The 1153433-nt window shown below is 30.1% G+C and overlaps 1 protein-coding gene across 6 annotated transcripts; it reads right to left on the bottom strand.

Moving 5' to 3' along the window:
- Positions 1-270893: 270893 nt before the first annotated feature.
- On the bottom strand, positions 270894-874152 carry LOC129967812 (teneurin-m-like). Of its 6 annotated transcripts, XM_056081934.1 has the most exons (30): positions 873853-874152; positions 750083-750149; positions 656221-656320; positions 498550-498767; positions 328668-328949; positions 316000-316206; positions 308721-308811; positions 307026-307228; positions 304506-305528; positions 302720-303000; positions 301297-301408; positions 300976-301080; positions 299031-299225; positions 298080-298289; positions 296051-296236; positions 293899-294045; positions 291944-292151; positions 291482-291508; positions 291168-291287; positions 290350-290626; positions 288367-288634; positions 287461-287601; positions 284275-284524; positions 282782-283017; positions 282074-282231; positions 280509-281553; positions 279411-279676; positions 277822-278130; positions 274283-275882; positions 270894-273361 (listed from the first exon to the last, which is right to left on the bottom strand). In XM_056081934.1, exons 4-30 carry the CDS (start codon positions 498734-498736, stop codon positions 272493-272495), a joined length of 9003 nt encoding a protein of 3000 aa, XP_055937909.1. In that variant the 5' UTR covers positions 498737-498767; positions 656221-656320; positions 750083-750149; positions 873853-874152; the 3' UTR covers positions 270894-272492. The 6 variants fall into 6 exon arrangements, with proteins under 6 accessions (XP_055937909.1, XP_055937892.1, XP_055938023.1 ...); XM_056081917.1 differs by lacking the exons at positions 656221-656320; positions 750083-750149; positions 873853-874152 and adding an exon at positions 566521-566638; XM_056082048.1 differs by lacking the exons at positions 656221-656320; positions 750083-750149; positions 873853-874152 and adding an exon at positions 566521-566634 and having other exon boundaries at positions 305433-305528.
- Positions 874153-1153433: the final 279281 nt, after the last annotated feature.

The raw sequence follows: 1153433 nt of genomic DNA, 5'->3' as shown, positions 1-1153433 counted from the left end.
TTATAAGAGAACTCTTTTTAATGGCGTAATTTTAATATAAGTTGTCATAATGACCATAATAACTTGTTATATTTGTTGTTGTAGTTACTTATGGCACTTTTCAAGCCCGCTGACAGATCTAAAACTTGTTATATTTAAACAACTTATGACTAAGCATTTAGTGATTACTTCTCGCGCAAGAGAGTAAATAAATAACATATGAATAATAATACAATATCACATAATAAATAATTGTAAGAAGTGGATAAGTGGGTATTGTATTATTATTCATATGTTATTTATTTTCTCGCTAGTGCGAGAAGTAAGCACTAAGTGTTTAATTTAGTGAAAAATCGTCAAATTTTTAAAGAATTAGAACATCAAACATTTTGAAATTTGGCGGAGATTGGATGCTCAATTTGGTAATTACTCTTCATCGAAATTTGAACCATGCAAATAGCACAAGGCACTTAAAAATGACAGTCAGTAACTTGAAACTTTGTAACCATTTTATTCGGTTTACCTGTTCGAAAAACTCCCAATATTGTTTTTTGAGATTCACAAGGTACTGTAAACATCGAGTTTCTACACTCGGGTGATGGACAATTAATGCAGTGAATTACTCTGAATTTTATGCAGAGCCTGCATGGAGGAAGCAATAAATAGACAATGAAGAATTCCTTATAGCTGGTTTTAAACAAGACACGATACAAATATTAATGCTAAACCTTCGAATCCTATCCCAGTCATAGCACCTTTAGATTAATATCTGGAAATTATTAATCAAATTAATTAGAACCCTCAAAGAAAGGCAAAGAGAAGAAAAATTTTCATAGAAAGGAGATGTTGAAGCGTTATTGTGCAATGCCTTCGAACATAACCGAAATTCTTTTTTACATTAAAAAAAGAAGAAAAAAAAAAGAAAGAAAAAAGAAGAAAATTCTAATATGTTGGAAAACAGCAACAACTTGTAGATGTTGACTTGAAGAGACAACAACTTGAAGAGACTTACAGAGAAAAATAGCATTGGCTTCTTTCAGACAAATATATGTCAGGATATTTTTTAAAATCTGATTGATATTTGATGAACCTTTGTACGTTCGTCTCGGTTTCATGGCTTTTTTTCTTTGATATTCCGAAGCTATATTATTTCACTTATAACTTTATTTCACTTTCCAGACAGGTTATGCAATGTCTTATATATTTGTTTTATTTTTGAATTCCAAGCTCAATTAATTGATTTCGAAATGTATTACATTCCATTAATTGATATTTCGTCTGAATACTTCGCAACAAAAATAAAACTAATTCCTGTTTTTTTTTTCCCCCCTTTACAAGACCGATATCTCAAATTAATGTCTGATTAAAAAACTTTTTCCCTCTGTAAAAACTGAGATATCTTGACTAAAATAAAAGTATGTGGAAAATTATTATTAGAATGACATATCAAATGCAGACATCGAATAATCACACATAACTGTGAGATTTCTAGTAAATTCCATAAAATAAAAATCAAGGACTTGCTTTTCTAGATTTTTTTCAAAAAGAATTAAAAACTCTAAAGAAGCATCCTTTCAAAATGTATTAATATAGAGCATGTTTTTACGAACAGTTTAGAAGGATGGAAATGAAATGTATAAATCTACTTGCAGAAAAATCAGACGATTATCATGGGTTATTTAGAAAGAAAATGTTGACGATATTAGCGAAATTTTTTTTTATTTTAAAAAGCTTCGCTGTTGTAATATTACCATTAAATGTAGACAAATTAATAAAAACACAGTTTTTACCAAGAGAGAGAGAGATTATTTTTGTAATTTTTTTTAGTAAAAAGCATTTTGTGCGAAATATTTATATGTATAATTATGATTATATGTCTCTATCTCACATAAAGAAATAGTAACAAATAAATGTAAGCGTAACGATAAAAATAAGACTACATCTGTACATTAGCAGTATAAAATGTATTCTATGCCTGTTGTTTTATGTAACAGATACATACAAATTCTTTAGTGTACTGTAATAGAGTTTTGCGGAGAGCTGTGGTAGGATGTTGACTTTGAGATAGGCGTCTGACATCTGCTGAATAAAAACGGTTTTATGACTTGTGTTTTATGTATCAGATACGCATTTTTTATTATATATGTATTTATTTTTTTATTATGTATGTATTTATTTTTTATTATGTATGTATTTATTTTTTTATTATGTATGCATATGTATTTTTTTAACTACAGTGTAACAAAGTTTTGCTAGTTTAGATACGGCGGCAAAATGTCGACTTTTGAGATCCACCCACGGATTTGACTTTGCCATATAAAAGTGTTTATTGTTATTCAATGTATTAAAGGCGATCAATTTTTTTTAATCGTATAGTAACAAAATTCTGCAGAGTATTGTTTTAAAGTACACCATAATAAAGTTTTGCTGGTTTCGGTGATATGGTGGCAAAATATTGACTTCCAAGATTAACTGCGGGTTTGACTTTTGTTAAATAAAAGTATTCTATGCCTATTGTTCATGTATTAAATATATTGAAATTTTTTCATCAAACTGTAACAGAATTCTGCAGGGTATGTTTTTAAAGAACACTATAACAAAGTTTTGCTGGTTTCGGTGATATGGCGGCAGTATGCCAAATTCTAGATCGACTGCAGGTTTAATCTTAGTGTCTCTCAATAAAAGTGTTCCTTGCTTATTATTTATATAAGTATATTGAAATTTTTTAACCGCACTGTGGCAGAATTCGGAAGAGTACGGGTAGCAGGATGTCGGCTCTGGGATTCATTATGTATATGACTGTGGATTCCATAAAAGATCAACAGTACATGGCTAACGTTCTATAGAATATATGCTGAATAATATATTTTGTCCCCAGTGCGTTGTGTAAATTTGGCAGAGTGTGGTTAGCTGGATGTCAGATCATTATGGGTTTGACACTAGATTCCACAACGATCAACAATACATGTGCTGACGCCTTTTAGAATATATGTGGAATAATATATTTTGTCCCCAGTGCGTTGTGTAAATTTGGAAAAAGGAGCACTGATTCATTTGGTTTTCTAGTCATTAAAATACTTTCCAATATTTGACGGTTCTTCCAAAATGGTTTAACTTCAAAATGGAACCAAAATTTAATCATTTCTAATTTTGTATCCATCACGCATATTGATATTTTACTCCAAATTGGTGGTTACATTAAATATTCTGCATTAAAATTTGAATTTCGACTCATTTTAGTGGTTACATTGAATATCCTACACTAGAATCTAAGACTTGATTCATATTGGTGATATCCAGCAGCATAATTTCATTCTAGTGGTGATTATCCTGCACTACCATTTTAGGCTCGATTCATATACGTGATTATGCAGAATATTCTGAACTAGAATCTAAGCTTTGATTTACATCGAAGATTACATTGAATATCTTGCAGTAGAATCGCCTAGTAGTGGTTACAATGATATTAATGAAGATTATCCTACACTAGAATTTTAGACTTGACTCATATTTGTGATTGTGCAGGTTATTCTGAACTAGAATCTAAGACTTGATTCATATCCTAGAAACCACTGAATATCCAGCAGCATAATCTCATACTGGTGGTGATTATCCTACACTTAGATTCCATTCATTTTCAAGATTATGTAGAATATCCTGAACTAGAATCTAAGACGTGATTACACTGAATATCGTGCAGTATAATCGCATGCCAGTGGTTACATTCATATTAGTGGTGATTATCCTACACTAGAATTTTAGATTCGATTCATTTTAGTGATTATGTAGAATATCCTGAACTAGAATCTAAGATTTCATTCATATCGGTGATTGCATTGAATATCCTACAGTATAATCGCCTACTATTGATTGCACTCATATTGGGTGGTGATTATCCTACACTAGAATTTTAGATTCGATTCATTTTCGTGATTATGAAGAATATCCTGAAGCAGAATCTTAGACTTAATCACACTGAATATCGTGCAGTATAATCGCATATCAGTGGTTACACTCATACAAGTGGTGATTATCCCACACTAGAATTTTAGAACTAGAATCTAAGACATAATTACACTAAATATTCTATAGTATAATAGCCTACTAGTGATTGCATTCATATTAGTGGTGATTATCGTACACTAGAATTTTAGATTCGACTCATATTTGTGATTATGCAGTATACCCTGAACTAGAATCTAAGAATTCATTCATATCGGTGATTACATTGAATATCCTGCAAAAGAATCGCCTACTAGTGATTGCACTCATATCGGTGGTGATTATCATACACTAGAATTTTAAGCTCGACTATTTGTGATTAAACAGAATATCCTGCACCAGAATCTAAGACATAATTTGATGACTGCCCTGAATATCCAATTACTCTTTTATTTAATATCCCACCTCATCTCAAAAGTCATCCATCCCTTTCTTAAAGGTGGTGGCGGGGGTCTCCCTTTTGTTATCCTCCCCTCTTTTGTCGCCTCATTTCATAAGCGAGGAAAACGTCGATCGACCCTAATAATCGAAGTAATTTGTGCTCCGACCCTTTTCGAGAAGACGCGTTCCAAGGTCCCGGAATCGATCCGGTTGTCTCAGCCAACAGGTAAAAGCGTCTCCCCCCACTGCGAAAAATCCTTCATAAATCTTGGCGGGCCCGTCGTGCTGTCGGGCGTGCAACAAAGCGACGCTAATCGCCTTCATAATCGTATTCCGGCCGCAGAAATACGATTGAGAGATTATTAAGTCGCCGCGTAAGCCGACTTAATTGGGTGGGTGTCACATCTCTGCTTCTGACAGCCGATCCCTTTGTGTTCGGAGCGCTCTTTTGTTGTGACTCGAGCTTTGTTTAAGAATTCTCTCGCGTTCAGAATGTCCGAAACATATTGGTGCACTTTAAGGGAAAACTCTTTTACCGATGGTTATTGTTAGGCATAGCAGTGACATATGAACTTTCTGTCAGACAAGAGTGTAATGTTTAAAACAGTATGATGTCTTGATTCTTTAAAGTCTCTTTTAAGCGGCAGCTAATTAATTTAATCAGCAATATTAAGATAATGAATCCTTTTACTTTGACGTGTACGGAGTATACAAAAAGAAAAAACTACAAACGTCAAAAAATTCAACTAAATTTTAGAATTCTTCATGAAGAAGATATCCGAGATCTTTTACTTAAAATGGGATTTTTTTTTTTATGTTTTGATTAATTTCACTTTTATTTTCGGGCATTTGTTTTAGAATAAAGATACGAAAGTTTTTTTCCCCACCGAATCATATATCTGTATATATCACGCATACGGCAAATAAAAACTGCGGTGAGCACATTTTTTACAAGAAAAATATTGACCAATTAGTTTGCGTACATAATTTCCAATTTTGACGACCATCTAATTAATAATTTCAATCCGGTAAATTGCACGTATTTTTTTTTTTTATCTTTTTAACAATGGTCTGGACAAAAACGAACAAAATATCAGAAATCTAGCTCATGAAGAAGTAAGCTAAAAATCGATTACAAAATTCTATTTTTAGATCCATACAGATATGAAACCGAATTAACTTAAATAAAATTACTTAAAAATTGATTAATAACATTCTACAGTTTACCAGTTTTCCCTTAAAAAGATTAATTAGCTACAAAGGAATACCCCAAATCTACAATTATTTTAGGGTTTTCAGGAAATCTCGGCTGTAGTTTGTTTTATGTATATTTTCAATATATCCCTCATACCGAAGTTTAAATTATAACGGAAAAGCATGAATTGTTTATCTGTATTAATAATAAAGGATAATGTATATGTGGCGTCGCTCTATAGAACAGAACGATTGATCTAGAGTTACAAAATTTGGCATAAGTATACTTTGGTAGATGCGAATATGCATCTAAAAACAATTTTTTTTGAATTTTTAATTAGAATTTTAATTAATTAAAAATAAGACATATTTTAGTTTTTAGCAAATATTGTAACATAAAGTTTTTGCACTATTTTAAAATTAAAAAATGTCTTTTCAATAAAGCTAATTAGGTTATCAAGCAATACATATATATATATTTCGATTTTCAGAATTTTTTAAAAAAATATCTGGTAGCATAATTTTTAGCAATAAATTTAATTGTCGCACTGAATTCAAACATTTTTCATTGTTTCATCAAATATCTAATTGAGTGATTTTATTCCATTGTTGCAAACTAGAAAAGGAAGACTGAGTAGTATCTGAGTAATTTTTAGCAATAAATTTAATTGTCGCACTGAATTCAAACATTTTTCATTGTTTCATCAAATATCTAATTGGGTGATATTATTTCATTGTTGCCAACTAGAAAAGGAAGACTGAGTAGTATCTGAGTAATTTTTAGCAATAAATTTAATTGTCGCACTGAATTCAAACATTTTTCATTGTTTCATCAAATATCTAATTGAGTGATTTTATTTCATTGTTGCAAACTAGAAAAGGAAGACTGAGTAGTATCTGAGTAATTTTTAGCAATAAATTTAATTGTCGCACTGAATTCAAATATTTTTCATTGTTTCATCAAATATCTAATTGAGTGATTTTATTTCATTGTTGCAAACTAGAAAAGGAAGACTGAGTAGTATCTGAGTAATTTTTAGCAATAAATTTAATTGTCGCACTGAATTCAAACATTTTTCATTGTTTCATCAAATATCTAATTGAGTGATTTTATTTCATTGTTGCAAACTAGAAAAGGAAGACTGTGTAGTATCTGAGTAATTTTTAGCAATAAATTTAATTGTCGCAATGAATTCAAACATTTTTCATTGTTTCATCAAATATCTAATTGAGTGATTTTATTCCATTGTTGCAAACTAGAAAAGGAAGACTGAGTAGTATCTGAGTAATTTTTAGCAATAAATTTAATTGTCGCACTGAATTCAAACATTTTTCATTGTTTCATCAAATATCTAATTGAGTGATTTTATTTCATTGTTGCAAACTAGAAAAGGAAGACTGTGTAGTATCTGAGTAATTTTTAGCAATAAATTTAATTGTCGCACTGAATTCAAACATTTTTCATTGTTTCATCAAATATCTAATTGAGTGATTTTATTCCATTGTTGCAAACTAGAAAAGGAAGACTGAGTAGTATCTGAGTAATTTTTAGCAATAAATTTAATTGTCGCACTGAATTCAAACATTTTTCATTGTTTCATCAAATATCTAATTGAGTGATTTTATTTCATTGTTGCAAACTAGAAAAGGAAGACTGAGTAGTATCTGAGTAATTTTTAGCAATAAATTTAATTGTCGCACTGAATTCAAACATTTTTCATTGTTTCATCAAATATCTAATTGAGTGATTTTATTTCATTGTTGCAAACTAGAAAAGGAAGACTGAGTAGTATCTGAGTAATTTTTAGCAATAAATTTAATTGTCGCACTGAATTCAAACATTTTTCATTGTTTCATCAAATATCTAATTGAGTGATTTTATTTCATTGTTGCCAACTAGAAAAGGAAGACTGAGTAGTATCTGAGTAATTTTTAGCAATAAATTTAATTGTCGCACTGAATTCAAACATTTTTCATTGTTTCATCAAATATCTAATTGAGTGATTTTATTTCATTGTTGCAAACTAGAAAAGGAAGACTGAGTAGTATCTGAGTAGTTTTTAGCAATAAATTTAATTGTCGCACTGAATTCAAACATTTTTCATTGTTTCATCAAATATCTAATTGAGTGATTTTATTTCATTGTTGCAAACTAGAAAAGGAAGACTGAGTAGTATCTGAGTAGTTTTTAGCAATAAATTTAATTGTCGCACTGAATTCAAACATTTTTCATTGTTTCATCAAATATCTAATTGAGTGATTTTATTTCATTGTTGCAAACTAGAAAAGGAAGACTGAGTAGTATCTGAGTAATTATTAAGATTAACCGCACATTATTTTTTTGATAACACTATGATATTATGGAAACTGATTTTGTTAGGATGGTTCATAAATGAAATGCAATGAACAGAAAACAGATTATTTAAATAACATTCTGTCAATTCTGCCAGCGACAATTTAAAGCTTAAAAACAGTTTGTTTATGGAATCAAAAATTTCATTTTACATATGATCGACTTAACGGAAATAAAATACAATCAATATTCCCGACAAACCAGTTGGTCGCAGTAAGTCTTTAGTCTAAATTTAAAGAAAAAGTAAGACTTAAATATGGGAATTTCCTTAGTTAGCTATGTAAATTAAAAATTTAGAATTCTGGGGAAAAAAAAGTTAAAAAAATTCTTCTTTTAAATGAAATTCAAAAACTAATTTGATATAAACATCATAAACTTCCGAAAACATAAGAATTTATTCTCAACAATTTTTAAATAATTTGCAAAACATTAATTCGTAATTTAAATATCATCTCAACATTTTTGCGGAAATGGAACATATGACAGGTTTCTCTCGCAATTCGAAGAGCGAAAACCGCTTGAATATATCGTGAATTACATTTAAAATCCAACATTCTGTTTACTCCAAGGGAAGGTATGTTTCTCAAAACTGAATGAATGAATATTCATTTTAGCGTGGAGCAAACAGCATAGTAAACAGATGCCGCGCCACTTTCGTTTCGAGGAAACGATTGTATGAATGGAATGTGGTGGGTTTTCTTTCATTTTTCCCAAATTTTGCTCGAAATTTTCAGGGAGAAAATCTTCGGTTCCTCAAGAACTGTTTATTTTCCCTCGAAACAAAGCAGGCATTCACACGCGTTATTCGAGCAGAGAGCCAGATAAGTATTCTTATTGCGTTTGCACAGCAAAGTTTGTTTATGGTTGCAGTGAGTTTTCGTAGTTTTAAGTGGATTTGGTTTTGAAATGTTTGGTGTTTTGATTTCGGTTTCTTTCAATGCAAATTGTTTAGCAAGGATTCAGTAAATATTTGACGAATTTAGTTGTGCTGTTTTAAAATTTTTGATCTGATTATTTTTCTTTTCATTTTTTCATACATATGAAGGATAGAGAAAGTATTGCAATAGTCAAAAAAAAAAAAAAAAAAATCGAACTCTTGATTTTCACTAAATTGTATCGTTCAAAATCTTTTTGAGTTCGTGAAACACATTTTTGACACTTGGAAACATTTTTAGATAAAACAGGTGAAATTTGGTATATGAAACTAATATACGTATGGTACACGACTAAATTTGTATATTTCTATCAAATTTTGAACGAAATCCTTTTAAAGGAAGTCTATCTATCTAGCTGTTCGAGAACTAACGAACTCGATAACTACAAAACGTATAGAACTAGACAGATAAAATTTGGTACACAGGTTCAGAATCTAAAAAATAGATAATAAACTTTTAAGCAAATCCAGTTGTTCGTCTGTCTTTCTGTACTTTCGCATGCATGTAAAAGCAATGAACTAAATCGATGATATTCGATATATTTATTATTTTGTTATTTAAACTGAAGCTTCAAGTAAAATTTGGCAAAAAGACGCTGAAATACTTATTCTCGCAATGGATTCAGTAAAAATATAAGTCATTCTCGCAATGGATTCAGTAAAAATACACGTCATTCTAGCAATGGGTTCAGTAAAATATACACGTCATTCTGGCAATGGGTTCAGTAAAATATACACGTCATTCTGGCAATGGGTTCAGTAAAATATACATGTCATTCTCGCAATGGATTCAGTAAAATGTACACGTCATTCTAGCAACGGGTTCAGTAAAAATACACGTCATTCTAGCAATGGGTTCAGTAAAATATAGACGTCATTCTAGCAATGGGTTCAGTAAAAATACACGTCATTCTCGCAATGGATTCAGTACAAATACAAGTCATTCTCGCAATGGATTCAGTAAAAATACACGTCATTCTCGCAATAGATTCAGTAAAAATACACGTTTCTCGCAATGGATTCAGTAAAAATACACGCCATTCTAGCAATGGATACAGTAAAAATACACGTCATTCTCGCAATGGATTCAGTAAAAATATATGTCCTTCTTGCAATGGATTCAGTAAAATACAAGTTATTCTAGCAATGGATTCAGTAAAAATACACGTCATTCTCGCAATGGATTCACTAAAAATACACGTCATTCTCGTAATGAATTCAGTAAAAATACACGCCATTCTCGCAATGGATTCAGTAAAAATAGACGTCATTCTCGTAATGGATTCAGTAAAAATAGACGTCATTCTCGTAATGGATTCAGTAAAAATACACGTCAAACTGCGAAAGTGTCGTTCACCAATGCCATAGAAGGTGTTCACGGCTTTACACAAAGTTCACAATTTTATGTGGACAGGGTGAGATAAAAAATATTATTTTAGAGTATACTAGAAAGTTTCGGAGAGACCAAGTTAGAAAGAGGGTACAAGCGATGACTATAAAACCCGAAGTCCCCGGTAAATAAAATTTGGCATACAAGTTTAACATCTAAAATACTGTTACAAACCTGTAATTTTGCTTCCTAGCACAAATAGTGTCATCATAAAAAACACCGTTTTACAGTCATCTGTATTGGATGCTGTCGGATGCCGAGCCAGTGATCCCAGAGCTTGGCGACAAACTTAGCGACCATTTGGCTCAAATTTGGCAACAAAATGGATAACGCTCGGAAACTTCGAGAATTTTGTCGATCCGTCCATTAGGAACCGAAATACGCTTGATTGGTCTAGATTCTAGGCCCGCCTCCCGGGAACTATAAAAGGCCGGCACTCTCAAGCTGTGGTGTGTCATCGTCGTGAATTGTAGTCGGAGTCGCCGACAAGCAACGAGTCTTCGACAGCACAGCGAAACAACATCGAAGTGCCAGCGTCGCGTGGAGCGAGTGCTGAGCCGAGCTGTGAGCATCGAGTCCTGTTGTCTACTGTGGAAGCAGCATCGTATCTTTTGTGTAGTAGCCAGTTGTGAGAAGTAGTGAGTCGGCAGCTAAAAAGAGAAGGGACAGTGAGAAGTTCAGCCGTCGGAGAGACCGTAGATCCCCTCTCCTACTGGATTCTGTCTGGCCGCTTCGTGTGCTGTGATCGATTACTACTTGTGGGCTACTGTCTGCTGTAGTGTGCTACTGTGTGCTGTCCTGTGTTCGCCTCGGCTGTAAATATTTGTCGTCTGTGTATTCGTTGTCTTTGTGTTCTCGTGTTCTTCGTGTATATAAACGTCGATGTGTTCTTCTGAGGCCTGCTGATTGTGTTCTCCCATTATACACTACACTATACAAGCGAACACGGCGGAGGTAAAATCCGTAACAATACGTATTTTTTATCAAATTTTGAACCAAATCCATCAAATGGTTGACCAACTGTCAGTTTCGCATGATTGTAAACGAAATTACATAAACATAATGACTTAAATTAATGAAACTTAGTAGGTGATTTTGTGACAACAAATGCATATCCATGACAAATTTTAGTTCCAATCATTTGGAAAAAAAGGCATCCCAAATACATATTCGCACGATAAATTCATAAAATAGCTAGATTCACACCAAAGATCTATTCTGCGTTGCTAGTGTTTTCGCCAATGCCATGCCAAGCATTCGCGACTTCATTCGAGATTCACAAATTTATTTCCAGCGATAATGGAATAGAAGAGATTGAGAATAATGGGAATCTATATATAAGATCCGCGTAGACTACAAAGATTTAATTGGCTGGAGTGGTCTCTCCGAAACTGTCTCGCTTATTCACCAATGTAGGCTTTATCCCTCTTCTTTTGCATTAAAGTGTGGATCTTGAGTAAGGCCGCGTACACTTTGTTGTTGTAGTTTCTGATGGTACTTGTCATAGACAAGCCATCTGACAAAGTTAGTGAATATAAGTCTAAATTTTTGCGTCTCTTGTTTTTCAGCGGCCTCAACTAGGGCCAAGAGTACGACTTAGCTACTCACGCGTTACAACCCTTTACGAGGTGGACTTCATTCATGCAACCACAGATCGTAATTTAGACCTGAATCAGAGAACGATCACCTCTGATCCAATATAACCAGTGGTATTGCTCTTGACATGGAGGACTATGTGACCATATTTATATGTGCGCCAGTCACACGGAGAGTCTTGGGTTGTGAGCCGCGGTTCGAACTCACAAACCAAGGGATGCCAGTCCAACGCCCTACCAACCAGGCTAGATATGTATTTTAAGTATATTTTGCATGATATTGTTAAAATACAGATATTTAGCTCTTTCCATTTAACACTTTTAGTTTTATACTTATCGAGATTGCTTGTACTCGAAAAGCCAGATAGACAGACTTTCTATACATATAGTTCGTTCAAAATTTGATAGAAAGCTACAAATTTGGTCGTAGTTCTGTATACCAAATCTTAGCTGTCAAGCTAAAGGCATTTCTAAGTTATTGTGTTCACAAACAGGCAGGTATAATGTCCCCCCCCAAATCCCCCCCCCCAAAAAAAAAACTTTTGAACATACCAAAGAAAATTACACACAAAATTTGATATATTTCAATCACTGCACTTTTGAGTTATGGCCTTTACGTTTTTCAGAAAGTACAGACCGATTGACGGCCAACCCTTTGTTGGATTTGGTTCAAAATTTGGCAACATTGTCTGCATTATAGATATTAAATATGCTTATCGTATATTATCTATCTTGTTTTTTCTCTTTTATAATGATCGCTTTAACGTATATTCAAACTGCCGGACAGACAGACTTCCTTTGAACGGAGTTTACTCAAAATTTAATAGAAATCACAAATTTGATGTGAAATACCATATACCAAATTTCACCCGTCTAGCTGCAAGTGTTTTTGAGTTATATACGTCATAGATAGATAAATGAACGGATATTTTCCAAAAATGTATTTTTCGAACTCATGGAGATTTGAAACGTGGAGATTATAGAAGTGTGATTATTGAATTAAAAAAATAAAAGTCACTTCATTACAACTTAATATCATACTAAACATACTCTGCGTTTGACGAGTATACTCGCCATCGCTAAATTTTGTGACCCCATTTAGACACGCATTTGACTGAAAATGTCGAAATAGTTAACTGGTTAAAATCTCGAGTTCGATTTTTTTTCTACAATTATAATATTTTTCCCATTCTTCGTATATGAAAAAGTAAAAAACGCATATAAAATGATATATCTACAAAGATTATAATCAGCTCACGTTGACTCATAAATGATTTCAAAACTCCCACAAGTCTGTTGATCAAAATTACGAATGATCAAAACGCGTCTCGCAAATAAAGCAGATCGACTCAATGAGTTCTCTTCCCTTGAAAGCAGTGAGATAAAAGCTCAATGTCCCTCACAACAGGTGGGAAAGTATTTTAAAATGCGACGAATTAAATGGAGAGACGAAAACAGACAGCGTAGAGAATTAAAGAGATGCCGGGATGTAATTGCTCTGTAGTTAACAGCCTGGAAAATTCGCCGAGAACGGGCTGACTGAATTTGTGAGAGAAAGACAATCGCCTCTGACGTTAAGACGAAAGAATTATCAAGCAATGGGAATATTTTTGAATAATGCAGAAAAATGGATGGAGAATTCTATTTAATCCATAGCGTACAATTTTTAAAAAACAATATTTGTATAGATCAGGCAATGACTTGGTACAAAGAAATAAAGATATGTCGGAATATAATTGCTCAGCAGTTAACAGTGAGGAAAATTTTTCAAAAACGTCCTCGCTGCATTTGTTGGAAAAGACGATCACTGTCAAGGCAAGGGGAAATATCCATTAAATATTGGGGATTCTGTTGAATAACCTAGAAAAAATTATGATGGTTTTTATTTAATCCTATAGTTATAGCTTTTTAAATGAAATTTCTGTTATTTTGTATAAGTCAGTGAATGGAAGTAAATAAAAAAATATAATTGTGAACTTCATCTAATAAAAATGATAAATAATAAATTATTAATCAAGCACTTATTTGTTTGGCAAAAGTTTTTTCATTAAAAATTTTCTTCTTCAAGTAAAATTTTTATAAGCATACCAATTTCTGCATTATATATTTCCTTATACATTACTTAATACCTTATGCTATTTTATATACTTTATATATTTCCAATGATATCCTATATTAAGTAGCACAAAAGGAAACAAATTGGTTTTATTCCCACGCCTCATCTCATTCATAGTCTCGAAAGCACCATCGCAATGTTTAAATGAATATCGAAATTCTATCAGTTCTAGTGACCAACCATTCGCTTGTAGTGACCAATTTCGATGGTTTGATTGCAAAGTCTAAGGTCAAAAAAAAAAAAAGTTTTTTTTTTATATATTGTTATTTCCAACAAACTAATTTTGACAGCACTGAGAATCAGCTGAAATTTTCGAGGAAATGAGCAAAATGAACCTAAGGCAGCCCCCAAATTTCAAAGTTGACAATATATTTCGCTTCTAAAAATGCGAAAATATCATTTTTCGAAAATGCAATAAGCTAAAAATCGAAATGATATATAAAATAAGTTAAGAAATATTTTTTTTTAGGAAAAAACGTGGCTTGAGTTTTTCAGGCCAGTTCTGATATTATTTCACATTTTTAATATTTTTTTTCAAAAAAGCATAAAAAATATCGCATATTAATTGAAAAATACACAATAATATGCAAAATGTCACCACATGTGAATAGATATTTTATTTAATGCATTTTTACCTCGGGATTGAAAGAAAATCTATTTTTATTGTTATTAATTGGTCATTTTAATTATTTAATTAGTAGCCCATCTTATTTCGATAACATTTTCTTTTTGTAAGACAAAATATGTTTTGAGAAAAACCAAAATTTTAAAATGTTATACAAAATCCTTCATAAATGATGCATTTTAAACTTATGACTTTCTGATTAGTAATAATATTTCCCAGTCATAATTGAAATAATTGAAATTTTTCTTAACATTAAATATGTAAATATTTCAATAACTTCATTGGATATTACATTATTCAATGCATGCTTCATTACAATATTTATTGACATTGAATTAATAGCATAATGTCAATGTCAATAAATATTGACACTAATTTCAAGCAAAAAAGAACAAAAATATATTTCCAAACAGCATGGTTAAGCCCTTATATACACGTTTCTATTAAGGTTACAAAAAACATGTTCCATACTTCGACGTAAATTTTATTTCGAACTACGAAACTTTTTTATTCGCAAATCCAAATGCACACACACATATGCAATAATAAAATTAGCAAACGAAGCATAAATTGGTATATGGGCAGATCATTAATATAATTTAAAAATAATAAAATATTTTAAATTAATGTACTAGTTGGAATATTTGAACAAGTTATAGATTTCAGTGCAAGAAGTTCCAATTCTTTAAGATTTTATGACTTTCTTCGCTAGCCGTGAACTATCTTCCTTTTAATATAAGAATGGGACAACCCGAAGCTATAATAAATAAGACCTTATAGAGAAGGAGGGCCGCGGTGGCCTGGTGGTAAGGTCTCAGCTCTTGAGCCGTAGGGTTTCAGGCTCGAGACCCAATTCCACCAAAGAACCGTCGTGTAAGGGAGTCTGTTGCACGTTAAATCCGTCAAGGCCAAACGTCCTCCTGCTGGTGTGGAGAGGGGGTGCCAGCTCAGGTGTCGTCCTCGTCATCTGACCGCGGTTCAAAATGACGAGGTTCGTCCCAAAATAGCCCTAGTGTTACTTAAAACGGGGCGTTAGTATAACTAACTATAGAGAAGAACCTGTAAGATGCTAACAAGAATTCTTCTTGGAATTAAAATAAGAGCTGTCGTTTTATTGCATCAAAGTCTTTATTTGAAAAAGGTTTTGAGAATCTAAAAAAAATTCGGGCAGATTTTCTAAGAGATGAAGACTTATGACTTCACGAAGTAGAGAATGTCTTAATTAAAGGTATCCAAAAGAATAATTTATGTTGACAGAACTTTACATGATTATAAACTATAATTATATCGATTATATAATTATATTACAGCTATCGATTGAGGAATATTTCATATTCTTTATCTGAAATTTTAATCAAATCTGAATTTGAAAGATATTGACAACCGCTTTAGATGGCCTCCTAGATTTCCTGATCTACTACTTTCCTAGCTAGTGACTTCATTCATCCCTTAACTGTTTTGCATTTTTTAAGTATCTAATTATATGTCGTTATTTATCTTTCGCAGAAGTGGCGTCTTCATGATTCAATTAAGAGTACATAGAGCATTCGAAGCGTTGGTGGATTGTGTGTGACTTTGTTTCAGGAAGATTTAAAATTAGTTTATAAGCTTGAGAAGAGATAATTCGATGTCCATATGACATATGGGAAAGATCATTACAAGAAAAGGAAGTATGGTTTATATATACTGAGTGATCGGTAGCATCCTTTTAAGCCCTGTAAATTCGAAATGGCGTTCGGTATAACCAGGGAAGTAATACATATCTATAATAAAGTGATCATGTTGAATTTATATTTTACAGCGCCCCTTCCAGGTAAATAAAGAAGTTGGAAAAATAACTAAAAAAAAAATGGAAATTGGCCAAAAATTCAAATCTGAAAAATGTATGCTATACCCATAATAAAAACACTGGTAAAAATTTCAGTAAATTATCTGTAAAATTGAAGGAGATATTTGCGATTAAAATTATGAACTTTCCATGACATTAAATAAGTTCGTCCTAAATTGAAAAATGTATTCTTCGTTATTGTCATATAGTTTTTCCTAGTTAAGCAACGGCGAAGTGAAATTTAAGAAACGAAGAAAGTAAAAAAATAATAAAAATATATGGAAAAAAAAAAAAAACGTTCTCGAGAGAGACGATTATTTAAGAATATTTTTTCCATTTTAGGACTAACCCCTTTTTAAATCACAGAAAGTTCATAATTTTAAGCGTAAATAAATATTTTAATTTTATAGAAACCTCCAAAGAACTTTTTCCCATGTGTTTATTATGATATAGTGTACATTTTTCTGATTGGACTTTTTGCCTATCTCCTTTATTTTTGAAGTTATTTTTAGTAACTTCCTTATTTTGCTTTTAGAAGCGGTGCAATCTGTCTCAATAAATTTAGCATAGTCCCTTTACAATAGGAACACATTACTTTCTTGGCTATACGAGAGATCATTTTGAATTTAAAAGGCTTGCCGATTTGAGGGGAGTGTCACGGAATGCTTGTACTCAAGATTCTCAACCTACGGATATAACAGGTGAATAGAGTAATGACATGGCAGTAAGATTACTTAGTAAAAAATACGACCTCAAGACCGAACTCGGATGTTGTGAATGCTCCACTAGCGCCAGTTCGGATACTCCTATAAGGCTTAGACATAATTTATCGATCAGCCAGCATATATAAAAAGCAATTGCACTTTGAATGATTTGAAATTGAAAGATTCTACAGAAAATTTAATAACATCATTAATACTTGAGACAAAAACAATTGCAGTTTTATATCTGCAGAGTAAATTATCAGTTCATATTAAATTTTGTTAATCAATAAAGAAAACTTGAAGAATTGCTATCTCTAAGGCAAACGAAAAAACTGTGTGGTTCTTTCAATGTAACCAATTATTTCTGTTAGAGTACAGCCTGTAAGCCCCAAATTACCGCAGAATTCGGGATAAAGGCTTGAAAACTCGTTAAACATTATTTATACATAAAACGTTGATTAGCAGTGTTTGGCCTTTTTTACGACATTGCGTCACTTGTGTAGACAACGTGCAATCTCTCATACTTAATTACTTCACTTTTGTGTTTATTTAATATAAAGAAAGCGAAATAATGAGACCCAACGTCCATATATTCATAATGGAAAAGCAAACAAAACCAGCAATTATTCACAGGCCAAAAATAATCACCAAAGCAATTCCATTTTGGAGAACCTAAAAAAGCAAGCAGTACGACACAGTAAAATCAAATTATTTACATGAAATAATCAGTGAGGAGTTATTAATAGAACATAACCTGCGTGCACACGGGACTGCAATAAAAGGTCAAAGTATGCCACGCCATAAAACACCCGACGATAACTTACAAAGAAATACTTCATAAAACGGTGCTGTCGCCTGAATAATTCAACAAGTGGAGGACATAATCTCAATTAAACAATTAATGCCCAGACCATCAGCAATCCCCTAATGGTGTGACCGGGAGATACCAGTGAAATATGGTCCTGCTGTCCGCAGCATGCTTAAAGACAGCTTTCTGCATATTATTCAGATAAACGAGAGGTTGCAATATCTCTAAAAGGCCATTGCGGTGACATGTTTGCACAATGCGGGGAGGAGTCGCATAAAAGGACAATTAGCCACTGGCCATTGGTCATGCACAGCAGCTCTTGATTTCTCATTTGGCTGGAGATACATAGATTTTTGGCTGCTGTAGATGGAATATTCTTTCGTCGGTCGGAATATTAAGAGGATAAAGACTGATTAACGAATAATTTCGAGGGTATTATTTTGTCCGAAGTGATAATAATGTCAAGATATTAGAGATTGCAGCTTGGAAATGTGGGAGGTCGTAGAAGTGGGAATAGATTAAAATAAATGAAATATAATTTGTTAGAATACTGTTTCAGTTTGAAATGGCACCAATGCAAGTAAGTTTGAGACAAAGCAGAATTATATTAATGTCTCTGTTTTTGAAGCCACATAAGATCTATTTTGAGATAGGATTAATAATCTTGATCCATGTTGGTGTTCTGACCAGATGTCTGACTAAATGTCTTGTTCTGACCAACCTTCTGATCATACTAAAGGGAAGGCATCAGAAGAGAAAGACAATTAGCCGCCAAAAACATTGGCGAAGTACAAAGGTACAATTGAAGATTGAATTTCTGTTATGGGTTAAATATAAATCGCCCGAGCATTGCTAAACGAGTAATTCCAATAGTTTCAATTTATATGAATAATAATTCCAGACTTTTAGAAAAGGAGATTGCAGTTTGTAAAGGGAAATGTGGGAGGTTTCAGAAGTGGGAACGGCAATGCAAGAAAGTAGGAGATGTAGTTAATAGACAAAGCAGAATTATACTAATGTCCCAGTTTTTGAAGCTATATGTGGGTTGTTTTAGAGTATAGACTAATAACCTTGATACATTGTTGAATGTCCTCTGACTGGAATTCTGCACCACTCTAAAGGGAAGGCGTCCGAAGAAAAAGACAATTAGCTGCGAACAACAACGGCGAGGTGCAATGGCACAATTGAAGACTGAAATTCTTTCATGGGTTAAATATAAATCGCCTGAGCATTGCTAAACGTGTAATTTCAATAGTTTCAATTTATATGAATAATAATTCCAGACTTTTAGAAAAGGAGATTGCAGTTTGTAAAGGGAAATGTGGGAGGTTGCAGTAGTGGGAACGGGGATGCAATAAAGTAGGAGATGTAGTTAATAGACAAAGCAGAATTATACTAATGTCCCAGTTTTTGAAGCTATATGTGGGTTGTTTTAGAGTATAGACTAATAACCTTGATACATGGTTGAATGTCCTCTGACTGGACTTCTGCATCACTCTAAAGGGAAGGCGTCCGAAGAAAAAGACAATTAGCTGCGAACAACAACGACGAGGTACAATGGCACAACTGAAGACTGAAATTCTTTCATGGGTTAAATATAAATCGCCAGAGCGCTGCTAAACGAGTGCTTTCAATAATTCCAGTTTCTGTTAAGTAATAACAGTACCAGACTTTTAGAAAAGGAGATAGCAATTTGAGGAAGAAATTATTATAGTAAAAATTTATTGAGATATATTAGATGTGATTTCATAGATTAATGTCAAGATTCGATGTTGCACGATGGCGAGTATCTTTTAATTGTGGCCAAAGATAAAGATCATATATGATTTAATCCTAGAGTGCATGACTTTTTATTTTTCACAAAAAAAAATATGTGTGTGTTTTAATACCTGCATATAATTTTAAAAAATTATTAATTTTTTTTTGTTTATTTTTTTGATGAAATTTTAACAAAACAATTAAAATGAGCCTATTAGCTACAATATGAGTTAAACATCCCATTGACACCAATCATATTATAAAAATTTTGCAATGAAAATAAAAGTTCCTTTTTACCAATATTTTTTTACAATGCAAAAAATATTTTGATAGCATTTTAAATGGCAGAGTAATTCATACAACAGTCATCTTGAAATGTTTCTAATTTTCCACTTTAAATCTAATTCTAATATTGCTTCTTAATACTCTTGTCACAAATCAGCCTTTTCAGCAAATGTTTATCAAAACGCATTAAAAAAAAAGGACTTCAAAAGGCTCATTGCTGCCCTTTGGACAGTCACGTGAAACTTATAAATGGAAATAAAAACATACAGCCAAATAGTGACGCGATAGGGTTGACCTTCCACTTTAGAAGCTTCAGTCCTTCAGTATACCATCTAAAACACCACACCAGATTTACGCAGTGTGAATGAAAAACGATCAAACATTGACGAAATTTAGTCTTTGACTGTGATTTGCTAATCATAAAAAAATATTTGTATTCAGGTATTGACGGACAATTTATTTTATAGCACAAATGGGAGATTTACTGCCTATGGCTGGATATGCTTGTACAGTAGCGTTTATTTCTAATTTGACTGTTGATACATGGATTCTGGTTTATTATAGATTGAATTTCTTTCGTGGTTAGGAATAGTAAGATTAATGCTATAAATTTCTCCTAAGAGACGCAGAGATCGCAATAAAATGAAGAAAATGCAATAAGTTGTAATAGTCGGTGTATAATAGTGCAGAGATTAGATTTGATTTGTTTCATTAATAATTCAACTTGAAATTGCACCACAACCAATAATTTTAAGTTGTTGTTAGAAGAGGAGAAAAACATTCCACAAACTTGCATAACAACACCTTAAAAATTTTTAATACATGCTAACTGATTCAGCATGTATCTTGCAATTGCGGTTGGCGTTTGGTTTCGATTCGATTAGCCCTTTAAAGGGCCATTTTTTTCTAGTCATATTATGTTTAAATATTTTGAGGCTTGAAATTAGAATAAGAAAAGGGATTCATTTAGCTTATTAGATAAATTTAATTTGATTAATTAACTAATTTGGTTAATTAACAATTAAGTAACAAATCAAGATACATTATTTTGTGCGAGATAAAGAACTGCAGCGTCTAAGTTTCTGTTTTTATAAAACAAATTATCAGAACTTATGTCAACCTACAAAATTTCATACAAAGATTGATAAATTTGGTGGGAAGCATACTTCCCACGGCCCTAGAAAGGGTTAAGAAACCAAGATGTCAATGTTGGACGAATGCGGCAGAAAAAATAAAATAAAATCTGAATTTATATTCTTTTTCAAAAAAAATTTTAAATTAGAAAAATAATACAAATTCGATATTTTTTTTCTTGGGGCATCCGAGACAGGAATGTGGAGACTCGTGAAAATGTCGAGTTCAATTTTTTTGGATGATTACAATATTTTCTTATATATAAGGAAACCTTAAACTGGCTACTCAGACCTGACTCAAAGACACACGGAAAAGATCTGAATGATCAAACCACTCCAACAGCAACAATGGCAAAACTGCGGTTGTCCTAAGGGACATCACCGGCCAAGGTGCAACCTTTTCCTAGGGAAGAACGTCCCATCATTGACCCCCACCTTTTTATGTACCCACCAGGGTGGCGAGAACCGATCACCATACCGGATGCTTCTCATCCTCAATTATGAGGTGTCACCTCCCCAGGGGACCGTATATGGGAAAGTAAAAATAACATTTGTTAATTACGATAGGAGGCTTATATAATTTGTGCATGCACCTTATTTATGGGAAAATAAAAATATAGCATTTAATATTTATGATGGAAGATTATATCATTTCGTCATCGTATGACTCATATGCGAAGAACTAAAATGTAACATTTGATAATTATGATTTTTGATTAATGTACTTTCTAAAAACTGTATTAAAACTAGTCATGCTTCGTAGGAAAGAACATCAATGTGAATATAAAAATAAATGCAAGAAAAGAAGCAATATTCTTAAAGTTGAACCCATTTCTGATAATATCATTAAAGAAATTTCACGATGGCTGTTTCATGTATTTTGCATAGATACTTAAGTACAGATGCCACTTTTTACTTTAAGAGACATATGTCTAAGATACCTCAAAATAACAAAAAACTCATTAACCTTTCCTGGCATTATAAATACTAATCTGTTCGTTAAAATGTTGCCCAACACAGCTTACACACGGAATTCATTAGAACAAGAGAGATTAGGGTAGAACACAATGGAAATATCCGAATCTGTTGTTTTATCGGGAAGCTTTTAAAAGAGCTGCAATTCATCAGATAAGGATAAACCGCTTAGGTTCTTGTAAGGCTTTTAGCCAAATCAACATCCCGTGATCGAAACAAGCTTTTAGGCAAATTAATGCGGATCAAATTGAACTCACTAATGGAGATTAACTGCCGGGACAATCTAATGTATGCTAAAAGCAGGTTTCACGAAGAACAAAAATTTTTACTTGTGAGCATAATAAAAGGAACTTCTGTAATTTGCGTTCCTGTTGCTTATTTCGTGAATTAATTGTTGTCTAATAGAAGTAATAATCGTTTTCATACCTCTCTGATGTAAATATTCATATGGATAATTTTTTTTAATAATCTAAGCCGATTGGAGTAATATCCCCGATTTCTCGCATACTTCACAATAAAAGTGTTACACCCTTCCCTCTCACTTAAAAAAAATGTAGACGAGCAAAACCGTGAACACTACCAATACTCAGATTTTAATTTTCAGAGTCCCGCATACAGGCGTTTTGTCCTTCGCAGGAATGTGAAGAAAACTGAATATGCATTGCGGAAGCCCCTTTTTTTCGACCGATTAAAAACAGATTTGTCAAAGAATTAGAATTTTCGCAACAAGATCAGATACCAAATTTCATTTAGTTAAATCGTTGGGTTTTTGAGTTATCACATTTACTTTCACGCAGAAGTACAAACCGACAGATGGTCAACCTCTTGACGGGTTTGGTTCCAAATCTGATACAAAATTGCATTTAAGAGACTATGTACCAAATTTTTGAATATTTAAATTTGAATTTTTGAAAAAGAAAGCTGTTATACCCCACCCCCTCACATAAAAAAATGTAACGGACAAAGCCGTGAGGTCCGTAGGTGCTCAGATTTTTATTTTCAGAGTCCCACCTATGGGCGTTTTGTGCTTCGTAGTATTGTGAAGAAAACCAATTATGCATTGCGGAACCTCTTTTTTTCGACCAATTATAAAACAGATTTATCAAAGTATTATATTTGCACAAAATGTATTGAAACAACATCTATGAAAGCAAAATATACCAGTTAAAAGGTAAATGTTATTTTAAAAATTGGAAAAAATGGCTTTAAAGTGGTATGGTGGCTAAAAAGTGGTATGTATAAAAAGTTTTAAGGTTTAGAGGTGTGTTAAATGATTTAAAATTTTGCATACAGCTTAAGAAATATATTATCTATTTCCTGAACTAAAAAATAAACTTTATTTCGATCCGTTTTTTAAATATCGGGGTACGAATCATAAATAGCACGAAAGTTTCAATTCGTGACACATAGTGAAGCATTAAAGCAACTAAAAATTATTTTTAAATTGGTACATTATTTATTCTCTAGTTCATTTATAGTTTAATCTCTATAGTTTCTCTAGTTTAATTTATGAGGTTTTTCGTAAGAAAATTCAATCGAAGATTAGAATTCGAAAAAAAAAATAGTATCTTTGCACGCTTTAATAGCATTAAAGCGTACTTAAATGCAAATATAAAAATTAGTGTAACTTCTAAAAAAGTAGAAACAAGATTCTAATGGTTTTATGAAGAAATATGTTTAAATATTAAAAATATAAGTTAAAAGAATTTTTAATTTCACAAAAAAAATCTACTTTTTAACGTAGTCACCTACCTCAGAGGCTTACATGTTTAATGTAGCATGAGTAAACTGTTAACATGAGTATATTATTGCACAGATATAGCCACAGCAGGTACAAAATTCTTTAAAAAATTGCAGCAGAAGAAAACAAAGGATAAATTCGCATCTTCATCAATTTTGCCACAAAATGGCACCACGTAAGATATTGATTGAATGACATTTGAAATGAATTTTCTTAAGATACTTTTATAGGAAAAATTGTTCCAAAATGAAACAGAAGCACCTTTCCTTAGTTTTCTAAGAAAGAGTGAATATGCATATTGTAGCATTATATGCAGATTTTTGAATTGTGACATTATAGTTTGAAATAGCTATGATGGCATAATTTGATAAATAAAATTAAATGAAAAAATGTTTAAGCATATGAAAAGAAAAAACATCCACAATCAACCCTATTTAAAAAAATCCTAACAATTAACAAATAATATCTTTACATTTTAAATATAAAAACATCAGCAAACCCATATTTTAATATTATTGCATTTCAATAAAATTAAAATATCAAAATATTTTGTTTTTTTAATTAAATATCAGAATAATCTATTAATTTTTTAATTTTAAAAATTGATTCTCATTCACTTGTAGAAAAAAAGAGAGAGTTAATACTTTGATTAATTATAGAAAATAAGAATAAAAAAAAGAATTATTTTTATTAATAAATAGAATGATAAATTTGGGTCTCAGAATTATATCCCAGTTTTGTGGCCCACACGTTAAAAATCCTCTCTAATTCCTGCAAAAATTCTTCTATAATTTTTAATATTCAATTATATTTAAAATTATTTACTAAAATATTGAGCATTTTAAAATTTTCCACCATTTTAATCAGTTCCACTGAATAATTTTAAGTGGCGTGTTCAAGCAAATAAAAAAGAGTTGACATATGATAAAAAGTTAATACGATTATGACAAACAATGTGTATTATTTTGCTTTAATATCTCCGGGAACAAACTGTTCTGGATAAAAGGAAGTCAGCGTACATTACCTATTATACTGAAGTCTCCGCAGGTTGCAAATACGGTATTCCTTTTAATACATTCAAGCTGTCTGTGGGCCGTGTCATGTGAGTTTGTGCAGAGCAATGGGGAAATAAAAGGCAACAATGCAGGCAGACTAAATAGCTCGGCATCAGCAGACAGCGGTAGTACAGAAGAAAAAGCAAACGCGCCTTTAATTGTTCGCCGCACCACAACGTGTCTGCAGCTCGTTAATCGGTACATGTAAAGCGAGCGATCTGGATGTGAAGAGAACAAATAATTGCTCATAAGTAGACAAAGATCGCCAAGTAATGGCTCGAAAATTTGTGAAGCATTTTATTTGCATCAATATTTTATTTTTTGTACACAGCTTATGTAGAATTTAGAAACAATCGTTTTCGTAATGTTTGATTATTTCGAGATTATTTATTTTTGTATTCTGTGCTGTAGAATATTAATAGTAAAATGAGGATATGTAATTTAATTAAATAGTCTACTTTTATGATCATTCTCACCTTTGCTTATTGCTTGATTTCGTAATTCGATAGCTTAAAATTTAGTTTATAGATATATAGGCCTTAGAATATATAATTATAAATATATATGTCATAAAATATTCAATGTAAAATAGGGATATGCTATTTAATTAAATCATTCTCAGCTTGAAAATTGAGTTTATATATATATATATATATATATATATATATATATATATATATATATATATATATATATATATATATATATATATATATATATCATAGAATAATAAATATAAAATATCGATATGTAATTTAATTGAATAGTATACTTTTAACATCATTCTCATTTTTATTTGTTGTTTGATGTCGTTATTCGAAAATTGGAAATTGAATTTATAAATATATCTGTCTTAGAATATATAATTCAAGACAAAAATAAATGATTTAAATATTTAAATATTTTTCACAACATTTTTATTATTTTCTATTGCTTGATTTTGGAGATTCCAAATTGATGGCGGAATTAATTTCACAAAATTATAACGCAATTTTATATATATAAAGCAAAATATTAAATTTAACGCAAGATATACATATTTAAAAATGTCGATATAGTTCATTTTTTTTTAAAAAAAAATGGTACTAATATTTCTAGATTTATCACTTATTAAGTATCTTTTTTTTTTACTGTCGGGTTACTCAGATTTCAAAATTAGAGATTAAATTTATAGATATGGCCAAGAAAATTAAATACAAGATACTTATATGAAAAACTATTTAAACAATCTTTTTTTATTTTTATTATTTTTTTTACAGAAAGAAATTATATTTTTTTCCTTTTATTAAAAAAGGATAATCCTTTTAAGCAAATTTAATTTTATGAATATTTATTTCTGTTTTATTTCACGAATACTAAAATAAATTAATATATATTCGAATGCTAAATTCAAAACAGTGATATAAACAATTCTTATATAGCTGTATTTTTTTAAGGAAAAAATTCTTTCATTTTCTAGATCTCTTGCTGATTAAGGCTCTCTTTTTTTCTTACTTTCTAGTTTCTCAGGTCCTCAAATCATTTATAGAATGTGTCCAAGAATATTAAATACAACGTCAGAAAGAGATATAGCTATAATGAAATTGTTTCAATAGTCTTTAAGGTATTTATAGACGTTACGCTGAAATTTCTTTAGCTCAAACTCAGAATTTAATGGATTTTTCTGAATGTCTATTCTTTTGTGCTTTCAAAACTGTTTTTATTTTATGTCTACGAAATTAAAGACAATTTCATAGAATTTAACAGCTAGAAGTAGAACTATAAGCAACACTATAACTCATCACTTTTTCTAATTTTTATTTAGGTTATTTAAAAAGTATTGTCTGCTATAATTTTCTTCCTTTTACCATATACTAGATAATATTTGGAATATTTTCAATAAGAATTGTTTTTAGCATCTTTGCGAATTTAGATAATTTCAATCACTTAAGTAATTTGTTTTTCCACTGGCGATATAATTTCTGACAATAAGCGCATGGGAAACATTTGAATCATACTAATAATAAATATTAAAAGATAAAAAACTTTCAAATTAGTAACACGATTTTTAAATTAAAAAAAACTGAAGAAATATTGAAATCTGCTAATACCAACTGCATGGTAGATTACAGCATATGCTCATTAGAGTGGAAAAAAAGACAAAGAAAAAAAATTTTCAAAATTGAAAATTGAGAAATTAATTACATTCAAGAAAAAGAAGAAATAGCATGCAAATTTATAACGTTTTGAAGAAAAATATGCTTACTCATTTCATTGAAAATTAAAAACCAAAATTTTAAACTTATTTTTTTTTCAATATGTAATTTTTCAGAAAAAACTTCATTTTTCAAACACGATTACTAAAATACTATTAAAAATATTTATTTGAAATTCTGCACATATTTGCAAGAAATACTATCAAGCAAATAAATCAAAATATAAGTGAAATATAAGTAAAGTTATGCACTTTTTAAGCTTTGAGGAAAGGATCTAAATTCCGAAAAAATCCCTAATTTTACACTAAAACAACAATAATTTGCTTAATTTTGGAATTTCTAAACTTTTGCTCCAGTGTTTCCTCAATATATCAAAGATTATATATACTATATACAAAAGTATATACTATAACGGTCATGTTTTTGTTTGATAAAAGGGTAAGTTTTGGACACAAAAAATTCTATGTGTTCTCATAATATTAAAAAAAATAAATAAATTATAAAATATTTTTGAATGATATATTATGTTTTAACATATGTGTCATTAGAAAATAGATAAATGTTATTTGAAATTTCATTATTTAAAAAAAAAGACATCCGAATGTAGTCAGATACTTTAACAAAATTATAACTTTTTTCCAATTCTTACCATTAAATAATTTTCCTTTTCATATTATTTGATTTTTCAGATAAAAAATTTACTGCTGAATGAAAGGTTTGACACACTCCAAGATACTCTAGTCCGTTCGAAAATGAGTACAAAGTTACTTACTTACTTAAAGTTACAAACTTACAAATTTAATTTATATTGAAATATAATTTAAGAAAAAGAAACTTTACCAAATTGAAAGGATGCCGATATGTTTGTTAACCATGCGTAGTGAGACAATTTCGATGATTTCTAGAGCTGATCTCCAATTAACTGTATCAATTTTTTCGTCTTACAATGTTATTTTGATTAATTTTTACTCATTTTCAAGCTCTCAGCGAAGAAATATAATAAATGAAAATGAAAAAATAGGATTTTTAAATAATTTCAAGAGATTCTGTCACGTAAAGGACAAGCTCCTTGAGTCTTTGGATACTAAGTGCAAAGCAAATATATATAATCTACCAATTAGATGACTTTCTTAAACTTTTATTTAATCTGATTTGTTTCATATTTGTAAAAATGGAACTTTGTGAGGGATTATTCATTTACTTATGGATAAAGTAGAATTCAACACATTTTTTACAGTGTTATTTTTCCTACTTTATTGCAATTTTTTAAAAAGAATTTAACTATCATTTAAACGATTCATTTTCTTTAAATTTTGAATTTCATTTTACTTCAATTTATTTAAAATATTGAATTATAAGATATATTAATTTCCAAGTAGTAGAAAACAATAAAAACTAAGTTTCTAAATGCATGCTTTTATTAGTATACTAAAAAATTGAAAATATCTATTTTATCAGAATTATAGATTTGAAAACTAAATTGTAAAAGCACCGGAAAAGAAATAGGCCATAATGAATATCAAAAGAAAGAAAATCACTAAATATTTATTAAAATCATAAATATGATATGAATAGAATCATAATTATTATAAAGAAAATAGACCAAAATGAACATTGTAAGCGAAAATCCTTAAATATTCATTAATATCGTAAATATGTTATAAATGAAATCAAAATTATGATAAAAATAGACAAAAATGAATATTGTAAGCAAAAATCCTTAAATATTCAATAAAATCAAAAATATATTATGAATGAAAGCAAAATTACTATAAAGAAAATAGATAGAATAAATATCATAAGCAAAAAAAAAAAAAAAAAAAAATCTTTCAATGTTCATTAAAATTATGAATATGATATGAATGAAATCAACATTATTATAAAGATAATAGACTAAAGTGAATATCGCAAGCAAAAAAAAAAATCATTCAACAATTATTAAAATGTTATGTAAAATGTTATAAAAAAATAGACCAAAATGAATATTGTAAGCAAAAATCCTTAAATATTCAATAAAATCAAAAATATATTATGAATGAAAGCAAAATTACTATAAAGAAAATAGATAGAATGAATATCATAAGCAAAAAAAAAAAAAAAAAAAATCTTTCAATGTTCATTAAAATTATGAATATGATATGAATGAAATCAACATTATTATAAAGATAATAGACTAAAGTGAATATCGCAAGCAAAAAAAAAATCATTCAACAATTATTAAAATGTTATGTAAAATGTTATAAAAAAATAGACCAAAATGAATATTGTAAGCAAAAATCCTTAAATATTCAATAAAATCAAAAATATATTATGAATGAAAGCAAAATTACTATAAAGAAAATAGATAGAATGAATATCATAAGCAAAAAAAAAAAAAAATCTTTCAATGTTCATTAAAATTATGAATATGATATGAATGAAATCAACATTATTATAAAGATAATAGACTAAAGTGAATATCGCAAGCAAAAAAAAAAATCATTCAACAATTATTAAAATGTTATGTAAAATGTTATAAAAAAATAGACCAAAATGAATATTGTAAGCAAAAATCCTTAAATATTCAATAAAATCAAAAATATATTATGAATGAAAGCAAAATTACTATAAAGAAAATAGATAGAATGAATATCATAAGCAAAAAAAAAAAAAAAAAAAATCTTTCAATGTTCATTAAAATTATGAATATGATATGAATGAAATCAACATTATTATAAAGATAATAGACTAAAGTGAATATCGCAAGCAAAAAAAAAATCATTCAACAATTATTAAAATGTTATGTAAAATGTTATAAAAAAATAGACCAAAATGAATATTGTAAGCAAAAATCCTTAAATATTCATTAAAATCAAAAATATATTATGAATGAAAGCAAAATTACTATAAAGAAAATAGATAAAATGAATATCATAAGCAAAAAAAAAAAAAAAAAAAAATCTTTCAATGTTCATTAAAATTATGAATATGATATGAATGAAATCAACATTATTATAAAGATAATAGACTAAAGTGAATATCGCAAGCAAAAAAAAAAATCATTCAACAATTATTAAAATGTTATGTAAAATGTTATAAAAAAATAGACCAAAATGAATATTGTAAGCAAAAATCCTTAAATATTCATTAAAATCAAAAATATATTATGAATGAAAGCAAAATTACTATAAAGAAAATAGATAGAATGAATATCATAAGCAAAAAAAAAAAAAAAAAAAAAAATCTTTCAATGTTCATTAAAATTATGAATATGATATGAATGAAATCAACATTATTATAAAGATAATAGACTAAAGTGAATATCGCAAGCAAAAAAAAAATCATTCAACAATTATTAAAATGTTATGTAAAATGTTATAAAAAAATAGACCAAAATGAATATTGTAAGCAAAAATCCTTAAATATTCATTAAAATCAAAAATATATTATGAATGAAAGCAAAATTACTATAAAGAAAATAGATAGAATGAATATCATAAGCAAAAAAAAAAAAAAAAAAAAAAAAAATCTTTCAATGTTCATTAAAATTATGAATATGATATGAATGAAATCAACATTATTATAAAGATAATAGACTAAAGTGAATATCGCAAGCAAAAAAAAAATCATTCAACAATTATTAAAATGTTATGTAAAATGTTATAAAAAAATAGACCAAAATGAATATTGTAAGCAAAAATCCTTAAATATTCATTAAAATCAAAAATATATTATGAATGAAAGCAAAATTACTATAAAGAAAATAGATAAAATGAATATCATAAGCAAAAAAAAAAAAAAAAAAAATCTTTCAATGTTCATTAAAATTATGAATATGATATGAATGAAATCAACATTATTATAAAGATAATAGACTAAAGTGAATATCGCAAGCAAAAAAAAAAAAAAATCATTCAACAATTATTAAAATGTTACCTAAAATGTTATAGAAAAATAGACCAAAATGAATATTGTAAGCAAAAATCCTTAAATATTCAATAAAATCAAAAATATATTATGAATGAAAGCAAAATTACTATAAAGAAAATAGATAGAATGAATATCATAAGCAAAAAAAAAAAAAAAAAAATCTTTCAATGTTCATTAAAATTATGAATATGATATGAATGAAATCAACATTATTATAAAGATAATAGACTAAAGTGAATATCGCAAGCAAAAAAAAAATCATTCAACAATTATTAAAATGTTATGTAAAATGTTATAAAAAAATAGACCAAAATGAATATTGTAAGCAAAAATCCTTAAATATTCATTAAAATCAAAAATATATTATGAATGAAAGCAAAATTACTATAAAGAAAATAGATAGAATGAATATCATAAGCAAAAAAAAAAAAAAAAAAATCTTTCAATGTTCATTAAAATTATGAATATGATATGAATGAAATCAACATTATTATAAAGATAATAGACTAAAGTGAATATCGCAAGCAAAAAAAAAATCATTCAACAATTATTAAAATGTTATGTAAAATGTTATAAAAAAATAGACCAAAATGAATATTGTAAGCAAAAATCCTTAAATATTCATTAAAATCAAAAATATATTATGAATGAAAGCAAAATTACTATAAAGAAAATAGATAGAATGAATATCATAAGCAAAAAAAAAAAAAAAAAATCTTTCAATGTTCATTAAAATTATGAATATGATATGAATGAAATCAACATTATTATAAAGATAATAGACTAAAGTGAATATCGCAAGCAAAAAAAAAATCATTCAACAATTATTAAAATGTTATGTAAAATGTTATAAAAAAATAGACCAAAATGAATATTGTAAGCAAAAATCCTTAAATATTCATTAAAATCAAAAATATATTATGAATGAAAGCAAAATTACTATAAAGAAAATAGATAAAATGAATATCATAAGCAAAAAAAAAAAAAAAAAAAAATCTTTCAATGTTCATTAAAATTATGAATATGATATGAATGAAATCAACATTATTATAAAGATAATAGACTAAAGTGAATATCGCAAGCAAAAAAAAAATCATTCAACAATTATTAAAATGTTATGTAAAATGTTATAAAAAAATAGACCAAAATGAATATTGTAAGCAAAAATCCTTAAATATTCAATAAAATCAAAAATATATTATGAATGAAAGCAAAATTACTATAAAGAAAATAGATAGAATGAATATCATAAGCAAAAAAAAAAAAAAATCTTTCAATGTTCATTAAAATTATGAATATGATATGAATGAAATCAACATTATTATAAAGATAATAGACTAAAGTGAATATCGCAAGCAAAAAAAAAAAATCATTCAACAATTATTAAAATGTTATGTAAAATGTTATAAAAAAATAGACCAAAATGAATATTGTAAGCAAAAATCCTTAAATATTCATTAAAATCAAAAATATATTATGAATGAAAGCAAAATTACTATAAAGAAAATAGATAGAATTAATATCATAAGCAAAAAAAAAAAAAATCTTTCAATGTTCATTAAAATTATGAATATGATATGAATGAAATCAACATTATTATAAAGAAAATAGACTAAAGTGAATATCGCAAGCAAAAAAAAAAAAAAATCATTCAACAATTATTAAAATGTTACCTAAAATGTTATAGAAAAATAGACCAAAATGAATATTGTAAGCAAAAATCCTTAAATATTCATTAAAATCAAAAATATATTATGAATGAAAGCAAAATTACTATAAAGAAAATAGATAGAATGAATATCATAAGCAAAAAAAATCTTTCAATGTTCATTAAAATTATAAATATGATATGAAGGAAATCAACATTATTATAAAGAAAATAGACTAAAGTGAATATCGCAAGCAAAAAAAAAAAATCATTCAACAATTATTAAAATGTTACGTAAAATGTTATAAAAAAATAGACCAAAATGAATATTGTAAGCAAAAATCCTTAAATATTCTTTAAAATAATAAATATGTTACAAATGGAATCAAAATTATTATAAAGAAAAGGGACCAAAATGAATATTGCAAGCAAAAATCTTTAAACATTCATTAAAATCGAAAATATGAACGGAATTTAATTCCAATTTAATTAGATTATTTCTTTATTCGATAAATATTTTTTTTTAATATTTTCTTAAATATTTTTCGAATAATTAAATTGCAATAAAATTGTAATGAAACCCTTTTCCAATATATTTCCATTTCAGAACTTTGTTAGATTGATCATTGTTTATTCTTAACTTATTATTTAAAATTAGTTTTCAGAAGTTAACTAAGTTGATAAAAACTAAAATAAAAATATCGTTTCCTAAACATTTCAGCAAATTTCAATTTCTTGCATGAGTATATTCCAACTTGATTCTGTTCCAAGGTAGATGCTCAAGGCATACATTAATCTTCTGCTAGAGTGGATTTGGTTACAACAAATAAATTAGCCACACGATAAGTAAAAGATAGCCAAAGATTAGTGTCCAGACGTCGTCTGTCGCGTCGAATGACCCTAATACAGGGGACTGCTCAACAATCTTGACTAATTCCAACAATGTGTTCTGTTAATGAGGCTTCATTTAGCTGAAAGTCTTCCTTACATAAGATAAAAACAAATGATCAATTAAGCCTCCCATCAATCAATTCATTTCATTTTTAACGTTTTAATGCATATTCCTTCCATGGAATATTACAATTTTTACTACCTCAAATATGAACTACGCAAAAAAAAAAAAAAAAAAAAAAAAAAGTATTCATCAAAAAATTTAAGCTCAAGATTTTGATAATGCTCCACGTTTTAGATCTCAAAGATCGAAAAACGTATTTTTAGAAAATGTTCGTTTGTTCATAAACACTTTGAGTTAAGCGGTTAAAATCTGGTACGCTATCTTTTCTATCAAATTTTGAGTAAAATCTGCTCAGAGGAAGTCCGTCTGACCGGCTGTTCGAATACAAATTAACATGATAATTAAAAACGAAGAGAGTTAGATAAATAAAATTCGGTACACAGATTTAACATCTATAGTGTAGAAAGTTGTCAAATTTTGAGACAAATCCATCTACGGGTTGACTCTCTGTACTTTCTGAAACGTGAAAACGCGATCATTCGAAAACGCACGTCGTCAAATTTATCAAATTTGGTAAAGAATTTTGTGACTACAAGTGCAATTTTGTGTCAAATTTTTGTTTCAATCGGTTGAGAAAAACGCGTCTAAAACGAAAACTCGCTTTTTGAATGCTTTTAATGCATGTCCGGGATGGATGGCCAAATGTCTCGCCAAGGATAACACGATTGATTCAGTAAAAATGTTAAATCCATGCCAAAAGTTAATCTTTCGTAACTATTGTACGCCAATGCCATGTAAGACGTTCTTTGGCATTACTAGTAGAGAATATGCGAGAAAGTTTAGAGGAGACCCCTCCCGTAATTGCATTTATGTCTGCGTGAGAATGCGTTGAAAGAGATGGATGAAATTTGATTTATTCTAATTAGCAGATTTTCATCAAAATTTGGACAAACTCTATTCACAAGAAGCCTGTCTATTTGTCTCTTTGGATGCTTTCAATCGATCAAATCTGTCCATATGTCCAAGTGCAAGGGAAAAGGATAACTACAAAACGCAATGGGCTACATAGATAAAATTTGGTACAAGATTTTAGCATCTAAGGTGTAAATTTACATCAAAGATTGAGTCAAATCCATCAAAAAGATGATTGTCTGTCAGTTTCCACTTCACATGTATATTAATATGACACATATAATAACCTTATATAATTCAAAATGCAATTATTTGGATAATGAAATTGGGTCCACAATTTTAGAATTTTAAGTGTAGACATTTATCGAATTTTGAACCAAATCCATCAGCGCTGGTCGTTAGTTAGTCTTTATTTTGACATGCATGCAAATATAACTTAGAATCTCAATAACATGGATAAATTAACTTTTGTATGCGATCGTGCTGTTAAAAAAAGTACTTCTGCGTCAAGTTTTAGTTAAATTGAGTTTAAAAAAAAGCCTCCCAAAAGGCGATTTTCTTCACTATTCTGCTCAGCACAGACTGCTTATGTGCGGGTCTCTGAAAATAAAACTTGGAATATTCGTAGGATTCACGATTGGTAGGAATATGGAGTATGCCAGAAAGTTTTTTGTATTCTACTTTTCTTTCTAGTATACGAAATAAAACATGATTGGTAAATATAATCAACTTAAAAAACTGTTTTTAGAAATATGTCTCTCAGTATGTCTGTCTATCAATAATTCAAAAACAAAAAGAGCAAAAACAAAATGAATTTTGATATGAAGTCTTTATATCCATATTGAAGATTAGTTATTGTGTTTTTGAATTACCGCGTTCAAGTGCAAATATAAACTACGGAAAAAGAGGAAACTATCAAATAGTCCACCGCCCTTTCCATAACCTTGGAATTCTCCCCGTTTTAAGAACTGCAAACAGAATACATTTACTACATATAGTCACTAGTACCATTTGCTAGATATCGAGTCATGTCGGAAGCTTATAATTTCAAACGAGCAATTCTTGAATATATATATATAAATTTATTTCGCATATCTCGGAAACGGCTCAAATTGGGATCAAATTTCAAATTTGGATAATGTTTTACTTTTCAAGTTTATCTATACAGGTGCCTTTCCTAAAAAAGAGCAATTTTACAAAAGAAAAAAAAAAGACATTTTTTTTATAACTAATGACTGACATGTGGCTACACATGACCAGCATAAGCATATCAAAAATGAAGTAGTGGTTCGGGATCCCCTGCATTTTTCTCATGTTCGATCCCGCTTTCGCTTATAACTTTCACTTATCAGATTTCACTTATAACTTTAAACGAATCATAGGATATGATTTTTTAAAATTTTTTTTTTACAATTTTGCAAAAAAAAAAAAAAAAAAAAAAAAAATGTTGAGAGAATTTTAGTTTCCCAGATACTTAATTTAATGCAATCTGCGGTCCTAATGATAAATATTTTTACCAAATTCCATCCATATAGCTCTTTTTATTTTTGAGTTATCGCATTCACATGTAAGCTGATTGACAGACTATCTTCAGAGATTTCGTCCAAGATTTGATAGATATCAAGAAATTTGTGTTAAGATTTTATACTAAATCACTCTTGCGTTTGGTATACTCTGTAGGTTTTTGTGTTTTTTGTTTTACTGACTGATATTATTCGTCCTCTCCCCCCCCCCAAAAAAAAAGTTTTCTAACACTTGGGAATTCTTAAAAATTCGAATTTGTTAACTATTACAATATTTTCTCTTTGAATACTTCATGTATGAGAAAGAAAACAAAAGAGACAGATTAAGTGCAGATTAAAATAGAACGTACTTGTTTAGGGAACGAAGCTTTTCAAAATTAATATGCATATGTTTGTAACATAATTTCGCAGATGACTGAATGGACAGAAGACCAATTTGGAATTAACTTCAATTAAATTTTTCCACCGGAGGGCATGGTTTGTACATTGGGATGACCGATGAAAAGAAATCGGGAAAAAAATCCTTTCACACAGGGAAGCAAGATAAAAGTTTGTGAAATTCTTCAATTTGTGCTTTTATTTTACAGAATTCTTTGACGCGTGTGGATTCAGGAAAGGGAATCTTAGGTATCTTTGGAAATTCTGCAATGGGCGTAAGCTATTTTATATCCATTCACCCGGAGTGTGAACTCAGAAAATTTTTTTGAATCCAAAGTCTAAACTCAGAAATTTCTTTGAACGAGTGTTAGCAATAATTAAAGAAAAAAAATTGCGATTTAGATCAGGAAATAAAAGAAAATTTTAGAATTAAGTAACATGACCTAATTCACAATACAAAAATAGAAAATGAATTAAAAATTTAAGTCAGATTTAGAGATATCACTGCATGTATATAAAGTATTCAGCTAAAAATTAAAATCAAACAACGCTAGTTCAAAGAGCACCTTAAAAGAAAAGTGACCCGGGTGTCTTATCCCAGAAAGCAAGGCCTGTCCCAAGGCGGTACTCTGTGGCGAGTCTAATGAGAAGCGTCGCCAAGAAAGTGGCGAATGCTTCGTGAGAGGGAATGGGATTACTCCCGCCGATTACCCAGTCCTAATGAATCCTTGGAGGGGAGTCACCCCCAGCAATAACTCCCTTCGATTACCCCGGTATTGTGGGTCCGGTATGATCAGAGTAATTAGTTGGACACGGTACATCCAGCCGGACACATCCTTTGCTCCGGATGCGGTATCCATGGCAACCGCCCGTAATCTTTTTATCGGAATGCTTAGGTATTGCCACCTTCTGCATTAAATCATTTACCGAAGAGCTGTTGGGAGGATCGTATATTTCTTAATGTTGAGCAACGGAGGAAGCGGAAGTTCATGGAAGAAGTGGAGTACGATCGCTTGGATTGAAGGATTGTGGACTTGATCCACTTTCAGTTTTGAGTTGGGATAAATACAATTTACATTTCAGTGTTTGTAAATTAATTCATTTTGAAAGTTTCGCAGTCCTCATGCAGACAAAGAAAATGAAGTGAAATAACTGTGATGGCAATGAAAAAGTATTTGATCCACTTAAGGTTTAAATATAATTTACAATTAAATGTTTATCAATTAAATCATTTTGGAAATTGTGCGGTCTGTATGCAGAAATAGAAAATGAAGTGAAAGAACTGTGATATACTGTGTGTGAACTGAGACCGGATCAAAAAGTATTTGATCCGCTCCAAATTTTGAATTGGGATAAATACAATTTGCATTTAAATATTTGTCAATTAATTAATTTTGGAAATGGTGCAGTCCGAATGATGAAATGAAGGGTCTGTGCTTGCAATGAAATATTATTTATCATAAAAGCGTAAAACTGTCATCTATTATTGTGTTAATTTTAATACGATAGTATCTATAAGCAGCCATGTTATCTGAAAATTATATCGTACGACATGCATAAGGAAAAAAAAATAATCAACATTTAAACTCGTACAGGGACAATTTTCCAACATACAGCTACCTAATGCGCGATTATTAAGAATGAAATTTCAAAATTATATTTTTAAATACAATTTTTGCTGTTATTTTTTTAAAAAATCTTTTTCCAGTTTTGTTAGATCTTATTTCTTTCGAATAGTATGGAGCACATGATCATACGCAAACGAATTTTATACTGCTTTAAAATTCTAAACATTTATTTTGCAATTATTCAAATAATTTTTTTACTAATGTTATGCTAAAATTATTTATCAGCATATAATATAATTGACTAGCGCCGTCTGTAACATTGAGCAGAGCTTAAAAATATCCTTTCTGATGTGAAATACCAACTTCTGTTTTGGCATCTAACAAATGAGACAGGTTTTTTTTTTAAAAAAACCTCCTTTGTATGATGGTGGAAATTTCCATCATAACTTTTAGTGAACAAACAATTGTACTCAAAACGGGTGTACTGTAAACTGGTTATTGCTGGCAACTTTTTTTCATGAGTATTGAGTTATAAGGAACGTAGCTGTAAAAAAAAAAAAAAATCAATTGCTACTATAATTATAGCGGGTTTGAACTTATCATTCCGCTGTTTGCTGTGATTTGAAGAAAAGTGCGATTTCTTTAATATCTTTTATAACTATTCTGAGATTTTTTTGCTAATAAAAGAGATAATGAGTGGAGAAATTTAGAAGAGAAGAACATTGAAGATTTTGTACTGAACTTAACATGTAAATTTGCATGATGATGGACATTTCCATCATAATGTTTTTTAATTATTTTATATTATATATTTATAAGGATTTTTAAAAACATTTTTCCTTTAATCTAGAGCATGAATTATATCACTCTAATTTATTTCACAATAAAAAAAACATCATGCAAAGATGGGTTAATGTGTAAGAATAAAGTTAAGCATGAACAAAATTTAGTATGACCATCCATGATTTCTTGTCCATCAAGCAAATCAAGACAAGGTGGCAAATAATAAAGGAAAGAAAAAAAATACTAATTTATTAGGTATAGGTAAAAATATATTTTACGCCAATAAATCACAAATTAATCTAATTTATGCTGATAGCTATTATTGAATTACGGTTCCAAAAATTTTATAAACGTTTCGCAGTACAGGTCGGCTCAATTCAAATTTCTGTACAACAATTAAGATTTTTCTGTCAACCAAATCAATGCACATTACGAGAAGCACCTAGAATTTCCTTTGTACAAAGCGTATATTTAATTGTAATTTTGATGCACAATGAAAAAAATAAAAAACAGTTTTACACAAGTACATCAAAAACTGAACCATTCAAAGTTGGAGAGTTTGAATCACATAGAAGACTAACTTTGCTTCATCCATTTCATGCCAGCTCAGTTGAAATTTCCGCAAATCACCATTATGATCAAGCAAATCAAGACGAGGTGGTTATTATACAAAAAAAAGGGGGAAAATATTAATTTAATTTAATTTTAAACAAATCCAAATAAAACTAAAAATCCAATAAGGCATAGGTAAAAAAGTATCTTGCGCCAATAAATTACAAATTCATCTAATATATACTGATAGCTATTACTGAATTATTGTTCCAAAAAAGTTTATCTCCGGTTCGCAATACAGGTAGGTTCATTTCAAATTTCTGTACCACCAATTAAGATTTTTCTTTGAACCAAATTAATGCACGCTATAGGAAGCCCCCAGACTTTTATTTTATACGAAGTGCAAATTTAATTGTGATTTTGGTGCTGAATGGGGGGAAAAAATCACTTTTTCATCAGTACATCAAAATTTGAACCATTCAGAGTTGACGAGTTAGAATCGCATGAAAGATTATGTTTGCTTCATCGTAGTAAGTCAGTTCAGTTCAAATTTCTGCGACACCCCAGTATGATTTCTTGTCCATCAAGCAAATCAACATGAGGTGGTGAAAGCTGCAAGAAAAGGGGAGGGGTGGAAAAACAGACTATTTCTACGCCATCGATTTCTGGGTGTCGTTCCACAACCGACACATCTCTCGGGACAGAGAATAAAAAAAAAGAAGTGAAAAAGAAAATCGGCAAATAAAGGCGATTGACCGTATCCAGGCAGAAGAAACTGACCTTAGGATGTAATTGTGAGAAAGGAAATACACCTCCTCCCATCAACTTGCAGCAGGGTCGTGCGCCAAGGGCCTCCAGCACACGCAAACTTGTAAAACCTCCCGATCAATGAATTGAAAAAGAAATTTCTCACACACACATACACAAAAAAAAGAAATCTTACCTGAAAGAATAAATTGCCAGATTTCTTCGTGTGCGTGTCGCACCTCTTATCAAAGCAAACGTGATGGCGCTAACTATTATTATAAAGTTATTCCTTAGGGGATTCGAATGTAGTTGGCTTTTGTTAAAAGGATATACCTATTAGGGTCGACTGTTTAACGAGGTTATTAGATATTCTTTTAACGAATAGGCTGCGAGTGGTTTCCGGCCTTGGAATAATAACGAGTTTAGTTATTTTGGCCTTTTGAATTATGCATTCAGTTTTTCGCTCTGAGAGCCATTCGAGTCGTCGTCTGACATATGTCACGTTCATTGCACTGGTTTGGATTCGATTAGCTGACGGGTATTAAACTCTGTTATAAATGATTATAAAGTGGCCTGTGTTGTTCGAAAGGAATAAATTACTATAGAAATCATTTTAGGGAGATAATAAATTTTCTTACTGTGCTAGTTTCTATTGTTGTGATTTATAAATATAATGCTTGACAGTTGCTTAGGAACAACGAAAACATCGTATAGTTGTGTTCTAGTTTATATGAAGTATTAAAAGACTATAAAAAATTTAAGTGCATTTTAATACAAACCAAACCAAAAAATATCAGATAAAGTAATAAATTTCGGGATTAGTTAGTAAGTCAGGCAAAGCTTTATATTAAAAATGAGTCAGACAGTATAAGCTGTTTTATCTCTGAACGAAAGGTAGACTATTTATTGGATAGTAAATAATATTGTCGCTATAATTATTTTCTCGTATAAGTAGTATAAACTAAATATAGTAATCGTCAAAAAATTCGAACTTGAGATTTTGACAAATCTACACGTTTTAGACCTATCTGAGTTCAAAAAACACATTTTTAAACATGCTCGACCAATATAACTCTAAAACACTTTGACGCACTTTCTATCAAAGTTTTAGAAAAATCCGCTCAGTGGAAATCTGCCTGTCTGGCTATTCGAATATAATTTACCAAAAACGATGAGAGCTATATAGATAAAATTCAATGCTCAGAATGAACACCTTTAGTCAAATGTTTATCAAATTTTTAGCCAAATCCATCAAGGGATTGGACGTCTGTCGGTCTGTACAAATATGTAAAAGCGATAAATCAAAGACGCGATAACTTAAAGAAATCAAATTTGGCACAGTTTTGTGACTTCAAATGTAATTTCTTATAGTCAAATTTTTGTTCCAATCGTTTGGCGAAAAACGCATCAAAAATATGAATTTGATTTTCGGATACTATTAACCGTATGCCAGGCATGAATCGCCAAACAACTCGCAAAGGATGACACATTAGATTCAGTAAAAATTCTAAATTCATGCCAAAGGTTAATCTTTCGTAATTATTTGAGTTGAATTATTTCGTAATTGATGAATAATCGCCAAATAACTCGCAAAGGATGACACACTAGATTCAGTAAAAATACTGAATTCATGCCAAAGGTTAATCTTTCGTAATTATTTGAGTATTTCGTATTAATTTGAAACCCAAAATGCCACAAAATCGCCAAAAACTGTTCATATTAGCCGCAGGAGCGTTTACAAGGTAAATTGAAGGTGAAAAGTGGAAGGAAATAATAGAGGATTAAATGCTGTAAATACCAAAAGGAAAATGATGAAAAAAATTTTCACACAAATAGCAGGAATTTTTACACCAGAGACCTCTTTATATACATGTTTGAACTCTTTAGAAGGTTATTAAGTACATTTCTCGCATACCGCATTATAAAGTATTTTTCATTTGATATATTAACATAAAAAATGGCTTTGAGTTTTTTTTTTTTTTGCATTTTACATTGTTTACGACATTTTAGTCCTTAATATACTAAAGGCAACAATTTCAGATCCATTTATTGCTCAAATAGGACAATATCGGATGAATTTTGAGCTTTTACCTTCAATGTTTATATTACCATGTCGGAGTAACCTGAATGACCATTGTCCTGACAGTTCGCAGACAAGAACTGAGCCCTAATGGCTATGTCTGGCCATTGTACAACCCCTTTCATAGAAAACACATCATGTAATGGAAGTTGGAGTGACTCGACCCTTACGCATTAACGTAACCTATCCGGAAAGTGAGAACCACCATCATAAAGAAAGATTCTAATCTTCATATTTGAAGTCTACCTCCAGAAAGGATTAACGTCCAATAATTAAAAATAACAAAAAAAAAAACCTATCTAAGCATTTGAAGCCATTCCTAAATCCAAATAAAGAGACGGTAATTAAGGTTAAATTTAATGGTCATCCACAACGACGTCGCAAACCCTCCCATAGGAAATATATCAAGTCATGGAAGTGGATATAACTCGATCCCTAAACATTAATACAACCATTGGGGAAGAGATATCTACCAATGTACCAGAAGCATGTCATCCTCATATCTGAGGCTGTTCATAGTGAGAATAACATTCATATAAAAAGGGCCGCGGTGGCCTGGTGGTAAGGTCTTGGCTCGTGAGCCGTTAGGTTTCAGGTTCGCGGCCCGATTCCACCGAAGAACCGTCGTGTAAGGGGGTCTGGTGCACGCTAAATCCGTCAGGCCAAACGTCCTCCCGCTAGTGTGGTGTGGAGAGGGGGGTGCCAGCTCAGGTGTCGTCCTCGTCATCTGACCGCGGTTCAAAATTACGAGGTCCGTCCCTAAATAGCCCTAGTGTTGCTTTACAACGGAACGTTAATACAACTAAACTATTCATATTAAATAATTAACATGCTTATCAATGTTCATACGTATCAATGTAAATTAAACCTTATCATGCATTATCTAAATAACTGAAAACAATGCAAGCCTGATCTGAGGGAAAGATAATAGAGTAAAAAGCGATAAAAACTTCAAAAATCACAATTTTCCTTTGAAAACTTAAGACTTACAATTAGTGAGAGGACCTATCGAAACCAAACGGTTCTGCTAATTATAAACATAAACGTAACGATCAGAAGTTTGAAGCTTTTTCTTTTTTTTAACCCTAGAATGCATGATTTTTATAATTATTATTTTTTTTACAAAAATGTATGTGTTTTAAACAGCTGCATATAATTTAGGAAAATTATTTTAAAAGATTTTAAATTATTTTTTCATAAAATTAAAAAAAAAATGAACCGAAAGGGTGCATTATGAATTAAACAATATCCCAGTGACATAAATTACCGTATAGCAGTTCTCCTATAGAAATAAAAATCCCCTTTTAACATATATATAAATTTTTACAATGCAAGAAAAAATTATTTTGATAGTATTTTTAAGAATATGGTAGAGTATATGTGTGTATATAAGTTTGAGTAAAGAGGTAAATGTAATTAGAGTATATATAGCACATGGTGGATCATATATAAGTTTTAGTATAAGGTAGAATTATTCATGTAACAGCCATCTTAGAATATTTCCAAGTTTCAAGTTAAAATCTAATTCTAGTACTTCTATTGTCATAAATCAATCTTTTTATACAAATGTTCCTAAAAAAAGAATTAAAAAAAAGGATGTCTAAACATTCATTGCTACCCTTTAGAGCAGTCATGTGAAGTTTATAAATGGAAATAAAATTGTGTAGCCAAAGGGTTACACGGTGCACTGTCAAGTTAAGTTTCTAAACCTTCAGTCACTACAATGTAACAAGAGATTTTTTTCATACCCAACTCCCTTTTCACTAACTACACAAAGGCACTTTCTCGCAATTATGTTATTTTTATACTGGTACCTTAAGAAGACCACTTTCTTCATATATGAGACGAACGGAATTCCTCAAGGTCTATATATCAATCTGGGTCCCCACTTCTGGCCGCAGATAAAGCTCCTCCTGACCACTCGGTCCAGTCTGGATGAGGAGGGTGGAAAAGTGAACAAAAACAGTTGTCCCCTCCCTTTTCCCATACTATCAGTATCCAGAAAGCAATTACTCTACGGTGGCATGGTATTTTACCAAACTGTATAGAAAAGACGTCGATTGTCGATATCAGAGATATGTCACTTGCTAACAGCAAATCCTGGTGCACGTGTTTATTAACATTTAACATTATTAAAGGGAATCTTCTTATTTGGATCACTGGAATAGATAAAACAAGTGCTTTACAAGCGGCTTGAATATTTGCTTGAAGAAATTATTAAGGCTTTCTATTTAATTATTAATTATTTGAATTAAAGCCAGATGTATGAATGTATCTTGAATGCATGAGCGTTTTCAAGTTTTTGTATATAATGATGCGTTTCTTAATTTGTTTCCTGTCCCTTAATACTTTATGCATGTGATCCCAAATAAAAACGCAAATATCACTCACCTCCCAGTATTAAGCAGAAGTAACTCAAAAGAAAAGAGATGACGTTAAATGTAGGTCCAATATCGAATTTTCTGTTGAAAATTTCATAACTCATATGCTGTAAAAACAATTACAAACTTCCAAATTTGATTTCATATAATTAAAAAAAATTCCTTCATTCCTTATTCATAAAATTTCTCTCTCTCTCTCTCTCAAAAAAAAAACCTGTGGTAGTGGTCCCTCCAAAACGTTCTAGCATACTCTCTAATAAAATTGTCATGCCAGAGAACACCTTAAATGGCTTTGGCGCACAATAGAAACGAAATATTAACTTTTGGCGTGGATTTAGCATTTTTAGTGAATCTATCGTGTCGTCCTTGGCGAGTTATTTGGAGATTGATTCCTGGCATGCATTAATATTATCCAAAAATCGAATTTGTGTTTTAAACATGCTTTTTCTCATCTCATCGGAACAAGAATGGTACAAAACTGTACTTATAATTACAAATTCCCATAGCAAATGTGAAATATTTAAGTAATTGCGTTTTCGAATGATTGAATTTACATTTTTCTGAAAGTACAGACTGACGGACAGTCAACTCGCAATTGGATTTGGCTCAAAATTTCACAGGCTCAAAATCTACACTATATACATTATGTCTGTTTACCGAATTTTATCTTTCTAGGTCTATTCGTTTTTTTTTTTTTGTTATCGTTTTAATTGATATTGGAACAGCTAGACCTACGGACTTCCTCAGAACGTAGTTTATTCAAAATTTGACAGAAATCTGCAAATTTGTTGTAAAGGTCGTATACCAAATTTCAACTACTACTTTTTCTACTCAAATCCTTTAAGCGTTATCTTTATCACAGACAGAGACGGACATATCGACATTTTCCTAAAATGGATTTTCCGAACTGGGGATGGTGTAAAACATAGAGATCCGTCAAAATATTGAGTCCGAATTTTTTTGACGAGTATTATATGACGAGTGACTGTACAATGTAGACAAGAAAGTAAAAAAAACAACAACAAAAAATCCACATCTCACCAAGATGATAGATTTAATTTCCACTCAATTTGTAAGTCTTCTGCTACGCAACAATCATTCGTTTTCATACCCATTTGCTTGGAACAGATTCTAACAAACTAAATTCTAAAAGATCTTAAATTGATTAGAGCTTTCATTCTCCTTCTAAGTAGCAGACGAAGGAGACAAACCAGATAAAACAAAGAAAAAGATGATAACCCATATTCGGAAATATCTCCACTGATGTAACTCGTGGGTTCTTTTTTCCCATAGCAATCCGCATAAGTCATTAACAAAGTGCCTGTTCTTTGGTGCCATAAATCTACGGTTATAAGCCTCCCAGACGACATCTATGGCCTTTAAGCATTTTCAGCGTACAGCGGGATAGAATTATAGATCTCTCAGATAACTCCACTGTTACGTATGGGAAGAAAGAAGATTCTGGACTCGTAGTGGTATTTTAATTTGGTTTTTCCCCAAAGCAGATAAGTGGGAGATAAAACATTTAAAACTAATTTTCTGTTAAATCTTTTCTGAAGTGACCTTAAATGCTAAAATAATATTTAATTTGTCTGGAAATTTAATTATAAAAAGTTAAATCAAATCAAAAATATTCCTTATTTACAAACAGATTTATATGTTAGATTGGATAATAACTCGTAAGAGCTTTCGTAAAACTTATAATAATTTTTTTAAATATTTAAAAATTTCTCTGGCCATGAATTTTTGTGTAGGAATTTTTTTTTGAAGTATGAAAATTAATTGCTGGTACAATACATTGAAGCATTGCTCTTTTTCCATAATTTTGAAAAATAATTTTGGCAATCTTAACATTTCGATTAAATACAATAGGAATAAAGTGTTGAAAATATTCCGTTTTATGCATTTGATATTCCATTTTTAATTATCTGAAAGTATACAAAATGCAATAAATGGAAAAAAAAAATTACAAGACACTGACATGAGGAATAATTTATTTCATTTCTGGGTGAATTAAAAAAAAGACTCTTGTATCTTATATTAGTCAACCCAATAGTTTAGCAACAACGTAGAAAATAAACAACAGTCGAAAATTATTTTATTTAAGGAAACTAGTAAAGAAGATTATAAATGCTCATTATATTTTGTTTTATAATTTCCAGTGCCAAAAATAATCTTTTTTTAAAATAAATTTCATAATAAACGATGGTTATTTTTTTCTGATTTGTCCATTTGTTTATGATATTTTGGATTCTTTAATTAAATTTCAATCTTCAATTTATTATAATTTATTTCCTTATTTCCTCTTTCATATTTTTTTAATGTTTTGCCCTTTTTATTGCATTTTTTTTTTACTTTTTTGCATACGTAGTATACGGAAAATATTTCGTCATATAGTAATTACGCATTTACTATAAGTAACGAACAACGTATTACTATAATTTTGACCATAGTAACTAATAGTCAAAATTACGTATTATAGTAATCGAGATTTTGACGAATCTTCACGAATTAGACGTCCTTGAGTTCGAAAAACTCATTTTTGGCAAATGTCCCTCTGTCTGTCTGTCTCTGACAAGGATAACTCAAAAATGTTTTAGGCTAGCCAGTTTAAATTTTGTATATGGTCTTACCTCAAAATTTGTAGATTTTCAAATTTTTAGCAAAACTTGTTCAGAGGAAGTCTGTCTATTCGAATAAAAGTTCATACGATGACTACAAAATAAAGAAAGCTAGATAGATAAAATTCGGTACACTGATTTAACATCTATAGTATAGAACCTATCAAATTTTGAATCAAATCCAACTACGGATTCAAAGTCTATCGGTCTGTACTTTCATATACACGTAAACGCTATAATTCGAGAACGCAACGACTTAAATATACCATATCTGGTGTGAGGATTTGTAACTACAAGTGCAGTATTGTGTCATATCTTAGTTTCAATCGATTGAGAAAAACGTGTCTGAAGCTGAAATTCGATTTTCGGATACTTCTGACACATGACACATGTCACTGTCTGTCTGTACTTTCATATACATGTAAACGTTAAAATTCAAGAACGCAATGATTTAAAATATATCAAATCTTGTGTGAGGATTTGTAACTGCAAGTGCAGTATTGTGTCATATCTTAGTTTCAATGGATTGAGAAAACATTTTTAAAGCCAAAATTCGATTTTCAAATACTACTGACACATGACACATGTCACTGTCTGTCTGTACTATCATATACATGTAAACACTATAATTGAAGAACGCAATGATTTAAAATATATCAAATTTGGTATAAGGATTTGTTACGATAAGTGCAGTATTGTATCATATCTTAGCTCCAATCGATTGATAAAAACATGCCTAAAGCCCAAATTCGATTTTCGGATATTACTGACACATGACACATGTCACTGTCTGTCGGTCTGCACATGTAAACGCTATAATTCAAGAACGCAATGAATCAAATATATGAAATCTGGTATGAGGATTTGTAACTACAAGTGCAGTATTGTGTCATATCTTAGTTTCAATCGATTGAGAAAAACGTGTCTAAAGCCCAAATTTCGGATACTACTGACACATGTCAAGAATTAATCGCCAAATAACTCGCCAAGGACAGATTCAGTAATAATATTAAATTCACGCTAAAAGTTAATATTTCGTAACTATTGAACACCACTGCCATGCAAAGTTAACAAGTTTATTACAGAGTATGAGAAAAAGTTTTGTGAAGACTCCTTTTGCTTTACATTTTAGGTGTGATGGAAATGGAAATCATTGCATTTTTTTTTTTATCTAGCTCCACAATTAGTCACATCTTAAATTAATACTTTAGCAATCGAATTAATCGATTTGATCATTTGATGCAAACTAAAAGCTATGGACTCAGCAATGATACAGTTATAAAAATTCCAATCAAACTATACATTTTTTACAGTTTACATTATATTGATAAATATTGATTATATAAAGATAGTAAAAACATGCAGCGTTTGACTAGAAGAATTGCTAATATAATATGAAGATGATATAATGAAATCTCAAAAGTAGAGTTAGTTAAGCTGCTTGATTCGAAAAACTTCTAAAAGATGTTAAATAATAGCGAAGCATGACTGATTTATTGAATCGCCTACTTGCAATTGAATGCTGAAAGTTTTAAAGAAATGATTGACAATAACTTTCTCGATTGTACTCATTCATTTAGAGAATTTAATAAGAAATAGATCTAAATGAAAATTATTGCTTAGTGGTTTTATAAAATGAACGTGGTAGTATATATTCATTTAGAATATTTTTGTCAAGAATCACAAAGCAAACGTTAACCCTTTCTAGGGCCGTGGGAAGTATGCTTCCCACAAAATTTATCAATATTTGTATGAAATTATGTAGGTTGGCATAAGTTCTGACAAATTTTTTTTAGAAAGACAGAAACTTAGATGCTTTTGTTCTTTGTCTCACACAAAATGAGGTGTCTTGGTTTGTTACTTAATTATTAATTAACCAAATTAAATAATTAATCAAATTAAATTTATCTAATAAGCTAAATGAATCCCTTTTCTTATTCTACTTTCAAGCCTAAAAATATTTTAACATAATATGACTAGAAAAAAAATGTCCCTTTAAAGGGTTAATTCTATCAAAAAGACAAATATTATCTTTTAATACAAATATAAATAACAGTCTGTAATATAAGTATACTGTAATATCTTATATTACAAACTAGTCGCCTTTGACTATCAGATGATTCTGGGCCAAAATTGAAAATGTTCCATAAAATCTCTTATGCAAAGCGTGTTTATAGATTCCATCCACTATAATAAAGTACTTTATAAAATTGAGATAAGCGCAAAGTTAAATTATTTTAATAAGCCTTACATATATTATGATTGCTGAATAGATGAGCTTTCCTAATGGAAATAAGTCCTATGACAACATCGTACCTTTAAAAAACCAATTGTGCAGATAATTTATTTTCTAATTGCAAGCTGTCTTTTGCGATATTGTAACTTCATTTACTTTATTTATCATGCAAATGGAGTTGAAAATAATCAGAATTTTCGTTCCTTAGCTTTCGACAATGGGAGAAAATTTCATGATTCAATATTTGATAAAATAATCAAAATGATTCGAATGTCATTGTAACAATGAAATCTATTGTTGAAAATTATACAAAAAATATTTTTAAAAATTGTCAAAATTCAGAAAAAAAGTGCGCTGCAATTAAATTAGTATCATAACATAGACATTTGTTGGAATTACAAGATGAAAAAAAAATCATTTTTGTGTAGTAATATTTTCGGAAATTACAACATGAGAACTTCAAATTATGGCTTAATACTCAATCAATCAAAATTAAAATAAATCATATCATTCTGAATAGCAAAATTCTACGTTTCAAAGCATATTTATATCAAATTTTAGAATTCTAGATCAATTGATTTAATTTTTAGCACCCCCCCCCAAACCCAGACATTTATATCATTAATAGCTAATTATAATTCTGGAAGTTCGTGAAATTTCTATAATATTTACAATATACCTTTATATTCCCAGTAATCGCATATATTAGATAAATATTACATTGCCTATGTATTTAGTCCGAAGATAATTCAATGTACGATAGAAAGATTGAAAAATATTTTTAAAGTAGGAAGTCTGTTTACTGACATATATGCCAAATTTTAGACAACAGTTACGTCACTGTAGACAATATGCAGGCAATATGGCTTCAAGAGAGTCGATCTATTTAGTATTATATTATCTATATTTAGTTCGAAGAAGTCGAATGTACGATGGAAAGATTGAAAAAATGTTTTTAAAGCTGGAAGTCCATTAACTGACATATATGCCAAGTTTTACACAACAGTTAAATCACTGTAGACAATATTCAGACAATATGGCTTTAAGAGAGTCGATCTATTATAATATATTTGTATTTTATTGTCTACTAGCCGCCTTTGGCGACCAGCCGGTTCACCAGTATTACCGCTCGTTACAATTTTCAATTAAATATTTTAAGTAACTTGTCTATTAATAGCTTCTCAAACAAAACATTTTTAATCTTCAAATTTTAATAGTCATACCAAACTTATACTGTTGTTTAGATCGTTTCGTTCAATTTACTATATATATTTTAATAATTTGTTGTCATTTCCGGTAAAACTTCAACTTTAATTTAAAGTGGAAATGCTGAGATTGCAATTAATATATGCTGAGATTGCAATTAATATAAAGATATTTTTTAATGAAACCAAGCGTTTTATTTTATTTATCATTTTTATTGTTATTTATTTATTATTATTATTATTGAATATGAGTACTGCAAACAGAATCGCTCGGTATTTAAGTCTTATGTGAACTACAAAATATTTTTCATAATTTATGTAATATCTCCAAGAATAATTCAACAAAAATTTCTCAGATTCAGCATAAAATTCAGTTTTTAGGTTTGTTTTCAAAAGGATTGAAGTGAAATCAATAATAATATTTTGTTCCGGACTATAAATATATTTCAAAAATTATGAAGACTAAATTTAATGCAGTAAGGTATCATATTCTGAGAAATATTCTGGACACACCAAATTTTAAATAAATGAATGAATGTTTCTATTTTCCACGATCAACTAAGACTTATTTATGAAGTTTTGAATGTTAAAAATTTAGAGAACTCAACATTTTCATAATCTTAGGCCAATTAATCTTGAGAAACCTGTGCTCTGATTGGCTTATTTTCTTTGAAACGATCGATGGAAAATCTAAAATTATCCTTTTTTTTTATTGAATAGAGATATTGAAATTTTCATAAATCAGTCAGTTTAAGTGATTGATTTAGTTGATTGGAAATTAACTCTTTTTATTTAAAATATTAGTCTTTCAAGAACACTTTGTTAATCGTGATTTCCACAGCAGAAGCTTTATGTAAAATCAAAAATTCGTTATTTATTAGAGCATTTATTGAATCAAGTAATATAAAATATAATCATTTTCCATTTAGACCTTTTTAGCAGATATGTGTCTATTACTAAAGGTTTACAAATTAGCTATGTGGCCCTGATTTGAATGGATATCCTGTTCATATTAAACAAAACTTGCCTTAAAATAAAACTGATTTATTGGATTAATAATATAGATAGGGTAAAAGATCATAAAATAACTTTTCTTCAATTTATTTTTTAGAAAAAATAATATTTCATATTTGTTTCAGTTTCTACAAACACGTGCTGAAAATTCTATTTTTGCAGATTTCATTTCCAAAAAGATTTAATTTATTTTTAATTGGAGCTTTAATCAATGTGATGGCAACACTTTGAAAAAAGCTAATTTTTCCCCCATGAATGCGAAACGTGCTCATGCAGCTTAAATTTTATTTTTATTTTGTACGAAAAAAATTGTTGAGAAATATAGTTAAAATATTTATTTAAAAATTAATTAATAATAGAAATTTAATTTTAAGGTAAAAACATTGGTATCATTTAAAAGATAAATTTTTGATCTTTAACTTGATGTAAAAATCTTTTTTGTGCGGTAATATTTTCAGAAGTTATATCAGAAACACGCCAAAATTTCGCTTATTTTTTAAATAAATAAAATTCTAATTAAAATTCAAAAAAATAACCCCGAGGTGCACATTCCCGGCCTCCAAGGTATACACGTGCCAAATTCCGTAGTTGTTGGTTGAACGATCTGGCCTGTAGAGCGCCAACACACACACACACACACACACACATACATTGAGCTTTATTATAAGTATAGATATTTGGTCCGAAAAAGCCAAACGTACTATAGAAAGATTCAAAAAATATTTTTAAATTAGAAAATTCGTTAACTGACATATATGGTAGGTTTTAGATTACTGTCAATAACTTAATATTCAGGCAATATGGCTTTAAAAGAGTTGATCTATGTCTCGTATAAATTAAACTTTTTATTCATTTCGCGTCTTATAACGAGAAAAGAAATCAAGTCCTCACAACAAACTTAAAAATAAACTGCAGCTGCACAAAATATACAACTATGTTTATCATTGATTGTTTCTGTATGACTTTTAGCTAGGATGAGGTTAATTTTTGACATGCGACTGTGATTTACCATGATTAATTCGATTTATATCTTAAAATTCGGCAAAAAAAATCTCCAAATTCTGAGTAAACATTGCAAGAACAATTGTATATAATGAATTCTATAATTTTTTTACTTCAAAATCAAATGTGACATCTCGATTTTACTACACGACGAAATCTTCTCTTAGAGATATATTTTCCGTATTTATTATCACAATCCTTCGCAGATGACTTATTCGCTATCCATGTAACTTTTCTTCTAAATTTCGGAAATCTTCCTCATACAAACATATTCATCAGGCAGTTCATTTAATTGTATCGCTGGATTTCCACCTCACCACTACGTAATCGTCCGGAAATGGATCACACTTTTGGATCACGGCTTGGTCACATGAACTATTCGACCCGTCTCGAGAAAAGACCGACTCCGACCCCCCACCACCAGACACAAAAGCAAGGAAAAGGTGAACGAACAGCTGATCACCAATCGTCTGAGAACTGATTGCTGGTCTTAATGTCAGATGCAACTGAACAACCCTGTTATTATTATTTCACTGCAAGACGACTATTATTGCCAAAAGGCTTGATTTAAAGGATGGCGGGACGGGCACAGCAGCCGGAAGTGCTCGTTGGTTAATCTCAGATTTCTAGATAACTAAAAAAATGTATTTTCCAGAAAACGAATGGATGTCTCATATTCTTATCCATTACTTTTAAATACATTAAAGTGTATGAAAGAATAGAATAAAATTTATTTTTATACATCAATATTCTGTATAATACTAAAATCCTATAAATAAAAGAAGGAGAAAAAAAATAACTAACCTTTCTGTAACTTAAAACTGGCTTTATCTAAATTATGAAATGAGTTAGGATTTCAATATAACTCTAAAAACTTTGTTACAAGTTGAATTGAATTATACAAATTGAATTAAAAATTATTATAATGAGAGAAAAAGTTGTAAGGAATTAAACTGATATTATTAAAAAGACACATTTTTAAGTTTTAAGATACTATGAAAATATTATGTCATTCTTGTAATATAATATTTTCGAAAGATATATCAAAAATATATTGGACGCTTGCTTAATTTTTTAATTGACTTGCATTTTAATTAACATTCAAATTTTGAAAAGTGGACGGTAACTTCTCTCCTGATTTGAAAAGTTCAAATTTCATTAAAGTCGATAAAAGCTGTGGAATTGAATATATATGTAGTGAGAGAGAGAGAATAGAGTATTTTCGTTGTTTCTTATAGCACTTGCCATGGACAAGCCCGCTGTTACGAAGACAGCGATTTAAAGCCGGTGGGGGAGCGTCTCTTGTTTTTATAGTAGCGCCATCTAGAGCCAAGAGAACGACTTAGCTACACACACACATCACAACCCTTTTTAGGGAACGGATTTCATTCACTCATCCACAGATCGCAATTTAGACCTGACTTAGAGAACGATCACCCCTGATCCAGTACTCCCTGTGGTATTACTCTCGTCATGGAGGACTTTGTGACCACGACAGATTTATACTCGCGCCAGCCATCAAGCACGGGGAGAATCTTCGGCCGGCGGGGTACGAACTCGCGAGCTGAGGAACGCGAATTCAATGCTCTACCAACCAGGCTATCTTGGCCCTTATTGTTTCTTTAAATTTAGATTATAAATATAATGTTATATTTATATAATAAATACTTCGGTATTTTTTTCGTTCATTAATTTATATCATTCATGTAATTTTATATATAATATCATTGTGCAGCCCCAATTTTTTGATTTTCATTTTTTTTACAAAGAATTTTGTGTGGCACTTCTATTTACGGTCATAGCACCTGGAAATATTGTTTACCACTCATATATATATTTTTATAAACTCAACATCAATAAATACCTTAAGGCCAGATTTTGTGCCTGCAAACTCTCTTTTTATTGCAAATTTTGTTTGTTTTAACGATAATCCTTTGAAGTTTGTCAGTAGAATTCTGGATCACCCTGTATTTGCCTCGTACTTTCAAGTAACGATACTCGAATTTCACTCTCATATTACATTCACAGGATGCGAATTGACTATCATTCCTTTGAAATGAGTGGTGGAGTTCGGGATCTCCTGTATTTGCCTTGTAATTTCAAGTAACGATACACGATTTTCACTCTCATATTTTTAAAAGATGCGAACTGATGATAATCCTTTGACGTTTGTCAATGGAGTGCTGGACCACCCTGTAGTTTTTCCTTGTACTTTCAAATAACAATACACGACTTCCATTTTCATTTTACATTTAGAAGATGAAAATTACAAAATATTTTATCAACATTTCTATTATAGAATTAGATTATCGATGGAAAAAATATCTGCAACAAAAGTTTCCAAAACAATGATGAAGTTTTGCTGCAAGTCTTCGATTGGAAACACGCGATTAGCGAAAAATCAAAACGAGAAAGAAGGAACTGAACTGGCGATTTCTGGGGTGAGCGACAGAGAAACTTTGCAGCAACAAGAAGTCAATACCAGAGGAATCGAATCGGAAAGCGAAGTGGGCAAAGACTGCTAAAAGTTATTACTATTGACATTTCAATCCATCACTTTCCAGAATCGAAAATAAAATGATCTTTTCATCAACTTTTTAAATGATAGCTCAATCCAATACAAACTCTAGGGAAAACTCGAAAGCATTCCTGCTCTCGCTTCCGAAAGCACAGAAAACTAATCGATGAAACTGAAGAGAGGAAAAAAAATTTTTTTTTCTTCAAGTCTATTAGTTATCAGTTTTTAAAAAAGTTTGATTTCTACGTACCAATAGTTCTTTTTGTTTTCGAGAAAAAACAGAAAGAACTGGTTAAGATTTTTTTGTTTTTCTTTTCAAGCTGTATCACTTTTAAGACACTTTTTTTTGACACTTTATCAGAATTTTTTTTTTGTCTCATTCTAAAGTGACAATATGATTTCTTTTACGGTTTACAGAGATTATTTGAAGTCTTTAATTTGTCTCTATACTGAAATTGAACCTTAACTGACATATCGATTTTTATTTCTTACCTTCAGAACTAGCATTTCCAAATTTTAGTTAAAATAAATAAATAAAATAAATTCTCGGCTTTCGGCCTATTCAAGAAATAATTTTTCGTAAGAAAATGAGGTATAATTTATTTAATTTCTGTGTTGCAAAGCGTGTCTGCTACAATCAAGAATTCAGTTATAAGAGGCATAGGCCAATTATTACATTAGGCCTTTCTTCATAATCTTAATTTTTCATTTTACCATAATCATTTAAAATAGAGAAATAAGATTTAAAAAAAATTAAACTTATACATGATGTTGATATCATGCCCGCGTTATCACGGAAAGTGGGCTCAGCAGCTTCTGAGAGTAAAGACCCCTGAGCACCCGAGGGCAGAAGTCTGACTTCTAGCTCATATGAAGAGGAAACACACACATTCGCTTGCACAACCTCTTTTTACAGGGGGACACATTCACGCACCTCACAGATAGGACACAGAGTTGAAGAACAGCCATGCCCGAACCGGGATTCAAACCCGGGACGCCCAGATCACGGGGAAGATGCGCTACCCCTATGCCAGGACGCCGGTAAATGCTGTTGATGTCTTATTAATTAAAAACAAATGTATGCAGTTATACTGAACCATGTATATTATTCTTTTTCTGCACTTGATACATGAATACATGAATTTCTGCACCCTTAAATACATGAATTTTTTGAAAATGTTTTTTGACTTTCCTTTCTTGGATAAATGACAGAAATGTTTTAAATATTATATTTTATTTTAAATATAACTCATGACTAAAAAAAAATTTGTCAATGAATAATTCTGGCTTATCTTTATGTCAATTGAGAAAAAAAAATTATGAATGGCGATAAGTATAGACTAAAAAATAACTTACTGATTAAGTACTTACTTTTGATTTAACATAGCAGGCTAAAATATGATATTATTACCCGTGCTAACCAAATTAAAAGGACTTACAATGGCAAGATAAAAACCCCTACTTATTTTTTTTTCTATTTACATTTCTCGCACATGTTGTAATATATTTAGTAGCATTTTCGAAATGTAACTTACTTAGCAACAAGCATTAGAGCTTTGTTCTTATACTCATATTGGCAATGATGTGAAGTTTAAAGGAGCACACCGCATTTAAGGATTAACAATATGATTAACATTACGGTCGGTACAATTTGTTTTTCATTCTACGATTTTTTTTTTTTTTTTTTGCAATAAATTTTTAAAACGTACAGAACAGTGTGTGTTATATACTTAAACTCCTATATAAAGAGATCAGAAAATATGAGTAAGAGAGTTTTCTACTTTATAAAACATATTTTTAAAAGTATGATTGAAAACAGAAAGAGAGAGTTTATAGAATTCCAAAGCATAAGATTTATTCTGCCATCCCTCTGTCACATAGACCAAAAAACTGGAAATCTACTTTAGTTGAAACTATTAAGTGAAAACTTTTTTTTTTTTAAATCTCAGTTATTATATATATTTTGTCTCTGTCTCAACATTTTGGAATTTTATTATAATTATCCTACAGTCTAAGGCCAAGGTGATCTATAGCAAGGCCTTAGCTATGTCGTATAGAGCCTAATTCTGTCAGCTATGTGACGAGGGTTTTCTTTTTTTTTAACTGGCACTGAGGGTCAATTGTTGTCCAGCTGGAGTGGTGCGTAGATTTGAAGAAGGAACTGTCGGCTCATGTGTCATCCTCGTCATATGATCATGGTTCATAATTTTCGATATGAATAAAGCTATCCTGTTGCTTCAAACCTAAGCATTAATATCGCTAAAAGGCGGCGTCCTGGCATAGGGATAGCGCGTCTATCTCGTGGTCTGGACGTCCCGGGTTCGAATCCCAGTTCGGGCCTGATTGTTGTTCTTTTTCTGTTCTATCTGTGAGGTGTGTGTATGTGCTCCCCCCCCCATAAAAAGAGGTGGTAAAAGAGGTTCTCGAATGTGGCGCATGAAGTAGCTAAGACGTACTCTTAGCCCTAGTTGGCGCTACTGAAAAAACAAGCGACGTTCACTCGGCTTAAATCGCTGATAGATAACTGTCAGTGGGCTTGTAAAGAGACATAAGTAAGAACACAATATCGCTAAATTAAATAACTGAATATATATGTGAGCGAAATTGCTATTTGCTCTTCGTTTTATTGACAATCTTCATGGCACACTTTTAAATGATACTATATCAAATATGAATATATTCACACAGAAAGTATTGTATAATCCTATAGATTCGTATATTCCATTCCAAACTCTTATAATTCTTATATATATATATATATATATTTCTTTAAAAATAAATTTTCTTGATGACAAAAGTTTGAAAAAAAAATGTATTGAGAATTTTAAATATAGAAATAGAATTCTCTTGCTGCATGCCGTGGAATGGGGAATAATTTAATACAGAAGAAAAGGACAAATAACAGAAATACCCGGATAAGCCGGAACTTTAAAAATATTTTAGCTCTTTCACTCTATATTATATTGCATTATATTATCTATTATATTGCAGCACAAACATTTATTCCTCTTAGTGACTTCTCAATGTTGCTTAAAACTTTAGAAATGTTTGCTATACACTGTAATTTATAATAAAAAAAATTTATTACTGAAAAAAGGAAATCCAAAAATATAAATATAAGTTTTATAAAATCAGTATATCACGATGACTGCTATATGACACACGTCAGTGATCATATAGCACACTCGCACTTACTTTTCCAATTAGATCACTTCTCCTGTACTATAACTACGAGATTTTATAAGATAGAAAATATTTATGCGCAACAAGAAAAAATAATAGAGGTGATTCATTGTAATGAGCTTGTTAATTAACTTGTTAATAGAGTATTATGCACACTACATGTTATACGTGGATATAATTTTAAATTGGACAAACAAATTTGGTTAATATTTTTCAATTTAAATACAAAAATTTAATTGCAATTAAATTGATAATTAACATTACAATTTCAATTTAAAAATTATAATGTTAATCCCTACAAAACTGATTTTAACTTATTGCACTGTTTATTGATAAATGACTGTACTAATGAAAAAAGGTAGGCATAATATGGGAGATTCAGAACTGACAATTTTTAGTTTTTTTTTTAAAAAAGATCAAAGCTTTGCCAAAGGGAATATCTTTATTATTAATTTTATTATTAAAAACTTTTTTAACTTCGCCAGATAGTCACGAGAGTATGCCTTAACAATTATAATTTTTATAATTATAAAATTGTAACATATTGAAAGAATTTATAAGTTTTCAAGAACTAGAATTTTAGTCATACTCAAAATATTAGGCATCATCTATACAGTTATCGATACATATACAATCGATAAATCAAGGAAATAAAATTTAAAAAAAACCCAAAAATTTTAGAAATTTTCTAGCAGAAGCACTTCACTAAACATAAATAAAATAACCAATAAAATAAAATTTAATTAAAACTGGAGAAAAATTTAAATGAAAGTTATCATGTGAGAGTATTATTATTTTTAAGTCATTATTTGTCGTAACTAATTTGTCATTAACTAGTTTAAACCGGTTTGAAACAATTACGAGACTTCTTTATCGGTCTCCATTCTTCTCTCTCTCTCTCTCTCTCACACACACAATATATATATATATATATAACGATAATTTTTTTAAACTTTCATTTTCAATTTTTCTAGCTGGCAAACAAAGTTTTGGAGCTTAACCAATTTTGAAATGAAATAACAGCTATGATATCATAGTTCTACGTCAACCTTTTAAAAATGCATCTGTTGTCAAAGAAGCATACGTAATAATAATGCAATACTGGTAAAAGCAGGTAAAAAAATATATACGATTAAAAGATGATGATGAAAATTGTCATTTATGCTTCATTGCCTACGTGATTTCTAGCTTCAACCCCCCCCCCCCCCTAACCAAAACAACATCCTGTTCTCACATGATAAAAAGTTTAAAAATCTCATTTGATAAATTTCGTTTATTCTTAACTAGTTTCTTTCAATCATATAATTCTTTTCGATACTTAGAAGGAAAAAAAAAACACTCAACAAATTTAACAATACAAACCACAATTCGATAACAAAATGATTCAACACACATTATCAAAGCAACAACAACAAAAAAGACATCCACTGAACTCCAGAAATGACCTCAATAGTTTTTGATGTAAAACGTTTTTATGATTCCCCCTAAAAATAAAATAAAAATGAAATTATCCCGATATCAAAGAGTCCACCCTGATTGATAATCCATTTCCGAAACAACCCCGAAACGATCTCAATATCTCCGAGGCCTGCATTACAACAGAATGGCAACTAAACGTCTTAACGAGGATATAAAATACATTCAGCACAACGCAACAAAAGCGAAAGCACAGATATATCTTTCTATATATATATATATACATCAAGTGGACATTTTGAAAACTGTAGTGGCCGGCGGGAGGGTGTGCCAGAAAGATGATTTTGGACGGACTGTCAAAGGAAAAAGATTTGTGATCTTATCGTTGGCAACCACATACCACTTTCCTCTGCCATCCATTACGTAATAAGAGACAGGAATTCTAAGAAAATGCTGCGCCCTTTTGTTCCATGGAACTGTACAGGCTGAAAAGAACCTAGCAATACCCCTCGCAAAGGGTCACTAAATATGAGAAGGAGGGGGGGGGGGATCTGGAGCATTACGGGAAGGGTATCTTTTGTACCATAATGTGGAGAAAGTATTCCTTCATTGTCGTGGAGCGCCGAGAGTAAGGTTACGAAAGTATGATGGGGCTTAGTGGTTTCGCATTTAATTACCTTGACCACCCCAAAGAAGGTTTTTTCTGCCATTCTTTTGGGGAGGATTCGAGTATCAGAATCATTTCTTGGAATAGTTTTTGCGGAAGCATGAAGTCAAATTCACTTATTAGGAGTGATTATACCAACGAGTCGTATTGTTATGTTGCATAACAGCATTAGTCTTTGTGAAACGAAGAAATGAAATACAGTAATTAGGGATGATTATAATAATGGGTCTTATTGTCATATGATGCACAACAGCGTTAAATGTGTACCTTTAATGTTGGTTTCCCAGCGTTCTATATTTGTAATCATAGAATCTTGGAATCTCAGCATTATGCATTTACTTAATGTCTCATGCTTCATGTTTGCGAGAAAGAAATTTTGAAATCGAATTTTCTGGAATTCCTTATGATTACTGGTTCTTGGAAGTAGCAAAATGTTTTAATAAAATTAGAACTATGAATTATCTATTAATATATTAATTTAACTAAGTATTAAAATCAAGTAAATAGGAAAATCAAAAAACACAAATAAAAATTAAACCAAAAATATATATAAAAAAGAATCCGGCCTGAAGACTTTTTCAAGGGTCAGCCTCATGCAGGGATTCAAAGAAAGGGATTTTTTCTGTGAAGGAAATGCAGACATTAGTCTAATAATGATTCCTCGTGACCCGAAAATCCCCTGAAAAGCGCATGGCCCGTCGCACGCTCTACCAAGGGGCACTGTGGATGGCTTTGTGTCAGGAGCATTCACGGAGAAAAAAATTACTGACACAATCTAATTTTTTACGAGGGATCATTATTAGACTAATGTCTGCATTTCCTTCACAGAAAAAATCCCTTTCTTTGAATCCCTGCATGAGGGTGACCCTTGAAAAAGTCTTCAGGCCGGATTCTTTTTTATATATATTTTTGGTTTAATTTTTATTTGGTTTTTTTGATTTTCCTATTTACTTGATTTTAATACTTTTGTATCAATTCATCTGTGTTTTAGAAGTAGCTGCAGTTGCGCTCTCTAAATACTATGAAGTTTTTTTTCCTTTTCCTTTTTTGGTTTTAGTTTGAATAGGTAATAATTTTTAGTTGCGATTTCGAAACTGTTTAGTTTCGGTTTCAAACTATTTCTTACTTGAGATTGGTTACTTAATTTAACTAACATTTTTCCCCAAAATTGGCATAATCTAAAAATTAAATTTTGTGAAATATTTATTTTTAGTTTACATTGGTTACATAACATATAATATTTTAAATTTTGAATAAAGATTTATATTAAAGGCTAAAAAGTAAAAATAAAAAAGATCCGAATTATTAAAGCAATGAAAAGTAAAGAATAATACTTTTTTAATCAAAAAATCTAACAACATATAAAAAAAATTATGGCACAATACAATACTAGAAAAGAAATTCCTGGTTAGTCATTGGAAGTTAAAATACATTATAAATGTGGTAAAAATTCCAATTTACTTAAAGTATTTCTATAAAAAAAACCTCATACATTTATACTGTTTTTCTCGCATTCATATATTTGATAAAAATTGATTTAAATATTCAATTACAAATTTATTTACAAATCAAATGAAACATGTTATCTAAAAAAATAAGAATCTTAAAAAAGTACTTTTACTAACATGAACTAGAATATTTACTATTCTACAAGGATGTTAAATACAACATTTCTAACTCGGTATCTCAGTAAATATGTCTCTAGTGATGTAGTCGCAGATAATATTATAAATTCTACCTTGAATATATTAATATTTCCATATTATTATAATTATATTATATACTATAGTTCCATATTATGAAATTTAAAATTAAAATACTATAACTATCTAGCGAAAATAACTCTTTAAATAGTAACAGCCGCATTTGGTAAGCAGGTATTTTATTAATATTATTGCATATACGACAGATTTCAATAAGATATTTTATGATTTGATGCCCTCAGTACTTGTACGTGCAGTGTGGTGCACTAAATTGGTGGGAAAAATTCAAATTACTATCAACATTTAATTGAGGAGGGGGGGGGGTAACTTTCGATTACATGTCTAGGACTCATGATGTAATTATACAAAGGGTGTTCAAATGAAAAGGTATGAAACGACATTGGGTATAAATGAAGGCTTTATTCAAAGTATACACCATAGGCCTGAGCACAACGATCCCATTGATTAACGAACCGAAGGATTCATTGTTCCCAGAATTCCTGTAGCCGTGAAGAGACCCAGTCCTTCACAGCGTTCTTGAGTTCGCCATCCGAGTTGAAGCGCTTCCCTTTCATATGTTTTTTCAGGGGACCAAACACATGAAAATCGTAGGGAGACATGTCCGGGCTATAAGGTGGATGGTCGAGCTGCTCCCACTTGAACTTGGCCAGTTCCACGTGTGTGATGCTGGAGACGTGTGGACACGCGTTATCATGGGGCAGTATTATACCCTCCGTGATTAGCCCTGGTCTTTAGTTCTTGATGAAGCTGCGTAGTATTCGGAGTGTCTTACCTATCTCACTGTACACCTCGGAGTTAATGGTACTGAAAAACACCTGAAAGGGAAGCGCTTCAATTCGGATGAAAAACTCAAGGACGCTGTGAAGGACTGGGTCTCGTCACGGCCACAGGAATTATGGGAATAAGGAATCCTTCATCTCGTTAATCAATGGGATCGTTGTACTCAGGCCTATGGTATATACTTTGAATAAAGTGTTCACTTATACCCACAGTCTCGTTTCGTACCTTTTCATTTGAACACCCCTTGTATAAATATAAAAATTTCAGAAATTTGTACTATGGAAAGAATTTGGGAAATTCTGTCAAACTTTTGTCAACTACTAGTGAATGTATAAGAAAATATGTTTTGAAATTTCTATTCAAAATGGAGAATTTAAAAGTCAAGAGACTATTTATGACGAAATTTAGAGTCATGAGGAGTATTAGTATAAAATAAAATTGGCGAATTAGTTTCAGCGATTGCTGCTGGAGAATTGATTCTTTAGTTTTGTAAAATATATTAAATATATAAATATATTATAAATCATATAAAATATAAAACAATCTAAAGATAATTTAATAAATATAATAACTTATTAATTTTTTATTTTTTTAGGCTGTTCGTTTGCGATAAAATTAGTTATCTCTATTATACCAGAATGATATTTCTAGCATTAGCAATATGCAAAAATAAAAACTAAAATTTTAATGAGATTATATAAAAGATGTTGATGCGAGTCATATTTTAAAATTGAGATGTGACCATTTATTCCGAAGTGAAAATCTCAATTTAAAGATTATAGATATTTTATTTCAAATTAAAAAATAAATCACTTAACTTTCTTCCTTGTTAAGCACCATTTAACAGTAGAAAATACAGAAAGCAATCAATTTATTGTAAATAAATACCTCTATTTGGTGTTACCGAACGAAATCGGCTTTCCATCAATGGCTTTCCTTTATATATCTTTTTTTCACCCGATAGCTTTCTAGTCACTTTTTCAGCACTCGAATCTCTTTTATTTTCCTTTTCGAGTTATTTACTGTCATTTCTTTTTTTCAAACCGCAATTGAGAGTTTTATTCCTAAGGTTAACATTTTTTCCTCATTTTTTTTATTACTTTAGCTTTCTCACTTGTTCTTAAAGTTGAAGGTAAGTATCAAAAATAAGGCGAGAGGGGGTGAAAAGGTAAGTACACTGAAAAACTCTTTAAAATTTATATTTATATTTACGGCCGGCTTCCTGCCATAAGGGCAGTGCGTCTTCTCTGTGATCTGGGCTTCTCGTGTTCGAGTCCCGGTTCGGGTATGGTTGTTTTTCTTCTGTATTCTATGTGTGAATGTGCCTCCTTGTAAAAAGGGGTTGTGCAATCGAATCTGACGAATGAAGTAGCTAAGTCATACTCTTAGCCCTAATTGGCACTACTGAAAAAACAAGAGACGCTCACTCGGCTTAAATCGCTGACAGATAACTGTTGGCGGGCTTGTAAAGTGCCTTAAGTCACAACATGTATTTAAACGCAATGACTTAAATAAAATTTGGTATGACATATCGTGACTACAGCTGTAATTCTATGCCGAATTTAAATTTCAAAAAGTTGGAAAAAAGCTGTATAAAACGCATACACTCAAAAAATTTCAGATACTTGTGTATTAATTGCATACCGGGTATTAACAAGATTTGGATGGAATAACATAGGCATGATCTAAGATGATCACTTGCGAGTTCTTGAGTCGACAACAAGAAAGAGGTTCTATAGTAGAACAAAGAATATTGCTTTTCTTAATGACCGACAAATCTCAAAGGATTATCAAAATGTACTTTAAAGGACATCTACTTTCAAATGAATCTTAGAAGGAGAAACCTGGAACTTACAACCGGATCATGTTTCAATTCGTACCTCCTACTCAACAAGAGTTTGGTTTTCGCAGAATCAAGTTACTGTTTTAAATTGGCCAAACATCAACTCTCCTGAATCCAAATATAAACACTTGGGGAATATTAGCAGGAGAAATATTCTCATAGTCATCAGATTTCAACTATTCCGGAATTAAAACAGCAAGCAAAGCAGCGTTGGTTAATTATTACAGTCATATATTTTCCAAACACTTGTTCGAAGCATGTCTGAGAAGATTTTCAAAATAATTCGGAGGAATATATCCAACATTTGAATTTAAATACAAAATGCTGGGAAACCAAATATTTTTGGGATAGTCTTTTTTTTTTTTTTTTTTTTTTTTTTGCAAAAACTTAGTAAAATTTATTCTATATTTCTTTGTTTTGATATTTTCATGTTCTGGTTCCATACGCTTTTTACTATTTTGGAGATTATTGCGTCATTTTCGAGGGCCCGCGTTGGCCTGGGTGTAGGATCTGAGCTTCGGAACCGGAGGGCTTTCAAGTTCGACAGCCGATTCCACCCGCCGTGAAAGCGGGTCTGGTACACATTAAATCCGTCGGGGTCAAACGTCCTCCCGCTAGCGTGGTGTTGAAGTTTGGAGAGGTGGCAGCCAAATCAGGAGTCGTCCTCGTCATCTGACCGTGGTTCAAAATTACGAGGTCCGTCCCCAAATGGCCCAAGTGTTGCTCTAAAACAGGACGTTAAAATGACTAAACTGCGAAATTTTCGAAATGTTATTTTAAAAAAATATCGCCTCTTCATATAATTTTGAGACGTACTGCATAATAATTAATAGTTGAGCTGCGAAATAAATATTTAGTCATTTTCTTTTTTTGTGTGTAAATGTTATGATTTTTTTTTTATTATTATTGTGTTCATTTTAAACCCAATTTTTCCAAATTCAAATTTTCGAATAAATCGAATTTCTATTGTGACCTCGTCATCTCCAAATTCGCAAATGTATACTCCTTTTCTTTAAATTTTAAGAACCTCAACTGCCCCATATCCACTCACATACGATTCACACGAAATAACCAAAAAGGAATAAAGGGAAGAAAATCTGCTCCCAGCAACTCCCCAGCATCTCTGTTCTCTTCCATATTACTTCCCTCAACCACATTAGAAGCAAGCCTCAGCTCATAAAATCCAAGCAAGGCGAGCGACGACATTAATTCTCCGTGGATCCACAAGGGCACGCACTAACCTGGATCCAAACCCCTAATACTCACCTTTAAGTGCCGTCTTGAGGAATCGAACGTTCCACCAACCCCCCTCTAACTGCCACTGGAAGCAAAGAGGAGTGGAATTTTTACGCGCCGGCTGTTTTCCCAAGCTGTGTGATGTTCTATGTGCAGACGATTCTTGCGAGGGTCTCCCTGCGTAATTAGACCCCCTTCTGTAATGAGCTCCTATCGACCTTTGTTTCGCCTAGAAGATTTAATTGTTTTCGCGAGATCCTTCCGCCAGTTTGGGGTTCAGTAGTGGAAAAGTGGCGGTTCTGCGCCACTGGGGGCTTGTTGGGGATGGGGTTTATCGTGTTTTTAGGGGAGTTGTTTGTTTCGAAATTTTAATCAGAGGTTTTATACGAAACTGTTTTTGTCTTTTGAGCACTTCTCCTTTGGATTTTAACTTTATACACTGCAATTCAAAGGACCTTTGATATTTAATATAAAATAAAAATAATAATGACAAAAATAAAGAATAATAAACACAGTTCACTTTTATGCAATATTCGATAAAATGACTTCCAAGCGGAAAACATTTAATTGATAGAATAATTTCTGTTTTTTAACACACTGCACACCACTATATAAAAAAATAGAGAGCCGAAGGGGAATCTCCGAATTCTCTATTAATCGTTATTAACCCCCCCCCCCCGCATGAAACTCTTGACCTTGATCAAAGCCACGGATGAAACGAGATCTCAATTTTACTCTCATTTATGAGAATTGAGGGCTTCGTAGTAAAATGAAGAACACCAAATGTGTATTTTATTATCATGGGAGAACATGATGTCGTCTTGAATTGGGCGTTAAAGCCTCAAAATATGTATGCAAGAAATGAAGTGTATGGGTCGTTAGAGGTTATAGTCTGAAGAAGTACAACGGAGAAAATGGGAATCAACGCGAAACAGAGAGGTTAGGTATTGAAAGTTATACCCTTTTTTTTAAAAAAAAAATTCATTTTCAATTTTTCCAGCTGGCAAAAAAAGTTTTGAAGCTCGAGCAAATTTTGAAATGAAAAAAAATAACATCTTTTTTTTTTAATTGACAGTTGCGCAATACAATAGTCAGTCACATGCTCATTCCAAACCAGTTTAAACCAAAATAAAAAAAAAAGGGCAAAGAGAAAATGTTTTAGAGCTTGAAAGATTTTGACATGAAAAAAAAAAAAACTATCATTTTTCTAAATATCGACGCAAGCGTAATCTCATAGTCACGTGATTGCTTAAACCAGTTTAAACTGGTTAAAATTATCATGTGAGAACATTCTCACATTATAAATTGGTATTTGGTATAAACGATTTCAATTTCATATTTTATTTGCCTTTATCCCAGCCGATTGAAACCAAACATGGCACCATCACCATAGCCAGAAGTGTCATTTCAATAAAAACGTATCACATGTGAAATTTCATTCATTTCAACCGTTTCCTTTTTTGTTTTTTAAATGATCATCTTTACAAACATGCGAGAGCAGAGATGGGGTTGGTTGAAATTTTTTTTAAATGTATACTTTAGATCATAGAACTGGATACCAAGTTTCATCTATGAAGCTTTTTACGTTTGTAATCATCGTGTTCATTTGTTTTCTGAGAACTTAATTGATTAACTTCCTTTGAATGAACTTCGTTCAAAATATGATATAATAAATATAATATATATTCCTATATTGATCAGAATCTACAAAGATGAGTGTTAATATTACATTATCATGAGAGATAGATGGTCATTCTTGAAAAAAAAATATTTTTGAAATTTCGCATTCACACATATATAGTAAACATAATTCTGGACAGATATTTTTCGGAGATCACAAAGAAGATATGAAATAGGGTTTGATGATTTTTAAAAACCGGTTTTCTAAAGTAAATTTGTCACATTTAAAAACCGGTTTTTAAATTAAGAAAAACGGTTTTCCGGACAGCCTGGATATTCCTCTTCTTCTTCTTCAAAAAATATTTTGAATTTTATCTGTTGGGACTGATTCGTCTAGCAGCTGAAGGTTTAGGGCGATGAGATGCCAATTTATTAACAAGTGAAAGTATATTTGAATTTCTGTTAAATGAACTATATAATTTAAAAAATGAAATAAGTTTGAAATTATTATATGCTTTAGAAGAACGAATTCAGGAAAGAAGACACGTAGAATCAGCAACTCTTTTGCTGTATTTGCAAAATCCATAAAAATTTTCTAGTTCAGCGAAGAAATCCAGTGAACTTTCTTTAACTTCAAAAACCGAAATTATTAAGTTATCTGGAAAGATATTATCTAGAATATTTCCAAATTCTTATGTGAAAACTGATTCTGATGAAGAAAAAATCGAAGAAACTACTCATCAGAGTAATTCCTTTTTTAAAAGAAGCCATGGAAAAATCAATTCATAAGTTTCTTGAAGACCCTGAAGAAAAACTTACAAATCCAGACACTGAAAATTGAGTTTTCATTATTTGAGGCAAAAAATAAAATAACAAAAAACTTAGATTTATTATTTGATGCCATGAAAACGATAAAACCAAGTTCAGTAGCTAGTGAATGAGTATTTTCAATTTCAGGCAATATTGTGTCCAAAATAAGAACAAAATTTAACCACCGTTCGGTGGATATTTTATGTTTTTAAGAATCTTATTTTCTCAAGACGAATTAAAATGAGTGAAAATAATATAAATATTATTTGAAATTTTTGTTTGAGTTTTCATTATTTTATGTAAGTAATATGTATATGTAATTCAATTTTTTTTTTTTTTTTTACATTTTGATTTTGTTTTTTGTTGTTTTATATAAATAAATAAAATATTTTTTCCTATTCCATTTTTTTGACAAAAATTTGAAAACCGGAAAAACCCGGATTTTTTGGAAATATTGAATTTGAAAATCGGTTTTTCAAAAAGTCGGTTTTTGTATAAACACTAATCTGAAACGTGGAGATCTGTAAAAATCTGGGGTTCAAATCTTTTTACGATTACAATACTTCCTCTTGGTATACCTCGGTTACTAAAAAGTGATAAAAGTCGGTAGGATATGAACGTATTTCTGTTACCCATATTTTGCAGGGTGATTGAAAATTCGATGTCCTACGTGTAGGCTGATAAAACACAAAATTAAAACACAATAACGCAGGGACAGGTGAGCTAAAAGCGCTGTTCTTGAATTCTTTAAGTGTAATTTAATGTAGGTCGTTTAAAAGCTCCTATTATGTATGGAGAATATACAACAATTTTCAATTCAAAAGCTAAAATTGGGAAGCTTAATCTCAGGTATGAAGCAGCGCCAGCAGATGAAGCTTGTGAAGGTGTTTTTTACTTTTTCGCACACCAAATTTACAAAGCAAAAGTACTGTATAGAAAAAAAATACTGTATAGAAAGTAAAATACTGTACTAAAGTACTGTATAGAAAGTAAAATACTGTACTAAAGTACTGCATAGAAAGTAAAATACTGTACTAAAGTACTGTACAGAAAGCAAAATATTGTACTAAAGTACTGTATAGAAAGTAAAATACTGTACTAAAGTACTGCATAGAAAGTAAAATACTGTACTAAAGTACTGCATAGAAAGTAAAATACTGTACTAAAGTACTGTACAGAAAGCAAAATACTGTACTAAAGTACTGTATAGAAAATATGCAACAATTTCCAATTCAAAAGCTAAAATTGGGAAGCTTAATCTCAGGTATGAAGCAGCACTAGGGATTGCAATACCGGACCAAAATTTCGATACCGGTATTCGGTATTTTTTAAATCTTAATACCGGGATACCGGTTTTAATACCGGTATTAGAAATTTTGGAAAAAGAAAGAAAACACTGGTGTTTCTTTTTTTTTTATTTGCCAGTTTTGTTAGAGAGTGTAAATATCACAAAAAATAATTTGTAACTTATAAATTATAACAGTATATAATCACAAAAAAGTAAATAAACATCTTATTTATTAAAATCACAAAAAAAGTTTAAATATCACTATTCAGTTTGTGGTACTATTACAAATTTTTGAAATGTAGTCTAAAATAAACATAATGCATCCATTGTACTGTCATTAAGCCTGAAAAGTAATTTTGTGTAAAAATTACCAGCTGTCAAAAACGCTCTTTCGGCATCTACGCTAGTTGATGGTACTGTTAGCAATGCGCGATATACTTTTTCCAAGTATTTACCTCTAAATCCCTCAACTACAAATAAATCGATTTCTAGTCGGATGGTTTTGGATATAGCTGATTTCTGTATTGTATTTTGGTTCGTTGAAAATTTTTTATTTATCGCTAATTCTAATTTTTGTTCAAGAGACAATTCCTTTTCACTATCGACAGTAGTGACATCATAATCTTCGATAATTGAACCGAATACTGAATGTGGATAGGTTTGCGGCTCCAAAAATTTAAGAAACTTTACTCTAACTTAATCAGATTTGAATTGGTTATTTTCTTTTCTTCTTTTTATTTTCATTTTTAAAATCCTTAGAATTATGTAAATACCATAAGGCATTTTCTATTTCGGTATGCCTTTCTTTTATGCAATTTTTCAATGTAATATATAATTCTTCAGATACTAATGTGTGCTCTTCTTTCAGTGACTGCAACATGAAATTTATTGTTGCATTAGCTGTTAATAAATTAGAATCTCTCCGACATAATGCCTCAATAGTCAGTTTTATTGGAAGTAGAGCTGATATAGTTCTGGATATTAAGTCGAATTCACTATCTGAAAAATTAATTTACAGGTTTAAGTCGATTATTGCTTTTTGGATTGGATTTCTCAGTTTCAAAAATCGTTCCATCATTAGGAGTAAACTGTTCCAACGTGTTTTAGAATCTAATATTAACATATATTCTGTTTTATTTTCAGTTAGTATATATTTTAGTAATATATCCTTTTTATAGGAGAACGTTTAAATATTTTAACAATTTTTCGAACTTATAGGAAGCAATTTTTGATAGATTAATATTTCATCCTCATTAGCAATATCTTCTTCAACAATTACATTGGCATTATCTTCATTGTCAATATCATTCTCACTCTTACTCTTTTCAAAGTTGGAATCCGAAGTTTCTATATCCACAGTATTTGGATTCTTCTGTTCTTTATATTTTTGGTATAATACATCTATTATTCCTAATTGAATTCCATGTGCATAGCACAACTGCTGATTTGCACCAATCAAATCTCCAACATTTTTTATAATTGTTGCTCTATCAGTCGTTATGGATACAATATTTTCTTTCAGGGAGAATCCATGTTTCGCTCATTTAGATTTAAGCAATTAATTAAGCTATTCATTAGCTAATTAATTTCGCCCGTTAGGGAGACATAAAAACAAAAAACATATACTATATTGCTATGTTCGCGATACCTGAACATATAGTGGAGACAATTTTAAAAATTTCTAGTAAATACCGAAAAACCGGTATTTAAACTTGTGAATACCGGTATTACAAAATTGTACAAATGGCTCAAAATACTGGTATTCGGTATTCCGGTATACCGGTATTGCTATCCCTAAGCAGCACCAGCACACGAAGCGATGCTTATTTGTAAAACTGCAAAAAGTTACTAAATCTGAAGGTGTTTTCTACTTTTTCGCACACCAAATTTACAAAGCGAAAGTACTGTATAGAAAAAAAAAATCATGATCTTGACGAATTTTCAAATTTTAGACTTGTCGAATCAAAACACCCAGTTTTGTGTCAAATTCTAGTTTCCGTCAGTTGTGAAAACCGACTCAAAAACAAAAATTCGGTTGTCGGCTATTCTTACCATGCCAATGATTAATCGCCAAATAACTCGCCAAGGATAACACGATATATTCAATAAAGATGCTAAATTCAGGTCAAAGGTTAATATTTCGTAACTATTGTACTCCAATACTATGCAAAGTACTCTCTGGAATAGCACTTTTCTTAGAATGTATGCGAGAAAGTTATGGGAAGACTACTCCATTGGTTTAACAGCCAATCGTAGGATTAAAAAAATAAACCTCATATTAACACAAGATGCCCATTCTAATCGTAGTCCCAATGACTTACTATCCACCATTAGAGATGTTTACCATAATCCAATTCGTGTGGGAATAAAAAGTTTTATTTAAAAAAAATGTTAAAGTATTTTAATTAACAGCCGTTATTTCAATTTATTAACTAATTTATAAGATGAATATCTTATCCTCATCTCCTGTAATAATAAGTATCAGATCACCGCACCATAGAATCCCATAAAAAAAAGGGGGCGCAAAACCACTCGAATAAATATACCGGTTCTTTTGAGGTGCGCGCCGACTTTGAGAAAAAATAAAAAGGGCGTTGGGGGGAGGGCATGTCCGAGTGACTGCCAGGATCCATCGCTTAAACAACCGGCCTCTCTGACTCTTCGTAATCCCTCGGTAAAGCGGCCGGTTAACAAAGTAACGGCCGCCTTAATCCCTTCCAGATAACACCCACATCGCCCCGGAATCTCAATGTACCCTTCTATCTCCAGACCCAGCTCCGTTCAGGTGCATAGTGGTGTGGTGGCGCCACTGGTTCACTCTCGGTAAACATCAGGAGTGAAAGCAAAGACGAAGCGAGATTATAGTCAATAAGCTGAAAGAGGCTGAAATTTCAATTAATTTTTACAGAGGTTTAAAGGTGAACATGTTAAAGGTTTCCAAGTATGTTATGCGGTTTTAAAATCAAAGTATTTTACAGGTTCGTATATGGTTCCTGCCATATTTTATTTCACGGTATACCCTTTAACTGTTTTGATCTTTTCTTTTAGCGATATACTTTATTTAACACTTTAAATATTTTGATCTTTTCTACTATTTAATTAGATGATATCATTAATCTAGGGATTGTGTTATTTTATTGATTCAATAAAAAACTTACAGAGATCTTGAGGTGTTGTGCATAATTTTTGCATCGAGTTATAACGTCTTTAAATGATTTATTTTCAACTTCTAATTTTGAGAAATGTGAATTCTATGCTCATATGACGTGCGGGTAAAAATATTGTTTATAATACAAGATGGTTTCAAAAGCTTTTCCTTGATCACATAAAATTTATTATAAAAACACTGCTATAATATATATTGGCATATGAATTTTTATGACTAATTTTATATGACTTATATATTATAATTTTATATGACAATTTTTTTTTGTCGTGCGACTATTTTTAAGCCAAGTTTTTTGCACAGTAGCTTCTGAGCGTAAAGACCCCTGAGCACCCGAGGGCAAAAGTCTGACTTCTAGCTCATATGAAGAAAAACACGCACACACTCGCTTGCACAACCCCTTTTCACAGGGGGACTCATTCACGCACCTCACAGATAGAACACAGGGTAGAGAACAACCCTAAAGGACGGGTGGCGGGAAAGACGCAATACACCTAGGTCAGGACGCCGGCCCAAAGACTAATATAAAGATTTTAATACAACCGCTTACGACAGTAACTTGCAATATGAAAATCCTAGATAGTTCGAAGAATACCAAGGCAATTCAGATTCTCGTTGAGAATTTTTCAGCACTTCAATCGTTACCAACACATAATATGTGTACTCCTAATTTTGAATGTATCACTAAATGGTGTTGGAAACACTCAGTACTTTATGTAAAACAAAAATTATCACGGAATAATAACGGCCTACTTGAATTCATGGAATCAAAGAATGCATTGAAAATTTTCTTTAATTAACGCAATTTCGATTAACATTTTGAATATAAAATCACTATTTCTGCGTTAGTTGTACTATTGGTGGACAAAAAATTATACTGTTGTTCGATTCTAAAAAAAAAGTATTCTATGGTTGGAGAATAAGACCATTCCATAGTAAAAGGTTTACTTTATTATATTCAATGGTTCTTTCGTAATAATATTTGTAACTAGGAAAAAAAATATATATGGATACCCTGTATATCACTGATATGTATATTTAGAAAGGTCTACTTATATTGATAAGATAATGCTTTGTGTTTTGAAAGGATTAATTGGATGTTTTGGCAATGTTTAATGTCACATGACCTAGATAATAAGCACGAAAACTGAAAATAAATTTTTTTTCAAGTGAATTATTATTCACAGATAAAAGAATATTATCAATATAAAAATTAATTTACAACGCACTCTACAGAATAGGATGGTTCATTAGGCAGCGGCACAACTATTTAGCCGTTACCACAACTGAAGACTTATTTATATGAGGGCATTTTATATACCTCGTGGTATGTTCTGGAGTACTTTACAAGGGGAGCCATTTATATATATGAAATAGGCATAAAAATCCATACATCAAAATAGATAATTAAAGCAGAGAATAAAGTCAAATTATTCGAACTTGAGTTCTTGCAAAAAATGGAACATTGCATCGAATACCTGGGAAATAAGCTTTATTGGCAGCATGTAAGCTAAAACTCTTGTGTGATGTTATTTATAAATATGATTACTATTTAAAATAACCAGTTAATCCAGCTTAGCTAAATCTGGCTCTTAAACCAATTTTTTAAGTCAAAATTACATAAATTTTGCCAAGAAAGGATTCACACTAAGATTACAAAAAATGGTCAAAGAACCTTATTGGAAAAATATTTTTTTCAGAAAAGTGAAAAAATGGGCATCATATCCAATCATTGGTGGCTGAGCTTTAATGACAGCATGCAAACAGGAACTCGTGTATTATATTATTCGTACAATGGAAAGTGCGCACAATATTTCTATCAATAAACACTTTCAGAATCATTTTTTAATCATCTATCAACTCTGAAATTGTTTCAGGATAAGCTTATTTTTTCATATTGTTACGAATCTGTGATGCGGCTTCCCAGCATAGTTGGTTCCATAGGAGGTTCCAGAGCTTGGCGACAAACTTGGCGACCCTTTAGTGACTTGGCGACGAATTTGGAGACTTTGGCGGCAAAATAGATTATACCCGAAACATCGAGAATTTTCCCGATCCGTCCAGTAGGAACCGAGATACGTCTCGAACGTTCCTGATTGGTTGAGAGGCTTCTAGCCCCGCCTCCTGAGACCTATAAAAGGAGCAGCCTGCAGCTGTCGGGTCGTCGTGAACCAGATCGGAGTCGTAGTCGGAAGCGACAGAGAAGAGTGGTCGGAATCGACTTTATAGAACTGGCCTTCCAGAGATAAGCGGAGCAGCGACGGAGTGAAGCTAGTGCTGAACTAAGCTGTGCGCTACTGTCTGCAATAGAGTCTGGTTGTATGCTGCACGTCTCGGCTGAATATACTCGTCTTCTATGTTGTCGTCTTTGTGCTGTCCTGTGTGTCTTCGTGTAAATAAAGTCATTGTTTTATTTTCTACTGCCGCCTGCTGATTGAGCGATCTCCAAACCATATAACTCCCACTATCCAAACGAACCCCAGGAAAATTCATAACAATATTTTAGAAATCATGTTTATATCTATCGTGATACCGGATGAAGATAAAGTAACAAAATCCATGATTGGAATTACATGTCATGTTTACTGATAGTTTCTACATACTACCAATTATATAAGTCAAACGGAACATTTTGATTCTTATGACAATGCTTCGCTTTAATACAAACAAAAATATTCATTTGCATTACAAACATGACTTATTTCCTCAATCTTTCATTAAATTTTATTTTAATAATAAGATTTAATAACTGCAGATTTTATTAAGAATGCATACTCTGAAAAAATAACTTCACTATTATTTTTAGAATATTTTTTGAATGGATGCGCAGTATTTAATGCTTCCAGAAAAAGATTTATTTTTAAAAAATGTGATAGGAGAGGTAGATGAGATACTATTTGTTAGCATTTAATTTAAGGTTGGCATACTGTTATAGATTGAGTTATGCGAAACTTTTTACATGTATTTATAAAATATTTCGTTTATTTGGAACAATCTAATTTGCCAGTTAATTTACTTTTTAGATAATGCAAGGATTTTAAAATTTTTAATTACATTTTTAATGAATTAAAAGTTAATCAAATTAACGTTTTCTTTTTCAATAATTTCCTAACATAATTTTAACGTTTCCCTCAATAAATATGTAGTATACATCACTGTAAGAAAATAATTTTTACACCACTTTAAATTAAAGTCTTTTTAATAAAACCAATTTTATGTTCATGTCATCTTTTCTTTTAATAATGTAGCAAAATTAATTATAAATACAATTTTAAACGAGGCAACAATGCTTTTTATGAAGAGGAAATTCAAACTATATTTATTAATAATGGTGTTTGGAGACTCACCATTTGTCCGAGGACATTGGTTTTATTTCATTCCTGTTAACCCTTTCTAGAGCCGTGGGAAGTATGCTTCCCACCAAATTTATCAATACTTATATGAAATTAAGTAAGCTGGCGCAAGTTCTGACAAATTTTTTTAGAAAGACAGAAACTAAGATGCTTCAGTTCTTTATCTCACACAAAATGATGTGTCTTGATTTGTTACTTAATTATTAATTAACCAAATTAATGAATTAATCAAATTAAATTTATCTAATAAGCAAAATGAATCTCTTTTCTTATTCTAATTTCAAGCCTAAAATATTTTAACATAATATGACTTGAAAAAAATGGCCCTTTAAAGGGTTAAACTGATCAGATACATTTTCATATCTATGATTCTGCCAAATTGTCAGGAATTAAAGTTGTGTTATTTTAATTGTCCTGCATATGTTCTATTTATTAAATACATGAACTTTTTAATGGAGCGTGGTCCTATGACGTCACAGAACTAGTCATCATACAAAATAAATGTCCGTTTACCCATCTTCTAACTTTAGCGCTATCGTAATTTCATTTTTTTTTCGTCTTTAAAACTGAAAGGATAATTAACAGAATTCTTCTTCTTTAGCTTTCAGCAATGGCCATTCGATATTTGATGAAACAATGAAAATGGTTTAAATTTCAGTGCAATAATGCAATATATTAGTGAAAATTAAACAAAAAAAAATCTTTAAAAAATTATCAAACTTAAAAAAAAATTAGCATGACTGAAAAATTAGAGTAATTAAAAATTTCAAGATGATGTAAAATTTCAAGATAATTGGAATTTCAAGATGATGTAAAAGTCATTTTTGTGTTATAACATTTTCGGAAGTTATTTCAGGAAAAATTCAAAAATTCGCTCTATTTTTAATTAATTACAATTCTAATTAAAATGTAAAAAGATCGCCCCGTAATGTAAATTTTCACCTTCCAAACGCATGTTCCAAATTTGAAACTCTAGGTAAAATGGTCTGGCCTGTAGAGCGCCTGTTTTTTTCCAATGTTAATACCATGATTACAAAAAATGATTTCTTTGGGCATTAATTTGAAGACAGAAAATTCACTTTCACCTTTTTCAACATGATAAAGCTTTTAGGCTGACATTTTTTCTGTAGATTGCGTGTTGTAAAAATCGTTAAACAACTGATGTAGCCAGGTCCTACTTGGACAAGACAGATGAATCAAGTCTAGAACTTTTTCATAATACAATGTCTAGGATTAAACCTTAGAGTTTTTTTTCTTTCAACTTATAAGTTGCTTTGGTCATTTTCAGATTTATTTTTACTGAAACTCCCTTTTTCAAGATCTGATGTCTTCTAGAGAAAACAAGCTGTTTGATCCCTTTTATGTTACTAAGAATCGTATATCATCCGAATTCTGCAGACGAAATGTCCACTCATATTCATGAACCACATATGAAGCACAGTACTTTATTACCAAGTTCACTGGACATTTTGCAGAAGGGATAAAGGATGTAACGTCTTAATAAAGCATAAGGCAAGTTAAGTTTTACAATCAAACGAGGCATCAATGAAGATGATGGGGGAAATTTGTGAATTTTCAGGAGGTATTTGTAATCGTATTGTTGCATTTTCGTTCGAGGTTGATTGCTTGTTTTTGGTTTTGTTTGATATGCCGCTTTTTCTTTTTATTTCCAGCTTCTGGTAGCTCTTTTGTGCGGAGAATTTCATTTATTGAATTTTTTTCTACTGTATTTTGAATATAAATTATTTTAAATACCTATTTTCTATATATCAATTATTTTAAATTCTTTGGTCTATAGTTTTTTTTTGTCTATAGTTTATAGTTTGTACCTTTCAACTGTTGAGCATTGTGGTAGCAATCTTGTGTTGTTTATGCATGTTTTCTTTTTTTTTAAATATGTTTTTAATATCTTTTTTTCATTTTAAGTAAACTTTTTTACATCTGATTCCAGAGAAGGCTTATTCATTATTTATCTTGGTTATTTTATCTTTGCCAAAAAAAGTATAACGTATTCCTTAATTACCATTATATTCTGGTGATGTTTGGAAGGCTTTGTTGATTGGATAATGGTTCTTTCTACGGCAAACGCCAAGGCCTTGGGGGTCGTAACGGTGTAGATCAAGTTTGATTATCAAAAGTCTGAAAATCAGCTTCATATTCATTTTGTATATGACTACCATACTTGGTTTGGTGGCATTTGGTATAATGGTTCTCTAACTTTGTTTCGCGTTCTATCATTTTTGAGACAACATGCAAATGTCGTATGAACTAAAACCATACTTTATGTTTATTCTTATCATTATATTCATACATATGACTAGTTTGTTGAATTGTTTTGTGATCAACTATTATAGAAATTTTAAATTCGCCCGATTTAATCGATATTTTAATGAAATAAATCGACTTTTTTTACTTTCTTGTACACGAAGTATAGAGAAAGTATTATAATCGTCAGAAAATTCGAATTCAAGATTTTGACGAATCTCCAAATCGTAGAACTTCATTAGAAAAACACAGTTTTGGAAAATGTCTGTCTGTCTATCTCTGACAAAGATAACTCAAAAATGCAAGGAAAAACAAAATGAAGAGATCTAGATAGATAAAATCTGGTGCAGAGATTAATATTTATGGTATAGACTTAATCCAGCAAGGGGCCAGTCCAGCCAAAAGGTTAATTTTCTGTCTGTCTTTATTTTCAGAAACACATGAACGCAATAACTTAAAAATGCAATGATTTAAATACATGAAATTTGGTATGTGATTTTGTGACTATAAATGTAGTTCTGTGTCAAGTTTTTGTTTCAGTTGGTTGGGAAAAACGTACCTAAATGAGAGATTTGATTTTCAGATACCATTAATTACATGATAGGGATGAATCGCCAAAAAACTCGCCAAGGATCACAAGAAAAATTCGGTAAAAATGCTAAATGTGTAGCACCTCTTTTTCCCCTTGAGCTGAGAGCGCCCCCTTGTGGCGTTTTACAGAGAAAAGTAGTTGAACGGGAGACCTGCATCCTGAGGTCGACCTTTTTTCCTATGCGCAACCCTTGTGCTAACACCGAATGGTTTCGGCTGGAAACGGTGGAATCCCTCCACTATACTGTTTTCTTTAACCTAATTGTCTATGTGTGTTTGTAAATTTTGTAGTGTAGCTGTGTTTGTTTAGATTAAAAATATTATATTTAAAACCGGGCAGTTCATTAGAAAATCACAACACACTCACTATAAATGTTAATATTTCCTAACCATTGTAAGTCAATGCCATGGAAGGCGTTCTCTAAGATAGTAGCTATATTAGAGTATGCGAGAAAGTTTTGGGAAGACTAATCCCACTGGTTTGTTTTTAGTTTCGCTGAAACTATTTATCAATAAAAATTATAATTATTATTATATGTTTGCACCAATTATTTATCCTGTATTGATACACGAGAAATGAGACTATAATTTTAGAAATATGCGACGAACATCTTTCTTATAGTGATTTATTTACCTTTATGACTTTCTTGACTTAAGAACAAATACAGCTGAATAATGTTTAGTTTCTGCATAATATTTATAGGAATGTAATGCCGGCAACTCAAAGAACTCAAATTACAATTAGCTCAAAAAACCACAGGCCAGATGTAAAGGAGTAACTGATCATCGTTTCGATGACGTTAACGATATCTGTTAATCTCAGAAGCTGAAGTTTTAGTAAAAACCACGCGAGCAATCCATATATTGTCACCGAATATTTCCCCCTTCCATGTTTTATATAGTTTTGAAATTAATGTTGCATGTGTAGCTCTTAATTGTTAACCTTATTAAATAATTACCTTAATTGTTAACCCCTATTAAATAATTGTTACACTAGACGGTTTAGTTAGTGAACGACAACCTCCCTTCCTCCAAAGTTTCCCTAATTTTCATTGTGAAAACCATATAGATTATTTCCTTGGAAAAAATCCATTACATTTCTTTCTAACAATTATTTTGCTTTCAGACATGAGACTTTCCAGGAAATTATAATTTATTTCTTTAATAGCATAAATAATAAAGGAAAATTTTCAGAATCTTTGAAGGCTAAATGATTAACTTGTTTATCACTTCAAAAATGTTAATTCATCTAAGCAGTTTGTTTTATGATGATTGCTATCAATAGCCATAGAAAATAATTCTTATCCTTTTAGAAGTTTCTAATGTATGTACGTTAAAATAAAATGAGAGCTACATAAACAAATAATCCTTGAAAATAATTTCACACTATTTTTTTGTGTCTTTTTTTTTAAAAAAAATCTTGCATCTGTATAAGAAAAAAATCAGAGCAGAAATCTCATCTGATTGACTCCCTATAACACTTTAAAAAAATAGAAGAGAAAGGGGGTAAAATATTTAAATAAATGATGAGATGTATTTACCATAAAAAATTTTCAGAGTGTTGAATTTTCATTGGTCATCTGATTTAATGATAATGTAATGTTAGCGTTTCATCTGATATAATGTTTATTAAACTATGAGATTTCAAAAGCTAATAGTGGTATTTCTACTGATTTGAAACACATGTCATGAAATAACATTAATACCATTTGACTGAAAAGTAAACTATATAATTACAGCCGATATAACATAGAAACTAGATTGATCAAACATTGTAATTACAACTAATACAACATTTAGAATGAAAGGGGAAACCAAGAAATTTAGCCAATATAGCAATGGAGCAATGGTATTGGCTTGGAATGTAAGTCAAATAATTATAGTAAATACAGCAATGGGATTTGCCAAAAAGTTTTCTAATATTTAGATTGATGAAACATATTGTTACGAAATTTTCCCGGGGTTCGTTTGGATAGGGGGAGTTGTATGGTGAGAAGAACGCACAATCACCAGGCGGCAGTAGAAAATAAAACAACGACGTTTATTTACACGAAGACACACAGGACAGCACAAAGACGACAACTATATACAGCACAGAAGACGATTATCTTCAGCCGAGACGTGCAGCATTCAACAGCATACACAGCAGCATACAACAATATACACAGCAGCATACAACAATATACACAGCAGCATACAACAGTATACACAGCAGCTCTACTCCGTCGCTGCCCCGCTAGTCCCTGGAAGACGAGTTCTTCACCGTCGCTTCCGACTACTCTTCGACTCCACTGGTCCACGACCCAATTCACGACACTGGTTCACCACTACGACGACTCCACTGGTCCACAGCTACTCACTCTGGAAGACTCGTTCTTCCCCGTCGATCCCGACGACTCTTGACTACTACTCAATTCACCACTCGACTCACCACTGGTTCACAACTCAATTCACCACGACGACTCTGGTTCACTCTACTCTGCTCTGTCGCTTCCGACTTCTTCTCAATTCACCGCTCGTTCACCACTCGACTCACCACTACTCGGCAGCTGCGGGTGCTTCCTTTTATAGGTCTCAGGAGGCGGGGCTAGAAGCCTCTCAACCAATCAGGAACGTTCGAGGCGTATCTCCGTTCCTACTGGACGGCTCGGGAAAATTCTCGATGTTTCGGGTATAATCTATTTTGGCGCCAAAGTCGCCAAGTCGCCAAGCTCCGGAACCTCCTATGGAACCGACTATACTGGGAAGCCGCCTCACAGATTCGTAACAATATATTTTGTAATTACAATCAATACAACGTTGGTACTAGATTGAAAGAGAAACCATATAATTATAGCCGATATAGCTTTGGTATTAGCTTGGAATGTAAACCAAATAATTACAACCAATACAACATTTGGGTTAGCTTGAAAGTTTTTTTAATTTTTATACTGATGATAATATATTGATATTGATTTGATATTGATTGATATAATTTATAATTACAACCAATACAATGTGGCATTATACTGAAAGGGAAACCATGTATTTATAGCTGATATAGCACTGATACTGAATTGGAATATAAACCAAATAATTACAACTAATACAACATTGGGACTAATTGGAAATATTTTTAATTTTTAATGTAATTACCAATGTTTACAAGTATGTGGAAAATATCTGTAATATTTAAAATATCAGCCACAGTAATATTTAAATATGGCACAGCATGAATTTTGTTAATGGTTCAGGTGGAATAATTTATCACTTAAAGAATTTTTGGAAATTCGTTGAAATCAAATCCTAATCACATGTGCTTACCTTTGGTTAGCGGAACTCCCACAAATATAAATCATATAATCAGACCCGCTACGATTTCGTACCAGTTTGAAACTTTTATAATGTTTCGATTTAAGACCAAGATTAAACATAACATATTTCCAGCGATTTGAAAGTTTTAGAATACCTGAAAGAGCACGAATTTTCTTAATGGTTTAGTTGAAACGGACTACTATTATTTTAAGAATTCCAGGAAACTCTCCATTCGTCTGGGTCTCAAATTACAATCAAAAGGCCTTGATTCTGTAAGAAAGACAAAAGGCACTTTACTAACCATCTATTCTAGTAATTTTCTAAATGATAGACCGCTCTATCCGCGCCATGAACAGATCTGGTTCTGCTTTTAATATTTTATGATTTCCACATCAATGAAAACAAGTTGCATAAAACGTTGGTATTTGTATAAAATGACTATAAACCACTCTTGTACCGTTGTAATTTCATTTTAAATCACCGGTTGTCCTTATTATGTTTTCATGTTTATGTTCTTAGGTTCTTAAGTCTTTAGGTAATTGTTGATTAAAACGTGTATATACTTTAGAGACGTAATGTCTATAAATGATTTTATTAAATACTTATATGGAAGTTTAAGTCATTATAATAGTATAAGTAAAAGAAATTTCATTTGTTAAAAAAACAAGAATACTTTTTATATCTATGTGGTTTTTAGCTCTGGATTTATTTTTAGCAATGAGTGAAAAATGGGGTCGCCAGTTCCTAGGTAGAAAATAATCTTTTACAAAAATATGTTATGCGATACAGTATTTTGTTAGAAATGAATAGGGATTTTTTTTGTTTGTATTGTTGGAATTCTTACATTTCATTTGCTTTAAGAGAGACTAAAATTCTTCAAATCTTCCAAGAAATGATTCCGGAAGAAAAGAAAATTTTCAAGCCTTTTTTAAAGACGAGGAAATACAGGAAAGTCCATTGAGATTGACGAAATGATGAATGAAGGTAAAAAGAAATAAGGATGTTTTTAAGTCTATTCTATGAATTTTGGGATCTTAACAATCTTGTCTTATCTTTCATCTTTCATACTGTTCATCATCATCAAAGATGCAATTAGCAAAACAATGCATAACTGAATAATTTCACTAAATTTTCTTAAATAAATTTCTATATACATTTCATTGGTTATAATCTTAAAGATCTTTTTTATTTTTCTATTTATGCTAGAATTGGTTTTACAGAAAATTATAATTTGCATACATGAGATCGGATAACAAGCTTTGAAATTAAAATGGTTTGGTCTAATTCAAGAATGGATCTTAGTAGTGCAAGAGCCATTTCTTGACCATGCTGCGTCTAACTTAAGATTCTAACTTGTAATCTTGTAAAATACAAATGTGCCAATGATTAGAATTAATTACAAAGTAAGAAAAGTTCGATTAGAACCTAAAAAACATGATGAAATTATTGAATAAATTCCAATGGATATTAAAAAAAGGTAAAAGTTGCTCATGCTGTGTTTTCTGTGTTTTGCTAACCAATGTCCAGAGATTAACTGAGGTAGACTGAAAGTGATGTAACGTACATTCTATAAGAAAGTAGAAAACAGATAGGAAGAAGTTACAATATGTGCATGTAGGAGATTGTTCCCCAATTAGCACACACCGATGGAATTACTCTGGTTTACACACTAACACATGTTTGCTTACACATCTCAAGCGGGGTTCTCTTAACAAAATCTTACCATATAATGGGCGATTTTTTTCTTAATTCGAGTGCAAAATTATGTCTGCATAAAATAGCTATTGCTACTGAATTAATTCGATAATATGTAAAAAATGGCCTTTATCGTTTTCTGTGTTTTAACAACAATATTCACAAAACGAGTTTAGTTGTTTCTCGCTTAAGGTGAGTAAAAAGTTCTACTTCCAAAGAAGACGGAAGGCTTAAAGAAGGAAGTAGTGGTTCATATTTTCTTTGGTCTAGCCTTTAGTCAGTGCCATAATCAAAGAACTAAAAAAGAAAAAAAAAGAGTAAAAGAGAGAGAGAGTGACTGAGAGAGAGAGACTTTTTCTGTTGGACAAAGTAATTCAAAACATCTCGATCTGACTCAAGACAGATGACTTAATTTCTATAATATGGAATAAGGGTTTAATTTTTAGAGCACTTTCAAGGGATACTGACCCACATTAGGTAACTGCATGAAAATCCGTCATCAGCCAAGTCGGCCGCAGCAAACAGCCGAATTCTAAAACGCCTTTCTATCAACAGTTTTTCTTTCTCGTACATGAAGTACAAAAAGAGAAAGCATCGTAATCGTCAAAAAAATGGAATTTGAGTTTTTGACGAATTTTAGTGTTTCAGAATCTGAAACACACATTTTTGAAATACCTGTTAGTCTGTGATATGACAGCTCAAAAGCGCATTAATATAAAGCGATGAAATTTGGTTTGTAGTCTTAATATGAAATTTGTAGTTGTGTATCAAAATTTGGAAGAAAAATCTGTCGAAGGTGAATCTGTTTCTCTATCCGTATATGCAAAAACGGTAACTTAAAAACGAAAAGAGCTATACGAATAACATTTGGCGCATACTTTTCATCAGAAGTACAGATGTATATTACATTTTGGATCGAATCTGTTAAAGGGAGGGGGGTTATTATTTGGTATACATATTCGTGTGAATATGAACATAACTAAAAAACTCAATCACTTAGATAAATAAAATTTGATATGCAATCTTGTGGCTGAAACTGTAGATTTGGTGACAAATGTTGTATCTACGAAAGGAGGACGTTAAAAATGCATACTCAGTATTCTTTTATAGTATTACAAAGTACCAATGATTGCGTCACAACATTCGGAAACCCGAAAAGCAGACACTGAAAGAGCGCGAATCGCCATGACTTTTGAAGGTTTTCCATGTATCTCCAAGCACCAACCCACATTTCACTATATATTCAAAGGGTGTAAGAGAAAATACAAGGAGAACAAAAAAGACGGTGCTAGATATCTAAATATATGAGAAAGGCAGGAACATATCACTTCCACTGGTTGAATAATCCTGTTTAAAAACATAGCATAGAAATAGAACTCATAACCATAACGTAGTTCATTACCACATCCTACCCGAAGGTACCCTGAGAACTTCGTGACAGCGTTGAGTCGAGTGCTATGATTTCCTAATACCCATATCCGGGTATGTTACAATCCTGTTGTAAAAGGTACTTTCCATCATCGAAGTGGAGGCGACTCATCCCAGCATTATTATGACCACTAAGAAAGTGAAAACCGATCATCATTCCAGAACCTTCTCATCTCCGTATTTGAGGGGGAAACAGAATCTATAACCCTCATTCTCTGATTCAAGTCGATCTACCATTTCTTAAATAGGCGACTGATAGAAACAAAATGCAGTAAAATAGGCTCTCGCAATTACATTATAACCCTTCTGAATATTGCTTTTGTCATTTTAGTATAGAAAAAGAAATAATTTTTATAGATGTCTAAATATACGAGAAAGTCAGGAGCAGATCACTTCCACTTGTTTAAAAATGCTGCTCAAAAATATAATCAAGGAACAGAACTCATAATTACATCGTAGTTTATTATCTTATCCCACCCGAAGGCAGCCGGAGAAAAGTGAATGCCCATCATCATGACAACATTGAGGCGGGTACTAAGATTTCCTAATGTCAATATCTGGCCATTCAACAACTCTTACTGTAAAGAGTACTTCCCGTCATCGAAGTGGAGGCGACTCATCCCACCTATTGCTATGGCCACTAGAAAAGCGAGAACCAATCATCATTCTAGATAGAGATGCATAATCCACGATTTTTTGAATAACAAATAATACTGCTATTGTTATTTTTAGATATGCGTTCCAAATATCTGTTATTTCAATCATATTATTAATTAAAAATTATTACTTAATATTAAATATAAAATTTATTAATTGTAATTAATACTTAATTTACTAATTTAATTAACGTGTGAATGAATTAATTTACCTGTTTCAGCTTACTTCTTAAATTTTATTTCTTTTCCCAAAACTATTTATTTAATTTATTTATTAGAGTGAACCATTTTCTGGAAAAGATGAGTTAAAAATATATGTCATTTCTTTAACATGTTTACTTTAGTCCTATATTCTACCAATAGATGGCGCCAGTAGTAAACAGAGTACATGTAATCAAAGTCAATCATGTCACGAGCAATAAAAAATGATCTGTATGGAATAGTGCATCATCAAATACGAATATCGGTGACTTCGCACTTTCCAGTGAAGCCTCGCCCTTTCCGGTGAAATCACCGCTGCTATAAATTTCAGTGATATGCAATTCAATGATACGATACGATAATTCCAATAACCGGTCCGTTCACTTTTCAATCCAATCACAGATTTCTTTCGAGAGCTTCCATTGGACAGATCGTATCGTCACCGCTCCGGCAAATTTCAGTGATATCGTATCGATTGTTACTTTCTATCGTGATCCAAAACTTGTAATCGAAATATCATCAGTAAGATCGTATGAAGGATTTGAATCACACCCCTCTTTGAAAAGTATTGATCACTTGTATTTGTAACTTTTTGATATTGGTTACGTAATAAAAGCTCTGAAAATATTCGTCATCCCTAATTCTAGAACTTTCTCATCTTCATATTTGGGGGGGGGGGAGGATAGAACTCATAACCTTCATTCTCCTAATCATGTTCATCAACTATTTCTTAAACGATGAGGCAAATGATAGAAACAAAATGCAATAAAGCCGGCTCTCTCAATGACATAGTACCATTTTGAATATCGCTTTTGTAATTTTAGTATAGAAAAACAAATAATTTTTACAACAAATTCTGTCTACTCAATTCATTCACCCAAAATACAAGAACTGAATCACTTAAATGTATCGAGAAAACAATCTTCATCCAACTCTACTTGATTAATTTTTGTTTTGACCCGATTCCCATTCATATATTTAAGTTCAAACCTCGATGAATCATAATCTTCTCAATTGGGGAAGGGGAGAATTTTGCGTGAGCTGTAAGGGTGCACGCAGAATGAAATTCTACCAGGGTTTTACGAGAAGAAATGAAAAATAAGCCGTTACGGTTTGTAAAAGAGTACCGGGTCTGATGGATGGTGGTATCAACAGAGTTGCATGTTGCCTTGCATGCGATTCTTTCGTAATTGCAGGACAAACGATTATGATTTTACAAATATTGGAAATATAATTATTACTCTGTCTGCTCTTTCTATTTCAATCAATAAAGTATATTTGTTTTGGATATTTTAATCTCATCTTCAGATATTTCGCTATGTTATGAAACAAAACTTTTTGAATAAATCTGAAAAAGAAGAAAATCATAATTTTTCTTGTTTTATCTGGAAATCTGTACCTTTCATAACTATTCTGGAGGACATTCAATTCAGGCATGATATTGGAAACTATTGAATAAAACCGTCTTGCAAACTATACTTGAAATATTTATGGTAAACTTTTAATTTAATGTGAAAAATTATGACGTGGGGTATTTTCTGTAATTTGGTGCGAAATACCGAGAATATGATGATGAAAAATGCAAAAAAGCAGAAAAAAATATAATTATGTAAACAAGATGAAAAATTTATGCTACAAAAATTTACAATATAATAACATAATACAGTTTAATTGCTCGTAAAATGAATTTTATAAAGCAATCATAAAATGAATGACAAATATACAACTATTCAATAGTGGTCTAGAGATTAAAGCGTAGCAAAACATTATGTACCAAGAATAAAGTTAAATTCTATCCTCTGGTTTTGATCTTAACCGATATTAATATTGGATTTAGCATTTTAATGATGGATTGCTCGCAGTTAACAGGGGTTTAAATTGAAGGCTTTCCTGCAAGTGAAACACAATTGTGGGCTCGTTTCTTCTGAAAGACCCTTTTATATATATATATTGCAATTATATTTATCTAAAATATTACATAAATAATTCAAACAAAATTTTCTTTTTCTAAACGCAATTAATTTATTTCTACAGAAAAAGGAATGGGTTTTTTTCACAGGATGTAATTTTTACACTATTTCTGATTTTAGATGTGCCTGAAAAAAAATCATTTTTACTTTCTCGTATAAGAAATATACAAAGAGTAATCTTCAAAAAATTCGAATCGGAGATTTTGACGAATCTCCACATTTCAGTCTTGGATCGATATACATATATGGAATATAGATCTTTAACGAGAATATAGCACATAAAATGAATTTAATATGAGAACTTTCATGATTAATTTCCAGGCATGCGGTTAATACACAAGTATCCAAAAATCGAATGTGTATTTTGGACCACTTTTTTCAGACCGATTGAAACCAAAATTTGACACAAAGCTATGCCTGTAGTCACAAAATTCCATACCAAATTTCACTTGTTTAGGTCATCGCACTTTCGAGTGAGCAAAATTCCCAACTTGTGTATACAAGCATTTAGGACCGAGAGACAGTAAATTCTTTGATAAATTTCATCCACACAGATTCATATAAAAATCTACATTTTAGACAATAAATTTATGTATCATATTTTATTTTTATAGTTTTTACTTGTATTTATCCCGTTTATTTGTATTTTATCAGTAGACAGGCAGACTTCCTCAAATTGAACTTAGTTCCAACATTTGATAGAATCGACAAATTTTGTATTAAGTCTATATATCAAATTTCATCCGTTTCGCTTAAAGTATTTTTAAAGTATCGTATGTACAGACAGACATAATTCTAAATTTGTCTTCGGATTAAGGAAGATCTAGAGCACAGTAAATCGGCCAAAATCTCGATATTGATTTTTTTTATGATTAAAATACTTTCTCTTTGTATTTGTATCACGCATATGAGAAAGTAAAAATCGTTCAAAATATTCTAAAAAGGGGGCAATTGGGGGTAAAACCTCCCAAATTAGGTATTTATCTTTTGCAGGTGCTCATTAAGAAAGGGTCTTTCAAAATTTAAAAAAGATCTTTAATTAAAAATTAATTGATGTGTTCCTTCAATGACTTTGAAGCAAATTGATGAAAAAAATTACTTTTACTGACTTTTTCAGTGATGTGAATTATTTCCATTTTATTTTTCTCTGAATTAAATCAATTTATATTTATGAACGTAAATATGAAATTAAATCTATTTTTTGGAAGCTCATAATCTTTGCTATATAATTAAAAAAAATTATAAAAATAAAATAAAGATAGACAAATCAAGTCTGTAATATTTTTATTTTACGATGTTTTGGAGCAAAATTCTTATTTAGCATATATATATACAGGGTGTCTCAAAACCGCGGCATTTATTCCTTAAATATTGATTACAGACATATGCTGTAAATTACAAAGTTGCATACAAAAAGGTGCAAAATGTTATGAAGTCGATTAAAATTTTTAGGGGATTAAACTTTAAAAAGTACAAAATTTAAATTTTAAAACGAACCCCGTACAAAACAATTCCCGATGAGTAAAATGTGACCCATCCTCTAATAAGGTGATATACAAAATTTCAGAATTTAATCATGAATATTTTCAAAGATATGTTGAAACAAAGGTGGTGAAGGGTCAATCACAAATTAAAATGCAAATTTTTACAGCTTCAGTGCAGATGACGCGACGCAGGAATGCATCATAAGGAAATAAAATATGTTTTATATTTTTAGTTTTAAATACTAATTTTAAAATCTATGCTTCCTGAAAAAATACTTTAAAATTTTATATCATGAATTACATAATATAACTTAAAAATAGCACAGTCAATGTACTTGTAAAAAAAAACTTAATCTTTCCTTTAAGTTATTATTTCTACACATTTTTAATACTTTTGAACCAATAAATACCAAAATTATTATTTATTTATTCAATCATTACTTTCTTTGTTAATTTGTGGGCGACCCCTAAAACATGAACATCCGGCATGATTTTTTCTCTTTACGAACTCATATCATAGGCATCGAAAACTGATTTAAGTCAGCATTTATGTAGTTTCATATCTTTGAGACTTTTTTGTGACAAATTGCTGAAATTTTATACATAACCTTATTAGAGGATGGGGCACATTTTACTCACTGAAATTTTTTTTTGTACGAAATCCGTATAAAAATTTAAATTTTGTATTTTTTGAAGTTTAATCCTCTGAAAATATTAATCGATTTCATAACATTTTACACCCTTTTTGCGCAACTTTGTAATTTACAGTATATGTCTATGATCAATATTTAAGGAATAAAAACCGCGGTCAAGGGTTTTGAACACCTTGAGACACCTAGAAATATATATATATATAGTTACAACAGTCGTGGTAAAAAGTTGTACAGGAATAAAGTTAGTATAATAAAAATGGGAGTTTTAAAGCGACGCCAGAGTTAATTTAGTTCGATAAAATGCCTCAAAGGTATCAAAGAAAAGTTAAAATTTAAATAAATTTTAATTAAAAATATGAATAAAACTTTGAGAAACTCTCACTTAGCGACCACATGTTAGTCATGCATAACTCTGCGATAAATTATTTAATATAAATAAAACGATCTGCTCTGTAACACGTTTTAAATTAATTTTGCAACATATTTGATGCTAAGTGTATAATGGAATTTACAAATAGTATAAAGCTTGTAAATACTATCATATTTAAATTTACGGTCAACATTTTCAAGTAAGCGCATGTCTACTCCATATCTGCATCAAATAAGTAGATTTGAAATATATTTAGTTGATAAAAACCGAATGAAAAAAATTGAAAATTATCTTTTTAAAATTTTAATTATGAAATGAGCCTGGTAATCCTAGTACGATCTCTTAATTTAAAGTCAAAGCATATGTTACAACGTTGTTCTTTGACTTACTCCCCTTTTCCATGTAACGAAGAGTTCAGTGCCTTACTTAGATTTCAACCAAGAAGCCGAACAGGAAATTCCTTTTTCTCTCGATTTTATTTTTACTTTTATATTTTTTATATATAAAAACTTCTCTTTTTGAAAAAGGGATTTCATCTAAACTCTTTTGAGTAACTGTTTCGGGTTTTTAGGCATCGGTCGCGGTTGTTCTTATGCTGGGAATTTACAGAACTTTTGAACTTTTACTTGCTTTGCTGGTCAGCTAATCCTTAAATATGGATATTCGTTTTTTTTTTAATCAAATGTTTTGAAATATTGCAGAACTATTTTGAAGGACGATAAAGTTGATGTTGAATTATTTTGATGACTAAATGCAATCAAGTGAAAGAAGAATAATTCTTGTCATCAAATTAAAAAAAAAATGTCCTTAAATTATAAACTTCTAATTCAAAATATCATAGCATAATTATTATGTTTTGATTCATTTCTTTTATTTGAATTGATTGCATCAGTGCTTGCATTCCTTGGGTAACGATCACAGAATGTAAAGAAACATAGAATGCAAAGGAATTGTATTATATATATATATATATATATATATATATATATATATATATATATATATATATATATATATATATATATATATATACAAGCCGCCTTTGGCGACCAGCCGGTTCGCCAATCTTAATGTTCGTTAAAATTTTAATAATTAAATATTTTATGCAATTTCTACTTTAATAGCTTCTTCAGCAAAATATTTTAAAACTTCAAATTTTGATTATCATATAATTCACTCATAATATTATAAAGGCCTTCAGTCATAACGTAATATGTATCTCTCTCATTTTCTGTTAGCACCCGTAGAATTTATGCTTTAAATTAAAGTGGAAAGAATTTATCTTCAATTAATATAATAATATTTTTTACTGAAACAAAGCATTTTTTTATAATCTGATTACTGAAAATAGAGTCACTCAGCGTTTAAACTTTATGGGCACTAAAGAATATCTTTTTAAATTTATGTAACATCTCAAGAGTTGGTCAACAAAATTTTCTTAGATTCATTATGAGCAGATCGATTAATTAACAATGTTTAAATTTAAATGCATCAAACACTAAGAAAATAAAACGAATCGTTTAAAATAAACGGTTGAAAACAGGTTTTAAAAAAACTACTTAAAAAACGATGTACTTAAAACTATAAGCATATACAAAAAATATATAACTAACATAAATACAATTTACTTACAAAAGCATGCAACTAACCTAAAAATAATTTAAATCATCCATTGATAACGTTGTCATGGCAACAATCAGAACAGAATGCGCATGTGTGAATTTTCTTCGCCGGTTACGTAACGCAAATACGTGATTTTTTCTACGCCAGTTGGGGTAACGCTATGCGGATTAGAAATTTTTAATTTCCTTTATTCTGTTTTATTTTAATTCAAAAGTACTTCAGAATGAATCTGAAAGATCGATTCATTAACAATGTTTAATTTTAAATGCATCAAACATTAGGAAAATAAACAGAACCGATTGAAATAATCCGCCGAAAAATTTTAACCCTAGCCTCATTACTGTTGGGAGAAAAAAAAAACTGAAGCCTTTCTCGTTTGGCGCTGGGGATAATGGAAGAATTTTTTGGCGGAAAAGTTGGCGGTGGGGAAAATGGAAGATTTTTTTTGCGGGAAAGTTAGTTTTTAATTAATAATTAAAATTCTAATTAAAAATTCGAAAAAAGAAACCCCAGGTGCACATTCCCAACCTCCAAGTTATACATGTACCAAATTTGGTAGCTGTATGTCAAACGGTCTGGCCTGTAGAGCGCCAACACACACATACACACACATTGAGCTTTATTATAAGTATAGATATATATTTCAAAAGAAAGCATTTGTATATTTTTGTACCCTCTGCAGAACTCACGATTAATACAAAGTTACCGAATTCGGCATACATCTCGAAGCTATTTTTTTGAAATTGTATAAAAATTTAGTGAAATTTTGGCAGTTTTTACCAGTATATTATTTAATAATATATTGGTAAAAAAAGTATTTTATGGTGTAATAATAGTTATTACACCATAAAATACTTTTTGAGCCTCTCACAAATTAAGCAATCATTTATTATTATTAATTATTTATTAAATTAATAAGAATTTTTTCCAAAATTTTGCTGTTTTTAATATATATATATATATATATATATATATATATATATATATATATATATGAATGCTAAATGAATGCATTCTATATCTATCATCTATTTGTTTCAGCGTTGAACATATTAACATTGCAGTAAAGTAGTATTTCACATTTGACACACCTTGGAACACACCCTATTTTATAAATATGTAAACTGTTACTAAGCGCGGATTATAAGAATGCGATTTTACACATAGTGTTTCTTAAATGGACCCAGTTCCATTTGTTTAAAGATAGAATTTATTCATACTTTGTACGTTACAGAATATGAATGAAATATAATCATTCATAACATTGTACCGGGATTGAATTCTTTGCTGAGATCAGTCACAGCCAAAAATTATCAATTACCTTAAAGGATTTTCATCTGCTGAAAAAGTAGCCACAACATTTGTACAAATAGCAAAAGCAACTATTGGTGAAGGAGCTTTCATATATAGAAGAAGGAGAAGTCAAACAATTAAGCTAGAATGGTAATCGAACTAAGAGGAAAGCAGACAATGGTGAAGGAGTTTTCAGATATGGAACAAGGGGAACCAAACAATTAAGCCAGAATAATAATCGAATAATGAGGAGATCAGCTAGTACCTAGGTATTTTCAGATATGGAAGAAGGAGAAATCAAAAAATTTAAGTTAGAATGGTAGGTAATCGAAGAATGAGAAGAGCAGCTAGGGAGAAGGATTTTTGACGTTTGAAAGAAGGAGAAGTGAATGAATTCAGCTGGAATGGCGATAGAACATTGAAGCATGACGAAATACAACAAACCTATAGCATCAACTGACAAAGAAATTAGAAATAATGATGAAGAAAACTAATCACCTTTAACATACAAGGAGTCATACAAGTTGTTTAAACAGGCACATGAGATTTGTCAATGGATATTGATCTAAATGAAAAGAGAAGAAGATACTTTATGAGAAATACTGAGCATTTCTGCTCTATTTACTGTAAAATTTTTAGAAAGTTGACTACTTTGGAAAGTTGGGTTTTGGCAAAAATACCAAATATTCCATGCATTCAATATTCTTAATTTTTTAGACATTTTCTTTATAAAAGAACTTTTTTACGTTTAGTTTTCGAAAGTTATGTTCATTTTTATATTAAATAATATACGTATTGTTTAATTTCTTATTTAATGGCATTTTACATCTTTAAATACTATTTTCACAAATTCTAAATTTCGTAAATTCATCTTACTTCACAAATTAATATTTAATTCATATTTTATCTGTTACTATATTTATATCTGTTCTGCTATCTGTTCCTATATATATATATATATATATATAATTCTGCATTTGTAATTCAAATTGCGAAAAAGAATTGAAAAATTAAAATAAATCTTAGTTCCTAATTTCATCTTAATTTAGCTCATATTAACCTCGTTCTAAAATGTTATTTTCTTTCCTGATCCAATTCCCATTTTTCATTTAATTAATTCTACACGCACTCTAGAAAACTTGTGGGTTAGTGCTGGTTTCAATTACCTAACCTACACATTTGCCTGCCTAATTTAAAATATGCTAGAGCTAAGAAAACAAGATTTAAGTTAAAGAAAATTTAATTACAACATATTTACAAGACTTTGTACAATTGCAAGATTGGTGAAAAAAACACGCTTAAAAAGATTAAGTCAGAATCGTTCCGGTTGCGGCAGTGTTTTTTTTCCCTTGCTTCGCTGGTTTAAAAATAGACTGAAGGAGTCGTTTATTTGCATACTTGCCGAGATCAAAAATAACCACCAAGCGGCACTGTCAATTTGATTTGAACCTGGTGGCAAATGTCAGTTTGTAGTTGCACTTTGTAGTACCGCTACAAACTGATACAGCATTTTCAGCATTTCACACGCTCCGACTTCAGCATTTCCACTTGCTCCGAGTGAAGAGACAAAAATCCCTAATTCTTACAACATTCTTTTAAAGATGCATAAAGGTTCCCTTTCGAAAGTTGCCGTATGTCGAAGAAATCCCTATCAAAATCGCATAGTAAAATCACTAAAATGAAAAACTGTTTCTTTTGTACTCGTATCGTGATATCGACTGTCGTATCTCTTACCTCTTTTTCTTTGTAAAATTATGCCTCCCGGGCTGAAATAAATCGAAATTAAAATTTCAAAAGTTTCTTTTTTTCTGCCATGCATCTGTTAAATTATGTTTATACATACAGTGGGTAAAAAAAGTTTCCGTACGCAGCTGTGACTGTTAATAAAAGTTTAATTTTTGGCACAAAATATTTTCTTACGAAAATGAAAATTTTAAAATTGGTTTAACACAATTTCATTTATTATTTATGAATATTATAAAGGAAAAAATATGAAGAAAATTAAATACTTAAATTGAAAGAATAAAAAAAATGCCACTAATAAGGAACAAAAAAGTTTCCGTACGATATTTACATATTACATGAAAACCCTTTTTTATGCTGACCAACTTGCATTTAATGATCGGTAGGCCTTCCTTTGGCCTTTTTCTCTTCTCTCAAATGTTGTGACATAACCCTAATCAGTTTTTTTGTTGTTTCTGGAGAAATACTACTCCAAATGTCTTGAATGACCCTTTTGAGTTCAGCCTTGTTCTTTATGTTATATATTTTTAGTTCACGACAGATTTCTTCCAATAAATGTCCTATAAGGATTAAATCGGGAGACTGGGGAGGGCTATGAAGCTGTTTTTTAACATGATAGAGACATTACTCTTGACAAATCTTGGAGGTGTGCCTAGGATCGTTGTCCTGTTGAAAAGTAAAGTCCACATAAAGGGACAGTTTTTCTGTATTGGTTAAAACATTTTGTTTTAGAATGTCAAGATGCATGTACCTATCCATATTTCCATCTATAAAACATAAATTTACGACACCAGTAGTACTTATATACCCTCATACCATGCTCCAACCATCACCGTGCTTTACAGTTCCACATAAGTTCTTAAGTAATATATGCTGTTTTGATTCCCTCCAGATCATAACTCTACCATCTGACCCACGGATATTAAATTTCGATTCATCACTAAAAAGGACCGATTCTCAAAAAGATAGAGGCTTGCTTATATGCTTCTTTGTAAACTCGAGACTCTTTTTCTGTAGCAGAGACTTATAACAGGCTTCTTACGGGCGTCACATCCATTATAACCTTTTTTTAAAATGATATTTCTCACAATTTAAGATGCGAATTTAATGTTGTAATTAACCATTAAATCAGTTGCAAGTTGAAATGCACTAATCCGAGGAATTATCTTGCACCTTATACATGATATTTCTTTTATGCAAGCTATTTAACTTCGGAGTTCTCCCGGATCGATCTCTATCCTCTAATTTTTACACAACACTGTATCTTTCAATAATATACTGCACTGTAGACTTTGGTTTGTAAGTCATTTCACTGACTCATAATTCACTCATAATTGTTGCCACATTGGTTTTTCTTCAATACAAAATTAAGACATCATCATTCAGACACATGAAATGAAAATACTGGCAAAAGCGTATCAGCTTATAAGCTAATATTTTGTTTTCGAATATTAACATGTTACTAGTATATTATTTATATGCATTTCAATTATGGAGTTTTATATGTATCGTAATTAAATAAAGAAATAAATAAAATAGGCAGCGAAAAACAAAACAAAAAACTCTTTCCTTTCAGATGACTCAAAAATCGTTACGTATGTCACGTGTTCATCGTACAATGTAGCCACATAAATTTGCAACGAGTCATTTGTATCGTATCGTCACAGCGTCGTAAATAGAGTTAGCTTTTTAAACTACAACCCAGGTGGAATAATTGCCTTAACACGATAAGTAATTTTTCCTCCTTCGCGGCTCATTGCTTTCTGATCAATAAACTCTCACCCCCCCCCCAGAACGAGGAGCTCCCCCCTCTCCCCCATCAAGTGCCTTCGAACAAACGAAACCGAAAAGAAAAACGGATTTATTCTTTCTTCCATAAACCCCGAAGAGAAAGAACATTTTACCTTTTCAGCTGCTAAAACGATTTTGGTTTTATCAAACCAAACATTTATTTTCTTCTTGATTTTTCTTTTTATTTTATCGTCTGATCGTTTTATTTTATTTGGAATGGAAGAAACTTAATTGTTGGCTCGTTTTTTTCTTTTATTCTCCTTGAAAAGGTGGAAATTCTCTCAGCTAATTTGCTTTAATATGGTTTAAAGGGAAATTCCGTTAGTTTTTAAGTGCGTGAAATTTAAAAAAAAAAGAAAAGAAATAGCCATTCATATAAGTTATAGAAGCCTTAAGTAAATGTTTAAATTCAACATTTTGGCGCGTATTTTTTCATCGTCTGTTGATTTTTGTTTTAAGGGGGAAATATATAGAAGTTTAATCGTTACTTGTCAATTTTCTCTTTTAAGTTCTCACATGAAATAAACAAAACAAAAATTATCTTTATTCTCAAAAACAATACTATTCATGGAAATTAAAAAAAATATACTTTGATGTTTTATGAAATTATTTTGAGCTTTGCTGAAGAATAAAGAAATAAAATCTACAAATTTCTATAATTTGTGAAGAATTTATTTTAATTTTATACTTCTCCAGACTGAAAACATAGAATAATAAAAATAATAGAAAATATAGAAATATAATAGAAATAAATTTCAATATAAAATAAATAGTTTAAAATCTAGTAATCTTTTTTGAGTTCGATAATAAAGATTAAAATTTACAAATTTCCATAATTAGTCAAAAATGTATTTTAATTTTATACTTTTTCGGTCCAAAAATAAGATATATAACAGAAAAAAATTTCAATACAAAATAAATAATTTAAAATATAGTAATCTTGTTTGAACCAGGCAATAAAAATTAAATAATATAGGATAGGTAACGAATATTTGGATTCGATTAAATTATAAATTTTGAATAATCTTGAATGTTTTCTTTGTTCTGAATAAGCATCTGGTGCAAACTGAACGATGACTGTCGCCATATTAAAACAGAAGATCAGAGATCAGAGTCCGTCATTGAGAACGATTTGACTCTATTCACAAGAGGTAAGTTCAATCATTGGAACGAAGGTAACTCTATCCTAAACTATTATGAAAAACGAGAATTGATTTAGCATGCAACCTCTCATTTACATACTTGTGATACTGTATTCTTCCAAATAACATAAAAATTTTGAATAAGAATAAAATTTTGAATCCGTTTCATTTAAAATAAATTTACAATTAGTCGATTTTGATTAATGAAGTGTTGTACTGCAAATAAAGAGTAAATATCGAGGAAATAATCTGCAGTCCTCAAAACAACAAGATAAAAGTTTTTTTCTCAAAAAGTTCTAGAAAAAGCTCATATTCCTCCTCAAACGAATCCTCATTTTCTATTTCAAATTCTGTTTTTGAATCTAGTTAATACATTTACTCTATTTAACTAATATAATCTGGTCATGAAAATAATTAGTAGAATCTGTTATAGTAAACCATGTCTATCCTTCATTCCAAGCAAAATCATAGTTCAAGTGGATTGGGCGCTCTAAAAGGTTTTTTATTGTTGGAAGACAAAATATTAAATAGCCCTAGTGGGATATGGTAAAATCTCGATTAGAGATCTCCAGGTTCGAAACCTGATTCCACTATGGATGCCTGCCATGCACATCTTAAAGCGAATGTCAAGGATCAACCCTTTTCTCACTGGTGTGGTCAGAAATTTGGAGAAGAGGTGCCATCCTCATCATCTGAATGCAGTTCAAAACTATGAAGTACGTCCCAAAATAGCTCTACTGTTGCTTCTAAATTGTTCGTTAATAGAAGCTAAAGGTTAGATAAGCTAAATGGAGATAGTGAAATTCTATAACAGTTTAGATATGACTTCAGGGGACAGTGAACTTTGAACTAAGCAAAAATGGACGGAAACATTAAATTTTACTTTGATCGTTTCATCACCAAGATATATGTTTATATTCAATTGAAAGTGTTACAAAATATATTGCTTAATAAAATGAACATTTGAAAGTCCCAGAAGGAAAAAAAGTACATCTTAATGACTTTTCACAAAATAATATTATAATTTGATTTAAATATCTTTTAAATGTTCCAGGAGTCTTAATTTTTGAAGAAATTAAATAGAATTAATTACAAAGATTTCGGTTAAACATTAAAAAAAAAAGTATGCATTATATATTTCAATTTTTTTTTTTTTTTTTTTTTTTTTACGTAGTTAAAAGTTCAATTTTAGTACAGAAAAACATAAAATTCCTAAAAAAAATTCAGTAAGTGTACAGTAAAAATATTTTTTTTAAAAATTAATTTAATTGGGATGACAAAATCATGCACAATTTTGTTCCAAAAACTTTATATTGGACAAGGAAAAAAAAAAGCAGAAAAAAATAAAAAATTAAGTCGCCTGGAACATTTTGAAATTTTTAAATATTATATACACTTATAATTAGTGTGTTGTGATTTTCTAATGAACTGTCCGGTTTTAAATATAATATTTTTAGTCTACACAAACACAGCTACACTACAAGATTTACAAACACACCTAGACAGTTAGGTTAAAGAAAGCAGTATGGTGGAGGGATTCCACCGTTCCAACCGAACGCATTCGGCGTTAGCGCAAGGGTTGCGCATAAGAAAAAGTCGACTTCAGGAAGCAGGTCGCCCGTTCAACTGCTTGTCTGTAAGGGGCCACAAGGGGCTTCTGTAAAACGCCACAAGGGGCGCTCTCTGCTCAAGGGCAAAAAAAGGTGCTACACCTTTTAATTTTTAAAAAAATAATATATTTCGTTTTACAAAGTTTTCTTGAGAAATTTGACGTATTTATTATTTATATTTTAATGCTTATGCATAAAAATATTTCAAAGCCTTAAGTGAATAATTTGTAAAAAGTCTATTAGAGTCCAAAGTCCACTTAAATCGAGTCTCATATCGAGTCTAAAATTTAAAATCAAATTATTCAAAATTATTTTTTTAAAAAAAGACATAACTATTCAAGGTAAAATAATTTACAGCATTCACAAAGGTACAATGCAAACAGCATCAATATTAATCGAGTATGATTATCAATAATTGAACAATACTTTTACCAATATCTATTTAAAAACTTATAGCTAGGAGAAATTTTACAATTCTGTAATACATTAAACATACAGCACTCCGCTCATTTAGAGTCCAATAGATCTAAGCAATTTCAAACAAATACACATCACCCGCATAAAATAAAGCAAAGAAATGTTTTTTGAATTATTTTTTTATATTCTTTCCCGTTTTGTATTTCGCCGCCAGACGAAACAAAAGGGGTTGTTGAAAAGTGGCATCGACAAAAGAGTGATTGAAGTAGCAGTTGTCTGCACAGCCCTCTAACCAGATGCATCGTTTTCGCTGCTCAATTACTTCATTAGCGTTTTGTGGAAGCGGAAGTTGCAATTATCTTCGATTTTGCGTTGATTTAATCATGGCTGACGAGTAGTCCATTCGTGCAAGTAAAACGCGTTATAGCGTTTAAATTGTAGAAATTACACTAAATTACGGAGAGAATTATTACCCTTGTTAGACATTTATTGTTGTCAGTGCGTTAGAGCAAAATAAAATATATATATATCTATTTCTTCTTACAATTGTTACGGAAGAAAAAAAATTAAAGGAAAATGGCATAATTAACTATAGGCAGCTCTTTAAAAGTATATTACAACTGTGACGGGTCTAACTCAGGAGATTAGGTTTAAACGTTTTCAATTAGCGATGGATTTTCGAACATAACTTCTACTCATGCGTCTGTTCATGACATGCGATTGTTTGACGCGCAATTATTTAACCACTTAATTGCGGACTATATTTTAAAGTTCCTCTTTTTAAAGACGAGCGATGGCGTATATGCACATCAAAACAACAGAAATAAGTAAATTTTGTAAAAAATCATAATAAAGCGAATAAGATTTTATGTTTATATGATAAAGAATTACACATCGACCATGCCAAAATGAAGATTTGGATTGACGTGTATACATGTACCGTGCCAAAATAAAGATTTGGATTGTAATGTATGTATACACGTACCATACTAAAATGAAGATTTGGATTGACATGTACACATGCGTCGTGCCAAAATAAAGATTTGGATTGACGTATATATAAGTCGAATGTACACTTAAGTGGTTAAATCGTCACTGTAATATCAAAATGTCGTATGTGAAACTTTGCAAAAAATTTTATTGATGCAAAACACTTTTATATGTTAGTTTCATATGCTCTTAAATTGCTGTATGTGATATATTGCAGTTTCTAAGATAACTTCATGTATTTTGGTATAGCGGTTTCCGACATACGACATTTTGATATTACCGCAACAACATTTATAAATTTAAAAAGCAAAACTTCTAAAGGATTTCATTCTACGTAATTCCCTGATTTATTTTGCAATACTTTTAAAGCTTTTGAAGAATATTCAGCAAATTGTTAACAACCAAGAGCTGTAACCAACAACTTTTATTCTTCAGACATTTTATGGCCATTAGAACTTAAAAAGCCTCAGGATATGCAAATACGAGCTCGGAGCCATATTTTTCTGTAAACATAAGGTGTAGCGGTTTCATTACTCTGCTATCTTCTCTTTTGATACAACAGATGGCGTTCCTTATTCACATCCAGGTACATTTCCCATGATCCTATGGGGCTCATTATTAAATCGTATTCTAAATGAGTGTATAGTGTATTTACATGTTTGCCTTGTCTTGTCAAATGTGGAACTTAGAAAATAATTAAACAAATGTTCTTGAAACTAGTCTATTATTTTCATTTACCTCATAATGAAGTTATAAAGAATCTCGTCCCTCTACAAAGGAATATTTTTCCGAACTGAAGGTTGAAAACAATTTGATTCCGCTATTCTGAGCCAAGAGGTCAAAAAAGCTTTTAATAAGTGCTTAAAGGTTTGAGAAGTTGAACCTATAGCACTAATTTTCATTGGAATGCAAAGTAAAATAAATGCTTTCATATTTCTATTAGTAATAAGTATCAGAATTATGTATCAAAATTATTATTAGTATCATATATATCTAATTTCATAAGGAATTCATTGATCACTGTTACTATGCACTTGAACCCCTTGATATACCCCCTTGAACCCCCCCCCCCCGAATTTATTTTTCTAATTAGATGATACATTCATTTTGGGCATTTATTGTTATTTTGATTTTTATTATAATATAAGGAACTTTTGATATGTCGAAGCGCTTCTTAGTGATTTTTACATTTTTTAAATACTTAAATTCTGCCTCTTAATTTCAGACTTAAAACTAAAAATTTAGTAATTCGATGCGCGTGTCAGACACGTCAATGTGTGGGAAGAGGTTAAAGCAATCGCTGCTTGGTTCAATGCGTATGAATATTTTATTTTGCTTTTTCTTAAAAATTTTCGTTTCATGTGGCATTGCGAAATTAGAAGTATTATATTTCAATAATAACTTCATCCAATGAAATTAAAATTCGCCTAAGCATTTTTTTTTCAGCTTATCAAAATATTTAAAGAAAATCAATGCTAATTCACGAAATATGGCAAATGATAGTACTTTTTTGGTAAATAAAATGTTTTTTATAAGAATACTGAAAACTTTAACGACTTAATAAATAACAACGATTCTGAAAAATTTAACGATTTAATAGATACGAAAAATTCTGAAAAAATTAACGATTTAGTAGATAACAATAATTCTGAATGATTTAACGATTTAATAAATAAGAATAATTCTGAATGATTTAACGATTTAATAAATAAGAATAATTCTGAATGATTTAACGATTTAATAAATAAGAATAATTCTGAATGATTTAACGATTTAATAAATAAGAATAATTCTGAAAATTTTAATAATTTAGTAGATAAGAATAATTCTGAAAGATTTAACGATTTAATAAATAAGAATAATTCTGAAAGATTTAACGATTTAATAAATAAGAATAATTCTGAATGATTTAACGATTTAATAAATAAGAATAATTCTGAAAGATTTAACGATTTAATAAATAAGAATAATTTTGAAAGATTTAACGGTTTAAATTTGCATGAATCACTTTAAATTTTGATTTATACAATAAATGCAAGTAAAAATGTACATATATTTATAAAACTTCTGATAATTGATCGCATCCTTTTTGATAAATGAAATTTTTTGATGAAGATAAAAATACAGATAATATACAGTTTTTGACAGATAAAATTAATTCTGAAAAATTTAACGGTTCAGATTTGCAATGAAAGGAGCTATGAGTTGCTTTAAATTAATTTATACAATAAATACAAGTAAAAATTTCTATACATTTATAAAGCTCCTGACAAATGATCGTATTCGGTTTGAAAGATGAAATTTTTTTACGGATAAGAATATAGATAAGATAGTTTTTAACAGATAATAATAATTCTGAAAAATTTAACGATTTAGATTTCCAACAAAAGAAGACACGAGCTTTAAACTTTAATTTATGCATTAACCATAATTAGAAATTTGTATACATTATAAACTTCTGGCAAATGATCACATCCTTTTTGATAAAGGAAATTTTTTGATGGATTGGATGCAGTTTTTAAAAGATAAGAATAATTCTGAAAAATCGCTCCAGATTTGCAGAATTTGAAAAATTTGTCCAGTCCAGATTTGCAACGAAAGAAGTTATGAGTCGTTTAAAAAAATTAGCATAAGTAAAAATTAGCATATATTGATTACACTTCTGGCAAATAATCGCATTCTTTTTGATAAATAAAATTTTTTAAGGAATAAAAATAATTCTAAAAAAATTTTTGGTCCAGACTTGCAATGAAGGATTCTATAACGCACTTGAAACTTTATTCTGCAGAACAAATACATATACAAATTTAAATTTTCATATATTTATAAAACTTCTGGCAAATAATCGCATCCTTTTTGAAAAACGAAATTTTTTGTTGGATAAGGATAGTTCTAAAAAAATTAGTGGTTCAGATTTGAAATGAAAGAAACTATGAATCACTTAAAACTTTAATTAATAAGAACAAATACAAGTAAAAATTTATCTTTTCAAAAATTTTGTAATGACTTTTAAAAAATACTCTCGGCTATTTATTTAACCTCCGTTTCTTAGTTAAAAATTACTCTTAATAACTAATATATCATTTCACCATCACAGAATATATTACAGGCAATCGAAATGTGTCATGACACATTCCAGATGGACGTGTCATGCATCTTACTCTTCACTGTATCACAGAACGCGATGGAATAAAACAACAGGCGAGAAATAATCGCTTAGAAGTCCTGCAATAGATAACTTTTCCTCCCGTGCTTCAAAGGGCATTAAATGGAGGTTAGTCCACCAGAGGGGGACGCAGGTCACGTCCGGACAAAGTGTGATCTCGGTTTTAAACTCGCGTTAGAAAAACCAATTCGGATGACCCTCGGAGAAAGTAGATCCGGTGGACTTAAGTGTTTTCACAATATCGTCACGACTGCCGCCGGTTTTTCATTTTATTGCGCGCTGGAGGAGACAGAGGAAATAATCCGACGCTATAGGATTTGAATGAGGAATGGCTACACACAATGAAAAGGATACATTCATTTGGTTTGAATGGAATAGGATTGGTTCGATTGTATCATATTGTTATTTATTTAGAAAATTGTGTTTGTAAGTAATCAAATTTCATTTAATTATCGATTTAAATCATTATTAGATTTATTACAAATCAATCTAAATATAATTTTATTGTGCGTTGAGGGAACAAAGGAAATAATCTGGTACTATAGGATTTGAATGAGGAATGGTTTCACGCAATGAAAAGGATACTTTCATTTGGTTTGAATGGAATAGGATTGGTTCAATTGTATCATATTGATATTTATACAAAAGATCATGGTTCGTAAGTAATTTAATTTTATTTAATTATCTGTTTAAATTCTTATTCAATCTAAATATTATTTTATCATGCGGTGGTGGCGATAGAGTAAATAGTCCAACACTGTAAGATTTGAATGAGGAATGCCTTCGAACAACAAAAAGGATTCATTCATTTGATTTGAATGGAATAGGATCGGTTTTAAGTTGTATGACAGTGATATTTATATAGAAGGCATGGTTCGTTTGTATTTAAATTTTATTTAATCATCTGTTTAAAATTATTTTTGATTTATTACATATTAATCTAAATATTATTTTTTGTGCATTGGAGATGACAGAAGAAACAATCCGACGCTGTAGGATTTGAATGAGGAATGGCTTCACACAATGAAAAGGAGGCATTCATTTTGTTTGAATGGAAAAGGAAAGGTTAAGATTATCATATTGATGTTTATATAGAAGATTGTGATTCGTAAGTAATTAAATTTTATTTAAATATCTATTTAAATTATCATTTATTACACATCAATCTAAATATAATTTTGTTGTGAATTGGAGGTGACAGGAATTAATCCGACACTGTAGGATTTAAATGAGGAATGGTTTCACGCAATGAAAAGGATACATTTTTTTTTTTGGTTTGAATGGAATATAATTGTTTAAATTGTACCATTTTGATATTTATATAGCAGATTGTGATTCATAAGTCATTAAAATTTATTTTATAATGGATCTAAATTTCTTTTAGCTTTAAATTATATTAATTACATATCAATAAATGTCTTATTTTGCCGTGCGTTGTTGTGACATAGGAAATCATCCGATTTTATAAAATTTCAATAAGGAATGGTTTTTAACACAATGAAAACGGTACATTAAATTAGCTTGAATGAAATAAGATTGATAAAGTCATTGCATTAAATTAAATTTCTATGGAACTCTATTATTCATATGCAATTAAAATTCATCTAAAAATAAATTAATTTTATTTAAATAAGATTCATTAAATGTTTATTAAATGTATTCTAAATTTTGGTTTATTGTGTGCTAAAGGTGACAGAGCAAATAATCCGATAATTTCCGATTTGAATGAGAAATAGTTTCACGAATGAAAAGATATACTAATTAAGTTTTAATGAAATTGGATTGACTAAATTGAAAAAGTTGTTGCTTGGTTTGGTTTGGTTTGGTTATATTAACGTCCCGTAAAAAAGTTGTTGCATCTTACTAATAGTTATATGGAAGATTGTGGTTACTAATTAATTAAATCCTTGCTTAACTATTTACTCGAATTTTATTAAGATTTAAATTATTATTAATTGAATAAAATATTCAAATTATTACTAGTTTCAGTAACTATTTAGCGTATTATCTAGCATTTACATAAATTTATAATTATTTGCCATAACTTTTTAAAAATATGTTTTATTTCTATATCACTTAAGTAATTTTTACAATTGTAAAACATTTTTAAAAGCATACATATAAACTATTTACAAAATTCCATAAATTTGAAAAAATCTACTAAAATAAAAATTAAATTTTATTAGGTGAGATCATGAATAATTAACCTAAAATGTGCCAAAAACAATGCAATATATTTTAAGTGAATTCTGCATGTAATTCTAAATTATTTCCCTGCTAATGTTTAATAAGCTTGTACAGAATTGTTATCACCAAACATAGAGTATATATTAAGCATACATTGCATATATTAAGTTAAGAAGTGTTCAGTAAAAGTCGCTGGTATGGTGCGGAAGCTTAGAGAGGGGGTACCGGTTCAGGTGTTGTCCTCGTCATCTGACCGCAAAATTATGAGATCTGTCCCAAAATAGCTTTAGTGTTGCTTTAAAATGCAACGTTAATATAACTAAACTCAATTAAACTATGATCGGTAAAAGTTGTGGAATGTATCAACCCACAGTTAAAATGGATTCCTGAAATATTATTCTTAAATAAATAACCTTAATGTATATTGAATTTTTAAATTAATGTAAAACTAAAATATAATCAGTTTCAGAAATGAAATTTATCAAAAATTTATACAGCTAGGAATATGTAACGCGATATAAAAAAAAACTGCTGTATGCATTTAAAATTATCTTCAAATAAATATTTTCTTTGAATACATCGAAATCTTCTAATAAAATAAAGCTGGTCAAGACCATTATGTATTTATTTTTCAAACTACAAGGAACCCATTAAGAAATTAGTTACAGAAAAAAAAGCATGAAAGTCCATGGAAAAATCTACATAATTACTGATTACAATCTTCAAAACTTAGTTTGCTTTGAATGAACCACTTGCCAGAATAGTCAGAGTAGTAATAACACGAAATCATCAACAACTGAGAAAAAAAAAGGAGGTGGCGAGGGGATTTGTTCGTTTTTCCGATGCATAGGCTTGCGTGTAGCCCAAGAAACAACAACAAACATCCAACTGCCCAACCAACTGTTGTTACGTCTACTGTCACAATCAATACCTCGCGTTTGCCACGCCACTAGAAAGAATGAATAGAGGAAATTGAGAGGTAGTGGCGCAGGGTTGCAGTCACGGAGAACACCCCGCGTTTCATTCATCTGCCTTTTTATTCTGATCAGCAATAAAGTGCTTAGATACAGTTCTCTGCAGAATATTTCATCTCTAGACACAAGTGCTCTTATTATTAAGTTATACGTATCATTTTTTTTTCTAGAAAACTTGATATGCTAACTGTAGAATTTTTCTATATATATGTTATAAAATAAAGAAGAAAAGAAAGAAAGAAAGAAAAAGATCCTTAGAAAGTGTTGCTGAGGAATAAGAAACATCATGTTCGTAACTATTATAAAATTGATAAAGTGAGGAAAGTCATTCAGTGGCTGCTTTCCGCACAGGCGGTGGAGGCGGTCGCCTCGAGCTTCGACATCTATAGGCGCCTGAAAATCTGTTTGGATATATATCATAGTGCTGAGCCAACGGCAAATTTAATTGTTCAAGTCTCCCCTCCGATCTGCTTAGCAGAATTTTCTTTTTTTACTTTAAAGAAAATGTATTACTTAACTGATAAAAGTGTTAAGGAAAATCCTCGCGGAATCTAAATGCTGCGCCAGCAAATTCTTTTCAAAACTTTATAAGTTCAGAATACTTTTTCACAGCCTCACTTTCCTATTTTTTGCCTTCCTATTCGTACACTAAATCATGTTCACCAGGGTATGGACAAATAACTTTGATATAAAAATTGAACTATTTCCTTGAAATTATAAAGGATAAAAATCGGTAAAGAACTCAATGAGTGCTGCTTTAAATTATATATATACAATACTAAATTCATTAGTCCAGAAACAATAAAATAATATAGTATAAAAATTATGTCAATAAAAGGCAAAATCTCTGTACAAATAAAAAATAAGCTATAAATGTATTAGAAACTGCTCTGTCAGCGGGCTTGTAAAGTGCCATAAGTCACAACACGCAACAAAAGAAATTGCTTTTCAATTACATAATGATATCACAAAATAAGCATGAATATGAAGTTAAAAACTCAAATAAGTTTATCATACTATTTTCTTGTCATCAATAGAGTTTACCCGGGGGGTAGGGAGGGGTCAAAATATTTTAGCTCCTGCGGCCTTCTATTACCAGAATCCGCCACTGGTACTATTCGTTTCAACATCTCAATACTACCACATTTCGACGATTCTACTTCACTAAAGGGTGAGATACGAAAGGATGACTTCGTTTCCGAAATTCATCGACCTTCATTTCATGTCCATTCAGATCATTTTCGTTCAATTTTTCTTTACATGTATGTGACTGTCGTATCGTTTCTTGTCTTACTATTTTATTTTAACTCAAAATTGCGTATTTATTGCTTAAATGGTTAATTCAAGTGGCAAAAAGGGCTTTCAAAAGTAGCACGAAAAGTTGAAAAGAATTATATAACATGTAAAATTATACAACACATGTATTCCATCGGCACGTGGCCGGAAATCCTATGTTATAATGACTAGTGATCATTTGTTTCGTCCCTTCTTTCTTACTTCTGCTTTTGTGCCGCACTGCGTCTTCTTGTAAATAATCATGCTTGCCTCCCGAGGGAGAATAAAACGAAATTAAAAAATACTAAATCTCATCTATGTCTTCGAACCTGCATTCTGCTTTAACAAAAATAATGTTATATATATATATAATATGTAAAACGCGTATAAACGAACAGAAATCTTTCATTTTATTCATTATAATTTAATGTTTACACCCCCTACAACAAATAAAAATTGTTCTAAAGCATTTTATTGGGAATCGGTACTTTTTCCGGCAATATTATAAGTTATCCGCGATTTTTACGTATCCCAAATTCGTGGATAATCTGTTCTCACCCTATTGTTAAATGTTCCTGACGCATGCGCAAAAGCGAAAAGAGTTTTCAAATCCGTGAATGAACAATATGATTGAACATTTTTATCAGTTCCTGAGGGGTGGAAAACATCAAGATTACGATTATAATCAACGACAACTCTAGTTTAAAAAATTAAGAAAAATGCAGTTCATTATTAAATATTTAAAACGGTATTTATTCGCGAATGAAAGTCATCAATTATTCAAATTATAATCAACAATTCAAGCTGATGAAATAGGAAAACTAGGCATCATTAAATATTTAAATGATTAATTGAGGAATATAAACCATAGTAATTAAAATTAAAATCAACAATAACGATAAATAAAAATGTGAGGAAACCTATGCAGTGCACAGTACACACCATTATAATTATAACGAATGACAATTGAAGCTAATAAAGTGATGAAAGCCATGGAGTGCATTATTAAATATTTAAATCTATTTGTGCAGGAATAAAAAGTATCATTACAATAATTATAATCAAAAACAATCTACGCTGACAAAGTGAAGAATCATAAAAGAGATTAGATCATTTATTGAGGAATGGAAAGCATCACAATTTAAATTATAATCAAAAACAATCTACGCTGACAAAGTGAAGAATCATAAAAGAGATTAGATCATTTATTGAGGAATGGAAAGCATCACAATTTAAATTATAATCAAAAACAATCTACGCTGACAAAGTGAAGAATCATAAAAGAGATTAGATCATTTATTGAGGAATGGAAAGCATCACAATTTAAATTATAATCAAAAACAATCTACGCTGACAAAGTGAAGAATCATAAAAGAGATTAGATCATTTATTGAGGAATGGAAAGCATCACAATTTAAATTATAATCAAAAACAATCTACGCTGACAAAGTGAAGAATCATAAAAGAGATTAGATCATTTATTGAGGAATGGAAAGCATCACAATTTAAATTATAATCAAAAACAATCTACGCTGACAAAGTGAAGAATCATAAAAGAGATTAGATCATTTATTGAGGAATGGAAAGCATCACAATTTAAATTATAATCAAAAACAATCTACGCTGACAAAGTGAAGAATCATAAAAGAGATTAGATCATTTATTGAGGAATGGAAAGCATCACAATTTAAATTATAATCAAAAACAATCTACGCTGACAAAGTGAAGAATCATAAAAGAGATTAGATCATTTATTGAGGAATGGAAAGCATCACAATTTAAATTATAATCAAAAACAATCTACGCTGACAAAGTGAAGAATCATAAAAGAGATTAGATCATTTATTGAGGAATGGAAAGCATCACAATTTAAATTATAATCAAAAACAATCTACGCTGACAAAGTGAAGAATCATAAAAGAGATTAGATCATTTATTGAGGAATGGAAAGCATCACAATTTAAATTATAATCAAAAACAATCTACGCTGACAAAGTGAAGAATCATAAAAGAGATTAGATCATTTATTGAGGAATGGAAAGCATCACAATTTAAATTATAATCAAAAACAATCTACGCTGACAAAGTGAAGAATCATAAAAGAGATTAGATCATTTATTGAGGAATGGAAAGCATCACAATTTAAATTATAATCAAAAACAATCTACGCTGACAAAGTGAAGAATCATAAAAGAGATTAGATCATTTATTGAGGAATGGAAAGCATCACAATTTAAATTATAATCAAAACCAATCTACGCTGACAAAGTGAAGAATCATAAAAGAGATTAGATCATTTATTGAGGAATGGAAAGCATCACAATTTAAATTATAATCAAAAACAATCTACGCTGACAAAGTGAAGAATCATAAAAGAGATTAGATCATTTATTGAGGAATGGAAAGCATCACAATTTAAATTATAATCAAAAACAATCTACGCTGACAAAGTGAAGAATCATAAAAGAGATTAGATCATTTATTGAGGAATGGAAAGCATCACAATTTAAATTATAATCAAAAACAATCTACGCTGACAAAGTGAAGAATCATAAAAGAGATTAGATCATTTATTGAGGAATGGAAAGCATCACAATTTAAATTATAATCAAAAACAATCTACGCTGACAAAGTGAAGAATCATAAAAGAGATTAGATCATTTATTGAGGAATGGAAAGCATCACAATTTAAATTATAATCAAAAACAATCTACGCTGACAAAGTGAAGAATCATAAAAGAGATTAGATCATTTATTGAGGAATGGAAAGCATCACAATTTAAATTATAATCAAAAACAATCTACGCTGACAAAGTGAAGAATCATAAAAGAGATTAGATCATTTATTGAGGAATGGAAAGCATCACAATTTAAATTATAATCAAAAACAATCTACGCTGACAAAGTGAAGAATCATAAAAGAGATTAGATCATTTATTGAGGAATGGAAAGCATCACAATTTAAATTATAATCAACGACAATTGAAATTAACATTATGAGGAAACCTATGCAGTGTTCACCATTAAATATTTTAAATAATTTGTTGGGAAATGAAAATCCTCATAGTGATAATTAATATTAATTCAAGATGTCAAAATGAGGAAGGTCCCAGAATGCATCGTTAAAACAATTATATTTATGAATGCAAGCAATGAGAACTCAAACTTATAACATAGAAAATACCATGATAATATATGATTATTCCTAGTTAGATAATCCTGAAGAAGAAAGAGATTCTAATATCTTTCAAAGTGTGTGTTGTGTTGTGACTTATGGTACTTTACAAGACCTCTGACAGTTATCTATCAGCGATTTAAGCCGAGTGAGCGTCTCTTGTTTTTTCAGTAGCGCCAACTAGGACCAAGCGTACGGCTTAGCTACTTCATGCGCCACATTCGCTTACACAACCCTTTTTTCGGGGGAGGGGGGGGCAAATTCACATACCTCACGGATAGAATATAGAAGATGAACAACCATGCCCGAACTGGGACTCGAACCTGGGATGTCCAGAACACGAGGAAGAAGCGCTACACCTATGCCAGAATGCCGGCTATGTTTCAAAGGCATTGGTGTATGATAAAATTTAGCTAAGTAGTATTTTTTTTTTAAATTTTGATTCGTCGTTAATTATAATTTTTCTAATTGTTAGTAGAAACATAGTGATTAGTAATTAATGTTATTTTATTTTCCTGTTATGTTAATCTATCGTCTGTAATTCAGATTTATTCAGGTGAAGTTGAAGTCAAAACTAAAACAAAACTAAAAATTGTTTATATATTTGATTGTTTTCGTAGAATAAAAAAAAAATTCATGATATAAGAACTAAATGATTGTAAAAGGATAATAAGTAAAGCAATTGTTTGTGTTCAATATATTTAGTCAAAAAAAAGTTCATTTAAAAAATTAAAAATTTATTTGATATAAACTTTTGTTGTTGCTTTTTTCATATTTTATTTTCAATTTACTATATTTCAGATGCCATATACTGTTTGTTTGTTATAATGGGTTACATGCATATCGAAATTATTATTTTAATTCTTTTTTTAAAATGCATTTATCATAATTTCCTTTACTTTAAATTATTAAAATTACTTATTATACAGTTATTAATCAATTTTATATATTAAAACTGTTAAATATGAAAATCTTTACAGAGTTTTTAGCTTTAAAACTGCAACTTTCATTTTATGTACTGATTTTTAAAATCAGTTTTTCTGGATTCAAAACTTTAGATAAATTGTCTTTTCAGTACCCTTCTGTTTCTTATTAATCAAATTCTACTCTATTTCTATTAAACGTGTTTTAAACACCAATAATTGATATTCTATGTTATAAAACTCTTTTTTTAAAATGAAAATTGTTGAATTTCAAAGAGATCTTTATTTAGCCATAAGTCAAACAAAAACACTTATTACGCCATTCGTTCAAATGTAATGCGTTTTAAATAATAACCCTTTCTTTATCATTGAAATTGAGAAAACTCGCAGATAATTCGAATTATTTTGTGTCAAATTACCTAAAATTAGATATTTTGAGCACTCTAAATTAGTAAAATCCTTTTGAAAATAAAATAAATAAATTCTAATGGGAAGCTGGAAAGTGGTATGATAATAAATAGATAGATAGTCCCTCATACAAAATCCCTTTCCATGCATTTATATTGGATGCACATTTTTTAAATCGAATAAAAACCTTTTTTTTTTTTTTGATCAATTGAACAAAAGTTATCTGAAGACATTTGTTATGATATTCAGAAATATAAACATGCCATCAGGTCAATTCTGAATCTGTCCAAATGACTGGGATCCATGCTGCAATAACATTATAAGACTTCATAAGTAAATACACTCAACTAAATGATCTAAAAAACAAACCAAAAAAGGGAATTCTTTATTTTCAACAACTGCTATGGCGACGAAAATGTTTGGTCCATTCACCAAATAAAACATAAACCCGCAATTATGCCCTTTCCACCGCTGCCTCATATGCAAGCGAAGACATCGCCAAAGTAAGTGCCAAATCAGGGGTGGGACAGACCGACTAGGCGGATCAATGAAAGCAAAAGCAAAAGGTCGGCAGGCAGGCAGCAGCAGAGTTGGACACTCTAGAAAGAACCGAACGGAAGAGAAGGAAAAAAAAAAAAAAAAACCGAGAAGAAATCTTCGCAGAACCCAAATCTTGGCACTGCCATCCATCAGTAAGGGTGGGCAAAGGGGGTCTATCTCAGTCCATGCCCGAGCAGAAGACGATCCGAGTGTTGTTTTTCTGGCTTTTTATGGCGTGCGGCACTGGGCCCTTTTTTTCCTTTTCCTCCTATGAGGATCGACCGAAGAAATGCGAGAGTTTTTTTCTGAGGACATAATGTTACGTAATAGAGGATATATGTTGTTTCCTGTTCTACAGATAGGTATTTGAGTTCGCTCCTATAAGGAACGATGTTGGGGTCAGTGGTGTAAACATGAGAGAGCTCTGGAAATGTAGATGATTAATTAGGCTTATATGTTTCGTTTCCAGGACGGCATAGCAACACTAAACGTATAGACGTATATTTTACAATAATTTATAATATTACACAATATTTTACAATAAAACCTCTCACTCTCTCACATTTTCTTTCTCTCTCTGTCTCTCTCTCTCTATCTATCTATATATAATATAAAAAAAAATTAAGCAGCTCCGTGGCCTAAGACAGAAGACACTTTGAAATTTTAAAATTTCCGATTTATTCTATCTCGAAAGGCATAATTAAATGTACAAGAAAGAAGCGGCTTTGAAATTGATATCCGTTCCCAAGCGACACAAGAGCAGAAGAGACCGAAATATTTTCCCCAGTTATTTTATACTTTGAGATTCTGATAGGGATTCTTTGAGACGTGTAGACTTAGAAAAGGGAAATATAGATATTTTTTTAAATAATTTGCTTTAGATCAACATATTTTTATTCCTTCTTTCGCAAAACTGCTGATTAAAACAGTTTTACAGAGCTCGTGTAGTATTAATTAAATAAAAAGGTGGAATTGGATCAGGAATTTCTTTGAGACGTGTAGACTTAGGAAAGGGAAATATAGATATTTTTTTAAATAATTTGCTTTAGATCAACATATTTTTATTCCTTCTTTCGCAAAACTGCTGATTAAAACAGTTTTACAGAGCTCGTGTAGTATTAATTAAATAAAAAGGTGGAATTGGATCAGGAATTTCTTTGAGACGTGTAGACTTACGAAAGGGAAATATAGATATTTTTTTAAAGAATTTGCTTTAGATCAACATATTTTTATTCCTTCTTTCGCAAAACTGCTGATTAAAACAGTTTTACAGAGCTCGTGTAGTACTAATTAAATAAAAAGGTGGAATTGGATCAGGAATTTCTTTGAGACGTGTAGACTTAGGAAAGGGAAATATAGATATTTTTTAAAAGAATTTGCTTTAGATCGACATATTTTTATTCCTTCTCTCCCAAAACTGCTGATTAAAACAGTTTTAGAGAGCTCGTGTAGTATTAATTAAATAAAAAGGTGGAATTGGATTAGGAAATAAGAAAATATTTTAGATTTAAGTTAATATAGGTTAAATTAAGATTAAAATTAGGAAATTCACTAGGATTTAAATTAGATTTTAAAATATCATTACATATATATAACCGTCCACTGCCGTCTGTAAAGTTGGGTGGAGTCAAACATATGCGCGCCTCTTTGGTCTTCGTTGTTTCAATCCGATTTTAGAGATTAATTTTGATTTAAATATTCGCTAACTGTATGGACAGACAAGATATCATTGTGAGAAAACACATCTTCTACTGTGATTATATATTTACATCTAAAGGAAACTGCAAATAATAATTGTTAATTAATTTCTTAAGTACTCCGTGAATGCTCATGCTACTTTCTACTACAACTTTCGTTACTTAATTTCTGACAATCAGGTCTGAGATACTCCTGACACGATAGTAAATCATGTAGATGGGCACATCTTCTAATTTAACCCTTTAAAGGACCATTTTTTTTCTAGTCAAATTATGTTAAAATATTTTAAGGCTTAAAATTAGAATAAGAAAAGGAATTCATTTAGCTTATTAGATAAATTTAATTTGATTAATTAATTAATTTGGTTAATTAATAATTAAGTAACAAATCAAGACACATCATTTTGTGTGAGATAAAGAACTGAGGCATCTAAGTTTCTGTCTTTCTAAAAAAATTTGCCAGAACTTGTGATTGATAACTTTGATTACTTCCCACGGCCTTAGAAAGGGTTAATAGGTTTTCGTGTGATTTTAGATACTTAAAATGGGATGTCAAGTGCGGAAAACTGAGCCTTTTCGATACTATATGTTTCTTAAATTTAATTGGGGCTTTAAGACTGTCGAAACTACTCATGAAATTTTCAGTGTTTGTAGAAATGGGTTTAGTTTAGCTATATTAATCTTTCGTTTAATATTAAGGCTTTTTGAAGCATATCTTATAATTTTGAACCACGTTGACGAAGAGGACAACATCCGAGTTAGAATCCGAGTCTTAACTTCTACACCACAGCAGCGAGAAAATGTGTGGTTCTGATAGATTTAATTTACACAGGCTTGTTTACATAATGATTCATTCCTCTGTGAAATCGGTTTTGGACTCGGAACTCTTCGATTTCGAAATAGTGAACTTACCATTAGGCTGTCGAAGCCCCTGCAGAGATCAGAAAATGTAAGTACAACACGGAATTGATTTTGAAAATTAAATGAAGAACTATTAATTTAACTTCCCTTTCTAAAAATCGGACGAATAAAAAAAAATGATCTGGAATAAAAATATCAAGAATTATTTCTCAATCCAATTCAACTTTTTAGAAAGTTTTTAGAATTTCATGGAATCAATTAGTATTATTTACAATACGAGACAAAATGGGATGTCTTGTATTGTAAATAAAAGACATCACATTTTTTTAGAATGAAATTATAATTCTTTGCTATAAGGAAGCTCAGAGTTCGATCACAATTTCTTCAAATGGGGATCGAAATTAGTTAAATGGCAGCACTAAAACGGAATCAAAATTTAATTAAAATTAATTGATTGACTTCTGAAAATATTATTGATCGGAAATCATGACTGTACACAATGGCAGAATTCTAGAATAACAGGATATTACAGAATTCCACTTTACTAGCATGAAACAAGTCAAGTTACATAAATCCTGTAAAAAGGACATGATGCCACATTTGAACTTAATACTGTTTACTGTTATATAATATACGCATAAACGTTTGTTATGTGATATAACAATGAATAAATAGAATCCGAGTTTTATAGAATCATTATTATGTCCTTTAAAAGGAACATTCAATATAAAAAAGTACACTATTTTGACCAGGACATCTCATATATAATATGCGCATAAACGTTTGTTATGTGATCATAACAATGAATAAATAGAATCCGAGTTTTATAGAATCATTATTATGTCCTTTAAAAGGAACATTCAATATAAAAAAGTACACTATTTTGACCAGGACATCTCATATATAATATGCGCATAAACGTTTGTTATGTGATCATAACAATGAATAAATAGAATCCGAGTTTTATAGAATCATTATTATGTCCTTTAAAAGGAACATTCAATATAAAAAAGTACACTATTTTGACCAGGACATCTCATATATAATATGCGCATAAACGTTTGTTATGTGATATAACAATGAATAAATAGAATCCGAGTTTTATAGAATCATTATTATGTCCTTTAAAAGGAACATTCAATATAAAAAAAGTACACTATTTTGACCAGGACATCTCATATATAATATGCGCATAAACGTTTGTTATGTGATCATAGCAATGAATAAATAGAATCCGAGTTTTATAGAATCATTATTATGTCCTTTAAAAGGAACATTCAATATAAAAAAGTACACTATTTTGACCAGGACATCTCATATATAATATGCGCATAAACGTTTGTTATGTGATCATAGCAATGAATAAATAGAATCCGAGTTTTATAGAATCATTATTATGTCCTTTAAAAGGAACATTCAATATAAAAAAGTACACTATTTTGACCAGGACATCTCATATATAATATGCGCATAAACGTTTGTTATGTGATCATAACAATGAATAAATAGAATCCGAGTTTTATAGAATCATTATTATGTCCTTTAAAAGGAACATTCAATATAAAAAAAGTACACTATTTTGACCAGGACATCTCATATATAATATGCGCATAAACGTTTGTTATGTGATCATAGCAATGAATAAATAGAATCCGAGTTTTATAGAATCATTATTATGTCCTTTAAAAGGAACATTCAATATAAAAAAAGTACACTATTTTGACCAGGACATCTCATATATAATATGCGCATAAACGTTTGTTATGTGATCATAACAATGAATAAATAGAATCCGAGTTTTATAGAATCATTAATATGTCCTTTAAAAGGAACATTCAATATAAAAAAGTACACTATTTTGACCAGGACATCTCATATATAATATGCGCATAAACGTTTGTTATGTGATCATAACAATGAATAAATAGAATCCGAGTTTTATAGAATCATTATTATGTCCTTTAAAAGGAACATTCAATATAAAAAAAGTACACTATTTTGACCAGGACATCTCATATATAATATGCGCATAAACGTTTGTTATGTGATCATAGCAATGAATAAATAGAATCCGAGTTTTATAGAATCATTATTATGTCCTTTAAAAGGAACATTCAATATAAAAAAGTACACTATTTTGACCAGGACATCTCATATATAATATGCGCATAAACGTTTGTTATGTGATCATAGCAATGAATAAATAGAATCCGAGTTTTATAGAATCATTATTATGTCCTTTAAAAGGAACATTCAATATAAAAAAGTACACTATTTTGACCAGGACATCTCATATATAATATGCGCATAAACGTTTGTTATGTGATCATAGCAATGAATAAATAGAATCCGAGTTTTATAGAATCATTATTATGTCCTTTAAAAGGAACATTCAATATAAAAAAGTACACTATTTTGACCAGGACATCTCATATATAATATGCGCATAAACGTTTGTTATGTGATCATAGCAATGAATAAATAGAATCCGAGTTTTATAGAATCATTATTATGTCCTTTAAAAGGAACATTCAATATAAAAAAGTACACTATTTTGACCAGGACATCTCATATATAATATGCGCATAAACGTTTGTTATGTGATCATAACAATGAATAAATAGAATCCGAGTTTTATAGAATCATTATTATGTCCTTTAAAAGGAACATTCAATATAAAAAAAGTACACTATTTTGACCAGGACATCTCATATATAATATGCGCATAAACGTTTGTTATGTGATCATAGCAATGAATAAATAGAATCCGAGTTTTATAGAATCATTATTATGTCCTTTAAAAGGAACATTCAATATAAAAAAAGTACACTATTTTGACCAGGACATCTCATATATAATATGCGCATAAACGTTTGTTATGTGATCATAACAATGAATAAATAGAATCCGAGTTTTATAGAATCATTATTATGTCCTTTAAAAGGAACATTCAATATAAAAAAGTACACTATTTTGACCAGGACATCTCATATATAATATGCGCATAAACGTTTTTTATGTGATCATAACAATGAATAAATAGAATCCGAGTTTTATAGAATCATTATTATGTCCTTTAAAAGGAACATTCAATATAAAAAAGTACACTATTTTGACCAGGACATCTCATATATAATATGCGCATAAACGTTTGTTATGTGATCATAACAATGAATAAATAGAATCCGAGTTTTATAGAATCATTATTATGTCCTTTAAAAGGAACATTCAATATAAAAAAGTACACTATTTTGACCAGAATATCTCATACGTCTCATCGCGGTTCAAAATTACGAGGTCCGTCCCAAAATAGCCCTAGTGTTGCCCTAGTGGGACGTTAATATAACTAAACTAAACTAAACTAAACTCATACGTCTCATTCTTTATGTTATTTGAAAATCACCCAAAGTTAATATTAATTAAATTTTCATTTTAAACAAAGGGTGCCATCTGATAGTGAATTTGAGAAAAAAAATTGGTTTCAAGACTCCAAAATCTTTATAAAAATGAGTTTTTAAAAAGGCATTTTAATAATGAAAAAAGAGGTAAATTAAAATAAAACAATTGTACTTCTTTTAAAACAAATAAAAATACGTTTTTATTATATTTATATTAATGAAATAATATAAAATTTACTTCTTACAAAAAAAAAAATAGAAGTGTGTTTTTACAATATTTATACTAATGAAATAATATTAGCAATCACTATATTGATTTATTTTGATTTGCTGATTTCTATAAAGGTAATTCACACACTAATGCTCTTAAAATTCGTGCAAATACAAAAAAGCTTATCTAATGGAATCCATCAGCAGCGTGACGCCCATCTACCATCTGTGAAACTTGGTGAAGCACAAATCTTTCTTGGCCCAGACAGACAGTTCGACCCACGCACGACCAGCTGGGGACGACGTCAGTTTAATCCATCAGCAACCCTTTAATTCCATTAGCCCCAAACTGGCCGGGGCCGGCCCGAGGGCACGTGCCACAGGTTCGGCCCTGATTAAGAAGACCGCGCTAATTAGCTTAGCAACGCACCGGGGCCCGGTCGATGCAGCTATTTTCTTTCGCTCCTTTTTCTTACTCTCTTGCCAGGAATAAAAGAGATTCCATCGCCGGCCAACTGACCATTGGTCGGCTCTATTACAGAGAGGCTCACCGAAACGTGATCCCTGCAGTAACATAAACAGAGTGGGTTGCCCAGATATTTTTCTGGTATATACTGAAGGAATTCTGTACGTTAATTATTATTGGTGAGAAAATGGGGTGCAAATGTATTAGTTTGTATAATAAGAATCGACATAGTCTCCAATACAGTTATAATTTACAAAATTTTTACTTTTTCGTATATGAAAAATAAAAAAAATACTGTGGACGTCAAAAAATTCAAACGCGAGAGTTTGACGAAACCCCACGTTTTAAGCCTCCCTAAGTTCGAAAAATACATTTTTGAAACATGTCTGTCTATCCGTCTGTAACAAAGATAATCAAAAACGCTATAAGCAAGACGGAAGAAATTTGGTATATGACTTTATACGAAATTTGTTTAATTTCTTTTTATTAAATTTCGAGTGAAATTCATTCAGAGAAAGTCCCACTAATTGATAAGTAATAGAGTATGTAAGTTGATAACTGGGGGAAAAATAGAGATAGATAGATAAAATTTGGTATATAGATTTAATTTCTATAATGTCTTCTGTTTTTATATGGTTTATTTCTATAGTGCTAGCTAATCTGCACATTAACTGGGGTGATCGGTTAAAGTGCGGAAAATCGTTCATTTCTCAAATTACCAACATAATCAACGAATTACCTTGATAATCTGCACATTACGTAATAGGCACTCGTTAAAGTGGAAATAAGATCGTTGCTAGAACATCAGCAACATTTTTGTATGCTTAAACTAAACGTTGTTTATTTATTTTTTGATACCTAAAAAATCAAGTTAATACAATCGAACAATCAACACATTAGTTAATAGAATCAATCATTAATCAATTGAAAAACTTCAATACAAAGAATCAAACGGTTTAACATATTATTACAAATCAAGGAAATGAATTTGCGAAAGATACGATAAAATTATGCTTACTTATTAGTGCATTCTAAAGACTGGTGACATTTTGAATTACATAGCAATTAGTTTTTGCGACAAGCACACCTATTTGCGATACATTTAGATTTGCAGTCACATTTTTTGAAACTCTAAGGTATGGTAAACTATCAAAGTATTGTTTTATTGGTGTTTGACGTAAAGATATTTCTAGAGCAGGGACATCTTCTTTCGTTAAAAATCTCTCTTTGCAAACACTGAATTCAGGGGAAAGAGTAGGAAAAGGAAATGAAAGAAATAAACTTTAGAACTTTAAGGATATGGAAATCGCTAATGTGCTCATTACCTAGTTAAAATGCGGGAAAATCTTGATTCCGCACTATAACGCAGCAAATCAGTTAATCGAAACATTAATGGCTTTCGATCTTTAACGGTAACATATACATCGAAATTGCTGATCTCGATCAAATGATGGATGAAATCCATCAAAGGGAAGTTTGTCTTCACCGTTTGTGTGCAAGGGAACATAATAGAAGGAACATTTAACAAGCATGGTGAGTAGAATTTTTCATATATTAGAATTGCAGTTTCGAAAGAAATTCAGGACTTTTTATTTGTCTGTCGTTGTTGTGAAGTGCCATCTGTCTATGGCACTTCACAAGCCCACTGACAATTATATGTCAGCGAGTGGGCGTCTCTTGTTTTTACAGTAGCGCCAACTAGAGCCAAGAATACGACTTAGCTATTCATGCGTAACAATCCCATTTTATGGGGCGGCCTTCATTCAAGCATTTCATTCACTCAACCACAGATCGTAATTTAGATCTGAATCAGAGAAGCATCACCTCTGAACCAGTACCTCCAGTGGTATTACTCTAGACATGCAGGACTTTGTAACCACGACAGATTTATACGTGCGCCAGCCACCACATACACGCGAGAGTCTTCGGCCGGTGGGGATCGAACTCTCAGCCTAAGGGATACGAGTCCAACTTGCCCTACCAATCAAGTATGCCCAACCAACCAAGCTATCCCGGTCTCCTGTCTGTCGTGATGATCATTTAAACTCAAAAAGCTCATTTAAACGAGTGGAACAAAACGCAAAACATATTACATTTTGGAAGTTCACTAGAAAGTCAAAATGGAACCTATGATTCATTTACTTTCAAATGAAAAATTAAACGCTGAAAATTCGTTTAACGTAATAAAATTGAATTCATTCGGAAATCCATGAAATATAATGTGCTGTATCTGCAGAAAACAACGTTTCAAACTGATTTCTACATAACATAACGCCATCCTGTGCCCGGTGCCTATAACACTAAGTTATCTAACCAGCTAGATGAACACGGAAGGAAGGAAGGAAAAAAAAAAGAAAGAAAGAAAATGTTTGTTAAAAGAGTGAAAGAGACGACAAACCATCTAGGGATCTCCAAAGAGAATCCTATCGATATCAAATCCTACACGACTGTATTTAATTTTTGATGAAGTAATAACTAAATGGATGGGACAAGAATACTTAAACATATGGTGACTTTGAGTTGAACTTACAGGAAAATGAGATTACTAACTGAAAAAGAAAAAGAAAAAAAATCACAAATTACATTGTGAACATTTGTATGGCATGTATAAGCATATAAACAAACATTGTAGAGTCAGAAATCTGCAGCATCTGACTCTACAATGTTTGTTTATATGCTTATACAACTGATTTCTACAGATGTATTGTTACATATAAGATACAACTGAAGCATTATAAAGGATTTCTATTCCAATTCTTTATAAATCTTAAGAGAAATGCATGTACAACATTCTTCAAAATAAATAAATAAATAAAATAAGCATGGAGTTCTTTAACAATTTTTATTTGACATGATTTGACGAAATAATCTAATTTTTATCTGTTATCAAGATTTCTCTTTAAAAGCCATGACAAGCGCAGAGCAGAGAACCGAATAAGAAGGCTGAAAACAGAAGGAAAAAAATGCGGGAAAATATTTTGAAATATACTTAATATACGTTGTAAAAAGAAATTTCTCGACACAATGTTTAGATTCTTTGGGACAATTAAAGACCGATCAATTACAGTAATGAAAATGAAGCCGATGTCCGATTGATTAGAAAATTATTTTTAGTACGAAAATTAATCAAAAAATCATTACAAGTATTAAATATTTCCGATTATAAAACTAATTTAAAATATGTGAATCATTTTTTACGCTGATGAATAAATAAATATACTTCTGAACAAAAATAGGTGAAATCTAGATTCTTATGTGCTGTCCCGGTCCTGTTAGTCCTATTTATGAAAATATACTTAATATATTAATATTTTAACCCCTTCAAGGCCAGCGCGTTGATAATGAAACGCTCTCACGGGACCGAACGCACCGAAGTGGAACGCAGTTAAGCCTAATTTTAGAAAGGAAAAAAAACCATACAAAATCCTTATTTTAATGTAATGTCTTCAATGTTACACGTAACATATGTAAAATACCATTACAAAATATGTATTAATATAAAGACTATAACATTAATAGAAATAAATGAAATAAGCAAAATAAGACACTTAACATTTAACTATACCCACGAAGACAAATATTATTCATATGAAAACTAAGTTATAAATATAAAAATTATATAATATTTCACTCTCAACCCCAGCAACAGTAATCTGAACGCATTTTCCCACATTCGCCTAACTCAAAAAACCAAAGCAATCAACAAGAACGCCTGAGTCCCTTTAAATCACACGTGCACTTTCCGAGACCCGCTTGTTTATACCGATAAATCTATCAAATCTAGAAATGTGAAACAGAAACCGATGCCTCCCTCCCATAAGAAGGTCAAATGCCATACAATTAGACTGTTAAGTATTTCACTCTTTTCGCAATGGATAGACAAAATATAACTGATCAAAAACATACAAAATAATATGTAGCGAACCCGAAACTGCTGATAACATATCTATTCCTACATAAACCAATAAGCATTCCATCCTTTTTCTATTCAGTCAAAATATAAACAAAACCCCAGAGCGAAATTAATCATGGTCCTTTAAATGCCCAATCCTCTCGAAAGAGCCGAACACGTGCAATTGCTTAGATGTTTACACATCCCGGATCAAATGAAAAAAAAAGCCCAGAACTGAAAGCGTATATTGAAGGTCAACACTGTGAGATATGCTTCGAAATTATAACGGACTTCAACTGCCATCTAGTGCTGTTTAAAAATTTAAATAAAACGTTTTAAGTTTAGTTTAGTTAGAGTAAGCTTTAGCTTAAGCTTTCATTTAGATTAAGCATCCCGCTTTAAAGAAACACGAGGACAATTTTGGGACGGACCTCATAATTTTGAGCCGCAGTCAGACGATGAGGACGACAACTGAGCTAGCACCCACCTCTCCAAACTCTCACAAAACACTAACCTTGAGGGCCTTTGGTCCCGACGGATTTAATTTTCACTAGACCCGCTTCCACGATGGTTCTTCAGTAGAATCGGGTCTCGAACCAGAAACCATCCTGTTCTGAAGCCGAGACCTTACCACCAGACCACCATGGCCCCGTCAAAAGTTCCAAATAGCAATCACACCGGCGGGTCGTGATCCTACAGAGACGGAAAGGCTTGTCTCATATATGATGCCGTGGCCCGTGAAGGGAGAATCGCGTGATCACGTATATGTGACCATGAGCCTGAACGGGTTAAAAGAGAAATATCAATTATGAAAGACAAAATACTAGTGTGCATTAATAATTTAATATTTAGTTAAGATAAAAAGGTTGCATGTAAGTAGTTTCCTATAAATTACATTATTGTTACACTAATTGTTAATAATTATCTGTGCCCTTATCTAGTAAATTAAAGAGATGAATAAAATTGAGAATGCTTGGATTAATGATTTCGGTGTTTATATGAACTAATTCATGTTGGAATACCTCGATTCTTCTGATTTAGAAGTTCCCGTAAGGACAGGCAAGAATACATTTTCTCTTACACTTCGATATATTTGAATTTGGGGCCTAGAAATCCAAAAACAATGCCTTAGAAAATCTAGATGAAATACGAGAAGTGTAGTATCTTCATAGAGCAACGATATATGAAGATACTACCGTTGCTCTATGAAAGATACTACACTATACTATTAGTCTCACTGACATCAAAGACAGTACCGAATTTTCACAATCTTAAATCAACACACATATATTCTTTCAAAACGCACACTCATAAACGAGAAGTTCACAAGCTTCATACCGCACTACATTCGCACCAGATGCAACTTGAAATGCATCTGGCAGCATCTTTTGATAACAACATCCATCATTTTCTATTAGGAATGCCAAACACTGTTTGGTATCACAGTTGCGCAACACGTGGAGAGCAAGCACACCGAGGAAGAGTTAACTCGGCCATAAAAAAGGCATAACGGGAGTGGGTGAAAAAATGGTGACAAGAATGATGGGGAACAGAAGACGAGAGAAATGTGCACAAAAAAACTTCTTCAACAGCGAAAGGGGGAGTAGATATTAGATAGGTGGCACGATGCTCGAATACATACTTGGCGACAGATTTATTGCTGTTTTGGCGAGTTTGGGGGAGGATAGTTGATGTGTTTTATATCACTATTGGCGAGATGAAAGTTGTGTCAAATGGTTTATGAATATTTCGTGATCAACCATTTGCAAGGGTCTGATATTTGTATTCGAAATTGAATCGGGCATGTTTTCAATCTGTTAGCACTTGAAAAGCTTCGTTTAATCTTTTATAGTTTCTATTGAAAGGTAATTGAGGTTATAAAAGTTTTAATCCTTTCATTCATTAACGTTTGCTGATCTAACGTCTACTAGGTTAAGAAATAAATGGATGAATTGGATACATAAATTATTATACTCTTAATCATGTAATTCTATATCTTAATCAAAATTATTAAAAAATCAGCATGCCTATGCGAATTGCTTTTTTGCTGTTTGAAAGTTTACTGGGTCACAACTCTATATTTATTAATCTTCCTTCAAAATAAACACCCTTTGTAACAATTATTATATCGTTCATATACACATACATACATGTATAAGGTGATGAACACATATTCAAATAAATCTGCTAATTTGGTCTTCTTTCAAAATAATCACCCTCTGTAACTATGCATTTTTATATCGTTCATATAAAATTGTAATAGTAATTTGTGTCAACTTCTCCACTGTCTTCGTCACTGCACTTTTTCAGAACTTGAGAATCGTTGCCTCTTAAACAAATTCTTCATCTTAGGAACAATTCACAAGCGACAGTATCAGGGAAGACGCTGATTCTGAAAGTACCAGAATGTGATATTTTAATAGGTAAATTGTCACCAAGGAGCCGGTACCATTCCTAAAGGAATACCCAAGGCTTAGGCCCTTTCCATGACGGGAAATTTTGAATGTCTGTAATATGAACTACGTGAATCCGCTACGCATGTTCTGCTCTAACTAGTTGCTTGTTCTGGTGAAAAGAGTAAAATCCATTTAAAACTGGAAAAATATTCCGAAAGTTATAATATAGAGAATCTTGGAATTCATAATATAGTGAACAGAAGCCGGCATGGAATACGAACATCTTTCTTTAACCGAATGGCTTTACTCTTGGAAACACATACACAATTTTGATCACAAGATCAAACCAAATTTCATTCTTGTCATATACACAGTCATAAAAAGACATATTGTTATGCATATACATTACAAAAGTGTTCTGTGTATATACAAAAGACATTATATATGCATATATACAGACAAAAAGACATATTGTCTGTCAGTTGATGGTTTTAGTACAAAATATGGCACTGATCTACAATTTTACTGTAAAGATAATAATTAAATTCGTTAATCTAATATGAAAGTTTTCTTTTAATTGCGGCGTTCACAGACATACTAATAGAGACAATTAACCCACTGATATATTTTAACCAAAGTTTTTTATGCTTGAACCATTGGCTAATCGGGTGATATTACCATATACAACAGTTTAGTTCAGCGCATATTTCAATTATGGAGTCCGAATGCTGGATAGACAAACTTCTCGTAGATAGATTTTTAATTCCAATATTCTCTACAGATCTAGAGTTTTGGTTAGAGACCATAAGCCAAATTTCATTCAAAATCTTATTCTTTTTCGCCAAAAAACTTATTTTCAAATGCTATTTCTGTTTTGTCAGTCTGTTATTATATTTGTCTCTTCACAGACAAATAAACATAACTGCAATAAAGAACGTATAAAACGTTAATATTTATCAAAATCTCAAAGTTTTTTTTTTTTTTTTTGCATACTTTGGAAATGAGAAAATAAAAGGAAGGGGAGGGGGATATGTACATTTATCATACGCGAAAGTGTCAGTTGTCGCGTCAGATGCGACAAACCACTTGTGAACTAATTTTGGAATTCATTTTTAATCTTTGAGGAAACAAGCCATCACTCTACAGCACAGCATAAGACCGTATGCTCATATATTAGATGTTTTGCTATGTAATATTTTTCGCATGAGTGTGATATCACACAAACTGTATCTATTAAGTTAATTTTTTAATGTTTGTTTTCATGTCTATTAAGATTATTTACTAGTTTAAACTTTTGAAAAAAAATTGTGAGGGAAGGAGGACAAGAAACAAATATCTTTCTTAATCTATATCTATAAAATGACGTCTCTGGCTCGAACATCGCATAATAGAACATTATATATTTTTAATTACATAAATGAATCAGAATAGTAACTAGTTATCAGTCAAATATCAAAGTAACGAGTAATAACTTCAAGTAACTGCGATATTTTTAATTATATATAAATGAGTCAAAGTAGCAATTAATTATCAGTCAAATATTAAAGTAATATCCAGCAATATTTGTAGTTGTTACAAGTAGCTTTGATATTTTAAATTAACTAAATAAATCTAAATAAAAACTAATAATCATTCAAATATCAAACTTGTTACAACTTTAGATATCATTTGTAGTTGTTATAAGCAACTTTTATATTTCTTATTACATAAATGAGTCGAACACAGTCATTAATCATCAGTCAAAATCAAAGGAATGAGTTGAAATAGCAACAAATTGTCAATCAAATATCAAAGTAACTTGTTGCAACTTCAGGTTAATATTATTATTTTATCAAGCACAATTGGGTAGAATCTAATATATTCCATGACCTTTCATTTAGTTATTAGAATAGTAGCAAACACCAGATGGCTGCCTCAATAAATGTGAGAGCCAAATACATGCCGTTTGGTAAAACAATAATAAGGGGGCAGTCATGAATAATAATAGATAAATAAAAACAAAAAAAAAACATTTTCACAGAATCAATAAAATATAAATTATTAATCTAAAATAAATTATTTGACATATTAAGAATGTAAAAAATAAATTTATATATAAAATTTATAAATAGAGAGGATGCAAAATGCGCATCGAGTAAGGCCACAAAATCTCTAATCCACCACTGATCCCATAGACTATAACGTTTTATATGCCTTCTCATATCAAAAAGAGTAGTTTTATTTTTTTATTCTGCAAAAATTAGTTAGAAAGATTATTAATTTTAATAATAAAGTCTATAATGCTATTTCTTTTTTTTTCATTTATTTATGAATTTCTCACCATAATCTTTTGTTTATTAATAATTCAGCTTCTATTTCAAAAGTCCTTTCAAAATTGGAAAAAGGTTTGTTTGTCTTTATATACTTTGCTATTGCGAACGATAAATCTTTTTCTTTTCTTTTCTTTTTTATCTTTTCTCAATTGCAGGATATTTTTTTCCCATCCAAATCCATTATCTTTAAAAAAAATCCCCAATACAAACAATGATAATTATCCCCTATAAAACCACACACAAAAAAAAATTTCTATATCTTCTACAACAAATAATACAAAGAATCTAAACGAAGTTCTAAGATCACCAGACGATTTTCCGAGCCTTAGAAAACCACCAAACGACTTTTTAATGGAATGATTCTCGCCCGAGAGAGGGAAAACAGGGAAGTAGAAGCGAGAAGCTATGAAGTCCAACACTGCAAAACCGAAACCAAAAACTGAAGCAACAGTTATGTTTGTAAACTTTCCGACCGGCAACCCTTCGCGTTGGGATTGCGTCATCCACGTTTGCAAGGGGGAGTAGAGGGGCGATGCTGGGGACACCCTAGGTCAATGACTGCCCCGAGAAATAGAAGAAAAAGAAAAGGTCACAAGCTTCTTGGGAACGCCTCCCCCCCTTCCATATTATGAAAGAAATATATCAAGGGGGGGGGGAGATTTACTGTAAGGTAAGAATTAAATTCAGAGGGGTACTTAGTCAGCGTGCACCCCCAACAAGATAAGAGGTTTGATTTTTTTTTCCCCTTCTCATCGCCTTTTTTTTCACCTCCTCTTAACATCTGGATAAAGAAACGATGACGAAATAAAAAAAAAAAGTGTTGAGCAGACAGCCGTTATTATTTATCTGATGATTCATAGAACAAAATACTAAGATGTTTCTTCGTTCTGGACATCTGCGGCCATTCGCAGAAATATGGGATTAGATATCTTTGAGTATATATATATATATATATATATATATATATATATATATATATATATATATATATATATATATATAGATATATATATATATCTATCTACTTGATTCTAATACTTTTGTATAAATTCATCTGTGTTTTAGAAGTAGCTGCAATTGCGCTCTCTAAATACTATGAAGTTCCTTTTTGGTTTTAGTTTAAATAGATAATAAATTTTAGTTGCGATTTCGAAACTGTTTTGTTTCGTTTTCATTTTAGTTTCGTTTTCAAACTTTTTCTTACTTTAGATTGGTTACTCGTTCTTGCATTTGGTTGGAATTTAGCTGCAGGTGCGCTGTTCCACGAACTGCAAAATTTTTAAATAAAATATTTTTAATAGTTTTTTTTGGTGGTGGTGGGGGGTTCAATAGGTTTTTTGGTGTATTGCCTAAAAAATTTAAGAATTTTCAGATCATTTTTCCTGATTTTACTTTTTCGAGAATTCCTTGTTTTTGGCGTTTAGGAGATATATTTTCATTTTAATAAATAAATTAAACTATGCAAAAAGTTAATAACGAATTTATCATAGCGCATGGCCCGTCGCGCGCTCTACCAAGGGGCACTGTGGATAGCTTTGTGTCAGGAGCATTCACGGAGAAAAAATTACTGACACAATTGTTTTGTTTAAAAAATCTTAAAAATACAAAAAAATATAAAATTTGTGGAAACGGAAAGTGTAGGACATGTCCTTTGGCAGATAAGGAACAGATCAAAAATGAAAACTCAAAATTACAAACATTCTGTAAAAACAAAAATTTGATTTATCTCCTTAATTGTTCAGAATGTAATTTAAAATATATTGGCCAAACTAGCACCGAGCTTAATTTAAGAATTAACAATCACAGATCCGATATAAAAAACTTCATAAAAAATAGGACCACTGACTTCGAACTGGAGCATTTTCAAAACCATAACTTTAACAATATTAATATCTACATTCTAGAAGACAATATTAACGAATTAAACAAAAGATTAGATCTGGAAAACATTTATATTTGCAACCTGAAAACTTTATTTCCTTATGGTCTCAATAGTAAATTAAATGGGGAAGGTTATGCAGATTTAAACAATAATTGCATTTATAACAAATTTAACATTTTTAAAAATTTTCTAAATAAAGATAACTTTTCTAAAAGATTTAAAAGAGGTAAAGGGAAAGGAGGCAATTTTCAAATTATATTTGAGGAATTTCAAAATTACTGTAATCTGGAACACAATAGTGAAAACATTCACAGAATTAGGAAATACATTTTTGGTCTTAGAAATAATAAAATGAAATGGTTTTTAAATAATAAATTCGGGGAATTAGAGTTTAAAAATTCGTACACTAAATGTATTATTCTAGATCTTATTAAATGTAAACTTAACATTGGAAAAAACGATTTACTTTTTAATAATAAAAATAATGTTTACAAAGAATACTGTGTGATTAAATTCTTGGATATTTACTTCGAATATCTAAAATTACCCAAAATTATACATAATAATAATATATTTTTTCCTCTTGCAGATAAAACTAATGTATCAATAGCGTTTAGTTACACTTCAACTTTAAAGAAAAAAATTTGTAATTATAATTACTATAGCAAAAATTTAGATAAAATAAATAAAACAGATTGTTACTGTAACAAGGAAAAATATAAAGATTTTATAGATATTGATAAAGGTCATATTATTACAGGTAATTTAAAAATTATTGAATCCAACTCTTTAAGAGATTTGATGGGAAGAGGAACAAAATTTAGATTAAGAGAAAAAATAAACCATAACAAAATTTTGATTTCTATTGGTAATGATTTGGATGTTTTTATTGCCAAATTAGCTAGAAAATACCACTGGCCTGCGGAAGGTTTCGGGGAATGGAAAGTGAGAATTTTAAAGGAAATTAAAATAAAATTGAATACTGATTTTGACAGATCTAAAGAACGTGGGATTTATTTTAGTAAAACATTAAAAAATGAAATAAAAAATTTAAAAGAAAAATTTGTTATTACAGTAATAGATAAATCAGCAAATAATTTCTGTTTAATTTGTAAATATTATTATAAAGAACTTTTAATTAATGAATATAACTCTAATGCAACTTATATGTTAAAGAACACCGGAAAAAAGGAATTAGATAAAAGAATGCTAGCTTTTGCAAAAAAAACCAAAACTAAGACTTGCTCTCTTAACTATCCTTATTTATTCCCAACAGTTAAATTTCATAAAAATCCATTAAAATTCAGATTCGTAACCTGTAGCACTGGTAGTTATAATTACTATACGGGTAAACATTTCTTTAAATACTTAAAAATTATCCTGGACAAAATAAAAAATGAAGACAACTTTATTATTTCTAGTAACAAAGAAGTATTGGATTTTCTTAAAGATAACAACATTAATAAACTTAATACTTTTGATTTCGAAAATTTATACACTAATCTACCTCATGAAAAATTAATAAAGGTCTGCACTTTTATATATGACGAATATTTAAATGAAAATATCATTCCTAAAAATAACTGGCTTGAGTTATGTAATTTTAATATTACTGAAAATTACGTGTTTAATGGTATTAATTTTTATAAACAAGTCAAGGGCATTCCAATGGGGACAGCTTTCTCAAGTGCTTTAGCTAATATTTTCCTGCATTACTATGAGAAAAAAATAATTAAATATAATTTAATAAACGGGTGGAGATATATTGATGACCTACTTTTGATTAACTTCGACAATACTAATATTATTACTAATTGCTATCCAAAAGATTTAATTCTAAAAGATACAAATATAAATCAACTTGAGGCTACCTTTCTGGATTTAAAAATCGAAATTGCTAATGATAAAACAATAGTTGGTATATACGATAAAAGGGATGATTTCAACTTTAAAATAACAAAACTATGTAACTACCATTCCAATCTAAACTCTAAAATTTTCAAAAATCTAATTTTCTCACAAGTTAACAGGATCAAAAGGGTTTGCAATAATAAAAATTCTTATATTGAAGCATCAAATATCCTCCTTAAAAATTTAATTAAAAATGATTTTCCTAGAAATTACTGTAATGTCAATTTTTTAATTAAACAAGGTATGGTTTGGGATTAATCTTTTGGCTTAAATAAAAATAGAAATTTACTTGCATATTGGATCACTCAATAGATGGCGCTGGGTGCCTACCTCTGTTTACATAATTTAACCGTTAACTTTCAAAAACAGGAAATCACAATCGATTGTTTAAAGTTTCATTCACTGTTGGAAGGTATGTTCTGGCCTTTTTGTTTTTAATTTTAATTTTAATTTTAATGCTGTTTTTGTTTTTATTGTTATTGTTTTCATTGTATTTTTACTTTGTGGTTTTTTTCTAATTTGTTATTTTGTATTTCCTTTCTGTTAAAATGGTATATCTCTTGAGCATAATTTCGGGGGATTTTCGGGTCACGAGGAATCATTATTAGACTTAATGTCTGTATGTCCTCACAGAAAAAATCCCTTTATTTGAATCCCTGCCTGAGGGTGACCCTTGAAAAAGTCTTCAGGCCGGATTCTTTTTTAATATTTTTTAATAATTTTTTTGGTTTAATTTTTATTTGATTTTGTTTTTCCTATTAACTTGATTCTAATACTTTTGTATAAATTCATCTGTGTTTTAGAAGTAGCTGCAATTGCGCTCTCTAAATACTATGAAGTTCCTTTTTGGTTTTAGTTTAAATAGATAATAAATTTTAGTTGCGATTTCGAAACTGTTTTGTTTCGTTTTCATTTTAGTTTCGTTTTCAAACTTTTTCTTACTTTAGATTGGTTACTCGTTCTTGCATTTGGTTGGAATTTAGCTGCAGGTGCGCTGTTCCACGAACTGCAAAATTTTTAAATAAAATATTTTTAATAGTTTTTTTTGGTGGTGGTGGGGGGTTCAATAGGTTTTTTGGTGTATTGCCTAAAAAATTTAAGAATTTTCAGATCATTTTTCCTGATTTTACTTTTTCGAGAATTCCTTGTTTTTGGCGTTTAGGAGATATATTTTCATTTTAATAAATAAATTAAACTATGCAAAAAGTTAATAACGAATTTATCATAGCGCATGGCCCGTCGCGCGCTCTACCAAGGGGCACTGTGGATAGCTTTGTGTCAGGAGCATTCACGGAGAAAAAATTACTGACACAATTGTTTTGTTTAAAAAATCTTAAAAATACAAAAAAATATAAAATTTGTGGAAACGGAAAGTGTAGGACATGTCCTTTGGCAGATAAGGAACAGATCAAAAATGAAAACTCAAAATTACAAACATTCTGTAAAAACAAAAATTTGATTTATCTCCTTAATTGTTCAGAATGTAATTTAAAATATATTGGCCAAACTAGCACCGAGCTTAATTTAAGAATTAACAATCACAGATCCGATATAAAAAACTTCATAAAAAATAGGACCACTGACTTCGAACTGGAGCATTTTCAAAACCATAACTTTAACAATATTAATATCTACATTCTAGAAGACAATATTAACGAATTAAACAAAAGATTAGATCTGGAAAACATTTATATTTGCAACCTGAAAACTTTATTTCCTTATGGTCTCAATAGTAAATTAAATGGGGAAGGTTATGCAGATTTAAACAATAATTGCATTTATAACAAATTTAACATTTTTAAAAATTTTCTAAATAAAGATAACTTTTCTAAAAGATTTAAAAGAGGTAAAGGGAAAGGAGGCAATTTTCAAATTATATTTGAGGAATTTCAAAATTACTGTAATCTGGAACACAATAGTGAAAACATTCACAGAATTAGGAAATACATTTTTGGTCTTAGAAATAATAAAATGAAATGGTTTTTAAATAATAAATTCGGGGAATTAGAGTTTAAAAATTCGTACACTAAATGTATTATTCTAGATCTTATTAAATGTAAACTTAACATTGGAAAAAACGATTTACTTTTTAATAATAAAAATAATGTTTACAAAGAATACTGTGTGATTAAATTCTTGGATATTTACTTCGAATATCTAAAATTACCCAAAATTATACATAATAATAATATATTTTTTCCTCTTGCAGATAAAACTAATGTATCAATAGCGTTTAGTTACACTTCAACTTTAAAGAAAAAAATTTGTAATTATAATTACTATAGCAAAAATTTAGATAAAATAAATAAAACAGATTGTTACTGTAACAAGGAAAAATATAAAGATTTTATAGATATTGATAAAGGTCATATTATTACAGGTAATTTAAAAATTATTGAATCCAACTCTTTAAGAGATTTGATGGGAAGAGGAACAAAATTTAGATTAAGAGAAAAAATAAACCATAACAAAATTTTGATTTCTATTGGTAATGATTTGGATGTTTTTATTGCCAAATTAGCTAGAAAATACCACTGGCCTGCGGAAGGTTTCGGGGAATGGAAAGTGAGAATTTTAAAGGAAATTAAAATAAAATTGAATACTGATTTTGACAGATCTAAAGAACGTGGGATTTATTTTAGTAAAACATTAAAAAATGAAATAAAAAATTTAAAAGAAAAATTTGTTATTACAGTAATAGATAAATCAGCAAATAATTTCTGTTTAATTTGTAAATATTATTATAAAGAACTTTTAATTAATGAATATAACTCTAATGCAACTTATATGTTAAAGAACACCGGAAAAAAGGAATTAGATAAAAGAATGCTAGCTTTTGCAAAAAAAACCAAAACTAAGACTTGCTCTCTTAACTATCCTTATTTATTCCCAACAGTTAAATTTCATAAAAATCCATTAAAATTCAGATTCGTAACCTGTAGCACTGGTAGTTATAATTACTATACGGGTAAACATTTCTTTAAATACTTAAAAATTATCCTGGACAAAATAAAAAATGAAGACAACTTTATTATTTCTAGTAACAAAGAAGTATTGGATTTTCTTAAAGATAACAACATTAATAAACTTAATACTTTTGATTTCGAAAATTTATACACTAATCTACCTCATGAAAAATTAATAAAGGTCTGCACTTTTATATATGACGAATATTTAAATGAAAATATCATTCCTAAAAATAACTGGCTTGAGTTATGTAATTTTAATATTACTGAAAATTACGTGTTTAATGGTATTAATTTTTATAAACAAGTCAAGGGCATTCCAATGGGGACAGCTTTCTCAAGTGCTTTAGCTAATATTTTCCTGCATTACTATGAGAAAAAAATAATTAAATATAATTTAATAAACGGGTGGAGATATATTGATGACCTACTTTTGATTAACTTCGACAATACTAATATTATTACTAATTGCTATCCAAAAGATTTAATTCTAAAAGATACAAATATAAATCAACTTGAGGCTACCTTTCTGGATTTAAAAATCGAAATTGCTAATGATAAAACAATAGTTGGTATATACGATAAAAGGGATGATTTCAACTTTAAAATAACAAAACTATGTAACTACCATTCCAATCTAAACTCTAAAATTTTCAAAAATCTAATTTTCTCACAAGTTAACAGGATCAAAAGGGTTTGCAATAATAAAAATTCTTATATTGAAGCATCAAATATCCTCCTTAAAAATTTAATTAAAAATGATTTTCCTAGAAATTACTGTAATGTCAATTTTTTAATTAAACAAGGTATGGTTTGGGATTAATCTTTTGGCTTAAATAAAAATAGAAATTTACTTGCATATTGGATCACTCAATAGATGGCGCTGGGTGCCTACCTCTGTTTACATAATTTAACCGTTAACTTTCAAAAACAGGAAATCACAATCGATTGTTTAAAGTTTCATTCACTGTTGGAAGGTATGTTCTGGCCTTTTTGTTTTTAATTTTAATTTTAATTTTAATGCTGTTTTTGTTTTTATTGTTATTGTTTTCATTGTATTTTTACTTTGTGGTTTTTTTCTAATTTGTTATTTTGTATTTCCTTTCTGTTAAAATGGTATATCTCTTGAGCATAATTTCGGGGGATTTTCGGGTCACGAGGAATCATTATTAGACTTAATGTCTGTATGTCCTCACAGAAAAAATCCCTTTATTTGAATCCCTGCCTGAGGGTGACCCTTGAAAAAGTCTTCAGGCCGGATTCTTTTTTAATATTTTTTAATAATTTTTTTGGTTTAATTTTTATTTGATTTTGTTTTTCCTATTAACTTGATTCTAATACTTTTGTATATATATATATATATATATATATATATATATATATATATATATATATATATATATATATATATATATATATATATATATTTGAGCATACGATACGATATGTGTCAAACAATACTTATATATGGCATACGACATTTTTCCTTTTAAGAGGCAGTAAGTAAAGATTCGAATAAATGATTTTATAACCTGATAATAAAATTTACAAATAAATCATCTAATGGATAATTCCATGTAGAAGTTCGATGCATTCGATCAAATGCTAAATGAAAGAGCCAACAAAAATGATTCCAGTATCGAAAACAAATATATAAGTTAAAATTAAAAAATCTAATTTTATTGAATATTTCAATTAGTCGATAACTTCAAAATCCCAGAGAAAAATGTCAGCATACATTGTTTTCAAATGAATTGCTTGAAAATCGAACGAATTTTAAATAATTGTAGTGTTGTTTTTCAGTAAATGAATAGACGAACAGGCAGGCAGTTCAAAAAAACTAATACTCAATAATCAATATTGAACTCATTTTAAAACTGCATTTGGAAAAATACTTATCATGAGCACATTTTAAAAATATGTATGAAAAAAATCCCTGTCAAAAACACATTTTTAAAACACATTTGAAAAAAATATCCCTATCATGAACACATATTAAAACTACATTTGAAAAAAAAATCACTATCATGAGCACATTTTAAAACTACATTTAAGAAAATCCATATGATTAACAGATTTTAAAACTTCATTTGAAAACAAGGTGTACGTACACACAAAAAGATTTTTTTTTTTTAATTTTAACTTTAAAAATCCAGTTTTTTCACAGCAAGTCATATATGTTTAAACTCATTTCAATGAGAAAAAACAATATTTGCTAATTATTAATTAATTAAATAATATTTAATGAGCTAATAAGCATATTTTTTTAAAACATGATATCTTAAATTCTAATTTGTACAGACACATAATTCTAGTTGGAAATGATGCCTAACATGAGTCTTCATATTGTCTGCCTCAATCAAGTTATAAAAATATACAGTTTTTTTACCAATTTTTTCATCAACGATGAATAGAAAAAACGAGATTTTTTTTGCAATTTTAACTTTTAAATAGCCATTAAAAATTTATTTTTAAAAATATAACTTTGATTGAGGCACAAAACATCCACTGTTTCATACAGATTATTTTGTTATATAAATAATTATATTTGGTTGATTTCTTGTTATGATTGTTTGAATGAAGCAACATAGTGGGAAAATATCATTCTTCATAAAATAATTTTAAAAAAACAACCGAAACTAAGAGTTTTTAGTGAAAGTACCTTCAGAAAAATAATTATAACTCGAGAAATATTCCGAATATTGACAACATCTTGGTATCGTTTGAAAGGTGAAGGATCAGAGAACAGTTTGAAGCAATAAAAAAATATTTGATATTTTGAACGATTTTCAAAGTTTCAAGCGTGTACGTAAAGACATGTAAAGTTTAAAAGATGGATTCCATTTTTCTCTTACATCATAGAAAAGAACAATAATATTACGTAGGCTTCTTAATATTACATATTACAGCAGATGATTCCAACAAATTTATCCAAAGAATTATAATTTTTTACCAGTTGACAATGACTTCAAATTTTTCCAGTAAAATCCCCAAAAGAATTTTTTCGATCGACTACCGAACATACAAACTCTTTTATAATCTTTCACTAATAGCAGCGTGGGTGTACTTCCTACGACTTAGTTCCATCCTTAAATTTTTGATGGATTTTGTGTTTCACTTCGTGATATATCGAAAAGAATCAAGTATACATCTAAGATTTCTTCACGTTGCTTTTATTGAATAGAAAAATGAAAAATATTTATTAATATTGTTCTGCTACTTTCATAACAAGGTTATACACATGATTTCATTCACACAGGCCATTGCATTTTTGACTTATTGCTTTCCCATAAGCAAAAACACGAACTTAAATCGACCGTCCATCCATTGACAGATATGGTTCAAAATATGATATACAGGGTGTTTATTTAGTCCCGGACCCATTTTGATGTTTAATAACTCATAAATAATAAAGATAGATTAAAATTAATAACATAAATGGTTAAATAGACTCAAAAAGTTTCATGAACCTTGTCAATGAACTTCTACGTGTGCCCCCTTCGTCGCACGGAGAATATCAAGTCGATAGTCAATTTCACGCCAGGTAGCGGCAATCATGTCGGCATCCACAAAGCCTATTGCGGTTGCAATTCTGGCTTTTAGATCATCAATGTTCGACACTCTCCTCCTGAAAACGTTGTCTACAAACCCCCAAAGGAAAAAGTCCAGCGGCGTTATGTCAGGTGATCTGGGTGGCCAAGGAATTGGACCTCCTCACCCAATCCATCTTCCTGGAAAATGGTCTCTTGTGGTGTATGCATTCTCCTTAATATCCGCTCGAATAAAACATCACATACAAAAGTACTACATAGAACAGACACATCAAAAGTAAACATAACATTGCAATAGTTGCCAAAAACAAATGAGAGAAAAATGCAATTAATAAGCAGACGATATTTAGAAAAGTACAGATATTTAGACTGGAAAATGAAATTATCTGAAATTAACCACACATGCAGACGATATTTACAAAAGTAAAAATATTCAAACCTGAAAAGGAAAATATATGAGTTATTCCATCAATAAATGCCATATGTTTGTCTATATCTTCATTATTTTATGAGTTATTAAACATCAAAATGGGTCCGGGACTTTATAAACACCCTGTATATTTATAACTCAAATGATAGAAAATTACGTTAAATTTTATTAGTTCACTGCGTCTTTGTATTAGTGTGATTACACGCGCACTGACTGATATATTTTTCCATTAAAAACTGTTCAAAATTTATTATGCATCAACAATTTTGATAAAAATAGAACAAATCATTTGCACCAAAACAGATTTCAAAACAGAACCATTGTGTACATAGACAGACAAATTTGATTCTAGTTGGTTGATTGATTTTTTTTTTTTTTTTTATGATACAAGAACTAATATTGGCCAAGCATATTTAGGAAAGTCTAAAATGTGGAAATACAAAAAAAAATTATTATTTATCTAAGCAAATGTAATTATCAATTTCACTGACAATTATGATAGTTTTTCTTTTTTAATCCTTGTGCAGGAAAGCCAAATTTAAATTAATTATAAAACGAATAGTGATATTTTTCTATAAAAATAATGGTCATATATATTGTTGAATCCTCTTTGATTTAAGCTGATAACTGAAATTTAAAGAAGGACTCCCTTCATCTTTCGTATGTCCAACTATTTTATTTCCATCGAGAATTGACTAAGGTATTGTCCATTTTAGCATGATAAAGGTTATAAGTTCAGTAAAATAAAATAAATAATTATAAGTTCAGATGCAGTAAATCGGATGACGTGACATTTCCGAGGCAAAAAATCGTTCAAAATGCTTTACGGGTCAAACGGTGGACTCAAATCTATCGAATGTGACACTTAGATTCTTCTTGGGTTATAAATGCTCTCTAATAAAGGGTTTTAATTTTTTTAACTAAATGAAAATGTATCGAAATGTTAATGTTTTTACGTTCTTCCACTATAACTCTGAAGAAGATAATTGTACAAAAACTTTTTTCACATCAATTGAAAATTTAAAAAATTAGATTTTCAGTAATGCTAATTGTATGTATATGCAGTTTTTCTTTAATTTTAACATATTTTTCAAAATTAATTTTAAACATAATTTTTTAACACAATGCTTTTCAATACATATATATATATATATATCCAAGTGCCACAAAATATCAACATTTTAAAAAATAATTATGAATATTTTAATAGCTATCATGTTTCTAAGTAAAATAAATTATAAATTTTTCGGTTTAATAATAATCAATGTTTTAACCCTTTAACAGGAAAATGGTAAAAAGTTAAAGTAGAAACATTTTGCAGCGTACCTATTAATTAAACAGGATATGTATAGTATACTCATCCTTTCTTTAAAACGTTTTAAGTAATTCAATAATTCTAAGAAATGTCTTTCATTTTTTGTACAGAAATCTGTGCACGAACGTTTTCTAACAGTACCCATGTAAAATATTTTGCATTCTAGATCTCCCATAAGAGTTAATGAAAATAACCATTATTTCTGAGCGACCTTGCTAAAGAAAGGGCCAACATATTTCAAAATATTCAGGCATTTTTGGAGCATTATTTCACTTTGTATAATTTCTTTAAACTGAATGAAATAAAAATAGAAAAAAGAATGCAACAGATGATGGAATAAAGCCAAACGAGGATAAAACAAGCGTATTCCTAAACCATTATAACGCTGTAATGTTTCCAACTAGAGATTCATATCTCTTTCTTTTTTTTTAACTGCACACTAAAACAAAGAATAGCTAGATTATTGTTATATTCTTACAATAAAATTGCTAACAACGCAATATTCAATCATTGCTGAGATTTTATTACTAGAAAAAAAGGGAGACATGGTTCATTTCATTTCCAAGAGGCATGCATGTTTATTGGTCGAAATCGATTGGCTGTCTCGACGAAAGGTTTCAATACAAAGGCGTGAGAAATACATTGCGTGCAGACTGGGCGTTCAGCAAAATTCGAGAGTGGATCTTATTTCGATCGCTGATTCAAGGAAAAGGGTAATTTAAAAATAATCTTCAATGTTTTAATTTATGAAAAAAACTATTCAAAGTTTTCATAATTCCCTAATTTGTTATGAAACGTTCAAAATGAACTCATTTAGACATATAAGACAATCAGGAACCAAAAATCGCACCCCCACCCCCTCCAATTTTTATAAGGAGACTTTGGACTCAATTACGCACTTTTGCGAATCATTCACATTTGAGCTTATGAAATTTTGATGCATTTTTATTAAAATATAAAAAAGTCAAGTATCTTTTAAAAAATTAGAACACTTTAAAATGAAATATATTATTATTTAAAAATAAAAAGATATAATTATTGCAAATTTTAAAGCATTTCAGGAGACTTAATTTTTAATTTTTCTATTGTTTTTTCCTTATTACCTTATAAACATTTATTTGGGAAAAAAAACTGTTTCTGTTTTTATAATTCCATTTACATGTTAAAGTTTTAGAAATATTTTTATGTGCATTAAATTTTCATAAGATATTGAAATTTTTCTGAACTAAAATTGACTTTTAACTATCTTAGAAACCTAAAATGCATGTCCTGTTTTCTTTTAATATTTAACCAAACCATCATTATTATCAATACTATTTAATTTCCTCAAAAATTAAGACATCTGGAGCATTTCAAAAATATTTGATTTTAATTAAAATATCATTTTGAGAAAAGTCATTAAAATATTTTTTTTTCTCTAGGCCCATCAAATATTCCTTTTATTGAATAATACGTTTCATAATGCTGTTATAGTTGAATATAAACATATATTTTAGTAATGAAACAATAAAAACAAAATTTTATATTTTCGTCCATTTTTGCTTATTTTCAAGTACACTGTCTCTTTGATGTAATTCACTTAAAAAATTATTATTAATTTAATAGCCTCTACATACAAAAACAAAACATCTGTCCTATGATATGAAAATCAAAGATTTATACAGGGCGTTCTGTTTAGAAATCATCAAACGTTACAACAGAGAGTTATTAGTAAATTAAATGAAACAAATATTGCAATAGAACATAGTGTCGCAATGAACGCTGAAATGATAAAAATTGCCAAAAATGCTCCGAAGTCACGCCGGAACGACAAAGAGGATATATGTTTTTAGCTCGGACTCATTATGTTTAAAATAAAATCCATTCATTTCAGTATATATATAATCGTTCATCGTCATCAGTAACGCTGTAAGGAGTTAAAAATACTTCCGCCTTTTTGGTGTGCGTCATTATCATAAGCGAATTATGAACTTCTACTGTGGCGTTCAGCTGCTGAGACATTTTTCAATGTTTAAATTGACTAATTAATCGGTGCGTGAATAAATCTAAATATGAATAATTAACAAGGGTTATTGAGCTAAAATCTGGAATTTTTATTGTTTTATCTTTATGCTGATTCATTATATTCTGCTTTCACTGACAGAACGGAAGATTATTGCCAATATTTTCTTTCAGCAAATTTTTAAAATTTTCAATCCAGATTTCCTGTTCATTACTATTTGTTTCATTCCTGTTTTAACAATTAGCTTTGATTTGAGAACCCACTGCAAGGGAAATAAAACTCTTAATGTTATTATATATTTGCATTCAAATTCTACAGAAAATAATAATTTTTTTTATATCTTAAATATTCTGACAATGTGCATAATATTTTCTACTGCAGCTTTCGTTAATTAAACTGCAACAAACAGTTTCGAGATATTGTTAACTAAATAACAATTCGTCTAGACGGGCAGATCATCTAGATTATCTATAATAATCTACTTGAGATAGGAACATGCATTTTTGATTTAGAAAATATGCCTCAAAAGAAATCTAAATATTAGGTTTAGTTATTATCTTTTGCTGTTATAATAAACAAAAGCTTTATAAGCGGAAGAACATTTCTGAAATCTCTTTTGAATTTAAGAAATCCTACAAGAACATTTATTTCACCTTAAACAATTGGATCTTATTTTTCTTCCCATGATTTTCCAGACAGTTCTTTGTAACTGAAAAAAAAAATAGAGATAGCAAGCGAATTTATTTTAGCAAGACAGAAATTTAAGAATTACCGATGGCATCTTGGCTTCGTCACAGACACAGTTAATCTATATTTTTTCTTATTGCATAAGAGACCATTACCAACGAATGGAATTCAAACTTAAACAATGTCTCACAAATTCAATAACATATGCTTCGAAAACTCTCGAAGTGTCAGGTGTCGTGACATCAAGCCGTCAGGTGCTGATGTCGCAACACGAGCACATGATGCACCCGATCAGGAAGACGGCAACTCTTTGCTACATGTTCTCAAGCACTTCCTCGTAGCAGGAAATGATCGAAAAATCCGTGCACTGAACTTCTTTTCATCAGGGGTGGGGGAACTTTGAGAGACAGGTAGATGGAACAAAAAAATCTACCTTCAGTCTTTTTTTCCCACTGCACAGAAGTAGAGTTTAAAGAAACAGAAGGTGTACAAAAAATTTCTTGAAAGGTTTGATGGCACGAGAAAAAAAATTCGTACCTTACCCCCCTAGTGAAAGGCCAATCTGCAAACTTTTCCCACCTTTTTGGAAGCTCCTCTCTCTCCAGTTTGTTCAATTCTTCGCTTCCCTTTCATTTTCCGTGAACCTTTTTTTTTTCCCCTATGAGTGCCTAGTTTTTTTTTTCTCATATTGATCTTCAATATTTCTGGTTTATTTCACCGGTGGTTGATTCTGTCGTTCTTCTTCAAGAAGAGCGCTCTGAGTCTTTCGTTACCGTAATATATAACTGTAATGATTGCTTTCCGGAAAAAAGTGCTAGCAACAATAACTCGTCTACTAAAAGCATTAGAGATATGTTGCGAAGTGTAGGATTGTGAAATGTCAGAAAAAAATCGTACTTGAGTTTCGACGTTTTATCAGCTAAGATTTTAGAAGCATTAATCATTTGGTGAGAACTGATTAATACCAGACATTTTTTCAGAGTAGAGTGAAATATACAAATGCCAATTTAAAAAAAAAAAAGAAAAGTCATTTTAAATTCAGCTTTTTTTTTTTTTTACATAGTGAAATATTTCGAAAATCAGTGGGAGAAGTGGTCTTCTCAAAAGTTTTTCGCATAATCTCTAATAAAAATATCAAAGAACGCCTTACATGGCACTGGCGTACAATAATTACGAAATATTAACTTGCAGTTAAATTTAATTTGCAGTTAGAAAATCCCATATCAAATTTTATATATTTAACTCCTTACGTTTTGGAGTTAACGCGTTTATATGGTTTTGAAAGAACAAACCGAAAGATGGTGAACCCTACATTGGATTTGGTTCAAAATTTGATGGGTGTCTAATTTTTGAAGGTGAAATGTGTGCACCGAATTCTTATCTACCTAGCTTACTTAGTTTTGTTAAATTACATTGCAGACAAATTTCTTCTGAATGGATTTCACTCAAAATTTCATACAAATATACATATTGGTGTAAAGATCGCATACCAAATTTCATCCTTCAAGCTGAAAGCATTTTTGCGTTATCAGTGTCACAGATAGATAGGCAGCCAGACGGACATTTTCCAAAAATGTGGTTTTCGAATTCAGAGATGTAAAAATTCGTCAAAATCTCGAATTCGAATTTTTTTTTTACAAATACTTTCTCTACACTACGAATCCGAGAAAGTAAAAATTGTGGTCAACAATGTTTAGAATAGTTGTATTTCAAATTTTTAAGTAAATGCAAATTTTATTGAAGTACAGTTATTAAATTCATCAATTTTCTTACAAAATTTTGTAATGCTTTAAATAACTTTAAAAATAAAAGACTGCGCTCAAATAAATAATATAAGAATTTTAGACTTAGGTTTTAAAAAATCTGCTCATGCTCGTAATATTTATGCATTCAAATTGATACATTGGAAATTAGCTAATATCAGAAAATCATGCCAGTATTATAAATAAATTGGCATTAATGAGTTAATATTTTGTCTTTGTGCCTACTTTTCTCCTACTCCAAAAATTGGCACCAGGGGTGCTAATTATCCAGTTGCCTTCCTTTCAACTATGCCTCTACCCCTGTACGTCCGGCGCAGTAGAGACAGAACTGGCTCTTGCGCCATTAAAATCCTTAAATCAAATCCGAACCTCTACCTCTGTAAGTCTGGAGTGGTATTGTCAAAACTGACTCCTGTGCCATTAAAATCCACAAATTAAATCAAATCAGTCAAATCAAATCCAAGCTTATGCCTCTGTACGTCTGGAGCAGTATAGTCATAACTGACTCTTACGCCATTAAAATTCACAAATGCAATCCAATCAAATCCAAGCCTCTACCCCTGTAAGTCTGGAGCCGTATTGTCAAAACTGACTACTGCGCCATTAAAATTCACAAATCCAATCCAATCAAATCAAATTCAAACCTATGCATCTGTACGTCTGGAGCAGTATAGTCAGAATTGATTCTTGCGCAATTAAAATTCACAGATCCAATCCCAATAAAATCTAAGCCTCTGCCCCTGGGCGTTTGGAGCAGTATAGTCACAACTGACTTTTACGCCATTAAAACCCACAAATCAAATCCGATCAAATCAAATCAAATATAAGCCTCTCCCATGATTGAATAATTAAAAATATTTAATAATTTATATCAATCTCGTTACGTTTTAATAAGCAATTCTTACTGCTTAGTCGCAAATTGCTTACTAAAATGGAGATATATTTCTCAAAGCTTATTTTTTTATTAAAAAAATTTAATCACCTAATCCATCTATAAAAACAATACCTTCTCTTTTACCATCGGGAAAATGCAGTGTCGATTTCATGCTAATTGCACAAATAAATAACTAACACCAGAATGGAACAACGGCTCTAAAGTTTGGGAAAGAAAGACTTCAAAAAAAAAAGCACCACCCTCAAAAGAACATAAACAAAAGAATTCAATAAACTTCATACTCCATTGGGAAGCCAAGTTAAGGGAAGACTACAACACTAACCCGAATACAATTTAAGCTAAATAAAAAAAAGAAAAGAAAAGAAAAATTACACTTTGTTAAAAAAAAAAAAGTTCGAAAATTCGCAAAGAAAGGTCTCGTTGCTGGGAACTCGATTTCAAGAACCCTTGATGAAATAAAGTCTTCGAGATTAACGATCCAGTAACATGGTCATTCCATACCGCTGCGGAAAAGGACCAGGACTCGTTCCCTGGGCGGCCATTAAAAGGCCAAAGGCGGGCCAGTCCCGACCCAGGTCCCAAGGGAGTACACTTCATTCCCTCTTCTTGCTCTCCAGAGCAGGTTATCTTAGCTCGTTTATGGCCCTGTACCACCGGCAGACGGTTTTATCCAGCAACGGGGAGCGGGACTCCGGCCTTGATGAAAGAGCTTCATGCGCACACTTGAGCGGGGTTAATTTGTACTGTGGTAATGGAAGTACCAGGACTGTAACCTTGAATCTTTTTGGCGAAGTCGTTCGAAGATTCTTTGAATTTTAATTCAAAATATAAACCAAGGTGCAAAAAAAAAAAAAAAAAAAAAAAAAAAAAAACAGCATATAAACCAAAAATAGTTACAATGAAAAAAAAAAATCTAAGCAAACTTTATTGAGTCAATTTGTACTTATATGATGGAAAACTGGGAATGGGAAAATGTAGAATTCTTTTGGCAAATTTGTACGAATTATTTCAGGATTTTTAGTTTAGGATATCCATCAGGTATAAAGAAAAATAAAATAGTCATATTTGTACATTAATCAAAAACTGATCAAATGACAAAAATATCGACATTTTACTGAATATAGTTGAGTAGAATTAATTTGACCTTAGATAATGTAATACTGCCCTGTTAATTATGAAACTTTCGGCTAAATTCTGTCGAATACGTTCTGAATGAAAAATAGTCAAATCTGAAGTGCATGAATCAGGAGTCATTACAGCTTAAAAAATTAAAATCAAGAGACCTATAATCTGAAGCTTCATAGCATATTAATATTTTAATTCGTTTATTTTTATTTTATTTTTTTAATTGTTCTTAATTATATAGTAAATATAATGTGCATACTAGAAAACATTTAATACCGTTGCAACATGCATAAGAATAAATCAAGCAATCAAAACAATGGAAGTATTGAAATAAAATATACTTAAAAATATTTTTCAAAATTTAACGAAATGAGAAAAAAAAAAAAAAAAAAAAAACTGCACAGAAATAAAATTAAAGTCCTTGAGAGACGAAATGGTTTAAATTTCAAATTGGTACAAAAACAGTTGTTTTGAGTTTCAATGTTACCGAGAATAAAGTTTTGATTGATTTTTTTTAATTAAATCCAAATAGAAACCCCTTTTTTAATGAGTATTTACTAATAAAAAAGTAATTATGAACTAATTTGATAACTTTAGGTGCAACAAGCTGCCTTCTAGAGAGTTTCGTACGATTTTTTTCATCATACATGTCTAAATTTGCAGAGAGTATATAAATATTATCAAGATAAAAAATTTTAAAAATATGACATGTCTGAACAGTGGTGACTCTCTAAACTATCGAACAAAAACGAATCCTTGTATTTCATTTAAAGAAATTTAGTGAAATGATTATCCCTTAAAGAATCATCTTTTTTTTTCCAGTACTGAGGTCTTCCAACATAAAAGATAAGCAAATTCACATGTAAAAGAAGGCAATTCATTTAAGAATATTACTATGAACTTAACTTTTCATATTACCTATATATATACTTAACTTTACCTTTATATATACTTAACTTTTCATATTACCTATTTCATATTACCTATATAATATTTTTGCATTATTTATTTACTTAGTATTATCAGTAACAATACAAAATCAACTTTTCTTTTGTTTTAATACTAACTGTGATTTTAGATATTATTTCTCATTGGAGCTATTAAAATTTCGAATGTATTCATCTCCAATAAAAAAAAATTACTATAAAAGTAAAATAATAATAGTTCCACGTCTATCCAGTGCAAATGGTTAATATTTTTTACATTATTTATTTATTTATTTATTATAAACAGTAGCAATTCAAAATCAACTTTTCTTTTCTTTTGACACTATGATTTTAGTTATTATTTCTCATTGAAGCTATTAAAATTTCGAATGTTTCCATCTTTCAATAAGAAAAAAAAAAGAAGAAGAAGAAGAAGAAGTAGCACGCCTATCCAGCACAAGTGATTAATATTTTTTTAATTATTTATTTATTAAGTATTTATTATCAGTAGCAATTCAAAATCAACATTCCTTTTGTTTTGATACTAACTGTGATTTTAGTTATTATTTCTCATTGGAGCTATTAAATTTCGAATGTTTTCATCTTTCAATAAAAAAAAATAATTATAAAATTAGAAGGGGGGAAAAAGAGATTTTTCTTTCTATAATTTGGAATATATTTCTTAAAAATTTATTTCTACGACACCATAAAAGAAAAAGAACATGACATAAATCAATCAACGGAACATTCCTTTTATAAAAGAACTTACTATTATTTTTACATAGACATACTACATCAGATGAAATATTTTAACCACGAATAGCTATTTCTGTTTATTTTTAACAACCCCCAATCTACACATCTCGCCAGGGCTTTAAATTATCTCCAACAGCGCCTCTCATAAAAGCGGGTCACTGCAATCATTAACCAGGCTCCCTTCACCCCTTTTAAGGTTCTATGTTTAATCCTTCAACGACCCCAACACATGTTCCTTCCCCAAGTAATCGTCGTTATAATAAACTCTAATGCAGACGATTTCCACAATAAAATGCAGTTAATATTTCATCTCTCGCCAAAGCAAAAAGAAAACTCGGAATGGGATGGGGGTGGGGGAGGGATGGCCGTGGAAGAATACCTTAATCTCGTTTCGGGATAGATCTGTTGCTCGGGGGCGACGAAAAAGGTTGGTGGTGGTGGCAACGCGGGAAGAAAACGGTGTTACAAATTACTCAACTCGACGATGGTGTTGAAGGAAAAAGAGGGTAAATGTGGTTCAGGACGGGATTTTTTCTCTCTCTCCAGTCTTGTAGAGCTTTCCTGATTTCTTCTAGCCATGGAAGTGCAGAGAACGGTAGCGGAAACATATATTTTTTTCAAAATTTTTTTTTATTTAGAATAATTAATTGCGTGCGTGTGAATGTGTTTTCAGAAATAGTTATTCCCATTGCGCTATATGCTCATTTGCTCTTTTCCTGCTTTCTTTTAAAGCGACACTGTAAATAATTAAAATGAATTGAATTATAGCTATTCACAGATTGGAATGATTTTGGATACAACGATATACAAAACAGATAGATTAAAATTTTTATAAGAGAAAAGTAAAATAAACTGTTGATTATTTCCAGAATATTCTCAAGTTAGAATACCATAGTACAAACAGCACTCTTTATAATCAGATTATTCCTAGCCATAATTGGCTATTCCGATCCTCCAATAAGGGACATAGATTTATCTGATTGACCGGTCCGCCTCGAAGGCAACACTGGCGGGAACTATGTTGAGTCCAAGGTGACATCACCGGTCACGGTACAACCCTTCCTGTGAGAAGCACCCCCCCCCTCCCCGTCATCGGTAGAAGAGAGCTGACCCACCACCACTTCTATCCAGTACGTTAAGTAGCGAGAACCAACCACCATATTGAAAGCTTCTCATCTTCATCTCTGAGTTATCTCCGCAGAGGGAACAGATTAGTCCTAAAATGAAAATGCTAAATCATGGTGACTCTTTTAAGATCTGATCTTTATAAGGGGAAATAATATCTTATTTTCTTATCTATCTAAAAACTTTAACCCTTTATTTAGCGACCGTACTTTAAAGTACCGTTTAAATCCGGCTAATATCTTCAGAATTTGACTTTTTTTTCTAACAGAATTTGAAAGAACACGGAGGACGTATTTCTAATAGAAAGCTAAGCTAAAAATATAAAAAATATTTTATTATTATTTAATTAATTAAATTATTATTTCAATTAATTAAAAAATTGTTTTTTCTTTCTGGGTTTATTCTGTACCAAAATTTATAACTAATGGTTCAAAAATAAATTTGAAAAATTGATCGCAAAATAATTCGGTAAATAAAAGGTTAAATCGGCTGAAAACTAAAAATTGTCTTCGTATTATCTGTCATTTCTAAATCAGCAGACAAGTTTTAAAATCTATGAGTCAAATCAGCCCTCAAATGAGCCAAACTGAACATTATCACTTTGATTTTCAACATTCCAAGGATCCTCAGCAGAATTTGATGAACTAATAAAGATTCAAAGAGAAAATGTTACGTTTGACAATTCATTCAAACCATTTTTTTTTCATGTTGCAGACAAAAAAATCACGAAATACCTATTACCAGATCTCCATATTACTACATAATTATTTAATAAAGATTGTTACTGTTTGGATGCAAAAAGTAACTAATACTTTTAAAATTAAGTATTTTTTTGATTCAATTAAAGGTTTACGCCTCGATTCGTTATTTCAAAAGAGTTATTGGGAGCGGATTTAGTGTTTATTTTGAATCACAGTAACACAGAGAGGAAGACATCTAGGCAAGCATCTCATAATCAGTTTTCAAAATTACCAAAGTTCGGATTTAGTAATGACGATCATATTTAATAATAACGATTCAATAAAGATAGATTAAGATTTAAACCCATCGATTTAAGATTAGGATATAATAATACTGATATTCCATGCAATCGGTTTTGTTGTGTTGTGTTGTTTGTTTGTTTCTTATGGCACTTGCCACTGACAAGCCCGCTGTTACGAAGACAGCGATTTAAGCCTGAGGGGGAACGTCTCTTATTTTTTATAGCAGCGCCAACTAGGGCCAAGAGTACGACTTTGCCACTCACGCATCATTCATTCGCTTGCACAACCCCTTTTTACAGGAGGGCACATTCACACATCTCACAGATAGAACAACAGAAGAACAACCATGCCCAAACCGGGACTCGAACCCGGGACGCCCAGATCACGGGGTAGACGCGCTACCCCTATGCCAGGATGCCGGCGGTTTTGTTGTGTGTTTTGTTATACTGTGGAAGATCCTAGAAATCTGATCTCAGACACATTATGGTGCGAGGCTGAAGACGAAGCAGTTTAAGAAACAGTTAACTTTAATCATTACTTCAAAAAACTGGTGTTATTTTTCAATAAAATATTAAACAGACTTCTTGTAGATAAAACTTTTATTACATAAATATATAAAGAGAAGACAAATAATAGAAGAGAAGATAGCATTTTCAATACGAGATCTATTATTCGAATGCAGTTATGTATATAACCGCATACTCATTGGAGGAATGTAGCAGATATTCTTCCGCCAGAAATATAGTTCGCTTATTTCATCTCAACAAATAAATGTGGTCAGTTTTATACAAAATGGTGCAGTAAGTATTTAAACTTATTGTTCCTGACATCTTGATACTTGTTGATTCTTTAAAAGATACATTTTTTACAGAATTTTAACAATTGCTCAATAATCTAAATGGAAAATTTTTGTAATAGATAAAAAGATTATCCGAATTGAAAAATTGAAAGTTTCATTAAAATCGAGTACGTCGTTAGCTGATTCATTTCGTAAAGATTAGAAGATTATGGGACATAACAAGCTTAAATATATAAATATTTACAACTGGGATCATAGATAATATAGAAAGTACTGAATAAATAGAAAGGACTTTAGAAATCAACGAAAATAATTGAACAATAATGTAAATAAATGATGTTTCAAATAAAACAAAAACAAGAAAATTTAAACTAACATTAAACAAAATTTGATGGGCCAACTGATATTTGGAATTAAATACACTATTTTGAAATCTAACAGTTGCAGGTTTGAAATTGGTTTCTCGTTAATAGACTTTCTACATTAATAGATGCTTGTTAAATATACGGTTAAATAATCTTCAATCATTTTGATATTGTATGAAATTCTGGAAAGCCGGAGCTGTTACTGTGATTATATGAACGCAGTTGAATTACCAAACGAATTCATGGATTTTTCATCTAGAGAGAATAGATGTTAAGATATGATAATTTTTAAAGAATAAAAACTGGATTGCGTTTATTACGTGTCTTAAGACAGTCTCTAAGATGGGGTTTTTATTTTTTCGTATATGAGACATATCCAGAGAAACATTATAATCGTCAATAAATTTGATCACAAGATTTCAATAAATTGATACATTTTTAATCTCCCCAAATCTGAAAAGAATATTTTTTATTTTTTTAACTATGCTATCTTATCTATTACCATTATAACTCAAAACTCCGATTAACTAAACACATTAAATACAATATGCAGCCAAAATTATAGATTTTTTTTGTCAAATTTTCAACGAAAACATCGAAGTTGATTACTTATTAGTCCGTTTATTAGTGCATGAAGTATAAATACGATAATGCAAAAACATAAAAAGCCAGTAGTGACATTTAATGTAAGATATTAATATAAATATTGTAATTTTGAATCAAATGAGTTAAATTTGTTAGTTTATCCATGTATAACGATACATGGTATATATGGTATCCATGTATACGATAGTTAAAAACAGAACAAACTTCTAGTTAAATAACGTTTTGTATGTATGTCCAAATTGAAGATATATACCAAATTTGGCCCAATCTGAAAAGGCTTAAACTGCAAATTGTATTCTACTGACTAAACAGTGAATCTTAACTTCTTCTAACTAATTCTGCTAGTATGTCAAATGGGCTTAGAATTATTTTTTTTCAAACTTAGAAGTTGAAATTAATTAATTCAAAAACGCTATAATTCTATACAAAAATTACACATAATCCCCCCCCCCCAAAAAACCCTTTTAGTAACAAGTATTTTATGGATTTTTAATTAATTTAATGAAATAGCACATACTCGAAGCGGAAAATCGCTTATAATTAGATAATAAAAACCAAAAAACGGTAAGGGGTCAGTCAGCAAAGAACATGCTGTATTTTGTAAGTACACAAGAAAGTCAACAGAATAACATTTTCAGAAAGTCAACAGATTAACATATGCTCTGCTACATATCACGTACAAAATTTATTTATGGATTTAATCTGAAATCGAAAAATATTTAAAATCGCCGTTTTTAAGCAACAAGAAGTTATTTGCATATTTTAGCTGAATATCTTTACTTTCATTTCACATAATTTTAATAATATGATAAACAGAAGCGTAAGTCTTTACATTCGGTTACTGCAATCATATTTATAATAAACAAAACAATATTAAATTCGTCAAAATGTTTCAAATCTTTATTAATCATTATTTTCACTTACAAAATAAAAGAAATGAATAAAAGTTTATTAAACAGACAGCAACAAAAAGACTTTTATGGAATAAATGTCTTCTGTTAACAAAATAATAATAAACTATTCTTTTTATAACCAAAATTGCATTCATTAAGATCAGTTAAATGCTTGTTACTAATCTTTTATATTAAGGAAATTAAAGGGCTGCTAATTTCCCAGCAGGAAACGAATCAGCAAATTTTTATTCCAATTCCGCAGCGGCAAAATGCATCTTAAAAATCGCTCATCACTCCAACAGCAAATGGACATTTTTGAAACAAAGGAAACATGTTCCATCATTTAAGATTACGACGAGTATAAAAATGAATCAAAATATTTGAATAATTTATCCGCTTAGAATAATGCAGATATGCGATGGAGTTTCTGAAAGTTGAAATGGACGCTTTTGTATCTGGTGGAGGCATCTTAAAATTCTCAGTGTCTTAATTATTCTGAAAAGCAGAGTTTCTACAAGTTTTATTTATTCATAAATTCTGTCTGCTTTGTTTGGAATTTTTTTTCTTCTAAATCTGCGTTCATCAAATTTTGTAGGAAGAATATAAACATATTTTAACTCAAGAGTTGGAAGACAGAATCAATTTTAAAAGAATTTGCGTTTTTATAAAATACGTCATATGATATAAAGAGTTCTTTAAACTGGAATATAATTTTGTTAACTGTATGTTTAGAATATCTTCTGAATATTACTAAAGATGAAGTCGTTATAAATATTGCATAGTCAGACTAAAACTGTTTAGTGATTCATTTAATTCATTTTGTGTTGAGTTTTAAATCTATAAGTGAATGAAATGAAAATTTCTGTTTTAAAACATAAAAATACAGAGATTAAATAGATTAAGCCTTAAGTTTTGAATTTGTTTAAAAATCGTTTGCTTGTTAAATGTTTGTTTAATGTTTAAATGTTTAAATTAAATGTTTTTGTTACTTGTTAAACTTGTTCTTAACATGCTTTAAGAAATGCTTTAAAATAAATAACCATTGCAGAAAATATTAAATTGTTTAAACGTAATACTATTCTCTATAGACCAGACACAACTGCTAATATACGAAATTTTAAAAAAAAATCAGGCATTTAAACATCAGAACAGTTCTAACATAAGCTTGACATTTATTTCAAAATTTAATTTAAAACTTAAATCTCAATAGCAATAAAACATTGAATTATTTGAGCAGTATATTATTATAAAATTTATAAAGAATGAAAAAATAACTATTGATATAAGTATGCTAAAAAACATCCAATCTTTTGACTATGTGCGTCATCTATTTTAAAACTTTATAAGAGTGTTGTAATGAATAAAATGATTTTCAACGGCAAATAAACACCATATTATTTGAATAGAATGTTTTCACTAAGTAATTTCTAAATACTAAACTTGTAAACTATTGACATACGTGATGTTGAAAAGATGGATCAGCCATTTGAATAGTTTAGAATATAAATTTGGTATTTATTTACTAACTTGTTTATAAGATATACAAATGGGATTAAACGTTAGTAGCAAGAAAATATGGGATTATTTAAACAGATTATTATTACATCGTTATTTCCAAAGACTGGAAAGAAATGTTATGTACAGAATCTTAAAAAGAAGATTCAGATTCTGGAACAGATACAGATAATTTAGACGTTTGAAGAAATTAAACGTGAGTTTTACATTTATTAAAAAATTTTCGTGTGAATTTTATAAATAGATAGATTAAATTTCAATAAGAGTATAATATGGTATGATTGAAAGGAATAGTTTTATATAGTTATTCTTAAAGATTGGACATGTCATTGTTTATATGCAGTATGTTACAATAAAATTCGGATGCTTGAACAGATTAACTTAAATCCGGTTTTTATTTAAAAACTTTGTAAGAAATAAAAATTAAAGTGTGTGATTGAATGATTTAAGAATGACGGACGCCCGCTAGCTCAAAAAAATTATATTTAAGATCTAATGAGCTACAATCACAAACAATTAGCTACAACACAATTAACACATAAAATAATTTAGACAAATCCTAATGACGCTACATTTCCGACGGCTGGAGTTTGATTACTTGTTTCTCTATATAGCCGCTAGAGAGATATCCTTCTACTAGTTACAAATGTTAATTGGAATTACCAACAAAATATGATATAGATTTGAACAAAATGTTTTCATAAAATTATTTTTATAGACAGGGCATATCTGTTAAAAAGATTCAAATACATGAATAGTTTAGACGTAAAACTCTTAAGAACAAAGCAGATATTAATGGCACATGATATCTATTCTCTAATTTATATTTTTCAGTCATATCATGCCTGAGTCGATTAGATTGGACACAGGTGGATTCCAGTTAATTCAAAGTGATAATAAAAAATATTGAGTTTAAAATAATTCAAACAAAGATTTAAATGAGTTTTGTGAAATAATTTATTGTGGATTTATGAAACCTTCATGCATGATGTTGCAACATTATGGAATTTTGAAACCTTCATGCACGATGTTGCAACATTAAAGTCTTTTGCATCCTTCATTCATGATGTTGCAACAGTATGAACATTTGAAACCTTCATACGTGATGTTGCAACATTATAGTCTTTTGCATCCTTCATTCATGATGTTGCAACAGTATGAACATTTGAAACGTTCATACGTGATGTTGTAACATTATAGTCTTTTGCATCCTTCATTCATGATGTTGCAACAGTATGAACATTTGAAACCTTCATACGTGATGTTTCAACATTATGGACTTTTGAAACTTTCATGTATGATGTTGCAACATTAAGCTGCAAAAGAAAAGCAAATAAAAGGCGACGTGCGTGATTAATAGCAATCAGATAGTTAAAAGCGGCAATTAAAAATCACGAATGCATTTTCTCGACAGGATAAAATAAAGTTTCTAATTTATCTTTTCCTGATATCATTCATATAGTTTGTATCACCACAGCATTTCCTTTAAAAAAAAGATGACAAAACGCAGACTTGCGTGACATCTTAATTTGCCAGTGTTAGAAAGCAAGAAATCAATTAAAGTAAAGAAAAGATTTAACGGCCCAGATTTCTTTAATTCCTAGTATATCTCAAGCGCTAAATCATAAACAACCATTAATTTAATTTCCAATTGACATCTGACCAAGTATTATAAATCAGGTTGTTGCCCGACGCCTGCAGTCATATTTCTCTTTATTCAAATAAATCAGTCCAATGAACTAATCGACATTTTACGCAATCCTATTTTGTCAATCGCGGCAACCGTGTAATCATAAACACGCCGAAACGGTCCAAAATAAGTGCCTTCTAATCGATCCAGGGCTGCTTTTAACGCCCCGGCATCATTCTCACAATTGAGTTCATCTCCATTGAAATAATTCACTTGAATATCTCATGGCTAATTGGTTCCATCGCCTGCAGACAGGCCAAAGAGAATGGCCAGACAGCAAATATTAATGCTTTTCAACGAACAGATGAGGCGTACATTATATTGAAGGGAGTTCTTTTGTGAAATATATGGGCTATTTCTTTCAGATGGAGAGTTAGATTGAATTTTATAGCAAAAGGACATACAAATATATTTATATAAAAATAATTATAATTCAAATAGTTTAAGGAAAATTGAATATTTTTGTGCTAATAAATAATCTTGTAAAATAATAAAAATTAATTCATTTTTTTTCCAAATAGATGCACTTTTATTAGTACATTATGAAGTAGGAAATAATTTTTTTAAATTGAAAATCTGGAAATCATTAATATATATGATGTCTAATAGAAAGCGGAATCGAATTTTAATCACATAGAATAGAACAGAATAGAATAACAATGAGATTTGAATCGCTTTTATAATATGCTTTCATTTTCAGTGAATGTTTAAAGATTTGCTTTATAATATTCATTTTGTTAAGTACTAGCCGCTTTTGGCGACCAGCCGGTTCGCCGTTTAAGGATTTGCTTTATAATATTCGTTTTATTTAGTATTATTATCTTTACTGCATTTTGTTAAAAATAAAATAATTTATTCCATAACACTCGATTTTACAGTTTTTATTTCAACTGCCACATTTTAGTTTAAAAAAAAATTTTTTTTCAGTACATTAATAAAAGCATATTCATTTTTTTTAAAAAAAGTATCGTTATTCTGTATGATATATTTCATAATTTATTAATAAAAATATTATAGAATGTCACAATTTTTTTAAAAAAATTAATTACCAGATGGCGCTTGTCACATAGAATCAAAATTTAATTGAAATTAATGCATTACTTGATGATTAAGTCCAAAAATATTAAAATATTATAACTCACCGGATATGCATAATTATAAAAGATTTCATTAGCATATTCGATATTTGAATAATTAACTACAATATTTCACTTTTACATAAACGGAGCTAAATTAAATATAAGCGTATAAAATGGTAATATATTCATAAAGATATCAACTACAAAAGGCAAATATTTCTTTCATAATAAGAATGTAATGGAATCAATTCATATAAAGTCATAGCCATATGACAAACGTGACTTCACATTTCATCTTAAATCTAACTGTGTGTCGTCTTGAGTTTGAAATTACATTCTTCTTCGTGGTGCAAGTTGAGCAATTAGATTGAAGAAGAATTTAATAGGCGTGTCGTACCTGATGCTTAGCAGGGGAAAATGAGTTCACGCCATTACGCATTTGAAAGCTTATTCATTCAATTGTTCCTACTGAGGTTATGGAGATGAGGATTCATTATATATAATGGTTGGTCTATGCTTATTGAGTGAATACATTAAGCTGTAGGACCAAGTTACCTCTACTTCCATGACTGGACGTAATGCCAACGGTGGGGTTCTATGGTAGCTGGTGATGTTTATTATGATTCAGCCTTAGTTAGATAAATGAAAATTGTATTGTTCAGTGTCAAATTTTGGTTTTCTATCAGTAGGAAAAAAACATTTAAAATGGAAACTCGGCTTTCTATACTACGCTACGAATAACGAAATGCTCATCAACAGAAATTTAAAAATAAAAATCTGAACACCTGTGGAGTTCAGTGTCTTATCATGGATCATGCGCCACAGACCCATACTGGAGGTATTACCCACTTTTGAAATTTTTATGTCACCGCAATGAAGAATTTATTTATGATTTTTTTTCTTTTCATTTTCAGAGATTATTTGAAAATAGAGAATCTAATCATCTTTGATCTTTCCTAAAAGTGAAGGATTACAACTTACATATGAAAATAGAAGAAATACCCCCCCCCCTGCAACATTTTAAAAAAATCCGCATTTTTAATTAGTTTTATGTTTCTAAGAAAAATTCATTAAAAAAATATTGGAAGCACGCGAATGCTATAAATATTATCTAAATAATTTTAATATTTGGGATTTTGAGTCCAAGAAAAGGAAGTGTTTTTTCTTACAATATGGCTAGGTTTATGTCTGGATTTGTTAAAAGAAAATTACCCTACAACGTATTTAATCCGAAATTTACTTCAATTACACTTCATATGTATAGACCACATATTATAAATCGTCCATCTAACTTATTGCAATTTTGAGATTATTCGATCACTCACACATACAGATCAGTCGATAAACACTTTCAACGATGAATTTATAGTTTTGTAGATTGGAACAACATGCTAAATTGCATCCATCTATTCTTTTGTGTCTTTGAATGGTCGTAGTTTCTCTGCAATAAGGGATATGTTAACCGCAATTTTTAAAACAATGTTCAAGTTTTTGAGAAAAGATAATTGAAAAAAAAAAGATGTTTTTGTTGTAATTCAAGTGTTAACAGTTTTGAGAATTAGCTTAAGGAACTTCAATTTTTCCATCAAGCGCAGAATTTAATTGTATATCTCAATTGTATTGAAAACGAACATTCATTGCATGGTAAAATCAATACACAATATTTATAATAAAAATAGCAAATCAATAAATCTTCATACATTAATTATTTCCAGCTTCGTACTTTTTAATAATTATCTTAAAAAATAAAATTGGTGAAAGGTCTGAATAGAGACCTTTCACTAATTTACTTTGAATAAAGTAACTTTGGATTGGCAAAAAAAGAAAAAAAAATCGGATTGAATGGAATTTAAAGATTACTCATCGGCCATTTCTATTCTTTCAGAGATTTGGAATGATACCCAGTTTCGTTGTATTAGGCACATGTTGATACTGATACTAGTTTATATCTAGTATTTTTATACTTCCTGATAATCATGACTGATTCTTTTCCTTTCGGATTTAAACTAGACACTCGGTGGTATCAGTTCCCGCATTGTGCTGAGATTAGAGTTGATTTTATATCTGTTTTTGTGGTATCTAGTGTACATTGATACTGATATTCAAATGTAGCTATCACTTTTACCTGATAACCTTATATTTCATATATACGCGAACAGGCGAACTGGTTCTTTGTATTAGATAGATATTAATATACTAAACTCAATAGATAATATACACTTAAAAAGTCAATCGACAGTAAACCATTAAGTATTAATAGATGTTAATTCCTAAGATTCTTACTTTTATCAAAATTGCTCATGATATATAACTTCGGTTGCTAGCACTTCAAACCACGGATTTTTTTTAAAAATATTCAAAACAAAAAAAAAAATATTTTTGACATTGGAAGTTCACATATAACAACCAAAATTTCCTCATCCAAAAAAATATATATATAAATATAAATTTGAAAACATTTTTATTCATGAGATATCTTTTATAAATTTTACTTTAAACTTTTTTTTTCTATTCTCAATTTTATTCTAAATTTCTATTTTAAAATTTTTTAAAAAAATCTCATATTCTAAAGAAATTTGATTCAAAGTACTGATGAAACTGATGCAAAATATCAGGAATTCATATCCATAAAGAATTTCTATAATGAAAATTTCTATTTATTTGATAGAGAATGCAGTGAATTAATTTTAATTTTGAGCTTTGAATCTTACAGCACTATTGAAAAGAAAGTATCTTCATAAAATTAAAAAAACAGATAACATTTTTATTTTTTATTTTTAAGTATTTCGTCAGACGTTTATTAAGAAAATATTTCTGCTTTTAATTATTACTATGCATCTAATACTTTTGAGTACCTGATGCAAAGTATCAGGTTTTGGTACCTGATGCAAGGTATCAGGTTGATACATTAATACATCATAGGTAATTTTAAAGTTGAAACCAGAAATGCGTGAAACTGAATATTTTATTTCTTTAAGCTTAAATTGTTTTGTTTTGGCTGCGGAACGAAAATAAATAAATAAATACCGCCAAATCTTCCCCAAACCTTACAACAATTTTGATTCGGGAAATTCACCATCTGCTGATCTTGTGACAAAACATTGGACAATAATATCACCTATTATCGTTTGGGATTTTCCAGCTTAGTTGGAAGCGCATTGTCTGTATTTTTGCTGTAACTACATCATATTCGAAACTTTTTTGTCTTAAAACAGGAGCGAAATATTATGTTTTAATGGATAAATTACAGATTTTTATAATTTCATATTTGCCTACATGCTTTAATTTAAGAATCAAAACTGCAGTCGATTATGTAATCAGGAAGTGGATTTCTTTTATTACCATTTTGTAGATTTTGGATTCTGTATTGGAAACTATTCTTAAGCGTATATAATTTGGTATATAAAATCGAAACAACTCCAGCACATGATTACACACCGAATTATTTACAACGTAAAAATCAATTTGGGGGAAACATTTTTATTGCAAAATACTTTACTTTTCTATTATGTTGTGGGAAATCTGATTTATATTGAAATGTGTTTCTATTGCTTAACTGCGTCCGATTACCTTAAGAGTAATAAATTATTTGTAATAATTATTTATATAATATTTGTTGCTAAAGAAGGAGGGAAAATATGTGTTTCCTCATTGTCTTAAACGGACACATTATTCAAAAATTGATCAAAATTTCGATTTTTATTTTATTAACTTATTTCATTCTCTTTATCTTTCTACTCATAGAGGCAAAAATTCAAAATTTTAGCTTTAATATTTCAGAAGTTATTTAGATTTGTTATTTACAATAAGAAGTGAAATATATGCGCAAATAAAAATTTCAAACAGGTTTTTTTTCTTTTTTCCTTTTTTTACTGTAGGTTTTTCATTATGATAATATTTTTTAAATGCTGCGGTTCCGACTTAATATAGATATTTTAATTTATTTGTTGTTGTTTATCATTATATATATGCTAAAAGATACAAAATAAGGTTGCGTTACATCTTCGTCTTTTTTCACAACACATAATTGAAAAATGTTATGATAATTTTAATATAACACATATTTTTCAAATCCATGAATAGTTTTGTATAATATATTTTAGCTAATCTACAAATGTAATTTGAATTAAAACTATTTAAATGAATGAAAGAATTTTATGAATTTAAAAATGGAACTGATTCAAATATTTCTTACAATCCAATTTCTTTCATTTATACGTTGCATGTATGTGAAGCATAATTCTGAAGCAGAAGTATTGATTCCAATATGTTCAATAATTTTCATAATTCATAATTACTAAGCGAACACGAAATAAAGGCATAAAAAATATTTTATGAAAATGGGAAAAAGTTATCGTAATAGTTTCATACTTTGTTTTGTTGGATTCTTTTGGGGAAGTGTTTGTGTGTTTAACATTAAGCAGTTTAACATTTTTTAATTTTTCAATTATTCTACAATTTATTCATAAAAATTAGGAAAACATCGAATAAAAATTCCATTATATCTTTTGAAATATAATACACATTTTTTTCCCCAGAAAATTCTAAAATAAACAATTCATGTTTGTTTTTTTTAAATTACAAAACATTCTTTGAAGTTAAAGAATTACTTTTTTCACCTTTTATTTTTATAAATAGTTAAATTCATTTTCTTTAATCAAACATTCATTAATACGTATATATATATTTCCAAAAAAAAATTGAAAATTTCCAACTCACCCTCAAAGAGATGAATCAGAAAACACCTCTGTTTAGTCCAGTATTGTTGATTGTAAAAATCCATATTCCAAAAGCGCCGGCGGGCACCATGCAATGACGCAACACGTAAAGCTCAATTTTGTCACAATTTCTCTGCATCAAACCACGTGTTCCGACAGCTCTTAAATCTATTCCATTTAATTTCTATATTTGCAAAGATGAGTTCCAAATAATGCACGCATTTATTCTTTTTTTTTCAAACCATTCACTGAAAAACAGCAACATTCTTTGTCTTATTTACATTCGTTCCAAAACATTGAGAGAGAACGAATTCACCGGAATCTAACGGAGAAAATCGTCTGCAGATCCTTTCCGCAGACGATTCGAACGACGACCGGAGAAGTGTGTGTCTATGCGTAACGGGAGGGTGGCAAGAGGGGTGAGGGACTCCAGTTGATGCGAGAGACCTCTGCCGATCGTTTGGAATTTTCGTCTTGTCGTCGTCTGCTTCAAAAATAAGCCATTGACCACGTGGAGTTTACTTTATTTATTTTTATTATTTCTTTTTTAAAAAAAAAAGAACATGAGAGAAGGAGGATGAAGAGGGGGAGGAGTGGAGTAGAAAACAATCGGCCGTTCGAAAGGCGGCAACTACTAGGAGCAGCGATTTGATGGAATAACTGTGAGGGATCTACAGAAAATTGGATGGGAAGATGTAGATCGTTCTGTTTGTTTTCAAAAGTGATTGTTGTAAGTGGGAGAGTGTATTTTTTTGTTTGGTGAAGCTGATTTGAGGAATTGCTTTGAATATGCATTTCTAGAGGATTTATTCTTATTCAAAATAGTTGTAAGATAAATGTGTGTTTATTTCAAAAGAAAATTGAAATATTCTCGAAGAAATATATTGTGGCGAATATTTTTTAAAGATGGAAAGAACTTTGTGTCTAAAGGGACTTTTTTTTTATTCACAAGAAGAAGGTTCTGCCATAAATTATTTACGAGTTCACTGAATAAAATTTAAGTACAAGTGTCTGAAATATTGTTAGTACATTACTAAAAATAGCCATGTATAAAGAAAAGGAAAAACGAGTGATTACTTTTAAGATGAATGTTTTGAAAATTTTTTACATAATTCTTTTTTTAAATTTTTGCATAAAATAAATTGAAAAAAAAACACTTATAAAATCAAAGTATATTAAAAGGCAAAAGTCTTTTTTAAAAAATGTATAAAATATATTATTTTATCCATTTTTATTTATTTATCCATTATTATTCAAAAAGGACATGAACATTCTTTCCAGTTTACAATTTTATAAACTGATCAGTTTTGAAATTTATCTTGAAGTTATCAAAACTTTACAGATAAGAAAGATATTACTTATTCAGGAACTAAGAAATAAACTGTTTTTTTCGTCTGTAAATATTAACAGCCAATTGATAAATAACATAAAATGTTCAATTTTTTTAGCATAATAAAAGATTAAAATATTATTAAAATTAATTAATTTCTTTAAATTAATGTAATTGTAATGTACAAAGTAATTGTAAATTTTGTTGTTTATTACTTTAAATTATTGTAATTTTATTTGTTCGATTTGCAAATGAACAAATCGCCTTTTTTTCTCTAATTTGAACAAAAAATATGTTTTAGAGAATTTTTGCAAAATTTGAGAAAATAGAATTTTAAGAAGTAAAATGGTATTAAAATGTGAGTTATGCAAATATATATATATATATATAAATATAACTTCCCAAAAAAATGAACTTAAAAGCAAATTTCGAGCAATTTTATAAAGATAACTGTTTAGAAATTTAGAATGTTAAATGAAAAATATTTCAGATTTCATTACTGAAATAGATTTCTTTAACGTAGTAAACTACCTTAATATACCTTTAAATTGACATCTTTACAAGGGAATAATCATATTTGTCAGAGACCAATATATATTGCACATATATCGATATAAACAAACTTTTATGCTTGAAAATTAAAGAAGAGCATTTAAAAATAACAAGAACACATTAACTTTCTTTCACTTTTTTTACCCTGACTTGATCACTTTTAATAGTATGCCAACGATGTATATATATTATAGAATAGCAATGATAGGAGTTCTTCTTTTGAAAACTTTGATTTATTCTATTATAAAAGAATAAAATGTAATTTTTCTTGTTTGAAAATGAAAATAATAATTCTGATTTCCAAATTGTTGCAATTGAATTATAGCCGTTTCTTTAAATCATTGCGAATTAAATTATTTTTCCTTTAAAATCTTGTCATTATTATAAAAGTATGTGAAGTATAAATAGCCATTTCAGATTTAAGAATAAAAATATTATAAATGTTAGAACTCTTTTTCATTTTGTATTTTGTTTTAAGGACTTATCATTCGACTATTTAACGAACTCGGTCCTCTCTTTTTTCCTTTTTCTCAGTGTGCTTCGACAATTATCACTTTTGAACCTTAAACTGTTCATAATTTTAAAATTAGACACAAATTTCGATCATATAGGCTTTGGATTCGTTAATTAAACTAGCTATAATCCTTGCACAACGAACTACTTATAAAGTAGTATTAAGCAATATTGTATCAGGTAGACAAAATTGACTAAAATGTATTAGGATCTTTTAGACTAGGAAGTATTAGGATCTTTTAGACTAGGAAGTATTAGGATCTTTAGACTAGGAAGTATTAGGATCTTTTAGTCTAGGAAGTATTAGGATCTTCTAGACTAGGAAGTGTTAGAATCTTTTAGACTAGGAAGTATTAGGATCTTTTAAACTAGGAAGTATTAGGATCTTTTAGACTAGGAAGTATTAGGATCTTTCAGACTAGGAAATATTAGGATCTTTTAGACTAAATTGTATCAGGATCTCATTATCAATTTTTGGACACAATTGATACATATTGATAAAATATCTTCTTTTTTTAAATAAATGTCTGATAAAAAAAACTTAAAACTTAAAAAAAATTAAATTAAATTATAAATGTTTTAAAAAGTCTTTACTTTTTAATAATACTTTAAAAAATAAAGTATAAAATTAAAATTAGCAAACAAAGTTGTAGACAACGAACAATTAGGGTAGAGGCAATAGTCATTAAAGCCAATATCTATGAACAAATAATATTTTAGTGCGTATTGACAAAACGGGAAGGTTGCTGGATGCAACAAATATAAAATTATCAGGTAAAATTTAGCATCAGTATCAATCTGCTAATGATACTACAAAATCGAACATCAACATTAATTTCTGCGCAAGTACGAGAACCGAAACCTAGTTAGTACCCGGTTTCCTTCTGAATGGAAAAGAAAAGGTAACTAACTGATTGTATCAGGTGTGATTGGGTGTTATCTTTACCTGATATAGCAAAACCAGGTATTAACCCAATTGGATTCCACAATAGTAAAGCCTTTTTTAAGAAAATGCAGCATTAGAGACTCAAGATACAGCTTTAATCACATTATTATTAGAAAATATCTATTTATAATGATGTTCAATAATAAGAAAAAAACTTTTGTCAGTCAGGAACATCCAACGTGATAATGTTTTAGGTTTTATTTGTTTATTTTTATTTTATTTTAAAAATTTACTCTTTACTGATAGTAAAGCTAATTAGCACACAAAAATTTGTATAAAATATCGTCACCCAGCGCATAAGTAATAACGCACTTTCTGAAACAAAGAAAAATATTTTTTTTGTAAAATGCGATTAATATATTTTTAAAAATTATATAAATAAAAATATATTAAAATTAGAGGAAATATTACACATAAATACAACTGATATCAATAAACAACTCATTTTTTAAAATTAAAGCGAGGTGAGAATGGATTTTATGCCTTAACAAAATGACTTTGGCGATAAATTAGTTCGCCGTGATTATTGTTTGTGTTTCATTTATATTAAATTTCTTATGCATAATTTTATGTTCATGATTCTATTAAAAAGTATTTTAAGCATCAAATTCTGGCAGACATTAAAATTGCGTTATTTTATTAGTCTGCGTCTTTGGTGACCAGCTGATTAGCCGGTGATATTGACTATATTTAATTTCATTTAAATGTTTTATTAACTTCATGTTTGCGATTTCGCTAAATTAGTGGACTAATTAGTTTCGCTAAATCAAAGCAATGTTATTTCCATTGTCTTACGTATGTTCTATTTATTGTGTACATAAACCTTTCTAATGATATAAAAAGATAATAAAGGTATCAAAAGGTAAAAGCGCATTTCGTCTATTTTCTAGCTTTTGCAGTATTGTAATTTCATTGTTTTACTCGTAAACTACACAGATATGAAGCAGAATCCGTGTTTTTTAGCTTTCAATAATAGACGAAAATCATGTGATTTAATATTTGGTGAATCAATGAAAATATTTTGAATTTCAGAGCAATAATTGTTGAAAATTAGACAAAAAATATTTTGAAAAAACTTTGCCAAAATTCAAATTGGCATGACTTATTAATTGGTATCATTAAAAAACCAATTTAAAAAAAATTGAAGCCCTATAAGATTTACTTTTATGCAATAATATTTTCGGATATTATGGTAGGAAAATTCGAAATTTAGCATACTTTTTGCTTAATTAAAATCGTAATTAAATTTTTCATTTAAAAAAGGTCAGAATTTCTACCCTTTACGGTAAATACGAATCAAATTTTCGTAGCTGTAGATTTAATTATCCGTCATGTATAGCCTTAACATGCACAAATAAACTTTTTACTTTATTATTGGTTGAGATATATTCTGATATTTGCAAGGAAAAATTAAAATTCCGCTTAATTTTCAATAAAAATTCTAATTAAAATGTTGAAAACCCTTTTTCAGAAAATATCCAAAAAAGTGTGCTGAATTGTATAGAATTAGATCCAACTGTTATGAAATACATTTCTTCGCAGAACTTTTAATTATGAATGTCGGAATTTGCCGATATAATGTCAGCCTATTAACATTATGACGTTAAAAATGACCTTAATGACATTCAGAACATATTCACGTTTCTACTTTGAAAAATCTTTTTTTAAGCTGATTACAGTTTATCACGGAGCAATACCATTTATGTTACTGCTACAGAACGTAAATACGGTAATATCCAGCTTTATTAGGAGGATCCATAAAAGGATGAAAACTGTTTCATTTCTCACACTACCTAGTTTACATACTGATTATCTAATTAATATGCGCTAATTAATATCACGTGCTATGCATTCTTTCTAAAAATATGTGACTGAACAAAAGCCTTTTCTAAAAGTAGGTGCATTTCTATAACGGTTAATAAATGAACTACTTCGTCACAATTAGAGTGGATATAAGCTGTTACGAATTGCTTCCCTGCGAATTAGGTCTCCTGGAAAAGAAGATTGTTTTACAGATTCAGTTATGGCTATCGAATGGATGCCGCCGAATCTAAGGTCTGCTGTCTTGGTGACAATAACGCAAGATCTCGAATATTCAAGAATCTTGACGACAGCTCTATTCGCATTAGAGAACTAGCGAATTAGAACATTATTTTCTAAGACATATCTTAGATAATAATGTTATCTTAGATACTATTCCAATAATGTTATCTTATCTTAGATATCTATTCCAATAATGTTATCTTATCCTAGATATCTATTGGAGAACATTATATGTCTTGCCACGAGTGCTATAAAGCTCCAATAGGCTGAGTCAGTAATGAGTAGTTGTGTTGAGTTTGCTGAGTAGTCGAGTAAAATCTCTCTTTAAAGTTTAGAATTCCAGTGAGTCTTCTTTGTATGCTTTGTGCTGTTGTTATTATTTATTATTTGTGGGTTTATTTCTATAAGTGTTGCTTTGTGTATGCTTCTTCTTTATTTTATTACCTATGTTTCATATTTTCTTACAGAGTTAGGCACCGTTATTCATTACTGAATCTGCTGGACTTTTCTTCATACACACAACAGATTCATTTTTTCTGTGTCAGTTTGTATTTTGACAATGGTTGAAATATAATATTGTATAAGATATATTTACACTCTTTTAAAATTAATAGAGACCGACACACATACTGAGGATTCTTTAAAATTTGAATAAAGAAAGTTTTAAAGATTTGTTTGATAATTTTTAGAATATTTCTGTGTGTTCTTGACTTCCCATACCCAACAAAACGATCAGACAGAGATTTCAAATCGGACTTTATGGAGCATTATAGAATTGGCAATTTTCATGATAAGTATGATTAGCTTTATCATTTTGTCCGTCTTTTGTACTGAAAATTGGTATTTATTGTTGTACAGAAAGACCTTTTACTAAGTTACTGAATTCTATTCCATAAAAAACAAGCACTTGATCTTTTTTTGCTATTAAATCCTTGTCAAAGATAGAATGACAGTAACATTTTGTTCTTTCACTCCATTTCATGCGTTCACTTCATTTGAGAAAATTATACTCTTTCTCTATTGAATAGAAAAATCCTGGAAATGTATATCTTACTAAGTTTTTACTTTTTCATATGAAATATATAAGAAAAAAATTGCTATAATCATCAAAATTCAATTTCGAAATTTCGATAATTTTCTACGTTTTAATCTCTCCTAATCCTATAAGCCTATTTTTGGAATTAGGACTGTCAATGTGTCGGTTTTTCTATCTGCAAATACAATAACTGAAAAATGTTCTGACCTAAACGGATGAAATTTGGTGTGTGGTTATTCAGTTGCATTCCAAATTTAAACGAAATAGATGAAATATTGAATCTAGGACATATCAAATATGAGGCACATTTCTTCAAAAATCTATAAATCTGTACAAATTTACACAAAATCTATTCAAAGGAAATTTCTCTGTCTGTCTGTTTAAAAGAGCATGATAATTACAAAACAAGATAAATTTTAATAGATAGATAAAATCTGGTACATAGTTTTAGAATCAAAGTGTAAATAAATAATATTACAAAAATTGATAAATTTGTATCAAGCATCGAACTAAATCCTTAAAGAGCTGACTATATGTTGGTTTGTATACTCGAATATATAGAAATTCAGCCAGGCAAAAACACAACAATTTAGATACATATAATATGGCATATAACAGGGATGGCGAACCAGTGGCATGCGTGCTATTGATGGCACACGACACAATATTTTGGGCACGCTGCCGATCAAAACTGTTAGCATTTTAGTTCAAAATAATAAAATTCACTATAAAGTATTACGAACAAACGCGAGCGTTCCCATTCCATTAAAAAAACACATATAATTAAAAATTCGTTTGTTGAGAAAGAAATTGATTTGAAAAGAATTGTTTCAGTAACCGATGGTGCTTAAAATATGGAGGGGGAAAAAATTTTCATAAGTTTTTTTCAAACAGACGTAGGATTTTCGATTCTTGAATTCCACTGCATTATTCACCAACAAGCCTTGTGTTCTAAGAGTGGTTTAACATTCCTTGATAATATAAAAGCGTTAGTCACAAAAACAGTCAACCTCATATCGTCGCAGGCTTTAAATAAGCGAAAATAATAATAATGGAATAGGTCTGAAGTAAGGGAAAAAGATTTAATTGAAGCTTTGTGCATCAAGTCAACTCTGTGTATAATGGTTTACTAATGTATTATAATGTTCGCTGGTTGAGCCGCGGGAACTTACTTCCAAGATTTGTTGACTACTTGGAACAAATCAGACTGTTTCTGCAAAATGAGGGGGAAAATGAACAGTACTCACAGTTTTTGTATGTTATGTGGCTCTCAAAATTGATTTTTTTGCAGTCGTATGCCAACATTTCAATGAATTGAAGTAAAGCTTCAAGGCACAAATAAAACAATTATCGTCATGATGAATCTCATTCGCGCTTTTGACCCTGGACTGCATGTTTTCATGAACGATATTATTACAAGAAACTACAAGTACTTCGTAAATTTGAAAGAAAAAATATATATATCAAAGATTTAGATGTACATGAGAAACTAGACGAGAAAAAAAAGTCATTGAAGAATTTATTTCCGAAATTGATTCTTCAATCAAGGAATTTTCAGCGAGATTTTCTCAGTTCAAAGAGTTATGGGAAACTTTCAAGTTTATTATGTGCCCTGATGTGACTTCATTTGATAAATTAGTTCTAATTCGAATTAGTTGGAAATTAAAAAATTTGAAATGCAACTGATTGATTTCCAGTCTAGTTCAATGTAGATTCAAAAAATTATTGAAACAAGGACAATTTCAATAAATTTCAACTGTTTTGAAGAAGCTGGCTCATGCTGTTTTAACCAAATTTACATCTACCTATGCCTGCGAATGATTAGTGTCAGAGGTGAGTAACATTAAAGACTCCCTTAGAAACCGTTTGGCAGATGTCTACAATTCAGCATGCAATCCGCTAAAAGTAACATCTTACAATCCTAATATAAGTTATTTGTCTTCTAATCTGCGACCACAGAAATCACACTAATGTTACTTTTATTTGAATTATTCGTGTAACTAAAACTTTTATATTCTATACAGTGCAAAATGTATTTTTTCGTTGTAAATAAAGAGTTTTCAGTTGTTAGTATTTAGTTTTATTATTATCCCAATAATCACGAGTCAAAATTATTTGACAACACGCTATACCTCATTAAACATTTCTTTAGAAAAAAAATGGCACGTTGATCCATAAAGGTTCGACACCCCTGGCATATAACCTTATATTTAAAATTAGAGCTCTGTAGAAAATGTAGTTTTCGGTCGATATAAAAGACGTCCAAAATTCATACTCTGTTTCAATTTTCTTTTCTACATTATGAAACATAAACCGTGAATGTGTAGGAACAGGCCATTCTAAGCATGAGTCGGTAAAAAAGAGGGAGGCAGGATATTACGAGTGTGTTGATACTTTTCCCCCTTGCCCCAATCTCCGTGTTCTTGAGCTATAAGAATCTCAACACCCATGGTATTGATAGCCTTCCTTCCCAAGATCTGGAATTCGCATACGGTTGGAAGAGGATAACACCTTTATTACGAAAAAAGACTTGAATGCACGATGCTTGCTCCGTTCTTATTCAGTGCTTTTTATAAATTTAAAGAAGATTTACGGAGATCATGCATTTATTTATTGATTAATTTGGTGTAATAATCAGCAGACTGTAAGCAGAACCACTAAAGATAGGCAAATGACGGAAATGATGAGATTCAAAGAGGAGCCAAAAACGATATTCTACTCCCTCCCCCCTAACCAAGTTTTAGCCAGTGAAAGAATGAGACAAAGAAAAGTAAATTTTATATTACACTGAATGTGCTGAATATGCAGCATTGTTTAGTATATAATTTCGATCTTTAGCTGAATGAATAACGTAATTTGAAGCTTATATAAACAAAGTGTACTTTAACGGGGATGCAAATAATTTTTTTAGGACACTTTATTTTTTGTCCGAAATTGATTAGAAAATTAAAAACAAATATCTTACAATTTTTAAACTTCGCAAAGATGTTAAATCGTAAAAAAATGGAAATACATATAGGCAAATATGTATAGTTAGTCAATTAAAATATGTCTCTGCAAATTATCGTTTATCAGTAAGAGTTCGTTTTTATTTCCTCTAATACGAAGTACACGAATATAATGTATTGTAACCTTTAAAAAATTATAACTGGAGATTTTGACATATCTCTAGGTTTTAGATCTTTCTGAGTCCAAAAAAACTCATTTTAAGAATTATGTCTGTTTGTTAATACAATAACTTAAAAGGTTTATGAGCTAGATGGATGAAATTCGGTATCGGTCTTTACCCCTACAAATATGTAGATTTATAGCAAATTTTCGCACGTGTGAGGATAAATAGACAGAAACACTTACGTTCAAAGGGTTTCGCTCGAGTTGGGAAAGAAATCGACACATTCGATTGTATACGAAATTTAGAGGAAGTATAGCAATCGTCGAAAAATTCGAATTCGAGATTTTGACGAATCTTCACATTTAAAACCTTTCTAAATTCAAAAAAACGTAATTTTGGCATTATATCTATCTCAACTCAAAAACTCAAAACTATAACTCAACTAACTCAAAGTCTCAATTAAAGCTGAACTAAGCAATAACTCAAAAACGCTTTGACCTAGACAGATGAAACTTGGTATACGATCTTTACACCAAATTTGAAGATTTATATCAAATTTTCAATGAAATACATTCTGTGGAAGTTTGTCTGTCTGGCTGTTCGAGTGCAAGAGAACTCGTTAACCGAAAAGCGTGAAAAGACAGTTAAATAAAGAAAAAATATTTAACATCAAGAATGTAGATTATTATCACATTTTGAACCATATCTGTCGAAGAATTGACCGTCTGTCGGTCTGCTCTTTCGTATGAATGGAAATAATTCATAGATAGAATGTCTTAAATCACTGAAATTCGGTATTCGGTATTCGGTATTATATACTAACTACAAATCACATATCAGAATTGTAATTCTGTCTCATATTTTGGGTTTTAATCGGTTTGGAAAAAGAGGACCACAGTATGGAATCGGTGTTCCGGTGCTTGTGTAGTAACCGCATCAAATCAACGATCAAATAATTGACAGATATATTCAAATTTCTTTCAAAACTTGAGAGAAATTTATAAAGTTGGTTGTAAGTTCATATACTACAGTAATGTCGTCTAGCTCAATGAATTTTTGAGTTTTCATAATCATAAGCATAATCATCAGACAGATATAATGCTTAAAATTTGTTTTTCGAATTTAGTGAGATCTGAAAAGGATTTGTCGAAATTTCAAATACGAATTTTTTGATGATTACAGTAGTTCCTTTATATTTCATATACGACCAGCTTTATAAATCTTTGTTTGAATTGGGCAAAATCCGCTGTATTACGTCTGTCTCTCTGTACGCGTGTGAATATAACTAAAAAAATGAAATGAATTATCTGTTGACATTTAATACCCAGGTTTATAATTTAAAATGGAGATCCCAATTAAATTTTGAATAAATTTTTTCAAAGAGTTGGTGGTGAGTCGATTTGAGCCTAGTCATACATCTGATCTCGATATCTCTAAAACGCAATGCCAGATAAATGAAATTTGGTATGTTATCTTGTTGCTATAATTGTAGCTATGTGTCAACTTTTGTTTTCGATTTGTCGTAAAAAAGGTGTCCGATATACATGTCCGGTTTTCTTAACTATGCAACGAAGCACAAAATTCTCATATGCTTACATTGAAGGTTTCCTATCACATCCAGTCCAAACTGATTAGGAGCGAATTATGTACTAGAAACAGGAGTATAATGTTTGTAGTTAGTATATCTCTGCTGGGTATTTGTACTGGCCATTGTTCCAAAGGTAAAAATGATAATAACACTTTTCAAGGTTTCAAAGCTAAATCACAAAAAGCCACCGTATCGTCGATAATTATTTTCAACGTACAAATGTTTTAAAGTTTTCCACTCACATCGATTCCAAATTGATTAGGAACGACTTATGTTTTAAGAACAGAGGTATTATGTGCATACTAGTACGTGTATGAGGGTGTTTGTGCTGGTCATTGTTCCAATGCTTAAAGGTGATAATAACTTTTTTCTTTATTTTATCTTTATTTTATTTATCTTTATTTATTTTTATTTATTTATTTGTTTTTATTTAATTTTATTTATCCCTATTATAATTTTATTTATCTTTATTAAAATTTCGTAAATTTTACAAAATTTACATTTTATTTATCTAAATGCTTGATTTTATTAATAAAATTCTAATTCTGGGCAAAATTTTTGGTTTCGATCGACCCGAAGTTTTATTATAATAAGGTCCCGTTTTAAAGCAACAGCAGGTATATTTTTAGATGGACTTCGTAATTTTGAATCGTGGTAAAATGGCGAGGACGACATCTGAATTGGCAATTTCCTTTCCACATTTCCTCCTCACAACACCAGGAAGACGTTTTGGTTACGGTGGATTTGACATTCACCAGACCACTTACACTACGGTTCTTCGGGGGAATCGAGTCTCGAATCTGAGTTCCTCCAGTCCAGAAACAGAGAACTTACCACCAGGCCACCGTGGCACCTCAATCGATCTGAAAAAATCGTCCAAAATGCATACTCTTTTTTCACTATACTACGAAACAAAAAACGTTCATGTGTAGGACACTGAAAATAAAAATCTGCGTCCATGGCCTCACTCAAAGTTCACAATTTTATACGTTAGCAGGAGGCCTTTTAATAGAGAATATGCATGAATATTTCAAAAAGATTACTCCTGTTGATTGAATAAGCGTCCTTCTTCTCTAAATTTATAGAAAGAAGTTCCGTTTCTTAAATAAAACATTTGCTTAGTATTTGGCCTTGAGATTGTTGTATTGTCTATTCAAATGCTATTCCAACTTAAAAGTAAAGAGAATTCAGAGGATAAATTGATTTGACTCAAATATCCTTTTATTTATTGCATAACAGAGAGAGATAATTTTGATGTAGAGTTATGAGTTAAAATACCATTGGACGACACTCTGACCATTGAAAAGGATGTTATTTTATGGTGGCTTTTAAGCAATAAGTATTTATCAGATTCAGACAATTTCCGTGCTATCAGTGGCGTTCCAGTCCATAGAGTTCCTTCTTGGACAGATTGCATTTTTGGAATGATGCCACTTAGTTCTAAGTATTTGGATATCGATTGGCGAAATAAATTTTGAAATATAGAGAAGAGAAATAAAATCATGAAATCTCTAGCTTTTTATATTTTTCAGTTTCATTTTCTAATGAGTAAAAATTAAGTTCTAATCAAGAGATTAAATCAAAAGTTTAACTTAGAAATATTTTTAATAGATATGATTTCAATTTTTGCTCCATCTCTGATAGAATTTTAATGTAGTTTTAAGAATACTAATACAATTCTATGTTTTCTTGAATTTTGGGAATTTATTTAGTAATTTAGAAATTATTCTGAATTCTGTTTATCAAGAATTTTGTAAGAATATTTTTGAAAAAAAATTAAAATTTCTTTCGTAGACCTCAAAATTTGTTTTTCTGTGACCGTATGTAAATTTAGTGTGATGTTTTGAATTTTTTAACGTATTTATGAACTAGAGTTTGAACAAAAAAGAATGCAATGAAAGAATAATATTCTTTCATTATTTTTAATTTCTCGTATTATTTATTAATTTCACGTATTTATTATTATCTATTAATTTCTCATATTATTTATTAATTTCTCGTATTTATTATTATTTATTAATTTCTCGCATTATTCTTTAATTTTAAGTATAGTTATCGACAAAAAAATCCGAACTCGAGATTTGGACGAATCTCCATGTTTTAGATCTCTCTGAATTCGAAAAATAGAAAATTTTCGTCTGTCTGTCTGCGACAAAGATAACTCAAACATGTTTTAATCTAAAGAATTTAAATTTGATATACAGTCTTAATACCAAATTTGTAGATTTCTGTCAAATTTTGAGCAAATTCTGCACAGAGAAAGTGTGTCCATCCGGCTGTTCGAATATATGTTAACACGATACTACGGAGCGAAAACATCTAGATAGATACAATTTGATACACAAATTAACACCTATAGTCTAGACACCTATCAAATTGTGAGCCAAATCCAACAACAGGTTGACTATATGTCGGTCTGTACTTTTAGAAACATGTAAAAGCGATAACTCAAAGGCGCAATGATTTAAATATATCAAATATTGTATGTGATTCTCTGATTGCAATTGTAATTCTGTGTCAAATTTTTGTTCCAGTCGGTCGAAAAAAACGCATCTAAAACACGGGTTCTATTTTCAGATACTAGTTTAACTGCATGATAGGTATTATTTACCAAATAACTAGCCAAGGATGACACTGTAGATTCAGTAAAAAAGCTAAATTCGTGCCAGAGATTAGTATTTCTTAACTATTGTGTGCTAACGCTATGCAAAGCAGGAGATGCAAAAGTGCTTCAAAATATCGTTATTCGTCAAACTTTTGAACTTGGAGTTATCAAATTTATCACATTGTTATTTTTTTGACAATAAATAGTCATTAATGAAGGAATTTTTAAAGTTTAACAAAAAATTAATTGAAATGTCAAAGTTTTTTAGCAATGACATTGGGTCGCATTATTGTACAATAACCATTGTTGCATTAAATTAAAATTATGTAAATTAATTATTTATATTTTTTTCCATGTTCTTTCTCTAATTACAATAAATTTTTCAAAATGCATTTAATTATATTTTGCAACATAATTTTCAATAATTTAATTACTGCATATATACACATACGCCTTAAAATGATATGAAATGCCCATTTTGCACATTATCATTGCTATAATTAATAATACATTTTTGGAAATATTATAAAGATAGACAAATCAAGCCTAAAACATTATCATGAGAGCCAGTTTCGTATGGAAGAATCGACATTGCTTAGTATTTTTTTTATGTCATCTATCTTTTATATTCATTATGATAAAGCTCTTAAATTTACCTTCAAGAATATTTTAGAGAACTTTACCACAATAAAAAAAATGCAAAATTGTCGCAAAAAATGGATTCTAAGAATATTTTAGAGAATTTTATCATCATAAAAAATACAAAATTGTTTTTTATTTATAAAATGGATTCGACGATATTTTAGATTAATTAACGTCCCATTTGAAAATTCCGGATGAACTATTTTGGGATAGACTTTTTATTTTTAAAGTATGGTGAAATGTTACTCCCTTTTCATACACACTACCTTGTCATAAGTAGAAAGATCACTCCTTTTTATTCTCTCTCGTATATGTAATATAAAAAAAGAAAATCTTGTAATTGTGAAAAAATTTGAATTTGTGACTGTGACGGATCTCCAAGTCTCAGATCTTCTTGACTCTGAAAAAACAAACAAAAAACATTTATATCTGTACGTGAAACACGATAGCTCAAAATTGAGTTTTGAGATAAAATTAGATGAGAGATAGTTTTGGGATAAAATTTTTGAGATAAAGATAGATAAAATTTTATATCTGATTTCACACTTCATTAGTAGATTTCTATCAAATTTTGATCGAATTTCATTCAAATGAAGTCTGTCTGTCCAGCTATTTGAGCAGAAATGAAAACGATAACTTAAAAACGCAAAGAGCAAAATAAATGAAATTTGGCACATAAGCTTAGCATCTAAAATGTAAATTCTTTTCAAATGTTGAATCAACATATATTTATCAATTCTTATCAAATTTTGGATAGGGTAATATGTCCGTCGGTCTGTACTTACGCATGCATATAAACGCAATAACTCAAAAATACAGTGACTAAATTATAATGACTAATAAATAAAATTACTAATGACTAATAAATTTTCTTATGTGGTCTTTTTACAATAATTATAGTTCTTTTCTTTTTTTGTCAAATTTTCCTTTCAATCGATTGAGTCCAAAATACATATTCTCTACTCATGTGTTTGTGTATCATGGACTTGTTCGAATTTTATACGGATGGATGTTTAGTTTTGTTATATCAAATACAGTTGTAAAACTACATTAAGGCTATTTTGGGACGGACCTCGTAATTTTGAATCGCGGTCAGATGACAAGGATGACACATGAGCCGATACCCCTCTTTCCACACTCCACCAGACGGGGAGGGGCGTTGGGCCCTGACGGATTTAACGTGCAACAGACCCCTTTACACGACTATTCTTTGGCGGAATCGGGTCTCGAACCTGAAACCCTATGGCTCACGAGCCCAGACCTTACCACCAGACCACCACAGCCCCTTATGAGACAGGAATAACATCTTTAGTCATTATGCAAGATAGTTTGAAAAAATTGTTTCCACTGATATTTTGAGCGGATGGGTGTGGGGGGGGGGGACAAACAAACAGCATGGAAGACAAAAAGTTTCTTCTACAAAACTGGTCTCAAACCTATGCTCCTCTGGTCTCTAGATTGAAATCCCACCAGTAGTCAATAAGATCGCCATGACTTTCTTGTGATATGAATTTGACCTATATGCTTATTAAAAGCTTCAATTGCAAAACATCATTTCCTAATGTTATTAGAAGTAAAACCCCTCTTTTAACTCTAAATTGAGCTTCTCGTACACATCCTCATTTTGCTACGATATGAACATTTTTTGAAGTTCATGTTATTGTTGTTATAATAAAGAGCGAATTTTTAAAAGCAGACAAATAAAGCCTAAAACTTTATCATGCTACGAAGTTTTAGACGAGAGGTTTGAATCGTCTTTAATTTTTTAAATTTGGTTTCAACCCGTTTTTACATTATTTTTCTGCTCTTATGGAATCAAAATTTTGTTGAATATTAATTTATTAATTTGTAATTAAATCCAGAAATTGCAAAAATAATGTATATTCGTAGAGAAAGTGGACATTTTAAAACTATTCTGCGTTAGAAAATGTATACAAAAACCGCTTATAAATTTCCATCTACATAAACATATCAGTACTTGTGCTAAAGACATATCAATTAAAAAGTACTCGTACTACAAACATATCAGTTAAAAAGTACTTGTACTACAAACATATCAGTTAAAAAGTACTTGTACTACAAACATATCAGTTAAAAAGTACTTGTACTACAAACATATCAGTTAAAAAATCAGTATTTGAGCTTTCTTATTTCAAAATCCTAACCTTTAGTTATAAAAGAAAAAGAAAAGAGAAGAAAAGAAACTTAAGGTCCGGACTATCCATTCTGAATACCACCCATTCTTCTCAATGGCCAGAGCGCGGGGACTGTCCTTTCCACAACCCCTAAAAAAACCAGAACCATCCCTCTTTCCCTCTGGTCAGTTCTCCAGTACACAATTAGGGCATCTTTAACCACAGCCTTTGCATCTGCATGCGTTGCGTGGCCGAAGTCTAGGGAAAGGCGACCAGCTGCGGAGAAGTTGTTGATCGATCAGAACAGACTCTGGCCAAGAGATAATGGTCCTTTGGGGGCTTGCACTGGCCTCCCAGCCTCACGCACACATAAAACCGAGACTTCTACTTCTACTCCCTTCTGTCCCTTTCTTGTTCTTCTGCCGACCACCCCCGCGACGTCCCCCCCCACCAGTCCCGATCATTCCTTGTTTTGTTGTTGCTGCCTCAGATGTTGTTTGTTGCGCAAGTCGTGGGCATCTATCTAACCGGAGAAATAACACCGCCGGATGTTATTTGGTCGGGCTCTTAGGACTCGAACGGATTCCTCTTTCCTCTTAATTCACTTAAAAAGGCAGTGTTTTCTCCTTTTACTCATTTTCTCATCCCAAGCCTCGTCTGTATTTCCTGGGAAATATTTGTCTGGGACTAGAATTTTTTCTTTCCTTTCTGAGACTAGATTTTTTTTTTTTTGGGGGGGGGATGCATGATTGAGGGTAATGGGAATCCCATTGCAAGAAGAGAATGTCCATTTGTCCTTTTGGGAAATATTGGTTGAAAGATCCTGGAATAGTTATGAAAGTATTCATTAGTTTGTAATTGGACCATTAGAATGCAATTACAAGCATGAAATATCGTATCTGTTTGTTGAATGGGAGATTTATTTCTGTCTTATACAGATACTGATACAGATTCAGCAAATAGAAAGCATCCATTAAATTGATATGATTTCCTCGAATATGGTGATTCTCTATGGTGCTGCTAATGCTGAAATTAATTTCTCAAATTTCTTGATTAGTTCAGAATGTAGATAATTTTCGAATCAGGTGCAGTTTTATTACTGTAATTACTTGGGAAAACTCCTCAAGTTCTCTTCAAATTTTAGAAATCCGTTGGGTTTTATTCTTTAATTTAAACATTATATTGTTTTAATTGCAAGTTTCATGTTATTAGCTAAAACGGAATTTTAATATTTGATTTTATTATTCAGTCTGGCTCAGCATGGTAAAAAAAAATTTCTCTTTCGCATAAAAAACTCCTCAAAACCAAAATAAACCAGAATTTAGATAAAGCTAGTTAACAAATATGTCGTTATAAAATATTTTAATTTGTAGATGAATATCTATTTAAAGAATATCTCATTTCTCAATTTAAAAAGTACTTTATAAAAATATCGTAAATAAATATTTGAAAATTATAATATAAGAACTAGAAAGAAAAAAACCTTAAAAAGGTTTAGAATTTAGATCAAGTAATTTATGAATCGTTAAATGTATAAGGATTTTACATCTATAATCAAATCTACATTTAACGAAAGCCTCAAAATTCCTTTTAACAATTTCGTTATGAAATATTTTTTAAATACAAATTTATAAATTAAGTCATAAAAATGAAAAAAAAATCATAAAAACTGAAGCATACTTATCGACATCGACATTAAACGCATATTCTAAATTACAAATATATTCTACAATCCTGTTTTAAACAAGTTTATTATGAAAAGTTACAGGTTATTTATTATAGGTGTGAATTTAGCATTTCTACTGAATCTATCGTGTAATCTTTGGTGAATTATCTGGCGACTAATACCTGGCATGCGGTTAATAGTATATGAAAATCGAATTTTTGTTTTAGACGTTTTTATACACTCGATTGATACAGAAATTCTACACAAAACTACAAAATGTAATATATTTAAGTCATCGTAATGACTTTACTGTTTATCTTAACATATTTCTGAAAATACAGACAAACAGACGATTAATCCATTGTTGAATTTTGATCAAAATTTGATCAATTCTACACAAAACTACAAAATGTAATATATTTAAGTCATCGCAATGACTTTACTGTTTATCTTAACATATTTCTGAAAATACAGACAAACAGACGATTAATCCATTGTTGAATTTTGATCAAAATTTGATAGATGTTTACACAATAGATGTTAAATCTGTCTAACTCTCTTCATTAATTGTTATCGCATTAATTTATATTCGAAACAGTCGGATAGACAGACTTTCCGTGAATGGATTTTTCTGAAAATTTAATTGATATCTTCAAGAATTCTTCTTCTTCGGTGAAAGATCACATACGAAATTTCATCAGCCTAACTCAAAACTTTTTAAAGTTATCTTTGTCACGGGCAGACGGAAATTTTCAAAAAATAGGTTTTTCGAATTTAGAGAAGTCTGAAACGTGGAGAATTGTCAAAATCTCGAGTTCGAATTTTTCGACGATTACAATAACATCTCTATACTACGTATACGAGGAAGTAAAAAAATCAGGAAAAATTAGCTATACATGCTAAAAAAATTATCTTTCATATTATAAAGAGCAACATGCAAATGTCGTATAGTAATAAGATTCTGTAGAATTTTTCGTTTAATAGAAGATTTCGTCAAATGCATGTTAATTGAACTGAGACTCTTACGCATTTGCTAGATAAATAGAGATTTAAAAGAATAAAAAAATACTTTTTATATGCAAATTAATACCAAATATTTTATTTTTCATGTATGCATTTCGTCAATGACTGTTTTAAAGCTGCTCCATAAATAATAACATTGATTAATGTTAATAATAATAATGCTCCATAAAAAAATAATGTTAATGTCACTTATTTTTTTCATTACTTTTAAGAAATATTTACTTTGGAAAATTTATAATGAATGCAGGTAAATTAAATTCATTTTACTTACATTTCAAACCTCAAGTTATATTTCCAGTGATATATTATCAGAGAAACCATTGTATTTTTTCCCGTTGCGGACGGGTTGTTTGATAAATAGTATTTTTAATATACCTGAAAAAAGAAAGGTAGTATCCAGAAATGAATGCAATAAATAGAAGCAATAACAACATGTACTGGATAGATACTAAGAAGAATTGATAAAATAAAGAATCAAGAAATGTGATATCGGTTTAAATAGACATTATCACACCATTTCAAATATTTTCTAAAAGATAAAATAATTTTTGTGATTGTTTTTGTTTCATTATGTTTCGTGAACGTGGGGAAGGTTCCAGAATCATTTGCATATAGAATGAATAGACGATGAAACAATAAGCTATCGATTGTGAAATGAAAATACAGAGGAAAGTCATGCAAGGGGTTTAGAAGCAAATTTAAAGGCATTAAGTGCGTGCAAGTACCCCTCCTCTTCCTCTTCCACCAAAGAACGACATAGCTAATTATCGTTAAAATCCAATTAATGGGCAAAGAAATATTTACGATAATTAAAAAAATTTGATAGATTAAGTTATTAATTAATCTAAATATAATTTAGTTATGAATTTTTGATAATAATGAAGTATATATATTCATTACTAAATATCATAAATTTCTAAAATTAAAATTTTCTAGTAAAATACACACAAACGCTCGCGCGCACACACACACACACACACACACACACACACACACACACACACACACACACACACACACACACACACACATATATATATATATGTGTGTGTGTGTGTGTGTGTATTTTACAAGAAAATTTACACACACACACATATATATATATATATATGTGTGTGTGTGTGTTAGAGAGCAAAAACATATCATTTTGAGATGTTCAAAAATCAAAATTTTACCCCCTGTTTTGATAAGATGTACTTCATCAAAATTAGCCGATGTTAATACCATCAAAATAATCACTGAAAACGGTAAGCATTAATAAGGTTAATTTTATTCATATAAATCAACTTTGATGGACACATCTTATTACAAAAAAAGGTACCATATTATTTTTAATATATTATTTAAAATAATGTTTCAGCAACAATAATAGAGAATTTTGTATAGTTAACTGTACTTCAAAGAAGCTAAATTAATTGATGACGAAAATTGGACATGATACTGCAGTTCGGAAATTTCGTTCTTTTAACTAAAATATATACATTTCCATTTCTCTCATTACAACCGGATTATGTTATTAATAATACTTCAACGACATTTTCGATTTATTATCGATTTTCGATTACATAAAGTTTTATTACTCTGAAAGAAATAACGAAAGTCAATATTAGCGAAAAGAAGAACAAAGTCAGACCTCACAGAAAAAAATCCCTTGTTTGAATCCCTGCCTGAGGGTGACCCTGAAAAAGTCTTCAGGCCGAATTCTTAATTTCTTTCTTTTTGATTCTATATTTATTCTTTTCGCTTATATTGACTTGCTATTTTTACTGATTTGGTTAAGTTCATTTGTAGTTTTAAGTTCATTGGTAGTAGCAGCATTAGCGCTATCTAAATACAATTGCATCGTTTTAAGTTTTATTCAGAAATAATCTTTAATTTTTAAAATTTGTTTTTAGAAATAAATTGAAATTGAAATTCCATCTACCCGATGATACCGTATATATTGTTTACAAATGCGCCAAATTCTTTTTAATAAGCCTTTTTCCTTCTTTCCTTTTTACAACTCTTGACAAAGAGAATTCCGTCGCACTAATTTTAAAACTGATAATTGAATTCATGCAATATTAAGCCTATTAAAAATGGCGTCTTTATTAGTTCCATACGGTTTTGTTTATTTTGATACCGTTAATATTGTTTGCAAATGCAATAAATTCTGCTTAGTAAGCCTTTTTCGTTTCTAGATGTCTTGCTGTTTCCTTTCTAAAAGTCTTGACAAACAGAATTCCACCGCAATTATTTTTTTAAAAAATGACAATCAAATTCATGGAAAATTAAGCATAGAAAAAAAATGGCTTCTTGATTCGACACGTATAGTTTGGTTTATTTACAGGACAGGACGGAAAGACAAAAATTTGAGGAAAATATGTTCAAAAAGACCGCTCGTACCATCACAATCCTGATCGTTTTCCCTCAATTTCAAGGGTACGGAAGCGACTCTTTTTTTGCCTGCAAAGTTAGTCCAATCCAGCTTTTGTATTTGTATTAACACGACAAGTAGCATGTCTAGGCGCAGTAACTCACAAATTGTTGCACGAACACCCTGGACGACAGAAGAAAGACTCTTTTGTTGGAGGTTATGGGTTTCCGTGAGATTTAAGCACGAATAATTCAGCCAGGAGGACGGGCGAGGGGGATTATAAAATGGCTACTCGCTAGGCTTTGTTCGTTAACACGGAGACAGGGTTATTAACTCGTGTATTCTATCGGCTGGGTATGTGTTCTTCCTCTTCGGAACGAGCATATTATGACGGAGAGGTTCTCGGTGCCCATTGTAAGAAAAGTTTTCGGCCTGATGCAGTGATGGATTTGAAGCTAGGCAGATTAGGCAGCTGCCTAGGATTGCTTGGTCATGAAGGATCGAAGTGGATCAATTTAAAAATTGTTATTAGCCTAGTTGCCGAATAAATATATTTGTAATAAATAGAAACTGAGAATTCTAAAAATAAGAATGCTGTGAGTTTATAATATGTAAGAATAGTATCGGGACTTCGTCAATTATAATGAATCAGATGGAGGTATGTTTCATTCCGTTAATTTACTACAGTATTTAATGTCCAGAAAGAATATGATTATACTGCGTACAAAAGTGCATACTATATAAATAATACTGCGTACAAACGTTGCCAGTTAGTCAAAAAAAGAAGCTCCATGTAGCTTCAACTTCATTGAAAAATTTTATGTAAAATATTCACAATTATTTCTTAACAAATTAAAAATATTTAGTAATAGACAAAAAAAATTCAGATTACTAATCCGAAACATCCCAGCTTGATATGAACCTGAAAATAATAATATTTTAGAACTGATTCGTTTGTCTATATATAATTGTCTGTCTAAGTCACTGATAACAACAGTTAATGATTCACATTTAAATAGTTTTTAAAATGTTTCTGTATGGTAATATGCTCTTCGAAAAATGAGAATATTGAAGAAAAACGCTACAAATTCGATCCATTTTTAATAAATAATCTAATCGAAATTTAAAAAAAACCCTTTTTTATTCAGTACTTACAAACGAAAAAGTAATTAGGGGCGAATGTAGCCCTATATTGAACGATTTTAGCATCATTCGTATGATGCATCATGCAATTTACAGATAACATTCAGTTTATTAACAATATATTATTAATTTTTACTTTCTTGTATACGTAGTTTAGTGAAAATAAAGTAATTGTCAAAAAATATCGAAATCGAGATTTCGACGAATCTCCACGTTTTAGACTTCTCTGAGTTCAAAAAATATATTTTTGGAAAATGTCCGTCCATCTGTGTGGCTGTGACGAAAATAAGTCAAAAGCATTTTGAGCTAGACTGTTGAAATTTGGTATTCGGTATTTACACCAAATTTCCAGATTTCTATCAAAATTGTAGTAAAAGCTATTCAGTAGAAGTCCGGCTGTTCGAATATAAGTTAGCACGATAATTACAAAAGGAAGAGTTCTAGTTAGATGAAATTTGGAACACAGACTTAACATCTATAGTATAAACACCTATCAAATTTTGCGCTAAATATAATTAAGGGTTGACTGTCTGTCGGTCTGTACTTTCAGAAAAAAGTAAACGCGATCATTCAGAAACGCAATGACTTAAATATATCAAATTTGGTATGGGATTTTGTGAATACAATTGCAGTTTTGTATTATATTTTTGTTTTAACTGTTGAACAAAACGTGTCTAAAACACAAATTCGGTTTTTTAATACTATTATTCCATGCCGTGGATTAATCGCCAAATAACTCGCCAAGCGCCAATACGATCGATTCAAATGCTAAATTCATGCTAAAATTAATATTTCTTAACTATTGTATGTCAATACCATGTAAGGTGTTCTCTGGCATAAAAAGTTTATTAGCGAGTATGCGAGAAAGTTTTTGAGAGACCCCCCCTGCTTATTTATTTATGTTTCTTGTATTCTTCTTTTTTCCTTCTTGAAATTTTTATAATTATCTGTCTTATTGTCTCTTCTTTTATTCAATTTCTACTATTAAATCTCTCTCTCTCTCTCTCTCTCTCTCTCTATATATATATATATATATATATATATATCGTGTTCAAATTTTCAGTCGTTAATAGAATAATTTTTATTCATCCACTCAAGTTCAAATACATTTTTTTAAACTTGTAGTGAAGGACACTTGATGTTAAAACAGTTTTTTTTTTTTCAAATATTAATTCATTAATTAAATTTGCCCAGTAATTTCTATTTGGTCGCCAAATCCGTCACAAGGTTGCCAAATGGTCGCCAAGCTCTATTTTGCTACTTAATATTGTAATTCTGTCATATGTATATACATATTTATATCAATTGTAATTATTTAATAAAAAGTAACTAAAATAAAAAAAAAAATTGTTGACCTAAGTAGGAATTGACTTAATTTTTTTATATATATATTACTTGTTTTTGCTTATTTTTCTGGATTTCGTCCGATACTCTCTGGATCTTTCATTATTCAGCCTCACAGAATAACTTCAGAAAATCTGGCCACTTTACTATTATTTTAATAAGATAAGCATGATTTTATATAAGCATGATTAATAAGATAAGCACGATTAATAAGATAAGCATGATATGGGAATAAGATAAGCATGATTTTTAATGTATTTATTTTTTCCTATTTGCAATAAAACGCATTTAAATTTAAAGGTAATATTTATAATTATCAAAGGACATTGATAATCGTACATTAAAACAAATTTCGTAGATTCTCCAAATAGGACAAATTAGAAGGATGAAATGGTCTTTATTCCAAAATTGTAAATCATCTGCATCAAATTAAGATGTACGTACACACAAATCCAGTTTTTTCACAGTAGGTCATTAATATATGTTTAAACGCATTTCAGTGCAAAAAAACCATATTACACTCATTATTAATTAATTAAATAATATTTAATGAGTTAATTAGCATATTTTTTTTGAAACATGATATCTTAAATTCTAATTTGTACAGATACACAATTCTAGTTGGAAATGATGCCTAATATGAGTCTTCATGTTGTCTGCCTCAATCATGTATAGTTTTTTTTTTAACAATTTTCATCAGTGGTGAATAGAGAAAACGAGATTTTTTTCTGTCATTTTAACATTTAAATAGCTATTAAAAATTTATTTTTATACATATAATTTTGATTGAGGCACAAAACATCCACTGTTTCATACAGATTATTTTGATATATAAATAATTGTATTTGGTCAAGTTCTTGTTGAGTTGTGATTGTTTGAATGAAGGAACATAGTGGAAAAGTATCAATCTTCATAAAATGAGTTTAAAAAAAACCGTTATTAGAGTTTTTAATGAAAGCACCTCAAGAAAAATGATTATAACTCGAGAAATATTTCGAATATTGACAACATCTTAATATCGTTTGAAAGCTAAAGGATCAGAGAACATTTTTAAGCAACAAAAAAATATTCTATATTTTGAACGATTTTCGAAGTTTCAAGTGTGTACGTACACCTTAATTATAAGAATTCTGTAAATAGACAGTGTTTATTTTAGTGCATGTGTCATGTATAATACATTATTCGACTTCGGAAGGAATTAATCTGGAGAAATTATACATCTGGGACTGGTTAAAAACATAAAGCGCATGGCTGTGAAAGATATCAATATGTCTCCAATTCATATCTTCAGACATTAAAATACGTGATACTATCATTGAGCAATTTAAGAAGAAAAAAAATTAAATAAGACTCAAACGTTTATTTCGAAACATTACAATATGGTAATGTTTTAAGATAAATCAATCTATCTTTATATTATTCTAAAAAAACTGACATTTAATTATATAGCAACTATGACGATCATTAAAAAAATGTATATAGTATAGTTATTGCACAAACGTAGGTACTAAAATAATAATATAATTGTAAAATATAATTAAAAATATTTTTTTTAATTTAACAAATTTAAGCAAGTATGGCACAGAAATAGAACTAGTATTTCTAAATAAAATATAACTTTCAAAATTTTTAACTGATGTAATAATAATTCTTGTACTATAATAGGCTCAGAAGTTATAGCAGACTTTTAGTTCATATCTGTCCAAAAGTAATGATACCGAATGGACTATTTTCTAAACCGTTTTCAATGATTTTTTGCACTATTTATATCTCAATTTAACAATAATATGCTAGTCTATAAGCATTCATATGCTAAAAAAATATTGTATGTTTATGTTGCATAAAGTTTAATACATTTCCATCAACCGAATTCCTATTTCAATTAGCAAAAGCATTCGAATCAAGTCTTAACATCAAAAAGACAAAACAACAACAACATCTGTGTCACTTTCCTTAAGTTGGAGTTTTCCTGTTTTTAAAATATATTCTTTGTTAAAAGTGAAATGCCAGATTGTTTACAGAAATTTCTGGCCTTCATGACATTTTATTCAATTTAAATATTTATCAAATATTAACGTACGTGGCCTCTGAAATCATTCTTATTATTTACTGCTGAATGGCAACTGTGAAATGTAAATAAATCACTATGCAAACGTTTCAGACTGGTGGGTTTGGCTGGTTTAAAAACTGCATTTAATTTAATGCTTAGCAAATTAATGGAGTCTCGAGATATTATTTAAAATGCTCTGGGAAGGGCTGGAATTCCATTTAATCTGGGAAAACAGGATGTGACAAAATAGGTTTGATTAAATAAGAAATAATCGCTGAGATTTAATTATTCTATATTAATCTGTAACTAGTTAAAGTGGTTTCCCTACAACTTTCTCGCATATTCTTTAATAAACTTGTCATACCAGAGAACCCTATGGCACTGGCGCACAATAGTTGAGAAATATTAACTTTTGGCGTAAATTCAGCATTTTTGCTGTTGTGTGGCATTTTACAAGCCCGCTGACAGTTATCTGTCAGCAATTTAAGCCGAGTGAGCGTCTCTTGTTTTTTCAGTAGCGTCAACTAGAGCCAAGAGTACGAATTAGCTACTCATGCGTCACAATTCTTTTTTACGGGACGAACTTCATTCATGCATTTCATTCACAGATCGTAATTTAGATCTGAATAAGAGAACGATCGCCTCTGAATCAGTACCCCCAGTGGTATTACTCTCGACATGGAGGACTTTGTGACCACGACAAGTTTATACGTGCGCCAGTCACCACACACACGAAGTGTGTTCGGCCGGCGGGGTTTGAACTGATAATCTAAGGGATGCGAGTGCAATGCCTTACCAACTAGGCCATCCCGGCTTCATGGTATTTTTACTGAATCTGTCGTCTCATACTTGGCGAGATATTTGTCGATTAATCCCTGGGATGCGTTAATAGTATCCAAAAATCAAATTTGGGTTTTAGACGCATTTTTTTTTTCACTTTCTCAATCGATTCAAAGAAAAATTTGATTCAAAACTGAACTTGTAGTTGTAAAATCTTATACCAAATTTGATATATTTAAGTCATTGCATTTTTTTTTTTAATTATTGAGTTTGCATGTTCCTGATAATACAGACCGACGGATGGTCAACTCCTTGTTGGATTTGTCTCAAAATATGATAGGTGTCTACATTATAGATGTTAAATCTGTTTACCAAATTCTATCTATCTAGATGTCTTCGTTTTGTAATTATCTTATTAACTTATATTCGAATAACCGAACGGATGGATTTCCTCTGAACAGATTTTACTCGAAATTTGATAGAAATAGGCAAATTTGGTGTCAAGACTGTATACCAACTGTCTAGCCCAAAACGTTTTTCAGTTATCATTGTCACAGACAGACAGATGGATATTTTCTAAAAATGTGTTTTTCGAGGGAGGTCTAAATCGTTGGAATTCACCAAAATCTCGAATTCGAATGTTTTGACAATTATTATATTTTCTCTATACTATGTAAAGTAAAAAAAGTCAATAATCTATCTCTTGATGGCCAAAAACATCTAGTTTTATTTAACTTAAAAAGTTTCATACTTATATATACTCTTTGAAAGACTTATTTATCCTTTTTTGATAATGATGCATAAGAAATATTTCGTTTACAACTGTCTTCATTGTTCTTGTTTTCTTTACAAATTATTAGCAAACTTTACAAATTGTCCGAACAAAAGTTCAAGACATCGCCGAAATCTAGAAAGAAACGGATGCAACAAGTAAAATACGTTTGCAACTCCATTTACTATATTCCTTTCCTTTTATACCCTAATTCCTATTCCACTCGAGATGTTTATTGATTAGTAAAATTTACGTCCCGTGCCATCCGTTTAAAAAATAAAAAGACTGCTACTGGAAAATAAGCCAAATACTATACCCTCCCCTCTCCAGTTCCCCTTTTTCCATAAAAGTGCATCGAAAGGCAAGGATGCGAAGCTATGCCAGGAATTCAATCGCTTAAGTGATTCGTCAGATGCAACGGTAAAAGTAGAGCACAGACCGGTCAGCTTTTTACGACGACGCTTCTATTTAAATGTAAAATGTAAACTACCCGTAAAGTTTACGGGCTTTCAATTTTCAATTCGATTGTAAGAAAATATCAGGGGCTGTATAGTAGATGAATATTCTCGAATTTAGGATTGTATTTCTCAATCATTTGCCTAAGTTATTGACTCTCTCTATATAAATGGATATTGCTTGTATATCTATCATTTAAATCTACAAATTTTGTTCGATTTTGATGAAATATGGCATAGCGTTTGTGAAGGCAATAGGATGGTCATGGTCAACATACCGTCGAACAATAATTGATTAAAATATAATTTTAAAGTAAGCAAATTTTTAGTTTTTCAGATGTATCCTTCTCCCAAATATTATGTCACAAAAAGGGTTTTAAGACTAGTTTATTGATGACTAGTTTTCACTTTCTGTTTTATTTATAGTATATAAGTATTTCTAATTTGCACGTTATATTTTGTAGTGGACTGATCTCGTCAAATTCATATTTTTTTAAGTTTCACCAAATATCACAATATAATTTAAACAAGTGCATTCTTCTTTAAAAGTCAATAAATAAACTGAGCTGAATTTCTTTAAAAAATGGACTGGTCTCCACTGGCGGCTGAAATAATAGTAATAAAGAGTCTGAAATAAACACTTTTTATTTGATATTATTTTTAAATTAATCTTTCAACTTGAAGCTGTGAATTGCGTCATTTTGAATTTTTATCTCCATTGGCTATCTACTAAAATATCCATCCTAACAATTCTAAACTGCTTGCTCTAGAGAATCTGACACCTCAGAATCGCAATTAAGTGTTTTTAAACCGATTATGTAGCGAAAATACCTAACTAATTAAAACTTTGATAGCACAAAAAGAGCCATACGTTTCTTGATTAATGCTTTATAATCTATAAATAAGCATCTTTTCGAAAACGGTCTTGCAAGTAGATTTCCTCTATCATATAAATGATTGATTTTAACGTTTACATTATAAAAGGGAATCTTTTCCGACTCTATATATCTATTTAAAAATGAAATAAATATGTTATGTAGACCTATTCAAATTGAAATAAATATAATAAATCATATATAATCGCTTGGTACTTTTTAATATCAGTGTATTTATAATAACAAAGAAAAACAAGAACCAGTCCCTCCTCACACCTGCATTAATCGTAAGACACATTTTGAAATCTTTTAGTTAACATGAAAGCTTATTATCTTTACGTATCATCAAAGAGTCTCATTCAAGAGGATTTTCTATTTCTCTTCAAAACACAACTTCCCTGCATATTTTTTAGACACACACGCACACACACAAAAGCACTGTTTTTTCTTAACCCTAACTACTACACTGAATTTGATAATTTCTTTAACCAATTAAAGGGCCATTTTTTTCTAGTCATATTATGTTAAAATATTTTTAGGCTTGAAATTAGAATAAGAAAAGGGATTCATTTTGTTTATTAGATAAATTTAATTTGATTAATTAATTAATTTGGTGAATTAATAATTAAGTAACAAATCAAGACACGTCATTTTGTCTGAGATAAAGAACTGAAGCATCTAAGTTTCTGTCTTTCTACAAAAAAAATTGTCAGAACTTATGCCAACCTACATAATTTCATACAAAGATTGATAAATTTGGTGGGAAGCATACTTCCCACGGCCCTAGAAAGGGGTTAAAATGCGTATGAAAACTTATGAACTCTTACATAAGTCATCAATGATCGTTTGTTACTCAAAATACATTACATTTTCGAGAGAAATCTGATTTCCACTTCACCATGCAGTCCTTATAGGGAGAAAACTTGCCAGAATCCCACAATTTTTACTTTTTCGTATACGAAATGTAGAGAAAGTATTGTAATCATCAAACAATTAGAACTCGAGATTTTGACGAATCACCACGCCTCACGCTTCCCTGAATTCGAAAAAGACATTTTTGAAAAATGTCTGCCTGTCTGTGACAAAGATAATCCAAAAACACTCTAAGCTAAACGGATGAATTTGATATATGTTCTTTACATCAATTTTTTTTTAGATTTATGTCAAATTTTGAGCAAAATCCGTTCAGAGGAAGTCTTAAGTACTTATATTCTGGCCTTTCGAATATAATTGAACATGATAACAACAAAACGAAAAGTGCTAGATTCGATAAAATCCAGTATAAAGATGTAACATCTATATTGCAGGCGTTTATTAAATTCAAATTATTAAATACAAATCCAACAAGTGGTGACTGTCTATCGGTCGGTACTTTCAGAAACATGCAAACACGATAATTCAAAAATGCAGTAACTTAAATATGCCAAATTAGGAATGCGATTTTTCGATTACAAATGCAGTTTTGTTTCAGATCTTTGTTTTAATCAATTGAGAAAAACGTGTACAAAAAGTGTATGTATTCTGAAGCTCAAACTAAAATTTCCAGATACTATTAAAGCCTCCCAGACATTAATCGCCAAAGATCGCACGATAGATTCAGTAAAAATGCTAAATTCAAGGTCGTTAGTTAATATTCCGTAACTATTGTACTCCATTGTCATGCAAAGCGTTCTCTTGCATGACAAGTTTATTAGAAAGTATGTGGAAAAATTTTAGGGAAAATACTCCCGCTGGTTGAACTCGGCTAGTTTATCTGTGTGAAAATAAATCTAAGCATACATAAAATTAATTATTTGATCATAAATTTCCCATTTTATTTATATTTTTTACACTAGATTGTAGTAAATGTTAATAAGCTGAAATCTGCAGCTTTTATTGTTTTACATTTAAGCTGATTCATAATATTCTCACTTCAATTGGAGGTGTTTGCTGACATTTTCTTTTAACATTATTTTTTTATTTGATATTGCATTTTTTTTTTGTTTTTGTTTATGGATCACTAATTGTTTCAAATCAATTGTAATGATCAGTTTTGATTTTAGCATTCGCGAACATCATGGACAGAGACATTCCCACTGAAAGGAAGCAAAATTTTTAATATTAATTTATTTTTAGCTCTAAAGTGTACAACGAATAATTTTTTTAAAAAATTTCTTAAGCATTCTGCCATGTGTATGAGATTTTCTACTATAAGTTTCGTCATTTAATCTGCGACAACCATATCGAGCTGTTCTTAATAGGATAACAACCCGTCTAGACGGGTCCATCCTCTAGTTATTAATGATAAGAATTTTATTTGTTCAATTTTGATCGATATGTCTATTGTATTGCTTCTTAACTATTTGGAAAATGTCCTATTTAGATATAATTCCTCGCATGCATTTTTCCAGAATTTTCTTTGAAATGGTTTGATTTCTCTTTGAGGCTGAAGGTTTTTCTCCCCTTGATTAGCCAATGATTGTCCAAAAACATTGCTCTGGATTTTCAAGTCGAATTAAAATTAGTGTTTGTTTCATTTGAAACATGCCTCATTCATTATAGAAATAGTTATATTATAATAGTTATAGTTTTCATTATATAAATATGCCTTTTTTTTTCTTCCGTTTCTTTTTGGTAATTCTTGTTTAAAATTTAAAAACAAAAATGAGAAAGGTATTTAAAATTTTTAAAATTTGCTTGCATGTTTCGCTCGCTGTCCGTTTTGGGTAGTTACCCGATGCCTTTCGATAGAATAATCTTGCGAATATTTATTTTAGTAGTACTGCGATTCAAATTATTAAACTTCAGTAATGACTACTGGTAAAGTCGTCTGGATGTGCGTGTATATCAATGGAAGGATTACATCTAGAAAGTCGTTGGAAGGTTGTCACCTAGTTAAGAGTGGGTTGAATGTTTGATTAAATTCGGATTATTCTCAAAAATCCAGTAAATGACTCATTTGGCTTACAGGATGTACTGCTTTAAACCGAGATTGTAACGTAATTTGATATCCCTTTAATATTAGAAATCCAATAAAATCGGATTTCAAAACAAATTAATTCAGTTGAACATAAATTTACTATAGGAAAGTCTGTAATGAATAAAAACCTTTAGCTATTTGAAATTCAATGGTGCTGTGGTAACCTGTTTGGTTTGGTTATATTAACGTCCCGTTTGAAGCACTAGGGCTATTTTGGGACGGACCTCGTCATTTTGAACCGCGGTCAGATGACGAGGACGACACCTGAGCTGGCCCATCTCCACACCACACCAGCGGAAGGACGTTTGGTCATGACGGATTTAACGCGCAACAGACCCCCTTACACGACGGTTCTTCGGTGGAATCGGGTCTCGAACCTAAAACCCTCCGGTTCCAAAGCCGAGACCTTACCACCAGGGCACCGCGGCCCCATGGTAACCAGTTAGTAAGGTCTCGGCTTCAGAACCGGAGGGCTTCAGGTTTGAGATCCGATTCTGAGGAAGGACCGTTGTGTAGCGGGACTGGTGCACATTAAATCCGCCGGAGTCAAACGTCTTCCCGCTGTTTTGGTGTGGAAGCTTTGTGATGGGTTGCCAGCTTAGATGTCATCCTTGTCATCTGACCATGGCTCAAAATTACGAGGTCCGTTCCCAAATAGCCTATTGTTACTTTAAAGAGGAACGTTAATATAACTAATCTAAATTTGAAATTGAATATCATTGTGGTTGAGATTGTTGTTATTGATTACGATGTTAAGTAAATCTTGAGGTACAATAATAAGCAGACATTTTTTAATAGACAATAAGTCCTATCTTTTCTGTCAATATTTTCAGTTATGTGAAAAAGATTGGATGTGGTTCTAAAAGTTCAATGCATCATCAAATTGTCGAAATTATTGGAAATTGTTTTAAAGAATGTGAATTTGAGGTGAAAGCCTTTTGTATTCCACTGAAATAAACTAAACAACGCATTGGGCATTTAAAGAGTGCTTGAAGAAGAAAAAAGTTAAAGGATTTATTTTGTGAAGATCTACGGATTCGAACCTCACCAATAAAACCTTGAACTCGAATCTCAGTGATTATCCACTAGCATTCCAACTGTAACTTTTTCATTCCCATATCTTAGCTGCAACCGTAATTTGTATCAGTATATATATAAAAGCAGATATTGGCAATAACTTTCAATATCCAATCAAGTTTTAAGATTCGTCCTCATTTATGTTACTCAAATTGGAGACTGGCTGTTAGAACTAACGGAAAAAAAAATTCAAATTTTACAAAATAAAATGTTTTGTATCATTACCAATGCTCCCTGATTTATCCAGAATAATATTTTACACAGAGATCTTAAAACTCCAAAACTCGATGATTTCATCAAAGAACTTTCGAGAAAATTTCTTTATTAACTCAAAAGTCATGCAAATCCCACAATCAAGGAACAAATAAATTATGCCCACTGCAATGAAAAATATGCCTTTCCTTACTCTACTACTAAATGGACTTTGCCACTTAAACCTCCATAACTTCTTCCGAAACTTAAATTGCATCTAAAGAACTGTTTACATTTACACCTTAAGCGCATATAAGCAATCCTTTTCTACTCAACTGATGCACCAATGGATCATTTCTACTGTTTTTCCCTCTGTTACTAACTACCTCAAACTAAATAGAAGAGCTTAGACACTAAGTCTCTTCATGCATCTAATTCAAGACCTTCAATATCAATCCCTCATGTCGACATGAAATAAAGGCCTTTGTTTAAGTTTTAAATTGGTTCGTTTTATCCATCATCTCATCCATAACAATTACAATCAGTTAATCAATTAATTTATCAAAGAAATAGTGTAAGATAAAGACAAAAAAAGCCAAATTTCTGAGCCAATTGCAAGATCAGTAGAAAAATTCACTTGTTCTAAAGATAAAAGCAGTGCTTTGCTGTGGCTAAAAGAACCATTGATCATTTGAACATCTTTTTAGTTTGGATTCTGATGTTTTTCTTCAATGGCCGATGTCTGAGGAACCATTATATACTTCGTCGAAATAAAATGGAAATTATCATAGACTATTTTGGTTAAGCGTTATTGAAGCAAAACTTAAAAGAAAATAATTCCCTGTGTCAATAGAGCCGTAAACATTTGTTATTGTTCAACTTGTGTAATTGATGGCCCTTCTTAATAATAAAGCAAACTTATTTAGCTTTGGTAATTTAAGTTGAGAATATAGGGAAAAGGTTGAAATGTTCAAAGAGTTTTCAGTGATAAGTAATATTTGTATTTGTACAGAAGAGATTTTTCATTCTGCTTTCTGCAAGAACAATCAGTGTAGGAGGCCATATGTTGAACCTTACATAAATTGCATTTAAAATGGATAGTAGAGCAAATATTATTAAAGAAAAGTCAAAACATTTGCCACAGTATTGGAAAGACTCTGGATAATGCACTGTTGTTGGGCATATTTGACATTTCTGACATTCCCGGTTTTTTTTATGGCGCAAGAGTCAGATTTGGCCATACTGCGCCAATATTATGGCAGGAGTTACTTGTCAATAACAGGGCAATTTCTCAATCGTTAAGTAAAATTTGACTTGCTTTCCGTCTATAATAATTACCAAATTTTCAGTCGAATCATTTTATTATTTGTTTAAGATTTTAAGTTAGTTAAAAAATTATATTGTTCTTTCAGCAACAATTTTTACATTGCCTTATTTTGTGTAAAAAAAATTAAGTCCCACTTAACTAATAGTCACATAATTTAAGTTGTTTTCGAATAAGTTTTTGCTAGTGAACCATATACCTCATAAAAAAATAATTTGCTCTCTATCCGCATCAGAGCAGTTGATTCTTTTAGCGGTATCAATGTTTGTATGATACCAAAGCGAATCTATATTCATTTCAGAGTGAGAGCTAACTTCATTAAGTAGGAAAAGGTTTATTGATATTAGATAGCAGTGAAACCAAATATTCATTGAACTGAAACATAAAATGATAACCAAAATGTAAGGAAAAACTCCTTACTTCCAAATTCTTCAAGAAACTAAAATAACTCGTTCGTTTATTTTGAGAAGAATTTGAAAGAAATTGTAATTGAATTTACGAAACTTACGAAACTTACAAATTTCCCAAAGAGAAGAAGCAAAAATTATTACTAATGACTTTGTAAATATATATATATATTAGTCTAGTTACGCATTTCCTCGTTGCTATTTTAAGAGTCGTCTGTCTGAAGTCTCAGACATTTTTAACAGATTTGTAAACTACCAAAGTTTGATAGCAACTTTGAAATCAAAAGAGTGAAATTTTTAAATGACATATAAAAATACATTATAAGCACTGGAAGTAATGAATTTTAATCAGTCCTAGCTTTCAATTGAGATTATTGCGGAACAAATATTTTTTCATTTTCTTCAAGAGAAAATTTTTGATTGAAAAGATGGAGACAATTTTAAAATTAGGAAATTTTAAAAATTCAAAAGTCAATAAAAATGTAAGCAAATATTTGGCCTTTTTTCGAGATACTTTCAAAAATTATTATTCTTACTATTTTATTAGAAGATTTTTACACAATATTACAGCTCCAAAAAATTACCTTTTATTTGACATAAATTTCATTTCTGCGCAGTCTCATTCTTTTATTTTTATATTTTTTTTCAAAAATAATTTTATATACAAGTTACCAGAACATAGCAAAATTCAGAAAGAATCCAAAAAAAAGTTCAAAGGCAGACTATTAACAATTTATATTAAAAGCGATTATTGATTGTCTTATTTTCATGTTTTTATTGATGATGGATTAAATATTTAATTAAATGTCTCAAAATGTTCATAAAAGCTTTTTTTAATACTTCTTCATTTATGAGCAGAATTTGAAGTGCTTCTATAACAAATAATAACTTACGAAAAAAAATCATATTAATCCGTATTCGCTGTTAATATCGGCAATTTTTAAAACTTTACTTATTTAATTAATATTTGTATTTAAATTATGGAACAAAAACTTTTCAGATAATAGAAGTATTTTGTGCATTCTAATATTCATACAAAAATGGTTTCTTTTACATTAAAAATATTAAATATAAAATTAATTTAATCCCGAGTAATGCCGTGTGCATCAGATAGGATGCTCATAAAATAATGTTTTAAATTTTATTTTAATATATAATTTTTTTTGTTCTTTCTTTAAATTATTCGTGATTTAGCATCATAATTATTATGAAATTTTGTAATAGTTTTTGTAGAAGTTTTTACAAATATACGGCCAAATGGCGCTTTTCATATTCAATCAAAATTAAGTAAATAATAGTGGATTAAGTTTTAAGAATAATAAAATACTATATTGTTACGGAAAAATCCAAATTTGTCTGTGGGCTCGGTGGAAAGTGTAATAGACTCATTAATGTATAACAAATCTTTACTCTACACTGCACTTAGAAAGAACTCACTAGAGAGCACTAAGAGAGACTTCACTCAAAAATCTAGAAAAAAAAACCTCTCCTAAATGTCCAAATAGAGGCTTCACTCAGCTATTTACAACTTTTGTCTGCCGGACTCTGCTCTCACAGTACCTTTGATTGGGCACTGAATGTTCGGAAAAAACACTGGAATTCCATTTCTAATAGGGCTATCATCATGATTCTCGAATATTCTGGGTCCCTCATTTTTGTCCAAATTCGTCGATAAGTAGCAGAACTCTTGCCAAATTTGACGCCAGGATCAAGGATTGTTGATCCATTATTATGTTTGCAAAATTATTTTTCTTACCAGAGGATTTACTCTGCTGCGAAGCAATATTATAAATCCGTAACAATATTATCATTAGTATAACACGCAGTTATACTAATTAGTAAAACACTAGCGCACCTGGAAGTTAATGAAAAACCGATTCCAATATCTTATCTTTAATAGCACAAAAGAAGTCGCTGTAAATAAAAGCTTGAAAAAAAATATCCCTCCATTTTATTTTTTGTTAACATTATCCGACATCAATTCAAAATATTGTATTTATTTTAAATGAAAACTAAAAATGTTTACTAGAGTATTATGAACAACTAAGAAAAACTGTTTGTTGAAGATCTGTGCGCTGATTGCGCCCTGTTTTAAAATTTCTTCCACAAGTGAATCCGTTCGGTTCATTGATTCACTTGCGGGAGAATCCCCCGCAGTAAGATGGAAGAGCCCGAAAGAGCCCCCAGGGACGACGTAAGAAATGAAAGACGGGGGGTGCGAGGGGCTTTCAAGAACTGAATTCTCTCCTCGACACATTTAAAAGCCCGCTGAAACAATTTCCACACTCCCTGATGAAAAAAGGTGTTATCTTTTCCCAGAGATTTGCCCACTTGTGGAGCCGCTCTGATTGGCTGACGGCACAGGGAAAAGTACCAACATCTTTCATCTTGACCGAAAGGGAGGCTTTAAAGTGTTTCCGAAATCGGAACTTTACAATGTTCTATGAGATTATATTACCAATGTGTAATTTGTTTGCCATTTTTTTTTAAAAATTGAATATAATTAGTTAGGAATAATCGCTACTAATAATAAAAATCTATGTATGTGTGGCCGCCTATTTGGCATAGAGCCATTAAATTTGCTCATATGCACACCTAGGAGTGAATTTTTTTTAAAGATTTTAATTAAAAATTAAACGAAAATTTGATCTTTTTTAAAAAAAAATAACTGTCGAAATATTACGTCTCAAAAATAATTTTTACATCATCTTAAAATTAAAAATATTATCTTTTTAAAGATACCAATTTTTAGCAGTATAATTTTTTTTATTTTTAATTCATTTTTTTAAAGGTTTTAGGTGTATTTTAGAATTATGAACTCAAAAATGCTTTTATTGTTGCTACTATTATTTCATTTTGCCTTTTTTTCTCTCTTATTGATGATTAAGATATATTAAGATTTCTGCTTATTTTTTTATGCTGAGTAAGTTTCAATGTAAATCACATTTTTTTTTAAAAAAATAATAATATTTTGTTGTATTTATAATTAAATTTTAACTTCAGAATCATACAATAATGAAAGATTTTAAAAGTGCGCTTTTTGAACATTTCTATTCTTTTCTAGGATATATTAAGATTTAGAAAGGGAAATGCATAACACAATGACCAGAACAGCATTAGGTTTCAAAAATAATTCAATCAATTATATGTGATCAAAATTTTAAGTTTAAAAATATTTTGTTATTAAGATCAAGTTATGCAACATATTTGATTGGAATTATTAGCAATTATTAATCCCGGCAAAACAACTTGTTGCCAAAGGTGGCTAGTTATGCAATAATTCAATTTTTTTTTAAAGTTTGACATCACAATATATCAATAAAACTACTTAATATTTATAATATAATAATATTATATAATAATATTAATATTTATTTAGAATTGTAATAAAATTACAATTATTTAATGAGTTTTATTGGTTTCCTTTTATTATAAACTTCTCTCAATTAAACATCTAACCACCGAGAAAAATGTATCGCAATCATAAAAAAATTTAGATCTCAAGATTTTGATGATTTTTCATGTTTCAGATCTCACTTAAACAGAAAGAGTAATTTCCGTAATTATGCCTCGATGCCCGTATGTTTGCTTGTAACCTTATTCGACTGTCTTTGAACATGCTAACACAAAATTGCTTTAAGCTATATTGTAGAAATCTAGTTGGTACCCTTTATACAAAGACTGCGGATTATTATCATATTTTTAGTAAAATCATTTTACAGGAACTTTATCTTTTCTGTCGGTTCGATTGCAATTTACACATTTATGACAAAAAATAAATATCTAGATAGATAACATTTAATTCAGAATTTTAATATAAACTGTAAGCCCGGTTTATATATGATACCAAATCCGTCAAAGATTCGATCATATATTTGTTTGTACAATAGCAGTTATGTAAACGCATTAAGTCAAATGCACAGTGATTTAGATAAATGAAATTTAGCATATGATCTTGTTATTAAAATTTCACTCTGTGTTAAATTTTGATTGAATTGATCGGCAAAAAGACATTTAAAATGGATATCCGATTTTATTTCCCTACACAACGATACTTTAAACTTGCATCTATAGAACTCTCTACAAATAAAAATCTGATCACTCTTTACATTTTTAATTTTTATACCCAATTTACACAATCTTTATGCTCAGAGGCATAATGCATTTGTTAGAAAATAAAAGAGAAAATTTCGCAGAGAAATTTCCGCTGGTTTAGTTCAGCAGTTTTGAGTGTGTTTTTTTCCTATAAAATAAGCGTTTTTTTTTTTTTTTTTTTTTTTACCGAATTTCTACAATTGATTCGTAATAGTTATATCGTTGTTTCTGGTATTATAGAACTAAATATTTCTGATTTTATTTTTCTCTACAATTTAAATCTGAAAAGCATGAAATTACTTTTTAACAAATCATTCAGAAATACTTAAAGATAAAAATAATTATTAATAGAACAAAGAGTTTCATGTTGTATGTGTATTTCTTAAGTGGAATTCGTAATTCCTAAAATCGAAAAGATATTGTTAACTCAAAAAGCTGTAAGTAAACAAAACAGAAGAATCGTTCGATTAAAGAATAAAGATAAAAAAAGGTGACACAAAGTTAAAAGTTTTATTTACTTTTTCCCGCGTTTTTCGTGGAAGTATTAGTGTTGAATCAGTTTTGAGAAAATGCGCCATTTATTTCTGATACTATGACGTCAGAAATTGTTTTTTCTCGAAATCTATACTGTAAACTCTTTTCAAGTATTTTCTAAAGTCTAAATATGTTGTGAAATAAGACACAGAAAAAATAATACATGGCACTTTATTTCTACCTTCAAGATAAAACCAGCTTAAGTATATCAAACTTGTTCATTGTATATCTTCAATGCTCAGGATTAGGGGAGGTTCCGAGAAAAACTATCTTTTCTTCTTCAATTTACTTTATCTTTTTCTTTTAAGAAGAAAATGTTTTATAATAGTTAATAAATTTCATACGAGAATCTAAGAAGTTTTACTATTCAGACGTCATAAAGTATGATGAAACCATTTTAGATGTTTTTATGTTATCAGTTAGTTTTTATGTTAGAGCGATAACTCGAAAACACTGAAAGGTAGTCAGATGAAATTTGGCATGCGGTCTTAGTTATAAAAATTGGTCAAAATTATAGTTTTCTTTCGAATTTGGGAAGAAATCTGCCTCTCTGTTCATAAGTCCATTAATACAGTCTGTCTGTCTGTCCATTAAATACAATAACACAATAAAAATGCAATAATGTACGAAATTTAGAGAAAAGTAGTGATTCCCAAATTATGCGCCATGGCGTCCCATAGCAATTTCTTTTGACTTTCTGATGAAATGTGTCCATATGTCTATTAGTCAATATATTTTGTCTGTTTATTAGTCAATCTATTTTGTCTGTTTCTTAGTTAATATATAATTTGTATATTGTTCAATAAGAATACAACGATACACAAAATTTGATGTGTAGCAATGATCCTGAAATCGTGCTCGATTTCTTTCTAATTTTTCATAAAATTTGTCAATCTGTCTATAATTTCAAATACTTCTAAACAAATAAATCAATAAAAATGCCACAATATACAAAATCTGTTGCATAGCAGTGACTATCAAACAATGCGCTAATGTATAATGATTCCCAGATTGTGCAAAATTTTCCATGTAACAATGGTTCTGAAATTGTGCGACGATTTCCTTCAGATTTTTCATAAAATTTGTCAATCTGTCTATAATTTCAAATACTTCTAAACAAATAAATCAATAAAAATGCAAAAATATACAAAATCTGTTGCATAGCAGTGACTATCAAACAATGCGCTAATGTATAATGATTCCCAGATTGTGCAAAATTTTCCATGTAACAATGGTTCTGAAATTGTGCGACGATTTCTTTCAGATTTTGCATAAAATTTGTCAATCTGTCTATAATTTCAAATACTTCTAAACAAATAAATCAATAAAAATGCAAAAATATACAAAATCTGTTGCATAGCAGTGACTATCAAACAATGCGCTAATGTATAATGATTCCCAGATTGCGCAAAGTTTTCCATGTAACAATGGTTCTGAAATTGTGCGACGATTTCTTTCAGATTTTGCATAAAATTTGTCAATCTGTCTATAATTTCAAATGCTTCTAAACAAATAAATCAATAAAAATGCAAAAATATCCAAAATCTGTTGCATAGCAGTGACTATCAAACAATGCGCTAATGTATAATGATTCCGAGATTGTGCAAAATTTTCCATGTAACAATGGTTCTGAAATTGTGCGACGATTTCTTTCAGATTTTGCATAAAATTTGTCAATCTGTCTATAATTTCAAATACTTCTAAACAAATAAATCAATCAAAATGCAAAAATATCCAAAATCTGTTGCATAGCAGTGACTATCAAACAATGCGCTAATGTATAATGATTCCCAGATTGCGCAAAGTTTTCCATGTAACAATGGTTCTGAAATTGTGCGACGATTTCTTTCACATTTTTCATAAAATTTGTCAATCTGTCTATAATTTCAAATACTTCTAAACAAATAAATCAATAAAAATGTAAAAATATACAAAATCTGTTGCATAGCAGTGACTATCAAACAATGCGCTAATGTATAATGATTCCCAGATTGTGCAAAATTTTCCATGTAACAATGGTTCTGAAATTGTGCGACGATTTCTTTCAGATTTTGCATAACATTTGTCAATCTGTCTATAATTTCAAATACTTCTAAACAAATAAATCAATAAAAATGCAAAAATATACAAAATCTGTTGCATAGCAGTGACTATCAAACAATGCGCTAATGTATAATGATTCCCAGATTGCGCAAAGTTTTCCATGTAACAATGGTTCTGAAATTGTGCGACGATTTCTTTCAGATTTTGCATAAAATTTGTCAATCTGTCTATAATTTCAAATACTTCTAAACAAATAAATCAATAAAAATGCAAAAATATGCAAAATCTGTTGCATAGCAGTGACTATCAAACAATGCGCTAATGTATAATGATTCCCAGATTGCGCAAAGGTTTCCATGTAACAATGGTTCTGAAATTGTGCGACGATTTCTTTCAGATTTTGCATAAAATTTGTCAATCTGTCTATAATTTCAAATACTTCTAAACAAATAAATCAATAAAAATGTAAAAATATACAAAATCTGTTGCATAGCAGTGACTATCAAACAATGTGCTAATGTATAATGATTCCCAGATTGTGCAAAATTTTCCATGTAACAATGGTTCTGAAATTGTGCGACGATTTCTTTCAGCTTTTGCATAAAATTTGTCAATCTGTCTATAATTTCAAATACTTCTAAACAAATAAATCAATAAAAATGCAAAAATATGCAAAATCTGTTGCATAGCAGTGACTATCAAACAATGCGCTAATGTATAATGATTCCCAGATTGTGCAAAATTTTCCATGTAACAATGGTTTTGAAATTGTGCGACGATTTCTTTCAGATTTTGCATAAAATTTGTCAACCTGTCTGTAATTTCAAATACTTCTGAACAAAATAAATCAATAAAAATGAAACAATATACAAAATTTGGTTTATAGCAGTGATTTTCAAGTTCAGTATATGCTAGTGGATAGTGATTCCCAAATTATGCAAAATTTAGTGTATATAGCATTGGTTCTGAAATTGGGCGGAGATTCCTTTCGAATTTTGCATGAAATTTGTCATTTTCTCTATTGGTACTATTGATTGATTTTCTGAATAAAATCAATCAATAAAAACGCAACACTACACAAAATTTGATTTATAGCAATGACTCCCAAATTATGTGTCACGGGGCCTCACCTCGATTTCTTTCTAATTTTGCACGAAATACTTAATCTGTCTATCAGTTCAAGCGCTTCTGAATGCAATAAATAAACAAAAATGCAACAGTATACAAAATATGGCGCAAATCAATGATTCTCAAATTATGTACAATTTGTGTATAGCAATGGTTTAGAAACTGCGCGGCGATTTCTTTCAAATTTTGCACAAAATTTGTTAATTAATACAAGTGCCTCTGAACAGAATAAATAAATAAAAATGCTACAATATACAATTTAGATGTAAAGCAGTGATTCCAAAATTATGAGTCGCAGAAACACACGGTGATTTCTTTCTGATTTTGCATGAAATTTGTCAATCTTTCAATTAGTTCATGTGCCTCTGAACAAGATAAATCAATAAAAATGCAGAAATATACAGAATTTGATGTATTTGATGTATAGCAGTAATTCTGAAATTGCATGCCTTAGAACCCTGGGTCGTCGTGACTCTTATGTTTGCCACTAGAAATTATACATGAAATTATGCTTCTTCTAATTTATGAAAAGCTAAATTTGCGACCTATCATAAAATGAAAGTACCTTAAGAAAATCGTTGCGTAGATTAAAATATATGTGGCTAGTTTAATTTTACAATGTCAGAAAATGTATAGATTTTTCATAAATCTGATTATGAGATTTCATCAGTTATGCTGATTAATATATTCAATAAACATTTGTTCTGCAAATTCTTATGTGACCTTAATCGTATTTATGAATTAATTAAAATTTTGCCAAACTTATTCAAAATATAGTTACGAATTTGTGATGCTGCTTTCCAGCATAGTTGGTTCCATCATCAGAAAAACTGTTTTACAGTCATCTGTATTGGATTGAGTCCGGGTGTCGTGTCGGAGGTCCCAGAGCTTAGCGACAAACTTGGCGACGAATTTGGAGCCTTTGGCGCCAAAATACATTATACCCGAAACATCGAGAATTTTCCCGAGCCGTCCAGTATGAACCGAGATACGCCTCGAAAGTTCCTGATTGGTTGACAGGCTTCTAGCCCCGCCTCCTGAGACCTCTAAAAGGAGGCAGTCTGCAGCTGCCGGCAATAATCAGAATCGACGGTGAAGAACGAGTCTTTCAGAGATTAGCAGAGCAGCGACGGAGTCAAGCTAGTGCTGAACTAAGCTGTGCGCTACTGTCTGCAGTAGAGTCTTGTTGTGTGCACGTCTCGGCTGAAGATAATTGTCTTCTCTGTGCTGTATATAGTTGTCGTCTTTGTGCTGTCCTGTGTGTCTTCGTGTAAATAAACGTCGTTGTTTTTTTTCTACTGCCGCCTAGTGATTGAGCGTTCTCCACACCATATAACTTCCACTATCCAAACGAACCGGAAATTTCGTAACAATATTATGGACTATTTTGACAAAACTGCTGCTTAGAGTTTTATACAATTGCCGTGGAAATATGCTTCATTTCAGTAGACAAATAATAACAGTAAAGACTAGGCGAAAATAAAGAAAACACAGATTTGTGAATATCAAAAACACAAACAAAGAGCATATCTCTAATTAAATATAAGAAACAGCGCTCAGCTCCTACATCACTCTGCAGCAGCTCTCTAAGCAGAAAATCAATCTTCATACGAGCGCTTTCGCTTTTTATGATTTTCTGACTGGGTATAGAATTTTCCAGAAGCATTCCGTATCTCGGGTGCTAACAGAGATGCAGAAAAAACTTTTGCCTTTTCCAGTGCCTTCATTTTTGTCGCCAAAGTTGCTGAATTCGTCACCAAGCAGCTAAGGTTGGGGATAATTTACCTGGCATTCGTTATGAATCGCTGTATATTGCTCTTTCCAACCCCGATATTTACTTGGCAGGAAAGCTGTAGTACAGATTCGTAATAATATGGATTCATCAAGTATGTCGTAAATCAAAAACAGCTCGAGGAATTACGAGCTTTCTATCTCTAATGATTCTATTTCTTGGGCCAATCGATGTTTTAAAACACATGGTTGAGCTTACTTTCGTGGGTGATGAATGAACGATCTTATCTCCAAAATTACAGACATGCATCAAATTTTCAACCACAATCGTCAGTGAATTGGTTATCAGTCGAACTATCTATTCATGTGAAGGCAATTACGATACTTAAAGACAATAACGAACAAGAAAAAAGAAATTTGGTAAGTGATTTTAAAAATTATAGGTCTCTATATGGGTTTCAGCATAATCGATAGTAAAATACTCAAAGTAATTCCTTATAAAATTGGTACTTTGTTAAAAAAAATATGCAAACATACATTTAAAATAACAAGTAATAGCAGTATGTAAACCATTGGGAGCGATTTTTACAAACTTTTTTTTAGCTTGCTCTATAATAAAAGTTTTGTCCTTTTGCTGACCTTGAGCAAAAGGATCAAATGAGCGCTTTGCATTTTGTTCTTTAGAAAAGAAAACCGACTATGCATTTTGGTCAATTTTTTTCCAATTGATCGAAACCAAAATTTGACATAGGACTGCAATTTTAGAAATAAGATTAATTACTGGACTTCATTTATCTAGGTCATTGCAAATTTGATTTATCGCGTTTATATGTATGCGAAATTATAGAAATCCTGTGGTGCACCAAAAATTCGCTTTTTTGCCTGTTCTTTCAAGAAAGTAAAAACAATTCAATATATAAATATTTTCAAAAATATAGGGTGTTCATTAATTATTGTCGGGGTTTCCGTACCTCATAACTTTCGAATAAAAAATATTACGCAAAAACCGATTACATATTCGTAAATTACAACTCAAAGAATTTTATTAATGATATTAAAATGTAAAGCTTGCACAATTTGCACTTTGTAGGCATTCAGTTGAAGGCGGTTATGGAGAACGTTCCATATCGTCGTATGTGCTCGGTCTTCCCGCTCCCTTTCGGTGTAGAACGCTACCAGTTTCCTGAAATTGTGTTAACCAGCGTCTGATAGAATTATCCGAAGGAGGGTCTTTCTTGTACGTGGTCCTGAAGCGACGTTGAGTAGTTATGACTGATTTAGTTTCGAAAAACCACAATACACACATTGCTTTTTCTTGCACGGTCGCCATTTTTATTTATGACGTCATAATTACCCAGACTGCAAATGCGCTAAGATCGCATTGTTGCCACGTAAAATTCTTTGAGTTGTAATTTACGAATACGTAATCGGTTTTTGTGTAATATTTTTTATTTGAAAGTTATGAGGTACGGAAACCCCGACAATAATTAATGAACACCCTATATATTAATACCATCTGTTAATCTTGCTTCGACACCCATTATTTTTTATCAATGTTTTCTTTTTTTCTTATCTGACATGGATTTCACTCTATTCTTCACTTGTTCTCGAGATTACCAAAAATCCTTGATTATTTGTCTTGAGTATGATATCACTGTTAAAGCTCACTCCGTCTTACTCCGCAGTCGGTACATAAAATCGATATGAACCGCAAGTTGCATTGGATTATTTTTCTGTCCTCTTCTTGGTTCTTTTATGCTTGGCTGAGTCCTTTGGCTCGCTTCATCAAGTGAGGGAGATATCCCGTCGGAAAAGGATTCTGTGCTTCTTCTATTAACCTCGTTGGAGCCTACTCTTAACACGCTCTTGCTTTTCTTTTTTGGCCTGGGTTCTTTTGTTGTGGCCTTCTTTTGGTAATTAACTTTGTAATTACCCAAAAATGCAATCGACGCTGGAACTTAGACTAATTTAACTTAATGCTAAATATTTCGTTTATGGTTTGATATCGTCTTAACAATGTGGCAGACTATCTTTTATAATCATAAATTATTACTATAGAATTTGTTTTTTATGGGTTTATTTTTTTGGCTATGTGCCGGTATTTTGGCCATGTTTCTCCAATGATTTAGTGGTTTAAGGCACAGACTGGTTAAAGAATATGAATCGGAGCATTAAGGTTACAGGTTCTATCCTCTGGCTGCCTTCATAACCAGCATTATTCTGCATTCATCAGCAATATTATCAAAAATGTCGATAGATATGTCCATGTAATGATATTTTAAAATCTTATTTAAACCTTAATTCATCTCCAAAGTTTAATTTTAATACAGCTCATACTAACTTCATTCTAAAATATTCTCTTGATTCCTGATCCAATTCCACTTATTTAATTAATGCTACACGTGCTCTAAAAATGCTTAAATCTGCACTTTCATATGCTCCTAGTAAAGGGATAAAAATCTGTATATCTAAACAAATTCTTTTAAAAGATACCTATAATTCCTTTACCTAAATCTACATGTGTAAAGAAATCCCTATTAGAATCTCATGTTATGTAATGACTGGAGAAAATTATTTCGTTCTCTTTTCGCTCTTGTGTCCCTCTTTCGCACTGTGGATCGATGTGCCTTGTTTCATCCTGCTTGTACATAAATCATGCCTCTCGGGATGGAATAAAGCTAAGTTTTAAAATTACAAAAGTGTCTTATCTCTTCGGCCACGAAACTCCTTCAAAAATATGTGTTTACATTATACCCATATACATTATTATAGAGCAGAGAATTATTTATTGTTGTACGGGTAATTTCCAGGGTTTTCCATAGACAATAGCGCAAATTTAGACCAATTTCCCCTGGATGTCATCCAAAAAGGCAATCTATTCCAAACAATAAAGTTAAGTCTGTTTTCTACTGCAGGTGTTCCAAGGACATTTTTATCAAACAGAAGTCACGATTCACTTTTGCTTTAAATTTTGACATATTGATATGGTCAATAAGTTAAAACATACGATAGACAAAGATGACTTAAGATCATTACAAATCATGGCTGAATTTGTAATCATTTACAGTTTTTTTGAAAAGTAAATTTTTTAAATAAGTAAAAATACACAGATTTTTTGCGATTTGGATAGGATAAATTAATAAAGAATGTATGTTTATTTGTTTAAATAAATTCTGAAAACCTCTTACTTCATTGAAATTAAATAATACATTTATATTGAATAAATACTTATAATTGTATTTAAAAAAAAACCTTTTATTTTAAAATTCAAAACATTGATGGCAGTTGGATTTCACCGTGAAAAATGAAGTACCTGAAAAATTTAATAAAGCCGAATTAAATGACTTAATTCGTGATTTAGGTTTAACTAAAGAAAATGCAAAATTATTAGGCTCTCGGTTAAAAGAGAAAAATTTATTAACGACACATACGCCGTTTAGTTGGTACAGGAATCGAGAAAAGCAATTTTTACCATTTTTCAAATCTGATAACTTCTTGGTTTATTGTGCTGACATACCTGGTTTGTTACATGAATTAGAAGATAATATTCCTTATAATCCGAATGATTGGCAGCTACTTATAGATTCCTCAAAGAGGAGTCTAAAAGCAGTTTTATTGCATAACGAATCTAAACTTGCATCAGTTCCAGTTGCACATTCCGTTTTCATGAAAGAAACATATGAAAGTATGGAGATGCTTCTCACTAAAATAAAATACACTGAACACAAGTGGGCAATATGTGGTGACTTAAAGGTTATAAGTCTGCTTCTCGGGCAACAAAGTGGATTTACTAAATTTCAGTGCTTTATTTGTGAATAGGATAGCAGGGACAGAGAAAATCATTGGATAAAAATGATATGGCCGAAGAGACAAGAACAGATTCCTGGTAAGAAGAATATTTTAAATGAATATTTAATAGATCCACAAAATAATTGATTGCCCCCACTTCACATAAAATTGGGACTCATAAAGCAGTTTGTGAAAGCTTTGGATAAAGGTGGAAAATGTTTTGAGTATCTTATATCGAAGTTCCCAAAATTGTCTATCGCTAAAATTAAAGAAGGTGTATTTGATGGAACACAAATAAAGAAATTAGTTAAAGATTCCAATTTTGAACAATGTATGACAAATAGAGAGAAGCAGGCTTGGGTTGCATTTAAAGATGTCGTAGAAGGTTTTTTGGGAAATGAGAGAAAAGAAAATTACGAAGAACTTGTAGCTGAGTTATTACGTACTTATTATCTTTTGGGCTGCAATACGAGCATTAAAATTCACTTCCTTCACTCACATTTGGAATACTTCCCAGACAATTTAGGAAAAATGAGTGAAGAGCAAGGTGAAAGATTCCACCAGGATACAAAGGAGATGGAACGCAGATATCAAGGACGGTGGGATGTTAACATGATGGCCGATTACTGTTGGTCTTTAAAAAGAGACAGTGATGTGGACCATAAACGAAAAACCCGAAAAAGAAGCTTCTTGACTTCAAGAAAAACACAAAAGTTATCATAATATTGTAAATGAACAGCATTATTGTATTTAGTTAATAGTAATTACAGTTGCAACTGTATGCATTATACTGCATTTTGTTAATTTTTTCATCGTCATTTGTAAAAAATCCTTACGTGTTACATAAAATTTAATTTGCATTTTGGAATGACATCATCATTGCTAATATAAATCAATTAAAATTTTACAAACAAAAAAAAATTCTTTTTTTTTTTTTTTTTGCAGGCTGGTGTAATATATGTTCAAAATTTATTATTTTTATTTTTATTTATTTATTTTTTGCTTTTGCTTTACAAAATATTAGGTCCCCAAATGACTTCCTACACCCAATTCCTTTAAAGAGAAGGCCGGCTCTGACCATAAGGCCTTTAATCTAATTTGTCATAACCGGCTATAAATATATGGCGTCGAATTATGTTATGAATTTGTAAATTTTTGTCACTATAATTTTTCAAATTCAAGTCATAAAATTCCTCCATCAGATTTATGATTGTCAACTCTACTGATTTTCTGTATGTGTGAGTTCTACAACAATTCTTTATCAAATACATATTTTAAATTCTTTTTTATTTTTTTAGAATAAAAAATATATAATTCTTACGCATATCTAAAAATCATTGCAGTTGTTGCTACCATAATTACACGTTCTGCATGTTCTGAATTGGATGATTATAATGAAATTTTGGGGCATTAAAACGCAAAATCAAAGATTAGGTGTGTAGTTATGTTAAACTAAATAAAAATTTCATTATTTGTTTTATACTTGAGTAGCCTCTTAGCCGATGCAGTTCCAAAGAACTGCACCGTTGCCCAGGGAACACCACGTGGAGGTGGGCTACTTTTGTTCCCCGCCCACCCACCCTCCATCGCTGCATCCGAAGACAGTTCTGATCTGAAAACTGCATCGGGCAGCTGACGACAGTATTGATGTTAAACTGCGTCCTTCTGCGACCGGTATCTCACTGGAATATCCAAGGCTAAGCAGAACTGGTAGATCGCAAAGGATTCTACAATTGGCACTCCGACAGGAGCCATCCGTGCAGGCAAACCCAGAGCAGAACACAGCTTGTAGACCATATAGGATTCTACAACAGTGATATCAGGCTTCTGGATTGCAGATGGAGCCAGTTTCGCTGGAAGTTCTAAAGCCTGGCAAATCCTAAATACCGTGTAAGAGCGAACCACTGGGACGGATTCTACTCTAAGCGCAGGTGGATCAGATGGTGTATCAACATCTTGATCCAAATCGGGATCGAAAAACAGATCTCCGATTGAGGGTAAGTGGGGGAACATGTAATATTTCAACAGTTCCAAGATCGTCCATAGGACGATCCATCCAATGATGGTCGTAGCCTCATTGAAATGTACACAAAACGCACCAAGCATAGCTCAGCAAAAAAAGTCACACAACGATCAGTTGCAGAAACAGAAATGATTCTTAACAGAGCAGCAGAAGGTGGATTCATTGTTTCATCTATTATATTGTTTGCATTTTGTGCATTTGTTTATATTAAACAGTAATATTTCTGCTTACAACAATAATAAGAGTGATTGTTGTAATCTTCTGCATCCAATAACAACTGAAATATAACCAATCATTATTACTAAGTTAACAATGGAATAAATCGAATAATCAAGCATAGAATGCTAGAGGGGGGCAAAGGGGGGAGTTAATATTGAATTAAATTATGTGGGTTTTAATTTATATATTTTTTCGAATATTAACTAGATTTTTCATGAGGGATTTAAAAAAAAACTGTCAATCGAGATTGAAATTGATAAAATTTGCAAAAAAAATGTTTTGAGCAAAATTTAGAACAAATTTCCTTTTTACTTAATATGTTAAGAAATAAGTTTCTGCCCTGTGCTGTATATGAGATAAATTGCCATCTCATATTAGTGTATTTATTAGTTAAACAAAGGAAGTGGAAGATAAAAGAAAAGTGAAAGAAAAATAGAAGAAAAAATATGCTGAAAGATAAAATTCACGCGAAACGAACGCAGAAAAAAACATCAATTCAAGAAGCACCAATTTTCAAAATCCCTTACATGAGCGTTTAGTGTTTCGCAGAATAATGAAGAAACCCGAATATGCATTTTGGACGCTCATTTGTCAACCAAATGAAAGTCAAAATTTCATATCTAACTATTTTAATGATATCTGAATAAATTATCAGATAAAGTAGCTGTTACTACGTTTACATGCTTGTGAACGAGCAGATCTACAGACGGTCAAGCCAAATTTGAAATACTTTAGATGTTAAATCACCGGCATCTTGGCATAGGGGTAGCGCGTCTTCCCCGTGATTTGGGCGTACCCCGCTGAAGCCCTGGCTCGGGCGTGGTTGTTCCTCCCCTTGTGTTCTATCTGTGAGGTGTGTGAAAGAGCCCCCCCTGCAAAAAGGGGTTGTGCAAGCGAGTGTGTGAGTGTCATCTTCATATGAGCTGGAAGTCAGACTTCTGCCCTCGGGTGTTCAGGGGTCTTTACCGTCAGAAGCTATTGGACCCCTCTTTCCGTTGTAACGCGGGCACGACATCATGAGATGTTAAATCTGTGCATCGAATATTTCTAATCTAGCTTTCTTCGTTTTGTTGTTATCGTGTTAAATTACTTTCGGACCACCGAAATGACAAATTTCCTAAATGCACTTTGTTCAAAATTTGATAGAAATTTAAAAATCTGAAGTAGAGACCATATACAAAATTTCATCCATCAAGCTCGAAATGCTTTTGAATAATTATGTTCACTCATAGGCTTGATTTTATTAAAAAAATAAGTTTCCCTGATTCTGGGAGATCTAAAACGTGCCGATTCGTCAAAATACGAAGTTCAAATTTTTTTAAAAAACTATTATAAGTGCAAACTATAAAACTATACTTAAACTTTTATGTGTAAACTATAAATTATGTTTTTTAACTATTATAAGTCCTGGCTTGGCACACCGTCAACCCATTCTTATTTGAATGACTGTTGACGAGTTTTCAGAAAGTTGGCACGATTTTGTCATGTTTTATAAGTAACTGGGCATTCATCTTAAGTCTTACCGAACCTTTAATTACTGTGTCTTACTATAAAAAGTATCCTGAAACTGAATTGAAGCTTCAAGTGGCACAAATAATGCTCAAAATCTAGAAAATTAAATGCAATCATTCATTTTATCAAAATTTAATAATATGGACTGAATTAAATATAATTAGTATTTTGTAGCTTTTTTTCATTTTCTGTTAAATTCATCCTTAATCAGAAATCTGTTTTATACATGAAAAAACTTAATATTTTGAAAAATGATGATATAAATAATTTATATACCATCTTCATACATTTATCCTTCAAGCTTTATACATGATTTCAGTCTTAAACCCTTAGAAACCACAAAGACGCATTGAAATTTATTCTAAGTGAGAGATCAAGAGCTTTTGAAGTTGTTTGCGTAGCTGTCATCAGGCTTTGTCACAAGATACAAAATATGAATTAGAGAAATGTTCCAAAAACTTTGTAAACTTTTATAAGACAGCTGTAGATGAAAACCTAATCCAAGAAATTTGTTACGGGATTTGATTTTGAATGAAAGAGATGTAAATAACGCACAAGACATATTGCAATACATACTAAGTAATAATTATAATGAGTTATATCTAAATGCATTAACTGCGCTAAAACTTTTCTTTACGTTGCCAGTTACTACAGCAAGTGCTGAGCGCTCTTTCAGCAAATTCAAATTAATAAAAAATTATCTTCGGTCAAGCCTGTGTTCAGAACTCTTAAATGCCCTTGCTATATCAAGCATTGAAAAATAAATTGCAAAAAGTTGTAATTTTTCTGAAGAAATTGATGCATTAGCAAAAAAAAAAAACATTAAATAAAGATGCATTAATAATATATGTTCAGATTTGTATTTTTATTTTCTTTATTATTTTTATTATTATTTGCTTTACAAAATATTATGGCCCCAAATGACGAAATGAAGAGAAGGCCGGCTCTGGATAGCTTCCGGTGCAGGGTGTAGAAGTTTCTTGAAGAATCAGGCATAACATGCCTCTTAATTGTACTATCACCAAAATTCTTGAAGATTCTAGTATCATCCATTTTTTCGCCAAGTCGTCTAATTCGTCACCCTCTGGGGTCATTGATTCGGCATCCGATTAACATCCAATAGAGCCGATCGTAAAACGGTCTTTCCTACGATAGAAGTAACAGTGCTGGGAAGCAAAGTTACAGATTTGTAACTCTATTAACATGATGATGTATAAGCCAGCATACTATCTCTGGATTGCAATATAATAAAGAAAAAAATCATTCAAAACGGTTTAAAAAAGCAGACGACAGGTCTAGTACCATCGAATTTGTACGTAGCTACTGTTGGGTAATAGATATTTACTAAGAAATGGTTTTTTCGAAATATTAACAAAAACATTTGATTAGAAATTTATTACAATTTTAAAAATTTCTCTTAATTATTTGATAGTATTAATATTCAACATTCGAAGCAAAACAACATTTTTAGTTGTTTTAATTACTAGATTGATATTTACGGGCATTGGAACAACAAATAAAAATAAAAGAAATGTGTATGAGGGACTTATTTGAGGGACTTTGAAAATAAAAATCTGAGCACTCGTGGATTTCATGACATTTTGCAAATCCCCATTTTTACTAAAAGCACTCACTTTTATAAGTGAATATGCTAAACGTTGCGGAAAGACTTCTCTCGTTGGCTTAATTTATATTTCACAAAAAGTCAAACAAATATTGTTGCCGAAATTTGTCCCCCTCCCTTTACCCACCACCATCAATTGCAAGAAGATTTAAAACTGAAAACTTGGCGAGCTACTGTCAAGTGACAGACAGCTTCAAAGCTGGCCATTTCAATCCGATCACTCCTATCCTTCACACTTTAAAACTAGTAGAATAAACACTTTCACCGAGTAATTTCTTTTATTTGGTTCGTGTTGCCGACGTATTTTGACAATCGCACTCAACTTTCGCATCAACTCCCCTGTTTAAAAAAAAGCCCTTTTTAAATATACATTTCTTTTCCTGCTATCGAGGTGACAGGTCCATACTGTATATCATTGCGCTCGCTATCCGCACGCTTTAACCAAACTTCATCCTCTCAAAGTCAGAACTAAGCGAAACATTTTTTTTTTGTCTTGTCTTCTGAATTCTAGAAAGCATATTTATAAAATGGCACACAGCTGCCTTTTTTTCTCTCCTCCCCCTCACATAGTTAACAACAGAGAACTTGCTTTTTATAATAAAAAAAAAGATAATCTCTTCGAGAAAAGAATATAAATAACTTGTGGGTGTTAAGGAGTTCTGTGAAAAAATGAGACCGTAATTCAAACAAACGAGAAAAAGAGTCCGCTGATGCTTTGCAGACTTGAGGTAAGGTTCTTTTTGTGCATAGTGTAATTCTCAAACTCGCCTGCTGTTTGATTTAATGAACGACTCCTGTTGAAAATACCGTTGACAAATGAGTAAAGCTTTATCTTTTCGAACTTATATAAAACAGTTGCCATGAATTAGAAATTCACTTAGATCGAAAAGATCTATTGTCATGTATTAACTTTTAAATGCCCTAAGTTTCAAATTTGATACCGAACTTTTAAATCGGATTGTACACTTGCAATTGGTTTGTTTTTAATATTTGGCTGTAAGTATATTACCAGTGTATAATGTTTAAAAAATAAATGCCATCTCCCAAATTTTTAAAAAAATATGGCATTTTGTTTTCCCGCCATATGAACGAGTGACATATTTTTAGAAAAGGTTTATCGGAAAAAATCTTTGACGTATTTCATTTTATCGAAAAATAAAAGTACTTTTAAAATAGGTGAGTATCTTATTTTTACTATAATATAATTATTTTTAGGAAGGGGCTGTTTAGCTTAAAGAATTGATACTTGCTTTTTTTTTTCGAAATAAATATATGAAATATGTATTGTGATTTTTTAAAAGTATGTTTCTATCTTTATCTGGCTACTCCAAAATTGATATTTTCTTTTAATGTAATTTGGAAAAGTAGAGTTCTAGGGATTAAATATCCTATTGGACAAAGAATGATATTTTTTGTACATTTAATAAACACACTGACTTTTAAAGATGAGCTGTTTGGACACTTTGGAATAACTAATCGCAGATCATTGTTAATTTACTATAATTTAATTCTAAAATATTTTTCTTAAAATTTTGTTTACCTGGAATTTTTTTAGATCTGCTTTTAATATATCATTTTATATAAAATTTATGCCGGCGTCCTGACATGGAGTAGCACGTCTTCCCCGTGACTTGGGCGTCCTGGGTTCGAATCCCGATTCGGGCATGATTGTTCTTCATCTGTTCTATGTGTGAATGTGCCCCCCTGTATGAAGGGGTTGTGCAAGCGAATGTCATGCGCGAGTAGCTAAGACGTACTCTTGGACCTAGTTGGCGCTACTGAAACAAGAGACGCCTCCTTGGCTTAAAATCGCTGACTTCGTCAGTCAGTTTGTCCATGGCAAGTGCCATTATAAATAACAACAACATGAAATTTATACCATACAATTTCGAACTAAAAAATGCCCATTTAAATTATTTAATACTAGCCGCCTTTGGCGACCAGCCGGTTCGCCAATCTTAATGTTCGTTAAAATTTTAATAATTAAATATTTTATGCAATTTCTACTTTAATAGCTTCTTCATCAAAATATTTTAAAATTTCAAATTTTGATTATCATATAATTCATTCATAATATTATAAAGGCCTTCAGTCATAACGTAATATGTATCTCTCATTTTCTGTTAGCACCCGTAGAATTTATGCTTTAAATTAAAGTGGAAAGAATTAATCTTCAATTAATATAATAATATTTTTTACTGAAACAAAGCATTTTTTTATAATCTGATTACTGAAAATAGAGTCACTCAGCGTTTAAACTTTACGGGCACTAAAGAATATCTTTTTTAATTTATGTAATATCTCAAGAGTTGGTCAACAAAATTTTCTTAGATTCATTATGAGCAGATCGATTCATTAACAATGTTTAAATTTAAATGCATCAAACACTATGAAAATAAAACGAATCGTCTAAAATAAACGGTTGAAAACAGGTTTTAAAAAAACTACTTAAAAAACAATGTACTTAAAACTATAAGCATATACAAAAAATATATAACTAACATAAATACAATTTACTTACAAAAGCATGCAACTAACCCCAAAATAATTTAAATCATCCATTGATAACGTTGTCATGGCAACAATCAGAACAGAATGCGCATGCGTGAATTTTCTTCGCCGGTTACGTAACGCAAATACGTGATTTTTTCTACGCCAGTTGGGGTAACGCTATGCGGATTAGAAATTTTTAATTTCCTTTATTCTGTTTTATTTTAATTCAAAAGTACTTCAGAATGAATCTGAAAGATCGATTCATTAACAATGTTTAATTTTAAATGCATCAAACATTAAGAAAATAAACAGAACCGATTGAAATAATCCGCCGAAAAATTTTAACCTTAGCCTCATTACTGTTGGGAGAAAAAAATAACTGAAGCCTTTCTCGTTTGGCGGTGGGGAAAATGGAAGATGTTTTTGGCGGACAAGTTGGCGGTGGGGAAAATGGAAGATTTTTTTGACGGGAAAGTTAGTTTTTAATTAATAATTAAAATTCTAAATAAAATTTCAAAAAAAGGGACCCCAGGTGCACATTCCCGACCTCTAAGGTATACATGTACCAAATGTGATAGCTGTATGTCAAATGACCTTGCCTGTAGAGCGCCAACACACACACACACACACACACACATTGAGCTTTATTATAAGTATAGATAATGTATACTTCCAAGTATTCTTCCTAATGTGGCTAAAGGACAGGCCGGATAACAAAAAAGCAGGATAGGCCATAATCCTATGGACTCATTTCTTTACTCATCAATACCAGAAGACGAAGTTTCTATACCAAAACTCCCGATTTTAACACATATTTTTTCACTTCTTATTGAGTATTAAGCCCTCCATTTATCTCAAACCACATAGAATGTGAATTTACGAATACTGTACGTGCTGTGAATCAGGAACAGCGGCAACCACTGAGGTACGTTATACACTGACGAAACAATGAAAGACGAGCAGAACGCTGCTCTATTCCTGTCACGATTTGTATTTTGCGCAAGACATGTAAGAGGATCGTAGAAGTCATAATTTAATAACGATAAAAGAAAACTAGGCCGGATAGTACAGAAACCGGATAATCTCGAACTGGATATTCGGGAGTGTACTATAGTTATTATATTTATATTTAGGGACAATGGTGCCATACGCATCATAAACTGGATGCTGATATTACAGTATATGTTGCATAAACTCCGAAGCGAAAGTCAATCAAGTACTATTGAATATGCTCACAGAAAGGCCAAAATGATGCTTATTTTTATGATAACTTCTCAAACTAGTCTTCAATATGGCTCTCTAAGCAATATACAGACTAAAGAAAGCTGAATTTATACTAGGTATTCCAAAATAGCAAGGAAAAAAACTGACATGGGGTATATCAAAAATGAGTCCCGAATCTGCAGTGCATTAGAAATGAAAACTCATTACGTAAGAGAGATAGCCATTTATTAATAATATTAGATGCATGTGAAATGAATAAAAGTTGATAGTTGTCATTCGAAATGGATGCAGATTTCCGCCTAAGCAGACAAGGCAACTAACTACCTAGGTTAGCTGGACTAACGGGAGCCGCAATCAGGTCTATCAAAACGATGTTACAGCCTACTTAGCAAATAAATAAATATATTAAAAATTCTACGAATTTTCTAATGTTTCTATTATGTTTTATCTAATCCTACGAAAGATAAAATAAGATGTTATAACATCAAGTATGTACAAATGTGATGTGATGTCATAAAACGTAATGAATAAATAAAAAACAAAACTTTTTTAATAAAAAATAGCCTAAAATAAATTATTAACCTGTTGTTAAGTTAAAAATTTATATAAAATGATACTAAATTAATTAGTTTATTAAAAGAGTGTCGTCTAAAGCAGACACTGCCTAAAGTCGCAAATTGATTAAATCCGCTATTGATTCGAAGATGCTCTTTAGATGCAAGACAAGTTTGACATCTCACCGAGCACCATGCTCTAGCATGCGGAGGCAAAATCCCGTTCTCTGAATTTAAAGATAAGAAAAAATGAGATTTCCCATTATCACAATGAAGCCTTTTTAACAATTCTTATTATGGATAATTAAAACTATATAATTCCAATTTGGCAAAATTTTAACAATTATTTTAAAAGCTATGCCAATTTTTATGCATCATCTAAATAGGAAATGACCATCGTTTTGAATGGTGAACTTCTTACGAGAATTCATTCTAAAATATTCTTGTTAAAGGGAATGAGACGTTAGCAATATCTTAAATTTTTATTTAAATACTTACGTGTAAATGAAATTCTAACTTGTTGTAGATTATTTATTTTCGATCAACAGAATACAATTTCAAGCATTTTAATACTGTTTATTAATAATACTGTTTTAACGTTTGGCAACATACGACCTTTTTTCAATTTATGTTTACTTTTGATGCCTCGAAATATTCCGAAGGGAATTTTAACCGCATTTGTATTGTAAACTATTGATTAAACGACTAGAAGACTTTTGCGATAGTCTTGGCTATATTGCTTCACGTTTTGTAAAGTTATTAACAAGAGGAAAATTGATGGATTTTACGACTCTGAAGTGCTGATTTAAACTTAAGTTGTGTTTTTGTGAACTTCAAGTTTCTATCTATTGCCGGGGTGAGTTGAGTTTAAAAAGTCTAATTTTAAAAGCTTGTGATGTTATTAAACTGTTTTTTAAATGTATGATCGTGATATTTTGATTTTTAGATTGTATTTGTAATGGATGTTGATAATTAAATGGATTTTTTTAAATGCATCTGATTATGATCAAAAAGGCGGTAACCCACCAAAGTTGTACTCAAAAAAACAATTCCAAAACTGATGAAAAGATTATCAAAGAGAATTTTTATGTGGAATTGAACAGATAGTCAAAAATTAATATATATTTTAACGATTTCAGAAATAAAAAAAAAATCGACAAATGGAGAACCTTTTACTTTATTATGCAACAATTCATATAATCTGCATTATCAATTTATCATAAGGCAGATGATATTATCCTTAAAAAGCTATGGAGAAATAAATCCTCAAAAGCTTCAAGCTTTAAAAATCCATGAAGAAATGAAAATCTCAACCCCTTAATCATGTTTACATTCTTTGAGCTGGTTGGCCTATCTACGATCTCATATAATGCATATGTATGTATGAGTGTGTATGTTTGCCTTATTAACTTTAAACAAGATTACTCGAGTAGTTTTCATTGGATTTGAATGGACAAGAAATATATAGGAAAGTTGAATCACTCAGTCAAAAAAGTCACTCAGAAAGTCATTCAGGCGAATTCGTAGTATGTCACTCATCTCAAAATAAGAGAACATGATGGAAATTTAAGTTTTCCCTTTTCTTTAACCCTATAACTATTGAAGAAGGCAAGATCATTCTGATAAAGCAAATACTTGCATCATTATATTTAAAGATATTCAGTATTAAAATCTCCCTTTTTAGCTGCTTCGCGATAGCTGCCATCTTTTAACCAGGGGAAGAGATCTCCCAAAATTTTTTCGCACACTCTTTAATCCACTTATCATGCTAGAGAATGCATTGCATAACGGTGGTGTACAATAGTTACGAAATATTAACCTTTGGCGTGAATTTAGCATTTTTATAGAATATATCAGGTTTCCTTGGCGAGTTATTTGGCGATTAATTCCTGGTATACAGTTAATAATATTCAAAACTAGAATTTGTGTTTTAGACACGTTTTTCTTAATTGATTAACACCATAACTTGGCGCAAAACTGCACTTATAGCCAAAAAATATCATGCCAAATTTGGTATATTTAAATTTTTGCGTTTTTGAATTATCGCGTTTACTTGTTTCTGAAGGTACAGACCGACAGACAGTCAACCAGTGTTTGGATATGGCACAAAATTTGATAAGTGTATACAATATAAATGTTAAATCTATTGTAGTGAATAGCTTATAAGCCAGTTAACAACTACGATACACGAGTATATGCTTTTGTATCCTGGTTATGTTACTGGACTGCAAACCACAAGGTTCCAGGTTCTATCCTCGCTCATAAAAATCCCCCAAATTGGTGACCCGGACGTGATTTGAACAGGTAATCTTCTGATATGGAGTTAGATCATGACAAATAACATTATGGATTAATCAATCCTCTTCAGTGGTGACCCGGAAGTGATTTGAACACGCAATCCCCAAACTATCTACTTAATATAATTTATCTAACTCGCTTCTCTTTGCAGTTACCGTCTTAACTTATATTCGAACAGGCGGCTTTTCTCTGAAAGATTGTACTGAAAATTGATAAAAATGTACAAATTTGGTGTAAAGACCGTATACCAAATTTCGACCACCTAGTTCAAATCATTTTTGAGATATGTTTATCACAGACAGATGGTCGTTTTCTAAAACTGGTTTTTGAACTCATGAGAGTCTAAAACGTGGAGATTGGTCACTTAAGATTATGAAATGTTTTCGCTTATTTATTAAAATATAAATAATTCAATTTTTTTAAAAAACGTTTTGAAACGTATTATATTATTTCTTAAAAATTAGAAGGTATGTATATATATATTTAAAATTTCAAAATATTCCAGGCGACTTAATTTTTAATTTATTTCTATTATTTTCCCCTTATTACTCAATATTAATTTACTTGAAAATAAAAACAGTTTATAATTTTGTAATTCCAATTAAAACCTAATTTTTTATTTTTTTATTTTTTTACACACTTAGTGAATTTTCATAAGAATTTTATATTTTCGGATCTAAAATTCACTTTTAACTACCTAAAAAAACCTCTAAATATAAAATGCAAACCCTATTTTCTTGTAGTATTTATCTGACATCTCAATTATCAATTCTGTTTAAATTCCACAAAAGTTAGAGACCTGGAACATTTTAAAAATATTTAAATTTGATAACAATAACATTTTGAGAAAAATCATTAACCCTTTGCAGTCGGATGGTGCCTTTCAATCACCATTCAACACGGTGCATCATTTTGATGTTTTATTTATTTATTTTTCAATATATATATATATATAATATGCGTGTGTAATGATATTTTAATTCTAATTTCAATTTAATTAATTTCCAAGATTTTATCTTAATTTTGCCCAAAGTAACTTCATTCTAAAAATATTCTCTTACTTCGTGATCCAATTCCACTTTCGGTTTAATTAATTCCTCTTTAAAACTAATGCGCCATCAGTACTACGTATCCAATGAAAGTGATATTTCCGTTGTCCTTGCCAAAGGTCATCATATGTATTCCATCGGCGCGTGACCGGAAATCCTATGTTATATAAGACTCGTGATCATTTGTTTCGCTCTTCTTTCTTACTTCTGCTTTTGTGCCGCGCTGCGTCTGCTTGTAAATAAATTGCTTTCACGAAATGGATATTAAAATTAATTTAAAAATATAGCATGTCTCTTCAACGTCTTCGAACCAGCATTCTGATTGAAAAAAAATTATGTTATATATATATATATATATATATATATATATATATATATATATATTTGGAGCAATAAACAAGCCCTTGTATTAAGTGAATAATTTTGCATCCAATTACTTTTCCACTTACAAAGGGTTAAAATGTACTTTATTTTTCTCCAAGGCCTTCAAATATTTATTTTATTGAACTATGCATTTTATGGTAGTATGTTAGTTAAATATAAACATATATTTTGGTGCTGAAGCGATAAAAATAAAATTTCATATTTCCATCCATTTTTTCTTATTTCAAACTCCACTGTGCTCTTAAGCCCTGAAATGGCGCCCGAACTCCTCTCGGCATCGAATTATAACATCTAGATTTGTTATCAAAAGTTATCGCCCATAGACGTCATAATACAACCGAAAATAACGGATAATCCTTCGCCGTCTGAAATACTTTTTGTGGATCAATATGACAACGCATTTCGGAAACAGAAGCCGATCTAATTAGACAGTAGAAAAACTTCACTGTTAAAAGGTTTATTCGCCAAGGATAGGTGCTCCGAGTAAGTCTCAACCTCAACAATTGATTCCATAAATTCCATCGATTTGTCATGTATACAAAGAGCATGTCTGCACGAAACCTAAAAGGAACTTTCGGTATTTTTGAATTTTAAAATATCTTGAACTTAGAATTTTGTTTTTAAGTCTATTTTGGGGTGAAGTTTGCACTGATTTTTGTAATTGTGTCTACATACGTTTTACTGCTATTTTGTATCTATAGATGTTCATATAAAATATCATATAAAATATGATAGAATTTTTTGTTTACGAAAAACTTCATAAATTAAAACCTAATGCATAATTTTTGTTCAAATTTGGTAAAATAATTTCTCAATAAGTTCTGCAGTTACTGAACTAGAGAATAAGTAATCTATTCATTTAGAAATATTTTATAGTTGTTTTAGGGCTTCAAATAGTGAAAAAAGAATAAATGGTAGTTATTTATTAGTCTAACGCCAATATTTAAAAAATGTATAGAAATACAACTTATTTTTTAGTTCAAGAACTATGCAAATATTCCTTAAGTTATCTGCAAAATGTTTAGCATATTATTTTATAAACCTCTAAACTAGAAGATTTTCGTTTATACCCCTTTTTAGCCAAAAAAGTCTTTTTTTCAAAAATTTTTTTTTAATTTTTAACACTAACTGGTATATTTTGGTTTCATAGATGTTTTTTCAGTCCTTTTAATCCAAATATTCAAAAATATAATAATTTTCGAACGTTTTTCGAAAACATTCATTCCAAACGCACATACCGTTTCTTTAGAAATTCAAAATTGATTCTAAATATACATTATCACATTGACGATTTGATGTAATTATGAAAAAGACTGTTGACATCATCTGTAAACTATTAAGAATCTAATGAATATAAAACTCTAAAGATTAATTTGAGTTTGTTATTCGCAAGGAAAGTTAGTAATATTGATAATTGTTTATTAATTTGATATATTTAATTTGAAAATGAAAAATTTTAATTAAAGTTATCTCTTTAATAAATTCTAGTTACCCATTTAGCACAACCTGTTGCACAATAATGTGCTATATTATATGATATTAATCAATGTTCCACAATATTATACAATATTGTAAATATTGATCAATTTCATAGAATATTGTACAATATTGCGAATATTGATCAATTTCATATAATATTGTACAATATTGTGAATATTGATCAATTTCGTAAATATTGTACAATATTGTATGATATTACTAGGTAAAGAGACATTTAGAAAAAAAAATTAATTTATGACAAATTATTTGTAAATAAACTTGCAATTAAATATTTCTTTTGATTGTACCAAATAAAGAATAAATTGTTTGTAAGATAAAACATGAATCAATATTCACGCTCTTTCGTTCATCTGCTGACTACAATCAAGATCTGAGTTGCTGAATAATATTGCCGCAATTGACTCTCCATGGCCGAATGGTCATAGCACTGATCTCTTAATCAAGAGATCGCAAGTTCGAATCCCGCTAGAGACAATGCAATTCACAGTCTGTGTAAATATTTAATTCCTTTATTTTATATTCTCCTTTATTTCATGTTCTAGAAGATTCTGGACATTTCTTTAGTTTACCAGACAAGTGTTCTGGACTTTTCTTACTGTCTCCAGAAAAGTATTCTGGAACTTTCACTGTTAGTATAAAAGCAGAAGATCTGTCAGTCACTCTCTTCTGAGTTCAGAGTTGAGTTAATAAATTGGTTTAGCTCTACTTCTTGTGTGTGTCATTGAGTTCCATACTAAAGAACCTACGTGGCAATATCATTAACAAATGTATTTTGACAGCCAAGAAAAAGTATCTGCTTTTTCCATTTCAGAATAGACCATTAAAGTATTATGTTTAATTTTCTGAGCAAGGTTGTTTAGTTTGTTTAAATGAATGCAATTATAAGTTTACAATAATTATAATTTTAAACATTATGCATATTTTAAAATCGCATTATGTCCCTTTTTGTCCATGAATCAAAATTAGTTTGAATATTTTGAGAATTTCTTAATCACAAACAAAATCGTTTATCAGTATTTTTTTAAAATTTCAGCTATGACACTGCTCAGTATCCACATGAAAGAAAAGCTCTACATTTATTTTTCCTTAACAAATTTGTCAGCCATAATGTGGTTCCTCGTTCTTAGCTTGTAGTTTGCAAGAATAAAACGCCGCTTTACAAAAATGAAATATTTATTAGTAAAACATTATAATAACTTCGCAAGCGACTGGCGTGCTGACATTCGAATAGCTGTTGTTACAAGTTAGTAAGAACTAATTAATAGTTGACGTCACATTATTTATACCGTGAAGATCAGATCAGATCAGATCAGATCAGGTCAGTTTCAGTTCAGTTCATTTCACAGAAGTACTAATCTATAGAGTAGCGACACCACACATAACTCATACTGGTGTTCACATTTTCTATCTAATGTTTTTAATGATAAATTTATAGCAATATCTTTTTTCAAAGGTATCGAAATATAATTTGATTATAATGTAATACAAAGTTTTGTGCATATATATAATTTTTTAGACCGAAAATTTGAAAAAAAAATCGGCAGTTAACGGGTTAAATTATAGCTTTGCACTTAAACATAAAGTAATTTTTTTGCGTAATCAAGAAATAAGAAAATCATACGACTCAGACACTAGGAAAACAGCAAGTCTCCTAACATATAATTTTTTCTATATTCATGCTCATTCTGTGAATAACAAGAATTGATTTCGATGAATACAATACAGAATAACCACTTCAATTATTCATTCATGATGGCTAAAATTTTCCCATTCACTTTTTCTTTTCCCATACATATTTATCGGTTATAACAACAATAGGTTACTTACTCAGTAATTTTTTTATTGAAAAGATTTTAATGATAATTTATAATAATATCCTTCTCGAAAAGTACCAAAATATAATTATATTGAATATAATTATACTGTTAAATAACTTTTTGTATATATATATATATATATATATATATATATATATATACACAATAAGAAGAATAAAGAAATATACAATAAGAAGAATAAGTATTAAAAAAATAAGAAAAATCATAAGTCTCAGACGGAAACGTTAGAAAATGGCAGGTCTCCGCTGGCTAGCATATAATTTTTTCTATATTCATGCTCATTCTGTGAATAATAAGAATTGATTTCGATGAATCGATGAATGCATTACAGAATAACCACTATCATTATTCATTCATGATGGTCAAAAATTTCCCATTCACTTTTTCTTTTCCCATACATATTTACCATACATAAAAATGCAATTTAGAAAGTATGTATTATAGAAAGGATTTTAATGACAATTTATAATAATATCCTTTTTCAAAAGTACCAAAATATAATTGTACCGTTACATAATTTTTTTGCATATATATATAATATAATTTGTCCGACCAAAAATTTTTTAGAAATGTCAGTTAACGGTTTAAATTATAGCTTTCCACTTAAACATAAAGCATTATTTTTACGTAACAGAGAAATAAGAAAAATCATGGGACTTAGAAACGTAAGAAAATGGCAGAAAATGTCTCCGTTTGTAGCATATAACTTTTTTTTCCATATTCGTGCTTACGCTGAGAATAACAAGAATTGATTTCGATGAATACATTACAGAATAACCACTACCATTATTCATTCATGATGGCCAAAATTTTCCCATTCACTTTTTCTTTTCCCATACATATTTCCAGTGGCGAACATTAACAGAAATGGATATATCTATCATCAAGCACATTAGGTGACATTCAGGGGGGGAGAGCGACAGGTTTCCCCTCCCTGCAGCTTAGGTGGTAGCTAACAAGGATGTCAGCTCTAACGGTGTTCCAGAATAAGGAAATGTCAAAAGGAAAGCTACCCCTGGCTCAGCTGCGACGGAATATCGCTGACACTTTCTTGATGGATCACCGCTTTGTCAAAACACTCCCTTGCTTCGGATAGTACACCGGCCCTGCCCTCCAACAGGAGAGAAAAAAATATATAGCGAGCGAAGAAAAAGTGCAAAAGAGGAGAAAAAAGTATATATCTCTCGATGTTCTTTTCTTTTTTCTCTGCTCCCCCCCCCCCTTTGAATCACCCCTTGTACATGTATCGTCACCGTATCACGATCAGAAAGAAAAAGTTGTGTCTAAAAACGGAGAGAACAAGTTTCAGGTGTGGGTCGGAGTTGCCCTTTTAGGGCGATAACCGTTGTCGGATTTCGAGGTGGTGGTGTGGGAGTGAATGAAGTTAAAAATTTTGGGCTTTGAAAGCAGCAAATACTATTTATTTATTTGTGGCTTAGCAGATAGCAGTTGTATTTATAAAACAATTCATATTTTATATCCATTCGATGAAATTATAAAATGTTATATCAAAGCGTGTACAAATGTTCATTGCTGGTAACTTATTTAATTTTTAGACATTACCCATTTGAAATAGTGGAAAAATACTTAACCGTGAGCTGAAAAAAAACTCATTGATACAAATTCTTTAAATTTGCCTGATATAAGGAAAACGTGTAAGATAAAATGTAATGCAATAATAGCTTCATTACAGGAGAGTATAAACAAATTTAATATAAAGTTTTTAAAAATATGAATAAAATACTCAAACGCTAGAAAGCAGAAAATATTTTTATTTTAATTATTTTCTAGTGTTTATGTCTATAATTTGTAATTCATATTATATATTTAATTTATAACTATCATAGTTATTACGGGATCTTGAAAATTGTTTTTTTCACACTTTCTTCCAGATGGAGCCACTTTTAGGGAATCAAAATTTAATTACATTTATAGGTTCTCATTTTTATTAAATGTTTATTTTAAATTCTTATTTCTATTCAATAATAATTAAAATATCCTTCACATTCTAATTTAGAAAATAAATGAAAATTCGATTATAAAATTCAATTTAAAAAAATCAATTTAAATGAAAAGTATAATAAAAATCTGTATGATAAAGCACCAGACGAAATAAAAACTGACAAGCAAAAAATTTAATCACAATCAAGATTCTATAAACATACGTTGTGTCTATTTCTCTATATTCACAATGCATTTCTTTTTTGTGTGTACCGGAATAAAGAGGAGAGCAAAGTGCTTATCCATGAAACCTTAAAAGTTTAATAACTTTAGTCCTTTCATTTTGTTTTTAATTGTGATTAGATAGTGAAAAAATCATTGCCTTATCCGCCATTTACTTTTGTTTTACCAACTGATCCTGAATTAAAAAGTGAAGAAATATCAGTATTCACTACATAATTGCATGTTGTATTAGATGAATTTCAAATCAAGAATTATCGTCTGAAATTCATCTAATACAACGTACAATTAAGTAGTGAATATTAAATTTGTATCACTTTTTAATCTTGATTCATTCAGATTTTTTAGTGAATTGTGAAATAAAAATGGATGGAAATGTTCATTACAAATGGTTAGAAACGGTTCATTACAAACACTGGAATGGAATTATATCATTTCATTTCAAGAAAGACGGTACATCAAATTTATACTAAATATGATTTTAAAAGATCTTCGCTAAATTTATTTCATAATTCACTGAAAAAAACCTGTAATTCAAGAATGAATGAAGTTTGATCCTTAATTAAAAAATGGTTAAAATTAAAAAAAATTATTATTCGCTACATAATTGCATGTTGTATTAGATGAATTTCAAGTAGTTTCAAAATGCACAACAATGCCATATGTTTCAAATCAATAATTATCGCGAAGCAGTTGGAAATGTTGATAATAAACGGTTAAAAATTCAAAGACAGAAATGAAATTATATCATTTCATTTCAAGAAAAGTGGAACATCAAACACATTCTAAATATAAATTATAAAAGGTCTTTGTTAAATGTATTTCATAATTCACTGGAAAATCTGTAATTCAAGAGTGAATCAAGAGTGACCTTCAATGAAAAAGTGTTGAAATGTTATTATTCACTACATAATTGCACCTAGTATTAGATGAATTTCAAATAGTTTCAGAAACACATCAATGCCATATTTTATCATTTTTTAATATATTTTATTAATAATGTTTTATCATTTTTAATTAAGAATCAAACTTGGTTCATTCTTGAACTATAGATTTTCCAGGGAATTATGAAATAAAAATGGATGGAACTTATACTAAATATGAAATTTAAAAGCTTTCCATTAAATTTATTTCATAATTCACTAGAAAATCTATACTTCAAGAATGAACCAAAAAGACAATTTGAATTGGGGAATACAGGGAAGAAATATCAATTTTATTAATCTCAACAATATAGTTATTCTTATTCATATCTCTCTGCTTTCCAGATTCTTACAGATATTCTAAAAATAGTTCGATCCGTTACGCCTTTTGATGATGTTGAAGTCGCGTAATTACATTTGAGTAGATTTTTCCCCCAACTTATAGCTTTGCACTTCACTTTCAAACTTTGGAAATGCCTGGAGATAAATGTACTTTGGTCAAATTAGTTTCACTCAGAAATGCTGACTTGATGATTAAATTTCATTTCAAACTTATTTGTTTTCGAAAGTTGTGAGTGAAATGGAACACGCAATCCCTTTCATGAAAAAGTTAATTCAGTGTCCTCTTGATCCATTTTTTTTTATAAAATAGTTTTTAAATTTATTAATTCTATGCTTATCTGTTTTACTAAATGTTTTTTTTCCTTCAATGTGTTTTATTTCGTGCTTGGAAAGATGGAATATTGTAATAATTAATTTTTCATCATTTTCTGACGAATAAGAGGCCAGAAATTGTATTATTTGAATTTTTGTATCAATGCAAAAATTCAGAATTCTATAATGCAGTTATTCTAATATTTTCAAAAATGTTTAGTTAATTTATTGATATATAATATATTTAAAACAAGCCGCTTTTGACGACCAGCTGGCTTGCCGAGAAAATAGGTAGTTTTTATTTTCACTTAAATTTCTTATGCATAACTTAACGTTATGATTCCTACAAGAAATTAACCGGGTAATTTCAATTACGTCATATCTATTCTATTCATTGTGTGTTCTAGTAGAATCAACCCATGACATCATAGTGCTATTGAAAACATATCTTTCAGAGTAACCTCCCTTTCCATTATTTCGTTCTTTTTTATTTATTCCTCTCTTACTGGTTCGCCTGGAACATTGTTTATATTTGACTTCAAATAAAGAGTTTAGATATAATTTTATATCCAATATTCCTACAAAATGTCTGACATTAAAGCCGTGTAATTTTATTTGCCTCAATTGCCATCTGGTCTGGCAGGGCTATCGATTTTTACTTAATTACAGTTAAAAATTTAGATATATATATAATAAATTTAGATTATTAGATTATATATTAGAAAAAATTAGTATCAATGAGTCCACAGAATTATAAATCGCTTAGATATATTTTCATGTCTATAAAACCTCCAAATTCCCAGGCATTAAAATAGTTCATTTGTATTATACAATGTCTTTTCATTTAGTATATGAACCTTTCTAGTGGAAACCAGTCCTGTGACGTCATAGTTCTACGAAACATATAAATATCCGGTTATTCTACCTAAATTTATAATTAAATTTAATCATAGCGTATCTAAATTTATAAAATAAATATCCGGTTAATCTATTCGCCTCAGGCTACCAGGCTATCGCCGGGTATATTGGTAATATTTAATATCAAACAAATCGCTTTTTATAACATAAAGTTCGTGATTTCACCAAACTGTTTGATTTTCAAACCGTGATATTTAAATTATCTTAGTTAATTTCTATTTGTAAAGTGTATGAACGTTTCTAATGGGAACAGCCCTATAACATCTTAGTGTATAAATACCCGGTTAATCTGTTCTAAATTTCGTAATATTGTAACTTCAATTTTTTTATTAGTCTTGTAAACTATGGCAATATTAAACAAAATTCTTCTTCCTGAGTTTTTAACAAGGAAAAAAAATCCTGTGCTTAAATACTTGATGAAACAATAAAAACAGTTTCAAAATCCAGCGCAACAATCTATTGTTGGAAAACAAATAAAAAATATTTTAAAAAATTGCCAAAATTCGGCAAACATTCGCACGACTATTAAATTAGCATCATTAAAAAGACAATTTTTACAATTTTCAAACGGGGTAAAATTTATTTTTGTGGAATAATAGTATTAGAAGTTATCGTGAGAAAACGTCGACATTCTACTTAATTTTTTATTAATTAACATTCTAATTAAAATTTCAAAACACTCGGCCAAAGGCACACATTCCCACCCTTCAAGATATACATGTGCCCATTTTGGAAGCTGTAGGTCATATGTTCTGGTCTGTAGAGCTTCAACACAAACAAACATTCATCTTTATTATTAGTATCGATGAAAACTCATGGCTCTTAAGTACATCATCAACAGCCACCTGTACCATTACCTTCACCACCGTTCGCCTCTTGCGAGAGAAATCGAAGAAGCACCATACATTCTTTACGATGTATAATCAACTAGAACAGCATGCAACAGCCATTACACCAATATGCGAAAAAGTTTGTTTTATATGAATTTTATGACCCTTAAATACGTCATCAAGTCATGTCTATCCTTTAGATATTGCTAAAGAGATATTGCAAAAAATTTTAGAGAGTACTCAGTTCTCAGCCACAGGGCTTGTTTCTTCAATTAGCAATTTTGCCACTTTGATGTGTAGTTAGCCAGTATATTCTATCATTATTATGCAGTATAATTTAAAATCCTACTTTTGTTTGCTTTTACTTATAATATTTTAATTATACTTTTATTATATTTTTGTTGTTACAAAAAGTTGCTCTTCAAAGCTACTGATTGTGATCAATTTGCTCTTATTAATATTAACCAAATTCGGCGATTATTGATTAGTTATGCTTACTAAGTGGCAGAATTAAATGACGAAGAAAATGGGCGAAATCGGTGGAATTTGAAGTTGGGGGGGGGTATTTTTCAAAATGTCTCAAAAATGATGGGAAGTGGGCAGATAATCCTTAATGATGTAACTAAGGATCATACGTTTGATATAAAATAGAAATTGGTGAACTCGATATTTCAAATATTTTATTTAGTGGTGATTGTGACTGGAGAATTTTGTCAAGTTTTTCCTTTTAGAGAATGTACAATGAACATTGTTTTTGAATTTATTTTGAAAAGGGATGGCGGCTCAGAATAGATGGCGCTGTTGATGTATCTAGCTGTCATTGACTTCCATATGAAATAAAAATTGGAAAAATTCGTATAGTGGTTTTGGCTGAGGGACTGGTTCTTTGATTTTTACCAATTATTTTAAATACACACATGGTGGGCAAAGGCTTCTTGTTTTTGCGTATAGCCGACCACCTCGCCACCACTGAACGTAGCAGTATCGACAGGATTTGTTGTGGCTGACTGAGTGGGCAAAATCTGATCGCCGGAGGCGGCTAGATTTTTTAAAAATTTCATATGAAAGAGTGCTATCTGATAAACTTGAAAAAATTTAATTAAAACGTTCCATAATATAATAATAATGAAATTCCAAATATGTAGAAGCCTTAAAATTAAAAGATAATTATTAAAAAAATAAGAAATTAGGAAAAAATGAATGTTTTGATTAATTTATTTAAAAGTTGAAAGGAATTTTATTAATCAAAATCAAAACTAAATTATAAAAGCATGAAGCAAAAGCAATATAAGGTAATTAAACTATAATGAATATCTTAAGGAAAAAATTCCCAGACGTTTATTAAAAGTTAAAAATTTTTAATCGGTGTGATTAAAATTAATGTTTACTTAAAGAATTTCTATCAGCACGTCTTGTTTTTATGACTTCTTTTCAAGTTTCTTAACAGAAGTCTATTTCCTTTCTTTCTTTTTTTTTTTTTTTTTTTTGTTCTGCTATAATAAAAAAAGGGTTTTCAAAAAGTTTTTTTATTTTTATTACTTTTAATTATTAGTGCCCGTAGCTTCTGTACTAAAAGAAGTATACTTACTTAAAAGGCTTTTAATTAATTTAAACTTCCGTTTCTTCCATTTATAGTTCAGTGTAAAATATTAGTAATTACAATGTCATTCTCAAATGGTACAAATGCTATAGAAGTAGAATTTTTCTTCTGTGTTCTTCAGATTCTGTACAAGTAGAATTTTTCTTCTCTATATGGTCTGGTACAGATTTTTTTCTGTGTAATGATGCTGTACAAGAAGAATTTTTTTTATCATCTGTGTGTGGCCTGGTATTGAGATTGCAAAAGTAAAACTTACATTCTTTGTATAGCCTGGTACAGATGCTGAAATAAATAGAATTTAAATTCTGCGTACAGGCTGGTAAAAATGTTGTACAAATAGGCTTTTTTCTTTGTGTAATACCTGGTACAAATGCTATATAAATAAAAAAAAATTTCTTTATGTACAGATTGGCACAAATAGTGTACAAGTAAAATTTTTCCTCTATGTTAGACTTTGTAAAAGTGGAGAATAAATAAAATTTTTCATCTGCATATATTTTAAGATTGTCACGTAGATGCTTTAGTGTGGAACGCGATGACACACTCAAGAAGTAGAGCTAAACCAATTTATTAACTCAACTCTGAACAGAGAACACAGGGACTGACAGATCTTCTGCTTTTATATTTGCAGGGAAAGTTCCAGAATACTTTTCTGGAGACAGTAAGAAAAGTCCAGAACACTTGCCTGGTAAACTAAAGAAATGTCCAGAATCTTCTGGAACATGAAATAAAGGAAAACATAAAATCAAGGAATTAAATATTTACACAAACTGTGAATCGCATTGTCTCTAGCGGGATTCGAACTTACGATCTCTTGATTATGAGATCAGTGCTACTGTACAATCTTGGTACTGTACTGTACTGTACTGTACAATCTTGGGGATAAGAGAATGGACAATAGGTGCGCATCCAATTAACAATTTTGTCTACTCTCGAATCAAATAGTTATGATTATGTTTGTGAACAGTTTCAGGATTTAAAAAAATAATGCAAAGGATTATTCCTTTATTTCTAAGAAGTCATGGAAATTATGCCCAGAAAGGTTATCCATGGTTAGAGATTAAGAAGCAAGCTTTTAAATTCAAAAAATTTCAATGTATGATATATCATTAGAAAGAATGAAGTAAGCTTATATTGATACGCATAAAAAAAAAGGAATATCATCATAATTTCAACCTAGTTTCACGAAAACTGCACTAAACATTTTGTAGTTTAGCGTAGTACTGCAGTTTTATAAATTATTTTTACAAATTTTGGAATCAACAAATATAGATCAAAAAAAGTTAAATAAAAGCATATATAACAGCAATTCAAAAGACAACGTATATAGCCTTCATTTTATTTCCTCATATTCAGTGCTACGTGGGTGTCGTCCTCGTTATCTGACCGCGGTTCAAAATTACGCGGTCCGTCCTTAAATATCCCTAGTGTTGCTTTACAACGGGACGTTAATATAACTAAACTAAACTAAACTCATTACTACATGTAGAATTCTGATAATTAAAATCGAACTTAATTTATTGAAGACATTGGCCTTGTAATAGCAAATTTTACATCTTTATAAGGCCCGAAAAGATGTTGAATTCAAGGCAAAATGTAAACATATTATATTCCTAGGCAGAACTATATTGTATGGCCCATTTTTAAATAAATCAGTCAATTTTGTTTCATATTTCAACATATTTTTTGTTGATGACTTTTAGATTTATTTTTTACACTTAAATTTATTTTAATGTACGATGTTATTTAAGGCAGATGCTCAATGTATATAAAGATTTCAATAACATAGACAATATGATGAAACAGACCAACTATACTTAACACTGATAATGATACTTCATAATTCTTGGAATTTATAGTTTTACAAACTTATTTATTTAAATAGTCAGCTAATAATTTTAATCGAACGCACTCTCTTAGACCCTAGATAGACCCTAGGAAGTCTAAAATTGGCTACCCCTCTAACGCTTTAGAATCAATATACCTTACCTCTATAATGCAGTAATTGAAATATTTCATGTGCAGTCTGTATTTAAAAGGATGAAATTCTGTATTTCACGTATCCTTAATGTAAAGGCTACATCTTCTGGGTACACGAAATTAAAGAGACAAGGAAATGGGTGATTTGTCTGTTGTTCGAGAATAAGAACTAGTGCTTTGTCTTTGGATTGTGGGAATTTCAATGCTCGGTAAATTATCCGAATGTACCGAGTAAGGTAATATCCTCGCGCATAAAAAACCGGGCTGCCATTATCACTTCTTCCGCACCTCCAGTTTGACGAAAGCTGCAGTACTTAAAATGCTCGGTCCAGACTCTGCTTAATTTGGCGCTTTCTTGCCACCTCGAGACCCTTTTCTGCGGGCAAAAATCTCTTCTCTACACGCAGGAAATAATGTCGGCTGCTGCCTTTTGGATCCGTGGGGCCTGGGCTGCTTTTACAGCCCTCTTACTGCAGCCATCTCGAGTAATCAGCGGTTTCATTGGCTTCGGAAACTCGCGCAATTTCGGCGGACTCGTGCTCTTTTCCCTTTTTTTCTTTCTTTCTCTTTCTCCTCTGATGGCGAAAGAAGAAGATAGAAAAGCGATAGGCGGAGAATTAGAAAGCGAGATGGTTATCTTAAGTCCAGCAACAAATGGCCGATGCTTTTCCCCGATCACAGATCTCGCTGCTTGCCTTGGCCTCGGCCTTCTCCGAGCGACAGTGGTGTTCGACTGGGAAGCACACTGTAATTTCCGGTGGGTTTCTTTATTATGTTATTGCGGAGAAAAAACAACAACAGGGAATGTTGGGGATCATCATTCTAAATGAATTAATGGCGATGTTTGATGAGATGTGGATTCACGAGGGAGATGTTTGAGGTGGTCTAACATAATGAATAACCATAATGAAGAATTTGCTAATAGGAAATTATATCAAAAATAAAGTTATTCGCATGTACAAATGAATTACTTCAAAAATTCTCTAAAAATGGAATTGTAATGGAATATCCAAACATAGCGAATTATCAGATTGAAGAAAATTATGAGAATGGAATTATATTGTGAACAACAAATTATTATATTTTGAAAGAAATAAAATTGCATTTGAAAAAAAATAATTGTATTTGATTAAAAAAAATGTATTGGATAAAAAAAATAATAGAATTGTATTTTAATAATGATAAAACTGCATTTAATATGTATCTATTTTTTAACAACAGAGTTTTTTCGTTATATATATCTATATTTTGATAATAATAGAATTATATTTGATAAGATGAACATTTATTTTGATATACCGAACATTTACGGTTGAACAATGGCATCGAATTTAAACATGTGTTAGTGGCCTAGCGAAGGTAAATAGGGCATGAACATGACATATTTTAGTTCCCTCGGCATCACCATTGGTGTAAATTAATGTAAAATGGCACCCTCTGTGTAGTATAATTTTTTCGTCACTTTATTATGTCTAACTTTAAAAACTGGCGTAATCGTACAAAATGTTTTGTCCCTGTAGCATCACTCCCTAAAATAGGCGCCTGGGCATGCATTCCCCCTCCTGCCTTTTCTTATACCACTATCGCGTTTTTTTAAATAACTATCTATCAATCCATTTCATAAATAATATATACTAATCTATTTTACCGATTCTATATTATCTGTTTCAGAAACTCCTTTGGTAAAAACGAATTTCCAAATGCAATAACTTCCATATTGTCGCATTATTTATATACCATACTTTTAATACACTATACTTTTAATACAGTTCTACTAATCTTACGATTATAACATTTATAAATGTATTAGTCATTAATTATCTGTATTTAAACAATTATTTATTAGAAGAGTTCCCCATTTCGAACCACAAGTCCGCTTAGCATATTTTGATACTAACCGATCATCAACTTTTAATACATGAAAGCACTTATATAATTTTAAAATGCATAGTTATAGGAAGGATTTTCTTACGGAAGAATAAATATTGTTAAAAAAATATCAAAAAATCATATTTATTTCTTATTTCCTCTAAAACGCTTTTATAAATATGCATTTTTACCACCTCTTCCAACCAGTGGCTTTTTGCCAGTGCTTTTGTCGATGCACTGCTTCGGAACTTGAGAATTGTTGTCCCGTAAAATAAACTTCTCAGACGATGCAACAGTCGCATGATTTTAAATCAGAAGTGAAAATACAGGAATGTGATATTTTTATATGCAATTTGACACCAAGAGGGACCTGTGAATCTCTGCCTTATCGTGGAAGGAATACTCACTTAGCCCTCCTTTTTCACAGTGGGATGTTTTAAATATTTTCAATTACAATTGTCTACAAGTTTTAAGAATTAGATACAGTGTGCTTACAATTTCTCACTTATTCTGTAGTAAGAAATAATTTATTTAGATTTGTAAAACATTTCAATGGTTATGGCATTTTTTTTAATATTTCATTACTTACTTACATCATATATTAATGTATTACACATACAAACTTTTACTTTATTATAATATATATCAATACTTTACAATTACTGAAGAGGAAATTAGCAGAGTGTAGTTTGCTGAAATGAGAAACATCTTGAAGTAATCATGATTCGTTTTCAAAATATAGACGTAAGATAATTATTCATATAATGACACAGACATGAAGAGAACTGCGAGATCATAAAGCATATCTTAAATGATTCTCAGTGACAGTGGAATCATGGGATATATATGACGTCTTGCTGTGATATATCGCAAATTAGCATCGTTGTACATGTCATCATCAAATTGCTCATGATTGGTAGAATATTAAATGAAGAGATGGAAGGTAAATAAATAGCGTATTATTTCCAATAAGTACTTCAGATTAATTTAAAATATACACATCATTCGGGAGAAGTCTCTAAAGGGATATCCAACGAAAAACCTCTCATATTGATATATAAGAACATAAACAAAAGTACGGGAAGTACAGTAAATTAGATATCTCGACGCATCTGAATGAGTCTAGATCAGTAACTGACCTACTGTGACCTTCGGCTAGATGCGACCCTCTAAACATGTGCGTCTGGCCTACCACTTGTCTATGTGAAACATTCGATTCGGGAGTTTCGTATAGATTACCCTTTGCCTTTGATATCTTCTTTAGAGCTTCGACTTCGTCACCGGAAACTTCCAACTTCGAGACCCACTGAAAAATAGCCGTTTAAGTGTTTCTAGTGATCGTTAATTCCATTGGTGAGAGAAGGGAATACTATCGCCGATTTGATGTCGAATTTCCAAGAAAGGGTACCAGTCCGTAGCATCCTCCACATCTGACCAAGGTTCAAAATTACGAAATCCACTACAATATAACCTTAGTGTTGTTTTTAAACAGGACATTAATACGACTAAAACTAAAGTAAGCTACCAGAAAGTTTCAAATTTTGACACCCGATCCACCAGCCTTATTTCAGCTTTATTTTTCATTGATATTTTTTTAATTGGAATATTCATTGGTTTATTTTGATATTTTTAGTTATATTTAGTATATTGGTATATTTCTTTTTATCTAAAATTCACGTGATATTAATTAGTTTGAGAAAATATAATTGTAATCCATTATTTGTCATAGATGATAACGACAATTTCATTTTTCCAGTAAACTTAAGTTCAACCCGATAGATCTTACCATTGAAGACACAGATATAAGAAATATATACCCAGGATAAGAGGAAACAGTAATCTATGTATTATATAAAACTCCAAGGTAATCATTCCAACCTCTCTTATTAGTCATTTTCAAATAGCAGCGGTCAAATGTGAACAAATCGACAACTTCATTGAACGTAATGTACTTAATTCAACAGTTCACTAATTAATGGAATCGAAAAATATATTCTGGTCATGTCGTCCAAAACTACTCTGTCAGAAGAAAGAAAGTGTAAAAAGATTCAAAAAACAGGTGTCAAATGGAAAGTTTAATCGAGTATGGAAATGAGCTTGGTCGCTCTCAAAAGGGTTAATCATTGACTATTACAAATGTAAATGGATGACCATATCTTCCAAAACTACAAATTTCGCAAAAGTGGATTTTGGATTAGCTTAACATTCAAAAATTTGCCTTTTTAATGATACCAATTTCATTCATATACAGTTTTTCTTTATAATGTTGTTTTTTAATTTAATAAACCATCTGTTACAATGTTTTGAATTTATGATGAGATTCATTCATCCATCTAATTATTAAATTGCGTGCTTTTGCCAATGTTGACATTGAAATTTAAAAAAAAAATGATTTCTTTGGACAATAAATTTGGAATACGATTTTAGTTTCTTAATTTTTTTTTCGTAGAATAAACTCACTTTTAATTTATAGCCACCGATTGATTAAATATAATTCTGTTTTTCAGGCGCATTAAAAAGCAGATGATTTTTTTAAAAAAAAATGCATTCCATTTTAATCTTTAACAGCTAAAAAAAATAATCTATGCGAACAAGTTTGTCACCAAAGGCTTTTAGTACCTAGACTGACAGCTTCTGACACATAAAGCGATCGTTGACTCAACCCCTAACTTCATATGTAGATTACTTTAACAGCTTGTCACAGTGAGCTCTCTTTTTTTATTATAAAATGCCATAAAAATATTTTTTAAAAAATGGATGATATTGAAAAGCAAGAATTCATTTCAATTACGAATATTTTTTTCCACAACAAAGGTAATGTGGGGTTTCTTTTGGATTTTTTTTCTTTAACATACTGATCCGTTTTATAAAATACTGTTCAAAATGCATTTTACACGATGTATATCATTGTTAAAACCTTTAAAAGGATTATTCCGCCTTTTTTCCATTATATAAAAACATTTGGAAAAAAATTCCCCGATTCCACACAATAAGTGTGAAACCCATACAAGAAGCCATACATTAAAGTTTAGAGGACATCATTTTAGTTAGTAAAAGATCTTTTTTTTTAACGAAGCCAAGAAACTGAACTACATTTTTTAGGAATTTTTTTTCAGTGTTGAAATTAAAGGAACATTATTTTTTTTTTCACCTGCAACTCTGTTACCACATTTCCCCCCATAAAACCTTCTTTTCAACTGCTTCGAAAAATTTGATAAAAATACTTTCTGCACCGTTATAATCTTCGACTCTTTTATCCGTGAGATTTAAACTTGTCACGTTATTCATCTCGTATCAGCTGACATGCACGGTTTTGACAACTTAGAGAGTTTACATGATTCCCCAGTCACGTGACAAGTGCGCAGATCATTTCGACTTACCCGCATACTATTTTTTGCCGTGTTATGGTTTAAAAAAATGCAAGTATTATTATAAGTAGCAAATACAATTGTGAGTACTGTTATAACAAGGCAAATACAATTGTGAGTACTATTATAAGTGGCAAATACAATTGTGAGTACTGTTACTAAGTGGCAATACAACTATGAGTACTGTTACAAGCAGCAAATACAACTGTGAGTACTATTATAAGAAGCAAATACAACGGTGAATACTATTATAAGCAAAAAATACAACTGTGAGTACTATAAGCAGCAAATACAACCGTGAGTAATATCATAAGCAGTAAATACAGTTGTGAGTAATATTGTAAGCAGTAAATACAACCGTGAATAATATTGTAAGCAGTAAATACAACCGAGAGTAATGTTATAAATAGTAAATACAACCGAGAGTACTATTATAAGCAGCAAATATAATTTTAAATAATATAACCAACAAATACAACAGTGAATACTATTATAAGTGGTAAATACAATTGAGTATCATTATTAGCAGCAAATACAACTGTAAGAGTGATTATAAGCAATAAATAAACTACTATTAAAGTAGTAAGTAGTATTACTACTATGTAACTACTATTAAAAGTAGTAAATATTGAAATTTAGCTGTTGCGATGCAAGTGATATGACATGATTTGATTTCAATAATTACCTTGCAAATTAAGTAAAAAAAGCAGCTGAAACAAATGAAATAGTCAGATGAAATTTCTTATTATTATGCTTTAAAATAAATTATGGTAAAGTACCTGAAAAGTATACCAATGAATAAAATCATTGAGCAATCTATCAGAGCAGTTATCAAAGTATTAGCTTCGTATCCTCGAGGTCAGTACTCTGTCCCCGGTGCGCTTTTTTTTTTCAAAATTATTTAAATTAAAATAAATATTACAAATATTTGAATAATAAAGAGGATTTAATCTCTAAACCATAAAATAATTATAAGTATGACTTTAATGGGGATAAATAATTTCAATTATTATTGTCGTCTTAAAACCGATAGAAGTTTTTCATTTTAAGAATGACAAATTATTTGTTCTAATCTACAAACTGCGTTTCTTTTGGAAATTAAATAGAACAATTGATAATTAATTAAATTCATAGTCAACCGTTTCTAACTAAACTAAATAGTAAGAGGCAGGTTTTAAGCTATTGAATACACAGGCTCATATTTCATTGATTGTTGAAATTCGATCGATGGCTTGGAAAATAAAGCTTTTTTCACAATCTTTTATTTCAGTACTTAAATGGGATATACATACGAATAGCAAAAAATAATACTAAGAAGAGAGCAGTACGAACAAGAATCTAAAAGACGAATATTTATTAGAACACACTAGTAGAAACTCATAAGAACAAATAAATAAAATAAAGGGAACGGTTTCTTTGAATCTTTCTCGCCTACACTCGAATAAAGGTCCTATCCTCCTTCGGCCAAATAAAATTATATGGACCTGCCACGGATTCTTTGCATGGCATTGGAACGAAATTTAGATTTTTGACATTACGAAATTTAGATTTTCTGGATACAAATCAAAGATCTAAATTTCGACAGTTACGAAATTTAGATCTTTGATTTGTATCCAGCCTTCTTAATGAATCGTGAGAATATATATTTTAATTGCTTTTCTGCTGGTTTATTAACACCAAAATTTGACATAAAACTACAGTTGTAATCACAAGATAGTATGTTAAATTTCATAGATTTATATCATTACTTTTATGAGTTATTGCATTTCAATGAATGCGTATGTACAGGCCGGCAGATGGTCCCCCATGAGATGAATTTCATTCAAAATTTAATAAGACTTCATATTGTAAATACTAAATTTGAGCACCAAATCTTATCTACCTAGTGTTATGCGTTTTGTAGTTATCGATCTAACTTGTAATCAGACAACTAGACTTACCGTGAATGGATTTCGTTAAAAATTTGATAGAAATATACGAATTTGTGTTCTTTTCCGTTAGTCGAGGGCAAGCGAAAATTCGCCAAATAATGTAGAATTCCGCCAAATTTACGCCAAATTCGCGTTTGGTTCACAATTGACGACATTTGCGCCCGACTAATGGAAAATTACTCAAATTTGATTTTCATTTGATATATCAAGTTTTAGCTGTCTAGCTCAATGCGCTTATGAGTTATCATTTTCACATATTGACAAACATAATGTCACAAATGTGTTTTCTAGACTCAGGAGGTATAAAATGTGGAGATTCGTCAAAATCTCGATGTTTTTTTGTCTTTTTTAACAATTGCAATACTTAATCTATATTTCTTACACAAGAAAATAAAAAGAAACTGAAGTGAAACTGTAACGTATTAACGTATTAATTAAAACTATTCGTGAATTGTTAATTTTAATTAAATTAATGCTGGCGTCCTGGCATAGGGGTAGCGCGTCTTCCTCGTGATCTGGGCGTCCTGGATTCGAGTCCCGGTTCAGCCATGGTAGTTCTTAATTTGTGTTCTATCTGTGAGGTGTTTGAATGTGCCCCCTCGTAAAACAGGGTTGTGCAAGCGAATGTGTGTGTTTCATCTTCATATGAGCTAAAAGTCAGACTTCTGCCCTTGGGTCACAGGGGTCTTTACCCTCAGAAGCTACTGCAACCCCTTTCCGTGGTAACGCGGACACGACATCATCATCATCATCATCAATTAAATTAATTTTGAGAAATAAAACAACACATTCATATGCTTAATTATTTTACTGTTCAAAATTTGAATTGTAATTTAAGTATTAGGAAAATAAACAATTATTTTTGCATAAAAAAAATAACATAATGTAACATAACTATGTACCTATCATAAATAGTTAATCCCTAATTATATGCTCGTTATAATATTAATACCTATTTGCAATTCATTAATTTAATTTAAATAATTTTGACAAAAATTTTAAAAACGCATCTAGGACCAAACTCTGGTCTCGAAAATACGAAGCCAACACTTTGAAAGTTGCTGTTCGTCTGTTTCACATTGGCAACAGTTAACTAATATACAAGACATGTCTAAGATTTGTGGATTTACTTGGAATTGGCTGGATATTGTACTTTAATACTTTTTATGAATTCACACCCTAAATGCATATTTCCATTATACTAAATCTGATCGCAAACTCTATTTCCAAATTTGTACCTTATTAAAATTGATTTCTTATACTTTTTTGTAAAAGTTAATTCACCAGATTCGCGTATAAAATACCTATAAAATCTGCAGATAATCTCTTTACCATAATTGTGGCTGCCAATTACTGCTGGTATGGCCGAGAAATCTGGTGTATTCGAGAGAGTTCGTCATACCTCCTAACACCATTGAGAAGAATATATTGAAATGTTCGATCGCGCCATTGAGCATTTCCTATGATTAAAAGATGTTCGAAATTATGAGGTACTTCCCAATATAGCCCAAGTGTTGCTTACAAATGCAACGTTAATATGTGACAGCCTTCTTCATCATTTTCTAATAACTCTAAAAACGAAAGATTGATGCCTGAAAAGCGATAAACCGCAAATTTTTTGCTCGTGCATTTTGAAGCTTCAAAACCTCTAAACCAAAAGAACATCATGTTGTCACATAATTAATGCAACTGTCATGTGCAAGTCCTTCCACTGGTGTGATCTGGAAGTTTGGAGAGGGGTGCCAGCTCAGGTTTTGGGGTTCCAAATAATACGAGGTCGGTCCCCAAATATCCCTAGCGTTGCTTTAAAAAACGGGACGTTAATATAACTAAACTGTCACATTGAATGAGTCTACATTTACTTATATGAATAATCTTTAGTGAAATCTGATTTTGGATTCATTGGAATTGATTCTCCCGTCAAGTTTTTATAGATGTATGTTTTTATAGATTGTTGAAACTGAAAGATCCAAAATTAATCTATTTCACTAGAGTAATGTCAAATATAAAGCATCCATCTTTCTACTCTTTAATTATATTAGGATATAAAATCAGTGGAAATAGAATGCAAATAATGCCACATGGGTTGTGATTAAAAATGGCTAATTTTGAGAAAAGTATTCAATTTTCTGAGGAAGAGGATTTTTATGAGGATTCATTGGCTGGGGAGGGGGGACTACTCCACCGGGAGTAGTCTCTCCAAAACTTTCTCGCGTATTTTCTAATAAACTTGTTCTCCCAAGAACGCCTTGTATGACATTGACATACAATGATTAAGAAATATTAACTTTTGGCGTGAATTTAGCGCTCTCAGTCTATCGTGCCATCTTGGCGAATTATTTGGCGTTTAATCCCTGGTATGCGGTTAATAGTATTCGAAAACAAAATTTGTGTTCCAGATAAGTTTTTCTTAACCGATTGGAACAAAAATTTGTCACAGAACTGCACATATCATCATAAATTCTAATACCAAATTTGATATATTTAAATTACGGCATTTTTAAATTATCACGTTTCTTTATTTCTGATAGTACAGACCGACAGACAGTCAATCCTTTGTTGGATTTGGCTCAAAATTCGACAAGTATCTACATTATGGATGTTAAATATGTATATCTTATCTATTTACCGAATCTTATCTATTTATCTCAATTCATTTTGTAGCTATAGTGTTAATTTATATTCGGAGTAGGACAAACGAACTTCCTCTAAATAGATTTTTTTTTTCAAAATTTCATATAAATTTGCAAATTTGATGTAAAGCTCATGTTCCAAATTTCATCCGTCTAGCTCAAATCATTTTTGAATTATCTTGGAGCAGAGGAAGAAAACATGGAGATCTTCAAAATCTCGAGTTCGAATTTTTTGACGACTTCTTTACCTTCTCTATACTACATATACGAGAAAAAAGAAATTTGTTCAAACTGCAAGGAAAATTTGCACGATAATTCGGTTGATATCGTTGAAAAGATAATTTTCGAATTTTAAAATGATGTAAAAATTTTCTTCTGTAATATTTTAGGAAGCTATCATGGAAAAATTTTGCTTAAATTTTAATTAATTGTAGTTCTAATTAAAAGTTCATAATTTTTAATTTTATTCATTATTTTTGCATTCCTTTCTTCCATAGTATATTTGTTCTAGGTTTAGAATTCTAGGTCAAACAAATGTAGAGCACTAACATACACACATAGAGAAACACTCTTTCATCTTTATTATTAGAAGCGATGAACAATTTTTTCCCCCAGTGGATGGACATGGGCAATGGAAAGATCCAACCAGCTCACAAATTTATTTAATCATTCAGCTTGTCACTTGACTTATCTCATTGTGTAGCTGACAACGTGGCATCGGCGGTAGCTTCTGTTAACTGTAACCAAGCAAGAAAAGCATCCTTCCGAGCAAACAGCATTCTCCGGGTAATGTTTGGAGGGAGGGGAAAGGAAGGGGACGGAATTAACTGTAACCGGACGAGGGGAATTCCGTCAGATAACCGCATTAGGATTCGAGCAGTCGCAATAAAAGAGGGGAAATCATTGACTGCATGGATTAGGGAAGTCTGTGTTCTAATCCTACAGGTAAAGACTACCTGTGAAGTAGATACAAAGCTCATTTGGGGTTGGATCTATGATTTTGTTAAAGTCTATTTGGAACTGCCCCGATCCCGTTTAGTTAGTGAATATTGATATAGTCCTTACAATAATATACTAACAGCGATGTATTCCAAAGTAAAGATTCATTTCTTGAAGCGGAATTTTTCTGGATGTCGGGAACAGTGATTCCGTTTAATACAGTAAAACATGGTTTCTATTACTTTTGAATTACATTTGCAGTGATCTTACGTTGAAGGTAAAAATATTATTGGATAGAAATGGACAACGTCTAAATTTTTGATTGGACATTGAAGATAATAATCTTATAAGATATAATAATAACAATAGTAATCTAAGATGCTACAATAGTGGCATCTTAATTCTACAGTGCATTGTGTAGCCATTTGACTATGCGTTTTTATTTCCATTTATAAACTTCACATGACTGTTCCAAAAGCAATAATGAGTGTTTGGAAATTATTTTTTTTAATGATTTTTGATAAATATTTGTAGAAAAGACAGATATTTTGGCTTTTATTTCCATATATAAACTTCACAACTGTTCCACAGTTCCACTGACTGTTCCAAAGGGCAAATTATATGCAATTATTCCAAATTATATGCAACTATTCAAAACACACACACATTTTTCTTTGAAAAAATAAAAATTTGGGGATTTCCGTGATTTTTAATATGTGCAGGTTTGAGAAATTTGTTTTCTAATTATTTTTGCATTTGTTTGAAAGGAAAGTAATAAAAAGATTGCATTAATTCTATAAGCAATAAAAGAAAGCATTAATTCTATAAGTAATAAAAAACCGTTAATAAAAAGATAGAAATAGTTTCAATTATAATCACTAGTAAAAAGAACAGTATAATCAATTTTGTTTTTTATTAGTGATAATAATAATTAGATATTTTATTAGTACTTATCAATTAAATGCTTTTCTTTTAAAAAAATGCGAAAATGATAACACTTTCATCGATACACAAAGTAAACCTTACACACGTTACATTAACTAATTAAAGGAATTTATACTTTTACTGTATCATCGAAAATTCAATAAGGCGCTTATTAGTTTATTTTAATAAAGGATAATTTACAAAAATGGTTTGGGTAAATTTGTGAGATCAAAGTATTATCATTTTCCTATTGACATTAAGATAAAGCATTTAATTCATAATTACACTTTTTTAATATTATTGATTTAAAATCTTTCTTATCGCCTTATTTCATTAAAGTATACTGAGTTTATGACTCATCGAATTTGTATACTATTGAGTGATAGACAGATATAAACTTAATTGCAATGTTTTCTAAAGATCTGGGTGTTTTTTTTTTTCCTTTGAATTCTATAGATCTCTTATGTCGAAATTTCTTCAAATTTTTTTATGGTTATCATATTCCATGTAGTTTAAAAAATAAAAAATGAAAGGAATAAATGACGTATTTAAAGAAAGAAAATTATGTTTTGAACCTTATAATATCCGGAAAATACATATCATGATATCATTGTAAGCTTAATTCATTTTTATTTATTTAAGTTTTTAAAATATTTTCACAACTATGTCAACGACAATAAGCATAACTAACTAATGAGTAATATGGCAACAATAATTTACAAAAAAAGTTATTTAATATCGCTACAAAGCGAGTGGGTATAACTAAAATAATAAAATATTATTGTAAATTGCACTTAAGAATATTTTTGAAATTTTTTTTTTTTAAAAAAAAGATATAAAATAAAATCGGTAACACCAAAAAATTATTATTTTTAAAATTTTAAATGAGAAAATAAAATTTTCTGCAATAAAATGCTTCATAAGGATTAAAAATAAATATTAGTAATTAAAATAATTTTTAAATGAAATTAATCTAATTAAAATTTTGAGAATCGATATCTTCTTAAATGCCTTCTACCCAAGGAGTAACTACGTGGCACATTTGATAGATCTAGATCCAATGATTACCTTGTAAACTGCTTTGAACGGTTTTTACATCCCATATCACGTATAAGGCTGATTTATATTCAGCCTCTTGAATTTTAAATGTTAAGAAAGAGTTCTTAATTAGAAAAATAAAAATCTATTATTGTGTTAAAGCATTTGCGTAGGTTACAACAGTGGCGAACATCGACACTTAACACTTAACACCTCTCCATGCCCCTGCGACTATAATCTTAACGATTATTTAAACAGTTGGGTGGACATGGAGAGTGAGAGTTGCAGATGGCTAAGCTAATGATGTGGAGGTAATGGTGATTGGGCTGATGATGTGGAGCTGATGTTGGCTGAGTTGTAGTTGGTTGGGTTAAAGATTTTTAGGCTGCAGTGGGTTGCATTGGAGTAGGCGAGCTGAATTCGGTTAGACTGGTGAGGAGCTGACTTTGCTGGGTTAGAGCAGGAATGGTTGGTTTTAGGTTGGGTTGGAGCAGGGATGTCATGGGCTATGCAGGACTGAATGGAGTTGTCTGAGCTTGAGGATGCGCTGCGTTGGTGGTTGGAGTTTCCGGGCCTGGGTGGAAGTCTTGGCGAACATCGACAACCAAACATCTGTTGCCAACATTCGTTTTCACAAGTTAATATAAGCTAAACGATTACAATTCTTTCATCGATACACAAAGTGAACCTTACACACGTAACATTTAGTAAAATTTTTTGCATACACATTTACATTTAGTATACCATCAAATCAAACAAAAAATAACGCTATCAACGTAAATCAAACGCTACCAACGTAAACGTAAATTAAATAAAAAAATAACGCTATCAACGTAAACGTAAATCAAATAAAAAATAACGCTATCAACGTAAACGTAAATCAAATAAAAAATAACGCTATCAACGTAAACGTAAATTAAATAAAAAAAAAATAACGCTATCAACGTAAACGTCAATCAAATAAAAAAAAATAATGGTATCAACGTAAATCAAACGCTATCAACGTAAACGTAAATCAAATAAAAAATAACGCTTCTTTTAAATATATGATTTATTCCCCTTTATTTTAATTGAGAGTTCAAATTCACTTGAACTAAAATATTCAATTTAACTAAATTAATTTTCATTGAATTACTTTAAATATAATTTTCAATCATATATTTAAAATAACTTGATGAAAATTAAGTGAGTATTCATTGGTATTTGAGTGGTAAGTGAGTATTCACTATTTACCCTTTTAAATACTTCTAGAAGCTTTGTTGCATGCACTTCAGTACTCAGTATTTATAAAATAGGGTCTTTCATTTATGATTATTGTGTATTCAATGTAAAAATTAATTCTAAGCTTCTTTAATAAGCCAATTTAATTTAAATATTTTAATTCTACTCTTGTGTAACAATATGATCTTCCTAATTTTGAATACTTTTTAAATGATTTAAAATAATAAAAGAAATTAATATTTCTAAGAAAAATTATTCCTTATTTCTGCAAACTTTTACAGCAGATTTTGTCTAAATTTAGTTCCTTAAAGACAAATTCATATATCCAGCAAGGCATTTCTATAGTAACTATACGAGAAGGGTGAATGACCTTGAAAGCAGATCACCTGTTACTCGAAACAGCGATCACAATCCGATACCGCTTTGCGAATACAGTTTTTATTCATCTTTTATGTATCAGGTTCGAAATTGTTGTACTGCTTTCAAACCAGGTGGTTCTCACACAATGAAAGAAGCAAATTCATTGTTTAAATTATAAACAAAATGCTTCATTCTTTCTCACAAAAGAATGGAGAATTTTATATTCACCTCGCTTGTATATTAGCTGCGCTAAAATTTAAAAGGAAAATACGTAAATGAAATGAACGTTTTCGTAATATATTTGTATATTTTAACATTTATAAAAATAGAAAATATTTTAAACATGAATGTATATTTATATGGGTTTATTTGTACGTTTTTAATGTTTGTGCAAAGATTTTATTTGTTAGTAAAAAATTACATATTTCGGGGAACTTAAAGAAATTTGTAGAATTTAACGAATTTTTGAATATGTAGTTTTCATGGCAAGAGAACAATAACTGTCGATTTTTCAATCTCTAAAAGCCAATTAAATACAACGTTGTTTTTGTTTTTTTGGTATTTTTCGGTTTTAATTTTAGAAAATGTCTCATAGAAATAATTTTTACGCCACCAAAAACTGTAAAAAAAAAAAAAAAAAAAAATGCCATTTTTATTTTTATGCAGGTTGTTTTCTCTGTTAAATTCCTTCTTTCCTTTAAAAATTTTTATGAAATTTAATTCGAAACACAATATTTAACAATATTTTTGTTATAATGAAATTCAAATTAATTTCATTTATTTTTTATCAAACCATTCTATTACGTGCTAAGATGAAAGAAAACGCTTTCTTTGGATATTATAATAACTTCGAAGTAGAATTACACTTTTTTTATTTGTACGCGTAGTAATTCGTTGTAGACTGAATCCATCAAATTCATATTTTTCACTCTTATTAAATATCAGATTGAAATTTTAAAATAAATGCATTCCGTTTAATTTCCAGGAAAATGAAATCCTAGCAAATAAGCTGTTCACCAAACCATTTATAAAATTATATTTTAACCTTTCTTTTTTAGGACGCCATTTTTGTTGAGTTCAGTCTTTTCAATGTATTATAGATTAAATCTATGCTACATGCTAGAGTTACAGATGTTTATTTCAGTTTATTTTAATAGAGAATTTTTACTGTCAACCAAATATGAATATTTAGAAAATACTTAGTGAAATTATTATCAGGTTTTCTTTGTAGAATATTAATTCTTTTTAACATGATAATATTTATAGACAAGCATAGTATCTACATCTTATGTAGGTAAAGAAAAAATCGTTCAAAACTCTCCATTGAGAATACTATAACTAAAGCTACCAAATGTAATATATAGTTTCTTATTTTGTGCACGTCATCATACGATGTACATGATGATGAAATGTTCAAAAGGTTCGTATATGACAGATTGTTAAACCTAGAGCTACCAAATGCAATATATAGTTTCTTATTTTGTGCACGTCATCATACGATGTACATGATGATAAAATGTTCAAAAGGTTCGTATATGACAGATTGTTAACCTAGAGCAACCAAATAGTTTACATATATAGTTTCTTATTTTATGCACGTCATCATGCGCCGTACATGATGAAAAAAAATCGTCCAAAAGCCTCTACATGGCAGATTGTTGAATTTAAAGCTACCAAATGAGATTCATAGTATCTTATTTTGTGCACACCATCATACGACGTACATAATGAAAAAAAAATCGTTAAAAATGTTCTATTGTGCTCTGTTGAACTTAGAATATCAAATGCAATACACCCATTTGATAATATGCGCCTTATCATGCGATGCAAGTGAAAAAATGGTTCAAATCAAGAAGACTGTTGGACCTAGAACTATCAGATACGACATTTAGTTACTTATTTTGTATTGGGTACTCAATGAGATGCAGTTTTAAAAATGTTAACTAATTCGAAATTAAGGATAATTAAAAATTTAACCTTTTTTTCATTAACTTCGAAGCATATTATATCACAAAATTATTTTCAAGTCACACTAAAATTGAAAAAGAAAATCTTTTCACTTATATGAATTTAATCTCCTAAAAATTCTTTTCACTAATAAATATTTACAGCAATATATTCTAGTGGTTTAGTTACTGGATTTATACACATCCATAATGCAGCGGTACTAAATAATTGCCTGGAACATTGGCTTTCTTAACTACTAATATGGAATGTGCCTAGAAATGATGTATTGTTAGTTGATAAGACAGAAATTTACAAATTTTACGGAATCAATCTATTACAAATTATTGCACATGTATATTAGAGATTTTATATGTTAAGAATAAAAACGGATGTAAAAATATTACTTCTGAAATAATGTCTAAAGAAATAACTTTCTTATTTTAATTTTTAAAATTGGAAAACGCATCTGATAGGTGATTTTGCTAAAATAATTATTTGTTTTAATTTTCATCATAGCAATAAAAACATTATTAGAAATTCTGCATTGAATTAAATTTTAAAAAATATTAAAATTAGAGAAAACGTTATTTGATTGATATCATTAGAACTAATACTTTGAGCTTTGAGACAGAGTTGAAATCATTTTTAACTTTAGTATTTTGAGAAGAAATAGCTAAAAAACACCAAAAACCGCTTATTTTATTAATTGTCATATCTTAATTAACTTCTAAATTTTAAGACATAAATTTGGTATTGAACTCTTTATTGTTTCGAAAAGCACATGCGGCGCCAAATTTCAACAAGAGAACGAAAAAAAAAGTAATTTATTAAGTGCAAATTTGCATTTAAAAAAATGCTAGCCTTCATCTTCATCTGCATATATAGATAGATATATTTTTCATTGTTTGATAATAATTAATTGAAGGTTTATAGTGACAAATGAAACGCTTTATTTTTTTAATTATATTTATTTTCATCTGGCAATTAATAAATCATGAAAAGTAAAGTTATTTATCAATTAATAAATAATCTTTTCTTTTCAAATCGGCAATTTTTTTTAACCAGACATCATGAATGAAATCGTAGAACCGAGAGTAACCAACTCTCGTTCCGACCTCAAGTTATGAATGAAATTCGGGGGGGGGGAAGTAACGGTATTTTTTAGACCGTTTTTTCCCACGACACTGTAGGGACCGTTTATTTAGGGGGTGAGGGAAATATTCTATAGATTTTTTTCCCCTTCAACCTGTGGGGAAGACTTTCTTCCGCATTACAGGAGGTGAGAGTTGAGGTGAAAGGCGTCTTCTCCTATAAAGAACTTTTTTCTTTCTTATTTTTTGCGAAGGGGATGGCACATGTTTGAAGGCCAATGCCATCTCTACCTTGGCCTTTTTGAGAAGAGTTTTCTCTTTCTTGTCAGAAGAACAGGTATCGACTTGTTTCGATTAGAAGGGAAGTATTAGTTTAACAGGTGTTATAGGAAGTATAATTCTTGAACTGAAATGTAACTTCCAAGATAAAATCCAAGCGATATGTTATTTAGACTTTTCATAACATTTTGCTTAATTTTAATAATTGACGATTGCAGATGATCCAAAATTAAAACCAGCGGGAGCATTCCCCTCGGAACTTTCTCACATATTATCCGCTAAAGGTCATATCACCTTTAGTTCGCATAAAATTACACACCTTGGTGAAAACCATTAATAACTTGCATGACAATGGTGAACGATAGGGACGAAATATAAATATTTGGCGTTTTTATTGAATCTATCTATTTTATGTATTTGATAGCCTATTCGGTTGCCGATTGTTATTAAAATGTGATTCGAATCGGCAATCATATACCTAATTTATGAGTTGTTGTGTTTAGATGTTCTGTTTGGAGGGAAGTATTAGTTCAACAAGTGTGATGGGAAGTATAATTTTCATGAACTGAAATAGTAGCTTTAGGAAAGTCCAAACGATATGTTAATTAGACTTTTCATAGCATTTTGTCTTAATTTTATTGATTGTCATCTGTATATGATCCTAAATTAACCCGTGGGCCCTAGGGCCGTGGGAAGTATGCTTCCCACCAAATTTATCAATCTTTGTACGAAATTAGTTGGCATTAGCTTGTATATAGGTTAGCATAAGTTCTGACAAATTTTTTTAGTAAGTCAGAATTTTAGATGCTTCAGTTCTTTATCTCAGACAAAATGATGTGTCTTTATTTGTTACTTAATTATTAATTAACCAAATTAATGAATTAATCAAATTAAATGTATCTAATAAGCTAAATGAATCCCTTTTCTTATTCTAATTTCAAGCCTAAAAATATTTTAACATAATATGACTAGAAAAAAATGGTCCTTTAAAGGGTTAAAACCGGGGTGAGAATTCTCCTCGAAATATTTTCGCATATTCTCCACTGAAGATCTTAATCCCCTTAATTCGCATAAAATTGTACAACTTGGTTAAGCCTACGAATAACTTCCATGGCTTTGGTGAATTATACTGACGAAATATAACATTTTTATTGAATCTATCGCGAATTTATGTATTGTGAGATGCTTTTCGCTTGCCGTTTGTTATCAAAATGTGATAAGGAACTGTAGGTGTAGTCACAAGATCAAATACCAAATTTCATCAATTTAAATAAATGTGTACCTGAGGAGTTGCGTTTCCATGCATGCGAAAGTACAGACCGATAGACAGTCAACCGTTTGACGGATATGGTTCAAAATTTGCGAAATATCTATATTTTATATGCTGCATCTATACCGATTCGGCTGATTTTATTATCCATTTTGAAAACATAACTAACCATTTGGTATACTTCATATTTAATATATATTTCAAGTATAATTCCAAATAATACCTGCTCTTCTACTTTCTCGTACACGTCGTGTAGAGAAAGTATAGTAATCATTAAAATATTATAACTCGTGAGTTTGATGCATCTCCGGGTTTTAGGCCCCCCTGAGCTCGAAAAACACATTTTTAGAAAATGTCGGTCTGTTTGTACAAAGACAACTCAGAAACACTTTGATCTAGATGTTGAAATTTTGTACATGTTCTTTACATCAAATTTGCTGGTTTTTATCAAATTTTGAGTAAAATCTGTACAGAGGAAATCCGTCGGTCCGAATATAAGTTAACACGATCATTACAAAACGAAATGAGCTGGATAGATAAGATTGGGTGCACATATTTAACATTTATACTGTACACTCAGAAACATACTGTACTTTCAGAAACATTTAAACGCCATAATTCAAAAATGCCAAGGCTTAAATATATCAAATTTGGTATGAGAGTTTGTGACTACATGTGCAATTTTGGGTCAAATGTTTGTTTCAATCGGTTGAGAAAAACATGTTTAAAACAGAAATTCTGTTTTTGGATACGATTACCGCAGGCTAGGGATTAATAGCTTAATCGCCAAATAACTTGCCAAGGATAATACGATACATTCAGTAAAAATGCTATTCACACCAAAAGTTAACATTTCGTAAATATTGTACGTCATTGTCATTTAAGGCGACTCTGATGTAACAAATTTATTAGAAAGTATGTGAGAAATTTTGGTGAGATCAGTTCCGTTGGTTTCTTATACTAAAATGCAGTTCACCAATTTAGTAGTATCAATACGACTACATTAATACCATAATGGAAGCCGCTTAATGTGACGCGGTTCATATTATATTTCTTTTTACATTATGAAAATCTTCTGGTTCCGAGCCAAAGTATCAAATGTGACAAAAATATTAGTTTAGTGTGATGATTATTACATCGTTTAATAGTATCTGATTTGAAGAAAATAATTGATTTTTCTTTCATCTTCAATTAGTGTTACGGATTGACATTTGTGAAATTTCTAACATGGTTTCTCTATGTTTTGGGGTTCATATTCTTTTATCTGCACTCGAGTAGTCAGGATTGGTTTAAAAAAAAAAATAGCTATGCTACCAAAAGTGAGTTGAAATCTGGACAACCATAAATCACTCATGCTACCTGCGATTGAAATGGATAAAATGGAATTGATTTGATTATTAAAGGCAAAATTAAAATTCTAAGCAGGTACGTAAATTAACCAAAATGAGTCGCTGTAGCGCAGTTGAACATTTCACTCCATCTTATTTGTAAAATTTTGAAAAATCGTTAGATTTTTGTGATCAAGACCAAGTAATAAATATTGTTGATTCTGTGGTGAAAGCTTATAAACCAGTTAATAACTACGCTACCCGAACAATTGCTTTTGTATTGTGGTCATTTTACTCGGCTGCGAACCACAAGGTCCCAGGTTCTAACCTCGCACATTCCAATTCGCTACATTGGTGACCTCGGACGATGAACCTTCGTACAGCTGTTGGGGCGCCATCTACCCGCAACAAAGTTGTCAGACTCACTTGACGCAGCAACCCAAAGTCGGCAGACTCACTTGACGCAGCAACGAGAACGAATGCGTTACTGAAAATCCTCCAACAACTGGTAAAATGAATCAAGCTCTTAATATTTTGAAACATGGCATTCAGCATCGTTCAACTTTATTTTATAACCAGTTAACTGCGGAATTTATTTTTTGAGGCCCCCTCAAGTCCCCTTTTTTAAAGCCAAGCGATGACACATATACATGTTGAACGCAATACAAATAGTTGCATGGTAAATTTTGCAAAAAATCATAATAAAGCGAATAAGATTTCATTTTTATTAGATAAAGCCAGCAGGATTTGTCTCCCCAAAACTTTCTCGCATACTCTCTGATAAACTTTTCATGCCAGAGAATGCCTTATTCGCCCACAATGGTTAAGAAATGTAAACTTTTGGTATGAATTTAGCATTTTAACCGAACCTATCATGTCATCCTTGGCGAGTTATTTGGCGTTTAATCCCTTAATAGTTTCCGAAAATCGAATTTGTGTTTTAGATACGTTTCTTCTCAAATATTTGTAACAAAAATTCAACACAAACTGCACTTGAAGTCAAAAAAATCCCATACCAAATTTGATATATTTAAGTCACTGCGTTTTTGAATTATCACGTCTGCATATTTCTGAAAGTACAGACCGACAGACAGTCAACCCGTAGTTGGATATGGCTCACAATGCGATAGGCGTCTACACTATAGATGTTAAGTACTGAATCATATCTATGTATACTAGATCTCTTCTTTATATAATTATCCTGTTTATTTATATTCGAATAGCCGGACATACAGACTTCTTCTGAACAGATTTTAATCAAAATTTGATTGAAACCTGCAAATTTAGTGTTAAGACAGCAAACCAAATTCCATTCGTTAGTTCGAAGCGTTTTTGAATTATTTTCGTCACAGACGGACATTTTCTAAAAATATATATTTCGAACTCTGAGAGGTCTAAAATGTGTAGATACATTAAAATCTTCTAATTCGAATGTTTTGATGTTTTATTTACTATATTTTCTCTTAATTGTGTACACTAGAACTGCAAATCGCCCACAACAGGAAGATTTGGATTGATGTGTATACACGTTGAATGCACTTAACTGTTTAAATGGAAAAGTACAATATATAACTGAGCTATTAATAAATAATTGCCTACAAGAAACAATTAAAGAATTTTTTAGTTGTTATTTATTGAAATAAATTATAAATAAGCCTGAGATAGCTTTAATTATAGATAAGCCTGCTTCTATCCATTTTCCTTGATGTGATAAAAATATTTTTGAATTTACCCGATTTAATGTTACCAAAATCCTTAAATCCCTAAGCGATCACATTAAGTGGCCGCTATTGTATTAATATGTAAACGAATTGCTGGTTGCCGGACTAGCCCAAAATTAATTCCCACGTTACTTTAAGAAACCTTTCCCACCTCAAACCCATTCACCGTAAGACATTCCTTTACAAATTTCAAAATTAAAACCAGCCACCGAGTCGTTTAAAGCGTACGAACAAAACGTGATGAATGCCTGCTAGCGAACTGCGAAAGTAACACATCTTTTCTAATCTCCACTGATTTAATGTTTCCAGCCACCTAACGTAATGAACTCTCTAATCTGGCGTTAGGGAAAGAAAGCAGAAAGAAAGTTGAAAAAGGTCCTAATAGCTTCTCGCGTCTAATGATACGAAAGAAAACTTCCAGGGCCACCCTGGAAGGACAGATATTTTCTAAACTTTTCCCCCTTTTTATCGGCGTAGATTTTGAATGAAGATCGAAATGAAATCTTTGAAATTGAGTAGTTTGAGGGTCGTGAGGTGAGCGCTTACCCTATCCATCCAGTGGAACTGCCTTCAGATGCTGTGCTAAGCGGTTGGCCTGTTAACGCCTTTCTGCCGCGATTACACAGATTTGGGAGGGAGCGAGTAGTCATTGCAGTGACTTAAAGGGGTATTTGTTGCGATTTTTATGTCACACAAAGGGTTATGTATTGTACTCTGGGTCATGTGATAGATTAACGAAGGATGTTCGCTTCCTAAATTAGTTAACCTATTATCGATTTGACATGCAATTTTATTGACAACTAGAAAATATGCCCTTTTTGGCAGATTGTTATTAGACTGTGACAATATCTTGGATATGATTTTCTATTACAACTTTAATTAGTAAATCTGTGACAATCTCACGCACACTATCTGAGCGTTTTTTTTTAATTCTTATTTATAAATACACTTTAGATGTAAACGTACAGTAATATTAAAAGTTTTGTTTCGTTCTCTATTCATGATATTAACGAATACTCAAATCAAAATTAATTATTAAAATTGATTTGAAACAAATATTGTATCCTCAAATAGAAAAAAAAAATGCAATTCCAAATACAAAATAAAAATAATGATGAAAATAAATATTAACGATAACCTATAAAATGAAGTAAGAATATTACGAATCAGCATAAATATAAAATACTAAAAATTGCAGAACTCAGCTTATTAACTTTTGTTATAATTTGGCATAACAAATATGAAATTTACGATCCCCTAACTAATTTTTATCCATACGTAGCTTTATTCGTATATCGATAAATCAGTCAGTTTAAACATGAGAAGAAAAAATGTATATTAGTTTCTAGATATAAACTGGCCTTTGGGATGACTTCGCATCTGATAGTGATACCAACCAAAAGGACGGAAATGTTTTTAATTCGCCCGGTGTTACAGACGGCGTTGGACGATTGTATGTACTGATTAGTTTAATTTGTTCTAAAATCATATGTGTATGTGTGTGCGTATAATATAATATAATATAATATAATATAACATATTTTTAACCTTAAATTAGTTGCAGTTATTTAAATCCCTTAGATAAATTTAAACAGTAAGTCAGACATACAAAAATTACTCATTTGTAATGTAGAATAAAGGGTGGCATATGCAAAGGGTCGTAGCCCTGGGCAAATGTTTTAGAAAGCTTGCTGATTGTAAATAAAGCAGAAAAAAATGAATATACTGGCTAATGGACCCAATAAAAAAATTTAATTATGTGTGAATGAATAGATAGTTCATATTAATGTTTTAATTATTCCTTGTTGTTTTCCTTGAATCTACATATAACGAATCATATAATCGCTTCGATTAATCATCAAATGCTAATGATGCTGAAGAAAAAGTATTGAATGGAAATAAAATGTATGAAAATTTATAATCTTTAGTGAAGAATCAAATGCTTACTGAAAAAAAAAAAAAAACCGGTGTGAACGTTTCTCAAAAACTGTGTGGCGTCGCTCTAAAAACGAAGTTATCCTTCCACCGCAAATCAAATTGTGAGTAAATCCTTGAATAACATGACTACTCAGTATTTTATTTTCACACTGGATAGTTGTATGCTATGTAGTACAGTAAAGAAATCCAATACTTGCGTATTAATTTCATGGCTTTGGCGGATAATAGTTACAAAATATCAATCTTTGGCAAAAATCAAACATTTTTACTGAATCTGGCATATGATCTTTGACTGTTTTTTGGCGATTAATTACGGTTAATACTATCACTGTCTTTCAGGACACAAGCGTTGGAAGATCGTGTATGAATTTCGGATACTCCCCCCCCCCTGATTGAAACTAAAATTTGACATATAACAACTCCAATAATAGAAAAAAAAAATCACCATATTTTATATATTTAAGTCATTGCGTTTTTAATGCTCCCATTTACAAGTTTGTGATAGTACAAACTGACAGACGATTAAACTGTTGTCGGATTTAGTTCCAAATTTGATAATGAATTATATATTAGTTCCTAAATTTGAGTACCAAATTTTATTTATCTAGCTCTTTATATATGGTATAATTAAAGGGTTCAGTTGTACTCGGACAGACAGATTTCCTCGAAATTCACTCAAAATTTGTCAGAAATCTACAAATGAGATGTTAAGATCAAATAACAAATGTAAGCCTTGTAGCTCAAAGCATTTTTGAATTATTGTATTTATAGAAACTTGGACATAATTTCAAAAATATGTCTTTTGGAGACGTGGAGAAGTCCCGAGATTGAATTTTTTGATAATTGCAATACTTTTTCAAGGCTTTTTACAAGAAAGTAAAAATCAGTCAAGAATTTTTTCAAATATATCATACGCAATTTTCAATTAACAATCATCCATTGAAACGAGAAAAATAGATAATTTAAATTTTCTCTCGAATGTGACTGAAATAATCAAGCTGCACAGATTCAACGGAAGTTATTGATAGAGATGCATAATCCACGATTTTTTGAATAACAAATAATATTGCTATTGTTATTTTTAAATATGCGTTCCAAATATCTGTTATTTCAATCATATTATTAATTAAAAATTATTACTTAATATTAAATATAAAATTTATTAATTGTAATTAATACTTAATTTACTAATTTAAGTAACGTGTGATTGAATTAATTTATATGTTTCAGCTTACTTCTTAAATTTTATTTTTTTTCTCAAAACTATTAATTTAATTTATTTATTAGAGTGAACCATTTTCTGGAAAAGATGAGTTAAAAATAAATGTCATTTCTTTAAAATGTTTACTTTAGTCCTCTATTCTACCGATAGATGGCGCCAGCAGTAAACAGAGTACATGTAATCAAAGTCAATCATGTCACGAGCAATTAAAAATAATCTGTATGGAATAGTGCATCATCAAATGCGAATATCGGTCACTCCCGTAAAGTGGAGCGGTGACTTCGCACTTTCCAGTGAAGCCTCGCACTTTCCGGTGAAATCACCGCTCCGATAAATTTCAGTGATATGCAATTCAATGATACGATACGATAATTCCAAAAACCGGTCCGTTCACTTTTCAATCCAATCACAGATTTCTTTCGAGAGCTTCCATTGGACAGATCGTATCGTCACCGCTCCGGCAAATTTCAGTGATATCGTATCGATTGTTAGTTTCTATCGTGATCCAAAACCTGTAATCGAAATATCATCAGTAAGATCGTATGAAGGATTTGAATCACACCCCTCTTTGAAAAGTATTGATCACTTGTATTTGTGACTTTTTGATATTGGTTACGTAATAACCGCTCTGAAAATATTCGTCATCCCTAGTTATTGATGCAATGAAAATGTTAATCCTGTATTTAAATACAGGATTGAATATTTCGCAATACGTTATTGATGTCCTAGAAACCTGCCTTCGAAGGCGCTGTGATGGGAAATGTATACCTACTGAATGATTTTACTGTTAGAAAATAAAATTGACATTGATACTTTCTTCGACAGATTCTTAAAAACCTACCTTGAAATATACCTAGATAAATAATAATATTAAATACCTAGAAATTATATAAATGATTTTTTTTAAAGGATTATTGGTTAATGTGACAAATTTTATAGTAATTCGAATTATTTTTTCGCTGATCCTTTGAATTTTATTTCTACTAAAATTAAGGAGAATATGTTTGTGTCTTTATATGTGTTAGGGTCGTACAAAAAGAATTATTTGACCTGGAGCTGCCAAATTTGATATAATTTGGAAGTTGAGAATGTGTATATAGAAGCGATTTCTTTTAACAATTTTAATTAGAATTATTAAAAACTTAGTGAGGTTTTGATGTTTCTCCACATTGACTTTCAAAAATATTTATATACAAAAAAAAAAAAAAAATACATTTTTAAACTAATTTTTCTTTCTTTTTAATCATATCAATTTAGTTAAAATCAAATTTTTTTCCTGAATGTTGACAGTTTTTTGAGAATATTATTTTGCATAATTTTCAATAATAGATTTCATTGTTTCATCAAATATATGATAGTGTAACTGTATTACATTGTTAAAAACTAAACAAAGGGAATTTTATTTAATATCGGTGTAGTTGACTTGACAAATAAGAAAGTTTCAGTATCGTGAAAGTAAGAAGAGAGATGTAAAGGACGATTATATTTTTAACAACGCTATGGTGTCGTTAGAATAGTCTGTTTTATAAGACTATTGAAATAAAATCGCTTAATTTCGGTCGCAGTTGGATGCTTAAAAATATTTTCTTGCAATAATAATGAATATTAAAAATGCATAAGAGATTTAAGTGAAAACAAATACAAACAATATCTCCGGCAAACCAGTGAGTTGCCAAAGGTGACTAGTAGGTACTAAAAAAATGTTAGGATGTCGTTTATAAATCAAATGTATTTTTTTAAAAAAAATTTAAGTTGAAAATTACATTTATTTTTCAACTGCTTTCATTATTTAAATTCCTTACATAAATCTCTAAATTACCTGTAAAGATTTTAGATATTTTTATAAAAAATTATTAGCAAGAACAGAAAATTTAATACCTAGGAACTCAGATTGAGACAAAATTTAAAAGCTTTTATTGGTAAAATCTTAGATGGGCCCACCTCTTGGCGACTTATTTGAAATCTCTCCAAGTTGACTACTAATTGAATATTTGTTATTATTATTATTTTTCAATTAAAAAACGATACTTGAAGGCCAGAAATAATAATAAATAAAAGAAAATAAATATAATAAACAAAATAAACAATAAGAATAAATAATAAAAATAAAAATAAAATAAATAAATAAATGAATGAATAAAATAAATAAATAAAATCCGTCTAGGTTACCACATTGGCGACGTTATCGCCACTCGTTTGGCGAGAATTCGAAAAGACGCCAAGAGGTGGGCTGTGCTAGGATCCACCCGCTTTTATTTACTTTATTTTTTTCCTTCACAAAAAATTTCCCTTTTAGTGCTTACATTTAAAATTTGTCTAATAAATTAGTATTGCATTTAACTAAAATTTTGGCAGACTTAGGGATGTCATATTTATGTGCACATTAATTCACATTATAGATATACAAATAAAATAAAAGAGACTTTTTGCAGGTATATTTCTAAACTGAATTTTAAGTTAATTATATTAAATTTTTCATTTAGCTCTTTATATCCCGATGATATTTAAAAATACCTTTTAAATCATACTAATATTTTCGTAATATGACTGTTTTTATCTGATGGAATTAAAAAAGTAAACACGAATGTAACACTGACAGCAGGCAGTTGATATCAACTAAATCCAGAAATTAAAACTTTTTAGTAATTACTTTATTTAAGTCATTTTAATCAATTAAAAAATCTCCCCTCGGGTTATTTTATACCAAAACTTATCTAATGATGCCAAAATAAAATTGAAAAATTTATGGATGATGCAGTAGTATATAAAGGGTTCAATTTAATTTAAATATGAAAATACGACTTTCGGCTTTGTTAGCAATATTCATCGAATATTTATGTTTTTCATTAGAAAAATTCATATACACAATGAATTAATCTTTCTAGTAAAACAATTATATTAACTTTCAGATAACTTTCGACGAAATAGTTTATTTCGAAAAAAAGCAGAAAAAGTCCTTTCTCGATTAAAACTCTAACTTAAAAATGAATAATTGTTATATTCATTTAGAAAAAGTCTTTTTAAAAGTTCAGTATTAAAAAATGTCACATGTCTTTAGTATCGAAATAAAAAAAAGACTGCTTTCCTCTAGGAACCGAAATCCGTATGTTACTTTTCTCCCGCGTTTTCGACTTGAAGATAACGCGTACGGAGCGCCCTCTTTTGATAGTTATTGTAACTTCGTTTTTTTGTAAAATGATTTTCTTGAGTAATAGAAAATAATAACATTACAAAAAAATTTACCTATTTAAGCGATTATTTATTAAATGAATTATTTATAAAATGAATTTATTAAAATTAGAAGAAAAATTGTGCAGAATTGAAATTGGTATTATTAAAAAGATATTTTTTTGAGTTTTTAAGATAACTTAAGAATCATTTCTGAAGGATAATATTTTCAGAAAATATAGTCGAAAAAAAAATTGCTTAGTTTTTAATTAATATATCTTAATTTTTGAAAAATGATCTTATTTTTGTCTTGAGGAGCATGTGTGTGAAATTTCCCTAAACAGGATAAAAATTGTAGATTTTTATTATAAAAAAACATAGAAACAAACATTTGTTTTTATATAGATTAAATAATATAGATAAATTTAGATTTTTAAGATTTGAGTTAATAGATTCTATACCGATATGAATGTAAGCAAAATTACTTTATTTTGAATACTTTGTTTAACTCAAAATGTGTATATTATTATATATCGATGAAGGACTTCTTGCAATGCAAATATCATTTAACTGAACAATTATATAATTCGGTATATGGTGATTTGTGGTGATAAATTACAAATAAGGTTTTATAGTTGTGCCAAAATCTTGCATTTTTACTTTCTCCTATACAAAGTGGTAAGGAAGTAACAAAATTCAAATTGTAGATTTTGACCAATCTCCACATTTCACACCTCTCTCATTTTGAAAAACAAATTTTTGGCGTTATGTCACTCTGTCTGTCAGTAAACAAGATAACTGAAAAATGACTTGAGCTAAATGCCTGCTTGGTATATGGCCTTATGAAATTTGTAGATTTTTATTAAATTTTGAATGAAATCCATTCCCATGAAGTCTTTGACTGTTTGAGTACAATTAAATTTAACTACAAAACGCAAAGAGATAGATAAAATTTGGTACACAGATGTAATATTCAAAATGTATATTGTTATTAAATTTTGAATATTAAAATGCATATTATTAAGTTTTGAATCAAATTTTCAAACGATTGATCGTTTATTTGTCTGTATTTTAGATCAATAAAATGTTGTGACTGCAATTGTAAGTTCCATGTCAAATTTTGGTTTCAGTAGGTCGACAAAAATACATATTCCCTAAAATTGAGTTTAAATATCTCTATTTAGTAACCATTGCCTACTAATACCATGCAAAGTATTTGAGGCCTTACCCAAGATTTATAACTTTATGTGGGGAGATTAAAATCTTAATTTGAGAGTATGCGAGAAATTACGGGAAGACTCCTCTCGATGGATCTTTTTTTTAAACTTGTTTATGATTTTTCTCTTGTATATTTCCAGAAAATTGTTTAATGTATAAATCATACTGCAAAGTAAGACGGGGTGGGTGGGTAAAATCGTTGAACCAAGAGTTACCAAATTTGGCACACAGTTACTTCTTGTAAAGTCAGTACTCATTAAAAAATGGGTAACCATTTAATTAAAATTAATCGAAATTTTATCATTTTTCCTTGTAACTTCGGAGCATTTAATTGTACAAAATTCATTTTTTATACATCTTTAATATTAAAAAGAATAGCTTTCGAGTGATGTAGTCTTAAATTCCACATAATTTTTTTTCTCTAATCTTAGTAAATTTTAAAAAATTAATTTTGAACACACTTTGTAACAGTATTTTTTTTTTTTTGTTGTTGTTGTTGTTCTAATGAAACTAAAATCATTTCTTCACATTTATTTTCCTTTTAAAGATAAATATAAGATTTAAAGGATTTGCTTCTTTTGGACATTAACAAAAGTTTAATTTTCCTCATAATGACATTTTTAGGTTGGCATTCTTTCTGCAAATATGGAAGTAAAATTCAGCACGCAGAGAATGCAATGGCTGATGCAATCTAACCAGACGAATCAAGTTGAAACATCGTCATGCTACGATGTTCTGACAAACGGCTCGAATTTCTAACAGTAACTAATCTGATTTTTTAACTAAGATTTTAATTATCCGCTGCGAGTTTTACAAATTAATTCTCTCTGACATCGCGTAATGGCACTTTCATTGTCAGAATTAATTATAGTTCATAGAATCTTAACGAAAAATAAATGCAACATAGGAATTGCAAACTTTTTATCAAATAATTAAAACCATATTTGCTCAAAATGTGTGCCAAAATTATTTGTGCACAAAGAAAGTAAGAAGAGATTTTTAATACTTCCTTGCACTGCAAAATATAGAATAATTTTATTGATATTTAGGTGAATTATTTTTAAATCAACAATGGTGAAGGTATTAAAAATTGTTTATTTAATTGAGATAAGGCAATAACTATTATTACTACAGATTATGTTTCAATAGATAGTGCGGTTGTAGGGTTTTTTTGGGGTGACACCTTCCAGATGGTGGCGTTGATCGTTATTTAAATAGAGAAAATCGAAGCAGGCTGCAGAAATAAATGGCGTTGGGGCAACTTCATAATTTATACACATAGTGATTCTGGCTTTTCTAATATCCATAGTGTCCAGTTCCATATTGTAGATGATGTATATAGTTTTATGTAACCTTGTTTTAGTTGGAATAAACATTTGAAATAGCAAGCTAGAATTTATGTATTACTATATTACATCTGGAACAGAGCACATCTTAGATAAATGGCACATGGGCATAATATTATGTTTACTTGTCATATTTCGTTTAGAAAGCTTGAAATAAAAGCAACAAAATTTTATTTTTTTTTATCTTTGTTCATCCCTTATAATGTAATTGAATGCAATTACTTTAAAGCAGTGTCCATATAAATATTTTTTCCCCCAAGATTACTTCAGAAGTGATGAATCAACACTATACGGGCGTCAGTGATGACACATCGATACAGAACTTTTTTTTATAATAATTTATCGTACAGCTTAACAAATATTCATGTGTATAATATAAGATTATCAAATAATAACGTAATTACTTCAGCCCCATGAAATTTTGATATATCAACAAGATATATTAATTTTATGCTTTAATTTATAACACATTCAATCAATAAAATTAAAGTATTATTTAATTGCTAGAACATTATTCCAATATTCTTAATGAATTATCTTTTAAGTTTAATATTGTGTTGCTTAGAAGCTCTAAAATATGTTGCTTTGTAATTTAAAAATTGTCTGATTCTATAATTAAATATTATTTAGATTGTCCTTATTTTTTTTCAATCTTTCATTTAAAATTAATTTCTTTTAAAATCGTGAAACACTGAACAAACTCTCTGAACAGAGACAAGTATTTAAAAGTTTTGTCCGTTTGTCAGAATTTGCAATAACATGAAACTGTTTATGTGAGGAATTAAAATTATAGTGTAAATCTGGTGTAGGAAGTTAGAGAGGGCATTTGCATTGCCTTAACCCTCAAGCTGCGTACCTTGCGATTTCCGTGGGTTGGCAATCAGTCCATTTTTCAATTACATCTCGCGTTTTTCGCAGTTTAAAGTGTTTTTATTACAGGATGCGGCAAAAAAAATTCGGACAAAGTTATTACATCATAGAATAGAAGTTAATTAATTTCATTTTAATTTTTATTCATTTCTTTGTGTCTACCACTTCAATTATAATATACTTTATAATGTATATTTTAGTTTACGTATTGTTTTTTGGCTTTTTTAGAATGCCAAGCAAAAAATATATGCTATTTTAGAGTTGTCGCTGTGTTTTATGGCACTTGCCACGGACAAGCCTGCTGTTCAAAGACAGCCGGTTTAAGCCTAAGGGGGAGCGCCTCTTGTTTTTATCGTAGAACCAACTTGGGTCAAGAGTACGACTTGACTACTCACGCATCACTCATTCGCTTGCACAACACTTTTTTACAGGAGGGCACATTCACACATCTCACAGATAGAACAGGAAGAACAACCATGCCCAAACCGGGACGTCCAGATCACGAGTAAGATGCGCTACCCCTATGCTAGGACGTCGGCCTATTTTAGAGTTGTTTAAGCTAGTAAAACAAACAGTATGAAGTCGTTCGTTTGCTTAATTCTGCGTCGGCAAACGTTCTGCGTTTACTTAATTCTACGTAATACAATCTATCGTCTCAAAGAACTTGGCAAGGATGATCAAAATCCAGGAAGTGAGCTGAAACGTATGGTGAATGCTTTCAACAGCCGTAAGGTTATCAAAAAGCGAGTTCAATGAAATTCGAAGATTTCCATGAGAAAGATCGCTTGTGAACCGTGAATAAGAGACTGATCAATACAAAGAATGGCAAAATCAGAGCTTGGGTTAAAGACTTACAAATTCCAAAAAAAATCAGCTTCTCACTGAAGAAAACAAACTCATACGGCTCCAAAGACGCTGAAAACTTTTGAGACGGGCCCGCAAGTCAGCGTAGGGAGAGATTCCTTTTCACTAATCAGAGGCTCTTAAACGTCCAAAAGCTCGTAACTCCTAGAATTAAAGGATCTAGTCTGTAGATACTCCAAGCACTTCAGCAATTGTTGAACATCGCAAAAATCCAAAGTCGGCCATGGTCTGGGGCGAAATTTGGACAAGCGACGAAACTCCTCCGGTTTTGTTGGTATGAGGGCATTAAAATAAATTTTTTAAAAAATGTACCAACGGGACATTATAGAAGCTGTTGTATTTCCTTGTGCTAAAATGCACTTCGTCAATGTAAAGTGAAAGTTTCAACAAGACTCCATATCAGCTGATAAACCCAAAAAGACAGAAGAGTGGTGCAAGGTGCATTTTCAGGACATGGCATCATTTGGAGAATGGGCACAATACTTGCCGAGTCTCAATCTCATGATTGCAGTGTGTGGTTCCTTTTGGAGTCTCGGGCTTGCACCAAATGACATAAAAGTTTGGACTTTCTAAAGCAATGGCTTCCGCGGGAATGGGATAAATTAAAGGTGGAAGACTTGCGGCCCATTACTGAAAATTTCAATAAGCGTTTGCGCCTCTGCATCGCTAAAAAAGGCGGCCACTTTGAAACAAATTAAATTTATTTATTAGCTAAATTCTACTCTTATTATTATTTGTTATATTCTGTTAATTTATTTATTTTTAATCAAGTTATATTTAAAAATGTTTGTCTGGGTTTTTCTGACGCACTCTATATATTATATTAATATCGTGTAACATATAGTATCAATTCACTTTCTTTGAAAAATATTTGAATTTATTTGCAAACATCGCATCTAAATAGTGATTTTAAAGAATGGCGCAGTCAGAGTGTTAAGACTTTAGAGAGCTTTCTTAATCTGACCCTGGCTCCACCCAATAAAAATGGTAAACCAAAGCGTGTTAGGTGTTACAGTAATAAATAAAACCAGTTGAAAATGAGACTTCTTAAAAAAATTTAATATACAGTTTATTAACATACATGGCTCTCATCAATCAAATATAAATTTGCAGACCTGATTGTGCACTATTCTTTTTACAAATTCAAAAATGATCTGTGGAAAAGTCCATGGCTTTGCTTTCCAATAATCATAGCTTTAAAAAAGAATAATCTTCTCAGTATACCCTGTGGGTTGTGCAACAGCACCAGCGTCTTTGTAAGTGGAGTCGGACATTCATACAGACACAGACACACGCACATATATATATAAGATAACTAATCATCGACTTAGAAAGCGATAGTGTTAGCCAGAGGTGGGAGTAAAATATATGCATTCAATCTTTCTTTCACTCCGAGAGTATAAGTAATAGACTATAAAATGCATATATTAGTAATAAAGATTATAATAATTAAAGACTCGAAACAAAATTTCATCGAAAAAAATGTCATTCAAATGCAATAGTTGGGAATCACGTGGTCTGTCTGGATAAAGTGATAAACCGAGTAAGTATTCGACTAAGTTCTACAAGTTTTTAGCAACAATTCATGCAGAAGACAAGCCAGACTGCTACAGTGATTAAATAAAATTATGCTAAATTAAAACAGCATTCATGATGGAAATTTACACATGCAACAAAATCATCCTGTGATAAAGAATCATTTTTTACATTAGTGTTTGGTCCATAGGTGGTAAGAGATGCGTAGAAGTTCAAGTTCACTGGGCCAAAGAAAAGCCAATAGTTATCAGTCATAAAAACAAATCGGGATGACTTTTAAATGGCAAAACGTATTCCAATATATATAGATAACTACGTATATGTAAAAATAACCTTGTCAATTCTTGTTCAGCTTTCTCAAAGAATGAAGTCTACAAGTTCTCTCTCTACAATACAAAACTTTCCAGAAATATTTGTATTGTTAAATATTGGCTTGAACAGAAAAAGGGAAATTTCCATACAGTTATAGATGAAGAATAGTGATATTGCACTGCGATAAAAACGAAAACGTAATTATGAACGCTCAATCGTTATTTTCGACTACATTATCTTGACTTGAGATTGAAGATTTATTTTTGGTATCCAACTGACGCTATCGACATAAAACTCATAATCACAGTAAATTACATTATGCAGTCCTATACAGCATACAAGTGAAATCTCTTTATACAGTCACAGTGCATTTCGACCTCTTAGTATTATATAGCTCATTACAAAGGTATTATATATTACACAATGTACTATCTCTTCGTACAAGTGAAGTCTTTATACGTTTTCTTTGTACAAATTCTGTGCACCTTACTCTCACCTCTGAAATGTAGCTCATGAAAAAGTGTGTTTTTGGAAGTCGATGTGCAAAATTCGGACAGGATATCATTAAAGCTTCTCAAGTTGCACCTGGTGGTACAAACTTGAAAGTGTCAGTTAACCCAACATGGGTCAGAATCACAAGGGACATTCAGCAGAATGAATGAGTGTGTGATCAAAAAAATGAGGTTGCTTAAAACATGGTCGAAACATTAAAAAATCAGAAGACCAATAGTTACATCGTTATTTCTTTCAGCAACTGCAGTAAATTAAAAATTATCAACGAACACATACAACTTATCTTGAACCTATTTTGGCTTTCGAGGTCTGTTCCTCCTCTTCCGAGAGCTCTCTTTTTTAAAAATAATGTTACTAGGATCGTCCACAAGTTCCGGGAATTGCCCAACATCATGGATATAAGCACCATGATATTTAGCAATGCTACCACTTGATATAAGCTCTTCCATTTCCAGTTTAGACCACTCGTACATGCTCTTGTGTCCACTGATGGCAAGTTCTTTCTCCAATTGCCAAGCTTCTTCCACGGCTCTATGTTTTCCCAAGCGCACAAGCCTGCGGTACTCGTCGTCCACAGTTGTACCATATCGAATATTCAGAATCATGCTGGGACTTTGAAGCTTGATATCTACTTGACCACTTCCTCCTTCATTTGGATCCACATTGTGCATGGTCACATTGAACATGGTACCCAATCGCTGTAGCTGGTCCCAATTTCTCTGTGCTCTGCTGGCATCCTCTTGGACAAAGAAGAAAGAATCCTGACCATTCTTCGAGAAATACAAGTTCATCATATTCGTCTCATTGAAAACTGTGACAACAACATCCCTTAATATAGTTGGCCCATCAGAAACTGTGTTCACCAGAGCTTTTCCATTGTGGTTGGACAATAGTACGCCATCTCCAAGTACTGACTGTATGGTGGTAAGGCGAGGGTGGACAGTGTGGGGGAAAGTGTTGCTGATCTTTACTTCTGTCTTAGGAACAGTTGAGAACTTATGGAATTCCATGGACAGGGAATTGATGGCACAGCTGATTCCAGATATGGCTGGTGAACGTTCTTCCAGATAGGAAACTTTGCTGCAACTTTCCACAGGGCAATGAGATGACATAATGTTGTTGGTATTGAACCCAACAACAGCTAGCCAGTCTTCCAAGTCTGCAAAAGAAAGGTTTATAAGTAAGTATCTAATTTTATTAAATATCTGAGACATAATTTAATATTATTGAATATGATTTGAAAGAACAAGATTTATTGGAATTTAGACGTTAAAGGAAGCATTTTAGTGATACTTTTTTTTTAAATTACGAGAACAATACTGTCATGAATTTAATGCAATTAGCTACAGAGAAACAACTAGCCTATTTTTTAAAAAAATAAATTCTTGGAAGAAATTTATTCAAGTTTAGTAGTATAACATAATTTTGCGTCACTTCCAAAAAAAAAAAAAAAATGCAACATATAAAAGTTTAACAACTTCCAAATCTTAATTTGATCTCTTCTGAGGAAAAGATAGCGAAGTGAATACATATTTAGCACAATTAATCTTAAATTTTAAGAACCGATTTTCCATTTTTCTTTGTATGATTTTTTTAAGCTTCTGCCATATTGTGATAGAAAATAATAATTTTAAATTTCAATATATATATTTCTTGTACTATCAATTATTGACATTGCTAATATCAATACAAATACTTGATCGAAAAACTATCAACAAAGTCTAGATACGATTTTCAATGGGATGTATATGAAACATCGTTTTAAAGTGTAGATATTTGATAATTAAAATTGATTCAATTGCAACAAGGCCAGTCCTGATAATTTAACTATTGTCAATGCTAGTCATCTTTAAAAAAGTGTATTCTTTTTCTTCTAAACCAACTTCTAAGCCTTTTAATTTAAAATTAATAATGAGTTATTATTCATTAAAATATTTCAAAATAGAAAAAAAAATCTAATCTCTACTTCCTATAAATAACATCTCTTTATGGAATTACATATAAAAATAAATAAATCTACTGATTATTTTTGTTTAAATATAAATTAACTATTAAATACAGTAAAAAAATATTAACTTACCAGTTAGACGATCAGCTTCCTTGAAAGGATTGATGGGATCATTATTATGGAATCGATGCAGATGCAACTGGTATGGATTTTTCAACAATTTATGCATTGAATTCAAATCCGGAACAAGCCACTGAGCACCAAGAGGATCATAGACACGTCCACCATAATGAATCAAGTTGGTAAGTGGATCTCTTATACCACCTTGGAAATCTACTGGCAGATAAAAGTCAGGATTGTTATCAGATAACATTCTTCCAAAGGGAGTTCGGTTCATCTCTTTTATGATGACACCTTCTGCATTGAAAAGGGCAACTGGCGAACCTAAGTGGTCACTGGCTACATAGTACTTAATACCTTCCTGTTGGATATACATTAGATGGCCACTGCTGTCATATATGTAAATAAATGTTATTTCATCTTTTGGATAGTGTAAATGTGTGACCCTTTCCTCGTGTTGAGGATCAGAATAGAAAAATTGAGTGACATGGCCTCGGTGATCTTTCCTAGCTATCAGCCTATCCTTGTGATCATAATAATAAAATGCTTCATACTGATGGAGTTGGAATGCATGAGTCAACTGTCCATCAGCATTAAAGGTGAACTTTTCTTCACCTCTCTGAACAATAAATCCTCTGTCATCCACGGTATAGGGAACTGAATCGCCATACCCTAACAAACGATCACTATCATCGTATCGGAGAGACAGCTGATGTTGACCATCATTTATACTATTCAAATTTCCATTGATGTCATAAGAATATTTCCATTTGTCAGCTCCCTGGACTTCTTCAATAAAACCATCTAATGTGTAAGAATAATTGCAGACATTAGGTGTGCCCTCTCGTCCAATTTTCATGTGGGATTGCTTGACTCGATTTCGATTATCATAAACCAAATTCAGAGAATATATCTCTTTATTCCATAGAGTAACGGCAAGTACAACAATTCTACCATATGCATCCAAGCCGATGGTTTTAGAATATTGCCTCATTTCGTCTTGGATGAATATGCTGTTGACTTTAGGTCTGTGAATAATGAAATGCTGGATTTGCTCGAGTATTCCGGTTTCAGTATTGTACCTGTATTTTATTTCTGACGAACTTTTGCCGTTTATTTCCACAACTGCAGAAGACAAACGACCATCGTAAACGAATTTGAATTTGGCGCCATCCATGCCACTGCGACTGCTGAATCGATGGCGTTCTTCTTTCAAAAGTGAACCATGGTATCTGTAATCAATTTTCAATTCCACACCAGAAGCAGTTTTAACGATGGATTTTAATAAGGACTTGTGATCGTAGTAATTAAAATCGGTGCGTTCATGTCCACAGAACAGGGTAGAAAGCAGACCTCCTTCGTTATATTTGTAAAGAACTCTTCCTTTGTTCTTGGGAAGCCGTTTCACCAGGATCTGACCAAATTCATTTGTTTGTATCACGTATGGATGCTTGACACCAGGTGACAAATAAAGTTGCTTATAAAATCCGAATGATATTTGAATTGCTATTTCGTGTTTATGACCATTTGGCATCAGAATATTCTGAAGACTTCCAACGGAATCATATTGTAGGAGATAGCGACTGCCGCTGGGAAGAATCACTTCTGTAGGCTGTAAAGAAATATAATGAAAAATAAATTTTGGCGGATATTTTAACAAAATGAGCCAAAAATAATAAATAAAAATTGCTTCAACATATAATTTGCATTTTCAGAATATTTTTAAAAAGTATGTTCAAAATATAAATATAAAAATTAGTAAAGCTGAGATGTATCATAAGACATCATCGCATAGTCTCTATTTGTATATATAAAAAAAAAAAAAAAAGATTTGAACTTTAGACTTTTGAAACCAAGCTGAAGCCAATTAGGAAAAAGTCGGTCATTGCAAAGCAACCCATCCAGTAAGAAAGTACCAAACAAAAACTATTGTCTACAAAAAGGGAAAATTAAAGATTGGTAGTCAGATCGTTCAACTAAGATTCTTCAGTTCACCAAATCGTAGAGAGTAAAAATAGAAACGTACATGTGAGAAGAATATGCGGGAAAAACGGAATGATGTCAGTAATTATAATCGACTAAGCATTGTTTAGTTCTTTAGTCAATAGCTTCTCAGTAATGAGGATGGTAGTTTCTGACAAGTTGGAATTTCAATACGTTTTTTATTCCATTACCATTCAGCCAGAAAGCAATTGTTCACACTGATTATTTCAAAAGCTTATACTTTTTGATAATGAATAGAATGTACACATCACTTTGTCAAAAAATCTCGCTCGATGAGTCTTAAAAGCACCAGAGTCAGCGAGAATTGGTTAAATAGTGTAACTATATGCATTTCATCTTTCTTTGATAACTATGTGTCCTTAATCACAATTCTTTTTCGCTCCGAAATTTTCAGAAAACAGAAAAATATAATAGAATTAAATATTATTTATGCAGATTTTCTGTAAAGAATGAAACAAACGAAAATGCTACAAAATGATACAGAATGAGAATGAAACCAGGAATATTAATAACTAGAATTGATTCTTCAGAATTCATTTATTTTCAAGAGAAATATTTATAAACACTTAATTTTAAATTAGCACATTCATTGTGTAATCGATCCTTTGCTTCTACTAAGCGAGTTTGAACCTGAGACTGCAACTTTAGATTAAAAAATCTTCAAATTAGGTAGCCTGAATAGAATGCAACTGCACTTATTTCACTCAGTATGAAAGAAATTTTGGAACCATTCGGCGCGTTTTGATTATGGGTGCACCTGAGTAAAGGCATAATTTTGTTTCAAAGAGAATTTTTTTTATTTTTTATTACAGGATTCTCGAAATTAAACTCTTAAAGGACTATAGAGGACGTTGTATAGGTCATAATGGCATGAAATTTGGACAACAGAACTCTATATCATGAGCTAAAGATTTATTGAAAAAAATTAGCACACATAGTCTCAGATAAGCGGCAAAACAATCTAAACAATTTCCATACGAATCCTGTGGTTCTTCTTAACTGTTTCTATTCACAAAAATAGTGTATTTCACATGGAACACAACTAATCTTTCTTGATTTATTGTACATAACGAGTCCACATCAGTCATCTTCTAAGTTAGGGAAGTTTAATTTTGTCGTTCTTCTTGATAATTGAATTAATATTATGATAAATGAAAATAAAATGACAGATGAAGAACTAAACAAAGATTTTCTAGTAAATCGATGAAGGGCAGCAATGTATGTTATATAATTACAGATCAATTTTTCATAGCTTGGTTCACTAGGATCCTAGAATTGACCTATATTTTAAGCACATAAAATTATTTTTGAATATTTGCTTTCTATTTTTAGACATAAATAAAAATTGAGCATAACTAGACTAATGTTAAAATCAGAGTCCATACTGAATAAGTAAAACAGAAACTTAACAAATTGTTTTCCATTATTGAAAAATTGATTACAGAAAGATCTTCTTAATATATATAGCATTATGATGACATTAACATATTACATTTTTCTCCTTAATTAATCAATATTTCTTAAAGCATTCAAAATTCATAACTTACCAAAGCCGCCTTGCCATCATCATATTTGTACATAATTCCACTGCTGTCTGAGAATCGAATGTCAGCCAGGCGTCCATTGATGTCAAAAGAGTAATGTTCAGAAAGAGACCCTCTCTCCCATCGTTCCAGACGACCAAATTTGTCATATCTCAATTGAACAGGTGTTATATTTTGGCTTGGCTGCCACTGTGTTGGTCTTCCCAGTTCATCAAAGTGGACAGTGACCAGGGGAATTTGATTTTTGTCATACACAATCTCACTGTATTGCTCCCGGTCAAATTCTATAGCAACCAGAATTTCTCCATTTACCTGCGTAAAAAAAAAAAAAAAAAAAAAAAATGAAGTTTTAAATTGTAAAAATAAAATTTGGTGTATGAAAAAGAAATCTGCAACAGTATCAATGTGACTACTAAATGGTAAATATCCAATAAAATCTCTAATTTACGTCTAAATTTTATAACTTTTCTAATTGGTAAGGATGAAATTATTTTCATTTTATTTACTAAAAAATAAACTTGCCACTAAATTCTCATTAGAATAATCCTTATACCTCAAATTTGTCAGCAGAATTATTTTAAACATAAATATTGATAAAAAAAAATGTTAAAGTAAGTTATTAGCCTAAAGTTAATGTAAAATACACAGAAAAAGAAAATATATACTTTTAAATAAATCATGATACACACAATTTCTTTATTGTCTATAGTTTTATTCTAAATTATAATAAGAAAATCTGTTGCACCAAATAATTTAAATATTTCCCAAACGATTTTTAAAACTCTAAACAATAATAATTTTTAAAGAATGATATAAAATTTTCAGTAATTACAAGTGTAACTTAAATATGTGTTTGCAACATGGAATATGAACTGCAAATTTAAATCTCCATTATCGAAACTTGATCATATTCATTTATCTATGTCATTGTTGCATAAAAAGCAATCAATCAATTTTAAATTACTTTTTGAAAGGAAAGAAATATTGAAGCACATTTTTTGTTATTAAGGTGACAAAAGAAATCTTATTTAAATTATTTTTTCCTCATGTTTTAGTTATTTTAAATTCTCTTTATATGTTGAGTTCTGCCATGCTTGTGCAGTATTGTTCATATCTAATTTTTAATTAATTAACTGGATAGTAAATTAAGACAGAAGTTTACTAAAATCTTCCTTCTGCTACATAGCGTTCATGGGAAAAATTTGAAGAAAATATATTTGGTAGTTTAATTTTTTACAAGGAAAAAGAATTAAGACATTCTAGTTTTATTATACATTTCCTTTGTATAACAGAACAAATGAGAAAACATCATAAAAAGTGCATAAATCCATTCAGTTGAATGCTACTATTTGGTATTCCTTATGTTGACAACACACTGCAAGTTGCTAATGCCAAAAACCAAGGCAAGGTAAAATATAACTGATTTATTTAATTTAAATCTATTAATTCTTGGTAAAATTGATAATTTATTTAAATTTCATATTTTGTTTAATAAAAATATTCAATACCCCTTCTCACAAATAATCTTTATATTCTTTCTATAGCATTTTTATATAGAAAACAAAATTCAATATGCCTTTATGTTTTCTTACCTTCATTTTTCTCCCAACTTGAGTAATCTGTCGATTCTTGCCCTTTCCTTCTCTTCTGAGATAATATTTCCACTCAAATCTCTGCACCACATCATCACTAAGAGTTGCTTTCAGTTTTGCAGGAACTGGAAAGATTTCACCCAAAACTTCATTCTGATCAGTAATAACAGGACTAGGGACAGTTTCCATTTCAATAATCTTAGAATCATCCAATGAAAGAATCAGACTTCCATCTTGGAACTGTGTGATACGTTGTTGCATCAGACCTGAAATACAAAATTAAAATTGTAGAAAAGAAAGTTACTTGGTTATACATGTAAAATATTTTAATTTTTTAATAATTAAACTACACAGCAGTAGATTTTAAATTAGTGTTTGATGGAAACTTTATAGTGTTTGATGCACATCTCAGTAATTTCATGTTTTTATAATTAAGATCATGGGCGAAAATATTTAATTTAGAAATACAAGTTTGATATATATATATATATATATAATCTCCTAAATTCTTAATATTTATTTAGAATTTCTTCATAAACATTAATAATAACTATACATTGATAACACCACTAGAATTACAATAGAATTGTGAAACAAAAATTATTAAATTAAATGTATAAAGTGGTTTTTAAAAAAAATAATAAAACATCAAACATGAAGTAATGTTTGGGAATAAATTAGAAAAAAGTTAAAATTTTAATTAAATAAAATCAATTTTGATTGTTCTATATGGTAATAATATATACCAAGGAGGAAAAGTGTGCTCCAATTAAAAGAAAAAGGTTTAAAAAATATTTCTTCTTCCAATTAAAAAGAAAAGAGAGAGAAAGTGTTAGTAAAGAAAATCATTGGGGTTAATCACTATCTAATTAGTCTATATTTTGATTAGTGCTTTTTAAAAATTTATTTATTCAATTAGCATTCATAGCAATGCATAGCATTCTTGCAATCTTTATTGATCACCATGGACATAGTTTATATAAAATTGCACCAATGAATAAATTGATTTTATTACATAAACTAAAAAATACAATAGTTTAATTCATCAATGTATAAATCAGTTAAGTGGTTAAGATAAAGGCCTGAAAATGAGCTTACCAGTGCTCTTGGTGACATCCAATCCTCTTATCAGCAGAGAAAGAATCTCCTTATTATTCTGTGTGACAGTAACAGATGCTCCTTTAATGCTCAGATTATAAATAAGTTGAATAATTTGGCCTGTTGGGGTAACAGCATGTATCAGCCGACCATAATTATCATAGTTGAAAACGTATGCCTTTCTTGAACTGTCCAGTTTACTCCTAAGCAATCCTGTACTACCCTGATATTCAAAAGATGTCTTGAAATTATCTGGAGTGGTAAAGGAATGTAGCATTTGCATTCTAGACACTTCCAGCTGGCACTTGCCACCTTGAGTATTTTCTATAGTATTCACCTGATTAGTATAATCCCTCAGGATGTATATCTTATTCCCGGCCTCATCTGTCACAGTGCTAAGTTTTCCAAGACTGGTGTTGACATTATAAGAGAACAAGTACATAGTTTTTCCAGTGAGAATGTTCTTGGTAGCTGTATGTTGCCCATGTCTGTTGAAGATATAAATTTCTTGAGTCTCTGAAGAATATATGTGGAATTCTCCAAGCTCATTTGCTTTCGGTAGTGATGTTACAACTGATCTGATGCGTAAATTTCCCTGGTCACAGATGTGCAAGCAGCCATCTGGGGTAATTGCAATAGAAGATATTGTGCTCAACTGGGACTTGGCTGCTAAGTTATTGTCTTCATCAAAGCATTTGCAATTGATGTCCAGGCAGCTGCATTTGGATTCAGCACCAGCATATGTAATAATTCTGCCTTCACTGCTGACAACTCGTACTCTGTTGATGAGTTGAGAGTCGCTTTCTGCAATGTACAAGTCTCCATTCGGAGAGAAAGAAATGCTTTGAGGAGATTCCAAGTAGCTTTCAATTGCAATATCAGACTTTTCAGCAGATGGAGGTAGTATGGGACATTGCATGGGACGTCCAGCAACAACTCTCAAACGCTTGTCTGGAGTAAGACGAAGAACAATATGGTCATCCAATATGTGAAGAGAATTGTCTAATGGATTAATGGCTAACTCAGTAGGCCATCTCAGATGAACCTAAAATAAAAAGTAAAATTTATCAATGATTCAACTGAAACATTTAGAAGTATAAAAATTGAAACAATGACAGCTTTTTAATAAAATATTGATAAATAAGACAATGCATAGATTTTACTCATAATGCTAAACTTTATTATTAAATAAGAGTAAGAGAATCTGTTTATTCAAATAACTTCATTTTGATTTTGCTAAGATCAACATTTTTTAAAAACACAATACAGCTGATCCAATTATACACATTATTTTAAATACATACTGAAAGACACATTTAAGTAAAATACATTAAAAGTAGAAAAAATTAAGGGAACAGTAAAAGATCAAATTAGGAGGTTTACATTATTAAATTATATCATGTAATATTAAAATATCCAATAAAACGTTTTGACTACTTTTAAATAAACTTATAGCTTGAAATATTTATCTCATCATATATAAAAAGTACATAACATAATACAAAAATTTCAGCTGAAAAATATAAGCATTTATATACTTTAGCATACAAATAATTTAAATTCACCTGAGATAAGGAAACAGTTCTGCCACATGGGAAAGGTTTCCAATGGCTTTTATGATAGTGATCTCCAATAATTGTGTGTATGATACCATTACGATCCACCATTCTTATGTTGGTACCATCAGCAATGTAAATTTCACCATATGCTGATATTGCCAATCCTAATAAAAGACAACAAATTTTCGATAAAAATCAATAATCCTTAAATTTAAATCCATATACAGTATTTTATTTTTGTTTCAGAATGCTAGATAAAAAAATTAATTTGAATACAAGGAATAATGATCTTTTGAATCTAAAAAACATTTTATATTTATAAAAATTGATGTACTTCAATTTATATTAATAAAAAAAAAAAATGATGAATTTTTTGTTATTTAAAAATATAGCAAATAATATGGAAGAAAGAAAAAAAATGTGCTAGCAAAGTATTAATGATTTCAAAAATAGTATCTTAATGTTTGGGTTATAAATAATTCAATAAATTACACAGGGATTATTAATAAACATTTCATTTTCAAGAATTTTAACTAAATGTATGAGCAAGGCGATAAGGAAATTCTGGGTCAATCAAATAATTTTTAATAGTCAGAAATACATCTTTTAAATTTATAAATTAAATAATTGAGATATTCTTTTGTCTTTCTTTTCTTATCTCTGTACTAAGAGATTACAAAACCGAAAAGGAAATGCGTAAATATTTAAAATTACCTTTCGGATATGCTAATTTAGCATCTCTAGCTTTTCTTCCATCTCCACAAAGCATTTTATCTCCTGGAAGACATTTTCCGCCACTACCCACAACTATTTCAATGTTATTCTTAATATCGGGAATATTCATATACTCAATAGCACGGAAAACTTGATGCTTCTCCGGATCAGAGATGTACAGTTTCCCATCAGCAGGACCAACAGCTAAGTGATATCTGTATGCCACTTGAGCAGCACTGAAAAGAGAAAGCATAATTTATTCTAATAACTTAAGAAACTGTTATGTACACACAAATGCCATTTATATTAAATTTTAAGAATAATATTAAAAATTGATTAGACAACAAGCAATAATAAACATTAACACTATTAAATCTAATCACTCAATTTTATTAAGTTTTCCCCCCAGCAATTGAGTTTGAAAATTGTTTTGAAGTACAAACATCTGATAAAGATGACACAAATCAATCTCTAATGCTATGGAATTTACCAAATTATCCTTTACATTACAATGCAATTTATCATCAAAAATTGAATCAACTATTTTTTTGTAAAATATTTTAATTAGTATAGTTTTTACTGATTAGAAGTAAATCATGCAATAATATTGGATATATAAGTTCCATGATGTATGATTACCATAACATCATACCCTTTTTGCTGTTGATATTTAACATCATATTCCATGCTGACATGATTCAGAATAAAATAATTTTAATGCTTTGTAAAAATTGACCTTTGAATATTTAATATGTTTTCTTTCCTAAATACATTTTTTGATCTAAAAAAAGTTTAATAATTTTTTTTCTTTGTTATAATGTAAACAAACAAAAATTCTTGCTACTTGCTTTATGGAAATAGAAATCTTTTTATGGAAAGATAAGCAGAAGAAATATACTTCTGGAATTTGAATAAAATGACATATTACTTCTCATTAAAAAAATACATTTTGCATTAAAAATTCATAATAGAAGTGTGAATTTTGAATGATATTGTATTAGTATATTGTAATAAATATATCAGATTTTACAAATGTTAAGGTAGTCCAGAAGCTGCAATAAATATTTATAAGCAATTAGTCACCTTAGAATATTTAAATCTTGTACACACATTTTACTTTGTTCATAAACGTTTAGAATTAACAGCATTGCTGTGCTATGAGCGTTTAAGTTCTAAAATAGTGACAAAATTATAATGAAATAAATTATTTTATTTCAAAACAGCATGAATGAAATTTTGTGATGACAAATCCAATTTCTCAAAATAATATCTGTTTGTACCATTTATGGTAAGGTTATCATAAACTGTGAGGAAATAACATAAAACTTTTCATCCAGTAAAATTTCTAAAAATACATTTGGATTTTAATTTTAAGTAATGCTTAATTACTTATTAGTTTATTATCTTATTATTATTAAGCAATGGCTTAATTGTTAATTTATGTAGAATAAACATATATTTTAAAAATTTAATTACTAAGTAGTAGAGCATACCTAAGTTCTACTACAGTTGTCACATGCCCATCTAAAGAAATTCTGCGAATTAAATTAAAATCTCCAACATATAGACTTCCATCTGGAGCTGCTGCTAGTGCCACAGGAGCTAAAAGTCTTTGTCTCTTAGCAACACCATCACATTGATGACAATGCATTGGTCTCTGGTGACCATCTCCCATTGCAGTAACCAAAACACGAGGCTTATTCTTCAAGTAAATATTTGTTCCATCACCTTTTTGAAGGATACCTGAAATTATGAAAAATTTCTTCATGAAATTATGCAAAAATAAACTGTTATTTGAATAAATTATTATGAATTGATTTAAAAGTGATTATGAATATGAAATGCAAAAAATTGTACAAAACTACTAAGAAAGACATGCATAAGCATAAATGCATGTTCACTCATAAATCGTTATTTAATTAGAATGTTTTCATTTTTTAAAAATTGCAAATATTTAATTAAGTAACAAATCCCACAGAGACAATTTAAATAATGTGGCTTTTTGATATACCCTTGTAGAATAAAAAATTTACTATTTTATTATGTTACAATTATTTATAGGATTAAAACCAACAACAATTTAGGAACTTGTTTCAGAATTTTTTTGAGGGAGCATATTGTTTAGAGGAAATACAAACATCCACATACATAAATAAACTTAGTTTTTACTAGGAGATGCATAATAAATTCATCAACCCGAGAAAAGGAATTTCCAATACATAAATCCATATTATTTCAATGCATTCCCCCCCCCCCCCAATTTTCTTGTTATGAAGACATCTTTTTAGAAGTAATGCTATTTCTAAATTTCCAAAATTAAATTCTTTTAAAATTTTAATCAGGAATTCCCAAGTTCTGAACATCTCCGTAAAGAAAAGGATTTAAAAGGTAAAATAATAATAATAAAGTTAAGGCATGATACCGCAGCCCGACTTTTTGTCTTTCACTGTTTAAACAAAATATATGAGTTTTATTAATCATAGTATATATTCTAAATAAAAATATGATTGTATAATTCTATTTAACAAAACAAATTTATCTCATATTTGGTGTCCACATATCATGATAGTAATACCTAACTATATGATTAGGGATTGCAATACCGGTATACCGGGATACCGAATACCGGTATTTTGAGCCATTTGTACAATTTTGTTATACCGGTATTCACAAGTTTAAATACCGGTTTTTCGGTATTTACTAGAAATTTTTTAAATTGTCTCCACTATATGTACAGGTATCGAGAACATAGCAAAATAGTATACGTTTTTGTTTTCATGTCTCCCTAAAGGACGAAATTAATTAGCTAATTAATGGCTTAATTAATTGCTTAAATCTAAATGAGCGAAACATGGATTATCCCTGAAAGAAAATATTGTATCCATAACGACTGATGGAGCAACAGTTATGAAAAAGTTGGCAAGTTGATTGGTGCAAATCAGCAATTGTGCTATGCACATGAAATTCAGTTAGGAGTAAGGGATGTATTATACCAAAAAAATAAAGAACAGAAGAATCCAAATACTGTGGATATAGAAACTTCGGATTCCAACTTTGAGGAGAGTAAGAGTGAGAGTGATATTGACAATGAAGATAATGACAATGTAATTGTTGAAGATGATATTGCTAATGAGGATGAAATATTAACCATCAAGAATTGTTTCCTTTAATTTATAAAGTTCGAAAAATCGTTAAGATTTTTAAACGTTCCCCTGCAAAAAATGCCATATTACAAAAATATATACTAACTGAAAATAAAACAGAATATATGCTAATGATAGATTCTAAGACATGTTGGAACAGTTTACTCCTAATGAGGGAACGATTTTTGAAATTTAGAAATCCTATCCAAAAAGCAATAATCGACTTAAACCTGTAAATTAATTTTTCAGATAGTGAATTCGACTTAATATCCAGAACTATATCAGCTCTACTTCCAATAAAACTGACTATAGAGGCATTATGTCGGAGAGATTTTAATTTATTAACATCTAATGCAACTATAAATTTCATGTTGCAGTCATGAAAGAACAGCACACATCACTATGTGAAGAATTATATATTACATTGAAAAATCGCGCAGAAGAAAGGCATACCGAAATAGAAAATGTCTTATTGTATTTACATAATTATAATGATTTTAAAAATAAAAATGAAAAAGAAGAAAAGAAAATAATCAATTCAAATCTGATTAAGTTTATATTAAATTTTCTTAAAATTTTTTACCCACAAACCTAACCACATTCAGAAGAATTCGTTTCATTTATCGAAGATTATGATGACACTACTGTCGATAGTGAAAAGGAATTGTCTCTTGAACAAAAATTAGAATTAGCGATAAATAAATAAAAAAAAAAATTCAACGAACCAAAATACAATACAGAAATCATCTATATCCAAAACCCTCCGACGAGAAATCGATTTATTTGAAGATGAGGGATTTAGAGGTAATGGAAAAAGTATATCGCGCATTGCTAACAGAATCACCAACTAGCGTAGATGCCGGAAGAGAGTTTTCGATATTTGGCAATTTTTACACAAAATTACTTTTTAGGCTTAAAGACAGTACAATTGATGTATTATGTTTTTTAAGATCACATTTCAAAGATTTTTAATAGTGCCATAGACTGAATAGTGATTTTTACACTTTTTTTGTGATTTAAATAAATAAGTTGTTCCTTTACTTTTTTGTGATTATATATTGTTATAATTTATAAGTTACATATTATTTTTTGTGATATTTGCACTCTCTTATAAAACTGGCAAATAAAACAAAGAAAAATCTGTGTTTTCTTTCTTTTTCTAAAATTTCTAATACCGGTATTAAAATCGGTATCCCGGTATTCAGATCTAAAAAATACCGAATACCGGTATCGAAATTTTGGTCCGGTATTGCAATCCCTATATATGATATATATAGGTTAAAAATTATATAAAAAGTATTTTCACAATGGGATGATATTGGAACTCATTGCATAGTAATAGGCCAGAAAAAATCTTGTTAAATCATTCCATTCTTTTATTCATTTCTTTTTCTAGCATAATATGCATTTTATAAAAATTGTTATATTTCAATGTATTTTATTATAATATATTTATGCTAGCAATAATAGTACTGAAATATTTGTATTAATGAAAAATTCTGTACAAAGCAGTAAATAAAAGAACATTTTAGATACCTTCATGGAAATTATAACGGTGGTGAATATCCAAATTCCAACCTCCAATTTCAGAAATACTCATATCATGTCCACTAACTTGAGTGGTCTGTACTTCCCAAATAACATGGGGGCAGGAACTATATTCATATCCCACATAAACTGTGAAAAGAGGAAAATGCATAGTAAAGATTTTAGTCAAATAAAATATTGAACTCAAATGATTTTATATACATAATTACTGACATAAAATACACATATATCAGAAAATTAATTTTAGCATTAAGCAAGTAGTTTTTGTATGATGAATAGGATCAATAAACACATACAGTACAATAGATTGTATAATCTTAAACTAATTATTAACAATACATTTTTGCCCCCATCAAATTGCAAAAACTTACATGATAGGCAACCAAAAATTTATTTTAAAAAGTTTTAATCTGCAAATCATTTCAATGCATTTCTATGACATGCTATAACAGGAAAGTTATATTTTGAACAGTATGATTTTTTCGGTAATTCATTTGTTTATTATTATGATTTCCATATTGGTGGTTGTTTATAAGAAAAATCTCAACTAACATCAAAACAAAAATATGCGTAAGAGTGTAATTATTTTAATAACATTTATGCATTCTTTATTTATCTTTTCAGACATAGATAAAATTTACAAAAAGGAAGAGACTATAGGTGAACAAACTGAATACAACTAATTGCTAATTACAAATTTTTAATAATATCTTAACCTATTGTCATAAAGTTATTTAAACTACATAGAATTTCCCTGAATAAAACATTTTGCTTTATTTAATTAACTTGATGCAATTTTAGTTATATTCTTTTCCGATAAGTTTTCATTATATGATAAATTTACAAATAGAAATGAAAAGAAATTTGCATTTAACTATTTTATATTGTATTTACCAGTTGCAGTAGCTGCTCCATAAACTTTTTGCCTGTAAATATTTCTTCTGTCCCAAGAATAAGTGAATTTAATGGCAGCAGCAGCCTCAAAGACTTTTTCAAACAAGATTCCTTCAATAGATATTTTCAAGTGAATAAATCGCAAACTTGGTGGGACTTCATCTGGTGTTAGCCTTAGTTGGATAGTAGAAAGGTAGCCACCCATTCGACTGCTGTGGTATACTAAATGCAAATTTGTGCCAGGTATGGATAGACTTTCTTGTACCACCTAAAATATATAAGAATAAGGATATATAAGCTGTTCAGCATTTAAATTACTCAATTAGTACAGCTTTCTAATTTCATTTAATCTACTCAAATATTAAATACATTAAATAAACTAAATTCAAATAAGTTTCATGCTCATTTTGGAAAATAATAATTTTTCCAATAAAAAAATTAAATGATAAGCATATTTAAATGTTATTTAAATAATATAACATAACCAACAGTAGAAATATTTGTAAGAATTTAATTCAACACGGTAATGGCACACTTTTTTCTCACTCTCTGCACTAAGCTATATAAGTAAACATAATTTTTGAAGCAGAGTCGTGGCTGAAGACAGAAAAACATAATTTACTGAATATTTAAGTTCGTTTTATTCACTCCCGGGAGGCATGTTTATGTACAAGAGGCGCGGACAAGGCATGTTCGCACACAGCATGATACAAGAGCAGATTAGCTTAAAAAAGAGCACGAAATTATTTATCCCTGGTTTTATGTACCATGAGATTCCCATAGGGATTTCTTACACATGTCGACCACAGGGAAAGGAATCATAGGGATCTTTTAGAAGAATTTGCTTGGCTGTCGATTTTTTATCCCTTTACTCGAAGTGTAGGAACTTGTCGGCATTCAGCCGATTCAGCAATTTTAGAACTCATGTTGAATTAATTAAATAGAAAAAGTGGAATAGAATCTGGAAATAAGAGAATATTTAGAATGAAGTTGATATGGGCTAAGTTAAACTGAAAGTTAGAAAATTAATTAAGTTATTAATTTATATATATATATATATATAAAGATGAGCTACAATAATATAGAAAAACATTGATTAGAGGACGAGTTATCTCGTCCCTCAGGATGAAAGTGTTAAGTAAGAACATAACTGATAATTGCTTTTAACCAGAAAATATTTTATATATGAAAAAAGTGTAAAATTAAATGCACTGAATTAATTTCTTAAGAAATTTATGTGGAGATTTTTAAGCCCTTACAATCTCAAACTAGTATATCAAATTTTAATAAACTTAAAATGCAACTTATCTTAAATTTTTCTATTTATTATGAAAATATGACTATGTTTACTGATTGCATTCTTTTTCAATTTAATTAGAGCTGAAAACTAGTCCTGTTGGTTGTGCAAAACTTGCATACATAAAGGCAACCTACTAACTTTAAATAAAACACAGGATCAACACAGAGCTTATTCTTTAAACTGAATATTGTTAACTTGCTTGCTTATATGCTATTTCTAAGCAAGTCATAAACATGAATTGTGGCAGTTAAAAAAGGTAGAATGGTATAAAGCAAAAGTTTTTTTAACATTCAATGTTTAATTATACTATCTTATGCATTTTGATAATGCTTATAATTGAAGTCCTACTGTATTTTTCAAGAAGATTTAGTCTTCAATCAGAAATCACTTTATATTCACAATTTAACCATATAATTAATTAAACTATCAATAAAGGGCAAAAGATGCATGCCAAGTTTTATTCTACTAATGAAGAGATTTTTAAAATAATTTCTGACTTGAAGAAATTGTGAAAATACACCTGTTAAATAAATGTGGAGCCACAGAAGTCAAATGACGTGATAGTGGCTTCATCCCTAGAACTGGGGTAGCAGCAGCCTCAGAACAATTTGTATCAATTATCTGTGAATTCAACAAAACATCTTCATTTCTTTATATCAAACAACAGTTTAATAAACAATTACCTGTGATTCAGCTAAAATAGCACTCTTATCTGGGCATCCACCTTGAAAGCCATGCTTCCAAGTAGCTAAAACAACAGGTTTCATGTTGTCATAATCATGTTCCATGCACAAGTTTGATCTGTAATCAGGCAAAGTGTCTTCCTTAATTTTCATGACAATTTTATTCACCACAACTATTTCATTCCAAGGAACTACAACTGTGTGTTCAAGAGGCTTAAAAGGATCTCTTTGAAAGAGAAGATTGACTGCACCACCACCATTTACCATTAAATCAAACCTAGAAACAAAAAAAGTAATAAATGCTTATTTATTGTTTTCTAAATGTTAATGAAAGATTTATGTAAAATATTTATGGACTAGAATTTTCAGAGATATGTTAAGTGCAGATTGAATAGCTCATTAAAATTAAATTTAGGAATTCAAAATTGATATTAACAAGATTCTTTATACACAGATAAATTAAATCCCATTTTATTAAATAAAATCAATAATGTAATACAAAATTATCACATCATTTCAAAATAATTTAATTTAAGAAAAAAAATCTTCCTGAACTTATTTCTTAACCTTTGTAATGATATATAAAGTAAGTATCCTTATCTTGCAATTTCTTTCTTATATAATCTCCAATTGTGTTATTCTCATTTTGTATCCATTTTTATCAAGAGCCATAAGAATTTAATAGATAAGAACTTTTTAATATAGTCTTTCCTCATAGAAATATTTTTAAAAAAGATTGAATTACTGAGAATCAGTTATGAGGAATTCACTTTTAATTTTATATGATATCAAAATAGTGAAATGCCAGTATTACTAACCAGCCAGTATCTCTAGTAATGGTAAATCCAAGTTTATGGTCTGAAGCAACTCCAACTCGGACACCTTTCAGTCCATTTCCCATAGTGCTGACAACACAGCCTCGGATGACAGCAACACGGCTAAAATACATATATTTATGAATAAAAATATTTAGTTGAATAACAAAATAATATATTCAAACAATCTCAAAATTTTTAATTATTGACATGAATGTTAAAGTATGGAAAATATACAAATACATACATAAAAACTAATTACAAAGAAAATAATTGTATTCTGTAATTGAAAAAAATCACCATTTAAAATCACATACCTGGCATTGAAATTATTCCAAAACATACTAAGCAGCATAAGGGAACAGAGTTAGAAAAAATTAATAAAGCTCATAGAAAATTAAAGCAGATTCTTATATATAAGTTATTATAAAAAGCATAAAAGCATTACAGTATTACAAAGTTATTGAATAAAATTAAAATCCTGAATAATTTTTATCAAAACTTTAATGGTTCAAAAATCATTAATCAGCCTGAACTGTAACATTTAAAAATCCAATTAAAACTAAATAGTTAATATATTGTGTATTGGTTGGATTTTAACTAACAAACAGAATATCAATAGATCTAAAATGCTAGCGAGTTAAAAAAAATTTAGCTTTTAGAAAAAGACAGGAAATATAAGCAGCATTTTAGATAAATTTTAGAAGGAAAAGAAATTTTTTCATTGCATCCTAAACAAAATACATAAATAAATAAAAGCAATAAAAAATTATGCCTACGTCTCATTAAATGCAGTTTTATGAGCATAACTCTGAACAGATCCATCCTCAATGAGAAATTGCATACGTTGGAAGAATGAGGCAGTCACAGCAGGTGGCTGTTTACGTAATAAAATGTCCAATGGAGAAGGCGATGAAAAGCATAAAGGATTATTTTCACAAGCTTTGGACTTGCAGCATTCACTGTCAGCACAATCAATTAAACCATCTGAAAGAAATATTGATCTTCAATTATTAAAAAAAAAAAAAAAAAAAGGTTTATTTATTCTTGTTAAGAAAATCAATCAGATATAACTTTTAAAATCTCATCATTAGTCATTAATCTCACCCTCCCTTTTCATAAGGGGAATAATTTTACTTTAAGATAATATATAAATGCTAAATTCTGTATAAAATAATATGGCAATGAAATTTATAAATTTGTACCAAAAGTCGTGAATAAAATTTTAATATATTGGCTAACTGACTCAAAATGTATTTTTTTTTTTTTTTGTATGTTTAAAGAAAATGAAAAGATATAGAAAGGGAGAAGAATAATTTTTTACTAGACATCATTCTCATTGTTAATATCTTTGTCCATTTTAAAAAGTAAGAAATAGTTTGCAGATCGTCAATTGTTTTTCAAAGAACAAAGTGATACTATTGGCTGAAATTTACAATTACGTTATAATCAGACTTATACATTGCAATCAGTTTTCAGGCAGCAGTTTCAGGAATATTATAGCTTGTTATGAAATTTCAACTAAAAAATTAAATTCCAACACATGATTAAAATAATAATTTATTACTTTTTAATTTTCCACACTATGATATTCTTATTCAAAACCCTCATTTTAATTCATATATTAACTCAAAATATTTTTCAATCATTACAAATTCTTATTAACATTTTTTTAATTACTAAAAACTGGATGCAGTTATAATGTTATTTATATTAAAATAATAGAAGGCTGATGTGATTAAATGACATTCATAGTATATTTTGCTTTTGTTTTGACGTCATAAATAACAAACAACTGAAAAACTTCAAATATATGATCAACTAAATCAAACTGTTAGAAAGATAGAGAATGATAAATTATATATATATATATATATATATATATATATATATATATATATATATATATATATATATATATATACGGTATACGGAGCTTCATTCTGGTTGTGTGCACGTCATCACTCAACAGCCAATAAGAAGCCATCTGATTCCCACCATTAAAATTGTATTCAGTAATGTAATAGCGCTCATCGATGTAAAGTGGCCCAGCTATTCGTCCAGTTCATTAACTTCATTTATGTTAAATGAGTGTGTGATTCTTGTAATATGAGCCATCTCTAAGCATTCATCTCAACTGGGCTTTCCCCTAGGGCCCGTGAGAGATATTGGATTTGATATATAATCCGATTAGTAGAGGCCTGTTTTTCGAGCCAGGTAAACATGTCTCTACATGCATACATATATATAATATTAAAACAATACTCTTTTAAAAATATTTAAATAAAATGCAATTTTATAGAGTTAAAGGATTAATAAATTTTAACAAAATATTAAGACTCTAATTAAAAGAATCCTAACATTAAGTTGATTATCTTTAATAAATAGAATAAAAAATTTGATGTCATAAAATTGTATTCAATGTAAAAAAAAAAAAAAAAACTGTTAGAGTGAGTAAAGAAGGCTGATGTGAAATAAATGAATGAAATATTACAAATTTTCATAAACAGCAAAAGAAGCTTAATCAAGGCAAGAGAAAACAAAAAGTAAGGCAGAAGCATAAAATTTGCTAAAATCCTCTAATCTTAGATGTTCAAATAAGTGATTTTTCATTACTTAAAAATGCAAATCGATGGGAATTAGAAATCAAATATGTAATATGTAGGCCATGCATAAAATGACTGTAATATTAAAATATGTAATAAGTAAATTAAAGATTAAAACTTTTGTTTACCATTATCATTATCTATCTTATCATCACATATCTTTTCCAATGGTATGCTACAACTCTCTCCTGACCAGTCGTCATCACACTTGCATTGCCAATCTTCATTTACTTTTATGCAAGTACCATGCTTGTTACAAGATTGGGGACAACCCTCTGTAAAATAAATTGCATAATATTAATATCAGATTTATTTTTATCAAAATTAGTAATATTCTTGCAACTAGAAATAATAGTTTTGTTCTCTAAATTCAGATTCTTTAACTGTGTATATCTTCTATACAGATTAAATTGGAATCTGCATTGAATAATAGTACACAGACTATGCACTTTTGAATAAATTATTCAAAATTCATTTAAATTTTATTTTTACAGTAGATAAACTTCTTTGTTAAGAGTATAAATAATGGTGATTGGATTACATTAAAAAAATTCTGTTTTTATTATAAAGACAAAAAAAGATACATTTAAAAATATGAATCTGAATATGACAAAGTGGGGATGAGAGTTAAAATTGAGAAATGTTTAAAAATGGGAAGAAAAAAAAACTGTACTACTCTGATAAGCGTTTTGTAGAACTTTTTAACTATGCAAAAGATTATTGACCAATGTTTATATTTACTATATTATAAAGCATTGTTCATTTTGCATTTTAACTTAGAGAACATTGTTTGAATTTTTGGCATGTTTATTCTTTACCATTTTTAGTTTTCAGTTAATAATTATTCGATTAAAAATAATAACACAAATCTAATTATAACTTTATATTACAATACAAATACAAATCTAATTATAAAATAATAGCTTAAAATAATTCATCATTCCTGTGTTGTTTTTTTCCCTCCAGGTGCCAATATTGCATTGTAAACACTTATCACACATTATATGTGATAAATATGTAAAAACGTATCTTTCTTTGTGAAAGAAATTATGGAAAAGATACGAAGTAAGAATTTATAAATAGAGAAATATTATGACAGCAGAAGTTTATTTTTAAAAAATGGCTCATATATATACATTTATTGTAATTATATTATTATCAGTGCACTCTTTCAATGCCATAGATCAGGTCAGTTAATTGATTAAATACATTATTACTGCAAATATGCAGATTATACAACAGAATAATGGAAACTGCTTTAGTTTGTAACAAGAGTTTATTATCTTACAACATATTTCTTTTAATAAGCATATTTTAACAAGAACATATATAATTTTATCATACTGACTTAGAAAGAAAAATCTACAAAAAAATTAATTTTTACTCTATTCATTACATTCATTTATACATAACTATATAACTTTTAATTTACAAAAATCCATTGATGCATTAAAACAAAATGCATTTTGATTGAGAAGTTATGCTGAAAAGAATCCTTGGAAGTATACGTAATTTCAGATTAATGAGTATCGAAAATATTTTACTTTAATAATAATAGGCAAGACTGTTAGACTTACAACTACCAAACTTGGCACACGTATACATAGAAGTGTGAAAATGTACAACTCAGAGCGATTTTAAAAAAATTCAATTAAGTAAAACATAAGCTGAGTTTTGGAATTTTCTGCAATAACTTTTGAAAATATTACAGCAGAAAAATAAATTTTAAATCATTTTAAAATATAAACTAATTATCTTTTTAATGATGCCAATTTAATAATTGTGGAAGTGTTTGCTAAATTTTGGGATTTTTTTTAAAAATTTTGCCTAGCTTCTAACAATGGATTACATTGTTGCCCAGAAATTCTAAATGTTTTCTTTGTTTCATCAAATATTTAATAACATGATTTTCTTCTACTTTTGAAAGGAAGTAGGATTCTGTTTTTAATATCTATGCAGTTTATAGAAAAATAATAGTTACATTTATGTTCATGCACACAATAAATGTAATTAAAATAGCATGTTTAATGCCAAACAGTTTGATGAAATCATGGATATCAAGTTATATCTAAATGATTTATTTGAAAACAAATGAAACCAATATTCTTGATGATCCAGCCAGTTATTTTTGGTGACTAATTAATAGTAAAGATTGTATAGAAAATATTAACAGAAATTTTTAAAAAGAAACAAGAAAATTTAACACTGAAAAATTTATATAAATATCATGGTTACGACAAATCTTCTAAATCATACAAATTAAAGAAAAAAAAAACTTACCTAAAGTACAATAGTATCCATTCCAACCCTGGATGCAAATACATGTTCCATTTACGCATTGTCCATGTTCATTGCAACGAGGATCACATTGTTTCTCATTACATTTGGGTCCAGACCATCCAATGTTGCAAATGCAGACATTTCCTTGACAACGACCATGATAACCACAATCCAAGTCACACCGTTCTGAAATTAAATATATACTTGGATGAAAAATGCATATCAGTATGAATACAAAATAAATTTATTTGATTCAAATACACATTCAGACCAAAAATATTTAAAAGCAGACCATTTGATTTCGATTATTTAATATAAAAAGACTGCTCTTGAAGTGAAATTTTGAAAATTGTACAGCCAAAATAATATTTAAAAAGCTATAAGTAATTTAAGGTTATAAATATATAGATTTTATATATATTACACACTGTCAATTTCAAACCATTAGAAATTAGCTATTAAAGCAGACTTCTAAATAGAAAAAAATGCTCTAAATAATTTTAAAGGATTATATTTTATGTTGTTAAATGCACAACTAAATCAATCAATGCATAACTGAATTCTAAATTTCTATTCTGTTCTCCAATTCTATTAACCACATTCAATAAAATATTTTTGATACTCTCACATTTTAAACAAAAATGTTAAAAGAACTGGCATATTTTCTTTAAGATAGGCATTGGAATGGCTGAAAATCATTTTACTAAATATGCTCATCTTTTCAGAAATGTATTGGTTAGTGAACAACAATTAGAATGGACACAATGTATTAAAAAAAGTAATGGAACAAAATTACCACCACTCCTAGTAATGAACCCCTCTTGTTGAAGTGAATATGTTCACAAAACTCATTTCAATAAGGAGGGGCAAGGGGAATTCTGATATATTTAAATATATATCAAATTCTTGGGGAAAAAGGGATTTAAAAAAAAATCCATAAGCTAATGAAATTGCTAAATTCAGTTTAAAGAAATTATGCAAATATATAAAAATATCATTATTAAAATAAAGTTATAAAAATTTCGCTTAAATTATGCTTTTCTATTTGTTTACAGAATTAATTTTTGTAAAGGCAAATTCTAATACCATTCAAACTAAATTAAACATGGATCAATATGAACACCAAAAATTCTTAATCAGTAAAAAGCCATAATTTAAAATCTCCAATTTGTTTTGAAATGAAGATGGTAATGAAAATGTTTAACAAATAACAATAGTTCCTATAATTTCTTTTCCTAATAAAAGTTCTATTTCTACAAATCATAGTCTAATCTAATTCAAAAGAGATGTCGCCACTGACTAAGGACATGTAATTCTTATGCTAGTTGCTTGAAATTTTGTATTTAGGAATACAATTTTCATTTTATTACTTGCTATAAAATAATCTTAAAATTTGGATGATTCCTAAAAATTATTTTATGAAATAATTCATTCATAAAATTTAAAATCAATTTCATAGCTTATATTTTACATCACTTCTAAAACATGATTAAATGTTATGTGTGCATAAGTAAAATTGGTTCCAACTTTAATTTATAACAGCAATATGACTATCATGAATTTTTCATCAGTGTGCTATAGTGAAGGTTTATCTCTGTAATTTTACATAGTCATTACTTAATAAAAGTAGTAAACTCATCTGTAAAAATAAATGGAAATTAGAAGATAGCATAAAGTAAAAAATTATTAGTTGTATGAAGGAATAATAATTTATTTTTATACAGAAGTGGCAAAAATTTGCTATTTCACAGATTATTTTTTCTACTTATAAAATAGAAGAAATAGCTCACATACATGCTCACACACACAAAAATCTACAATCACAATGGTAGTAATGACAATATACATACAATATCTATTGTACATAAGTTTTTCATAATTTTAGGTTTGATGATAAAATGCATTGCTGTCAGTGCTCAATGCAGTATCAAACAAACAAAATTAGTACTTTAGAAGAAATATCTATCAGGAAAGCAAATTTACAAAAACATAAAATTTCTCAACAAATTCATTTAATAGGTATTTTCACCTTGAGAGCAATCTGGACCAGACCAGTGTTCATCACAGATACATCTTTGCTGCTCCACATCAAAATGTCCATGCTCAGAACAATCAGGTAGACATCGAAGAGAGTCTGAATCAGGTTCTCCACAATCTGCTCCTTTCCAGCCTTTGCGACAAATGCACATACCATTGGCACAAGTGCCATGTTCAGAGCAAGCAGGGTCAAGACAGTCAACTGGAATAAAAATTAATAATATATTACACCCATTTCTTTTTGTTTCATTCATGTTTTTAAAACTGAGGCAGCAAAAGCGAATTCTATGATAATAAAAATGTACCTCATAATATCTGTACCTCATAATATGTATCAGCAAATACTCATTCAAAAAATATTATATTAATATATGATAACAGCAGTTTCATATAACTTTCTATTAAGAAAGATAATTTTTCATAGGTTTGTAATAAAAATATAATTTTCGAAGTTTATATTTTTATAACCAATAATTAATAATCTTCAGGATAATTTATAATTTGAATTTACTAAAATACTAACGAACATTTTATAAAAAAAAATAATCCTTCAAATGAAGTAACAATTATTTAGGAATATATGTGATTTAGATTATCTTTAATTTTCATTATAAAAAAAATCTGTATCTTACATTATCTAAAATTGAATCCTTTCAAAAAATTCTTTGTAAAAATGACTAATTGCAATTTAATGAAATAATATTGATAAAGAGCATTATAAAAAATATTTACATTCTTCTTCACTCCATCCCCTTTTTTTTATTAGAAAAAAAAATAACGCTAAAAATCTTTCTCATAATGAAATTATTAAAAACTGTTATCTGGAAATGAGAGAAAAATTTCAGGAAAAATGATGATTAATATCGAAAATATAAGAAACTAGCAAATAGCTGTGATTCAGAAACATTTACTATAATTTTTAATAAAAATTCTAAATACAAACCTTCTTCACAGTGAAATCCTTTATAACCAGGAAAACATCGACACACTCCATCAATGCAATCACCATGGCCATTACAATCTGGAACTTCACATTCATCTTCTCTCAACTGACATTCCTTTCCTTTCCAACTAGGATTACAAAAGCACTCTCCATTCATGTAATGCCCTCGACCACTGCAGAGGACAGGGCATACTCCTATAATATCAGAGAAGAATTTAGATCTTGACAGAACAGAAATTATAATCAAAATTGTTAAAATTATAATACAAATGACAAACTATTGTTATAATTATATAAGTATGAATAATTGGAAAGTTTGCATGAGGTACGAAATAACAATGTGGATAAGACACAGTAATATTTATATTGATTATCATCTTAAAAATAGTGCACTTTGTTGTTTCCAGTTTTTTATTAAATATTTTCATTATATTAAAATTAGTGAAAATATGTGGTTTTTAATACCTAATAATTTTAACTTAGGACAGATGTATATCATAATCTATTAGCATTTTTTTAAAATTGAACATCTACAAATAAAATTCTGCGTTTCAGCAATTACTAAATTAAGTTTTGCAAAAACTTTGGGATGATTACATATACAGAATAAGAAATGAAGAGTATTTTTGTTGCCTACCATTTCTAAATAAACATTTATTATAAAAATGGTAATATTTCAGGAAATTTTCTAGACAAACTGGCAAGCATATTAAAACAAACAAAAGAAAAGCATGTGGACTTAATCAAAACATTTAATGTAACATATTATTTTGTGCTCAGATTTAATTCTCTTTTTTTAATTTTGCTTTTGGGTGAAGACTGATTGACATCAATCAATGCCTTTATTGAAGATGACAAACAAAAATATAGAATAAATGTAGTTTGGACCAACAAATCATAAACTGATTTAATGTCATGACTGCCAATTAATAGTACAGGAAAAATGGCATAACAATAAATTTTAACATAAGTGCAAAAATTTCATGTAAAAAGTTTTCATTCTTGTTACACTTAAATATTGAAGATGCAGAATGAACTGTATATAATATGTGCAACCTACCAATCCTCAGATTATTTATTAACGAAGGAGGATAAAAACAAAATTTATGAATGAGCAGCACAGGAAATCTACATGTAATTATAAAAATATATGATTTACTGTGTTACACCAAAAAATAATTGTCTTCTCTTCATTATATGCAAGAAAAGCATGAAATTGTGTGTACAAAAATCCTTTGTTAGTTTTTGCAAATTTGAAAATGAAGAATGCTTTTATGAATTTTAGCAGGAATGAGATTGACAATGCCTTTTATTATAAATCTTTTTGTTGGCCCCCGTCCCCCATTTTAGACTTTGAGAAAGATAATGCTTGGCCCATGGTTCCAGTTATATATTTCTTTTTTTTAAGTGATTATCTAAAAATTAATGTTTATGCCATAAATCTACATTCTCTTGATAAATTAAGACAATAAAAATGAGACTTTAAAAAAAAAAGCTTTAAAGCTCATTGAATAAAGAGACTTCAAATGAGAGAAAATGCATTCATGCATGAATCAAGAAAGGAGCTTAATTTTGAATATGTAAATGACAATTTTTCCGATATTTCGTTTCCCAAGGGGAGAATCCGTCTTTAAATTTCTTCATTTTTTTATTTCAGTTATGTAATGTAAGAACAAGTTATTTCATTATTTAAAACTAAAACCATTTTCTTTAATTAATTGACTGAAATTGGTATCTTTAATGAAAATTGTAAAATATCAAGAAGCTAAGAATCAAATATGCCTTTTCTGATTCAGTTTTTCGAAAACATATAATAAAAAAAATGAAGTGTACCAATAAAATATTAAAAAAAAACAGCTTGAAAGTTTTATATAAGGGAAGAAAAAAAAAAAAAGAAAAGAAAAAAAAAGAAAAGAAAAAAAAAAAAAAAAACAAGGACACTTACGACTAGAACATGATTCACCAGCAAAGTCTGGTTCACAGATACAACTACCCATCACACAAGTACCATGCCCATGACAATCATAGGGACATGGAAGACTAGATTGATCTAAAAGTATAAACCATTTATTAATATTAGACAAAAACAAAAAAACAAATAAATTGGTATAATATTAGTTCGCTTTATGAAACAAATATTAATAATGATCAATAGAACTTATGCTATGTTATTTCATTATTTTTGAAATGGTTTTTTAAACATAGAATCTGTGTTAATTAAGAACAAAGAAAACTGTTCTAATTTAATGTATTAAATTAAACGTACCAGTTAGATTTGGAATAAAGGCAACTTGCTGTGGTTGTTCCCCATCATTATATACAGATATATACCAAGAACCTTGATCCAAAAATTGCACAAACTCCATAATATAATAATCCTACAAGAAAATGGAAAAAAAAGGGGGAGGAGAGAGTAAAGTATTTATATTGTACGTAGTCATTAATAATGTAATAATAAAAAAAATTGTGAGAAAAAATTCAATAGAAGTACAGATATTACTTCTCGGAAACTAGAATTGTTAGATACATTTATTTCAATAAATAATGTCTTCATAAAAGAAAATAGTACTCAAAATTTAGCTTTTCTCATTCACAAATCTAGGAAGTTAAAAATCAAAATAACTTTAATTACTTAAATAATTATGAACTTAAATTTCTGCTTTAGAGAATTGGTATCATTTAGTTGTAAACTCAAAGACAAATTTATATTAATATGCCTTAAATATTTTAATGATAAAATGTGACCTACCAATGTACTTTCTTTATTTAAAATTTCTTCTTTGTACCAGAAAGTATATTTGCTTAACAAAAGCTGATACATAATAGAATTCTAGTTAAGTCTTCTATCTTTGAAAATTGGCTTAATTTTTTAGTAAAACTACTTTTATCTTTTATGAATGGAGTTCATATTCATTTATATTAACAAGGTTAATGTTGTGCAGTATTTTCTTTAGAATGTTATCCAGATTATACATATATAATTCTTGAAACATTTTAAAAATAAATAAATAAATGGAGACAAATTATGATAAAGAACTGCAAATAAAAAAATATTAATGTATAAGTTCTGTGGTTTCTGAATATTAGGAAACCATAAAAGACTTGAATGACTTTATTTCAGACTTTTATGTTGATCAAGAAGATACAAATTTAGGATATATTTTTCACAGAAATATAAGTTCTTAATATCATTTATAACAAAGACATCAAAATCTACAATTCACCATAAAGATTAATTTAAATTATGTTTATTAACATAGCTAAATTCAATTTAATTTTCTGCCATTTAGTGGAACATTATCTTATATTTTTCTAAAAACAATTTGCTTAGCATCTTCTTCTATGATTAATTTTACAACAACTATAAATTTTAGTTATATAAATAGAAGAAAAAAATAGTATCAAAAACTGCAAATCATTTTATTTTTAGATAAAACAAAGAGTCTTAAATATAATCTAATATATTAAGAGACGACTTTGTAAGTGGTAAAAGAAAATCCAATAATTGTATTTTTGAGAAAAAAGAAATATGCTTACTCTCATGGGAAAAACAAAATAAAGCATGGTAAGAGAAGGATCTTTAGTTTTTGTATTTAAAAAAAAATTAAAACTTCTTTAACACAATATTATTTATACTATAATAAATCTTCATAATCAAAATTCTGTTAAGAAATGAAACAAAGAATTACCTTTGTTGCCCGTTTATTTTTATCTTTTTTCCTTGTATCCAAGATTTCAACAAAATCGTATCTTGTATGGGTTGGTATACCATTTCTTCTTCCATAAATGCCAATACTAGCACCTTCTGGCAGTGAATAATTAAATCTCACTAATGAAGGAACATGCTGTTGAAAATGGATATTCCAGTGTCCAAAAGATTCAACTTTACGTGAATACATTTTCCCTAAATAAATTTCTGAAAATGTTTCTGTAGTTGGTGGTAATGTTTTAGATGGCAGAGATGATGGACCTGAAAAGTTAGATATTTAATCAATACTACTTATTTTGTGAATAAAATGTTATTTATTTACTAAAAAAAATATCCACTAAAAAGCAGTAAATGTATGCAAAAAGTATGCTCAGCACAGTACAAATTACAGAAAACAGGAATGTATATAATACAATACTAAATGTAAAAACTTTTAAGAGAGATCTGTTCCTTTTAAAAGTATTCTAAAAAGAATAATTTTTAAAAATTCAAAAATATTAAATTTAAAGTATAAAACTAAGTGTAGATTTCTCTACATTAGCTGTTTTTGAATTTTTTTTTTTTTTAAATACAGAATGAGTTTAAAAAAATAAATATGGCTTAAAAGTAAATATGATAATTATTGAACTAAGTTTCATAACCCATGCAATAAAACCCAATTAAATTATTCTTCTAATTAAAATGCAGATGCAGTATCTGAAAACATTAATAAGATTCTGAAATGAATATTTCTAAATATAGAGAAACATATTATTTAAATTACTTCTATTCTCAAAGTAAATTCTAAAACACATGTTTATCTGAAAATATGCATACGATTTTTAAGATCTTCATAACTTATGAATAAAAATTCATAGCATAATATATATACAAACATTTTCTGAATATTTTCAAATCTTTATGTAAATAATTTTTAAGATATTTTCATTTCACATTACTAAGAAAAAAAATTGCAAAAGAACTAAAGAAATCTTTACAAAATATTAATTTAGCAAGTTTCAATAGTTAATCTTTACATAAAAATAATTTATAATCATTATTAGGACTTACATGTATATTCTTAATATATATATATATATATATATATATATATATATATATATATATATATATATATATATATATATATATATATATATATATATATATATATATATATATAATTTTTGAATAAAAAATATAATAACTACTTTATAACATTTATATATATTTAAATAATTACAGAAATGATAAAAATGTTTAAATTAGAGTAACTTTAAACATTTGGATGAATTCTTAATTCATGTTTTCCAATGTGAATTTAAAATAATAATTAATCTTTATATTCATTTAAAAGAGAAAGAAATGGGTTTTCACAATGACAAATATTAAAACTACAGCACAAAAGGAACATTAATAATGTTTTTAAAACTATTGTTTGCATAAACCAAAATTCCATTCCACTAATAAGTATTTAACAACAACTATGTTATACAGAAATAGTTAATTATCTTTCAACCACACCATACCTCCAAACCTGTTAGTTAGTAATGTTAGTCAGCAAATATCATACATTTAAATCATGTTAAAAATGTCAATGAATTAATCCACCCACACAAGTAAAGAATAGAGAGGAAAAGAATGCTCATTAGTTCGCAAAATTGGTAGAATGTTAATGCGCTGGAAAAGAATGCCAAGCTTTGGCACAAGAGGTAGAGATCAGAAGTTGCACAGGAGCTTGAGGCAATTAACCAAGCATGGAGGTATATTCTTCCAAACAGACTTACCAAAAAACTCTGCATCAGTTGTTCTTGTACTCATAGTTGTCTCAATGTCAACTGAGGCTGTAGGAACAGCTTCAGTGACAATCTCCTCATCAACTTCACTTCTGAACTCTTTGGCAGCTGTTGTACTATAAGTAGAGACTTTGGACATTTCATTATAAACACTTGTTGTTGATTCTACAGTATCATTTGCTGAATGTGTAGATTCAGTTACATTTTCTGGGATACTACTTACATAATCAACATTAAAGTGAGGAACACCTAAACGTGGCAGTTTATTTTCCTCAATTTGTACATCTGTTTCAGTTTCTGTGATAGGTATGATATCTTCACTGGGTTCAGTTTCAGCAGCAGGTCCAGAATCAGGAATGTACTGTTTATCTACTTGCTCATATTCGGGATATTTATAAACATTTTCTGGTGATTCTGAATTTTTTGGCAACAAGATTGGCGGATCTATTACACTTTCTTCGACATAATGTGGAGGAACTTTATTGGCTGTGGCATTGTGGTCAAAATGATTGTGAAATATTGCAGAAGCATCTTGTATTAAAGCTTCAGGACTAGACATTATATTAATAGTATTTGGCCTAATATTAGTTTTTGAACTATCCCTGAGTCTTAATTCTTCAGCCATAGGAAACTTTTCTCTTTTATTCTTGTTTGTGGGCTCATTTTTCTCCATTGGAATCAAATAGTCCTCACTTAGATCAATATCAGGAGAACTAACAACCTTAAATTCATTCTGATCAGCAGGTTCCATTGCACTTGGAAGTTCTCCACTTGATACATCACTCAATTCATCAAGAGTCGTTTTTTGAGTAGTAGATATAGAGTCAATAGCTTCTGTGCTGCTAGAATAACTGCCTACATCTCGAATTTTTCTTAAATGGGCATGCGGTAGATTACATTTGCATAAAGGGTACGTACTTTTAATTTCTGTTCCATCACTACTTCGGCCCATATCTTCTATCATCACAGGACAAGGGTGTTTATTTGCATACTGCCAATTTAAAACTGCAACTGCTGAAAAGGCGAAAAAAAGATAATAATTTCAATAGAACTTATGGATAGTAAAAAATAAAATAAGTTAACTTTCAAACCAAAAATTACAAATAATAAATAAATAGAATAAATTAAGTAAAAATATTTCATTCTCCAAGCAGCACAAATAGCTTACCCCAATCCTCATGCTCTTTTAAAAGTGGAATATTTATGCTTATACAGTTATGTTATTAAAACTCCAAGAGTAAAATATTCCTCAGATTTCAGTGATTTGATTTTAAAAAATGCTTTATGTACTTTATAAGCTAATTTATTTGACTTTAAAAGTACAAAATAAAAAGACTTAGGAGCTCAATGGCTAATTACGGTACATTTATTTACTCGTCAAATGAATTTAACATTTTATTTTTAAAAACTGTGTGTTCATTGTTTTGGGCAAAATATAATTTAAAAAATTAATAAATAAAAACTTACAGTGATCTATCATTCAATAATTCATATACATTTCTACCATTTCTAAATGAGGAGAAACATTTAATTTTATATTGAACTAATTTTTAAGTTTCTGTGTAAGTTAATACCTCTTATTTATATGATATAGAAATACAGAACATTTCCAAGTAATATAGCATGACTGGCAGCAGAGTTTTATGAGAAAATCTGACAATAGTAAATAATTATTCCAATCTTTATTGTCTGCAGCAATTGTTTATGTAATTATTTGTTCCTCCACATTATATATTAATAGCTTGATATAAAGAAAAATAATGGCATCAAAAGGAAATTTGCAGTTGTTTGATAAATATAATTTTTTAAAAATATGCCATTCCTAATTTTTTTTACTGTAGTGTTAAATCATAGAAAAATTTCCATATTTCAAAAAATAATAAGTAATACCTGATGCAATCAATACCTGGTGAATGAAATTTAAATATGGCAAGAAGATAAATAAAAATTCTATATGAGACCAAATTTTAAAATATAATAATTTTTATGAGAAAACTGCTAATAAAATCCCCCCTCCCAAAAATGATTATTTTCTAATAAATGAAAAGATGCATTTTTCAGATATTAAACAACAATTTGCCCAGTCAATCTAATAAGAAATATAATAATTTTAATATCAAATTTTGAAATTCTAATATAGTTTTAAATTTGGGTAAATATCTATAAAATTAGAGGCATAATTTAAAATACAAGGCAAATTTTCACAATAAATGACTATTTGTTTAATTTAATTGGGAAAGTGAAGAAAATTTCAAAATTAGGAGTATATTATTATAATAGTATCACTATTTAATAGCAAAGCTATTTCAAAATCATATGTAGGATTTAAGAACCTTCAGGTATTATTTTTAAATAATAGCATTTAGTTTATATTATTTCCAAAAATGATGACTTAAATTTCACAGCATATTTAAATTATCAGTATCAATTTTCAATGTCAAGATTTGTCGCAAAAAATATGTAAATAAATTTAAGTTTTCATACATGCAAATAAACTAGAGATTAATTTACCAATAAAATATGTGAGGGAAGTTAAAAGAACCAATGATAAAAACATGAAAATAATAGCAGTGCATTTCCAACTGCATCTTGAAGACAGAGTTTTTCTGAATTGAAATCGAGAATGACTGAATCGACTGGACAATGGACGTCTCAGGTTATTGCGGACGGGAATACCAGGCACAGATGTTGTTGAAGGATATGGCAAGTGACATCTAAGTTAATGGAAATATTAAATTAAAATTAATTATATATAAAGAATGAAATAGAATAAATAAATATAATGACATTTAACTGAAACACAAATATGTATATAAAATCAAACAGTAATTATATCATAAATTTTGCATATATAATCAGAATTACTCCCAAATTCTTAAAATGACATTTTTGTGCAATTTTCAATTCATTGACTAAAAGAACATATAGCTTGTAAAGAATTTATCATTCAATAATAAGGCAAATTTAGTAAATTATTTAAATGGCATTTCAACTATAATCAAAATTTCAAATAGTTACATTTGTTATCTTCCAAATGATATAGATATCCATTTTTTTACTGGAGTGAGACTAGGTGTTTTTGCATTATGCTTTTGGTAAAAGTGCCTATGTATTGCAATTTAAAAAACATGATAAAATAATGAGCAACTATTAAAAGTTTCATTATTTCCTTAAATATTTTGGGCATATCTATACATCCCATAAAGTCTGAGTATTAAATGGAATGACCATGCTTATACACATTCTTGGAAGGTTTTATAAAACATTTGCCTTGGCAAATGTCATTAACCATATAAATTTACTTAGTGTTTTGGAATGCAATTATAAACATGAATATACTAAAATTATCTTTCTTTTATATAGTTTAAGCCAGATTCATAAATAGATCCGTAAAATAATATTTGATTTGTTACTTTGATCAAATATAAAAGATGCGGCTTAATTTAACACATCTTTTTAATTCTTATAAACATGAAAAAAAATATTAGAAAGTTAACATTATCATAAAGTTAACATAATCTATCATAACAACATGGTAGATTAAAAATACAAATTCATTCATTGCTATAACTTTTAAAAAGTTGTTTCAATTTTTATCAGAAATAAAAATTATACAACTGAATTCTTATAGTATTTTATTTTTGTTACTGACAATGTAAATATGCTAAATATTATAATCTAAAACTGTTGTAACTATATGCATCTGCTAATTTAATATAAAGATATAAATTATTACAAAAGTTTGAATTTTCCCCTAGTTAAAATTTTCGGGAATTAATTTTTATTTCTGTTTTTGTTTCAATATGCCTGAAAAAATTATGATCATGCACTTTTTTAGAAAAAAAAGGGAGAAAAAAAAAGCCTTTATAGGAAAAAAAAAAAGATATTAGAGTAAGTGACAGCATAAACAAATGTTTATATATAATTTCAACACTTGAAAAATACATCTTCATAATAATAAAATTAAATTCATATCAACAACTATTTGATAAATTTAGAATCAATAAACTTTACTACAGATTCTTTTCAGCTCATTATAGAACTATTAATCAAATTTTAAATTAAACATAACTGAATATTAATTTAAAATACTATAAATACATAACATATAAACATTTAAATGAATTATTTCATGACATATAGGTTTAGATCTATAATTCTTAGGAGAACAAAATTAAGAGTAATATTATATTTATGAATAAAAACCTTTCTGCACTTTTAACATCTCCATGGTGAGAAGATCCATGTGATGCATTTGCTTCACTTTTTTTGAGAGATGCAGGTAATTTTGGAACATCTGCAAGAGAAACACAATTAATTTAAAACAAGTAGAAATTCCAAGAAAGTTAAGTTTTTAAAAAAGGGGTGAAATAAAGGTTTTATTTTGAAATAATAATTGGCAGAGCCTGATTAAGGCAGGGGCATATGCGGCAGTTGCCACGGGCCCCCACATCATAAAGCCCTCCGAAATCGACTTTTGAATTAATTAACTTAATTAATCATAGACAAATTCTATGCTCGATTCTTTATTACTGAAGTAGTAAAGCAAAGAAGTTTTAAGAAGAAGAAGCCCCAATTAGGCTAAGTCGGGCCCTGATAATTGGTCTTATTTAAACATTCATAAAACATATGATACTTATTGCAAATTCTAGAATATTGAATACATAAACTTTTGAAATGACTTTACTTTCGTTAAAAAAATCTATTTAAATAAAAAGTAAGAATGCTTATTAATTAATTCATAAAATAATCCTAAAAGAAAGGCATTTCTAGCTATGCCTCCAATTAAAATGTTTTGTTGAATATTTTAATACTTTTTTATGATGTAAAAAGAGGAAATGAATAATAACAAACATTTCAGTCGTTACTTCAATATATATGCGTTTTCAATTAATCTAAATACATAAGTAGTCTTCAAAAATCTTTAACTCCCGTATCTGTGAAAATCTAATTGCATGTTTTCTCGACAATGTCATTCGGAATAATATTTATTTTTAATAATAATTTGAAGAAAAACAATTTAATAACATTCAATCTAAAACAAAACAATTTAAAGGTTTAATGAATAAAGAATCGGCTTTACCACTAGTGATCCGGTAATTATTTTTTCGACAATAAATATTTGCATTTCTTAATTATTAGACTTAGTTTTATATAAAAAAGAAAAAAAAAGTATTTCATCAGGTTAATTCTACTAAAAGAAATTTCAGGAAGTGATATAATGATGTCATTGATAGTTTTGATTTCTGATTCTAACAGTAATTTACAAAAAAAGGAGCTAGAAACAGAGCGAAAATTAAGAAATGGCTTATAAAATTTGTAATTAATTCAAATAACATTAATTTAAGAAAATATCATTATAATTATAAACCCAAAAGACATTTTTAAAATTCAGCTTCAGCAACTTATTCATTTGTAAACTCTAGAGGAAGACATAGGAAATCATTCTTGCGACTACGTAATGCCGGAAAAAAAAAAAAAAAAAAAAAGAAAGAAAAAAGAAAAGAAAAAAAGAAACTGATAATTTCTGAAATTTTCAAGATATATATATATATTCTTTGTAATTAAAGTTTTTGCAATAATATCAAATTATATAAGCGCTCATATACAAAGTAGCTTTTAAGAATTTAAACCTATTCATACAATTATCAGAACAAAATAATTAAAATTCTTATTCCTTCATTTTTTAATATCAATTATCGAAATTGTTTATAGAAATTTTGACATTAAAGTCGAATAATGATATAATTATTAGCTCATCTGAATTTCTTATGATAGATTTCAATAATACACCCTTAGTTTCAGGGATATATGAATAAATTATTCTATTGCATCAGTTTCAAAACAAATCTTTGAAGAAAAACTTTCAGAAGTGATTTAATGTTTCTTGCAGATTTATTTTATTATTAGAAATGCTTATAATATAATATAAATATTCATAAATAATATATTATACAAATCCTGTTCCCATATTTATAAATATATATATATATATATATATGTTGTACAGCGACATACTTATATGTGTACTTCAAATTAAAGGAAAGTATAAATTTAATTTTTTAGTTGTTTTAATGAATGACATGAAATAACCCATATTTTCTATATTTTCAATCCCGCCCTATTTGCACGCCCTAAAATTCTTCACAGAAATCTGATTTAGGATCTCGGTTTATAAAATGTTCATTAATAGCAGAAACATGAACAGTTTAGTCCCATTATGAAAAGTCACATTAAGTTGAATTTCATCTATTTTGCTTTACTTAATTTCGAATTTTTAAAATAGACTGCTTTTTATCAATAAACTGACAGTTACATGCCTGTAGCTTTGCTTTCTTTTTATTTAAAACTGAGTAATCAATTATTTTAACTAATTTAAAATTATCAGTAAATTCAATTGTTATAATAAAAAAATTTTAAAGGTTCAAAAAATTTATTTTAAAAAAACCCAACGAAATTGTTTTTAAAAAAACCGTTTTCATTTGTACAGTAAAGCTTCTCATAAACTTTCTCGTTTATACAACATTTCATCAAAACCTAATATATTTCATTCATTACAGTGCGAAACACTGGTTATTCATTTTTCCTTTCCTAAAATATGCATTTTGTGTGTGTGTGTGTGTGTGTGTGTGTCGGTCACTATCTTATTAATATCACAATCTCAGTATAATTCACAACTGATAACCCGATAGAAAACACATTGTCTTTTGATTACCGAGCGAGGATAAAGATGAAAAACATAAAAATGCTGTTCCATCTTCTAATAAAGACGGGATGCATTCTGTAAATCTTCAAATTCATTTTGTTTATCAGGATACTAATGCAAGAATGTTCAATGCACTTATGTGGATTCCAAATGCTGTATTTACTATTCAAAAGCAATCAAAAGATGATAGAAAATTCTTTTAATTATAGACCAATCTGCATATAGATTAAAAAGTTTAAAGTAAGTAATGAATAAATAATTTTCTATGTAATTAAGAAAATTAAGTAAAATGTTTTCAATATTTGCGATAACTATTTAAATTTAAAATTTATTATTTGCTAGTAGTTATATATTAGTAGTTATATAGTAGTATCTTTAAATCTTTAAAATTAATACTTTTAAATAAATTTGCAATTGTAGCATTGGATTTTAAACAATCAGTAATTCATTGAAATTTCAATAAAATTTTTTTTAACGTTCACGATGTTATTCGATATTCTGAGTGCCGACCAATGCCTTGAAATATGGTAACAATGCCATGCGCATTTTATGCTAATGAAAGAACGGCTTTGCATGCCTAATGGACAAGCTGCTATCGCATTAGCACTTTTTTTGAAAAATGATATTCTTTTATAGAATCCTATCGCACTAAAGATAAACTTCTCAAATTTGCCGATTTTGATTGTAATATTCTCACAATTTTTCAATAATTGAAGAGATAAATTATATTTGTAGCGAAAAGGAAAATAAATCATGATTACCTTCACAGAAATGAAATTTGGATGATTTCACAATTCATACCATTTTTCAAGTTTGATATACGCATATTTTCTATTTCTATATTTATAATAGTTGAATATATATCTCACTTTTAAAAACGATAGACAATAATTTCGACTGTTTCAAAATCTGAAAAATTAGCTAAATAATATTCTCGTAAGATAATTAAGCGTCTTATTTTAAAAAATTTCGATGGAATATCCAAAATGAACTCATTTTCTAAATTGAATCTCGGAAACAATATTTGCTCATTAAATTAAACATCTCCACAGTTACCTTTAGCTATCAAAATCCTTTGTTGAAATGAGCAGAAATAATCGAATACAGAATTTTATAAACTTAATACTCTTTTAACCAGAAAAACAATGAAAACACTCTATATTTAATCAGCTACCACCAATAATTAAATGTAAACTAACAAACAGAATCTGAATGGTACAAAGCTACATTCCAAACTCGTCTTCAAGACATTCTTTTGTTCTCGTACGAAGAGCAACGGAAAAAAAATAAAAGAATAACTTTTCTCATTCATCGAGTTTGTCTAGCAAGACCATTTCAGAAAACCATAAGATATTTTCTCATTCCAGTGCCTTCAAAAACATCAGAAATGAATTTTTCAGATAGATACGATTGACAACATTTAAATGAAAAGTTCATTGCTGTGATCTAAATTAGTCTGAATTTCGATAACTATTCATGACTTAGTTATAACTATTCATCTCTCGTTCACGCAATTCATCTAAACAGAGAAATGTCAAAAAGAAAGAAATTGGAGTTGAATACATTCGGCAGAGCTGTGTGTTCCGTGAATGCATTCGAAAGGGGAAGGGGGGAAAGGGGCGATTGAAGACAAATAGATGCATTCCAGAGTCGAATCACAAAAGAGCTTGAGAACGAAGAGGGAGGAATTTTCATTTTCAAGAATGAAAGGAAATACTGGTGAAAGCAGGGAACAAATTGAAGGCCCCGAAAAGGCGATTAGTATCGTAAAAATTTGCTCCCTTTGCGTGCAAAAGTATTTACTAATGGATTTTCAAAATGAGAAGAATGCGATAATGATTTTTCAAAAATTTTTCTTTAGAATTTTCCTTCGTTCACTCCCGAAAGCATTTCGTCGGACTTTTCATTAGAAGTAGATTCTGTGGTTAGTTTTTCGTAAATTGAATAGAATCCTGTGTTTATGTCTCCGCGGATTTATCTATTTGAAGAATACAGCTCTATTTTTAAATTTTATTTTGTATCGATTCTGAAGTCACTTTTTAACAGAACCATAGAAGATGTACAGCTTTCAAAGATTCAAGCTTATAGAAACATCTCCAATCCCAACAAATGGAAGAATATTACGTAATTACGGCATAAGAACAATACTTTAAAAAAATAATATACAACTCAGTTTACTTGCGATCAAACACTCTTTTTAAAACATCCATTACTTAACAAAATTGAGAAATTTGTGTCTGGCTATACAGAAACAGTTAAAATCAAAATGTCCCTTTTCAGAGTATTAGAACGAAAATATTCATTCTCAAAACATTAGAATTAAAGCATCAGCTTTTGGGATGTGTAGAGAAAAAGAAAGTTTGACATCGTAAGAAGGTCAGATTTTGTAATATAAATTTAAGAATACAAGTGTAAGTGTAGTCATAAAACGGCTATTCTGCCCCGCCTGTAGACATTTGGATAATTTGAATGACCGGAATGCCGCGACAGTCGACAGGAATTATGGTTGAATCCTAAGGCCCCTTTCCCATGGTCATGTGTGTTTGCTTTAGGTGCATTTTGTCCTCCTTCCCTCACATTTGTGGTTATCCGGGGCTCTTTGATTTCTGTTCATTTTCCCGACAATTTGCGGAACTCTCAAGACCAAGGATCACAAGTGAGAATGGTTCTAAGATGGGTCAGATGGCAGATGTACGACCATCAACGACAACGGGCCATGGGCTTAAAGGCCTCACCGGTCATGGTACAACTCCTTCCGTCAGAGGCACTTCTCGTCAGCGGTAAAGGGTAACGAACATCATTTCATTTTTATGCCCACCAGTGTAGCGAAAACCAATCAACATGCCGGAAGCTCCTCATTCTCATTTTTTAATTACCTTTAGAGGAAGGAGGTAAATGGGAAAAGTATCTTGTAAAAAGAACTATTTTTCAATTCTTACTATTAGCTCACATTCTCTCTATATATTATATCTTGTTCAACTTTTCAATCGTTAATAAAATACTTTTTACTCATCCACTCAAGTTCAAATACATTTTTTAAAACTTGTAGTGGATGACACTTGATGTTAATAGAGTTTTTGTTCAAATATTAATTAATTAAATAAATTTGTCCAGTAATTTCTATTTGGTCGCCAAAGTCACCAAATCCATCGCAATATCGCCAAATGGTCGCCAAGCTCTATTTTGCCACTTAATATTGTAATTATGTCATATGTATATACATATTTATATTAATTGTAATTATTTAATAAAAAGTAATTAAAATAAATTTTCTTTGTTGTCCTAAGTAGGAATTGACTTAAAATTTCTTTTATATATATTACTTGTTTTATACTTGGAAATTTTTGTATATAAGAATTTAACTGGCATTTGGGAAGTTACAGTAATTCTTTAGAATATATCACCTTCCTACATCTCTTATTCACAATTAATAAAACTTCATGACTATTTACTGAAGTAATTATATGATAAGGATTGAGTTATGGGTCCTTTTATTTTTAGACTCTATTCCCAGTTTTGCTAACGTAACAATTATGGAATTATTTTACGTCATCTATTACCTCATAGAAACATATTCCGATTCAGTGTACTTCTGTATTGAAAACTAGATCCTCTGTGATTGCATAACAAAACAAACAATTAATTCATCATATTTATTAGGTTTTGACATTAGATAACAATTAATAATTGAGAAAATTTTCTACATTTTATAAAGGTGCCTTTATGTTTTCGTTACTACAGTAATTAAAGGGAATACCTATAAATGTCTTGAAAACACAACCAAAGATGAAAAATTAAGTACAATTCAACTTAAAATTGCGAATGTTGTTTGTACTTAACCGAATAATAATAAAATGATTATTATGTCAAAAAATCTTATGTTTATTCAACAAAACGTTTTATTGATGCAAAACACCTGTATAAATTTAGCTACATGCATTTTCAAAATCCTGAATGTGTTTAATATCACAAAATGCATGATTTTGCAAGTGATTCTACTTCTTATAATAAAATTTTGTGTACTTTTTTAAGTATAACTTTTGACATAAAGCATTTTACAAGGAGAAGTCAAAAAATAAAGAGACTTTTTCAATTTATCTTTCCGGGGTTTAGTAACATAACTAGTATCCAGCCCTGAGTTAGTGTTGTCGGCAACACATCTATGCAATGTGTCAATCTTATTCCGCTTTAATCGTTGGAGTGTAGCAGACCATTAAATATGGTAGTTCCTTTGTCGATCTGCACCAAGGAGGAAATAAGAGAAGTGATTCGAATTTTGCTTGCGTAAGATGCTAAACCTGAGGAAATTATTCGTCGAATGCAAGCCCAATCAAATCCAAAATCTGCGAAAAAGGTATCATCCTGCAGCAAAATAACGCTCGGCCATATTCTGTCCAGTGGATGGCCGATTAAGGAGTTGGAATTCGAAGTGCTGGAACACCCGCCATACAGTCCAAACCTGGCAAATTAATTTTCATATGTTCATATGACGAGGTCATTGATGTGGTGCAAAAATGGTAACAGAAACAACCGATAACGTTTTTTTTTCAACGGAATCCAAAAACTTATGAAATATTGGGAAAAGTGCATTGAAGTCTAAGGTAGATATGTAAAAAAATAATGTATGTTTCATTTTTCTATCATTAGAATAAATGCACCTTTTCTGAAATGTCCCTTTTCTGTTTGACTCTCCCTCGTAATATGTCATTGACGGTATCAGCTATGCCACACATTCTTCGAAAAAATGATAAAATTGAAGAAGAGGAATAAAATACTCACCTCCTGGTATGAATATAGAACCCGAAGGCGTTCGGGCCAAACAAGAAGAGAAGTCTTGATCATTTTCTCTTAACTGGTTCTCTGGGCCATTGTCTCCAGAGTTAAGAGCATTGTTGTTGGCCCCTAAATTTTGAGGTCCCTTGCCACCGGGTTTACCCATTGATAGCTTGTGTGAAGTACCTAAGCCTGGAGTATTGTCCATCAATCCTGTAATATAAAGAATTTAACTGAAAACTTTCTTTACAATAAAAAAGGTATTTTTTATTTGTTTTTTTAATTCTCTTATACATAGTATAGAGAGAGTATAGTAATCGTGAAGAAATTCGGACTCGAGACTGACGAATCTCAACGTTTCAGACCTCCTCCAGTTCGGAAAACCAAATTTTTGGAAAATATCTGCCAGTCTGTTTGTCTGAGATAAAGATGATTTCGGTGATAGCAGTATGTCTGTGATAATTTTGATATTGATGGATGAAGTTTGATTGATGTCTTTGTACCAAATTTTTAGATTTCAATCAAACTTTGAGCAAAATCCATTCAGAGGATGTCTGCCTGTCCGGTTGTTCCAATATACTTTAACATGATATAATTACAAAATGGAGAGAACAATAGAGATACAATTCAATATACAAAATTAACATCTATAATCTAGACAAGTTTTAAATTTTGAGCTAAATCCACAAAGGGCGTCTGTCGGTCTGTGCTTTCAGAAAGAAACATATAAATGTGATAATTCAAAGACGCAGTGACTTAAATATATCAAATTTGGCATGGAAGACTGTGACTACAATTGGAGTTCTGTGTAAAATTTTTGTTTCAATCAGTTGTGAAAAATGAGGGTAAAACAAAAATTCGATTTTCGAATACTTTCGAGAGATTAATCGCCAAATAAGTCGCCAATGATAACGCAATAGATTCAGTAAAAATGCTATAGTCTCGTTAAACATTGACATATTGCGATTATTGTATGCCAATGCCATGTAAAAGAGTACATTGATATATACTTACTAGAGAGTATGCGAGAAAGCTTTTGGGGGACCATTCGAACTGGTTTAAATTGGAAATAGATACTTCAGGCTACAAAAGTTTTAAATTTGACTAAAAGTGTATCGTGTCGATTATAAATTTAAAATAGTATGCTCACTTTATACGCATTTAGAACGTCACCATAAGACATTGGGATTTCACATGTCCCTTTAACAAAATGAAATTATCGTATTTATTTCGGCCGTGATTCAATTTTTATATTATAAAAACTCTGTTCTACACTCATGTCCATAAAATAACGATAATTCAGAGTCGCGCGGAAATCGAACTCTGTAACTATACACATCTTCAAAAATTATATGAAAATTACAGGAAGCCACCAGATGACATCGATAGTACGTCACAATGAAAAGAGTGTAAGAGAGTGATGTATAAAGAATACAGGTAAAGAAGTAAAAGTGTTTGCAAGCACTTTATAAGCCTTTCTGGGCAATAACCGCATAGGTATGACACAAAGGTTGCATTTGGAGAATTTTTTACGTGGTAGAATTATCGGCCGTCTGGAATGTGGGTGTACCCACCTGGAAGTATCCGAGGAACTTGAAATCGTCCAGAGTGTCATCTCCAGGCTTTGGCAACGATTCCAAGATGATGGTAATGTGAGTAGACGTTGCAGCACAGGTCGCCCCCGAGTTACAACGCCGCATGTGAACCGGTATTTGGCTATTACTGCCAAAAGAAACAGACGAAGCAGAGCATCAGATCTATCTCGTCAGCTCTCTTCAGCCACTGGTACGACAGTTTCAAGGCATACCATGTATAGACGCTTAAGGCAGATTGGTCTATATGCTCGTAGGCCTGTCAGATGTGTTTCACTTACTGCAGCTCACTGTCGCCTGCGGTTAGCCGGGAGTAGAGAGCATGCATTGTGGACACCGCAACAGTGGGCTTGTGTGATGTTTTCCGATGAGTCCAGGTTTAGCTTGCAGCCTGAATTCCGCCATATTTTCATATGGAGTGCGCCAGGTACCATTACCACCAAGAGAACATTATTGAATGACACCGTTACGGTGGTACAGGATTGCTTATTTTGGGGAGGAATTATTCTGTGTTCAAGAACTGACCTGCATGTTCAACTTGAAACCATGACAGGCGAAATCTATCGGATCGTCATTCTGGAATAACATGTACGTTTGTTTCGGGACGCCATTGGCGTAGAATTCGTGTTTATGGATGACAACGTCCGTCCTCACTGTGCAAGCATCGTAAACGAATGCCTTCGATCGGAGGATATCACCCGTATGGACTGGCCCGCATTCTCAACGGACTAGAATCCAGTAGAGCATGTGTGGGACATACTTGGCCGACGAATTGCAGTCCGTCAACCACCTCCTACATGTCTATCGGAACTTCAGAGAGCATTGCTTGATGAGTGGTGTAATATTCCCCAAGATCAGATCGATAGTTTGATACTCAGAATGCCTAGGCGTTGTACGGACTGTATTGCATCATGTGGGAAACATACTATGTATTAACCATCATACCAACCATGTAATATCGGTTTTTGTAAATCGGTTTTTTTTTAATAATTAATCGCAATTTTTATTAATGATATCAAACCTATTGCATCTTTTTTGCTCTTTACCATTTGTTTAATAATTAGGCTTTACAAATAAGTCACATTTGTTTTGCTTCTAACTCTTTCTTTTACTGAATTTGCATTATCCTTAATTTGTGGACATGAGTGTAGTATGAAATAACTATCAGTATATTGTATCAGTATATTGTATAACATAAGGTCAATTCATGCCTAAAATGCTGCACTCATATATTCATTATAATCCTATGATAACCGCACTCTTGGATGCGCTTTAACTTCATTTTTTCTTATGATGTGCTTTATGATATACTAGTACTAACCACAAATACAAGATATACATTTGGTGCGATCTTACATTTTGTCTTATGTCCTTCATTATATACTAGAACAAAACGCAAATACAAGATGTATAGTTGGTGCATCTAACTTCATTTTGTCTAACGATTAGCTTTATAATATACTAATATATACCGAATATACAAGTTATTAAGTTGGTACGATCTAACTTCGTTTTGTATTACGATGTGCTTCATGATATGCTAATACAAAACGCAAATACAAACATATCGGCGTTTCTATCTTTCATTTTGTCTTACGATTAACTATATGATATGTTAATACATATCGAAATTACAAGATATTATATTGGTTCGATCCAACTAAATTTTGTCTTACAATGTACTTTATGACATGCTGGTAAAAACCGCAATAGTTGGTGCGACCTTTCATTTTGTCTTACGATCAGGTTTATAATTTACGAATACATATCGAAAATGCAAGATATCAAGTTGGTTTCGATCTGACATCATTTTGTCTTACGATGTGCTTTATGATACACTAGTTCAATATATTCAATAAATTCTAAAATTAACTTGGTGTTTTTAAAGTATGAATCATGTGAATCTGAACTTAAGTCGCTCAGAACCAACATGGTTAAGTCCCAAAAACATAGACTGAGAAAACTAACGTTTTAAAAATAATTTATAATCATTAATTAATGAATGCTGATGTAAAAACATGGAACAACGAGTAAATCCTTTAATAACTAAAAAGAATATAATTAATTCCATTAAATTCCCAAAAAGAAAAATCAAAGAATGGATTATATCTCATTGGCATCTGAGTTTCTTCCTATGGTAAGATTATATTCAATGACAATAAACGAGAAAGAACTGGACAAAGCTATCATTTGAGCCAATTATTTTTTTAAAAAATTTCACTTTTCTGACTATTAAAATATAAGAATACATTATAACAAACTGATGTTTTCGCATAATGGAGCTGCTTATTTAAATAATAATACGATACACACAATTGAGATACGATTTTTCAAAACGTGTTTAGTAGAATTAAATTAGATTGATAAATTTGTCGGTCCTCTTACCCCTTGATATTAATCGAAGGAAGACTCGCTTTCACATCCCTCTTCATAATGTCACCGACTTTATTCGCAGAAGAAATAGCCTTGACGACATAATTGTCACCGTTAGGCGGTCACAGTTTCTTTTTATTGCCTATCAAATTTTCGCTTTCTAAGAGTCGCCCGGTGACTATATAATTCTTCTACATGACAAAAGCTTACAGATGTAACTGTTGCAGATAATATTAAATTGATAGATTTATAGTTAATTGCATTGATTAATTGATTAATTAGATTGTAGATTAGATTGTTAGATTGATAATTTCTCAGTGCTCTCTTTCCCCTTGATGTTAATCGAAGCAAGACTCGCTTTCACATCCCTCTTGATGATGTCACCGACTCTATTTGCAGAAGAAATAGCCTTGACGACGTAATTGCCACCGTTAGACGGTCACAGTTTGTTTTTAATGCGAATCAAATTTTCGCTTGTTAAGAGTTGACCGGTTAATGTGCCATTTTTTATATGATAAAAATATACAGAAACTACTACAATTGCTACATATAATATTTTTATTGATTTATTTATATAGGATAAAATTCTTTTGCACACCGCTATTATGTAAAACGAGTTTACATTTGAAAGTTATAAGTGTAGAAAATGAATTTATCTTTTGATTAAAAGAATTAAAAACTATTTCAAAATATATCGTAATTGTAAAATATATTGAGCTGATAGGATTTAGCCGAGTTTAGATAGTGCCACATACATTTTTACTTTCTCATATGCATAGTATGCAGTAATCGTTAAAAAATTTTTAACTCGAGATTTTGAAGAGTCAGCACGTTTCAGATCTCTCTGAGTTCAAGAAACTCATTTTTTGAAAATGTCCGTCTGTCTGTGAAAAAGATAATTCAAAAACACTTTGAGCTAGATGGTTGAAATTTGGTATATAGTCTTTACACACAAATTTGCAGATTTCTATCGAATTTTGAGTAAATTGTTTTGAAAGGAAGTTTGTCTTTCTGGCTGTTCGAATGTAAGTTAACACAGTAACTACAAAACGAAGAGAGCTAGGTTGATAAGATTTGGTATACAGATTTAACATGTATAGTATAGACACCTGTCAAATTTTGAGGCAATTCCAACTATGGATTGTTTATCTGTTGGTCTGTATTTTCAGAAACGTGAAAATGCGATAATTCGAATACACAATGACCTAAATATATATGAAATTGGGTATTGTAGCGAAAATTCTTTCCAATCTGCCTTTGGCTACTTGGCGAACATTGACTGGCAACCCTTCATAACGGAAAACGAGCTTTTCAAGAATTCTTCAGTTTGTGTGTGATTCCCTTGAGTGCATGCGGTAACCCAATGTTTACTTTCTGGTTATAATTGTTTTATAGTGTTGGTTAGTTAAAATTTATTTCAAATATTGCTTAACTAATTCCGATAGTATGTGCCTTCAAGTGCAAAATGTCATTAACGGCAAGTCAGGGATTAAACGCCAAAAAACTCGCCAACGACCACACGATAGATTCAGTAAAAATGCTAAATTCTGGCCAAACTTTTCTGTTTCGTAACTATTGTACGCCAATGTCAAGCAAGATGTTCTCTGGCATGACAAATTTATTAGATGGTATGTTAGAAAGTTTCGGGGATCACTTCCGCTGGTTTTCCCAATTACTTTTGAAAATGATTTCGTCTGCTTTTGATATTAAATAGAATCCTCTTTCTTTTACTTTCAAAAACTGAAGAATGTCACGTGATTAAATATTTGATGAAACAATGAAAACGAATTGAATTTCAACGTAACAATATATTATATCGTAGAAAATTAGGACATTTTTTTAAAAAAATTGTCAAAATTTAGAAACAATATACATGATTATTAAATTGAAATCATTAAAAAAGATTTTAAAAAAAATTTGGAACGATGTAAAATTTATTTTTGTAAAATAATATTTTCTGAAATTTAGCTTAATTTTTATTTAATAAAGCTTATAAATTATAAAAAAATATTAAAATTATAAAAAATACGGTCTATAGTGCACATTTCACCCGTTAAGGTATATATGTACCAAATTTGGTAGCTGTATATCAAACATCTACACACACGCGCGTACTTTCATCTTTATTATTATTAAAGATTATATTTGTTCGTATATAATATTACCAAAGTAAATGAATTCTTCATTTGTTGTGTAATCCATTCAATCCTCACTAACCACAATAAAATGATTTAAACATTTTTCTCAAACATATCATTTCTAAAAACAAGATTGTTACTTAGAAAGATGGTTTCTTACAATTTTTTAAAAGGATACATTCCTTTTTACTTGATTGAGTTTGTAAGTCTGTTATATGCCATTTTATTTCAACAATGTATGAATTGATGTTCCATATCCAACAATTGTATGTTTCACATAAATTTTTTATTTCGATTTATTTTATGACACGGGCAATTTATATATTTCTTTCACAATCGGTCCATTAACTTCAGTATCTGTAACACATTACGTCCCATTTAATATACTATCAGTTCTTTAATATAGCTTTGACGGTAAATCAAACGATGTAATTGTGTTCAGCCAAAAAGAACCGAAAGGTGTTTTTTTCATTGGTTTGTGTATTACAAATTTATAATACATGTATAGTTAAAGAGATAGGGTGAACGATATTTCCTTTCACCTTCAAAAAATTACGAAGCATATTTTCCTGTCATATGACCATCGATTTTGAGTCATTTATAAATAAATAATAAATTATTCCGATATTAATTAAAGGGACTGAAGACGGTAATGTCAAATTGAGGCTTTAAATAATCACTCTTTTTTTCCTTAGATTTTGAAAAACAGAAAATGGAAGTTACAATTAACTTCGGGTTTCTGGGAACGAGTTTCATTTTATTGCTATAGATACAGGATCAAAATTTCAATTTAGTTCTATTATCAACAAGTTTTGAGTAACATTAGATTTATTTTAAGACGGGCATTGGTTGAATAACGAAGACGACAATTGGACCAGTAACCTCCGGCTCCAAACATACCAACAGGAAGATTGTTGATCCTCAAAGTCATATTTAGTGTATATTTCTCTTTCATACGCAACCAAACTTTGATGAGATCGGATTTCGAACATTGGAACTCACCGACCTTGAAACCAAAATTTTGCCACCCGTGAAAAGCTCAGAGCAATACTTGAATGGTACTACACGCTTAACAAACTTCCTTTTCAACATTATTAGTATGGCATTGGAACAAAGACTATGTTTAAGGCTCATTAACTTCACAAACAGGAAAGCCTTGGAGTACTGAGTGCTTTAGCTTCGGTTTGAAAAGTAAACTATTTGATATACCAGGCGTTACGTGAGATTAAAATCCTTTCATGTATACTATTTTTAACATAAAAAATAATTTAAAATGTTATAATAAATAAAATCGTTTTATCTTCAGAAACGATTTTTAAAAAATTAATACATCAATTGAACCAAAAGATTTTTTTAAAAAAAATTAATACATCAATTGAACCAAAAGATTTTTTTAAAAAAAATTAATACATCAATTGAACCAAAAGATTTTTTTTAAAAAAAATTAATACATCAATCAAGCTAAACGATCTTTCAAAAATTAAAACATTAATTGAACCAAACGATTTTTAAAAAATTAAAACATCAATTGTATTTTCGAATTTTTAAAAATTAAATCAACAATGAATCAAACGATTTAAAGAAAATTTCTCCATGAGTTATTAATATTTGTTTATATAAATGTTACAAATTTTGTTTACAAATGCTGATATTATAAAAAAATATTATCTTCATTTGAGCGGTTGACTTAAATTTAGTTTTAATGCCAATGTCAAAAGATGTATGAAAATAAAAAGGAAATATATAAAAATGGTAGAGTGAATTAAAGAGATAAACTTTGAAAAACATACATTTTTTATTAATTTATTATTAAATGAATATTTAAATAATTTTAGCGCTTAGAAATGTTGACAATATTTTTTTTTATTATATTTTATATAATTAATTCACAACTTTTGGTTGAATTTGGCAAAGTTGTTTGGAAGGAGTTGTGGAACATTATATATATATATATATATATATATATATATAATACACATAGCTCCACTGACTCATTTTTATTAAGATAAAGTCTATGAACAACTATCCTTCACTGAAAAATATATAAATTAACTCACTGAGACTGAAAAAAAATAATTAAAATTCTGTTATACCCCTAATAACTGAATTTAACTTTTGAAGTCAGAAAAAAAAAACCCCTTCATCATAAGTATTCTTTTGTCATACATTAAATTAACTGTTGCGGATCAATTTAGTTAGTTCTTTTATATCGATATTCCATTTGACAGCAACGCTAAAACTAATTTGGCAAGAAGCTTGTGATTTTGAACTTTGGTTAGAGGACAAGAGAGACACCTGAACTGGCTCTCCCTCTCCTAATTTCTGCACCACACAAGCAAGAGGAGGTTCGGTCACGAAGTGAGATTTAACGTATACCAGATTTGCATACACGATGGATCTTTAGTGTAATCGGGTCTCGAGCCCAGAACACTCTGGCTCAAAGGTCGAGACTTTACCATTGGGCAACCATAGCCCTTTGTTGTAAATCAGATGCACTCTTATTGGCGCAATAAGTGAGGGACTAACTCAAGTGTCGCTCATATCATTTCATGCCCTATCCATTCCTCGCTTGCCCTCTGTGGCGTGACTAGGGGAAGCAAGGAACGAATAAACGCCCCTAGAAGAGGAAGAGGCAATATTTTTATGCACTTTTCGAATTTAAAACTTTAAGTTGAAGAATAAAACGCAAAGGAAGTCAAAAAATAAATTCGTTAAGCAACTATTAGGATCGATTAAAGAGAAAAAAAATATTAAGTCCGTTTCAAATGATCAGATTTTACAGTTCCGTCATATGAACGTTTCAATCCGTTCCATTGATTGCTTTTAGCCCGTTTCTAGGTTCATAATAGAAAAGATAATTAACTGATTTATATGATTGGTTAAACTATCTTTGTAGTCATTAAGGTTTCTTTTTCCCCCGCAGTTGTGTCTTATTAATATAAGGTTAGAAAAACATTAACATAACATTAACATTAACATAAGGTTTTGAAGCAACAGGGTATTTTGGGAGACGGAATTCATAATTTTCAGATGCAGTCAGATGACAAGAATGGAATATGAGGACCATACCACCTCGAAATATCCGCATTACAGCAAAAAGAGGAAGACATTTTAACCCTTTAATTATGATGCCTGAGTGTTGTTTATGCACCCAATTATTATTTTTCCAAATTTTTAATCTAAAATTAAGTCATCCATAGATGTTATTATATAAAAATGGTCAGAATCATAAACATCGGACACAAAAAGATGTAAACTAATTGAAAAATTGAAAAAAACAATAGAAAGTAATTGATGATGGTTTATAGTTCAAAGAAATATTTTATTGAAAAATTGGAGAACACAAATAAATAGACTTTTCTTTCCTTATAAATTTTATGTGGGTAGCACTGAGTTAATCTGACCTAATTGTGCAAGACATCATAAGATAACACGAGGGTTTTTCCTTAGCTTCATGCCAAATTAAGAATTTACATCGGGTAAATACCGTGAATTTCAGGTCAAGTTTGTTTTAATAGGGATTTTCTTTTATGAACATTAGTACATAAATAGTGTGTATGTATTTATTGCACATTTAAAACTGTCTGTCTAACTTGATTCCCCTTATTGAACAGAATAAATGAAACAGGATGTTCTGATTATTATTTGTTTAAAATACATTTGTTGCAAGACGAATCAAATGTTACAACAAACTATAAGACATGGTTCATAAAAGTGATTTACCCTCATTTTGAGAGATATGTTGTTTTTGTAAATTTTGTTCAGTAGTGGGTTTGGGTATTTTGTAGCCCACATGTAATGTATTTTAGAGGCTCCACTTTTAATAATGCGGTCTATTTTATTTCGCATTCCAACACATTTTTAAATGTTATGATTCCTTTTAGGTTAATATTTTTTTTATTTCATTATCTTTGTAAATATATATTTGATTTATTTACCTATAATGATTTTGTACAGTCCGGAATTCATATTTGTACACAATAGTATTGAAGTGGAAGTTTGGTTTTATGAATTTTATAACTTTAAACGATCAATTCTTGTATATATATAAAAATTTATTTCGTTATATAAATTTATCTTGGAAACGGCTCTAACGATTTGGATCAGATTTTATCTTTAGATAAGGTTTTGCTTTTTAAATTTATCTATCTAGGCATCTTTCCTGAAAAAATACGATTTCACACACACATAAAAACATTTTTTATAACTAACTATTAGGATAAATATATTTAATTTCCACATCGAAAGAGTAAGAACACTATGAATGCTGCGTGTGTTACCGGTGGCCGGTTTGAGTCGCACTTTTTGCTTTATTATTATTATTTTTTTTTTTACTTTCTAAAAATATTTATATTTAATATATTTGCTTCTTAAGTTTATCTATATATGTGTCTTTCCTAAAACAACGCGATTTTACACACACACACACATTTTTTATATAACTATTAAATCCTTTTCCTAACTGCTCTCATGCTTACAATGTCATAGAGCGCTATCTCGGACTCGATTTCACCGTGGTAAAACTGAGTGCAAGTTCAAAAATATGATAGATAAACTGCAAAATGAATAGTATAATATAGCAGATTGTTTAGAATAACATGTTAAACTAAGTGCAGTCATGATTTAAACGACTAGTTTATATGTAGATAAGATTGAAAAATATATGCCGGTGTCCTGGCCTATGGGTATAGTGCCTTCCCCGTGATTTAGGCGTCCCGGGATCGGGCATGGATGTTCTATACCCTGGGTTCTATCTGTGAGGTGCGTGAATGAGCCACCCTGTAAAAAGGGGTTGTGCAAGCGAGTGTGTGCGTGTTTCTTCTTCATACGAGCTAGAAGTCAGACTTCTGCTCTCGGCATGGTTGCTCTTCATCTGTGTTCTATCTGTGAGGTATGTGAATGTGCCCCCACCCCACCCCGTAAAAAGGGGTTGTGCAAGCGAGTGTGTGCGTGTTTCTTCTTCATACGAGCTAGAAGTCAGACTTCTGCTCTCGGCATGGTTGCTCTTCATCTGTGTTCTATCTGTGAGGTGTGTGAATGTGCCCCCACCCCACCCCGTAAAAAGGGGTTGTGCAAGCGAATGTGTGTGAGTTCTTCATATGAGCTAGAAGTCAGACTTCTGCTCTCGGGTGCTCTGGGGTCTTTACCCTCAGAAGCTACTGTGCAAAAACTTGGCTTAAATAGTCAAACGACATAAAAAATTTAAAAAAAAATATGTGATCAGTATGCGATTTGTATCTAAATATTTTCTCAAAAAAAAAAAAAAAGACTTCCGAGCGAAATTTGGTCTTTCAGATATGAATAACTACGTAAGCATAGTGAAACAGACAGAATCCTGATCTTTTACAGTTGATAAATTATTAATATTATCTTAATATTTTATCATTAATATCAGTTATATTTTTTCAAACTTATTTATTACGCACCTTTAAGTTATTTTAAACAATCTGCTTGAGAACCCTTTCAGTCTAGCGGTTGGATGAGTAAGAAATGCTCTTTTCATAGAAAGGAAGTACCGGAGGCAGAAAAGTTCTGTTTCGAAAAGACATTTAAAAAATTAGGGGAGGAAGGGGGGGGGATTTGGTCATCCAGAAAGCCCAAAGAATCCAGTGAGGTCAATTAATGAACATCAATTATGTTGGTTGTCAGAGCGGAATGGTTAGTTTATTGCAGGAGAAAAATTAAGGTATTGGTGTCCTGGCAGAATATAATTCTGTGGTACTGCAGTTATGGCTCAATGAAATATTTAATTTAAGATTTTAATATAATAAATACAAGGAATAATTGACAAACAAAAGTAGTAAATATTTCAACCCCCCCTCCCCCCCCCCCCAAAAAAAAACGGCAGGGAAATTGGGAAAATGTTTTCCTCTAGTTTGATACGCAACTTTATGTTTTTTTAGAGTGCTTAGACGAGTTTCAGACGCCTTTCACGTTTAATATTTTAAAACATTATTTATTTAATACTTCAACGTAAAACAGTTTTTTTTTAATTTGTTAATTTCAATGAATTTTAATTTTCAGAATTTTTTAATTCAATTCAATTTTTCTGAAATGTTTTTGGAATTCTCTAAATAATATTCACTGTAATTTAAATTCGTTTGTTTTTACCGCCACATGCTTTTATGATTTTTGTTCTTATCTCCAGATTTTTAATAAAAATTCCTTATTTTCGAAACAGTCAAATAAATATTTCTTTAAAAAAATCTTTATATTTTTATTATTCTCTACTTTTAATCTCTGATTCATTTAATTATTATTATTATTACTACGGAATAATGTGATTATTTCTAAGTATTACCAGATGGCGCCACTCGTATGAAATCACATTTAAATTGAAATAAAGCCATTAATTGCTGATTAAGTTTGGGATATAGATATTGCATTTTTATCGGAAATCCATAAATTTATAAAATTACAAAATTTTAGTACATTAGGAAATGACAGAAAAAAAAATGATATAAAAATTTTATATTTTCAAATGTTAGAGAAGGCACAACTTATTAATCATAATTAAGCCTCAGAAGCAACATGTGTGACAAGGGGGAGCAAGGAGTGATCGAAGACTTACGTCTGCAAGGTAAAACAAGCGTGCTGTCTCTTGCGAGAGCGACTTCAGATCCTGTGAAGGTGGCGTCCGAATTGATAGCATCTTCGTCGTCCGAAGAATTGGATGAAGAGAGTCCGGAAAGTTGTTGGTGTAGTCGTCTACCGCTGTCCCTGGGTGGATCACAACCCAACATTCCAGGATTCCAGTCCTCCCTGCTGCCGTCCCCCTCCCGGTAGTGGTGACCCGCTTGGTACGGATGCTGTTGCTGTGAGTCCTGAGATTTCTGCTTCGAATTCAAACGTCCTAAGGAGAGGAAATGAAGACATATAAGAACTTAATTTAACAAAATTATTTTTTCAATGCAACATTTTATTATATTTAATAAACTTTCGATGTTTCAGAAAAGATGAATACTTGAATAAGAGAAAACAACTCACTAAAATAAAAGCATTTTTTTTTCTTCTTTTACTTATAGTGCAAATAAGGTTTAATGTAAACCTTTGATTATAAGAATTCGCATTTTATAAGAATTTAGAATGTGCAATTGAATTTTTAACAAAATTATCAGATAAAAAAAAAACGTCTTTTGAATAGTATTAATAGTTTAGTGTTATTTAGTTAATAATATCTTAACGTGAATAATTTATAGTATGATATAGAATCTGTTTAAATTGACTTAATAATGAGTTAAATTGTCGTTGATAATTTTTTTCAAATTATAATTTTAGTTGGAATGTAAGCAAAAAAAAAAAAAAAAAAAAAAAATGTAAGCAAAAAAATAAAAAAGAGAAGAGGGAAAAAAAACCTATTTGAGACCCATTCCCATTTTTTTTCCATTCAAGTAATACTTTAAAAACGTTTAAATATCATATAATAGATCCATGGTTGCATATTTTTTACATTCAATGTACAGATATAGAAAGAAAGAAGCTGAATGTACAGATGGAATGTGTGTATTTTTTTTTTCTCTTTTTCAGTTTGGAAGCAAATTTATTTATTTTTGATTTGTTCTCACCAACAGCAATAATAGCCTTAGTTATATTTACATAACGTTTTGAATAAACGTAAGGAAAATTTTTTAGCTTTAGTCAGATAGCGGTTGTTTTGAATCTTTAATTGTGTTCAAATGACAAGGACGATACCTGAATCTGAGCTCATCCTTAAGTTTTATTCCACATTAGCGAAAATGAATTCCAAAATTTTTTATCTGAACCAGGACAAATCCTTCAGATTTCTTCAGTTGGAACCGGGTTTCGAATTTGAGATCTTCCAACTTGGGAGCTGAAACTTTATCCCCGAGCTATTGTTGGATCTCAATAATAAATAGTGAACTGCAGTTGAAATATCTTTATTTCTTGGAACGTTTATTGAAAAACTTTGAACGTAAATCAGCAAGCTCTTAACTCAACAATCTTTCAACCTTTTTTCTACTTAAGTTAATTTCCAAAACCCCAGTACTCCTTATCACCCTGCCAATACTGATTCTTTCAGTAGTAGCGGGGTGGTCGGCTGTACAAGCAGTCCTAGTTACCATTCTATTAGACAATTTATCAATAAACCAATAGCAATTGGCATACCAACTGTTTTTTAAATGTTTTTTTATATTAATTTCTGTAGCTTTCAGAGCATTTTTGGAAAGGAGCAGCTGCTATGATATCAGAAGTCCTCTCTTCCATATTGCAATTAAAGCACTTAAATCTCTCATTATTCATTTATAAACTTAAAAGCTCTTCCGTATTTGCTAAGTCTTCGAATAGTAATATCCTGAAGTTAAGAGCCATTGAGTTCAGGCACCCCTTCTACCTTATCGCACACGACCTTCAAGCAATTTTTATTACTTAAATTACGCTGGAAAGTCACTGATTTGTATTACAGTCAACAGCAAGTTTCAAACTAAAACTGAAATTAGATGTGCAAAATATGATAATAAATATTATCGGAATAGGCCATTGTTTTATTTTCTACGTTCAATAAATTGTCAAAAACGGGCAAACTTTTCTTAAAAGTTTAGAATTTGAAACAGTTTCTCGACTTAACAAACAACCTCGACTAATTTTTTTTTTTTTTTTTTTTTCAGAAACGAAACAATGAAAGGCTTTTAAATTATACCATATCTTCCGAAAACAGCTCTCGTTTTCCGCTTAATTCCAAATAAATATAAATTTGCGTCAAGAAACCGCCATTTCTTTTCGCTCATAAGTAACGAGACTCTTTAATAAAAGGCCGGTATCTCCCGCCCGAAGAAAAGCAAGCGGCGGAATAACTTAGATTTTAGCATCCACCTTAGCTCAAGATAAGGCCCTCAGTATGTTCGAAAAAATACACCCTGGAAGCCTATAACTGCAGACTGGAGATTGTAAATAACACCGCGGAGGACTGCTTCGTTGCCACCTCTAGGCTACTAAAAGCGCAGTTAAATTATTGATTTAGAACGAGGCGCACTGTAAAATATCGATGACTAAGCGGCTTTTACGATGTCGTGAAAGGACCTGGTTATGGGGATGGGAGTTGAAAAAGAACATCTTTCTCTCCAAGTCCAAAAGAGTTAGGTCTGAAAGTAGAGGATGTAGGGGGGGGGAGGTAGGGTCAGGTTAATTCCACAGATCGTTTGAACACACCCCGAGTTTGTTTTAAGTACACATCCAAGATTTGCTGGGGGAAAGAGCTTGTGATAACATGGGTTATGTATGTTTGTGGAGTCGCCCTTGGGTGCTATTTTAGATGTGGATTTGGAAACGCGTCATTGAATCCTGATGAGTAAAAAGGGTACTGTTGAATATAAATAAGGAGTATTTCGGATGACTTGAGTAAAGTTATTTTAAATTTTCAACATTTGACTGCTGGGAAAAGTCTTGGATGAAAGACATTCAGGAATGTTGAAGAAGTATCGTTGCATAGTTAAACTGCCCAATCTGGAATTCAAATTGATCCTTTCGATGCTGCTTGGGTAATTTTGAATTCTGAGGAGTTAACCTATCTCGTTAAAGTTTGGAAATCACTCTGTACTTCCTCCGATTTCTAATATTCTAATTTTCAGTTTATTTAAGAACTTCGCAAAAGGCGCGTAATTTGTATTTCTGAAGAATAAAAAGTTATATGCATGTAAAAGAGAGTGAATTTCTGTATTGTTATTACTCTTTCGGTGCTTCGACATAAAGCATTATTTTGAGCATAACTGCGACACGATTTTAAGGTCCTTCAAAAATAGATATAACTACAAAGAGAATTTACAAAACCACCATCCTTATCTTGGACAAAGTAGAAAGTGCATGTAAGCTATCAATCAAAATTCAAAGCCATTTCATTAAACCATTCCAAAATTGCATGGAAATACCACTGCGCTTCGTAGAGAAGTTATTGATAATCATTTATGAAAAGTAGAAAAATTTGGTCCAAGGTTTTATACTGAAAATATAATAAATCGCATAGAACTGCATGAGTATATGCTATTAGAAAATGTCTAGTAATGGTTAAGTGCATAATAAACATCACAATTAAAGTATGAAGTTTAGAAAATGTTGAGTAATCTGAGAATTCGGAATTCTGAAGGCTATGCCATTCTATAATTGCAAATGAATAGCACTGGGCTTCTTTGAAAAATTATTTGAAATTAGCTATAATTACATATGAAAAGTAGTAAAATGTGGTCCAAGGCTTTAAATTGAAAATATAATAAATCTTCATGGAACTGTATGACTATATGCAACTAGAAAATGTCTAATAATGGATAAATGCATAATAAATATTACTATTAAAGTATGAAGTTTAGAAAATGTTGAGTAATCTGAGAATTCGGAATTCTGAAGGCTATACCATTCTATAATTGCAAATGAATAGCACTGGGCTTCTTTGAAAAATTATTTGAATTTATCTATAATTACATATGAAAAGTAGTAAAATGTGGTCCAAGGCTTTAAATTGAAAATATAATAAATCTTCATGGAACTGTATGAGTATATGCAACTAGAAAATGTCTAATAATGGATAAATGCATAATAAATATCACAATGAATGTAGAACAGTTTACCCAAACTGTTTTCTCCTAATAAGAAGTAGTTTTCGGAGCTTATTATTAGTATAGATATTATTTCAAGTTTAAATTACTTTAATATATTCGAGCGAGATTTTTTTCTAAAGTTTTTCTAAGCTGAATGATTTCAGAAATAGTAAATTATTTTTAAATAATTTCTCGGTGTAAGAATTGTTTTTACAATGATACGTTTTCGATTGGTTTAGTTTATTAATGTCCCATTTTAAAGCAACACTAGGGCTATTTTGGCACGGACTTCGTAATTTCGAACTGCGGTTACCCGAGTTAGACCCCCTCTCCAAACTTCCATCCCGCACCAACGGGAGGACGTTTTAGATTGGAGAAGTGCTGAGAGTTAAAAAGAAATATGAAAACCAAAACAACTAGAGTAACATTGTATTTGACATCTAAAGTAGACCTGCACAAATCTTAGTGAAGGTATCTTGAAGCCTCTGACTACAATTAAAGAAACATAAACAAACAAGCTGCAAGGGAGGGAGGAGTATAGAAACATAATTAGTCACAGCAGAAACAAATAAAAAAAAACGCTTTGAAAATCATTGTTATATTTAATTATAAACATGTTCAATAATTTACTTTTTTATGAAAAAGTCTTCAGATTTACCGTGTATTTTGCCTCTTATTATAAACTCGTTCTATAAATATCTTCCCATCACATAAAAATTAATAATAAAATAATAACTATTATCAAATAATAAATTTTATAATGATTATTAAAAATTAATAATAAACGCCTAAAGTAGATAATAAATTTGAGCTAAATCAGTAAGACATAACTATGAATAAATTTTACAATTTCAGCAGGGAAAACTATAAGCATTCTCAGCGATTTATAAAACTTATAAAAACCTTTAATTCTGAATAGGTTTACCATTGAATTATTTAAAAAAATGAAAAGATTTACGAAAGCAATAAATTCTTATGACATTACTTGAATAATTTATCTAATTACGGGATATTACAGAGCAAATTTGAAAAAGTAAGTATTAATCTTTTTTAAGAATTTCATCTAGCAGAAATTCAATATTTTGTTTGGGAATAATTCAGATGCGATAATGAAAGTTCCTAATTCAGTGTACAACAATATTTACTTTCAATTTTATGAATTGAAAATAATTCATTTTTCAATTAAAAATCCAATTTAACTTCTTTTTCATTTGATTTTCGTCGCTTTCTACATTTTTTAAAAGCAGGAATTGGGGTGTTGTCCAAATAATCTTAATAGAATTGGATTTCGGACTCAGCAAATTCTAATGTCAAGAATGAATGTAAATATAATTCTGAAAAATTCCTTTGTTTATCTGTTTTTAAAGGCTTTTTATTTAAATGATCTTTTATTTATTTATTTTTGAAGAAAAATGCTTTTAATAATATCTAAAATATTAGACATTTCGGTTTTAATTCTCAAAATTTTCAATTTTCTAAGTTAGTCATAAGAAACGTGGAAGAAAAAAACTAAAAGTTGCATGAATGGCTACTTAAACAGAATTGCTTTCCTTTTATTAAAAGTACTTTTATTTTAAAAAAATTAAGGACAATAAAAATAATTATCAATAGTATATATAACTTTAGAAATATTACTATAACCTATATTTATATAAAAAGTTTGTAATCACTAAATTAAAAATCAAGAGTTGTAAATATCGGAAATAACAATTAATCGATTTTATGGTGAATCATCGTTACTCCGAATAATCGATATTCTCTTTCAGACAGACAGATTCATTTGAAAACGAAATTATAGCCTTGAATACTCATTTAAATTATTCATTTCTCTTTGAATATAAGATTATAGTGAAAGTTGCACTTTATTTTACTGTCATTTTAGAAAACTCAATAGAAACTTGCCAGAACCAATATTAGCAAAGCTAGAGTTATATTTTATTTTATAGCCATTTTTGAAAATTCAATGCATTGCTAAAACAAATGACACTCTGGAAATATAATTTAATTTATAGTTATTGCTAATATAACGATTAACAATTATTTTTGATTCAGAAATATCGATATATCTCTGATATCAAAGCAAATAGACGACGCAATAAACTTCTCCAATCAATTCTAAAACATTAGAAAACAATTTCAATTATGAAGAATGTAATCTACGATACGTGTAGAACAGGATGAAGTAGCATGTTGGGTTTAGAGAACAAGAAGTGAAAGTCCATGTTATAGAAGATAAATGACGCAAAGAAGACAGTTTTCGTTGGAAGGCTTTGGATTACAATAAATACTTAAGGCAGAATATTTGGAAGGCAGCCAAAAAATTTAGCGCGTGCCTCAGCGTAGTTTCCGATCGTAGAAGAAAATCAACAATCAGGGCGCGGTTTTAGCAACCTGATATTATGGTTTAGTTGTACAAGAAATGAATGACTACGAAAAGTAGTTAACGATAATTTAGATTTTCGAAGCACCATTGACAAGAGGACATTAGTTCGTGAGTGCTCTTCATTAGGAATTGGACGATAATTCGAAAATAACAGACCGTGAGCACTTGAATGAGATATTTTAGTTTGGTAATAATGGATTCGGATTCAGAGAAAAAAAAATGACCCTGCATTGGGGAAGTTCGGAAATTCCAATTCTGTAAGTTGTTGTAAAATAGTTTGAAAAAATGTTGATTGTTAACACTGAAAACGATCGAAATATGATTAATATTTCTGTTGGAAAGTTAATAGATAATTTGAAATGAAGGAAGATTTGAGTGTATTAAAGAATTAAGTACTGCTGTTACAGGTTCACGCCCATAGATGGCGTTTCTGTCGCGTGAACCTGTAAGTTTTTGTAAATTCTTTTTTGTATCTTAACGTTTAGTGTAAGAACGATTCTGTGACCGAGACGTGGCACCCAATTGTGAGAGGTGTCCTAGTTTACCTGAAGGGGCACAAAAAATGTGCCCGAAAGTAAAATGGTATTCACCAGACAGAAAGGAGTTTTATTTGAAGAGATTTACAACTGCCATTATTGAAAATAATATAATTATAAATAATAAGAAGAAATTTGTGTTCATTAAAAAAATAAGCTAATAAAACCCTCATCCATAATAGTAATAATTATTTTATAAGATTTTAAAATGCATATAAAAATTGTTCTATAAACTTCATGGGGCTTGTTAGAATTTTATATTTATAAATGTAACGAAAATATAATATTTATTTTTATAACCAATTTTTTGTTTAAATAGTAGAGATGTACATAGATATGATTTTTGAGGTATGATTCAAAACTTAAAATTTTAAAATATTGTTCAAAAGAAACTATTAGGATGGATCGTCTGTAAATCATTGTGGGTATGCAGAGTATGAACATCATTTATAATATAAATATCTTCCTGAACGATGTGTGATATCAAAAATTGTCTATTCCGACCACCCCTGAGGCACACGGAAAAATCTGAAAGACTGAACCGCCACGACAATCTTTTTCTTCTTGTGTATAGCCGACCACCCTGCCACTACTGAACGAAGCAGTATCGACAGGATTTTTTGGGTTCGCACTGCTGTCTTTATCATAACCCATTCATATTACTGGCAAATTCTCTGTACTGGCATCTTCTTCAAGGCGGTTGGCCCTTAGCCACAGGTGATCGATGCCGCGACAACATTGATGGGAATTAAAGTTGAGTCCGAAGGGCCATCACCGGCTAAGGTACAACCTTTCCCGTGGGAAGCACGTTCCATCATCGGCAGGAGCTAGCAACTCCCCCCACCATTTATGCACCCATCCGGGTGGCGAGAACCAATCACCATGCTGGAAGCTTCTCATCCTCATGTCTGAGCTTCCTCCCCCCCCCCCCGATGGGAAATTGATGTGATATGGATATTATCAGACTAGAGGTTTTAGATGCTGTTCTCGTCATTTAACTATTTAAAATTATGAAGGATTTCCAAAATAGAGTTCGTTCAACTTCAAAAAAAGGGACATCAATTTAACAAGACTAAGTATAGAGAATTCGAGCTGATGCAAGAAAAAGAATTAAAGAAACAGAGCATGGGCAAAGTTACTCTTATATATATGTTTGCCTCTGATATCATTAATAAAGAATTTTACATCAATAGCAACAATAATGAAGAATTTTATAATAGTAATTGCTGGAAACAGGGAATAATTTGAAGGTGAACAACATTCCACAAGCCAATAGAATAAAAATTTCATTAAACATATGTCGTTTGCCAATGAAGGTACATCGAATAATTTGCAGTTGAATCATTTTCAAAAGATTCTCCCCCCCCCCCTTATCATGATACTTTGACAGCATCTGTTTTATTCATTTGCAGCTGTAAATGACAGTTGTTTTTAACCTTGAAACAAAAACTGAGCTGTCAAAATGATAAAAAAGTATTGTAATGATTTACACAAGTGGACATTACGTAGATCACAACACTGCATCAGATATCATTTACTGTTTGGAAATCTACGAGGCACATCACATATTATTATGTCACTAAATCGGAAGATGAAAAAAACTGAATCAAAGCATATATTATGTTACGCTTGACAAAGAAAGTTTCAACTAAATTAAAAATAAAATCAAACACAATGCCGCATTGTATGTAATATAACTTTAATGAGTTATTGTATTTAATTATAGTACTACATAGTTGATGTATTGTCAAAGAGTTGTTTTTTCCATATCGAATTTGAAGCATGCGTGAGATAGGATAAACGTCGATGTATCTGATTTCAAAATAAAAGCAAGCAATCATAATGATACCCCCAATTTAAAAACTTACTTCCATCAAAAAGAAGTTTATAACTCTCCCATGCTATTGTAAATGTTTGTCATAGAGATGAGTATGTTATTGATTAGTAAATGGTGTGATTAGTATTGCTAATTTGTATGAGCCAGCGTCCTGGCATAGGGGTAGCGCGTCTTTCCCGTGATCTGGGCGTCCCAGTTCGGGCATGGTTGTTCTTCTGTGTTCTATCTGTGAGATATGTTAATGTGCCCCCCCCCCCTATGAAAAGGGGTTGTGCAAGCGAATGTGACGCATGAAGTAGCTAAGTATACGTTTGGTCATAGTTGGCGCTACTGAAAAAACAAGAGACACTCACTCGGCTTAAATCGGGTTTGTAAAGTACCATAAGTCACAGCACAACACAAATATGAAATGGAAAAAAATTATGTATACTTTTGAATATTTCTTAATTATGATAATCTTTCATCAGTGTATATATTTCTTAATCTTGATAATCAAGAATATCATGATTATCTTCACAGGCTTGATGCAATCTTTAAATTGCATCATGCGAATTGTGTAATGCAAAAATGTCTCGAAATGATTTACAGACAGTCTATTGGACAAAAAAGCTTTCAAATTTGTCACAATTATTTGATAGAAGGAATTCATTAAGTTAAATTCATTAAAAGTTCCATAATTTTTTAATTATTATTTTTTATTTCCCCTCAATATTACCGAAATATTATTTCACAAAAATCATCCTCCCACCAATTTAAAAAGTTAGCTTTTAAGTGATAAAAATTTCGCATCCGTATCATTTTTCTCAAATTTGAACACATTTTTAAGAAATATATTTAGAAAATTTAGAATTTTTTAAAAATTCCATTAATTTTTTTTCATTATTTTAGTTACTGCATAATCCATATATGACGGTGCTAAATATATTTGTTGTGTGCACTTTATCTTTAATATATCTAAAGCATATTTTAAAAGTATAAAAACAAACTAATCAAATTTAAACTTTCATTATTCTCACAGTATTTGGAACTAAAATTTTATTTATATCTTAATTTTTTTAAAAAAAAACTTTATTTCTTTTACGCTCATAATAACACTATATAAAAATTATTTATTAATACACGTAATTTCGATATGGCCTTTTTACTGTTTCGATTGGGCCTCATTGTAAAATTCATCATACAAATCGATCATATTTATTTTAAAAAATAGCTGAAACAGTTTCTACGAAATTGTGAATTGAAATTCTTTTTATAATTGACAGATGTTATTTTAATAGGCATCTAATCATGTAATTCCGATTAAATAATAGAATTTCTTTAATTTTCCAGTTGTGATAGGAATTGCCAAAAAAATTTACCAATCATTTACAATTTCATCAGATTTTTGATTATCCTAATTGCTACTCCTAAAATGTTCTTAACAAAAGCTTTTAATCACAAATAAGAGGTTAAGTGTTTTAACACCGTATGACGAAAGAAAATTGCAAAGCACAGTTTTAGCCTTCCAAAAAAAAAAAAAAAAACTTTAAAGCTTTTTACAGTAATAAAATCCACATTTTTGCCTTTTATTGTTGCTCACAAGGATATTATAATAAATTATAATTGATGAATTGCTTTGTTTAGCCTTATACTTCTTTACCATTCTTATATAATTAATCTATATAACGTTTCTGGAATTCTTCTTTGAGTAATAAAAATGATGTTCCACCACATCATAACAACACATAAAAATCTGTCACCAACAACGTGTAATAAAATTTATTTATAGGACATCGCCAGAAAAAGTGAGCTTATCCATGTGTTTCTAAGAAATATACAACACGATCAAAACCCCCTACTCCAACAAGAGCCAGAGAGATTTACCACCAAGTAGAATGAAAGTTGTTAGAGCTGCGACGGAGTAGACACTGGGTTGCTTTTCTTGGTGGAAAAAAAAGAATAGATAGACACTATGAGAAGTAAAGATAAAAGCCGTAAGCCCCTGGTAAGACGGCGTATTATTTATCCAGAAGTCTCCTGTTTGTCTTAAAAGAGGAAGCATCCCTTTTTCTTGATGTTGGGAACTTAGTTGTAGAGAAAAATATTCTGGCCGTCTTGGGCTATGAAGTGTTAAAGAAAGAGCGACTGCCTGATTAATTAAAATGCGACTGGATGATATTCAAACAAAGCAATAGCAATGCGTTTGATTTTGTCTAAAATCTGAAAACTGCATTGGTAATTAATGGATGTCTTAAAAGAGGAAGCATCCCTTTTTCTTGCTGTTGGGAACTTAGTTGTAGAGAAAAATATTCTGGCCGTCTTGGGCTAAGTGTTAAAGAAAGAGCGACTGTCTGATTAATTAAAATGTGACGGGATGGTATTCAAACAAAGCAATAGCAATGCGTTTGATTTTGTCTAAAATCTGAAAACTGCATTGGTAATTAATGGATGCGCTGACTTTGCGCTGAAAATTCACACACAAAAAAATTGAAATACAGGAAATTAAATTCGACAAAGAAAAAAAAAAAAAAATACAAGAAATTTAATTATATTTTAATAGTAAATTTTTAAATCTTTAGATGCAGACATATTCTTCAAATTAGGAAAAAACTGCCTGAAATAAAATAACGAATTTTTGTTTAATGCTATTATCCATAGTCCATAAATCTAATTCTGGAAATATAGCGAGGTCTTAATTTTTATAGAAATGCCTGATACTAATAATTAAATATAATAAAATATATTTGATGTATGAATATTTTTTAATTTAATTTTTTATTTTAATTTAGTATAATTCAATGTTAAATTAGCGGAAGTGATCTCCCGGAAACTTTCTCGCTTACTCTCTAATAATTTACATATCAACCACATGCCGTTAGCGAACTATAAGTACAAAGGAGCTTATAAGAATGCGATCTTTGGAGATTAAGCGGGTAATACACAAGTACCAGAAAATCGAGCATATATTTTGAACGTCTTTTTTTCAGACCGACTGAAACAAAAATGTGATATAGAATCAATATTCTAGCCACACGGTCACATATCAAATGTCGTATACTTAAGTCATTACGTCTTTTGAGTTTTCGCGTTTATTTGTTTTTAAAAAAAACAGATCGACAGAGTGTCCATTGCTTGATGGATTTGGTTCTAAATTTGATACCGATTTTTACTTTAGATGTTACACCTGCATGCTACATTTTATCCGTCTATTCTCTTCATTTTGTAACTATCGTGCTAACTTATATTTGGATAGTCAAGCAGATAGACTGAATGAATTTAACTCAAACATTAATAGTGAGCTACGATTTTGGAGTTGAAATCATATACCATATTTTATCTATCTAATTTAAGGCGTTTTAGAGTTATCGTGTTCAGAGAGAGGCAGGCAAACTACATTTCAAAAATGTGTTTTCCCAATTCAGGGAAATCTGAAATATTAAGATGCGTCAAAATCTGGCGTTCAACTTTTTTTGACGATTACAATACTTTTATTACTATATACAGTAGACAAAAGTGTATATATATATATATATATATATATATATATATATATATATATATATATATATATATATATATATATATATATATATATATATATATAACATGTCTTATATAACATGGGATTTCCGGCCACGTGTCAATTCCATGCTAGTGTTGACCTTGGATAAGGGCACCGAAGGGTCATTTTCACTGGACACGTGGAACTGATGGCGCATCATTTTTACAAAACTTCAAAAGTGGAATGATATCAGGAAACAACCGAACACTTTAGAATGACCCCGACATGGGCCAAATTAGGCAAAAATTTAGGAAATTAATTTGGATTAAATTAGATATTAAAATATCATTATATATATATATATATATATATATATATATATATATATATATATATATATACTAGTAACTTCGTAGGTATTCAGTAACGATTTGTTGATAACTATTGGAGGAATAATGTTTTAAGATTCTTATAAGATTATTAATTCAATTCACCGTGATTTATTTTGAAACTTAGAAAACAGTTTGCAAAAAAAAAAAAAAAAAAAAAAAAAAAAAAAAAATTGAGATTTCAGAATTTTTTTGTAAATTTTCATAGCATAAAAGAAATATTATTAGGAATTCAATAAATCCTCTGCGTTTATTTTATCATGTTGGTATATTTATGCATGATGCAATAATTGCACGGAATGTAATCTGATACAACACGGATAGAATAGAATGCTTTGTAGATCGGATTCATGAGCTTAAAACAATATCACTTCTTCGGTGGTTGTTGATCACTAAGAATATCTTTTCAAAGCGGATGTCAAATTTTAATTGATTAAAAATTAATCAAAAATTGAACCAGACACATTAAGACAAATTCATTTTTACTTATTGAAATTCAATTAACTTCGGAAAACTAGTTTCAGTTCTGACTTTAAATACTAATTTTATTCCAGTACAATTTTTTTTCTATAACTTCAATAATCTTGCTAAAATTAACTTAAAATACAATTTTTAACGATGATCTTGAATGTTGTAATGCATTTCGAACCAATTTTATTTTTCATCGGATCTTTCAGTTTGGGCGCTTTGTGTGCAGTTGGTAATATTGAAGATTATATACATCAATATTCATATTTTCGACATTAATGCCAAGGCAGAATTTTCACTTACACTTTTTTCTATTAAAGAATGCCTTTAGAATCGTATTCTTTTCGTATATTCCGTGATGTAAAAATCGCTATACTCAGAACAGAACGGATTACGCAAAAAGAAAAATGCATTAAGTCTAGAACATTAAGAACGACAAGAAAGATGAATCAAACCCAAACTACTACCATTTAACTATTTTTAGATTAAAGGATCAACATTTATTTTATTGTAATAATTTGATCCAAAATATTGCCATACATCCAATAATTATATTTATATTTTTACACATCTTACGACAAAATTTCGAAAAATAAAAAAGAATTTCTACGTATAGAAGTGTTATTTTAATAAAAGAACTGTAATTAATATTATGTGTAACTTTATTATTTTTAATGGAATTTCCGAAATTTAAAATATCTGAGATTTCTGAATAATACATGCATTCTAAAATATTCTGAATATTTAAAATATTTAAAATGTAGTAAATACAGAATAAAATATTTAAATTACAGAATATTTAAAATATTCTTAAAATACATGCATTCTAATGTATTAAATGATCAAGAGTGTTCATTAAAAACATGCTTTCACCTTATACTATATGATTGAAATAAATATTTTATTGCATTTAGAGGTTTTTATTACAGTATTTCTCAAAAGTAAAGTAATAGTATTTTATATTTCAGTAAATTTTTAAATTTAAATGTTTCATCTCCTTTCTGAATTTTGCAGAAACCATTCCAAAACGTCTGCTTCTCTAGGTAAACATTTCTGAAAATGGGTAAAAGATCATTCGATACTTCCCACCCTTCACCCAGTTTGGATGGAAATAGATTTGGCGAAGTGCAATATTTCAATCGCCGATGTCCGGAAATGGCGCAGTTTGTCATTCACACTTCCATCCGAGATAAACACAAATACGAGCACTCTACAAGTCAGGGAGAAGTTTACTCCGACTTGGCAAGATCGATAGCCCGCCAACAAGAACGGTGTCACTTGAGCAAATCTAGATCTTATCACCGGAGGAAGATTCCAGCAAACATCCCGTGGCGATTGATGAAAAGAGGATCTTTCACAAATCGTGGGCGAGTCCGAAACGACGAATCCTCAAAATAAAGTTATTTCCCCTCCGATAAAATAGTGTGGAGGCGGACAAGGAGAGGGTGAGAGGTGTAGCATCTGCAAAAGTCTGTTGCAGGACACCTCTTAGAAGAGAAGATCATAATCTCGTTCTTTGGGAGGGTGGCTTCAAGGCTCCAGGCGAGGTATTTTGGTGAGATAAGGGGTTATGTGTTCCGTTTCGATCTCTCAAAACTTCATTTCATTCTAGCCAGGATGACAATCATGGGTAGAAGTTATTTATAGCGATGCGTATCTACTGGAAATTAATTCCGTTGACGATGTCGAACTCGCACGCTGGAACGAGTATTGCTCGGGATCAATATGAATATTGCTTTGGGTCGTATGAATGGAATTGGGAAAACTATTCTAGTTGGGTTGGTTTCGGTAGGGACTCTTGTCGAACAAACGGCAAAAAGGAATCGTTTCTCATATGTTAGCTGTTACGCCACTGTGGCTGATTCGAGGCTTTCCTCCTAAGATGGTGAGGGTTGAAGAGTTTTCGAATTACATTTATAGAGAAGAATATTTTGCAATTTATGAGGAAATTGAAATTTTTGTCATGGGAAGAGATGAGATCTGAGTATTTTTGATGAACATTATTTGAGTTTCCAAACTGTAGTAAGGGGAAACATTTTTTATATGGAATATCTATTATAGATAAGTAACTGATTTCTCTGTCTTTATAGGGAAAATTACAATATAGAAATATTTTTTGTTAGCGAAAATATATTTAAAGTATAACTATTAATGATAAAAATGTGTTCAATTTTCATAAAAGTTTTATAAATTTACATTTTTAATTTTATTTATATTTGCTGTAATATTCAAAGGTAAAGTCAGTTAGCATATTATATCGATAATAATGACGAAATAAAACTGAATTTGATTATATGCATTTATATGACATAAGACGATCGAAAGTAGTAGCTATTCATATATTTCATAAAACTAAAAAAAATTAACACAGCGAAAATTACAAAAGTATTACAAGTAAATAATCTTAAATCTCTTAAGTTCCTAAAGCGATAGATTTTGCATTCTGTCCATTCTCCTGTTTTCATTTAAAAGTTATAATTTATATTATCGGCTGTAAAATGCAAAAATACATAAAGAAAATCCATAGTTATTGTGAAAAATATTCACGGTTGGAGTAGATATTAAAAAATAATACCAAGACTAAGAAACATGAGTAAAATCAGTGAATAATATAATAATTAACTGCAGTATGATAAGATAAACTGCAAAATACTGCATTAATTCGATTTTTAATATTATATATATAATTTTAAATAAGAAATAAGATCTATGAAAGTAATTTAAATGAGAAGTTTAGAAGTTAAATTAGAAGATTTTTTTATAAGTAATACGCATATTTTTGGCGTCATAAACCTTTTCAATCAGTTTCAGTAGTCTAATAAAAAATTAAATATTTCCTCCAATAAGCATAGTTAACCCCTTAACTTCTTCATTTTCTTTACTATCTAATAAGATGACACCTTCTATTTTGGGAATATTTTATTATTTTGATTCAAAAGAAATCCATTGAATACTTGATTTATCTATGTATTGAAAGTAACTTTAATATTGAATTATAATCATTATGAATGGTTTATTTTTTGCTTACAACTATCAAAATTCTATAAATCGATGCCCTTATAGTACTCGGGCAAAACAGTTGAGCGGTTAAAAAGCATAAATGTTCCATAACATTTTTTCCTTTTCAAACCATTATAATTTTTTAATAAATAATATTCGAAAATCAGTGAAAGTGGTTCCCCCAAAACTTTCTAATTCACCTCCCCTTATAAAGGTGTTCTGCTCCCTTTCCACGACGAATAAATAATGCGGACCTCGGTTTAGTTTAGTTATATTAACGTCCCGTTGTAAAGCAACACTAGGGCTATTTTGAGAAGGACCTCGTAATTTTGAACCACGGTCAGATGACGGGGACGAGCTCGGAGCTGGCACTCCCCTCCCCACACCACATTAGCGGGAGGACGTTTGGCATGACGGATTTAACATGCAACAGACCCCCCGATGGGAGTTCGTATACTAATAAATCAACTAATAAAACCACTAAATCAACTAATTTTATCAATCGATACTTTTGTTAAATATTTCCCTTCAATTTGTTCAAGTTCAAGTTTAATAATTACAATTCAGAAAACATGTTACTATAGTAGATTTTAATTAAAAAAAACATTTATATTCATTTATTTATTTTTTTACTTAATACAAGTTGGAATTAATTTTTTTATTACCGATTTTTAAATAGAGTAAATGTGCATAGTGTTCAGATTGGATTAAACAAAGATCATATGAATTAATAATCACATAATATTGAAATCTAAAACCCGCTGGAAAATACACGAACCTTAAATGAAGTGAACGTAAAATCTAAGTTAACTAAATTCGAATCCAAACATTCTATATTAGGAAGATTTGGGACTTCTTCCAATTTAAGGCCATATTAAGGCCTTGAAATCAGTATGACTTTTAAAGATCACAAACAAAAGGTAACGCAATTAGCGTCAGGTAGCACTTAAAGCCTCGACAGCTAATGCCTTCGAACGACACACCCACAATAAGTTTCGTATATCACAAATCACCAAGGATGTGCGCTTGCTCAACGTCCTGCAGAAACGTGATCTGCCAGAGGACTAAAACGGGTGTTTTTATGCACGTGTCACTCCTGTGTGAAAACCATACGCGATGATTCTGACAGTTGGCTGTCGTAACCTATCAAAGACCAGTAACACTGCGAAAGAAAAAAAAGGCATCGCATTTTACGTCTTTATTTCCCTTTTGACATCTGCTTTGACATGGTGTCACGAAAACGGTATGATAGGAATCTGATTTTTTTTCGCGGATACATGGTTTTGAAGATGGAAGGTGGATGCAGTGCACGCAACCACCTTAAGAGTTACTGCACAACCACGTCACCTGGTTTTATTGTTAGATTGTGACAGCTCAGTCGCAGGTCTGATTTGTAGTCCCCAGACTTTTTTTTTTAACAGTTCGCATTTTATTTGAATGTAAAAGTAGCAAATTCTGAAACAATGTGCCCAGATTTAGGTTTCGAATATGCTGAATAATTTAGCTTGTGGCCAATTTATTTTTTTGTCTGTCATATTTCTTTGTAAGTGAAAGAGTTAATGCCGCAGTGGAGTTAAGTCAATTGCCTTATTCCATTCGTGAATAATACATTTGTATAAAAATTTTATTTAAAAAAGAAATATAAAAAGCATAATTAGGTAAAGTTGAAAAGCTAAAGTATTGCCTTTATGGATCGATGACCTTTCTTCGACAAATTGTACTCACTGTACCGTGCGCATAATCTCCCGATTATCCACTATAGCAGGAGGCGTTATAATTGGGAAAAATCTGCAAAAAGGTTTGTAAAAAGACATAAATTAACACGAAAAATGTTTTGAGTTAATAAAGCGTTATGCATATGACTTGATAACAATATATTTTTGTATTTTAAAGGTTTTGACTTACTTTTTTGTTAAAAATAGTCGATATTTTATTTTTAGTTTTAGTATCAAAAACCTTCTTTGAATTCATGACTGACTCATAATATTTCGAAATTTATAAGAATGTATAATTTAGAGTTTACTAATTACTAAAAGTTAATTCTGGAAAATATAATTTAATTTTTATTAATAATGTGGAATACAGAATTTCTTTAATTTTTTTTAGCAATTTATACGACAGATCAAACAAAATACCCTAGAACATCTGCCCCGAAACGTCAAAGCGTTTTTGAAAAGAAGACAGCGAAAATAATATTTTCAACATCACTTTTGTAGCCGAAGCGACAGAAACTCGTTTTAAAGAACAAAGGAGCACGGGACTGAAACACGATCCTACCGATCACTCATTATATACGTGTTATTTCTATTGTCAGTAAGAAAAGCTTGCCGGTTGAGAAATCATCTTCGTCATCTGATCATGAAATTATCTCTTAAAACGAGATTAATTAATTAAATTAAATTAACTAAAACTATATCACTTGTTTGCCAATATAATTATAAAAATGTTCTCTTTTTAATGATGGATTATTGCTTTCATCCTAAATAGCGATTATAATTTTTATAAATATGTCTAAAATTTGTATAAATTTTTGTACAAAATTTTTTATATATATTTTGTAATTGTGCAAGGGAGGTATTAATTTATTATTATAATTTTATGATTGTAATTTGTATAAATCATTTTTTACACATTTTTATACAAGAATATTTGTATATAGTTCGTAATATATGATAGAAATATATTAATTTATTATTATAATATTACGATTATAATTTGCATAAATAATTTTTTACACGTTTTTATACAAAAATATTTATATATATTTTATAATATATGCGAGAAAAATATTAATTTATGAAATTTTGGCTGCAGTATATTATTATTTCAAAATTTAGCGATACATTTATTAAATAAATAAATGAATAGGAACTACAATTTAGAAAAAAAAATTGATATAAAATACAGTATTTCATTGGAACGAATTTTTAAATTAAAGGAAACAATGGAACATAATATATTTCATTAATTTTATTTTATATCAATTAAAATTTCCTTTTGAAAAATTATTATATTCAAGAAACATTTATACAAATTATATTTTTACAATTATAATATGTATAAATTTTTTACACCTTTTTAAACAAAAATATTTGTATCTATTTTGTAATATGTGCGAGCAAGGTATTAATTTATGAAATTTTGACTGCAGTATATTCGTATTTCAAAATCTAGCGATATATCTAATAATAAATAAACGAATATGAATTACAATTTAGAAAAAGAAATTGATAACAAATACAGTATTTCATTGGAACGAATTTTTAAATTACAGGAAACAATGGAAAACAATATATTTCATTCATTTTATTTTATATCAATTAAAATTTCTTTTTAAAAAATTATTATATTTAAGAAACATTTGAAATTAAATTTAAAAAATGAAAATTTTATATTCATTTGATAAAAATGGACACAAAAATAATGAATATAAAAAAAGGGCAAAATAATGTAAGATGAATAAATATTTATCTTTTCCTTCAATTTTGAAGTTATATTATATTTTATTCAATTATTGTATTTACTCATTAAATAGGAATTAAAAGAAAAAAATAAACGTTATCGTCAGAAAAAAAGGTTACAAAATTATATGTAGAAAAAAATAACAGCAAAAAAAAAAAAAAACCATTTGTAATTTTTAAATGGTTTTGTTTGAAAGGGGAAAAAATGAAATAATGATTACAAATTCGCATTATAAATGGAGTAGTCATCGCATGTTTTGCAGACATCAGTTGCCGATGTATATTATGGTTTACAGTAGTTATTACATATTATTCTTCTTAAATATTATTTACTTTTTGTTTTCAGAGAAATAGTTTATTTAAAATTGCTTTTAAATTATAAGATTTCGTGTATCTTCATTTTCTTTATTTTAGACTGAATATCACTGGGAAAAAAACATTATTTTGAAATTTATTAATATTACTAATTTAGAAGTAATAATACATCCTTTAAAATGTATTTTCTTTTTCTTTCTTTCTTTTTTTTTTTTGCTATGCATTTTTACTTCTATCATATAATATATGTATTGCGCGAATCCTTCATATTATTTGCGAAAATTAATGCGAAAAATTGTATATGTATTATATATAATTAAAAAAGGAATTAAAAAAATATTATTGTTTCTTATGTAAGTTTTATAACAGGAAAAACAATATACATATATAATGTGAAGTAATTTTTCTGGGAAAATAAAAGAGAAAAAGAAAAAAAGCCGTATAATTTACTCTTTTAAAGAAATGCATGCAAAATATTATTAAATTTTGGGACTTCCTTTTGTTTTTGCAAATATGAATATGTTAGATATAGTTGTGAAAATTTTATTTGCATTACAAAAATAAACTATCGCCTTTTGCACTTTGTTATAAAAATCGTAGAAAATGATACAATCTATTTTTTAATATTATTTAAAAGTTTCGATGATTTAAAATTTTTTTTACAATAAATGAATAAATCTGTTATTTTATTTGTTGATTTTAAATTAGTATTATTTTATCAAATATCCCAACAATTTCATTTTGTAAGGTTAAAGCTCTCCAAGCTAAAATAATTTAGTTTTAAAAAAGTCCAATATAAACTATTGGAATAATGCAGTCAATTTGAGTGCAAGTGAAATATATTGACAAAATAATTGTATCTCTAATTTCGAATACTGGCATTTAAAAACATATTATGTCAAATACATATGATATAATATTATATAATTCGAATAATATATATAATAATTTGAAAACATGTATATCAACTGCTTTCAAATACATTAGGTTATTTGCGATTACGTAATTAATCGTAATTGCATACTACAATTTAAATATTTTACTCATTTGAAATATATGTAATTTTAAATATATTATATTTTAAGTATATTATTAACAGATATTGAATAAAAACAAAAAAGTCTTCAAAATTTGGAATTTGAAGAAACAAATGTTTAGATTAAAATTAAAATTCCATGAATAGTAAATATGATTTAGAAGTTAGTGAGTTTTTAATTTCATTTTACACTTTTACATCGGTAGAAAAAATTTTCATTCATAAGAAAATCTTTCATTGCTTTTTATCGATTAGATTTATTACTTTTCTCAGAAATAAGAAGCCATGACATGTCCAAATCTGTTATAAATTACGTCATCTTTAATAGCTAAATTTTTAATAATTCAAAAAACAATGAATTGTCACTTCAACGAATGTCACTTTTCTTTTACGCCATTTTAAATTTCGCATCATATGAGTGGATAAAATCTTAATAGATTTATTTAGAATTTAATTAAATGTTTTCAATTCTATATTTATGTTTTCAATTTTATTCAATAAATGTTTTCAATTCTATTTATGACTATAGAAAATATTTTTATTCACAAATAAATCTTTTTATTTATTCCCGTCGAGTACGATTTACTCAGAAATAAGCTGTTATGACATTTCTAAATATTTTTTTAAATCTATATACTTGCAATTAAAAAAAGCAATTATTTACGATTACCATATTTCATTCTTATCATTTTTGTGAATGGAATTTTTAATAGACTTATTTAGAAATTAATTAAATGTTTTAATTCCATTCTATACCTTTACGTCATTAAAAAATTTTCCTTCATAAGTTCGTCTTTTTATTTCTTCCAGTCGAGTACGATTTACTTAAAAATAAACTGCCATGACATCTGCCAATATGTTGTAATACGATTTTTTTATAACTATATAATAGCAATTCAAAAAAGCATTTTTTTTCCAATTACCATATTTTATTCACATCATTTTAGTGAATGGAGCTTTAAGATTTATTTAGAAATTAATTAAATGTTTTAATTTAATTTTACACCTTTAATTCATCAAAAAATTATTCATTCATAAGTTCGCCTTTTTATTTATCTGCTTCGAGTACGATCTACTTCTTTACTCAGAAATTAACAATCACGCCATTTAAAAATGTGTTGCAAAATACTTCATTTTAATATCTACTTAATTCAATAAGTGATGTATTTTATTTACGATTACCATATTTCATTCACATTATTTTAGTGAATATAACTTCTAATAGGTTTATTTAGAAATTAATTAATTGTTTTACTTCTCTTTTACATCTTTACGTCATTGAATAATTTTCTCATTCATAAGTAAGTCTTTTTATTTCTCTATGTCGTGTACTACTTTACACAGAAATAAGTAATCACGGCATTTCCAAATGTGTTATAAAAATACTTCATTTTAAGACCTACTTAATTCAAAAAGTGATGTATTTTATTTACGATTACCATATTTCATTCACATCCGTTTAAAATCTCCACCCTACAAGTGCTTACTCATCGAAAACTTGGGAACAATTTTAAGGCACCACCTATTTAGTGAAATAAAAGGAATTAGCACGAGTCATCACAGTAATAGAAACTAATTCTGGAGCCTCGGTTCATTCCAATTGAAGGGCTACTGCTGAGAACAAGGTCAAATTGATTGAAGTTTGTAAAGGCAGTTTACAGGCTCAGACCCAATGGCTGGGGTGAGACACGCGAAGCATGAATGGGCGTCTCACTTTATGGCTTTTTGATGTATGTGGAAAATTGTTTCCGACACCTCAGACTTGTGAAATCACTGAAGTAGTTTTACATAGGAATGAATATAAATTTTACGACTTATTTGTGCTGGAAGAAAATGTGTCATTGAAGTAATTTAAAACCACTCACCGTATAGAAAATGTTTTGTAACACTTGTGAACTCGATAAGGATTTGTTGGGGCTTCTAGAATAAGTCTGGGTGTTCTGAATCAAAGGATTTAGAAATCGGATACATTTATACTTAATATTTTGTTTGTTTTTGAGTCTAAAATTCAAATTAAAATCATTGATGCAATCCGCGAAGACTTTCTCATTAACTGTTTCTATGTTATTTTGCTTTAATTATCATTTTTATGTAAGATTAATTAATGCAAATGGCAACAACGGCGAAAGAGATGAAAATATCGTCTGAGCTATAACATTTTGATTTATATTTTCTGTACGGATTCAGATTAATTAGGCAATCATTAAAAGTTTATTTTTAATTAATAAAACTATTTATTATAGGTGGATGTACTTTAGAAATGTAAGCAATCAACACTTAGTAATTCCTTTATTTTTAATCAAAATAATATTATAAGAATCGTTGTTAACAATTTACTTTTTATAATTTATTATTGGCAATAATGAATAATTTAGGATTTTATCTGATGTATCAGTCACTGGAGGCAAAAGCTGTGATGTTTGAATTTTAATATGAATTATTTTTTATCAAAATAAATATAAGCAGTGACCTGTCAAAATGGATTATCTATCTATCTATATACTATGTATATATATATATATATATATATATATATATATATATATATATATATATATATATATATATATATATATATATATATATATATATATAGTTGTATATATATAGCAACGAGCACAACACAAAACGAAATGAGGAAAAGCTAAGGAAAATTTTATCCCTGTGAATATATACTAATGAAAATTTTATCCCTGTGAATATATACTAATGAAAATTTTATCCCTGTGAATATATACTGTGAGATTTTAATAGGGATTTCCTACACGTGTCGACCACAGGCAAGGGAATTATAGGGGTCTTTTAGAAGAATTTGTTTAAGACATCAATATTTATTTATTCCTTCACTCGGAGTGTGGAAACTTGACGGCTTTTAGCCGATTCAGCAATTTTAGAACTCGCGTTGAATTAATTAAATAGAAAAAATGGAATGGATCAGGAAATAAGAGAATATTTTAGAATGAAGTTGATATGTGCTGAATTGAGCTAAGAATTAGGAAATAAATTTAATTTAAATTAGATTTTAAAATATCATTGCATATTATATATATATGATGATGATGATGAATCGAAGAACATATAAAGTGTACAAAAAGATTCATATTGTGTTTATACTTTCCATATTTAATACAACAGCTTACACGAAATAGTACAATTATACATTTAATTTCAAAGATAGTTTGAATAAATTGTTGCTTACCCCGATTAATATATTTTTAGGTAGTTTTAACATAGTAATGTTTTTAGGTTAGCATACCATATGCAAATTGCATAGTACTAACATTATACAAAATGCTCTAAAAAGCAAATTTGTAACAATTTCCCTGTCACTACACAAGTCCGATATCAGAATCATTAATTTAATTGGAAGACATTTTTTTGCTATCTCTTAATTGTAGTACTAAAAGACATATAATTAGAGAAATAATTCGGTATAATTAGATAATAGGTCTGAGCCGGGCAAGTCCCGTTGCAGTCAAGTGTTAAATCTGAGCTACTATAGATAACCAAACTCATCGAAAGGACGGGTTGGGAGGGGGGGGGGGCTCAAATATGTGATGATTACTCTTCCGGTATGATAACTGGTCCTCTCTTCTTGGTTAGTATATTAAGGTTACAGGGTCGAGTTATTTTCACTTCTATGACGTGATATTTTTTGCAGCAAGAATTTTGTTGATTAAAATTCAACCTCAGTTCCTGTCTCTACACATAGCGATGATAGTTTATTCAGTTTACTTCGTATAGCTTGGCATGGCTATAGGGGCTCGAAATGTTAATATGTTTCCTCAATAATTTTAAGTTGAGTACCGCCTACTTTTATATGTCTTAAAAATTAATTTTTCAATTGCGCCATTTTCGCTTCCACCTTTTTTAATTATAAGATTTTAAAACAATACTATACAATAATTATTATAACATAATTTTTACTATTTATTTGCTGCTGAGGTGCAGTAGTCTGTTTAAATGTGAAAATAGCTTTCACAGTATAATTCACGCTTCATAAATTACTGCATTATATTTTTCTACCTTATATCATATATTATATTATGAAAAACTTAGATAATTATTTAAATTTGATTTAGAAATAACTACGAAATAGTGTTATATTATAAAAATGCAGATGATAAATCAAATAATTCATTTTTAATTAGTATTATCATTCTTATAATAAATGTTTGAATTTCTCTTTTTTAAAAAATTAAAATTCTATGGATCAAAAAACGGCACCATATTAAGCATCTTTTAAATGTGATTTCATCTCAGAATTTTTTTACACACGTGTGTACTAATCTATATCTATTACTATGAATTAATGTCTACTGGAAATAAGTTACCGAAAAAAATTAATGTAAGTTCAAACATCGCGATATGATAATATTTTAGACTTTATCTACATTTTATTTCTAAAATTTATTCTACATTATTTTAGCAGTCAGACCATGCACAGAAAACATGCATTGAAATTCGTTGTAATGTATATATGCATAAACGTAGTAAATGAAACAATAAAAAAAATGTCATTGTATAATATATTTAGAATTTAAACAAATATTAAAATTAGGGGAAACGTATGTAGGAATTAAACTAATATCATTGAGAAACTTACTTTATTCATTTTAAAGTTATGTAAAAATGATTTTTATAGTAATGCATTCCGAAATTATTCAGGGGAAACCTAAGAAATTTCATTGATTTGCACTTTAATTAATTTGTAAAATTCATTGAAATTTTTGAAAAATATTTTCTTAATGAACAATCAGCTCTTATTTACTGGATTTGTTAGCTCCAGGTTGAGCGCTCTCGACTGTAGAATGTTTTTAACGATTTTTACTTTTGCAACATATAATTTACAGATAGTATGTCAGCCTATAAACATTAATTAGCAAATAAACATCGCTCTATTTATTTAATTTTCATTTAATTGGGAAGAAATTTCGTTTTCACCATACGCTTACAACCCAAACCTTTCTTTAACATGCTCCAAGTTGAGCGCTCTCGACTGTAGAATGTTTATAACGATTTTTACTTTTGCAACATATAATTTACAGATAGTATGTCAGCCTATAAACATTAATTAGCAAATAAACATCGCTCTATTTATTTAATTTTCATTTAATTGGGAAGAAATTTCGTTTTCACCATACGCTTACAACCCAAACCTTTCTTTAACATGCTCCAGGTTGAGCGCTCTCGACTGTAGAATGTTTATAACGATTTTTACTTTTGCAACATATAATTTACAGATAGTATGTCAGCCTATAAACATTAATTAGCAAATAAACATCGCTCTATTTATTCAATTTTCATTTAATTGGGAAGAAATTTCGTTTTCACCATACGCTTACAACCCAAACCTTTCTTTAACATGCTCCAGGTTGAGCGCTCTCGACTGTAGAATGTTTATAACGATTTTTACTTTTGCAACATATAATTTACAGATAGTATGTCAGCCTGTAAACATTAATTAGCAAATAAACATCGCTCTATTTATTTAATTTTCATTTAATTGGGAAGAAATTTCGTTTTCACCATACGCTTACAACCCAAACCTTTCTTTAACATGCTCCAGGTTGAGCGCTCTCGACTGTAGAATGTTTATAACGATTTTTACTTTTGCAACATATAATTTACAGATAGTATGTCAGCCTATAAACATTAATTAGCAAATAAACATCGCTCTATTTATTCAATTTTCATTTAATTGGGAAGAAATTTCGTTTTCACCATACGCTTACAACCCAAACCTTTCTTTAACATGCTCCAGGTTCAGCGCTCTCGACTGTAGAATGTTTATAACGATTTTTACTTTTGCAACATATAATTTACAGATAGTATGTCAGCCTGTAAACATTAATTAGCAAATAAACATCGCTCTATTTATTTAATTTTCATTTAATTGGGAAGAAATTTCGTTTTCACCATACGCTTACAACCCAAACCTTTCTTTAACATGCTCCAGGTTGAGCGCTCTCGACTGTAGAATGTTTATAACGATTTTTACTTTTGCAACATATAATTTACAGATAGTATGTCAGCCTATAAACATTAATTAGCAAATAAACATCGCTCTATTTATTCAATTTTCATTTAATTGGGAAGAAATTTCGTTTTCACCATACGCTTACAACCCAAACCTTTCTTTAACATGCTCCAGGTTCAGCGCTCTCGACTGTAGAATGTTTATAACGATTTTTACTTTTGCAACATATAATTTACAGATAGTATGTCAGCCTATAAACATTAATTAGCAAATAAACATCGCTCTATTTATTGAATTTTCATTTAATTGGGAAGAAATTTCGTTTTCACCATACGCTTACCACCCAAACCTTTCTTTAACATGCTTTATCATTCATTCTATAACTGAAGCCAATCAATAACAATAAAGGGAGAGGATGATTCCATCAGCGACATTTGACGTCAAAATGAGTGAATGCCGTTTGATTCGAATCAACTACTGAACCACCTGCGAAATTCCAACACTTATCAATAGGCAAATTCATCAAGTAGGACGTCCGATTCCCTGGCGCTGATAAAACAATCAGGAAACAGCTGAGAGATTGGTAGACTTGTTGACGAATGAGGGGGCTTCGAAAGGCGGAGCAGGTGATTGCCCAAAGAGATGCCAAACGATTTGACAGCTTCGTTCGACTCGGTAAAGTGATTATCTGTTGCTTGGTCTAAAAGGTATCAGACAGGCAACAATTCTCTTCTTCTTGACTGGGTGGTAAGTGTCACTGTCCCCTTCACAGAGATTATCTGCTGGGTGGAGGTAAACAGCATTTTCGATCGGAAAAGTTCGTTCCGATGTTTAGCAGATTAGTGTCAAAGGAAAGTGCATTTTTGTATATCAGATAATTCTTTGGAAACAGTCAATGCATTTTAAATTGTTATTCTGAGAACTGTTTGTTATATGTATAGTAGAATTGAGTAATGTAACACTGGAAATACTTTTAGAACACTCAAATTAGTAAGTTAATAAACACAAATAAGAAGGCACATTCAAATTATGCTGCAATTTCTGAAAATGCAAATGGGTTTAGTTTAGTTATATTAACGTCACGTTTTCAAGCAAAATGATGGCTTATTTGGGAACAAAACATTGCAACGAAAATAACGATTTTGATTAATTTAACCGCACAAAACTTTCACGTCACACCAGCAGTAGGACATTTGGTCCCCTCGACATCTTTAATTAATTAGGAATGTTATTAGAATAATGTTCAAAATTTTTTAACGGTAATGAATTTTAATTTGAGTGAATTCGGGTACATTCTCCTTGTAAATTAAATAAACATTCATAATTAAATTGTACAGAAAATACCACAAAAAAAACCTACAAAAACCTCAAAGTTGCTAGACCCCTAGGTATTTTCATATTTTGCCTATTCAATAATCTAGACCTGATCGGAACAGCATACCTAATTCATAAATTATTTATAAAATCATTCCCACCAAATTTCATAATCTGTTATTTAGTTTTAAATTATCGTATCAGCATGTATACAAATAGATGGACAGATTTACAATTACTCAGATTGTAGATTTGGTTCAACATTTGATTTTAATATATAACTCAAATATTGAAAATTCCAAATTTTATTCAGCAATTTTGATGCATTTTTGAATTATCGTTTTCATATATATTTGGATTTCTCCCTGACTAATTTTGCAAAAAGACTGATTTAAAAAAGTTATAAACTGTTGCGTAAAGATCCCATGTTAAATTTCACTTATCTAGTTTACCACATTTTTTCTCACAAGCCGTCAGATATAACTCAAAAATGGTTTTTCTTTCACCCTCAGGAAGAGTTACTTTTTTTAATTACAGCAGTCATCCCATTACCACAGAGCTAAGCCTATAAACAAGGATTATTGTGGTAGGCTATTATGTTCATTAACTATCTTTTTTATGAGAAAACAACGGCCAACAAAATTTCAAAGACTCTTCAAACAATTGGTAAAAGGTTAAAAATCTTTTCCATCATTTTTTTAATATTTTTAAATTTTCAAGGTATTGTAATATTGTGTTAAAATGATCACTATCTATAATGAGTCTTCCTCTAGTTTCACTGTGTTCGACTCATTTTATTAAGGAAGAGTTACTGCTGGAGAATCTATACCATATTTGGAAAAATATACTTTCTTTATGTATATTTCATGAACGAGAAAGTATTATTCAATAAAATTAGGATCTTCAAATGCATAAATTACGCATTTTATTCTTTCTATGGCAGAACAGTACTTAATTAATTTACAGCCTCATAAGCAATGACAACTGCAGGCAAAATCGTATTAAATGACCGCATCTGATCTCTTCCTAGCGATGCAGCATTACGAGAACCACGAAACGTTTCTTTCGCATGCTAATGCAGCAGACACAAATGAAAAATGCGAATGATTCTCCCATCGGAGGCAATATGATAATGCACTCCTAACCATTTTAAAAATCTCGCATTTCGTGATCCATAAAACCGTTTCATTTATGCGTTTCATCTATTGGGCTTGTTTTCCACTTCTCGGAGCACAACTTGATTTCTTTCAGATATTATCGGCACCCACTTTTTCCCATATCTTCAGGATGGTAATGAAAGTGCACCACGTTAGCGTTATCTGGAGAGGGTAGGGTTATTGCAGTCGCGTTATCTTTTATGCTTTTCCGATTTCTTGCCTCCCAGTGGATGTTGTTCGGGACAAACGAGTTGTGCTCTCGCGAGAGGTACTTAAATCTATCTTACTTTTCCTGGAGGGCACGCAAGAGGCATCAGAGATATCAGGTGGATTGCATTCTGTATTTATGAACTCGTATTTCCGGAACACTGTGTTTGAAATGATTGCTACTTTGCAGTGCCGCGATCGATTCGACCCGCATATATGTTTTCATAATCATCCGACGCAAGAATGGCGAAGGGCAATGCATAAAAAGAAATGGCCCTATTCAGCCTGCTGCTCCATTCTTGTTGATTTCACTTTGCACTAATGGAACGTTCTGGTATCGCTTACTCTCAAAACATTTTAAAATCCATGAACGTATCCCTTATCATTCTTTTGTTAAATAATTAAAATGGCATAAAATGGCATCACAATAATCAGAAGAATGTAATTTTTTATTAATTAAGTATCTAACTTCACGGTGATTCACGGCAAATTGCGATGCAGTTTGTTAGTTATTTAAAATAATGGTTGGTGTTGACTCATTCGTGTGATTCACATCTAATATTATAAATTATATGGCATATATTAAAATTATAATTATAATATTATCTATGTTTTAATTATATGGTATCTTTTCTATTATACTAAAGATAAAATAGAGACTAGAAATCATGAGCGCGAGTTATGGTAGCAAACATTATAAAAAATTTTCCTGCAGGCCGTATTTATATCGAATAACTACATTTTTCAAAATTGTTTATTAAAATTTTATTTAAAGATGTTTCATACAAAGCAAAATTCATATTCGGTTTAGATTCAATAGACTATTGATTCTATTTACTCTTAACTGAACCAAAATAAAAGCATATTTCGAAAACTATTTAATTAAATAGAAAATAGAATGAAAAAGTTAAATTAAGTTTCAAAATGTCTAAAAATCTACGGAAGTATCCCTTACCATTCTTATGCCAAATAATTAAAATAACACTAAATCAATTAAAAGAAGAATGTAATTTCAATTAAAAGAAGAAGGTAATTTCAATTAAAAGAAGAATGTAATTTCAATTAAAAGAAGAATGTAATTTCAATTAAAAGAATGTAATTTCAATTAAAAGAAGAATGTAATTTCAATTAAAAGAATGTAATTTCAATTAAAAGAAGAATGTAATTTCTTATTAATTGAGCATCTAACTGCACGTTGACTTATGTCGTATTGAGACATCATTTCTTTTAGTTATTTAACATAATGGCTGCCGTTGACACGATTGGACTCATTTATGTGATTCACACCTGCTATTTTAATCAGATGAGATTTTCTCTATTTTAATAAAGATAAAATAGAGATCGAGTCAATTAAAGAGATAGACAGCTGAATCACAAGCGCGAGACATGGTAGTAAATATGTTTGATGATAGTATAGCCAAGTTTTAGAATAACTTTTTCAAAAATATGAGATGTTCAAATTTACTTTTTATTCAGCTAACACATTAGTTTTGGATTACAGAAGACTTCCTGATTTTTAGCAATTTAAAAAAAGGGGAGAAAACCCCGGTTGAATATTAGGATCGAAGTAATCGAAATGCTTTTTAAAATTATTAATTGCTTCAGACTTTGACTAAATGAAACCTTACATAACGCAATTCAAGCATATCTGTTGTCACTTGGATGATGAATTATAGTTTTTGATACATAATATTGAAAAATTCGTTTTTAAGTAACTTTTAACCAAATGCGATATGCGACAAAACCTCCTTTTAAAAATTAATATGCGATCTCTTTTCTATCTGCATTTGGTAGATGAGATGAGCTGGTGATAATGCTTTAAACACTGGGCTGGAGATCTCGTGGTTCGAATCCACCAAATTATGCTCTTTTATAAATGATTGCACTTTATATAAATGCTTATTTATGCTCTTTATATAAATGGCTTGTAAAATATTAAATTTGAAGTTTTATATTATATTACTTAATAATGCTAAAAAAAGTATTCCTTTAATATTTAAAAAAAATATTCGACTCTTTAAATAAATAGCACGTAGGTTATATTAATTTTTTTTTATTATTTTGTTAATATTAATTTCAAATTTCAATTTTTAAAAAAATTGTAAGTATGGTATTGAAATTAGGTCTCTTACAATGATCAGCAATTAAATTTTTATTTCAATTTGTCAACATTTTCTATTTAAAATTAGTTTTATAGAAATGAAAGTGATAAAAAACATGATTTGGGTAGTTGTGGATGAAGAAAAGAGCCCCTCCCTAAGAAAATGCATACTTAAAGGCTCATAAGGGATTTAATCCTCCCTGGTCCCAACTTTAGAATTGTAGATTCGTATCTCATTTTCGATTCAGTTGATCAACTTGAAAAGATTTTTAATAAGTATTCGATTTTTTTTCGCTTTTCGAATTAGTTATATAAAAGTTCAAGCGTTAAAAATTATGTTATCAGTTTCCTAAAAAAGCTCTCACGTTGCTTCAAAATGGAACAATATTTATTACTTTTGAAAAATTTGAATTTTTTTTTTAAAAAAAGGAATGTTTTCAATTTTTTATTAATTTTTCAATTTTTTATTAATTTGTTATTAAACCAATAAATAACATCATATAAATTCATGTATGTGTTCTGCGTTTTCAATCGGTAATTTATTTCAAAAAAGAAAAAAAAAACTTTTATTCATAGTTATAAGATGGTGAAATAAGAAAGATTTTCAAACGGAACTGGATAGATGATATTACACTTTACGTACACAATGTAGCAATAAACCCTCTTCCAGAATGTATGATATTGCAGTACATCCTGAACAAATTAACAAATACATCTGAAATGTTCATGGATTCCATAAATATAGGCATAAACACCAGTTATTTTCCCATCGAAATCAGGATCTATATTTTAATCTCGGAGGACAAAAACTGCGGACAAGTTCCGTTGACGCAGTTTAATGAACTTGGGGAAAAAAGAAAGGAAGGAAAAAAATTTAGTTTCAAAGCGTAAATATAGTGATGTGTCTGGCAACACATCGTCCGTCATTGGCTGGTTGCCCACTCGACTCGCATTCATCAAACTTGAAAGATTGAAACAAAGCTGTCTGCTCTTTTCTGCGGGCCCGGGACCCGAAACTATACCATACATTTCAGCAATTTAGACAGGAAAGCAAAGATGCCGATCGCGTCGTTTTATTTTCGGAGATTAATGTGGGCTTCGTGTGTGTACCACACTTCGGGTTCGTTTCTAACTGATAGAGAGAGAATAAAATTGCTGAAAAGAGCGATTGCTATTTTAAAACAAAAGAAAGGCACGATTGTGTGAAAGTCAGGGAAGATGAATCTGTTAATTCGTAAAAGTCTGTTTTGTTTGATCGGTTCCTTTATTGTTATAAAACCATTTTTCAAAGCACAGTACTCCTTCAGAGTGAATCCTTTAAACATAGCTAAAGAGATATTATTTTTTATTTTTGAATTCTTGGAAATCAGAAATTCGTTTATTGAAGGTAATTTTATTAAATAAAGAAGAATTAATTTTAATCATTCAGATGGTAAATGGACCCGAACCATGACTACTGCAACATAAAGTTCAACGGGGAAGTTTCAAAGCTGAATGAGACAGTTGGTAACGCTTATGAAACTTTCATTTCCTATTAAAGGAATGTTCTTCGTTTTGGAAGTGAAATAAAAGAATTTCTTCAAAAGAAATAATAATCGATTAGGAAAAAATCAATTTAAAGCATTTAAACATTAAGCTACTAGATTTTGAGAGATGCAGATAAAAAACAATCATATTATATATAATCTTTGCATATTATGTATATATAAGTGTGTGCGTGTGCGTGTGCAGTATCCCGGTCCTATTAGTCATATTTTTTATTAAATTTTTCTAGACACAATAACATTCGAAAAAATCAACTTCTATGTAACCAAAATTGACCACGTTATGAAGCTTCAAATATTGCTATTTTAGACAATATCAAACTATTTCATTTATTGTTTCCTTGAACAAGGCATAACGTTTAAAATGTAAATTAAAAACGAATTACAAATGACTGAGTACTTAATTGAAAGACATTGTTTTGCGAATATACTAATAATCAGTTACTTACAAATGGATTTATTTAATGTTTAGCAAGTAGCTATAAATTTAAATTGTTTAGTTTCATTTAAAAGCAGCAGATAAGCAAGTATAAATTTTCGCATAAACCTTTTTATTCTTTTTCTGCTTTCACCGAAATTGTCTTGAATAATGATGAACTAAACAGAAGAAGAAGAGAATGACACTTTTTCTGTAATGAGATGAAAAAGAATCTGAAAAGTTAAAAGGAAATGCGCGAGATAATTGTTGAAAATAATTTTAAAAAGCTCAACAGAAAAAAGTAAAGAAAAAAAAATAATAATGAGATGCATTTTGGAAGATGACAAGAGAAGTTCAAGGATGAACTCCAAGAAAACTAGACCAGATGTCTTTCCAAGAAAATTTTTTTTGTGCTTCCTCCATTATTTTTTTCCTCTTTGAATTAATGATATCTGTCATTTTTCAAATGGCCCAGGAAAGTTACAAAGTTTAAAACCTAGCTCAGCAGATAACATCTGCTGAAAACTTTCTGTCTTATTCCTACGTGACTTTTGTCAGAAATAATTGTTTGCTTTTAATTAGAATTTTTCGACTTCCGAAACTATTTTTTACAATCGTCTGTTGAGAAAAAACTTGTTTAACGCTTATTTAATTAACTAGCCGCCTTTAGTGATCAGCTGGGTTGCCAGTGTTAATGGTCGCTAAAAGTTTCAATTAAATATTTTATGTAATATATTTAAGCTTCAAACTTTGATAGTGATAAACAATTGCAGGATTCTTGAATAATTTTTTTTTTCAAAGCACTATGCATTTCCCAACTTTTTTTATCATCTTTCCTAAAATTTGAACTTAAATTTGAAACGGAAGTGAATAAACTGTAACTAATACTTTTTTTTTTTTTGCTAAAACCAAACATTCCTTTTTAAAGTTATGAATACAGAAAATAGAATTAGTAAGCACTCAAGACTTATGAGCACTATAGAATATTTAAAAAAAATTGTGTCATTTCTAAAAATGTGCCATTTTTGTACGATGAATCTGACTCATACACTTCGACACTCATATAGTGATATATAGGTACTCTTAAAGTTCCCCTCCCCCACCCCACCCCACTAATAACTTCGGAGTATATTAACACACAAATTTTTAAACCATTTTAAAATTTAAAAAAAAAACTGTTTCATCTATAGCTGTCTTATTTCATGACAAATTTTTCCCAATTTTAAAATATCCAAAAACCACATTTTCCTTGCTTTAGTTACTGTATTAATAACAATGTACTTTGCATTTTTTTTTTGTGCTAATCTTTTTGTTTGTTTGTTTTTTAAATATACGTTATCGTTGCCATAACTCGGAATTAACTTTTAAAATTTTAAATAAAGTTAGACAGATCATTCCTAAAACATTATCATGCTATGATAATTTAAACTAGAAGTTTTTTTAGTTTAATTTAGTTAATGTTAGCCCTACTTTACGGAGTTATTTTGGAACAGACCTCATTTCTGAACCGGGATCAAATGACGAGGCCGACACTTGAATTGTCATTCCCTCACAAATATTCCACAATACAAAATATCTGAGTTCTCACTTTTTTTCATATTACTATCGAGAAGGCATTTGGCTCCACGTATTTAAAGTGTGATTCGCTCATTGGGAGATTCTTTAATGAAATCGCATTTAGAACAAGCAGCCCTCCGACCCCAAAGTCGAGACCTTATTACCAGGCCTCCGTGACCCCAATAGAAGTTCTAATCTCCTTTAAACATTTTACATTTGTTTAATTTTGATTTTATTGTAACTAGTTTTTTATATACAAAAACCTTACCATCTTCTTTACATCTTTTAATATTGTTTCATGGTAATATGAAATACTTTCTGCAATCTATATATCGATACAACACGATATCTTGATAGCATAATTTCGTTGTAACACGAAACGTACCCTCTGATCTGCATTAAAGTTGCGCTTTCTACTGCTTCGATTCAACAAGTGATTGTTCATCGTCTGTAAATGTTAGAGTTCTTGTCAAATAAAGAAAAAAAAATGCATACCATGGGTTTAGTTAAAAGTTGATGACTTACTCCATTGGAATGTCGGCTTAAGTAAACGCGTTCTAGTTAGTGCCGAAAGTATGTGACCCAAAACTTCAACCGTTTGTTTACCGAAACGTTCGAAATAGAAAAGCCACGTTGACAAATTGCCCGCTTCCAAAATTTCAATGACTCAATTGAAATGTCAAGTTGCTCGCGAGCAAACCAAGAGAGCCCTCGCTGTAGATAGAAACTATCTACAGTGAGATCTATTTAGAAGCAACTATGTCTTTGTAGATCACCGTTTAGAAGCAACTATGAATTCTCAATGTACCGACCTTTCTTTGAATAAGCTTTAATATCAATAACGATTTAAATATAGAAAACATTTTACATATTGATGAGCTAATAAAAATGATAATACGAAATCTCGGTTATTAATGTAACATATGAGAACCAGCCGGAGTAGTCTTTCGACACTTTCTCACATATTTTCTGTTAAAAGTGATATATTATTATTTCATAACACTGGCAAATAATAGTTACGAAAATAGTCTACTACAAAGCGATCTTTGGCAATTAATCGTCGGGATGACGTTAATATGTAAATAATAATAATAATAAAAAATAGAATGTGCATTCTTAATGCAATTTTCCGGTCGATTGAAACCAAAATTTGACACAAAATTACAATTGTAGCTAAAACATGTACCAAATTTCATGTATTTAAATTAATGCATTTTTGAGTACCAAATTTCATGTATTTAAATTAATGCATTTTTGAGTACCAAATTTCATGTATTTAAATTAATGCATTTTTGAGTACCAAATTAGATACCAAATTTCATGTATTTAAATTAATGCATTTTTGAGTACCAAATTAGATACCAAATTTCATGTATTTAAATTAATGCATTCTTGAGTACCAAATTAGATACCAAATTTCATGTATTTAAATTAATGCATTTTTGAGTACCAAATTTCATGTATTTAAATTAATGCATTTTTGAGTACCAAATTAGATACCAAATTTCATGTATTTAAATAAATGCATTTTTGAGTACCAAATTGGATACCAAATTTCATGTATTTAAATTAATGCATTTTTGAGTACCAAATTGGATACCAAATTTCATGTATTTAAATTAATGCATTTTTGAGTACCAAATTGGATACCAAATTTCATGTATTTAAATTAATGCATTTTTGAGTACCAAATTTCATGTTTTTAAATTAATGCATTTTTGAGTACCAAATTTCATGTATTTAAATTAATGCATTTTTGAGTACCAAATTAGATACCAAATTTCATGTATTTAAATTAATGCATTTTTGAGTACCAAATTGGATACCAAATTTCATGTATTTAAATTAATGCATTTTTGAGTACCAAATTGGATACCAAATTTCATGTATTTAAATTAATGCATTTTTGAGTACCAAATTTCATGTTTTTAAATTAATGCATTTTTGAGTACCAAATTAGATACCAAATTTCATGTATTTAAATTAATGCATTTTTGAGTACCAAATTAGATACCAAATTTCATGTATTTAAATTAATGCATTTTTGAGTACCAAATTAGATACCAAATTTCATGTATTTAAATTAATGCATTTCTGAGTTATAGCGCTTACATGCTTGTAAAAGTACAGACCAAGAGATGGTGAATCGCTTTACAAAATTTGATTCCAAATTTATCAACACCTTAGATGTTAACTCAATGAGCCAATTCTTATCCATCTAGCCTCTTTGTTTGTAGTTAACATGTTGACTTTTATTCGGACAGCCATACAGATAGATTTGTTTGGAATGGATTTTGTTCAAAATTTGATTAAATTCTGAATTTAGCATGAAATTCATAAAAGAATTTCATCTGTTTACCTCAGAGTTTTGTTTTGTTTTTGAGCATGCTGACAGAAAGAATTCCAAAAATGTGTTTTTCGGATTCATGGAGATCCAAAACAAGTAGATTCGTCAAAATCTCGAGTTAATAGATATGCAGGCCAGAATAAGTGAAGTGCTCTTAGGTTTTTTTTGAAACTCCTTTCAACACATTTCGCCTTAATATTTTTCATAGAATACCTATTCTTTGTCTTTGGGACTAACTGTGATACACTATTGCATTTTTGTACAGATAAAAGATTAGAGGAATACTGATCAAAATAGTGGAAACCACTTACTTACGTATGTAAAGTGCCCAGGAAAACTTGTAACGGATTGGAATGAGCGAGGATAGAACCTGGGACATTGTGGTTCGCAGCCCAGTAACATGACCACAATACAAAAGCAATTGCTCGGGTAGAGTAGTTGTTAGCTGGCTTATACGCTATTCACCACAAACTAATGGGAATGGTCTCCCCAAAATTTCTCGCATAAGTTCTAATAAAAAAGTATCCACTTCCCAAAGCATAAAATTGTGGATCTTGAAACAGCGAATACTCAGATTTTTATTTTCACAGTTTGGTGCTATGTAGTTCAATAAGAAAATCAATTAGGCCTTTTTGGGAGTCTTTTTTTAACTGACTGAAATCAAAATTTGACACATAACTACAATTTCAATATATCAAATTCACTAGATATGTGTCACTGGTTTACATTCATGGGAAAGTACAGACAGACAGACGGTCAGACCTTTGACGTTTTGTGGACTGAGCGAGTTGAAAGACATAACAATAAATATCTGTTTTCCGGAATTATGAAAGCTTGAAATGTGAAGATTCGTCAAGCTCTCGTGCCCGAAATTTGACAATTAGACGATTGTGATAGCTTCACTCTGTGTGCTTTATACATAAGTAAAAAAAAAAAAAAAAAAAAAAAGAGAGATAAATATTTCCTAACAGCGCATTATTAAAATTATGAAATTCGATGGAGTATTTCATTCTTTTTCTTGCTACTTAATTGAAATAAATATCCAATGTAAATTCATAGCTGATATTACATTGTCTTTGTAATCCAGATTATCCATTGGTAGAAGAAGGGTAGTTAAAATTTTATGTGACAGAAAAACCTTTAATTTGGTTATCTGTCATAGTATAAATAAAAACTTATATGAGTGCTATATACGTTCTTTTACTGTAATATAATTCTTTTTTCAACTTCACTCCGTCCTAACTGCTTGAAGGTGTAATTATATATTTCACAAATGTTAAGTTGAGGATTTTAATGTATTATGAGCATAGAAAATGAGTGAGAACCAACAAAAAATATAAGCGATGGTATTTCTTTTAAATAACGGGAGAATATAATATAAACGATTTATTCAAATTGTTGAATACTAAACTTTACTCGCGTTCCAAATGTTCTCAACATTATTTTAGAAATAAAAATCTTTTATTTAGACTAAAACCTTATCTCGGACAAAAATCTACCTAGTGTGCCAGAGTATACAATGAACTCTCCCTGGCATGTCTCTGTGTTCTAGTTAACTTCTTGTAACCACGGGATCCAGAATAGTTCACTGTGTGGGCAACGCCGTTCGACATAAAGAAAACGAAAAGAAGCCCCGCAAAAAAACCACCGACTGCAACCATAATGATGCGCTAAATTTAAGTTCCTCCACACCTCACAGGGGTGGGCCTGAACAAGTCCTGAACCGTCACGTACAACTCAGTTTCGGCACGGGAAACAAATAGCAGATCATCAAGTGATGGCCCCTTGCCAGATAGAGAAGACGGTGGAGTTAGTAGTTCATTCATACGAACAGTATTGTGACTGTGACGTCAAGAAGAAGAAAAGAGAGTAAAGCAGCGACCCCAGCGACCCGTGTGACTTCCAGGAAGCTCCAGAAGGATAGGATTTACTTAATTAACTCATTCGGAAGCTGATGGGCCTCTTTCTTGTTTGTACACCGCTTGACAGCGGATACTTCTCTTCTCTTTGCCAATTTTCTTTCTTTTTTTAGGCCGGTCGGTCGGACGGTCTTTCCTATTTTGCTTTTCGTCGTTTTTGTTTCTGCATGTTAGGTTTGTTTGAGAGAGGAAGATGATAACCACGATGACACTTTTATTACGCGAGGAAAGTGGATGTTTGACGTCAACAGAAGTCAAAATGTTGTCATGGAATGGAAATTTCGCAAGACGGTTTGTTTTTGCATCCGGTGGATTTTTCTGAGTGCTGCGGATAACGAGAAAAAAAAAAAAACTTTGGAGTTTTAGACAATGGGTGCATGAAATCTTAAAATGTCTTTTTAAGATTCTGGGCCAAATTCTGGCAGCACCGGAAAGTGCTTTTCACTCATTCAAAGCAGAGACACTCACTTTCAGTCCCCAAGATTTTCCACGAAGAAATCTGGTGTTTCTTTTCAGCATTAAATCTAACCTTTACATGAATTGGGACATATGATACCAGGCATATTATAAGCCAATTTCATTTACTTGTACTCTCATTTTGTTTTGAAATAATAAGAGAATTATTTGATAACATATTTTGCAATGTTGAATAAAGGACCTTGACAGATGTTGAGAACAGCACTTGCTCTAGCACTCCTTCCCGAACTTCCACACCACGCCTGCAGCAGGACATTTGACTCTGGCCGTCAAACTGGGTGCATCATATATGCTCTTTAGACGAAATATAATGTAGAACTGTTACAGTGTATGCATATAGAGCAAATGATGTAGAAACGAAACTCAGATATAATTTTTTCTTGCATAAAGGCAGAAATCTTACCAATATAGAGGACTCGAATTAAAAAATAGACAGATAGGTGTGTGTGTGTGTTTGTAGTTTCAGTACATAATATAGTGCTCCGTTTCAAATATATATAATGTTAATCTCGCCTAGTATAAGGCAAATCACTGAAATAGAGACCCTTGCCTTTTGGTTTATATCATATACCCTATGTAAAATTTTTGATAAAAAGTCTCAAAGAAATTTATTGGGACTTAATTGCACTTTTCTGACATTCTTTAGTAATAATAGATTGTAGCAAAATGAATTTCTGCTTCTCAAATTATCACTTTCATGGTATCCTATTGTATTTTTGAATAACACTTGCGAAATATCCCCAAACCCAATATGTGATACTATTTCTATTTAAAACGACAAAGATCTTTAAATTAGAAATTACACCTGAAAATCATAAATCTGTGTGTTTCAATAAAATTTCAGATATTATTATCAAGTTCTAATGGCACCCCGCTATAGTTTTGACTCGTTCATAAAATTATCATCAATAGCAGAATCGTCATATGTTGTCAGAGCAAGGTTTCAAACAGTCCGAAATCATACCAGAAAAGTTGCATAAAAGCCAGTTAGGAATATCCCATGCTATCAGCAGAGGCGGTGTTAGCAGGGGGAGGGGAGGGATATTGCTCTCTTGTAGGCTGGGAGTTTCGTTGGCAATAGCTTTCGTCACTTCAGAACAGTTGTGAGTTAGCATTAACTAATAGGATAATTTAAAAACCGTCTTAAAGTTAATGTACTGTAAAAAAAAACGAAATATCGAAACAATTTTAAGTGGTTTGACTACATTTGACAATATAAACCAACAAGGTGGCAAATGAATATGATATCGCTTTTTGCTGATCATTTTTAGTTGGTACACTAAGAATTCAATGCAATGGATGGTGGGGATGTCAAATCAATAGATTTTCAGACATCTAATTAAAATGTTTGATCAATCAATTTATAATTTGCTGTACATATTGTAGTATAACCTACAAGGTGACATGTGATTAAGATATCGCCCTTTGCCGACTATTTCTGGTTGACTAACTAAGAACTCAAAGTGATGGATGTCAACGACGTTAAATTTGTAGATTTTCAGCAGAAAAGATCGATATCTGAATAAAAATTGTAAATAATGCTTAACTTTCTTTAATTAAATGTAAAATGAATTATTGTGAGCTATTTTGATGCCCAATTAGTGAAATTGTATTTGCCTCCTTGATAGATTTGTCTTGCCCGTCCCCTCCCGTCGGAAAGCTTCTGCCGTCCCGTTTGGCTATAAGGGAGACACAAATAGCTATGACCAGTGCTGATGAAAAAACTCGATCACCTGTAAGGGTTTTTATAGATTAGATGGTGTTAGAGGAAATATCTGCAGGGGATGTATAAATACTACCTGGTGATGTAGGATAAGTGAAAAAGAAACAAAAACGGTTCCTTTCCTGTTGATTTTGGATCCATCTTCCAAGGTAGAACCAATGAATCAAAGTTGTTTCTGTTGCAAAATTAAGATCCTCAGGTGGATTTACGACTTTGGGTTTGGGTCTTATCCAAATGGCGTGTAACAGAACTCAACTAAAAAGCAACGCGTGCTTTATTCCTTCCGAACTCCTTTTAGCTATCTCAAGGTAAGTCAGGCCTTCGAGAGAAAGTCGTTCACTTGACAGGCTACAAATATTTCTCTCCTTATACTTATTCGAGCTTCCTCGGGACCACACGTGAAGCGCGGGACGTCTTCTCCGCACACAATGACACCACAATAGAATGAGAACAATGTTCCTTTTAAATCAGATCTTGGAGCCGTATGTGTGACGCTTTGTGCTGGAACTCGGCAAAGATTGTTTTTGTTGGTGCGGAAACTGTTAAAGAAGGGTGCAGTTTCTTTTTCCAGAAATTCTGTAATTGAAGGTTAGGATGCTTGTTGCAGCTGGTATCCTTCATCGTGTCCTGGTAGCGGAAGTCGTTTAAGTTCCATTTTCCGAAGTGAATGTGAAACTCAGTTTATTTCGCTTCACACCACTGTGTATATTTTATTACATTTTTTTAATAAACATAATTAAGTGATAAGAATATCTACCAAGTTCCCTGAGCAAAATGTTCCAAACAAAATCGTGAGGAACTTATCAAGTCAGTTTAGATTACGAATGAATTATTTTTTGTGTGTTGTTAGGATGAAAAACAAGAATTAAACTTTAGATATAATTAAATGAAATGTCATTCCGAAAACTTTAAATCAGTGAAAATAATGAGCAATAAGAGTAACGTACAAAATCAATAAAAATGATGTTTGAACAAATTATTGACGAGGACAAAGGTCAGCATTGAGATCTAAATCAAGTTCAAAGATTTCAATTAGGATGTGATAATTTTAAGCACAAACCACCCTTAGTGTATTAAAACTCGTGATGTAAACTTGCCATCATGGATCAAAAGCCGCACACTAATGTGACTTTAAAGTTGAGAAAGTAATGCTGACGCAAATCTATCTTCGTCACCTAGACAAGGTTTAAAATCACGAAGTCTGTTACCAAAATACATTCACGAGGTTTTAGAGAAATAAATACGAAAGTTTATGCAATAATTAATCTACTGATAAATTTAAATGAAATAGGTTTGCATAAAATAAGCAATTAAGTGAAAATATTTGGTGAATATATAGACATTCTATGGTATAAATAATATTATAAAACTAAATGAAAAATATGCCAAGCCTACTACATTCAGTGTTTTTTACAAACACTTAATTTGGTCAGAAAGCAGAATCAGAAGCTGAGAATTCAGCAGATTTTTTTTTTTGTGACAAAAAAAATTATTAAGTTTAGCAGAAAATTTATATATATATATATATATTTTGTATCGGACATGTTGCTTGCTGTTTTTTTTTTTTTTTCTCAAAATTTACACTCATTTATTATTGATGATTTACTATGTCGATATGGATTTATTTAACATCATTGCAAGATTTATCAGAAAAGAATAAATACTTTCATATCTACACGGATTTCTTATTGATGATCTACTATGTCGATAAGGATTTATTTAACATAATTGAAAGTTTTATCAGAAAATAATTATGTATTGTTTCCACAGAGAAAAATGAAAAAAAAAAAAAGATAAAAGATTTTTATCGGCTAATATCTGTTAACACGAATGATCGAAACTATATCAAAAGCACGAGTACATCATCATTAAATAATCAATTTGATAATTAAATTATGAGAATATAGTTTGGGAATTCAAAAATATGTCTTATTGTACGAAGTAAGGAAAAAAACGAAAGTTAAGAGATTAAAACTCAAACTAGGTAACGAAACCACAATTTCCATATGCAAGTTTTAACTCCAAATACTCCATTTTGAAAAAATGCATGTACGTGACGGATAAAAAGAACTTTAAATCAAAGTGAAAATGGACACGTTTCACAAAACCATTAGAAGTCCACTACAAATAATATAGCTGGATAGATATTTCACTTTTCGAAATCACCTCCAATCTCAGCTGCAATTTTCCAACGCAAACCATCCATTCATTCTTCATTCGGAGGCTATTTTTGGATACTAAGAGCCCACGAAGATTAATCATTATAAACCACGTAACACTTAAGCTCCTGTTCCAACACTGGAAAATTAGAATAGAGAAGAGATTGATACTTTTTGTTTTCGAACTAGCGACTACAAAATTTAAGGTATAATTACATTCAGTTATTTTCTATTATTGATCGTAAATTTTAGAAAATATTATTGAAGTACTCGTTGTTGTTATATTGAAATATAATTATTTATTAGAGTGAAATTCATGCTGTCCAGGCACATCGATTTGGGTCATTAAACATTGATTGTTAATTCAGCATTTTTTTTATTAAATTTATTTAATCTTGATATAATAAATATATATATAAATAATAATAAAAAGGAAGCATTTTGCTCATATTTCTCAAAATCAAAATGCATAATTAAATTGATCGTTAGATGCGGAAGATATCTGAAATGATAAGTTTTTGCTCGAGTCTAGAAGTCCATTTTTGTCATTCCATTCTCCAACCAGTTTTGTCTGGTACAGAGAGCATAAATTAAAAGGAAAGTAAACACGGAACTTATGATTCCACCATAAATTATTCAACTGAATCCTAATATGCCTTTCAATACGAAGTTCAATAAGAAATAAAGCATGTTGATCACGATATTATATCGCCTTATATTTATACTCAAATTGGCGATTTACGTTCATCAAGTATGATCTGAATGAATTTTAAAAATACTAACGAATTAAACTCTTCTTTGTCAGATATTTAATTATTGTAACAAAATTCAGCTGCATATTTAAGACTATTAAGGGTTGCTTATAATTTATCCTTTAGATTATCTGCTACGAAAGAAAAAAAGGGAATTCGTGACATCAAATTTTCATCAATGGAATTTGGAGACAGTCTTAACAAGGGAAGTGGAATGATTAATATTGGTGGAATAATATCAGTGCTATTGATAAGTGAATATTTATTACTAGAGGCATCTGATGATCACCTGGTTCGCATGGAATACTGATTTTGTTTAAATTCAAATAATTTTGCTTTTTACCTAATTTCATGTTATAGAGGGACGAGATTCTTTATAATTCCGTTATGAGGTAGGTGAAAATAACAGACGAGTTTCAGAAACAGTTATTTAATTATTTTCAAATTTCCACATTTCACAAGACAAAACAAACACGAACACGAAAATACAAGACACTCACTTCGAATATAATCTAATAACGACCCCCAAGAACGATTATGGAAAATATATTTTGATGTTAATAAGGTAACGCCATCTGTTGTATTAAAAGAGAAGGCAGTAAAGTTATGTAACCTCTACAATGCTCATAATTCTTTCTACAAAGTATTTTAAATATCAAATTAAATTATGTTAAATATTAGAACCACGTTATTTTAAGGTGATAATAATCTTTCATTTGTTTCATTTTATGCTTGTATGTATCTTCAAAATGAAGTCAAGTTCCAAGACATCAAAGCAATATTTAAAAAATAACTGTCCAGATAATAAATCTTCAAACTGTAAATTGTCTTTTCGATACTGTAATTTCACTTTCTTGTTTCTTATGTGAATTGCCCTGATAATTTATCTATCCCACTGCTATCAATAATGTAAGAAAATCGCATGTTTTAAAATTTGATAAAACAATGAAAATATTTCGAGTTTCATTATAACAATGAAGTTATCATTAAAAATAATACAAAAAATAATTGTGAATTTTTTTTTTGAAATTAAGGGGAGGGAAAAAGGCTATGCCAGCTATGTATATACCATTAAAAAGGTATTTTTTTAATAGTTTATTTGCGCAATAAGATTAGCAGCTTTTACGAGATGGGACACAAAAAGTATCGTTTGATTTTAATTATTTAGAATTTCAAAAAAAAAAAAAACATTCTAAAAATTTACATTTCTATTCTCCAAAGTGTAAAGGGACGAGACTCTTTATAACTTCATCATGAGATAGATAAGTTCCAGACAATAAGACAAAACAAACACGGAAAAATACATGACACTCATTTAGAATACAATTTAATAATGATCCTCAAGAAGGATTATGGGAAATATACATTGATGTTAATAAGGTAACGCCATTTGTTGTATCAAAAGAGAAGGTAGTAGAGTTATGTAACCGCTACACAAGTATTTTTGACAAGTATTTTGAACAAGTAAGTATGGTAGCATACATACACACATAGAAGGAGAGAAAGAAAGATGCCGAAGCATACATTCATACTCAGAGACACACATTCTCTCTTATTATTAATAGAGCTAGGGGATTCTTTTCATGTACAAATATAATGACACTTGCCAAATGTTTTTTTTAAATGCAGATAAGCAGTTTTAAGTGCCGTCAATTCAAACATGTGTTATAAAATTTTATAAACAAAAAAATTGTAAACGTCGTCACTTTTTTTAAGAATTAACGATCCCAATTTGTGAAATATTCGAAAAGCTTGCAAGAAAAATGTAAACAAACATTTATTAAAAATTTGATATTGTAGGTTTCCTGTCAAAAAGTGGAACACCTTGACATATTAGTGTCAGCGACACTCGTCAGAAAAACCTGCCAGTTTTACAAACACCGCCTACAAACTCCCCCAAAAATCCCTCGGATTCCGAAAAGAAATCCAGTAGTGAAACCTCTCTCCATCTCTGTTTGTCGAAACTTTTTTTTTTATCTTTCTTATTTTCTTATTAAGCTACAAGTAATTCTTCTCCAGCAAAAGTCATTCTGACTCTATGACCCGGAAAAATAAATGAAAAAAAAAAAAAAAAAAAGAACAAGGGGAAAAAAAAGTAGAGTAGGAGCACTAGTAGAAAGCCTTGGGGTGGAGTAAAGTGAAAAAAAGAAAGAAAAAGAAGAAGAAAACTACAACCAAAGAAAACCATTCTGGAAAATGCTGCTTAATTTTAGCCGTTAAAAACTGATGACTTTGCTTTTTTCGCCATCAACGCAAAACGACATTTACTCTAATTCCCAACCCCCTCCACTCATTTCCACCATCCCTACACCCCTGTTCCCTCCTCATTTTAGATTTCTTCTTTATGTTTTTTCTATGAGTTTTGCCGGCCTTTCTTTCTGGGGCTCATATCCTCTTTCCCTTTCTCTCGAGTGAAAATGAAAAAGTAAAAATCGGAGGGAAATGTCTTTCTTTCTGTTGTTGCGTGAGGGACGGGGGAGGGGAGAGACTCGTATCCCCCGAAGGTTGCCCCTGGGACTCATTCCGCTCTGCCTATGGGCTTGTTTGACGGTTGCAGGCACATATTGAACTGAAAGAACAAAAGAAAAAAGGAGTTATGTCTCGCTAGTGTTTCGTCTTTTAATTCGGAGCAAGCAAGATACGTGGATATAAAAGGATACGGCTTCAAAGAAATATTTTCGATTCCTCTTTGCAGATCATTTGTTTCTAGGGACAGAAGAGAGATCTGGGGATACTTTTAGCTTCCATTTGAAACCAACTGTTTGAATGACAAAAGAACCGATTTCTCATTGTCGTGGCCGAACAGACTTGCAAATGTTTTCCTTGGCTTCGGATTTATTTCTTTGTCAGAACACAGAGAGAATCGAAATTTTTACTGGATGTCATGCTTTCACTTTAAATGCTGTTGGATTTGCAAGATCGTGACACTTAGTGTAGATACGCTAAGTGTCTACGCTATCTTTTTTTTTAAGATCGTGTTAGCGTAGATACGCTAAAATTAATTTACTATGAGAGAAAATTTACTGATATATTTAAAATTTCGTAAGCACAAAATCTCATTTTTGAGGTCTCATTTATATAAAGAAAATTTAATCGTGACACTAAAATTACAAAGTCAATAATAAAGCAAGGCATTAATTAATGACAACATAAGAAAAATAAGCTAAAAGAAGTTTTTTCGCAAATTTAATTTTTTTTAACTAATAGAAAAAGTTTTAAAAAGTTACTATCATGTTAATAGTATTTCAGATCAGATTTCACAGCTTCATTAATGAAAGTTGTAGTTTAAAATAACATGCAGATTGGCAAAATGCTTCAAAAAAAAAATTGTGCAATACACTTTAGACTAAATATATAGTAAGAGTAGGAGTTTTGGTTCTTTGCAATGGAAATTTTTCTATTTTAATACTCATAAACACTTAAACCAAAATTAATCGTTAAAATCGGATTGCAAAGAAAAAAAAAAAAAAGGAATCTATTAACTGTAAAAAATACATTGGCGAATAAAAATTAAAAAAAAATGGTGGAAGAAAATAGCAAAAATATTCGAATTTGTCTTTCAAGGGAGAATATAATGAATCAGCATAAATATAAAATAAAATAAACTGCAGATTTCATTGTAATGACTTTTGCTATTTATTTATGCAGATGCTTATTCGCATATTGATGTACCAATAGATTCAAACACATATATATATATATATATATTTCAAATGATATATGCCAAAATACAATTTGGAGTTTCGCATCTGAAAATAACGCAGACTAAAAGGGTGGATATATTTTTAATCTCATCCTGCGTTACAGACGGTATGGACGATTGTGTTACAGATTTCTGTTAAAGAATATGCAAGTAAAAGATTTTTAAAGGTTCCCTATGTTATTTCTCTTACTACTGCCATTTTTACTACATCTACATCTCTTCAAGAAGCCCTGGTGAAAATATTTTCTCTAAGAAAATGTTCTCAAGCAATAAATAAACCGTTTCGTGCAATAATAAAATATAAAATCTCCGTACAATCTTTAATGGAATAAAAGTGCTAAACACACATCTGATTTTCAAATCAGGTACATGGTTTCCCATTAAGATATCATATTGATCTTTTGGAAAGATATAACTTCCTTGCTAATCAGCCGGTCCCTAAAACAATTCCAGGTCGACTTATTTCTCTTTATCCAAGATGAGCGATCGACCAGGCGAAAGCTCATTGGCCAACAGCATCGTCCAGTTAATGATGAATCGCAAGCAAATCACTGCAGCTGTCGAAAGTGAATCATCGACTCCTCGCTTTTGTCAGTTTTGCTTCGCCAATCCCAGCCAACCGTGATACATGGGAATTACGAGAATGACTTTGAAGCGCAATTTCTCAACGAGACAGTTGCCATAGTTGTACGAAACTCTGCGAAAACGATTTAGTTCCCTGCTGCCACCGGCCCAGATAAATGGAGCTGGTGAGAACGGTTAATGGATAAAATAATTCATAACGATGCCGAGAAGAATAAAGTTCCCCCCCCCTCTTCTTCTAGAAGTCGCCAAGATCTACTAGTTGGGAAAGAGTAACGGATGTTGGTGGAGAGGTTGTAAACAAAAATATATCGATAAGGAATGGGAAAAACAAATGATCAAAACCTGACGGATGGAGGCCAAAAGGTTGTAAACAAAAATGAGCTGATAAAGAATTGAAGGAAGCCAAGATTACTGATGAATGTTGGGTGCCGGTAAAAAAATGAATGAAGATATTGGCAGGAAATCGATTGTTGATGAAAGTTAAATTTTTATTAATTTTTTTTGTGGTTCAATCATTAAAATAAAGAAATATGAATATAAAATTTCCCTTGTGAATTATAAATATATGTAAATATTATTTTATTAGAAGCAGGAGGCAGTTTCGAAGACAGAGAAGAGACTCTTGATTTCGTGACGTCGTTTTATTACTTCTTGGAGACGCAGGCATTATGTACAAGCGACGAGCACACACACAACACAGAACAACACTAAAAGAAATGAGGGAAAAGATCTTGAACATTTTATCTCTTGTCTTATATCACCTGCGATATTGATAGGGAAAATATTTCTCCATAACGCTTATATGCAATGAGATTTCGATAGGGATTTTCACTACACGCTCCGACAAGGCAAGGGAAACACAGGGAAAAAAAGAATTTGTCACGTCAACAGTATTTTGTTCTTTCACTCAGAGTGTGGGAAAGTTAGGCTTTTAGCCGATTCAGCAATTTTACAAAGCTTCTCTTGAATTAATTAAGTACAAAAAGTGGAATTAGATCAGAAAATAAGATAACATTTTAGAATGAAGTTACTAAAGGCTAAATTAAGATAAAACATTGGAAGTTAATTAAATTGAAGTTAAAGTTTAAAATATCATTACATATATATAAAGCAAAAATTTTTTTAAAAAAAAATGTTAGTTAGTTATTGCATTTCAAAAATTAATAAATTTGAAACCAATATTTGAATAAGAATTTTTTGCACGAACCCTTTATTTACCGTATTCTTTTACCACCAGTTTTAGTTTTTTAAATTTATTTTTGAACCACTAGGTAAGTTTTGGTACAGACTAAATCCGGAAAGAAGAAAACAACTTTTTTAATTAATTAAAATAATTTAATTAATTAAACTAATTATAAAAGATTTTTAATTGATATCTACTGTTTTTTATTGGAAATAGTTCTTCATGTTTTTTTCAAATACTTTTAGAAAAAAGTAGTTATATTGTGAAGATTTAAAGTACTGTTTAAATTGACCTGGATTTAAACAGTGCTTTAAAGTACCGTCGATAAATGAAGGGTTAAAGTTTTCAATGAATATAATCAGATATCACGTAAATAGCGGTAACTCTATTTAATTGAAAAAAAATATTGAATAGAAACAAATATTGAAGGTCCATAGATATAAAATATTATGTGCTTATATCAAGTTAAAATAACCATATGAAAAAAAAATTAATTAAAAAAAATCTTTTTAAAAATAAAAATATATTTTTCTTAATTTTTAAAATTTTTAAAAACATTTTTTGGAAAAAAAAGAAAAGCATAGTTACTTATGCATTTTATAAATTAAAAAAAAATCTTTTTCTTTTCTATTTATAAAATGCATAAGCTACTATGTCTGTAAGAAAGAATGCTTTTATGCACTTGCTATGCTCTCTAGAACCATATAAACTGAATTTAGGGGATGCAGGAGGCAACAGACGATTCGCCGGCAGCCACCAAAGGAATTCTTCCAACATCACACTCCATAAGACCAAAAAGCATTCAACATTGGATTTTAAAAAACGTATATAAAAAAAATCCTGGAATCATACTACCCATATCTAATGACAAGCGGCTTCCCAATCCAATACCTTTCAACTCGCCTGCCATCCCAGAAATAAGGGGAGTACATAGAACCTCTAAAAAAAATGTCGACAGCAGAGCTCAGATGCTAATAACTCCCCAAACCACATCGAATCTTTTCCCATCACCACCAAGTCCCTACTCCCAACCCGCCACCATTTTTTTTTATCTTTCAATATCCACATCTTCGGCAGAACCCCTCATCACTCGAGACCCCACCCCGTATCGAGACATCCTTACCAAGCCGAGATGTCATCAACGGGTAACTCGAATCTTTTCTCACTCTCCCTTCCTCTTCCAGGAAAATAGAACGAAGGGGGGGAGGGGAGAAAAGGAAAGGGAAAAAAATAAAATAAAAAGGGATAAAATATTTCTCATCTCTCTTCACCCCCGCTACGGGTGTGCAGACGATCCAGATGATCTTCGTAAAGATGTCACGAAGAGTTATGCCCCGAGACCACCCTTAAAGGAAGTTCTTTTCCACTTGTACAGCGTCTTTGGTGGCACAGACCACCTTAAGATGAGTAGCTGGCGCTTTCTGCCATGTCTATTGGATAAAATAGATATATTTATTTCTCCTATTTTTAGAAAAGTAGCACTTCCAGTGTTTGAGTCATGATATTTTTACTCTATATTTTATAGTAATCCAGTTTCATCATTGGTTCATGATGAAGAAAGAGATAACTTTACAGAAAATCAATACATCTTTTCTTGAAACACCATCTTTAAATAAAGATGTTTAATTTTCATTCCTTAATAGTTTTTATATAAACATATTACTGTGCAATTAGAATAAAAATTGTACACAGGGGCGAATTTCCGAATAGGTAGCTGCCCACGACCACTGACTTGACGAAGGGCTGTGATTAGTATAATTTTAAAAAATTATATATCCTGGTTGCCAAATATTTGAAAAAATATATAAATTTTATGATCTTATAGATCATAAAATTTATATATTTTTATGCTTCACTTGATATAATTGATTAGGTACTTATCTGTCCCACTATAAGTATAGTATTTATAGACATCTAGCACCTGCTTACCTGTACAAATGTGGATTCATGTAGTCATAAAGGATAATAAACATATAAAATAATATTTTTTCAAAAAAATTTATTAAAACAAGAAATTTACTTAAAATAAATTATTAAACTATTCCTATTGATTAGATGAAAAATGTATTGAAATGTGAAATTAAATTCTCAGTTTATTTAAAAATAATTCTCATAATGTGCATTGTCTTGAGTTGAAGAAATATATCCTCATTGAGGATATATTTCTTGCAATCGTAAATGGCTTGTTTCTGATTTCTAAAGTCTTTAAGTGTTATAAATATATCAATAATGAAATATCGATTAATTTTGGTATGATATAGGTAAAAATAATAGCGAAATATAAACATTATTGTAATAGCAAATTGTCTTATGTCGAAAACAACACATAGTAAAATGAGATATTTTTATATAACAGCTGGAAATACTAATGAAAAATGGCATTTTGTGACAGCATTATTTGATTAGATTTAGTTAACCAATTCAAGTTAACTAAATATACTCAATTATTAACCAATAATTTCAAATAATCAGTGTTATTAAGTTTATTTAACCAATATATCAATAAAATTATTTGATAAATTTAACATTATTTTGATATAAAAATGATCTACATTTATCCATTGTTCGTCGTTCCAATATGAATTTGATAACTTTATTAAAGAAAGTCTTAACAGAATACAGTTCTCATTTTGATGTAGGATTCATACATTCTTAGAATTTCCATATTGTAGTTTTTTAATAACTCAAGATTGTTAAATGGGAACAAGAAAAAAATGTAATACATTTATTATTTTCTTTTAAGTTGTGTCATCCAAAATTCGAATGATAATTTTTTTTACTAAGAAAAAATATTAATAATATGTAAGACGCTAACGATAGATGCATCTATAAAAATAACATAGATGCCTATTTAAACGATATATGGAATTTTGTTTGACATATGATTATGACGCTACATAGAGGGACAAATTAAAAAAAAAATCTAGAATGCTAAATACATATTCAAATATTTAAAAATAATCTAATATATATAATTAAAAACCTAATAAAATTTTAAAAAATAATTATTTGCTTGTTCCAATATATAATATATTTTCCAATATTGCATACAGAAATCTTAATAATTAATTTGCAAACTTAAAATAATTTTAAATTTCTCTATTTTAATGACAGTCTAAGCTATAGTTTGGAAAAATTTTTTTTAGTTGAAGTTTTAAAAGAGATTTTTTTATAGTAGTTTTAGCAAGAGCACCATGTTATCTATTCGTTATCATAAAATAACCAATTTTATACAAAAATTTAGATTAATCACATTGGCTAGGATCCAGATAATTTAGGGGGAAAAAACTATATTTCACTGCATGTTGGTTTTTTTATTAAATAAGCTCGAAACCATAATTTACGATGTCACTAACGTCATTAACTATTAAAATGAATCCATGGATTCCCTTTCACGGAAAAAGAGGACAACATTTTTTAAATATTATGTTGTTAATAAACATGCATAAAGTCGAGTATGGAGGAAGATAAAATTTATTATGAAAATTTTGTTTTTCATTTTTGACTTTACACTGTAATCTTCTATTTTTGCGAAATAATTACAAGAAGAGATAGTGATTTATCTTTCAACAAGTCTTTTCTGAAACTCAGTGTGGTCTAAAATTTTTCTTCCTATAATTTTTATAATTTTTTTTGTATTCGTATCCAAATATGCTGGAATATTATCCTAGCATCCGTTAATTATGTTATCAGAGTATTCTTATTACACATACATGACAAACTTCAATGACCCGGTATGCCAGGCTCCTTTCGTGGAACTAGCAATTATAATTTGAATAAATATTTATAAGCATAGGCAAAGAATGAAATGAGAATGTTGACTTTAATTTTTTTTATAAATATCTGCATATCTTTCTTTTAGTGTATTAAAAACTTATTTTATTAAAGAAAATTTTTTAATCGGATCATACCAGTTTTATTTTGAGCTGAATGTTATTACTCGAGGGAGAAAAAATCGTTTGAGAATTAAAAAATTTGGTTTTAAATGCAGTTTATGTAGATTGGTGTAAATATTGCTGAGATTAAAGCACAAAACCTCTGCAAATATTGCAGTTTTGCTTAAAACTGTTCATATATGTGAGTTGTAAAAGTTGAATTCTTTTGAATATAAGTATACAAATAAATTTTGAATACTTTTTAGATAAATAACTGCATATCTTTCTTTCAGTGTGTTAAAAACTTTTATTAAAGAAAAAATTGTTATTGAATCATACCAGTTTTATTCTGAACTAGATGGTATATTAATCAAGGAAAAAAAATCGTTTGAAAGCTACAAAATTAGGTTATAAATGCAGTTTATGTAGTTTAGTGTAAATATTGCCCAGATAAAAGCACAAAAACCTCTAGAGATGTTACAATTTTTTTTAAAACTTCTTATATATGTGAATGGAAATATTTAGGTTCTTTTGAATAGAAGTATATAAATAAATTTTGAATATTTTCTTACCATATACTAATATTTAAATGAATTTTTATTTAAAAATATGATTATCAATTAGAAACTCTCTTTCGTTGAGTATTTACTGCTCATAAAATAACTAAGTGAACAATAAGATAGCTCTAGGTTCAATGATCTGCTCTAAGGAACATTTAGAATTATTTTCTTTTTTTCATTTTGCATATCGCAGTTTATGGGATCAATTCAGAGAACGAACATTATCATGTAAAAATTTAAAGAAGAAAATTTCGAATATCATGTAAAAATTAAAGAAGATTTAGTATTGAACCATGACTAGAATGAAAAATGACGGAAAAGCTAACAAAATTTTAAAACATTTCTCTAAACCCATAATAATTTATACGGAAATTTTAGCAGAAAAGTATTTAAGTTAATTCTATCGTACCTTGGAAAAATCAAATAAAATCTTATACGTATTCTTGAATAAAGTTTGCCTAACTATTAATGCATGAAAATACAAGTTACAATCGTATCAATTTTCCTCTATGATCTGAAGATAAAGCCATATTCTATAAGCATTCTGTTCTGAAGTCATTGGCGCGACACGACGAGGCATTAACCTTGCAGTTTTATATCCTAATCAGACTTTAAGCTCTAGTGTTTTGTCGAATACATACAGCCCTGCAGAACACATTAAATTATGATTTCGATTCACCGGCAAGTGGTCATTACGTTACGCTAGAGATCTAATTGACGCAAACACAGGGAAGGGGAAACCTCTATAGAAACGAGGTCGTTATGAACGAATTATTACCATGTCAGAGCTATTTAGAAACTACTAACGATAAGCTAAGTAGAATATATCGAATAACGTGCTTCCGTACAATGTGGACTCATATGATTTGACGAAAAAGTTGTGGCTAATTCTCATGTATTACGATAAATCACTTTATATTATAGGTAAAATAAATTTAATATTTCCGTAATTTTTTTTTATTTTTGTTCAGAAAAAGTAATCTGTAGACACTGCTTATCTATCGTATATGGTCTGTGAAGATAATAGTTCAAAGGGTAATATCTCATTGGCAATATACAGATTTACAAAAAGAAACAATAATGTTTGAATTGCATAAATTCAACCAACGATATTCTATGTACTGTAAAAAATGATCTTCTATAAGGCAAACATATCTCTTACGTTTCCACGAGGATGCACTGAATTTCCTAAAAAAATGAGACCTTAAAATCTTTGTTTTACAAAAATGTCTAATTATTTTTTAATCAAATATTTCAAAATCATATTTAAGGTAATATAAGTAAGTGACAGGACATACACATATAATAATATAAATATATTTGTAAGTTATATTAATGGGTGATCTAAAAATTGGCTATTGGATTTTTAGTCTTAGGGCATCTTTTCTACCTTATAGCCAACATATTTCAATAATTTTTTCTTTTGTGAGAATCCCAGCTTCAGGATAGGTTTCAAAATCAGATTCCATGAGAAATTCGATGCTTATGTGGAGATGATGAATGTTGACTCTGCTGTTCAGAAATATAATTCAAGTAGTTTCTTTTACTGAAAATGTAAAATGAAATGCAGGATCAGATTTGCATTTGAAATCAAGCAATAAATAACAGCTCAATCTCTCGAGACTCTTCAAAAAACAGTCTTCATGTGATTTCTAAGCGGAACGCTAATTTAGTTTGTGTAATTTGTTATATTGATGTTATATTCTGAAGCAAAGTGAGATTTATTTTGGAATGGCCCTGTAATTTTGAATCTCGGGCATACAAAGAACTACTAGCAGATGGCATTTGTGTCCGGCGGGTCTTTGATCGAATTGGACGTAGAAAAGATAATTTCTTGTTGCAGTTGCAGAAACCTCACTTAAGCCATCAACCCTGACGTAGATCTCAAGTCTTCGTGTTTCAGTTTAACAACTTCTTACTTCATTCTATTAATAGTAATCCTTCACAGTTTCAATTAATTTGCAATATTTCTTTTAAAAAATTATAAAAAAAAGTCCGGATGGATAATTCATTTTTATAGAAACATAACTCCAATAAACCTGAAATAATGGGAAGAGGAAGCATGCCTGGTTATTGAAATCGAGAAATTGCGTGCCAGCGAAAAGTCCGAATTTCTGGACGTCCATTCACATGCATTTAGTAAGAAAAGGGCAGGAAGTCATTCTTTCAGTGTAGGTGTTTTTTTTTGCTTCCTTTTTGCCGAAGAAAACTGAGATGTTTCTTTCGCGAGCACCCGAAAACGGATGGGGTTCGCAGAGGGTTACTTCTGCAGGAAGTGTTTGATTAAAAATACAAATCCGGAAACGCACAGTTATCGACGCTCATTCATTTTCATTCCCGGAACACAGCCTTGTTTTATTTCCGATTTCGTAACGGCAATGGTCGCAATTAATATAATGTCGCAATGACAGGGCGCATGTCTTGTTAGGTGTTAAGAAATTGCTTTCAAAGAACAAGGAGAAAAAGAAAGCAGTTTGGGTTTTTGTCTTTCATATTCAGTACTTGTCCATACCTAAAATAAGCAGATTCTTTTAATGGAAATGGCCCGAAACATTCTCACAGCAATTATACTATTTGAGGTATATGCATAGATTTATAGAAAAATTAAGTGCGAAAAATTGTGAAAATGTGAATGAAATATAGTGGAATTTATAGTAGAATTTAATTAGTGAAATATAGTAGCGTTATAGTGAAATTTTTGTGAAGAAGATTTAAAACAAATAACTGAATTAATTTACATTCGTATTGAAATGACTGAAAAATGCTGAATTGGTTTCATATAATACGATCAATGATATTGTGGTTCCTGAGGGAATGTCGGAATATCCAGTTTGTAATAAGTTATTTTTATCCAAAACATTTTCGAAGTTAGAATTCGACTTAACTCTCAATATTTAATAAATACACATTAGAAAATGATAGATAACAAAAAATATAATACTGAGACAAAATACGTCTATTTTCCACAGAAAGATCAGATATTATAATTGAGCGGAAAAACTGTTTTTAGCTCGAGATATCTATCACAAAAAGAACTGTGAATCTAATAATGCATATTGAAAGACAAAGATAAATACGAATCGATATTATTTCTGTACGTTTCATAAGACCAAAAAATTTAATTATATAACTAATATTCTTGGAAAAATGTATAACTTAAATTAAAGATCAAATATTATGATTGAGCAGAAAAACTTTTTCTAGTTCGAGATATCTGTCACAAAAAGAACTGTAAATTTTATAATACATGTTGAAAGAGACAGCGAAATACAAATCCATATAATTTCTCGATTTTTCATAAGATCAAAAAAATTGCATTATATAAATAATATTCCTTGATAATGTTATATGTGAAATTATGATGTTTTTTAAATTTTATTTTAATATTATTTCAGAGCTTCCTGTGAAAAGTTATTTGTAATTCGTAAATACATTTGCTGAAACCTACTCCATACTAATACTTGGATCTAATCATCGCTGAAGATCTTCCTATTTTTAAGGTGAAATTAAAAAAACTAAATCAAACTAATCTTTTATCATTAAATATTAGTTACAGACCCAGATTAATTTAATTGGGTTACACAGTGTAAGTAATTCCAGTTGCCATCGAAAGATAGCAGATTAAAAAAAGATAGAAATTCCTTAAAAATTGCGTGGGAAATCAATAGGAAAAAAATGTGGGTATATTTTGCAAATATTCTTTAAAAAAAACTTTTATTCTATTTGGTTCACTGACAAGAACCTAGAAATATTTATTTATTTTTTAAATTTCTCTTGTTTTTAATTTTAACTTACTTTTTAACCGGCACATTTTTATTTATTTTTATTAAACATTTCAATTTACTACATGAATATATTGATGACATTTGTTATTATAAAAAATTATTAAATCCATAACATTTTGCTATATGTTATGGATTTAATTAATATATAACTAATGATTTTTTAAAATCATGTAATAAATAATACTTAATAAATAATAATAATAATAATAAACAATAATATGGATAAAAATTGCAGTAATTTGTAAGTTATATGAATGTAATCACACATTGACTACTCCTATTCGCCTTGAAATAAACGGATAAAATCTGAATGACTGGACCGCAGCGACAGCATTGGAGAGAAATAAGGCTGAATCCTAAGGGTCATCACTGATCACGACACAACCCTTCCCGTGGGAAACACATCCAATCATCGGTAGAGGGTAGTCGATCCACACAATTTTTGTAACCAAGCATGAGAACTAACCACCCATAATGTCCACGGGAGTCAACCACAATGACAGAAGCTTCTCATGAACATTCACATGTCACATCCATGTGAATCATGCGAATGTAATTAGATAACATTCATTTAGGCATAAGCCTAGAATATTTTCAAAAATTGCAAGTACATTTTAATTACACCGATTTTAAACTCAAACCTATCAAATCTTACTTGCTAAAAATCAAAGTCATGCATAGATTCAAAAGTATTCTACTGTTTGTCGTTTTATAATCTCTTGAAATACAATACAAGTTAACTCCTACAATTTTAAAAATAATCCCTGTTAACGCTTCTAGAAATAATACTGTAGCAACATCAAATAGCACAATTGTGAAATCTTTAACTAAATTAAACCATCATACTGCGATTTTAGAACGAATGATTTCGGCGCTATTCTAACCAAAATCTGCACCTTAATTGCTGAGAACACATTAAAATGTAATTATCATTTTAAGTTTCACTGGATACGGTTGAGTAACTTTTATTGCGTGGAGAAAGCATATTATGAGAGCTGGCATGAACCTCCATCTGCAGTTCAAACTAACGACATGAACATGGAAGCTGTAATTTGTTCAGAACTGCTGCATGTAGTGATGGTTTGTAGAATTCTTAACTGATGTTTCTTACAAAATAAATGAGAGCTGTGTCATTTCTTTTATTAATAATTTTTAGAATTTAATTATCGTCTGAGATTTTAACAGAGGATATATTTTATCAGTGTCCAAAAAAATTAAAATTAATTAAAACTAAATTGTATCGAATGATAAAATAGAACCATATTATTAAAAAAATTGAATTGATGATGGTTGCAACATAATTCTTCATTTAAAAAGAGCCATATTGGAATAAAACAGGACCAATTATGTTGCTTTACTTGAAGAATAGTAATTGAAAACAGTTGCTGAAAAATTGTAATTAGAATAATCGAATTTCAAGGTTATAATGCAACTCAAAGTTTCGTAATTTTCATTTGGGTACAGCGTTTGCAATTAAAATGTATAGAAATCGGTTCAACGACTTTAAAATAAAATGAAATCAATTGTTAATTTCTCATATAATAGTATAGAGAAAGTACAGTAATAGTAAAAAAAAATTCAAACTCGAGATTTTGAGAAACTTCCATGTTTTAAATCTCTCTGAGTTAAAACACACACACACACACACACACACACACACACACACACACACACACACACACACACACACACACACACACACACACACACACACACACACACACACACACACACACACACACACACACACACTGTGATAAAGATAATTTAAAAAATGCTTTGATCTAGACGACTGAAATTTGGTACACTGTCTTTATACAGAATTTGCAAATTTCTCAAATTCTACTCAGAGGAAGTCCGTTTGTCCGGCTGTCCTGATATAATTTAACACGATAATTACAAAATGAAGAGAGCTAGAGAAACAAAGTTCGATACACAGAATTAACATGTATAGTTTAGATATTTTTCACATTTTGAGCCAAATCCAACAAGGGATTGACCGTCTGTCGGTCTGTACTTTCAGAAATATGTAGACGTAATAACTTAAAGATGCGCTGATTTAAATATATCAAATCTGGTAAAGGATTTTGTTACTACAATTGTAGTTCTATGCCAAGTGTTGTTTTGTGTCACATTTTTGTTTCAATCGGCTGAAAAGAGCGAATCTAAAACACAAGTTGGATTTTCGTATATTATTAACCGCATGCCAGAATAATGGCCAAAAAACTCGCCAAATATCGCACAATGGATTCAGTAAAAATACTATATTCACGCCAAAGGTTAATATTTCGTAACTATTACACGCCAATGTCATGGAAGGCATTCTCTTGGATAACACCTTTATTAGAGAGTATGCGAGAAAGTTCTTAGGAGACCTCTCCCACTAGTTAATATATAGTTCTGCCTCGATCTCTGTTCATTTCAAATAAAAAAAAAAAGTCTCGCATTTATTCGCTAGAGTGTTGCCAACTCAGAAGTTTCTGCTCATCTATCATTTCTTTTTGAGTTGAATAATAAAAAAAAAGTTGTGTATTTTTTCTGCAAAATAGAGTTGAGCTTGTCAAAGGAGAAATTCTTTCACCAGTTTTATACAGTATACTAAAAATGCGATTGACGGATTCTCTCAGAGGAAATAATGCAGGGATGATTTAGATATAATAAATATGGCAATATATTCAATATAAAAATTTATTTCATAATATTCATTCGATGCATATTCTATAATGGAAAATATAAAAAAAATGTGTGAAGCGATAATTGTTAAGTGTTCATTTATATAAACGTCGATATTTTATTAAAATTTGAATTATTTTTCAAAGGATAAGTCTTAAAATGAGAATGAAACCGTATTAAAAAGTAGACTTAAACCATAATATTGTATTTAAACATGTTAAATTACATTCTTCGTTACATTCTACAAATTAAATATTTCGCTACAAGAATCGATGGTATTTCATTTTGGTTTAGTTATATTAACATCCTGTTTTTTAAAAGCAATATTAAGTTATTTTAAGATGGACCTAGAAATTTTGAAGCACGGTCAGATGAACGAGGATGACAACTGAGCTGGCACCTTCTCTCCAAACTTCCACACCACAACAGAATGAGGACATTTGACCCCGACGGATTTAGCGTGCAGTAGACCCGCTTACACGATAGTTCTTCGGTGGATTCGGGTCTCAAACCTGGAACTCTCCGCTTCCAAAGACGAGACCTTACCACCAAATGACAATTTGGAGAGATCTCTTACACAACTTACTAAAGTGGTTTTAATGTTAATGGTTTTTAGACATATATACAAAACAGAGACTTTAGAAAATCACTTCCAAAACCAATTTTAATACACTTCACCAAAAGAATTTCATAATTTGTTCCACAAAAATATAATAAAATGATGAATTTATGTATCAAGCAAGCGTTTTTATTTAAATAAAATAAAAATATAAAGATTTTAGTTCAATTTTCGCTTTACTCCAAATGAAACTGGTTTTAATCATCAAAGAATAAAACTTATTTACATGCAGTCTCTTTTAACGATGAGAATCAAAATCTCCGACTGAATATTCATTAATTCTAAATGCGATTCATTTTCCTCTTCATACAAAGAGAGAATCTAAAGAGAGCTTTAAAAAAAAGCATAGAGAACTTTCCGCAAACTGCATTTCACAAGGTAGTTTCTCAACGGAACAAAAAAAAAAATAATATAAAACTTCCAACCAGTGATAGAGCACATCGTTTAAAACATTATTAGAATCGAAACAAAAATCAATAGCCGAGCCGAGCTTTGGAAGACTTCCGTGGCCCTGAGGAATCAGATGCAACGGGATATTTACTTGCATGAAAGAAGAATGAAGAGGGAAAAAAATCTAGGCAAGGGACGTTCGGGCAATTTACTTTCTACTTTAACTTTAAAGATGCGCTCTGGATCAATAATAAACATTTCTTTCTCTCACTCTTGGCGTTTTATTTTGTTTGCTTCCAGAACTTCTTCGCCAAATGACTTTTTTCTACGGTAAACATCAGAAAAGTACATTGAGAAGCCAGTTTAGCGACAAAAATCCAATAAAATGCTTGATATCACGCATTTTTCATCTGCAGAGGGTACGTAAAAGCCAGGGGAATTCTTGCAGGGGGCAGCCAAACGGCGTGTAAATGCCACTGTAGATTGACAAGATTCTTAAATCACCAGGTTGAATGTGGAAATTAAATAAATCAGAAGTCCTGAGAGCTCCATTTGCTGTTAATGTACCTTTTTTTTCTCGCCATCTCCTATTTCGTTTTGGCGACTTTGTGATGCAGATTAAACGCTATGAAGCGAATCTCTCTAAAATAAGCATTGTGCTCTCTTGAAATAAAAATAATAAAGGTTGGATTATTCGTTCTAGGCGAATTTTGGCATTTAATGAATAGAATCTGTAATGAAATGATTTATTTAATGCCGGAATAGAATTCAATGTAGAATTAATTTTATCTTAAAGCTTATAATTAATAAAATTCTTGGGATTAAAATAAGCTTCCGTACATATTCTACTTGTAATAATGATTATTTTTCATCAATATAGTTTTTAAATTAATCTTTGCAATCTACTTTTCCAAGCCATTTTTTCAGACAAAGCTTTGTTTTTAATGAATAGAATAAGTGGTTCGAAAATTCGAAATAGAAGAAAAGAATTTAAAATAAAATGGATTTATCTTAAGGGAAACGATAAATAAAAATTCTGGAATGAAATAAGCTTTCAGACATTTTTAATATGTACTGGCAGTTAATTTTCATCCGTATCGGTTTTAAATGAATTGCATCAAGCTATTTTTTGGCCATTTTCCAGCCATATTTATGATATTCTTTAGTTTTTATAAATACAAGTCATCTTAATTAATCTAACGCGTTATCAGACATATTCTATTATAAGTAAAGGTAATTTAATATTTTATATAAATGAAGGTAATTTAATATTCGAGATAAGTAAAGGTGATTTAATTTCTAGTAAACAATAAAACTTATCAACCAAAAATGGTCGTTGTACTAAAAGTTACTAATTTTATCATTTATGTATTTTCATATTTATATTCCTTTTTATTATATGTTATGAACTCCCAGTTTAAATATTTATGAATAATGAATAATAAAAGAATATTATAAAAATATATTGTTTATAATAATGCCCAAAATATATTGAGGTTAAGTTATTTTATGCGATAAAAATTAGACCATATATTTCAATCCTTATAACTCAATAAATTTTGAAAACCTGCAACATTCAACATGGAATATTTTTGAAAAAAATTATTACTTATGAAATCTGCATTTCAAATTAATGAAGGAAAAATAAGCAAAAAATTTGAAGGTTCAAACTTTAGATTCATTACAATTGAAAATTAAGAGTGAATTCCTAGAAATGTATTTTATAAATCAACGAAATTAAATAGCAGTTTTTTGTTTAAAAGAACTAAAAAAAAAAACTGTATAAAAATAATAATCGTCTGAGGAATCTTGATGCAAATGCGTTGTTTCTTTTGTTTCGTTATTTCCAGCTCCAGACTGGCAACGGTAAGAAATACAATTTCAGGTTCATGCCAATTCGCAGACGATTCTGCACACCAGTGAGAAATTAAAAACTAAATTTAATTCGATGTTGTCATTTTGTTTTTAATGGAAATATTGTGTTATGAATAAAAATTTGAATATTTTTAATTTAAATTTAAAAAGGAGACTTACTAAGATTTTGTCAATGTAAATAAAATTCTATTTTTGTAAGTTATTTTATGTTTGAAAAATATTTTATTCAAAAGACCAATAGAAAAAAAAGAGGCATTTCATTTGATATGTTTTAAAAGGATACGTTAGTCTTTTTAATATAACGTTAAAAGCCTCTTCACTGCTGAATAAGAAACTATGCAGATAAAGTTAGGCGGGTGGTCATAAAAGTGCAAAACTTTGGGAGATTTCCAGATGACATTTAGTAAAAACCTGGAAAGCATTATGCAAGGAACTTATGAATTTGAAAGCTTTTCAGATAATGCTATTAATAATTGATCTGATTCTTGATGCATATTGCAAACGAACAAGTATCTCATATTAATGCGATGCATAGATTACACATAGTTTTTCTGGCTTTCTTCCAACAAATCTGCTAGAAGATGGCTAAAAGTTGAATGGCTCAAAAAAAAAAAAAAAAAAAAAAACTTTACTTGGAGTATTTTATTTGAAGGATTTCAGTGATTGATTTGATAAGTTTTCAATGCTAATTATTTTAAAATAATATAAGTTAAGAATGTTTTATGAAAGGTTTTTTTTATGTAATAGCTTATATTGTTTGTGAAAATATTTAACACATATTACAACTAATTAAAAAAAACATTAACAAAATAGTGGGATTGGTCACCTCAAAATTTTCTCGCATACTCTCTAATAAACTTGTCATGCCAAAGAAGGCCTTTCATGGCATTGACGTACAATAGTTACGAAATAGTAATTTTTGGTGCGAATTTAACTTTTTTATTGAATCTACCGTGCCATAATAGGAGAGTTTTTTTGGCAATTAATCCCTGGCATGGTGGTAATAATATCGATAATCGAATTTGTTTTTAAGACGCATTTTTTCCAACCGACTGAAACAAAAATTTGACGCAAAAATACAATTGTAGTCAAAAATCCCATATCAAATTTGATATATTTAAGACATTGTATTTTTTGAATGATCTCGTTTATATGTTTCTGTACGTTGTTAGATGTAAGAAAGTTTAACAGGTGTCTGTCTACACTATAGATTTAAATCTGTATACTAAATCTTATTTATCTAGCTTTCTTCGTTTTGTAATTATCTTATATTATAATTATATTGTTAACTTATATTCGAACAGCTGGGAAGACTCACTTCTTCAGAACAGATTTTACTCAATATTTGACAGAAATCTGCAAATTGAGCGTCAAAACCATATTCCAAATTTCAGCCGTCTAGCTCAAAGCGGTTTTGAGTTATGTTTCTCAGAGTCAGACAGACAGACGGACGGATATTTTTCAAAATTGTATTTTTTGGACTCAGTGATGTCTAAAGCATGGAGATTCGTCAAAATCTGGAGTTCGAATTGTTTGACGATTACTGTATCTTCTCTGTATTACGTAAATAAGAAAAAAAAACTTTTTTTGATTTATAGTAAACAATAATAATACTAATACCATTTACATGTTTAATCATCGCAATCTACTATAAATTTTAATGCTCAAATTAGTCATTTGGGCAATTTTAGCGTCATATAACATCGATTCATTTTATCATTGATAATATTTTTTGGCACTTTTAGCGAGAGATTAATGTTGAATGACTTAATAAAATGCTTAACCAAATTAAAATTAGAAATAAATATTAAGTTTACAGCCAAAGAATCAAAAAGAAAGATTAAATGAATCCGGCCCGAAGACTTTCTCAAGGGTCACCCTCAGGCAAGGATAAAATGCTTGAAATTTACTCCATGAAAACATTAAATTTAAAACTGAAAAGATAAATATTATATGCTTCCATTAAAAAAAATTAATCCCAATCACTCAATCAGAAATTATCATTATGCAAATTGTGCAAAAGTTCATTTTACATAAATAAACTTTAATATAGATTAAAAGTTTTCGGTAATATATTTTTAGTCAAATGCATGAAAAAAAATTAAAACTGAGACTCTTAAAAAAAAAGAATTTTCTAGCAATTCATCTTTATAAATGTTCCAAATATAAATGATTATTTATTCAACGTAATTAAGAAAATTTATGTCTTCCAAATATTGAATATTTACTTTAATTAATAAAGAAAGATTAACATCAAATGTTTTTAAATGAGATATTATTCAGCATTTACCAGTGAACGAGGCGCAAGCATTCTAGAATGCACGACAAAAGCAAACTAATAACTGCCTCATTTTGCAAACAGTTCTATGTACACAAACCCATCGTATTTGTTTACGCATGCCCATTTACTGACAGCCATATTAGTTTCACCGGGAATTAAAGACCAGAGGTCTGGTGTTTGTCACAGCCAACAATGGTTAACTTGTGATACTAACCATGTAGCAAGAAAAGAAACACCAGCAGTAATGATAATAATAATAATAGCTCAATTTATTTCCTCCGTAAAAGTGGTACATGCAGCACAGCAGCACTGCTGAAAATTAAGCTGAAGCATAATTTTGCAATTACCATCGTTTCTTTTCTGGAGCGCTCCGGTACAAATTTCTGCCGGTTAGGCAAATCATTTCTCAAACCTATCCGCGGAATTAAATCACCAACTATAACAAGCCCGGAGTAAATGTCCTATTATTATGCTAATATTTCGAGTACTGTATATTGCCTCGTCACGGCAAGCTCTCATTAAATGGATTCTCTCGTGACAAAAGCTCTCAGAAGGATCTTGCAGAGGGGAAGAACAAGGCAGGGCAACGCCTCCGGCCGGCCCTGCACATGCGAAAACTTGCAACATTCTTTGCTGGCACACTCGATACTTGGCCCATACAATATTCATACGATTTCGCCGGAGTGTGTCTTGCTGAATTGAGCCATATCCGCTTTTCGGAAGGAGTTCTTGAGGGTCGTTATTGTTGAGCGAGGACCCTGAAACGTATTCATTTTCCTTGGGGGGTGGTTCGTTAGGAGATGGAATTACACACGGTTCTTGCTAACACAAAGGGAAGAGACACATTGGGTAGGGAGGATTGTTATCGGGCCTGATCTTTTGGCTTCTCGATACTTGTTTGCGAGGGCGGCGGGTTTTAAGAATAATAGGATGGTTAATTCATGCGAATGAGCTGATTGGTATCGCGATAGGCGAGGTGCCTCGGTTGGGTAGTCATTTGTAAGACATGGCAAGCTGCATTGACCCTAGGATCTCAATGGGCACAAAAGAATTCCGCTAATTGGTGTTTGGAGTAATGGAAAGTTCTTTTCAGATGATTCCACTGGTAATCAGAAACATTAATTTTAACACATAAAGGGTGTTTGCTCTGTCAACACATTTGAGTTCGAAGTCAGTAAGGTTCATAAAGGTCGAACTGGTCAATTGCCAAAATGACAATAAAGCAGTAGCTTTTATTCTGTTGTTGCGGGTCCGAAAATTCTTTCTTAAAATTTGATAATAATATAAAACTTTTTTTCACGAAAGTCAATAAACATTTATAAGTCTGATTATCTAGCGACTAGCATTTAATAAAGATTATAGCATTTAAAAATTAAGTTTGCTAAGTTTTCAGTTAAAAAAAATAACAATCAAGTCCTCCTCATTTGAAAACATGGAGATACTCTAGAAACATTTATTTTTAAATTCTATTTTAAGTTTTAGCAGTGAAATAATCCTTAATATTACTTCACTCATTTATTTGATAATATTACTCTTGATATCTATATTATCCTAACAAAGTTGAGCAATTTCTTATATATATATATGATGGAGGCTCTATTAATTGGCAAGTTTGCTATCTCACCATCTAACATCATTAAGCATTTTGGCTAAGAAAAAGCAGTCTTGGCATAACGGATTGAGATCCTGTTAATCAGACCGTTTAGACGGAGTAATTATTCATTTATATTTCAGTTGTGAAAATCATCTGCAGAAGAAACGGCGCGGAAAAAAATAGAAGGAAAAAAAAAAGATAGAAAAACTATATATTTTTAGTGCCAAAGTCTCTATTCTTTATTATTTGATTTAATTAAATCATCTGATATAAATAGAAATTTTTTTAAAGATTAAATTTTACATTTAATTAAACTGAATTTCACAATTTTGATGATGAAATATATATTATAATGATGAAAAATATAAAATATATAAATTTACAAATTATCAAAATTCAAAATCATTATGATTATTTTTTTCATTTCATTTCACACATTATTATAGAAAATCCAATGGGTTCGATTTATGGTCACGTGGAACTAACTTAATGCGACTCATCAATTTAATTTTAGAATCCATGATACATATCTCAGAAGAAAAAAAAAAAGAACTTAGTTGAAGATTATGCATCTGTTAGACATTAGATGATTAGATAAATCTTAGCACAGTTAGGTTTATCAATCTGATTAAGACTCAAAATTCGATTTCATCATTTTACAATTTTAGATTTAAGCCAATAAATATTTGAAAATTACTGAAAATAGTTTTATAAAATTTAAATACACGAATTAATAGGATATAGAAATTTAAAAATATAAAAAAATATTGCATCTAAACCGATTCCTGAATTTTAAACATTCATTCTATTCTTATCTCTCTCTTTTTTTTTTGTCACGCAGTTGTTAAATAATTATATGGGCTTAAATCAATCTGTAATAAAGTTCTTAATTTAAATGACTTTCTAAATTATAAATGTATATCTTATATATAAAATATAAGTGCATTAAAAAAATTAATTCATTCCTTCAGGCATAGTCCTTTTTTAAATAAGTTATTCAAATAGTTATGAAGCCTTTGGTAGTAATTTTTTAAAAAAACATGAGAGAAAAATTCATAATAATTTACGAAAAAATATCAGAAATCCATAAAATTGTACTTTTTTCATAAGTATTCATAATCTCATTAAATGTGTTAATTTTATGAATTATTTACAAGTTTAAGAATCTTTCCAAATTTTAAAACGTTTTTCTTATAATTCGTATTTTTAATAAAGGGACAAATTTTCATATTTCAGTTTGCTAAAGCAGAAATTTTACTATAAAATTCTAAATATACCTTGCTTTTATAACTAAAAAAATAATAAATGCAGTGTTATAAAAAAGTTCATAAAATCTATAGATCGAATTCGTAACCTTTCAAGTCTATAATATGAAATAAAATAAAACCTTCTAAAATTAAATCAGTCGCCAACTTCTCGCCTTCAATGTAAGCTTCTATGGTTTCCCGTACTTCAGACATTAAATTCATCATTTCCCGTACTCCATCATTTTCTAAAACACATTATATTTCTCATACTAAAAGTGTTGAATTTAGTAGCACGGGAAGTGCTCAAAAGCTTTAAAAGTGAAGAAAATTAGTTCTCTCACTTGTTGAGATGAAGTAGTGACATCTTCGCACATTAAGCAATCCATTATATTAATTTCTGAAAATTTATTCATGGATTACGGAACGGACTCGATTCAGAACTTTCAAATGCAAAACTTAACCTAATTCTTATAGTTTTATTTCCTGGACTTTTTTTTTTTTTACAATTTTTTTAGTTTATTACCATCTGTATGTTTAATAAAATAATAATATTTTTTTTACGTCGGGATTAAAGATAAATATCAAAGAACGAAATATTTTTACAAACTATATCATTTTTCGAGAATTGCTTTAATCGATGACTCATCATCTTGTAATTGCTTGATACATCCACATTTTCCCGTTTCGTATGCAATCGTTTGTTCAGAATTGATATTAAAATATGTTCACACTGACATTCTATTTTTAAGTTTTATGTTTTTATTCTGAATTCATTGATTTTACAGATTTTTATTATATATATATATATATATATATATATATATATATATATATATATATATATATATATATATATATATATATATATATATATATTTAATTAGATAAGATGATATTATTAGCTGAATTTTCTGAGATGCAAATCTTAATGAGAAGCATTCACTTCTACAACGACTATACTGCGTCTACATTTAGCTATGAATACATTCTACATTTAACCGTGTTGTAGAAAATGTAATTATCCATCTTTGCTACATTTTCTACAGCACTGAATACAAATGTCAACAGTTTTTTTTTAGCGATAATGCAATCTAACTTTATAAAGGTCGTTATTTTTTTAAATAATAGCGTATTAAAATATTTTTGGAAAAGAAACTAATTTAAAAAAATAAATTCTTTCAGTTTATTAAAAGAAATTTATTTAATTTGTTAGTACGTTAGTTAATTAATATTTAACAAATCATGATACTTAGTTATCATTTGAGATAAAAAAAAAATGGAATTATTTCTGCGGGCCAACATTTTTTCCTCTATCCTCGTTAGACATTCGTACATTACTATTTCAAATAATAATAGTAATACTAATTAATTTGATAAAATGTTTTATTAATATTTTAATAATTTCTAATTTTATGTAGAAAAGTCCTATTATTAATTCGATGATAAAAGCAATAGATGATACAATTGCTAAAGTGGGAAATTTAAAAATTGATCAACTTAATGGTAAATGAACCTTCTTTTGTCAGGGAAAGAATTATATAATAATATATATACCTATATGTTAGTATTTAACCACATCGGTTGGTAAAAGATTCACAGTTGCTTGTGCCAAAACAATCCATTGTAATTCCGAAAGATGCAACACCAAGTACTGATCATAACCTTATGGAAATTGGGAAAAATATTTTTATCTTTTAAATGAATTAATTTTCTACCTGAGACTGTGCTCTTGTAACCAATCTTAGTCTGGTAACCAACAGTCCAGTCTCAATCCGGTAACCAACATCATTTTTAGTTCTGTGATAATTGCCTGCCGATGTTTACAACACGCCATTGGAAATATTGTGATAGAAGTATTTTGATATGCTTGACACGTCGTTTCACCTCAAGGAGTTAAGAATGTAGGATTTTATCCTTTAATAATGCATTCATATTCCATTGGGGGAGGAAAACAATACAAATATCACTCTTTGAAAAACTATAATAAAAATTTGGGATACTATTTCGATTTTAAATGCTTTCTTTATTAATAATATTTTTGCTTGAATAATTAAAATCGAATATCTTAAATAGAAACGCAGGAACATATCAAAACCTGATAAAATAACATTTTCGAAAACTGCTTGAACGGGAAAGAAATCTCATTTGGTCTATGACATTCATTAATAAAGATTACATATCCTGTGTCTGCAAATTAAAAAAAATGGCAAACAAAGAAATTATATACAATGCAAGAGATAGCGCACGTCACTATTTTGGAAACGAAAATACATAATTATTTCCTTCTAATTCGAACTGATCCATACAGGGTGGCGCATTAAATGCTGTGACAAGCATAAAACCGCAATTATAATTGACGCCAGTGAAAGAAGGGGTGAAAAATAAAAGCTAAAAAGTATCTTTAGAAGCCATCAGCGATTCTTATTAACATCGAGCAGAACATAACTCGTAATAAATCTTAATTTTTGTTTAATACCCTTCCAAAACAAATCCGAGTTTAAAAGTTATAATGGAAGGCAAGCGCACTAAAAAAAGTGATACCAAGGTCGCGCAGAGCACTGAAAGGCAATTGTCTGTGTGTTATTAATCGACGATGGAAAGTTGCGCTGTAATTTTAGCCATGACGCACAAATCACCTAATTACCCAATCAGAAAGAGTGAGGACATACAAGACAAGAGACACGCTGCAGAACAAAAAGCTGCAACTAATTCCGCGCCAATTTGTTTGTGATGCTTTTAGCGCCGCGCCAGTATTGGCGCAAGCAGTAGAGTGAAAGAGTGCTTGTAGTACAACAGCTTGCTTATGACAGTGATAAATTATCATTGATCTTAGGCATTGTGGGTAGGAGGGGTGTGAGCAGGGAAGTCCAAAGCCTCTTCAAATTTCCACATGCCGACGGAGGAATCTTTTTTTTTTTTCTTTTTACCCACGCCTAATCTCCATTTTATCCACTTTCGAACGTCTGTTTTAATGATTAATTGAAAAAATGCAAAGATGATAGAAATTATCGAGACGAAAGTTTATATAGAGAGAAAATTTTGCTTAATGAGTGCTTTAGGAATCTGATTTGTTGGCGAACCGGGACGAAGAGAATAGACAGAAAGAAGAAGGGGTGGAGGGGGTGACAGCAGACGAAAAAATAAAAAAGGAGGATGGTAGCTGACTCTTGATGACTTCGTTAAGGTTTGCTTATTATCTTTTGCGACGGAAAATTTTTATGAGTGAAGAAAGAAAAAAAAATTCTTTCTTCCCCTTTTTGAGTTTTCCGAGCGCTGCTGATAGATAAATGGTTGCCAATTATCACCGATGGGAAAAAAAAAAGAAACAGTCGCGACTTTTTGAGATCATTTTTGAAATTTAATGAGAAAAGTCTTCAAAGACTACTCCGAGATGCTCGAAAGGGTAAATTATTTGCGTTATAAAGCAATAATGAAAGATCTTTCCAGTTAAGAATTCGAGAATTGGACGGAATGATATTTATTGATTTTTGAAATAGAATGCTTGGAAAACGACAGGGGAAATTTTGCAAATAATGAGGTTCCTCTCAGTTTTCTTGAAAGATTTGAAATATTTATGTGTTTTTCTCTGTTTGGTATCGAAGCATATTAAAATCCCGCGACCTATTTCTCAAAGTAATTGCAAAGAAAATTTCTTTGAAATTGGGTTTAAATATAATATTTAAATAGCTTACCATAAGTTATTCATTGTTTCTTCTTAAGTATAATTGAACTTTAGATAGATTTTTTTTATATTTTTATATTATTATAAATACATTTATAACAGCAAAAAATTAAATGATAGTTGGTTGAATAAAATATAAAATTAATTTACATTTAATGTCGCGAAAAAAATTGGATATCATTGTCATATATATTTGACCATAACATCTAATTGCGTATGTTCCTACGCTGTGCTATGACGTTATACCATTTTATCTCGAAATTTCAATTAATGATTCCAAAATTAAATTGTTCTAATGGAGTTGACGTATGTCATGTGAGGTGAACTGAAGCTAAAATTCTTGAGAGAGAAAAATTTTTACTGCTTATTTAATACTGCTTTAATTTATTAAAATACTCGTGGAATTTATGAATTTAATAATTAAAATTTACATCAAAATTTAAGAAGCAATGAGTTTTCATTGTTTATTTGCCCATCATTCTGTAACGTGTTTGCTTTTCCTTTAACACAAAATAAAAAAGGGGAAAAGAATTAAAAGGTTTTCACAATAACAATGTTAACAACAATGAATTCGGAATATTTTTTTTGAGCAGGCAATGGGTTTTATCAGTGTTCCCATTTCTATCAATGAAAGATAAGAAAATTTTATTTTCCCAGAACATTATTTTCTTGAAATCCATTATTTAACATTTAGCACATTATTAAATATTTGATTATTTGATAATTATTCAGAGTTTCATACGTTAATGTATGATGCATTTAATTCTACATAAACATATCCAAATAAAATGCATTATAGTACATCGTCAAGTACAATAATGGCATAAATAAATCTAATGCATAAGTTATACATTATAAAATAATGAAGCTTGAATTTGAACGAAGTCATTCTCAAGACACGGCGATTCTCCGAAACTGACAATCAATAATTAGTTCGAACGCACATTGCTTTTATCTTTGTCTATGTTTGGCACCCATCTGGTGTCAAAATTAGGAGGTTTGGGTCACCCATCAGTGTCAATGAGTTTCACTTTGGCAACGGAAGCTATTCCCCTAATAATTCTGATGATAGCATGAATATTTAATAATGATGCAAGGAATCTCCAACATCTCGCATGATCATACAACCTAAATGATAATAACGATCATAGATAATGAGATCAAAGATAATGTTGCTCACAAGAATCTAGTGACTTCACTTTGATTGGGAATCGAATCTTCAAGCTAGAGTACATGAAGAATGAATCATTATCACATTGCAATTCCAGGTTTCATCTTCGGAAATGTACTAATTTTAAATGTTTTGATGAATAATGCTTGAAAGAGCATGACTAGAATATTAATTCCATGTTGTAATTATTTATTTTATAACAATAATTTCGGGAGACTGAAGACACGAAAATTTTCTGTAAAAATATTACATAATTAAATAGCTCATAAACTATAAAAATATTAAAATTTATCGATAATTGATTATTATGGAAATAATCGTTTGTCTTTCATTTCTAAAACTTTTAGTACTTTTCGAAACACTTGAAAAAAATTATAGACAGTAGCTAAATATATTAAAAGTATGAACATAAATTACCTTTAATAAATTTAATTTTTTTCTTATCATTTAAAACACTGATCAACCGATGAATATAATGATATTCCAACAAATATACCTCAGTCAGTCTGTAAACGAATGAATGGAAATACCACTAAAGGCACAGACACAGAAAAAAAGTTTGTTTAGAAAAAGAAAGTGAAAAAAAAAACCCTCTTCACGAACCCTGTTTAGGCTACACTTTGGATGAAGTCCCAAAGAAAGACGAAGGTGAACAAGAACATGCAATTCTAACACGTAATTTTTTTTCTCCTTTCTTCCTGTACAGTCTGGAACATCCACGTGTGTTAGGTACATCAGAGCTAAGATTTTTTTTTCTATATATATTTCTTTTGTGAAAATCACAGGGGTGGGGATGGAGGAGCTGCTGGTGGCAGAAATGGGGGGCTGCATTACAACATCATTCGGCACATAACAAACGAAAACAAACAATAAAGAACAACAGCAGCAACAAAACAAGCAACAAAAATCTTGATCGTCTGCAGTGCAGCGTTTGGACGTTCCTCGCTGATGATCCGTGGACCCCTAGTCGTCCATCAAAGTCAAGATCCACAGCAAAAATTTTCGACCAAAACATTTCTCCCAAAACGATCCCGAAACAGGGAAAAAGGACGTTACAGGAAACAAGTAAATAAAGAAGAAATCGCCAAATGTGAAAGAGAAAAACGCCAAAAAAATATATATAAATACAACGAAACCGCCGTCCCAAAGTACCGGAGAAAACAGGTCACTAGTAAAAAAAGGGAAAGGACAAAAAATATATAGACAGCAGGAAAGAAAAGGAACTTCTAAAAAAGCGAAAGAATTTCGTAAGGTTTAGTGCTTTCCCTTTTTCTTTTTTTTATTATTCTTATCGCTTTATACGATGCATTTTACACCAACCGCAGATACTGGGGAAAGTAGATACGTATATATAGCGAAGGAAAGTAGTTTTTGTTTTATTTCATTTCAATTGTGTTGTATGACCATCAATTATCTTACCGGGCAATTTTGCTTCCAGACTAAGAACGTAACCGCAAGTAAAGTTCCAACTTCATCGCGTTGGATGGCATGATTATAAGCTCTGTTACCACCACTTTTTTTTAATACATTTTTTTTTTCGTCCTGTCTTGTCTGCCCCCTTCTTTTTCTCCATGTGGTATGCTGGCAGGAAATTAGAGTGTGATGTCGAATGAAGATACGGATTAAAAAGTTGTTAGGAAACCAAGTCCGATAGGAAATTGGTTCAAGTCATTGGTTTCTGGAGATGTCCGGGAAATGATTTCCCCAAGGAAAGAGTGGGGGGAGAGTTTTTCCCAGAAAAAGAAAATAATTAAGCAACTGGAAAGAGATTACAGACTTTAATCTTGCGACTTTTGAAAGAGGGAAAAAAATAAAACTCATGAAACTTGGAGAAAGGATTAGAAACATCTTCGGAGCGCTCGAAAAGAGGAACATTATTTTTGAGGTTTATGGCATGGAATTGGATATTGGCTATAAAAATATTGACCGTTTATTGATTAGATTACAAAAATAGAAAAAGTTTTAATGCTTGTATATTTTTTAATTTTCTCTAAGCAAGATTTTCTGTACTTACAAATTATTTTGTTAGGAATTCTGCTATCCAACTTTTTCAACATTAATGTGAATATTTATTTGATTTCCTAAATGTATTATTTTTATTTTGAACCACAATGCTTCCAGAACTGTAGATGCGTCATTTTTTCACCAATTTTTTTTAAGTTTGCAAGAAAACGATTAGAAATACACTAGGAGTAGTCAACCATCTAACTCTCCGACCCGCCCGAAGGCACACGGATTTAAACCAAAAAAAACTGAATGACCGGACCGACGCAACAGCAACATTGGCGGGAACTGTGATTGAGTCCTACACTAGGAGTAATTGGAATTAGGAGCATTATATTTTAGATTTATGGACTGAAGTTGGATGCAAACTGAAGTATAAAAACAATGATGCAAGTTGGATGCAAACTGAAGTATAAAAACAATGATGCAAGTTGGATGCAAACTGAAGTATAAAAACAATGATGCAAGTTGGATTCAAACTGGATCTATAAAAAACATTGACTTTTTTTACATCTAGTAACAAAAAAAAAAAAAAAAAAAGAAATAATAATATTGCATCAAATGATATTTTTTAAGGTATTTTATATGAGATTTTGAATTTTCATGCATTAATTATCTCTTTATTATTAACACACTTTCTGCTCTGCCTTTTTGTCTGTTCGGTACAAATTTTGCAATCAAATTTAAATTAACTTCCCAATGAGTTAGACTTGAAATTTTAAACGTAGTTCAGAAATGGATTACAATGATATATTAGCTCGCTTCCTTGTCTGTTTCCTTATTTGCCTGTTCGATATAAATTTTGTTTCCAATTTAAAACTTTTATTAACGACAGATGGCGCCAATCCAAGTCGTTAGCTCACACGGAAGTTAGTTGAAAAATTATTGTAATTTCACACACACAAGATTATAAAACAGAAAATAATTATTTTAATTAAAAAAATATATAACACATTTTTAAAATGGAATATTAAAATTTCGTATTTAAATAATTTTTTAAAATTAATTAACACATTGACTATCGCAGTGAATTTCCTACAATGTAATTCATATATCCCTGCCGGTCACCGGTGACCTCATGGTCTACAAGATGTTAAATGAATAGTTAATGGTTTATTTTCACATTTTTTGGTAATTAATATGCTTATAATTGTAGATTAATTATTCATAATTCAAATGGAAATGTTTTCTAAGCTGCACATGCATAATTAATTTAAAAAAAAAATTGTACTCGGATGTTGGACTAAAAATAAAACCTCAAAAATTGTCATCCTTATTAATTCTGTCACCTTTATTTCGTCAGCTGAAAATATAACCCGGAAAAACTATCTTCCTTGAAAATAAATTAGTGAAATTTCCTTATGTTAACATAATGCGACATTTCAATGCATGAAATTAAAAAAAAATTACCAATCATTAAGCAATTTTTCATAAGAATTAAAAAAGAAAAAAAATCCTGTTTTAGAAAGACTGACTTTGATTAGATATTCGGTATTTTGGTAATTATAATCCTAATGAAGTTGAAAAAGATAAAATGTAATTAATAAGGGTTAATACAATATTACATTGAATTCTATACGTTAACATGAAGAAGGGAGGGAAGAAATCGTCTTTTATTCGAGTGTTTATTAGAAGCATTGAATATATTCTAATCTTTTATACAAGTTTGGATTTTATCAACCAATAATACATTTAGTTTTAAAAGTAGCCTTCACAAATATGATCAAAATCCATTTGGCAGTCTTATACAAAAAGTAGGATATTGTAGCCGAAATCGTTCCATAAAAGAAATTGATCCCCATGACATCATAGAACAAAGGTACCCGGAGGGTCTAATTGTAATTCAACTACACTGTAACATTTGCCCGTCTTCGAAAACCAGCTGGCTATTATTACAAAGTTTTAATTCTAAAATCCCCCTCTGGGATAGAAACCCCGTTTGTTTTTCTTGTCTTAGTTTCTACCTCCACTGGGTGACAGCAAAGGCCATTCACGCGGAACACCTGCCGAGGATCAGCGTCCCTAGTCCTCCCCCCCCTCCCTCGATCCCCGTTTTGGACAGGGCGCATTTCTATTACAGACGATAATTGAATACAGTTTCCAAGCTTAAAATAACAGTATTTTTTTTTCTCTCGTCCCAACTATACTCTCGCAGCAGTGGATTAAAAAATAAATCGAACATGCTTAATAATTACTTTAATTTACTACCGAAAAATAATTCAATTTTGCAGGGGGAGAGAAATAATTAAAAGGAAATATATTGATGTAAAAATAATAAGAATTCACCTCCCTCTATTTATTAGGTAGAAGCTTAATCATAACCGGATGCGTCTGCAGGTATCGTTTGACGTAGAACAAAATCGTCTGCCGGTGAAAAATAATGATTCTAACTTATGAATATTAAAAACAGAAAATGTGTTTTGTTTCCCAATTTATTGAAACCACTAAACTAATTTCCTTCGTTAGTTGCATAAAATTAAAAAATAAGTAAATAAACAATAAAAAATGATAATAGATCGCACATTCATTGTCGAAGTCGGTGGAAGTGAGAATTTTTTTTTTCTTTTTTCGAATACAATTAGCATCACAATTAGTTAATAAAATTTAGAATGTGTATTGTTTCAGGAGATTAAAGCTGCAACAACAATGCAGAAATATTCACAATTTATTTTGTTTTGTCTTTATTTATTTCACATTTTTAATTTTCCATGAATAAATTTATACGTTCAATGAATTTTTTTTATTAAATAAGAATGGGATAAATTATCTCTTGAGGTTTAGTACAAACTAAAAAAAAACAGCTGAAAGAGCAATGTTTTATAGCTTTATATAGATTAAATATTTAAAGCAATTAACATGCAATATAATGTATTTTAAAAAATGATTATAATTAAAAAGGGGTTAGGTAAAAAAATAATGGCTTTGTAGCTACAGAGATAGATTTAGATGAAAAATTAATAATTTAAAAAAGGATGTGTATATCATTTCATGCATTTCATTGGGGATATTACATTCAATTTATAGTAAGGTAATTATATTATTTTTCCATTTATTAAAAAAAAAGAAAAAGAAACTTTCAATTGATTTTTTGTGTGTGTTTGTTTTGAGATAATAGATTTTGAATTTATATAAATCTAGATATTTCTAAGTTTTTAAATTTCTCATGCAGAAATTTTGGAACAATATTCATTTGCAGTCATCATTTAGTGGACTAATAAAAATATTGTAAATATATGTAGTAATTAATTACCTTTAGTGAGCATTTATGTTTACTAAAGTTGTAAATACAGCTCTAGTGTACTGATAGTATAATAATATTTATGCATATTCTTGCATTAATGATAAATTGTAAAAACAGAAGATGAGGCCGAATTAAAATTTAAAACTTAATTTCAGGCACTTTTAATTTATTTATACTGCCTTTTATTGATTTTTATTCAGTCTTTATTTATTTATCTTACTTAAAAGTACGATACTGCTTGCGTTTTTTAAAAATTTAAATTTAAAAGACTTCAGAAATAAAAAGTATGAATTAAAGTTCACTTACGGTAATAATGAACGTTGTAGACGAATAAAATAAAAAGAAATTAAAATGTATTTCTTTGAAGTTATTAATAAATTAGTGTAAGCATTTGGAATGGAATGTATTTTAATGACATTCTTGACGAAATGAAAGTTCAAAATTATTTGTGATTGTATTTGAAAGGATAGTGGAAAATCGAAACCTAATCGATATGATGTTTCAACTTTAGTTCAACAGATGGCGCTATGAATACTCAATGGATAAGATATCCATTAAATCGAAACTGTTTTTTACCAATGAATGCCAGCTAATTCTCATCAGCTATATAAAGCATATTTGTCTTTTTTAATATTCCTAATTACGTTTTTACATAGCTGCTTATTTATTTCTTATTCAACAGGAAAAAAATTATTGTTTTATTTTTGCAAAGTAATTTGGTAGTTCGTAATTAAAATATGCAAACAAAACTTTTATATTCATCATGTTTTAAAATAAAATTGTCATAAACCATCTATTATCAATTGATGTGTCTAGAGTTGTGGAAATATAAAGTTTAGTTACAGATCAACAATTCCATGTGTGTTTATTTTTAAATCCTGTAAGAACAGAAAAATAAATGTTTACAAGCGCAATTGTCAAAGTTTGTGACATTAAAAAACAAGGTCTGCTTTGAACACTTTGCCAAAACTTCATTTCTTCTCATTCATCATCTTCTGTATTTCTATAAGCAACATGTTGTGACATGTTTTTTTCATCTGGCACTAATATCATACTTAAAAATAAAACTTCCAGATGAAAATAAAGCAAGATTGTTACAGTTATTTGGGACTACGGAAAAAGAAAAGCAGAAAATATTTTGAGAGATATTGAATCTAGAAGTTACGACAAAAATATACCCCATGAGTTAAATCGTCGAAAATCCTTTAGATATTATAAGGATTGAATTTGTACAAGTAGTGTCACAAATTTAAAACCGTGAGTTATGTAAGAATATTGTTATTCTAAATTACTGTATTTTTTGCTTATCGGAGTATATCAGAGTTTAAATATTGAAAACGCGAATTAAGATTCCCTAAAATATTGAAATATATCTAATTCCAACAAATATTGTTCTCTCCATTTTTTTTATGGTTTTACTTGAAGACGTTTTTAAAGGTCAAAATACAAAAATATCATTTAAGAATTTTACCTGCCTTCAGAAGAAGATAGGTAAATTCTTTTTATTTATTAGAGAAAAATGTATTATTTTTTTATGTATAGCACTTTTTAGACAAAAACGTGAAGTAGATAAAGATGATAATGATGATACAACATATAGAAATTACAGATAACAAATAACAGTGAAATGCTTGTTACAGACATGCTTAACAGACAATAATGAAATGTTTGTTCAAGTTTATTGCTAATCTCAGTGTTTTATGAGACTTTCTATAGGCAATATAAGTATTACCAATTTTAATATATTTTATGTATTCTTTTCTACCGTTCCTTTCTGCTAAAAAACCATCGAATATTATCGCAATCACGAATCGATTTCTTTCCTGATATATTTTGAGATATCACACGGTAATGCTTAGGACATAATCTGTGAAATCGTATTTTAAATTTTGAAAATTTTTAAGTTCAGAATTTTTAAAATAATAAACCTCGCATGGGATACAACTTCTCTTCTCCCCCTCATATCTTAAAAATTCATTTATAATGTATAACACTGATAATTGAAAAGAAATCAGCAGAAAATCACTGATGTATACAACACCTGCTCTTTTTTGGATCACATACATGAGCACATACGAAAACCCATAGCCCATAGAAATACATGCGCCTGTATTTCTATGGGCTGTTAGATAGTATAAAAGGCTACAACTAGCTATATAACGTTCATTTAACCCTTTCTTGGCTTAAATGAAAGTTAACCCTTTCTAGGTTGGCATAAGTTCTGACAAATGTTTTTAGTAAGTCAGAAACTTAGATGTTTCAGTTCTTATCTCAGACAAAATTTGTTACTTAATTATTAATTAATCAAATTAAATTTATTTAATAAGCTAAATGAATCCCTTTTCTTATTCTAATTTCAAGCCTGAAAATATTTTAACATAATATGACTAGAAAAAAAATGGCCCTTTAAAGGGTTAACATCGCTATTGAGAATTTTTGTGCACAGAGTATCTGTTACTGCGCATTAAATACTAAATTAAGTTCAGCTACAATAATTACTTTTAAATATATTTTGTTAATATTTAAATATTAACTGTAATAATATTTACGAATATTTTAATGATGATATATGTTACTTCTACGATAATTTAAATATGAATAAATTTTATCCTTATTTTCAATTTAGAACCATCACTGTCTATAGTTCTAAGATATTAAAAATCTCGTCATAAAGAATCATTACAAAATTGCACCCTTGTTATTCTGACTCAAAAGTAATAACGCCAGCACAAGTGCCTAAAATTCCATATCAGCACTTAAATTCCAATAAATTAGCACACGAAATTCATCAAAACTTCAATCAAATATGAGCGTCTACATTCCCTAGTTACGCAAACCCCTCTTTAAAAAAGTTAATCTTGGGGTCCGTCCTTTTCTCCGGTCCTTCAAGCCATGTCCCCAGCGATCGAAACAAAGTGATGACTAAAATCTCCAATTATCCATTCCATCAAGCACGTTCAGGAGTGGGATTCCAGAAGCTCACGCACATATTTGACATGCTGTCCTCTTCAAAACTCGAGGCACGAGTCCATTCCCAATAAAATTCTACACCCCCATTCCAGCGCGTCGTAATTACCGAAGACCCGCTCGGACCTCTTCAAAAATTCTGGATTCTGAGTCACTAAACACTTCAATCTATTGGGACACCGGGGGAAGACTGGAGGTCGGTGTCCAACGTTGCATAATAAGGAAGTTCCCGGTTTAAGCCATCAGTAACGAATGATTTGGGATGGACGACGGTTAAGTGTCGATGGAAATGGTGGTTCATTGTATAGTAAAGAGAAGGGTGGTTCGTGTGAGGGGTGGGCGGTATGCACTAACAGAGGGATTTGACCGTTTGCAGATGCTTATACTTCCCGTAGGTGATTCAAAGGGCTTAACTGAAGGGGATGATCCCCGGCAAGGTGGATGGTTTATGTAAGGGGATTGCTTGGTTATTGAAGGGGCAGACGGTAATTTGTCAGGGGGTTGTCGATTGTCTTTCGTGTCAGACAATAAGTGTGATGGGATGGGACTTTGAAGTGACACCGCTCTGCTTTCTGGTGGTATGTCGAGTATTTTTGTATCATCAGATGTTACATGCGACGGTGGCGGCTTGTTGGATTGAAGTATTTTTACGAGACCGATGGAAGTAAAGTATTTTAAGGTGATTAATCATTTTGTAGAAGTACTTGATGTAAAAAGTTCGTCCTTGAAGATTTCTTTGTAACGTTTGAAAAATTGAAAACGGTTTCTGCTAAGACTACAGCGTTTTTGATGTGTGTTGTATATGTATTGACGATGTTGAAATTTATGATGTTATCCCCAGAAATACAAATTTTTCTTTCATTTATCAAGATTTAGTAAGTATTCAAATAAATTATTCCAGATCGAGAGGTCAAGTAGGGAAGGCTTTAAGATAGTATAACTCAAATAAATCAAGTATATAAATAGTAATAACAATAAACAACGTATTTTTGCTATTTAGTTTTTTTTTAAAGATCAGAAATAATATTTCAATGAATAATAAGGGGTTATATAAATTGGAAAAACACTCAATTTACACTTAACATTTGAATCTTATAATTGCTTTTCCTAGTTAAAAAACTAAATTTTGTTTAGATTATAATTATAAATTTAATTAATAAAGAAAATTTGAACTACAATATCTTGTTTATAAAAAGGAGGACTAATTAAAAATTTTATTTTTTGAAAAATTATATTTTCTGAATTAATTGCATTTAGTATAATTTAAATCGGATGCTGAAATTATTCGAAGTCAAACAATAAGTATGAATGATGAATACTTTAATAATATCATGATTTACCAATTAATTTTGCATATTTTTTGCGACAGTAATTTAACACTAAAGAGATAAAATTCAAAAAATTTTAAATCATTTTTTCTGAATTTACTTTCTAAACCAAGCTAATATGAGAAAAATACTTTTTTTTCAATAGACGAATGCAATTAAATACTGCATTATTATTAATAAACCAAGTCTTAAATAAAATTATATTGCTATGTTTCGTAATAGATTAAGTTTCCATCTAATTCATTTTTAAAAGGTTCCTTTCACAATGAAAGCCTTCACAGAAATTCGAAAAACATTAAAGAAAATCTTTTCGCCGTATTTTTCAAATGATTACTCCATATAAAAATTTGAATGCTATTTCGTAAAGGGTAAAATTTTACTTCTACAAACAAATGTGAAAGCAATCTGGATGATAATTACAGAAACCGAAAACATAATTGCGGAAATCTAGAAAATAATTACATTAAATCTTTTAAAAGGGAATAAATGGCATTTAAATTGGCAAACAGAGAGAGATGTAGCTTATTACAAAATTTAAAATCAAAAAGAGGAATAAAATTATATCTTTTGAAACGATTCGAATGACAATTAAATCTCGAGCTCGATGCGGTTCAAAACCTATTAAATAAGATTAGAAGATGATACATATTGACTAAATAATTATCCTTTTTGGTTCCATTCAAAACTGGATCGGAAAGAAATTTTTAATCTTTTACGTGGATTCCAAAATCCAAGGCATTTACTAATACAAAATGGAAGGAATTTCAATTGTTGTTTCGTTCTTTTGACTAGAACGAAGAAAGTAAAGTTTGCCTCCCAAACATTCGTGAAATAAGTGAGTGTAATTGATTAGCAAAATTAATTAATTTAGCAGGGCCCCCTCCGCAATTTAATTCCTCTGTGGCCGTCTTCCAAGATGCCATAAGTGAAAGTACTAAAAGCGGAGCAATTGGGAGATTACCATAATTAAAATGAGATGCGGGCCCAATTTTCCATTGTTTGAAATTTTCCCCGGCAACAAGCCGGTTGGCTTTTAAAGCAATTAAAACAATTAAGTAATGCGAAATGCATAGTTATGGCAATTTAACAGAGCATCTGTCACGGTTAAAGTGAAAGAACGGAAAACGGGGTATAAATTTATGGAAAACCGCTGCCCAAATTCTGTTATTAGTAAAATGAAAACGGCAAGATTTCGGTTTCAAGAGCTATCTGTTTTTGAATGTCTAAGACGAGCGAAACGCTTTAAAGCCTTTATTGGCTCAAAGGGGTTCAATATCTGTCTCAACTGAAATCAATAATATGGGGTGCGTAGAAAGCTTTCAGAAAGCCTGAATCTCTAAGTAAATGATATTGATTTGAAAATTTCACTGCTCATTGATTAAAATGTAGAAAGTTCTTTGAAGAAACGATGATTTTAATATACAAATACAAGTATTTTTAAAAGTATAATACAGCCTTATATTTTACTTCGATTATTATTAGAAAGTAGGAGCTTTAAAAGAATAAATTACTTTGAACTTGAAAAGAGTTTAGCAGTGCTGATTGTTATGCATTTTTATATCGTATTTTTATTTTTATATTATATCTCTTTATAAAATCGTTTGCTGGAAATGAATGTTGACACAGAATTTTTGTCAACAGCTTTCAACCTTTCAACATTTAGAATCCAACTTTCATATTAATTAAGAAGGTGATATACTTTTAATAAATTTTGTGAAATTGAGAATCTTTCAATAAATTATGATTATTTATTTTATATTATTTTAATACATCGTCAATACACATTTTTTCTTTGTCTGTTTTAATATCTGATCGTCTAATATTGTTCTTTTACTTTTATGCTTTTGTGCTTCCATTTTTTTTACCTTTAAAGAGGAATTTCTAAAGGTTGACAAGAGATACTCTACATATTATGTAAAAAGGAATAAATATACATATCGAGAACACCTGTTTTAATTTCCTTTAAAGATACACTATATGATATTTCGTTTTCCAAACAAAATGGCAATTGAGTGACAATCATTATCATACTGTGTAATTCATTATATTCAATTCTGAATAAAATTACTCTCATTTTTATAATACATATTAGCCCTAAAATATATAAAGTTCACAATATCCGTTTTTTTTTTTTTAAATAAGTGATGGTAAGCGAAAAACCGTCATTATAATAATGATTTAAAAGAAAATTACATACCTTGAAATTGCTACAGAAAAAATTAAAATTATTAATTTTGAGTTCATTTTTTTATTTCAAATTGATTAATTAAAAACAAGAATAAAATTAAAAAGATTTTATTATGAGCTTCCCATTCAAAAATTTATTAAATGAAAGATTTTATTAGTTAATCTTAAAATTAATTAATAAAATCAAACAAGAAAAAACAAATCATGTCTTGCAAATAAAAAGCAAATTTTAATCCTCGACTAAATTGCTCGTTTCAATTTAGCGATGATAATACAGGAGAGATTACATTGAATTAGTAATATATATACTCTTTTTGCTTATTGCATAGTGCAAGAATTTTCCAACTACCAACAAATTTATTTGATGGTCGGAATAATACAATTCTGACAACTTTATTATTTTGCTTTCGGAAAAAAATAGAAAAGATCAAACGCTTTACCAAGGGGAAAAAAAAAAAAAAATCTAACAAATGTATTTGCGTGATATGAAGGAATTACTAGAATGAAACATATGACGAATTTGGGTACAAAAACGAAAATGACATTCAAAATATGTACTTACATACAAAAGTTTAGTTTAACACGACATGTAAAGCTCCGCAAAATAATAATTTTTTTTTTTCAAATTGCGCTTTAATGCCATTAATCATACACTTAATTTTGACTTAACATTCCTTTTTGGTTAAAACGAAACCCGATGTGAACGAAATTTAGAGAAAGATTTTTGATTCACTCTAACATTTTATTACTTTTTAACACGAACGTAGAAGCTAAATAAAAGTAAAACTTCTCAAGATGACAATGAGTTCTAGAAAGGTTATAACTAACAAAAACTTAAAAGGATGTCAAGTTTACCGTAAGTCGTTTTCTTGTTCACAATTGGATAACCGCAAGAAAGACAACTTGCGGTTATCTTTTTCGTAGTAGAATCGTAATTTGAACAGGTTTATTAGGAGAGGAGATACAAGATCTGGATTATTTCAGAATATAATGAAAAAAGCTGATTAAAATTTAAACTTTATAACCTAATGACATATATCTTTTCTATAATTATGAAAAACCTCTCAACCTTTTAAATGTAAATTAGAATTATTGAACTTTAAAAGCACATCATTTTGTTCAAGAATAGGGGAGTCATTTTATTCCGGAGAACTTAACAAAAATGTGCATTAAAAGTACACTTTATCAGAATTCATTTGTTTCGAATTTTGACAAATCAAAATATTACTGAATGTCGTAAATTATTAAAAATGTAATTATTATGTAATTATTTGTGTACTACTAAAAACTATTTTGGATAGTTCTTACTAATACTTACATTGTACTAAATTTCCAATTATACTGATATGATAAATTTAAAAACATAAAATATCGCAAATTTTTATTCATAAATTGAAGTATAAAAAATATTTTAAAATTCCTATTTCTGGTTGTACAATCCATATAAATAATTGTTGTTATTTAATTTGTCATCTAAATAGTCATTTTTCAGAAAAAAAAATTAAATACTTTGCTTGTTTGAAATTGTCCATTTATTTTCTTAACTTTAACGGACATAATATTTTTGTTTGGAATATAAAATTAAAATTAGTTTTAAAAGAATAAGAATATCTTATACAGGATGACGGGATTTTGATTTTAAGGGATAATTATTTTTGCAAGAAATTTTCTTTATGTGAGCCATCAATTTAAAAAAAATATTCCTGCATTTATGCAAAGATTTTAAACATTTTCAAACTGTGAAATTTCTGAGTCTAATTAAAAATTTGGATTTCAAAAATGTATTCTTGTCAGGTGTTTCAATGGCGAATAGAAACAGTATACAATTAATTAATGAAATGAAAATTCACTTAAGGATCAGGATAATTATGATAGTACAAAAAGTTAATTGACTGACACAAATTAAAAATAGAACACTAACACAAATTAAAATTAATAGGAAAAATAATGCTATTAGAAGTTTTACGAAAATGTTTCTTTATTTTTTTAATGAAATTTACTAACATAAAAGAATAAAAAGAAAGAAAGATAAAACTATACTTTGATGAAGTTAACAAAAATCGAAAAAGAATGAAAAGAAAGAAAGTATATATACTTCGATAAAATGAACGAAACTCCGTCTATGTCTTAATTAATTCTTTTAATTCTATATTTAACGGAATTAGTAAAACATTATATTCTCATAAAAAGTAAATATAAGTACTCAAAAATTGTCTAAAATATATTTTCAATCATAGAAACAATTTTAAAAAATTTTATTCGAAATATTTGCAATTCATCGCATCAAATATTAACGATTTTCATCAATAAAACTATTGTTTCGCCACGAAAAGTTTTTAACTAAACGTACAAAAGTTTCTTAAAATATATTGAAAAAATAACTAAAGTTAGATTCCAAGTTCTTATTTAATCTCTGAAAAATAATCAACATAGCAAAGAAACATATAATTTTAAAATCACAAAAAAAGTTAGATAATTTTTTTCCAGTCAGAATGAGAAAGAAATATTAAGAAAGAAATAAAATAAAATAAAGCTTACTTTTTTCTCACAAAAGCTTAGCGGCCAATATTTTAGCTCAGACGGAGTCAACCAGCTCGGATGAATTATTGCATCGCAAAATTACTGCTAACCCCTGATGGACTTGTATCCGATTCGAACAACATTCCGAGGTAGAATACATGCGGCAACCTAGTCGATCAATAGGACAGCAAACCGTACTAGGACGACCAAGAGTGATTTCAGAGAGTCACTGTACTAGTTGGATGAGGGGAGAGAGCGTACGTTCTCTCCGAAGTGGTGGAAACAGTTTGGTCGAGTTCTCGTTCACAACACAGAGAATGCTGGGACAGGTCGTGACGCATGCGCAGTGGAGGGATCTTCCAACAACACTACCGCCACTATTTCGACCGGCAGGAGTTTTCTCCTCTCTTTTTTCATTTTTCAATTTTTTTTTTTTCTTCTTTTCTCTTCTTCTCTTTAATATTTTTTTTTTTGAAAAAAAAAGGAACCTTATGGGAATGCGCTCAATGTCATATCGGTGTGGGTGCGGTATTCTTTTCATTGAAGTTTTCGCGCTTTAGTTATTAATTATTCAGATTCCGAATTTTTTCTCCCTTTGCTGTTATCTCTACGTTTTCTTTTCTTTTTTTGGTTCCTTTCCTTTTTCTTTTCTTTTTTTTAATCATTCGTAGAGAAAAAGGGTAAGTGGTAAGAAGAAAAATTCTTAATGTCGCTTGAGCCCGGGGTAAGATAATTGTTGCGTTTTTAGAAAAAGGGCGAAATGGGTGAGTTGTGAATTGAATGAATGTTAGAGGACGGTTCGAGAATAATAATGATTTGGCAAAAATTTTTATTTCCTCGTTCTTTTAATTTCATTCATTAAAAATAACTTAATTTTTCATTGACGAGGAAAAAAAAAATCTTCACTAATACAAAAAGATGCGTTTCAAATGTAAATCCATTGGCTTACCGATTTCTATAGCAATAATTTCTTTAAAATAATGCTTTTTTTTGTCGTGTGACTATTTTAACCCAAATTTTTGCGCAGTAGCTTCTGAGGGTAAAGACCCCTGAGCACCCGAGTACAGAAGTCTAACTTCTAGCTCAAATGAAGATACCACATACACACTTGCTTGCACAACACCTTTTTACAGGACATTCACGCACCTCACAGAGAGAACACAAGGAAGAGAACAACCATGCCCAAACCAAGACTCGAACCCAGAACGCCTAGATCACGGGGAAGACGCGCTACCACTTAGCCGGGACGCCGGCATAAAATAATGTTCGTCCTAAGTTGAAAAAAAAAAATGTATTCTTCGTTTTACCATGCAGTGTTTCCAAATTAAGAAACATTGAAGTGAAATATAAGCAATGAAGAACGTAAACAAACAAAAAAATAATAATAAAAAAAGTCTGAAAAACGCGCTCGGAAGGAGGGGGGATTACATTTTTAAATTTAGGCAGAACGCTGTCTCAAGTCATGGAAAGTTCATAATTTTTATCCCAAATATCTCCACCAATTTTAGAGATAATTAACTCAATGAAATGTTTTCTTGTGTTTTTACTCGAACTCGAGAGTTTTGACGAATGTCAGGTTTAGACCTCCCGTCTTCAAAAACCACATTTTTAGAAAATGTGCTTCTGTCTGTGGCAAAAATGCTTTGAGCCAGACGGTTGAAATTTGGTATATGGTTTGCTCGGCTCTTCGAAGTTAAATTATAACGATAATTTCAAAAACGAAGCGATCTAGAGAGATAAAATTCTGTACTCAGAATTAACATCTATCGTTTGGGCAGGCACCTTTTATGTTTTGAGCCAGATCCAACAAGGGATTAACCGTCTGTCGGTCTTTATTTTCAGAAACATGTGAATGCGGTAACTCGAAAGCCCAAACTGAAAAAAGCCTCAAAACATTGCTTTTAAAAAAATTGCATTATGTTCAGGTCTTCTCGGTCAGCCGGTATTATCACGGAAACACTGTTACGTTCCGCTACAATGTTAAGTGAGTTGTCAGAGTTTTATTGCTGTTTAACAGAGTTTGTTGGCATAAAGGCCCAAAATGTTGTACTTCGTTAATCAAATGATAATATATAAAATGAATGCTTTTTTAATAAAGTGAAATATTTGAGAATTTTTTTGGAAGTTTAAGTGTAAAAATATAAAATCACAATAGTTTAAAAACTTATATTTATATAGCATTTGAAATTATTTAAAAATAGAATACCTTTAGTATTATAACAAAAGTCTCCAAAGTAATGAAAGTCGGGATACTACCCTGATTTATTCTAAAAGGAAACCAATGGAAGTGGCCTTTCCAAAATTTTCTCACATACTCTCTAATAAACTGGTCATGTCAGAAAATCCTGTATGGCATTGGCGTACGATAGTTACAAAGTATTATTTTTTTGCCGAGAATTTAGAATTTTTACTGAATCTATTGCGCTATCCTTGGCGAGTTATGTGGCGATTAATCTCTGGCATGCGGTTAATAACACCCGAAAATCAAATCTATATTTTAAATGCGTTTTTCTTAATTGATTAAAAAAACATTTCCTAAAATGCTACACTTGTAGTCACAAAATTCCACATCAAATTTAATAGATTTAACATATTCTGTTTTTCAGTTTGCGTTTATATGTTTCTGTAAGGACAGACCGACAGACGGTCAACCTCTCATTTTGTTTGGCTCAAAATTTGATAGTTGTCCACACTACAGATATTAAATGTTTCTGATAAATTTTATCCATCTAGTTTATCTTCGTTTGGTAGTTGTCATGTTAACGTATTTTTGGTCAACTGGACAGACAGACTTCTTCGGAACAGATTTTGTTCAAAATTTGATAGAAATCCACAAATTTGGTGTTAAGTTTGTATACCAAATTTCATCCGTCTAGCTCAAATCGTTTTTGAGTTACCTTTGCCACAGATAGACGAACACTTTCCAAAAATGTGATTTTTGAACTCAGAGACGTCTAAAAAGTAGAGATTCGTTAAAGTCTCGAGTTCGAATTTTTTAACGATTATTATACTTTTCAAAATTTGATAGCATTCTTCAAATTTGGTGTAAAGACTGTATACCAGATTTTATCCGCCTACCTCAAATCGTTTTTGAGTTACCTTCGAGACAGAGACGAACACTTACCAAAAATGTGTTTTTCGCACTCAGAGACGTCTAAAACGTGGATATTCGTTAAAATCTAGAGTGAATTTTTTTTCAACTATACTTTCTCTGCACTAGGCATACAAGAAAGTAAAAATATTTGAGCGCAGATTTTCTTCCACCAATTTCTTAATTTCTGAAGTATTGTTAGCCAATAAAGCTCTCGGCTGATGATTAAACCTTATGGAAACTAGTAAACTGATTACTGCACTGATTAAAACGTATTATAAGATGAGCAGATGGACGCTCTTTCATCAGAGAGGTGATATTTCTGCGCATATTGAGAGAAGTCAATGCGTAGGTTTGTTGTGACGACATCATTTCTCCGTATTAGTAATCAGACCACATACCAAGTGTAGGTTCCAAGGAATGTCATTTATCATTCATTTGTAGATTCTATAGGCTTTTACATCTATTATAAATCACTACTTTGAAAAGAGTTTTTAATATCAAATTGAGTGAAATCAAGTAAAATTTTGTTAATTTATTTTAATGCGTTATTTTATGTATTTGCAGTAGAACATACTAGCGTTTAAAAATTATATAAAAATATGTTTTTCATTAGTCTCGTATAATTTATTTTAACTCATTTAGACAACATAATTAACAGTTACGTGCATGTTTTACACGTTCCATATTATTATTGTTAAATATTTGTAAAAAGTGAAAAGCAGCTAAATGAAGAAAACATTATTACCAAACTTTCTTTCGTTTTATTTAAAGCTTAAACTTCTGACCAATGATTTTATGTAATTTCCAAATTGAATGACACATTTTATTTTGGACATTTACTGTTATTTTAAATCCTATAATAATATAAGGGCATATGAGTTACTGTAGTGTTTTTAAGTGATTATTGCATTTTAAATTTCTTAATACCTTTACTTAATTGCATATTTAAAATTCTGCGATTCAGTGCTCGAATCATATTCGTTATCAGATTGGAAATGATCTATCCACTTACCTTTTATTCTGTGATTTTTGCGAGATAGTGCTATTTGCGTTTTTAATATTAAAGCGTTGAATTACAATTCACTATATAAAAGCATCATATACAGATAACAATATGCTTTGTTCGAATGTACTTGGATCTATTTGAAGACTCTGCATCTAAATGGCTATTTCAAATATTGGTAGAGGAAAGATTAATAAGTTAAAGCAGTAACTCTAATTCAGGTTGTTCTTTGATTATTCCTTCTTTCACTTATTCATTTTTCTGTTTAATTATATGGCTATGATAGTCAGGTGATGGTCATGGTTTCAAAAAAAAAAAAAAAAAAATACGTTTGAAATCCGATACTATTAAAGAATGCATGTTAATTCTGATTTCAAGGATGAATTTCCTTTCCAACATAAGCTTGGAAAGAGGATTCATGGTATGGTGTATGAAATTTTCAGAAAAGAATGCCAGCTTGAGTGTCACACCTTGCCCTTTGAAAGGGATTGAGATTACGAGATCTGTCCCAAAATATCCTTATGTTTTTTCCTAGCGAGACATTAATATAAATAAACTAAAGAAGGAGAGGGGAGAGCCATCTCAGATGTTGTTCTTGTCATCTGACCACGACTCAAAATTATGAGATCTTTAAATAACTCAATAGCTGCTTCTAAGTGGGACATTAATATAATGAAAAAATTTGAAAGATCTCAATCAGATCTTCTCTCGCTTAAAAAAAATAAAAGGCAATAATTTTTAATAATAATTAATAATAATTTTTCGAAATTTTTTATGATATAAATAAAGAGTTATCATCTTAAGAAATGATTATTTTTCGGTTAAAATAGAGAACGCAATATTTAAGGTAATTCGACATTGATTCATTTCAGCTTTCCTTTAGACGAATGTTAATTATTTCAACTAATCATGGTCTCATACAGCAGATAATCACCGATATTCATTCTTGTTAATTTCATCACCCCCCCCTCTTCCGCCCCTTCATAATTTCGAGGCCAGAGTGACACTTTAGCCCTCTCTGCAAATGCGAAGTGACGTTAACAAATCGGCAGCGGAGGGCCAACCTGCAAGGGACCTATTCATCGACACAATTTCCTGCCGCCTGCAACTCGATCCCGGCCCTTCCTTGGCAAAAGGTAATCGTATTACCCTGTCACTAATTAGAAGTGCTCTTTTCTCCAAGTGCAAATAAAGTTTCGCTAATCTGAGAAAGATTGCTTTGACAAGACAGCTGTTCTTGATTAGAGAATCAACTTATCCCCTAATTAATTATTCGCCGCCGTATAGCACAGGCTCCGATTTCTTAATAGAAAATTTCAGGCGTTGCGAATTCACTCGCAGAAGGGCCTGATTAGTTTGGAGGGTAATTAGCTCAAAAGGGATTAAAGGTTTAAAGACGGAAACGGTTTCCACAAATGTCTTCTCCTTGGAAAATTATGATTTTCCATAGATTCTCTGAATTAAAAAGATACAGAATGGAATTATTTGTCCGAGTGAGAAGATTATCTCTAGGAAAAGCGGAAACTGCTACTATTGGAGGAAGTTTCAAATTTCGTTAGTGACGACAGATGGGAGGTAAAGGAAACCTGTTGGAAAGGAGATCAAACAGAATTCTGGAACGGATGATGGCAGAATTCACCTGTTTTGAAATTGAACGAGCTGGATTAAGCAGAGCAATTTACATTATTAGAAGCAAATGGGAAATTTTTAATTCTTAACAGAGAGAATAATATAATTTATTTTTGCCAAGCCATACGGATCTTTAGGCAATTAAAAATTCGCTCATTCCTCATCCAAATTTCAATTTTTTTTTTAAATTCAAGGCAAAATGAATTAATTTGAATTTAATTGATTTTGATTTAATTGACTAATTTTAATTCAGCTGATTATGATTTAAGTGATTAATTTGAATTTAATTCGTTTCGATTTTAATTAATTTGAATTTAATTGGTTTTGATTTTAATTAATTTGAATTTAATTGGTTTTGATTTTAATTAATTTGAATTTAATTGATTTTCATTTAATTGATTAATTTGAATTTAATTGGTTATGATTTTAATTGATTAATTTGAATTTAATTGATTAGTTTGATTTTTATTGATTTTGATTTAATCGATTAAATTTAATTGGTTTTGTTTTAATTAATTGTTTTTATGTTCAATTAATTAATAAAATTAAACTGATTTTGAATTAGCAGATTAATTTGAATTTAATGGGTTAATTTTAATTTAATTCATTTTAATTTTTAAGTAACATATAAAACGATAGACTGAAATAACAAAGCATTTAATTCCTGCTTTCAAAAGAATTAGTTTCAATTTCTTGCAAATAATATTATATATATATATATATATATATATCTTTGAAAAAATTAATTAAAAAATAAATAATTTAAATTTAAATTTAAAATTTGTTTTAAAAAATTATACATTTTTTTAAAAACACATTCTAGAAATTTAGATACAAAGTTTACCAGGACAGATAAATGGTAAATCAGGTATCAAACTGTCGAAAGAAAAAGAAAATTCGACTTTGAAAACATAAAAAAAGTGTTAATAATGATGTTTAAAGTTTGAATAATACTGGATTTAATTTGAATGTGATTAAGTGCATGACCGTAATAAATCAAATAAAACCACACAATCAGATAACTTGGCAATATTCAAAATGAAACTTGAAATTTTGGACCCACCAAAGTATCTAGGCAGTTGCCGACTGTTCAGTTTTAATAATCTAGCTCTGAATTTTTAATTCTATTAAATTGTGTAAAAATCATTTCTTCAAAAGAGAAAGGTGTGCTTAATTTTTTTTTTCACTTACGAACATTAATTAAGATTGCTTACCTCCCCCCCCCCCCCCTATCCGGTTTCAAGATACATGAGGGTAAATATGATATTATCATTATAATTTTGAACTGTGAACAGACGACGAGGACGACCCCTGAACCAGTTATACATCTGTCGCATCAAATCTACGGAAGGAACACTTATAAATTAGAAACAATACCTATATTATTGACTTTAATTTTAAAAGATTGTTTGTTCGATAGATGCTTTAGAAGCTACAGGAGTGCTGTTGAGAACAGATATCGTAATTTTGGACCATGATCAGATGACAAGGACTGCGTTTGTATCAGAATCTCCACTTTTTAAAGTTACATGCAGTCAAAGTAAAGATGTTTGACGTTCGATGACTGATGAATCTTTCAAATTCTAGGAATTGCTTTGATCTCAACAAATTTTCTTATGAGTAAATTCAAGTTTACATAAGTAAAATAAAATAATAATAAAAGTATAATTTGAAAAGGTGAATTTTTGAATATTAATATTATGAACTGACTATTGTATTATGATTTGAATCTCAGCAAAATGAGCGCATTTCTAATAAAAAATGTTCTTTCTCCATGCCTAAGCTGTTTTTATACTTGTATCGGAGTAAAGATCATTATACGAAATCATTCTGGGCAGTATAAAAATGGCATTTTCAAACTATCAAAAATCATTAAAAGAATTTTTTTATATTTTGTAAAAGTGGTAATTACATAAAGGAAATGTTATTTGAAATACGCTAAGAAAAATGAAAAGTAACGGAAAACTAAAGATGAGAATAAAATATTGAAAAAGAAATTAAATGAGATTGAGTTTCTATTCGTAAAATTTGCAACATAAAATGTTTCCGAATTATTTCGTCTATCTTTCGTCTTTCAAAAGAAAAAAAATATTTATTACAATGAAAACGTATATACAAAAGATACATTTAATATAGTTTCAAAATGCATGTGCACAAAATAATAAAAAGTAGTGTTGGAAAATACACTTAAACGCTTAATCATGAATCGGATTAGCGTTTCTAAGACTTCTAAGCTGATTAAATAATTGAAAGACGCCATAATTCTGTACAATCCCAGAAAGAAAGATTTTATCTGATTATATTAAAAAAATCAAAAGTGTCAAGAGGTTTAATTAACTTAAAAAATAATACGAAAATGAAATGATGTCATTGGAAAGCTAATATTTTAAAACTTTAATGTGGTGTACAAATGATTTTTTTTGTGATGCTACGCTTTATATTGAATAAAAACGTTAAAATTAGTTATTTTAATTAAAAATCTACTTAAATTTTGTAATACCTTCCCTTAGTAAGCACTTACTAGCTAAGAGGTAAATACGTGTCAAATTTAGAATCTTACTCTGTCCTATAGGGTTTTTACATGATTTTTAATCTTGCATGTCGCATACTAGTTTTAAAACATCATCATGTTCGAAAATGTGAGTACATTCAGGTTTAGATAAATAAAAAAAATAACAATAACGAATTTTAAGAAGATGCCAATTAATTATTAAGAACATAAAATTGATTACTGTATTAAGATTTGAATCTTATTGAAATGAGTGCATCCCCCCCCTACCAAAAAAAGTTTACGTTACTCTAATTATCGCAGTTTACAGATAGTAGGTTTGTTTATAAGAAATTGCATGTTAATAAAACAATCGATTTCGGAGGGATAAACTTGTACTAAGCGTTGCCACAAAAAAAAATGAAATTTTTAGCAATTGAATCTAAAATCAATCTTCTGATAACGCAATACAAATTCAACCATAAGAGTAATACGTTCGTCTAAAAATCAGATATTTAAGCAATTCTTCCGTTTTTTACATAACAACGTTAATTCTTTATAAGAAATAAAAATAATGTGTTTTATTGGTATAATCGCATCATAAATAAGGATATTTAAACCTCAAAAAACAATAGAAATAACACAATTTTGACGGATAAATTTCACCTAATAGCATTAAATAATCGGAAAATCAATGCACCAACTTAGCAGCGTAACAAAAAATGTTAATCTTGTGGGGTAAATATGTATTTGTGTTATGTCAGTTAATTTATTTCTTTATATAAATCATTTATATCGATTCAGTGTTCGGAATTTAAGGGGTGTCCCAACTCTCTTATTGCCTTTTTCGAATAGGTTTCATCCATTTTGAAGACGCAAGTTTTTAGTTCAAATTCATTTTTTAAATTTTAATAATTTTGTGAACTATATAAAAATGAGAACTCGGAAATTTTTTAAAATCAATTCCATTTTTTAGTTGAAATTAATTATAAAAAGTTGTTAGGACTCAAAATTTAAAAATATTTCAGTTTTTCTAATTAACCTTTTCGATCGAAAAATAATTCGATGCATAATTATTCACTTAAAACAGGGACATCTTTATCACACCAAAATATAAATACAAGCAACTGTTTATGTTGAGTTTACCTGAAGAATGAATTTACATCTTTTTAACATTCTGTATGTAATTTTAACATTTAAAATTAAAAAAATAAACAAATAAATTGTCAAAATGATGCACCGTCTTGAAGGTAACTGCGAGAAGACATTCAAGTGCATAGGGTTAAGATGTTTTTTATTTGATATTTCACCATTATATATTTTTTAGTTATAATAGTTAATAACATAGGAAACTTTTATAAATGCAAACATTTTTTATAAGTTATTCATAACTGTTTCTCTATGTTACATAAACAAAATTGATTTTAACCCTGTAATTCCGACTATAGTTATTTTATTTATACTATTTCAAAAATATTATATGCAATATTTTATAATTCTCAATGAAATTTTGTAATTTAAAATTTTAGATATTCATAAAAGAAGTAGTAAATGAAATGATATTACATTTTTGAGAAAGAAATAAGTACTTATTAACAAAAAAACACAGAAAAAATTATATAATAGAAAATATTATTTTGAAATCATTACATTTGTATTTAGAATAGCTAAGGTATAACTCCTGAAAACATGATTAATAAAAATACTCCGATTGATGTAAAATTTGACTATGTGAATTAATTTTTAATAAACTGTTCATTTACGATGACTATTGTACAATTTATTTATTTCAAATTCTAATTAAAGTTTTCAAAACAATGCGGAAAAATTTTAAAACGCGATTGGTAATATAGTTAATTTCTATTTCAATTGTTATTTTAGTCTGTTCGAAAAACTATGGTTAATACTGATTAGTATGGTATAGTTAAAATCTAAATTTTTATTTTTGTTTTATCTCTTCGGAAAAGTGCGTTTAATATTGACTTGTTAGATTCAGACAAAACATTTTAAACTAGGGAACGTACATAATTTTGGGATTTTCAAACACTTAATTTGTCAGGTTTTTCATTATTTACAAATAAACTCTTCTATGAAATTGCATTTCTTTACATTTTATCAAAAACATATTAAATAGATTCTTTAAACATTAGTTAAGGTTCTATTTCTTTATTTCTTTCTGTAAACATTAATAAGAGGTGGAAATTCTTTTTTTTCAACTGAAAAAAAAATGCAATGAAATAAAAGTTTAAGCATTCCTAATCTTTATAAAATTGAATTTTACTTATTTATATTAGTTTTGAGTTAATATTTTCCACAGTGGTAAAAATTGTTCAGAATCTCATTAAAAATATTTGCCACTTCCGTAAACAAAAGCTCAAAGTGAATAATGTCAACTTACGCAACCAAGAAAGAGTTTGATTACAGTGTCAGTTATGACTACAGTTAGCATATCGTTTCCTCACTTTGACTTAACCCACAATTCCGGAGAAGGAGGCGATCCAGTAACGAAAGTAATTTTCTGCTTTGATAAACACAATGTTAGAGGTCACAACATTTGACAATTCGAGCATATCAAGAAATGAGAAATGGGTGTTACATATTTTAAGAAAGACCGTCTGGGACAGTATGCATACATTCTTTGTAGGAATGAAAGATCTTTTTTATTCTAAGTAAATTCACAATGTAGAGGTTTAAAAAATAGCTATTTTATTTGAATTATTTTTGTAACCTTTGTTATTGTTTCGAATGATTTCTTGGAAAAATGGAATTGGAAATTTCCAGGAAACATCGTATTGATGTTTGTGTGTTTAGTTTAGTAGCTGGTTATTTATATCAACAATTTTTCTGGGCCACGGTGACCTGGTGGTAAGGTGTCGGTTTGTGAGCCGTAGGGTTTCAGGTTCGAGACCCGATTCCACCGAAGGACTGTCGTGTAAGGAAGTCTGTTGCACGTTAAATCCGTCAGGGCCAAATGTTCTCACGCTAGTATGGTGTGGAGAGGCGGTGCCAGTTCAGGTGTCGTCTTCGTCATCTGACCGCGGTTCAAAATTAAGAGGTTCGTCCCAAAATAACCCTAATGTTGCTTTATAACGGGACGTTAATAAAAATAAAAATAAAAAAAAACCCATTTTTTTCTTTGAACATAATAGTTATAAAATCAGGGGTATTTCTTCATCATGGAGATTAGAAGTGCTGCAAAAATATTTATCAGGAAATTGTTTTTTTTTAAATGTTACTTTATCTATAAGCACTCTAAATTTAAAATCTCATTATTAGATGTAAACTATATTGTTAACAAGTAACGTAATACCTATTACCTCCATTAAATGTTTTTTCCCAGAATTTTCGTGCTTTAAAATTTTTTTTTTCTGAGGATGCCATTAATACATTCATTCCATTTTTCTTCTTGCCACTGGATACGATTCTTCTTCATATTATTGATATATGAAAAAGAATCATTTATGCCATCAAAAGTTTAATCATCATCTTCATCAAAAAGTAAGCACGAGAAATAAAATAAAGTATTTTTTTTTTTAATTTACAGCCAAATACGTTTAGAATAGATTTCATTGTGAAATTTTCTCCTAGTAATGGAGTTAATCTGCTTGGAGACAGACTTTTGAACATTGACCAAATCCATTGACCAGAAATAAAGAACAAACTTGTTTTACATTAAATTTCACGCTTGATGATAACTGCGAAAATATTATTTTTTGATGATTTTGCATCGTTTATCTTTTTAATTTTAATTAACAATCAATAATAACGGATTCTACTTCAAAAATTTTCATCTGAATAAAACTTTAAATAATTATTTATGTATCGAACTTTTTTTCCAAGGATGGCCTTTAATGAAGTTAAATTAATATACAATAAATCAAATACGTTTTTCTGTCGATATAATAAGAAGAATAAGAATTTATAAACAGTCAACTGGAAAAAAAAAAAGAAATAAAGTAGAATATTGATAGATTGAAAGCGAACTTAGGATAGGAATAGAGAAAAAAAAATTATTATATCCCGCGCTTCAAGTCGAATCTGGTCGAATTGCAGATTTGATAAATCTAAACTCTAAGGGGAAAAGAGTTATTTATAGTTTCTAAATCAATCAATCTGTTGTGTACTCAGTGGAATTTCATGGACTGCCGGATGACCAATCCTCGACTTGCCTTTCTCTTGTTTGTTAATTTATATTCGGCTTTCTCGTCAGGCGTTTATGTTTTTTTTTCCCATTTTCGTTGACCATTGAATTCTAAGAATCAAACCGCACAGAGCTGATTTAATAGACAAAAATTCACTGAATAAAATATTGTTATAATTATTTAGCCCGATTAAAGACATGTTTTGCTTCACAATCAATAATTTTGAGAAGTGTAGTAAAGTTTGTGAATCTCTGTTAAAAAAAACAATATGTATATCTACCTACAGTTTGGTAATCTGCCTTTGTGTAATTCTCATCAGCAGATCATCTGAACTCATCAGCAGATCACCTGAATTTCAGATGATCGGCAGATAGAATAATGTTTGCTGAGAAAATTACCTGTATCGATTTTTAAAAGTAAATAACAATATAAACGTAATTATAATAAAATTCTGTTACAGACGTTGAGCATCGTAATTTTAATATTAATATATTCTCATTATTTTCTCAATTAAGCACTTTTTAATTAATTTTCGATAATTGCAAACCTTTGATGGTGAAATGAGTGTAGCTCTTACATGGCGTACTATACGCTTTGTCAGAGAAATAAGAGAAATATAAATATGTATGATCTACTATTATAAATTTGAATGTATTTCTTTGATTTTTATATGGTAATAGCTTTTACCCGCGACTTCGCACGCGTGGAAATAGATTGGAATTTATAGCATCAATGGCTTTATCTTTTGTTACTCCTGCGCATGCGTGAATTTTCAACGCCAATTGGGGCAACATAAATGTATGAATTTTCTACGCCAGTTGGGTTTCGCAATATAGATTATAAATTTTTAATTTCCTTTATTCTGTTTTATTTTAGTTCAAAAGTACTTTAGAATGAATCCGAAAGATCGAGTAATTAACAATGTTTAATTTTAAATGCATCAAACATTAGGAAAATAAACAGAATCGTTTGAAATAATAGTTAAAATCATGTTAAGCCTAATCCCATTGGCGTGGGAAAAAAAAAAAGAAAAAGAAAAAAAAAACTCTGAACCTTTACTCATTTAGCGATTTTTGGCGGGAAAGTTAGTTTTTAATTAATAAACAATTAACCACTCAATTAAACGGAATAAATAGTAGCCTATGTCCTATTACAGACTATAATCTATCTCTCAGCTAAATATCATCCAATTCTGTTCAGCCGTTCTGGCGTGATTGACTAACAATCATCCATCCAAACTTTCACATTTATAATAGTAGTATAGATTTAGCTAAACTTGCTTGTATATTTCATTGATTGCGTTTCAAAATCATTAGAAATTGAAGAACAAAAGAAAAAAAAGATGCGAAATATTGATTATAGCTGTTGTATCAATGGAGTTATTCCTTTTTTCTTATCCATTTTCATACTGTGATCTTGTGTTGCATTTTAAATGCTGGGTGAAAGTGACGATGATTAAAATCTTACTAATATATTGTTACTCGTTACTTTAATCTCGAAATTTGCGAATTTAATATAGTATAAAAATTAATGTTAGTTAATTCTCTAATAAATACAAGTGGTTCGCCGCAATGATTTATGCAATACAGTACTGTCTTTTATTTTCTTCTTATAAGAGAATGCATTCCTTTAACATAACTAGGGGGCTAGGAGGAACTGCGGAAAATCCCCCAAAGTTCACAACAAAGTAACAAGTGGGAATATCTTATGATTTCCGAAAATGGTGACAAAATATATAGCGTTTTATGTTCCGATAATCTAATGAAGGAAGCCAAATATGAATTTGGTACGGAGTGTAAATTTTAAGACAGATAAACAATTTTGACTACAATATCGCATACTATATTTCAAATATCTTTCTGGAATTATCGCGCTAATACACACCGATCGTCACTGATGGTCGTCCGGTTCCCGATTTTGATCTAAAATTTTGATGATAAAACTATGAAGCATATTTTATCCGTCTGTCTTTCACAATTTTGAGTTATCCATTTCACATGCCCAGAGTAGGTTGACAAATTGATTTTTGACTACTATTAGTCCAAAATTTGTCAAAAATTTACCAATTTCATGTTAGGATCTCAACACAGGTTTCATATCTCTGTCTGAATGCTCTTTGATTTATCTTACTCACATATAAATATAATTTCAGGAATCTAAACCGAAATGAGTCATGATAATCTCGCAGTTCAATTTTCTTTAATGATTACATTCCTTTCTCTTTGTATACTTTGCATACTATAAAGTAAAAATGAATCCGATCTATAATTTTAATCTTTTTGTAAAGATGGTAATTTTAATTTTCTGGATGTTACATAAATATTTTCAATTTTTCATAATAGTTAGGCGATTTGAAATGCGGTGAAATGTAAAAAATCTAAAACCAGCGAGTTCTCAAATGAATGATTTATGATAATCTCGCGGTCAAATTTCTTTAATGATTGCATTCCTTTGTATACTTTGCATACGAGAAAGTAAAAATGAATTTAATATATAATTTACAAAATCTATAATCTTTTTGAAAATACAGTGATGTTAGTTTTCTAAGTGTTACATAAATATTTTCAATTTATCATAGTAGCTAAGAGATTTGAAATACGATGAAATGTAAGAAGGAACTACTGGAAACGTACATAAGAAACGTAAGTACAGGAGTGTCAATAGATATTTGTATGCTTTTATGATTAGACTGTCACTTTTCAATGCAAGTATCCGCTGTTTTGAAACACACTAAACTATACATAAAGAACATAAATAGGTGAGTATCACAATCAATGGATGCAAATTCGAAAACTTTTATGACCACATATTTGCTTTTCACTATAAACATTCGCTTCAAGTTGTTGAGACAAGTTAAAAGTTTCGTGCAATTTAGTAGGAAGATGTTTAATAGAGAGAAAAATTAAGAAATAAACATTACATACTTTGATTATAAGATTAATAATATTAATATTTACATAAATTATGCAATAGCCATTTATGGATCGCCTTCTTAGCAGTATAATATTTTGTCTCAAAAAATAATTACAAACGATTTAAAAACGCACACAAAGAAACATATCAATGCATTATTAAAAAAAAATTCTCTAAATTACAGTTAACTCATTTTCTAGAAGCACGTATATAATAAAAATAAGTGTAGAAAAAAAAAACATTTAAAAAGCCAACCATTAACAACGCCAGCAAAGAACAAACAGCATCAGAAGTTCTTAAGAAGAAAAAAAAATCAAAAGGCAAGCAAAACAGTAATAGGGTAAACAAAGCAAAATGGTCAGAAAAACGTTTCCTTTTAATGGACTTCTACTACTCACATTATAAAATAAAACGAAAGAAAGAAAAGAAAGGGAGGAAAAGGAAGGAAAAAAAAATAAAACTAATCCGGAGTAAAAATAAAAGCCTCACTCACAAAACAACAGAAAATCCGACCGCAAGAGGCCGACCATCCAAGTTAAGAAAGAGTTTTGTGTGCCAACTGCCAGAAGTGGGAGGGGTGGTGGAGAAATGGCCACATTACTTTGCTCCAGTAAGCTACAGAAAAGACACAAACTCTCCCTTTCCCTGCAAAGGGGGAAAAGGTAAAAAACAAATCACATTTTTGATGAATTGTCCACAGTTAACCCTTTGCGTGCCAGCATCCATTATCGCCGTCTGACCTGTATTTGCGTGTGGACAGACACCCCCCTCCGTTTCTTTCAGATCTATCTTCAAGTCCAATGGGGTCCACCTTCACATATTTGGAGGAACCAGTCACGTTCTGTGGATGCGCTATTTTTTTATTTTTAGTTTTACGCATCTCCCCCCCCCCCCTTTTCATTCGGAACTAATTCGTCTTCTTCCAAGTGGATAGTTGTATTTTAACGAACAAGGACGAGCGGACAAACGATTTTATTGGAAAATTCCGTCTGTGTGTGTGCTGGTTAATTAATGCGTTTGGATGGAAAGACTGGTTTGAAGGATCGGTAATCACAGAGAGAACTCGATTTTAGGAAATTCCTCTCAAAAGGTGGTTTACACCCCCGTGTTGGCAGAAATCGATACGGCCACACAAACACTTCATTATACCTGAAAAGGGAGTCGTTGAATTTTACTTTGATGTGGAGTTTGAGGGGGAATAAAGTGTCGATTTGCTTTTGTAAAGGGTGCGCTGGTGAAATGCGATACATAATAAAAGGAAGTGCTTCTTAGCCGCTGCTGTGTTGTCGATCCAAGATTTGTGCTTTTGTGCCCGGCTTGATGCGGCGCTGTTTTTCCGGTTTTGTGAACCTGATTGTTTGCGAAGTGGAAAAGGTTTGCTAATTGATTAATTGTTTGATGTTAGTGGAGTAAATAAAAGGAAATGGAATGCTGCAAAAAGAAATATTGGAGAGGGATGTTCTCTCCGGCCCATTATACAGGAGTATTGTGCAACTTTAAGAATGGACGAAGTTGTTATTCTTTTAACTAAATTGAAAGATAATTTCTTTTTTTTTTCAGTGAGAAATTGTATTCGTTTTAGAATGCATTTTCTTTTAAATTTATTTAGGCAAGCAAAAAATTCTGTAATAAATATATTAATTCATTGAGATTTATGACAAAAAAAATGAAAGAGTTTTTTTTCACATAGGTCAAATTATCTATTTTAGAATACTCTGAATTACTTCTGCATTTTTTTTTTTTTAGCTAACTAAGAAAAATATTTCTTTATGAAAAACATTTCTTATTTTAAAATGTATTTTAACCCTTTCTAGGGCCGTGGGAAGTATGCTTCCCACCAAATTTATCAATCTTTGTATGAAATTATGTAGGTTGGCATAAGTTCTGACACATTTTTTTAGTAAGTTAGAAACTTAGATGCTTCAGTTTTTTATCTCAAACAAAATGATGTGTCTTGATTTGTTACTTAATTATTAATGAACCAAATTAATTAATTAATCAAATTAAATTTATCTAATAAGCTAAATGAATCCCTTTTCTTATTCTAATTTCTAACCTAAAAATATTTTAACATAATATGACTAGAAAGAAATGACCCTTGAAAGGGTTAATTAAAATTAGGAAAAAGCAAATCAGTTTTCGACAGAATTATACTTTTACTGTAAAAAAGATTAGTTTGAGGTAAGTTGACTGCATAGTATTTCAAAATAAAACATTGGTTGAAATAAGTATATTTTTTGCCACTCATTTATTTGAAATTTTGAAATAAGTAGTATTTTTTCTTTTATCTTATGCGAAATATACAAAGAAAAAATATCGTAACCGTGACAAATTTCATTTCGAAGATTTTAATGAATCTCCCTGTTTTAAATCATCCTGTCCAAAAGACATAGTTTTTAATTTATATCTATCTATTTGTCCACCCATTTATGAATTGAAGAAAGGCATTTAGCTACATGGATGAAATTTGGTATATAAGGATCTCTAATTCTTTGTGCTACCGATTGCATGCTAACTCTGTGGTAGAGTTAGAAAATGCTAGAAACGAGTGTCGAGAAAAAAATGATATTGGAGAATTGTTTCAAATATCCTTTCTCGTGGCAAGGTCCAAGCTGTAATAAATCACATTTACAAATATCTAAGATCTCTTCAAAACCCCTCAACAACTAAGATAAAAATGTCAATCCTCAAAATCAGCTTAAATTCTTTCCTCGTAACTGCACTGTGTGGTATGGTGTGGTGTGGTTTAAGAGAGGGGGTGCCAGCTCAGGTGTCTTCCTCGTCATCTGACCGGGGTTCAAAATTACGAGGTCCGTCCCAAAATAGCCCTAGTGTTGCTTCAACGGGACGTTAATATAACCAAACCAAACCAAATCCTCGTAACTGCAATATCTCAATGTTAATTATCATTTTTTTTTCAATTTTTTTTCTCTTTTTTTTTTACTTGCATCTTGAATTCATTCAATAGGTTAGATAACTCGGTGTTATAGGTAACAGGGGCACAAGAAGGCATTATGTTATGTAGCAGTTTCTATCAAATTTTAGACTACAGTTTAGTCGATTTTAGATAATTTCAACTACCCCCCGAGGACCAGTGCGAACTAACTATTAATATATCTTGAAATGATTGTTGATTGGAATCAAATAATGAAATTCAAAGCTGCAAACTTCCATCAATTATCGCACAACAGCAAACCTTTCCCAATATGGCTATTGAAATTTTCAAAAATCATCTAAAATGGCATAATTGTAAGCTTTATTATCCAATCAATTTTAATCACAGGAGTGGGGAACCATTTTGTTTTATTTTGCAGGTTAGTGTATTAGGAATATTTTATTCAATATGACAAATCCCCCTGGGGGGCACCTCTTAATTGAAGATGAGAAACTGGTGGTTGGCTGTCACCACCCTGGTGGGTACAGAAAAAGGTGGGGGTTTGACTATTCTCATCGATGACGGAATATACTTCCCAAGAGAAGGGTTGTGCCGGGGTCGGTGATGGCCTTCAACCACAATTCCCGTCAATGTTGCTGTTGCGGCGATCTAGTCTTTTTCCCTGTGCCTTCTGTCGTGTCGGAGTAGCCAGTTTAAGGTTACTAAATACGACAAACAAAACCAGGAGACTATACATATTTTTGATTTCGTTATTTTTTCACATTACATTTATTGATTACAACGAAATTAAATATAATTCTTTTCGCATTTAAAAATATTTTTGCAACTAGAAGTATTTGCCTATTCTTTAGAGTTTAGAAATTAGTTAACAGACTATGACAAAAAAAAGTACTGCCAATATATTCTTTCTAAAATTATATATTTATTAACAGTGCTTAAATTTTTAAAGCTGTAAAGGTGCAAAATAAAAGAAATAAGCACACTTTAAAAGCTCAATTTCAGCTTTTGACTCAAGCTCAAACTATCCCATCATAGAAGATGACACACAGCAAATCTTTATGCCCGAAAAATTAATCTCCCTTTTAAAAGCTTTATTGCTTTAGACACTTTTCTGTTAGTTTTCCCATAGATTGTTTTCCAACATCTCCAATCCAGATATACCACGACCTTCTGATCGGTAATTAAATATTCCAGTGGAAGAAAAATCGGGTTTCAAGTTGCTGTTGCACATTGCTTTTAGTGTTAAAATAATTGCCGGGAGTTGTACTTAATTTCGGTGACCAATCTCTTCGCTGTAGAGAGAAATGGTTGAACAAAAAAGAATCGCCTTATCTCTCTCTGTTGAGGCAGGAAATACTCCTCCCATTTGGAATAACGAATTGAACAGAACAATTCCAGCCGAGCCTGGGAGATCTTTGGACCGAAGCCAGGAAAGAAGGGGGGCTTGATTTTAATCTTTCGGGATCCCCTGCCATTGCTTTTACTTTTAGATGTCTGCGCAATAAATAAAATCTGCCACGCCATTGTGTAATTGGTTGTATATTGGTGCCGTTCCCGACAGATACGGATGGACCGCGGAAGAATGGTGAGGATGTATTAATTAAGTAGTTTAGTTTAAACTCAACCCATCTGTTTGACGCGGGGTAAATTTTCCTTCGAGTTTTTATTTTAAGTGTTTATTGTATTGTTACGGATTTTTCTCACCACCAGTTTTTTTTATAGTGAGTGTATGGTGTGAAAACACAATCAGCAGACGACAGTAATAAACAACGACGACGAACGCACACGAAGACACGAGTACACAAAGACGACGAATACACAGACGACAGATATTTACAGCCGAGACAGGACAGCACACAGTAGCACACTACAGTAAATAGTAGCCCACAAGTAGTAATCATCCACAGCACACGAAGCGGCCAGACAGAATCCAGCAGGAGAGGGGTTCCTCGGAGCTTCGCTCTACGGTCTCTCCAACGGCTCACTGTCTCTTTTCGCTTCATCTGCCGACTCACAAAAGATATGACGCTGCTTCCACAGTAGACAACAGGATTCGGCACATAGCAATTCAGCTCTCGTTAAACGGAACGCTGGCACTCCGCTGTTTCTTCGCTATCCTCTTGAAGACTTGTTACTTACCGACGACTCCGACTACAATTCACGACGACACACAGCTTGAGAGTGCCTGCCTTTTATAGCTCCCAGGAGATGGGCCTAGAATCTTCTAGACCAATTAGGCGTATCTCGGTTCCTAATGGACGGATCGACAGAATTCTCGAACTTGCGAGCATTATCCATTTTGTCGCCAAAGTTGTCAAACTCATTACCAAGTCCCCAAATGGTCGCCAAGTTTGCCGCCAAGTTCTGGGATTACTGACTCGGCATCCGACATCATCCAATACAGATGACTGTAAATCAGTCTTTCTTATGATGACACTATTCGTGATAGAAAGCAAAATTACACGTTTGTAACAGTATTCATTGAATTAATAGCCATACAAACATTTAGGCTTTAATTGAATGAAGAGGTCCGCCGACGCGAAATATAATAATAGCGATTTTATAGCAGCTGGAATAGTCTCACTTAAAACTCTCTCGCATACTCTTATGCCAGAGAATTCCTTACATGGCATTGGTGTACAATAATTACGAAATATGAACTTTTGGCGCGAATTTATCATTTGTACTGAATCTATCGCGTCAACCATGGGGAGTTATTTGGCGATTCATCCCTGGCATGCATTTAATAGTATCAGAAGACCAAATTTGTGTTTTAGACATATTTTGCATCCGATTGAAACCAAACTTTGACACAAATCTGCACTTGTAGTCACAAAGTCCATATACATGCTTCCGAAAATATAGATCGACAGACTGTCAACTCGTAAATGGATTTGGTTTAAAATTTGATATGTGTTCTGGATTATAGATTTTAAATCTGTGTACCGAATTTTATCTGTCTAGATCTTTTCGATTTGCAATTGTTGTGATATCTTGTATGTGAAGAGGCGGGCGGATAAATTTCCTTTGAGCAGATTTTACTCAATATTTGATAGAGATCTGAAAATATGATGTAAAGACGGTATGCCAAATTTCAAATGTCTAGATCAAAACTTTTGTTGAGTTATCTTTGTCACAGAAAGACAGAAGGACATTTTCTAAAAATGTGTTTTTCGAACTTATGGAGATCTAAAATTTGGAGATTTGTCAAAATCTCGAGTTCGAACATTTTGACGATTCTTACGCTTTAAAAAAATCTAATGCTTATAAAATTGATGCCCACGTTACTTGGAAAATTGATGTCCAATTTTCTGAGTCTGGTGACATATTTTTGTCACAACATTCCCTTTATACCATTCGCTTTTATTTTAAACAAATTTTTAATACATAGGCGGGCGCGTTCTTTATATCAAGCCGAAAAGTATTGTAGAGAGTTTCCGATATTTAAAGCTACTGAGACAGTACTACTACTACAGTGTAGCTACTAAAATTTTCTACTCCAGATAAATTTGAGAACAGCGACACCTATTGCCATAAACTTGGTTTACTTAGTTTTAGGTATACTAACGTCCCGTTTAAAGCAGCACTAGGGCTATTTTGGGACGGACCTCGTAATTTTGAACTGCTGTCAGATAACGAGAACGACACCTGAGCTGGCACCCCCTCTCCACACAACACCAGCGGAAGGGCGTTCGGCCCTGACGGATTTAACGGGCAACTGAACCCCTTACACGACGGTTTTTAGATGGAATCGAGTCTCAAACCTGAATCCCTACGTCTCACGAGCCGAGACCTTACCACCAGGCCACCGTGGCCCTAAACTTGGTTTACAAGTATAGAAAAGTGACCATGCACTGCACTGCGAGGTGAGATTGGATACAGTGCTACCTGATGTCGCACAATGAAGTTAGCGCTCATATTTCGAAAATTGTACAAGATACGAAAACAAATTACGAAGTTGTTAAGCGTCAATGTCTTAACGCGAAAAGTTACTTTGAGGATAATAATGATAGGATTACAATGTGTAAAATCTGCATTTAGTTGGTAGTCGGTTCAAATATTCTTATGCTAAAAATGCGTTGGAAATAGAACATTTAGTTATTAGCAGATACTTTTTTATCGGCTTTCGAAATTCTCTACATCATCAAGTTGATGTTCATTGTTCAAAAGATAATTTTATCTTTTGCCGTAGAGAGTTGTTACATCAAAGATTTGGAAATGCGAGTTCCACACACTTTGTTCTTAGTATTATTGCGTTCATAGTATCATTCCATACTAAATCGAAGACGCTCTACAATATTGTAGCTAACTTTTCCCTCATCTTACATCGCTTTCGAGACAGAAGCACTAACTCCGTTGTTTGCAGCCAAGTGGGGCTGTAACAGATCTCTCCGTGTAGTGCATGGTCACTTTACTATATGAGACACCAAGTATATGGCGATATTTTTCATCATTATATTAATGTGAGATGGAAAGTGTCTTCTTATTTCCAGCTTCTGACACTATGGAAAAATTCCTCAGACTTTTTTTTTTGTGATTTTTAGAAATCATCACAATTTGATTAACGAATATACTGCTCCACTACTTTTTCGCAAACTGAATTTATTTTATAACTTCGCACATATTTCATAAATAGTTATTCACCAATTTAAATTCGCTACAATGCATTGTGGCAACATAAGATAAATCAATCTATGACAAATAAAAAGATTATGAAGCATTTACGATAATTCCCTTCCCTTCCAGTATTCAATCAGAAACAAGTCACCGCAACCAAATCATTGTCGTTCCCAAACACTCCAAGAATATATACGCTCATCACTGGAACGTGAGTTGTTCTTATGTCTATACCAAACGAACATAGCAAAAAAATAACACAAATGTGGTAATTTAACTCTGCCTGCATGAATAAATACCCACAATGCTTCTTGGACATTTCATCGATTACCGTAACCAAATCATTGTCGTTACCAAACACTCCACGAATATGTACACTCATCACTGAGACGTGAGTTGTAACCCCGTCTATATCAAACAAGCATAGCAAAAAAAAAAAAAAAAAAAAAAAAAAATGAAGAAACATATGCGGTAATTTAACTCACCATGCGTGAATAAATATGCACATATTAACGCAACCAAATTATTGTCGTTCTGAAACACTCCTCGAAGATATGCACTCATCATTGAAACGTGAATTGTAACCCTTCTATACCAAACGAGCATAACAAAAAAAATGACATATATGTGGTAATTTAACTCTCCATGCGTGATAAAATACCCACAATGCTTCTTGGATATACACAGATTACCGCAACCACATTATTGTCGTTCCCAAACACTCCATGAATATGTACACTCATCACTGAATTGTGAGTTGTTACCCTGTCGATACCAAATGAGCATAGCAAAAAATGATGCATATGTATTAATTTAACTCGCCATGTGTGAATAAATACCCACAATTTTTCTTGGATATGCATCGATTACCGCAACCGAATCATTATCGTTACCAAACACTCCACGAAGATATTCACTCATCATTGAAACCTGAATTGTAACCATTCTATACCAAACGAGCATAGCAAAAAATGATGCATATGTATTAATTTAACTCGCCATGTGTGAATAAATACCCACAATTTTTCTTGGATATGCATCGATTACCGCAACCGAATCATTATCGTTACCAAACACTCCACGAAGATATTCACTCATCATTGAAACCTGAATTGTAACCATTCTATACCAAACGAGCATAGCAAAAAATGATGCATATGTATTAATTTAACTCTCCATGTGTGAATAAATACCCACAATGTTTCTTGGACATGCATCGATTACCGCAACCGAATCATTATCGTTACCAAACACTCCACGAAGATATTCACTCATCATTGAAACCTGAATTGTAACCATTCTATACCAAACGAGCATAGCAAAAAATGATGCATATGTATTAATTTAACTCGCCATGTGTGAATAAATACCCACAATGTTTCTTGGACATGCATCGATTACCGCAACCGAATCATTATCGTTACCAAACACTCCACGAAGATATTCACTCATCATTGAAACCTGAATTGTAACCATTCTATACCAAACGAGCATAGCAAAAAATGATGCATATGTATTAATTTAACTCGCCATGTGTGAATAAATACCCACAATGTTTCTTGGACATGCATCGATTACCGCAACCAAATCATTGTCGTTACCAAACACTCCATGAAGATATTCACTCATCATTGTTACGTGAATTGTAACCCTGTCGATACCAAACGAGCATAACAAAAAAATGACATATATGTGGTAATTTAACTCTCCATGCGTGATAAAATACCCACAATGCTTCTTGGATATACACAGATTACCGCAACCACATTATTGTCGTTACCAAACACTCCACTAAGATATTCACTCATCATTGAAACGTGAATTGTAACCGCTCTATACCAAACGAGCATAGCAAAAAAATAATACAAATGTGGTAGTTTAACTCTCCATGCGTGAATAAATACCCACAATGCTTCTTGGACATGCATCGATTTTGCAGTATCACGACTTGCAGGCAGTAAATCCTTCGGCCGTATGATGAAGAACCTCCTCGATAATGCTTCCAAATAATTTCATCCGCTCCTGCCCTGAAGAAACAGGAGGGAAATGATGAACACTCCTGTTTCAAAAGTGGGTTCTTAAAAGGGATTTCTGTTTACCAGAGAAGCTCAGAAGTTAACCAATTATTGCTATAAATCAGGACTGGGCTCTGCGTTGATGCATACCATCGCTTAAAGAGGCTATTTCGGAAATAGAAAAATTTTGGGGAACTAATTACTTTGGTGTGGTTTTTTTTGGGGAGGGGGGGATGAGTATTGGGAGAAGTTATTCACGTCAGCTGGATGTAGTTTCTGAGAAAATACGTAAAACAAGCCAAAACCACCTCAGTAAATCTTTGTGACAATAAATAAATTTTGGCAAATGTTGTGTAAACATACGAAGAGTGGTTTGCGTCATTACGAGTGGCAAAAGTTATCAACTGAGAAGATGAACCGACGTTTACGCAAGGAAGTAAATTTAAGAAATGAAGCAAATGGTCCTTAAGAAGTCGGTTTCTTTCATTTTCTGTTTAAATATAAATAAACACTAAATCTACGGGACAAATTTAGAATTTAAAAGGTCTAAACTCTTTATAGTTCTCTTGTATAACATTTTAAACCAAAATTGTTTTAATCAAAATATTTTCAGTTATTTCGTTTTTTTACTTTTTTACTAACAAGAGCAATCAAAGACATATTGATGCTGTTGTTGTTACTTATGGTACTTTACAAGCCCGCTGACAGATCTGTCAGCGATTTAAGCCGAGTGAGCGTCTCTTGTTTTTTCAGTAGCGCCAACTAGGGCCAAGACAAAGACATATTAATGCTGTTATATTAAATATAATAACTCAATTTCCACTTTTGCAGAATTGGGACTGGATTTTGGATTGAAATATGCCATGGCTCAATTGGATATTTTGTAAAATGGGGAATATTAATTTAAAGGGTTTTTTTTTTAACATTTGAGAAGTTATTCACGCTACTAGGTTACAGTTCCAGTAAAAACACGTAAAATAAGTTGAAATAGCGCCAGTAAACCTTTTTGATAATAAATATGTTTTGACAAATGTTACGCATGCAAAAACAGAGCAATTGCATTCGGAATACGAATGATTTTCAATTTGCGAGTCACAAACATTGTCTACTGTTAAACTAAACCGATGTCTGCACAAGAAAATTGAATTAAATTTTCAAATAAAGTTAATGGCTCACAAAAACTCGTTTCTGTCATTTTCTATTGAAATTCAAACAAATGAAGTTTGACGCTAGCGGAGATAAATTTTAAAACATGAAACTCAAGAGCTTAAAAATAATCCTTTACTAACCTTTGAATGAACATATTTTTTGTTTGGATATATTCAACGAATTTTGATTGTTTGTTCCTCTTGATTGTTTTTGTTTTAAAAAGTAATAGAAAGAATTTAAATTCGATTATATCAAAGGAAATAACTGTAAAAAACTCAAAATGAAATGCTCTGAGACGTTCCTTTTACTCATATATTTTAAATTAATTTCAATAAAATGACATTAGCATCAGAAAATGTATATCAGAAATCATCAGATTAGCATTAGACATTATTTTACATTTCTTTCTCTTTGTAGGATACGGCAAATAAAGGTTTTGATCTTTTTCTCAATTTAGTGGATATGAGCAAAATTTGGAACTTTCTCTTATAAAACGATTCCCGACTGAGAGAAAGGGAGACCTACACTACCCATTTTAAATTTATGTAAGTAAAGCTACAGAGATGCTGTCGTTGGTTTAAATCACTCACTCAATAAGTAAAACATTCTCATAGCTGAACATCATTAAGGACTAGCCGCAGAAAATAAAATAATAAAAACTAATTGATAAGACAGTGATGTTATCTACGAAGTAATCAGAGTTTATGCGAGAATAGTTATTAGTTTTCGATACAATATATATATCAACCGAATTCAAAGAAAGAAATCTTCAGACCGAATACCAATTACATCCATTGTATAGAAATCATATACATTAATAATGCATACATCATATACATAAATAAGCCTATGAAGTTTGAAATTAGAATGAACTTTAGGTAGAAATTAAAATGGACTTGATATAGTAGCACAAACTTTAGACTATGCATAAATGCATAATCTAGACTATGCATAGACTATGAATAAATGCATAGTCTAGACTATGCATACACTATGAATAAAAAGTAAAGAAAAAAACGTAATACATAAATGACAGCGATACAAAAATAACAATAAATAAATTAGTTCAAAATGTGTCCCCCGAAAACGTTTTATTAAATTGCATGAGTTGTATATTGCAGAAGATATTCGAAACCCATGAGTATTTATTTTAAATAGTTGATGATTGGGAAAAGTTTAAATTAAAGCAATATTTGGTGGAAATTCTTTAACAGATTTGATAGAGTACACATCTGCTTGAATATAATTTAAATTTTTTTATAATTTAACTTCGAAAAATTCGGGGAAATTCAAAATGAATAAAAAGCGATAAAATTAAAAAAAAACAAAAAACATTTGATTTTAAGCAATATTTTCAAATGAATATGAAGCCATAAATAAGATAAACATTTTCTTTCTTTAGTTCGATTAACGAAAACCAATAGAGAAACAAATGGCATCACAGAAAGTTGTGTTATTATGCGAAACTCAGTAATCTTAAAAAGAGATGGGGAGGTGAAAAAACTGGTGAGACGAACCAAAGCATGTTCAAAATGGGTGAATGTTTCTTAGATTAACTATTTGGTAAAGTGTACGGTAAATTACCGAAAACTTCCGAAACAATGACAAGGATAGAGCACGGACAGAATAAAACTGCTCATTAATTCATTCAAATTGTACAGAGGATCTTTTGCCGCTTTTGCACCAGAACAACTTTTAGCTCAAGAAGTATGGGAGCTATTGGATAGTTTACCAACCGTCCACCCAGGACTTAACTGAATAATCCTCATTACTTTAATGTTTTTTTATCTGGTTCAATAATAAAACTGATAAAATAAAATCAATTGCTTTTTTCTTTCAAAAATTTATATTATATGTCCTCTAGGTTGCAAAATATTTCTTTATCGCTTCATTTTTACTTTCAAGCATCCTTAAAGATAGTAGGCTTCTTTTTTTATTGCTACATTTTTATTTTATTTCTTGAAAATCAAATACTTTTTTTAATTGCTTCAATCGCATATTCATTAAAAAAATTAATCAGTTTTTACCAGAAATATATTTTGTTCCCTTTATACTTTATATTAAATATCTACCAGAAAGAATTTCATCAACCTACCCTGGCACAAAATATTAGCATAACCAGACATATTTCTTGAAAAATCAAATACATTGTTTTATCGTTTTATATTTATTTTAAAAGATCCAATAATTTTTGCCAGAAATATATTTTGTTCACCTTATGCTTTATATTAAATATCTCCAAAAACAAACTTCATCATCCGCCCTGGCACAGAATATCAGCATAGCTAGACATACCCTTCACAACGCCACCTTTGTCTTTGTTTTCCGTTATTGGCAAAGAGTGCCGAACTCTCGAACTAGAGGTATGGTTAAATAACCTCCGCCTCCTCCGGCAGCGTACGAAAAATTCATTCACATCTTCAAACGACATCCATCACACCTACTCCAAAGACCTATACACCCACTGGTGACGTCGACTTGTCGTGTTCTTGCAAGAGAAGAACATCCTCTCCGCTTTCAAATCTGTCTAAGATTGTGGATCAGAATAAATAAAAACATCAAAGGAAAGTGCCGATCGCTTTTTCCCTTTGCCAAGGATGCACCCAATGCACCTGTGCCAATTGCGTCAGCGTTTTTTATGGAACGTCCCTAAGTACCTTTGTGTCTGGAATCCGTTTGTTGGACGGGATTCAAGGGAGTTTGACCTTGCCCAGTGGGGAAGTTGAAACGTTTCAATAAAAATGCGCTCCACAGAGGCCTGCTCATATAAAAATAGAATTTTCTTTTTGTTTTCGAATGAACGATATGCTTCGCGAGGACAAAGATCGGGAAAAGATTGTTGGCTTCGTCGGGGGCATCGGGTACGAGGCGGCCTCGATATGAAGGCTGATATGCAGTTTCGGTTGCCAAATGAATGAATAAAACACTGGAAGATATTCTTCAGAGAGAGGGAGAGTGCGATTACATAAATTTTGTTTTGCTGGATATGTGAAGCTCAAGCAGCGATTTCCCACCCTTTATATCTACCGTATCCTTGATTAGTTTTTTTTATATTTAATTATCTCCCTGTCGTACTCCCCTTATCTTGAAGTATCTCTTCGCGCAATTAATTTTTTATCAATCATGTCATTATTTAAAATGAGCTTAAAGTCAAATGACCGAGTTAAATTAATAGCATCTGCAGGATCTTTATGTGATTTTGCATTTTATTCCCTTTTTTTTACTTCCTCGTAGACGTAGCATAGAGAAAATATAGTAATCGTCAAAAAATTCGAACTCCAGATTTTGACGAGTCTCCAAGTTTTAAAACTCTCCGAGTTCGAAAAACACATTTTTGGAAAATGCCCGTCTGTCTATCTGACTGTCTAAGACACAGATAATTTGACAATGCTTAGAAATAGACGGATAAAATTTGGTATACGGTCTTTACACCAAATTTGCTGATTTCTATCAAATTTTGAGTAAAATTTATTCAGAGTCTGTCCATCTGTCCGAATATAAGTTAACACGATAACTACAAAACGAAGAGAGCTAGACAAATAAAATTTGGTACGCAGATTTAACATCTATAGTGTAAACATATATCAAATTTTGAGCCAAATCCAACTACGGATTGACTATCTGAAGGTTTTTACTTTAAGAGACATGTAAACTGAATAATTCAAAAAGGCAATTACTTAAATAAATCAAATTTGGTATGGGATTTTGTGACTACAAGCAAAGTTTCCTGCCAAATTTTTTGTTTCGATCGATTAGAAAAATGTTTCTAAAGCACGAATTAGATTTCCTGATTCTATTAACTATATGCCAGGGATTGACCGCCAACAATTTCGTCAAGGATTACATGCAAGATTTAGTAAAAATGTTAAATTCAAGCCAAAAGTTAATACTTCGTAACTATTGTACGCCGATGCATGACAAATTTATTAGAAAGTGTCGAAAAAGTCTTGGGGGGCACTCCAGTTGGTTTGTAGCAGAATTAGTTTCACATCCTAATAAAAAAGACAAGCTGATGGATGATACTAAAAACACGAGATATATTTTGGGACGAAACTTATAATTTTGAATCGTGATGAGATTGCTGAATCGATAACCCCCATTTCCAAAATTCCACTCGATTACAGAAATAGGACATTTGGTCCAGATGTCCAGGCAAAAATCAGGCCCATTTATAAGGTAAATCAGATTTTGTGCTGCGTATCTACCGATCTTGGAACTGTGAACCTCAAGCACTCCTCCATTATCCCAAGTTTTTAATTCCATTTGTCTAGACAAAAAGTATTTTCAGAAAATGGAAATTAATTTTAATGTAGCATATGTTTTAAAAAAATAAAAGATACTAACAAGCGTTATTTAATTTTAGATATGGATGCAAGTTAGAAATAACGTTCATTCTATAACCTGCTAATAATGCTGAATAATTTTTATGAAATTGGTTAATGAAATCGTGTAAAATATTCGAATATTATATAGAAATTATTAATAATGTAGAAATATGATATATACTAAACGAATTAATAAAAATTATCCGTCAATTACAAGATTTATCTTTAATTTAGTTGAATTAAATTAATGTTCTGTTTTAAACATGGGGACTATTTTGGGCAGGCAGATTTGAAACTGTTTAAATATAAATTATTTTGAAATGAAGATGTAATATTAATCTGTTTTTCTCCATTTAAATTGAAATTAATGTAAAAGACGGAAAATATTATTGTTGTGACTTATAGCACTTTACAAGCCCGATATCTGTCAGCGATTTAAGCCGAGTGAGCGTCTCTTGTGCTTTCAGTGGCGCCAACTAGGGCCAAGAGTACGACTTGGCTACTTTATGCGTCACATTTGCTTGCACAACCCCTTTTTACAGGGGGGAACATTCCCACACCTCACATATAGAACACAGAAGAAGAACAGCCATGCCCGAACCGGGACTCGAACCGGGGATGCCCAGATCAAGGAGAAGACGCGCTACCTCTATGCAGGATGTCTGCAGAAAAATAATAATGACCTGTATCAGGTTAACCATTATTTACCTTTTTTATCTTACTAAAAATTCCTAATTGGATGATAGTTTGGGTAGATTAGTTTTGGATATTTATTTCATCCAAATAAGAAAAGAAAAAATATTTGAGATATTAAGCTGTTCCAAGAGATTTCCCTCATTTAAATTAATTGTAACTTTAATTTACAGATTAAAATACAAAAAAAATCTCTGTTTTAACTTGCATTTGGGTTTTATAGAAATTTTAGTGTATTATAGAAATTTTCTATAAAACACTAAATTTTTTTAAGAATTTATGAAATCAATATGATGAATGTATCATATTAATACAAATCTAAACTAAAGATTTTTCCTGTTTTAAAATAGAAGGAACTGATTTTAATTCTAAGAGTACATAAAATTAATAAGATATGGCTGTGTTCCGGATCATTAATATACCCTACCCACAACATAATTGGAATTTTCTACTAAGATAATGTTTTAGAAAGCACATGAGAATCTTACGAATGTTAATAAATAAAACTATTAATTTTCAAAATATTTTGAAAAAAAATTAAAACATTTGTAAAAACGTTATTTAAATTGCTAATCTATCAGTTTTGTTAAAAATTTATCTATTGGAATTGATAATTCATTAAAGATGACAACGCCAAATTTTAGATAAAAAAAATAATGAACTGCAAGTTTTTAAAAAAAAATCATATATCTCAATTCAAAATAAGAAACATTTAGAATTACAATCACGGAAAATATTTCTGAATATTTAATGGTGATGTTATGAGTCTTGAAGTCGGAGGTTAAATAAATGTGAAATATTCTATCAGAAATCTATGTTTAGTAATACGGACAGTAGAATTAAATTTCTATAAATATTCCTATGCTGCATTGCGTAATGACTTTCCAATCTTAGCGCTGAAGACTAGTATTAAGATATTTTGAATATTACTGTTTAAACTTTAATGAAATGTCTCGTCACCATTGTCAGTATTCTATTTATGACTTGCAAAGGAAGTTTTATAACACTATCCGTCTTCGGCTACTATTTTATTGAAGTGTCCGCCCACTGAAATATAAAAGTTTTTGTAGTTTTATACATTTACATTACGTCGTAAATTGAAATGTGGATATTTTTGATGCTACGAGTAAATATATAAAAGTAAAGAAGAACTTTTATAGAAAAACTGAAAAAAAAGTGAGCGAATATTTCAGATTTTTACTCTAGGGAACTCATACTTTTATTTTAATACTATCTGTCTTGTCTTAGGTGATCATCTGGTTTACCGGTGGATTTTATTGACGATTCATCTGGTTTATTTATATTGGATTTTAATTAAATATCTATTTTTCATGATTTTTATGATTCCTCAAATAAAGTATTTTTAAATATATTATAATATACATTAACGTTGAGTCAGTTAAATAGCTTTATACTTATTCCGTTTATTATGTATATGAACCCTCCTAAAAGAATCCAGTCTTTTGATATCATTGTGATATCAAGAATCTGAGTATTTGAATAATCTATTTTAAATTACTCACTGCCTTTTGCGATAATCTATTCCATTTTCTAATTCGTCATATAATTTTGTAGAAACCTACTTCCTTAGTTTTAAATAATGAAAGCTGTTAATTTTTTGATGAAATATAAGGAATGAGGAAATAATGAAGATAGTTTAAATTTCATTGCAACAACAGTATCTACGTAAAAAAAAAAACGTTATACATATTGTGTTAAAAAAAGATTAACACTACAGACTAAATTGGTATTTTTAAAAAAACATTATCAGATTTTAAAATGTTCTAAAAATTATTTTATACAATAATGCTTTCGGTAATTTTGGAAAAATAAAAAAAAATCACTCTTTTTTTAATTAATTGATATTCTATTTAAAATTTTTGAAGTATTGCTTTTAAGTGCAAATTCTCTCTTCCCCATCTATGTAGCTCCAAATCAGACGGTCTAGTTTGTAAAGCATACTCCCGCATTCTTCTATGTCATTAGCAAAAACAATTCATTACGCACCAATGCGGTACTTTTAAGATACCGTTCTCAGATCAAAACTGGCAATCGAAATAATTACCTCGTAATTCATATCTGAATCCTTAATCAATTGATCAGTGAACTACAGCAACGCTCTTTTTATTATTAGCTTGTTGTTGTTGCTGTTTATAATGGCACTTGCCACGGACAAGCTCACTGACGAAGTCAGCGATTTTAAGCGAAGGGAGCGTCTCTTGTTTTAGTAGCGCTAACTAGGGCCAAGAGTACGTCTTAGCTACTCACGCATCACATTCGCTTGCACAACCCGTTTTTACAGGGGGGCACATTCACACATCTCACAGATAGAACAGATGAAGAACAACCATGCCCAAACCGGGACTCGAACCCGGGCCGCCCAGGCTACGGGGAAGACGCGCTACCTCTATGCCAGGACGCCGGCAATATTAGCTTGATACATTGTATCTGAATTAATTTAAACACAAAAGGTGAACACAGAGTTTCAAAAGGAAATATATTGTTTTATTACTACCATGCCCTAAACTTTTAGAATAAATCAATTTGAAACATGACTACATCTTCCTAGAAGCTACCTACTGTTCGAAGACAAAAAACCTGCTGCTCCAGAATTCTATGTACCTATATAGTTTTATTAAACATAAGCAATAACCTATGAAATTGAATCAAGAAATAATGATTATTTCCAAAAACAGCATAGTTTTTGATATATTACTGCTGTGCATTGGACTGAGAAATTAAAATTTTTAAGAATACTGCTAGTGAAAGCGGATTGTCATAAATAAGAACTAGCTTTGTACACATTAAATTGCCTTTGAATCATTTATGAAATTATTTTATTTTTGTGGCAATAGCTAAACAGATTTTAAATGAACATTATATTTTTAATGTCCGTTCAGTTTCTTTATTTAAGAGACGCACTTATTAACCAATAGCAATAAAATAATCGTGTTTTAATAAGATCCAAGCTTAAGACTTGATCTGCAAAAATTACGGTTATTTGTAATCCTTGAGGTTTATTTTTATATTGTTCAATATAACATAATTATATTATACAATATACTGGATATGTTAATGAATTGTCTTGATGTTCTACTAGAACTACTCAACTTTCAATTCTTCTGTCAAATAAAATAGTTGCTATTGGTGTTCTGACTTCCACTTCAGACAGCGATTCTAAATAAGGATGTATGAAGGCTAAGAAAATGGTTTGAATATCTGGATTCATATCTGCATAAAAATGTAGGTTCTTCACTATGGATAGGGAAGAAAATAACCATTTTATTTCCTTTCCCGGAAAAATAGTGTTTACCAGAAAGCTTTTCGGTTCATCTCTTTTCGCTCCCGCCGAAATTCACACCCCTCGGAATAGAGTGAGCCAAAGCTACCCCTCCACCCTTCGATAAGAGAGAGAGAGAGCACCAACTCGTCCCCTGTTGTTTTTATTTATTTACTTTTTGTGTGTCTACACACATAAGTCGTGAAAAATGCTGGCAGTACACCTCCGGATGCTACAAACGAACTTTTTTCCACCACTGGGGTGGAATGAAGAATAAAAGAAAAAAAATGATGAAAAATGAAAAACAGAAGAACATAAAAAATAAAATCCTACACAGGCGAATGATGTATGAAAGTGGCTTGCGAATACAATTTAGCCTGTCGGAGCCGAGAAACAATTTTCGTAAAATACGGCTGGATATCGCTTCTTCCGCCTCATCTATCAGCTTATGGGATGCGGTGCAACAAAACGCTATTTTTTCCCTTCTCTCCAAATTTGTTTATTTATTCATTTTTCTTTTACCCCCCTAAAAAATTGCCCATCTCGTTTTTCCCGAGAATCCAGGATATTGTCCTTGCAACGATGGTGAATGTGCATTGGATTGATTTCCTCCTTTGGTGACTGGAGATCTGGATCGCATCATATAAATTAGCGTCGTTTCCCGAGGTTGGATTTTTATTGGGGGTGCCATCAGTTTGATGGTGTCTTAACATCGTGGTGTTCCTTCGGATTCAGCAGCACAGACGTCTGGTGCCTCCTGAAGAATCTCCGTGACCTCCCGAAGAATAGGGCATGGAAAGTCATCGAAGATTTTACATCTGAACCTTAAATGAAGCGATCCATTTAATCCCTTACCTATTTTGGATTCTTTTATTATCTGATTGTACATCTTCCGTTTCGGAAATGGATTGTCGTATTAGAAATTTAAGAATTCCAGAATTTAAAAGAACATTTAAGGTGTTTGAAGATTATGTGTAATTCTTTATTTTCTGTTTCGGTAGTATCCTATTCCACTGGTTAAATTAAAAATCCATAGAACATTTGAAATACTTAAAGATTAACATGCAACCCTTTATCTTATGTTTCGGTATTGTACTGTTCCACAGGTACGATTAAAAAATCCCTGGAACATTTGAAATATAGGAGAAATATTATGCAATCCTTTATCTTCTGTTTCGGTAGTGTGCTATTCTACATATTCCTTTGAGAATTCATAGAATATTTGGAATTGAATAAGGATTATTGTGTAATCTTTCATCTTCTCTTTTTGTAGTGTGCTGTTCTACTGGTTCAGTTAAAAATCCATGGAACATTTGAAATGTTTGAAGATTATTGGGTAATGCTTTATCTTCCTTTTTGGTAATATACTGTCCTACTTAAAAATTTAGGAATTCATAGAACATTGGAAATGTTTGAGAGTTAAATGAAATTCTCCATCTTCCGTTTCGTTATTGTTCTCTCCCACTAATTCATTTAAGAATCATAGAGCACTCGAAGTATTTGAAAATTATGTATGATTCTTTATCTTCCGTTTCGGTTGTAGGCTGCCATACTGGTTCATTTAAGAATCCATAGAACACTTGAGGCCTTTGAAGATTACGTGAAATTCTTCATTTTCTGATTCTGAAATTGTTTAGGATTTTCCATAGGGCAGTTGAGGTTTTTGAGAATTATGTGCGATTTTGATATAGACCTATAATTTCTAAGAATGTTTAGTTTCAGTTTAAAAGTTAGTGAAACGACAATTCCGTATCGTATGACGCACGGCCACAACAAAATATTACATGTATGTAAAAAAAAAAAAAATGCAAAAAAAAAATGTGTTGACAATCTTTAATACTTTCTTTGGTAATTTAAATCTAAATTTGTACATTTCTGATAACTTTACATTTTATTTAAGCTCTATGTAATTCTGAATATTTGTTTTTTATTCTTAAGTTTCTGAATTAAATATCAGCTTTGAATCTGATGAATATAGTCAATATTGTTCAATATTAAGATAATAAGCGTAACCAATTTCATGATCTCTTTAAAATAGTAGAAGATTTCGACTTCGAAGTCGTAGGGTTATTGACTTAGATAACTGCCTGTAATAATCATTCAAACTGGATCAGGAATTATTACCTTCATGCGCTCGATGTTTTTTTATATTTTAATGTTTGCCATCCACTGTTCGTAAAATATATGTCATGTAATAAATAATTAAAAAAAGCAAAAAAAAAAAAAAAAACGGATTATTTGGAATACGCAACAACAGAAACCTGTATTATATCCGGCAAATATCCAACAAGCAAATGATTGTGTATCGATGTTAACTTTTTTCAGATGCTATTAATTTGTATTTGTACTAATATTATTACATAAATAAGGATCGTTATTAATGGATATGACACACTAACTTCTTTAGAAATATACAATATAAAAACTATAAAATATGTAATAACAAAATATATTATCTCTTGCAATGTCTTTCAGATGATACTCTAAAATTGTTATTCATATAGAATGAAATTTTCAAAATAATGTAATTCTTTCTATCTCATCCTGAAGGTAACCCCACTTTATTTCTTGCGAAATACAATTTCCTTCTATGCACAAAAATAATAATAAAAAAAAATCTTATATCAAATCACCTTAAGGGTAGTTCCATCAGCCAGACGGTTCACAGAAAAATCTGCAAGTAAATTGGTTTTCTTCAAGGTTATTTTGTAATAACGGTAGTATTTGGGTGATGATAGCTTCAAGACCTGAATACAACAATTGAAATTTTCATATTCTTTTTAGCAGAAGAATATCAGGAATTCATTCTAAAAGAATTGGAATGAATTTATAACACTTATTATGTTTCTTGTTTTTAATTTTTTAAAACATTTTTTTTTCATTATATTATTTGAAATTCAAATTAAAAAAAACCTTCCAGTTCTAGCTAAAACAATTTTAGCGAAATATGAATAAAGATACAAAGACATAATAATTATTTTTTTAATGCTAGTAACTTGCAAAATATGAAGAGATGATGATTCCTTTTGGAAGATTTCGGCAGTCGAACCAAATGCTAGCAAAGCAATTCATAAATTGGTATTTCCTTTTTTTTTATATATAGTTTGGGGTTAGTAAAAAAATGGAGCGTTATACGATAGAACACCGTGTTTTCATTGTTGAACAATTTTTAAAAAATAATGAAAATCTGGCCGTCACAGTTCGAAAATGTGAGAATTGGACTCCTTGATCGTGTGATTTAACGCCATTCGATTTCTTTTTATGGTGTTATTTGATATCAAAGATGTATACCAACAAACTCACAAATGCATTGAAAGAGAAGAAAAAACGCTGCATCAACGAAATTCAGCCACATTTATGGAAAATGGTGACAGAAAATATCGATAAAAGAGTACATATATGCCAGAAAAACCATAGCGGCTATTTTCCCTATATGCTATTTCATACATAACCTTATCCTGTGTACTTTACAATTCAATAACAATATAACAACTTAAAGAAAAAAAATGTGTTTTTTATTTAATTCAAATCTTTGTTAACACGTTATTTTATTGTGCGACGCTTCATTTTTACTACCCCTAAACTATCAGCTGTCAAATTTTTTTTTCATATGATTGCCAATATTTTGCTGTACGAATGGTGGCAAGTTCAAATCTTGCGTTAATTTTAGGTCACTCTTTACGTTTAATATGTAATGGAGTTCTCATCCAATTAGATTTTCCCTTTAAATGATAATTCATACTAGTGTCGTAAGTTCTTACACATATTCATCATTCCTTTTATGCTTATAGGTACCATAATTTTTTGTAAATATACCATTCATTTCAAATCAAGCACGTGTAAGATATTTTATAAAACATAGTAGATAGTTTAATATTGGTTGTAAATCTTTCTAGAAACTTATTTCCTCTAAAACCTTACATAATCAAGTATTAATAGTCATTTTGGAGACAACAATTCATCCACAGGATTTTGAAGAATACTTTATATGTAAGTTAAATAAGATATTAAAGGACGTTTTTAATTGCTTGAAACATTTAAAAATTCATTACTTAAATTAAAAAGATCCTAATTCTTTCTGAGCTGACTTAACTTGGTGCAAAATTCCCTACGTTTGTCCCTCGGATACTTGCCTCTAATTCGATCTCATCAGAAGAGTTTCTGCTAAGGGAAAAAAAAAATGCTCGAGCTTTGACTTCATCCCGCTCTCGTAAATATTTGACAAACTTGGTAATAAATGGATAGTACTTTGCCCCTAAAATTCAACACGAAGTACAAGTTATATTTATTAGCTGTTGTCTGGCTTTTGCTTCTGAAAATAGATTTAGTGAACAAAAAAAAGTGCCTAGCAAGCATAACCGGCGCAACTTCCGCCCCTGCAACACATTACAATCACGTTAAACCGGAAGGCAGGGTGGGTGTAAATGACGTTATACGTTGCGAGCCATTACTTATTTATTTATTTTCTGGGGCGCATTCGTTTTGGGCTCATTCCTCACAGATAAGAACGGGGCTGGCCCCAGCAAAGGGGGTGGGCTCAAGATCTAAGGGAGATAAATGACGCCACCGGCTGCTAATGACTCCCTGGTCAACGCTTTCAGCACACCAAGAAGCTCCAATGAAGGGAGGGGGACAAAAACACACAGGAACCAAAAAATAATAAAGGCAGCGACTGAAGAAGGAAAAAACATCACGAATAGATACATCCAAGTATGTCCCACCGCAGAGGGGCTTCTTTCTCGTGTACCATTTTTCAAGCGTGTCACCGGCAATTGGCTTGCAGGCTGCTGTTGGGACCGCTGTTTATATTTATATAGATATATGCATCATAATATCGATCCACATCTAAATAGGTCATGGCTTATATAGATGGAAACGCTCTCTCCTTCGAAGATTCATGAGGGAATGGTGGCTTAATAATAATGTAGGTGGACATTCGGACAGACAACGCGTTTCTTTTGTTTCTTTAACAAGGGGAGAATAGAAAATGATAACTTATTGCTTTGTAAATAATTTTTGGATCCATTCAACTGCTGTATCTGTGGATTTTCAATCAACTGTTTTTTAATCCAATATAAATAAAGTTTATAAAAATCAAAAGTCTTTAATTCTAACTAATGACAGAACTCATATCAGACTGAAGATAAAGTTGATTATCCAATCACAGCCAAAGTATCGCTTTTTGAATCTTAGCATGGAATCAGAAAAATTAAATTTATAAAGCATACCATATCATTAAAAGTTCATATTCTAGATATAATTGGAAAATAGTCGTATATCTGAAGATTCTGATGAAATCTTTATTAACTGGATCCAAACGGTATGCTACATACTTTGTATTTCAATATACACATGGAAAGTATATAATTATAATAAATTTGATAAGAAACATTAAGTTTTAAAATATTATCGATGTATATATAAAACGCTTACTTGAATACAATATCAGGCCGAACTTGTTGGCATTAATTTGCTACTTTAGGTAGTTTTTATTTTTGCCTTGGCGGAAAAATTTTCTCGCTTTCACGGGATAATAGTTTTTGCCCCTTTAAATCACTTACTATTTCCGATCAAGTTCAATTAGTGACAAACCTGGTTTTTTTTGTTGGAATTATATACTACGAAAAAATTAGTGTAAAAAGAACATTTTCGATTAAAAATCGAAATCGTCTAAAGTGTTGAAGACTCATTCATAAAAAGGTCAAGAAGAAATAAACGAAATAGAGGTGTATATTTTTTAGTTCACAGAACAAAGTTCCCAAGATATACAAGCATTGTCAATTAATTTCGCCATTTTGAAGTATAGCTATCCATTCAAAATGCTTTATCATATTGTTTAAATATGATCTAAATAATGTGTTAAAGATACGATGGTTTTTTTTGTGTTCTACGGGATGTACTGGCAAATAATTTATTATAAATAACAAATGACTTTTTTTTTTCGTTTTTGTTTCTTACAATCCTCTTATAACTGAATCTTATATTTTCAAAAAATGTAATACTAAAGGAAATAGAAAAAAAAAAATGGAATAAAAGAAGGAACGAAATCTCAGCATAAATCTGTCTCAAATATAAAATATTGCTCATGTATGGAGTCATATGAAACAAAGAACATAAGTTTGAAACACCCTTTTTACCATGAACAGTCGTTCATCAGGACGGTCACCATCGTGGGAATACACGCACAATTTTATTATGTTAAAAAAAATTACTAAACATTAATGGTCACCAAACACCCATACCGCAGCTGAAAAAACACAGCATGCGTAAAAAAAAAAAGTTCGCCAACGGTTTCAATCGTCATGATCGCCAACAATTCACCAAAGCAATGAATTTAGATGGTAAAGTGTGGGCGTCCTTGTGACCTTTGACACAGTGCCTTTTAGAAGCTGGCAGAAGCCAGTGTCAAACATGGACGGGATTATCTGCAAGAGTGACAAAGTGGTCGACAAGCACTTCCCCTTGCATCATCCGGAAATGTGAAGCCATTAGCCCTTCGTGTTACCAGGGCGAGTGTTATGACAAATAAGTGGTAGGTGGAGGAGCATAGATTTTTTCGAAGCCTATGATTGCCAGAACAAAAGCTACTTATTGACGACTGCCTGCTTTTGACGGCAGTTGACGGTCTTTGAGAAAACGATAAAAGTCTTGGAATGCTGAGAAATAACCACGATTTTTTTGTTTTGTTTTGTTTCGTATTATTTAGAAGAGTATTCTTGGAATGGGAGCTCAAAATGAGTAGTGGGACAAAATCTTTTTTTCAAAAATAATACAAATTTAACTAAATCAAACTGCATTAGATAGTTTTGAATGTAACCTTTGATATCAGAGAAACTAATTTTGAGACATCTCAATTAATTTTATTTGAAAAATTAAAGCAGAACTATTGAGATAATATTATGTAATTTGATGTTGTTTGTTGGCTTTGATTTGCTTCAGTTTACAAGTACAAGAACTACTCGTTGGCGTACTATGTCAGATAAAGAGCAATATTTCAGTATCTGACTAAAACCAGTGGAAGTGGTCTTCTAAATTTTTCTCGCATACTTTCTAATAAATTTGACATGCCAGATAATACCTTACATGGCACTGGCATACAGTAGTCACGAAATATTGACTTTGGCGTGGATTTAGTATTTTTACTGATTCTATTCTTTCGCAATTACTTTTACTGATTCCAATCTTTCGCAATTATTTGGCGATTAATCCCTCGCATGTGTTTAATAGTATCCGAATATCGAATTTGTATTTTAGATATGTTTTTCTTAACCGATTGAAACAAAAATTAGATACAAAACTGTATTTGCAGTCACAAATTCTCAAACCAAATTTGATATATCTAAGTCATTTCGTTTTTGAATTATCACGTTTATTTATTTCTGAAAGTACAGACCGACAGAGAGTCAACTCTTTGTTGGTTTTGGCTCAAAATTTGATAGGTGTCTATACTATAGATATTAAATCTGAGTATGTAATTATCTATCTAGTTCTCTTCGTTTTGTAGTTATCCTGTTAACTTATATTCGGACAGACGGACTTCCTCTGCGCAGATTTTACACAAAATTTGATAGAAATCTGCAAATTTGGCGTAAAGACCGTATACCAAATTTCAATTGTCTAGCTCAAATCCTTTTTGAGTTTTGTTTTGTGATATAGAGATGGACATTTTCCCACAATGTGTGTTTTGGAGGTCTAAAACGTGGGCATTCATCAAAATCTCGAATTCGAATTTTTTGACGAATACTGTATTTTCTCTATACTACGTATTCGAGAAAGTAGTTAAATATTTTAATATGAGCTAAGGCAATCGAAAGGTAAAAGGTTTGTCAGAATGATATTTAATGGCGGCAAAAACAACAATCTTGATATAAAGAGCAAAACTGTCCTAAATGGGAGAATAAAATCCATTCGACTTTAAAGTTAAAAGAAAGTAAGTATCTGTCGCCAATAAGATCAAATAGTTTTGTTCATAAAATCCATTATTACTCATTTATTATTTGCTTATTTATTTATATTTTATATATAAAGGATATTAAAACCAACGCATATCAACTTGTACTTTGCCATGGATTACCCGAGTGATTCGGATCATTTATCTATTTATTGATATTTTATATATAAAAGATATTAAAACCAACGCATATCAACTGGTACTTTGCCATGGATTACCCGAGTGATTCGGTTCATTTATCTATTTATTTATATTTTAAATATAAAAGATATTAAAACCAACGCATATCAACTGGTACTTTGCCATGGATTACCCAAGTGATTCGGTTCATTTATCTATTTATTTATATTTTAAATATAAAAGATATTAAAACCAACGCATATCAACTTGTACTTTGCCATGGATTACCCAAGTGATTCGGTTCATTTATCTATTTATTTATATTTTAAATATAAAAGATATTAAAACCAACGCATATCAACTTGTACTTTGCCATGGATTACCCAAGTGATTCGGTTCATTTATCTATTTATTTATATTTTAAATATAAAAGATATTAAAACCAACGCATATCAACTTGTACTTTGCCATGGATTACCCAAGTGATTCGGTTCATTTATCTATTTATTTATATTTTAAATATAAAAGATATTAAAACCAACGCATATCAACTTGTACTTTGCCATGGATTACCCAAGTGATTCGGTTCATTTATCTATTTATTTATATTTTAAATATAAAAGATATTAAAACCAACGCATATCAACTTGTACTTTGCCATGGATTACCCAAGTGATTCGGTTCATTTATCTATTTATTTATATTTTAAATATAAAAGATATTAAAACCAACGCATATCAACTTGTACTTTGCCATGAATTACCCAAGTGATTCGGATCATTTATCTATTTATTTATATTTTAAATATAAAAGATATTAAAACCAACGCATATCAACTTGTACTTTGCCATGGATTACCCAAGTGATTCGGTTCATTTATCTATTTATTTATATTTTAAATATAAAAGATATTAAAACCAACGCATATCAACTTGTACTTTGCCATGGATTACCCAAGTGATTCGGTTCATTTATCTATTTATTTATATTTTAAATATAAAAGATATTAAAACCAACGCATATCAACTGGTACTTTGCCATGGATTACCCAAGTGATTCGGTTCATTTATCTATTTATTTATATTTTAAATATAAAAGATATTAAAACCAACGCATATCAACTTGTACTTTGCCATGGATTACCCAAGTGATTCGGTTCATTTATCTATTTATTTATATTTTAAATATAAAAGATATTAAAACCAACGCATATCAACTTGTACTTTGCCATGGATTACCCAAGTGATTCGGTTCATTTATCTATTTATTTATATTTTAAATATAAAAGATATTAAAACCAACGCATATCAACTTGTACTTTGCCATGGATTACCCAAGTGATTCGGTTCATTTATCTATTTATTTATATTTTAAATATAAAAGATATTAAAACCAACGCATATCAACTTGTACTTTGCCATGGATTACCCAAGTGATTCGGTTCATTTATCTATTTATTTATATTTTAAATATAAAAGATATTAAAACCAACGCATATCAACTTGTACTTTGCCATGGGTTACCCAAGTGAATCGGATCATTTATCTAATTAGATGATTTCTCCTATTCTATCCTCTAATTACATTTGAAAGCGAGTCATCTAATCAGATAATGAGAATCACAGACTAGTCACATAATAGTCAATGTATTATATTAATTGTCAGCAAAGAATTAATTATAGAATTAGTATACATTATTGCATTTCAAAAGCAGTATTTAAAATCCTAGAAATAAAAAAAAAAAATGGTTGATAATTCGAACTTGGGTTTTTCATTCGGAAATATGATAAAAATAATCACTGAGCGTAAAATAGTGTTTGAAAGTCTCTTTCACTATGTTATGAGTTAGCTGAGAATTGAATATCAGTTTTCAGAATTAATTTTTTTTTAAAGTTATGTTACTTTTTCTTCTTGTGTACAGCCGGCCACCCCGTCATCACTGAACGAAGCAGTATAGACAGGATTTGTTGTGGCCGACAGCTGTCTTTAATCCATCCATATTGCTGGCGAATTCACCGAACTGGCATCTTCTTCGAGGCAGTTAGACCTTAACTATATGTGGTCAATCTCTGACCTTCTTCCTCATGTTTCCCCACACTTGTTATCCTGTTTTACGAGTAACAGGTCAACACAATGAGAAAATCTTCTCAAAATTATCTGTACTCCTCCAATTTTATGTTACTGTGGGATTCTCTCATAAAAAATTTAAATTAGAAATTTTCAATAAAATATCTTGATATCTGAAGTGTCGGATATACTAAGTTAACTAAAATTACAATTTGAAAATGTTTGATCTCAAAAATATTTATTTTAAATGGACTTATGTTTATTTTAATCATCTTTCTTTGTTACCTACAATGTCTTTTTGAAGTATTTCCTTCAACCTTTTGTTACTGCTTTAGTAACAATTTTTATATTTGCTGCTAGCAAACCTCTTCTGAAGTCATTTTATCACAAGTGATTGTCATGTTTTATTTGGATAGCTGTAAAAAAAACAAAAGCAAAAAAGAGGGCTTCTATAGAATATACATTGAAACAATCTTAAAAATAATTCGAGCAATAATGCTTCAATAATTGCAATATAAATATTGTTACATGCTCTTCAAATAAAAGTTTCAGCTGTTTTTTCTGTAAATTCTTTTGTGTCATTTATTTTTACATTGTATGGTTACTCTGTATCTTCAAATGCGATGTTGTTGATGAAGAAAAATACACTGAACTATATTTCATGGATTTACGACAAAACCCTTTTCAAGTGAAGCATTAAAGTCGATATAAAAAGATGACACTTTTCTATGATTTTTTTTAATAAAGATGGTAATTATATGAGTTTTCTTGCACTAAATCATTTGTTATAGAAGCAATAAAACTGACATACATATTATTTTGGAAGGCTTTTACCTAGGTTCTCCTACTTTTTATTTCGTATATTTTTGAAGTTATTTGAACAATGAAAATATTAATATTTTGACTAAATTTTTAGTTGATTATCTCTAAATTAATACTAAAAATATGATATTTGTATATATATATATATATTGGAAAAATATAGGCTTCGTTTAATTATGAAAGTAAAAAAGTATTAAAAAAAATTGGAAACGGCTATCACAAATTTCAAGTTATCATGTGAGAACATTATAATTTGTTAAATTATTATTGCTTGTCTTAATTAATTTGTCATTAACTTGGTTTAAGCTGGTTTGAAACAATCACTTGATTATCAGATTACTCATGGGTCGACATTTAGAAAACGTGAGTTTTTTTTTTTTTCATCTCAAAATCGTTCGAGTCCCAAAAGTTTATCTCTAGGTTAGAATATTAGACAGAAGGAGAATCGGGTACATGGTGGATATTCGCACCAAGCTGTAACTTTTTGTTGGCGATAATGCGCCAAATGAGACAACCTTCTTAATCATATTTTAAAAACCCTAAAAGCGAAAAATTGAAGCCTCAAAAGCGATAAATCGCCCATATTTTACCAGTGCATTTTGAGGCTTCAAAAACCCCAAACCAAAAAACATCATGTTATCACACGATAATAAAAACTATTAAAAACAAAAATAATGTAAATGTCATAAACTGAAATTCTAACTGAACTTATAAATTTATAGTTTTTAATATTTTTCAAAGATAAACTTGAAAATCTCTGTTCAAAGCCTCTTTAACTTAGTAAATGTTATTTTTTAAATTTATGTGCATTAGAACAAGGTTGCATTTTGATTCATTGAACGAGTACAAAATAGAATTAGTTTACAAAATACAGCCAAACATTTTCTAATGATGTTAGACCTTTTGAACGTAGTTGACTGAAAATGTTTTGACAATCTAGATTTTCCGTTAAATATCTTAAAATTTCCCCATAGTATTTAAATTTAATAATCCTATGGAAGATTTAAAAATTTTAAATGATCTTGCTTTATTCAGGAAACTTGGGGTAAAAATTATCAATAGGTAGTTAACTACTTAGATTGTTAGTTACTTATATATACACCTGAATTGAATGAACACAAAGGCTAGAATATCTAAGCCATCACCCCTCTTTTTTGTTCAGGTGTTCAAATCACACAGCGGCAGAATTTTTTAGGCAGATTTAATTGGACCAGCACCCACGCGCGATGCTCCGTGGAAACAAGTTTTGTATATGAAACTCTCTCTCAAAGTTGAGATGTAGGAGGAAAAAAGGAGCTAAAATGTAGGAGATCTCGATGAAAAATCACTATCTAGAGAGACTGTTGAAAAGAAACTTAGGCAATACTATTTTATCATTAAATTGAATGTAGAAGAGGATGAAAAGTTTGAATCTCTCAATTCAAAACGTAACAACAAGAGAAAGTAGGATGGTGGATGGCAAAATTGGCATCCAAAGCAAACTTTAATAGACGAAACTCTCAGCAAAAATATTTTTTTTTTATTTTTGTTTTCTCTGTCAATCCTTCTTTTATGGATAGATGTTTTAATTCATTTAACAAATATCATTATTAAAAAAAATTAATAAAAGATTTTCCTTAGCACTATTTAATATCGATTAAGGCAATAAAAATAAAATTGTGACAGAGCAAGTTTACATCTTTGTGAGCCGAAACATTTTGAACAAAGATTACAAAGACATAGAGAAAAAGATTTGCATAGTAATTGACATATTGCTCATTAAATCTTGAAGTAGTAATAACCACTTGTTTTCAAAGATACGAAATGTATTAAAAAGTTTAATGAAGTGTCAGACGTATTATCTTTAACTGAAGCAAATGAATGCAGATCTGGCCACCGAGGGAAACTCTTTCCCTCTGAAACCCACGAGTGATTTTTAAAAGAATCAAGAACGAATCCTTTCAGAAATTTAAAGTCAAAAATCCTAGAAGAACTTTTCTGGAAAACGACTCACAGCAGCTCTTACCCCTTTCCACCCTTCCCAAAAGTATTAGGGGACAAGATCCTTTTCCTCAGGACGATTTCTCTATCCCCTCTCCTCTTTCCCCCTTTCCTCGACATATTGCGGATGCATGCAACAACCTGAAGCCAGAATCGTTGCAGCAGCAAGCACCACCCCCCCCTCACGGCCCTCTTCTGTCGCAGCTTAAGCCGATGCCACGTAATTAACGTAGCAAAACGAGGGAGAAGGCGATCAAAACCTTGGTGCGTTAATCCGCTTTGCGCCCTTGCAAAAGACTGGAGGGGGGCGCAGCGTGCGATAAACAAAATCAATTTTCCAGTCCTTCTCTCTTTCTCTCTCTCTAGAAGTTATTTCCGGTATAGTTCTAGAGAGAGAAGTAACAGCATTGAAGAGCCGTGTCGAGTTGAGTGGAGCTGTCCAGGTCCTGGGATGCATGAATTTAACAAGGCGCAAAAAGATTCCAGAACGTCCTAGCGTTGCAACAAAGCGAGCGAGCAGCAGAAGACTTCTGGCAGAAAGCCGATTTGCAAGTAGGAGGCTTGTAGCATGGACTGTTGTGGTTTTGGAAGCAAAATATCCGCTTTCGGTGTTTTGTTGCTTTATGAAATAATCCTCTTAGATAACTCTTTCTGCTAGCTGCTTGTTGTTACTTTTCGCTGGCTCCTTCTTTGAAGGACATGGCATTTGTGAGTGGCCTGTAGTAGATACAGAAGAGCACCGCCTCGAAAGGGTGGACGCCCAAGTATGCGTGCAGAAATTCTAGAATTTCAATTAAGTGTGTTGAATAGTTAGAACTCAGCAAACATAATTGAAATTCGAGGCACTGTTTATCGATGATATGTTCTCCTCGGCTCAGTTTCCTTCGTGTGATTAGCATTAGAAAATGTAAATATACAATTCTGTGCTCAAGATTTGACAATATGAAATGAATCGCATTTATTTTGGAACTGAAATTGTTGCAACAAATTTCTGCTTGAATTTCCTGCACATAATAGGAATTAAATGAAGGCAGAAAATTAATATAAACATTGTAAATGTGGCTCATTTTATAATAATTAAAAGCAAAGTTTTACATTGGGAAAAATATTAATTGTTGGTTTTCTTTTTCATCTAGATATATAAATTCGTTTTTAAAAATTTCAAGAATCAAACCTAAAAATGAACGATACACTTGTGAAAAAAAGAAATTCCATAGTTTTCAGGGACATTTTCAGTAGATATTTTCAGAAGATATTGTAATATTTTCAACGGATTTTTTTTGCAAACTACATAGCTGATTCATGAGCTGCTTTGTACATAGACACATACCAAAAAAAGCTGTATTGTTAAATTACCGTAAGGAGCATACAACTGTATGAAATTTCAAAAGTCTTGTATGTCAGGAAATGAGAGAAAAATTTATTACAACATTGTGTCTTTGGAAAAAAAATGAAATAATTCTAAATAAAACAATATTAAAACGTGAATAACAGCTTTCGAAAATGTATTATATTTGAACTAAAATACCATTTTTCTTTCTTTTTTTTTAATATTTTCGAATTTTATTTTTTTTATTCACGAATAATTCAAAGCATCGTTTAATTAATATGTTGATAAAAAGAACAAGATTTATAAGTTATTTTAAATTAAAAAAATTATTTCTACAAAGGCAATATTTTATTACCTAAAAAACTAATTTATCTAATATAACAATATATTTATGACAAGATCTCGTAAAATCATTACTATCATTCATACGCATTTTATTTATCTATATATATGACTTTTCCTAAAAAATTTCTTTACTGGAATTAGAGAATTTTGGAAAATCTCAAAGTAAAAAATTTATTGTTCAAAAGACAAAGGCAAAATCACGTTTTACTGACATAAGGAGACTTTGAAATATACATAATTTTTATTATTTAATTTCTTGATTTATTTAGAAATTTTTTATTATTTTAAAAATCTCTTCTTTTGATATTGTCCTCTAAGCTCCCTTTAAGAGGGAAAATGCCATTATAATTTTGAAAATGAATCCAAGTATTTAATTAATAACAAAACAATAGACCAAATGTAGTATTTCTTCAAAGAATATTGTTTTCAATTTAGAATAAATCTCTTTTATTCAAAACTATAATTTACTTCAGATTGATGCGTTCAGAGTAAAGTTAAGTTCAAATTTTTCTCTTTTAAATTGACGAAGCCGATGTTTGTGTGAGGAAGTTTGCTTATTATTGTTTTCTTTTTCTAGACAACTTAATGTGTTCAAATTTTATGGAATCAATTTCATAAAGAAAGTAACACAATTCGTTTCAACAAGCGATCGCTTGATCAATTTATTTCAGTTTATCAAATCGGAAATATTTCGCTAAAAATACTAGATATTACATTGGAGCGTCACTGTGCTATAAGCTGAAATTTTGTCATTATTAAAATGTTATTTCCAAAATTTATGACATTTTTATCGAATTTGAATGTGTAGATTGTAGTCAAAAACGTGCTAAAAATTGATTGTTAAGATGACAAATTTAATAAGATTTCTGGAAATATCCATACACACATAAAGAGAAAGAGAGGTAATATTAAAATATTTTTGTGAGGGCGCTGCTGATGATTAGAATCAGAAAACGAACTGAAGGGAAGAGTGTGGAGGAGTAGAAACGCGGGAGAGACGGTGCCTAGAGAAAAAAAAGATGGATGTTCGGAGCTTTATGATGTTCTCGTACTAAATTTTGTTATAGTGTTCTTGTATGTTATGTTTCGTCCTACGTCAATTAAATGTTGTCAAAAAAATTTAAATATGGTGTCATACCAATTATTTTCGTTTACATTTACTTACTAAAAGGGCAGTCTTTGTCTTATTAATTTTTCTGATGAGAAATAAAAATTGAAAAAGCTTGGCAGCGCCGACAATTTTTTTTGTATTTCAAAAATATTTGAAATATATGCAGAAAGTGAATCAAAAGTCAGGAGTAACTTACAAAAGAATTAGTGACTCGGAAACGAGTAAGATGGCAAGATACTGTTTTCAGAGAAAATACAGAAATACATTGGGTATTTTTTGCCACAAAATAAAAAAATTATTGCACTGAAAATGGAGACACCTTTTCCTCAACATTCAGCATCAGTTTTGATGACACGAAATGGTAGGTGTAAAGATATTGCTCATGCACTTGCATTTTTACATGTTACTGAGAAAAATTCTTGTTTTTCGCCTGATCTCTTATCTCTTTAACCCACTCGCATGCCATGAAGAATCTGATTCCCGCATCAAGTTTTTGAATTTTTAGTTTTAAGTCTGCAATTAAACGACAGAATTAAGAATTTAAAAATGCAAAAATTACTTACAAACGCTTCAATATCTCAAATGCTCCTTATATTATTATAAGCATCTCCTTAATCTCAAATGCTCCCTATATTATTATAAGCATCTCCTTAGTTTCAAATGCTCCCTATATTATTATAAGCATCTCCTTAGTCTCAAATGTTCCTTATATTATTATAAGCATCTCCTTAATCTCAAATGTTTCTTATATTATTATAAGCATCTCCTTAATCTCAAATGCTCCCTATATTATTATAAGCATATCCTTAATCTCAAATGCTCCTTATATTATTATAAGCATCTCCTTAATCTTAAATGCTCCTTATATTATTATAAGCATCTCCTTAATCTTAAATGCTCCTTATATTATTATAAGCATCTCCTTAATCTTAAATGCTCCTTATATTATTATAAGCATCTCCTTAATCTTAAATGCTCCTTATATTATCTAAGTAACAATAAATGTCTAAAATAGGATGTATCATCTAAATAAAACGTTAATAAATTCGTATGGTAAGGAGGTTAGAAAAGAACGATTCATTGAAGATTGCTCATAACCATCTGGTGAATTAAATCGTAATTATGCTACGTATTTATCCAAATTTCATGATATTTCAACATACTATTTCATTTCCACTACTTTCATAAAAATTTTATATTCATTCATTTACGGACAATTAAAGGTATTTCGGACTTCTCAGTAAGCTTTTAAAAATGCAAGCATTTCAAATAATTTCAAATTAAAATTTAATTAATTTAAAACTTTCATTGCTTGATCAAATTGAAAATTTCCGTTCGCCATATCAATAGTGTGAAAAGTAAATAATTTTATTTTCGAAAATAGCGATACAATTAGGAATCACTGCGAATCGTACCGTTAATAGAGAGAACTGAACAAGTGAGCTCAAATTGATCCTACCAATTTCATAAAAATTAATATAAATTGAAACTTCTTTATGCTTTGCATTCATAAATCCAACTACAAACAAATGGGTTCTGAAATTAAAATCCAGGATTGAATTACCGTTATCGAGAGAATAAAATGCATTAAATTGATTCGACATCACAAATCAGATTAATCCGCGCCCTTTCGAGACGTGAACTTTTCTCTTGAAATTAGAAAATAATCCTTTTCAATTCGTATAATCACATAATTAGTTTGAATTCTTGTCGATACTCGATTATCTCGTTCAAAAAGAACCGAATAAATCTCCTTTGTCGTCGGATATGAATAATTTCCCGCCTTAACCTTTGGTGTGATATATTTTAACACGCAGAATACCTTTTCTCATAAATCCAATAAAGAATTCTTAAAAATATCTGTCTTATGATCTATCTTTAAGACATATCGAGAGGGTATTTGATGGATTTGATATTTTCGTTTAATTTCAGTGTTTATAAAATGAGCAAAATTATTTAAGATCAAAAATCTGATTAATGACGAATTGAAATTGTCAACTATAACTGGAATTCTAATATATAAAATAAGCTTTTATGTTAGATATTGTCCAACTACTTTTAGAGTTTTATCTCTTAATATTAAATTTTATAATATTTTATCTTTAAAGCTTCTAATGCATAAGATATGCTTTATTATTTAATACTGTACAGTTGCTTTTAATGTATTATCCTTTGATTTTAGAGTCAATATATAGAGTTACCAAGAAGTAAGTTATCCACTTCAGAGGGCTCTAAAATGCGTTCTATTGAGCTAAATGAGATAAAATTTGAACTACAGATTATTGAGATGATGCGCTTTATATTTATTAAATAAAAATAATACAAAAATTCATCGTTAGATGGCGTTGTAATGCACATAAAACCATTTATATATGTTGTATTATTGTTAAATAAAGTAAAATTAAAATTGCTCAATATGTCCTCCTTCATTTCAATAATATGCTCTAATCGGAGAAACATATTTTCTATAGATGACCGGAGTGAGTCTGCCGGAATATTAAGAATATGACGCCGATTGCTGTCCTTCAGATCTGGTAGATATGGTTGCCTTTGACGGTAAATATTGTCCTTCAAATAACCACACAACCAAAAATCGCAAGGGGTGCTGTCAGCGCAGCGAGGTGGCAATGCTATTGGAAAATGATGACTGATAACTCGTGCTTCTGTGAAATGCTGTATTAACAATCGCTTTACACGGCGCTCAATATGAGGTGGTGCAACATCCTGCATGAAAATAATATCTTGAAGGCATCCACGCTGTAGAAGAGTTGGGATTACAAAATCCCTCAGCATATCATGGTACCGTTGCCTTCTTACGGAACGGTTTAGATTACATTTGAAGTTATCTTTTCAAAGAATTACGTCCCAATAATAACGGCAGCTGTAAAACCACACCATACTGTCACTTTTTCAGGATGCAAGGGTTGTTCCTGTATAACGTGAGGGTTTTCCTCTGCCCAAATTTGACAGTTGTGGATGTTAACTTGCCCATTGAGGCAAAAGTGGGCCTCATCACTCCACAGAATGTTCCACGGCCAAGTTGTGTCAACTCCCATTTGAGCAAGTAAATGAAGAGCAAACGTTTTACGGACCTCTAAGTCTCCGTCCTGCAACAGGTGCATAGACTTGATTTTGTATGAATAAAAATGCAAAATCTGCCGTACGACTTTCGTACAGTTGAATACGGCATATCCAGAACAAGGGAAACAACTGGAAAACTCACACTATTATGCGGAGACTGACTGCTGGCTTCAACGAACGTGGTCGCAACATTTTCGACGCTGGAAGACGCGATTTTTTTAGTCCTCTATCTGGAAGAATGCCAATTTTTTTCAAATTTCTGCATTATCTTGCGTAAGGCACCTGAGACATTGGACCTCTTTGTATATGCTTCATATGACGAAATTCCTTTAGAACTGGAACGGAGTTTATTTAGTTTTGGTAGAACAATTTCACCAGTAGCGCGTTTTCTTGCAACATAGGCATGACGAACAGAGAAGAAGCTAATATTCGTGCAGAATCCGCCTTCTTTTTATTAAAAAAAAATGGTAATAGAGATGCGCTATGACGCAAATCATGTTGCACATTTTCAATATATGCAAATAAATGTAATTTGTGTTACAGCGCCATCTATTGGCGAATTTTTGTTCAATTTTTTTTTTAAATTAATAAATGTAAAGCGCATCATATGAATAATCTTTAGTTCACATTTTATCTTATTTGGATTAGTAGAAAGCATTTTAGAGGCCTCTGAAGTGGGTAACTTATTTCTTGCTAATCTTGTATATATCAGACTTAAAAGTTTCGCATTTCTCTACTAATAATAAAGATGGATGTTTGTATGTACGTGTATGTTGGCGCTATACATGTGCGACCATTTGGCACACAGCTACCAAATTTGGCACACATATACCTTGGAGGATGGAAATGTGCACCTCGGTGGGAGTTTTTAACAAATTCAATTAGAATTTTAATTAATTAAAAATTAAACAATATTTTGGCATTTTCCTGTGATAACTTTTGGAAATATTATTGTATAAAATTAAATTTTACCCCTCTCCAATTTCTTTTAAAAAATGTCTTTGATATGGTACCGAATTAATAATGGTCCAATTTTTTTCTACATTTCGGTGATTTGAAAAACATTATTTTGTTTAATTTACAACAATAGATTTCATTATTGAAGTGAAATTCAAACAATTTTCTTTGTTTCTTAAAATATTTAATGGCAGGATATGGCATGCTAACTTCATCACGAATATTTCCATGGATGGTACATATGATCCTGGAATGCTGGATGAAAGTAAAGGTATCTGATAGAATTTATCGATTAAGGAAAAGCACAGATAATCGTGAAAGCGATAACTTTTGCAATTGATGTAATATTGAGCTTGAACAGGTACTGTCCAAAGTTAAATTGTCGCCAAAGAATGCTATAAAATCCTATCTATTTAGAACTTTGTAATATTTTCATCTTTCTACTTTCTATAATTCATCAAAGTGATTTTAAGGTCAAACTTTCATATGTGATTTCTCGTTCCTGACAGATTATACGCTGAACTATTTTGTATACTATCAGCTACTGAAGGAACATTATCTTATTTTCTTATTAGTTAAGACAAATAATTGAAGATATGGATAGAAATTTTAAATTTAAAGATGTGATGCAAACTTTCAATTATTTAGAAATTTAAATGCATATTTTAACTCTCTCAACACTGGAAGACTCTAAACGCTCATTCAAAGAATCTACGGTCGACGCCCGAAACGCCAGATTGAAATTTATTTCCCTTTCATTAAGAATGATCGATTGAATACCCAAGACGTATACTTTGTTTATGAAATTCACTGTTCCAAACTAGGTTCTGGGAATGACTTTTTGAGAAAACTCAAAGGATGTCTGAGCATACATCTTCTTAATAGCCATTAATTATGCTATCTACTGTACATTAATCCCTTAAGAACTATCTTTGTGTTTTTGAGAAGGAGTGAGAGGGAATTATTTTTATCTTTAAAAAAGAAACTCGTTCTAGTATTCTGAGATACCTGAATTCAAACGGGAGAGTTAAAAGGAAAGTATTTAATAGAATTGGTTTCAGAATACAGCTTGAATCAAATAACAATAAAACTATTAAGCTAAAAACTGTAAATAATTGTCATTATTAAAGTATGTGTTTAAGATTTCCTATTAAATTATTTAAGATTTTCTTTTGAAAAAATATAATTTTTAAAACATTATGAAACCACAAAGAAGTTTTGGCATAAGAAGCTGCTCCTATTATTAGCAAACTATTTTTTATGCAAATTAAATAAATTTTTATGGATTTTTTCTAGTTAAAGAACACAATTCTACCCAAAGGTAAAGTATTCTTGAAAAATCCACCGCTTTAACGTTGCTGCGTAACCCTTATCTTTGGCATACTTATCTCAGATGCCATCGTTATACTTTTAACCCTAAACCCAGTAAGAAAAAAACAAAGTACCTCGCTAAAATGCTCATAATTACCTTGTGATTAGAGAAAGATAATTTGGAACAAGCCTCTCTGACGAAAATGTTTGCAAGAAAAAAAAAAGAAGAAGAAGAAGAAGAAAACCTGCACCACCAGGAAAATATCATCTGCAAAGCAGAAGAACCTTCCTTGCCAGTCCTACATCTTAGACTACCCGGCTAAATTTAATTAAAACCCAAGCCATCGCCTTTTATAAATCACCTGAATTAGTGATAAGGTACAACACAAGAGGAGGAATTCCATCGTATTTCAGTCAGGGTGGAAGGGTGTTCCGTGAAGGGGTGCTTCGGCTGACACCCAGCTGTCTTCTGAAATATTATAGAGACTAATTAGCCATTAACTGAATAATGAAGCTAAGGCAACCAGGAACATGATTGGGCGGGTGGTGGAGGGGCGGTTGGGGTAGGGAATGGGATTTCGAAAATGAAGGAGATATAAAAGGGTAGGGGGTGGGGGTGATGATAGGACCCTGCAGGCATCAGGGTATAACAAGGTCCTCCGGTTCACGCTTACATAGCTCTTGTTACTTCTTGCCTGAAGCGGCGGAATAAAGAGCGAGTCGGAATGCATTGATGAGCTTCGTATTAAAGGGATGGGAGGATACCTGTCCTCGGACTGCCTCCCGCTCAGAGGACTGGAGGTAGAAATGTCTGTGTTTTGGGAGGATTAGAATGATGGCGGAACTGAAAAACGAAAGCGTGATGCTGAGTTTTTATTTTTCTGTCAGAAATTTTGTTGCATTAACGATAGATTCTAGATAACACATTTTTATAGCGAAATATCGAAAATAAAATATTTTGCATCTTCTACTTTTCTTCTTAAAATGCTACATCTGTTTCTGGAAAAGAAGCGGGATCTTTTGAGCGTTGAAAGTAGAAATGCCTGTGTTCTGTGAGGATTAAAAAGAGGACAAAGCTGAAAATATGATATGTTTTAACCAAAAGTTTACTGCCAATGTAAAAAAAAAAAAAAGTTACGGTTAAAAAATTTTGCACGATTGCTTCTCTGGTAAAGCAAAGAGAACTTCTGGCCGTTGGAAGTAGAAATGTCTGTGCTCTGTGAGTAATAAAAAGAGGATTAAACTGAAAATATGAGATATTTTAACCAAAAGTTTATTGCCAATACAAAAAAGTTATAGTTAAAAAACTTATACGATTGCTTCCCTGGAAAATAAACAAGATCTTCTATGCATTGAAAGTAGAAATGTCTGTGTTTTGTGAGGATTAAAAAGAGGACTAAATTGGAAATATGAGGAGCGAAAATACTTCGAATAAAGGAAATCCAATAGTGTTTTAACAGACAGTTTATTGCCAATATAAAAAAGTCGTGGTTAAAAAAAAAAATGCACGATTGCTTCTCAGGAAAAAAAACGAGATCTTCTGTTCGTTGGAAGTAGAAATGTCTGTGTTTTGTGAGGATTAAAAAGAGGACTAAATTGGAAATATGAGGAGCGAAAATACTTCGAATAAAGGAAATCCAATAGTGTTTTAACAGACAGTTTATTGCCAATATAAAAAAGTCGTGGTTAAAAAAAAAAAAAAATGCACGATTGCTTCTCAGCAAAAAAAACGAGATCTTCTGTTCGTTGGAAGTAGAAATGTCTGTGTTTTGTGAGGATTAAAAAAAGTACTAAACTAAAAATGGAAGCAAAAGTGCACGGTTTTTCTTTTGCACTAAATTTTTTGTATTGGCAATAAACCTTTGATTATTACACTATTTTATTTCTATTATATTCTTCATATTTTTGTTTTCTTTTTCTCCTATCTTCTTATTTTAATTCTTAAAATGTTACACTTGTCTCTGAAAAAGAATTGAATCTTCTATGCATCAAAAGTGAAAATATTCGTTTCTATGAAAACATGAAACTATGCGTAAAGCAAAAAAACTGCTCCAGGTCCCCCGCCAAAAACTCATGCAATTTTAATGAACTTCTGGAAAACAGATTCTTATTTCCATTTATAATAAAATATTAAGTTGCAAGAATTTTTAAGTCTTCTATTGATAATCTGTAACTTTGAACCAAATTTGTCAAAGGATTGACCGCCTGTCGATCTGTATTTTGCATGCATGTAAATAAAATGAATTAAATCAATAAAATTCGAAATGAAATCCTGTAACTACAACTGTAGTTTCGTGTCAAAATTTGGTTAAAATTTATTAGAAAATCATACGATTTTTTTCAAAGTGTTTAGAATCAGGCTAAAAATCAATATTTCTTAACTAATGTTGGTTTATGTCATGCGAGGCATTCAAGAATTTAGTCAAGGTTCACAATTTTATACGCGGGTGGGGGAGAAGGGCAGCATCTTTACTGCAGAGTATATGAGAAAATTTAGAGGACCATTCCCATTTGTTGTATACACGTTATTTCTGTAAAGTAATAAATAAATTTAAAAAATAAAACAACAATAGACGAATCCAGCCTTAAACATTATTATGCTATGATGGTTTGGATCAGATGTTCAAACTTTCTTTAACTTATTTTTCTATTTTGCTCCATCAATAAAGGAGTTTTGAATTATCCCGGATGAAAAAACATTTACAACTCTATTTAAGATAAAATAATTTTAAGTGAAAATCTTTTTTGTCTTCACTAAAAGCCTCATGTTTACTTTTGAAAAATAAAGAATGAAATGTCTCGAACAGTGGAGAAAATTTTTAAATATGATTCAAGTCAATATCTTTTATGTTTATTTTTATCTATCAATGTTTGTGTTCTTTTTTTTTTTTTTCTCCTTTGGCTGCTTTAGTTTTATAGCTGTATTTCATCTGTTATAAAAAGGTGAAAATGTTTTCAATTATGAATAAATATCTTCAACATATCGACGTCTTTTAGGTCTGCATCGTTGTTTACATATGCTCTTTTTTATATATATACGTTCATTTTGTATCTATAATAATATATTTGGTATTTGTCGGTTGTAATGGCGACCAAAAAACGCCACAAAAAATTTTCGCCAATTTATCGATTTCAGTCGTGAAACTACACAGCATGTGATTCGCACATTCAAAAGTTTACATAATCTATATACTTATAATAAAGCTCAATGTGTGTGTGTGTGTGTTGGCGCTCTACAGGCAAGGTCATTTGACATACAGCTATCACATTTGGTACATGTATACCTTAGAGGTCGGGAATGTGCACCTGGGGTCCCTTTTTTTGAAATTTTATTTAGAATTTTAATTATTAATTAAAAACTAACTTTCCCGTCAAAAAAATCTTCCATTTTCCCCACCGCCAACTTTTCCGCCAAAAAAATCTTCCATTTTCCCCACCGCCAAATGAGTAAGGCTTCAGCATTTTTTTTCTCCCAACAGTAATGAGGCTAGGGTTAAATGTTTTTCGGCTGATTATTTCAAACGATTCTGTTTATTTTCTTAATGTTTTATGCATTTAAAATTAAACATTGTTAATTAATCCATGTTTCAGATTCATTCTGAAGTACTTTTGAATTAAAATAACACAGAATAAAGGAAATTAAAAATGTATAATCTGCATAGCGTTACCCCAACTGGCGTAGAAAAATTCACGTATTTGCGTTACGTAACCGGCGAAGAAAATTCACGCCTGCGCATTGTGTTCCGATTGTTGCCATGACAACCATTATCAACGGACGATTTAAATTATTTTTAGGTTAGTTGCATGCTTTTGTAAGTAAATTGTACTTATGTTAGTTATATATTTTTTGTATATGCTTATAGTTTTAAGTACATCGTTTTGTAAGTAGTTTTTTAAAACCTGTTTTCGACCGATTATTTTAAACGATTCATTTTATTTTTTGAGTGTTTGATGCATTTAAAATTAAACATTGTTAATGAATCGATCTGTTCCTGATGAATCTGAGAAAAGTTTGTTGACAAATTCTTGAGATATTACATAAATTAAGAAAGATATTCTTATTATAGTGCCCAGAAAGTTTAAACGCTCAGTGACTCTGTTATCAGTAATCATATTATAAAAAAATGCTTTGTTTCAGTAAAAATATATTATTATATTAATTGTAGATTAATTCTTTCCACTTTAATTTAAAGCATAAATTCTACGGGAGCTAACAGAAAATTAGAGAGATACATATTACGTTATGATTGAAGGTCTTTATAATATTATGAGTGAATTATATGACTATCAAAATTTGAAGTTTTAAAATATTTTGATGAAGAATCTATTAAAGTAGGAATTGCGTAAAATATTTAATTATTAAAATTTAAACGCACATTAAGATTGGCGAACCAGCTGGTCGCCAAAGGCGGCTAGTAAATAATAATGCACTTGAGTATATTTTTATAATTTGACGAATTTTTTTCTTGGCGCTTTTTGATCCCCGTTAAACTCAAATTGTACCTATATTTACTCTTAAAAAAGATGAAGAACTATTCAGTAGAGGGATTTTTTTTAATCCATAACATTTATTTCTGTTATATACTAAATTTAATGGTAATATTTCTTTTGCCATATATTTCTGAGCTGTCTCTCTGCCTTCAACTTTCGAAAGAAATTATCATTCATATTAACTTTTAACTTTCATTTATTACTGTCTCTACATTTCTGTCTCCATTTTTCATTTTTCACATGATGAAAATTGGCATTCCATCTTCCAATTAAAGAAGAACAAAGTGAAAGATCCCATGCTGGGGTGATAATCCAAAAGTATAATTTATTTCAAAACTATTGTTTATGAAATTATTTTTATTGTTGAACAAATTTCATATATCAATTGAGCGTAGCTGCTGACTATGACAGCCGTATGAGCATCATTGACAAGAAAGCGCCATCAAGTGATATGAAATAAAATAAATAAGTCTGAAGACAGATCTGATAGAAAAGAATCTGAGGGAAGCATTCCTCATACAGTCAGTCTTACTAATGAATAATTGATGAGGAATATATTTTCCTTCTTGATATGTTTGTTCTATTTTTATATTATTTAAATTATTATTGTGCATTTAACTGTCCATTTACCATTTTAGAAATTCACTGTGAATTTCCTATATATGATGGGTTTCAAATCATGTTTATGTGATATTTCACCTTACATACTGAAATTCACTTGGAATTTTTTAGAATTAAAACAACATACTCTAACATATTAGATGACGCTTATTTTCCAATGATACACCAGCATTATGTGAATTCACTAGATTGTATTAAGTCAGAAACTATACCAAATTTGAAAGCAGATTATCTAAATAAGAGAAAAAGGAGTGTTTTACTATTTCTCAGAACAATAAGTTTAGTTGTATTATATTAACATATTATTTTAAAGAAATACGAAGGCTACTTTGGGATGTACATTTCAAAACTGAATCTTAATCAGATAATGAGGGTAACATCAGGGTCGGTTTTATCCTCGCCAATTTTCAATTTCGGACCAATTTCAGATACGTAGGTCAATTTAACAAGCGCCAAACTTCGGTAAAATGAAGTCACACATTTGAATCTTTTTCTATTAGGGATCTTAATACCTGATCAATGCAGACTTCTAGAAAGGAGTCAATAGTAATAAACGCAGAAAAAAAAATACCAAACAGCATTTGCAGCTCAGAACAAAACACTTGAAACACAATGATTTATCCATGATGTGCCAAATGCATAAAAGACAAAACTTTTGGGGTCACGGAGGGACAACTCATTTCTTCTTGTAATTTAGTTTATTTAACCCTTTGAATGCTGGAAGAGTTAAATAAACTGAAGAGAAGGCTTAAATACCGTGAGAAGAATGCTTCCCACCAAATTTATCAATCTTTGTATGAAATTATGTAGGTTGGCATAAGTTCTGGCAAATTTTATTAGAAAGACAGAAACTTAGATGCTTCAGTTCTTTATCTCACAGAAAATGATGTGTTTTGGTTTGTCACTTAATTATTAATTTACCAAATTAATTAATTTATCAAATTAAATTTATGTAATAAGCTAAAATAAATCCCTTTTCTTATTCTAATTTCAAGCCTAAAAATATTTTAACATAATATGACTAGAAAAAAATGGCCCTTTAAAGGGTTAAGACATAAATAAAAATAATATCTGATTCCGAGATACTTAAAGCTCCGATAAAAACTCTTGAAACACCAAAAGAATTTACTTTTGCTATGCTAAATGCCAAAGGGGTAAAAATATTTATATAAGGGAACAATCTATATCTTTCTGCATTTTATTTTTAGACAAAGATAGAAATGAATAAAATCTTATTCCAAGCAATACTCAGAAATTCAGATCAAAATCCTTGAAACAGGAAAAAATGTACTTTTGTAATACGAAATGCAAAAGTGGAAAAAATATTCATATAAGGGAACAGTCGATATCTTTCTGAATTTTTTTCCAGTAAAGAATTTTTTTTTATTTTGTATCCAAACAGTATTTAGAGCTTGCAACAAAATTCTTAAAGCACACAAAAAATTCGACACGTGTTACGCTAAATGTATAAAAGGCAAAAATATTCATGTACTGGAGGTAAAGAGGTCAATGGCGTTGAAAGTCCATTTCCTCCTTTATTTGTTTCATTTGGAATAATTTTGAATGTTCCAAATATAATAAATACACTTTAATATCTGGACTTAAACGTTAAGAGAAGTACAAACACCAGCATTGTGAGCTGCAAGAGAATTGCTTTGTAAGACAGAGGTGATGCAATTGCCGCAAGGAGTCGCACAACCTGATCAGTTTGTCGCCGCCAATGCCGGACAGCTCTCATTTAGGAAAATCTAATCAACCGCCAAGAGAAGCATACGAATAACAGTAAAAGAGCATCGCGATAAAACAATTTGGCGCTGGCAAAAAGGGCGATCGATGACAATTTCGTGCGCCAAATGATCCCTCTTTGGTTTTCCAGGAGAACAAGAAAACGTGCTTATCAGGGTGGCCTTTCTTTTTCCAGGAGCGGCTTTTTTTTCTCTGCCTGCCTTTGATAGAGCACGTAGAGACACAGATGAGGAGGGGAAACACAAGGCTTCAGTGGCAGAAATGCGATATTTAGTGGGGGAGGATGATGGTGGAAAGGTGTCATTGCCGGCATAACACTTGGTGGGGTAGATTCAGATGTCCGTACTATTCTTCAGATTTTAATGCAAGTACCGAAAATATTTAGAAGAATATATACGCTGGTGCACTTCGCTATTATATCATTAATGCTTTCACTATTACCCAACTTATATTAAGCGTTGAAGAGATCGTAGAAAGGGGCAAAATAATAAGAAAAAGGCATCATCGAATATTTATTTAATATTGGTGGAGTATTAATTGTAACCATTTAATATAATGGAATATGTCTACTTTTTAATTTGCATTCGTAATTAGTTCATTTTATTTTTATAATCGATGTGTCATATAATAAAATCGAATACTAGTTGTTTAAATAAAAGCAATGTACTATCGTGTATAAATAAAACCGAAATACAAGTTGTTTTTTGTTCTACAGCAATCCGAACTAATGAATAGATGTTCTTCAATTATTTTTTTTACATTATGAAACAAAAAGGTTTTAGATAAAGTTTCTTGTCAATAACGCTGATAATAATAGCAAAATAACATACACGATTTGAGATTAATTCCAATGAAATATATTATTTCGAAATATACTTAAAATATTTTTTAACAATTGATTAAGTATAGAAAAAAAAGTACATGGCAGAAAAATGGTATAATAGAATTTTCTTTTCTTTTTTTTAAATTTTAAGATGGCTGCAAAAATAATTTTTTTGTAAGATTTTCGAAAATAATCGCTGAAAAACGCCAAAACTTGAATTATTTTTTAATTTATCAAATTTTTAAGCAAAATTAAAAAAAAAACAATCTATCTGAAGTGCAGATTTCTACACATCTAAATTTAATTATATAGTTAATTTCTTATTAACTAAAGAAATATATTTACATTGCGCATGCGCAAAATTATGAAAGAAACAGCGTTGCAATGGGCAAGATTTCTTTAACAAACATAATTTAAAATAACCAAAACATGTAAATGACACATATTAGATTTTTTTACTTCATTGATAATGAAATTTTCCTGCTACTGTTGGTTTCAGTCTCCCGAGACGACTACTTTTCGACGATTCTATCTCACTAAGGGGTGTGACGCGGAAGGACGTGCACATTTCCGGAATTTACTTTATTGTTAAATGCAAACATCTCCTCCTTTCATCTTTCTTCTCGCCCCTATTTTGTCGAAACAAACCCATCCTAACGCATGCGCAAAAGTGCGGAGGGTTTTATAATCCGTTGGCAAACAATTACACAATTATTGACTCAAATATTATAAAAAACCAATTCTAAACGTTTTTTTATTGTTTTTTTAATTGGAAGTACTACATATCTGCATTTAATTGTACAAAAGTTATACTTGTAAATTATTGGTTATTATTAGAGTAGACATCTTGTAATAAATTATGAAGGCCACGATTAGAATAGACATCTTGTAATAAATATGAAGGCCACGATTAGAGTAGACATCTTGTAATAAATATGAAGGTCACGATTAGAGTAGACATCTTGTAATAAATATGAAGGCCACGATTAGAGTAGACATCTTGTAATAAATATGAAGGCCACGATTAGAGTAGATATCTTGTAATAAATATGAAGGCCACGATTAGAGTAGCTACCTTGTAAGTGAACAGTATGGAAAGTGATACGGTGCATCACGTAGAGAGAATTTCAGTAAATGTTTGATAGAAAAAAATTCTTTTAAACAAATAGAGGAATAATGGACGACCACATTAGCAATTTCAGTTCTATAAAGAATAACATCCTTCCAACCCCGCTTTAATTTTTTCCGGTTATTTCATTCGCTAATCCACGAGGACGCAAACTTTATAGTAGTGAGAGTTAATGAATGGCTATTATAAAAATACTTACTTTCGAATTCTTTTTTCTCTTTTCCCACAAAATAATTTTTTGGTTCATTTTTCCATATTAAGCCTGTAATTTTATGGAACCGGAAAAGTAAGTAGTGTTTTTAACAACGCGCTAATTTTAATTCAGTTCCTTTCCTTCTTTCTTTTTTTTCTTCTTATGAGAAACATTCTAACACCTGTTACCAGTGTTTTTTCTCAGCATTCATTAGTCCATTTGTTTCTTCTTAGTGTTTTAAATTAAGATAAGGAAATTAATAAAGAATAAATAACCTTGCGTTATGGTAAAAAGGGAGAAAAAAATTAATCGAATTAAAGGTCTTCTAAACTGGATACAAATAAGGCGAATTCATCCATGTTTAAAAAAAAATCAAAAAGAAGCTCCCAACGGTTTTTATCCAATTTGTCAAAAGCTTACTGTTTTTGCGGAAATAGAAAAGGAAAACAAAAACAAAGCCACCGCTAATAGAAAAATTTGTATTTCTATTTTGTTTTAACGATTAATATTTTTATACTTATGTTTATGTGTTTAAGTAGTAACATAAATATAAAAAAAAGAGCGAAATTGAATAAAATGGAAACGAGAGCTTATCTATAAAATTGAACATTTTTTTTCTTAAAAATATGCATTGTGTTGGGACTCGAGTACTGCTTTTATTCTTCTGAAAATAAAATTAATTCAATTTCGTAGGATGTGATGATAATAATTAAAGCAACCAAAAGGTGTGGTGTTTTTGTTTAAATCTGAATGTTGAGGTATTAAATTTTCTCTATTTTTAAACAATAATGTCAAAAAGCCAAGCCTTATATTCAAATAAATAAATAACTGCTTAGTTGATTTGAAAATATTAACTTTTTTTTGTGTTTGAAAATAAAATTTTCAAATTTACCTTAGCTTTACTTCTTATTTTTTATTGTTATATACGAAATATACAAAAAGAAAATATAATTGGCAAAACCTTGAGATTTTGAGGAATTTCTATGTTTCAAATATCCTAATTCCTAGAAATAATTTTTAGAATTATGTCTGGCTGTCTGTTTGTGAATAAGATAATGATAAAGCGCTTTCAGCAAGACAGATGAAATTTGGTATGTGGTCTTTATATCAAATTTGCAGATTTTTTAAATCAAATTTCAAAAGAATTCTACTGACAGGAAACTTATCTGTTTAGCTGTTGGTGAACAAACGGGCTTGGCAATTATAAAAACTAAAAAGCTTGATGGATAAAATTTCGTGCACAGTTTAAGAATATAAAGTGTTAATGTAAATATTTCGACAAAAACTATCAAAGGACCGTCAGTCTATCTGTACTTTTGCATTCATATAAACGTGATAACTTAAAAACTGAGTCACTTAAATAACTAAAATTTGGTATGTTATTTATTTATTGAAAAAAAAAAGGATTCCAAAATACGTAGAGGGCTTTCTGCGCTTTAATACGAAGCGCAAAACATGGACAAGCGGGTCTCTGGAAATAAAAATGTGAGTACTTCTGAGTTTCAAATTTATGCTTAAGGTTCCCAATTTAATGCCGGGAAATGGGATAATACCCGTATTAAAAAGTATGAGAAAAAATTGAATTATCTCTCTTGTTGGGTCTTTTTGTCAATATTTGGATGAACATTACCGAGACGTATACAAGCAATACACAACAGCACACTCAGAACAAACAGCAGAAATCGTTAGCAAACAACAACCACAGCGCACAATATGGCCAAATAGAACTCAGCTGGAAGAGGCGGACTACGTCGCTATTCACTAAGTTCTCTCCAAACGCGCACTATTTTCCACTATCTCCTCCCTTTAGCTGTACTCAACTGCCTACTCACTACTCTATGATTGTCTACTTTACACATGACTCGATGCTTCTTCAACATTTGACTCAAAAACTCGGCGCACAGTACCAATTGTCAATCCACTAACTGCTTGAGCTCCACTCAACGCTTGCGCTTCGCTGGGCTGATTCAACTAATTCGTCGTTGACTTACTATATGACTTCGGCTTCGATAACCAACCTTTTATAACTTCCGTAGCAAGGCACAGAAGGTTCTCGAACAATCAAGCATAACTCGGCTCCTATTGGTCCTATCACAAAAATTCCTTAACATTCTAGCATTCTCCATTTTGTTGCCAATTTCTTCACCAAATAGTAGCCAAGTTTCTCGTCAATCCTGAGGGTCATTGATACAGAATCCAATCAGCATCCACTAGAGCTGACCGTAAAATTATTTTTCGAACGATGAAACGAATTGTGCTGATAAACAACATTACAGATTCATAACTATATTTTTATATAATATTTAGTTCTATACGATTCATGCTTCAGCCAAAAACCGAACATGGTTTCTTTAACGTCGTGTGCAACCACCATAGAAAAACAGACGACTTTCTTCTCATCCATATTCTAAACGATTATTTAGCGCCAAAAATATTTCAGGCTTATTTCAGGCGACATTTATTATTTTTATTTCAAGATATGGAGTCACAAATAAACGAGAGACATTGTTCGCAATTTTTGAAGCCATTCTTTCCCCAAAACAAATATCCCTTCCCTTAATTCACTTTTGTTAAGAAACGTTGATTTATTATATTCGCCCCATTTTTGTGCGTTTTTTATGAGGCGGAGTCATGTTGGGTGCAAATAAAAATAATGACTCAATGACAAAAAATAAAGTAATAAAAGGAAACAGCAAGATTTTTAATTTTGTCTTATTTCTTATCTTCGACTAAAGGGGAAAAAAGAGAGAGAGAGAAAAAAAGAGCAATAATAAACAAAACTCTTAAAGCAAAAAACGACAAAATTCAGAATGACGATTGTGTTGCTTTTTTTTTCTCCCTGCCTTGACTAGAGTCTCCGTCTAGAGACGTAAAATAACAAATGACCTATGAGCTTCCCATATATATCATCAAACCTTTACTTGATAATTTCATTGCTGTGAGCAATTTTTTTTGCCTTGCCTTTCCATTTCTAGTGCAAGCGGATGTCTTTCTTCTCACATTTTCAGAAATGAGATACTTTATTTGAGTAATCTAATATTCATTTTCTTTTCTTTTCCTTTCTTTCCTTCCTCTCGGTGCCGTTTTTGTTTTGCCATCGACTTTTTGTACGAGAGATTTGCCTTATTTCAAATTGCCTAATATAATTTCGAAAAAAAAAAAAGATAGAAAAATAAATAGAAAAAAAGTAACGAAAATATGTACTTGTTTCGCTAGGAATGAAAGGCAAATAAATATATATATATATATTTTTACTTTTGCAAATTACAAAAACTGAAATAAAATAATGCTTAGCTGATGGCAACATGTCTGCAAATAAAATTTTGCTACCGTTTTTATTGTTGCTTCATTTTCTAGCCGGTGAAATATAAGAAAAAGAAACTCAGGCGTTTTCTGCGTTTTCAAAGTAAAAAAAATAAAAAATGAGATTTCTTTTCATAAAATAAAAATTTTATCAGGAATTTATTTTTAAAAAATGGAAAATATTTTTGATTAAATTGTGAGTTTAACTTCTCTGCATAAACTATTATTTTCTTAAAATTCGTAAAAGAATAGCTACAGAATTAGTTACAGTACTTTTATGAAAACAGTTAAAAATATCTAGCAACCATAAAAAGTAACTATGCTTAAATATATTAGGCTCTCCCAAAAGTTTCTTTCTCATCACGCGAATGGCTTTATCTGGCTTTGTTTGTGCAAACATGCAGACTTAGGCGTCTATGTCATCGGTGTAAAGACAATAGATCTTCAACTGTCGCAAAGTCGACACTACACCCCCCAAAAGTTCTTTTGTCCATTTGGTGGAATCGGAAAGGATTAAATTTCTACGAGCTCCTTCCTCAAGGTGAAACAATCAATTCTACGAAATAATGTCATCAACTGGATCAATTAAAAGCTGTCATAGCAAAAAGAAAAAAAAAGCCAGAATTGATGAATCGACTAGACGTTGTTTTTCAACATGACAACGCGAGTAAACATATTGAATTAGTCGTAAGACAGGAGCTCTTACAATTTGTTGGGATGTTTTACGCATCCTGCATACTCTCCAGATCTCGCTCCATCTGATTATTACTTCTTTTTGTCCTTAAAACATTCTCTTCACGATAAACGCTTTAAATCCACCAGCGAAATAAAACCGCACCTCGAAGATTATTTCTTGTCCAAAACACAACAATTTTGCAAAAAAAGCATAATGAGGCTTCCTGAGAGATGGGAGAAGGTAATAGAGCAAAAGGGTTCTTATATAACAAAATAAATAATATCTTAAATAGTAAATATTGTATATTCATTTGACATTAGAAATAGGAAAGAAAACTAATGGGGCATCCTAATATATGAAATGTTTCATGTAAGGAACGGGTCATTAGTTATTAAATAGTATTTTCTATATAAGCTGCATTACCCGTCTCAAATAGGGTTGCCATAATAGTCAGGCATTGATATGGGATACTTAATTGTTAAATAAATCAAACATGGAAAAAAAGTGAGTAGATAAGAGCCTATTTTACTTTAATTTAAAAAAAAGTCAGTGAAGTTAAAGTAATTTAATGAGAGCGTAGAATAATTAAAAGGATGAAAACTGATCCTTTTGTGCCCGATCCTATTTTAAAATTAATTTTATTTGATAATACTTGATTTATTTGCTTTATTTACAATCACATTTTAAAACTGATTTTACTTGTTATTACTTGATTTACTTGCTTTATTTACAATCACATTTTAAAACTGATTTTACTTGTTATTACTTGATTTACTTGCGTTATTTACAATCACTTTTATAACTGATTTTACTTCTTATTACTTGATTTACTTGCTTTATTTACAATCACTTTTTAAAATTGATTTTTTTCTTTATCACAGGAATTGCACATATATATATATACGTGCAGTTCTGTTCAATAAAAAGTTTGTATCTGTAAAAAAACTTCAGCAATTTCTCTTTTCGTATTCAACTGATTGGTATTATTTTTCTATAATTAATTTTTTAAGTTGTTGTCGATATCGACATCTTATTGCAGATTTTAACGAAGTTTAGTTTTATTTTATTCTGTTAACGACCTTTTGAAAGTAACCCTAGAACTATTTGGGGACGGTTATCATAATTTTGCATTCCAACCAGATGACGAGGTTGATGCCTGTGCAAGCAATCCCTCTCAATAAACTTCCACAACGTCCTCAAGGGAGGACCTTTCGCTCACGACGTTGGATTTAGCATGCTCAAAGTTTGCAGAGCCACAGAATATATATCAAATGGGTTGCATATCTAAACAGATTCTTCGCCATTATTATGTAACTTTAATTAAATCCATTTAATTTTTTAAAAAATGCATAAAAAAGCAATAACAGCTTTCACAGCGTAGTGAGAGAAAGAAATAAAACATTTGAATATTTTAAAATTCCTCTAGCGAAAAAACTATAATCTTTGTGATTTGTTAGTTATAAGCATATTTTTTGTTATAGTAAGCTTTACATAATTGTTATCTCTTGTGTTTTCTTATTTTCTCAATCATTCCATAAAATATTTATATTATAATAATTCTGAGAGATATAAGTCGTTTAAAATATTTTTATTGCTATAAAACATTGCAAAAACAAGTACACACAAAAAATTTATAATTCGTCGCAGAGGTTAAAACTATTTATTGTCTTCGGACGAGCTTTCGAAAATCGGTTTTTTCATGTTTTCAAAGAAATATATTTGTAATTTTTTGAAGAAGTCACGTTTTGAACGTATATTTTGCACAAAATTCTATTTTCCGGGAAAAACTTTAAAGTGGTAGCTTGTTTTGATTGACAGTTCATCACTTCTTTTTAAAATTTCTGGAAAAAATGTTTTTTATTTACATTAACACTAAACAAAAATTTGTTTTGGAAAAAAAAGGACAATGTTGTATTTTTTCAAAAACTGACGATAAGCTGCACGTTTTTATCAAGAATCTATTCCAAACTTTATTCGAATTTTTGGAGATAATTCTAAGTATTTTTTAAAACTTTTTTAATTAGAACACGATTTTCCTTTTATAAAATGACAATATTATTCAAACATTCCAACAATAATGATCGCCTAATTATTTTTTTCATTAAAAAATGTTGCTAGAGGTTCAAAGTTTAAAATTATTTAATAGGCAAATTAAAAGTAACTAATATTTCAGTCTGAAACATTCCGGTAAAAACATTTTTTTATTGATTAAATGCCATAATTTCCTTCTTACGAGTAAGAGAAAAGCTATGAATTAATGAAAAATAGAAATAAAGTTGTTAATAACGTACTATTTCTGAAGCCTGAATATATGTATGAATAAAGAAATCAGTGGCACTGGTCTCCCCGAAACGTTCTCGTGCACTTTTTATTAAATATACTTGCGTATCGTTAATAATACGTTTATGGCGATCTATATTTATGAAAATTCTATTAAGAGTGTGATCTCGTTTTTTTTGCAATTAATCGCTCATTTTTTTGCAATTAATAGCTTAGATGTGGTTAATATAAAATTACCAAAAATCAAATGTATACACCATTACCAAAACACCATTTTTCTTAACAATTAAAATCAAAATTTGACTATGAACTACAATTATAGTCACAAAATGACATACCAAATTTCACATGGGCCACGGTGGCCCGGAGGTAAGGTCTCGGCTTGTGAGCCGTAGGGTTTCAGGTTTGAGACCCGATTCCACCGAAGAACCGTCGTGTAAGGGGGTCTGTTGCACGTTAAATCCGTCATGCCAAACGTCCTCCCGCTGGTGTGGTGCGGAGTGGAGGGGGCGTGCCAGCTCAGGTGTCGTCCTCGTCATCTGACCGCGGTTCAAAATGACGAGGTCCATCCCAAAATAGCCCTAGTGTTGCTTTACAACGGGACGTTAATATAACTAAAACTAAAAAAAAACTAAACAAATTTCATATATACTTAGTTCATTTTGTTTTTGAGTTATCACATCACAATACTGACTGATGGCCAGACCTTGAGGGATTTGGTTCCAAATTTGACACATATATACATTTCAAATATTAAATCTGTGTGCCAAATTTTATTTATCTAGCTCTCTTAAATTGTTATCGTGCAAATATATATTCGAACAGCTGGACAGAGAGATTTCTTTTGAATGGATTTCGTTAAAAATTTCATAGACAGAGATTATATACCAAATTTCATCCGACTTTAAGTTAAAATGCTCGCAGGTTGATAGACGGACTGACTGACAGACATAATTCCAAAAATATGTTTTTCGGACTCAAGGACACCTGAAACATGAAGATTTCAAAATCTCGAATACAAATTCTTTCATCAATACAATGGTTACTGTTTGTATTTTTCGTATACGAGGAAGGAGAGAATAAATGTTTCAGTTATAAACTGAAATATTACCTATTAAAAATAATTTATGAAATAATTAATTATCTTGTAAAATACGCATAATTTTTCTTATGAAGCGTTTAAACTTTTTTATAAAAATATTCATGTGCATTCAGCATTTTACAGAAACTTAGAGAAAATAAATAAATTATTTGGAAAACGGATACCATAACAGTATTCAAACAAAGAGTTTTGCAAAAAGGAATAAACAAAAAAAAACAAAAAAATCTTTCCATCCAACAATAATTTAAAAGTGAAATAAAAATAAAAACATTTTCATATTCAGGCGCTAACTGAACAATTACGAAAGACCAGAAATTATAGCATTCATTTCAAATAGAAAAAAATTAAACTTTGATCAAATAAATTATAACACAGGAAATAAATGCTGTTTGAGAAATAATTTGAAAATTTTTAACACGTAAAAACGATTTAATCAGGGAAAAAGCATATTCTTAAAAACTGATTTATTTACATAAAATTGTTTTTAATGAATACTTTTTGAAAATTATTTTACCAGATAAACATACACATATTTTTTAAAGTAATAGATTCTACATTTGTTATTTAAATTATTTTTATTTATATTATTTTGTATACACTCTTCATCAAAGAATTAAGTTGAAAGTATTGCTTTAAAATACCTAAATGATTAAACTATTTTTATTTTCATAAAATAATGCGTTTTACTAAGTGGTATTTTATTTTAAATTTCACATGAAAAGATGGAATTTGCATAGCATGAACTATACGCTTTCAAATAATTTCAGTTACTTTATTAAAAAATTTTGTTTTATTTACAAGACGGAATAAATTATTTCAAAAAATTATCAGTTTAATGGAAATATATTTTTTAAATTTAAACATAAATATTAAATTTTCAAGCAATTTAAATCTAATAGAGTCGTTGACTTAGAATGTTTATCTTATTAAACACCATTCAAAGGGTCTGACTAAATTGATTCTTAAAGGAAAACATTTAAAAATGAAATTTTAATAAGCAACTTTGATTATCACAAATTTAATATTACTATATTAAATTTGTTTAAAAATAACAAGTACTGGTTTGCTATTACATAGAATTAAAAGCAATATTTAAAGTTTGAAATAAAGCATTTATCATAAAAGTGAGAAAAATCAATTCTAAATAGTTTATTTTTAATATTAATAACACATTTCCAATTTTATATGATTTAAGTGCATTCAAATAAGTTTTTAATAAAAAAATTAAATCGCTTATCTGAGCTGTTGATTATCTGATAGTTAAATTTCATGATTCTAATAAGTCCATTGAATATTTTATTCAATATGTTTTTTTATCTTTAGTTTAGTTTAGTTATATTAACGTACCGTTTGAAGCAACACTAGGGCTATTTTGGGACGGACCTCGTCATTTTGAACCGCGGTCAGATGACGAGGACGACACCTGAGCAGGCACCCCCCTCTCCACACCACACCAGCGGGTGGACGTTTGGTCAGGACGGATTTAACGTGCAACAGACCCCCTTACACGACGGTTCTTCGGTGGAATCTGGTATCGAACCTGAAACCTTCCGGTTCCGGAGCCGAGACCTTACCACCAGGCCACCGCGGCCCATGTTTTTTTATCTATCAGTGCGCTATTATAGTAAGATGGAATAACTTCACGCATTTTTTTATTGCCGTTTAAATTAGAACGAAATTATTTGTCTTTTCTTAATCCATCAATTGTAAATAATTCCAAAATCGAATGATATCGGTAAAACAAGGAAATGTTCATTATTTGTATGTAAAGGTGAAATAATAATTGAGTCAGAAAATTTGTGAATGTTAGAATAAAGGAAATGTCGTATAATCGAAATTTTGCATTTTATGTGTCGTATAAATGAAGTATTTTGTCCTTATAATGGATTTCATGGAGGAGCACCTCAAAAGTGAGGATGATAAGTCTCAGTTACGGTGGTTGGTTCTCGCCGCCCTGGTGGGTGTAGAAAGAGGTGAGGTTTGGCTACCTTCCATTAATGACGGGACGTACTTTCAAAGGAAAGGGTTATACTGTAGCCGGTAATGGAAGGTGAGGACCGGCAAGGGAAGGGTTATACTATGGGCGGTGAACCACAGTTCCCACCAGTGTTGCTGTAGCGGTGGTCCGGCCAATCAGATATATCTGTGGGTCTACGGACGCGTAGACTCACAGTTAAGGATCATCCCTATAATGCTTGTAGTCAGTTAATGATATCCTTATAATGGTTGTAGTCAGTTAATGATATCCTTATAATGGTTGCAGTCAATTAATGATATCATTATAATGGTTGTAGTCAGTTAATGATATCCTTATAATGGTTGCAGTCAGTTAATGATATCCTTATAATGGTTGCAGTCAATTAATGATATCATTATAATGGTTGCAGTCAATTAATGATATCATTATAATGGTTGTAGTCAGTTAATGATATCCTTATAATGGTTGCAGTCAGTTAATGATATCCTTATAATGGTTGCAGTCAGTTAATGATATCCTTATAATGGTTGCAGTCAATTAATGATATCATTATAATGGTTGTAGTCAGTTAATGATATCCTTATAATGGTTGCAGTCAGTTAATGATATCCTTATAATGGTTGCAGTCAATTAATGATATCATTATAATGGTTGTAGTCAGTTAATGATATCCTTATAATGGTTGCAGTCAGTTAATGATATCCTTATAATGGTTGCAGTCAATTAATGATATCCTTATAATGGTTGCAGTCAGTTAATGATATTCTTATAATGGTTATGAATCAATTGAAATGTGATATTGTGAAATGGGAAACATATGAACGATATTTTATTACATCTGCTCAATGAAATTGAATTTTTTTTTATTAAATTGAAGTTTTTTCTATCAGTGAAAACAAAATTATTTTATTTCTTAAACGTTACTTTGCAAATATAAAGTTACAAATACAAAATTTTCAATTATGAAGTTGATTGTAATATTTAAATGTAACCTTATCGACACATTGTGATTCTTAATTTAGTATTTGCATAAAATGAAATATATATAAACTGAATATTTAAAAAAATATAATATAAATTGCCTTAACCTAAATTTTTGTCTTTTGGAATGCATAACAGGTAAATAAAAATAACATTCAACTATATCCTGGATTAACCACAAGTTAAGTATAAAACTATACAATATTATATTGTTTATATGTCAAAAATACTCACAAATCAATACAATTTTATGTTTGTAATATAGAATTGATTTGATAGATTTTCTGACGAGGAAAAAATATCGAGCTATCGGTCAGCACAAATATTTTTTGAAAAAACACTTTTCAATCCCATTCAAATAAAAAAACAATACATACGACGCACTCTATGATGTTTACTCTCAACTCTTCACCTATACGATGCAAAAATATTTATCGATTCATATAAATATCACTAAAAGTAAAACTAAAAAAATGTAATATAGAATGCAGAAAAAACCCATAATGTCAGATCTATTCAGTTACTGCTCGATTCTATCGACAGGAGCTGCCTTTCACTTTCATCGTTAAAAGTAATCAATTTCGACAAAATGCCAATAAACAGCTACAAGTGATTTTAAGCGATATTTACGCTAAAGATATTGTATTATATATAACACCTAATAATGTCTATCAATCTCGATATTTATTTCCTCCTGAATTCACTTAATGTAGGAACAATCAATACAGGAACGAAACTGTTGTCATGAAGCTTTTAGTAGGATTTTTAATAATAAGGATATTTGGACTTGTACTTAAGTATAATTTAATTTATTGTATTTTATTGAATCTCTTCTTTATAACAATCAATAGAAAAATAGATAAGCCTGGTTTCTACGGTAGTAGGGGAATATAAAACATCATGTCTAGACCAAATGCGCTAGAAAAATAACATATTTATTTATTTATTTATACTTTATTTATTTTGATAAGCTTGTAAAAAAGAAATTTTGTAAATGTTTTCTCGGAATACTTGATGTTTTAAAGCTGTAAATGCAATTTCAATATCTTCAGAAATTAATTATCGATTAATTCATTTTTTTAAATTAAATTTTGGTAAAACTTGGTGTAATAGTTTAATATTCAACAGAATTTGAAAAACAAATTGATTATTGTAGAATTTGTAAATCTGAATTTTAAAAAAGGGGACTAAAATGTAGAAAATAGTGAAACAAAGTATGGTTTTTATTTTTTAAAAATTAATTAATTAAAATGTTGGAATTTTTTTTTGTTATTAAATACATTTATATTTTATATCTAGTAAAAATGGTAACAATGAACGTTTAAAACAAACCTTTTATCTGAGTTACATCATATTGATTCTTAAGCTGTAAAAGCAAAATTCAGCAACATATATTAGTAATATTTAATTTTTTGGTGAGAAAAGAATGTAACGAATTAAAATATCACAAAACTTCAATAAATTCAATAAGTATAATTCTATTTTTTAAATACAGTATTTTAGATTTAAAGAAGAGTTATACATGCTAGATCACAGACATTAAAATTTTGTTTCAATTTAAAAATTTGCGACCATAATTTAAAAAATTCTCAATACAAAAAAAAAAGTTTATGCAACATTCTATCAGCATATATTTGAAAAACATGAGAGAAAATTCCATAGCTAAAAATATGATGCACTTGGCATGTTTTTAAATGTGAAGAATATAAACAAGCATTATCTGAATATTTCTAAAAGCATAATACTTAAAATGTGTATATAGCTACCAACAATCCAACAAAAAAATCGATTAAATGAAATAATATATAGAATTTTTAAAAATTGATGAAGCTAATATATATATTTAAATTCCTTTTTTAAGTGACTACTGATTGTTTTCTTGTACCTTGGCATAATTGCTCAGGATTACTACCGCTCTGTCTAGGTATCATTGTTGAACTTTCCTGATCCGTCTGTCTAGAATAGTATTTTCACCATTTATAGTCAACACTGTATAGCCCTAATTAAGAGAGATATGTGCAAGAGAGGTAAGAGTCGTCAACGTCGATGCGTTTGTTAATTCGCAATATCATCATTTATACATGTTCCAGGAAAAGAAAAACCAGTTTAATTCTATAAAAATTTCTCGTCTCATATTTCGCAACTTAACTTATGGGTGCCAGGTTATTATTCTACAACTATAGTACAGCATCTGATATTGATAAGCAACTCCGATATCTAAGCTGCGCCAGCCAACGAAGGATTATCTGGCATAGTTTAATCATGTTTTTGGCAACTATTAACATAATTATGAAAACGCCAACAGAATAGGTTCATATTTAATCACATATTCATGAAGGCAAATATGTTATGATTTAATTAGTTCTGGAATACAGAGATATGAATTTTAATTGGCAGGAGATATCGCATAGAGTTCTATGGGAATTGTGACTTTGTGTGAAGATGGAAGGATTTTTGGAATAATTCAAACTTTATTATTTAATTTGAATGTATTATTTATTTAAAAATTTATATTTCACTGTTCAATAACTGATTCTCTTCCCTTCTTTGTTAAAGATATGAAACAATTTATTTTGAATTAAAAATTTTTGTAGTTTATTTTCTTTTCTATAAGATTTCCTATAGGAGATTCATATAAATATACAATATCTTTGCAGATTGTATATCTTATTGTCTAGCTCTGGTGAGTTGGTGAGTGTGACGTAAAAATCGCATGACATCAGACTAGTCTATTTTAATAAGTTAAGAGGAGGAAGTGGAGTAAAATTTTGTTAGTTACTTTTTTTCCCCTTCAAAACTAGGGAATAAAGATCTATAAAAAATAAACAGAAAAAAGGACATAGACTTCCACAAAATTGTATTTATTATAATATTATTAGTTTTCCCGCTATTATAATTTTCTTCTCTTTAGCAAATGCGGTCGACTATTTGAAAATGAAATTAGTCGCCAATATTTCGCAGCCTCACTATATATTAAGTGCTTGCATGTATTTTAATCAACGACATCTAATGGTAAACATGTAAAGTATAAAGTTTATATAAACGACAATGGTTTTAGGTATTACCAATTTGCTATTACATTATTGTTATCATTTTGAAAGCCTTCTATTTAGTAATATTGAGTTATTTAATGTATGAAGACCTCAACCATGGAACGGTCCAAATTTCATTTTTGACATTCATTGCTTTTTTTGTTTGATTTGAAAAAATCTTCTGCCGAAGCTCATCAGACACTTTAAAAAAACTACTGGTAATTCTTCTCCTTGATATTCCAACTGTCGGTTTTGGTTTCAACGATTTAAGAGTGGTGATTTCGATGCCAATGACACAGAACGCCCTGGAGGACAGTCAGTTGCAAGACTTATTGGACGAAAATGGGAAACAGTTGTAGAAAATGATGGTAAATATTTTGATTGATATGCATTGTACCAATTTTTTTCAATAAATGCCTTTTTAAATTGAAAAAAGTGATCAAAATACATGCAAGCACCTAATATAGGGAATTCATATTCAATGTTCAACAAACTGTAAATAAATAAAAAGTAAATGTTAATGATTTCATAGATTAAAGAGTAGAAGTCCTGGACCTTTCATAGAAAATCTATTTAGCTTTCGGAAAGTTATAATTTCACGTTTTGCTGTAATTTGAAACTACGTAATAAAATATTTTAGAAATTCTTTTTCAATCAGAAGTAAATATTTCCTTGAATTTTTCAATACTGCAGTGAAAAAAAATTATCAAAATAAAACGTAAACATAATATGATATTTTTTCTGTTTTGGATCACAATATTTTCTATTTTGGATTTTTATATTCAATGGCCTTAAAACTGAATTCTGATGTGAAAGAAATTTCGAAGCATTTTAAAGATAGAAGCAGGATAATCTATTTGTAAGAAGAATTTATTTCGCGATATTTGATAAATCACTGCAAGTTTTCACGGTTGAGATGGAACTGAAATTTGCTGCTTATTTGTTCAGATAGAAAATCGTAAGTTGTTTTCGCAGAAAATGACTTTGAATTGGAGTTTTTGTTGAAGTTGTTTTTTTATGTGATATAAGAAATTGAAAAATATTTTCGATATTTTCTACTTCTGGAGATCTTGGATATGACACAGACAAATTAAAATCTTTACATTTTAAAAGCAAAATTCTAAGAAATATAAAGTATCTTCATTCGCATTTGTTATCTTTTGAAGAACTGAAACCGCCATTTTGATTTTAAACTTTTTGAAGAAACTTATAAATTTTTTTGTGTCTTGGTCGGGATTTATACTGATTGGTTTTTGGAATAATCTTTGGAATAAAGTAAATTTTATATTAATTTTTAGCTTTTTATTAATTTAATTTTGTTCTTCTTATGAGATATTATATCCCTTTATCCATTGAAAATCGTAATTTTGACGGATTGATATATTGATGTATTAACACATTTTAACCTAATATAAATACATAAAGGAATGTTTAACCTATCTTTTAGCTACTTATTAATTTAATTTTGAATATCTGCTAATGAAATATTTATAGACTTTATCCATTGAAAACGTCAAATTGATGGATTTATATATTGTCGCATTAATACGGATGAATATATTGATGCGGCAGATTAATATATTGAAGCATTAGTAGATTTTAACATAATAGAAAATTGGTATAAACACAAAATAATGTTTAGGTATATCAATTTTTTAGCTACTTATTAATTTAATTTTGAATTTCTGCTCAGGAAATATTTATGCCATTTGTCCATTAAAAACTATCAATTTGACGAATTTATATATTGGTGCATTAATGTATTAATGTGACAGAATTAATATATTGAAGCTTTAATATATTTTAACATAATAAAAATGATTTTAACATAATAAAATAACCAATTTTTAGCTACCTAATAATTTAATTTTGTTTTGCTGATGAAATACTTATATCTTTTAGGCATTAAAAACCGTGTCAAAATGGCGGAATTACATATTGGTGCATTAACATAATAATTGTCAAATTATTAATAGTATTATTATAGCTGTATATAATTGCATTTATATAATACTATTGATATAAATTATATATAAATGCATTAATACACGATTTGTAATGCGTTCCAATTCAGAAATCTTTTAACAAAAGCAAAACATGCCATATTGATTATTGCATAAAAAGAGCAATTTGAATTATTTGTGGTTATAGTAAAAAAAATGATTGTAAAAAATTAAGTGTCATGAAAAAGGAAATGTATTTTTCTGAATGTGTAGAAATTGTCATGAAAGAAACTGAATGTGTTTCTCTGAATGTTTGAAAACTGTCATGAAACGAAATTAAATAGGTTTCTCTGAATGTGTGAAAACTGCCATGATACGAAATGGAATATGTTTCAGTGAATGTGTGAAAATTGTCATGAAAGCGAAATGTGTTTCAAAAAATATTCTTACTAATTTATCCATTAGAATGAAAAAATGTGAAATATTACTTAAGTATATTATCTTCAGCAAAATTATTATTATTATTATTACAGTATTTTTGTAGTTTATTTATTGAAATTTTAAAGCAGACGATTAATTTGAAAAGTCAATTTCAAAGTACATATTAAAGCAGACGATAAATTCGAAAAGTCAATTTCAAAGTACATATTAAAGCAGACGATTAATTTGAAAAGTCAATTTCAAAGTACATATTAAAGCAGACGATTAATTTGAAAAGTCAATTTCAAAGTACATATTAAAGCAGACGATTAATTTGAAAAGTCAATTTCAAAGTACATATTGCTTTATTCCATATTCTTAATTTTTTTCAGAATAGTTTTCTTTATAAAAGCTTTTGAATTTTGCTTCTACGTTTGTTCTTTGGGGAAGTTGCATTCCTGTTCATTTCTACAAAACTTACTTTTAATGCTAATTAATATTTTAAGTGCTTTTTCTCAAATTATAAATTTAGAAAAAAATGTTCTTAAGAAAAATTTGTCAAATTAATTCCTAACAAATATTTTTTCTTGAAATTTGATATAACAAGTTCTCAGTAGGTTCCATAATTTCTGAACCACATTTTAGGTAATTTGGTCATTTAAAATATTTTGCAATTGTTTGAATTGAATTGAATTTGGAAAAAAACTATCTTGGCTATTTTTTATTTAAATCCCAGTATTTAAATATTGTATAGAGTTACAACTTATTTCTTCATTCAATAAAAAGAAAATGAAGATAAGATTCTTAAGTTTTCATCAAAATATTAAATAAATCATTTGATAAACTTCTAAACTAAAAAAGATTGTTTTATATCTCTATTTTCTTTAAAGAAAACACTACAACTTTAAAAACATTTTGGCTTTTAACTGATATATTTTTCATTCATAACTACTTTTTTCAATGTATTTTATATAAAAATTGAAAAATATAGTCGGCTTAAAACCATTTTCTGAAAGTTAATCCCAAAAGTAATCAGCATACTTTATAGATCTTAAACTACAAAACTGTCTTATCTTATTTATAATGTTTAATCAATAAGCAGATGCTCTTGGTCTTTTTGATTACAGAAACCATAGACCTATAGGTCAAAAAGACCTATTTGGCTATAGGTATTTTTGGACTGATTTTTGGATATAAAAAATTATGGAGAAAAGGAGCTAAGTTCAATTTCGATTTTTCTAACTAAAAGTTGTATTTATGCCTTGAATAGAATATATTTGCATGGAAGAAGAATCATATATTCTGATCATATTTTATTTTTATACAAATAGCTCATATGATAAGGAGTAAGTGCTTGACAATCTAGGATCAAAATGACCCTAAGGGTTTGCTGATGTTCCAAAATTGGGTATGTTTGCTGAAGGGTTAATTATAATAACCACTTTAATAAATATCATTAATTTGACAATTATAATAGAAATAGGTGCTATTACCTGTTATTCAGTATTCATGTTGTCATTTCTTATGGCGCTTGCCACGGACAAGCCCGTTGTTCAAAGACAACTGATTTAAGCCTAAAAAGGAGAGCCTCTTGTTTTTATCGTAGAGCCAACTTGGGCTAAGAGTACGATTTGACTACTCACGCATCACTCATTCGCTTGCACAACCCCTTTTTACAGGAGGGCACATTCACACATCTCACAGATAGAACAGGAAGAACAACCATGCCCAAACCCAGACTCGAACTCGGGACGCCCAGATCACGGGGAAGATGCGCTACCCTTTGCTAAGATGCCGGTCTTAAAATAAAGTATTACTTTTAGAAGTAACAGTACTTACCTCTGGACCTGTGATAAGGTTCATCGTATGACGATCGACGTCTGTCGTCGAAGGATTCGTAAACATTCGTTTCTTCAGGTCTCGTCCTCGCTTCCACTGCCACTGATCCCGAATAAGATCGATCTTCGGGATCCCTCGGACCCGGCCGGAGCCGAGTCCCGTGCTGCTGAGGACGGAACTGATCCATCTCGTGCTCCGTCCTTCTCAAATTATCCAACCTAAAGAGAAAAATAAAATGATGTTACTTATGATAATGTTACTTTAATCAAAAATGATAATATTACTTTAATCAAAAATGATAATGTTACTTATGATAATGTTACTTTAATCAAAAATGATAATGTTACTTATGATAATGTTACTTTAATCAAAAATGATAATGTTACTTATGATAATGTTACTTTAATCAAAAATGTTTTTATAATTGTTCTTTAAAGTGAATATTTACATCAAATGTTCTAATAATCAAAGAATATTTGGATATAAGTCAGATAAATTCTCAAAGACAAAAAAATGGTATTTCACTCATTTTATGGCCTCTGGGTTAATTTTTGGGATTTTCAGATTATGCCAAGATCGCCAAGCTTCATGATACAAGAAATACCAAGATTCCAAATTCTGTTGTTGTTTCTTATGGCACTTGCCATGGACAAATCCGCTGTTACGAAGACAACGATTTTAAGTCGGTGGGGGAGCGTCTCTTGTTTTTATAGTAGCGCCAACTAGGCCCAAGAGTACGACTTTGCTACGCACGCAACACTCATTCGCTTGCACAACCCCTTTTCACAGGAGGGCACATTCACACACCTCACAGAGAGAACAACGGAAGAGCAACCATGCCCAATACCGGGACTCGAACCCAGGACTCCCAGATTGCGGGAAAGACGCGCTACCCCTATGCCAGGACGCCGGCAGATTCCGAATTTTTACATTCCCATGTTTACTAGACAATTATCAGATTGATCTAAGTTTATGAGCTTATTTGATGATTCACAGATTACCCCATGATCGTCAATGCCGAATTACCAATCATTAAGTTTGTGACGATTTGCATTTTTCTGATTTATAGCGGCGATAGTGAAAATAAAAAAGATAGCGCTTTATAGTTTAAAGAAGGATAAGTTCCATAATTCTTTTATTTTTTTACGGCCCTTGAATTAGCTGGGGATTTTCGAATTACGTTATGATCGCCAAGCTCCATTATATAAGAAATGCCAAGACTTCACCAAAAATGATTGTATTCCCAAGTTTACTTGACAATTATTAGATTACCCCAAGATTGCGAGCTTATTCGGCAATTTTCATATTACATCAAGTTGCCAACACCGTTTTCCCAATCACCAAGTTTGGAAGTATTTGGATTTTTTTTTGTTGTGTGTGATTTATCGCGGTGACTGCCAAAATAAAAAAAGTAGCTTACAGATATTTAAATATACTATAGAGTTTATAGTTTACAGAGAGATGAATTCTATAATTTCTTATAAGTTCTATTTAAGGTCCTTATAAGCTATGTAATGAGGAATCTCACATTATTTTATTTCTAAAAATAAGGGAAATGTACTTATAGAAACAATTTTATTCCAAAGCAGAGGATATCAGTCTGCATTTAATTATATTTTCTTTGGATAATCTTTACTTAATTGATTCTGCTTTATTTCGCTTTTATTTTATGTGTACCATTTGCAAAAACAAGTTATTTCCAATTAGCTTGCAGACCTTCCTCCTTTTCTTCACGAATGGTACTTATATATGTGAAGAGCTCTTTCACACACCTCACAGGTAGAACACGCGGAAGAGCAACCATGCCCGAACCGAGGCTCGAACCCGGGAAGTACAGACCAAGAGGAAGACGAGCTACTCCTAGGCCAGGACACCGGTATAGGAAATATCTCCATTCAGGAAAGGATTCCCGATCTCATTGATGAAATTTTAGTATTTATTTCAGAATTGTAAAGTTAAATTATTTAACTCCTCCATTTTAACACTTGTATTCTAAATTATATTAATCAGTGTATCATCTTCACCAAAAATGTCCATTATCTTCCAATTTTTATTTTGTTTAACAAGCGCTTTTAAAAATTCACATTTTAAGTGAATTCATTTATGGGTACATGCATTTTATGAGTTATAATAGCTCCACAGCAGAGTATCAGCTTCAAAAAAGATCCCGAGTCGGATTCGACTGAATATTTTTCATAATAGGGACTTAAAACACATATTTCTCGAACATCAAATATCTTAAAGCAATAGCATAACTTGAAAATGCGAAGAGGAAGTTACTAATTCAAATGTTGTCATCATCTGACCGCAGTTCAAAACAGTAGTTGAAAATCGCGAAGTTTGTGATTAAACAGTTCTCGCGTTGTTTCAAAACAAATTAGCTGAACTAAACATATTTTATTCATAGTCTCATACTGTTCGTTTCAATATCCCGATATTTCCACTTTTAGACGATTCTGCCTCTCTAAGGGGTGAGACATAGAAAGATAAACACATTTTTGAATTCTTCGCCATTCTTTGACTTTGATTTCCGTCCTATTAGCTACTTTTTCATTTAGTTTCTTTCCCACGTATATGTGAGTGTCGTGCCATTTCTGATCGATCTATTTTATTTCAACTGAAAATTGTGCTTTGATTGCGTACATGACTAACTCAAGTGCCAAAAAGAAGCTTTCATGAGTGAAAAATATTTCAATGAATATTTTATATACTATCATTAAATTGACGCAGATTATTTACTATTGTTAATTTTAAAATGTTTTCAAAAAGTTCAATAACAAATAAAAAAGAAATATTTTAACATAAAAAATATTATTGTGAAAAAAAAGTAAATTGTTATATTTTAAGAACAGAAATCCATTTATTCAGCAGAATTTACTACTCAGGTCCCTTACAGTAAATTAAAATTATTGTAAAGTATTATATTGTGAAATAGAATCTTTTTCCCACAGTTCCCGAATCTTATTCCCGAGTTATCTACAATTTTTCCGCTTTCTAAGATCGCGAATAATTCCTTTATTGTTAATGTTATCATCTGCTCCTTCCATCTTTCCTCTGACTGTCACTTTGACTAAATAAATGCAATAAGCAAAAGCGCAAAGAGTTTTTCGAATCCATGAATGAACAGTATTTATAATCTTATGATGATGATGATGTCGTGTCTGCGTTACCACGGTAAGGGGGTGCAGTAGCTTCTGAGGGTAAAGACCCCTGAGCACCCAAGGGCAGAAGTCTGACTTCTAGCTCATCTGTAGATGAAACACACACATTCGCTTGCACAACCCCTTTTTACAGGGGGGCACATTTACACACCTCACCGATAGGACACAGAGTTAAAGAACAGCCATGCCCGAACCGGGATTTGAACCCGGATGCCCAGATCACGGGGAAGATTATAATCTTATAAGAAGAATATTTACTATTTCAAATAAATATCGGTACTTTGCAATTTTTTAGTAATTTTTTAAACCGTTTTTAAATTTCTCTGCTTATATTTAGAAAGCAAATTTACACTAATGTCGATGCAGCTGTATATTTTTTTCACAGTTCTAACATTTAACTTCCCGTTCAGCTCAAAATGATACTTGAAAGGTGTCCTCCTCATTTTTAATGGAGCATTTGATTAATCTGAATTAGAAAATTCAACCACAAAGGTCTCCAATCTTGTTTAGCATAAATGATTAACCTTCACTTAATTTGCTACTACCACACCTATATGTATTCTATATTCATCCCTTAAATGAAAAACAGGTTTATGTATTTTTATTTAGTTTCAGTTTGAACACATGCAACGAATTTAATACAATAAACAAACTAATGAACTTATTATTCCATGGTTTAGAAGAGAAGAATTTACTTTGAACATAATCCAGTTGTTTTCATCGTATCCACAAGTCATTAAGATAAAATTATTTACTTTAAAGGCAAGACTCATTTGCATTTTGATTAAAAACTTTTTTTTTACGTGTGTGCATTACAATTAAATTAGAATTTTTTTTTTGTTGGAATTAACTATCACTGGCCTGACTAAGTGATGAATTTTCAATGTATCGACAATTTGTGCTCTTTACTCGCTTAGTTCCTGATCGTTCTGTTTTAGATAATTTGTTCAAGATTTGATTATATCGAAGATACACATATGAGAGTTCTATATAGAATAATTTTATTATCCTAATTCAACCAATTTCAGATTGGATTTGGTCGTGGCAGCTAGATGATAAGATAAAGCTTTGAGTTCCAAATTCCAGAACAAATTCCACCGAAAAGCCGATGTGTAAGGCTGGTTTAATGAATGTTAAATTCGTCGCTGCCAAATATGCACCCACTGGTGTGGTCTGGGAATTTGGAAAGGAGGATGCCAATTTATGTGTTGTCCTCGTCATCTGACTGTAGTTCAAAATTATGAAGTTGGTCTCAAAATTGTCCTATCGTTGCTTTAAAACGGGATGTTAATATAGCTAAACTAAATTATCTCTAATAGTTATACTAAATTATCTCTATAGCTATACTAAATTATCTCTACATTATCGCAGCCAATTTTACCATTAGAAATGGTTTGGTTTGGTTATATTAACGTCCCGTTTGAAGCAACACTAGGGCTATTTTGGGACGGACCTCGTCATTTTGAACCGCGGTCAGATGACAAGGACGACACTTGAGCTGGCACCCCCCTCTCCACACTACACCACACCCCATCAGAAATGGTGTTTAGAGAAAGAGATCAAGATCTTTTAATACCAGACAAATTTAAGATATCTCCAACTAGTTTCCTACATTTCAAGAACAGAATATTAGCTTAACGAATGAAGTTAATCGACTTTAAGTAGGTTGATTAAGTTTTGTGCTTTTTTTTTCCTTTTTTATAGATTAAAGTTTAACATTTTAAAAATTAGAGCAAACGTGCGTTTCACTAAATCTCTTACGCAATTATCAGATCACGTGTATCTTACCATTACCTTCAAATACAAATAACTTATTAAAATTTTTCAAGAAAAAATTTCTTTATTTTATCTTTTCTGAAGCCAGTATTTTAATTTTTGGTGAATATTTAAAAATATACTGTTAATTGGTATTTGACTTTTTTCTCCTATTAATGAGCAATTGAACTATCAGAATTAAAATAATTATGCCTAAACTGAGAAAGAAAAATAGTTATGAAATGACTACCATTGTTTTTTAGTTAAAAAATAAATCAGAAAGTGTGCACCAAATCATTTTTTTATCAATTTGCCATTGCTTTACTGAAGTGGCTTATAAATTGCATCTAACAATGAAATAAGTAAAAAAAATTGCCTATTGATACATTTCTGAAAATTAGAAAGATATTTTAGGAGAAAAGAGTCTTTGACTCTTGCAGGTATTTAGAAATTTTACTACATATCAGCTTTAATATGGAAATTTTGTAATAATTGATAAACAATACCGAGTTCTAAATTTGAGTATAACAGAATAATATTTAACGATTGTTCAACGACATTCCTTAACCATTATCTATGCAGTTTCCGAATAGTCAGTAGAATGCAAGAGATGTTTGGACACTATTTAATTTCCCCGAGAATACCAGATCCAATTTCCATTACAGAACGATTTATCCGCACTAGGGCGGCGCCACGAAGGGGCTCCCGTTGATAAGGTTATCGGATCCAGGGGGCCCCAACCTTGTTGGACAAGATAAGGATCTCATTTCACTGAACGACCAGCGTGTGTACTGACCCTTCGGACCATTTTTCTTTTCTCTTTCCTTCTTTATCTTACCGAACGGAAATGGCCAACTTTTGTGCAGTCGAATCTCCTCGCAGCGCCCCCTCGTGGTGTCCGCTCGCATCAGGACCCCTTTTAATATGTATGTAGCATGGGGATTGCGTGATCTGTGTACTATTGTCGATGTCGATGTTCAACCCTGCCCAGGGGACAGGGTAAATAATGTGCCCGGGTTGGGTCATTGTTGGTTTGGCGGTCCTCCAGTGCCTTGGCGAGCAAAACTTTTGTCTTTATGTCAGGGGTCAGGAATCGAGGGGTACGTATAAATTCCATGGCTGGAATAAGAAACTGGAAAACGGCCCATGTGTCTCGATGGTCCATGTTTTGTTTTTGGCAAATGAAATATTCAGTTAGGGGTTTTCATTTTCTGTTTTTCTTTTTACAGATAACGTATTAGTATGTGGTTTAGACGGCAGGCGGAATGGATTGTTACATTGTAAGATAGGGGAAAAGAATTTTGAAAACGTGTTTTGCATGACGTAGAGTAGAGAAAGATATCGGATTCCTGGTAACAGAAATATGCAGATAAGAAATAAGATTAATAAAATGAAACAGAAAAATTCATTATTCTTTTCGTAGATATATGAAATATAATGTTGGAAATTTCCATTTTATGTATAAGTAACAAATTCTTTTTTACAATGTTTTCAAAGTAAGAACTACTGCTATAAATTTTCGTTGTCTTTTTTTATTTCTCTTTTCTAGGAGTTTGGCGATCCTTATCAAAATACGAAGCCCAAGATATTTTTTGAATTATAATTGTATTCTTCGGTTTGAATTTATAAAAAAATGTGTCATTAATCTCATGTTATTTCCATAATTTCACAGGAGATTTGTGTAGATAAATTTTTAAAAAATGATTGATATTACTGGACAAAATTCAATTTTAAGCAAAAGTAATAGACACTCTATCCAACAAATCTTCATGTTTAACATAAAGTTATATTTAAGAGAATTTCCTATAATTCTGAAATTTGTAGGAACGTATTTAATGCAATCGATTAATGACCAATCAATATGACGAGTTAATGGTATTTGAATTTATTTCATATTTATCTGAAATTAATAGCTACATCTGCCTAAAGTTTAATTTTAAATAAAAATAATTAATAGACTGTTCCATAAGTCTCCATTTTTACATGAAAGTTATTTAATAAGAAATATTGTTATATTTGCTTCATTTTGAAGACATTACTTGTCTAATGTCAAGAAATTTATAAGAATGAGAAAATTCTGATTATAAAAATTTTGAAAGAGAATGCTTCATGATAAAAACGCATAACCTGCCTGGAGAATCGGCTCCTGTATGAGAGGATCGCTGAGATAATAACAAGGATAATATTATCAATTACAAATTAATTATCACTGGTCAATTCACCTTTCAATTCATATAGGAACTCTGAAATTGGAAATGTAGCCAATTAATTCACATTGGCGGAAGCGAGAACCAACATGTTCGATCGGCCACTTTTTGGCTTTTGCATTTGTAGAATCAAAATACATATATTTTTTAAAGTTATTTGGTCATTAGATTTCATAATTCCATTTACGTTAAAGCATTAAATTAAAAAAAAACCCTTGAATGTTAGTCAAATGAGATTTTTTAAAAAAGAAGTTTATACCCAACTTTTCAAGGATTTGGTTTAGTTATATTAACGTCCCATTTTAAAGCAACACTAGGGCTATTTTGGAACGGACCTCGTCATTTTGAACCACGGTCAGATGACGAGGACGACACCTGAGCGGGCACTCCCCCCCCCCCTCTCCACACGACACCACACCAGTAGGAGGATGTTTGGTCATGACGGATTTAACGTGCAACAGTCACCCTTACACGACGGTTCTTCGGTGGAATCGGATCACGAACCTGAAACAAACTTTTTGAGGAACAGAGTGCTTCGGTAAACATAATTAAACGAACTTCACGGATAATATACAAAATTAGAGGAAAAAAAAATAAACATGAAGAGGCTATTGAAGACTTTTTACCAATAACAGGTGGTAGTAGGTACTTACACGTGCAATTGTGGCTTTATAGAATTCAGCTGTTTCCAACTTAATAATTTATTTAAAAAGAAATCCCTGATATTTTTTATGTGGAAATGCTACTTTTCTTACTTATGATTGAATATTTTTAGTAGTAGTTTTATATAAACTACAGCAGATATTCCAACCTTTAATTATTGAGAGTTTATTGATTTAATGTCGAAGCCATCTCTCTAATACATTATAGTAATGAAAACCCCCATAGTTTGTTGGCAGAAAAATACAATAATACTATCATTTTAAAATGCTCGAATTATTATAATCTTGAAATTAGTAAATGTTGAATTGAAATGAAGAATTAGTTTTGAGTTTACAATGCAAAAATTCATCAGTGAGAAGTTTACAACATAAAAAAGTTATATTAAAAAACAAAATACTTTTTGAAACAACTTATCGCAATCATTCTGTATTTCCTTGAGAACTTCAACAGAAATATGCCAACTATACTCCTCTACAGAACAATTAAACCACTCCGTTCTCTAGAGCTTTTGACACTGACACGCTCGTGTCATTGAGTTGACTCAAATTCCGAAATATTTCGGACAAACACCCCCACCTCGGCTGTAGGATTCTTCGAAATGTTTAACGGCGTGTTTTCAACTGCGAGAAATGATCACATTCCACTTTTCCTTAACAATTCCAAGAAATAAACGCGGCAGCACAAACCACAAGTCCCAACAAATCTGTTTGCCAGTGGAAACGAATCACTGCAGCACGAACAGCCAAGTCTTCCACCTCCAAATAAATACCAGGGAAGGAGGATTCACTTCTCTTTAGTTTGTATTATGTATGCGATGCAGTGAGCATTCTTAATGGTTTAGCTCACGGAGAATTAGAACTTTTGTCTCCAGTGCGCCACGAGTGGTTTATGAGAGTGCAAAAATATTCGCGTCTCTTAATCAGTGGGAAATACGGGTAGGAGTTGTCGGAAATGCTCAGTTAGGGGACATTTGCCAAGCGAAGAGCAGACATTTATTTGGCAGTGTAATGAGAGAGAAGTGGAATTAATGCATAATGTATTCAAATCTGGGATTTCCTGGTTGGCAGATGGAAACGCCTCGAGTTTGTTTGTTATTTCTTCTTGCTGCTGTGATCCGAAGGTCATATCTGTACGACTGGTTCTGAATAAATGCTACCATTTTTTTGATATTATTGTAGCACAGATTTCGAATGCAGTTGAAGTTAAATTTTGTTTCTGATTATTTCATCGAGAATTAAAATTTCTGTTTGTCTGGTTAGGTTTATTTGAAATGCATAGTGGAGCGATAGTTTTGCCTTATTCTGTCTTAGAATTAATAGAGGATATTCATAAAACGACTGAAGTTTTTTTATATTGACCCTCACGTGACTTTGATTTCTAATATGATTCTATTGATTTTGAAATAAAATACAAACAAATAATTATTAGATATTGTCAAGAAAATTTGGATTAGTAATATTCGAATCTTATTTCCTTATCGACAAGTGCTCATCCTCAATTTGTTTCAGTTTCTTTTTACTATAATACGGGACAAATAATTCTGAAATGAATATAGACTGTGACAAATAATTTGACACTTTTTGAATACAGATTTTGAAAGCAAATGAAACAAAATTTTATTTCTTTTAATTTTATAGAAGTGAGAATTTGATCGGAAGCTTATGTTTGTCTCGATTGGCTTGCTTGGAATTTAAGGGGTAAGAGCTATGATGCCATGATTTGGTAAATAAAACTGTAGTATATATAGAATGGTCAGAAAATGACTGATGGTACTTTAAATGGAATTGAAAAGAATAAAATTATAGCAATGTTTGTTTGAAAGCTGTAAAGTAAATTTACAATAGCAGGACTTAAAATCACAGATTTCTTGCCCAACAGATAATACTCTTCGATTTATTATTTTCTTTTCAGTGCGGTGTTGCGAATTTAGTATGCGTTAGATGAATGCTAGCTTTGTTTAAATTATTTGAAATTATTCACTATGCTAAAATCTTGTCAAATTCCATTTATGAATTATTCAATTAAAGGGCGTGGTTTTATAACACAATAATAAGATAAAGTTGGAAGACACACAAATTAGCATCTGTCATGTGATTATAACGTCAATCAATTGGATTGGACAATTCTTTCGCTTGTATGTAATCTTAAAGATTTAATCATACTAAGATTATTATGATTACGTTTAATTCATTCATTAAATTTTAGAAAATGAAAATAAAAATTGAATTTTACAAAAAATAACCTTAACATTTCTTTTAAAACATTAATGGATTGCTTGTTTGTCAAAAAATACTAATCATATAAACAAACATGCCGCAAATATTTTAAAACTAAATTGTTCATTTATATATCCAAATCAAAATGTGTATTATTTAAATTAAGATCCACCTTCATTTCATAAAAATAAAGCGTTGCTTAGCAACCGTTGTAAGTTTTTGAAAAATATAATAACTAAACAAGTAACGGAATTTACAGTTGGAAAACTGAAAAAAAAAGTTAAATAGTCTTTATCGATAATTGCTTTTCTTGATTGGTTTCAGACAAATAAATTAGCCTATTAGAAATTATTTGTAGTTAAGACTTAAAACGGAAGCCGAGCAATTTACTTTAAACATCAATTATAATTAATAAGATACTTAACTAGAATTTTTGAGAAATCTTTGCAGCAATTCCTTTATGTATTTTAGAATTCATCGAAAATGAAATGGAAATTGTTGAAAGACTTTGAATAAGAAATAATTTCCATAATTTTGATTTATCTGTAATTTTTCGAAATGCAATTAGATTAATTCATATATCTATCAAAAACGTAAAAAACAGATAAAGAAAAGTTTAGGGAAGAATTTATGTATAAATTAATTCATCTTGTTAAAAGTCTGGAAGTGAAATGGAAAAATTTAAATTGTACATTTCAATTACAATCACAAAACATCAAAAACGAAGAAAAAGAAACATTTCCATTTTATGATTAATAGAACCCATTGAATATCCATGCGTCAAATGCCATAAATTAAAAAAAAATTAATGATGGAATATATTATGCATAATTAAACATTACGTAAAATATTAAATAATTTTTTTATAAAATGTTTTAATATATTTATTTAAAACTTCTGACGAATATTTAACAATCTAATATGACATTTAATCTGATTAGCCATCAAAAATATTCGAACTTTTCTAAGGATGGTATTAAAATTTTTATATCAGATTAATAGCATCAAAAAATTTCTTTATTACAGGTGACGTTTTTGAAGGTAAACAATTTGATTTTATTTTTACTCGAGTTCATTTTTTCTTTAAGTACCTGTACTTAATAATACTTGCTTTTATTGCATTATTTCATGTATAAAGGTTAGATCTCTTTTACTAAATCGTTAATTCCATTTCTTCTCGGAACTAATCTCTGTGTCCTTTAAGTACCATAATAATAGTTTTACTAATACTCTTATAGCATCATTTCATATATGTAAGTTAGATTCGTATCAATTGAAAAATAAGTACACTTAACACAAATAGTGAATGGAAAGGATTTTATTTTAAAACATATTTAACACTAGGTTTACCATGAGTTGGCATATACCTATTTCTACCAAACGGGTCAAAATGACATCTTTTGGTATTTAATTAGAAAAATTTAAATTGACCTATCTATTATGAAGTTAGAGTAGAAAAAACTGTTACATTTTCAATATAATTATTGACGTGTGGTGTGATGAAAAGGCATTTCCTCTGTGTTTATTTACTGAAAAAAGTGTTTATTTACTAATCTAGTCTGCAACACCACTAATTCTTCTACCATCATCTCCTACCAAAACATTGACTCACACGTCTTCTTACAAATAACCTATATTAACTTCTATCTGACTGACTTTCTGCTTCGTCTTCTTGTATCTTATATACACACATTTTACGCAGACATACTTATTTCTATATTTATACCTATATGTATGTACGTCCCTATCAAGCCGTTACATATTTAAATATAAATGCATGTATTCTCAACAATATTTATTCGAATGGTCAAAATGACCCCTTCGTCAAAAGTAGATATACTATATACATTCCTCTGAAACTAAAAAAAGAAAAAGATAATATGGGTGATTATGTCTTATAAATGTAAGTAAAAATTAATTAAAATATTCTCATAAAATAAGACAATAATTTTCTTGAAGAAAATTAAAGAAAACTTTTCTCAGAGGGGTCTAACTGACCCCTTGGTAAACTTAGTGTTAAAGGAAGAAAGGTTTATGCAAAATATAGATATATTATTTATCTGATGCATGCATTTCTTGGATCTAAATAACACAATAATAAACAGCCTATCAATTATACTAAGCTGGGAAACTAATCTAACTAGACGGTGGTGTAGATTCAAAGGAAGCGGTAACCCTAGAGTTAGGAGAAAAGGTTTACTTTCCTCTTCTTCATGCACTACAGCGCAGTTACATTCTCAGCTTATTCCTCTCTAAAAGAATTATCGCTCTCCTTTTAAGCCTTGCATATTATCTGTCTTAATTGCGCTTGCAGACACCTTTCATCTCTCGCACTTATTGTCTGTCTCTTTCAAAGTTTCTACTCATCGTAAGCACCCGGTAAAAACTTTCTTTGTACCAGGAAAGGAAATTAATTTAAGTATACACGGTTGAATTACTCTGTTTATGGTATGTGGTTTAAAAGGTAATGTTCTTGATATATTTGCTTAGTGGATAGCAACCATCAAACGATGCTTACAAGTTAATGCTTATCCATCACTTCTGCGTCTGCGCATCAACGATATTTGAAATTATTTGACTAGACAATAAATTTAACCCTATATAAAATATATCAAAAGATTAAATAAAACGATAACGAAGCACTTCTTCATTTTGATCAGAATAACGTTTGTTTAAGTTTTGTTCACAAATCTTAGAGAGGCATTTTTTAGCGCACACACACACACACACACACACACACACACACACACACACACACACACACACACACACACACACACACACACACACACACACACACACACACACACACACATTCGTATTCGTATTGAAGGCATCAATTAAACTAATTATTTTCTAAATAAAATCCTAAAATATAAATAATTTTTTTTATATTTGGAAGAAAATTAAAGCAAAAAGAAGCAATTTTATGTTATAATGAATATTTTTTTATCAGATTTGAAATATCCTTGTATTGATCAAAAAAGGAATTTTGCACGGCACCATTTTTTTTTCATTATTGTACGATTTATTGATCACAAAAATTTCTAATTAGAGTATATGAAGTAAATTAAAAAAATGATTTCTTGTATGTAGGTTTAAATTTATCATAATAAAATAAGTAAAAGTATATTCACATTTCTAACTTTTTATTAGCATTTCAAAACTTTATTTCAAATTTAATTTCACATTGCAATACTTAAAAAACATAGTCATTCTTTGAAAAATGTAGTGAAGCGCTTATGAACTAACAAATTTTGTAATGCATTTTCAGCATCGAATTCAAATTACATGTTTGTACATATATTTTTAAATATGTCCATACAGAAGTGTTTTCATTTGCATCTAAAATAATATTATATTAGAGCTTAGAATATTTGAATGGAAAACCAATTAAAATTCGATTTATTCAAAAATTTGAATTCAGACAAATTGAATTTAAAAATGAATGCAGAAAGAAAAATCATGATTTATAAATTGCAGATATCAACAAAGATATATTTTTAATATTTAACAATTTTATTGAGTAATAAAAAAATAATATTTGGTTTTTACAAACTAAATTAATAGTGATTATTATTTTTAAAAAGTTTGAATTATTTTAAAAACAACAATAAATAAGTAAATAAATTTGAGCCCAAACATATAAAGTGTAATGAATAAAATATCTTTACAATAATGTTTCAAAATTAACAGCAAAATTCACGCCAAAAATATTTGAATTTATTACAAAATGTAAGACATGTTTTATTCCTTTTTTGATTCAATACATTTTTCAACAATTAAATCTTCGAATGAATTAAAAGCTTTAATATATCATTTTTTTTAAAAAACTGCAGAAAACTCAAGAACAATCCTTAAAAACTGAAAACAGCTTGAAAGTTTAAGAAAATCTTTTCAGTTCTAGTTATAGGTTCGAGTTTATCAAAATTAATTTGAGTTATTGATGAAATTTTAATAATATTTTAATAGAAAACTCAAAGGATCAGAAAGAATTCAAGTTAACAATAAATTCCAACTAAAACCATTCGAAATCTTATTTAGTTTTCATGATACCGCTGAAACATTCTAACTTTTGGAAAAACGCATTTTAAAATATTTTCAAGCAATTTACTATCTTAATGAAATGATAATAGTATTATTTTCAACAGATATTTCAGTCTTACAACATTTTTAGAATTCAGTAATAATTTCCCGGATATTTTGATACGAAATACTATGAATTTCTTATTTGTTACAAAGTAGCGGATTTTTAGAAATCTTAAATTATGAAATAAAATATTAGGTTCAAAGCTTTCAAGAATAACATTGGATTAAAAAAAACAAGCAGTCGGAAAAGGCGAAATAGAAATGAAGTTTCTTTTCATTATAAGAACTTCATTCATATAAAAGAAGATAAACTTTTTGCACGTTAATAAGCTGTCGCCATTTCAAGTAAACAGACTTATTGTAGTTTCTAAGAACTAATCAGAACAATGATTGCGAAAACATGTCTGACACAATGCTCTTATTAAACAATATTAAATAGTTTTCTTTGTGAAGTTAATGACTTACTGAGCGTCCTGGAAATTACACAAAAAGAAGTTGAATTTTCACAAGAACGTGCTCTTGCTGCTTTTATACTTTGTAAAATAATAATTTAAATTTTTATACTTTTCATTCAATCTAAAATTATTTGCCAGACGTAAAGTAAGACGAGATATTTTGCTGCCGAACAATCTTTCGAAATTCCTTGATGTTACATGCTAGTTATTAAGAAGATCAGGCATTTTGAGAATTTAGATTATTCATGAAAGATTACCTTTATTTTTTTATATATATGTCTAAAAAATTCGATAAATTGGAACCTTCTTTGGAAATTGATAAAGATAAAGCAGTATTATTAATTTTTCAAATCTTTTGAGGTATTAATATAACATTTTCTTACTTTATACGGTATTAGAATGTAAAAGTTAAGTCCCTTTTTAACAGCAATAATTCACTGTGAAAATTCCGATAACTTTCCTATTGATATTTTTTTTTTCTAAAATTCAGTTTATTTGTGAGACTTAATTTAAAATTATTTTCTAGAATTTCGTTGGAAGAATCTTTTAAAATTTATTCTTTTTTAATTCTTAAATTATCAATTTCTGATTGTCTGAATTTTTTTAAATGTTACTATTAACTTTTCTTTTGTGAAATTTGACTTACTTTCGATTTAGGTTCAATAGTTATATTAATTAATCTCAAATCAATAAAATTATTAATACAAAGTAATTTATTTTTAGAAAATACTGTTGAAAATTAGTATTTTATTTTTAAAAAAATATTATTTGCAAGGATTTATTTGACAAATATTACTTAGAACCATAATTTTTTTCTTTTTTTTTTTACTTTTCCTTTATAAATCATGTCGTAAAATGCAAAGAAGCCTGAAAACTGTACTAGTTGACAAACTAATATTAATTTTTTTCATTTAATTCTTAAGGTACATGAATACGTTAGGGATTAATTCTTTGAAAAACATTCGAAAATAGTTATATTTTTGAATATTTCCACAAAAAATATTTAAAAAAACGTCTATGAAACCAAAATATACAAGTTCAGTGGAAAAATTTTTCTAAAAAAATGGAAAAAGGTCTTTTTTTGCTAAAACGATACATAAAGCAAAAATCTTCTTATTTAGAGGTTTATCAATCATTTTGGTGAAAACTTTGCAACTAGCTTAAGAAATGCATTAATTCATTCATGAGGTAGAAAATAAGCTTTATTTCGATCCATTCTTTAAATAGTATCGACTGCTAAATAACACGAAATTTTCAATTTTTTCACATGGTGAAACATTAAAACAACTATAAAATATTTCTAAATGCATAGTGTACTTATTTTCTAGGTCAGAAACTGCAGAATATAGAAGAAATTATTCTACCATTTAAATAGGAACTACGCGTTCGATTTTAATTTATGAGTTTTTTCGTAATAAAATTCTATCAGAGATTAGAATTTGAAAGAAAAAAAATAGCATCTAAGTATGTAAAACAGCATTAAAACATATGCAAAAGCAATTATAAAAATTCATACAACTTCCCAAAGAATAGACTTAGAAACAAAATTTCAACACCGTTTTATAAAGAAACTGTTCAAACATTAAACATATTAATTTTTTTTAAAAAAAATATTTTGCAAAAATTAGTTTTATAACGTAGTCTCTTACCTCAAAAATAGAAATAACTCCATAATCTAGGAAATTTTTTTCCTTACATTATTATTACGAAAAGTTTACAAAAATATGATATTCAGATACCATATTAAAAACTCTTTCTAAAATATTGTAAATTAGGAAAGCAAGGTTCAGTCACTGAATTAATAATATTCATAACTACTTAAATTCCATAAAATATTTTTTTCATTCAAAGGAAAATGCTCATAGAAATTCAAAACATAAATTTCGATGAGATTTGTTATTTTCATTTTATTTTGATTGCATTTAGAGTTCAACGCCGCAGTAAATCTTTCTCTTTGAGTTTATTTTTCTGCGCATATACAGCATTGAAGGAAAAGCAAGAATTACAAAAATCTTGAAATGCACTCCACGGAACAAAAATCCATTATACCATTTCGGACACGATCTTTCAAAGTGATGTTAAACATTTCAGAAAACATAATCTATACAAATATAACCAAAGAGCTTAGATTTTTTTTCTAAAAAAATTGAAGTTTTTGAACAGATTTTTCTTAAATTTGTTCACAAATATTATGAAACATCCGGAAGATGTAGTGAAAAATTCGTGACAATTAATTAGGTTGCGAATTAAAATCTGTTTCCATTGCGCATGCGTAGCATTGCGGAAGCATAAAATATTGTGACGCCACCTATTTATTTATTTAACTGATATTAAGTAAATAAAGTATTATTTCATCTCAATTTATTAAACCGAATTTAAAATGGTCAAAATATGGAGAAAGAGAGACAATTAAAAATGATTTCTTTTATCTTATTGACATTCGAAAATTTCTCTTTAACTTGGAAATAGTTTTTAGGTTTCATGTTATACAATTTTTTTTAAAAAATTCATTGTTTATGATGATGAATAAACATCACATAATAATAAAGATGAATAAACATAACATAATAATAATGATGAAATTTTTAATAATATTAATTTTAGTCGACAGTTTTGAATAACTTACTTCATACTGTCTGCTGTAAACACATATTTAGATGATCACTCACGATGATCAGTTAATGTTTGTTAAAATTTATTAACTAAATTCTTATAGGATTTAAGAAATAATTTAGAATAGTCAATAGCATTTTGAAATGTTTTGAAATCTCCGATTTTCTCCGTTTTTAGTACAAATAAATTTGCTAATATTAATAAATTTGCTGATATGTCTATTATAATAAATTACAGAAATAATATTTTATATTAGAATAACTTAATCTAACACTCATAAGTTAATTTAAGATGCAGTGTCTTTAAAAGTTTTTCATGTTATAAGTGATGAAAATTTTATTCATAAGTAGTACTGAAATATAAAAAAAAAGTTTTAATGAATTTTGTGTGGTTATTTTCAAATTTAAATTTTCTTTTGTGAAAATATTATTCCGGATAAGGATGTATATATGAAGTAATAACTAATTTAAAACAAAACGATACCATTTCAGTATTACATTGATTATCTAAGGATCTTACTTTTCAAAATCTAAGATTTAGTCACAGTTCCATGATGCCAATATTTTTTATTATCTTGAAAAATTGGGCACTATATTTCAATCTCTTTTCCCAAGTAATTTAGTCTAGTGTTTAGTATCTGAAATAAATGTTTGGTTTTTTTTTAAGCAGGAGGAAATGATTGTCAGTTATTAAATTTTTAGTTTTGAAAGCAAATTCACATTTAAAGTTTTAAATTGATGAAAGTTGCAAGAAATATGGTGTTTTTTTAATTTTATTAAATAAATTTTTTTCATTAAAATAATATAATAATTTTTATTTTATTTTATAAAATAAAATAAAATAAATATTATTAAATATATTATTAATATATTAATAATATTATTAATTATTATAAATGTACTAATATTATTAAAATTAATAATAATATTATTATATTAAAATATTATTTTATTAATTGAATTATTATTTTATTTATTAAATTTATTAATTTTTTTATTTTATTAAAATATTATTATGCTATTTAATAATCTTTTAATTAACAAAATTGATAATAATAATAAATAAATTTTATTTATTTATTATTATTATCAATTTTATTATTTATTATTACCAATTTTATTTATTTATTGTTATTATCAATTTAAGATTACAATAACCTTAAATTGATAGGAAATAAATAAATTAAAGCTTCATTTTGTGACGCTAACTGGAGAAAAATTTTGTTTTAAATTAAAACAAACTTTTAACAAACAATCTAGATTTCTCAAAAAAGGAAAATACCTATGATTATCTTTCATCACTCACCGCTGATCTATGATTAATTTGATTTTAGAAAGAAATTGTAAACATTCTAAATGTCATTTCAGTATCACATTTAATAACTCATAACCTATAACTGCAACATTTGAATAATCAATCAAAATTTTGTGATGCCAACATTTTTGACAATCTTGTAAAACCAGGTAGTATCTTTAAAAAAAAAATCCAAGTAATTTAATGTAATACTCTAAAACAAATGTTCGTTCGTTCAGTAGGCGTAGATGACTGCCTGTTATTATCAGATACGTGTTATGCATGCAATGCACTACCTCTCAGAAACACCACACGGACACAAGCCGAGCTAGCGTGACAGATCCTCCCCCCGCCCCCAGCAATCATTGGGGAAGGGGGGACTGAACATAGGATTAACTGAATAGGAGGGGGGGGGGAGGTCCTCATGTTGATTCTAGGAAAGGTGTGATTTATGAGACGATTACTCGCTTAATACTCACGGAAACCGGTAAATTAAAATACTCTATACGCATATACGTACAATACGCTGATCGGTTATGATTGGTGAGTCATTGAAGTAATATGCGGATCTAAGCACCTTCAGGTAACTACGGTATGAAATATGGGAAGGAATTAAAAAATGCCTAATGAAAAAGGAAGCGAGCCTTTTTGGGTTCTTACAAAGCTTTTATTTCCCCCTCGTGACAGTTCATGTATATTACTCCCGTGGAGTAATTTGTCACGAAAGCATCATGTGTGACCACTTTATCGTTTGGAAATTTATATTACTCAGCTGAGTAGATAGATTTTACATTAAAGTAGATAATACTGGAGAGGATTGGAGTGGGCATTTATATTATCAAAATCTCATTTGGAAAACCCATATTTCTGACGTAATGGAGTTTTGAAAAAGTAACACTCTACCTCTCATATATGAGTTATTAAGTAAAACAATATTTTTTTGCATTCCACAGAATATATGCATAAAAAACTACATCGTACATTTCAAGGAAATACTTTTAATATTCATAACAATCCACGTATATTCTATGGAGTAATTTAAAAAAAAAGCATCATGTGTGAATCATTTTATCGTTTGGAAATTTATTCTATTCAGCTTAGATAGATTTTAAATTAAAGATGATAAATAAGGAGAGGATTGCAGTGATTTTTTAAGATATCAAAATCTCGTTTGGACAACCTCTAATTTGAAAGTACTGGAATTTTGAAAAAGTAATATTCGATTTTTCAAGTACGAGTTTATTAAGAATGTTTAGGTACTCGAAATAATATTTTTTTTTACATTCAACAGAATATATGCTTAAAATACTACATCGTACAGTTAATGGGAACATTTTTAATTCTTATGATAGTCCATGTATATTGCTTAAAATGGAGTAATTTTTTTTTTTTTGAAAAAAGCGTCATGTGTGACCACTTTATCGTTTGGAAATTTTTATTACTCAGCTGAGTAGATAGATTTTAAATTAAAGTGGATAATACTGGTGAGGATAGAAGTGGGCTTTTATGATTTTAAACTCTGGTTTGAGAAGTTCCTATTTCTAAAGTTCTGAAATTTTGAAAAAGTAACGCACAATCTCTCACGTACGAGTTATTAAGAATGTTTAGGCATTCAAAATACAATTTTTTGCATTCCACAGAAAATATGTATAAAATATTATATCATACGTTTCCAGAAGATATTTTTAATATTCATGACAATCCATGTATATTGCTCCTAGAGAGTAATTTATCATGGAAGAATCATGTGAGACTACTTTATTGTTTGGAAATTTATATTACTCAGATGAATAGATAGATTTTAAATTAAAATGGACAAGTACTGGGAGAATTGCACTGGGTTTTTATGATATCCAAATCTCTTTTGGGAAAACCCTATTTCTAAAGTACTGGAACTTTCGAAAAGTAATACTCGACATCTCACATACCATTTAACAATATTTAGGCATTCTTTTCCACTGGAAATATTCATAAAATTCTACATCTTACATTCCAAGGATATATTTTTAATATTTACGACAATTCATGTATATTACTCCCATGGAGTAATTATTTAAAAAAGCATCATGTGTGACCACTTTATCGGTTGGAAATTCATATTACTCAGCCAAGTAGATGTGTTTAAATTAAATTTAAGCATTTTTGTGAGAAATATGCCACGATTTGGTAAAATCCAAACATAATTTGGAAAATTTAAGATTTAAAATATTGGAATTTTGAAAAATAAGTACCAGACCACTCACATATGAATTAAAGGATGTTTAAGCATTTAAAACAACATTTTTAACACACAATTTTTACTTAAAATAATATTTTTATATTTTTAATACTTGCTTTTCCTTTGTTTTACATATCCTTATAAAATTATTCATTTATAATCAGAAGTATAATTAATCCAGACATATTATATTAAGGGTAAAACGAGAATTACAAAACTACCTTAAAATCTATGATTTCAATTTCTAACTATATTCAAGGCAACATTTTTACATTCTTTAGATAATTTGTAGAATTTTGAACCATAGATTATAAGGAAATATCTGTAATACTGGCTTTGAATTTGTTCATATATTTATACTTTGATATATTTGATCAAAACAGGAATAAAATTTACGTTATCTCGTATTACACTAAATGCGAGAAGAGAATTATAAATTCATTTTAAAATCTATAATTTCAAATTCTCTTCAAATCTTCTGTATTCAAAAAATGATATTTTTATATTCTCAAATTATATGCATAGAATTAATTAGAATAAAAATTGATTAGATTAAACAAATTGATTAGAACAATAACTTAAAATAAGAAAAATAATAAGGTAAAGATAAAAAAAAGACGTAAAAAAAGTTCAAGTATCAAACACTACTATTATTTTAGATTTTTTAAAAAAAATCTTTATTCTAAAACTTATTTCTTTACGATTAAAATTCTGTATATCAAAATAACCCTACGATTCAAGGATATTTTTCTAAATATATCCTTTATAAGGCAATTAGACTAATCTATAAATGAAACATGGTGCAATTTGCACAAATAGGCCTCCTATTTAACCACCAAATTCCAGCACAGTTCTCAAATTCCTTTATCTCCCTAGGTATGTTCATTACCTCCCATTTCACCCTTTTATAAGAGTGGGGGTGGGGCCGGTGGAATTCACTTATTTGTTTTCCTTAATGTTTCTACTCCCTCTTAATGGTCAAGCATTAGCAAATTGCCTTCTTCACCCTTCGATCCAATGGCTGTTGCACCTCACTTTTTACCAGACGATAATTAATCTCATTTCATTGTAGATTCGCACACCTGTTAAGGGACTGCTTGCATTTTTGGAAAATTACGTTTACGACGAGATGCAAACGAAAGAGTAAAATAATTCCCGCGAATAAACAGACAACGGACTTTAGTGCAATAGAATTCAATGCATACTTACCATTCCAAACACTATCTGCTCCATTCAGTGGTCCCCTACACGTGTTTAATGCAGATAAAATTGCGAAGCTTTCGTGCATGTTGCTCTTTCCACCCTATCGCTTTTAAGCTGGACATTAAGGTAATTAAATTTTGTTAGCTCTTAGATTAATTAGGCTTAGCTTTTATAGCACCTCAATAGATATTGGTTTGCCATACCAGCAGGAGTCGAAATGTGTATCACCATTTTTGAAGATTTAGTTAACAACTGATTTGTCAGATTGATGTCACTGATATTTGAGGATAATCAGTGATGGACATGTTATCGGAAATATATAAAAGTCGGTATTCTATAGAATATTGAGAACTTGATGGCAATACATGAAACCATTAAACATTTCATACGTTTCCTAGTATTTTACAGAATGTAGAGAGCTTAAAAACAATGTATGAAATGATTAAATGTTTCATACTTTTCCTAGTATTTTATAGAATATAGAGAGCTTAACAGGAATGTATGAAATGATTCAACATTTCATAAATTTCTGAGTATTCTACAGAATATTAAGGGCTTAACAGCAATATAGGAAATGATTAAATATTTTTTTACAATTCCTAGATATTCTATAGAATGGCAAAAATCAAACAGGAAAAATAAAAACTACATCTCTTGTGGAAGAAATAGATTATTTCAAAAATAATTGGATGATATTATAATCGATGGTAGATTAAATCAACATGATGATGACACTCTTAATAAAGAGACTTCTGTTTCTACTATCTGCTGTGCATGCTTAAAGGAAACCAGTGATGCACATGCAAGTTCGAACTGTCGTCAAAAAATTTATGCCTTCTGTAGCCAAGCCATAGTTTTGGTAAAAATGAGAAAAAAGATTTTTGTACACTCTTTGTTCCAAAACAAATAGCTTTTTAACTAACAGCATTTCAATGAATTATTTCAGAGTTTGTCTAAATAGAATTTGTTTTTGTATGGAGTGCCTAGGTATTATATACAATTCCCAGCGAAAGTATATAAAAATTCTGATATGCTAAACTATGCCTAAAACCGCCACACATTCTGTAATGTGCTTGGGTATTCTATAGAATGCCAGTAATAGACTTATTTAAATAAACCTGTGTTTGGTACTGAACTGGTCTAATGATAAAATCATGACTTTTGGATCACAATATTGAAACCCTATTTGTTCATAAGACGCAGTAATTTATTACGGGATTGTACTGAATTCCGAATGTCGAACAATAATGTTGGAATATTGTACAATATCTTGTACTAATAGAGAGAAGGGGGTTAGAGAATTGAATTTTCCAAAGATGTGTTGTGTATTTTGGTCTGAGGCACAGTCTATCTCATTTTTTCGCTCCGTTAAATAATTATATATAAAATCACTTGAAACCAGTAGAACTGCTCGTAAATTTCAAAACGTCTCGAGAGGGATGCTTTTCCTCTGACGTGAAAGTATGGTGAGGCAATACAATGTCGAATGTCAGAACTGATACAAATTCCTTTCTTCCTATTAGCACAAGATATTGTACTATATCTCAATGTTGTTGTGCTATAATCGGAATGCAGTACATCTTGAAGATACCGTAATAAATTGTAGCCTCTTGTGAGCGAGCATAATCTTAATATTCTCACTAGTAGTTTCAAAAAGAGATATTATTTGATCAGATTTGAGCTAAAATAATACAGTTTCATTATATATAAAAAGATGAACAATAAAAGCTGAAATGACTTTTCACGTTAGTTTGATCCTTGTTTTGCCATTGCGGGTATAATTTAGTTACGAAAATTATTAGCCCTTTTTTTTAAGGTCATTAGTTCAAGACTTGCTTCCACTGTATGCTCACCATGCATGAAATAGGTCAGAGATGTGTAATGTTTTAATGTCAAATGAAAATGTTTTAAATGTAATAGCTAAAGACGTTTTGTGATAGGTTACTCCAAAAAACAATGCGGAGGGAGGTCTCGATTGCCTAGTGGTAAAGTCTGGGTTTAGGGGTAGAAATTTAGGTGCGAAATTCTATTTAATAAAAGAGCTTGTCCTGCATATGGGTCTATCCATATATAGTACATATGGAATCCACAATGATCAAAACCCTTTTTGAGATAAATGAAAGTTTTGGCAAAGAGGCTCTTATTCAACTGTTCTCACAATTCTATAAGATTCAACATTAAGAAATAGCCCTAAAATAAGCCTAATGTCTTATAAAATGCCTAAAATATGCCTTAAACCTACCTAGGATGGTTTTAGAGTAAGATTTTAATTAATTTAATTTAAATTTTACTTTGCTTTTTAAACAATAACTCACAAAATCAATATGTATTCATAAGTTTGAGTCAGTCTAACAGTTTTGAAGAATATTAAATACATCGAAATGATTTCAAAAAGAAAATTTCGAAATTCAACTGAGAAAAATACTGATAAAATTATTTGTATAAAAATAAATTTTATTAAATAATTTTTGTTTTCAAATTGGTATACGAAAGAAGGAAATTATTTCCTTTGTGCTATGACTTTTAATTTTCTAGTATAATTATGTAATCATTTGAACAAATTAAATGCAAAAAGTCGGTACAAAATTTATAAAATATTTTTGTATTTCTTCTGATTTACCTTCTATAATTCTCTTTGTATTTTAATACTCACTAAAAACCTATTTTGAATTGTAAATGTCCGTATATAGACTACAAGTGTTTAATTTTTATTTCCTAACCAGTTAAAACCGGTATGATCTCCATAATTCAATAAAATTCTTTTTTTAAATTTTGATACGCATTTTAAATTTATCAGTCTTACAAAAAGATTTCCCAGTTTAATGAAAGAAGTTTAACTGCATCAAGATTAAAAACACGATTTCAGTATTTAATAATCATTTCACATTAAAAGCAAATCAAATTTCCACTACTTGAATTTTAACAGCATACGCCTTCTTAAAATGCTTTAAAAGAAATTAGTTAATTATTTCGAAACTAAGTATAAGGGTAATGCTAAGTAATGCTTAATTATAACTTTCACAACTTCAGTAAATATATTCATATAAATTTTATGTTGTAGTTCAATTTTGCAGAAAATATTCAGAATTTTAATGTAAAAAAAGTATTTATATTTATTCTCTAGTGGTAATTATTGATATGAAACATCATGCATATGATTTATTCTCATATTTTAAATTTTCAGAATGCTTCGGCTTTAATTATGTCTGTGAATATATCATTAAGTCGGTAATTAAGAAATATTATCAAAAAGGAGCATTTCAAACTCTGATTTAAAAGACTTAATATCGTTTTCTAAACTGTAAGTAACTTATCTTTAGATTATTAATTTAATTTAGAAGACTAAGAAAAATAAACTGATAAGAATTAAAAATAAAACTGCCAGAGAAAATTCTCTAAGGATATTACAACAGACATAAATTATTAAATTTTAAATCTTAAACTTTGAAAGAGATACAAAGTATTAAATGCTTAAGCCTTTGATTTTTATACCATTGAATAGTTAATTTAAACTATCATAAGGATGGCTCAAAATTTAACGCATTTAATCAACAGGTTAATTTTTTTTTATTTAAATGCTTTTGAGATTTATTGAAATTTAATTCATCAAAAAAAATGTTTCAAAATGTTTTAATAGAGAGAAAATTTCTTTGACTTTTTGATGAATTTTATTTTATATCTTTATTTTCATATTTTATTTCACTTCCGTTCTTTATATATAGAGTGTCTATTCTATTCGTAACCCATCAGTTTATTTCTTTGTTTTATTTAATATACTCATGCAAAAAATAAACCAATGGGAGTGGTTTCCTGGAAAATTCTTGCATATTCACCAATTAAGTTAATTATGGAATCTTCGAACAGGCCATAAATACTTCGCTTGGCATTAGTGAACAATACCTATTTTCGGCATGAATCTAACACTTTTACTTAGTCTATCATGCGAATATGTATTTTAAAAACCTTTTTTTCCGATAAAAAATTTAAATAGAAAATTTAAGTAGAAATTAAAATAGAAATCTATAAATTCCTGTAAATGGATTTGTTTCAAAATTTGATAGAAATTTATAAATTCCTGTAAATGGATTTGTTTCAAAATTTGATAGAAATTTATAAATTCCTGTAAATGGATTTCTTTTAAAATTTGATAGAAATTTATAAATTCCTGTAAATGGATTTGTTTCAAAATTTGATAGAAATCTATAAATTCCTGTAAATGGATTTGTTTCAAAATTTGATAGAAATTTATAAATTCCTGTAAATGGATTTGTTTCAAAATTTGATAGAAATTTATAAATTCCTGTAAATGGATTTGTTTCAAAATTTGATAGAAATTTATAAATTCCTGTAAATGGATTTGTTTCAAAATTTGATAGAAATCTATAAATTTGATCGTTAGTCCATATACCAAATTTCAGTCATCTTAATGAAAACTTATTTAGATTATCGTGTTCAGAGACAGGCGAACAGGTCTCAAAAGCGGAGATTCATTAAAATCTTGCCGAAACTCGTCAAAATGTTGATGATTGTGATACTTCATCAATAATTCATTTACAAGAAAGTAAAAGGAAAATTAATACCTCAAAAACGATAAATCGCCAATTTTCTGCCCGTGCGTTTTGAGGCTTCAAAACCCCAAAACCGGAACAACATCGTGTTCTCACATGATAACAAATTGAAATCTTCTGTCCCAAATTTCACGTTGTCATCTGAGAACATTATTTTTTAAAAGTCACGTGATATCAGCCCTGCAGAAAAATATCATGTCCTCACATGACTCAAATTTCGCAATCACCAAGGAAAACTATGTTTTTTGACCCTCTCAAAACGACTCGAGTTCTAAAATTTTCTCGGGCAAGAATTTTTTTTTTCCGTGAAATATCGGTTTGAACCGGTTTTAAACAATTACGTGACTATCAGATTATGCATCATGTACTGATATTTAGAAACGGATGGTTTTTTTCTCCACTTCTCAAAATTGTTTAAACTCTAAAACCTTATCCCAAAGCCAGATTTCTTTTTTTGAGAAAATTTTGGTTGATCATGTGATTATTGTATTGCGCAATAGTCACCTGTTAAAAAAAACGATGTTTTTTTTCCATCTGAAAATCGTTTGAGCCCCAAATCTTTTTTTGCCAGCTAGAAAAATTGAAAATTCAATAAATTATATTTACCTTTCGACGCCTTCCCTCGCTATTTCGTTTCTATTCGAATTTTCTTTTCTGTGTTTCTTCGGATGATAACATCTTACAACCCTTAACTTTATTGTCCAGACAGGAGAATCGGGTACATGGCGGATATTCGTGCCAGGATATAACTTTTTTTTGGAGTTAATTCGCCAAATGTGACAAACTTTTTTATTATTTTCTAATAACCCTAAAAGCGAGAAATTGATACCTCAAAAGCCATAAATCTCCAATTTTCATCTCGTGTATTTTGAGGCTTTAAAAACAACAAACAAAAATAGCATCATGTTCTCACATGATAAAAAAATCCCCCTATTTTTTATATTTAAATTGCTTTGTTCTCACATGAATTGAAAGACATACAAATACAATACATATTTTTTTTTCTATATTCACCTTGGTTCAATATATTAGAATTTTTTGATCGCATTTTTTTTTTGAGTATGACAATACCATCAATTATATATTTGGTATATCAGAATATGTGCCTTTTTGAGGTCTCTTCGAATATTTGCTCTGACATTGAAAAACTACCAATCTTTACATTTAGTACATAGGCTTTCTTTTATCAATTTTCCAGCAAGTCTACTTTTAAGCACCACCATCTTGCAACAACCAAGTTATTCACCGATAAAAGTTCCTTACTGCAACGTGGCCTGCGATCCCGTCTAATGTTTCGCGGAAGAAGGATTAATGTAGCCGTTTTCGGGCCACAATGCTTTCGTCATAAATTTCGGATCTGTGCATTAGTCAAGGCACAAGGCTGGATAATGACTCTATTCAATGTTCGGCCGACACCGCAGAAGGTAGGGGAACTTCTTTCTCCACCTGCTGTTCGTTTATGGGGGCTCATCGCTCAACTTTGGTGTTTGCTTCCACTCAATGATAAGACGTTTAAAAGTTGGAGTTGGGGAACAAAGACGGGGAACTCTGAGATGATGAGAGAGAGAGAGAGAGCTCTTCGGTAATCTTGGGAGAAAATCGGGAGCTGCGCTTTCAAAAGGAGAGAGATTAGAGGCGGGATTTTGCTCGGAAAAGCGAGAAAGATTTTTAGGATGCTGATAGGGAAAATTGTTTTCGTAAATTTGTTTTCTCCGTAAAACATTTTAGCTTTATACTTTTACAGTTAAGTTTTAATTTTAAGTTTATTTTTTGACTATAAATTTACTCTTCAAGAAAAATTGTGTAACTATTTATAAATTTGAATTTTTTTGTATAAATATGAGTGTATATAATGAGATGCTGCAAACAGTAATTGAAACTTTTAGTTTTTGTACTAAATTTTTTTATTAATTATTCGAGAGCGTTTTCATTTTTAAATCGTCACGATGTAATACATTTGAATAAAAATTAATTATACGCGGGCATTTCGGTTTTAAGAGATTGTCTTGGAAACGAAATCTATCCTATAATGTGATTTTGCTATTTTGATAATTTACCCTCTATAACTACCCTAATTAACCTTAATAAGAATATAAATAAATTTGCTGTAAATTAATTTCAAATCATAAACCGTTTAAAACAATTAATGGAAATTAAATTCCTTTGCATTAATTAATGGAAGTAATAAAATGTTAATTAAAAGTATTGATTGTTTAATTTTTTTTTATTAAAAACTTTCTTTTTAAAGTAAAACAGTATAAATGATTATTAAACTATTCAAAATTAATTGAAAAACTAATAAAGATAGTCATGAAAATATAAATTTTCTTCAGTAAAATGCGAAATATGATCCTGATAACAATATCAATTTTATTTTAACAATATTTACATCATTTTTTTAATAAAAAATGTCTAATTAAATTAAAAATAATTAAGTATTTTTAAGAATCAATTGTTAATCTCCACGAAATTAATTGAATAAAGATTTTGTTGAAAATACGGATTTTTGCCCTTTGTTGGATTTCAGACGATAATTAAGTTTAATATTTTATTAAGAACCAGTGAAAGGATTAATAATAAATATATATGAAGTCCAAGAGAACGTTTAAATGAATGAAAATATTTTATCAATGTTTTAATATAAAAAATACTTAGCTGAACTAAACTTTGTAGAATTTTTATTTCATTCACAAAGATGTAAAATAAGTAATTTAAAAACGCTTTTTCCAAGCAAAAAGAAAAAAAAAATTAAATGAAAACTACGATCGCAAATTTCAAGTTATCATCTGAGAACATTATTATTTTTTAAGTCATTATTTGTCTTAATTAATTTAAGTCATTAACCAGTTTAAACCGGTTTGAAACAATCGCGGGACTTCTCTATCGGTCTCTCTCTCTATATATATAATGATAATTTTTTTAAACTTTCATTTTCAATTTTTCTAGCTGGCAAACAAAGTTTTGGAGCTCGACCGATTTTGAGACGAAATAACAGCTATGATGTCATAGTTCTACGTCAACCTTTTAAAAACGCATCTACTTTCGAAGAAGCATAGGTAATAATAAAATAATACTGTTAAAAGCAGGTCAACCTTTTAAAAACGCATATACTGTCAAAGAAGCATACATAATAATAATGCAATACTGGTAAAAGCAGGTAAAAATATATGAAATCAAATTGCCATTTATACTTTATTCATTGCCTACGCAATTTCGAGGTTCAATATTCATTGCCTGCACGATTTCGAGCTTCAAAAATTTGTTGCCTACGCATTTCTAAAACCTCAAACCAAAACAACATCATGTTCTCACATAATAAAAAAAGAATTAAAAAGCATGAGTAATATTCTGAATCTCAAATATTATTATATTTCTTACAGGAGAGCAACAAAATTAATCAAGTAAAAGCTGCAGAGGCATTGAAATATTTTATTATTTCAATGCCTCTGTGGTAGATAAAATATTTTATCTAAGTATAAGTCATTGGTGATTTTCTATGCTAAGATATTGATCCATCATTAACGATTACATTAAAATAAAATTGACTTTTTGTAAAAGTAAATAAAATTTCGCATATTTTGAAAAGAAAAGAAGTAAAAATTATCCACAATAATCAAAGAAAGAAAGAATAATTAATATATTTTTTTTGAATTAAGATAACAAAATGCAAAATTAAAAGTAAAATTAGATTTATTTTGAAAAAATAGCCACTTTTAAGAATGTTCAGAACAATAAAAATAAACGACTGTTTATTCCAACTAATTGAATTTGTCATCATATCTTGGTGATATCATCATTTAATGAGCTAAATGTAAAAAAAAAAATCATTGAAAAAAGATAAACGATTTAATATTCGATAATATATTTCATCATTAAATCGTTGGCCCTGTTAGACTGAAAAGTAATTAATAATTAGATAATTAATTGCTATTTTTAATCATTATATTTAATTCTTTTTATCAAAACTAAATATATATATATATGATTTATGAATCATAATAAGTGTCTCATCAAATAGATTTTAGTTTAGAATGAAGAAAATTGTGTTCTATTGATTTTATAATTTTCTTTTAATATCTTTTCCTTCGCTTAGTAACAAATAGGAGTGAAATAAATTTAATAAATGGATTTTTAAAGATGCACTTTTATTATTGCATCAAAATGAATTTCTTTTATTATTTTTAAACTTATTAGTCACTATTTAACAATTCATCACCAAAAATGTTTTTAAAAACATGGAATATAATATATTCTCGAGATTCTTTTTTTTTAAAATTCTCTCCCGAATGAAGTAATTCATATGCAATACAAATTCTAATAGATTACTCAACAATAAGATTCTGTAAATTTTAAAATTGAGAACTGTCATCGAGAACACATAAACACACAAAATGTCGAAATTCTAGCATACTAAAATTTGAAAGAAAAGTCGATTACAATATTCCATTCTATTACAAATGAAATCATTATTAAATAAAAGTCGAGTATGACACGGTTAGTGCACAATATTCTTGTACTGATAGCCGTATTAGCGACCAGCTTGTTCGCCTCAAAATATTATGTGTTCTATCTTTTAAGCACTCAAAAACGGAATGCGTCATTAATTAATATTTCTTCTTTATGAATTGGTGAGTTTCATAAAAAATCCACTAAGTAAAAACCGTAATCTTTGCAAATTATATGCATAATTTTAAGACTTTTTTAAAAAGCAAAGTATTTTTATATTAACTGTCTTGAATTTAATTCTGTGTATGATAGAATATTAAAATAAAAAAGAAAAATCGAAATTTAAAAAATATTTATACTATTATAGAAAGTTTATGAAAGCATAATATCATACTTCGAAAATTTGTAAATAAAAATTTTTTTTTTCAAAGAAAAATGCAATTAAAAATAGTTAAATATCCAAGTGAAGATTAACTAGAGAATTGTTTTTCAATTATTTATCAGTCATGATGTTTAAAAACGAAAATTACTCGAATTATATTTACTTCGAATTTCAAATGGAACAAATGAATAATGAAATTAGAAAGCAAAGCAAGATGCATTCGGGAACTTTCTCTGAAAAAATGGCAACATATTTTTTGCGGATTAAGAACATTCTGGAAGAACAGAATTTGTTGATGTTAACTTGCTTTTTGCAAATATATCTTGTAAATAAATCCTTTTTTTCATTTTTTTCTCTTGTATTAATATGGAAGAAATACGAAAATATGAAAGGAAGCAAATTCTATTAATTATAGCTTTAGCAGAAAAAAAAATCTAATTAAATAGTCTATGAAACAATGAAAAATGTCGAATTGCATTACTATAAAGAAAAGTATATTTGCAACTCATGACAAAATTTGATAGCATAAATTTTTTTTTTAATTTTTAAATAGTGTAAAACCCTCTTTGTACGATAATATTTTAGGAAGCTATAGTGAAAAAAAAAAAACAAATATTTACTTAATGTTCAATTAAATAAACCTAACATAAATATCTATTTATTATAATTTTTTATATCGCATTGCGTTGTATTCTGTTTAGTAGACGGCGAGTCGCCTGACCCATGGTATTTGAGATTTATTTTGCAAATATTGTTTAAAATATTTAATGAAAGTTATTATTACATCATAGTAAGTATTTGTATTGCACTTGAAAGTGAAATGATGGAAAAGAGGAAAAATAAAGTTGTAATTTACAACAAATGAGTTTAAAGCAATAATATTGATTCATTCTATTTTTAGACTTAGTAGAAGACTTAATATTAATAGCTTAGTTAGTTAGACTAAGTATGAATAGCTTCCCAGTTTTCTTATTTTTTTTCGAATTTCGTTTCTCGGCTAGCAATCCTCTGAATACCTCAGCACTACATGTGTTAACCATTCATTTTTAAAAAATAGTAATGAGGCGTCCAGTGATATCGAGAAAGTCAGAGCGAGAATCTCCCAATTTAGAAAGAAAAACTGATCGAGAAGCTGCTATGTTGGCGATAAAACGTGAGAAACTGAATCAAAACTTAGAAATTGGCATGTATGATTCGAGGACAACATCGAAGTTAGAGAGTGAAAGCGAGCAGGTAGCTAAGTCCCCTTGTAGCCATGCAGAAAAACAGTATAAATAATGTATTTGATTATGAAACTGTAAAGCAGAAACTTATTCAATAACTTTAAATATTTATCATAATGGAAAATCAGTGATCAAATTGCATTCATTAAACAAAATTATTTAAAATTTGTTTCTGAAGGTTATTTTTATATCAAAGTTCTAAAGCAGACTCGCTTATTGTCAATTTTCAAAAAAATACAGTAAATATTATGACTCTAAAAAAAGCAAAACTCGATATATATTTAAAATTTAATTGAAAAAGATCTCCTAATATTTACTTTTTTTCTCTATGGAATGCATCAATTTTCTTTGTCAATCTATGAAATTAAAATGCGTGATTTTTTGTCAGTCACACTTTTTCACTCTCTATTTCAAATTTTAAAAACGTGTAAATTCACATGAATTATCTTTACTGTTAATAAACAAGAATATGTATATTTTAGAGCTCAATGGAATTGAAGAATGACCTCGAGCTACCATATTTCTCACAAATACGTTTTAAACAGTGGAAATATGTACCTGGAAGTGGTGTTTTTAAAAATTTCACTTAATTAAAAAATTAAGCAAGATTTGGGTGCGTTTTCATGATTACTGCTGAAAATACTATAACAAAAAAATGAATTTTTGCATCGTTTTAAAATATAAAAATTTGTTAATGATACTAATTTAATAGTCGTATATATTTTTATTGAATTAAGATATTGAAGAATTTTTTTGCCTAATTCTCAACAATAGATTTCATTGTTGCAGGAGAAATCAAACTATTCTCACTGTTTTGTCAGATATTTAATATCATATAGAAATTCTTTCTATTTGACATTAAGTGATTTTTTTTCCATTTTGAAAGCTCAGAGAGGAAACTTTTATTAATTATCTTTTTGATAAGACAGTTTATGAGGACTAGACAACTTCGTTACTATAAAAGACAACATGCAATTTTACACAGATTTCACAAGCATTTAAGTATAAGGTTTTAATACTTAAATGCTTGTGGGACTTAACTCCTTTAGGAATGTTTGTACAAATAAACAGAGTTTAAAATGATTAAAATACCTCGGACTTAATATCTAGCACAATTTGATGCATTAAAAATATCCTTTAAAGGAATTATGAATGTATTTTGCGGTAATCATTTAATTCAACACATTTAATGTCCTAATGACACATGCAAATCAGCAAGTCACCAAAGGCAGTTGATTCTTAATAAGGAAAGTTTATAATGGCAACTTCATGAACAGTGGAAAGATTGAACAAAAAATAATGGATTGCTTGTGGAAGATATTAAATTTTATCAATACTTTCAATAAAAGGCCGAGAGGCGTTTATTTCTCAAAACAAAATATGTAACAATTTTCGTGAAACATTTCTTGTGAATAAAGCCAAATCTATACCCCCTTAAAATTTCATTAGACTTTCCTTTCTAAAATTCACCTTGTCGTGCTGCCGAGTTACCCTTTACCCTTTCAGGCCATTATAAAAGAATTCAAATTACACCATCACTTCTAAACCAATAAAAGTCCGGCGCCCCGAGAAAACTTCTGCAAGAACATCACATTCCAATGACGCCAGCAATGTGAGCAAAAGTATTTAAATTTTACGACAAGAGAATGTATTTTTTTTGCCGCTGCTGTCCCACTTTAGCTGAGCTAACATGCAAACGAGTAGCAGGGCCTGGTCATAAAGTGTGCAGCTGCCCGTTAAAGGACAGGTAAGTGACCATTGAAAATGATATACGCTGGAAGCACCTCAATTAATCTTCGTGGGGTGTAATGCGACGTTTTTACTGTTATGTCCATCCCTAATGTGTTGCCACTTCTTGCAATAACTATGTTTTATGGGAATAAGTAGCATCATAGAAAGGCTACTGCCAATGACATGCATTAAATAGAACTAGCAAATGGACGAGCATTTCGCTTTGCGAATAAAATTGTATTGCATTGACTGACTTTTTCTTTATTCCATTCAGCAGTCTTTTGTAAATGTGTCTTTTTATTTTTGTGCTATCGATGGCAATGAAAATGAGATGGGTTTGTATATATATAGATATATTGTTCTTTTGCTTGTGAAGGTTTAATTTAAGTATTTTTTTTAACTATTCATTTTCGAGAGAAATGTATTATTGATTTTTTTAATGATTATTCTTTAAATTTTAAGGTAATATTTTGTTTAACCCTTTAAAGGGTCATTTTTTTCTAGTCATATTATATTAATATATTTTTAGGCTTTTAATTAGAATAAGAAAAGGGATTCATTTAGCTTATTAGATAAATTTAATTTGATTAATTAATAATTAAGTAACAAATCAAGACACATCATTTTGTGTAAGATATAGAACTGAAGCATCTAAGTTTCTGTCTTTCTAAAAATATTTGTCAGAACTGATGCCAACCTACATAATTTCACACAAAGATTGATAAATTTGGTGGGAAGCATACTTCCCACGGTCCTAGAAAGGGTTAAAAGGCTTAATTTTAATAAAATAACGTATTTAATAAAACTGCAGCACACATGAAAGTAATATTGCACTCTAAGTACAATGTAATTGTACTCTAAGTTACAATATATTGTATTCAAAAGATAGTTTTACTTCGTATTAGCAAACGAAAGAAATATCGATTATCTGATTATTGTAGTGGTTAAATCCTGTTCTTGGCCGTGAGGATAATTAGTAAATGCAAACACCAATACATTGAAACAAATAAGAATGATTCGATTTCAGACCTTTTTGTTTCAATTCAAGAAATCGCCGAAATATGCAGTTACTTTGAAAAAGTAACTGTATATTTTAACTGAATATTTATTAAGTATAATTAACAATCTATTGATTGAGTTCTTTAAAAGTAAATCTCTATTTCACTAACATCAATTTTAATTAAATAATAAATAAATAAATATAACTGCGTATTTATAAAATAAAAACAGAATAAATAAATAATAATAATTATATATATGAATTTTTAAATTTTTTTCCCAAAACATTTTTTTATTTTTAACAATAAAATAAATAGTTTTTAAAAAATGAGTAAAAATTTGTTTTAATGAAAAGGCGATGCTTTTTACGGAAGGAATATGTATTGTCTCACTTTTTTCTTTACTATAGATTTTGATCTCCCAAAGATAGAGGTACTCCAAAAATGGGGATAAAAAACTTCAGGTATTGGTTCTCACCGCCCTGATGGGTGCGGTAATAGTGTGGGGTTGATTAACCTTAACCAATAATGGGACGTGTCTCCTAAAGGCGTGGCTGGTAATAGCGTTAGGACTGAACTGACCAATGCTGTCGCGGTTTTCAGGTTATTTATATGAATCAAAATGTCTCCAGGGGAGGGCGGTAGGACATTTTGCGGTCAACATAGATTTTATGGGAGGAGCAAAAGATAAGGGATGAGAAACTTTTTGAAGATTGGTAGTTCTCACTTTATTAGCACGTGTAATAATGTTGTTGGGTTGAGTTACTCCCACTCTAACAGTGGGAGATATCTACTACAAGAATGACTGTGCTTCACCTTTTTTTGTCTCTAAGTGGTCACAATGGCGGTCATTCCAGTCACGTTGGAGGTAACTTCTTACTAAATGCTAATATTTTGAAAAATGCAATTTAAAGATAAGAAAAAAATTATTTGATACAAGGCATCTTCCATCTTATATGGAATATATTCCTAATTAAAGAATTTTGTAAAAAAATTTCTGAAGTTAGTTTCATATATTTTATGCTAATTTATTAGAAATCTGTTAATCTAGCGCTGTAGGGCACCAACAACTAGTAACACTTGATTGGAGTGACCAGCAATGAAGTAGCATTTATTTGCATCAGCAAAGAAATGAAGCATTTTTTAGCATCAGCAAAGAAATGAAGCACTTTTTAGCATTTCTGTTACCAAAGAAATGAAGTAGCATTTCTTTGTTAGAAGTCAGGAGTAGTTTGATTTATGATCATTTCATCGGGACTAGACATGATAACGTAATCTTAAAATTTTCCATAATCAAAATTGATATAATGATTATTGAAGTAATAAGAGGGAAATAATTTGTCGATTAAATTTTCTTAGCGTACTATTAAGGATTCATTGTTTCACGCAACAAAGAAATAGTATTAACAAAAATATAATTTAAGCACTGAATTTATCATAGATGTTCAACATTTTTCTTTATTACACGACTTCGGAAAAAAAATTTTGATTGACCGAAGTACAAAACTTTTACGGGTTTATTTTTCTAAAACATACTTTAAGAACTTACTTTAAAGAGTAATGCATTCGATTTATTGAAAATTGATAGTTACGGAAGAATCCTTTGATCAAAGTACTGCCATTTCCGATAAAAAAAATGTAACGTGTCCAATAAAAAAAGAACATACTATTTTTATTTTGTAAAGCTGTTCATTCCAATTTCCTTTTCTAAATAAATAGTATAAAAACTATATTTTCTTTTCCTCGATACTTCTTAAGTAGCAATCGAAAACTGCCAGAAACGGCGAATAATTTAAATTCAAAAAGGTTGTAAATTACTGTTTAAAAATTCTGAAAATAATTTCTTTTTTTATTTTCTCTTATATAAAGTATGCAGAGAGAAAGTATTGTCATCTTCAAAAAAAAAATAAATAAATAAATAAATAAATAAATAAATTCTCGAGATCTTAATGAATCTCCACGCTTCAAAACTTCTTAAATCAAAAAATGTATTTTTTGAATTAAGGGAAGTCTAAAACATGAAAATTCGACAAAATCTCGAATTCGAATTTTTTTTGAAAAATACTTTCTCTATACTTATAAAAGAAAGTAAAATAATAATAATAATAATAATAATAGTAATATCAGCCAGCTTGTGTACAAATTACTCAAAAATGTGTTGAGCCAGAGGGATGAAATTTGGTATATATTCTTCACACCAAGCTTGTAGACTTCAAATTTTGAACGGAGTCCATTCATAAGGCATCTCTCTATTTGACTGTCCGTGAGCAGATGAATACGATTACTGCAAAATGTAAAAAGCTAGATAAATGAAATTTGGTACATTTAGCATTTAATTTAACATTTAAGGTGCAGATCCGTATAAAAATTTGAAACCAAATCTGGCAATACCCGACCGTTTCTCTCTTTGTAAACATTTTAACTTGCATATAAATGTGATAGCTAAAACATATTACCTTAGAGAAATGAAAATTGGTAAGAAAACATTTATAATGCAGAGATTTCTCAAATTTTGAATAAAATGTGTCTGAAGACTGACCATCTGCATCTGGGTACCATAAAATTCCATTTCTAGAAAAACAGCTGCGAACACTGGAGCCGAATTGTACCAGTCAATTCATTCTCAACAAGACTGAGCAACTCCTTGGCACGGCAGTATGTATGTTCCAATAGAACTCAACATCAGCTAACAAAGCAAAGGTGATTCAAGAGTAGTTTGTGGTCGAAACAACATTGCGTTAATCGCCACAAAAATTTTGTCCTCAATCAATTCACATCTCAAACCCCTTGACTCTAAGATACAGTCCTGCTTGGAGAAGAAGATGTGCTAAATAATTATAGATCACTTGAAGTCTTGACAATAAAAGCAATGGCCGACATTGATATGAATGTGTTGTATTACTATTCAAGATTTCCCGCATCGTTTGCGAGTCTGCTTCCAGACACTGAGCAAGCATTTTGAATTACTAATTCATTTTGTTTATTTATACCTTATCTTTGTAAATATTGTATAACGTATTCGTATATTGTATAACGTATTCCTATATTGTATAACGTATTCCTATATTGTATAACGTATTCCTATATTGTATAACGTATTCCTATATTGTATAACGTATTCCTATATTGTATAACGTATTCCTATATTGTATAACGTATTCCTATATTGTATAACGTATTCCTATATTGTATAACGTATTCGTATTTCGTTCTGTCTATAATTCGTTTCACTTTGATGATATATTGATCTTGGGACATAATTCATAATTAGACTGTGTTTAACCCATCATTGGAAAGTGATCAAAACATCCACATCAGCATTGTAGTTCCTGTTAGGGGAAACGTGAAACAATGTACATATTAAGCGATTTCCCATCCTCATGTATAAAATCCTCACTGGGATAAACGAATGATTGGAAAATAAATTTTATCCACATCAAAATTAGAAAAATTTTAAATTATAAATATTTTACTTTCTTGTATGTGTAGTATAGAGAAAGTATAGTATTCGTTAAAACATTCGAACTAAAGAATTTAACGATTCTACCACGTTTTAGACCTCACTGAGTTCGAAAGACACATTTTCGAAAAATGTCCGTCTGTCTGACAAAGTTTACTCAAAAATGCTTTGAGCTAGACGATTGAAATTTGGTATACGATCTTTACATCAAATTTGCAGATTTCTACGAAATAGTGTGTAAATTTGTACAGAGGAAGTTCGTCTATCCGTCTGTTCGAATATAAGTTAACAGGATTACTACAAAATGAAGAAAACTAGATTGTTTGACTATAAGTTAACAGGATAACTACAAAATGAAGAAAACTAGATTGTTTGATTATAAGTTAACAGGATAACTACAAAATGAAGAAAACTAGATTGTTTGAATATAAGTTAATAGGATAACTACAAAATGAAGAAGACTAGAATGTTTGAATATAAGTTAACAGGATAACTACAAAATGAAGAAAACTAGATTGGTTGAATATAAGTTAACAGGATAACTACAAAATGAAGAAAACTAGATTGTTTGAATATAAGTTAACAGGATAACTACAAAATGAAGAAAACTAGAATGTTTGAATATAAGTTAACAGGATAACTACAAAATGAAGAAAACTAGATTGGTTGAATATAAGTTAACAGGATAACTACAAAATGAAGAAAACTAGATTGTTTGAATATAAGTTAACAGGATAACTACAAAATGAAGAAAACTAGAATGTTTGAATATAAGTTAACAGGATAACTACAAAATGAAGAAAACTAGATTGTTTGAATATAAGTTAACAGAATAACTACAAAATGAAGAAAACTAGATTGTTTGAATATAAGTTAACAGGATAGTTACAACATGAAGAAAACTGGATCGTTTGAATATAAGTTAACAGGATAACTACAAAATGAAGAAAACTAGATTGTTTGAATATAAGTTAACAGAATAACTACAAAATGAAGAAAACTAGATTGTTTGAATATAAGTTAACAGGATAATTACAAAATGAAGAAAACTAGATTGTTTGAATATAAGTTAACAGGATAATTACAAAATGAAGAAACTAGATTGTTTGAATATAAGTTAACAGGATAACTACAAAATGAAGAAAACTGGATAAATAATATTTGGTGCACAGATCTAATATATATAGTGTAGTCACCTTTTGAGTGAAATCCAACAAAGGATTGACCGTTTATTGGCATGCTTTTCGAAACATGTAAACGCGATAAATTAAAGACGCAGTGACTTAAAAATATCAACTTTTCTATGTGATTTTGAGAAAGCAAGTGTAGTTTTGTGTCAAATTTTGGTTTAAGTCTATTGGAAGAAACACGTCTAAAACACAAATTTTATTTTCCGATATTATTAACCGTATATCAAGGATTAACCGCCAGATAAATCATCAAGGAAAACAAGATAGATTCAGTAAAATTATTCAATTCACGCGAAAGGTTTATGAGTCATAACTATTGTGCGCCAGTGCCATGCAAGACGTTGTCTGACACGACAAATTTATCAGAGAGTACGAGAAAGTTTTTGGGAGACCACGGAGATAGTTTGGAGTTGTTTCATGACGCCCATCAGAGGCATTCGTGGTTCTTATGACCACTTATTATTTCAGATAAGTAATAATTAGCCATTATGATGCGAAGCACATAATTCTGAAATCAATATGCGACCTTTACATCACAAGATAGATACATAATATTACATATTCATCATGAAGCGTCGAAATATACTTTTCGTAAATATATTAAGTTATTATGCTAAATCGGGACGAGGGCTGAAAGCTAATATTCTAGTTATCGTTTAACATGAATAATGTTTATAGGTTGAAAACTACTTACTAATTGGGTCACGTGTCATGCAATGCAAAAATTGCTCAAAACCCTCTATAAAGTGGACCTTTGAACTTAGAAATATCCTATCTTAGTTACTCCATCGGTAGTAGTTGACTATCATGAAAGAGTTTTTATAAACATTTTAATTAGATTATTAATTGAAAAACTAATCGATGTGTTAAAGTTTTATTCTGAGGCATATTATTATATAAAATATTTTTTTTTTTTTACATCAGTATAAAATTAATGATAAAAAACTTTTCACTAATATCATTGTGAATTCTTTACAATTTTATTTTCTAATTTTAATAAATTTTTAAAGCAATAAATTTTAAATAAAGTTTTTTGTTTTTGTTTTTTAAAACGTTTACAATCATGCTAGGTATTACAATTTATAGTTGCACTTATATTTCTTATTTAAACAACAATTTCTGAGTCCTGGTAGATGACGAGGATATCTGAGTTGGTATCCCTTCTGCAAATTTACGTTTTATTCCAACGTGAGTACAGTTGAGCCAAGATATCCGATTTAACTCGCATTATTTCCACATTTATGATTTATAACATACTTTTAACATCAGATTTCGCACATGCGAGTATTTCAACCCTGAAACGAAGATATTACAACTAATACACCATGGCTTTTAGCTATAATTATGAGTATGCTTTAAAAAATAATATATAGATAAACAAATCTAGCTCAAATATGATCTTTCTCAAGCATATCTTTAACACAAATGTTTTTTGCTAAATGCTCGAATCTGCTTTAATTTTTTGTTTTGTTTCTGTTTGCCTGTTTTTCACTGAGTGGAATCTCTATATTACCGTTAACAGACAAATATATCGAAGAAGATTATTTTCAAATATTTTGAATGCAACTTTACTTTTTCTACGGAGATTAGATTCGTAAGTAAAAATTAATCTAAATGTTAATATTTTTTCCTCAGTAATTTACCGTTATATTATTGCACAAAAATATTTTTTTAATAATATTTTAAACTAAAAAAAAGGCTTTTTACTAATATAAATGTTTATTTTATACAATTTAAACTTTAATTTTAAGGAAATTAAAAATATTTTGAAATATATTTTGTAGTTATATATATATATATATATATATATATATATATATATATATATATATATATATATATATATATATATATATATATATATATATATATATATATATATATATATATATACTCCATTGTTTTAGTTACGGTGTTTATACATATGCTGGTTAGGCAGAAAAAGTTGTTTAAGTTAAATTTTTATAATAATGAAAAAAATGACGAATCAAGTTTGAAACATCAAGCTACAATGTTTTGGACTAGAGATTCAAATATACTTTATTTTTTTTGTGAATATTTGTGTATAGTCACACATTGGAATTGCATATTCTAGAAAACAAATAAACATAACGACAATATTTTTATTAAATATTTAGAACACAATTTTCCATTTTTGAGTGATAAAATAATGCTATATTTTTAAATAAAATTATTGAAAATGCTTTTTATCAGTAACTTCCAAATATAGCAAATCGCTATAAAGCAAATAAAAATAGTGATTAGAGAATTCAATTTATAATCAAACACGTGAGGGGAGAATAGACTCCTCGTGTAAATACTTCGTATTTTATCATCTCCCAAAAATGTTTGAAATGTTCTAGAAAGGTCTTTAGATCTTGTCTCCCATTAGACATGGCACCAAAATCATCACATTTTTCAAAACCTTCAATTTTGTAGCCAAATTCAACGTCAAAATTTTTCACCAAAATCGGGCGATAAAAACTTGGTATCCATTTATCATCTTTTAAGAATATCTGTAAATCTTTTTTAGAGTAATGAAACTAATATTGCAGGAAAGCAATATTACAGATTCGTAACAATATTTTATAACTATATTTTTCAGTGGGTTTATGACGATACTAAATATTGTTACAAAACTGTAATTTTTGCTTCCCATCACGAATAGTGTCGTCGTAAGAAAGACCGTTTTACAATCAGCCCTGTGGGTGCTGATCGGGTACCACGTCGGTAATCATAGAGCTTGGCGACAAACTTGGCGACTTTAGTGACAAAATAGAAATTACCGGAAATTTCTAGAATTTTATCGATCTATCCAATAGGTGCTGAGATACGCCTAATTGGTCTGAAAACCTTCTCGGCACGTCCCCCGGAAACTATAAAAGGCCGGCAGTCTCAAACCGGAATGAATTGGAACTGGAACGGGAATCGGAGTTGAATTCGTAAACAAATAATAACGAGTCGTCGAGAAGATAGCGAAGCAACGGCGGAATAGTCCAGCGAAGTGCCATTGTTGTGTAGAGCTCAAGCTACTGCTGAACTGATCTGTGTGCCGAGTTCTTTTGTTTATTGCGGAAGCAGCATCAAGTCCTCTGAAGAATAGCCAGTCGTGTAGTAGTTTGTCGGCAGCTGGATACAACTAAAGTGAGGAGACAGTGGAGAATTTCTGCCGTTTAGAGAGACTTACTTGAGCGTTGAGTGAATCTAAGAATATTCCCTCTCCTACTTAATTCAGTCTGACCGCTTTCTGTACTGTGTCTGTTATTACCACCGTTTACGACTTGTAAGCAACTGTTTGCTGTAACATTGCCGGATGCTGTCCATCTCAGCTGTATACATTTGTCGTCTGTGTATTCGTCGTCTCTGTGTTAGTGTGTTCGTGTTTAATAAATGTCATCGTCTTTTCTACTAAAGGGCTGTTTATTTCTACGCTATCAAATCAAATCAAATCTTAAAAGAACCCCGACGGAAGAGAAAGTAAAATCCGTATTAATATTTTTAATATTACAAAAAATCAGATGAATAAAGTTTGAAAACTTATCAGGATCCATTTTTTTAGGCTAGAGGTCAAACCTGCTTAATTGCTTTAGTATATGTGTTTCTATGACTCACGCACTAAAATGTTCATACTCCAGAAAACAGATAAACATAACGCGTGGGTTATTATTAAATATTTAGAGCTCAACTTTCCATTTCCGAGAGAATAAATAAAGGGTTCGAGAGCAATTTATAACATAATCCTAATTGATTCTAACAATTCCGGTCGTGATTTACTTGTGTTTAATCGCAGTCAGGATGCTGGCATTGTCCAGGAAACTAATCAGTTTCAGTGCGTCCGCGCAGGAAATAAATTAATTTTAATGCCTATTATTCGGAATTCCTGGCTCCACTGAAATTATGCAGGGGCATATTTACAGATAATATCAATTGCGTGCAGCGCGAATGATTGGAGTCCTATGCCTCGGGCTGCCATTGTATTTTGGAAGTACTGCTTATATTAAGCGATCCATATTCGTCCACCTAACAAATCATAAGCATTTCATGAATTCGCAAAGTGAACTCTGCTATCGCTAACAATCAGGATTGCCCTAAACAGTCTTCGAGAATGAGAACTTGGTTTTCAACGGTTGGCCTGATTTGTTGGACAGCTGTATCGGTTGTGTTTAATAGGTGGAACATACTTTTGTTCTGGTAGTGATAATGATGAATTATTACACATGCTTATAATAATAATGGCGATAGGTGAAATGGAATTCAAAATAAATATGTTTTCATCAAGTTAAATGCATACAAATGGTAGTGATTACATTGGAATGATTGGCCTTAGCAAGAATTAATAAAATAAAAACTTCTGTTTATTCTTGAAGATATTTAGGTTATAAGTTAATTTAATATAATTAGTTTTAAAACAAACTTTTACTTGCTTGGTAAATTGTAGATTTGTTTACTATTTATTATTTTTTTACCATTTAGTTTTTTGAATCGAGAAAACCGATAGTTTTTTTTAAATTATTTCCCAGATGGCGCCACGTAGAGGGAATAAGAATTTAATTAAAATATTCAATTAGAAATGGTGATTAAATGCTAAAAATATCGAATCAATGTTTCTTTTGATAGAGAATACGTAATTTCGAAAATCTAACAAATACGAAAGTGAAGGCAAATCAAATTGCAAAAGTGAAACACATCTGAAAAACAGAAATCGCAATGTATTGTTTTTGTATGTTTTGAAACACAAAACTTTTCGATTTCTTTTTGCAAAATGGATCCTTTGTTCTCACGAAATTTTAATTAGATTGCAAAGATTAAAGATATTTTTCGTTTATGAGTAAGAATTTTTAGAAAGGAGATTAGATAGTTTTCTAATTTCCTTAACCTAACTGAAAGACTAATTCCAATCTTTCAGTTCGAACAAAATATAGTCAAATCGGGAAGACCTTTTGCGTGCTACAAAAATATAAAAATAACCTCTTCCATACTATTATGAACCAGCTTTCAGTTTTAATGGGAATACAACTATATACAATTGAGTATGTATTCGTATCTTCCATTTTAGGGTATCTATTAAATTAAAGGATAATCCTTTAATTATAAGTGTACACATTTTAAATGATAATTATTCTAACATCTATTAATCTAAACCAAAGTTTCACAACTAAAATTGTTTGACATAAATGCAGATTATTGGCCAATTGGAGGAAATAATCGAATTGTTTGAAGTGTTTGTTCAAATAGAATACTAATGTCGAAAGAATTTAAAACCTTGCAGTGAAATCTCTCATGCAACAAAAATGGAAATTACAGCAATATTGTTAATTTGTTTTTCACTACCTTGAATTTCCATTCAATTTTAATGAAGACTACTAGGCCAAACTCCTATTAGTCCGGATTATTCGGATTATGCATTAGTTCTTTTATTATTTATTTGAAAAGAATAAAGTCATGTGTTACTTAACCTAATGTTTTGATTTAGGTGCTTCAGATTCCAGAAATTCAATCCAATATTAAATATAATATATCCTTTATTCATTGAACGGAGAATAGACTCATTATCATATAAAATAATAAGTTAAAAAAATATAGGAAATCATTGAATAATCTATTACATGATATATTTCATTCGTCATTGAATGAAAAGGACATTTTTTAATTCATACCTTTACTGTGAGGCTAAAAATACTAGAAAATCAAATATTTATTCTGTGTTCACTGAAAAGCGTAAGAGAAAGAAACACAATATCAACTTTAACGATTCACATTTCTATCAACTTTAATGAATCACATATTCATATAAAAAATTTAGCTTACTTTTCAAAACGTTATTTATGACAACCTTTCTTTGAAGTTATTTTAATTACACACTGCTACAGAACTAATTATACGATGTCTATCCTAGCAAAGTTAGCTACCTTGTGAAACAACAACAGAGCTACATTTATTTCGCCATTTCATGAGGAATAAGAATTTATTCTTCATGAAATCCTTAGAATTTATCTTCAAGAATTGTCAGAAGGTGGCAATTTCAAATATAATCTGGGTTACTACTTGTGGGAGTATAGATTCATACCTCACTTAAATACTCAGAACTTCAAAAAACACTATGTCATTTTAAAAAGAACAAGGGTAGATTAATTTTATATAAAGAAAGAGCAAAACAAGAAAAAATAACAGAACAAGAAGAAATAGTTTTTTCAAGTTGGAAAAGAAATATTAAATTGATGCCGGTCAGATTATAGAGTGAGTAGTGATACAGTAGTCCCCACAAATTAGCGTTTCTTAGCGTAGGTCCTAAAACTATCAGTTCTAATATCTTTCTATATTCACTGAAAAGACAGAGGAAATGCAACATGCACTTGTTATTAACTTTTGTGAATCATATATGCACAAAAAACAACTTTGCTTGAATTTGCAACTGTGCCATTTATGGCCATCACTTATTGGTCCGTCTTTACACTTATCTTAATTACCCACAACCGTGAAACTAATTATACAATAAGTCTGTCCAAGCAACGATAGTTAACGTTCTTGTGAATCTCCAACTTAACTAATGATGCTAATTGCAACACCGGGAATAGCCGAGGTGAAGGCACAAGATTCTCTCCATCTTACATAAATTGATCTTTCCCCTCTTCCTCTTCAGGCATTTCGTGTGCCATCCACCCATAAACAACTAGCTGGACAGGTAACTGAGCAGTGCAGATGATTTACGCTCGAAGGCCCCCGATTAAACCGTGAAATGCGGTCAGAAACCGAGACTGGGCGCTGCAGAAGTCGCCTTTTCAACACGCCAGCCTCATTACGTCCTCTGGGCCAGCACGGACAAAATAATGAGATTTGCCTTGGAGAAGTTAGCAGCGCACATAAATATGTAACGCAGGTGCAGGCCTTGGGTGATTAGATACCTCTGGCGAGCGGTATTTACGAAAGAGAGGTCTAATGGAATGATGTCGAAGCGGAGTTGTCGACTTTCAGGTGGGTGCCAAGAACCTCCCCCCACGGCGATTTTGCGCAGTTGTATGCGCTAATAACAATTAAAGCTGAGCAAGAATTATTGTTCACGGTGTGCCTCGGATTTCGATATCGCCAGGAAAGGGGTTTCTGGAAAAGGTTGGATTTGCTCACGGATAGTTAACTCGAGGCTGGGATAATCTTTGCCAGAAGAGCGAACTTTGATGACTGTCTGGGATAGATAACTCGATAGTGCCATTAGGTTGTCGACACTACTGCGGAAGTTGGAAAATGTCACTTGCAACGGAGCTCGAACGGGCGGAAGTGTCAGATTATCGATTTTGTGGATGGAAAATGCATGGAAAAATGGATTCTGGTGCCTTGTTTGTGGCATCCAGTGTCGTTATTTGAATTGGAAAGGAAATAATAAAGGATGGTGTGGATTTATTTCGGTTTGATTGGTTTTCTAAAAGAGATATCACATTCAATTAGTAATCTAGCTGAATATATTAAGTATTTTTCTGTAATTAAGTCGCATTTACATCTTGCTGAAAATATTATTAAAAAATATTATGTGGGCCTCTTACAGATGCTAAGCCTTTGAACTCAGAAAAGTAATTCGACGTATAATTATTCACCTAATGCAAAGACTTGTTTATCAATCTCAAATATTATATTATATATATATATATATATATATATATATATATATATATATATATATATATATATATATATATATATATATATATATATATATATATATATATATATATATGTGTGTGTGTGTGTGTGTGTGTGTGTGTAATTGTTTTAAGTTGAATTTCCTTGAAAAATCAATCTATATTTTCTTAATATCTGTAAGTATTTTGAACAATTAAAATTTAAAAAAAAATTGAATGGTATCTGAGAGGTACTGTCTGAGTGTAAAGAATTAATCAATCCCTATTAAATACTGCGAAGCATGATTTCCAGATGTAATATATTTTACTCATTGTTGATAACTTCTGAAATAAATACATTTCTAAATATGGATAATTGGTAAATGTGTTTTTAATAGACGAATAATTAAAGTAAGTTCAAATTGAGTTTTACTGTTGACATCCATAAATTCTGCAATTAATTAATATAAGAATTTACATTGACAGTTATTCATTGAATTTTTTCTTTTGCATTTATTCACTTTTTTATTCCACTCAAATTGTTTTCTATTTGAAAAGATGGACGATTTTTCAGTCACTTTCTAATGTGCAAGAGGTTAGAAATTTTTTACATTTGCATGTTCTTAATGGGAATCATAATATTAATAAATCATAATTTATTAGTTTCAGATAGTTTTTATGAATTAATTGACGAACTTTGATTAAATTTTTATTCCATACAAGAGATACCATCTGATAGCAATTTTTTAAAAATGATTTTTGGATTTTATTTCTGATTTATTTTTCTGTAATATTTATAATAATGGATTATAAATTAAATGCTATAAAATATTAACAAGAACCTTTTATATTGCTCCCCTACGCATTTAGTCCCTTCGTAAAGTAAACAGCTTTACAGATATTTCTTATGGATGTTGAATAAATGCCGAGATACGAGGCATTGGCGATAAAATTGGCGCCAGTTTGATAACTTACTAATGGATTTGATGATTTTGGCGATAAAAGGAAGTTTCTAGAAACTAAAGAATTAAGATGATATGTTTATTAGGAGATGGATTTCGCATATCTTTCTAGATACTTCTTTATATTGTTGGAGCATATGAAGATCGAAACGGTCACACGAGATGTAAATTTTTTGAAATATCGAGTGAGGGCCATCATATCAAGTAATTAGATTTAAAAAAAAAGTAATAGCACATAGATAAAAACAACTGCTTTTTCTAACACTGGTTTCATTCCATTTATAAAAATCATAAAATCAGTCGGTTAAATATCATTGTTATGCGTACAAGAGCAAACCTCAGAAGTAGAATTATTAGAATGTTAAAAATATAATTTTGGAACAAATAAAAAAAAATCAAAATTTATTTTAAAGAAAGAATAAAAATCTTTACAGATAATTGACATTGTTAATGTATGCATTATTTGAACATAAAAATTATTTGAAAACTAACAAATACATGGAAAAATTCTTTATTGATTAAAAAAAAAATTCTAAATATTTCTAATTAGAGTTTCTTATAAATAATTAGTTTGATTTAAATAATAAAATTCCTTACTTAAAATGAATCACATAAAAAATAAAATAAATATAACATATTCATACAGATTAAAAAAATAATAATAAAAACTCTTTAATTAATAATTTACTTTGATCAACGTTGATTGTTACATTTTGATCAAATAATTCAATTATAACATAATATAATTGAATTATTTGATCAAAATAATAAAATATGCCATTTTAAAGCAAATACATGAAAAACCATTGAATAGAAAATTCGTTTTGTTAAAACAAGCAATACTAAAAATGAATTTTTTTCCTCAGAATTCCTTATTTGTTAGTAATACTATACATTCTTTTCTTTACGCTTATGAAATTGTATCATGTATTCAAGATTTTATTTAGTTTTACATAAAATTAAAAAAAAGACAAGTGAATTTAAATACAAAGAGTTGTTCGACAAAATAACAGAAATAGCATATTTCATGAATTTATAATTATCATGGGAAATAGAAATTCCTCTTTCCTGTTCGTTTTGATGGTGTTTTTTGAATTTAGAATCCTTTCATTCAGTTTGTTTTCAAAGGCAAATAAGTATATGAAGGGTAAAAAGAATAATAAAATAACTCATTATAAAGTATTGTTAGTAAAAGATTTACATATCGTTGTTTATTTTCAGTTCTTAAAAACGTAAAATTATGTTTTATAAAAAAAGACTATTGTTTATTTTCATTTCATTTTTCTAAATGCCAAATTTCACATGCATTTTAAGAGTTTTATTTAAAAAAAAACTAATGATGATTTCAACCTACTGAATCATCTGAGAGACATATTTCTCTGTTCTCAGAAAGAATTTCTATTTAAATTTTATACAAATGTAGAAAACAATAAAAAACAGCCTACTATTGAATGATAATTATTTTTCTTCAGATGTAATAAATAATTCAAATGAAGAAGCATGAAAAATTTCAAAGGTATTTCTTTTTAAAAATATCATGGAAATATGAGAATTTGCATAAAACGTTAGTATTGTCAATAGATCTGAAGAGATTAATTTACATTAACTTTTATATTAAATTTAAATTTTCGCTTGAAACAAATGAATGGCAATTAATTCTTTTTAAAATCGTTTAAATTTATTAATTCATAAGATGCAAACATGCAAACTTTCTAAGAGGGTGTAAGATAGTCTTTTGTTAAAAGATTCTCTCTTTTTTAAGCCTTTAGGAAATTATTACTGTGGTCCCTTTAAAACATATTATGTTAATATTACTTAAATTTATGCTACTTATGTTATATTTTATGTTAATCTTGCTATCAATATTTCATTTATCATGCATTTAATTATACAGCAAAATAAGTGGTAATTGAACATGTAAGGAGATTGGAGATCCAATGGATAAACTCCGTTTTATCTTCCATCAACGCTAAAATTTATTCCATTTGTGAATATGAGAGCAAATTCTCTATGACGATTCCTGTTTATTTAGTTTATTTACTCATTTAAAAAATAAATAATTTTAGAAATCAGATTAATTTTATTAAGTAAATTCATTTTTTAGTTAGAAAATTGAATTAAAAATTAAGTAAAAATTAAAAATTAAGTAAATTAAGTAATATTATTTGGTAATAATTCTAATAATTAATTACAGACTAAGACTCTTCGTTATGATTTGAGATAAGAAATCGAAGTATATAGATGTTAGTCTCAGAGAAAAATTTGAATTTACGCAAACCTTTCGACATGTTCCTCAAAATGAAGTAATTAATTTGTAGTTGATTTGTTCTTTCAAATCCTGAGATATTAACTTGATTATTACTATTATTTTGTGAAAGATTATTAAAAGATTGGAACCCAGAGACAGTTAAAAATTGCTTATCATGGATATATAAAAACAAGTAACAAATGATAGTATGAATATATGAATTGATACGGATTAAAGCTTTAGAAACAGTTTATGCCTCATTTTAAATAAAATTAATACATAAACAGTAGACAGAAGACGTGAGAGACATTTCATCAGCATTGTTTCTTCAAATTACCGCATTAAATAAGCCGGGGGACTTTTTTTATTGTAGAAGATTTGCCGTACAGAAAGGCCCAACAATTCAGATGGAATCGGAATTGGATACGATATTTTAATAAAATACTGTTCTCTTTGCTATATAAAGAGTACTACCCTATTAAAAAATAAATAACAAATAAATATAAATAAACAAAATCCTTCCCCGCCCTGCCATACCACCTTAGTTCCCTAGCAGCATACCTAAATTCCACAATAATTTACGATATTGAAAAATAATCGCAATATTTTATAATATTGTTGGATATTGAATAATACTGTATAATATTGTTGGGTATTGAACAATATTGTTTAATATTATTGGATTTAAAATAATATTGTTGGATATAAAATAATATTTTATAATATTGTTGGATATTGAATAATATTGTATAATATTGTTGGGTATTGAACAATATTGTTTAACATTATTGGATTTAAAATAATATTTTATAATATTGCTGGATATTGAATAATATTGTATAGTATTGTTGGGTATTGAACAATATTGCTTAATATTATTGGATTTAAAATAATATTGTTGGATATAATATAATATTTTATAATATTGTTGGATATTGAATAATATTGTATAATATTATTGGGTATTGGACAATATTGTTTAATATTATTGGATTTAAAGTAATATTGATGGATATAAAATAATATTGACCGATATTGAATAATGTTGTATAAAATTGTCGCACTGTACTATAAAATATTATACAACGGGCTTTACTAGTTGGGTACTGGATGACCAAGTTGCCGTATGTTGTCCTATTACCTATGACCATATGGAACTACGTCTTATAACCTAACGGTATTGACTGGTCCCACCACAGACCCTTCTTGCAGGAAGTATCCATCATAAAAATGATGGGTACTTCTCATGATTCTTATCACATTATCTTCCCCTTGACTAGCCTATGATTTACATGTATTGCCTACTTATATGTCCCTTTCTCTACTGCAGCAAAGAAAGGATAATTTATTTAGATGCATGATCCGATTAATATGTGTACACCATGGCTATGAATGTGTGAATCTACCTCCATGCAATTATAAACTTACATAAACATAAAAACTTATCCAGCAACTTCTCATCTACCTACTCCAAGTACACGAGGAGACAAGACTATAAAATACTGAATAATAAGAGATTTTCAAGACTGAATGGATTAAGAATGTAATACCTAACCTAATAATACAATAAAATACCAAACATGCAGCAATGATTTTGGACAATTGGTTTTAATATCCTATCTTAATTTTATTCTATTGAAATTAATTATTATGACAAATCACCTACATCGTTAGAGTAAAGCATTCTTTTTATTAATGATAGCTTTCAAACGCATCAGATCATTCGCCACTCCAATTTGCAAACGGTTTATTCCTGTTATTAATAACACACTCATCAGAAAAAAATAACACCCTTGGGAACGATGCTGCCAACAAATTCACTCACTCTAGTTAAGTTGTTACCGTATCAATTATAATAATTTCTTGATACCGCATTCTGATAAAGGCGCCTCTTCTCAGCAAATTTACGCAAATTGTCGAATGCCGTGACCACGTGTCAATGTCCGCAGAGACAGCATTTGTCCATTTGTTAGAGCCAGACGTAATATAATTCATTAATCCGAGAGATAGCCCAGCAATTAAGGGGAAGGGGATCTCTCCAATTTCAATAATAACCCTTTTCGGGGTAACTTGCTACTGTTTAATCTATCTTGTCACTCAGCTTCGATGCGGTTTGACTCGCCTTGATCACTATTTTAGAACCAAGGCATCTGCTACCCAAATTCCATCGACTTTTTGACGTTGTTAATGGCGTTATGGAGTAATGCTTTGTGATCGTGATGTAACGCATAGTACTTTAGTTACCAGTATTTGGTTTAACAGATTTAGGCAGATTCTTGTTTTCGATTGTAGGAAGTAGGTAAAGAAAGTACGTGGTAATCGTTAAAAAAATGAGCCTCAAGAATTTTATAAATATCCGTGTTTTAGATATCTCTCAGTCGAAGTTTAGATATCTCTAGGTCTGACTATTTGTTCGTCTTTTATCTGCCTGTAAAAAACATTATTCAAAAATGTAGCAGATATTTTTGCAAATGCAATATGCAATGTTAATAGCAATATATAACAATGTTTTTATACAATGTTAGTAGCATAGCTAAAAAAGAAAAAAAATACTGATGTTCGTAATGAATGCTGACTACTTATCTTTGCGACTTTGACAATAAAAATGAAGGGCCTGGAAATTATAAGAATTATAGCGATATCTTTATTAGGAACGGAGATTTGGGATCCATTCAGAAAACTGCATACCTTATTGAGAGGATATAAAAGACGAAACTGTCACGCGAGATGGGAATTTTTTCTTTGTAATGTTGATCTCAGAAAGACCCCAAAAGTTATTTTAAGCTGAGGACTGTATTAAGGCTGTGCTGATAACTAAGTAACATTTCAATTTCTTAAGCATGCTAATAGTGCCTAAAATTTCTGTTCTTTAAGCATATCTTAAGTAGGTTTTCCAGCCTCCTTTACTGTATGTTTTCTGGAATCATCTTCGTAGAATGAATCGTCATCTGCAATTATCTATCACACACACACACACACACACACACACACACACACACACACATACACACACACACACACACACACACACACACACACACACACACACACACTAGAACAGAGAAGTGTGTGTGTGTGTATGTGAAGGTAAATCAAGAATGCAATAAATTGTGTACTTGTTAGATGGTATGGGGTCTTCAGACCAGAATAATATTTATGTTTCATTTCTGACACCCTGTTGACCAAAAATGGGAATTCTAAAATGTATATTCAATCCTCTTCATTCATAATCAATTCATGAACATTTTCACGATGAAGCCAAACACAAAATAATCTATATTACAAAAGTACGTAAGAAAATTGGGAAGAAAATACATTGGCTTTTCAAACAAAATAATCTGTATTAAACATTTATTTAACTTTTTTAATATTGCTATAACAAAATGTATTTTTTAAAAATTCTCCAATGTTTTGTTTCTACTAAATACATTATATCCTTTTTGATTTGTTTCTCGTAATATACAAATTGATTTATCTAAATGTACTAAAATCAATCCCCCGTATCAAAATTATTTAATTTATCTCAGCTCATATGCATCAAATTAAGGTACTGAGACGCTCACTTCATACCTCATTTGTCCTACATTACCAGAGTTAATCTTGGCTCAGTCACTATAACCAATTAGTCTGTATATCGAAATAACTCACTAATTTAGGATTAAGTGAATCATTAGTCATAATATAATAGATCATAAGTAATGATCCATTCAGCACTATTGGCAGATTGTTATATTATACGAATGATGGGAGAGACAATTTGATACTTGATATAAAACAGATTATCCTGCCAATTTGTTGGTTAGATAGACCTTAATTGGAGCGAAGGTAAAATCAAACGATAAAAAATAATGAAAACGATAATCAAAAACGATTTTTCGGAAATCAGATTCAGTTGAGTACCATTATTCAAAAATTCATTTTAATAAATTTGGGTGATAAATATTTAAATTAATGAATTAAAAATTAAAAATTGTGAAAATATGTTTGATTTTATTTTAAAGCTGAAGTCATTTTTGTTATTTGTATGTTTCAAGGAAATCTGAACCTTCAACACCCCTTTTGAGACTGATTAGGTGATTGTTAACGATTAATGATGAGCAAAATATTATATAGACGACCTTGTAAAAAATATTATGAAAGAAGTTGAAGAGCAAGTGACCAAGAGATCAGTTAAAATTAATCCTAAGGGTAGATTAAAGGTTTTGAAGTAGATTTTATGTATTCTGAGCAAAAAGAAGAATTTCAGAAATAACATTTTTATAAGTTGAAATAATATAGCATTTAGACACAATTAATTTTCAAAAAAAAAAAGATAGTATCTCAAGTTTATTAAAGCCCCACAGTTTTCATTTTTATTTTAAATAAGGCTAAATTTTTAATTTTTCCTTAATCAAATTAAATTATAGTTTTGATAGATAAAATATTATTACTATTCGTATATCTTTCGCTAAGGTTTTTTTTAAAGATTCAAATATTAAAAAAAAGCAGTTTAGATCAAAAATTTGAATTATATCAATCTTTAGTCAAGATGAATTTTATAAGACAGTACAAAAATTACATTTTCCAGGTTTTAAATATTAATTATATTAAATATATCCAAGATATTTTATTTTTATATATGTGATGTAATATTGATATCTTGAAATTTGACTTTCCCATTCATGGAATTTAGTTATTTTAGACTACAATTTATTACAATGGATTTTCATTTCTGAGAAGATTGGCTACTTAACTGAGATACTGATATAAAGGGTTAGCATGAAATAAGTTACCCACTCCAGGGGGCTCTAAAATGTGTTCTATTGATCCAAACGAGATAAAATTTAAACTACAGATTATTGATATGATGCGCTTTACATTTATTAAATAAAAAAAATAGTACAAAAGTTCACCTTTAGGTGGCATTGTAATACACTTAAAATCATTTAACATGGTTTATAATAGTTAAATAAAGTAAAATTAAAATTGCTCAATATGTCTACCTTCCGTTTCAACAGTATGCTCTAATCGGAGAACCATATTTTCTATAAATGACCGGAGTGAATTTGCCGAAATATTAAGAATATGGAGCCGAATGTTGTCCTTAAGATCTGGTAGAGATGGTTGCCTTTGACGGTAGATATTGTCCTTCAAATAACCACACAACCGAAAATCGCAAGGACTGCTGTCCAGCGAGCGAGAAGACCCTGCTATTGGGAAATGACGACTGTTAACTCTTGCTTCTGTGAAATGCTGTGTTAACAATCGCTTTACAAGACGATCAATATGAGGTGGTGCACCATACTGTATGAAAATGATATCTTGAAAGCATCCACGCTGGCCTCAGCGAGCATGATCGCAACATTTTCGACGCTGGAAAACGGGATTTTTTTTTTCGTACTCCACCTGGAAGAATGTCTAGTTGCGAAGTTTTTTCCAATTTCTGCATCATTTTGTGTAGGGAACCTGAAGATATTGGACCTCTTCGTATCTGCTTCATACGACGAAATTCCTTTAGAGCTGCAACGGAGTTTTGTTGGTTTTGGTAGAACAATTTCACCAGTGGTGTTTTTTCTTGCAACGTAGGCATGACGAAAGTAGAAGAAAGTTATGTTCGTGCAGAATCCGACTTCTTTTTGTCCAAAGAAAAATGGTAATAGACATGCGCTGTAACGCAAATTATGTTTCACATTTTCAATATATGCAAATAAATGCCATTTGTGTTACATCGCCATCTATTGATGGATTTTTGTTCTAATTTTTTAAATTGATGAATGTAAAGCGAATCATCTGAATAATCTGTAGTTCTAATTTTATCTTATTTGGACCAATACAACGTATTTTAGAGCCTTCTGAAGTGGGCAACTTATTTCTTATTACCTCTATATTTTTTGGTATTATATTTCGTATAAAATAATTTTAATTTATAAAGGCATCTCAATAAAATTAATAATTTTATTTTGAAGAGATAGATAATCATAACTAAACTAAAAGGAAAATGAAAATCAATTACATATAAAGCAACATAACTTGAGAATTTCTCCCAAATGACTACAATTTTCCGAGTCATTATTTTTAACTATTTACATATAAAACTCTTTTGATTATTAAACTCTAGGATTCCGCATAACTATAAAACTTTGATAAACCGATCCATCGAGTTTTTCCAACACTTTTTGGGTTCTATTTATGGCATTGATCTCATCACTTCTTCCCCAAGTTATTTTCTGGACCATTGCCCACACTTTATTGATTGAAAACAATGTTCAGGTGATGACGTTCACCTCCTGGATACTTCAGCGATCATCCCACGTTGATTCATGTAACTCAACAGCTGTGTTATTTTCGAAGCGCTGCCATCTTATCAGTCACTTAAACTCCGCTTCGGACTCCTCCAGGGCAAAAAGTTTGTTTTTACTTCTTTATTTAGGAAAAAGAAAATGGCAGCTGATGAGAAACAATATCAGTTTTTCTTCTGACTGAGTATTTGTTTGAAAAATACCCTATAGCTTATTTTGCTTATATTTTGTGTATTTATTTGTTGATCTAAGATTTAGTTGTCAACTGAAAATAAGAATAATATTTTTTTTAGGATTAGGTTGGTAAAGAAAGGGATTTATATTTATTTTTTATTACCTGCCAGATCATTCGGATGAGTTGGATCGGTGGCCGAAATTCTTTTAATTCATACAGTAAGTGCCCAAAATAATGGAAACAGTAGAAATGAATTTAGTGTTTGCAAAGGGTCCTTGTATTATTAACACACAAATTTTATTTTTATGCCAATTGCGAATGTATTCATCTGTAACTTTCAAGACCACCAGAAATACAAAAATGATGAATATTCCGCCACTTCTGGCAAGGTACGTGAAGGTCAAAAACCGACCCTAAAGTTTAGACAGTTTATAGATATATGATGAAAAAAGTTGGTAATTCTGAATGTCTTCTTTAAGATTCCATGAAATCTTAGTTCTTTTATGTTAATATTTAAAGAGTAAATATGTTTAGTCAATACTATATAAGTTCAGCATTATTATACTTTTAAGTATTGACTAAAACATGACTAAAATGCAGGAAAACGAAAGTCAAAGTCTTGAGGGCTTTGTGAATGGAAGGTTAGCTTGAATCAGTATAGTAAGTAACGAGATTGCAGGAATTTAGTTAAACTGCTAAAAAGCTATGTTTCTTTTTATTGTAGAACTCAATTTTGTAGCTCACGGATATTGAAAGAGGGCAAATTAATGGTGCACATCTGGTTCGATCATCAGTAACCACAGTGATTAATATTATGAGCATTCCTCGAGTTACAGAATCGAAGATTATGATTACGTACTCTGTACAAGATAAAACAATTTCAACTAAGTTAAATTACCAATGGAGGTCAAACCCTAATGAAACAATTTGTCAAATTTGCAAAAATATTTACAGTAAGTTTCCAAAAGAAGACGACTGTAAGCAAAGTGGTCATAAAATTCTGTATTTGTATCTTCCAATTTCAGCAAAAACAGAAAAAATATATAAAAACGAAATAATCATTGCACAAATATTCCGAAGTCATATCTAACTTAATTAGATATAACTTCGTCAAATAATATCGTCTCAAGTCATGCCAAGATCGTAAAAATCTAGCCAATCTCTGCATACCCGGTTGGCACAAGATGTTATCTGATATCTCCATGATATTCTTCAATATTCTGAATGTCGGACAATATTTTAAAGATATAATAGCAATGTTGCTTGGTATTTCTTGGTAAAAGAGTAGAAAATAGTGATATGGTCCAATGAATCTTCATTAGTATCACTTATCACAACAGGATGTGTTTGTAAGAACACTTTGGAAGTGTAAAAATCGGAGTGTCTTCATCTAGGCGTTCACTGATCCATTCATTTGTTCAGTAATTGTAATGGTTTTCTAAGAAGAGGGAGGTTTTCAATGAATCATATTTGCGATTCTTTCATAAACAGAGCAGCGATCTCGTATTCATGCTTAGGATTTATAGATACCTTATAAAATAAAATAATAGATTGCTCTGTAATCACTTCAGTCAATCAGTTTCATCTTTTAGTGTGAACATTACTTCCACACAGTTAGAACAGTCAATATTTATTTAAAGAAAACGTTCTATTAGCACAAAATATTCTTATGATATCTTCATTCATAATATCTAACATCAAGAGATATCGTACAATATTTCGTGCTAAGAGAATGAAACGGATGTTACATATCCGCACGGCTGCCTCAATCTCCTGATCTAAATATTATTGAATCACTTTAATCTCTTTTGAAGAAGAGAATTATCAGATGATATCGTGCATCCTCCTTTCTACGAAATTCTTAATGATTTTTTTAACATAAAATGGTTTAATACTCGATTAAATTGTATCCAAGAATTTTATAATTCCGTTCCTTAACATGTTCAGGCCGTTATGGATGTAAAAAAGTTAATATTTTCATTCGTTATTCCGTTTATTTTTTATTTTAGCCTGTATTTTATTAACACTTTTATTCCAGGTCACTGTCTACTCATCTAGAAGAATATCCTTAATTTGAATCAATTTTCAGACATCTTACTGTCTCTTGGTTAATTTGTGTTTTTAAATTTCTTGAGCTAACTTTGATAACTAATAGTATAAAATTCACGAATTATATCAAGATATGTTATATTTATTCGCTAAATGTTGGACTTAATAAAAATTAAATTAAATTTTTAATGAGAAACATTAAATAATTCTTTTAAAACTCTTGTTTTGTGAAATGTAGGAATGAAGTCTCACTCATTCCATGGAACTTAAAGGACAAAAGTATTATAATATGCAAATTGCAATTTGAGTTATAACAATTTTTTGGGGTTCTTTCATTATCGTTATACTAACAGAAGGACTGAAATTAGTTCGTGATTTTATACATATACAGTGGAAAATAAATACAAATTGGAATGTTTAATTGTACACATTAACCATATTTATTTTGTAAACTTTTCGGTCTAAAATAACATTTGTACACTCATTTCGAAGAAGAATTTCATATTCAAAACTCTAGAATCAACTCAATTAAGAATATTAATGTAAAATCCTTATATTTCTCACTAAAGGTGACTAGTTTTGTTACGTTATAAGAAAGGCACATCGAAAGGTATTTTTTAGAATAATAGTAATCTTGTCATTACAGAATTATAACTAGTTCAAAATGTAGATAGTAAAGAAAGTTGAATTTAGACACTCAAACTCAAAAATATGTAAATACACAAAAAAATATTTAAAATATTGGAAAATAAAGTAAATTTAGAAATCTGAAAGATAGATGTTTCAATTTTTATCAGTGGAAATGAAAAAAAATACTTTATAAATTTGTAGAATATTATTGAAATTCTACATAATTAAATAAAAAATTAATATAAGTTAAATATACATTGATAATATAATTTAAATATGTAGAGTAAAAATTTCACCTATTTATGAGAATTTTTTTAAGAATTAGTTTAAGAATTTTAAACATCAACGAGATTAAAGACATTTTTTTTAAAAGCCGGGACACGAAAAAGTACTAAATCAACATTAGTTGCTTCAATTTTTAGTAGTGTAAAAGAAAAAAAACGACATTATGAACTTGAAGAATATTATTAAAATACTATATAATTAAACAAGAAATTAAGTAAAAATATACATTGACAATATAAATTAAACATGTCGATGAAAATGTCACTGATTTATGAGAATTCTTTTATAATTAGTTTAAGAACTTTAAACATTAATGCGAGATTAATGACACTTATGACACTTTTAAAATGCAGGGGTCACAAAAAGTACTAAATTTATCGCATCTTTTCTTTTACTTTTTATTAAACTACCTAGATATAAAAAATATTTCAAAAAATCAATCAATAACACATTTACGATGATAAAATAAAAATCTATTTCCTCTCTATACGGACATTCGGTAAATTATGCACTGAAAGACTTCAGGGAAAAAATAACCCAATGTTTATTTTTTCTCCCGTTTCTTGTCCAACAAAAGAAAAGAAAAAACTTCGGATTAAAATTTTATTATTCAATTAAACTTTCTTCTGAAATGATTGAATGGAATACTAAACAAAGGGAGAAACGTATCGTGGGAAAGCTAGGATAAAAACTATTCCTGATGTTTGCTATAATCAATGTTAATACCCTTAGGGAACAGCACAGGAAGTGTTAGCAAACTATGACAACACGTAATAGAAAAACAAACGAGCTTTTTTTTTCTTTTTCTTTTTCTAACTCTCTAGAAAATGGTCGTTTGAAAAGAAAAGTATATATTGTAACGAGGTTACAAAGAACAACAAAGAAATACTGGAAACCGAAGACGTGAGTTGGAGCGTCAACAAGCAAAGTTTTATCGATTAAAATTTGAAAGAAGTCACAATAAACAAGGCGAAAAAAATAATGAAGGCAATAGAAAACTGCGCAGTTAGAAGATAGCTTTTAAAGGAAAAAGAAAAAAAAAGTTTTTTTTTTTTCTGCAGACAATATTTTTTTAGATGCATCTTGTTGTGTTTTGTATTATTGTTTGCTAAAAAAATTCGTTGGAGCTTAAAAAATGACTGAATAAGTCTTTCTTATGAAACAAACATTTCTATTTTTTTTATCAGGCTTTTGCGTTTTTTTCGACCTTTTCCATTGCAAATTTTTCAAAGGATGGTTAACTTAAAAATGTGGCGAGTAACAAGTTTGATCAAATCAATAAAAATGCAATTTTTTTCCTTCATGCTTTTTTTTTCTTCCAACTGTACCCATTGAAACTTTTAAGAACTGTAAGAGGCATAGTTAAAGCAGCGCAATTAACGATTTATTGTGTGTGTGTTTTTGAAGAAGATACAGTTTTGTTTATTTAGAATTAAATATTACTCTTAAGATTTTAAAATAAAATTTTTTGGTTTGAGAAAAACAGATTTTTCTTTAAAAAAGTAGTTCTAGAGAGAAAGAGAAAAAAAAACATAAACTCCTGTTAATTTAAACTTTCAAGGCTTCTTAAATTTTTATTTGAATCATTCAAAATTTAAGAAGCAATGAATTTTAAGTTATTAAATTAACAATCAGTATTGACAAATATATTGAACAAAGACCAATAAAATATATGTAAATTTTGTTGAAAATAAATATTGAGAATAAATAAATAATATATTCAGGATATAAAATGATTATTTTGGTTATATATATATATATATATATAAAATCCTATTTTCATGTATTATTTTTATTTATATATTTATTTAATTCCTTTCTTAGCGTTAATGGCACAGAAATCAGATTTATTATTTATAATATAAAGACAACTGCCAAATGTAAATAATAATGTAATATAAAACCAAATGTAATAAATTTAAATAACCAAATGTAGCCAAACGAATGTTTCAGGCTCTTTCATCAGACATTTTTTACAACGTTATTTAATTCAACGTTTCGTGTAGCTAGTGCTTTTTATATCATCTGCAATGTTTGACATTGATTTGCACGACTTACTACACAATTCAATCTCTATAGATATTCAAAAAAAAGTTATTTAATTTAATGTAAGGTACTTTTCCGTTTCCGAGGGTTGTACGTGACAGTTAAATTATTTTCGGCAAAACACCAACAACAAAAAAATCGCCAACAAAAAAAAATCGTAAAAAAAAAATTGCCAACAGTTTGGCGATATTTTTACTGCCCTCGAAAACGACAAAGTACCATTATATTCCAAGGGGCGTTGGCGGCAGTTGAATTATTTTCACCAAATCGCCAACAAAAAAAATCGTCAATAATTTGGCGATTTTTTTACTGCTCTTGGAAACGGAAAAGTACCTAATGTACTCTTATTTTTAAAAGAAAAATAGGATACGAATTTTTTATTTGAATTTACATTTCTGGAGAATCAATTTAAGAATATCGATGTAACAAAAAGCTAGATTTATATTAAAGGGACGTTCCCATTCATAATGCTCAAATTTTATCTTTCTCCAATTCAAAATCATCTGCTCCAATTCGAGTATTCTTTTAAAGGAATGCAACTAGTCTTCTCTTAAGCAACCGGTACCATCAAGCCCCTCCATCACCATAGCAACAACCCCTCTAAGGGAAACGCGACTTTAATATGTTATTGTTTAAAATATAGAAGTACTTTCGGTTCGACAATCGAACATTAGAATTGGGAATGGATGTACTACTTCAAAAGGTTTAATAAACTTTTCCTCTGTGGAAGTTCGTGATATTTTCCGGTTAAGTGACTCTTGCAATTTACCGTTGAGAAATGACAAATCTACTGTCTGCGCTATCGGGGGTTGGGCTTTTTTTCCCTTTCCATTCCACATTTTTTTTTCTCAACGTCTGCGACAAGACAGTAAAATATCACCAAATTGTCCCCCTCCCTCCAAATCGAATTACATCACTCCCCCCTCCTTGATTTCAATCCCCAGTCTCTCCATTTATTTTCTTCCGGCATTTACTTCTTCCTTCTTCTGGGGGGTGGGAGCTCCTGGGAGAGGAGAGGGAGGTAACTTCTTGGGAAATTACACGAGATCGTTGAATAATTGCAAATACAAACAAAAAGTTTCTTTTAACAATGTTACAAGACTCTTCTGTAAAGTGAGAGAGTGACGGATGAAGACAAGCTACATTTTACACATTTATTATACATCCTTGTCATGCAAGTGTATGTAACAAATCTTTTTGAAAGGAGAAATGGATATTTTATCTACACCTTTTAAGAATAAAATTTATGTACACTAAAGATTGAAGATTCACATTAAAAAAACCATGGAATTTACTATATCCGAATATTAAGGAACAGTGTAACGATCTTCGCGAAGAGAATAGTTTCATAATCATGTGCTATGTGTAAATTTTAGTTTACAAATTAGCCATGAATCCATTTCAAATTCTTCAGGAGGAAACAGAATTCTATGCCACAGCCAGCCCCTCCCCTAAATGCCCCACGTGTCATAATGATTTTACAGTAAAACACATTTTAATCGATTATCTTGCTTTTAATTCCTATTGTGACCACTTTTTCCATTCATAGTTTTGAAATATGCAAGATTTGGTGGGTGAAAAATGCCATCCAAATATTTTTACTTTCTTAAAAGTAAATCTGGAGACCACCGGGTTTTTTTTTTTACTTTGTTTCAATGCTTTGTCATGTCCAATTGCGTTCCTTTTATTTATATTTTTTTCCCCAAATTTTATACCTGTTTTACTAGTTCTTGATATAACCGTATCTAAGTCGAGCATGCGTTTTTAATGTTTAAGTAAGTCAAAATAGGAGTGAGAGGAAAGATGAAAGGAGGAAATATTTACATTTAATAATAAGATGAATTCGGATTTTAAGCAGAATTTTAAGACGCGAAATCTACTTACAGTTCGTAATATTATTAGGGGAAGATATTAATTCACAACAAAATACTTTAGTGCAATTTTTATTTACTGGGTGGGGGCTAAACATTAATGGTGAATAAATGTAAGATCTCTGATCTTAAAATTTGGTAATTCACTTTTTTTTCTTTTTTTTTTTACAAAATAATAATTATTAATTTTACCAAAACTTTTTCGTTTATTTGCCATTGAATTTTTGATAACATTTTGAGGTAAGCAACGGTAAATAAACTTGATCGCAATTAATAATATTACACAAAATATTCTTCGTGACACTTCTGAAGACTTTTTTTTTGTCTCTTGATTGCCACATAAGCAATTAACATAATTTTGAATTAAAATAAAATATACGGTCAGAAACGACACGACGCTCACATACACGTGAAGAAAGCGAACGAAAAAGTGTCTATAATGGGGCAGAAGCCAAGGTCAAAGAATGACAAAAAATTCTAGAAATGCGCCCATTATTCCACGTTTTATCCCTTAACAAAGTAGAATCGTCAACAAGTAATAGTCTTAGGATAATGAAACGAACAATAATGACAAATTTATCTGAATAAAAGCATTTTTATAAAGTATTCTTCAGAGTAAAGGGTTTTCGAAATTTGGGTGTTAGTCGGTGGATCACATGGATGAAATATAAAATCATGACTAAGGAAAGTGATCACTGCCTAATGTGGATACAATCAGGTTATATGATAACAATTATTATGTATTAGTTATGTAGTATAACAAGTATTATGTAGTAGTTATGTAATATTACAAATATTATATAGTAATATATGTAGTATAACAAATATTATGTAGTAGTATATGTATTAGTTATGTAGTATAACAAGTATTATGTAGTAGTTATGTAATATTACAAATATTATATAGTAATATATGTAGTATAACAAATATTATGTAGTAGTATATGTATTAGTTATGTAGTATAATATTAGTTATGTAGTAGTATATGTATTAGTTTTGTAGTATAACATCTCAGAAAATATCTATGATATAATTCTTAATGCCGACTAAGAGAGGTATCATATGCGACAAATTGGAATCTTTTATAGAGTGCTTGATATCAGACATTCTATATAAAAATTCGAAAAGCAATAAAATTTAAGAGTTCATGTTATGCTTTAAGTGTAAAAAAGCAGTATTTATTAGGATTTTCCTACACATCTTGTTTGCGTCGAAAGGAAATATCTTGAAGCCTCGAAAGGAAATATCCTTCTACAACTTCAAAGACGAGTAATCGGATATCTTAAAATTTTATTTTTATCGCCCACTGATCATTTTTTTATTGAGAGAGTAAACAAGTTATGCGACTGGGAATATAAATGACGAGTTTTTAAAAAGCAGGCAACATGTCCTTGAGGTACGACCTTTCTATCTCCACCCTTCTTACGTCAGAAAAATTGAACTATAGAACAAAAAAGGGCAAAGGCAGAGAAGAGAAACTGATTATATTTTGTATTTGATTATGAGACAAACAACATCAAACAATTACTTGTTCTCAGATTTCCGGTTTGCAGATTTCTCGTGTAGAATATATTATTATTATTATTATCTCTGCTATTAACTTCTGTGTTATGTTCTGAAATCTGAAAGAGTAAGAAATCTTGCAAAAAGAGAATGCACTGGTTTTCTTATGTGAGGTGAAATGATTATACAATGGTATGATGATTTAAAACAGTTCTATTTTTAAGCATATATTATGTATTTCGTTTCTAACAAGCATATGTAGTCTCCTTGTAATTTTATCGAACGTTCCCTAATATAATAGCTATCCCCTGCCCTGTTTAAAAATAATAGGAGTGAATGTCACGATAGGTCAGAATTTTATTTTCATATATTTTATTTCATGCGGAGGCACATGAGCATTTTAGGCTTCATAATATAGTGTAAAAAAACGAAGAGTGTGCGTTTCGGACGCTTTTATCCGACCTATTAAAACCAACAGTTGACACTGAGCTACAATTTTAATTACAAAATTATATTAATTTATCTAAGTTTTTTCTTTAATTATTGCTTGTATATCATACAAATATATATGTCTACATATGGTCAAGTCGTAAACGTATTTGGTCCAAAATTTAATACAAACCTACACTTTACATGCTAAAATTTTGTACTAAATATTATGAATCCATTTTTTTATGTTTATAGTCATCGTTCTCATTTTCACATAGAAAGATAGATTTACAAACATTTCCTTATTGGATTTCGTTCAAAATTTAATAATAATTCACAAAGTTGGTGTAAGTATTATATAGTAAATTTCAATTATCTAACTCAAAACAAACTTGATTTACCATGTTCACAAATTATCGAATGGCATAATAGTTTACATTCAGGCATAATTCTAAAAATGTATTTTTTTTTCATACAGGGGAATCTGAACTTTAAAAATTTGTGAAAATGTGAAAATCGAATTTTTATGACGACTGCAGTACTTTTTTTACTTTGTAACGCGATGGAATATGTTTCCACAATAAAATGCTGAACTCACTAAATAAAAGTGCAATAAAAATGCAAATATATTAATGGGAAAAACAGCTAAAATGTGCATCTATTGATATTGTTTTCAGTTATTTCCTTCTATTATGTAGAAAATTCTCCTATTTATAATGGTTGCTTCTACATTATTACTCAGACGAACAAATAAAGTCTCAATTATTTGTGTTATTCGATAATTCATGGCATTTTTGTCTTGTCGGTATGAACAATTGTGGGTTTGCTTTATTATTCTATGAAAAATATCAATAGTTTTGCAACATTGTTTCCATTGTGGTTTTTGGAACAATATATTATAAAAACTGTATGAGGATACAAAGTAATGTTAAACGATTTTTCATGTTAACTTTCATTCTATTTTTTTGTTTCTAGGCTAAAAAATACAGATAAATTATAATGCATTGAATACAAAGGATCATGGACATAGCAATCTATTAATTTTTAAGGATTTAATTAAAAAACTTTTAATATAAGTTCACAATATAAATAACGTCATTTTGGAATCAAAATATTTATGCATATGTTTTGGTTGTTTTTCACATTTGATTTGAAACACGTTCTTAGAGGAAAACCTTCGGAAATAAAACTTTAGCAGCAGAATATTTTTAACAAGTTAATTAAATTTTATTAATTATAATTAATTCATGCAGATTTCTTGTATCATATTTTATTTAAAACATATCTGATCTTTCAAAATGGTTTTGTAAACAATGTTTTAAATAATTTATTTTATAAAAAAATATTAAAAATTTCTTAAATTTTCCTTTTTATTCTACAGCAGCATATATTGTTAATATCTGTTTAATAATTACTTAATATCGATTATTTATAATAATAATAGCAAATTTGATGATTTTAAATATTAACTTAATTATTTTTATAATAATAAATTCGAAAAGCAACAGTCAGAAATAGGATTAAGTTATTATTTTTAATAAATTTATTTAAGATTATCCAGCTACGAATCAATATCAAAAACCATACAAAATAAAATGTTTTAGTTTTCATTTCAGAAAATAAACGTAACCAAAAAAATACTTGAATTTATAAATTGAAACGTTTTCCATAAAATAATGCTGACAGTTAAAAACAAAAGAAATTTATAAAATGCACTAAAAGTAATAATTTGAAGACGGTCTAATATGAATGAACGAACAATCCAATACAGAATGAATCTTATATAGAAAAAAGAAATAAAGAAAGGGGGGAAATTGTGCATAATGCAAAACGAACAGTAAACAGAAAAACAAGCTTCATCATCAAGGAAACAGTATTACATAAAAAATTTAAATAGATTTAACGTACGATAACAGATTTTCAAAAGTTTATCAAATTTCTCAACTTTCTCGAGTTCCTAATTTAGCGACAGAGTCAATTATTTTAACTGAAAGAGAAAATATTTTTACTTACGGGCTTATAAACTGTATAACCATTATTAATTCTAATATAAAGCTTGTCCACAGATATTATATTGAAGCAATTTTGTCAGCAAAGTCATAATTTAGTTTTAGCACATTTTAATTTCCATTTAAAGCAGCTAATCCAAAATGTGGCGAAGAAATCCTGTGCAATCCACATAGCCCCCGGAAAGTTGCGCACAATTAACAAGAATCCGCAATGGCCTTCTACCCACGTGCGGTTTGAGCGCAGCGGTTAGTCATGTTAACCCACACGCTTCATCGCTCCACAAAAAAGAAATAAAATGGAGATTAAAATCTGTTAAAGGACACGGAAAAGTATTAGAATTTATTAAAAGTGATTTGGGTTTTTGAAACGTTGAAAGCACGCCCCAAGCAATAGGAAGAAAATGTTTTATACATTGATTATGATTTCAAGTATCTTAATAAACTGATATATTTGCTGCATTGTATTTTCACGTCAATTTTTATCTTATTTTAATAAAAATAAATAACACTGATAAGCAATGGAAAAACCTGCTACTGAATTGCCTTATGTTGTAATACACAGCTATGAAAATCAATTCATTTTTCGTTTAATAAAATTCTTTGCTGTTTTTAAATTTATGCTCCAATTATCACGTGTTATTTTTAATCTTAAGAATAATAGAATGCGTTTTAGTGTTCAATTTGTTTTCAAGGGTTTTCCATGTCTACATGAGTTAATAAAAGTAATGCAAAAAAAATAAATTAAAAATTTAATTTCGTAATTAATTGTTTGAAGAATTCGTTGTATTAAAATTTTTAATTGAAATTATTTCCAGAAATCGTTTTCTTCTCTAGTTCAAAAATGAAGTGAATAAATTAATTTTATTTTATTTTTATAATTTAAATTAATATTTTATTTAAAAATATCATAAAATTGTTTTATAATTGAATTTTGAAATAATTTTATGGTCCAATTAAAAATTTAAATTCATATTTTAATAAAAAATGGCGTAAAAAATTGAATTATTTAATTTTTGAAAATTAATTTTAAGTATGTGACCGAGGAATCTGATATTAAATCAAAATATTTGCAAGTCATCATTACTTTTACCTTCATACTGTAATTAAAAAATAGTTTAAATGCAAAAAAAAAAAAAAAACTTATTCCGACAATGCTTTTATAAGAATTTCTAAAAAAATGCATCTGAGAAGTGTATTTTGTTCCCTTGTAAAATGCTGTCATTACAAAATGTTTACGAATATTTAAACCAAAATTAAGCATTATAATATGATTCCAATCCACAAATAATGATTTACTAACCGAAAAAAAGGCAAACCCGAATACAAAATAATAATAACACTAAAAAAATATTGGCAATAACCCTCAATTTGGTCTGTGAAGAGCGAATACAATAAAGCAGCTTCGCAGACAGATAAATGAATCAATTTAAACTATTCATATAACGAAAGCAAATCACAAAATAAATATAATTAGTTGTTCTTTTTTTCATGCTACTTACAAATTTGTTAAAACGACATTATAAGACCATCTGCAGATCACCTTCTATGGATGATTTGATATGAAAATCAGCCCTTTGTTACAGATGATGGTGGACAATTATATATATATATATATATATATATATATATATATATATATATATATATATATATATATATATATATATATATATATATATATATATATATATATATATATATATATACACACACACCGAAAGCTAGCGTCTACGATTTACTGCTACTTAGAATGCAATCTCTAATCCTGAACCGCATATGATTTTCTTTAAATTAACATTAATTAAAACATGATAATTAAAATTCATATCTTCATAACTATAACAAAGATAAAATATAAGGAATGAAATAATTTATATAACATACACTAATCACAGAAAAAGCATAGGTAGTTGCTGATTTTCATGCTACTTGCAAATTTATTAATACGACGTTGTTAGACCATCTTCAGTCCATCTTTCATTTATGCTTTGATATGCAAACCGATCATTTTGAGCTATTGTTCCTGTAAGCAGTATTTAATACATGTTTTATTGTTTTTCATATTTAAAATAATGGTTCTTTACAAACAGATTTAATGTGTGAAGTATTATCACTTTTTCAGTACTGTTTACTCGAAACATAAAAGTCGAAGTATGATCGGTGAACACTTTTCATTTTCTGAGATTAAGGAATCATGCTATATTTTATTCATGGTGTGATTACTGGATACCTGTAAGATCATTTCAGGTCAGTGCAGCTGTTCCAACATTCCATACATAATATCTCTTCATTACTGATATATGATATTTCGTTATTTATGATAATGATAATGTTCAGTAACGATAATGGGGATTACTTCATTAATGATGAAAGGTACCATCAGATCATTTCCTGACATACTGTTTTCTTTATCAAAAATAATACACAAGACATAGTGGTCAGTGCTATATCCGTGTTGAATTCAACCAACGCCGTCTTATTTTATAGTTATCAAACTTAATCTTTTTGAACCAATTCGAACCCATACATCCTATTGAAATACAAACGAAGATATCAGCTGGCCAGGTATAGAAATTTCACGAATTTTGTTTATACCATTATAATTTCAGGGCAGAATTACTAATTTAGGACATAATCTTTATGAATTCAAGAATAACTATAATTTCAGGACATAATTACTAATTTAGAACATAATAAATTCAAGAACAATTATAATTGCAAGATATAATTATTAATTTAGGACATAATCTTAATAAATTCAAGAAATATTAAAAATCCAGGTCATAGTTATTAATTTAGGAATATTCTTAATAAATTCAAGAAATATTAAAAATTTAGGACATAGTTATTGATTTAGGACATAATGTTAATAAATTTATTATAATTTTAGGACATAATTATTAATTTAGAACATAATTTTAATAAATTCAAGAAATATTATGATTTCAGGACATAATTATTAATTTAGGACAAAATCTTAATAAATTTAAGAAATATTAAAAATTCAGGACATAATTATTAATTTAGGACATAATCTTAATAAATTCAAGAAATATTATAATTTCAGGACATAATTATTAATTTAGGACATAATCTTAATAAATTCAAGAAATATTATAATTTCAGGACATAATTATTAATTTAGGACAAAATCTTAATAAATTTAAGAAATATTAAAAATTCAGGACATAATTATTAATTTAGGACATAATCTTAATAAATTCAAGAAATATTATAATTTCAGGACATAATTATTAATTTAGGACAAAATCTTAATAAATTTAAGAAATATTAAAAATTCAGGACATAATTATTAATTTAGGACATAATCTTAATAAATTCAAGAAATATTATAATTTCAGGACATAATTATTAATTTAGGACATAATCTTAATAAATTCAAGAAATATTATAATTTCAGGACATAATTATTAATTTAGGACAAAATCTTAATAAATTTAAGAAATATTAAAAATTCAGGACATAATTATTAATTTAGGACATAATCTTAATAAATCTAAGAAATATTATAATTTTAGGACATAATCTTAATAAATCTATTATAATTTTAGGACATAATCTTAATAAATCTAAGAAATATTATAATTTTAGGACATAATTATTAATTTAGGACAAAATCTTAATATATTCAAGAAATATTATAATTTCGGGACATAATTATTAATTTAGGACATAATCTTAATAAATTCAAGAAATATTATAATTTCAGGACATAATTATTAATTTAGGACATAATCTTAATAAATTCAAGAACAATTATAATTTCAGAAATATTATTTAGGGCGACATTTTTTTTTCTCTAAAAAAATTATATTTTCTATTAAGAAATTTAATAATCAGTATCATTTATAGATACTTTTTAGAAAAAATATATAAAAATGGCAAAAATATGCTACTAAATTACACTATTTGCTTCATAATAACATTCTATGGGATTTTCTTCCCTGTACTTGACATACACAAAGAGATAGGAAATACGAAATTATATATTTATACCTCGGAGGCATTGCACATAATGTCATTTTTACCAAAATTTACAAGTGAGTTGTTTGAAATTTGATTTGCATCGGGAAAATGCGTTTAATATCTTTCCAAAAGCAAGGAACTTTCCAATTTATTGATGTTGAATGTAATGTCCTACAACTCTGAATAAGTTAAAAAATGAGGATAGGAAATAATGTCTTTTACCTCTAAGGTACAGAAACGGACGTACTGCTTTTACCTCTAAGGTAAAGATATAATCTGACGTATCCTGCAAATCATGATAAATATGTCTGGTCAGTCTTATAGGTTTCCACTGCTGTTTTCATTTCAAGGGCATCTCATGGAATGAAGAAGAAATTGCTACGTATATCAATGACATGATTTCATCTTGAGAAAGTGAATTATTTATTGATATTGATAGATATACTTCTGAAATATCAAAAGATTCGAGCTATTTCTAATATTTATAGTGATAGTTAAGAAATTGATATGCTTAATATATCACAAAACCGAATAAGTTTTTCTCAATCTTTATAAAAACTAATGAACATGCAGGGTGTTTCAAAAATATTTACATTTCGTCATAAAACAAGTAATATTTGTGATAACAGAGTTCAAGCAAGTACCAAAATCTGTCACCACTTCAGGGGGCTCTTTATGTACGAAGTAGGAAAATTAAAAGCATACGCTAGTTATATATATCCATGTTTATTGAAATACAAATCAAGCATCTCAACAATATAGTTATATGAATATAATATATTTAATAATTTTATAGATACAATAACAAATAGGATGTAGTATCATCAATAAGCCTTTGGAGTATTTAAGATAAGCGTTCAAATGGCTTATTGTCTGAAGGGTTATACGTTATATAAGTTAACTTTCATATAACCGTGGTATTGCGCTTTTGAAAATTTGTGTACAATTAATTCTTTGCTATACACTTTATTATGTGTATTCGTTTCTCTTACTTAATTCACTGATAAAAAGCCCTTTTCACCCCTCTTCTTTTTAAATTCTATTTCAAAAATGACTTGTTCCTGCATAAATGAGCCAACCTTGAAATGTGTAAATGATCTTTGTGACATCCAGCATATGTCTCATTCAATAGGCTGATTGTAGTATGTATTGATGCTGTAACTTGATTGTAGTATGTATTGATGCTGTAACTTGATTGTAGTATGTATTGATGCTGTAACTTGATTGTAGTATGTATTGATGCTGTAACTTGATTGCAGTATGTAAGTTATATGCTGTGACTTAGAAGTAATTTTTTTTATCTTATCATAAGGAATAAATTCATCACTAAAAGTATTAAAAATGCAATCTACTTCTTTAAGTTTTATTTAAAAAAAATAGTATGAAAATATTTAGTTATTGACATATTTGTATTAGAATAAATATCTAAATACTACTTCGAATAAAATGTAGAATTTATATGAATTGTAGGGTTTTAGTTTTAGTTTAGTTATATTAACGTCCTTTTATGAAGCAACACTGGGGCTAATTTGGGACAGACCTCGAAATATTGAATTGACGTTAGAAGACGAGGACGACACCTGAGCTGCCAACCTTTTCTCCAAACTTCCACACTACACCAAAGGTAAGACGTTTGATGCCAACGGATTTAACTCACATCACGTCGGTTCTTCGTTGGAATTAGGTTTCGGACGTGAACTCTCCGGCTACATAGCCGAGATATTACCACCAAGCCACTGCGACCCTTATGAATTGTTGGGATTCATGCCTATGCAACTCTTTATATATATATATATTATAAAACCCGAATGGAGGTTTCATGGATTATTCTGGGATTTTTCAATCTTAAATATGATATTATTTTATTGAATTGCTTGAAACTTTAACAAATATAATTCTATAATACAAATATAATTGTTATAATATAAATTGCTACATTGTTTCTATAATATAAATATAATTGTTATAATAATATAATATATACAAATATAATTGCTCTTGATTTGGATCCGTTATGCGATATTTTCTGCACAACTAAATTAAATCAAATACAGTGGACTCTCATAAAGCATGAATTTGTATATGCTCATGCATTAATTTTTTATACAGAGGGTGATAAACAGTTCTGTACTATGTGTAAAAAATAAACAGTAACAAATGATCAAGCAATCACGCACAAAATAAAAATTTAAACTTTTGTAAAATTAGTTAAAAAATTTAGTAAATAAATCAAAATAAATAAATAAATAAAGCAGTTTTGAATGTGTATTTTTGAGAGAAAATTCATAGAAACATATTTGGACTTTAATAAGGTTGTTAGAAAATGCATTTCCAATATATCACGATTTCTTTGTAAGCTCAAGAGATTCTCTTTATATTATTAGAGTTCACTAAATGTCTATTTTTTCTTTTGTTTTACTTGCATTCAAGTACGAATGTGCTTTTAAAAAGACATTTAATCTGAATTTTAAATATTTGTAAATAAATGAAATAGAATATTCGATTTTTTCAAAATATATATATATTTATTGTTTCGTCACAATAATAATTCTATTAATATAAATTAGATAAATATTTCAAATGCATCTCTACGAAATACAATAAAACATGAAATTATCCAATTAAAATTTAATTTTAAAAAGTTGTTTCAAAACAGAAAATTATTCATTTTGTTTTATATACATTTTTCTCAGTCGAACAAGGCAATAATTTGAACTTTTTATAAAGCAGATATACAAAACTGCTTTAGATAAAAGTTCTTGGCAGACACTTCAACATATTTGGCAATGTACGTATCTCATGAAGAAAATGAAAAAAAAAAAAAAAAAAAAAAAAAAAAACCCTTGTACAATATCTAAACTTAGCTTGTTTTCAAATCTTTATCATTTTATGAAAACAGAGTTTTCAGAATTTTACAAATTACGTGTTGGCTCCCAAGATATGATTATTTTTGAGTTTTCTATCTTTATTATTTTACTCTTTCTTAAACATTTGCAAAAATTATTAGTTAATAAAATAAAACTAAAACATTTCTTTACTCATTAAAAGTGTAACGGAATATTTGCTGTTGTTGACAAACGCAGAGACAGAAAATTGAATTTAATGGCATTGATTTAATAATCTTAATACATGCATATGTAGCCTCGAATTAATTTTGTTGAAACATGATATTTAAGTAATTATGATTTCTGATATCGTAAGTGAAAATTATTGGTAGCCTACTTAAAATGAAGACACATCATCTGCTGGCTATATTAAAAATGCCATGAGTACTCTTACGTTTCCTAGTTACAAGAGGTGTGTTCAGATTGCAATGAGCGTTATGAATGTCAGTTTCTTCCTTTATTAGGGGTAATTATTTAGTTAAAATCTTCATTATTAATAATTCTCTGTACTTTAATGTTTCAAGGATTACTTCATTTATTTTACTAACTTGTACATTCCCTTTTAATTACAAATATATATGCGATGATATCTGCGCATGATAGCATTCCTATGTATATGGTGAAACATACAAAATGATATTATCTGAATATAAATAAAAGTCATTATGGCTGTTTATGTATATATACGTATGTTTACAAAATCATTTGGTTTAAATGATGTTTTAGTTTTAATTAAAAGCGGAATATAATAATATTATCTGAATATAAATAAAAGTCATTATGGCTGTTTATGTATATATACATATGTTTATAAAATCGTTTGGTTTAAATTATGTTTTTGTTTTAATTAAAAGCGGAATATAATAATATTATCTGAATATAAACAAAAGTCATTATGACAATTTATGTATATAAATGTACATATGTTTACCAAATCGTTTGGTTTAACTGATATTTTAATTTTAATTAAAAGCGGAATATAATAATATTATCTCAATATAAATAAAAGTCATTATGGCTATGTATGTATGTCCGAAAATTGTCTGTTTTAAATAAATCTTTAATTTTAATTAAAAGTAGAAAATAAAAATATTAGTTGAATATAAATAAATCATTATTGCTGTGTATATATATATCTGGCATATTCCACATTTCTCTCTAAACAACAGGGGCAAATTCAACAAAATTTTGAACATTTATAGTATAGAGCATGAGAAAAAGTACTGTCAACCTTTCAAAATACAAAAATTAATTAAATATCAAATTAATTATTTATGAACTTTGTCTCTCTAATACTTTGAACTGTTTTATCATAATTTTTTAAAATTTTAGCTTTTATTTTAATACATCTTTTAACAAGGCTTTCTTGGTCTTAAATTAGGGATTTTATCATGCTTAAATCAATTGTTGAAATGAAGACAAACTTTCTTGACACTTTGTGAATGAAATGTAGAGTAATAATATAACACATATTAGTAACTTATGAAGGAAAGGTTGAAGAAGAGGTTTCTAAAATCCGTCTGGTTTAAAGGATATCCGAATTTTAATTAAAAGCAGACGATAAAATTATTTTGTATATTATAATATTTTATGCAAATGTAGTTTCTGCGTTAAAAATATTATATATGACAGGATTTTAATATAGGCAATGTCGTATATATCAGTTAGTAATATAACTCAATATGTTAATAATAACTCAATAAAACTCAATATAATAACTCTATAAAACTCAATATAATAACTCTATAAAACTCAATAAGTTTATCGATTGATGTTTGGCCAAAGGATTAATCATCTAAATTTTAAATCTGCAACAATGAAATGAATGGTTAATGTTTCTATATGCACTTTAACTAACAAAAAGAACAATCTGAATAAATTTGAAGACATTCATATCAAAACTGTTAATATATTAAAATTCCGATCAAAAAGAACTGGGGAAACATTGTCATGACTCGATTTGGTGAAATGCATGGCTCAATTAAATCCAAAAGATCATTTACAGATCTATACCATATTCGTAAATAGTTTTATGGAAAAAAAGGAACATAAAACCAATTTATTTGGCTTACTTTCCAAGAGCTGTCTCGTTTTCGTGTTTCATTTAAAAATATACGAAACAACTGAAGGAATAAGATAGTAAGGTAAATTAAATTGCATGTTAAATTACCAACAGTGAATGAATTTTGACATAATTGATCAGAATCTTTTTAAATGGATTTGCATATATCTATTCTGATTAAAATCTTTCCAGAAGAAACTTTCATTATATAATGAATAGAAAGGAAAGAGTAAGCAAATATGAATTTGCACTTTCGCGGTTTAGTCATTTCTTCAATCATGAGGTTGACCATTAATTTTGATCAGTTTAGATGCGGCTTTCGAGTGAAAAGTAGGTGAAAAAAATATTTTTTTCCCTGGCTACTACCTTCTCCTTTTTAGATAAACGTTACTAACCATGGAAAGTAACTACGGGTGTTTCAAAAGGATTATAAATCTTGCCATCGTGGCGTCACTTTTTTTGCATCCATTTACAAGAGAGGCGCTGTTTGTAAGAAAAAAGATAAATGATGCGGTAAGTATCAGTAAATAAATAAAAGAATAACACCTCAAAGATAGAGTAGTATAAGGTATTGATTTTTTTTAACATTTTACTTTTCGTTAAAAAATTAAATGAGCTCTTGCGCTTCTGTAGTAACACCTCAGAAAAAACAAGTGACGGCAACTAAAAGCTTGAAATGCGCGTTACATCATAATATCTGTTTTCTAAATGGTGCGAGAGAAAACTGTTTCATCCTACTTTATGATATATTAATACCTTTCGTTGAAAAGGAAGAAAAATTGAGCTTTAAAAGGTTTTGATCTTTCGTCAAGCATGAAAATCAAAAAGTGTTTTTATTAGCATGGATAGGAATATCATTTCATATGCAAATGGCTGGTTCATCGAAATTTTTATTCCATATAAGTAAGCATACATTTTTTTGAATGCATGCGCGCTTTTTAAAAGATTTCAAAAAACAGCGTATTGACATTTAACAACAATTTTTTTTATTACATTTTAGTTTAAAGAAGACAAAAATATGTAAGATTCAATCCGTTCATTTTCGCCATGTTTTTGCATCAGTTTCTGAATATATTATGAATAGATTTGGTCAATTTCTAAAGATATGCTTATAGGATAGATGCAAAATAATTTAAGATTTATTTTTTATAAAAATATGTTTAATATATGCAGCTCGATTGAAAGATTTTGCACAAAAAATAAATAATAAATAGTAATATTTCAAAACGTGAAAATATTCAATTTTTGCTAGAAATTTCGTCATTTTCTTTTCTAGCTTTTCTTGAATTAGTAATGTACGGTGCGTTTTCTTACCGGCTTTAAGCTATCGTAAAAATTTTTTTAAAAAAATTGAGCAATAAATATAATAGAAATGTTTGTCTGATAGTCAGGAAAAAAGTGTAATCCACTTACATATTCAAAAGAATGAATTAAAATAGTTTATTGTTAAACAAACATAATTAATATTTTTGTCAACAGCAGCGTTGTAGGTACAATTTTAAGCCAATTCCAATGACGGGTTGACCGTCTGTCAGCCTGTAATTTCAAAAATAAATAAAAGCAATAACAAACAAACAAAAAAAAACGTAATGACTTAAATATATTAAATAGGATTTTGTGGCAACAGCTTTTTAACAAATTTTTATTTCAATCGATTGAGAAAAACGTATCTAAAATACAGATTCGATTTTTGGGTATTATTAACTACATGCCAGTAATTATTCACCGAATAATCCGTCAAGGATGACACAATAAATTCAATGAAAGTGCCAAAATTCTATATTCCCTCCAAAGGTTAATACTTCATAATTATTGAATGCCAATGCCATGCAAGGAATTCTCATGGTTAACATTTTTATTAGAGAGTATGGCAGAACTTTTTGAGAATTCACTCCCCCTGATTTCAGTTCCCGATTAGACGTGGATTTCGAGAGCATATTTAAATTAAATTCTGTTTACGTATTTATATGCTGTAAAAAATTATACTTCTGAATTTTTCGTCTTCATTTTTTACATCTTTTTGCATAGTGAAGACGGTAAGGAATAGAATAAACAGAAAAAGAATATTTAATGAACAAACGAGAAGTGCTACTGAATCTCATCACAGCCAAAATAATAATTTGAATGTCAGGAAAATATATAAAGGATTTAATTCTAGAACGCATGACGTTTTATTTCTTTCAAAAGAAATGTATGTGATTCAGCAGCTACGTATAATTACAGAGAAATATTTTAAAATGATTTAATTATTTTTTTCGTGAAATTTAAAGAAATAAATTAAAAATGGGCCAAATGGTTACATTATGAATTAAACTGAATCTCATACAAATCACATCATAATAATTCAACGATGAAAATAAAAGAACCTCTTTATCAACATATTTTTTCAATACAAAAAAGAAAAATATTTTGATAAAATTTTTAATTGGAGAACTATTCATACAACAGACTTCTTGGTACTTTTCCAACTTCCAGTTTAATTCTGGAACCGTTATTGTCATATATTAGTCTTTTCAACAAATGTTATCAAAAAGCATTTAAAAAAGAATTTCAAAACTTTTATTATTGCCTTTTAGAATAGTCATGTCAAGCCTATAAATGGAAATAAAAACGTATAGCAAAATAGTTATACGATGCATTGTAGGGTTAAAATGCAAAAATATGCATTTAACGCAATTGAAAATCCCACCCCGAGTCTTGAAATTCAATAAGAGCAAGGTATCCTGAAAGTATAATGCCTCACTAATAAAAGGATTAATCGATAAAATCGAACAAGATGCTACAACAGAAAAGAGTCCCGGGAAATTAATTAATCAAAATCTTTCTCTGGAAAAGTGAGAAAGATTAAAGGTTAATAGATTTAATACCTTTCAATAAGTCAGGAGAGACCACGATCCTTTCTTCAAGGACAGAGAATTACAAGAACTCGAATTTGAGGACATTAAAAGTGGCAAGGACAAAGAAGAAGGGAAAAAAAAGTTACTAGATCAACGATCCAGAAGACATTGCTTTGATTTATTTTGCGTAAGTGCAAGGAATAAAACTTTAAGGAGGAGGCGCTAATAAAAAAGTCGATCTCTCTGGTGCAGAAGGCGAATGAGATTGGAAAAGCCCAAGAAGCTGGAAATTAAAAAGATAGTGGCTCACGAAGGGGATTGATGTTTTGCGAGAAAAAGTAAGTGCCAATTCTTGTTGACGAATGCTGTAGTTAAATAGAAAGCGAAGGGATGCTAGATGGGTTTGGTAAGTTCGTTGGGCGTTTAGAGTGCATTTCCTACCCCCTGATTTTTTTTCTTTCGTTCTCCTCCCTCCCCCTCACCTTATTTCTTTACTGTCATTGGCTAAAGTCTGTTTACTTGCAATGTATTAAATGAGCAAATCCCTTCTTAAATCTTGACTCTGGAGCACAACATGTGAATGAGATTTTATCCACAGAAAATGCTTTTGATGGAAATGGATTTTAAAGAAAGCCTTTTTTTGAGAAAGCATTTAGTTAGAAATTCATTATTTTGTGATATTTTTTTTTCTTTCTTTCGCTTTAATTTAACTGATATGGAGAAATAAAAGAGGGGAAAAAAATAAATCCTGATTTTTTTGTAATATTTTTTATGCATTAAATGGAAATGGAAATAGGGGAAATCAATCTGAATTCTTAAATATCAAAGTTTTTAGGGTATTTTTCATTAAGATATTTTTTTAATTTTTGAACGCTCTAAAAGATTGCTTTTTCGTTATTTCGATTATGCTTATTTCTAGAATTTTATATCTCTATTTTTAAAATTCTAAGGAAAATTTAAAAGTGATTTTTTTTTGTTTAAGAAATAATTGATAATGTTTTGTCATTTTTTTACTCTTTATCTGCCATTTTTTTTTTTAAATTCATCAGCAGTTCACTAAAATTATTCGATATTCATATTCAGCATCTTAAAATAACGATTTCATATAAATCAATGTGTTCTAACTAAGAATAATATAAACTTCATACCAGTGTATTCGTCGCCTTTTAGTGATTTGGAGTAAAACAAGATAATTAGAAATGAATAATCCAAATTTTCAGGACAATTAGAAGAAAAGAAATCTAAGTACAACCTTGGTGCTCGTCGGAAATTATGAATAAAGTTTAAATTCAACACAATTATATCGATGTTAATTGCTCCAAAAATGCAAACTATATCAATGGTAACTCATACAACTCATCCCATACATTTTTAATGTGTCGCTTTGAAAGACTGTAGATATGCATATTCTTAAGTTTATCAACGCTAATTGGTAATGGTGAAACAAATACTTGCGGTTTGATATAATCCAATTGAAAAGAAAACAAATTTTGCCATACATACAAATCGGCATCCTATCAAAAAATCATATTGTTACGTAGGTTCTTTAGTGTGTAACTCAAAGACACACACAAGAAGTAGAGCTAAACCAGTTTATTAACTCAACTCTGAACTGAGAACACAGTGAATAACAGATCTTCTGCTTTTATATTAGCAGGGAAAGTTCCAGAAGACTTTTCTGGAGACAGCAAGAAAAGTCCAGAACACTTGTCTGGTAAAATAAAGAAATGTCCAGAATCTTCTGGAACATGAAATAAAGGAAAACATAAAATCAAGGAATTAAATACAGACTGTGAATCACATTGTCTCTAGCGGAATTCGAACTTAAGATCTCTTGATTAAGAGACCAGTGCTATGACCATTCGGTCATGGAGAGTCGACTGCCTCTTTTCAATGCGGCAATATCAAGCATGTAGAAAAACTTGAGAAACCGTACCGCTTCAATATTATTCGCATTTCTGGCGGGTCTTAGCTTTTAACACTTATAATTGTGTAGAATTTAAACTTTCAATAGTTATTCTTGATTTACGATAAACAAAAAGGCTAGGTGTTTTACCTTTTTACAAACTTGCAAAGTTGGGATATTCATTTAAAATCAAATTTACATTTTGTTTATTCAGAAAAATATTTTATTATTATTTCTGTTTATTATATAAGATTATAATCAGACGTAAAATTATTTAACAATCCAGATTGTTCATTATATTTATTATATTTTGTCCTAAAAACAGAAACTATTCTCAGGAATATGTTATAGAAATGCTATACTTTGATTACGAATGATTTCATCAAATGACTCCAGACTTTTAAAACTGCATATTAATTAATATTCGCTTCAAATAGGGTCGCTTTTAGAACTGGTAGAGTCGACTGTGAAATGTTTTCAAACTGTAGGTTGGCCATTTTGATTTCTGCTTACATGCTATAGAATATCAAGACTTACATCAAATATTGAATGACATATGTTGGTTTTCCGGCATAATTCAACTAACCCTATTACTGCAAAAATATCGCCAAGCATTCAGAGAATGCCCAGATATATTTGAATGTTATAGACTGAATATCCTAAATATTCATCTATCAGATAATGAATGTCATTACTATAAAAACCCTACTAACTAACCCTATTACTGCAAAAATATCGCCAAGCATTCAGAGAATGCCCAGATATATTTGAATGTTATAGACTGAATATCCTAAATATTCATCTATCAGATAATGAATGTCATTACTATAAAAAAAGGTCTCGAATAACAATTTTAGTACTCAAAATCATTTAATTCTTCCTTCGGAAGTATTTTATTATTCACGTAATATAATTTGATATATTTTAAAGAAAATTAACATTTTATACTTGACCTAATTTTGTATTCAGAAGCCGCTAAGTTTGCAATTTCAGAATTATTTACTATGAGGGTAATAAATTAATACATTTGTCATTTTCTATTTACAAATGTTGACCTACAAGAAAATTAAAATTCATACCTAATGTTGTATGCATGATCATATGTAACATTCCACAAATCCCTATGTAATATTGCCCATTTTCTGTCTGTTAATTTAATAAATTAACCTTAATTCAATCTTCAAAGAAAGGTCATGAAGTGTTATTTAAATAAGACAAAGTAGTAGAAGATTTTAAGAATTTTTAAAACAAGAGAGACATTTTTGACTTTGGCAAAATTTTAATACTCAAAAACAAACCTGCTTCAGAACTATTACCATAAGCTGAAAAGAATTTTTATGTGCGAAGTCTCATTACAAAATATTAGCATTTGTAACGAAAATTCACCAGAACAATATCATTTAATCTGTGATTGTCAATTTCTTTTGAGTTAATTGATTTTTCTTGAATGCTAGATGCCTTATAAATGTAATGTGTCAGATTTGGGCAAAATACAAAAAGTAGTTCAGAGACGAAGCCAAACTTCTTTTATAATATACTGAATAATCTGATGACAGTAGGTTAAACACAATTTGTTGGTGTATTCTTTGAAAATCTTCTATTGATATCTTCAATCTATTGATAGCTTCAACAGCTATCAATACTCGACAATACATTTTGGCTACATCAGCAATAAAAACTATTTTATGAAATCGGAAACTTAAGTCCATTTAGTCTTTCTAATTTTAGGCCAACTCCCAAAACTGAATTCAATGATGAATTCTTTTCAATTCTAGGTGAACTGTCAAAACCAACTGTTAGCTTCGTAATGAAGCTTCACTTGAAGGCTTGGCAATGACATGATGGGATAAATAATACTTAATACTGTTGACGTTGACCGAAAACTTTTCATTAATTAGAAAACTATGATTTAATTCAGATAAAAGAACAAAATACTGTTGTTAAATAATGGGTTATTATCCTCTTATTTAGATTGAGTCCTTTCATGTTTTGTAAAGATGAACTATTGAAATTGACGTTTTGCTTACTCTCTGATAACTGCCCCCGGGGAGGCACCTCGTAATTGAGGATGAGAAACCTCCGGCATGATAGTTGGTACTCACCACCCTGGAGGGTACACAAAAAAGTGGTGGGTATGACTCCTCCCATCGATGAAAGGACATATTTTCTCAGGGAAGAGTTGTAACGTGGCCGGTGATGGCCCTTAGGACTCAACCACAGTTCCCGCAAGTGTTGCTGTTGCAGCGACCGGTCAATCATTTCTTTTTTATATACATGTGCCTTTGGACGGGTCGGAGAGTCAGTGATATGATTTATATCTGATGATAATCCCACTTGGAGCACTTTGTAATTGAGGATGAAAAACTTCCGGTATGGTAGTTGATTCTCGACACCCTGATGGGTATAGAAAAAGGGAGGGTGGTGGGGGGGGTAAACTGCTTCCCATCCATGACGGGACATAGTTCCCAATGGAAGTGTTGTACCGTGGCCAGTGATGGTCCTTAGGACTCAACCACAGTCCCACTTGTGTTGCTGTTGCGGCGGTCCTGTCATTCAGATTTTTCCGTGTGCTTTCAGGCGGGTCGGTGTAACCAATTATAGTTTACTTCCTGATACTAAAGCTCTGAAATTCTGCATAGCTTTGAGTTCATTATGAAAATTCTTCATACTAATATTTTCAGTGCTTAAATATCAATAAATCAGTTTAATAAGTTTTAATTTAATCTAACTTTATTTGAAAAGATGATATTGAAATTCAAAGAAATTGATTATAAACAAATAGTATTTGTTTATCTTAATAATAAGTAAGTATTATTTGGCTTATAATTTATCATTAAATTGATAATAAATATAATTATTAACGTTAAAAGTAAACATAAAGAATATAAATGGTAAATCATAAAAGGCAATGAAGTCTTAAATACAAAAAATAAAAAATACTAATTATTTTTCAGATTAAAATATTTGCATTTTTATATGAAAGTGGTTGTGGAATTACATCGCTTTCCCTGTTGATTTCTCTATTTAAAAAAAAAAAATTGATCTTGCATTTACTAAGCCTATTTCAACAGCTATAATGTTGAAAATTCCTTATCTCTCAGTTTATAATATTTGCCGAGAAAAACAAAAGCAGAAACAATTCAATTTAAATTTCCAAGACCCAAACCACATTCATATTATATATACAAAGTATAATCTATCAAATAAACAGATAAGAATTTTTACTAGTGTTAGTTTTCTTTACCTTAAACAGATAAAATGAAATTTTAGCACCGTATCTACTGTAGGCAAATTTTGCCTCCCAAATTGCTTCGAAATATATCAGCCAAAACTCTCTTGCCTATCACAAAAACGGCAATTTATAATAATTACACCGCTTCGGATACACGTAAAACCAATTACCCCAGCATGTGCTCCGGTATCATGCACTTCAACAAAAGGCGCTTAAACAATAACAAAGGAAAGGAACTGATTAGATGAAGTAAGTGAAACTTTTGAAATAATTCTAATTAGAATCATGGGCACGCACTTCACAAATCTGATAAAGCACCCGATAAAGTCCTCAAGTGTTCCAACTTTTTAAATAGAAGAGCGTGGCCTTTCCTTAATCTCTTGGAAATTCAGCGTTGGTCCTCGGCAACTTTGTTGGAGGAAACTGTCACGGAACAAGAAAAATTCTGAGAAACGGGCCCGATTAAGATTCGAAGATCTTAATTTGTCGCTCTTAAACACGCAGGTTAAACGGCGATGGCGCCATGATAAGGGAGGAATTGGAGTTCCGAACAGCCCGATACAATAGCTGAAATGGCGAGGCCCTTCCATTATGTTGGGTAGAAAGAAAAAAAAATCGAGGTAGTTTTAAAGCTCGTTTTCTAACAGCGATAAAGTCAAATTGAGAGCGTTGAAAGATAAGATTGCCATTAAAATGCACTCAGTAAACTTTCCATTTAAATATAAGTTAAGATAGTGGCACTGGAAGGTATCAGATCGGCAACTTGGGACAAACTGTACAGGCTTATAAAGTATACATCTGAAGAAGTTTTTCCTTTATTTTGTTTTTATTCATATTTTAACTTCTGATACAGACGCATTCTTCTGCGAATTTTCGATTTTAAAATTTATTTCGTATTCCTTAGCTCCTCGCATATAGATAACGGAAAATTTTTCACGCAACGTACTGATATCCATGTTCAGAGTAATAAGAAATAGGAAGAAAATTTCAAAATTCGAAAAAGAGTAAGGCTAGAATATATAATATTTGCTAAGTGAACGTTAAAAGTGTGTTGTTTTGTTAATACCATGAAAATTAATGGCGGCTCGTATTAAAAGACTGTAGAGTTGGAATCTTTTATGATATTTTTTTAACTATGGTTCTTGCCTTTAATATCATGACGTTTTTTATAGTATTGAGAGTTCTATAAACAATATAGGAGAAAAAAAACGTTAAAAGAAAGGAGAAAATTAATCAACATTTGCCCTCAGAAGCATGAAAATTTTCACACTGCGCATTAAAAAGGTACAGAACGGAAAGTAAGAAAACATTTTTTTCTAGTTGTGTCTTGGCAAAATTTTTGCTGCTCCAATTTGTCGTCCGGCAAATTGTTTTCTTATATCTATGCTTAAATTTGTACTCTTTGGGGTTTTTTTTTCACGGTCATTTTTTATGTTTTTGGTTGCGTTTTTCAATTTTTTCGTCACGTGTTTTTCCCCTCACAGAATCACATCATTTAAATTCATACTTGTTTTCTTTAGCAACAAGCCATCTTTAAAAAAGGATTCGCAAATAATTTTATCAAATAGAATTCAGATTATACCAAATTGTTGAGTACACAGCCGTAAAACCATTTATTGAAATTGTGTTTTAATTATAAACTATAGAAAAAAATGTGTTGGCATCAGTATTAATTTTTAAGTTGATGTAGATGGCGCTAATGATAACATCTTTCATTTTAATACTTATACAAATTGTGCAATTTATGATGAAATATGAATGAATCAAAAATCACTCACGATTTTGCTTGAAGATCAACCGATAAAGAACCCTCAATTTTGGTGGTAGTTACTTTTCTGTTAGTAGATGCTATCTAATCGAGATATTAGATTTTTTTTCTCAATAACTTCGGAGACATAATATCGTAAACAATAGTATGCTTCTTATTATCTGCTTTTATTTTTCTGTTTTTTTGCTCGTAAATCATATTTTCTAATTTAAATCATCGGATCCTTTTTACTAAATCAAAATATTTATTTTCTACAAGTTGCTTGCAGGTTATAATATCATAGGCAATGATAATTATAAAAGTCCTAAGTGGGTTGGGACTTATTAAAAGGCAGCGTTCAAATGCAAGATCTGATATAAAGTCATCGTTTAATTACTGATGATGGGTCATATAAAGTACCCATTCATCCAAAATAATCGTGAAATTGAATTCGTTCAAGAACTATGAATACGGCAATGTAATTATATGCCAAATTTCATTTATCTTCATTCAATGCCTTTTTGCGCTACCGCATTTATAAGGACAAGTACAGATTGAACGCCTATGGATGAATTTTCTAAAAACTACATTTTTAAGGCAAGAATTCCATTTAAATTTCCTCCCCTTATTTTTTTTTTTCATATTTGCAGGCACACGCAAACAAAACTATAGAAGAGAGATATAATTCCAAAAAATTTCATTCGGATTTCTGAAAGTTTAAAATTAAATATTCATTAGAAACTATAAGTGTGTACATTTACAACTGCGATGCTTTCTATCTGTATATCAGAAATTAGTAAATGCATAATGAATTTATTTTATTGAAGCAATATCCCAAACCATTGAAATGTTTTCTAGAAGAAAATTATGCAAATATTGGTCAGTGAAAGAGGAGTATTGAGAATTATTTTCTTTCAAACTCTTTTACAACTCTTTTATTAACAAATTTGTTAAATAAAAATTATGAAAGGAGTAAATTATCTTTTATACTGAAAAGATTGCATGAAAATTTTCTTAATGTTTATCTTCAATTAATTTTTCTTCTAATAACCATTCATTAAATCTTCAGCTTTTTTAAAAATTATTTTCATTTTGTTAAAATGTCGAAAAATGATCCGATGAAAGGGTTTATAAAGCCCCTGTTTGTAAGAACCTCTCAGAAAATGTTAGCTTTAAATTTTCAATAAATGGAAATCCAGCAGCAATTTCATAAATAATAAATAAAAGAGTAAATTTTTTTTTCTAAATTTCGAGATACCAGTTTTTAAAATTAAGAAGAGTGTTTGAATTCTGAAAGTCTGAGAGTTTGAATCTGTTAGTTTCTCTTCAAAATTGATCGAAATTAAAAATGTAAAGGCTTATCTAGAAAAATCTTAAAAAGATTTCCAATCAAATAAATACAAAAGCGAATAAAATTTATAAGTTATGTTACTTTATTTTTTAAAAAATAAAGTAGATAGATATTAACTTTATGTGCTTATGTGAAGCTGAAAAATTAATTTGGAAACAGCATTTTGAGTTTAGATCTTCAAAGAGGGAATTATTTAACACCGATTATCTGTGATGAAAATCAATACCAATTTTCGAAATACTTGCGTAACTGCTCAATATTCTGCTAAAGAATTAATTTTTTATAAACTTCAAAGAAAACAACTTACTTCTAATTTTTCTTTCACTAAAACATAATAATTTATTGAATTGATCGGAAGTTACATTTGACTTTTAACTGTAAAAAGTAAATATATATGGAATAAAAGTATAAAAATGGGATTAAAAGAATATCAACTGAAATACTCAAACACAGCTGTTTAAAACAAAATCTTTTGCTGAATCTTTGAGGGAAAAAAAAACAGTTCCTGTTTTATGAAAAGAAAAATATTCATTAAAAACCGTTTGCTAAATTGGTTCCTTTTTTTTCGCATGAGAATCTGAACGGTTAAAGAAATTGCACAAAAAATACATAATGTGAAATTTTTAAAGAAGGGAAGGAAAGGCAATCTCTTATAGAAAAGTGAGATTAGTATTTTTAATAATACCTTACTTGTTAATACTTATGTGTTGCAAAGAGAAAGAAATTATTGCCTTTTTCTCACACAGATATTTCTTTTATATTTTTCTCACAAAAGATGAAGTTCATACCTTATTTAAATGTAAAATACTATTTGAACCAACATTTTTTTACTTCGAATTAATTGTTGCATTTTTTCTCTTTTAAATTAATTTGAGAGATTATATAATGAAAAACCGCAATTTAATTCTTACTCTGCCATCAAATGATCCCTTTTTCCCTAATAGAAGTTTTCCTATATGTGAACAGTTTGCACAGCTAAATTTTGAAGAAAGCCCTTTCAATAATTTTGCGTGATATATAGTTATTTTCTATTCTCAAATTATTTTATTTAAAATAAATGAAACTATTTTGGACATTTAACCCTAAATACTGGAACATGGTAATATATCGATTGTCTTATCTGATTCATCAGCCTTTGGTACATTCTTAGGGTAAAAATTATCACATCATGTTATAACTAACAAAAACACACACACGCACACACACGCACACGCACACACACACACACACACACACACACACACACACACACACACACACACACACACACACACACACACACACACACACACACACACACCTTTCCTCTTTGTTTATCAATTTTCCATTTGTCTTTTTATTTCACTTTCTTCATCGTATTCCTCTCTAACTATTCAGTAATTGTGACAGTTCCAAATATAAAGATATAAACTTATGGGAAGCATTCTATCTCTTGTTCCATCTGTCTTCTAAGAACTCTATATGAAAAGTTTTTCTTTTTTAATGGTTTTTTGATTACTGAGTTTACTTAAACGCAATATTCTTTATAGTGTTTCCCCTTTAACATTAATTTATGTCCACTTACTAACATTATTATGTTAAAAAAACACGAGCCTCACGTAAAAAAAAATATATTGTGATACATAGGTGGAGAGTTAAGATATACTTCTATAGCAACTAAGCCAGAGGTCGTGATATTTAAACATATGAGGTCAGAAACTGTAAGTGAAACTGAAAAGTTTCTATTTGGGATCTCTAGAATAAATAACTAAAATTCGTATAAAAATTTAAAGTAAATCAACTAGTGATAGCGAATCATAGGGTGATAAACAACATTCTTCAACATATTATATTTTATGTAAAAGAATTTTTAATTTTCCTTATATCAATGATATTTTTAATATTTTTGTAACATAAAAACTCTTTCTTGCAACTTATACAATGCAGAATTAAAATATCATTTGCAACAAATATGATAGAAAATTAATCGTTTGCAGGAAATATGAAACATAAATATGATATCGTTTGCAATAAATATTAACATAAATATGATATCGTTTGAAATAAATATTAACAGAAATATGATATCGTTTGCAATAAATATAAAACATAAATATAATATCGTTTGAAATAAATATATAATATAAATACGATATCGTTTGCAATAAATATTAACATAAATAATATATAGTCTGCAATAAATATGAACTATAAGTAATATATCATTTGTAATAATTGTAATACAAAGCTAAAATCATTTCCAGCAAATACGACACATATCTGATACATCTTTTGAAAGAATATAACATATAGTAGAATTAAATTTATTATGAATAATGCAAAAAATTTCGATAACGTCAATATGAAACCAAAACATTCTTCATATTTCCTCAATCCAATGCATATTATATTTCTTAGAATCTAAAAACGAATAAGAAAAAGCAGGTGAATTTATTTCAAAAGTTTGTATGCGGTGCAAACAAACATAGCAACAACAGATTCAAGTTTCGAGAGAAGAATAGAAAATGTATCGTGTTTTAATATAGATATTTCAATCAGTAAGATTCTACCTTTTCATATATTTATGGGTATGTTATCGTTCTCTTCAAGTAAAAGCACACTTATTTAAATTCAAGCTCATATATTTTTGAAGAATCGAAATATTAAGAGAAGAATGGAACGCTGTTGTTTCTGATGAGAAGCCTAAACTCATTTCTTATTTAAAAACATATTCATTTCAGCTCACGGAAACATTCTCCGATTTCAATTTCGAAATCGTTGATAAGACTTTGGGCGTTTTCTGGAAAACGTTATCTCCGGAATTTTTCCACTGGCGCATGCAATTTCTTATCTCTTAATTATTTTCCTTGTTCTCCGAAAAATTTTTCCGGTAAAAAAGAAATAAGAACAAGATGAATGAAATAGAGTAGAAAAGAGAAGAGAAAAAATATTGAAAATAGATCAGGAAAAATTCATGAGCCCACAACAATGCGTGGTAACTATGGCGACATCACTAGCAAGAATAATGGGATGTAAATTGAGAACTTGATTCTAAGTTCTTCAGTTATTCGTTAAATTATGTTCGTCACATTCGTATGAGTTTGAAGGAGTCCTTATTTTTCGCTACTGCAACTTTAATAACTTCTAGAAGAGACTTTGTTAGTTTGATATCTGCTACTGTTTCTTTTTTTATTTCATCTTTGAATTCCTACAAGAATTGGAAGAACAAAATAATACCTCAAGCATCGAGAAATAATACTTCAAGAAGTTAATATATAAATGTCAAGTGTTTCTTTTTTTATAACATTCGTACAGCAATTCAAATATTCTCAATGTTGGGATAAAAAAATTGGAATTTTTTTCTCAAACTGTTTTTTTTTTCAATTTATGTGTAAGCTCACTTCAGATAATTGAAATGGTTTGCATGGTCTTGAAATATCTTGAAATGGTACTTCTGAAAATTCTGTAGAAAAAAACAACAACATTATTAATTCTTAATAATACCTGAGGGAACCATTCTTAAAGAAATGTAATTTTGGAAAAAGTATTGCATGACTAAAATGTTAGAAACAAGAAATATGTTTTATGTATCGTAGAATAATCTTTTGGCTTTTAAGAAGATCGTCTACAAAATTGTATTAAGTTTAAATGCAATTTACTAAATGTAAAGTACTTGTAATACAAGAGAAAAGCAGTAAGTTTTATAAATTAAGGGGATAAAGGAATTAATTAACATAAATTCCCATTTTAATTGCTTATTTTTAAATAACATTACAATGTTATGTAATTAGTAAAATGAACTGTAAGTGATTTCATAAAAATAAATGAGTTTTAAATCTTTTAAGAAAAATAATGCTTATTTCATATTTGTGTCTCTCAAATGCCCCATGCATTTTTTTCTGTTTAATTGAGGATAAAAAAAAATCTAATAAGGTTTATTGGTATGTATTTAAATAAAGTCTTAAATCTATGTCTTATTTCATGATTGTTAGAAGAGAGTTTTAGTTTAGCAAAGCACAAATTTTACTGAAATTCCAATATGCATGTATAAATATATTTTCTTCAAAATCAATTGTCAAATTATACTAACATTCGTACAAAGTATTTTAAAAATATGTATGGAATGTTAAAATGCTCGGGGCATTAAATTAAAAAAATTAATATTTTTAATAATTGTTTTTTTCTATACTTATTGCACACTGTATTCATGTGCAAGATTACAAGACTCAAAATTAGCGATTAAAAAGTAATATTTTAATATTTTCGTAAGTGTAAAAAAAAAGCAAAAACTGATTTTTAGATAACATTTTGTAAGATTTTTCTCTGATAATAATATACAACTCTAATCATGTTATTTCAGTTCATTTGTATCAACAAGTGTTATCAAAGGGTAATTTTTAAACTTTATGTTTAAATATGAAAGATAGAACCTTTTAAAAAGTATTGAAAATTTATTTTTAAGTAGAAAGGTAGGCAAAATAATTTTTTGCCCTCGAAACAAAAAAAAACTAAAATATCATCCTGAAGTTCATAGACATAATAGTATTACTCTGTCGAAATGGTTAAAATGTGGCGAGAAAGGCATACCTGTGTAAGCAGATCCATTTCGTAAAGCAATTACTATTCTGTTTTAGTTTTGAAACGATAGTGATAATAACATTTTTCAGACTGTATTTTTCGTTTTGGAATGGATTGTGGCTAGAACGGCATACTTGTACTTGGAAATCTGTTTCATTCTGTAATTACTATTCTATTGTACTTCTGAAGCCATACTGAAAATAATACCTTTCAAGCTACATTTTTCATTTTGAAGGGAAAAAAAGAAGTCTACGGGAGTTAAATCTTGTGAATAGGGGAATAAGAAAGTAAAAAAAGCATGCGTACATTAACTACAGTTTATTTTTAATGGAATATTTTCTATTACAATGATTCGGGGAAAAGTCTATATTTTCTCCGTTTAGGGTTCACAAGAGCAAGAAGAAACCACAATCATCAGTATTTCAAAAGATATGATATATAAATATGGTCCAAGGTAGCTAAGAGGGCTAGAAAATAAAAGGAATAAGAATGGGCTCGGAAGGAATGTAGGTGGAATCTTAATTCTCCTTAAATCTCTTTTTATTGAAGATTGAGAAATCATTCAAATTGAGTACATTTTCATTTCATCATAATAATAAATTTAGACAGTAAATTTCTTCTATAATGAAAGAAAATTCCTTTTAAATCTTATGCTCAACTATTTTTTTAACGTGAGTAAGTCATATCTCAAAAAAAGGTGAAATTGGTTATATTTTCATCCCTATTCTTTCATTACTATTTTTACAATACTTATGATATTAAATGTAAAAATACTGAAAGAAGTATTTGGTTTTTCATATTTCTCACTTCCCACTGTAGGAAGAAATACGATTTTAGGCTATTTGATTTTCGCAATGATTGAATTCTTTTATGCCAGCATGTGGGTTAATCTTTAATCAAGAAGATCAAGAATAAGAATCGAATCAATCTTTAACTTATGACTTGCCGAATAAATTATTTTATTTAAATTTTACTTAACACTATAAATTGTATAATACCGTATATATTCCTGTCCCCGAAATAATTTAGCTTCTAACGATACTGACAAGTTTCATAAAAGTTCTATTCTCATGCATATCGTGACACATTTCCTCTAACTATATCTCCTCTAACTTCAGAAGCGAAAGAAAAAAAAAAGAAGAAGAAGAGAAAGATAAAATAAATGTGGCGGGCATGGAATATGACCTGAATCGGACAACATTATGAAGTCAGACTCTTTAGAAAACCCAGGTTGAATGAAAAAAAACCCAAAAAATAGCAATAATAAAAGAGGACATTTTCGAATACGCTGGGCGAACATTATGTCTTCTTGAGAACTTTTTAGTGATGCCACTATTTTGAGCTTGTATGAGATCAAGTCAAGGCTGGATCATTGAAACTTTCTTACTACTACTCTGTCTCCTCTTATTTTCTACTTCTTACTATTTCTCTTGCCGACTAAAGAAATATTCAATAGAAAAAGAAAAAAAGAGAAGAAAAATCTTCAGTGGTATTCACATCACTGCTTAATATTTCTGAATCTTTCGCAGAAAAGGTGTATAGATATATGCGAGCCCAGAACGTGTGCGGGGCTTCAATCTGCAAACTTCTTGCTAGCAGATGTTTTTTAAATTGCTTCTTGAAACGGTTGTTTGAAAGGAGACTGGAAAGGATAAGATGTTTGTAAAGGTCCTCAAAGGAAACGTTAAAAGGCGATGTTCTGGTTTTCTTTTAGGGGGGAAAATAAATGAAACTAGACTTTAAGAACCTTGATGTACTGGATGCAAGAGTGGTACTGTAATTGGGCAATTTAAATTTATGATTAGATATTTTCTTAGAAGTGCTCTACTATGTTTGTAATTCTTCTTGAAAAGTATTTTATTCCATAAATGATTTTTAAAGGAACCAAATCATTAAAATTAATACAGGACCTTTGCTTTCAATATCTCCTTCTATAAAGCGCAATCAAGCTAAGGTCGACATTTTGAAAACACAGTTAAAGCAAATGGTGGTTGGAAATATGAATATCAGAATTTGGAATTGCTTTCAAAATTCATAAAATGTTTTTTAATACGATGTACAATTAATATTAAAGTGATATTTTTCCTGAAATGTAATCTTACATCAAATATTTTTGGAGGAGATTTTACGGTTGCTGATGTTTTTAATTTAGATGGCCATTATGAAAAATTTTGGATACAAAGAAACAATTTCAGTCAAACCTTTTTGAATTTTTTTAAAATTATCCACAAAAAGAAATAAAAAAATAATATGTATTACCTGCATTCATAGTATAAAGGACATAATTTTTTTTACGATATTGTTTTTTCCGGCATTTAAAAATAATATAAAATAAAGTCATCCAAACTAAATGTGTATAAACATTAATATATTTGTTTTATCTGCAGTCATAGTATAAATAACATATGGTTCTTTCAAAGATATTGCTTTATTGGTACTTCAAAATAATATATTTAATGTTTCTTTCCCTTCTTCCTTATAAACATATTTTTATATACTAAAATAAATTTTTAAACAATATTATTTTTATGAAGGTGTCTTTGTATAGTTCTGTTTTAGCATAATATAATTATTTAATGTTGTAAAATTATGTTATGTATTTCTTTATTCCATTCATATCGTTATGTATTAATGTGTTTCGAAATTGTTTCTATAGAAAAAAAAATTGCATCGCATAGCGATGTATTATTTATATTAAAACATAGATTTTATCTTTTAAAAGGGGCTCCAACCTAACGTATCATGTACTCTGGTGGTACATGTCAAATTGTGGTGATGTAATTTTTTACATGAAATTTGAATGAACATTTCAAATTGAACGCAAATATTTTAAAGATTGAAAATTGAAAGTAATTTTTAAAAAATTTAAATACCGTTTTATTAGGGTAGTTAAAGGTTGAAATTATTATTTTTAATAGGAAAATTATTATAAAACAATTTTGACAAAATGTAATCATAAGTAACAGAAAATTATAGAATATTTATAAAAGTTAAAACATGTTATTAATGTTTTTGAAATTCCAGCTTATTTGTAATATTTCTTTTAGAAATCTCACGATTTTACGTTTTTATTTTGGCATCCATGTCTAGTTAAAAATGAATTAAAGTAAGGAATTAAAAATATTATAAAAAATAAGATATACAGTATTATTCCTAGAAAGTAATATCTCTAATATGCATTAAAATATTTAAATAGAATATTAAAAATATAAATTCATAAAAATTAGATTATTTTTCTTAAAATCCTAGAATATTAATAATAAATAAATATTTTCACGTCAAATGTTACATCACTGTTTAGAATATGATATAAATTTCAAGAAAGTAGGTCGATTTTTCACAGTGGTTTGCGTAGGATATTGAAGCATCAGTCTTTTTGATTCGCAAATAAAGCTTAAGAGTTTCACGAAATTTAAGGTGTACGTACACACTTGAAACTTCGAAAATCGTTCAAAATATCGAATTTTTTTATTGCTTCAAAATGTTTTCTGATTCCTTAGCTTTTAAACGATACCAAGATGTTGTCAATATTCGGAATATTTCTCGAGTTATAATTATTTTCCTTGAGGCATTTTCAATAAAAACTCTAGTTTCGGTTTCTTTAAACTCATTTTATGAAGACGGATACTTTTCCATTATGTTGCTTCATTCAAACAATCATAACTCAATAAGAAATGAACCAAATGCAATTATTTATATATCAAAATGATATGTATAAAACAGTGGATGTTTTGTGCCTCAATCAAAGTTATATTAATAGAAATAAATTTTTAATGGCTATTTAAAAGTTAAAATGATAGAAAAAATCTCGCTTTTTCAATTTATTGTTGATGAAAAAATTGTTAAAAAAAACTATATATTTTTATAACTTGATTGAGGCAGACAACATGAAGACTAATATTAAACATAATTTCCAACTAGAATTGTGTGTCTGTACAAATTAGAATTTAAGATATGTTTCAAAAAATATGCTAATTAGCTCATTAAATATTATTTAATTAATTAATAATTAGTGTAATATGGTCTTTTCTCACTGAAATGAGTTTAAACATATATTAATGACCTACTGTGAAAAACTGGATTTTTAAAGTTAAAATTTAAAAAAAAATCTTCTATTATGTACGTACACCTTAAGTCACAATAAATATCATAAAATTAAAAATAAGAAAATAATTAACATAAGAAACACTTTTATCAAGGTACTGCAAAGAAATATTCACACTTTTATCAAAATTTTGGAGATCAAAACAAAAATTATAAGAACATATGAAACCGCAATGAATGGATCTTAAGAAGCAAAAATATCAAAAACACTCTATATATAAAACAAAAAATAATTATAAATGCAATTAAAATTCTAATTTGTCCACAGCTTTTTTTATCTGTTTGCCGCGCTTTTTTTGAATTTGATTGGTATCTCTGGAATTATATTAAACTTTTATAATTTTAAATACACTAATTAAAAATTCCATAAAGTAAAAAGTTTTTTCGAATTTGTTATTCAGAATCAGAAAGTAAAACGTAGAGATTGATTAAAATATCCGAGGTCGAATTTTCCATTGATTTCAATCTTCATTCATTCTGTATTTTGTATACGTGTATTTTATAAAACGTATCTCTCCAAATTTAGATAAATTAACAGCAAAGTTTACTACCTCCAATTCATTATTCGGAAAGGAAACAACATAATTCTCTGTTTCCTCAATCAACCTTTTGGTGACAACTTTTAAAACAAGAATAGAAACAAGGCAAGAGAAAAAAATATATGCCCCATCTATTCATTGTTGAAGAATGTCTTTATCCTACAAGAATTTTATCTTTAAACACCGCGGAAAGCTGCACAAATTAAATTTCAGACATTTCTTCAATAAGGGCGGAATTAGACGTGACCTTTCATTAAAGAATCCCTTAAGATTTCCTTTAAGCTAACTTGACGTCGGTAATGCATTACCTGACTTTAGATCCAAGGAATTTAATTAGGAATTTCATCAGCTTGATACAAATTAAATTAAAGTAAGCCCGAGGCGAATGGCATTATTTTTATCTTATATGATTAATGGCAAGGCGCGACAACTTATAAAGCTGCAATGTTTCTTATCTGGAGTCGAAAGATTACATTTAAAGTTAATATTATCAAACTTCTTGAATATGATCAGCGCTACTTTTAGAACAAACCTCTCTGAAACAGAAATGTATTTTGAAATTTGCAAATAATTAATTAGAGAATAGGTTAATAAATTAACTTCATTAGCAGATGCATTTGCGAATTGGAAACTTTCTTTTCAGTTAATGGAATGAAATGCAAAGCTTTCCTCACTCATTTTGTAGTTCTTTTTTTTGTGGGAGGTGTATGTGGAATATACTTTGATATTATGTTATAAAATTAGGATTTTCCAAAATTTCGGGTAATCAAAATATAATCATTAAGAGTCACAAAATGTTTTGAAATTTATGTATATAAACGATGTTGTTCCTTTTATTTAATAGGTTATAATTATAAAATACTATTTATTTCTACGATGCAAATTGGAATTTGTAATCAATGAACTATCAGAATAAAGCTCCTATTTATTTAACAAAAATTCAAATTCAGAATTATCTGGCTCTAAAACTGAGTTGAGAAAAGCAAAAATGATAATTTTGAACTAATTTTTGTAAAAATATTTATATTTTAAAGTTTAATTATGTTAGTTAATAATGGATATCTATCTCTACTAATGATAGCAAAGGCAAAGGCTAACGCATTTGACCTAAAACCTACAAAATGTTTAAAATATTTATGTAAAAACAATGTTTTTCCGTTTCATTTAATGGGTTATAATAATAAAGTACTATTTATTCCTACAAGGAAATTGGAATTTGCAATCGATGGACTATCAAAGTGAAGTTTAAAAACATTCAAGTTCAGGAAAACTGGGTCTAAAACTGAATTAAGAAAAACGTAAACGATAATTTTGAACTAATTTTTCAAAAATATTTATATTTTAATGCTTAAGTATGTTAGTTAACAATGGATCTCTATCTCTACTAATAATAACTGTGCATGTAGACGTTGGTGTTTGTTGGCGCTCTGCAAGTAAAGGCTAAAATATTTGACTTAATGCTACCAAATTAGGCATATATTAAGCCAAATTAGGCACAGTGATGTGAAAAAAGTCATGGGATATCTCCTTATAATACCTCTTTTTGCCCAGCGAAGTGCAACTCGACATGGCATGGACTCAACAAGTCTTTGGAAGTCTTCTGCAGAAATATTGTGCCATGCTGCCTCTGTGTACGAAATGATCTCTCGGTTATGTCCCATGAATGTTCGATGGAATTCGAATAAGTTCTATCTTCCTACATACGAAGTGCAACGTCATCTACTGTGTTTGCAAGAAGCAAATTGCCTTCCTCTGACAGGGCGAAGAGCCAACTAACCCATTTATTTGATTTTCATGAGTATTTACCGCAACATTTTAATATTCATTGAACTTATTCGAATCTTCTTGAAAGTTTCATATTTACATAGTGCCATCAAAACGAAATTATTGTGCTGATGATGGTGTCGTGTCCGCGTTACCAGGGAAAGGGGATGCAGTAACTTCTGAGGGTAAAGATTCCTGAGCACTCGAGGGTAGAAGTCTGACTTCTAGCTCAGATGAAGATGACACTCACACACTCGCTTGCACAACCCCTTTCTACAGGGGGGGGGCTCTTTCATATATCTCATAGAGAGAACACAGGGTGAAGAATAACCATTGCCCGAACCAGAACTCGAACGCGGGACGCCCAGATCACAGGGAAGACGCGCTACCCTTTGGCGCTACCCTTGGCCAGGACGCCGGCAATTATCGTGTTAAAAAACAATTTTAAAAACACAAAGTAATTTCGTAAACTGAAACTTAATATCAGCAGCAAGCTTATATGGAAAACAAAATTTTTCGGAACAGCTACGACATGACTTTATATATAATCACATGTTTCCTACAAATATTCTTGATACAATCCTACTGCTGGAACGCGCGCAAGTTATAATTTATTCTGTTTGAAACAGTTCCTTTCACACAATCCTCCACCCACTTTCGCTGTTAAGTCGAATGACTAATTTCGACTGAAGGCAAATTTGAAACAGAGAATCTTATGGATACCCTGTATTTAACTATCAAAACAATTTAAAAACATAAATGATATTTGGCAACTTTTATCTTTGATTTTGAATACCCATGATAAATTCAAACAATACTTGATAGTTAAACTAGCATGACACTTAATTGGTTAAATAAAAATTTCGAATTGCCTTCAATTTTGAATTAAATGTCTTTGAATTATCCAAATGTATTCAATATTCAAACTGTACTTGTAATTTCGAAACAACATCACCATTATATTTCATGAAAATCGAAACGTTGCAAAACATAATCAGTGCATAAATAATTATGGCAAAACAGGAAAAAATAAAAATAAAATTATAATAACTTTCTAAAATGTTTAAATAATTAAAGAAAAAAATCCTGAAAAGTACTATCCAAATCCCTCGGAGTTTATGACAGAAACACAGAAATTACGTCAGCAAAAAACTTACAAGTGCTGCAAAAACTCAATTCTAAATGCTGAGATCGAACCGCCGCAAGCTGTGCTACAAGGCACGGTGTTTGATTATGTATTTACATCGTATTAAATGAAAAAAATGGAGGATACCCACACGATGAAATTTTATCACTTGATAACGAATTACAAGAAATGTATTTTTTACCATCAGAGAAGAGTTGCCCACGATCACCCCCTTGGGCATCAAATGGGGCAATCCCATGCTATTAGTTACCGGCAATTGGATCCATTATAGCAAAAATATATTCAGCAGCCGTTTTCTAGAGTGGGCCCTTCGGCAGAATTCACCAAACTTTTTAAAACTTTTCTATATCGATGATTGCTTGCCTTAGGCTTGGGATTGGAAAAAAAAATGATCCCAGAATTTTTTTTTCTGGTATGTTTTTTCAATTCTCATTTTCCGTTTTTTATTATTTTTTTAATTCTTCCATTTTAACTCAAAGAAGAAACTTATTCCCTTAATTTCATTATTACACAATTCATACCCGCTAAAAAAGGGGATAAAAAGAACTGTGTCCAGAAATTGAATTATATTAAATTATTCTCCTTCTAGAAAAACGTTTAAAAATGGAGCTGATAGATGTGTTGTTAAGTCGAAAACTTTCTGGTTTTTAAATTGAGTTATCAAGGTCCATTCCATTTTTAAAACTTTAGCCTCGTCATAAGTATGCAGGAATTATGAAAATTATTTTTCTAGATTTTGATCTTTTATTTAAACCTAAAGGATATGGGCATTAAGAGGGTTTTATGTATTATAGGAGGAAAACAAAAAATGAAAAGTCAATTGGTTCCATAACTGAATGAATAAAAAAGTAGGAAATAATAATATTGAAAATATATAAAGTAGGAAATGGTAAAACTTAAAGAACTGAAAGCAGGAAATGAATCAAGGGAAACTATAAGATCTGAAGCTTATATTAAAGAGTAATTTAATGAAATGACGTATAACGCCTGTTATATACAGGGTGATGAAAAATCCTTTTAAAATCTTTAAATTTCAAATGGCGACTAATATAGCCAAAAAGTAATGTGTACCAATAGTAAAGTGACTATGCTAAATTTATTGAGATAGGCTGCAGCGCTCTCTAGAGGCAAAATAAAAGTTATAATAAATAATTCAAAAATTAAAAGATATCGGCCAAAGCGTCCAATTATAAATTTATACGCTACGTCATAATAAAAACATTGGAAAAAGTTTCATGGAGTTATCTATAAAAATTGAGGAGATATTTGTGATTAAAATTACAAATCTTCCGTGACTTGAAAAAAGATTCATCTTTTAAAATTAAAAATGCATTCTCCCTTTTTATCATGCAGTTTTTTTAGAGTTAAGAATGACAAAATGAAACTAAGCAAAGAAGAAAAAAAGCAATTGTAGCACCTCTTTTTTCCCTTGAGCAGAGAGCGCCCCTTTGTGGCGTTTTACAGAAGCCCTAGTGGCGTTTAAAGACAAGCAGTTGAACTGGAGATCTACATCCTGAGGTCAACTTTTTCCCATGCGCAACCCTTGCGCTAACGCCGACTGCTTCTGGCTAGAACCGGTAGAATCCCTCCACCATACTGTTTTCTTCAACCTAATTATCTATGTGTGTTTGTAAATTTTGTAGTGTAGCTATGTTTGTGTAGATTAAAAATATTATATTTAAAACCGTGCAGTTCATTAGAAAATCTCAACACACTCACTATACAATAACAATAATAATAAAAATCTGAAAAAGTGCCAGTGAATGCATTTTTCTATTGTAGGATGTACCCTTTTTCAAGTCACGGAAAGTTCATTATTTTTATCGCATATATCTTCGACAACCTTACAAATACTATGGAACTTTTCCTTTTATTTTTATTATGGTACAATGTACATAGTTCTAATCTGATTTTCTTGCCGATCTCCTTTTTTTTAAAATTATTTTTGTAACTTCCTTATTTTTCAACAGGGGCACTGTGACTGGCCTCTGGCCTCTATAAATTCAGCATAGTCACTTTATTATACTTACATGTTTCTTCACTAACTATACGACATACCGTTTTGAATTTAAAAGGCATAAAAAATAAACCTTACTGATCACTCTTTATTAGTTACAGATTGACATATCTCTTTGTCAAGCTCTTATTTTTCAGAAATTATGGCATTAAATAGACTTAATACTTTAAAAACACAATGATGCCATTCCTTATCGTGATATGATAACGAAACGATCCATAAAATGGCTGAAATTTCAAAGAAAACTTATACCATAGATAAATTAAGGTCCAAACAACATTTCGTGCTTAAATGGGTAGAAACTAAATGACATATTTAATACCAACTGATAATGATCAATTAACCTTGTCAATCAAATCCTCAAATATCAGAACGAGTCATGGATGATTGCTTACCAACATACACAAACCAACCAACCAACCAACCTTTGATAACTAATTTTCTACAACAAGCCGTGAGTATCCAATCAATGGTGAATTAGCATGCAGGTCAAACGGAGTTGTAATAAGCATCCAAACGTGCTGGATCCATGTTCCACGAAAAGTCGCATACCATCCAATCCAGCTGCGGCTTTAATTAGAAGGGAATCATTTACGAACTTTCCATTCACTCGGGTGCGGTATTGGAACGCTCACTGCGGCGTGCCTTTCAATAACTCTTGCCACCGTTATTCACGGACATTAAATTGATTTACACTATTTCGTTTGTTCGTAAATTATTCCCCGCAATGGTGGCATCGTTTATCTTCCAGTGGTCAATGGAAGCCACCGAACGAGAGGACGTGGAGCCTTTCTGCTTGGACAAAAGATGGTTTGGGTGGAATTCTTCAACGGTGTCTGACGTCACAACGAGCGTGCAGTCGATTTTTGGTCGATGATTTTTCCAAGGCGGCAGGGGAAAAGTGTTCCACCCCATTCAGAATAAGAAATTGAATGGGTTTAATGGCAAGCAGTGCATGTGAAAACTCTTAAAGGCTCTTTCATCGCCAATGTTTCTTTACAAGGGCATTTATCGAACGATTGATAAGTTTAGCAATAATAATAAAAAAGAAATGCTTAAGAAGGCGAGAGTGTTTCGGCGTCAACCCCGCGTCGTGTGTTTACGGAATGTTTCTAAATACGTTGAATATATGCATGTATCGATTACATATACGGACCATAAAGCTGTTTAAATAAAAATGCTTAGTATAAAATATAGTCTAAATGGGAAAAGATGATTATACAATGATTAAAATATTGATCTTTAAACGGAGAAGACGCATGGTATGCTGATGAAAGGCAAAAAAGTAAATAAATATTTTAAATGTTGGTAAATAAATAATATTTATGATGTTGAGACTAAATATGTTTATCCTTTTTCTGGTTATATTATCATCAACTTGCCGCCTTTGGCAACTAGCGAGATTTTTTAAGCAATTATTTTGGAATAATTAACTCTTAGGTATAATCTATTTGACGACATTAAACCTATTTTAGCGCTTGTTAAAACTTCTGTTCGACGCCTATTTTCTCTATTTCTTTTACATATTGTTAATGGATTGCCAGCTCTCTCGATAGCATTTCTAATAACATTTTGCAGTCCCATTAATTAGCGAAGCATTGAACAATTAGAGCCACTGCAAAAACATTCTATGAAGTGGTCTGGAACATTCGTGTAGTGATTTGTTTACATTTTACTGTCGGTATTCTGCAATAAGTAATAAGGATGATGTCAATGATACGTATTTTAGCGCTTTATATACATTGAGATGATAAAAATAATAGGACAGCAATATGCAAATATACAGATTGCAGTAGTATCGCGTACAAAATATATAAATCAGCAATGCATTGGCAGGGATTTCATTTGTATTCAAGTGATTCATGTGAAAAGGTTTCCTACGTGGTTATGGTCACACGACAAGAATGAATAGACTTTGAACATGGAATGATAGCTAGAGCTACACGCATGGGACATTCCATCTTGGAAATCGTTAGGGAATTCAACATTCTGTGATCCACAGTGTCAAGAGCGTGGCAAGAATATCTAATTTCTGGCGTAACTTTCCACTATGAACAAGCAATGGCGGACCACCTGCAATTAATGACCCGAACCAGCGACATATGGCAGAAGTGTTAGTGTTAACAGACAAGCAGCTCAGTAGGAATCAAAGTGGGACGAATGTCGGAAGTGTTCTTTAGACAATGCGGCAAAATTTGAATTTAATAAGCTATAGCAGCAAAAGACTGACTAGAGGTTGTGCTAGCAGCACGACATTGCCTGCATTCCTTTCCTGTGACCATAACAGCCCGGTCCTAGACGACTGGAACCCCGTGACTTGATCAAATGTCACGATTTCAGTTGATGCTGATGGTGAGGTTTGAAATTGGCTCAGACCCCACGAAGCCAAGGATCGAGGTTGCCAACAAGACATTGTGCAGGTTGGTGGTGAGTCCATAATGGTGTGAGTTGTTTCTACATGGAATGGATTGCATTCTTTGGTCCATCATCAATCATTGACTGGAAATGGTTATGTCCAGCTACTTGGGGATCACTTACAGCCATTCATTGACTATATCAACCTAAAAGTCGATGGAATTTTTATGGATGATAATGCGTCATGTCACTGGGAGACAGCTGTTCTCGATTGGGTTGAAGAACATTCTAGACAGTTCGAACGAAATATTTAGCTATTTGTATGAACTCCGTCCAACATTTATGGGGCATAACCAAAAGGTTAGTTTGTACACAAAATCCTGCACCGATAACATTTTCGCAATTATAGATCTTCTATTAATTTTTTATTTTATTTCTTTCCTTTAAAAAAAATTCTTTTTCCTCTCTTCTTTTTATACTTCCTTTTCCTTTTAATTTCCCTGCCGGCGTTTTCATATCTCCGATTTAATATTTCGAGAAACAGTTTTTAATCTGCATTTAATCTTAATTTAATTAAAATGATATGTATTAAAGAAGCTGACTAAAATATTGAGTAAAAAAGTTTGAAACTTTGTTTGAAAGTTTATAGAAGCTGATTTGACCCTTTTTTTATGAGTAATATATGACATTTGTTTTACCCATATTCCTGTTATTTGTCATTATCTTAATCTAATTAATAAAAAACGGTTCTATTTGATTTAATTATTAAATTTTTATTAAATATTTTTGCTTAATCAAACTCACATATTGTTTTTGATTTATTGATTTATAGTTTTATAGCTGTTCAGTTAATTTATATTCATTAAAAAGGCTGTTGCACGTTTTGAAATCTATTCTTATTTTAAAATACCATGTTTAATTTTCTATAAAAATTTATCTTTAAGTTTATTCAAAATTATTTGGTGTATATGCAATTACATGTTATTTTTTATTACAAGTTATTTATTACATGTTTATTACAAGTTTTTTTTTATTTTTATATATTTGTAACTTTGATTGATTGCGAAGACTTCCGATTCTATGTGATTTTTTTTAAAGAATAATTTTGCTCGGTTGCTTAACTATTCTAAACCCTTTTAGTGGATCGGCTATATTTACAGAACTGAATTTATTTGAAAACCTTAACTGGTATTCTTAACTTTAAAAAAAAAATTAAAGAAAAAACTTTCCGTTTCTTCTATAACGGAACGAAGAATATATTTTTAAGATTAATTTCTTTATCATGAAATGGACACGAATTTCAAATGGTCTTTATAAATAAATGTAGGTTAGTTTAGTTATATGAACGTCCCCTTTTTTACAGGAACAGTTGAGCTTTTTTATAAGTAAATGTAAGAAAGGAATTAAATTTTTAACATCAGAACTACAATCTTTTATATTTGAACTTAACACACATATATCATGATCAAAATATTACAATACCATCTAAGAGTAGCGGTAGGACGTATTTTATTTAAATTTGGAACTCATCAATAACTTAAAAATGGTAATTACATAAAAAAACACTCAATAAAATTATTGATAAATTTTATCACTAGCACAAATAGAAGGATTTCAGAACTAAATAAAAATGGCTGATTTTTTTCATGTGGGCAAAGGAATTAAATTTCTTTTTAAGATTATCGTTATAAGATTACTATATACTGTAATAAAATTATGCTATTCCAAGTGATAAGGTATGTGTCTAAGCTCGGAATGAATTTTCCTAAAAGTACTCTAAAATACTTACATTTTTTAAAAATTTTTTGTGTAATATAGATTGAAAAAAAAAACACATATAAAACAATATATCTATCATTTGAAAACCAAAAGTGTTTTGAAAATTAGAAGAAATATTTTTTCCGTCTTTCTTTCTTTTCGTTAAAAAAGAGGCATACAGCAAAAACCTTCTATTTTAGAACTTAATCAAATAATTTCTTCAAAATCTTGTAAACTTTCGAAATATCTATCTATCTCTCTCTCTATATATATATATATATAAATTTAAGAAGTGAGATATGTTCCTATTCAATCTTTATATACTGGGATTCGATTGATGAAAAATATAAACTCAATTTTCCTTATTTTTTAATTTTTTTGCATTATGATACATTAAAATAACTTTCAAATCTTTTTAAATGAAAGGATTGATTATTCCGCTGTTCAGAATTCGAAGAAAATACAGAAAAATTATGAACCAAATTTAAATAAATAACATGCATTAGATTTTAATTTGTGAGATTTTTCACAAGGTAATTTTACAAAAATTAAGAAATTTAAAGGTATAGCATTTAAAGTTGTAAAATAAAATTAAAATGTATATTAAATTCAAATATAAAAATGAATTTTATTACCCAAAAAATAAGCATAGAAACAAAATTCAGTTTTATTAAAAAAAACTTTTCAGAAATTAATGATATTGAATAAATTTTTTCTTTCAAAATTGACATTTCAATGAAGTCACTAACTTAAACAATGTCTCCTTTCCCGAAAAGAGGATTTAATTTACAAAGACTTTTTCATAAAGATGTTGAAAATATTTCTCTGAACATAGATAATTTTTTTCCAAATCTCCTAAATCATATAAAGAAACGGATGCAGCTTCTAGTTCAATACCAATTCACCTTTGTTCCAAAAATACGACACATAAAAACGAAATCCATAAAAGAATAGGTTAAAAAGCTGAAAATAAAAAAGACATAAAAAACCCATCATTTATTTGACAAAGAAAAGACAAATGATGGGCGAGTTTTAAAAAAACATAATTAACCCGCATTATAAAAAGATAATATAACACACATTAATCTAATCAAACAAAAAAGCAAAACCCTTCTTGAAATGCAACAATAAAAACCAAGGGAACCGTGACTTTATAATTTTAATTGTAAAATCAATAGGAAAGTTTTTTTTATTTAATTTTTATCTCTCTTCCTTTTGTAGATGCAGGCTTTGGTGAAGCTCTTTAGCGGCAACTTCCAAGCGATTTAATCCCTTACGGTCCAATGGACTGCGTAACATTATCGGCCTCCCACTGGACTGGTCCCCGACGCATGTTTGGCGTGGGTGGGTGCGTCGGTCCCTTTGCGTGCTCGCAAATTACCCCCGATAAAAACGGTTTGAGTTGCAACATAAAAGGATTACACGCGACGTGGATTTCTTATCCTTCCGAATTGTATGCATCACGGTTGAGGAATTCCGTATCCCCAACTTCACGAATATCCCTGGGTTGGTTTTCTTCCTTCTGGTTGCCTTATTGATTGTTTCAGAGATCCACCAACTCTTCAATTTCTAGATAGTTAATCCAGAATTTAAAAAAAAAAAAAAAAGCAGCTGAAATATGCATTGAAAAGAGTCAAATTCTATCTCTTCTCAAAAAATATGGATTAATGCAAAGATATTATACCCTTTTAACAGCAGACATAATTGATGCAATGGTAGAATAAACATAAATTTGCAATATATATATATATATATATATATATATATATATATATATATATATATATATATATATATATATATATATATATATATATATATATATATATATATATATTTGAACTAGAAGGCAGGTTTGAAAACATAGACGAGACGTTGTATTTTTAATTTCATCTTTTTCTCTCTCTGCCACCATCCAGAAAAACATAATTATTTACAAGAAGGCGCAGTGGGGCACAAAGTCAGAAAGAAGGGGCGAACAAATGACCACTAGTCTTATATAAGATGGGATTTCCGGCCACGTGCCAATTCAATACATGTCTTGACCTTTGACTTTGAGAAGGACAACGGAAGTATCACTTTCACTCGATACGTAGTACTGATGGCGCATTATTTTTAGTAAGGAATTAATTAATCCGAAAGTGGAATTAGATCAAGAAATAAGACAAAATTTTACTATGGGCTAAATTAAGAGTTTAAAAGATCATTATATTATATATATATAATAAATAATCAATTACAATTGAAATGACTATTTGGTCAATGAAATATATCACTTACAATTTTATTAATATAATGTTAATGATTTAAACTGGCCTAATATAACCGCTGAAATATAAGTTTGTCTTATCAGTTTGTAATAAGAATGCATGACTGCAATGTTGTTTTTGCAATTGCCTTATTCCTTAAGTGATTACGTCAGCGTCCTGTATAAAATACGACAAAATTTAGGATGTCGAATTTAATTATAAGTTTTCAATCGCTTATGTATTTGACTATACATAGTAGTGGTCAAAAAGTGTATCACTTATAGCTTTATGAATATGGTGTTAATAATTAAATTGGGCCCATAAAACTGATAGAATAAAAGTTTTTTTTGTCAGTAAATGTATAAAATAAATGAATAATGAAATGAATAAAATGTATAAATAAAAATGTATAAAATTAAGTGATTACGTTATCTTCCTGCATGAAATGCAATAAAATCTAAAATGATGAATTTAATCATAAGTTTGAAATCGTTTCTGCATTTGATTATATATATATATATATATATATATATAGTGAAATAATCATTTAAAATTGGTCACTATTTGTTCAGTGAAATATATCATTTACAATTTTTTGTATCAATCATTAACACTATATTCGTATCAATTACGAATATAGTGTTAATGATTTAAATTCGGCTAATAAAACTGTTGAAATATAAGTTTGCCTTGTCAGTTTGCAATTAGAATGTATGACTGCACCGTCGTTTTTTTAATTTTCCTTATTCTTTAAGTGGTTACCTCAGCCTCCTATATAAAATATAACAAACTTTAGCATGGCAAATTTTCATCGGCTGCTACAGTAAATAAACAAATGTTATCTTTTACTTTATTGTTTTATCATTAAATAATAGCTTAGCTTCTGTTCATTGACAAAACAATCGAAGCAGAGCAATAACATAGCTTAATCCTTCTTGTTGACTAAGTCTCTAAAATGCAAAAATACTTTGTCTTAACCGTGACCCATTTCTCTGAGTCTGACGTCCTAAATACAAATATCCTTTGATGTACCCTTTGCTACGAAACTGCGAAGAAAGATATAAAGTTAGGAAAAGTAAAGAAAGTTTACAATGAAACAAACCAAATTCTTTTTATGAATGGATGTATCAGCAATGCAAATCTTTGACGTTGTTAAGTTTGTTATTGATTTCATCAATGTGACAGCTAGTATAAAATTAAGAAACAAAATTAATTGAAATCACAATCTGAAATTAATTAAAATAATGTTCCAAGACAAAACTATCTTTTAATGTAAAATAAAGCTAAAACGAAAAGAATACAATTTGATTGATAGAAAAAATAACATTAAAACAAACAATTTAAGTGCATAAGTAAAGAAATCCTTTGCATACATTTTTCATATTTTTCTGTAGAAATCTACGCTGTTCATTCGGAACGTTACCTTATGATAAAATATGAATTTGTTTAGACGAGCATGAAATATTGTTGATACGATATATAACAATATGACATGCAGTTGATGAAATCATAATCTACATTTTGATTATATAAATCAGCACTAAATTTAGAATTCTTAATTGCATCATTACATTAATAGTATGTTGAGTTACTAGAAATATACATCACACACAAAAATAACCCAAAATCTTTGGAAAGCGAAGTGGAACATCATAATAAAAATTAAGTTATTATGTTTCAACTTGTAAGAGACATAAGCGTTGAAAAAGAAGAAATTGTACGATATATATATATATATATATATATATATATATATATATATATATATATATATATATATATATATATATATATATATATATATATATATATTGATATTAAAAAATGAATATTTTTTATATATTGCAAAAATGATTAGTTTTAAATTTAATTTCTAGTGACTGTTAATGTAAAAATGAAATGTTTTTGTTTGAAATCGGTAGCTCAGTATGATTTATTTATTTACCTGAAATTTAATGAATGCAGCAATTACAATACGCTTGCACGTTCTTTCTTGGATATAATATCAGTGTTTCTTTTCTTTTCTTCTTCTTCTTCTTCTTCTTTTTTTTTTTTTTTTTTTTTTTTTTTGCTCAAATTATGTGAAATTAATGGAATAAATTCTATTAATTTTATTTTTACTACTATCATTGAAGAAAGAATGTAATACATTTATAGATACTTTTAAAGCTCGACTAAATACCCTAGTTAAAGATGACATAATTTTTTTGAAAACATTCCTACGTTCTAACCCGATAAAGAAATTTGTAGCTAGTTCCAAGTCTCTAGCAAAAAAAAAAAAAAAAAAAAAAAAAAACCCCGGATAATCCTTTACCTCTTATTAGAATTATCATTTATTATGGGACGACATTATGTTACATGGCATTCCCCATTGGCAAATACTGTACAAATTCAAATCACATGTTCCAGATACTTCTGCGCATCCGTCCTACAAAAGGAAAGGGAAATTGCATTTACACTAAATTCCCTACTTCTGAATCATTTCCAGTTAACTATTTCCAAGTCTCTAGCAACAAAACCAAAGCAGAAGTTAACCGGAAAACCCTTTACCTCTTATTAGAATTACCATTTACAATAGCACAACATCTCCCATTGACAAATAACGCACAAATTCAAATCACATGCTCCAGATACTTCTATGCATCCGTCCTATAAAAGAAAAGAAAATTACAGCCAGGAAAAATTCCCTATTCCTGAATCATTTCCAATTTGCACAGAGGAACGGCGGGACCCTGGCCCATAAACCGACCACCTCTCTTCAGAATTAGCATTATTCAAAGCATGAGAGGAAAAGTATGGTTAAGGACCATGATTAAGACAAATGGATCAAAATCCATTGAAAGTGAAGACGCTTGCAGGGCAGTTCAATGAAATAATCTGTACGGGGTCACTGTTGGGGACAAGGGGGATACCAGATGTGACACCCGCTGACACAACTGGGTAGGGAAAGTCACAGCACCAATATCAGACGATTCCACAGTAGAAAAAAAGGAGGGGTGGAAGTAATTGGATTAAGCGGTGGAAGAAATCGCATTAGATCTCTTGGACACTTTCCATTGGAAGTGTTGAAAAGCGGGCTTTTGACAGATCGCTGGCTTGCCTCGTTTGCTTTTTGTTTCATTTCTTTCTTTCTTTCGTTCAGGATGGGTGGCAACGAGGATGATCGTAATACCCCCTGGAAAGTATGCGTCACACCAGGCTGGTCAGGTGGTGTGAAACGCAATAAAAGTCGTAAGTGGACTTTTTTGCTTTTATATTAAAAAAAAAGTTTTTATAATAATAGAAATAAAAAGATAGTGTCGAATTTCAGACCTGAATGCACTGAAGGACAAGGTATTTTAGAAATATCATATATAATGTAAGTTAAGAAGTTATTAAAATTATAAACATTAAGATATCGTTTTACTAAATAAATTATTATGTCTATTTATTTTTTAAGGCTACATTTTTGAATAATTTGGTGGCGTATTTAAGCTGGTACCAAGCTGGAAAGTGGTACGAAACATAATGAAAGACCTAAGTAGACTTTTTTTTGTTTTTCTATTAAAAAATAAACGTTTTTTTTTCTTTCTAATAATAGAAGTAAAAGGATATTGTGGAATTTCAAACCTGAATGTATTGTTGTATTATATATAATATACTTTAAGGATCTGTTGAAGATTAAAAGGCTGTTTTATTGAATAAAATCATTACGGCTTTTTAATTTTTAAGGCTACATTTTGATGTCGAACTCGATATCTATAATAAATCATTCAACAGGAGTTTGACTTTTCCTTCCAAACTGCTGTTTCTAGTTCTTAAGAACCGATATAAATTGATATTAAATTATTTAAATTAATATTATTTCACTGTAACAATTAACATAGAAATATTGCATTTGAAATTCTCTCAAATAGAATACTTTATTTATAAGAGACTGTCTCGACTTCTTAATTCGTCTTGCATTTTCGTCATGACATTCAGGAGGCAGGCACACACGCGCACGCACGCATGCATGCACACACACACATTCATTTTCACGTAACTTATACTTTTGATTTTCGTTTGACACAGCTTGCATTATGTGTATTTTCTAAGCTGAATATTAAATAAACCAGAATATTAATATATGTTATTAAATAGATAGAAGGCTAAAAGATACACGTTAAATGGAATGCCAGATAAAAAAAATAACAGTATGGAATAAAATAGTAAAAATACAAAAAAAAACACATTAAATATATAGAATAGAGCATATTCAAGCACGTTTAAACTATTAATGTTCTATTCTGCGAAAAAGAACATTAAGAATTCTTGCATATTACAGCCAAATCCTTACATTCATAATCGTAGACGTTTAATCCACAATGGAGGTATTTCTTGGAAAATGCCATTCTATCACATTTAACAAAAAATGCAAAATCGACTAATATCACTAAACAGTTGCGTTAAAAATCCAATTTCTGAGACACGGATTTAAACTCCTGCTTTTCATATCAGATAACCGTGCTATAAGATTGCTTTTTTACCTGTAATAAATGTTCCTGTAATAATATGCATCCTAAAAGGCAATAACTATTATTACAAAACTGTACCAATTCTACAAAGAGTTCATTTTTTTTTATCTGTCTTAACTTTAAACTCCGGAAAAAGCAATTTTCGCGTCTAGACACAAGTGATGGAAAAAATCATTTGTTATGTCACTTTTCTCATGTTTTCGCATAGCAGATAATAGTTACATTTATATCTGCTCTAACAATGCTCCGAAATTCTTTTTTTAGCATTTCTTAGTAAATCATGAAAAAGGGCTTTAAATCAATAAAAGGAAAAGTGATTCAAACGACTGATCACAGAGGATTCTTCCAATAGAACTGGTTTCAAATTTCTACAAAACACTTTAATTAGTCTCGCACATTCGTCGTTAAAGGAATAGTCAGTTTTATTTTCTAAAAATGTTTCTATGGCATTTTAGTGTGATATATGGAAATGTTTATTTGTTCAATACTCTGAGAAAAATTTTTTATCAATTCTTATGAAAGTTGTACAAAGTTTTGGAAAAACTTAATTATTGCTTTTAGATACGAATGTCTACATATTTTTAAAACTATTAATCTTACTTAGAGGTCAAAGGCTTTTAAATTTCAATTGTTCTTGCTATTAAATCAGCATTATCGAGAAAAGGAGCAAACATAAGAACATCAAATTTCAAGTGAGTATATTTCAGAATATGGGAAACTGAAGAAGAAAACAATTATACATCTACACACTCTACAAACAAAAAAAAATATGTGCATGCGAGAATTGGCACTTTAAATTTGGCGAAGATCTATCCGAATTTGGTATTAATATACAGGGTGGTTATAATTAAAATTCCACTTTAAAATGGTCATAAAAGGAAAACTACTGGACCAAATGTTATCCAACTTGGTAATAGTTTAAAGTAAGTCACTGGAATTTTTTTCCACCAAAAAAAAAGTCCAAAAACTCACCACCAGAGGGTAATCAGTTTGAATTTTTTTTTTCTAAACCAGTTTTTTAAAACTCTGAATTGAAATTTCATAGACATCAATTTTTACACGATTTCAAAATTAAAATAATAATAATAATAATTTTTGATATATCAATTTGTTTGTGCTGTAATTCTTATCTAAACTTAAAAACAAAATTTTTAAAGTATTTTTTTTGGTAATTTTCAGCATTAAATTTCATTTTTAAAACGAGACTCAGTCTGTTTTCATTATTTTATCAAATATTTATTTTAGTGGCTTTTTTCTAAGATTAAAAAGTTAAAAAAAATTCTGATAATTGTCTCTGCAAGTTGCATGAAAAAAAGTATAACGAAAGACAATATTTGATTAGAAGACAGATTATCAATTTAATGATTTTATGAGACTTGACTTCTTTAAGAAGGTTCATTTACATAATAAACAAAGCGATTGTAAAGCTATTAAAATAATAAAGCTCTAATGTCAATCACAATTGGTTGCTAAAAATAATTTCTTGGCGGAATCGCAAATTAAAATTATTTATATTTAATTAAAATTAAACTCCACAATATTCTCAATAAACTAACTGATTTGGCAACTGGCAGAATACGGCAAGCATAAGATTGGATTGGAAAATTTTTGTATAACTAGCATACACTGTTTCGGTAGCTTTTTCTTCATTTTAGTCGTCTTGAATATACTGAGGTGGAAATTTCATTTCATCTTATTCAAATAGGGTAAAATGCATCTTCAAAAAAGTTAAGTAAAGTAATAAAAATAGAAAGGCTTTTATATATCACTTTGGCAATCAACAGCTTCTGATGCAAGTTGAAAAATCACATTTCCAACATTAACGCATTGACTGCCGAGCTGAATTTCTTACAAAGTAATTGATATGGGCCCGCCGGTTAATCCCACGGTAGCCAACGTGTTAAACTCACCTCGAAGATAAATGCTATGTTTATGAACATTAAAAACAGGAAGAAAATAAGTCTCTAATCCTTGAAAATTTAATGTCCCGCATACTAGACTAGAATTTCCACATTTTAAAAAATCACTTCCTTCCATTAAATTCAGTACGATGTCACCCACCCGGCCATCAATGTGCTAAACTCACCTCGAAGATAGATGCTACATTGACATTAAACACAGGAAGAAAATACAGTCTTTAATCCTTGAACATTTAAGGTGCTGCATACTAGACTAGAATTTCCACATTTTAAAAAATCACTTCCTTCCATTAAATTCAGTACGATGTCACCCACCCGGCGGTCAATGTGCTAAATTCACCTCGAAGATAGATGCTACATTGACATTAAACACAGGAAGAAAATACAGTCTTTAATCCTTGAACATTTAAGGTGCTGCATACTAGACTAGAATTTCCACATTTTAAAAAATCACTTCCTTCCATTAAATTCAGTACGATGTCACCCACCCGGCGATCAATGTGCTAAACTCACCTCGAAGATAGATGCTACATTGACATTAAACACAGGAAGAAAATACAGTCTTTAATCCTTGAAAATTTAAGGTGCCGCATACTAGACTAGAATTTTCTCATTTTAAAAAGTCACTTCCTGTCTAAAATTCAGCACGCCGCTTCAAACAGTATCGGCCCCAACTTCCCATCCAAAGCGCAACATATGCGTTCGGAAAAGAAAATGCAAATATAACAAAAAGTTATCCCCCTTTTTAATGCAGCCACAACCATCCACATCGAAATTTCAATTTCCACGTAATCTAAGCCTCGATTCTCTTGTCAGCCATAGTGTCGAATAGAGCAGGGGACAGATACGCCTGGTTATTACGTATGCATGACGGCTTTAATCCCATTCATATTAGCATGAGGGCCCTTCAGGGGTGCACGCGTCCTGGCCCTAAGACTGCGGGGTCTAAATAGGTGATCAGGCTGGTGGAAAAGGAATACAATTTCCTTTTAATCTACCCGGAAAACGGAATTTTATTAAGTATCCCCCCATTTTGCCCCAAAGGCGTTTGCAAAAGATGCTCACAGATTGAAAGAGAGGAAAAAATATATCGAGATTTGTTTCCCAAGGTTTCCCCTTTGTAGCTGTTGTTGGTTCGTCTGAAAGAAAATTTCAATATTTGCGGAGGATAGGGCAAGAATAAGATTGGGTTGGAAAGTTTCTGTATAAGTAGTAGACTCTGTTTTCGGTAGTTTTTTTTTTTTTTTTTTTTTTTTTTTTTTTTTTTTAGTCATCGCCTCGAATATTCCGAGGAGGGAATTTCTTTTTCACCTTATTCAAATGGGGTGAATTCTAAACTATGGGCGAAACAGCTTCATTTCGGTTCGAAATACGATGAAAGTAAGTGATTTTCGTTGATGTGTTTTATTGGATGCTACGAATGCTTATAGAGAAATCATAATGTACGTATAAGAAGAGAAGGAACTTAAAAAAAAATAATTGTAAAATCTTGCAGAACAATTTTATCCCCAAATGGTGCTGTTTCAGTCATTTCTTTGGTGCAATATTACTCTATTTATATGCAATACTTATTAATAAATAAATAAAAAAATATTTCATTATTAGTAAGATTTACCGTATGTACGTACATCTGTACTACGTCTTCACACATGTACGTACAAGATTTATACCATTGGACTTATGACTATCAAATTCGGTATAAATAAAACTCAAAACAGGGGTTTTTTAATTATTATATGGACGCAATATCCCTCTACTCATATGCATTACTTATTAATAAATAAAATTATTTTTGCAGCAAAGCGAATTACTGTTTATATGTACAGTATAAAACAGTGTAACGAAATTGGATGTTAAATAATCTATTAAAAATGGAAATGATACATGTACACGCGTCTGATTGTAGAGACCACGGTTTTCACCGTTGGGCTTGAGACAATCACATTTGGCATAAATATATCTTGAAGAGTGTGATTTTAACCCTCAAAATGGGCCTATTTTAATTATTATTTGGTTGCAATATCACTCTATTTATATACAATAATTATTAATAAATTAAATTATTCTTGTATCAAAGCAAATTATTGTTTATATGCAAAGTATGAAACTGTATTGTGAAAGTAAATGTTAAATAATCTATTAAAAAATGAAAATGATACATGCACGTACATCTGATTATTGAACACAAGACTTTCACTATTGGACTTATAATTATCGGATTTGCCATAAATATACTTCAAAAAGTGTAATTTTGACCCTCAAAATGGGACTACTTTAATTATTATTTGGACGCAATATCACTCTATTTAGATGCAATAGGATGAAATACATACTAATAAATTAAAGTATGTTTGCAGTAAAGCGAATTGATGTTTATATTAAGATCTTAAACAGTATAATGAAAATGAATGTTAAATAATCTACTAAAAAGAAAATTAATGTTCGTCTGACTTTAAAGCAGCCGTTATACCGATACATCATTGCGCTTATGACTATTAAACCTGGCATAAATATTCCTCGAAGAATGTGAATGTGATCTTCATAGCAATTTTTTCGAAATGCTCCGAAAGCGAAAATGTTAATTTCACATCATTTAAAAAATAATGTTAATTTAACATCAGCTAAATTAATTAAAATGATGTGAAATTTTACAATATACCCACGATAACTTTCGAAAAAATTATTGCACAAAAAGTAATTGCACATTATGGTAAAATTTTGAAAGGTTATTTTTTAATTAGATATCTTTCAATTCTTTATCTTACGGATTTTTCTATTCTTTAAAGTAATTATTATATGCAATTTGGAACAATACATTTCATTGTTGGAGTGAAATTCAAATAATTTGTTTCTGTTTTTATTAATATTTGATAGATGTGTATGCTTCATACTGTTAAATGTTAAACAATAATAATTCAGTTTAGGTTTAATGGGATTTTTCAATATGCTTTGCTGTATTTTCCCTCCGATTTTATTATTTTTTTGTTTAATCTCTCATCAAGCTCACAAAATTACTAAATGTATTAATAAGTGCATCAAATAAGGTGAGTTATATTAATTTTTACTCATTTTTCATTAGATTATTACAATCCAACTAATTTTTTTTGTGTATGCAGATATGTTGAAATAATACTCATAAATCAAACAACTTTTACTTTGAAATAATTGCTCATTTTCATAATGGATTAGAAAGTGAAGTTACAGCACAGCGTAAGAGAGAGCACAGTTAGAATTATTCTGAAGTGAGCAGTCATGTTTCTTTCATCAATTTTAGTGTCATGTGATTTGATTCCATAATGGAAGCTACAGTTATCATTAACTTCTATTATAACAATGATGGTTTCTATCACAATTTAATTTAAGACTCTTTAATTGAGATAATAAAGATATTAAGTATAAAAAATAAAACTGAAATCAGATGCTTTTAGAATAGTTAAAAACATATTGGTCATTAAGGAGATTCGGATGAAACAAAATTCATAAAAAGTACGAAATTTTTTAGCAATTTCTATACAGGAGTTCTATATTTCTATGTAGGGTAATAGGGTTGTTAATGCTACAGTTAACCCAGCACTCCAGAAATAACGAGATGCATTATTATCTATATTTGAGCATAAGGATTCCTTTTGTGCTGAGAAATCTCAAAAATACTTCAAGATTCGCTATAATAATATAAGCAAATAATTATATTATTATAGAAAATATATACTTATATTATTTGCTTATCATATTAATAATTATATTATTATATTAATAATTATACTATAATAATAGTAATTATACTATAATAATAATAATTATATTATTAAAGCACATTCTATTTTACATAGAGAGAATATTACTATCTCTAAAATTCCAGAATTTTAGGATTTTTTTTTCCAAATTAGTTTTTTCCCAATTCATATCTTTTCCCTTCTACTTTGAATAACAAATTCAGCTTATTTCTAATAAAGGCAATAAATAAATTTAATAGGACTTTATTCTGTACATAAAAGTAAATTCAAACATATATTACAATAAAATTAAAATTTGAATAATAACATTCCTAATCCCGCCATATTTAAGTTAAGATCTTTGAGAGTGTTTTATAAAAATTGCAATTGCATATTTTTGGAATTAATTCCCTTAAATAATACCTTTAAAATATTTAAATCATAAGGGCTCTTTTTTCATTTTCAAACATTTCAAAGAGGATTAACGAATATTTTCATACACAAGAGACTTAATGAATATTCCATATGTTGTATATTTCGTTATTTTATTTCTAGAAATAAATAGTCGAAAACTCAAGTTAATAAATCAGAGTTAAAGAGGAGTAGAAACAGATTTAATATGAAATTATTTATTTTGAAGATAAAAATAGTTCTGTAAATCTTATTTTGAAAATTAAGTATTTCTCCATAGATTACATTATAAAAAGACTTATTTCAGGAATTGTTAGAAAATAGTAGCAAATTTTCTTTTTTATTCTTTTATCGAAATAGAATGAAATGAAATTTCGTAACTGAGGAAAAAGAAACATCTTTTTTCAATTAACTTCAAATATCTTTATTGAATTATAAGAAAAATTTAATAAATTTATATCCACCTGTAATAAAAGAAAAAGCATGTATGTGTGTTTTGGCATTCTTTTTACTGTATTGTTTGGTCTAAAATAGCCATATTTAATGCAAATTTATTTTGGATGTTGGAATGTGTACTTCTTTGAAACGTTAATTAATTGAAAAAAATAAGTAAGAGTTTGACCAATTTCCAGTATAATATCTAAATCATTTAATACAAAATTTTAAGTTTTAAAACGTTGCAAAATTTAAAAGATTTGCTTTTAACTGACGCCAATTTTTTTCAATGTTGCTGAATTTTGGCCAAATTTTTTAAAAATTTATCTTTTGCTTTATTTTTAACAATAGAATCCATTATTACACATCAATTCAATCTATTTTAAATATTTCGTAAAATATTTGTTATCCTCTTGTTAAAATCACAATTTCTCTTATTGTTAAAATTACAAAAGCATCCCACTTAGTATATATGAAATAAAAAAGAGAAGTTATGCATTGCGAATGTTTTGTGAAAGATGAATTTGATAGTTCTACTTTTAATAGAGTTTTGATATGTCATACGTTTTATTATATGAATTTTTTTATTTTATTATAATAGGAACAGTTCATATACGAAATGAAGAGAACATGTTTAGTCAGAATTTAGAGTTTGCACATAATTTATTCATGTAATAGAGAACAGAAAAATATGCTTAAGAGATTGAACAGAAATTAAATATGTGCCCAATATATAAACCAAATAGTAAATCGATTGCTGAATTTCTCTTGGTAAGAATAATAAAATTCCATCAAAATAATATGATGGAAATTAAATATATACCTAATATATATATCAAATAGTTAATCGCCCATCAAATTTCTCTTAGTAAAAATAAAAAAAACACACCATCAAAACAACAAATATAATGTGAATTAAATATAAACCCAATATATATCAGATAGTTAATCGGTCGCCAAATTTCCTCTAGTAAGAATAAAAAATATATCAAAACAATAACGGGCAATGCTAACAATAATCTCAAGGAAAAGAAATCATGAAAAATAGTTCTTTGTATCTTTACTAAATAACTGAAGTAACTATATAACCTTCACTTATACTTTATAGTGCATATACCCCATTATTTACAATTTCCATGTTATTTTCCAATCCCATGTTATTTTATTCATTCCCTACACTAAATAAAATGTGATATACAAAAGCACTAACTTTACAATTTCCATGTTATTTTCCAATCCCATGTTATTTTATTCATTCCATACACTAAATAAAATGTGATATACAAAAGCACTAACAAAATAAACATAACCATATAATTTAAAAACAGCATTAGAGAGGTTTTAAGTGTTTCAAAAAGAAAAAGAAAGGGAAATCCAATGTATAAAAGATGTTCGAATACGAGATTTACCTGAAGAAATTTATTTTTGTCTGTCTCGATCAGACAGTATGAATCGAATTTACATACTCTATTTAAGTGGTGTACAATATAGCAAGAAAAACTTTCTCTTACAAACTCTGTAGCAAGGAACCGTTCAGTGCGATATTTACAAGATTTAAAGCTAAAACATTAAGGCTTATGTAAAAGAGGCCTTCTTCATTGCAATTTGATTATTGCATTGGTGATATTTATTGGGTGTAAAATCTAGTATATCTAATTTATTAAAATGCTGTAACTTATTTTCTTTCTTTATTGTTATACTAGTAAATATTACTAAGCTTTACAAGCAACTGAAAGTATTAAATTTGACTTTATTTCTATTTCCAAAACCTGTAGCAGAATATTCTATTAAGCATTTTCTTTAAAATTTTAACGGGCATTTAGTAAAATTAAAGATGGTTTCTATGGCATATAATGAATGAGTATTGAATTTTATAAAATAATAAATAATTATATTAATTGCATTATATTTTTTATTATTATACAAGCAATTATGCTGACCTTTTCAAGTGATCGAAAACATTAAAATTTCAGTTAGCTTCTATTTAGAAAACTTAAACAATAGTGCATTTCGCTATTTTTAATCATTTCATAAGCAGAAAAAAATATTTATGTTACAGTTTATGATATTTATTAACGGAATTTGATTATTATGAACAAATGCGAGGAATTATTAGTAAGTAGTTGACATACGCAGCATTATTTTGAATTAAAATATGCCATATCCAATTTTTTTAATGTAAAAATAAATATAATTTGTATAAAATATTATGATACACAAAATTATTTTATCGAATGAAATATTTTTAGCAAAAACGAAAATATCAGTTGAACTCCATGATTTTTAAATACCATCAGTTAATTTTTTTTATATCAGTACACTAATCTGATTGTTATTTCTGACAAAAATTGTTAATGCTGATTGTTATTTCTGACAAAAATTGTTAATGATTTGCTTTTTTTTTTTCTTTTCATATTCTTTCAGAATTCTGTTCTGCTAATATATTCTAGCAATAGTTCTACACATGTATTCTTGTTTTTTGACAATTACAAATATTGAACTAATTTTTTTTAAAACAAATAAAAAAATGTAGCTAAAAACATACATAATAATTTTTAAAAAAAACCACAATAAAAGCAGTAATATGAAAAGTTTCAAACAATTTAGTTGCCAATCTCTATCCAGAACAAAATGGATCCACACTTATTTATAAAAGGTCAACCATCAGCATTCTTGAAACTTCAAACTTATGTCCCTATTTCTTTGTTTGCTTGAATTGTTTCCAGATCTATATATATACTGCAAGATGCGAAATGGATACGACATTAAATTGATCTTTCTAACATAGCAATTTTGTTTGATTTTAGAAAGTTAAAATCTATTGTTCTGTAACTGTCAACGATTGTGAACCATCTATTAAACATTTACATTGAATTAAAAGCACCAATCTCTATACAGGACAAAACGGATCCACACTTATTTATAAAAGGTCAACCATCAGCATTCTTGAAACTCCAAACTTATGTCCCTATTTCTTTGTTTGCTTGAATTGTTTCCAGATCTATATATATACTGCAAGATGCGAAATGGATACGACATTAAATTGATCTTCCTAACATAGCAATTTTGTTTGATTTTAGAAAGTTAAAATCTATTGTTCTTTAACTGTCAACGATTGTGAACCATATATCAAACATTTACATTGAATTAAAAGCAACAATCTGTACACAAGACAAAATGGATCCACATTTATTTATAAAAGGTCAACCATCAGCATTCTTGAAACTCCAACATTATGTCCCTATTTCTTTGTTTGCTTGAATTGTTTCCAGATCTATATATATACTGCAAGATGCGAAATGGATACGACATTAAATTGATCTTCCTAACATAGCAATTTTGTTTGATTTTAGAAAGTTAAAATCTATTGTTCTCTAACTGTCAACGATTGTGAACCATCTATCAAACATTTACATTGAATTAAAAGCAACAATCTGTACACAGGACAAAATGGATCCACATTTATTTATAAAAGTTCAACCATCAGCATTCTTGAAACTCCAACATTATGTCCCTATTTCTTTGTTTGCTTGAATTGTTTCCAGATCTATATATATACTGCAAGATGCGAAATGGATACGACATTAAATTGATCTTCCTAACATAGCAATTTTGTTTGATTTTAGAAAGTTAAAATCTATTGTTCTGTAACTGTCAACGATTGTGAACCATCTATCAAACATTTACATTGAATTAAAAGCAACAATCTGTACAGAGGACAAAATGTATCCACATTTATTTATAAAAGGTCAACCATCAGCATTCTTGAAACCCCAACCTTATGTTCCTATTTCTTTGTTTGCTTGAATTGTTTCCAGATTTAGATATATATAAATATATACTGCAAGATGCGAAATGGATACGACATTAAATTGATCTTCTTAGCTTAGTAATTTTGTTATATTTTAGAAAGTTAAAATCTATTGTTCTGTAACTGTCAACGATTGTGAACCATCTATCAAACATTTACATTGAATTAAAAGCAACAATCTGTACACAGGACAAAATGTATCCACATTTATTCATAAAAGGTCAACCATCAGCGTTCTCGAAACGCCAACAATGCGAACCATCAATCACACATCCAGAATGAATTAACTGCAATAATCTCACCTCGGAACAAAAAGCCCAACTCTTTTCGTCCATTTTGAAAAATGAATTAATGAATTTATTGTCCTTCCAGCTTCATTCCTGTTTGTTGTACTTAATTACAAAAACGTCGATTCTTGTGTAAAGAGACCCAACCCCCCGGCAAAAGGACTGAAAAACAAGACCAGGAGTATTACACATTAATGTGATGAATGGTACGCGTCAGCAATTATTAAAATAACAGGCCGAAAGAGTGGGGCAAGGCAGTTGCAGGGGCAACACGCGACCGCAACATATCGATTTGCTGGGGCGCAATCACCCGCTCGACGAGGCGGAAGGGGCTGGAACTGGGAGGGAGACCGGTGCAGTGCAAAAAGGGTTGCAGGGCATTGCTTATATATGCATAGAATTGATTTTATTTTGAACGGTGGTGGTCGGTGCGACATACATATTTCAGCAATCTCTATAGGATGTAGTGTTTTTTTTCCCCATTATTATTTTGGGTCCGCTGTTAGCCTTGGGTGGTTTGGGCTTCTTTGTTCCTTGCCCAGTGAGGGAATCATTCATGAGGTAATTTGTAACTTTGTTCTCAGAAATATGTCTTTAAAAGTGAACAGACATGAGTATAAAATAGGAATTTTCAGTGTTTTTTAAACTTTGTTCAATATGAATAAGAATAAAAAAAATGTGATACCACGAAAGAATTTTCTAGTTAAGTATCAAAGATCCTAAATGGAAAGATTGTAATCAAATAATAGAACTTATCAAATTAATACATTTATTTTTATTATGATGTAGCAAATGAAACTTTTACATCATAATAAAAATAAAGAAATTTGTGTATATGCTTGTAATGAATAGATAGTAAAACATTATAGCATATATTATCATTTACTATTTGTGAAGAATGTATATGATAAAGATTATGTTTCATTGTAACCGACTGCAATATGTTAGGTTTTATATTCATTTATTTCAAGCGTAAATCAAGTTCAAGTTGCAACATTATCCTATATTAAAAATTAATTAACTTTTTGCTAAAAAGCAGAATTTTTGAACAAATAGTTTATTAAGAATTAAAACCTTTTATAACTTTATTGGCAGTTACTCTTGTGTTCTATTACATAAGCTATCTTTCATGAAATTTCTGCCTGATTTCCTTCTTGAATTAAAACACACAATACCCTAGCACATAACTAGTGTGGCGGAGACCAGATTTTTCGCCCATATTATTAAGTTTTGGGTCTATTAATTATCAATATGGAATGAGTTTTTTTTTAAAAAATTCCACCTCGTTATTTGCTAAAACCAAAAACATAGTTTTAATTGAATGAATCACAACAAATTATAATGCATGCAATTTAAAATATGTACACTACGAAATATAGGTAGAAGTGGAAACCTTACCTTGTAACTAATGCCCAAAGAATTAACATTTTTTAAAGTCTTATTGTTAACATTGGCAAGAGCACGCGATTGAATCTTTTGAGGGATGAATTTGAATTTCTAACATTAAAACTTGTTCCAAATTGTTTATTACATTAAAAAAAAATTATTAAAAGCAAAAGAAATATAGTACAGAAAAGAACTGATATCATTAAAAGATAGTTGCTTTAACTTTTAAGTTGATGCTAAAACCTTTTTTGTGAGGTAAAAATTTTGGGAGATATGATCCTCACTTTCCATAAGCAAATTGTAGCGATTACCCATTTTTAAATGGTTAAGTGTATTTTCGAGTCTGTTTAAAATTCGTTTGACGCCATTTTTTTTAATTTCTTTTACATTTTATTTCCTTTGAGTGATGGAATTTTTAGTGAATTTTATCCAGCATATTTTTAATAGTATTTTTGAGCTTTATTTATTAGAAAAAGGTTAAATTAACTCCAACTATAAAAACATTCAATTAAATAGTCTGACACGTTAGTATATTGATTTGATTACATACGAATTGTTGCAATTCGGCACCATGTAATAAGGGCGATTTCTGTATCCCGTACGTAAGTGTTTTATATATATATAGATTCCCTGATTCGAATTTCGCTCTTTTATTTAATTATTTCTAGCATGAGCTCTAAAAATATTGATTACTTGTGTACTTCTCACGCTCCAAGCGAAAGAATAAAAATCCTTAACACTCACATATTCCTTTCAAAGATACCTAAGAATTCCTTTACTAAGTTGACATTTCACCATGCAATGCCATGTATTTGGACATAATAATCAAAGACACATTAGAGAAAAATATCAATAAAAATGAATATATATATATATATATATATATTCTGCGTAACAGACGTAGTGAATATTTTTTTCATACTTTTGTAAGAAAAGTTTGCTTAACTATAAAAAACGTATTCAAAACAGTATTTGGCTACATTTGACTGTCGAATTAAATTTTGAGTTTTCAAAAATAAAAGTATGAAATAAACATGAGCGCATGTATGTCTGCTAAGTTCCTCCCTTTTTCTCGCTATTATTTGTTAAAAAATCTCTCTGTCTCTTAGTAAATCAACAATATATGGATGTTAATGCACAAAACTGATTTTTTTTTTAAATTTTTCTTCCTATCTAATGATTTGGTTGTAAAGATATAGACTGCAATAACATTCTCTGATGGCACATTTCAATTTCAGTAGATTTTTTTTTTCTTTTATAAATCTCATATTCGTAAGTAGGATCGGTTTCCAAATTCAGTGTAAACACTACACAATTCGAAATCCCCCTCCCTCTCTTGTAGACATTTAACACATGAAGCACGCAACAGACCGACGATATTGGCTATATGGTAGGAAGATTATGAGTTCGGTACCTTCCGTCTTCCCTCACTTAAAAGTGACGTTAAATGGTGCGGAATGGTCAATTCATACCAAAAATGCTTTTCTCCGATCCCCCCTTGTCATTTCTCCCCTCCCCCATTAGGCTTTTATAGCCACCCCCATTACATAAATAACTCCATATTTAGAGGTAGAGGGGGAAAAATATAGCGAGTTTTCAGCCATTCTACGGAACTCATAATAATATGAGTTCTGGATGATAAAAAGTAGATCTATATAATCTGAAACTTTGACATTATCGTTTCGAAACTTTGTCATATTTCGTAGAATGAAAAGTATATTGCATTATTTAAAGAAAAACGTGACCTTTTCCTTTTATTTAATCATAAAATATATAATTGTTGTACAGTGCATGCTATAATTTAACGAAATACGTTTGCGTTTTAAAAATAAAATGTTTTTAAAAATTAAATCGTGTAATTATGTTAGAATTACATTAATTAATTTACCATGAACCAGGATTAAAAATGCTCATTCAGCTTCGATGATTAATACAAATTCTAGAAATTCGTGAAAACAAAAAGGAAGTAATTATCGTTTGCTAATTGACACAATTATTTCCTGTTAAGAATTTAAAAAGCTTTGAGTTTCGCTTGATTATTTTTTGATTTAATAAGTTACAAATTGACTCAATTATTAATTGTATCTTCACAAATTCAATTATGATGTTTGATTGTTTTATATTTCCTTTATTTTAAGCAATCGCAATGAAGTTCTTAAAATAAATTTATTTGCAGTTAGAATTTATATTATATGCAGTAATAATAAACTTAACTTTATTAGATGGCTATATGAATCTATTTGTATATAGTTTAAACGGTAACATATGCACATCTTAATTTGCTCAAGCAGTAATTTGTAGTTTGATTGTATTTAATTCATATATTTAAATTAACTCATTAGATTGATTCCATTTAATTCATATATTTAAATTAATTCATTGGATTGTTTGCATTTAATTTATAATATTTCAATTAATTCATTAGATTGATTCCATTTAATTCATATATTTCAATTAATTCATTAGATTGATTCCATTTAATTCATAGATTTCAATTAATTCATTGGATTGATTGCATTTAATTCATATATTTAAGTTAATTCATTAGATTTATTCCATTTAATTCATATTATATATATATATATATATATATATATATATATATATATATATATATATATATAATTTATTCATACATTTTTAATTTATATATTTATATATTCATCGTTTAATTCATATATTTTCACTTTATTAAATAAGGCCGAAACAAAATAATACAATAATAATAAATGTATTTCGTATTAATAGTTTAGCAGCCAGAAAGACCGGTATTCTGGACGAATGAGTAGATAGCCAAATGTGGTTAACATCTATTAATTAATTAATTATTAGATTAATCGCAGTGATTAATGTAAATATTCAATTATTTAATAATATTCAATAGATCGAAAGGAATGCTACAATCGACCAATTTTAAATGAAACAGAGGCGTTTAATGCTTCATCTAAATCGAATCATTATTATTTTCGAACGACCCAAAAAATATCAGAAAGAAGAAAAAAAATGTCACTCGTCGCCTGATAAAAATGTGATCGATTGCTTCTTCATCATACCACTCTAGATCCGAAACCCAAACTTAATGACGCATGTTCGCCGAATTCCACAAAGATTCGACCCAAAAAGCGACGAGTTCATTAATTTGAGATATATTTAAAAATGTTTTAAAAAGTAGGGGGTGAGGAAAAGGGGTTGGCTGATGCAAGGACCACGTGTCAGCGAAGTCGGGGAACCCCGTTTCGGATTTCAAATGGGGAGTAAGGGAAGCTTTTTGGAAGTAATAACGGCTTGCACAAATTAGCTACTCCTTATAAATTCATATTAGAGTTTTTAGAGGGGGAGTGAAAATGGGGCGAATACTAATCATGTAGCATATTGAACAGGCTATAGTAATTAGATCGCAAAAAAATTAAACTTTGCTAGAGATGGATTTGCATTAAAACAAAAACAGTCGAACACTGTTCATTAATTTCGGAACTTCTTGTACTGTCAAAGGGTACAATTAGGCGATTTTTTTATAAAGAGGGGTGCAAATAACGTTGAAACTAGGGAATTCTGATATAATTGCTAAAAATTGGATAAAAAAAAGTTACGATTTTTTATAAACTGCACATTTTGTCTCACAAAATGTATTGTTAAGTTGAGCGTTTCAGTACACTTTGTAATGACATGTTTTTGGAGGGTATTTTTGGTTAATTTTAATCTTCTTAGTTTCTCTAATTAAAATATCTCTGATTTTCATTATAAAAGGAAAATGATGCATCTTGTAAGAGAGGATACATATGCCATTTCAAATAATTTGGCTAAGAACGAATGAAGTAGTTATTAAATAACTGCATATTTTTTTCGTTTTGACATTTAACAAAAATATTCCTTTTTTTTTGTACTATTTAAAAGGAAATCTCTAAAATCCATTTTTAAATAAAAAAAATGAAGACTGAAAAACTCACATTTAATTATTTCTAATGCAGAAGAAAAACAAACAAAAAGTATGAACACATTTTTTTTTTCATTTTTAAAAATAACTTATGTTTATAACTGCCACGAAAAATGCTCATATTTGATTCAAACTGCTATTTATTGAAATACAGTATATGAATATTTATATCATAATAAAATATCATAAATTGTAATAAACTGTGCTCACATATTATGACTAACTATCTAAAGATTATATTATTGAATAGAAGTTACATAAATATTGTGAAAAAATTTTAAGCTTTTGCATCAAATTGTGGCTGACCGTTTACATGAACTATCGGAATATTCCGCGAAATTTGCATTAACTACAGCATCTTTGAAGGAATATTTCGCTAAAATAATAATGATTTAATACTCAATAGTCCTTTGCATGTTAGAAGTCCATTTTTGACTTCAATTTATTGGTGTAAGTGTATTAACGTGATTGCAAATGAATATTTAAATAATATGTAATAAATAAAATATAAATATTATTTTATTTACTACATTAATAAAATACAAAATTGAATTAATATTTTATATTATTTAATAAAGCATAATACCATAAATTAAACTTTTAAAAATGAAATTAATGTATACATATGAAATATAAAATGTCACCCATTTTCCAGGGTTGTCTAAAATTGTAGTATCAGCATCTTTTGTCTCCCAAATTCATTTTGAAAATGAAAATGAGAATTCGAAGGAAATGCGACTTTGAACCTCTCATTTTACAAAAAGAAATCAATTCACTTGTTCCTCAATTGGAACTTTTTATATCAATTAACAGAAAAAAATTATTACCAATTTTCTACATCATTTATGAATTAATGAATCAAAAATTAATTAAAAAATAAATTAGCTTCAGGAAAACTAAGCATTCCTCATGATTTTAAGCTCTTAAGGGAATACTCAGGATTTGAAGTAAGACGCAGGATTTTTAAAGTTAATGGTAATGATAAAAAGCATGTTAATGGTAAAAAGCATGGTTTTTGAAGCACACGTTGTTGAATCAAAAATAAGTGAGCACATTTCTTATCAATTAACAGAATAAAAAATATTGCTGATTTTCTACATCATTTATAGATTAATGCTGAATCAATAATTCATTAAAAAAAAGTAAACTAGCTTTAGGGAAACCAAGCAATTCCTCATGCTTTTAAGCTCTTAAGCGAATACTCGGTATTTGAAGTTGGTTGCAAAAAAATAAGGATGGAAAATTTCAAGTTCTAAGAGATTTCAGAACTATTTGATTGGAGGAAGCTTTCAAAACCTTCTGCAGAAAAAAAAAAAAAAGAAGTCGGAACTTTGCTACACTGTCATACCCCACAGGAGTCTCCCTTCTACAAAGAATGGCAAAGCAGAACCTTCTGGAAGACCGAATAGGCATTGATCTCTAACAAGAAAAATGTTTTTAGAACTCTTCTTCCCAGTAAAAGGGCCATCCCTGAAGATATCTGCTTGGCGGGGGTAGAGGATATCCCAGTACAATCGAGTCCAGCTCTAATGATCCAAGAGAAATGGATAGCTCTCTCTCGATATATATACGTAGCCCTAACTGCAAGAATCACTTCTTATTCGGGAAGAGATCACAGAAAGCTCTCGTCGTTAGGCAGATGGATTTTTACGGTGGGGAAATAAACTGGAAACTTTGGGATTGCGGAGGATAGATCACGGTTCTTCTGGAAATGGTATTGATGGCCTGAATTTAAAGGGGTGTACTTTTTGTGCAGTGACAAACTAATCAATGGAACGGGCGATGTCCTTAAATATCTGAGGATTGCCTATTTTTCTGTGGGTAAAAGTTTGAAATTTTACTCCATGTTGTTTTATTGCATAATAAAACATTAAACATTGTCTGGAAATAAATATGTAGACTGAAAATTCGAACTGTTTTGCAGAATTATGAAATCAAATGAATGGAGACATTCGTTTATAAACAAATAATTGCTACTTTTAGCGCAGCTTCTTCATGATCTGGGCGTCCCGGGTTCGAATCCCGGTTCGGGCATGGTTGTTCTTCTTCTGTGTTCTATCTGTGAGGTGTGTGAATGTGCCTCCCTGTAAAAAGGGGTTGTGTAAGCGAATGTGTGAGTTTCATCTTCATATGATCTAGAAGTCAGACTTCTGCGCTCGGGTGCTCAGGGGTCTTTACCCTCAGAAGCTACTGCGCCCCCTTTCCGTGGTAACGCGGACACGACATCATCATCAATTACTACTTTGATATACAAGTACAGGGTAATTCACAATGAATATAGCGATTACGAACGTCTATAACTATTTAATGAAAAATAATTTATCGATGAGATTAACACATAATGTAGACGGAATTTCAAAATTTGGTATACATACGTCATAGATGTTCTATGCAACTTCTCTTGGTCACACGGACAATATCTAGGCGGTAGTCTATTTCTCGTCATACATTCTGAAGCATGTCTGCAGTCACCAACGCAAGCTCATTACAATTGCGTACTAGGAGTTCTTCAATTGTTTAAGGCATGGGAAATTTTGACGTTCCGCCTACGTTATGTGTTAATCTTATGGATACATTTATTTTCATTAAATAGTTATAGCCTTTTGTAATCGCTATATTCATTTTGAATTACCCTGTATTATGATAGTTATAATGTGTGATATGAACAGTGTTGACGCGTTCTGGTTTGTATCATCCAAACACTATGAGTTTTATTTGAATGGCATGGTACTAATGGCCTGAATTTAAAAGGGTGTACTTTTCGTGCAGTGACAAACTAATCAATGGTATGCGTGGCGTCCTCAAGTATTTGCGGTTGCCTTTTCTTTTTTGTAGGTAAAAAGTGGTAAACTTTACTCCAATTTGTTTGATTGCATAATAAAACATTGAGCTTTATCCCATAATATTATAGTTCCATAGCCTGGAAATAAATATATAGTCTGAAAGTTTGAAATGTTTTACAGAAGTATGAAGTCAAATGAATGAGGGCATTCATTTATAAGCAAGATATTACTATTTTGAGATAAGTATTACTGTGTGGTATGAACAGTATTGTTTAGTTCAAGTTTGTATGATCCAAACATTATGAGTTATGCGTGGATTTTCCAATTAAGTGCAAATGATCTGTTTGGGTGAAATAAAATGGATTTCAAGCTTACCCATTTATGCATTTATGCCAAAATTTCAATAAATGCCTTTACTAGGCAACTATAAAAATCCCATTGACAAGAATATAGAACAAATATAAGACCACTGATATAGCATTTCAAAATAGGTAAATGCAGTTATATATAAAATCTTGAATAAGAATGAAACTTCTTAAAATTTCTTGTTTTAAGGAAGTAGCATATAATGTTTTAAATATTGAATAGTTTCCAGGCCTGAGATATTATAGTGTGGCATCAAATTGGAATGAATGGAACCAATAGTGTGAAACTTGAACCAATTCAAACTTACGTGTTACAAGACAAAGGTTCAAGTGAATTTCCTTTTGGAATGCATTGTGAAACTTGCAATATTTAAAAGAATGCTTTGATGTCGCAGTATATATATATATTATATATATCTAGATTTTTGATGATTTGAGTAGTTGTGACTGCCTTTTGATTAAATACGTTCCATAATATTAATTATATTATATTAGTTTTATAGCAAAATTATTTTAATTTAATACTTCATATAAACAACAACTAAAATAAAAAAAATATTTTAAAGGAAGTATTAATAATAATAATAAGCAACATTTTTCTGGTAGCACTTCATAATGATTTGTGAGCTAAATATCAAAAAATGAGATCTACTGTTTATGGAAGAATTACGTGGAACGAAATAGAAATAAAATTCTGTGAATTTGGAAGAAAATAATCACTACAACCCTTCGAAACTGTGTTATATAATGAATTCCTTTATCAGTATGGATGTGAGGGCGCTGCGGATGATTAGAACCAGAAAACGAACTGAAGGGAAGAGGGTGAAGGAGGACGGCGGGAGAGACGGGGCCAAGAGAAGGTTGTTGGATGTTCGAAAGTTCTATGAGGTTCACGTACTAAATTTTGTAATAGTGTTCTTGTATGTTATGTTTCGTCCTACGTCAATTAAATGTTGTCAAAAAATTTAAATATGGTGTCATACCAATTATTTTCGTTTACATTTACTTACTAAAAGGGCAGTCTTTGCCTTATTAGTTTTTCTGATGAGGAATAAAAATTAAAAAAGCTCGGCAGCGCCGACAATGGATTCTTTTATTACAAGTTTGTACAACAAAATTATGACATTGATATTCAAGAAATAAGCAAGGATGATGGCTAGATAGATTTAAACGTTGTCACATATTTTTAAATATAACTATTACAATCTATCCTTTGAATGGTGGAAGAGTAATCAAGTTAGGTAATGACAGCAACGAATTGAATAAATGAATTAATTTATTAATGGGGCACTTTCAGAAGAAAATACATCTGTGATTGCTTACACAACTACAGAGAGAGAATATGTGGCGAGTAAAATTGAGCGTATCTTAGTTTTTTTTTCTTCTAATATAATAATGTAAAGTAACGAAGTAAACTTTTCGCATACATTTTAAATCAATTTCCATCAATAAACTAATCCACATCCAGTTACACCAAAACAATTACGAATTTGTATTTCATTTTGCATTGTTCTTAATTAAAAGCGTAATGAAGGAAAATGTATCCCCAGGGATAAAATATGTGGATGTGTCTAAAATACAAATTGTTTTCTATTTATTTATACTGCAAGATCGCGAATCGCAATTTTTATACCAATTTTTAATTATCTAGAAAATGTATCCACACTAAGAAAATACAAAAAATGCTACCAGAATTTGTATTTTATTTCACATTGTTCCCAATTCAAAGCAAACCGAAGGAAAATATATCCCCAGAGATAAAATATGTGGATGTGTCTAAAATACAAATTGTTTTTCTATTTATTTATTCTGCAAGATCACGAATCGCAATTTTTATACCAATTTTTAACTATCTAGAAAATGTATCCACACTAAGAAAATACAAAAAATGCTACCAGAATTTGTATTTTATTTCACATTGTTCCCAATTCAAAGCAAACCGAAGGAAAATATATCCCCAGAGATAAAATATGTGGATGTGTCTAAAATACAAATTGTTTTTCTATTTATTTATTCTGCAAGATCACGAATCGCAATTTTTATACCAATTTTTAACTATCTAGAAAATGCATCCACACTAAAAAAATACTAAAAATGCTACCAGAATTTGTATTTTATTTCACATTGTTCTCAATTCAAAGCATAACGAAGGAAAATATATCCCTAGAGATAAAATATGCGGATGTGTCTAAAATACAAATTGTTTTAATATTTATTTATACTGCAAGATCACGAATCGCAATTTTTATACCAATTTTTAACTATCTAGAAAATGTATCCACACTAAAAAAATACAAAAAATGCCACCAGAATTTGTATTTTATTTCACATTGTTTCCAATTCAAAGCAAACCGAATTAAAATATATCCCCAGAGATAAAATATACGGATGTGTCTAAAATACAGATTTTTTTTCTATTTATTTATACCGCAAGATCACGAATCGCAATTTTTATACCAATTCTTAACTATCTAGAAAATGTATCCACACTAAAAAAATACAAAAATTTCTACCAGAATTTGTATTTTATTTCACATTGTTCCCAATTCAAAGCATAACGAAGGAAAATATATCCCTAGAGATAAAATATGCGGATGTGTCTAAAATACACAACCGCATATAACTTAGACTCTTTTCCTTTATACAAATTGCAATTTTTATAATAATTTTTATCTAATAACCATCAAAAAAGTGTATCGATACTAAAAAAAATCGCAAAATAAAAAAAATGTTACCAGAATTTGTATTTTATTTCACAGTATCCCCATTATATAGCATAATAAATAAACAAAATACCTTCCTTTCTTTAGGCCAATTTCCATCGAGTGAGTCAACTGAGATTTCTACGGGGCAAACTGAAATTTGTTGATGTAATATACAAAATGGTCGCGATATTTTACTACTCCGTGCCTGGCTGTCTTATAAATCCAAATACTTTGTGCATCGGGTTGAGAGCTCGGCAACCCCCCGAGACGGGAGATAATTTTATTTAGTCAGTTGTTTTATTATAGTGCACTGAACAGTCTGCTTTTATAAAGAGTGCTGTATATCTAAACGATTGAGTTTTACTGTTGTAGGAGGAAAATTTGAAGAATGTTGTTCCTTTCTTTGATGTGGAGCTCGGAAGAATTGAAATTAGTGCCGGGACAAAGTTTTGCTGACTTTGTTCTTGTCTGGTATTTGTTTGTTTATGTCCGGGGAAAGTTTTAATGTGTTTTACTGATATTTGTTCAGTAAAACTCACCAAGGTCGATGCAATTCTACGTTCTTTTGTGAAAACACGACAATGGCTAGACTTTTAAGTGCTTAAGATATCTCAATAATAAAATATAAATTGACGGCGTTCTTCTTTAAGATTCATTCAAATTTAAAATCTTTCCAGAGGCCAAATAGGTTTTCAACACTTTTATTTATCTTCAATTGTTCCATATTTGTTAAAACTAATTTTGTAAATGATTTTTCATTCACATTTTTATGCGCTAAAAAGTTCAAATTTTTTGCACTGAAATGTTATCGACGGTGATGTACCAGTTGAGTAGTTTTAAAAGTAAAATATCAGTCATTTGAATTAGTTAACTATATTTTGAAATTACATGATTAGCGCCATCTGGTAGTGATATTAACAGACGTTGATTACAAGATACCAAAATATTTATAATAATTAATTATGCATTAAAGACTAAAAAGCTGAAAATAAATTTTAAACAATCCAATTTAAAACAAAATATCTATAATTTTTTTTTTTTTGTGAGCGTCACTTCGAATGGAATCAAAACGCAATCACAGTTTATTCATGCATTGTCTGCTTTGTGTTGAAGCCAAATTAAAATAGATCAACGAAATACAACAAATAAATATTATTCTCTCATTTTTTTTCTAAATTAAATAGCAAGGGGTTTTTTTTTTTTTGTATTCTGAAGATTTGGTTTTATTGCATTTAATTATTTATTCATATAATACGACTAATTCAGAATATGAGAATAGTGTACTTTAAAAGTCGAAATGTAATATTTGAATATTATATTTAAGAATTCAGAATATTAAGGATATAACATTTTGAAATTTAGAATGTTACTTAGTGTATTTCAGAACATCACGGATATTATATAAGAAAAATATTATATTGATGTTATATATCTTAATATATATAAATTACGTGTCACGTTGTTTGTCCGCGATGGATTTCTAAACTACTTAAAAAAATTTTAATCAAATGTGCACATCGTGTGCAGTTTGATCTAACTTAAAAGATAGGATAGTGCTTTTTTTGAATTTTTAATTAGAATTTTAATTATTAATTAAAAACAAACTTTCCCGCCAAAAAAACCTTTTCATTTTCCCCACCTCCAAATGAGTACGGCTTCAGTTTTTCCCCCAACAGTCATGAAGATAGACTTAAGATTTTTCGGCTGATTATTTGAAACGATTCTATTTATTTTCTTAATGTTTGATGCATTTAAAATGAAACATTGTTAATGAATCGATCTTTCAGATTCATTCTGAAGTACTTTTGAATTAAAATAAAACAGAATAAAGGAAATTAAAAATGTCTAATCTGCATAGCGTTACCCCAACTGGCTTAGAAAAACTCACGCATTTGCGTTACGTTTCGAATCCGAATGTTCGAATTATTTATGATCCTATCCGAAAACGTTTCTCAGGAATAAGATATCATTTTCCACAATTATTTTATAATGCATACAATATATTTGCTACGTTGCAACGGATAAAGTATCACGATGTTATGTTTGAATTTTGTATTACTGTGCACGGTGGCAATTCTCAGAAATAAGATATTTTATTTGAAAATGATTAATTACAAACGTTTTAACGGATCACTGATTAATATAACATACTAAAATTCTGCTTTTTTAATTATAAAGAAGTTTGGAAAAATACTTGGAGGTGCACACGGATAATTATTACTTTTCGTTTTGAATGAATTCCGATTCTTTATCTGACTATTTACTAAGAAAAATGCTGTACGGCAATAACATTTGTTACCTTCATTGAATTTTCAATTAAAGGATTTTATTTCTTTTGTTAATGATATCGTAAAAAAGGGAAGTGAACGAGCTAATAATAAGTTCCTCTAATCGGATAATAAAAAAATATTAACTCGTTTGTATGCCAAATGAAATTTAATCTTTTTTTATATAAATTATTGAAGATATGATAATAAAAAATGGTTACAATAATCGTTTCAGTTTTTCATTTCTTTACTAATAAACTGCATGTACGTATCAAGTTATGTCAGCTGTCATCAACTCAGCTATCATTCACTTCAGCTACAATGCTTATCATTATTTAATGAATGTTTCTGAAACTGATTTCATTTTGTAAATGAATTTTGAATTATTGCAACAGACAAATGTATCAATGACGGAATAAATCTCATGGCAACTTGATGTGTGGAATATAGGACTTTTTTTTAAAATCTTTCCTTTAAGCTGAGGAAGACAGAATCTGTATCACTGAAGTTAGAGGATTTATTATACATCATAAAGGGTTTATACTAAGAAGGAAGGTATTAAGAAGGAACAAATTATTTTTTCATTATTTGACAGTCACAATTATCTGTTAGCTCCAAGCGATTCTAACAGATGGCGGTATCTGTTGACTGGATTGAGTAAGTATTCTAACAGATGGCGCTGTGTTAAAAGTACCAACGTTTCACATAAGCTACAATTTAATGGAATAACCACCACGTGTTGCTGAGGCCAAAGTATAAGTTAAATTTATTTCGTAGTAAACGCAATACAATGAAATTCAATTGTTCTTACTTTTTCAATTTTTGGTATTAGCATAGCCGACCACGTGTTATTTAGACTGAAGTATAAACTGAATTCATATTATAGTAAAAGTAATACAGTGGAATTCTTCTTGATTTTTAATTATTAGTGCTTCGTTGTTCAACAATCTTTAATTAAAATGCATGTTTAAAACAATCATTCTTATGGCGAATTGTTGAAACACTTCGATTGGCCATAAACATGCGCGTACAATTGCAAAATGATCCATCAGCACAAATATTTTCTGAACAATTACTAGATATTGGGAACGGTAAAATAGAACTGCAACCTAATACGCAATGCATTAAACTGCCAGACAATTTCTGCACTGTTCTTCAGGGAAAAAATGAATTGATTCAGAGTATTTTTCCGGATATACAGAGTAATTACTTGAATCATAACTGGCTCAGTGATCGGGCTATTTTGGCAGCCAAAAATGTTGATGTTGACGAAATTAACTCCCAAATACAACAGTTGTTACCAGGCGATCTGATGTCTTTTAAATCAATCGATACTGTTGTTGATGAAAATGACAGTGTAAATTTTCCAATTGAATTTTTAAATTCACTAGATATACCTGGAATGCCACCACATAACCTTCGATTAAAGATTGGTTCACCTATTATTCTCCTGCGTAATTTGAATCCACCTCGATTATGCAACGATACGCGTTTGGTCATCAAAAAGATCACCGGAAATATACTTGAAGCTACCATTTTAACTGGAAAGTTTAAAGGAGAAGTGGTCCTGTTGCCAAGTGTTCCGATACCCTTCAAAAGGTTACAGTTTCCAATTCGTTTAGCTTTTGCCATGTCTATAAATAAGTCTCAAGGCCAAACAATGTCCGTTTGTGGTTTAGATTTGGAAAATCCATGTTTTTCTCATGGGCAACTATATGTTGCATGTTCACGTGTAGGAAAACCGTCAAATCTATTTGTGTTAGCTAAAGACAGGTTAACAAAAAATATTGTGCACCGATTAGTGCTAAATTAAATTGAAATTAAAAGTATTTATAATTCAAAATAATAAACATTATTGTCAAAGATTTAAACTATCTGCCCTACCTACCTCATTTATAAGTTTAAATGTTACGTGTTTTTTACTAACAACTTTGTAATGTACTCATTTGTTACAAACTTAAATACAAAAAATAAAGAAATTTAAATTTTTTTTTGTATTGATTTTTGCTCAATATCAGCGGTAGTAGAAAATCAATCATGGAGGTCCCCATGTTTTTTTACAAATGGCATCTGTGTAAAAAAGCATGGTGGTCCCCATGACTGGTGTTCTCCTACCGTTTCCCTTGAATAGTTTACTACTATGTAATATAAGAAAAAATTTAGCCACAGAAACGCGTGGCCGGGTCTGCTAGTACTATTATATTATATATTATTAGCAATATCAAAAATATTTCATTTTGATACTAAGAATATTTTGTTAGATTATTACATTTGAAATCAAGACTATTTATAATATTTCATTTCGGTATTTATTTTAATATATTTTGGTATTAAAATTATTCGGAATATTATATTTTTGAATATGAAAGTTCATGATAATTTCTGTCATGAATAAATTTTCCTTGGCGAAACAATTTTATACTATACCTGACATAAAGAGAACTTTCCTTTTTTACCTATAACGCATAAAATTACTTAACTTAAAGTATGCAAGTTTTTCCTTGCTTTCAATAAATTGAAAAAAAAAAATCAAAAATGAGAAACTCGAATGCAAAAGATAATTATCAAAACGTAGATAATTTTAGTAATTTTAATTTAATCAAATGTTTCTGTAATTATTTTCAAACTTTTTATTCCTGTTTTATAATCGTTTGGCTTCACATCATTTAAATTGATTTTTTTTAACATTTTGTACGAATTATCTTTTCCACTTGATAAATATTCGTCCACTTCAATTTTTTGTTTTGTCATTTTTTTTATAATTTTTTTCCAATACAATTTTTCTATTATGTAACTATTTAATAAATTAATTGAAATTTGCCTATTTGTATCTAAACAACACTGTTAAAGTATCAAATGAAATAAATGTTAAATCACTTAGTAAATAAAATCTTCAATATCATTTACATAAATCCACTCACTGTAACTTTACTGAGTGAAATGTTTTTGACTTTTGCTAGATTGTGTTTTAGCTCTTTATAACTAGAGACACATTAGATATAATTTAAGATATTCAAATAATTCAATTCATTAATTTGTTTAGTTCTGTAATAATAAAGTAAATACATCTAGCGATATGAATTATAAAATTACTGATCCGTTATTTAGTTTTATTTATTTGAAGCACTAGTGAAAATTAAACAATGGTTGTATTTGAAACAAAAGATTAAACAAAGCTGTTGCGAGTTTTCAATAAACCATGGGATATTTTTCGAATCGTGTGTATAAAAATTGTGATTAATTCAATTATTTTATTTGAAACATTTATGATAAATAATACTTGCTATTTACTGTAGCGAGAAATGTTTTTGTTTTATGAATTAGAATTTGCAATTATTTTTTAGCCGAAGTATTATTTCAGGTTTTTAAAAATTGGTGAAATAAAAATTGTCTTCTGCTTTCATACAATTTTCAAAATGAGCATTTGTGTACATTCTTCGAAAAAACAATTTTCTAAATCGGATAATCTGACGCATTTGCTAATAGAAAAAAATAATTGTTAGGTGAACAGAAATTCTTTGAGCTCATATTCTTCTTGTTTAAATTTTTATTTTTTGATCTACTGCATATTTTTGAATTACATTTTATCTTTTTGATTATTAAATTTTTTCGAATCCAAAACTTCTAAAATGTAAATATATTTTTTGTATCATAATTCCGTTTTTATCAGCATTATAGATTTTAGCCTGGCGGAATTGAAAAATTGATAATGAGTTTGTTTATTTTTGTTTGACTTAATGGTTTTTTTAGAAATACTCTAGCAAGAAAAAAATAAAATATTCACTGAAAATTTCATAGATTTATATAACGAGTTTTCTTTAAGCATGAATATTCATTTATTCATTTTACGCACTGAAAAAACATATTTTACTTTTTAATTTCCTAATATTTTTTTAAAATTTTTCTTGGAATAATTTTTTCTGATAATATTTTTCGAGAAACTGTGAAAAATTTAACGTGTCACTGCTACAGTCGGTAAAAATGTCTCGAAGAAAAAACTGCGAATTTGAATAAATCTTGATTTGAATAATTTGAATTGAAATCTTGATGAATAATTTGATTTCTAAATAATTTTACATTAATAATCTGAATTTCTCAACTACAGTAATCTTCCGATATTCCAGCATATATCACATAAGGAAATCAAATTACAATTTCTATAATAAAGAAGACGAATTACGAATAAATATCTTAAAATATATATGATTATTATAATTAATGCAGTGTATTTATATCAGCGATTGTCTCAAGCTTTGTGATTTTTGTTCTGACCTTCGAATTTTCGATAGACAAAACAAAATTTATTTGAACATCTAAATGTAAGCATGAAAGCATGATGATATTTAGACTTGATTTGTCTATCTTTATCTCGTTTATTTGTCTTATCTTACATTTGTTGAACAATGGCTTATTTCCAACTTTGCAAACCAGTCAATTGTCTGGAGCCACTAGACTGAGAGGGGTTCGCATGCAGGTTAATTTTTTTTTTTTTCCTAATCGCAAAATAAATATGCTTGTAAGAAATACAAATTCTATGTTTAAAAATATTAGACAATAAGAAGTTATCAAATGAAATTAGTCCGTTTCCTAGATGTTCCATTACGCTCACTTACTTTTTAGCATATTTGTAAAAAAAACACAACAATTTTTTCATTTTTTTTTCAATAATATTACAAAAGTGGATGTCTAGAGTTATAACAGATGAATAAAAATAAATACATAAAATGAATAAAATAAAAAGTATGAACTTAAGATAAAACATAAAAATTTGCTGAACAGTGTAATTAAGTTGCATTTAAAGAAAGGGCTTCAAAATGTCCACTGTCTAGAGATGTTAAATATATAAAACTGCCGTTGTACCTCATAGCATTAGCCTTACCATTTTGTGCATGATGGTATTTACATTAAGAACTCACAGACAGACAGATATCATAATAACAATATAATATGAAAAACATCCGTGTTGAAATATATTAAAACAATTATTAATAATAATTTGAAATGTATAATTTGTATACTGTATTTTTGCTTAGTCCTATGGAAGCTATGAATATTTACATCTATTATTACCAACTTTATTGCATTCGGCTCTATAATTGCAAAATATTATACTTGCATTTCAAAGCTTTATAAAGCATTGCTATAAAATTATGCTTAAAAATGAATTTGGGAAAAATTATTAGAATTTAAATTGAATTGCAAGGAAATAAAATTGATAAATCTCTGATAATTTTTGAATTTTAAAGTGGTGTAAAAAAGTTTTTGTGTCGTTACTGATGAAAAATTTTAATATTTTAATTTTATTAATTTTAGTTAATTTTATAATAATTAATGACAGTATTTAATTTTAATTTTTAATTAATTGAAAACCTAACTATGAATTTTAAAAACTCCATTTTAGTGAGTAACTTTTTTAAATCTAAGATTTAATTATGTGTTTTGTTGCAAGTCCAAAATTCTGCCATATAGAGTATTTAAAAATGTTTTTGCATGAAATATATACAACAATATTTTTTTTATCAGTTACATGAAAAGTTATAGTCTGACCAAAATATATATTCAACATTAAAATTAAATTGTAATTCATATTTGAATTATTATTTGTTTAAATTAAGTTAGCATTAAAGTGAAAATTAGTTTTGAGGCAATTTCTCTCAATTAGTTTTTGGTTTCATGGATGTATAAAAAAACACATTTTTGAAAGTAAAATCTCTTTCTAACTAGTAAAAAAAGGACATAAAAATGAAAGAGAAAAAAATTTCTTTCGCACTCTAGAAACAAAACCAACATTGCAAACCCTCAACATTTTTTTCACCATTTCTTATTTTTTTCTCTTTTTCAATTCTAAAAATAGCCAACATAAATATGTGTATCAATGGGAAAATAAAAAAAATGGCAAAAACAGTCAGTCGAAAAACAAAAGATCTATACCAATGTCAGTGGATGAAAAACTGGTATAAACGTACGCATGTGACCGTATTTCTTTGAAAAAAAATGAGAGAAACGATTTTGTTTGGAGAAATGTGTCGGAAAATAGCAAGAGAAAACGTAAAAGCCCCCTGAAAAAAAGTCCCAAAGATTCCTCCAAAAGGGCCTCCTCATTCCATTTTAGAAAGCAGAATAGAGGGGAAAAAAATCTCGCAGCAATTGCTCCTTTTTGAATATTCTGATCAGATTTCAATTTTATTCCTTCTCTCTTTTTTGCAGGTCCAAAAGCAGTGAAACGCATTGGTTTTCTATAGCCGCAGACGTGAACGATAGCACTAAAATGTATAGACAGGGAAAAGCAAGCGTGAGATGAATGCGAATGGGGAATATTTTTTTGAGCTGACGTGGTGGAAGAGAGGGATTTTTTTCCCCTCTTTATTTGAAGAATGCACGGGGAAGAACGTATACAGCATGTTTCCGTCCAAAATGACCTAAAGGGAAGTTCAATTGCGCATAATAGCCTGCATTCGCATTTTGGGACGAAAATGGAATTTTGAAAACTTTTTGCATTTCAGTAAACAAGCAAAAAAAAAAAAAAAAAAAAATTACAATTGTGGATTTTTGATCAGTAAAGTTTACATTTGATTTAAGATTTGTTTCTGTCTAAGCTGAATTAACAATAAAAGTAATAAATCACTTTATATTCTGAATAAAATATAGAAGATATACGATTTTATAATAAGATCTGATGCTGTTATATTAAAAAAAAAATCATACTCCTATGCTTGTGAAGATTTCAACCAACTTTTAAAAAAATGCCATGATTTTTCATATTATTGCACAAAAAAACTTTGATTTATACTAAAAAAATATTATCTTAATCGTGTGGTGAATCTTTACTATTGCTTCCATATGCAGTTAGTATTGTTGCGAAGTAAGGTTTGCAGGTATTTTTAATGGATACTAAATGAATGCTCAGTCAGTGATACATAGCCTTGGCGACTATTGGCGACTTCACTGCAAAAAAGAAATTACAAGAATCTTAGTGATATCTTTATTAGAAACTGTGATCCTCTGATTCTTTAATAAAACTCTATATCCTGAAAGTCACGGAGATTATATAAACGTGTGAGCGCATACGAGTATAGTTAATTCTCTCTTAAGCCCCATTCCGACAACCTGTTACTTTTGCGGATATGGTCGTAAATCTGCCAACTGATCCATTGCAGGACCCCACACCTGTGGACGTCGATCGGAAGCTTCCCGCAAATTGTCGGTAAAATGAACACACATTAAAGAACCCCGGGAAACCATGGGAGATAGGAAAGAAGGCAACATGAGTTGGTCTCAAGGCGCGCACGAGTTGTAAGAATGGGGCTTTAGGAGAATTGATCCCTTAACTTTAATTATTTCCTGTTTTTTAGTCTTTCATTCATGATTATAACTAATTTGGAATTGGGATACTAATTTCCTCAGAATTGTGCTACTTTATGCAATTTAAATTTAATTAATTTATCCATTTAAATGATATTTAAATTTTGATAGTTAAATTAATTATCAAAAATAATTTTGAAAATTATTTATTATATTTTAATTTATTTTTATTCGAAATTAATTGTAAAAATAATTTCGAAATTACCATTTTGTTATCGAGAACACACCCTTCTACAAATTTCAATCCGACAATATATAAATAGAATACATTACAAAATTTTGTCTGTCCGAACGAGATGAGACTCAAGCTAATAAAAGTGCGTGATAACAAACTCTTCCCAGAATTTAGAGATATGATGCATATTAGCAAAAGAAAAATGGTAAAATATTCAACATAAATAATTCGAAAGGCAAAATCGTCTTAATTAACAATTTGAAAAATGGTTTCAAATTATGAAATCATTTTTCAAGAAGCAAATCTAACTAAGTTAAATGAGAATGAGTAGCAGCAAAATCTTTTTACATTATAAGGTTGCAATATACACTAGCAAAGGAAGAAACTTCGTGATGGAATATTCAACTGAGATAATTTAGCAGTCAGAATGACCTTAATTAATGATCAGTCAAGTACTGAAACCATTTTTCAAAAACTAACCCTAACCAGGGGGGGGGGACTTACTAAAACGTTCAAAACAAACATGCGACCACCATCTCAATTACGAGCTGCACGAGACACTGCAAAATTATGTATGTTCCAATCTCTAATACTAGCAGAGCCTGGACCACGCATGCTAACAAGAGGGTCTAATACCGAAAGGCTTAGGTTGCTAATACGAGAGGGCTTAATATGACAACCTAATATTGACAGATGATACGGGCTTATCTGGGAAACACTGTTTCATATTAAATTTCTCATTCCCTCAGCACAGAATGCCAGAATGCTGAGAGTGGAATTCCCAATTTTAGGAATATTATGACTTTGAAAGTGCTTAAATTAAGCAGATGATATGATTTCACTCTTAATTACACTGCTTAATAAGGGATGGGCGGAATTGGATAGTTTCGCGGCAATTCCGTAGTTTATTTATTGAGCTACAAGACGGTATTTTATAGAATGTGTCGTGCGGTGGACTCGAAGACCTCGCGTAATTAATCGGCGTGTTTAGTAATAAGGATATACATATTGATGAGAATGTCTGGGTGCCCGGGATCGGACGTGGGACGGGAATTTGCCGTGAGCTAATTAAGAACGGGACATTTGAAGTCGCCGCGCTGTTCTCTCTCTTCTGTACTGTTTCTTGAAGTGCAACTCAGTTTCTTGAAGGAATGTAATTAGTTCTTGAAATATGATAGAAACCCTTTTATTTCTTATGCATTAATATTTCTTGAAATATGGTAGACACCCTTTTATTTCTTATGCATTAATATTTCTTGAAATATGGTAGAAACCATTCTATTTCTTATGCATTAATATTTCTTGAAATATGATAGAAAGCATTTTGTTTCTTATGAAATTAATGTTTCTTGAAATATGGTAAAAACCATTCTATTTCTTATGAAATTAATATTTCTTGAGATATGGAAGAAACCATTCTATTTCTTATGTATTAATATTTCTTGAAATATGATAGAAAGCATTCTGTTTCTTATGCAATAATATTTCTTGAAATACGATAGAAACCATTCTATTTCTTCTGCATTAATATTTCTTGAAATGTGATAGATACCATTCTATTTCTTCTGCATTAATATTTCTTGAAATGTGATAGAAACCATTCTATTTCTTCTGCATTAATATTTTTTGAAATATGATAGAAACCATCCAATTCTTATGCATTAATATTTTTAAAATATGATAGAAACTATTCTATTTCTTATGCATTAATATTTCTTGAAATGTGATAGAAACCATTCTATTTCTTCTGCATTAATATTTCTTGAAATGTGATAGAAACCATTCTATTTCTTATGCATTATTATTTTTAAAATATGATAGAAACTATAATATTTATTATGCATCAATATTTCTTGAAATATGATAGAAACCATTCTATTTCTTATGCATTAATATTTTTTGAAATATGATAGAAACCATTCTATTTCTTATGCATTAATATTTCTTGAAATATGGTAGAAACCATTCCATTTTTTATGCATTATTTCTTGAAATATGATAGAAACCCTTCTATTTCTTATGCATTAATATTTCTTGAAATATGGTAGAAACCATTCTATTTCGTATGCATTAATATTTCTTGAAATGCAATATATCCCTATTTTCTTCAGTAAAGCCTACCTTGAAGTTCATTATATTCGAAATATTATAGATAAATATATATCTGAAATAAATTTTATTTTAGTGCCCCACGTCAACATGCATCAGGATTTTTAAGAAATAATACATTATTGAACTTATCAATAAATCGCAGCGTGCACAAAATTAGTTTCATGCGATAAATGCATACCGCCACTTCACGCTCTAATTAAATCCATTTTTTAAAGTACTATTAAGTTTATTTAATACACATGCATCGTTTGAAGTGCTATACAAATTTAAAGCCGGAATAATTTTAAAATAACATTTTAATATTATCTAGTTTTGGCAAATAAATAATTATTTATCTGATTAATAAATCAGAAATATGAACAAAACATTTTTATGAATAAGATTTATCTAAACTTTTATTACAAATCGGGTTGTATCGGAACTTTATATCGCAAAAAAAAAATCATACCTAAAAAAATTGTTTAATTATAATAAGTCAAATAAATACATATCGTAAAAAGGTGCTTGCTTGAAATTTTTTAAATAAACAACATTTAATAATAACAAATTATAAGTGACAATATTTCACAAATAATTTATTAAATGGTAATAATTTAATAATTTAAATTAATTTCTAATTTTAATATCGATTTAAATTTATGAAATATTGGATGATCTTGAAATCCTACTCCCTTAAACTTGCTACTATATCACCCGTATGGAAATAAATTTTATTTAAATTAATTGATAAACTGATTATTAAATTCTTGAAAAATTTGAATAGCGCTTTATGATCGAGATTATATAAATATGCAAAGTATCAGGATAATTATACAGCAAGAATTGATTGCAAAATCCCATGATTAAAAACATAATTATATCGTTACATGTAAAACTAATCATGTTAAAAAAATTTATAGAAAAAAATCCCTGTTTTCAGAAATAAATGAAATGCTACATAAAAAAAAAGATATAATGAATTCATTCGCTTTTTCTTTACACTTTCCATAAGTTTTTTAGTACTTTTTTCAAAAAAGATATGAAGTTTGAGAAAAAAAATCTGACAACATTAGATTTTTTTACATCTTTAACTTTGCTCCATTTTTTTACCTTTATAATTATTAAATTAAAGGGTTTTTTCCCCTTAAGCGCATAACAATTTTTTAAATATTTAATTACACAGACATAGCTTTTTACAGAATACATGCACAGAAACGCAGGTATTGATTTGGAATAGTTATCAAAATTCTCTTATAAATTTTAATCGATCTAATACTATTACTACTATTATCTACAAATATAAAAGTTTTATATTAAGTTTCATGAAAAAACTTGCAATATTTTTTAATAGTGATTATTAATATTTATAACTGGACAATATTGCTAGTCGTTCTTATTTTGACAAAACTTAACTTATTCTGTCATTACATGTACTAAACGACCGTATTTTTAACATCTATTATAAATAGAAGATTAAAAGTAGTGTTACGAAATTTCCGGGTTCGTTTGGATAGTGAGAGTTATATGGTGTGGAGAACACTCAATCACCAGGCGGCAGTAGAAAATGAAACAACGACGTTTATTTACACGAAGGCACACAGGACAGCACAAAGACGACAACTATATACTGCACAGAAGACGATTATCTTCAGCCGAGACGTGCAGCATAAAACAGACTCTACTACAGCCAGTAGCACACAGTTTAGTTCAGTACTAGCTTCACTCCGTCGCTGCTCCGCTTATCTCTGGAAGGTCGGTTCCGACTACTCTGCTCTAACAGCTGCGGCCGCTTCCTTTTGGGGCTAGACGCCTCTCAACCAATCAGGAACATTCGAGGCGTATCTCGGTTCCTACTGGACGGATCGGGAAAATTCTCAATGTTTCAGGTATAATCTATTTTGGCGCCAAATTCGTCGTCAAGTCGCCAAGTTTGTCGCCAAGCTCTGGAACCTCCGACGTGACCCTGGACTCCGTCCAGTACAGCTGACTGTAAAACATTCTTTCCGAGGGTGGAACCAACTATGCTGTAAAGCAGCATTACAGATTCGTAACAGTAGTATTTGATGCCCTCCAAAAGTTTTCAAGATAAAATAACCTCACATAAATATGGCGCTATAATGTGGTAAGCAAGAAAAATGTGAAGTAAGTAATTCAAATTGGCGTTTGAATAGAATAATTGGTGCATGTCTTCATAGAATATTTGATTATTTGTTGTTGTTTTTCGCATATACAACGTTTACCACTTTTAGTCATCTATTGTAAATTTATACTTTTATTTTATATTTAGTTGAAATACTCCGCGTTGCATGGGATGTAATTTTCAAGTCTTTTTTTTACAAGTGAAAGACTTATAATTTAATTCATTGTTAATAAAGTTCATCAAAACATTTCTTATACTTCGGCATATAAGAGAAAAATTTAAATTGCCTCTAGAAAATCAACTGAAACATAAAAAAAATTATAGTTTAATTTTTTGCCAAAAATAAAACCCTTCATTAATATCTTATTTATACCACTGTATTTGTGAGCAAAATTTTAAAAGAAATGGATTGTTTGCTTTACTGAAGTATGATACACATGCCAATTAATTAATTAGTTAATTAATCATTAATTGCCAAAAATTATCCATTAAAACAGTACTTATACTTCAATTTTTGTTAAAAAATGTTTTATTACATATTTAAAGCGAAAAAGAAAGAATCTATTTCATATCGGCAAGAGATGGAATCTCAATGATTAAGTTAATTTTATTTCATTAATTGAATAACTCTTTAATTTAACAACATTTTCAAGGTTTCAAATTAATTTAATAACACTCGTAATTAATTTATTTTTAATGTAAAAACTAATTTTGTACAAAATATCATAGTATACTAAATCTTTCTTTTTTTTTAATCTTAAATAAGTGTTCTTATTTTTAATAAATAAAATAAAGGATCCTTTTAAAACTTTTAAATATTAAAAAAATAAACAAAATGAATATAAAAAAGTAGAGAGAAAGTGTTTATAAATTTCATTAATGTTCAGCAAAATAGAATCTATAAATACTCTTATTTCAAAATTGCCTGCTTCTAGATTCCGTTAATTTGTATTTAACTAAAAATTTATCTTATAGATGATAGAATTAATTCTCTTATCTCAAATAAGAAGTGGACAAAATTTGGTTGAATTAAGTACAGCGGCTTAGGTGGAGATGAAGAACATATATTTCATATTAGTCGCCAAAGGCGACCAGTTGGTTCGATAGAAATATTATATTTATTTTCAGATAAATCGTTTAGAAGAACTTCATCTATCAAACTGGTTCATCTATCTTCTAAATTTCGAATGTATTGTAACCATTTTTTATACGTCTCGTAAATTAAACAAATATTAAACAAAATCATTTTTATTACTTTTCAACAATGAAAAAAAAAAATAGTTGATGAAACAATGTGAATGGTTCGAACTTCAACAATGCAATCTATTGTTGAAAATTTATGAAAATATTTATATGAAAATATAGCTAAATTTCAAAAAAATTTTGCACGACTATTAAACTGGTATCATAGAAAAGACAATAACCAATTTTGAAACGGTGTACAATTTATTTTACTGAATAAAATTTTCAGAAGTTATCACGGAAAAACGTCAAAATTGAACTTAATTTTTAATTAATTAAAATTAAAAAAAGTGATCCCAGGTGTGCATCCCACCTTCCAAAGCATAATTGGGATAACTTTAGAAGCTTTAGGTCAAATGGTCTGCCTTGTAATGAGCAAATACAGACACTTATCTTTATTATAAATAGACATTTATACAGACATTTATCTTTATTATAAATAGAGATATATATACAGACATTTATCTTTATTATAAATAAAGTTGTATACAGACATTTATCTTTATTATAAATAGATATGTATACAGACACTTGTCTTTATTATAAATAGAGATGTATACAAATACTTATCTTTATTATAAATAGAGATATATACAGACACTTATCTTTATTATAAATAGAGATGTATACGGACATAATAACTTTTAATTTCTTTAAATCATTGTGTACATACAAAAATATTGTGTCATTATCTTCTTGCAAAAGGAAATACATTCAACAGTTTTTTTTTCTAATTTGTCCATTCCCCTTTCCCATTCAATGTTTTATTTTCAATTTCCATGAATTTCCATTTCTATAGAATAACTATGCATATCAGCATTTTTTTAAAAAAATATTGTTTATAATTTTAAAACGATGCCATTTTATTTTTATTTCTGTTAATCTCTGAAGTGGAGCATTTAGGAATTGTTAATAAAAATCTTAAACCAAGTATTTAAACTTTTTTTAAGATGAGCTACATGAAATTAAACTAAATCATAAAGAGCTTTTAGTACGGCTCTAACTTTTTCCTCTTCTGAATTTTAATATCAATCTTATTTTATTTTGATTATGCATACTGTCAATTTTTCTTTAATTTATTCTTCAGGTTTCAAAACAGATTCAAAGAAAGAAAAGGGGTGGGGAATTCTTCACGATTCATTCATATTATGCACCTTCTAATGGAAATTCCTGTTGTAAGAAAGGGAAGCTATAAACCTCAAAGTAAAAACCGTTTAAGAATCAGGATATATCCACTGAGAAGTCATCACATTCCATACCACCCCTCCTTTTCTAAAAAGGCTTGCCCTTAAAAAAGACAGATGGAGGAAAGGGGGAACTGAATTTAACGATTTTTTTTTAACTTTTATATACAGATGGAATATTTAGCATTATTCACTAGAGACTTTAAGGGGGTGAGGGGGAGAGTAGGAAATCACATGACCCGAAAAAACGAAGCATTACTCGACCAGGGGGCAGTGCGATCAAAATCCCATAATCTTAATTTGAATACCAAATCTGAATAACTTTTAAGAACTTGGAAATGCGTCCATATTCTTTCGAAATGCGATTTTTAATACGATTTTTTTTTTATTCTTTCGCACTCAGTTCATTCGATTTTTTTCCCGATGCCAGATTTTAAAATGTTTCTTGATCTGTTTCATTGTTATTATCTATCTGCAGGTTATTTGGGGGATATTTGACTTCAACTTTTTGATTAATGCCTTCGCTCGCCATTTTTATTCATAGAAGGCATTAATTTTCCACTTCGATTTTAGTTGCCAGGTCATATTATTCTTGAATAGTTCTTTTTCTTTTTTCCATTTACGTGTCATTTCTCAAGAGTAAATCTTTTTATGGAAACTACTTTGATTTTCTCTTAATCAAAAATGTTAGTTCCAAGTGCCGAGCACTTTTTTTTCCACATCTCTTTCGTCACTTTCTAATGGGGAGGGGAGAAGAATTTAAAACGTAGAATTATTTTTAACGTAGAATTATTTTAATTTTTCACTTCAACAGGCAGAACGTAAATGCGCTAGAGTCTCGCATTTTCTAGAAAAGTTCAAAAGTGTAAGGCGCGTGTGTGCGTGCGATTTTTTTTCTTTTCGAAAATTCGTTTTGTGTTTCGGCGGCAGCAAATTCATAACAGAAAATAAGTGGTTTGGTCGGGTAAAAGTAAATATGTATTCAACCCTCTAATTGCTTGTTCTTAATTAAAGTTCCAATTTATGTTAAAAATTCAAAAGCGGAGGGAATAAATTGTTACAACTTTCGTTTTAAAGAATAGAGTACAATTAGTTTAATTAGATCTGAGATGCATTTTTTGGAAAATTCAGGTGACGATCTGAACAAATGCATGCTAGAAGTTTATTGCTAAAACCACTTTTTACGCTTGTAAACATTCCTTTAGAAAAAGACGTTTTATTTTCTGTACACGAAATGAGATCGAACTTATAATTCTTAATAAAAGCCGCCGTGTACTTTTTTCTTTTTTATTTCAATTTTTGTAACCCCATCGTAGAGCTTATTTTTGACTATCAACTCGAGATGGTTATACAGTTAAGAATCAGAGGAGTTTTGGCCTGTATTGTAGTCGTGGAAATGCTGTAACTTAACATATATTACACAATTAATTTTTTTATATTGATCATTTAAATTAATCTTAAAATATTGATTATTTGAATTAATTTTGAAATATTGATCATTAATTGATTTTTATTTATATTTTCTTTTTACTTTTTCATGTTTTAAGGTATTCAAAGAGAAAATATTGGAATCATAAATTTTGCTTTTTGAATTAATTTAGAAATATTGATCATAAATTGATTTTTATTTATTCTTCATTTTTAATTTCCCGTATTTGAACTATACAAATGAAAATATTGGAATCGTAAATTTTGCTTTTTGAATTAATTTAGAAATATTGATCATAAATCGATTTTTATTTATTCTTCATTTTTAATTTCCCGTATTTGAACTATACAAATGAAAATATTGGAATCATAAATTTTGCTTTTTGAATTAATTTAGAAATATTGATCATAAATTGATTTTTATTTATTCTTCATTTTTAATTTCCCGTATTTGAACTATACAAATGAAAATATTGGAATCGTAAATTTTGCTTTTTGAATTAATTTAGAAATATTGATCATAAATTGATTTTTATTTATTCTTCATTTTTAATTTCCCGTATTTGAACTATACAAATGAAAATATTGGAATCATAAATTTTGCTTTTTGAATTAATTTAGAAATATTGATCATAAATTGATTTTTATTTATTCTTCATTTTTAATTTCCCGTATTTGAACTATACAAATGAAAATATTGGAATCATAAATTTTGCTTTTTGAATTAATTTAGAAATATTGATCATAAATTGATTTTTATTTATTCTTCATTTTTAATTTCCCGTATTTGAACTATACAAATTAAAATATTGGAATCGTAAATTCGATTTCGAGATTTTGGTCATCTGAATCATCAGAGTCATCTGAATGCTTACGTTTCAGATGACTCTGTGTTTGGAAAAGAGATTTTTAGAATTACAACTGTTTACCTTTGAACACTTTGAACTAGATCTGTATAATCTAGAATATAATTTTTACAACAAACTTTCACTAACACAATATTTGCTTAATTTTGAACAAAATCCATTTACAGTAAGTTTGTCTGCCCTATTTCAAGTGAACTCGATAGGTACAAAGCATAAAGAACTAGATGAATGAATTTTGGTATAAGTTTCAGCAGCTAAAGAGTAGATTCAAACCGGGTTTCCAGCAATTCCTTTCACATGTCTGTCTGATTGTCTGTATATACACATGCATCACTCAAATATACAATGAATGAAGTTAGATAAATATATGCTCTTTTTAGGAAAATCATATTTTTTAAATCAAATTTATGTTTTAATTTTACGAATAAAAGTTTCCAAGTTTGCATATTCGGTTTCTACAGTATGCAGCGAAACAACATGATCTTACACGGGATTCTGTAGATTAAAACCGCAGAAGTGAAGTACTTGTGAAGGTTTTTCTCTCCTCTCCCTTAAAAAATGTAATCATTTAAATTCCATTTCACAAGTACAATTAAATTATTTATAATGAAGTAATTATTTTTATAAAAAAGTATCCAAATTCAAAATTTATTTTCAAAATCAAATATAAAATTATTTTTTGTACAGTTTTCTGAAAATCACTTAATTCAAACATATCTGTTGGCAATGTTTCCAAATTATATGCTGTGCCTAAATTAAAGATCCAAATTTTGCATAAAAAATATTTTGTTGTATCCGATGTGATAATTTAAGCTAAAAATTAAAAAAAATGTAACTGTCGTATTAAATTAACTATTTAACTAGCACAATGCTAATTTTAATTCGATATAATCGTGAAACATTTCATATTTAAATGTAATTCAGACACTATGTAAACTAACAGATGCAAACAAATTTACAGTGGGAACGTATTTCAATCACGCTTTTAAATTACAGATTTATAAGTTTGTATTCTTTATTTTTTTATTTGCATTTTAAAAGTAGTAATATTTAAAAAAGCTCGAAGTTGAAGCAAACAATATAGATAAATTATAATTACAACTTTAAAATTAATTGTAGAGTTCTCAAATTTATTGCACTCGAAAAGTAACTAAAAATACGCTTTTTTAAAAAATTAACATGCGAAACTTTTTTATGAAATAATTAATTTTCCAATTTTATTTGGAGCATTCAGTTAAATAAAGGATTTGTAATATGACATTTAATGTAATTATTGAAATTATTGCATATCAATGTAATTAAATTATTTTATCGTTTGACAAAAAATTATACAATTAGTTTTAATTTTACTCGTGCATCAGAAAAGCATGAAGCTATGCATGAGATATAATACATTTATCATTGATATTATTTTCGTTTACAATATTCAAAATTTCACTTCCGCGATTACGTAATTTCATGAAAGTTTAAATAAGTGTGACCCATCAAAACCTTTGGGCATATTTTCACTAGAATCTTTCACGAGATTGTAATAGCTGTCGCTCTTAAAAGCTACATTTTGATTTCGTTGTCAGCTTTCGTCATGCTAAACCAGCGGTTCTTAACCTATGGGTCGCGACTCAAAATTGGGTCGCGAAGCATATTTCTTGGGTCGCTCTGAGTCGAACCAAAAAAGTTAGTAATTCACCAAATTTCAGACATTTTAGAAATGACGACTTGAATAAATATCAACAATCGAAAATGAATGCGATTAACAAGATCAAAAAATATCAGCTGAAAAAGCGAGAGAAAAAAAAGTACGTGTGATGATAATAACGGTGAGAACTAAATGGAGAAATCCTGAAATAGATATAAGGTGTTCCTTGACAAGCATTCAACCGAGGTTTGAAGATCTTTCAAAATATATTCAAGCACAAGGTTCTCATTAAAACTGTATGACTTGCATTTAAAATTTAAAAGACTTAACATATGTATTGATATTTCTTTTTTTTTTAGGAATAAGTTAAAATGTCAATTATTTTCAAAAAGTTATAAATATATTTTAATTTGGTCAATAAAAATTATTAAAAACACGTGATTATTAATTAAATTTTCCTTGGATCGAAAAGTACTTTTGTTTATCTTTATTATTAAAAAAATAAATAAAAAAATTTGTAAGTTAAAAAAAATTATCATCGTAGGATTGAAGATTTTTTAAAAATACGATCTAAAATAAAGCAATGAAAAAATTTTGACTTTTTTTTGGGTCGCGACATGAACATATTTCTCAAATTTGGGTAGCGGCTTAAAAAGGTTAAGAACCACTGTGCTAAACTCATATTAAATTTTCGCATTCGAATGTCTAATGAATTTGAGATTGTAACACAGTCGTTAAAAAAGTAACTTTATTCCTTGAATTATTATTTTATATAAGGATGATATATTAAGAGTAATTAAGTATTTAAACTAAACAGAAAAAAAATATATTTCTGTACACAGTCAAAAATGTGTTATGTAACTATTTTAAGTATCACATATTCCAACTTTAATATGACATTTTCAAGAGAATTCAAGCAAAGCTATTCATAAAATTTTGACATGCACCATGACGTGACGCGTGACGTCTATTTTCTTATTATCACAGAAATACCGATAAACGTCCACAACATATCCAAGAACATCTGAATGATACAGATTGGAATTCTTGGCTAATAATTTATCAGATAACTCTATTTTGTTTATAATAAAATAAAATTTTAATTTTAACGATCTGAATAGTTTAACTCACACTATGAACATATTTGTTGTTGTTTCAAGTAAAATAAGTTAGAGAAAATGTTATTAGAATGAAATTAATTTTAAGATTGACGCTATTATTTTTTAAAAAGGCTCAAAAGAGACCTGCCTTTTATTATTTTAAGAATTTTTAACATTGTGGAAATCGCTCTATTCTTTTATTTTCAAAAATTATTATCAAAACATATTCTAATTCATGCTGAATAATTTGCTCATGCCTACATGTAACATTTCCCAATATACTAATGTATTAGCGGTTTATCACTTTTGTGTGCTAATATAATAGCTCCAAAGTTTATAAGTAAAAGGTAGTTCTAAAATCAACCAATAAAAGGAGTATAACACTTTACACATAGAAGATAAAACAGAAAGTACTAGCTTATCTAATGGAATCATAATATCTTTATATTAGCTGTAATTAAAACTTCAATTTTTTAAAATCAAAAATAAGAAATGTAAAAAGAAAAAGACTTCCACTTGTTCTAATACAAATTGCCCATTATCGCTTTTAGCTCTTCAAAAAATAAGTATACTTGGAAATTTCATCAAACGGTTCATTGTGGTTAACACTCGAGGTCGATTCGAACTCATGTGAATTTAAAATAATTATTCTTTTGAGAAAAAAATATTCCTTGTAAAGTATCTTTTAACAAGTTGATAAAATTTGATGTATCATCACTAGAAAAATCCTCATCTATCAAAAATGCCTTTCTTTATTTCGAGAAAATGGATATATCTACATTAAAAGTTGTACATAGAAATTTTTAGCGTACACATTTCTTAGCAATAAACATGAGTGATCTAATCTAATTAATGTGAATTTAAAATAACACTGGTTTTCAATAGAAAATCCATATCTCTTGTAAAATACCCTTTTAAAAACTTATCAAAAAATTGATATAATCTAGAAAACAATCATCTACCAAAAATGCCTGAGAAAATGGAAAAAACTTCATTAAAAGCTGCACATGGAAATTTTCAGCGTACACGTTTCATTGCAGCAAACACAAGTGATTTATATCAACGGATGTAAATTTAAAATAATATTTTCTATGAGAACTAAAACAATATTCCCTTTAAAATATCCTTCAATGTTTAAAGAAACAACAACTGATATATCCTCACCTTGAAAATAATCACCTATAAAAAAAAGTCATTTTTTTATTCATTATTCAAAAAATTGAAACACTTTCATTAAAAGGCTCTAGTTTCACCGAGAAAATAAAAGTAATATGTAAAAGAAAGGTAAAAGACTCTAGATTCCGAAATGAAAAAGAGACGGGCAAAAAGCAATCATTCCGACGAAAATTGCTAATTTTTAGCGTAATGAATCGACGAGAAAGAACGAATGAATAAATGTGAAAAAAAGAATTAAAAAAGAAAAAAAAAATAGAATAATAATGTCTCTACTAGACAGAAATGGTTTACTTACTTCGTGCGAATGAGAAGCGTTCTTTTAAACTCAGTGTGCCGATTCTTTAGTTAATTTTCGCATTGACGAAGAATCCCCATAACAAATTTAATCAGTTCACCTGTAAGAAAAAGAATAAAAAAATTCTTTATTGTAGTAATTAAGTAATTTAATGGATTCATTGCGCATTTGGAAATAATGAATAAAAGAAGATGAATAAAAAAAGCGTCACCTTTATTGAACTTTTACAGCATTTTACTTCTTTTTACATCGAAGACAAAAGCATCGATTACGCTTTTATGATATGGGTGATTAAGCTACTAGTTCATGTGTGTGATTTTGAATTCGTTACCTCGGTATTAATAAAAGAAGGAAATAAAAATGGAGAATAGTGTAAGCCTTGAACTTTATTGGATGGCATAAAATATTCATCAAAGTTTGGAATGAGATATCTGCAGTGTTATGTCCCATTTAATATGGTAATTAGGATCTGATACCAACTTGCTTTAAAGTTTATATTTTAAAAACTAAATGTGCGCATTTAGTTCCATTTGTTTAATAGTTCCAATTAATTGCAGAAAGAGGATCTTCAAAGTTTGTTTTCATCGCAATTTCGATACGCTGCTTTGACTAATAAACTTGGGTTATGATCGCAAATTGTTTCATTAAATTATATGAACTAACTTGATCAACAAAAAATACCTTGATGCATTGGCTAATGAAATGTTGCATCATAAATGTCTTATTTCATATCTGGTAATGAAATTATATCGGCATCAAGACTTAATTTTAGATGGAAAGTACGACTATGCTAAAAATAGCTCGTATTAGGATCCATGATTCTAGAAGCCGAACATAATTGCACAAAATCTTTTGAAGAATTTCCGAGCAGTAAGGTAATTGCGAAGAACGGAAATTATTAATACGGAGGAGATTAAGGAAATCGTGAAAGATTATGAGACGAATTTCTAATATAAAAGAAAGAAGAATCTTTATTAGCAACAAGAACATAACAAAGTTAATAATTAATACAATTAATAGCAACAAGGACATAACCATCAAAGTCAATAATTAATACTATGAATTGCAACAAAAACATAGCAGTCAAAATCAATAATAGATTTTTGAATGCTATATTATTAATAATGTGTTTTTGTCTGTTTGTCTATTGCGGCACCTAAAAACAGATTGCTGGATATGAAATGAATAGGCAAGACTCCGCACAAGCGTATTTTTTAGACTGGAGGAAAAAAGTTTACTCCTTATAGGGATTCCTCCGAATCTTTGATTAAAGTTTAAATATTTGAAAGTCTTATTTCCTTGTAAACAAAGTGAAGAAACTAAAAATAATGTGGAGGTCGAAAAATTTCATCTAAAGATTTTAATTAATCTCTATGGTTTTGACGCACCAAATCCAAAAATCACATTTTTAGAATCATATTCATTTTCATTTTTATAATCATAATCATAAGACCGATTTCAACAAAAAACTGAAAATCGCTTTGATGCAAACGGACAATATCTGGTATGTCGTTTTTGCATCAAATTTCTATCGAATTTTATGCAAAATTTATAGAAAAAAAATATTATCATAACGAAAAAATGTCCCCGTGCATGTAAGCAATATAATTAAAGAAATCTTAAGAACGAAATAGATAAAATATTATAACAAATTATGTATGTAGGGATGCGATGGACTCAAACCCAGTGACGGAGATAAATTAAATTTGGTAAATAATCTGAAATCAGTAATTGCAGATTTAAGCCAAATTTCCGTTTCAGTCAGTCGAAAAAGAGTAATTAAACTATTTTCTTTGCATACCTTTAGCAACTAAATTTTTTAATTATAATACGAAATAAAAAATACGCTATAACATTTTTCCTATACTCAAAATTCGATAGAAAAAAAAATGTCTTTTTCTTTTGTGTTGTTAACTTTCCAATTTACACCAGTCTCAAATCTGCAGTCTATCTTACTGGTTAACGGAACTACAAAACGAAGAGAGTTAGATAAATAAAATTCATGATATAGATTTAACTTCGATTGCCATCAAATTTACACATTAAATTTTGAGCCAAATTAAGAATGGGTTGAAAAACTATCAGCTTGTATTTGCAAAAGCTTGTAATACAATAATTCAAAAACTTGGTTGCTAAAAATACGTTTCAAACACGCATTCGATTTTCGGATAATTTTTACCTCATTCCATTTATTATTCGCCAATTCTCACACGATAGTTTCAGTAAAAATACTATATTCACCTCAATATTTGCAATTATTGTACGCCAAATCTATACAAGGCGTCCTTTGCCATACCCAAAGTCCACAATTGCTAGGGTGTTGGAAAACATCGTCATTAGAGAATATACGATAATGTTTTTGAGAGACCACCCTTGCTTGTTTAGCGCTAGAAATAAGACTCAGTGAATCAATTGTCCTACATTTTTACGCATTAAATCTTATCAAACATTTTGCATATGAACGCTTCAACCAGTATACATGCATCTTTATGTTTTTAAACTAGTTTCTAAAATATTCAGAAATCGTATGAATAATGCAAATCTGTTTAAACAATGATTCGTTTTAGTAATCAGAAGATGAATAATCTAGTTATTAGCATATATTTTTTGCACGATTAGTTTTAAAAGATCCATGACGTGTGCTTTTAATTCTCGATGATGAGATTCTAGAACATTTTTCGTGCATGCAAAAATTGCAAGTTGAGGTAGAGGCATGTATAAATGAAGATTCGCTTAGTCGCTCCCAAACATTTATTATAAGATGTGCTATGGCAATAGAAAGGAATTTAATCACCCTTAAATTTGCACTAGAACCAATTTTAATCATTATCTTCCAATATGAGATTATTCCGTAAGTCAAAAACTTTATCCTGCGCAAGTAGTTTTTACAGATATGTTATGATTTATAAATAATACGATTTAAGAAATATAAAAAAAAATTATGACTTGCATACAAAATCATTTTTTTAATTTCTCTTGCACAAAAAAAAAAAAAAAAAAAAATTACCGTAAGTGCAAAAAAAAAACACCTTAAAAATTGGGTAAATGGTCAGATTTTCTTTTCTTTGGATTTGAAATTTGTAACTATTTTTGAAAGATCAAATATTTAAATTTACTTTTCTAATTTGATGAGTTTTTTTATTTATTAATACCAAATAAACACCGACAGACTAACCAATCATCAGTAAATTTGTTGATAGATTTAATTCAAAATTGGACACAGGTCGATAATTTCTGTGATATATGTCAAATTTCTATCATTTAAATTATTGACTTTTCCAGTTGTTCAAAGAGACAGCTATAATTCTAAATATGCCTTTTCTTTTTTGAATACACGAGTAGAGCTTTAACAAAATCTCCTGACTCCACTTTTTTAAGGATAGTAATACTTTGCATATGAGAAAATAAAATTATTCTTTTTCTTCTTTCCTACTACTAATTTTTGAAAGTTTACTATTAGTAATTAAACTTTAAATTATAATGATTCAGAACTTAAGCCCTAGCAAGCCTTAACCATTAGCAATAACCATTTTTTGAACACAGTTTGGTTTAAATTTCTTTCTTCTAGACATAGCTTTAAAAATTTTCTCGTTGCTATCAGTATGTAAAAAATAACATTTTGGTTCAACCTTTGATGCCAGAAACACGGAAACAATTTTACCATAAACTATCCACAGTTGAACCATAGTGAAATCCACATCACGACTACTTCCATCAAAGCTGGCAATAAACACTCCCCGATGGTAAGCAAAGTACTTCGCATAACAGCGAAAAAAAAGAAGAAAAACTTAACACTTTCTTCCTTTTTTTTCCCCACATACCTCCGCAGTTTTCCCCCCTGTTGCGGCAAGACGATACGATCCACGACACACGCACCCCTAAATTGGGTACTAAACTCAACACCACACCGGGCAAAAGAATTCCTTTTTTTCTGGGGAGGTAAAGAATAATAACGCCCTCCATAACAAGTAGAAGCAAAAGGAAAAAAAAAAAAAAAAAAGGCGGCAAAGAATCCAAAGAAACATGATCGAGTATTCCTGTTTCCTCCACCCCCATATCCATGAATAATACTTCCGGAAGAAGTCAGCGCATGCGATCTGCCCAGAAAATAAAGGCAAGCCTCCACCATAAATCCTCTTGAGTGAAACAGCCTTACCTTCCACCTCCCTCTTTTTAGTGTGCGCCTCCTGACTTCATGCCTCCCCGCCACCTCCAAACACACCATTCCGTGTCCTCCTCCACCACCAAGAAATTCATATGTCGCAGGCAGATGCAGAGCAGGAATTCATTTTGTGCGCTGGAAAAGTGGTTGAAGATATCGGAACTTAGGTGGAGGATGGGTATTGGCTTTAGCATTTTTTTCTTTCCTTCTTTTTTTGCCTGCAACATTCTATTCGAATAGGCAGATGCAATTTCTTGGTCGCCACGCAACTGGTCTGTTGCATATCTTTGGGTATAACATCGGGGTACTTGATACTGTTGGATGCCTCTAGGCATATGACTGATTTGAATGCGACTGAAATTGAACAAACGAGGAATAAAGTGATAAACGATATAAGTGTCGAAAAATTCAAATCCTGTTTTTCGTATAAAAGTGCCAAATGGGATTCTCAAATGAGTGAAAAATGTCTTTATATGTGATAAATGTGAAACGTGTCTGATAGTCCTCTAAGAATTTTTATTTAAATGTGTAATATAATCGATAATATGAATATTCCTATAACTTATTTGAAGAGTTTTTTTTGTTATTGTCCAGCATTTATAAATTCGTCACTTAATAATGTTTATCACCGATAATCAAGTCATAAATAAGCAATACATAGCTAGGAAAAAAAAAAGATTTCCTGGCTTTGACCTATCAGCTCTTATTGAAAATTTCAACGTATGCAAACTTTGATTAGGAAGTCTAATCAATTGAATGAATAAGTTTCATATTTTTTAAAAAATATTCCCGCTTAAACACGCACGCACGCACGCACGCACGCACGCACGCACGCACGCACGCACACACACACACACACACACACACACACACACAAGAAATCTACTTTAATCGAATAATTATCTAAATTTCAGACCTCCAAATCTGATGCTTATTTTGTAAAAGCTCCGTATTGTTTCAGCTCCGTTTTGTACCGTATTGTTTCAGAAGCCACCTACTGATTCATCATTCACTAAGCCTGTAACCACAAATAGAACACTAAGAGTATCAGGTCTCAAAACTCTATTTTTCCGGTCCCAAGTCGAGTCATTGCCACCAAACCATTCGTATGTATTCATAGGTAATAAATAAATAAATGGAATGTAGTGCTGATTCATCAAAATTTAATTTTGCACAATACTAATTTTTGTAAAATTCTCTACTTGATTCCATGCAGTGGCGCACATAGCTTAGAATCCTTGTTCTTAGGTTTAAAAGGGATAGTTTAGTTATATTAACGTCCCGTTGTAAAGCAACATTAGGGCTATTTTGGGACGGACCTCGTAATTTTGAACCGTGGTCAGATGACGAGGTTTAAAAGGGAGACTTCACTTTGGAATTGGATGGGCCAATTTCAATGAAGATACGCAATCTATTAGTGTTAGTTGTCGTAATATAAATACTTCAATCGTATTAAAGATAAATTATATTTCCGCTGGTTTGGCGTGGGAAGACAGGAGTGGCCGGTTCAGATGTGGGGCTCTTTATCACACCTTGTTTTAAAAATAATGTTATCTGTACCAAAAGAGTTCTCATGTTGATTTATAACTAGTTGTTGATGTAATTAGGTTATAATATATCATATTCTTTATGATCATATGGACCTTGATACAAGCTATTGATACTCCCAATTTCTGCTATATCAATTTTGAAATTTATTTCTGGTAATTGGCGATTTTAACGACAACCGAAAAGCGCCAAGAAAAATTTTCGCCAAATTATAAAAATATGCTCAAGTGCATTATTATTTATTATGAAAAATTTTGAACGTGCAAACCACATGCTGATAATGATTGAAATCGCCAAATTAGCGAAATTTTTTCTTGGCGCTTTTTGGTCGCTGTTACAACCGACAAGTACCTTATTTTTTAAATCCTTTTCTTCCTACAGAGGCGTACAATAAAAATACAAATTAACATATTTAATTTATACAGCATTTCAGAAATAGGAAAATCGATTAACCATAAATAAACCACTGAAAGCAATTTAAAAAAAAAATATTTTCACTAAAGTTGTTTCATTAAAGTGTTGCAGTTTAACTGCTAGTTAATTTACATAAACCGAAATAATAACTATACATCATTATTCAAAAGAATACGCACCCAATCTGCTTAATATACATCCATTCTTCAATAAGGTCTAAAAATAAAAAAAATAAATAAAAAAAACCCACTAAGATTCTTTACTGAACTGGATATAGCCTCTATTCAGCAGAAAATTGTGGAAAACCAAACAAAAAAAAAATGCGACCAAAGTGATTAAATTGAAGTACACCCGTCGAAACTTGAAGGCTCACTTCCATCCAGAAATTCAATTACGGTAATGAGATTCATTTCATCAAGTTGAATTGTTTGATTTAGTCCAAAGAAAGATCTATCATTTTAAATAGATAATCCCATTAAAACATCAATAGGATAAATTTACTCCAGGTTTAATTAAAAAACATACTTAAGGCTTAGGTAAATATAGAGTCAACCGTTGCGGAGCCTTAAGCTCCTTGAAAAATGCCAGTTCAGTTTTGAAGTACTTTGGTTTAAAAGTTATTGTTTAATTGCTTTGTTCTTGAAATTTGATGCGTAATTCTTGGAAATAAACTTTACATTTAATATTTCTTTTAACTTGAAGGATAAATTTCATATATGGATTTAATTAATAAAAATAGTATTAGTTCTATCTAGTTCTCATCTAACTTGTTAAAGTAGTTTTAAATGAATTCGAACGAAGCTTTACAGAAATTCATCAGCCTGTAGAGATTTGAATGGTGATATCATTAAAATATTCTAAAACAAAATTTAAAGTTTTCATATTCTGTTGATATCAAAATTTAATACGTACTTCTTTGTTTGCTACAAATGAAAAAAAAGGCAATTTGATTTCATAATAGCATACTCCTATTGTTAAATACCAATTGATTTTCATTATCCAAGAATGGTTTTTAAAAATAAATATTAGATTAATTCTTGCTCACTTGTTCGGCTGGGCTTGCTTGTATGAATTCATTATTTAATACAATAAGAACTCAAAATAATAATTATCATCTTCAAAATGCAATGAAAATATATATAATGCCAATATGTCCTTTACTTTACAATGAAATTGAAATGCTTGACGGACATTGCTTTTTATCACTACATCATTTGTCCATTATGCCATCAAAATACGTTTGCATTAAAAAATTCCTAACATTTCCTATCCTTTTAGAAAATTTTAATATAGAAAAGGAGAATGCACGAGAGCTAAACAAGATGTAGGTTACAATCGTGGACCTTCGATTGTTGTAGCCCCGTAGTAAGGCAATGGTTTTAGGACCGAATAGTGCTAGACTCGAAACCGGTTAAGGCTGGTCTGGTGCATGCTAAATCTGTCGTACTCAGAATTTGTCTTCGTTCTGTTCCAAATGGCCTTTAAGAAATTACTTTTTTACTACACATCATTCAAGGCACGAACTAATATTTTGTTTGATTTCCCTTCATTAATTTTTTTTATTTGATTGAAATATTCGATTAAGCGCAGAAGCCAATGCACTTTTCATCAACCGGAGTACAAAACAGGCATCGAATGAAGGCATGGAAAATTTAATTGAGGAATGTTTGTCTGGCTACAGAAATCACTTAAATTATGATTTAGGAGTCAGTTGATTTGAATAATTCTTTTGTGAATTTAAACAAAAATATTCAGCTCAGATTATCAGAAGTTATCGTTTTTAAAGAAAAATAACCAATTGGTAGCTATTTATTTTCTGTTTTGAAGTTAGAGAAAATTAACTTCTCTATGGTCCTTGCATTTTCTTTTATTTTTTCCTTTCTTTCTTTTTCTTCTTTTTTTTTTTTTTTTTTTTTTTTTGCATATTAGTCATACGATGTTACCATATGATAAGAACATGCAAATTGGCACTTTAAACTTCTAACCTATACCGACGATTCTTTATATTATATTTCCCCTCCTACATCATTGCCTTTGGAGTCAAACGACTTACAGTTGGTTTGAATAGATGTAGGTGAATTATGTTCAAAGAAAAAGACAAATAAATAAGACAAACATATTAACACAAAACATGCACAAGATGATGAAAAGAAAAACAAGAAAAAATGATGAAAAAAAGTAGAAAAATAAAAACACATCATAAATAATAAATAAAATGAAAGAGTTATTGATACGCTAGATTTGGAAGTCAATTAAAAACATTTTTATTCAATGAGACAAAAAGATTGTTCTCATCGCACATGAAAGGCATTAGAATTAAAGACTGGCACTGGGTAAATTATTTGTGACAATGATTCTATGATGTTGATTTAATTTTCACTTAATTCAAATACTTATATATCTTTGAAAAATCTAATGATCCTCTGGTCCCAAAGTAGAAAATAATGCTATGTCTCCATAGTCTTTAACAAATCCATGAAAGCTTCTATTCAGTGTAATGTTCTGGCATTTCTGGTTAAGCAAATGTAATTTTCCGCACCATAATGAAATTTTTCCTCAATGAAACGTATAAATGATTCCTATTAAAAATTAAGGCATTTGATATCGGACAATTACGAAATTATTTCCCCGAATTAAAAAAAATGCAATTAGGATGAGGAAAGATGTTTTAAAAGAAGCATCATTTTCATCTAACATCAAAATTTACTGCAATAGTATTCTGGCATTTCCATTTAACTTAAGGAAATATAAATTTCCCCATTAAGATGAAAATTTTTCCTAATGAAAGGATATAAATGATTTCTATTAATTATTAAGGCACTTGATAGTGAATAATCATGAAGATATTTTGAGGAATTAAAGAAAAACAATTAGGAACATGAAAGAAGTTTTAAATGTAGCATCGCATTCGTCTCACTTCAAAATTTCCCGCAAAAACAATGGGGGAAAAATATAATGAAACACACGAAACAAATAAACAAAGAGCTGCACGAAGAGTGATCGGCTGCTTGAGATGGAAATCTCTGGAGAATTGAGAAACAGATCTCTTCCCAGCCCTGCCATCAACGCGGAGAACACCTGAAGCTCCTCCTTGCCGATGTGAAGGCGGCTGAGGCATCTGCAACCGGCATTTCCAAAGGATACTAGACTTATTTGTAATTTTTTTATTTTTTACATTCTTCCACTCTTTTGGCTCATTGTAGAACTATTTTGTTTTCACTCAAAGAAAAGAACTAACGAAAAAGAACGGAATCACTCGACGATTGTTCAAAATCTTTCTACCGTTTCCTTTTGCCTGTCTTCGAACTTTGGGTTTCTGGTCGATTAATTTTCGGAAGAGTAGTTTTCCAAACTGTTTTCCTATACCTAAGAAAAAAATAACGGACTGGAACGTTTTCCGCTTTCAGTAAAAGCAAGAAATGTTTACTTGCAGTATCTAGTTAAAATAGGAAATAGCCAAGGGTGCTATCATATTTCGATTTGTAATGTCTGATGGGTGATGATTATATTATGAAAGAATTCTAGCCATTGCAAGAGTGAAAATAATACCCTTATATTTTTTGCTTCTTAACAATGTATTTCTTCCCTGAATAATTATTGGATAATTTACAAGAAGTAAAAAAACGAAACTGACGGTTTATATATGTTCAAATGCGCCAATGATTTCAATTCAATATAAACAATTATTACGAATCTGTTATATTGCTTCTACACGCAGTTTGTTTCATGGCAAGAAAGATGGTTTTACAGATAATCTAACATTTGCTAAATGACAGCCGGGCCAGTGATTTCAGATTTGGCGACCCTTCAGCGACTTGGCGATGAATTTGGAGACAGAAATAAAGGATACTGAATATCCCAGGACCTTGGCGTTTGTGCTATTAAGTTCTGATTTTAGGTATTTGTTCTAGAACATTAGATCCCCTTTCGTGGTATCAATTAAAAGTGTAGAATCGTTTCAATCAGACAGTCGTGTCATGAGTCAGTAGTAATAGCAGCGAATCGAGTCGAGAGACGTGAGTATATAAGCGAAGTCTCTTTTTGGAACTTTGATTACTTAAGAATTCCCTCTGAACTCGCAGGAAATATGCTATCACAATGCTTTTTACTCTGTTTATTATAGTTTATTCTTAACAGTGCTATTATAGTCGTTTATTACTGATTTACTAATTGAGTTCTTCTATTTTTATCAAGGGTTGTTTTGCGTACTCTACATAGACATTTATTTTTTCCCTTTATGATTTTACTGAAGCAGTTATAATATTCAAAATATTGCATTTGGCTGCATTAGATTTTGAAATGAAGTTCTAGATAAACTATGCAATAAACGGGATATTTTCCCCTCACGCTCAAATATATGTAATATATTCCAAATATGTCAATGGTTCAAATTCTCTGGGATGACTTAATTGAATATCCATACGATGGAATTTTTCAAGCATCAATGTGTCTCTTTCAAGCTTGATTCTTTATTCAATAAAATAGTAGATAACAATTTGTCAATAATAATTATATGGTAAATAATATAATTACATTTTACCATTCTTGTGGAGTACTTCTTATGTAGTGTAGGAACCCGCATCATTTAACATATGACTTAATATGAAAGCTAAATCTAGCATTACAATACAATTTAAATCAAACGTACACACTTGAGAAACAGAGAAATTGCTACGAAATAACTTAGGAAGTAAGTCGTATTTCAAGATACCAAGAAGTGAAGAGAATATTTGTCGTAAATGTAAACAGTGCATCATAAATATCAGCTAATTTTTCAAAATATTCTGAAAATCTTTCACAGGCCAAACTATTCAATAAAACTTTCAGAATCAGTACAACCTTTCACATATTTCTAACGATCATCCTTTTCAACTGCTAATACCATCTCAAAATTGCACGTCGCTCCTCCTAGTAAATCTTCACCCCGGCCTGTAATAATGAAAAATAAACACCCCATTCGGGGCTCCAAGAAATAAATTTGTCCATTTGGCATGCACTCAGAAAGTGGGAAGTCGCTTTCATAAACACTGAGCTGAAAGATTCATCAAATCCATCCACCGTCTGCGCCAATTGGGAAATTTCGCACTCCAGTAGGTTCCTTTAATACCTTAAGCAAACTTTAATTTCCTATTCCTAGTGGACTGATCAGTTATCGATTGCGGGATAGGGATAGGAAAGGGAACTGTGTCCATTTTCATTAAAGTTTGGAAACGGGGGGTACGGCAGCGTGGTGGGAATTGTTGCGCATGCGTAGATGTGAATGGACACGTGACCAGTATCCCGACGAGGAGCGAGCGAAGCAAAAGGAATGCGAGCCAGTGTCCGCTGATGAGTGTGCCACCGAGCGAAAAATTGTTATTGTCCACCGCGAAGGGGCGCCGCTAAATCATGGGGCATTATTTGCAGTTCGGCCTCTATGTTTGTCCAGCGATGGCCACTTCATCTTTTCTCGGGTAATGATTCGGAAAGCAGCTGCTTGGGGCAGAAAGTGTACACAGAGCACATACTGTTACGCCTTCTTCTTTTGCAGATTAAGTTGAGATTGCGTCTCCTGGAGTTATTCAATTAACTACTGTTGCACGAAAATAGAAATTATGCATGCAGAAAACACACGAAGTACTTTGTGAAATATATTGGCATTGTCGTATTAAAAGTATCTTTGGTCATAGTTTGTATTTTGCTTGGCATTTTTTACACGATTAAAAACATTAAGATATGCAACCAGGTTTTAAAGTTACTTTTTCTAAAAAAATGTAATTTTTTTTTAATGATCTGAAAATCCAAGTTTATATTAACTCTCTACCTACTCAAATGTAGTTTGCTTATTTTTTGCCTTTTTGTTAAAAAAGCCTAAAAATTACAATTATTTCCAGCGCATTTGGATTAATTAATTTACAAGTACAATATCTAAACCTATTTTCTGAAGAATGAATCTTTCACTGTGATTGATTCATGGAAAACATGATATCTAAATATAAATTCAATAAAATTTCATGAAATTTGATAAGCATGTATTATTAAACAAGCAGTTTTTTTTTAAAAAAAACTAAAGATAATGAGCCTATTTTTTCTTCTAGCAGTGACTTTTGAAGTCTATTTTGACTCTTTGGTACAACAAAAAATGTTTATGTATGAATGTTTTAAAAAATTCATCTCTGAACTTAGTCGGTTACTTTAAACTACAATAATTTTAATTTTAACATAAGGTGAAAAAGATAATCATTTACGCTTAACAATTGCCACACTAATGTTTCTGACATATATTGACATTCTAATTTTGATTTCTCCTCTATATATTTCTAGAAAAAAAAAAAGGCATTGAAACAAATAATTAGTTAGAGGTAATAGTTTGGTATTATTTAGTAAGTCCAGATATAAGGTAATAAGAAATAATTATTTTTCTTCTTACAAAAGCAATGCTCCTTTTTGAGATTTTTTTTTTTTTTATTTATGTTAAACGAAACAATTTCAAATAAACGGGAATTAATTTGTTGTTTTTACTATTTTTAGGTAAGCCTGTTTTTAATGTTGCGCTTTCAGCTTGCCAGTAACTCTGTTGTTTGTTTTAGGTTGTGTTTCATGACAGAATCGTATACTGAAAAAGCATGGAAGGTTAAGTTATACATCTGACTATCCGATCCACCTGAAGGCACATGGATAAAAATACTGAATGACCAGTCCGCCGCAACGTAACACTGGCGGGAACTATGGTTGAGTCCTAAGGGCTATCACCGGCCACGTTACAACCCTTCCCGAAGGAAGTACGTCCCGTCATCGATGGGAGGAATCAGATCCCCACTTTTTTGTGTACCCTCCTGGATGGCGAGATGATGTTCAAAAACAGTGTATGAATAATCGTGAAGGTGATTATTTAGTCTTGGACACCATTTTTACTCCTCATAATATTGCTATCAAATATAAAAGAATTTGATGAAAACAGATCACAAAAAATAAAAAATAAATCTTTTACATATCTTTTGCAATCAATGTTTGCATTTTCAAGAAGGTTAGATTAAATTAACTACGACTTGTAGAAAAGAATATCTTCAGAACAATTGTATGCAATAAAAAAACAAACGATATGTATCTATAAATCTATGCATCTGAATCCCAAATGATGTCATATGTTGATTATTTTGGTGAGAATAGATAAATGAGACAGATAAATAACATCTTTTATATTCATATCTAAGTACTTATTTTATGGAGTTAAAAAGATATAACTCAAAACTTGTTTATTTCCTACTTCTAGATGTATTTTTCATTTATCAAACATCTTATTACTCTACTAGATTAATGATAACTTTAACATAAAGATGGTGAAGGAGTTCCAAAAAATTCAATATAAAATATATGGATAATGCAAAATTAATTAAGAACAGCTATAAAACTTACTTTCTACATTTACACAATGCTATTTTCAGTTGAGATGGTTAACTGGTAAAAACCATTGTTTATATATAAAATTAGTTAAAATTGTTTATACATTTAAAGTTGTTGCTTTATTTATCATGGAAATATATATCCCAAATAAGCATTGAACCCTTTGTTTCTTCATGAATATATAAAGCTTTGATCTACAAATAGAACCAGTTATGCCGCTGTTCTTTTTTGTAAAGAAATATAGCTGAACCAAAATCAAAGAGATTATGGATTTATTTTCTAAAATGAGCATTTAATAATGAATTCTTTATTTGTGTCTAAAAGGTTATAATATAATAAGAATTAGATTTCTAAGCGTGCATAGAAAAAAATGTGTTACTTATTAGTTCAGAAATTAAATCAATAATTTAAGAGAAATAAAAATTAAATTTTTGTTTTATTTTAATCAATTTGGCTATTTAAATAAAATTCAAAAATTTTATCAAGCGAAAGAGATTGAATAAATTCTTTTATTCATATGAAGTGAGCTTATATTTAATTACGCAATTAATTTTTACATAGCATATTTAATTGAATATATATAATAATAATTCCGTTTTATTCTTATTATAATTTAAATTATTCCCCAAATTTAAAATAAGAAAATACCATGCAATTACGCAATTTTAAGGAAACGAACAAAAAGAAAGAAACTGAAAATTTAAATTAAAACAGTTTCAAACTATTGAATCAAACATATATTTTCTGGTAAGATAATATCTTTTAAAAACCAGTTTATTAGATTTTTTTTCTTTTGTATTTTTCCTATTTGCTTCTTATATTTGAAAATTAGGAAATCATTTTCTGTTATCTTGCCATGAATCCACTTTATATGCAGGCGAAAAATCTCCAAGAGAACTTCGGAAAGTTTTCTATAATTCGGAAAATGTTATTTAAACTATTAGCATTTTTAAGAGAATATAAAGAGGCATTGCTTGATTCCAGCATTTTTTTTTAATCAATCGAATGCAGGTATATTACATTTTCTTTTAGCACCAATTCAGCATTTTTTTTTTCAATTGTATGAAAATATTCAACTATGATTTTTTTTAATTTTTTACTTTTAGATAAATGTTTTGAGTTTAAATTCAAATCTGACAGTTAATTACAGCTGAAATGTATAAGAATATGAATTATGAAAAACACCATCATTCATTTTGAATCAATCTCTTTTTTCCGAAATGTATATTTAATGTAATGCCTCGCAATCAATCCCAATGTGAAAAAAAGTGAAATGTTTTACGAAACTTCTATTGTACGCTCACAGTATGACATTAAATAAATCAGCGTTTAGCTGCAGACAAAACCGAATTAAAAACCATTTCATCTTCCCTGTATCTTTTCAAAAATACAACTTGCTTTCGTGCTTTATGATCTACGTAATAAATGGTCAGTCCCTTACACAAAGAAACAGTGCCTTAAACGAAGGTGCCTCAGAAAATGGAAGACCCTATTCAATACGACCATTTATCACGTGGGACGCACACACACCGCCACCTGCCGACCGTGAGGGGAATCATTCCTTTGCCATACCTCCCCATCACCCGCCAGTCATGATTAATACGTATTTCCATGAATATTAAACACCTATACCTGCTTTTACAAGCGGTCAGTCCTTTTACAATGGGACGAGAAAAAGTTATTCTTTGTATTTATTCCAGCCGAACTCCATTAAGTTCGTAACAAAAGGGAGAGGCATCTGCAATGGAAAGTTGAAGCCCCCGCTGCAGGACTAAAGATGAATGAGGTGTAAAAGTTCGTTTTAAAAGCGGTGAAAAAGTGACAACGGGACAAACTTGTCACCGTGGCTGGCACGAGAAGAGGCGATAAATTTATTCTTTCGTTCTTCTTTATTTTATTTTTTTATTTCGTTGGAAAACTGCGGCGAAAGAGAGACTACGTCCCGGAAGCTGTATTGTGGTGTCTGTGTTTCTTTTTTAGGTTAATAGGTGGTCGGCACACAACTTGCGTGATCGTCTGTGAAAGATATGTAGAACTAGTTTTAGAAAGTTATTTTTCAGGGATCCATATGAAATATATTATTGTTCTAACACTAATGTTTTATGTTTCCATCTTAAATAAGATGGAACAAGTGAGAATTGGTAAATTCACTAGATTAAGAGATACATAAAGAAGATTATAACGCATTGCACAAACAAATGTATGCATTCTGAAAAATAATGGAACTCATGTATATCCACAGAATAATTCGAACAACCGAAAATAAGAAACTCTACGAACATGAATAATAACAAAATTCACGAAATGCGTATATGTATGAAATAAAATTGTATATTTTGTGTATGTTTCTTTAAACCTTAGCTTGTGAATCGCATTGTTTATATACCTGCTATTATTATTTGGTCCAAACAATAAGTTTAAGATTAATAACCTTATGTCTCTTGAGATAAGAGAGACAGAAGGCTTAGAATATTTCTAAAGGTGGTGGTAATATCATTTATTATTACTGTAATGATGTGTAATTAACTTTCAAAATAATTACACGATGTTCCAATAATTACACGAAGTTCAACGTACGAAGTTCCAATTTTTACTGCTAGCAGTTTTCTTGTCATTCAAAATTTGAAAAGTCTGTATTTCAAATAACCGCAAATTATTTATTGAATAGTATTTAATAATAATAATAATAATAATAAATCTCAATTATAGGATAATTCCATCAAAAGATCGTTTGGATTTGGATTCCAGGACATTGAAATATAATCTAAATTAAAAAAGATGATTTTCTCGTTAAATTGGCTACGAAATCAATTCCGTATTTAGAGTGGATTGGTGCTCAATGTATTATTGCATATTATCGGAAAATCTCGCGTCAAAGTATGTACCCTAACGTAACAGAATAGCATATACCAACGTTTTGGGGGTGGTCTTTTTATACCTTACTCCACGATCTAGAAATAAGAGAGAGATCATAATAACAACCATTCATATTACCCGGATGTTTAGTACTCTGAGCCTACCGAATAAATTTGATCTTTATTATAATTTTTTATGTCAAATTTATAATAAGGGAAGTGAGTCTGAACTTATTTTGAAGCACTTATTGAAATAATCAATCCATAGAACAAACTTCTAGAACATCCTCTCTTTTTTTATCACCAATCAATTTTCTTCTTTTAAAATTTTGTCCCAGAAAATTTTTAATTAGAGCTTAATGTCGATGTTTCTTCAATACTGAAATGCTTTGATCTATTTAATGTAATTTCTTGATGTTAGGAGAATAGCTTTTGTAGCTAAAGATCCCAATTAGTAAATTAGACAAATAAGCAAAATAATAAAATAGTAAATAATATTTAAACATTGGTTTTAGAATTAAGCATTTAACAATTTTTTTTATCTATGTAATATTTATTAATTTATATTAATTTTTGAGTATGATTAATGCCATAGATGGATATATCTGACATTTTCATCAAAGGATGCAATTTTTACTACTGTAACTTGAATGAAAAAATAAAAAACAAAAATCACATGGATCTATTTAGAAGATTTTATGATCTTATACAGATCCGAAAAACAAACAAATACCTCAAACAGGACTTGGGATATAAAAAAGTTTCACGGAACTTGCAGTTAAGAAAAAAAAGTGTTTAAATATGAATTATAGATCATTTGTTAAGTTCTTCTGAAAGAAATATTGAAATGTAAGATAAATTATAACTAATGCAGTTAAATTCAATCTTAAAAAAATATTTCAGATTAAAAAAAAATACGTGACGAAAAGAAAGAATGTTAGTTTTTAATATTTTAATTACATTAATTGAACAAGAGAATGGAGATTGGTTTTAATATTTAGAACCTGGAACCATTTGTAAAAATTTGAAAATATTATTTCTAAGAAATCAAATTTCAACACATTCATCATTGCCAGTGCTGTTTGCCACCAAAAATTATGTAATATTTTAATTTAATTTTTATTTTTATTTTTGGCATTTTAGAATGCTAAATAATAACCATGTAATGGCTCTTCAGAGTCGTCTGATTTTTAAATATTTTTTCCATATTTTTGTGGTACCCCTAGAAATGTATACTAGATTTAAATAAGATTAATTTTTTTAATATTTTTATAAGCGTTTACTTAAAAAGTGTCATGAGGTTTTAGTAGCTTAATTATAAGGACTTTCAATGTCATTATTTTAAGGGTTATTATTAGCTGTATGAATGTTAAAAAAATTTAATCAATTGCTGTTACATAATTCAAATTTTAACTATTATTTTTAAGTCAAAGAATCGATAAACCATGCATTTATCATGTTTTTTTTCAGCATATGAAATTCAAATTCAGGAAATTTCTAGATTGAAAAATTTAAATTAGAAAATTAAGATCTGCTGAAGTATTTGCTAAAGAATTCATTTTAAATATTCCAAAATATAAATATTCCATTCCTAAAATGTAATTGATATAAAATCATTCGATTTATCCTTTATTAAACATTCATCTCAGTTTGTGTTTGTCAGTAAGATGAAACAGATGTCAAATTTCAGTGTTTATATTAAAGAAATTTGGATAGACAGTAATTACAAACACATTAACTAACACCTGTTAGTCTGGCAAACACAAATTTGTTCACATAAATTGCGATTCTTTTTTGTTTTCATTTCTGGCAGTTTGCCATTTTCTTTTTCTCAGTTCGTGAGTTGAAGCAGATGGCATTTTGGCACTCAAATGCTTTGGCTGACATTGTTTTCTCTTTCGCTAAAATACATTTTTATTGAAACAAAATTCGTTTAAGCATGCATTTCAATTCCAATGCAAAGGCAGTTAGCCTTGGTCTAATTCTGAAACCTGAACTGTTCGAAATATATTCAAGTTGTTATAAAATGATAGTTAAGAAAAATTGAATGAATTTTTCACAATAAATGTACTTTTCAAGACAACTATAAATTTTCATGAGATATTTCGATTTTTAATCCTTTGTCTTTTATTCTAAATGTGAAATAAATATTTCGGATTTCTCGTTTCAACTTATAATCCATAATTTATATTAAATTTGAAATCAGATTTAAAATTAGCAATTAAATTTTTAAAAGTTCTCTTTCTAATTTTTAATAGAACCTTGATTAGTGATTATATCCTTGAAGTTTATTATATCCCTTTTATGTGAATTTTTTCAGGATTAGATATAATTTAATATTTTATGAAACAATAATTATATTGTTACGAAAATTATCCGGTGGATGTACAGTGCAAGAAGTCCATAAACCTAGATAATAGATAATGATATTTATATTCAAAGACAATTATAAAACAGAGATAGTAAAACCACAGTGAGACGTAAACAAGGAACAAAACTTGTAGATACTTGTAACAAAAACAGATAGTGAATCACTACATAGAATCTGTTCATCGCAAACGATTAAACATGTTCTCAGATCGACACTTCAAAGAGAGAATTCATCAAACTTTCATTTTGCTTAAAAAAAACCTGGCCGGCACACACGACTTCAACTGCGATCTTTTCATCAAGTTCGAAATCTGGAAAGTCCCGTTAATGTCCGAGTTGACATTATCATGCTTTTGCAAGAAGACATCAGATCACTGCACATGTGGAAGAAGACCAGAGTGATGGTCCTGCACCAGGGAAGCGAAGGGAAGATATGATCCTGCTAACTGAGAGTTAATGGTCGAAAGATAACCCACCTGGTCTCTGGCTATCCCCCTCGAAGTTGACTAGAGTAGGGAGAATTTTGGGACTGGGACTACATCTAATAGTTTAGTTCCCCAGTTGGCAGCACATGTTAACGATTTTTTTTTGAGAAAAATAAAGAGATGTTGGTTGATACAATTCAGTCTAATTTAATACCTACAAATTGACACAGATCTATCAAGCATACATCATTGACTTTGTTCTGGTTATCAGAGCCAAAATAAAGTAAAATCTAAGGGGAAATACTCAAGAATCAATAGCACCATTCATATCCTAGGCTGACATAAATAATTTAGAAGTCTCAACCGAGAGATTCAAATTTATACTCATTATGAAATGACCTCAGGATCAAGAATCTTTGTGGAGGGGGAAAGAACAAAACTGACCCACACCATTAAACACCTAAGTATTCATATCAACAAAAAATTGGAACACCCACCTCCAACTTTTACATCTAGTAATAAAAGCGCAATAACCTGAATTTTCTCAAATAATTCCTAGTGTATAATATTTTGCCATTGAAAAATCTTGTACTGGAAGGTTATTGAAAGTACGCTGTCATAAAGATCAGGAGTATGATGCTTGCATTACATATTTGGATAACAAGAAAGTTCTTTCAATTCAAAGAAGTTCCCTTTTAGGAGCTCACAAGACTCCACCAATGGAAGCATTTCAGGTTATCCTTGACCTATCCCATTTCACAATCAGCTACAGACGGAGACAAAAATAATAAGACTGAATTGTACAGATTTCTTATAATTGCACATGACACTCACATCAACATAGATAGGATTAACAATTCAATAAGCCATCGAATGAGAATTCTGTCATGAGACATGAGAAAATTAGAAACCAGGCTTTGAAAAACAATGGTATTGGAGAGTAGCACCGAGTACTTTTCTCATGGTAAACAATCACACAGTAATAAATTATATATATTAAAACCTTTTCTAGACCGTTCAATAACCAAAATCAATTTAAGTTTTTCCTTCGTAATTACAATTCTCTAGAACTAGTTAAACACGCTTTCATAAAGAATATCACAAAAACAAAACTAAAAGAATCTAGCCAGTACTTCAAACGTCTGAACAGTAATCCCCATTAGATTCGTGAGGTTTTCCCTTATGGACTAATAAGCAATTACTGTTTATGTAGATATTAAACACATTTTTGTATACGCGTGCGCGTAAATATTTTTATCATTTTCATTATTATATAATCAAAATTATTCTTTTTTATTACATGACTTGTAATGTATAATAATCTTTGAGTAAATAGCCACATAGTATTCTTTTACAAAAGTGCCTAAGATTTTAATTTCTCAAAAATGTATTTGAACCACAACAATAAAAGCCCTGTCGCCAACCGCATCTAATTGCGTCAATTTTTATTTATTACCTTATTTACCTGTTTTCAGTTTATATCTTCAATCAGTAATCTTTAATTCGTTTACTTACAGTTAAGGGGGTCCGGGACACATAAATCGTCAAATTTTCGAAATTTCTTTTTTAGCTGAAAAAATCCTGTATGCTTTTCTGCTTAAAATAACATTCAAATCATGTTTCTATCTTAATTAGAACAAGAGATATCATAATTTTTGTTGACAACTGCTTTGAAATTCCAACTGTCAAAAAGGCGTTGCCATGGCATTTTTAACAATGTTGCGTTTTTTCATTATTTGTTGTGATCAAATTGATATAAGTCCAGATCATATAAAGATAGGGGTCTGAAATTTGAAACATATACTTTTCAAACTGTTTACTTTAATTTTGAGTCAGCACATTTTTAAAAAAATTTACTTTTCAAGATATGAATTTTTTTTAAAAAAGTACCCAAGAGTTTTTCAAAATTTTCATTCAAATTTTGTAAATTTTTTTTTTAAATTATTATTTTTTAAATTGCCGAATCAAAATGAAAGAATATATATTTGTGTTTGATTTAATGAAAAAATTTTGAAAATTGATCAAAAATATTTTGAGTTATATCAATTTAAAACGTCACTTTTTTTGAAAAAAAAATTAAATTTTAAGTTTAAAAAAATTTTTGAAAACTTTTGTGTTGTGATTTTGCTTATTAATAAGATGGTTGATCAGTACAAAAAATTTCAAAATTTTAAATTAATTAATAAAAAAAATTTTAAAATCTGTCCCGGACCCCCTTAATGGCCTCAAAATGGGTAGAGAGACTGCATCTGTCAACATCAATGTTTATGTGTAAGTTCAACATATACTCGTCGTTAGTGTTTAAGTATTTTGCATTAATTTGTTAGAGGATTAAATATAGCTGTCTAGGAAATAATTTCGATGGAGTCCTATGTGAAGAGCCCGTGGGAGGATTGTTGCTAATTTCGTTCGTTTTCCTTCTTTTCTTTATGTTTTTTATCCATCCAAATGGTTAGATAAATGTACATAGGCATCGGGAACACAGAATGGTGTTATATTGTGATTGAATCGTTTTGTCTCTCTTGCATTAATATAGGTTTTCTGACATGAGATTGAATTTTCTAGATGGAACTTATGCCTTGGCTCTTAATAGAAATATAAACAAAATTCTTGTATTTTTTAGAACCTACATATTTGTCACCAGAGGCGCCAAATGATAAGCAAAGCTTGTCACCAAGGCTGAAAGCTATTGGACTGCCAGTTTTTCAGCATCCAATAAAGTATCTTTAAATCTCTTTTCCTTACTATGGGATAAAACCAGATCTGCAAAAATATACAGACAATTTGCCGACTTTCAATTTTATATTTGCTATATTTATAAAAATATCCATGAATATAACTTTACTTTTGAAATATAAAGTGTAAAATTAACAATTTTAGGATCATTATGAGTTTTGAAAGAAAAAAGAAACCCTCGCATTTTCACTGAGTTAATGGCTTCCTTTTTAACTTTAAATAAATCTTTTTTTTTAAGCTTTCAATTATTTGAAGCTCCGAAAATTATTTTATTCACCATTGTACTTATTGTTTCTTTATAAACGTTTTCGGAATTAAATAAATAAACTAATAACAGGAATTATAAGAACTAGTCATCAAATGCGGCGTCAACATTTTTTTTTTTTTTGAAAAGTTCCGAATCATTTAAGTTATTATATTTTTCAAGGCGAAGCATCATTAAAGAATTAAAAAACAATTAGTGCAGATAAAGAAAATTAATACAAAATGAATTCAAATTCAATAAAAAAGGCTTCGACGAAAAATGAAAAATTGCGTTGAAAAATAATTAACATTTCTTACAATAAAAGTAGGCTGCCATCACTAACCATTTTAAAAATTAATTACTTTATTCCCATGTAAAATGTATTCCACTTTAATTACTTTCGACAGACCACATCTTGCTTTAACAACTTTTGCTTGTCATGTAAGAGCCAATTATCTAACATATTCCAGTTTTAATTACGGTAATATTCTTTAATCGAGTACTTTTTCATTCTTCGATAATTCAATTTTAATTAGTCCTCTTTTTACACCGTATCCTCTCGCTCAAGTAAAACCCTTCAACAAAACTCCTCAGCATACGCCGTGAGTGAAATAATCTCAATATCTAGGAAATTACCCGCATTAAAATGAGATAAACGCAGATTTCCAAACACAATAGGCGCTAAAAATAAGCTCATTACTTTTTTTTCGATAAGGGTATAATACCTTACCCCTCTAATACTCATACATCCTAATGTTATCTGAGGTACAGCGGTTTTGGCGCCAAGAGAGAGAGGATGAGTTTCATTTTAATGCCATTCATTGGCGGTTTTATCTCAAAAATTCAAACCTGCTTCTCCCATAAAAGAGTTCGTAGACTGGATAAGAGAGGGAGAAAGGGGGGAAATTGTATAGAATGAGTAGAATAATGAGAGGAAAAAATGATTCGAATAGAGCTGTTAGATGGTAAATTCACTGAATAATATAGGAAAGGAATGGGATTACGCCAGATGATTCATCGCGTACAACAACAAAAAAAATGTATTAATCAAAAATCTTAATTCAAAATGCTTTTAAACTTTCAGATTCAATAAAGTCTGTATTTTTTTATTATTAAAGAATACCAAAGGTCATTTAGTCAAATATTAATTTTTTGATAAGATTGGTTGATTTTGAATGCATTCGAAATGTTATAAAATAATTAAGATCTTCTTTTTTCTTAAAACTTTTCTAAAGTGCTTGTAAATTTATTAAAAATTAAAACGTTCAATGGCCCTTCATCATTTTAAAATTGACAATGAATCGATACATTTATCGTTTTAAGATTCAGTAATTAATGCCACTGTTTATGCTAAAGTGATCTAATGTTCTGAACGTCTTAACAACTCTTGATGAAGGAGATAGTGGTCAAGCTGTTTTTAATAATCAAAATTCAGAATTCTCTAACTTGGGTAGGATGTTTAGAGCTTTATACTGTCTTTATAAGGCACTAATATAATTGCTCAAATCTACTTGAAACGGAAATATGTAATTTTTTAAGGCTATACGATGATTAACCACCATTTTGCCGCATGTTGTAAAAGTTGGGGAGGACGGGGGGAGGAATTCTGTTAGAATTATATATATTAATAACAAAAGAAAACCCCCAAAATTAATTTGGATTTAAATTTTAAAATAGTATATCATTACACCAGCGAGCTCGCAAACACGGAAACACACACACACACACACACACACACACACACACACACACACACACACACACACACACACACACACACACACACACACACACACACACACACACACACACACACACACACACAAATATATACATAATCTTGTTTAGAGTGTGTTGTTTTTACAAAACACTTTTGCTAAAATAAATTTGACTTCCTGTTCATGATCTGTTCGCCCAATTTCTTAAAAAAAATACCATCTTTTTTATTTAGAGTATTGTAGAATTATCATTCAATCAAACCTTTACATTTGAGATAAAATGTATCTTACAGATATTATTCCATTAATTCCGTTTAGTATTTAGTTTGAAACAAAAATTTCCGTTTTAATTACAAAAAAAGGATGGTAGTAACTAAAATAAAAATCCTCCCACTGGCTATCTTTAATGATAAAGAGACACGAAGAACAACTCTTAAGTTTTAAGGAAATCTGAGTTGTGTAAGTGACAGTATTTTCCCTCTCACTAGGTTTTTATCTCTCTCAAAAAAGCAATAATAACAGACATAAGTGACACGAAAAAAGTATAAATCCACCGGCTTTCACCAATGTCGACGGGAGATAAGAGATAAGCGTTTTTGGTTGTTTAAAGCCAGACGCTCTATTTTAAAGAGCATGTGTATTTTTATTTCTGGTTAATTAAGAAAGACGTCAACGATTTCTCACGGTTGTTAAATGGATTTGTCAAAATTCTTAATCGGTAAAAGAATTGACTAGTATATACCATAATTTAGATTGCGCAACTATACGCTTTTTTTTTTTTTTTTTTTTTACTTTCTCTTAAACAAAGATTACAAAGAGAAAGTCAAAAATTCGAATTCGATATTTTGGCGAATACACATGTTTCAAAATACTCTGAATTTGAAAAACACACTTTTTGGCAGTATGTTTCCCATCTTTTCACTTTTTTTTTTAGCTTCCGCTTAAATGAAGAATACAAAGAGGATGTCAAAACTTCGAACTCTATATTTTGACGAACTCTTGATCTATGTGTTTCAGAATTTTCGCAATTTGAAAAGCACATTATTTAGAAATATGTTTTTTACTCTAAACACGATACTGAAAAATGAGTATCGTGTGGGTCTGAGGAAAAAGAAATTTGATATTTGGTATTAATACCAAATTTGTAGTACAGATTTGAGTACATATTGAGACAAACTTTTAGCTTCTAAAGTATATATTCATATTACATTTTAAACCAAATCTTTCAAAAAGTTGACGTCAGTCGCTCTGCTCATTAGAATGCTCATGAATGCGATATTTCAAAAACACAATTATTAAGATAAATGAAATTTTAATGAAATTTTGTATCAAACTTTTATGCGTTCCCATTAATAAAATTCAGTATCAAATCTTTATGTGTTCCCATTAATGAAATTCTGTATCAAACTTTTATGTGTTCCTATTAATAAAATTCAGCATCAAACTTTTATGTGTTCCTACTAATAAAATTCTGTATCAAACTTTAGTTTAAAGGATACAAAGGACATACTCCAGTTCTTTTACAACACTACGAAATACAAAAACTTATGAGTTACTCTCTGGAAATAAAAATTTGAGTACTCGAGATGTTCACAATCTTGACCAAAATCCTCCATTTCAATAAGGGGGGGGGGAGAATGAAAAGCAATTTCTTAGGTAATATACAAGAAGGTTTTGCGAAACTATTCTTCTTTATTTAAACAATATAAATTAATGCTTCATTTACCTTGATTAGTTTCCACCATCCCTATCCAATTTGTGGACAGATCGATATATGTAAAATAAACTTGGCGTGGACAAATATTTTTAATGGAAAGGAACACTAACAATCAGAAAGTATTGCAATCTAATGTGAAAAGTTTTAGAAGCCTTGACTTAAAGCAATACACTCAAGTTAACTATCAACTTTCTAGATCGATTGTACATATAGGCATCATGCCTTTTAAGAACATTCAAAGTCAAATGAATGACACGACAAAGAACTTCTGCCTGCAAACCCTTTATATATATAAATGCCTCCCTCAAACGTTACCATCAACAATAGCGGGGGCCTTTAAGCAGCCTTTCTCACATCCTCATCCGACGGCGCAGTCAAAGGTATCCAAGTCACGTAAGCGGCTCGCGTGAGGACGCCCACGCTATTGCCGTGAATCACGTGAAAAGCAGGGAATTAGCATACCCACCAAATCGTGCCTTGATGTCTTGAAACCTGTCGACACTTCTTGCGCATTTACCGAGGAGATGTCTTTGAGGAAACCAATTTAAAGGGGAGCGTCCAGGTATTGAGTACGTTTGGAATATGTGAGTGGTTTAGAAGGGAAGGGGAGGGTTTAATGTCGCTTTGGGTAGTTAGATAGATGTTAGGTAGCTTATGTCTTTCCGGGAATAAGATAATTAGAAAACACGGTGAAAGATCCAGTAAGGGTATTTAAGGAGATACTTCAAAGGTGTGTCTTCCAGTATAGTTAAGTAGAAGAAACTAATATATAAAAACTTTTAAAATATTATAAAAATCATTTTTTTTTAATTTTTCAGTTTTTTTTAATTTGGCGATGTTTTTAAAATGAAATTAAAAAAAAAAACAGTGAAAAAATTATTCTTAATTCTTTTTAATATTTTTTTTTCATTCTTTAATGGCATAGTCAATGTTCAAAAAAATGTAAAATCCCTAACAATTGCGTTTTTTTAAAAATTTCAACAGAGTTTTTACTAACAAAGAAATTATCAATATTCTTCGCAAAATGGGGAAGGGGGATATTTTTCTTATCTATATTCATTTGTCCATAATAAACATTTCATTGATAATGTGGTTTGTTCAATAAATGTTTTAAGGTCATTTTTATTGTTTTCTTAAAATAAAATTTTACGAATTTAAACTCCCTCAATGGATGATTATGAATTTTATTATTATTCTAATAATTAAATTAGTAATTTAAATGATTGCGAATGTTATAAATTTAGGTTTCAAAAATTTAAAAATTTTCACTCCGCCTTAGAATTTTTGATAAAGTCTAAACTTGCGATATATCTAAAAATTTCATTCTAAAAACTATTCATATGAAAACTATATAAGCGTATATCGTAAGGATTAAGATAAATAAAGAACTTATGAATAATATTTTTATAATGAAAGTTTGTGTATTATTCTTGTCATGGAGTTTTTAAATTTTTGAAGAAAAATCAAATATTTCTAGATTTTAAGTAAAAATCAAATTAAGAAATTCCGATGGTGCAGTGGTATTAATTATAAAAGTTAACATCACTGCACCATTCAGTGGTGTTTAATATAAAAATATTGTAATGTTAGTGGTGTTAAATATAAAAATATTGTATAGAATTAATATATGTATTTAAAACATCTGGGGAAAATGATTTGTTGTTTTGTTTTTATAAATGAGAAATAGTTTGAATTTTTTAAATATTATAATATTTTTTATTCATTTCTTCTCAACATACAAATATGATAGAATAAATTTTACTGAACTCATTTTTTTCAACAAAAAATAATATTATGACTTACAAGATAAAAATTAAGAAGTAAATGGTCAGAAATTAAACAAAAAATATTGTGTTTAAAATTTTACTAAAATGTACAGATTTTGTCGAATCTCCACATTTTAGACCTTCTTTAATTCGAAAAAACTCATTTTAGGAAAATGTCTCTCTTTCTGTTGATCTGTCTGTCACTAAGATAACTCAAAAATGCATCGAGCTAATTGGATGAAATGCAGTATATGGGTTTTACACGGAATTTGTAGATTTATTTCAAATTTTCAAATTTCAAAATTTTAAATCTATGCAGAGAAAGTCTGTCTGTCTGTCCAGCTGTTCGAACATTAGTTAAAACGATAACTACAAAATGAAAATTGCTAGATTAATAAAATTCGGTACGCAGATTTAACATTTGGACTGAAGATACCTAACAAACTTTGAGCCAAATCTAATGAGAAATTAAATATATGTCGGTCTGTATCTTCAGAATCATAAGAACATGATCATCCCAAAACGCAAAGACTGAAATATAACAAAAATATGATATGATATATAATTCCCGCCTCGCTAATTTGATATGTGATATTGTAACTACGATTACAATTCTGTAAAACTTTGGTTTCTATCAATTGGAAAAATTCGATTTTTCGAATACTATTAATCGCATACTAACGCCCCCCCCTCAAAAAAAAAAAAAAAAAGAACGGTAAGGATGACAGGATAGATTCAATAAAAAATGCTAAATTCACTTCATACTTTGTAGCTGTTGTATGCCATGCAAGGCGTTTTCTGGAAGAACTCCTTTATTAGAGATTAAGCGGGGGGAAACGCCCTCTGGTTTTTAACAAAATTAAATTTTAGAACGAGTCTATTATTAGTCAATAAATCCCAAAATCATAATTAGCATATGTCTTGTAAGACCTGATCGGGGGATCCAATTGAAAGAATATGTCAAAAAGTGGAAATAATGGATTACATTCATTCATTAAGTTTTGGGGAAAATATCCTCCGGTTTTTAAAAATTAAATTTTAGAAATAGTCTATTATTTGTCAATTAATCCCAAAATCATAATTAGCATATGGTTTTTAAGACTTCATCAGGGGATACAATTGAAAGAGGATGTCAAAAAGTGGAAATAATAGATTGCCTTCATTAATTAAGTTTTGGGGGAAAATACCTTTTGGTTTTTAACAGAATTAAATTTTAGAACTAGGTCTATTATTTGTAAATTAATACCAAAATCATAATTAGCATATGGTTTGTAAGACCTGATCGAGGGATCCAATTGAAAGAGAATGTCAAAAAGTGGAAATAATAGATTGCATTCATAGCATTACAATATAAGGACTTAAAAATGTTGAAATAGGTATAATTTTACATTTATTTTATATCTCATTAAAAAAATATATCGTTGAAAATAATATATCATAAGTGGTATTTGTAAAACAGTTTGAAAAACTATGTAAATGAATAATTCCGTTTTAATCATGTAATTGTTATTCGACTCTGGATTTTATACTTATTTCTACATTATTACTAATATAACTTTTCTGTTAATGGATGAAATGTGAATTTTATTTCCAATATGTTATGCAAAATTTCCATGCTTGATGTTTTTCAATTCTTATAGAAGAATATTCATATCGGATGAAAGCGAAAAATTATGCAAACACGGACGGAAAATCTGTAATCTTATCTTTTAAAGTTTAGTTTCTCCCCTTTAGAAATTAAAAAGAACACAAGAACAAATGGCATTTCTGAATGCTGCATGGAAATCATATTTGCTTTTCTACAATTGCTTTTGACAGCTGACTTTCATTTTTGATGAACAATAAAACTCTTTCACATAATAAACGCTTTTGTTCGACCGTCAATATATTGTCAGAAAGCAGCTTAATATCATGTAGCTAAATATTGACTGAATAAAATTGCATAATAAAAACCTCGAACAATACCACCTCTTTTTTACATGTTTAACTTGCACACTAATAGCTTTTCAAACACAAAGTAGATATTTTTTATGAATATTCCTCTGATCCGTACCGACACCTAACAAAGGGAAAGGGTTGTACTGATCCCATTTTCGCACTTGGGGGCCAGGCACAACCTCATCTATTGTCCTACGGTCCAGCGAGCCAAGAAGCCATTGCTAAACCTGGCCAAATGCATCTCTAATGAGATTATTCAAATGCTGAACCTAGTCAGGCGAACCTGGCATTTCAGTCAATCCCACCAGTTGCCGAGCTATCGATCAGAAAAGGCAATTCCATTCAAAACAGTCCCATTTCGTGAACGGATTTCTAATCCTCCGTGTCGCAAGTTTGTCGAAATGAAATTCAATATACTGCCGCCAGTTAATTTCGTTCTAAGAGTTTTGCGAAGGCGGTCTTTGGGAAATAGGAATTTAAAGACGAAATAAGATTGGAATTTGATTTAAAATGGTTTTGTTGCTGGAAGGATCGATTGCGAAGAAACCGATCACACGCAAACTATTAATGAGAATATCGTCATATTGGATACACATTAAAGTGAAACTGATCAGATTTGTGTTGAATCTGTCATTGAATAGCTTTTTATTAGTTTATAATAGGTATTCTATAATCGGGGGTATAAATCCAGAATGCGTATTCATTTGGGGATTGGGCAGTGATGAATTTTAAATTAAAGGAAACATTGATAAAGATTGCTTCTGTCGCTTCATCAATGTATGCGAACCATTAACCAATCACTTCTTTGAAATTTAAGGAAACATTGATAAAGATTGTTTCTGTCACTTCATCAATATATGCGAACCATTAACCAATCACTTCTTTGAAATTTAAGGAAACATTGATAAAGATTGCTTCTGTCTTTTCATCAATATATTCAAACCATTAACCAATCACTTCTTTGAAATTTAAGGAAACATTGATATAGATTGCTTCTGTCTTTTCATCAATATATTCAAACCATTAACCAATCACTTCTTTGAAATTTAAGGAAACATTGATAAAGATCGTTTCTGTCACTTCATCAATATATGCGAACCATTAACCAATCACTTCTTTGAAATTTAAGGAAACATTGATAAAGATTGCTTCTGTCACTTCATCAATATATGTGACCCAATTATCCAATTATTTTATTGAAGTGTAGAACAGTCCATGAGAAACTTGGGGATTTCAATCTGGAACGAGTTCATATTGGTTCTAGAATATTTCAACATTGTATTATTCTATATGCTCCACCCAATAAATTTATGTAACAAAATGAAACAAAAATAATATTTTACAAAAGAATATCTTTAACTAGATGAAATTCCTTTTTATTCATCTGTAAAAAAAAAGGACTGTTTCGTATTTTTAATTTTTAGGCTCATATTTAGGATGATCAGAGACTTTTTAGATTTTGGATGTAGATCTTATACATTTGTGATAAATCAAAATGTAAAATAGGTCCACCAGTGAAGAAAATGGTAGAAACTATAATATAAAATTGTACTATACTACATAAAATAATAAATCAAAAAAACTCGTGATTATTGTATGAATTTCGATCACATGATTTTCAAATTAGCGAAGTTGATTTGTTGACAAAACTTAAGAATTCTTTTTAATTGCTTTTACAGTCCAATTAGGAAGTCAGATGATGAGCTATTAATTTCATATTTATCCACTTTATATTATCCAAAATAAATTTAAATAGGAATAAAACATGTGATAAGTGAAATTTGAATGCGTTTGGGGGAAAATAGGGAAAGACTTAACAGCGAATTAGTATATACTATCCAAAAGTATCCATCTTATTTCAAATTAAAAGTTTTGGTAAAAGCAAAAGCATACTTTTTTAATATTGTTTTACGTTAACCCTTTAACAATTTAAAAAGCACTGTAACTTCAATAAACTCAAACGTCATACGCAAATTAAATAGATAACTACGAAATAGCATTGTCTAATTGAAATCACACCATCAGTCACCAAGTAACTATCAAAACCACAATCCAGTACCCATTCAGTATCTACAATTTTTATGCAATATCATACTGAAATTTATAAATTTTGCAAAACGCTTTTATTCTGCAATAACCCTTTAAAAAGCCAAATTTTCGGTATTAAAATAATTAAAAAGATATAATTTAAAATGTTATATCCTTTCTTATTTTTAGTTCTCGCAATAATTATAATGGTGCATTGAGGGTTTCCATTTTTCAACTGGTAAGTCATTCTAAATCAAAAGAATATAATTTTGGAAATTCATTTATGCGAAAAAATAAAGACCAACGCACAGTTATATAAGAAATACAAATGTTTAATAGAAGTATTAATTAATGATAAATCGAAAAATATAGTTTATCTTCATAAATTTGTTTTGTAATTGTTTCTGATTTTTACATAGCGGCCAAATTTTTGTCATCCCAAAACTTAGCGATGTTCGCCCGTTTAATCCTTTAAAGGACCCTTTTTTTCTAGTCATATTATGTTAAAATATTTTTAGGCTTGAAATTAGAATAAGAAAAGGGATTCATTTAGCTTATTAGACAAATTTAATTTGATTCATTAATTAATTTGGTTAATTAATAATTAAGTGACAAACCAAGACACATCATTTTGTCTGAGATAAAGAAATGAAGCATCTAAGTTTCTGACTTAGTAAAAAAAAATTGTCAGGACTTATGCCAACCTACATAATTTCATACAAAGATTGACAAATTTGGTGGGAAGCATACTTCCCACGGCCCTAGAAAGGGTTAAAAAGCGAAATTTTCGGTATTAAGATAATTTAAAAGATATAATTAAAAATGTTGCACACTTCCTTATTTTTAGTTCTCACAATAATTATAATGGTACATAGAGGATTTCCATTTTTCAACTAGAAAGTCATTCTAAATCAAAAGAATAATTTTGGAAATTCATTTATGCGAAAAAAATAAAGACCAATGCACAGTTATATAAGAAATAGAAATGTTTAATAGAAGTATTAATTAATGATAAATCAAAAAATATACTTTATCTTGATAAATTTGTTTTGTCATTGTTTCTTATTCTACCTAGCGGTCAAATTTTTGTCATCCCAAAATATAGCGATCTTCTGCTTTTTAGGTCAAAACATATAGTAGCTCTGCTGTATATATACTTAAGCAGTCGTAACACCAACTTTCTCTTATCCAAATTTTCAGTTTCCTCAATCCCTAGGCCACCATTCCCAGCACCTTCTTTTATCTGTGTACCCATTAAAATTTGCATGAGATAAAACGGATACTATAAATCCCTGAAAATTTAATTCAGTGGCCGGAATCCGAGCTCTTATCAGAGACGCAAAGAATGTCCCGAGAGTGGAAACAGAATCTATATCCGGACGCAAATCCCTTAAGCAATCTTGAGCGGAAAGTAGTGTCCTTATAGCTATCGCTGGAAGGACGGGCGACAATTGCTTTTACGAGATCCATTGGATAAACATCAGTTACAGCACAGCGGACCTCCTGGGGTTTGGGGTATGAGGAAGAGGCATTTAAGGTGCATTTCTTTACCGAACTGCGCTCTTAAATGAACACGAGAAATAGATTTCTGCCATGGAGAGGAATGATTGATTGATTTTTCGGCAGGAAATATCAGATATCAGTCAAAGCAATTTTTATCGACTAACTGTTTAGACTGTTGTATTGTTCTGAGGAAATTAAAAAAAGCACATTTGGTGGGAATTTGTTTTACTTGCCTCTAATTGTCTCTCTTTTGAAGGGGTACACTTATGTGATTGTTGTATAATAAGACTTTTATGTCCGGTGACACCAACAAGGAGTGACGGCGTCCTGGCATAGGGGTAGCACATCTTCCCCTTGATCGGGGCGTCCCGGGATCGAATACCGGTTCGGGCATAGTTGTTCTTCATCTGTGTTCTATCTGTGAGGTGTGTGAATGTGCCCCCCTGTAAAAAGGGGTTGTGCAAGCGAATGTGTGTGTGTCATCTTCATATGAGCTAGAAGTCAGACTTTTGTCCTCGGGTGCTCAGGGGTCTTTACCCTCAGAAGCTACTGCTCCCCCTTTCCGTTGTAACGCGGATACAACATCATCATCATCACCAACAAGAAGTCATTTGCAAGCTATTTATTATTTTTCAATTACATCTTTGTGGCCCCATTGATAAACCGGTCTTTATTTACAGATGGCATCAACGATTTTTATTATCTCCATTAAATGTCACATATGCATCTTGTATCAAATGAGAAAAATCGCAAATTTGATGCGTTTAATTTGCAAGTTACATTTAGAGGTCTGTTTTGCTACCTATTTCCTACCTACCTTTGCTAAAATGAGAAATATTATATGAATGCAGAATTTTGTTCCAAATGAATTAATGTTTTTAATAAAAGATATATATTAACATTTATTGGTGATTATATACAATATGTTATTAAAAATATATCATTAATAAAAAATATAGTAAACTAGAATATACTTTAATGCTTATCTTTTCAATGTATATTGCGATATTTATGTGTACTCATTTTTATGTCTACTTTCTACTACTTTTTGATCCTTGCTACCTGTTTGCATTTTTACTTATATACTGTATTAAACTTCATAATTCTTTGTTCATTGCTTTTTTATGTGTGTTTTAACCCTTTCTAGGGCCGTGGGAAGTATGGTTCCCACCAAATTTATCAATCTTTGTATGAATTTATGTAGGTTGGCATAAGTTCTGACAAATTTTTTAAGAAAGACAGAAACTCAGATGCTTTAGTTCTTTATTTTACACAAAATGATGTGTCTTGTTTGGATACTTAATTATTAATTAACCAAATTAATTAATTAATCAAATTAAATTTACCTAATAAGCTAAATGAATCCCTTTTCTTATTCTAATTTCAAGCCTAAAAATATTTTAACATAATATGACTAGGAAAAAATGGCCCTTTAAAGGGTTAATTTGATTTATAGCTTGTGTTCCTTGTGTTTTCGATTGCACTTTGTAAATGGAATTAATCTCTGTAGGGTTCTGATTTCAAATAAATAATCTCGATAAATGATATTAATTTATGCATATCAATTCATAAGAAGCAGCGAAGTTTATTAAGTTGTAATGAATTTTGTGTTTTATATTTGTGCGTTTTAAGGAGAAATTTTGCAAAAAGACTTTTTTAGTGGGGGGGGGGAGAGAACATTTTGTGAACGGAAGTGAAAAAGTTAACACGTTTACTGCCATGATTTAAGTCTATAATTCCCCCTTTGTTAATATAATAAAGAAGGAAGTCTTTTATAGATTAGACTGTAGGTGGAAATCACAAAAGAGTCACGTGGCAGTCTATGTGTTAGCAATCGCCTATATTTTAGACAATTTAAAATTTATCAAATTATTTAAAATTGGGATTAGAAAGTAGAACGTTGTTTACCGAAAAGATACCTTCTTTAAAAATTCAAAAATCATAAGGTTCATTCTCAGTAATGGTCATGTTATAATTCCAAATGAGCCATTGACTCTTTTATTCTGCTATGTTTTTAAATTTCTACTTCGATGGAACGTTTGCGAATTATTTTACATATCTTTACCCGGCGTCCTCGCATAGGGGCATCGCGTCTTCCCCGTGATCTGGGCGTTCTGAGTTTGAGTCCCGGTTCGGGCATGGTTGTTCATCTGTTCTATTTGTGAGAATGTGTGAATGTGTCCCCATGTGAAAAGGGGCTGTGCAAGCGAATGTGTTGCGTTCGTGCGTAGCAAAATCGTACTCTTGCCCTAGTTGGCGCTACTATAAAAACAAGAGACGCTCCCCCCTCGAGCTTAAAATCGCTGTCTTCGTAACAACGGGCTTGTCCGTGGCAAGTACAATAAGAGACAACAACCATAGACCTACTGATATAAATAATGCCAAAATGAATTAAAATGAAAACGCAAAAAACGCAAACGCAAAGAGTTATTAGAAACTGGAGTTCAAAGTTTTTGACAATTATAATGCTTCGTGAACAAGAATATAGTAGGCAGTCGCATAATCAGAATAATTCCCACAAGTTTTAACGTGAGCATTGTGAAAGTTTAGGCGTACAGTACTTTAAAGCGTACAGAAATATTTTTGTGCACTACCCTATAACAGTGCAATATGATCGAACATCGTAATGATTAAAAATAAATACTTAGCCTGCTAAAAGGGCAGGACGCAGTAGAAAGTTGTTTGACTTCCAGCTCGTGAGTATCGCTAGACAAGCGCTTGGAATGTTAACTTGATGAAATGTAAAGCATTAAGATGTCACCCTCATGAATGATCGGAAATAAATCATAAAAATGAAAACAATGAATTCCAACTTTCCGCGCTGGCTTTAATGACCATTTTATTTTCTTGCATACCTGGTATGAAGTATTGTAAATCGCCAAAAAATTTGAACTCGAGATTTTGACGAATCTCATTCACCACCTTGAGCTCAAAATCATACTTTTTCCGTAGTATGTCTGTCTGTCCATCTATTTGTCTTTGAGCTTGATAAAGCAAAAACGCTTCGGCATCGATGGATGAAATTTGGTATGTGGGTTTAAAATAAAATCACAGATTCCTATCGAATTATGAACGAAATGCATTCAATGGAAATACACGTGAATTCGATAAATTCAAAACGTAAAGAGATAGACAAAATTTGGTACACAAGTTTGAAAAATAAAAGTGTAGATTTTTTTTTCAATCACAAGTAAGTATACCATTCAAAAGTTTGACTGTATGTCAGTCTGTAATTTCGGATGTTTGTCAAAGCAATTAACTCATAATCACTTTGACCTAAATCAACGAAATTCGATATGTCATAGTGTGACTATAATTGCAGTGCGTGACAATTTCGGTTTCGTTCGAACGAAACACACACACACACACACACACACACACACACACACACACACACACACACACACACACACACACACACACGACAGATTCAGGAAAAGTGGTAAGTCAGTCATCTGACTCTCCGACCCACCACGAAGGCACACGGATTTAACCATAAAACTGAATGACCGGACCACCGCAGCAGAAACACTGGCGGGAACTGTGGTTGTGTCCTAAGGGCCGACACCGGCCAAGGTACAACCTTCCGCGAAGTAAGTATATTCCGTCATCGATGGGAGGAATCAGATCCCCCACCTATTTGTGTACCCTTCAGGGTGGCGAGATCCAACCACCATGCCGGAAGCATCTCATCCTCAATTCGAGGTGACCTCCTGGGGATCAGGAAAAGTGGTAAATTGGTTCCAAAGATCTATAATTCGTGATTATTGTCAACGCCATACAAGACGTTTACGACCTTACCCAAGATTCACAATTTTATGGGAGAGGAGAGTGTTAAAACCTTTATTATAGAGTATACGAGAAATTTACTTACTGGTTGAATGTTGACATTCTTCAGTGTACTTAGAAGAAACAGGATAAAAAGAATAGTATTAATGATGTTCAAAGCTTACATATAATAATTAGCTTCATAACTACAGAAATTGTACAAGTATTGACAGTCTCGTAAGGATTCATATGATCATCAAAGGTTATGTTCAAATTTGTTATATTTGCAAAGTCTTTAAATTAAATTAACATATTATTTGCGAGGAATAAATAAGAAATCCAAAGCAATTTCTTGCAGAGAGTATTTTTAAGTTACCATCTCCACAGACCGACAAACATACATAATGTTAAAAATGCTTTTTCGCACTCAGGAAGGCTTAAAACGTGGAAATCCGTCATAATTTCGAGTTCGGATTTTTTGACGATTATAACACTTCTCTCTTCTTTATACACAAGATAATAAGAACTGAACTCTTAAAAAGGATTTGAATTCGTAATTTCAATTTTTTTAGTTAGTTGTATAATCCAATTATAAATTTCGTAATTTTAAATAATATTTTAAATTACGAAATTTTAAAAAAAGTATTAATTTTTTTAACATTTCAATATCTTTTTATTAATTGCAATTAATTAAATTAATTTTTAAAAAATTAGTTCACGTTTTTTATGCATTTGATCAATTTATATTTTTAATTTCGAAATAATCTGAAAATTAAATTTCGATTTCAGAAACGCATTAGAGCCGAAATAGCTTCTTTTTTACACTTCCGAAATCCAGTTTAAAACGATATTGTTTTAATACAAATATCATATTTTCTTCTCTGTTTCAAGTACACCCTATTTTTTAACTGGATTCGGCATCACCTTATGCTTCTTTGTCACCCCTTTTACCAATCCCCATTTACATGCATGCTATTTTTTGCCTCTCAAAGGATCAAAGCAAATACCCCATCAATGGAGTCGCCGAACCAACCCTTTTCTACCCAAGAGCTTTCGGCACGATCCTGTTTCCCCGAAAGCACCATTCATCAGACAGACTGTCCATTTGCCGTGAAAGGGGGAGAAAGGTAAGCATGCAAGTGTTGCCCCTCCAAGAGCAATCAAGGAAAATTTTACATGCCGTTGGAGTTGGAAAGGGAATTAAATATTAACCAGTTGCAAGTGCCTTTTCCTGTCGAGTTGGCAAGAAGTCCATTCGACCGTCCGGTCAGTCCGATGATGAGTCTAGGGGTAATCCTTTGAGACTAGCCATATATTTTTGTGCTCGGCCGCCTACAGGAACTTGGGGAAGCATATGTCTTTTTCAGAGGACATGATGTTAAGTGGCAGGATCCTACAACTTGCAGGGATACTGTTAATGTGGAATTTGTGACCGACTTTCTCCGCTCCTAAACGGTACCTTGGGGGAGTTGGAACCATAGTCGCGTTGTTTCAGTAACGAGTAGAAGTTGTTCTAAGTGTAATGAATAAAGGTTAAGAGAAAAACAGGAAGAACTTTTTTTGTAAAATATGGCACACTGGTGGGCATAAACACAAATAAAGAGTTAGTTCATTCTTTGTAGACTGGAAAATACAAAATATGGAAAAGAGACGAAGTTCTTGGATTAATTATATTTCAAATTTATTAGTGGTGTAAAGTAATGAGAACATGGGTATTAGGTATTATCAAGTTATAATTTAAACACAATTTTTTCTATTAAAAAATATATGCTTTTTTTTGTACTTTTAGATTATGGCAACAAAAATAAAGCAAATGCATTATCAGCACAAAGTATTAAAAAGACAAGTCTTAAATATACAGGATGCTAATAAAGTATTTCCTTGATTACAAAAAAATATATTACAAAAGAACCCTTGGAAATATATGATGGCAATAAAGTCTTCCTTTGATTACAAAAATGTATTACAAAAGAACCATTGAATATACAGGGTGGTAATAAAGTATTTCCTTGATTACAAAAATATGTTTTACCAAAGAACCCTTGAATATATATGATGGCAATAAAGTCTTCCTTTGATTACAAAAATGTATTACAAAAGAACCATTGAATATACAGAATGGTAATAAAGTATTTCCTTGATTACAAAAATATGTTTTACCAAAGAACCCTTGAATATATATGATGGCAATAAAGTCTTCCTTTGATTACAAAAATGTATTACAAAAGAACCATTGAATATACAGAATGGTAATAAAGTATTTCCTTGATTACAAAAATATGTTTTACCAAAGAACCCTTGAATATATATGATGGCAATAAAGTCTTCCTTTGATTACAAAAATGTATTACAAAAGAACCATTGAATATACAGAATGGTAATAAAGTATTTCCTTGATTACAAAAATATGTTTTACCAAAGAACCCTTGAATATATATGATGGCAATAAAGTCTTCCTTTGATTACAAAAATGTATTACAAAAGAACCATTGAATATACAGAATGGTAATAAAGTATTTCCTTGATTACAAAAATATGTTTTACCAAAGAACCCTTGAATATATATGATGGCAATAAAGTCTTCCTTTGATTACAAAAATGTATTACAAAAGAACCATTGAATATACAGAATGGTAATAAAGTATTTCCTTGATTACAAAAATATGTTTTACCAAAGAACCCTTGAATATATATGATGGCAATAAAGTCTTCCTTTGATTACAAAAATGTATTACAAAAGAACCATTGAATATACAGAATGGTAATAAAGTATTTCCTTGATTACAAAAATATGTTTTACCAAAGAACCCTTGAATATATATGATGGCAATAAAGTCTTCCTTTGATTACAAAAATTTATTACAAAAGAACCATTGAATATACAGGGTGGTAATAAAGTATTTCCTTGATTACAAAAGAATCATTGAATATCTAGGATGACAATAAAGTCTTCGCTTGATTACTAAATTGTATGACAGAAGTACCATTAAATGCCATACTGTTTATTGTTAGCCCAATGCTCAAAATATTTTAAAAAATAATTTAAAATTTAAAAAAATTACATATTAAAAAAGGTGTATCATTGAAAAGATAAAGTTTTTAATTTTCAAAGAACAAAAATCATTTTTTTTTTACTACGATATTTTTTTTAATGTTGCCATGGAAAATGTCCAAATTTTGGTTAATTTTTAATTTATTAAAATTCTAATCAAATTTTAAAAACTGGTGTGAGCTGTGCATTCCACCTTTCAAAATATATGTGTGCCATGTCCGGAAACTGACGCTTTCATCTTTATTATTAATAGATATTTCAACTTCTTAAATTTTTGTCAATTTTATATTGTTTATTTATATATTTTTTTCTTTCATACGTGATTTTTATGAATTTAATCTCATTAAATTCTATCTTACGACAATATGGTAAAATTTAATATCACTCTAAATATTGCTTGAATTATTTAAGCCATTGTTTGGAAAGACCATTTTGGCGCAAACTGTTCATCACCCCTTTATTAATTTTATAGCATTTCTGATAATGGTAAACTTTGTAAGTTTGTATTAAATCTGTGCAAGGCATGTAATATTTTAATAATATTTGATTAATGAACATTAGGTTAATGAATATAATTCAAAATACACTTTGAAGGAAAAACATGCTGAATCTGGTTTGTGGTAAAATGTATTTATAATTTTACCATGACTTTACCTTTTTAATTTTTTTATTTTTCAGATTTAACTGAATTCTTGGCAGCGAAAGCTAATTACGGTCTAAATAAATCTACAAGCCAGCTTGCAAACAAATGAATTCGAAAAAATCGTGTCATTAAAAAAAAAATGTCTTAAGTAGAATTTTCAAGCGTGACTCATATTCATCCTTTTCATAAAAATAATACGGTAACCAGTACGAAAAACAAGTAAAATCGTACATTTGTGCAAGCCTACATACCTGGAATTATTTTATGAAAAAATGAACTCAAATCTGAGTTAGTTGATAAGAAATAAACTTGTACGTCGATTAACTTCTCAACAATGTAACGACAGAAGAATGCTAAAAGGCAATTAATTGCACAAATAATTGACCTGAGAAAACGATTTTTCATTTGAAGCTATTAAAAAGGGCCCCTTTTTCCTTAAAAGAACTCGAGAACCATAACGAAAAGGGGGAGTGATATAACTAATGAAGGGCCACCGCTGTCGTGTGTAAACATATATATGAGCTCTAAGCTATTAAATATCTCAAAAATAAAGTCATCAAAGGCCATTAACGGAAGAGAAAATAAAGTAAAAAAAATGTAACTTGGCTCTCTGGTAGCCTATTTATTCTGGAACAATTTGAGAAAGCAAGGTTTGGGGCACGGAAGCCGTTCCAATGAAGTTGTAACGGAGTAAATTAACCGTCTTTTGTGTGCGTCCAATAACTATGGTAACCGTTTGGCCGAGTAGTTAGTAATTCTAGCGGCGGTTGCAGCACTCGCTGCGCTGCCAAGTTTGTTGCCGCCATTTATCACGAGACTAAGTGCTGTGCTCTGGTGCTGACAGTTTGACATGCGCATTTACGTGACACCTGGTCGAGATCCTGAAGGACGTCACCCCCCAGGGGTGTCCCTATTTTATTTAATAGGTAATATCCGTCAGCACATTAGGGCTATTCCGTATTTCATTCTTAACCTTTTGTTTTTACAGAAATGCCACGACTGACGTTGAGTTAGTAAATATACAACAGAGTGTTTTTATTTCGTATATGTTGGAAATAATATCTTCTTAAATGAAGTAACATAAAAAATTTCAGATTCCTTTAAAATATTACAAATATCCTTGTGATAACGTTGAGGATAAACAGTGATCTTAAACAACAAGTACAGATATGTAAGCATATATATACGAGTGTGCACATTCATATATGTGTATATATGGATGTATCTGCCTGACTCTACTTACACATGCATGCATCCCTAACAGCCTGTGTGACCATATGAGTTATTTTTATTAAAATAATTAAGGTCTGTATTAATATTATCTTTCTTGAAATAGACTTTAATGATTGCAATCTCAGATTGAAATTATTCGATGATATTGTTACAAAATTTTTCTTCTACAACAAATACCGCTAATCAATTATAATAGCGCTGCACATTTAATTGCTATAGTTCAGCAGCTTTCTTGCTGTCTAATTATCCAAGTTTCTTATTTTGTCGGCGACTCCGACTCCTCTCACACCCGCCTTCTGACGATACACACAACTTCTTCGTAGCTTCTGAGTGCCCGTCTTTTATAGTTCCGGGAGGCGGGGCTAGAATCTTCTGACCAATCAGGGCGTATCTGAGTGTATCTCTGTTATTACTGGATGGATCATGAAACTTCTCGAACTTTCTGGTATTATCCATTTAGTCGCCAAACTCACCAAATTCAACGCCAAGTCGCCAAATGGTCGCCAAGCTCAGCACGCCATGCCGGATAGCAAAATTACAGATTTGTAACAATATATGAAATAATAAAATTAAATAAGTAAAAAAAATGACACATATATCGTGAGAATATTGAAAAGAAATTTAAAATTATTTTAATTATTTTTTTACCAATATTATGGGATGAATACCGATATTTTATACAAGAAAAGTTCAAAGAATTAATTTTCTATCATTGCAAATCCCTTGTTCTAAAAGTTTGATTTTATTATTGAATAAATAATGTAGCTAATCTATAAATGTGAGAGTAACGAAATGTAGCTAAGAGAAAAAAAATTATGAAATAAAGCTTTTTGTGATTATGTGAAATAATATCAGACATTTGTGTTAATGAGGAGTTAAGACGTTGTTATTAATGTTTGCCTCATAATTTCATGATAATCAAGTATTGAAGGCTCAGACATCAGACATTGTATCTAGTATTAAATAATAAATGACGGATTATCTACGGTAATAAAAAAAAATGGCAAGATCATTTTAGTTGACTTACAAAAGGTTATTGCTGGCGTGGAGTTTTATGGTGCAAGAACGAATGTTGGCTAAACTGCGCCAAGCTTGCTAAACTGCGCCAAATAAAATCGTGTTAGAAGTGACAACAGTGTGAATTTTCGGTAAAGCTTCCGTTGTAATCCAAAATCAAATTTGAAAGATTTTAACAGATAATTTAAAATAAAATAGTGGGAACAGCAGACAAAATTACGTCAATTAAAAAAAAACCTGTATAAAATTGTAAACATCTATGGCTTGTAAAAATGCACACATATGTTTCTATAAACAGACTGAGCTACAAATGCAATACTCATCAAAATTTGCTAAGTTATTCCTTTAATTAAAAATCTAATTAATTGATTTACAATTTACAAAAAACATGTGTATAATAATTTTGGGTAATGCACTTTTATAAATAATGCATGAGGTTATATACAACCTCATTTATTGATGTAAATTTTGGTTCAGAAATGCTTATGTAAGGAAAAATTAGCATGTGTTCTAAAAATTTGTCTAGAATCAAAGAAACTAAAAATTTTGAAATTTATTTATATGCTGGGAACGAATTGTCTTCTAGGTCAACTTTTGCCTTCTAAATTCATTAATTCAAAAGGCATTTACCTATAATTCCATAAAAATTCAGCCCAAAAAGTTGTAGTTTAATTTTAGAACGTTAAGTCAACTTCATTTAAGAAAAAAATAATGCTTGCGATGCACATAGTCTGGATGACAAATTAAAAATAAATATAAAAATAAAACAAGATCATTCAGATATTATTTGTACAAATAAAGACCCCGGCAAATACACTTCAACATTTCACCGCCTTATAAAATATTTAGATCAACATAATTTACGCCAAATTATTATTATTTTTACCTAAAGTATCAATAAAAGGCTGTTTTGTATTCCTTGCATCATTCAACTTCAAGATCGATCATAAACAATTTCCTTTGAGACTCACTGTAGCTTATTTGAGTCATATTTTCGTATCTGTTTGATACAATACAGAAGTTAATGAGTTTACTGAGAACAATCTTCTTTGAGATCCATTATTAGCTATCGTATTTGAAATCATCAACGAAATACATTAAATAAATCCATTTCCAGTTTCCGAAACTCCAACAAATAACTCTCTGCCATTACAAAAAGGGAAGACCTACCGTGGAGAAGAGTTTCAATAACATAGGAAAGAAACTCAATTGGGACCAAAGCACAATCGCACCGAACGCTCTTGAAGGGCTTCTTGCGTATTCAGTACTCAACAAGTCTCCCCAAACACGAACCCTGGTGGGAAAGAACAACTAGCACCCTGCCGTAGAAGATTAAGAAGCCGTTCATAGATATTCAGACTGTATTTTATTAGATGAAATAATGAATAATTTCTACTTCGGCGTTATTCCTATTTTTCTCAAAGTTGAGATTTGATGAGTTGTTTGGCCATATAATATCTTCATTTTCTGTGAAAACCGAGCAATGCAATAAAAATAAGTCGATAAACTATATAATTCTGCTGAATTGAAAAACTTTTAGGACAAATAATAATTTTATTATTTACAAGTCTCTTAATGTGTAATATGCCTTATTGAATGAAACCAAGAATTAACTATTTTATCTCTATAAAGACAATTTAGATAGTTTCAGGTGAATAAATGCTTCTTATTATTTAATGGCGAAGAAAATATATCGTCATTAAAAGATTATAATATACCACATTACTATAACACTTTACTTTAAAAAAATGCATAACTTATTTTGCCGGTCTTATTGCATGACAGATTTGGTTTTGATAAGTAACCATAGATATTTGATAAGTAATCTCCGATATTTTGATAAGTAACCATTGATATTTGATAAGTAACCATTGATATTTTGATAAGTAATCATTGATATTTGATAAGTAACCATTGATATTTGATAAGTAATCATTGATATTTAATAAGTAATCATTAATATTTGATAAGTAACCATTGATATTTGATAAGTAACCACTGATACTCTGATAAGAAACCACTGATAAGTAATCATTGATATTCTGATAAGTAAAATTTGATAAGTAATCATTGATATTTGATAAGTAACCATTGATATTTGATAAGTAATAATTGATATTTGATAAGTAATCATTAATATTTGATAAGTAATCATTAATATTTGATAAGTAACCATTGATATTTGATAAGTAATCACTGATACTATGATAAGAAACCACTGATAAGTAATCATTGATATTCTGATAAGTAAAATTTGATAAGTAAAAATTTATATTTGATAAATAACCATTGATATGTAATGATTGATATTTTGAAAAGTAACCATTTTTAATTTTCTTATACCAAATATAGGAATCGGTATTGTGATCGTTGAAAAATTCTGTTCCTAGATTTTGATGAATCTTTACATTTATGTTTATAACAATGGAATACAAAAACGGGTTTCTTCTTCTGTGTCTCTTTTATATTCTGAAATTTTGTGTAGATGCGTTTTTCGATTACTGTATCACATTTTAATATTTAAGAATTTAATATTCAATAAAATATTATTAATTAAATTTTGTATCCATATGAGAGATGTCATAGAGTATTCGTTTAAAAATTAAATATTAAATAACAAAATTATAATATTTCATTATAAAATATATTAAAGTATAGAAACTAAATAATTATTATTCGTAAATTGAAAATGAAAAATAATAATTCTATGGAAACCTGAAAAATAGAAAATAAATTTTTATTGAAATTCTGGAAACGAAAATTAAAGTCATGGAAGCATGAGGCATTGAATAATATTCGATAGGAAAATAAACACACTTTTTTTACTAAATGAATTAAAATTCCGAAAAAATTATTAAAAGTAAAAATATATTATAAATGTAATCAAAATTGCAATATAATTGGAGCAATTAAACATTTTGGAACAAAAACTAATATTTATAACTTAATTTTAGAACATTCACTTGTCTTTTTAAGAGCAAATTTATTTTATGCCATATTAAAAATGAAATCAACGATATTCCGAAAACGACAATAAGAAACACTTTTGAAGAAAATAATTTTTAAAATTTGAAAATATCATTCAAGTAATTCTTGCAGATTCCGAATTTTAGATTTAACAGAATGCAACCTAACATGAAATATTCATACCAAAAATATACTAAAACCTATCCGTGGCATTTAATATTCATTTTATATAATAATTTCATTTTCATGAGAACTGCATTATTCCGCTTTCAATTTTATAGCGCAACTACTCATTAAATATTTATGATGGGCATTAATACAACTTTAACTATGAGCAGACATGTTAAATTTCGTGACATGCACCAAGCATAGAACAAAATAACTTTTAAAAAATTCCCAAATAAGTCTCTTTAGCGCGAATAATGGGCAGTGCACAAAACTGCTAAGTATGGTCTATAATGCATTATTCAGGATAATGATGGGAAACAAAGAGCGCACTTCACTTACAAGGTTCCATTATTAATCATTCATCATTTTGGTCAGACTTTTAATTATTCAATCTGCATCATTAAAAATATCAAAGAGCTTCTTCTTTTTTTTTTAATATCAGATATCTAAGTTGAACGATTATAGTTACTTGTAATAAATACGGAATCGATATGATAAAAATCTGAGTTCCAGGAAGGTTTTCGTCGATAATCTCATGAATTGTTTATGGATTCTAATGGATCTGCTGAAAAACTAATGAGAAATGCTAAGTATAATGTTTTTAAAAATGAGAAGTAGAGTTTTCATTCATATTTAAATTTCATATTCTACAATCCTTTTGGATATTGGAATGCATTTTAAAAGTTTAAGAATCATTGATTTTCCTATTAACCGCAGAATATAAGTTCAATTTTGTTTTCTAAAAGGTATGAGATCTTTTAAATTATTCTAAAGAATAGTTTAGTAATAGCGAAGCACTTCAAATTCATGAATTTTTGGGGATTTAATAAGATGTTCATTTAACTTTCCCGATATTTTAAAAGGTTATTACATCAGTAAAATACATTAGATGTTGAAAATGGGAGAATAGATATTATTTCCTTTTTTTAAAGATTAAATTCAGAAATTATTTGAAAACTCTCTTGAATCATACGAATGTGATTTTTAAGAACTTTATTTTATTCATGGATAGATGTTATATTCTTTTACAAGTCAGAATATTTAAATATCTGTCGCATGTCTATGTGAAGTGTAAACGATTTATTATTTCAGCAATATACGTTTGTCAAAGAAACCAAAAGTATATAAACGAAAGTTTTTAAAATTTATGTTGCTTCAATTCTAAAAAAACTAGTTACATGATAAATGAAAATAAGGGGGCCGCCGCGGCCTGGTGGTAAGGTTTCGGCTTCGGAACCGGAGAGTTTCAGGTTCGAGACCCAATTCTACCTAAGAACCGTCGTGTAAGGGAGTCTGTTGCACGTTAAATCCGTCCTGACCAAACGTCCTCCCGCTGATGTGGTGTGGTGTGGTGTGGAGAGGGGGGTGCCAGCTCAGGTGTCGTCCTCGTAATCTGACTGTGGTTCAAAATTAAGAGGTCCGCCCCAAAATAGCCCTAGTGTTGCTTCAAACGGGACGTTAATATAACTAAACTGAAAATAAGGATGTTTATATCTTTTCTTTTATATATATATATATATATATATATTTCATGCCGTTTGTATTGGTGTTAGATACGTAGCTGGCTTTTTTGTATGGAAAATATATTGTCAACTATAACTCGCATTCCTCTGAGAAGGATGCAGTGTCCAGTTAGGTATCATGGACGCAAATGTCTTTAAACAACTAGGCACAATTTAACGGAAGCTGAACATAACGGACGCTAGCCAGTCTAAGACATTTAGCAGATTCATGGATAACACGGTTGCTAGAAGATTCGTGGATAACCCTAATTACGGATGTCTACTATAGCCCAAATGAGTTGGTCTGTTACATCCAGTAGAATATTGTGGCTACAAATGTTCCTACTATTCATTTAGAGGATGTCGTATATAGTTGGTACAGGGCAGTATGAAATAGTTAGGTGATATTGTTTCTGTGAATAACTCGATTGGACATGATATAAGAAATGTCAACAATAACTGGCTTATATTCATCTAATCGAATACCATCGTAGTGAATGCGTCCAAACAATCAGAAGGATTTAGAGGACAAACTAGCTTTAACTAGTTTAAAGCACTTGAAGTATGCTAAATATTACTGGCAATGGATAGACAACAGTGTGGATGTCAATAGTCACAAAAGAGACAGCTGCTACTTAGTTTTTCTCTATGATTTTTCAACACAAATTAAAATAATAAGCGACTAAGACTTAAAAATAATATTTCACTTTTTTTTTATCCTATAGGCAACTATTCCTGAAACTAATAAAGCTATTTTTTACACTATCGTATATTTAAAATAGAAAAAATATTGTAATCTTTAAAAATTTAGAAATTCAGAAAGTCTCAAACCTCCCTCAGACTGAAAAACACAGTTTTAACATTATGTCTATATGTCTGTATGTCTATGAACACTATAACATAAAAATGGTGTGAGGTGGGCGACTGAAATTCGATAAATAGAATTACGACCACATTTGTAGATTGTTAAATTTTGAACACAGGAAATCTATTCTTCTATGTGTTCGATACAATACAAGACAGTTCGATAATTAAATGCCCAAAGAAATGAAATGATAATTACAAGCATAAATAAAATTTATTACACAGGTTTAGTATCGAAAATATAGAATAAATTATGAAACCTTAAATCAAATTCGACAAGGATTGACCGTCTGTCATTCCGTATTTTCGCATGCACATAAACGCAATGAAAACTCGGCATGTTACCTTGTTATTATAACTGTAGTTTTGTGTCACATTTTGGTGTCAACAAAACGATATAAAAAATATATATTCTCGCGATAGACTCCATAAAATTGCTAGATTGACGCCAAATATCTATACTTCGTTACTAAGTTCACTGAAACCATTCAAAAGCTAATGATGGATGGATTTATAATTCGCGGTTTTATCCAAGATCTAGAATTTTATATTGAGGAAGAGGAAAAAGATTTTTACTGGAGAGTATGCGAGAAAGTTTCAAGGAGATAAATCCTGCTGATGGTGTTTTTTTGTCCGAGTTCCATAACAAGTTTATTTTCTTATCATCTATTTATTTGCTTTGATATACATAAAACATGTAGTATTTTATTATGTGGATTGGACACCACCGATAAGACGAAGACTTATAATTGACTTCAATTTATTTAATCGAGCATCGTAGCAGAGAAAGTCCTCAGCTAATCCAACGAATGTAACCCTTTCTAGGGCAGTGGGAAGTATGCTTCCCACCCAATTTATCAATCTTTATACGAAATTATGTAGACTGGCATAAGTTCTGACGAATTGTTTTAGTAAGTCAGAAACTTAGAGGCTTCAGTTCTTTATCTCACACAAAATGATGTGTCTCGATTTGTTATTTAATTATTAATTAACCAATTAATTAATCAAATTAAATTTATCTAATAAGCTAAATGAATCCCTTTTCTTATTCTAATTTCAAGCCTAAAAATATTTTAACATAATATGACTAGAAAAAAAATGGCCCTTTAAAGGGTTAAAGCACAAAACTGTATCTAGCATTAATGAAATATTTCAAGTACTCTTGATATAATAGACATTTGATATTGTAGTGGATTGTTATGAGCGAGGATAGAACCTGGGAGCTTGTAGTTCGCAGCCGAGTAACAAGACCACAAGACAAAAGTAATGACTCATGTTTCGTAGCTGTTATCTGGCTTATAAGGTTCACCACAATATCATTTAGTATAAAGCCCACTGTGGATGCTAGTTATAAGTGGTACTATTATAAAAGAGATAAACTGTTACACGGTCTTGTCTCGTTAATTTTTCGATACAAATTAGAATAATAAGCGATTCATTAAAAAAAAATATTTCACTTGCATAGTTTTTAACTCATAGACAATTAACCCTCAAACTAGTAGCGCCATTTTTTTTCTTGTGCAAGAGCTTCATAACAAGCTTACCTTCTTACATTTCTTTCATTACACATTTCAAAAAAATGTTTCTTATTATCCAGATCAGGTATAAAAAAAAATCCTTAGGGCTATAGTCTAGATTCCCAAACTTCAGCAGGACAATTAGCAGGACAAATAGGCTCATTTCGACCCAATTTAAACCCATTTTGATAGTGAGAAGCGATCTCTCGTTAATTTGACGACACAGAAGAGACCCAAAAATATAAGAAAACTTTGAAGGTGGGGTGGCCGGAGGGGTGTTTCATGCCCAAGCAAATCATCCGGCGGTTTGAAGTGAATCGAATCCTGATTACGGATGTCTGCGGTGGGGATAAATGAGGATCTAATTGATCCGTGAATGGGGCTAATGATCCAAGTCCAGCATCGGAATTTTTTTCGTCGTCTTCCTTTCCTTTAAGTGGACAGGGAAAAAGAAAGAAATTTGGTCAAGAGACTTGATTGGAATCGTAATTCTTACTCGATTGAAGAAATTTTTTCTCTCTCTTTCCTTCTGCTGAGATTCATTAATGTGTGATTAATCAGATTTTTTTTTTCTTATTTCTTCCTTCGAAAATGATTTTTCTTTTCTCTTCTTTCCAGGAAACTTTCTTACGCGTTTTGGTCCATTATGCTTGATTAAGGATCAATGGTTGGATATTTGCAGTATCAGCTCGATTTTACTACTGGTGGATATATTTTTTTATAGGCTGCCCGTTTTCGCGGAAGTCATGCGGAGTAAAGTTGTTTGATCGCAACTCTGATTGCATTTGTTGCAGTTACTTTCTCAAATATTTTCGAAATTGGATTTTGGCATCAACTATTAAGATAAGCTGAGAACTATATCATTGTTACCATAAGCATTATACTGCATTTTTATAAATGCAATGACTTTAAAGCTTTATTCCGATGTTATTGATATATGAAACAATTCATTTACTAACATTTTTATAAATTTGCTATATTTATTCTTCATTTATAACGTATGAATTTGTGAATAAAGAATCTTGATTCTCTCAAATCTTTGCTTAGAGTAAACCTTTGATTCATCACTCGTTAGTAAGCGTTTTATTATGAAGAAATAGAGATTTAATTTCTAAATTTTGCTGTTCTCTTACATGAAAAGTTTATTTTGAATGCTTAAATCTTTGATGAATATCTTTAGAAATTCATTTTGGAATAAATTATTAAAATAAACTGAGAGTTATATAATTTTTACTGTAAGATGGGAACAACTACAATGCATTTTTATAAATGCATGCGATTTAAAAATTTATTCTGATGTTATAGAAATATGAAATAGTTTATTTATTGACGAATTTAAGCTTTAGATTCTTTTATAAAGGTGAATTTGTTTCATCCTAAATCCTTATTTAGAGTGAATCTTTGATTCATCATCCATTAGCAAACATTGCCGATATGGAACAATAGAGATTTTATTTCAAAATTTTGCTTTTCTCTTGTAAGAAAAGCTCATTTTGAATATTTAAATCTCCGATTAAAAAAATCATATTACATATCATCAGAATTGGATTTTGGAATAAATTATTAAGGTAAACTGAGAATTATATAATTGTTACCGTAAGTTGCGAAGCACTACAATGTAAAATCATAGAATTTGAAACTTTATCATTATGTTATAGAAATATGAAACAGTTCATTCATTAACGAATTTGTTTTAAAGTTAAGTCTATTTAAGTTCATTTTGAATGCTTGGATTAAAAAACTTTAACTTATTGCTTCGTAGAAAATATTGAAATATATGAGTGTTTTTTATAGCAGTTTCATGAGTGTTATTAAAGCATTAATATAGAGGTCTTCAACATAATAACATAAAAATAACATTTTTTAATGTTCAAATGTGATTAATTTTGCCACTAAATATTTATTTTGCATTTTTACATTAAATGTAACGTGGAAATCTGCTATGCTAGCTTTAGTTTAGCTTAATTAATTTTTTGAAGTTACTTAAAGACTGTTTTGGGACATAATACAAACTTTTGAACCTTTCTAATGATTACAAGAAGATTGTTTTTATTAACACCGCCATTGAGAGTTTCAAACCAGAGGCCGTTTGACTTCAATGGCAAATTTAGTTTAATTGACGCGTTGTTTTGAAATAACATGACGACTATTTTGAAACGAATAGCACGATTTTAGAATGTGATGAAATGATGAAAACAGTATCTAATGTGAAATACCCTTTTCCAGACTTCCACGCCACAAAACGGCAATGCATTTGATTCTTGTTTCAGATTTAGCGAGCGCTACGCTCAATTGTTTTCAGGAAAAATGGAAATTTCTGATTCAAAACTCGAAAGCATAATATGGAGTTTTTTTGAAATTAACATTTCAACGCAGTCCCATGGGACGTGCCGGTTCACATGGCGGGTCATGAACTTGTGATCTTCTTGTATTAAAGGGCAAACTGTGTCATGAATTGTGAAGAACTGTACCATTAATTGCGTAAAACTGCATTAAAATTGTAATGTAATCCTTATTTGATAATTTTAAATATCAAATTTTGAGAAATTGAGCGTGCAGAACGCTTAATTCTCATACCACTTTCTAAAATGTCTGTTCTTTTATATCTTGTACAAAATAAATAAATAAAAATACCGAACTAAAATTCAAAGATAATTTTAAATAAAATGTCAAACATTTTAAAAACAATTTAAATAATATTTATTAATGGAATTGGATATTTTTTTAAAAACAACAATAACTCTTCATTTTTTAGAATTATAAAATAACGTATTATAAAACTTACAAACGGCAATTATTAAGAATGCTACAAAAATATTATTCAAACTTAGTTAAAGCAATTCCTGATATTAATATGAATAAGGTCGATTGTAGGTCCTTTATAAATTAGGCACACAATTAAATAACTTTTAAAACATGGCGAAAAAATTATCAAAGGCTTAGAGAATTCAGAATTAGGAGTGGTGGGAGAATGTCTCTAGTGTATTTACCTACGTTGAATACTTAATATTCTATCCTTGCATCTGAAATAACTTTTAATAGAAAAAAGATTTTTTGCAATCTATAAAAATTTACTGGAAATATTTTAGATCATTAAAATTAAATAAATAGTAATACAAAATATAAAAGTAGACCTAAGCAATGTTTAATAACAAAATAAATAAAAGCAAAACAAAAATTATTGACGCCTCTTCTTCCAATATCAAGCTACATCGGCAGGGATCTTTTGTATTTACCTTAACTCCAGACACAAAACAAAGTTGTTTAGCTTCTATTCGAATTTCTTAAGACTCAAAACCTCATTTCTTTTCGGCACAAAGAAGGTGTTTATCTTTCTGTCTACAAACATCTCCCCACCGAAAGAAATTCTTTTTAGGCGCCGCGCTGAAGTCCAAAGAATTCTCGGTGCAGCTACCCTATCACTCTTGATCAACAATCCCCGCTTCGCTTGCGCCATGCTATCGGAGCAAAAGCCTTTTCAATTTTGCGAAAATACACTTGTTTTTCTGCAGCTGTGTTTGTTAATAAAGAGGAGATTCCTAGAGGGAGGGAGAGAGAGAGAAAACTCGGGCCTTTTCTTAAGATGAAACGGTTCGCAGTTAATTATTTTCTTTGCAGATGTTTTGTGGACGAAGCTTAAGATGAAAGGAATTTAGACTACGTCGTTAACTTCTTTTTGTTGCTCAATGGGGAATTTAAAATTTTATTTACAAAAAAAGGTTTTGGAGTATGTTTTTAAAATGAAATAAAGTGTTCTTATCATTGAAATACTTTAGAATTTTTATTCGGATTTTAGATTTTTGTAACTACAGAGTGGTGGAAATCGTAGATATCTTGCTGAATATTGTACAAAATAGTTAAGAGTTTACTATTATTAACTAACCAGTCAAGCTCTCACAATTGAAAACAGAAATCCTAACAAAAGGACCCAGACATTAGTCACAGATTTCTGATTATACAATCTTTGTTTATATATATCATATAGACGTTCATAGAATTGTCGCGTTGATAAACCCTGTGTTAACTAAAGTCAAAGATAACACCAGCTAATCTGAACTCGAGACTTTATTAAAGGAACTAAATCTTACATTTTTATCCATAAGATGAAATGACTCGAATCTTCCAGATTTAGAAAGATGCAGAAATGATAAGAACATTCTACAACAAACGAGAAATAACAGAAATTAAATCTACAGTCAAGCAATTTTTTAGGCAACTTTCCTGCAGTCAGATGCGAACTGTCACTTTCAGTCTCTACATTCTGTCACTTTCAGAGAGATTTCAGTCAGAAATCTCTCTACCACGGAACATTCAGCCAGCTCCAAGTTAGAACAAGATTCGTTACATTATTATTTATCACTTTTTACTATCTCTTAATTTTTAACTTCAATTAATAATCTCTATATAGCTTAACCACAACTATCGGCCTTAAAAAGGTAAAGAGGTTGTGTCTGCAGATATCAACATTTCTCTAAGTCACACCCATTGTCACCATTAGTTTTCAGGTATTTTTGTTCCCTTTATTTGACTATTACTTTGTTAAAAAATTAAATATAGCTGTGTAGGACGTTGCACAGATGGAATTGTCTGTGAAAATCCCTGAATGGTTTGTCATATTTTTCTTTCTTTATTCCTCTTTTTTTCTTTCCATTTTATGCTCATCCAACTGGTTAGATAAATCGTGAGTTTTATAGACACCGGGGGGGAGGGAGAGCAGAATGGCATTATGTTATGTCATTAATCACACCTTTTATGACATTACAGCGAAATTAAATTATATAATCGGTTTTGAGATTATTTATAAACTAGACAGGCTATTATCTTGTCAACAATATCTCTGATCGGAATGCTACAGGCTAACTAACAGAATTTGCATTAGAAAATATTATGAATATTGGCAAAGTGCTTAAGACATAAAAGAAATATTATTGATGATCTGAATGTTACTCTTATCTGAATGCTACAGGTTAACTAACAGAATTTGCATTTGATAATGGTATGAATATTGGCAAAGTGCTTAAGACATAAAAGAAATATTATTATTTGCAATGCACTTCAGATGTAAATATATGTTACATTCGAAGTCATACTTTCTTGCAACGGGATCTCCTTTATGTCACGAACATATAAATAAAAAAATAACTATTAAATGCGATTTGAAGCAAATGGTAATATAGTAAAGGAACCAGCAGGAATAGTTTCCCTAAAGCTTTCTCGCATACTCTCTAATAAAGGAGCTAGCTATCCCAGAAAGCTCCTTGCATATCATTGGTTTTCAATAGTTACGAATATTAACCTTTGGCATGAATTTTGCATATTTACTGAACAATCAGGTCATCTTTGGCGCGTTTTTTGGCGATTAATCCCTGCCATGTGGTAAATAGTATCCGAAAATCGGATTTGTGTTTTAGGCGCATTCTTTACGACAGCTTCAAACAAAAATTTGTCAAGGAACTACAATTGTAATCACAAAATCCCATAACATATTGGATATATTTAAGTCATGGCGTCTTTGAGTAATCATGTTTACATGTTTCTAAAAGTACAGAAGGACAGACGGCAATCCCTCGTTAGATTTCGGTCAAAATTTGAAACGTGTCTAGACTATAGATGTTAATTCTTGTATCGAGTTATATCTATTTGCTCTCTTCGTTTTGTAGTTATCGTGTTAATTTACATTCGAACAGCCGGGCAGACAGATTTCCTCTGAACGAATTTAGCACAAAATTTGATAGAAAAGTCTAAATTTGGTGAAAACATATATCAAATTCCAAGATCAAAGCGGTTTTGAGTTATCGATGTCATAGTAACACAAACGGACGGACCATTTCCAGAATTTCTGTTTTCCAACTCAACAAGGTAGAAAACGTGGAGATTCGTTGAAATGTCGAGATCGAATATTAAGACGAATATTATATTTTCTTTGCATCACGTATTTGAAGAAGTAAAAACAGCAATGCCAAATGCAAAAGAAAAATAATGCCGGCGTCCTGGCATAGGGGTAGTACGTATTCCCCGTGATATGGACCTCCTGTGTTCGAGTCCCGGTTCGGGCATGGTTGTTCTTCATCTGTTCTATCTGTGAGACATGTGAATGTGCCCCTCCCCCTGTAAAAAGGGGTGTGCAAGCGAATGTGATGCGTGAGTAGCAAAGTCATACTCTTGGCCCTAATTGGCGCTACTATAAAAACAAGAGACGCTCCCCCTCAGGCTTAAATCGCTGTCTTCGAAACAGAGGGCTTGTCCGTGGCAAGTGCCGTAAGAAACAACAACAACAGAAAAATAATGCTGAAAAAAATATTTGCAATGACTTCCAACTAAGTGAGAATATTACGAATCAGTAAACCTCTATTCATTAGCCATTACTAAATACCCGGATAAAAGAAATATTAATGCAATATTTTCAATCCCATACCTGATTTTTTATTCTCTTGGATTTCTCTAGTCTTTCATCATACAATTATTGTTCTCACTAAGTTTATTTACTTGGAGTGGGTTGAGTCAATATATAATGTTGACCTAACACTCAAATTAAAACTAATCGTTAAAATCAGATTGATAAACTAATGATAAATTATGAGAAATAAAATGGAATTTCCATATACAAAATTTAAAAAAAAATGTTTGGAAAAAGTAATTGAAATAACTTCCTGCTGTTCTAAGAAGTGAGAATAGAATTAAGAAGCATAATAAGAATAGCAGACCTCAGCTCATTGATCTTTGCTACAAACTAAGGTAAATAAAATTTAAATAAAGCTTGAAGTTTGCATTGCCTTAATTAATTTTTATTTATGCTTAAATTTATTCGTACATATAAAAGAAAAAAAATCACGAGTTGTTGGTCACCAAAGCAGTATTTGAGGTTTTTGATCTGAAGAAAATTTTTAAAATTAAGACCAGTATTACAGACAGCTCTGGACAATTGTATATACTGATCATACAAATATTTAATGACGAAAAGAAGCATACAAATATATTCTAAGCGTATATAATAGGCAATGAAGAGTTTTAGAACATTTTTTTTTTTATTTCGTAAATGCAGCTACAGTGTTTCGCCAAGCTTTTATTATTGTATTTAATATATATTGAGCAAAACGGGTTATAATATACTTTTATAACAATAATTATGTTTTATTTTACTTATATGATATGTCGGAAACAATTTTATAAATTTGCGCATTGATTTCGACATGTACATGCTGTTACAAAATCTAATGAAAAAAATTAATGAAAAAAAGCGGCTCTATGATTATATGCATAGTGACGAGCTGCTTTATATAAAGAGTTAATTCATACGTGATATTATTCTTCAGGGAAACATATTGATATTATTAACGCAGCCCTGAAGTTATCGGAAATTAAATCAACTCCAAATAAATTCCTTTAAATTGGTGTATTGGTGTATAAAATTCGTGTTTCATCATAGACACACAAAATAAATTCCCTCGGTGGAATAAACTTTTGAATATTTTATTATTAATGCTATTCTATCATCTATTTTTTTATATTTTTTTCTATGAGTTAGGACATTAATTTTATTATAAGTAATATTTTAAATCAAGTAATATTATAAAGAAATTAAATTGCAAGATAATTACTAGAGAGAAATACTTGCATATTCCTTAAAAGATAATAAATGTGATTAAAATTCTCATTTAAGTAGAGTATTTCTATCAGAATTTCACGCTTTTAAGATTTTTGCTTTGACGTCATTACTTCTAATAAGAACTTGATTAAAGAAATTAAAAATGTTGAAACAATTTATATAGTTAAGAATATTACTATTTTTTATTGAACATTTATAAATTAAAAAAATAGTAATATTCTTAACTATATAAATTACTATTAAATAATAAATAAATTAACTATTAATACTATTAAATAACATACTATTAAATTATTAAATAAAATACTATTAAATAATAAAAACTATAAATAAAAAACTATATAAATTTCTTAACTATATAAATAACTATTGAAAACAAAAATAAAATAAAATATTAACCACAATTATTCTAATAAAACAAAAATTATGTAGAAATTTGAAATAGCATTTATATTATTAGAAATCTCGAATATTAATAAGCAATATTTTTCTTCAAGATGCTATTTTAAAAGACTCTTAAGAATGCGAGTTAATGAAAGCTGATAGATTTGAAATAATGGTTTATATATGGAAATATAGGAATAGTTTGATCTCTCTCTATTCCCAATAAAGCTTAGTTTTATGTAATGCTTGTAAACTATAATGAATATCATTATAAATGATCACTAAAAACGAGATAATAATGAACATGGATAATATTTTTGAAAAAAGCTTTTATCAGCATAATAAAAAGCCACAACAATTTTTTAATCTAAAATAGGGAAGTCAAAATAATCTGTGGCACGTAAAATATATTGCCATTGTAATGCTGAAATGAATAATTGCTATTCTAATGCTTTTGAATTTGAAGAATAATATAGCTATGCTAGCGCCACCAGCGCAGTTTCAAAAATAGATAAAACGGTGAGTTATTTCAGGCTATAACTAATTTTCAAGTAGACAATAAAAAGATGAGCAATGAAAACAAGATAACATGTCTATTGCAATTTGATTAAATGAAATTACTTCATTAAAACATACAAGAATATCAAATTCTGTACAAAGCATTCAAGTTAATGAAAAAACAACAACAGTTATATTTCTTGGAAAAGAAACTGGTTATTAGTGTGATTAATTTCAGATAAAATATATTTTAACCCTTTCTAGGGCCGTGAGATGTACGCTTCCCACCAAATTTATCAATCTTTGTATGAAATTATGTAGATTGCCATAAGTTCTGACAAACTTTTTTAGAAAGACAGAAACTTAGATGCTTCAGTTCTTTATCTCACACAAAATGATGTGTCTTGATTTGTTACTTAATTATGAATTAACCAAATTAATTAATGAATCAAATGAAATTTACCTAATAAGCTAAATGAATCCCTTTTCTTATTCTAATTTCAAGCCTAAAAATATTTAAACATAATATGATTAGAAAAAAATGTCCCTTTAAGGGGTTAAAAAGCTGAAAAATTAAGGAAATACTGTTATACAATTGAAGCAGCAATATCATCTAGAATGACAGTCTACCTACAATAAGTTTTTCTTTTTAGTTTGCCCCGTAATGTTCAATAACAAAATTAAATATTTTATCTTGCAAATGTGTCATTAAACATCAAAACAAACAATAAAAAATTCTACAATTAAAAAAATTATTAGGATTTGAATACAGAGCGAAAGTAGAATTAATATCATAATATTTCAGAAAGTTATCCTTAATAATCACCTTAAAGCTGTTTTATTTTCGTGGTAATCAAAATGTTAGACATAATTAAAATGAAGAATCATTTCGAAATACATATTCTCATTTTTCAATGCAGATTTGCTCCAAATTTGACATCTAAATCTTGTATAATGGCAACAGACGCATAAGTATTCAGTATATAAGTATACAATATTCTCTTTCATTGTTAGTAGATACTTTAAATAAATTATTAATTTCTAAAATTATAATTTTTAGAATATCCTAAAAATTAAGTTCTTCATTTAAGCATTGCATTATTACAAAGTGACTGAAATACATTATATAATAATTTTTAACCCTTAACTGGGGAGGTGAAATTTTAGGACTTAACTGGGGAGGTGCGGTCTACGAGACCGCATTTCATTTGCACTCAAATTAAATTTTCTAATGAATGCATTAGTATGAAAAACTGCCAACATATTTTGCAGATATTTTTCTTGATATATAGATATGTTTTAGAAATTTTTCAAAATATATTATCATTAAAAATAGTAAATGCGTTGGAACATACATTTTCTTATCAAATTACATGTTACAATAAATAATATTCTTGAAAAAGTATATTACTTTGTATAGAGAAGACAATATAATGTAAAATTCAACAATTATATGAAAAAAATGGCAATGGGTAAAATTTGCCCGTTTTTTATCGGCTTGTGTGACTTTCATAGCACGGTTTTCTAGCGCATTCTAGATTATTTATACATACAGGTTAAGAACTAGTATAAAAATCAACCTATAAATTCTGTACATATATATCATGGTATATTAATATATTTTATACATTTTTCAAAATACATTATCACTAGAAAAAATAATTATGTTTGAACATACATATCAAAATCAGTTGAATGCGTACTTTAATCGAAAAACACTTCTGTATAGTTATCCTTATCACTAAAATCATTTTATTCTTCATTTAAAAGTGTCTGGAGCACTGCTTTATAAAAGGATTAGTAAATTGGATGATATTTCCGGATCCAAATTTTAGAGCCATCTGCTAAGCCTCGTTTATCACTGGGACACTAACAGGGAGATGCGTTCTTAGAGACCGCGCTCGAAAAAACAGCTGAATTATTTTAAAAAGCATCTGCTGAAATCGGTTAAAAAAGTGCACGTGTATTGAAAGTCACAAAACAGGAAGCTACAGGATCAATCCATTCAATTGAGCTAAAAATAGAATAGGGGTGACAGAAAATCCATCGCACGTCCCCAGTTAAGGGTTAAGTACATTTTGAAATTCGTCCATTTAATATACTTAATTATATTGCTATAATTCGTTTGGATATTAAAATAAAAGACTCGTGTTCTCCCATATTTACTGTCAGCATTATCATAAAGTCACTAAGGCCCTTATACAACACTCTAACAATTATAAATATTTATATCCATAATTTTATCATCATTAATTTATGATAATCATCTAGAATGATAGTCTACCTTCAACAAGTCCCTCTTTTTCGTCTGCACCATAACGTTCAATAAGAAAATTAAATATTTGATCGCGTAAACGTGTTATCGTAACATCGGCACATAATATTTCGGGTAGTAATAAACCCGAAATCAATTTTCCATTATTTGTTAGTCAGATCGGTTGCATATCTGATTAAAAATTAACATTCTTTCTTAATCTTCTGATCAATAACTTCCTTATCAGATGCACACATCAGTGTGGGCACCCTCGTAATGGGGCAAATTACGATATCTTTATACTTTGGTACATTATTAATTTTATCCTTTATTAAAGAAGATAACCTCATCATCCGGAAAAGGATGCAATAACAGCAGTGTTATTGATAATCTTTGAATTTAATTCAGAAAGTAGTATCCGCATATTTGTTGAAAGATAAAAAAAAGAGCTAATTATGTAACATTGTTTTAAATTCGCTTTTTCACTATTATGGATATTATTTTGATTTTGTTTTAATTTAAATCGTTATTGAACTAAACAGGAGTCGGTCTGAATGACGGATTATATTTAACGATTTCTTTTCAAGTGATTTTATATTTTCGAACTTCAAATGGATGATGATATCATGCGAATGTTTTTGATAATTTATGTCATTTTCCGAATTGTGATATTTTGCTTCTATTCCTTATCAGGATAAGGAACCCAAGGACATGATTAGAATACAAATAAAACAAGTATTTCAATCTAAATTTAAGAGCAAGACAGAATTTATAACATTGAATAAAATTTTATTTTAATATTTTATGTTAATATCTTTTTAAAAGATTATAATATTATGAGATTAAATATATTTAACTTTTCAATTTTAATTTGTTTTTAATGCGATCAAGTTTTAAATGTGTTTTCCTTTTTTAAAGTTTTGGATCAGTATTAACAACTTTTAAATTTTGTTTGTTTTTATATACTTGATATTCATTTCATGCCATGTATTCTGTAATAGGATTTCTTTTCTGTAGCTTGCCTTTTCTTTTAAAATAAAATAAACAAATAAAAGCATATACATTGCAAATCAGCCAGCTTTTCAACTCTTCTTTCCCCGCTCAGTACAAACCATTCTTTTCCATCATTCTTAGAATCGGCCATACCTTTGCAGTGGTCAAGTGAGAAACATTCCGAAACACAATCTTTCGTATCGCCTCCCCATAAAAAACGATTCTTTTATTCACTTCCATCCCGCAGCTCAGGTGTTTGGAAGGCATCGCCAAAGATGAAATAGCCAAAAACTAAAGTGTGACCTTGTATTCTCCCCTGCCTTTTTTGGGGGAGAATTTGAAATTCTATTTCCATAGAAGCTCACAAGAGCTGATTTTATTTGAAGATACATCAGAGCATATTCAACCGCAAGCTTGTATGTTTGGAACGGAAGAAAAAAAACATAGTTTTAGAGTGTGTATATATATTTCGTGTTCCATCGAGGCACCAACTTTTAGTACATCGTATTCTGGAAGACAGTAACGGAAGATCCCTCCTTTCCAGCAGCGAATTGCATTATGGGTTCTTCTCAGAGATCGGATTGTTTTCTCTTGGGTCTACTATGAAATAGAGAAAAAAAATTCCTATGGAGATATAAGTAACTACAGGATTTTATCAGATTTTCGACTTTTGAAAAATGTATGGATCAGAACGGTATATAACTGGCGGGAAAAGGCGATGTTCAGTATTTTAAATTTGCCATATGCTTATAAACGGTGAAAATATATGCGAGGGTAAATATCTCTACCAATAATAAAGGCGAATATGTGTGGGTATCTATTGGTATTTTCCAGCTCAGATCTTTTGATACAAAATAATCAAATTAGGAAAAATATGCTTTAAAAAGTGGGAATAAGCACATAGAAGATATCTTTTTAAATTTTATTTACAACTTTAATTAATTAACTATGAAGAGCAATAATTTATCACTTTCACTTGTTTACTTTCAAAAATATTATTGCACAAAATTAATTATAATAAAATGTAATACAATCATTTAATAATGCAAATAATTTTCTTTTTTAATGTCTGTAACTTGATTGCTGTATAATATTTTCCTGGACTTTGGCGGATTTAAAAAAAAAATATTTCGTTTGCATAATTTCCAATAGTACATATATTGACGTCATGAAATTCAGAGAGTTTTAAACAATTCTTCAAAAATATTTTCGTGTGATTTTATATGATTTTTAAAAGTTAAGAGAAAAAGGTCTGTCTATTACCTGCAGGGTTTACATGAGGAACAGGAAAATATTGCTCAGGCTTCCGTAAATGTTATGTGCTAATAGACGACATACTTCCTAGGGAGTTACTTTTTTTAACACATTGACCGCCGAGCTGAATTTTTTCAATGTACATTTATGTGGACCCATCGGTCACTGGTGAGACCCATGGCAGTCAATGTGTTAATGATATTATGATTTCATGGGCCCTGAACCTCCAATAAAGACATTTCGTGCATAGAATGAAAATAATTGAAAAAAAATTCAGTCATGAACGTTATACAGAAGAGATTTAATTGAAATTTAACACAATCACACAATTTCCGGCGAACCAGTTGGTCGCTGGAAGCGATTTTTCCTTTGCAGATATAATATATATAAAAATGAATAGACAGTATGAGCTATGAATGTAATATATGTATATAAATGAATACAGTCTATTCAGATTATAATATATACACAAATTAAGAAAGTTACTTATGTTTTAAAGAATTTAAAAGAAAAGAAGATTTTATTTCGTGAATTAAATTGTTTTTTTAAATCCAAAAGAGCAAAAAAAAAAAAAAAAAAAAAAAATTAAAATTAGCAATCGTGCATTTTTTTTTTTTTTTTTACTTTCCAAGAATGATTTTTAAAAAAAGTATTTTTTTTATATATAAAATTAAAAACTCTTTTGATCTGGATGACATTGAAAACAATCTATTTTTTAAAATTTGTAAAGGTTTATATATAAAAAAAAAATCCGGAAAACGAGCATGTAAAGGATGACTTATCTGATTGAAATTTACAAATGAGTTTTATTTCATAATAGCTCTTTGTTCTCGGTGTTGCCATGAAATCCCTTGTTTACTATTATCTTTGTCCTTTGAAGTACAAGACTTTATTTATTGATGACCGAACAGAATGTAACTGGTGCGAAAATTGAAAATACTTCAGTTAATATACATATTCAAATGGCATTTGTTGAAAAGCGCCTTATTGCTTTACGTAAGTGCACCTAAAACCTCTTAAAAATTTATACTAGATGGAATGCATTGCCATTCATATGAAAATAAAATATTCTGTAAGCGTAAATTTAAAAGCATATTCAAATAAAATTGTGAAACGACCATTTTATGATATTATCATGATGTTGAATTTATTCTATTCACGTTTAATTATACGATAATCTATGAATATTGAGATTGTCTTTTCACAAAGATCTCCATTATTTTTATCATATCATTCTATTTGAAAAGGTCATTTGCAAAGAAAGGGAGTTTCGAATAACATTTATGATGATTCACTTGAATCAAATTAAGTTTTGGGTCCATTTAAGCTTTTTATTTATTTGATGGGTGAGTTTAGTGACATTAAATAATTCTTTTTAAACATCGAGTGCTGGAGGAAGAAAAGGGGAATCAAAACAACAGTACTCTCCCCCCCTTTCATAAAAATTCATAAATGCAAATCTGGATAATACAACAGTAAACAATTTACACTGAGATTAATTCTGAAAGGATTCTAAATCGGGTTTTAATAATTTTTATCGCCCTACTAAAATTGCAATAAATTTTTATATGCATTTGTCCTTTCTTTATGAGGTTGAGATGTTATTGGAGAAATGAGGGCGAATGCTGCTACCCAGTATATGAAATAATGTTGTATTGCTATTATTTGAAAGATCACATTTTTCCCCTTTACAAAATCGCTTATCATTTTTTGCTTTCTCGTATAGCAAAAGTATATTAATCATCAAAAAATTCGAACACGAGATTTTGGCTAATTTGATATTTAGACTTCTCTGAGTAAGAAAAACGCATCTTTAGAAAATGTCTGTCTGACTGTCTGTAACAAAGATTACTCAAAAACGCTTTGATCTAGAGCCGTTGAAATTTAGCATATGATATTTACACCAAATATGCCATTTCTATCAAATTATGAGTTAAAATCTGTTCATAAGTCCATCTGTCTGACTGTCCGTATATAAGATAACACTGTATTAACCCTTTAAAGGGCCATTTTTTTTCTAGTCATATTATGTTAAAATATTTTTAGGCTTGAAATTAGAATAAGAAAAGGGATTCATTTAGCTTATTAGATAAATTTAATTTGATTAATTAATTAATTTGGTTAATTAATAATTAAGTAACAAATCAGGACACATCATTTTGTCTGAGGTAAAGAACTGAAGCATCTAAGTTTCTGTCTTTCTGAAAAAAATTGTCAGAACTTATGCCAAGCTACATCATTTCATACAAAGATTGATAAATTTGGTGGGAAGCATACTTCCCACGGTCTTAGAAAGGGTAAAAAAAACGAAAAGAGCTACGTAGATTAAATTCAGTACATAGATTTAACATCTGTAATGTAGATACCTATCGAATTTTGATCCAAATCCAACTACGGGTTGGCATTATGTCGGTCTGTACTTTCAGAACATGTAAAAGCGATAATTCAAAAACCATCCAGGAATGACACCATAGATTCAGTAAAAATACTTAATTCACGCAAAAGTTTGTTTTTCATAATTATTGTACGCTAATGTCATGAAAGGCATTCTCTGACATGACAATAATTATTGTAAGCTAATGTCATGAAATGCATTCTCTGGCATGACAATAATTATTGTACACTAATGTCATGAAAAGCATTTTTTGGCATGACAAGTTGATTAAACAGTACTCGAGAAAGTTTTGAAAGACCATCACCACTGATTTTTATATGTATTAAAAACACGTAATTTTACTTTATTGTCTGAAGAAACTCCGGGACATATGTGGTGATAATTTGATGGAAAAATTAGAATGTATTGGCTTATGTAGAAGATGGTTGGAGTACTCCTCCAAAAACTAAAAATGCGCGAAAGAACTTGGTGGAAACGGGAAATTTATCTACCGCTACAATAATAAATAGCAAAAGTATACGGAATTATAATTCGTAGTGACAAAGAAAACTTACAAAATATGTAAAGTACTATGATTTCAGTGTTTTTTTCTTTGTTTCATTGTCAATATCCAATCGTTCAAGCTTCAAGAATCAAAGGTTTTCGGTAAATCATCAAAGAATAAGATGACATCTCTGCAACATATCACATAAATAATAAAGTCTATTCTTAACTAACGAGGGTTTCTCCCTACAACTTTCTCGCATAGTCTCTATAAACTTGTGAAACCAAAGACCTCTTGACATTTGCGTACAATAGTTACAAAATATTAACTTTTGGCATAAATCGTATAAATCTGTCGTGGTCACAAAGTCCTCCATGTCGAGAGTAATACCACTGGGGATACTGGATCAGGGGTGATCGTTCTCTGATTCAGGTCTAAATTACGATCTGTGGTTGAGTGAATTAAATACGTGAATGAAGTCCGCCCCGTAAAAAGGGTAGTGACGTATATGTAGCTAAGACGTTCTCTTGGCCCTAGATGGTGCTACTATAAAAACAAGAGACGCTCCCCCTCCGGCTTAAAATCGCTGTCTTCGAAACAGCGAGCTTGTCCATGGCAAGTGCCATAAGAAACAACAACTAAATGAATTGTGTCATCTTCTCCGAATTATTTGGCGATTAATCCCTAGCATGTGTTAATAGCATTCAAAAATCAAATTTGTGTTTTAGGCAAATTTTTTTCAACCGATTGTAACACAAATTTGACACGGAATTGTACTTGTCACAAAATTCCATACGTAATTTGATATATGTTAGTCTCTGCATTTTTGAATTATTGAGTTTACACGCTTCTGAGGGTACAAGCTGATAGACATCCAGCCCGTAGTCCGATTTGCCTCAAACTTTGATAGGTATCTTCATTATAGATGCTAATGTTGTGTGCCGAGTTTTAATAATCTAGCTCTCTTCGTTTTGTAACTATCGTGTTAACTTATATTTGGGCAGACGGACTTTCTTTAATACATTTTACCCAAAATTTGTTTGAAATCTGAAAGTGTGGTGTAAAGACCGTATACCAAATTTCAACCGCCTTCTCAAAGCGTTTTTAAGTTATCTTTGTCACAGACAGACAGACGGACATTTTCTAAATATGTGTTTTTCGAACTAAGGCAGGTTTAACGAACGTTCGAATTACGAATTATCGTGTTCTAAAGATGATAATTTTTCCCAATTCATCATAGCCTTAAAGTGTATGTACACACTAGAAGATTGTTTTTTTTAAATTTTAACATTAAAAATCCAGTTTTTTTACAGTAGGTCATTAATATGTGTTTCAACTCATTTCAGTGAGAAAAAAACCATATTACACTAATTATTAATTAATTAATTAATATTTAATGAGCTAATTAGCATGTTTTTTGAAACATGATATCTTAAATTCTTATTTGTACAGACACACAATTTTAGTAGGAAATTATGCCTAATATTAGTCTTCATGTTGTCTGCCTCAGAACAAGTTAAAAAAATATAAATTTTTTAACAATTTTTTCATCAACGATGAATAGAAAAAGCGAGATTTTTTCTATAATTTTAACTTTTAAATAGCTATTAAAAATTTATTTCTATAAATATAACTTTGATTGAAGCACAAAACATTCACTGTTTCGTACAGATTATTTTGATGTATAAATAATTGTATTTGGGTAATTTCTTGTTTAGTTTTGATTGTTTGAATGAAGCAACTTAGTGGAAAAATATCATTCTTCATAAAATGAGTTAAAAAAAACAAACGAAACTAGAGTTTTTAGTGAAAGTACCTCCAGAAAAATAATTATAACTCGAGAAATATTCAGAATATTGACAACATCTTGGTATCGTTTGAAAGGTGAAGGATCAGAGAACATTTTGAAGAAATAAAAAAAATATTCGATATTTTGAACGATTTTTGAAGTTTCATGTGTGTATGTACACCTTAAAGAGGTAAATACTCAAAAATTTGAACACTGCATTTCCATGTTAAAATGTAAAATCAGCAATGATTTATTATGTAATAGTAAATGCAAGTGATCGCTGATTATCCTCTACGTTTGTGTTTTTAGTAGCCCTCTCTCAGACTGTGCTGTATCGAAGGAAACTGTTCAGTCATCTCTAGGACATTAAGCAGTTACTGAGATTTAACAACATTTTCACCAGTGGCATAAAAGTTTACCTTTTTAGTTCTCAATCCATATTTGTGTAAATAAAAAATAATCTTGCTTGTTTACAGAGGTCCTTTGAAAATACTCCACGCTCATTCGTAACAGAATTCTCCAATTTATTTAAAAGCCAATTTCATTATCTTTTCCTGACATTAGCGGCGTCAACAACTCTCCAAAATAACGAGGAAAAACAAACAAGGAAACAAAGGATATAATCGAATCAAAGAAAAGAGTGGAAAAATTGAAAAATCCCCTTTGTTAAACAACTTAAAGGAACGACAAATGTGATTTCAAAATAAACTCATTTCTTTTGCTACAATATATTAATTTTAATTGTTTTCAATTCGCTTGTGGGTGCGCTGGAATGAATAAGCACCTGGGTAAGTATGCATATGTGGCAGAACAAAGATTTGCCGGAAATAATAAGATTTGCTGCAGACTCAAATATAATTTTAAATGCACCACTGATTAATGAAGGCGCGCCAAAAGAAAGGCTCCTGAGCCAGCAGTTTTATTCCTAAGTAATTAAGCTGCGTAATTCAATTCAGCAAACGCAATTAATTAACCAATGTCTGGTTCGGGCGTCACTTCTTGTTTGTGAATTCCTCTGTAAAGAGGAATAAGAATTCATTTTATGAAAATATCAAGGTATTTTCAAGGAATCAAGAAGGAATATGGTTTTCCAGAAAATATGCAATACATTAAGAAAAAGAGAATCGTATATTTCATCATGATAAAGATATCAGTGTTATTTAAATAAATATCATTAAAACTATAATTATTTGATCTGTGTATTTTCAAATTTCTAGAAACTTTCTAGAGATATTTAAAGAAGGTTCGAACTTTTAGTGAGTAACATTGTAAAATTATATTAGTTTCATGATTTAGTAGATTTTAGAATTTATACAGGCGATTTTAAATGAAATAATTGTTAATGATGAATATCATCATGGAATGAAACATTATCATCGCAATATTATATTATTTTAGGATTGATTCTTTTGTCTCAAAATTATTTTTAAAATTCACTCTTATTTATAGCAACGATTAATGTTATTTAAATAAATACTGCCGGCGTCCTGGCGTAGGCGGAGTGCGCCTTCCTCGTGATCTGGGCGCCCTGGGTTCGAGTCCCGGTTCGGGCATGGTTCTTCTTCATCTGATCTATCTGTGAGATGTGTGAATGTGCTTCCCTGTAAAAAGGGGTTGTGCAAGCGAATGTGATGTGTGAGTAGTTAAGACGTACTCTTGGCCCTAGTTGGCGCTACTAAAACAAGAGACGCTCCCATGGCTTAAAATCTCTGACTTGGTCAGCGAGCTTGTCCATGGCAAGTGCCATTATAAACAACAACAACAACAGATAAATATTATTAAAATAATAATTATTTGCTTAATGTGTTTTCAAATTTGTAGAAAATTTATTGACAAACATAAAGAAGATTCGAATTTCTAATTAGTAATATCATATAATGATATTAGTTTCATAACTTTGTAGTTTTTCAGAATTTATATGGATGGTTTTTAATGAAATCATGTATAATAATGAATGTCATCGTGGCTTCAAACATTATTATCATTATCAAACATAATGATTTAGGTTTGATTCTTTTGTCTCAAAATTATATTTTAAAAAAAGTCATTCTTATTTATAGTAAACGATTACTTGCAAACGAAAAGATTTGTTTAATGTTTTCACAACACGCATGCATATTAGCTTTTTAATTTATAAAATGTAAAGTATTGTTGTAAAAAAATTACTTTACTAAACTACTTGTGCTTTATTAAGAAAAAAAGAATCATATATTTTTCATGATAAAGATATCCGCGTTATTTAAATAAATGTCATTAAAATAATAATTATTAGCTTTATGCGTTTTTAAGTTTGTAGAAAATATACAGACAAATTTAAAGGATGTTCGAACTTCTAGCCAGTAGCATTGTAAAATGATATTTGTTTCATGACTTTGAAGTTTCTTAGAATCTATATAGACGATGTTAAATGAATTTTAATAATGAATATCATTATGGCAAGGAATGAAGAACGGGATAGTTTCCTAGAAAATATGCTCTTCATTAAGAAAAAGAAAATGGTATATTTTTTATGATAAAGATATCAGTTTTATTTAAATAAATTTCATCAAAATAATACGTATTTGATTTGTGTAACTTTAAATTTTTGGGATATTTATGGACAGATTTAAACAAGATTGAAATTTTTAGTTAGTAACTTCGTAAAATGATATTAGCTTCATGACTTATATATATATAGAGACGATTTTAAATGAAATAAATTTTAGTAATGAATAACATTATAGCACGAAATCTTATCATCATGAAATGATAATACTATAGGATTGATACTTTTGTCTCAAAATTTAATATTTAAAAGAATCATTCTTATTTACATCATTGATCAGTGTTATTCAAATAAATATTATTAAAATAATAATTATTTACTTTATGAGTTTATAAATTTGTAGAAAATTTATAGACATAATTAAAGAAGGTTCGAATTTCTAGTCAATAACATCGTAAAAAGATATCAGTTTCATGATTTTTTTTTAGCATTTATATAGACGATTAAAAATAAAACAATATTTAACAATGAATATCATCGTGACATAAAACATCATCATCGCAACAGGATAAGGTTTTAGGATTGATTCTTTTGTCTCAAAATTACTATTTAAAACATCATTCTTATTCCTAGCAACGATTACTTGCACATGAAAAAATATATTTAATGTTTTCACAACGCGCATGCACATTAGCTTTTTAATTTATACTGTCATAAAAAGTTATTTTTCAAAATTAGAGAAAAAAAATTAATATCACTTAAAGGCTACTTTTTCAAATGCTTAAATGGTTTCAAAGCAGGCTTTGTTCAATATGAATTCAGAAGTTATTAAGTCCAAATTTTAACATTTCCATTAATTTTTTTAATCAAAAATAATGAAAACACCTACCGAAATAAGCACCTGTTCCCAGTTAATAATCATATGCTGAAATTGATAGCTTTAGCTTCATAGATCTGCTCATTAATGCATATTAAGTGATTTTTGAGCTAAGCAATTTGCACATCGGTTATAAATATCCATGGCGAAAGAGTTGTTCAGGTGAGAAGGTATTAAAATAACGTGACTATAAAATCTGTCGTTATTTGATGCTGAAAAATAATTTAAAGAATAATGAATATCATGTTACAAAGAAGAGTTTTAATTGAAATTAAATGCAATCAATATTCCAGTCGAGCCCTTAACTGATCTTCAAAGCGAGCTAACTGTGAATAATTTCGAAATATTGAAACTGTTTATACTTAATAGAAATAATAACTGAGGTAGAAAGTTTTAGTATTTTAGAATGAGAAAAAATGATGGAAAACAAAGCTTTGTGTCTTTTGTCGTATAAATTAAGTACTTTAATATTAACCCTTTAATTGTGGTGATTGTTTGTGGTTTGTACATCGAATATATCTTTTTTTTTCAAATAATAAACTGAAATAAGTCATTCCCAGACGTTACAATTCGATACAAAAGAACTTAGAATTCAAAATATTCATAAATGTTCCAGGGTCACTTAACCCTTTCTAGGGACGTGGGAAGTATGCTTCCCACCAAATTTGTCAATCTTTGTATGAAATTATGTAGGTTGGCATAAGTTCTGACAACTTTTTTTAGTAAATCAGAAACTTAGATGCTTCAGTTCTGTATCTCAGACAAAATGATGTGTCTTGATTTGTTACTTAATTATTAATTAATAAAATTAATAAATCAAATTAAATTTATCTAATAAGCTAAATGAATCCCTTTTCTTATTCTAATTTCAAGCCTAAAAATATTTTAACATAATATAATTAGAAAAAAATGGCCCTATAAAGGGTTAACTGAATAACTACAGTATCTTTTCAAATCCAAAAATATCATCTAATTATATAAAAAAAATGTTTAGTTTAATTTCGTTAGATTAACGTCCAGTTTTAGAGCAACACTAGGGCTATTTTAGTACGGACCTCTTAGTTTTGAACCGCGGTCAGATGACGAGGACGATATCTGAGCTGGCACCCTATCACCAAACTTCCACACCAGCGGAGGGGCATTTGGTCCGACGGATTTACACGACGGTTCATCGATGGAATCGAGTCTCGAATCTGAACCTTCCAGTTCCGAACCCGACACCTTACCCCCCCCCAGCTCACCGCGACCTATATAAATAGAGAAGAAAATTACATAGTTAAAGGGTTAAATGCTAATGAAATAGATGGGACTGAGATGAAATGATGGATAAGTGTATATGACGCATAAATGAGAAACGTATAAACGGTTGTTTTCAGTGCTTCAATTTTTTACATGAGTTTTTCTTGCAATATGCTTTTACAAGAGAAAATCCCAAAAGCAAATTTCGATGCCATATTTTGCTAAAAACATGGAAATCGTTTTCTGCATCCTTTCAAACTTAAAATAAAATCCCCCTTCTCTTTTAAAATCAGCGAACGGCATAACCTCTGATTGAACAGCTTGCCGATTTCAAATAGGTGTCTACAGCCCCTCTCCTTAAATCGAAAGGGGATGAAAGTCTTTAATCACTCACTTGTCAACGCCCATCTTTTATGAACATCCCCATCCTTCTCACCCCTCAAGAATTTGAAGCACCCGTTCCAGCAGAAAAATATTAACAACAAAAAAAAAGTAAAAATATATTTCGAAAGAATCCAAAAAGCTTTTTAGAGGGTGGAACGCCTGAAATTGCGGAATGTAAAACAACCTGTCAATTACACTTACCGGCCTCATTCCCCTCTCTACCCTTAACTCTGCCCGGACGTACCCCACTCGTCAAGGGAACGGCATATAAAAAAAATGAATAAAAATTTAGAGAAGGTCCACAATTTCTATACCAATTATGTCCCACAAATTCTACGGCCCGTCATATTCCAGAGTGAATCACGCGCTGCGCTGAAGGATTGGAGGTACTGGTGCACGTAGGGGCCCCCTCAGGGAAGTAGTGGATGGGGCCCACTCACTCTGAAGTAATTTTCATCTCGCATTTTGTCCCTGGAGCAATGTCAGTTTGTTACATCGAAGGCGTTGTGTGGAAGCCTCATCAAGTGCTTTTCTGCTGTAGCCGAAGAGTAGCTGTCCAACCTACGTTCAATGAAAATGACAGCGAGTAGGTTGGCACGCTTGAGGGATGCAACCGCTGTTGGAAAATAGCCATGAACCTGCAGTTCCGTTGTTCTCGTTAAGTTTGTTTTCTTCTGAATTTGAAGTATTGATTAGACCAGCTTGAATCACGATGTTAAGTGTCTTCCGAAGGTCATTCTTTTGGCAGAAATTGATCGATGATTATCAGTATTTATTTTTCTTCCATTTAATTGGTTCAAGGTTGTTAAACTGGGAAACTTATAATTCGATTTTGAAATGTAAGAGTGATTCATTTGTTGCTTTACTTAAATGCGTGGGTTTGTTTACGAATTTTTTATTATTTATAAAGTGTTGAGTTAGTTATGAGATGCAAAGTTCATTTTCTTAATCATTATTTCAGTGCTGTTGTTTTCTATCATAATTCACTTCTAAATAAATATATATTCTGAACAGAGAATCTATCATCAGTTTAGTAATTGCTCTTTTATAAAATTGTTAATTTTAGACTCTTTGTTCTATCATTAACAAAACGGGGAAAATACTCAACATATATTTGGTAATTTCTTCTCTAAGATATTTGTTTTGAAAGTTTCAATTAATGAATCTTGAAGCTTAAAAAAGTTTTTAAAAATACATTTACAAATCAGTAACCAAACAGAAATGATTGTTCTTCATGACAATAATGTATTTACTTACTTATAATAGAGGATTTAAACATTTTATGGCCCAAACAGTGCACAATATGGGGCCATTTTTAACAATTTCAGAAATTAATATTCATTTCAATTTTTAACTTAACAACGCATTAATTATTTATTTTAAATTAATTTTCGCATTCTAGTAACTTCATGAAAATGCAGAAGTTTTTTTATTCGTATGTTAGTACACATGACAGCACATTATCTATGTTTGAAATCCCTATTTTTTAAGCAAAAGCTCGGCATTTCTAAATACTATAATAACTAAATGAATGTGATAAGATCGATATGAACTAACATATTTGACGAAGCATAATAAAATCGTCACAATATTTTATAAGAATATAATTTATACAGTTTGCAATATTTTGAAAATTTATTTATTTTGCAACTTATAATTTATTTATTTTGCAAGGTTAACTTCTTCTTTTTAATCCTTTAGTCTCTCTCAAGGCAGTGGCTCTGACAATACGTATTTGTTTATTATTGTTATTATTATATGTTGTTATTTTTGCTTAAGAACATGTTTTCTCTTGTTTAATTTTCTAGATAAGTAGTAAGATATTTCACAACTTTATATTTAAATATAAAAAAAAATATTTTAACAAAGCCCAATTAAAGTGTAAAAATAATTAAAAGAATAAGAATTGTAACAATTTAGATCAATAAAATTATTAATTTTTTTTAAATGAGTTACTACATCAGATCACTAGATGTCTGTGACAAAGATAACTATAAAAAGCTCAAAGCTAGACGAATGAAATTTGGTGTACGGTCTTTACTTCAAATTTGTAGATTTCTATCAAATTTTGAACAAAATCCTTTCAGAGAAAATCCGGTTGTTCGAATACGATAACCACAAAACGAAGAGAGTTAGATAGATGAAATTCAGTATAAAGATTTATCTTCTTTAGTATAGAAACATGCCAATTTTTGAGACAAATCCAAATACGGGTTGACTGTCTGCCCGTCTGTACTTTCAGAAACATGTAGACGTAGTAATTCAAAAAACGCAGTGACTTATATATATCACATTTGGTATGGAATTTTGTGACTACATGTGCAGGTTTGTGTAGAATTTTTGTATCAATAAGTTGTGGAAAACTTGACTAAAACATACATTCGATTTTTGGATACTTTTAACTCCATGTCAGGGACAAACCACCAAATAACTCGCCAAGGATGACACGGTAGATTCAGTAAAAATGCTAAATCCATGCCAAAAGTTAATATTTCGTAACCATTGTACGCCAATGCCATGTAAGGCGTTCGCCGGCATGACAAATTTATTCGAGAGTATGCAAGAACGTTTTGCGGAGACCACTAAAGGTGATTGATTTATAGATCGCACAGAGAGATGTAAATTAAAATATAAATTCTTCATCTTCCAGAAGATTCAATGCAGAGTTGTGTCGAGGTCTTGGTTCCAAATCTTTTGTCAATCGCAGTGCTTTTTCTCTGTATATTTCGTGTTCGAAGGGGAAAAAAACTCTCACTCGTATGGGGGAGGGCACAAATATGGGGGAGGAGGGGTTGATTTCCCTGAGGGAAGGTATGAAAGGGAGGGTGAAAGGCAACACCGATAATGAAACAACACACCCCATTTTAAATTACCAGCTTTGCCTAAAAACATATCCCTCTTTAGCCACCGTTACATTGTAGAAGGGAATCAAGGACAGATTATTTCTCCTCTTTTGTTCATGAAAGGTATTAACAGAACAGGGAAAAAAAAATCTCGCTTGAATCTGAAATTAGCTTTAAGAGAGCTTATGCACTTTGCTCGATGACTGTTACAGGAAACCAGAACAGAGCTGCTTGCAAAAAAAAAAAAAAAAATTCCGATAATTTTTCAGTTTTACATTATTTTTCTGAATTTATTCAGGCGTATACATCGAAGTTTTAAGCAGTAACCGACGTAGCGACTGTATTTTGGTTTCAAATTTATATTTAGATTTCAAAGAAAAAATGACTGAGTACGATTTTTGATTTTTTTCAACAATATTCTTTAATCTAATTTTTCAGTTAATAACCAGTTCTTTGATATTATGTCTGAAGGCCTTCAATTTCAAATTTGTAGATAATTAAGCTGAGTTTTATTGAAATCTTATTTTGAAACTATGCGATATCTATTTTCAGCGAATTTCCTTTCACAGTGTTATTCATGAGAAAAGGGGTCAAATGTATAGATATCATTGTCTGCACTTCAGTTCGAAATTAGCATTTCACAATTTTATAAACTATACAATGAAGATTGGAAATAACAAAAACCAGTTCAGTGTTGTTGTTTTTTTTTGCATTTTTATGAAAATTTTGAAAAACCTATTTTTTATGAATATCTACAGATGCAACTAGCAGCTTTGTTGATATCAAACGATCTGTCCTCCAGAGGGCGTTGCATGCATTTCAGCCATTCAGGTTGTACGATTTTAAGTAAAGATAGCTTGTCGACGTTTCGATATCTTCTCGGCAATTCGTAATAGTTATTTTGTTCTCTAAATTTACTGAATCCTAGTCAAATCTGCAGATCCCTAATTGCTTCTGAAAAATTAGAAACCCTTAATATATATTCAGAATTAAAATTGAATAAGTTTTGTTATTTTTGTGGGGTTTCTTTTGTTGCTTATAATGAAATAATTACTTATAATTGAGTTTAGATCATGAATCTAATACAATGATGAATATTAAATTTTTGATAGTTGATAACGTTTTATTAATTTTCATTATACGCGCAAAATACACCAATAAAAAAAAATCCGTTTCATAAAAAGCTTCAGAAATCTGCGAATTCTCATCCTATGAATTGAAATGCTTTGAAATATTTAAAGATGAAGTAGTTTTTCTAGTACTTTGTTTAGAACTTCTAGAAGAAGAAGAAAAAAAAAAAACATAAAAAGTAAGTTAACTATACTTATTCTTTGAATTGCTTTCGTGGCTTTTTAGTTATATTAACGTCCCGTTTGAAGCAACACTAGGGCTATTTTGGGACGGACCTCGTAATTTTGAACCGCGGTCAGATAACGAGGACGACACCTGAGCTGGCACCCCCCTCTCCACACCACACCAGTGGGAGGACGTTTGGTCAGGACGGATTTAACGTGCAACAGACCCCCTTACACGACGGTTCTTCGGTGGAATCGGGTCTCGAACCTGAAACCCTCCGGTTCCGAAGCCGAGACCTTACCAGCAGGCAACCGCGGCCTTTGCTTTCGGGGCACCCACTCATAAACACTGATGATGGACACGAAAAAAATCTGTATGATCGAGCACGCCGATGGCATTAGCGGGAACTTAGATTGATACCTAAACTTTGGTTATAATAAAACTCCTTTCGTAAGAGGCATGCCCCATCATGGATAAGGGGTAACTGACCCTACACTATTTCTCTGCTCACTATGGCGGCAAGAGCAACCACAATTTTGGAACCTTCTCATCTCCTAGTCTAAGGTGCCTCCCGGGGGTGGAGGTAATATGTATATCAGTAAGAAAAACATTTTTGAATGAGTAATTTAGTACAGATATATAAGTAAAACTCTTTTGAATGACTAATTTGGTACAAATACGTAAGTAAAATATTTTTAAGGGTAATTTGGTATAAATATATAATGAATAATTTGAAATGAATAATGAATGAATAATTTGAAAAACAAACCAAGCAAATGCTTTTAGTATTGCAATAAATGCTCTGAAATAATAATTAACATGACTTAGATGCTGAAATGTTTTCTAAGTCTCAGATCAATTGTTTGGGATGCAAATAATGGATTCAACAAATACATATTGACCGACGTTCGATGAAATCATCAGATAGCAAATAATATGTAATCAATACACAGAAGAAGAATTATAAAATAAGTCATTAATCAATAGATATGTCATTGGTTGAAAGACAGCAAACATGATTAAAATGAATTAAGGTGAATATTCTAGGAGTTGAATTGGTAATTAAATATGAGTATCGAATTAAACAAAAATTATGTCAAAACCGAAAGCCATTAATATAAAATGAATGAACTAATTATTAATCTAAATAATCAATAAAATCTTTGTAAGGAGGCTGGTATGATGAGAATTTGCAAGTCCAAAATACTAGAAAATTAGAAGTTAAGAAAGTAAAACAGTTACTTAAGTGATATAACTGCATTTTGAGAGATATCTACCAAAGGGAAATATTAGTAAATATTAGTCTTTAGTAAATAAATGGGGAAATATTCATAGAAAGGCAAACTTCAGGGAGTCTTATTATGTAACAATTTTATTTACTAATACTTAATGGTTCTAAGAGAGGGATAAATCATTTTGTTTTGATGTTTCCCTATTTTAGAGAAATTATATCTCGATTCTTGCAAAGAAGCCATTTGTGGTATTCTGGTTTGGTAATCAATTAAAACAAATATAAATTTATCATATAACATGGAATTTCTATTTATCTATGATTTATATTATTTACCTCGCATCTTCCATGTTAAATAGTATACTTATCAATATGAGGTTCATGAATTTCGTATATCCAGGTATCTTTTTAACAGACAGCTATCTATTTACAATAAATTAATGAATATGTCGCAAAAGTGGATGATATTTCCATCTATAAGAAAATATAGAAAAGTGTTTATTGTGCAAGAAGAGTGTGAAAAAAAAACTAGTTAAAAGTTTTTATGATTCTCCTCCTAGAATAACCTGAATAACAGTATAGCAACGATAACGAAAAAAAAAACAAACAGTATAGTAACGATAACGAAAAAAAACAAAAACAAAAACAAACAAACAACAGTATAGCAACGATAGCGGTTACACAATAAATATACAGTCACATCATCCATATGCATTAACGCTCCTTCTAAGAAGTTGGAAGGCATTATTTTAAAAATAAAGCTGAAATATTTTTTTAAAAAAATTAATAAATTCAGTAGAAAATACTATGAAAATAAAATTAATAACATTAAAAACTAATTTATTTTAATTTTAAAGATATATGAAAGGGTTTTCCCAATATAACATGGATCTTTATTATTAAGGAAAAAAAGCTGAAATTTCGATCAATTTATAATTAAATATCAAACAAATTTTGAAAAAAATTCTTATAATTTATTACACAGAAAGAATATGTGCCAAATTTGATAGATATAACTCAAGCAATCTGATCTGTAGCCAATATTACATACTTTTTTATCACGCATATCGCTACTTATCCTCTTCAATCCTGACTTTTTAAAAACTGGTTTAAAAATATGATTTCAAGATCTTTTTCCCTTGTTACATCTCAATAGTTTGTGGAAAGAAATATTTGCTGATCGAACAATTTTAAATCCCATAATTTTAAGGTAAACATATGTGTAACTCAGGTCTTAAGCAAGTTAAAGCATCCTCGACAAAAAGCCATTCTATAAATTTATCTTGTTAAAATTATTAAGTGACTTCTTATATTTCATCATTGTAATATTTTTTAATGAATGCTATGTTTCACACAATTTTTTGCTGTACAAAAACTTGTTCTCTAACTGTAAAAGCAAAATTTAGAAACAATCCTACGCATGAGAAAATCCAGTTTATCCTACTTCCAAACTCCAAATAAGGGCTCCAAAAAAAGAATAATATATATTCAAAGTAAAAGGCTTAAAAAATATCTAACAATGAAATTTCACTGTATTCCATTTCATTTGGAACATTTTTATTTGAATTTATGTTTAGAAAGATTTTTTCAAACGTATCAGAACAAATATGTCGTTTCAATTTTGTATACACAGTAGCCGGTTTCAAACAAAAGTCAAAAAGGTTGTAAATCTCAAAGCACACTTACTGCTGAAAAATATGTACCCATTGCATTCAAATATTTGTATACACGTGTATATACAATCTCTTTAAAGATTTATAGAATAGAAAACTGCGATTGAAAGAAAAAAAAATAAAACTCAGTATTCGGATCCAAATAAAGTCAATAGAAAACAGACGAATAAATCTTTTAAATAATTATTTTCCTTTCGGATGCAGAAAAAAAATCATCTGCAAGAGTTCACTGCCAGAGTTCTGTATCGAAACTTTCGTTTTATAAACAAATCTGAAGTACAGTTCCCGTAAACGATAAAAATGCATTTGCAAACACTGGGAGCGGAATTTTCTCAAAAAATAATGAATAATTTATTATAATAAACGAGGCAAGCCGTCGTTGAAACAGAAAAATGGAGAAAATTCCGAAATGTATTTCTGTAAAATTAATTGGAATCTCAGCAAAAACAAACACATCGTCTTCTAAATTCATATTCTTTTAATCTCATTTACAAAGATGAAATTAAACAACTGCTCGAAAGACAAGCAATTGTGATTTTCAATTAAAAATTTTTCTACCTATTCTTTTTTTTATTTAATAGAATTTGTGCTCTAGATTTTTTTTTTGCAGTTCTTTTTTATTTTAAAAGATTAAAAGTTCTAGAGAAAAGAGCGTCTAATGCAGGATGGCTGCTTTTGAAAGTACAACGAACTAATATAACATTTATTGAATTTTTGATGACGTATTGAATGATTCTACATTTGTTCCATTGAATAAAATGTATTATACCTTTCCCAAAAACAAATTTAAATAGCGTCGTGTTTTGAGAGATAAAAAGAAAAGATAAAATTAATAAAAAAACTATTTTTATCGAAAATTTGAGTTCCGTTCAGATTTAAAAAAAGTTTAAATTAGAAAATAAATACGCTCTTTGGAAGTTTTACTTAATACGGATATTTCTTTATTTTAAAAGCATTTTGTTTGTATTGATGGAATCTAAATGCGCTCGTATAAGAAACAAATAATGTTATCATTCGAAGCTTAACGGACATAAGATTAAGAGCGAGAATTGAATATTTTATTTTTCTACAGAAAATAATTCCGAGTTTCCAATAAAAAATTCTACTAATTAATACAAGAAACAGCAATATTTTAAAATTATTTCACCAGGTGTGCGTATGATTAATTTCTCAAAAATCTGGTGCTTTTTTTACGACAATACTTTCTGTTACGAGATACTAATACAGTGATTGATAAAAAATATTAACAGTGGACGAGTAGTTCTGTTTCGATAAATTGTATTTTATTTAAATCTCACTAGGAAATATCTGACATTTTTAAGAAACCGAACTCGGAACATTGTTTGCATCTTAATTTTCAAAGAATGTAATAACTGTATTAAATTCTTTGATCAAAACGCTTTCTTTACAATAGATTGGAAAAAAATGCTTAAAATGCTTATTTCAATTCCTCCTATTAGCTCACACTCTCTCTATATATATCTTGTTCAAATTTCCAATCGTTAATGAAATACTTTCTATTCATCCACTCAAGTACAAATGCATTTTTTAAACTTGTAGTGGATGACACTTGATATTAATACAGCTTTTTAAATATTAATTAATGAATCAAATTTGTCCAGTAATTTCTATTTGGTCGCCAAAGTTGCCAACTCCGTCTCCATGTCGCCAAATTGTCGTCATATTTGTCGACAAGCTCTATTTTGCCACTTAATATTGTAATTCTGTCATATGCATATACATATTTATATTAATTGTAATTATTTAATTAAAAGTAACTAAAATAATTTTTTTTATTGTTGACCTAAGTCGAAATTGACTTAATTTTTTTATATAAATATTACTTGTTTTTTTTTCTGTTTTAATAAACTTCAGAATCAATGAGATCATTGATAGTGATTATATTGATTCTACTGATAATTAAATGAATGTATATGTGTTTGCGTATGATGCTGGTAACCTACCAAGCTTGGCACAAGTATACTTTGGAGGATGCGAACGTGCACTTCAAAGCGATTTCTTTTGAAATTTTAATTAACTGAAAATTAAACGAATTTTGACATTTTTTGACCATAATTTCCGAAAACATTTAAAACAAAATTACATGAACTAAAAATAAAAAAGAAAGGTTTTTAATAATGCCAAATTTTTTCACGTACATATATTTTTTGTTTTTAAATTATTTTTAAAAAACTATCCTAGTATATTTTATAACAATATATTTAAGTTCTGTATTGAAACTCAAATGATTTGCTTTGTTGCTACTAAGATTTTACCGTGTTTATTTTTCTATTGTTGATAATCAAAATATGAAGATTCGACTTATTTTTCTACATTGAGTAAGTTTCATTAAAAATCAAATTTTTAATCAGATTTTTTGACATTTTGTTTAAAAATATTTTATTGATACCAATATTAATATCAAGGTAGACAGAAAATATAATTGGAAATTTCAACAACCATTAATCCTAGAGAAACAACTGGTAGCCAAAGACGGCTAGGATTCTTATAAATCGCAGTAATAGTTTGGGAATTTTATTAAAAATAATGAGCAAAAATATTTTGAATTGTTAAAATAGAAAAACAAATTTTCGGGAAATTACGTTATGATTTTTCTGAAAATTACGGTATGATTTTTCTCAAAATTACATCGTTTTATTTTTCATCGCACCTTCTGTAACAAAATTAATTTTTGAGATTTCAAGTTATTATATTCTTAACATACAACTACATAATGTTTTACTTTGTTGTGAGGCGACACATTCTTGCAAGTTTATAAATTTTTGATATTTTCTGTATTTTTGGCATCTGTTTTTAACTGACAAAAATTGTAACTTTGTAATATAGCTATACAACTCATTAATATAAGCAAAGAAAATAAATTGAGATAAAATATTTTCCAGACCTAAATAATTTGTAGCTATTCATTTATTATATTATGTATGCGACCTTGGCTGACTATTAGGAACAAAAATGACATAATGATTTAATTGCACATATTTTATGATGTATAAAGAAAAAAAAGTACTGTAATTGCCAAAGAAGTTTTTATTACAAGATTCTAAGCGTGTTCATAGTAGAATTAATTTACTCGTAATAATTTGAGTCCCTTGCATTTAAATAGCATATTTCTAACAAATTTTAGGCCAAATGCTACAGATATTGTCCCACAAAAGCATCTGCATAATATAGGCAGCTTTTATATTCGAGGAATCATGTCTCGAGTCATCTGCCTTGAGACACTTCCACCACCACAGCGAAATCAAATCCTGAGATGTAATTTAATGTAAATACAATATTAGAGAGAGGAATTCTACTGGGAGAAAGAGTGAAGTTAGGAAGAGAATTTTAGAGTTGTTGACAAGAAAAAAAATGTGTGTTTTTTTAATAATTTTTTTTTCTGCAAAATTAAATATTACTAATTTTTATTCTAGTTTTATTTCTTCTTAATTTTTTTTACTATAATTTTATAATTAATAGGAAATGGTAAATGTAATAAAAATATTGTTTCAAAGTATAATAAAAAAAATGTAGTAAATTTTTGAAAACAATTTTTTTAATAAAAATTCTCATTAAAAGTATCATTTGTAAATAATCATTTTTATTTTAAAAATATTCTTTTTGATGCTATACATACAGCAAATAATTAAATTAATTTATAAAATTACTGAGAATTAATGAGAAAAAGGCGAAAATTACAGTCATGTGAAATATAAAGCTAATACATGCTTGAACTTTCTTTCGTAAATATGTTATTTTTTTTAATAAAAAATTCTTCTTGGATTCAAAATTGGAGTGAGTGAAAAATTTTATTAATAAAATGAAAATAGTAACGTAACAAATGTGAATTAAAGTAAATTGTATGTTTTAGAAGATAATTATTTTTTTCATCACTTATTAGTAATAATGACATTTTCAATGATAAATTTAAAGTAAGTAGTATTTAAGTAATATTAATATAGCAATAATTGAACAGAATCAATTTTTGTTCATTTAAATAAGAATAGTTTTACCTGCATTTAATAGTGGGCATTTTTGATAATGTTAATGAAAATACGAAATTATACATATATAGAAAAAATACATTTTTAAAATAAATAAATATGGCTGCAAAACATCGAAAACACAGATATTGATATATTTTAAATGGGATTCACTACAATAAGGAAAAAGAAAATTTACGAAGTTGTTAATTTGTTGTCTTATAAAAAATAAAACATTCCGGCAAATTATTAAATATTTATGCCTTTAGATTCTAAAATATTTAAATAAAATTAATTTTCCCATCAATAAATTTATTAAAACAAAACTTTTTAGAATGATAGTGGTTTGTAAAACTTCACATCTTATAAAAGAATCTCAATTGAAGAAAAACACTCAGATAATTAAAGAATCACATTTTTTAAAATAAAATATTGATCATAAATTAAGAAAACAAGATGAGTTTTACGTTGATAAAAATGTTCCTTAGAGAATTTCCAAATCCGTAATTGACTTTTAAGTCTAACAAATTAGGTATATTATCGTAATATTTTTACTGTAATTGTCCAGTCATCTAATTAATTTAATATTCAATGGAATATTGGAAAACGATATTATTATTCGATAAAAGCTTTCATCATTAAAATTTTTGATCAGGATAGACAAAAAACTAATTTTTGATTTGAAAATGAAATGCTATTTTTAATTAATCGCTTAAAATAAAAATTGCTATAATTTTACGTAAAAGAGATGACTTGCTTCATTAATTTTTTTTTCAGTTTGACAAAACGCGGGTTGTCATTGCTTTTCTGTTTAATTCCACATTATTTTAATAACTTTAGTTCCGCTTAATAAGGAATGAAATAAATAACGTAATAAAACAACAACTTTTATTAATTTGTTTAAAATTAAATTTTCCTCCTATTTTGAAATTATCTTAATTTAAAATTCATTATTAGAAATAATGATGTTAATTTTTTGAAATCAACAGCCAGGTGACGCTATTAATACCGAAACAAAATTTAACTAAACAACTAACTGAAAATATCGAAAAAATATATTATCAGCTAAATTCATAAGTTTATTCATAATTCAATAAAATTTTAAGAATAGGATAATATTATTACATATTACTATTTGAAATTATTCTTAGTAATAATTGTTTCATATTATTATTAAAAAAGAAATTAATGCTCAAATTGTACTTTTTCCCTTATGATGTGATCCTAATATTATTACAAACTTAGAATTTTTTTTTACTACAATTTAATAATAATAATATATAATTATACGTTTTGCTTTCTTTTGAGATTAATATTTTACAAAATTTGAAATTTTTTACGTCTTTAATGTTTATAAACAATACATTAGTAAAGATGGGCATGTTCAATTATTTTTCTCTCATTTCCGACTGCAAACGATTTTTGAATTTCTTTATACTTTTTTTGTGTCCTCTTTAACTATATACTGTTTCAACCTTTTCAGAATTCGATCATAAATTAGTAGATAATTAATTAAACTTTTTATTTCATATGCGTGGCATTGTCACTTTGTAATGAATTTGAGAGAACAAGATATTAAATTTATGAATTTTTCATAGCAATGAAATACATATGAAATGAAAAATAGTAGAATATGATAAGATAGAAATAAGTAAATGTATGTTTTTATTTATATACTAAAATGGGGCAAATATTAACTTTAACAATAATCTCGAGATCAAAACAAAAATCTTAAAAGAGTGAAGGACTGAAAACCAAGTGAGATGAAAATCATGTCACAGTATATATTATAGTAAAGAAAATTCCCTAAATATTTGTTTGTGGACTTATATATAGAGTTCTTTTTGGGTACCTTATATCTGTTCGTTACTGTGCTCTAAAAATAGTGTTAAAACAGGATCTGCGACAAATCATAATGATATGGATATAAAGAAATAATTTCAGAATATTTATATAGCTACTTATAGAACATTAACATGGCTGTAACAGTGTACGCTGAGTTTTTTTTTTTTTTTTTTTTTTTTTTTTTTTTTAAGGAAAGCGCTTGGTAGATGTACAAAGAAGAGTCATTTTCTACAAAAATGAACGAAGTTTAGGTAGAAAAATTGCAGCCGACAAGTAAGCAAAGAACAGCATTTGTAGAAATTCACAACAGAACAGACAGATAATCGCTAATTCCAAAACAGCAATAACGCTCAGAACAATGATCAAAATTTCAAATACGTAATTGACTGAATCAATTCAACTTTCAATTTATATGATGGGTTTTTTACATGGTATGAAATTCTCCAGAAGAATCCACAAATCTCAGTCCCTAATAGAGACTACATTCTTGTATTTCCTTTAAGTGTCAATTTTGGTGTTGCATATAGGATAAAATACATGCAATACCGGTTAAAGATATTGATACATTCAAATTTAATATTACAGATACGTAATTGACTGAATCAATTCAACTTTCAATTTATATAATGGTTTTTTTACATAGGAAGAAATTTTCCAGAAGAATCCACAAATCTCAGTCCCTAATAGAGTCTATATTCTTGTATTTCCTCTCAGCGTCAATTTTTGTGTTGCATAAAGGATAAAATATATGCAATGCCGGTTAAAGATATTGATACATTCAAATTTAATATCACAGATGCTGTGTCTAGAGTAATAGTTCAATTGTTGGATATCACTTGAGAAAAACTAAAATGTCATTTTGACGTTCCTCGATCAACAAACCATGATTGCATACATATTAATTGACATAAGTTATTTTTAAATACGTCTAACATTCTTTACAATATATCGAAACAAATATATGCCAAATCACCATAGTCTTTTTTTACAATAATTTTGTGTAGTCAGAGAAAGCACTTATAACCATCGTTATTACTTTTGGCTATAAAAAACTCACTTAAGTGCACTATTAAATTATTGATTTAATATCAAAGTATATTTATTGATTAATTACAGGCTAATTATATTTATCGACTGTTAAATTTCAAGGTGGCTTTTCTCTCCAAAGGTCACCATATGTATAAGCGCCACAGGCGATTCTCTTGAAAATAATGAGAGATCGTAACTCTCCTATGCACCGGCATAAACAAATAAACAAACAAACAAAAGCACTTATTATCTTTTGGCCAACTGCTAGAATCTAGCACCCCGTTCTTGCTGAGAAAAACAGGAATTGATGATATTGAACTTTAAGTTTTGGAATATCATAGATCGTTAGTCCTTATCACTAAAAACTGTCATATCCTTTTATGATTTTTAATTTTTCAAATTCTATTTTAATGCAAAAAGGACTTTTTGAATGAAATCCCTTACATTTCTATATTTACATATAAGAGGTTGAACATTTACCAACAGGCAGCAAAATAATAATTCTATCCTGCTGTATATATTGCTTACAGCATACGGCAACCAATATAAAAAAGCAGAATAGCAACTCACTAAAGAGCAAAATGACACTCACCCTCTTGAGGTTACCATATGGATAGATGTTGCAAGCAATTCTTCCGAAAATATAAGAGACTAGAACGCCCCCATGCACTGTAATAAACAAAAAACAAAACAAAAAAAAAATTTTTTTTGGCCAACCAACCACTAGACTCGCAAAATCGACATTGACGTTAATATTCCTAAATCCTTTTACAAGAAGATGGTAAGAAAGAAGAAAGAAAAGATGGTGGAGTCTTGGAATCAAGAATACCTCCTTTCAAATAAAGGGAGCTTAACAAAGAAATTTTTTCCATCCATTAATAAGAGACTGACATGCCATCATTTTTATACTAATTACAAAATAACCCAATTTCTAACTGGTCATGGTAACTTTAAAAGTTACTTGTACAAATTTAATTTGTTTCCGTCATCTTCCTGCGATTGTGATATTGGTGGGGAGGAAAATGTTGAACATCTGCTCCTTCTATGTTCCAAGTTTGTCAAAGAAAGACAGATCCTAAGACTGGCTTTTAAGCACATGAATTTAAATTGGCCTACAGAGTTTCACCAACTTATTTTCACTAGAAGTGCATTTGAAAATTTCTGTAAATTTATTGTTGATATCTGTAATCCTTCATAACTATTAAATTTTCTTATTTTTCTTTTTGTAATGTGTTACATACTTACTTCTGTAAGCCCCGTGTGATACTTTGTGGTGCACGGGGAATTTATAAATGTCCAATAAAAAAATAATAATAAAAAAACCACTAGACTCCAGCATCTTTGTTTCTACTGAGAAAAAAAGAGGAGCTGATGAGACTGAAATTTCTGTGAAAATTACAGTGATGATGTCATCACTAAAAGCCCCCATACCCTTTTTAATTTTTCAAATTTTGTTTTAGTACAAAATTAAATTTTAAATGAAATTCCTTTCATCGATATATCTACAATATAAAAGGGTAGCTTTTACTAGTTGACACAAAATAATATTTTTATCCTGTTACATATTTTACTCACAACATCCGGACAACCAATATAAAAGCAAAGTAGCAGCTCACTAAAAATTCCATTCCAGTACAATGCATAATTCAAGCCGATAGCATTTTGACCTTTTAGTAACCTGCTTTACGATCTGCAAGGTGAAATTAATTTACCAGTGTTACTCATCTGTTTGATGACTTTTTCCTTTCCAGTAAAACAAAAGGAAAGCTGTTCCTGCTCCATCCCTGGAGTGCCCTGAACAGTGACATAGTAAAACAGACATAAATGCGACCGTGGAACTATTATTCGGGGCGTAAAGTTAATTTTACTGGCTGAAATAAAATAGCCGCACAGGGTTTTAAGAGTGCTCATATTTTCTGGAGTGCGCCGGAGAGATTTACAGCATGAACGAGGGTGTTTCAGTATGAATCAGGTGGTAAAAAGTTCTTATGGGAATGTGAATAAGAAAGAATATTTTGGGACAGCCCCTTTTTTCAGTTTCTAGTAAATGCAAAGAAATAAATATAAAAATAAAAATGAAAATAATTTTATTGGAAAATTATTCTTAGTATCACTGTTTTAGACCTTCGGAAATCGGGGAAATTTTTTGGAATAATGTTTCTATGTAGGTGAGGGCTATAACATAAAAATGAAACGAGATAAACAGATGAAATTTAGAATGTTAAGATTAAGTTACGTTAATTGTTTTTACATGGGAAATAAAACAGGTGTTTGGATATTATTCTAATACTACGGGGTTAATATAATTTTTTTTTTCTTTTCGAAGCAAAAATGATGCAAAAAATAGAAAAGAAGCCCAATGTCTATACAAAAAAAATATTCGATTGGACCAAAATCTAAATCTAATATTTTTATATTTAATGTATTAGTGAGGTTAAGAAATTATTACAATTGCATGAGTGCTCTTAAATCCATTATTTTTTTTATTAAATATATTAAAATGATTTTTTTTAAGTTATTCAACGAATTATGAATGAAACAGTAGGAAAATTCTGGTAGACTAAAAAAACATTAGCGATTTTAAGAAATGAAAGAATTTTACCCGGGAAAGAGTTTTTAATATGAGTTCGACTTTAAAAATGAAATAGAAACTCAAAGGTTCTCTATCTTCTCCTTTTTTTTCTGTTTCTACTATAAAGCAATTCAAAGTAAATGGTACCTCAGTAAAATTCTCAACTATATTTACCTTCATTTTGTGGAAACTTTATCATGATATATTGATTATAAAGAATTTATTAACAACTATATTGTTATCATTTTTCATTTTTTTTAAAAAATAATTCTAAAGAAGTATTTTTTATTTTACATTAGTTACAAAACCTTTTCAGAATATAAGATAAAAAAATATCTAAAAGGATATGATAAAATATCAAATACATTTTAAACTATAATAAAGAAGCATTCATCTTAATATACTCTCGATTTATTTATAGAAAAAGAGATTGATATATAGAGAGAGTTTTGTTTATATTGGATATTTTTACATGCTTTTTGTTGATTTTCTTTCCTTGTAAAGTCTCGATCCAATAACAGGTAGCGTTATGATCAAATTCTTTATTTACAGCTTTATTACATAAAAACAACTCTTTCTCATCTAGGTTAAATGAATGATGCTATTTATAGCACGAAATTTAAACAAGAATAGTTCCTCAAACAAATTTGGAGAAAACGCCTTCACAAGAACAGCTAACAGGCGGTTGGTGTCTCAGGCTACTGCAGGGTTAGCTCTAGGAATCCACTGAATTTCCTTCTGGTTGAATTTTTCTCAGAAGTCCACTGCATACCAAGCTCCTCTCTCCTCCTTCTTCCGAAAAACCTCAAATTTTATCTTTCTCTCAGACTCCACCTTTTCTGTCCACTCCCTGTTACCCAATCACCGTTCAGAACAACCTGAATCGTCTCTGGTCGCCCGTGGGAAATGTCCATTGATGATCCACCCTCCACAATGGGAAAAATGAAGGACATCTGGACATCTGGAGTGTTTGACACTCTCGCCTTTCGAAGACACGATTTATTTCCCTGGGAAACGCACGTGTGGTTCCTTATCTGGATTAGCACTAATTGGCCAGACGAGTGTACTTAAAAGGAGGGTCTTCCATTTGGCAATCTGGATGCCCTTAACACTGTGGGAGTTTCGTTGATGAAGAATGGCCCGGAATGTAAATTATCGAGTGTGGGAAAAAGGAATGTCACAGTGGTCACCCAGGGAAGAAGCTGAATCATTACATCCTTAAATTAAAAGGAAAATAAAAATGTGCAAAATTGAACTTATATTGCTATAAATATTTTCGATTATATCATTAAGTGTAAATTTTTATAGGAGCAAATAAAATTCTTTGTGATAAATCATGGAATCAAATTTAAAAAAAAAAAAGTGAAAATGGAAAGGAAAGAGTTAAAAAAAATTGATGTTCTACATTTATATAAACTAAGAAAACTCACAAGATCTTTTTTCTTGTTAATTTCAGGGCTATTTCCCACTACGCTAAATTTCATATTTGTAGATTTTTCAATGCCAAGAATAGCTAAAAATCAGAAACATTCAATATCGCCGTTGAAAAATTCGGTGATATTAAAATAAATATAAAGACAACCCCTGAAAGCAAATGCGATTTAAGTGTATTAAAAACGGATGCATTACTAAATCAAATGACAAGTCACATTTTATTTTAGGATTTATGTATTGTGATTGATCGATAAGATGACTTCGTGTGCCTTTTTCCTTGGCTGTTCAATTTTAATGTATTGTACATACATCATTCGATACACTTTTAACTGATTATATCACTTCGTCACTTCTAATATATATAAAAAAAAAATGGTTTTTTTTTTGTTTGTTCGTATTTTATGCGATACCGTACTGTTCATCCGATTGCAATAAATCTGTCAATTTATTGCTTGCACTTGCACGAAGTTTATAGGCATAGTGCAATCATTATATCTAAGAATTATTTTTTTTTCGTATTTTATGCGCTGCCGTACCGTTCATCCAATAGCTATAAAACTTTGTCAACTTATAGCTTTGCACCAAGAAAATCCACGTTTCTTCACTTCCATTTGTATGTTGGATACTCACGAGTCGGACAGCCAAGAAATACATTTGTTTTGTCCGAAGATGGCAAATATATATATTATATATATATATATATATATATATATATATATATATATATATATATATATATATATATATATATATATATATATATATATATATATATTCTACCCTATAATTGAATAATAAACTCAAAAAATAGAATAAATATTATTTGTACTTCTGCTTTATATATAATTCAATTTCAATGAATGCATTCATTATCGACATTATCGCATTCATTATCATTCTTTCCGTCATTCCTAATGAAACAAGATAGTTATTTCAAATTTCAAACGATATTTCTAAAATTATTTCTTCTGCATCAGCAATGCGCCAGGTACCAGCTTTATTCTATAAAAATTCGAATTAAAAATATTTTTAATTGGTTTTATTTCATCCTTTCGTAGAAATACCGAAATGTGATCTGTGAAAGTGATAAACCGGCAGGAATTTAAAAGGATTAAGGTAACGATTAAAAGTATTGATTAAAATAAATGCACTCAGACAGAAAATTGAAATAATGAGATAAGTTTGGAGTACTTTAAAATGCGGTATATACTGTACAGAGAAGAAAAATATTATTTAAATGATGCAATTTGGAGGAAAGAATAATTAAATAAATGGTCTTACATTCTTTCTTTATTACTTAAAGACAAACAAAAAACTTAAAAAAAATGCTTTATTAAATAGACTCTTTGCTACTGCAAAAGAATTCTACTGTAGTAGAAACCAAACGTATTTCTTCCACGTGTTTATATCGCATCTCATCTAACTCATTTCTCTTCTATACTTATTTCCATACATCCCCCACCCCCCATAAAAGTAATAGCCATGGACATTTTCCCCAACTTATTATGCACACCCCCGTTTTCTTTCTCTGTCAACTTAAAATGTAGTAACCGTTCCGAACAAAATAAAAATCTAAATTTATTACACGGGTGTAAACGCAAAATGGAGGGGTAAAAAAAAAGAAAAAGAATGTGTAGTAGAAAATCTACTTAAAAGGGTTCCGTTGCTAAGTGTTTTTCTACATTTTAACTTATGTGGAAAAAATAACACATAAAAGGGTGGGAGAAAAGATCTAGTGTATAGCCTTTAAAGCAGTTTTCGAATAAAGGCCCCAGGAAACCGAATTGAATTCTCAGTGGTCTTGTCTGACCGTATAAAGTTTAATGGTGCGGAAGCAATAACGAGCCTGGCTATTGGCAGAAGTCAACAACCAATAAGGGCAGTCGTAACTGGATAATGTATACAAATTTATTAGACACTGGTGGTACGTGCAATAGAATGTTAACGAATTGGCTACATTGTCTGCAGTTTGGTCGCTGATGGATGACATGCTAAATGGCTTAACTACAGATTGGAACAATTGTAGGGATACAAAGTATCCGTACAATTCATACTAAATGTTCTCAAGCATATATCTGGAAGGTGAATTCATTAAAACAGTACAGTATATACATAATTTTTTTTTATATTGGTACAATCCATAGTTAAACTATTTAAATCTGATACAAAGTACAATCAAACGTCGCTAAGCTAGCATCTCCAATAATGAATGATTCACGTAATGCTCAACATAATATTTGGAAAAAAAATGACTCTTTCAACTAGCGATGTTTTGCAGAACAAATGATAATGAGTCATCATGATGCCATTCTCTCATCTTGAATAAAAATAATAAATTGCTTATGTATTTGAATATTTCTTTTGGAATAAAGCACACTGTTGTATTTTAAATGGATTTCTATGGAAAAAATTGTTTCTGAGTGTTTCTGTTTGAATTGACTGTTTCTCATTGCAAGGAAAAATCGGAAACGAATTACATTCGTTAAACGAAATTCTACAAATGTTCCAACTCAAAAAAAAAAAAAAAAAAATGTTCTCAAACACATGTCGGTCAAGGCGCACTGTATGGTGGTCATTCGAATTTCGTATTTGTATATTCGCTTGTATATATCAACGTCGAAAAAAAAAAGGCTTGGAAACTTGGAAATAAACTATTTTGACTAGGCCATTACATTTGTAATTTTCTTATCTTTGTTTAAATAATTTGAAATTTAAATTTTGTATTCCCCCTCATCTGAATAGATGAAATGAGCTCTCTTGCAGTGAACCCGCAATTAAAGATTTTGCTTCTTCAATTAGCATGAATTATTATCTTTAAAGATTTTTATTCAATTTTTTGTATTTTGTAGAATATTGTGCGAGTACGTGCGCGTGTGTGTGCCCTTTATCATTAAAGAAAGCCAATAGGAGGATTTTTATTTCAGTTATTATTTTTTTTGTAGTTAAAAAGAAAATGTTTGTTGCAAACTAAAAATGTAATTAAATTAATGGTGTCAATAACCGTAGGATACACTTTATCTTAACTGTAAAGGTTTGATCAAACAGGCATTCTGCTTTATTCTGGATAAAAAGATGGTATTTTTTGAAGAAATATGGCGGACATATTATGAAAACAAAGTCAGATTTATTTTAAAAAAAGACTTTTTCAAAAACTATGCACACAAAACAATATAATTAAGTAATATATATAAATAAAGTTTAAATCTTAATTATTTTTTTATCTTAATTTAGCTCATATCAACTTCATTCTAAAAGGTTTTCTTATTTCCTGATCTAATTCCCATTTTTCATTAAATTATTTTTAACACTTGTAGAAAACTGAGGATTTTGCCTTTCCACACTCAGAGCGAAGGGATAAAAATCCATAATGCTTAAAACATTCTTTTAAATATACCTAAGATTCTCTTTGCTAAGTATTCCAAAGAAATCCCTATCAAAATCTCATATTACATAGATATAATCGGTTTTAAATTGGTACATAATTTACTTTCTTACTATAAATTACTTTATGTGCTTTACTGACTCAATAACATGTTTCTCATTTTTATAATGCTAAAGTTATGATTTGAGTAAATATGTATATTAAATTTCTAAAAAAAATGTTTTTTTTTGACATACGCTTATTAATTAAATATATTTGAGAGAACAATCAACTTGTTCACTTTTAAAGCTAGACGGTGACTACAACGTGGAGTTAACAATTTTTTCTTTATTATTATAAACATCCTGGAAAACAAGAATATTAAATCATAAATAAGTATAAATAAAAAAATTACCTGGTTATTCATTTCTCTATTTCTTTAATCAAAGACTTTAAAGTTTCTTCTTAAATCCTCGTATATCCTATAAGAGAGAAAAATTATTGTATGTTTGTAAAGAATATTTTATTTATGACAAATGTAAAACTTTCTTAATTTTTGTATTTATTTTTGATCTATTTTTATTAAGGATTAAATAAAATTTTAAATTTCAGTATGTGAATAACATATGAATAAATTCTGCTTTGCATTAAATAATATTTTTCATCTTTTTCAGTTTTGACATGAGGCGAGAAAAACGATTTGCACTGTATTGAATCTTTAGCTTAATATCGTGGATGAAATTGATATTGTTTTTATTTTCTGTTAGAAGAGATAACATCGCTGAAGATGTTTTAAACTCAAGTAGGGTCTGCCTGAAAATCTGTACAATTGGAAAGAGCAACATTTACTATAGTTCTTACAATGATAATGATTTTGCTAGATTCCTTTTATAAAAGAAGTTCCAAGGTTTCAGTATAATTATTTAAATTAGCATCATATTTTGTAAAATCATTAGGGCGATTTGAGGCTGATCTCATAATTTTGAGTAATGATCAGATGACGAAAATGGCATCTTGGTTAATATCCCTTCTCCAAAGTCCCACTCCTCGCGTCTCAACTTCAGTGTGTAGGATCGTATATTCATTCAACTTTTTAAGTGACGCTCCTCTACAAAACTCATTAAATATGAAGGTAAATACTCTATACTATACTGTACTATTATAACTAAACCACACATATCAAAATATAATGTAACATGAAGAAATAATTAATTATATATAACACATGAAAAAGACCTGGTTGGCTTATTCACTATACACTGAAACTAAATGGAAGCAGAGTACCGAAGACAAAATTAATCTAATGATGCGATCGAAATCAGAGCAAAATTTCTTCTTTTCTTAATGCCAGTTAAATTAATCTCTTACTCAGAGGCGCTCATTTCATTTATATACTTGGAAAAGTGATCAACAAAGAACGAACAAGCATATATCCATAAGGAATGCAATTAATACCACATTTCTGAATGAATGACCTATTCACCTGATATATATAATTTCTTATAGGCGTCAACTTTTTTATTTGGTTTCTATGTCAGCGCCATTTGTTAGTAAATGGAATACCTAATTACAATAATTAAAATTATAACGATGCGATTCAAAATGATCAAGATCAGATAAGTTATGAAATCTCAGAAAAAAAGTCACGTGGAGTAATTTTGAATATTCATCATCTAATTGAAACAACCATTTATTAGTAACTATCACAGACATAGCTCAAATTTACAAAGACAATATAATTTATAATTATTATGTATTTGTGTTTTGTATTCAAATATGAATGCCAATCAAATCCAAAAACTGAAAACAGAATAATTATAGAACAATTGTAAAAAAAAAAGAATACATAGAAAATATGTACAACAATCTTTCCTTAAAATAAAGACTACTTCAAATTCTTCATAAAGTTATTCAAAGAAATGGTAGACAATGAAGTAAGTTACTAAAAAGAATCTCTATTTGCTGAAGGCAATATTTCCTCGGAATTCTCTAAAAAATCAATATTTCCAAAAAATGTCAAATAGGAGATACAAAATGCTCTCGAAATTCAAAACCACCTTCATAACCGAAAGCAAAATGGGAATATAACCGCAAAAACTATTTCGCAATTTTTCCTTCTTTCAATTTTATTTGTATTTTTAACCAATATGTAGGATTTTCGAGATACATAAATCCTCCATGCCGATTTTTTTTCTGCTCTTTGAACAGTAAGAAGAGAAAACATTTTAGGCCGAGAATGCATAGAGTTTACATTTTACGCCGCCGCCACAGAAAATAAATACATACCTCCTTCCCCTTTCAAATCCGAAGATTATGAATCAAACTACTCATACATTAGCCAATCAGATTTTTCTTTGCAGAACTATTCTGCAGTGAGAAAAATACTAACAAAATCGTCTGCGTTCTTTTTCCGCGATGCAAGTTTTAGTTTAGAGTTGAAGTTCCTCTCAAACGGCTGGTTCGTCTCAAGAAATGAGGAAAAATGGGCCTTTTTGAAAGAATCAGAAACGGAAAGAGCGGACTTACTGTAGCTATTTATTTGAATTTTGCGCAGTCTCTCCTTCAAGAACATCATTATTTAAAACGTGTAGTTCTGCTTTTCTTCTAACAGAGAAGAATTCCCACCGTCCAATTTCGATTTTTCGTTGTCCAACTACTGGATTTATTATGCGTTTTGGAGCATGTGCTTGCCATACTGAACATTTGTCAAAGGAAAAAAACTTTACGGAGGATAGCTGTATGGTGGAGTTGTATGTTTTCGATTAGTTTAGTAGCAGAAACAAACTTTCTCTGCCGTAAAAAAATAGAGAAAGGTTCTGCTTTTTAGAAAACTCTATCATTAATAGAGCCTTATTTTTTGAAAAATATATTATTATTTTCTATGCTGTAAAAACACTTTCAATATTTGGAGTTTAAGCAAAATACATTATTAGAGTGAAAATTCCATCTAAAGCATTTGGCAAGGAAAAAAAGGTAGATGCGGATTGTATAGATACACTTTGGACATATGTTTTGTTTTATGAAAAAGTAGCGCACGAACACATTCTACATTTTCTTAGATTTCTGTATCCATATTTGTTAAATTTAAGCATAATATGTTTCTTTACTATACATATTCTTTCCAAAAATATAAAAATAAGATTTATGATTTTTAAAAACAAATAATCTTAAACAAAATATTTCGTTTGTTTGATAACAAAAAGAAAACCCAACTGTATCTTTTAGGATAATAGTTTAGAAATATTCGTTTATTTTATATTTCTTAAAATGTAAATTGTATTTTGAGTTTACATAGTCCAGTTTTGATTTTACATTGTCCAGGAACGAAATTTTACAAGCATTTGGGCTTGTCTCTCGAAACCGCTTATAAAAGGGGAAATGTTATCACAACTTCATTGTAGGCTTAAATATGCTTTCAATTATTTTTAATAGTTGAAAAAAACTCATTCATTTTGCCTTATAAAGGACTTAAGTGTTACTTTATAGCAAATTGTATCACCAACAAAATCATACTTTTTAAACCGTGAGTGTGGTCTTCTCAAAATTTCCTCGCATAACTTTTAATAAAGGTTTTATTTTTCTTTCTCCGCATAAAATTCTAGACTTTGGGAAAGGTAGCGAATAACTTACAAGGCACTTGTGAGCGATAGTTAGATGGTTTGCTTGAATCTAACATATTTACTGAATCTATCATATGAATATATATTTTGGTAGGCTTTATTCCGATTGAGAGAAACAGAAACTAATGGAAATGGAGTCGTAATCTCAAGCTAACATACCGAATTTCATTGATTTAAAACATTCCACTTGCGAGTTTTTATGTTTACATGCCTGCAAAAATACACATTTTGAACGAAATTCATTTAGAGGTAGTCTGTTGATCTGTCTTTTCAATTAAAAATCAATTCGTTAATTGCGAAACGCAAAGAGCTAGGTAAGTAAAATTTGATATGCAAATTTAGCATTTAAAATCTAAATACCTAATAAATTTTGAACCAAATCCGTCAAAAGGCTGACTGTCTGTTAGTCTTTACTTTTGAATACATGTAAACGCAATGATTTAAATCAATGAAATTCAGGAAAAAAGTTTTTTCCTACAACTGTAGATTCGTATAAAATTTTAGTGCTGTAGCGAATTATTATGAGCGAGGATAGAACATAGGATCTTGTGGTTCTCAGCCGAGTAACAAGACCACAATACAAAAGCAATTGCTCGTGTTTCGTAGCTGTTAATTGGCTTACAAGCTCTTCACCACAGCACTCTTCCTCCAGTGAGTCGGAGGTGAGACGAACGATATGGCTGTTGAGTGTTGATGATTCTAATTAGCTGTTGATTCTAATGCGCCTGTACCGATTTAATTAGCGCCAAGCGTTATGGCCAGCGTGTGTGGGTGAGTGGGTGCTGTTGCGTCAAGTGAGACTGACAACTTTGTGTTGCTGCGTCAAGTGAATCTGACGACTTTGGTTTGCTGTGGGTAGATGGCGCCACAACAGCTGTAGGAAGATTGAAGGTTCATCGTCCGAGGTCACCAATGTAGCGAATTATTATGAGCGAGGATAGAAACTCGGACATTGTGGTTCGCAGTGTGGTAACAAGACCACAATACAAAAGCAATTGACCGTGTAGAGTAGCTGTTAACTGGCTTATAAGCTTTCATCACAGTGTTAATCGGCTGGCAAAAAGCTTCCAAAATGCAATTTTTTCAAGATATATTTAGTAAAAATCCTAGATTTATGCCAAAGATCTATATTTTGAAATATCTTTCTTCAATGCCCGACAAGGCATTTGCAGTCTTATTTTAGGCACCCAATTTTGTGTGAAGGAAGAAGAAGAATATCTTTTTTAAAATATGCAAAGAAGTTCGAAATATGTGTATTCTCCTGTTTATATGTGCCATTGAATAATTCCATGCAATAATTTTACAATTTATTGATATACTGAATGCTTGAAAACCTAATTTCAACACAAATCAAAATCAATCAAAGCTTTTAATTACTTGTACAGCGTGAACCAGCAATAACCTTAACACAGGTGATAATAGAAAGTTATAGCAATTTCAATTCAAATCAGTTAGTTATCGCAGGTGAATATGACGCATAAAAAAAACTTTTTTCCATACCACTTTGTCATACTGCAGAAAATGCATAAAATCAGTTGCGAGAAGAATAGATTAACCTTGGCCAATCCAAATCGATTATTCATTGATCAGCCTTCATTTCACGGTTGCCAGTATGATTCGCGATTGTACGCATTCCATTAATTTTTAAATTTCGCACAATGAATATTAAAGCCTCTGAAATTCAAAAATAAAGTATTTGAAGGTCAGTTGCTGCAATGCTTATTAATGCTGAATTATTCCTCCCATTCGTTGAATGCCTCATTTTTCAAATTATTTATTGAGTACTCATATCATAGTGTTAACACCACAATTACGGATGTTAAAATACATACCTAGCTACTTTTCAAATTGACAGGATTTTTGATCATCATGTCTTTCATTGTAACTTTTTGCGTAGTTTATGTAAATAAAAGAATATAATTTAAAAAAAGCAATATTTAATATAATAATTTATTAATTATTAATAATAATGAAAAAAAACATTTTGTAATTGCATTTATATGATATCCAGTTAGAACTTCTAAACAGAATCATAATCGGAATGGATCAATCAATATAATTTCATATGAGAAATGTAAGTCAAATGTTTCTAGGAAATGCCTAAAAGCGATATATAAATGAATATAAATACAGATTGAAGCTCATCATTGCTTAGATGATCCATAAAATACCATAAACTTTGAAATTTCTAAAGCCCTCATTTTGACTGGTATAAAGAGGTTTATGTTATACTGATTATGGAAATTAAAATGACTGATTAAAAATTAAATAGAAATATGTAATAGTTCTTATATTTCATTAAAAGTCATCGTAATGTTCTAGAACATCATAAATTATCATAACTTATATCAAAATTTTTAAGCATGACATTAGAAAACCGTCAAAATGTCGGTCTTGGTAGTTCTAGTGTTAAGAGCTTTTCTATTTTATTTGTCCGTAGATTTCTAAAACAATTGATAAAATGATAATTTTTAAATAGTTTCACTACTGACTTTCACCTTTCACTTTCTCCCTATTTGAGGTCGCTTAATAAAGTATTCCATAACATCTTAATCCCAACTTACTAGATACACAAAATTTCTTCATAATTAATCCTTTCTTAAATAAAAAAAAACAGTTCCAAATTTCAGATAACCAAATATCTTAAGGTATTCCATAATATCTCGGTTCCAATCTTACTAGATATATATAATTTCTTCATAATTCACCATTTCTTAAATCATAAAGAAACAGTTCCGAAATTCAGATAACCAAATGCCTTTAAACACCGCCTCTTAATATCGTCTTTAATTCCCACTAGTCCAAGTAAAAGAAACCGATAGTACAACACTTAACCATACATTATGAAACAACTTGTAATTAAGTGTCGGTGCCACGTCTGGTGTCAAAATGATGACAACGAAAGAGTAATGCCTTTTCCATAAATTTCAAGTTTGCTTTTGAAATGACTAGTCTTCGTCATTTTATTGATATTTGTTCTCACCACTTATGATTAATCTTGTGTTTAGAGTACCCCCCGCGGAGTACTTTTGACAAGTACAATATTATTAACTTAAAGTAGTAGTTTGGAAATAAAAGACTGCGCCAAAAGACAGTCATAATATAACAGAGTGATTATTTGCAATAGGTTGGTTTTCACATTTATACAAACATACAAAAATATTCTTTTTGTCAAAAAATTAATAATTCACATTTTGTTAGTTTTCTATAAATATTCAAAGAAAAAATTATCTTATAAAGAGTTAAATTATATATCCTTATTAATTTTCTTGTCACGAAATCATGATTAATATAGATTTGTATATAATTTTATTATCTTGATTTCTTTTATGTTTGCAGAAAGTTGAATTTGTTAATTCCTTATAGAATTCTGTTTTTTGTATATTTTCAATAATACTATAGTGTTTTGAAACTTATTAAATTCTTTAATAATCTTAATTAATCTTATTACTTTATTCTTATAACTATAATTAATTAATAATTAATTAATCTTATAACTTTAAACCAGCAATTCTTGTATATATATATAAATTTATTTCGTGTGTATTGGAAGCGGCTCTAACGATTTAAATCAAATTTTATATTTAGATAAAATTTTGCTATCTATAAAAGTGCCTTTTCTTAAAAAACACGATTTTACACACAAAAGAATTTTTTTTCTTTTGAAATTCAATTGGATTTTGCTTATAACTTTAAACGAGCCTTCAGATAATACTTTATTTATGATTTTATAAAAAAAACTACCGTGCTAAAATTGATCTCCAGATACTTATCACTTAATCGAATAATTTTTAAATATTTTTTTCCCAAATGGGAAGCGCCATGTCATAGTTTCTTTAAGGAAAGTTTGTTTGTAAAGTTTCAAAACTTATAACTAAATTTATAAAACCTATTAAAGAGTAATTAGTGAAAAAACTACGATTAAAAAATACATTTACTAATGTATAGAAAATTAGAAAGTAGATATCCCTCCTCTTCCCAAATTCTGGAGATCAAATCGTAATGAATTATGGTTAGGTGAGATTAAAACAGTAATATGAAGAAATTAAACCTCAATGATTATTATAAGAACAAAAATTGATCGCATTCTTTAAAAACTGAAAATGTATTATAAATATGATCGGTGCATTAAATCGAGAATGTGTTTAAATAATGCTATTTATTTTTTTTGCAGAATGGAAACGAAACTTTCTTTTAAAATAATATATATGAATTAAATCATATGAAGCAATACTTCAAAATTAGCGAATACAGAGTGAAGGTAGCTGAAAGTATGTATGCATTTAAGCATAATGTTCCAATCAAATTTGAAATTGTTTCTAAATATAATTTTTCGTTTGAAACATTTTAAGTAAAAGCATTAAACCTGGGCAATATTTGAAACAGAGCGTTACTTTTGGTTCTGAAAGAATAGTTATCCTTAAAGAAACAATTTGAAAACAAAATAAATGCAAAACAATCCCTTAATGGCATTATTAATTTTAGCAACACACTTTTTATGGCTCTAAATCTCTGATAAGGGAATATACTAATCTCTGATTATGTTCAAAAACACATGGCCCTAAGTATGAATATTTTTAACTGAACATCCATATAATATGTTCTCAAGTACTCCAAAAATGGTAAACAGTAAGAAAAATGTAATAAAGAGCAGCGGATTTCCATTAATATAAAACCAGTGAAAAAAAATGTGTAATAAAATGCACGGTAAGATTTTCTAAAATAAAAAAGGAGAGAAAATTCTGATGAACGATTCGGAATGAAGACCCATTGTTTTTTCCCTATTTCCCCCCCATCAGAAGAATAGCAAGATTTGCATTTTATTATGGGGCAGGTATTTAATATTAGGCTTTTCATTGTACGCTTTTCCCTATGGAGTTACACAGCTTGGCTTCTCCTTGCTTTTCTTACCGTCCTTTTTCCCCTTCTGCTTTTATCTCGTTTGTTTTCTACGACGAAAAGGCATTAAAACCCGGATGTTGCAAGTAATGCGCGATTTTCATCGCACTGTGCTATTCATTTTTATGACGTTAACATGATGAATTTGCATATAATTGTCTTTCCAATATCTTCTAATGTATTTTTAATTCAGCTTTTCGCATCCATGCTGGGTTTGGCGAGGGGCCAGTGACCGTGTGCGTGTAAGCAGCGAAAGGGGGGGGGATGCAGGGATAAAAATAATAATAACGATAATAGTAAAATCCTTTTTTGGTTCTTTTTCGTTTCTTATCGCAAGAGTTTAATGGTGAGCAGGTTAGGTGTTAAGCCCAGTTTGGAAGAATTTATTTTTGGTGATCATTTCTTTCCGATTAAAATGGGATTTGTTGCTAAGCCTCTTTCTTATCAGAAAATTGAACTATTTAATAAATATTTCTATTATTATTCTCAAATTACATGGACTAATTTACAAACCAGAAAATATTTTTAAGATAATAAATTCTTCGAAGGAAATAGCGTTATAAAACAAGAAAATATTTTTAAGATAATAAATTCTTCGAAGGAAATAATGAAATTTAAAAAAAAAAGAGTATTTTAATGAAACTTTCAAAAATTGAAAAGCACTACTCGTTTAAGTTTTAATTAATATGAGAATAGATATCTTTTGTATTTTATAAAAGACTGAATAGTGCAGAATACCATATAATGGGGAAAGCTCTTAAAACTTTAATATCAATATCACGCTCTTTAACATTACGTGTATTGTTCACTATACAATGCAAATTCTTTTGGCTAAAAATCGTTATTCTAAATAGAAATGTTAGACAATAAAGAAAAAATGAGGTTATGAGTTCTAATTGTATTTATGAACGGTAGTTTTTATAGCCTTAATTTTATTCCTTTTATTCAATTTTTAAAACTTATTTGGCTTTATTGTTTTTCGCTTGTATTATTTTAAAATTTTTCTTCTTTACTATGTTTAAAATTTTTAATAAGATTTCTTTAATGTATTGGTTTAATTTTTAATATGATTTCTTCTGCAAGCTTTATGTTATACAATATTAGTGCTCGTAAAGTAAAGCTTATATTCAATAATCAGAAGAAAACAACAGAGCAAAACTAATCGAAAATCAACTTTTCAAACGAATGCTACTTGCACTTCTATTGTTCCAACAGAAATAGTGAATTTTGTAGGATATCACTGCATAATGAAACTTACATGACCACTGAAGAAATTTTGATTGTATATATTGACATCAAATTTTGAAATTACAAGAGAATAATTATGAAACAAGCTTTAACATTCTAACAGGCAAATTGGTAATTTTAAACTGAAATCAAATATCTAGAATTATTTTTGAATTAACTCTCCAATCGTTCTGTCAGTTCAGCATCTGAGATTTTACTATGGTTTGAAGTTGATAAAGTAATTTGAACGGATTATTTGAATGCTTTCAAATTTCGCTCAACATTTTTAAAATTAAATTTCTACTTAAATTAATCTTATTCGTTGAAATATCAATCACATTTGGTGACCGGCTGGTTCAACTGGTTTATTTCATTATGTTTAAAATTAAATCTCTTAAGGACGGACTGATTTTCTTGTTTCCCTCAACAAATACTTTCCAATATCGTATTGTGATAAATGTTTTAATAGATTTATACATTTTCTGCTGAATGTATATAAGCACTTTCCTAATGGAATCGTGTCCCATGGTATCATTGATAATGAAAATATTATGAATGTCCGTCTTTCTACTGTTCGATTCGGACTGCATTTTTTAAATTGATTCCTTCTTTTCGTTGAACTTGGACTTGTTTACGATTCCACACGTAAATGGACAGATTATATAAATGACATCTCTTCTTCAGCTTTCAACAGCAAAGAGAAAACGTCCGATCAAATATTTTATTTTGATCAGAAAAAGGTTTTTTATTGCAGAATTGAAATGCGTTTTTGAAAATTAAGGAAAGCGCACTTTAAAAAAATTGCCAATGCCAGGAATAAAATAGTGCGGCTGCTAAATTGGAATAATTAAAAAGAAAATTTCTTGAATTTTTAAATTTTGTAAAAATTGTTTTCATGGAATAATACTTTTGGCAGTCATCACAGAAAATCATATACTTTTGCTTGATTTTTTCATTATTTAAAATTACAGCTAAGATTTAAAAAAATACTTCAAAGTACACATTCCTTTTTGAAAATTTATTTATGCGAAATTTGGGAGCTATTGGTCAAATGATTTGACCTGTTAGCAAACACATGTAAAAACACACACTAACGCACGTATTTAGTAGAGATAAGTACATAATCATGTGTAAAATGGTACAAACAATTTAGTTGAATGAGATTATTTATTTGATATTTGTTAATAACGTTTCTAGGTCTACTGGGAAGTAGAGTTAGCTGTTCAAATGAAAAGCAAAGGGCAATAAGTAAATTCTAGATAGGCAATAATTAAATTTAATAGGCGGGCTCTGATGTTTTTTTTATTATAATTATTTAAGACTCTCACTAGCCAAATCTGCGTAAATGGATGTTAGACCCCCAGTTCGAATTCCAGTAATTTGTGATTGATCCTTCTCCAACTTTGTTTTAATATATCTTTAAGAATTTTCATGATAAAATTCTGAAATTGTACATACGTTATTATAGGATGGGGAACATTTTACACTTTGGGAATTTTTTTAATATGGGGTCCGTATAAAAATTTAAATTTTGTGCTTTTTAAAGTATTCTTCTGAAAATGTTAATCCATTTTATAACATTTTGCACCATGTTTTTACGCAACTTTGTAATTTACAATATATGTCTACGATCAATATTTAAGGAATAAAAGCCGCGGTCAAGGTTTTTGAGACACCCTGTATACAGAAGCCATAAAATAATTAAGAATATTTGGAATAATCTGAAGCTGAGACTAATAAATGGAATTAATTCAAATTCCATGTGGAAATTATGGTAGATATGGAAAGAAGAATACTGCAAAAAAAAAAAAAAAAAAAGAATTACAAAATTACAAAAATAATCGATAAGGGAAGTTTTGGCGCGTTCAGAATAAAAATAAGTCATTAATTAAGATGAGCACAAGGTAAATTAATTATCCAAAATTTCATTATGCTGGAGTGGTAAAAAAGACATATGAAGAAATTAACAATATATCGTATGAAACTCACATACAAAAAAAAAATCTTTTATTAACCGACATCAAGGTCCTTTGGACGACGACAACGCTTTTCAGTGCGCTAAATTTCTTCGTGCACTGAATGCCAGCTCAGCTAGATTCGATACACATTTTTTTTTAGAATTCATTTCCCAATTCCCTTCACAGTCTACTTATAAAATTTCGTTCCATTACGTTCATTAATTTTATCTGTGAACATCAACAAAAAGAGAAAATTATTTTATGGACGACCAGTATATAACAATATCTATAGTTGGTATGGCGCATAAAAATTCTAAATCCACTTTTGATAATTTCTAAATTATATTATAATTTACGTTTCCCTCTATTTAGAAAGTGAAAAAATACGGTATGCCCAAAGAGATATGTGATTCTGCAAAATCAGGGATTAAAATTTTGTATCATATTAAGTATCAGCATTGAAAATAAATTATTATTATTACAAGTTAACTCAAAACAATAGAAAATACGCAAACAATATTTGTGAATTTCAGTAATTGATTCATTAATTAATTTAAATCATTAAAAAAGAAATGAAAATGAACGTGATTAGTATATCAGATTGCTGTGAAAATATTTAAAAATCTAAAGCATAAAATGATACTGGAGCAGATTTATAAATCTTAAAAAATATTTATATTTTGAAACTAATGAATTACATTTCCGTTTCAAAATTATTGGAATTATTTTATTAATGCATTCATTATCACGCATTTTAAAAAGATCATGTGCTCATTCGAATCAATTCATTATGCATTTTGGTACTGAATACTTTTTTAAAATTATTGTTATCTAAAATATCAACAAATCCTCTTAATTCTGAGTCACTAAAATATATCATATTTCTGAAATTAAAATACATTCATGCTGATATTTTAAATTAAATTTAATAAATGATCGTATTTATGAATATTTTATTACACAGATCAAAATTCTTTATTTTATTCTCCCTGAAAGAGATGGTTTCTGTTTACACTTTTGATAACAACATAGTTTTATAAAAGAGAGAATAAAAATCAGAAATCTTGCATTCAAGTGACTTTATCAAAACAGTTTACGAATTCCCATGTTATTTAATCTTAAATTTCCACGATGAAAACAAAACAACAATTTCATTACTATCGTTATTCGAATCAAAATATAAATTTATTCATTCTCAAAGTATTCTATATTATGAATTGTACGAAGAATAATGTTAAGAAGCAGTGAATTTATAAGAGGATAAATTCATGCTTTTTCTCCTTTTCAATGTTTTACTTTTCAAATAAATATTGAATTAATTTATGAATCTTCAAATTCCTCTTAGTTTATGAAAACAATAATATGAATTAGATAGATATAGTGATTTCTGGAAACAGATTAGATAGTTACTGCAATTCCTGGAAAGAGCGTATAGATAATTAATAGGTTTTTTTTTGTCTTTTACTAAAATTTGAAGAATGAGAAATATAATATTATTCAAGCATAAAGTAATAGGTCAGAAAAAGAAGAGACAAAAACAATCTCCGCTGTTTGTTGCTTTCTGGTACACGAAATATATAATAAGATAGCTTTTATTGTAATCAACAAAATCGTGGAACTCCAAATTACTCCTAGTGTCCGAAAAACACATCTTATCTGTCTATTGTGGAGGAAATACCTAAGAAATACATTGAAGTTGGCAGATAAAATTTATTATCTGGATTTAACATCAAATTTTTTAGTTGAATTTTGAGCTAAATCTATTCAGTTTAGCGTTGTACAAACAGAATCGTAATCGTTACAAATAAAAAAAATAAATGGATACAATTCGATATACAAATTTAGCTTCTAAAATGTAATTTATAATCAGGTTTTGAACCAAGACCATCAATGGATTGACCGTCTGTCGGTTTGTATTTTCTCATGCAGTTAAATGTTATTGCTCAAAAATATATGAAATTTGGTATTGATCTAATTAGTAAAATTGTAATTAAGTATAAATTTTTAATATTAGGAGATTAAAAAAAGCGTACAAAATGGATTTTTCTGTACTATAATATTGTCACGTAGGTACTCTAGTATGGAACTCAATGACACACACAAGAAGTAGAGCTAAACTAATTTATTAACTCAATTCTGAACTCAGAACACCAACATCTTCTGCTTCTGATCTGAGAGATCTGCTTTTATACTAGCAGGAAAAGTTCCAGAATACTTTTCTGGAGACAATAAGAAAAGTCCAGAACACTTATCTGGTAAACTAAAGAAAGGTTCAGAATCTTTTGGAACACGAAATAAAGGAAAACATAAATAAAGGAATTAAATATTTACACAAACTGCGAATAATATTGTCTCTAGCGGGTTTCGAACTCCCGATCTCCTGCTTATGAAACCAGTGCCATGACCATTTGGAGAGTCGACTGGCTCTTTTCAATGCGGCAATATAAAGCATACTATTCTCCTATACCGGACTCTGAAGTCAAAAATATGGGCTTCATTAACTGTAAAAGCAATACCATACTACATTCTCGTCTTTGATTCCAGGCATATTTAATATTTGAATGAGTATAGAATAAGTACATATCTCACACTTTATCTAATCGAGTATACGAGAAAGTATCAGGGAGATGATCATACCGACTATTTTATGAATTGACTCTGTAATTACAGATATCTTTATTAACTGTAAAAGCAATACCATACTACATTCTCGTCTTTGATTCCAGGCATATTTCAAACAGTACATTTCTCATTTATGCTTTATGTCATTCTATCTAATTGAGAATTTTGAACTGGCATCTACTGCTTTCCTTTACAATGTTCTAATTGCACAGAAAGCATAAATAATGAATTTGTTACGACTATTTTTACTCCTTTTTATTTCTTTAGTATATTTTCATTAAACAAAGTCATTTTTTTCTTATAAACAGAAATAAGTTTAAGGATTTCGATGGCACAATGGATTTTTGTTACAATTCCCTCAGCGTACTCTCATGTATAAACAAAGCTCCACCAGAAAAAAAGAGAAATGAAAGAACCAGATAAATCTTTCGGAATTGATAGAATTCTAGCAACTTCTAAAATCAGGCGAGATGAGAACAGGAGAAAAAAAAAGAAATGTGTGTGGCATCAAGTAAAATATAACATCGAAGGAATTCTGACGCCCTTACCAAAATCGGAAATTCCAATACTGGATTCCTTCTTAGGTTAGACTAGCGGATGGAAACGGATTTCTCTGCTTCCTTTTTTGTCCCTTTTCTTCCATTTTTCTCTTTCCTTTTTTTAGCTCGCAGTGACCCACGGACCTCTGAAAAGGTGGAGAAGTTTCAAAAGGCACAGCTTCCTGGAGTCAAGAGAATTTGACCAGATGGTCACGAAAAAGGATCAAAGGTATTGACTGGCGAAATTTTTCTCTGCCCCTCTCTCCCCTTGATTTTTTTTCTACTTCTTTTTCTTACTTTCCTGAGTAGTAGCTTTCTTGACAAGGTTTATACGGTTCAGTTTTTATTCTCTTTTCAACCCCTTTTCTTGGGTTTCGAGTAAATTGCTTTGGTTGGCTTCTCGCAGAGTAAAGGGGTGTTCTCTCTCCCATTGCCCTGGAAAGCTAAACGGTGCTATATTTACTTGAGGGGGATCGGGCAACAATAATGATGTGTTGCAGTAGCTTCCAAAAGAAGTGTTCGGTACTCCTATGAATACTAATAAGCTGCGGATTTTGGATAAAACGAAGAATATGGAGAGTGACAAGGGTGTGATACAGAATATGTTCCATGGATGCGCTGTCTAAGTAACACGATATTCTGCAACGATTTGAAACATCTTTAAAATATTATATAATATCACCGTGCTTTTAGAATAATTGGTTAAAACATAGGCAAACATTGTTCTAAAGTTCCAAAGTTAACATATACAATAAGAAAAATATCAATAACTAAAGAATATACTATGATTGTGATAAAATATGAAATTTAAAATTTGTATATGAGTTAGAATTTAAAAAAAAAAACTGCATCATAAGCAATTTTGAAAAGTTTTAGAGGCTGAAAAATATATTTATTATTTTTGAATTTATTCACCCAAAATAATAAATATATTTATTATTTTGAAGTTATTCACCCAGTTGATATATGTTGTTGTTTCTTATGGCACTTGCCATGGACAAGCCCGCTGTTCGAAGACAGCCCATTTCAAATTTTGGTTTTAGACCTGAATCAGAGAACGATCACCCCTGATCCAGTACCCCCAGTAGTATTACTCTCGACATGGAGGACTTTGTGACCACGACAGATTTAACGCGCGTCAGCCACCAAGCACGCGGGGAATCTTCGGCCGGCGGGGTTCGAACTCGCAACCTAAGGGAAGCGAATCCGACGCTCTACCAACTAGGCTATCCCGGCCTAGTTGATATATAGAAATTAAGAATTACTTAAGGACAATTTAAAAGAGCTCGTCCATAATAGATTACTGGACTGAAAGAAATCAATTTTTCAAACTTAGATATTAAAACTAGTTCCAAATACATAATTTAAAAATACATTATTGCAAATACTTAAAGCATACCCTACTTGATATTTTATTACCGTTGATAAGAATATATGAAACCAAACCCAATATTAAATTAATATTTTTATATTTTAAGACATTTGTTTTACATAAATATATCTCTAACATATAAAGAGATGTAAAATACTCGTAAACATGGAAATCAAATGTGGAGAAAAGTGATCAATGCATTAATTTGTCCTCAGGGGATTAAATCATTGTGGACCACAGAAGAAATTGTAGCATTTCTTTCAAACAGTATCAAACAATTAAGTGAAAAGATACTGTCAATGGTGCGAATACAAAAAGATGTATAAAATTTGGTATACAGTTTTATAGTTTAAATTCGTACGACATTTTGAAGAGCATCCGTCAAAAGATAAAATGTAAATTGGTTTATACATTAGCATGCAAGTAATTGCTGTATTTCTGAAAGTCCAAGATGAAAGCAAATAAAAGCATTTTTTTAAACTAAAATCGTAATCTTATATCAAATTTTGGTTTCAATTGGATAAATAAAAGGTATCTAAAGCGCACATTAGGGCTTCCTTATTATCTCACACGCGGAATTCAAAAAATAAAAATCCACGAATTCGTAAGCCTTGGATAGGTCTAGTCGGAAATCCACTATTTTTTACAGAGATGATACATTTTTACATTTTCATTTGCGAGTGAGTTTCAAGCAGCACACTAACGCTGGTTATTTTTTCTTATACAAAGAGTGCAATAAATGCATTGTAATGATCAAAATATCCAACTCCGAGACTTCGAATTCCACATATTAGAATCTCAAAGGTTGAGAAACCTATTTTGAAATTATGTTTGCCAGTCGGCGAATGAAATAGCTCAAAACTCCATAGATACGAATTTGTACATTTGTATCGAATTTTGAAGGAAAGCCATTAACAGTAAGTTTACATGCGCGTAAGTCCAAGAGCAACTGTAAACGATAACTGCAAAATTCACAGAACTAGATGTATACAATTTGGTTAGTTAGTTGGTTTTCTGGGTTGATTTTGTTTGGGTTTCTGATTGGTTATCTTCTTCTTCATAATTTTAGCATCTTAGATGTGGATCTGTATCAACTAATCAAAGGGTTGACTAGAGTACTTTCGCATGTATAAAAGAACAATAGTCCTAAAATACAAAACGTTAGCTCAATGAATTTTGACATACAATATTTTTTTATTGAAATTGTAATTCTGTATAAAATTTTGGTTCCTTGTGTTCGACAAAAAGTCGTTCAGACTAGATTTTTCGATGTCCGTTATACAATGAAATACAAAAAATCATGATTGAGAATCAGAAAATTCATGATGTTATCAGCTTTATCCATGGAATCTTTATTCGTATCTGGAGAGAAGGAAGTGATAATAACTATTTTTAAGGAGTATGCAAAAAAGTTTCTAGATATCATACCCTCTGATTAGCGAGATATTTAACCACTTCACTAGCAATGATACAATTGAACAACTGTATGAACAATTAGCAGACTTATTTAAAGAAATCCATTGATTATCTATGAAATTTGTGTGAAACCAATGTCTTAATAGTCGAACTGTTGTATTCGATCTTATATAGTCTACTAAAGCAAAACTTTTAGTTTGATTCAGTTAGAATAGTCCTCCATAGTTAAGAGAATTATTTTGCGAAAGAGACAATTCAGTGCGCTGAACTTCCGTGCCATACCGATAGGAAAACATAAACTCATCAACTTCATATCTGGGTTACACCAGACTTACATACACGATTGTATAGGGATTAGAACTTGAACTTGAAAAGCCAATATCTTTTCACCATACCATCGTAATCTGTTTGAACAATTTCATTTGATTCGAATTGTTTGAAAATTAATTTCAATTCGAAATCATGATTTTTTTCTTTAGATAAAATGTTGATTTATCTTCAAAGAATTACGAAAATAAGAAACACATCGCAATAATTGTAAAAAAAAAAAAAAATCTATCGTATACGATGATTTTTGTTCGATTTTATTTAAAATCCTTCATTAGACCATAAATAAACAACAATGTTTATCAGTACTGCTCTGTTAGTTTATTTACATCGCATTCTTTTAATTCAAGAACAATAAACAAACATTGTTCGAATCCTATTCAGTGAAAAGAATTGAAATTTAATTAAATCGAAGAATCAGAAAGCATTTTCGTGTCTTTGATTGAGTTCAAGAACATGCAAACGATTTTTTTATAATCCTTGTCTGTCTAACTCTTCGGTTGAAAGTGTCCGTAAAGGTACATCCAAAACAATTAAAATTAGCTTTTTTATTTCTTTATTTGCGTGATCAAAGCATATGTTTCACTTTTGAAACCAAAATAAAGCAGTAATTTACGAAAAAAAATTGGCTTACTATTAATTACATTTCATGGTAAACTCGTCTGACGTAACGTCAGGTTCGAGGAAGGAAAAAATATCTTTAACAAGAAAAAGGTTGCAAGTCTCGAATTTTGTTTATCTTTGCTGGCAACAACACTTCGTTTGGTAAATTGGATAAGGCTAGTTACAGAATCTGGCAACAGAAGAAGGAAAGAAAGAATTTTTCAAAATAGGAAAAAAGAAAGACGTTCTTTAAGAGAAAAAACTCCAATTAATCACTTTTGTTAAACTTGCATTTACTGATATATTTGTTTGTTTTACGTTGCTGGTTCCACCTTTGAAAGCATTACTTTATTTATATTAATTTAAATTGAATTTCTCGAAGTTTTAGATGTTAAATAATGCATTTCAGAAAATTCTTGGCGTTTATAAAATTTGCTTTTGTTTCGCCTTTGATCTTGTAGCAATTAAAGAGCCTGATTAAATTTCAATGGCCGGTGAATGTAAAACAAGCGAGTTTTTTTTAATAATCAAAATTCTGATAAACTTATAAAAAGTAACGATTTTATTTTATTTGAAGTTTGTTTTTCAATATGTTTCGAATACTTATTTGATTTAATATTTAAATAAATCTTTCTTTTTTTTTAAAGTAAGATCTTCTTGAAAATTTATCTTTTATTAATTAAAAATTGAATCACTGAATTTTAGTTGCATTAAAAATTGCTAATCATTGAAATAAACTTATTTAATATTCTATTATTTTTTTATTTGAAAGAATTTTGAAATGATTTATCTTTTTATGTGATTAAATATTAAATTAAAAACAGCACATATGAGTATAAAATAAAAAAGTTCACATTTTCATGCTAATTACAGTTTTGATTACGTCAGGAAGGAATCTTAACATTTTGTTTTCAGTAACTGTACTTTAAATAAAACAACGGTTATAACGAAGTATCGAAATATTGGCCGACCTCACCAACAATGGGTTTGAAACCGCTTTTTACTTTCTCTTATACACAGTATAGAGAACGTATAGTAATTGTCAAAAAATTCAAACTCGAATTTTTAACGAATCTCCATGTTTTAACACCACCCTGAGTTCGAAAAATACATTTTTGGAAAATGTTGTTCATCTGCCTGTTTATGACAATGATAATTCAAAAATGTTTTGAGCTAGATGGTTGAAATTTGGCACACATTCTTTACATTAAATTTGCAGATTTCTATTAAATTGTTAAATCTGTTCAGAAGAAGTCCGTCTTTCACGCTGTTAGAATTTAAGTAAATACAAAACGAAGAGAGTTAGATTGATAAAATTCGCCAAATCTAACTATGGGTTGACGGTCTGTCGGTCTGTACTTTCAAAAACGTGTACACGTGATAATTTAAAATCGCAATGACTTACATATATCAAATTGGTACAATATTTTGTGATTAGAAGTGCAGGTTTGTACCAAATTTTTGTTAACAATTGGTTTAGAAAAAAGTGTCTAAATCACAAATTCTATTCTTGGATACTATTAACCGCATGCCAGGGATTAATCGCCAAATAACTCGCCAAGGATGACACGATACATTCAGTAAAAATGCTAAATTCATGCCAAAAGTTAATATTTCGTACCTATTGGAGGCCAATGTCATGCAAGGCGTTTTCTGGTATGACAAGATTGTTATTATTATTATCATTATGAAAGTGCGAGAAAGTTTTGGGGAGACCATTTCCGCTGGTTACACTAATATTCAATATTATGAAAATTTTTCGTTTGACCAATTATCTTTAGACCGCTGGATTTATTTTAAAGAAATTAGGTATAAATACATAATTTGATGTAACAGCATAATACAATTTGAAATAAGGGAAAAAGCCAAGTAATAGTTTTGGTTCACATGCGATATCGTATAACTTATAACCTAAACCATGACGACCGGCCTTTTATATATAAGGTGTAAGATATAAAAGGTCGCCAAGGAATGAACCAAAGCAGGTTTGATACCCATGAACCCAACAGACTCGCACTATTTATTAATTTTTCATTAAAATATCTACAAACAATGCCAAAATATGAACAGACATAAGGTACATATATCTAATAATCATATCAATCTAACTAAAAATAAAAGATATGAATTATACAAAAAATAACACATGCTCCGATAAAGAATACAAGGATACTAAAACTATATATAAGAAGAACCATGCATCCGAGAAAAGGAGAGAAAAAACAACAACAAGCGGGACAAAACAAATTGTGCAATAGTGAGTATATAACACCAAATATGCAACATATTTGGTGTGTGTGTGTTGAATACATTGTACCAAAGTGCACACAATACCAAAAATTAAAATGAACAAAAGGAAGCGCATTTAAACAATGCAAAATTAAGTTATGAGGAATTATAACAAGAGCCCAACAAATTAGCATGAAAGTAATTGAATAATGAGAAGCTAATTAAATAATTTATAACTAATCATAAATATTAAAACATAATATTAACTAATCATAAATATTTACATTAAAAATATAAGACCTGTTTAAAAGAAATAAAGTTTCTAAAATTCTATAAATCTGCTGGAAAAGGAAAAATAAAAGCAAATATAAATTATGGATTAAATTTAATATAAGTACACAGAATATATATATATATATATATATATACGTAATAGTTTTTTTCTTATATTTTTACTCTATATCCAATAAGAGGCAGAACAAAAACTAAGACATTAATTCATAAAAGATCGATTACGAAATTGTATCAAAATTATTGAAAGGACAACCATTTAAGTTGCAATACAATAATATAGATAAAAAGTACTCATCTCCCACATACAGCAATAATGCATAACTAAAAGCTTAGTAGTAAGTTTGAAGATTATAGTATGTATTATTCATCAGCCTTGTTATAGAAAATAAAAATATTAAAAATAAATTTATAGTTTCACAGCCTTCAAAGTGTGAGCTTATACAAGAAAGTCGCAGTCTTTGAGTCCTTGAGAAATCGGGTCCACTCTTTCAGTACTGTTGTTTTCAGAAATTTGAATGTTGTGAGAAGCAGAGGAGAGTTGCAATTGTATGATAATCGTCGCATAGATGTTCGTTATAATTTCAGCCAGAATGCCAGTTTATGTGCGAATCTCCTCACTTTCCTTAAATTTGTCTGTCCAGTGTATCCTAATCGGACTAAATCAGAACCAAATGCGCGCGCATTCAACTTAAAGTCTGCCCAGAATATCGAACTTCCAAGATTTTGAGAGTAGTTTTGGGATTCATCCGGCCATTTACTTGCAAGAAAAATGAAGATATTATCCATGATAGATCGAATATTTTGCAAAGTAAATCGGACCGACAAGATCTTGCGGACAAATTATATTAAAATTTTTTTTAGAAAATATGAAGAATTTTCTTTAGAAACAATGGAATTTATCTTTAACTTTTTAGAACCCATAATTTGAAAGAAATGACGCTCTACTAAGACCCTTCTTCTTCTTGTGTACAGCCGACCACCCCGCCACTACTTAAAGGAGAAATATCGACAGGATGTTCTACTAAGAGCCTATGGGAATCATTGCAGAATATGTTTTCAGAACACGTCCATCCTACTAAACCAATTTTTGAATCGATATTAGGAGTATAATATTTCTTTTAGATCTTACTGCGCTAATGAAATCTATGGATGCGTTCCATAAATACTACAGGGATATTTTTATATTTTATAAATCTAAGTGCTTATCTTAGTTCCTTAAAATCTTATAGAAAATTGTTAAATTACATTATGGAGGCAATAGAACAAAAGGAAAATTTTAAAACACCATTTATTTCTAATAAATTAAATCAAGTTGTATCGAAAGGCATTCGTATAAAAGTTAATGAATAAAAAGTTTAATGAATATAACTTTTGCATGAAAAGCGACGAATTTCATATATATTCAAAGCAACTATTATTTTTTTACTTGACTCATGTACATTCTTCGGTTTTTAATAATTTATCAAGCTTGTGGAGAATAAATAGAAAACATGTGATCAAAATCTTAGTTTTTAAAGATTTTTTCCTATACAAATAAAATATTATATGCATTAATAAACGAATATTTTAAATTATTTTTCTCAGAAAAATCTATAATAATTAGTTGTCATGTGAAGCATTTTGCGCGAATTAAGTAAATGAACATGTTTTGATTTTTCAACTCTTGTATATTGAATTCAAAATGTAATATTGCATTGAAAATTGCATTTAAACAAGCAATAATATTTGCACGATTCCATTCAGCGTTAGACACAATTAATTAAGATTTTTGTATATAGAGTCTCATGCATTTTAACAAAAAGTCATCACCAGGTGGCATTCCTTGTAATATAAATTTTTTAACCAGAAGAACATTTTGTAGCAATACACTGATGAAAAATCAAGTTAAAAAAGAATATGTAGCACACATCAGTCTCGAAACCTGTGAAAATGTATAAGGCATCTACATTTTTCTTCCTCTGACAGAAACTCGCGAGTTTTTCGCAATTCCATGTCGTTGCCAAGAGTGTCTGACAAAGTGCACGCGACGAAATATAAGTCGTAGCCTAAATGTGACGAGATGCCGTCTTGGGCGAGCAAATGAATGACCTGTCAAACTTAATATCGGTCTTTGGCTGAGAATAGTCCCGCTTCCAATCCGGGGGATGAGGGGAGAAAAAAAAGGCGAGGTATGACAAGGCTATAAAGTATAATAATAGCGCCGTTTCTCAACTTTTCCTATTAAAATTCAAAGGATGCCTCATTTTTTGTTTTTGCCTGTCTTACGCAATACTTTTGTTAGGGAATGGTTAGGAAGAAAAAAAAATATATAAATGCGTTGTTCTTTGTAAAATATTCTCTATTAATCGCGTTTGATGATCAATTGGTTTGCTGGGAGTATTAGAAGCGTCTTCGATTTCAATGAAATTTCTCATCCCTAACTTGGTATTTGTGTTTCACCATAGAAAAAATGTTAAAAAATGTAAAAAAAGTGTATTATTCTTTGTAAAATTTTCTTTACTAATAAAATTTTGTGAATTTAAATGAATTTTCTTATGCATAAGTGAATATTTGTGGTATGCCTTAGTTAAAAAATTGTTTAAAAATATAAGGGTTAAGTGTATTATTGTCTGTAAAATATTTTATTAATCATATTTGGTGACTAAATGGATCGCCGTGAATATTAACTGTGTTTAATTTAAATGAAATTTCTTATGCCTAATTTGGCATTTGTCATTTTCCTTAGTTAAGACTTAACACCACATTACATTGCCGTTTCTATAGTTCCTGTGGCCCCTTTTCGGTTTGGTATAGATGTAGGTGCACTTTATTAAAAAAATTTATACTGCAGTCCATTGGAAAGAAACACACAAATATCAAAGTACGAATACAAATAACAAAATAAAAACCAGAATGATAAATATCTGGTGAATGAATATGATAATATGCTTTATGAATGAAAAAAAATAAAGTAACTATAAAAAAAAGGAGGTACTAGAGGAGTCCTGAGGATAAACTATGAATAAAATAGTGATAATGTTAAAATATGGCGCTGAAAAATTGGTAGAATTGATAATTGGAATAATTCTCCATGATCTATTAAGAATTTATTCATGTTCAGGATTTTGTTTTGTTGACGAATTATGTACCTTTGTTTAAAAAAAATCTAAAAAAAATAAGTGCATTATTCTGTGTAAAATATTTTTTATTGATACAATTTTACGACCTACTGTTTTCTGGAAATATTAGCAGTGTCTTTAATTTGAATGAAATCTATTATGCGAAACTTGGTCTTTGTGGTCTGCCTTAGAAAAGTTTTTTAAAAATGTAAAAGTTAAGTGTATTATTAAGTGTAAGCTATTTTTTACTGACAATTTTTTTTGGTGACCAACTGTTCTCTGCGTATAATTTAAATGAAATTTCTTACATATGAATTGATATTCGTGACTTGTTCAACGATATATTTATTGGCATCAAATTGTAACAGATATTTAAGATGTATTATTTTAATATAATTACATTTGTTCTGTTTACTGTGTACATGAATTAACTTAATGGAGTTAAATCATATGACGTCGCAGTTGTCTGTATTTGGAACTATCGCTGTCATTTAACGAATGCTGTTTCAGCTGTTATATCAGTATTTTTATTTATCATAAAAGGTGCCAATAAAATGATAAAATTCATTGTACTGGTTATTTACATAATCAAAACCTCACTGCAATTTTGTGCATTCGTCAAGATGCATTTATTTAGTCTAAATAGGGGTGGGAGGAAAAATAAAAATAGATGTTTACATTTAACAATAGGTTGAATTCAGATTATCCGTAGACTTTGGTTACATAAAAACAACAGATAGCTTGTAATATTATTAGAAAATTCACTGTAAAATTGTTTTAGAAAATTTTTTTATATAAATGTAAAAGGCCTAAGTATTAAATTATGATGAAGAAACGTAAGATTTCTATTCTTAAAATTTGACAATTCGCTTTTTTACAAAATCATGATAATTTTTTATGTTAAAAATACTTTGTTTTGAATTTTTCGATAACATTGTGATATTAACAACTGTAGGTAATATCGGTCACATTTAATTATTTTATATAAAATATTTTTCGTTCCATTTCTGAAAGCTTTTTTTGCCACTTGATTTAGCCATATAAGCAATCCATATGCAATTTTGAGTTAAATAAAATAATACGGTAAGAAACAACACGATACTCAAATGCATGAGGGAAAAAATGAACGGAAAGATATCTAATAGAGCGGAAATAGAGCTCGAAAAATTCCAGGTGTGGGTTCAACCCTCATCCCTTAGCGTGGTAGAAGCATCGGAAAGTAGTAGTCTTGGGAGAATTAAACAGTATGTGCCTTATATAAGCACGTATAACATATATCCCATTGAGTGGATAGAAGTAATAATATGAAATAATGTGAAAAAAATAAATAGAATCTTCGTAATTTTTAATAATTGAAAAAAAAAAATATTTCTGGAAGCATTGAAAATCTTTTGAGTTTATTTGCAACAATGAAATTTCTTCTAATATTACTTAAAGTTATCTTTAAAAACTGTCCAAATTTAAAAAGAATGTACAAGAACTAAATTGGTATTATTAGAAAGGTTATTTCTTTAATAGAAGTTGTAAAAAAAATCGCCCCTTTCATCTGATAATATTTCTGAAAATTAACAAAAATCAAAAATTTTCAACTAATTTAAATTTTAATTAAAAATTTTTGAAATATTTACTTCTAGATGCATTTCTACCAAATTTGATAGCTCTAGTCTAAGGATTTCTCTTTCAGAATGTCAACTCAGACATATAGCCACTTTAATTATTAATCAAGGTGCATCCATTTATTAATAGGAATGTCTCTCTCCTCTCTGATGTAGTAAGTCTAGTTATAAGCTAACTATTGCAGTAGCATATAGGCATTGCAGTACAGTATGATGCTATCAAATATTACCAATATTATATGTTATTGTACAATATAGATTAATATTGTACAGTATGGATCTGTGTTTTAGGAAGTCTGCAGCTTGCAGCTCTGACGTGTGCTCGAGGGGGAGTGATCTCGATTAAAGATCATATCGAAGACTATCGTTGTATGCGTATATCTAGTATACGTTTACCTATTCTTCAAGAACAATATATATGCCGTACTAATGGTCCAGGTTAAAATATGGCACGGCTAAGAAATGTTTATCAAAGGAAAACGATTACAAGTACCATCCTTGGGTTATGCTGTCTATCATTAATATTTTCAATATCGTATGTTATTGTACAATATACAAGGGATGTTCAAATGAAAAGGTAAAAACGTCGTAACAACGTAACCGTTAACATATTTGCCTATGCCGCTATGGGAGAACGTTGTGAGACATCTAGGGATGCGATTGGAGTCTCCAGCATAGATCGGACGCCCGCATGCGCAGGAGAGAGCAGAGGCTCTTGTAAAGAGCGCCATCCAATTGACGTGGCAGTGCATGTGAAGACAAGATGGCTTTCACATTGCAAAATTCGACGATTGAGGAGCAGCGCGGCGTTATCCGACTTCTATCACCGGCCGCTATTCATCGCCGCATGATCACCGTATACGGGGAAGACTGTGAGGGGGAAGAACCTTCCTGGAGCGGATCGTCACAGGTGATGAGAGCTGGTGCCATTAATACGAGCCAGAGACAAAGCGGGACAGCATGCAGTGGAAGCATACGTCGTCACCTCCCCTAAAATGCTCAAAGCCGTGGCGTCAGTAGGCAAGGTGTTGCTCACCGTCTTTTCCAACTTTCAAAATCCTCTACTTGTTGAATTCCTCGAGCACAGAAGTTTTATTAACTCCAATATGTACTGTGAGACACTCCGAAGACTACGCAGGTCCACCAAGAACAAAAGACCAGGGCTAATCATGGAGGGTGGGTTCTGTTCCATGATAACGCGCGTTCATACGTCTCCAGTTCCTGATGGTCAAGCTGCTCCTACCTGAACTTGGCTAGTTCCGCGTGGAGCAGCTCAACCATCCGCCCTACATCCCTGACATGTCGCCCTGCGATTCTGATGTGTTTGGTCCCCTGAAAAAATATCTGAAAGGGAAGCGCTTCAACTCGGACGGCGAACTCAAGGATGCTGTGAAGGACTGAGTCTCGTCACTGCCACAGGAATTCTGGGAACAAGGAATCCTTCGGCTCGTTAATCTATGCGACCGTTGTGCTCAGGTATTCAAAGTATGGTGTATACTTTGAATAAAATATGAATATGAGAAAGAACATTACATAAAACAGAAACAAAAAACATTCATTGATGTAATCACAAATATAATTTATATTATCCCTTTGCATGTATATAATGCACTCATCTTGAATTTTTAGCGTGTCATTTTCGATAATTAACATGAATATATTATTAAATTCAATGATTCTTGAAAAGACTATAAAAGTTACACAATTAATGTAAATTAGTTTCATAAAATAGTAAATAAATAAGTAAATGGGAGGGAAAAAGGAGCACATCCTTGCGTTTATGGTTTTATATGAAGAAGGCAATTGGAAGATTTTTCATGGATATACTATTATATTTCCTTTCTCGCACATGTAACTAATGCAGAAACTTATGCTTCTGCACTAGTTTCTTAGTTTAGCAAATTCTTTCACAACGCGGGAGGCACTTTCCGCTTATCAGAAAATCGCGTTTTACGGACATGCATTTTCGGGTGATTTTACGCATATTCGAAATTGTGACATTTAACACGTAAGCCTATTTTTCTTCAAAACATAACTCCACATGCTATTAATGAGCCTACAATTTTAGCCTTTGTGAAATATTAATTTGCGAACAAAATTTCAATAATTAGCTTGTTTGAAATAGTTTCTTTTAATAAAAAAATCTTTAAACTTTTATTATAATTATATTTTTTTTAAAAGGGAATACCCACTGCGGAAAAATATTCATTTATTGAGTGTATTACCAAATATATACCGTACACAAAAGAATAAAAGCTAAAGACCGTGAATCATGTGATCATTGAAAAACATATTAGGTATTAAATTTGTAGATACAATCGTTCTAAAAGCATTACGAATTTAGAAATGTGAATTTTAAATTTTAAAACCATTAAAAAACAGGGCTTAAAAGTAGAATATATTCAATCTTAAAAATATTGAAAAACATATTCGAAATCCGTAAGTTGGTAACATTTGAATTTAAATAAAAATTACAGGGGTAAAAAATATTCTTCAGAAAAAACGTTGAATATTTTTAAAAATTTATATAAAGAAAATTTATCAACATAATTAAATTTCACAAACACTCACTGAAAGAAGCTGGTAATGCTAAATGTTCTGACTGGTACGAAAAAATGTATACTGCTTTGCATATCATACTAAATATTATGAGAATTGTATACGTTTAATATTTTATATTTCTTTATGTATTATTGTTTTTTTATTAATCTTTACATTATTTTAAACTTCCGACTCCTCTTTACATATATAAATAATACATAATATAGGTTTCGAAACAAACAAAAATCAAAATCAATACAAAATTGTAGAATTTAGTTTACACATATAACAAACCCTTTTACAATGTTGTGTAAAAGCTAGTTGAAATATTTTTGTCGCTATTTGCGTATTCACAACATGGTGAATTCAAATGTGTATTTTTTTCTTTTTATTTATTCAAATAATGACAAATTTTGAAATTGGAGAGGAGAAAATAAAGAAACACTGGGGAAAATTACTCCATTTTAAATAGATAACACAATTTCGGTTTTAAATTTAAAATTCAGTACTAAAACCAACTGCATTACTTAATGTTCTAGTGGAATGCTGAACGATTGTGAAAGTAAAAACTGTTTTTTACTTAGAACAAAGGGATGAACTGCTTTTTATTCTCGCTTTAACGATGTCAAAAAGGCGCAGATGAAGTTCAGAAACAAACAATAGAAATGTTAGGAATTTCATTTTAGCAATAAAATTTCAATAGTAAATTTAAATGCTTATTAAAATTAGTAAAAAATAATGAAAGATAACTAAATTAATCTAATTGTGGAAAAATTCGTCAATTATTTTTCTCCCTTATTATTTGCGGAAATTATCCAGAAAAATAGATACAATTTTTATTATTTTTATTAATTGAAATTATAGTTGAAATTTCAATAAAATATCTTCGAGGCAGACATTTTCTTTCTCAATAGTAGGTAAGCTCAAAAATTGATATTTTTTGGACAACCGTGGGCCGTAGTGTCAATAAATAGACATATATTCTCTTATGAAATAATTAAGGATTAGGAAAAATTATTAAATATTATATAAAAATATTGCAATTTTCATAAATGTATCTCAATCATTCAGTCATTTGTCAATATGTGGAGGATAAGGGAATGTTTATTTCAATTTTTCTTTCTAATATCGCATAGAAACAGAAACATTATTTCGAAATAAAATTTCTGAAAATACCAGAAACAGAATTTTCTCCTTTCGAATTCATCAAAATCTCAGGATCGTAGTTTTTGATGATATTATATCATCTCTTTTTATAAGGGGTTCCAAATTGTGAGTCGCGAATCAGTTTCCGGTGAGTTACCAAAGAGGTTTTGAATGCATATAGACTCCCTCCCCATAATTTTCAAAAAATAATGCGAGAATAAAGTTTCATGGTGCTTCGTGGTATTAATGAGAAAATATAATAGTACACTAAACAAACAAGCGACTCGTGTCGAATATGAAGTTATGAAGAAATAAACAAGTGTTTTTTCAAGGTGTGAAGGACAAATATTAAAACAATATTTTTTGGATTCAAACTATCAGTTTTGTTACGTATTTCTGCAGTCTACAGTATCAGTAAAGGTTGAGTTTCTTTGTGAAATCTGATTTAATCAGAAGTTCCTTTTCCCTTTGAATGCACAATTCATTCTTTGTACCCATTGATTTTGAAGCTTCATTATCAATTGCGTCAACATTCATTAAATTTAATAATAAATGTTTTTTTTATATCCACAAAAGTTTCTTTTTTATTTTATAAAACATTTTTTGTAAGAATGCGTGCTGTTTATCTCCTGAAAAGATCAATAGTAAGTTGTTAAAAACTGGCTCTCAGAGCTTAAAAGTTTGAAAACCTTTGCTTTATAAAGATCATGTAAGAGAAATTAAGAAATTGGAGCACCAATTTAGTTGATATATTACAAATTAGAAATGCAGTTATTAATTTTAATGGCTCCATTTTCAAATGATAACGATTATGAGCACATTGTAAACGGAACTGTTATATCTAATATTTCTATATACTATTTTATGCCTTTAGAAATAAGTAAACTCAAATTACTTTGACAAAAATTGTAATAATGAAAAGTCTTAAATTCAATAAGTAATTGTAAATATCTTCAAATTATCCAAACGACCATGCAATTTCCATGAATATAATCTGAATATTAGCTAAACCGTATTTGCATTGAAAGAGAATCTGGCATCCACTGAGCAATGGAGCAATATATGAGCCAATTAATAAGTTAAGTACAAACTTTGATCGTTAAACTTTCAGACTGTATTTAAGACAAAAATACTTTTAAGCACACAATTATATGCAGCCATTTAAGTATAATTAAATGCAACTTTGGTACTTAATAGCACAAAATGCTTTGCTAATATGAGAATCTCTTCATGCTAGAATTGCTCGCGAAATTTTACTTAGTTGAAATAAAATGCTCGGTAATTCTCAGTCACAGTGTGTATATATTTAATCTGCGACAATTCTTGTGAATTAAAAGCGCTCATTTAAAGCGTATGCTCTAATGACATATGTTTTGAAATAAGTTTGGTTTATCAAGGAATAGTTGTTAGAGACAGATTAGAAATTGCTACTACGTAATAATTCAAAATTAATAAGGGAATTTACATTGGAAACATTTTTAATAGTATATTTTATTGTTATCAGGATTACAATGTTCCTATTTAGTGAAAAATTGCAACAATTAATCGGTTGTTGCTATGTCTAAAATTAAAAATTGGAACTGATTAACGGAAAATAAGTTAATTTTAGTTAAATAAAAATCGAAATTTAATTTCAGTTCATTAAAAGTTTTAAACAAAACTTAATTTTAGTTAATTAAAGTTAACAAAAGTTTTTAATCAATAAAAGTTAATGTATTGTATCTCATAATTTTAAACGGGCAATTCTTGTATATATATAAATTTATTTATAATGATTTAAATCAAGCTTCATATTTAGATAAGGCTTTGCTTCTTAAATTTATCTTTATAGGTGTTTTTTCTGAAGAAAAAGGCTACTTTACCGATATACCGACAAACAAATACACATTTTTTTATAACTAACGATTAGTCTTTTTTTTTTTCATCTCCTCTTATGCTGATAATGTCATATAGCGCCATCTGGTAAATTTTTTTGGTACTTGCATTGTTGCCACAGGATGACAACCTATTAGCACTTCAAAACTTTGAGAGATGGCGCTGATGGATGTCAGATGAAGTAAGAATGAAAAATATTCATATTTAATCAGTATGCCATTCTTATCTAAATTTTTTCTCAAACAAACACGATTTTACGGGAAAAAACAAACTGCAGAGCGACGTTTGGTCTTCCAGGTACATTTAAACTAGTAAAAGGACTTCTTTTAGAATTAATTTTGTAATATAATTCATTGGTTACTAAAGAAAAACGTAAAATTTCTATTCATTTTAATTAAAAGCACACTAAAAGATCTTTTTCTGTAAAAAAAATCTTTATTTAGAGACAAGCATCTTAACGGTCCACCCTGTAGACTGTTTTGAACGATTTTTGCATTACGTGTAATTGATCAGGCAATTCAGAGATTGCTCCAGCGCCAGTTCATAAACATTATCTTCAATATACCAATACAAGGAGTTTTGAACAGAGAAACTGCTTTAAAGCAGATTCATTTTTATACTCTTTTTTCTGATACTGTATCGAATGCTGTACTTTAATTTGGACGTAATTATAGTATTGAGAAACATTTTAAGAGTGTTGATCTTACAACTAAGCATAACAAAATTCAATCTTATTGAAAAAAAAGATAACTTTAAATCCGATGATTAATTCTCGAAGTAAGCTTATATAGCTTAGATATTAGCTATAGAATACATTGAATATTTTTTGTAAAATTGGTGCATATCAAGATATAAATTTTGGAGTTGTTTTTTCTATTGTATAATTATGATTGTATTGTTTAAATAATTTTCTATTGTATAAGGCTTTCACGGAGGGAATTGCCACATTACTTACTCGTCTTATTTCAAAGAAGTTTTAAAGTCGACATTAAAAGTCGATTATCGACTGAGTTGATTTTCATGTACAGGTTTGAAAATTTCCATATGCGTCTATTATATACGAACTTTGATAAGATATATTGGATACTAGAAATCAATGGAATATTTTCTATATTTCATTTCAGTTAAATATCTTAAGCATAGCTTGATGCTTGTGATTTCCTCAAAGCATCAAATTCTGATAGATATTAACTCCGTGTTAGTTAAATAAATATCCATAAACCTGCTTATTATGTAAATAAATATTTTTAATGAAAAAAATTACACGAAATCATGTTGTTTTTAAAACTATAATGGTCCGAGTACTCTATCTAGTACTTTCAAGTTACATTTCTCGATATTAATTCTTCGCTTTCTTATTTACCTTGTAAACTGCTGATATAATAGATCAAATAATTCAATAGTTATCAACAATATAAGAAAATTCCGACATTAAATAGTTAATAAGACTATTAAACTAACACGGCCTTTTGCAAATAGTTCCATAATAATATTTTCATGAGAAAATCATAAATATAAAATTATGCATAAGAGATTTATTTGAAAGAAAGCACAACAAATATTCGGATGAACTAGCAGTTCGCTAATTCGGCTAGTTACAGAAAAGAATAATTAATTCAATTCTTGCTTTACTGGTAGTAACAATTACTAATTCGATTGTAGATGACTAGTATAGAACAATCTCGTAAGTTTGAACCACTCTGAGATATTAGGAATGATACACGAATCTGTAAACACTTCCGAACTTCCGGCTCTATCAATGATAGGTTGTTGAGTTTTAACGAAGTATTTAATCTTCACTAGTGAAACATTTTTAACATCATTTAAGAGCATGTTGAAGGTCATTTTGCATTTTGAAACATTTTGAACATCATTTAAGAGCATTTTGAAGGTCATTTTGCATTTTGAAACATTTTGAACATCATTTAAGAGCATGTTGAAGGTCATTTTGCATTTTGAAACATTGTGAACATCATTTAAGAGCATTTTGAAGCTCATTTTGCATTTTGAAACATTGTGAGCATCATTCATCGTTACGAACACCATTTTCGTCTTCTTGATACGAAATCGAAGAAGATATATTAAATGAACAGCAGAACACAACAAACACAATTTTAAAATGCAATCACTCGTTTAAATATTTCTTTTAGCTATGCATATTCCTTACAATAAAATTTATATATTCCATACAATAAATGCACTTATTCCTTGCAATAAAAACTAATTTTAGTTTACACCTATTGAATTATTAGCCTCCTTTGACTACCAGCTGAATAGAATGTCAGCTGTAACTAAAATTTTCAATTAAATATTTTATGTAACTTGATTTAAACAGCTTTTAAATTAAATCATTATAAGTTCAAATTTCTATAATCATATAGTTCATATTATTTTAGAAGCCTTTGACCGTTCTGATCAATGTGCTATGCATTTACCTTACTTTTTTTTGGCGGCTACTTTATAATTTGAAGCGGAAGTGATTGAATTTCAAAGCCTTTTTATTGGAACAGAACATGTTTTAAAAAATATGAATACAGAAATTATAACCGTTCAGCACTGAAGGCTGATGTGTACTACAGAATGTTTTTTTATAATGTATGAAATATCTCGGAGAATAGACATGATGTAATGTAAACATTTTAATCCGCTAATTATTTTACCTGACCTTATTTTCGTGAATTACATAATGCATAGATAAAAAAATGCACTCGATTTCTAAAATATTGTGTACAATGAGGTTACGGCTGAAAATTCGAATAATTTTGGGCGAAGACACACACACACACACACACACACACACACACACACACACACACACACACACACACACACACACACACACACACACACACACACACACACACACACACACACACACACACACACACACACACACACACACACACACACACACACACACACAAACTTTTGCTTTCGGGTTCTAGGAGCCATGACCGGTGAAGAACTGAAGAAGTTTTCTCGATATCCATTTAATAATTTTTCATTGAAAACGCTACACAATTCTTTCATAACAGTTTTTTTTAAATAATGGATTAATTTACGAACTTATGTATTTATTTCTCATATATTTATTTTAAATAGCCAGTTCAAAATTAAAATCCTTAACATTAAACACATGGTAAACATAATTGATATAGATGTTGCTAGGGTATTTATCAGTCGTGGAAATGCGAGAATATTTAAGCCAATAAAAAAAAGCAAAATAAAGAATTTCTGAAGATTTAGAACATTTAATTTAGACGAAAATGAAATGTTAATATGTTAAAAAGATTAATTATATTCTGAAATATATTCTTCTTTTCCAATCATTCAAAAAAAATCAAATTCATTTTTGAGTATAACATCGTACTGAAAAATGGGAATAAATTTGTACATTCAACTTTTAAAAATTCAAAACAAGAAAAACAGTTTTCAATCTAATGGGCATCCAACATGCATCAGACTCCAAACATGCTCATTAGCATAATACATATATAAAAGGAAACGAATAATTAACTGTTAGGAAGTGGAAAATGAAATGCTACCGAATCCAAAATCCTGAAGGAAGTAGAAATCGTTAGTAAAAACCAAGGCGAATGCGAGGAAATGTGTCTGCCATATTTTCATTCCCTTCATTTAGCGAACAACAAACTATAAATGATCGCTATTAACGAATTTTTCCAACAGAATTAGGGAAACGCAAAAGCGAAGAGGTATCAGCATGGATACAAGCATCAAAAATGTTATTCAGTTTCAGCAGAAAACTGGATAAAAATGAATACAAAGTGAAATTTCCTGGAGAGCTATTCGAACATACGCTGTAGTAGTTCTTGAGGGAAAAGAAACGAAAAAAGTACTTATTTCCTAAAAGATCCTTCATTCAAGGCGTAACTCTTTCATTCATTCTTTCTTTTATTCTCTCCTTTCTCCATTTAGAAAGGGTTCGAAAGCGGTATGGTGGAAGAGAAAAAAAAAATAAATAAATAAATAAACTCTCGCCTTAAAATTACAACGTAAACAAATAATCAAGCAAGGTTTGTTTACATCGTTTAAAATGCATGAAAGTATGCTGTTAGTCCCTACCTCAAGCATCATTTTTGCATTAAAACTCCATAATATTAAACGTAAAGCATCAATCAGTTGATGGTTTCTGGAGGAAAATGAAAACGCATTACTTTGGATTAGAATAAAAATCGTGCGCTCCCAGACGGATAAATATTGAATATTTTTATTCTATTAAAAGTTTCTGCATACATTTTAAACTATATGTAAATTCTTGCTGATAGCTGGTTGAAAGAAAATGTCTGCGCGAAACTAGTTTACCTCCCAGGATGAAAATTGGGAGCAAATTTACTTAAAATGCGATTCAAGCCTCGAGCGCTTTGTTTTTCGATCAAGGATCTAATGTATTAGAATAAATGTTTACTTTTATCTTAATGAATATTAATGTATCCTAAATGTGAATAGCAGTGATCAGCGGTTTTAAATTGCTTTTTTAAAATATTAAATAGTTTACTTTAAGGTTACGGTTTAAAATACTTGGTGACACAAAGTTTAATAATCTTATCTCCCCATGCAATTACATTGGCATTTATTACAAGATTTGTGAAGATTTATTTGAGCTCTACGAATCGATCTTATGTTGATAATAATGATACCGTAATTAATTCTAATTTATTATAGGTAGTGATAAAGAAATTGCATCATTCGTCAGTCTTAATTGAATCATTTGATGACAACACTTTAACTACTTAACAGGCCCAATCCGGCCATGGAGGTTTTGTACTAATGGGTCCTTTTTTGGACCGGTACTGTTTCAAATAACAAATGTAGGATGAAAAACAAGTTACTACTAAAGATGCTCTCCTTTACATCTTTAATCCCTCGATTAAAAAATAAATCGGCTTAAAACTGTTCCATTCGATTAGAACTTGAATGGCCGGGCTGGGCCAGGTTAGTAGTGAAAGGGTTAAGTTATTTGGTAATACAAGAAATGATTATCTTCTTTATCCGAAAGTGCTAACCGATGGTAGTAATATCTCTGGAATTTTCTTCTATACTTTTTTAAACGTTATTTTTTCCTATATAAAAATTATGGAATTACAGTTAAGCAATGAATATTACTAATACTCATATTTTTATTTTTAGAATCTCGCATACCAGCTTTGAAGTATATTGAAAAAAGAAAAACTTTGGATGTCTTTTTATCCAATAATGGAAACCAAAATTTCACACAGAAAAAAGGTAGGTCTTAATCCTTATAACTTAATGTGCAGTATTACATATCCTTGTTACTTTTATCTTGGTTATAGATTAATGCTCATTAAATTGATTTATATACATTCAGATAAAATATCTAAATATTATAGATTAGGTTAACTAAAAATAATGATTTTTAATCATTTCTTATGCAATAAAAAATCATCAGGATTCTCTCCGAAACATTCTTGCAAATTCCCTTAAAAAGTTATCCTTTTCTCAATCCACTCAAGGACATGACCACCATGAGTTCTCAAATGTTTTTGGCCAGAATTCCTCCTATAACCGTTTTATGTTTCAGTAATATACAAGATTTACACAGAGAAAATATTTTATCGTCAAAAGTTTCGAATTCGAGAATTTGATGCATTTTTACATTTACATCTCCCTGGTCCAGAAAAACAGATTTTTTAAAATTATATCTGTCTGTAAATAAGATAACTCAAAAGTGCTTCGAAGTAGATAGGTGAAATTTGGTACATGGTCTTTACACCGAATCTGGAGATTTCTATCAAGTTTTGAAGGAGACTTGTTAGTTGAAAACTCAAGTTATTATGTCTGTTCGGATGTCCGAATATAAGAACAATGATTTCAAGATGAAGAAAACTATATGGATAAAATTTGTTGCATAGATGTGGCATCTAAATGTATATATGTATTGAATTAGGTATAAAATCATTCAATGGATTGATCGCCTTTTTATTTGTATTTTCACAGAGATAGAGACATGATGATTAAAAAAATGCAACGAAATAAATATATGAAATTTAGAATGTGAATTTTGTGTCAATTTTGTATTCAGCCAGTCAGGAAAAAATGCTTCCAATAGACCTACCAAATGCACAGACTTTCAATATATATAAATAATACACAAGTTTATGTATTAAAATCATATCACCCATAGCCAAATAAATTACCAAAAGGTTGCACTTGTCATATAAATGTATTGATAAGTGTATTGGCTAGTCATGTCTTAGTACCACTAAGGACTTTTAGGAAGGATATATTCCTTTAGGAAGGATATATTTAAGGAAGGATATATCCCTTAATTATAATAATTATTTTATCATGTATTTTTGATGTATTCATTCAATATTTCAAATATTCGGGAAAATTATTTTTAAAAATGTAATATGTATTTTATTAATATTAAGGAAATAAGCATTTTTTTTTAAATTACATTTATTTTACATGCTAACTAATGACACAGTATTTCAGAAAAAAAATTCAAGATACCAGTAATTATAAAATAAATATGTTATTAATAAGAAATGTAAGGCTTGAGAAAACCAAGTAAGTATATCGATGTTACTAGTTATAACTTTATAATATTATATATATATATATATATATATATATATATATATATATATATATATATTTGGGTATAGACCTTAGTTATAACGAACATTTTTTTTACATACTTATTTTTGATCATTCATTTCAATAAGCCAAAGAATCTTTGAAAGCACTTTTCTTATTTACAATTTAGTAATATTTTATTCACAATCGACAGGCATTCAATTTTCTTGTTTTTTTATATTTCATATCTTTTTATTCGTAAAGGAATAAAGTAAGAAAACATACTAAAAAAGTAAAAAAAGAAATATATATAAAAAAATGTCATATTTGCAAAATGGAATTCCTGGAAAAATCTTAAAAAGAAAAGAATAAAGAAAGTAAGAATAAAACTAAAAGGTCATTAAAGAACGACGAAACGACATTTTCTCAAACTAATGCCAAATCCTTTCCAAAACAAAAATTAATGAAACATGATATATTATCAGAAATATTTCTCCCTGTATTAATGATTTTTATTCAGCAAAGAAGAACTGCTGAAATCTCAAAATCAGAATGCGAACATCTCTTTTAAAAATATCAATTTTGAATAGCTTTGTTTACACTCGAAACGAAACACCGTCCAATCCAATTTTCCACAGAATGCTTCGAATTTTAAAGCAATCTAACTTGTAATATATGACGGAAAATATAACATATGAATACAAAAGAACGATCCACTTAAAACAACGCCATTTGTGAGGAGGAAAAAAAAAAAAGAAACCAATAGCATCTTGAAGTTTGTTATCAATATCAAGGAACAGTACTTCAAGCGAGGTTTTCTTTGTTAGTAACTACCATGATAGAAATCCATTAACCAAAGGCCAATTTCTTGATCTGAAAGAGTTCCTCTCGTTTTAGTTATGAGAGAATGCAAAAATAGACAACCTTTTAGAGCGGGAGTTTTCAATGTTGAAAAAGGGGAACGAACAATAATTCAACATCTGTTTTAAGCGTCCCTTTATCATTATTATTTTCGTTTCATTATTTTTCATTTTCTTTCTTTTTTCTTCTTTCTTTTTTTCTTTTTCGCCTCTATTCCATGTGTTGTTACTTGTTACCACTCTTTCTTTTGTGCTCTTTCTCCTGCTTATTTTAAAGAAAATCAATACATTTTTAAATTGCTTTCTACTCCTGGCTTGCATCTGATAAAGGTGATTTGGGAAGAATGTTAAAACGGGAAATCTAGGAGGGCGCACTGCTACGTAGAAAAACGTGCCTTGTTCTTTCATTAAATTAGCTATTGCAGATCTGCATTTTCTTCTGGATCCATTTGAAACAGTGAGAGGAGTTTCCAGAAAATGCGAGTTCTATTTTTCCTTTTTTTCTTTTCTTTCTTTCTTTCTTTTCATTTTCGTTCTTTTCAAAATATATAGAGCCTTATTCGTGTTTCGAAATATACTGCGCCATGAAACGTCCCTACAACGGCTAGTTTTATTTATTTATTTTGTGTTGCTACTTAAATTCGGGCTTGCTTCTTTGCGCACAATATAAAGGAACTCTTTTTCGCCGGGTAAATTGCCAAAAAATTTAGGAATTTTTACTCACTTATTCTTTTTTCTTTTCTTTTCTTTTTCTAGTTTCTTCCCTTGCAATGCTTGTTCTAGATGCTAAATTTTTTTTGTCCGTGCTTTTTTTTTCCTTCTCCTGTTACAAGCATTTTTATGTGCGGAAATGCAAAGAATTTTCTTCGTTAGGGAAAGGTGGCAACGGTCTCGTGTGGTTGTTGAAAATTCATTTATGCTAAGGTGTTCAGAAAATATTTTCCGAAGTAGCGAGTCACTCGAATGTAGAATTTAAAGCGTAAATCGTCGAAATGCCTGGAATTGCCTTCAAAATTCCAGAAACAAAATCGTTCAGGCAAGAAAATGTGTAGCACAAGAAAATTAAATTCGAGAATACCGCACACTAAAGTAGGTTTATGGTCCATAAAATGGCAGATGCGACCCGATAGAGCAAACTTTTCCTCAGTTTATTTCCATAGTTTTTAATGGGGAAGACCAAAAAACATTTATTTAGATCATTTTATTTAGACGTTCGAAGTTTACTTTGTAAGAATCAAAATTCATTAGTGAATAAATTGTACTGAAAGAGAAGACAGCTTAAATCTTAGAGGAAATTGTCTTTTGGAATTTTTGATTCCTGATAAAAGTATTAAAATTTTATCCTATAAAATAAAGAATGATATTTAAACTCATCCTATACACTGTCAGACAATTTGTGGCATGACATTGTTGTTCGAATGACGTTCATTTCTAAACCATATCTCTGAAACTCTGGATGTAGCTATTAAATTAAAATAAGATATTATGCTGAATCTTATTCTATAAAACAAACATACTAAGGCAAAATCTATAAAAGAATCAATCTGGCCTGAGTAGTCAAGGAATTTGAATAAGTGGTAAACAACTATAGAGAATTCGCTGATTATTAAACAATCCCCAAACCATATATTACAAAATAAACATCCTCGATATATTTGTATGGACCTAAGAAGGAATATTTCTCCATCCTCAATGACGTTTTTCTTATCCCCAAAGAGTAGTAAAAACGAGCACTGAATCGGGCCACTTTAACACAGCTTATTGATGGTGTCCCGCTCTCCAAAGGACTAACAACAAAGATTAAAATTCCCTTTTTGTCGATACAATGACTTTTTGTTAATATTCGATTCCAATACAAAACCAAATTTCTCAAATAGACGAGAATTCGGTTTATAATTTCTTCTGCAATAACTATTAATCCAGCTACAAAATAAAAGATTATTTCCAAGTAGTTTTATAAAAAAAGTGGGACATTATACCTCAAACATTAGTCAGAATATATGCTGCATCTCAATGAGATTACAGATGATTTTTTAATAGTGTTTCATTGGTACATATTTTAATTCCGGTTTTTTTTCTTTCTTTTTTTTCATTGGCGGGATAACCCTGGTCGGGCCCTATCCTTCCTCTGAATTTCATGCCATGCCGTTCTGCTCATGGGTAAGGTTTTCCAATTTGTAGCCTTCATAGCTTAAATATGTTATTTTATTAGGAATAAATCTTCTAATAATTACCATTTATTATATACAATGCTTACTGCTCCGTGGAATCCTATCCGAGGAGGCATATACTTCCCAAACAAAAATACCATAAATGACATAAAGAACTGTATTATATGTTGCTGGAGTCAAAAAAAGGAGTAAAAAAAATATTCTAGAGAGAAAATTGGTGAAATCAAATTATCGGTTATTCCTTCCGGCTCTATTAATCATATTTTGCAAAATATTGTTAATACATTAACATTATGAATAAGAACGTTGCTGTCTTCTGTGATCAAAACTAACCAAGTTATAATTATTTTAATTTCATCATTTTAAACCATTCAACGGCCACTTTAAAGAAATGTTATGCGCTGACTGGCGGTTTTCTTCAAGGCTGATATTGAAATGGTTTAGAATCGTTTGAAATTTTGATAATCAAGGTTTCTTAACTGTCAATTTTAGTCTTAGAAATGAGAAAAAAGGTCCAGAAAGGATTTTCTTTCTTTAAATAATTAACGTGTCAATAATATTTTACCTAATATAAATTTTGGGAAACAAGAGGCTGTATTGAACACTAAGTGCTTTTATTTTCTCAACAGTAAGTATTTTAACATCTGATTTTTTTAATATCAGTTAAATTTTTCTCAATTGCCAACTTTAACGGTTGTATATGGAAATATGTCAAACTTTAAGGGCTTAAAAATTAGACATTGGGTCACTATTAAAATATCAGCCTGTGTAAAAAATTAAGAGAAACAAATCAAATCAACGAAAATTAAGAGTACAAAAAGCAGTTATACATTTAGAATATCAAGTAATCATTAATAGAGTTTTAATTTTTTGGTTTTGGCTGCATGTTCACTGCTTCGTCTATCAGCTTAGACTTATTTGACGTATATGAAATCGTACGGCGGCATTTGATATATTTAGGATGTGTGTGAACCTATCTTTGTTGTGGCTACGTTTGTACCACATTGATTTATCATGATATAATCTTAACATTTTTATGACAAAATGGCATTTTTGGTTAAATAATAAACATGTATTCTCCCCAAAACATCCGATATGTCTTTATAGAGCCAAATATAGACTAATACATAATTAGTTTAGTTATATTAACGTCCCGTTGTAAAGTAACACTAGGACTATTTTGGGACGGACCTCGTAATTTTAAACCGCGGTCAGATGACGAGGACGACACCTGAGCTGGCACCCCCCTCTCCACGCCACACCACACTAGTGGGAGGACGTTTGGCATGACGGATTTAACGTGCAACAGACCCCCTTACATGACGGTTCTTCGGTAGAATCGGGTCTCGAACCTGAAACCCTACGGCTCACAAGTTGAGACCTTATCAACAGGCCACCGCGGCCCTCTAATAGATAATTAATAAAATTTCATTTACTTAGTGCAAATATTCTTATTGGAAAGTGAAATTAAATTGTTTTATAGGATGCTATAATTTGATCAAGGATATCCAACACAGAAGAAAAATTAGCAGTTAATAAAATTAACATTTATAGCAATGCCTCAATTACTTAATACATTTATTATCAAGTAAAAAGCAAGCAACTCCTCCCCCCTTTTTTTATGCGAACATTTAAATTATTTGGACAAATTTATGATTAATAAAAGATAATATTAGAGTTAATACTGAAGAAAAAAATTACCCGGTCCTATACTAAAATCCCCCTTCAATGTAACTAAAATTTATTGTAAAACTTTACTTATTTTGGTATTATTTGAACAAATGCATTTACCAAAAGCCATATCTTCATAAACATTTTATTTCATTTATAATCAAAATAACGAGTATTTGTATGTATATATTATGATTTATCTCGGTGTTTTCATTTATTTTGGTCTGAGAATTGCAATGAAAATTCATTTTAATGAACAAAATACATAATATGTTGATTCACAAATCCGCAGCGAAAATTGCGTTTTATTAAAAATTGTTTTCAATACTTTTCCTCCTTTCATACAAAAGAGCAGAAATTACTCCTTAGAGAATAAAAACCAGTTTTACTTCTCATCGCATTGTTAAATACAAAAGTTGAAAATAGACGAATTTTTATCATCATAAACGTTTGAATATTTTGAAAATGATTTTATTTCACATATAAATGCTGTGATGTGCATATTAATGCCAAACTTTAAAATTCTCTTGACGCTTTAATATTTTTCTCTAAAGTATTAATATCTCAAATTACCTACAATAAAATAAAAGATTTCAGTTGTGAAATATTAAGCTACTGCGCTTCAATCCGGAGCTTTCATCTAATGTTACGTAAAAGCGTTCGAAAAGTGTAGGATTAAAATTACCTATGGAACACCCTCGAGATTTAACGGAACTGAACATGATTGCTTTGGTATTTTGGGGCCCTCAGTAGCAATGGGGAGCGTTGCAAACCCTCTCTTCATTGAAGTTTCATAATTATTGAGAAGTAAGACGATATCCTAAGGGATTAGGAAAATTTCAGAATGGATTTTCTCGGCGATGAAAATCCCAGCGTAGGAAAAGTTATACTATTGAAAAATCGCAGTAGTTTTAAGTATTTCCTTGAAGACTTCATAAATTTTGGTTCCGGTAAAATTCACTACGGATAATAGGTTATATTAAAATTTGTTTTATGGTGTAGATTTATATTATGTTTGTGAATATGTTCAAAATGATGATAGTCATTTTAATCGATAATTAAGTGACAAAATAGTAAGCATAAAGTTTCAAAGTATCCTTATGATAATGAATTATTATTCGAAAATGAAGATATAATTTTTAAACATCAAAAATCTTTAGAAGCCGGTACTTTATTTTTAAACAAGATTTGTTATAATATTATTAAAAATATCTTAGTTCTAATTGCCACAGAAAAATGAACGAAAGCTGTAATTGAAAATATCATGCACATTGGTACAGTGGTCAAGAAATAATAAATAATGAACCTTGTAATTTGCAGTACATTTTAGATAGAAATTACTAATAATATTAAAAAAAATTGTTGTAGAATATAACTTAGCCTAAATGTTAACGAACACTTAATTCAAATGTGAAACACTGAAATCAGATTGAAATGGATACTGATCCACTAACAGAAAAAAAATTGTAATTCCGAATACCAAATAGCATATTTTACATCGCATTGGTGAAAGATAGTTACGAAATATAAACCTATGTCGTGAATCTAGCATTATTAACTAATTCTGTAGTGAGAATATAATTTTTGGATACCTCTCTCGCCCGCTGATTGACACCAAAATGTGAAATAAAATTAGTTATAGTCACAAAATAACAACTCTAATTTTATTGATTTAAGTTGTTGCGTTCACTTGCATGCGATATTACTGATCAATTAACGGTCAATCAATCGTCTGACAATTTTGTTTCAAAATTTGATGAATATGTATATTTTAGATGCTTAATCTGTGCATCACATTTTATTAGATCTTTGCTTTTTTTTTTAGTATTTAGTAGTTAGTATTTATTGCAGTCGAATAGACAGAAAAATATACTTACTGTGAACAGATTTCGATTCAAATTTGACGAAAATCTACAAATTTAATCGTTATTCCATAAACCAAATTTCAGCCGTCTAGACCAAATAGTTTTGGAATCATCATATTCACAAACAGGCAAACGAAATACCAAAAATGTGATTTTTAGACTCGTCAAAATCTCTAGTTCGAATGTTTTGACGATTATATTACTTCTTTTATAATTAATATGCGTTGAAGCAAAACAGACTTCTCTTAGTTGCTTGAAAGCAAACCAAAGGTCGCGTTTTGTACAATCTTAAATACCGAAGATCAAAAGGGCAAGGTATTTTTAAGCTCTATTTACTGGTATGTGAAAATGATAGTTCAAAAATCCGAAGAATCTATGATGCATGAATTTTATGTGATTTCCACCGATTATTTACAGAAGAATCACTTTTTGCTTCTATTTGAGCTCCAAAATGAATTATAAACGAAGCTAAATGCTAAATGAGGGATATCTCAAAAGTAGACACAGTAATCGAGAAAGCAACTCTTCCATTTATTTCTATTGCTTTTCTATAAATTTTATATTTGACTTACTTTCTTCGAAGTTTGGGATTTTTTTTTTCATTTTGTAAGTTGTTCAAATGTTACTTAATTTCTTTTCATTTTATATCTCTTTTACATCCCAAAACATATTTAATGAATGTATTTCTACAAGCTCAGGAATCCACTTGAATTATTTGTATGTAAACAACAGAAAATGAATAAATTTAGCATTTGTTATTTTACTGAAATTTTAAAAAATAATAAATTAGGAATATTATATATATTGCCGTTTATTCCAAATCAAACCCTGTATTCAATGATAAATATAATATACAAGCCATATAACAGATATCAAAAATGTAAACCATGTTTGTTCCCTCTTCATCTGTAAAACTGTTTACTGTTCAAAATCATTCTTTCTATTAAAATACTACCTTTACTCACAAGAGACCAGAACTGCAAATCTTTTTTCTAAAATTGAGCAGTATATTGTATTAAAAGCAATGAAATCTCTATGAATCTAACCAAACTTCCGCATTAAATTTAGAAAATTACAACCAATATCAATTTTAAACATCAACATAAATCTTTATAAGGCGAGGACATACGGCAGAAACAAGAGAAACGATGAAGTTCCACCATTTCATGACATCAAGAAATATTGCCTTTCTACCAGATTCAACCACCCCCTTCCTCTACCGCAATAAAATCTCCCTTTTCGAACATTAATTAACCCTAACGATCGTGTCTCTGTGACCGTCACTGACCAAAGAAGAAAATGAGCAAGAACGTCACGTAATCTCAAGGGGGAAGAAGGGTCGGTACCAAAGATTAATCTCTTGATTTTACCTCCCCGACTTTCATTTCAAGGAAAGGAGTTCGGCCGGCCTTTTACACTTTTCCGCGTTAACTGCTGTCTTCACCACTCCCTCACCCAACCCCTAGAAGAGATGATCCCCTAATCTCGCGGCCCTCCCCCCAAACCTTTTCACAGTCGCTTTCTTGGTTCTTTCGGCTCCCACTGGAGAGGTAAATCCCTTCCAGAACCTTGGAAAATAATTTTTGTGCAGCAAAAGCCTGCTCTTGTTGGGAAAAGTTTTCCCTTTTTTTTCCCCTTTCTCTCGTCACACGCTCGGTATTTTTGTTTTCTGGAAGAGGAATATTTTCGACAACGAAAAGATGCTTCTAGAAGAAGTTTTGTTTTCGCTTCTGAAGCTCGGTTGGCAGAGAGAGAGAGCTTGCCTGCTTTTGGTAACTGAATTTCGGAGATTTAGAAAAGCTTTTATTTTGGACCGAAACTTTTACTGAGATATTGTCTTCTAAAGTTGGGCATGTCTGTTCGATGTTTTCGCCAATACGGCGAGTTGAAGAAATTTTTATCTTTTGGATTTGGTACATTCTGAAACAAATGTATTAAGCCACAATATTTTCTTCTTCTGGAGATTTCTAAAGGTCAACAAATGTCAGAGGCATTTTAATTATGACAAAATATTTGTTTTGACTTTTATATAAGGATACAAGCAGAAAGTAATGGTTTGGTGGCAAACCTTCAGAAAAACTAGAAACATAAGCTAAAAATGAATAATGGGGAATTTAACAAATTTATTTTTATATACGAAATATTTATCGACAAATTCAAAATGACAATTTCATTTTTCTAAAAAAAATGATGTGTTTAATGAATGGATGAATAAACCAACGACAATCACTGTAAAATTCAGCCGAAGACAATAACAGTAAAATATAGTCAAAGACAATAGCAGTAAAAAAAGGATAAAAAAACGCTCCAATATCGTAAAAAAAAAAAAAAAAAAAAAAAAAAAAACACCTCTGAAAATATCTGCACATCGGCGACAGCACAGTAATTAACAATCATAAAGATAGAATAAATATTAAATAAAGCATCTGCCATCAAATTGAATATAAAAGATTTTAGTTATATCTTGATAGTTAAAATCCTATGTAACGAAATTATGAGATTCTACGAAAACGTGCTCGAAACATCTGGCCATTCTATGCCATGGCCTTATCTTGGCTTCCATATATGGAACTACATTAGTTTGGAGTTTTTAATGCTTTTTCAAAAATTCAGAAATAATCGCATAAATAATGGGAACGACTTATTCTCTATTGAGAATCATTTAGTGTGTTATATAATTCCAATTCTTATATAGTATAGAAAGAAGTGGCAACAAGTTTCACAATGGAAATGTCAAGGAAAAAGATGGTTTCGAATTCTTACAAAGAATTGTACTAAGCTTATGTATTGAGTTACACGTTCTTGATATAAATTTAAACTAAAGTTTTTGACCATTATGATGATATGCAATTAAAAAAATGTCCTCTTTTTTAGGGAAAGTAATTCAAGATAACACCAGACTTATACAATATATAAAGTAGAAAAATGAAGTCAATGCTCAAAAGCATTTATTGATGTAACCCTTTAAGTAATACCAAAAATGCGTGAATTATCTTGTGTAGAAGCTTCTCTGTACGCCCATTTCTAGCATTGATTATGCAACAAATCCATTAAATACTGGTTATTCTATGATCAAATTTATTACAAAAACTTCAATACATTTTTATTGTATATACAGATCAGATAACTAGCATCTCAGCAACGTCAGTTAATTGCCAGAGAAAAGGGATATTTATTTGCTATTCTTTGTTTAACCCTTTCTAGGGCCGTGGGAAGTATGCTTCCCACCAAATTTATCAATCTTTGTATGAAATGATGTAGGTTGGCATGCGTTCTGACAAATTTTTAAAGAAATACAGAACCTTAGATGCTTTAGTTCTTTGTCTCACACAAAACGATGTGTCTTGATTTGTACTTAATTATTAATTAACCAAATTAATTAATCAAATTAAATTTATTTAATAAATTAAATGAATCCCTTTTCTTATTCTAATTTCAAGCCTAAAAATATTTTAACATAATATGACTAGAAAAAAATGGCTCTTTAAAGGGTTAAGTTAGAAATTCTTTTTGCTCCACCTTCTATCAAAAAGTTCCTTTTTATCTACTTTCTTACAACATTCGATTTATTTCAGAAATAATCGCTGTTTCTGCGATAATTGCATTCGAACTTCGATCATTGCAATATGTTTTCACAACCAACACTTGATTTGCTGCGAAATAACAGAGCAAATACCAATATTTAGGATTCTAGCATAGTTTGAAGCAAGTAGTTTTTATATAATAATAAAATTTTCTATTAAAAATTATTTGCATTTTAAACCTTATGTCATCTGAATATTCTATTCGTATTTTAAAAAGCCTCAAAGTTGATCATTCAAGATAAATATAAAGTTGCGAATTCCTAAAAGTTACAAAAATCTGCGATTCTATCCGGTATTCTGGAAGTAATTTTTCTAAAAATAGACTGATATAAATGAATAAAAGATTACAAAAAAGTTATATCACATCATTACAATTTCAAAATGAAAAGCAGTACAGATTTCCGACGATATATCTTACTCTAATTCCAAAGAATTTCATTATCTACTTTTGAAGAAATGCTTATATATTTTTAAAAAAAATATGCCTAACTGAGATAACAAATTTTAAATTGCTTTAGCTTAGAACTACATTGAACAGAATTTATGAACTTATCCATCTTATATTTGAGTATACAAAGCAATCATAGTCTGCACATAATCTTCGAAAAAAATAAAGCCATTTTAAAATATCATATTAGTTTTACCTCTTAATGCTGAAAATACTTATCCGAAACAAATTACTCGAAACCCATACCTACATACACAATAATTTTGCTCTAATAAAAAGAAAAAGAAACTCGTGAAATTCCCGTGTTTTATACAAATCCACCAGTATAGTCTCTCTTTTTTTTTTCTTCGTCATTTTTAAATTCACGAGACGCACACGTAAAATAAAATAGGAAAGAAAGAAAAGAAAAAAAAAACCTTACAGTCGCAGCAGAATCCTTCCTTGTTAACAAGATTGTCCAAAGAAACCAATCATACGTGGGAAACATGGAAGAGAAATTAATTTTTTGTCTTCGTTTATCTTTCGCAGGGGAGAAGATATAAGATGAAAAAAAGTACCCCGTAAAAGACGGAACAACTGCTCAGATTATAGAAAGACAAGAAGAAGGAGAATCTGGAGAACACAATCATCCAAGGAGTGAAAAAAATGGAGAACCTTAAAAACTCGCCAGAGAGTTGATACAATGTAATCCTTGTGATGAGAAATGCGACCTCATGACGTATAGGATAAAAAGGGATCAGGGTTGATTGAAAAGTTCGCCGGTGCAAAATCTTCAGTTACGGGCGTGGTGGTAAAAGCGCAGGGCTTTTTAAGTGAAAAGTTTATTTTTATCACGTAATTTTATTTGAGGAAGTGTATTCTGAGAAGGAGGGTTTTTTTTCGTGTAAGGTTTTGTGTAATGAGTTATACTTTCAGGTATTGACTGAGGTGACAATTCTTGTGAAGGACCATTTATGTCCGTAGAATAGTCTTTAATTGGACAGCATATTTATGAAAGTTTATAATATTGCTAATTTAAAGTGCTATTCGAAATAAATTTAATTGATTCGGTCACTGGTATATTCAGTATGTGATTATAGTAAATACAATACACATTTGAGAATGTTAGTGTTGTTGCTTACTGAAAATATTTCGAATGTATTCAACGTTCGTACACAATATGAACAATCATTCAATAAGTGAAAAAAAGGGGGAATCTTAAAAGCTCGCCAAAGAACTGATGCAATATAATCCTTTTTTTATGAGAAATGTGATTCCGTGACTTTCAACATGACAGGGATTGATGAAAACGTTGGTGCAGAATCTTCAGTTACAGTCATGGTGGTAAAAGAGCAAAGGAATTTTAGTAATATTTCAAATAATTTTGTTTGGTGGAGATAAATTATGATTAAAAAGGATTTTTCTAATAAAGTTTGTATGAAGAATGAAAATATAATTGGTGTCCATTTTGAGAATGATTGTTTATATATTTTGAATATTTCGCAACAATAATGGATATCTAGGAAGAACTAAGCATTTTTTAAATTTAGTATATTTTTTAAATTTCATTTATTTTGCTCCAATTTGTTGTACAAATTCAACTGTAGTTGATGGATTTGTTAGATGGAAAACTGTATGTCAAAAATACCTTTAGAAAGCATATAAAGATTTTTTAACGCTTATTTCCTGCAAATTGTATTTAACACAAGTCTAATAGCTTGTCACATCACGGAAACGAAATTACAGGTCATTCATTAGCGTGATAATTTCTACTAAAATAACGCAAGAATTAAACATGTTGAAGGTACTATATTGTTGCTATATATGTACATGCTGTATACATGCATGTTATTGTTATGTTGCTATGTATGCACATGTTGTATACATGCATGTTATTGTTATGTTGCTATGTATGCACATGTTGTATACATGCATGTTATTGTTATGTTGCTATGTATGCACATGTTGTATACATGCATGTTATTGTCATGTTGCTATGTATGCACATGTTGTATACATGCATGTTATTATGTTGCTATGTATGCACATGTTGTATACATGCATGTTATTGTTATGTTGCTATGTATGCACATGTTGTATACATGCATGTTATTGTTATGTTGCTATATATATGATATATACATGTTGTAGATGCTATATATTGTACTATTATTAACACAAACCATAAAAGTTTGTTTGAGAATCAATCTGCCAAATATATTTTGTCTGTTATTTCTATTTCTAATAGACTTTAAATCAATATCTAGGACTAATCACGGGAAATATATTTATAATTCTAGTATAACTAATCAGAATCGATGATCAATCACACTTGATATTTTATAGATATTTTTATTCCAAGTAGAGTTTCATCAAAATCAAAGATCACTCACGGCAAGTAATTTTCCTGGTATTTCTGTCTCAAAGAACTAATTTAGTATTGAGAATCAATCATGATTTGTAATACTTTTCCTTAATATTTCTACTTCAAGTACAGCTAAATTTAAAACAGAAGCTCTAAACGCTTATAAAATTTTAAAAAGTATATTTTCTACTGTCAGTCGCAGTCAAATTGTAAAAAACAAATAGAATACCTAAAATTTCTAGTTTTTTTTTAGATTCATTGTGAATAAATTCAAATAAAATTTAAGCAACGCCTGATTAGTAACTACCAAGAGAATCATCATATGGGATTTGCTTCCCGATTAAAATTTATACTTGGCATTAAAATTTCGGCTGCATGTAAATCTAGAAAATGAAAAGGGAAAAGAAAAGAAAAACAAACTTTTATGTAATATTATTCACTTTGATTTTTATTGTTATTTTACATTTATAATAAAAAAAGGAAGTGAAATGAATTCATAGTCTTATTTTTAAAATCTCGTTTGATAAAATATTTAAAGACAGAAAAGAATTATTTATACCTAAAAAGGCTAATTTACAGAAAAATATTTTATATGGTAAAAATATTTTCTAAATGGTATGAAGATAAATAGGTTTTTATTGCCAGATGTGTTAAATTTTTTCATTGCTTATGGCAAAAGATAAAGAGAAAGAAAAGTAGGATAAAAATACGTGCCTATAAATTTAATGAAAGCAATGAGTTGTAAATATTATTCCGAAAATAATAAATGCTTTTTAGTTCGTTTAATTAACTACTCAAAACCTTTTAGAACCTTATCAGAAAAAATTATAGAAAATTTAATAATATAAACTCTAATTGTAACATTTTAACCTAATATATACAAATTGCTTACTGTGTAAATTTCAATTACCTAAAATATCTCAGTTAATTTAACATGTTAATTTTTTAAAGGAATTAATTATTGTATGCACCATTTTAAGAAAAATTATTTAAATTATATTTATGATCAAGACAATAAAATTCAACAATTTACAAATTAAATTCAAACCCAATATCTGAGCAATTTTTAATAGAAAAAATGTTTTGTCAGACCTTGAATTCATTAAGACAATTTTATATTAAATAATATTAGAAAGGTAACTAATAAAAAGCAAGAGAAAAAGATCATTAAGCTTTATTATTAATACCATTATCATGCATTTAAGTACAATTAAGTATAAAATATTATTTATATTATTATTGTATCAAATCAAATCATGAAGCTATTATGTTATTATAGACTAATTAAATATTTGTGTAATGTTTGAGAAAACCCACACAGGATTTTAATCATTTAGGAATAATTAGTCTCCAATATTATTTTTTACTTTATTAAAGTATTTATAATTATAACTGATATACCTAGAATTCAGTCGTTAAAATTTAAAAATTGATTTACATGACACTGTATTTAGTTAGAAAAAAAAATAAATGTTATTCTAATTGTTAAACTTTCAGCTTTTTTTTTTCTTCTTTTACGCAGCTGAACACTAATAACATTTATTTTAACAGCATATTCGTGGATAAAAAAATTTTAAAATAAATATCAATCCTAAATAAAACAATTCAGGAAACGAAATTAAGTTTCAGAGAAAAATCTAAAAACCATTCCAGCTACATATTGTTTTTAAATCCAACAAAAAAAAATCCAAGTTTAAAAAAAATGGTTTAAGAAAAATAATTAGCCAGATGTATCACAAGTCTAGCATTTTATTAAAGAATAGAAAATCCTTCCTTCTTTGAATCATCAAATGAAAAGTTTCTTTTCACACTTTCCTTGAGTTCTGTGTTCTCTTTTTACACTATATAAAAAGAAAATCATCTCGAAAAAATAAGACACTAATTCGCTTCAATTTAAAAAGGGATAAAAAAAAAAGGGACAGGACAAAATAATAAATGTTAATTAAGAGTTTTCCTGTGTATAAACTTTATCGCACGTCTCATTGAAATATTTATTTTATCGCGATGTTAATTAATAAGACTCTCCGAATTTAATTATAATTCTCCTCTTCCGGAAAATAAAGAAGTTCAACGTTTTACGACATTTGTTCGAATAATTCATCCAAGTCTTAATTATGATATTTTTTCCAAAAGCTAATCCGCAATTCTAGCTTTCGAAACTTTTTTTTCTTTTAAAAATAAGTATTAAAGAAATGAAGATAGAAAGAAATATTGAAGAACCTCGGGCGAAATTGAATAGGTTCTTTTCCAAGATGGCTAAAAGAATTAGAACTCGGAATAGAGAGTTCTAAAAGATAGAAGATGGGGAAAACAGATAAAAAATGTAATTTACATCATCATTGAGCAACTAATTTCGTCCATGGACCTAATGATTATTAAAAACTGCCTCATATTCATTCTTTTTAAGTGTGAAAAGAATAACTTTTTGGAACGAACACTCTGGAACTTGTTTTCTGCCTTCTCTCTGCAGTCAGCGCCCTCTGTCGGAAACTAAACAAATCTAATTAGCCAAGAGATTGGTGGCTGAAGTAGTTTCCGTTAGCTCTGGAACCACCTGAGTTGTTATCGCTACATTTTGCATACTAAATCAAATCTGTGTTTCCAATTAGAACGTGGTCTGTTCCGGCTATGTGCTAGAAGCAAGTGCCGGTTTCTTTCATGGTGGAAATTGAATTATCCGAAGTTAATGACGGAATCTTTTGTGACACATATTTTAACTTATTCTTTAATGGTGTAAGTAAGTTCATATCTCTCCTGTGCGCAGCAAGCTTGTTCTAATGCGTTGCAATTAAAAGTCAAGGGAATAAATCATTTTTCTTGAACTTAATTGTATTATTGTTGGAGATATAAAGAGTCTTATAGAACAAAGTAGGTCACTAAATTTATGTGATAGTGATTCAATGAATGTAGAAAATATGTTGTAGTATTACAGATAAAAAACTTTCATACTTATCATGTATGTTCTCAGTACTTTCTCGTATAGAATTCATACAACAGAAAACAATGTAATTAAACGTATATTTGGTCCAGATTGGATTTAGAGATTTCTAATATTGCCATCTATAGAGATAACAATATTCGAATTAAGTGCGTCTGTTAATCTGTGAACTTGACTGCTAAAAAATGCAGATAGCTTAACAAAACACATTTGGCATGTGAGTATTGCACCAAACTTGTATATTTCTGTACAATTTTTGACAAATTCGCCAATGGGAAGTCTGCCTGTTAGTTCATTTGAAACTGACATCATAACTCAAAAAAGTAACGGGCTAGATGAATGAAATTTAACATATGTTTTTATTACTTGAATTGTTTATCTGGCTCAAAATTTGGTTTTTAAATCAGCAAAATGGAAGAATTTCAAAATACATATTCCATTTTCACCACTATGCCATGAAGAACAAAATGCGTTGTAGTGAAAGCTTATAAGCCAGTTAACAGCTACGCTACCCGAGCAATTGCTTTTGTATCGTGGTCATGTTACTCGCCTGCGAACCATATGGTCCCAGGTTCTATCATCCGCCACACCGTCATGCTGTGATAGTATATGAAAAAGTGGAAGAAAAAATACTTTCTAATTTTTAATATTCTCTGATGCCAATGTCAAAAGTATTCTCTTGTTCTGACGGGTTGGCGGCTAAATTTTGACCTAATTAGAACTTTCGATTCAGACTGATATTTATTGAGATATTGAAAGATGTTCAATGGAGAGTAAAATACGGAGGAGCAACAGAATTGTAATTAATATAATCTTGTTAAGTCTCCTAATTTATCAAAATAGATTTTTCCTTGACAGATTTTGATATTTTAAGCTGTTTTCCCATTTTAATTAGAGACTAACTTTCGCGTTTGGGGGTACCTTAGAGAATGGTTCTCAATTATTATATGCATTTTCTCGAGTTAATTAAGGTAGACTGATTTATATATATTACTGGTATGCAGCGGACTTTAATTATTTTTTATTTTATTTTCAATCGAATTGCTTAGAGTAACTTCTTTATATCCCTGATTCTCTCAAATTAATAAAAATAAAAAACATATAAATGAATATTAAATAAAATATTTTAATATTCATTTATATGTTTTTTTCATTGCATATGTAAATGTCCCTAATGGGGACCAGTATCACGATATTACAGCATTATTAAAAACAGCATTATTCAACTGTCTTTCAAATTTCATAGAATTGTTCTTTCAAATTTCATAGAACTTCACTTTTTTTATTAGTCTAGTAAACTACGTAGATGTGAAACAGAATCGATCATCCTTAGTGTTCAACAACGAAAAAAAACAAAAACAATATATATTCGCTGAAACAACGAAAACAGTTTGAATTCCAGGGCAATAATATAATCTTTTGTTAGAAATTAGACAAAAAAAACTTTTAAAAATGGTCAAAATTTAGAGAAACATTTCACTAATTAAAAACAATATATACGCTTAAAAAATAACATGCTTATATATAACTTTTTTAGCAAATAGAATAATTTTTATTCAGTAATAGATTATAAATTTGTTGCAGATAAAACCCAAAATTCAATTACAACTTCAAAAAAAAATCTGTCTAAGGGTCACATTTCCTTCCTTCAAATTATATATGTGCTCATATTTGGTATTTATAAATGAAATGCTATAATATATATTACACCAACTCAGGCACAGATACACACATGTACACACTCATTCATCTTTATTATTAATAAAGATATCGGTTATAAAATTGCAAGCAAATAACAATTCATATACTTAAAAAAAAATATTTGGAGTTTTTCTAAAGCAGTCTATGGTCTAGACTGGCAGATTACATATTCGAGACTAGAAATCATGAAAGATGATCTGCTCATGTGAACTTTGCTCAGGACATCAATCGAATATGATGAATTCTTTCTCAAGACAAATTACCGCTCAAAGTGTTTCTGTCGATTCCTTAGATTTATTTCAAAACCAGCTATTTTTTCCATTTTTGATTTTTTTATGTGAATACACTTTCGTTAGAGTTTTATTGGAAAGATAAAAAATAAACGAGAGAAAATTTATTATTTGAATGAAATTATTTACAGCTTTTATACTCTTATAAATTGTCTAATGCGTTATGAGACCCGTTGGGGCCGAAAATCACTGAAAGCACTCTACAGGTAGATCGGTCTACCTTGAAGTATCAAAATTTCGCCCACAATTATTTCTTGAGTACTAAAAATTTTGAAAGCGGTATTCAAGATTTTAGTTGGAGTTTTTATTAAAAATAAATATAAATTTTTTTTCATCATTTTGGAATATATTCTTGGACAATAACCACTGATAGGCCAACTTCAAAGACTAGACTATTTAATGAAACTAGTTTTATTTTCGCACTATTTGTTTTTAATATCGATAAATTTAGAAAAATATATTTTGTAAGCATGCTTTTCATTGTTTTAGCAACTGAATTTATATAAACGAGCATAGAAGCGATATCAAATATATTTGAGGACTTTTTATAGTTGGTATAATTTAAACCTTTAAAATATTAAAAAAACAAAAACAATAGTATCTAAAATATTATCATACTATGATGTTTTTTATCTAAAATTTTGTATCCCCCCCCCCAATATTTTTTATGAAACATGGAAACTTGATGTTGCATGTTTCACCAATACTTGATTTAACACTTAGAAACACACTTTAACACTTTAGAAAAGTTTTAAAAATTTCATTTGAAATAAACTAACACATTTTTCAAAATTTCTTGTTATTTATTACAATCTATAAAATACTTTTTCATTTTTGATTGAGGATAAATCCTCTTTTCTACAAAACTTCAAGATGAAAGTGATGTGATCTGACAAAATAATCTGTTTTCAAAACTGCATACTAAAAGTCATTTTCCTTATAACTTACGATTTTAAATGTGTTTATCTTTTCATTTATCTCAGAATAAATCCAATAAAACGAATGATAAACTTTTTTTAACAGCACGGAGGGCCTCAAATGAGATCTCGAACTTAACCAAGTGAAGATGGAAACTGGTGAAAAAGAAGCAGTTCTTGAAATCCATCAAAACCCGCCACGCGTTGAAAAAATTTCTGCCAAGTTTACTTAGTAAAAGTAAACAATAAGGATAAAACGATATAAAATTGTAAGAAGGATAAAAACACGTTGGAAAAAATCTCGCGGATATACTTTATGAAAGTAAATTTTATTATTAAGTAAGAAGTCGCTGTAGTAAAGTGATAAATATAAATATAAACAGCAAGCGAAGCAAGATCCGTTTTTCATTCTTTATCCAATTCATTTTATTTATTGCAGAAATCAAATTTCAGTTTTTCTCAATCACGATGTACGAAGTTTAGATTTTTATTTATTTACTTTATTTATTTATTTGAGCTCTCGGAGTAATATTCTCAACAGCTCCGCGAGATATGTTGTTACTCAGAGAGAATTTATGTTACGAATTGCCGTTGGAGAAATTACTTTCTTCATATTTTATTTTTACTGTTAGTTTTATTTTAACTATTCCCTCATGTTTTAGTTTAAATATGATTTTCATTTTCAGATAGCAAAATAATTTAAAGACCATCAGTGGAAGATTTTATAATCTATAGTGATTCTTTTATAAGCATTCTTCCTTTATCATTACATATTTTTTGCGGGAGTAAATAATTTTCTTTAATGCAACTGATATATCATGTATTATAAGTAATTGTATCAGTTTCTTGTGATAAAATAGTACTTGGTAGTATCGAAAACGTACTCAAAATATGTACTTTGTTTCGAAACTGCAAGTAAAAAATTCAACACGTCAAGCTGGACGGAAAAGGTAGATAGATTCCTTTATATCCAAGTTACTATCTGGCAACATAAATTTTTGATGTTAATAAACAGGGCTTGAAAATCACTTTTCGGAGCATAACTTCTAAGATATTGTAGTAATCGAAACATTTTAAATACAAAAGTTGTTCGCCTTAAGTTGGCATTAATCTGGCCGGTAGGATTTACTTTTTCTATCTTCAATATTAAGAAAGCTATAGAGAAATGAAAATATCATCCGCTCACTATTTCCACCTCCTTTGAGCTAGATGTGTCATTTACGAACTCGTCCAAGATTTTTACATTTTTAATAACATATTCCAAGTAACTTACAATCCAAACAAAATTACTCTAGTTATCCCGTTTAGAATAAAATGTAAGCAAAACATTATAGGCATATAACTTTTGAACGAAAACTGATTTTGGGTTCTAGGAACCATGAACGGTGAATAATTGCAGAAATTTTCCGAGAGTATCGTCCTGAGAACCACTGCAATACGTAGTCTTTCTATAAGGAATCTACTTATAACAGTTTAGTTTTACAGACATTTAGTTTAAATCTAAAGTTGAGCTTAAATATCGACTTATTTTCAAATACAAGTATGAAGATATGGGATGTGATAAGATCATAGATAGCTCTTCCATACCAAACCAATATATAATTATTATTATGATTTTTAATAGATAGGATATTGTTTGCAAATTACATGATATTTCAAGAGAGGAATGATGAAAAGAATCTTTCAAATTGCTTTACATGGAATGCCACTGGGTAAGAGCTATTAAAAGTGGCACGAAATTATTTCTTAGGTTATAAGGACTCACTAAACAAGGGTTTACAAAATTTCAATTGGAATTTTAATTATTTTACAAGTTAATATATATGTTAATGTTAGGCTTCAATAACTAGGGCGCGTTATATTTAGCAGAAACCATTTATAATAAAAAAAAAGCTTTTTAAAATTTAAGAAACAGCTGATAAAGGATATCAAGTGTATTTCCTTATTATGTTTGACTATTTTTGATAACTGTTTCACAAATTTTTTAAAGTATAATTTAGTACAATGAATTTCAATGCTTTAGCTACCGAATTTATGCACGTTCCTAACGACTACGATAGACACATTGATTTGTATATATATGAACTTTATTATTTCTATTAAATAAATAAATAAAATAATACCAATAAATTAAAAAAATAATATAATTATATACGAATCTGACATTAAACATTGTCGATCTACAAAGGTTCGGACGCATTACACAATGTGAAAAAAATTATACAGTTACATCATTTTCAAGGAATTTAGCACTGCGTGAAAATATTAACCCTTTCCATTGCTAGATTCATCATGATCTTTTAATGACCATTTCATCATGATATACTCATCCACTGGTGAGCTACACTCATCATGGAATTAAAAGTATGTATGATATCTTTAAAAAAATCTCAAAAGTTGTTCAATTTTGAAAATTAAAAATACTCTGATTTTGTAACTGAATAGCAGTCGAAATATATTTCAATATATCAGACGTTAAGTTCAAACTAAACTACATTCCAAGTCTGCATCTACTCATAAGGGAAAATAGTGATTCAGTTTAGCGAGAAAAAATATGAACCTTCAGAAAATAATAAAAATCCTCAAAAAGAATAAGAAAAAATGCTAAAACAAAAGTTGAAAATTTGATGCATTGTCATGCGTTCAACTAGCACATATTTTAGTTATCTTTTCTGTAAATTCGCGTTCAGTTTCTTTTCATTGAAACTCCATACTTTTTTATTTTCAACTCAAGCTCTATTATTCATAACAGCATTGTGAAATATATTCAAATATACGTAACCTTAAATAAACAATACCTAAATTTTTACATTATTACTATGCCATCAGGGATTAATATATAGTTAAAAATGCAGTATGTTTCAAAACGTTTATCGAAACACGAAGATCTGAGATTTCAGATATTCAGTTCCATTGCACCAGAGAATTATAAGTACAGTGTATTTTGAAAAGTGTGAGCATGCATATTCGAAGTAAAATAAAAAAAAAATGATTATCTAATTTGTGAAACCATGGCTTTTGAAACACAGATTAAAGACGTGTAAAAGCACACTCTGATACAATGTTCATTTCAACAATATTTTTGGATTGTGGCTTTCATATAATTTCAATCATAAATATAAAATTGTAAACATAGATCTGAAAGCTGGTATCGAAAACAGTAACCTTATTGAAGACTTCAAATACATCTAGAGAACTATGTTAGTTCCCGATAGCGAGAAAATTTTTAATTGGCTCAGTAAAGACGTAATTCTTATCTTGATGGGGAAATATTTCTGAAGATAAAGAATCGTTTTTCGACAGATACTATTCTACTTATACCTCGTTATCAAAACATGGATATATTTGTTTATCCATAAATTCATGCATTTAAATTAACTGGTTTCGCTTGCATTAAATGCAATGTATTCCGAGATTATGGAATGTTAATTGCCTAACTGATATGAAGAGTTTGTTCAAAATTTTTAAGAAAGTGAAAAAGGGAATTAAAATTTTTAAAAATATCTATAAAATATTCATTGGCATTGGAATTTATCCTTTCATTTTGAAGCAACTCGTAGATTAGTTTGAGATTGACTTTTTATTTTTAATAGAAGTGAGAAGAAGAGAACGGCACTTGAAACAGTAATTCTTTTCCTCTATCCAAATCAAAACCACTCAGAGACACTATTACGACCACGAAACCTTTTTCCGCTGTCTGGTGTAACAATAATAATTATTACCATAATTCGATTTTTATGGTAGCTATAATTACAACTTACATATTGTGTAAAACACTTAGATATTATATTGGTATTCTAGCATTATGAATTTTTTTATGGCATTTGTTATTCAGCGTCAAAAAAAGGAAATATTCCAAGGGGGGAAAAGATAAAATGTTTCTGAAAGTAAATTTGATTGTACAGATTACAGCATTATATATTTAATAATTTATTAACAAATAATATACATATTTTGTGAAAATATTCTTCCAATTATATTGTATTCTTTTTTTTTCTCATTTAACAGCTTGCCATTTTGTGATACGAGACTTTAGTTTAAAAAATTAGTTCATAAAACCTTTAACTAATAATAATTGAAATTTTAGACATGTAGTCAAAACTAAAAGACCTCAAACTCCCGTTCTACAAATATACGGTGGATGCTCAAGATGACTGGATATCACTTAAAATTTCCTTGCCCTTTCATTAAATGGCTTAATTGATTGAATACTCGCGAGGAATACTTAGTTCGTTATGAGCTCCCCCATATATGCTACAGGAGTAGAGATGTTATCTGAGGATGTCTGAGCAAACATTTGTTTTACTGTCATCGGCTAAGTGGAAGACTCTTGCATATATATCAACCCCTTGAAGAACATTGGTTACCATGGCGGTTTTTGAGATGGGATTTAGGATTTTTTAAATCCTTGAAGCAGAAATTCTGACATTCCAATGTTTTGAGGTACGAGATTTCAGAAGCGACAGGGTTAATTTATTTCTTGGCAAGTACAAATATATCAACTACTCTAAATTAAAGCTGAACGTATTTAATTTATTCATCCATTTGCTAAATATTTCATTGTTGAAAATGAGAAAAAAAAAGGGTTGTAATTTAATTGTGAAGACATGGCCCATTTAGATTCAGATTGTTTAGTCTTTAAACTGTAACTTGGAAAAGTAAACAATAGCCGATACACTCTGACTCTGATGAGTCGATGGGTGTGATGTAAGAATTGTATAATATCGAACGAGTCAATTTAGTTAAGAAATAGAAGCAAAATTCCCCTGTTATGGCTGCTTTTCTCCCCTTCATAATTCTCGAATAAAGAAATACTTATAATGAGAAAATGTTGTGAAATATGTATTGATTCAATGTTTTCATATTTATAAATACTATGTTATTCTATTCAACCTGCTTTCCATTTCATATTTTTCCTCTTTTTTTCTAATGGTATTCATCTACTTACTGTTTAAGACCAGCTGATAAATTGTCAAAACCATTTTATCATTTACATTTTTCTTTATAATACGGTCAAATTCATCAAAGTATTTTGATAATGATTTAATAATTTTATTCTAAAAATAGATAACAGTATTAATAATTTTTTACTATTATATATAGTAAAATTTTGATTTAAAAATTATAAATTTAATACAAAATCAATACGAAGTATAATTAGTAATTTAATTATTCTATGTAAATATGTGACATTTCTGATTGAAATTTTAACAAACAAAGAACATTGAGAATAATTTTATCTGATTTATTGATGTTTCAGTACACAGCGCTAGAATAAACTTGAAAAATATTAACAACTCTCACAAACTTTTTTCGAAGAAAAATGTGACTAGAGGAATGATCTTAGGCGTTGTATTAAATAGTGTAGAGCTTTTAATTTATAGGACTATAATTTAGATGAATACGTTGGAGGAAGATAAGATTGTGCTCAGTTATAATAGCAGCAAATATTTTAATAACATCTACGACATTTAGCATAAGTTACTATGAGGCGAAGCATTTTAATGGCTATATATTTGTTAATGCATAAACGGTCCATAAATAAATTTTTAATTAAATTTTGTGCCAGCACAGAAGGGAATTCCATCTATAAATAAGAATTACTTGAAAGTTCTTAAGTTGAAGAAAAACATCGTTTTAGATTCGTGATAAATTATGTCGCCAAATTTTAAGCCAAAGGAAAAACAGACACTAACTTTATACTAAAGAAAAAAAACTATTAATTTTCTTCCAGGCTAATAAATAATAAACTTAATAATAATAAAAAAATGTCCTCTATCTCTATTATCTCTGAGGAGCGTTTTTATTTTAGGAGCTTTAAAATTAAGTAGCAGTTTCTAATTTATTCACTGTCACGTACGTAGGAGCCTAAACTTACTTTTAAAAGCAACTGCCTTTGTATAATGTTTAAGTAGAGATTAAGAAAAAGATAGATTCATCTTGAGTTGGAGGAAAAAATAAACAATACAAAAAATATACGACAATTTACTAGCATAATTCTTATAGTCAATTTTTTTCTATCTAGTAAAATATATTACTTCTGGAAATACAGTAATTTTGCTATAATTGATTTTAGTTTCTCAGATATGAATTTTGTACTCGTACTAATAAAATTATGCAATATTGCTTTCCTATACAGTTGGCTCCATAGAAAAGAAGAATTCTTAGATAGATAGAGGAATAGAATATAGAAGAATTCTTAAATAGATAGAGGAATAGAATATAGAAGAATTCTTAGATAGATAGAGGAAAAGACAATAGAAGAATTATTAGATAGATAGAGGAATAGACAATAGAAGAATTATTAGATAGATAGAGGAATAGAATATAGAAGAATTATTAGATAGATAGAGGGATAGAATATAGAAGAATTCTTAGATCGATAGAGGGATAGAATATAGAATTCTTAGATAGAGGAATAGAATATAGAATTCTTAGATAGAGGAATAGAATATAGAATTCTTAGATAGAGGAATAGAATATAGAAGAATTTTTAGATAGATAGAAAATAGAGGAATCCTTAATAGATATTCTTAATGGATGGTATATCAATGATCCTCGTTTTTTGTGAATTAGGAGTGAATTTGTTGATATTGGAGACTAAAAATGTGTTAACAAATGCAGGAATTGGGGCAGTATTAGGAGTAGACATTTGAAAATCCTTCTAGGGAATTCGAAACCCTATTGAGAGATAATATAAGAGGATACACGCACACCACACACGATATCTGATTGTTGGTCACAGATGTGAATTTCTACATTCATCTTTTGTGTTTGTGTCAGTTTTGTTTTTGTTATCTTTCTCCGTGTTTTCATGCAAAAAAAGCGCCATTTTATATTTTCCAATGTCTGTGGGCACTGTAACTGCAGAATGGATAGATCTGTACAAATAAGACTTAATAGGAAATCTTTCTATTAAAATTGCATATATACATCAACTTTTCAGTTTATACCTTTAAATGTTAACATTTATGGACACGAATAAGCAAAAAAATGTAAAGAGTTGTATCAATAAAGTGTGTCTTAATGTTTTTATCACCAGGAAAATTGTATATAGGTATCAAATTTTTTATGAAATCCATTTACTGACTGATATTTCTACTAGTGTCTGAAAGCGATTGCTCAAAAAGACTGAGATTTACGAAGCTAGGAATTTAATTTTATCACCCAAATAATAAATTTTTATCTAACTACGTTTCGAATTCGTTAAAAAAAATGTTACAAAAATGTCCGCGGTTTTCTCGTTGCAGCGAAGCGGGAACAAAGTGGCTTGCATGCAAAAATCTGAAAGATGAGATATAATCCTGTTCTATTGTTACTTTGCAACTGATCTCTGATTCTGATAATAATAAAATTTTGAGTATTCGTTGAGGTCAATAATGGATAAATGAAATTTGATTCGAGGTTACAACAAAGCTGCAAAGTTATATCAAATTTTGGATAAAATCTGACCATCTGTCTGCTTTCAAGTAGCTAATTAGATAGGAATTTGATTCTTATTGAGCAAAGGCCAAAATTTATCATTCTGGTATGATGTGTATATTTTCCATATAATTAATTAACAAAAAAAACAAGATTAGCTCTAAGTTAAAATGTAAAAAACTCCTGTATAAACATCAAAATAAAATCCTAAAAAAGTTCAAGATTTCAAAATAGCCAAATGCCATCGAACATAATAAATACAGTTACTGCTTAATGTACTTCAATATCTTGTCGACACAGGGGTTAAATTACATTAAAAATCAAAATTTCCAAGAAAATATAAGGTCTTGTTTTATATACAGGTTGATATCAAAATTTTAAGAGACAAACATTAAGAATAGGTCAGGCATTCAGAAAAAAATAATTTCTAACTAATGATCGTGGGATTATAAATACAAATCGGAATCAGCACTGTGGGTAGTTCGCTAAAGAATTAATTTAAAGAAACGAAGATACTAAATACAGCACTGATTTAACGAAATACGGATTCATAAAAACACAACAACATAGTGTCAAAAATAACATATCCCACGCAGCACGACATATATAGGACAGATACAATCGCAAAATATCATTAATAAACATCTGCAGTATTTAACAAGTTGAATGCTATGTGAGTCACCGATGATTCACCTATATTATCTAACTAAATGAACTTTTCTTAAACAACAAAGAAGGAGGTGTCTGATTGGGTGGTCTGAATTAAAAATGTAAGGCAAGAAAGTTAATGAATTAAATGTTTAAATGACTTCGGAATATACGTACTTGAACATTTTATTCATTAAATTGTATTTTTATGGTTTAATAAACTCCTTTGAATTTATTTTGGGCCGTAGAATTTGTATGATGTATCTTTTTCTTTTAGCTTACCTATGGACAGTATTCTGTAGCCGTCGCGTTTTGCATTTGAGACAATACATTCTACTATAGAATATTTATGTAGACTTAATATACCATTCATTTCGTTCCGTGTTTTTAGAAAATATCTTGTAAATTTACTCACAAATAACATTATATATAGTGTAACAAACTATAATAAAAATTGAGCTTTTTACTTTTATCAAATATGTAATAAATAAAAATTTACAAAATCCCTCTATACACATCACTTACTACATTTAATGGTTTGAATTTGCTATTAAAAGCAATAATTAAGTTACCCTCTCCAAAGACAAATTATAACAGTGATATTTTTTGCCTTATTTTTACTTAAGTTATGCGCTTTTAGGATTAATTACTTTTTTACCCATCACTGTTTGCCTTCTCATTATAATAATTTAATATTTAATTCTCTGCTTTTTGAAATACCAGGACTTCATTTTGTTCCACTCTTTAATTATTTCTGGCGTTTTTTTTTTCTTAATTTTAAAAGCCAAGTTTTAATCCTTACTTTTTCGTTTAAGAAGTAGTTGGTTCTTAGGTGCTTTCGCCGCAGTTAAAAAATAATTATTTTGAGAAATAATCTTTTCATTTTCGGTGCGCTTCAATTATTACTTTTTTTTTCTTTTTAAAGTATTTAGGAAACTTGAACTTAGGCAATTAAAATGTGAAAGCTTTAAAATGAGCCATCTATGCTCAGAAAACATCAACCATCTGAAAATGTTTAAAATATATTTGCAAACATTGGATTAGAATAGAGTGTAAAGTATTCTTATTTAAGGTGTTTTTTTCAGACAATAAGCAATTAGATATAATAAAATGATTAAAAAATAATAGAAATGAACCCTCAAAGCCTCTAATTATTTTTCTTATCTAATGGCTACATGTTTTGAAAAAATATCTTTTAGATGAATTAAGGAAATTGTATTGAAGAATTTATTATTAATTTTTTTAAATTTAACTTCAGTTTATGCCAGAATTTCAGTTGTATGGAAAAAAAGAGTTTAAACCATAAATAATGCGCATTGTTATTAAATAAACGTTATACTACGTAAAACTACACTTTGAAACAAAGATATTACATGTAAACTACAGGAGTTTACTTAGCAAGAATTGGTAAAAAAACAGACTGTCCGTTATACAGCATGAAATGTGGGTGATAACGATGAATTCAATGCTAATTTCTTATCGTATTTTTTTTTTTTTTGAAATACAATATAATGTTAAACACATTGCCTACGGGTCATGAGACATCTCGTTTTCATGTTTTCGACTAAAGCGATGCATAGCCAACCAGAAGCAATTATTTAATACATTAAAGACCGCAAAGAAATCTGTAAGATATACGCCTTGGACAGCACGTCTTTGGGCAAACTTGTACGTTGGAAAATCATCTTAACTTTGTAATATACGAAGCAATAATAGACGGGGCACTCAAAACGAGAAAACTCGTGAATTGTCCGTAACAGATGGGAGGCAAAACACGAGAAAATTCGTGATTGGTCCTTAATGTCTTGAAACAAGATACTGCTGCAAATCATACCGAACACCATTGCACAAGGGAACATGCTTTACCAAATATCTCACTCTAAAGCATTATTCAAATTTGTGAAATAAATTACGGTTAAAATCTAAAAAAAATCTTATATAATAAATACATGTATAAAATATATGGTAATATTTAACAATATTTTATGTAAATATAATACCAAATGCAAATTAAAAAGGTACATATATGCATCCTTTTTCTTCCCAAGCAGGCTTCTAGAGCGTTCAAAAATGTGTGGATCTTGGGAGTGCGTTGAGCTCGCAGAGCGTCGTAGGCAATGTGTTAAAATTTAAAGTATTCTTTTTCAAAAATTCCACATTTTTCACAAAATGAATGAAAATTCCTGTTATTCTCTTTTTTATATGTCACTAGCCTTCACTTTTGATTTGAAGCTACCAAGATTACCTTTCCGGGAGGATTACATTGATTTACTTTGATGTTTCATTTTGCAAATTTAACCAGTTAATTGTTTCGACCTCTTTTTAAGATGCATGTCTCGCAAAAATTTAGCGATGAGTATAGTCAAACACACAGTTTGTGTAATATAAAATTATGTTGTAATGAAATGACTTATTTTATATTTCAATAATCACATTCATATATTTACCTAAACTAACATACATTTTTTTGCATATGAATAAAAAGAAACATAAAAAATAAATTTATCATTTTAATTTTCTGTTAGATTATTTTTTTTTTTGTGTTCCTTTGATCGAGTTGGCCTCAAAATATTTTAAACATCTCGAAATTTACGAATAAGCTTGAGATTTTAAAATTATGTTGTAATGAAATGACTTATTTTATATTTCAATAATCACATTCATGTATTTACCTAAACTAACATAAATTTTTTTTGCATATGAATAAAAAGAAACATAAAAAATAAATTTATCATTTTAATTTTCTGTTAGATTATCTTTTTTTTTTTTTTTTTTTTTTTTTGTTCCTTTGATCGAGTTGGCCTCAAAATATTTTAAACATCTCGAAATTTACGAATAAGCTTAAGATTTCAAAATTATGTTGTAATGAAATGACTTATTTTATATTTCAATAATCACATTCATGTATTTACCTAAACTAACATAAATTTTTTTTGCATATGAATAAAAAGAAACATAAAAAATAAATTTATCATTTTAATTTTCTGTTAGATTATCTTTTTTTTTTTTTTTGTTCCTTTGATCGAGTTGGCCTCAAAATATTTTAAACATCTCGAAATTTACGAATAGGCTTGATTTTTTTTAGTAACATTGTAATTCAAACAACAAATTTTCACTACTTATTACTCCTGAAGAATAAATTCGTCATAACGCAAATTACTGTACTTCTTCCATGACGTGTATACTCCTCAAAAACTGTTAATGTTTACTCGCAATAATTTTGTAAACTTTTTTTTAATGATATTTACACTAGTTCAAAATTATGTTACAATTTGTTTAATAATCAAATTCATTTTGGATTTAGTTGGTGGACATAAGTAAATATTTTTCTTATATACATTAGCGAAGCGTCAACTCGCATCATAATTGCCTTCGGATAATTAAATAATTAATATTTATAATAATTATATTTAATAATTAAAAAAAAGAGTCACCTTCGTGTTATTTTTAATTTTTACACTATAAAATCATGAAATTCCTACAACAACAGACTAAATTTGAAAAAAAAAATCTAGTAATATTGATATAAAATTGGAGCATGCATAATTTGAACTAAATACTATACGAAATGTTTCGTAACATCATAAGCGATTTATATATGTAATGATATTTTAACTCTAATTTCAATTTAATTAATTTTCAAGATTTTATCTTAATTTAGCCCATAGTAACTTCATTCTAAAATATTCTCTTATTTCGTGATCCAATTCCACTGTCTACTTAATTTATTCAAGAGAAGCTTTGTTAAATTGTTGAATCAGCTAAAATCTAACTTTCCCACACCGCGCGTGAAGAGATAAAATACCGCTGATCATGCAAATTCTTTTTTAAAATCTCCCTGTGTTTCCCCTACCTTCTCCGCGCCTGTAATGAAAATCCCTATCGAAATCTCATAATACATTAGCACTGTGAAGAAATGTTTTCCCTATCAAAATCATAGGTTATATAAGACCAGGGATAAAATGTCCGAGAGCTCTTCCCTCATTCCTTTCTGTGTCGTTCTGTGTGCTCGTCGCTTGTACATATGCTTGCTTCTTCAAAATGAAATAAAACGACGTCACGAAATTAAAAGTATCTTCATTGTCTTCAAACTGCATCATGCTTCACAACAAATAATATATATATATATATATATATATAAATGATACAGTTCCATTTTTGTTTCTGGAAATTGCCCTTTCCTTTAAAATTTCCTAACCCACTTCAACATTAAATCGAATTCATATTAAACCCCCTTTGCTTCTTTTATACACCCAACTCTCATTTCTGAATCTGAACCACCCAAGATGATCTGCCAGAAGAAATCTACCCAACCGACCCAAGTTCATCTCACTGGATGCATAGTCTCTCTCACGGGGCCTGATGGAGATTGATAGACTGCAACACTAGAGAGAGACATATGGCATTTGAGACACCCCACTTTCCACTACCCTGTCTCGCTCTAAACTTTGATCGATGGGGACAGAGAGAGGCAAAGAACCGTATGACATCGAGTTTCCCTCCTTTCATTGTCCCCGAGTAGGAAAAAAACAACTAAACTCGCACTTTTTATTTAAATATATGCAAGGTCATCTACCTATACCGTTTCTTTTGCGTCTCCTAATAGGCGAAAGTCGAAATAGGGGTGCTAGAAGCTAGGGTACTGCAAAAAGGGATGTTTTAAACCCCAGCAATGCAATTACATGAGCTCGGGCTTAGCCCGGGTTACGCCGAGGGGAGATACATGTAATCCCTTATGTTCATACTTAGGATGGAATTTTTTTTTTGTTTAATTTTTCATCTTTTTTTTGCTTCTATCTCCCTTCCTCCACTTCTACTTGCATTTTTGATGGAAATTTTATTTATGTACCAACCTTCTGCCTCCAGTCTTAGGTTGAGGAGTTCTAGGCACAATTTAAAAGTCCAGGGGTCGTTCCCGCAGATTAGAATGAGATTGGATAACATTCGGAATCCCGTACTATGGCAATTTATAAGATATAAGATTGCCAGAGCTGCTTTGAATTTTTGATGGAACGTCGGGTAGGGATTTTGACTGATGGCAGGGATTACAGATGGGGTTACTGGCTTTTCCGTCAAACGAAGTAGGCACTTCAGAGATAGCATCAACACTTTACGGATGTCTTTGATTGCATCGCATGAATCATCTGGAAGTTTGTAGGAAATCGTTTTTGCTGAATTCTTCGTCTGAAGCAAATGATGAAGATTAATAACGTGAACAGCATCGTATCGAATTTCTGATTGCAATCATTATTCTCCAAAAAGTTTCCCACACGCTCTTCATTTTGGATTAGAAGAACTATTGCGATAAGCGGTTGTTTTCTTGTGATTTTGTGTTTCTTGAAGGTTTGTGCTTAAGATTTATAAATATTATAACTATGACTATGTTGTGAAATTCTTGCGGTATTTCAAAGTTAAGAGGATTCGATATCCATTAAATATCCGCCATGCACGTACGTGTTTGGACACTTAAACTGTTAGCAATCAGCATCTAAGCGATAACGTGTTGTGAAAGATTGAAGAGCTTAAAGTATTCTTAGATGTCATTTTCGGCATCTACAATGGCTGACAACAATAACGTCTGTTTGAAATCTCCCTCTATTTGGAAGCTTCAAAAATATGCTAATACACTAAAATAGAACTAAAATGCTAATAAAATAGAAAAATATGCTAATAGAACTAAAATGCTCTGGAAAAACTTAGTCAGGTTTATAATTACTTGTTGATAGATCATAGTTTGAGCTTCAAATGTTTTTAAGGTTGATTTTCAACTAGAATACGCAATTATGTTGGACAAAGACTGGTAAATATGGCAATTTAGTAAAATATCCCTACACTGATATTCTATGAAATCAGATTAGGATGCTGCCTGAAAAGCTGCTGTTATGCTTGTCATTAGTTATCATAGCTTAATTCCAAAATGGGGCAATAAACTATGAAATGTAAAACTGCATTATGGAATAACATGGGATGTCTTCTTATTTAAGAATTGTAATAGGATATAAAGTGTGCATCTGAACTGGAAGATATATATATATATATATAAGTATTAGAATCAAGTTAATAGGAAAAACAAAAAAATCAAATAAAAATTAAACCCAAAAAATTATAAAAAATATACAAAAAGAATCCGGCCTGAAGACTTTTTCAAGGGTCACCCTCAGGCAGGGATTCAAAGAAAGGGATTTTTTCTGTGAGGAAATACAGACATTGTCTAATAATGATTCCTCGTGACCCGAAAATCCCCTGAAATTATGCTCAAGAGATATACCATTTTAACAGAAAGGAAATATAAAACAACAAATTAGAAGAAATTAACCACAACAAAGTAAAAATACAATAACAAAAATAACAATAAAAACAAAAAATAGCACTAAAATTAAAAATTAAAAACGAAAAGGCCAGAACATACCATCAACAGTCAAGGAAACTTTAAACTATCGATTGTGATTCCCTGTTTTTAAAAAACTATATATATATATATATATATATATATATATATTCAAATTTCCAGGCAGCATTCAAGGAAAGAATTTGCTTCTATTAGAAAGAACTTGCTTGTATCTGATACAATACACTGAATTCTTGATCCTCCAACGACAAAGGAGATAATACACTTTTAAATGCAATTTCAATAAGCTTTCAAAAAACACTGATAAGATAAAAAATTAAAAAAAAAGCACCTATTAAAATTCTTTTTTTTTTTTTGCTTTAATTTACAAGACATTCGGCAAGATATGGTTTTATTGTCAACAAAAAATTCTAACTTTCTAGAACAGAAAAAATTGTATGCTTCAAAAAAGAATTATTGATTTAACAGAAACGAAGAAGATATAATCAAGAAGTTTTCTCCATCTCTTCATGGTTGAGCTTGGACTCTGAGTTATGTTAACATCCCGATTGAAAGTAACTGTAAGCTATTTTAAAAAGAACAGCCTAATTTTGAATCCCTGTTAGAAGAAGAGGACGGCATCTGAGCCGACACCCTGTCTCCAAATTTCTACATCACACGGAAAATGGGAATGTTTGTCCAACGACTTCAGACTAAGAGTATTTAAGGCTTGCATACATGATCAATGTATAATGGAATCTTTTTTTTTTATCCGGGGCCCATTCAAGACCTTGCCTCTAAGCCACCGTGTTCAGCGAATGAATTTAAAATACTTGACAAAACTAAGTGATATTAAATTCATGATACAATAGGATGTTTGCGTTGCTCGAGACATAATGAATATCAACATAATTAAAAAAACCACAGCAATAACCACATTATTTAATATAAAATTATGTATGAAAACAAAATAAAAAATAGTATTGATTTTGAAAGGTTATTTAAACTAAAATTGTACATAATCTTTAACTCTGATGAACTAAATCTGTAAAGTTTGCTACTTACTGACGAGTTTAAAATAATCAAGAAAAATGTAAAAAAATGCTATTGTCCAGACCCCATTCACTGGTCTGATTTAGTCTATTTTTATTTCATTCGTATACAAGTTTACAACTCCTAATTATCCCATCAGTTGTTGTATGCCCCCCCCCCACACCATTTTGCATTTTCTAGAGAAATCAAACGGACACTATCTCTCTTTCCATATACTATGAGATGGACAAACAGCAGTACCGAAATAAACTAAGTCAGTTTAAATATTCATTTCGTTTAAAAGTTAAAAATATATTTTATTAATTTCTTTATGTCTTCTTTAAATCTCATTTTAATTTTTAGTCAATTGTTACGATTTCCATATCTTGCAATGAATAAATAAATAAATGAACTTGCAGTAAGTAAATAAATGGACTCATAATTCGGTTACAGTAGGTTCTTCAGCAAAATGTCTTTTTTTATTTTTAAATTTTGATAGACTTATAACTCATATTATTTTAGAGACCTTACTCAGTTTTGTTTGCTGTGCTATTTACAAAATTTTTTGTCTACATTTTCATACACGTAATTATATCACAAGAAAGGGTAGCAATGTTTAAAAAATGAACACAGTTTGATTTTTTCGCCATTATTTGATTTCATTGTTATACTTTGAATGTAAATACAAAAAACATTACTAAAAGCACGTCTTGTACTAAAATTTATTCAATATGGGAAAAATAAGCGGTATTTTCATAACTTCATCAGCAGGATAGGAAAGAACACAAGATGACATATTAGTAGCAGCAATGAAAACGATTTCATTTGAACAGTGGTATATTTTTGTAAAATATAATTTTTTTTTTCTCAAAAAATAGAATAAATTTACGTCAAATGTTTAGTGTAATTTAAAAATATAATTTTCTTTAAATTTTAAATTGATGTTTAATTGAGGCGCGGAAATACTTAAAATTTCACTTGAATTTTAATCGATTCCTGTTCTAATTAAAACTTTAAGGAAACGTTGTAAGATTCACAGATTTACAAAATGTACACATGCAAAGTTTTGTAAGTTTAAATCAACCAACTACTTTACCTTGCAGAACCCTAGCACACACAGGCACACATTCGTTTTCACTGTTAGCAAAGATGGGGGATCCAACCCAGTGATCATTGCATTTTATTTTCCAATAATCTAATTAAAAGTTCTAATAAATACTTAAAAAACATGCGATGTAATTTATGTAATGTAATAGTGTAATTTAATTCAATGAAAACGCAACTTTATTTAATGTTATAGCATAATGAGATCACGTGACTCCAATAATAATATAGCTTATTGGAGGTACATAACTTATTTATACATAATAATACAATGGAAAAATAAATTTCAGAATGATATCCAACTAATAATATAAATTCCTTTTTGCGAGTATAAAATTATATACACATTAAAATGTCAATAATCAGATTGTATTATTATCACACTCACAATATTTCCAAACAAGGCTTGAAGATGTAATTTGTAGAAAGCTGTAGATAATGCTGTAGATACAGCTGATAAGATAGACTCAAATAGTTAAAATTCCAAACTATTTACCAATGACATATTGACAAATATATTACATTTAATTCCAATTTTAACTAAAGTAATACATACTGATCACTATCTTATTAGAATACATACTGTGGTATGTTCGAATGTTAAATGAATACTCAAATATCCATTCAGATATTCTGAATTTGAATGTGTATATTAATTATGAATGCTTTCATCTGAATGCACATTATCATCGTATAGTATGATTATTAAATGCACAGTTCTATAATTTAAAACCAGACAGATGAATTTACACAGACTGATGAATAAAAGATTTCATTAATGATGATTAATGCATTAAATATTTTATTCAGTTTGGCGTATTTCATTCTATTAAAATCATAGCAAGTAAATGACGGACTTGCGCCGTGACCAGGAAATATTTTGCTTTACATTGTCTTCCAATCTTCAGTGGCAGCCTTTAGGCGACATGTTTGCGGCTCTGTCATTCGATTACTCTGGCACTGAATTGACGCTGATTGGAAAACCTAGTGCCACGTGTCCTAATTTAGTCCAATCACGGTTTGTCAACAAATCCGCTACCTAACAACTATTCCCTGACCGAAGCACTTCTCTCTATTCGTTCTTCTAACCATCTTCTTCTACCTTTCTTCCTTATTTTGTTAGAAAGTAATGTTATTCAAATTAGCTACGTCTTTGAAGATTCTTCGAGGATTTTTCTTGTTTTTGTTTTGTTTTTCTTTTTTCGTAATTTTCCTTATCCTTTTTTTTCCTCGGAGGCAGACAAGATTTTGGCGCCTATATTTTTATTTTATTTTATTTTATTCTGTATTTCTTTTATATATATATATATATATTTTATTTATTCACACTTCCTTCTTTTAAAACAGGACGAAAGTGAAGAATGTCGAAAATTTCTTGTTGCGTTTTCTGCTTGTTAGAAGCAATTTCGAGCGCAATTTCACCTGACAGGCATGTCGAACGGTTATGCTCTGGAGAAAATAAAGTTTGGAATGAAATTTTGATGAAAATTGAGAAGTGCGAAATATTTTCATCCGCTTTTGTCTGACCGGTTGGAACATTCGAAAAAAGATTTTTTTTCAAAGAAAGATATTTGATGTCAAGAAATATTTTCCGATTCGTTACTTAATGTTTTTTCTTCATTATATAGACAAATCTTGATAATATATATATATATATATATATATATATATATATATATATATATATATATATATATATATAGTATAGAATGTGTTAAAATAAACCAGACTGATTATTTTGATTTCTTTTGTAAATAATTTATGCACGTTTATAAAGATACGTTTTACCAATGCAAATGTATAACTGAAGCACTTTCTTTATCTTTCCTTTAATCATTAACCTTTTCTTCCAGAAGGAATTCGATGAAAATACATAGAGATATTTCTTGAACAGATTTATTTTATGACTTATTTTGAAGGACTAAATCTATTTCTTACTTTAGGAATTCAGAAATTTAATCTTCATTTAATTTATTTTTATAATATATTCATAAATATTTTTCATAGAATTCATAGAAAATATTTCAAGAATTTTTCATATATTATATTCATATTTTACAAATTTTTATTATGCAGTATTCACATATAACGACGATATTTAGAAATTTTTCGCTCATAATTCTTACAATTAAAAATATTTTGCTGCACAAAATTCTAAACCATGTGATATGCTTTTGTATTTATCTTTGATCGCTCAAAGAATTGTTTATTAAGAATTTTGCATTGTGATTTTTTTAAAGATGTTTCGTCATTCTTAGAGACAGGAAAGTGCCCATTTTATTTACAAATCTATTTAAGAAAATTAAAAACAAATTCAAATAGTTTTAAAACGAACTGAATAGTTATTTATATGCTATCTAAAATAGGATAATTTTATTTCAAACTGTAAAAGACAGAAGTCACGAAAATTGTGATAATAGATTTCACTCATTAAAAATCTTAAAATAATCTCCTATAAGACAGAAACATAGTTATAGATCATTAATTAATGAAAACCATTTGATTGTCTGATAACTAAAATAACCTCAATAACGGATTTCGGTTATTTTTCTTAGTTTTGCCAAACAGAATCGATGATTGTAAAAGTACCACATATTTGATACCTTTTAGCAACTTTACGTAGGTTCAGGACTTAGAGAAATTCTGGTGGAAGATTTAATCAAAGACTGAATTATATTTTAACAAAACAATATGTGATAATCTAATTGGCTCATAAAAATCATCAATTCATTCATACAATGTAATAATATCACTTAGAATTCATAGATGGTAAAATGCAGTTATTTTGGGTAGATTCGTAGAAGGTAATATTGTCTCCGTGTTTTTCATGGAGTCGTGTCCGCATAAAAAACAAATCCACCATATAAGAATAATTACATCAAAAACAATGTTTAATGGTATACGACAGATCTTGCGTTCTTTTTTTCAAATGATAAGTATTTTATTCTTTTATTATTTTTTTCCGTATATCACGTATGTATCAAGAACAGTGCACAAATCAGGATCAACAAGCATCCACGTTTAGCGCATAAAAGTAATTATTGTACATTAAGGTAGAACGAAAATGGCCTCAAATTTTTTTTATTTTAGATTTTAGTTTCGTAATAGTGAGGAAAAGCTTCCTTTTTGATTCAAAAACAATTTTTACAAATTTGGTTGCAATATTACATTATCTTGAGGTGCCGCAAAGAGCTTGAAATTTGTAAATAAAATTGAAAAAAATGTAAATTTTTAAAATGGGCCTTTAAAAAAATTTCTTAGATTTTAGTTTGGTAATAATGGAGAAATGTTAGCTTTTAAATTCAAAAATATTTTTTAAAAATTTTGGTTACAATACAACAACATCTCGAGGCGCCGCAAAGAGCTTAATGTTTGTAACATAAATTGAAAAATTATAAGCCTTTATAAAATATTTGTATGAATTTTTCATTCATATAATGTTACAAAAGATGATTTTAAATACATATATAAGCTTTACAATTGAGAGAAATTATTAATTACGAAGCATAATAATAATAAAAAATAGTTTTATGTCAAATTTTGGGTTTCTTATTTCAGTATCCTTAAGAATTACAGCTGCAAAATGTATCTACTTCATTGCCCCATTAAACTGTTTTTTTTAATTAAATTTTGGCATATTCACAAGTGAGTCAATTTTAACTCTCATGTATCCTTCTCTTGCGATTGAACAGACAGTTTGAGCCGATTCGGCCACCAGTTTCACAGCTCTTTCAACTGCTTATATGTGACAAGGAAGCCGGGAAAAGTCGATAACCGAGTCCTCAATATTATTTGGTTCAGCTTCAGATGCCTTCTATATAAAGTCTTTGAGAGAGTCACTGGAAACATGCTTTAGCAAGGAGGGTTCAATTATGTCATTTTCAAGCCATGAGATCATGTCGATGTAATCCTTTGCATCGAAGTTTATCTTTGGAACTTCAAACTTCCTGACTCTGTCTTTACCTTCTGTTCTTGCTTTTAAAACACGCCGTAAACCAAGTTCTATTTGAATTTTACGTTCATCACTTAGCATGGACAAAAGGATATTTTCTGAAGCAGCAAAGTAACCATTTCTTTGAATAATCTTGTCTATAACGTTCTTGAGATCGTCAGAGAAAGAGTGCGACTATCCGATAAAATTAAAAAGATATTTGGAAGCATAACAGCATGAAAGATTTAACTTAATATTAAACTAAACAGGCACATGTCAGTTTTATCTTTTCTTATCTATTTCATGAATCTGATTGGTTGGCGTCTTTTTTTGTAACGAATACTGTTGTTCTTCAGCGTTGTCATTGTCGCCAGTTTCTAATTCACTAGTATTTTTTTTTTTTGCCAGTTCTTGACTAAACTTAATTCTTCTCTGTAGTTCTTTACTTTTTTTGCTTCTTATTTCCTCAAAGGCGCTTGTGGTATCAATATTAATATTACCTATAACCCTTTTCCTGTTAGAGCGTTGATCGTTTAGAACTTTTTTTTTCTTTTATACGTCAGCAATATCAAATAAACGTCCAGTTTCTTCTCTAAATTCTTGGAGATTGGAATCGAACTTAGCCGAACATTTTCTGCTTTAGAACTTTAATAAATTCCTGTATTTAGCATAAAAAGATCAGAGACTGGCATCTTCATATCGACCCATTTCTCTCCTGCCAACAATCGGGAAGGTGCTAGAGAAATTAATGACCCAAAGGTTAACTTATCATCTTGAGACCAATAATAGCGAGCGTCAACATGGGTTTAGGGAAGGTAAATCTGTAGACACAGCCATCCATGAGCTGATAAACAAAATTCAAGCTGCAAGAAGAGAGGGCAAGCATGTCTTAGTGCTCTCTATTGATATAAAAGGAGCCTTTGACAACTTGCAACACAAAGAAATTCTCAAAAGTCTGGATGAAAGTCCCTGTCCTTTAAACATCAATCGCCTCTTTCACAGTCTTCTCCAAAACAGGAAAGTGACCCTAATGACTCCAGAAGGTAGGGCCATGAAAGATCAGAAACAAGGCTGCCCTCAAGGATCATGCAGTGGTCCCGCTCTCTGGAATCTCGTAGCCAACGAAATTCTCAAGCAGGTCTGGCCAGAAAATGTACACATCCAAGCCTTTGCAGATGATTTTGTACTGGTTATCGAAGCGGACACAAAAAATAGCCTGGAAAGAGAAACTGAACTTGCAATAGCCAAATTTAATTCCTGGTGCTCAAATAATAAACTTTCCATCTCCACGGAAAAAACAACCCATATTTTATTCAGCAAAATGGCGAGAGGCCCCAGAATCATGTGGAATGGAGACATCATTAAGAGAAATAAATCTATTAAATATCTAGGAGTCCACATTGATGACCAATTAAACTGGCTAGAACGCATAGAAAAACAAGGAGAAAAGGCCATTAAAATGCACCAAAACCTCAAAAGAATCGCTGGAAGCACATGGGGAATCTCTCAGAAACACAAAAGAGTTCTTCACAAGACAGTAGTTGAGAGAATGCTCGCCCATGGTTCATCAGCGTGGTGTCTAAACCCAACATATAGAATGAAGAGGAAGCTCTCCACCATTCAGAGACCATTTCTTCTCTATATTTCAGGTGCTTACCGCACAACTCCAACAGCAGCGCTACAAACCATTCTCGGCATTCCACCCCTGCACCTGCAATTACAGTTTGAAGCCAGACTAACGACAATATATCGCCTAAGAATCCCTCTTCCTCATAATATAACAGAGATACAACCAGAAGATCTAGAGAAGAAAGCAACTGGTTGGTCTACTCACCCTTCACAGCATCTCAATCCCAACCAAATTTCATTGGAAGATGAAGGAATAAATTTATCTCAAATAAATAATATCAATATCTTCACAGATGGCTCAAAAACAGAACATGGAGTTGGAGCTGCGTTTTGTGTTCTGTTCAATGATTCCTGGTCCTACCACTGGTCTGCCAAATTGAATGACAATAATACCGTTTTCCAAGCTGAACTCACTGCACTTCATGAAGCAGTAAAATATACATCTCAGTTTTCAAACAACAATACTTTTAAAATACATGTTGACAATAGAGCTAGTATCATGGCATCTTCAAATCCAAAGAGCACAAACCAAAAAGCAAGAGACATTTTTGGTGTCCTGCTTTCAAAACCAACAATAAAAATTTCATGGGTTAAAGCACACGCGGGCAATATAGGCAACGAAAAAGCAGATCAACTGGCAAAGGACGCAACGCAAAATGGGCAATTCTACATGCAAACAAAGATACCAAAACCACATATAAAAGCCCTCCTCCGGAAAGACATGCTTGAGGAATGGCAAGGATATTGGAGCAATGGTGTCACAGGCAGAAAAATTTTTAATATCTTACCTTCAGTCAACCTTAATCCCACTAACTGGAACAGAGAGGAAATTATTTTCTTCTCAGAACACGGCCCTTTTTCTGCCTACCTCAAAAGGTTCAACCTGTCTGAGAGTGACCAGTGCAGTTGTGGTGGGATAGGCACCGCACTTCATTATGCTACGGAATGCATCCTTACAATCTCCTAGCATATGAAAAAACCATCACCAAGCCATGAACAGGAATGGCTGAAAAGAGTCGCCGGCAACTTCCTTTCCAGACAAAAAATCCACAGTATAATTAAATTTATAAGTGGAAATAGAGACCTATTCTCACCCCCATAGCACTCAACATCAAGTCTCATACCAAAAAAGACTAAGGGAAAAAACAAGCACTGCAGTCTCCTGTCACACATTTCAATCAAACAGAGATTGTCTTCATTTCTATTTCTCAAATCATTTTCCATCTGATTTTTTTTAACTGCATCCTGATCTACTATAACATAAAAAATGTGAACACAGATTATATGTATATTTTTACAAATTTTATCTCTCAATCTGCATTATATTTCTAAGCTAATTACTACAAATTATATTTCTAAGTTGAAAAATTATGTAAACGGTCTCATCATAATATAATTTCTTATATAATTGAAAATTTTGTAAATAGTTATTTTTGTTTCGTTTTCCTACTGTAAATATTTTGTTAATTAAATAAAATTCCCGTAACATGCCTACCAAACCGTTCAGTGACCAGAATGGTCACGGATACGGGGGTATGAGACGGCGTTCTGTTCTGTATTTAGCATAATAATTTTTTTTTATCATTTGTGAAATTCTTTTGTAAGAAGCAATGGGAATAGAAGCGCATGGCCATATTTGTTTTATTATGGGAACTCAAGTGTCACATACTTCGCTTATAGAAGGATCATTCTCTGAAGCAATTTGATGTTATTTCTAATATAACAGTAGCACTAGATTTGTAAGTAGTGAGTTGAACTTCATGCAGATCATTAAATTTCCCAAAAATAGAACACTTCGATATTTGTTTTATATTCATTCATTTAGACTGGGCCATTTTTACTCACAGCCAAGCACACAAGCTAACAAATCAGTTACACAATAGACGGAACGGAGACGCCAACTCAACTGAACTCGGCAAAGTTACTGATTTGAAACCAGCTCTGTCCTTGTCACCGGACGCAGACAAATCTCCGCCTTATCTCAATAACAACCGCTTCGGCGATAACTCAATGCCGTGCCAGAGCAATAGTAAGACTGTTTTTATACTTCTATTCATATCAAAACGCATATTTAAAGCTTTTTATTTTAGTTGCAAAAAGTGTATTTTTATGAAACTAACGTCCTTGCGGCACCTCAAGACCAACTCCAATATTTTTCATATTTATAATTTATTTCATTTACACCAAAAAGCAACTTTTCCTTGCTATTACAAATTAAAATTCAAAAACTGATCTTTTTTCGTTCCACCTATTATACATCTCTTATTTCTTTAAAATCTACCATTCCTCGATTTTATTTTACTCAACCATGCTGTTTCCCAGACTGAACTGAATTCCTATCAGATCACCATTTTCCTGAAAAAATAATGTTGATTTTTGAATGTGGAGAGAAATATGCTTTCTACATCCTGCAACAGCTATCAAATGATCAACTTCTCAACTTTTCGTTAACGCAATCGAAAAAAAAAATTACCTACTATAAACAACAAACATTTTTTTTAGATATTGTCAATAGAACTGAGAATCTGCTTCTAAATGCACCGGGAAAAATAGATCTTATTTCGTCATATTAAATATCTTCAACGAAAATATGCGATTACGAATTTATGATAAATATCAGACGAAGAAAATTCTCATTAAAAATCAGTGGTTGATGCTTGTACATGTAGATAATAAATATTAATTTGACCCATGAATGATTGACAAATGCATTAGACATTTTTGTGCATGTAAAATACTAATTATAATTTGACCCGTGAATGACTGACAAATGTAGTAGACGAATATTTTTTTGCATGTATAGTACTAATATAAATTTTACTCATGAATGACTGGTAAATGTAGGAGACGATTATTTTTGAGCATATAAAATACCAATATTAATTTGACCCATGAATGACTGACAAATGTAGTAGACATTATTTTTGTGCATGTAAAATACTAATAATAATTTGACCCGTGAATGACTGGCAAATGTAGTAGACGATTATTTTTGAGCATATAAAATACCAATATTAATTTGACCCATGAATGACTGACAAATGTAGTAGACATTATTTTTGTGCATGTAAAATACTAATAATAATTTGACCCGTGAATGACTGACAAATGTAGTAGACGAATATTTTTTTGCATGTATAGTACTAATATAAATTTTACTCATGAATGACTGGCAAATGTAGTAGACGATAATTTTTGAGCATGTAAAATACCAATATTAATTTGATCCATGAATGACTGACAAATGTAATAGACGATTATTTTTGTGCCTGTAAAGTACTAGTATCAATTTGACCCGTGAATGACTGACAAATGTAGCAGCCGATTTTATTTGTGCATGTAAAGTATTCTAATATAAATCTCAGCCGTGATTTACTGACAAATGTAGTAGATTATTATTTTTGTGCCAGAACATTATTATATGCAAGTAATTTGCTATATATGAAAGTAAGGTATTATAAGTTGAAAAGTTGTCCATCTAAAAAACATTAAATGCTTATTTTTCTTTTCAAAATCTGCTTACAAATCCTTGCTTATAGTTTATTTGCCATAGGTCCAGAAACAATGAACATCGATAAACATTTGTGAGGCTTTCTTGAAAGTATTATTAGATATGTTTTCAGTAAGTTTAAATTATTGTGCTATATTTAAACACTGTCTAGATCAGTTCAGTGATGTAAACTCCCAGTTATTAAAGCAACACTAGGACTATTCTAGGACAGATCTCGTCATTTTGAACCTCTATCAGATGACAAGGATGATACCTGAGCTAGCACCTCCCCTTTCCAAACTTCCATATCACACCAGCGGGAAGAAGTTTGGCTCAGACGAATTTAAGGTGCACCAGACCCTCTTACAGGACGGTTATTGGTGGAATAACGTCTCGAGCCTGAAACCCTCCGGTTCCGACCTTACCACCGGGCCACTGCGGGCCATAAACACTTCCCAATAGTAGATGATATGGGAAAATTAAAAAAAATAATAACAAACATAAATTATTGAACCGGGTTTTTTTGTGTGCTTTTTGTTTAAACATATTTTTTTTAATAGAATGAAGCAGTATTTGAACAATATAAATTTATAGCATCAATGACCTCAAGCTTACCCAAATTTTCGTATGAGGTTTAAAAATTCTGAATCAACACTTTTGAAATATATGATTTATTATTAAATTTAATCTCTTTTCGGTAATCGGTGGAACATTTTCTTTAGTTTTACTGTATTTCAGTTAAATGCTGTGCACTACATTACTTTCTTTTCCATTCTTTTTTTTAAAATACCGTTGCATATCAAAGAGGAATAACATCGTATTTGCACATATAATACAATCAATAATGAGATATTAACACTTGTTACAATGCGACCCGAAATAGCAGGTAGCAAGCGCACATTAAGGAAGTTTGTAACTAAAAATATCTGTTGACATTTATGAGTTCTATCAGTGACAGCTCCTTTGAGGATCTGGAAATGATAAATTTAAAATCGATATCCGTGGAGATGCAGAAGATAGCTTGGCGCCGATTCCGACATTTTTATAAAAAAAAAATCGATTTCAGCTTAAGTTACCCGTGGAAGATTATTTTCAGCCGATTATTTATTGTTTGTATTGGATCGACTGAGAAATAAAATGACATTTTAAAGGTCTGGCTCACGATGCGGAAGGAATGCGAGATATAGCCATATTTTTGCTCATTGTGATGCTATCGCCAAGACCTACTATAGTTGACAACGTAAAGAAAGTGCTTCAGTGTTCCATATTGAATCGTTATACTGCCCTGAAGCTTTTCAAAATTATTAATACATTTTAATAAAATGCGATATATGTATATATTGTTAAAATCTGTAGTGTTGCTTGCCAGCAAAGTTAATTCCACCGCAGGAAAAAGTTTTACGAATTGTTCTATCGGATGCTAATCGGATGCTGAAACAATAACATCCGGATTTGGCCACCACTTGGCAACACATTTGATGAATTCGACACAAAGGAATGGCTCTGGAATCTTCAAGAATTTTAGCTATAGGAGACTAATAGGAGGCGAATAGGAGCGATAGGATACCAATAGGAGATAAATCATGCCCGATTCTTTGAGAAATTTCTATATCCTGCACCGGAAGCTATAAAAGGCGGCTGTCCGAGCTGAAGTCACTTGTATAGTTAGTCATTTAAGTTCAGAAGTTATTAGTCCAACGAGTCCTCTTTCTGAGCACTTTGAACTGTTTATTCATTAATGTGCTGCCACCGTTCTTCTATTTATCACTTGTGTACGTTTTGGCTGTGTATGGGTGTCTATTTGTGCCTTCTTGTTCATAAACGTCGTTATTGAGCCATGTTGACTGTGTCACTATACAACCACTACGGTGAACCCGCCGATTTTAGCTGAATTTCCCGGACAATCTACTTTGTGACAATCAGCCAGTGTCAATTTAAGTTTATAGAGTGTAATTATATATAACAGTTGCACTTTAAATAATTGGTATATTTCCATACAATGCGAGAAATATCCTTCTTTGCCAAGGACTTTTGACACTTAATCCAGTATCAACTCAAATCGACAAAATAATATTATAGTTCATTGACAGTATATCATTATACATTCATATGCAACACTGATTTATTTGAAAGTTATTAGTACGTTTCAACTGAAGGAGAGATATATCTATATTTTGTGACACGTTAGCAAACTTTCAATTGAAGTTGACATTGTACGTAAAGTTGGGAAGTATATCAATAAGTGTTTGGCCAATGCATCAACATCCATACGGTATCGGCTTCCTGGCATACGGGTAGCGCGTCTGTCCCGTGATCTGGGCGTCCCGGGTTCGAGTCCCAGTTTGGACACGATTGTTCTTCCATTGTTCTATCTGTGAGATGTGTGAATGTGCCCTCCTGTAAAAAGGGGGTTGTGCAAGCGAATGAGTGATGCGTGAGTAGCAAAGTTGTACTCTTGGCCCTAGTTGGCGCTACTATAAAAACAAGATACGCTCCCCCTCCGGCTTAAATCGCTGTCTTCGTATCAGCGGGCTTGTCCGAGACAAGTGCCACAAGAAACAACAACGAAACAACAGATCCATACGATTTCAACAGAATGCGAGGAATATCAATATTTTGTGACAATTGAGCCAGTGACAACTCAAATTGATAGTTACAGAAAGATGTGCAATACATAAAACAATTGCCATCTCAAAGTAATTGGTATGTTACCACAGAATGCGAGAGCTATCCCTTCTTTAGCCGGGATTTGTGACACTTAAGCCAAAGTTAACTCAAGTTGACAATTTAGGGAAAGTTGTGAAGTATAATATTGCGATTTCATGCATAAAATAGATGTATTTCAAAGTAAATGGTATAAAGAGAAAGCGATGACTATCTCTTCTTTGAAGGGGATTTATGAAATTTAAGCCAGTATTAATTGGACAGTGCAGAGAAGCTGTTCGGTGTATCATTTCGCCTTCATATATAAAACTGATGTATTTCAAAGTAATTGGTAACATTGTTTCAACAAAATGTAAAAAGATATCAATACCTAGCAGGTCTTCAGCGTTTTAAGAGACTATGGATGTAGAAATTTAGGTTGAAACTATGTGAAAACCACGCAATGTAAATATACATAGTTAGTTTTCAAATGAAGATAATGTAATTTAAAATGAATATTATATTTAATTATTTTTGATTATTATTGAATTCGAGGTTGAATATTGACATATTGGAAATATTTTCTTTATTAAATAAATATATTATTTGTCAGAAAATGCTGTTTTATTTTGAAGAAATGTGTCTTATAGAATTTATTCTATATCCCTAGGTTCTATATCCTAGAGTTGTTTCAAAACTTTCTAAGAAATGTTAGTTTGATTTCCATTACCTACTAGCAGTCATGGTTGTGTTTCTAATAACACAGAGGAAAGAAAGTTTATATAAAAAACTTTTCAAGAACATATGGCCCTCATTCAAACTGTTCTTGAAAGAAACACTGCAAACAAAGAGGTAGACCGCGGAGTATCATTTCCTTCAAAGAAATTTTTGGATCAGTTTTCTTAATGATATTAGCTGAAGATTAAGACTTGAAGCATTGAGATACACTTATTTGACACTCTTCAATTTTCCAACAAAATTTTTCAGATATTTAGGTTTTTAAACTTCGTTGATGAATTTTACACTATCTAATCATCTTTTTTTATCTAATAATATAAAATGATATATCGTCTCGAAAAACTACCAATAAACTTTTAAAGGTCCTTCAAATTATTCTTACAAATATATGTGTTGAAAATTAGCTCACACCGTAAAATAGTTTCCAAAGAATCTTATATTTCATTCTTTATCAATTTTCGGAAAAATATCGTCTAACAAATCAAACTGAGAAAAAAAAAATATCTAATGACTCCTAATTCAAAAACATAACAAATAAAATGAAGAATTTGATGATATTATTTAAAATGCTGATGATATATTCAACGGAGGACAAAAAAAACTTATATACATTGATTTAAAATTCGATATGCAAATTATTATTAAAAGAACGAAGTATAAAAACAAAACTTATTTAATGAAGTAAACATTAAATGACTAAACTAGATGACGCTTGCTATCTTTTTTATAGTCATATTTCTGCACTACTAATTCGTGATTTTATTTGCTTTATTTCCCATGCACATAACTAAGAATGCTGAGAAGGCGGCTATCCTTGTCAACAGAATATTTAACAACGTATGGAAATTCTACGAAATACTAAGTATTTTCAACAAATGTTTGCTAATCTCTTTAGGAGGTATGACATTTAATTGTGAAAGGTAAGAACTTTGGAAGCTGTGAAATCTGACTCACATATTTTCTTTATAATACAAAGTATTAATAAAAAGAATTTTTTCACTTTATTGATTTCGTATTATTTGAAATTCATAGTATTGCTACGTTCTACAGTTAGTCTCATAACATTAGATTTTTACAGATATTTTTGTTGAATTTTTGATAGTTGCCAGATCGATGTGGATAACAAACTTGGCCACGAATTTAATGGCTACAGAGGCAGAAATTGAAGTTTCAAAAATTAACAAAAATATTTTGTATCTCTGTTAGAAGATAATGCACAGAGATCCTTCTAGAAAACTCTACAGCCTTCAAGAAGATTATATAAACAGAAGCATTCTCGCGAGGATTTAGTTTTCTATTTAGAGTGTTTATCTCGGAGTGAGATCTGCAGAAGCATTTTGAGTGGTACTATGCTCTTCAATATTATTATCTATAAGTATAATGATTTATTGTTTGGATGTGTGTTGTTGAGTTTTGCAAATGCTATCTTTATATATGCTTCTGCTGAATTTTGCCGCTAGTGTTCCGTGTTTTCTTATAAAGAAAATCATCATCTTCTATTATTCAATGAGTTGAAATTTTTTTTTTAACTTACGCCTATTAGATAGATTGTCATAAATGATATTTATACACTTTCAGATATTATCCATCTAATTCGGGCAGTATTTAAAATAATATATTCTTATATCATTCTGGCTTTTCATTGAGCCTCGGTAGCTTAGTAATAAGATCTTGACTTGAGGGTCGTTAGTTGTGTAATTCAAAACCTGTTTCCGCCGAAGAGTCTATATGTAAGCTGGTTTGATGTACATTAAATCTCTCAGGATTAACTGAGGAAGTTAGTAAAAAAACTGCCGGTTCAGATGTCTCCCTCCTCATTAGACTATGATTCAAGAATACAAAAACACACGGTCGTTTTCAAAATATTTTTTTCGTTATTTAAGAATGGGGCATAAATATAACAATACTAAACTGATATGGTTTGTTTTTAACTTTTTACCACTTCCAAAATTTGGGGGCTGTATATTAAATACCACTGAATATTTTAACATTTTTTTTTAAAAAATGTTATGAGGATTTCATTCAGTATATAATCAGTATAATTCGTTTAATCATCATAATTCGTATAACCAGTTTAATTCGTATAACCAGTTTAATTCGTATAACCAGTTTAATTCGTATAATCAGCATAATTCGTATAATCAGCATAATTCGTATAATCAGCATAATTCGTATAATCAGCATAATTCGTATAATCAGCATAATTCGTATAATCAGCATAATTCGTATAATCAGCATAATTCATATAATCAGCATAATTCATATAATCAGCATAATTCATATAATTCATTTATCATCAGTATAATTCATTTCGAAGCCATTACAAAACTTTATAGGGGTAAAAAAAGTCGCCTTTATAAAAAAATCTTATGAAATGAGATCAATACATCACATTTGTTTATATACGAATTTGCACTTGTTTAATTTATAGTTTTTATTTAGGAAAAAACTAATACATCTTCAATTTATTATAGAAATTTTAAAAACAAACCACACTTCAAACAAAATCAATTAATTTTTTACTAAAAGGACTTCTAATTTTCATTCGCCATCAATAAAACGTTTTCCTCGCACGCATTTCGGGTGAAGTTCAAAATCCTTCAACTTGATTAAATGTTTCAAGAGAGAGCTGTAAAAAACGATCAAGCTCGCTCAATCTCTGCGCTTTGGGCAACGAGTTGAATAATTACTGTTCATCTGAGTGGTTGCAGCATTAAATAGAACAGCACTCGGCAAATAAGTATTTATATGTCCGTCACCGTATAAAATGGAAAGCGAACGAAGTCATTTTCCAGAAAAAAGAGAATTTTCAAAAAGATTCTGTAAGAAGTCTTCTTTGATTCTTAAGAAGTAACAACAGAAAAAATGGCATGGGACCGAGTTTAAATCTAAAATTAAAAAAAAAAGATTTCGACCAAAATGGAACGGAGTCGTTTTTAATTAAGACTAAATCTCATTCGACTTGAATGATAAAAAGATCCCGCGAATTAAAATGCAGTTTTTTTTTCTCGAAAAGAACCAAATTCTTCATTGAGGAATTTTAATTGATCAATTAAAAAAACAAATGTAATAATGTTGTATTTAAAAAGAAACAATTTGGATAGTGATAGAATAATAAAAGAAAGTTTTCATTAAAAAAATATATATAAGATTTGTTAAATATATAAATACTGTATATAATGGAGCGATTAAATATTGCAAATGAAATACAGTATATATAAAAAATATCCAAACTGAAAGATCGGTTGATAAATATTATTTTAAGGAATATTTTCTACTTCTACTTCTCCTTTTAAAAAGGAAAATAGTTTTTTTCTTCTTCTTTCTATTAAACGTGCAAAATTTGAAGTTTTGCTTTTAGTTTCGTACTATATTATAGTCTGTGTATTTCCTGTAGGCGGTTCAAGGTCACACTTTCTACTGCGCTACTGGTACCAGACAACCAATAACGAGGTAGAAAATGTGACCTTGAACCGCCTACAGAAAATACACAGACTATAGAGAGAATTAAATATGTTTTTTACCCGTTTTACTATATGGATCCATACCTCTATAATTTTTATGTTTTTGAGTTTCTATGCTCATTTGCTTATATCTGTATCAACGATAAATTAGCGTATGTTTGTCTGCGTATTGATATTCTACAAGCAGTTTGTTGGATTTAGAACTACTAAATTTTATAGAAATATACGTTGGAAAGTTGGAATGTGTCCCTGGGGGCGATTTTTTCTTTGAAAATTTATTAATTTAAAATTAAGATTTTGGAGTTTTTCCACGATAACTTCCAAAAATGTTATTGAATAAAATAACTAATGCATCATTTTAAAATAATAAATTATTTTAAAACAGTTACTAAATTATCTGTCGTTCAATTTTTTTCCAAAATTTTTGTTAAAAAAATACAAATTATTTTTCAGCAATGCTTTTATTTTAAAGAAATTTAAACCGTTTCCAACTTTAAATTAAATATATAATAGGGTGATTTAATTCCATTGTTGAAAATAAGGAAGAAAATATTATATTTATTGCCTACGCAATTTTCAAGAAAAATATGTTCCAATACAGCGAAAAACAACTAATATGTAGAATTTGATTGATTAGGTGGGCTGTTATGCTGCTAATGGCGATGTCATGTACATGAGACCGAACTACATTCGGAAGGGTCATTTACTCAATGAACAGAATAGGTGCAAGGCTATTAAAATAAAAATAAAAAAGTCATCGAAATTTCAGGTTCAAGAACATTTTGTTGAGGTTCAAACAAGCATTAAATTATTGTTAAGACAGCAATTAAAATTTCAATATTCCCTATGAACTAGTTGTACACTATAAACAGCCAGTACAGACCAGATAGGTATTTAATGTGCTTGGACTTTAGCTTGAAACAAATTTAGGATTCTTGTTTTAATACTAAATGCCAATTTCTTTTATTTAGCTCTTTACATTTCTTAGTTATGTTCAAATGCATAACTCAGGACAGACACACAAATTTTATATAATTAAAGTGCATCAAATTTGATTTAGATTTAGAATTTAATTCTAAATATTAGATATGGAATTCCATTCAACTAATTCTTTCGGGTTTTAACATATCTTAGCCACAAACTGATAAAAATACAATAATAATTATTTAATGACTCGTAAGGATTTAAAATATATTTCATAATCAATGTTCACGGTGTATTTTAAAATATTTGATGAAATATCCGTTTATTAAATGTTTTTTTATTATGCTGATATATATTTTACAGTTCCATCAAGATGCAGTTAAATTAAAATCCTCAAATTAAGTTTCTTGATGGTTGCAGTCTATTCAATTTTTATAATCCGTATGCGATAGAGAAAAAAAACGCTTTGCTACAATCTCTAAAATAGATAAGAAACAAATCTTTTAACTGAAAGCATCCCACTAACAGAAGTAACATCGTTAAATTACATATAAAAGAAATTTCTTGGTGAAAAAAAAATCAAGAACACATTTTTATATTACGTACAATTATCTTAAACGTTCTTTCAAAAACGGCATTTTATGTAATCCACGAACGTTTTTAATTAAGTCATAAACACATTCTAATGTGTAAAACGAAAGTGCAGATAAAAAAAATAATATAAATTACAAAAAAAAATTATTTATATTATATATATATATATATACAAAAAGAAACGTTTTAAGAGCTCTTCAAACTCTAGAGAGGGAAAAAAATTATTAAAATCAATAAAGTAAGATCTTGAAAAATCTAAACACACAAGAAGAACTCCAAATCAATAGATTGAGAAACATTGGATCGATTCTACTTCTTCTTATCCAGTTTTTTTCCTTCTTTTTATTTCTTTTTCCCTTTTTCTTACTTTTTCTCTTTTATTTCTTACTCTTTCCTTCCTACTTTCAGTAGAAAAGCCGATTTTTGGCAGCTTCTTTCTTCAAATATCATCTGCCTGGAAGATCTTTTTTTTTCTCACCAAATAAAACGTCATTTTAAACCTTAGCATGGAACGAAAGCATAAGGAGAAAGAAAAAAAAAGCAACAAAAATAATAAATAAAAGTGTTGGATGTAAGTTACGGAGACTTGAGAAGACCGAATATTGATAGGATTGTATGCTTAGAAGGTAGATGTGTTCAGAAACTTCCGTACCGTTGGATTACAAGCTGTGACTTTTACAAAAAGTTGAGAAAATGATTTTCGCAAGAAAGAAAGTTCGGACTTTTGTTTGATACTGTGAAATTGCTTTCTGACAGAGTATTCAAGATCACATATTTGATGAAATTTGGGATCCTCACCTTTTCTAATAATGTGACGTTAATAAGTTTTTCTGATGGTCACTGAAGGTTAAACGTCTCACTCAAATTATTATACGTTAAGTTTTAATACTAAAGGTGATAAATCAAGAGATTTATCTTTGTTCTTTCGTATATTAATACGAAAAGAAAGTACTATATTCACACAAAAAATAATCTTGAAATTAAAATGTTTTTACAATTAAACATAGAACGAAAGTTAAGTCAAGAGATCTATCTTTGTTCTTTCGTATATTAAAACGAAAAGAAAATTCTATAATCACAAAAAAATATCTCGAGATTAAAATGCTAATTTCAACTAATCTTAGAACGAAAGTTAAATCAAGAGATCTATCTTTGTTCTTTCGTATATTAATAGGAAAACATGTACTATAATCAAAAAATCAAGATTTTTATACAAAAGCACCGAACTTTTTGACTTTCCTTTTCAGGCTTATAAGTTTTACTGTGATTATCAAAAAATATTATGATATATCACTAATGATGGTAATTCATTTTCGTAATTTTTAGCATATTGATATAAAAGTAAAGCACAGAAATCTTAAAAGAACGACCTCATGATTAAAACGGAACCCATTCGATGACCATTTTTTGATCGTCATATTAATAATATCAACTAATGCAACCAGTCAACTTTGACGAACTACATTATATCACAACAAAAGAAAATTTTTCTTTAAATTATATTGCAAAGTAAGAAGATCATCCTGATTAATTAGTTATGCTCTGAAAATTGGCGAAATCACAGTAGTTGTTGAGTTTGGGACGCTACGAAATTTTTATTTTGTAATATGTCTTAAAATCAGGTGGTATGTTTGAGATCAATGGAAATATTAGGAATCGTGGACTTTCATTTGAAATAAAAGTAGAAGAAATTGATACTGCAACAAAAACTGGGTAACTTTATCAAGATTTTACACATGCAGAATGCACATCAAAGTATTGTTTTTAGAATTTTTCTCATGAACTGATATTGTTAGAAGGAAAGTGACAACTGAAAATATATCTAATAGTCACATGTTTTTAGATAAAAGAAATTAGAGAAATCAGATCAATAGTTGTAGCTGGGAGATTGCTCTGTAAATTTGTTAATTATTTAAAACACACGGATTTTCTATCTTAGCATAGAACGAAGCATAAGGACAGGAAAAAAAATTAATAAAACTTATTTGACGTATACTTTAGGGTCTTAAGAAACAAATATTGATGCAATTGTATGCTTAGAATATAAATGTCCATACCAATCCTAGAAAACAGCTTCCATAAAAAAAAATTAAATTTTGCTTTATTATTTGATTTTGTAATATTGGTTTCACGTAGTTGACTCAAGAGATCATTTTTATTGATATTTAGGTCTCACATGTTTTCAATTACTCTGATTAACTTTTAATAATTATTATTAGGTTAAATTTATCACCAATATTAATTTATATTAATCTCTATAAATTATATTTATTGGGATGTTTTTGATTGGAGCATTTTATTTTCATGTAAATGAAGATAAAGAACGAAATCGTCTAAAAGAAAAAAAAGATAAAGATAGATAGCATAGAACAAATACAATAAAAGATGACAATAGAACAAATAAATAAGGCAGTGAATCTAAAAATTCATTAATTTCTGAGCAATTTAGATAATCTAAACTCAGCATTTCCATTTCTGAATTTTGAAATATGCAATTTCTCCTTTTCAAATCGGTATTTGAAATAGCAAACGATATTTAAAAGGGAAAAAAATCAAATTTCTTTATTTTTCTTTGTGTTTTTTTTAAATATTTTTCCCATTTTGATATATAATAAATTAATTCATTACGAAATTAAAAATTTCTAAAACGATTATATCTATAACCATTCTAGCCAAATATAATTTTTTCGTCTCTTTTTTGATATCCTATTTTTTATTGATACATCAGGATTACAAGCATTTCGTCATAAAGAAACCAAAAAATAGTCAAAAAGAAACGAAAACAACTTTTTTTTTTCGTCTGAAATGACACAGAAAAAAATTCCTTAAGATTTACGCAGACCTCCACAATAAAACTTTTCTCAAAGAGGTCGGCAACTGGCACAGTTGAAAGAAGGATATATATTCCGAAGAAAGGCCATCCATGCTATCTGACGTGGTATATGCTTCCGTTGACAGCTACTGTTATTCTTTGCTGTTGAAATGACGAGTTTGCTGTTAGTAAATACTGTCGGCCATTTCTCGCATTTTTATGATAGCATAAAATTCGGTGCTCCAGATGGAAAAAGATAATTTTTCTTCTTTTTTATCTTCCATCGGTGGCAGCGAGGCGACCATTCGCCGAAAATTACCAGTTAGATGCGTCAACTTTTCGGCGGGAAAAAGAAAAGATCGATTCTAGATTTTTCTTTTTTCGGTTAAAAGAGAAATAAAAACTTTGATTTTTGTGCATGTGTTTGTGTTCGCTTATATGAATCAAGAATGTGCTTCATTAAATTTAAGAGGTTAATTTTTTTCTCTTAAAATAGAAAAATTCATCAATGATGGTGGCGATTTTCTGTAGTAATAACACATTGGAAAATATGTATATACATAGAACGAAAACAATAGTATAGCGGTTAGCAATTTTTGAATGGTTTGCTCAATTTGCTTTCTTTAGTTGATTAATTATTTTCTTGTCAAAATATCATTATTTTAGAAGGAAGAGGGTCGTTCAACAAAGGATGTATCAATGCCTGATTTAGGCATTTTGCAGCCCTGGGCAGAAGACATTATGAGGCAATCTTTTTAATAGACTAACTAAATTAGTAGCATTTATTTAATAGATTTTTAATTTAATCTACGAATTAATAAATTGTTCTAGTAATTTTTTGAAAATGAACATGTTTTGTTTCTTTTACGTACTAGCTGTTATACTTGACTTTGCTCTGAATTAAAATCCTTTCGTGTATAATGCTTTTAACGTAAAAACTACTTTTTGTATAAAATATTATAATATACAAAATCATTTTACAATTATTTTAGGCAATTCTTAATTAATTTTAGAATACTAATTTTATCAGACATTTGTAAAATCCGCCGAGATCTTATTCTCTTTATAATTTATTAATATTTGTTATATTAACATTAAAAGTTTGTTTACGAATGTTAAAGAATAAGAAAGGCCGTCTTCATTTAAATCGGTTAATTTAAACTTGTTTATATCACTACTTTGAAACAATATAAAAAAATTGTCAAAAGAGTATTAAAATAAAGAAAAATTAGAATAAATAGTACAAGAGTAGTTCAAGGTACAAATTGGTCAAACTTTGGTTAATTTATAATTAATTGAATATATGATTATTTTTTTTTTCTACCTTGAAAAGTTCGCTGTACTCATTATCTTGTATTATATAATAACTGTGCAAGATTTTGTTGAATTGCGTCCGATTGTTGCATGTTGTGCTTTTGTCCGCATATACGTCTCATTCAAAACAAGATAACTCAAAACCTTTATGAGCTGGGCAGATGAAATTTTGCATATAAGCAAAATATTTCATTTCGATTCTAAATGCATTTGTAAGAAATCTCTTTGTCTATTCGAATGCAAAAACTCAATAACTACAAAACGCGATTAATTGCCAACGCAAACGATAACTTTAATAAGTGCAGATGTAGATGAATAAGATGGATTCATCTACACACAGATGGATTTAGCATCTGAATCTATAGGTCCATGTAAAATTTTGAACCAAATCCTTCGGATTTAAGTATATACTTACTTGTAAGTATATACTTACGCATGAATGTAACCGCAATAATTAAAAAAGGCAAAAGACTTCGATAAATGAAATTTGATGCACAATTTTAATATTTTAAGTGTATATCCAATGAAGTTTTGACCTAAATATGTCAAGGGATCAAGAGGTCTCAAGTCCCGAAATTTAGCATTCATATAAAGCGACAACTCATAAGCAGCAACATTTAATTAAATTTATTTTGGATGCGATTTTTATAAAAATTCGTTACTCTGTGTCAATATTTGATTTCAACCAGTCCAATAAAAACGTCCAAAATGAATAGTGGGTTGTCGTTGCTGCATTACTTTGCAGGAGATATCGATTTTTGGTTCAATTCAGTTCAATTAAAGTCCCGTTTTAAACCAACACTAGGGCTAATCTGGGATGGGCCTCATAATTTTGAGCAGCGGTCAGATGACGAGGATGGCACCTGAGCTGGCACCCCCTCTCTAAACTTCCTAATCACAACAGCGGGAGAACCAATTGATCCCGACGGATTAATAATGGGTACCAGAAGTTACTTACACGATGGTTCTTCTTCGGAATCGGGTTTCAAAACCTAAAACCCTCCTTCTCGAAGCTGAGACCTTAACACCAGGTCACCATAGACCACTATATATTTTCGGAATTTTGAAAATAAAAATCTGAGTACTCGTTTCTTTCATGTTATTTCCCAAGTTCAGCAATATTATACAGGGGAGAAAGGTTTGAGAATAATATATTTTTTAGAGGATATACGAGATGGCTATAGTGAGAGTGGTTTAATATTTTGATACATCTACAAATAATATTCTTTTATTTTTAAAAAAAATATTCTCAAAGTTGCGGCACTTTTATTATTTCAGACTTCGCATTGAAACATATCTGATTGATATCGTAATTGATCATTTTGTTTTGAGAAGTTTGAGTGAGACTTTGACAGGATCAAGCATTATATATTTGCGATAACGGGATGATCATATTTTTCTGTCATTTCGAAAATAAAAATAATCCAACTTTTTTTCACTTATTTTCTCATCAAAATATATTTTCTTCAATTAATATCCAAAAAATTTAACTAAACTAAATAAAGAATTTTTTTTATAAAAGTTTTGTAAAATATTGCATTACTTTTAAATTTTCTTCAGCAGTTCAATAAAATTAAAATTATACTTTTATATAGAAAAATATATAAACAACTTTATTACTTAAAGTTTTTTAATTTACGATTTAAATTGTAACTCTGTAATGCATCTTATTATTGGATTGAAAAATGGCAAAGTTAAAATACCTGTTTTCCAGGTATAGTTAGAAAGTTATTAATCTGACAAAGGAACTTTCAATAGAAAATTTATTAATCTGACAAAAGAACTTTAAATAGAAAATTTATTAATATTAAAAAGAAACTATGAAATCAATCATCAAATACCAGCCAAATTTAATATAATAAAAAAAATTGTTAAAAAATTGTATTTGAGAAATTATTTTAGATTATTTTTCTAATTAGAGCAAATTTTTTGTAATTTCACTAAAATACATGTTATACAGGAGGACGCAATTGATAAAAATCCAAGATCAATAGCCATATTACTTTTTAAAGTTTCAATATCTTTTGGTGTAAAATGTCGTCAAAGAAATAGTTTTCGTTCCCATTGAATTTGCTTAGCGAAAATGAAGAAATTCTAGTCTAATTCTACGATTTTAAATAATTTCAATACATTTGTTATGATAAAAAAAATCAATGAAAATTAATCAGGAATCAACTTCTCGTTTTAATAATTATGAATGAAATAATCCTTCTTTGTATAAGATTAAATAAGTAAAATCTAAAAAACAACAATAAACAATTTTTTGAAATGTGTTATTATATATTTGAGTTTTTGCGTAATATGAAAAATTTCACATACGGAAGAAAAAATTATCAATTAAAAGAAAAAAAATTAATTTAAAAAAACTTGAAAGGAAATAGTTTTCTCTAAGAGAATTAAACAAAAAACCATCGTTAAAAAATTATGAAAATATTTCATCAAATTGTTCAATTTCACCAATTTTGCAAAAAATGTACCTTGTTTTCTGAATTAAGAAATTAGTTGCATTTTTGTTCAATGCTAGTTTGGCTAATAAATAGAATGAAATTTGCAATTTTCCGCTTTATGAAACATTTAAAAAAATGTAATATACTTTTAAATGAACAGATTTCTTATTCCTTAGCCCAGGAACTAAAAAAACATTTTAAAAAATTGCAGTTTTTAACATTTGACTTATTGGTAAGAAGGTTTTTATCAAAATTTCACATTTCAGAAAATAACATTTAAAGGTGCAAAGCATCTTTAAAGCACAAACAATGCAAATACAAAAATGAAGTTAATTTCTCAAAAAAGAACGCAGAATCAAAATTCAAACTTTCTTTAAAGAAAACTTCAGAAAATTATGAATATTGAATTAAAAAATACTCGATATTTTTTTTTCTAAATTCACTCTTAACCTGTTAACTGGGTATGACGAAATATTTAACTGCAAAACGAATTGAATATGTTAATTACCCAGTTCACATGTTAAATGTAATCATCTACCTTAACCCTCTCTAGGGCCGTGGGAAGTATGCTTCCCACCAAATTTATCAATCTTTGTATGAAATTTTGTAGGTTGGCATAAGTTCTGACAAATGTTTTTAGAAAAACAGAAATTTAGATGTTTTCGTTCTTTATCTCAATCAAAATGATGTGTCTTGACTTTTTACTTAATTATTAATTAACAAAATTAATTAATCAAATTAAATTTATCTAATAAATTAAATAAATCTTTTTTCTTATTCTAATTTCTTATTCTAGTCATATTTTAACATAATATGACTAGAAAAAAAAATGACCAGAAAAAAAGCCAGCTTTAGTATGATAAACCCGTAATTATTTTAAGATAAATAAATTCTCCTATATCAATCGCTTAATCTTTCAAAGGCCATGGAAAGTGTGCTTTTCCCTAAATTTTTCAATCTTTATATGAAGTTAGTAGGCTGATATGAATTCTGACACAGTTTTCAATAAGACAGAAACTTAGATGCTTCAGTTCCTTATCTTACACAAAATGGTATGACTTTCTTTGTTACTTAATCTTTAACTAACCGAGTTAATTAATTAATCAAGTTAAATTATCTAATTAGTTAAATGAATCACGTTTCTTAAGCTAATCTCAATCCTAAAAATATTTTAATATACCATGACTAGAAAAAAATAGTCTTGACTAGAAATGACCATGACTAAAAAAATAGTCTTGACTAGAAATGACCATGACTTAAAAAATAGTCTTGACTAGAAATGACCATGACTAAAAAAAATAGTCTTGACTAGAAATGACTATGACTATGACTAGAAATGACAATGACTAGAAAAAAGGGTTAAACTTTATTATTCTCTACTCATCAAAATCGATCTCAGACAGAAACAGCAAAAAGAAATAAATACATTTATAATACACGATAAGTTAACTGACTAGATTTTCATACACTTTTAAGCATCGCTAATCGAATTACGTCTGTCAGCAGTGCGCATGGAACGAGTCTGTTCCAGACCATTCACAATAACTGTTATGGAATAAAATCCATAACAGATTCAGCACATTTCGACAAATAGATTGAATACACTTCCTTACGGAAATGTAATATTCAAATATGCATTCAGTAGTTAGATTGTCAGACTCTATTAAGTCAGATTTTCCCTTTACACAACCGACTGGGAATATGTTGATTAGAAACGGGATTTGAAGCTGTGGTTGAATTTAAAACTTAATGAAATGTGGTATTCATAAACATCAAATACATTTAAATATTTTTGTGTTGATTCTGATTGTTTATTATTAGATGTATTTGTTATTCATCTTTTCGAATCTATGATTGCGAGTGAAATAGTGGAATTTGCAAAAGATTTTGTTCATAGTGACTGACGTCAAGAAATGCAAGATGAGTGTTATAGGTCTGCAATTTTTTTCGTTTTAAATGTAAATGTAAAATTCCCAGATCTTACATTTAAGATATTTAATACCATTATCATATTTGACGTCAGTTATTAAGAATTACTTTTTCATCTTTAGCAATTGTTAAATTAGAAATACAGCTAACAAATATACAATCAGAATCAACAAAAAATGTTTTGAATGTATTTTATTCTAATGAATACTGCGCATTGAATACCTTCATCGTGATCTGAAAACTCAAAGGATTGTTTACAAAATTCGTATTATTAATTTATAAAAGAATAATCCTATATTAAATAGATAAGGATAAAAACTGGAATTATCTATATTTATTTTGTTTAATGTAAAAGTCTTCTGTCAAAATTAAAGCATTCCAATTCAGGAAACTGCGATGAAGCTGTCAAAATATATCAATTCCCCTTGGTTGATTTCCAAAAATTGAAGGAAGTTGATGAATGGGAAAATGTTGCAGAAGGTTGTTGGAATTTTCAGAATGACGAAAAAAAATAATATAGATATATTTTCTTGTAAAACAGAACTATTTTTTTCTTTATTGTACATGAAGGGTGAAAACAGCAAGTATAATATTTGATAAAAGAAATTCAATTTCAATATTTTTATTAACCTTTACTTTACATATTTTCTTCTGTCAGAAAGCACGTTTATGAATTATCGATCATCAGAATTGCTGATAAATCGAATAAAATCGTGTTCAAAATTTGGTGTGTAATTTTTACATCTAAATTGTATATAGGATATGCCTGGTGAAGGTTTGCGGTGTATTAGAAAAGGTAAAGTACAATGAGATAGATCGCATAGTTAATACCCAGTTGGAAATACCTTTCTGATGTGGTAGATGGCGCTTCAGAGGTGCAGAAATTTCGCACAGACTTGTTTTTACGTGGATGGCAAAGAAGTACTATAGCAGAATATCTGAAGCAAGCAGATTGGTCATGAATTCCGCAGAGCGATCGTCGCATCTACAGCAAATCACCTATCTACGAAACTTTTGCTCATTATGACGAAAATTTTATTTCATAGCTTGGACAGGATGCGAGAGAATTCTGCTTTACAAGAAATTCGAGAATGTGCGGACTTCCATGCAGCCAGCATCCCATCCAGAGATCAATCGAATATCTCCTTTAATGTCAGTTGTATTTCTGATTTGTATTTTATATTATGTATATAAGTCAAACATATTTTTCTATTATTTTATGTCATTTTATTTTTATGTGTTATGTCTGTATTAGCTCGTCAGCACTGTGTTTCTGGCTCGGCATTACTATGGGATTCCAAATAATCACATTTTAACTGTAAGTTAATTAAATATACTAAAACATTTCCTCTCGGCAAGCTGGAAGGCCAAGGTATATTCCTTTACATCTGAATTACTATCTAACAAAGTTAATTGTTGATGTTAGAAACAGTAAAAATTAGGGCTTGGAAATCACTTTTCAGCCTCTAATTTCTAAGATGTTGCATTTATCGAAAAATTTCAAATACAACAGTTGTTCGTCTTAAGTAAGCGCTAATATGGCAATCGGATTTATTTTTCTATCTTCAATATTAAGAAAGTTATAGCGAAATGAAAATTTCCACCCCACCTTTTCTACCTCCTCCCTTTGAGCTAGAAGAACCATTTACGAACTCGCCTGAGAATTTTACATTTGTAACAGCTTACTCCAAGTCAGTTAAAATCCAAACAAAATTACTCTAGTTATTCTGTTCACAAGATAATATGGGTAAAACGTTGTAGCATATTATATAACACTTTTGAATGAAAGGTGATTTGGGGGCTCTAGGGACCATGATCAGCGAAGAACTGAAGAAATTTCCCCGAAGTCTCATCATCAGAACAATACCAATAAGAAGTCTTCCTATAGGAACTTATCTAAAATAGTCTGAAGCGCATCATATTCACATATTCTGTGATACGGTCGAATAGAGTTCTTCATCCAAGACTAGGAATTGTTAAGCCGTGATTTTACTAAAAACCAGCCGCAGTTTATTTACAGAAGTTTATTGACAAAACGGGAACGATGTCTTCTATTCAAATCCTTGCCTTCTATGAAACCCCTCAAAAATCAATTCCATTTATGAAATTCCTTCAAAACCCGATTAGAAAACGTCGATGTCTACAAATAAAAGCAAAAGAAGCAGAGTAAACAAAATATTTTTTTTCCTCATTCTTCTCTTAGAAAATCAATATCTTTTGCAACACCGTACAGCCCGATTCTTTTTGAGGTTTCCCGAAAATCCAAGATTTTTTTTCTCCTCCTATTTTTGGACATACCGTTTCCCCTAAGCTAAAATAAAATGCTATTTCCTCTGCTTCAATTGAAAGGTCTTACCCGGTGAAAGGGCTCCTGGTATTGAACTACTAACTTTCACCTATATCTCCATTTAAAGTGCACGCACCCCCCCCTTCTTCCCCTTTTATTGATTCTATCGCTTTCCAACTTCAAACTCCCCGAAGCTGTTTAGAAGTCGGATTACGGCTTTTTATGTTACTTCGCTTTTAAAACTTGATTACGAGGTCCGCATGAAACTGACAGCTATTGCAATTATCCTGATGAGAAGTGCGCTTTAGTAAATATAAAAATTTCAAACTAGTTTTGCAATCTGACTTGTTTGGAGCCTCTTTCCCTGAATTTAAATGTCAGTAGAAATATAACAGGTTGTTGCTGCAAATAATCTTTTAAGAATTGGAGTTTAATAAAAATGTTCTTTATCTGTCTGTTCGAAAGTTAATAACTTCATGATACTTGTCAAATATTTTTTTTTAGTATTTGATGTCGCGATATTCAAATTGCGATAAGGGTTAACTTCTGGCATTTCGAAACTGTATCGGTTTTTATTTGAGTAAGTATATAAGATGTGGATAACTTAGGCAATTTTGACGATAATTACTTGGTTTATATGACAATGAACTTTTAAGTTGATTCAAAATAACAACAGCCAGAGGCATAAAACTTAATACCATTTCTGCATATTAGTTGAAAAATATTCACATAATTGGAAATAAAGAATGGTTTTCAGGCATGTTTATTTAAATTAGTTTATATAAAATCCCTATGTCAAATTTATGATTTTAAAATATTGAAAGAAGTTTTTGTTATTTTCAGCGATTTGCTTTACCCACTGCTGTCATAAAATGACATTTATTTAAAAAGAGAAATTCAATTTAAAACACAATGAAATTTATCAAAAAATAACAATGTTCATTAAAGATGTCCTTAGGTTCTTTAGAAGTAACTAAAAATTAATTTAACATTTTGTTAATAAAACTGAAGATACTTACATGGTATAAATTAATATGACAAGGGGTTTTTAAATTGATACAAAAGAATAACCGCCAGAGGCGTTGTGTTTTACTCGAATTGATTTATTTATACTGTGTAAGGTATGAATTAAGCCTGTTGCAATGACTTCTAAGAAAACTTTAAATTTCGGTTTATTTTTTGTATATAGAGAGTAATTAAAATATAAAGAATATATTTTTGGTGGTTTATAAATAACTAATTACTAAATATTTATCCATTTACATGTTCTTGTAAAACAGTTTTAAATAATTAATGGTAACGAAAGAGATAAGAGTTAAAACATTTGGGAAGTTTTATCATCGTGAAGTTCTAAAAGGAATTTCTTAAAAATGGTGTTTCTTTTTCAGTATTAGCATTAGATAAAACACCATTATTTTTCTTTCTTAGAAAATTTTCAACGCGTTTTATTGCTGTCTTACTGATTATTAAACTTTTATCCCAATTTTAAGTATTGCATGCATTTAGCAAATGAATTGAACCGCCAGTTCCATATTGTCTTTGTGTAATGCTTCAGCTATTTCATTCGTATGTAATTTTCATTTTCTCTTTTTGTTTTGCGGGAAGAGTTGGAAATATTCTATTATTTTTGCAATTTTCTTTCACATTTTTGGATTTCGTATACATAATTTCATTTTAGCCACATTCTTGAAATTAATTATTTTCTAATCACTTGAGTGATAACTTCGGTTTGACAATGAATTCTGAGTTGCAGGGGATTTTATTTTTGAAGCTCCGAGTTTACATTCATTTAAACCAAAGTACTTCCTCAGATGAAGTTATGGAAATTCCCTTTTGGAGCTTTATAAATTTTGAATAAATCACTACACCTCCATTTTTCCTATTTTCCGATTCACTATTTCGACTGCATAGTTTTCGACTTTTGATTATGGTTTTAATCCCTGCTATAAATTAAACATTTTCCTTTATTCTGGAGAAAAAGAATGAAACTTTTCTCCAAAGAACGTTTCTCGCACTTCCTTCACTACAAAATGCCCACCCATAAAGTTAGAGTGAGAGAGGCTAATTTCCAACACATGTGTGCGACATTTGTAGTGTTAAAATTATTAAAAATTATATTTAATATTGTAAGATTCAGCCAATTTGCTACTGAAAAAAATTATGACTTCTTAACAGAGACCCATGATTCTACTTGTCATACCTAGTAAGTTAATAATTGTGCATTAGCATATTAAATGAAGGAAGTTATGTGCGATTAAATTTTGCTAATTAGAATTTCATTATTTTAAATTAATCAAAGTCTCCTTTAGCCCAAGCTATCCATGTTTCATCAACCACGTGGGGGCATTCTAGAATCGAAATGATATATAAAATTAGCAACAAAGTAACTAATTTCAAAAGTATGAAATTACTTTTTGTTTAACAAATTAATATGTTGAAGTTATTTGACTAATTATGATTGATAGAACTTTGGATAGATATAAAAATATGTAATTCGTAATGTTTTAAGCAACATATTTGTTAAATAAGATACATAATACGAAAAATTTATATTTTAGGTTAAAATATTTTTCCATTAGAAAGTATTTGCCTATCACCAATTGTTTGAAGCTACCGGGCCTCTTATGGAATGGATATCTTGCATGAATATATAAATCTTATTTGCAGCCATCTTTATTAAAGTCAGCGAATGTGATTAACAACTTAGTTTTCAATTTTAAAGAAATTAATTTAATAATATTATTGTAATTCATATTCACCTATCTAATTAGTTTCATTTAAGGAATGACACGGCTTAGGTTGATATTCAACATAGGGTCACGGAAAATAAATTTCTATTCACTAAAAACCATGATTTTTTTTCCATAAAAATCTTCTTTAAAAAAAGATTTATCAACATTTATAAAAAAAATAACATTTAAAAATTCCCCTGATTTCAAAAATTTAATAAATGACATTTTAAAAGGGAGTTACATTTAGTTAAAGTAATTTCGTTAAATAATCGATTTTTGGCAAATATTTTTTTAAATACATTTTTTTTTCTTAATTTTTAGAATAATCATATTTACATTCCGTTTGAATTTTCTTTCAACGCTTATTCTTTGAGAAATTACACTTATTTTTATATCTGCAAATCTTATATTTTATTACTATTTCGCATCGTCAAATGCTATTTTCTCAAATTACAATATGTCATAGATTTTTTTAAGAATGTTAAATTAAAATCCAGCTACGATTTATATTGAAATTTGGTATAATAATCTCTAAATATGATCTGCATATGAAACACGGGATGCTCATTTAAAGAACAATTTACAGTTCTTTTAATGCATTATAATGCAAAAAAAAAAAAAAAAATGAAAGTTGGAAATAAAATAGAATATTTCGAATTCCATTCTTTAAAGAATTGACAGAACTGCAGCTTATTTCTTAATTTAAGATCTAGCCACATATTTGTTAACTTCAAAACTTGGAAAAAATAATTTGATAAACTAAATTAAAAGGTCTTTGCTTTATGATTCTACCCTCCTCCTCCCCCCCCCCCCCAAAGCGGAAAAAAACATTTCTTCCAACTTTCAAAAAGATTTCGGCTTTAAAAGAAAATGTTTTCCAATATTTTTGTCCCACATGTTTTTTTTATCAATTCATTTATGAAAAAAAAAAATTTAGTAGTAATTATTTTACAGAATTTTGTAAAGCTTTTATCCCAAATGCTCTCGCATATCCCAGTTGTATTTGCATATACACATAGCAGTAGCAAGTAAATTTTTCCCAAATTCTGTCAAAATTTAGCAAAGTCTTTCATTTCAAACTAACGACTTTTTACTCGTTTAATTATCTAATATTGTATTTCTGATATCTTTATTGAAAGTATCAGTTTCGTTCATATTTTCACAAGTATTTAAATGGCATACATTTAACACTTTTTACAAATTTTGCGTAACATTTTGTTACCTATAGTTTTAGTAAAAAAAACAACTCAGATTTTATATTTTTAGTTCGCTGCACTTTCGTGGTCACAAGCGAATGCTCCAAAGGAGATTAGACTCATAGATTTCATATATATATGGAAAGGAAAAAGATACACACACACAAAAAAAATAATGATTCAAGATAGAAAAAAAAAATACAGCTTTGTTTTGTCAGTTATTTTAAACAAACGTTTACTAGCATCTTATTTCATGTTACTACAAAAAACAGTATTCGATAGTTCAATTTTAAAAGGATTTAGTATGATAGAACATGCATCATATGAATATTTAGACTAAAATTCACGAGCGTATTGAGGCACGTTTATTTGAGTTTTGTATTAAAATATTTCTTTTTCAAAAGAGTATTTAATAGTTTTCGGAGCTGTAAACAATTTCCATTTAAAGGAAATCGCAATAGAAAACGCATCATTGATATAAAATGACAAATTTTTTTTTATGGAATTGCTGTTAGGTCAAATGCATATGGCCATATCCGACAAGCTTTTCATAACATTTTGTATATTTAAATTCCTATCGTCTGTCAAAAACTTGCCTTTTTATTATTTTTATTCCTTTCCGTTTGGTATTTCACCCTCGAGCTCTGAAAGCTCGTAGCTGTTGTTTGACATACAAGGAAAATGTATATTGTCTCTGAGCAGGAATATACACTAAATAGAATTGGTTATGCATCTGATATATGAATTAATAGTAAGAAATATATCGTTTAGTAATTTTTTCCCGCTCAACAAATGCACTCTTCCAGTTGAGATTGCAATTAAACAGTGAACTCGGCAAACCCGCACAATAAGTAATTTTTGACTGTTTTGATCAAAACTAGTTTAATATTTTTAAAACCAAAGATTCTAGTATTTTTTGAAATGCAATTAATCGAATTTTGTTTAGTTACTTTTCCAGTTTAAATAATATAATTTAGATCATTCGGTGAAAATACTGTCAAATTATTTTATTGGTAAAATGTATTTTTAAATAATCAATCAAATCTACAGTTTCGAAGATAATTTTTAAAAATCAATTAACTTCCCAATATAAATCTTATTTTGACTGAATAATTTAAGAATGACATACACTAACTAGCTCAAATAAAGTTATATTTAATATCTAATGAGACACAGTCACAAATAATTAGGTTCAATACAATTAACCCTTTAAAGGGCCATTTTTTTTCTAGCCATATTATGTTAAAACATTTTTAGGCTTGAAATCAGAATAAGAAAAGGGATTCATTTAGCTTATCAGATAAATTTAATTTGATTGATTAATTAATTTGGTTATTTTAATAATTAAGTGACAAATCAAGACATCATTTTGTGTCAGATAAAGAACTAAAGCATCTAAGTTTCTGTCGTTATAAAAAAAATTGTCAGAACTTATGACAACCTACATAATTTCATACAAAGATTGATAAATTTGGTGGGAAGCATACTTCCCATGGCCTTAGAAAGGGTTAACACATGAAACAATTTAGACAAAATTTAACGTCACTTACCGACGGCTAGCTGTTGACTACTTGTTTATCTCTATCACCGTTAGAGAACTATGCATCTATTTGCTACACAATTAAAATTTTTAATGCATATATAAGTTTTACTTAACAAGAAAATATTATTTTATATTTCTTTAACAGGAATTTTTATTACAAAAATAATAGAAGTTTTCCAAGAAAATAAAAAGATTACTAACATTCGTACCAGATCTATTTAACATACCGTAAAAAGAGTATCGATTCGTTGCAAGAACGTTTTAATAGCCATTCCAAAGCAGTATTGATCAAAACCCAAAGAGGGAGGGGAAAAAAAACCTATGAAAAAGTGAAGGGGAAGAAAGTTAAACGAAGTTGCGGAATAACCTATTTTTCAATCATCTTATTTCGAAAAAGCCGAATAAATCCCATAACACATACTAGGGAGAAAAATGCTTCCATCCAAACTAACAGTATCTGGGGAGAAAAGGGAATAGAAAAAAGACGATGGGGAAAAAATGGCATGATCTAGGATTAAATTATTTAACACGCTGCCTTCGAAGTAATTTCGGCTTTTTCGCTTCAAACACTCTGCGTTTCTTTATTTCACCCCAAGTTTCCCTAATACTCGATCTTTTGGCTTTATCGGCTAATACGGGCCAGCATTATATCCCTCCTTTCGTGTGTTGTACTTGTAATTATTGCCAAGATCTCCAGCTTTATCCCCGGCAAGAAAGGCATCTCACCGTAAAAGAATGGGATACTCGCATTTCCCTTTTTCGCTCCCTAGCTTCCCCTCATATTTAATTAATGACGTACCTGTAGTATTATCTGCTCACCCTCCGCGTCTTAACACGCAAAAAAGAAGAAATGGCAAGATATAATTCTTCATTGTCTTAATGGTGTAGATGATATTCGGTTTCTTGGAGATGTAATTAAAATTCATAATAATCAGAAAGCATCCATTAAGAAAATTCTCGGCACTTGCCTGATTTAGGAAAGGGGTGGTTAAGGGGGTGGGAATGACATTACACGGGGGTTGGCATGTGACTCTACTAGACGCCAACACGCAAATATTCGACCGTGCCAAATTTCATTAACAGACTAGTAGACGTAGAAATTGCTCATAGAAGATTGCGTACTTTTGTCCCAGTAAATGGCATTTGCGGTTAAAAACCTCCTTTTTTTTTCTGTAATTAGGTTCACCCCACCTCCATTTTGTCCCTTGTTTCTCGGCATTTCCTGTTGAGATAAATACTTTAAATGCCGTATTACTCTGAAGGAAAATAATGAAGAATATAAATAGGAAGTTGCTTCTAGAGCGGAATCCATTTTTGGTGTACGTGCTGATTACTTTGAAGGCTTGAAGAAGTTTTTCGTTTATTTATTTAGAAAGTGCATTCATATTTTATTTGGATTCTCATAACGTTGGAAGCTTAGGAAAGCATCGTCATAATGTATTATGTGTTCTAGAAAAGTTGTAAAAATGAAGGAAGTGCATTTTGTTTAATAACTGCCGTGACTCGGTCTCTTTCATTTAACCAATGAAACTGAAATTTCTCAGCTTCGTTTGGATTTCTTTCAGTTAGTGTTTGAAAAGTAAACTGAAAATGTTTGTGGTTTTGATTATTATAAATACAAAGCTTAACTGAATAGTCATTAAAGTTTAACATTTTTGTAGACAAAAATGTTATTTGTTAATGAGCGTTTTCGTTTATCCTTTTAAAAGCGGAAATTAATGAGTGCTTAAATATAATGAAAGAGGAAAATGCGTTAGAAGCAACGAATTTGATTCAAAGAGTTCAATATGTTATTTTCACAGCCTTTCTTGTTTTTTAATATAGGAAGTATGTATATAGAATGCCATTGTAATTGAAACACACACATGTACACTTTAACTGCTTCTAAAGACGAAATAAATGGAGAGAAAATGTTGCAATTATGAAAGGATTTTCGACTTCGATGTTTTATTGAAAAACGATGTTTTGTCACACAACTCTTATAAAACTCTTTGTTCAATAAATGCATATTATTTTTACTAATCAAAAAATGTAAATTATATCTTCCCTGTTAAAAATTAATTATATTGAAAGGCAAATTAATTGGATGTGATATCATTTAGTATATAAGTGTTATCACTAATTTATATGTAACAATAAAATCGATAAAATAAAAATTACTGGAAGCAAAAATGTGCCGTAGAAATGAAATTAAACAACTGTGGTAAAATTTTTTCTCAAAATAAAATTCATTTCTTGACATAAAACTATTTATACTTCATGCTTTAAAATACAATATTTAATTCACTTAATTCCATTACAACCAAAGGCTTCACAGTATGGGTTTTAAATTTAAGTCTGCTTTATTTTATTTAAAATAGTTTTGGTTTTTTTATAAGACAAAATTACTAATGCAGTAATAAAAAACGTATTAGTTTTAATAAATAAATTATAAAAGTTTGAGAAAATGTAAATAAAATTAAGTAATAGTTTTATAAAGAATATTTGTTTACGAAAAAATGTAAGTGAATTCATTTATACTGTAATTTTTTTTATTCATTACGCTTCCATGGACTTGAAAAATCTAAAACATTTAAAAATATTGATAGTTTATACATCTCTTGTCTTTTATGCACTTTGATTTTACTTGATTTCTTTCTTGTCAGTTAAATTAAAATTGTAACTTGTTTTTACACACATCACGAGTTACTAGAATACTGTAAATTATACATATCAATAGCAATAAATTATTTAAATATTTTCAGAACATAATTAACATCGAACTAATCATCAGAATCTGATTGACTGATGTAGTTAAATTTTGATGCCATGAAAGCGATATGAGATCAAATTTATCATAATATAATAATTTTATATTACAATCTAAAAATAAAAAGCTATTAAAAGAAAATAATTTTTACTTTAGTCCACAAATAAAGATATGTTTTGGAAAATAGATTTTATTAAATATATCATTTTTATTTCATTTATTTTTTAACATATTTTGTAATGTAGTTAAGAATCTCTAGTCATTCTTTTAATTCTTATCATCTTTAAGCCTTAGTTTCTCTTAAAATGCTCTTCTTTCGAAAATTTAAACATTCTGATTGATAACAATAAATATAAATACAAAATGCAGTCAAGCATTTTAGACTTTTTATACACAAGGAAAAATATCAAATTATTAAAAAAATGTCAAAAAAATGACAAATTATTAATTTCTTCAAAATATTTATAATATTCTCATCGCAGACTGAAGGTTTAATCTTGTAAAATATCGTTTATTATTTAAAGGGAATTTATAATTTAAACAAAAAACAGAGTAAAGGATTATATTCTATTCAATATTGAAATTGATAAAGAAAGGATTATATTTCATATCCGATGCAGATTAAATTTAAAGGATTATAAGACTGCATTAGAATAAAATCCAAATCGTATTATGAAGAAAAAAATTCAATTAAGTATGAAAAATAGTATATTTAATGAGGTTTACTAAGAGGATTAAGATCTATGCTATTATATAAGATTAAGAATATTATGCAACAAAAAAGGTAATACAAATTTAAACTGCATGAAATAAGCTTATGTAATATGTGATCCCATATGCTATAACTTTCATTGTTTTTAAATAGAAAAGTAATATCTATATTATTATAAAAGTAGATGTTAAATTATTTTAAAAGTAAATGATAAATATAGATAATAAAACATTAAATTTAATCTAAATAATCTGAATAAATTAATCAATATCGCATCGAAACATATTTCTAAACTAATTTTAAGACCACTTCAGAATATAATCAAATCAAGCTCACGAGAAAGAGGGCAAATGTACCGCTTCAATTAAATTTTGGAATCCATAATGTATTTTTAGAAAGATTTAAAGGACATGAAATCTCAGTATAGTACATTACAATGTTCTCTTGGGTAAGATGCTACTTTTATGGCAATGTCAAAATAAAGCGTCATGCAATTTGTCTCCTTTTCAACGTCGTGAAAATTGGTTGATAAACTAATGATTGCTCATTCGTATAGAAATATTTCAACAATGTGATAAAACTTGTGAAGACTATGTGTCTCTGCATTCATATATAATTCGGCAAGAAGGCAAGTGATAAAAATCAGCGATGAGTTTGCACTTGTATTTTATATCTTTGTTAACACTAAGGATACATGCGAGTGTGTGTGTTGGAGATCTACATGCTGTTTGATCTAGAATATAACAATCCCCGTTTCCCAGTACTGATAAGACATTTACAGCCAGCTGTGTCAACGCTGTTACTTACTAAACTCCCCGAGATAGCCAAATGGTGTATCTTTTCACATGGGTGGTCTCGAATCTGTTCATTAGCAACTACAATGAAAGACCACATGTGGAATTCAAGGGGTGTCCGAACATGTAGGGGCTAGATGTTTCTCTTTGTGAAAGGACCTTCCCACGACCCACTGGCGCCTCTGACAAAGCATATTGCTAAACCCCGATTGGCCGAAAGAGAGCTCAAATGACCAATTTGAATTAAGAGGCGGAGATTGTCGCCGAAATAAAGAGTGGATTTTTTTTTTTTGAGGTGGGGAGAAGAAACGAATTGCTGGAGACGGTTGGACTACGCCTACGAATTCGGAGTCCGTGAACCAACCGAGTTTCAAGAAAGCCTTCGACTTTCACTGTTGTGTCTCTTACTACAGGTGTAAATAACTATTTATTCAACCAAAATTAGAACAAATTGTTCTTTGTATATATAGGGCTGTAAAATAAAGAATTCTCTGGAAATTCTGTTTCGTTATTTGATCAGTCTAGATCAGGACATTACAAGAGCAATCAAACATGACAAATATATACTTTGAAAGGTGCGAATGTGCAACTCAAGGTGATTTTTTTAAATAATTAAAAATTAAGCGAAATCTTAATGTCTTTCCGCTATACTATCAGAAAATATGGTGGCACAAAAATTTTTATATCATATTTAAATTAAAAAAAAAATCTTAACTGATAATTTTTCGCGGATGATATTTTTCAATTTTTAATTAATTTTCAAATAAATATAAAAGCATATTTTACAAATTATTTTCCTTATTGAAATAGAGCTCAAATTACTATCAGTATTGTTACTACTGAGATGTTAAAATAAAATTTTCGAATTTTTACTTAATTTACTGCGAATTTACTTTCGAACTTGTACTTAAATTTAAGATACAATTTCAGAATGAAACAATAGTGAAAAATTTTTGAACTTAAATACAACCGCTCTTCTCTGTGACTTAAATGGGTGTACATAAAAAAATGGAGTAAAAATTAAATAATTCCATAGCACTGCGCTAGATCGTTGCAAGGCTTCTAAAATAATCTATCACATACATATCAAAATTTGAATTTTAAAAATATTTTTCTAAGAAATCGAAGAAGACGAAACTACAAAAATATTCAATTGAGATTTTTAGCAGCCATTCATTTCGGCGTATCAGTCGGTCGCCAAAGACAGGTAGTTAACGAATATTTTAGAAATTAAAATGCTAAAATTAGTGATTCGTTTTTTCGTATCCATGCATAAATATTTTAATAATATAAGTGATGAAGCTCATTTAGTATTTTTGAAAATGATGAAGAAAATCTTATAACAAGCATCAAATTGTTCATTTTAACCCTTTACACTCGTATGTTTCCTTTCAAGCACCATTCAAAACAATGCACCATTTTGACTTTATTTTTTTTAATTTTGATTATTAAAAATTACCTACAGAGTGGTAAAGAGATGATTAATTTTTCCCTGATTTTCAACTTAATTATATATGTTTCACAACAGTAAACAAGTCATTGTAGTAGGTGAATAATTATGGATCGAATTACTTTTCCAAGTGCAATTCAGTACCGAAATTGTAATACAAATGAATAAATATTTTTTTTACCTTAAAAAAATTCTAGAACTGATACTTTAATATAGGTTATTAAAAAAAGGCATATAATAAAAGAAATGCAAAAGTATTTAGATGCTCATAAAGCATAAATAACAAGAAATAATTTTAGTTTTTGTGTAACAACACTAACACTTAAACTAACTTTCAATTTTACACTTCAGAAAATATTTCTTGAATAAGTTATTTGTTTCTCATTTTTCCTATCTCAACGTCAAAACATAACAAATATTTGCTACACGTTTTGTAGTAAATATTTGCCATCGCTTGAACCATCAGTTTTGTTTCACAAAAAGCCTTTGTTTGAAACGAACTCTTAAAACAAGTCCAATTATAATACAATACAGAATGAAGAGAAATGTGTTTCTGTTCTAAGCTTTCATCTTTTGTAACATTTATTGATCAAGAACTGTTTCTATTAAGCCTGCGTCAGAAGAAGAAAGCGATGTAGGCGTCTGACTAAGTGAAAGGTACCCCAAGAAGAAATGACAGAGCCTCCACCTTTTGCAAACAAACAGAGAAAAGCCACGAGTTCGTAAACTGTACGACGGGATGGAAAGGGAGTTGTTTTATGATTGTTCTCAAAGAAGAACAAGATTATCAACTGCAGATAAATATATTCCCAGGCTGTTTCATTCGAAGAATCGTGTTCTTTACATACGGCATTTGTAGATATTAAACGCATTGTTAAATTGAGTGAAAGCTTGTTGCACTACCCTACGTTTGTATACGATATTTAAAGCTTTATGTAAAAATTTCGAATTATTTCAGAATGATATATGTAAAAAAGAATAAAATGTTTTTACCCCAATAATAAGAAGCGGATGCCTTTGGGCCATCAGGTATATATGTTACTATTAAAGCTGAAGAGCCATTAATGTTTAAATCACCTAGCTTCTCAGCAGATTAACTGCTTTGATCCGTTAAAGTGCGAAATCAAGAGTTTTCCGCATTTTAACTAAGTAATGTTCACATTAGCGGCTTAAAGTGCAAAAATATGTTTCATTTCATTTCCCTCGTTCATCCCTTCTCCTTCCAGTTATAGTTTGGTTTCACCAGCGTCTGCTCGGCGCCAGTTGCTTTTATTTCTCATAATTTGCGTCGGCTGTCTTGCGTAGTATAGCTAATTATGTTTTCAAATTCGTTTCTGCTTGTTAGCAACTCAAAGTGTCATCAATCTTCGACTAATAAGTCCTTTCTAATAATAAGTCAGCCATCTAACTCTCCGACCCGCCACGAAGGCACAAGGATTTAAACCATAAAAACTGAATGAACGGACCGCCGCAACAGCAACGTTGGCGGGAACTGTGGTTGAGTCCTAAGGGCCGTCACCGGCCACGGTACAACCCTCCCCGAAGGAAGTACGTCCCGTCATCGATGGGAGGAGTCAGATCCCCCACCTATTAGTGTACTCTCCAGGGTGGCGAGATCCAACCACCATCCCGGAAGCATCTCATCCTCATTTCGAGGTGCCCCCCCCGAAGGGATCTAATAATAAGTCAGCATAATTTTACCCTATGTTTCCCAAATTCATCTTCTTAATTGTAATAATATGTTAAATTGTTTGATTCTTACTATTGAAGGTTTTCAATTGACTGATGATGGATTATATCAATCAATTCTTTGTTTGTTTGATTGTATTAATAGGATTCTTTAGATGTCAAAAAATAAATAAACAGCATTTAAATTAAGCTCACAGAAGCGTTGCTGTTATTTCAGCAAAGATTTTACTGTCACTTTAACATAGCGCGTTGTAGGTAATGTGCAAATTACCTAGGTAATGTTCAGATTACCTAGGTAATTTAAGAAATGGAACAATTTTTCTCGCTTTAATGAATCACCCTAGTACATGTGCAGATTAGCTGGCTATCTGCAGATTAACTGATTTCTGTACATAAACGGTGAAAAATCATTTATGGCGAAGTATGCTTCCATTTTCAAAGACTTACATATCGATATGATCGACATACCAACACCGTAAAGATTGCAGAGTATTCTGTAAAATTTTTCATCAAAATTTTTTCACGTTTTCTTGAACTAATAATCATAATAACATTCGGAAACATTAACTTTTACTAACTTTTTATGGTGCATTCAATAATAAAATGAGATACATGTGTTTGTTTCATATCAATGCTCCGTAGTTGCAGAATAAATTGTGAAATACTCTACAATATTGATAAGCATTGTATATTATACATATGATAGTTAAAATACTCTACAATATCGTACAATATTTTAGTGGGACTAGAGGATCATTTAATCGAAACGAATTGAAATCTATAAGCATTGAGAAAAACCAAAAATGCCTCAATTTTATATTATATATATATATATATATATATATATATATATATATAGTGTGTGTGTGTGTGTGTGTAAGCATATAATTCTTAAAAGCAGAAAGAAGGTTTAAAGAAATAGAAAAGACCTTTTTTTACATTTTGAAATTCATTTTAATCCATCCTGGGAAGGCAATTTATTTACAAGCAGAGACTCGGACAAGGCACGTCCGCCACAGTGAGGTACAAAAGTAGAAGTAAGGAAGGGAGGGCCAGGGCCGAACCAAATGATCACTAGTCTTATATAACATGGGATTTTCGGCCAAGTGTCGATTGAATACACGTTTTGACCTTTGACAAGGACAACGCAGGGATCATTTTCACTTGACACGTGGAATTGATGGCGCAGTAATTTTTACACAACTTCAGTTGAATCAATTAAATAGAAAGTTGAATTGGATCAGGAAATAAGAGAATGAAATTACTCTGGGCTAAATTAAGATTAAGCTTTGGAAATTAATTTGAATTAAATTAGATATTAAAATATCATTACATATATATATATAATGTAACTAATCAAATAAATATATTTTACATATGTAAACAGACTGTAAGGTTCAAAATCTTTAATTTTAATATGTGATCAGATAAATATCATCCAAGTAACATTTCCTAGCTAATATCTCTGGTGTGTGTATATATATATGAATTTGCTGCTAAATTAAACGTATAATTAACGTATAATAAACGTATAAAGAAACAAGCAATAATAAATAGTAATACGAAATAAGAAAGCTTCTTTCTTTTTTTGGTGATTTTTTTTTTGTTGAGTTCCCTTTCAAAAGTTTCCTTTTTCATTTTATATGGCATAGCGGTAAGAGATCAATAGAGGGTGTAGGTGACCCAAGCTTCAGTTTTAGGAGACTGTATGAAGATAAACAGTTAGAGAATGTTTACCACTTTTAAGTAGCATAGCAATGAAAGAGCGAGATAGCGTATGGATAGAAGACCCAGCGCTATTTTCAGGGTATAGAAGATGAACAGTTACAGCTTTTATGCCACTTTTACGTGGAAGCAATTTAGGAGCGAGACAGACCGTAGATGACTTGGTGGCATGTTTAAGTGACTGCATGACGATAAATAGTTGCAGAATGTAAACCATTATTATATGTTTAGCAATGAATATGCATAGCAATGAAACAGCGAGATAGGTTATAGATGACCCAATGCTACTTTTAGAGGACAACATGAAATAAAAATTTACAGAATTTATATTACTTTTAAGTGGCATAGCGATAAAGAAGGGTATAGATGACTCTACGCCAATTTTAGAAGACAACAACAAGATAAACAGTTATTTATTTTATCCACTTTTAAAAGTCAATTTAAATGTAGAAGAAATAAAACTATGCAGCGCCCTATACTTCACTGGTGAGAAGCGGAGGACGAAAAATTTAACTATATTATAGGCGCCAGTTATTTTCGCCACACCTTTGTCCAGTTTCTGGATTGCGTGAATCTATCACTTTTCCATTCATACAGCCACCATATTCACTCGAAAGGACCTGTTGTGTATATCAATGAAATATTCCATAATCTAACAATGTTAGAATTCGATAACATTTTAACTATTCGAAACTATCAAGACGCCATTGTGTAAACAGCAGATTTATGCCCAAATATTCGTTATTGTAATACCCCTTTATTCCAGTTATAACATAAAACGAATGCATCCATCTCACAGTATGCTATTGGCATACCATTCTCTGCAGTAACATGGAATGCCTGTCTGTCTGCCATTCACATTTCAATCGAATGCACTCTCATCCAGTGGTGAACTCTTACAATAGATCGTAACAAATCTCCATTTTCGGATGCAAAGGGCGGTTAATAATTTAGAATTCATGTGAAATCAAATGTCGGAGGATGAATTTAGGCCAGAAAATCCTTCGGGGCATAATAATGCGCAGATATGAGAATGGGAGTGCACCCGCGAGAGCTGAGGTTTCTGGTCGAAATCCTCAAATCAAAATTTCATTGCTTCCTTCTTAAGTGTGGCCTTGAGAATCGAACAATGCCTTTGCTAGAAATGATGAAACTGCAATTTTGGGAATTGTATCTTCGATACAATAGCTAACGAATCAATTGTAAACAATTCGACTGTGGAAACGCGGAAATATATGAAGATACATTTGTATTTGGTGACTGAAGAACATTCTGGTTTCAAATTTCCAAGACACTTTTTTCAAATCTCGACTTCAAAAATGTATTATGTAACAAAAAACGGAAAATGTACTTATAAATCTCATTTTCTGTCGCAAAATCTTTTCTGAATTCATAAAAAAGAGCGACATGAATTTTACAAAGCGATATGCATCTATTTCTAGATATCCATATTTTCGTGTTTCTAACTTTTTAAAGCTATCATTTCAAACGATATTGAACTATTTTGCATTCGAAAAGATGATTCGATGTATAAATATTCACGTAATGCCTGGACCTGTTTATTACATTAAAAAAAATACATGCATATGTTTTAAGTTCAGTTTCCCCTGAAAAGTTAATCTACATCTTTTTAACATTCTGTAGGTATTTTTAGCAATTAAAAAATAAATAAAATGTCAAAATAAGGCACTGCCTTTAATGGTGACTGTGAGAAAACATTCATGTACGAAGGGTTAATCTAGTAAGGGAAAGGTCTATAGTAAAATTGATAATATATGCGGCAAAAAATATGTCGTTTATCTGTCTTTTTCATTTCTCTATCAAAGCAGTAGAAACAAAATTCACTTGAGCGAATAACAAAAATTTGACTCGATTGATTAGATCTGGACATTTGAAAATGAAACACAAAAATACACTTTATGGCGTTTATATAGAAAACATTTGTAAAAATATAGTATATATTTCTTGGATTTTTTTTCTCATATAATCGTCGAATGAGTTCAGAAATTCCATCCTTTTTGCGCATTATTAATTCATTTCATTTCAAAATTTAAAATTTTTATTGGTTGATTTGTTTGATTAATCCAATATTTTTGAGTTTTGAAGGTGTTAAGAAACGGAGAATCTCAATTTTAATTTAGCCCTATTTTGACAATTTGATCGGTTTCGAATATTTGATTTTCTTAAAAATTACCAGTCTCACGCCTTTAATTGTTTAGCGGAGAATGATCGAAGGTCTTTTGACTAAATTCTATTCAATCATCCATTTCAACTTGAATTCAAGGTATATAAGAATCCAATCGAAAGAAAAATTCTAATCTAAAAGCACCAAAAATTACCATTTGCACTAAGAAAAGTAATTCAATGTATAATTATTCAAGTAATTGAGAAACTCGTTTTTTACTCGGAAAAATGTACATAATTGATTTATGTTGAATTTCCTCGAAAAATTAATCAATATCTTCTTACTACTCTGTAGCCATTTTTAACAATAAAAATTTTAAAAATAAATAAATAAAACATCAATATTATGCGTAATATTAAATGATACCGAAGAGGGAATATACGATTGCAAAGGGTTAAAAGCATGTCCCTGGTAAATTTACTGATTTTAATTGCATAAAGTAAGGGATTATCATGAGCAAGTCTAATTCGAATCTCATGATTCATAGATTGATGCTCAGCAAATTTTAAGTCAATCTTTCTATTTTCAGTAAAGATTTAAATACAGGAAGCGATAAACAACCAACGGTAGTGGTCTCCGTAAAACTTTCTCTCATATTCTACAATAAATATACCATCCCCTCCCCTCTCTTGCAGGGCGTAAATGCCACAGGGTTCAAATTTTTATTTGCAGAGTTCCACATAAGAGACTTTTGTGCTTCATCGTAATGAAAACTTACACTTCTGTTTTATTAACCGCAAGCCATTGGCGAAAAAGTTTTCGGAAAAAACTACTAACGTGATTTTTGGCGATTTTTTTTTTATTTGGCGATTAATTATTTAGATTATGTTTCAAAGTATAATGAAGAAACCCAGTAAAAAATCACTGGCGTATCTAACCTTTTAAATAATTTTTTTGTAAAATAGTTTCTTTTTTTTGACGACTAATCTCTGTGACGCTAAATTCACAGGTAATCATGAACTGAATAAACATTTTGAACAGATTTTTTTTTCTATAAACGAAAATAGAAATTTGGTATCGAATAGCATTTATAGTCATAACATAACATACCATACCAAATATCGTTTACCTAAGATGTTGCTTCTTTGAATTAGAGTGTTTACTTGCATGCAAAAGTACATATAGACAGAAAATCAATTCCTTGACAACTTCCATTCAAATTTCATACGACAGTTTAAGTTTTTAACCTGTATACCAAATTTTATCTATTTAGCTCTTTATGTTTTCCATTTATCTTGTTCACTTATACTCTAAAACCGGACAAGGAGTCTTTCTTTGAATGGATTTCGCTCAAACTTAAACAGAAATCTAAGCATTTTATGATGAGTCCATATATCAAATTTCATCCTTCGAGTTTCATTTTTATTTCAGAAGTACAGTACGTTCGCTTAGTATACTTTCTACACTAAAAAGTAACAAGTTAACGCAAAATTTTATGTGACAGATTTGCACTCTGGAAAGTAATTCGATGCAAAATTATTTACCTAATATGCATGTTTATTTTTTCCAAAAAGTAAATATATACAATTGTTTCAAGGTGAATTTCCCCGAAAGGTTAATTTAGATCTTTTAACCATTCTGTAGTTACTTTTTAGCTATCGAAATTGAGAAATAAATAAAACGTCAAAATGATGCACCTTCTTGAGGATCATGAATCACTTCTCGAATGCAAAGTGTTAAAGTAGGTAGCATCAGAAAAGTTGTGTATTGTCGGAAAAAATGGTTGCATAATTCTAATTTTATTTAAAAGCGGTATTTCCTATTCAGTTGGGCTTAGTTTTGATTATAATTGTTATGAATCATTTTTGCATTTGCATTTTCAATCATCATTTCATTTTCAATTCAGTTAGTTATAAACAAAAATATAAAACTTTAATTATGTTCATTAAGATGATTTGATTTGAAAAGCGAAACACTGTTAAAGACAAGGCTGGACTTGAACTGAAATGAAGTAATCCCTTACCTAACTGACAAAACCTTTTACCAGAACTTTTCGATCTGCGGAATTTCGACAACATTAACATTTGAAGATCTACAAAATCTGACCAAAATATTGCAACAGGTTTCTAGAGTAGTAAAGGGAATCAAATTTGTTAATATTTCTTATATTTAATTACATATGATCTGGAATTTCTTTCTTTCTTGGGAAAAGATCGAAAGTAAATACGTTGATTGCCTCGTTGAATTTCTTACAATGCAATTTATAATCGCCCATTGGTAGCCAGTGTCCCCCATGGCAGTCAAGGTGTTGATATCACAGTGACAAATCTTTCCAGGTGTTCGAATCTAAAATAGCGGGAGTGGCCTAACCGAAAATTTCTCGCATGCTATCTAATAAAGATGCTATCTCACCCCCTCTTCATGAAATTTTAGACCTCGGGTAGACCGTGAAACCACGAATGTTGAAATTTTTATTTTCCTGCATTATAATTATGTGTTTCAAAATTATAGCATAAAGAAAACAGGTACTTATATATTAACCCTATTCGAATGTCTTCTCTCATGCTCCATTCAAGACGTAGTGCATCATTTTGGCGTTCTATTTATTTATTCTTTAATTTTGATTGTTAAAGATATATACAATATGGAAAGAAGATGAATTTCCCCGAAAAATTAATCAACAATTTTAAACAATTATATAATATTTATTCTTCGGAACACTAAATCAGTCCTTATATTAAGTGAATAATTATGCATCGAATTACATTTCCGAATGTAAAAGGTTAATTGCATGTCATAGTCGAATAATAGTTGCAAAATATCGATACTGGCTTGTATCTAGTGTTTTTAGAAACTAGAAGGCGATTTTCAGAGATAATCTCTGGCATGTGGTTAGTATATGAGTACCATAAAACAGAATATGTCTTTGGGATTCCTCTGAGCGGATCCAAAATTTTATACAACACAATAATTGTAATCACAATATAAAATAAATCACAGCATCTACTAAATTGCATTTTTTTAAAAATCCTTTGAGTTATTTAAGTTTTTGAGTCACTGTGTTCACATGCATGCAAAAGTACAAAGAGATAGGCGATCAACCCTTCGACGCATTTGGTTCAAAATGTGATTCGAATATACGATTTCGATTCTAAACCTATCCACGAAATCCTCTTTTTAGCTTTTTAAGTTGTGTAGTTATTCTGTTCACATGCGTCTGACAGATTTTTTTTTCTAAATGAATTCTGCATAAAATTAAAAAGTAAAAAATATACATATATCGTACATATATGAAATTTCACTTGTCGGTTTCAAATTGCTTTCAAGTTAGAGTACGCATTAGTTATTCGATTTAATTCTCACCCTAAATAAACAAATTACAATTAATCAGTATTTACCCTACGATAATTTTCATATTATATAGGTTTTAATTATTTATATTCAATTATAAATGGAATGGGGGTGATCTAAAATTGCCCGTAAAGCGAAATCGGTAATTAATATTCCGGAACATAGATATAAAGCAATACAATTTTAGAGATTTTTCTCTATAATTTGCTATAATTTTATACAATACATATTTCGATTTTGAATAAATATGAAAAAGTATCGTTCATTTTCCAAAGAGCAAAACAAGGGATCCGAGAAATTAGAACTCAAAAATATAATACTTCTAAATAGGCGATTGCATACTTTAAGAAATAAGTACTAAATTTTGGAAATAAAGATGCGCTTATCTTCATTCAATTAAAAATCGGGACTTTTTCAAAACCTTCGCAGCATATCGGAATATTAAAGCATTTTGAATTTAATTCGTTTTGAATTTATTCTAAAATGATTTGTATTTTTCCAAATAAATTTTAAAAGCAATTAAAAAAAATTAATAACATTAATTCGTTTCGTCATTTTCCTTTTCCAGCCGAGCTAAATGTTTCATGCGATATTTATGCATTTAAATACTGTTTATTTACACCATTTTGCAAGTACCGTGTTTTAAGAAAATAATTTAGATCAAATTCAAATTTCCAGATGAAATTATAAATAGTTTAATCTATTACATTGTTATTGTGGAAAATCATCAAATTAACGGCTATTAATATTTTACATATTTAAAAGAATGCCTTGAAGTATATTTTTTTGAACTCTTAAACGTTTATTTTGTTTGTATTATTTAATTAGATGCAGCATTCCTTTCGATAAAGGAATTACGAAACAATAGTTCATTATAATACGAGATGTTTCACAAATTTTTTTGTATAGATCTATAGCGTTCATAGACACATTTTTGCAATTAAAATCTTTAAAACCTTGTTGATTCATTGAAAAAATGATGCCCAAAATAATTTTTTTTGTAATTAGGCAAAACTATTTCACTTAAGGTAAATTAGAAACATATTTGTGTTTGATCTCTATTTCCAAAGCTTAAAATTTAAAGCTCTCAAAACTTTTGCGGATAAAAAAGACAAAAAGTTCGATTTTCTTATCCGCAAAAGTTTTTGAAGCCATATAGACAGAATTACAAATTATATATAAGTGATTACCCAATTCATCACATTGCCTAGTTAGTATTAATAATTACTTGATAATAATAACTGAATAATGAATTATATTGACCGTAGTTTATATGTTACAATAAATGTTATTAATCCGGTAATTATGTAGAATCACCAAAAAGTTGGCGACTATGACCAATTATCGGCAATTATAAACAACCACGAGTTTATTACATTTATCGTAACATATATATTAAAATATTGTATAAAATTCTTAAATAATTAAGAATTATTAAATAAAATAGACAATGCCGGAAGAATTAAGGTGTACGTACACACTAGAAGATTTTTTTTTAAATTTTAACTTTAAAAATCCAGTTTTTTCACAGTAGGTCATTAATATAGGTTTAAACTCATTTCAGTGAGAAAAACCAAATGACACTCATCATTAATTAATTAAATAATATTTAATGAGCTAATTAGCATATTTTTTTGAAACATGATATCTTAAATTCTAATTTATACAGACACACAATTCTTGTTGGAAATGATGCCTAATATGAGTCTTCATGTTGTCTGCCTCAATCAAATTATAAAAATATATAGTTTTTTTTTTTAATTTTTTCATCAACGATGAATAGAAAAAGCGAGATTTTTTCTGTCATTTTTACTTTTAAATAGCTATTAAAAATTTATTTCTATAAATATAACTTTTATTGAGGCACAAAACATCCGCTATTTCATACAGATTATTTTGATATATAAACAATCGTATTTGGTTCATTTCTTGTCGAGTTATGATTGTTTGAATGAAGCCACATAATGGAAAAATACCATTCTTCATAAAATGAGTTTAAAAAAAAAACCGTAACTAGAGTTTTTAATGAAAGCACCTCAAGAAAAATAATTATAACTCGAGAAATATTTCGAAAATTGACAACATCTTGGTATCGTTTGAAAGCTAAAAAGTCTGAGAACATTATTAAGCAATAAAAAAATATTCGATATTTTGAACGATTTTCGAAGTTTCAAGTGTGTACATACGCCTTAAACGAACTTAATTATAAAGAAAATTAATTATGCAGCAAAAATGTATTTTCAAAACTTTGATGTGTACTTTCATTTCAAATTGCACTTTCCTGCCTTTGACGGTCATAAATTTATATATAAAAACAAACATTAAAATAAAGCATAAAATCCAAATTCACAATTTTCCTAAAAGTCTGTTATTCCACAAATATTTTACTGTTGCAGTAGCAATAAAAATACTTTAAAAAACATTATGGTAATATTAAGATGAAAGAAAAAAAATCTTAATAAAGACGACTGATAACTTTGTTGATACGAAAGCTATCTTCAAAATTAATTTGTTGAAATCATAAATAACTTCTTGCATTCCTTTTCACACATCCATCAACCACTTCATACAAATCAAATTAAAAATCAACGCATACCGTCACAATCAACACACACTAACGATAACCTAGTGAACTGTAAACATAAACTTACCGCTCTATGTGGACCGCAGCATTATCAGCTGATCGCAAGAGGGGAAAAAAGATGAAGAATAGCCGAAGAAGATATGAAGTACTTGCACTCGAGTCTTACAATCGGCGAAAAATCTAAGCCCTCATCCACAGATTAATAGCACGGTGCCTTTCTAAGTCAAGGACACCTCAGTGAAAAGTGCGATCAGCAAAACTACAGAAGCACTTGCTGATAGCTGGCCTGATTATGGCACTAGACGTGCTTTAAGACTCGAATTCCGCAGAAGTGAGTCGCTCAGTTCATGAAGATGTAGAGCAATTGGAAACCGAATGCTTCTAGCCAAACTGACGAATCAATTCTGCTGGAGAATCAGCTGTACAGGAGGTTACAGGGAAGACGTTGGCGACGAAAAGTAGTTGGCGCCAAAGTGATGGGAATGGCGATGATGCGCCAATGGTGGAGGGTTTTTTGGCGGCACAAAATGAAGGAATGCCTATCAGGCACTATTTCGACGGTTTGTTACAAACGGCGAATATTTAATATCCATTATAAGGAATCTAGTTAGGATTAAGTCGGATTTTTCGGCAAGTAAAAATGTTTGGTAATTAAATGCCAAAAAAGGCATGAATGACTTATATAATTATTTTTTAGATATTTTATCATATTTACTGTCAATGATTTTGAAAATTAATAATTAATGGTTTTTATGATTTAATTAGAGGTTAATTAAGCAGATTAATTAAAAACATTAATCTCACAGAAAGAGTATTATTACACATAATACAAGAAACTTAAAATGCTTTCCAGTAAAAAATGAATAAAATACAATGTATCAAGCATAACCAGTCAAAATTTTGGCACTCGATCTTTTTTGTATATGGATCGAACAGTATACTAGTTATAAATATCTTTATCACCTAATTAAGGGGATATCAAGGATTTCAAACAATGCCGTATATTTGGAAATTTTAAAGAGAAAATTAGACGAGGGAGCGAATGGGTAATATTATGTCTTGGATGCTCTCTTTACACAATATTTATCTGCTCACACTCTAAATCTTCCAAAAACGGGGTCTTAGACTTGGTTAGATTAGTTAATTCCTATTTCAAATTACCTATTATCAATTTGGAAATTGTCGTTAACGTAACACGTTGCTCAGTGCGAAATAGTCTGTTTTTGTAAAGGTTCTTTTGCATTTTCTATTTTTTTCTTTTAATTATTGAAAAAAGAACAATTATTAGTTTTATTTAAAAAATTATGAAAACTGATATCCTAATGCAATTTGTACCGAATTTTACCACAAGTGCTCTAATTAATTACTGAGTATCTGGAAGATATAGCTTCTGTAGGCATTTTTTTTTTTGTATAATCGTGTTTTTCGAGAGAAATTATTTATATACGAATCTGATTATATATGAATATGTAGTGGATTGGTATGAGCGAGAATAGAACCTGGGACCTTGTGGTTCGCAGTCCAGTAACATGACCATGATACAAAAACAATTGCTCAGGTAAAGTAGCTGTTCACTGGCTTATAAGCTATTCACCACAGACTCTCCCTCCAGTGAGTCGGAGGTGAAACGAACGATAGGGCTGTTGATTGGTGATGTATTAGCTGTTGATACTAATGCGTCTGTACCCATTTGAGTAGCGCCAAGCGTTATGGCGAGCGTGTGTGGTTCAGTGGTTGCTGTTGCGTCAAGTGAGTCTGACTATTTTGTGTTGCTGTGGCCCTTTTGTGTTGGTGCGTCAAGTAAATCTGACGACTTTGATTTGCTGCGTCAAGTGAATCTAACGACTTTGGTTGCGGATAGATGGCGCCACAACGAAGGTTGAAGGTTCATCGTCCGAGGTCACCAATGTAGTAAATTTGAGAAGATCGAGGATAGAACCTGGGACCTTGTGGTTCGCGGTCCAGTAACATGGCCATGATACAAAAGGAATTGCTCAGGTAGCGTAGCTGTTAACTGGCTTACAAGCTATTCACCACAAATATTTTTCAATCTTATCTGCATATGAACTGGTCATTTAAATTAAAAGAAGCATGAATGCACTCAGTTAACATGTTATTCGAAACATCCTGCTATTTTACAGTATTCATTTTAAAGTATATCTATCAATAATTATATTCTTGAACTTACACTCAGTTTTACTATGGTGAAATTGGGTCGGAGATGTCGCTGTATGACACTATCAGTATGAGAGCAGAGAGAAAAAGGCTGTAATACTTAGTTATAAAAAAAATGTGTTGTTTTTTGTGTGTGTATCAAATCGCTTTTTTTTTCAAGAAACACATCTATAAAGATAGATTTAAAAAGCAAAAAAAAAAAATAAATAAATAAATAAATAAATAAATAAAAGATATGAAGCAAAACGAGCGGCTCAAAACAAGGACCCGCAATACACGTGCCATGCGTGTTGCTCTGACCACTATACTACACTGTCTATACTTCAAGATGGAAGTTGAATATACTTATTCTAATAGTTAGTTATAATCTTTTTTTATTTAAAATCTCGTTTATTTAAGAAAGATACCCATATAGATAAACTAAAAAGCTAAACCTTATCTAAATATAAAATATGATACAAATCGTTAGAGCCGTTTAAGAGAAACACGAAATAAATTTATATAAGAATTTCTCTATTTAAATTTATGATCTTGTTGAGCATTTAAATTTATGAGCTTGTTGAGCATTTTAATTTTTGAGTTGATCAACTCAAAAATTGATGAATAAAAGTAAAAGATTTCATTACATTGACAACAGTTAATGCACTTTTTCATGCATCAAACGTTTTACAAAAATGATATCATTATTATCAACAGAGAAATATGCGACTCCATTGATGAGATATTTACTAGATCCAAGAATACTATTACAAAAGTTAGTAGATTATCTGTGTGTGAACTTGGGAGACTATAAATTGAGAGGAAGTGGTATAACCGTTATAAAGAATAAAATGTTGGATGGGTTAGAAATTCAGTATGCCAAATCACTTAACACTGACAATATGGTGACCATGAGCCTGAACACAATTCATTTTTGTTCTAACAAGTATTAATGTGGTGAAGGAGTTTGAATCGGAAGAAAATTACGAGTTCTATCTTCTGGCTGTATTCGAAATCAGTGTTGTGAAATATGGCACATCGATATTGGAGGTGTTTTATAGAAGATTCTACTGATTGTGAAAAAAGGGTATAGTCGATGCAGAATAATTTTAAAACTTGAACATGCCAATAAATGCAGTAGGCCAGGCCACTTCATCATTGATATTAACAAGACTACGAGCCAGCGCACAATTTATCCATCAGTGTCCTACAAAGTTAAATCGTTATGTGCCCTAGAAATATGCTAAGTAAAGTAAAACTAAAGTATGAAGAAATTTATAAGCTCTAGCTGTGTTCTGAACCAATCTTGTCCAATATTTAGCATATCGATACTGAAAGATTTCCACGAGAATTTCCACTGATTGAGAAGAGTGGGGAGTCATTATAAAGAATAAGATGCAATATTGAGAAGAGTGGGGAGTCATTATAAAGAATCAGATGCGAGATTGAGAAGAGTGGGGAGTCATTATAAAGAATAAGATGCGAGATTGAGAAGAGTGGGGAGTCATTATAAAGAATAAGATGCGAGATTGAGAAGAGTGGGGAGTCATTATAAAGAATAAGATGCGAGATTGAGAAGAGTGGGGAGTCATTATAAAGAATAAGATACAAGACTACCAGCAAATTGAATACACCAGGTGAATTTGTTATTGACATTAATGAGACCATGAACCTACGCACATAATGAATCCATCAATGCCCTACTAAATTAAATCCTTACGTGGCCTAGAAGCGTAAATAAGAGGAAGAAAGTTATAAGTTTTAGCTATGTTCTAAATCAATCTTGTTAAATATATGGTATATCGATGCTAAAAGATTTCCTCTGGAATTTCTATAAATTGAGAAGAATGGGAAGCCATTATAAAGAATAAGAAACAAGACATGCCAGCAAATTCAATACACCAGGTCAATTTGCCATTGACACAAATTAGACCTCGAGCTCGCACTTAATAGATCCATCAATGTCCTCCAAAGTTAAGTCATACCGTGACCTTATAGCATAAATCGGAGGGAGAAAGTTATAAACACTATCTACTGACTATGTAAGATCTAGTACCGTTAAAAACTGATATATTGATGTTGGATGTTTTGCAGTTTTACTTTAAAGGAAAATAAAAAGAAGGGATATTTCTCAAGAAGTCAGCCAAAATATGAATTTTAGATTTTCATCCGAGTTATCTACATACCTCAAGGTAATTTTGATCTTCAAAGGATGCCACATTTCCTTTATATTTTACCTTGAGACTAAATCATGGATATATATGGTGAAACAAGTGAAATTAGAGCCCATTTCTTGACATGGAAAATATAGTATTCAAAATAATTTCGATATTTAACTATCATTATGTAAACAATATGTCAACATGTTATGATTGATGAAAATTGATTAGAATTCTGCAAAATTCTTAATGGTAGGGAATTATTTAGCTAAATTATTTAGGACTGCCTGCCGCTGCATTTTTAATTGATTTTTATGGTTTTGTTTAGGTATATTAACGTCCCATTCTAAAGAAACACTAGGACTATTGATCCATTTTATGGAAAAAATATGTAAAGGATATTTGAAACGAAAAGCGAATCAAGTTTGAAAACTTGCAGCATAAAAATATATAATAATTGACTCGTGTATCTTTATTTTATTTTCAAAATGTGCTGTTTATTATTTTGCTGCAACGCACATTGACACAAAAATGTATCAATATGTTGTAAAAATGCTTAAAAATATAGGAAAATAAAATCTGTGTCACTGAAAGGCTTAATTTTTAAAAATTTGCACTGGTGTAAAAATGTTTATTATGCATTATTATTAGAAAAAGTAATAAGAGGAAAAGCAAAAAGTTCGACTTATATACTGATTTTTAATGAAGTATCTAATTAAAATTAGAAAAGCTCTATCTCAGTGATCATTTAGTACCCAAGGTACGAGAATGATTATTACGAATCAAGTATGACCAAATTTGGTAACTATAGAATCAATGGTCTATTTTGTAGAGTATTTTGAATGAATTTTATTTTATGCAAAATGCACTTTACTGATCACCTGTTCTTGAAATAATAGATATTTCAACCACCCAAAGTTGATATTTTTTAACTTTAACTGCATCTTTTTTCTAATCATTGTGTTTATACATTGAAATATTTTCTTTACCCTCTAAATAACAAGAAAAATGATGCACAGAAAGAAAAAAAAATCATTTTTCCCCTTTTATTTTAAACTACTTTCTTTTGGAAGAAAATTGAAAATAAGGAATACAAAAATGCATTTTTTATATAGAAAAACTTTTTCTACAGCATGTTGAAATGGAAACATAATTTCTCTTTATCAAAAATCTGATGATCCAAACAAAAGTAATAAAGCGTAAAGTTCAGATAGAAATGCCCTACAAAGATTGAAATTCTTCCCACAGTTACAATGTATTAAATGCATGCATGTATTTTTTTTTTATCTTATGATATTCATTGTAGCTATTTATCCTTTTATTATTATTTGTGTCCCTCACATGTTTTACAATTTTTATTTTGATTTCTAAATATTTAATAAAAGTATTTACTTTCTAATTACATTCTTAGAAACATTTTGTTATGTAAGTTTTTATATTCATTACTGCTATATTTACGATATTAATTGCAAAGAGTAGTTTGTTTCTGCAGTGGGTTTCTATTATCGGGCAATTCTACGACACAAATCGGAATAAAAATTTTATAAAGGGATCGAGTTCCCACTAGGAATCGAACACAGCTACCCCGAGGCTGCTGCTCAAGAACACAATAAATTTTCTAAAGATTTATGAAGAAAATTTCAATTAATGAGTAAAACTTCCTTTTCCTCTGAAATTTCAATCGGAAAATTTCAATAATCTCTTTGTAACAAAACTGAATATATTCGTGATATTTCTGAATAAGTTTTGTAATTTGTTCATAATATATATATATAAGAAAATTCTGCTGCATTATTTAATATTTTATTTCAGATAAGAAATTTTATAAAAATAAATATATTTATTCTAATTTTCTTACGATGCTCTTAATCTCTTGATTCATTTCTTATCAAAATTATGGATGTCAAGATCATAAAAGAATGAGATTATGATAATATTCTCAGTAAATGAACATTTAATTCATAGTTAAATAATGTTTTAAATTTTATGAATGCTAGTATTTTCCTTCTTCTTCTATTCTTAGTGCTTTAATTTCTTTATTATATGATTATTTCCTAAAAATAAATTTAATTTCTGCAATATACTACTCTAATAAAGGTATATTATAGCTTATATTTTTGTTTCCTATTATTTTTTAAAGATATGACATATGATTATAAAGATTATGAAATCTGAAAATTAATATTTCTTGATATGATTTGTGCATCATTTCACCAGTATGGAAACAGTATTTAGTTAAAAACATATTAATAAAAAATTAAGAGCTTTAAATTTATTTAAGTACTGAATGGTTCTCAAGAACCAATAGATATTCGAAATTTTAGAAGATCTAATGTACAATGAAGCGTGTGAAAAATAGATTAATATGGCTTATAAACACACACACACTCTGACACACACCACCCCCACACACCGACACCCGCACACACACACTCTGACACCCCCACACACACCGACACACACCTACACTTCCACACACCTACACTCCCACACACCGACACACACATACCAATACACAGGCACACAAGCACCCACACACCTGTACACCATCACACTCACACACACCACACACCGACACAGACATACACATACACACACCCACAAGGACATACACACACCACTCCCACACACCGACACACACACTCTCTCTCTCTGACACACATACACACTATGAAATACACTGTCTCTCTCTCTGACACACAAATACCCTCTGACACACACTCTCTTTCTCTCTCTGACACACACACACACACACTGACACCCCCACACACACCACCCCCACACACACCACCCCCACACACCGACACACACATACCAATACACAGACACACAAGCGCCCACACACCTGTACACCAGCACACTCACACACACCACACACCGACACAGACATACACATACACCCACCCACAAGGATATACACACATTATTCCCAAACACCGACACACACACACACACACACACTCTGGCACACACACACACTGACACACTCTCTCTCTCTCTGACACACATATACACTCTGACACACACTCCCTTTCTCTCTCTCTGACACACACACACACACACACTGACACCCCCACACACACCACCCACACACACACACACACTCTGAACACATACACACACACACTCTGAACACATACACACACCGACACTCCCACACACCGATACACAGACACACAAACACCCCCACACCTCTATACCGGCACACACACCACCCCCACACACGGATACAGACACACATACACACCCACCCACACCGACACACACACCACCACCACACACGGATACAGACACACACACACACACATACACACCCACCCACACCGACACACACATACACACACACCCACACCGACACACACACCACCCCCACACACGGATACAGACACACACACATACACACCCACCCACACCGACACACACACACACACACACTTTCATTATTCTTAAATGACGGAATTTATAAAGAAAGTGTCTTTATAAATCTGGTTTTCTGCTCACTTTGGAATCAAACATGAGAAATAGCGTTTAAATTTTTTAGAAAAAAATATTTGTTAGGAAAACTAATGAGAGTTTGAAATATAAGTGTTAGAGCTTTCAAAAGCAAAACGCACTTTTGTTTTGCCAACACTCCACTGACTTAAAATACACGATATATAAATATTTCCATTCCTTTGGTTTGACCAGACGCTTTTAGAATGTTTCATGAGATATGGATACACATATATCATTTTATACATAATGTCCCTTGAGTTTAAAATTCTTCTTGTTGGAACATAATAAATGCATAAATCATGTTGCAACACAGTTTTCTGAACTCTGGAATGATATATTCATTCGGACTTTCCGCATTCGCATTTTATATTTGAATATAGTTAAAAATAGTTATTAGAAACCCTAGATACCATTCTTAATTATTCATATATATAATAAGAAAGTGATATAAAGCAATAAGGTATTGTAATCGTAAAAAAATGATGGATGAATTACCACATTTTATTTCGATGAATCTCTCTGTTTTAAAATTAATCACTAAATTTTAATGTTGAACCACCAAAAGCAAATCATCTTTGAATAGTAAATAGTGTCTGTCTGTCAATATAATAAGTCAACAGTGGAATGAGCTAGACGAATGAAATTTCCCATGTCATTTCTTGTAGTGAGAATTTAACTTCAAATTTGGCTCGGAATTTATCTATAGAAGTGATATCTGTCTGTTAGTCAATGTGTGGAGGAACAGGAAATCTGTAAAATACAAAGTGCTGGATAGATTAAATGCAGTATAAAATTAGTTTATAAACAAAATTATAGAATTTCGGTAAAACTACTTTCGATTGAATTCTTTTAAATACTCCAAAATATACTAGTCTGGATATCCATATAAATTTAACCTCATTAACCCTGAAATATATAAGAGCTAGATGAATGAATTTTAGTATGGGATTTTTATGTCAAAAATATAAACTTGCATTAAATTATATATATATATATATATATATATATATATATATATATATATATATATATATATATCATTTGCGACTGTATTTATTCTTTAAATTCCGGAATATTAATGGAAGGCAATTTTCTTCAAGAAGGAAATTTATATACTGGTTTAGTACATGAATGTCAATTTCATGGATTAGTCTTGTTGTCTAGATAAACAGCCAATTTTTTTTGTAGCAGATCGCTCGAAAAATGAAGTCCTTTTTCAAAGTTGTCATACAGTGGATTTATTATTTACTGAAGTCTGGAAAATGATGACTAAAAAAAATACACAGAAAATAAAATTCCTTCCATGCTCTCTAATAAAGGTGCAATCCCTACCACGAATAAAGTCGTGAACCTTAGACAAGGCTGTATGCAACAACGACTGCTCAGAATTTTATTTACTGAGTCCCGCATATGAGAGCTGTATGCTTTGTTGTAAAGAAAAGCGATACTTTATATTATTGACTTCATGCCACTAGCGAAAAATAGTATCAAAACATCATAGTGTCGAGTGAGGTTAATCACTGGAATGAGATAATCTTTTTATCTATTACAATGTTCGCATAGAATAAGACCAGTAAATGCATGTTAATTTCAAAATAAAGAATCAATATAATTAATTTTTTTTTTTTTACTTCTTACCCATTATCGGAAGAGAAGCTACCATTCAATGCAATTTAAGAATGGCGATGATCTATGAAATTCACAGAGTCATTTTTTCCGTTTTTCTGTTACAAATCTGCATTTTTTCCCCCAAAATTTAAAAAAAAATTAATCCGTTAGGAAACATATTAGAAAGAAATAAAGACAACAACTAATGCAAAAAGAAACAAAAAAATGTTTAAAATATATTTTAAAAAGGAAATTTGTAAAACTGCGATGCGTGGGATTTTCATGATGGGGATTCATGATTTTCATGATCATGAATCCCCATCATGATCAATTCATGATTCATGATTTTCATGATCATTAGTGGGATTTTTTTTAAAGAAAAATGTGAAGGGAAAATACTGAATTTTACCTACGGCGAATCGATTGCAGGGAAAGCAAATGAGGTTAATTATAAAGAAGATTAATAAAACTTAAAAATATTTTAAAGCATTTTTATTAGGTTTATAAAGGATTATTTTGAGATTTTGAGATTCTGTCTTGGTCAAATATTTTTTAATGACGAAATTAGACGAATTATATACTATGAGGGTGCTCCTCATATAGGCAAAAGTAACTAGGAATGAAAATCTGAAATTCGTATTTTATAGAAGCATAATGGCGTATTTTGTATTTCAACCCATCTAGAAAAAGTTTGATTTAAATTTCAGATTGAAAATAATTCTTATAAATGTTATGGAATCTCGAAATGATATTTTTCTCAAATTAGAATCTGATATGCTCAAGCTGAACAAAAGGCTAATTATGATAATCAAAAATTAGAAATAAAATTACAAGAAAGTTGTATTTATTTCAATGACGAAGACTGATATATTAGATGTTCAGCTATATTTATTTATTTGAGACAATACATTATACGTTATTCACGCCATGATTTTCTCAGTTTATCTTGGATTACATACACAGCATTTGATATATCAACTGTATACAGCTTAAGTGCTCTTTTAATTCATACTTGAATAAAAAGATTCTCTCTACGTGCTGGCCATTACAGATTTCTTGATTAAAGTCCGCCTTTCAATTTAGAGGTCATAATTGTTATGTAATTTCGAACTCGCCTCATATGGTCAAGCTGATCAAAAGAGTAATAAAGATAATCGAAATTTAAAAATAAAAAGACAAAAAATATGTCATTACTTCAATGACGAAGACTGACATATTAGATGTTCCGAAATATATATTCGCTTGAGACTAGGGATTATACAGTATTCACGCCCTGTCTTGCACAATTTTTCCTAAGTTACATAAATAGCACGCCATATATCACTGTTATAGCATAGGTGCGCTTCTAATTTAATTCTCATACTTAATAAAAAACAGATTCTCTCTACTTGCTGGTCATTACAGACTTTTAGATCAAAGCCCACCTTTCAACTTAGAGGTCACTTGACACATTTTATGTACTATTGGATATCCTCTCATGTGGGAATTCTGGGTAATGAGAAAGTAGAAAAGGCTGCCAAATTGGCGATATTTCCAACGACTATATCTGTCCATGTGAGCAACTTAAAAAAACACACGCTTTTCTTTACCTTGAAACTAGCAATAAGCTACATGCCATTAAACCGCATGAGCAACTGTGGTCTTCACAACCGAATCGAAAATCAGACACATTTTTAACCCATTTACTCATTGGGCATATTAAATTCACCCGTCTTCATTTGTTGTTTGGTGAACAACCGCCTCTATTTTCTCAATGTAACTGCCCAACATATAGTGTAAGAATGCCCAAATTTCAACTGTCCAAGCTCAGAGCATGCAATGTTTTCGAAAGTCTATTACCTTTCTTACTTGATAAGACGCCACATGTTCAAATTTTTGCATTTTCAAAGGCTATAAAATTTTATCTACTCATTTAAATCTTGTTTGTATTTTTGAGTACTCTTGTACATTATCCGTTTTTGACTATTTTACACCGATATGATTTTAATCCTGGGTTGGCGCGGTATAATCAAAAACATGGTTCATGCGCCAGAAATATCCAAATAAACATATTTTCTGATAACCTTGAAGTAATCTGAAAAGGTCAAAATATTTCTCCACCTGGATTTTACCTGTTGAACTAAGAACTCTCCTTCTAAACCAAAAAGCTGATATCAACAGAGTTTTAAGATGAATGGATATCCTTCTTATGGCATCCGATTAGGTGTCAACATATAGATCCTCTCTTATTGTATTGTAAATGCATTATTATTGTAAATGCATTTACAATAATAATGTTATTGTAAATGCATTGTCGTTGTAAATGCATTATTACTCTTGTCACATGCATGAAATCAAAATTTTATTAAATTAAATGATTAACTCAAAATAAGATCATGAAAATATCAAAATAATGTATTTTCATCTAGAACACACAACTGTGTAAATTCCTGACCAACCCAAGTATGTTTAGATGTGAATTAAAAAATCAAATAAAAATTTCCTCTTTGCAACCATGAAACATAGCTACTTACAATACAGGAAGATGGGTTTTTTTTCTGATTTTTTTAGGCCAATGTTTTCTAAGTACTGCAAATATAGAACAATAATGCGTTTATTTTACTTTTTTGTTCGAAAGAAAATCAGAAACTTTGAGATTTAACCAAATAACGACCCGAATTTTTTGACGATTACAATAAATATGTATCCTTTCCATACATCATGTATGAAGTATTAGAGTATTATACTCTTTATATGAAACATTTTTTTATATAAATATAAGAGTAAGTTAACAAGCTTTTGAGAATTGTCAGACTACAATCTCGTTGAAGAATTTAACCAAACAGAAGTACAAAGAGAGAGCAAATTTTTGAAAGTTCAGATAATAATAAAGACGAAATTCTTGAGATTCGTATTTTCCGGAATCTTCTTACAAATCAATAGGGATTTTGTTCCTTCTGGTTTCAAAGCGGCCACAGATCTTTATTTCGATGTTCAAATTTCTCTCAAAGACGTGTTGTTTGAGAGATTGGTTTATTTCTCAAAGCTTTGCGTCTTTGCCGATTCCATTCTCTCAGGAATATGCACTGACTGGCATTCTCTTTAATTTGCTTGCAGGCACATAAGAGTCTACTAACGAACCTGTTCAAATTTAAATGAAAGTTGCCATATTTAGCACTTTAGAATTCTCTGTTTAAAATTAATTTTTGTGATTTATGCAGAGCTAAGATTACTTTTAAATTGTCTTAATTCCCCACAATTCAAATAGGTTACAGATTTTTAAATATATATATGTAAATATATTTTAGCAGTTACGTGGCCGAATAGAAAAAAAAACTTTTTTTTAAATTTTTTGATTTATTTCACCACGGAAGGCATAATTTATGTACAAAAAGAATATGAAGTAAGAAATATATGAGTCTACATCGCGATACAAGAGCAGAAGAGACCAACATTTTTCTCTTCAGTGGTTTTACAACGAGGTTTTCATAGGGATTTTTTTTTTGACATGTTTAAAGAGAAATTTAGGTATCTTAAAAAGAATGTGGTAAGCATTAGGGATTTTTAACTCTTCGCACAGAGCTCGTGTAGAATGAACTAAATAGAAATGTGGGAATAGGATCACAAAATAAGAGAGCCTTTCACAATGAAGTTAGATGCAAGATAAGATACCAAATTTCATTTTTGCATTTTCGAATAATAGCGCTTATATGTATGCAAACGCATAATCCAACAGGCAATCAAACCCTTGAGAAGTATGTTTCAAAATTTGATAACGATCAATAAATGAGATGTTATGTATGTGTATCAAATTTTGTCTATCCACTCTATAACTATTTTAGTTATCTCGCTCAAGCAGTCAGACATTTTGTACATGGATTCTGTTAAAAATGTGATAGAAACTCGTAAAATTATGGAATTAAACCTAAGTAAAATTTTATCCATTTGTTTCAAGATGATTTGTATTATTGTCTTCACAGGTATGCAGGTGATGTGACAAACAGACATAATTCCAAAAATGTGTTCGTTGACTCAGAGAGTAGTGAGTAGTGGTGAGAGTAGTGGTGATTTGTGGAATTCATATACGAAAATTTGAATTCGAATTCATATACGAAAAAGAAAAAAAATATATGCATATGGTTCTTAGTAAAATCTAAATAAAGAAAGTATACAACAAACATCCGCAATTCTCGATAAATAATTAGATAGAATACTTGTCAACACAGCTTTAGCTTAGTTTCCCTTAAATCCAAATTGTAACTTAGTTTCAGAATATGTATTTTTAAAATTTTTGCGTAACAAAATAATGTTACATTTTTTTAACAGAAATAACAAGAGCATTTCATAAAGTTACTTGGTGTTAGACTTCCAAAATTAGAAAGCCTTTATCAATAATATTAATAGGTTAACCTGTAACCGGCTACACCAACCTCCCGCAAGTACATGGAAAAATCACGCAACAGCAACACTGGTGAGAACTGTGATTGAGTCCTAAGGGTCATCACCGGCCACGGTACAACCCTTCCCCTGGGAAGTACGTTCCGTCATTGATGGGAGGCAGTGGACTCCCGCATATTTCTGTTTACGCGAGAACCAACCACCATACAGTAAGCTTCTCGCCCTTAATTACAAGGTGTAATAACCGAATTTTATTTTTAATATGTTTAAATTAAAATTAAAAAACGATCTGTTATTGTTCTAAACTTTAAAAATATAGATTTATCAATTTGCGATAAAAATGGTTCTAAAGATAAAAACGTATACAAATTAAATGTTTTAAGATTATTTTCTTCATACTAAAATCAACAATCTTATATGTTTCTTTGCAGAAAGATTTTATTTTGCTCTTCGATATTTCAATATAGCATCATTTCCCAGAAGATATCCTCTTTATTTTTGTGAAGACAGAGTCCGTTAAATATTTAAGCACTCTCTATTTGTGTGCATTCTATGTACAACGTTTTGCTTAAAGTGATCATTCAAAATAACTCCACTGCCTCAAATTCACTAAAGAGCCTACAGAGAGAGAAAAAATAGAATTTTTTATAAGAGGAAAGATTTTGTATCTTAAAGTATTCATAAGAAAAATTAAATTAAGTCCTATAATGTTAAAATGTTTCTGGATACGAGTTTTGCTTTGAGATAGCTGAGAACGGAATAGTTCTTTTCAGGAATTTTTGCGGCCGTTTCTTTACTTTTGTCACCATTAATGTGAATAAACGATTAATGAAAAAAACAGAAATTTTTTAAAACTTAAATCTTGATGGAAGTTTAGTTTAATCTCTACTAATAATAAAGATGAATATTTGTGTGTGTATTATTTCTGTATGTGCAAAACCGTTAGACCAATAAATATCATATTTGGTGGAAGTACATTTTGGAAGATGGGAATGAACTCCCTATTGCGAGTTTTTAAAAATTAATTGGAATTTTAACTAATTTAAAAATAAAGCTGAATTTAAAAATATTATTTTATGCAATTTTTTAAAACAACATTTTATTGCTTTATTTCCAGCATTACATCCAGCATTTCCACCATTACATGTTGCCCCCAAAATTCAAAGCATTTTTATTATTTATCAACAAATTATTACGTGATTTTCTTCCTTTGTTGAAAATGTTGTTGAACCTTCCTTTGTTGAAAATGTTGTTGAACCTTCCTTTGTTGAAAATGTTGTTGAACCTTCCTTTGTTGAACATTTTATTGCTTAATTTCCAGCATTAGATCACATTGTTGCTCCGAAATTCAAACCATTTTTATTACTTCATCAAAAAATTATTACGTGATTTTCTTCCTTTGTTGAAATTGTTGTTGAACCTTCCTTTGTTGAAAATGTTGTTGAACCTTCCTTTGTTGAAAATGTTGTTGAACCTTCCTTTGTTGAAAATGTTGTTGAACCTTCCTTTGTTGAACATTTTATTGCTTAATTTCCAGCATTAGATCACATTGTTGCTCCGAAATTCAAACCATTTTTATTACTTCATCAAAAAATTATTACGTGATTTTCTTCCTTTGTTGAAATTGTTGTTGAACCTTCCTTTGTTGAAAATGTTGTTGAACCTTCCTTTGTTGAACATTTTATTGCTTAATTTCCAGCATTAGATCACATTGTTGCTCCGAAATTCAAACCATTTTTATTACTTCATTAAAAAATTATTACGTGATTTTCTTCCTTTGTTGAAAATGTTGTTGAACCTTCCTTTGTTGAACATTTTATTGCTTAATTTCCAGCATTAGATCACATTGTTGCTCCGAAATTCAAACCATTTTTATTACTTCATCAAAAAATTATTACGTGATTTTCTTCCTTTGTTGAAATTGTTGTTGAACCTTCCTTTGTTGAAAATGTTGTTGGACCTTCCTTTGTTGAACATTTTATTGCTTAATTTCCAGCATTAGATCACATTGTTGCTCCGAAATTCAAACCATTTTTATTACTTCATCAAAAAATTATTACGTGATTTTCTTCCTTTGTTGAAAATGTTGTTGAACCTTCCTTTGTTGAACATTTTATTGCTTCATTTCTAGCATTAGATCATATTGTTGCTCCGAAATTCAAATCATTTTCATTATTTCATCAAAAAATTATTAAGTGTTTTTCTCCCTTTGTTGAAAGCTAAGGAAGAAGAATATTGTTTAATATCTGTGTAGGACCGATGAGGAATAAAATTGTTAAATTACACAGCCAGAAAGTTTGATTAAGATACATGAATCAGTTACGATTTTAGTAACGATATGGCGTCATGGGACTGATCTCAATTAGGAATGTTTATGTTTTATAATTATTGTATTTACTTATATTCGGACAACCGCACAAAGGGATATCCTTCTAATGGATTTCGTTTAAATTTTGATATAAATCTATAAATTTGGTGTTAAATCAATGCACCAAATTTCATCCTTCTGACTCAAAACATTGCGCGCTATCGTGCTCACAGATAGAGAAAAATGTCAGAAATGTCGGTTTTCAGAAATGTCGAAATCATGGAGATCTGAAACATGGAAATTCGTCAAAATCACAAATTCAATTTTTTAAAAATTACAGTTTTTCACTTTGTTAAATTTTTTGCATGATAATGTAAAAATAAAAAGGAGTTAACATTCATTCATAAGCAATTAATTTATCTGACATTTATTATATAATTAATAATTGCTAAGCATTGCTTGTAAATTAAAAGAATCGCGCATAAGTAAATATCGAGAATTAAATAATAAAATTTAGTCAAAGAGTGGAGAACTATGAATCTCTATCACATTAAAATATTCTTACATGCATTTTTTATTCTGCCAAGATTTACTGATCCTCGAATATCACATAATCTCCTCAGCAACAAAGCCTTATGCAACAGTTGCATTTATAAATAAAGGTCTCAAGAATTTTCTATGATGGAAAGCGAATTCCTCATCATAACAGAAGAAATATAACTTCTATAGATTAAAATATCGAGAATTAAATGATAAAATTAAGTCAAAGTGTGGAGAGCTATGGATCCCTATCACATTAAAATATTCTTACATGCATTTTTTTATTCTGCCAAGATTTACTGATCCTCGAATATCACATAATCTCCTCAGCAACAAAGCCTTATGCAACAGTTGCATTTATAAATAAAGGTCTCAAGAATTTTCTATGATGGAAAGAGAATTCCTCATCATAACAGAAGAAATATAACTTCTATAGATTAAAATATCGAGAATTAAATGATAAAATTAAGTCAAAGTGTGGAGAGCTATGGATCCCTATCACATTAAAATATTCTTACATGCATTTTTTTATTCTGCCAAGATTTACTGATCCTCGAATATCACATAATCTCCTCAGCAACAAAGCCTTATGCAACAGTTGCATTTATAAATAAAGGTCTCAAGAATTTTCTATGATGGAAAGAGAATTCCTCATCATAACAGAAGAATTATAACTTCTATAGATTAAAATATCGAGAATTAAATGATAAAATTAAGTCAAAGTGTGGAGAGCTATGGATCCCTATCACATTAAAATATTCTTACATGCATTTTTTTATTCTGCCAAGATTTACTGATCCTCGAATATCACATAATCTCCTCAGCAACAAAGCCTTATGCAACAGTTGCATTTATAAATAAATGTCTCAAGAATTTTCTATGATGGAAAGCGAATTCCTCATCATAACAGAAGAAATATAACTTCTATAGATTAAAATATCGAGAATTAAATGATAAAATTAAGTCAAAGTGTGGAGAGCTATGGATCCCTTTTACATTAAAATATTCTTACATGCATTTTTTTATTCTGCCAAGATTTACTGATCCTCGAATATCACATAATCTCCTCAGCAACAAAGCCTTATGCAACATTTATATGCAACAGTTGCATTTATAAATAAATGTCTGAAGAATTTTCTATGATGGAAAGCGAATTCCCGATCATAAAAGAAGAAGTGTAACTTCTACAGAATAAAATATCCATTTTTACATGATTATATCGCGATGACTTATGCTTGAATATCGCATAATCTTTCAATTTGCTTATAAAGCATTTATAAGTGAATATTTCGAGAACATAACCTCCTTAGCCACATAGCCTTATACAACATTTATATGCAACAGTTGCATTTATAAATAAATGTCTCAAGAATTTTCTATGATGGAAAGCGAATTTCCCATCATAACAGAAGAAATATAACTTCTACAGAATAAAGTATCCATTCTTACATGATTATATCGCGATGACTTATGCTTGAACATCGCATAATCTTTCAATTTGCTTGTAAAGCATTTATAAGTGAATATTTCGAGAACATAACCACCTTAGCAACAAAGCCTTATACAACATTTATATGCAACAGTTGCATTTATAAATAAATGTCTGAAGAATTTTCTATGATGGAAAGCGAATTTCCCATCATAACAGAAGAAATATAACTTCTACAGAATAAAGTATCCATTCTTACATGATTATATCGCGATGACTTATGCTTGAACATCGCATAATCTTTCAATTTGCTTGTAAAGCATTTATAAGTGAATATTTCGAGAACATAACCTCCTTAGCAACAAAGCCTTATACAACATTTATATGCAACAGTTGCATTTATAAATAAATGTCTCAAGAATTTTCTATGATGGAAAGCGAATTCCCCATCATAACAGAAGAAATATAACTTCTATAGATTAAAATATCGAGAATTAAATGATAAAATTAAGTCAAAGTGTGGAGAGCTATGGATCCCTATCACATTAAAATATTCTTACATGCATTTTTTTATTCTGCCAAGATTTACTGATCCTCGAATATCACATAATCTCCTCAGCAACAAAGCCTTATGCAACAGTTGCATTTATAAATAAAGGTCTCAAGAATTTTCTATGATGGAAAGCGAATTCCTCATCATAACAGAAGAAATATAACTTCTATAGATTAAAATATCGAGAATTAAATGATAAAATTAAGTCAAAGTGTGGAGAGCTATGGATCCCTTTTACATTAAAATATTCTTACATGCATTTTTTTATTCTGCCAAGATTTACTGATCCTCGAATATCACATAATCTCCTCAGCAACAAAGCCTTATGCAACATTTATATGCAACAGTTGCATTTATAAATAAATGTCTGAAGAATTTTCTATGATGGAAAGCGAATTCCCGATCATAAAAGAAGAAGTGTAACTTCTACAGAATAAAATATCCATTTTTACATGATTATATCGCGATGACTTATGCTTGAATATCGCATAATCTTTCAATTTGCTTATAAAGCATTTATAAGTGAATATTTCGAGAACATAACCTCCTTAGCAACAAATCCTTATACAACTTTTATATGTAACAGTTGCATTTATAAATAAATGTCTGAAGAATTTTCTATGATGGGAAGCGAATTCCCCATCATAACAGAAGAAATATAACTTCTACAGAATAAAATATCCATTCTTACATGATTATATCGAGATTACTTATGCTTGAATATCGCATAATCTTTCAATTTGTTTGTAAAGCTTTTATAAGTGAATATTTCGAGAATTTTTAGTGATGAAACATACATACTTTATACATAAGAATATTAAAACACCATTCCATGCCTGATGAATTTATTTACTGTATCTCAAATATCCCAGAACTTTCCTGATAGTCTGCCCATTCTGTCTGCCGACAATAGGTGTCCACTACTTCTAGCTGCAACCCCCATCTGTCTAATCCGTCCACCCCCACTTCCTCGTTAGAGGGAAGGGGCTCTGTCCTAATAAGAACCGTGCCCCTAACGAGAGGAAGGTACTTATGAAAGCCACATAATATATAATGGACCAGGTTCCAGTTCGCGTTAACGACCTGGCTTCATAGTTCACAAGTTTCGGCCAATCAGGATTTAACAACACGCTAATGGTATTCGCATGATCAGAAAAGCGGGCAACGTTTAATTTGTCAAATCCACTGTGAATGGATAGGTTAGCGGCAGAGAATAAGTAATGATGGCGAGGGCAGTTTGGAAATAGAAATATGTTAAGCACAGCAGAGAGGGATTAGGATTGATTAATTTTAGCTCGGGGTATGTCAAATGATTAGGTGAAAAAAATCAGCATCATTCCGTTACCCAGTTGGCAAGGTAACACATTAAGAATTCCAGAAACGATTAGAGTGCCAAATATTGACTCACAAAAAAATGATTTTTTTTCTCTCTTTGAATTTATATTCGCCAAAATCATTATAAAGTTAAGTGGTTTAATATGGATATTTGGTTTTGCACTTCAAATTATATGCTAGATGTCAATTGGATCATTGGACTTGTTCTCCTCTCGACTTGCTTATATATGTAGACGAACTATCGCCTTGTTTTCTGTTTTCTTTCTATATTCCTCTGCATTTGTTGGACATATGTTGCAGGTAGAGTAATGAAAGGAGGGATAAAATATTTGAAGGCCATCAAAACAGTCCGCGAATGTGAATCTCCCTTCCCTCTTCTTTTCGCCAACCATGTTGCAGTTTGGCGCTTTTTCTGCTTCCTAACATAATGAACTCTACCTTTTCTAAGACGTATTTTCTACTTCTTGTATCCAAAATTTGACAGAGTTCTACAAACTTGATAAAAGACGGTATACCGTTTTATTTATCTAAGTCTTTAACTCTTTTAACAAGAGAAGGCATCAAACGCCCATCAAAGAATTTACGGAGCCCGCCCGAGTCGCCTGAATATCACTGCCAAATTCCTCTCCCTTTCGTTAAGTGCTAACGATTAAATACCTGTTGCGCGTTGTTTGTTTATTAAAGACTTTGTCTCAGATGGATTTCGAACTACATAGAAGTTTTCCAAGAACATTCAAGCGATGTATAAACATATATTTTTTTATTAGTTATCATCTAAGAGGATACTTCTTTTGCAGAAGAACCCTTTGAGAACGTGGTCTATCATTGCGGCTTTTGGGGGGGGCAATGGAATTCTTCTTACCTTTGAAATATAAACTCGGAACTTCCATTATTCTAAGGCATTTGAACTAAATGTGAGGGGAAGGAGTGGGTTAGTTGTTTCAGTTATTGCATTTTTATATACTCGAAATGCCGACTAGCAACTGATTCTTCTTTGACTGATTAGATTCACAGTTCAATACATATCTGCATTTTTTGTGATAAATCTGATGGTAAATTTCATCCATATAGCTGCATTTCAGAACCATTTCATTCAAAGCATTCAGACAGATAGTATTTCAGTCAAAATATTTCGTCAAAATTTTTATAGATATCTGCAAATTTGGTTTTAAAATTGCACACCAAATTTCCTCTGCCCAGTCCAACATATTTTTGGGCTATCATGTTTACAGACGGAGCGACAGGCAATTAATATTCCAAAAATGTGCTTTCCGAACTCAGCAAGACCTGAAACGCAGAGATTCGCTCGAGGAGTTAAATGAATGTTAACAGAAGAGTGATAATTTATATATTTAGTATAAGAGTAAGTAAAGCCGGCTTCCTTGCATAGGGGCAGCGCATCTTCCCCGTGATCTGAGCGGCCCGGGTTCGAATGCCGGTTCGGGCATGGTTGTTCTTCATCTGTGTTCTATCTGTGAGGTGTGTGAATGTGCCCCTCTGTAAAAAGGGGTTGTGCATCTGCATATGAGCTAGAAGTCAGACTTCTGCCCTCGGGTGCTCAGGGGTCTTTACCCTCAGGAGCTAGTGTACCCCCTTTCCGTGGTAACGCAGACACGAAATCATCAAGAGTAAGTAAAAATTTCTTACAATAAGAAATTTGCAGAGGTCATAGAAAACTGCCATACATCTTTTAAACAACCCAAGAAGTAACTATTCCAATATTGCCCATTTAGCAATAAAATTACCTATCACATATAGGGCAAATGAATAAAAGATAGAAGATAAATCTCAGATAAATGAATGGAACAACGAAAGATTCATTCTAAAGATGGAAATGAAATCCTAACTGCTTATTGGTACAAAAGTATAACACCAGTTCAACAAGAACATTTCTATTGATGCAACATTTGTATCACAAATAAGGAAAATTTTAATTAAAATTATCTTATATAGAGTGCACAGTTTAAATGTGACTCACTCAAATACTTTAATAGTCATGTTTAATTACATGAATACCTCATTTTGAAGCCACATAGGAGCTATTTTGGGATGATCTCAGAGGAGACAATGCAACTGACATCTTTTTCTAGTTTTAGCATTACACCAGCAGTAATACCTTTCATATATGACATAGAACCTAACATACGCCAAGATCATATATAAAAGTCGGATCTTTTAACGAAATGGAGTACAATTTACAAGGAATTAATCATAAATAAATTCAACCAATGTAAATTTTTTCAGGAATTCTAATGTAATATTTAAATTTAGGAATCATCTTCATTTTTGGTAAAATAATAAAATTCCAAATAAAAATCTCAAAACTGCATTAATTGCTTTATAGTTATAAACCTTTCTGGAATATAAATATGATAATTAAATATGAAAAATATTGCATATTCTCTAAAAGTAATTGCAGTAAGTTTTTAAAAATATGTCAGAGAATAATAAATATTATTTTTAAGAACAGTTTTATCCTGCTTTAAGACACAACATTTTATATTTCGAGAGCATTAAATTTCGAAATACAGTACAATAAATATCGGCAAGGTTAAAAAGGTAAAAAATACCAAACTTATAGAAAATATTTTTCTACAAAAGCAAGAATTATTTCTCCTTAGAAGATAAATAAATGTGAACTATATCAGAAAACTGAACAAATTTTAAACTTTCCGTCAAAAGATATTTGTTTGCACAGATTGTCTAAAAATATTTACCGTGTTGAGACGAAAGCATGTTAAAGACATAAGAATTCACCATTTTTGAAGCAGTTTGACTTTGAAGTTTTATTTGTAGGTAAACAGTCTAAGAAAAAAATGGCATGAAGAAACATTTTCGCATCACTCGTTTTTGATTATTCTTATTGAAAAGTCTTGTATTCTTTATTTAAAGACTGGATCTAAAAATATAAACTATTAAAATTTGTTTTCTAAGTGAATCAACAACAAAAATAATATATCATGTTCTGGAGAAAAGCGTCTAGTTGAACATGTGTTCAGAAAATATTGTCACGTAGATACTTTAGTGTGGAACGCAGTGACACACACAAGAAGTAGAGCTAAACCAATTTATTAACTCAACTCTGAACTGAGAACACAGTGACTGACAAATCTTCTGCTTTTATACTAGCAGGGAAAGTTCCAGAATACTCTTCTGGAGACAGTAAGAAAAGTCCAGAACACTTGTCTGGTAAACTAAAGAAAGGTCCAGAATCTTCTGGAACATGAAATAAAGAAAAACATAAAATCAAGGAATTAGATATTTACACAGACTGTGAATCGCATTGTATCTATCGGGATTCGAACTTACGGTCTCTTGATTATGAGACCAGTGCCATGACCATTCGGCCATGGAGATTCGACTGTCTTTCTTCAATGCGGCAATATTATTGAAAGTGAATTCGAGGATTTGATGCACAGAATAATCATAAAATCAGAATAAATTTTTTGCATGAAAAGATTTTGTTTTTATCTGTTTCTCACATTTTGTTAAATTACATTCACTGTAAGTCACAAATTTGGCAAATTACAGTCCACTCTCGGGTATCCGACCTGATGTAGCGGAAGGCCAGACTGAATAACAAAATATCTGGATTAGTCGGAATTCTATGATTATTCATTTCTTTGCCCACCAATACCAAAAGAAAAGTTTTTATATCAAAACTCTCTGCTACAATACGTATTTTCTCTCTTCTTATTCAGTACTAAACCCTTCATTTATCTCTAGGCAAGTAGAATGTGAACGTGGTCCAGTGAATCATAGAATCAGTGGCCGGGTTTTGCTGTTACACTAGAACCTAGTCGCTGTATAGCTCGTAATTTCTCCTCTATAATCACCACAACTTTTTGTTTTGTTTATCACCCATTTTGAAAACTTTACTTTGGTACATTAAAGAAACATTAAGCATATCCCAAGAACAATTTACGAATACTGGACGTACTGTGTAGTTATAATCAGGACATCAGCCGAAACAAATAAGGTCTATTACACACTGACGGAGCAATGAACAACTAGCAGAAGGCTGCTCTTTTCCTGTCTCAACTTGTATTTTGCATAAGACACATAAGAGGATCGTAGCAGACGACCGTTTCCAATGCCTTGGCATTCATACCAATGCAAGCCTCTCCTTTCTCATATAATTACGATAAAAGAAATGGCCGGATAACAGGTAAGCCAGATAGTCGCTAACCGGATACTGGAGAGTGTATTGTAATTGAGATCGTCTTACACATCTAAGCATAATCTACAGTACTCAACTGTAGACTACTCAAGTCAAAAATAAATTAATGTAAATTCAGTCTTTACAGCTGAATTTTTGGATTTTTTTTTCTTTCATTACATTATTATGGATATATACAAAATACATTTAAATTTTAAGAAAAAGAAAGAAAAAATAACTTTTGATGTTCCGATATGTAATGTAGTTTTATCTGTCATTAACTTATTCTACATTAAACTCGTACTTTTAATAGTCTCTAATAGGTCGTTAAATAATTTGCCCAGATGCATTATCCTCAGTTTCTTACTTATGGATAATCTGGATGGACTAACAGTATTTATTTATAGTTTTAAGAAATTTATAATACTTTTTAATGAGTTATTGCACTGGCATATTCCACAGTTGTATCTTCACAATGGCAATACAATATCTTAACGTTTTCAGAATTTTATTTCAAATTAATGAATAATTAAATTTTGTGTCCACACTAATGGGAGCAACTATTAATGAATCATAAAGAAAAAAATATCTCTAAGATTTCATAGTATATATGAAAAGGAATTAAAAAAATATAAAAATGGAACAAAAAGTTAAAGATAGCATAAATGAAGATAATTAAAGTATATCATACTTAAATATGTCTTAGATTAAAATCTATTTTTAATAAAAAAGAATGCATATTTGTATTGGGGCTTCATATGATAAACTGTTTGAGTTAGAGTTACCAAATTTAACTGAAATATATTTTGGAAGGTATGAATGTGTACCTCATGAAATTTTAATTAAATTTTTAGTTGATTAAAAATTAGCGAGATTTAAAATTTTTTCCACGATAATAATTCTCAAAAATAATTTTGTACACAATCAATTTTTGAACAATTTGAAATAAAAAATAAAAAAGGCGTATATATATAATGAAAAATTCATATATATAATGACATCAATTTAATCATTGTTCAATTTTTTTCTTGAATTTTAGCAATTAAATATATATATATATATATATATATATATATATATATATATATATATATATATATATATATATATATATATATATATATATATATATATATATATATATATATATATATATTGCATATTTTTTAACTAGATTTTATTGGTAAACTGGAGTTTAAACTGTTTTCATTGTTCCATCAAGAACTTAATCCTGTAATTTTCCCACATTGCTGTAAGCTAATTGAGGAGAATTCTGATTATTATCTGTGTTGTTTACATAAAAAAATAAGAAGCTAAAGCAACAATACTATGAAAATTAGAAAATAGATTATCTACAAATTTCCCTTTTTAATAACACTATGTGTAATAGGATTTGATTCTATTAGAAAAATTCATATATATATAATGAAATGAATAAATATAAGACTTAACACTTTGACTACTATTCCAGCCTAACTGCCCATACAAATTGTGTACTGCCTTGCCAGTTACTGTTTCTAATAAGTAGTGCAGAATGTTAGGCGTGGACTCTTTGATGAAAATTCGTTTATATTTTGAACCCCTTGTTTGAAACAGCAACTGACCCGTCATTAGAGAAAATGCAAGATCGGTTGAGGCGAGTCAGTAGTGAAAGGGTTAAACTTACATGGTTTTGATGATTTTTACAAAGTGATGCTTAAAATTATTTTCTTTGTGCAATCATCAACATTAAGTCATACATAAGAGATTTGATTGGAAATAAGGCAGACAATATATCCAGTGAACCAACTGGTAACCAAAAGTGGCAGTATAAAATAAAAAAAAAATCATTATTAAATAGTTATTAAAAATAATTACAAACAATGAGATTAAAAGCCTTGTATATTTAAAGTGTTATTATCAGTGATTCAAGAATTTATGATTTATGTTTTGACTTCCAGAGTTTTGATTTTAAAAAAATGGTATATTTTGCGGTATCCCGATAAGAATACGCTTTTAAAAAGATATTTACATTTGTTATTTTTTTCGAGTTAATTATTTTCAACTTCAATGAATTATTTTCAACTTCACACAAGTTAAAAAATATATTATCTATGCCTTATCTCAGTAACTACTCCTTTACAATTTTTTTATTGAGATGTTTTTCGGTCAAACCTAAAATTAAAAGGAATAAATCGTACTATTTAAAACGTAATTACTTTTCAACATTCAACAAACATTTTTTTAACCAGAAAAGTATTATAGGAATCTACACCAAAAAAACCTTTCCTTATTCCATGAGCACTTCAGCCGAGCTTGGTGCTCCGAATTCAATATTCTCTTTTTCAAATAAATTAGTCTTGTAAAAGGCGTTTCACAACAGGGGCTTTAATCCAAAACTTTTGACTTTTCTGTTTTGCTCAGAATTTTTTTTTCTACTTTCAAAGATAAATATTGGGATGAATGAATTATTTATGCGAAATAAAGTGTAGAATATTTATATCACAGAGAGCAATTATTTCTGTTGCCATTTTGTGTGTTTTAAATTTACTATTCGAGCACAAACGCTGAATAGATTTTCTTTTATGTAGAATATTTTATTAATTGAGATTCTAGAAATACCAGTATATTTTTTCCCTTCAATTCCTTCGAATTAAGAGGAAATATCGCTTAAATATTACATGAGGTATTCAAATAGATTAGCAAATTTTTCATTGGAAACAGTTCCGATTTTTTTTTCATACAATAAAACAAAGGATTTTTTTCTCATTTCTTAAAGATAATTTTAATTTTGCATACCCTATTAAAATATTTAAGGAACATTCGAAAACTATATTTCATAAAAAATTACAATTCTTTAAAGCATTATTTATAACTCCGTTTTTTAAAGCTTCTAAAACTGTTTTTTTATTTAAACAATGATCAAAGAAGTATTAAAAATATTTTAATAGAATTAAACAATTAAAAATAGGATTGAATGAGATAAAAATAATTTTGCATTGCTTTAATTTAGCCCATTTAATATTTATTGCTTATTTTTGCATCGTATCTTTTGCAATAAAAGGGATTTTGTCTAATCTGATTAGGCCTAGAAGAACTTTTATTTAAAACTAACAGAAAGTAACAATTTTTTGAATTTATTTTCTTTTAGTAATGAAAAGGTTAAACTTCTGTAAATCTACAAAATACTCCAGGATTAACTGCGAAAATGTAATCTTTGGTTGTCGACTTGATCCCTTCAACCAAGTTTATCGAAAGATTCTTGCCTCTCAGCTTTATCCCAAGAATTCATGATTTCCGAGAAGTAGAAAGCCTACAGCGAGATAGAGAGAAATGTGAAATATATCGTGTTCCCTTCAGCTTGCGATATATTCAGTGGCATAAATATTATTTCATTTCGATGGAAGCCCTTCAAGAGTGACACCAGCAGCTTCCGGGAAGCGAGAATTTTGCCAGAAGCACTTCTACATTTCGATATGATGGCGTTCTGACTGTCGCTTGTTAGCAGTGAGGAGACTTTTCTATGAGCACCAAAAAAAAAAAAAAAAATCATTCGTCACATCCGTCTTTTGACACAACACACAAGGAAAAATAAAACTTTTTTTTTCTGCTGAAAAACGCAGCAGAAAAGAACCTTATTTGAGTAAGCTTATTCATGGAATAAAGCGACTAGTTGCCGCTCCAGAGCGGCACCTCAGCCCAAAAGGCTCTCTTTCCGCGTTAGATTTTCGACTCACGTACGGTCGCGCTAGAGCCAGTTACGTTCGGCTTTCAAACACATCGTGATTGGCTAAAGGGACAAAAAGAAAAGGAATAAAATAAAATAAAATAACGGAGGATATAACATTAGAAAAGCGTTAGGTCTTAAAGCTCCATTGGAGTTTTTCTTTTCCAATGTAAATACCAAAAGAACCGGAATCAAAATGCCAAAAAAATGTTATAAAGAAACTTAACCTCCTCCAGTAGGCCTTATGGAAGCACGTCACGTCGTGTTTACTACTAATGGTTAGGTTGAGTTGAAATGAAATTACGCTGAATGTTGCATAAAGCATTATTTCGAATAGGTTTTTGTGAAAAGGTTTTCCACACTTTTCTTTCTTTCTTTCGATATTTTAACTCGCGCCTTTTTAGCGCAACTGTGCCCAATTTTACTAAGAAGCGGTCGGCTGAAAAGAAAATCAGTTTTGTTGGAATTTGCAAGTTCAAGCTCTTATCAACATTCGCAGCTCAAAATATCATTAGATCAGGTTTGCGAAGTGAATGCAAAATGAATTCAGCTGCTTTCGTATTGAAATTTATGAAAACGATGGGGACAAGTTTGGTAAATGAAAAGATTAGGCTCGAATATTCTCCACCATCAAAGAGTTTCTTCAAATAATAAAATAAAACCTCGAGAGTTCGAATGAAATGAGAATTAATTAAGTCTATCACTCCTTTATTTTTCTTCAATTTTTGAAGCACCTATGCTGGAAAATGCTTTATCCTTTATAAGGAACTTGATACGTGATCAGCATTTGAAATGCACTTTAGATTTAAATCGTTTAGAAAATTATTTCCAATGTAAAAGGCATCTTATTTAGAAATATTTATATTTTTTGAAAATTATGAAAATGTTAATCGTTTCAAAGTGTTTTCCGAAACGTCTTCTAATTTAAATTACTAAAAATAATGCATCCTAAATTAATTGACTCAAATATCGTGACTAGCTATTAAAAGTTTTATTTCATTCCAGTAAATTTATTGCTATGTCTCTTGTTGCTTCATGACTTTTACATAAGCCCTAAAAGATTGCAGCAACTTATTAAGAGTCCTAGAAATAGTTTTATACAAATAATTAGTAAAAAGTGATAATACAAAGCAACTTCTATTATTTTTTAAACGACAAGCGAAACAAATGAGATATTTTGTCGACTCTTGTTCCTAAATTAATTGCTTTTATAACTTGAAGAAATCTTATATAAATTATATTTTCTTTTAATACTTTCAAATAATAATATGTTTTTCAAATAAAATTAAAGTAACATTCAAAGTATAAGTTTTTCTTATTTAAAATTGATTTTTTAGTTCTTTTCATGAAATGGAAAAATTAGTAACCTTAACTTTTAACATATGGTAAAAGGGCATTTTATGAGATTAAAGTATTACAAATACATAGTTTTAATCAAGAAGATATTAAATAACTTTTCATTGTCACGTAAATTATTCCTTGTTAATCCACTTTTGCAGTTTAAAGATATTTGCCTGTCAATTTAAATTATCCATTCTTCTTTTAAAATCTTTCCTATTTTCTAATACATTTCATCAAAGGGGGAAACCTGATGGTTATTAATTGGGATAATCGATGCAACAAATTAAATTAAAAGAAATTAAAACTGAAATTAACGGATATAATTTCTGGCCTTCCCATACCGACATGAATATTAATAGATATAAACCCGACTTCTGAATCTAGTTGTAATAATATGCACACCCATACTAAATTTTTCACAAATGCAGCATAAAAAATATCCAATCAAGTTATGAATCGTAACGAAAATGGATTTTGAAGATTATGTTTCTTCATAATTAGTCTGTACTTTACTACCATAGCTAGCAAGAGAAATTTGCAGCGATTCAAAAGGGCACCAGATCAATTATCAGATGTCAGAGATGTTGGTGAACTCTTGACGACAAAAATGTAGATTCTGATAAGGAATTTAAGTCCTATTAAGATGGATTTCGGCCCTGTCCTTCATCGAGATCCGAGATCTGAAGATTCATCTAACAAATTCCATGTTCTGTCAGGAGAGCATAAAAGTCGATGCCCTCACAAAGGGATTGATTTTTCTCTTTCTGAAATAGTATTTGTGGAGTGAACTAACTATGCACTTTGAGAGCTAATTTATTTTTTCTGCATTAGCGATTTGCTGTGTGCTTGAGTTGTGAGTTTTTACAAATATTATTCATTATGAGCACTTTAGGCACCTGTTCTTCATGTTTTCTTTTAGAATAACACATGTTTTCTATTATTTAATGTATTGAACTCCTTTCATAGGGCAGCCACCGGATGATTTTCAGCAACGGTATCAAAATTAGGCTAAGAAACCTACTGCTCCTTATGAATGTGATAAAAAGCATAGATACATATATGTATTAGGTAAGGAATGATAGTTGCATTTTAAATAAATTATTTCAAAATATTTTTGTTGTGGGCAGTCATTTCAAAATGTTCTGTGGTCACATTTATAAGTAAAAAGACATTTTCTACTATCTGATGAAAGCAGCAAATCTCTGTGCAAGCCCTAATTATTCTTTTGTGCATTGATTTATACGGTTTTTTTTCTGTGTAATTTGTTTTCGCCAGGGAAATCAAGTCAATTCTCTTAATTCTCTTTCGGAAGTGTTAAGATAGACTTCCAAAAGAGAAGACTTTTATGTTACTTTTCAACGCTAATGTTGATCATACAAATACCTGATTAAGTCAAACAGAATCACTATTAGTGAAATCTTGTTTCAAGGAAGTAGCAATTGAATTCTTTTTTGAAACCATGGAAATTCCGTTTATCAGTAAATTTACTATTTTTTGGATGTTAATTGTAATAAATTTCACTATTTTTGATTTTAATTGTTATCTCGTAATTAAATAAGAAGTCCCAAAAAATAAATTCTTTGCCCTTATAACGTGATTTTAATTATCAAATAATCATGCATTAAAAATTAACAAGATTAGTCCCCTAAGCCATGTAAAAGCAAATAAATAGTAAAACTAGTTCTGCAGGTTTATATTAACTTCCCGCTTTAAAGAAGCACTAGTACAATTTTGGGACGGACCTCTTCATTTTGAACCGTAGTCAGATGACGAGGACGACACCTGAGCTGGCAGTCCCCTCCTCAACCTTCCACACCAAAGTAACGAGAACCAGTTCTGAAGGACTGTTATTTTTATTTCACAATTTTTTTCATTCATACAAATCTTAGTGACCTTTCAGCCATCATAGTATACTTCACTCTATTCATTACGGATAAAAAAACCCGACTTCCTTATTCAGTGCACAATTTTTTCCAATTATTGGTTCTCTTGTCCGCTCATAACATTTACAATCATCACTTACAAATCTCAGACATTTTTAACAATATTGAAACATGAAATCTTGACACTGTCTCAATTTGTGCAACTGATTTCGTAAAATTTATTAAACAATTTATGCCGTCACTTTGCTTGCAAATTAAGAATACAAGCAAAACTTTCAGAATGATTTGTTTCTCGTGAAAGTGTAATTAAAAATAGTTCTTCCATTCTAGGAATAAAATTCAGTTCAGTGATATTGGTTGAATTGCAAAATAAAAACAATTAGTTGGATAGTTAGGTAATATAACTAAACTAGCTTGTTGCTAGTTTAGTTATATTAACATCCCATTTTAAAGCAACGCTAGGGCTATTTTGGGATGGACCTCGTAATTTTAAAGCGCTGTCAGATGATGAGACGACAACTGGCAACCCCTTTCCAAACTTTCACACCACAGCCGTAGGAGGAAGTTTGGCTCCGAAGGTTTTAACATGCACCAAACCCTCTTACAAGACGGTTCTTCGGTGAAATCGAGTCTCGAGTCTGAAACCCTCCGGTTTCTGAAGCCTCGACTTTACCATCAGGCCACTGCGGCCTGAAGAACTTTTTGCAGAAGGCATCTAGTTATTTTTTTTTCCATCATTATTTTGAAATAGAAATGTACTAATACAAAAAAAAGGATATTTCCACTAAAAATGGGAATAAGAACGTAGATGTTTCAATATTTTACATCTCAAACCGTATAAAAGACTCTCGATTTGTTAATTATTAATCAGTCAATTTAATAAAAAAATCAAGATTATCATCGCTAAATATCTCTTCTAAAAATATTTTAATTCTTTGAAATGAACTAGAAAAACAAGCGAGAGTGATATCACCGAAAGTTGATCGCTTAATCTCAATTAAAGGTGTATACTAACTCTCACCAAATTACGGACATTGGGCAAAGCTCCAAATGCATTTCATAATCTTGGGAAACAACAGTTACCAATTATTATCTTAAATGCAAATCTAGAAGGTTTATTTAATCCATCATTTGAATCACTAGCGCTTTTTTTGTGGTTAATACCTCATATGCGGTTAATGCACAGATATTCGAAACTCGAATTTTTATTTTGGACATCATTTTGATTAAAACCAAGACAACATTTGCAAGACAACATAAAACCAAGACAACATTTGCAGTTACAATACCATGAACCAAATTTCATTTTTTAAAAAATTCATTTTGTTTTGATTTATTGGGTTTAGATGCAAATAAAATTGTCGATTACCAGAAAGTCAACCCAGAACAGATTTGGTTCAACATTTCATATTAATCTACATTTTATATACTAAATCTGTTTACCAAATTTTATTTATCTAGCTCATAGAGTTTTGTAGTTATCGTGTTCACTTGTTTTATGACACCCGGGCACAGGGATTTCTCCTGAATGGATTTGGTACAAAATCTGACAGAAATCTACAAATGTAGTGTTAAATTTATGTACAGAATTTCGCCCGTTTAGTTTAACCCTTTAAAGGGCCATTTTTTTCTAGTCATATTATGTTAAAATATTTTTAGACTTGAAATTAGAATAATAAAAGGAATTCATTTAGCTTATTAGATAAATTTAATTTTATTAATTAATTAATTTGGTTAATTAATAATTAAGTAACAAATCAAGACACATCATTTTGTCCGAGATAAAGAACTGAAGCATCTAAGTTTCTGACTTACTAAAAAAATTTCTCTGAACTGATGCCAACCTACATAATTTCATACAAAGATTGATAAATTTGGTGGAAAGCATACTTCCCACGGCCCTAGAAAGGGTTAAAACATTTTTGAATTATCGGGACAGATAGAGATTAGCATAATTCCAAAAATAAAATTGTTGTAAAACGAAATTTTCAATATTTTTTACATCATAAACCATTAAAATGAAATTCTCTTTGAAGGAATCCAAATAATAAATTTTTTGCATTTCAGGAATTTGAGAACAATTTATGAAGTTATTTCACTGAATTTGAACAGAAAATATATATTATACTTTGATTTCAAAGGTTTTTGTAAAGAATCTATATATGTTACCGGCAAAGTATGAAATTCGATATTCTATAGAATGTCTAGGCATTGTATATAATGCTTGAAACTTGCCTGCAATGTATGAAGCGATTCATGTTTCACACATTTTCTGGGCATTCTATAGAATGCCAAATGAGAAACCGACAAAGTATGAAATACATCTCGAATTCGTAATGAAATGTAACTCAAGCCTAACATGTTGTAACAAGTAGGTTAATTTTAATTTCTTATATTTTTTTATATAAAAATTTTATTTCCCTTAATAAGAAAGGCATAAATTTTGTTTTGTCGAGCTTTCACTTTTCTTTATGTAATTTGAATGATTTTTTTTAAATTATTCTCTCGTTATTTTTTCAGAATAGCATTTGCATTTTTGAGAAATGTATGCCATTTATACTATAGCCTTACCAGAAGTTTTTTTTCATACTTTGTCTAAATAGAATTTTTCCATCTATAGAATACCAGGTATTATATAAAATGCTTAGGCAAAGTACATAATAATTCTCATACTTCATACTTTGCCTCCAAATGTCCAGAATTACATACAATGCCTAAGCATTGTATATAATACCTGGTATTCTATAGATGGACAAATGCTATTTAGACAAAGTATGAACGCTGAAACAAATTCAAAGAGTCGGAAAGAGAAATCATTTCTGAAATTAAGATTATTAAATAATATTAATAAATATTTGAATAATATTTCCCATAAAATTCTACAAATTTTTGTAGTTAGTGCTTTAAGTTAATAAGAAATAAAAGTGGTACTACTTCATAAGAGGCTTCAGATAAAGCTTTGTTTAAAATTATAGCACTTCATTATTTCTGATTTACATATTTTTGTAGACACCAGCAGATGTCTCTTTGAAACAGCATTATGCTACCATATAATAATTTTTAAACAAATGAAATCTGCTATTTTAAATTTCATGCTATATGTGAGAACATTATTATTTTTAAGTCCTTGTTTGTCTCAATTAATTTAAGTCCTTTATTAGATTACGCATGTGTCGATAGTTATAAAAAGATGGTTATTTTCATCTCCAAAACTTTATCTCGAGAACAGTTTTTTTTTTTTTTTTTCAAAAATTGGGTTTAAAGTGGTTTGGAATGATCACGTGACTATTGTATACCGCAATAGTCAACTTTAAAAAAGGCGATGTTTTTTATTATTATTATTATTATTATTATTATTATTTTAGCCCCAAAGCTTTCTTTTATCAGCTAGAAAAATTGAAAATAAAAAAAAACATTATATAACTTTAGATACCTCTTTTCGCTGTTTCGCGTTCATTCCCCTTTTCTTCTCTGTACTTCTTCGGGAGATAACTTTTTGCGATCCAGCACTTTATTGGTCAGAAAGGAGAACCGGATACATGGCCTACATTCGCGCCAAGTTATACCTTTAAGCGATAAGTCGCCAAGTGTGACAACCTACTTTATCATTGTCTAATAACCCTAAAAACGAAATATCGATGCTTCAAAAGCGATAAATCGCCAATTTTCTATCCGTGCTTTTTGTGGCTTCAAAAATCTCGAAGCAAAGCAACATGTTCTCACATGATAAAAATTTTATATTCACAATTAAAAGCTGTGAAATAACTCAATTTAAAACTTAACTTTTAAAAACTGTATAAGTTTTCCAGTTATAATGATGACAACATATTTCCCCTTCCCCTAGTTGTTAAATAAGATCATTATATTAGTTTTAATTCTTAGGAAACTATTTGAAGATGTTTCCAGTTTCATTTAAATATAACAACGTATTGAAGTGAAAACAGTTAATCTTTTCAAAAACGTCTGAGAGAAAATAAAAAATGATAATTCAAAATTGTTTGTTGATTTTTTTAAAAAAATTTTTTCACTCATTTTCATGAAATGCCTCATATCGTCAGAAACTAAAGTTTTCACACAAAGAGCTGAGTATTTGTCTTCTTTTTCCAGTTTTTTCAGACGTCATACAGACGCAATAAAATTAAAGAAAGCGAAAAATAATTTTTTTTTACCCGCAACTACAAAGAAGTATATTGCTTTGTGATATTATAGAAGTTTTTTTCAGCTCCCTTTACAAGAAAAGAATATGAATTCTTCAGCTGCATTGCTCTGTTAATTTTATTTCAACTTTAGTATTTTTATATTTTGCTTTCTCTTCTTCAAAGAAGTTGAAATAGTAAATTTTTGTTAGAAGTAAGTTTCTGCAGTCTTGGCTTCTTTTTTTTTTTTTTAATCCGACATAAAAGAATTATTTTACAGTGAAGTTATTTGTTAATTTTTTTGTACTTAAGAAAAGCAGAATATAGTTTATAATAGAAAAATGTGATTATTGTGTAAAGCTTGCAGTTCTATTCCGGAAGTACTCTTTTTTTGTTTTTGTTTTTTTTTCGTCATAGGATGAACTAGTGGAGTATTCTGCTAATTTTCTCTTATCACCAGTATTTTATGTATAATGCACAGTATTATGTAATATTAAGCAATACTTGCAACACTGTATAATATTTTCGAATATTGAATAATGTAATATATCGTCGCACAATATTGTACAATATTTCCAAACAACTAGTGGAGTATTCTGCTAATTTTCTCTTATCCCCAGTATGTTATGTATATTGCACAGTATTATGTAATATTAAGCAATACTCGCAACACTGTATAATATTTTAGAATATTGAATAATGTAATATATCGTCGCACAATATTGTACAATATTGCCTAACAATCTAGAATTGAATTATGTAGGATATTTAAAACATAATGCTTTCTGAATTTATCTTCTCTATACTTGCCAATATAGCGAAATTTGCAATTTGAAACTTTTTCATTTACTCGGATTTTTATAAAATTTGATAGAAATTGGCCATTTTGTTGTTGAGATCGCATTCCAAATTTCATTTACCTGCCTTGCAGTTTTCATTAGCTATTATGTTCATATATACGCCGGCAGAAAAAAAATCTATCAGTACACAATTTTTTTTCAAAATTTGATAAACATCTGCAGTTTTGATATATGAATCTAGTATTAAAATTCGTCCATTTCGCTTGTTACATTTTCAATTCAATACTTTCCTATAAGCACGAATCAAAAAGACAAGATAGTAACCCCGTTGAAGTATTTGGTTCAAAATTTCATTCAGTTTAATAATTATAGTTATGAAACCATATACCAAATCACATTTACCTAGGTTCGATGCTTTCTTTATTGATCATAACTAACACAACTCATTGAATTTTACAGCTTATTTTTAAAGTATTTACCTTTTATCTTTTAAAAGATTCCAAGACAATACTTATAAACAAAGTTTAAAAGTAAAATTTTAAACATTTTATTCAGAAGAGAATTTAAGAAGAAAATACTAAATAAGTATTAAATAATTAAAATGCAATGACGGGGATTTTTGCTAATTAAATTCATTATCAATTTACTTTATCAATGCAATATGACACTGTGTAGTTAAAAACATTTCTTGTGCCATGAAATTCCAATATATTTGGCCATATAATTTATTAATAAATGATGTCATTAGCCATAGGAAGATACAATAGGACAGTAATTAGGAATAGAGCAAACCATTTAGGGGACTTGATGCAATTCTTGCTTTTCTTCCCTCCCGCATATAGTCTAAAATCAAATATCATTATTCATTTTAATTTTGTCTTTATGTAAGTAAATTATAAATAACAAATGGACTGTCAGCAGGAATGATCAAAACTATGAGTTTCTTCAGGCAATTTAAGCTTTGCTTACCACCTATTTTTATATTCTAAAATCTGTTTTTTTTTTAATGATTTCACTTTAGTCTCTAATTAAATAAATTAGAGACTAGACTAGAGCTTTGCTTACCAACTATTTTTGTATTCTAAAATTTGTTTTTTTTAATGATTTCACTTTAGTCTCTAATTAAATAAATTAGAGACTAGACTAGAGCTTTGCTTACCACCTATTTTTATATTCTAAAATTTGTTTTTTTTAATGATTTCACTTTAGTCTCTAATTAAATAAATTAGAGACTAGACTAGAGCTTTGCTTACCACCTATTTTTGTATTCTAAAATTTGTTTTTTTTTAAGGATTTCACTTTAGTCTCTAATTAAATAAATTAGAGACTAGACTAGAGCTTTGCTTACCACCTATTTTTGTATTCTAAAATTTGTTTTTTTTTAATGATTTCACTTTAGTCTCTAATTAAATAAATTAGAGACTAGACTAGAGCTTTGCTTACCACCTATTTTTGTATTCTAAAATTTGTTTTTTTTAATGATTTCACTTTAGTCTCTAATTAAATAAATTAGAGACTAGACTAGAGCTTTGCTTACCACCTATTTTTGTATTCTAAAATTTGTTTTTTTTAATGATTTCACTTTAGTCTCTAATTAAATAAATTAGAGACTAGACTAGAGTTTTGCTTACCACCTATTTTTATATTCTAAAATTTGTTTTTTTTAATGATTTCACTTTCGTCTCTAATTAAATAAATTATAAATAACGATATTATTACTAACTGAAATAAGAAAACACGCAGATGAAGGTCATTTTCATGCGAATTTGTTTAAGTGTCTCTTGTGCATAAGATGTACGTAGCAAAGTGGGAGAGCAATGGGATATACATAGACTGAATTTTTCTAAATGGTCCGACCCCAGATTTAAGGGAAGTTGTGCTACATTATAGGAAGCGAAAGAAATTGATACTACCGCACTCTTATAAGGCAGAAGGGAAAGTCTTTTATTTGTTGTTGTTTCTTATGGCACTTGCCACGGACAAGCCCGTTGTTCGGAGACAGCGATATTTTAAGCCCGAGGGGGAGCGTCTCTTGTTTTTATAGTAGCGCCAACTAGTGTCAAGAGTACCGACGTCCTGGCATAGGGGTAGCGCGTCTTCCCCGTGTTCTGGGTGTCCTGGGTTCGAGTCCCGGTACGGGCATGGTTGTTCTTCTGTTGTTCTATCTGTGAGATGTGTGAATGTGCCCTCCTGTAAAAAGGGGTTGTGCAAGCGAATGAGTGATGCGTGAGTAGCAAAGTCGTACTCTTGGCCCTAGTTGGCGCTGCTAAAAACAAGAGACGCTCCCTTGACTTAAAATCGCTGACTTCTTCAACGAGCTTGTGCATGGCAAGTGCCATTATAAACAACAACAACAAGGGTCAAGAGTACGACTTAGTATCACTCATTCGATTGCACAACCCCTTTTTACAGGGGGACATATTCACACATCTCACAGATAGAACAACGGAAGAGCACCCATGCCCAAATCAGGACTCGAACCCGGGACGCCCAGATCACGGGGAAGACGTGCTAGCCCTATGCGAGGACGCCGGCACTCTTTTAGTTACTCATATACAAATAAGAGAGAGAAAACAAGTATAATAAATAAAATTACGCCATCTGGTGCAGGAGATAAATTACTCCAATCTTATGCTCAAGAATTTAATTTAAAAATATTTAACTCAAAGTAGCAAAACATTTTAAATACAATTCATATGTTTAATACAGATTTTGCTAGGATTGGTGACCCTGCTAAATAATTAAAGAGTAACATCAACAATGCTTTTCAACGACGTGGGAAAATGGTGAAAAAATCCTAAGAATAATATTTTGAAAACCAAGCATTTTTAATTGGATATAACTGGAAGCAAAATTTCAATTTGTGATGGTTTTAAGTATTTGACCCTTATGAATCAAATAAAAGCACAAAATTAAATTAAATAACTTTGTATATACTTTCAAAAGAATCGTAAGCCTTGTGGGGGCCCATGAATTCGCCGTCACCGTGGCAGTTGTCTACTTTGTCTATATGGCAATCTGTCCCTGACAATAAATGAAACTATGCGTAGAATTTTAATTGGATATAATTAAATGCAAACTTTTATGATGGATGATTTTAATGATTTGGCTCTTATGAATTACATAAAAGCACAAAATTAAATTAAATGACCTTGAATATACTACAAAAAGAATCCGAAATCTTTGGGACCATGAATTTGCCGTCACCATGGCAATTGTCTACTTTGTCCCTATGACAATATGCCTCTGACATTAAATGAGACTATGAGTGTATTGATATGTGAGGGACAGATTAATTTATTGAAAAAAATAAAATCTTTTATCTATTCCGCTTTATAAGAAAAAGGGGAAAAAAACATTTACTTGCATAGCGTCTGTAATATCAGAAAAGATAAAGTTCAAATTAATTTCGCATTTCCCTCCCTTTTTTGTAGGCGATTCCGCGTTCACCAAAACCGACCATCGAAACATGCAATTAATTGCCAAATTTTGGCAGTCCTTTTCTTTACCGCTGATAACAGTTCTGGCAAGTGAGATCCGAAACGTCCAAGAGGATAAGGCGGAACACAAATAAAAAAAAGGGAAAAAAAAACAAAAAAAAAAAACAGGGGGAAAAAAAAGAAAGAGAGAAAGAGATCGATTAGTTCGAAAGCGGGACTTTTTCCTTTTCATCGAGGCGGCAAGGCATGACGTCACAAAGGATAAGTCACGTGACAAACAGGGGTGAGAGATTGGGCAGGTGGTGTCAATGTCTAGGAGGTCTCGTGTCATCAGGTCATTGAAAGCGGCTACACTAGTTCAAGTGGGAAGGCAGATTTCAATTTATTTTTTTTGCTCCTCATTCGTTTGTTTTTATCCCTTTACTCAATTACTCTCAACCCTCCTCGTGTTTTGGTACCGACACGATATATCGAGCTTTTCTTTTTAATTTTTTTCCACCCTATTCAACCCCGCGTTTTCTAATGCTCCATAATTTTATCGCACGAGAGCCACCAATTAAATCACTGCTCCTGGTGTCCGTTCATGATGTCGTTAAATTACGACGGCAATAAATCAGGACAGATTTTTCTATCAGATTTTTTTTTCTTATTAAATGCGTTTGTTTTATGGCTACTATGGGACGTGTTCTTTCTTAAGTGCGATTACATTTTTTTTAACGATGATTTTTAATTTCTGCGTGTTGTTTATAAGGATTCCCTCTTCATCTTACTCGAGTAATTCATAGATCATACGATATATAGAACAAAATGTGTTTACACTGGGTTTTTGATAAGGTGTACGTACACACCTGAAGATTTATTTTTTAATTTTAACTTTAAAAATCCAGTTTTCTCGCAGTAGGTTATTAATATATGTTTAAACTCATTTCTGCGAGAAAAAACCACATTACACTAATTATTAATTAATTAAATAATATTTAATGAGCTAATTAGCCTATTTTTTGAAACATGATATCTTAAATTCTAATTTGTACAGACACCCAATTCTAGTTGGAAATGATGCCTAATATTAGTCTTCATGTTGTCTGTCTCAAGCAAGTTATAAAAATGTATAGTTTTTTTAAAAGCTATTTTCATCAATGATGAATAGAAAAAGCGAGATTTTTTCTGTCATTTTAACTTTTAAACAGCTTTCAAAAATTTATTTATATAAATATAACTTTGATTGAGGCACAAAACATCCGCTATTTCATACAGATTATTTTGATATATAATTAACTGTATTTGGTTCATTTCTTGTTGAGTTATGATTGTTTGAATGAAGCAACATAGTGGAAAAATATCATTCTTCATAAGATGAGTTTTAAGAACGCCGTAACTAGAGTTTTTAATGAAAGCACCTCAAGAAAAATAATTATAACTCGAGTAATATTTCGAATATTGACAACATCTTGGAATCATCTGAAAGCTAAAGGATCAGAAAATATTATTAAGCAATAAAAAAATATTCGATATTTTGAACGATTTTCGAAGTTTCAAGTGTGTACATACAACTTTACGAAGCAAGTGAATGCTTAATTAATTGCACAGCTTAATTAGGCATGTAGTAAATGGGTTGTTTTTAAGCGAGTGCTTATTGCGCTGGAATTTTTTCATGGAATTAGAATTTAGTTTTTGAAATATAGCACAATTGCTTTTATGATATTGGTAGTAAGACAACATTCTTTTCTTTGTAATGCTAATGTAGCTGGCTACTTCGAGTACTGAATTATAAACATATTTTTCTGAATCGGTTTCATTTTCAACATTTACTGATGACTTGCAAATTCCTAGGTGAGCAAATAACTGAGCCTTTGTTCTTGGATAGATTTTGATTCGAAAGGCACAGTGGTGGATTTAAAACTACGCGGACTAAACAACTGTTCAAGGACGTTAGGGTGAACCGGGCCGTAAGAAGATCGATTAAAAACTTTATTTCTCTATTTGCCAAAAAAAAAAAAAAAAAAATTACTACTTTATAATGTTGTAAACAAACGTGGATGTAGGGTAGTATGGAATCATAATAAATGAATAAAAACAAATACTCACTCACTAAGTTAACAAAATAAAAAAATATTAAAATAAAGAAATAATTGTTAAAAATATGCTGAAATATAAAACGGGCCATCTTATTAAAAGAGAGGCCCCAAAACGATCACTGCCTAGGAGAAGAAAATGCCTAAATTTTGCCATTTAAAATGTAGAAGCCCTTCAATTCGCAACTCAGTTGAATTTCTACTGACAAATACTATAAAATTAATTTTAAAAAATTATTTAGCGTTATTTACATTCAAACTAGTTCTGAAAATTTCATATAAAATACGAAATTCCACCTATATGCAACTTATTATTGTACATAAAGTGAGAAAAATACATAATACATATTTTATTGTATGTATTGTAAGAAAAAATATAAAGTAAAATAACATTTCATTTTGAAATTTATTTTTAAATCCATAAATATGAATGGCCATAATTTTGAAACATAAAGAAGCTTATTCGATGTCTGCTTTTGACACAACAAAGAAAAGTCGTTAAAAATATTAAAAAAATATCAGCTGAAAAATTGAAAATTTATTTTCCACTAAAAAGTGACGAGTCAATTTGACTCGTCAGAAACAGAAAAAAACTTACTCAAGCTACATTTTTTTAAAAATGAACATGTCATTCAGATTTTAAATTGCTGTCTTCAAAATATTTCTATCATCACTTCCAAGAAGATATTTTCTTATAAGATTAGACTATACATAGGTCAGTAAACAATTATTAGTTATTCGAAAATATTTACAATCAGTTAACAGTCATTCGTCTGAAATTTTTTTATGATATAGGTCAAGTAGGAAAAATGTAATCATAATCAAAGGAAAAACAGGCTATTTTATAATGATTTTATTCATGTTTTTTAAAAAAATAAAATATGACGACATCACATTTTCTTATATAAAATAACCATATTTGCTTTCACTTTTATTAAATGTCATGTATCTTTAATTTGTATTTCCAAATATTGAGCAATATTATTTTTATGCTAATATGCTCCCGAAATTTCGACACTTTTTTAAATACGTTTGAAAGTAATTGAATCATGCTATTTCCTGCTGAAAATGTTCAAACAGCATGCGTATAGTTTATGAATGTAGACTTTTAAAATGTCTTGAACCGCGGTGGCCTGGTGGTAAGGTCTTGGCTTGTGAGCCGTAAGGTTTCAAGTTCGAGACCCGATTCCACAGAAGAACCGTCGTGTAAGGGGGTCTGTTTCACGTTAAATCCGTCGTGCCAAACGTCCTCCCGCTGGTGTGGTGTGGCGTGGAGAGGGGAGTGCCAGCTCAGGTGCCGTCCTCGTCATCTGACCGTGGTTCAAAATTACGAGCTCCGTCCCAAAACAGCCCTAGTGTTGCTTTACAAAGGGACGTTAATGTAACTAAACTAAAATTTAAAATGTCTTGTCATGGAAGGAGGAGGAGTATATAAATATCGAATATGGTTGCAAGGTTATTCGACATAAAGATTTCTTTCGATATAATCATACAGTTTCTTAAAATGAATATTTTTAAGTCTTTAAGCGTATGTATGACACGGTAAAAACCAAGCAGTCAGATCTTTGGATGGGTTGTAGTGGACGTTTCATCACAACAAAGTGCTGGTTTACAGATGTGAAATTATCTTTCAAAACATTTCATTCTGGAACTTCCATAACTGGCTTACTCCCTTCATTTTACCCCGTGTGATGCTTTCATTGAATGAAAAGTTTACTTAGAAAGCAACAATTTTCAAGTTCCGAAAATGTGTAACGAGCAGCAAAAAAGGCAGTGCAAGTTGTAATAGATTGAAGCTTGTAATTTATATTCATATTCTTTTGGTTTAGTTATTTAATAAATATCCTATATGACTTCTCTTGGTCGTCAGGGTAACCAATGTGTTGTAATACGTTTCTCAAACCCTACGAAGCATACTCTGATCTATTTCCAATTTCTCGATCCTCAAATGCAAAACACTAGTTTTAAGTTTATATAATCTTCGGAAATTACTTCTTGTCCCTGTCTGATCAAGAATGCATTGATCTTAATACCTTCTTCACGTGTTGTAGTGAACTAGCTGAAATGTGTAAGCTCTACATGTTAGAGTTGGCACAGGGATTCTGAGCATGTAACTAGGGTAAGTTACACAGGTCATTTATTACTTGAACAAATAAAACTTCAAACTTCCCTTCGGCATTTTGTTCAACATTTCTTTCTTCTAGTGTTGTTTGCGAAGAAGTGTCAGCCGTTTTTAATGCCTTTGTGTGTTAAGAAATTAAGCAATATTAAATGCCATTAAGATTTAATTTTTTTTTAAAAAATCAATGTTATTCTAAATTATTTAAAGAATATTATTAGCACGTTATTATAATAATATTAATTAATTATTAATATTATTATAATAATATTAATAATTAATACGAATTTTTATTTTATCGTATACCAAGTATCGAGAAAGTATGGTAGTCGTTGAAAAAAATTCGAACTCGAAATATTGACAAATCTCCACGTTTTTGACCTTCCTAAATTCTGAAAACGCATGTTTGAAAAATGTCCGTCAGTCTGTCTGTGACAAAGAAAGTTCATAAACTAGCTACACGGATTATAGATAGTGCGCAGTTTAAAACCAAATTTGTAGATTTCTATAAAATTTTGAGCAAACGTTGAGAGAAAGTCTGTCTGTCTGTCTGCCTGCCATGCTGGTCGAATAAAAGTTAAACGATAACTATAACACGAAGAGGACTATATAAGTAAAATTCGGAACACAAATTTAACATCTTTAGTATAGACGTTTTCCAAATTATGTGTGAAATTCAACAAGCAGTTGACCATCTGTCGGTCGGTGCTTTCAAAAACATTTACATTACTTGACGTCTGAAATCCAAATTCGATTTTGGGATAGTTTTGACCTCATGCGAGGGATTAATTGCCAAAACACTTGCTAAAGATGACACGATAGATTCAGAAAATGCTAAATTCCTGCCAAAGATTAACATTTCGTAATTATTGCAAGCTAATGCCATGTTACTTGTTCATCGGGATAGCATCTTTATTCGAGAGTATGTGAGAGGAATGTGGGGAGTTAAATCATTATTGTTATATTTCACACTTTATTTTGTTATTTGTCATGCAATTTTAAACAACATAGCTTAAAAATTAAAGATAAATATTGAAAAAAACATTTAAATTACTGAAAAATTATTATTTAATTATTATTAACAACTTTGAAATATCTTGGAATTTGAATCTAGTTTTCCGTGACAAAAATTACATGTAAAACTTCGGATTATATGTTAGGAAGTAATATATTTTCCTCGTTATCCTGTGTATTTAAACAGGAAAAAGGACAAAAAATGTCTTAATGCAAAAGAACTTTTCCAAATGAGTCGTAAATTCTTCCCCTCGAGGCTATAAATTATACACCCGTTGAGGAAAAAACGCAGAGACATGGTATATATCATTTTTAATGATGTCGGAATGATGCGTACCAAGATTTATCTGAGTCATCTCCTCCAGTCATTTACTTTTAGATTAGATTCGGGCTTTTAATATTAGATTATGTGGTCTTCTTGTCAACTCGAATAAATGGCGCACAGCTATTTAGATATTCAAAGATAAGAGCTGTTTGTGAAAAACAACTGTTTTGTCTTCCTTGTGTTTATTGTGAACTGTAGTCATGATGGGTCTGGTTAGTATTGGGGTTGTCAGATGATGCCTAAACAAGTTTTCAAGTTTGTTCGAAATAAAAATAAGGGCCACATTCATACATATTTCAAAATACGCGACGACAAATTAAACATAGAATTTTCAAAATCGAAATGGTTAGTATCTTGTTGTAATGGCAATTGGAATGAAAAAAGGGAAGCTTAAACATCCGTACAGATAATTTTAAAAGCTTTAATGCTGTCCACAGTTTTAAGTTTTTGTTAAGTCCACAGTCCACAGTTTTTGTGCTCAAAACTAAATTAATTGTTGTTTCTTTTTTATGGCATTAACTGTCCTTGATATTTACAAATGGCTTTAACTATCCTTGATATTTACAATTATTAACATGGAAATATATCACAACAAAAAGGGTTTTGCAACATCTGCAATTGCAAAAAATGTTTAGAATAACTAAATTAATGGCTTATGTAAATTAATCGAAGATGAAATGATTTAATACGCTTTAAGAATTATCATAAAATAATTATATTCCTTCTTTAAAGAATAAAAACTTTTCAAATGGCAAATAAAAAGACACATATTTTCGTTTTACATTATAAATAAAAAATTCTTAATTGTGTTTTTTATATATAATTTGTAATCTAAATCAAAACTTGGAAATTAATATTTTTCCGGTTTTAGAAGATATAAATGGATCTTCGAACTTTCTTTTTTGAAATTTAAAGTTTGAAAATACTTTTATTATATATATCTTACAAATGCTACAAATCCGAATGCATTACCGAACGTACAATTTTTTCATTAGAATTTGAATCTGCAATTGACTCACGTTGAGCTACGATAGTTGATTTGCCACTTCTTTGCTTACCGGTTATGAAGAAATGCAAATGCTTTTTTTTCGATTGGCAACATAATTTTGATCTTTGATCATATGACAAAGGCGACACAAAGGCCTGCAACTCCCTGTTCATTTTCTGTCCCTCAACAATGAAAAATTGCATCACCGCCCGTGTTAAAGTTAAAATACAACAAGCCGATATATATTTGATAAATTAGTGTTTCAAATTTGAAAATCTCGAGGTCAAAAAGAATTTTCCCACTAATAAGTCATCATTAACCTTCACCGCAGCAAATTACGGTGCTTTCACGGTGCATTAAATTTAAAAAACTACTTTATAGTGCTTTAAATTTAAAAAATTACTTTTTAAAATTTAAAACATTTGTCGGGCATCCGCTTTCCATTTTTTTTTTTTTTTTTTTTTTTTTTTTTTTGTATTATGCAAGTGCAAAAATGTTTGATACTCAATGTCAGAATTAAAATGCAACAAGCCGATATGCATGGCAGACATTTATTGAACTGCGGTTCAAACCAGAAAACTTTCGTCTAAGAAAAAAAAAAAATCTTATCATCAAGCCAACGCTATTCCTCACCACAGCAGTTAAAAGTTTAAAAATTAATTAAATGACTAATTAAATTTAATTACTAATCAAGTAAACGTACGATTTCGAAACAACACGAACTCTTTTGAGTCTGATCACATTACAAGGGTAAAACATAAGTCGACAACCAACACTCCAATCTTATGTGTCATACAGTGAAAGATATTTGGCCTTCAATGTCAGTGTTAAAAGGCAGCTTGCCGACATATAGGACTGATATTTATTGATCTGAGATGACAAATATGAAGATTTTGAGCTCTGAAATATGATTGTAATATCAAGCTACTGTTATACCCCACCACAGCAGTTAAAATAAAATAAATAATACTATTTATACAAATGTCTGATTTTGAAGCAATAGTAGATTCATTTGAATCTGACCTCGTGATGTTGAACTTTGATCACATGACAAGGACAAAGCATAAGCCGAGAGTCCGCTCTCCATCCTTCTGTGTTATATGACGTAACGCATTTGACCCTCAATGTTATAGTTTAAATATATCAAGCCGATATATATGAGCAATATTTATTGAACTGGGATGACAAATGTGAAGACTTTCAGCTTCGAAAATATGATTATATCATCACACCACTACTTCTCTTCACCCCGGCAGTGATTTTAAAAATAATATTAACCCTTAACTGGGGACGTGTGGTCTGTGAGACCGCTAGCGATGGATTTTCTGTCACCCCTATCCTATCTTTAGCGCAACTGAATGGATTGACCCTGTAGCTTTCTGTTTTATGACCTTGAATACACGTGCACTTTTTCAACCGATTTCAGCAGATGCTTTTTAAAATAATTCGGTTATTTCTTTTAGAGCGGTCTCTAAGACCGCATTTCCCTGTTAGTGTCCCAGTGATAAACAAGGCTTAGCAAATGGCGCTAAAATTTGGGCCTCGAAATATCATCCAGTTTACTGATCCTATTATAAAGCAGTGCTCCAGACACTTTTAAATGAAGAATAAAATGATTTTAGTGGTAAGGATAATTGTACAGAAAAGTTTTTCGATGAAAGTTCGCATTCAACTGATTTTGATATGTATGTTCAAACATAATTATTTTGTCTAGTGATAATGTATTTTGAAAAATTTATAAAATATATAAATATACCAAGATATATATATATATATACAGACTTTATAGGTTGATTTTTATACTAGTTCTTAACCTGTATATTTAAAATGCCCTAGAAAACCGTTTTATGAAAGTCACACAAGCTGATAAAAAAGGGATAATTTTATCCATTGTCATTTTTTTTTATTTTTCATATAATTGTTGAATTTTACATTATATTGTCTTCTATATACTTTCATATACTGTAAAAGTAAATATGATTTAAAAAGTAAAAAGTAACATGCTTTTTCAAGAATATTATTTATTGTAACATGTAATTTGAGAAGAAAATGCATGTTCCAATTCATTTACTTTTTTCAATGATAATATATTTTTGAAAATTTCTAAAACATATCTATATATCAAGAAAAATATCTGCCAAAGTTATTGGCAGTTTTTCATACTAATACATTCATTAGAAAATTTAATTTGAGTGTAAATGAAATGCGGTCTCGTAGACCGCACCTCCCCAGTTAAGTCCTCAATTTTCACCTCTCCAGTTAAGGGCTAATAAAACAAACTTTCGGTTTCGAAGCAACATGAAAGCTCTTTTGAGTCTGACCTCGTAATGTTGAACTTTGATCACATGACGAAGACAAAACATGAGCCAAGAGCCGTTCTCCAAATCTTCTGTGTTATACGAGTGCAAAGACGTTTTGCTCTCAATGTCAGAGTTAAAATGCATCAAGCCGACATAAAAGATGGATATTTTTTGAACTGAGATGACATAAGAACATAAAGACTTTTAGCTCCGAAAATATGAGTGTATCAAGTAACTCCTCACCACAGCAGTTAAAATTTAAAGAATAATACAAATTTAGACAAATTTTTAGTTTTTAAGCCACATGATAGCTCTTTTGAGGGTGACCTAGTGATTTTGACTACATGATGAGGGAGGAACATAAATCCACAACCGGCTTCCAAATTTCTGTGTTATAACAGTAAAAAATGTTTCGCCTTCAACATCAGAGTAAAAATGCATCAAACTGATATACATGGCGGACATTTATTGAAATGAGATGTTATATCCGAAAACTATTTGAACTGAAACTGTGATTTTACCAATTGGTCACCTTTGCTCTTAAAGACTTAAAAGGCACTTTCCTGCGTCTAAAAATTTCATCAATTATGAAAACATTTCAAAACATAATGGAAATGGCATTATTTGTATTTCCAAATTTATATCTTATATAAATATACATTCATATAAATAATTAGCTGTTTTGAAGATCATTCATAGCTAAACTAGTGAGTCATTACTGCATTCTGGATAATGAAGTCAGTCGTTTTATTTGAGCAGCCACTGCAGTCAGACTAACCAAACGGAGCGAAATAAATCAACAACTGTCACAACTTGTCACCCCCCTGTCGCTCGAGCCCTAACCCTTTCTGACAGTTTCCAACAGACGATAGAACAGAATGCGAATTAACTGTACTAAACTTCATGCTCTGACATTAACCAGAGAATACTTCAGCATTAATGGCATCTGCCTGTGAGTTTCTGTTTAAGGTCATGGGGCATCTGACTTTAAAAAATAACCTCATTACTTGCTTGGTTACTGGTAACATCATCATTAAATGATGCCATGAGTGTGTGAATAACATTTTAAGTGTGTGAATAGATACAAATGGAATAAGTTTGAGAGGAAATGTAAAATTGTTATGTTTACGCAATGTAGGATGCGAAATTTCTGTCAAAATGTTATATTTCATCTTTTAATTAGTATCGTATATTAATGGGAGCATTATTCCAATGAAAAGTGCGTTTGGAACAATCATTGTAAAATCTCATAATTTTAGATGTTGTTTTAATTTGTATAAAATATGTCAAATGGATATATGAGTAAGCTTCTTATACATATATAACGGTAATTAAAAAGATAAAATAAAAGGAAGTATGGAATATCACAAGTTACCAAGGAAATATATTATTATATCGCACTTATTTTGATATCTTTGGATTTTCATAAAATACGTTTGATTCTCGTCGCTATCTTCAGGATTTCAACTTTACAAACTAGAAATAAATGGATCGACTCTACATACAAAAGCTGTTTCATGTTAGATATATTCTAATCCTCGTTGTTACTTTCCAGATTATAGCAAGCTGGATTCAATAAAAACGCCGGAATTATGTCAAAGATCGATATTCAGTAATTCTAGTTCGTCGGTGCAATTAATACACAAATAGCTGTTTATTTTACTATACTATAAAGAAAACAATTTGTCGGCACTGAAAATAAAAATCTGAGCACTTATACGGAAATGATTTGGGGATATAACTCCCATTCCTTTTTACGTAAAAACTGACTGCCATTACGCAATTACTCAATATTATGTTCTAAGGTATTATGAGAATGGAATTGAAATTCCCATACATGTTGCTGCTAGTGGGTTCATATTGAATATGTTATAAAATCAGTTTGCATCATGTATATGACAGAGCATATCTAATGAAAAGACGTGCTTTGGAAATTTTTATCAATGAATTAAACAATTCATGCAACAAATTCTCTCATAATCAGATTCATGTAACTGCTAAATTGTGTTTTGGAAATCTGTATTCCATTAAATCTATGGTTATACACTTTATACTGATGTATCCTCTCTTTAATTTAATTCGCTTGCAAGTATTTTCTATAGCAAATATCCTTTGTGCTCGCGATTTTGTATTGCAAAGATGACTTGATTCTGTATTCAACTCTTGATGTTCGTAAATGAATTTTGTAACATCCTGCATTTGTAAATTTTACATTTTTTCTCTTCATTTCCAATGGACGAAGCATAAGGTCGATAATAACTTTCTTAGAATCTTTGTTGTTGTTTTTTAACTTCAATCAAGTATAAAGTATTCAGGCAACTTTATGAAATCTAGGAACAAAACTATATGTTTTAACCAAAAAAAAAAAGTAAAAATAGAATAAATCAGTGAACATATTGTATTCATGCATTTATTTAGAATAGAATAATACTTCAAAAACCCATAAAAATTATCTTGAAGACTAAGCAAAGTAGGTAATACTTTTCCCCAGGTAAATCATTAAATACTTTAGCAGCAATTCTCTTTGTTTTTCATCCTCTCAGTCACGTTAGTTCTATTAATTTTTTAAATCCTTTAAATTGCTTAGATCTATAGGTATTAAATCGAAATAATTAAGCATATTTATTTAATCATATCCTATTTGGATAGTTAACGAACGTTAACGGAATAAAAAAAAAGCTTTAAATAAATAAATCTACTTAATTATTTTCCTTAAAGAATTTACAGTAATGGAGAAAGGTTATTATTTCCACCCACAAAAAAGGCTGATGAATTTTAAGGTAAGTTATTTATTATTCAAACCTTAAGCCTTTGTCCCAGGTGCAAATATATATTCGTGATTCCTTAATCTCTGTATTTCTAATGGATAATTTCATAAGTAAATGAATAATTTTGAAGTTACTTATTTTCTCATGCATTTTTATTGAAGATATCCTTTTATACTTTCATTTATCGTTTGATATATTTTTATTTTAATGATATAATCAAAAGAGATAAAGATAGGATTCGGTATACTCATATGAGCGAACCCCCGGGAGGTGCCTCGAAATGAGGATGAGATGCTTCCGGTATGGCGGTTGGATCTCGCCATCCTGGAGGGTATACAAAAAGGTGGGAGATCTGGCTCTTCCCATCGATGACGGGACGTATTTCCTTCGGGAAGGGTTGTACCGTGGTCGGTGATGGCCCTTAGGACTCAACCACAGCTCCCGCTAGTGTTGCTGTTGCGGCGGTCCGATCATTCAGTTTTCTTTATCCGTGTGCCTTCGGGAGGGTCGGAGAGTCAGTGATAAGACTATTCATATGAGTGGCAGATTACAGAACTGCACATTTTTGACAGTAATTAACATTAGGGAATCACTCAAACAATTGTACGTTGCATCTGGTTAGGCCGCACTGCAAACTGGATTCACTGCTTTTCTAAATCCTCTCTTGGTGTCAGAAGTGTCAGCAAGCGTTTTAATGTATATACATATGATAAAGTAGATATCTGGCAAGGTGATGGCATGGTACTGTAGATAGTGGAATGACGTGGAACATAGAATCATTGCGCGTGCCAGAAGTGCATGCTAAAATTACCTTCGGAAATACTCAATTTTGGGGGGGGGGCTTTTTGCATATGAGAACGAGTAAGGAAAAACTGCTTCTCTGATCCACTCCAAGGGAAGCGGAAAAATCTGATGAAAGCATTGACGGGAACTAAGACTGAGTTGTAAAAGTCAATACCGACCACAATACAGATTCTCCCGTAGATAGTATGTCCCGCCATCGATGATAGTAGCTGACTCTACATCATTTTTGTACTAACCAGGACGTAGAGAACTAAGCACCATTTTGGAAGTTCCTCATCCCTGCATGTAAAGTTCACCCTGAAGGGGGGAGGCAGCAGAATGGATAAAGTTCTCAAAGAATGAAAACTCTAAAATGTATCGAACAGAAAAGCGGAATGATTGATGGAACTTTTTTTTGAGATAAAGAAAACCAAAAACCCGACACGAATTTTATGAATAAAAATTCGGAAGAGCAGATACTCTGTAGCTAGAGAACTATTAGTGAAATTCAACTAGAATTATTACAAAACATATCCATACTCGCTGCAAAACTAATCATGCAACGGATCTATTTTAATATTAGTTGAAGCCTATATCGAAATCCTTAGATCCAACTGCAAATCTTAAAAAAAAGTGGCTTACGTGAGCTTAAAGAACAGCTGTATTTGAAATTTGATGAATAGAAAAAAAAAATGGTTTGCCCTGATAATCCAGATTATTCTTCCGCCAAGCTGATAGTATGGATTCGTACATGACACATTCGAATAGAGAAGATTTGTTCACAATTCTGAAATACTGCCATCCAAACTGAGTTAACCAGGAGTTGGTTTTGACGGAAGCAGATCTTATGTTCTTATCAGGATCGAGGGATATATTAATAATATTAAAAGAGAACTTTTAATGGTTGTAGATAGTTTATCTTGATTTAGTACACACATATAAATAAAAGTGTAATATTGCATAAGGCATACGTAACGCATAAAGGTATAATAATGTATAAGGCATGCGTAATGCGTAAAGGTATAATAATGCATAATGCATGCATAATGAATGCATAAAGGTATAATAATGCATAATGAATGCATAATGCATGCATAAGGTATGCATAATGCATGCATAAGGTATGCATAATGAATGCATAAGGTATAATAATGCATAAGGCATGCATAATGAATGCATAAGGCATGCATAAGATATGCATAATGAATACATAAAGTATGCATAATGAATACATAAGGTATGCATAATGAATACATAAAGTATGCATAATAAATACATAAAGTATGCATAATGAATACATAAAGTATGCATAATGAATACATAAAGTATGCATAATGAATACATAAAGTATGCATAATGAATACATAAAGGTATAATAATGCATAAGGCATGCATAATGAATGCATAAAATATAACAATGTATAAGACATGCATGATGCATAAGACATTAAAATTCTTCATAGCACTGCAAAGAGTCATCTCGAGTATGAGGATGAAAGAATAGTAAGCAAGTTCTCGTCTAACTTATGTATGACCCACAGCTCTATTGTAAAATAAATGCTTTTGCTAACAAGTTGATTTGCTAAAACGAGTAGTTATTGAAAATTCAAATTAAATATTTTATGCAATTTGCAATTAAATATTTTTAAATTTCGAGTTTTGATAAGTATATCATACTATTACTATAATATCATCGTATTTTAGAAGCATTATACAATTCTCTTTTTTTTTCTAGGATAAGTTGTGTAGGCTAGACCCGGGTGGTTCTGTAACTAATTAATTTGGTACATGAAACGTTGAAATTGACATTTACAACCTAATAAATACCACTTAATACATATAATCAACGTAATATAATTTATTGATAGAAAAGCATTGAAATGAAACCTCGCGAACACTACATTAGTAAGCATTATCTTAATGTAGTCTTCCGCATCATATAATTGGCTATTCATAAGGTAGATGCGTCTTATGATTACACTAATATACTATGCGATCCTCACTAGCAAAATTGCGTCCACGAATTTCGCAATATTCTAAAGTAATAAAAGATTATTATTGGTACGGAATATCAGAATTTAGATTTACCCTGTAAGAGAAACATAAACGACCACTTTGAAACGCCACTAAAGCCCGTGGATATATCTGATTGACCGCACCACCGCAACAGCCACACTGGCAAGAAATATGGTTGAGTCCAAAGGGCCATTACTGGCTAAGGCACAATCCTTCTCGTCGGAAGCATGTTGCATCATCGGTAGGAAGTAGCCGACCCCCCATCATTTCTGTACCCATCGTGATGGGGAAAATCAATCACCATACCGGACGCTTCTCACCCTCATTTCTGAGGTGTCTTCTGGGGTGAGTTCCTTATAAAAGAAAATTAACCATATTGTTTCTGAAATTTCGTATACAGAACTGAATTAATATAATTTTAGAAATCTGTTTGTAAGTAAAATCATGTCTACAAATACAAAAGCATTTTAAAATAATAACCATTATCACTCTTATACTGTTCATTCTAGGACTCATAAACTCTCCACGCTTTTTATTATAAAAAGGATAAGAGAAAAGATGAAAGGAGGAGATGCTTACATTTAGATACAGAAAGAACTCAGATTATTCGCGAAATTGGGAGGCGCTAATCTTTCTGTGTATGACCTCTTAGCAAAGTACAATCACTAAAAAGTGCTAGTCATGAAAAGAGCAGTAGGATACGAGGCAGAGATTCAAATAGATTCATTGGCTTACTCGAGATCAAAAACTTCAATGACATCACTTTAGAATTCAAGTTGCATCGATTAATTAAAAAGCATACTTTCGAATTGCCTCATGAATAAATGCCATATTAGCAAATTTTCTTATTTCCGTTAAAATATCTTAAAGATTCTACAAATCAAACAGAACCAAGAAATCCAACACAATGCATTATCTTTCTCTCAACGCTTTTTATTGTTGCTGCATTTTAGTCAGCAGGAGGGGGGGGGATGCTTGAATCTTTCAAGAACTTTTAAGCGGATAGCATCCGCAAAACCGGATTTAGACATCCTACCTTCAGCACATCAACAAGCCCCTGAAACAATCACAAAACCCCCTCATTGGGATTCCGATCGAGACTGGTAGACACGTGACACTTAATAGTTCACGCCGTCTTTCAGACCTTAAGATCTTTTCCCATCTGGAATACACCAAAACAGTTTTATCGGGGGTTTTCTGGGAGGTTTGTAAAATAAATCCGATTCCGTGATCTACAGTAAGTGCAATCCTTTAAGGGTGGAGGAAAAATATCGCTTTTTCGGAGAAAGTTTTCTATTCCTCCCCCACCCCCTTCCTCCAACGTTGTTCTTTCGGAGATGGTTTAAAATAGGCCCTTTTCGTAGTATCGATTGCTGTTACTTGCCTACAAAAGCATTGGCAGATTTTTCCGATTAAACATTGACATTAAGACATTAAAGGAAAAGCAAAGAAGAAAATTGCCGTTCAGTTACATAGAATGCAATGGTATTTTTGTCAAAAACAATCATTTATGAATAACGTTCAATTGTATAAGAATTATCTTTGAATGTACAGGGTGGTGTACTTGGTATGCACTTTATGTGGACCATGTGGAAAAGACTTCTGCAATAAAAATAGTTCAAATTTTTACAACCAGGGGGTATTTAAAAAATTTCTTATACAAATTAATTAATTACATATATAAACTTAATATTCGAAGAAAAGTTTCCTCAATGTTGACAATCTTTTAAAAAAATTTTTTACTTAACTTAATAGATTCTGATGTTGCCTAAAGGTTCAAATAGTCTTCAATGTTTCAACAGTGGGAATTTCTTCCAATTTTGAAAGTTAAAGCAGGAGGGTTTCATTTAATATCTGTGTAAGTTACAGGTGGTTATCAACATAATGGAAACGCCTGTGTTTAAAAGTGACATTTTTGAATGCGCTTCGTACGCATTAAAATATAATAATACCCACCAGTATATTATGAGTAGCAATGCATTTTCTGGAAGTATGCGTTAGCTTTATTAAAGTTTTGTAATTCTTTGATTTTTTTCAAAAGCATCCAACGTCGACCTCTCAGATTTTCAAAGAGGCCAAATTGTAGGAGCCCGTCTAGCTGAAACAAGTCAGGCCGAAACATACCAACTTTTTGGCGTTTCTTGGTGTTATGTTGTCTAAATTCATGACAGCATGCACACAATACTGTAAGACAGGCTCAGCAAAGAAAAAAAAAAGATCGGAAAGAGAAGCTCAGTGAAAAAGACCTACTGGTATTGAAGCAGATTGTAATGTCTAGAAAGCGAACAACTGAACCAAAAGTGACCTCAGAATTTAATACCCATCTGGATTCTTCAATGTCAGTGATTGCAGTTAGAATGCACCTTCATAAACAGAACATTTATTACACAGTTGCAATTCCCAAGCCACTTGTCACAGATGTTAATGGTAAACGTCGTCTACAGTGGTGTCACATGCACAAAACCTGATGGATTGCTAAGTGGAAGAAAATAATATGGTTTGAGAAATCGTGTTTCATACTTTCTTGTACAACAGGACGGATGCATGTTTGGAGGACACCTGCACAAGAATATATATGGTCTTGACTGTTTCCTTCCAACTGTCAAGCGTGGAGGTGGATCTATCATGATATGGGCAGCGATGTCGTGGTTTTTTGCTGGACCAATCGTAACTCTGAAAGGAAGGATCAATGTGCAGAAATATAGAGAAATTTTAGCTCATCAGGTCCAGCCTATGATGCAAACTTTGTTTCCTGCAAGAGAGGTAATTTTCCAGGATGAAAATGCAGCTATCCATGCAGCGAGACTTGTCCACTCATGGTTTGATGAACACGAGGATGAAGTGAAACATCTGCCTTGGCCCACACAGTCACCCAACCTCAATATAATTCAACCGTTATGGTCTATTTTGAAGCTTTCAATACGGAATCGATATTCTTCACAGGTATCTTTCCCAGAACTTTCACAATATCTTCAGGAAGAATGGTACAATATTTCTTTAAACACTTGTATGAATCAATTCCTAGGGGAATCCAAGCTGTATTACGTGCCAAAGGCTGTCGTACACCATACTAATAAAAGATTCTTTATAAATCTAAGGTGTTTCCATTATTTTGATAACCACCTGTACCTGAAAGACAAAAAAAAAGTGAAGGTGCAGTATCGTGGAAAGTTAGAAGATAAATGAACGACCCGATGATCCTATTAATAGCACTATGATGCCATGGGACTGATATTCTTTAGAAATTTTCATGCTGGATCAAAACTAATTTGAAGCCGGAATTATGGCCATGGATTTACACACAGGAGAGTGAATTGAAGTTAAATGAATGTAATAATTGCGGTACCAAAAGCCGTTAGAGAACAAAGTATCTCAACAGTATTATAAGTAAGAAAAATGAAATTTTGTATGTGTTTGCATCGTTAATATTGTAGGCTCATATGAAATTTTGAGCCATCTCTTTTATTATACTACGAATTTACGAGTTAGAGTCGTCTTAATTAAATAGCCTCTAACCGGTTCTGTCTATTACGTACTTTAATTTCTTCATTTTTCTAATGTTGATAAATTTATCTTCCTGTTATTGGAACATCATTTGCTTTTTATTCCTTATATAAACTGGACAGATGATAAACAGAATCTTCCATCCTCAATTTTCAGCAAAGGAATAATACCTGGTTTAATACTTGATTACTTTTTGCAATTTTATTGTAACGCAGTAATATATTGCCGAAAATTTTAATTTTTTTTTTTAAATCCAGGGAAAAAATGCTCTAAAATTATAATAATAAATAAGCAATTATGAATATCTGATTGGTTAATTCATTTGTTTTAATTCGTTATTTCATTCATGTTAAGTAAAGCCCTTTTTATCAATTATTTTCAGAAAATATCAAGAAAAAAATGCCAAAATATTATTTAATTATAATTTCAGAAAAAATCGCTCTATGATGGCATATCTACTACCAATTCGATGTATCTATGCTATACCTGTGAAAGTCAAACTAACACACATTCGTTCATTATTAATAGTGATGTAAAAATATGTAATCTGACTCCTTGACGAGATGGGAAATACTCCAAGATGTACTAACAATTGTGTTTATAAAATTATTTTAAAATATATAATTTTGTCTTTATTGTCACCATATCTATGATTTCATAACCTTCAATGAATGTCGTAATCTATGGATTTTGAGCTTTTGCATTGTTATTTAAAAAATCGATGTATATCACTCTCCCTACAAAAACAACTTCCCATGTTATCTAACGTGTAAATGAAGGTTGTCTTCTTTGCAATAAGATTTTATGACTTTTATCCTCTTGCAACAATGTATTGCAAAATTAAATTAAAGCATGTCAAGTGAAATGAAGCATGTTAAGTGGGACGAATTAGTTTCAATTAAATCGCTAACTTTGTAATTTAAACGTAATCTTAAAATAAGGGGGAAACAAGAAAATGGAGGGAAAAAGTATTATTGAAATTTCCAAATAATATTCAAGCATTGCAATTTTTAAATTATTGCAATTCACAAATTTTGAATAATATCAATTTTAATAATTAATATTCTTAAATTTTAAAAATTCAAGAATATTTTAATAAAAAAATAAATTTAGTGATTTAATCTTTTAATTATTCAATTTAAATAAAAATTGAAAAAAAATAAATTAAAAATAATCAAAATTTTGAAAATTCATTAAATTTAAAAATTTATTTCAGGATATATTACATTTTACAAATTTCCCATGCCATTAAAATTAAAAATAAATTTTAAATTCTATCAATAAAAATAACACTCATTACTCACTTCGAAACTTCTCATTATAATTAAACCTAAGAAAAATGTTCTAAAATTGATTGCTTCTATTACAATCCAAAATATATAGCATTAGATTATAAGTTAACCCTTTCTAGGGCCGTGGGAAGTATGCTTCCCACCAAATTTATCAATCTTTGTATGAATTTATATAGGTTGGCATAAGTTCTGACAAAATTTTTTAGAAAGACAAAAACTTAGATGCTTCAGTTCTTTATCTTACACAAAATGATGTGTCTTGATTTGTTACTTAATTATTAATTAATCAAATTAATTCATTAATCAAATTAAATTTATCTAATAAGTTAAACGAATCCCTTTTATTATTCTAATTTCAAGCCTAAAAATATCTTAACATAATATGACTAGAAAAAAAGGGCTCTTTAAAGGGTCAAAAAAAGATTTTTTTTTTTCAATTATGACTTATAATTAATACTGTAAAGAAAAAAATTGCATTTAGTATAAATTTCAATAAAAAATGCGAAGTATCAAAAATATTTTTAATAAAAGAGGACATAAAAATGTTCAAATTTAAAGATAAGTGTAGAATCGTTATAACGAGACTAACTCCTTTCCTCCAAAATTTGAGTCACTTTTACTGAATTTTTTTTCTCCGAAAAATCTTTAGAAAGCAATTGCTTTCTCTGTCGTTGAGAAATATTTTTTAAGGACCGAGCTTATTTACTAACATTTTTAAAGTTTGCTTTTATTCAACGGTCGAATGCTAAACACTTCCGCTTTCGTATTGTCTTCTGTATAGAACTTACTCTGAAATGTATTTGAATAACAATACCTTATTTCCATAATAAAAGCAAAATAACACCTCTTGCTGCATTTCTTTCCTTTCGATATGCTTCGTAGATTTTTTCGTATCAATTCCAAACCCTCTGCATGAAAACCTCTCTAAGTGTTCCTTCACATAAGAAATAGTACGGAGAAATACACAACTATTTCCTTGGAAACACCGAAATAAAATGCTCCTTCTACGAGATTTTTTGCAATATTTTTCCTTTCTTTCCTTTCTTTATTGTTTCCTCCATACATGTATCCTACTCATTTTTATAAAGAATGCCTTTTGGTCATTTCTCCCCTGAAGGTTTTCGCAAAGTCAAAATGCAAGGATTTCTTTATTATTTGTACGTATCTTTTTATTCTTTTTTATATCTTGAAACAGAGATATTTGTAGCAAGTTACGAGCGTATCTCTCGAATACTAAACTTAAGAAGTATTTGAAAAAAATTTCTTTTCCAATAAGAAGTGGATAAAAATTGTATCCCTTGCTATAAAACCGGTCTCTTCTGTAAAAACGAAAGCAAGAATTTTTTTTATGGTAAAACCACGGAAAACTTCTAAAGAAAAAGGCAAACACTTTTGATTTGGATGTCTTCCGTGTTTATTGTTCGTTTTCAAAGTAGCCGGAGTTTATTTCTAAATCCGGAAATTCAAGTCAGTTGTTTAGTATCACACGTTGGAATGAAAAAGAAAGTTTTAGATATTTTCGCGTAAGATCTTTATTTAAATGGAAAATAGCTTACTTTACGAGTATCAACTGAACGTAGCAAAATGGTATTTTATGTTAGAGAAGTATTAAGTAAATGCGATTTTCTGCAAACTGAAATATCATTTCTAAATTGAAAAGATTACGCCGGGGACAAATTTCCTTTACATTATGTTTCTTTGACTAGTCATCTATATAAAAGGTTTATATGAATATGTATCATTGCGTATTAAATCTTGCAATAAAGAAGATCATATTAATTTAAATGGATACTTAATTATGTGAAGGAAAATGTTATTCAGACTTGGCGACAAATTTGGCGCCTTTAAGATGAAATATGCTACTTTGGATGCAACATTGATTCTCGAAAGTATAGTAATTAAGGCGATACCTCTAATCGATATTTGAAGATTCTTCCAGATATTTTGGTCCTTGATAGCAAACTTATATCAGCGAGGGATTTATAACCAGTGAAATCAGTAGAGTAAGTTCTCCTTTTTTTAATGAGTTCCTCACAGCGAACTCTCTGAATGATATTGTGCCATGCTGTTGCTCAATTACAGATTTGTTATTTGCCTTCGCGTTTTTGGTGTCTGAAAATACTATGTTGCACACGCTTCTGCTGTATTTTTTTACCTGTATTTCGCCTATTCTTTTGAAATAAAGAACCGTCATTCTTTTATCAAGGTTATTGCATTTCTTATAACATAACACTCACTGGATGATTTCCATTATATATATATACAGGGTGCTCGTAAAATATGAAAATCTATGTATATTTCGAAAAACAAACAAATAATGTAATAATCATCCATCCTTTAAAATATGCTATATTTTCATTTCAAATGAACAAGAATGTTATTCGAAAAATAATATTCTACTATCATAGTGATATTGATACTTGACTTTATGACATATAGTTGACTCATAAAATAAGTCATATCATTGTCTCTCCAACCCTCCCGAAGGTACACGGATAAAAAAAAACCTGAATGACCGGACCGCCGCAACAGCAGCACTGGCAAGAGCTGTGGTTGAGTTCTAAGGGCCATCACTCGCCACGGTACAACCCTTCCAGAAGGATGTACATCTCGTCATCGATGGGAAGAGCCAGATCCGCCCATCTTTTTGTGTACCCTCCAGGGTGGCGAGATCCAACCACCATACCAGTAGCATCTCATCCTCTTTTCAAGGTTCCCCCCGGGGGGTTCTACACATAAAATAATAAAAGAATATCAAAGTTATACAAAACTAGAAATAAAACATTTCAATAGCTAATATAGGTTTTGGGCATGGTTGTTCTTCCGTTGTTCTATCTGTGAGATGTGTGAATGTGCCCTCCTGTAAAAAGGGGTTGTGCAAGCGAATGAGTGATGCGTGAGTGGCAAAGTCGTACTCTTGGCCCTAGTTGGCGCTGCTATATATATATAAAAAAAAAAAAAACAAGAGGCGCCCCCCACCGGCTTAAAATCGCTGTCTTCGTAACAGCGGGCTTGTCCATGGCAAGTGCCATAAGAAACAAACAAACAAACAAACAGAAATACCTACCACCTTTTCCTTGGAACTCAATTCGTTCCCATTAATTGATCGTCAGCGAAAGTTGTAGATCTTTTGTAGAAAATTGAAGACTCTTTTGAGTCCTACAGTTTTCATAAATACATAAAATAAAAATCTTTTAACTAATTGAGATAACTGTCAGATCTAGTCAAAAATTCTAATTAAATTTATGGGTTGAAACTTTGTCTTCAAATAGTTTAAGATAGCATTGCTATTTATATCAACATCGCCATCAAAGATCTAGAATTTGTATGCCCTCATATATCAATGCAGTTGCGAAGTTAAATATAACCATTGCTGATTTCTGATAATGCTAAACTAAGATGTTAAACGACGTTTGTAATGTCAATTAAATCAACATAATTTTTTAGAATATACTTTTCTAATCGTTGATATTTTTCTACAATGTAGAAGGTAAATTTATTGAGTGTGAAATATAAAGGCAAAATTCTGGTTTCGACACTGCAAAGTCAGTGATTGCAGCTGATTGTGAACTTTCTAGTCAAATCAAGCTTTCAAGTAAAATCTAGTCAAAATCAAGTCGATAACGCTCAAAATTTAAACCATGTGATCCACAAAAACCTTTGCAACGCCTTCCATTTTCTAGAGTCATGGCCACTACATGGAATGATTTAGTCAGAAAGGCTATTTTGGTTATCAAAGCTGTTTCGGGACTGATTTCGCAATTCTGAACTATGGTCGATGGCAAAGAAGAAATCTACCATAACATCTTTGATTCCAAACTTTCTGAATCACACAGGAAAATATTGCCAGAATGAAATACCAAGTTGAAAACATCCTCAATTCTTCGTCAGTTTTAGCATTCTTTTTATCGATAACGCGCAAGTGCATGTCCAATAGTACTGGCTACCGATACAGAAATTCATGATCAGCAATGGACATATTAAGTGCTATCAATAAAGAAAACCTCCTCTTCAAAAGTTCTGAATCAAACAAGAAAATATTGCCAGAATGAAATATCAGGTTGAAAACATCCTCAAGTCAGTTTTAGCATGTTTCCTGTTCATATCGTGCAAGTGCATGTACAATAGTACTGGTTACCGATACAGTAATTCATGATCAGCAATGGACATATTAAGTGCTATCAATAATGAAAATCTCCTCTTCCAAAGTTCTGCATCACACAAGAAAATGTTGCTAGAATGAAATATCAGGTTGAAAACATCCTCAAGTCAGTTTTAGCATGTTTCCTGTTCATATCGTGCAAGTGCATGTGCAGTAGTACTGGTTACCGATACAATCATAAATATGATCGGAAATGGATATATAAAGAATTAGCAGTAATGAAACCTCCACTTAAAAGTTCCAAATCACATAAGGAAATGTTGTCAGATGAAACATCAGATAGAAAACATCCTAAAACATTCGAACATTCGGGGTTTTCACGTCCTTCTCACGTTTATGCCGAAGTAGGTTGGAGGATGAGGTTATTTATTAAAAAGAACGCGAAGAAGTTTCGGGGTGACAGCTCCTATTCCTTTTTTCACCCCAAACTAGAGACTAAACATAAAATTCATATATAAGGAATTCCACATTCGAATTAATGTGATTTTCATTTATATAATTTTTTGTGAGCTCTATTTTCTCACACATTTTATCTAAGAATCACTAATGCAACGCAAAAAAAAAAGGATTATAATTAATGGCGATAAGTGCCTGGATTTATTTCTATCTAAAAATCTAATATGCATATACTTACTGGAATATTCTTTTACCTACTAAAGTTAAATAAGCTTTTGTTTCATTTTTCGTCTGTAAATATGTGTTGGTTTGTGTAGCAAGCTCGGTAATATCATTCCTATTATTGCAATTTATGAATAGGCTTGCGACAAAGGATTTTGTGACAAGTGTGACAGGAAAACGAAATATGTTTCCCTCGTGCTTGCTTTGTGTTCATATTTTAACTTTTGCTTTTGTATGAGCGAGTTTGAATAAAATATTTGAATAAATATATGTTGGCCATAATTGTTTCCTGTGTTTGTGAAGATTTTTCACCGTATTCAACAATATTATTTTTCATTTACATATCGATTATGAAAATATGTTTTGTAGGCTGTTTAATATTTTAAACGCCATTTTGAAAAGCAAGATACAATTTTACCGGAACTAATTCTGTTGGATTTAGCCTAATAAGTATAAGGCAGTTACTGTTCGTCAAGGAATGGGACATTTTTTTTGTCGTTAATCAAACTTTCGGGGCCTATTGAGACCAACTAATTTAAGTTTATTTTAACTTTTTAAAATCCCATTTTAAAGCAGAATTAGATATTATTTTGTGACTTATCTCCCAATTTCGAAATGGGGGCAGATGACGAAGGTGACACTTGAGTTAGCATTCTCTCTCAACTTCTTCCCCATACCAGCGGAAGGGCATTTATTCCCGACACAATTAAAATGCGCCGGAAAGGCTATTACGGAGGTCTTTTGGTGGAATTGGGTCTCGAACTTGGAACCCTCTGGTCTAGAAGCTGAGCCACAGAGTAACCGCAATCCATCACCTGGGATAAAAATCTGTCATTACTCCCAGTATTAGTTAGTATGGGAATAATTTTTTTAAAATGTCCTTGAGGAAAATGGGTCCACATTTGGGTTTTTTGGTCCTTCTTTAAGGAGGAAAAGTTGTCTGCTAGAATTCATATCGTTTCGTTATTTTTTTAAATTATGCTGATTATGTGATAAAACTAACCCGTTTTCCTTTAACTATCGACTTAAATTCTGTAGCACGTGAATCCTCAACCCCGTAAGATACAAGATGGTAGATACAGTTTACAAATATTTAATTGAATCACTTCTTACTCTTGCTGTGTAAAGTAATTTAAAACTATTTTAGCATTTTTTTACAACAGCAATTACAAGCAGTTTAACATATAAATTCTAAAATCCTTTTATCTTGCTTATGGAAAAAAATACAAGCGATTTATTGCATAAGTTCTAAAACAATCTTAACATGGATTTGAAAAAGCAACTAAAAGCAATTTAACTTATAAAATTTGAAACCATATTAACATTTTTTCTGTAACAGCAACTACAAGCAGTTTTGTACACAAATTCTGAAACCATCTTAATCGAAATTTCGACAAGATACAGTTTTAGGAAAATAAATTCTAAAAACATCTGAATGTATGTTCTTTTTTTAACAGCAACTACAAGCAATTTAGCATGTGAATTTTAAAAATACCAAAGCATGATTTTGATACGCCTATTAAGAATTTAGCTTATGAACGATTTTAAAGAACTTATCCCAAAAGTGTTGGTATATCTTTAACCAAGCATTAAAATAGGCAAAGTTTTAGTTATATTGTCACCCCGTTTCAAAGCAATACTAGGGCTATTTTAGGACGGAACTTGTAATTCTGAATCATGGTCAGATGACAAGGACGACACCTGGAAACCCCTGTTCCAAACTTCAGCACCACATAAGTGGGAGGACGTTTGGCCCCGAAAAATTTAACATGTACCAGACGAGCTTACACGACGGTTCTTCGGTGAAAGCAGGCCTCGAGCCAGCAACCCTCCGGTCTCGAAGAGGAGACCTTACCACCAGGCCACTGAGGCTCCATCAAAAAGGCTAAATTTTTAGTTTGTGAGAAGCATATGGTAGAGTCTTGTCTTCAAAACTGTTGAGTCGAGAGTTCGAATTCTGATTCAACCAAACACATATCATGATCCTCATTACTTTCGTCAAGATTTCCTGTTAGTGTAGCACTAAAGTTTGAAAAAAAGTTTCCCAATTACATCGTGGTTCACAATTAAAACTTTGTCGTCCCAAATAGTCCTCCCTACATTTCTCGAAACTTCGACGTTAATCTAGTAAAAGACGTAAAGTGTTATTTGGTAATAATGACATTATTTTAAATAAACAGATTTGATCGTGGTTTTTATTACTGCCAAAAGAGAATCGAAGTAAACTGAGCATTTAGAGATTAAGCATAAATAGCTTCTTCAATTTGGAAATGTGCTTCTATCAAGAATGCACTTTTTTTTTAATCTTTGGCTAATATTAACATTTCTTTTTTACTCTGATTACTTTAAAATGGAAAAATCATGTCTGAAATTACTCATTAAACAAATTCAATGCGGATTATAAATCCATATGAAATCAAACATTTTAGATGGCTATTTTTATTGTAAATAATTTGAAAATCTTTTACTCAAATGTTCCGCTAAGTGTTCTGCGATTTATATATATTTTTTTTAATAAAAAGCGATATATTTTAGTATCTTATATATGTAAGTAATTTTATTATAATTAAATGCTAATTGTTAAAAAAAATGCCCTTTTTTTTTTAAAGAAAACTAGAAAGTAAGCCGGAACTTAACAATTTTAAAGTATTTTTTCAATTATTTGTTGTTGTGTTGTAACTTATGGCATTTTACAAGCCCGCCGATAGTTATCTGTCAGCGATTTAAGCCGAGTGAGCGTCTCTTGTTTTTTCAGTAGCGACAACTAGGGCCAAGAGTATGACTTAGCTACTTCATTCACTTGCACAACCCTTTTTACAGGGGGGGGGCACATTCACACACCTCGCAGATAGAACACAGAGGAAGAACAACATTGCCCGAACCCTGACTTCAGATCACAGAGAGGACGTTCTACTTCTATGCCTGGACACCGGCTTTTCAATTATTTAAAAATCATAAGGCAAAAAGATCATAAGGATAAATTAATCATATTTTCCCTCATAATTTCAGTAATTGTACGCTAATTTTTCCTAATTTATAAAATTTAGAAAAAGGCAGTATGATTAAATTTAAGTACTGTAATATTCCACTAAAGATAGAAAAAATAATTTTCCCTGTTTAATGCACCTGAAATTAATTGAAAATGGTTAGCATAAGTTAAACTATGAATAAAATGTATTTCCTGTATTACTGAGCAAAATTTTTGAATAATAAAATTTAAAGGGAATTTAGGGAGATCAAAATAATGTGCAAAAAATGATCTCTAATTGCTTTTGTCTTTACAGAAAAAAATAAATGGCTTTTTAATTGACTGTGAATGATTATTATTTTATTTTTCTTTTAAGAACTAAATTTAAAAAAATCTTTATGAAAATTTCAATTCGAAAAAAATCTATTAGAAATAAAGCCGATGTGTTTTAATACATCGAAAAGAATGGTTTCTATAAATAAGATATTTTTTATTAAAAGGGATTTATAATTTAAATAGTAATGCAATGTTAATTAGTTCCGCGTGTTTTTTCTATTTTAAAATGTATTATCTGTAAAATTCAATAAGCAGCTTCAATTATTTTTTTTAATTTACACATTTACAATCAAGTGTATTACTGCGGATGCTATTTTAGCTTTCCTGCATTTTTTATTCAAAAATAATTCTTTTGGTTATTTGTTGAAATTGAGAATTAAATTTAGAAGACGATGGTGAAAAGGGTTTGGTAAATAATATTAAAAACTTAGAATTATATTGATTTTGGAAAAATTAATTTAACAAATTTGTTTTTCGTGAAAATTAACTAACGAAAAATAGCAATGATTTAACAATTTTCGGATGAATCTAGATTACATTCTAATTACAGTAAAACCTCGAAAATCTTCTTAATCATCAACACAGTAATATCATTAGAATATTTCTTGCCATTCTATTGGTGTCTAACTTGAAAAATCTATCCTTAAAAGAAAAGAGTTAAATAACTTAAAAGGTGTGAAATATTTTAATTACAGTGACAGAAGGGCAGGCCGGATAACAAAAAAGGTCGGATAGGCCAGTGTTCTATGAATTCGTTTCTTCCCCCACCAATACCAGAAGAAAACATATTATGCAACAACACAATTATTGCAATGCCGGTTACAATATTGTTACAAACCTGTAATTCTACTTCCCAGCATAGTTGGTTCCATAGGAGGTCCCAGAGCTTGGCAACAAACTTGGCGACCATTTGGCGACTTGGAGACGAATTTGGCGCCAAAATAGATTATATCCGAAACATCGAGAAATTTCCCAATCCGTCCAGTAGGAACCAAGATACACCTCGAACGTTCCTGATTGGTTGAGAGGCTTCTAGCCCCGCCTCCAGAGACCTATAAAAGGAAGCAGTCTGCAGCTGCCGGAGTAGTCGTGAACCAGGTGGAGTTGTAGTCGGAAGCGACAGAGAAGAGTAGACGGAAGCGACAGGGAAGAACTGGTCTTCCAGGGATTAGCAGAGCAGCGACGGAGTCCAGCTAGTGCTGAACTAAGCTGTGCGTTACTGTCTGCAGTAGAGTCTTGTTGTGTGCTGCTGTTTGCACGTCTCTCGGCTGAAGATAATTGTCTTCTCTGTGCTGTGTATAGTTGTCGTCCGTGTGCTGTCCTGTGTGTCTTCGTGTAAATAAACGTCGTTGTTTTATTTCCTACTACCGCCTGCTGATTGAGCTCTTTCTCCACACCATATAACTTCCACTATCCAAACGAACCCGGGACTATAAAGCCGTCCATTCATCTTAAGTCATGTAGAATGTGAATACAGTTGCACCTCAGTGAATCATAAAAGGAATTGCCGGTAACATGTTGAGTTAAAATAGAAGGTTCTGTACTGGTAGTTTGCATATGTTTATATCTTCTAACTCCGAAGCTATATGTTTTTCTATTTAACCAGAGTTTAGTCACTACATCTCAATTCTTCCTCCATAATCACTCCAATTTTTTTTTCGTTTATCACCTATTTTGAAATCTTCACTGTGGTACTCTTAAAAAAACATTTAGCACACCCTAAGAACAATTTACGAATACTGTGGGTACTGGACAGCCATAATCAGGAACAGCGGCAACAACTGAGGTCCATTTCACACTGACAAAACAATGAACAACCAGCAGAACGCTGCTCTTTTCATACCTTAACTTGTATTCTACACACGAACCGTAGGAGTATCGTAGTAGACGTCCGCTTCCAATGACTTGGCAATGCTACCAATGTAACGTCTTGTCTTCCTAGTTACTGCCTTTAATTACGATAAAAGAAAACTAGGCCAGATAGTCGCGAATCGGATACTCAGGAGTGTATTGTATTAAGAAGCATGTTTTTCTGTTTGTACCATTTCATAATTACCAAGTAAAATCTGAAATGTCTGTTACTTTTTGGAAAGCTTGAATTCGATACTTCATTCATTTAAGAAAAAAAAAGTTATTTAACAAGTTTTGGAGGAATCTAAATATTATATTCTAACTATAATAAGATTGTCAAAGTTTCCTAATCAGCAATACAATAATATCAGTAACTTATATCTTGCTATTGTATTGGCGTCTAATTTTATTTTAGGAAAATTATGTTTAAAAAATACAGCTGAATAACTTCAAAGGGTTAAAATGTTTTAATCACTAAGCACTGTTTTTTTATTTCTACAATTCTATAATTCCTAGGTAAAATTTGAACTGTCTGTTACTTTTTGGAACGCATAAATTCAATAGATCACTCATTTAAGATTTACTCATAAACTGCAATTACTTATTAGTGCACAAAATTAATATCAAACTTGTTTCATTTTGCGTGCCCAACGGGCCATTAAAGTGAATGAAAATACATTAATTACCATCAGAATAGTTATTTCTTCCGTCAGAGAGCACAAATGAATAACGTTTATTATTTAATTGGAAAATTTCTAAATCAGTGATGATTAAAGAACTGATTATTTGGTAAATTTGTTGTAGTAAATGACGTTATGATATGAAGCGTAATAACATTTGGCGCTAGCTAAGCATTCAACTAGAAATACATACGATGATCATTTTGTGGTAGATCAGTAAATGTGTCAAAGTTTCTATTATAGCGGAATCTCTCTCTGATTCCAAGTTATGGGATCGCTAAGAGAAAAAAAATGGAACCAGTAAACAAGTTTTAAAGAGTAAAAAATAAATAAATAAATGCTCCGAAACTGTTGATTTTTACAGTAATTATATTATGTCAAATATATTATTTTATTTTGTTCAAGTAATTATATTTTATATATTATTATTCAAGTAATTATATTTTATATATTATTATTCAAGTAATTATATTTTATTATAATATTTATATATAACTAAAGGATGCTTCCATCTAGGTGAACTGGTATCTTATTAACAGTATATAATATTCGATTGCCACATATTAAGTAAGGAAAGTTATTGTAGAGATTATCATGCAGAGTGTTTAAGAAGTACAAAAATTACAATTTGTATTGTACATTATATGTGAATATACAGTAACATTAAAGAAAAAAAAATGCATGAGATTCTTTGGATTAAAAATCTTCAGGAACCTTTAAATCAAAACTATCCATTAAAAACTGAGCGAAACGGATAGCAATCCAATAATGGTACAAAAACATAATTTCAAATTCAACAATAAAAAAATACTAAAAATATGGCCAATAATTAAACTAATGGGGAATATGATGAAACCTGCACAAGTATGAAATAATAAAAATTGCAGACTTCAACTCATTGACTTTTGTTATAACCCTGCATAAAACAATGTAAATAAAATGAGAAATGGGTGATCCCATATCTACTTTTTATTCATACTTAGCCTCTTTACATATCGATAAATCAACCAAGTGAAAAAAATATATTACGGTTGCTTGATGCCAAAACATAAGTTGAGATTTATGCATCTCACAATAAAGCGAATAATAGAAGCGGGTATATTTTTAAACTAGGCCCAACATTACAGACAGTGCTTGCCTATTTTATTATAAATACTTTATAACATTGTTTTTATAATCAACAATTTAATACATTTTAAGTAAATTCCGCTTTTCGTAAGATATACCCATTTTTTTTTATCAATTTGGAGGTTCTATTATCCGGATGTGTTCTGCTCCCGGATAATCGAATAAGTTGAATAAGTCAAGCACTACTGCATTTTTTCTGTTCTTACATTCTATGTATAAATAAATTGAAAAATTTATACGTACAAATAAATTTGAAACAAAATTTAACTTATACTGTATGCACTTTAAATTTTGTTTCAAATTACAAAATTTCTTCTCTCTCTCTCCCTCTCTTTTCTGACTTTTTTCATAATATATATTTTAGGTAAAATTTAAGTATTATTTATCCTGAAACGTAAGTAAGACATACTTCAGGAGAAAGAGCAATTATTAAAAACAAACGATTCTTAGATGTAAAAGCATTTTACATTGACATTCAAATATGCAAAATGTTTCAAAAAATACATTTTCTCGTATTCTTTTATTTCTTACTTTCAAATTTCAGGCTGAAACTATTTATCTTTTATACTCTTTGAAATGAAAGAAAAAAGTCACAATGCACTTTTTAAAGAAAAGAAATGTGACGTCATTAATCACTACAATATCAAATATTAAAGGCCCATATGAAAAATAGTTAAAAATACGAAACAACTTCAACTAACTTCTGCTAACTTGAAATTACATCCCATTTATCTTCGCATACATAGGAATTCTGTCGAAATTGGACTTTACAGAAATAGGAATTTCAAATGAGGTCAGATTAATGGATTATTCTAACAAATTTGTTTTTCTTTATAATATTTAGAATAATAATAAAAAAAATTGAACCAGACTGCTATGTTTCAAGCTTCACATTTTGTTTATTTTAATTTTCTCTTATAAGAAAAGTTTACAAAATGGTGACTTTTATTATATTATGTATTTCTAATTGAGTATATATTGTGATTAATTAAATAGTACTAAAAGTTCTATATTCAGTTCTCATGTTTATCATGTTCTATTTTTGAATTTTATTATCATAATTCTAAATTAATATTCCAGTTAATCCTTTATGGAATTAAATGATGGCTCTATTTTAAGATGTAATTTTTATTTTAAACTAAGATCAGATATTGAATATAATATATGAGTAGGCAAACACCTTCTTCAAACTGATGCATCATTTCAGCTTGATGTAGAGATTTTGCCACCAATTTACCACTTGGTTAAATTGTAGAAAAAGTAGATTAAAGTATTATATTGTATTTACTGGATCTAAAAGATCTATGTGAAATACAAATTTATTCATATAAACATGTAGTAAATGTAAGCAGAATATTTAAGAGATATATTATACACGCTTGGTAATACTATGACTATACAAAGAACTGAATAAAATGTCCATCCAACCACTTGAAAATAGGAAATTTCCTCCTGTTTGATGTTCCACATTTTTTGAACATCTCTTGACCTTGCAGTGTCTTCGATTTTTTTAAAGTTATTTATATCCATTTCCTTTGACTGAACAGGAAAAAAAGTATCTTTATTTGTGTTATTAAAATGAACGTTGGAGAACTAAATTACTTTCTTTGGAATACTTTATAGGATATATATATATTTCACCATTCCATGATTTAACTCTTCTAATATAAACTAAATAATTTTTTTCTAAAATAAATAATGATATTTTATGTTTAAGATTAGAGTTTGTGTGATTTTCGTTCATTTAAATTACTTTTCATTATATCCTGTTATAATAAGTGTAAAAAGAGAAAACAAATTAATAGTTAAAACATTCAAATTCCAGATTTTGACGGATCTCACCTTTTCAGATTCACATGAATAGAGAAACACATTTTAAAAATTATATCGGTCTATCACTGTATCTGCCAGAATGTATACACGACAACTTTAAACTATCTGATCTAGACAGATGAATATTAGTGCAAGGGTTTTACATCACAGTTACAGATTTCTGTCAATATTTGAATGAAATCCTTCCAAAGGAAGTCTGCCTATATATCTGTTCACCTAAAAGTTGATACCATAACTACAAAACAAAGAGAGATAGTTGAATATAGTGCATATATTTAGCATCTAAAATATAGGTTTATATCAAATTTTCAATCAAATCCGACACTATGCAAAACGTCTGACATTCTGCATTTTTAATAACATGAAAACGCGATGGCATTAAAACGCAATGATTTAAATATATTAAATTTTATATGTAATTTCTTAACTAAAATTGTAGATCTATGTCAATTTTTGATTTCAGATGTCAAAAAACGGCATCTGAAAACACATTTCGTTTCTGATATTTTTGTATGAACATCATCGCAGCGATTTATTCTCAAGAAGTTGCCAAAGATCACACAGTAAAAATAAATGTCTGGTTATGAAAGGACATATTATGTGAAGACATCAAAGTCTTTAATAACATTTCACGGCATTACTTGAAATTTCATTTGATCGCTCTTTTGTTTTCTCGTATATTTAGACGAAAAAAATCGAACTCGAAATTTTGACGCATTTCTTCGTTTTGGACCTTCCTGAGTTCGAAAAACAGATTTTGGAAAATATTTCCTGAAAAAATGAAGAAAACTCAAATGTCTCCTCAAAGAATGAAGATAACTCAAATGTCTCCTCAAAGAATGAAGATAACTCAAATGTCTCCTCAAAGAATGAAGATAACTCAAATGTCTCCTCAAAGAATGAAGATAACTCAAATGTCTCCTCAAAGAATGAAGATAACTCAAATGTCTCCTCAAAGAATGAAGATAACTCAAATGTCTCCTCAAAGAATGAAGATAACTCAAATGTCTCCTCAAAGAATGAAGATAACTCAAATGTCTCCTCAAAGAATGAAGATAACTCAAATGTCTCCTCAAAGAATGAAGATAACTCAAATGTCTCCTCAAAGAATGAAGATAACTCAAATGTTTCTTCAAAGAATGAAGATAACTCAAATGTCTCCTCTGTGATGAAGAAAACTCAAATGTCTCCTCTGTGATGAAGAAAACTCAAATGTCTCCTCTGTGATGAAGAAAACTCAAATGTCTCCTCTGTGATGAAGAAAACTCAAATGTCTCCTCTGTGATGAAGAAAACTCAAAACTCTCCTCTGTAATGAAGAAAACTCAAAAATCTCCTCTGTAATGAAGAAAACTCAAAAATCTCCTCTGTAATGAAGATAACTCAAAAATCTCCTCTGTAATGAAGATAACTCAAAAATCTCCTCTGTAATGAAGATAACTCAAAAGTCTCCTCTGTAATGAAGATAACTCAAAAGTCTCCTCTGTAATGAAGATAACTCAAAAGTCTCCTCTGTAATGAAGATAACTCAAAAGTCTCCTCTGTAATGAAGATAACTCAAAAGTCTCCTCTGTAATGAAGATAACTCAAAAGTCTCCTCTGTAATGAAGATAACTCAAAAGTCTCCTCTGTAATGAAGATAACTCAAAAAAGCTTTGAGCTAGAAAGTTGAAATTTGGTATTCGGTCTTTTCACTAAATTTGTAGATTTCTTGAAAATTTTGAATAAATTCTGTTAAGAGAAAGTCTGTTTGTACGGCTGTTGGGATATAAGTTAACACGACAACTACAAAACGACAAGAGCTAGATACATAAGATTCGGTACTCTGATTTAGCATATACAGTGTAAACAAGTGTCGATATTTAGGACAAAACAAAAACGGGTTGACTGTCTTGTTTGTCTGTATTTTCAGAAACATATTAACGTGAAAATTCAAAAATGCACCGACTTAAATATATCAAATGAGATTTTGTGACTACAAGTGGAGATTTCTGTCAAATCTTTGTTTCAATCGATTGAAAAAAAGAGTGTCTAAAGTACAAAATCAATCTCCGAATTCTATTAACGGCATGACAGGGATTAATCACCAATAAACTCACCAAGGATTACTCGATAGTTTTAGTAAAAATGCTACATTCAAGCCAAAAGTATTTTATAATTATTGGACGCCCATGTCATGAGAGGCGTTCTCTGGCATGGAAAATTTATTAGAGAGTATGCAGCGAGAAACTTGTGATGAGTCACTACCTCCGATTTAAAAAGCAACCGACTTTCATTTTTCAAAATTATATTATAATGGTCTGGAATGAAAACATTCTTCATTGTTATCAAACAGTCTGTTATATTTTTGATAAACAATAAATAACAAACATAATTAACCACTAACTATTATTTGAGATTCAATGATTAGCAAAACGAAATGCCCAAATTTCTTCCTATTACAGAACAACAACTTTTTCATATCACTGCATTCCAAATTATCTATGTCGAATTTTAGCTTATTATTAACCGGCAACTTTTATAGGAACTGCTACCCTCCAAATTATCGATGTAACTTTAAAATTCATCCTTATTTTCAGTTAAAACTTACTGCCGCCAAAGAGAAACAGCCTTGATTTCGATAAAATCTCTAAAACATTTAATCAATACAAATGTATTTCTGTTTTCTGAAATTTCGTGAACAATATTTATTCTAATAATTCCAATTTAATTTTAATAGTCTGCATAATTATACGCACCACAGTTTACTATGTACTGATTAGTAAAGTAATTTGTCAAAATTTCAGTTCATTATATACAGACAACTTTTATAGGCAATCACTTGGATTCCTGTTATCCAAGAACTTTGAAACAATATCTTTTATTTGCAGTGAAAGCACATTTCCTGTAAAAAGAGTGACAGATTTTGATTCTTGGGACTAGAATCAACGAGTAATACTTTCCAACAATACAAATATATTAACGCTTTTTTATATTTTCCAATAACTATTTCTTATATAAAAATCACACAATTACTGATACTACACTACTAATTTGTTACATGCTTATTAAAAAAGCAATTTGTTAGAGTTTCAATTCATTAGAATCTGGTAAAGGTATCACTGCATCCTAAATAATTGACATATCTTCACAATTCCACTGTTCTTTTGAACAAAAATTTACTTACCACCAAGCGAAAATCTAGTTTCCTTTTCAGCCAGATACCTGGAATAAGTAATCAATTTATCTTGTAACGTGACTAACATTTCTTCTTCAATACAAATTTAGAAGACAATATTTTTTTTAATAATCCAACTTATTTATAATAGTTAACACATGTTTAGATGTACTACTGCTTCTTTTGATTAGCAAATAAATTTGCCTGAATTGCTATTTATTATTATTCGGACGCTTTTACAGGTATCACTGCGTTAACTTCAATAATTTTAAATCACCATCTTTTCTTTTTAGTGCAAATTTATTTCCTGTAAAACCAAATTCCGATTTCGATTTAATTGGATTCCTGGAAAATGATTCATCTTTTGCCCTCGTAAAATTAATTCGATGCATAATTATTCCCCTAAATATCTGTAAGAACCGAGATAAGTTCAGTATTTCTTTTTTTTTTGGGGGGGGGGGGGTAAAATAATCCTTTTTCCCTTCGGATAAAATATTTAGATACGAATGGCATACTTATTACATATGAAGATTTTTCAATTTTACTTAAATATGAACTGGTCATTTAAATAAAAAAAAATCATATTTGCTCTTAATTTAACACATTATTTGAAACCATCTGCTATATTACAACAGTCATTTTATAGTTTATATATCATTATTTATATTTTTGAACTTACAGACAGATAATTTTTATAGGTATCACTACATATCAGATCATTTTCGTAATTTTTAAGCATCACTATTTTCTGGACCAAAAACTCACTTCCCGGTAAAAAAAAATCCAGTGTTCCTTTCTCCCTTATTCCTGGAATAAGTAATCAATTCATCCTACGATAAGACTAACATTTTCTTCTTCAATACAAATGTATTCCCGCGCTCGGAGGAACTTCCAAAAACTATACATACTCTTATTCCCCGAAAGAAAAATGTATTTGATCTATACGAATTTGGAAAATATACGAGTCGTAGGAGCAATGTTCTGGAGTTACTTTCAATTCCTTTTAGAAGCCGTATAAATCAACCTGAGGAATTTAGAGGCTATTCTCAACAATGGGCCTTGCAGATAAATAAATGCCTTCCTCTCGGACATTTCGAACCATATATTTCAATGCCTCACATATTTCAAAGTTCCTTACATTTCTAGCTACGTGGAACGGAAATTTATCGTATTCTGGAGATCCATCGTGCATATCTGCTGCTGCTGCTGCATCTCATGTGATTTGTGGTCGTATCTTACATATAAATGACCAACGGAGATTCATTTAAATGATCAATAGTCATTAAGAGGTGATAGATTAATTTTCAGTAGTAATATTTTAATTTTCTACCCATTCATCGGGAGAGGATATGGCGAACAAATTATGATGTTGCTATTGATGGTCACTATGGCTATTGATGCTAATTCAGGTGCAGGAAAAAGTTTTTTTAAAGAATAATTTTTGATTAATTAAATGAATAATTAAATGCGAACTGAATTTTTTTTTCTCCAAGTGTCAGTTGTTTTAGTCATCAATTGATACAGTTTCTTTTTCAAATTGATTCACAGGTTCGAATCTGTCCCTGTTTTGCATTTAAATGACAAAAATTAATATTTAAATGATCAATAATCTTAAGATGAAATCGATTAATTTTCAGCAATAGTATTTTAATTTTCGACTCATTCATCGGGAGATGATATGACGAAGAAATTATGTTGTTTTTACTGATAGTCTTCTTGTAATGCTGGTCCAGATAAAGGAAAAAAATGAGTTTTTTTAATGAGTAATCTTTATTAATTCATTGAATAAATAAATTCTAGCTGAAATGTGCAAGTGTAGATTATTGAGATCATCAACTGATGCAATTTCTATTTTGAAACTGATTTATAAATTCTAATTTGGAAAACCTTATATATAAATGACCAGCAGAGATTCATTTAAATGATCAATAGTCATTAAGAGGAGATGGATTAATTTTCAGTAATAATATTTTAATTTTCCATCCATTCATCGGGAGATAATATGATGGATGAATTACGATGTGTTGTTATGTTGTTGATGATAGTTCCCTTGTAACGCTGACGCATATATAGAAAAAAAAATTCTGAAGAATAATGTTTGGATTAATTAAATAAATAAATAAATGTCAGCTGAAATCCTTTTTTTTTTCTTCTCCAATTATAGACTGTTTCAATCATCAACTGTTGCAGTGTATATTTTGAAATTGATTCATAAATTCGAATTTGGTAGTATCTTGCATATAAATGATCAATATAGATTCATTTAAATGATCATTAGTCATTAAGAAAAACAGATTAATTTTCAGTAGTATATATTTTAATTTTCCATTCATCGGGAAACGACGAGATGAATAAATTGTTATATCATTGTTGTTAGTCTGTATGTCCAGGGAAAAAAATCCTAGCTGGAGTTATCTCAGCAAAACTGTCCCGCATACTTTCTGATAAACTAGTAATGCCAGAGTTAGCATTACTAGTTTATTATTTGGCTTGAATTTTACTGAAGCATTTTTACCGAATCTATCGTGTCATCCTTGGCGAGTTTTTTGGCGATCAGTCCCTGGCATGCCGTTAATAATTCCGAAAATCGAGTTTGTTCTTTAGGCCGGTTTTTCTCAATCGATTGAAACAAAGATTTCACACGAGACTGTACTTGTAGTCATAAAACCCCATCATAAATTACCTGCATTTATGTTACTGAGTTTTTGAATTATCGTGTTTACATGTTTCTAAACGTATAGACCGACAAACAATCAACCCATTGCTGGATTTGGCTCAAAATTTGATACATGTCTTCACTATTGATGCTAAATATGTGTACCAAATGTTATAGAGATAGCTCTCTTGATTTTGTAGTTACCGTGTTGACTTATATATGGACGAAACTCCTCTTAACAGAGTTTACTCAAAATTTGATAAAAATCTGCAAATTTGATGCAAAGACTATATATCAAATTTCACCCATATAGCTCAAAGAGTGTTTAGTTTATTCCCGTCTGGCAGTCTGATAGACAGACTGCCAGACGGGAATTTTCCAAAAATGCGTTTTTCAAATTCAGGAAGGTATAAAACGTGGAGATTCGTCAAAATCTTGAGTTCAAATTTTTTGACGAATATTGTACTGTTCTCTATCATGAAAATAGAAAGGATTAATGATTTTTTAATGAAAAATATTTTATTTATTTAGTAAATAATTAAATGTCAGCTGAAATTCTTTCTGTGCAAGAGAAGACTGTGGTGATCACCAACTGATACAGCTTTTAATTCAAATTTGATTTATGTGTTCTAATTCGGCTTCTAAATATCTTGTTTATTGCTGGCAATACACACTAAATTTAGCAAACGTCCAGCGTTTACAAGTTAATAGATTCTGGATCTCCGGCATTTAAAGAATTCTGAGATTAATTGCCGACCCGTCCCTGGGTGTTAATTGTATATATAGTAATTTGTTTATGACTAAAGTACGCTAGTGTAAAATTTAACGTCTAAAAACAGTTTCAATATTACAGCCATAAAATGTAAGAATTTTTTTACTGAAATCTTAATTGGCAAAATCACTCCCAAATTCAATCAAAACTGTTAATGCTTTTGGTATAACAACAAAAGAGGTATTGCTGAAATTATGGCTGAATTTATTAAGGGCTAAATTTACTCGATATTGCTAAAGCATCTGCTAAATGTTCTAATTTTTTTTTTTTAATTCTTTATATACTTACAACATTTTGAATGGAAGTAAAAATATCTTGATAAAGACATTTTAAGTAAATATTTATATTTTTATTAATTAATAATTATTAAAAATTCAATAATTTTAAAATTATTTTTTGCATGTTATTTATTTGTCTAATACATGTATCTGTGGTTGAAAAAATAGAAGAAGCAAAAGTTAAAAAACATTGCTCTTCTAACTGAGTTTTTTTCATTTTTTAAAACCATAATGGTAAGGGAAGAGTTCAACCACTTTTATAACATTAAATACATATGTTATAATTAATAGGATAATTCGGTTATTACAAATAATAAACGTGGATAGTATTAATAATAAATGATGAGAATGATAAATCGATTAATCATTTTGCTTTATATTATTAATAACTAAAATATCTGCTCGTCTAAACAGCTAGTTATTCTCTAAACAACATCACAGATTAACTAACGGAATTTGTTGAAAAACATTTCGTACATGTTGATTAAATGCTTAAAACATTAAAAAATGATATTTATAGTAAAATTTAAATGTAAATTTATAGTAGCATTAAAAATAAATAATAAAGGCAGAGAATTGTATATAATACGAAGTTCGTTATAAATAATTTTCATGTTCTCTATTTAATGTTAACTCACATTTAAATAAATGTCAGTCATTAAAATCGGATTGAAAAAATAGTGGTCCACTAATAGAAGAAAATGCAACGTCGAATATAAAATAATAAAGATGTGGAAGGAAAATATTAGCAATAGTCTCTAATTGGCCATGAAATAAGAATATAATGAATCAGCATAAATATAAAAAAAGTAAAAATTATAGGTCATTGATCTTTGGAATAATGCAGCATAAATAAATGTGAAATTTACCCTTTCGTAACTTATTTTTATTCTTGATTCAATTTAAACGCATAAAGTTGTAAGTCAGTACGTTGAAATATAATAGACATTATGCGTTCACTAACACTAAAAGGGTATTGAGATTTGCGCATCCAATAACGACGCAGACCAAAATTATTTTTGTAACTTCGCCGAGCGTTACAGTCCTCACTACCTTATTCTATTATAGCTTAACCTTCTATGCATGTTACAGTTACTCATGTTTTAAAATGCTTGAAAATAAAACAAGAATTTAAAAATGTAAAATAAATCAACTGTTCAAGAAAACGACACTTTTACTTGAGTTGTTGATCAAAGAGTGATACAGGAAAAAGACCGCAAATTAGGAATATATATATTGTTACGAAATTTCCGGGGTTCGTTTGGATAGTGGAAGTTGTATGGTGTGAAGAACGCTCAATCACCAGGCGGCAGTAGAAAATAAAACAACGACGTTTATTTACACGAAAACACACAGGACAGCACAAAGACGACAACTATATACAGCACAGAAGACGATTTTCTTCAGCCGAGACGTGCAGCATACAACAGCATACACAACAGCATACACAGCAGCATACAAAACAGCAGCCTACAACAGATTCTACTGCAGACCGTAGCACACAACTTAGTTCAGCACTAGCTTCACTCCGCCGCTGCTCAGCTTATTTCTGGAAGGCCAGTTCTTATCGTAGGTTCCGACTACGACGACCCTGGCAGTCGCGGCCGCCTCCTTTTATAGGTCTCAGAGGGCCTAGCTAGAAGCCTCTCAACCAATCAGAAACGTTCTAGGAGTATCTCGGTTCCTACTGGACGTATCGGGAAAATTCTCGATGTTTCGGGTATAATCTATTTTGTCGCCAAATGGTCGCCAAGTTCTGGAACCTCCGACGCGACACCGGACTCCGTCCAGTATAGATGACTGTAAAACATTCTTTCCGATGGTGGAACCAACTATGCTGGGAAGCAGCATTACAGATTCGTAACAATATATATATATATATATATATATATATATATATAATTTTTGAAGCAGGAGGCAGTTTCGAAGACAAGGAAGAGACTTCCGATTTTTTAACTTCGTTCTTATTTCCGCCCCTGGAAACATGATTTTTTGCACAAGCAGAAGCGACGAGCACAACACGAAATTAGGAAAAGCTTATAAAAATTTTATCCCAATGAATATAAACTGTAAGATTGTATAGAGATTTTCATCACGAGTCAACCACAAGTAAGGGAATCATAGGGATCTTTTGAAAAAATGTGCTTAGCTGGACAGTATTTTATCCCTTCACTCGGAGTGTGGAAACCGCTGACTAAAGCATTTTCACAGAGCTTTTGTTGCATTAATTAAATAGAAAAAGTGGAATGTGATCAGGAATTAAGAGTACATTTTAGAAAGAAGTTAATATTGGCTAATTTAAGACAAAACTTTGGTTTAATTAATTAAGTTTAAATTAGATTTTAATATATATATATTTAAACATAAAAAACTTCAGCACATTCATCATATCATATTTATGAAAATACAAATAAATAAATCATTTTTCCGAATCAATTTCTGATATTGAGTTTTAAACGCATTTTAAAAGATTTTATACTCAACCAATTAGTTTTACCAATCTAGATTAAAACAGATCCATTAAAACTAATAATTCCCGCCCGATTTGATTTCGTTATAAAGAAAAATCTTCCATTAGCCATTCATCCCCCCCTCCCCCCCCCTCCCACAAACAACTCCAAATAACTCCTTCAGTCGACTCACTACTAACGAATCATGATAGAAGCTTTAGCGAAACGTATACGCTAAAGCTTTTAGAGAATTAAATACCAGAATTCTATACCTCAGGAAACATACCTTACACACACGCTAATGGAAAATAAATGGATTCAATACACTTTCTCGAAGACTGAGGAAAAAGGAAAAAGTGTCCTGACATCGGAAGAAAAGCAGGATTTTATTCTTAAAATGGAAGCGACTCAACTATATTTTAAATTCTCTTGCTTAAAGGCATAAAAACTAGATTCGATGGTCGTCCTAGATGCTCACGTACCAAGCGACGTTTTAATACCGAGTTTTGGACGTTTATGTCGGTCCGTCCTCCCGTCTTAAAGTCGGAGTCTTAGACGCAAAAGGACATGGTACCCCGCTTACACTTTTACGGCGACAGCATTTTGAAATCCTGTCGTTTATGGGAAAATGCCCTGCTTTCCGCGTATATGTACGTGAGGAATGTACAGCGTGCTGTAATTCAATAGGGGAATTAGATCTAATGTCAAATTCAGAGTGTCAGACATATTTGGTCATCGGTGATTCTTAAAGGACATGGTTTGAATTTTTGAAAATCGTAAGAGAGCACTTTGATCAAAATAAATAACTGTCTTCGAAAGAAAATGAATTATTATTTCAGAATGGTTTATTTCTGGTAAAAAGAAACAAAACATTGATTAAAAATAATTAACTATCAGAATAGGAGAGATATGATTTTTGGTCTATTTTTGAAGCAATATCGTGGCCGAAGACAGAGAAGATACTTTGAATTTCTAATTTCATTTTATTCCATCCAGGGAGGCATGTTTTCTGTACGAGCAAAAGCTACGAAACACATCACACAGAACGAAACAAGAAAAATGAGGAAAAGATAATGAGATTTATTGTTGAGATTATATACTGTGAGATTTTGATATGGATTTCTTTACACATGTCGACACAGGTAAGGAATTATAGGGATCTTTTAAAAGAATGGGCTAAGCTTGACATTTTTCATCCCTTCACTCGGAGAGTGTGAACTGCCGATTTCAGCATTTTTACAGAGCTTCTGTTGCATTAATTAAATAAAAAAAGGTGGAATTGGATTAGGAAATAAGAGAACATTTTAGAATGAAGTTTATATGGGCTAAATTAAGCTAAAAATTTGGAAATTAATTAAGTTAAAATTAGATTTTAAAATTTCATTGTATAATATATATATATATATATATATATATATATATATATATATTAAAATCTAAGTTGAACTTGAATTAATTTCCTAGTTTTATCGTAATTTAGCCTATATTGATTTCATTCTAAAACGTCTTCTTCTTTCCTGATCCAAATCCCCTCTTTTTCATTTAATTAATTTTACATGAACTCTATAAAACTGTTGATATCAGCAAATACAAACTCTCCAAGTGAAAGGATGAAAATCCCTAATGCTTACAGCATTCTTTTAAATATATCTAAGATTCCCTTTCCTAAGATTATACTGTCGAAGAAATCTCTATCAAAATCTTATAGTAAAATCACTGAAGAAAAAGATTTCGTTCTCCTTAGCTCTTATGCCTAGATATAGAGTGACACATCGGTAATCGCTTTGTTCAAATTATGCCACCCGGGATGAAATAAAGAAAAGTTTCAAAAATGTCTTCTATTCGGCTACGCAATTATTAAAATATGTTACATATATATATAGTCAAGCCTCCATATATCGAAAATGGGAAACATTTAAAACATAGAAATTTCTATGCATAGGAAGGAGAAGATATTGGAAATTACCTTCAATTATGTTCTTGTTTCATCAAATTTACCCATTTCGATAATGTTTCATATTAACCGCATAAAATTTTAAAAATATATTTTGAATCCAAAATTTTGCCTGACTTTCAAAGGATTTTTTTTTTTACAAAAGATGAATTGCAACTTTTTTTTCAAAAAAAAAAAAAAAAAAAAAAATACGATGTGTTTGTTGAAAAGTCATACCTTTTTATTTATTCTGTTTATTTTCTTTCTATTTGTTTTCTTTGAGGATCATGTATATTATGAGAAATTTAGAGCTAAACTGAATTGAACCACAAAATTTCCACCCAAGTTGGGAAAAAGATTTGTAGAAAGGAAGCTAAGTATAATATACCGGATGTCCAAGAATGCTGTAGCCAAATTTGGAGGGAAGGTGGAGGATGTCGATAGTAATTGCAAACACACAGGAATGTATCAATGGAATAGGATTTGTGGCTCTAAACGCTGTGGAGTAGCAATTGGTGAAGGGGGGGGGTAAAGATATACCGGAAATCTATCTTATCTGGTGAAAAAACAAGGGCGTTTACTAGATATATTATTAGAAATATTCTGAGGAAGTAGAGAAATAATGCCACATACGGAGGATACTTGCTCTTGCTGTACCACTTACTACACTCGGACATACAAATCAATACATGTTGGCTTCTCATTGTAGAAGCAAACTGTATGGGGTTGACATGAATTGTTTTAAGATCGTCCAGCAGACCGATATGTTGTTTACGTATATCGTATAAAACGGAAATAAATACTTTATCTAATGATTTAATGAGAAGTTTCCAACGATGCATGTAACATGTAGCATGCTTTATTATGTAATATTTCAAAATCGGTATTTTCAAAATATTGTTGTACGATATTGAAATAGTGCAAAAACAACGATTTTTGTTAAATTGATGAATGCTGAAATTCCATGTCCAATCTATTACAATCCCTTATAATGTACAGTGTAATTTCCCGTTACTGAACAAATTGGTTGTCAATACTGTAAATGATAGCAAAATGGATTCTAATTACCAATTAGAGTATTAAATAAAACAATTAAACTTTTTTATAGTATCTTTTGATTGTTTCTTAATTTAAGTAAACTGCACAGATAGGTTTCCGTAGATGTAAATATAAAAGCCTGTCTGAATATGGTGCTTTCACAATACCGATGCAGGATGTTCCCTAGTATCGATAAAGTTCCCTATCTCATTACACAATTTCCATGTCTGGCTTTGGGGTAGATGATTTTAGATATAAATGAGTGGGTGTGATGGTGTCACTGCATTATCCCTTAAGTAACTAGCTTTTCCTCCTCCTTATATTTTTAATTCTGTGATTGGTAGTCATGGTTTACAAAATGCTAGGACATTCTGATATGCTTCAGGTAGGATGAATCGAACATCGCTGCTGTTTCTATCCACCAAATGCTTGTTTCCTTGAATCCATGTGGCTTAGATGTCAAATGTTAATCAATACCATTTCGAATTCCTCCTGTGATACTTGTAATTATTATTGTATTGCTTGTCCGGTAAAGAAATATTTTTCGCTACTTTCTGTACTATGTCTATCTACTATCTCTTTATATTTCGTTATCACTTGATGATGATATTTCCAAATTTGGCATAAATATATTTTGAAGATTCAGAATGTACATCTTAGCGGGATATTTCTGAAAATTTAATTCATTAAAATCTAAGCAAAATTTAAAAATATTTCTGAGATAATTCCATAAATTATTATTATTCAAAAATGATTTTTATACTACTTTAAAATTTAAATATCTTTTGAATGATACATATTTATTTGGAGTATAATTTCTTTTTAGATTTCTGACAATTTTTAAAGATGCTTCTTTGCATAATTTTCAACATTTTACTTTTGTTATCAAACAGTTTTCATTCGTTCAAGAAGAATTTTATAACCTGCTTTTCATTTACTGTTGAAAATTAAAAAAAAAAAAAAAAAAAAAAAAAATGGTTTCTTAATTTTGCAGCCTGTGTCAGAAATAAAGGAAGTGAAGTTACAAATTGCCATTACCGAGAAAAGAAGTAAAGATTACCTGGACATTCATGCTTTTAATAATATTGTAATATCACGGGCTTGGATTCCAATATAAAGGTTCATGTACATAATAAAAAAACTGGTGCAAGGCTTTTAAAATAATTAATATGGCGTTATTCCCTGTCTCAATCTGATGTTAAAGTAAAATAATATTATATATTACTATATACAAAATCTATATATTTTTCTTCATTTCTAATACAAGTAATTTATTCAGTGATATGTTTCATAAAAGTATTTTCTAAAAGTTAAATGACGGAATTTAGTAAAAGAAAAACCTTGGTAATGGAAGAAATTGCATAAGTACTTTTAATGTAAGACATGCAGTCAATTTATATTATAAAATCTAATAATAAATGTAATAAAATATTAATAATCTAATTTTATATGCAAACATCAAGGTGCTTCTCTAGATGATTTGACATATTCTGGCAGACATATTGTATTCAAACTAAATGGATTTTACTTGTGACTCTAGATAAGAAAAATTTCAAAAGTCAAAAATTGGAGTGCTTATAGACATTTTTATATTTTGAAACATCAAACATTACATGCATTTTAAACGAAATGATGTTATGAATGAAATAAAATCTTTAGTTGTAGACAGAATTACATTAAGAATACATGAGAGACTTACAGTTATTTTGGAATTTAGAAGTTTCTTTATTTGAGTACCTCTCCATTTCTAAATTTAAGAAAGGGAAAAAAGCAAGTTAATAATAACAGTATGCCTTGTAAATAAATGAAAACATTTGTGGAAAAGGGCTTGTGCTTTCTTATTTACATAGAATATGCATACATCTGTCAAAAAAATAAAAGAGACTATCTAGTTCAGAATAACATAACATGATAATATGATACACATGTCTTCATATCGTTTATAAATATTTAATTTCAATCACAGCAGTGATAACATTTACACAATCTATTTAAAAAATGTATTTATATTGGTGTGCAAAACTTAAGCAACAAGTGTGTTTTTTGCCACAACTCCACAAGAAATCATCTGAGACACATGAAATTCAGAGATAAAAGAAAGCATTTTGTACTTTTGACGATGCCGAAAACATAGTTGCGAAAAGTGAATACAATGCATATAGTATGGAATGAATAAAGAGGCATTATTGAACTCATAGTATCGTTACACATGATTGTTTCTCCAACAAGAAGAACAACAAGCAGCTGTTCCTTATTATGGGATACGCCTTCCCCTTATTACAATGGTTGCTTCGCATTGTTTTTCCATACGCAGCACTAGATTGTCGATCAGTTCTTGAGGAAAGAGTGCCCACTCCTCAATCAGCATCTGTTTCAGTTGTTGGGTGTTCCCCGGTGGATGTAATCGCGCCGCAAGGCATCCCATACATGCTTAATGGGATTTAAATCAGGGGAGAACTCAGGCCAATCCATTCGAGTAATATCTTCACTTTCCAGTAGCTGCTGAACATCAGCAGTCCGGTGTAACAGCGCAATGACATCCATAAAAACGAAGTCTGGTCCAATATCACATTGGAACTCCATTCTCCGTTCGATCTTCGTTTATAGAACCTCTGTCAAAAACTTGGAGCTCAATCCGACCATTCAGCATAATGCCTTCTCAGACGACAACTCCAGGACCATCGTAACGGTCTCTTACCTTGATATTACTGGGATGAAACCGTGCCCCGACCTCTCTCCAAATCAATTGGCGTTGAGAATCACTTGTGACACTGAAACGACTCTCCTCCGTAAAGATGAAATAACTCCATTGTTGAAATGTCCAATTTTTGTGATCCTTACACCACTCTAAACTGTACCACCGACGGCTAACTTTCAAAGGGATGCAACGTTCAGGAGGGCTGGCGAATAGGCCATCTTTGAGAAGGCGTCTGGCCAAAGTAAATCGCGATACTGGCCTCCCTGTTACTGTACACAGTTGCTGAGCAATGGCACTTGCTAACTGGTATCGGGCTCTTTTCGCCTACAGGACGATATATCGGTCATCCACTGCAGTTGTTTTCCTGGGGAGCCACCACCAAATCGTTCTGATAGCTGCACCTACGGATTAAAAGGCGTCCCAAGCTCTCGAAACGACACTTTTGTTGATTCCGAACTCTTCAGCTACACTGATCAAACTACGCCCCTCCTCCAGGTTTCCTATCTTTCTTCCACGGGTGAAGTTGTCCAGGTGATATCTTCTAGCCATATTTCACGAAAAACACTCACTTGCACTTACAGCGAATGTGTTTAATTGCGCCTCCATTCTTTCTTTCTTTGTAGTCCTGAGCTGGGCGCGCTGATCGCTTTTTACGTCGTATATTTACGTCGCCTATGACATTTTGTATACGCATCACCTTTCTACTGAATTGCTTGTTCAATGCACTAATCGCAATAACCCCTTTCTGTAATTTCATGGCTATCTGCTTAAAATTTACATTGTTGCTTAAGTTTTGAACACTAGTGTAGTAACGTCGCAACGCTCTATGTATGAATGTATTTCCGAAATGATTTAAAATATTATTAGTTCTGGAGGAACAAATTGTCCTGTAATAGAATTAGTATCACTAAAAAGCTATTTTTTTAAATAGTAAGGCTGGTCACTCCATTTGTGCAAGAGGGTTTGAGTCGGTGACCTGGTCTAATGGTAGCGCGTCTTTCCCGTGATCTAGGGTTCGAGTCCTGGTTCGTGTATGGTTGTTCTCTACCCCATGTTCTCTCTGTGAGATGTGTGAAAGAAACCCCCCCCCCCGTAAAAAGGTGTTGTGCAAGCGAATGTGTGTGTCATCTTCATATGAGCTAGAAGTCAGACTTCTGCCCTCGGGTGCTCAAGTGCTTTACCCACAGATGCTACTGCTGACAGATTAAATCGCTGGCAGTTCATACAGCAGGCTTGTAAACTGTCATTAGAAACAACACAACAACAGAGGTTTTGAAAGTAAAGCTTTAAAGTTTAAATGGATCTTTAATTAAAAGATGCAATTAAAATCTTGAGACGTATTTTCTCACTGAGCACCTACTACCTGAAAAGTAACTATTACCAAATTCGTTGGCTCTAGGTGCAATGGTCTGCTCTTTAAAGAATTTTGAGGAATTTTTTGTATCATACGTTTTGCAATTAATAAATTTGTTCAGCTTATAAACGATAACATGTTATATTTCAACATAGTGAATTTATTATATCACCCCATCTTTCGACTGGCACCGAAAAATAACCTTTAGGTCATCGCAGATTTTTCTGATCATTTGTGAATATGATAATTAAAAATATGATTTGAGTCATGTGGAAATAATCAGGCCATTATGCATTTAGTAAATTGCAATCACTCTTGCAAAAAGATCATAGTATTACGGAACATTCTTCCAGGACTGGCGAATAATCCAGTAAGTTTGATAACAGTTAAAAATACTTTATTTTATAATACTTAAGCACAAAAACAATAATGTGTGCAGTCGACAACCTTGCCACCAATGAGCTACTCAGTTGGACAGGATAAGTGCTGTCGATCGTTGCCAAAATCACTATACAGTTGCACTATACGAAAACTCTTCGAGTTATCATCGTTCTTAAGGATAGAGCTGATCAGTAGGACAGAATAAGTGTAGTCGATCGTTGCCTGAAATCATTATACAGTTTACACCATACGCAACTCTTCTACCTAGCATCTTTCTTAAGGATACACAACCCCTCCTCCTACGCTAGGACACGGTGTGTTTAAAACAGTCCAGTCCTCGTAATCACCATTCTTTCAGGTAGTAAAATTAAGCAGAAGCTTACTCGAGCTGTTGCAAAAATCAACACACTATCATCAGATTGTTATTAAAACCAAAACAGAATGAGAACCCGCTGGTCATCAATACTAAAAAAAATTATTATTACATGTTTTATTTTGACATTGCAAGGTATGATCCAAATGGAGATTTGAATTTCAGGTTTTAACAGAGATATTGCTAAAATTCCCGTGCATTCGAAAGCATTCATTTTTGTCCCCAAAATCACCAAATGGTGGCCAAATTTGACGCGTTTTTGACTAAACCTGATATGCAACTGTCTCCCATTGAAATATACGTGAAAGTGTTGAGAAGTACACTCATACTTTTTCACTTAACAAACAACAACAAGAAGAAAACAGAAAACCCCTTTTTAAAATCAAACTTATAAACTTGAAAAAACTCAAAAATACTCTACAGAGTTCTTTTAAACCTGCTATTTTCGAATTCAAAGACATCACCCTAGCAATTTACCAAAACCTAAGGAATGTCCAAAATAGCGACATTCTTTGCAGAATTTCGGCCGTTGATGTCGAAATGTAATTTATATCCGAAGATGCGGCGCACGTTTCCCGTTCGAAGCAAACTCTGGAATGCAGGATTAATGCAGTCGGAATGAGATCTTCGTTCGTATTTGATTATTCATTCACTGCTGTGTCTTGATAAAGCACGATTTTCTGAAAAAGTAGAATCTGGCCACACGGATGTTCTTCGATGAGTAATTCCAGTGTTTTCCTGCTGTTCTGTTTTATTGCCAACATCACTGCTACGGATGCTTTATCTTTATCTTTGTCATTACCTTGCAATGATATATCAACCTCTCATAATTTTTTTTTCCTGTAGACATTTACATGCTCTTTTTATTATTATATTAGTCGTCTTTGATAGCCAGCTACTTCGCCAAGGATGTTGACTATATTTTATGTCAGTTAAATTGTTTTGATGTAGCTTCATAGCCGTTTTGCTTTGATATTCTATTCCGTTTATTGTATATATATATATGAAAAATTCTGATATAGTCAAGTCCCGTCATATCATAGTGCTTAAAAATAAAATTGTACATTTTCTAATTTTCGCAGTATTGTAACTTCACTTTTTTGTGTCTATTTATTGTGTATATAAAACATTCTAATACAGTCAAATCTCATGATATGAAAAGGTTGAAACACATAATTGTATATATTCTAATTTTCGCAGTACTGTAGCTACATTTCCCCCCCCCCTACCTTACTAATATAGTCAAGTAACATGATATCATAGTGTTTAAAAACATAATTGTACATTTTTTTAAATTTTCGTAGTACTGTAGCTTCAGTTTTCTGTCTATTTATTGTGTATATAAAACATTCTAATAGAGTCAAATCTCATGATATCAAAAGGTTGAAACACATAATTGTATATATTTAATTTTCGCAGTACTGTAGCTTCATTTTCCCCCATTCCTTACTAATATAGTCAAGTCTCATGATATCATAGTGTTTAAAAACATAATTGTACATCTTTTTAATTTTCGCAGTACTGTAGCTCCACTTTTTTGTGTCTATTTATTGTGTATATAAAACATTCTAATACAGTCAAGTCTCATGATATCAAAGGGTTGAAATGCATAATTGTATATATTCTAATTTTCGCAGTATTGTAGCTTCATTTTCCCCCATTCCTTACTAATATAGTCAAGTCTCATGATATCATAGTGTTTAAAAACATAATTGTACATCTTTTTAATTTTCGCAGTATTGTAGCTCCACTTTTTTGTGTCTATTTATTGTGTATATAAAACATTCTAATACAGTCAAGTCTCATGATATCAAAGGGTTGAAATGCATAATTGTATATATTCTAATTTTCGCAGTATTGTAGCTCCACTTTTTTGTGTCTATTTATTGTGTATATAAAACATTCTAATAGAGTCAAATCTCATGATATCAAAAGGTTGAAACACATAATTGTATATATTCTAATTTTCGCAGTACTGTAGCTTCATTTCCCCCCATTCCTTACTAATATAGTCAAGTCTCATGATATCATAGTGTTTAAAAACATAATTGTACATCTTTTTAATTTTCGCAGTACTGTAGCTCCACTTTTTTGTGTCTATTTATTGTGTATATAAAACATTCTAATACAGTCAAGTCTCATGATATCAAAGGGTTGAAATACATAATTGTATATATTCTAATTTTCGCAGTACTCTAACTGCACATTTTTATTCGTTGCTAGTCGCCTTCGACGACCAACTGGTTTGTCAAGTGTATTAGTTAAATTTAATTTGAATTAAACCATTTACATATAAATCCATGTCCATGATTAAGCCAAATTGTTAGATACTAAAGCCACGCTATTTTAAGTGCCTTACATACGTTTATTGTGAATAAGAAGTTTTCTAATACATACAAATTTCACATAATATTAATCTTAAAAATGTAAATGTGTGGATTACTGATCTTCTGAATTTCGAGGTATTGTTAATTCAATTTCATTACGTTTTATAAAACAAAACTTTGATATTAAAGAGAATCCTTCCTTTTGTTTTAACTTTCAATAAGGGTAGAAAACTACGCAAATAAATATTTGAGGAGACAATAAAAGCGGTTTGAATTTCAGGGTAGCATTGTATTCTTTGTTGAAAATTTGGGTAATATTTCTTTAAATAACGAATTTTTTGGAAAAAAAAATGCATGGATATTAAAATTGATTTCTTAAAAAGTTTCCAGATGACATAAAAATTAATTTTGTACTGAAATATTTCCAATTTGGCATTTTCCTATAGGAAAATGCCAAATCGCTTAATTTTTAATTAATTAAAATTCAAAACTAGTTTTTTAAATTGTTCTAAAAAACGGTACATATTCTCATTTTCCAAAATATATATGCGCCATGTTTTATAACTCCAGGTCAAATGGTCTGTTCTGTAGAAAGCTAGCAAACATACACAGACACACATTAATCTATATTATAACTATAGATATTTAAATGAACACTAATTTAATGAATAACACATAAGCTCTTATAAATAACACCTTTAAAAGAGCTTATATTAAATTAGAGCTGATTGATTGGATGAATAATCCCATTTGTGGCAGTTCCATTTCTAAATCTCAAACAGCCTATCAGGTTATATTTAAAAATGAACTTTTCTTATATAACCTGTTTTCGGCAACCATTAACACTCAAGCAAATATTGCATTTCTACCTTCTTTCGAAATTGAAAATATTAAGTTATAAACAAAAATTCCATAGAAAATTGCGCATACACAAATATCACACGTGCACAGTTTTTAAAAATGAATTTGAATTTCATGAAATGGTTGTTAGTTTCCGATGGATTCACTTCAACGTGTGGCTTGGTTTGGTTTAGTTATATTAACGCCCCGTTTGAAGCAACACTAGGGTTATTTTGGGACGGACCACGGTCAGATGACGAGGACGACACCTGAGCTGGCACCCCCCTCTCCACACCACACCAGCGGGAGTTTGTTTCGTCATGACGGATTTAACGTGCAACAGACCCCCGTACTCGACGGTTCTTCAGTGGAATCGGGTTTCAAACCTGAAACCCTCCAGTTCCGAAGCCGAGACCTTACAACCAGGCCACCGCGGCCTTCAAAGTGTGGCATAAGGTATCTGAGTAAAGTATATGAATTTCAAATCTCATATTTCTAAACATAGATCTGTGAGGAAATGCAGGAAACATATGTTAGGAATCATATCTGTAAGATGGCTATGTCTGAACACTATAACTCAAAAGCGCGTTGAGTTAGATAAATGAAATTTGCAGATTTAGATCAAATATAAAATGAAGTCCATTTAGATGAATTATCTCAATCCTGCTGTCTAAATACAAGTCAAAACGATAATTACAAAATGAAGGGAACTAGATCAATATAAATACGCACCCAGAATTAACATCTAAGGTAAAAATATGTATAAAATTTGAAACCAAATCTATCAAAGCACGTGTCATCTATTGATTTGCACATTTATAAACGTGGAAAAGCAATAACTCAAAAACAATGATTTAAATATATGAAATAAGGCATAGGATTTTATAAGTATGAATATAAGACTTCAGTGTACAAATTTTGATATTGTATTTCTATGCCAAGTCTTTGTTGTAATCTCTAGGAAAACCCTCATCCAAAATACACATTAAATTTTGTGATACTTATTTAATAGCATCTTCGCAACTTATCACTAAAACTGTCTGAGATCGCATTCTGAAAGAATTTTTCATAGTTATTGTTATTATTTGCCAGTGGCATGCGGTTAATAGGATGTAAGTACATTCATTTATTAGAAAGAATGCAAGAAAATTAAAAAGACACCACTCCTTTTATTTTACCTCTCTGAGGAGATTCAATGGATTGACAGATATATCTCGCCACTCTGGAGAGTACACTAATAGGTGGGGGATCTGGCTCCTCCCATCGATGACGGGACGTACTTCCTTCGGGGAGGGTTGTACCGTGGCCAGTGACGGCCCTTAGGACTCAACCACAGTTCCCGCCAATTGCTGTTGCGGCGGTCCGGTCATTCAGTTTTATGGTTTAAATCCGTGTGCCTTAGGGCGGGTCGGAGAGTTAGATGGTTGACTTACCTCTCTGAGGACCCTCGGGGGGGCACCTCTGAATGAGGATGAGATGATTCCGGCATGGTGGTTGGATCTCGCCACCCTGGAGGGTACACTAATAGGTGGGGGATCTGGCTCCTCCCATCGATGACGGGACGTACTTCCTTCGGGGAGGGTTGTACCGTGGCCGGTGACGGCCCTTTGGACTCAACCACAGTTCCCGCCAATTGCTGTTGCGGCGGTCCGGTCATTCAGTTTTATGGTTTAAATCCATGTGCCTTAGGGCGGGTCGGAGAGTTAGATGGTTACCTCTCTGAGACTTTTTTCTTCTTTTTCTCTATCTTTCAATTTTGAAACACTTGTTTATTAGTTTCCCAGTGCTCTTAACTTGTTGGCGCTATTATGACAATTGTTTTTTTTTTCATTGAATTGTTCTGAATAGTTAAAATACCCTGCTATACTTATAAGTTTTTAAAAAAAGTTAAGAATAGAATGTAAATTTCTATGGTTTAAATAGTTCCAAAAACTTTTTCGTAAAGACCAGCTTTGGGATTATGAATTAAATGCAGTGGGAATAGAAAAGTAAAGTTAAATTAAAGTGAATTTGAAAAACTATGGCTCTCTACAGGTTTGATTTTGTTGTTCTGAGCAGCATGCCTTTTAAATCTTTTATAGAAAAAAAAACTCAAGTCCTAATAACAGAATAAAAACACATTTATTTATTGATAGAATCAGGAATCCATTTTGATCCATTTTGTTATGCTCGGTCTTTAAAGTAATAGCAATTCATCGTAATAAAAATATTCGGAAAATTAATTAAAGTAAATGATATGCCTGTATATTATCTTTGCGAAAAATGAACTTATGATTAATTTCTACACTTTCTCAAACATTTTTAACATTAATGTTTCTACATAAACGACATCACAACAAAAAAAAAGCAATTAGCCGTGAATCGAATTTGATTAGCCTCCTAATTTCGAACGAGCTAATTTGTGTTTGAATTTGTATTGAAACAACCTCTATTCATTTGAATTATATTCCTCTTTTTTTTAAAGTACCATGCCTCTTTTTTTTTGCAGCCTCCATTTTTTTTGTCTTTTTTCCCCCTTTATATGCCCCGAGGACACAGATACGGAGATCCCGACGGCCATCTCTCCTTCTCAATTTAATGAATATCCTAGTTTCAATCTATGCATCCTTCACTGCTGTTTGGGGGTGAAACTTAATTGATAGAAGAGCGGGACCGAAAGAGACGAAGATTGGGCGATTGATGTTGATGAAGTGGTGATCAACGTTATTGGAAAAAGGGGTGGAGGAGGAAGGAGGACACCCCCTGAGTAAATTTACAGACGGGATTAGCTACCCTTGTGGGTGTATCGTTCCAAGGATGCGTTAAACAAGCTCCTTTGGTCACAGGCGACGCTAATCCAGCTCGCGAAGTTTAATGTTTGCTTCTCTGCAGAGCTTGCTTGAAGGGCAGGAAAATTAGTTGTGCAGGAAGAGTTCTGCGTCAGCTATAAATATACAAAAGCGGAAATAAAATGGAAATTTTGAGATTTTTTTTCTTTTAAATTTCATTAGAGATTTCTGATTTTTTTCCTGTTAAATTGTATCAAAAAACAGATGAATTGTATCATTGATAAACAAGCTGGTAGTAGTTTTCTTATCGAAGAAAGATGTAAATTTATAAATTTAAGGTATGCGAGTACGTTATGGATATTTTTTAATTCCTACTATTAGCTCTCACTCTCTCTCGCTATATGCATCTTGTTCAAATTTTCAATCTTTAATAAAATACTTTTTATTCTTCCACTCAAGTTCAAATACATTTTTTTAAACTTGTAGTGGATGACACTTGATGTCAATACAGTTTTTTAAAATATTAGTTCAATAATTAACTTTAATGAATTAATTTTAGTTTTATATTGAAGAAAAAAATTTTCTTTGTTGATCTAAGCAGGAATTGACTTAAAAAATATTTTTTTTACTTGTTTTTTTTTTTTAAAAAAAAGGCTTGAAAATAATTATGCTTTAGAATATTTGCTTATAAAAAATTAAAAATAAACGTTTATGAAACGAAAATATACCAATCAAATAACAGAAGTCTTTTTAATTGGAAAAAATGATTTTTTTAGCTAAAAAAATGTGTAAAACAATGATCTTTTGGTTTAGAGGATTATGAAATTATTTACTAGATAAATAGCGTAAGAAATATATTATTTTATAAATAACAAAAAATTTCATAATTTTTTTTTGTTTTGTATTGTGATGCATTAAAGCATATATGGAATATTTCTAAATGAATAGACTATTTATTCTGTAGTTCAGGAATTGCAAAGCTTATTAGAAAAATATTAAATCAAATTTGAACAAAATTATGCATTATATTTTAATTTACGATTTTTGTTAGAAATTATTATCAAAGATAAGAATTTAAGAAAATAGCATCTAAAGATATAAAATAGCAATAAAACGTGTATAACTGTGAACATAGAAATCAGAATAATTTCCCGAAAAAAATGGAAAGAAATTAAAAAAAGTTTTATAGCGAAAACTATTTAAATATTCTGAATGTTAAATAAAAAAACATATTTTCTCAAAATAATTGACTTTTTAACATAGTCACATATTTTAAAATAAGACAAATTTCATGATTATTTATGATATATCTCTAAATCTACATGGTACGTATTTCATACAGTAAGCATATTTTTTTTTGTTCCACATGCAAATCATTTTGCATTTCTTACATCTTAACTCTAAAAAGGAATTTTTTTTCCTAATACAACGCAAACGATAATTTTAGAACAGAGATATATTTTGGTGAAAATAAAATTTAATTAAGAATTCTTTCCGTGAAAGGGAATTTTCTTGCAATGCAAAAAAAAAAAAAAAAAAAAAAATGCTTTTTTGAGATTATAAAATAGTTAATATACTTTTATAAATTATTTCGTTTTTCGTCCATTTCGAGATTTGTTCTGATTATTTGAATAATTTAAAGTTTTTAAAAACATCGTGATATTTTTTTCTAGCTGTTATTGATATATCAACAGATTGAATTCGATATTTTTGTAGCTGTTATTAATTTATAACATTTACATATTCTGGAAAATGTAAATTATTTTTATGTTCGTAATAAAGGAGTATATAAAAAATTACGAATATATCAATGAGATCGAGTTTTTTCCGACTTGTGCAAGTTTATTTTGACTATTTTTCGTACAAATTTATTCACTTCAAATCAGTCAGTACTTGTTTGCATTTCCAACCTATTAGAAGGATTTTATATTTCGCCGCATTCGTTTTCTACTTACTTTAATACTTTTTTATCAATAAAATTTGAATCTAAAATTTTTAAATGAAATTTAAAATGAGTTTTAGAATGAAAATATTAAGTTAGAACTAAAAAGATGCAAAAAAATTCTGCTCTTAATCTTTTTAATAAAATTTATCATAATACTATATACAAAGTTTATCTTACCTACAAGTTCCATACACATATTTTTACTTTATTTTATCAACATGAGAACGTCTATTGTTGGAAAATATCTTAAAACATTTTTAGGAATATTTTTGAGTCATGCGAAATGTATAATGTAAAAATGAATCGTAACACTCCATAAAGCATATTGTTGAACCTATAACTACTCGATTAGGTTAATGAGATTATTTCTTGAATAGCAAGTACTCGTTAAGAAAATGGTATTTCATAAATTTAATCAGATTATTGACTCAAAACAAATCCAGATATTGAAATTTATAATAAGCTAATAATTCCGGAGAATATCATTGCAAAAAACAGCTTTTATAATTGTTTCAGAATATGAAGTATTTACTTTCCAGGGGCACAAATTTTATTTTATAATTCTTTGAACTATGTAAAAATTAAATTTTAAAACAGTTAAAAGACTGTTTTGAAACAATTATTTTGTTTGTTTTGATTATTAAGTGTATGAAATCAACGTTGTTTTATAATATGGCAAACACGAAAATGTAAGTAATTCAAAAGAGCAAGGTCGAAAATATTTGTCTCAAATAATACAATTATTTCCAATTTTCACCTTTGACATTTACAGTGTTTCACTGTTTTAGTCTTAGTTACTTGAATTTTTTGAATTTTAAAAAAAAATAAATGAAAGAATTCTCAATTTATAAATAATGTTATCGTGCTTTTAGAAGTGATATTTTTTTAACCTTGTGCATTTATGATTGAATCATTTCTTCAAAGAATGAAATATTCTGAATTATTGAACATATCTTTCTGGTACTTATTTTCCTACTTAATTCAGAAACTTTAAAATTATGAACAAAACTTCGTACCCTGATACTATCTTAGACTGATTTCAACAAGTCTTGCATCCTACACGTAACGAATTTAAAATATAGAAAATATACCATGCTAAACGAATTATCACTAGAACGAAAGGTAAACGAAATAGATTATCTACAGAAGTAAATATTATATGACGGTACATCATGAACAGTGATTTAAACCCCACATAAATCCTTAAATGTTGAAATATAATTTCGATTTTATTTCCATTAGGAACACAAAAAGATTTTTTGATAATTTTAGTACATGGTATCTTGACAAGAAAAGAGTAAATAACTTAACAAAATCAATGGATTTATTTTTTTAAACAAATATTCCAAATAAGAAACAGTAATATAAAAAAAATAAGGCGAAATTGCAGGGATGGCCTTTCCTGTACTATGTACCAAAACTATTCCTTAACTATCTTAATTATTATCTAAAAATATCTCTAAAAATGGTCCTTTCTCCTCTTCTCGCCTAAAATTGTGCATCTAAGGCAAAGTAACGTTACGGTATTTAGATTTTTATTTTCAGTTTTCCGAACGTGAGCAGTTTGTGCTTCGTAGTAAAGTGAAGAAAACTGAGTATTCATTTTGGGACTCTTTTGTTCGATCGATTGAATCGAAGATTTGACAGAAAATTATAATTTTAATAAAATTATCACATATAGCTTTTGTGTGTGTTTTTTTAGTTATCTTGTTTATATACATGTGAATGTACAGTCCGCTTGACAGAATTACTCGAAACTTTAATGAATATTTTCATATAAAATGTTAAATTTAATCGTAAAATTTTTAGATCAGATTTTTATTTATCTAATATTTTGCATTTTATATTTATCCTTTTCCCTTGTACTCAGACAGCCAGCACAGAAAATAGATTTATTGGATTGTATTCAAAATTTTATAGAAATTCACAAATTTGATGAAAACAAGTAGATACCAAATTTCATTCATTCAACTCAAAGCATTTTTGAATCATCATGTTTACAAATAAACATGAAATTTGTCCTTTTAGGATGTCTGAAACGTTGAGATTTGTCAAAATATCCATATTTAATTTCCTAATGATTACAATTATTTTTCCTTTCATATATATATATATGAAAGGAAGAATTACGTGTGATATCTAGGATATCTTATCGACGGATACGAATTTAAAAAATCACAAAATATCATATTTCTATCAAATATGAGTAAACTCAACAAATTTTACTTTCAATTATTCACTTATTACAATTAAACATTACCTGGGATATACATTCTGCCACATCAAGTTTGCAGATATCCCATTTAGTAAAAATCTTTCTTTCCAAATCAACGGTTAATATTCCCTCTTCCACATTTTTCTATCTCCCACTCTTACGAATTTAAAAATTCACAAAATATCATATTTCTATCAAATATGAGTAAACTCAACAAATTTTACTTTCAATTATTCACTTATTACAATTAAACATTACCTGGGATATGCATTCTGCCACATCAAGTTTGCAGATATCCCATTCAGTAAAAATCTTTCTTTCCAAATCAACGGTTAATATTCCCTCTTCCACATTTTTCTATCTCCCACTCTTACGAATTTAAAAATTCACAAAATATCATATTTCTATCAAATATGAGTAAACTCAACAAATTTTACTTTCAATTATTCACTTATTACAATTAAACATTACCTGGGATATGTATTCTGCCACATCAAGTTTGCAGATATCCCATTCAGTAAAAATCTTTCTTTCCAAATCAACGGTTAATATTCCCTCTTCCACATTTTTCTATCTCCCACTCTTACGAATTTAAAAATTCACGAAATATCATATTTCTATCAAATATGAGTAAACTCAACAAATTTTACTTTCAATTATTCACTTATTACAATTAAACATTACCTGGGATATACATTCTGCCACATCAAGTTTGCAGATATCCCATTCAGTAAAAATCTTTCTTTCCAAATCAACGGTTAATATCCCCTCTTCCACATTTTTCTATCTCCCACTCTTACGAATTTAAAAATTCGTGGAATATCGTACTTCCATCAAGTATCTGCCTCAACAACCTCTTACTCTCAATTACTCACTTATTACAGTTACAAATTACCTGGGATATACGTTCTGCCATATCAAGATTGCGGATACCACATTCAGCAAAAAACATTTCTTTCCAAATCAATAGTTAATTTAACCTTTTCCAAATTTTGCAATTATTTATGCATACGAATTTAAAAAATCGTGGGCTATCATATTCTTAGCAAATACCTCCCTTAATAACCTCTTACTCTCAATTATTTACTTATTACAATTAAAACTTAACTAGTATATATATATTCTGCCTCATAAAGATTGCAGTCAAAATATATATATATATATATATATTTCCAAATCAAAGGTTAATATTACCTCTTCTTTATTTTGCAATCTTCCACGTGTAGGAATGTAAAAATTCGTTGAATATCATATTCTCATCAAGTATTTTTCTCAACAACCTCTTACTCTTAATTATTGAAAACCTTTTAAAAAGTTACCAAATTACCTGGTAATTTTTAATTAAAAATTACCTGGGATATACATTATACCTCATCAAGAATGCAGATACAAATTCATCAAAACAATTTCTTTCCAAACCAACGGTTAACATTATCTATTCCACATTTTGCAATCTTCCAGGCATACGAATATGAAAATTCGTGGAATACAAAATTCCTATCAAGTATCTCTAACAACCTCTTACTCTTGATTATTCACTTATTACAGTTAAAATTTACCTGCGATATACATTAGGCCTCATCAAGATTGCAGATACCCCATTCAATAAAAAATAATTTCTTTCCAAATCAACGATTAATATTACCTCTTCCCCATTTTTCCATCTTCCACACATTGCGAATGTAAAAATTCGTGGAGTATGATATTCTCATGTCTCTCAATAACCTCTTACTCGCAATTATTCACTTACTACATCTCTCGGCTTATTTCTTGAGCATTCGAATCCATCTGACACCAGACGCCTTTAATGAAATAAAAAGAGACACATAAGAAGAGACAGATACCCTATTCAGTAACAGAACTTTCTTTCCAAATCAACTGTTAATATTACCTCTTTCACATTTTTCAATCTTCCACAGATGCGAATTTAAAAATTCGTGGAACATCATATTCCCATCAAGTACTTCTCTCTGCAACCTCTTACTCTCAATTATTCACTTATTACATCTCTCGGCTTATGGCTTGAGCATTTGAAATCCATCTGACACCAGACACAACTAATTAAATAAAGAAGAGACATAAATATTTAACTACTCCATCGAGCCGCGGTTTTAGTCGACAGACTTCCCGCAAGCCGTGAACGAAGGAGTTGAGGAAAACAGTTGCCTTCGCTCATCGGTCTCTTAATGGCACTAAGGTACATACGAAATTAGCCATTTACATCAAAACAAGATAGAAGCGAATCAAAGCTGGCCATTCTGGGCGTTAACAGTAATGATCCGAGAGATCTGAAATTCGGTATGTTGGAAGTGGTTCGGTCCCCCCGTAATTACAATTGCTGCTGTGCGGAGAAAGATTTTATTCCCTGGTCGGCTGTTAGTGTTAGTCTGATCATCTGCAATTCGTCAACCATCCCCCTCTGGGAAAGTTACTCGTTTGCGGTCGGAATTACGGAAGCCGTGACCGGGATTCCTTAAGCCACCCTCTTGTGAGGTTGTTCGGTCAGTTATAGTATGACACTTGTTTGAAATGGACCAGTTGGAAGTTAAAAATTACAGATTGAAACTTTAATACACTCATTTAATTTTTTCTATTGTTAGCTGATGAAATAAAGAAATCTCTAAGCAGCAAAAAATAAAAGTATTGCAGTAAAAAAATATTTTAATAAAAAATAATTTTATATCAAAAATAAGGATAACAAATCTAAATCTTAAAAGACTAATGGGCTAAAATCTCTAGTATTGTTTTCAATGTTTTTATCTTTTAAGTTTTTGTTTCTAATCCAAAATCCATATAGTAAGCTACAAACAGAGATTTTTAAAAGCACTTTATTATTATTGTATTGCTTTATTACTTATCTTGCCTCTTAATATATTTTTTTAATTCTTAAATACGAAAATTAAAATTGATGCAATTCGACTAATATTTTAGAATTCACACGCATTTTTTTCTGTGTATTTCTTAGTAGATGATCCTCTCAAATAAAATCTAAATTTAATTTAAATTGACTATTTAACTGATAGACAAGTGCTGAAAAATATTAGAATACCTCGTTGTAATCCAGAAAATAAAAATACACAAAACTTTTCCAAATTCTAATGCATCAAAATTTGAGTGTCAGGTTTGTTACAAAGTCCCCACATAACACACATTATGCCACGATAGTAGTGATGTCTTCCCTATGGGGCCGGAAATTTTTTGTCTTCCCTATGGGACCGATTCCAACGAATCGTCATGTTTGCGTACATGGTTTACACTGCATCTGATATCATGGGTTAAACGCTGTTTCATTGTTGAAGGTAGCACTCTCACTCCCTATATCTCATGTGGATATCTCCACTGGGGGCACCTCGTAATTGAGGATGAGAAGCTTCCGGTATGGTGGTTGGTTCTCGCCACCCTGGTGAGTACACGAAAAGGTGGGGGTCTGGCTCCTCCCTTCGATAACGGTACATACTTCCTTAGGGAAGGGTTGTGCCCTGATAGCTTTAGGATCCAATCACAGTTCCCACCATGTTGATGTTGCGATGATCTGGTCATTCGGTTTTTTTATCTATGCTCTTTCTGGCGGGTTGGAGAGTGAGTGATATATCTGATGTGGGTTCATAAATTACGTGCTTCATCACAAAACAGTTCTCCTTTTGTTTGGAAGCAATCCTCATTTTGCTTCCAAACAAAAGGTTAATATAACTGAAAAAAATATTAAACATTTAGATTAAATAAAACCATGTCATACAAACAAATGCATTAATTATTAACCACATCGGTCAGTCCTTTTTCATTAATTGCATCTGTCATTTCAAAGAGCAATTTATACTTTGACTTAATAAACGCATTGAATGCTTTCACTGATGTCGGTTTTAGAATATTTCTCTTAATTTAATTTGACTTTCAGGTTTGATGAGAGAAACCCCTCCTCACACACAGATCAGTTTAATAAATTATTGGATTCACTGCTTTTGATAGAACCTTGGTAAGGCCTTACAGCGTGATTTATTTAACTGTTTGCATGACTTTAAATCATTATAATAACATATGGTTGAAGATAATCAGGCAAAAGAACACCTTAGATACAGGAATGAATATCTTCCGATGTAGCGGTTGGTTCTCGATACTCTAGACCTAGATATAGGGTTTCCAGGCCTAAAGGTATAATAATAGTGTGGAGTGGTTTACCTCCTATGGCTGAAGGGACGTGACTCCTATGGGAGTGGCTGTGCATTGAACCTCTCCCGTAGAAGGCACACATTTATACATTGTGTAAAGTGCGTACACATTGTATGAAAGATATTGTATGTGATAGATATTGTATGAAATAATGATAACGATTTGAATTTAATTGAACGAAGTAATCTATTGCTGCAAAAAATATTTTTAAAAATTGCAACAAATCATTAAATACAGCATGGTTGTTAAATAACTCTTAAAAAGATACTATGCAAACTTTCAAATTGCGAAAAATCGTTTTTGTTGTGTAATATTTCTGTGAATTATCTCAAAAGAGGGTTAAGGTTGTAATAAAATGCACTTCTGATTAAAAATTAAAATAAATCGTTCCGAGTTCCCATTTCCATCTTCCAAAGTATACCCGAGAGAAATTTGAACGTTTGTGACAAATATCACACATTCATTTTTATTATTACTAGATATCTCTACTAATAATACATATGAATATGCTTGTGTTTCTATGCCTATGTTGGCTCTCTATAGGTCAAACTATTTGATCTACAGCTGCACTAAATTTGACACATATACATTTTGGAAGGTGGGAATACGCACCACTAGCAAATTTTAGTAAGAATTTTAAAATGTTGCTGGCTTTCTGGGGTAACTTTCAAAACTATTATTGCACTAACTAGTTTTTACACTGTTTTAAAACCTAAAACATTATATTTTTTATCATAATAATTCAATTGCAAATTTGTCATAATTTTTTAGTAACTTTTCAGAAATATTTTTACTTAATGCTCAATAATAGAACAACTTTCTGACCTGAAATTAAAGTCGTGTGCCAAAAAATTTAAAAAATCGAATCTTTTCATTAAATATTTAATCCCATGATTATCCTCCGTTCCTTAAATCTTAGGAAGAAGGATTCTTTGGATTATCTGGGCACTTTACAAGACAAACAAAAAGCAAATTTTTAGTGCTTTAAATTTAGAAGATACAATTAATTGCGTTTTTAAAACATATATAATAATTATAATAAAATTGTTATATATCTTAATATATATAAATTACGTGTCACGTTGTTTATCCGCGATGGACTCCTAAACTACAACGATTTTAATCAAATTTGCACACCGTGTGCAGTTTGATCCAACTTAAAAGATAGGATAGCCCTTTTTTTGAATTTTTAATTAGAATTTTAATTATTAATGAAAAACTAACTTTCCCGCCAAAAAAATCTTTTCATTTTCCCCACCGCCAAATAAGTACGGCTTCAGTTTTTTTTCCCAACAGTCATGAGGCTAGGCTTAAGATTTTTCGGCTGATTATTCGAAACGATTCTATTTATTTTCTTAATGTTTGATGCATTTAAAATTAAACATTGTTAATGAATCGATCTGTCAGATTCATTCTGAAGTACTTTTGAATTAAAATAAAACAGAATAAAGGAAATTAAAAATGTATAATCTGCATAGCGTTACCCCAACTGGCGTAGAAAAACTCACGCATTTGTGTTACCGTAACTGGCGTTGAAAATTCCCGCATGCGCATTGTGTTCTGATTGTTGACATGACAAATATTATCAACGGATGATTTAAATTATTTTTAGGTTAGTTGCATGTTTTTGTAATTAAATTGTATTTATGTTAGTTATATATTTTTTGTATACGCTTATAGTTTTAACTACATCGTTTTTTTTAGTTTTTTTAACCTGTTTTCAACCGTCTATTTTAAACGATTCGTTTTATTTTCTTAGTGTTTGTTGCATTTAAAATGAAACATTGTTAATGAATCGTTCTGGTCATAATGAATCTGAGAATATTTTGTTGACAAATTCTTGAAATATTACATAAATTAGGAAAGATATTCTTTAGTGGCCATAAAGTTGAAACGCTCAGTGACTGTTTTCAGTAATCTTATTACAAAAAAAATACTTTGTTTCAGTAAAAAATATTATTATATTACTTGCAGATCAATCCTTTCCACTTTAATTTATAGTATAAATTTTACGGGAACTAACAGAAAATTAGAGAGATACATATTACGTTATGACTGAAGGCGTTTATAATATTATGAGAGAATTATATGACTATAAAAATTTGAAGTTTTAAAATATTTTGATGAAGAAGCTATTAAAGTAGGAATTACATAAAATATTTAATTATTAAAATTTTAACGAACATTAAGATTGGCGAACCGGCTGGTCGCCAAAGGCGGCTAGTAATAATATAATATATAATAATTGCGTAATAATTTACGCCATGGGACTAACCTCCATTAGGAAAGTCCGTGTTCACAAATATATAGATCAGATGTGGGACAAATAAAATAGCAGGTTTTGAAAACATCTGAAGATGGCTGATATTACGATTCTTCGAAACAGAGCAGCGATTTCAGTAGTTACTTTCATCTAAATAAATAAGCTGCTTTACTTGGTTCTACAATCATCTTCCATAATATATTAACAATATTTAATCTCCATATCTATGCTGATGTATCTTTTCTAGTAAAAGCTACAACTATTTTAAAAACATTCTTGTTTGTGTCAGCTCTTCGAGAGCAATATTTGACGGAAGCTTCGAATCTAAAGGAAATTGGAAAACTTTTCAAGCTCCAGAAAAGAGCACCGAGGCTGAATATCTTTCGTTGCAATAATTTATTGACGTTGACAATCGCATACATTGAAGTTTCCGGATAGCGCTTTTCTTTCCTTTAAACACAAGTTTATGCGAACTTTGTTGAAAAGTCGATATTTGCAGTTAATAAAGCTTGAAACACTGCTTACTTTGTCGCCTGCTTTTAAAGTAATGGACTTTTAAGAAAAGTATTTGACTGCTGACGGAAAAGCACAAATTTATCCGACAACCGAGACATTTCGGTGTCAGTTTCGATACTTTGTCGGTCTTCATAAAAAAATGTTGCATTAGAGAGGTCATGACTGAAACTATTAACTTAGAAAGAAAAGTAAGTCCAAAACTTCAATGCATCATCTCTTCTCTGACCATCATTTTCCAGATGCATCGTTTGTTTTGTCGTCGTCGTCTTTGTATCTGGATTCCTTTTCCATTCAATCGTTCTTCGTCTGTAGTTTCTTTTTAAATGTTTGAGTTGTTACTTAAAAAAATAAAAAGAATAAAATACTTAACCCGTCTAAAAGAATGAAATCCCATAATTTATCTGGGGAATTCTATCTTCCTCTTAAGAAAGAACAATTTAAATCTGTATCCTTCTAAAAATAAAAATTCTGAAATATACCTTCATTTTTTTGGCTTGAGTAAAGCAATGAGACATCCTTACACGAATGATAAACTAAATCATTTTCCTTTAAGTATTCGCCTCTCATAAAGCCATTATATCAATGTTAGATTACTGGAACATTAAATCTAAAGATTGGTCCCAAAACTATATGACAGAAGATAAATTATGATGGTAAATTTTACTTAACATGCATGATATTTTTGTGCGCAGTAGATAGAGGGAGTGGTCTTTTCAAAACTTTCTCTCATACTCTCTAATTAACTTGTCATGTCAGAGAATACCTTACATGGCGCCGGCGTACAACAGGAATATTAACTTTTGGCTTAATTTAGCATTTTACTGATTCTATCGTGTCATCCTTGGCGAGTTTCTTGAGGCGAATAATCCCTAAAATGTATTAATAGTATCCAAAAATTAAATTTGTGTTTTGGATGCATTTTTCTCAATAAATTGAAACCAAAATTGATCGCAAAACTGCACTCGTTGTCACAAATTCCTGTACCAAATTTGATATATTTAAGCCAATGCGTTTTCTGAGTTATCTTGTTTACATGCTTCTGGAATTGCTGATCGACAGATGGCCAACCTCTTGTTGAATGTGGCACAATATTTGATAGGTGTTTACCCTATAAATACTAAATACGAATTTTATCTTCCTAGCTCTCTTCGCTTTGTAATTATCGTGTTAACCCTTTCTAAGGCCGTGGGAAGTATACTTCCCACCAAATTTATCAATATCTGTATGAAATTTTGTAGGTTGACATAAGTTCTGACACATTTTTTTAGTAAAACAGAAACTAAGATACTTCAGTTTTTTTTCTCACACAAAATGATGTGTCTTGATTTGAACTTAATTATTAATTAACTAAATTAATTAATTAATCAAATTAAATTTATCTAATAAGCTAAATGAATCCCTTTTCTTATTCTAATTTCAAGCCTCAAAATATTTTAACATAATATGACTAGAAAAAATGGCCCTTTAAAGGGTTAACTTATACTAGAACAGACAGATGGACTTTTTCTGAACAAATGTTACTGAAGATTAGACAGAAATCTTCAAAAGTAGTGTAAAGACTGCATGCCAAATTTTAAACTATCTAGCTCAAGGCGTTTTTGAATTATCTTTATCACAGACAAACAAAAGGATATTTTTCTAAAAATGTGTTTTTTGAAGTCAGGAAGTCTTAAAACAAAGAGATTCGTCAAAATCTCGAGTTCCAATTTTTTGACGATTACTTTATTTTCTCTATACTACGTGTACAAGAAAGTAAATGTGGTTGAAAAAAGCTGTAACTTATCATCATCCATGCATTTTTCATGCATTTATTTTGATCCAAAAGTTTACAAAGTTGCAGAAAATATTTTAAGTAGCTGATATGTAGGTTTGCACTCCCATGCAATTTTATCCCTTTCTGTAACAACAGACTAAGCATTTAGTGTGGAGTGGACTGCGTATTCCACTTCTCTGTGATGTCTGGAAAGTCTCCAATTAATCGAAATAACTGCAAATTAGAGAAAATGAATAACTGCTTATTATTTCTTCTTGTTCCGTACTTCTGATATATGAAATTACATGATTCGTTCTCTCCTTTTATCCTAGAAAACAACGGAAACGAATGATACTATCTATATAAAACCTTGTTCATTTACAGTTCCAATACTAATTCTGCGTAAGTGCATTTAACAGCCTATCTTACTATTGAAACTATTTATACTAAAGTTGGGATAATTTTTGATTTATGTATACATATTCTTTTAAAATAGTGCAGATATGACGTATACATATCTGTTACGGATTTATTACGGATTTGTAATTGATATTCTTGATTTAGCTTTGTGAATGAAGTGGATAGAATGTTTTAAAAGATGTAGAGTGAAATATTACCTTGACGATATCATTCAAAACAGAACTGCTTAGAGTAATTGTTAACACATTGAATGCAATACATAATTCAATTATAAATACGTGGATAAACGTAAATATAGTAAAAAAAAATTGAAACCTGCTAACGAAAATTGCAAGTTACCACATGAGAATATTATTATTTTTTAAATCATGTGATATCAAAATAACAATATGTTCTCACATGACTCATATTTCACAATCACCAACATTTATCAAAGCGATGGCTTTTGGTCATCTTAAAATCAATCGAGTTCTCAATTTTTTATAGGCCAGAATGTATTTTGCTTGAAAAACCAGTTTAAACCGGTTTGATATAATCACATGACTATAAGATTACGTATGCGTCAATAATTATAAAAGCGATGTTTTTTTTCTTCCGAAAATCCAGTTTAAATTGATTTGGAATGATAACGTGACTATTGTATTACGCAATCGTTAACTTTTAAAAAAGTAATGTTAAGCACACAATAGCACATTACAGACGATAGTATTTCACAAGTAGTAATCGTCCCCAGCACACGAAGCGGCTAGACAGAATCCAGCAGAAGAGGGGTTCCTCGGAGCTTCGCTCTACGGTCTCTCTAAACGGCTAAACTTCTATCGCATTAGCTGCCTACTTCTCACAACTGGCTACTACACACAATATACGACGACAGGATCGACACACAGCAGTTCAGTACTCGTTCCATACAAACGTTTGAAACTCGTCGTTGCTTCGCTATTCTCTGAAAGACTCGTTACTCGTCGGCGACTCTGAGTACTCGACACACGACTTGAGGTTGCCGGCCTTTTATAGTTCACCGGAGGCGGGCCTAGAATATTCTAGACCAATCAGGGCGTATCTGGACGTATCTCGGTTCCTAGTGGATGAATCGTGAAAATTCTCGAATTTTCCAGTATTATCCATTTTGTTACCAAAGTCGCCGAATTCGTCTAGAAATGGTCGCCAAGTGTTTCGTCAAGCTCTAAGGACATTGACGCGGTACCTGCTCAGCACGCACAGGACAGATCGTACAACGGTCTTTCTTACGATGACACTATTCATACTGGGAAGCAAAATTACAGGTTTGTAACAATATTATATATATATTATATAGGCAAAGACTTTTTCTTAAAATATGTCTAAAATATTCGAAATGGTTTCAGGTTTCTTTTACATTTAATTGGGGGTAGATGAATGGAATCGAAATAACGTGAACATTTCATGTTCTATATTCGATTAACTTTAAACTAAACAGTTTAAGTAATAAACTGTAATAGTTAATTAATAAACTGTCTATATTTATTACCGCAAGTAATAAATATCGAATAATCAAAAAACTGTAACTAATAAACAACGTGCTTTTAATATTTTCCTTTATGATATAATTCATGTAATACTTTTCAAATATTTACTATTGGATGCTCTATGCTATGGCATCCTAATGGCTTTGTAAGAGACAATCATCTAATTCTACTAATTAAAAACCAAAAAAAATCAAATATACTTTAAAATTTATTGCCCGAATTACACAAAATCAAAAAAAAATAGAAAAAAATCTTTTTTTTTTAAATTTTTAATTTAAATAGAAATAATTCATTCATTTCACCAAGAATTCATTCGCAACTTACTAATGAAAATCAAATATATCAAAGTATTTATTTTAATCCCTAACACAACATTCAGAAATGACAGAACTTGCAAGAATATTTGATATGTTCAGTCTCCAATTCCGTCAGAACTTCTGATATCCTTTTCATTCTCAAGCATTACTACATTATGCAAAGATACAAAACTAAAAGAAACTTTTCCACCTAAACTTAATGCTCTAATTCCCATCTTTCTAACCCGTCTTTAAATAAGCGACGGGAATCCAGAAGTGATAATGTATAATTAGTACAAGCACTGAAATGTATCTTTAGATTCTAGAAGCAGAACTTCTAAAATAAGGCATCTCATGAATCAGTTCCCCCAAGATAATCAATGACATTTCCGGAAATCGTTAGAACTCTTTCTGCATTTAATTATGGCTCTTCTCACAATTCTATAAACCATATCACAGGTGGAAAAGTAATGAGAAGCAAAATTCTTCACCGTGCAGCTAATCCCGAGGGGAAGTTCAACCAAGAATGTATGCTACCAACAAAGTTAAATCGCTTTACATCCATAACCATACTTACCATCTTCTCTGAAGAAGGTTCAAATTAATAAATGTCTTTCTCTTTAAATAAAGAAAGGGTGCAAATATGGCAATAAATTAATCTTCCTGCTCTATCTAATTAGCAAGAGGATGTTTAGCATTATGCTCTAATTAGAAATTTTACACGCGCTCCTTTAATTTGATTATTGAGCTGCAGTTAAGATAAAAGTTCTTTTAAATATAATTTCCATTTTTGCTACAAGTAGGATGCAGACGATTTTTTAAATTAATGACTGAACAAGACAGAAAAATTTATTCAATAAATTTTGTCGACAACTCATGAGCTAAGATTAAATAGATTGAAACATTTATTTGTAACCACACCATAAGAGTTAAAGATGCTGTAATTGGTAAAAATCTCTGATTTTTCCAACTCACCGATTCGCTTTTTAATTTTCAAACATAAAGAATCTCTGATTTTTTTTCCAACCACCCGATTCGTCCTTTAATTCCCAAACATAATAATCTCCATTTTTATTTTCTAACTGACCAATTAGCTCTTTGATTCTTAAACATAAAGAATATCTGATTTTGTTTTCCAGTTGAGACGTTTACTCTTTAATTCTGAAATACAAAAAATCTCCGATTATTTTCCAGTTCACAGATTTACTCTTTAATTGGCAATCATAAAGTATTTCCTACTATTCTCCCCAGCTCACTGATTAACCTTTTAGTTCTCAAACATAAAATACCTCCGATTTTTTCCAAACTGGTCGATACGTTCTTTAATTCTCAATTATAAAGAATCTCCGACTATTTTTTCCAGCTCACCGATTCGCTCTTTAATTTACAACATAAAAATTTTCCGATTTTTTTTCCAAACACACGATTTATTCTTTAATTTTGAAACATAATAATCCCTATTTTTATTTTCTAACTGACCAATTAACTCTTTGATTCTTAAACATAAAGAATCTCTGATTTTTTTTCGGGTGACACATTCGCTCTTTAATTCTGAAATATAAAGATTCTCCGATTTTTTTTCCATCTCACAGATTCACTCTTTAATTATTAATCATAAAGAATTTCCTACTATTTTCCCCAGCTCACTGATTCGCCCTTTAATTCTCATACTTAAGAAATCTCCGATTTTTTACAAACTGGACGATACGCTCTATAATTTTTAGACATAAAGAATCTCCGACTATTTTTCCCAGCTCACCGATTCGCTCTTTAATTCACAACATAAAGAATTTCCGATTTTTTTCCCAACTGACTGATTTGCTCATTAATTCTCAAATATAAAGAGTATCAGACTATTTTTCAACTGACCGATTCCTTCTTTAATTATCAAATATATTGAGAATCCGACTATTTTTTCCAACTGATAGATTCTTTCTTTAATTCTCAAATATAAAGAATCTCCAGTTATTTCTAACGGACCGATTCACTCTTTAATTCGCTAACATAGATAATCTCCGACTTTTTCCCAACTGATCGATGCGCTCTTTAATTCTCAAACATAAATACACGGTTTACATGAAGATAAAACTAAAAGAGATTTCATCAGACGTTTCCATCTAAATTTTGAGCTCTAATGTCTCGCTTCAAATGAGAATTGTAAATTTAAAAGTAAGAATGTGTTATTAGTACAATTGAATTCATCTTTTAATGTTATAAAAGATAAAGAAAAAAAAATCCTTCTAAATTAATACATCAAATAAAACGATAAGCGCAAGATAATTAAAGTCAAATCCAGAAATCTTCAAAATTTAATCTTTATTTATTTAACTATACTGTTCTACGAGTTTTGTAATTATGTTGTTCTACGAGGTTTTTTTTTGTTCACGAGTTGTTTTTTACATATACTAAATATAAAGTTTTGATTTCTGATTTTAAACTCGCATTAAATATTTATAAATGACTAGTTATTACCCGCGACTTCGTTCGCGTGGAAATTTTGATGTGTATGTATGAGAACTGACGGTCTGATCAACAGTCGGCAATGTCTGTCTAAAATCGCCTGCGAGCAAAGCGACAACTCCGCCCATCACTGTCTGGTTGCTGCGGATGTCCTGCAGGCTGCGGTTAAACGCCTCTAATGCATGCTTGTGTGCCATTGTGCACTCATCCTATACTATTACCTTGCAGTTCGGCTAAAGGATTCCCCGCCGCTATTTTTGGTGAGGTTGCATGTTGTGGGTATCTTCGCTTGCAAGATTAAGCGGCAATTTGAAAACGGAATGCGCAGTCCGGCCACCGTTAAGCAAAGTTGCACCAATGCCCAAGGAAGCTACAGACAGAGATCCTTCACAACTTCGCCTAATTCCCCCCTCCGCTGCGGTGGGGGTAGGCCGAAATCAGCGAGACATTTTCCAGATATGGAAATCATTTTATCCTCAATCAATAGCAAAGCTTCGTTAATGATTAGGTCATTTGAGTGCCATCCAACCTTTGCACGGTATCTTCTGATAAAGCGTCCTTGTATTTATCCCACAGCTGGAGGAGGTTTGATAGTCCTCAAGTGCTCACTAAAATTGCAAACAGGTCTTCTAGCTACTTTCATAGCCTGAGCTTTATTACTCCTCTTCGAAAGATTAGATTTGCATTTTCTGGGCATTTCGAGAAACTATCAAATAATAATAAAATAAAAAATTAAAAGTAATCTAAAAAACGATGCACTTAACTATAAGCATATACAAAAAATATATAACTAACATAAATACAATTTAATTACAAAAGCACACAACGAACCTAAAAGCACTTTATTTACATAGTATACCTGAAATAAAACAAAACAGCAAATCAAGTATGTATTTCTTTAAAATCAAGTCAAGTCTATTTTATTTATCTATCGAGATTGAGATAGCTACAACAATCAGCACACACTGCGCATGCGTGAATTTTCAACGCCAGTTGGGCTAATGCAAAATGCGTGGATTTTCTACGCCAGTTGGGATAACGTAATACAGATTAGAAATTTTCAATTTCCTTTATTCATGTTTTATTTTAATTTAAAAGTACTTCAGAATGAATCCGAAAGATAGATTAATTAAGAATGTTTAATTTTAAATGCATCAAAAACTAAGAAAATAAATAGAATCGTTTCAAATATTTTGTCGAAAATATGTTAAGCCTAATCTCGTTAGCGTGAAAAAAAAAACAAAAAAAACCCCCTGAAATCTTATTCATTTTCGGCGGGATTTAGTCTCAGAATTTTGGCGAGAAAGTTAGTTTTTAATTAATAAAAAATTAACCACTCAATTAGCCGGAATAAATAGTAGCCTATGTCCTATTCCAGACTATAATCTACCTCCGTGCTAAATTTCATCCAATTCCGTTCTGACGTGAGTGACTAACAATCATCCATCCCTCCATCTATCCAAACTTTCACATTTATAATAGTAGTATAGATAATGTATGACTAAAAAAGGCACTGAAATGTAGTCATTGATAACAACCAATAGGAGTGGTTCCTCCAAATCTTCCACGCATACCCTGTAATAAAGGTGATATAGCTGAGAACATCTTGCATGGCTTAGGTGCGTTTTTTCCAATCAAGGTAGGTGCGTTTTTTCCAACCAATTAAAACCAAAATTTGACAAAAAACTACGCTTGTAGTTCCAAACTCCCATACCAAATTTAATATCATTTAACGTCCAGGATTTTATTTACCCCCCAAAAAAGGCCGCAGCAACACAAAGTCGTCATATTCACTGGAGGGAGAATATGTGGTGGAAGCTTATAAGCCAGTTAACAGCTACGCTACACGGGCAATTGCTTTTGTATTGTGGTCATGTTACTCGGCTGCGAACCACAAGGTCCCAGGTTCTATTCTAGCTCAACGCAAACCACCACATTAATTCTTTGCGATTTTGAGTTATCGTGTTTTTTACGTTTCTGAAGCACAAACCGACAGACAATCAACCCCTCATTGGTTTAAGTTTGTTGGATTTCTACAATATAGATATTAAATATGTGTACCGAATCTTTTCTACATAGCTGTCTTTGTTTTGTAGTTATCTTGTTAAATTACAATCGAACAGCAGGACAGACAGACAGACTTCCTCTTAACAAATTTTGCTTAAAATTTACAAATCTAAAAATTTGATGTAAAGAATGTATTCCCAGCTCCATGCTTCTAGTTCTAAGAGTTTTTGAGTTATTATTGTCACAGACAGACAGATGGACATTTGCCAAAAATGTGCTTTTCGAACTCAAGGAGTTCTATAACGTGGAGATTTGACAAAATCTCGAGTTCGAATTTTTGACGATTACTATAAATTCTCTATACTACGTATACAAAAAAGAAAATATGTGTAAATCTTTGAAACTACGGCAGCCCACAAATCGATCCCCCCCCCCCCGAGATAATCAATAATGTTTCCTGAAATCGTTACTACGTATTCCGTATTTAATTATGTTCCTTTTTCGAATTCTATAAACCGTATCACAGGTGGAAAATAATTGTGTGACATAATTCTTCACCATACAACAAGTCCTGAGGGAAAATTCGACCATGAAGGCAGGCTGGCAACAAAGTTAAAACGCTTCACATGTATAATGATACTTACCACCTTCACTGAAAAAGGTTCAAGTTAATAAATGCCTTTCTCTTTAAATAAAGAAAGAGCGCAAACACTGGTAATAAATTAATCTCCCCGTTCTCTAATTAGCAAGAACATGAATAGCATTATGTTCTAATTAGAAATTTTACAAGCGTTCTTTTCATTTGATTATTGGCGTGCAGCTAGGATATAAGTTCTTTCCATTATTATTACCACTTTTGTTTCACCCAGAACTGCAGACGATTTTTTTAACTATCGGCTGAGCAGTTAGCTTCCGGCTTCGGAGTAGATTTTATCATGCTTGGAATGGCAACGGTATTTTTTCCCGCCCTTTTCTGCCGAATCGTTCAATTCCTTTTAATTGTAGCGTTTTATCATGTGGTATAAATCGTTGGGATCATCTCGCAGCAACTCGAAGGCTTATTGATAATCGTTGGATTTAATTAGTGCCCGTTATAATTTGTGCAAAGAGGAAATTAAATATGCTCCAGTGAATGTCGCGAAAGGGGGGACTGCAGCTAGAACGGGCGGGAGAGAATAGACGGGTCATTGTGACTAATTGATTTATCTATTCCCGTAATTCTGCAGTTGGTTTAAAAGGCTCAGTCCGCAAAGCTACGGATTCTTGTTCCACATTACTGGGAAATTTATTCGAATGAAGTTAAATGCGTGGCGGCTCCTATTTTGGGGAACTGTGAACGCCGTTCGCTGGAATTGTAATCAAAAGTTGGTTGAGGGCATTAAAATGTGACTGCCTTTCAATTGGAACGCTACAATTTATCTATTGTGCTAATAGTTGGAAAAGAATTCCCACCAACCCTAATTTTCACAAAAGCGTAGGGGCTACTCAGAGTGGAATTATAGGATAAAAGGAAACTCTTTAAGTGAAATTTAACGGTATAGAAATGTTCTCCTGTAAGCTTAACAGTGTCTTTGTTTCTGTCGTGCCTTTGTAGTTAAACGATGTCGGCATTACTTAGAAGAGATATAGAATGCCGAATAATGCGGATTTTCTGTTCGTTTATTGTAAAGGACACGGTGAAAGGGGGTATTATATATGTAATGTCAAATTATAACTATAAGCATAGGAGATTAATTAGAGTACCTAAATTAATCGAGTAAAGTAATATTATAGAACTTTACAAACTACATAAATGAAGCATAGTATAAATTTACTGAAATACTTAAATTGTCATTAGCTTTTCTTTAATAAGTCGTGCGTGTGTTGGTGCTTTGCAGGGCAGATCCCTGGTCCCAGAGTTTCAAAATTTGGTACTCACATAGGGGGGGGGAGGAAGATAAATGTGTTCTTTGGAAATATTTAAAAATTTTTAATTATACCTTATTTATATTATGTACTTTTTATTTTATTTAATTAAAAGTCAGGAGAAATATTACGCTTTTCCCATGATGGGAAGAACGCTTCTAAAATACAAGTTCGATTTTATTAACAGCATGCCAGGAATTAATCGCCAAAAAAACTCGCCAAGTATCACGCGATAGATACAGTAAAATCCTTTAATTCGTGCCAAAACTTAATTATACGCCAATGCCATGTAAGGCGTTCTCTGGCATGACATGTTTATTAAAGAGAACACGAGAAAGTTTTCGGGAGGCCACTACCCCTGGTTTAATTAATAAAATTCCCAGAGTAATGAACGCAATATTAAAATTTAAAAAAAATGGGAGACAGTATTGCTGGCCTGATAATTATCTAAATATTTGTGCCAAATTCACTCACTAAAAGACAAATATGATAATAATAATAATAATACACATCACGTGTTCAAACATTTTGTTTTGATTTCACACCTCTAACAAAATCCTTTGTCAGACACCAACACAGAAGTTAGAATGCACATAAAATTCTTTAGGCCGAATGCATAAACCTATGTTTGTTTCTGTTTCTAAGCGTTCAACAAAGACTATTTTTGTGTGTAGGAAAGATGCCTGGCCATATGTAATTATAATTACTTCCAAATATAAATAACAAATTCTCAATGTTGTTGGAAATAAAATATAAGTAATATCGCGCTACTTGTTAAAAAGAACTGTTGAAAGTTTTAGATTATCTATTATTCAAAATAAAAATAATCCAATGAGAAATGATTCTGAAATTCAAAATCTTTATATATTCGCACATGTTTCAAAGAAAAGAAAATATAAAGAAATATTTATTCATAATTTCAAAATAATATTTACTAAAAGTATTCATTTATAGAATAGGAAAAAAAAAATTGAAATTTCTAAATTTGCAAAAAAGTTTTAATTTAATACAAACAGAATGATTGATTTTATTTCTGAGAAACGTATCATGTTAGTTTCCAAAGCAAATAATCTTTTGAACTATATTTAATAGCTAATAAACGTTCTCACGTATAGAAAGTAATAGAATTAAGTGGTTATTTTTGTATTTTAGTTAATTAATGGTAAAGAAAACCAAATAATAAGAACCTAAATCATTCAATTCCAATCAAAACTTATTGTCTTGTTTTAAACATCTGTGTTTTACATTTAAATAATTTTTCAGTAACAATTTTTTTTTTGAAATATTATATATATGTAAACTGGCAATCAGATAAATTAAATAAAGTTGTCTTGTGCAAGCATATAATGGTAAAACATTTTGATAAATTGTTACTATTAAACCTTTGATATTATGAAATGTCTGCTTATCCAAAAATAGCACAGAAGAGGAGAAATAATCTCAATGAGAGGAAATAAAAAAATGCTGAGGTTTTTAAAATCTAGTCACAGCGTTCGGTGTTCCGAGTGCTCCTTATTGGCTGCAATAAGTGTCTAGAATCTTTTTTTTTTTGCATTTCTTGTTGCATGTTCGGTAGCCTATCAGGTGCCACTTTGGTATGAATATCAATAATGTGTCGTTTATTCTACTCATTGCAAATGACAGAGAGCATTTCGAATACTGAAAATAAAAGTTTATGCTAATAACTAATTATTCTGTTTTATTTCTAACACCTCTCTGGGGCAAGAATGTTGGAAACCACGACTAAACTAATATGCTTTAACCCATTTTTTATTAGTATAATTGCACTCAGGATGTCTTTTCGTTGTAAATCGAAGACGCTCTGTAAGGGATTTTTCTCTCTTACCTTGTATGGTTTTCTAGATCGAAGCCCTAACTCTTTTATTTGTCACCAGATTTCACTATAAAAGATCTCACTTCGTAGCGCATGAACATTTTATTATATTTAGACACCAATTTTGTGGCAATTGTTGTCGCCGTTTTTAGTTTAATGTTTGTCAGAGAGACTTATATCTAGTATAATACGAACTAAAAACTGAGATGGAAATCTTGCTTAATGTCGAAAGAAATCGTTTTATCTTGATTTTAACATTAATAAAAGCATATGGGTGATTGGTTTCACAGAAAAATGACATTAGTTTAAAAAAATTTTCATAAAAAAAATTGCTACGAATTGTGATAGAATTATTGTTAGTGATTCATACATATATTAAATTTTAAAAAATTTACCAATTTATTCTTTAATTTAAAATCGGAGAAAAATTATAAGCAAATGAAATTGTACTTTTAAAAATGTAAAATATTTTCAATATGTAATTTAATATTTGCTAAATAATACAATCAGGAAATATTGTGAGATAATATTTTCAGCATATATACTTGAAAATCACCAAAATGCTTTTTAATTTTTAACTAACAGAAACTTAACTTAAACTCAATTAATTAAATTTCTGCATTCAGAACAATTAGCAAATACCCTTCTTTAGTCTTAAAGAGCGCATGCGCAGCGTATCTCCAAACCGCAGATTGGATTGGAATTTCATACAATCTACAAAAATTGTTAATTTATATGGAAAATGTTCTACCTTTCATCTTTATATATATATATATATATATATATATATATATATATATATATATATATATATAAAGAGATACATTATTTTTGTTGTTAATTATGTTTTTGAACCAAATATTAGTTGTAACGTTTGCTAATATCGAGTTTTCAAAGATTATAGTTTCATACAAATCTATAAAAAACTTATTTGTATGAAATTTTTAATTTACATGAAAACACACAAATATTCATCTTTTTTACATATAGAGAAGAATTCTTTTTACTATAAATTATATTTTAGAGCCAAATTAATATTGCCACAGTTTGTTTCCATTATAATTAGTACTTAAGTCATTTTCAAATTTCTAATTTTCTTATCAAAATAACTCATTCTATTTTAAGAAAAATATTATTTGCTAATAACTTACTTATGTTTTCTCAAGAAACTAATTTTGTAAAGTAGAATTCGTGTAAATTATTTTTTGCTTTCGTCTTTATGATAATAGCTGTTAGAGATTGAAAACATGTTTTCGATAAGTCTGTTAATAAATTTAAAATTCTATAGAAATGTAAACAATATGTAAGAAAAAGTACAAATACATTACAGGTATTATTTTAATTTAAATATTGATTTTCTATTTATATGAATATTTCATATAACTTAAATAATCAGAAAACAAAAAAAATGGATTATCAAACTATTGGAATAAAATGAAAATTGTAAAAGTAGCTAATTAATACCTTCAAAATGTAATTTGTTTTTTTAATCCATTTGTCCTGTGCCTAATACTAATTGACAAAATTCTATAAATTTCCTTTTACTTATATTTTTGATTTCAGACTTGTTTCTGAAAGATTTGCAATAATTGATTAGTGTATTGAATATCAGTTTTTGTTCTGCCAGTTGTAGCAACAATCGGTTTTCATTATTAAAGATAAAGATTATTTTTTATCATGATACCAGGTGTCTTCGGGACCCAACTGTTTGTCCATCACCCACATATTAAAACATTGGAGTCAAATAGAAACAGTTCTCAAGCTACAATCATTGTAACGATTTGAACAGTTTTTAAACTATATGGAAGTTGATGATAAATGAATGGGCATCTATTTCCAGTCATCCATTTGCGAGTAAAATCTCAAAAAGACTACTTTAATATACATTATATGTGAGAAAATAATTGAGAACCTGGTCAAAATGCCACGAAATAAAATTTTTATTGTAATGTTTCATCACAATATACAATTCTACAATGAAATAGTTTTATCTCTCTCTTTAAGAAATGAAGGGGAAGGAGTCACACGGCTTTTAGTGACATATTTATGAGTCATAAGTTTTGATATGAAATAATAATAATTGAAATTTCAATAGTTATAGTTATGAATTCTGCCACTTATTTTTCCCGTAGAGATTGCATAGTGAAATTTTTTTTAAAGAAAGATTTTTCAAAATGGAGTGTTAAGTGAAACTTAATGTCATATTTTAAATTTCTGATTTTTCATATGAAATGAAAATTGGTGAAACGAGGCTAGTGATTGGGGCTGGCCGACTCGTTCATCCCTTTTTTTCTTATTATTTTAAATATATTTAATGTGTATAGGTTGTATATTTCCTGTAAATTATGCTATGAAGTAATATGATGCAAAAGTCTTTTCAAAGTGAGATAGGGAGACTGCTGTACCTAAAGCTACCAAACGGGATGACCGGTTGTAATTAAAAAAAAAAAATAGCTGCTAAATGATAAAGAAAAATTACTACTTTAAGCAGCATATTCTGAAGAATAGCTTATTAGAATTTCCAAAAAAAAAATATATCAATGTCTTTGATATCTGCTATCGAATAAATCCTATTTTTGCAGCAACTTAAAATTAAAGTTCTAGATTTTCATTTGTACAATTTTCATTTATTTCAGTTCATTAACTTTAATCATTTTTAAAGATACTTTAATACATTTGGCAATGATATTCTTGTTTTTTTTTTAATTTATTACTTTTACATTGATGTATCTAGGATAAATTATGGGGGTAAAATGTGATTTTTTTTAACCCTCTGCCCTCAGCAGTGGCTTATCAAACATAAATAGAGGTCGAAACAGGGTAGCAATTTTCTTTCACCCTCTCAACATATTTGGCTTTAAAAAGGACATATCGCCGATTTCGTTTTTAAATTTCGTAACTCCTTATTTTAAAAATGTGATTTATTTATATTTCATTAGAAAAAAATCTAGGAATTCTATTTTAAATCCCTCTTAAATTAATTAATCTAATTAGTACTCCAACTGGACATTTTCAAAAGCCTTAATTGTTCCTAGTAGACATCATAAACAGTATTAGTATCTCCAAAAACACTTTCAATTTTTCTACTTCCAAAATTTTAAAGCTAAACCGACAATATACCTGCTAATGTTCAGTCTTTTTGGTACTTCTTGCGATCAGAGCCAGGGCATTTATACTCTCCTTGTCCTGTCCTGCGTTCATTATGCGTTTTTAAATATACTAATTCTGTCGATATTAAATATGACTTTTGTGAGCCGTTGTTAAAGTCAGGAGGAAATTTTTACAAATAATACAGTGATAGACCAATTAGGCCTAAAACATTATAGTTTCTAGTCTGGTTATATTTCATACTAGAAATTCGAATCTCTCTAAAAATTTTATCACTTCCCGTTCATATGAAAATAATGAAAGTATTTAGGTGTTATTCGTTTTCTCATTTATTATCCTGAGTAATTATCTTGCAAAATAGCTTATTAATCGATCAGGTATCAATTAGTTTATTAATTTTTGCACTTTACAACAGAGAGAGACAGTGAGAAAGTATTGTAATTATGGAAAACCTCAAACTCCAGATTTTGATTAATTTCTACGTTTTAGACCTGCTTGAGATCGAAATATATCTGCATGTCTGTCTATGAACAGGATAAATAAAAATCGCTTTGGGCTAGAGTAATGAAATTTGGTACACGGTCTTAATATCAAATTCGTAGTTTTCTATCAAACTTTGAGTGAAATCTATTCAGAGGAAGTCTATACGTCCGTATGTTCTAATATTAGTCAGCATTATAGAATCTATTTTCAGCTTCATTATATTCTAAAATAAACTGTAATTTTTAAAAATCAAATGCATATTTTTATTAGTATAACGAAGATTAGAATAAAAAAAGTTTTAACGTTTACAATATTTTTCATACATTTCGCAGGGAAGGATTTCTTTATTTGTACCATCACATGGAATGGACTTTTATAATAACATATGAAATATTTATGTCTTAAAATAAACAGCTTTTCTTGTAGCAATATAAATAGGGGTTCTCATTTTAAGAAAAAGAAAACTGTTGCCATTAATAAACATATAGTCAGCTAAATATTGTAACAAATGAGTAATAAATACTATACTGCTTTAAAAATAATTTAATATAAATTCTTAACGGAAAAAGGAAAAAAATCGCTTAACTATAATTTAATAAAATAATTTAACTTAAATAGTCTAAAAAAATAAGGAGAATTAATTTTTCTGTATAATCATAATAACCGCGTAATTTTGACAACAAATACCTGTTTTGAAATGGTAAAATAAATCAACAAATAATTTTAACAATTAGTAGTCCTCATGGAATGGAATTGGGACAAGTCGAAACAAAAAGATCATAATAAGGGTAATTTAAAACATCAAATTTTCTACAAAAATTACAAAAAACTAAATTTATACAATTTTGCTTTATATATGAGGGTACAAAGACAATAGAAAAATGATACCGTGCATGAAATCTGTATTTGGGTACATATAATACAAATTCATGTGAATTTCAAAATCAAAAATTCTTCTTCTTTAATTGTGCTTGATAAAATTTTTAGTACAATTAAAGAAACTTATTGCTTTAACTGGAACAATGTAATAATTTCAATTTATTTTTTTACTTCTTTAGTTTATATCCGTGAAAAAACCTTTTTATGAAAATAAAGAAGCTACGAACTTGCTCTGCTAATTTTCATTTACTGGTAAAAGTTGCAATAAAGTTATATATCTACAAAAACTACTTTTATTTTAATTTTGCTCCATTAATTTGTCCATTTAAAGAAGCTGATTTATTTAACTGGAATCATGTAGTAATTACAAGTTTTTTTTATTCCTTCTTTTACTTATATTTGAGAAAATATAAAATACAATATTCTGAAAATAATGAAACTACAAAAATGCTTTATTACTTTTTTATTTGCTGAAAAAATAAAGATAAATTTATAGGTGTACATAAATTACTTTAAAAAAGCCATATTACATATTAATAACAACATTTATTTATAGCGTAATGATTCTTTTCTTATTTACAAAAAGCTGAATCACATTGTTTATCTTGAAACGTTTCTAAGAATATTATATCCGTAAATAGAACCATTAGAAGAAATAGATTTCTATTATGATTAAACCTAAATTTGCCGAAAATATCGTACTTGAATTTCCCTTATGAATTGCTGATTTCATTATTATTTTGTAAGGAACAAAAGAAAATATCTTACCCTGAGTATAAAAATACATCGTTATTTTCATAAACTTGGGTATATTTTCATTTGTGTATTGGAATAAACATGTGAATAGTTTTATTTCTACAATGTGTTTATTCGCACGGAAAATATTCCCGCGTGCATTGTATTTTATAAAAAGCGTATTAACAAAAGTATATGCTGTAATATTGCAGACAAAAGCGATGGTATTATAATACAGATAAAAAAAAAAAGGAAATGCTTATTTTTTAGGAAATGGATTTGTTTCTTCTTTCCAATTTTTAGAGATGGAAGAATGAAAGTATTATATGTTTCAATGAATACATTTTATGAAAAATAAAGAGTGGTTGAAGGAAAAGTAGTTCCTCGATATATTAATTTTATTTTATGATACAAATGTTTATACAAAATATTTAAAATCAGCAGAAACTTGATGGCAAGAAAATAATTTCAAAAACTGTTACCGTATGATATATCATCTTGAAATATATATATATATATATATATATATATATATATATATATATATATATATATATATATATATATATATATATATATATATATATATATATATATATATATATATATATATATATATATATATATATATTATATGCGTGTGTATGAAATCATCCATATTATATATATAATTTTTAAGCATATAACCAAGTAACCAATTAAACGATAAAATATTTGTGAAGAACAAAAAATCCATATTGTGTGCGTATGTGTGTGTCTGTGTACCTGCCTGTGTATGGATATGTGTACCTCTCTGTGTGTCTCTTTGTATATTTTTCTCTCTTTGTGCGCCTATCTGTGTGTGTATGCCTGTGTATGTGTATGTATGTTTGCGCATTTTGTCTGTATATGTGTGTGTGCCTTATTGTGTATATGTGTGCGCCTGCCTGTGTATGTTTGTGTGTCTGCCTGCCTCTCTCTCTCTCTTTCTGTCTGTCTGTGTATGTATGGATGCCTGTCTGCCTTTCTCTCTTTCTCTGTCTGTCTGTGTATGTGTGTGCTCCTGTCTGCCTTTGTCTCTCTCTCTCTGCCTGTCCATGTTTGTGTGTATCTATCTGTGTATATGTGCCTGCGCGTGTGTCTGTATAAATTGGTTCCTGTGTACCTGCCTCCGTATGTGTGTGTGCATGTCTGCCTTTGTCTCTCTCTTTCTCTCTGTGTGCCTATTTGTGTATGTGTGTGTACCTGCCTGCGTATGTGTGTTCCTGTCTGCCCTTTTCTCTCTCTTTCTCTCTGTGTGCCTATCTGTGTATGTGTGTGTGTATGTGTCTGCGCGCGCATGTGTATGTGGGGTAGATGCGTAGCTGAATGGAAGAGATTTTTTGAAATAAGTTTATTTAGTTAGAAGGATTGTACATGTGGTCGCAATTGGAATATGTTACTTCGCATCAGAAAACAAGAACAAAGTAGAGGGAATTTTTTCCTTCAGTGATTTTACTAAGAGATTCTGATAGCAATTTCTTTGACACGTTTCGAATATCTTTGAAAGAATTTCGTAGTAAGAAATGAGAAATGTACGAATCATCTTTTTTTAAAGGCATATTAAAAATAATTAAATAAAAAAGGTGGAATTTGGGTACGGAAATAGGAGAAAATTTTAGAATATTTAATATTTACATATTTAAATTTTATAAAATAAGTAAAATTTTTGAATATAGTAATATATATATAATATAGTAATATAACTAAGATAAAAATATAGGAGATTAATTAAGATTTAAATTAAAATCAGAGATATCAACACATATATCATACTTTATACTTTAATTCCTCATTTTGGCGAAAACTTAAGTAGAATGTTTTTGTCATTTGAACTCAAAAAATCACTGAGCGCCATAATCTGTTGGATACATTTATAATAATTATAACGATCTTGTGTGCTACTGACACCATTTTGAGCAAGTAATAAAATCTGATATTATTATTCATTTCAATACTGTTTCATTTTATAGCTAATCAAAGTCTTATTAAAATTTTGAAATATCATGATAAAATTGGGGGCTACTTAATTTATCGAATTTCATTTAAAACGAGAGAGGATGTCTTAGAAGATGTAAATGCTGAACCAAGCTGGCTGAAGAAGAAACAAGGATGAAATGTATCACCCATTTCTCTGGATATGACATATACCACGGAAGTTAGAACGCTACATTTTATAATAGATCAGGCTAATCTATACCCTCCCACATTGTTCTATAGTTCGTCAACAGATTCTGAGACGATCGCATTTCGATGATTCCATCTCATTAAGGGGTGAAACGTGGAACGATAAGTGCATTTCCGGTATTCCCTTTGACCTTGGATTTACCCTATTAGATACTAGTAAATGCAAACATTTCCTTCTTTCATCTTTCCTTTCACCCCTATTTTGATGAATTAAACCCATCCTAACGCATGCGCAAAAGCACGGAGGGTTTTACAATTCGTTCCTGAACTATATCACTACTTAACTTTATATTTTTGTGAATACAGCCGTAGTTTTGTGTCAAATTTTGGTTTCATTCTCTCAGAAAAACGCGTTCATTTTTGATTTTTGGCATATATGTGTTATCCACAGTATTAACCGCATTCAAGGCCTAAAAGGGAATAAAAATCGTTAAGGACTACACTTTAATTGGCTCTTTCGTAATTGTTGCTCGCCAACGGCATGCGACTACTGCTAATACATTTATTCGGCGCCTATTCACTAGTGCATTTATTTGAGAATATGCAAGGAAGTATTAGTATATAAATATTGAAGCATATCTAAAGTAATAATTAAAATCTCACTTTTCAGAGCATATATTTATCCTATAAATGCTCGAATTTGTAAAAACTGATTGAAAATGATTTTACGACTTCTATTTCCTGAATAAGTCAAGGGAAAATGATTTTTTAAAATCTTATTTTTTAAAGTATGATTTATATTTAGAAAACAGCCTATTACTAATTGACAATTCGGGGCTTTGATTTAGAAAAGAAATTTTTAAGAGGGATGACTATAAAAATTCATTTATTTCTGACTATAAACATTTCATGACGATAAGCATTCATTTATTTCTGACTATAAGCATTTCATGAATATAAACATTCATTTATTTTTGACTATAAAAATTTCATGAGTATAAACATTTATTTATTTCTCACTATAAACATTTCATGACTATAAACATTCATTTATTTCTGACTATAAACATTTCATGACTATAAGCATTCCTTTATATCTGACAATAAACATTCATTTATTTCTGACTATAAGCATCTCATGATTATAAACATTCATTTATTTCTGACTATAAACATTTCATGACTATAAGCATTCCTTTATTTCTGACAATAAACATTCATTTATTTCTGACTATAAACATTCATTTATTTCTGAATAAAATATGACACTCTAAATCGTACTGGACAATCAGTCCTAAAAATATTTCTTCATTTTTTATTTTTCATCAGAACAAGTACATATCCTATACGTACCGTAAATTTTCCGGTAGGCTTCCAACTAGCAACAATAAACTTTAAAACTTCAATGTTATTCTGATAATAGTTTAAATGACAAATTTGAATTTTTTGTTTAAATGTAACGCACAGCCTCTAAAGGTTAATATTCATACTGATAAGATCTATAGTCTAATCTAAATCCTTTTGTCTATAAAATGCAGCCCAAACAGAAGACGGAGCTTCCCTCTCTGAGTTTGAGTGGCTGAGTATGTAAGAAAGAAAGCTGACTGGTACAAATGGGAAAGGGGTAATCGAATTGGCATTTATTGCTTTCTGCAGAACGAGATGCCCTCCGATGCAGCCTGTCTTTAATTATTGCCGTGTCACTCAAGGACAAGGACTGCGAAGAAAGGTCATTAGCTCCAATAATGTCTCCAGGAAAATCCTTTTCTCGAAGTCCTTCAATCCGGTAGAGCTGCTTCTGCAATAATTATTGCCCTGCGCCTCGATAAGAATTCTAATAATGGTGGATCTAAATAAAAATAAGTTTCTTGCGAATTTTTTAAAAAAAAAAAGACAGTGATTAATCCTTTAATGTCGCTTCTTGAATAATATATTTTTGAAAAGAATATAAAACAGGGCTATTTTCAGCAATGCGAAGGAAAGACAAAAGCAGAGAAAATAATGTAAATTTTCTGATGACAGTCGGAATTTCTTATATTCGGCTTTTCAATGTGATTCCAAAATATTCTAAATCCAGTTATTTTACCCTTCCCAAGTAGCACACATGTATTGCACTATATTGTATGATGTAACACAATATTCGCAATATTGCATAATATCGTTAAGTATTGTATAATGCAATACACTAATAATGTTGCTCAATATTGCATAATATCGTTAAGTATTGTATAATGCAATACACTAATAATGTTGCTCAATATTGTACAATATTGCAATTGGTTGTGTTACCTGGCCTTACACTTGCTGCCAGTTCATTATTTTACAGTATAATAACTGCAATTTGATACTAGACACTGGATAAGAGATTACAGCAATTGATCTTTAGCCATATATTTTTTTCATTCATTTTAAATTATCCGGTCACTGACCTATTATCAGATTGTTGTGATGTAATTTTTAAAACCTCAAAATATCAGAAGCAGACAGTAGAATGTAGGGGATTTTTGAGATTTCATATATAACTAGATAAATAAAGTATCTGTGAAAAAAATTTGGCTTACATTTTTTTTTTCTGTAGGAGAACGATAAATGGGTAATCTGCGATGCTTAATTAAGTTAATGTACTATTCATCAAAATATTAAATCGGTAGATAAAGCTCTACATATAGGTTTCCCCCTATTTGAAAATAAACATTTTTAGAAGATGTTTGTTTGCTTATAGGCCTGCCTATGAGTATACAGATTCAAATACTTCGAGATTCTAAGATAAATTTTTCAATGTATCATTTTCTAAACAAAATTACAGATTTCTTTCAAATTATGAATGAAATCTATCAACATGAAGAAATCTGGTCCTTCGCACTTGTAATGGAAAACACGATATTGCGGAAGCATTGCTCTTAAATACATTTTAATTTATATGCATTTTTTAGAACTGTAAAGCTGCACAAAACTTTGCGCTTAATTCCGAAGGCTAAAATTATTATGTTGTATAGTTGCGTAAAATAAAATAAAACGGTGGCAAAAGAAACTAAACCACAATAATTTTAGCATTCTAAAAGTGAATTGTCAGTATGCATATGTGCAAAAAATAAGTTAAAAGTACAATAAATAAGTTAAATAGAATTTGGTATGGGGTTTTACCTTTAAAATCGTAAATTTATATTTTATTTGGGATCCGATAATTGGAGTTCGTAAAAAAAATAAGATTAGATAAAATTCTAGATAAAATAAAGAAATAAAATCAACAAGAACACTAAAATTACAGAAATACTAAAAATGGTTTATAAATTACCATGAAACATTAAACGAATACATAATATTCAGAATGTTTAAAAAATATTTTAAAAATTCTGGTTTGAAAATATTTTTAATTAAATTTAATTTGCATAAAAATGAGATTTTGAATGAAACAAATAAATCTAAAATCCTGCAAATCTAATTTTTCAAAAAGCATTTATTTCTTTGACTAATTCCACTGATTTTTTTAAATCGGAATTCTTACAAAATATATAAACGAATCTCATGAAAATAATATTTCAAAATATATTCTTTTATCGGATTCACTTATTTACAACGTCACATTCACACCAAGAATATTTGATACATTTTCATACACGCGATGTCCCAGTAAACGGTTCGAATGAAGACAGAATTCCCGAACAAGCCAGTAGGAAAGCTTTATCCTACCCCAGACAAATTGGTAGACCCCTTGAATTATTTCCATCCATTTGTGATGTGCATGCAACAGATACCGCCATTCATTCAAGTCGGAATTCATTTGAGAGCTGCGTTCAGCATCTCTGCTGACACTGGGACATATAATATGGTGATGCAGACCTGGCTTTAACGATGCCAGGGATTGGTTAAGAGACAAGCTATGGCCTAGTAAAGGGGTTGGATGCAGGGGAGCTCGTATATCTCCGGGATAGTGTACCTGCAAGTGATATCTAAAGACATGGAAGGAGCTCTTAACCTCGATTGCTGATTTCGCAAAGGGTTCCATATGGATGGTCATAAAAGCGCTTAATAGTTTCTTGCAAGTTTAGTTTTTTGTAGATGTTGGTTCTTAAAGACAGATGCTGATGTTGAGATTCTGGTATTTAGTAGGTTATGAATGATAAGATTATTAATGGAGATTATTAAGAATTGGTTTTCATTTTTGTCCAACTTCGTCTATACAGATGAGAATAACAGTAGAAGAATTGCATAGACATGTAAGAAAAGAAAAGAAATGAAAAAATTTATTGAAATAAAAAACGTGTGATATCTTATAAAGCAAAAGAGTCACAATTTCTCTATACCTAGAAATACTAATAGAGGCCACTATGACCAGTAATTGAAAATAACTAATATAACAATTTTCTTAAGGTAGGTGACTGCGCTAAAAAGTCAATTTTTTGCGAAATTGTGATTTTTTAAAATTTAATATTATTAATATTTGAGCAGATTCCTTTATATAACCATTAAAATTTTGTTTATAAGTCTATTTTTTTCAAGTTATACTGATTTTTATGGTTACATTTAAATAGGTTTTAATGCTAATTTATATCTTAAATGCTATTTTATCAAATTTTTTGATAGAATTTTCTTACGAAAAACCTCATAAATTAATATCTTATGCATATTTTATTTTCAAATCAGGCATAAAAATTTCTCAAGATGTTATACAGTTTCTGAACAAAAGAATAAGTATTCTATTCATTTAGAAATGTTTTATAGTTGTTTTAGGGCTTCACAACGTGAGAAAAATTGAGCATTCCGTGTTATTTATCATTCGAACCCCAATATTCAAAGAATGGATAGAAATACAATTTATTTTCTAATTCAGGAACCAGACCCGGATGGGGTGGATAGGGGTGTGCCAGATCAGGTGTTTGTCGTCCACGTCATCTGATCGCGGTTCAAAATTACGAGGTCCATCCCAAAATAGCCCTAGTGTTGCTTTACAACGGAACGTTAACATAACAATACAAAACTCAGGAAGTAGACAATGTATTTCTTAAATTAGCTACAATATTTTATGCTAATGATTTGATAAATCTCTAAACTAGAAGATATTTTTCTTCGTCTCTTTTTAACCAAAAAAAAAGCCCTTTTGTTACATTTTTAAATACCCTTCTGCCATTTAACAGGTATACTTTGGTTTCATAGATGTGTTTTCAATCTTTCTAAATCAAATATTCAAAACTCTAAATATTCGCAAACGTTTTTCAAAAACTTCATCTCTAACGCATTCACATACCTTGTATACTGAAACTAAATTTTTAATATATTTAATAATTAAATTTTACAATTTCATCACAATTCTTCCTCTGAAATACTTTTAGAGTGATATTATCGAGTATGATAATTTTGCTGCATTGCAGTTCTCTCCTTTTGAATTTCAATAATTTGAATACTTCTTCCTTTGACAATTTCACAATGTCAAAGAGATCCTTTATTCCATAAAATGTTGGCCAATTTTAATGATGAAAGGAAAATTTGACAGTTGCACTGTTCATGTTAGTATTGCAAAATAACTTTGCTAAGCATGTTTTCTAGGAGTTCCATTAATAGAAAAAAAAATGTCCTTCTTGTAGAAGTAAGTTTAATTATTCTAATACAAACTAGTCTATTCAGAAAATTGGGCATAGACTAAATATGTGATGTGTATATAAAATAACCGGACAGATAGTCTAACACTTTAATTCTTGAGCCGGCCCAACCGGCCATGCAAATTCTATACAGGCCTTCCTGTTTCTATTTTAAGCAAGGAGTGTGGATTGTAAAGCGATGAGACGCTTAGTGATAGTTCGTTTTACATCCTGCACTCTGGTTCGAAAGAGAAATCAGCCCTCCAATAAAGAAACTGCACGGCCGATTGTGCCAGGTCAATAGTGAAAGGTTTAAAACATTTTATATTATATTTATGTTATTGTTATAACATCACCTTCAATTTGCCTCCTACATTTAACCCCCGGGGGGCACCTCGAAATGAGGATGTGATGCTTCCGGTATGTTGGTTGGATCTTGCCACCCTGAAGGGTACACAAAAAGGTGGGGGATCTGGCTGCCCCCATCGATGACGGGACATCTCTTCCTTTGGGAAGAGATGTACCGTTGCCGGTGATGGCCCTTAGGACTCAACCATAGTTCCCGCCAATGTTGCTGTTGCGGCTGCCCGGTCATTCAATATTTTTATCGGTGGGGTCGGAGAGTTAGAAATATAACTTGCCTCCTACGTTTTGATGCCATTTGAATCTTTTTATCGCTCACTTGACAATGGATAGTTACATTCACAAAGGATGTGACTGAATATGACTTTTATTCTATAAAAGGAGATCCTATTCTTTGTTGAAAATTCATGAAAGGTATTGAATTATGGAAAAAGCCGTTGTCATGAAAAAAAAACATAGACTTGTATACCTCCGTAGGAAGCCGTTTTCTGAGCATCCCTTCAAACAAAACAACGGGGGCACTAATATAATATTGTTACTTGACAATCAGCTCCTAAAGTAGCGAATAAAAGTGCAAAAGTTCTTAAAAATCTCAAAAGTTTGTCTGTCAAACCTGGTCAGCCAAGCAGTTCCCCTCTCAAATGATTTAAAGAAAACTGGTCATTATATCTTACATTTTTGATTGATTATTCTTTTCGTGGCTTTTAAATGAAGCTGGATTTGAAGAAGTACGAGTAAGTTTTGAAGAAAAAGCATTATGATCGAAGTTTTAAAATAGTTTAAGAAATAATACAATAACGCAGATAATATTAGTTAGACTTTTTTTCACTTTTGAATGGAATCTGAATTTTATGCCAGATGAATAGATGTTTAATGGACAGTAAGCAAATATTATAATTTTCTTAAGATTAATACTCTTCTATTAAATATAATATTAGTATTGGAAATGGAGATTCTTTAAAAGCTTAGTTTGATGTAACATACCTCTAAGAGTTTACAGTATTCTTTCGCGTTCGTTAAATAGATGGATTTTTTTTTTTTTGTCTCTTTTTGTTTTAGCCAAGACTCGCGAATAAATGGTAAATGCACATCTATAGAAGTCAAAAATATCTTAGAGTATCCAAATTGAATAGAACTTAAGGAAGAAAGAGCAGTTTAAGAGAAGAATATGAAGCAGTTAAGAAGATTCGGTTTAGATACAAATAAGAAATTAGCTTATCTTTTTGAACACGATTGGAAGAAAATCATGGAATTCTCCAACAACCAATAATATTACTTGGCTCAATTATCACTAAGCACAAATAGGAATACTAAATTTTGAATAAAACTAGAAGGGTAGATATAATTTATAGTCCCTTTTTTATGATATGCTATATCTTAACTCACTAGACCAACAATGTGATTTTTATCAAATTCGAACTGCTGGAAGCCATGTTTTCGTAAATCGGTGATAAAAATATTCAATGTTTAAAATAAGCACGATTTTTCAATTTAATGATACTACAGACAATTTTCAATATAAAGCAGATACACTACAGTAATTGCTGTTAAGAAGTTATCTATATTTTTTACTTGATTTCAATTTTGACTGACAGTATTTTCGGTTATCCATAAGGGTTGATTTAAATGTTAAAATGACATTTAAATCTGTTACAGTTCTCCCCCAGAATTTCCAGGGATGTGCCCCTTAAACTGTCCCGTGTTTTGCGTTTAGCTACTTAAAAGAATACGAAAGATATAAAAATAATTGAGTAACGTTAGATTTCTGCATTTTAACCGATGGGCTCTAAATTTAATGCAGATGCACAATTATTCGGACCATTCCATTATTAAAAATCGTTATTCGTGTTTACAGAGATACGTTGAGACATGATATCGCACATAATACCAATTTTTTTAAAACTCAATGAGGTAGGTCCAAAACGTAAAGATACATAAAATCCTTGAAATCAATACTTTTTTAATTTAAATATTTTCTTTTTGTTCTCTTACCATGCGAGGAAATAAAGTTAATTTTAGTATTCGAATCATTTGTTCTGAAACAGCTTATCCTAATTTCACCCATTTCCATCCCAAAATTTCCATAACTGTAACCGACAAATAAACGACTTTTCCATATTTGCAGACTATTTAGCTTTTGTAGGCAATTAACTACAACATGTAAGAGAAAAATAAGTATTAATTTTCAAATTTAATGATATAAAAGTCTATTTTTCTACATCAAGCAGATGTACAACAGAAATTTCTGTTAAGAAGTTGTCTATAATTTTCATCTGATTTCAAAATACAGTATTTTTTCTAACAGTGCTTTTTGGAACTGTCGAAAAGTGTTGATTTAAATTCTAAAAGAAAATTTAAACCAATTGCAATTCTCCTCCGGAATTTTCCACAACGTACCCGTGGTACTATACCGTGATTTGTGTTTAGTTACTTCAGAAAATACAAAAGATAGAAAAAGAAACGAGTGACATTTTTTATTTCTTCTATTTCTCTCCAAATATGATGCAGATACACATTTATTCCAAACATTCTATTATTGAGTAATCGTTTATAGTCAGAGATACAGACAAACATAATACCACATTGTTGAGATTCAAAGAGGTAAGCCAAAACGTAAAGATATATAAAATTCTTGAGATCAATGGATTTTTATGATTCCACAATTTTCTCTTAGTTCACTCACCATGCTCAAAAATAAGAAAGTTCGTTTTAGAATTCGAATCTTTTGTTCTGAAAACAGCCATCTACAGCTCACCCTAATCCTACCCATTTCTATCTCAGACAGCGTCCCAACAAAACGCCCATAACTTGAACCGACAAATAAACGACTTTTCTATGTTCGCAGACTATTTAGCTTTTGCAGGCAATTAACTATTCGATTCACTTCTAGGCATTGGCAGTCCCATTCCAACCGTGTCGCCATTGTGCCCTTGCTAAAATCATTATTTCACGCACCGCTTTCAAAGGCCCAGATTTACTGACAGGGCGCACAAATAATTGCCACCCCCTCCCAGCCACTGAAATTCGGAAAGTACGAATGTATAATTCGATGGGAGGGGGACGGAAGATTCTCTTGTTCTCGCCACTCTTTCTGACTCATTGATGGATTTAGAGATTCATGCATAAATTCCTAAAAAAGAGATAAATTCGTTTGGGGACAAGTAGATGTCCTTGATGGATATGGTGTTTAAATATGGAGGACATAATTTATCTTTTTCACTGTAGGAGCGTCAAAAGAAAAGCCAGTGACGTACTCCACTTGAAGATTTTATGCAGTTCCAAGCTCTATATATCGCATTTGATTGTTTTTGAAAGATGTTATATGTATAGAAATTTCGATTCACAGGAATAAATATTAATTATGATAAAAATATGCGTTATTAATTGTCTTTTGGTAAAGAAAATTTAAAAAATAAAACCATGAAAAGAATGTATTTTAAAAAATTCATAATTAATTACCCATATAATTTGTAGATTTGCTTACCATGAACTAAAACTGTATGTTCATTTTTTTAACATCTGAAAATAGTATATATTAACAAATATTTGGAAAAGTTGTATGTAGTAGAGTAATATCTTTCATGATAAAACTTTGTAATATATCGAACATAATCCATAATCCATTTTAAAACGATACTTTTTTGGCAAATGATTTAATCATAGATTTTATATGCAGCTACAACAGATGCGAATGTTTCATACTAAATATTATTTATTATCTGATACAACAGATGCGAATGTTTCATACTAAATATTTTTTATAATCTGATACAACAGATGCGAATGTTTCATACTAAATATTATTTGTTATCTGATACGACAGATGCGAATGTTTCATACTAAATATTATTTATTCTATGATACAACAGATGCGAATGTCTCATACCAAATATTATTTATATCTGATACAACAGATGCGAATGTCTCATACCAAATATTATTTATCTCTGATACAACAGATGCGAATGTTTCATACCAAATATTATTTATCTCGGATTTATTGTACTTTTGAGATATTATGTACATATACATGCGAGGAAAAATCAAAAATACCCTACATATTGTCTGAATCCATTCATTTTATTTCGATAATTATGTTTTGCTCATCACATTTGGCGACATTTTGGATATCAATTGTTGTCTCAATTCATGCATTTCCTTTTGTCATTCATATTTTGCGCATTGTATTTCACGCCCATTAGGATATCTAGCATTCCTTCATTCATTCCTTTTCGACATTCATATTTCGCACATCACGTTTGATGCCTAATAGGAAATCAGGTATTGTATTAATTCATTTATTTACTTTCGACATAACTGCTCTGCCTGCATTGCAATTATGCATTGCTTTATTAAAACCCCAACCAAATTAATTGTATTTTGATTATGAGGAATATTTTTTTTTATTTCTTCACTCACCTGTGAACCTACAGATATCTACACAATAATCAGATTAATTCCAAATCTTTCTCACCGATTTCTATGCTATACAATCCGTATAACGAGTATTGTCTGAATTCATTTATTTGAATTCTGAATTTATGTATTGCTCATTACTTCTGGGGATATTCGGTATATCAAATATTACCACAGTTCATGCGATTCCTTTCATCATTCATAATTTTGGCATTACATGTGGAGGCCATTAGAATATCAAGAATTCCTTCAATTCACTCTTTTCCTTTCGACATAACTGTCATGCATGCATTAAAATTGTACATTCTTTTATTATTACGTTTTCATTACGAGTGCTATTCTCTATTTCTTTACTCACCTGTGAACTTTAAACCAATACAATATTCAGATTAATTCGAAATCTTTCTCACCGATTTCTTTACTATACATTTCTCATACAATGAATCTTCTGTACGCTTTTAGAAAAAAAATTAGAAAGAGAATTATGAGTTTAAAAAAAAGGGGGGGATTTTACAAAACTTTGCCTCAAGTTCGTTGAGCCAAAGAAACCTCCTCATGAGAACTGATACAAAACTTCTTTATGCTCCGAATTAAGCTAATTCTGGGTCCACTAATTAACCAGCTTTCGTTATAACAAGCTTACACAAAAGAGGGGAATTCAATGCCAGATATTCCCTCTGCTTCATTCATTGGCTTTCTAAGTTCCTATGCCTGGACAGATAAGAATGGATGAGGGAGTACAAATAAAGAGCAACGAATTTTTTCACAACAAAAAAGTTCCAAGAAGTGGGGCTTAAACTCCTCCGGGGCGTGAAATTAGTGAACTAAAAGGAAATATTCTTTGTTATTAAGCGGTATTTGGATTTATGGAGCAGTGAAACAAGATGTCTTGAATGCTTCCTTATTTTTTTTCTTCCTTAGATTCCGATTTTTACCTTATTGTTAATTGCACCACAAATTTTAATTCTGAATAAAAGAGATGAATTTTTTCCCTAGACGAGGAAAAGGGTCCATATTAAATTACTGTCGTTATCTTTCGAGTACTTTTGGAAATTGTTCTTGATGTGCATCCGGTGTATATATTTCCACGTGGGATATTGAAATTTTATCAGCGCAAGTAACTGGATTGGCAATTGTTGAAGGAGTGATTGTTATTATTTTTTGAATGAAAGAGTTTCAATTAACAAATGCGTGAATGCAACAGAATCAAATTCTATAAAACTTGGTTTTAGAATACATTTAATTAATTTATTAAATAATTATTTTTTCATTTTTATTATTTACTTTTTGCATACCAATGTATATTATAGCATCTTGAAATCGATGAGTGTTTGTTTGTTTTGTTCAAAATTCACCCCGAGGTGGCACAATTCATTTAAATTAAAAGTTAATTTGATCAATGAATTGAATGCCAGTTCAATTCAGAAATTATAAATGAATAGAGGAGTTTTACCAAACATACATAAGGGCACATCCTTGTATATTTTTAGTGTATCCAAATGAAAACTGGTAATAAAATTACATTTTTACGACCTTGAAGCAAGTGGATTTAAAATGTGTAAAATAATTAATTAATTTCTTTACTGAAAAATAAATTCCGGATTAATGAATAATCGGTATTACTAGGGATTAGATGGATTATTTAAAAATATAGCGAAAATCAGATATGCCCATGAATATTATTTTAAAATTCTCTCTTTTGATAGAAATATTATATTTATTCTTTTTCACATTATTATTTCTTTCATTTATGTTTCTGTATAAACTTTATAAATTTTCACGTCGTTACTTTCATAACGTCCAACTTCATCATCATGACTACAGTCTTCAACTTCATCTTCATCAACATCATGACCACCGTCTCTATCTGTGTCAACGTCAACATCAGCACCTTGTACATATGTGTCATCATCAATATGACTATCTTGTGCATATGTGTCATCATCAATATGACTATCTTGTACATATGTGTCATCATCAATATGACTATCTTGTACATATGTGTCATCATCAATATGACTATCTTGTACATATGTGTCATCATCAATATGACTATCTTGTACATATGTGTCATCATCAATATGACTATCTTGTACATATGTGTCATCATCAATATGACTATCTTGTACATATGTGTCATCATCAATATGACTATCTTGTACATATGTGTCATCATCAATATGACTATCTTGTACATATGTGTCATCATCAATATGACTATCTTGTATATATGTGTCATCATCAATATGACTATCTTGTGCATATGTGTCATCATCAATATGACTATCTTGTACATATGTGTCATCATCAATATAACTATCTTGTACATATGTATCATCATCAATATGACTATCTTGTACATGTGTCATCATCAATATGACTATCTTGTACATATATGTCATCATCAATATGACTATCTTGTACATATGTGTCATCATCAATATGACTATCTTGTACATGTGTCATCAACATGACCGAATTTATATATATGTCATCATCAACATGACCATCCTTATATATATATATAATCATCAACATGATCACCCTTATATATGTGTCATTCTCCTCAATAGTTCGAAATCAAAAACGAACCTCTTCACCATCCTCATCATCAAGTTCTACCCGCGTTTTTTCTATGGGTTGTATCTTCTGTGATAGCTTTAAATTCCAACAACTTTAGCTTTAAATTCCTCACTTCCCTTTGTTTCTTATTCAATATGCTTACAATAGATTGTAATACAATTAACTTATGTTCAATAATTTTAATATTTTTGCTGGATTCGAAAACTTTACGGCATCTTCAGTTTTGTTAAAGTTCTAAAATCATTATTATTCAAATTTTTACTTCTGACCTTTTACATAATTTTTTTTTAATATTGCGTTTTATTCGCTTGAGATGGGCAGATAGCGAGTCACCTGATCCATGTTATTTGAGGTTTGCTTTGCCAGTATTGTTTAAAATACTTAATGAAAATTATTATTACGTCATAATAAGTATTTATTTTGATTGCATTTAATGGAAAGAAAAAGTTAATCTTTAATTAACACCAAATTAACAGCAAATGAGTTTAAAGCAATATTATTTGTCGATTCGATTTTTAAACGCACAGTCTGTGGCAACACTGATGAATAACTTTCCGGTTCGTTTACCTTTTTGGAATTGCGAAATTTTATCATTTCCTCTTTTAAAATCGTCTGCATATCCAAGCAAAACACTTATTGCCCTTGCATTGTTTTTTAAATAGTAATGGGACTTCCAAAGATGTCAGATGAATAAAAAAAGCAAAAAAGGCAGAGCAATGATCTGGCAGTTTGGAAAGGAAGGCTGATCGTGACTCTGCTAAACTGGCGGCAAAATGTGAACATATTTAAATATTGGAGATATAAGCGGTAGAATATTCTCATTGTGGAACTTTGAGTTTGAATCGGAATTTGGCTGATCGACAAACGTATATTTGTCATCATAGAAAGATTAAGCTTCCTGCATCGAACGAATGACCAGTGGAGGTTAATAACTTACTAACCGGAACTGACAAATATCCCTACAGTATTGGACAACATAGCGGTTGGAGAGCAAAAAACGGGCAATGTATGAACAATCCTAGTTTTTATTTGTAATAATGTATTATTATTAAAGATTTTATATAAAATTATAATAAGAGATAAATAGCACTTCGTTTCTCTTAATTTCCCTGTTATACTTGCAGTAACATTTAGCTATTACATGATTTGGAAATTATCCCACATTATTAATTTCACACTGTTAAAAAATCTTCAATCACAAACAAAAAAAAGGTTATTTATCATTAAAATACAAAAATATCAATAATTAAGTAGATAAGTAAACAAGGAATTTTGTAAGAACGAAAAAAAAAAAAAAACTCATCAGCAATTGCACTTATATGTATATGTACAAGTATAAAATTTAATGCTTTTTCAATCTAATTTAAATCTTAAACAATTTCCTAATTTTTATCCCAATTTAGTTTATATTAACTTCATCCTAAATGGTCTCTCGTTTCCAGATCCAATTACATTTTTTTATTGAATTCACTTCACACACGCTCTCTATAAAACAGCTTATTTCAACACTTTCTCGCGCTCTGAGTGAAAGGATAAAACTCAGTGATGATTACAACATACTTTTAAAGGTACTTAAATTTCCCTTTCCTAAGAATACCAATGTCAAAGAATATATATATATATATATATATATATATATATATATATATATATATATATATATATATATATATATATATATATATATAGGTGGTTTTATCAAAATAATGGAACCCGTGAATAAAAATGACATTTTTGAATGCATTTCGTAGGCATTAAAATATAATAATTGCCACGTTTTTTTTAAAAAATTGCAATGCATATAGTCTGGTAGTATATGTTAGCTTTATTGAAGTTCTCTAATTCTCCGACTTTTTTCAAAAGCATAAAATGTCGGAACTCTCGGATTTTCAAAGAGGCAAATTGTAGGAGCCCGCCTAACTGGAGCAAATGTGACCGAAATATCTCAACTTTTAGGCGTTTCTAGAAGTACGATGTTTAAAGTCATGGCAGCATACACCCAGCGCGGCAAGACAAGCTCGGCAAAGCAAAATAGTGGGAGGAAAGAGAAGTTCAGTGAAAGAGACCGACTGGTGTTGAAGCGAACAACTGCAGCAAAAGTGACCGCAGAGCTCAATGCCCATTTGGATTATCCTTATCAGTGATTACAGTTATAAAGCACCTTCATAAACAGAGCATTTATGGAAGAGCATCAATTCCTAAGCCACTTGCCACAGATGTTAATGGTAAGCTTCACCTATACAGGTGTCACACTCACAAAACCTGATCGATTCATAAGTGGAAGAAAGTAATATGGTCTGACGAATCGTATTTCCCTACTATTCCCTACAACAGAACGGGTGCACGTTAGGAGGAGACCTGCACAAGCGTATAATCGTGATTATCTCCTTCCAACTGTCAAGCATAGAGGTGGATCTGTCATGATATGGGCAGCCATGTCGTGGTTTTCTGCCGGACCAATTGTAACCCTGAAAGGAAGGATCACTGGGGAGAAGTATAGATAAATTTTAGCTGACCACGTCCATCCTATGACGCAAATTTTGTATTCTGCAAGAGATTGAATTTTCCAGTATGATAATACACCTATTCATGAGGCGAGACTTGTCCAGTCATGGTTTGATGAACACGAGGATGAAGTTAAACATCTGTCTTGCCCCGCACAATCACTTGATCTCAATATAATTGGACCGTTATGTTCCATTTTAGAGTGTTCAATACGTAATCGATGTCCTCTACCAGTATCTCTCCCAGAACTTTCACAATATTTCCAGAAAGAATAGTACAATATTCTTCTAAACATTATTCAACACTTGTATGAATCAATTCCTAGGGGAATCCAATCTATTATGTGCCAAAGATGGTCCTACACCACACTAATAAAATATTCTTTATAAATATAAGGTATTTCCGTTATTTTGATAATTAGCTGTATATATTTATGTATATGGCATTTTACATATCGGAAATTAAATTCAAAATATAACTTTTAATCTAATAGATTTTTATAATATACCTGATCTTTCTCTAAGTTTTTTTTTATGTCTTAGAGTTAAAGATTAAACAGATTTTAAAAGAATCATAAATGATTTTAAAACCTTCAAATGATACATAGTACGTATTTATTTTTCTTTTTTGATGTTTTTTTTTCTTTCTGAAAGAATTTTCCCCATCCCTACCAATTCACCTCATTAGTGATATCTTAGAACCATTCTTGCATAAGCACGGCACAGCAACAATTAATTATTTTCAGTTTACAGCGTAAACGTAATTATCCGCATAATTTGCTAAATAAGAAACACAAGCCACAAAGGCGGCCGCTTGCGAAGTTACATCTACTTCTCCGTGCAACATTGAAATTCCGCAGATGCACGTTATCTTTAATCCATTAATCAAAAGTGCGGGCCCCAGCGCCGACAAGGCCTCTGCTGTCTTGCCAGTAACTCATCGATGGTACAATGGAATGTCTTCCCTCGTTAATTTCCCTTCACTTCGTCCTCAAGACAGCACAGACAGAGGCACATAATCTTTATGCCGTGATTGATCCTTCCAGATTGCTCGCATCTATTCCTCCAGAGCCATTGTCCTACACTAATGATGCTTGGTATACTTGTGCTCACCCTGCTTGCAAAGATCCTGAACTTGCATTCAGGTAAATATATATATATTCAGAAACATCTGAAGTTGATAAAACAAGTAAAAATATGTTTTTCAAAAACATTTAGTCTTTGAAATCAAAAATCGATATTTTGTAAAATAAACTCCATAGCTGGAACGAAAGAAAATGATTGAAATGAATCTACATTCAGATAAATATGTATATTCAGAGACATCTGAAGTTGTAAAACAAGTACAAATATGTTTTTCAAAAACATTTAGTCTTTGAACTCAAAAATAAACATTTTGTGAAATATACTCCATAGCTGGAACGAAAGAAAATAATTGAAATGAATCTACATTCAGATAAATATGTATATTCAGAGACATCTGAAGTTGTAAAACAAGTACAAATATGTTTTTCAAAAACATTTATTCTTTGAAATCAAAAATAGACATTTTGTGAAATATACTCCATAGCTGGAACGAATGAAAATGATTGAAATGAATCTACATTCAGGTATATATATATATATATATATATATATATATATATATATATATATATATATATATATATATATATATATATTCAGAGACATCTGAAGTTGATAATACGCTTTTCAAAAACATTTAGTTTCAAAAATCAAGAATCGATATTTTGTGAAATGAAACTTCATAATTAAAAAGAAAGAAAAAAATTAAAATAAACGCATTCAGGTAAATGCGTATATTCAGAGTCATCTGAAAGCATATGCAAGTACAAATATGCTTTTCAAAACATTTAGTTTCAGAAATAAGGAATCTATATTTTTTGAAATAAAACTCCATAATTAAAACAAAGGAAAATAGTTGAAATGAACATTGCATTCAGGTAAATATATATATTCAGAGATATCTGAATTTCAGAAAACAAGACAAATATTTTTAAGTCCATCTTTATTACAAATATTTTTTTCAAAAATATTTAGTTTCATAAATCAAGAATGAATATATTGTAAAATAAAACTCCGTAATTCAAACGAAAGAAATAGTTGATATGACCATTGAATTAACGAAAATATGTATATTCAGAGACATCTGAAGTTTATAATACAAGTACAAATATGTTTTTCAAAAACATTTAGTTTCAGAAAACTATAATCAAACTTGTAACTGAAGTTGATAAAACTCCATAATTAACACGAAAGAAAATAGATAAAATGAACATTGAATTCAGGTAAATCTGTATATTGAGAGTTTGGTTATATTAACGTCCCGTTTGAAGCAACACTAGGACTATTTTGGGACCTGTATATTGAGAGGTATCTGAAGTTGTTAATACAAGTATAAATATGTTTTCCAAAAAAAATTTATTTTCAGAAATCAAGAATCGATATTTTATGAAATAAAACTCTATAGTTAAAACTGAAGAAAATAATTGAAATTATCTTGGACAATGAAATGGGATTACACTTTTTTTTTTGGTTCAAAGTATGAAATTTTCTGTATTTAATATTCATATTATTTGGTTATTATTTAAATTGTAACTAAATAATTCATTATTGAATAAAAATGTCGCTAAGATATGGATACACGAAATTGTATGTAGGTGACAACTGGAACTGCTAGGGAAATATAGGATTTGGGATGTGAGATAATAATTTAATATCAAAATAAAATAATTGGACAGCAAATATAACTAACCTACACAATTGTTTTACATCAAGAAAATGTTTTGTAAAATTTAATGTACGACATTCTGACATAACAAAAACTATTTCGTGTAAGCGAATATTCTACCACAATCGGATCTCTGTCAAGCATTTTTGTGCTTATTGTACAGAATTGGACTGTTTCGCTACTCAAATTAGCCCAGAGTGGTACAGGGGTACAGAGTTGTACAATAAAGTAATAATTCCCTATTTATTATCAGTATCATTTGTCATAAACATGTCTTTAGATATATAAACCATAACACAGTAAGTTTATAAATCCAGGATTCAAATTGCTTTTTAATAGTCAAATATTAATTTTCAATTGAATTTAGCAGAAATGGATCTATAAAATAGTAAATTGAACATATGTATGTTTACCTGCATATCTGTTATATCTATTGCTTAGTTTATATTGCAATTATTAACTAATTTTTCGTTAATTAAACTGCAAAGCATTAATTATCGGAACATTTTTTTTTTTTTGCGACAAACTTGTTTTCGGTATGGAATAATTCAGTGGCTCCCAAAATAAGAGCCTCGCGTCCTAAGGAATTAAGTCTTCCTCGCAAGGGCAGCGTGGAATATAATTTTCAATACTTTAAATACATTTTTTTTATCGTACTTCTGAGGCCCCGACATTTTTTGTGAACATACTAAAGCCACATGGGTTGAGAATATATATCAGTACTGAAGCCACATGGATTAAGAATCTATATTAAAAAAGATAATGGATTCAAGATCCACGCAGTGCTTTTACTATAACTGAATTCATTGCCGCAAAAAATGATAATATTATTGAGTGGTCTTGTAACAATTCAAGGAATAAAAATAAGTTAAATTAAAATTAACTTTGATTGGCAGTAAAAGATGAATGTCTATTACTAAATATTAAATCTTATTTTAATTCCATTTATTTATTGCAACTTATAAGTGTGAAGCCGCGGCGTTTTCAGCATTTCTTATCAAACTGTATAGACTACAGCAACTTACTCATATGAGAAAATACATAGTTATCAATAATCTCAATGATTCCTTACTCATTTAAATATGTGCAATAGATTTTTTATATTTAAACTTAAATATTCGTTTTTTATTTTTGTCAAAGATTCAAAAAAAATATTGACAGTTTTATCAAAATTGTTATTTAGTGACTGTAAATATTGCAGATAAATTTTAGAAGTAATAATTTTGTTTACAATAACACATTTAGAGAGATACTAAAGGTAAGGAAAAATCTGCAAAAGCATTGGAAGTAAGCATTTCATATCCTTCTTTATCCGTTTACACAGAATCAGTGAAGCACGGTCAGAAGTTGCGTGACGCAAATATTAGAACATCTTAATTTTCGGTTAATGCCTACATGGTAACAGCCAATAACAACTTGCATATAAGGAACTACTTTAGCTAAAGAGGAAGAAAAGGAGCATTGAACCAACAGGTCATATACTGGATACTTTGAAAATTGGTACGATTGGATTCACTAATCATGCCTGGAACCGAAAGATATGTTAACCACTGAAGTGGTTCATTATTATCTGACTAAAAATTGCATTTTGAAAAAAAAGTTAGAGGATCCAAAGACTTTCACTATAATTTAACATTTTGAACGAGTAAAACAAAATCCGGTTTAAAATAGAATAGAAGGGATTTTGTAAATTGGGACTGTATGTAGTCAGATAATGCTGACAAGGAATATACATAAAGTCATTCCATCACAGCGCAGTAACTCTCCTAGTGCGAAAGACAGTTTTACAGACATAACATTGGCTGTTGAATGGATGCTGAATTCAGGATTTCAGCTTTGAGGGTCATTAATTGTCCTGAAAGATAATGTTTTGGTAAGAAAAATGAAGGAACCTGAATGTTCAAGAATCTTGGCGATAGCTTCATCAGGAATAAATTACTAAATTATTCTTCTAGAGCATTCAATGTCCTGTCATTTTAGCTATAAACGAACGAAGATTAGCAGGTGAATTGAAATAATGGGTAATCGTTGAACTGACTCTCTCTCCTATGAGCTCTCTTTGAGCTCATTTTGCAATTTCAAGTATATGTTACCGGTTTGTTACTTGTGTGCTGCTGTTTATTGCATGTATTCTGCCTTTGTATTCTTCAGCTATGTTTTATTACTTGCCTATTCTGGTTTTCGTATAGAATAAAGGGTCATTATTTGTTATTAAGATTTTTGTACTTTTCATAGCATGGATGAGCTTTGGATTATTTTCCGTAACAAATTTGTCATGAAAATATATGATAACTCTTAGAAAAAATCATTGTATAAATCTTGAAATTCTTCGAAGAAATTAGCACATTTGAAAAAAATTTCAAATACGAAATAGGTTTAACATTTTCTTTATTTCTTTTAATGACTATTACAGTACAGTCTATGAAGCTTTATATGTACATCATAAATTATTCTATTCATGTAGGATAAAAAAAAAAAGTTATTTTTTATAACATGGAAAAAAATTGCCGGCGGAAAAAACACTTTATATGAAAAGAAAATTTGCTAGAAATATCAATCAGATTGAAAATTCATGGAATTTTTGATTTGATTGATAACACAAAAGAAGTATTTTTATTTTGAGGACAAAAGGTAATTTTTCCTAATGAGTAATTCATTTAAATCTAGGGTTCCTTATTTGTAATCGTGCCAACTAGTATTCTTGAAGTCTATTACCATTTCCATGAGTTTAATAAATGAAAACTATCACGGCATGCAAATGTAATTTAAATTTGAAATATAGACTAATATATATTTTTCCACTTTTCCTCACAAGTTATTCCATATGAAAAGGCAAATATTGTTAAATTACGACACTCTTCATGAATTAAATCGTTTTTTTTATGTTTAATTTTTTTTCATCTTAATGTTTAAAGCCATTTTCTTAGATAAAACTTTTTCTAAAATCCTTCATTACGTATCTTTTTATTTTTGTATACACATATGATGAAAAAAAGAATAAAACAATAAAGACTCAGTGCAAGTATTTAATCAAAATTCTGCATCATATAGAGGAATAGTTATATATTAATTAATATATTAGGAAAATTTTTAAAAGTTTAAAGGATTGCATCGAACAGAATATCTAAAAAATACTTTCACATTACTAAAATTAGCAGGGTAATATAACTCTGATTTTAATATCTAATATTAACAAGACAGAATGAAAATATCTACATATGTTTATAAAACATTTGATGAAAATAAATGGAGGATATGAACAGATTATTTAAATATAATGTTATTTATTTCCCTCTATCACTATCAATCCGTCGGGTTCGTTTACTTGTGTGTATTTAGTGGTTGTGTACGGTATGAAGATAACACAACACAATGATAAGTTCTTTCAGTAGACGAACACATAGCACGTTTAATGACACTACGATAGCACAAAGACGACAACTATATACAGCATAGAGAAGACAATTATCTTCAGCCGAGACGTGCACACAGCAGCACACAACTAGACTCTACTGCAGACAGTAGCGCACAGCTTAGTTCAGCACTAGCTTGACTCCGTCGCTGTTCTGCTAATCTCTGGAAGACGCGTTGTTTAACGTCGATTCCGACTACCACTACTCCGGCAGCTGCAGACTGCCTCCTTTGATATGTCTCAGGAGGCGGGGCTAGAAGCCTCCCAACCAATCAGGAACGTTCGAGGCGTATCTCGGTTCCCAATGGACGGAAAATTCTCGATGTTTCGGGTATAATCTATTTTGGCGCCAAAGTTGCCAAATTCGTCGCCAAGTCGCCAAATGGTCGCCAAGTTCTGGAACCTCCGACGCTACACCCGGATTCCGCCCAATACAGATGACTGTAAAACAGTCTTTCTAATGATGGGACCAACTAAGCTGGGAAGCAGCATCACAGATTCGTAACAGTATAATAAAAGAAGAATTAAAAAGTAACTTACGAAATTATAAAAATCAATGCATTTTCCCAAAGCATGAATACAAAAAAAATGATATTGTTCAGATTAAAAGGGTTGGATAAATAGATGTTCTATAGTTTTGTCTAAACTGCCTCTTTAACATATTCGCATACCTTAATACATGTAAACTTATATCAAAACAGCTCTTTCATGTATCAAAAAAGGAATGAAACTGCAGAAAATTTGAAATCAATTTCAGCACAGAAATAAGTCGAAAATCCATACCTATAAAAGTTCAATCAATTGTATAAAGAAAACCATTCCAATTAAAATTATTGAATAAATATATATTCTATAGTGTTGTCTAATATGCCTCTTAAACATATTTATATACCTTAATATATGAAAACTTATACAAAAATGGCTCTTTTTTGTACCAAACAGGTGATAAACTGCAGTAAAAAGTATAGTATATAAAAGTATATTTCAGTATATAAAAGAGCCAGAAACAATGCCTATACAACTTCAAATGATTGTATAAAAAAATCCTTTCTGATTAAAATTATTGAATAAATATATATTCTATAATTTTTTCGAAACCGCCTCTTTAACATATTTATATACCTTAATATGTGAAAAACTTATAACAAACATATCATTTTTGTACGAAAAAAAGACGATGAAAAGATGATGCAGTAAAAATTCAAAATGTATATTAACTTAGGAAAGAGCCCAGAAACAATGCCTATAAAAGAAAACCGTTCTGATTAAAATTATTGAATAAATATATGTTCTATAGTTTTGTCAAAACTGGTTCTTTAACATATCCATATACCTTAATATATAAAAACCTCATACCAAAACGTCTCTTTTTTGTATATTTTGATGTATGGGTTAATTGTCGTAAAAATTCCAAAAGTATTTCAGCCAGAAAACAGTCCAGATACAATGCCTACAAAATTTCCTTCGGTTTCTAACGCCTTCCACAAGCCAATTCACTGGAACAAAGATGGAACACTGGTTGTTCCATTAAGATCCTAAAATACTACACGGCCCGGAGCATCGCGTCCGAACCATGAACTGGGGTCTCTGAAATCAAAAGCAATATCTCCTCATTACTACTAAAAGACAAATTCCGTCCTATAGTAAGCGAACGCTCGCCAACAAGAAAGAAGCGTCAGTCGAGGAGGTTGTAGGAATGGCCTCATGAAGATGGATCGGGGACTGGACTTCTTGGAGTTTGCTGGTGGGCAATGGATAATTAAAATAAAGCTTTCCGCGGTCGCTTGTATTGTTCATTTATCATTCGACGGAGCGAAACAGCATCATTATGCAGGAGAATTAACAATGCTCCAGGTCAAAGTTGGCTAGAGGGTGCATTCCGTTGCGTTTGGACACGAGGTGGAGATTTTCTGATATTTTCCAGACTGGTGTCTAGCGGTCAATTAAAGTGGTATTACATTATTGGATTGAAATATTTATAGCGAAATTTAATTTATGTCAAAATAAAAGAAACGGCCTTGTTTGATGATAAAATGATTGTTTTCTCAACTGAAAGGTAATAATATGTTTAAAGACTAGTTAATTTATAATTAGTTTAAAAATAATTAATTTCAAAATTAACCAGGCATATTGCCATTACGGTTTTCGAATAAAACTTATCCTATACTATATATCAATAGACATAATTAGCTAGATTAATAGATCTAGAAGATATAATTAGAACAAACTAACTAATATCAAAATAAAAAAAAATGATATTGCATACGATTCTTTTCCTAATCGAAAGGTAAAAATATACTAAAAGGCAAATTATTGTTAGTTAATAATTAATTTGAAAATATTTAATTCCAATATTAACCAGGAATATTACCTGTAATGTTTTCAGATGAGATTTAATAGCTAAAAATGGCAACTTAATACAACAAACATTATCATGATTTTGCCAGCAAAGCTATCGAAGAAACTTTTTAAAAAACTCAGAGAAAAAAATATTCATTAGACCAAATTTAATTCACAGATCTTTTCATAATCGAGACTGGCTGTAATAAAATGATGTTTAGTGAACTCAGTTTTAAACATTCTATAATTTTCTAATTTTCATCTAATAACTTATATATATATATATATATATATATAATGGATTTCGAATCTTGTTGGCTATATAATCTGTAACATATTCTGTTTTAAGTAGAGTGCAGGTTCGAAGACACAGACTGGACTTTGTATTTTTAATTTCGTTTTATTCTCTCTCTAATATCCATCTCGGGAAAGCAATTTATTTACAAGACGCAGCGCAGCACAAAAGCAGAAGTAAGAAGGAAAGGCAAAAAAAGGGACGAACAAATGATCACTAGTCTTATATAACATAGGATTTCCGGCCATGCGCCAATTCACGTGGGGACCTTTGACACCTTTTCAAGGGTACCGAAGTATCACTTTCATATGAAACGTTCTGATGACGCATTATTTTTTACAGAGGAATTAATTAAACCGAAAGTGGAATGGATCAAGAAATGGAATTGGATCAAGAATTTTACTATGGTCTAAATTAAGAGTTTAAAATTATATATATATATATATATATATATATATAAAATGATGGATATTTTGTTTTACTGATAATACCATTGAAAGAATAAATATATATTCCAAATAAATTATTTTCCTCTGTAGAGCATTCATTTTTTTAAAAATATAGTTAAATATATGAATAGTTGCAAGTGATGCCTAATCGATAGAATTAAATATACATTTTTTAAACAATAGAAATATAACATTTACATTCACATTCAATATACTGCAAGAGTTATGTCAAAATAAATTTTGTCATAAAATGACATGAAGGGCCCGCAGTTAATAATATAGTAAAAATCAATTTTTCTTTCTTTATAAAAACAAATGCGAGAAACAATGTCATTACTTAGTAATAAAATGTAGCATTATTGTATTTTGAAATCTTGCCATAAATAATTCATCAAGAAATGGCTGTCAAAATAAATTGCTATGCAAATAACAACGGAAATATATACAATTCATCACTTTCAAATCTACAGAAAATCAATAATTATAGAAGTATATTCATCTCACGAGATTTTAAATAACTGTTAATATTTTGAATAATGAATGAATGTAATAAGAAATGAAATATGATAAACATTCAAACGCATTATAACATAATAATTGCATTATTATGTTTGAATTAATTTCGTGGCTCATTAATTAATCATAATTAAATAACGATTTACATAATATATCATAACATTTTTTCCTTTAAAGATTCAAGAATTATTTCTCAACGCAATAACACTTATCCGAAATGTCAGTTATTTAAATAATTAATGAAATACATTAGATGATAACAGATGATTATCGTGAAATGGTGATAATATGAAGAAAGGGTACGTTATGATTACGCTTAAATATTCATAAGTTTTATTTGTATGAAATCAGAATAATCTGAATAGTAAATCTTTTGGAAATTATATGATTATACAAAATAATCGCCGACAGGAGTTCGTACAAATCAATTAGCAGTAAAAGTAAAAAAGATAAATATTTGTTTAAATATGTATGATATGCGCAATGTAAAAGGTGAGATGTAGATCGGCTATTTTGTTTCCAATTTATTTCTTTGTTTCAAATTTTTTATACTTTCTCCAAAAAGAAGTAAGTAGTTGAAAATTGTGAAAATTACAAGTTTGGTTTGGTTAGATTAACGTCCTGTTTGAAGCAACACTAGGGCTATTTTGGGACGGACCTCGTCATTTTGAACCGCGGTTAGATGACGAGGATGACACTTAAGCTGGCACCCCCCTCTCCACACCACACCACACCACACCAGCGGGAGGACGTTTGGTGATGGATTTAACGTGCAACAGACCCCCTTACGCGACGGTTCTTCGGTGGAATCGGGTCACGAACCTGAAACCCTCCTGTTCCGAAGCCGAGACCTTACCACCAGGCCACCGCGGCCCGTGAAAATTACAAGAGTCTACAAGAAGATAAAATTGATTGTATTCTTTTTTTCCTCCCTTTTTTTCTTATTTTCCTCATGCGAAAGACGAAAATTTTATCTAAAGTCGTTATAAATGTAAATAGATTATTCCATCAGTGGAAAAGAATTAAAAAAAACTTTCTCTTTAATAAATACACTTCTTTGTTAGTAAATACATGCCACTGACGAACAATAGACAAGAAAAAGTCTATTAGAATGCGATCTTTGGCCATTCATTTCTGGCAATTAATACACAAATGACAAAAAAAACCAAATGTTTATTTTTGGATACCTTTTCTACGATTGATTTTCCAAGTAAATCAAAATTCCACACAGACACAACTGAAGTCACAAAATTACACACTAAATTTCGTTTATTTAAGTCATCGCGTTTTTTTTGAAGCATCGTGTTAAGTCGCATTTGCATGTTTATGAAAGTACAGATCGACAGGCTGTTAACCCTTTGAGACATGTTCTAAATTTGATGTGAATTTAATCTTTAAATGTTTAATCTTTCACCAAATTTCATTTAACTAGCTCCGTCTCTTTTAGAATTATCGAAGTCACTTGCATTTGAACAGCCATACAGATAGACATCTTCTAAATGGGGCTAGTTCACTATTTCTTAGAAACGAACAATTCGGATTGAAAGACCATATACTACTTCATTCATCTAGTTCAAAGTATTTGAGTCATTCTCAGAGACAGACAAGCATAATTCCAAAAATTGTTTTCCGAACTCACATTTTTCTGAAACGTGGAAATTCGTCAAAATCTAGAGTTTATATTTTTGAACATTTCAATGCTTTCTTTTCGTTGTGTGTGTTGTGACTTATGGCACTTTACAAGCATCTGTAAGCGATTTAAGCTTAGTGAGCGTCTCTTGTTTTTTCGTCTCTTAGTCTGCACTAGTTTCGTCTGAACTAGTTGTTTTGCCAACTAGGGCAAGAGTGCGACTTAGCTACACACGCGTCACAACCCTTTTTTACGGGGCGGACTTCATTCTTGTATTTCAATCACTCATCCACAGATCGTAATTTAAACCTGAATCAGAGAGCGATCACCTCCGAACCAGTACCCCCAGTGGCATTACTCTCGACTTCGGGACCACCACAGATTTATGCGGGCGCCAGTAACCACATACACGGAGAGTCTTTGGCCGGTGAGTTTCGAACTCACAACCTAAGGGAGGCGAGTCCAACGTCCTACCAACCAGGCTATTGTGGCCTCTTTCCTTTTCGTACGCTTCGTATACGAGAAAGTAAAAAAAAGTATGGAATTAAATTTTCCACAAAAACCTAAAATCTGACCATAATGAAATATTTTTTCACATTGTATATACTCACACCCTGTTTAAAATCCAAGGAAAGCTGAATGCCTTTCTTCATAACACCATTAAACAGGAAACAGTGATCGGAATCGTGAAGACTGCAACCGAGATATGTATCTTCATCAGAATAAAGTTAACTCGATCCCACAATATTATTTTACTCACCAAAAAAAAAAGGAAATCTACTAAATTATTTGGCAATTTCTTATACATATGCTCCTGTTTAAGTGTTCATTTTATTATTGCTTCTTGAAAAGCGTTTCACTTTCTGAACAATCACATTCAAATTCTAAAAAAAGTTCATTTTGACGATTATCAGTTATTAACTTACTTAAATAAAAATTCAATAACAAATTGTTAGTAAAACCCTATTTACTTTCCGGTAATATTTCAAGGAAGTTATATAAATAAGTTCATTGTAATGCAAAGAATTGATTTTACAATGTATCGTCATGTTCGCTTATTTTCTAGCACTTATCAAATATTTCTCAATTACCTTCAATTTATCATTAATATAATGTCACAGCATTTCTTAATAATCCAATTTATTTTGGTTAATTGCAATCTAAAATTAAAAAGTTTTATAAAATATCGTGTTTTTCCGAGTTATTTTATTAATTAACAATGTCTATACTCTCCACAACTTTTTAAAACCCTTAAGAAATGCGCGAACCTGCTGTTAAGTTTTGTAGGGCAATCCTCGTTTAAAAATCGTTGTAGACTTTTATTTATTAAAATTAATTCTTTAATTAATTAATAATGTTACAGCATTTCTTAATAATCCAATTTATTTTGGTTAATTGCAATCTAAAATTAAAAAGTTTTATAAAATATCGTGTTTTTCCGAGTTATTTTATTAATTAACAATGTCTATACTCTCCACAACTTTTTAAAACCCTTAAGAAATGCGCGAACCTGCTGTTAAGTTTTGTAGGGCAATCCTCGTTTAAAAATCGTTGTAGACTTTTATTTATTAAAATTAATTCTTTAATTAATTAATAATGTTACAGCATTTCTTAATAATCCAATTTATTTTGCTTAATTGCAATCTAAAATTAAAAAGTTTTATAAAATATCGTGTTTTTCCGAGTTATTTTATTAATTAACAATGTCTATACTCTCCACAACTTTTTAAAACCCTTAAGAAATGCGCGAACCTGCTGTTAAGTTTTGTAGGGCAACCCTCATTTAAAAATCGTTGTAGACTTTTATTTATTAAAATTAATTCTTTAATTAATTAATAATGTTACAGCATTTCTTAATAATCCAATTTATTTTGCTTAATTGCAATCTAAAATTAAAAAGTTTTATAAAATATCGTGTTTTTCCGAGTTATTTTATTAATTAACAATGTCTATACTCTCCACAACTTTTTAAAACCCTTAAGAAATGCGCGAACCTGCTGTTAAGTTTTGTAGGGCAATCCTCGTTTAAAACTCGTTGTAGACTTTTATTTATTAAAATTAATTCTTTAATTAAATTATTGCTTTTAAAACATTCAAAACATTAAAATCTTTAATAGCTATTACTACTATTTTATCCTTTAACCCTTTCACTACTGCACCGGCCCAACAGGCCATATAAATTCTATCCTACAGTTTGGTTTCTGCCTCAAACATGGGGTGCAGTATGTAAAATGAGCTATCACTACGGATGTACTTGCTTTGCACCCTGCATCCCTCGTAGTAAACAGAAACCAAAGTGCAGGATAGAATTTACATGGCCGGTTGGGCCGGTGCAGTAGTGAAAAGATTAAGATTATCTCCTTCCCACCCCCTTTTTTTTTCTTATTACAAATTATTTGTTAAAACAGAAAAATTTTGCAAATAATATTAATTATATATTTATTAATATTTTTATTTTAAACATTGTAAATCCTTCATTTTTATACCTTCTCTTAATTCAAATTTATTGAATCAAATAAATCTGATGTCAACTAATGAATTAGCCAACTCTCACTGCATAAAAATTTTATCTGTTTAATTTTTTTTTTTGATATTTTTAGTTAATAAAAAATGTTAATCTTCTCCTAAACTGACTCCTAATTGACAGACTATATTATAATATTGACGCAATATATTATAATATAAACGTGCAGGCTAGTGTCATATTTGTTGTGCCAAATAGGTATTAACATTAAATAAAATCTTCTTACCTGACTTTTTGTTAATTTGCAGAAAGCAATAAAAAAAATATACTAAAACAAATAAAATAAATCATTTTATAATCATATCGGAAATTTTATTATTTTTTTTATTTTTAAACAAATAAAATCAAATTTAATTTATAAATAAATTTTACAAGGAAAATTTATTATATTTCTCATAGTGACATTTGAGATCTAAATTCAATTCAGAGACAAAAATTGTCTTTTTCAAAGATTTATGAAAAAGACAATAAAATTTCAATTTCATAAATCTTTGAAAAACAAGTACAAACTCACATGAATTATTTATATATTTGTTTCAAAAACATAAATGGGATCTTTATAAATAATTATAACTTTTTAAACACGCTATAAAATATTTTATTTTTAATACTAACGTCTCCATTCGGATTAATGGTAATACATGCATAATTAAAATCCCTCATTATTAACTAAGCTTTTAAATAAATAAAAAAAAATATTTTTATTTATTCTTTACAGTGACTAAAAGTAAATGATATTTTCTAAGATGTATGAGTAAATTCATTATTTGAACAAATATATATTTATTTTCTAAGAGATAGAATATATTTTATATTGAATATATGCCATTTTATGCAACAAAGATTGTAATTTAATTTTTTTTTCTTAACGGGAAATATAAAATAAAATGCATGATATATAATTTTAATGCCTTATTCTATTAAGAAATAGTTCTGAATAATGTGCATTTAATGTGAGATGTGATTTAAGCTTTTCTGTGTCTGTTGTATTGCGTCAGAGAGTTTTAATTTTATTAAAACAGAAATAGAGTTTTTATTTAAAACAGCATTTCCTTTTATGCCACGAATTTCGTAATGTAATTTTTTTCTTAACGGGAAATATAAAATGAAATGCATGACTTATAATTTTTAATGCATTATTCTGTTAAAGAACACTTTTTACTATGTGTATTTAATTTAGCTTTGTGATTTTAACTTTTTTTATATCTATTGTTATCATGTCAGAAAGTTTTACTTTTTAAAACAGAAAACGACTTTTTATTTTACCTAGAATTTACAAATGAATAAAATATTAAAATAATCTAAGTTTTCTTGAATTACCTAGACTGATAATTTACTAATACTGAAAAAACTTTTGTATTCATTTAATAGAAGTGTAATTCTTAGTTTCCCTTGAGAATTATTTTTAACAAATATCTCCTTCGCTGAGTTTGAACAAAAACCTCTCTATCTAAACAATTATGATGAAAAATTGATAATAAAATCAACTAATAATAATAATATGTGTATGTGCGTCTTACATTTTACAGAGCAGAACCACTTCACACTGAGCTTTAGAATTTCGCAAAAATATATTTTGGAAAGTAGATATGAAGATTTTGAAACAATTTTTTTTTTAATTTTAAATAAAAAAGAATAACGGGTTAGATTTTGCAATTTTTTTAGCAATAATTTCCTAAAAAATTAGCTCAGAAAAAAGATTGTTTAAATTAAAATAAAAAATGACCTTTTTAGTAATATCATTTTAAAAATCGCGTATCTTTTAATGTATGTTTTAATGTATTTCAGTAATTAATTTTTTTGCTTAATCCTTAACAATTTATTTCGTTTTTACAATGTAATTCAGACAGTTTTCATTGTTTATTGCATCTCTTTACTGGCATGATTTTATCCTATGATTTAAAACAAAATAAGAAATAATTTGTTTATTGTTATGATGATTTTGATTAAGTTACTGCATCGCGAGAGATAACGTTCAGTTAGAAAATAGTTTACTTGTATAGTTACGTTTCTAATGGCACCATGACGTCCTGGGATTTGACACAGTTAGGAAGCTTCATTCATACAATAAATTGAACAAGTATAAGTACGTTAAAATAAAACGACATTAATGTGTATTATAATTTCAAAAAAAAGATATTTTGCTAACTCAGTAATGAACATAACAATATGAATAAAAAAATTTGATTCTAGTAACCAATATTCTTAGCTGACCAACTAATAGCCAAAAGAGACTAATATGCTATAAATAAATTTATTTCGTTGGAAAGATTAGAGTTCACTTGCGGAAATTATTTCATTTTTGTGATAACACTACCATTATTGTCAAAAATGAAACATTTCTTATATTGCTTATTCTGCCATATATTCATGCGATACGCATCGATTCGTCGCTCTAGTTTGAAATTAGAATGCATTACGTTCTTTACAAAAGAACAAAAGATGTGACATCTGCCAGTTAATAAAAACTCATTTTGAACGATGGAAAAATCATGCCATGTACAATACTTTAAACAGCATGATTAAATTTATAATTTCTTTCAAATTTTCGTTATTTGTGTGATTTCTAAAGAGAAGTGTACACTTTTCATGTTTCTCAAATCTTTTTCTTATAATATCTTGCCAAATAAAATATTTCCTTTACTTCTTTTGTGTTGTTTTAACTGAGGCGTAATGTGTATCCATCCTTTACATAAATTCTGTTATGAGTTGTACTGTTTTTCGTGATAAATTCGGTGAATTTGGCGAAAAAGAGTAAAGATCATGAATATTCGAGAATTTTGACAATAACTCCGTTAAGACACGAGTTCTGATATTTGTTCTAGAACATCCGAAACTTTATCATGGAAACTAAAGAAAAAAATCAGTATATGGAGTCAGTTAAGTATGTAGTTGAGTTAAACTCAAACGAGTATTTGAGCAATATTAAATTCAAGGCCACTTAAAAGAAGATCATATCCTGATTTTTCCAAGTATTAACTATATAATCTGAATTTAGATTGCTAAGTCATATTGCTGAAAATTCAAAAATGTTGTCATGTGTAAAAACTGTCTAAATCAAGATGTGTTTTTTTTCCCAGCCAAACATGGACACTTGATTCAGGATTACAACGGGCATCTGAAATTAGACTTTGTGTTGCTTCGAAATGAAACGTTGAAATAAGCTAGACAGTTATGAAACCGCAATCGAGATATATTTTTATTTATAGATTAACCATTTGCATTCTTAAAGAATACATAGCCAGAAAAATTGAATCGATATGCATCTAAATTTGAATATCCTCTTTTGATCTTGTTTAGCTTATGACAGAACCCAAAAACAGCAAGACGTGCAAATACCATTAAAAGAAAAAACATCTTTGTCAGGACTCCCAGGTCAACTCCTTCCATTGGGCGGACGGAAAGACAAAAAAAAGGGGGTGGGGGCTCGCATTTTGACGTAACGGAAAAACACGGCAGACGAGATGAAATATTCACAACAAATATATCGATCCGCGACTTGACAACATTTTCAATTAGAGCAGCTAAGAGAATGTAATGCATAGTTAAGTAGCATCCTCTGAGATTTGGCGAGTATTAGAAAAATAAATATTTATGACTTGTTCCAAGTTTCATTAGCGTAAGACGTTCTCATGTAGTTCGCATTCGTCTTGCTACTTTCTGTTCCATCTCCCACCCCTTTGCTTGCTCAAAGCACCCCCAAGGCAGTACGATTGATTCGGACTCGTATGATGATTCGATTTTAATGGGATACGAAAATGTGTAGCAACATCGGGGATATTTTATAGTTGTATTTCTTCATTTTTTCTTTCTTCCTTTCCAGACATTTTGATCTTGATAGCGTGTATCTTTTCTGCGATTTAATATTAGGGGCTGATTTTTATGGAGTTAAATTTGGTTTTACTTTTTAATATATTTCGGTTTTGATGAAAAATTCTAACCATTCTGATTATTAGCTGTTATTCATTTCTGTATGAATATAAATATATTCTTTTCCCTTTTATTGTACTTTGAATGTAAGTATTTGTTCTTCTAAAATTGTCTTTATAATATAGATTAATCTAAGGATCCTTTTTCTTTTTTTAGGTACAGTCAGTCACACAGTTACCACAGAACAAAACCGTATTAACAAGAATTATTGTGACTTTCTGATATGCTCATAAACTATCCAAACTTTTGCATAAGAGGACAACGGCCAACAAAAGTTCAAAGAATCTTCAAAGAGTTGGTAAAATGCTAAAAATTTGTTCCGTCATTTTTTTAATGCTTCTAAATTTTCAAGGTATTGTAATATTGTGTAAAAATTACCATTATACGTAATTAATCTTCCTCTAATCTTATTGAGTTCGACACATTATATTATTAATACAAGGATCGCTGGAAACATTTTTGGGTGCACAGAATAAAAGTATTCCTAGGTGCAGTAAGTTAGTAAACAAATAAAGAACAGAAAACAAAATATTTTGTGTGTGTGCGTGAGTGTTTTTTTTCTTTTGAATATTCAAACAAAAATTTGTTGGAAAATGGAAATTTGAAAGAGAAGAAACAGAAGAAATTTTTCCGCCGATTATTTCAAACGATTCTGTTTATTTTTTTAATGTTTTGTGCATTTAAAATTAAACATTGTTAATTAATCCATGTTTCAGATTCATTCTGAAGTACTTTTGAATTAAAATAACACAGAATAAAGGAAATTAAAAATGTCTAATCTGCATAGCGTTACCCCAACTGGCGTAGAAAAATTCACGCATTTGCGTTACCGTAACTGGCGAAGAAAATTCACGCATACGCATTGTGTTCTGATTGTTGACATGACAACCATTATCAACGGATGATTTAAATTATTTTTAGGTTAGTTGCATGCTTTTGTAAGTAAATTGTATTTATGTTAGTTATATATTTTTTGTATATGCTTATAGTTTTAAGTACATCGTTTTTTAAGTAGTTTTTTTAAACCTGTTTTCGACCGATTATTTTAAACGATTCATTTTATTTTCTTAGTGTTTGATGCATTTAAAATGAAACATTGTTAATGAATCGATCTGTTCATGATGAATCTGAGAAAATTTTTTTGACAAATTCTTGAGATATTACATAAATTAAGAAAGATATTCTTTAGTGCCCATAAAGTTTAAACGCTCAGTGACTCTATTATCAGTAATCATATTATTAAAAAAAAAATGCTTTGTTTCAGTAAAAAATACTATTATATTAATTGCAGATTCATCATTTACACTTTAATTTAAAGCATAAATTCTACGAGAGGTAACAGAAAATGAGAGAGATATATATTACGTTATGACTGAAGGCCTTTATAATATTATGAGTGAATTACGTGACTATTAAAATTTGAAGTTTTAAAATATTTTGCTGAAGAATCTATTAAAGTTGGAATTGCATAAAATATTTAATTATTAAAATTTTAACGAACGTTAAGATTGGCGAACCGGCTGGTCGCCAAAGGCGGCTAGTATCAAATAAATCCCAAAGCTTAGATTTTAAAATCATTGAATAATATATGCGTTACGGTAATTTTAATAAATCGTAGATTATGTATAATTACAGGTGACTATTCAGAATCAAAAATAATTTTAATGGTAATTTTGAATAATCACCTGTAGTTATACATAATCACCAGATTAATCACATTTACATTAATATATATATATATATATATATATATATATATATATATATATATATATATATATATATACGAATTGTATCCACAGAAAAAAAATAGAAAATATATCATCGATACAACAAAATACTTCAAAAGTAAACGGTGAGTAATTCAGATTAGGATCAAGGATTTGAGCATTAAATTTCAGTAAACGTAATTAACCCTTTTATTATTGAGCTCATGACAAAATGTTTGTTCATCTTAAAACGGGTTTTCAAATAAATCAATCGCACTTCTCACATTTCCTGTTCTCTGGGAAATATTCTAGAACACGAAAATCATTTTTTACGCGCACGTCTGTTTCATAATTCTTATGCAAACGGTGACTTCAAAATCATCATAAAATAACGTAAATTCAGAAGTGAAAATATTCAATTCCCTACTATGTATTAGATTAAATATTAAACAGAAATGTTCATTAAGTGCCATTGTCACTTTGTTATCCAAAGGTTAACTTAAATAAGACTCATTTAATTGTTAAAATGATATATATTGTGGATTAAAATCAACTTTGATGAAAAGATCTGATATAGGTATTTTTATTTTATCTTATACATAGTACAGAGAAAGTATAGTAATCATTAAAAAATTTGAGCCCGGAATTTCGACGAATCTCCACTTTTTATACCTCCTGGAGTTCGAAAAACACATTTTTGGAAATTGTCTTTCTGTTTATTTGTGACAAAGATAAATCAAAAACACTCTGATCTAGACACATGAAATTTGGTACATGGTCTTTACACCAAGTTTATATATTTCTATCAAATTTTGAGAAAATTCTACTCGCAGAAGACTGTCTGTCCTGTTCTTCAAATATAATTTAACACGATACCTACAAAACACATACAGCTAGACAGATAAAATACGATACAGAAAAATAGCATCTATAATCTAAACACATTTCGCATTTTGAGCCAAATCCAACTAGAGGTTGACCATCTGTCGGTCTGTTTTTTCAGAAAAACAGGTGAACGCGATAACTCAAAGACGTAACATCATAAATATATCAAATTTGGTATGACATTTTGAGTCTACAGTTGTAGTTCTGTGTTAAATTTTTGTTACAGTTTTTTGGGTAAAACACGTCTAAAATAGAAATTCCCTTTTCGGGTACTATTAAATTACTTAGTATTAATGGGATTCCATGCCATGGATTAATCGCCAAAGATTACATGATTTATTTAGTAAAAATGCTATACTCACGACAAAGATTAATATTTCGTAGCTATTGTACTCCAATCCCTTACAAGGCATTTTCTGTGAAAAACAGCTTTAATAGAGAGTGTACGAGAAAGTTTTAGAGCGACCACTCCAGCTGGTTTATATGCACGTAATATTGTACTAGAATTGTTTTCAGTGTACAGTTTTTATTCCTGTCCTGCCTAAAAAAATCGCCAGATTTTTGCTTTATACTTCGCACTACGCATCAACAAAAGAACAGTTAAAATTATGGGCTGGCTTCAGAAAGAAAGCAGATTTTGCATCAGGCGGTTCCTTAATTCTATTAGCCATTCGCAAAGCTACATTTCTAGACGTATATTTGATTATTTTCAAGTCATTCCGTTTCATATTACAACTATGCGAGCAGAAAAAAATAAATGCTTTCATTCTCTTCCTTCGAAGAACAAAGTCCTGAGCGTATCTTACTTCCACAAGTCATTTAACGCAAGCTTCGGAGAAAAGAATTTCCCTAACAAAGCCACAGTCAATTATTAGAGCTCCGCTCTAATACTCTAAATTTTCAGAGCTCAACGCAGTAAACGATTAACTCTATAGGACCGTAACTAGTAAAAATGCTCTATTCACGCCAAAGGTTAACATTTCGTTACTATTGCATCTCTGGGATAACACCTTTATTAGAGAGTATGCGAGAAAGTTTGGGGAATACTATTCTAGAATGGTTTATATACACGTGCTCGGAATATTGCACTAGTAATCATCTCTGCATACAACTTCTTTTTCCAGCCGTGCCATAAAAATGTCAAGTTTTTGCTTTATACTTCGTACCACGCATCAACAAAAGAACAGTTAAAATTATTGTCTGTCTTCAGAAAGAAAGCAGATTTTGCATCTGACGCTTCATTAATTCCATTAGCCATTCGCATGGTTGAATTTCTAGAAGTAATTGATTGTTTCTAAATCATTCTGTTTCATATTACTGCGATGTGAACAGGGGAAAAAATGCTTGCATACCATCGTTCCTTCGAAGAACAGCGTATTCGACTGCCACAACTCATTTAACGCAAGCTTTGGTGAAAAGAGTTTCCCTAACAAGACCATAGTCAATTAATAAATGCGCTAAATTTTCAGAGCTCAACGCAGTAAATGATTAACTCTAGCGGGCCGTAACCAGTAAAAATGCTCTATTCACGCCAAAGGTTAACATTTCGTTACTATTAGAGAGTATGCGAGAAAGAGAGTTATTAGAGAGTATGCGAGAAAGTTTTCGGAAGACCACTCCATAACGGTTACACGTGCTCGGAATATTGTGGAATAGTAATCATTTCTGGATACAACTTCTTTTTCCTTCCGTGCCATAAAAATGCCAAGTTTTTTCTTTATACATCGCTCCACGCATCAACAAAAGGACAGTTAAAATTATTGGCTGTCTTCAAAAAGAAAGCAGATTTTGCATCTGGTGTTTCATTAATTCCATTAGCCATTCACATGGTTGGATTTCTAGACGTAATTGATTATTTTTAAATCTTTCGGTTTTATATTACTGCGATGCGAGCAGGGAAAAAAATGCTTGCATACCCTTTCTTCGAAGAGCAAAGTCCAGAGCGTATCCGACTGCCACAAGTCATTTAACGCAAGCTTTGGAGAAAAGAGTTTCCCTAACAAGACCACAGTCAATTATTAGAGCTCCGCGCTAATACGCTAATTTTTTAGAGCTCAACGCAGTAAACGACTAACTCTAGCGAGCCGTAACATTAAAAACCCCTTCTTCCAACCTGCCTGCTCTCTACAACATTACTTTTTCGATGGCATTTCCCCTTCTCTGTAACGATATTTTCACAATTTTTGCTTCCAACACATTAATTAAATTCCCACACAACCTATTACAGACTCACAAAGTCATTTTCGTCTTCTCGTGTTATTATTTTTTTTTTATCCACCACAGATTTTTTTAGTTGCTTCACTTCTTCCTAGCTCCTTTTTGTTTGTCTGAGTTTTTCCTTGCTTTATTTTTTTTTACTTCCACAACCTCTCCCTCTTCCTCTCTCTCTCTCTATTTCTTACTTACTTAATCTAACTGCATTTCTCAAACTAACGAATTTAACTGCATTTTTTTTGTTAATAAAACTGAGTAATTTCCTTTTTAGCATCCAACGCACAAGTCTTGAAAAAGAAAAAGAAATTAAAAAAAAAAGAATGGAAGAAGGCAAAAGAAAAATGAACAGGGGTGGGGAGAGTCCAGCCCTTTCGTTTTGCGTGAATCGCGATAACTCGTAATTAAATATAGTTAGCGAAAATTCCATTACATCGGAAGGGGGATTTAATTGAACGGCCATGGATACTGCCAGAGGCTAATACTTAACAATTTATGACTGCATCCGCAATATAGGGTTGGACCCCAGCCTTTCATCAGAACTATTTGCGAATAGCAATAAGGCCAGGCTCTCAAATTAGCGCCGATGGTAACTGATTAATATGATGGATATTTCTTTTGGGATAGGGTGTTTGCTGTGTGCCAAGAGCCGAAGATTGCATCAAAGAACCCAATGATTGAATATTATAATAAAATAAGTTAGGCAAATTAAGGTGAGGGTATACAATAAAAAAAGAGTGCAACGGTGGTAATTATTCTCCCGGTGAACTAATGGTGGGTCTGCGAGACATTGAATTTCAATATTTTCTTGTGATGGTTTCATTATCCCAAACACATAACGAGCGGAACATAACTTTAGTTAATTAAGATTGTTGCCTTTTCAGAAATAAAAGTTAATTACTTTGCTTTCGCTCTGTTCAAGAAGTATTGCGATAAAAATCGGAGCTTGTTTAACATCTTGTGGTTATCGCCTGATATGATTGGCAATCTACAAATATGATTTAAACTGCAAGTATATATCTGTAAATGGAATAAATGTCTCTTTCTTTTAATGTGCGTATTTTTTTTTTTTGCTTAATTTTTTAGTATTGAAGATAATATTTTCGTTTGATAAATAAAAATTATTTCAAAAAAAATTAAATAAAATTAAACAGAAAAATAATAAATTTCCATAAAAAATTTGAAATTTTCATGTTTTGAATACTGAATTTTAAAAAATAGGATTTTTAAATTTTTAATTTCAGAATTTCGAATTTTCTTTTAGAATTTGGATTGCAAATTCTTACACCTGGTGCTTGAAATTCTAATATACTTTTACAGTAACAACTAATACATTTTAATACATTATTTCTTTGAGATATACGATTCCTTTTGTCGAATCTCCATTATACTTGTCTTTTGGGATTTAAAGTAGATTGAACTTTATTGGGAGTTTTTGTAAACTGACATGAAGAATTATTTAACATTCCCTTTAGGATTTTAAGCTTCGAATTCTAAAGAGCAAATAAGCTTAGTCGTGATTTCCACGTTTTTATGATCATACCAAATGCTTTTCGAAAAATATTTGCCAAAAGTTTTATTTGCATCTCATTTGTTTTCTTTCACATGTTTTTATGGAACTTTCAGGCATGAACCATACCCGAAATTTAGAGTAACTCATATATAAATCAACCAATAAATGTATATAAAAATTAAACACAGAAATTCAATGAATTAAAAAACATATATTTCATTCAATATTAATAATAATTTGTGCCTTCGTAATCTCTGTGTGAAGAATGAATTCAGAAATAGATGTCTCAGAAGATTAAAAGACACCTGAATTAGTCGTCAGCTTAATAAGGGCTTGTTCTATTCAAATTTTAGCTTATATCTCTCAGGGGGAAAAAAGAAATATATTTAAAATTTCATGTTTCAATAAGATTTTTAAGGTACAGTACAATCCCGAGTATACAGTTCGTGACTATCCAGTTTCCGTACTATCCGGCCTAGTTTTATTTTATATTAATTAAATGAGGAATTCAAGGCGTCACATTTGCAACTTTACCAAGGCATTGGAAGCGGGTGTCTGCAACAGTCAGTCCTATGTATCGTGTTCAAAATACAAGTTGTGACAGGAAAAGAGCAACGCTCTACTTATTCTTTGTTCATCAGTGTTTAACGAATCTCAATTGTTTTCGCTGTTCCTAATTATAACTGTACAGTACGTATAGTATTCGTAATAAAATCTTGAAACATGCAGTGCAGTATGTAAGTGCATATATACTATCAGTATGGAGCCTTCCATTTGATAGACAAGTTACCGGCAAGTGCTTCTATGATTCAATGGACCCCAGCCGAGTTCACATTCTTCAGCTTGAGAAAAATGGAGGCATCAGTATTCAATAAGAAGTGAGAAATATGTATTATAACAGTGAGTTTCGGTATAAAAACTTTGTCTACTGGTATTGGTGGACAAAGAAATGAGTTCATAAAATTTCGACCTATCGGGCTTTTTTGTTATCATACTCGGCAATGTACTATATTTCATATAACGGAGCAATACCTTTGCACGTTTTCTGGAGAAATAAATAAATAAAATGTCAGGCACTCTGTTCCGAAAAAGAGTTTTAATTATTTGTCTTCAGAACTCATACAATTATTGCAGCCTTAGTCTAATACTCATACAATGGTTGCAGCCTTAATAATATTTCACTTATAATAGGAGTCATAATGGCTTGTTGTTTATTAGAGTTAACGATATATGTAAAAGTATTACATATTGAAGAAAATGTCAGTATTTATTTTTATTCGTGTATGAATAAAAATGAATGACATTTAAATATTTTTATTATATTTATACTAAATATTATATTTCAAATCAGTGTAATTATTGATTATATATAAGTGTGAACTCTGAACTTTTTATTAGTGCATTCATCACAAACAATTTTATCAGATGTACACAAAAGACAATTTTATTCATCCTCTTTAGTATCCGATTTCTTCTGTCCAATATCAAATATGTCATCCTTGATATCTCAATGCATTATTAGATTCTTAGGCAGAGTATATAAGAGAATTGTTAAAAGATATAAACATTGCCATTTAATCCTTTAAAGAGCCATTTTTTTCTAGTCATATTACATTAAAATATTTTTAGGCTTGAAATTAGAATAAGAAAAGAGATTCATTTAGCTTATTAGATACATTTAATTTCATCCATTAATTAATTTGGTTAATTAATAATTAAGAAACAAATCAAGACACATCGTTTTGTGTGAGATAAAGAACTGAAGCTTCTAAGTTTCTGTCTTTCTCAAAAAAATTTTCAGAACTTGCGCCAACCTACATAATTTCATACAAATATTCATAAATTTGGTGGGAAGCATACTTCCCACAGCCCTAGAAAGGGTTAACACGGAATAAAAAGAATCACATTCACCTATTCTCATAGGAACCCACATAAGTAGATTGATATAAATAATATATACCCAAAGACACATGTTACTTTTTCATTAATAGTTGAAAGCAGTGATTAAAATTGTTTACCAGAGAAATACATATATATCCATTTCCATAGAATTCACACTTAATTAGAGAAAAATGATTTTTTTCAAAAGTTAGTAACTATTATATAGAATGTGCTCCCTTTTATTAAACATAGTATTGATATGGAACCACATTCACTCATGTGAAAACAGTTAATAGAATATTATATAATACCTAAGGAAAATGCTCAAATTACATTTCATTCTATTATTATATGATATGTATTAAAGTAGATATTAAATAGAATTCCTTTAATCATTTCCTAAATTAATACCCATTAAACTTCCTGCTAATTATCAATTTAATGCCCATATCCAGTATACACACTTCCATACGCTCTATGATGCATGGCTGTAATTACGAACATCTAATTAAAAGAGAGACACATTCTCATTTCCTGAGCATCTTACTTTCACTTCATTTCGATAAAGTTAACTTTAAATTCACTCTCCAATGTTATAAGTTAATATCATTCATTTCTAATGCACATGTTCATTAGTTTCAATTCCATTGACCAACTTTTCAGCGTTCGCTGTGAATGCCGAGTCTCCCCCCAAGGCACCAAACTAGGTCCACCATTCTCTGCGCCATACTTAGAATCCACGTGGGCTCCATAATGATTATTCGATTTCACGCGGCACAGCGCATGACACCTTATGAGATGTCCCAGGAACTGACAAAGGAAGGAGGAATGAATGCGATCATGAACAGTAATGCATTAAAAGGGGAAGTAAATTAGCGGCCCAATGCTAAGAAGAAATTGGATCATAAATATTAAATTCGAATATCGTGGTTACATCCAGCCGCTAATGCATCTCTAATCAGCGTCTCAGCTGCAGAAGTCGATAATCTCTAAAATTTGACACGTTTGGAGCCAAGACGCAGGTTGAAGAGATATTTCTAGATGTGCTTTCAAGAATTAGGATGGAAGTCTGTTTGATAAATCGGTAAATAGGATTCGGTTTTCGTTGGAAATAGTAATACAATTTTCATAATGACAAAAAAGTGAGTTTTTATTTTGTTAGGTTTCAATTCATTTTTATTTTCGAACTGACATGAAATGTTTTGGTAGCATTTTAACAACAATAAATGAGAAATTAGAATGTTTCTATTTGTTTATGAATTAAAATCCCCTTTGTTGAAATATTAGAGAGAGTAGTTTTGATTTATAAAATCTCAGTGTTAAATATTTCTTTCATTGAAAATTCAGAAATCAATAAAAGGAATAGAAATTAATCAAACCTCTATAATAAAAATATTTATTACAACGTAAGCATATCGAAATACATACATTTTTACTTTTCTTATATGAAGTATAAAGATATTATTGTAATCATCAAAGAATTCAATCCTCCAGAATTTCGTTTTAGACGCCATAAAACTCAGAAAACATATTTTTGGAAAATATCTGCCTATGACAAAGATAACTCAAAAAGCGTTATGGCTAGACGGATGAAATTTGGTATAAAGCCTTTATATCACGATTGCAGATTTATATTAAATTTTGAGAAAAATCTGTTCAGTGGAAGTATGTCTGTGTGGCTGTTCAGATACATATTAAAACAATAACTACGAAACGAAGACAACTAAATACATTAAAATTTGGTACACAGATTTAACATCTATAGTGTAGACAAATTTTGGACCAAATCCAACAAGAGATTGAACCGTTTATCGGTCTGTACTTTCAGAAACATGTAAACGCTATAACTCACAAAGGCAGTGGCTTAAATATATCAAATTCAGTATGTGACTTTGTGACTACAATTGCAATTTTGTTTCAAATTTTTGTTTTAATCGGTGAGAAAAATGCTGCTAAAATACAAATTTGATTTTAGTGTAGACAAATTTTGAACCAAATCCAACAAGAGATTGAACCGTTTATCGGTCTGTACTTTCAGAAACATGTAAACGCTATAACTCAAAAACGCAGTGGCTTAAATATATCAAATTCGGTATGTGACTTTGTGACTACAATTGTAATTTTGTTTCAAATTTTTGTTTTAATTGGAGAGAAAAATGCAGCTAAAATACAAATTTGATTTTAGTGTAGACAAATTTTGAACCAAATCCAACAAGAGATTGAACCGTTTATCGGTCTGTACTTTCAGAAACATGTAAACGCTATAACTCACAAAGGCAGTGGCTTAAATATATCAAATTCAGTATGTGACTTTGTGACTACAATTGCAATTTTGTTTCAAATTTTTGTTTTAATCGGTGAGAAAAATGCTGCTAAAATACAAATTTGATTTTAGTGTAGACAAATTTTGAACCAAATCCAACAAGAGATTGAACCGTTTATCGGTCTGTACTTTCAGAAACATGTAAACGCTATAACTCACAAAGGCAGTGGCTTAAATATATCAAATTCAGTATGTGACTTTGTGACTACAATTGCAATTTTGTTTCAAATTTTTGTTTTAATCGGTGAGAAAAATGCTGCTAAAATACAAATTTGATTTTAGTGTAGACAAATTTTGAACCAAATCCAACAAGAGATTGAACCGTTTATCGGTCTGTACTTTCAGAAACATGTAAACGCTATAACTCACAAAGGCAGTGGCTTAAATATATCAAATTCAGAATGTGACTTTGTGACTACAATTGCAATTTTGTTTCAAATTTTTGTTTTAATCGGTGAGAAAAATGCTGCTAAAATACAAATTTGATTTTAGTGTAGACAAATTTTGAACCAAATCCAACAAGAGATTGAACCGTTTATCGGTCTGTACTTTCAGAAACATGTAAACGCTATAACTCAAAAACGCAGTGACTTAAATATATCAAATTCGGTGTGTGACTTTGTGACTACAATTGTAATTCTGTTTCAATTTTTTGTTTTAATCGTTGAGAAAAATGTATCTGAAATACAAATTTGATTTTAGTGTAGACAAATTTTGGATCAAATCCAACAAGAGATTGAACCGTTTATCGGTCTGTACTTTCAGAAACATGTAAACGCTATAACTCAAAAACGCAGTGACTTAAATATATAAAATTCGGTGCGTGACTTTGTGACTACAATTGTAATTTCGTTTCAAATTTTTGTTTCAATCGGTGAGAAAAACACATTTAAAATACCATTTGGATTTTCGTATATTATTAACCGCATATCATAGATTAATTGTCAAATCTCATGCCGAAGATTACACGATTGATCCATGAAAAAACACGGCAAAGTTTAATATTTCGTAATAATTTTACGTCAATTTCGTGAACTGCTTTCTCTGTCAATCCAAGATCCACAATTTTTTTTTTTTTTTTTTTTTTTTTTTTTTTTGCAAAGGGTGAAAGATAATAACCTTTGTAAAGAGTATGCGACCAAGTATTGAAATGATTACTCTTACTGGTTTAATATATTTTTTAAACAGACTCATTTAACTGTTTTCATAACATCTTTACTAAATAAAACATTAAAAATTATCTATAATGAAATATATTGTTTGTCATAATCAATTTCAATAAAATTATTTGCATTTACTTTCATGCTATAATTTTCAACATTATGGACCTAAGATAATTTTAACTGAAGTTCCTTTCGAATACAAAAACACGTATTTTAAACTGAATAAATGAATCGATAGCAATAACAGGAATAAAAAGCAAACTAATCAGAAAAAAAACCATTGCTTATCCACGGAGCTTCAAAACATGGACCCGCTGGCAAAAGCGATGGATATTCACGTATAATCATTAATAAAAACTTTATCTTCCCCTCATAAAATTGTGGTACTTGGGAAAGCCAGCGATTGGCTTTAATGGCATTGGCAAACAATAGTTAAAAAATATAGATATTTGACGGAAATCCAACATTTTTAAGAATTTATCAGAAAAATAGAGTGTTTTTTTTAACAACCGAATGAAACCAATATTTGACAAGGAACTATAATTATTTTCACAATATTACCAACTGTATTTCAATGATTAAGTGCCTGTCTGGGTTTTTGTGTTTACATGTGTACATAAGTGTAAACTGAGAGACGATAAATCCTTCAATAGATCGTCCAATTTGGTTCAAAAATTTTTTTCCTGTATTTTAGATAGGAAACCTGTTTTCTAAATTTTACCTATCTAGCTCCCTATGTTTTGCATTTATCAATTTCTCTTGCCAAGACAGAATTACAAGCAGAAGGGCAAAATTGCTCTGAATGGATTTTATTCAAAATTTGACAGACATTTATGAAATTGCTATAAAGAGAATATACCAAATTTAATCCGTCTAGCTCAAACTGTGTTTGAGATATTATGTTCACTATACACAGACATAACAACATAAATATGTTTTCCGGATTCACAGAAATCCAAAATATAAAGATTCATTAAAATTTCGAGTTCAAATTTTTTGAACCATTACAATATTTTTTCAATATTCCTTAACGAGAAAGTATAAATAGGTATTTTATTTCTTTGTTTTTTTTTAACGAAAATCATGATGAGCTTTTTTTTCAATAGCATATTTTCTGTCATGTCAATTTAATAAATAATCGTTTTTATATATTCTTAAAAACACCTTTGTGGAAGAACGTTTGTTTTGTTTTCTATGGATATTTTTACCTTTAAAATATCATGATTATTACAATGTTTACACAAAATACCCGAACCGATCAGATCTCAAAATATAACAAAATACATGAAATCTCTGTCCACACAACGAATCAAAAAACTCTTAATTACAAGTCCATATTATAATATAGATTCTATATTACCACAATAAACGTGATGGATAATAGTTTCATCAATTCTAAATTTAAAAACAAATCAATTTGTTAAAATAAAAAGATTTAATCCATCAACTAAATACGTATTGCCACGATTTAATTTTTAAATTAATACGAAATTCTTCCGGTATCGATTACAACGATACATAGTATGGATATAAATAAAAAATAGTGGAAATAAAAAATTAAATTAGACTATAGTGCCTTTAACAACATAGAGTATTCTGATGACAATTAGGTGTGTGCCAAAAGTGGCATTATACCGGTAAAAAGCTCATAATTAAAATTAAAAATCGAATTGAAATGGATGTAAAAGGACTAGCCATTCAAAAATAATATATTTCATACACCTGTGTACTAAACGCAAAATGAGATAAAGACAGCCAAATAGAAAAAAAACGTATCTAAAAATAAATTAGCAGGTATAAAACGGAAACTTAGAAAAGGGGTATAAATGGCTCAAGCAGAAGAACCTACATAATATTCCACAGTAACAGTACCATCGAAACATAAATAGGAAATAATAAAATTTACCAAATATAGACAATTTGAACTTAGAAAACAGAAAAATAAATCGAAAATCAAAAAGAAAAGAAAAGAATTTTAAAGAAAAGAGAAAATATATAAATAAATAAATGAAAAATAAACAGGAAAATAAATAAATATATACAATGACTTAATCTAAGACAGATTGCATGAGCAGAAACAAGAAAAACAGTGTGTTTTGCATTTTTTTTTATCATGTAGCAAACTTGATGTTATTTTTGTTTGGGGGTTTTGAAGCTTCAAAATTCACGGACAAAAGTAGCGATTTCGCGTTTTTGAGGCATCAATTTTTGGTTTTTAGATTATTAGAAAATGATAAAAAAATGGTTGTTACATTTAGCGATTTAGCGCCAATAATAAGTCATACCTTGGTGCGAATGTCCACTATGTACATAATTCCCCTGTCTGGCTAATAAATGACAGGGTCGTAAGAAAATATCGCCCGAAGAAGCGCAGAGAAGAAAACGGGAATGAACGTGGAGTAGCGAAGTGAAGTATTGAAAGTTTATTATATTTAATTTTCAAATTCTCTGACTGGCAAAAGAAAGTTTTGGAGCTCGAAAGATTTTGAGATGAAAAGAATCATCTTTTTCTAAATATCGACGCATGCGTAATGTGGTAGTTGTATGATTGCTCAAATCTGTTTAAACTAGTTTTTCAGAGGAAAAAAAATTCTGGCCTAGAGAAAAAAAGTTTTAGAACTCGATTGATTTTGAGATGGTCAAAAACCATCGCTTTTCTAAATGGCAGTGGTTGCGAAATATGAGTCATTTGAAAATATGGTGTTTTTATGTCGGATTGATACCACGTGATTTAAGAATAAAATAATGTTCTCACATAATAACTTCAAATTAGAGATAGCAGATTAAATTTTTTTCCTTATAATCACAAGATACTATCCACTTTTAACAGTGCTTATCTTTCTCTATAAATACTTTGGCAATTTTAAAGCCCATTTAAAGTTTGCGGATGTTAAAAATGCATTAACACTTGGAACTAGGAGGAATATAAAATTGGTACATAACAAGGTATAACCAACAAAATGTCCTTATGACTTTGTAGTTAAATAGGATGTAACTCCACCGAGGATAGAATATAAAATACATATTATAAATATATAGGGAGAGAGAGAGAGAGAGAGAGAGTATATAAAACCTGATGTCACGTACTTTATATTAGAATATAGAAAACATAGAAGTTTCTTCAACCTATTTTCTCTAAAATACTGCACATTAATAATAAGACAGAAAAAAAAGCCTTTACTAGAGTATTCTATTTATTATGCATGAGTATATTTCTTTCTATGTTATCACGATGCATCAACTCCTAATTCCTTGATAATATCGTATATTTTAAAGCTATGAAAGATGGCATGACACACAAAATATGTGCAGATACTTAACAGACAAAATATATCATACAAAGCACATCATGCATCTGAATATTATTCTAATGCGTGATAAACCCTCATAGACCAGTCAATTTCAGCCCATTTCATCAAAATCTTAGGCGCAGTGATAATGCAACCATAAATCCACCCCTTCATCGCTTTTTCCCGCTCTTTTGGAACGAAAAATACGAGCTTTTTCTGAAGCGTGCGGTAATTTATTGCCGCCAGTGAGAAAAAGATTTTACGATCTCGGGCCGTTTTATTACCTGTTCGTTCCTTCATTTTTAAGGACTTGTGAGATCTACTATTTAGTCTTTTATGTCCAATTGTAACGTTTTATTTTCGAACAAAATCGAAAAATGGGTCCTCCGCAATTACCTGTTAAAATCCGAAACCTACGGTTACAAGAAAATTTCACACGTGGCACGTTTATTTCCTTTTGTTCCTTTTCTTTTTTCTTTGGTACTAATTCTTTGTTTCGAACTTAAGTAGCTTAAAACTTTAGAAGTTAAGGGGAAGAAGGGGGGAAATGAGTTTTCGAAGCTACTTTTCTTAGCGCAGACATTTCAAGAGTGTAAGAAAAAAAATATTTATTTACATAGCTTAAAATTACTTTTAATGCTAGGACAACTCCGTTAAACCAAAATTGAATTTTAAGTGAAAAAATGTATTTAAATGCAAAGAATTCTAGAGTCTGAGTCTGAATGGTGATTAAACTGCATGTTGATGAAATATTTAAATTTAAAGAATTTCAAAATCTGACTGTGAATGCCAATTAAATTTTAAATAATTGACGTGTTTTAATGCACAGAACTTCAAAACTTGAGTGTGAATAGCAATTAAATTACCAGTGAATGATGTATTTTAATCCAAAGAATTTGAAAATCTGAGTGTGAATAACAATTAAATTACCAGTGAATGATGTATTTTAATCCAAAGAATTTCAAAATCTGAGTGTGAATAACAATTAAATTACCAGTGAATGACACGTTTTAATGCAAATAAATTCCAGAGACGGTGTGTGAATGGCAAATTATAATGCAAAGAAATCCAGATTATGAGTGTGAATAGTAATAAAATTATAAGGCTTTATGGCGTGCTTTCATGCAAAGAATTCTAGAGTTTGAGTGTGATTATCAATTAAATTACAAGTGAATGATTCGCTTTAATGCCAAGAATTACCAAGCCTGAGTGTGAATAGCAGTTAAATTACACGTGAATGACGTTCTATAATCCAGAGAATTTTAAAGCCTGAATCTTGAGTGTGAATAACAATTAAACTGCATGTGAGTTTTAATTTCATGTGAAATGATATAAATTAACTCCATGAAATCAATTATGCATTTAGTATGATTACTTAGGATATGATAATTTATTTGAAGAAAATTCAGCGTATTTTTTGACTTTGATATTGTTTATAGACTAATATATATTATTTGTTAATTATGTGAAGACATATACTTTATGAACAAATTATTCAAAACTCTCAAAAGGTAAGATTATTAGACATAGATCTACTAAATTCGGGAAGTAGTTATTAGGTGTTTATTAAGAGAGGACTTTAAAAGATTTTAATTGTTTAATAAAAAATCATTAAAATTTCAGCCTTTTTCCTCTATAATTTCGAAAAATAAGATCAAACAAAATTTATTTTTACAGCCTATTACAAATCACAAAATACAATTTTCAATAATTCCAATTGTATTTCTATCCAGTTTTTCATCCAACATTAACAATTTTTAAAAGTACTGAAAGCATATTTTTCAATATTACTTCTCATTGTTTTAGTTACTTAATTTATTCTCACGTGTTTTTCCAGGACATTCAATAAATGTTTTGAGTGCATCTTCTTATTTAACACATTCGCTGTCATGATTCACGACAATGATTCGAATCATATATAGAATTCGATGAGGAGCCTTCCTGTATAATATATTAAATAGAACAGAAAAATGGTAATCTAATTAGTTAATGGATATGAACTAATTTTATAATAGACCTGAATGACAGTTTTCAAATATTATCATTCTGCTATTTTCTTTTTTGTAATGTTTTGTGAAAACCGATACAGTGAAAACTCGATAAATGAGCACCTTGCATAACGATCAAAACAAAATATAAAACCTCGACGTATTTAACGAGCGATGTTTCTCAGAATCAGGGGCAAGGTGGCAGTGTGATGTCACATACTGGATTCACTTGTCAGTCCGTTTTGAGCGCTTTCTTTTAAAAGGAACCCTAATATATATACATGAAAAAAGTTCTGGACGGATAGCGTTGTCGAAAGTGACTCCAAGATTCAAATGACTATGAAGACTTAATCGGGGAGATTTTGTGTCCCGTCAAGATTATAGGGCTAGAAGGGAATACCAACGACAACGATGAGCTGGTGGATGAACATAACCAGTACTAGCGAAAAACTTATGGAGCTGCATTCTGCGTCACAACAGAAAGCTGCGGAGAAGATTTGGTCAGGAGAACATAATAGATTCAACAAAGAAGAACCTGTTCGTGAAAAAATAAGGGAGATACTGAAAGCATGAGAAATTATTTAATTGTACTTTGAGAAGAATCAGCCTGATAAGGCGGTAGCTATGAGCGTTACAAATTTATTTAACGATAATGCTGTGTCTCAATTTTGCCAAATTTTAAAGTGCAGCCAAAGTCAAAAGTTTTTTCGGAAATTTTCTTGTAAAAAAAGCATATATTGTGAATAATAAATTGCATCATTATAACTTTATATATTTTTTTCGGAATGAAATGCATTATTCTATTTTACATAGATTGATTAATTGGGAACGAATTAACGAAATATTCGTTAATTCTTTTAACGCATATTTCGTATTAAGAGTATGATTTGGGACAGAATTATACTCGTCAAATGAGTCTTATTGTATATCTTAAAATGTGTATTTTTAAGATAATAAATTGCATATAAGATAAATATCTTTTTGATATTTTTAAGAGCAATACTATTGCATTTTTAGTACAATATTACAACATCCCAATATTATAGCGTCCTTAGATCGAAAATGAATCTTTTCTTAACGAAATTATCAAAGACTAGCCCCGGAAAATGTCCTTTAATATTCAAAGGCACTGGAATCCTGGACCTCTTCCCCATTAACTCTAAAACTCTTTCATTAATAAAGTAATTTTAAGCATACTTCCAATACAGATTAATCAGCTCATTAACCGTTTGCATTAAAATTTCAGAACCATCGTGCTTCTAAGAGGGGAGCTCATAACAAGCTCAAATTATTATCCTGCATTGGAGGATTAAACGATTAAATCTTTATCCGCTCTTTAATATCTAATTAGTATAAAGGATGTTGAAAAGTTTGTGTTATGCTAGTTAATTGATAATCTAATCTTTTTGCTAACACTTAAATTGAATTTTGAATTTCAGTTTGCTCTCCTTAAGTTAACAATAAGTTTTGCTGCTGTTTGAGAGAAATATAAGCTGATATTAAACAGAGCTAAAAATAATATTTTAATAGAAGAAATTACTGATTAAATGATTATTTTTTATTTTATACGATAAAATTATATATTTTTTATGAAATGAAAGATGATTATGTTGTGTTCGAGAAAATAATTTTAAATTAAATGGTATTAGTTATCGGTGGTGCTATTAATAGAATAACTAATTATCTTGATATTTTACTTTAGTGAGGAGAAATTGATGATGAAATTTCATCATTTCTGTAGATGATTAAAAATATTGCAATTAAAAATAGCATACTTTCTTAATGTTAGCTATAAACGAAACTTCCTTGATGTTTTCAATTAGGAAGGAAGAAAATAAGAAAGATATCAGCGTTTTCTATTAATTTTTATAATTATCTGATCTGAAATTGGATGAGTTAAATAATTAAAAAGAGTATCCAATCCTAAAATTAAAAAGATTTAAGCAGTGCTAAATGCCGTTTTGAGAAACTGAAACGTTTTAAGAATTTTCAATTAAGTTTTCAGTTTAGCAATATCTGGAAAAAAATTAATATGTTTCGTTTCAGAAAAAAAGGGGATGATACCCATTATTTAGATATGGAAATTTTATACTTATTTATCTGGTCCTATATCTGGATGTAGAAGAAATCTTTTTGTTCCTTGGATACTGGATTTTTTTTTCTGTTTAATAAAGACAGTACGCACTTATTGCTGTTTCAAATGCTATCGGCGTTGAGATAGTAAGTGCTGATTGGAACGAAGCAATATTTTAATTACATATCTCATCATATTTTTCTAAATGAAGTGAAATATAAAAAATAACTTCTGGAACTCTTTATTCCAAGCAATGAAATTGAGACTTGTTTATGAGACTCGTGCATTATGCAGTGTGATTATAAATGGATATCCCAACTTTTCAGAAGTATTAAAAGAAAACAAATTGCCGTTCATCTGAAATTAAAAATAACAATTGAATATTTAAATTTAACACAGTTATAGATGTTCATTATAAGCATGTTCATTAAAAGCTATAGATGTTCATTATAAGCATGTTCATTAAAAGCTATACATGTTCATTATAAGCATGTTCATTAAAAGCTATAGATGTTCATTATAAGCATGTTCATTAAATGCTATAGATGTTCATTATAAGCATGTTCATTAAAGGTTATACATGTTCATTATAAGCATGTTCATTAAAAGCTATAGATGTTCATTATAAGCATGTTCATTAAAAGCTATAGATGTTCATTAAAAGCTATCATGTTCATTATAAGCATGTTCATTAAAAGCTATACATGTTCATTATAAGCATGTTCATTAAAAGCTATACATGTTCATTATAAGCATGTTCATTAAAAGCTATACATGTTCATTATAAGCATGTTCATTAAAAGCTATAGATGTTCATTATAAGCATGTTCATTAAATGCTATAGATGTTCATTATAAGCATGTTCATTAAAAGCTATACATGTTCATTATAAGCATGTTCATTAAAAGCTATACATGTTCATTATAAGCATGTTCATTAAATGCTATAGATGTTCATTATAAGCATGTTCATTAAAAGTTATAGATGTTCATTAAAAGCTATAGATGTTCATTAAAAGCAAAAAGATGAACAGCATCAATGCGATAGGATTATTCATCCCATACTTTTTCAGCATCTCTGTGAAGCTTTGAAAGCTTGCAGATATGCATGCCTCATCAACGCCAGTATGTAGAGAGGGAAGAAACACTTGCTATTTGATGTATACCCCCCTTAAAAAAATATCGCCATACATGCACATCTGCATTCTTTCAAAGATTCACACCAGGCATACAGAAAACATTGTAGAATATAAAGGATATATTATGGTCCTTTGATATCCCCCGTATTCCTGGAGAGACTAGCACTACTTATAACTGTGTGGTGAAAGCTTATAAGCTAGTTAACAGCTACACTTCCCAATCAATTGCTTTTGTATTGTGGCCATGTTACTCGGCTGCGAACCACATGGTCCCAGGTTCTTTCCTCGCTCATCGCAATTCGCCACAACTGCAATGAATGTAAATTTTCAACTGTTATTTTTGATTTTCTATGAACCAAAAAGTTAGGCTTTGTTTTGTTTTATTTTAACAGACCTACAAATTCGGGATAATAATTTATAATCCCCCTGTACTTAAGTAACGTAAAAATCAAGGCTCAGCTATTGAATCTAGAGAATATATTTATTAACATAACACATAGAGATTGTATTTATTGTTCCTAGGAATGGGTTCATCATCTTCAAAGATTTGAGTGAATATAAAGCCTTGCTCACTGACATATGACTAGTCAGAGTTTCCCCCAGAATAAATTTAAGGTATCGAAATCCGATTGCAGTTATGGTTTTAAGAAATCTGGAATAATCTGAGAATTTTCTGGCTCTTTCACCGAACATCATTAACATCGAACATGTTTATTGGATCTTCAGGGAAATATCTGGGAAAGCAATTAATATATGTCCACCAACTAGGCTCAATTGGACTAACATATTATAGCCACACCTTTCGATTCCAATCCTAATTTTTTCGTTTCCAATATTATTTGTATAGGTAAGTATGAAAATTTAAGAAAGTAAAATGAAGTCTCTTATTTATTTCGAAAGCTGTTGTTGTCTTCGTAATTAAAATTAACTGTACAAATTTTAAAAAATATAAATATAATACCTTCTTTCTCTATCAGATCAAGCCACTAAGTATAAAGAATTGTTACCTTGCCACATGCTAATTCTTCGATATTTGCATTAACCAACTACACTATAGACATAATCAAATATTTAATACCATTTATTTTTTTAATTTATAAATTTAGTTCTTTATATCTTTAAAAGTATAATGATAAATTACTTACAAACTTCAAGAAATGTCAGAATACAGAAAAAGCTGATTCTCACAATGGAACATAGAGTTACCATTCCAAATGGATGGTTGTTGCTAGGGTTCTTTGCTACTGAATAAAGTAAAAGAAAGGATGCAATAAATTAATTGCACCAGATTTGTCTATTGAAATAAAAATTTGTATATTGCTGTCATGTCATTGTCTGTTAATTGAAAACAATACTTACAATACGACAGATACGATAATAGTAAGTAGCATACAATAACAACAACATCTTTTAAATAATTTAAGGAAATGTTGAAAGGATTTAACCACCAGCAATGTTTGTTAAATGTTACAATGTTTGTTTCTCATGCTTTTTTTGAAAGCCACTTTGCTATTTTGCTATCCCTACTAATACTAAAGGCGCAACAATATTGTTACAATATCTTCACAGTATGGAAGATATTCGAACAATATCATGGAAATTTTGAACAATCCTTTGGTCTAATAGGAATTGCAAATATGCATTCCGTAAATCTATGATGTTCTATATTTTTAAATATGTATTCTAGTAAATCTGTGCACTATATATATATATTTTTTGATGAATATTTCTTTTACTTGATTAACTGACAAACAGCATATTGAAGTAGTTTTTCTGTCCCATGTTCTTTTGCACAAATTTCTAGGATGTTTTTTGTTTTTTTTCCATACCTATTGTTGAAATTTGTAAACGATCTTTTGGAACATCATCTATAAGAGACACAGAAAAGCAAAATCAAAAACCCGTCATTATCTTTAGAATGAGCTATCTTTCATATATTATAAGCCTGAAAAAAGTCCTAAGTCCTCTTATCTAAGATAAGTTGCCTAAGATTTTTTAAAAATCTTTTTTTCTGAGGAATAATTTTTCTTTATTTGATTAATTGACAAAAAGCTTCTTAAAGAAGTTACCTTATCGCATGTTCTTTTGGACAAATGCCTAGATTTTCTCTGTTTTTTGCTTTACGCTTAAATTTGTAATTCACCTTTTAGAACATTATTTATAAGAGGCAATGAAAACCAGAATGAACAACTTACCATTCTCATTAGACTGAGTTATCTTCCATGTATTATAAGCACTGAAGAAGTAGTTTATTATGCTTCCTTGATATAATCATTTCAAATTACGGTTCACATATTAAACAAATAATAAACGTATTTTTCAAAATAATTCTAAATTTCTTCTACTAAAACTGATAGAATTTGTATTTTATATATTTTTGAAGAGAGGGTAATATAATTTCAATCTTCTGTTTTTTTTAAAAAAAGAAATTGTTTACCATTAGTTTTTCAAGACCTACTAGAAATAGTAAGTTTTAACATCTGGGGATTTTGTGTGTAATTTTATGAATATTGCTTTAAAGCAAGCAAATTAGCCTGTTTTCAGTGCGAATATGTTCTCATAATAGAAATGGAGAACCGTTGGCAGGTTTAAAGCTCACCAATCACAAGCGGAGGTGGCTTGATGGTTACAAGTGGCACCGAAAGTGGCATCCAGGTTGTTAAATTAATTTCAAACAAGTGGTATTGGGACCAGGAAGGCCGGCTAAGGCGCCACAGAGCAATGACACCTGCACGCGATCACTACTTGGCATTAAGCGCACGACGGCATAGACTAATAACAGCTCCTCAGCTTGCTTACGTCCTTGCTGCAGAGTCTGGAATAAGAATCTCTGTTTCATGATATAACACTTTTTGATATACCCTGTTTCTTAATTAACAATTAAAGTCTTTTCCACATTATTATGTTGCTACATTCTTTCACTCATTGTATTATATTGTGGCGAATTGATATGCGAGAAGATAGAACCTGTGACCTAGTGGTTCGCAGTCCAGTAACAAGACCATGATACAAAAGCAATTGCTCGGGTAGAGTAGGTGTTAACTGGATTATACCACAATGTCTCTGCGCCAAATTTCACGGCAGTGTTCAGTTTATTAGTTTTCACAGATTTCACCTTTATGACCTTAATTTTGGACATAAGAATGAGTAATATTTCCTGTTCAAATATGTCTTCCAATAAGCTCAATAAATTCAATTCATGATCATATAACAATGAAACAAATCAAATGCATTGCTCAAGTTTAATATTGGGTTACATTGTTCACTTTGGAAAAGTAAACAGGAAATTACATCACAGAACAACACAAGACAACATATCTTTAGATGCTAGATGACATCACAATGGCATTTGTCATGTCGTTGTGAAGTTACATGAAGTGACTCATAAAAAATCCATTTAATGGTGAATGTAAATAAGGTTGTCTTATCGGTACATTGCATAGTACTATTAGGTAAATAATACAAAAATAATTATTATTTTGTAGCACCTCTTTTTCCCCTTGAGCAGAAAGCGCCCCCTTGTGGCGTTTCACAGAAGACAAGCAGTTGAACTGCCGACCTTCATCCGGAGGTCGACTTTTTCCCATGCGCAACCCTTGAGCTAACGCCGAATGCTTTTGGCTGGAAACCATGGAATCCCTCCACCATACTGTTCTTTAACCTAATTTTCTATGTGTGTCTGTTGTAATAAGTATTTGTGAATTTTACAGTGTAGCTGTGTTTGTGCAGATTAAAAATCTTGTATTTAAAACCGGGCAGTTCCTTAGAAAATCACAACACACCCACTATAATTCTACATTTTTAGAAAACAAAAGATGGAAAAATAATTTAAAAATATAAGTACAGCTTGAAATACACAGGAGAAATGTCTAGCAAATGCCTATATTTTGGTTCTGTAACGACTTATTATTATTACATTAGGATAATGTCCTCCACAATACCCCCAGAAACGTTTGTCATGTGACTGTGCGTCACCTTTAATTTACTTCATTAACCCTTATCGTGGCAAGATTGCTTTTTTGAAAAAAAGCAAAAAAAAAAAATGTATATAGGTATGTATATATAAAAATGCGTAAGAACAAACATTTAGGCATGTGTATTTTATAATATTTATTATATTTATGTATATATAAACATTATTTTATAGAGGTAGTATATTTTTATAAAGTTGTATGTATGGTATACTATACAAAATGAACATAAGGGTTAAACAAACTAATTTATTTGGTTTGAAAAATAATTAAATTCAAACTTATGTTTCAATATGTAACTTTATTAATTAAATGCTAGATATAGTTACTACTATCCTATTCAGGAAATCAAGAAAATTGGAAAATAATTGCAATATTACTTTCTATCAGAAAACAGAAAACCGCTCATCGATATGCACAAAATAGTTCATCCTACACCTCTACAGCTTTTATTCATTCGAAAAGTGTAATTGATTGTGTTTTCAATTATACAACTCAATTTTACAGCATATAAACATTAGTTAAATTTGATCTAATGGTGGATTAAATTAAGTAATGTTGATATAATTATTGTTAAATATTTATTAAGTCAATAAACTGTAAAATAATGTTAAAAACTGCATGGCATTTGAACGAAATTTCTCATCAAGGTTCCCAGTTCATAGCAATCACACGGAATTGATAACATGAACATTCCACAGACTCAGCAACAACCCACTCCTACTTCATACGAACCACCTTCTCCACTCCACTCCTGCTTTGGGCGGCAAGGGGTGATTTGTCTCCAGGTTTTTCTGTGTCCCCATGCGATGTTCTATTTTCTATGCTTGGTGTTTACAGAACGAGATTTATGCACCATTTCACACGATCTGCAATCCCGCCAACCTCCTGTTGCCCTTTCACACCCTCCCCTTTGCTGTACCCCTCCGATGACAGTCATTTACGTAAGGGAGAGAGACGAAGAGTCTCATCTGTCAAAGGAAGCTAGATAAACACAACTTGCGCCAGTTTGCCATCCCCGCGTATTGGGGAAGGACGGAAAATGGCGAATTTATGCCAGTTTTCTTTACAAAGCTGTGTACGTGGAAATATGTTTGATGTATAAGAGTAGTTTGTCATGATGCACGCCTGGGAAAAAATGTTATGAGTTATTTTGAAAAAGATATTAAGTGATAAAAATAAGCTTTGCTCTGTCAAAGTAACGAAACAAAAATAGAATTATTTTGTCTAAAAATATATTTCGAATTTGAGGCTAGAGCGAATGTAAGTTCAAAGAAATACGTTCTGCAATTGTTTTCAGTTAAAGGGTGTCTTGTTGTTGGATATAAAGCACATCCTAATTTGAAGTTTGAAATATTTCCTCATTGGGATTTTGGATTTTCTTTTATATGCAGATAGAAAATAACCGATGTACTCAAAATGATTTTGAGAATTTTCTTCTCTGAATTACATACGTTTTCTACGATATTAAATATATATTGGCGTTTGTTGTTAGTCTTATTTCTTTAATGCTTTTATTTACAATATATTTGCAAAAATAGGTTTTCCTCTCTTCTAATACCAATGATTAACTCTATTTTTAACATCGACGTCGAATAATAAAATTAGGAAAAGATTGAAGATTTTTTCTTAGATGCAGATGCAAAATAATTGGTATACTCAAAATAATTTCGAAAATTTTCTTCTCCGAATTGCTTAGGTTCTTAGGGTTTTTTTTTCAGTACTAAAGGTATATTGATAGTCTTATTTCTTTAACGTTTTTATTTACAGTATATTGCAAAAATAGGTTTTCCTCTCTTCTAATACCAATGATTAACTCTATTTTTAACATCGACGTCGAATAATAAAATTAGGAAAAGATCGAAGATTTTTTCTTAGAAGCAGATGCAAAATAATTGGTATACTCAAAATAATTTCGAAAATTTTCTTCTCCGAATTGCTTAGGGTTTTTTTAGTATTAAAGATATATTGATAGTATTATTTTTTTAACGTTTTCATTTACAATATATTTGCAAAAATAGGGTTTCCTCTCTTGTAATATCTATGATTAACTCTATTTTTTAATATGGATGTCCAATAATAAAATTAGAAAAGGAATGAAAATCCTTTTTGATAGCTTCAAATCATTAAATAAAACATAGATGCTGATCATGATGAAAAAGAATGGTGATCGCTAGATTCTGATTATGATGAAAAAGAATGGTTATCACTAGATGCTGATTATAATGCAAAGAAATAGCGGTGGCTCTAGCTATGTAAAGTACTCCAATAAGATTATTTCTGACAGTTTTCCATAGAGATGGATTCTTAGATTAAGAATTTCATCTTCTTTTCTTTTTATAATGTACAAAAGAGAGCCAAACAATCAAGAAACTACTAACTTATAGTTTTGTAGAACAAAACAGAAGATATGAACGAAAATAAATAGAAGATGGAAAACAATATCTAAAACTCTAAGAATCTTGTCCATTTTGTAATCTTAAGAGATTCAAGCAAAATTATTTCACTGAAAACTAAAAGAGCTCTCAGAAAAAAAAAGCTGATGCTCACATTTAAAAAGAAGATAGAAATAATAGGAACGTAAAGAGCAACAACAAATTAACAGCATAAAATGTATCAAGCATTTGGAACAAGAAACAAAAATGTAGTTAGAAAAGGAAATAAAATAAAATGTAGATTATTTAGTAAACAATATATATATATATGAATAGAGAAACAGTATTATTTTTATAGGAAAGAATTGTATGTGCATTATTGTCTTTGCCAGTACTTTAGATAGACACAATGGTGAAGTATGAGATACAGAGATGAAAACTGATCTATTTACTTAACGTCCCCAGCCCCTCAAAATCTAATTTTCAAATCAATCGATACTTTCTGAGAATAGACTTTATTACAACTTGCCTCCTCCAAACCAGTTTCCTTTTCTTTTAATGTGCAATTGCCAATGTGTCTGCCACTACTCATGGAACTGCTCATTTTGATCTCCGTTCATAAATCTGTAGTGACATTTCTTTTGTTTTCCTTAGCTTTTCCGATGTATCAAGTTTAGATTATGTCCAAAAGAGCAAAGCTGGCAACCAACTACGATAATTTTTATCCACATTTAAACGATTCAGTAACTCGCTGTAATATGATTTATTTATCAGCTTAGAGTATAAATTCAAATTATTCTGCAAAGCAAAATACCTGCAAGTTGTCAGCAAAAATGACTAAGATTTGTAACTATTTCATTGATATTTAAAAATTTACTGACTCTTTTCAAAGCATGAAAGCCTTAAAGATAGAGCGAGAAAGTCGCAAAATAACTTTTTGGCTCCGATTTAATCCTAGCCAATATGAGGCATCTCTACTAAACATAGTATTGGGATCGTTTAAAATCATTCAAATCGCAAAGTTGTTGCAAAGTTGCAATAAGTGAATTTGTCAAATATATGCAAGATTTGACCGAAATTCCTTCCTTTTTCCATTTTTTGAAGTATAAAATAATTACCAAACATAGGAAATACCACCTCACTACACCCATTCAATAAACAGTGGCATTATATGGCGTTCTAGAAAAAAAACTGTTCAGAGCTACGTAGTGACAATAAAACAAGGTTGGTAAATTGAAGCAATAATACAGTTGAAATTTTCTATTCGCTTTTGAGCAAATGTGTTATTCAAACTTTGGAATTCAAAAAAAAAATATTGATTTCCAAAAAAATAGAAATTAAAAGTGAAATCATTATCAAAAGCTTTTCGATATTTTTTTACTGGGACATTTCAATGTAATCGGGCTGTTTGCTTTTAAATTCACTCTTTAAGAAAAACGAGTGAAAATTCATTCAATAACATCCATCTTATTCACTTCTACTGTCGATATAAATGTTAATTAAAAAGAAAACTTATAAAATAGAAATCATTAACTTTTTTTTAATTGAGAAAAATTTTACATCGTTACAAAATTAAAAGAGCGAAAAAAAATCAAAATAAAAAGATGGAGACTTAAAAAAGCAATTATTTTATCTCTGCATTCCAAATTTCCTTCACGGCAACTTAAATAAAATTATTTTTCTGTGTTCCAAAAGTTTTCGTTGATGATATTTAATTTTAATTCAGTAACTATAAATTAGAACGGAAGGTCAACTGCATTATTTGCTTAATTGATTTCTAAAATATATAATTTTACATAAATTGATTGTGGAACTATTATTTTCGTTTTTTTAATCAGAGTAGAAACTGATTAAATGAAATTCCCAATTTGAGTCTTCTTCGAATTCTTAGTTTTAGAATTTCTAGAATTCTAGAAATGCTTTTTAGAATTCTTAGCTTTAGAGTTTCTAGAATTCTAAAATTGCTTCTTAGAACTCTTGCTATAATTTCTAGTTTTCTTGGGATTCTCGATTTGCGTTTAGCTGAAATTTATTTGGTTCAAACATTATCAATGTATTAGCACATTTCTCTTAGCTTTGTTGTTCCTTCAGAAATCTACAAAATGTTTAATCTGTTTAAACAATAGTGTATTCGAATTCTTAAATTGGAGAGAGCTATTAGTATGAAACTTCGCAAACTTAAAAAGGCTCAAATTTTGATTTATCTAGTTTTCAAAATATTCTATGTTTAAAATAATTTGTAAAATTACTTTTATTTATATAGCTTCAAACAGCATATTACAAGGCAAAAAATTCAACTCCTGTAATATAATTTATATGAAGAAAATTGTCATTGATATAATGGAAAGGTAACTTATTCAATTATTATAAAAAAGGTTTTCAGTTTAGGTCTACTTTATCTTGGACTGTTTCATGTACATTTAAGATAATATGTTAGCTTTCTTCTAGATGGGCTAGATTTCCGAAAAGTTATGCACTTATTTGTTTTCGAGGGCAATTCTTCATTACATATTTACAGATAATTATGGCTTCAGAATATATTTATAATGAATTGAATTTTTTTTTAATTCAGTCTTTTGAATTTTTTTTCTATAGTTGTGAAATCATGGATGAAATAGAGAAAACATAATTTAATGATTTCGTAACATTAATGGTAATTAATTATAATTTAAAAGCAAAAAATGTAGAAAAAAATTTTTAAAGCAAATAATTTTTCTCTTAATTCCATTTAAAGCAAATAATTCTTTATTCTTAAAGAATACTGATGTGTAAAATATAAATTCTTTCATAATTTAAACTATTTAATAGAGATCCTAAAATGAGAAAAACTCAATGCACAAAATTTTCTGCTCTGAGATTGGATGTAACACATGTAAAAACATTTCTTTTGAAATCATAACGTATTTAAATACTTTGCAATGATTAGAATATCATTCGCAATAATAAATGGGGTAAATTATTGTATGAAAGCAATAATGCTATTTTATAAAAAAGAATGTTGTTTGTTTGCTTGTTTGTTTCTTATGGCACTTGCCACTGACAAGCCCGCTGTTACGAAGACAGCGATTTAAGCCTGAGGGGGAACGTCTCTTATTTTTTATAGGAGCGCCAACTAGGGCCAAGAGTACGACTTTGCTACTCACGCATCACTCATTCGCTTGCACAACCCCTTTTTACAGGAGGGCACATTCACACCTCTCACAGATAGAACAACAGAAGAACAACCATGCCCAAACCGGGACTCAAACCCGGGACGCCCAGATCACGGGGAAGATGCGCTACCCCTATGCCAGGACGCCGGCATAAAAAAGATTAATCGAATGTATTAAACTAATTTCTCAATGTTTGATGTACTGCGTAATTTTTTGTAATATAATTTTTATATATTACAAATATTCAGATTCATATATAACAAAGGGTCTTTCTTGCCCTTCACGCAATAATTATTATCATCATTATATTCAGTGTCTATTATCTTTATTATCATTTTACGATTTTTGTACATATCCGTAATCTAAAGTCGGCGATGGTGATCACATTAGTCATATTCTATCTACGGCTCTGAGGTTAATAGTGATTAAAAAATTATTGGACGATAGAGGCTTCATTATCAATATTAAAGGAATTTCTCCAAGAAAATAATCCGTTGTTGACTGAACAATAATTAAAAACACAGGAAAACAATGGATAGGATAATAAAAGTTTTACCATCTTACATATGAAAATTTATAAAATGAAAATTGGATAAGACATCTGTTATCGATTTTACATGTTCAAAGCATGTTTGAGTTCAAGAAAGAAATACATTTTTGAATATTTCATGTGAAAGAACTTGCATGAATGAATTGGAAAAAGAAAATTTTTACTATTTTTGATTAAAAAGAAAAGATGATTTCAAATATTTCCAACAAATTATAACATTTGAACGCCTCTCAACACATGATATCTTCGCTTAATTTCATTTTAAGTGGTAATATTAATTAAAAGTAAATATAGGACACTCATATTATTTTAACCTGCTTTGCACTTTAAACTAATAAGAAATAGGCAATTAAAGTAAAATAGATTACAATATATAAGTTCTCATTGATTAAAAAAAAATCGGAATATTTATTATTATTTATTAATCATATTTATTATCATATTTGAATCTGATAAAAATGTTGCTGACATAAGTCTAAGTGGAGACTAGGATTTCCTTATCATCCCCTGATATTAATGACTTACATGTTTGAATTTCCCGAATGTAGTAGGTTTAGTCAGTGGTGCTGCACAGGAAGAATAGAAGCAATACTATTTTATTGGATCTCTTTGTCATGATCGACTCTGAAAAAAAAATGAAGCACAGAAAATTGCAATCTATCGATTTGACAAGTATTGCAATTACATGAAAAGGATTCATAATGATGCATTGTTTCTTTAATCAGTTTCAGTTAACGATATCGGGGAAATCGACTAAAGCATTTTCGATATCTTTAGCCGGAGCAGAATCAATATGAAATATGAAGTAAATAAAAATTGAAAACTCTATGCTATAAACCATAAATAATGAATTATGGAATCTATGTCGCTGATATTGAACAATAAAATTTCAATCGAAAACTTTTTGATTACTAATTCTATTCATTCTGATTTTTCTCGTGATTATTTGAAATACTAAAACACTGGAAACTATTTGTAAATTTTCAATTTACATAAAAGACTTATCAGTTAGATTGTTCGTTTTACGTTGAAAAGGTTTTATTCGCTTATTTTGGGGAGTAATATCCAATATTTTTAATACTTATTTTGTTACTATAGAATTTTCTTAGTCCCTTTTACATCAAAAGATTCCGCACAAATTCATTGATTAAATTTTGACGTTAAAAGACAGTTTTATTATCGATATAAGGTACAAGCTTTTGAATAAAGGATTTTCATTTAACATTGATAAGGTAAATACAAAAGTTCAAGAATAATATGTCACTGATAAATTGTTGCTACAAATCACCCCGTTTTCGGGATATATCTTTAATTTCACTATCCAATATTTTTAATATGAATTTTATTATTATTGAATATTCCCTTTTCATTCTCCCTTTTTTCGTGACATCTGCAGAAATTCATTGAATAAATTTTGATGCCAAAATGATGTTATGATCGATATAGTGTTCAGACCTTTAATAAACTCTTTTCATTTCACATTGGTAAGGTAAATACGAAAGTTCAAGAATAGCATTTCACTGATAAATTGTTGCTACGAATCTCCCCCATTTTCGAGATATATCTTTAATTCCACTATCTAATATTTTTAATATGAATTTTGCTACTATAGAATTTTCTCTTTCCTTTTACCTCAAGACTTATGCACAAATTCATTGATTAAATTTTGATTCCAAAATAGTGTTACAATCGATTTAATATTCAGTCCTTGAATAAACGTTATTCATTTCACATTGATAAGGTAAATACAAAAGTTCGACAATAACATTTCACTGATGAATTGTTGCTATGAATCTCCCCCATTTTCGAAATATATCTTTAATTCTACTATCTAATATTTTTAATATGAATTTTGCTACTATAGAATTTTCTCTTTTTCTTTTACCTCAAGACTTATGCACAAATTCATTGATTAAATTTTGATTCCAAAATAGTGTTACAATCGATTTAATATTCAGTCCTTGAATAAACGTTATTCATTTCACATTGATAAGGTAAATACAAAAGTTCGATAATAACATTTCACTGATAAATTGTTGCTACGAATCTCCCCCCATTTTCGAGATATACCTTTAATTCCACTATCTAATATTTTTAATATGAATTTTGCTACTATAGAATTTTCTATTTTCCTTTTAACTTATGCACAAATTCATTGATTAAATGTTGATTCCAAAATAGTGTTACAATCGATTTAATATTCAGTCCTTGAATAAACGTTATTCATTTCACATTGATAAGGTAAATACAAAAGTTCGAGAATAGCATTTCATTGATAAATTGTTGCTATGAATCTCCCCCATTTTCGAGATATATCTTTAATTCCACTATCTAATATTTTTAATATGAATTTTGCTACTATATAATTTTCTCTTTTCCTTTTACCTCAAGACTTATGCACAAATTCATTGATTAAATTTTGATTCCAAAATAGTGTTACAATCGAATTAATATTCAGTTCTTGATTAAACGTTATTCATTTCACAATGATAAGGTAAATACAAAAGTTCAAGAATAACGTTTCGTTGATAAATTGTTGCTACGAATCTGCTCCGCTTTCGTGATATATCTTTAATTTCACTAAAGTGGCGAGAAACAAATTAATACACTTCTCATTATGCTCGTTAATTTAATCGCTTCATTGTTTAAATTGCATAAAGCTATTGCCAAAGGGGAAAAACAGAAGAAATGTAGCAAACATAATTATTGCTAACACATTTATGTTATTAATACTTAGTATTTTCGAAATAAACTGATTAATAGGAAGCAATAAACAGCTCATTATTTGATATTTCTGTGATAAATGTGATGGATATTAGTAATAGATGAAGCATAAAATGATTGGTTTCTTAATGTTAATCATAAATTTTAATTCTATTCGAAATATTGATATATGGTTTGAGATTAAAGGGATATGTATATAAAATTTCATGTAGAAAAAGGATCGATTGACAAAAGCAAAATGATAGATTGGAATTAAAGAAAAAAATTACCTTTCGCGGTAACATTTTAATTAATTAAATAAAGCATAATAGCCGCCTTTGGTGACCAGGTTGTTAGCATAGATTATTAACTTATTAAGTTGTTAAATTATTAATATGGGGTTAAAAATATTTTACCTAATTATTTAATATAATTAAAGCACATGAATTCAATTAAAACAGTTTACTGCAATTTACAAACATATATTATGAAATAAAAGTGGAAATGAAAATCCTACCACGGATTGAATGTTTGTCAAAAGCACACACTTGAATGTTTTGATGGAGAGTTTGAATCCCGTAAAGTTCTGATAGTGCATCAGAGTTTAAAATATTGTTAAAGTTAAATCAAACATTGTACAAAAATGAATGCATTGAAAAGGTAATTTTTTTTACTCTTATGATAAAACAAAAAGCACCTTTTATAAGATAATTGTTTTGGAAGATATGAGTATCAATTTCCGATGACAAGTCATAGCAATTACAGCTAGACTTAACATATTTTTACGGGCGTCAAAACTGAAAACGTTTTGAGCGATTTCTCCCCAAATATAATTGTGACAATTTGTGAGTGTAACGTTAAAATCCTATGTTAGCATTTTTGGTATACACCTAGGATAGCAGACTTTTAGAGAGTTTTTCGACGACGAAGTCTTACCACAATTATTTATTTGACAAAAGCTTTCTTTTTCGCTTGATTTCACTCTTTGTTTGAAGCCTATTTCTTGGTTTCTTTTATATCATCTTTCCTCTGACTGAATGCTTCTAATAATATTTTGCAGCTCCATTAATTAGTTAAGAGAAGCATTTGATTCAGTACAACTATAAAAATTTTCAATGAATAAGTCAGTCTGAAATTCTTATGTTGTTTTGTTTATATATAACAGTTGCCATTCGGCAGTTGATAATAAGTTCGATTTCTGTGTCACGTACGTTAGCGTTTTATATATATAGATTTTTAAAAGCACCATTTTATTAGTATTCTAAAATTGTATTTTTATTTTAATTCTTTCCTCTTTTTTAGTATTTAATATGTAATTTATTATTGCAAATATACATTAAGTATGAAATATTGCATCCTTTTTGCAAGTTCATTGATAAGTGGAATCATTCGTTTAGAATCAAAATTTAGTTAAAATAAGTGATGGATTGATAATAATTTCAAAAATTATTGAACTAATGGAAAACTTGTTTTCTAAAACTGAAACTTCTAGCACATTAGGATTATTAATAATTAATTATTTAAAAAATCATATCCTTACAAATAGAATAAGCCAGATTAAATAAAAATATGTAAAAATTATGATATAATTTTCTTTAGTTAAGAAATTATAATAAGCATTGTTAGAAACGGCAGAAAGAAAATAATGCTTGCAAAATGAAAAAGTCACAGTTTATTTTCTTTAAGTAGACGTTGATAAATCAGTCTTCATAATGTGAATTACGAAAGATATAATTAAGGAGTACAGTTCCGTTATAATTTTTCTTTTCTCCCTCTCTTCCCCATTTCTTTTTTTTCCCCTATCCTTTCCTATTATACTTTGGACATAAAAGAAAAGAAGTTCTTCAGAAAATCATTAAATTATTTATGTCTTATCGTTGCTGTTACATCATTCTAGTTTCAGAAATTTAACCTTTTTTTTAGAAGAGAATTTATCGCCAAGAGTATTTATTGAATTATGAACGTTAATTATTCAGTTAATAATTTGACTATGGTTATTTTCTTCTTTTCTCTGCGATGCGTTATTATTAATACATTAAAGAAGATGTAAAATTATTCATCTATACATTTTTAAAACGAAAATGAGATAAAAATTATAGACACAGACACTTACAATAGATATGATAATTGCTGAAGACTATTCGAAAAATTAGAAGAACGCTGAAATTTGATTAACAAAATAAATAAACCCACTTTTACATTAATAGAATGATCTACGGTCTAACATTCCCCTTTTCCCAGTACTGATAAGACATTTACAGCCAGCTGTGTCGTCGCTGTTACTTACTAAACTCCTCGAGATAGCCAGATGGTGGATCTTTTCACCTGGGTGGTCTCGCATCTGTTCATTAGCGATTCCTACATGTGGAATTCCTCGTCCAAGAGGAATTAATAGTACCTTCAAAGAGAAAGGGGTGTCCAAATATCTGGATGCTAGATGTTTCTCATTGTGAAAGGACCTTCCCATGACCCACTGGCGCCGCTGAGAGAGCATATAGCTGAACCCCGATTGGCCGAAAGAGAGCTCAAATGACCAACGTAAATTAAGAGGCAGAGATTGTCGCCGAAATAAAGTGCAGAGATTTTTTTTAAAAAAGGAGAGAAGAAACGAATTGCAGATGGACTGTTGGATTACACCCACGAGTTCGGAGTCCGAGAACCAACTGAGTTTCAAGAAAGTCTTCGACTTTGATTGTTGTATCTCCTACTACATGTGTAAATAACTATTTATTTAACCAAGATTAGAACAAGTTGTTTTTTGTATGTTTAGGGCTGTAAAATAAAGAATTGTCTGGAAATTCTGCTTCGTTATTTGATCAGTCTAGATCAAGACATTACAACGGTATACTATTACTGAAAAATCCAGAATCGTTCATAGGTTGCACGATGAGAAAATCTATCAGACTCAATAATGATACCGGCTGTTTATTCTACAGAAAAGCTTCATAGAAAGGTACCAAAGTACAGACCAAGAGAATACAAAACAGCCTTTTCAGTAAACAATGGGATGTAAGCAACAAATCGATAATAAAAAACAACAGCAGATAGAGCTCAGAGAGTACTAAAAAGAATTCTCCACTCAATTATTGTTTCGACTAAACTACATAATAATTATCGACTATTCCATTGACTGACTAAAACTGTATCTCTCGGCTTTTATAGTTTCCATGACAAGGCAAAGAAGTTCCAGAAGGATATCATAATTTACCGTTTAACCCTTTAAAGAGCCATTTTTTTTCTAGTCATATTATGTTAAAACATTTTTAGGCTTGAAATTAGAATAAGAAAAGGGATTCATTTAGCTTATTAGATAAATTTAATTTGATTAATTAATTAATTTGGTAAATTAATAATTAAGTAACAAATCAAGACGCATCATTTTGTCTGAGATAAAGAACTGAAGCATCTAAAATTCTGACTTACTAAAAAAATTTGTCAGAACTTATTCCAACCTACATAATTTCATACAAAGATTGATAAATTTGGTGGGAAGCATACTTCTCACTGCCCTAGAAAGGGTTGAACGAAATAGCACGAAACCTCAGACGTTTCTGAAACTTTAATTCTGGGCACCACCAAATTCACCAAATTCCTCGCCCGGACCTCGCTTCCTGTGATCTTTTTGTAATAAACATTGCAAACCTAATAAATTCACACATCGGGTTGACGATGGTTGATGAAATCTCTACAACTTTCTTCGCACATAACATATTAAATAAATATGTGAACTATAGACAAAAAAGTATACTCTACAATATCTAAAGCTTATCAATCTTTTCACTTTCAAAATAATCCCATTTGCAGCATCGTATTTGTTTTAATGGAATCCCCATTGTTCAGCCATCCTTACAAGTGCCCAGAAATCAGAAATTAAATGATTTTTCATTATTTTACTCGCATTTATTTACTCTCCACAACGTTCTCCTACCGTCCTCGCATTACCGTTTTGTTTATCAGGAACAAAATTAAATTTGGGTAAATATTCTTGTTTCTTATGGCAATTGTCGCAGAAAGGATTCTGACTAAGTCTGCGATATAAGCTGAGTTTCTGCAGTAGCTTCTCGGGGTAAAGACCCTGAACTCCGAAGGCCTGAAGTCTGACTTCTAGCTCAAATGAAGATGATACCAATACACTCGCTTGCACAACCCCTTTTTACAACGGAGCTCTTTCACATACCTCGAAGATAAAACACAGGGCAAAGAACAACCATGCATGAATCAGGACTCGAACCCGGGGCGCCAAGATCACGGTGAAGACGCTCTACCCACAGGCCAGGATGCCTGCAACCTGGGGAAATAAAAAGTATACAAAATGGACCAGCAAATATTTGGAAAAGGACCAAAAACTTCCTAACAATAAGTTCTGTACTATCAGAATTTAAGATGATTTTTGTATATACTTTATTCGGCCCTAAATACATTGTTAGGATCATGACTTCAATTCACTTCACAATCCATCATTTGAACAGCGAAAAAGTGATCGGTGTCCCAAGAGACTGCATATGTTCTATGATTTTATCTGCACATCAGATCTACGGTCTTGTCTTTGTTTTACATCGTTTATGTAAAGCTCATCCTTACTAATCATCTCGATCTACCTGAAAAGAGCATCTTTCTAAAGTGTGCTATCTCTATAAAGATACCTTTGAAGTTTGACAAAATTCTATAAAGTTTTTCACAAATTTCATCAGCAATTAGATGTTGATTCTTTATTGATAGAACTTTATTGTCCACCAAAACGTACAACAAGTGCTACTAACAAAGCAGATTGTGTAAAAGACATAATCTCGAAGCCCCCAAATAGTTTAACTATCCCGTTTATTGGACATACATACATACATACTCGACTAAAGTTAACATTGTTTAATGACTAAACAAACACCACTCAATTACAATGAATGAAAAAAAGAGCATTGTAAGTATAGTGGAATTAAACTGTAATGAAGCTTAGGTAATTCAACTGTTTTTAATTCCCAATTATTCAAGGTCCTTGAATTTCACATTGATATAATATTAAAACCAAATTATCCATCGCGAATGATTCTCGAAAACTTTCTCACTTACTCTTCAATAAAAGTATTATCCCTCCTCTCCAACATATAAATGTGGATCTTGTGTAAGACCGATGAATACTTGTCAGGCATTGGTGAACAATAACTACGAAATGCTGATCGATGGACTAAATTTAATATTTCCATATGAATATATCATAAGAACTTTAGAGATTGCTTTTGGCAATGAATCCCTAAAATGCAGTTAATAATACGGGAAAATCGAATTCGTGTTTTAGATGGGGGTTTTCAACTCTAATCAAAATAAAATTTGAACTAATCTCAAAAGGATTTGCAAAATTTCATTTATTTAGATCATTGCGTTTATGATTTTTCCATGCCTATGGAAGAGCGAACCTACAAATGGTCAATACTTTGAAGCATATAATTCCAAATTTGATAGGTGTATGCACTTTAAATATGTATACCAAATCTTCTCTCTTCGTTTCACAGTTATCGTGTGAACTTATAGTCGGACATTATAACTTTTTCTAAATATTTCGTTCAAAATGTGATAGATATCTACAAATTTGGTGTTAGTATTATATACCAAGTTTCAGCTGTCACGTTCAAAACGTTTTGAGTCATTGTGTTTACAGACAGGCAGATAAAAATGTCAAAAATGTGTTTTTTGAACTCGGAGATTTCTGAAACGTACAGATGTGGCAAAATAATATTTTTTTGGCGATTACAATTCTTTTTTTATATTTAGCATAAGGAAGGTCAAAAGTGACAAATATTGTTGGTCAGTACTTTTCAACTTCCATGATCATATTCAAATAGAAATAGAAATCGATGTTTATAAATTTTCACAACTCCATAGCTGCACTTTCTCTGATAAGCCTGAGATATTCAGGTGAAAATCTCATAGAAAAGAGTAATCATACCTCGCTTAGACACTCCACAATAAATTCTGAATTATTTTCTTTTTTTAATAAGCTTCTTCCTTTTCAATCAATGAAAGAGAAGAAAGAAAAAAAATAACATTGGATGCCATATCAATATTTAGAAATAGAAATCGATATTTAAAAATTTTCACAACAACTCCGCAGCTCCTCTTCCTCTGCTAAGTTTGAGATATTCAGGTGAAAATCGCATAGCAAGGACTAATCATATCTCGTTTAGACACTGTACAATGAATTTTGAATTAATTTTCTTTTTCAATAAACTTCTTCCTTTTCGATTAATGAAGCAGAAGAAAGTAAATAAGATATCATTGGATACAAAATCGATATTTAGAAATAAAAATCGACACCTTTAAATTTTCACAGTAACTCTGTAGATCCTCTTCCTCTGCTAAGCTTGAGATATTCAGGTGAAAATCTCATATCAAACAGTAATCATATCTTACTTAGACACTCGACAATGAATTTTAAATTAATTTTCTTTTTCAATAAAATTCTTCCTTTTCGATTAATGAAACAGAAGAAAGTAAATAAGATATCATTGGATACAAAATAGATATTTAGAAATAGAAATCGACACCTATAAATTTTCACAGTAACTCCGTAGATACTCTTGCTCTGCTAAGCTTGAGATATTCAGGTAAAAATCTCATATCAAACAGTAATCATATCTCGCTTAGACACTCCACAATAAACAATGAACGAATTCTTTTCCTTTTTTTCAATAATGCAATTTTCTTTGTTTTCTGGTAGAAAGCCGCCTGCGGTAGATCTGTAAATTAAGACAGAATCATAATGAGTGCATAAAAAAAGACGCAAAGACTGCTTCCTTTGCTCACTAAGACAGAGAAATAAAAACAACACGACAAGAACGTTGAAGAAGCAATAATAAAAGAAATGTTTTGTTAGGAAATTACAATGTTTTTGCGATATTTTTTTGTCGATGTAGGTATTCATGTAGTGACATAAAGTTACGAGAATTTCTCATTTTTTTCCTTAGCTCGCATTTATTATTATTTTTTTTCCCCTTTCCCGCGAGTTTGTGTCTTCACTTGCGCAAATTATTTTCGAGGAAGCAATTTGTCAGCGTAGGATTACCTCGCGAAACATAGTTTATTTTCTGTCAAAAGATTACTCTTTTCTATTGTTTTCATGATTGAAAAGAAACTTTTGCACAGTGCTTGTGAGAGTTCATTATTATGAATATATGTATGTTTGCACTGTTTTTTTTTTTTCCTTTTTTTTATTTGGAAATGTTGTTTTCTGCTCTATAAAATTGTGAGCTTTGTTTATTTTATATCCAATTTTGAGTTGGTTAAGGAAAAATGTTATTTTTAGGGTGAAAAGTTTCCGATTTGACTTGAGTTGTTTTCGTGAATTAATTTTTGTTTGTGTGTTCACTGTTTTCGTGCCAAAGTAAAATTGAATTAGATGCAAGTAAAAAAAAGAAAGCTTATCGTATTATGAAGTGAGGCAAAAGTTTCTTTGAAATTAATGCAAAATTCGTTCACGTAAAGGAGAAAACGGAACTTTCATCTTGAAGCACATATGATAAATTCATTTTCTACGTTTAACTTCGTCTAGCGTCGAAATTATTCAATTTCACATAATTAAATTCTTTTTTTTTCTATAACTGAAATAATGAAGAACATGCTTGTTTCCTTTTTATCATTTTAATTATGTATGTTATTAATATATAAATCTTATTCAGTATTTAATATAGGTACTCTGGGCAACAATAGTTTTGCTTATTCTGATGATGAAAGTATAATCTAGACTTACCGATGTATACACCACATTAATGAATGGATAGAAAACGTTTCTAGGATTCGGCAACTGTCATTCTTTCTAATTTGTATTAAAAAATTGATAGATCAAAGATTTATTGATTCCTGTTAGGACTCTTATATTATACAAGTTTCGGGGTCACATCACCCCCCCCCCATATTTAAAAAAATTAATTTTTTTTATTTATCTCTATATAAAAAGTATAATGCAAGAAATTTAAAGAAGATAAAACAACAAAACATTTAAATGTGGATCACTATATAACGATCGTTAACTAAGGTGCAAAAACAATCCGAAATTTAAATTTAAAAGTAATATTAAACTAAACTTTTTTTGATACAAACTAAATACTATTGGGCTAAAGGTTCGGGCATTCTATAAAATATATTCATTAATTTTTAGCATTAAATGCAACGTAAAATAAATTTGCAAAAGTTTGTTTTTATGAATTTTTAAAATAATGCTCAAATTTTTAGAAGGTCTTGATATGGATATGAGCCTGTTCAGTAGTAGCATTTGGTAAAACAAATGAAAACGCGTAATTAAATTGTTCAAAAATAATGTAAATAAATGGAGGTCATGTGGCTTACTAAAGATGGGGTGGCCAATAGAATGTCACTCACTTTACGTGTTTGAATAACCCTCTCCTTTGACAGATTAATGTGTTTGATCAAATTGCCCATTACTGAAGGGATTTCTGATTTCCTTCCAAGAGAAACAAAAATACGGGTAAATTTCAATCGATGGTCTATTAAAAAAAATCACATCAATGCATTGATATTATAACAAATCAAGAAAGTGTATTGATAATACAACTTGTGATTTTAAAGTCTGTATTTTAGGGACAAATGACTACATAATAACAAAATCGGCAAATTTCATCAGCATTTCTATTGTTACAGAAATTCTTCCAATAAGTGTATGTTGAGAAATATAACACATTTATTCCTTGAGGAAAGCACTAAATAATTGTAGCAAAACAATCGAAAAGTACGCAAAGAAATAATTTGCAGAAATCAACAACATACGCGTAAACAACAAATCGTTACTAGGTAAAAGGGACAAAGTAACTAAGCGATGAATACTCCAAATAGAGAATTCATGTTTTTGTGTGCATCGCCGCTTATATAGTCTTCATGACATTGTATAGAATTTTCAAGAAGGATCGGATCTCACCTTCTAATAGATATATCGTATTAATTCCTATGTTTTCAAGTACGTTCGGTTTGTTTTAAAATGATGGTAAAGTTTGGAGCCAAGACCTAGAGCCTTTGATCTAACATATATAAAAATACCCATGACACACTGTTCGTCACTATGAGACTAATTGCTCAAGAGAGAAATTATTAACATATTGAATGCATGCGGTCATCTCTGACCGATACTGAGTTTGCTCGTTGCGAAATGAGGGTCATCGTTAATGGGCGAAGCAAAGACATCTAAAAACATACAATTCGAGCAGATTTTAATGTTTTGAATTTTTCAATATCTTTATCGTTACTAAAATGGCGTGAAGAAATTAATGCAATATAGAACATATAAACATAAGAAATGACTATATTTCAGAGTCATAGTGAACTTCAGTGACCTCAATAAAATAAATGCATTACTCAAATTAACTCGTTTGTTATAATTAATATTTCACCAAAATATTCAATGCATAGTAAGAAATAAGGGTGACAGGCAAATCATATGAAAATAGAGTGGCTTTTTAGTTAGTTATATTAGCGTTCCGTTTTAAAGCAACTCTAAGACTATTTTGGGACAGACCTCATAATTTTGAACGCAGTCAGATAATGAGGACGACACCACAGCTGACACCCCCTCTCCAAACTTCCACACTACACAAACGGGGGGACGTTTGGCCCCGACGGATTTATCATGCACCAGACCCGCTTACACGATGGTTATTCGGTTAAATAGGGTCTCGAACATGAAATTAGAGTGGCATTCCTCGTGTTAACATTACTTTTAATCACGAGTATTTAGTTGTTAACAGCGGAATTGGCGATTATTCAGAACTAATTTCTGGTATCGACAACTTTAAAACAATTCAATAATATTTAATTTTCAAAAAAAAATTATCATTCATTAAAAAGCAATATTTATAAATATTTATAAAATTCGGCAACAATATATAAGATATAGCTTTGTAACTTTGGTTCTAACGGGACGTAGTTGCAATTTCATATGTGCATCCCGTAATGTAATAATAACATCAGAGGATGCACATATAAATATTTATCATTTCTAAATTTTTATGAATTTTTACATAAATATATTTACGTTTAAATAGGTGTTCTAGAATATAAAAATTATATATAAGTAAAAAAAAAAAATCATTTTCTTGTAATTATTTCTAGAATAAATTGATATTTTTTTAAAGAAATATTTTTTAAAAATAATATCTATCTTTGAAATTATACATATTTTAAAATAATGTTTTACATCTTCATACTTTTAAGCGGAAAACTCAATTTTAAAAATCACTTTAATCTCAGAACACTATTTCATAGATTTCAATTTACCTGTTCTTTAGATTTTTCTCCTCTTTTACTATAGAAAAAAAAATTACTGCAAATAAAGAAAATAAGCAATAAATTTAATTATCTGCTAAACGAATTTTATGAATGCTATATTTTTCCAGGAAATAATACTTAACTCAATAATGCAATAAATTATTATTTTTCTTAGAATACATTCTTATCTGGATTCTTTGAACTTTTTTATTTTTAGTAGGAAATGAAAAAGGTTTTCAAATAAAGTCTTCCAGAAAATTGCATTTATTTAAAATTCTTCTCGTTATTTTTTATACTAAACGTATTCTTGTATTATTATAAGATTAGATGATTTAAAATTCCACCGATGGTGTTAAATATTTATGTACGAGTATAAATTCAAGTATATGAATTTGTTTACTATCAATTGAACGTTTCATATGAAAATAAAATTAAATGATAAATAATAAAACTTCAAATTATTTTACTGCCATATGTATATGAATATAAATTTTAAATGGTATAATATTTCGTTTTTATTTAAAGAAATAAAACAAAAATATTTATAGGAAGAAATCGTATAATGTCTAAATGTATGAAAAGGAAAAAAATCTTCATATTATATGAAATAAATATAATCCTTAAGCAATGTTTGCAATAAAAAAAAGCTTTCAATAACGATAAAAGAGAAAATTATTTTTTATAAGAAAGAACACAAAATTACTTTTCTCATTTTTAACGTGTTTATATGTTTTGAGAAAATTATTGTACTTCCAGATTTTAAATGAAATAATATATTTCAATCTGCCCACATGGAATTTCCAAGAAATTAATGACTCATTCTGCTTTCATAATTTGTTTTTAAAAGTATTTACTACCTAAAATCCTTTTTATATTCTTGAAATGAATTTAATTCTTCCCTGTTTACAAAAATCAGATTCGTCAAATCATTTGATTCCAGTAAATCATTCAATTTTACTTTTCATTAGATTTTCAATTCTAAATTATGTTTAGTAGGAAACATATTTTTTATTATTTTGATTGTGTGAATTCTTCTCTATTTTTGATTCGTGGAATTATTTATTTTTAAGGAAAAAATAAATAGTTCACAGTTTAATTGAATTTTTATATAGCGTGTTCAATCTAATCATGATTCAGTAGCTAATTTATATTACGTTAAAGACAGATACAAGCATACAATGCCAGAAGTGCTGTAAATGACATAAAATAATTATGTTTTATGTTATTTGAGTCAACAAATGTATTGTGAAAAAGTTAAAAACAACATTTTCATGCTGATTTCTGGCTCTATTAATCGAATTTAGAAAAATATCCATGATTTGCTAGAAAGTTTCGTTAGATAGTTCTTATTCTTAATTAATATTTTGTAATAAATTGCAATGATTTCTATTTTTAATTATAAGATATAATTTAGTAATTTTGTAATAAATATATCATAAATTGGATTTTTAATATCTTAAATGTTTCAAATTACCTAAAACATAATTAAATATGTTTATTTACCTAAAATATTTATAATTACTGCTATTATCATAAAAAATATGCGCAATTATCTCGAAAGATTTTTTTACAGAGATTGCTCACGACAGGTGGTATCCTCAAGCGAGGTCACTACCCCCCTGTGGAAGTATATATATTGAAAAAATAAAAATGTTTTTATTACAGAATCTATGTCTACACAACCTATTAATCACATGTATGAGGGTTTTTTTCATCATATTTCAAAAATTTTAATGATCCATCCCTGAAAGGGATAAAATTTGGTGCACATATTTAACGCTTGAAAGTCTCAGATCAAAGAAAGAAAGAAAAAACATGAATCTTCACTCCTAATAAACATATCACCATGATTCTAGTATATTCAAAAATCATTTTTTGCCATCAGAATCAATAAACTCATCACACAATTCTCAAATGTTCGTCATCTTTATCATCACAGTCGGGAATCATTGACCCGCCATCTATTTAGCATTTGAACATCGGAAGTACGTACAAACCCTAATTTTTATCTTGAAGTCCAGAAACTCAGACACTACTTTTTATGTTTAAGTGTCTAATTTATCGGTGAGCGAATAAAGTTAAGCATTAATATAAATATGTTATGGAATCCTAAATATTTCATTTTACTTGCATTCTTTTATTCCTGAAATTTTAAACAAGTCAATGAGATGAGGTCAGCAATTTTATTTATTATTATTTATTTATTTATTATTTTTTGCATACAAAATATTATTAATAACTTCTATGAAAAACAGAAATTGTTGCTAATATTTTCTTTTGATTATTTTTGAATTTTATATTTGGTAATGTATTTTCTTCTGTTAATGGATTATTATTTGTTTTAAAGCGATCTTAGAATTTTGTTTTTATTTACGAATAAACATAATGAATACAGAAAAAAAATGCTGTCACGGTTAATACATACAATTCTGAGTCTTCACCGCTCTAATCTAATATATAAAACTCTCGTGTCACGGTGTTTGTGTTCGTACTCCTCCGAAACGGCTGGACCGATTTTTATGAAATTTTTATGTGCATTTGGTAGGTATGAGAATAGGTCGTAAAATATATTTCATAACGCTAGGAAATTAGGGTGTCCCTATCCCGTCATTCCACGTTCAACGTACGCTGATGAGATCAACGCTTGCTTGAAATCTTCGCCACTGTGTTGAAATGTTGAAAAAGTCCAGCTAAAAATAAACATTCGCGTCAAAATGCTACAAGATCTATCTGCTGACACATTCTCGGACCAATTGTTAGATATCGGCGATGGAAAAGTTTCTGTCTATAAAAATACTGGATGCATAAAATTGCCCACTCATTTCTGCACTATCGTTGATTCGCAAAATGCTCTCAATGACCGCATATTTCCCGATGTACGAACACAATACATAAATCATGCGTGGCTCACAGAAAGAGCCCTTTTTGGATAATTCCAAAATATGCGGACGTCGCCGATTTCAACTTCAAGATACAGCAGTCGTTGCCAGGTTACTTGGTATCATACAGTTTGCGATACTAACGAAGCTGTAAATTATCCAACAGAATATTTGAACTCACTGGATTTGCCAGGCATGTTACCACACCTTCCACAACTGAAAGTTGGATCTCCGGTTATTTTACTTCGGAATTTGAACCCACAACGGCTGTGCAATGGGACGCGATTGGTCATTAAATATTTGATGAAAAACGTTATCGAAGCCAGCATTTTGAATGGCAAATTCCGAGCCGAAAATGTTTTGCTGCCACGAATTCCAATGATTCTCACAGATGTGCAAATTGAATTCAAACGCGTTCAATTTCCTGTTAAATTGGCATTCGCAATGACAATCAATAAGTCGCAAGGCCAAACGATGTCTGTTTGCCACTTAGATTTGGGCACACCATGTTTTTCACAGGGACAATTATACGTGGAATGTTCTCGCGTGGGCAAACCGTCGAGCTTATTTGTGTTGGCTAAAGACGGACTGATAACAAATATCGTACACTCAATTGCTCTTCGAAATGTATATTGCTTTTCTTTATTTCATTTTTTTTATTTAGGATAAAAAATATATTACTTTTTTCACTTCACGTTTAACTTTTACAAGATCAAACAATGTATGTGTTCGTTACGTTAATGAAATACATTGTATTGAGAAAATGAATGGTTGGCGTTTTTTTGGTTTTATCGGTGATTATCGTCTACAGCGGTCCATTCCTCTGTCTGTCATAGATCCCATCCCCACAAACTTACAATACATTCGTTATTTTTTAATTAACAACCAAAATATTCACTAGAAATAATTTATATGGCAGAACAACGTTTGCCGGGTCAGCTAGTATTATTATATTTATACATCTGAGGTGTAATATAGATGATATTTTTCTTTTACTTAAACACTATACCAATTTGAATTAGATTCTCTGTCGCACTTTCTGTTAGTTAATCTGCGATAATAGGATCTGAGATACGATTAAGAGGATAAGAAAACCATCTAGTCAGGCACTTTTTCTTGCAGAATCCATAATAGCTCTGAAATATTTATGTAGTTTTATGTGTTAAAATATAATTTTAGATAAAATTAAATACTAAAAAACTTCATCGAAACTTTAACTTATGCGTTTGCACGAAGTTGCATACATTTCTAAGTGAAGAATTAAATTTAACTTTTTTAAACGGAAATATTAGATAATTTTTCATAGTGACATTTTTTACATGTCATTATGTTTGTAGAGAGAAATAATACTTATCCTTTTTGTAATTAAAATTTTTTCTTTTGTTTGGAAATGTGAACGAATTTATTCTAATTCTTTATTATTTTGAAAAAAATAATAAATTCAACAAAATGTATGTTCAAAACATATGTGATGCCGCATTCAAATATACTAAAGAAAACGGTAAAAAAAATATTTTTTTTATTTATGCATAAGGGAGTGTCTAAAACCTTGTAATTTGTCACCGCTTGTCAGTTCAAGAACTTTTCAAAAATTTGGAAGTATAATGCAGGAAGTATTTTTTTGTTTTCAAAGAATCCTATGTATGAGTGATCTTGTCAAAAACAAAAAAGAACCAGAAGTGATGAATTGCTTTCTTTATATAGCTGTCGAGGGAATTTATAAATATTTATAAATTAGTTAGGACACTAAAAATCATCGATTCATGCATGCGTAAAGAGGAAGGAATATAGTAAATAATAGTGTAAAGAAATGTCCAAAGAAAAAGCAAACTGCAGGTTTTTCTTAGAAATAGGCTTGGGTCCGGATTCAAACTGAAACCATTAGCTTAGCTGAAATTCCGAATTTTATCGGTCTAACTGTCATAACTTCAAATTTATTCTATATTACAGAAATAAAGAACTAACCAACAAAAAGTATTTATCGCCATTTTAAAATATAAATTTTGTTTTATTTTTGTAGTGTTTATCTTTACTTCTGCATGGAATATTGCTACAAAGTGTCATCGAAACGGTATGACAAAAATTGGATTTATTTATTAAAAATTAAAGCTAAAGAAACTGAAACACCTCTGATTAAAAAGAAGCATCGAAATGAACAATGCTGGCAAATTACCACAACATGAGAGCCATCAATTGGTTTTTATTAACAAAAAATCAATCAGTTGTTTTCTTAATTGCAGATTTCCAGATTTGAGGTGGTTATTAAATATTTACTAAGTTTCATTTCAATATTCATTAATGCTTATGAATCTGTTTAAAAGATTGATTTTTTCTTCTTTTTCTGGTAATCCATTTGGTTTTAATTTCTCGTACACATATTATTGAGAAAGAATAATCGTCATAAAATTCGATCTCGAGATTTTGACTAATCTCCACGTTTTAGACTTCCCTGAGATCGAAGAACGCATTTCTGGAAAAGTGTCCATCCGTCTATCTGTCTGGACGAGATAGCTGAGAAATACTCTGAGATAGTTGGTTGAACTTTGGTATACGGTCATTACACCAAATTTGCAGATTTCTATAAAATTTTGAGTAAAATCTGTTTCGAGAAAGTCCGTCTGTCCAGCTTTTTAAATATATGTTAACGCAATTGCTAAAAAGCAAAGATGGCTTGAAGGATAAAATTCGGTACACGTACTCAACATTTCTAGTATAGACACCTGTCAAAATTTCAGCCAAATACGATGAGGGGTTGACTGTCTCTCGGTTAGTACTTTCAGAAACACATAAATGCAACAAAAAACATAATTATTCAAATATATAAAATTTGGTATCGTATTTTTTGACTACAAGTGGAGTTTTGTGATAAATTTTGTTTCATTCGGTTAAGATGAACTTGTCTAATGCAGAAATTAGATTATTTGATATTTTTAATCCCATGTCAGGAATTAATCACCAAAAACACTCGCCAAGGATCACACGATAGATTCAGTAAAAATGCTAAATTCACTCCAAATACCCCAATTCAAAGTTTAATATCCTTTATTAGTGTACGCTAATCCCATGTAAGGCGTTTCTCTGGCATGACAAAGTTATTAGATAATATGCGAGAAAGTTTTGCGGATACCATTCCCGCTGGTTAAATGAATTAATATAAAGATTTTTGGGAATATGGCCTGTAGATCTTCGAATGTCACGGCCTCCTCGTAAGCATCAATACCTCCTCAGACTACCTCATCTTACTTCTGTGTTACAGTTCTTAGTTATTCTCATATTTTCCACTGATCCGATCCAACGCTACTTATATTAGCACAAGATAATAATACACTTTTATTCTCATATTTTTTTAATTATCGTTTCTTTTATCAAAATATTATGTCTTTTTAAGTTTCTTTTTGTTAAAAAAAACTTTCGTGCAAAATTGGAATTTAAAATTTAAAGAAGGCAGGAATTCCAAATGCGTTCTGGTAATTTCATTGTTTGTCATAAACAAGTCAAGGAAATACAAACAGATTGATAAGGTAAAAGAAAAATTTACTGTAGAAAAACATCTTTGATCTCTTTTTGAAAGATGCAATATTTTATAATTTTCTTTTATCAAAGAACTGATTTGAAACATTAGAATAATAATTCAATATTATTTTTCCGATGGAATCCGGAAAAATTAAAAACAAAACGTGAATAAAAGATTTTCTTGCGAGAATTCAAAGGAATCTGAATCAAAACCGAAACTGCATTGCATATACTTGCTTATAAATTTTTAGACTGTTCGTATTTAGGTATAGAGAAAATGAAACATTCAAAAGATTTTAAAAGCGTTTTTTTTCCCTCCATTGTTTAAGAGTTTTCCATTCAAATCGTTTTTGTAGCCCTGAAAATTTTAAATGTTTACTGAAAATGAAACAACATAGAGCTGTCTATGATGGAACGAAATCAAGTTTTACTGAAATCCGAAATTTCAGCTAATGAATAAGAAATATTCGTTTGATATTGAAGCAAATTTAAATTATTTTATTCTTTTTGTTAGCAAAAAGGATTTCATAAAAAAAAATACCAAATAAGTTACAATAAAGTATCTTTCAGCATTGATTTTTATCGACTTCTTTTCCATTTATATAAGTTCATTTGATATCAACCCACACAGACTCTTCTAAAAGAAATTTGATACTTTGTTTCAAATACTAGACAAGTAACAAAAATAGTGAACTTATTTGTCACAGAGTAAGATATTTTATATTTTCCCTTTACTTTTTAGCGAGTACGAATGTGTAAAATGGTATAATTATTCTTTGTAATTATAAAAATACACAAATAAGTTGAAAAATTAGTAAATATAAATTACATTTTTTTGCAGATAAAAGAATTTAATTTAAATAAAAAAATTTTAACATATATATTGAATTAAATTGATTTTTAATAGCAGTACTTTCACAGTACTTCTCGTGTATTTAATAATAAAAAAAATATTATAACATAAAATAAATCTGAAGGTTATATCCCCTGCTTTCTTCATTTTCCAACCCTCAAGACTCTCACGATTAAGATTAAGAAAATTTTAGGATTAAGAATCACAGGCTTGATTTTTGAAGGTTGAGGATGGAAAAAGTGATACGAGATTTCAGTATGGGTACCCAGATTACTTTGCAAGTCCTCTATTTATCTTAGTAATAGGAAATTATAAATATATTCATTACCGTAACCTTAACTGTCTTTTCCGACCCACCCGAAGACACACGGATAAATCTGATTGACAGGACCACCTCGACAGCAATACTGTCCATAACTATGGTTGAGTCATTAGGCCCATCACCGGCCACGATATAGCCCTTCCAGTGGGAAGTACGTCCCGTCCATCAATAAGAGTTGACCGATCCCCACCATTTCCCTACTCACCAGGGTGGCAAGAACCATCCACCCTATCGGTACTTTCTCATTCTCATTTCTGAGGTGCCCCCGGCGGAAGACAATATATTCATTATTAAAATTAAAGTTTAAAAGTAGGTTTTTCGTCCATTATTAAAACTAAATTATCTTTTTCCACTATTCAAATTTTCTAGAAGCCCCAAGAGATATAATAAATTGTAATAAAGCAAAAATATATAATTCTGAGATGTACAAATATCAAATTTGAATTTACTTCTTTCGTCTGTTTTGATAAGATGTTTTTCATCAAAATTAATGGACATAATAATCATCGAGGAAGGTAGGAATAAGATGAAGATATTTATGTCGATCCATTTTGATTAACTACATCTTATTAGGAAAGATAATTTTATTGAGGCATTTTAAAATTATACTTGAGCAATAATGATAGAGGTAATTCTGAGCAATTAGCCAATGTTTGAAAATGGCGAAACTAATTGATATGGAAATTGGCAATGCTCTTGCAGTTCGGAAACTTCGTTTAATTCACAAAGGCTTATCCATTTCGTTCATTTCGATTGGAGTTTCTTATGAATGATTCATAAAAACTTTCTTTTGCCTTAACTTCTCATTCTTATTTATTTCGATTTATAATCGAACATTACTAGATTTGAACTCATTTTTTTTTTCATTCTATCCAATTCTATAAAATAGCATTGTCTTAGATATAATGCTGTAAAAAACATCTAAATAATCAGAACAATGTTACCAAATGACGATTAACAAATTCTGCTTGATTTTGCATTCGCACAAGTGTTTTGTATATAGAGATAATACACTTTAAAAAATAGTATTGCATTGGGAAGTTTATTTTTTCTCACAGCAATTACATTGTGAATTGAGCCACAGAAGATAAAAACTTAAACAATTAACTAAAGACATGTTAAAGAGAACACAAAAGAAGCTAAAAATTTTCTTCAAACAACTTTAACAAACTTTTTTAAACATTTTTTCTTGATTCCATGAAATCTTAATTCTTATGTGGCTCCTTGCCAAGTCAGAAAAGGAGTAATATTTATGGGTGGATCATCGAAAAATAATTTCGACTGTTCTAGAAAATAATTTTGAAACGGTGAGAAAGAAAACTATGAAGTCAACCGATTTTGTTTTAAATCAGGAAGATCACAAAATGGGTAAAATTCAGTAAACAGATTTAACATGTATATTGTGGACACATATCAAAGTTTGAGCCAAATCCAACAAGGAATTGATCGTCTGTCGCTCTATACTCTGAAAAGCATATAAACGCGATAACAAAAAAGCATAATGCTTTAAATATATCACCTTTTTATTTAAATTTTTGAATGTAATTTTGAAAATACAATTGTAGTTCAGTATCAAATTTTTGAGTGCAATTTTGTAAATACAATCGTAGTTCAGTATCAAATTTTTGAGTGTAATTCTGTATATACAATCGTACTTCAGTATCAAATTTTTGAATGTAATTTTGTAAATACAACCGTAGTTCAGTATCAAATTTTTGAGTGCAATTTTGTAAATACAATCGTAGTTCAGTATCAAACTTTTGAATGTAATTTTGTAAATACAATCGTAGTTCAGTATCAAATTTTTGTTTCAAACGGTTGAAAAAAACGCGTCTAATACCCAAATTTATTTTCGGGTTCTATTAACGACATGAAACGGATTAATCGACAAAACATTTACCTGGACTCAAAGATAGATCTAGTAAAAATAGTTATTTCACGCCAAAGGGTAATATTTCGTAACTTTTGTGCGCAACTGTTAATGAAGGCGTTCTTTGCCTTACCCCAAATTCTTAATTTTTTGCTGGTGAGAGGGATAACGACTTTATTAGACAGTATGCGAGAAAGTTCGGGGGAGACTACTCCCGTTGGTGTTTCGACTATTTCAATTCAAGAAAAAAAAATTGGATTTGTTTCAGTGGCAGCACAGGCGCAGATCAAAGATAGAATTCAAAACTAGAAACGAAATGTTGTCTTTTACAATACCGTAACTGATTTTATTCAAACAGACAGCTGAAGATTGGTTCAGAGATCGCCGGTGAGACTTTCTCGAGTTTAAATTTAACTCGAAATCGCACTCGAAAGAAGTGTCATCGTCCAGATTTCCTCATCTTCCTAAGAGATTCGCTCTCAGACAGCTACAGAATGTACCAGTCCGGTACCAGCAATTCCCTCGTTATCAGATACAGACAATTCTAATCACAGCCAGTAAAAGTCCTGCGGGAAATACTCCAAATACGTTCCAGAAAATACCATTCCTTTTGACTGAGCTAGAGCAACAACAACAACAAAAAAAGGAATGAAATAAAAGAACGCTTGAAAAAAAAAACAGAAAAAAAAGGGAGGGAATTTCGTATCTGATATGATGTGAGGAAATAGAAAAGAAGAACAATGATTCTTTTAAACGTCTAAGGCCTGTCGCCATTTCTTTTTTGTTTCTTTCTTTTATTCCTTACTGAAAGCAATACTTTTTCCTTATAATGACCTCTTTGATAGACAATAATTTGATTTTCTTCCCGGGTTGATTGAAATTAAAAACAAGTAACGACGATTAAATCGAGTGAGATTTGTTTTTAATGGCTTCGAGTATATGATGTAAAAAGTTAAGAAAGACTTTAATGGTACCCCCATTTCCAATCTCTTCAAGTTAGTATTCCGAATGATAAGTTCTTGCTTTTTAATCATTAAACTGGAATGACGGATGAGGAGGGAACTTTTTAAAGAGAGTTTTAAATGAAATTTAAAATCTCTGCTGTATTTCCATTCCCATTCTCCATTTTAATGCGGACAATTATTGTGAGAGAGTTTTATTCTATTTTTTTCCTGTTTAATAATTTACCCTATGATTTGTCTTCCTCGCCAAGTTATTCTGTGACTGGATTTGAAAGTAATTTAATTCGAATTCGGAGAAATTTTCATTTACCAAAGTAACCTTATGTTAATTGATCGCACGAGAGCAGGTAGTCATTAAACAAAGAAACTTATTTGGAAAAAGTACCGAGTAAAGATTTGCAGTTAAAAGCAATATTAAGTTTGTATTGGAATCGATGGTTTATTTTCAATATATGCTGAGTTTATTATGCTATTAAAGATTGTTTTGGAACGATTTCCAAAATCTATCCTGAATTTAAACTGCATTTATGCAACCTGAGCTTTAACATAATCAATAATAGCATTTTTTTATTCGTTTAAAATTGATATCTATTTTTATTTGTGTCATCCATTGTAATTTATATTTTATTTTCTAGAAACCAAAATTTTATTTTCGGATACCACCTCCATTTATCAATTTATATTAGTTTCTATTCTCATCCTGTGACATCTTAAATACGAGGATGGGAAGCTTCAGGTAAGACGATTGTTCTCGCTACACTGGTAATATTGGAGTAAAGCAGAATTATCCCCTGACAATACCGGGATGTATCTCCTACGGAAGGAGTTGTATCGTGACCGATGATAGCCATTAGGATTCAACCGTCATTTCCGCTTTATTGCTGTAGGGATGTTGAAATCATTCAAATACGTATATCTTCATTCCAGGAAAATACGATGCGGGATATTGTTTTCTGGTAATAGGATTTGGAGATCGTTTTATATCAATTCTATATTTAATTTTACAAACCCAATTTCTGCATAATTATCATATATGAATTATATATTGTTTTCTAGAACCTCGAATAAGAGGGTGAAAATTCCTGACAGATATTCTTGTCTCGCTTTGAAAGCGATTTGGGTCTGACTAATGCTTCAAAAAAGAAAACGAACTTTTCACATTTATATAGTGGATTATTTTAACAACTATTAACTTATATTTCACTATAGACAATTATTTGCAAAATATCTGTATTTATTTTTGTTATCATTTTCGACTCATTTTATAAATAAAATTGAGGTTGAATTTTTAATCAGTCCTTCTTATTATCAGAATTTATTTCGTATTAGATTATTGAACCTAATGGAAAATGTCGCATTAGAATACAAATATGCAAATAATTACATTTATTGCCAATTTCTCATTTTTTTAATTATTTTAACCGATTTAATCATAAAGTTAGTATTTAAGTAAAGAGCTATTAGAGCACATCAGGTATATATTGGAAACGAAAAAGCAGATACACTAGCCAAGGGAGCTTTAAACTTCGAATCCCAAGAAATAAATTTTCTTGAGTTCAAAATCCAGCTCAGAAATGAATCTAAAAATAAATGCTTGTCGATACTACAAACAACATGTTCTAGTGGAAAAGTCATTTGTTAATCACGAAAAGTAATAATTAATATGAAAAAATTCGAAGTCAGAGGAAAGCGTTGATTATTTGTGAAAAACTGTGAAAGCTGAGAATAACAATTACATTCAATACCCATCTGTCTTTGCAAATGAATTTACATTCCAAAATATACAGGATTTAGTAAATAAGTGTCCTTACGCATATTTATCACCAGTGCCTGTCAATAAGCTTATTACCATCAATTTGTTCTCATTATTCAGAAAATACATTTTAATTTTGGATTGAATCTGACACTGCTTACATCTACTGACACACTTCAGGAAGTGTCAGTCATATATCCAAACCAGCAGTGATATGAAATTAGCTTCAAATAAACCTAGACATATTCTACTCTGAAACATAATCGGTGGAAAATAGTTAAACGGACTGACATCTGGTCATCTGGAGACGCCAGATATGCATAGAAGAAAATCTAAAAAAGCTAAAAGTAATACTTATGTGCCTACTGATGGAGATGTCTTGACAAGGAATAACTAAGCAAATAGATTTCCAACTAGAGTGAACCAGTAGGAAAGGTCTCCAGAAAACTTTCTCGAATGCTCTCAAATAACTTTTCATACCAGAGAAAGTCTTATACGTCACTAGCATGCAATGGTTACGAAATATTAAATTTTGTTGTGAATTTAGTTTTTTTATTGAATCTATCATGCCAGGGATTAATTACCAAATAACCCATTAAGATTATTGTCAAATAATCTTAATGGATTATTTAGCTATTAATCCCCCTCCATGCGTTAATGGTATCCAAAAATAGAATTTCTGTCTTAAACACGTTTTCTCAACTAATTGATACAAAAATTTGACGCAATATATGTACATGTGGTCACAAAATCCCATACCAAATTTAACGCAATATATGTACATGAGGTCACGAAATCCCATACCAAATATGATATATTTAAGGCAATGCGTTTTTGAATTATCACGCTTACATATTTCTGAAGTACAGACCAATAGACAGTCAACCCATAGTTGGATTGAGCTCAAAATTTGACAGGTGTCTACACTTTAGAGGTTAAATCTGTGTATAGAATTTTATCTGTCTAGCTAATTTTATAATTATCATGTTAACTTATATTCGAACAGCTGGACAGATGGACTTCCTCAGAACAGATTTGTCTCCAAATTTGATAGAAATCTGGAAATTGGCTGTAAAGATTGCATACCAAATTGCATACCAGACAGACGGACATGTTCCAAAAATGTGTGTTTTTTAACTCAGAATTGTCTAAAATGTGGTGATTTGCCAAACTCTCTATTTCGAATTTTTTTGACAATTACTATACATTTTCTACACTACGTATACGAAAATGTAAAAATGCATTGGTTATCAACAAAGCTGGTAAATTATTGCTTGAAATCTCACGAAAATCAGCCTGGAATTTTGGAATTATTCCATGAAACATAGTGAAATTATTAGTAAATGTGTTGGACATTTTTTTTTAATTTCTCATTCATTTTATAACATTATAGTATAGGGAGAGATAATGAGAAACGTTCTTTGTATTCATTCATTTCATGGGAGTTGTCTTTTCATTCTGAATCGATGTCTTATAATTCATTGTCAAATAAAAACTGAAAAGGGCAAATATTACAAATAGTGTAGAAATGTTATATTAATGACCTTTTTACACGCTCTTTTAAACCAGTAAGAGAAGAATTATCCAATTTTCACGTTTGTTACTTTATAAAAGATAATACTTCAATTGATACTTAAATTTAAAAGCAATGTCTGAATTTATTGATACTTATACCATTTACCATATTAATCTTCAGTCATTATTTGTCTTCTATTATGTTTCGAAATTGATATACCAATTTTTTTACTTTGTAGCAATAAGTCACAGTAAATGATCCCATAAAATAGGGCAGGGTTCCTTTACTGCACCTAAATATCGTCGACATTATATCGCTTATCAGTATTACAGTGTTAAAAGTTTAAGTTAAGATGTTAGTATTCATTTGTATTCATTTAATGTATGCGTTTAACGCTTGAAATAGCCATCTTTGTATGTCTCTTTTTCTTATTTGAGAAAATATGAATAGATTGTTGGCATTGAAATAAATAATGCCATGAATTAATGTTTAAATTTTGCGAAAATAGTTTATAATATTTAAAGTATGTAAATATTTAAATTATTAGAATTCATTCGAAGATTTTTAAAAATATATTTAAACTTAGATTTATAAAATGACTTAGTATAGTTCAAATATCTTGATTTATATTAATAAAAACAATTTTTAATGTTCCAATCGACAGCTAAAATTGCACGAGAAACCGCATGTTTCCATAAAGAGAAATGCATTGTAAAATCAGTCATGTTTCTTAGGAAAATAAATCTAATGAACAAAAACTTAAGAAGGGAAAAAAATCATTTGCGTCTGCATAAAAATATAATGTGACACATCAAACGTCATTTTGGGACTACTTCTGAGATATTTAACTTTGGTTTTAATGTAGCGGTCCTAATCTTTATTACCCGAAACAGTCAAAAAGTATTTAAACTGTTTTTAATAATACTAATACAGTTTTTAAAAATAAAAGAAAGCTCCCAAACTTTTAATCCATAAAATTACGACGTTTTTATCGCCATTTATGTATTATGATGTATTAAAATCTATTTAATATCCTGATAACGCGGAAACTATAGAATCCATTTAATATCCTAACAATACCGTGCCAATATAAATGCGAAAATCGAAACAGTGACGGTATTGTTCTAAAATATAAATATATTTTTATATTCAAAATCGAAGAAAACTTCTACCAAAATTAAATTAGTTTAAACTAAGGTGTTTTATTTTTATTTTAAAGTACTGTAAAAAGGGATTTCATGCAATAATTTCTTCAAAACTACTCCAGTAAATTTTTAAATAATCTTTACTTAAAATCCAACCAGAATTTTGAAAACTCTTTCTTAGTGACCAAGTAGGAAGTAATTACCAGCCAAATACGGTAGCTCTAGATCCACCAATCTCGATAATAGAACGTTAAAAATAATTTTTCAATTCATGTTTGACTCATCCCTCAATTTTCTGTTAATTTTTCAGGGAATTTTGAAAAATCTTTCTTAGTGACAGAGTAGAAATTAATTACCAGCCAAATACGGTAGCTCTAAATCCACCAATCTTGATAATAGAACGTTAAAAATAATTTTTCAATTCATGTTCGACTCATCCCTCAATTTTCTGTTAAAGTTTCAGGGAATTTTGAAAACTCTTTCTTAGTGACCGACTGGGAAGTAATTGCTAGCCAAATATGGTAGCTCTAGATCCACCCATCTCGATTATAGAACGTTAAAAATAATTTTCCAATTCATGTTCGACTCATCCCTTACTTTACTGTTAAAGTTTCAGTCTATAAACATCATCACGTCAAAATCTGACTTTAACCCATTAGCATACACTCACACAGGTTCACATTCCTAAATTATCAGCTATAAAATAGTGTTTTTGATAAGTTTACGAACACTTTATTGAACGAATGGTAGCAAATTCACAACTTAACTTTGGGATACCCATTATTATCGAATGTCACACTTTTGTTTGGTGCACAAAGATGTGAATGACGATATTTTTGTCGTGAAGTGAGATAAACGTTATACTAAAGAATTATTAAGTTTCCAAATTCTTTTGGACCAATCAAAGTGTATTTTTAAATTTAAATAAATAGAATCATTTGAATGGGCGTTCTTCTGCCTTTATGGAAGTTTATATACTACAGAACGCCACACTTTTCCCTTGTTCATATGAACGGTATATTACAACACCGGTGTCAAACTAAGTAAACATCATTCTAATGAATGACTCTATCAAGTTGCCTAAATCATTTCTACAAATCAAATTTAATCTCAACAAAGCTCATTTCGCCAAACATCCTTCCCCTTTAAAATAATTACATCATATTAAAAAACCCTTACCACGCTCTTTATGAGAGGGGGATTCTATTATAATAGCACTTTGATAAGACAAATTTACGATTGCAGTTTTTCTGGTGGGTGATATATAGGGTCAAATGACGCAGAGGAGGCTCACGGTTATAAAGCGTCATTAGCGTGAGGAATGACTTCTATAAGTCCCTACCCCCCTTCAGCTTTAATGGACCATCCTCGTGATTAGGTTCCAAAAGGAGAAAACGATGGAGAAGAGACCCACTTCGTTACGAGCTTAACATCGAGGGGGGTATGGGTTCAAGGGAGGGAAATGAATAACTAATAATAAAAGCAAGGGAATAAATAAATAAAAACACCCAGCTCCAGAAAAGATAATGAAAGAGAGAGAGAGAGCATGGAGGAGAGGGGGGGGGGTCTTGGAGAGAGAGAGGAATCCTGCCTCATCCCCTCCAGCATTTGAATATTAACTCGGAGCGATGTGTATTTAAAAGTACATTCTGGAGAGTTATAAAGAATGCAGGAAAAATGACATTCCTGAATTCTTGAGTAACGAACTTTAAACTAAAGTGCAATTACCTGTCTGATGGGAAAAATTGCATTTTGCTTTCTTTTTTCCCTTCTTTTAGTTCCGGAATCATCGGGAGTCAGAAAATTTAAAAAGGGTTTTCTCCAGTTTTCCTACTAATGGACTTCCCCCAGCCAAAAGCAGCAGCAGCAGCATCAGGCAGTGTTTGTTATTGTTGGAAAAGGAGAAAAGATGGTAAGAATTTTATTAAAACGATTGGGGCAAAATTATATCTCAAGGATCAGGAGGAGAAATATCTTTCAAGATACATTCCGAAAACGGCAGACCCACGGTCACAGTTTGTTTCTAATGATGTTTCTTTTTCGGGAGCGATCCTCCAGAAAATCTGGAGAGATGTAACGTACAAAGGAGTTCGGGAAAATTATTACGGCGACATAAAATTCGAATTATTAACTTTACTCATTAACTTAAGAGGGTAGACGGAGAAACTGGATAAGCCCATTTTATTTAATAAGCTTTTGATATCCATGATTCTCGAATCACTTGACGATTTTGAGGTCGGTTGTCCTCTTTTTATTGCTGCTCTAATGATGTCTAATAGGAAGGGGGGGGGAGTTTTGAAATTATGCTTTATAATGATTGAGGAGATGGCGTTCTACTTCACCAAGTCGTTTCGATATCTGGAATATATCTTAAAAGATGCAATTGATAAAGTTGAGTATGTTCTTATTTAATTTTACAAAAGATTCAAACCGATAAATATTTGTGATTTTTTTTATATGCGAATTCCTATTTAAGCAGCACATACAAAAATAATTTTATATAAGTGATTATAAAAACTTATGAATAAAATCTTGTTAGAAACAATCTGATTTATTTTACAATTTTTATAAAATAATTTATTAACAGATTCGAATTTCTCGTCCAAAACATTGTAACATGAAGATATTTTAGATTTTTAGATTTGATACACAAGTCTTTATTTCATCTTACGTTGTCTCTACTTACATAGCAATGAGAAAGTGTACTCAAAAACATTTAATATTACCGCCATATTGTATATATATATATAATGATATTTCAAACTCTTAATTTAATCCAAATTAATTTCCAAAATTTTATCTTAATTTAGCCCATAGTAAAATATTCTCTTATTTCATGATCCCATTCCACGTATGAAGCTGAGAAGTTACTGCGCAATCAATCTACGTATCAAGTGAAAATTATTTGTCCGTTGCCCTTGTAAAAGGTCAACACATGTTTTCAATTGACACGTGGCCGGAAATCCCATGTTATGTAAGACTAGGGATCATTTGTTTCGTCCCTTTTTTGCTTACTTCTGCTTTTGTTTCGTGCTGTAACGGACGTGCCTTGTCCGCGTCTCTGCTTGTAAATAATTATGCTTTCCCGGAATGGATATTAAAATTAATTTTAAAATGTAAAATTTTTCTTCAATGTCTTCCAACCTGCATTCAGCTTAAACCAAAATAATGTTATATATATATATATATATATATATATATATATATATATATATATATATATATATATATAGAGAGAGAGAGAGAGAGAGAGAGAGAGGTTTCTGCATATAAAATCATGGTTGTAAAATATAATGAAGAATGTTTTTGAAATTTAATTAAATTTTATTAATAAATTGTTCAGATTTATATCTAATAACCATTGAATGCTTTTTGAATTTTAATGTGATCTGAAAAAGGTACATCAAAACTCTATACTGTACTATTCGCAGACATTATTAAAAAAAGAGCCAAAATTTTTATAAGTTCTTAATTAAAAGCTTAATAAATTTTTTTTTAAAAAATCCATTTTTTAGAGCTGTATATCCGATTGTCTTCCTTGTAGAACATTTGGAAAATTTTACCATTGTGTCTCAGGCATGAAAATATTTACCGACAACATATCATCCTGTACAACAATGCCATAGTAAAATTTTATCAGGAAAGACTTTTAAAAATTAATAATAAAAGAATTACTCATCTGATTATTTGACATAAAAGTTATTTGACAAGTGTATCTGTTCCTCACATCTTGAAGAATGCAATATGTTATAGTGTTCCCATATGCTCCCTTTAAATGTTATTTATACCGATGAGAACAATAGATTAAACATTCTTCCTTCCAAAAAAACAACAGATGAATAGAAATTTAAAATTCATAATGAAAATAGGAAAGAAAAATTGTTTTTATAACTACTGAATTGTTTATTAAGATGATATTCAACAAGTCACAAACACGATACGTCTATCAAAGAGCTTATAAATGGTAATAGGAATTTTTAATAACAATCCCCTTATATCTAGCACTGCAAAAAACAAGCTGAAGTTGTCAACCCAACTCTTTCTCGCATGTTGTCTAAAATAAAGGTTTTATCCCAGAGAACGCCTTGCATGGTATTGGCGTGCCACGATTATGAAATATTATCTTTTGGCTTGAATTATTATTATTTCGTTTCATACTTTGGAGATTTACTCATTAACATGCGATTAAAAATATCCGAAAAACGAACTTGAGTTTTAAACTCATTTTCCCCAATCGATTGAAACAAAATTTTACACAAAACTACACTTGAAGTCACAAAATGCAAAATAAATTTGAAATATTTAAGAGTTTGCGTCTTTGAGTTGTCACTTTTACATTTATTTGAAAGCATAGACGGACAGGCGGTCAAATTGATGTAGTAACAGTTGCTATCGTTAAAGAGGTATACATTATAACAACATATTTAATAATGATTAAAATTAAGTGCTATCAATTCAAATTAGCGAAAACGAATTTTGATATTGTAGGAGAATTCGATTCGGTTGGCTGGATTTCATAATATTTTTATATTTTCAAGTAAATAATGCAAATACACAGTGATATTTGTTTCAAAAAGTAGCTCGAGTTAGTGTCAGAAAAATTATCAATTAACAAACAATGGTTATATTAACTACTGCCTCATATTTTTGTTGTAATATTAGATGTATTATTTATTGAACATTATATTACTTATTGGAACAATAATAAGATCTTGAAATATTTATTACCAGCAATTATTAATTTATTCGGAAGCATTTATTTTAGAGGAAAAAGAAATAACGTGCTGAGTAATTTATGTTTTGGAAATGATGAGAAATAATAATAATCTTAATTTTACTTTAAAGGAAATAATATTACATTAAAGAAATATGAAAATTATAAATTATAAGTTACAAAGATTAGATGTTAACTGTAGTTTCATTTGAATATCATGTTTATTGAATTTTTAATGCCTCTCCAATTCATCAAGTTCATTGAAATGATGATTTCTGATTAAATGATGATATCTCATTACGTCCTCTTGCCGCTTACCAATGATACCTCATACCATGAACTAAATTAGTAATTAATTACAAGCAATTAGGGTAACAACAAAAGTCTATTAAAATAATGAATAATAAATATTTCATACGGTGAATCGGGAAGTCATGGAATTTGAAAGAACTCTCGCGATTATGCCATTTTCATATTCAGTAGACTAATAATAAATTTGTTCTAGAAAGAAAATTAACAAAAATGTCCTACATCAAAAGATATTATAGTAAAATTTCTTTGTAATTAAATTTATTTTCCCATTTAATTTCCCAAATGTTTTCCCACATTTAATTTCTCATTTTATTTCCATTTTCAAAAGAAAAAAAATGAAATATTTTGCATGTTTTAATAAAAGACTACAAATTTTGTGTTTGGACTACACACCAAATTTCATCATTCTAGCTTAATGCGTTTTTGAGTTATCATGTCCATAGATAGATAGATTGGCAGTTGAACATAATTCAAAAAAACTTTTTTTTTTTGTCTAAGGAAGTTCTAAAATATAAAGATTCATCAAAATCTTGAAGAGAAATTACTTTTCATAATTATAATACTTTATATATTTTATATACGAAAAAATATATGTGGTGGTTATCATAATCTATTAACGTCTTGGAGAAAGTATATTCTAAAGTAACAGCATGAAACTGAAAGTTTCAGAGTGTATCAATTTTTCATCTTCCAAATTTCGCAAAAAAGCAACACATTCTTTAGGTATATACTTACCACGTTAAACCTGTTTCGTAACACGGTAAAATAAATAAAAATTATTCACCGAGACTATTTTCAGACGTCTGTGAAGAAGACAACAGAAATAAAAATATATTTCTAAGAATTATAGGCTATAATGTAGTTTTAAACCGCCGTATAACATTTTAAATTTTTTTTCTGTATCCTGATAACTGTTGTTTGGAAAATTCGGAACTGATAAAAATTGTCATATTCAAGATATTGTAAAAATATTTTAAATTATATTCAAACGTCTTTATTCATATTCATTTGTTTCGGTATTGCCTACGTAAAAGGCAGGTATTCATTGTCCTTCGAAAAGGGAAAGAGTAGACGATTTTTATACCATTATTTTATCAATTGAAGTGCATTCAATATTTTAAATTATTCTCTGATGAAACTTTGGAGTAACTTTATGCCATCGATTATGCGCAATTTTTATCTATAAAGACGAAGTGCAGGATATTTTTGTTGAAAACAGACGTTTTACTTGAAACATTTAAAGCATAATATATATTTTAATATGAAGAGCAATGAAATATCTTATATTATAAAGAAAATTCAACAGACAAAAAAGTGTTAAAATATTATTTAAATAATGAAAAGAAGAAATATTTTTTATTGCTTTGTAAAGAATTTTATCAAATCAAAACAGACATTTTCTGAACCTTAGTTGCTACTAATGGATACAAAACAATTATCTTGCGGAAGATGGCCCTTTGAATTTGGAGAATATAAAAGATTGGAGAAGTAATTAGGCTTTTTTTTCCATAAAAAAAACATTGCAAATGTTGAGTGGTTATAATAGCTTCTTTCCGCTGACCAGTCATGCCTTCTACAAAGGGGTTGGAGCTATTTATAAATACAAAATGAGTATTTTGGTTGGGTGGTGAAGAGAATATAAGACGATGATAAGTAATAACGTTTTTTTACATAAACGTGTTGTTTTTGTAATGACTACATTCCTAAGACTGATGTGGTGTGGAGTTAAGGGCGCCAGCTCAGGTGTCGTCCTAGTCATCTGACCGCGGTTCAAAATTACGAGGTCCGTCCCAAAATAGCCCTAGTACTAATTAAACTAAACTAAACTAAACTTCCTAAGACGAATCATAAACCTCACAAAGGAGGGGGGGGCACGGGGCAGTAAAGGCTATTTCGTAATGTGCCATAGTATTATTCACTGCAGTTGGTCATTCAAGTATAACGGATGATTAACTGCTAGGGTGGATGTTTTGTTTTAATGCAGAAATCGTAATGGCTTAACTAAAATATCTTTCAATAAATATTTGTTTCTTTGAAAGACGTTTTTTTAAAAGATCTTTCAATAAATATTGTTTTCTTAAAAGATCTTTCATTAAATAATGTTTTTTAAAAGATCTTTTTTAGGAAAACATGTCATTTGAATCTCCTACATATTTAATATACTGTCTTGTGACAAGCTATTACTCCGATTTGTGTTGTGTGTGGTGGCTCAAATTTCATCCCCGCCATTTTAGCAAAGTACAAATTAAAAAGGTCCATTCAAGAAACAGTTCTAGTGTTGTTTCTAAATTAAATATTAATACACCCAAATCAAATTAAAATTTGGTAATACCTCAATGATTTTTTTAATAATTCATTGGATGTAATCTGGATAGCAAAAGTAAATATGCTGATATTTTGTAATTTGTGAATTTCATATTTAAAAATTTTGGTTTATATTTTCAGTTTTTTTTTAATCATTCCTTGTATAAAAACAAAAATATTGGCTTAGATATTACTTCAAATTACTAGAGTCAGAGTGCTACATTTAAAGAATCAACCATAAGTTCAAAATTTCGCTGCTTTCTTTCAATTCTCCTTCTATATTATGTTAATATTTTATTGATAAAGAAACCTTTTTTTTTATTAATGTATATTATAAACTTAAAACAAATGGGTTAAGAAAAACAACAATTATGGACACAAGACCCGATCAATTCGGATTATTTTTCTGAAAAACGAATAATCATTTAGGAGTCTATATTTTAATAAGGGTAGGGAAATGCAATAAATAACAAATATTTCCGACTTTTCCTCCTTAGACCTTGTCTGGAGACGATATCGTACATGATGCATGCATGTGAAAAATAAATAACATATTTTTTATTAATTCCAAAACATTTTTTTTTTTTTTTTTACTTTTTGTAAAATTCGAGATAAGTGTTGTTGCTTGTTAAATAGGTGTTCATTTAGCAAATTTGAAATTTCCTTGTTAAATATATGTGTTCAATTTGTAAAATTATTTTATTTTACAAATTTATAAATGTTAAATTTTACTTTTATAAATGTTAAATTTTACTTTTATAAATGTTAAATTTGCGAAAACATTTATAAAAAACATTAGTTTGCAATGCCAGACAACATCACAACATTTTTCGGTATAATTTACTTGCACATCAAACGCCTTTTTTCCTTTTGAGTTTTGACTTTAGAATTTTTTTTTTCATTTTCAAGTGTTTTAACCATTTATATCCCGTTGAATAACTCTAAAATAGTTTAAATCGTGCTGTATTTTTGTAATAGTATCATTTTTCTAGCGTATGACGAATGAAGCTCCGACAACAAGCAGTAAATATTAGTAAAAAACATAAATAAATATTTTTTTTCATTATTAAAGATATTTGAATTAAAATTTTTAAAAAGTTTTTTTTTATTTTTTTTTATTTCCTAGACTTATTTTGAAACAAAACTTATTTATTGATAGAAAGATAAAATTGAAAAATTAATAATAAAATAATTCGATAAATAAAGTGTTAATATACCGCATAGCAATACTGTGAAAGCTTACCTCTATCGATTTATCGAATTCATTATCATCCTTTTCGTATTTTGGTACACACATTAAATATTGACAAGCTGATATATCCAGTATTTCTAATTGTAATTTTTTTTGGCTTTTTATTAATATAATTTTGACTGTATAATTGAGCCGTTTCTTTTGAAAATGGGGCTAGTCCATTTTTTGTTATTGCGAGATATTTAAAAGTTTGCATTTCGATAAATTTATAAATATTGGTAAGTACTAATTGATATAATTTTTTTTGTATTTTGTGGTGCCATATAATGTAAGCTTATAATCCAATTGTGTTTGCAGTGCTGACTAAAAAAAAAAAAATAAAAGTTTGGATCACTTTCAAGTTTAATGAATTATTGTAAACGCTAATTTAATTGGGAAATATTTCAGTTGCATCAGACTTTTTTTAATAATAAAAACAAAATACTATTCAAAAATTTATAATTATTTATTCATTTGATAAAAAGTGAAACAAAACAAAGAAAATTCTTGTAGAAAATATAACAAAACAAAAAACAATTCAGTTTCATTAAGAATTTCAATTAACTTATACATTTTCAGTTTATACGTTTCTATAATTAAATTGAGTTTTATTCAGGATTTAACATTTTAAAATGTTCATGATGAATAGGAGGTATATATGGTAATAAATCCATCATGTCCTTGCATTTTTCAGATGTAATAGATCTCCTTTTTTCATACATAAAAGATAATTTTATATTTTTGGAATTACTTGGTCTTCCTCGTTATGGTGGCAAATCGATAATTTTAAATTCAGCATCACATTCTATCAAAGTTTTGTAGAACATTTTGTACGGTGCATCCCTTGTAAATCTGATCCAGCATATAGTTAAACAATTCACGGTTTCTCCATCGGTATTTTTCTTTCTTTTTAAAACCGCTTTCTCCAGACACAGGATTGAAAATAAATATCCGCGTTTCATTTCATGTATAAAAATTTATTATATTTTCGACAATTTCGTATTACTTTATAGTAATCCTGGGGAATATACAAATAACTGGTTTTCCGGACAGCCATTTCTACCACTCCAAAGTCACGATAGTTCGTTAAAATCGAATGTCCTGGCAACAAATATTTGTGATCAATGATATTTTTTTCATTGTCACTGGACTGAATAATCGGTGATGGAAGTAAACATATTATTATTGAAACACAAAATTAAGATATACTTTTTATTATGTAAAAAGTATTATGTAAACCATCGATTTTCATTATCAGAGATAAATAGACAGAAACATCCTAGATTTCAGACATGATGTCAAACGGCCACATTTGCTCCACCATACAGCAACCAGAGCTAAATTTTGCCGTAATATATTCGGTCAAAAATAATTTCAATCTAAGATGAACTTGCACCACTTTCAAAATAAACAGATTTTCAATGCTGTTAAGAGCTAAAACTTCCATCTCCAAAATACTAGAATCTATTTTATTTTATTTTAAATTATTTACGCATAAAAAGATCATAACAAGTTTTATCTATAACTGCCATTATCTCAATTTTTTCAAGAATGGACTTGTTCCACTTTCAAAATAAACGGTTCAATTAATTGTCACAAAACATTAAAACATTGCTTACTTTTAAGTATTTTTAATAAATATTTAAAGCTCTTATCACAAATATTTATATTAAAATTTAAATTTATTACATATTTATCAATGTTTTCAAATCTATCTAGAGAAAATGCCGTACACCAAAGGCATAAAAATGCAATTTATATTAAAGCATGCTAAAGACCCAATATGTCGATGAATAAATGCTTTTTAAATACTCATAATAGTTTAAAGTTAAAGATACTTTATATAAAACATTAGTAAAAGCATATTAAATATTAAAACTTACCAGAAGCCCAGCATACTTATAAAAGAATTGTTATTAAATATGTATGATATTTTAATGTAAAAGTTACTTTTGTATGAAATATTATCATGAAGAATATGCACTACATCTTCTTGTCGTCTAAATTTATTTATATGATTAAATATTCTTTTAAATAAAATATCTTAAAATATTTATGTCGTCTGCAACATTATTTATTAAATATCATGAAATATTTTTATCGTCTGCAACATTATTTATAAAATATCATAAAATATTTTTATTGTCTGCAACATTATTTATTAACTGAAGTGAAAAAAAATGTATTTTGTCAGATAATTTTAAAATCTGGTAATTTCTCGAAAAATTGCAGATTGACACAGATTTTTCAAGGCGAAAGTTAATTTTTTCATAATAATTCCTAAAGATTCATATTAAATTCCTACAGAAACAATATGAAGTTTGAAAAAATCTACAAACATTCACAGATATATTAACCGTAATTTGCTACCGTTTTATTTATAGGAAAAATACATACCTTAATGATTAAGCTAAGAGTCTAACTGTAATACCTGAGAAGTTTAAGGATTCCACTTTTTCTTTTATCTAATTTATAAAGTATGCTATTAATTTTAATTTAATAGTTGAAAAATATGGTCATTCGATAGATAAGTTACATTTTGTCACCATATTTAATAATTACTCAAGTAAGGCACAAGAGCAATGAGAAGATATTTCGTGATCTTTTAGTGAAACAATTCTGAATGAATGTGCCACAATCTTTGTAAAATTCTTAAAGAGACAGGATTCAGAGAATATTTTTGCTCGCTGAGAATCGATCCACTTTGTATTGGAAAATTATAACTTAATTACTGAAATTTGAATATTTAAATCTGCAATTAAGTATTAAGTAAGTTAAAATACAAAAATTACTGGAAAAGCATCAATATCTCAATGTAAAAGTTATATTAACATAAGGATTGATAAACAATCAATGTCCAAAATAAGATAAGTTCTCTGTTCAGGAAGTGAAACAAATTCCTAAGTCAACGGTTTAATATGACTTCCACTAGCTCTGCTGGTTTCTTAAATCTGCAGAACGTTTTCCTACGAAATGCATCCGGAAAGTTTCAACTGTTCTTGTATAACCAAACAAAGACTTGTTGTTGCAAGAATATATATGTATTATCCAGCAACAAGATTTTCTTCTGCTTTAACTGATGCATTGTTAATCATGTAAACTGATGCTGATAACATTAACTGATGCAATGCACATTATCCAACTGATGTACATTGTTCTCAGAGGTACTTTTATTTCCTAAACAAAATGACTTTTCCCCTTGAAAATATCTTGCAATTTTATTTTTATGGTATTCGAAGTATGGAAAAAGAAAGTATTGCAAGTCAAAAAATTCGAACTCGAGATTTAGAAAAATATCCATGTTTCATGTGTTTCATATCCATATCCTCTACGAAAAATCCCATTTTTGGAATTATGTCAATCTGTTTCTGTACCTGATAAATCAAAACCGCTTTGAGCTGGAGAGTGAAAAAAAAATTTCATATTGACTATGGAAAAATCTACACCGGATTTATAGATTTTTATTAAAATTTAAACAAAATACATTTAGAAGAAAGCTGTCAATACCTGCTGCCAGAATACTAGAGAACTCGACTGCCACATAACACAAAGAATTAAATAAATAATTTTTGGTATAAATTTAACATTTAAAATATAGATTTTTTTTTTCATATTTTTAATCATATCTGTCAAAGGGTTGACCGCCTGTCGGTCGGTAAAATAACGCCAAAATGCAATGACCTAAATAGGTGCTTTAACCTACTCTTTCTTATCTATTATTTCTTACCAGGTAACACATTCTTGCTTAGTATTCTAAAAATTGAAAATAAAATAAATGAAAACATTTTTTCAAATTTACACTGTTTTGAAATTTATTCCTGACTTAATTAAGCTATCATAAAATTTGACAACTCATTTTATAGGTGTTTTTTCAGTACCTGCAATTTTTAATTTTAAACTTTTTCTCAAATTAGTAGATTTTTATTTGAACGAGGAACACTAACGTTTCAGTTTCTAAATCCTCCTAAACCTATTAAGGTGTACGTACACACTTGAAGACTTTTTTTTAAATTTTAACTTTAAAGGTCCAGTTTTTCTCACAGTAGGCCATTAATATATGTTTAAACTCATTTCAGTAAGAAAAAACCATATTACACTAACTATTAATTAATTAAATAATATTTAATGAGCTAATTAGCCTATTTTGATACATGATATCTTAAATTCTAATTTGCACAGCCACATAATTCTAGTTGGAAATTATGCCTAATATTAGTCTTCATGTTGTCTGCCTCAATCAAGTTATAAAAATATATAGTTTTTTTAACAATTTTTTCATCAACAGAAACAAGAGAACATTTTTTCATCAAGTGAACAGAAAAAGCGAGAATTTTATTTCTCTGTAATTTTAACTTTTAAATAGCTATTAAAAATTTATTTCTGTGAATATAACTTTGATTGAGACACAAAACATCCACTGTTTCATACAGGTTATTTTGATATATAAATAATTGTATTTGGTTCATTTCTTGTTGAGTTATGAATGTTTGAATGAAGCCACATAATGGAAAAATACCATTCTTCATAAAATTAGTTTTAAAAACACCGCAACTAGAGTTTATAATGAAAGCTCCTCAAGAAAAATAATTATAACTCGAGATATATTTCAAATATTGACAACATCTTGGTATAGTTTGAAAGCTAAAGGATCAGACAACATTATTAAGCAATAAAAAAAATATTCGATATTTTGAACGATTTTCGAAGTTTCAAGTGTGTACATACACCTTAATCTGTAAATTATTCAGATGCAAATGCAAAGACATGTTATTGATAATAAATTTAGTAATTTAAACCAGTGAAATGGCTGTTATGTATTTTTTCTGTATCAAAGTACAATTAAAATACTAATGACAATATTTCCCTTATTTTCCTTATATACATATTTACATTCAGCCTCAATAAATAGCAATAACATGTACATATTACCACTCCATTGCGAATAACTTCAGATCCAGAAATTAAAAGAATGGGAAGTGATGTTTTAAAATGTACTGGACTGGTGACGTTAAATTTAGATATAAACATGGTATTATTGAAAAATTAAGCCTTTGCAAAATGTAATTTGAGCAATAATATGCCTCCATATTAATAAACAGAAAACGTTAATGTTTTAACTATAAATCATATTAAAATCTCAATGACTTTTTGCTTGCTAATATTTAATATCCCCCCAACACCCCCACAAAAAATAACTACTATTTACTGAACTCGATATTCTAAGTGTATCAACCAGTGTTGTAAAAAGTTTATAACTATTTTTCCATCTTAAGAAATGTCAGTTTTTTTGTTGTTTTTTTTTTGAACAGAAAAAAATGTTAGAATACATTTTTTCATATAATCCCTATTTATTAAGTTACTAAAAGTAAAAAGCACTTTAAAAGGAAAATTACACTATTTAACAAATTATTTAACTCTTTGCAATAATTGTTATTCTAATTTGTAGAAATATATTACAAAAATTTATCATAAATTTATAGTCATATTATAACAAATATTAAAGTCGTATGAACTGGATACATTGTGAAATTTATTATGGTTTGATCACAATATTTCTTTAAAAAATTCTATGCCTTGCATAAACATATCGTTCAAAATATGTAAATGCATAAAGAAATATGATTAGTTTTAGATTTTTGTATCATAAAAAAATCAAGTTACCATAATATTTTAAGGAAAATTACTTATCATTTAGCTTTTTCAAATCATTATATTTCTGAATATAAGTTATTTTCGGGGAAAGTATCGAGAAAAATAATAAATATGTTTTATCTAATACCTTTAAAAAGTAAGGCAAGCTTACGACTTTTGCCACCAAATGTTTAAATCACTCCTTGCCAGAAATGTAGCTTTTTATGTTGTCTACCCTATGTTTCACAAATGGCATTCCCACCGCACAACATCGAAGTCATTGTCATTTGTTGAAGACAGCGACGTCGGGACAGTCTACTCATCAAATTATTGTAGTGATAAAAGAAGATTAATGTGATCAATGGGGATACTCATAAGTACAATCGTTGGCCCACCCATGCTCATCTATGCCGCAGTCTTTTTTAGTGCCTTTAAATTGTGGACCAGAGATAACCCCCCTGGTGGTTGGTGACGAAACCCAGCCCGGAAATGATTACAGATTTCCGCCACAATTTATCCCTTCCCTCGGCAGGAAAAAAAAAGAACATTCTTTACGACGCTATATCGCAACATGCCACCCCCTTCTTGCAAAATCGTCGAAGATACCATCATCTGCCAAGCTGCTCAGAAAATAGCTTTTTATTATTATGTCTTGGCTCGATTTAGCAGAGTTTCGGAGGCTGTGTACCAAGAAATTGGCAAATTTGGAACGGTATTGCATGACTTCAATCACCGTCAACACCGTTAAAATAGCAGCGCGCATCAAGCCGGGATGTAAAGCCTTCGGTATGGGGTAAATGAGGCACACTTAAGGAATACCAAGCTGTAAAGCAGGCTGCCCTAGTCGTTTCAGATAAAAGTCTTAAGAATTGATAAGAGTTCTATATAGATAACAAAGTACTGTAGGGATGCTAGAAGCCATGATGTGGAAAATGAAATTACTAAATAAAAAATAGATTTCATGATTAAATATATCGCTTGTAAAATCATGGCAACGCTAAAATGATGATTTTAGAAACAATTATTTGAACCCTAGGAATCACATTCCAAATCGATATTTAAATATAATACTATAAAAAAAAGTCCAAGTATTTTTGTAATGATAGAATTATTTGCTGCAATTCTCTTTAACAGTGAAATTTCGTTGATGAACTTTATTTTCTATTATTTGGTTTCTTGTAAAATTCAAAGAACCATCTGCAATTGGAATTTGTTTTGAATCCACTCGGAAATCCAGAACAAATTTCATAAATAAAATAAATATTTTCACACAATATACCCACGATATTTAGTTTTTCATCAAATATTTGTGAAATCTATTCAAATATTCTTTTATTTACACATTTATTTTCACTTTTTTAAAATCTTAGAACACAATAGATATGAATGGTATTGTTAATTTTGAAGTTTCATGACGTAATTATTGTATAAAAAATTATATATATCATTTTTGTTAGAATTAATTCTTAGCATAGTTATTTATTTCTTAAAAAGATATAATCAACATCACTTTTTTGATTAATACCAATCTTTATATATTTTTTATTAGAAACTCTTAATAATTCAAAATAAGCTCATACAACCATTTATAATGTAAAAATTATAACTGTACGATCACTATACTAATTTTTAAATGTAGTTTTTATTAATTCGAATTTTAGAATGAATTGAATTTTTATTCTTATCTCGCCAATTTGAAATTCGCCTAACTCTAATATACAATACATTTGATTCAATGCTATGATGTTCTAAACTGAAACCACAACCCCTTAGAAATTTTAAAGTTGGGCAGGACAAAGCTAAATGTGTTGTAGTATCTTGAACTGAAATTAGATTTATAATGAAAAATAAATAAGATTTAAGAAAATAAATAAGATTTAAGAAAATAAATAAGATAAAATAAGAAAAATAAATAAGATGCTTAAACCAATCTGACATTGTTCATCAATCAAGTTAGACTAAATTTTCAAGGATGAACATGTTACATTGATAACTGAAGTCATGTAGGCCAGCGAAGATACACAGATTAATAAATATACCGATTTTGACTAAAAGGTTTCTCATATTTCTTTTTTATTAAGTAGTCATAATCAAGGTCCACCCTTAAGTGACAAGAAGTTTCCAATTGGGAATCCCTCCACAATACTGCTTACATTCTGTTCAATTCATTGGTGTAACAAAGTTGAGAGTGGCAGAAAACGCACGCTGGGGTCCTTCCCAGATGATACAGTCATACCGACTGGCACCTCAGAAAAGAAGTTGAGAAGCTTCCGGTATGTTAGTCGGTTCTCGTCACCCTGATGGATACAAAATAGTCGGTTATCTTCAATAGATGACGGGACGGGCTTCCCTCGGGAACGGTTGCACCGTTACCGGTGAGGGTTCTTAGGACTCAAACTTAGTTCTCGTTAATGCTGTTGCGGCGTTTCGGACATTCAGATTTAATCCGAATGCCTTTAAATGGAGCGGAGGAGTAGCTTGTGTGGCTGCCATAGAGTGCGAAATGCAATTGAAGAATTTAAGAGAGTCATATTTTCTTCTTTATTATACACTTTATCTTTGTTTGTCTGTTGTCCTATTTATATTTGTTTATTTACTTTCTAATTTATGAGGAAAAAGTATTATGACTGTCAAAAAGTTAAAGTCCACATTATAATGCATTTCCCTTGTTCCGAAAAAAAAATACATTTTCGGGGGGAGGATAGGGGTATTTATCCTTCTGTTTGTGAGAGAATACCTAAATTTAAACAGACGATAGGCCAGACAAATGAAATTTGATATCAAATCATAACACTAAATGTGAAGAATTCTTTCGAAATTTGGTGAAATTTCCCCCGGAAATTCTATTGGTCTAACAGGTATTTTGCATCCATGTATGCATAGGCAATGAACAAGAATGAATTCAACTATTAGATCTTAGTTGAATGACAGTATCGAAGTTTTCTATCAAATTTGGGGTCAAATAGTCAAAAAGTTGACTATTTATCGATCTGTCCTGCCATGGACATGTGGATGGAATATGTCTATATATTATAAAAGCAATATGCTAGCTTAATAAAATTTTAAATGTAGCTTTGTAGCCAATATTGTAAATTTATATTAAATTTTAGAAATTTAGTAAAAAGGTAGATGTAAATTCGTAAATGTAAATTTTTTTCGCTGTTTAGTTTTTCACTGGGATACGAGATTTCAAAAGTGACCATATTGTGTTACTATAAAAAAAATCCATAAACAAAAAAATTTCATCTTTTTTTTTTGATAATTTTAAAATTTTAACTTCTTTAAAAAAACTAGAATATTATCCAACATACTTTTTTAATAAAACTCTACACCTTCTTTGACTTACAACAAAGAAAAACAAGAAAAAAGACTTCTAAGTTAACTAAACACTCAGAAAAAAAAGGAAGGGGGGAAGAAAATATGTTTTGCTTTTCTGAAAAATAAATTTTTTCATAAGTAAATAATCCAATATTTGAAAAAATATTTCGATTTTATGGACATTAATAAAATCTTTATTCTAATTACATCAAAGACATCCATTAATGTATTTATTTCTCAAGATGGATCGTTATTGTACTTCGAAGATGCATAATATTTCATAAGCTACTTCACAAAGTAGCTTTTCTTTAATAAAAAGAAATGAATACAGTTAAGTAAATGCCATTGTTTAGATTATCCTTTGAAAAAACTAACAGCTTGCTGAGTAATAGAGAAAAAAAAACATAAATGAAAGTTTTAAATAAGTACTAATTATAAGATCTCTGCTAAGTCTAAAGCAAAACTTCTTTTGTTTATGTGAATTCATTAATTCTAGACTATGTAATTAAGAGAAGCAAACAATTCTTTAACAAAACAATAAGGATGGGAAAAAATATTCAAAAAATACAAATGCATAAATCAAGAAACGGCAACAATAAGCCCTCAAACCCATTTCAGAAATCACTTGAAAGCTTTAGATTGCGGCAGTATGAGTAACTTTAATTAAAACATTAGGGTTTTTTTCCGCAGTGCAGAATTGAAAATGTGGTTTTGTAGTTCTTTTATAAAAAACTAGCTAATCTTAATCTGTACAATGCAGGCAACTCGCTTTTCATAGTAGTGTAAATGCACGATGTTTGGTGTTTTAAATTAGCTCTCGAAATCGTTCTTAGGTTTTTTTTTCTTTTATTGCTGTTCCTTTTCTTTATTTTATTCGAAGTAAAATCACAAATAAAATTTGTTTATTTTGCAAACGATATGTTTCATCGAATTTTCTCAGCATTATAAAGTTTATTGGCAGGCATAAGTTATAATTTTAATTAAAATATTAAAGTTTTTTTTTTACAGTAGAATTTTCTAAACAATTTAACCATCAAATAGTAATGTTCTATTTAGAATAAAAATACGTAGACCAGTCAAAAGGTTTGTTACACTTTATAGTAAAACTTTTCAGTAAAAGGCTATATGGATTAAAATTTGTAGCACTATTTCAGGCATTTGTCTGAACAGACGTGTGAATCTGTGACGTAACAGATTGTACAAGGCAATTTCAGCTCCTGTGATAACCAATGTAGTAAAAATATATCGACAACTGTAATCGGCGACAAATAAGAATGCGTGCAATAATTTGTTTTTAAGGGAGGTGAGAAGGTGTAACTACACTGAAATTTATCGGCAATTGCTTGGTGCATGGTGAAAATGTAAAATCGCGTCAAATATTCGCGAAGTGGTGCAGCATTTTGGAAGTATGGATATGTTATCGCTAAAGTGCAGAAATCAGTTAATCTGCAGCTAATTTGCACATTAACTAGGGCTATCCGTAATAATAAGAAAAATTGTTTCATTTCTCATATTACCTAAGTAATCTACGAATTACCTAGATAATATGCATATTACCTATTTGACACTCGTTAATCTCCGCATTATTTTTTAGGTATTCATTAAAATGAAAATAAGATCTTTGCTAGAACAACAATGTTTCTGTGCGCTTAAATTAAATGCTGTTTATTGATTTTTTCATAACTAAAGAATCAAGTTAAGGTAGTTGAACATTGAATTCATTAGTTCATAAAATCAACCTTCAATGAATTGAAAAACTTCAATACAAAGAATCAAAAGATTAAAAATATTATTGCAATTAAGGAAATTGACATAATTCTATTTATTTATTTTTCGACATCTAAAGAATCACTTTAATACAATCAATCAAACCACAACATTAATTCACACGAATAGAATCAAGCATTAATCAATTAAATAACTATAATACAAAGAATCAAACGATTTAACGTATTATTACAATTAAGGAAATGAAATTGCGAAACAAATGATAAAATTATTATTACTTATTAATACAGTCTAAAGATTGGTAACAATCTGAGTTGCATAGCAATTGGCTTTTGCGACAAGCACATTTATTTGTGGTACATTTAGTTTTGCTGTCACATTTTTTCGAAACACTACCCGGAAAGGCGCCGGCAAAGGAAATGACAGAAACGAACTTTTGAACTTTAACGATACAGAAGCCTCTAATGTGCACATTACGTAGTTAAAATGCAGAAACTCCTGATTCCGCACTTTAATGGAGCAAATCAACTAATCCGTATATTAGCTAGGTAATCTGCACATTAACGGCTTTCCAGCTTTAACGGTAACAAATACAAATATTGAAGACTCTGAACACAAGAAAAGACCATCAACTGCAATAAATTCTGATATCGCTGCCTCGCATGAATAACGTTAGATGGGAAATTTTTTGCACAAAAAATTGGAATACTTGTACCAAGCTCCTATAGATGATTAAATAACGAAGGTAATTAAGACAAAAAGTTGTTTTTATATACAACTTCAGGGTACAAATGATGTTATTGTAAAATTCTAATCCTGTCATATATTCTTAAGCAGAGCAATTAAATTTTAACTGAACCTGGTTGAAATATCTTCCTGGACACGCTGGAACTTTGAACGGTAGATAAGACTCCGAAAGAATCTTCCGCGAGACCCAGCTAGAAAATTGAAAAATAGTAAAATGCTGATTTCTTTTATAATGAAATTAAACCCTTTTTTTTTTTTCACTTTGCTTCCTGTTTGAAAAGACATCCTCTCATTGCTGCATGAAAAATATTCGGAAATACTTGTTTTAAGATAAAATATTAATATTTAATCCCTAGTATACAAATTAATTCATCCTTTCCTAAGGAACAAGAAACAAATCAGGGGAATGAAATTAGCTATTCTTTTAGCTATAGTTTTGGAATTGAGTCTTCACCATTATAGAAAGAGAACTTTGCGGAGACCGCTTTAAACTTTCTTCCGAATAAAATACACTATTCTGTCAGTAGAGTTGAAATTCAATCCTTTTCATAAATTTCACTACTCGGAAAATATACAAACGAAACATTTCTACCTTTTTCTGACAAACGCGAGATCAGTAAACAAAATGTTTTTATTTTTTGTGTGCAGATCGACATTTTTTCCCATCTCCCTGTGATCAAGAAGCACACTGAGAAGACAGCACTAAACTCAACAAAAGAAAAAAAAAGATTACTGGACCATCTCATGTTTCTAACGAAATTTCTACAGATCAAACAAAGCGAAAGAACATCCGAGTAGTAGAAAGCGAGGGGGAGAGGAAAGACCCCGAAAAACAAAAGCAGTCACAATAACAGTAGTGGGAAGGACAGGGATTAGGGTGGGGCAAAAGGGACTTTCACCCTAAAGCCAGCAGTTACCCTCGTTCAGATCGTCAACAAGATTCGCTTTTTTGTGCTTCTTTTTTATTGATATTTGATTCGACCGGTCCTCAAAAATAAAAATCAAAAAGACAAGACCGAGGGAGGAAAGCACACATCTCCTGTTACTTCCCATCGAGATTTATTGTTCTAAAATTGTTTCAGTAAAGAGATTGATTAATAGAAGGCGTCTGCAATTACCTGATTGAATTGCCAAGTGTCGCCAAGGGTTCACGCATCAGGGGATCTGTGTCTCGACCAATAACGAAACGATGGCGATGCTTTCACAGTAAAGCGATTATTTGACGACACCAATTATTAGATTGGAAGCTTTTTGGGAAAAAAGGATCAAAAGAATTGGGAAAAATTAAAAGAAAATAAATGAATGAGTGGCAAGGATTAAATTCGATGAACTGAGATTTCAGTAGGGGGAATAATATTGACACAATTGATCAATGTTTTTCACAACTCTCAGCTATTTGATTTATACTATTGTAGGCGCTACTTACCATGTTGGATTATATGCAAATTAAAATGCATTAGGTAACATTTACTGTAAGTCAAAACTATGTTGTCCTTAGAGAGTTACTCGAATTCAAAAAGATAAAATTATTCAAACCACTGGTTTTGTAAAGCAATAAATATAGTTCTTATCTTGTTCGTAAGATAGTAAGTAGCCCAGTGCATGTGCTGGCATAATTTGCATGATTTTACGAACTGCCACCAGAGTTCAGTGGAGATTATACTAATGTACTGCAATATATCTGATGTTTTATGTGAATACAATAATAAATTTTTAGTATTATTATATTGTAATAAATGTAGTTCTTACTTTGTTCGTAAGATAGTAGCCCTGTGCATGTGCTGGTGTAATCCAAATGATTTTAAGAACTGCCATCAAAGTTCAATGGGGGGGGGGTATGCTAATATCCTGCAATATATTTCGTGTTTTACATGAACCCCATAATAATTTTATTTGTATTATTAAATGCAAAAATTTTGTAATAATGCCATAAACTGGAAGCAAAGTTGTTGTCGAATTTTAAAAAAAATCGAATATTAAAATGTGAATATCTTTATATTAATTTTCAAAGGAAATATATTTGAAATTTGGGAAAAGGGGATTCAAGTATTTTTATCTGATTTGCGATATATGACAGCGGATTTCTTATCTGAGGATGAAAATGATATGCACTCTGATCAATCTATGATAATTATGTGAACCCGGCTACTGAAGTATTGGATCCATTGCAAAAAAAAAAAGTGAAAAAGACTATAAGTATAATTTTTAGTTTCTCAGTAAATGTTGAATTGTCCCATTTTATTGCAATGTATTAAAAAAAGCACTGAAGGTAATCAAAATCTTTATTGGATTTTTATGCATTAGAATAATTTATGCATCACGTGAAGTAGAATAATGTTGTATAAAAAATGAAATATTAATAAAGTGCTTAATGCAAAATTGATTAGAAATAAACAATTTATGCATCTAATCTTATTTATTAATTACTAGCCGCCTTTGGCGACCAGCCGGTTCGCCAATCTTAATGTTCGTTAAAATTTTAATAATTAAATATTTTATGCAATTCCAACTTTAATAGATTCTTCAGCAAAATATATTAAAACTTCAAATTTTGATAGTCATATAATTCACTCATAATATTATAAAGGCTTTCAGTCATAACGTGATATGTATCTCTCTAATTTTCTGTTACCCCTCGTAGAATTTATGCTTTAAATTAAAGTGCAAAGGATTAATCTGCAATTAATATAATAATATTTTTTTACTGAAACAAAGCATTTTTTTAATAATATGATTACTGATAATAGAGTCACTGAGCGTTTAAACTTTATGGGCACTAAAGAATATCTTTTTCAATTTACGTATTATCTCAAGAATTTGTCAACAAAATTTTCTTAGATTCATCATGAACAGATCGATTAATGAACAATGTTTCATTTTAAATGCATTAAAGACTAAGAAAATAAAATGAATCGTTTAAAATAATCGGTCTAAAACAGGTTTAAAAAAACTACTTAAAAAACGATGTACTTAAAAATATAAGCATATACAAAAAATATATATAACTAACATAAATACAATTTACTTTCAAAAGCATGCAACTAACCTAAAAATAATTTAAATCATCCGCTGAAAGTGGTTGTCATGACAACAATCAGACCAATGCGCATGCGTGAATTTTCTTCGCCAGTTAGGTAACGCAAATGCGTGAATTTTTCTACGCCAGTTGGGGTAACGCTATGCAGATTAGACATTTTTAATTTCCTTTATTCTGTGTTATTTTAATTCAAAAGTACTTCAGAATGAATCTGAAACATGGATTAATTAACAATGTTTAATTTTAAATGCATAAAACATTAAGAAAATAAACAGAATCGTTTAAAATAATCCGCCGAAAAATATTATACCTAGCCTCATTACTGTTGGGAGAAAAAAGAAACTGAATCCTTACTCATTTGGCGGTGGGGAAAATGGAAGATTTTTTTTGGCGGAAAAGTTGGCGGTGGAGAAAATGGAATATTTTTTTGGCGGGAAAGTTAGTTTTTAATTAATATCTAAAATTCTAATTAAAATTTCAAAAAAAGGGACCCCAGGTGCACATTCCCGACCTCTAAGGTATACATGTACCAAATTTGATAGCTGTATGTCAAATGACCTGGCCTGTAGAGCACCAACACACACACATTGAGCTTTATTATAAGTATAGATTATTATCAATTATGCATCTAATCTTATTAATTATTATTATCAATTATGCATCTAATCTTATTAATTATTATTATCAATTATGCATCTAATCTTATTAATTATTATTATCAATTATGCATCTAATCTTATTAATTATTATTATCAATTATGCATCTAATCTTATTAATTATTATTATCAATTATGCATCTAATCTTATTTAATTGAAACGACATGGCGCAATTTAGAGTGGTGAAATAAGGAAGTTAAAAAATAACTTCCAATACAGAGTACAGAGTACAATGCATGATGCAGAGTACATTTTTATTGGGCAAAAAATTCCAATAAAAATGTACTCTGTATCATAATAAAAACACAGGGAAAAATTTCATGAAGTTATTTGTAAAATAGGCTTAGATATTTAAGGCTAAAATTACGAACTTTAAGGGACTAGAAAAGGATTCGTTCTAAACTGAAAAATGGATTATCTGGTAATTTTCTTCCCCCCCCCCCCCGAAATAAATGCATTTTTCCTTCTTTCCTTTGTTGCTTAAATTACCCGTCACCGTTTCTGAATTTGAAAAAACTGTCTGATAATACACAAAAGTCTCTACAAAATTATCACATATGCCTAAATTAATATTATATAACAATTTTTTAAGCAGTAGCGTGGCCGAACAGAGAAAACATTTTTGAAAATTTTAAAACTTTGCTTTATTCTATTCCGAGAAGCATAATTTATGTACAAAAAAGAAGCGAGGAAATGCGTCATTCCACGACACAAAAAAAAGAGCAAAAGAGTGAAAAATGAACTGTAATATTTTCCCCAGTGATTTTATACTACGAAATTCTGATAGGATTTCTTTGAACACATGTCGATTTAGGTAAGGGAATTTAGGCATCTTTAAAAGAATGTTACAAAGCATTAATGATTTTTATCTTTTCACTCGGAGCATGGGAATTTGCCAATTTCAGCAGTTTTACAGAGCTCATGTATCATTAATTAAATAAAAAAAAGTGAATTGAATAAGGAAATAAGAGAACATTTTAGAATTAAATTAATATGGGTTAAATTAAGATATAAATTTAAAAATGAATTAATATTTAAATTAGGTTTTAAAATATATTATAAAATTTTGGAGAGAATTTGGTAATGTTCACTAAGTGCTATTAATATAAGTTATTAGTCAATAATTATCGATTTACATTTATTATGTCAAAAATGGATAATAATTTAATAAATCTTCATATTTTTAAAGTTGAATATTGCTTTTAATTCACTTGTCATTAAAAGGAATATTTATTTTTCCCTGAAACTAAAAACGAATTCGGAATATTCTTTTTCAACTTTATATGCTGCTATCCATATTACTGAATATATATTGTTTACTTGATCATAAAACCTCGATGAATATAAAATTCAAGTCTTGTATTTTGCAATTCAGTATCCCTCCTTTAACGTGCATTTCTTTATATGGACTTTTTGTTTTTAAATCGTCAGGGGAGAAAAATAATGTGAAGTCTTAGCAAAAAAAAAATAACGCAGAAAAGTTAGAAGAGATAAATAAAAGGGAAGAAATAGAAGAAATACTTTCTCTTGAACACAAATTGAGTTTAAGGTGAGAGAGAGAGAGAGAGACATCGAGAAAGAAAAAAATAAATAAAATGCGTTCTACGTCTAAAAGTTGAAAATTTTTAATCAAAGAAAAGCGTCTTTTTTTTTTTGTCTTTTTTTCGTATTTCCTTGTTTATTTATTTATTTATTTTTGAAGGATTTTTTTTTCAAGAAGTCTACACATGTATACTTAGGAGCGTTATAACTCTAAAAACAGGCGCTTTTTCTCTCTGCTAGAATGAAGCAAGCATACATTTTCTTTTTCAAATTACACGTTTGGAAAGTTAAGTGAGAAAATGTCTTTTTTTTTCTTTGCTCAAACATTGCATTTCTAATTCGAAACGTGGATATCGTGCATTCAAAAGTAGGAGGAAATATTCATGAATATGAAGGAAGAGTCGATTAGATTCAAAACCTGGCTTTGCTAACACAGCATTTGGGAATTTGGGAAACTCTCCTTCTAGATAGAGAGAGCTGTCGATAGAAAGTAATTTTCAATAATTTCTTCTGAAGTTATTTCATTCCTTTATACTATACGTACCATGTCGAAAAAAATGCTTTAAATGCTTTATTTTAAAAGTTAGTTTATCAATACTCAACATTTCATCAGAAAAATGTTGATTTATTACAATTCGCTTAAAGAAAATTCGTGAGTTTCATAAACTAAGCAAGTTGGGTTACAATAGCGTTTTTTGTATGTTTTTATTTAAGATAGGAACTACATTGAAAAGTCAATTTGGGGACAAAATATTCAATGTTTTTTTTTATTGAATACTTTTGAATAGTTATTCATTTTCGAACAATTTCATTTATAAAAATATTTGATTTTGTTTTCACATTCATTCTTTCGAAAATTACATTTTTTTATAATTTCATAACTTAGGTTTTAATTGTATTTTATAACTTTAAATGCTGCATTTTTAAATTCTTAATTTGGGTAAATATTTTCTTATGAAAAACCTCATAAATTGAAATGAAATGCGTATAATGTTTTTTTCAAATCTGATATAATAATTTATTAATATGTTCTATAAGTCCTGAGCTACACAATAAGCAATTTATTCATTTAAAAGAAATGTTCAGATATATCAATGTTTCATAATGGAAAAAAATGTAATTTTCGTATTATTTATCAATAGAACTCTAGCATTTAAAAATTGTATAGAAATATAGATAACTTCTTAGTTCGAAATAGGACATTAAGATATCAGCAGAATTGGGTGCAAATATCATTTGATAATATTCTAAATTAAAAGTTTTTTTTAAATTTATAACTATTTTTTTTTGGCTAGAAAGGCCGAACATCTACTAATTTTAAAAATATGTAATTTTCAAATGATATATTTTTTTTATTCAGAAATATTTATTTAAGTAATTTAATACAAAAATATAGAAAATATAATTATTTAAAAACATTCTTTTAAAAACTCATTCCGACTATAGTCGCTTCTTTTCTAAAAATTCATTCTTTCACTGATTATTATTTACTTATTATTATTTATTACTTTTTTAGTTGTTATTTTTTAATGATTTTTTTAAAATTTAAATTTTTTTTCGGACTTTTTTTTATTTCTGACCGATTTGTCACAATAAATAAATACTTTATTTTTTTATTAATTAAAAACTTTTTACCAGATATGATTATTTGCTTTGCTACTGCTGGTGATGGTTTATATTTCTTTTAAGAACTGACAAATGAAATTCGATAAGAGGACAGGCAATGACACGTTAAATTGTTTTTAGCTTGTTTATTAAGCAAGATAGTTGTGCTTTATAAAACTATTAGTAAGTTTAATTTATGTATATTTATTTAATGGCTATATTCCATTTATTTTATTTACTAATATTAAAAATCTTTCCAGTTTTTCGCATATGATGTTTAAACATTATAATATCTTATTTGAAACGTGATATTATATATATATATATTCGTTGTTACGTCTTGCAATTGCCACTGAATAACTAATAATAATAAATAATACAAATTAACTAATACAAATACAAATAAAACAAATTTAACTAATATGAATTTTGTTAAATATACGGAAGCATATGAAAAGTTTTAGTTATTTATTTTTAATTTAGTTATTTTTTTATTAATAAAATACATGAACATATTTGCATACTTTATAAGATTTATTTCAGTAGTTATGGAACTTTTTAAAATAATCAAAGAAACGTTAACTATCCAATAATATAAAATAAAATTTATCATTGCAGTTTCCGACAGAAGAAAGAAAGATTTTAATTTAGAATTTGACATATTTGAAATATATTTTATTCTGCTTTTTCCGATTACAGTTTTCATTCAGTTAAATATTAATTAATTTTGAACTCCCTGGATTCCTGCTATTGATAAATTTTGCGTCTCGTAATCTTGTAAATTCTTCGTTGGTTTATCGTACCGAAAACCAAAAAAAGTACAAAATCCATATATATTTTTTTATTTACTTATTTTTAATATCTTATCTGTTCTAAAGTTAAAATAAGAAATATATTTTAAAATACGTTTAATTAAAATTACTTATTAGAATAAATATGAAATGAAATTTCGCTTTCATACATAAATAAACAATGCTATATTTGATTCCCAAATGATATATTCCCTAATAGAATAATAAAAATACATTTTTATCCTTTTCTGGATCTATTCACAATTTATTCAAAAAAATTCTGCTAAATTTTAGATGTTTAATTTTAAATTAACTTCAGCGAACCAAAAGAATAAAAAAATTCTAGAGCATTCTGCTACAGTGTCTTACGCTTCCAGGTCTAGATGTTTATCAATTTTTACATGCAGATATAAAATATTCATATCATCCTGAGAGTAAAGTAATATTTCAAAACTAACCATTCCTCTGAATAAATTAAAAGATTTTGGATTCGACGGTCACTTTCCAGAAAAACATAAAAACGTCGAAACAGAGCACATTAATAATTTAAATGGAAGAATTTTTCTGTAAAATTGAGAAAAGGTAAACAAGAAATAAATATTCAGGTCCATAGCTATTAAGAAAATTTTTCTTTGTTTACGTTTGGATAAAATAATTATCCTGGGAGTAAAACAAGAACATGAGTATTCCAAAGTAATGAATAAATTTATTCCACATTGGTATTCTTCTAAATTAGCATATAAAAAGAATTTCTTCTTTGCCCCAAGATTTAATTTTTCTTTATGACGAACTGCGTTGAAAAATTATGTGTGTGCATTCGTATTTTTGATAATTAATTACACGCTTATTTGCGTGCTGATAAAAATCAGTTTTGTTTTCAGCTTTTTTTTTCTTTCTAACTTTTCCTTGTAAAACACGTGAAAGTTTTGCTCTTTACGGAAGAACGAAGGAATTATAATGAATAACCCGGATCTAATTTTGTTTTTCACTTGCAATTACGACTCCGATATATCTTTTCTAGAAAAAGAGAGATAGCAGTCACTGCGTACAAAGGAAGAATTGTTAAATTATGTATGTTTCAAATTAAATGAATGAACTCAAAAGATGAGACGGAATTTTAAAAGATAGGAAAAGTCACCCAGGATTCAGCTTTTAAATAATTTAACATCTATCATTTCTTTAGAATATTTATATTTCAGAAAAGTATAAAATTTACTTTCTCTGCAGAAATGCGATATTTACTGTTGATATCAAAAGCGATACTTTACAGATTTGAAACTAGATTTTTATTTATATTTTTTAAATCGCAATCTCATGAATTCATTAATTTCTTAATCAACTCATATCTAAATGAAATAAAGTAACAGAACTTCAAAAATACACACAATGAAATGTAAAAAATTGTTTGATGCATTTCAAATAAGACAATATATATCTGAGAGAATGTTAAATTACTCGTATGAAGAAAAAAATGAAGAAAATTGAATTTTTCTACGTTTTATCAATATCTCTTTAATATTATCAGAATTTTAAAATTAGGAAATAGAATGCAGACATTATATATTTCATGAAACAGTTTTCCGATGAATGCTTCAATTTTCTAGAAATAGGAGACGTAATTTTAGATAATACGTCAGCACCATCTATTTCGTTTTAGTTGACAATTGTGGGCCAGTTATTCCTTCGTTTGGCGCAGCGTAATCTTAATCTACATGATAGTTTTTTTACCACTTTCCATAGTGTCTTAATCTTTAATTTTTATTGTCAAATAACTAAGCTACATTGATAATTGTAATAAGCAATACATTGATAATTGTAATTGTAATGTATTGTAGTTTCATTATGTTACATTGATATTGGTAATAATTGTAATTTCATAATGTTGCATTGATAGTTGTAAATTTTATTATTGTATCACAATGTTCTAAAGACTTCCAGCAAATCATTCTCAATATGAAGATCTCACTTTTTAAAAATCATTTTGAATAAAGAAAAAAGTGTATAAGCAGTGCTACTTTCAGACGATTGTTCATAGTTATTATTGAAATTTTCTTTAAGGTATCTTTGAACATCGCTAAAGATGCAAAAATTGCCAAAACCAAAAAGTTTAAATAACTGGCAATGTAAAAAGCACTATTTATAGGGTTTCCAGAACTTGTTTGCTTACCATATTGGCGAGAAATTCAAGAGTGCATTAAAGTAGATATCAATCACAATAGTATTTTTAATCATTCTTTACGTTGAATCTATTTTGTATTCAATTGCATTCAAATTAAAATATATAAATAAAAATAAAAATGAAAAAATTGCGAGTTCGGACGGGATTATCTGAGATATTAGAATTGTGATTTCCTGCCTCAGATGATTGGTACAATTCGAAACTTTATTATTTCCCTCTTTTGAATGTTCGAAAAGATAACAGAAAAGGCGAAAGCCATTGCCATTTGATTTAAAAGAAATGAAAAATATACCCAAGTGCTAATTCATGCTTACAGAGGTGAAAGCACGAATTAAATAAAAAAAAGTGAAGTATCTGGCTCCAATATAAAAACTTCCAAGTTAAAAATATTTAGAAAATTATCAAGATGACTTAGTAATAGAAAAACTGGGAATATTACAAATCTGATCGAAAAATACTTTTTGTTTTGGTGGACAATTTAGATATCTTTTCGAAAAAATTAATCTATTTTTTCATTGCAATAGATTTATTTCAATCAATCTATTTCTAACGACATTCTCAGATAAAATTATTTACATTGTTACCATCAAAATAGTTTAGCTTTCATTTTGGCGATCAACATGCAGGTTTTAGCTTTAAATTATTCTCGCACCAGTGGGTTCAATTTGGTTATTTAATGCCCACTTTTGTATGATGAATAATTTGAAAAGAATCCTAACTTTGAACTTAAAAGATAAACTAAACTTACTTAACTTTAAACTTAAACTTTTAAAGAGAAAATTTCTTCAGATTTTTGATCAATTGTATGGGAACAGAATGAAGGAAGAAAGCACAAAAAGGAAACTAACATACATAAAAGAATATATAACCAAATCATTACAGATTAAAATGTAAAAGTGTCTAAAATAAAAAAAAGTAAAAAAAAAAAAAATGAAAAATTGAGAATATAAAATTCAAAAATGCTAAAATGATTATAATTTCAAAAAAAAAAAAAAAAAAAAAAAAAAGTCAGTAATTTTAGCCTAATATTCCTGAGAGCAGAAATCAGAAACTATTTCGTAATCTCTATTGAAATGTATAGATTTTCAGGTTCTTAATTTTTTTAAACTAAAGTATCAATGACATCAATGCCCCTATAGATAGTCTGGTGGTACTTAAGTTTGGTTGAAAGAATATTGGAGCAAATCAAGTTAACTGCATTAACAAGTCTTGCTTTTTCTGTTATTTCTTATGGAATATTTCACGTCGACTTAGTCGATATCCAAAGGATGTCATGAAAAAAAAATTAGCTTTTTACTTAATTTTACATTTTACTTAATTTTCAAATTGCTAAACTTTTAGTTATTATTATATTGTAATAACAAAACGTTTTCTTCCTTCCTGCAATTCACTTTTCCGATTTATAATCTATTCAGATTGTATTATCTATTTTGTGTTAGAAAGCAATAAACGGGGAATCATAGAAAATACTACATCTAATTTTCCTTAATGTTTTCACTTAGTTGTAGTGAACCAAACCCAATTCCAAACAATAGAATTTTGGCACTCAAAATAAAATTCCACTTAATCCTGTTTTGATATCCTGTTGGGAAGAATCCGCACTCGATCTGCAATCAACTGCGTCAATCTTGAATTGGTATTGAAGATATTTTTAGATCCTAGGAAATCCTGTATTAGTAATCGCACATTGACTCCTCCGACCCACCCTGAGGCATATAGTAAAACGTGAATGATCGGACTGCCGTGACAGTGTCGACGGGAATTAATATTGAGTCGTAAGAGCCATCACAGGCCACGGTACATCCCTCCCCATAGGAAGCATGTCCCATCATCGGCAGAAGGGTAATCAACCCCACCCCAAGTCTTCCACACCATTTCTCTAACTAGATCCTGTATTTGAAAAAGAACGCATGCTAATCAATTTCATAGTGTGAGAGACTTGAGATAAATATTATTTTATTTATTTATTTATTTCATATTTATGGATGATCTCAACTATCTTAAAGTAAACATATTTGCTTTTATTAAAATCATTTCACTCAGCTATGTCTTGAATAATTACATCGCCATATTTTCAAATTTAAAGAACTCTCATAAGTTTTGAGGTGTCCGTAACGATGTCCCATCTCTCATATGTAGTACAATCTACAGTTTTTGAAAGTAGTAAACTCAACAAAATAGTTACTGATACTTTACTACTGCCATGACAATTTTGCAACCTCTTTGCGTTCCCCCACTGCTTTTAAGACAACATAAAATATTTGGAAATTATGTCATGTGAAGTCAACTTATAGTTTAGTTCTTAAGGAAAGTATTATGACAAAGTTCCCATCGAACAGTTAATTTACGTCTTTTATGTTTTATGATCAAATTTTATAAAACTTAAAAAGGATGTTACGTATTTTGAAGTTCCGCTTTTTGAAAATTGAGTTTGCCATTGTTCTTCCTTTCAGGCCTATTCTTATTTGTTCCATTTTTATCTCATTTGCGTTACGAGCACGCTCTAGAAGACATTGTTTTCCAGAAGTAGGGAAGTTGCACAATGGCAAAGTCGAAATTAGCTTACCAGAATACTTTTATTTCATCACGACATTGTTAAAAGCTTGTATTTGGGATTCCATCCTTATTTCTTCTCTGCAAAAAGTGTCCCGCTACTGCGGAAAGATACGAAAAGTGAAATAATACGCTGCTGAACGAATTCAATACGACGAGCATTCAGCAAATGTCTTTTTAGGAAATATATTCTTTTGACATCACAGAAACTGGCATAACCTTGTTAGGAATATGGCCCCGAAAACTATAAAAGCTATTTTCTTCCACTGTTACCTAACTTCACTTTTGAATTTCTTTCTTTCTTTCTTTTTTCCCTCCCCTTTCTGTGCATTACTCGTTCCTTTTTTTCGGGAATGGAATATTTCAAGATAAATAAATGAAAAATGCTGTGTATTACTTTCCACTTCTTCTTTTAGCAAGTTTCTATAGATCATATTTGTCTCCGGTATTTATCTTTATTTGGTATTCAGTTCCTTTCTTTTTTTCTTTTTCTTTCGACATGAAAGCGTTGGTGGTTTCCTTTTTCTAGGAAACTGACCATGAGTGGTGATAAAAAGCTATATATCTTTCCGGATTTGAATTCGACATGAGCCGCGGCTCTATATATCATTTGTGGGAAGAGTAAGAAACATTTACTGAAATGTTGGTAAAAAGAATTTCATAGAATGAGTAATTTTTGTGTTTCCTGATGTGTTAGGATTTAGAATGAGCCAAAGAATTTATTGGAGTCAAAACTTATTTTAAAACTGCATAGATGACAAGATCGCTAATCGGAATAAATATTTTCTTTTCATCTCTGGCTATATTTGTCCACTCTACGACTTGCTGATACAAGCCCCGGGTCGACCTGATATCACCGACACCCGACGATATTGTGGAATTTTTTGATTGCACGTCTGCATGAGAGTAACCATTTATAGTAGCCGTTTATTTTATTCCATGAAAAATGGATTAAAATAAACGAGTAATAAGTAATTGAAAGGCTTAGTTTAACAATATTAATGTCCCGTTTTAAAGCAACACTAGAGCTATTTTGGGACGGACCTCATAATTTCCAACCGTGGTCATAGGACTAGGATGACATCTGAGCACACCCGCTTTCTAGGCTTCCATAACACACCAGTGGAAGGACATTTGGGCCCCTACGGCTATAGTTGTCCACTCTATGGCTTGTGTATACAAGCCCCGGGTCGACCTGATATCACCGACACCCGACGATATTGTGGAATTTTTTGATTGCACGTCTGCATGAGAGTAACCATTTATAGTAGCCGTTTATTTTATTCCATGAAAAATGGATTAAAATAAACGAGTAATAAGTAATTGAAAGGCTTAGTTTAACAATATTAATGTCCCGTTTTAAAGCAACACTAGAGCTATTTTGGGACTGACCTCATAATTTCGAACCATGGTCATATGATTAGGATGACATCGGAGTTCGCACCCCCTCCCTAGGCTGCCATAACACACCAGCGGAAGGACGTTTGGCCCCATACGGATTTAACGTGCATCAGACCCACTTACACAACGATTCTTCGCTGGAATCGGGTCTCGAACCTGAAACTATCCGGTACCGAAGCCCAGACCTTACCATCAGGCTACCGTGGCCTTCAAGTAATTGAATGGAGTAAAGCCATTCTAGTCCATTGAATAGTTTTAAAGCGAATACGTTTCGCTGTATTAGGCAAGAATCACTGTCCAACAGCAGTGTGTTTAATAATGAGGTCGGCATTCAGACTTTCAGTGGCGAATATTTAACCCACGTGCAATATGCACGCTTTGCGGAGCACTACACGCTCAGTGGCGTTAATCTTGCCATATAAACTGCCGGAAAAAGAGAGTTCAACTAATTGAATGGAATAAAGCCATTCTAGTCCATTGAATAGTTTTAAAGCGAATACGTTTCGCTGTATTAGGCAAGAATCACTGTCCAACAGCAGTGTGTTTAATAATGAGGTCGGCATTCAGACTTTCAGTGGCGAATATTTAACCTACGTGCAATATGCACGCTTTGCGGAGCACTACACGGTCAGTGGCGTTAATCTTGCCATATGAACTGCCGGAAAGAGAGAGTTCAACTAATTGAATGGAATAAAGCCATTCTAGTCTATTGAATAGTTTTAAAGCGAATACGTTTCGCTGTATTAGGCAAGAATCACTGTCCAACAGCAGTGTGTTTAATAATGAGGTCGGCATTCAGACTTTCAGTGGCGAATATTTAACCCACGTGCAATATGCACGCTTTGCGGAGCACTACACGCTCAGTGGCGTTACTCTTGTCATATGAACTGCCGGAAAGAGAGAGTTCAAGTAATTGAATGGAGTAAAGCCATTCTAGTCCATTGAATAATTTTAAAGCGAATACGTTTCGCTGTATTAGGCAAGAATCACTGTCCAACAGCAGTGTGTTTAATAATGAGGTCGGCATTCAGACTTTCAGTGGCGAATATTTAACCTACGTGCAATATGCACGCTTTGCGGAGCACTACACGCTCAGTGGCGTTAATCTTGCCATATAAACTGCCGGAAAGAGAGAGTTCAACTAATTGAATGGAATAAAGCCATTCTAGTCCATTGAATAGTTTTAAAGCGAACACGTTTCGCTGTATTAGGCAAGAATCACTGTCCAACAGCAGTGTGTTTAATAATGAGGTCGGCATTCAGACTTTCAGTGGCGAATATTTAACCTACGTGCAATATGCACGCTTTGCGGAGCACTACACGCTCAGTGGCGTTACTCTTGTCATATGAACTGCCGGAAAGAGAGAGTTCAAGTAATTGAATGGAGTAAAGCCATTCTAGTCCATTGAATAATTTTAAAGCGAATACGTTTCGCTGTATTAGGCAAGAATCACTGTCCAACAGCAGTGTGTTTAATAATGAGTTCGGCATTCAGACTTTCAGTGGCGAATATTTAACCTACGTGCAATATGCACGCTTTGCGGAGCACTACACGCTCAGTGGCGTTACTCTTGTCATATGAACTGCCGGAAAGAGAGAGTTCAAGTAATTGAATGGAGTAAAGCCATTCTAGTCCATTGAATAATTTTAAAGCGAATACGTTTCGCTGTATTAGGCAAGAATCACTGTCCAACAGCAGTGTGTTTAATAATGAGTTCGGCATTCAGACTTTCAGTGGCGAATATTTAACCTACGTGCAATATGCACGCTTTGCGGAGCACTACACGCTCAGTGGCGTTACTCTTGCCATATAAACTGCCGGAAAGAGAGAGTTCAACTAATTGAATGGAATAAAGCCATTCTAGTCCATTGAATAGTTTTAAAGCGAATACGTTTCGCTGTATTAGGCAAGAATCACTGTCCAACAGCAGTGTGTTTAATAATGAGGTCGGCATTCAGACTTTCAGTGGCGAATATTTAACCTACGTGCAATATGCACGCTTTGCGGAGCACTACACGCTCAGTGGCGTTACTCTTGTCATATGAACTGCCGGAAAGAGAGAGTTCAAGTAATTGAATGGAGTAAAGCCATTCTAGTCCATTGAATAATTTTAAAGCGAATACGTTTCGCTGTATTAGGCAAGAATCACTGTCCAACAGCAGTGTGTTTAATAATGAGTTCGGCATTCAGACTTTCAGTGGCGAATATTTAACCTACGTGCAATATGCACGCTTTGCGGAGCACTACACGCTCAGTGGCGTTACTCTTGCCATATAAACTGCCGGAAAGAGAGAGTTCAACTAATTGAATGGAATAAAGCCATTCTAGTCCATTGAATAGTTTTAAAGCGAATACGTTTCGCTGTATTAGGCAAGAATCACTGTCCAACAGCAGTGTGTTTAATAATGAGGTCGGCATTCAGACTTTCAGTGGCGAATATTTAACCTACGTGCAATATGCACGCTTTGCGGAGCACTACACGCTCAGTGGCGTTACTCTTGTCATATGAACTGCCGGAAAGAGAGAGTTCAAGTAATTGAATGGAGTAAAGCCATTCTAGTCCATTGAATAATTTTAAAGCGAATACGTTTCGCTGTATTAGGCAAGAATCACTGTCCAACAGCAGTGTGTTTAATAATGAGGTCGGCATTCAGACTTTCAGTGGCGAATATTTAACCTACGTGCAATATGCACGCTTTGCGGAGCACTACACGCTCAGTGGCGTTAATCTTGCCATATAAACTGCCGGAAAAAGAGAGTTCAACTAATTGAATGGAATAAAGCCATTCTAGTCCATTGAATAGTTTTAAAGCGAACACGTTTCGCTGTATTAGGCAAGGATCACTGTCCAACAGAAGTGTGTTTAATAATGAGGTCGGCATTCAGACTTTCAGTGGCGAATATTTAACCCACGTGCAATATGCACGCTTTGCGGAGCACTACACGCTCAGTGGCGTTAATCTTGCCATATGAACTGCCGGAAAGAGAGAGTTCAAGTAATTGAATGGAATAAAGCCATTCTAGTCTATTGAATAGTTTTAAAGCGAATACGTTTCGCTGTATTAGGCAAGAATCACTGTCCAACAGCAGTGTGTTTAATAATGAGGTCGGCATTCAGACTTTCAGTGGCGAATATTTAACCCACGTGCAATATGCACGCTTTGCGGAGCACTACACGCTCAGTGGCGTTACTCTTGTCATATGAACTGCCGGAAAGAGAGAGTTCAAGTAATTGAATGGAGTAAAGCCATTCTAGTCCATTGAATAATTTTAAAGCGAATACGTTTCGCTGTATTAGGCAAGAATCACTGTCCAACAGCAGTGTGTTTAATAATGAGGTCGGCATTCAGACTTTCAGTGGCGAATATTTAACCTACGTGCAATATGCACGCTTTGCGGAGCACTACACGCTCAGTGGCGTTAATCTTGCCATATTAACTGCCGGAAAGAATGGATAGAAAGTTGCTAAAATTGTACCATTTTGTGTAATTTGGTAATAGCTTCCTCATGAAAATATTTTAAAATTCCAAATTTTGATAATATGACTCGTATTATTTTAGAAGCTAAATTGTTTGATTGATTTTGAAATTATTTCTTTAATTTTCAGTCTATATCTTTAAACACTTTATTATTTCTCAGCAAACAGTGCATTAAAAAAATTTCATCATTGTTTATGTATGAAGTTAAATCTCAATTATGGATATAGCAGAATTTCAAAAATATTATTGAAATCATACTTTATAAGGAAATCTACTCTAAATGGAAAAAAAAATAAATGGAATCTTTATTCCTTGACTACTAACAATGGAAAAAAATGTTAGGATGAAAAAATTAGTAGCAGCATTGAAAACAGTTTTTGAGTTTAATTTTAACAATAAAATATATTTTTGGAAAAAAAAAAGACAAGTATAAAATATTTTTTTAAAAAAAATTGATTAAAAATAGAAATAAAAATTATGCGGCAAAAAACTGGCATAATTGTAAAAGTAATTTTATGAATTTTAAGATATAAAAATTATTTTTGAAGTCTTATATTTTCGGACATTATCGTACAAAAGAGCGAAGTTTCGCTTGATTTTTAATTTGTTAAAATTCTCATTAAAACTTCAAAAAGAAAAATCGCTCCGAGATTTGCATTCCCACCTTCAAAATTATATATCAGTAAGTTTGATTATTTAAGGTCTAACGTCCTGGCCTGTAAAGTATTAACTCATAAAGCACAAACGTTCGTCTTTATTATTAGCATAAATATAGGAGGATATATCATAGAAAATAAATGAAAAAATTTGTTTTAATTTTTTGACAACTATCAATTTAGCATAAGTATACATTATAAATAATTTAATGTAAGTAAGCATTATAAATAATTTAATGTAAGTAAATTCAGTATAAGTAAACCTTAGACGACGCAGTCACGAAACCCAAGGTATTTTCGTTTGTCAACAGAAAAGAAAAATGTTAATACAAGGTTAAAGTTAACAAAATAAGTTTGTCATTAGCTTTCATACTTCCGAATTCTAAAAAAATTATTATTCACAAATCTCTCTTGATATTTTCAGGAAGCGTTTACTGATTCGATAGGAAACATAAGTGCAATTTGTCGAATATTTTGGCAAAATATGGTGTTAACTTACTTTATATATCGAATCTAATTATCGAATTAATATCTTTTTAAACTGTGGTTCAAATTTATCTCAAATAAATTATTTTTTGACACATATCATCTATCACACATGTCAGTTAAGTTTGTAGTTGGTTAAGTTGGAAAATAATTATTATAATTCGAGACAAACGAATTAAATTTAAGAAGGAAAATAAACAATATATATTTCTATTTCAAGCAAGTATATTAAAAAAGTATTTGCAATCATTTTCAAAACTTCTAGCTTTTTCCCCCTCCACTTTGTGTATCATGCTTTCGCAGAAATAGAAAATTTTAAGACTAATAATAAACAGCGCAATTCTTTTTATTATTTTCATTCGTAAGTTTCTACAGATAATATTTGTTCCAGATATTTATCTTTATTACGTATGCAGCGCTATTTTTTTTTTTTCTCTTTCTGAACATGAAAGCTATTGTAGTTTCCTTTTTCTGACAAACTGACTATGAGGAGTAATAAATATTTCTTACGGATTTGTATTCGATATGAGACTGCATAAATCACGAACAGAATTCGAATGAAACTCAGAGATTTAATAAAAATTGATGACTTTGTATTTTATAACTTTTCATACATTTATTGATTTGCTGTAAAAAGAATTTAAAAAGACAAAATTACATTTATTTAGAAAATAAAAGAATTTTTTTCTCCATATTAGAATATCAGTTAGAGTCAAGAGTGACTTTTTAGGGATGATACATAACCTTTACTGACATACATTCAATAAAACAGTGGAAAATATTATAAAATATCATTCAATTTTATGCAATATTGTACATGCTATATGAAATTGAGCATGCTGTATATTATATTTCATATATTATATTTATTATATATAGTTCAACTATTATATTTTATTATTCAATACTATATTACTAGCCACCTTTGACGACCAGCTGGTTCACCATTTTATTTAAATTTACTTTCAATAAAAAATTTTGTTAAACTTTATATTCATGATTCCATAAGAAAATAATTTTAAATAAAATAATTTTAAATAATTCAAAATATAACATAAAATACAGTTCTATTATTTTAATGGCCTTACACTTGTTCTGCTCATTATATATATATGAACCCTTTTAAGTCAAACTCTGCGAAAGTATAATATTATTAAAAAGTAACTACCTGGATGATCTGCATGCCAAATTTCGCAAGATTGTATCTTCATCTTCGCACTGATCACGAACCATTAATTAAATTATACAAATTTAATAAAATTATTTTTTTCTTAGGTTTCAACAATGGTAGAAAATCATACATTTAAATATTTGAAAAGGCAGTAAAATTGATTTAACTTTCAGTGCCAAAGTATAATTTATCATAGAAAATTTGGCAAAGATTTTTTTAAATTGGCAAATTTGAAAAGAAATTATTTTAAGGCTGCTAAACTTTTATCATTAAATAGATAGTTTTCAATTTTAAGATATGCAAAAATTATATTTGTACTATAATATTTTCGGAAATAATCGCGAAAAGACATCAAATTTTCGCTATTTATTTAAATAAAAATTCAAAACAATTTGTACCGAAATGCATATTTCCGTTTCCATAAGTTCTAGATATGAATTTAGCACAAAATATATATGTGCTGAATTCGATAACTACACTGGTGGACAAAATTAAGAGATGGAAGACATTTTCCCAAATATCTCAAAAAATACTGAATATGAATAAATGAAATTTGGTATGGATATAGCTTATACCATGATAATAAAGTATGCAAAACAAAAATGAAAGTGCCATTCACTGGAAAGACCTATTGTTAATAAATCCAATGTAGTCTGAATTTAAGGATAAAATATGACAATAAAAGTGAGGCTTGTACAGTGTGTGTTGCCTCTAGTATGGTGTATGGTCACCCCTGACAGACAGACAGCATGCACAACGAGTATGCATGCTGTTAATAAGGGAGTTAAGGAGGGGTTGTGGAAGGCCCTCCCATTCTTCCACCAGAGCAATTTTTAACTCTAGAATGGTTCTGGGGGAAGGTTGGCGCATCGCAATAGCTCTCCCAAGAGCATCCCAAGCATGTTCAATAGGATTCAGGTGAGGGGATTTGTCTGGCCAATCCATTCGTTGAATGTCCTCGCTTTCCAGATACTCATCAACCATGAGAGCTCTATGTGGTCGCGCATTGTTGTCCATAAAAATGAACTCAGGGCCAACAGCGCCCCTGAAAAGACGCACATAGGGCTCTAGAGCATCCTACCTGTAACTCTGGGCATTCACGGAACCATTGTCAAACACATGGAGCGGTGTGCGGGTATCTTGCATGATCCCTGCCCAAACCATGAGTCCTCCACCAGCATAATGGTCCCTTTCGATAGTGTTGCTGTGATGGTATCGGGTTCCAGGTTCCCTCCATATCAATAACTGTCCAGAATCAGGTTGTAGACTGAATCTGGACTCATCGGTGAAGAGAACATTAGCCCATTGAAGCTGTGTCCACTTCTGATGTTGTCTGCACCATTCTGCACGCGCTCTTTTGTGGGAATGAGTGAGTGGGATGCAAATAGCGGGCTTCCTGGCATACAACTCTCTTTCATGGAGTCTTCTGGAAACTGTCTTACTCGAAATTGATGTTCCTGTAGCAGCCGCGAGGTCCCTAGACAATTGAGTGGCTGTAGCGTCCTCTGGCGCTTAGCTGAAACGAACAAATACCGGTCGTCATTGGCCGTTGTGGCCCTCGGGCGACCTTGTCCTGGTCGTCTGCATACTGTCCCACTAGTTTTAAATTGACTCCACAAATTGGAAATGACGCTTGTTGTTATATCCAATTCCCTAGCAACCTGAGCTTGGGACTGGCCGGCCTCAAGTATACCCACAAATCACCACCTCATACCATCGTCTAAACGATGATGTTCACTCATTTCACCTAAAAACCAGCAAGAAACAACACGATTATTCAAAAAATGCACTAAAATTTGCAACTGTGTTGGAGAGTGGAATGAGATGAACAGCTCGATGCGGACTTTTATACCTCCTGCTGGCTTAGCAACGCCCACAAGAATACGTAAACTTATCTCAGGGCCAATAGCGCTACAGTGACCATATATGGCAATCAACTGTCCAGGTTTTGTGCGGTATTTTTAGAGAAATGTGCGAAAATGCTTTCCATCTCTTAATTTTGTCCACCAGTGTAGAACTTATGATATGTTCATTAGAGCAACTACACTTACAAAGAGAAACATGCAGATACACAAAAAGAGAGCCCCACAGGCAAACACGGACATTCATCGTTATTAGTAATAGAGACACCTGTTTGCTACTGTGGAATCAATAAAACTATTTTTAAACAACCAAAAGCACCGTTTTCATCGACGAAGTATCAATAAATATTTTTCATTCAGTAGTTTTGATATTTTTGGAGAATAGCTTTGGATATTCTAACTTCAAGTGAAAACGATTTTGAAACCTTTTTTTTTTAATTTATAGTCATATTAATTTTCTTTCAAAACATTCATTTTTTGATTTCCAAATAATACAGGGTGTTTATAAAGTCCCGGACCCATTTTGATGTTTAATAACTTATAAAATAATAAAGATATAAACACACTTATGGCATTTATTGATGGAATAACTCATATATTTTCCTTTTCAGGTTTGAATATTTTTACTTTTGTAAATATCGTCTGCGCGTGTGGTTAATTTCAGATAATTTCATTTTCCAGTCTAAATATCTGTACTTTTCTAAATATTGTCTGCTTATTAATTGCATTTTTCTCTCTTTTGTTTTTGGCAACTATTGCAATGTTATGTTTACTTTTGATGTGTTTGTTCTATGTAGTACTTTTGTATGTGATGTTTTATTCGAGCGGATATTAAGGAGAATGCATACACCACAAGAGAAAGCACAGATTTTATGGGGGTTCATAGAAATTAAATCGATAGTGCAAGCACAGAGAAATTTCAGAAGAATTTACCAAAAAGATCCTCCATCCAAAAACAGCATCTTGCGTTGGAAAAAGAATTTTCTAGAAATTGGAAGTATCGAAGATAAGAAACGTTCCAGACGTCCTTGCACAAGTGATTTTGATGTTGAGCGTGTCAGAGAGACATTTTTACACAATCCTAGAATATCTGTGAGATCAGCGGCAACAGGATATGCCAATTTCGACGGTGTACAAGGTTATTAAGAAAAAATTAAGACTGCATGCATACAAAGTTCAAATTGTTCAAGTTTTGGAACCGAACGATAGGCCTAGGAGGATGGCCTTTGCAACAGATATGCTAAGGAAGAAAGAAGATGCTGCTGATTTTCTGAAGAGCATAATGTTCTCCGATGAAGCATCCTTTCATGTTTCTGGCATTGTTAATCGCCATAATGTGCGCAAATGGCTCTGTGGATGCCGACATGTTTGCCGCTACCTGTCGTGAAATTGACTATCGACTTGATATTCTCCGTGCGACGAAGGGGGCACACGTGGAAGTTCATTGACAAGGGTCATGAAACTTTTTGAGTCTATTTAACCATTTATGTTATTAATTTAAATCTATCTTTACTATTTTATGAGTTATTAAACATCAAAATGGGTCCGGGACTTTATAAACACCCTGTATATAAAAAAACCTTTGATTTATTGGCATGATGGCTGAAGTGGAAGTAGATGTATTTCACTTCTTCTTGAGTATGTAAACAACGTGTGCTCCGGTTTGGCGGTTGCTTAGTCTATCTAAGTCATAGAAAGTTCGATTAAAAGATAGTTATTTACCTAATTGCCAATAAATAAATTTGTAAAAAAAATATAAATAAGTGACATATAAAATATTATTATAGGATTAATACTTAGCCGTGCTAATTAGTGAACTTCCTGTCAATTTCCTTAAGTTCACTTGGTTATTAGATCCTTTATAAACACAGAATTTCTGCTTAAATAATATTGTGCACAAGCATGGATGTTGCCGTCTAGTCCTTATAAATAAATGAATAATATCACATTGATTTAAAAAATATATTGAAATATAAAACTCCATGCATCAGGATTTTTATTAGAAGAAGCGTCTAATTCTGCGAATTGCTGAGGATGCAAAATGTCACAATCTACCATTGAATTCAGGACTCAATTAAAGCAATGATAAAGGTTGTACTCAATATACAGGGTGTTTCAGTGAACCGTTTCAGAACTTCTAAGAGGGGTAGGATACATACTGACAACTCGAAATCATAGAGCAATGTGGGGTCGGAAATGCTTTCCTGAAGCGGTGTTGTACACAGAAGCACCATAAAGAAAAGAGACCGTAAATGAGAAATCGTTTTAATAATACATGAAAAGAAGCAAAGGGTACATGGATTAAAGTAAGTGTTCGAAGTTTCTTCCACGAGCTACAATGCACGCCTCACATCTCCGACGCATGGACATCCGAACATTCTGGAATACTCCAGGCATATTTCGAATCTCTCGGGCAGCTACTGCGATTCTTGCAACGAGCTCCTCAGCACTGTCAACAGGGGTGTCATAAACTAGCGATTTCATATGACCCCAGAAATAAAAATCAAGACATGATAAGTCGGGTGACCGAGAAGGCCAACGCACGGGACCCCCACGTCCGATCCACCGTTGACCGAATGTGACATCCAGGTAGTTACGAACATCTCCGCTATAATGGGCAGGGGCTCCATCGTGTTGGAACCACATTGTCTGTTACGTCGATGCAGAAATCTGTTCATCGCTCAAAAGTTGTGGCAATACTTGCTGCAGAAATCTGTTCATCGCTCAAAAGTTGTGGCAATACTTGCTGCAGAAAGAGCAAGTACGTAGGTCTGGTTAGACGACCTGGTAACATGTAAGGTCCGATGAGGTGATCTCCCACAATACCGGCCCATACATTGACCAAAAATCGATTCTGTGCTGCACGACGTCATATTGCATGCGGGTTCTCGACCGCCCAGATATGGTCGTTATGCATGTTGAAAATTCCTTCCCTTGTGAAGGATGCCTCATCGGAAAACAACACTTCAGCAGGAAAAAGGGGATTTGTAGCACATTTTCCCAGGTACCACTGTGCAAAACCAATACGAGGTACATAATCCTCCTGTTTCTGTGTCTGGACACGCTGCACGTGAAACGGATGCATGTCTTCTGCTCGGAGAATCCTCCAGATGCTGCAATGGAAAACCCCGATTGCGTTTGCTACACTTCGTGTACTCATTCTTGGATTCCCCTGTACATGCTGCAGCACATTCTGTTTGGCGTCTGCAGTCCGTGTTGTTCTTACCCTGTCTCTGTGAGCTCTTTCTAATGAACCTGTCTCAGCTAACCTCTGGTGCAGTCTTGCAAAGAAATTATGACTGGGAATACGCCTCGTTGGATATCGTTCCGCGTACAAACGCTGTGCTGCTGGCCCACTACAATTTGCAGCCCCGTACGACAAATGCATATCGGCTAACTCTGCGATCGTGTAATCATCCATCCTACTAACTTGGCGTTCTTGTGCGAAATGAAGATTCCTTGCACGAAAGCTAGGACTTTTCGCACAATGCCAACTACCGCGTCAGGAAAGCATTTCTGACTGCCCATGGGTATATGATTTTGGTTCGTCAGGATGTACCCTACCCTTCTTAGAAGTTCTGAAACAGTTCACTGAAACACCCTGTATTTAATCTACTTGAACGTCAACTTGTATTGTAAAATTATCTGTACTGACAGTGATGTTTTATTTTCTAATAAAGCCAGCAATATTTCGTGATAAGAACAACTTCCAAAATAAATACATGGCAGGACTTTGACCTATGATCGTTGAATCTCAAGCGTCGAACATTAGCACAGAAAGTTGTTCAGCCAGTTGCCAGTCTGTTACACCTTAGTTCAAGATAATCTCGAACAATTGAAGCAAGCCATCCTTTTCTACAACACGGCTAAAAGACATGAGACATTTTGCTACTTTTAATCAAGTAAACAATCATTTTTTTAACTTCTCATTTCTTTGACTAGCGAATTCGAACAAGAGAACACCATTCAGCGGCAACAGCAACTGCAACATCTTCCGAGATTAACTGCCTCGTTAAAATAGTTGCATTTGCTTAAATTTAATTAAACCAAACATTCTCCACACCTTGTAACAGAAATGCTTTGCAGCTGCCGAATCATTTAACTCAATTGTTTCAGATAATGTTAACAATTCGAGTAGTTCTGGTTTTATAGTGAATAAAATCGATCGTGAAATATACACATCTATTAGTTGACAAATTTAGTACAAAATTTAATGCAAATTTACATTTTACATGTAAGATGGCACTCTAAATTTCATTAAGATAACAGTTTAATATCTTCCCGAATTTGTCCTTGCGTTATACAAATACGAGAGACGGAATATTAGTTAATAATATTAGAATATTAGTTACTTGAATAGTTAGTGAATGGAATGATTATCAGACTATTATTTTGAAGGCCTTTTGAAAACAAGGAAATTGAGTTCATAAGAAAACATTTTAAGAAGCTCCAAATTGTCTCAAATAATGGTCATAATAACCTTATGGTAAAACTTAATTCTTCGATAGTTGTTACTAAGCCAAATATCAGTCAAGAGCGACTATCTTGGGTGTATTCAAATTTGGTCTAAAACATGATTTTTTTTTTTTTTTTTTTTTTGGAAAAAGGATAGCTTGTCAAATTTTATTCCTAACTTTTTGGATTTTTCCGAACAAATCTGTGAAAGAATATTCGATTTGCGAGTGAATAAGTATTAGTCAAGACTAATTCTAAATATCTACTATAAGCATTGGACTGGAGAACACTATGGATAATTTGAAATTTAGATGTGTGAAATCAATCTACAAATAAGGATCATTGCATTACTTCTAATCTTAAAAACTGATACTTGGGTAATGCATAGATGGTCAGTCAGATTGTATCATGCCTAATACCAAAATGGCATCAGTATACAGCTGGCTTAAAAGAAAATCTGTAAGAATGAGTTTGGAACTCTGGAAAACATGGGTTTACCAGAAAAATGTAACGGAAAAAGGCGGTATTTTTGAGAGTGTCCAGAAAAAAAAATTAAGTATAAAATGATAAATTGAAGAACAGAATGACAGGGAATTTCCTTATCAAGAGAATCAATTAGTGGTAACACCTTGTGATTTGTTTCCAGCAATTAAAGATAACACTCTACCTGCCTATGCGGTCTACAGTATCTATTTTGAAGATTTTTGTGTTCCCGCAGCATGGTTTCTTTGATTTGATATATTTTTTATTCATTGGATTAATTGAACTTTTCCGTAGTTCTCTATCTTGGTTCTTGGATATTTTGAGTTTTTTTCGATATAACGAAAGTAAACCAAAACAAAGCACATCGAATTAATGACCCGATGACGCAAATTAAAGAAATTCTAAGCTAACATGCTGCTATTGTACAAGAAATAGATAAGAAACGACTGAAAAATCTGCAGAAGCAACTAAAGAAAATTCCTTGAATTTCATTTCTTGACTAAATGAGTCTCAATGAAAGATCCTTCTTAAAGCTGAAATTCATTTTTTTAATGATTCGTGAAGTAGTACAGTCAAGGAGGGTACGTCGGTTTAACTTTACTCTCATTGGAAAAAAATAGTATTTAAAAAAATATCTTTGATAAATTAATAAAAATATTCTCAGAATTTAGTAAGCATACTTTTTGTAAACCAAGTAAAAGAAATAAATAAAATATTCTATTTGATTAACTAGTAAATATTTTTGTTTCAATTATATTGCATTTATTACGGTAAAACTTGTACACCAACAAATTGCTCTGCATATCATATTCGTCCTCGCTTAACATGATTAAGCAGAAATAAAATACATAATAACAAACATCAACAGAACATTTATCGAAAATATTGTTTATCTATTAAAGTATATATAGTTACAAATTAAGAAAATTATCATTCATAACAAAAAGTGGTTAAAATTTGGAGGAACAATAGAGATAGTGGCTTCATTATCATCCATTGACTGCAAGCCACAAATTCTACCTATGGCCTTGAGAAATTCAGAATTTTTTTGTACATTCATTTAAAATTAGTTTTTTTCGATAATAATCAATTTTCTTCTTTAATAGACTAAGTATTTTTATGCCAACAAACAATGAAGTACACTCGTTCAATTAGTTAATCATTCATCTTAAAAGAACATTTTATGCAACTTTTTTCTCTGATTATGATTAATTTTTAACATTTTTTTTTTGTTTTTTTGCTGGTAAAACAATGTATGAAGCCTTAATTTTTTTATATTAACTATAAAAATGTTTTTCATTTCTTAAATTATTAAGGACATAAAATTTAATAACTGTAAAAAAGTGGTTAAGTTAGGTAGAAATAATAAAGACAAGAGCCCCATTGTTATCTAATTAACCTGAGGCTATCAATTCTATTCAGCTTTAAGCAACTCACAAGATTTTAGTAATCCGTTTATAGGGAGTATATTTTACAATTATTATCAATATTCTTTTGAAAGAGTCTTACAGTAACAAAGAATAAAGTAACTCGTTTAATTACTTAATTATTCAATTTAACAAAAGTCCAGATTAGACTTTTGTACTAATTGAATATTTTTATTCTTTTGTTAAAATAATGATCCCCATTTTGCATTACTTGGGGCCATCAATTCTGTACAGCTTTAAGCAAATCACAAAACTTTAGTAATTTATTTAAAGAGAGTATTTTGCAATTGTGGTCAATATTCTTTTGAAACATGCAAACTCATATGGTAACAAAGAATGAAGTAATTCGTTTAATTACTTATTCACCTTAGAAGAATTCCAGATTCAACATTTTATTATTTTATTAAAATAATGTTGAGTATTAAATTTTTTCTTCTATATTCTATGCAAGTAACAATTATGCCTTTGACAGACAAAACTCACTTCCGATATTGGCCTGACTGATGGAAAAACTTTATTTTTTACAATAAAAAAATGAAGTTTAATCTTACGTTTTTGAGATGTGAATTCTGCCACTACATTAACTGAAAATAAGGAAAAAATTTCAAAAGTTAAAGGTGGCATTCCATACCCTGTCATCTGACAGCATTCGACTTTCAAGCGATAAACTGGGATTGCTTTCGCAGCCGTCAAACATCTCTGCCCGGAACCATTGAACTTTCAACTCCTCAGCTTCATCAGGAAATACCAGATTTTTTTTCTTTTTCTTTTTCCTGAAAACGAATTGGAAAAAGGGATTTTTTTCCCTTCCCTGTTGGGAATTTTACAACCAAAGTTAAACGAACTCGAATCAGAGAGAGAAAGTGTGAGAAAAAAATAAATAAATAAAATAAAATTTAAGAAGAAAATAAAAAAAAGAGCGGCAAAGTTCTCGAGACTTTTCCATTCTTCGTTGCTCCATTTTCACTTCAATTTTTCAGAGAGGTATCTTTCCACCTGGTCAGCAAAACGTTCCAGAAATATGCGCTCGAAATATTCTATTCAGCCGAACAGCTTGACCAATGCTTTTTTGATGGGAAAGAAAAGGAAAGGGAAATTGAAAATTTCAGGCCCGTTTTCAATTTCTCTTTTTTCCATTTATTGGTCGCATTCAGTAACAGCTTGAATTGGGTAGAAAGAAACGTAAAAAGAAAAGTCACAGCATGGTAATAGTTAGGAAATTTTCTTTCACGGCTTTTGTTTGATCAAACTATTTGGCAGCAAAAAGATTCTTTAAAAATTCTCTAAAACGGAAGAAACATGTTTCGTTAGACTTCAGTGTTTTGTTGAAAATTAAATTAAAGCAGGTAACTACGTTAAAAATATAATTTTTTGCGAAATTATAATTTTTTTTAATTTTATATCCTCAATGTTTGAACTGGTTTCTTTATAAATCTGTAAGAATTTTATTTCCATGTCCATTCTTTGGTAAGTTACAAATTTTTATATTTATCTTTACATACGCTTTAATGCTGTTTACTTAGAATTTTCTCAAATTCTAACTTAACTGATAGAATTTTCTTACGAAAGCCCTCATAAATTAAATCTAATGCATGTTCAAATTTGGCATCATTTCTCAATACGTTCTATAGTTTCAGAACTAGAAAATAATTAATCCAATAATAAGAAATATTTTATAATTGTTTTAATGCTTCACAATATCAAAAAAAATTGAAAATTTTGTGTTATTTATCAGTTCAAACTCCAATATTTAAAGAATGGATAGATAAACAGTTTATTTTCTTAGTTCGGGAATTAGATAATTTATTTCTTAAGCTATTTGCAAAATTTGAAGCAAATTATCTGATAAAATATTTGATGCAATATTTCGAAACTATGGTTCACAATTGCCGTGTAAAGAGATCTCAGGGATGATACCTTTATGAGAGAGTATGCGGGAAAGTTTTGGAAAGACCACTCCAGCTTGGTTCACTCTTGCTGGAAGCCTATTTGCTTAGTTATTCCTCACCATCAGTAGGCACGCAAGCATTACCTTCGACTTTTTTTGCATCTTCTATGTACGAGGGGTGATCCAAAAGAAAGTTTACAAGGCAAAGGAAAAATGTTTTATCAACAATAGACTAAAATGATAATTAAGACAGCGATTCTCAACCTGTGGGGCGCTCCCCCTAGGGGGGCGCGAACACACTAGAGGGGGGGGGAGAATATCCAAGCAGCAGTAACATTTGAAACAGGTACGGACTGCAATTGTTTTGAAAAATTATCTCCAAACATAGTTTTTACAATCTCAATTACTGCTGGCAAAATGAGCTCTTCACCAATGGTGTAAGGTTTTTTACATCTGGGTATTTTATATTAACTTTGTAAAATGCAATTAAAGCTTTTTTATTCACATACAAAGTTTCTTTAAAAATGATTTATGCTTTTTGTACGATTTTAATTTTAATTCGAAGAATTCTCTGGGATTGTTGACGTGCTCACTATGAAGCGTTTCCAAATGTCGTTTAAGTTTATTAGATTTCATGCTGTCTGCGGCCAACATTTTTGAGCAAATGATACACAGGGGCCTTTCTTCTTCATTTACTTCAGCACTGGTAAACTCAAAATTTAAGCATTCTTGAGAACATTTTCTTCATTTTATTTTCGGAACCACGCTTGTCTGTGTACTTGCTGATGCTTGACTGTCGTCTAATGCTCGCTTACTTCCGCTTAAAAATTTATCCATGAGTCTGCATAAACGTTATCTACTGCCGTGAATATTTAATATGGTGAATTGCAATTAACACGAAAACATAATATATAACATACACATTCACGATATATTCGATAGCGATAGAGGGACCAACTCGAATGAGACTGGCTGGAATTGAAACTTGAGTTATCAAACATTACCCTTCTTCTTATGAGAAAACATCTGCGCATTCTCGAGACGACATCGGTCGTGTGGATTCTCTTCCACAAACATTACTTATTTTTTTTTTCTCTTTTGTTTAGTCATGCTTCAGTTTTATTTCTTTTATTATTCGAAAAAATGTATTTCCAGTTTCTAAATTTTAGCTCACCCCGTCTAGGTTAACTTTCATTAACGAAATTTTCTACTTTCATATTCTTTTAACATTATCTCCCTGTTTGGATTTCATTTCAAATATAATATTTAAATTTTCCCCGCTTTCAATCGCTTCATCTGTTCACTGCTCGCCTTGCAAAATGCCAGATGTGGTTTCTAGCCAACGTTGGCTCGCTTTTACTCTTTTTTTTTTTTTGGCAATTAGTTAAAAATAATTTAAAAACAGAATACAAAATACTCAATGTACATTATTGTTGTATACTTTTTATTGTAAGCGAAGGGGGGGGGGCGAGATGAAAATTATGATTGAAAACTGGGCCACGAATACTGAAAGGTTGAGAAACGCTGAATTAAGAGACATATGTGGCGGTGACTTCTCTACATAATCACCAAACCTGTTGAGGCATTTATCACTCCGCTGGACCAATATGTGTAATCCGCCTTGGTAATCATCAGGTCCCTGGCTATTGAGCCAGTTCTCGGCACCTTTTTGAACACCACTGTCTGATATGAACCTTGTGTTGGATAAGTATTTCTTCAATGCCGAGAAAGGAAATAGTCACTGGCAGCCAAATTGAGGCTGTATGGGGGGGTGGCGTGGCTCCAGACCGCCTCCAGCAATCTCTCTGCCCATTTCAAAAGGACGAAATCATTTCGCCACCTGTTGTCTACTATTTGCTTCGTCCCCGTACACTTCAGCGATTTGTCTGTGAATGTCCAATGGGGACACATTCTTGATCCATAGAAATCGTATCACTGCTCGCTCTGTTCGAGACTACTTCTCTAGACGTCTTGCCATTACTGTGGCTGTTTCAGGTCTCAGTACTAACACTATCTGCTCTAACGGCCGGTTTGAGAGAACTAGGGCCATGTGTCTCCATTCTGGGTAACCATATTCCTACCCACAATTTCTACTTTCCAAATGCTGCTCTTGTAAACGTTTTTAGGGATCACGCGTCTTAGGGATCACATCTAGCATCTCTCGATGACCAGATGTTAGTTCATTTAACTATTTTTTGCTGGTTATATTTATGAATGGTATATGTTTTGAGTTCATTTAAAGAAGTTTTATATTATTGCTGACTTTGATGTTTGACTAACACTACCTGAAGTGTGTCAGTAGATGTAAGCCGTGTCAAGTTCAATATGGAATTAAAATGTATTTTGTGAGATGCAAGAAGAATATATTTTTTAAAATGCATGAAAGTAAAGATTCTACATTTTTCGCCTTATGCCGTCTTTTTAAAGTAATCACATAAGTTAAAATTTTTTTATACTGATTTTTTTAAATTTAATTTGTAATCGAAAAAATAAATTCTACCTACTGCTGGTTAAAAACTTTACTCAAATTAATACCTCTCGAGCTCGAGTCATTCGAGGAAGCATCCAATCACCGCGGCAACTCGAAACCTCAATTCCACCGCTGACCACTTCTTTTCTCTTATCCGTTTAGGCTTCAGTGATCGGCGGACTAAGCCCACCATACTTGAATTAAAAAGAAAGACCCGAGCACCCCTTGTATGAATGAAAAAAACGATCAGGATATCACGATCTGACCGATCATATATCTTGATAACCATTTTTCAGTGGATTCTGCCGTAAATTCTCTACACTTTGTGTAGTTGCAGCTATTGATCCCCGAGACTTCTTGGTCTGTTCATAACGTCATCTATCGTCGTCTATCTGTGGACTTCCTTCTGCTCAAATGACTGGGGGGGGGGGGTGCAGTCAATGGATTCTGGAACAAGTGAAAGGGAAGTTTGGGATTTCTGTTTCGATACAATTGTGTTTTGTTTGTTTGTACTGGGCTTATATATTTATATCCGGGATTATTGTGGATAGTGGCTGTTAAGGTTTTGAACAACTGTAGATACAATGACTGCTTGTTTGGGAGAGCTTCGAATTTACGATTCCAAGTCTTTGTGAAATGGTTTATTCTCCATCGTCGAGGAGAGTGGGCAATTTTAAGTACAGTAGACGCACGTTCAAACAAGCTTCTAATTTACAATGACTTTGGGAATTTTTGAATTTTTTTAACCTGTTTATCAATTTTGGATTAAATATTTTTTAGTTCTCATAAACATTAAATATTTATTTTTATTAATTTTGTAGTTTCAAATGATTTTGTGAATTATTTTATCCATTTCATCTTAAGGAGAACCAGCTCTCTAACTACAGATTAATTGTTTAAACCAGCTTCTAATTTACAGTTCACATATTTTTGTGAATTTTTTGAGTTTGTTTAGCCGTTCTATCAATTTTAGATTCAATATTTTTGAATTATCATGAACCTTCAATATTCATTTTTTTTTTTACAGTTCTTTGATTTTAAATGTTTTTATGAATTATTTTATCCATTTTGTTTTAAGGAGAACAAGATCAGTAATTATAAATTCAATAGAGGTACATTTAAACGAGCTTCTAATTTACAGTTAATATATTTTTCTGAATGTTTGAATTTGTTTTGTTAGCTATTCAATTTTAGATTCAATATTTTAAAGTTTTCTTGAACATTAAATATTTTGTTTTTAGAATTCCTTGATTTCAAATGTTTGTTCTTGTGAATTTTTTATCCATTTTATTTTAAAGAAAACTAGCTCAGAAACTATAGACTCACGTTCAAACGAGCTTTTAATTTACAGTTAACTTATTTTTTTGTGGATTTTTGAATTTTTTTAGTCAGCTCATCAATTTTAAATTCAAGAATGTTGAGTTCTCATTCACATTCAATGCTCATATTTTCTTTTAGAATTCTTCGATTTCATATGTTCACCTGAATTATCTTATCCGTTTCATTTTAAGGAGAACTTGCTCAACAAATATAGATTGAAAAGATTTATGTTCAAACTAGCTTCTAATTTGCAGTTCACATATTTTTGTGGATTTCTGAATTTGTTTAGCTAGCTTATCAATTACATATTAATTCGTTTTTTTTAAAATTCATCAATTTTAAATTTCTTTGTGGATTATTTTATCCATTTTATTCTAAGCAGAGCCAACTCATCAATTATAGATTCAGTAAATTCACGTTCAAATTAGCTTCTAATTTTCTACTTCCCAACATTGTTGGAGAATTTTTTCATTCTTTCAGTACTCAGAAGAGACTGTTCAGCATTTTAAGATTTAATAGATTCGTGCTAAGTCGAAACTATAATTTAAGATTTTAAGTGCTTTTGTGAATTAGTTCATCCTTTCATCAATTAGGAGACCAAACAGTTTTGCATGTAGTAGGCATATCAATTTTAAATAATCTTCTAATTCAAAAATTCTATAATTCAAACAATTTTATGAATCTTCTAATTTATTCATTCATTCTCCAAAAGCCAGTTCAACAGTTTTAGATAGTTTATAATTCCAAACATTTTTGAGAATTGGCTCATTCGTTCAACATTAAGGAAAGCAATTTTAAATTCCAGTTTAAATTAATTTCTCATCTACGATTTCAAATGTTATTGAGGATCAACTCATAGAATACATTTCCGGGCAACAAGATTAGCAACTTCATATTAAAAAGATTTTCATTCAAACGAATTTCTAATTTGCAATTTCAAATGCTTCTGTGAATTATCTCTTTTACTCAACACCCAAGAGAAATAATTTAACAATTTTAAAATCGTTAGGTTCATGCTCAAATGAGCTTCTAATTTTCCAATTTCAAACATTTTTTTTAAATGTTATTACTCTTTTAACACTTGGAAGAATGTAATTAGCTATTTAAGATTTCATATATCCACATTAAACGAGATTATTTAGGATTGTCACATTTTTTAAAAATTTTATTCAACTCTTCAGAAACATGAAGAATGGTTGAAGGAGTTTTAAGTCCAGTAAATTCAAGTTTAAATTAAATTCAAATTTACGATATCAATACTTTTCAAAATTGAATCATTAACTCAACAGTATTGAAAACCAGATTACTCTTTGGTCGTAAAAGAATTATTCCCTACCCTAATCCCAGGGAAATACCTTAGCTCGTAGGAGTCCAATTAACCCAAAGAAGTAAACGTAAGGAGGGGGAGATAAAAAATAATATATCAGATTTTAAAGATTCAAATAAATTTGCTGTAATTTCACAAAGTAATTATAAATGTAATATATAAATTCTAACTAATTAGAAAAATTGCTGATGGAATTAATGTATCAAAGAATTTGATAGCAAAAACCAATATAAATAGTCTAACAGTAACCGATCACATAATTGGGCAAAGAACCTCTCAATTAACGAAAACATCACATTACTGAAGTTTTGTAACAAACGATATTTAATAATACAATAATTTTGCAATATTAACAAATATAAATTTAGTATATGAATGTTAAATAATTGCAAACTTTGTTGATTGAATTAATGCACAAAAGATATTTGATAGCAAAAACCAATACAAATAGTCTAACAGTAACCCATCATATATCGGACAAGAGAACGCTCAAAGAAATAGTCGCAAAAGGGAAAAGATAAAAAATAATAATACACTACATTTTAAAGATTCAAATCAATTTACAATAAATATAAATACAGTATATAAATTTTAAATAATTAAAAAGTTTGTTGATCGAATTAAAGTACAAAAGATTTTGATAGCAAAAACCAATAAAATAGTTTAACAGTAATCCTTCATATATAGAACAAACGACCACTCAATTAACGAAAACATCAGATTACTGGAGGTTTACGTGAAAACAGTTTTTTAAAGGCAAAACAGGGATTTATTAGGCAAAATACGCACTAGTTACAATAAGTATTATAAAAGATAATTTGAATTATAATCACTTAGGCATGGTCGCCTCACGGTCATTACCCCCTATGTCTCTGGACAACTTGGAGAACAGATCATCGAAGTGTTAAATTATTGAGAAATATCTATAGTAATAACATACTGGGTGATCAAGAAATAACAGCAGGCGTTTGGAGACCTGTAGCGTGTTATATACAAGACGAAATATAACAAAATTTGGCCACCATGCACATTAAAGTTTCAACAATCCAAAATAATAATAATAATAGTACCAAAAAACGCCAATAAGGGGAATCCTGGCACTGCGATCGAAAACTTTATTATGTAATTTGCTCATACGGGTACTTAGTGACATGACATCTAAAGTAAAAGAAAGAGTTACTGGAATTTGTCATTCTGCAAGAATTTGCCCATGGATTGCGTTGTCACTACGTAAACGCGCCTTATTAGTCAAGCTGATTTATCAACTGGATAAAAATGCCAGTGCTGCTCTTCATGAATACCGGCGGTTAAAACAGTTACGCAGAGGACCGATGGCCATAACTAACTTACGAAGAATGGTTGAAAGATTCGAAACAACAGGAGTTCTTGGTGTGCAACCAGGCGGAGGACATAATCTTATCAAGTAGGAACAAGTTGAAGAAGTTGCAACCGCCATTATGGATCAGGCGATAGCTAATAAGCAGGTTATCAGCAGTACACGTTCAATATCACGACAAACAGATATCCCGTTCTGGACGATGCAGAAGATATTGCGCAAGATCCTGAAATTTTATCCGTAGAAGATAACACCCATTAACTGATGACACTGATCTGAATCTTGACAATTTCTGGTCGTGAGGCGGTTCTGGTTCACTGGAAAGGCATTGTGTATCAAGGACATGTTCCTGACATTCCTACTTTAAAAGATCAAGTAACGTTACATGTCAGACGAATAAATGCCGATATGCTGCGAGCCACTGTCGAAAACCTCGTGTACCGCATGCGGTTATTGGAACATCAAGTTAGTGATCACCTTGAGCCAAATTTGTAAGTTGTTATAATAAGCGTTTTTTCATTGGTATTTGCTATTTACTGTTTCCGTTGGCAGTTATGCGTTCTTTTTCCATATTTATACGCTTGCAGAGCCAGGATTTCCTCTATCGGCGTTTTTGGTACTAATTTTTTTTCTTGATTAATCGAAATCGCATACTTTTATGCGTATGGTGACCAAATTTTGTTATATTTCGTCCAGTTCATAATACGCTATAAGGCTCCGAACAACTGTTATTTCTTGATCACCCTGTAGTTTATATCAAATAATCGCAAATGGTATTATAAAATAATTGATGTAAATAGGCAAATAATAAATTGGTTTCACAAGATTTTCAATAAAAAAACTATGCAATTTAATTGAAGCACGATATCGGGAAACGCAGAAAAGCTTAACTGCAACATTCGATTTATAAAGCTATAAAAATCAAGTACCAAAACAATTCAAAATTGTACAGATCAAATACTTAAAAAGCTTAACAAATATTAAAAATAAATATGATTTCAGAAAAATGTGCATACAAATATGTATTACCAGTATGGAGATTATCGAAAAATAAACTCTGCGATTTTAGTTAAAAACAGACAATTCATTAGAATTAGCACATAAAAAACTAAACAGAAAATTTTTCATCATTTGTTTTTCACAAAATTCTAGCGAAAACTCCTTTATTATCTCTAATATCCAAAAGAATTTCCACAAATTTTAGATTCGGACCCAAAATTAGTCAATATAATCAGTATAATTGAACTAGATAATATTATCAAGAATTAATGAATACTAATTGTAAAATGAATATTAATCATCCATTAATCAAAATTGATGGTTAGACTTAAGCTTTAAGGACGGTTTCATCGACAAATTCACGAAATATGCGCCAACCATTTAAATGTTCGCCAAAAGGTCGCCAACTTGGATAACTACAAAAAAGAATGTTTCGATAGAGACATTCTATCAATTTTTGCTTTGCAAAATTGTAATTAAAATTGTATGGATTGTCACACTTGGCAAATTTTTGCTTAGAAAAATTTATAGTTTAGCAATCATACTATGCGTATTGCGTATCTACTGGTGCAAAAGGAGGATTAAGGGAGACGGGAGAAAAGGTAAATTCTCAGCAAAATAATATTATATAACTTCACCACAAGAGAAATGTATTCTTCGTGGAAAAATAACCAATTTGCGAATGCCTCACTCATTTGGAATGTTAACCCATAAAGCTACAAATATTGACATGGCATATTCAGTATGGGAAACTACACTTACATTAATATGCGCCATCAAATAATTTCGAATATAATTTTAATGTATTTCAAAGCAACCGATATTTTTTAAGACAACTAAAATTTACTAACAAACTAAAGATAGAGCAAATTAATATAAAATAGTATTTATAGTTCCAAAAAAAGAAGTCTTTCTGACGCCAACCAATGATGATGTGATCGGCAATAGATTTCAATATTAGTATCTATCCCCTCTAGGCGCAAAGTCAATTTATTAAAAAGTTTATAACTATCTCAATTTCCTCGGACCAGAAGCATTGATGAGAATCGGAAATGCAGTAGCTAAAATGAAAATCATCTGGGGAAAAAAGTGCATTCTAAGTGAAAAGAAACACACCCACAACATTTATTCGTGATTAGGAAATCGCTTCTGACTATTTGCTCTCTCCGCAAATAATAATATACAAGCTATTTCCACTAAAAAAACTAACAGTTTTCACAAAGAAAGCACCCAGAAAGAAATGTATTTCAAAATAATCAGTTAAAAATATTAACTCATATACAGACATGTACAGAAATCACATATTCACAAGTGTTCGAATTAATCCATTTGAACATTAACTGTTTAGAAAAAACTTTCAATTATTTATAAATAATGTCGAAGAATTCTGGGTAGAGTCAACTTCACTGGATCAGTCTAAAGCGTCTTATCTCTTACTTGAAGATCCTTGTTAGAAGAAGAGATATGACTATTTGATTATGAATATTCGTTAACTTTGAGATTAAACTTTGGGATATAATACATTTAAATTTGGAATGCTAATTTAACCCTTTAAAGGGCTATTTTTTTCTAGTCATATTATGTTAAAATATTTTTAGGCTTGAAATTAGAATAAGAAAAGAGATTCATTTAGCTTATTAGATAAATTTTATTTGATTAATTAATTAATTTGGTTCATTAGTAATTAAGTAACAAATCAAGACACATCATTTTGTGTGAGATAAAGAACTTAAACGTCTAAGTTTCTGTCTTTCTAAAAAAATGTGTCAGAACTTATGCCAACCTACATAATTTCATACTAAGATTGATAAATTTGGTGGGAAGCATACTTCCCACGGCCCTAGAAAGGGTTAAAACGCCTGTACTTACTTTTTTCGTCTGAAAAACTTTATTTTCTTCGGTTTAAATAATTCAAGACCTTAAATGTTTACAAATTTGCTGAAACACGTTATCAAATCTGTAGGAAGAAAAAAAAGATAAGATAAATAAAGCTGCGAACATATAATTAGCTTATATTCAATCAAAATGCCTGTTCTTGGTTCCTACACTTTATGGATGTAGCTATATAAAACTTCTAACAATAATTTAAGTTTCCGAGTTGAACCAATCATATCCAAAGTTGAGGGTGATAGCACATCAAATCATTTTTAAATATTATTTATATATATATATATATATATATATATATATATATATATACAGGAAAGTTGGGAAAGAAGCATTTGTTATTTGTTTGAGTTCCGATATAATTCTCTGACACATCCTATATATTAAAATCTTAATTCTTGAAATCATCATTTAACAAGCAATACCATCGAGCTGAATTTTCAAAATTTAATAAAAGTAGAATATAATGGATACATATATATATTAAGAACTTCTGGAATGCATATAGGGATCCATATTCATGATAAGAAATGAAATTGGCAGATCCCTTTCAAATCTATTATAAGCATGAGACCAAACATCAATGTTCTTCGGGTGCGTGTAGGTAAAAAATGAAAACAAGACACCATACAAGATATATATATATATATATATATATATATATATATATAACTATATTTGTTCCGAAAAATTACTCACTTTTCCTTCTTTTACATTTCAAATTCCATTTATTTCAATTGAAATAAAAGGAATAACTAGTTTAATGGTAATGAAATGCCCAGTTTTCACAAGTGATATATTACTGCATGATATCAAAGACTCTTCAATGCAAAATTGAAAATTTATATGTAAATTCTAACGCAGATGAAAATTGCAATAAATATTACCCATCATAAATCACTGTTAATATGTCTGCTGACATTCTCATTTTTTGATCAACTTTTCATATAAGCTTACTGCATGAAGATTTACATGACTTGCATCAGTGTCATTTACGGTCATGCCGCTGATGCAAGTCGTGTTAAATAAAAATTTCATATTTACATCATTAATGAAATGGGAGGCAAATTTAAATTTTAAAAAAGACAAGAAATGACAGTGATAGGAGACGGATGCTGTCACCGGGGTCTTAAGATTAGGAGGGATGGCTCGAGCTAAATAAGCAGATATGCCTGATACGCCAAGAAGATTGGCGCATCCTTGCATGCGGAGTTCGTTAAGCACCTAATGAGGCGGCACCGGATGAGACCAAGATGGCCGACTCTTCTACGAAACTTCTATCCCCCCAACTCCCCCAATAGTCATGTCCCCCCCCCATCAGCCTGCTGCTGAGTGTGCTATTGCCCGGCGGCCCAATACAGGAAAGCTTAAAACATTGATAGGTTTCCCCCTTTCTATTTCTAAATCTTTCCTCTGAGATGAAGGCAAGAAAGGGGAAAAATAAATAAAGTAAAAGCTTTTCCAGTTTCGTTTTCATTATTTATTTATTTTTTTCGCCTTCTTCGTCTTCAGCTTCTTCCTTTTCTTTTCTTTACTTCTTCTTCTTCTGGTGCCTTTGTTTTTATTTGGACTCGTTCCAAACCGATGTTTCTTGTCGGGTAGTATACCACGTTTGCAGTTTTCTTATTCCTACATCATTCCAGGGGCCAGCTTTAAGCTTTTTCTGCCATTTAACACTTCATTTCTATTTTTTCATTTTTTTTTTTCTTCCTGCTCACCCAAGGAATCCTGCAGGCAATTTCTGGCCCCCGTTTTCTTGTGTTGGGGCGGCCATTATTCCCTGACTATTGTTACATTTCGCTCCCTTGGATGGGGATCGTAGAATCATTTCAACCATTCGTTCGAAATGCTGAATTGAGTCCAAACATTGCCGGATGCTAAATGCTCTATCTCGATTATCTAACATAACTATTATCCGGAGAAAATGGAGCGGCGGCATTTTTACTAAAAGAGGGGGGGATGAAGAAAGTGAGTTGGAACCGGGGGGGGGAATAACGGTTGACTGTGATAACGGCTTTCGATGTGTTGTTTTTAAAGCTAATTCACCGAGTTAACTGTCTTGACTGGTTTTCATTTCAATTCTTCTCTTGAACATGTAATATTGCGATTTGTTTCTAGAAGGATTTTGCGATACCATATTTATCACTAAGCTTCCAATCTCTATCGATTTTTCTGAATCAATTTTACTGAAACATGGAATTAGAGAGTTTATGAAAGTATTTCATTATTGGTTGATATCTTTATGCTCGTTCTGTATTTCTTAGATTTAATTTATCGAGCAAGCTGTCTTGACTAGTTTCATTTCAATTGTACTCTTGAACGTGTAGTAACTGCAATGTGTTTCTAGAAAAATTTTCTGCTTTTTATTTTTTATTTTTACTGAACTCCTAATCATTGGCGACCTTTCTAAATTATTTTTACTGAAATATGGAATTACAATCTTTATCAATTTGAACATAAAAATGTCAATCGTATTGTGGAGGCATTCTTATGTTCGGAGTATATTTCCTCGATATAATTCATCAAGCTGTCTTAACCGGTTCTCTTTTCAGTTCTTTTCTCAGTGATCCAATGATATGTTTTGATAGTAGGAAAATTTCCTGTTCTCTTTCTTGACTGATGTTATATTTTCATTAAAATAATAATAATAATTTTTTTTTTGCTTATTTTTTTTTTCTTCGGAGTGTTAATTTATACTCTTTAAAGGAATATTTTTGGATGAGTTGGTAGTTTTATAATCTGTGTGGTATTTCTAGGGTTAATTCATTGACCTAAATGTCTTGACTGGGCTTCTTTTCAATTGATTTATAGAGAGTAAAATGTTATAATATTTTTTCCATAAATTTTCCCAGTTTAGTTCGTATTGATGTTAATATACACTAAATTACCAAATGCTCTTAATTTTTCTTTATTAAATTGATAGAATTAAGGAATTACTAACTTTACAAGAATATTTTAGTAGAGATTAGTAATATCCGTCTGATATCCAATATGAGGGCATTAGTATTAAGCCACTGAGACCTTGACTAGTTTTTTACAGATTTCTGCTAAGTAAGGGTCTGTGATAAATTAACATTTTACTAGTTTTATTCCATACTGCTTAGGAAGAATGATACACTAGTCTTTTGCATGTTTATCGACTCATCAGATCTAAATTACATAATAAGTGAATTGCATATCCCATCTTCCCACCTCTAATGCCTGAACTACGCGTTTAGCCTTTGTTTGCACAGTGATGCTTTCCAAACTTCTCTAGTCACTAGGTTACATGAATGACCAACGATCGCAAATACATCGATGGAATATGCTGTTGGCTGGAATTTTAAGCAATCAGTTTTACCCTTTACGACGAATAATTTCAGATTATATCTTTTTATTCAGGATTTGCCTGTCAAACATTAAGAGCACTCATACGCTGATTACTTCCATATGTTTTCCATAGAATCGTTATATTCGATAATTATTTGCACATATCTTCATTGTTGGAATATTACATAACCTCCCTGCATCTTTTC

This window comes from Argiope bruennichi, chromosome 1 (genome assembly GCF_947563725.1).
Source record: "Argiope bruennichi chromosome 1, qqArgBrue1.1, whole genome shotgun sequence".
Taxonomy (NCBI): Eukaryota; Metazoa; Arthropoda; class Arachnida; order Araneae; family Araneidae; genus Argiope; species Argiope bruennichi.
This window is presented reverse-complemented; position numbering and strand designations above follow the sequence as displayed.

Coding starts and splice junctions, on each gene's coding strand:
- LOC129967812 (XM_056081917.1), bottom strand. CDS start 566,543: ATGGTTATACAGTTTATAAGCCC. Junction 301,409..302,719: donor AAAATAAACGGGCAACAAAG/GTAATTCTTTGT, acceptor ATTTTCTTGTAG/GATTATTATATTATGGAGTT. Junction 279,677..280,508: donor GGATGTCACCAAGAGCACTG/GTAAGCTCATTT, acceptor TTTGTATTTCAG/GTCTGATGCAACAACGTATC.